The 1,086,740-nt window shown below is 41.7% G+C and overlaps 8 protein-coding genes and 1 long non-coding RNA gene across 17 annotated transcripts; 4 read left to right on the forward strand and 5 right to left on the reverse strand.

Moving 5' to 3' along the window:
- The first annotated feature begins 32,290 nt into the window (after window positions 1–32,290).
- Window positions 32,291–35,653, forward strand: NKX2-4 (NK2 homeobox 4). The gene is made up of 3 exons (XM_050951304.1): window positions 32,291–32,675; window positions 34,986–35,434; window positions 35,513–35,653. The coding sequence occupies exons 1-3, from the start codon at window positions 32,291–32,293 to the stop codon at window positions 35,651–35,653; spliced, it is 975 nt and encodes a 324-aa protein (XP_050807261.1).
- A 6,993-nt stretch (window positions 35,654–42,646) lies between these two features.
- XRN2 (5'-3' exoribonuclease 2) lies at window positions 42,647–538,999 on the reverse strand. Of its 4 annotated transcripts, XM_050951287.1 has the most exons (30): window positions 132,410–132,580; window positions 117,919–118,046; window positions 117,724–117,835; window positions 113,493–113,604; window positions 111,943–112,001; window positions 111,776–111,865; window positions 110,519–110,591; window positions 110,352–110,402; window positions 109,819–109,976; window positions 109,293–109,367; window positions 109,065–109,198; window positions 108,879–108,936; window positions 108,678–108,785; window positions 105,708–105,752; window positions 104,059–104,196; window positions 99,877–99,995; window positions 97,205–97,340; window positions 85,108–85,215; window positions 84,937–85,026; window positions 84,371–84,443; window positions 76,593–76,676; window positions 74,323–74,420; window positions 74,154–74,233; window positions 72,297–72,353; window positions 67,811–67,879; window positions 67,594–67,728; window positions 65,904–66,037; window positions 55,673–55,742; window positions 48,958–49,102; window positions 42,647–43,233 (listed from the first exon to the last, which is right to left on the reverse strand). In XM_050951287.1, the coding sequence occupies exons 1-30, from the start codon at window positions 132,482–132,484 to the stop codon at window positions 43,171–43,173; spliced, it is 2,877 nt and encodes a 958-aa protein (XP_050807244.1). In that variant the 5' UTR covers window positions 132,485–132,580; the 3' UTR covers window positions 42,647–43,170. The 4 variants fall into 4 exon arrangements, with proteins under 4 accessions (XP_050807244.1, XP_050807245.1, XP_050807247.1 ...); XM_050951288.1 differs by lacking the exons at window positions 117,724–117,835; window positions 117,919–118,046; window positions 132,410–132,580 and adding an exon at window positions 115,899–115,984; XM_050951290.1 differs by lacking the exons at window positions 113,493–113,604; window positions 117,724–117,835; window positions 117,919–118,046; window positions 132,410–132,580 and adding an exon at window positions 538,995–538,999 and having other exon boundaries at window positions 111,943–112,003.
- Window positions 132,901–141,020, forward strand: LOC127049925 (uncharacterized). Its single transcript, XR_007774109.1, has 3 exons — window positions 132,901–133,053; window positions 134,964–135,094; window positions 140,928–141,020. It is a non-coding gene; the product is annotated as an uncharacterized LOC127049925 (long non-coding RNA).
- On the reverse strand, window positions 154,528–252,394 carry KIZ (kizuna centrosomal protein). Of its 3 annotated transcripts, XR_007774108.1 has the most exons (15): window positions 252,204–252,394; window positions 234,616–234,678; window positions 230,458–230,617; window positions 222,882–222,971; window positions 214,865–215,492; window positions 209,485–209,776; window positions 200,737–200,871; window positions 196,721–196,885; window positions 191,730–191,880; window positions 184,168–184,333; window positions 183,028–183,093; window positions 168,557–168,656; window positions 165,372–165,407; window positions 159,305–159,345; window positions 154,813–154,830 (listed from the first exon to the last, which is right to left on the reverse strand). XR_007774108.1 is itself a non-coding variant. In XM_050951295.1 (14 exons), exons 1-14 carry the CDS (start codon window positions 252,353–252,355, stop codon window positions 154,727–154,729), a joined length of 2,313 nt encoding a protein of 770 aa, XP_050807252.1. In that variant the 5' UTR covers window positions 252,356–252,392; the 3' UTR covers window positions 154,528–154,726. The 3 variants fall into 3 exon arrangements, 2 of the variants coding, with proteins under 2 accessions (XP_050807252.1, XP_050807253.1); XM_050951295.1 differs by lacking the exon at window positions 165,372–165,407 and having other exon boundaries at window positions 154,528–154,830; window positions 252,204–252,392; XM_050951296.1 differs by lacking the exons at window positions 165,372–165,407; window positions 168,557–168,656 and having other exon boundaries at window positions 154,733–154,830.
- Window positions 518,628–828,124, forward strand: RALGAPA2 (Ral GTPase activating protein catalytic subunit alpha 2). Of its 3 annotated transcripts, XM_050951275.1 has the most exons (41): window positions 518,628–519,063; window positions 546,605–546,715; window positions 549,970–550,019; window positions 577,487–577,544; window positions 583,270–583,313; window positions 583,687–583,864; window positions 586,286–586,401; window positions 590,435–590,573; window positions 592,612–592,811; window positions 593,974–594,198; window positions 598,534–598,701; window positions 599,698–599,835; window positions 603,236–603,384; window positions 605,849–605,960; window positions 609,975–610,212; window positions 612,296–612,460; window positions 623,898–624,038; window positions 628,534–628,671; window positions 631,024–631,121; window positions 632,887–632,977; window positions 633,154–633,330; window positions 638,648–638,841; window positions 639,465–639,563; window positions 639,895–640,050; window positions 665,788–665,916; window positions 669,676–669,804; window positions 670,742–670,800; window positions 675,988–676,096; window positions 685,542–685,652; window positions 686,115–686,183; window positions 686,342–686,476; window positions 690,166–690,349; window positions 700,449–701,220; window positions 701,712–701,783; window positions 707,444–707,567; window positions 712,077–712,232; window positions 721,799–721,957; window positions 733,873–734,000; window positions 801,894–802,015; window positions 821,083–821,122; window positions 825,456–825,553. In XM_050951275.1, exons 1-40 carry the CDS (start codon window positions 518,958–518,960, stop codon window positions 821,085–821,087), a joined length of 5,754 nt encoding a protein of 1,917 aa, XP_050807232.1. In that variant the 5' UTR covers window positions 518,628–518,957; the 3' UTR covers window positions 821,088–821,122; window positions 825,456–825,553. The 3 variants fall into 3 exon arrangements, with proteins under 3 accessions (XP_050807232.1, XP_050807230.1, XP_050807231.1); XM_050951273.1 differs by lacking the exon at window positions 821,083–821,122 and having other exon boundaries at window positions 825,456–828,124; XM_050951274.1 differs by lacking the exons at window positions 623,898–624,038; window positions 821,083–821,122 and having other exon boundaries at window positions 825,456–828,124.
- Window positions 828,125–845,029: 16,905 nt separating this feature from the next.
- Window positions 845,030–847,872, reverse strand: INSM1 (INSM transcriptional repressor 1). The gene has a single exon (XM_050951299.1). It carries the CDS (start codon window positions 847,608–847,610, stop codon window positions 846,090–846,092), a length of 1,521 nt encoding a protein of 506 aa, XP_050807256.1. The 5' UTR covers window positions 847,611–847,872; the 3' UTR covers window positions 845,030–846,089.
- Window positions 847,873–855,063: 7,191 nt separating this feature from the next.
- Window positions 855,064–1,048,105, reverse strand: CFAP61 (cilia and flagella associated protein 61). 2 transcript variants are annotated; one of them, XM_050951285.1, is made up of 27 exons: window positions 1,048,036–1,048,105; window positions 1,045,069–1,045,219; window positions 1,043,228–1,043,378; window positions 1,040,415–1,040,491; window positions 1,038,788–1,038,855; window positions 1,038,298–1,038,424; window positions 1,026,471–1,026,603; window positions 1,023,353–1,023,506; window positions 1,017,150–1,017,241; window positions 1,015,367–1,015,459; window positions 1,013,530–1,013,717; window positions 1,008,646–1,008,685; window positions 1,007,127–1,007,266; window positions 999,259–999,385; window positions 998,782–998,859; window positions 997,281–997,487; window positions 993,392–993,526; window positions 961,225–961,352; window positions 934,412–934,510; window positions 930,383–930,551; window positions 922,309–922,483; window positions 911,796–912,088; window positions 904,413–904,740; window positions 900,183–900,274; window positions 895,079–895,284; window positions 859,526–859,616; window positions 855,064–855,449 (listed from the first exon to the last, which is right to left on the reverse strand). In XM_050951285.1, exons 2-27 carry the CDS (start codon window positions 1,045,209–1,045,211, stop codon window positions 855,249–855,251), a joined length of 3,735 nt encoding a protein of 1,244 aa, XP_050807242.1. In that variant the 5' UTR covers window positions 1,045,212–1,045,219; window positions 1,048,036–1,048,105; the 3' UTR covers window positions 855,064–855,248. The 2 variants fall into 2 exon arrangements, with proteins under 2 accessions (XP_050807242.1, XP_050807243.1); XM_050951286.1 differs by lacking the exon at window positions 1,048,036–1,048,105 and adding an exon at window positions 1,047,492–1,047,580.
- A 2-nt stretch (window positions 1,048,106–1,048,107) lies between these two features.
- CRNKL1 (crooked neck pre-mRNA splicing factor 1) lies at window positions 1,048,108–1,072,217 on the forward strand. The gene is made up of 14 exons (XM_050951298.1): window positions 1,048,108–1,048,225; window positions 1,054,303–1,054,455; window positions 1,055,886–1,055,977; window positions 1,056,098–1,056,256; window positions 1,056,629–1,056,795; window positions 1,057,522–1,057,700; window positions 1,059,715–1,059,885; window positions 1,061,080–1,061,271; window positions 1,062,208–1,062,267; window positions 1,064,476–1,064,556; window positions 1,067,153–1,067,392; window positions 1,069,482–1,069,583; window positions 1,071,266–1,071,514; window positions 1,071,955–1,072,217. The coding sequence occupies exons 1-14, from the start codon at window positions 1,048,178–1,048,180 to the stop codon at window positions 1,072,120–1,072,122; spliced, it is 2,061 nt and encodes a 686-aa protein (XP_050807255.1). The 5' UTR covers window positions 1,048,108–1,048,177; the 3' UTR covers window positions 1,072,123–1,072,217.
- Window positions 1,072,218–1,074,331: 2,114 nt separating this feature from the next.
- On the reverse strand, window positions 1,074,332–1,082,261 carry NAA20 (N-alpha-acetyltransferase 20, NatB catalytic subunit). Its single transcript, XM_050951310.1, has 6 exons — window positions 1,082,148–1,082,261; window positions 1,079,683–1,079,707; window positions 1,079,041–1,079,131; window positions 1,077,805–1,077,940; window positions 1,076,568–1,076,713; window positions 1,074,332–1,074,875 (listed from the first exon to the last, which is right to left on the reverse strand). Exons 1-6 carry the CDS (start codon window positions 1,082,198–1,082,200, stop codon window positions 1,074,790–1,074,792), a joined length of 537 nt encoding a protein of 178 aa, XP_050807267.1. The 5' UTR covers window positions 1,082,201–1,082,261; the 3' UTR covers window positions 1,074,332–1,074,789.
- Window positions 1,082,262–1,086,740: the final 4,479 nt, after the last annotated feature.

Genomic DNA, 1,086,740 nt, shown 5'->3' on the forward strand with positions numbered 1-1,086,740 from the left:
TGGACCCATAATTGCATGCCTCCATCTGTGTGCATAATGTTGTGATTGTCAGGGCAAGCTGGTTATAAACACGTGCAAATGGTCATTTGGAGCCAATCGAAGTCTTTCCATAGACTTCAATGGGCTTTGGATCAGGTCCTGAAGTCTAAGACACCATTAATAATAGGTGCAAATATAACAGCCACTATCTTAGCGGAGACAACCCCCCAGAGCTAAAAACATGAGCTTGAGCTAAAGAGTCATGACTCCCCAACTGTGATGGAACAGACATATCATCCGTGGATGCAGCACAGTGGGGACCTGTAACACATGCTCATCAGTAGGATACACAAATACCTGTTTGTGCATAAAATGCTGCATTCAATTTTTTACATGAAAACTGGCCAAAAAAATTGGAAATGGGACTCTTAATGTCAAACTTGATGAACCTAAACTCTTCTCTTCCCTCTCTGATTACATGGTAGTTTGGTTTAAGACCCTGATCTAGATTGGTACTGGTTAACCTCAGACCCTATTGGCTTCACACAACATTCTGGGAGCTTACTGCTTCCCTAAGTTGTGTAAAACTATCTGTTAGTGTTCATGGTACTGAACGCAAGATCACATGTACCTGAGCTCTAAAAACACCCAAAAGCTACGTGAGACAGCTCCTTGTGAGCTGATAAATTAGTGAATAAATGAAACCAAATGCAGACGAGTAACAGCAGTGCTCAGATCAGAACAGCTCAAATTCCTCTTCACAAAAACAAATTGACTTATTTTCAAACCGTACATGAATTTCTAAGAACCTCTTGAAAAGTTTTATGATTTCTCTTGACTGGGGTTTTGAATTTGGAGGGTCAAGAAAGGTCATGGTTGATATCAAGTCTCACTCTGGAAACCTCGAAGTATCTCACTGATTTAGTTTAACTGCATAGCTCTGAAAAAAGTTGTTCATAAATTAGATGTCTGGATCAGTTAAGTAGACCTCCGCTACACCTCTGACCATGGAGTCTTGAAGAGGATCATCAGGAATAAACTCTTCATTATACTTGAGTGAAATCACTACTTTCTGGTAGTTCAGTGTCTTGCACAAATGGCTTTGCAGACACAAAGGTGCTTTGCTACATATGTGAAAAGTGATGGTCCACATTCTCTTTGTAAAGGCTAGGATCTTTCTAGCTACAAAAGAACCTGGTGCAGAAAAAGCACGTTTGGCTTCTGACAGCACCTCGGCCAACTCTTCAGAGTGAAAATACTTTTGGGGGTTCCACCGTTTCCTTAGTGTCGCTAGGAAAGTAGCAGATCTTTGCTGGGTGCCTACAAATCATGCAACATACTCTGATGGAAAGATCCAATGGCTTAGTCTGCGTGTAAACAGACATGAACTCCTACTTATTTAACAGCTAAATGTTGTAAACATTCTTCTTGGTCTAACAAAAATCCACTCATCATAGAGTTTAACACCAGATGGGACCACTAGATGATCTATTCTGACCTCCTGCATACCACCACCCACTAAACCCAGCCACTGAAGTTAGACCAAAGTACTACAGCTCACAGGAGACTAGACTATTATGTGCCAGAGGCAAAGAATAGGCAGGATCGAGATACACCAATGCTCAAGGCCTCTGCACTGACAGGGAACTGATTAAGTGAGATATTCCCAGGTGAGCTCACCAAGCAACCTGTTCCCCATACCACAGAAAAAGGCAAAACAGAACAGGGTCACTGCCATTCTTCCTAATACCACATATGGCAATCAGACCCTGAACATGTGAGCAAGGCCCCAGCCAAGAATACAGGAGAGAAAATTCTCAGTACCACCTCAGAGCACCAGTCCACCTGGCCCAGCATCCAGTCTCCAGCTGTGGTCACCTCCAGTGCTGCAAAGGAAGGAGGAAACACCTAAACAAAACAGAATACTTTGAGGGAGGAAATCCTGTCCTGACCCACTGCAGGAAGGGACTGTACTGTCTATCAAATCTGGAATTCTTTTCCCTCCGTTGCAAGACAAATGGTTAGATTTTCAAAAAAAGCACCTAAATGATATAGCTAGATACTCAAAAGTACTCAGCAACCAGCAGGTTCTGTTGATCCCATTTGCCCATGCCATAAACCCAAAAAACAAAACAACCCCCACTCCCTCCAACTATATTGAAACATGTGTTCAGCATTGCATTACAATCAACAAGCTTCAGTCTAGGTTTCCAGAAGAGCTCAGCTTCCACTTAGGCAACAAAATTAAGTGGCGAAGGACAATAACTGCACGCAGAGCACTTTTGAACATCTGGCCCTAAAGCATGGTGATTGCAGCGCTGCTACTGAGTTTCAGTCGAGCTTTTTCCTTTTCATCGCAATCTCCCCTCTTGCTGGGTGTATGCTCTGAAGCAAAGCAGCCATACCCAACAGTTGGTTGATGTGAAATCTCGACATGGTCAGTCATTGTTGCCTGCTGTGTAGCGCCACCTGAAAGAAGGCTATCGACACCGTTTCCTGAAAGAGGTACTAGTCCTCCAATACTATAGCATATGCTATTTCCCCTCCATGGACATAGGCACCGATTTTGCCTGATTTCTGTGGGTGCTCAACCCCTGCTCTGCCCCTGGCCCCACTCCCACTCTTCCTTGAGGCCCCACCCCTTCCTCGAAGTCCCCACCCCAACTCTGCTCCCTTCCTGCCCCTATTCCGACTCCTTCCTCAAATCCCTGCCCTGGTCCCGCCTCCTCCCCTGAGCACACCATGTTCCTGCTCCTCCCTCCACACTCCTGGAACATGCAAAAAACTTTTTGGTGGTGGCTGGGCAGGAAATACTGGGACGTAGCTGGAGAAGCGGGGATGCAGCGCACTCTGGGGGGGGGAGCTTGGCTGACCAGGGGTGCAGAGCACCCTCTAATTTTTCCCCATGGGTGTTCCATGGGGTGGGGCATGCAGCCAGGCAAGACAGCCGCAGAAGTAGGTATCACTGGTCAGGACACCTGGAGGGATACATTGATTCAGCACATCTTCTCAGCAGGACTCCTACTTCAAGATGCTCTCCCTCTGGTGGAAGTCAGGAAGGACAATGATAGTGCAAAGACCACCTTGCCCTCTGCCAATGGTGAATCCCCAGTGCACATTAAATTCTGCAGGGAGAAAGCTCTCCAACATGCTACTGCAGTTTACAAGTTATGTAAAAGGTTTTACAATTCTGGTATGACCTGGTCTTACTGATAAATTGCACTTCTAGACTGGCAGGAGTCTCATGTCACACCTCATTTGTGTAGAATCCATGTCACCGCTCATTGCTCCTGTTAAACCTTATTGGGTCAAACCCACTTGCAGTTGCAAGCATGTACCTGAGGACAGAATCTAGCCTTTGCTTTTCGCAATATCCGTGTAAATCAAAGAGCTGAAATAAATGAAAAGCATCAGTACTAAGAGAAGGGTCATCTGAGATTTCCCTAGAAGTTTCTGGCTAGAGGGAATTTTTAGAGTCACGATCTAAGTTCCTGAAAACAGCTGGTAAGGTTAGAAGTAATGACACAGCCTAGTTTTCACACGATAGATTTGCTGACTGTTAATATGATAATATTTTCATTTCATCGTGCACCAAAGATAATTACTTTCAGGGTTTAAGAACTGAATGTGTTGATCCAAAATGTAATCTCTATATTTTAGCATTACATTAGAAATATAAATGTCAATGGGCTGTACCAGGCTAAGTCATCCTAAGACGAAAGAGGATGTGCTATTTAAATTAAAGGAGATAAGAAGAAGGAAAGAAGCCAATGAGGGGCTTGTAACTTTTTTTTTTTATCAACAGGTCTGAGAAGCATTTCAGATGCTGAGATCCTCATTTATTTCCTCGAACAATTCTTTTGTTATCTAAAGGCTTGTCTACACAGCTGGGTAATGTGCTGTGCATTGTGTGCATCAGTAAGGTCTACACAGACCAGTTAATGCACAACACATGACATCCCTATAGAGCACATTACCCTACTGCGTAGACAAGCCATTGGACTTAGAGAAAGAAGGACAGAGCTGTAGTCTTCTTAAAAATGTATTCAGTTCAAAAAGCACTGTGTTATTATATAACTATTATTATCACTGCTGCTGTTATTGTGGTAATGCCAAGGAACCCCAGTCATGGACCACAACTCCACTGCGTCAGGTGCTGTACAAAGAACAAAGACAATCACCATAGTAACCACAGCTCTGATTCTGCAATTAGCCATGCGCGAGCAGACCCCTGCATCCATTCCGAGCCCCTACTGAGGTCAACAGGGTTCTACACGAGCACCTGGTCCACTGCCACGGATGTGATTGCAGGGTCAAGGCATAAGCCTTTTTGGTAAGTCTGTTCTTCAATGACAGGCAGCCAGGTTAGTTATTACCAAAAGAAATATAAAACATCTTGATTCTAAATTCAAAACCCACACACACACACTACACACTGAAGAGAGAGGGGGGCACATGAGTGCACAGTAGGTGGAGCTGACAGTCAAGGAAAGCCACAAAAGAGAGGTCAAAAAAAAAAAAACATAATGAGAAAGCAATCAGATAAAGAATATTGATGGTAGAGAAAATCCTTGCCTCTCATTAGTGATGTAAATTGCAGTTGTGTCAACCCAAAGAGAGAGCAGACATTAAAATGCAATAAAAGTACAATGCAAAGAGGGTATGCAGAGTGTCAGCCAGTACCTTTACGCATGCAGTGACCATGAGTTTCAGTGCTAATGCTGGGAGCATCAAAAGATAAAGCAGACAAGACAAAGCAGGGACACAGCTGCTCTCACTCAAAGATCATTTTGCTCCTACTGCTAAACACCAAGTTTTTTCTACCTTGATACAGAAATTCTCTTCAAGGCATCAGGTATTTCCTTAACTAGGGGACAAGTTTATCAGTTCACCTGTTTCATTGCTGCTGAGGCACAACTTGGTCCTTGCTCTGTTCCTGGAGCATCTCAGCTACGTGCAGCTCAGGACGGCTTGAAAGGTTCCAACTCAGTCCTCAGTTTGACACTGATGAAGTTGTCTGACCCAGCGCCTCTGCTGATGGAAACTGGTGAAGCTCCACAGCAGCAGAGAATCTGGTCCTATCTGAATCCTAGATTGGTGCATTTATAAAGGATTAATGCAAAGGCTTCATAGGAAACATGCTGTCCAGCATTATTAAAATGACATTTTTGGACGATATTTCAGATGAACACATTTACTCAGCTGCACTTAATTGCTTTGAATTCATAGTTTCTTAATATGAAATAACTTTCAATTTGTCAGCTCAGTTAAAACCATTTACATTTAGCTTTGCATGTGGCCTTGATTCCTTTTTCGGCTGTGTTACCTCTCTACAGTCAAAACAAAGATTTGCACTGGACCTGTAACTTTCACACGTACGAACAGGCCATAAACTTCTGATGCACGAGGAGGTCAGAATTGCATCTGAGAAGACAGATGGACTTGGGACTAGACCAGGCCACAGGAAACAGCCTACAGTAAGGGGAAGTATGGTGCAGCACCCCAATGAAGGCAGAGTGACTCTGGGAGCCCCAGCTCCTTCCCAAGTCCTCCCTCGTTTCCAAGGAGACAGTAATTTATGGCTGACTTATACTAGCCTTAAATTGCTACATTCCAGTCCCACCCCTGCACTAGCCAATGACTGTAGGAGGGAAGCATGGTGCCCACCCCCTCCTTGCCCATCTGTTCTGGAGTGCACAAACACCCCACTTACTCCAGTATGACTGAACCTAAGACCCAGAGCAATGGGATGGCCCAGTGGTTGAGACATTAGCTTGGAAAACAGGGCTTTGTTTCCCTGCTCTGCCACAGAGTTTCTTGTATGATTTTGGACCAGCTCTGTGGCTGCTGTGGTAGGGGAGAGACCCCCTTCCTTTCCAGCCTCAGCTCTGTGACTGGGGAGAGACAGCCCCTCCTTCACAGCCCCAGCTTGGGGGCTGCCGCGGCAGGGGAGAGAGGGCACATCCATCGCATTAGAAAGGTAAGACTACGGATATTAAAATGTGAGTTGTGTGCTTTTATTTGTAGAACAAAAAAACATTAGTGTTAAGGTTATTTTTATATAGCGCTTTTATCGAAAACGCTTTACAGTAGTTAGCTAACATACAAACAACATTTGGAAATATCATGAAGTGGTCCGCTGAGACCCTCAGCAATTTTCAAGTGGTCCACAGAAAAAAAAAATTGAGAACTGTAATGAATACACTCTGCAGCTAGGCTCCAAAAGCAAGATCCCCACTTCGTTTCAGGCATTTACATCTCACCTTACAGCATATGCTCACTGGTATGTCTGTGAACAACTCCAGAGATGAAAGGACCATTTCATATCCATTGCTTGTTTTAAGCTAATTCTGCTTTTGATACATAGGATGGGTACCAATCCTTCTGCGGAAGTTTCTTCCTTTATTCTTAGGTCCAGTTCTTCTATTTATTTGTCTGCTTGTCCACTTCTACCTTCTTCCCAGTTAATGACCACCACATTATTTTTACTATTATTTATTTGTATTGTCATAGCACCTGGGAGCCCTATCATGGACCAAAATCCCATTGGGCTTGGCCCTGTATAACACAAAACAAGACAATCCTTGCTCCAGGATACAGCATCACATTCTCTCTTTTAGGGGGCTAGCAGGAGACTGCAATAATGCCAACTCCAAGTGTTCCAAAATCATGAGTCAGGTCCCAGAAAATCATGAGAAGGACTGGGGGGAAAAAAATCAAGATTTTCTTAAATATAATAGTCTTTTTGTCTTCTTGTCAATGTAGAGCAAATCTGGCCAAAAACCCCCACAAAATAAAGACTTAAGGACATTTTCATTTTCATTCTTTGGTGACTCATATCAGAAGAGCCTTGTGCATGGGCGACTGAATGGCTCAACTTTGATAAACCAACAAGAAATTGGAATCATTCAGTTCCTATTGAAAATGGTCTAAGTTTATATGAACCTGAGTATGAATGACATGCATCTGAGGTGATGTAAATTGGTCTCTCTCTATCGACTACAATGCAGCCATGTTGATTTACATCAGTTGAGAACATGGCCCCACTAAAGTTTTTAGGAAAAAAAATCTCCTGTATGCTCAAAAGGAATGACAGTAATTTTGCTTCTTTTCTCAATCTGTTGTGATCAGGTGGCTGTTCCATTCAAGGGAATATTGACATTTTAGTTTCCTTTTCCCTATGATCACATTGGTGTGCTTTTCCCCTCTATGCTAAAATTCTCTTCCTTATTAGTGAATTGTGCGTCAAAATGGTTCTTTGATTTTGCCAAAGCCTATTCAACACAAGACAATGCAATTTCCTATGTAGAACTGGAGGGCAAAAGTTGGTGAAGAGCGTCTATATATGGATTAGTAAATGGTGTATTGTCCAGTATGAAAGCACTCCCTTTCCTGGCTTTATTGCTAAAAGCATCCAACCAGGACTAGAAGCCAAGACTCTGAATATAATGGTCAATAATATGCCATGGTCAAGGATTGATTAAATGTTCTGAATGTACTGTTGAACAAGCTATTACCCTGATTTCTCAACAAAGTTCAAGTCTATAGCGGACTGATTTTTTTCCCCAGAGAGAAAAAAAATCTTTCACTGGACCAGCTTCTGTTGGAGAGAGACTTGTTTTCGAGCCACACAAACTTTCTTCACTCCCACTGAATTTCCTTGAGCTTCTGTAGTTGTATGAAGTTTTATTACATTGATGATCTCAATGGCTATTCAAAGCTTCTGTGCCTTAGTGTCACTGATGAAAAAGAAACCAAATAAAACCTCACTCTTAGGGTTTTTTTTCCCCAATAAAATGTCAACTCTGTTGTATGTGTGTCACCTCTATTACTGTAATACCAGCTCTGGAACCTTAATATGTTTCACTTGTAACAATTAAACAGTTTTGAAAAATCTTGCTTATGACAAATCAACCCATGGGAGCAAGGGGTCTGTCTGCTGGAGAAAGTGTCTGCTTATCCTCTTGTGTTATTTTATTTGACTAGTGACCCAAGATGTCCTAGCACCTCACACACAAAGAAAGAAGAAACGTCCCTTGCTCCAGATAACTCTCAGTAATAGTATTTATCAGTTCTATTCCGTTAGTGCTTAGAGTCCCCTCTTGAAGCGATCAGGGCCCCACAATGCTAAGTGCAGTTCACATCTAGATGGAGAAGATGGTCCATGCCCCACAGAGTTTATAATCTAAGGCCTTGAGCCTGCAGATAGTTATGAATACCAGTAACTTGAAGCACATGGGAACTACTGATGCGTTTAAAGTTAATCATGATCTAAGTTTATGAAAAGAGGCAATAGGTGGAAAAACAAGCAATCAATATGGCAATAGGACCACCAATTAACAACTCCCAATCTCAGAAGTCTTCTATCTTTAAATCAAAATATACACTAACAAAACCTCTTTCCCATCTGACTGGGATACCAAGTATGAAAGATGAGTAAATCCACGATTCGGTGGTGGTGTATGTCAGTGCTGGAGAAAGATTTAAGACAAAGGGGAATACGTATTTAAAAACAGAAGGAAAAAGTCCTTCAGGATGGGAGTTGCTTAGATATTTGATTTCCTTTGGATTCACAAGCTCTAAACACCACTCACTCAACAATGTCACTAAAATAACCTTTGCCCTCAAACCTCTTTTCCAAGGGGTTGCCTTTTGACAAAAGCATCTTTTCAAAGTACAAATCTAGCAAGGCTTAAGCCAGCTCACAGGTAAGACCTTTCTGAATGAACAGAATGAGGATTCCTCGAGAAAATATTTTTCTTACTATCCTTTGCATAGGGAGAACTAATTAACTGCTTGCCAGCTTTTACAGCTTCGCACTCAAAAATGACTAGTATAAAATGCCATTAATTAATTAGAAGTGTAATGCTAGAATGAAGACAATAAAGGTCCTATCAATATTCAAGCAACAGAAGCATATATACCCACCAATAGACCTGATTCTGCAGGGTAAAATAACCCCAAAATACTCAGATGTCAGGAGGTATTTAGACCTCTAAATACCATTGAGGTTATGGGACTGAGTGTCTCTAGGCTGCAGGGCAAAGCCCCAAACCATTGTTAGGCAAGATTCACGAAAAAGGGCTCAGAAGCCCAAATAATTTCCCACGTTAGTTTTAAAGCTGAACATTATGGCCAATAGGTCAGGTCCCCAGCGGGTAGAAATTGGCCCAGCTCCACCAAATGGAGACATGTTAAGTTACATGCACTGGGGATCTGGCCCACTGACTTCAATGAAGCTTCCCTGATTTATTCCTGCTGGGAATATGACCCTCAATTTCCCTCTGAACAGCGGCTTGGCCTCTCTCCAATTTGTGCCCATATAATACTAAACGGCGGGTGCCAATCAGCGTTCTTGTTCCTCTAACTCAGTGATTCGCTATCTATGAAGCGACTGCAAATACTCAGCTATGCACCCATCATTCTAATATAGGGCCAGGGTCTCTGCTGGTGGAAAATGGCATAGCATCATTGAGGTGAATGGACCTATGCCAAATTATACCACATGAGGATTTAGCCCATAGCATGCAAGTTGACAGGAGCAAATTGCATGATGGCAGCTTGCCCCATGGAACTGTGGAAGACAGGAATTTTTAGACCCTGATCCAGCAAAAAACACTTAACTCTGAAAATACAAATTGCCCCACTGAAGTTAGTGCTTAAAGTTTAGCCCATGCTTAAGTTCTTGGTTGGATAAGGGCCTAGAGACAGGGCCGGCTCATGCTTGGGGCGGCAGATTCTAAGGGGCGGCTTCCTTCCAATCCTAGGGCAGCAAGGCCGCCCTTTTCTTTTCTTTGGTGCTCTGGCCGCCCTGTAGGGGGTGGTGGCACGGAGGAGAGGAGCACCCTGCTGGGAGCCAGCTGTGCACTTCATCTGCCGCAGCCAGTGCCAGGTCTGCAGCAAGCCCAGCAGCCCGCATCCTTCCCTCCCCGCCGACCGGAGCGGCACCGAGCCCTCCCAGCACGCGGTGCGGCGGGAAGGGTCGAGTGATGAGCACCCCGGTTGAAGGAAGCTCTGGCTGCACCTCTTCTCTCGCCCCTGCTCCCTCCCCTCCCCCCTGCTGAGGTGCGCACTCCACTGCCCCGGGGCATGTCTGCAGTGCAGGGAGTCCTGCTAGCCGAAAGTTCGCGCCCTGGCTCTGGCTGCCCTGCAGGGTTCCCCCCCCCCCCCAAAAAAAGCCAGAGCCAGCCCTGCCTAGAGAATCCCTGTGTTGGCTCCAAACAGCCTTAGAATCAAGGAAACAGATGGTTTAGAGCAACTTCCCCTTCCCTGCTCCCCTTCTTCAGCTGTGTCAAGAATGTGTTCAGCATAGCTGAGGATCTGGCACTGTATCTGATCTACATCAAGCTCCTTGAGGTAAAAGACTCCATATCTCATTGATCCCTGAACTGTCTGGTCCCATTGTGTCTTTGTTGCAGTTTGTTCTGTTTTCTTCTCCCAGCTCAAGGTAACGATTCCCCCGTGCCCCCCCAATGCGGAGATAACTCTGCAGAAAGCACTTCCATGGTGATGACCGAGCTGAGAAACCTTGTGACACTTTGTTTCAGATTCATCCCCACATACGCACTGGAGCAGAAAGAACTCAGTTCATCAGCATGATGATCAAATCCAGGAGAGAGAAAACAGCCTTGAATATGGGGAAAAAAATACTAGAGAAGTAAAGGTGCTCAATTTTTTTAAAAGAATGAAACTTATCTTATGAAGTCTTTTAACATTAGCCAGACGAGGTCTGGACCTCTTAGCCATCTGATTGTTTTGATGAAACTTCAAAAAACCTGCATGTTTTAAACCTACATAAGTGCCACTGGACCGAATAATGGCCTTTTTTTTTTTTAAATGACCTTCGTGTTTGTTCAAGGCTTTGCATCCTGTGAATTGTTGCATATTATTGACACATTCTGAATAGCTTCCTCAGTTAAAAAACCCAACAAATAAGCTTGTTAGAACTACCCTGTGGCACTCAGCCTTCCTCATTGCCCTTGGAGCTTTTCACAGGTTTCAGTTATATTTCAGGGTGACATTTCTAATAAATATTTGTAGACCTTGGCAAAGGGTGACACTCTCTGGCCCAGATCTCAAAAAGATACTTAGGCACCTAACTAGGGTGACTGACCATATGCCCCGTTTTGGCCGGGACAGTCACCTTTTTAAGCTCTGTCCTGGACATCCTGACTTTTTTGGACAAAAATAGACATTTGTCCCATTTGCTCTTCCCAACTCATCAGTTGGGAAGAGCAGATGAACAAATGCCCAGTTTACCAAAAAGCGTCAGAGGAACATTGTGGGAGGAGGGCAGCAATGCGAGGTGCTGTGCACTGAGGTTTGAGGGATCAGCGCCAGCCCCAGGCAGCATGGTGCTCAGGAGGCAATTCTGGTGAGCCCCAGGCCATCTCATTTTTACTTTAGGAAATATGGTCACCCTACACCACAAGGTCCCAAACTGGCTGGGCCACCACTTCCCAGAGCTCCCATTGACCAGGAACAGTGAACCATGGCCACTGGGAGCTGTGAAGCGGCTGTAGGTGCAGCTGCTTAGGTAAACAAAGTCTCATGGCCTGCCAGGACCTTACCCTGAACAAGCCGCGAACCAAGTTTGGGAACCCCTGCCCTACACCTACTCTGAGTTCAATTGGAGTTAGACACTGCCCCAAACTGGCCGGTTAGGAGTTACAGCCCTTGGGAGACTGCACAAAAAGCAGCCAATAGGAAAGGAGCTGCAAGGAGCAGCCAAATCAGGGCCAGGCAGGCCCATATAAGAAGAGCAGCAGGGAGGGCAAGTCCAGCAGCTGACTGGAGCTTAATGAGGGAAGCTCAGGCTCCTGGCCAGGCAGAAGGGAACTAGCACCCTGGACAGAGCAGTGCTGCAAGCAGTGACTGGGGTGCACCAGAAAGCTAAAGATGGCTCCTTGTTGGCTGCAGGGATTTGCAGACTGAGGACCTGAGGCAAGGGTGAAGAGGTTGCTCGGGGCCATGGGGAAGTGGCCCAGGGAAATGAACTGAGGAGTCAGAGGGGATGCAGCAAGTGGCAGCCATCTACAGGGTCCCTGGGCTTGGACCCAGAGTAGTAGGTGGGGTACACCCGGGTCCCACCCTCCTCGCCACTGAGGAAGTGTCCAGACAGTTGGCTGCCACTTGCCACAGTGAGGGAAGTGGCTGGATAGCAGACTGCAGTTCTCCCAGAAGAGGGGAGAACAGAGCACACTATGGCTGGAGGCCTGTGTCATGAAGAGGAAGCCGTGGTCATGGGAGTGATGTGGGTCCTGGAGCAGGAGTGACGACAGTGAGACACCACCAGAAGAGGGCGCACTGGCTAGCAGAATTAATCCCCGGGACAGCTAAAAGGAGGCACCGCAGGGATGAGTAAATCCCATCAGATACCTAAAATACCTCAGAGGATCTGGGCCACTGCGTCTAGAGTTGAGTGTAGTTTGTCTGTGCAAGCATCTGTGGTTGCTATACTACTATGTGAGGTGCCATGCAAGCGTTTCTCTCCTTGCTCCTGTACTGGCCTAGAACAGGCAATTACAATACCCCTGCAGAGCTCAGTTGCTCTGGCCAGACACCAGGGGAAGTGGAGACACAGCTCTGCCTATTTCCCCTCACCTACTTGCTCCAGGAGCAGAATAAATGGGTGAATTTGCCCACCTCTCTCCAAGCCCCTTCCCTGGCCCATGCAGGCAATAGCATTCGACATCGCATGCACATTCCACATGGCGCATACCACCAGCAGGGGCAGAGCTAGGGAAGGCAGACGTTTAGGGCTTGGCAGTGGGTAATTCCATTTTGTTTCCTTGCTCTGGGCTGGAGTTTTGTTAGAGAAGAAAACTTGGGACTGGAATCCCCAGAGGCCCCGCACATGGTGCATCCCACGTGAAACAACTGAGGATGCCCCTGTGTGCTGGCTTGTCAGAGGAGTTCTTTCATTATCATCGAGCCACATAAAGCCAGAACAGAAGATTATGATCATCTGGTCTGACCTGATGCATAACGCAGGGCACAATATTTCACCCAGATGAAGTAACTTGTCCAAGGCCATCAGTGGGTGAGCCAGGAATAACACGTGGGCCTACTGAGCCCTATTCCAGTGCCATAATCACAAGCCATCCTTCTGTCTCAGTTCTATCCAGCCCTTGGAAAAATCACTCACCCTGCCAGAACAAACAGTGTACTCACCTCTCAAGAAAACATTCCACTAACGCCACTCATGCCCCGGTCTGTACTGCCATTCCGAAGTCCCTTCCATTTGGTCTCTGAGCTCAAGATCCAAGTAACTATGGTTACTTTTAATTTTATATAGAATAATATTCTGAGTTTAAAGCCAAAGGCAAAGATTCTTCAACAAATCTATTTTGTGATATCCTCTTTAATACTGTATCTAAACCTAAACCAAAGAGTCACCTTGACCATACTGACATTGGTACGATAAAGGAAGTCGGTAGTGATCATTAACTTGGAATTCTTTCCTGCGTTTTTTGTTTTTCCTCAAAGAAAGAACATGTGATGCTTTCAGTCCTATTGGAGTTGTACATGTGAACACTTTTAGATTTCCCTGTGTCTGACAGACCTGAGGGAAAATTTTTATCCACAACACTTTCCAAAAAAAAAAAAAAAAAAAGACACCAAAACATTTAGCAAATTTGTGTCTGATTCACCAAATTGTTTGCATTGGGGGTGGGGAGGAGAAATCAGAAAAAAGTTGAACTGTTTCATTTTGACATTTCCTACATTAATTTTTTTGATTTTGTTTCAAAATTGTCTTAAATTTCAAAATAATTAAAAATGTTTTTAAAAGCTCCAAACTGAAACAAAATGTTTAGTTTCTGGCTGAACAAGAACATTAGTTCAAAGTAAAATGAATTGTTTTCAACTTTTCCATTTGCCAAAAACTTTTAGAAAATTTCATACAAGGGTCAACCCGAAACAATTTTTTCCCCTGAATTTTTTTTCAGAATTGAGAGTGAACTGAAAAATTGGTTATTCACACAGCTCTGGTCTCTGGTGATTGAGTGAGTAGTTTCCTAATCTATGACAGGAGTGTCTGGAGCTTTGTGGGTGTACTTCATGAGTTTTATAGACTACAGAAAGCTCCCATAGTGTGGTGTTATTAAGTGAGTGAATCTGATATGGAGTATGAAAGTGTCTTCGCCCACCCCATTCCTTTCTTCCCTCTGCTTTATGGCCATCTATGCTACAGCACATTTGTTTGAGATCTTTTCCCCAGGCCAGCAGGAGGGCACCATGACACCTGGAAGGAGGGTCCCAACTATGGGGTCTTTTCCCTCCACTCCAGCCTGATTTTCTCCTTCCCAGAGACTTATCCTCCTTATCACGGCCGGCTCCAGGCACCAGCCTAGCAAGCAGGTGCTTGGAGTGGCCACTACGGAGAGGGGTGGCAGGTCCAGCTATTCGGCAGCAATTCGGGGGAGGGTCCCTCACTCCTGGTCGGAGCAAAGGACCTCCCGCTGAATTGCTGCGGATTGCGATCATGGCTTTTTGGGGGGAAAAGTGTTGGGGGTTTTTTTTGGCTGCTTGAGGCGGCAAAACCTCTGGAGCCAGCCCTACTCCTCAACAGCACAGAGGCTGTCAGACTGGGGGTGGGACCACTCTACCGTGTCCCATCTATGCACTTCTCCGTCCCCACCTTAGCTCATCTAGTTCAGCCACTCTGGACTCAAGAGCCTGTACTGTCTCCCCACTGGCCATGAGTTGCTTGCACCAAATGCACACATATGCCACCTGCCCAAGGCAGGTAATCCTACATGCTGCATTAGTCCCCACTCTGTTGCTGGGCTGCTGGCTGCATTCTCATAAGGTGTGGGTTTGGGGTTTTGGTGAGGAAGGTTGTTGGCTTAAGTTTAGAGTATGTTTGTTAGGTGTATCTGCTTCTCACATGCCCTCTCTAAACTCCCTCGCAAAACTCCCCAGGTCTCTAGCTCCTCTGGTCGCTTAGAAACTGTCTTTTTAATCCCCTGTTCTCCCTGGGTTAGCCCTGCCCCCTTGTCAAGGGCTTTTGAAGAGGTCAGGGACCAAGGAATGGCATGCTAGAGCCTCGTTGGGAAGCTCTCAGCCTGGCCTAGTGGGCTGCTAGACTCAGCACACTGCCCCCCCGCCAAACAGACCATGCAATCATCTTTAACCCAGCAAGCAATGAATAAATGAGCAGACAGATTCCCCCAAAGGGTCATGTAGCCACTTCTCCTCCACCTGGAGAACTCCCTCACAAAACTCCTCTGCTTGCTGATCCTTTTCACTAGCTCGTGGATGGAATGTTTAAACTTCTGGATACAGCCCTATTTGTTAAAGGCAGAGTGGGTAGAAGGATCAGAGTTGGCATCGCTGCATTAGGCATGCCATTACCTGCTTTGGAGTTTGACAGTTCAGAAGCCCAGGACCTGGAATGATTATGGATCAGTGTGTGACAGTTAAATCACAAGATGGGTTACGGATGGCGTCTGTTATAGACACCGACTCAGACAAGAGGGCAGGAGGAGCTGCTCCTTAAGCATCTATCTAGAATGTGTAGAAAGAAAAATTGCATTATCATGGGAGATTTCAGTCTGGGTGGCATGTTGGAGGATCCTCATGTTGCCGCTAGTAAAACATCCTTGGAAGATTATAGATAATTTTTCAACACAAAAAGTATTACACCCAACTCAGAGTAATTCTAATTTAGACCTCTTTCAGAAAAGATGAATTGATAACTGAACTAAGTTTTAGTGGCTGCCACGGTACAAGTGATTGGAAGCTAATTACTTTCATTATGTGCAAACAGAATGTAGTTCAGATCAGTGTGTGTGTGCGCGCACACGTGCGTATGCACACACACAGGGACCAATTTTCAAAAGCTGAAAACAATTATGAGCAATTAGTTGGTTGGGTAGAAAATTTTTAACAAAAAACATCTGCATGATAATTGGAAATTGATTTAAACTTTATTAGATGCCCAGAAAAAACCCTCACAATTCCGTAATCATGAAAGATTTCATTTAAAAATACCATCCTGACCAAGAATGGAAATGAAAGCTGAAAATTAAAAAAGTAAAAGAACAATATAACAAATGGAAGAAGGGTAAGTTAATAGCAATGACCATAAATTAGAAGTGAAGAGACAGACAATTGATAAGAGAAGCTGAAGGTCTCAATGAAAAGTCTCCAGCCAGTAAGGTTAAGGACAGTGTAATGGAGTTGGCACCCACCTCTTGCGAGTGCCCTCTTTCTTTGGGGGATGTACATGCAATCACAGTTCTTTTCAGGGGTTTCACCCACCTCTCACAGGTGGCCTCCTTTGGTTGATTCAGTGTGAGCTTGCTTTTCATTTTAGTTCTCATCTCAGGGTGGCACTCACCTCTCATGAGCACCCGATGGTTCTCTTGGTGAGTCTTCAGCAACTCAGCTCTCCAGCCAAGCTACGTACGCAGTCTCCCCTTCCAGGATATATAGTCCTGAATTTTTATCACCACCCTGGTATGGGGCCGTAGCTCTTAGGCTTCTCAGAGGCACTGCCTTCTTCAACCACCCAGCTGGGGCCCACCTTGGTACCCTCAGCTGGTGTCCTTTTCAGCACCCCTCCCTGGGCTCAGTCTGTAACCAGACCAGCAGGCCAGACCATCTCAGTAACCTCATCTGGTCTGGCCAGGTTCTGTGCTTTGCCCCCCTAGGCTCACTCTACCCATGCTGACCTTTTCATGGTCCTGCTGCTAGTCTATCATGCCAGTCACACACCTGGTCTATGGCAGCCTTCCATGGGCAACTGCTCTGCCAGGTGAGCGCTCTGCAGTGAGCTGTCCATGGTCCTGATGTTCCTGACCTTCCTTCATCACATCCACACAGCAACTGAAGGCCCTGCTCTGCTGCTTGCCTTTTATCTGGCCCTCCTGGCCCCTTATTGGCCACTCCAGCAGTCCGTCTGATTGGCTGCTCCTCTGCAGCCACTCTAGGCTGCCTGGAGGACTCCTAGCTGCTCTATTCTGGGGCAGGGTGATACAGGGCCATGAGGCCTCCGGCAGGGCACCTCCCGACCTAGTCCACCCTGTCATAGACAGTAAAAAGGAATCCTTACAATGGGCTAGGTCTATTGCTAGATATGGATGGTATAATCTTCAATAAAGATGCAGAAAACAAGTAAAAGGCCTATGTGCTTAATAAATATTTGTGTTGTATATTTACAAAGATACTGAATAAAGTATTCTACTTTGGGATATTTTTTTTTAATTCTGTCAGTAACCAGGGAGGATGTTAAAACAGCAACTATTAAACTTTTTGAAATCAGCAGGACCAGGTAACTTGCACCCAGGAGTGGCTAAGTTGCTCTCTAAACCATTGGTGGCGCCTTTTTAGCAAACTTTGAAACAGTGGGGAAGTTCCAGATTACTGAGAAACAATCCAAAATTCTACCAGTGTTTAAAAACTGTCAGTCGGACATCAAGCCCATAGAAAGGCTGATGGGGGGGTGCAATTATTAAAGAAGTAAAAGGTGATAGCATAATGAATGCCAATTAACACAGCTTTATTGGAAATTAGTCTTGTTAAAAACAAACTTGATGGTGCACAATGAGATTAGAATTTGTTTAATAAAGGTACCAGTGTACTCAGACTTCGGTGAGGCAAGGCATTCTGACTAAAAAACTACTAGGATCCAACATCAACGTAACCTATAGTAAATGGACTAAAAATTGATCTCAACAAGTAGCTGCAGATGAGGCGTCATCAGCCCATAGCATGTTTCTAGTAGGGCTCCAGGAGGAGTTGTTCTTGGCCCAGTACTATCCAATATCTTTATTGATGATGTGGGAGGAAATATAAAATAATTGCTGGTAATGCTTTGAGATGGCACAAAAATTGGTCAAATGGTAAATAATTACAAGGACAGGCCAATTATGCAGAGTGCTCTGGGTGGCTTGGTAAGATGGGCTCATTCAAACATGTATTTTCATGAAGCCATATACAAGGTCTCTACTTCTAGTGATAAAGACTCTAGGTCATGCCTGTAAATTGGGGGACTGCATCCTGGAAGGTGCTTTGAATAGGACTTAGGTGTCAGAGTGGATAACCAAGTGACCATGCGCTCCCAGGATCTTGCTGTAGCTAAGAGAGCTAATGTGAGCCTGGGATGTATAACCAAGAGCAAGCAGGAATAAGGTGGTAATATTGCCTCTGTATATAGCAGTACTGAGACAGCTGCTGGAATACTGGCAAGACGATGTGGTCAATTTACTTTGGTGGGTTTTGTATCAGGCCTTAAAAAAGCAGCGGATAGTTTCTCTGGTGGGTCTACCAGAAGAAAGCTACTGCCACTTCCTTAAAGCAAGAAAAGGGTAATTCTATTTGTGAATCTAAGAATGCTTTCCTGTCAGCATAGAAAGGCCTTTTTTGGGGTGGTATTTCCTAGAGCAAATGTGAAATCAATAAATACCTGCCTGCTGATAAGTACTTGATTTCACCTTTTGATAGGGGCAGGCAATACGCATCCTGACTCATATATTAAATATCTGTGACCTAAAAGAGGAATGTCTTTATGACAACATTTTTCGTCTTTCATGAACAGGGTCATTAAGCAACACTTGTAACTACTAAATCTGGGTTTTGTGTGAAAATGATTTCAGCGAGCACGAAAACCCCAGGTTTCTTTTCAATCTGCTGATGTCTTTTGAAAGCAATTCCTAAGCCTCCATTTCAAAGCCTCTTTCAATCTCTGCAAATTGTTGGTAACAGCTGAATCCAGGCAAACAGATCATAACACTGTAACTCAACAATAAGCACTATCACTGATTATTTAGAAAAAACTGTCGCTTTTCGGAGCACTGCCACAGGACGAAATTATTATATATACTGGAATATTTATAAAAAAGAATTCAGCCTTCATCCATATGTCAATTGCATCTTGCAAGGTCAGTATCTTTACTGTAATAGACACTGGCAAAAATAGCAACAGCAACCTATGTATGAAAACAACCATAATCCGCCATTGTGGTCAGAAGGCCAAGCTGATGGGTGAAATAAACAATGTGCTCCCAAACATTTCTTTAATCCAAGGTGATCTTTCCCATGACATGCGCAATGCTTAATGATTCAATCATAATTCAGAGAATTCAAATCTAATAATTGACTTCTTGCTGTTTGATTGGTTGGTTGTTTAGCGTTCCTATTCTTTGGAATCACATTTCACAATGCAGTCCTTACAAACTTCAAAAGAAACAATCCATTTGTGTGCATTTAATGGCTGATTAAGATAAATTACCTCATAAATTTTGATTATGAGAATGATTTTCAGATTTTCTATGAAACTTCTGCCACGCTAGTCAAATGATTTTTATTAGAGCAGGTCAAAATCTTCAGATAAAACGTTGTTTTTCCTCAGAAAATGTTGATTTGACTAAAAATTGAACTATTTCATGGGAATGTATTGATTTTGTCTAAATCAGGGGTCAGCAGCCTTTCAGAAGTTCTGTGCCGAGTCTTAATTTATTCACTCTAATTTAAGGTTTCGCATGCTAGTAATACATTTTAACATTTTTAGAAGGTCTCTTTCTATAAGTCTATAATATATAACTAAACTATTGTTGTATGTAAAGTAAATAAGGTTTTTAAAATGTTTAAGAAGCTTCATTTAAAATTAATTAAAATGCAGAGCCCCTCAGACTGGTGGCCAGGACCCGGTCAGTGTGAGTGCCACTGACAATCATCTCGCGTGCCGCCTTCGGCATGCATGCCATTGGTTGCCTACCCCTGGTCTAAGTGGTTGATGAAAAATTGTCAAAAATATTCATTCTAATAAGCTTGAAAGGCTTCATCTTGACTGCCATTTGTATTATATATTAGTTGAAATCTTTGCCGAACACACTGTGTTGACCTTATCAAAGCTCTAAAAAGGCCAAGATGAAAAATCAAGGAAACATTGTAAAAATATTCCATCTCAGTTCTGGATTAAACAACATTTCAAGATCTTGGGATTTCCCACTGGACAGAATTTCCATTTTATGACCAGCTCTAATTTTTATTCAGTTCTTTGGATTCATATTAATACCTACCTAAAGATGTGTAGTAGGATCCTCGGTGGGTTGGGTGGCCAAATGGTTAGCATCCATTCAGTCGTGGGGTAGTGGTAAAGGAACCCAGTCCTGCGCACTCCACCGGGCAACGACCCAGGGTCCTAGGAAGGAGAAGGAGTCGGACCCTCTGAGTTACCCTCCATGGGTCACTCCCTCCACTTCTGGTCCCAGAAAAGGAAAAATGAAACCAAACCACTAGCCACAGCCAAGCTCCGCATATAGTCCTGGTACTTCAGGGAGGCACCCCTCTCCCCTTTTGGCAGGAGCTTTCAGGGGAAGTCTGTCCTCTCCAGCCTTACCCTTCTGAGCTGGGTTGCTCCCTTTTCAATCCTGTGTCCAGCTGGAGCATACTCTGCAGGGATGGAGGGGCGGGGCTTCCTCAAGCAAAAACAGCAGCTAACCCACTTCTATAAAACTAAGGGCTTGTCTCCACGGCAAGTTCCTGTGAATCTACAGTGCACCCACTTGCCAAACAGTAATGTCCCGTGTGGCCCCCGCTATAGCACAGTGACAGTCCCAGAATGCAGCTTGGTGCCAGGCACTTGGAAGCAGTAATATGCTACGTTGCGCCCGGCGGTGTCCCCGTGGGACATTTGTGCACAGCAAGCTGGTGCACTGTAGTCTCACACTCCAGCTTGCAGTATTGTAAGTTGCCATGTAGACAAGTCTGACACCTCTAGCAGAATGCCTCTCCCCCACAAACCTCTTCCCTCCCTGGCGCCAAAGTTCAACATTTTCAAACCGGGGTGCTCAGAGCTGCATGCATCTTTAGGCATCTAAAATCAAGCGGCCTGCTTTATAAGGATGCTTAGCACATGCCAGTCCCATTAACTGTTATGGCCCTTTTATTTAGATGCCTAAAGATGGTTGCAGGAACCTAATTTTATGCCCCCAAGATAAAAAATGTAAGCCTAAGCACGTAGGCTTCGCACCGTGCCCTGAAGATTCAACAAATAGCCAAGCAAGGCAGGGAATTCCAAAGCTCAGAGTTCCTCCCAGGTCTACTCTACTGCTAGCCCCTCACTTCTTTTAAATTGTGGGGGGCCCAGCTCTAGGATCCCCACTGATCACAGCAGTGGTGTGGCCCAAGGGGAGAGGTGGTCTCTCAAGCAGGCAGGTGCTAGGTCATTTGGGCTGGAGGTCCCAAAGGAGCTAGGCACCCATCTCCCATTGAAAGTGAATGGCATTTGGGCAGCTGCCTCTTGCAGGGTTATTTTCCAAATAAACAAAAAGACACCTTAACTTCCATCCAGATAAGCAGCCAGTGCAGATCCTGGAGCACTGGGGTTATGTGCCCTGGCCTAAATATGCTACTTTATAAGAGGGTTGCTGAATTCTGCAGCAGCTTAAGTTTTTCATTCTGCCTTAACTTGCCTTGCAACCCCGTGTGCAAGGTGGCAACTGCAGTCATTCAGATTTGGCCTGGGAGCCCCTCTGCCATGATGGAAGGGTGGCTGAGCCAAATCTGAGCCGCATTCCAACCCCATGTGACTGCTTGGCACCTCATCACCACCTTGGCAGTCCTTCCAGTGTCCATGGGTGCCAGCCACCCTCAGCTTCCTGGGAAAAGCGAAGCTGGAACCCCCAGTACCCAGGCAGTGGGGAGACTGGCTCTGCTTCCTAGGGATGCAGAGGGAAGATGGGATCTGAGGCTCCCAGCACTGCCTGGCTCCTGCTGAGGACACTGCCCTTCAGCCTGATCACCTCTCCAGGTAAGAGTTTGGGGCTCGGTAGGGGGCAGCAGGCGGATAGTGTATGTGAGATGGCAGGGCTGGGTGCAGAGTCAGCAGAGTGGGAGCACAAAGGGGAAAATGTGTGGGGCTGGGGGCAGTGCAGGGGAGGCCCAGCTCTGGGCTTCCTCAGGAAAATTCTGGTTGCCCCTCTGCTTCAGAGCAGGGCGTGTGTCTCTATGTGTTTGCACCATGCTGAGCACAACAGAGCTCTGATCTTGGGCAAGGGCTCTGGGCAATCCTGTAATACAAACAAATAATTAATAATCGAGTGGCATCAATGGTATCCCTGGGGTAACGCCACTGATTCCAGCCATGTTCTTCCACAGATGAACTTGACCCAGGCTGTTCAGAACTCGGTGGTCGGGGAGAGCACACACATGGGTCCTCTGAAGATGTCAAACATTTCTTAGGCCTTGATACTTCCCAGCACAATACTGTCCAAAGTAACCGATCTGCCCTGGGTTGCTGCACAGCACGCGGCAAGGCAGTGTGAAGTGCTTGTTACCCTGTAAGGAGGAGCAGCTTTCGTAAGAGGAAAACCGGCCCTGGGCCTTTGCCTGGTCTCCTCTGGTGCAAAGCAGCACTACCCCACAGCCAGCCAGGCAGTCGTGCCGATCGACACCGGGCCCATTGTATTTTTTTATAGTCACTACCTTGCAAGTGGTTTTCAATGCCACACTTGTTCAAAGGCTTTACAAGTGCTTCTTTTCAACCACCCGTTGAGCGCTTTCACCTACAGAATGTCACTCAGTTATAACACAGTTAAACTGTGGCTTATGTGCAACTCAATCTCGCCATTCCATTCAAATGCTATTGCCTGGCTATACTGACCATATCATGTAGTCCCAGCCCAGCCGTCTATGGACACAATTCTCCTCGAAAGCTGCCAATCCATAGCGCTTGACATCCATGGCCTCAGGTCTTGCCTTCTTCTGAGGATGTCACTACTAGGGGCTATTATTATTGCTTTTAATTATTATGTATAGTACCATAATACTTAAGAACCCCAGTCATGGGCCGGGACTTCATTGTGCTAGGTGCTGTACATACACCAAACAAAAAGACAGTCTCTGCCCCCAGGGGATTACAGTCAGAATTGAAGAGAGAATGGTTAGACAGAAGAGGGAGTACAAGAACACCATGAGACGTTATTGGTCCACATGGCAGGTGATGGGCTCTGCACACCAACAGCCTAACCTAAGAGAGAGCACAGCCTGCGGAGACAAGATCCCCGCTGGTGGAGCTACACCAGAGACCTCTGAGCCAATGGCCGGATTTTCGTCTAGGCACTGAGCGCTGATGTCAGTGGGAACCATGAGCATTCAGATGAGGCCGTGCACTTTTTATGCAGGGACTCTAATGAGGCCAAACCAAAGCTGGGTCATGATTCGTGGGGATACAGCATCCCAAGGTCACTGGAGTAAGAGTCTTTCCGTTGACTCTGATGGGCTTTGGATCAGGCCCATAGCCTGACTAGCTTAGACGTCCATTGCACACGTTAACATCTGAGGGTGCGTTTCTGTTTTGTGGTCTCCATGTTGCTAAATATCTCTCCTGTGCAATCGATCACACCTAAAAAGCGCAGCTTGCCCGCAAAGCATCACCAGTGAAGAGCAGCGTGGCTAGGGTTGGGTGGAGATAAGAAAGTGGCTGAAAATATCGGTGTGTCCTCTGAAGGCTCTGCCTCCAGCTAGTGACAAGTGTAAGTACAACACTGGTTTAAATCCAGAGCATGGGGGAAATACCTTAGCTACTTTATACAGTTTAATCCCTGTCCCCCAAAATGTGATGAAATGAGACACCCTCTGACAGCAATGAAAGTTCGCTCAGGCCCCTTATGTATCCCACAAATAATGTGAGGGAATAAATCGAGACCTATCGGTTTGCAAGGCCGATGGCTTTAGAGGGTATGAACATGGGTAGTTCTTTACCAAGAGCTCAGCCATATGACCCTTACTCAAAACCAGTACCTGACTACATGTGCCATTCTATGAGATCCTATACACTTTACAGCTGGCAGAACGGGACGCCAAGTCTTTTGGGAGAAATATTGGACCATACCTTTGCTCTGCCAGTCCCTGCTGTGCATCCATATCACCTTCCAGGTGCCTCAGCTCTGGCAAGTGTTTATAGCCAGTGGGAAAGAAATTGTATCGTGCTCTTTCCATGTGCTTTGCAACCTATTGGTGATGGCAGATTTAAAAATAGACTCTGTCAAAGGAGGGAAAGAGATCTTTCAAAAGAAATTGACATTAAGAATTCTTTAGGGGGCAAGATGCATGCAAGCACAGGTTCTTAAATTGAAGTTTTTTGAACATTACAAGCAAATTAAGTGCTTTGGTTGCAATTTGTTTCTGGTAAAGTTCAATGCTCGCTAATACCCCAATCCCACTAAAATTTAAACCCATAATTAAGTTGCAGCATGTGTGCCTTCCCATTGAAGCCTGCAGGATCATTTGGGATATTTAAAGTTATATATTTGCTTAAGTGCTTCGCTGCATTGAAGCTTAGAAGATCAGAAGTCCACCTCTACCTTGATATAATGCGGTCCTCGGGAGCCAAAAAATCTTACCGCGTTATAGGTGAATCCACATTATATTGAACTTGCTTTGATCCACCAGAGTGCGCAGCCCAGCCCTCCCCAGAACACTGCTTTACCGTGTTATATCCAAATTCGTGTTATATCAGGTCGCGTTATATCGAGGTAGCGGTGTACTTATTTTTAGATTTTAATCATACAAAAATAATTGTGTCATCATGGACAAGATGACAAAATCTCTGAGACTGAGGATGATTTTTAGTTGGCAGAATTGTTAATTTGACACTTCCCCTTTCATCTTAAAAGACTAACTGGTCTTTAAAGTGATTTACAACTGGAAACTTTTATATTCTGGAATATCTTTGGTTATAACGTACTATAGAAATCACTGGTTTGCATTTTATTTGTGGGTAGTTATCTTTGTAGTTCTATTATTAAAATGACATTCTTCAAGACTGTGTGTAGCATATGACTCATGTAAACACATCAGTACAATTTTGGGCTGTTGTTTTGTTTTTTAAAAAAAAGGAACCTGCAACTTAAATCCACTCTGGTTTTGCTTGAGTAAAGCTAGAAAGCTCAGGTCCTCTGGAATTAATGTTCCGAGATGTCTTTTCATACATAATACCTAGTTCCTCAAGCTTTTGCACAGCCTGATCCAAAGTCTGTTGCAAACAATGAGCCTCTTTCTGTCAACTCCAAAGGGTTTTCGAGCAAGCCCTTACAGTCTGCACCGGTACAAGCCTAGTGTTAAATATTGTCAAAGATTCTCTTTGGTTGGTTTTGATTTTGATGTTTTGTTTTTAGCAGATAATAAAAGGTTCCAAAGATGCTCCCATATCATATTGTTAACCTACCCCTTCATCTCTGATTCAGAAATTCAGGGCAATCTAAACTCTTCAACCAAACATGTTCGATGGATTTTTCCTGTCTTTATAAAAACAGCGGCACTACAAGTCGGTATGGGCTAGTGGCTAGGGCACATGAACGTATCTAGTTCTTTTTAGCACTACCATGCTAACACAACTTGCAATGAACAAGATCTTATTTATTTATTTATTTGGTGCATGCAATCTGAGCAAGACAAGCCACAGCGTTCTTATCAACTATGTTCAAGGCATGAAGACCTCCAGGAAGTTGGGTAATTTTGCAGTCCTCCACAATCTGTGTCATGGTTTACGGCTGTCCACGTTGACATAAGTGGACTATCTCTGAAACACCACCGAAATTCTGCTGCAGCACAAATTCCATGTGTCAAAGTGCCTCATTGGATCACAACTGAGGATGCCAAATTCAAGATGAACCGCTGAGAAATAGGCAGATACACCCCACGACTGGTGGCTAATCCCCCATAAGATCTATCAAACCAGCAACAAAAGTAAACTTCTGTTTCACCACACTGGCTAACAAGAAGTCATAAAAGCAGTTTCCTCCGGCATTCCAGTCCTTATATTACCACCGGAAACACTGGATGTAAAGGTGAGTGGTTCTTTACAACCAGTCTCATCAACTAAAAGTTCTTCTGATCCCAAAGGACCAGCCACACACCCAGGTCAATATATAACTTAAATCTTACCCAAAAGTCATGCTGATGCCAGTCCTTTAGCATAGAAAGAAAGAAAGAAAGAAAGAAAGAAAGAAAGAAAGAAAGAAAGAAAGAAAGAAAGAAAGAAAGTTAAAATTGGTTAAAGGAATCAGATACATACAGTAATTGCAAAGTTCTTGGTCCAGGTTTGTAGTAGTGATGGAATAAACTGCTGGCTTAAGTCAAGTCTCTGGCTGCTTCCAAATCATTGGGAGACCCTCAGTCCAGTGGTTAGAATACTCTCATTAGTATAGTCCATAGTCCAGAGGGTAGGATAGAGGCTGGAGCAGGATAGAGGCAAAATGGAGGGGTTTCCAGGGCCATTTATATCCTCTGTGGTGTGGCGGGAAACCCATTGTTTCAAACAAAAACCTCAGCCCAGCTAGTGGAGACTCACAGGTGACCAGATAGTGTTTGGAGTCACATGGGCAAGTCACATGTTCATGCCCAATTTCACTCAGTCATTGCAAGAAGCCATTACCTATATTCTAGACACCTTTACAGGACAGTTCACTCAGTGTAGATGGACGTCTCCTATGGTCCACTGTGAGTTAAGTGTCCTTTTGATGGGCCACTCAATTTGAATAGTGCCTCCTAGATGTGCTGGCTAAGTACTTTGTAGGTGTTACCCCAGGAGCAAACATTTGAAATCCAGGTATAGAGTTAATATTCATAACTTCAAATACAAAAGTGATACATGCATACAGATACCATAATCACACTCAGCGAAACCTAACCTTTTCAGAGACATTTTACATGCCACATTTTATACAAGATTTGTTGTAAATCTATAACAGTGTTTGCAACAATGATCTATGTGGTCCTACTTTAATCAGATATGGTACACCATTTCCAGTAGGAAACCGATTCAGAAGGCTCCATTGCCTTCACGGTAAATCAAACCCCGGTTGACATTGAGTAGGGGCCAAGACAAGTTAATTATTTACCACTTTTTCTGCAGACCATAAAGCTCATCTTGTGGCCTCTACCCATCAATCCCTCACCCTGTAAACTTATCCATGAGGGGGGTGAGGGCAGATGACCATGTGCATCCCCTGTACATACCCATGTGGTCTAGAGAAACGGACTAGCCAACTAGCCCACAGACTAGCCAACTAGCTACTCAGCTGGCTAGGAGAGGGAATATTCCACCCACCCCTGAACCTTTGATTCTACCCATGTTCACAGGGAGGATGGCCTGCCATTGGGACACATGGCCCCAGCAGGAGATTAAATAAAAATTCTAGGGTTACCCCGTCAAACAGGTTCTGAGCGATGATTATCTAGTCATAGGTCCGGCACTTAAGGGACTCCAGCTGACCAAGACCTTCAAAAGTTCGTAGTGTAACTAACATCATTCATAGTGGGAATTGTTTTAGAATCACTGTATGAGTTAGCGGCGTTCAGGAATGAATCTGTTTTACTTCGCAGAGGTTCACAGAAGCCCAGCCCCCAGTGGGGAGTCTGAACAGTCATGCAGGGCGCATGTGGGAATAAGAAGGGAGGAGGGTGGGTGTGAAAATACTGTCACACGCTGCCTGACGGGCCCGATCCTGCAACTCACCGGACTCACTTCACGCCAGCGCAGGTCCTGTTGGTGTTTGCAGGCACACGCCCGTGGGAGTGGCAGTCCCTGGGCCCCCTCAGCAGCGGGTTTGCCCGGATCCAGCAGACCCACACAAGTAACTTTACTCAAGGGAGTAGCCCCGTTAAGCCCAATGAGCGAATCCATCTGTCTAAAGTGGAGCGTGTTTGCAGGTGAGCCCTGCAGCGCGCTCGCTGGCTTCTCCGGGCAGGGAGCTGGGGGCTGTGCTGGGGGGCGGGGGGCTGTGACTAGAATGGGGGGTTATTAGTAGGTGGGGGGGCGCTGAAGACGTGTAAGGCTCTGGAAGCTCTCCCCAGCTCTAGTTATGAACGTGAAATCCTCCCACAACTGCATACGGGGCTGGAAATCCGGGTCCCAGCCTCGCTGCCTGCTAGTGACACTTTTCTCTTCGTGTGTCCGTAACCTCGAAGCACTCTTGAAGCTGGGCCCGGCTCCACTGAAGTCCATGGGACCCGGTCCCCCACACCCCCTTGTTTTCCCTCGGCAGAACTGACCCCAGAGCTCCCCCTGCAGCCTCTGCCCTACGATCGGGCATTTGGTGCAATCAGGGCCCCTTGGACTATGACAGTCTGTCTCCAACCGCCGGACATCGCCTGGCTCGCCTACCCCTGAAGCCCTGATGCTACCCACGTCCACACGGGTGATGGGCAGCCATTGGGACACCTGGCCCCAGCAGGATAGTAAGGAAAACATCCCCGATCTCTGCTTAAAGCTTGACCTGGGTTTTATCTCCAGATTTCAGTGGCACTCGTCCCTCTCCCTTCCGCAGGAGTTCGGTTCCGGCTATTAGCCTCACTCAGCCCAAAGGACATGGTCTTGTCAAATTGCCTGGCTGTGTCCTGCCTGGGAAGCCAGCGTGTGGCCTTCAGGTTCTTCTGCGGCAAAGTCAAACTCTTGCTGTCAGGTCGGTTCCCCTTCCTGCTTTCCAGCCGCAGTTAGGAGGCCCTGGTTTCCTAGTAGCTGGAATCCCCCTCGAATGGCGCATCTCGTTAAAAAGGGGGGAAACCGAGCAGCTTTTTAGTGGGGAAATACACAGAGATCCGTAGAGGGGAAAGCAGGAACCTGGGAACTAACTGGAGGCAAGACACCGGGTGTGGAGAACAACCCGCTCCAGCTCGCGGGCCTGAGCCTGCAGATTGTACGCAGTGGGAGTTGTACCTGGAGGATCCAGCCCATTCCCTGGGTCTTTGTCTCTTTATTTTGTTTTTTAATTCCGTGGCTGGTTTGTACCTAAGTGACATTAAATGCCAGACTGGGCCCGGCCGGATGTCCCACCTCCACAACCCACCCGCGCCGATGTCTCTGCGGCTCCCCACAAGAAAGGAGACGAGTGACTTTCTCTGGCCCCGGCTCCTGCCTCCCTTCCGCACTTGGAGACTGTGGGAGTTTGGGGTGGGGAGCAGGATGCAGGATCGGGCCCTGCGAGCTTTGCCAGGGCAGTGAGTTGTTTGCAAGGGGGGACACGACCAGGACCCGCTTAGGGGAAAGGAGCGGCAGGCTCAGCACATGGAAGGGGAGAGAACCCGGACGGATCCTGCTCTCGCCGGGGGATAAGGGCTCCCAGACACAGGTCTGGGGAGGGCGGCCTGCCTGCAGCCAGCAAACCTATTGCAGATTGCAGGTGCCTGCCCCGCGCCCCAGGAAACGTCTTGGGTCACCTTAATGACCAGGGACGGCAAGCGAAAAGCTCGGGGGGGCGGGTGAATGCATGACACCTCAGGCGCCTTGCTCTCCGGCGCCTAAAAACTCCTGCCTGCAGCCGCAAGGCGCGCAGCCTCGCGGGGGGAGCTGGGCGAAAGGTGACCCTGGGTGGCGTGCAGGTCCCCGCAGCCGCCTCTGCACTGCGCCAGTGCAGTGCGGGAGCTCGGTGCCCGCTCTTGGCAGAGCGGAGCAGGCAGCAAACTGGGTGTGAAGCAGAGAAAACCCGCTCTCAAATAATCGATCTGCTTCAAAACCCCCGGGGCAGGCCGGGAGCACCGATATGTGCCTTACAGAAAGAGTATACATTTAGTAGAGACACCCCCCCACACACACAGGGGTGGGTATAGTCGCTATTACATTCGTACATTTCTATAAATATACACAACACACAGGCTTGTGTGCAATATGCAGAGTATTACATCTCCTTTCTATACATCACATCTCAATATTCTCTGTGTGCATAGACATGTAAATACCATTTGATAATTCCCGTGTAAAGACCGTTGGATCATTGCCATACACGCAGCAAACAGACTCTTCAGAGATCCCGACGCAGAATATAGCACTGCCGTGTGCTGCATGTATTGGGCTGGATTTGTCTATGTCCACACAGAAATGACAGAAAGGCTCGGTTGGCCTGAGAGGGTTAGAAAAGCTGCCCGAGCGAGGGTTGCCATTTAGGCAATTCGTTGAGAACCATTTTGGGGTTGTTTTAGCCGCAGTCAGCCCTGATCCCTAGAGCCTAGTTTTTGGGGGCTTGTCTGGTTCTCCTGGATGCACTGGGGAGAATTACATAATTAACCGAGTGAATTGCTGGGCTTTTGGGTAACTGGGCTTTTCAGAACCATTCGCGGCGCGTTCATTGACCAGGTAACTACGCAAATTCAAGCTGATCCGTTGTTCCAAGCGCCAGTCCCGCAGTGCGGAGCCGGCCCCAAGCAAGAACCGCTCCCTGCTGAGTGTGGGGGCTCCTGATCCAGGGCGAACAGCCTGGGCTAGGGGGTTGTTTTATTCCTAGCCAGGGGTTAAATTTCCTGCGGGTGGCGTTAGGACTATGGGCAATTCCACGCCTCTCAAGCTAGGCACGTGGGCTGAGCTGACAGCTCCCGTACGAAAGTTCATTTCGTCCGCAACGCAAAAACTTTTCCAGGGGCCTGGCCCTGTTCGCGTTAAATGAGGTGCAGAAAACCTGCAGAAAACCAAAGCCCCCCACACCCCTACGAGTTTTCAACTCCCAGAGATGAAAGCCACTCGATATTCAAAGAATTAGCCCGAGGTGACACAGAATTAGCCCGCACGGCACCTGTATCTCGCAGCATCTGCGGACTGAAAGTGCGGGCATTCCTGTCGGGTTCCACAGGGGCCAATTCTCGGTCGGGTTCTGGAAAGTGACCTCGGGTCACGGTTTCCACCACCCGCCCCGCAAGTTTCGTTCTAAAACGCGCTGGGAGGCTCACGGCGCGGGGCTCTCGAGTGGGGATCTGAGGAAGTACCCGTGGCCGGGGCGTGGGGGAAAGCGCTATATTCAGGCGGGCTGCTGCGGGTAAGAGGCTGCCCTTGCTGGCCCCTCTTTTCTAGAGTAAAACCCCTGTGTACTTGGAGGGAACAGAGACACTAAGAAAAACTGAGCCCGGAGAGAAACGAACAAGGTTCGTCTTTATCCAGCGCCTGGCGAGCTCTCCCCCGGTACCTGCGGGCACCCTGGGTAAAGCATTGGGATCTTTCAGGTGTTTATGCTCAAGTCGGTTCGAGAGATTTTCTCTTTTCAAGACCGAGACGCATCCAGGCAGACATCGGGCTCAAGCCAGAGGGAACCCCGCTGGGCTAATCTGTGCAGAGCTGCTGGTTTAATAAGATCACCCCCAGGCTGGGATCTGAGTGGGCAGAGGAGGATCTGATACCTTTTTGTTCCTCACTCACCACGGCTTGTCCCTTCGGGGACTGAGATCTCCGCTCTCTATTTTCCTCCGCAGTCTTATTCCCACGCGGCGTTTTTTACTCATCCCCTACAAAAACAACACTGGATTCAAATCGAATCGCTGCGGCTTTTCTGGGAGTTGTTTGGGGCTCCTTGTGGTGGTGACTGTCCGTGTTCGTGCTCTTAAATCCTAACTCTGCAGCGCTGGCTTGAGTTCCCGAATCGGACGCTCGTTATCCATCGCCTGGAGGCTTCTCAGTGACTTTCTGGGGGTTTCTTTTCTTACGGCTTCAACGAAACCGAAAAGCTTTAGTCTCTTTGGTGAGAGACGCTGGTCGGGGAACCGGGGGAGAGAGGAAAGGGTGGGGTTTACACGCCTCGGGGGAGGCCGGATCTCCGCTATAACGCCTGGCGGCATAGAAGTGAAACGGAGCCTTTGCCACAGCGCGCCCTGGCCCCCGCAGACCAGGGAAGTAGGAAGCCGGGGCCCCTAGGCAGAAATGCGCCCCCCTCCCCAGTACAAGCAGCTACTTACAGGAGAGGGTCTCGGGGTGGGGGCTAGTCTCGCTCGCCTCTGGATTTTGATACTTTGAGCTAATTTGGAAGTCCCCCGCCGCTGCCATCAAACGATGCTTAAGAGCCCCAAGGACGCATAAATTAGGCGCCTCTACAATGGCAGAGGAGAGTCCTCCTAACCTCGTCTCCTAAGCTCCCTTTGGTGCTTGTGCGAGGAAGACTGGGTGGGGAGGGGACCAACCCACGGGCTCTTTCCCGGGGCGGGGGAGACAGCGAGCTGGGGGTTCCCAGTCGCCCTCGGACCGCCCCGCCGGAGCCCAGCGCTGCGCGGCGACCTGGCCCGGCGCGCAGGGGCCGAAGCGGGGCACAAGGCGCTGGGCGCAGTGGAGAGCGAACTGGATTTCCGCCCCTGGGCACTGCCGGTTGTTGGCTCCTTGGGGCTGTCGCTCCGCCCCCCAGTGTCTGTCGTAAACCTGGCGCCGGACTAAAATAAACCCGAGATAAGAGAGCTCAGGGCTCGCCTCCCTCCTCCTTCCTCCTGCGCGGAGAGCGCTCGGCGCGCTCCGGAGCCCCCCTCTCTTGGCGCAGCCAGCCGGCCGGAGGGGAGCCGGCAGCCGCCCCGGGCTGAGCCCCCCCGAGCTCCCCCGCTGCTCGGCGGCCGAGCCATGTCGCTGAGCCCCAAGCACACGACGCCCTTCTCCGTCACCGACATCCTGAGCCCCATGGAGGAGAGCTACAAGAAGTTCGGGGCGCTGGAGGGCGCCGGGCACCTGGGCTCCCCGCTGGGGGCTTATCGCCAGGCGCAGGGCGCGCAGGCGGCCCCGGCCATGCAGCAACACGCCATAAGCGGCCACAACGGGGCGGCGGCCGGCGCCTACCACATGCCGCACGGCGTCTCCCAGTTCACCCACAGCGCCGTGGGGGGCTACTGCAACGGGGGGCTCGGCAACATGGGCGAGCTGCCCGCCTACCCCGACAGCATGCGGAACAGCGCGGCCGCCGCCGCCAGCGGCTGGTACGGGGCCAACCCGGACCCCAGGTACTCCACAAGTAAGTGGGGCGCAGGGGGGAGCCGGGGACGCCGGGCTGGGGGGGCTTTGCCGGGAGGGAGAGAGGAAGGGCAGAAGGTTGGAGGCTCTGGGTACCCCACAGCCCCCAGACTGAGACTTTCTTGGCTTGGGGAAGCAACAGGTCCTTACCCCAAATCAGGCGCGGTCGGTATTGACTAGAGAAACGGGGGATAGATGATAGATAGATAGATAGATAGAGTGTGTGTAGGGATGGATGGATAGATAGATAGATATAGGGATGGATGGATGGAGTGTGTGGGGGGATGGATGGATGGATAGATAGATATAGGGATGGATAGATGGGGTGGGTGTAGTGTGTGTGGGGATGGATGGATGGATAGATAGATAAACAGGGATGGATAGATGGATGGAGTGTGTGTGGGGATGGATGGATGGATAGATAGATAGATAGATATAGGGATGGATAGATGGGGTGGATGGAGTGTGGGGGATAGATAGATGAATGGATGGATGGAGTGTGTTGGGGGATAGATAGAGTGTGGGGGGGTGGATGGATGGATAGATAGATATAGGGATGGATAGATGGGGTGGGTGTAGTGTGTGTGGGGATGGATGGATGGATAGATAGATATAGGGATGGATAGAAGGGGTGGATGGAGTGTGGAGGATAGATAGATGAATGGATGGATGGAGTGTGTTGGGGGATAGATAGAGTGTGGGGGGGATGGATGGATGGATAGATAGATATAGGGATGGATAGATGGGGTGGATGGAGTGTGTGGGGGGATGGATGGATGGATAGATAGATAGATATAGGGATGGATAGATGGGGTGGATGGAGTGTGTGTGGGGATGGATGGATGGATAGATAGATATAGGGATAGATAGATGGGGTGGATGGAGTGTGTGTGGGGATGGATGGATGGATAGATAGATATAGGGATGGATAGAAGGGGTGGATGGAGTGTGTGTGGGGATGGATGGATGGATAGATAGACGGATGGATAGATGGGGTGGATGGAGTGTGGGGGATAGATAGATGGATGGAGTGTGTTGGGGGATAGATAGAGTGTGGGGGGGATGGATGGATGGATAGATAGATATAGGGATGGATAGATGGGGTGGATGGAGTGTGTGTGGGGATGGATGGATGGATAGATAGATAGATATAGGGATGGATAGATGGGGTGGATGGAGTGTGTGTGGGGATGGATGGATGGATGGATGGATAGATAGATATAGGGATGGATAGATGGGGTGGATGGAGTGAGTGTGGGGATGGATGGATAGATATAGGGACGGATAGATGGGGTGGATGGATAGATATAGGGACGGATAGATGGGGTGGATGGAGTGAGTGTGGGGATGGATGGATAGATATAGGGACGGATAGATGGGATGGATGGATAGATATAGGGATGGATAGATGGATGGAGTGTGTGGGGGGATGGATGGATGGATAGATATAGGGATGGATAGATGGGGTGGATGGAGTGTGTGTGGGGATGGATGGATAGATATAGGGACGGATAGATGGGATGGATGGATAGATATAGGGATGGATAGATGGGGTGGATGGAGTGAGTGTGGGGATGGATGGATAGATATAGGGATGGATAGATGGGATGGATGGATAGATATAGGGATGGATAGATGGGGTGGATGGAGTGAGTGTGGGGATGGATGGATAGATATAGGGACGGATAGATGGGATGGATGGATAGATATAGGGACGGATAGATGGGGTGGATGGAGTGTGTGTGCGGATGGATGGATGGATAGATAGATATAGGGATGGATAGATGGATGGAGTGTGTGGGGGGATGGATGGATAGATATAGGGATGGATAGATGGGGTGGATGGAGTGAGTGTGGGGATGGATGTATAGATATAGGGATGGATAGATGGGATGGATGGATAGATATAGGGATGGATAGATGGGGTGGATGGAGTGAGTGTGGGGATGGATGGATAGATATAGGGACGGATAGATGGGATGGATGGATAGATATAGGGATGGATAGATGGGGTGGATGAGGCTAGCTATTTAGATCACTAGAGGTGTATGGGGCTAGACAGACGGGGTCTGTGGGACAGACAGACGCGCTGTGTGGGGATTAGATACAGCTGTTTCCCGTGCCCTGCGGCACCCCACGCCCTTGCGAGCCAGCCGAGGTTTCAGACCCGGTGGCGGGGGGCAGGTCCTCCCCCCACCCCAGGCCCGTGCGCTGCATTCGCTGACTTGCCCTCCCCAGCAGAGGCAGAGGCAGAGCCGGGGCTCGCTGCTCCCGTCGGGCCGGCCTAGCTCTCAGCCTCCCTTCTGCTCAGTCTCCAGGTTCATGGGGCCCTCGGCCGGGATGAACATGGCAGGCATGGGCACCCTGAGCGGGATCGCCGAGGCGGCCAAGACCCTGGCCCCTCTCCACGCGGCGCCCCGGCGGAAGCGGAGGGTGCTCTTCTCCCAGGCGCAGGTCTACGAGCTGGAGAGGCGCTTTAAGCAGCAGAAGTACCTGTCGGCGCCGGAGCGGGAGCACCTGGCCAGTATGATCCACCTCACCCCGACGCAGGTCAAGATCTGGTTCCAGAATCACCGCTACAAGATGAAGCGGCAGGCGAAGGATAAGGCCACGCAGCAGCTCCAGCAGGAGACCAGCCTGTGCCAGCAGCAGCCCTCCCCGCGGCGGGTGGCCGTGCCGGTGCTGGTGAAGGACGGGAAACCCTGCCCGGGCAACCTCGGCAGCACCCCGGCTGCGCCCAACCAGCCGGCGCCCCAGGGCGCCTCCAGCGGGGGGCTCCCGGCGTCCAGCAGCGCCGCGCACCAGCACCAGAGCCAGCAGGTCAGCTCGCTGAGCCAGGCCCCGGAGCTGGAGGAGATGTCGCCCAGCCCCCCTTCCCTCCACAGCCAGGTCGGCGGCATGGCCCAGATGGACACGGCCAACGTCGATTACAGCAGCAGCCTGGTCAACCCCAACCTGCTCTACAGCAGGACGTGGTAACGCGGCAGGGGGGCCGGCCTGGGACTGCCTGGGGAGCGGGCCAGGCGCACCCCCCGCCGCCACCCACCCCAACAGCGCTGGCGCCTGCGGCTTTCTTCCCTGCGAGGCCGCCCCCGGAGGGAAAGATCTGAGCGCCTTCCTCCGCTCTCGTTGTCGTGGTCGAGTTTATTTTCTATGATTAATCATTAAGTATTATGATGATGATTCCCTTTTTCTAAAGACTCGAATTGCAACCGGGTCTCTGACTCCGAGCTGCCAACGCGGCGGCAGAGCGTGTGCGAGCCGGCGCGGACTTCTTCGGTGGCGCTGAAAGGCCGATCCGAAGTCTCGCCTATGTAGGGGCCGGGGGAGGGGGAGACAGAACTAAAACAACCCCACAAAAAACCCCTCGTTGCTCTAGGCCACTGCCCTGGTGCAGGTGAGGACTTCCCTCCTGAGCGTCTGTCTTCGACTCTGGTGTGATGCACCAGTAACCACAGTAAAAGCTGACGCAGCAGATTGACAAGAGTTAGTGTTTCCCACCGTAAAGTCTCCGATTTTTTTTTTTTTTAGGCTAGTTCAAAAATACAAACCCCCAGTCGGTTGGTGTCTCTATCTTCTAAACCAATTGAAAGCGAACAATAAAGCGTTTGAAGTGCAACTTATCTGGTAGAATTAATTTTATAAGGGTGCCCCTTAAGTGCAATTTCATTATTATTTGATTGAAAGTAAATTGAATTGTAACTCAAGGTCGATGAGCAGACAGCAATGTTAGCTGAGAACAGTTACTGCCATTTAGGTGACAGGGAAAGAAAAGCGACGGTAACAATCAGCTGGAAAAAAAAGACTTGTATTATACCCGCTGAGGATATTTTTACAGAAGAGCTTTTGAACTTTGATGCTCAGATTTAAAAAAAAGTTTTTATTGTTGTTATTATTATTATTATTATTTAATAAGGACTTGGATGTATGTTGACAAACCAACCACCCCTCTCACTACGTGTAATATGTGACCCGTCCCAACGGTGAAAGTTACATTAGACCTGATGAAATAAAGAAACTCAGAAAAATTCCTCCAAAATGTGTGACCTGCTCTTGGTATCGCAGTAGAATTTTACCCGAAGCTAAATATTGTTAGTAGAAAGCACTGAAGTATTGCCAGCTAGGAACGAGGGGGAAATGAAGAAAGATCAGGAACCTGAAATGCACAGCAGCCAAACCCTGAAAATGACATCGGTTAGGTAGAATGCGAAATATTATGCCGGCTCTTGACAATTAAAAAATCAAGGAAAATAAATTACAACAACGTGTTTTCTTCCTCACGTCTCTTCCCGACTACAAAAAAAAAAGAAAAGAAAAAGAATACAAAGAAACTGAATAAACCATAGACTTTCAGCAATTTTTTATAATATAAGAAATCGCGGTTGCTCACAAAAAAATTGTTTTAATTGTACAAAAGACGTTTTTGCCTCGTAATATTAGCAAATTTTGTTCCTAACTGATCTTTAACTGTCACTTCAGAGAACCATAAATATTTTTTTCTCTCTAAGAAGTGAAGGCGATTCTGTTACTTTATGTTAGGTGGGTCTACTTAGGGATTTTATTTGATCTTCTATTTACACACTAGTATGTTTTGGGTGTTCGATGTGAAAACTCAAGTTGCAGAATGATTTAATTAAATACATCATGCCTGGAGTTAAATACACTCAGAGCAATTTGTTATTTAATTAATGCAAATAAATGGAATATCAGTACCAAAGGTGTGCTCTATAAATTATCAGAACAAAGCAGTGAAATCCATTCTCCACCGAAGAGAGAGAACCTCAGCATCAGAGATTTTATAGCTTATGATGTTTTTACTGAATGTTTTTGGTCTATTTTGAATCGCCTTGGATATTTGGGGGCGCGGAGGGGAGGTGGTGGTTTGGCTTACATATTTTTGATGTAATATTTTAACTGCATTTTTATCAGCTGCTTTTTTTCTCTTAAATATTTTTGGTCTAAATTTTATAGCTAAGAGATTTTATAATCTGCTTCGCGCTCCCTCCCCTTTAAATAATTTGGATATAACATCCTAAATGAGTATCCAAACGGATACTTTTAAACATTTAGAACAAGTTATTTTGTGATTTGATCGCGAATATTTAAAAAAGAAGTAATTTTTGGATTCCTCTGGAGGTACGCAAAAAATCAAACTGAGGAATAAATGCCCCGTACTATAGACCCATAGAATGATCTCTGAAAATATATATATCTATACATACAACTGGATACCAACGAAGGATTTGCAAATAACATAAAGGTGTATGCCTGGGAATGCAGTGAAAGGATATGGAAAATGCTTGTTATTTTGATCAATGTACTTACTATGCGCTTCCGGGACAGAACATTCATTTCAGAATTTTTTCTTTAATATCTGATGGTACTATTTCAATGTAAGATACTTATGATTTATTTGACAAGGAAGATGCATTTTTTAAAAATGTCTGGGGAAATAGATTAGGTAGATACAGACATATAATCCGTTCATTTTGCAAGCCTGATTTTTTCCCTCTTGGAACAAAAATCTTTTTTTACATAAAGAAATGCGGTGGAGAAAGGGAGCAGATTGAAACCTTTAGGAGATTGTGACCTTTTACAACATTTCCCGGGTAGACTAGAAACGGCAGGACTTTACTATAACGGAGAAAAGAGACGGCAGAAACAAACAAACAATCTGTTGTCACCATGCTATGGGGTGATTACGCATTATGTTTCGTTTGCAGCTTCCAGTGAAATAAGAAGGAAATATAAATATAAAGCGATAACCTTTTCTCTACATATCACAGAGGGGAAATAGGGTTAGGTACAAACGTCAGTTATGGGTTTGTGTATATGCATGCACACACGCCGCATATTCTGATTCGGTGCTTAGATAGATAGATTGAGTGGACTGTGTCTGTCTATCATCCCTGAAATGTATACGATCGAATCAGGGCTGTGTGTACTTTCTAGCAGAGACAAAGGTGGGCGAAGTAATATTTTTTTAATTGGCCCAACTTCTGCTGGCGGAAGAGACAAGCTTTCCAGCTCGCACAGGGCTCTTGTGCGGAGCCTGGAGAAATTGGCCCAATGAATGACCTCACCCACCTTGTAACGTACGGGTAACGCGGCTGTCTAAAAGTTAGCAACCCCCTGGTCAGGGGCAGGGAGCTTCCCCCTTCCCGGCCTTTAAGCTGCGTTGTCTGATCCGGCGCCAGCGGGATTCCTTTTGCACTGGGGCTTCCCAGGCCCTTAGTCCGAGTCCAAACGCGCGGCCTGGGTGCAGCTCGTTAGCCGGAGAGGAGGAGCCAAGCGGGAAAGGGGCCAAGCGGCACTAAGCCCCCCTGGACGTTTAGGGGGCCCAGCGGCGGCTCAGAGGCTTTCTTGGGCTCCGGCCGGCTCAGAGAGGGGCTCACTGGCTCCAGCTGAGCTCTGGAAAGAGCCTGCAAGTTCACGCGGCGAGCGGGCAGGTGCGCGTGAAACAGACAAGACCCCGCGGTGCCACCCGCCCGCCCTCTTTTGTCTTGGCTGCGCCCTGCGCGCTCGGGGCCAGGGCAGAGCGACGTGCCTGGCTCTCTGCTGCGAGTCCCTCCTCGCGCCGGGTTAGGGGGTTTAACCACGGGTGTTAGAGAGGCGATGCCCAGCCACCACGGGCGGAAGCGCTCGCCCCCGGGCCGAAATGCAGCTCGGTGTGGGAGCGAGAGAAGCCCCAGGTGGGACTGACTAGAGGGCAAAGCCAAATCTGGATTTGGAGATCGGACGTTTTGCTCAATTGCTAATTGGCCCTGGTCTCTGTTTTCCTTTCGGAGGGACGCAGCCGGCTCTTACGCCCTGTGCTCTACCCCTCCTGTAAGGAAGTCACGGGGAGATTTGGGTCCATCACGGCCGTGGCCTTACCCCCCACGAGGTATGTCCTAGCGCGCGTGGGTGCCCGGAGGCCACACGTTGGTTAGTTGCTACGTGCTGTGTCCAGCCAGGCAAGGGGGACCCGGCTGCTGCCAGGCCTGGCCAAGCGGTTATGATCGATCGGGAGTAGCTGGCTGCAGAGGAAAGGACAGTGCCCCCCAGCCCCTCTCGGCTCCCAGGGACTGGTCCTGCCTAGTCTCTACTTTAAAGGACTTTTTTAAACCACAGACAGGCCCCACCGTGGCATCAGGTGGAAGCCAGAGGACTGTGAGGTCAGTGGCAGGACTCCCCCCGGCTGGGCGAGGAGAGGATGCGATTTCCAGCAGGCACCGAGAGTGTTCATCCTGCAAAGGTGATCGGCGCTGGCTCCCTGGGGGGGGTCCCAGCGAGCATTGCCCTCAGGCTGTTCCCGCAGAGAGCTTCCCCCAGAACAGGCCATTTGCGGAAATAATTACATGGCAGCAAACGGTTTTTAGAGGAAGGCAGGGAGCTAGGCAGGTCCCGGGAGCCCCGCAGCGGAGCCTTCCCCCGCCCGGTGTGAACCATCCAGCTCCGTTTAAACCAAAACGGCGGTTTACACTAGCCCCATCCGGCCCCGCTGGGAGTGCAGGGGAGCTTTTCCCGCTGACTTCAGTGGCTCTGGGGTAGTCTCTGGGGTCACTGTGGTTTCTGAAGGCGGCTTTGCAAAGGGCTGCCCCCACTGCGTGTCTTGGGAGGATCCGGACGGAGAATTCAGAGAAAAGCGTCGTCTGCCTTTCAGCGCACCGGTATGGACCTGTTCCCCTTTTCGGTGTATTCATGGAAGCGAGGGTGAGAAACGGGCCCGAGGAGCATTGAGGGAGGGGAGTTGACCAGCAGCCCTTGGCCATACTGCGTCCCCACTACAGCTCCAGGGGCTGTTCAAATGAGGTGGCACCGAACCGCCCTTCGTTTCTCCAAAGCCCAGTTCTCACGGCTCCCTGCTCCCATCCAGCCTGAGTCCCCTCAACCTCCTGCCTGCTGCTGGCAACCTCAAGATCCATCCCAGGGGCTCCATCGACTTCCAGCCCGAGCCTTTCTCCCCACTCCCACAGCCGTTAGCGGCCCGGTCCCCAGGATGGGAGCAAAAAGCTAGAAACTAGACCAGCTCAGCCAAATGCAGGGAGGAACGTGCGGTTTTCATGTCAGAACTGGCCCACGGTTATGAGCCACTGTAAGCAGCCGCTCGCAGAGAAAAGGAAAGTCCCTCCCTCCTCCTTGAAAGGACTTTTTTTTTTTTAAGCCACGGACACAGCAGTCGCTTTGGTTGGAGGGTGTGTAAACATGTTCCTATCTGTTCGAAACATTCCCTCAGGGCCAAGTAGATCCTGAAAGATTCCTGCCCTGAATCGGTGCTAAAACCAGCTCTCCAAACCCCTCTTCCCTCACCAGAGTTTGTCCTGCTAAGCTGGGAGGCTTTTTCTTTAACCAGACTATTGCATTAGCAGGTTGCCAGAGGAGAAGGGACTATTCAGATCCTAGGACCTCATGCACTACACAGCTAGTCTATGGAATTTCAGCCAGTAATTCCTGCAATGGAGGGAATTCTTTTTCTCTAAGTGAAACTGATTTGTGCAGGAATAAATCTAAGTTACATCGCTCTCTTGAAATCCTTATTAAAGAATGGATTGTCACAGACTGGAACCTTGGCCAAACCCAGCCTGTGTGCAGTTGCACATCTAACTATGCACACACAATTACTGCACTTGCAATTTTGATGCTTGGAGACAACTGGCCATTTGTGCCTGCCCCACATACTAACCCCATGTGTTCATGCAATTGTAAGGCCATGCCCAAAAATGACCTTCTGAAAGTCACACCAATACTCCAGTTGCACCATCAAATTATATATTTCTGCTTTGCAAGAAACAATGACACTTGTCTGAAGGGGTTAGGGAGAAGATGCAATGCACAGAACAAGCAAATAGACAGTAAGTGTACATGCAATTGCACTTATTTGTTACAAACACCAGAAATTCCCGACACGTACACTAGTTGTGAAAGATGCGAAGCCCAGGTACAGAGGTGCATTCAGTTTCCATTTGCAGGTGGTTTATTCTATAACACTTCAGCTGTCAGTCATATTTGAAAAGGATAAACAGAAACAGACATTTTCTTTAGATTTGATATTAAAAACACCCATACACGAGGTTGTGCTTTGAGAATGCCTATGTGTCTGAAAATTGAGTTTCACTGCTGCTCCTGTTCTGTTCAATAGCAAATGTTTATACCCACACAACATTTTAATGTAATGCACTATAGGCCATTGCAATCCGATGGTATACATCAGTCTCTAACAATATGACTACTCTTTTAATCACAACTAGTATTCTTCTCCATCCCCAATCACGTGCAAATGAATCTAGGTACAGGATTTTGTCCTCTCAAGGTTACGTTAATCTGGTCTTTTTCCTTATATTTGAGTATTAACATTTATGCCCTTGAAGGAGGACACAGCTCAACTGCCTATATTAGATGGTCCAGGAGAGACTTTTTCTTATAACCTTGTGTAAGAGTTAAAAAATACTTGCATAGAAAAAGGCTACAGTTATGCATATGTACATGTGCATATTAAAGAAAAATATAAAATGGGATACTTAGCAATATTGCATCCATTTTTAAATAGTTTACTTAACCTGATGCACGGTGTATGTTAGGAGCAGAGAATTGTTTACTTTTTATGGGCAAACTAAAAGGTTTGGAGACTTTGAAAAATATGGATGTTTATAGAGGAGGATTTTCCAAGTTATTAATACCAAATAAAAGTGTGCATCTGCATTTAGATAAAAATTACACAAATATTCCAGAGGAAAGAGTCGTAAGCCACTTAATACCAATGCACATTTTCAAAAGCCACTTCATAGGGCAGTCAAGTAAAAAGAGAATATTTCAATATTCAATACACTGAATGCAAAACCCTTTGAAAATTAGTAAAAAATGCACCCATTTACTAGCTAGCTAACGGTTTGTTAACCTTTGTTTGAAAACGTGATTTTCTGTAAAATATCTGTTAATTTCATATTCTATGAGGTAAAAGGCATATAAGAACAAGAACACACCAGACAAAAGTTGTAAAAGTTGAAACATGTTTACTTAGGAGTCCAGAAATCAAATTCGAGAGACAAATACATCAATGAAGTGTTGTTAAAAAGAATACGGACAAAAGCGTGTCTTTACATGTTGTGTTTCTTAGACTGCCTGCTGTGCCTACCTTCACAGCTAATAAAACCCTATTTCTAGGCATTCTTCAAAAATCAGTATCTATTTTGGGGCTCTTATGTTGTGAATTAAAGGATGTTTTGATTTGCAATTGACAGGCATATGCTAGTATACAGGCAGAACAGTTCTCCTACTTCATGAAATGTCTCTCTCAAGCACATTAGTAAGTGCTTTACATGTCTTCTCCAGTACACTGTTTCAAAGCAACATAAAAACCCTTCACCCCCCCCCAAAAATCAAATCTTATCAGTAAGAAATATACACAGTTAAAACACATATTGCAGTTTAAAAACTACTAGTACGTTTCTTAAAGATGCCTCATTTTTCCACAACTATTGTAAAAACAGGTTTTGATGACGGAAGATTTCAAGAGTCTAATTCCAGTTGTATCTTCCAGCGGGAGGTGGCAAAGGGTAGGGCCTCCCAGGGCCATATCCCTGCAAACAAAAGCAAGGGTTTATTTTCTGGATTACTGTCACAGCAAACAAGTTAGCCTAGCTTCAGACTCCATGCAAAACTGAAACAATACAGCAGTTACACCGAAAGAGACCAAAGAAAGAGCTAAACATCTCTTAATAGTGTTTACAAACGCTCTCCTGGATACACACACTTCAGCTCCTACACAAGGAATGAATTCTGTACAACACCAACCTCACTCTTCCATGTGTGTTGGAAAAGATTTAATAATCCTAAACGAGAAAGCCAAAAGGCAGCATTGAGGGTGATTTGAACTGCAGAAGTACCTGCTAACCTTTTGCTTCTAGTGATAGTGGAATTTAAAAGATGCAAAATGAAAACAAGAGCAGGATTTGAAAAGCAAACTTTGTAAATCCATGAAGAAAATGTGGCTCTGCAATTCTGTATATATAGACACACGTGCACACGCACATTTTACACGGACTAATAGTGGAAAGTAGAATACCTTCAGCATGCACAGTAAGGGTGCACTTTGACACCTAGGTGTCATCTTAACCTTCTCATTATGGTTATTTTATACAATGTTTTGAAATACAAGTCCAAGTCTGTATATTTTAGTTGTAGACAGCTGATCTTCTGCCAAAGCAAAAACCATATGTTTTTACAGATACATGAGACTTTTCTTGTTGGATGCATTTCTGTTGTGCTGGCTTCTTGTAGGCATCAGTTCCATTTTAAGAAGCATTTAAAATACTAGGTGACATGATATCAATGCATGTCAACAGACTGAGTACTAAAAGTACAGAAGACCTCAAGGAAAATGGTTACCATTTTAGATATACATTTGTATTTCATTTAGTTGCCACACCCCATACATTAGATTCACGGTGATAAATTTATTTGAGGGGATTTAGAGAGACAGTCAACTTGAATCTCCCTCCAAACTGAAAATTTGGTGACTAATAATCCCAAACTTTACCATAAGAGGCCAAAGGAAAGTTACAACCCTCTATTTTCAGTTTACTCTGGTGATGTGACACACTGGGTATATACCGTCTGCCACTTCTCTGGGAGAGATGGTGATAGCTCTTTCCCCAGATTTTTCCAGAGGGTGATTAGGAGTAAGAGCTGCAGCTAAACTGACTCCAAAGGGCAGCAGGCAAACAAATGCAAAAGGAGCGGCTCATGCAAGCCTGGTGGTGTTACTCTTGCGCAGCCCCCAAGCCCTTTCTAAACAGAGCTCCACACCATCCATCCCTTCATTTAAAAGAGATTGATGAGTAAGTGGTTTAAAAACGTGCTCTAACAGGAAGCTTTTGTTTAAAAAATAAAATCAATTTAAATAAAAATCATGTTGAGTGCATTCCTTTAGAAGTCTCTTAGTAGAATAAAATGGTGCACCAAAGAGAGAGAGAGAGAGAGAGAGTGTGTATATATATATTTTATTTTTTTTTGCAAGAAACATTGTATATGATCATACAATTAGACTCTGATACAGCGTTGCACAGGAAAGAATTATTCCTAATGTTTAATTCCTATATTATAGGCTAACTATTAAGGTAAGTATGTCTGCAATACAATGCTTTTTATTCTTTACACTTCTGCTGTGTTTGTAAGGTATATTTACAAAAGTCTGCTACAACAGTGATCTGCACCAAAGACAGTTACATCAGTTCTGTGAGCACTCCGCGGTAGCATATGTATTAACCCCTGCGGGCCATGCCGTTGCAAAGGATTTAGGGGTGAAGGGAGCTGATGATTACTTATGCTACTATAAAAAGTGTGTCCACTTTCGTTTTAAGCCTTTTTCAGGGCTTTAAAGCTTCGACATTTATAGATAACACCAGTTTCAGACACTGTTTTGCACTCCTAAAACTCTAATGTGGCTTATAATGTAACATCAGTATTTACTCGCCCCAAGACCATAATGTGAACTAAAACCTCATTAAAAAAAAAAATAAAAGAAGGCTTAATTACTAAAATTAGACAAAAGCAACCGTCTTAAAAAGGGGATACACAGAAGGGAAGTTGACATAAGGATACTTCTAAAAAAGTAAGCCTTCTTGGCCTGAAGTTGTATCTCCCCTACTACTATCACATATTAGAATATGACCAGGAACGCCATCACTGCCTGGATTGAACTTCACTGCAGGATCAAGCAGAAGATAAGTCCTGCATTTATGACACTAGACTTGAATATCAGAAATTCAGTAAGTCTGCTATCTAATGTGGCTTCTATCTAGTGCAACAGGGGAACAATCTGCTAGAATTGTGAGGGGACAAGGAAAGATTTAAATAATTTATTGGCTTATAATAATTTGGTCTGTCAGAGTGCACCATGCCAGACTTCTCTGCTAGCTCCATCAATACTAGTTTTCATAAAATATCCTGTTTTGAGCTCTTAAGATCACATATGGAAGGTTTTCTTTGTGAACTGATGCAGGGCTCCTTTCTTGAGTCTACAATACAAACATTTTTTCTGAGAAGCACCATCTCTACTTTTCTCAGTGGACTGTTAACCCTTATGTATAGTGACTACAATTTTAATGTCAACAATGAACTATTCCAGTGCTCACTGATTTGTTTAGCAGAAATATCTGGTGATTCTAGGGTTGTGGAGCAGAGTTTGGGACTGCAGAGGGAGGATGAGTATCCAATTTTCCAGTCTGATTTCAGTGCTCTCCCCCTACTTCCCAAGCCCTGAAAATACTTCATTCCTTTTTTACTTATCACAACAGCTCATATTGTGGACTGGTGCAATTACGCATTTATTCTTTGTTTTCAAGCTTCTGGGTGAAAATCCATTTTAAGTAATTCCATTAAAGCTTTCCAGAACTCATCCTGACAATACACATCTTTTAGCAAAATTCAGCCATTGTATTTAAGAAGTGTGGTGTAGACTAAGAAGGTTCTAGTATGGTTTAGCCAATCATTGTAGATAGAATCACACTATGTTAAAAGAAGTGACAGCCCAGTCAGTGCCCCAGGCTAGCACCCACAGAATCTGATCTCCTCTACACAGGCCAAATAGTGTTAAAAAATGGTTTGTCTACACTAGGGTTTAAAAGCCACACCTGAGTGTTTTAAACTTTGCTAACAGGCCTATACCTGATAAGCCTATTCTTCCCTATCATACTCCAAACCAGAGAAGCAGCTTGAACTAAAGACATTACCAAACTGATCTTTAAAGCTTTTTCAGAAAGGTCTCTAGTTCAGAGAAAGATCTCACTGTTGCTAATACAGGTTCTGCTGAATGAGTGTAGCGTTAGGAGCACTAAGGCAGTTCATCTGCTGGCTGCAGATGTTTCAGCATCACGTAATCCTGCAAAACTAAGAGACGTGAGGATGGAAATAGTGTTGGCAGCTGACAGGCTGCCTCCCCCGGGCTCCTATCACTGATTCAGCCTTGGTAACGGTGGGAAATTTATCAAGAATTTCCCTAGAGCAGAGATGGCCAAAGCAGCTTCATTGTTGTCACACACTTTGGTTGATGCCACATTTGAAAAGTCCATTACAAAAATTACATCTTCTTGAAATAGGGCTATTTAAATGAGCTATGTAAACACGACTACCAGAGACTCCCACAAATGTATATTATGCTGGTGTGTGTGTGGGGGGGGTGTGTGTGTGTGTTTTCATAAGTTGCTTTAAACAGCCACGTTACAAATCATCAACTCATTTATAGAGCATTCAAGTAAAAATGATCCACTGTAACAGAGAAGGGAAACATGATGTAGAGAAAAAGCCACAGCAGGAAATTCACACTAGCAAGCACTAAATGACAACGGTATAATGCTCTGAATAGGCTTATTAGAGAGATAAGGAGGGTGAGATAGTATCTTTTATTGGACCAACTTCTGTTGGTGAGAGAGAGAAACTTTTGAGCTACAGAGCTCTTCTTCAGGGCTAGGGAAGGTACTTAGAGTGTCATGGCTAAATACAGAATCAAACAGGTGTTTAGCGTAAGTGGTTAGCACACAGAAGTTGATCCAATAAAAGATATTACCTCACCCACCTTGTGTCTCTAATATCCTGGGATTGACATGACTACAACAATATTGCATATTGAATAGGCTTGTAGGCTAACCAAACGGAATTTTCAGAATTAAGTGCATAATTTTCTCATTAGACACTGAAATATAAGTTTGTATCCAAGCAATTACCCCAGCAAAGCAGATACGGATATTGACTCATCATTGTATTACTCGTCTTACACTGGCATAACACTGAATTCAATGAAGTTACAACAGAGTAAAACTGAAGGCAGGCAGATTTAATGCAACTGATTCATCACTAAGAGGCTTGGGTAGTTACCCAGCATGTGTGGTAAAGGCCAGAACTTATCCTTCTGATAATAACTAGATCCTTCTACAGTTGCGAGCGGGGGAGAGTATGAGAAACTGCTTTAAAAATGAACAAAGATAAGAAGGAAAGTATTTTCAAACTTTCAGCCACATGGGGATGGGGGGTGGGAGGGGGAAGGGCACCACGCACAGCATTTTAGTGCATGGTGGGCAGCAGAAGACACTAAAAAGAGAACTGTTCCCCTCCTTGGGTGCTAGTCACTAGTAGTATTTCTGGGCCAGACCCTACGAAAATAAGGCAAAGGTATACTTACATTCTTATTAATGGCTCACACCTTTGCTTACACATCATGTTGGAAAACAACATGGGTACCCAACAGGTAAAAGGGAGATAATTCTTACTGCTTCTCCAGCTGCTACTTGGTAGCCTGCCTGCCTGTTGAGCACTACAAGCTCTGGTTTCCAAAAGACAGCATCTGCCTCATACTCAAATAGCTGCCTAAAGTGTAATCAGGACATCAATCGCGTGTTTTACTACTGTGCTATGCCACACAGCTTCTGTACCCAAGGTTTCTAGTACAACTGTGCATCCTGATGTGTTACCAATTTATTGGGAAACTAGAGGAGAATGTGTGCAGAGAACGATACGCTCTTGTTTTTGGATGTTTAATACATATATATTGTACTTTTAAAATGATGGCAAGACCACCTAAGGTTTGAATATGAACTCTCTAATGTTTGCTTACTTATAATTTCAACAGATAACACTGATATTTAAGCCCTCCTATTTTTATCAATTTAAAATGTTCACAGTTGAAGTAAATTATGGAGAGCTCAGACAACTTAATGACAGATTTTATATTAAAAAAATTAAAGTTTTATAACTGTTAATATTAATTGTCATCACTACATGTCAAAAATATACCAAGTAAATATCCTTTGAATCAAACTCCCAAAAGTTCTCCAGCAGCATTTTTTTCTTTGCCTAGCTGTAAGTTTTGATCATCATTGATGGAAATATTTTATTCATCTGTTTGTGTGTCTAGGGTGAAATCAACAGTTACTGACAGTTACCAATGAAAATCAAATTCTTCCAAGAGTAGCTAGCTACACACATGCGTACACCTGTACATCTTTGGCTATTAGAGTCTAATAGGCCAATAGTTTCCAGGCTAAGTCAAATCAGTATCTTTCAGCAAAAAGAAAAAAAAATTAACGATAGATGCTTTAAATGTGTGGGTTTGATATATCCTTCAATTCACCTATGAGGAGGTGCTAAAGACAAACCCCTAAAACAGAACCATCTTAAGCTTTAAAATGAAACAGAAGATTTTACTTGCAGAAATATTTGCGGTGAGTATTTTCCCTTTTCCCATAAAACAGATACTGCACAAGTGACCCAGAAGAAAACAATGTACAATCACACAGTGCTTTTTTTACCTGTCTTCCCCTATCCATTCGATCATCAGGTCTGTGGGGGTAATTCATTGGTCCACCTAGTCCTTGGTACTGATTTTGCTGGAATGCTGCACCCTGGGATTGCAGCATGCGGTTCCAAGATATAAGAGGGGCAGCCCCAGAATTTCTGTGTAAAGAACATGTGTATTATAGCATGTTATTAATTTATATATAACTTCATATTACAAAGCCCAACCTTTTGTAGACATGTATAATAAATGGTTCGATTTGCTTAAGCCCAGATCTATCGTGTTAATTGCATAGTCATATTACAATCTATGGGAGCTACAAGTGCCTCTAAATGATTTGGCTCACACCGTGTAAGGAAGAAGCCCTGCACCATTTTAACTATCAGACCATGTTTACTCACTGCTTCACTCTCAAACATACTAAGGTGGAGAAACAGATGCTTTTGAAAGAATGCAAATTCAATTTTGCAGAGTCAGGGATTTTTTTTTTAACTCCCTAAAAGGATTTTGCTCATCCTGTATTTTAGAGGCAGGTTTCCAGTCTGTTTGCAGTGACTGCCAATGGAGATTTGAAACAAAACATCACTGAGTTAGCTAAATGTAACACACTATCCAAAGAGTAAACATGTGCAACACAGGAGAATGAAGCTTTATTTTCTAAATGTCCAGACTCTTTCTGGGAGTCCATTCTTTCTAGTTAATTGCAGGTTGCAAATGAATTCTTACTGCTGAGTATTTTGAATCTAGGGTAGGGGCCTTGGCTGTTTTTTCCCATCCATTATTCTGCTCAATATGTCAGAAGGTCTGATCGGGAAGAAACCTTTTCAAGTTCTATTGATGCAGTTTTCAATTGACCATGGTGACCTAGCAACATAAGCACTAATTGGCACGGACTGACTGACATTTGGTGTACAGTTTATATGGGAACACAAATTCAACATTTATTTTAACCTAGTTTCTTGCTGTTAGTAATCTAGGATGAGAAATATTTAATTGCCTCCAAGTACCTAGTCTAAAATTACACATATAAAACAGGCATATCAAATCCTTGTTTTATTACAAATATTCACAAAAATATATAGCCATGTACTGCTTAGGACATGATCTCTCCAATGCTAGAGAATCCAAAATCCACATTTTCTGCAGAGAACACATACCACATTGTGTTGAGGGCAAAGAGACTTCCTTAGAAAATTAGATATTATTCACTGCAATTCATATACAAATCCTGTAAATTTAAATCTGTTTTGGTTACTGTTCAACAGGTATACATTGATATTCTATTATGATCTCTGAGCAAATGAGGAAAGTAATTAGCATAAAATATCAAAATGTTGGACAAACATTTAATTTTAAAATTGATTGTAATGACATTAATGTTAGTATTACTTTCCTTGTCTTTGAAAACCTCTGGCTGGATCCATTTGGTTAAAGATACTACAGTCATCCCTGCCAGAATTCTACCAAAGTCAACGAAGTAACACCGAGGCTGAATTTGACCCCACTCTACTCAAGCAAGCACTCAGGGTTTTAATAAGGTGATCACATTCTCCTTCTTGAAGATTATAAAAGCATATTACACATAGCTGCCTGTACAACAGCTGAAAAAAGATCAGTGTAAGGCTTATGAGGGAAGGACTAGTGGGAGTGGGGAACGTTTTAATGCAGTTTAATATGAACTTCACTGATAGGAATGGAGACAAAGTCTATATTAAGCCAGTGCATTGATCATGGCAAGCTGTTTCTGGAAACCCAAAACACAAAAAGGTAAATATAACAAGATGGGGGAAAAGTACACATTTAAAGAGGGGCTTTCATGTTTAAATTCCTATTCCCATTCATTTTAGTTTTACACTGTAAAAACTGCATTATGTTTACTTTATCTGGCCAGATTTTAAAAACAGTTATGATGTCCAAAACCTAGGCAATAAGAACTCTTACTGTCCACAGAGATAAAAGAACAAGATTCCTAGCATGAAGTACAACTCATGCTAGATGCTGGATGCATAGTTGGCACTTATAAGCAATATGCAAAATAATATTACAGAAACAGAACTAAACATTGCACAGAAGCAAAACCTTAATTACTGCTGAATTATACACCCCTTTTACCTATTTTCCATCTCAAACAGGAGACTATGCATTCATAAAATGTTATCTGAAACATTTACTAGTCAGACCAATATTGTAATTATTTAAAATCAATGGCAAGGTGAATTAAGCACTCAAGATCACCTAAGACTAATGTGGAGATATTCCTTTAGTTTAAATACATGTTTAACAATGTTTTTATTTTATATTTCAAGAAAATAATATCCTCATCTTAAGGCAAAACAGTGGATTCAAAATATGTCTTGATATTTTGTCAGATAAATCATAGTGGTGACAGGAGAAAATTCCATCAAAACACTATGAACATTAAGTAGCATGAACTTTGGTCTTTCATTAACTAACAATCATTTGATTTCAGTAAGTTTGCCAACATTCCCATTATAAAGTCACTTTGCCACAAAAGTCTATGTAGGCTAGACTTCTGTAAGGTCTCTCTTGGTAAAATTTTAAAAACAGATTCCATTTAAATCAATATGTTTAAATTCTATGCAAATACCAAGGGACTGTGGTTAAAAAGCATTTGTGCCTTTGTAACTCAAGGTGATCTTAAACAAGTTAAATTATTCAGGCAGTTAAGTGCGTAACATGAATTTGGAGTATTTAACTCCCCCCAAACCACCCCAAGCAGTAATTAAATAGCCAATATGTTGATTTTTTATAAGACGATATGCATGTACAGCAACAACTATTCAGAAAGGATTTTAGCAATTCACAGTTATTGCATACAGGGCAAAAGTTACACAATATATTTTTGTATTAGGCAAAATGTACATTAACTTTAGCAGTGTAATTTTGTAAACTGCATAATAGGAGTGCTTACTAAGATGGATTGACAATGTACTATGAGTGTTTCATAGATTTAAAAGATTGTTAGATATTTCTATTGTTTTCAAGCCACCGTAAAACAGAGCTATTTAGTATCATCAGAAGATTTTAGCTAAACCTTTTAAGTTACTGAATATTTATATAGCATCTAACATTTTCAAAATGCTGTGCAAGTACTACATAGTATTAACAGCAACAAACCCAGCATCCAGACTTCCATTCTGTCCTTCGCTCATTAGGTTATGCACCTTCTTCATATGCCAAAACAGTATTAATGCAAGATTACAGTTGACATTTTAATCTGACAAATCAGAAAATTAAAAGTTACAGTTCCCACAGCAATAAATTCTGTGCTATTGTGCATATGTATTACCACTGGATCTAGGCTCTGTCTTAATATATAGCTTGACCCCTTAATATACATGCAGTCATACAGAGTCACAGACAGAAGGGCAGTGCCCTTTGTGCTGTATTTGAATTACGACAAAACATGATACATTACCCAATATTGTATGATTGTGTAATGAAACCCTAATACACATGGTAAGTGACAGTTATGGCTGCTTTAGGAAGGTGTTCTATAATAAAAAAATGTTAATATATTTCAGACCTCAAATGATTTAAAACAATCCTAGCTTAGTTTAGATTTTCAAATTATGTCATCAACACTCAGTGAAATGATCGTGTTCTCTTCCCTGAAATGCTAGGAAGCGAGGCTCAAACCAGATCTCTCAAGCTTTCTAGTGGTATGATCAATAAAGCCCACAAATAACATTAAATATATAAAGCTTCTAAAATATAGTAATTAAGTCCAGCTACTGCCATTGAAAAAAAAACAAGCCTCGAACACAAAGCATTCTCACAGAGTGGTGCTGGAACAATTTTTATATTGGGGGTGCTGAGAACCACTGAACCAAAACTGTCAACTCTGTATAAAGGAAACCACTTCAAGCCAGTGGGTGCAGTTGCACCCCCAGCATCTCTAGTTCCAGCACCTATGTTCTCACATGCTTATTTAGTATTAATCAGGCCTAAAATGCTTCAGATTTTAGATTGACTGTATCAGAACTTCTCAGATCAGCAAGACTGTTTGTTCGCAAGTATGCAGCAGCTGCTCTGTTCATCAGTAACTTCCTGCGGTTTTAATAATTTATTCCCCCTACATATACTTTTGAGACTGTTACACCACTAGCTCTACAAACATACACGCTCCTGTACAGATAACATGCTCATTTTGATTCTGAGAGAAGCATTTTATAAGCACCAAGTTTCCCTCCTGAAAGCCAAAAATCTGACCACTTTCAACCCAGCCTTCCAGATATCTTTGAACCTGCTTCACTGGCTCCTCAAAAGATTCACTGGCAGGGATGGGACTACATCAACATTCCCTGCTGGCTGTTGTAAGTGGAGCAGGTTCCATTCTCCCAGTCCTGCCTCCTTTAGGTGAAGAGTTTCTTCCTGGTTGTGTTGCTCCCCTTGTATGTTATTATTTCAATGCCTATTCATTTCCCAATTTGCCCCAACCCAGGCAGAGCAAGAGGAGGAACAATCAGCAGGAGCAGGCAGTGGCAAAACAGCACGTGGACAGCAGTGTCCCATCACAAAAACTTGATGGCAACTTCCCTCCTGCTGGGTAGCTATCCACAAGCTGAAAACTATGACTCTATAGGGCATTAGAACAAATAAGAGAGTCCCAGGTCTAAATGAGTATCAGGTCTATTACAACCAACTCTCCCCCAATCTCAAGGTCCTTTAGAAGCACGGGCAGAGAGTCTGTTCAAACATGCAAATATTCAGGCCCATCACCTTTTAGATGCATGCTTAAATCAGTAAGGCAAGTCATTTAATGTCAATGCTCAGTGCATGTAAACATTTTTAACTTTTTTTCTTTCTAATCAAGTATCATCAAGAACATGGTGGGTGTATTTGTCCTCACTGGGGAGCTAAGTCTGGCAAGCTAGTGGTTTCATAAATCGAAGAGGTATGAACACAAAAAAGTACCAGAAAAAAAAAATCTTGATTTATGACAAGCCACCTTACTTTCATTTAAAAGCTGGAAGGATTTTCTGCAAACTTGCCAAAGAGATTCCTTTCTTGGCTAAGCCGTGGCATGAACAACTTCAGTCCCATCAAGTAATTGGAGGAAGACTGAAAATGGAAGCTTAAGAAATGAACGGCGATCTCCACACTGTGACATAACTAGCACATCGCACAACGTTCACACATCCCACCCCATACAATACTGAAAGCACACTGGGTAAGGTATATGGTGGCATCATTGGCTCCTTAACTATACAAGTGAGGCTGTATAGCCAGATGTCTGGACCCAAAGTACAAGCATCTTTCCAATGTTAAAAGGAAATTAAGTTCTGTGCCCCCATGCCAAGACCTCTCCACTATAAAACTATAATACACACGCGCGCGCGCCAGCATTGATTGAAGAGGTGGAAGTGTGAAGCTGGAAATCCAGAAGCCAAAACAGAAATTTTAGTTCAATTATACTGAATCAGTGAAATTAGCAGCCCAACAGAATGACATTCTAGAATAGAATGAAATTCCTACCATTATAAAAAAACATTACAAGTTACCAAAGTGCATAGTACTGTTTCCTTAAAAACAAAACAAAAGAAAAGTTATTTGTAAACCTACTTTTAGTTAAGATCAGGTATTTCAGTTTGTTACATTGCTGAAAATAATCCTGAAAATAAAGTTTATAAGGCAAGATTCCACATTAAACATGGCAAATTAAAGGGAAATTGGACTGATTTTGAGAGAGATAAAAATGCTTGCCATGGAAGGTGTGCATATTTGTTAACAGCCCAACAACTTTTCCCCAGTCTGATTCTTTTCAGCATTAACAGCTGTAAGTAAACGTAGTGTGTCGAAGTTAGTGTCCATTTTAAATATGTATTCGAAAATTGCACTATATATCTTGATATAAGTATTTATAGCACCAGACATCCTGGAGTTTGTAAAGTCCATCCGACTTAAGGGAATACAACTTATCAATGAAGGAACACATGTAAAACATCCCTTATTATCAAACCATGTCACATTCTTTCTATTCCATGGTACTTATTGGACTGCAGATTCTATAATCCTCCTCTGAGTCCCTTCTGCATTTAATTCAGTTCAGTCTTAAGTAGTTAAAGAAACTGTTTTCAGTGGCAACTAATAACTACTGACCTACAGTGACACTGCCCTACAATAGGCTTGTCAGGCCTGAAAAAGTTGTACCAAAGAAGCTGATTAGGACTTCAAGAGGTTTGTAGCAAGAATCAATGGCTAGTCTGTACTAATGCTGTGGTTCCAGCACAGAAATGATAAAAGTGGAACACCATTAGTTATGCCTCATTAAGCTCCACAACCCTCCTAAAAAGAAATTTGTTTAGCCTGTACAAAAATCTAATGCAGTTTTAAGCTCTCTGTGTTGAATTTCATGGTATCTCAAAAGCTTCAATAAGATAAAGGCCAAAGATCCAAGAATGTAACCAAAGCATCAACAGTAAAGTTAATTTTGAAGTTTTTGGTTTTTAATAGAACGTGTTTTTTCCTTTTTTGCTTTCTTTCTTAGCCAGAAACTCAATCTTTTAAAAAGAGAAATACTGAATTTTGCAACCCACAATAAAAATACATCATGGATTTAATATCTTGTAACAGTTTGTTTTTAAAAACTAATATATTTAAATAGGAAAAAAAAAAGCCTAGTTTTAAGACTAACGAATAACATATTGTGGACTATGAGGGAGCTAAATATTTAAAAACTTTTTACAAAATTTAAGTGGCCATACCTTTCATATCTCTGTGGTGGCTGTTGAAACAGAGGTGTGGGACCTCGCCATGATTCTTGGGGCCGTAGATCTGTATAATAAAACAAAACAAAACAAAAAAGTCAAACAATATGCAAAAACCAGTTCCATATATCACTTATTGTTAAATATGTGTTAAAAACAATTTTTTAAAAAAGTTTCAGAGAACTAACAAAAAACCCCAAATTGGACTTGCTGCCAAATACTTTTGGGCCACCTTTTTTACTCTACATTGGTGTAACTGTAAAGTAATTCCACTGACTTCAGTGGAGTAACTGTGACTTGAAACCGGTGAAAGAGCAGAGTTTCTCCATTTGTATCTTATTAATATACATAATGGAAAGCTAAATTTCAGGTAATCAAGAGGAAAAAATTACGACTGGGACCAATACACTGGTTAATGTTTTAAACCTCTGAATGTACACATTTTCTGGAATTTTTACAACGAAAGAAATCATATGACTCCTACTACAACTTTTGAAAAGCCTCTTTCAGACAACATTTAGCATTACCACCAAATACATTCATCAATATGCCAGGATGTGTGATCTTTGTAATTAGGGGGGGGGGGGAAGCAAAGCACATTGATAATGAACTGCAATATTTTTATAAGCATCAACCAATAATTCTGTCCTCTTTATTAGGCTGAATTATTCACCCTACAACCTGAAAGCTGATAGGGTGGAGACATGATTTAAGAATGCTGTATTTTCAACTTTGTCTGGCCACCAGAATATTATGATTTACTATGGGTCCTTCTGAACAGTTATTATACAGATGGAAAAAAAATTGGTAAAATCTGGCTCAGAGCACATGGCATTGCAGCAGTAAGAAACGGTAATGAAAGGGACCACCCACTTTTCAATTGTTTTCTTGTACTCAAGCTCTAACTCTGTACAAAGATGTACCAGCAACAACTTAGCTTTAATAAGACATGCAATTAAATGGCTGCTCTTCTTCTAAATAAATTGACCAGTAAACAGGATGAAAGAAACATCTAATCAATAGCTCCTTGGTCAGTTCACAACACTTAAATTGTGTATCAGTCAAAAGCTTCAGTTTCAGTGACATCTTTGATTATCTTCAATGGTGTGTAAGTGTGACCTAATTATAACAGCTGGTTCCAGAAGTTGTCTAATGGATATGCTTTGATAGGATAGTAATACCCCGTTAAATTGTCAATATTCAAGGACACCAAAGCTTAGCAATACTTTGATAGAGCTCTACATTTACTTTTCCAATTGAGCTTTTAAGAAAAGCATGGATAGGGGGAAATCTAGCCTCTTTTCTAGGAACTCAGACTGGATTGCTTGTGCATTTTAATGGTCTGACGTGAACAGAAACCTTTTATGGTAGCACTTGAGAGAACTCTGTAGTGTGGGCAGGTCCTACTGAAGATAACAGCTTTGCTGGTAGAAATAAATTCTGATCTCCAACAGTCCTGCTCTTCCTGCCTTGAGCCTTCTTTGATCAGAATGAGTCATGCTCACATAGGCCAGATTACAAAGTTACTTGTAGCGTGGACAATATATCCATTAGAGACTAGACTGAGACTCCCCAAACTCATTTAACTTGTAACTAATTGCTAATTTGAAGATAATGCATTATATATAAAAATAATGGTTTAGGGTGGCCAGAGTGGCTGGGGAATTTATGGGATCAAATCAGGAAAAGGAAAAAATAGACTAATCAGAAAGTTTAAGCAGTGAGGTCTATTATAGAGGATAGGACACTTCAAGAGAAGTGGATTCATCATTCTAATTAGGATAGTACCAAAGCTCTTGCGTATGTATTCCAGGGAACAGTACTGACTATACTGACCATTTCAATCTTCCATGATCCATAGTTTCAAACTTTAATTTTAAACGAACTCCATTTGAAAAGAAATGCAAAATGAAAGATCTGCATTTCAGGATTAAATATTTAACCTAAAGGTATGCCCATAATTCTTTTAATTAGACTGTCCACCTGGTGTCTCATAGTCCAGGTAAATGGCCCCACTTTTCCATTCATAGCTGTCAAGAAAACTGTCCCCATTCCTGGGCTTGGACTCTACCATGGTGATCCAGCCATATAAGACCTCTAGGCTAGATTCCTTAGTTCTCAGTACCTAAATAATACGGTCACCGGGTTCCCAAACTGACAGCTCTTCCATATGCTCAGAAACATCGCTCCAGCACTCTGATCTCTTTAACTGGCTCCCTATTGAACGCCTTGTCAAATTCATGGTTTTGGGCCCTGTTTTAAGGGCTCCCCAGGAGACTCTTCCCCAAATTACTTCAGGGACCACCTCACGATGTGCTAACATGACCTAGGCACAATAGATGCATGCCACTGAAACAGAATAAGAACTTCACAAGTCAGAGTTATGTTCAGGAGACAGATCTTTCAGCAGCTGACCCACAAACCTGGAACTCACTACTGGAGGAGGCTGGGATGAAAAATTCCCTTTGATCTAGCTGTCCCACAGCCACCCCGCAAAAAGAACCAACTAGTGAACAAAAATTAAGTACAGTCCTTGCTGACTATAGGGAAGAGGTTTTTGTTTTTTTTTTTAATGTGTACGCTTTATAATGTTGGGAGCCACTCAGATACAGCTGTAATGGGTCCTGTAAAAGAACTCAGACAGACTAACCAGATTATTGTGTCACGGCTGATGGACAGCAGCAGCAGTACGAGAGTCTAGGGGGTGGGGAAAAAGGAGGAGAGTCAAACTGCCCTTTCCTGTCTAGTACACAGATAGAGAGTGGGGTGGAGGGGAAGGACATGTCACACTTCCAGCAGCATGGAGATGGGGTGCTCCCTCTTTTCTTTGCAGCTAGGAAGTAGGGGAGCACTCCAAGCAGCCAGGAGGCCATGCAGATGAAAGAAGCTGCCCTTGTTCCTGGCAGCTGAGAGCTACACATTTAACCCAACACTCACTTATAAAAACCCCACGTCCTCTGCTCCTCCGTGAAGTCCAAGTAAAGCCCTCCAATGAGAGGAAATTAGTCCCCACAAGGTATAGGGTGCTCCTTCATATTGACCCCCGAATCACAAGCACCTGCTGTATGTGTGTTTCAAGCTCTGTAACCCTTCCCTCCAACTGAAAAGTTAGGACACAGCCCCCTTCAGGAAGTAGCTCTGATCACATCTCCTTGTACAGCACTGAGGAACACACAGATTAAGTATTCACAAGCAGGAATATCTTAATAATGAAGTAGAGTTTAAAACAAACTTATTACCATTCTTTGCATGGTTCTGACAGAAGATCACTTTAAGAAGGGGAAAAAAGCCTGAAAGTGAATGGTACTTCAAAAAGCTACAAGCAGGAGAGGAAAAAACGACAGTTAATATTTTCTTTGGTCTTTACAAATTAGGCATTTCCTAGAGCTATAAGGCTATATAAACTGCCTTCTCCAGCAACTCCTTAAGTAACAATTTATCTAATCAGTGTAGCAATCAAAGACAAGATTTCATGTTTACTGATTGCACTAATCAAAATCACTTTTCAAATGCAGCTAATTGACAAGTTTACTGACTGAGATGAAAGTCATAAATCACATACTCTGGATTGCAGAAACCAAATATGCCATTCACACAGAACCACCAGACTGCACTTGACTCCCCCAAGTTATCAGCACACAGACAATTATTCATCAACTGAAAATTGGCACATCAAAGTCAAATCAGAGAACAACGGTAAGAAACACCCACAGCAGGCTCTTGAAAAAGAGGTGGTGGTTTGATTGAACACATTGCCCTTCTAGAGTCCCATTTTACCTCATCATATATAAAAATACAAATCTCCTAAAATAAAATCTCGCTTCCTCAACCCACAGTTTTAACTGTGTTATCTCTACTTTTCCCAATACATTTTAAACTAGACAAAAATTGAGAGTGTGTGTTTTCCGGGAGCTTTTTAGTCAGATTACTATCTTTGACATACAACTATTCCCACTCATCAAGGCCTATCTTCTGGCCTCATCTATAGTAGTTTTATAGTAATACAAAAAGAATCTGATTAAATCTGATTTTGATATAATCTGTGTGCGTGTCTCATTTAGAAAATCTTTTCCACGTGGCAGTGTAGGACTGCCCAGCTGAAGACTTGTGACTTTTCAATATCATCTCCAAGAACTCCTGGCAGAAGAAGATTTTGTCCTCAGGCTTATTTGAGACACCAGTCGAAGAGCCTCTGGATTTTGGTGAGGCATTTGTCCTTGAGTTTTGAGAGAGGGAGGGGTATAAGAAAGCTGCCACAGCTAGATCCAGAAGCCCACAGTACCCAAAAACCCTGTTTAGCCAGAATTACAGCTAGCAGTAGAATTAAAGCTCAATCCTTTTTTTATTGCCTTGGGAATCATTTGTATTGCAGGAAAAACATATGGCATGTTTGCTACAGTTTAGTAAGAGGGCTACTGTCTACTGAAGGAAGACAAATGCTAGCTAAATTGCTCTCAGCTTGAATATGTGTATGACCAGAGCTCCACAAAAGCCCATCTACTGTGGGTCATCAGCAGGCTAGATGTGGGCCACACTCTTTGAGGCATTCATTAGTAGGACCACAGGAAAAAAGTGATCTGAAGAGAGATTTCTTCTGAAAACATCAGGTGAGTCTGTACGGTATCTTGATGTATCATTACTGGATTGCAGAGGGCTTCATTCTCTATCTGGCAAATGGGAGTTGAGCTAAGATACATGATGCTATTAATTCCAGGAGCCTCAGGAACACATGAACTAGGTATTGACTGGACACCACCAAGCATTTCCTGAGATCCTTCTTGAGGAAGATCAACTTTTGCTATTGTTGACACTATGCATACTCCAACTAGGGGTCATCTTTTGAGTAGAACTGAAAATGGATTTCTCTTGGCTTATCCTTACGCCCTGTAAGTCTTTGGCAAACCAGATTGTACACTCTACAGCATCTGCTCCCTCACTAACCAATCACTGAAGTATTGGAAGAGATGGATACTAAGCCTCAAGTCCACTGTCACCAAATTTAGGGCAGTTAGGAAATAACTTGAGTGTAGTAGGAAGGTCAAACTAGATTTTCATGGCTTGAGCTAAAGATATCTCCTGGAAAGTCTCAGTATCATCAACAGAAGAGAAGGGAATAGGCAACACAGAAATTGGTAAAGAGTAAGGAAACTTCTTAGTCTTCTGTCCCTCCTCTTCCTCCAATTCAGAGGATACTCTGTTCAGGATACTTAGGAAATGGCAAACACAACGGCAACATTTTTACTTTCCTTGCTTTTTGAAAGATGCCTTTAAGAGGACTGAAGATGGCAACTGATGCCACATGTTAAAGGAAAGCTGAACTGCCCATAAGATTGTTGACTTGACATCCCTTTTCCCTACATGGGTGGGAAAGTCCAGGGGCACAAGAATCAATCTTCATGCAATGGAAGAGTAGGGAAACCGGCACTAGGGAAGTAATAATGACAGAAAAGGAAAATCTAACATTAGGAATAGACTGGATTTTAGATTTGCAGAACCACACCAAAAGAAGGGGAGACTTCAACAGCATTCAAAAAAAAAAGCTGAACTATTATCCTTGGAAATAGATTCTCAAATGAGAATACAAAATATTCTTGTCTTGGCAAGTGTTGGATCTGAGAACCAACCAAATCCAAGGACCCATTCAAGGAATGATCTTCTCTTTTATTGAATCTTCCAATTGGTAGAATGGGGCTCCTTTGGGAAAAATGTAGCGGAAACCCCAAGATCGTTCCTGAAACAAACCGATGGACTGGAATTCCACATTGATCAGTGGATTCAAGCCTCCTGAATTTGAAGGAATAATGGTATTTGTATCTGGAGTGTCTTCTATACGAGATGCACTCAGATGCTATGGTGATGCAAGCCACGTAAGTACCTAAATGAATAGATCAAATCCATGTATCTAAGGCTCAGAGGATTGCTTTGAGAGTTCTCCCTCAAACTGCCAAGACATGATCTTCAAAAATGCAGAAATCAGTACCAGATACTCATGGTACTCCAAATGGGTTATTCAATCCCAACATTTGTTTCCTTTTCTCCCTTCAGATGAACACAAAGATTTGAAGTCTAAGTATTTCCTATGATCAAGGCAAAAGACAGTTATGCCTTTCATTCTGATTATCACATTCTTCTCTCCACACTATTACACATTCTCTTCTATTTCTGATTACTATAAACACTGTTTAAAAAAATTAAAGTTAGTAGTTAGGGCTGGTGTCGTTAGCCTCTGTTTGCCAGAAGCTGGGAATGGGAGACAAGGGATGGATCACTTGATGATTCCCTGTTCTGTTCATTCCCTCTGAACACCTGGACACTGGCGACCGTCAGAAGACAGGACACTGGGCCAGATGGACCTTTGGTCTGACTCAGTATGGCCGTTCTTATTCTTAGTAGCCACAGTCACTCCACATTGGTTAGAGCAGCTGGGAAGGCTGTATGTGCAACGTGATACCTCAAAAATTTAAAGGTTTGATCCTGCAGTCCTTTACTTTGGGACTGGACAATAAGTTTAATTTAAAATGGTTACCATTATTTTATCTCAACTGTTCACTTCCACTTCCTGGGACTTCTGTTATTACTGAAATAATAAAGTTCGACACTCTCCCATTCTACAATTAATTTGCTCTCTCTCTCATGAATGCGTGCAAGCTGGCTAAAAGTACCGCAAATTTATAACATTATTTTCCCATTAGCTTTTTGCCCTCTCTTGTCTGTTTGTCCCAACTCTTCAAAACTAGGTTGGTCGCTCATCTGTTTTCCAAAATGGGTTTTCCCAAGAATTCAATAGAGAAATGAAAGTCATCATTTTAGTACCTTTTCAGGCAGTTCACCTAACTTTCCTCCTGCCTCTCTGAGGCCCAGTTCTCACCATACATCTGCTACCATTATTGCCCACTGTAAACAGATTGAGCATGTAGCAGTGTCTGATCATGGGAGAAAGGAAGGTGGAAAGCTTAAGAGTTTCAACATATGAATGATTAACCATTTTAGGGTAAAAAAAGCCTACTTTAAAATATAACTGCATGAAAGCATCATAACTGGGCCTGAACTTAGGAAAGAAAGTCTTACTCCCTACGCTCAGTCTCTTTTCTTGCTGTTCTGCTCTGTTGTCCAGGACACAAAATCCACATCTGACACGTTTTCTGCTGGTGCTTCAGAGATCATGATTCTGGCAAAGCCTGTAGGTTTCACTGTTGTCCATGAGAGGTTATCCACTCAATTCTAAACACACTACATGTTTAAAGCCCACCAAGTTTTCCCCCACCACTCCTGTTTCTAACATTGGGTGTGCTGACAGTCAACAACACAATCCTGCTTGAAGAAGTACAAATGCAGTTTTACAGAAAAGATCTTAGAACAATTTATTACACTATCACCATGCAGAACAGCATCAAAGCGGTGCAACAAAGAGCAACACAAGATCAATCATTTGGAAGTGAAACCCCTAAGTGACGTAGGCCTTTAAAACAGATGAATTCTGAGCAACTGTGGGCACATCAAACATATTGGCATGTCAGGTTAATGCAGGGTTGTAGGAGGAGACTAAACTCATTTCAGAACACGACTATTAACATTTAACCAGGTGTAAGGTGAGAGTCAGGGAAGTTTATCCATTATCCCACATAGCTCAGATACTTTTTTCCAATCATACATTGAATAACCAATGATTAAAGCAAAGAGGACTTTTTAAAGATTATCTTTTAGAAGTTTTTCAATATTTTCTAGGATTGTAAGTATCCATATTCCCTTTAATAGGATTTTGACTACAGCAGAACCCCATTTACCTGAGCCTCCATTTTCCAGCTCTCTGCATTAATCGAACCACCAGCGTGCACACATAGGAATATGGAAAATTGATGCTTTAGCCCTGGCCCCCATCACCCAGGGCTGAAGCATATAACTTAGCTTCGCAGGGGCCACTGTGGTGTGAGGCCCCAGGAAATTGCAACAGAAAGGTTGAGAAACACTGTTGTAGACAGTCGCTATAACGTTCAGGGTTAGAGTGTAAAAATGACCAGTACCTGTACAACTTGTTAAAATCTCACATTAGTTTTCTTGTTATTAAATGAACAAAACATTATTTGCAAAACTAAGGGTTTGTATATTGCGTTAAGCAGGTAAGTAGATGAGAAAGGGGGTAATGTTTGAATGCTTTTCCAAGATGGGGCAGCTAGTTTAAAAGCAACTCCACATCTTAAAACAACAGCGAAAACTCTTTGCCTAGTCTCCTGATTAGCTGAATTTTTTTATTATCCAGTCTGGCCCCAGTCCCAGTTAGATCAGCTAAACAGGGTTCCACTGTATTTGGTGCTACTCTGAGCAGAGTTTTCCGATCTAGACAGTTCAATAAACATCAGTGTAACTCTTATGCTAAACATCTTTGATGCAAAATGTCAGTGTTGACATTCGAATGGCTACCTCAAAAAGTGCTGATGCTCATGTAGTGCTAAAGAGAGGCACAAAGGAAAAACAGTTTTTTTCCTTCCCCTTTGAGTACAAAGAGATAGTCAAGTTTCTTAATCCTCCTGTGCGGGACACAACAGTTTAAATATGAGATGTTGCAAATCTCAAACTTAGTTTAGATCAACACAAATAAATAGGTCAAGACATTTCTTTCACACTTATTTTAAAAGTGAAATGGGCTCAAAATTCAGAACCCCTTGAGTAATGAGAGTCTTAAATAACTGACGGAGCTTTGAACAGGAATAAAGTTTCAAATTCCCACTATACAACAGTTTAAACCCTTTCTTTCTGCCTCATACAGAGAAAAGTTTTCAAAGCACTAACACACAATGCAGAGGTAACAATTTAAGGAGATTAAAAAAAATGAAATCTGTTCAATATTCTAGTTCTTGGCAAAGACAAAGCAAGCAATTAATTTTTTTAAGGCTACATATAATGGTAGTTGCCTTGAGACATGTCTTATGGTCTTTTTGGATTGCAGCCACGCTTTACAGTGATAGACTCAAAGCGCTCAATGTATTTAGCTTAACAAAGAAAAGGTTAAGGAGTGACAGAATCAGAGTCTGTAAGTGCCTACATGGGGAACAAATATCCGATAATTGTCTCTTCAATCTAGCAGACAAGGTACAACAAGATACAATGGTTGGAAATTGAAGCTAGACAAATTTAGATTGGAAATATGGCATGAATTTTTAACAGTTAAGGTAAATAACCACTGGAACAATTTACAAAGCATTGTGGTGGATTCTCCATCACCTGCAATAAAATCAAGTTTGGACATTCTTCTAAAAGATATGCTCTAGTTCAAAGATAAATTGTTTCGGGGAAGTTCTATGTCCTGTGTTATATAGGAAGTCAGACTACATGATCACAGTGATCCCTTTTGGCCTTGGAATCTATGGCAATTCTACATGTACAAATGCACCTGCTCCAATAGTAGAGTACAGTATTAATATTGCAGATGTTGGCCAGTGGACCCCCGCAACTGTACTTAGTAGCACAGATGCTTGTGTTGCTATCTCCAGTCCCTCCTAGTTAATCTCTTGGAGGGACAATTTTAGGGAATGCTGATGCTAGATTTTAGTAGTTGTACTTCTACTTTCTGAAAAAGCATGTTCATTCATAGATCGAGAAAAGAGTCTTTTCTTTTAAATTAAATTGATGACTTTTCTGTTTTATATTGGCAGGCAACTAGTTTTCTATTTTGTTGTTTTCTGCCAATGTAATAGAAACACCATGAAGTGAATTTTTAAAAATGCTTTCCTCAGCAGTGATTTAACAGGCTGGCTCCCAACATAAGAATACAACTGACCTAACATACAACATCAGCACCTGTAACACTGGGGGTTGGGGAGGGGAGGAGAGAGAATGACAAGAAACTGAAAAAAAAAGCATCTGTCTACACCATAGTCACAGACTGGGCACTGGCTCGTGCTGTAATGAACAGTTACAGCAGTTGTCACTTTTTGTTTTATAAAATGGTTCCCTTTTCCAAAGCAGGACAGTGGGGAATCTGTATCAGAACCCAGGAAGAAGCAGAAACATAATTCAATTTACTCAAGTCTTGTAACTCCTAACCATTCTAAGTGCCTTTCCTATAGTCAACAACCCATGAACGTGCTCTTAAACCAAATAGCCCTTCAATTTTATCGTGAAGAATACTATGTAGTTGTAGCAAAATAAAAGTCAGACAGTTCAATTTTAAAATTCATTAAATTTGATAATGCGGGAGGGGGGAGGGAGGGGTACAAAACAAAAAACTTACTTGACAACAATTTCGGAATCTGTGGTTGGCCACCTAGAAGTGGTCTGTATGGGTTTCCCTGATAAGCCCCAAGTGGTGCTGCATTACTGTAGACTCCACTTCCTGACTGTCCTCTTTCCCGTGACATTGCATGGCTGTAATGTAAAAGAAATGGAAAGTGGTACAAAAGTTATTTTCTCAAAGCCATAGTACTAGAACAGCTGCTACCAAGCCAGTCAAACATGCAGCTTCTCCAGCATGCTGATGGAGATGCTCATGAGCAGTGCAGTAATGCACCACCTGTAAAGGTCCCATGCACAAATGTGAAGCTCACATTTTATGACCTACTTGGTTACTGTGAAAATTCTCTTATGCCACAGCTTGCCAAAGAAAAGTAGTTTTTTGTTTTTGTTTTTGTTTTTTTTTGGGGGGGGGGAGGGGTTTGCACAGTGTAAAAGTTTAGGTAACTATCATACATATTCTGTAGAAAAAATGAAAATGCAGATACATTTAAGAGCTGTTTCATTGTTTCAGTGTAGAAGTACCTTCACTAAGATTTTGAAGTTGGTTTGTTTGGGAATTTTCTTGTATTTTTAATTAACGTTTTAATAAGACATCATGTTCTCAACATAGCTGTCGTTTTGTGACTGCAAAGCATGGCAAGAGGGAAAGTGATTCACGTGCACTTGCAGTGAAACAATTCTATTTCCCAGGGTGTGAATGGAAGGAAGAGTGTTGCTTGCAACTTGTCATTCCTCATCTTTCTTCCAGGCCACAATTCAATGGACAGAGGCTCCCACTTCCCTGGCTTTCTACAAGCGTCATCTCTCTCCCTTCCCCAAGCCTCTTATCTATCTTTAGTGCCTTTGTCTTCCTCCTTGAGAAAGAGGTTGAAGCCCAGCAGTTCAAACGGTTGGGACAGTCTGAATTGGCTGTTTGGTAATGTTAATGTTAACCTCCTTTAAAGCATTTTCTGTACTTCTACACTGATAATACTCAATAGTGGCTTGTTAGCTCTACTCATTCTCCCCAACAAGCAGATTCAAAATTATACATGCCTGCCTGTGCACCTCAGCTTAGAAAAGTACAAACCTAACCATTAGTTTCCGATGTATAACTTCAGATCATTCCTTTTGCTTGCAGCATTACTACCTAGGATTCCTAAATACTCAGAAAAATCATTTGGAATTTTGAAGCCACATCATCAGTTAAACTTGGTGAACTGACTTCCATCTTTGTCCAAAGCACTATCAAAATCAAATGGATTATGGCAGACCACATGAACTCTGAACGAACGTCATTTAAGAAAACAAAAACATGGAAGACATCCCAATTCTAGTTACACAATCTTAACTATTACTTCTGTGCAATATTCTCCTTGTAATTTCCAGTACTTCAAAGGAATACTGGAGAAGCAAAAGTTGAAGAAACACAGCAGGAAAGCCAATTAGAAATACTTTACAGAAAAAATAATCAACCAGAAGAATGTAAGCCGACTATAAAATTCAAGTATTTAAGAACATTTTGAAAATGTAACTCATCAGTACTGATTTTCAATATATAATTGTTTAAGTGACCCACATATATAAACACCAACTTTAACCACTGATCATTGTATATTCCTTTATTATTAGAAAAGGAAAGATAAAAGGCATCTCAGCAAAGCAGTTAAGGACTGCTACTTTCACGAAGTGTTTTCACTGCTACTCACCCTAAAGTTCTGAATGCAGACTGGTCCAAATGAACTGGCCTTCTGTCTCGATTAAAACCAAGCTGGGGCCTCCAAGGCCTGCCATTATTGTTGGTTTTTTCCCAGTCACCTGGCTTCAGAACTGGTGCAGGTTTTCTGAATATTAAAAAGAGACAACAATAGTTTGTTTCTCTACGCATCATTATAAAAATGAAGGAAAAAGATGACAATTACTTACTTTGCTCCAGGTAATACTACAGCCTTGAAAACAAAGTCTTCTTGAAATTGTGGATCTTTGAAATTGATACTAAGAGAAAAAAATATTTGAGATAGTTATGCTGGATATACATTTGGCCTGATACATAAGATCAAACTATCCTAATGAAATAGCAGTTTCCTGCATTATTTACAGAAGTGATGCAGCGTACTTAACTGAATTATTTTTTCTAATTGCCAAGTTATTGGTGTGCTGTTTATCCATCATGCCAAAACTTCCAGCAAAAAGTGCAGGCAAGGGCATATGGGATACACTGGCTCAAACAGGCCCCAATATACTCCAGAGGGATGCCTCTCTCCCTGCACTAGATGTCAGCCCAGGAATGGATGTGGAGTTGTTAGTCCCACATGCAACAGGGAAAGGGCACCTTGCAAGCCCTTAAACATGGTAGGCCCAAACCAAAGCTCTAGCTAAGAAGATCATTCATTTTAGAGCTCATCTTCGGGGATCCTATGTACCAATAGAGTGAAAACAATCCTGTGGTGCAGCAGCACATCCACAGGCACCTGAGGAAAAGAAGGGGACTGAAGATTCCACACACGGTATTTCACATTCTAGCAGAAGTTAGCAATGCACAGGAACAGAGTCAACCTGTGGAACTCCTTGCCAGGGGATGCTGTGAAGGCCAAGACTATAACAGGATTCAAAAAAGAACTAGATAAGTTCATGGAGGATAGGTCCATCAGAGGCTATTAGCCAGGATGGGCAGGAATGGCGTCCCTAGCCTCTGTTTGCCAGAAGCTGTGAATGAGCAACAGGGGATGGATCACTTGATGATTTCCTGTTCTGTTCACTCTTCCTGGGGCACCTAGCACTGGCCACTATCGGAAGACAGGATACTGGGCCAGCTGGACCTTTGGTCTGACCCAGTAGGGACATTCTTATGTAATGCTTGCTTGGTGGGCTGACTGAGAGGTAAAGAGACTTAGACTGTAAGCTCCTTGGGTCAGGGATAGTCTTTGTTCTGCGCTAGTACAGCACCTAACATAATGAGGTGTTAGTCCCTGACTAGGGCTCCTAGGTGCTATGTGAATACAAATAATAAACAAGGAAAGGAAGCATGAAAAAAAAAAAGAGTAAATAAAGTCTTTTTATTAATCAGTATTTAATATTCTTGTATCTGCATATTTTCCCTCTGGAAAGGGAGGGGGAGGGAAAACTGAAAGAAGTTGCCAACTGTGCACTCGAGGAAGCATCTTTTGGCCAGCAAGTGAAAGGGTTGGTGGGACTCTCTTCCGTGGAATAGTACCATTTCCCCTTGCATTTGATGAAGGACGCCCCAAATCCCAACTGAGCTGCCTGTTGTTCCAATACGTGGATATGTACGTTGGCTTCAGTGGCATTCTGTAGACTCAGTACAGTAAGCTGTTCAAGGTGACGGGGGCACACTATTCTGGCTACCATGGGCCAGTGGAACAGTCCCTGGAATTGGGGAGGGTTGGGTGGAAAGGTATACCCCTCCCCCCCCCAAGTATGCTGGGCATAGCTCTGGTACACCTAAGGATATGGCACTCTGGCTTGGCCTTAACCAAGAAAGGCCTGGTGCCAACTGATGCAAGTCATTCTGAATCACTCTGAAGAGCTGCTGCATGAGAAGTGACCATAGCCTAGTTTCCCATCTCTTCTAGCCCTTGGTGACACACAGAGTACCTGCCGAGAAGCTTAGCATCACCCAGGCATCAGAGGCAAGGTATGTGTGGGTTAAGCATAGACATTGTTGAATCACATGGAGCGCATCATTTGAAACCTGTTATCTCACTGGCTACCCTATGATAATGCAGGGTACCTACCGCACTAAAAGGAATAATGAAAAAGGAGAACTAAGAGGCAAACAGCAATAAATCTACTCTAATGATAATGAATGTTTGTTTCCAACAAGGAAAACATGTCAGAAGGAAAACCAGCTGGAGGCTAGAGGGATTCTGACTACATGCTCTGGTGACTGGAAAGAACTGCAGGGTGGTGCCATGGGTCTTGATACAAACTAGGGTCAAAGCCTTTGGTATCTCACAGGAGCACCGCAACAAGGAAGGAAAGGCTTACAGCAGAAAAAATATGCTGCGGTAGGTGTAGTACCTGACACTACTTTTAACTTGTTACTAGAAAGTGACCAAATTCCCATTTGACCATGTCGTCCTTCTAATAATATCTTGAACAGGCGCATCCTGGATATTTCAGCCTTGAACTACCTGCAAGCAGATAGTCCTATCTAACTGAGCCATGCTATACCCCATTTGAGAATAGGGAGTACACAGACCATGACTAAATTTCTCTCTCAAATATTTTATATATCTCCAGAAGTGAAAGGTTACAGGTGCAGCATTAGACACCCTCTATTGTAATGCACCAACTTAAAGCAAATCAGAATGACCTACAGCATTCTGGTTCTAAATCAATTTACTGTCAAGTGCATGAGTAATTCAATCTTTTGTGACTAAAGATTTACCCTTGGAAGATTTGTATGGTTCTGGTTGGACAATAGTATGCTTCATGATGAATAAAGAACATCATGGTTAAGGCAAAGTCAACATTTATTCCTACATATGCTGCAACAAAAAGTAGGCCAAATTGCAAGAAATGTGGCTACAGGTGAAGATTTCACAATGAGTGGGATACTTGTTTTTTCTGTCACTTGGTCTTCTCTGAGAAGACATCTGTCAATCTGTACCAACATTACTGATCAGGCCCCGCACATATAGATACTGCCCTATGCATTCAAAGTAGGCCCATAAATACTACCAGGTGCCACCAGCCTCAAAGAGAAAGTTGGAATGACAGATTACAGGAGGACTGTCATGCATTAGCAGATGGATTCTCTGTGAAGACTCCAATTTACAGATGAAAAGTGGTCCCATTCTCATAGGAGAATCCATCTGTCAGCCTATGGCTCTACTACAGGGACAGAGAAAGCCATAGCACAAAAGGCACAGAAGACTAAGAAGAGGGGACAGACTCCCTTTAATCATCAAATGAAGGCGTTAAGTCAGAACAGCAGAAAAGATACATGAAAGAGAATGAGCTTCCACCAATAATGGTATTGATTATTTATATTTTTAATAAAATACGGGAAATGGCCTTCAGGATCCAGTGACCAAAGGAGTTTTCAGAGGATGCCTGTACTGTGATATAACAGCCCTTTAAAGGCTTGTCATGGGAGCATGAGAGTCTGGCAGTGCCTTATTCCAGCATTTTCTGCCAAGAATGCAATTTTAGGACTGGGAATTTGAGTGTTCAGGGAGAGGAATTGCTCTAGGGAGGGTAGTAATCCAAGACTGCTGCCTCTATTTAGGACCTGTGCCCAGTGTAGGGCGGTTGGTAAATCCCCAAAGCACTTTGGAACTGCTAGGATATGATTACTTGAAAGAGTGCAGAATATCATGTAGTCAAGGAGGCAAGATGGCTGGGGGCCTTGCCCCAAGACAAGGAAATGAATTTTGTCTTCTGGGCTTTGGTCTCTTGAAGGGTCTTCTTATAAAAAAGCAATAAAACTTTGCCACCAGACCCCTGGGGAGAGTAAAGACGTGGACAAAGAAACCCAAGTGGAGAAAGTCTGTTATACCATAACTCCATAGGTATAAGCCCTTTGGTTTGCTTAAGCCCTCAACAATGTGTAAAGTGAATGAGTGGAAGGAAATGAATCCCAGACAGAGGAAAACCTTTTAGACCACATCAGACTGACACTGGGTTTGACTCACTGAGAAATGTTAACTTCAGATGACCTTTGCACAGCACATAGTGCTACAAAAAGGGTCAAGCAGTAGGTGGCTTTCTAAAAAGCTACCCTATTAAGGTAAAACTTTAGAGCCCGAGAGTCATGGAGGAAGGAAAATTCCCTGGTTAAGGTAAAAAGGAGAACAAACCCTTAGAACTATTCTTCAGTTTAACCCTAAGGACAAACTTATTGGGGAAAGCTGTATGAGGGGTTTCTTACAGATCGGGGACAGTCCAAAGAACTGAGACACCAACCTATGACACTGCAGTTTAACTTTAAAAAGGGATACTGTCAATTTGACTTTACTGATCTTTACCCTTACAAAAATCAATTCAGTTTGATAGAGCACCATTATAGGCACAATGTCATGAATATTTCCTGCAATATTTTTAAAATGCAAATGAAGATTTTAATATGACATGTTGGAGGCATTTTTACTTGTTTATACTGTCTGAAGGACAACTCAGGTTCAGCAACCTACCATGACAAAGTTCATGCTTCATGTCGGAACACAAGGTAAAGTTAACCACATTTTGTAGCTTTGGTTAACTTTTAATGTTTTCTTCACATGCAAAAGAGATTAGATTCTGAAGCAATCTATGACAAGGTGCTGATTCTGGAGCAAGTTCAACAGCTACAGAACCCCAGATTACACTGGGCTTGGATTGATACATTTCAATAAGCAAAAAAAAGCAAAACACCCCACAACCACCAATTCACACAACATTAACTCACCTGATGGCAGAATTCTGTGTCAGATCACGCAACAATGGAACAGGAGACTCTACTGTCCTAATGAAAGGAAAAAAATTACCAACTTCACTTTCCCCAATTTGAGACTGTTGCTATAATTCACACGTTCCTGTCTGAACAAAGCAATCTATAACCCACACACACTGAAGTTTTGAAGAATTGTATCGCTTTACAGTTTAACCAATGGCTAGCTGTTCTTACATCTTTTTAACAGTAGTTTCCAAAAGATGCAAGAGTTTCCTTTCTAATTAAAGTAGACTACATTGGATGCACAGTTCTAACTAAACTGTGCCCCTTAAATCCATGCAGTCAACAACTTGACACGCAGAAGGAAACTGCCTCTGTTATTAATCAGAAGTATGCTCCTCCTCTGAAGATAACAGCAATAAAAGCCTCACTCCCTGTTTCATACTCCTGCCTGTGATCAATTTCAGAGTACTAAATAGCTTACTGGATCAACCTTTAGGTCATCAACAAGTGCTGTGTACCCCCCTGGTTGGGCACAGTGATCACCATCTACTTGTTAGTTCCTTTTGACCAAAAACTGCAACTTCAGTAAACCAAGGCATAGGCAAGTGTGTATTACCACCCTCAGAAAACATGAATTCCAGGAGAATACTTCTAAATATAATACGGCAATAGATCCATTCTCCTGGGCTGCATCTATGCTAGGAAATTTTAGCAAAAACTTGCCACTGATTTACAGCTACACCAATGATAGATTTATGAGAGGACTGGTGTAGACAGTGCTTCCATAACTTGGTGCCTTGAGTGCACTACAGGTCCCACAGCTGCTTAGCATTCATTCTTCCAGATCTCACCTGCACTACCGCTCCCTTCGGTGCAGCTTTAATTCTGCAGGAAATTTTGATAAAATTCCTCAATGTTTAATGACCCATAAGTGAGGATCTATATTAGTCACTCTTGCCTAAGTTACATTAGTTGATCAACACAAATCAGGGTGACTGGGAAGAAGTTATTCTTAGAGGAGCTTCCCTGTTGTGTTTAATCAAAGTTTATCAGAGCTTTCAGTATCTTATTTAAATGGGTTTCACAAACTAACTTAATACATCATTTAAAAAGCTCTGTGTTAATGAATGTTTTAAAAATTACGCATCGAAAGGGTATGCTCCTAATTTACTGCTAGGCCCTAGACAGACAACTAAGCATGCTTTTCTCTGGGTTATTCTCTAGTGAATTCAACAATAGTATGAAGACAAATGATATAAAATTTCGATGGGCATGATCCAGTAAAGCACACAGTGCTGCAACCTCAACATCAGACTGGAACAAGATTCTCCTGATCTACTGAAAGATGATCAGACACCCAAACACCACAAGATTATTGAAGACAGTAGTCCCACTTATGATCTCTCCCCTGCTCCCCCAACCGCCACTAGCTCTTCAGCTGTTAAAGTTTACCATGTAGTACGTGGTACACAGTATTCTCTTCATATCAAATACATAAGACCCGTCTCTCCCAGAAGGCAAATAATGAAATTAGGATGACCTCTATTGATTTCATAAATAATGAAGACACTTTCTCGAGCATGTTAAAGCCCACTACCTTCCAGAGGTCTTAAGGCAAACCCTTCCAAAGCAGAGCAATGCAATGGGACTGGAAAACCATAAACACTAGTTGAAGTTTTATATGGATAATAGTAAGCAACCTGCTTTGAACTCTAATGGAAACAGTACTTAATTCCAAAGCCCAGTATTTAGAGAAGTCAGACTTTTCTGGGTTTTTGTTGGGGAGTGGGGGAGTTTTGTTTTAGTTCAGACACAGCTAAAGGAAGTATCCTTCAGCAGCAAACAACTCAGACTGAAAGCTATACTCACTGATCTGGAAGAACTGCATTTTCATTCAGAGTAAGTTTTCCCTGGATTCCATGGCACAGTTCAGGGGGTATATCCACTGGCTATAGAAAAAATACTTTTTCAGCTGAAGCAGACAACCACACCACTCCCTCCCACAAATGCAATAACCTTAGAACAAAACGTAACATACCTCTGTGCTACTGGATTTGTACAGTTCTAAAACAAAGTCACAAAGCAAGTGATGTTTTCCAACAAACAGAACATCGCCACCAAGACTATTTCTTCTGTCTAGAATAGGAGAAAGGGAAAATAGCACGGTAATTCAGCATGAAGGAGATTTAAAGCAGCAATATATGCCAAGACAGCACCATTTTGTTGACAGGTGTCTGCAGTAGCTCACTAACCCTCTACTGAAAGTTTCATTTCTGTTAAGGAGATACTGTAATGCATACTCCATTGATATAAGTTCAAATTCTTCTCTATGGCTTGCACTTTTGAGGGGGATATGGGTCTCAATCAAGGAAATATTTATCTGCTAATTATTTGCAATGGTGTGACCACACTTGTACAAACAAATCAATGTGGCCCTATCCTCTGTCCATCAGAACGGAGATATCCAATCGGAATTAGGAGCTCATGCTTAGCTCTGATTATCTGCTTTGTGGAGGAAGTCTCCTCGGTTAATGACTTGCAAGGCTGCAAAATATAGATTAGTCTGCTCTTATCCTGTAGGGACCTGTGTGTTAGTATGCCCTAACTTTCCACCCAACAGGCCGAAATGCAGAGCAATATGAAAGCAGGGAGAGGTCCTAGGGAAGCAATCTTTTCCCCAACTAGCCCATAATAGTAATTTCTTCACCATGACTAAGATCTGAATGCAGGCTTCTAGGTTCTTCTTCCTGGCATCCAGAAGCAGAGGAACTGCTGAAAGGTCTGAGAAGGGAATTGTCTCTATGTAGGATCAAACATATGTGCTGAGGCTTCCCTGGGCCTTTGATGACTGACCCAAGTTTCAGGATTTTTTCTAAGGATGGCAACACTTTTCTCCTCTGTGGTATTGTTTGCATCCAAGTGCTTTTACCCCTGTTCAAGAAGCGTTCCAGAGAGGGAAGAGGCTTGGAGTGAGATGTGCTACCAAATCCACCTTCAGGCGCAGAACCAGGAGGGCATGAAAAGTTTATTTATGATTGTAATTCTTTTGCAAATGTAAGAATGACAGCTGTTGTGTTCAGGACAGAGCAGTCTTTCACTACTATCTGGATAACAGTGAGATGCATGGAAAGGACTCTGCGTTAGTTTTTTTTGTGAATCCTTTACTTGATAGGACTGGGAAAGGAAAGAGATAGAGCCTTCCCATTCTTTGGCCAATTCATCCCCTGGTTACAACAGCCACCTATGGCAGAGGAGTCCCAGCATAGGATGGAAGAGGGACAGAAGTGAAAGCAAGCTGAGAGGAGGCTGTATGGAGGAGATTGTTAGACTGGGGAAGATAAAGCTCCAACCTACCCCCTTTGGAGCACTGGGAAGGAAACTGCATAAGCATGGCTGAGTCGGAATAAGGCCCTTGGATTTAGTCTCTCTAGGAGGTTAGGGCAGGAAAAAAGTAATCTCGACATCCCCGTCCAAACTACTTTCCTCCTTCTCCTGTACTCAGGCATGGTGGCCAACTGTGAGATGTCCCGCCCTATGGAGGTATGTTTCCTGACCTGCTGTGAGAGCACCTGCACCAGCCCCATTCCCAGTCATATTGAAGCCACCAGGGAAACTTGTAGCAATGTGGACCTGATGAACTCTGTTCATAAATGGGTCCACAACAGGAAGCTGAAGGGTGGCACTGACACCAGGGGAGAGTCTATAGTTCCTGACTGGTTTTTTTCCTCCTCTCAGCTTCTTATCCTGGCTTTCCACCCTGAAGACAGAAGCAGACTGAAACAGCCACCTCGAGCTGGCACCTCACCTGGAAGAATCCGCCTACATGGAGCTTAAAAGCTGGTCATGAAAATTCCTGTATCCTGATTGGACACAAACTGTCCAGTGGACAGAGGACAGGTGTATCCTCATTCAGTTTTAACCAGTCTCACCACAGAAAATAATTGAGTGCATTCTTTTGATTAAAATGTGTTCATCTAGCAATTAGTCATTCAGGTAGGGCGTACCAGCTCAATCATTTCATACAATAACCTGAAAATTAGATTTTGTGTTAAAATTCTGCTATGGATCTGCTTAATTTTAATAAGTGCAAGTGAAGGCTGATAATTCTGTTTTTATAGCAAAGATCACTCCATTTACAGCCACTGAATTATTTGTGGAGCAAAGGTTGCGGTTTGACATAAGGAAATCAATAGCAGCCATCTATTATATCCTGTTCATTTGAGTTTTAATACTGCATGAAAGATAAGTACACTAATAATGAAAGCCTTAACGATCACAGTCATCATAATGAAATATCATAATTCTTACTTTCATCAGGAGTGAGGTCAGGGTAAACCTCTTCCAGAGCAGCTCTCAGACGGCGCTCATCAACGAATGGCAACAGAGCAACACCTAATTAAAACAAGTTATTGGTATTGATGCAAAACTTTCACAATCATTGAGCTAAGTCACCAAGTTACCCTGCTTATCTAACAACGATAGATTAAATTGATTTCTTCCATTGAAAGTGAGAAAAAAACCCAAGCAACAGTCAAAAGGATTCAGTCAACACTGAAAAACATTTTTAATTCCAGTTTGTTCCAGAATTTTCCAAATACTTTAGGAAACGCGTTAAAAAAAAAACAAAAACAAATCCACTACCACATAAGCAGATTTGACAAATATGACAATTTTTTACAGTATCTTACTGCATTCAATTTGCATCATTGTGGGCCAAGGACTGCATGTAATTCCATGGGAGAGCTCGTCCAGGAATTAAGAACGGTATGGGGGTTGGGATGATTAGGCAAATTTACTTAGGTTGTAACACCTCCAGACAGGTACCACCCTCCCAGGGAGACTTGCTGATACAAGTATAAAATGGATTCTCCAAAGGACAAAGACAACAGACAAAGATATATAGCCTGAGTTTAAAATGACTCCGAGACGTCCTCCTGATCCAGCAAATTGACAGGAGCTTCTATCCAAAGGGAAGGCCCCAATCCTTAGGGAAGGGCTGAAAGGACTGACACTGATCAGAGCACTTGTGGAAGCAGGGGTGGGACAAGTGATCGCTGATAACTTTGTAACATGCATGCAGGTTCTTTTCTTGTTTTAATGTTTTCTCTGTAACGCTTTCACCTTTAGAGTAAGTGTGCTTGCTTAGCTATGTGGTAACTTAAAACCATGGCCAATCACACTGTTTAAAGCCTCTGAGAAGGCAAAGCAGGACTGCTCTGGCAGTCTGACTTTCTATAGAAACCCCTAAAGGAAGGGGACTGGCAGCCTGGAAAAATCCCAGTGAGAAGGCACAGATGCAGGTCTCTGCCCGAGAGAGGTGATGGCTCAGAATCCTAAAACCGGTGCCCTTGGTGGGAGGGGGAATACACGTGCAGCATCCCTAAATTGTGAGAGCAGCAATCCTAGGGTCATTTTTATATTGCATCTATTTTTACATGTTAACATTGTATGTTATATACAAGAATAGTTTGATTTTCAGATTTCATGCTGTGTTTGCTATGCTGACATTTAATTTTATTTTAACAAACTAGTATACGGAAGTCAGAAAACATGTATGGAATCCCAATTTTAGTCACTTCTGATTATAACCATACTCCACAAAAGACAGAAATGAAATTCTATATACTTAATACAGGAATCTTAACTTTTTAAAGCAATTATTTCATTTAAAAACTTTAATCTTTAGTATTTACTTGCTAAACTGAATTAATTTTTTTTTAGAACTGGACAATTTCAGAAATAAGACTTAGAACTCTAATTTATAGTAATACATGGCATTGCACCGTTCCAGGTACCCATTACTACGTAAGCATCCTTTACATATTTCAGGCAAGTCTACGTGATTGGAGACTCTTTACTGAGAAGAGTAGACAGGCCTGTAACTAGACCTGATCGAGAGAACAGAAGAGTGTGCTGTATGCCAGGGGCTAAGATACAGGATGTGGACTTGAGGCTGAATACGATCTTAGCGGGAGCGGGAAAGAATCCGTTGATTATCCTTCATGTGGGAACGAATGACACGGCTAGTTACTCGCTGGACTGTATCAAGGAGGACTATGCCAGACTGGGGAAGAGGCTTAAAGACATCGAGGCTCAGGTGATCTTCAGTGGGATTCTGCCGGTTCCTAGAGCGGGGCGACGAAGGAGTGACAAGATTATGGCGATCAACAGATGGCTCAGGGAGTGGTGTTATAAGGAGGGCTTTGGGATGTACAGTCACTGGGAAGCGTTTACGGATAGACGACTGTTCGCTCAGGATGGACTTCATCTCAGCAAGGAGGGAAATAGAATTCTAGGATGGAGGCTCGCCGACCTCATCAAGAGGGCTTTAAACTAGGAAGTTGGGGGAGATGGTTGGGAGATGTTCGGGAGATCTCCACGCCAGAATATAACCTGGAGAGGGAAGTAAACAAAGTGAGCGGGGATACCCTTGCGACCCCAAGATTTGATCCAAGGAGGAATAGTGGAGTAGAAACCAGAGTAACGGGTGATGCTGGTGGTAGAAAGTTTGTGCACGACGGGGGAAAGAATGTCACTGACGCCAAACGCCGAAAATTAAAAGGTCTGTACACTAATGCGAGGAGCCTAGGTAACAAGATGGAGGAACTGGAGTTACTAGTGCAGGAAGTGAAGCCGGATATTATAGGGATTACCGAAACCTGGTGGAATAGTACTCATGACTGGAGGACGGGTATTGAAGGCTATGTGCTGTTTAGAAAAGACAGGAAGAAAGGCAAAGGTGGTGGAGTAGCCTTGTACATCAATGATGAAATTATATGTAGCGAAATAAGAAGCGATGGAATGGATAAGACAGAGTCTGTCTGGGCAAAAATCACACTGGGTAAAAAAGCAACTAGAGCATCCCCTGAGATAGTGCTTGGGGTGTGCTACAGACCGCCGGGATCGGATTGGGATATGGATAGAGACCTCTTCAATGTCTTTAATGAAGTAAACACAAAGGGGAAATGTGTGATTATGGGGGACTTCAACTTCCCGGACATAGACTGGAGGACGAGTTCTTGCAAGAATAATAGGGGTCAGATTTTTCTGGATGTGATAGCGGATGGATTTCTTCATCAAGTAGTTGAAGCACCTACCAGAGGGGATGCCATTTTAGATTTGGTGTTGGTGAGCAGTGAGGACCTCGTAGAAGAAATGGTGGTAGGGGACAACCTTGGTTCGAGTGATCATGAGCTGATTCAGTTCAAACTAGATGGAAGGATAAACAAATGTAGATCTGGGATTAGGGTTTTTGACTTCTCGAGGGCTAATTTTAAAGAGTTAAGGAAATTAGTTAGGGAAGTGGATTGGATGGAGGAATTAGTGGATTTAAATGTGGAGGAGGCCTGGAATTACTTTAAGTCACAGCTGCGGAGACTGTCGGAAGCCTGCATCCCGAGAAAGGGGAAAAAAACCATGGGCAGGAGTTGTAGGCCAAACTGGATGAGCAAACAACTCAGAGAGGGGATTAGACAAAAGCAGAAAGCTTACAGGGAGTGGAAGGAAGGCAGGATTAGTAAGGAAAGCTACCTTGCTGAGGTCAGAACATGTAGGGATAAAGTGAGGAAGGCTAAAAGCCACATTGAACTGGAACTTGCAAAGGGAATCAAAACCAATAGTAAAACGTTCTACAGCCACATAAATAAGAAGAAAACAAAGAAAGAAGAAGTGGGGCCGCTATACACTGAGGATGGAATGGAGGTTAAGGATAACCTAGGCATGGCCCAACATCTAAACAAGTACTTTGCCTCAGTTTTTAACAAGACTGGTGAGGAACCTTGCGATGATGGAGGGATGATAAACGGGAATGTGGATATGGAAGTGGATATTACCGCAACTGAGATAGAGGCCGTACTTGAACAGCTCGATGGGACGAAGTCGGAGGGCCCGGACAATCTCCATCCGAGGATATTAAAGGAACTGGCGCGTGAAATTGCGAGCCCGTTAGCGAGAATTTTTAAGCAATCGATAAACTCGGGGGTTGTGCCGTATGACTGGAGGATTGCTAATGTAGTTCCTATTTTTAAGAAAGGGAATAAGAGTGATCCGGGTAATTATAGGCCTGTTAGCTTGACGTCTGTAGTATGTAAGGTCTTGGAAAAAATTTTAAGGGAGAAAGTAGTTAAGGACATAGAGGTCAATGGTAATTGTGACGAATTGCAACACGGATTTACTAAAGGTAGATCGTGCCAAACCAATCTGATCTCCTTCTTTGAGAAGGTGACGGATTACTTAGATAAAGGAAATACGGTAGATATAATTTACCTAGATTTCAGTAAGGCGTTCGACACGGTTCCGCACAGGGAGCTGTTAGATAAACTGGAAAAGATGGGAGTGAATATGAAAGTTGTAAGGTGGATAAGGAACTGGTTAAAGGGGAGACTCCAGAGGGTCGTATTGAAAGGTGAACTGTCGGGCTGGAAGGAGGTCACCAGTGGAGTCCCTCAAGGATCGGTTTTGGGACCGATCTTATTTAACCTTTTTATTACTGACCTTGGCACAAAGAGCGGGAATGTGCTACTAAAGTTTGCGGATGACACGAAGCTGGGGGGTATTGCTAACACGGAGAAGGACAGGGATACTATTCAGGAAGATCTGAACCACCTTGTAAACTGGAGTAATAGAAATAGGATGAAATACAACAGTGAAAAGTGTAAGGTCATGCATTTAGGAATTAATAATAAGAATTTTGGATATATGTTGGGGGCGCATCAGTTGGAAGCGACGGAGGAGGAGAAGGACCTTGGGGTACTGGTTGATAGCAGGATGACTATGAGTCGCCAATGTGATACGGCTGTTAAAAAAGCAAATGCGATTTTGGGATGCATCAGGCGGGGTATTTCCTGCAAGGATAAGGAGGTGTTAGTACCGTTATATAAGGCGTTGGTGAGACCCCATCTGGAATACTGTGTGCAGTTCTGGTGTCCCATGTTCAAGAAGGATGAATTCAAACTGGAACAGGTTCAGAGACGGGCTACAAGGATGATCCGAGGAATGGAAAAACTGCCTTATGAAAGGAGACTCAAAGAGCTTGGCTTGTTTAAGCCTGGCCAAAAGAAGGCTGCGGGGGGATATGCTCGCTTTATATAAATATATCAAGGGGGTTAACGTTAGGGAGGGAGAGGAATTATTTAAGTTTAGTACTAATGTAGACACGAGGACGAATGGGTATAAACTGGATATTAGGAAGTTTAGACTTGAAATTAGACGAAGGTTTCTGACCATTAGGGGAGTGAAGTTCTGGAATAGCCTTCCGAGGGAAGTAGTAGGGGCAAAAGACTTTCCTGGCTTTAAGACAAAGCTTGATAAGTATATGGAGGGGATGTTATGATAGGATCGTTAATTTGGGCAATTGATCTTGAATTACCACCAGACAGGTCTGCTCAATGGTCTGCGGGGAGATGTTGGATGCGATGGGTACTGAGTTGCTGCAGAGAATTCCTTCTTGGGTGCTAGCTGGTGACTCTTGCCCACACGCTCAGGGTTTAGCTGATCGCCATATTTGGGGTCGGGAAGGAATTTTCCTCCAGGGCGGATTGGCAGGTGCCCTGGAGGTTTTTCGCCTTCCCCTGCAGCGTGGGGCACGGGTCGCTTGCTGGTGGTTTCCCTGCAGCTTGAGGTCTTCAAACCATTTTTGAGGATTTCAATAACTCGGTCCTGGGATAGGGGTTGTTATAAAATTGGATGGGTGGGGTTCTGTGGCCTGCCTTGTACAGGAGGTCAGACTAGATGATCAGATTGGTCCCTTCTGACCTATGAGTCTATGAGTCTATGAGCTCAAGGTTAACACATCATGCCCCTCCAAACAGGGCTGGCTCCAGGCACCAGCTCAGCAAGCTGGTGCTTGGGGCGGCATTGTCGGGCTCTTCGGCGGCGGGTCCCTCGGTCCCTCTCAGAGGGAAGGACCTGCTGCTGAATTGCCGCCGAAGAAGAAAGCGGTGTGGTGGAGCTGCCGCCGATCGCGACTTTTTTTTTTTCCCCCCCGCTGCTTGGGGCAGCAAAAACTCTGGAGCCAGCCTTGGCTCCAAAGCAAGCAAGTCCACTTCCCTGAAAGGATCAGAACCAGGGGGAGGGTGCATGTGTGCAAAGAGTAACAACTAGGAGAACAAACTGCAAGAGACTAATTGTTAAGGGGATTTACACACCTATTGTTAGGAGAATGGCTGAACAAAGACCAATGTTTTGCACTCTACTATGAAAAGTGGCTAAATGAGCCAAGCAGGGCCAGACAGACAGGCAGAACTGCAGGGTCTCAATGCGTAGATGAGACAATGGTGTAGGGAGGAGGGGTTTAGATTTAGTAGGAACTGGGGAAACTTTTGGGAAAGGGGGAGTCTGTATAGGAAGGATGGGCTCCACAAACAAAAATGGAACCAGATTGCTGGTGCTTAAAATTAAAAAGGTTATAGAGCAGTTTTTAAACTAAGGGCTGGGGGAAAGCCAACAGCTGCAGAGGAGCATGTGGTATGGATATCCCTCAGGGGAGGATCTATAAATGGAGATTCCCTATGTCCTAATAAGGAGGAGAGGATGGATGATGATAAAATACACCTCTCTAATAACACTTTCAGTGTTTCATTTGGAAGGTTCTATTTATCTCCCGTCAATTTTTGGTAACTATCCCACAGGCTATCTTCCATGCCTTCTTTTTTCTCTCTCTCGGTGCTCCTTCAGTGGCAAATCTTATTCACTTGCATGACTCTGACCATCAACTTTGTGCAAATAACTCTCAAACCTACCTCTTCACTCTCTATTCAAACCCATGTCCCCGCCTGCCTTTTTGACATCTCCTCATGGTTGTCCAAGTCCCAAAACTGTGCTCTTTGTGTCCTGCCCCATCCCTTGATGATCTCTGTCACCATGGACAACATGATCATCGTCCCAGTCTCTCAGACCTGTAATCTGGGCATTATCCTTGAATAAGTTCAGTCTAGCTCTAGATCCACCATATTCAAGTAGCATCTAGAACATTGCTACTACCTGACCAAGACAGCCTGAATTTCCATCACAAACACCATTCCAATCTCTGTTGCAAACTTAAGCACCTCTCCCCAATACACAGCAACCAGGTCTCACCTCCTCCAGGCCCTACCATGCCCACATAAGCTAGGAGGGTGCTACAGATGAGAAGGTGGTAAGTCAGAAAAAGTGCATGAACCCACTGGAGGCAAAAAGGGAGAGGACAGTGGAGATCTAGGTTCAGATCTGGGGTGAACACACTCCAGAGCCTGTGGAAAGGTCTCTGCACAACTGTTTGCACCACGGGGAATTGTATTTTTTCCTCACTATTGTCTAATGTAAGCAATATGCACAGGAATCATTAGTAGCCATTTCTTCTAGAGCAAAATCATTAGCAGCATCTATAATTAGTAGACTAACTAAAACAACCGAGCTATTCTATATGAATTAGATTAACTTGGGAAAAAAATTATGTTTTGTTATTTGTATTTTTGGACACTTGGGAGGACACTACAATGACGGAGGGCACATAATTGCCTAGCCGTATCATGAAAGGGCAATGTTGTATTTAACTGGCAAAACTCCTAACTTAAATATTGACAGAATAATATAGCTGATATTTTAAAAAGACAAAAAAGAGTACATTAAGTACTATACATTATTTCTTCATTCTTAGTTTGTATGTACCTGAAATGTTTCTTTATTGCCTACAGCATTGTTCACAAGGAACTAATGAACTACTGATTGAACAGAATATGATCCATTAATTAAATGCAAAGGAGACAAAAGACTTAATTATATAATAAGGCTGATAAAGAATAGAAAAATGATTAATCTATTTCTGGCCAAAATTAACTAGTCCAGAATGACTGCTAAAATTACTATTAATCATTGCTAATCCTGGATCAGTTACTGAATCATAATTGGCTCTTCACATGAATTTATTTTTAAAAATCTGCTGTAAAATGCTCTTTCCTTCCTTAAATAATGCATTCAAATATATGACAGTAAATCTCATTAATCATTATCTAATTAAAACTCTTTCCTATTTGTTCATATTTTTCAGACACCCCCCAATACGAAGATTAAGGTTTCAAGTTCAAATAGAAAGAGATCTTAAATTTCACCTTGCCAAGCAAATTTCTTCCCATTCAAATCAATAGCAAAATCTTCAGGGTAGAAGTCAATTATACTTGATTCCTGCATTTGAGAAAAATCAGAAGACCATTAAAAACAATTAGGAAGTGGATTCACAAATCTGCATAGAGCTGGATGAACCTTCTCTGTTCTTTGTCCTGCTTAACACAAAACTGTTTAAAATGGCTAATGAAAAGGAATACACTGTATTATAAAATACCATCCAAGCTAGAAGGCTGTGGGGAACCCCCCAAACCCAACAGAGAGTCAAGGATTGACTAAACAAGACAAGCGGGGTAGGATTTGGTGGGAGTTCAGGAAAATGGTGCTAGGCCTCCACTCCTGAAATAATTTGCAGGGTTCTTGGAAGCAGAGGAGATTTTGGTTTGTCTCTACAGAAACGGGCTCAGGAAAAGTCATTTAATATATTCCAATATTTGAAACAAAAAGATTCATGTTTCACAAAGCTGTATGACCAGACAAGTAAAACTGTTACTTTCCCCGGTCAGTATTATTCCTTTAAGACAAACCAGTAGCAGAAAGAAAGGATTCTTACTGGATCAGTCATGAGCTTCCGCCATGTTGGTGGTAGAAAGTTACCACTAGCAGCAGGAAATACTCCCATGAGTTGTTCAAGTGGTCTGAACTGCCAAAACAAAAAAGGGAAAAATGTGAGTGACTTCCAATAACTTATTAAAAGACAGAATAATAAATAAATGTCTCTTACCGGTTTTGTACCCTTCTCAAAGTCTGAGGGCAGGTCTGCAATACCTTCAAAGTCAGAGGCAAATGGCGCATAATGGAAAGGATAGTACCACTTCCAGGAAGCACAACCCTAGTTTTGCAAGACAAGAGACTAATAAATGACACAGCTCAGAGGAGATAAATAGTCACATATACTATTAGTGGCTATATAAAGATGAGCACCAGAGTTATAGCCATGTGTCATGGAGAAGGTTAAGATTCTGTCAAGGGTATTTTTAGTAAAAGTCACGGACAGGTTGCAGCAATAAACAAAAATTCACGGAAGCCCATGACCATCCCTGACTTTGACTAAAAATGCCGGGGTGGGGAAAAACAGACAAAACAGAGCACAGTCAGAGGCTTGCAGCTGCTCCTGTCCTGCTGCTGCTGCTGCTCCGGCGGCACAAGGGCTTACCGCCAGCAGCTGCACCAGCCCTGCTGCTGCTTCTGTGGCAGGGGTTGACCGCTGCTGCTCCAGCCCCAAGGTTGCTGATCCAACCCCAGCCACAGCTCCTACCCCAGAAGTTGTAGAGGTCCTGGGAAGTCACTGAATCCATGACAGACTCGTATCCTTAGTCACAAAACTAGGAAAGTTACCTTCCAGGTTCACTGAGGAAAGAATTGCTAGTTCTAAATATCGTTTGGAATTGGGCTATTCCACCAAAGTTCAGGTCAAGGCTGAAGAGATGAATCCCAATAATTCAGTAGAAGGCTAAATTCAATGGGCAGTGAAGGAGACCGTAGGGACTTCCTGAAGAACTTTTGAGACAAAGTCTTATGTCAACACATCCCTTTGTGCCTGTTACCAGAGAAAGAACTGCTTCATCCACAAACATATTCAGAAGAGGTTCTCTGAACAGTATTCCAACAGCCACTCTTGCCAAAGTAGCAACCTTACTCATTAAAGTATGACTTTTCCGACATTACAGGCACACTCCCCCTCTCCTCACAATGCATACAAGCACATACGTAGTTCTAGTCCTAATTCTTAATCCTTGGTTGTGTATACTTTGTCTGCAGTTTGTGTGTTAAAACGAACAGAGGTCACTTTATCAGAAGTAGTTACTACTGAGTGTAGTTTCTGCATATTCCCCTGGAGCCATGTGCTTCTGGAACAATAGAGTTTCAGAACCTTCTAACAAGCCATGCCACAAGCCTTCCTTGCAGCACTGAATGTTTGGTAGCCACCGTTATAGGAGGGGCATGCAGCCCCAACTGCAACAGTATCTAAGAGTAGAAATCTCAGGAAAAGGATAAGGCAGGAGAGAAGTATGAATGGGTGCAGGCAACTACTTGAAGAACTACAGTTACAAGTAACCTCTTCTTGTATATATAAGGTGGCTTCTACATATCCAATACCTTCCCCAAGATGGTAGGCTGAGGTGTTCTAGATAAATAGTGATTGCTAAGCTGCCCTCTTATGGTATCCGTTTGAGATGTCATGTCAAAAAAAATAGTGTTGTAAAGGTGTGAACAGAACTCGGTGTTGCATCCTGCAAATATCAAGTATGGAAACATTACTTAGGCAGACAGATGCTGTCTTGGTATTAGTTAAATGAGCCATAAGAGAGACAGGTATTCAGACATTATGTATTGAAATCTGCTACTTATTACATAACATCTTTCTAAGTGGATAAAATTAAGTGGAAACAGTATCCCCTCAACACTGATCCCCTTAAATCTGGGGATCTGAGTGACTTCAAAGTCTTGGTCCCATTTAAGACAAAGTTTAAAATTCCATATAACCTTTCAGTATGAAGTCATGTCTCCCCAGGATGCATGTGATACTTTGGGGAGGAGCAAAAAGCATAATTTACAACTTTGAAGAGGAAATTAGTATGTGGTCATTGGATAACTTTGTCAATCAAATCTCACAACTCACTCTCCTCACAAGTGTAAATGTGATGAAAAATGCTCTCTTAAGGCAAAAGATGGAACAAAGATCCAACACTTAAGGACTCAAAAGGTGTCTCCATCAACCTGAACAATACTAACCTGAGATCCCATGTTGGGAAAGGATCTTTGACTGATAGAACAGAAGTGAGATTATTTACATGGCAACAAAGTTTGGCTTATTTTGAGAAAGAAAAGTTAAATTCTCTTAATATTGGGGTTTGGGGCCCAGAGACGCCTGGAATGCCACACATCATGCCAAGTGTGTGAAGGTACAAACCACCTTTGCTGCAACTTCAAAACAGTGTTGCTTTTGTGTACAATAGAAGTATTACATGTACCTCAAATTACATTTTTCCTTATCTTAAAGGCACTGAAACAAAGGGAGGGATTACAAGTGAATTCACTCAGTTGAGAAATAGTAGTCCTACAGAAGAGTACAACAAGAGAAACTCAAACATCTAGGAATATGGTACAACATACAAAGGAAGCTCTAAAAAGTCTGTGTAGAGCTTCCCCTCCCTTCCTCCAGATCTTGGGTTATTTTTCTTAGTAGTGCCACTTGAAGCAAAAGTCTACTATTTTAACTTCCAACTATGCCTAAGTAAATGTTGGCGAGTGTGTTATTGTACCCCAAGGAGGTCGTTTCTCTACAGCCAATTTTACATTTCTTAGGATTGGCTGTTAATCCAGCATCCCAGAGGGCTCGTAAGGCAGTGACAACTTGGTTGAGGTGATCCGCCGGTTGCGGCTGTAGATCACAATGTCATCAAGATAAGCAGCTTCACAGGCTTGGTGTGGCCGGAGGATCCGGTCCATCAGCCTCTGGAAGGTAGCTGGGACCCCATGAAGACAGAAAGGCATTCGTGTAAATTGATATAATCCGGTTGGGGTTGCGAAGGCCGTCTTCTCATGGGCGCTCAAACTCAGGGGGATTTGCCAGTACCTCTTTGTGAGGTCCAGCACGCTGATGTACTGGGCATCTTCAAGATGATCTAGGAGCTCGTCGACCCATGGCATTGGGTAGGCATCGAACTTTGAAATGTTGTTGACCCTTCTAAAATCAATGCAGAAACAGACAGTTCCATCCAATTTTGGGACCAGAACGACGGGGCTGCGCCAGTCACTTCGTGATTTTTCCACTACCCTCAGTTCGAGCATGGTTTGTACCTCCTTTTCGACTAGGTCCCGCATTTGGTGTGGCAACGGTCTAGTGATCTCGCATATAACTTCCCCTGGCATAGTCTGTATCTTGTGTTGCACCAAGGTTGTTTGCCCTGCCCTTGAGGTGAAAGTTTTTGGGAAGGACTTCAAGAGGGCCCTGGCTTGTTTCAGTTGTTCCTCGGCCAGGGTATCCCCCAACTGTGGCTCTTCTGAGTCAGCGGGATCTGGTGGTTCCAGTCCTAATTCAGGGTCCAGGGGGTACAGGGTGATCAGGAGCCCCTCCTGCTCCAGCCAGGCCTTTAGCAGATTGACATGGTATATTTGTTTTTTCTTTTTCCGTTCGGGTTGGGATATTTCATACGTGACAGGTCCGACCTGTCGAAGGACTTCGTACGGTTTCTGCCACTGAGCTAGGAGCTTCGACTCCTCTGATAAGAGGAACAGCAGGACCCTGTCACCTGGCACAAAGGTCCTCTCCCAGGATCCCTTATTGTAGGTTTGCTCCTGGGCTTCTTGTGCCTTCTGTAAGTTTTCTCTTGCCAGGTTCCCCACCTGGGTCAGGCGTCCCTGGAGCTGATGAACGTACTGGAGGAGGTTGTGGGTGAGAGATGGTGTTTGCTCCCAGTTCTCCCGCATGAGGTCCAGTAGCCCCTTGGGCTGCTGGCCGTACAGCAGTTCAAAGGGTGAGAATTTGGTGGAAGACTGAGGTACTTCCCGGAGAGCTAGCAACAGGTGGGGAATCAGCTGGTCCCACTGGCGCATCTCTTTCGGGGGGAACTTCTGCAGCATATCTTTCAGCGTCCAATTAAAGCATTCTACCAGCCCGTCTGTCTGGGGGTGGTAGACTGAGGTCTGTAACTTTTTTATCCCCAGGATGTCGCAGACCTGACAGAGGAGCTTGGATGTAAAGTTTGTGCCTTGATCCATCAGGATTTCTCATGGGAGGCCGACCCGAGTGAAGGTCGTCAGGAGCTCGGTGGCAATTGTCTGGGTAGTGATATTCTGAAGTGGAATGACCTCTGGGAACTGGGTGGCATACTCCAGGACCACCAGGATGTACTGGAACCCCACAACACTCTTTAGGCAGGGGTCCCACGATGTTGATGCCGATTCTCTCGAACGGAGTGCCCATGACGGGAAACGGGATAAGAGGGGCCTTTGGTATCCCCTTTAGGGCAACTCATTGGCAGTTAGGGCATGAATCACAGAAGTCTTGAACTTCCTTATGTACTCCGGGCCAGTAGAATCGGGCCAAGGTTTTCTCGTGGCCCAAATGGCCAGCCACGGGGACATCGTGAGCCAGCTGTAGGACCACTCGGCAATGGCAGCAGGGGACTACAAGCTGTGCTCAAGTCCAATTTGTCGAGGACTCTTGGTTGATCTGATATAGGCGGTTCCCCCTCAGCTCAAAATGGGGGTAGGTAATGGCCTGATGGGGTACCGTCAGGGTCCCGTTAGCCCTTACCAACTGTTCAAACGCACAACTAAGGGTCAGATCCTCCCGTTGGTCGCAACTGAAGTCTGCCCCTAAGAGGGGTGGCCCCTCGGGGGGTGGCTGTCCAGGTTCCCCTCTTCTTCCAGGGTATCGGGGTTTGGGCCACCCGCCCCGAGTTCCTCCTGGTTGGGGTCTGCTGGGGCTATGTTGTCTCCCACTAGGGGTTCCCCTTTGAGGGCTCTTTGCCCTGGTAGGGCCCGGCCTCGCATGGCCAACAGGATCTCTGTAAAGCTCCTCCAGTCCCGGGTCTCCCCCGAGCAGACCTCCACAAAACTGCAGTCTATCATAGGGCACACCCGGTGGAGTGTCCAAAGCGGCCACAGGTAAAACACGGACCCAGATCTGGATGTTGGGGCTGGTCTGACGCCATAGGTGTCCTGGGGAACTTCTCCGTAAGCTGGGGTCACCCCCCGGTTGAAGCATCGACCGACGGCCCCCGTTCCCTCCAAAACACCCGCTGGCTTTTCCGATGTCTTGTCTGTCAGGGGATCGTGGGTTCGGCCAGGGCTCGCTCCTCTGGCCTCAAGCTCTCTCCTCCTGGGACCTGGTGGGTACGGCTGTTGGAGGCCGGGGCCTCGGTCCTATGGGGGTCTCTGCCACTAGGAAGTCTTCGATCAGAGCTACGGCCCAGGTCAGCATTGTCGGCCGATGGCGCATGACCCACGTTGTTCCACGAACTGGCAAGATGTACAAAAAAATGCTCCAGCACCACTTGTTCTGCTACCTTGACCCCTGTATGCTGGTCTGGTAGTAGTCATCACCAGCAGGCCTCCTTCACCTGCTGGGCTATCACCCGGGGACGAGGATAGGTCTCCCGGAGTCATCGTCGGAAGGTTTCAAGGGTGATTTCCAGGACGTCGAGGATCACGGCCTTCAGCTGTGCGTAGTCACGGGCCTCGGACCCAGGAAATGCCTGGTAGGCGGCCTGGGCCGGGCAAATACGGGGCTAGTAGTGTGGCCCACTGGGCCGTCGGCCGTTTAGCGGTGAAGGCGACCGTCTCAGAGGTGACTAAGAAGGTCTCGGGGTCATCATCAGGCTTCATCTTGGTCAGGAGCAGGGGTACGATAGGGTCCGGAGGTCCCAAGGCTGCGCTGGGGTGAGGAGGTCCTGGGGTCGCCCACAGGGCCACAAGTTCTTACAGACATTGCTGCTGCTGTTCGTGGTTCTGGATCCCCAGCTCCCGAACCAGCTGCTGCTGTTGGCTGCCGAGCTGTTGCAGCAGTTGCTGCTGGCTTTCTGCGAGCCATTTAATCAGTCTTTCAACTTCCATCTTCTGCATCTCTCAGAAGGGGTAGGGGGAAGCATCTACCCCACTTGGCGGTCGAGAAGTCACCTTATCTCAGGGGAGGGGACGACAATCCCCACTTCTGGTGCCACATGTAATGCTCCCTCACTCACTCCAGAGGAGGGAGGCCCGTCCGCCTCACTACAGGCCTCTAGTGGTGGCCGGCAACTCTGCAGCACCAATTCTCCAGGGCAGGGAAGAAATGAAAATCTACACTGAGCAGCGGTGCAGAATTCCCCCAGGAGCAGAACATGAAAACTGCTCCAAAAGAATTAACTTATGAGCCCTTACCTCCTTATATACAGCAAGCTGAGTTTTATAACCCTTAGCTAGGTGTAAATACTTCAGTCACCTTTTAAATCTCCTCTCAAGACTATATAATTTCTGTTTTGTCACTCTCTCCTCCTATAAATCTCTTCATTCCATTTATGATTCACATTGCCCTTTGTCTGGGCTGCACAATCACAGCAACACTGAATGCCACGTTGGCAGTCGGCCAGCCATTCACACCTAATTTGCATATTCGTTAAAAAAAAGTAAAGAGGAGAGAAATGGACATTAGGAGAGTTCTAAGAATCCACACTGCCATACTAAACAGAAAGGCAGTTGGCTTGGAGCAGGGCTTAACACAGAGATCTGCACAATTAAAGGCAGTCCTGACAGAAGTGTTCTGGACTCAGGTGAAAGAATCCCCCTCTTCAAGAAGGGCCCCACAAGCGAAGTGGAGCTCCACTCCCAACTCAGTTCTTCAGCAAATCAGCCAGACAGCTTCACAAAAAAAAAAAAAAAAATAGACAGCTTGTCCTCAGCAGCTGCAACTCAGGCCTGGACTACACTACAGAAGTAGGTCCACATAAGTTGCCTTGCGCAGACCTAGTTGTGCAAGTGTCTACACTTCTTGTCTCCCACTGATGTAAGCTCTCCTTTACGCTGACATACTGACCCCACCTTCCCGAGTGGCGCTGACCCATGATCCATGTGCTGAGGTTGATGCAGTGTGAAGGCAGATACTATTTTCACTATGTCAACTCTAACAGTTCTCCAGCAGCTAGCTGTCCCCCAGTGTCCAACACTGACCACTTTGGTTACAACTGTGAACTCCTTTAGCCAGTGGTCACGAAGACCAGCAGCCTCCTACTCTTCCTTCCACCCCCTTTAACACCCTAAGAATTTTTGAAAATTTTCCTGATTGTCCAGCTTGGTGAGCACACCTAGCAGCTCTCCATTGTTGTGTGCAACTGCCCAGCTGATCCTGCCGGCTACGTGCTCCAGGTGTGCACTGGCCCAGGAGATCCAATATGTCCTGTCCATGGGGAGAAGAAGCTGTGGAAACACAGCTACTGGCCAGCCATAGAAACAGTGACATTTACAAGCAGATTGCACAGGGGATCCAGGAGAAGCGGGTATGACAAGGATCAGCAGCAGTGCTGCATGGAAGTGAAGGAACAGTGGCAGGCATATCAGAAGGCACCAGATGATCTGATGCCAAGCTGCAGACTGGCTGCTTTGACAAAGAGCTACATGTAATACCACCCTCCACACCACTGCCAATAGCTATGAGGAGCCTAACTCATGGGCCATTGGTGTGAACAGCGACGAGGAGGAGGATGGGGACAGGACACAGCTCTTCACCTTTTCATTCAATTACTTGTACTAGAAAAGAGAGCAGTTCAACAAAGAGATGGCGTTATCTGCTTTTCATTCCCCTGTAGAGCTAGGAAAGGGGACCGTGCGGAGCAGTTTATGTATACAGGGATGTCCCTTGAATCCTCCTGAGAGATCACAATGAAAAACTTTCATGGAGGTGCCCAGTAAAATCCTCTCCCAAAAGACTTCCAGAGATGGCAGCCTTATAGGCCGCAGCAGCTTCGAGTTACCAGCAGCCGCTGTGCTCTCTTTGCCTGTATCACCCTCAGGAGTGAGATACCAGCGAAAATCCCCACTGCCTGTGGAAGGTGGTGCCAGCATTCAGTGCCATTGTCGGATACTCAGTTTCATGCAACCTAGCAATTCCCTCCTCATTTCCCCTCACCCGGGCAGACCATACTGACCATGGCTGGAGCTGTGAATTGCACCATATACAAGAACTCAAAAGAAGTAGCATCAATAAGCATGTCTTGTTATAAGGAGGAGAAAGAAGAGGACTCGGGATGACATGTTCAGCGAGATCCTGCAACCCAGTGCTGCATCAGACCATGAAGAGAGGGTCAGGAGGATTAAAATGGCATACTGCATGGAGAAGGAGAGAGTGGACAGGAGAAAGGTGCAGGAAAAGAAGAGGGAGAGGCACCAGGACATAATGAGGCTTCTTCAGCTGCCAACACAGACGCTGCAGATTCTTGCGGACCTACAGCTTCAACAGTTATGGGCTTTCTTCCCTTTGCAGTCCATGGAGCATTCCAATGTAGCACCCCCCTACACACCAGCCCAAACATTCCATGTGGCATCAGGGGGCCACATCACTTACCCCTCTGCCCCCCATCACTCCACACCAGGGGACAGCTTCACATACGGACCTGAGTGCGCCACAGTTGACATGTGTAGCTAAAATGGAAATGACTGTTCCTTCCCCTTCTTTACAGCCATAAGTCGATGGAACAGAACTTAATATATTTGCATTTAACTTGCACAGATTTTTGGTTTTTTTTAAAGAGTTTTCATTACTCAATAACACTAGTGTTTGGAAAATAATACATCTTTATTAGTTCCCAACTGGTGCTGCAGAGTGCCTGCCAGCAGTGAAAGCACCCACTTGTTACTGTAGACTGTGATAACTCATAGGATCAGTGACAAGCAGCACAATTATCATAGATGTACACCAAGCACCACACAACTAGCAGGCCTCCAAACTGCAAGGCCAGGTAGATCACAGTACACCACACCACATTACTGTAGCTTGCTCTTAAAAAGTGTTCTTTCAAAGCCTGCCTGAGCCATATAGCTCTGAGCTGAGCTCTTCTGATAGCTGTTGAGTCTCACTGTTCAAACTCAGCATCATCTCTGCTCTCCACCCCGGCAGGAGCTTTTCCCCCTTTGCTTCACAGATATTATATAGGTCACAACTATGCAGTTATAACCACTGGGATACCGTTTACTCACAAGATTGGATGTCAGTGAGAACAATGCCAGCATTCCTTCAGCCTACCCAATGCACATTCAACAGTCACTCTGCACCTGCTGAGCCAGTAGCTGAATCTCAACTTGGCACTGTCAAGGAGGCCAGTGTACAGCTTCATAAGCCAGGGGAACAAAGGGTAGGATGGTTCCCCCTGGAAACTATTGGCATTCCAACATTACCAATGGTAATCTGCCAGTCGGGAATAAAAGTCCTTGCTTGTCGCTTTCTGAACAGTCCTGTGCTCTTAAATATGTGCGCATCATGCACCTTCCATCATGCACTCTGATGTCTGACGAGTCCCCAGTGATCCACCAACATAGAAAAAATAGCCTGTCAATTGAAGTACTCTGTGACAAGGTGGTCTGGTGCCAAAAATAGGGATGTGCATGCTATCTATAGCTTTACTGCAGTTTGGGAACCCCATTGCTGTAAATCCATCCACTATGCTCTGAATACTGTCAAGAGTCAATGTCCTGCGCAGCAGGAGATGACTAATGCCCCTGCACACTTGCATGACCACAGCCTCCGGGATGGATTTTCCAAATATAAAAGGAGTTCCCCTGACCAGCTGCAATGCAGTATCAAGTTTCCACAGTGCAGTCGCCGCTTGCTTCTCCTCTGTCAGTGCAGCTCCCATTTTGGTGTTCCAGAAATGGAGGACTGGGGTAAGCTCAGGGCACCATTCCAGGACCGTGGCCTTGCCCATCCCAAAGTTCTGCAGCCACTGCTCATCCCAAGCCTGAATTACAGTGCTGTTCCACCAACCACCAGCCAGCGCTAGTTTCTCAGGCCCAGAAGCAGCACTCCATGACCACCACCAACCACTCAGAATTGGTTCTTGCTACGTCCCACAGCAATCTGCTTATCAGGAAGTCGTCATGTTCCCCGTGGCTCTTCTTGAGGATCTGCAAATAGTGAGGAATGAGAGTCCTGTGCTTGTAATGCTCATGACAATAATGTAGAGCTGCGCAGGCTCCATGCTTCTGTCAGATGGCAGACAGTGACAAATCTCATGTGGGCTCATGGGATTTTCAAAATAGGAGCTAAAATTATGGGATAGTATGGAGTGGAGAAAGCTGCAAGATGGGAACTTGACCCCAGAGTTCCAGTCACCCCTGCACAACTTGTTTCCGTCCTATCATACATTGCCAAAACTTCTCAAAAAAGACAGTTCACTGGACGGTTGCGAGTTGCACACTGGGATACGTACCCATGGTGCTCCACACTGTGCATCAAAACAAATGCTCCTGGTGAATATGCACAGCTCTGATGCAAGGAGCCAAGCGTGAATGTGCACAAGCAACATACTAACTGCATCCAACGAGGGTAATGCCACAGCACCGTGGATTGTGGTCACGCAATCATACTTTCTAACCTTCATACTTAGCTGTCATGCAACCTCAAAATGTAAAGAATGGCAAGCACCCTGCCTCGTTACCTAAATAAAAGTGAAAATGCTACACCAGATGCCAAGCCTTTTCGAGATTCCCTGAAACCTAAAACACTGTTCACTCTAACCTCCATCTCTAAATGGAGTATTTCATTAATACAAATTAAAATCAGTGACCGAGCAGACTGATCTAAACAGCAAGAAAAACTGGTAATAAATTTTATATTTAGTTAATATAACCCAACTTACATATCACGTATTCATATTGAAATAGCACTAACAATTAAACAGGGAACACACCCTACAAACAAAAAAACCACCACTGCATACTATTTTTGCTACTTGATATTATTTAAACTATCTATTCCCAGTTCATACAAACTTCAACTTGTTTTGTTCTCAGAGCACGAAACTAGTTATTAACCATCACTGCTACAATCCCCAATATGTCTAACTAATCTCTTGCCAATCTGACATCTCAATTATCAAAAGATTTAAATCAGATCTAGATTCCTTCAATTATAATGCACTTCATGTAACATCACTACAATCCACAGAGAAGACTGACAATTCTGTACCTTTCAAATTCTTACAAGCATTTTGCATTCTTTCCCCTTCACTCATTTGGTCATTTGCAATTAGTTTAACCAGCCCTTGCATTGCTATCTTCTTCAATTCAAAGAAAAAGCTTGGTAGCTTCAAATATTTACAGTGCAAGACATTTAAATGAGTATTTACTCAAACAGCTTTTACACCCTTAGAAACAATCCTCTGCTGTTCGACTACCGTAAGAAAATATTAAAATGACTTACTGATGTTGTGATTAAGTGTTAATTTTCTGTAATATTTTATGAATCCTACATGTGCCTCAGTTCCCTATGTATTTTGCATGGCTTGCCAATGGGGAAAAAGGAATAAGTTTGCCCATAGCACAGGCTAAATAGACATAGGCCTGTGTGTCTCCTGGCTGTGAGAGCCTGAATGTGTCATTAAAAAGGACTGGCAAACCCCATATCAACAGAAAACTCAAGAAGCAGTGGAAAACCCAATCATCAGGAAACTGACATACCAAAGGACCCAGGGGGAGGTGGATTTCTCTGCCTCTCAGCAAGGAAGCTGAGTAAAGACCCCAGCTTGAAAATAAAAGGACTGGAAGGTATGATGGACAAAAGTTGGCTTCTGGAGGAAGCTGGGGTGGCCTTGCATCTGGAAACTGACTAAGAACATCCGAGAGAGCCTGAAAATGGAGTTTCATTACAGCTTAGCTGGGGCTCTGGGTTAACCAGAATGGACTATGCTTTAACCATCATTTCTCCGTGCTACCCTAAAGATGTCCTATGCTGTGTCCAGTTGACTAATAAACCCTGCTGTTCTGAAAAGCTGTTAAGAGTGTCATTGTAAACACTAGGTGGAGGCGCCTTAATCCCTGAAGAGAAAAGATGTCTCTACCTGGAGGTTTCCCTCAGCTGGACCGACTGAACAGAGCTCACTGTGAAAAAGAGCTGTAGCCCAGAGGTTCAGTCTTAGGAGGCGGTGAGGCCTACCCTGAAGGAAGAGTGAGACCCCTTGGGAGTCTGGCTCGTGGAAGGGGTTCCTCCAAGGTACTGTTCCAAAGCTGGGGGCGTAGCACCAATCTTATCGATCTGTAACAGATTACAGCCACTATCGACTGAAAGACAGATGGGCTGCAAACATGGAAGAAAATTAAATTTCATAGAATAAAAATTTAAGTACCTGATAATAGTATCTGAGAACCCAGCAAAGCCCTTCAACATAAGACTGTACAACTTTACGACGGAATTTCTCATCAGACACATCAACATCAAATTTGTTCTTGTAGTAGCGCTGTTTCCAACCAGATTCCCATAACCTACACAAGAAGCACAATTAGATTTTAGTCTACAATTGTTTTCATATTATATATTTAAATGTCACATATTTTGCAATGAAAGCTAAGGCAAATGCTGTACTAACGTTAGGGTAATGGTATGGCGAGCATCTCACCTCAAGAGATGCATCAATTTAAAGTCACTTACACCCTAAATTACCATTTGATGTTTGACAATGTCTTCTACTCATTTAAACCAGGGCTTGGGGAGGGTGGGCAGGGAACTGACGGAGACCCAAAAGCCAGAGGAGTAAACACACTGGCCAGAGACTGAGATGAAAGTTATGACTGGGGAAGCCAAACTTGAAAATTTAGGAGTAACACCCTGAGAAGCAGTTTAGTCCTTATTCTCTGCTGCTTGGACAGCATTGTGATTTCTACAAAAAGTGCTGTCCCTGAACCCTGCTTGAAGGGGTAAAGATTGTTTTAAAAAAAATTTAAAAAATTGAAATACATTTTTATTTTTAAAAGTAAATAAACCTGTTTAAAATTTGGAGCTATGACAACCTATGTTAAGACCTAAACTTACTACAATCTATTAAAAGCATTTAAACAAAGACATGCTGCATCAGAGAGCTCTCCTCAAGTTTTAAGGACTTAACAAGGGAGCTTCTTTTCCAATTATATACAGAATCAGGGGGAAAACCATCTAACTTCTGAGGTCAACTCAAGCTCATGTACTGCATTATCTGTCTATACCAGTGGTCCCCTTGCAACCCAATCAGCACACAGCAGCAGCCCATGTGACATTCTCGGGACCATACAGGTAGTATACATATTGCGTGGATGCAGCCCACAAAACACAGAGCTGCATATGCAGCCCACAATGGTCAATAGGTTGAGAACCATTGATCTATACTATTTTCAGTCTTTACAATGGAGGAAGTGCTGCTATTTTCCCAAATGAAAGTACTTCCAGTTTGTTGTGCAGCAAAGCTTTTGCTTTAATTACTTCTGGTTTCAGTTTAACTAGCAGTTTGTATTTTCATTTGGACTAGTTCAAAGTTGAAAAACCAGTTGGCAGCTGATAAAATAGGCAAGCTTGTTTCCCTCTTCCAAGCTATGAATAAAAACCAGGTGAGAGGATGAGATTTACTAATTCTAAAAACCTGAAGGACACGGGGCAATTTTCAAAGGTATTTAGGCATCTAAATATGTAGATAGGTGCTACTGAAAAACCAGCTAGGAGCCTAATTTGCATTGATTTAAATGAGAATTAAGCATATAAGCTTCTAAGGAACTTTTGAAAAACCTAGTAGGCACCTAACTGCATCTTTAGACACCTATATATCTTTGAAAGTCTGGCCCACAGTGTGTTCACTAACTATAGTTAACACTTCATGTAGTTTGCACAAATTACAAGTAAAATGACAGTCTAGTAGATAAGAAATGGATGATTCAAAATTTTCTAACATAATAAAAATGTAAAGATTAAGAACCTGAATAAATGTTTATTTAAGCAAATACATAGCTCATCATACATGTACAGACAGTGCATCCTGGTTAGCAAAAAGTAACAACTAATTTAGTGTAATGGCTATATTTGGTCAATATATATATTAAAACATGTTTATTTGCACCAAATGAGAATAAACCTGTCTTTAGGAAAATTAATAAGTATAAATGCAAAAATATCACATATATTTAAATCAAGGTTTCCTGCTTGCTGATTTATACTTCAGTGTGAACGCACAGGAAAGAAAAGAAAGAATAGTTTGGCATAAGATCAAAGGACACTGATCAAATATGGAATGCAGGATGCAGTGATGAATGTGTTACCCAAACTTTGCACCCTGCTAAGATTTTAATGTGCTACACTTAAATAAACGTTTCTTCTTCTCTATACCTAGGTCCTCCCCTCGCCCCCCCCCGCCGCAAAAAAAGCCAACCCCCAATTTGTACATTTCTTTTGACGCTATTCTAAATACGGAATGAAGTGACAGTGGACTTCTCTAGCCTTTCACCTTTTGAGACCTTGGTTCAAACATTATTTGAGTTGGCTAAACCTGCTTTCACCTTATTCCTACCGTATTCATTTATGTAAACAAAGGGCATCTTGCTCATAGCTAAACACACATACCCAATATAAAATCAATATTTCAAAAAACCCAAAAACATATTTCGGTAATCAATATAAATAAAGCTACACACCTAGTATAACTGAACTTTATGGGTTAAATAGCTCAAAAATTCAATTGCAGAACAGTGGCATTCAGCTCACATAATCAAAGCTAAACACTGAATGTCTAGCCAATTTAGCACTTGGTCTCAAAGGGAGCAGTGGCTTGGAGGACAAAAACCTGTACGCATACTAATCTAGATACTTAGATTTAACAGCTATAGCTTACACATCTCACTGGAATTTACTGAATATTCTAACCCTCCACATTAATTACTCATGGATAAAAAGATCATAGGAAAGCATCTGAAGGCACTGCTGCTCTAAGCTAAATAGCATTAATTAGGCTGCATCTACTTCAGCAATTTGCTAACAAAGTGCTACAAAAAATGGCTTCACCTGATATTATCCTCTGGCTCAGGTTCACTGTCACTGTCTTCTGCTTTGCGCTTAATTCCTCCTGCGGGGGACGGGGTGCGATCAGAAGTGAAACTAGTATTAGGAGATGAAGAAGGAGTCTAGGGATATAATCAGATATAAACACAGGAAAAAGGGTTTTATTATGCATTTCATATTCATTAAAAATTAATGGTTTTGTGTGAAGAATTAAGAAAATTTGTTATTTTTACTTAAAACAAAAACAAAAAACTACATACTACACAATCATAAAATATTAGGAAGTCCACTAGCATGAAATAGGGTTTTATAATAGGAATCAAACATTGGAATGTAAAAACAAAAACCAACAACGAAACATGAAATTCTGTGACAAAGCACAAAACGTTTGGTATAGTCCAGTCTAACAGTAGGAATAGAAAAAACAATTGGATACAAGGCTTATTTTATGACTTCTGCTTATGACTGCAGCAAAACAGGTCACATATACAGACTATAACATAAAGATGACTTTGAATTTACAGAACTGGCAGCCAAATTTAAAATATTTCTGCAAATTGCAAGTGAGCTCTATTCAAATAAAAGTATCTTAACATGGAAGAAAGAGTTTTAGGAAGTATCTCTCATTTCTGCAGCTCACAGTTAGAAGATATTTAAGATAAATAAAACTTAAACACTGAAGATTGTGACAAACTGACAAGAGCTAGGAAGTTAAAATTCTGATGAAAGCCTCAAAAGAACAATTTTAATGCATTTTTTTGCTTTAAAATACAAAATTTCAGGATTAAAGTGAGTAGTAAATTAAAATGGCAAACTTTTATTTACCCAGGCTTACCAGACAAAAAATACTTATTAGCAATAGAGAAATGTTTATTGAAATGTACATTTACTGTTTGGATGGGCAAATAGAGCCAAAGGGGAATCCTCACTGTACACTGCATACGAGTGACTTTTCTATAGTCAAGTCTGGTTAAATGTTTCCATAACAACCACCTCTAGTTTTCAGTCACTCAACTTTCCAAAAGTTTTCCTGTAGGCAGGTATGGGAAATTTGTAACTAAGTAGATACATTTTTTAGAAAGTATAAATAATTAGCAGTTCAGTCTTTATTTTTATATATTTGGAGCAGCAGGGAAGCTACTCCTCTGCATTATAGAAAGTTGATTTTTGAACAGCACTATAGCTGAAACAGAATCTAGGAAGTTCAAACCTGGCCATTGTGAAGCGAGCCTTTGCAAAAACTGTTTGGAACTTGGCTAAATTACAAGGCACTAGGCAGGGGAGAACAATTTGCACATACACAGTAGATATTTCTTACCACTAGTGCTCAAAAGGGAGACTGTACATAATGTAGAGCTGCCTGACTTAGGTGCATATTAAGTGTGGACATCTTCTAAGGTCCACTGAAAGAAGCAGAGCTAAACAACTTATGTATGTGCAAAGAGTCATTCAGTATGTAACACTGACAACCAATACTAAAGTATACAACTGGATGAGTATTTTTAATACACTCTACTGCAGTGCTCCTCAAACTTCTGTACTGGTGACCCCTTTCAGACAGCAAGCCTCTGAGTGCGACCCCCCATAAATTAAAAACACTTTTAAATATATTTAACATGATTATAAATGCTGGAGGCAAAGCGGGGTTTCGACAGGAGGCTGACAGCTCATGAACCCCCATGTAATAACCTCGCAACCACCCGAGGGGTCCTGACCCCGATTGAGAACCCCTGCTCCACTGCACTAAGAATGAAAATAAGTTGAAAGATACACTGTTTGATAGTTAAACTGCCATTTTTCCTACAACTTCACAGGTGTATTCACTCACAGCACAGAGGAAAAGAAACTAAAATACTCTCCACTGGAGAACATCCCACTTTAAACTAAATAATCCTACAAAAAGGACAGTCTACAGAATTGTTCCAAGAGACAATAACTACCCATTTTTCAGCCAGCCTGAATGCTATCTCCATCTGTTGGAGACAAGAAAAGAACCCAGCATATTCAGCTGTGGCAGACATTTCACAGGGGTGGGATTGTAAGAGGTTTCTTTTTTCCTGCCTGAACTGGAGTGGAAGTTGGATGTTATACCCATTCCTGGACTAGAATAGAGACTACATGGACCAACAGAGTGTGATTATTTTTTTGGCAATCACTAAAGGATACAGAAAATTAAAGCTAACATGATTAGCTCTGGCATTAGCCAGCATCATACAAAATATGAGCATAGAATAAGAACCTATACAGAATAGATTATACATTGATCCAAATTTAATGTCTCCAATGAAAAATATTTTCATTTAAAATTAGAAAAAAAAACCTACTATGTAAAACTGAGGTTTCACTGGTCTTGGGAAATAGCTGGGTTTGTTTGTTTCCAACCTGGGATGGATTTGAACTCAGTACCTGTGTGCTGCTCAGGTTCAGTGGCCAGAACATTTCCTTGGAGTTATGGAGGTCCTGTTTGAGCTCAGGTGCCTTGCAACGTTCTTGAACTCTCACACTGCACATGCGCGGTGTAATCCATGAGGCACATGGACCTTCAAATGCTTGCTGGAATACCTAACTGGGGAAGCAAACTTTTTCTAATAGCATTGTAATTTGATTTCCCCAGAGGGCAAAATGAGTGACATGTATTCTGCTGGGACTAACATTCAAGCACTGGAGACCATGGTGCAATGATCTGAGCCCTGGTTTGATCACTATCTGTGCTCTAAATATACGGCCAGAATAGGCCAGCTTTAAGACACAAAGATCAAGCCAGGGCTCAGATCATCGCACCAGCATCTCAAATTCTTGAGGGTTATCCCAAAAGAGTGCAGGGCACCCACTAGCCCTGGGGGGGGCAGGGGGGGAGGATCAAGTTTAAATGTTATTTGAAAAAGAATCTGCTTCTCCAGTTAGGTAGGCTAAGGCTCATCTACCTACTTCACAAGTGTAATGGATCACAGGGCTCTCTCTCACAAATCCCTTGTTCAAACAGCCCCAAATTTGGATCACAAACCACTCCTGCCCTACAACTCATTCCATTTATCCCACTGCCCTAGATGTAACCCCAAGCCCCTCTCACTCAGATTCACCCCCACCTCCTCTACGGCCAGCAAGCATCCACCACACACAATCCTGACCGATTTTAGCAATATGCCTTTCAACCTTTTTCAAATTCCTGCCCAAGGTAGGACTCAGAATGACACTAGGTGGGATGGGTCAGGTTCAAAAGGACCACTGCTTATCACCTTCAGCTATCCAGCTAGGGTGAAACTTTGAAGACTAAAAATTCTGTTAACCCCTGTCTGCACATGCTCACAGTAATCCATCAGGCTCCTGAACACACGTGAGGCTTAGCATGCAATTGTATTAGAGATCACTCTCAAGCATTTGAGACCCTGGTGCAACAACCTGAGCACTGGTTTGAGTGCTGTGTGGGAAGGAGGTGGAGGAGGTTGGGGGAGAGTTGCTAGAAATTGTCAGCTTAAGAAGAGCTGTTTTCCAGGGGCTCAGGAATCCCTTGGCCAAAGGGCCCCAAATTTGGACCACTGACATATCCTGTGCCTCTATGAGATGCAACAAATCTCCTGGCAATCTGATTAACCAAACAGATTTTAAAGCACTTACAGTGACTGTTCTATAACCTCAAAAACAACCACAAAAAGGTTGTGAACATATTCCACCAACAATATCTTGCTAATTAGAGATTGGAAAGCCCTACTGATCTGGCATTCAACAGGTCACACACCATGACAGAAGTAAAAATGAAAAGATTAGCAAAATGAATAATTAAAAAAAATCAATCCCAATTCAGTTGCTTAGTTTGATTTTATTTTTCCTACATTTCTACATATGGCATGTTCTTAAATCCCATGCTCACAACAGCCTCAACTCCATAATCTTGCATAATGATTCAAGTTTGCTTAAAAGTGTTTATTTTTGATTGGAAGGGCATTCTTTGCATTATATTTACCTTTTCAGAAATATTTAATCAATGATATTTGAAATATGAAAATGAACAAAACTTGACTTAAGTAGCCTTGGAAAACTGATTAAAAACTTGACTAGTTAAGTTGGTTCTTCAAGAAATAAAGTAAAAATAGAGTGATTAAGAGCTTAGAAGTAAATTGTAACATTAGTATATTCATTACTTTTTTCCTTCTTACATTTATAACTAAAATCTAAACATTCACTCACCGAGTTCTGTTTGTCTTGCATTCTCATTTCATAGGCTGTCTGCCTGGGGTTACTGATTGCTTGAGGACTAGATCTATTTCCTCTCCCCAAAGCTTGAGGGGAAAACTGGCCACCAGGAATAAAAGAAGGCTGATCCCTCTACAAAAGCAAATAAATACATACACAGTGATATAAATCTAATATTGGAGATTACAAGAATAAAAATTAGCACATATAGCTGATGTTCTTTTAGAGTTCTTAGATTATCAGTTGCTAGAATGTAAAATGAGCAGAGTTCGATCACAATTACTTATTCAGTTCAGCTTAGAATAAGTATGTTTAAACAAGATCTTATATATGTAAAACATACCCTTGGATAAGATGGCACTTACAATTTCAGGGCTTCCTATTTTCAAGGATTTTATTAAATGCTCTCAAAAAGTTACATTTTTGTACTGAAGTTCCAAAAACATCAGAAGAAAAAAAAATATATTTTTTTAACTAAAGAAACGCCATCTTGCTATTAAGAGCGTGAAAAATAGGATTTACATTTCAAGGAAGATGATAAATCATTTTCTTGCACTCTGATAGCAATACTCAGCTGATCCTTATTTTAAAGTTTAGACTTGATATGTACATAACACTCAATGAAACGGGGCATTATAAAGTTGGAAAAACTTTGGTTAAATGAAGTGATGATGATCCTATGACACTCCTCCACTGTATATCTAGAGTCCTTGTGCCTCAAGGAAATAGAAAGAGACATCAAGCTCTGGGAAATGGTTGGGGGGCTTCTGACATATTAGAAGTACTGCACAGAGATGCTGTCTTGAAGCCAAGGGTCCCAGGACAGTGAGGACCTGCTGGGTTTCTTGGATCATTAGATCACGTTGTAAAGAAGCTACACCTATTTGAATGAGCTATCAAGTAACATGTTTATTGTACAAATCCTAGATTCAAATGAACATGCAATAATCTATTCTAAAGAGTTAGGAAGGACATTTAGTACAAAAAACGTAAATTAAATGCAATTTTAAGGGTTTAACATGCACAAGTACATGTTAAGGCTGTCAACAATCCACACTTTGCCATTGTGAATAACTGGTGTTTTGTATTACTGTGAATAAATCTGCACATATACTTTAGTCACAATGTAACCAAGTTACATTTGCTGAGGAAACCTTGTTGTGGAATTCTGATATGCCTGTTTAAAGGTTAAAGCTTGATTTAGCATTAACTGTTTAATTTTCTGTAGTCAGTTTACTAAACTCTTAATCAGGCTCTCAATTGAGAGGCGCATCTTCTGTCCTCTGTGCTGACACACTGTAACCCAATGGCACAATCACTCTGTGCAACTGGTACTGTAAAGTATTTGATACTGTAGTCACATTATACAGACGTACCTATATTCCAAAGGCCCCAATTTATTGTTATCCTTGAGCAACTTAATTCCCCCTCCCATTTTAAATAGGTTTAGATTTAATTATGTGATTTTTCCATTCAATGCTGCAATTTTTAAAAAAAGAAAAAGGTTTTTGTAAAACACTGTAAGACAGTAAGACAAAAACTATGCAGTTGTTACAGCAGTTTTATCTAATTTACTGAAATGAGACTAAACTTCTTTTTGTCACAATATAAAAATGCCTGTAAAAGTAAGATCTTAAATTTACCTTCATTCTTTTTCTTTTTTCTTTTTGTCGTCTTCTGAAGTTCTCCTAAAACAAGAGTAAACTCAATTAAAATAACCTAGTCTTACAAGTCTTTTAGGAAAATATTTCCTGAGTCCCTCCACTAATCACCACACAAAGAAAGATTAAGTAGCAAGTCTGAGTAGGCATCATGGCTACTGACCTATGAGGCTTTTCTAAGCTACACTAGCATCCTATGGAAAACATCCCCCAAAACTGAAGTGTTCATAGAATGGGGGATGTTTTCCATAGGATGCTAGTGTAGCTTAGAAAAGCCACAGACCAGTAATCCTAGGTGGGGACAGGGAAGAGTTCAGTTCAGCAAGCCTCATAGGTCAGTAGCCATGATGCCTACTCAGAATGGCTCACAATACTCAGCAAATTGCACTGGGACAACAAGGCCTTTAAGGCACATATGTGAAGATGCCAAAACAGAGTTTTGCCCGTCTTTCCACCTGGGTGAAGATACTACAGAAGTTGAGGTGCTACAGGTAACTCAGCACAGATACACGTTTCTTGTCACAGTTGCTAGTGGCTCAAAAAATTCCTGCCCTTCTTTTTTATTTTAAGATCCTGGATCTTGCTCCAAAGCCTGTTCTTCTACAAGTGCTAAGTTTGTACTGTAGTTTGATATATTATATTGAGAGAATTGTAGATTATGGTTATGACATACAATACATCCTGCCAACATTGAAACAATGTTTTTCTGACTGGATACTTAGCATAGTCCTGTTCTCTTGATTGAGGGGTTTTATTACTCTCCTTTTTATGAATAAGCTATTTAGGATTGTTTGCTTAGTACTTTCTAGCAATATAACCCATGTGCTAGGAATATGCTGCAGTGTAGTGAGTTATTGTTGACCAAGAAGTCTAATTTGCTTGAAACAGCTGAAGGATCCCTTCTCAAAATAAGCAGCATTGATTTACTGATTACAACACAAACATAATAAATTTCTCTAGAACTTAACTAAGTTTAATACAATGCACAAAGCTGCCACCGACACGTTTAGCAGGAAATTTGTGAAAAATCTACTCACTGGAAGAAAATGTAACTGAAAATCCATAAAAGTAAAGAAGCTTTAAACAAGTGATACAGGACTGAAAAAGTGCAATTATTTTTGTATTCTAAAAAGCATTAATAGTTAATGCTTTCAGAATACGAAAATAGTCATTGGTAAATTAAATTCTGAAGAACCCTTCAGAGTAGCTAACAGGTTTGACACAAAGCAGAAAAGTGAACAAATGGTCAGCTTTTACACAGAAGTAAGTGCTCCAAGTCAAGGACTGTCTTTACAGTAGTGTTATGTACTGTGCCAGCCTCATTCCCTCAACTAATGTAATGAATTAATTATGGAGGGCTTGAAAATCCACTCACCTATTGGCCATCGGCAAGAAAAAAAAGCTTGTTTTTTAAAAGAAGAATTTTCAAATTATTATGATTGAAAAGAACTAAATATGAACTGAAAAATACCCAGTGGAGTGAAATCTTATCTTTTAGACCATTCCAGTGCCTGTTAGAGCTCAAAACTTTCCCATGTTGCCGCAAAGTAGAAACTAAGCAGGTTTGTCTGTTTTCAAAGGTTCTATTCACTACACTGTGGGCAGCAGTGAAAGAAAAAAAAAATCACGTCAGTTTCACAACAGTCTTGTTTGGGTGTTGGCAGAGACAAAGAAAGGCCATCGAATTATTCACTCAGCAGGATGACCCAAAGTGGAGACTGGGGAGGTAGGAAAGGGAATTGTGTGTGAAGAGACCAGCCTTATTTCATTATCAGTGTTTCCTGTATTATTGTACAATACAATGGACATTTTCAAAGTGGTAACTGTGATGATGCTGGCAAACCAGATGCCAGCTCTTGCCATACTAAACACTGATAGATGCACAGCTGGAAACTGGCCTGGTTTGCCTGTGTTAATATTGTTAAAACTGATAGAGTTATAAAAGTATTTAATGTTTAGACTTAAGGAAACAGTATTAAACAAGCATTTCATAATGTAGGATGCTTATAACGTGCCTCATATTATAAGGTAATATTTAAGTGTTTTCCCTGCAACTATAAAAGTAACTATAAAACTCCAATAAGGAAAGAAGCATTACCAAGTGTGAAATATTAAATTTACCACAAGAGGTGTCATCACCTCCCCCACAAAATGTGGCTTATAGACACCAAACAAGCCATTGTGGAACATCAGCAGACAAAATACTTGGCTGACTGCTTCCCCAACACCCACGAAGAGGGTACATGCCCAAGCTCTTGTCCCACTATTTGAACATGGGGGGAAGGGCATAAAAATACTAGCCAAGAAGGAATTGTTATCACTATGTTGCTTGGAATTCAGACAGGGCAAAAATTTCTAAGCATAAGCAAGGGATCCTCAAGCTGCTTGGCTTGGGTCAACCGTAAAGGACATATAGAGCTAGCATATTATAGCAGCTATTACCTTTTGGAACCTAAGACTCTCATATGTACGTTGATCTGCTTTAATCTTGTCAATAACTCATTTCTTAGTAAATAAATCTTTAGTTAGTATTATAGGATTGGCTACAAGCATCATCTTTGGTTTGAGATCTAAGGTACAGCTGATCTGGGATAATCGACTGGTCCTTTGGGCCTTGGAGTAACCTGAATATAGCCATGATGCCTGGTGTAAGGGACTATCTATCACAAAGGTAAGCTTACCCGCTGGTAAGACAGATGGGAGTACCCCAGGAGGTTGTCCGTGACTCCACATTACAGTGCTTTAGGAGTTCACACTTGTTACTTGGCTAGTGAAATCTAGTTCTACAACATACAAACAGTTAAGTGACACTCTGCCCCGAGGTTGGCACTCATGCCTGTGAGCCTCTCCGGACAGCTTGACAGCAACATTTCAAGGAAAACTGTTCCTAAATTCTACTAAACACTGCATAAAAGCCATCTAAGCTGAACTTCAAAATCATAAATGCTTTACCTCATCATCTTTCCTCTTTTTAAAAATGCTATCTTCAACTTCTCCAACAGCCAACATGATCATCTGTACTCTCTGGAGGTTGACATAACCACTCTCTGTGAGGTACCCCTACAAAACAAACAAGTTAATACAAGTGGCGGAGGGGGTTCCGCTGAAAAATTTGGATTTTTTTTTAATAGCAACACAAAAGTTGAAATGTACCCCAGTTTTGTGCACCACGTTTTTATATATGCCAACCAGACGATCAATTGCTCCCTCTCTGTGAATAAAGAATAAACATACTTAAATTCTAGTCTATACGCCACTCTTGTTTACAGCTATGCTAGATATATCTATAGAAACAAATGTAAATAAATCTATTCTTGTATATACAGTTGCTTTACATACCTGATCTCTAAAGATGGCAAATGAGGAAGAAAGTCATTCCCCACGAAGAAACACATGAAGACCCAGTCATCTACGCTTCTCTCAATATCAAAAGTAAAAGGTAAACTGGCCATAGTTAGTTCTTTTTCCAAATACTGCAATAAAAAAAACCCAGACATTGGGAAGCCTGTCAGATGCTACTACAAATAGACTTTACATAAAGCAGCTTTACAAAACAATTTTGCATACCTCTCGCAGCACACTTAATCGGATAAAGATAAACTCTTGTTCAGAGCCAGGAGGACAATCTGCAAACTGATCATGCTGCAATACAAAAGAATATGGAAAAGTATTAATCACACGCTGGTCCACCTTAAAACTTTTTGGCTTAATATTAAAGGTTTAATCGAAAAGGAATTAAGAATAGAGGTGCAAGTCCAATTCCTGAAGTCTTTATACTATTTTTCCTTCTGTTTTTACTTTGACAAATTGCCTATCAACTTTAATGGTGGTTTTACCCAGCTAACTAGTAACGAAAGAGTGAGTAGGTTTCAAATTAGCACTGTACTGACACTTTATTGTGGTGCAAACTTTTTTTTTTTTAAGTAAAAAAGAGAAGAGTCAGGCATTCCACTGATATTACTGCTATTGTACTTCAGCAAACCCCTCCCTCCCCCCCCCCCTGAAAAAACCAAACCCACTATCTGTGGACACTAAACTTGACTACAATTGAGCCAACAATCAAAGAACTACTGCAAACTGTTAAAACTCTTACCTCTCCTTGTTTCTCTCTTGGCAAGCCTTGACAATCCTTAACCTCATGGCCAAACTGATTACAAAGACCACAAGGTTTGGGTTTATTTGGTTTAAACTCTTCTCTGATTATAGTGAAGTTTGGTTCATGTGTAGCTAGTCCAAGCATGATCAGATCAGCTATCAAGCAGAGCAAGAAAGAAAAGTAATGAAAAGTAGACATTAAGGCTTGTATATGAGTTAAAGAACCAAGTGTATTCCATTTTAAACAACTGCGAGCAAGGCATGTGGGTGCATTCAGTACAATTTGAAATACTGTCCTATAAAAATCAGTGTCGTTTGATACTACAGGTATAAATTAGTTCTTCAGCTAGGGATAATACTGGATCTTGCCCCCAAAAGTAAAATGGAGCTTCCAAAAATACATTAACCAATCCACGGGATACTTTGAATGCATCCATCAACCTAAGCATTTAACTTATTCACCATCTGGAAACTGCCAGTGTTAAAAAGCTTAACCAACAAACGCATTGCTAGCAAAGGAGGAGGACTTACCATCAGCCCCACACAAACAATGATGAGTGTTTGGGTCATGGTTTGGCTGAGCTAAACAAAAGAAAAATAAGTGTGTTCAAATCAAGTTATTATATACAATTTCATCAATGCTTCTGAACACGTCTTACAAGTATACAATAGAAGTATGCACATTTCAGTTAACTTACCTCTCTGTCTTCTAATGTAATCCATGATTTTGTGTTCCCCTTCACCAGGAGCACTCGCATCAGATAAAATAACCTGTAAAACGTTTAGACCATGTAAACTTTTTTTTTTTTTTTAAAACTGTGCTGTTGACATTAAGAAATGAGCAAACGTTTAAGATCTTTGTGTCTTGACCCTATGAATGCAAAACACTTGAAATGTTTAGTAATTTCATCTAAATTGCCTTTACTTCAATATGAATTATACTCACTGAACCCAATTTAAGAGTCGCTTGTTATTTACACTTGTATAAATTACTTTATTCAAACAGATTTTCTACCAATTCTATTAAAATAATACACTAACTTCATCATAGAGTACATAAAGTTACTAGGACTGACAGTTAGCTAATGCATCCAATGTTTTCTAAGAAAGTTTAAAAGTCAGTTAAAACTTGCACTGGACAACCAGCAATGTAGACATGCATGAGACCCCCACAGACCTCCTTTAGAACTCTGGAATCCCAGACACTCAGATACCACTGTGATGAGGACCATACAAGTACTCAGACAGACCAACAGTGAAGTTCACAAACTCAGTTGTTTATGGAGGGAAATGCCCCCCAATTAGAACACATTTTAACAGCCCATTTAGGGTAAATGAAATGGTCAGCTGTCTCTAAAGAGGCTGATATTCTGCCCTCCCAACACATGGTAAATGCAGTGCTATCAGTCAGCAGGAAGACTTGATGGGAAAAACAGGAAAGCCAGAAAGACAAGATAATAAAATTGATAGGAATCATTTTGGTTGCTTAGTATTGTGTTCTCTTCCAATCACTTGCAATAAGTGAGAAAGAACTCAGGCCTGAGACCTACAAGAGGCAGAACACAAGTTAAAAATCCAATACAGAAAAAGGGGAAAAAAACAAACAAACCGTTCTGTAAGAATGGGGAGGAAAACGGAAGGGTAGAGTCTTAACTCATACAGTCTTTATAGAGACAATGTACCTTGGTTTCCAATATCAAATCCTATTATAGTGCTCCTTAAACCCCATTTTTATATAAAATCATAAAAATGGCTCTACTGGATGGTGTTATTAGGATGAAATGTATCTCTTAGGTGAAAAACCTTGATGTACAAGTTACCCCCATCTCAAATAACATCACAGTGCCAGAAGACAAGGCTAATCTACTGTTTAAATTTACACTGTTCAATCATACTATAGTTCAGACTAATATACCCAACCTAATGTTTTTGAAATAGGAAAGTGTGAAACTTACTGTCAAATTTTTCCACCCTGGGTCATTGTTTAAACGATCAGCAATGTAATAGCGAAGGCATTTAGCAAGATTGTCCATAAACTCGGTTCCCTAAAAGGTGATAGAAGAAAATAAATTAACCCATCATTTAGGTGTTAGCAGTAGCTGGTTTTAACAAGACTACTTACTGGTGTAATACAATTGCTGTCAAATCTCTCTTTCACTTCTTCTGGAGGAAGAAAGCCACCTAGAGAAAAAGGTTTAACAAAAACACATCAAAAATAAATCATAAGAAATTAACACCACTTTTGTAGGATTATCTAGAAACATATTGCTTATCTGAAACAGTGAACAAAAAACACGAGCCCTTCTAATAAAAACTATTTTTTGTTCCCACCAACCCAAGAGCAAACTGCTGTTACCGCTGCGTTATCTTCCATCAAAATAGGAAGAGAATTAACAAGGAACAAGACTTAGTGAGAGTCATGAAGTAGTTCAAACAAGGTGGGTGAGAAGAAAAAAAAGTGTAAGCTCAAAAGCTTGTCTCTGATAACAAAAGGTGGTCTAATAAAAGAAATCACCTCACTCCTCTTTCTCTCTCTCTCTCTTCCTGGGACCAACACTGCTACACCACCACTGCAAACATGAAATAGTTCATGCAGGTAGCTGCAAAGATAACTTCTTCTCCCTGCTACAAGATGCTGGGCAGAATGTGCTAGGAAGTGACTTCCTCTAACTAAAGCTGTTCTTGGCTTCCAAGAACTTTCCTCCTATAACTTCTCCACTATCCCATTTCATTGTTGGCAACACTAATTATCCATCTGGTCACTGAACCTCATAACTTTGGGGTCACTTTTGACTCCTCTCATTCTTCTATCTTCACATATAAGCTCTCACCAAATCCAGTTACTTCTCCCTTAACATTTCTAAAGTCTTTCCCTCCTTCTCCAAGTCCAATGTGAGGACACCTGTTCACATCATAGTGGTCTCACATGGACTCCCTGTAGCCACCCAGCCTTGCCAACTCACTTCTCCAATTCAGCCAGCATGTTTCAGCTAAAATAAATAGCCTTTTACTTTCATTCGGATCATGTCACATCAATCCTCAAGCTCCTTCAGAGGCACCTTCCTTCCACATCAAGTTCAAGTGACTTTCGGCATCAAAACAATGCACTTCACTACGGCTCATTACTCAGGCCCAGCTGCTCTGCATTTCACAATATTGCTCCCCATGTCTCCTTTCCCTACTTGCACCGCTGTGCCTTATACCACTGCCTCTCATTTAATGCGACAAGCATCTTCACTCTTCCTCCACGACACTATTGATTAGCTCTCCATACAACAACCACTCCTCCTCTCCTAACGTAACTTTAAAAAAATGAAAACAAATCAAGAGGTGCATGGGAGAAAGAAGGGACATTTTTCTTTTGCACAATTTACTTTAGATCAGGGCTTTGGAGCGGAGCCGGAGCTGCAGGCTTTTGCCTGGAGCTAGAGCACAACTCCAAAGCCCTGCTTTAGATTGTAGGTTCATTGGAGTAAGGATGTATTTTCATAAGTTACTATATCATGCATGCCTGTGGCACTACATAAATGAAAAAACAGTCACAAAGCCCTATGTTTTTCTGTAGTTTCTAGCCTCTGCTATAGTTAAAAACTATGTCTATTTCAAAACAATTTCTCACACTTAAAGCCATCAGTTACTGAGTAGCATCAGATATGAAGCAAACATCTGTACCTTTTGTCAAAATTTCTTGTCTTATTCTTTGCTTCTCTTCTGCACCTTCCACTCCTTCCTTTGATGCTCTGAATCTCCTGGACCTCTGCTGATTCATTTTTGCACGGGGAGCCTAAAACATGTGTTACAGTATTTTACTCAACATTGTATTTGATGTTTTTTTTCCTTATCTGCTCAATTGTTTTCTGTGACTTGGTAACACCCAACACAGCCTTATGGGATTATTTAGACAATACATCACGTAAAAAATTTCCATCTTCCAGCTGGCTCTTCCCTTCTTTTACATATTCCCTCCTCCCCCAAATGAGTTCCCATAGCTGTAAGACCACAGGATGCCAGCACTAGTATCACTGTGTGTCCTTTTGCTGAGCCAATTTCTGAGCAAGTTGTCTGCAACTTTCAAAAGGGAAGGGGGAAAGCATGTTGATACTTGGCCTTCACCATCACTGGCTGATAAAAGTCAGGTGAAAACAAAATATGCTCTCCAAGAAGCTTCTGACATGTCACAGTGGTCTGCCAGGTCCACTGCAATTGCAGTGACCCCAAACTAGTAGTAGTGACTCAGGATTTCCTGGCTGTCTCACGTGGTCTAGGATAAAGTTATGGACTTTGAAAATAAAGTCCTAGTATCTCCAGTCTCAGAACATTAAAGAAGACTAAGGGCTTGTCTTCACTACCATGCATCGATGTAGCATGTCTGGTGAAAACACACTATTTCAACGGGAGAGCACGTTGCCATCCCATCAACGTAATTGCTCCACCTCAAAACAATGCAGAAGTGGTGTAGACTTACATGGTAGTGTAGACAAGCCCTTAGGCTTCTGATGACTCAGACTTCAGCCATCCTTTTAGTCACTCACCTGTATCAATAGCCTTGTTCAGGTATCACTCCTAGAAACCTTAAAAGCATTCATCTCAGGACATGAAGTACCAGGGAACCAGTAAAGCCAACAGCTTCCCATAACTCTTAAGTAGTCACCAGCTCCTGAACAGAACTTAATTAGGGAACTCTGCTCCCAATTTTCTCTTGACATCCAGAGTCCCACTCCCATTCTTTTAGGGACTGCCCGTCCTTTCCTCTTTTAGGACTGGGAGGCTGTATTAGCAGAAAGTAGCAGATCCACACCCTCTCCCCCCCCCCAAAAAAAAAAACACTATCTCCTGATCTGAAGCCGTATTTTGTATCTTTCAACTTCCTCATCCCTTTCCAGGGATTGTTCTCATAAGAGCTATCAAAAAGCAAGTCTCTCCTCTGTTACAAACGGGAGCAGAAGGCTAGACGATATGGGCTTATATTGCTATTAAGTTTTTCTGCCATTACTTTCTCATTCCCAAGAAAAGTAGTATTGGAGGTGCATAGCTCAAATTTCTAAAGATAATTTTACATAATATCCACTGAAGTATTACAGTGCTACAATCTAGATGTTTCATTTTTCAAGGTCTTTGTGGACTAAACACAAATCGAGGATTGGATAATTATGTACTGATTGTTCTATTACTAGCAAAAATAAATTTTTGCATGTTAACTTTACAATAGATTTCCTCCCTTCTCCTTCAACATTGGTTTGAGTTCTTGATCTGATGCCTTATGGAGACTTGGAAAATGTGCGCAAGCATAAGGGAAATTCCTGAAGTTCAGGCTCTGAACTCAAAGTATAAGGTTCTCTCTTGTTACAGTTAAATTTCACACCTAGAGATGATCCCAAAGCAACGGATTCCCTTGACTCAAGAAGCAGACACCCATTTTCTCCATCCTTGCCTCAGCTTCCGCTAAACTTCCAGCTGCTTGGCTGGGTGCCTACCCATCAGTTTCCTCTTCAGCTGTAGCTTATTCATGCCTATATTTCTAGTTTTATCAGGACTCAGACTCCACATTCTCTGTGAAGCACCCCAACATAAGATCTTCAGAAATGGGGTAAACATGGAAGAGTCCATTTTGAAACCTACCAGTGTGTTCTCAACAAAATAAGTTAGAACACAATGCAGAGATGACAAACCCAGCTGTTCCCTTAAACCATTCACTTGGCTGGCAAAGAACACTAGTGTTCCAACTGAATCTGGTACTTGCAGTTCAGCAAAAATGCTTTTTCTGGATATTGCCCACACCTGGCTCTTTCAAGAATACACGACTACCCCGATACAACATGAATTCGGATACAATGCGGTAAAGCAGCACTACGGGGAGCGGGGGAGCGCTGTGCACTCCAGCGGATCAAAGCAAGGTTGATATAACGCAGTTTCACCTATAATACGGTAAGATTTTTTCGCTCCCGAGGACAGCGTTATATCAGGGTAGAGGTGTACCTACTAACAACTAGATAATGCTAAGTGCTCCCTTCCCCCGCAAAATTGGCAAAGCTCCCATTGAATATTTTCTGCTCTACCAGGTTGATGGGCTGTCTTTACCTCTGTTGTTTTGGGATTTCTACAAAGTACGGCAACACGATTCTCTTAGTCCCAACCCAGACAAGGCAAAAGTTGTGCTTTGCCATAGGAACATTAGAGGTTACAACAAAGATCCTTGGAAATCAGAGGAAAAACATATCAACAAGTGGAAACGTTAATATGTTGTAGAGCAAAGCATTAGTTAGCAGTAAATGATCAAGATGAGGAGGTACTCTCAAGATGATGCTTCTTAGGGACTTCCTTGAAGGACTATCTGGAGGAACCAAGTAAGCAGTCCGATAAGATCCTTGAATCCAAGCCAAGACTGTTGTCACAAAGGAAGGCTGGGAATTCCTTTTCCTCTTATGTCTTACCCTCTGCTGTTGGATATTCCTCATTAGATCTTTGCCATCTTCCCATGTCTTTAAGAGATGGGAAGGAGAAGGGAGAATGAGTGCCTGCCCAGATCTGAATCTACACTAGAGTTACCCAGAACTGCCTGTGGGTCTGCTGAAGTTTCTGCTGATTATTCACAGTAATGGGAAAAGTTGCTGCTCACACTGATCACAGGAGTTCTGCGCAGATAGGAACAGCAGTCTGCTGCAATGCATCCCTTTATTTTCCTTATCCATCCCCAATTACTGCTCAATAATGCATTGATCAAAGAAGTTAGCCACTACATCATTGCCAAAGTTGATTTGATATATAGCATCTGCTAGCGAGGTAGGATGCAACTTAAGAGACATGACTGAAGGTAGAAGGGCTTTTTATAATGCTGCCGAGTGCCTCTCAGTGAGAAAACACAGCAGTGGGTGCTAGTAGCATCCAAGTCTCAGCCATGCACCATGTGTAAGCATTTAAAATTTCCCTGGCAACACACATGAAACTTACAAGTGCTGTAAAACTGAGAAATTTAGTATGAACTTTCTTTAAACACAATTCAAAACACAAGTAATAGGTTTTACTAATGACATTTTTTGCCGCATAATACTATAAACTATAAGACGAGGCACAGGATCCTAAAATCTCTAGCAGATAACATTTTATTTAAGTTTGTTTGCTTTTAAGGATAAACAACGTAATAGAGTGAATATACAAACGTTTATAAGACCACCACAAATGATATTAAAGATCTACAATTTGGCGGGGGAGGGGGAAGGGAGGAAATCTTTCAAATAGATACACACAGCTACAATCCTGAGAAAAATAGATCTGGAGTCTGTGAAACAAATTTTAGTGTAACTGACAGGGTTACATAATCAGAAATGGAATACTTAGAATAATGCTTTTTTGTTGGATTGCTCCTTCAACCAGAACACCTGTATTAACTCGTTTCCCAGGGCACTGTATACAAGTCAGCCAAGGCACGTTGGGGAAGAAGGTCAAACAACAAATGTAGCTGAGTTATTTAAATCTTTTACAATACAATTAAATTAGCTGCTAAATTTTCAGTGTCCATTTGTAGGCTTTTGTAATCTTTCAAAGCTTGCTTGCGGCACAACCTACCACTGATTTCATAGATTCATAGGATTTAAGGCCAGAAGGGACCATTAGACCAGCCCTTATTTACAATGGACTTGTGCGCTGATGAAGCAAAGCAGAAGCTATCCCACACAACCCTCCACCCCGATATAATACACTAGACAAGAAAGCTTTCTTTGCTAACATTTCTTTGACATATGTCAAGGTGAAGTGTTAGCCAAATACTGGGTGTTGTAACTAAAACAATATACATTCAATGAAAAGCTAAATTATTGCCTACTGAAGTTTATGAAAGCAGACGGAATCAACCTTAGCATTGCAATTAGGTACTACATGGAAAGAGGACAAACATTTCGGTACTTACTACTCCATCTATTGCCATGTAGAGAAGTCGTCTTGGCCTGACAATGTTGAAAAGTCTGTCAATGTACTCAAAAATGGCAACCATCATTTCATCTTCATTTTTGGGAGCTGGTCTACAATTTAACAAGATATCCTGTTAATGTTTCAGATAATATATAATACAAGCTATTTATGAAGTGACGAAAGAGTCACTTACTTGTCCTCAGGATGTGTACATGGATGGATAATACCATTCATATCCAAATACAGGTTATCAAACTCCACCTCATTGGGATTAGGTTTGCTGGTATCAACTGGAATTCTGATGCCATTGCATTCTTTAGGCTGTGAACACAGGAATAACAAGCCTTTCAGGATTTGCCATATTTCCAACAATTTTGTTATGAAAGAAGCTTTAAATACGTCAGACCCAAATGAGATTAAAAAAAAATAAAAAGGTGAAGGAGCAAAGAGCAGTTGCATGTCAGCCCACAACACAATTACACACAGACCATGTCTACACTACAAAATAGGCTTTGTTTAAAAATGGTTCTGGGCAACCATTATATGTTGTTATATGTCCACAGACAATAAAACAAAACACTCCCACTACAATTAGGTAACATAACTGAGTTTTAAACATTGTTCTTTAACATGTTTATATTTTTCCCCTCTGTCCACAAAAGCAAGAATAATGTTGCAAAAGAGAATGTTGTAGAGCCAGCAGGACCTTACATGGCTTCTGTAAATCTGATTGATGCAGAAGCCTGTCTACAGTTATAAATCAGTAGGAAGTTTTACAATATCAGTCCTACTTAAGTCTTTAAACTTTATGTAAGACCTGGACTGGCACATTTAGATAAACGAGGGCCATTATTTATTTCTCCAATATTAAATATTTAGCTTTACAGCACAGATCAAACAAAAAGACACCACTACTTTTCAGTTGTCCCTCTCTTTTGAGAAGAGTCAAAATCATGGTGAACAGATGACCAGCCTTTATTTTATTAGATTTGGGGGCACAGCAGAAGCACACATGCTCATTATGCTAAGCATCTGATAACTGTGAAGGGATAGGAAAGAAGCACCTGCTTTCCCTCTAACTTTGGGAAACATTAGTTAAGAACGGCCATACAGAGTCAGGCCAAAGGTCCACCTAGCCCAGTATCCTGTCCTCCAACCATGGCCAATGCCAGGGTGCTTCAGAGGGAGTGAATAGAATAGGCAATCATCAAGTGATCCATCCCCTGTCACCCATTACCAGCTTCTGGCAAACAGAGGCTAGGGACACTCAGAGCAGGTGTTGCATCCCTGCCCATCCTGGCAAATAGTCATTGATGGATCTATCCTCCATGAACTTTAGTTCTTTTTTTAAACTCTGTTATAGTCTTGGCCTTCACAAGATCCCCTGGCAAAGAGTTCCACACATTAACTGTGCATTGTACAAAGTGCTTCCTTTCGTTTGTTTTAACCTGCTGTCTATTAACTTCATAGGATGATCTCTAGGTCTGGTGTTATGTGAAGGAAAAAACAACACTTCTTTATTTACTTTCTCCACACCAGTCAAGATTTTATAGACCTCTATTGTATCCCCCACTTAGTCGTGTCTTGTTCAAGCTGAAAAGTCCGTCTTTTTAATTTCTCCTCCTATGGAAGCTGTTCCATACCCTTAACTATTTTTGCTGCCCTTCTCTGTACCTTTTCCAATTCTAATAGATTATTTTTTTTAAGATGAGGTAAAAACATCTGCACACAGTATTCAAGATGTGGGTGTACCATGCATTTATATAGAAGCATGATATTTTCTGTCTTATGTCTTTCCTAATGGTTCCTAACAATGTTAGCTTTTTTGACAGCTGCTGCACATCGCGTGGATGTTTTCTGAGAACTATCCATGATGATTCCAAGATCTCTTTCTTGAGTGGTAACAGCCAATTTAGACCCCATCATTTTGAATGTATAGTTGGGATTATATTTTCTAACGTGCATTACTTTGCATTTATCTACACTGATCTTCATCGACCATTTTGTTGCCCAGGCACCCATGTTTGTGAGATCCCTTTGTAACTCTTTGCAGATTGCTTTGGAGTTAACCGTCTTCATTACTTTTATTTATAGTTCGAAGTGTGAGAAGAGTTTAAGCCTGGCCTTGAAAGATTAGCTTCCTCCTGCTCCTTGTACACAGACAGATGTGATCCTGCCAACCCTCTTCCCCCCAGTAGTCAGCTTTCCCTTTTGTGGGGAGGGAGGGAAGACATCTCATTCTGTCCACTGGCTACCAGATGTTTTGGGATGCTCAGACACCACCCATCACCCTCCAGTTTGAGGAAGGTGTCTCCAAAGCAGATTGAGGTCTTTATTTTTGTGACCAATAACAATACAAAATCGATTACTCTACTTTCCCTTAGCCAAATAACTAGTTTCCAATTTTCATTCCCCAAGTTCTTCTTTCCAGTCTGGCACGCTGTAAAATGCCCTTATCTAATGAACAGACCCAAAAACAAACAGTTGAACAGATTGCACTGAACGCCAAACAGATTACAGGCTGCAAATCTCTGAATTTTCAAACTTCTGGAGATGGTCATTCCACTGTCTCACAATCAGTCATGCTTTGATCCTGCCTCTTTACTATTTATAAGGGGAGCAGTCACAGTCCTTTTATTTAAGGACATCTAATCTATCCATTATTAAAATTTTAGAAATTATTTTTGAAGAGCTCTAGCACCTCTGTAGTACTATAGTGTCTTAAAACTTAGGACGAGGATACTCCTGATGGCCTGATCTCTGAAGCGCCCAAAATTAGTGGAGACTTTTGTGAGTTCTGATCTTAATATCCCCATACAACCATGACTGCACCTCACAAAGGTGTTCCAAAGACAAACTGATTGTTCTTTGTGAGACTCCAGTATTATGGCAGCAAGCACCACAGAAAATCCCTTGAGGAAATTAATAATTCTGTATTCAGTGTAGTGGGAACTAAATAATGCAGTAAGGCAGGCATGGGGCCACACACTGAATGATAAGGACAAAGATACTGAAAAGCTGCTTTATTCCCTCAGCATCATCCATCCTGTGCACTGAAGGGGAGAGATTCTGTTGAAAAAACAAAATGTATGGGATCATGTAATTAGAGACTCAATGTACAGGCACAAGGGGGCCAAATTATGGTTCCATAAATCAATTACAATTTGTCGTTGGTTATTTAGATTGTGGTAGCATCTGACACATATTAAGTGCATGCCACCCAGAAAAAGACCATACACCAAGAGCACACAGCCCCACAACCACCTGTACGCTCAGCCTACAAGTACTAGAACACTCAATCACCTTTTCTATTGAGATCTGCCTCCACAGCCTTGATAAGGACAATGCAATGTCATCCTACTTTAAAAACAAACAAACAAACAAACCCATACACATATCCGAGCAGCTTTTATACAAAAGAGACATTCAATCATAGTCCAAGTCGGAATCAGCCTCTATGCTCCTCATGCAAAGAACTCATTCCCTCTTGGGCAGCAAACATGGACCATTTCTCCCAGTCCTGGTAAATGATGCAAGACATTGACACTCTGCAAAAGCTGTTAATAATCACATTTTAAGTGATCACTGCACAGTTGTGTCTTGAGGCTTGATCCAAAGCCCATCAATGAGACTCTTTCCCTAGAAATATCTACCTTCTAGAACTTCCATTACCAAAACACCCCCCCACAACACATCTAGCCACTTCAAATATCTTTAGCTATTACTGCTGGGAGAGGGAAGTGTAGAGTAGGAGTGCATACAGGAAAGAAGGCTGTAGGGGGAAGCGATAACCTGGTGTATAATAGCTATGTTAGTAGTAAGGTGTTTGCATGTGGGTGGGAAAGTGGAATGCGTTTTGTCAGGTGATAACTTCATTTCCTAGCTTTCTGTAGCTGAGTGTCAGGTACATTACAGACATAGCAACCAGGAATGCTTCAAAATGAAGTTTGTGTAGTAACTGATATTGAATAGCAGGCTAAAGATTTTGCTTAACTTCCTTCTTGAGAATCAGTGTTTAACTCAACACGACAAGTTTCAGTACAGGAAACTTTTCAGATCATGCTCCTGAATGTTTCTGTTTTAACTCAGTAATGGTGCTGGTCATTCAACTAGTGTGTATAGCTTAAGATGATGCTATGGGAATCTTAATAAAGTGAAATTAAAGTTTGACTGTAATAACAGAGCATTAAACCCTAACATTTTAACCCTGAAGCAAGTTTAGGGTATCACCTTCATTTACCTGCTGAGAAAAACACTTTCAACATAAAAAAGTTGCACTGAGAAAGGGAGTTAAAGTCTTTTCAGTTATAAGGTATAATATATACTACATCTCAAGGCAGAAGTCGAGAATATTCTTAAATGGCCTGATACAATCACTAGGGCTGTCAAGCAATTAAAAAAATTAATTATGATTAATCGCACTGTTAAACAATAATAGAATACCATTTATTTAAATATTTTTTTCTACATTTTCAAATATATTGATTCAACTACACAGAATACAAAGTGTACAGTGCTCACTTTAGATTTATTACAAATATTTTTGCTTTAAAAACAAAAGAAATAGTATTTTTCAAATCACCTCATACAAGCACCATAATGCAATCTCTTTATCTTGTATCTACATTTGTAAATTGCACTCTCTTTTTGTTACATAACTGCACTCAAAAACAAAACAATGTAAAACTTCAGAGCCTACAAATCCACTCAGTTCTACTTTTTGTTCAGCAAGTCACTCAGATAAAAAAGTTTGCTTATATTTGCAGGAGATAATGCTGTCTGCTTCTTGTTTACAATGTCACCTGAAAGTGAGAGCAGACATTCACATGGCACTGTTGTAGCTGGCATTTCAAGATATTTACTTGACAGAAGGGCTAAAGATTCATATGTCCCTTCATTTTCAACCACCATTCCTGAGGACACGCATCCATGCTGATGATGTGTTCTGCTCAATAACGATCCAAAGGAGTGCAGACTGATGCATGTTCACTTTCATCATCATGAGTCAGATATCACCAGCAGAAGATTGATTTTTCTTTTTTGATGGTTCGGGTTCTGCAGTTTCCGCATCGGAGTGTTGCTCTTTTAGGATTTCTGAAAATATGTTCCACACCTCATCCCTCTCAGATTTTGGAAGGCACTTCAGATTCTTAAACCTTGAATTGAGTGCTGTAGCTATCTTTAGAAATCTCACATTGGTACCTTCTTTGCGTTTTGTCAAATCTGCAGTTAAAGTGCTCTTAAAATGAAAAGCATGTGCTGGGTCATCATCCAAAACTGCTATAATATGAAATACCTGGCAGAATGCAGGTAAAACAGAGCAGGAGACATACTCTTCTCCCCCAAAAAGAGTTCGGTCACAAATTTAATGAATGCATTATTTTTTTAACGAGAGTCATCATCATGGATGCATGTCCTCTGGAAAAGTAGCCGAAGCATGAAGGGGCATATGAATGTTTAGCATATCTGCAGGACCGGCTCTAGGCACCAGCAAAGCAAGCATGCTTGGGGCGGCACATTTCCAGGGGCAGCATTCTGGCCATCCTTCTTTTTTCGGAAAAATCCACCAATGTATGGAAAAATACATGCAGATCAAAAAATGTCCAGTAGCATGATATGAAAAAATCCTGTCACGTCGTGACACGGTCAGTCATAATGTGAACATACATAAATGTGTAAATGTTAACAGTTACTGATTAATTAAACCAGGAATCACGATTACTTATGTGTACCGTGCTGCCCTATCAGCACCATGCGCGCCAATTTCCGTGTGGCGTCAGTGCCAGTGGTTATAGGGCTAAAATGCAGGGACAAAAACGCTCCGGTGCTGCCTACTGGCAACAAAGAGAGAAACAGCAAAAAGAATTAGAAAAACTCTCGTACTTCAAATAAGTATTTTTAAAAAGTTGCCATTACCAGTACCAGTGGCTTCTGGTGAGCGCAGTTTCTCAAAACTGAAAGTACTAAAAAATTATTTGAGGACCACCATGTCTCAAAAATCATTTGTCAATTGAAAATACCATTGCAAAAAATTTAGATTTCACTGAATTATTAAAAGACTATGCAAGTATAAAAACAAAAAAAAATCAGTTCATATAAATTCTTTTAATTTATGAGAAACTGGGCACACTGGAAGACACTAACGGTTTTCATTACAGTGTATAGGTGAACCCAAATTGTTTGTAATCATGATTTTGTTAAAATTAAATGAGTACACTAGTAGGAAATTGTTTTATTTCACTAACTACAAATTCTGTTTTCATTTTTTTTTTTATTTTAAACAGTCAAAAAAAAAAGGGAAAAACGAAACAATTGCAAAGTTTTCTGTGTAAAAGCCAAAAAAAGGGATGGGAGGGAGGCCAAAAATTTTTTTTCTTGGGGCGGCAAAAAACCTAGAGCCGGCCCTGCATATCTAGCATGTAAATACCTTGTAATGCCTGCTACAAAAGTGTCATGTGAATATCTGTTCTCACTTTCAGTTGACATTGTAAATAAGAGGCCAGCAGCATTATCTCCTGAAATATAATCAAACTTTTTTATCTGAGTGACTGGCTGAACAAGAAGTAGGACTGAGTGGGCTTGTAGGCTTTAAAGTTTTATATTGTTTTAGTATTGAACGCAGTTATATTTTTGTACATAATTCTACATTTGTAAGTTCAATTTTCATGACAGATATTGCATTACAGTACTTGTCTGAGATAAATTGAAAAATACTATTTCTTTTGCTTTTTATAGCACAAATATTTGTAATAAAAAATAAATATAAAGTGAGCACTGTACACTTTGTATTCTGTGTTTTAATTCAAATCAATATACACCTCTACGTCGATATAACGCTGTCTTCGGGAGCCAAAAAAAATCTTATCGCGTTATAGGTGAAATCGCATTATATCAAACTTGCTTTGATCCACCGGAGTGCACAGCCCCACCCCTGCGTGAGTGCTGCTTTACCGCGTTATATCCCAATTTGTGTTATATTGGGTTGTGTTATATCGGAGTAGAGGTATATTTGAAAATGTAGAAAACATCCAAAAATAGTTAATAAATTTCAACTGGTATTCTATTGTTTAAAAGTGCGATTAATCATGATTAATTTGTGTTAACTGCATGAGTTAAGCGCGATTAATCGACAGCCCTAATAATAACAAATATTGTTCAAACTTCACTTTATTATGCTCAGATTATGAACATGGGAATAAATGAGGGCCGTCATTAGTGATGTCATCCTATGGATTCTCAAACTCATGTGGCATCATTCAGTAGTCTGAAAGAACCTTTACGAAATCTCTTCTGAGTTACTGTTATGCACTATCATCACTGACTGCATCCTTAAAATGAAATCATCAGTTTCCCATATCTGTACATTCTTGGTAAGACTTTACATTTCTTGTATTACCAGATTCAAATAGAGAACTGAAAGCACAAAATATCACAGATCATGCACCAGATCCAAAAGAACTTGTACTCTAGTTTTAAAAGTCAAAAAATAGCATCTTGCTTCACATCTTTTACAGATAGTCCATATTTCATGAAAACAAAGAATCCTGCCAGTATTTTTCTCTTGAAGTAAGAATCAATGTTTAAAAAATACTCAAGATTAAAGAAATCAGATGGCAAGATTTATAATCAGGATAATTTCAGCCTTTTATAAAGCTAATTTTTCTTTCTCTGATTCTCCCTTCTACTACGCATCCAGATCAGTGAAGGTACATCTCGGACTATTTGACTAATCATAAAATAAGAACATTATGTAATATGGAGAATTAAGCAAAAATTTATATCAGATGCATTGACAGGGTCTGTTAGCTACAGTTATTTTCTACTCAACTTTGAACAAAGATATAATATTATGAAGTTTCCTAGTCAACTGAGAGCTTCACTTAAAAAAAAAATATTAATTCTGACAGATTATATAATGGGACAAGACAGCTGTCTTCTCTTCACTTCTGTTTGTTCTTTCAATCAAACATCTCACTATAGCTAACTGATTCAGGTATAAAAAGCTTACAACTATTATCATATAGTTCAATATCATAAATTGCCCTCTGGTGATATTTTGCTTCATCTTCAAGATGATATTTTGCTTATATTCAGGCTCTTTTTGAAGATTTTGTAAAGCAGCTTGGTTTTATTTCACCCTTATATGCTCATATAACCAATACCCTGCCATCAAATTTTCAATGAAAAATAGTCTTGTAATGGATTGAAGTATCTGGGAATGATGTCTCTTGTGACATAACTAAATTGTTCAAACAACTGAAAATAGACCTTCAGCTATTGCTTTATTAGGGCATGTGAATTTGATTAATATTCTCCCCAGGATTTTGTAGTATCTTAAATCAATCAGTAAGAATAATAGAAAGACTGACTGAAGATTAACAAGTTTATTTCTCTCTCTTTGTAAAGTAAAAGAGCAAGGATCGACATGTTTATATTTCAAAAAGAGACAAGCTTCCACAAGATCCAACTCAACTTCTAAATTTATTGCTGGATTTAGATACCAACAATCACAAATATACTTTATTCCATGTAGTGTCCCATGGAAACTAGGATTTACTCATGGAGTAAGTCACTATTCAATGTAAGACCATCAGGATCTGACAAATTAAGTTTGCCATAAACTGTTTCCACAAGAGGTTTAAAATTCAAAATGATCTGGACAAACTGGAAAAATGGTCTGAAGCAGATCGGATGAAATTCAATAAGAACAAACGTAAAGTACTACACTCAGGAAGAAAATCAGCTGCACACATACAAGATGGGAAATGGCTGTCTAGGAAGGAGTATTGTGGAAAGGGATCTGGAGATGATAGTGGTTCACAAGCTAAATGAGAGAGTCATTGTAACACTGTTGCAAAAACAAAACAAAAAAAAAGCAACCATTCTGGGATGTATTAGCAGGAATGTTGTAAGCAAGACAGAAGTAGTAATTCTTCTGCTCTACTACACACTAATTAGACCTCAACTGGAGTACTGTGTCCAGTTCTGGGCAACACATTTCAGGAAATGTGGACAAACTGGAGAAAATCCAGAGAAGAGCAACAAAAATGATTAAAGGTCTAGAAAACACGACCTATGAGGAAAGATTGGGGGGGAAAAATGGGTTTATTTTGTCTGGAGAAGAGAAGACGCCATGATAACAGTTTTCAAGTACATAAAAGGTTGTTACAAGAAGGAGGAAGAAAAACTGTTATCCTTAACCTCTAAGGATAGGCCAAGAAGCAATGGGCTTAAATTGCAGCAAGAAGGGAGGATTTGATTTAAATTACTAGTCAGGAAGACTCGATTTAATTATGGATTTCTACATAAAAGTGCATTCTTGTTGGTTGTTATAATCTTAACACATATTCTTCACAACTCAGAGATAGATGTAGATTTCATTTTTAGAAGGTACACACTATAAATTTTTAAACAGTGGTTTTAGAAAAAAAAATTCAGATTAGTTTTACAGCTATATCAGAAAATTAACGATTGTCTGGTTATTTCATTTACCAAAGGTAACTGAAGCAGATATTTATGATCTCCAATTCAACAGGTTAATCATCAATATTTGGAGGATTTTCTTGCCATGCTGTATTAGGAGAACATGACCAGACAAACATTTAAACTGTTTTATTTAACTAAAAGAACATTAAGTACTCTGTTTTTCTCTCCAACAGCACAAATACAATATTTTAACAAAACAAGCATATGTCCCTCACTTCTCACATTTATCTCCAGACTTCTCCTTGTCCAAATCTCTTCTGCCCCCAATAATCTTCTATTCATTCAACTTTTTGAAACTTTGCACTTTTAGAGAGAGGTAAGGGATTGACTCTATGTACACACATTTACAGAGGGACAACAGAGTTGAGATCTGTTATTTCTCACCTCTATGTATTATTTATTTATTTAAAACATTTTTGCTGTTAACAAGCATGTTGTTACCTCTGGAGAGACAAATCCACAGTTTGAGAGCTACAAAACTAAGCATCTCATGATATCTTCTAGACTGAGCACTGAGTCCCATTGGGCAGATGGAAAGATTAATCTACATAATCTATACAGAAGTGTGTGGAACCCCATAAGATTGGGTCCCTAATGCATGAACTATTGGAACTCATTTACAAATTTTTCTTAAACTTTACATGAATACATTGTCTCATACTACAGAATTAGAATTTATAATCCCAATTCCATGATGAGAGATCTTTGAGCTATAATATATCTTAATTAAAACTATCTTTAGATAGTTTTTTTCCTCAAAAAGCATTTTACCAAAAACAAAAAAATCTGATTTAAATCAAAATATTTTTTAAAATCATTGATTTTTATCAACCCTGGCAGCAAGGGAAGTTTAGGTTGGACATTAGGAAATATTTCTTAACGGTTATGATGGTTAAGCACTGGAATAAATTGCCTAGGGAGTTTGTGGAATCCTCATCACTGGAGTTTCTTTTGTTTGTTTGTTTGTTTGTTTTTAAGAGCAGGTTAGACAAACACCTGTCAGGGATGGTCTAGATAATAATCACTCTGACAAGAGTGCAAAGGACTGGACTAAATGCCCTCTTGAGGTCCCTTCTAGTTCCCATGATTCTATGCAATCTCATAATAGCAATTACTTTAAAAAAACACCCAATTAGTGTGGTCCCAAACATTAGTCACGCTCACAATTATACTTTAAATTCTTCAAAGAGCTGTCCAGGATGTGAATATTGTAGTTACAAAAGATGGGAAAGTGATCACAATCTTAGTAAGATAAAGATTTTATGTATTTTTATTTTACCCTTACACAGATGTCTGATCTAATGAAAATAGCTTTTCAATGATTTACACACAAACAAAGGCTGCTCTCATCAGTAAGCTAAAAACCATAATTAGGAAATACAAAATTAAGGATTAAATGTAAGGATGAAAAAGATAGCAAAATCAGGTACTTTCACATTAGAAAATACCAGAGTGAACATTGCCCATGCAACCTTAATTTAACTCCTTTGTGTGTATGCATTATGATACAGCCTTTCATTAGATGCAGAAGTGACTACCTATGAAAAGTCTAGGGGGTAAGCGACTTACCCAGCACCACACAGGAACTCTGGGATAGAGGCAGGGATAGAACCCCAGTCTCTAGGACAGCATTCAACTGCCCTGATCACAAGGCCATCCCCCTTATTCCTGCAATTCGCTGCCTCATTCATCACAACCTTCAACGTCCGCAATAAAAAAGAAAAGCAGGAACCCTACAGAAAACAGACTTCTTTACTACACTGATCCAGTACCACAGCACATCCATCCTACCCCACTCAACAACCTTGGCGTCCTGTTTGATTTCAAAGACAGATCGTGTCAGACTACCATAACACATACATACACGAGGGGCAAATAAAGATTGCACGGGAAACATTCACTTTGGCATTTCCTAATTTGAGTGCTTGACTTTGCAGCCTTTTACTCCTTTTTAATCCTTAAATTCCTAATATTTTATGGTTTAGTTTATTTATGAGAGCAACCTTAACATTAATTCGAGGTTTTTGCTTGTGAACTGCCTTAGTTTAATAAAATTCTCTCTTCTGTAAGTGCTATTTAACTAGTAAAGTACTTACAAATGTCATCTTCAGTGTGCACTTTATTGTCATTGTTATCTTTGTGAAGCTCATTTGAAAAGAGAAGTGATACAATTTTGAAAACTACCAATCTTCAGTCTGTGTTTTTGCCATTTTTCCTTTACCATATATGGAGAGTACACAAAGTGTTTGGCTCCTATTCCAACCCAAGAAAAATAGGAAGGTAAAAGAGTTGCTTGATTTTTCACAGTGAAGCAAGAAAAGCTGCAGTTTCTAGCCTTCATCTAGAACAGTGATGGGCAAACCTTTTGTCCAGAGGGCCACATCTGGGTACAGAAATTGTATGGCGGACCATAAATGCTCACAAAAAATTGGGGGTTGGGGTGCAGGAGGGAGTGAGGGCTTCAGCTGGAGGTGCAGGCTCTGGGATGGGGCTGGGGATGAGAGGCTGGGGGTGCAGAAGGGTGCTCCGGGCTGGGACCATGGGGTTCAAAGGGCGGAAGGAGGATCAGGGATGTGGCGGGGCACAGGAGGAGGTCAGGGGTGCAGGCTCCAGGCGGCGCTTACCTCAAGCAGCTCCTGGAAGCAGCAGCATGCCCTCTTTCCGGCTCCTGTGCGGCAGCATGGCCTGGTGGGTCTGCGCACTGCTTCGTCCACAGGCATTGCCCCTGCAGTTCCCATTGGCTGCAATTGCTGGCCAACGGGAGTGGCATGGGCAGTGTGCAGAGTCCCCTGGCTGCCCCTACACATAGTGGGGGCATGCTGCTGCTTCCGGGAGCTGCATGGAGCCCCAGCATGCATGGAGCAAGCCCCTGACTCCACTCCCCAGCCGGAGCTCAAGAGACAGATTAAAATATCTCAAGATTCATATGCGGTCCCCGGGCAGTAGTTTGCCTGCCCCAATCTAGAAGTTATTACTTAAACTCAACTCAAGCAACTACTGTAAGGGAAAGTTAATCCACCCCCACCCCACCATTGACAGAAAAAAACCCAAAACTGTTTGACAATATTCATTATTAAGCTATTGAATCATCCATTTAAATATCTGAAGAATAGAACGGATAGGTAAGAGATCATGAAAACCTGAAAATCTTCCAAGAGGTCAGAGCACAGTTATACCTCTCAATACCAAAAAAATTATGAAGAAATTGAAGAAAAGTCAGAGAAAACATAAGCACAATTACTTGGTTTGAGGACTATATAGGATAAAAGTTTAAGTGAACAAAATGCATCCAATCATTCTTCCTTCAAAATTTCCCATTACACCATTTCCACCCCTAAAGTATGACGTCTACAATAGTTACTTTTATATCACAGCCTACACAAGTTTACTTGTAATTGGTTATGATGAAACACTGACATTTTTGTATCAAGTATCAGAGGGGTAGCCGTGTTAGTCTGGATCTGTAAAAGCAGCAAAGAATCCTGTGGCACCTTATAGACTAACAGACGTTTTGGAGCATGAGCTTTCGTGGGTGAATATTCACCCACGAAAGCTCATGCTCCAAAACGTATGTTAGTCTATAAGGTGCCACAGGATTCTTTGCTATTTTTGTATCAGTATTGTAAAACTACATCTAAGTTTGTTGCTTTAAAACCTAAAACTCTGCAGCTGAGAAGCGTTCTCAGTCACTTGTTTTGTACATGCTAAAAAACCTTGTGATCTCTCCACATCTCTGCAGTTTGCTAACAATTAAAAATCTTATAGAATATTTCCTACTGGTTACTTACTGTACAGGCCTAACAACCCAGAAGAGATCAGCACTATAAACAGAACCCCATCTCCACAGCATCAGGTCATTCAACTTTCAATAGTACTTTTTCCTTTACGTTTTTCACATTTTGCCAAAGTTTAATAGCAGCAACAGTGACCTCTAGGTCAGACATTTCACGCCAATTAATGACCAGATGTGCTAAAGACCGTCAGATTCACTTTTGGCAATTCACCCAGTCAGTCATTAAGCAATAATGATTTTCTGGTAGCTAAAGTTGAATTGTCATTAATGATAGTGCCAACAGAAGATGGCATAAATAGAACTAAAAGCGTTTATAACAAATATGAAGTACTAGCTTCTGTGCCACGCAAAATGAAAAGAGGGGGAAAGCAGAAAAGACAGCAAGCAAGGACTTACAATCCCAGGAGGGCATGGGAGAGGGAAACACAAAAATCATTACTTGATACTAACTGTAGCTTAGCAGCAAAAAAGTTCAGTTCTCTTGAGTTTTGCAGAAAATACAGTAAGAAATGTTACATAAAAGGTCCAGTTTTCAGAACATTTGGAAACAGCAGCAGTCACATAATAAGAAAACTTCAAGCTTCCATTCAAAGAACTAACAGGCTGATGTTGGAATGGCACCACTATTCAGCTTCTTCCCTATTATTTATTACCTGCACAGTGCCACAGGATTAGTTAGCACTAAATAAGACAAGCCAGCATTTGCTAGATATAAATCAATCCACCAAAATGTATCAAAAGACTACCGACCATGCACCTTAACACAGCAAGGCCACAAATCTGCAACATACGAATGAGTTTTTCAGCCCTTTGGGTTTGTTCACAAGGAGAGAGGTGGTGTCTTTGTTGCATACTTGTACAGTGCCTAACATAATGGGGGGGGGCACCCGTCCCCATGACTGAGTGGGGGCACATCCACCACACACACACACACACACACGGTGCAATACAGTCAAGGGATCACCAGATCTCCACGCTGAAAGATGTTGTGGCTGTATCCCCACACTCAGCCTGGGCTGGGCTGAGGAGACTCACCTAGGGAGAGCTGAAGATCAGGCCAGAGCTCCCGGCCCAGAGGGAGAGCGGGCTCCCAGCTCGCCCAAGGGGTTGGAATGGCTACAGAGTCAGCCCCGGGCGCAGCTACCGGAGTCCAAGTGGAACGAGCGGAAGCTGGGTCTGGGGGGAGGGGGTGTCTGTGGTTCATGGGCGGCCGGGCCCCCGAACGCGGGGGCGGGGGGGTCCTGGGGCCGAGCCCCGGGAGGAGGGAGCAGGTGGTCGCTGGGGCCGAGCTGGCGGTGGTGGCTGCTGGGAGCCGATCCCCAGGACGGGCGGGAGGGTTGCTGGGGGGACGGAGGCCGAGCCCCGGGAAGGGGGCAGCCCCGGGACGGGACGGGGCCGGCCTCACCTTCTCCTCCACGCTGTTGACGATGATGGAGGGGTACTTGCGGCTGAGCCAGCGGAAGAAGGCCGGGACTCCCATGGCCCCGCGTGGGGATGCAGCGGCGGCCGCGTAGGTGAAATTGGAATCCAGGTAGCGGCGGCAACAACTGGACTTCCGGGGCAAGGGGCAGCGCAAGGCATGATGGGGGGGAAGTGCTGGGAGGCAGAGGAGGAGATGGTGGCAGCGAACGGGTTAAGTCACGTGACTCAAAAGGCTCCGGGCTGTCATATTCAGGCATGCGCAGTGCGGGCTCTCTGCTTCGCCCGCCCCTCGAGGAGCTAGGGGCGGGGCCAGCCCCGTTCCCTGCTGAGGGTGGAGCTGCCCTGTTGGTAGCAGAGTCGGGAAGTGGGCAGGGCCCTGCCCGCCTCAGTCGCCCCTACCGCGCCGCCTCCCCCTGCCCGCGCACGGCTCCCGCGGGCAGACGCGGGCCTGAGGCTGCAGGCAGCCCGGGGGGCGCCAGCCTACGTGGGCCGTTGGGGGCTCGCCCGTGCGGGGCCAACCTCTGTCCGCCCCCTAGAGCCTGACAGGAGGGGCCGCTGCGTTGTCACTGCGCATGCGCTCACGGACTGAGCATGCTCAGTGGCATCTGCTGAAGCCGCTGCCCTCAGGTGGGCTTGAGACAGCTGGAGAATCCGGGAGGGGGGCGAAGGCTACTGGGTTACGGCCCTGCCAGGCAGAGCCACAGCGAGGGGCAGAAGGGAGAAGAGTTACCCCCGCTGCCCCCAGGGACAAGGCAGCAAGTCGTGACAGGGCAGCAAAAAAGAAGCCCCCATCCAGTGACCCCTTGTGGCTGTTGCAATTTGACATTACGCCTTTGCGCTGGCGGATTCCAGCAGGAGCTGGCTGAGGGCTGCTTGACTCATAGACTTTAAGGTCAAAAGGGACCATTATGATCACCTAGTCTGACCTCCTGCATGCAGGCCACAGAATCTCACCCACCGACTCTTGTAACAAACCCGTAACCTGTGTCTGAGTTACTGATGTCCCCTACACCCACCGGTAGCATGAATCTCTCTGTCGCACACACGCGCACACACAGAAGAGCGTGTGTGTCAGCCCTAAGTCTGCGAAAAGTGCAACCCCTGGTACTTAACAGCCCAAATAAACACAAAAGCACCCCCCTTCACCCTTTCTCACTCTAGAGCAGACCGAAAAAACAAACATTCCCACCCCTTTTGGACTCATGCCAATCTAAGGCATGTCTTGGCAACCAACCAAGGTGATCTTCCCAGGCATGCCTTCCCTCAGGACGGTGCTGCTAGACAGCACTTTCCTTCAACTCCTGACCCCAGCCACCAGCCAACTAACCTGGGCTCTTTGCTTTTAGCTCCTCCTTTGAAGCCTGACACCTGCTCCTGAGTGTCATGGGGCTGGGCTGATTGGGCCCCCAGCAGACCATTAACCAGAGCCACCCAGAGGATTCAGGGGGCCCGGGGCAAAACAATTTCAGGGGGCCCTTCCATAAAAATAAGTTGCAATACTATAGAATATTATATTCTCGTGGTGGCCCCTGTGGGGTCCGGGGCAAATTGCCCCACTTGCGCCTCTCCTGCCCCCCGGGGCAGCCCTGCCATTAACACTTTTCTGACTCACATGGGGTTTTGTCCGCTCGTCGCAGACCCCAGGTGGAATAGATTGTTTAGCAGAAGTAGTCAGCACATAGTCTTAAACTGTGTCTACACCACGCAGCTTTTAGTGACACAGCTGTTTTGCTACAGCCAGGCCACCAAAAGATGTGCAGTGTAGCCACTGTTTGTCAGCTCTCCTGCTGACAAAAGTGGCGTTAGCTTTGTTGGCAGGAGAGCGCTCCTGCCCACAAAGCACTGTTCACGCCGGCGCTTGTTGTGGGCAAAACTTTTGTCTTCTGGCGGTGTTTTTTTTAAACACCTCTGAAAGACAAAAGTTTTGTCCTTTACCTGTCAATGTAGACATAGTCTAAGGTACCATTCAAGGTAGAGTGGCCTATTAGCATCCCTGCAGTGATAGGACAGAATGGGGGTGGGGGGTTAGTGAGTCACTGTTCCATCTTGCTTTTAGCTGAGATGCTCAGAATACCTTTCCCAGACAAGAGCAAGAGCTCTGTGTGGCTCGAAAGCTTGTCTCTCTGAACAACAGAAGTTGATCTGATAAAAGATACTACCACATCCACCTTGTCTGTCTATCCATAACCAATTGACCAACTTTTGGGAGGAATTGTTTTATTGGTTATGGTGAATTTTAATTTTTATATAATTGCCCAGAACCTGGGATCTATGATTGGGATTATGATTTCTTATTAGTAATAATTATAAGTATTGGCATCATTTTATATATTTAACTAAAGAAAGAAATTGTATAAAATCAATCAGAAGGATTTTAGAACAAGTTTGTTTAGAGGATGTGAGTTTATAAAAGAAGAAAGAAGACTTCTTGAAAACTGAAAAGAACATTATTTTTTAAGGTCAGGATTGTTGCTCACTCTGCTTACTGGTGCGGGAGAGTACGGGAGCATAAGGTACTGCTTTTTTCCCCCATGCAGAACACCTTCATTGCAGATAGCAGCACATGAACAACCTCTTCATACTGCAGCAGAAGGCGAAAAAATCCCCAGAGTCACTGCCAAGCTGACTTGGAGGGAAGTTCCTTCCTGGAACCCAACAGGAACGACAGGTATTACTTATCCTCTGAAGCACCCACAATACTTTCACTCTCCTCTACTCCCTACACCACCACCCCAAGCAAACACAAAACAAAAAACCTTACTCCAAGCAGAATTTTTACCCTGAAAAAGAAGTTCCAGAGACTCCATGAAGTCCATTAGGACTCCATTGCTATTGATTTATGTGGTAGACAATCAGACACTGTGCTGAATGGCAGAAGTATAAAACCAATAGAGAACAAAGGGGGAACCAAGAACCCAATTTTCACTCCTGTGCATCTGTGCACTACCCCTTCCTCAGTGCACGTTGGTAATTGGCTATGTTGCCTTAAGTATCATTTCCAACTAACTGTATTAAACTAACTACAAACTTTGTAAAAAAATTTCTCCACTGGCTCTGGCTATATGACACTTTTCATCAGAAAACAGTTGAATAAAGAAAATTAAGCAAGATGTTGCTACCAAGACTTATTAAGATTTTTCCCCCCTGTTCCACAGAAAGGATATGGCTGCACAGTAATGAAACAGGTTTGAAACGTAAGAGGGGAGGAGTTTTTTCCCCTTCAGAAGGGATTTACGGAAATATTGCCTCTTGTGGTGATTCACAAAGCGAGCAGCAGCAGTCTTTAAGAAAAGTCATGATGATTATAGAGCATTGAAAGTACATAACTGAGCTGATGCAATTTCAACAGAAGCACAAACTGGAAAATTGGAAGGCACAATTTGTGACAAATACAAGGAGCAGCAATAAAAAAACCCTTGTCACGTCATTTGTACATTGCTTAAGCAAATAAAAATAAATTAGCCATTTGAGGATGTTGAAACTGAATTAAATCTTCAGATATTAAATGGGATTAACATGATCAAGATTCTGTACTCTACCATGTCTTGGTGACAATATGCCAACTTCATTAGGGCAATGACATTGGTGAGGATGTAAGAAAAAGTTTTGGGGAAACATTAATAAAAATAATCTCAGTACTGGGTATTAAGTCATCTAGACTGATTGCAGGGAGAGGGGGAAGGAAAGAACTTTAGGTATTTACAGTAAAACAAATTAACCCAATATTGTACTTCTCATTATTCATAGCTTCATTTACTTATGATATTAAACCCTGTATGATCATATCTCTGTTTAAAAATCTGTGACTTGAATAGGTTTCTCAGTAAAGAGGTAAAGATAGGCCTTTATCTGTTCCTTCAAAAACGTCCCCTGACTGAAGCATGTTATTGTAGCACTACTACTCTTAGAAATTAGTATCCTTATCACATAGAGAGGTGACTTAATACAAACAGTTTCTGAGCATTGATAGTTTTTCTGATAATAAAAATGACAAATGGACTGGTAAACAAAACTAATCATCTCCTTTCCTTATACTTACTGCTTAAATTATGGTTGAAATTCTTGTTCTTCACTAGCTCCAAATATTTTTAATTCCTCAATAAACATTCCACTGAAAAAGTTGACCTACTTTTTGTTGCAAAAATGTAGCCCTTGCTACATATCCTAAAACAAACCCTGCCATGTGCAGAAATCTATTATGTGAAATCCCTCTTTAAAGAAATGTCCGCCAGTGCTTGCCAAACAGAAATGTACCTAAAGGAATGAGAGACCCTGCATTGTGATCCAAACAAGCAGTCAGCTAAATAAAAGACCTAGTGCTGTTGTGCCAGATATGTGCTTTTTGCACCAGTGAAAATATAGACACAGGTGCCTGGGGCGGCCAACGGAAAGGGGCGACACGTCCAGGTCTTTGACGGCAATTCAGCGGCAGGTCACTCAGTCCCCAGGAGCGAAGGACCCGCTGCCGAATTGCAGCAGAAGAATGAAATGGTGCGATTGAGCTACCGCCGAAGTGCCACCGATCAGCTTTTTTTTTTTCCCGCTTCACCGCTTGGGGCGGCAAAAAAGCTGGAGCTGGCCCTGCATGTGATCATTTCACCTGAACTGGAATCCATCTTTAACCTGGTGTTTTTCCATTGAGAAGGAGGGGTGGGAACCCAGAGGGACAAAGGATTCCTGTCTTATGCAAAAGATATAGAAGTGGGTGGATCAGAACACAGAACCATCTGAGCTGGAACAAGGGCTGTACCCAGGGCCAGCACTACCGTTTAGGCAGCCTAGGCAATCGCCTAGGGCGCCAGGATTATTTGGGGGGTGGCATTTTGCCAGGGGGGTGGCAGGCGGCTCTGGTTGACCTGCCGCAGGTATGCCCGCGGAGGGTCCATTGGTCCGCGGCTCCGGTGGAGCTGCCGCAGTCATGCCTGCGGACAGTCGGCTGCTTGCGCGGCTCCGGTGGACCGCCCGCAGACATGACTGCGGCAGCTCCACCGGAGCCAAGGACCAACAGACCCTCCGCAGGCATGACTGTGGCAGCTCCACCGGAGCCGCTGGATCAGCGCGGGGGGCGGCGAAATGGCCGTGCACCTAGGGAGCGAGAAACCCTAGCGCCGGTCCTGGCTGTACCAGGGGAAAGGATTGTGCCTAACTAGGAAGGTGTACAGTCTGTGATAGAAGCTTATTGAAACATCTGAGAGTGAGGTTTTTCTGTATACAATTTTCTTACTGTATTAGACATCGATTGTGTGTTATATTTTATTTTACTTGGTAATTCACTTTGTTCTGCTTGCTATTACTTGGAACCACTTAAATCCTACTTTCTGTATTTAATAAAATCACTCTTTACTTATTAATTAACCCAGAGTATGTATTAATACGTGGGCGAGGGGGAACAGCTGTGCATATCTCTCTGTGTTATAAAGGGTGAACAATTTATGAGTTTACCCTGTATAAGCTTTATACAAGGTAAAACAGATTTATTTGGGGTTTGGACCCCACTGGGAGTTGGGCATCTGAGTTTTAAAGACAGGAACACTTCTTAAGTTGCTTTCAGTTAAGTCTGCAGCTTTGGGGCACGTGGTTCTGACCCGGGGTCTGTGCTGCAGCAGACTAGTGTGTCTGACTCAACAAGACAGGGTGCTGGAGTCCCAGGCTGGCAGGGAAAGCAGGGGCAGAAGTAGTCTTGGGACATCAGTTGGCAGCCCCAGGAGGTTTCTGTGCTCCAACCTGTCACACTCAGGACCTCTGTAACCCTGATGCACCCATGTGCCCTCTCCCGACTGGCATCAAGAGGTTCTTGGGTCACAGGTCTCCCTTGTCTTTGCCCCATGCCACAACTGTATCCCTTCTCAGGATGGGAGTGGCAGGGGCCATCAATACAAGAGCCAGCCCCTGGGCTTGTTGTGAGGCCCATCACCAGTGGGCATGCTGGACCTCCCTTCTTTCACAGCCCTTGCTCCCTACCTTCAAGCAGGCTGGGATGTGCTCTGCAGGAGAGAGGATCCAGTCACCCCACACTTTTGTGTGTGTGAAAGCCCTTTCTGACACCATCCCAGCAGAGCCACTGTGCCCCATAGAAATACAGAGTCCTCTGCTAGGGTGGTGACAATGGGGTTAAAGTCCCCTTCTGGACGACAGACTGTATATAGGCAACTCTTTCTTAAATGGATAAAAGGAACCTTTTGACCCAATTTTCAAACACAGGTAGGCACTCTCCTACAAAAATGTTCATGGGCTAATTTTACCCATGCAAACCAGCACAAAAATCCAGTAATTGCACGGAAAGTCTGATCCTGTAATGCAGATTTTTGTAAGCATATATCCTTTTTTGCAGACTTGCTTATTGTGGATGCCTTTCAAATTTGGTCTTAAACCATTAAAACCTAGGCAGCGATTAAATGTCTGGACGAGATGTTTCTGTAGTGGAACAGTAGTTTCTCCAAAAATAATTTAGCAATGTGTCATTGTGTATAAACTGCAGCAATCTATTATACTTTGGTGGATAGTACTTTCCCTTAGATGAGTGGCATGCAGCTTTAAATCTGTTACAGCTGTAAAGATTGCAATCCTACTGTCCATCAGCATCATCTGTCATAATCTTTGGGCTGCCAGTATGACAGCTGTGGAAGTGCAGAATGAAGTTGACTGGCAGAATGTTTTACATCTAATGAGTTTGGGCACAATAATAGTATCATAAATAATGCTCTAGAGAAACTCGGCTCTCACTTGAATTCCAAAAGTGAGATATTGCCTTACCGGGATCTCACGGAGCCATCTGTCATCAGATATTAGTCTTTTTGTCAGTGACTGGCCTGGACTGAGGGACTGGAAAACATCCAAGTGTGGTGGTGAATGCACTGCCTCATTCAGAGAGATTTAAAATGGAGTTACATCCTGGAATCAGTGATTTCAAGATGATTCTGAAAGTGCTAAAAACTACAAAACCCTGCCAAACCATATTGTGTCAGATCTCCACTGCAGAATGCTAATGGGACTGTAGCCAGATGAGTTCCCTGGAAATTATTTAGCAGCAAAATCTTTGGGTGGCATGATTTGCTGGCACCTTTTTGGTAGGTTTGCTATGGTGCATAAAAATTAATAACTACGACTTAAGGACAGTGTAAGAACAATGTAGCGAGAAAGGATGTGCCAGTAGTTAGGGCACTAAAGTCTTGGGTTCAAATGTCTGCTCTGCTACAGACTTCCAACATGACCTGGGGCAAGTCACTCAAGCCCAGATCCTCAATGGGCTTTCAATGGCAATTAGTCTCCTAAACATCTCTAAGGATCTTGGCCTTAGCCTCATTGTGTATCGGGGGAGGTTTACACTTAAAAAGCTGCTGCGACCCAGCTATTACTGTGCTCTAGTTGGTGTAATTAATCCACCTCAGTGAGAGGAGGTAGCTATGGCAATGGGAGAAACCTTCCCATCAGCATAGCGCTATCTACACCGGGGGGCTAGGTCAGCATAACTCCATTGTTCAGGTGGGGGTGTGGATTTTTCATGCTCCCCCCCCCAAAGTGACATAGTTATACCAATGTAAGTTTGTAGTGTAGGCTTGGCCTCAGTTCCCATCTGTAAAATGGGATAATATTACTTCCCTATTCACAAGGGGGTTGTGAGAAAAAAATACATTAAAGATGAAGATGTACTCAGATATTAGGGTAATGGCGACAGTATAAATACCTTAGCTAGATAAATACGTTCGTCTCCTTGGTTTGGTTCACAAAGTATCCTTCTATATTTTACTGAAGGAAAAAATTGTCATTCAAAAGGCCTGTTAGTAGCAGCATATGTTCATTTTGTTCCTCAGCTGGTCTAATTCAATATGGCTCTACTGAAGTCAATAGCGCTACACCAATTTACACCAGCTAAGGGATCTGGCCCAGGTGGAAACCAATTAGACCACATAGTGAGGAAAAAGGAAGGGGGAGAGAGAGAGGATAGGATTACATTAATTTGTTTTTTTTTAAAGCAGAGGAAAAAATTCAGACAGGGCTCATCAGCAAGGGAATAGATAAGAAACCAAGGTGGCATAGAAATATAATAGACTGTCTCTGCACTGGGCCAAATCCAGAGGCAAATTCCCAAATAATTTCTAGGGAATATTAGAGCTAAATTCATCTGGCTGAAATCTCATTAGCATTCTGCACAGAAGAATGTATACAATGTTGCTTAGCAGTGTTTGGGGATTTTAGTACTAGCAATGCTGGTTACTCCTTGGAAAAGGAGCCAGGCTTACTGAATGAACATTTGCCTGACCACAGGGCTAAGCAAAATCTGGGGACCAGATCATCCTTGAATAGAACCTGTCCTGAGGTAAAATCTGCAGGAAGGGCTTTGGAGAAAGATGCATATCCCTCTTGGCTGGCCGTATCTCCCCACCCACTTCCCTGCTGGCAGAGTCCTGCATGTTCTGCTTAAGTATTGAACGAAGGGCAAGTGTCAATTCTGCTCTTTTAAATTTACTTGGATTTCTTCTCTCTCTTCTCATTATGTTTAGAGACAGGGGCTGACCTGAATCCTGATCCTGCCCCCTCATATGTCTATCATGGAGGAAATCATTTTGCTGAGGATCATGGATGGGAAGTCTGGAGATTTGCATTTGAGTGGGATGTGGTGACCCTCGTCTCTGTGAGAGACACAGTAGATTTGAAGCAGACTCTGTGCTTGTGGATTGCACCTTGGAGGGCATCACAGAGATGGATACCTGGTCCTATGTCCACTAGTGAGTGTCTGTACTAGGTTTGTTCCCTTAATCCCATCTATTGCGTTCTGTGAAAGTTAAGGGCAGACTGAGTGAATGGCCCATCGTTGGCTCAGTCCTGAAAACCCATATTCACATGCTCATGAGTAATCTCACTGACATCATTTAAAATTACACTCCTGCCTAAGTGCAGGCTCAAAGCCTTCAGTAAGATCTCCAAAAACGCCTGAGGTTCCTAAGTCCCATTTTCAAAAGTGACTTAAGCAGTTAGGAGCCTACGTCTATTGACTGTCAGTGAGATTTAGACTCCTAAATGCCTACATTACTTTTGAAAATGGGACTTAAGGCCAGATTTTCAAAGGTATTTAGCTACCTAAAGATGCAAATATATTGCATATATTTTATGTATTGTATATTACATACAAATGTATTGTATGTGTATATATATAGAATATATACTACATATATAACAATACATACAATATATTTATGTATATTACATTAAAATATATTGCATGTATTTTATGTATTGTAAATTATATGTATTTAAGTACCTAAAGATGTAAATATCTCTATCTATCTATCTTTGGTGGGGGGAAAAACCTGGGAAATTCAAACCCTTTGTCAGAGGAATATTAATGCTTCCAAGTGAAGCACTCAAAAAGTGAAGAAATATCAAAGTTATGGGATGCCCATCAACCTTAAAATCATAGAATATCAGGGTTGGAAGGGACCTCAGGAGGTCATCTAGTCCAACCTGCTGCTCAAAGCAGGACCAATCCCTAGACAGATCTTTACCCCAGTTCCCTAAATGCCCCCCTCAAGGATTGAACTCACAGTTCTGGGTTTAGCAGACCAATGCTCAAACCACTGAGTTATTCCCCCCTCCTGCCCTTTTTGTGTTCACTGACTCTATTCTGTTTTCTCGGCAGGACTCATTCCAGGTCATCTTGTGATACGCTCACTCACCTCCAGTACCACTTGACTCCTTGAATTGTCTCTGTTGGGACTGTTTGAGTCAGATACTATTCAACATGAGAACGAGTAACAGTCTGTGGCAACCCTCTGACGATGCGCAAGTTTGAAGATGTGCTGTGAATGAGACAAAGTCTTGCAAGTCTGTGCTTATTCTTGGCTCAAATTCTCTTTGCAGTTAGCACAGCGTAAATATAGAGCAGTTCTGCTGAAATCAGTGGAGCGGCTTTCAATTTCCACCTGTGTAACCGAGAGCACAATATATTCTGTTACGCTGGTGTAAATTCAGAGTAAGTCCATTGACTTCAGTGGAACTATTCCAGCATGCAAGTTGGATGGGGTGCAGTGAATGGTATGCAGATAGGAAGTGAACAGCTCTCACGTTCGTTGCACCCATCCAGCATGGCTACTGAATGAGGCAGGGGTCATGAAAAAATTACAATTAAAGACTTTGGACCAGATTTTCAGCTCGTGGAAATCAGAATAGCTCCATTGACTTTAGTGAGCTCTGATGCTTTACAGCAGCTGATAATCTGGCCCTGTGTTTGAACGCGTATGCACAGGAGGACAGAGTTGAGTTGCACAGGAAACCTGATTGTTGGCGTTTCCTGGTGTTCGAGTGCTGGACCGTGCACTTTTCATGTTCTTTTATCATCGATTTTGGGGACTGTGTCTATATATTGGTTAAACACTGGCCTTTTGCTGGTGTATCCGAAGTGCAGATCTGCAAACCTAGCCCATAGCCAGAGCCATATGGTAAGCGTCACGTCTGTGAGCAAGCCTAAACCATTATGAATTTCTCCTGCACTTAAGAGTGCTCAGAATGATGCTGAAATTTCCAGCTGAGGCACTTCTGTGTCTGCCCAAAGGCAGCAGCTAGCCCTTCAAATTGAGTTTATTCTTTTGCAGGCATGTGTTTAGCAGCTCTGGAAGCGGTTTCTGTCAAAACGGGGCTCTGCAATTACAGCCGCATTATCCACAGACATAGCCATGACCACAGTATCGTGCACTGGTTTCTATTCAGAATAAGCAAACCAGATTGAACAAACTCTGAACGGACTCAAATCTGTGTCAAAACTCAACACAGAACCTAAACCTTGTGGGCACTGACAGGGGCATCCGCTTGTATTTGATCTCCATACCTCTGCCCTTTCTGCCTTTGTCTGAGACCGAGGGCAGAAAGACTGAAATACCATCAGCTGTTCTTATTCTTTTACTCAATTGAACCCACATTCTGCAAACTCTTCATGTTTAAAAAAAACAATGCTATAAACAGGATAGACTTTTTAAACATAGTTATTAGATTAGTGTGTTCTCGGGTGGTTCTCAGGGCCTGAATTGACCCAGGATAACTCCGAGGAAGGGGCAGCCATGGGGAGAATGGTTGGTTGAATGCTAGCCAGGCCGCTGTGATACTTGACTGGTGTGTGTGTGTGAAGTGCTTTGAGAGCCTCAGCTGAAAGCCCTCGTCGAGGTGCCGTGTATGACGAATGACTTGTACCTGGTGATCTGACTGTGTGTCGGAATTTTCCCTTTCCAGTCTCCTTTCTGATTGTTCTTCCTCTAGGATGTAACCCAGGCAAAAACAAGGGTGTTGCTTTTACTGGTAATACGATAACAGCTGGGTGACGTGCTATGGAGATTCAGGGCATGAGGGCAGGTCTACACTTCAGCGCAGCTGCTCTGATGCAGCTGTGCCGCTGTAGCACTGAAGTGAAGACACTCCTCAGCTGAGATGTGCCGCCGCGAGAGGCAGGCAGGTCAGTATAACTGCTCAGCGGCCCGCAGTGTAATTTAGACAGCTCTGTCCCTAGTACAAAGCACTGCCTGTGTTCTCTGCAGTGCAAGATGCTCTGGCCACAGCATGCATGCCCCCTACACCAGGGTTTGTGAGCAGAGATGACCCACACCTGCTGTTGGGAGGCGGGGGGCAGAGTGAAAGCACTGGCTTCAGTAGGATGACCATAATTCCCCAAAGTCTAAATGGGACACTACCTGGCACTAGCCCAAGGATCATCAGTTCGCAAGAGCAAATGGGACAAACACACAGTTTTGCCAAAAAAGCCAGGACAGGGATACGGCCCAAACGGGACATATGGTTACCCTAGCTTCAGCAGATGGTACTGAGCATGCTCAGTGCAAGCCAAGCAGCAAATCTGGGCAGGCATGTGACCCTGCATCCCCTCCACCATGCGTCCATGGAAGGCTGTCTTCCCCAGTGCCTACCCTGGAGAAATTCTGCCCTCACTGGATTTAGAGTCCTTTTCTGTTCCTTGGGGCCTTCTGCTCAATGTAAAGGGGTAAGAGCCCTTGTAAAGGGGTGAGGATCTCAGCGTACACCTCTTATTGTTCCCCGCCACCTCCACTCTGCCTCATCTGCAATTCGCATAAACCTCTTTGCATCTTCTTCCCCACACTGCCCCCTCATCCTGCCCGATGTTTCAAATGGCTACTAGTCCGAGAGCATAATATAATACAATTGCATTCCGTGGGCAAGGCAGTGATAGAAAGGTGAGGAAGGTATCATTTGATCCATACAAATCGGCACACTCTGCATTTCAATGGTGTCACTCTCTGCTGTGTGGCGGGGGGACTCACTCCCCTCTCCCTCTCCCAGCTCCCTCCTCCAGGACCTCCAGTTGGTGGAAATTTTGACCACACAGTGTCATCAGAAATGGGTCGAGTTGGGTTTCATTCAAAAGGCCTTTTTCCCACGGACACTATGGCATCAAGCATGAGAAACCCAGAATAATGATGTAGATCTATATATTCAAGAAAAGGTTTAAAAATCAACATTTTTTAAAATTTTACTTTAGCACAGCAATGTATTACTTACCTCAAAGAGACGTTGAACTTCACTAATCCTAGGGAAGTTGTCCTTGATGTGTAGGACTGATACATTTATTCATCAAATTCATCATCAGTGTTTTCTCTGTCCTGGGTCTCTGTTAGATGCGTTGTCCCATTGATCCTCATCAACGCTGCACCTGCACATCTCCATACCAGGCAGGCTGCTGGCCAAACATCTGTGGGCTGGTGAACATCTGGTCTTTGTACACGACCACTTGATTAGCTGGAGGATTGATCCGGAAGTGCACGGTATTTCACACATAACTGGTGTGATCAGTCCATCCTCCAAGACCCACCCATGCCTGATAGGATAGAATGCACTCCATCATCCCAAAGCTATTCCACTGTTTGACAATTTGCCCCCTTGATAGCAGGTATAAATGCACCCCTTGACAGTGGCTGTTTTTCTCCATTTGTCTGCTTCTTGGAAAACGTCTACTGACGTAGCTCTGCAAGTGTCATAATGTTGGTCTTCAAATGGTAAACTTGGCATATGGACGCCTCCAATGCATTTATTACCTCATCAGTGATGGTCTCAGCCATTCCGAGTACCTTCAGAGTGAGGAGAGTGTCTTCAGAGACTGCATCAAGTGCTTTCCACTAAGAGAATTTGGTCTTTCCAGTAGCGTCACATCCTTGAAAAGGCATGGAACCCTAGCAGTGTGGTGGCTTTTAATGGCCTGTGTGATAGGAACACATCTCGGAGGAATAGACAGTGTTTCTTTTCCCCAGCAGCAGAAACAAAAACAATCTGGTGGAAGTCTTGGGTAGCATCTGTGTCTTGTGCCAGATCCAGAGCTTAGTAGCACCTCTCCCTGTGACATTGATGGCATGCAAGATAATTTTAGTGTCAGCCGCCCCACGGGAATGATGAAGAAACTCCACTGAACAGTGTAAGGCAGCAGCTTCATTGTGCCATGCAATTCTTGGAACAATTCTTTACACACTGGAGTGTTTTCCCTGTAAGGTGTGCAGTGAAGTCATTCTGTGTGCAAGTATGAGACAGCATCTTCTTCACTGTGGTACTGGAGATGTTCATGGAGTCAACTCTTTTGTTGCAATGATACAATGGTGCAATACCACGGAGTTTCTTCTTTCTAGCAATATATTTTAATTGATTCCACTGCATAAGTGTGAAACATGAGGTAGACTTCGTCATAGGTCCATTATTTTTTCAGTAGCCTCATAATGAAGTGTTCAACCAAATCTCAGCAGGTGTAACTGTTCCTGGTTTGTCAAGAGCATGTACTTTGGCCATTTCCCCACTCACTTCATATACCTTCTTGTCTTCTTAGACAAGCTCTTCAGCTGGCGAGGGAAGGAGCAGGATTGCCAAGCAGGGAGACTGCTGGAGTAACTCCTGGAGCCACAGGAGAAACTCCCATCCAGATGATCTTCACTCTGACCCTATGGGGAGTGCAGTGAACTCCCAAGGACAGACTTAAGAAGGCCCTCAAGTAAGGAACTAGGGCCTGTGCAGAAGCCTCCCAGAGCAAGTGACTGGGCATGGTCAGGTTCTCCCACCACCTGGGAGAGAAACCTCAGGAGACCTCTTTACATTACTACAGTCAGTATTTTTCTCATCTGGGTCCTTAGCCAAAGCCCACTGCAGCCAATGGGCTGATACGTAGCATTCAGCTCAGAAACTATTAATAAAGTGTTGTCCGTTCCTTGCCCTGAGAAGCAGCGAGAGTGAGAATTACAGGACCTCTGGCAGTAGACTTCTTGCTGGTGGAAGATGGTAGCAAGTTTTGATACAAACAGGATCATCCTTAATATCCAGATGGGACAGAGCAGGGGTTTCCTGTTGTACAATAGCCACTCGCTGCGTTAGGATCTTTCATCCTCAAAACTTCTGATCATTCAGAGACTTTTGCATAGTTCTCAAGCTGTTTGATCCACTCATTGTCCCACAGTCCATGGGCTGTTTCTAAAATAATTCTCTGGGTCGCTGTCACCACCCTTTCCCTTGTTTTCCCCCCTACATGTTGCAGACAAGCCCACAGACTTTCCAGTCTCATGTCCACGATAGATGGTTTAAGTGACAGAGCTTTGAATCTGCTTTCCAGCCTGGCAATTTAGGGTTGCTGGTTTAAAGCCTCCAGCAGTTCTTTAACGAGAGCTCTCCAACTGCTGGAAAATAGAGGCAACTTCTGCAGGGACTGGGCCAGACTCCACCAATCCGGTGCCAGGAGGTGGAAACTACATCTCCTTGTCCTTATTGGTTCCCAGCCTAAGCCACGGTGCGATGTGGGGAATTCACCAGGGAAGACAACTTTAAGTGTTGGAGGTTCCAAAGAACCACCAGTTGTGGAGGCGGTGAGAGGATTGAGTCCTGAGTACACCTCCTCCCCAACTAGCACTGCTCACTGCCTTGCTGGTTCACGCTTGGTTTTTTTAGCACGTTCTTTATTGTCTCCTTTCTCAGACAGCTCAGAACACTGTTATCAGTGGCCTGGTATAAAGAGGGTTCAAATAAGAACATAAGAATGGCCAGACTGGGTCAGAGCAAAAGTCCATCCAGCCCAGTATCCTGTCTTCTGACAGTGGCCAGTGCCAGGTGCCCCAGTGGGAATGAACAGAACAGGGAATCGTCATGTGATCCATCCCCTGTTTATAAACAAGGGAAGAATTTGTAATGAAACATTGCACCCTTGCCAGCTGTAGGTCTTCAAAAATTATGCATCAGGCCCTAAAAACATCATGAGATTAAAAAAAAAGTCATGATTTTTAAGCCAAATAATAAATGTCAGGTTCTTTCTTGCCTTCTGGTTTCTGAGCCTTTCAGCTGTACCCTGGGGACTAGACACTTTTTGTTTTTTTTAAATGAAGGCGGAGATTCTTCTGATTTTATTGTTTGTATTACCGTAATCACAAAGACCCCGTTCCGCTAGGTGCTGTGCAAACCGAGAAGACACAAGGACAGTCCCTGCCCCAAAGAGATGAAAAGCCAAGGCGCTGTGAATCTTGATTTCAGGAGCTGGGGCTTTAACAAAACACCACCAAATATTGCAAGACTTGTGATAAAATGCCAAGAGCTGGCAAATGGCCATTGAGCTAACCTTACTGCATCGCTGCCAGTTCAGACTCACAGCCTAAGGATTTGGCTGGAGTAGGATTTAAAGATGTGATGTTAGCTCACGTTTACACATTGAAACACCCTGGGGCAGATCCTACACTGGTGTAAACCAACCTAGCTCCAGCAATGGAGCTATGATTATTTACACTCATTGAAGATTGGCCCCAAGGCTAATAATACATGCTAAACTGGTAAATTAAACTCAAACCCTGGGTGTGGGAGGGGAGGGGATGACTCAGCCGGTTTAGTGCATTTTAAAGGCAGTGTTCTTTGTCTACATTACACTTTTCAAACATGTTAGTTGGCACGTGTTAGCCAACATGTGCTAACATCACACTTTCAATCGTACTCTATACAGGTCTGAGTTTCTTTGGAAAAGTCAACCTGCTTTTTTAAGAAGAATATTGTAAATATTTTTCACTCTTTGCCCAAGACCTTTTATGGCAGATTTTTGACCAAAGCTGTTTCGTACTATTCAAGTCAAAGCACTAGAAATTTTTTCTTTGATTGTTTCTAAGTGGGCTGACCCTAAACAACAAGTGGGCTACTGGAAGCTGGTAAATTCAAACACGCAGAACTGCTTTTCAGTAGACTTTAACTGGAGGGATGCTTCTGGTTCTGAACCTGTCATATTTATGTACAGATTTTCTTTAATTTGTCCTTTGGTTTCTTTCTTAGGAAAATCTCAGGTTTAATTAACATAGTTTCAGATAAAAGGAATTCAAGAAGAAAATTAAAAATGCGTGAAGCTTCTGGAGTCATCCGATTACTGGGATGTCCACATAGCTATGGCAGCATGAATTTTACAAAGCAAGTGGAAACGGAAATTCAGGGGGTTGCCACAATGAAATGCCATTATATTTAGAAATTTGCTCTATTAGAAATGTACATATGCATTTCTTCTTCTTGATGTGTCTCAGAATAAGGCAAAGATCAAACAGAAAGGCAAAGTATACGCAAAGTGTATGCATGCACATTGAGAATGCTTTTAAACCACGTTTAGCTCTTTACTCTTTTAATGCTAAAATATGTAAAATCATCTGAAAAAAATGTTCTTTTTGCATTCAGGACTGCCACAAGAATTTGCAAAAGCAAGTTCTAGGTAATATAGTCCCAGAAACGTGCTGTATGGATTGTAACTTTCCCCAATAAGAGAGGCTTGATTCAGTCACTAAACACTATTTCTAGGATACTGGTTTTTTGGCAAATACAGAACAAAAAATCAAGAAAGAAAACCAGACTGTTTGTCCAAAGGAAGGAGAAACGGTGATTGTATTTGTGACCACAAGGAACAGAAATTGTCTGGTTTGCAATTGGCTTTTAACCACACCCTGCCTGTCCTCTCTGCTTTGCTTAAGGTACAATCTCTGAGAGTCAGGATGTCTTGGGGGGTTCGACCAGATCTGGAAAAGTAATGAGCACCTGCAGTTCCCAGACTTAAAAGGGGCTTGCAGGTGCTCAACACATCGCACATCCACTTGTCAAAAAGGATGTTGACAAATTAGAAAGAGCTCAGAAAAGAACTCCAAGAATGATTCGAGGTCTGGAAAACCTGCCTCGTAGTGAGCTACTAAAGCAGCATGATCTATTTAGAACAGGGGTGAGCAAACTTTTTGGCTTGAGGGCCACATTGGGGAATAGAAATTGTATGGCGGGCCAGGTATGCTCACAACATTGAGGTTGGGGTGCAGGAGGGGGTGCGGGCTCTGGGGTGGGCTGGGGATGAGGAGTTTGGGGTGTAGGAGTGTGTTCTGGGCAGGGACTGAGGGGTTGGGAGGGCAGGAGGGGGATCAGGGCTGGGGCATGGGTGCGGGAAGGGATGCAGGTTTTGGCTGGGGGTGCGGGCTTTAGGGTGGGGCTAGGGATGAGAGGTTAGGGGTGCAGGAGGGTGCTGTGTGCTGAGATCGAGGGTTTTGGAGGTTGGGAGGGGAATCAGGGCTAGGGCATGGGTGCAGGAAGGGGTGCAGGTTTCGGCTGGGGGTGCAGGCTCTGGGGTGGGGCTAGCGATGAGAGGTTGGGGTGCAGGAGGGTGCTGTGTGCTGAGATCGAGGGGTTGGGAGAGTGGGAGGGGGATCAGGGCTGGGGCAAGGGGCTGGGGCATGGGGAGAGGTTCAAGGGTGCAGGCTCTGAGTGGTGTTTACCTTAAGTGGCTCCCAGAAGCAGTGGCATGTCCCTTCTCCGGCTCCTACGTGTGGAGCAGCCCCCAACCCTGCTAGCGCCGGAGCAGGGCCATGCGGCTGCTTCTGGGAGCCACATGGTGCGGCTCCCGACCCGGCACCCCGGCTGGAGCGGGGCTGAGCTGAGCTGCGCGATGAGGGCCCCGACCCGGTACCCCGGCTCTCAAGCCCCAGACCCTGCTCCCCAATGGGAGTTTGCCCACCCCAATTTAGAGTATCAAAGAGAAGGATAAGAGGTGACTTGATCAGGGGTCTACAAGTGCCGACCTGGCTAAGAGAGATCTGATAGGAGATGACTGTTAGCAGAAAAAGGGATAATAAGATCTCTTGGTTGAAAGCTGAAGCTAGACAAATTCAGACTAAAAATATAATGTGAATATTTAACAGCTATCTAGGGCTGGGTGGATTCACAATTGAAGTTTTTAAATCAAGACTGAATATCTTTCTAAAAGCTACACTATTGCTCAGACAGTTATGTCTTGATGCAGAGTTTAGTGGGGAAGGTTTTCTGGCTGTTATGTAGGAGGTCAGACTAGTTCAGGGGTAGGCAACCTACGGCATGGGTGCCAAAGGCGGCATGCAAGCTGATTTTCAGTGGCACTCACACTGCCCGGGTCCTGGCCATGAGTCCGGGGGAGCTCTAAATTTTAATTTAATTTTAAATGAAGCTTCTTAAACATTTAAAAAATCTTATTTACTTTACATACAACAATAGTTTAGTTATATATTATAGACTTATAGAAAGAGACCTTCTAAAAACGTTAAAATCATAGAATCATAGAATATCAGGGTTGGAAGGGACCTCAGGAGGTCATCTAGTGCAACCCCCCTGCTCAAACCAGGACCAGTCCCAATTCCCCAACTAAATCATCCCAGTCAGGGCTTTGTCAAGCCTGACCTTAAAAACCTCTAAGGAAGGAGATTCCACAACCTGCCTAGGTAACCCATTCCAGTGCTTCACCACCCTCCTAGTGAAAAAGTTTTTCCTAATATCCAACCTAAACTTCCCGCACTGCAACTTGAGACCATTACTCCTTGTTCTGTCATCTGCTACCACTGAGAACAGTCTGGATCCATCCTCTCTGGAACCCCCTTTCAGGTAGTTGAAAGCAGCTATCAAATCCCCCCTCATCCTTTTCTTCTGCAGACTAAACAATCCCAGTTCCCTCATACTCTCCTCATAAGTCATGTGCTCCAGCCCCCTAATAATTTTTGTTTCCCTCCGCTGGACTCTTTCCAATTTTTCCACATCCTTGTAGTGTGGGGCCCGAAACTGGACACAGTACTCCAGTACTCCATGCATCCAACCAAGTGGGTATTCACCCACGAAAGCTCATGCTCCAAAACGTCTGTTAGTCTATAAGGTGCCACAGGACTCTTTGCTGCGTAGTACTCCAGATGAATACAAAATGTATTACTGGCATGCAAAACCTTAAATTAGAGTGAATAAATGAAGCCTCGGCACACCACTTCTGAAAGGTTGCCAACCCCTGGACTAGTTGATAAGAATGATCCCTTCTGGCCTTAAAATTAATGAATCTATGAAAATTAAGGTGTCTATTCCTACTGGAGGTGAATTTAAGTGTCATAACCTCTCAGAATCTCAATTTTCTCATCTGTAAAATGAAGCTAATAGTTCTTTGCGTGGGGCTTGTTTGTAAAGGGCTTTGAGATCCTGGGTCAAAACCTACTAAGTAAAAGCTAAGTATTATTAATTCTTTTTAAATAAAGAATTATATTGCCACCAATCTTGCATTAAGCTGTATTAAGGTGTTATAGCCTTTAAATTTGGAGCTCTATCCAAGGGTCCCGAGGGAGGAGCTTATGAATGGCCTGTGGTAATTCCTTCTGGCCTGAAGCTGCCTTAAAACGGGAACATGGTCTTTTATTAGTGTGGGTTAGTGTCCTTGTTCTTGGCAGTTAAAGCAAACCTACTGCCTCCCAGTCAAGGGAAATTAAGGTAGGCCCCAGTCACAGAGCTACCGTGGGTCACAAGCGGAACTGCCCTCAGCTTTACACCCAGCGGTGCTGGAACAATTTGTATAGTGGGAGGAAACCACCTCAAGCCAAGGGGTGCTGCTGCACCCCCAGCACCCATGTCACCACCAAGCAGGGCATCACCATCTGCGCTCTCTATCGTTTGCTAATATTTTCCCCTTAGCTCACAAATGAAAGGTTCACGTGACCACCCCCTCTACCTCCTCCTGCCCCAGATTGCTCAGCAGCGGCTCCCAGGCGTTGCCTCTGCCCACCCCCCTGACTCACTTCAGCAGGCATCTGAAAAGCAGGCAGCAGCGCTGGGACTCCAGCAGCAGGGAAGGAGAAGCAGCAGCTGTAGGGGTGAGGGGAAGAGAAACTCAGCAGGCAGCCAGCCACTCTGCTGCTTCCCTCCCACCCTGGGCTTCAGGGGCACGTAGAGATTGGGGACGGGGGAGTGCCCCTGCTTGTGCATGCCCCTGGGACCCAGGGAGCCTTGCAAACCACTGCCAAGAATTCCATTTTTGCACCTGATAGAAACTAGCAAAGTAGTATCCACTCCCAACACAGCTCTCCACCCCTGGTATCCTAGTCAGGGTTCAGGCCTGGGCAGGGAAGGATAGTGTTGATAGTCTAGTGGTCAACCCATTAGGCTGGGACTTGGAATGTCCACAATTCCCTGCTCTCCACCACAAACTACATGTGTGGGGAAAACGTTCAGGGCTTGTCTACATGGCACAGTCGTGTAGAGTAGTGCCGTGTGACATGGGACTACTTTAACACGCACCAGGAAACTGAATGGGCACCAACAGCATCCACACTGGCCAGTTGGTGCACAAGTTGGTCCGTCTCTCTGTGCTTCAATAGTACCCATCTGGAAAATGGGATAACGGATAGAGACTAAGAGGCACTTGGATTGTGTGGGAATAGGGGCCACGGAGGTACCTGAAATGGGTGATCTCTCTGTGTTCGTAGCCAAAGGGAGAACACCCATACTGATCTTCCTGGATCTGTCTGTGGCATACAATACCACTGACTATTGTCTCACCTCAGGGACACAGCAGAGGTTGAAAGGAAAGCTCTGAAACGGCTCCAAATTCTTCAGCTCCAGAGCACTCACACGTGGAATCTCACAAGGATCAAATCCTCCCCCCGCGTCCTTTTTTAACATATACACAAAGCAACTGGGGAAATGATGAGAGGCCAAGGTCTGAGACAGCAGTGGTGAGCAGACCACACCCAGCTCTCCATCTTTGATGGAAATCACACCATCTTCCAACTCTCTCTCAGGCAGAGATCAGCGTTTGGAAGAAAGGCAGCTGCTGCAGCTGAACCTGGGCAACAGCAGGTATCAGGATCTGCTCCCAGGGCTACTTAGCCTTTCTGCTCAGCACGCTGTCTCACATCTCCAGGACACGTGGGGTTTCAGGGAGCTCTGCCGCCAGCCTCCTCACTACAGACTCTTTTCACAAAAGGAGAGGTAGGCAATGACAGCCCCCATCCACCGGCTCCGTCCTAGTTCCCCTCCACTAACCACAGGGTCCCATTTTCCACCATTGGGTGATTTTACTGCTGTATTGAACATGTTTCTTACTGAGATCATACGTTCCCTCTTACCTCACCATGCTGCCCCCCCATCTTCAAACCAAACTTTATCTTCCCCCTCCCCCATCCATTTCCTGTACCTGTCTCCACCCTACCCTTCCGCTCCCCCCCCTCTCTTTTCTACCTATTTATTCTCTGCCTCCTCCTTTCTGCTCCCCTCCAGCTAACCTCTCCAGTAATCTCGACTTGCCTTTTAAAAGAAGTAGCTTATAAACAGGTTTTAAAAGTCCATGGCCAGTACAGAATCCACTCCAGTTTGTAATTAGCGTGAGTAACCTTTGTTTTTATTTTACCGGGCCCACTGCCCTCCCACCCTCCTAGTGTGTGTCAAACTCTCATGAATATTGTTTTTAACAAGGGGCTCATCTCTTACTATATGTATTTGCACAGTGCCGAGCACCGAGGGCCAGCAAGGGGGTGTCATGGAAGTGGGCTGGGAGAGGTCCTGGCAGTGAACTGGCTTTGACCCATTGTCAGAGGAAGAGATGTGACATAACATGGACTGACCCAACTCCCAACCCCCACAAAAAATGTCCGCAAAAAAGGTCCAAATCATCTGGAATAATAATAACCAATGGGGACTAGAACTGAGTCTGACACTAATAGCACACGGACAGTTAAGAAGATACCATCACTTTCCTTCTATCCGTGGGGAATAGCCAACCACCACCACACACATTCTCATTATCTGATTTTTATGGACAACTTTAAAGAAATCTGTCTGAATTCAAAATATTTCTTAAAATATATGTTTAATAAAAACACATGTATGTAAGCAAAGAGACACTGAACATTATTTGTTCAACATTTATACAGCCAAACAAGATATTAGATACATTGCAGAAATATGGACCCAAACACACAGAATAGAACTGCAGTTTCTGCAAGAGAATACAGCTTACATTTTCCCGCCTAAGCACGTGTTAAATACATTAGTCATAGAAATCATCAAATTCATCGGCATGTGTATCATGGATTTGTGGACGCAAAGCAGCTTCAATTTCTGAGTTGCTGTCATCAGACTCACCCCAGAAAGCTAGGAGAAAAAAAATCAAAGCCATTATATATATATACACACATACACACTCTCTCTCTGTAGAGAGCTTTCATGTATCCAATTAGAATTAGGACAGACAACAGCTTTTCAGAGACACTGTGTAACTCATAAGAACGTAGAGCTTTCATCCTGGGTCAGACTATAGTCCATCTTGCCCAGTATCCGGTCTGTGACATTAGCCTGTACCAGTGCATGAGGGAGAGTGCACAGAACAGGGCAATTTTGCAGTGATCCACTCCCAGATTCTAGTAGTCTGAGGTCTAGGCTCACCCCGAGCAGGGGATTATCCCTGGCCATCTTGGCTAATGGCCATTGCTGGACCTATCCACAAATGTATCTAATTCTTGTTTGAACTCAGTTACACTTTTGGAATCACAACATCCCATGGCAATAAGTTCTACAGTCAGTTGCGTGTTGTGTGATCAAATATTTCCTCTTGTTTGTATTAAACCCACTGCCTATTAACTTCATTGGCTGACCCCTGGTTTTTGTATTGCGTGAAAGGGTAAATAACACTTTCCTATTTACTTTCGCCACACCATTCATGATTTTATCTTGACCTCTATCATATCCCCCCCTTAGCTGTCTCTTTTCTAAGTCAACCAGCCCTAATCATTTTAGTCTCTCCTCGTATGGAAGCCGTTTGAGACTCTTGATCAGCTTTTTGTTATCCTTCTCAGAACCTTTTCCAGTTCCACTGTACCCTTTTTGAGATGGGGCAACCAGAACTGCAAGCAGTGTACAAGATGTGGGTGTACCATGGATTTATATAGTGTTATTATGATATTTTCTGCCATATTTTCTATCCCTTTCCTAACATACCATTAGACTTTTTGACCACTGCTGGGCACTAAGCGGAAGTTTTCAGAGAACTACCCACGGTGACTCCAAGATCTCCTTCTTGGGTGGTAACAGCTAATTTAGACCCCATCATTGTATTAGGCTCATTGTATGGGTATAATTGTTATTATTATACTCTTAGGTATGAATTTCCAACACACTGTGTAGCTTATAAGGCTTGTTATTTGTTAATTGGATTGTTGTGCACAAATACTGCACGCTGATTTAGAAAGTCCCATTTCATTGTTTCTCAAGGTGTTTGATAAAACATTTCCACTCAAAGCAATTTACTTGACATCTGTTGTCTGACTGAATAGGAGCTTTGTCTGTTACACTCCACTTTCTCTATCTATTTGACCCTGAAGTGAAGTCACAATCACAGTGACATCACAGAGCTGGCATGGAAACGGCAGTGATGTCACAAATCAAGTAGCACAACTTTCCCGCAGGATCAAATAGGAATGTACCAGAGAAACAATTTAAACACAGATGATTTGGGGAATGAGCAAGTGTAGCAAGAAATTTCCGTAAAATAATAGCGAGAGGAACATTTTAATTCTGAAGCGGTCAAAAGCTGTCCCCTGGCATGAAATTCACTCATTTCAGAGCTAAGGAGAAAAGCAGGAGCATTACTGCAAGTTTAAAAATGTGTGTGTGTGTGGGGGGGGGAAATACAGTGCACTTGAAGGAGAAACACTGACAAAGATTTGGTTCAAGCTGGTGACTTGTCAACAATTTGCTTAATAATTTTAAATCATTATCTTTCACAATAATGAATGCCCTGTTTAACCTCTTCCCCCTAACATCTGCATGGTATAGGAGGATTGCTCATGAATGCAGGGCTGGCTGCTGCTGTGAATATTTTTCACAGGAAAAGAGCATTGAAGTGTTTGGTTTTTAAAATGATACACAGGAAAGTGACATGGACTTTACAAAAAGCCAGGAGGAGACGACAGGGCAAATTATGACCCGACCGACTTTGGCAATGTCTTAATATAGGGTTAAAAGCTCCTCTCTGCTGCTGCAAGCATAGGGGACGGCCTACAGCAGCAGAACCCAGCCGGGGCGGTGTGGGGAGGCATGGAAATGAATATGCTACCTCCAGGGCACATTGCTCCTCCTCTTCCCAGTTGCATGGAAGCCCCATGGGGGTTCAGCCAGGCTCCACCAGGTTTTTCCCCCTCCAGACTTGTGCGGGAAATTGGCAGAAGCTAGCACAGCCAGCTGGACCCTCTGCCTCATGCAATCCTCCACTCTAGATGGGCTTCTGGTGCAGGCTGCTTGCTATCAGGAGCCCGCACAGCAGCCATACTATCCTGCTGGGGCAACGGGAGCAGGGATACGGCAGCAGTGCAAAGGAAAGTGGCCTCTTTTAACTCATTCATTCTATTAAAAAGGCCTCAGAGCTCGTAGTGCTTTGGGCAATAACTAAAAATACAAACCATCTGCTGCCCACAATTCCTGCAGGCTAGTCCCTTCCAGCAGGGGAGCGGTCTGAAGCTTCATCTCGTCAACTGGGGATGCTACAAAGGGGGCAAATCATCCAGCTTCCCTCACCTAAACTCCACAATCTGGCACTCGCGGCCTTTCCGCTCCACTGCAGGGGAGTGACCAGCCTAGCCCGGTGATGGGAGCCTTCAGCACACTTCAGAACAAGATTCGTCAACAGCATCCCCCGTTACAGCACAGATTGCCCACTCCAAAATACAGCCTCTGTGGTTAGGGACTAGAGAGCCAATAAAGGTGGACTCCAGACACAAAACACTCAGGTCCCGAAACTCCTTTCATTTACAGCAGGTCAAATGTGGGTAACTCAACCGAAGGCAATGGCATTATGTTGGTGTAAAACCGACGTTAGAGGAGAATAAGGCATTCATTGTGCAACTGGTCTATAAAAAGGAAGCTCACTCGCACATGCAAAAATGCACCATTGCGCACATATATTTGTGCACCCAGCTACGGAAATAGCTAAACACATCCCTGGCAATTCTACATCGGATTTCCGTGTTCACTTGTGAGCTGGCACACAGAAAGTGACTGCTTTATTTTGTTGCTGAAGTGCGACCCTCGAGATAGGCTAAGCAGTACAAAGTCTGGGATCTTGCCGATCCTGAACCTGGTTCCAGGGCAGGGACTTGGGTATATTCAGTGGAGTCTTATACTGCATCCAAAACAACCCTGCTGCCAGAAGGTGGGAGCAGTCCAGGTCTGTTTGGGGTAAAAGACAGCCCAGGATGACTAAAGGCGTGTTTCATATCCACAAAACAAGGAACATTCCCCCTAGAACTGCATTTCGTCTCTGAGGCTGCACAGTCCCAAGGTCCTACAAAACTTCTTTGGACCAAAAGCCATAAAGGTCCTTTTTATTTCTGTAGTTCCTTATGAGTTAATGTCTTCAGATCCTTTTTGTCAATTGCCAAGGCTCCGTTTGCAAGAGGCTTATGATATGAATTAGATCAAAAGCACAACAAAAAAAGACAGACAGAGGTGGGTGTAATGGGGAAATATCAGTAGATGCAAGGGAAGGAGGCTAAGTTTGCCTGTAAAGAACAAATCAGTTGACTAGATTAATTTGCTGTGTCTCTTGGGAGCTTATGTAGATTTTTTGTTTCATGGGTGATTTTCACTCTTTACAAGGCTATGCCTGGTGGACTGTGATTGAAAGGCTCCAGAGAAAAACAGTATTACACAGAGGGCCTGGAAGGAAGAGGGAAATTGAAAGGCACACACGTGGAGGGAAGAAGGCACAAATAGGAGAGTGGGAGAAGAACGTAAGGGGAGCCACAAGGCAAAAGGCTGGAGGGGAGCAAGTGGAATGTCGGCAGAGATGAGAGAAGGGACATTAAGCAGGAGCAAGAAGTCGTCCAGCACTATGAAAGGTAAGAGCCACTCGCTTCAATCTGATGCTCAAGGCGAGTGGAGGGGGCCCCTAAGTGGTGCACACCACATAGCTGTACTCTTAGGCTGAATGTGATAGCTCCCTGTTACACAGCAAGAGTATTGCAACTGATGAGGGAAAGAGGAATTGCCATACAGATCAGATCTGTGATCTATCTAGCTCAGTACATTGTGTCTGACAATGACCAGCACTAGATGCTTCATAGAAAGATGCAAGAAGCCTCTCATTGGTCAGATGTGGCGTGATCTGCCCTTTACATTACATCTCCTCCTAATCCCTAATCGTTAATGATTGACATACACCCTGATGCATGAGGTTTAATACTCCTTTAAAATTTGTTAGCATTAACTTTTATAACTCAGGACATTCTTGTTATCCAAATAAATGTCCAGTCCTTTCTGAATCTAGTCAAGGTTTTGGCCTCAGCCACATCTGGTGGCGGAGAGTTCCGCAGCTTAGTTATGCATTGTGTTTAAAATGATTTCTTTTTACTGGTTTTGAATCTGCACTTTTATTGAATCACTTCTGGTTCCTCTGTTATGAGACAGGGTAGACAGAAGCTCCTGAGCCACCTTCTCAATATTACTGATCATTTTATGTAGTTTTATCATGTCCTCTCTTATCCATGGTGCAGACTCATTACTTTGGCTTGCATATACAATATAAATTACATTGAGAAAGACATTTCTAAATAGCATAATATTTGTTTCTCACCTTTTGATTTTATAGTGGATATTCTCCTTTTGCTTGTGTTCCTGCAAAACAAAGTGGTATTTACATATTCAGAAGATGGTAAAACAGTATTAAAAGTTTAGGAGTCAAGTTAATGCTTCTACCCAAGTTAAGATAGTAAATTTACTAAGTTCTAGAACTGCATCTCTATTTTTTGGATTAAAAACAAAAAGAAAGGGGTCAAGGCATTTTAGAACACAGGATGGTAAAGTTTCATGCACAGCAATGATATTCAGGGCTAGATCCTCAACTGGAGTAAAGCAGAATAGCTCCATTGAAATCAATGCTGATTTTACCCAGCTGAGGATCTGGCCCTGAATGTCCTTGCTGCGCATGAAACCTTTGCACCTTTTAAAATACAGGACAGGAAAGAAAAAAGACACAATCAAACAAAAACAATCCCCACCAAATTTCCCGATTTCCCTTGCTGTCCAAACTGTTCTTACAACTTAGCTACTGGGTTCCCATAGCATCACCCCTGTCCCTATGGAAATGTGCAGCCTTTCGGCCGCCTTTGATCTACCTTGATGCATATGCAGTTGCAATTCTGTTCTGTTAAATGACTGATCTTGTGTCTAGAGCATCACAAACCCTTTTCAATCTCTCAAACAAGCTGGAATCATTTTGATCTTTTGTGTGCAGCATGTGTATTGTGTTGGTGCTGTGAAATAATCACATGGGGGCAATGATGTAGGAGAATTAACTGTTATATTAACAATCCTGTGATAAGCACTAAAAACTAAAGCTTCAGTTGATTTTCGTAAGGAAGACTGAATGGAAGATATTTGTGATATGGCTGTTCAAACTGTTGAAATATAAACAAATGTCAGTTTGAAACCCTCATGGCAGTTAATGCAGGACTTATTCTTAAATCAATTATACTGAGATTTTATACACCTGTAGTATTCCATTAACGAAAAAAGAGAGATCCTAAAGATAATGATTTAAAGCCAAGGGTTTAAAAGAAATATTCTAATTGCTATCACAGGAGAGTCAGTGAAATATCCTAAATGTCAAAACATTTATACAAATAATTTCTGAATGCTCCTTTAAAGAAAATGTGCTATCTTACACGTTTCGCTGTCTAATTACACTGCAAATTCTCACTCAAGCAAGTAATCCCACTGGTGAGCAAAGGCTCAAGAACCAGGGCTACATTTACTACGATCTGCTAATGAACAACTGAAAAGATCAACTGAACTGAAAAGCAAGAGGGCAGTTTCATTACACTACAACGATAACATGTTTTACCCATTTAAGTAAAAGAAATATGTTGTGTCGTGTAATAGGTTATTTTATATTTCTGTTGAACTTAGGCAAAAATCCTAGAAGGTCTATAATATGGTAGCTGTCCTTACTAAAAATGTCTCAGTTAAAGTTCAACCAAAATATTAAACCGAAGAGTTTACCTTCATAGATGTTGTATATTACAAATGCAAAAGAACTGTTTAGTTACCAAACAGTCGAGACATCTGGTAAAAGCAAATTATTTTAATTTATTAATCTTACAGCATTAATCTTACATTTTATACCATTCAAACGAAATCCATCTGAGACCCTTAGTCATGAATTTAAAAAACTCTTACACACACAAAGCAACCAATATAACATTTTGCCCTCAAGGTGAGGTTCATTAGACATTCAGCTTTACAACCTCAGCGTCAGTTCAACAAAGCACTTATGCTGACGGCCATCCCTATTCATTTAGCAATGAACTTAAAGGATGTGCCTAACTTTAAGCACATGCTCAAGAAGGGGTCTGCACGCGTTGCTGTAAAGGGGCAGCTTGCTAAATCTGGGGCTAAGGGTCAGTCCTGCAAGGTGCCGAGTACCCTCAACTCCCATTTAGTTTAGAAGTTGACAGTCCCCAGTAGAGCTCAGGAGGCACCAGACACCTTACAGATTCAGGCTACAGAAATGGATTTCAGGAGATGCTGTTCTGGTTGCAGCATCATTTTTTCCTGGGACAGAATCAGTTGCCACCTGTTGCTGAGTGAGGTGACTTCTGTGACGGGCTGTGCAAGAACCATTTCATCGTTCATGTATTTCAGCAAAGCAAAATCATCAGCTGATAGCCTCTGTTTGTACTCAGTCTGCTTCTTCATCTTCCATGATCAATAAGAGAGGGCTGATTCTTATTACACCAGGGTAGAGAGTTCAAGATGCCTCTCTGTGCCTGGCTTTTTTTTTGCCTGGCCCAGCGCAAATAAATACAAGACAGAACTGATCATCTGGACCCAGATCCTTGAGTATGCCTGACGGTCACACTGCACAGCTTGGTAGCATGGATGGAAAATTGGCCTTTACTTTCTCCTAATTCTAAGCTAGCTGGGTTTCAGTGGTCCCCTTGCAGAACTTAACGCAGCATGAAGCCAGCACTATGTTATGCTGGCTGTCCACGGCCTCAAGGGGACGGTAGGGTCAGCAGCAGCTCCAGGTACCAGCGCTCCAAGCGCATGCCTGGGGTGGCAAGCCGCGGGGGTGCCCTGCCAATCCCTGCAAGGGCGGCAGTCAGACAGCCTTTGGCACCTTGCCTGCGGGAGGTTCGCCAGTCCCGCGGATTCGGCGGCGGGTACGCCAAAGCCCCGGGACCAGCAGACCTCCCACAGGCATGCCGCCAAATCCATGGGACCGGGGACCTCCTGCAGGCATGCTGCCAAAGGCAGCCTGCCTGCTGTGCTTGGGGTGGCAAAAAAGCTAGAGCCGTCCCTGGATACAGTAGCCAGGGATGATCAGGGCTATAGGGAAGCCACAATTGCAGGACCTTGGCCCCCTTCTATGGTGGCAGAAGAGAAAGAAGTAGTGTCAGAGCCACTCACATGGCTCTAGGCACCCAAGGATCTCTCCCCATTGGGATGATTCTCCCATGGCTGATTGCACTGACTTTAGAACCAGAACCCACTAGCAATAAGGCACAGAGCAGCAGTAGGAAACCAGGATCTTGGCCTTGATGTGGTAGACCAGAGGATGGACAGCAAGGGACACAGCCACTGAAAAGGGCATCAGAAGAGGCTTGGCAGAATGCTGGGACAAATTTGGAAAGTCTTTTCTGAAAACACTGACATGTAAAAAAGGCTGGGGCATTGTTAGCAAATGGAAATGGGAGACCAGAGGAATGGACAGTGGAAAACTACTGACTGTTCTGAATTCAGAGTTGCAAAAAGAAAATGTGACAAGCCTCATTTCCTAAACAGCGTCCTGAAATTAAATGTTAGCCAATGCAGATAAAAGATAAAAAGCTCTCTGTAGTCCAGAAGGTTTATATTCTGAATCAGCAAATACAATTCTGACAGTCATCATCCACACAGGAAGCATATCATCATCATCCAAAACTGCTAGGGAAGAATTGTAAAAGTCTATGTAAAGGAGATAAGTTGAGGCAAATTTATAGACTCGCATATCTCTCTCTACATGCTTCAATTTCTCTAAAATGCATCCCAGCATGGAACCAAAGATGTCAAGGTTCTATCAAAAAGCAGTTTAAGTTCCAAATGCCAATTTCCTCATCTATTTTTCTGTAGACCAAATCTCCTATTTTGATGCCTATTTAATTTGATAAGACAAGGGCCTATATGCAAGATGCTCTGGAAACAAAAAGGAAGTGAAAAGTGTCTAAAGAAGAATATAAAATTAAAGAAAATTTCGAGAGAGGTGGTCTAGATTCCCTTTGGTACATACTAATAGAGTGAATCAAGTCAAAAAAGTTTCAGTGAAAACCAGAAAACTTTCTTTTATTTCTGTGCTGGATACATCTCTGGATACATCTCTGGCAGAGAACAGTTGAACCCTTATACTGGATGTTAAGTGAAAACAAAAAGATCTTCCATCAGAAAAACAAACAAAACTGAGAAGAACCTAGTTATAGAAACATTGATATTCCATAAAAATATGCCTGGAAGTAGATTGGTTAATCCTGTAAAAGAGCTTGAAGCCTGTGTGAATCTATCTTGCAAAAACATTGCTGAGACACAATACCATGTGGTAGACAAATAGAATTGTTTCTTTTTCACAAGGTAGTTCTTAGTAACCCTCTGAGTGTGAGATAGCAGGTATAGAATTTCTTTCCAACAATGACTTGGGATTAAGTTGTGGTCCTTCTCCAAAATTATTCATTTTTCAAAAATGTCTAAAAAAGCTTATCACTGATAAAATGCAAGCCTGACTACTTAATTCCAATCTCCATACTGTGACCAAATATCTCTATTCCTGGGTGGTCATATTTTTTTTTTCTGTGAATTAGAATAAAAACTTGGGCTATTATTTCCTCTGGAAAAATAACTCATTCAAGATAGGTGCAGCTGATGAAGATATTTTTCTGTACTTTCAATAAGCATGAAAAAGAACAGTTGGCTTACTTCAAATCAATCATTTTCTGAAGAAAAACCAGACAAATGTACTTCAGAAAGATAAATGGAAACTTAAACAGAGAGAATTATGACATGAATCTTGCTTCTGTAAACTACATCCAATAATAATTTCATTAATAATAAAACTGAGGAATACATTAAAACTAAGGTTTCCAAGTGCAATCACATTTGAATTATGATATAAAGATCAATGATGAGACAACCTATGTTTAAGACCAGACTCTCTTTCTAGTTATCAAGCTGGCAGACTATGGCAGAACATTTTACCCTCACACGCTACACCTGTAAGAACTGATGCACAAAGGGTGACATTCACCCAGGGCCCATACAAGGCCTGCTGTACCATTTAAACTCCACGGTTGGCCTGTGTAAGGGGAGCATATGATGTGGGTGCAGAGAAAGCCTCCATTTTCCGTGTATAGTAAAGGGACTCTCACTGCCAGACTTCAATAGGCCTGCACCATAGGAGAAGAGGGGGTGTAGGGACCATGAGCCATCAGATTGGCATTAGGGCATATCTCAAAGCCTCTACACAAAAGACTCAGCAGGGCAGTCGTGGCTATTGCACAGCATAGGCTGGAACAGTGGCGGCTGGAGAGCTGTGAGTTCAGGGTGTGTGGGAATTTCTTCCTTTCTACTACCACTTAGTTCCATGCACAATGCTCATGTAAGTCTAGCTTTGTGCTGAGAGGGATGAATTTTCACCCAGTGCATCCTGTTTCCTTTGCTAACAGCAAAACCACAAAATATAAAATCGAGAAAGAAAAAAGTCTCAGTAACTGTATAGAACTAGTATCAACTTGCTTTATATAGAAGTTTTATGAAAGGTCCTGGCTAGTCAACATAAGATACTAATGATATATAGTGAAGATTTAGAAATCATGCATTACAGTAAGTTTTGCATGTGTCCTGCTTACACTACAATGTCAGAAAAATAGCCCTGAAATCAATTATTTATAAAATGTTTACTTCTTTGCAAAGAGCTCAGAAGATTAAAAGCATTATACAACTAAATAAAGTTAATAAGTTAAAATAAATCAGTAATCAAATATCTTAGTTAGACATTCATTCTCTTATGTATCTCTGTAGAGAGGTGTAAATATGATAAATGATCTAGACTAAATATACTCAAGTCCTGTTACTTTCAAGGTTCTGGATCATTATTTAAGCCAATGTAAACTTTCTAGAAATATATACACTTCATAGCCTCATACCTAAATTCTGTAGCATCTCCTTAGAACTTCAGACAAAACAAAGAATTTTCTTACAAATCAATTTAAAAATTGACAAGAACTTAAGAAAACTGAAATTAAGGACCTCAAAACAGTATAAATTATTAACTTCAAAAAGCAGGATGAAATTTGGAAGCTGTTTTAATTTAGCAAAGTCTGAGTGCCCCCTGATGGTCAAACTGGCTACCTACAATACAGTATGCTGTGGCATTTAAGATTGCATTAGTTACTCCCTCATTATTAAATACTTCTTTATAAAATAATTAAGAGGATGAATTGCAATTGGCAGATTATTTACTTAGAATAAACAAAAAATTAATAAAAATGCAGTTTTTGCTTAAGAAATAGTTCGTACAGAATATAATGGATTACGGAATACAATTTAATCACAATTAAAAATACTTCATAGAGTGTTGATATGTTCACAAATTAAAAATCTTATTTGGTTACCTTAGTCTACAATTTATCTTTAATCTTCAGATCATTCTGAAATGCGACAAAGCAAACAAGCCTAAGAAAAATAAACTGCCCGCATCAAAATACAGAATTATCCAGAATGCTAGTGACCTCCACTGGCTGATTCTGTTGCTACAGGACTACAAAATGCCACACACATCGTGTTCTGCCCTCTGCTTTAGAGAGATTCAGTCATGACCTTTTCTCCCAAGTAATAATATTACTTAACACATTCTTTTCTTTTGGCAAAATATTATACTCTTCAAACTAAAGTTACATCTCAGGCAGTTTAAACATTCTTGGTAGAGTAAATGAATACAGGAAAAATAGTTTTATAGTTAAGGCAAAACAGGACAATATTTGTGGGAGAAGAGGAAGCTATGGCATGCACCTCTGAACAAAAGGGAACAAGTGGTCTTTACTCAGAGAGCAGCTTCCTATTAAGACTCACTCCTTCGTACATTATGCCTTTCATCCCCACTCAACCACAAAATGATTTTGCTGTAGGAAATACAATAGTAGAAAAAGATTTACATTGAAAGAATCCTTAATAATAAACTGTTGCAGATCTGCCTACTTCCCCATGATTTATAATACAATAAATATCGGATTCTATTAAGTCTCATGCACTGAACACATTGCACTGAAAAACTGAATATGAAAGAACTCGATTCTTCCATCTCCAGTACCATAATAGTGAAATGAGCATGTATAAATGTGCTAAGAGTATCTCTTTGCATCTTTTATAGCTTGTGTGTATTAATCTGTAAAGCTTATTAAGAAAGTCATTGCTATGCAAAGCAGCACCCAATCTCTTTCTCTTGCTTTTCAACAGAGTGCAGTGTTTAGCCAATAGGACTGGTCCTCTGCCCCTCATTCTGCATTCATAACATGCAACATTTGCACAATGTATCTCTCAAAGGCTGCTGAATAGAAAGCCTTAATACTCATGTAAACAACTGCAAACCAATTACTTAATGAATCAGGCCCACACATAATGAGGTGCCAGACAAAGAGCTATAAATGCATTTTTGCGCCCAAGCCTCTGCTTTAAAGTAAAATCCCTCAGCTGTAGTTTGGGCTTAACTGGCACATCATAATTATTGTCTCTAGGACATCAGAGGAAGCCATTTTTTTTTATTTAGGTCCAACAGGGTCTTTTTCGAGGTCACTCATCAGCTCAGTGACAAGATAGAGCAAAGAAGAATTTTTAAAAAGTACCACAGCAGTACTACACTGTTATGTTTATTCTCAAGTACTGGTTTCGAGACCACTTGTAAAAGCAATAAAGCACAAGAAGTGACTGCAATAAGTGGAATCCTTAAATGTTAGGCTCTAAGAAATTTCACTGCATCCCCACCACAAATAAGCAACCACCTCAGCTCTCTATTTCCCATTCTTTCATACTACTTTGGCTACTTTGCGCTTCCAAATAGCTTTGTAAGACAGATGTCAAGTGTCCAGCAGCAAGTGTTACTAATAGACTTTATGTTGAAAAGGCACTATTATTTCTAAGTTTTTCGGGAAAACAACTTTATGATATTACTATAAAAAAAGCTTTTAAAATATCTCAATCCAGGATTTAGTTCTAAATGTTTACTTCTAAGAGACCAAAGGCATGAAATTATTAGGCAAAGTAAATGGTTTCCAAAATCTGCCTAGTGTGCATATGAATTTGAAAAGGTAAAATTAAGACTAAGGAATTGTACATGAATAGCATTTAAATAAATGGTCAAAGTTGCCAACATACATTATAAACCAGCACTGTAACATGTCAAACAAAGTAAAATTAATGCTTGAAAATATTTTTGCATAGTTCATTAAATTGTACATATTTTCTTAAAAGACCTAAGACTTGCTTTTTTATAATCACATTAAGGGCCTGATCCCTCTCTCTGAAGTCAATGGGAACAGAGGCTAACCAAAAATGTATAAACATGGGGCTTTAAAAATATATATATAAACAAACTCATTTGCACTTCATAATATTAGGTTTTATTTGCTTAGAGTTATCAGTCTCTCAAATAGAAATTAGGTTACAATACAGGAAAGTTTAATCATTTTAAAATGGTAAGTTTTATTTTAAACAAAAGCAAAAACTTACTTTGTCAATATTTTACACAAGTCTTAATCATTTCACATTAATTAACTTTATTGCATTGGAATAAGAGAAACTCTTGTGGTTTTTTAAAATGAAATATAAATCAGCACAAAATAAGAAATTCAGATTTCTTCTAAAATTATCTTGGAACTGTTTCCTATGACAATAAATGTCAATAAAATCATTATGAATATTACGAAGTACAAAAGGACATAAACATGCTGGAAATTTAGATAGGATTAAATAATTCATCAAAATGTTTTAAAGTATTTTATCTGCTGTCATAAATGGCAGTTTTCTGACAAGGAACCACATACTAACAGAACCCACTTACTGTGATGTTTTAATAAGCATCCAGATAACAATCTAAAGCCAAGCTAAAATTTCAGGAGATAGTTGTATTATATTCCATTTTCTACTGTTTCTTGACCACTAATTTGACTGCCACTGTTTGATTAGTATTTCATGCTGATGACAAATTCAAGGAACATCTAACATCACACTGCTCAAAGAATCAAAAGGAACTGCTGCAGTTTTACCAATCTAAAAAGATAAATTGCACCTTTAAGAAAAAGGCAAGGTCATTAATTAAACATACTCAATTTGAAAGTAAAAGAAAAAAAAGTAGCAAATACTTTAGCATCAAATACTTCTAAAAATATACATATTGAGCTTCAGTTACTTTACTTCTCAGCTACATCTACAAGAAGAAACATGCCACTTTATTTCTTCGAGACTTTATGTTTTATGTCTGCCCTTTTCCTGACAACTTCTATTGTCTGGTCTCTAAGTAGCCCTACTGAGAGCAGCTGTACACGCTAATTTGTGGTTCACTGAGATGTCAATTGAGTCTTAAAATGAGAAAACAACAGCTGCAAAACAATACCTGACTTTGGCGCAAATATTTTCTAAGGTGTACTAAAGTTTAGGTTGTTATATTGAATAAACACAAATACGAACCTTAACCCTCGTACAAGTCACAAACAAAATAATATATATTCAGGGTTTTTTTCATTTTCTACTGGCACTTCTTATTCTGCTAAAGCCATTCAGAAATGAAATGCTCTAATGACGTTACCTTGACAAAGGACTTCTTCCTTCACTAGATGAAAAACTAGCTTCAGAACTGATTTTGTTGATTTTCTTGGTCTTGAAACTATTGCTACTGATATTCAAACCTGTGGTAAGTATAAACACCAAATGTAAACATTTAGCAAACACTTAATTAAGTAGTCCACACAGTAACTTTTGCTTACAGAAATCAATGGAAACACATATTATTTAAGCAACAGAGAACAAAGAAGTGTCATGGACTCTGAAATCAATACTACATATTATAGAATAACTATTCACTATGTGTTTTTCTTGTGCTATTTTGGAAGAAAGTACGATTGGAGAGCATCAAAGCGATACCATTTTAAGGGTCTATTTAAAAAATGTACAGTGACGCAGGAACAGAATGCACTAGCAAAATGTGTCCCTGATATTATTTTTAATAAACTGGCCAATTCAATCACCATTGCTTGGACAGGGACACTCCCATGAGGTAAGCTTACTTTATTTGTAAAACAAAATAAAAAAATCCTCATCCCTGACCCACAAAGCTCATCCCTTTTACCACATGGGACTCTATTTAAAACCTGCCCATGCTATTCCTAGCCTCTGTAAATCGGTGAAACAAGGAATTGACTCATACTTTAGTTCTGTTCCATTTGTTTTTACACCTGAGGTTTTATTCTCATGACTTGGCAGAACTGACAACAGTACAACACACAATCTTCTTCGGACAGGCAGAAAGTTATCTGTAGAAATAACTGCACAGGATTAGTGTAGTTTTGCACGTTTTAACTAATTTTAGAAAAAACGCCTTTGGGGTACTGAGATTCTGTTCCAATAGCTGCACTGCATCATATGTCAACTTAAGCAAAATCTCACTGTTATGTATATTTTCTCTCAATTGTTTTATTTTCCCTTTTCCTGAAGTCTTGTTTACTTAGGTCACTGGGTAGCGAGCACATTTCTATTTGCCTTCCTCTTCTATTTGGATTATTTTCAGAGGGCTACAATTCTCTCTCTGTTATGCTATGTCATTCCTGCTCCCTCTCAACTTCTATAAAATACTTAATTTTGTGACTTAAACAGACAACAAATTATGTATTTTAAGGTTCTTTTAACGGTTTGCTTTTTTCTACATGCCTCACTTCCTCTCTGTGCTTCAATGAGTATAAATTATATACCAACTTAGTTCCAATCTAATCAGGCCTTTTCTTAAATATTTCTGAACTACAGGGCTTGATTCTCAAATTACAGTACACTCACTTTAAGGCTTCTTTATACTGTAAAGTGGATTTAGTGTAAATGAGATTTAGGCCCTAAACATTATTTAGGTGAGATACAACTGAAAACCAAAATATGAACAACTGTAACTCTTACCAACGTAATTCTTACCAATGTAATTCTATCCCCAAAAGAATAAAATATAATTTCTAAGGCTCTGACAGATTTTCCCCTTACAACTGGATGTGCATGTCATAATCAGACACAGTTTCTATAACCTGAATCACGCATACAAGTCTGTTAACGGATTTAAGATACACAAACCCTCCTCACAGTGTGTCACGCACTTCCAACAAAGAAGTCAAAAAAAGAAAAAAAAATCTTATTCACGGTGGAAGACGAGAAGAGGTAAAGTCTAGGAGTTCTAGTGGCAGCGGTATGACACTTCACGGGGAGAAGTCTGACCACTTTCAAAAGAGCTGGTGACACGAAAAGAAACTTTGCTGCGAGGGAAACACTGAAGAACACATGCAGAGAAGCACATGTACCCGTGGGAGATCAAAAGAGGAGCTCCTGGTTGAGAGTGAAAGCAGCTAGAGCGGCAGGCAGTAGTACTGGAATGGAGACAGGCATGCATCAAGGAAAGAGGGGCTTTTATTTTGGAAAGCTTTATAATGTTAAGTTGTTTATTTATATGTTTCGTTGAGCAGTGAAGTATTACTACAATTTTCATCCAATTTGGATGAGTTAGGTCTCAATGGAATCACTTTATTTCTAAAGAGCACAGGGGAAAAAACAGATTGAAGATTTTGGCTTTTTTTTTTTAAATTAAAAAGTATGATCTTAAGGACTTTTAGGGTCAACAAATCTTGCCCATGCAGCAAACATTGTAGGCACGCCTCGTTTATGGGAACAAATGGAGTGTATTTTCAACAGAGAGCCAATAGAGAAATAAAACGTGGTGCTCTGCCCACGAAATAAGCTCCACTCTATCGAATTCAATGCCCCTGAGAGTAGGTCATGCAGATGTGCAAAATATGACTGGGCATGTCCTCTGAGCTCCTTGATCTTGCCTCTCAATCAGTGTGGCATGAATAGGTCCATGGGCTCTACTAGCCTCCTGGAGCTGGGGGGGAAATATGTGGTGGTCTCTCCCAGATGCTAGCCTAACTGTGGCACCAAAATAAGACCACTCGCAGTAAATAGTGCAAATCTGTGATACCCTTCTCGCCTTTCTTATGTAAATAGTTAATGTCATTGGGCATCTGAGCAAACATCTCACTGAGAGGACTGAGGCAGTTCACACCTCCCCGAGCTACTGTTGCATATTCTCTGCAGACTCACATAGAGATCTTGGGTGCTGTTACACTATTTTCAGCTTTTTGAAGTTTTCTTTGCAAACCTGACAGCTAGAGACTTCCTTTGGTTTTGTTTTATACATGAAAGCTAAGATTCAGCAGAATAAGGCAGCAGCTTGAGAGAGGTCTCATTATGCCATACTGCTATTCAGTGGCCAAATCGGAGCCCTGATTTTCAGATGTATGTGACTACAGTAGGCAGGGCTGAAAATTAGAACCATGTGCATCCATGGAACATAGATCTGGGGGGACTGGAGGGAAGACTTCTGATTGCTCAATTAACTATTCTCACCAGCAAAGCAACTGCAGCTCAAGTGTCATTTTTCCAGACCTCTTAACTCCGATTGAAGTTCTAATAAAAAGTAGTCCCGGCAGTTCATCATCTAACAGCAGTAGCCAGGGATATTAACATCAGCTTTAACCATATACTGAGCAAGCAGGATATAAATAGGTTGGATGGGTTCAAATCTTTACATTTTCCCATGAAGACCTTTACTTCTATATTAGCATCATTGTATCACCACCACAGGTCAGCGAGCACTACGTATTAAGGTAAATATGCTTTTTGGACATTCTTAGAAGATTTGGTATGAGTGCTGGGGAAGGATGGAGTGCTAGACCTAGAATATTCCTCATTTCAGGCTGAAATTCTGCAAAGAAACCCCAACACTTATCCAGGTTCAAAGGAACTTTTTAAATGCCAAGGAGCAAATGGGGGAGAGGAGCAGGGGACTTTTGCAACTCTACCATCTTCTGGTTCTCCTCACACCTCTTTCATTGCTCTTTCAGTGTCTCATTTGGTGGGTCCTCATCTACTCTCTCTCTCTTTTGGTGAGAGTCCCATATGGCTCCATCCTAGGCTCCCTCCTTTAAAGCTTTTGCACCTCATCTTTGGAGGATATCTGCAACTATAGCTTCAACCACAATCTTTGCCCTGATGACTGAAATCTACTTCTCTGCTCCAAACCACCCTCCATCTGCTCAAACTCTTTTTAACCAGTCTTCAATATCTCATCATAATGTCTAGCCATGAACTGAAACTTTATACAGTCAAAAATGGGCCCTTGTTCTTCTCCCACCCATCTCCTCCCCTCTCTTGTCTCATAAGGGTTGTCAGATGGGCTTCATCTTTGACTTGCATATCTCTTTTTATCCACACATACAAGCCACTTCTATTTGCTGCTCCATCTTCCTGTGCAACCTTTCAAAATTACAGCCTCGTTTTTCTGCCCACACTATTAAAACTCAAGTCTAGACCTTGAACATCTTGCATCTTGAGTACTGCCTTCTGCACTGCTCTAGCATCAGCACTTGCAATCTTACCACCCTCACCAGACCCTTCAGCCATTCTTTGCATCACTTCATTCGCTTCCTCTCCTCCATCACATCAAACACAAACTACTTGTCCTTCACCCTTAAGACCCTTCATAGCTTAGCTCTGCCCTGCTTTTCATTTCTAATACAATATTGTGCCATCAATCCCCACTCTTGCCCTACTGTTACCAGCTTTCATTGCCCATGTTTTCCACAAGCATGTGTGTACTTTCTTGCACCTCACCCGTTACGAATGTGAGAAGTCCCTTTAAAATCTAAATCTTAATCTAAATCCACTACGTGATCTTTCTTCTAATCCTTCCTTAAAACCCATCTCTGCTGCGATGCCTACAAAACATCTGACGGGAGGAGGGGGGGCAGGCAGTTGCTGATGCTTATTATATAAACATGATGACTTTGCTCACACCTCATCTTAACTCTCACTTGGTTGTGGAATCCACTTGTCTCTTGTCATATGCCAATACTGTAGGCTGTTATGGGAAATGTCTTATTACAAGCGTACAAGTGCCTAATACAATGTGGCCTTGATCCCTAGCCAACAGGGTTTATCGCAGTGCAAGTAAGTAGTAATAATTATATTCATTTGTAGTGTTTCGTCATTGTGACAAAACATCGGTAATCAATGCAATGTAAAGGCACAAAATCTAACAGCAGCCAGAAAAAGACTCAATTGTTGCGTTCCTTATAGAATTGTGGCTTAGTTCAACATTGTCCCTTGGAAAATAATCCACCGTTGGCAATCACGCTTCCCCAGTAAAACAGATCATCATATCTAAGGCTACATGTGGACTACTGCTAAACAGGTAACGGATGCTGTATTTTCCAGCATAATCATTGTCCCAATAGGTTTCTTATTCATTGTATTGAAGAACAGCTTGAGTACAGGAAAGCAAGAGTTGGGATAGTATGAAACACTATCTAAAACCAAAGTCTGCGCTGCTCTCTTGGGCTAAAACTCTAAGTCTAGCACACTAATGATATCATGTGGCAGAAGTCCCTCAACTAAATCAAAACCTATGAAATGCAAAAAGCTAACATAACACTAGGCTGAACAGCACTCAAAAGTCAACAAAAGCAAAAATGTAAAAAGAGCACTCAACGATCTGCACTACAATGGCGCCTTCAATGATGTAATAGCACGCTTCTCCTTAAACCCTTATATACAATACTTGTTAGAAACTTAAAGTCTGTGTGTATCTTAGGTAACATGCAACTACCAATTTAAAGAGTATCATTAAGCATACAGACACACACACAGGGGGCAGAGTTAAGGCTGCACATTCACTTTTGCTTCTCCTGCCTTTTCAGTGCTTAATTGTACAACTTTAATACTTAATTACCATAGCACCAAAAGACAACTTTTCACAAAAGAAAAATCCATGAAAGGGCAAAACGGAGAGGAAAACAGAGCATCTCCACAAGGAATTCTTTCCAAATTGTTCTGTAAGGTGGAGGGTGAAGGAGTGGGATATATGTTCTGTCCCCAACAGAATTCAAAGACTACTGATTCTCGGGGATTCCATGGAGCCCAGGGATCACCCCTCCATAGGCTCTGTGCTTCAGCCCTGACATGGGATCCCTGGAGCCCCCAGTCTGTCAGTTGCCACAACAATGAAGCCACACTACCAGGACCTCCTCAACTGATAGCTTTCCCAAGACCCCCTTTAAAGCGCGGAGGGCTGTGGAAGGTTAGGGCTATCCTATCCTTTCTGGTGTAACTATGGAAGCCCAGCTGGGGAACAAAGTTCATATCCTCCAGCTGTACCTGTTTATTGCTTGCCACTCCCCTTGTGCAGATTCCTGATCCCACACAGAGCAGGGTGGTGGGGGACACTGCTGCAGAAGTGGCTGACACTAATCCCTCCTTCCTTGTACATGAGAAGTGGAAATCCCTCGGGCACACAGCAGGACAACATGATTAGGACCCAGAGGAAAGAATAAACTGCCATAGCTTTTCAAATCCACCCATATACCACCACCACTCACAATAATCCCAAACACATGTAGCCCCTCACCGCAGCACACCCCCCTCATTCACCGCCTGCACAAATCAACACAATCTCTCAGCAAAACACACACACACTTTCCAACCCTCACTCATACTTACCATAAAACCGTAAACTAGATCAGCAAAGTCAGGGTGTGTATGGGGGGCAATAACATTAACTAAAACTACACACAAACACAGGTAAAATTGGGGAGGGGGGAAGAAGAGTGGGGGAAGCAGTGGTATTTCAGCAAGCTGTGTCCACACACCAATCTCCACCCCTTTGGGGTATCCAAATGAAATGTCACTTACAATAGTTCTTCTTGGTAACATGATTATCTTTCTCCTTTCTTGCATGTTTTGGTCAATATCAGTTAGCAATCTTGATATCTAAATAGTCACCTTCAAAGTTAATCATCCCTTGAAATTAACACTATCGGAAACCACTGACAAACGTTACAGCTTTAGTTACCTTGTTAATTATTATAGATCATATATAATGATCTATAATAACGTATATACTATTATAATTATTATTTATATTACAGTAGCACTTAAGGGCTTGATTGGGCTTCCGCTTTGCTAGGTGCTACACAAACGCAATCTAAATAACCTCCACCACCACAACTGATTGTGATTGTTACATTTTTGGTAGTCTCAAAAAGTGTAGTCAAGGATTAAATCGCCACACACTATTATCTACCCTAACCCTGGTAGAAGTGTGCTCCCCAATGTGTGCAGCTGCTGTCTGTGCTGTTTTGTGGGGAGCACTTTGTGTTGTCAATCCAATACCCTTTTACAAGCACTAAATTCCCTTAATATAGAGGCAGGGAGAGAGACAAACACACAGGGTGAGAATATTTCCAAAACTCTGATGGGAAATGGGTCTGCAAATAAGAATCTTATGTGACACCTTCAAAGAAGAAAAGTTAGAGGAAAATATTTTCCCCTTTTTAAAAAAATATCAATCACAGGATTCACTCTCTGGAGAATATAGAGCTGAAGGAAATCTCAGCATTAAAACACTGATAAAACACTTCAACAGTGTCCAAAAGCAGGCCAATACCCAACAAAGAAACATGAAAGCATCTGTTTGGGTTTTTTATTTTAATGAAGAGAGATATAAGATAACTCTAATCATAACAAGAAGCATAAACTGACAAAGCTTAAAGGACATGCTCTCACAAAAGCAAAAACTTTCAAAGACTGGCCAATTCAAAAAATCCCAAGAGAGAGTTAAAAAAAAAAAAACACTTGGGAGAAGACTGCAAGATCTAACAGGCATTTCTGCCTAGATTTCAAAACTAAGTTCATACTTTCAGCGTTTCTCAAAGATACGTAGGAAGACCCGCATGCCTTGTACCAAAACACTCCTGCAGCTAGCAGGTAAAACTTCTCTAGATAGCATGTGTGCTCTGACCTTTCCACTGCAGGACTGTCAGAGCACAACAGTAAAAAAATGCAATCCGCAGTCATTTACACATAAACTTTTTCATAACAGCGATTCCTAATGAAATGATATCAAATGAAACAAAAAAAGTTGGGAAGACTTATTAAAGCCTTTAGTAGTCCACTCCAACTGGAACCCCCAAGAACCTTTTAACTTCACGTTCAAAGAAGGACCTCACCAAGAAGGATGTGCAGGCATGGGAAAAAAGTTGGCAGGATGATTGGCTCATTAAAGGCAACCTGAAAAGCAAAACAAAACTGGATTTGTGCCCTTTTATCTTCTTTAGGATGTGAGAGGAAGGCCTAAAAAAAAATTATTATTTTTTTAAAGATTTTTTTCCCCCTGCCTATTCTTACATTAGAAATTCAGGTCTTTTTTACTCTGTCTGAGAAGACTGTAAAGATACCTGGAGAACAGAAGGATTATGACATTCAAGATGCCAACAAGTAAAATCTGATGACTGGAATCAGGAAGTAATTTATATTCAAACTCTTTGAATCTTTGTTAATATCTATTTAACTCAAAGACACAATCAAACATTTGGGAGAGATGCTACCTTTGTTAAAGATTGAACAATCCTGGCCCTTCAATTAGGCACAGAGTCAGCTCACAAGGCACAAACAAGACCTCCATGCAGTCCTCCAGCAAAACCAAGACAACAGATTTAGTATTCTCTATGTTTCAAGTCTTTTATATGCTTCATAAAGCAGGCACCAAAAAAAAGTACAAAGCCTATATTTGACAGTCTCTCTAAGGTGAAAATCTTTACGAAAGAAACTAGAATGGAGGATGAATCCATAGCATCCACCAGTTTATCCTTGTACAACCTGATATAATATGGATCAGTCACTATGGGTATGTCCGCACTGCAGTAAAAAACCTGCAGCGCCGAGTCTCGGAACCTGGCCATCTTGGGCTCCGGGGCTAAAAAATGCAGTGTAGATATTGCTCTTTGAGCTGAAGCCCAGGCTCTGAGACCTGCCCCCATCACAGGGTTTTAGAGCCTGGGCTCCAGCCTGAGACAGAGCATCTACACTGCAATTTTTAGCCCCATGAGCCTGAGTCATGTGACCTGAGCCAGCTGTGGCTGTGCTGCAGGTCTTTTCTTGCAGTGGAAATATCCTCTATTAGATCCAAAAGTTTACTGATTCTGGGCCAGGCTGATTCGCTTGCTCATGCTGTATAATACCTTATGCCATAAGTAGTCCAAGTGGAGTAAGGAGCTACTTAGTAGAAGGGTATTATAACATGGCCCTCTGTGAGCTTAAGTCAAGGCTCTCAGGAAAATGACTTTCCATGTAAAAACCTTCAATTTTCTCCTTTCGAGAAGGGTTTAAAAAGCCCACTTCTACTATCATGGAGGGGCAGGTGAATTGCTCACATCTTCTCCACAACGCAGGGTTTGCCACCCAGAGAGGCACTCTCTCTTTGGAGAGATTTGATTTCATGCAGCATCACTTCCTGACAGATGCACAGCAGTTTTTCCAGGAGGAAGAACAGGGTAAAGTGTGAGGCATCCACCATAACTAGGGCCATCAGAAGCAGACAGCTTGAAGCTTCTTTCTGAAATAAAGGTTCCAGCAGACTACTGAGAATGGCTGACTGGCTAACTGCTATGGAACCCTTCGAAAACTATTTGGTTTACTGATGCCTTGAGAAAGGGGACCTAGTCTGTTTTGGCTTCTGCAACTGCTCTTGAGCCAGAGGACCTGAGAAAAAAGTTGGAGGTAATGGGCAGCTCTGAATGCGGACATCTTCTTAGCAGGTGCCTTTTCCTTTCCTCATGGGAGAAGGATGAGGACACTGCGAGCCCAGAGATCACTGAGTGGGTTAGTCTCTATTGCCTTCTGAAAAGCAACCTTGACCTAATCTCTCAAAGTTAAGTCCAAAGCAGACTGCAAACAGTTACAAAGGGATCTCACAAAACTGGGTGAGTAGGCAACAAAATGGCAGATGAAATTCAATGTTGATAAATGCAAAGTAATGCATATTGGAAAACAATCCCAACTATACATACAAAATGATGGGTCTAAATTAACTGTTACCACTCAAGAAAGAGATCTTGGAGTCCTCGTGGATAGGTCTCTGAAAACATTGGCTCAAAGTACAGAAGCAGTAAAAGAAGTTAACAATGCTAGGAACAACTGGGAAAGGAATAGATAATAAGACAGTAAATATCATAATGCCACTGCATAAATCTATGATAGACCCAAACTGTGTGAAGTTCTGGTCACCCCATCTCAAAAAAGATATATTAGAATTAGGAAAAGGAACAGAGAAAGGAAACACAAATGATTAAGCATATGGAGATTAAAAAGACTGGGACTTTTCAGCTTGGAAAAGAGATGACTAAGGGGGAAAATGATAGAGGTCTAAAAAATCATGAATAGTGTGGACAAAATAAATAAGGAAATGTTATTTACCCCTTCCATAACACAATCACCAGGGGACATCAAATGAAATTCTTAGACAGGAGGTTTAATACAAACAAAAGGAAGTACTACTTTACACAATGCACAGTCAACCTGTGGAACTTGCTGCCAGGGGATGCTATGAAGGCCAATGAGTTCAAAAAAGAATTAGCTAAGTTCCTGGAGGATAGGTCTATCAATGGCTATTAGTCTAGATGGTCAGGAATGGAACCCCATGCTCTAGGCGTCCCTAAGCCTTTGACTGCCAGATGCTGGGACTGGATGATGCAGGATGGATCACTTGATGATTGCCCTGTTCTGTTCATTCCCTCTGAAGCATCTGGCATTGGCCACTGTTGGAAAAGGATACTGGGCTAGCTGAATCATTGGCCTGACCCAATATGGCCGTTCTTATGTTCTAAAAGTAATGGAAGGCCCTCAAGGTTTTTCTGAATCTGTTGCAAACATGAATACTTCTGGGCATCTAATCCTGAGGAAGCAGCCAGCTCTGACAAGTAGTGTGGAAAGGGGTGACAATTGAATCAGGGCCCCCAAAACATCTGTAATGTCTGTTATTTAACCCATCAGCCCTAAAGCTCAGTGTATAGTAGGGGTGAAATGGGAGGGGGTGGGGCCTTAGCGAACATGGTGTACCAGGCCCCAAATTTATCTTGATGGGCCTGGAAGCAGCTCTGATAACTATTGTTCACACCAAAGTATGATTTTACCTATTGCCAAGACAGATCAACAACCTCCTTCCTAGCTTGATCTGCCCTTTGATCACACAGACCTGGTAGTAGCTGCAGAATAGTAAACCTGATTATCAAACAAATCCCATCATCAAGTTCAGGATTTTGGCACACTGCTGTGAGTTCAACTGTTCTTCCCATTGGCAATAGCTACCTCAATCACGAATGTGTGTGTGGAGTGGAAGATACAGCTGGAAGTCTTCTCAGATAAGGTATATTTTTTCCGCAATCAACCAGGACAAGGGAAGGAGATCCAAGGCACCTTTCAAAAGTTCTCCAGCAAACTCATGAAGAATAGGATGGGAAGTCACAGCAACCCCATTCAAAGTGGGCTCCTCATCCAGGTACTAGTCAATCTTGGCACCTGAGGTACCTGAACAGTAACTAAATGAAGTCCATTTGTCTTAGTTAGCTTCTTTAAAAGTTGCTAGAAAAACAAACCCATTAGAGCAGAGTCACTTTTTTGCTGATCTTTTGCTGTAGAGATAAAAACAGCTTCATCCATGTCCAAAGAGCACTCATTAACTTCAGAAACATTCCCCTCATCCCACTCTAAAGAATCTACACCAGCTGCAGAAAGACTTTCAGTCTCATGGTCCAAAGGGTCTTGGCACAAAGAATGACTCTGCCTGAGTTGATTAATCAATTTCTGTGCCCTGGCCAGCAATTTCTGATGGTGCTCTCATGGTATTGAGATGGTACTATTATTTCTGAGATACTAAAACTAGCGAACCTAACGCACTTAACAGTTCACTCAACAAGGTATCAAGATTCCTTAACTTCGTCTCTAATTGCTACACCTGGAGAGGAGTATCCTGCAGCTCCAGTTTGGAGCTTCTACAGTGATGCATCAGAAGGTGTCTGGCTCTCACATGGTACCTTCTGTATTTGGTACTTTCATGGAAGTGATGCCTCATTAACTGAGTCAGAGCTCAGCACCTTCACCCTGGTGTGGCAATGTGCTGATGGTATCAAAGCATTTACACACTTAGGAGATCTTAGATTCAATGTGGATAGTTGAAGTGGACCGGCTGGTCCTATTGGGAAGTTAGGTCCAATTGTTCAGTGGAGCAGAACAACTGAGGCCTCTGTTTAAAAGACGAATCCTATGAAGCACTTTCAGGTTACCAATAGGAGGCTTAAGGTGCTCTTCATGAAAACAGATTATCTCTGGGTCACCCCTAGCACCCACACACATCACACTTGACTCCAAGCCAGAGTATATAGCAGTCACTCTCATCTTTCTGAAGCCACAGACACTCCTTCACAGGTGGCAAGGGCGAAGAGAACATTTTGGAACAAAAGCAGAACAAGAGGAATAAAACAAACTGCCTGGGAGCTTTGTCAGGTAACCATGAAGTTTCAACACAGACTTCATAAAAAACACGCTGAAGCCCCTCCACTCAATATTGGCAGTAAGGGCAAAAAGACCACCGAGAGCTACGATTCCCCAAAGCCTCAAGTGCTTCTAAGGTCTCAACACCTTGTTGCAATGAATCCCCATCGAAAAGTGGTGAACGGAGTGTTCAAGACTCAGCTTGGACGCATTAAGCTCAGTATAGGTAGTACAGAAAAACTGTAACAAAGTATCAGAGACATTAACCATTAAAAAAAGGTTAATCTGAGCTCAAAATTTTTTCTCGTAAAACCAGTCTGAAAATTCTAGTCTAGGCATCAAGTGGGCTCAGTGTTCCAGGGCCACAAAGCTCAGAGTGTAAAAGGACAAGCAGACAGACAAAACTTACAGGTACTTTATTAAAAAACTACCAGAAGGGTCAGGAAATCAACAAAGGCCAGCTGAAACCTGTGGCAGATCATGGGTTGAAGATGTATCGCATCTGTAAGAAGTAACCTAGCTTTCAAATGGCATATAAATAAATAAATAAATAATTGGAGATATACCACTCTCCGAGAACTGGAAGGGACCAACCTTGAAAGGTCATGGAGTCCAGCCCCCTGCCTTCACTAGCAGGACCAATTTTTGCCCCAGATCCCTAAATGGCCCCCTCAAGGATTGAACTCACAACCCTAGTAAGTTTAGCAGGCCAATGCTCAAACCACTGAGCTATCCCTCCCATATCTCATGCTCTGAGAAAATGACAGAACACTAGTTGACGAAATCACGCTGGAACTGGTGTGGAAAGCAAGGCCTCAATTGGCATGAACTGATTGTAAAGCACAGGGGTCAATTTATTAAAATGATTTTTCCGGTATTTTAGTATTTGAATATTGATTAAAGCTTCTCAGCAGTTTCACAAAGAGAGAAATAGTAATATTTGTTTTTGTTTATATGTGACTCCAACATTTAATAAGAAAAACATGAAGAGTGTCTGCTTGCACAAAGAGGTACGTCTGATTTTGCCTGCACTTCCAACACAGCAGCCCAGTCTTTGATCTACCCAGTGCCCCCTGGAGTGCTGGATGCTAGCACTTTGACTCCATACTTGGGTCAGTAGTATGCAAGACTGGACCCCAATCAAAAGAGTCTTTTAAATAGGATGGTACTTGGAAGGCACCTTTACCCCAGAGGAATCTATTGTACAAAGCGTTTCAGACCTCACAACGAATGTACCTTAAAAAGAAAAGAAACTGAAAAGTAAACTAAAAGGTTCTCGAACTGCTAAGATGCAAATTCAGGATTCTGTGTTCTCCTCAAGGAGTTATTAGTGATGTAATTACATAGAGAAAATGACCATTCTTTACACTGGTCTATGTGTTAGTAATATCATCCACTCTTTTCAGGAGAAACAGTGAACTCAGAATGTGAATCTTAGTAGGTTTAACTAACCACCCACTCACGTTTTCGAAGTGCATTTGTCATTTTGAGGCTACACATTAATTCTGTTAAAGTTGAAGGTTCCTAAACTGTGTGTTGTTTTTTCCTCTCTAAAATTCAGTTCAGTTCAGTTATTCTGTTAAAAAACAAAGCCATGTTTGGATACAGGACAGGAAAAACAGCACACAAAGCCAGTAAGCTTAGGTATTTTCCCCTCTCTCCAAAATGGAAAAAGATCAAAGCATGCCTTTAATTTGTTTGTTTAATAAAGGGAAACCACTCCTAGGGTGAAATCCTGGAACACAAGGAGTAAGTCTTTATATTTGAGCTATAAAACAGGGTTCACGAAAGAAATGTAAAAAAACCTCCACAGAAACATGAGTTGTTCTCCTTATGAAAGAACACTGTTTTTATATTTAAAAAAACAGTCCGGAAAACCACCAACAAATATTGTATATGCACATGTATGCCTCATCACCTCCATATCATTGTATATACACCTGCATAAACATTGAGCCATACACTTGAATTTATAATGAAGTAGTCCACACTTTACAAAATAAAGTAATACATTTAGACAGATTACAAATACAGAGTTCTGTCCTGAATACTAGTGTATGCTATTGATACCTTTAGACTAAAAAAGTAATGATATTTTTCAAATTCCATCTAAACAAGCACAATACAGTTGCTACAGGGAGATCTTAGCACGTCTTGATAAATCTTATTGATAAAATGTTTAAATTACCAGACAGCCTTTATAACAGAGGCACAAGCAGCATTTCCTGTCTAGCACAGTTTTTTCTGCTCTTATTCTAATGATACACGTTCAATTACTACAGAAATGAAAAGAATCAAATCAGAAACATCTGTAGTTTGCCATATAATTACTGGATCTTCCCCATGGAGACTGACCTTTGTAACACCGATACTAAGACCTCAAAGGCTAAATGACAGAGGATATTCATATGGTTTAAATGTATAACATGATTACAAGGAATTAAATAGGCACTGTTATTTTTCCATCTTGGTTTATGTTAACATAAGCGTGTACTTTATGATCTTATGTTTAATCTCTGTGCTCAGTATGTAGTAGCAGAATTTACTCAGTATTAGTGGATCCACAAACCACTGAAATGCAATGTTTTGTTTATATAATAAAGTTGAATACTGTATTTGAGGCTATTATTCAGCCATTACTTTTACCTGTAATAGAAATCTTTTCTGCCAAGCTTTCTTCCTTGCTCTCATCTTCACACCAGCTTGTGACTTCTGTATGTGAATACACAATAATGAAAACACATTTCAAAGCCACAATGATCAGACTGGTTTGTTTTCTTTTAAGCCATATTCCCTTTAATTTTTCACTTTTGTTCTCTCCTATTTATTGATCTAAACTGTCCATTACGGTTCTTAAAAGAGGAGCCTACTGTGAACTTTAGTCAAATATGATGCTACTGTGTCTCTGTGTAGCTTCCAGAGAAAGCAGTGAGCTAACCAAATATCTTAAATAATGTAAGTCCTGAAGAGATTTTTAAAAAACCAACAACAAAACCCAAAACCTAGAAACACTACAGTCTTGCCCAATAGTCCAAGAGCAATAGTATACATTATACTGGAAAATTAATTAGTTTAAATCAAAGTATCTCTCTCCTCCCTGGGTCAGACTAGCAGGAATTTAGGAGATCTGACTCAGTTTGTTTATGTTTGCTTTGTAAAGAGGACTGCATCCTAACTGCCTGTCTCTTTTAGTCTTTCATGTAAGGAATGCTCTGAACGCATGCCAAGCAAGTTACCATATTTTAGTCATCGCAACAGACTACGTTACATTACTTTTCTTTAGCTAAAGATATTAACCAGACTTTTATAAACGTATTCAATTCATAACTTCAAAAATGCAATGCAGCTTTTTTTGTCATGGATTTTTCACTTCCAAAAATGAAAAAAGAAAAAAAAAAGTCTATTCCCCAATCTAGGTTTATAAGTAAACGACATTTACCTAATTTTGATATGGCAAAATGTGTTTTATAAATGGTAGACAGACCTCAACACAGGGCTTACATTTCTAACTTACATTTTAAAAGGAAAAATAGAAATCTAATCATTATAGAATGCTCATTTAAAATAAGTGAACAGAAATAATAATTACTTCTAGTGGACATTTGAGCACGTTATATTACCCCACGGTAAATACAAAAAAGAAATTTGTTAATTCATCAGAACTGCAGTAATCCACACAGTTTTCTACAGACTTTGGTATTATATTTTATACATATATCTTGAGACACCGAGAATGATAATAACTTTGAATGCATTTGTTTCTGTGGATCTTTTAACACTAGTTACCTTGTTCCCTTGTACCAATGCTGTCAAGCCATTGAGCGTGTTTTGTTTGCTTTATTTCCCCATTGTCATTCAGAATTGATGGCAAGCGGTAAGATGATTCATTACTATGAATAGATGACCTATCATCACACTCTTCTGGAAGGACCTCTCTCAATAACACCGTAACCTACAGCATTTAAAATAAATAAAGTAAATAAATACGTAAAAATAACTGCAGCACGCTATTATCCTTAGTCTCAGAACTACATTCTTTTTCAACATAAATGAAGGTTAATCTTTACTTAACAATATAATCTGTTGCCAGGATATTTGTTGTTAGATATTAAATTATCTCTGAGTTAAATTGCTGTTACTTTACTTCATAGTTTAATTTAATTCCTAACACAAAACTAACAACACCTTTTTTTTTTTAAGCAATACATTTTCCAGAAATCATCAGTGTTTTGTCATTGATGAGTGACTCATCAAGTAAAGAAAATACAGTGTGCCATCACCTATGCTAGGCCAGAAATATTGTTACAATATTTTAAAATTGGTTCAGACTAACTGGATTTTGAATCATTTTTCCTCATCCACTTTGGCCAGGCGGACCACGCTTAGAGTTTACCTAAATTGTTTTAAACTACAAATAAAATAAGATTAGGTAAAATTATACCTAACCCAATGTACTTGGGGCTGAAGGACCTGAGCCAAACCCAGCTGAAGTCAATGGGAGTCTTTCCACTTATTGAAATGGGCTTTAATTCAGGCTCTAAATGTATAGTATTATTGATTGTCCCCAGACAGTTTATTCTGTCTCGTGTATTCATATGTATTTCAGCAGCACCATTCATATCTCTATAGTTAAGAATCTATTAGCTTTCTTTTTTGCTTTTTCTATCTTTAATTAAAACCTACATTTTCCCAGAAGGCTATAATTGCTAAAAAAACATAGCTCCGAGCTAAAAGCATTCTAGAAGCAAGTTTAGCACTTTTTAAAAAAAGTAAGTTATTTCTGAGCATTTAAAAGCTTTTTAAAATGGAAATTTACATATTTTTAATTTTTGGTTGTATAACTCAAAAATGGATTTGATCCAAAACTTAAAATCAAGTACACAACACACACACACACACACACACAAGTAAATAACAGTTTAAAAAGTATTTTCAAATGAACCTTTTATCAATATAGAGCATTGTTTCCATTTTTTTCCCTCCCTCCATCTGTTAAGGATTTTTATTATATAGTGTGCAAATTAGTGTCCTGATTCTGCAAATCTTACTAGATTCAATCTCTAATTATCTAATGGTTCAATAAATGAGGGAGCCTCCAAGGATCTGAACTAATGTCTCATGAAAGTAATCCTAGATTTCGTGACTTTCTTTATATGTTTACCTGTGAGAATGAAATGGCTCCAACTAGCATCACTCAGGTCCCATAGGTAAATATTACTCATTTGCTTTTTTTCTTAACCCGCTATTTACCCAAGAGACCACAATGGCTCTTTTTGAGTCATAAGCAAATAACTTTCAGTGAAGGTTTTATTTTGTTTTTTAAATTAACCTCATGCACAGGATTTCAATGCGTGAAAACAACAAAAGCACATCAACACAAATCAGAGAAATTCTAAATGATTGCTTTTTGTTAATGTTAAAAATAAAAATTAGGTTATATAGCCAAGGTCACAAAATATTTTTATTACTGAAAAGACAGACTTGTTTCCAATTGAGAGCCCATCACAATGCAAATCTAATGTATTATATCAGAAGCAATTCAACTGACATAAAAGTTCTACTAGTAATATATTTTATGCTGTTACTGATGGACATGTGCACCATCACAGATTCTAGGCCAGAAGGGACCACTATGATCAATTAATCTGACCTGTATAACACAGGCCATAGAATTTCCTCAAAATAATTCCTGGATCTTAATGTTTAGAAAAACATCCCATCTTGATTTAAAAATGGTCAGTGATGGGGAATCCACCACGACCTTGGTAAATTGTTCCAGTGGTTAATTACTCTCACTGTTTAAACAAAAAAAAATATGCCTTATGCCTGGCCTGAATCTGTCTAGCTTCAACTTCCAGCCATTGGACCATGTTAGACCTTTCTCTGCTAGACTGAAGAGCCCATTATTAAATATTTATTCCCCATGTAAATACTTATAGACTAATCAAGTCACCTTTTAACCTTCTTTGTTAAAATGAGTAAGATTGAGCTCTTTATCCCATCCCACCAAATCTTTTTCAGAGTCATTGCTTTCAGGGACAGAGTCTCCTATCATAAAAGTATGGTAGGTTCTTTGTGCCTAGAAGTATACATTTAGCCACAGGAAAACCTATATTGTTTGCTTGCGGCCAGTTTATCAAATAATCCAGATCAATCTATATCAGCAACTGGTCCTCTTTTTATTTATCACTCCCCCAATTTTTGTGTCATCTGAAAGTTCTATCAGTGACGATTTTATGTTTTGTTCCAAGACACTAATAAAAACGCTAAATACTGCAGGGCCAAGAACCAATCCTTGTGGGACTCTATTAGAAACATACCCATCAAATGACGATTCCCCATTTACAATTACATTTTGAGACCTATTAGCCACAATTTAATGTGTACCATGTTAATTTTAGATCTTTTTAATTTTTTGAAGTCAAAATGTCATGAGTACTAATTCAAATGCCTTGTAGAAGTATATTAGATCAACACATTTATCTTTATCAACCACACTTGTAACCTCATAAAAAAAGATATCAAATTTGACAAAATTTATCTGCCATAAACTCATGTTGGTTGGGCATTAATCATATTAACCTCCTTTAATTCATTATTAATCGAGTCCCGTATCAGCCACTCCATTATCTTGCCCGGGTTAGATGTCAGACTAACAGGCCTATAAATTAACTACATCATCCTGTTTACCCTTTTTAAATATTGGCACAACACTAGCTTTCCTCCAGTCTTCTGGATCTTCCACATTGGGCCAAGACTTATTGAAAATCAACGTTAATGCTTCAGTGAACTCCTTAGTCAGCTCTTTTAAAACTCCTGGATGCAAGTTATCTGGACTTGCTGATTTAAAAACATTTACTTTAGCAGCTGCTGCTTAATATACTCCTGAGATAGCAGACAAATAGAAAGTGTTATCATACAAGATAACTATGTCATCTATTTTTTACTCAAATGCATAATAAATATTTATTGAACACTTCAGCCTTTTCTACATTATTATTAATAATTCTACCCTTTCCATTTAGTAATGGATGAATACCATTGTTAGATTCTCTTTGTTCCCAATATATATTTCTAAAAATTCCTTCTTATTGTCCTTAACTCTACTGGACATAGATTTCTCGTGTCCTTTTACTTCTCCTATCAGTTTCCTACAATTGCTAACTTCTTATTTATATTCAACTCCTCCTTTCTTCATATGTTAATATTATATAATTATTTTTGTAGCTGCCTTCACTTCCCCTTTAAACCAAGTGGTTGGGTTTTTTTGTTTGTTTTTTTACCAATATGACCGCCTTCCTTCACTGTGACTTTTTGTGCCTCTAGTAAAGTATTGTTAAACCATTCCAAATTATCATTCACAAGTAATAAATGGAAACTAAATATTACATTTAGGAATTCAGATAAAATGGGATGGCTTCCTAAAGCACAAGTGCTGATGCTTGGATCAGCAGGGACCAAACTCTCACACCCTTATTAGGGTCTCCAGGTTTTCTGGAGAAAGGCCTTCTTAACCAAAGTCTGGTAGGATCTACATCAGGCTAAAAAGATGGTGCATGTTCTAAAATAAGCTGCATTGTTCCTATATTTACAGGAGTGTAACTGAGTATGAACAACTCTATCAGAAATACTTGTTAGAAAGTTTCTTTCATAAGTCAAACCCTGAAGTTTCAAGGTCAAGATGCCCTCAAAGACTACCAAAAGAAAAAGGGAGAGTCCCATCCGAGGAAAACTCCCTACAACTAGCCCTAAAGCCACAAAAGGAGCATCAGGTATTCTCAAAGTATATGGCAATGAAAGAGGAAACATCCATGGCAGGGGATAGGGAGAGGGAGGGAGACAAAGAAATGGATGGTAAGACATGCAGGGGGTGTGGGGAGGAGAAGAGAGAAAGGAAGGAATCCGGGCAACACTACAGGCAGGAAGGAAGAGGGAGACTCCACAGCTTTTTGAATGGAGAAGACCACATGGAGGAATTGGACAAAAGTAACCTAGGGTTGGAGAAAGATGAAGGAGAGGAAGAGAATACGTCAAAACAGAAGATCACGACATCTGACATGATGCTAGAAGGGAAATTAGGCTTACTGGTCACAGCCAAACACTTCTGAGACCATCAGGCCTGTTGAATGAGGAGCTGGCTGGTTGTGTGATGGAGGGGTACAGAGACTGATGGGAATTTCCTTAAGTTCAGGATGCTCATTTAAAGCATTCCCAACTCTGCACATAGGGTTCCTCCATGAGTGGATTTATATGCACATTTGGAATGCTGATAGGGCTTTTCATGCTCTTGGATGTTTTAGCAATGCTGTGACAAAATATGCCATACATGGAGCCAGCACTGTAAGGTTTGGTGGAATCTTCATCTGTCAGCACAGTAAAACTTCAAAAATGGCCTGAAAACTGTATTAATCTTAAAGTCCTAATAATTAAGAATCCTAAGTGCACACAATGGGCAAAATAATTAAATCACAACTCCATCTGCCTTTTTTTGTCCATTTGGAAGTTTTAAGTGCAAATATTTGATTTTTTTTCAACATGTAGATATTTGTATTTCAAAATGCAGGTGCGTGTGTAGAGGCGGGATAAAAATTTAGCATAAAATATGTTCCATTCTAAAGAATTTAATAGCAGGTTGTTTAAATATTTCCAGGAATCCAAGTAGCTTTAACGTATGTGTTGTATTTAATGAGCTGCGTGCCTTTGTATTTTATCCTTATTTATATAGGTTACTTCATAGAAGCCTATTGTCCTGTGCAATTTCCTTGTAAATAAGAGGTTTCCAAGGTAAATCTATCCTGAAGATAAATTCCCTTGAGAATTTATCCTGATTAGTAGATATAATACTAAAATAAATGCATGCACACATGGGTACCAATGTAACACAACAGCAAACAGATTATAGTGCATATGTTGAGCAATAAAGTTCTTATGTTACTGAACTCTAAATAGAAATCCTTTTTTCTTTACTATCTTTATTCAAATTCTCACCTGATTGTCATCATACACTCAATGTTCTAGCCTCATTGAAATATCTTCCTCAATGCCATAACCAAATATAAAAGGTATAAGAGTAGCTCCACAAATATTGTAAATATATTTATTATCAGTTCAAAGATATATCCCTTGACTGGGTCTCTTGCTCAGGCAAAGTGCATTGCAAGTCTGAAAGCCAAACAATTTATCCTTATTTCTTTTAAAAGTACAATTACCTTGACTACAATTTAAAATAAAGATCCAATGTACCAAAATCTTACACATTATTGTTTGGGTCATGATTTTACTGAAATAAAAAAAAATCAGTTACCTCTGGAAACTGCATAAATGAGGAGGAAAACCAAGATTTGTAAATTATTTGTTCAGTTTATTTTTTCAGCTATGACCTATCTAAGAAAAAAATTGGATTACAAATCTAAATCTGATTAACCCTTCATAATATATCTGCTCTCTGTGATGTGCAAAGGGCTGATTTTTGATTGTGGATTCATGCAAAGAAGTCTTGTTATAAACTCATAATTTAAAGGTAGAGAAGAGAGATATCCTGGATGACAATAATGATCTATCTCCTCTGGAGAAAACAGTACAGTTTAGCAGACAGGGCTAGGTCAGGAGACCTGGGTTCTGTTCCTTGATCTGACACTAGCCTGCTGTGGATGCTTAGGCACATAACTTTGTGTCCATTTCCCCATCTGTAAAGTGGGGATAATGATTCTCACCTTCTTTTGTGACAAGCTTTGTGATCAACAGATGCAAAGCATTACATAACAGCTATGTATGATTAATACTAAATTTTAAAAAGTCATCACAACATACAGACAAATGCCTCCGTGTCCTTGCCAGCAAGTACAGAAATCCTCAGTCACAGATGGAACATCAATGCTCTGCTGCACAGAGGGAAAACCACGTAGGGTATGAAAGTAACTACACTTTACCTGCAGAGGGTGTGCAAGAGCCCCAACTATTACTACAGTTCTTGGGCTCAGTGACAGCCCAGCTGCCACACAGCTAGTCCAATCCAAGCTGCCAGGCTGGGGCAGGGGCGGGGATTCTATTCTTCTGTCCCCTCTTACGGCTCTGTGCAAAGCCCGTTTACTCGAGATTTGTGGTAGGATTGGTGGGGGAAGTATCTGGTCCATCAAACTGCCAGCTCTTTTTACAGGGAGCTGGTTTATAGCCATATATATTAAAGTTTTAAAAGTGTACACAACGGCCTTGTTTGTAAAATTGTCCATATAAATTTAGTATACCAAGCATTACAATGCTATTTTAAGAAAGAAAAAATCTATCACTCACAATGAAAAGCCATTAATCTAGAGAGACTGATGAACAGAGAACAATGAGATATAATGGGCTTGTGATTTTTTTTCCTGGTTCCACTACAGCACATCTATTTAATTTAAAATATGGATTTTGGGGGGCTGGGGAATACTGATGCCCTACTGAAAAACTTGAAGAAATTCTTTAAAATGCTTTATTCCATGAAGAAAATAAATGGAGACCCCCTCTTTCTTCTCCTAAACCACCTTTCAACTATCTCAGAGTCTGATTAAGAATGGCAATTATTTTCTGACATTCTCGGGTTTTTTTAAATAAAAGAAAAATGTCAGATGGGGTTAGTGACTTATGTTTGTTTGTTTTTTCTTCCAGTATGATTTACTATGTAGACATTGCCATTGACTTACACATTATATATTTTTCTTCTGCTGAGATTACAAACAAATGCATATATTTATAAATAGATAATACATGGAATAAGATAGAGGTCCTGAGAAACCAACAGTAAATGGTTATATAATTTGGCATTTCTTGATTCTTGCAACTTTAAAGTACTGATTTTTTGGTATGGAATTTCCTGGTGTTTTTTTTTTAAATGAAAAAGGGTAAGACAAAAATGTGATAGCTGATAAAGCTGCAGCTTCCTTGGGGCTTTCTTTTCTAAATAATTTTTGCACTACCTAAACCATAATGGTTTAGAAACTGGTACGGGTAAAGTGGTACAAGTGGCCACCACTATACAGTATAATGGTGCTTATACAAATATCGCTTATTCCTATAAACGTATGCATATTTCTAAATAGCTGTTATCAGTGCACAAGTGGGAAAGGGAAAGAGCAAAGAGTAAAGATTAAACTTTCACAGTAGTGATCACTGATCACAAGAATCATGGTAGGGGACCACTGTGACAGCTGATGTCTATTTGTAAGTCTAAAACGGCTTTGCAAAAAAATAATTTTTTATTTCTATTTTTCACCAAAACCTCAGGCTGTAGCCACAGACACACATTTGTGTGCACACACAGGAACAGTTTGATTACCAGTAAGCAAAACTGCTGAATGATCATAAGTGCTAACCTGGCGACCTTGTGCATTTTTTTCTGAAATCAGTAACGTTCCAAACATCTCTTTTACTTCTTCCTTCAGCAAAACATGGTGTTTTTTCAAGAACAAGATGTGTTTGCACAAACGTTCCCATAACATGGCAAAATCCAATGGCACATCAGGCCTGGAAAACAGACATACATTCAGTAAATATGACAGACATAGGGTGTCAATAAAATGTAAAATCAGCCCACACTATTCATATCTTTTTGTTTAGTGCAGTATAATCAATGAGATATTATTAATTACTTTTTAAAAACTCAATTTGTAATATCCTCGTGGAAAGTGGAAAATAACATTTCTGGGTCTACAGACTTTGTCCCTTTACACTTGACAAATCCTTGCCCTCCCTGTCTTACAAATTTAGATGAAATGAATATAACTCCTTTTATTCTGATTACCTCTTCCTTCGTGCACTAACATTAGTGCTCACATAATCACTGATGTTGCCATAGTCTGGGTACATTTAATAATATACTACATAGAATTATCAGAGATTATTAAAACTAAAGTATAGTTGTCAATGTGCTTGACTGTGGGATGCTTTACTGAGGATTTATGGAGTTTGTTCACTTATGTAAGGCTGCAGGGACTAGAACCTGAGTCTGAAATGCTTGGGATGGCTGATTTCCCACAGTGCCTCTGGGAGGCCATGCTGAGCCACAGCCAGGGTGCACTGTGGAGAATAGGCGCTGCAGGAAGTACAACCCAAGGGACCCAGCATGACAGTATCCTGCAGCCCTCTAACCAGCAACTCTGTTTAACTCTGGAAGGTGCCTCAAGAAGTTTGCTGGTCGACACCACAGATTTGGGGTCTGGTGCAACTCCAGACCTCATCTGGTCTCCTGATCAATGCTCTCTTTTCTCATCCTGACCCTGACTCTAGCTTAGTACTACCTATGATCCCCAGTCACTACCTCCGGCCTGACTCTGATCCCGATTCCTGCCTACTAGTTCCAGCCTGGTACATATAAGAACATAAGAACGGCCACACTGGGTCAGATCAAAGGTCCAGCTAGCCCAGTATCCTGTCTTTCAATAGTGGCTGATGGCAGGTTCCCTAGAGGGAATGAACAAACAGGTAATCATCAAGTGATTCAACCCCTGTCACCCATTCCCAGCTTCTGGCAAACAAAGGCTAGGGACACCATCGCTGCCCATCCTGGCTAATAGCCATTGATGGACCTGTCCTCCATGAACTTATCTAGTTCTTTTTTGAACCCTGTTATAATCTTGGCCTTCACAACATCCTCTGGCAAGGAGTTCCACAGGTTGACTGTGCGTTGTGTGAAAAAATACTTCCTTTTGTTTGTTTTAAACCTGCTGCCTAATCATTTCATTTGGTGACCCCTCATTCTTGTGTTATGAGGAAGAGTAAATAAAACTTCCTTATTTACTTTCTTCACAGCAGTCATGATTTTATAGACCTCTATCATATCCCCCCTTAGTCATCTCTTTTCCAAGCTGAAAAGTCCCACTCTTATTAATACTACAACCTCTGGTCTCCCGTCTCCACCCTGGCCTGACTTTGACCCCAATTCTTGCTTCCTAATACCAGCTCTAATGATTCCTCTGACCCCCGCCCACCAACTACCATCCCTGATGTGTGGACCCCTACCCAGCTGTGATGGCTAGGCCACACCACCTACACGCTGGTCCCTTACATCTTACTTGGTAATTTGCAAAATTCAGTGTTCCATAACAGACCTTCCAGTCATTACTGTAAATTAGCAACATTCTACTGCACTGATACACACTTTACAAATATTCCTAGTCACATGGTATACTGGATTAAGTGTGGTGTCGGGAACCAGGAGGTTTTGAGTTCTATTTCCCTTCTGCAACTAACTGGCCCTAATAATACTTTGCTTACCCTACTAAGCAGCCTGATAAGGAACACCTCTTTCTCCAGTAGCTTTTTCAAAATCCACACTTACAGGGATTTTTGAGCAAAAGGGGCTTTTCCATTTTTCACAACAATCCATATATTGAAAAATATTCCCTACTACATCTGGTAAAAAAAAAATTATTTTAAAAAAATTGCTCCAATTCCAAAGACATTTCACAAATTCAAGAAGAGGCAAGTTTCATTTAATGCTATAGGTGTATTTCCTTGAGAAACAGCTTTGAAAATCCTGCAACGACACATCAGAGCTCAGAGATGTATCTGTCTCCAAATGCCAACTAAAACCTGTGAAATGCATGGGACTTCACTGCTAATAAGTGCCCTGATCCTGCAAACACAAGCATTCCTGTAACTTTACTCATGTTATAGATTAGGGCATAAACGTTAAGAGTAAGGCATGGGAAGGGAGTTCTGTTTTCGTTTCTGTGCCAGCAAATGATCTCACTAATGAAACCTTCCTCTACCTTGTGGCATGTGCATGAAAAGGAAACATTCTAGACTTCTACAATAGTATATACAAAATAATTAACCATTAAGGGTTCACAGTTACAATAAAAATCAGGGAATGCAAAAGCTAAAGGTTTCCTGCAGCAATGTTAACTCAGTCACATGGCATATAGAGTTGATTTTATACTATATATTTAAATACAAAAAACAAATCATAATAATATGTGAAGCAATTTAATTAATATTTTTTACTTCTGTTGTCCTTGCTACAGACCAGTAAAAGCATCGTGACAGAGTTAAATTTCTCTTGAGAAGTTATATTTTTTTTTATTTGAACTGTCCATCCTTTAAGGTCCATTCCTATAAAGTTCCATTTTAATTTCAATTTAGTTATCCCAGCCTCTGCATTAAAGGAACCAGGGATAGGCGTTAAATCCCAACCCACAACTGGGGAGGAGAGAGGACAAAGACTGGCCAATCAGGGATGCAATGGAGGACTATGAATTTCAAATTTCTGTGGCTGGAATACAAAGCCTGAGTATCTGTGAAACATGATCACACATTCAAATAAACTCTACTGGGGTGGGAGGTGAAGGGGCATGAGTGAGAGGAGAAAAATGAATAAGGGACTTGAAGCTGGTCAAAAATATAAATTTAAGGGCAGGGATAGCTTAGTGGTTTGAGCATTGGCCTGCTAACCCCAGGGTTGTGAGTGCAGTCCTTGAGGGGGCCACTTAGAGATCTGGGACAAAATTCAGGGCCACCTGGGGGCAAGTGGGGCAATTTGCCCCAGGCCCCGGAGGGCCCCCACAAGAGTTTTTCGGGGCCCTTGGAGCAGGGTCCTTCACTCGCTCCAGGGGCCCCAGAAAACTCTTGCAGGGCCTGGGCCCCTGGAGCTTCTTCGGTGGCAATTTGGCAGCGGAGGCCTCTTCCGCTCTGGGGCGGAAGGACCCCCGCCGCTGAATTACGGCCGAAGCTGGGGGCCCCTGCCGCCAAAGACCCCAAGCCCCCTGAATCCTCTGGGCGGCCCTGGCAAAATTAGTACTTGGTCCTGCTAGTGAAGGCAGGTGGCTGGACTTGATGACCTTTCAGGGTCCCCACAGTTCTAGGAGATAGGTATATCTCCATATAAGAAGATGCTAAACAGACCAACTGCTGTTCCCTTCATCTGTTTATTTAAGTGCATGCATCCTGTGCAGCACACAAGGGCAGTGAGTCTACCTGAAAGTACACACTTGTAAACGAGCATACTCAGCACAGAGTTTTAATATGATCATAACTTTGTTAAATTTCAAGCCATTTTTTACAAATCCAGCAAAGACACTATTCACCATTGAGGGCTATGTCCAATTAAGTTTCAAATTTCAGTCAATTTTAATTGTCTAGTCTAATAAAGAAGTGTTTTGTTGTTTTTTTAAAGTGAAACTAGTATTATTTCCTCTATTTAACTCAAAAATGACTGATAGAATTTTCCTCAGTTTCCAAACAGCTTGAAGCCAAGAGCAAACATAAATAGTTTTATCCCAAAAAGGTGTTTTTATTAAAAACTGGCATAAACATATGAAAACAGAAGTTTATAACTGAAACAGTTTGCACCATTTAATTCTAACTTTCACTGCAAAGTGAAAGATTATAATAATGCATCATGCTTTCTAGGACACAAATAAATGTCTCTATGCTGGCCATGCGTTTCACAACCTGGGCTCGCAACAGAATTACCAGATTATGTATGTGTATGTATCTTGCTTTTTAGAAAGATACTTTGTATAGTATTTCAGATACTGCATATAAACCAGACACTGAGCACTCTGTTAGAAGCAGCTGCGTTTCCCTCCTCTTCTCCTCCCCAGACAGATGCATCTTCTGCATCTTTGTAAGAACTCTTATTTACTCCTCAAATTTATATCCCACATCCTCGTGGTTCCATATTGCAATCACTCGCCTTTTAAACAGTAAAGGATGAGTATATGAAATCCCTTAGAGGAATAGTATTAAACTTCAATCAGCAAAAGGAGTCACTGTTGAGAAATTCACTAAACTCGCAGCCCGGGCTGCAATACACTGGGAATCCAGTGCAAGTCTTCTCCCTGAGAGTGCAGAGTCTATGATGACGAGACAAACCAAAGAGTAGCTTTCTGCTGTTGAAAGTCAGTTCACTTACCTTTCTAGGTTAGGGAAGTGTATCATGTAATTGACATATTTTAATGGTACATTTTCAAGTTGACCAGTGGACTTTAGCCACATATCTCTCGTTGATGCAAATGGAAGGCCGAGCTAAATCTATATAATGTCTCATTGAAAATGAGAAAAAAAACTTTACACTTTACATGTAAAAAGCAAATAGGTGCACAACCTTTTAGTGAGAAGAGCTCAAATGAAGTGATTTTAAAAACTGACTAGTAAAAAAAATCGGCTTAATCTGCTAATTTAGAATCCTTTAGAATCACATGGCTGATATTGAAGTGTGTGTAGATCACCTCTTGGAATTCTGAAATTTTAATGTCACTCAGGTTTTGACCTATATTTTGCTTTCTTTTCGTGAAACATTCAGAACCAAATTAAGAGTAAGAACATTAATTGTATGATTGCATTAGTTTTGTGATTATGATACCTGACTTGCTTTTCATCTGTAGATCTACCTCTGTCATTAAGTGTTTTCTCAGGTAAGAGGCATCCATTCAATGTGTTCTGCAACAATCCCTGAAGCTGATGAAGGACAACTGCTTCACATGCTTCAAGGTCTTCCTCTTTCAAATTGCCAGTTTGATTACAAAAGCTATAAAATAAAACAGGTGCTGCATGAAATGTTTATTTAAGCCCAGACAGACAGCTAAAATAGGTTTGGATATAGAATCTGCAATAATTCTCATGGTTTATGGAATAATAATCAGTAATATAATCTAGACATAAAAATGTAGCCATGACAATGTCTCTTGACAAAGACATAAAGTAGAGTGATGTAGTTCGAAAAACATTTTGTTTAAAAAACCCAGGGATCAAATCCAACTTTTTAACTCCTTAATGCCCTTTGGCTGTGGATATTACACCTGAAAAATAATTATTCACATGACAAGAAACACCACATGAATATTTCAGGTGAGCTAAACCAACCTATCAACCAATCTTTAAAAAGGTAAAGTTTTATATTGTTGATTATATCAAGTTAAGTTCTTGCAATAACTTTTGTCACCTAACAGTTTTGTGACTCCTGGATGCAACAAAATATACCCGCCAGCTGTTTTTTTGGATATAAAAGACTGGATGCAAACTATTAAGATTGAAACAACACAAATTTCAGTACCCTCTGGCCTTGGCTACACTGGCACTTTACAGCGCTGCAACTTTCACGCTCAGGGGTGTGAAAAAACACCCCCCTACGTGCTGCAAGATACAGCGCTGTAAAGTCTCAGTGTAATCAGTGCTGCCGCGCTGGGCGCGCAGCGCTCTGACCACACTCATACTTCAAATTGCTGCTGTGGCGGCGCTTTGAAATTTCAAGTGTAGCCATAGTTGCAGTGGGACCATGCAAACACTTATATGTGTGCTTAACTTTATGCATATGAATAGTGCCACTGAGTCAATGGGCCTATTCACATTCATAAAGTTAAGAATGTGCACAAGTGTTAGCAGGACTGGGGCCTCGACATCAACAGTAGTTAAAACTGATAAATTAAACAGTAATAAGTCATAGGACCAGACAATATGACTCAACAGTGCTGAAGGATCTAAAATATGAAATTGAAGAACTACTAATTCTGCTATGTAACCTATTGCTTAAATCAATGGTTCTCAACCAGGGGTACACATCCCCTGGGGGTACACAGAGGTCTTCCAGGAGGTATATTAAGTCATTTAGATGTTTGTCTAGTTTTACAATAGTCTACATAAAAAGCACTAGCAAAGTCAGTACAAACTAAAATTGCATATAGATAATGACCTGTTTATACTGTTCTATATACTATACACTGAAATGTAAGTACAATATTTATTTTCCAAATGATTTATTTTATAATTATTTGATAAAAATGAGAAAGTCAGCCATTTTTCAATAATAGCATGCTGCAACACTTGTATTTTTATGTCTGATTTTGTAAGCAAGTTGTTTTTAAAGTGAGGTGAAACTTGGGGTATGCAAGACAAATCAGGCTCCTGAAAGGGGTACAGTACTCTGGAAAGGTTGAGAACCGCTAGCTTAAATCAGCCTCTGTACCAGCTGATTGGCAGATTGCTAATGTAACATTAATTTTGAAAAAGGCTCCAGAGGTGATCCTGGCAATTACAGACTGGTAAGCCTAACTTCAGTACCAGGCAATTTGGTTGAACCTACAGTAAAGAACAGAATTATCAGACGCACTGATGAACACAATATGTTGAGGAAGAGTCAATATGGCTTTTGCAAAGGGAAATCATGTCTCACTAATTTCTTAGAATTCTTTGAGGGGGTCAACAAGTGTGTGGACAAAGGTGATCCAGTGGATATAGTATACTTCAGAAAGCTTTTGACAAGGTCTCTCACCAAAGTCTCTTAAGCAAAGTAAGCAGTCATGGGATAAGAGGAAAGGTTCTCTCATGGATCAGTAACTGGTTACAGGATAGGAAACAAAGGGTAGGAATAAATGGTGAGTTTTTACAGTGGAGACAGGTAAATAGCAGGGTCCTGCAGGGATCTGTACTGGAACCAGTGCTGTTCAACATATTAATAAATGATCTAGAAAAAAGGGTAAGCTGTCAGATGGCAAAGTTTGCAGGCAATTCAAAATTATTCAAGACGGTTAAGTCCAAGGCTGATTGCGAAGAGTTACAAAGAGATCTCACAAAACTGGGTGACTGGGCAACAAAATGGCAGAAGAAATTCAATGTTGATAAATAGGAAGTAATGCACATTGGAAAACATAATCCCAACTATATATACAAAATGATGGGGTCTAAATTAGCTGTAACCACTCAAGAATCTTGTGGATAGTTCTCTGAAAACATCCACTCAATGTGCAGTGGCAGTCAAAAAAGCTAACAGTGTTAGGAACCACTAGGAAACAGATGAACAGTAAGACAGAAAATATCATAACACCACTATATAAATCTATGGGGGGTACATCCACATGTTGAAAGGCATGCGGTTCTGATTGCCCCCTCTCAAAAAGAGATACATTAGAATTGGAAAAACTACAAATAAGGGCAACAAAACTGATTACGGGTATGGAACAGCTTCCATACGAGGAGACAGTAAGAAGACTGGGACTGTTCAGCTTGGAAAAGAGATGAGTGTGGGGGCGGGATCTGATAAGAGGTCTATAAAATCATGAATGGAGAAAATGAATAAATATGTTTTATTTACCACTTCGCATAACATAAGAACAAGGTGATGTCCAATGAAATTAACAAGGCAACAAGTTTAAAACAAACAAAAGGAAGTATTTCTTCACACAACGCACAGTCAGCCTGTTCCCAGGAGATGTTGTGGTGGCCAAAAAGTATAACTAAGTTTTAAAAAGAATTAGATAAATTCACGGAGGATGGGTCCATCAATGGCTATTAGCCAGGGAAGCAACCCCATGTTCTGAGTGTCCCTAAACCTCTGACTGCCAGAAGCAGGGACTGGATGACCGGAGATGCATCACTCAATTGCCTTGTTCTGTTCATCCTTTGAAGACCTGGCACTGGCCACTGTCGGAAGACAAGAGGACACTGAGCTAGATGGATCATTGGTCTGACTCAGTATCGTCAGTCACTCTTATGTTCTTAAATATAGTTATAAGCATAGGGATTATTGGAGTTGCCACAGTGAAGGTAAATACCATGTTGACGCAGGAAACTATTTCTAATTATACCCGTTGTACGGGCAAATAATTCTAACTTGTTTTGGAAATATTCCTTATGACTCCCTAAAATAAACAGATCTTTTTTTATGGCAGCATTTAATTAAAGAAGTCTATCTTTAATAAATACAATAAAGACCTTTCACTCCCAATGCCTGCTTTTGTAGACATAGTGAGGTGCCAAACAATGTGTTTCATAGCTGCAGACAGGCACAGGACAATATCATACAACTATTTACATACATTCTTCATTACTGTTTGGCTTTTGGTGCATTTTCTGCTGCCAACCCAGAAAGAAGAATGTGGTATCATCACTTTTTACACTAATCCCAGCACTAATGGCCACTTAGAAGGGCTAAAGTAACCTTCTGAACATATAGGCTGAGTAGAGCCCTTATTTATTAAAATTATTTGGTGGGCTGGGGTTCCTAAAGTCATATTTCAGCTTTTTGCTGACATAAGAAGTGTGGTTTTTTGTTAACTACTGTAGATGTTGGATTGGAGGAGGTCTTTCTCTCTCTGCTCCTTTTCATCAACAGAATGAAGACCACAGACCAGCAGTTTATATCTCAAAGATCGCTGAACAGCTGCCAGGGGCAACAGCTTCCAGTCACCAGAGCCAAATTCCAAGCTAGTAGCCAACAAACAATTTAAAGAAAATTTTATTTATAGATGTTACAGCTAGGGACACTAAAGCAAAAGGCCAATACAAATGAGATGGGACTGGGGAAGAGGAAATACTATCCATTTCAAATTTCTACTTTTAAATTTAGAGTTCTGTTGGTATAGAACAAATGAAAGTTGCACCAACCTTATAAACTTCTTCATTTCTGCCGAACTTATGGTTTCACTTTGGTATAAAGCCAAGCATTCAGGGGCTGCTTTTGCCACCAAATCTTCTATGAACTGGAGTAAATGGGAGAATCCTTCAAATGACAAACAATCCCTGAAGACAGATAACAAACAATGCTTTAAAGCTTTTAAAACTGCATTCTACTGAGCACAAGTCAAACATACGTATGCATTTAGATAGAATTTGCCTTTGAGCAAATTCTAAAATATTTTGATTTGTATCCTTATTTTAATCTTTCACTCACACTAAGAGGTTTACAAAAAAGTTAAAAGTCTTGACCTCAAAAAAGACAGAACTCAGACAGACTCCCAAAACAAAGTAAATGAATACGGTAAGCAGAAAACCAGATATGAAAGAGAATACTACATAAACAGCTTTTTTGAAAAGTGCTAAATCTACATTTATATTGCTAGTGAAACTGAGAATTACCTTTCAGCAAAAACAATATTGCTGTAGCTCTGTAGAAAAAGAAAAAAAATCTTGAACTCCATCAATTCTTTTACATTTCTGCCAGTTGTCTCGGTACACTTTGGACGCCATGTTTCAATAGCACCAATGTGTGTTTTATTTTTAATTAGGGTAAATGCATGTTCTTGTTTTCAGGGGCTGTCTTTGTGTTCCTGCCAACTTCACAGAAATCAGTACTTTGCTCTAGTTTTTGGAGACAGTTGTAGGTTTGACCACATAAGGAATAAGAATCCATAATTATAACCCAGAATCAAAATCTATAATCCATAATCCTTTTATGCCTATACAGCATTTCTCATCCACAGATGACAGAGAGCTTCACAAGGACTTCGATGTCTACCAGGGTCAGTGAAATTGGCAACAAGATGGCAGGGCACATTTGCACTTCCTGATATATGTTGTCTTCCTGACCTCCCCTCTATCCACAAGAAACCTCAAGCTAACAATCCTCCACATGTAAAGGCAGATCAATAAGCAGAGAAACAAATATGTATGAGCAGGAAAAATATAAAACAAGGGCTTAGGGGTGAGGGAAAAAAGTAATAAAGGGGTAGGAAAGGATTAAATACTGTTTTCCCCCATTAACTGCAAAATGTCATAGCCTTTTGAGAAAAAGTGGCAGAGATGGGGGAGGAGTTAGTATCTCTTTCAAACACACACTACTGGGATGTTTGGCAAAATAAAGTATCAGAAAAGGAGTTTTACAGCCATGGAATGTGATTTTCAATTTACCATTCACTTCAATGGGATCAGAGCTAGGCCAACGCCAAGAGCTTTTGGAAATCTTACTCGCGGTGTTTAAAAAAATATTCACCTCTTATTGACTTTTTGGAAGTTTTCTTAACTTTTTTCAGCCCACCTCGTCTCCAAAATGGCTTGTCCTACAAATGCCAAATTTGTTTACTGCCCTTGATGTTGAGAGGTGCCTTTTGGTGTTTATTTCAAATGGGGGAGTAGATGAACATGGGTCAGGACTAGCAAAGATACACAGTATCAAGCACTTGTGAGGGAGGGTAATATATCCCACTCACCAACACAATAACTTTGAGAAATTAATCCTTCCTTTCCCCCAAACCAAAACCACAGGCTAATCCTTAACGAGGGACTGTTTCCATGCCAAATTTCACCTTTCACAACTTTCTCGAATCATGCTCAAAAACACACCAGAATTTTTTTTTATAGGGCTAAAGTGTATTTTTTCCACACACTTTTACTCAAAAATGGCTGAAAGGAATGGACTTAGCTTATCCTTTTATGTACACACACACACAGAAGCACACTCTCTTTGAAAAGTGAAGCAGCACACAACATTTCAACCCTGAAAGTGAATATTTCAGAAAGCTATGAGAGCCTCTGCAAAGGGGTTAAAATAGAAAATGCACTGCAACTTTAAGAATGGCCTGCTAAGTATTTTTACAGAATGGGTTTGTGCCCTCTGCTTCTTTACGACGTGTAAGAAAAGGCCAGAAAGGCTGAGATTAAAGAGATATTTTCTCTTCCTGCGTGTGTTTTTGGTTGGTTGTTTTTCACTCTAGGAATATCTGGAATGTAAACTCTGGTCTTCCTTGATTTAACTGGAGGAACCCAGGGATCACGATCCATAATTGAGTTGCCAGAATACGTCAAAGGGGCATGTGGCAGGCCTCACGCTGACCCTGCAGTGGTGACTCTCTGCTCCAAATGGCTGGCTGGGCTCGGCTCGCCACTCCAGATGTTGCGACGTGGTGCACGGGGTTGTAGCACCACTCAGGTTTGGTTCAACTGCATTGCTGTCATGATGATGGGGGTCCAGCCAGGCCAAATTTGAATGAATGCCATTGTGATCCTATGCACCAGGTCGCAATGTCCGGAGTAGAATGCCAAGCTCAACCAGCCCCATGGTATAGGACCCATTGCTATGGTTCGCACAGTATACTTATTTAGTACCTATTAGGTTAACGTATATATTATAGATCATGGTAAAAAATATTTAGTGAGCCAGGTGTTTTTTGCACTAAAGCTATTTACTGGGTTGCAGCAGGCCACCAATGTCTACCAATGGGTCCTGAGTCAAAAAAGGTTGAGAACTACTGCACCAGAAGGCTCAGAACATGTATTTTGTGACCTCTTGTCCTTTATCTGAAGATGTGACAGCGCTGAATCTAAAGGCATCTCTTCTCCAGAACATTTTTTGATGTTGAAGTTACATAGGTGTTCATGAAGTATTTAACTCTCTTTCACTCTGTGCTCATCTTTCACTCTCTTGACTTTTGTGATGTAAATACTTTACTTGTTATTCAAACAGTCTGCCAGTTAGAACCTGAACCTTTAATAACAGAAAAAATATGTACATTACATATATGATCAGATGATCATATATATACACACATATATACATATATACACACACACGCATCTTTTTTAAAACCCTTCATAAAGAAAAAAAGAGCACAAGCCCTCTATTTCCCTTGCAGGTTGCCTTTAGCTGTAGCGGGTTCTACTGGCATCTGCTATAATGAAACTGCCTGTGAAGTTGATTCACAAACACAAAAAAATTTCTTGGCTTTCTTTAAACTCTGATCATCTTTCCCTGTTACCAAATGAACTTTATACATATGAGTCTATGGTATCTACATGTTAATTTTTTTTTAAAAGGTTAAAAAAATTAATCTGGTTTTTATACAAAGTGGTTACAAAAGTGTTATTTGTACTTTCTGTGAGATCAGAGGTTCTCAATCTTTTTCTTTCTTAGGACCTCGCAACATGCTATAAAAACTCCATGGCACACCTGTGCCATAATAACTGTTTTTTGGTGTATAAAAGCCCAGGCTGGCATTAAGGGGTAGCAAGTGCGGCAATTGCATGGGGACCCTGCAAACCTACATTGCTCAGGCTTCAGCTTCAACCCCTGGTGGTGGGGCTCAGGTTCCCCGGGCTTCTGCCTCATGTGGGGGGACCTCGGCTTTCTGTCCTGGGCTCCAGCAACTAACACTGGCCCTGCTTAGCAGACTCCCTGAAACTGCTAATGGCCCTCCAGGCGGCCCCGGACTCCTGGTTGAGAACCACTTTAGTAGACTATTTTCTTCCAAAGGAAAGCAATACAACAGTTTCAGTTTTTAAACATCCCTTGCACAGACCGTATGATGCTCATATATATTAAAACCAGAGACAGGCCTGAATTGAAACTTCAGATCTGAGTGCTGCAGGAACAATGGGACAGGGGGCTTTCAAAATCCAGATCTCAACTTTGCAGCTTGGGCCAATCTACAGTGAAAACATGTTCCTGTAAATCCAAAAGGAACATCTTTAAGAGATATATGTACAAACTCCATAGCAATATACATACATTCCCTTCCTATATATGGGACACATCTTGCAACTACATGCAACAACCAATATATAGTAATAATCTGCAATAGCATTTAAACTATCCAAAGTCAATTAGATCCTGAGATAATTTCTTAAAATTACTGACACAATGAGCAATTTAATTCCTTTACCTCCACTAACAGAATAAATTTAGTGACCACCTACAGGTCCAAAAACATAACTGGGACCTACCAGGGATTTGATGAAGCTACACCTCTATAATGATGCAAATTAAGATTTAAACATTGTAACAATGCAGCATTGCTAATCCTTTTACAGAGGTGTAAATAGCCATTCAGATTTTGATTTCAGATGGCCTCCTTTGTTAAGGAGTTTCAACAGAAGAACTCCCCGAAGCAACAACACAGCTGGGCTACAAGCTCTAAGAAGTCTAGTAGCCAAATCAAGGTTTTTATAATATATAACAGTTTATTACGCTTTGTTCACTTTGCAATGATGGTATAAGTCCTTCATATATAAAGCTGCAATATGTTCTCACTAAACTTTGCTAAGCTTTGCTTGTTCTCAAAAATACTAAAGCCCTGTCTTCCACTACAAAGAAAAATTAAATTTAAACAGCTGTGCATGCAGTTTTTGGACTTGTAATACATACAGCAATACCAGAGATCACATATGTAGTTAAACAGTACTTTTTCTTTTACTAAAATCTTACAAAACCTGTATGTTAGTGGCTAGCTCATTTCTTATTGTTTTACTCTCTCTGGGTGGTCTTTCCAGGGTGCCACTTGAAGGGAATACAATAACAAAAAGAAGGGGAAGGAAGGGACACCAACATAAAGAGAAACAAAATGTATGACAATCTGCAGCAGGCTATGGATCAGAGGTCAGCAAACAAGGGGTCCTTCTCTTTTACAGGTTGCTTCCTGGAAACAGTCTGATTAAGCTGACAGCTTGAATTATGTGTTACATTTTGTAATGCACAATCCATCTGTGCTAAGTCCTCTTCAATGCAACTGAAACAGCGCTGGCAAAAGCTCTGTCTCCCCCGCCCCCCTAACACAGGCCTTAAAATAGTCATCATCTTTCTCTGCACTAATTCTCTGCGGTTTTTTGGTTTTGGTTTTGGTTTTTTAGCCCTTTAAATAGAGACTGGATAGCTCTGAGGAATGAAAAAAAAAAATAAAGATATGGAGCTTTTTGCTTCTAGTTCACTGGTTCAAATCTGTTACAAATCAGAAGAGAACAGCCGTTATATGATAACTGTTCAGTACTTTATGTGAAATGAATTACATGTCTAAGTACTAATCACAGTAAACAAGGTGACATCTCAAAAACTACAACCAAAACTAGCAAAATCTAGAGCACTTGTTGGCAGGCTCAGCAGAGAGGCCAAGAAATGAACAGGTGCAAAGAACAGATTACTCATCTCTCCTATTTGGTTCCCACAATATAGGTTGAATTTACAGTGGAATATTTTAAACATATGTGCACCGTCACACTCCGGCAGATGAAGAGAGAAACTCATTCATCATGAATTGAGCTCACTACTTTTTATATTTTATTAATTTAACAACTTGGACATCAAAATTGACTCATTCAGCTGTTTAGGAAAGTAGTGAATATGTCTGCTTCCTTAAACTAGATTACAAGCTTTTAAAAAAAAACTGCTATCATAGCAACATAATTCATGTATTTCCACAGGTAACAGCTTGTCAGTATATCCAAGATAAAAATCATACTTTAAGCAGTTTGTAACTGCGTTGTATTAACTCACAGTAAGCTAAAATGTGACATTAAAAAACTAATTTGGAAAAAAAACGACTTTTTACAAAATATATTTGCACAACAAACAAAATTTGAAAATTTAACTGAGGATGCTCCACTGTTCTCCACTAAGTTGGATGCACATAATGTCACCTGAAAACCAGTGGACTTGCTGATGTGCAGTAAAGATTTTTGTTTTGTTTTTAATTCAGTGAAACATCAGCCTCAAAATAGTATGTCTCTGTGATTTCCTTTCCACACGCACCCTTACTACTTTTAACCAATAGTAACTCAAAGTATACTCACGAACCCAGAGGCAAGTGATAAATGGTAGAGGTGGCACTGCTGTCACAATACCATGCTTAAGAATTAACGAAGATACAAAGAGACTGACAGCTCAAACTAGAACCATTTCAGTTCAATACCCAATCATTAAAATTTTGCTCAATAACAACCTAATTTCTTCAAATACAACCTGTGCACTAGTGTTTTTTGTTTGTTTGTTTTAATAACTATACGGAAAGTTTGACTAGTTTACAATAAAATATTTGTAGGGTAGAAGAACAGTAATAAATGTCACATCTTCAGACCACATTTCAAAAAGAGGTTATATTTTTTACAGAGGCTATTTGTATCACAAACTCATTTATTAATCATTTTAAAACTTTGTGAAAAATCTTTCCATTTGAGAGTTACTCTGAAAAATATCATAACATTAAAGTCTGAATTTGAGTGACTAATAGGGCAGTGGGGTCTAAATGCTTCCTACTTACAAAATTAACTATGAAGAAACTACCTGTCTCTCCACAGGCTCTTTCCCAGATGCAAAAACTTTGTATTCTATCTGTATTTTAAATTTTCAAAAACAAAAGCAAAATAAAATCTGTATAATTCCTGTAGAAATGGATCAACTGTGATCACATTTTTATGACCTTGAAAAACTAAGACTTGACAGTTTTAGAGGCCATTACCCACTTTAAGCTTTGAGTCATATTCCAGAGATAACGAGAACAATGAAATCTTCCCTCTAATTTATCCAGGCTTAAGAACAACATGCAATATTTTCCATTAGTTTATTTCAGCAGCTGAAAGTCACTAAAATCTATAGGGACAGGACAAAAGGTTACATTCCCACTGTTCAACTCTGACTTTTCTAGCAAAATCAACCACTCTATACAACTTTCTTATGAAGTGCTAAGATTAACAGGTGTTAAACAAAAGGAAAACTCTATAAAAGCTATTTAGATGTAAATTAGATGTTTCTGTAGTAAGCAATAGTCCAACACATGGTTTGAAAAACTGAAATGATAACGTTGCAGAAATGTATTTTAATGGATATTTGTGTTTTTCTGCTTATTTATCATCTATTAAAATATGAACCATTACTGAAATTATTCTCTAATAAGACTATATGTGCATGTGCATATACATCGCTACCTCGATATAACACCACCCAATATAACATAAATTTGGATATAATGCGGTAAAGCAGAGCTCCGGAGGGGGGGGCCGGGCCTGCGCACTCCGGTGGATCAAAGCAAGTTCAATATAACATGGTTTCACCTATAACGCGATAAGATTTTGTAGCTCCCAAGGACAGCATTATATTGAGGTAGAGGTGTATTAAAAAAAGGAAAGATATGTTAAACATGTTAAAAAGACAAAGGACCAAATAGATAAAGGATCAGTGGGGAGACTGGTTTAAAAAACTATATAAGTCTCATTCATTCTTGTTGGATAACAAATGCTATTTTTCTTGGCTACATAGTCTTCTCCCCAACCTAATATAACAGTTTTTATTTCTATACTAGCTCACATGCCTCTAATCACCACCTGAATATGTTTAACCACATCAGTCCTAAACATTTTGCATGTGAACTGTTCAAGGATGAAGGAGGAAAAAAAATCAGACAGGTAGCATCATCTGGAAGACAAGTGGAGACGTCAGGTGGGCAGCAGAAACCGAGGAATGTATGTATTTATGAGGGTGGCTTTTCCTGATAATGGCCACTGGGAGGCTGTTAGGATCCAGAACAGTAAGGAAGCTGAGCATTACTGAGCGAGAGGAGGAAGAGAGGGAAGCTGGCAAGGCAGGTAAATGGCAGGCAGCCATTGGAGAAGAGTGGGTACAATCAAGCAGGCAACAGGGAGAACCTTTGCAGCTAGGGACTAGGAGGAGCAAAAAGAAGGAAAGCCAGCAAGTGGAAAAGCAAGGAAAAGGAGAGAATATGTGGGCAGGAAGCCTTGCAACAGGAGCCAGGGAGACTAGCAGCAGTAAAAGGCACATCCAGATGAAGTAGGAAGTGGGAAAGAGCTGGGAGGAGAGTACAGAAGGGCCATCCCTACAGAAATGCAGCTGAAGAAGCAAGCAGAACGGAAGAGCTGCACAACAAGCTGGTCAGGAGCTCAGAGAGACAAAGCTTTGTGAGATCGAAGGTTCACAGTGCAGAAGGAGTGATATTCTTATTGGTTTACACCAAAGTGCTCCATCAGGGTGAAGCGAGTCAACCACAAGATATGATACAAGAGACAACAGATTCACCTCCTGGCTCTGGCACAGGTTTCCTTTTTGACCTTGGGCAAGTCCTTTAATATACTTGTGCCCCAATCTCCCGCCCCGCCATGTAAAATGATGATCATGCTTCCCTACCTCACATGGGTGTGTTGTGAGGATAAAAGCCATTAATGATTGAAAGACATATTGATACTACAGTGATGGGGGCCATAAAAAGTATCTAAATAGAATTACACAGAGAACAAACAATGCATTTCTAAGATGTAGTTGCACACCTCTCACGTGTTGCTTTAAGTTGTGAGGTTGAATACCCAGGGAGTTTAACCACCTGAAAAATTAAAATTACCATGAAATGTACTGTTTAGTGAGTTATTTCTATTATCCAACTGAACTGATATACAAAAATAAGAAAAACAGTATGACATCTGCATTTAATGGAAATTATAGAAACAGGCATCTCAAATTGTTTGAGGAGTTCCAAAGTTAATTAATCACAAAAAATAGACACTAATTAAAATGTCTGCGTGTAGGAGCTAAGAAAGTTGCATATTCATATACATATTTTACAGTAATACAGATTGTCAATAGAACAATCTCCAAAAAAAAGTCCTAACTAAATAATCATAGTGAGAAAATCTTTAATGGCTTACTCTCTTGTTGCTGAATTAGCTGAAGAGTCTTCATCTGTCATATGGCGGTTTATTGTTTGCAAAGAAAAATGTTCTTTTGTGGATAAGGTTTCTTTTTCTTGTTCTGAGTTCACTGATTTTAAGGACATCTTGCAATCCATATCTCCTAGGCTCTGCTGTAGTTCAACTGTGTTTATTATCTGATCCTCTTCACTCACAGAAACTGTAAGGTCACTGCTGCTATCTAAACTTTCATTTTCCAGCTCCAGTGTGTTTTCAGAGGGCCACAGACCATCTGTGTGTTGGGCTAGACCTGGAATAAAAATATGACAAATTTGCCAACATAGTAATAGGAGCATGACAAAAAATATACATTGCACTGTGTTACGAGTCCCAGACAAGTACATTTGATATATTCTCCTATTTCCCAAGAAATATGTAATTCATACAGTCTAAAACCTTTGCCCCTTCTGCACATTTTTCCAGGGTTCTCCAAATATCCGTTTTCCATTCCTTTATTCCTTTCATCAACATTCTTGCCTAACGGGGATGGATGCAGCAGGGCCGGCTTTAGGACGTACAGGGCTTGATTCGAAAGAGCTGCTGCCAAAATCCCGCCTTTGGCGGCAGCTCAACCTGTTGCCGCTGTTTCCGGCGGCACTTCGGCAGAGGATCCTTCCTTGGCAGCAGTTGTCTTCCAGGGCCTTACCTTGCGGGGCCCCTTCTTCTGGATGCTGTGGGGCCTCTTAGGTGCAGCGCCCACTTCACGAGAATTGGCCTAAATCTGGCCCTGGGATGCAGCTTTCTCTGGAATCCATCAATGTGGCACTGGAGTCATTCTCAGGGTTCTCGAAGAACATCATGAACCTCTCTCTCAATAGATGTAGCACTAGTTCTGCAATGCTCAAAACTCCTCCTGACTTGGAAATGAGGAACTAAGTTTGAATCTTGTACTTAGATTCCTCCCCTTAAGTAATATGTCAAATTATTATTATACAAGGGACTTGCATGCTACATTACAGCCCCCAGAAATTTCCCCGTGACATACTCCTAACCCTGCAGGTACTCTCCCTGCATGCTGACCCTGCTCTCCTTTTTGGAAAAACTCCCTTGTGACCTGGGTTTAGCCTACTGAAACACTCTCTGAAGCTGCTATGCTTTTCTTTCTTTAGGGACTGCCCCAATAGGAATACTCCTAATGGACTGGTTCCGCTTCTTAACCAACCACAGGAATATTCCACGGCCTGCTAGGCAGTAAAGACTTGCCAAAGCCCTTAGATGTTTCCTTCTGGTCAGTCTCATGTGTAATGTGTTCATGCAATTGCATGAATGGCCACATATTTCAACATTTTGCCAAGAAGCTGTTAGTCAGTTACTGCTGCATAAATCCACAAAAATGATCATTTCCTTAATATCTTTCAACTCCCTAGCTTGTCCACCGACTACCTAACTTCCTTCTTCATATCTGTGTATTATTCTATGCTTTCCTCACAAAGGGTGTTCAGTGGATCCTCTATGCCTCCTCTGGGCTGCAAATGAAGGGATCCTCCACAATTTAAAACAGCAACAAGGATTAAGACAGCCTCCTCCAGCAAACTGCCTCTGACATAATGGGGCAGAATGGCCTGAAAAACAGTCAGGGGGGGGGGCAGAAGTGTGTTTGAAGAGGAGGCAGCTGTTGTTTGGGGCTTCTAATCCATGCAGGAGCAGAACTCACTGCCTGTTGGCTTGGAAGTTGAGCATGGCAGCTGATTCCCCTTGCTGCTCAGCAGAAGGAGGATGCATTAATCTTCTAAGATACAAATAAAAATAGGCACTATTAACATTTTCACTTTCTGGTGCATTTTTAGAATTTCATGAAAATGTATCAAACAGTTCTGTAATCAATTAACATTGCCATGAAACTCCCAAGTTCCCACAAGATTCACTGCAGTATCAGTTATTTCTAAATTACCCAGTGTTCACAGGGTCTTGCGTGTGCTGCAAAACAGAATATCTTCTCCCTTCCATACGCTGAGCTTCATTTTGATTTGAATTACGGTAGATTTCAGAAAAATAGTATTTGATACAAATAATGACAAGATCTTATATTCTATTTTCTGTTTCCAGCATTCAGGATATGAATAAATGTAAGAGATAAGCTATTACTTTTATTTATTTCATGCTGCTTTTATACATATTATGCTACCATTTCTGCACAACAGAAAAGTACTCAAAGGAAAAACAGCTTCAAGTAACAATGCACTGCATAAACACCTGCAGCTTAAAGCCTAGCTTGCATTCAGTTGTGGTACACACAGCAGAGCCAAACTTCTTAATCACTTCCCTGTAATTCGGAGCATGAAAGGTCAACCTTTTATGAGAACTAGAACAAGAAATTCAAACCTGGACTACTTTAACCTTAGAACTCCGTAATGTAGGTTTGATATCATAAAGACTTAGAAGCTCTCCCCTTACGCTCAGGGGAAATTTGAAGTGGTCACTGATCATTCTGATTTTGAATCAAACTCATAGTTTCCCTTAAGGTAAAAGTATTACATTCCAAAATTAAAAGTATTTTTCCAAATATGACACTGACCACCTTAACATTTCTTTGGGGAGCAAAGGAGAGAGAACAGACACTATGCCAAATCCGCTATGCAAAGTTCTAAGGCTAATATAAGCCAGGTTGGTGTTGTCTTGTTCCACCTCAAAATAATGACAGTCTTGCATTAACTGGAGAAGTGGCAAATATGTCAAAGTGACAGTAGAGACAATGTAAAGCAAACAGAGTCCTGAAAGCAAGAGAAATGGAAAAACCACAAAAAAGGCAACAACAGGATGCCAAAGAAGAGAACAAGAAGTATACAGGGTAACATGATAAGGCTGCCAGCTTTTGTGCAAAAAAATTGTGATCATTACATTGAGAGGCAGTAGCCCCTCCATTATTAAGGTTGCCAGTAATTTCCATTATAAAGCTCCATTTTAGCAATCCTTATATGGCTCAGAAAATTGTGTTAACCTGAAAATTGCCATATTTACTGGAAAGGCAGAGGAGAATATTTCTGCAAGCTCTTAAGAGCAGTTTGATCAATTTTCTTGAGTTACTCAGCGCTACCACTTGAGCTAAAAATAATAACTCCATTAGCAGATAATAGTGGGTTGTTATCATTTGTGCACCAAGCCACTAGAGGGTGCTAAGACACAGTTTCCCAGTAGATAGTTTTCTAGATAGTAGCACAAAACTGGGAATCGTGGTTCCTGGGTTCTGTTCTCGGCTTTGGGGGCAGGGGGAAGTATGGTTCTTCCACTAGGCCAAAGGATATTTTGATTGTGGGAAACAGCGCGTGTGAATGATATGCCTATGAAGCATGGTTCTCAGCAGGGCATGGGACATTCAGAGACCAATGAGTAAGCATGTAATGAATTCATCTACATGTACAAATAGCCATTCCTAAATTTTATAACAAATCCTGTCTACACACAAAAGTTGTACTGCTTTAACTATGCCAATACAGTTAAAGTAGATCGATCCCCCTAGTGAGAACGTAGTTATATGGTATAAAGGTGTCTTATAACAGTACTTATTCCCCTTCCAGTATGGTAGAACTATATTGGTATGCAGGGTTTGTGCCAGTATAACAACATTAGTAAAAGAAGAAAAATCACATGTATAACTGCCATATTGGTGTGCAGACCAGGCCTTAGTCAAATCTGTGATAGCAAAGAGCACCTCTCTGCCCTCAGGACAAATTCCCTGGCAAATTTCAAGTTTGTCTTCCAAACACCTAAGGCACTAGATACATATATTTTTAATTATCTGAAAATATTGTACCATTGGCAAACCTACCTATTTTTCAGTAGCTTTATTCTCAGAAATAGATTAACTATTCTGCACAAACTTTCTGAACAAAATCAACCTGAGGCAGAGACCAAGCTTGTTTTCCCAGGTAAGTAAAACAAATAACATTAGACTGGTTAACAGAAAGATCTGATACTACAGTACCTTAGTAAAAATTGTGGACATAGCAATAAAAACACCTTGCCACCCTTGTGAAAGGCAGTAAAAGAAGGATTATCAATGAGATCTTAGATCTGAAAGACTTTCCTACTAGCTAAAGTTATGGTCAATAGAAAGACCACCTTCAAAAAAAAATACGGGAGAGAAAAATCATTTGGTGGTTCAACGAAAGCACCCCAAGGCCTAGTGAGAACCATATTCCATAGTTACGTTCCTTGTTAATCTGTGGGTACCAGTGTATCAATAGGTCTGACTTCCAACACCTGACCTGCACTGGAAAAAAAAAAAAAAAAGGACTGGGATTGGAAAAAATAAAAATATCAGTTCTTTGGAGAGATCCAGCAGATCTGGATATTCCAGATAATGTGCCCATCCCAGGCCTGTCAGGTTAAACTGTGATTTGCCCTACCAAAAGAAAGGCCTTGTCAGCAAACTGGGTCCCCCTCTATTCTAAAGCAAATCCTTACATGTTTGGTATTGAGACTGGTCACAGAGAAAAGCCTACTTGGATTAGCTAATTTGGCCAGGATCAAGTTCCTCACAGAGTTCTTAATGGTCCTTTGTGTGGTTGGTACTACTGTGAATCACGTCTTTGGTCACACGAATCAGATGCACCACTAATGGGGACACTGTTCCAAATGCACCATTCTCACAGACAAACCATTGTAACAGGGGAAACAGAGATCCCTTGCTACCCCAAAACCAAGACAAAGACCAAGGAAACACACTTCTGTGCTGGGATCAAAGAAAGGACACAAAAAAGGAGTCCTCTTAACTCCTCCACAGCTAAGCAGCTTGGCGTGAAACAGCTGCAGAACTGTTCTGTTGCCAGGGCCAGTAGTAGCAGTTGGGACCTCTGCATGCTCCGCGTGTGGAAAGTTTAGGCCTTTGGAGCTGCAACGTGTCAGATTCGTTGGCTCAGCTTCAGCACTGCCCCAGCACTGCAGCTCACAGACACACAGCAGAGGACTCCTCTACAGTAGCGTCTAGCGACGCCAACCAAAAATCAGGGCCCCACTGTGGTAAGCAGTAAGAAAGAGTCAGACAGTTCCTGCACCAGACAGACAAGACACAAAGAGAGAAAGGGAAAACAGAGGGAAAGTGACTTGCCAAAGTCACACAGCCAGTCAGTGGTAGAGCCAGGAACAGAATCCATATCTCTTGACAATCAGGGGAGGTCCCTGTCCACTAGGCCACACTGCCTGCTCCACAGCACACAACAGCTGCAGACTCCTCTTGAACTGCCCTCCCCAGCCTGTTAAACCGAGCCTTAGCTGTTCCTTTCCATTTGTGGAGGCAATCAGACCCTGTGGTGATGAGTGTATTCTGCAAACCTGGATCAACGGGGGAAGACAGCACTTGGCCCACAACAAGGCCATCACACAAATACCATCGTCATACCTGGGAAATTGTCTCTTGGCTGTTCGTTTCCAGAAACAAGTAGTTCAGGAGCAGACGCCAATCGGATTGGCTGTTTAGATCTTTCTTTATTTGCTGCAAAATGCTCCTTTGTCACTATTTCTTCTACTGAGCTACTACAACAGTCACTCTTTAAATCAGTGATTCTGTTCTCTGGACTTAATCTTTCATGTAACAGGGAGCTGAGTTGAGCAGATTTTTTGCTTTCTACTAAATTAGTATTGTCATTATGCGGGTTGCTTTCTATCTCTAAGCAATGAGTTCTTCCATTCTCAGATGATACACTGGATGTGACTGGCATTTTCTCACCCATCTGGAGAGATGTCTTCCCATCTATTTTGTCAGACTTATTTAAGCACCGTATATCACTATTAGTTTGTACTACATGGCTGTCTGTCATATTACTGCTCTGTGCTGCCTGTCTGCATGAATGTGGGTCAGAAACTGAAAAGCTCTTTGTGGGCTGGGAAGATTTCTGCTGTGTACTGAAATCTTCAATGCTTGAGATGGCTGACATTTGGCGGCCCATAAAGATTGTTGCTGGATGATACAATCCTCTTGACGTGGCTGTCCTGGTATTAATTCCTGCCTGTCTTGCAACCGGCAGCATCTGAAAAACAGAGGTTGAGATGGCTTAAGAATGAATTTCATGTAATAAATGGCATTTCTTAAAGGGTCTGTGTTAGTCTTTGGACAGCAAATGTTCTATATAATTTAAATATTTTTTATCATATTATGCTAGTCCACATATAAAACAAACATTCTCTTTGTCCATTTATTTTATAAAACTAAAATAAGATTGAATGACCCAATTCCTGCAAGATATTGAGTGCCTTGTACCAGGTACTAAGTACCCTCCACTTCCAGGGAAGCCAGAAGGAGATTAAGTCTGTCAGGACTTCACAGGAGACAGACAACACCTTGCAGGATCCAGACCAAAAGGTAGCTACGCCAAGAGAGATATTGGCAAACAAATATGATGCCTATATTTAGAAAAACTGGACAATGCTAATGTTGCCATTAGGTTTGTTAACTGCTGAACTACAAGAACAAGAAAGCAGCTTTAACTGCTGTAAAGTCCTCATGGCATTTCACTTAATGTACAGTATTTTGCATGGAAGGGTAAGAACATTCTGTCAAATGGCATATTAAACAAAGTTTATGTCAATTATAGTAGTTTAACATTCCAGGCAACCATTTATTCTCTGTAGTTTTACACACAGAAAGCCCATGAACTGGAAGCCCAACTGCCCAATTTCACTTTTTGTAAAAGAGCGTTTATGAAAGGTTCTGGAGTGATAGCCTAGAAACTGAAGTCTGCTATCCAGAAAGCAAGTACTCCATATACAGCTGTGATAAAAATTCTCCATATTCTCTTTCCAACTCGCCTGAATCTTCGTCTGGAGGATCTACCTTCAGTTTGGTGGTTGCAGGAGAGAAGTTAGTCATGTACTCTTCATAACAGCAAAATCACAACAATGAAAAGTAGAGTGCAAACTATTTTTGAAGTGTTTCTTTCACAAAGAAATGGCTACTTTATATATAGAGAGTTGCTTTTATACAAAAGTTAAAATTCACTGAAATGTAACTGAGATTCACAAAAGTAGCATGTGTTAAGGCATAAGCCAAATGGTAACTACCTGGGGCTAAGAAGAAGTTTACCATCACACCACTGGGCCACCTTTTTCTGATTCTGAAATATCTTTTGACCTGACTGAATGAGAAGGATGCAGATACCATCCCCACTTCTACAGCCGAACCCTACACAACACACTGGATGTAAGTTTTAAGATTCCCAATACTCCATCCTTTCCGTAACATTATTTTATTCTCTCTCACACCTATACTTCTTTGGGCTTCTGTCTAATCAACTTTTAAATTAACCAAGCTCCATATCATCATTATGATCAACACAAAAGGCTAAAGCAGTGTAAGCAACCTTACCCCAGAATGAAGAAGGACCCAACCCAAACTGGGGAATTGAGCTGGGTACAGATGTTGAAGCACAGCTGTTGAAGACTGACCTGACTATGCGCTACAGCTTGCTTGCACCACATCAACAAAGCAAGCACTAGGGACAGACGTCTTTTTTCTTTCATTGCTGCCCTTTTCTTCCTCTTGTATGTTTGTCTCAATAGGAGGAACAACAACAGTTGTGCCAAAAATCCACCAGTGAATCAATTCTTTCTGCTCACTACAAAAGACTTCTGGTAGCCACATAAATTTCAAGTACTTTAAAGTTTGTTTTGGTTTTCTGTGTGTGCTTAATAAATGTAACAGATTTCTATGGAATGGTTACTAGAAGAAGTAGAAGGCCAGCGTCAGTATAAACAGACCTTGAACCAGAATTAGCTGATTAATGCTATAATAGTAAGTATAGTTAGTATTCTAATAACATCTTAACACTTTTGTGCATAACAATATAACAGAATCCCATTGACTGCATCATTGTTGCATCCTCCATCCTTTTTCATTGGGTGGTCTTATTTGTTACACAGGTTCAGCTACTACCTCTCTGCGGAAGCGTCTTAAATTTACCTAATCTGGTAATGTGACAAAACTTCATGGTACAGCTCATTTTTTTAATACAAACAAAAGAAAATCTAATAACTCCATAAACTAAGTTATTTGCAGAAAGATTCAGAGTATGTTACTCAGATTAAGCTTATAATTTATTTCATCACTACTACTTTGGGCTCCTCTTATTTTCCTTAGGGTCTGATTTTCTGCTCTCAAATTTATCCAGCAAATGTTTTATGGATTTAGTGGCTCCTGGATTTAGTGTTCCAAAACAGAATTTATCAGAATTTATCAGCTCTGCATGTTATAGCAAAAGTTGCCTTGCTAGCAAACTCCTTTTTGATTGTAAGAATCTCTCTTCATCTGCTTTGAATTTTAGAATTTGAAAGATAAGGATTGGTCCCTGTGTAGTTCTTCACCAAGCAGCAAAATAAAATGAAAGGAAAAGGAGGCACATTTGAGTGGGAAGAGATTTAGCTAAAATTATAAAATCAGTTATAGAATCTCACACAACTCTCACTGGCAGCTAAGATACATTTGAATTCAACTCTCCACAGGAAAACAGCAAATGAATTTACCCATAATACCCTCTCAATTGCCAGCTTTTCTGTTTGTTTTACCCAGGTATTTCCTCTCATTCTCCACAACACACACACAAAATATTGCCCTTCTCAAAGCACTTTTCTTTAACAAGAAAAAAATGTTTACTTTCCTAGTGCATCAAAATTCAGCTACTTTGCAAAGAGGACAGAGTCTCACCTGGAGCATTCGGTTGACACTGAACTAGATGAGACACCTGAGAAACAGCCCAGGCCAAACTTCTCATCACTAGATCACTACAAGTCAGCATTAATTCCCAGTGAGCCATTCCAGGGAGGGTGGGAGCATGAAGCTTCATTGGTCAGCACTAAGTCCTATTATTCAGCATGAATGTCCAGCAGTCCAGAATCTCGTTGTGCCTAGTTTGATTCCTTGATGATGATATTTGGCACTACAGCAACTTAGATCATGGATCTCGAGAACCTTGAGTTTTATTCAGTATAGAATTTCTGTGCTTTGAAAGTTAGAAGCTTCCGTATTCTGTGCTCCATTTGTTAAAAAGTCTATGCTGGAGGCTGAGTTCCTTCTCTATGTACGTCTAAAAGCTCTGCCATGACTATTGGAGGGTAGCTAATGTAATGCAAATTTTTCCAAAAAGGTTACAGAGGCAATCCTGGCACTTACAGGCCAGTAAGCCTAACTTCAGTACCAGGCAAATTGGTTGAAACTATAATAAAGAACAGAACTATCTGACACATAGGATTAACATGATATATTGGGGAAGAGTCAATGCTACTTCTGTAAAAGGAAATAAACAGATTAAATACAAACTAAAAAAGTTGTATATCCTACTAGAAGCCAGGGAACTTATCCTATAAAGGATATCAGGCATCTGCCTCAAGTGGGATGGGCAATGAAAGCCAGAGCTGCAGTGGTTGGAAACTATTGTACAACTCCAGGAGGGAGATTCTTCATTGGCTGCAGTCAGACAGGAACAGGCTACAGTATTTCAAGACCTCTGAAGTACCTGCAGCTGGAGCATTTTCAGAGAGGGTTGACTCAGAGAACCAAAGGCTTATAGAATTTAGGGAGTTCTCATTTGATTCGTACTGTAGGCACAAAACCCACAAGGGAGAATCCTGTAACAATATCTTTAAAGGAATTTATTTTCTCCCCCCAACACCATTCTTCAGTCTCTCTTACTCTGGCTACCAAGGTGATGTTTTGAGAAGGACCAATTCAACTAGAATATAGAGTAGACCACACTTAATTTATGTTGCATCCTCTTCTCCTAGCATCCCCAAAGAAAGAAAACCCAAAACACAGAACATACCCAAAAAATGAGGTTTAATCTTACGGATAGAAAAAAAAGTTTTTGTAGGATTGTGGGCTGTTTGTTTTATTTTATTAACAAAAAAAATTAGCTAAAATCATAACAAAAACCCTTCTTGGATTCCTTAACAATTAGATGTTTCTCAACATATGATAAGAGAAGCTGACATATGTTGGATTGGAACAGTTAGACAAATGCAATAGGTAAGTTGTGACATGGGCTATCTACAGGATGTTTGAAGAAAGGATGCTAAGGGCCAGATGCCTCCTTCACTTCCAGAAACAGTAGGCCCATGATGGGAGGCTTCTCATAGCCACTCTACCTCACAGAAACACCTGCTTTTGACCTTGTCCCTATCACATTAAGCACCTTTTATAGAAAGAAAAAAAAAAGGAAAATAAAACACACCTATACAAATATATTGCTAAACAGACACTCAATTTACTTATAAAATTTTAAAATATAAACCTACATCAGCTTGTTTCTTCTGACTTGTCAGACAACAATGCAAGAGCTTCTCAGGGCAAAGTGCAGCTAGAAAATCCAAATCTGTGTCTGTTTACAGTTAAGCCCCCCAGATGCCTTCAGTCCAGTCCTGTCAGGCTTTTGAAGTCCAAGTATTGCATGTCACCCTTTACATTTGGAATTACATTAACATCCAGTGTTTATTCAAAAACCCAACCTATTCCTTCCAAATACCAGTTCTGACTGACTAATTTTCTTCCTGTCCCCAAATATATATGAATATTAGACAATATTCTCTTGAAGTTTCTACTTCCAAACGTGTTCTCTCAATAAGTTCCATACACAAAGGATATACATCTTCTTCACCTTCATGTCTTGCATTAGTATCCTTAATGATTCTCAGATATCACATTTAAGCAAGCCAAGCATTTCAAATCCTGTTAACTGGGTGACCTCTCGTCACTGTATTTCTCAGACTAAACAGTAAAATATGATGCTTATTTTCCCCCAACATTACAGTTTATTCAGATAAAGATAAATCACGTAAGAGCCACATACATCATTTAGGTAAAGGCAAACAGAATTAAAATCGGATATACTGTCATTACTTGCGACAACCTGCTGTACAATTTTAATGAGGTCTTGAAAAAGATGTGGCACTTTCTCCTTGGCTTTTGTATAGAAATACTGTAATTCTACATAGGCTATGATCCTGCAGTACTCAGCCAGCCAAAGAGAGGAATGCGGGTCAGGCCCATCACTCTGTTGGAGTGCTGGTCCAAAAAGCAATTGTTGTCAGGTAAGCCATAGTATGCAACAAATCAATCAACACAATTTACACACTAGATTTGTATTAGTTTATGCTTTGGGGATTATTCACAAAAAAACAAAAACTGGACTTTCTGCAGGAAAAAAGTGTAGGCAAGGGCAGTGGAAGAGGTGAAATCCAAGTCCTTATCTACTTATCAGTGTGCAGTGTAGCTCCCTGAGGCCATTGCTTTGGCCTACAAGTTGAAGAAGCTTCTGTTCCCTGCCTCCAAAATGTATGTGGGTAGTAAGGCCGTAGGCTCCAAATAGTGGCAGAGTCCATAGCCCTTCCCATACACAATACCACCCTGTGTGCCATCCGCCTCACAGGGAAACCTCCTGTGCTAGTGGCCTTGTCACAGCTTCACCGCAGGACTTTACAGTGACGCTGATGGCACTGCACAAGGCCCAAGCACCAGAATGAATTTCACCTTCTTTACTTATCTGAATGAAAGAGATTTAAAGTCAATTAAGAATGGAGAGGAAGAAGGCATGATTAGGCTAAAAAAATAGAGCCAAATTAAAAACATTCTTGAAAATGAAATGCGATGTAAACAAGTGGGGACATTCTTCAGGTTATTTCTTGAGGAAAGATCTATAAAAATCAGAATTACAACCACCAACCAAAAGGATATTTTGTTTTAAGTTGCACTATGTGTTCATGTTACCTTCTCGGATAAGCTAAAACCTCTCTCTAAGCATCATAACCACAGAACAATTTAAAAGAAGCCATCTTTGTATTTCACAGCAAATAAATCACCCTCCCCATTTTAACTACAATTTTAATGCAATGCAAACTGACAATTTTTGCTTTGTATTAAACTTCCTAATATTACCCAAAATGTTTCACTATTTTGAATGGGAAGAAACGTTTTTTGGAACCATAGCAACGCTAGTATTCTGGTATTTATGTAACAAGTACAATAAATGAAAAAAATCTATAGATTAAAATGTCTACCTTCTATGAAAATTATTTTCAAACCAAACATTATTTAAAAATTCAGCATTTGAGAACTAACTCTATGACTTCCTGTACATCTAGACTGAATATACGTAATTCATGCATTCTTAAAGGCCTGCTTATATAGGTCAAGGCTGCCGGATCCATTGCTTTGTATATTACAGTTTAAAGAATGCTCTAAATTCAAGGTTTTTAACTTTTTAATCTATGGGGGAAAACTTCCCATAAACTCAGATTAATGCCTGCTAATGCACTGAAGAAAGAAACACGAAAACCTTCCTCCCACTATAAAAACAAAATAGTGTGGCCTCTGTTTCTTTTCTGATAAGAGTCTTAAATACCAAACAGTTAACTGCATAATAACATTTACTGGCAGCCAGGCAGCCTGCTTAGCAGATACATAAAGCAGGTAAAAGGAGAAAAAGTTAATTTCTTGGCTGAATGATTCCATCGGTAGCTATAGGGCAAACTAGAAAGTCTTTTAGTAAAGTAGCAGTTGATTCTTCTATCAATCTGCAGCACACATACTCTTCCAAGGAATGCATTAAATATGAAAATCATATCCTGTTATCATCTGTTTCCAGCTTTCAGCCCAGTAAGCTTTTCTTAATGAATGCTGTAGCCTAAGGGACAAGCATGCTGTTGGCTTTTCTGAATAATGGAGTGATTCTACCATTTTTGCTTATTACAATATCGACTAGCTGAGGGGGTTTCACACATAGTCACAAGTGACTACTCTTGCCAGCATGCTCCAAGTTATTACAAGATGTTTTTAGACATTTCATCTAAAAGAGCTTTACTGCTTTTAGTGAAGAAAACAGCTATGGTCTTGAACTGTATCATTTATACAGAGATAGGAGGAGGGATTAGAAGCCTGCATTACTGCAGATATAGAGCAGAATATATTTAAGTATTCCTTGTCAGTCTTTTTGTCTGTTGCTTAGATATGCAATCTTTTTTTTCTGCTTCTTCTGAGAAAAGGTCAAAATGTACAAAATTATGAATATGACATAAATCAATTACTATATTTTGTGTACTTTAAGAATGTTTTTCAGAGGTTAAATTGTTTTCACAATCTTTGATATTAAAATATAAAAATAACAGCTGATCAGAAACAAACATTGGTCTTTTTTTTCAGTTTCTTATGGTTCTCTTTTTACCCTGATAAAAATATTAGCACAATTTTTTCAATTAATCTGCTTGATTTTGTTGTTAAAGCACCGTTTCACAAAATAAACGATATGGCAAAAATTCCACACTAAAAAGGCATTTTGCAACAACCACCATTTCCTGAATGGTACAGTTTAGAGGAAAACATCTAAGTGTTCTTCAAGTTACAAAATATATATAATTTTCCACTTATCTTCCATTACCTGCTCATCGTTATCTTCTTTGTCACCTTTTATTGGCATGCTATTCTTCTGAAGTGACAGCATGCTTTTAATTTCTCCTTCATATTGTACCTACATATAAATAGATCCATCATATAAATGATTTATGTATTGTAAAAATGTAGTCATACATACACACACAGATCAACAAATGCTTATATGGCACAATTTGTAATCAAAGAAATCAAGGGCATAAAAGTAATGAACTGGAATCTATTAAGATTTGTTATTCACAAAGATATAATCTTAACTGAGAAAAATAAAGATGTTTATAACAGCTCATAAGAAAACATCCGAAGACACCATTCCTTTTGAAATATGTTTTAGTTTCCAGGAAAAACATATGTTGTATGTGGTTTGTGCATCCTCCTGTAGGTTTTCATGTGTTCACTCATTTCATGATTCTAAAGAGTAACAACTTGTGGACTCAGACATTTATTCATAATGTTTTTTATAATTCCAGATTATTTTGGCTATACCGACATAATGACTTAGCTGCTATGCAGTGAAATGCTGAGCTTTAAATTTTGTATTGGTTTATGTAAGTCAGTTTACAATCCGCTGAGCTATTCTGAGGAGAAAATATACTGCAGATGTTACAAAGAGCAACACAGCATGAAAAAAACAACTTGTTCTAGTGTTACTAACAAAGAACTACATAAAAATGTCTTCTCCTCCACTACATTGTTTAATTGACCAAAAGTAATGCAGTCACAAAAGGACTATTGCTTAAAAGCTAAGCATATACAGCACCTATAATTAGTACTGTATGTTAGTAATTGTAGACCTTAAGAACAGATTACACTGGTCCTGAGTGGGTGCACTTCACTATGTATTTTGAATCGGGGAGCATACAGGGAGAAATACATCTGATAACTAATCAACTTGGATAGCTCTGTACTTTAATTCTCAATCTGCATATATAAAGTGTTATTTTCCAGATACGTTTGTTCATAAAATTTGAAATAACACAAGGAAAAAAAGTCTATGTTCAACCAAGCATTTTACACCTGGTGCTCAAAACTGATGAAATGTTTAACTACTCAGTTTTCCCAAAAGCTTAAATAAATTATTTCAGTTAAGCTTCCAACAGTTATTGAAGAAACTGCAGGAGTACACGGAAACAAGTTAAGCTTTTTTTTGTAAAGAAAAGTAGTTGGTAACAATAGCCATTTAATACGCTGTACATGAAGTTAAGCTAATTCACTCCTAAGCGCATTCTCTCGCCACCAAAAAAAAGGTGTTAAAAATTAATAACTTAATTTGTGCCTGCACATCTATATACCAGTTTGAATGATTACTATTTTCTATTTCAATACTATTTGAATGATTACTATTTTATTCTCTATTAAGCCATTTAATCCTGAAAATTGCCACAAATAGGAAATCAAACCGTGGAATCATTCCAACAGTATTGCACAAGGGCTCTATGAGCTGTGCTTTGTCCAACGAGCACAGTAAAAATGGCATCAACCCAGTAAAAAATGAAATGATGGTATAAGAACTTCTAAATGGGATACTGAAGACATCACGTACAGAACAGTATATAGAGTAATTGGGGCCCACATCAGTTCATTTATAACATTTCTCTACTTATACTGGGTCCACTTGAAAAAATAAAATAAACAACCCAAGATCATAATGTGTATCACATGTTGTTTATAAGGACACACTGAATAATGCACCAGTCTGAAGGATATCTATAACCTTAACCTTAGGTACCAATTTTGCCTGACCCAACCACAGGTGCATACAGTCTGTAGGCAGAGCTGTTCACAGTTCTACTCTGCAGAAGAAGTATGGTGCAAGCAGGGCCGCCCGGGGGGGGGGGGGAAAGAGGGGCAATTTGCCCCAGGCCCCGGGCTCCGCAGGGGCCCCCACAAGAGTTTTTGGGGCCCCTGGAGCGGGGTCCTTCACTTGCTCCAGGGGGCCCGGAAAACTTTTGCAGGGCCGGGCCCCAGAGCTTCTTCCGCTCCCGGTCTTTGCCGGCAGGGAGGACCTTCCGCTCCAGGGGGAAGGACTCCCCCGCCAGTGAATTACCGCCGAAGCGGGACCTGCTGCCGAAGTGCAACCCGGTCTTCAGCGGTAATTCGGCGGTGGGGGGCCCTTCCGTTCCGGGACCCGCCGCCGAAGTGCCCCGAAGACCCGCGGCAGGGGTTCCCCACCACCGAATTACCGCCGAAGAGCGGGCTGCACTTCGGCGGCGGGTCCCACTTCGGCGGTAATTCGCCGGTGGAGGGCCCCCGCCACGGGTCTTCGGGGCACTTCGGCGGTGGGTCCCGGAACAGAAGGGCCCCCTGCCGCCGAACAGGGCCGGCTCTAGACATTTCACCGCGTGGGGGGCGCCCTGCTGCTTGCCGGTCCCACGGCTCCGGTGGACCTCCCGTAGGCACGCCTGCGGATGCTCCACCGGAGCCGCAGGACCAGCAGACCCTCCACAGGCACGCCTGCAGGAGGTCCACCAGAGCCGCCTGCCGCCGACGGCCCCAGGCCCCAGGAATCCTCTGGGCGGCCCTGGGTGCAAGTCAGCCCATGCAAGGAGTTAGAATCCAAGCATGCTCCACTAGATACCACCTACAGCAATGCATAAGTGAGATTTGGGGCATAGCTAACAGATCTCCAGCTATGTGAGGAAAGAATGTTCTGCACGTGCAGCTCATAGACTTAAAGAAAGTGAACAGATATAAGCTAGAGGTAGTTATGAAAAAAACATTATTAGGATGGGGATGCAGGCATAGGATGTTAGCAGCATGCCCTGACTTATTAAAGTGGAAGTCAATTGCAACCTATGAACATATCCTACATGGGTCAGCCACTAGAACCTGATCATTATTCATTCTATAAACTGAAGTCACTGCCATCAGGAAAATGACCTTCCAAATCAAAAATGAAAGCACAAAGGTATTAGAGTTGAAAAGGAATTTTCCTCAGCATGAACAGTTCTAATCAAACCATTTCAAAAATGATATAGCTGAAATAGAGAGTGTTCCAAATCAGGCAACAAGAATGATTAGAGGGATGGAAAACTTCCATATGAAAAGAGAATACAAAGCTTTACCTTCAGATGAATAGGCCAAAGTGTGACAAATGTATAAAAAGTAAGGAATAGTATAGAGAAGGCAGATCAGGCATTGCTAGTCACCCTTTTTATAATGCAAAAATAAGGGGGCATCAAATGAAATGAAAGGCAGCAAATTTTTCAAGTGATTACAAAGAAATACATTTTTACAGAGTGTAAAATTACTGAGCGGGACTTTTTGCCACAAAAACCTTTTCTATGATAAACAAAAAACCAAAAAATATTCAGGTTTTGTTTTGTTTATGACAAAAAGTTAAAAAAAATCATAAAATATTGGCCAGAGTGGTAATTATGATGATGATGATGCATTATTATGGCCTCAGCAGATTTACAGAATCATAGGACCTGAAGGGATCTTGAAAGGTCATCTAGTCCACTCCCCTGGACTCACGGCAAGACTAGCTAATATCTTCTAGACCATCCCTGACAGGTGTTTGTCTAACCTGCTCTTAAAAATCCCCAATGATGGAGATTCCACAATCTCCCAAGGCAATTTATTCCAGTGCTTAACCGCTCTGACGGTTAGGAATTTTTTCCTAATGTCCAACCTAAACCTCCCCTGCTGCAATTTAAGCCCATTGCTTCTTGTCCTATACTAAGAGGTTAAGAAGAACAATTTTTCTCCCTCCTCCTTGTAACAACCTTTTATGTACTTTAAAACAGTTATATCCCCTTTCAGTCTTCTCTTTTCCAGACTAAACAAACACAGTTTTTTCAATCTTCCCTCATAGGGCATGTTTTATAGGCCTTTAATCATTTTTGTTGCTCTCCTCTGGACTGTCTCGAATTTGTCCACATCCTTCCTGAAATGTGGCACCCAGAACTGGACAATATTCCAGCTGAGGCCTAATTAGAGTGGAAGAATTACTTCTCGCATCTTGCTTACAACACTCCTGCTAATACATCCCAAAATCGTGTTCTCTTTTTTTGCAGTAGTGTTACACTCGACTCATACTTACCTTGTGGTCCACTATGACCTCCAGATCCCTTTCTACAGTACTCCTTCCTAGGCAGTCATTTCCCATTTTGTATGTGTGCAACTGATTGTTCCTTCCTATGTGGAGTACTTTGTGTTTATCCTTATTGAAATTCATCCTGTTTACTTCAGACCATTTCTCCAGTTTGTCCAGATCATTTTGAATTATAACCCTATCCTCCAAAGCACTTGCAACCCCTCCCAGTTTAGTATCATCCATAAACTTTATAAGTGTACTTTCTATGCCATTATCTAAATCATTGATGAAGATACTGAACAGAACTGATCCCTGCAGGACCCCACTTGTTATACCCTTCCAGTATGACTGTGAACCACTGATAACTACTCTCTGGGAACAGTTTTCCAACCAGTTATGCACCCACCTTATAGTAGTTCCATCTAGGTTGCATTTCCCTAGTTTTTTTAATAAGAAAGTCATGCAAGACAGTATCAAAAGCTTTAGTAAAGTCAAGATATACCACACGTCTACTGCTCACACACACACACACACAGCTTGTTACCCTGTCAAAGAAAGCTATCAGGTTGGTTTGACAAGATTTGTTCTTGATAAAGTCATGCTGACCGTTACTTATCACCTTACTATCTTCGAGATGTTTGCAAATTGATTGCTTAATTATTTGCTCCATTATCTTTCTGGGTACAGAATTTAAGCTGACTGGTCTGTAATTCTCTGGGTTGTCCTTATTTCCCTTTTTATAGATTGGCACTCTATTTGCCCTTTTCCAGTCTTCTGGAATCTCTCCCACCTTCCATGACTTTTCAAAGATAATCACTAATGGCTCAGATATCTCCTCAGATGTCACATAAGTATTGCTTAATAAATCAACTAAAATGAAAGTAGTTCTCTCTTATCAAAGATAGTTATTAGATTTCAGCTTTTCCAGATTGCTCAGTAGTGGGTATTAAGACAATATGTTAGAAACAGCACAGATAAATACACCTAAAGAGCAAGGATTGTTACTTCCATTGGCTCATTTAGTGTAGATCTGAAAGTATTTCAGTTGCAAAGTTACCATTTTTAAAAACTACATACCCTCCATTATACATATACAGTTAAAAAGTTATCTTTCTGTCTCCATGTGCAGTATGTTATTTACAGTTCTGATCCATTTCACTACAAACATTTCATTAAGATAAAAACAGAAATATTCATTCATTCATTTACTTTACTGTAAGGCATAAGATGGATCATCATTGCTATTTTAGTAAGAGCAATGCAATCTTAATAATCATTCAACCTATACAAAGAGCAAATATTAAAAATACACAATTACCATAAAAAATTAGGGAGAGGAAAAAAAGGAACCCCACCACAACTACATACACCCAAACCAACTGGACTACATAGGAAAAAGTAAAAATCGACTTGAGTTTGTGAATGGAAGAGATTGGCAGCCAAGTGGATTCATCAATTTTTAATTTAAATGTGAAAAAAAAATATGAAGATTCTGGGGCTTATGTACAACCGATCCTTCTTTCTCAGAGTACTCATGAAGTGAATATTACACATTATTTTTATTCCAACAAGCATAAAGTTTCTTAATTACCATAAAAACTTTAGGGTCAAATGAGTTGGATGTTCATTACCTTCCATAATAAGTTACTGATGACCAAAATGACAGAGCCTTGAGGCATCATGTGAGCCAGCAACCAATAATGCAGATAGTAATGTTATCTGCCTCTCTAAAATTAACAGCAATATCCCACTCCCATGGCTTCAAATAAAATTGATCTTTCTAGTGATAGACAGAAACCAGGAAGCAATACATTAAGAAGAGAAGGGCTGTGGTTGTACCATGTCACTGGCCAGTGGAAGGAATAAGAGAAGACTATTTTGTTTTGCACATTACATAATAAATGCCTTTAATTTGTAAAAAATCAAAAAAGCGGAACAGGCTTAAGAGATAGTTTCATAATCTCCTTCATACTAAGAAAATGTCTCTCTTTATAAAACTGGCATAATTTGGTTACATTACATTCTGTGAGATCAGTAATGAGTTCTTTTGAGTAATCAGGGCTGCAAACATAGCTGGTAAAGGGTCTGACTGGAGAGAGAGGCTGGGAGATATCAGATTTCTTTTTGATTCTACATGAAACAACCACCACAGGTGAGATTAAAAACTGTAAATTCTACACTTTTCTGGTTCCACATATCTGGTCATTTGATGCTAAAATGTTCCTTATTAGTCCATTTTCCATCTACCTCATGTACTTTGAGTATAAAGCATCCCACAGGGCTATTTCCCTACATTTATCACTCCAATAGCGAAGTTTATAGTTCTCATCAACTTTGGAAAAGTGTGGTTTCATCTGAATCACAGTTCTCTGTTGCTGTGCCTGCCATCAAAATGTTAGCACAGAACTGGCTTTCAATGAAAAAATTATGGCATTATAGCCAGCAAGAATGAAGCATGCAAATAAATTGCAGAGCTAATCTGAGGTCACAATTAATCTTGTCACTAAACAATTAACTGGTGATAAATCAGCAGCAGTAAAAAAAGGCAGGAGAAGGCTGAACTACATCTAATATATCAGCCTCATCAGTCAATTAAGGCTGAGTCCACACTACAGACCTGTATTGATATAACTACATCGCTCAGGGCATGAAAAATCCACACTCCTGAGCAATGTAGTTATATCAACCTAATCTCCCATGTAGACAGAGCTATGTCAATAGGAGCTTTTCCCATCAACACAGCTACTGCCTCTCAGGGAGGTGAATCAACTACACCGGCGGGAGAAGCTTTTCTGTCAGCGTAGTAGCATCTTCACTAAAGCAGCGCAGCTGCACCAATGTAGAGCTGTACATAAAGACAAGCCCTTAAAACTCTTCAGATGGCATCAGCAGAAGCAATATAGAAAAGTCAGAGGAAAAGTAATGAGCAAAGCAGGACAACACCAATTATGGCCATTCTAGGATGGTCTTCCAGCTGGTTTCATTACGTTTTTAATTTTGCTATGTCAAATGTAATGATGTTTTGTTACAAAAATGGAAAAACATCTAGTGAAAAATTAAAAATCTTATAAAGAAATCATTAGGAAAATTTTGTATAACCTTCCCAATGTTCCGATTTAACTGATCATAGAACAGCAGCATCTACTTGGCTAATAGTTGGCATGATAACATTGAACTACAGCATTATTGCAAATATATGGTGCAATCCTGCAAGGTGCTGAGCATCCTCAATTATTCCTTGCTTCCAAGGGATTTGAGAGCACTTGGCACCTCACAAGAGAAACTCGGCACTTCACAGAACTAAACCCACAATCTATAATAAAGCATTACTAACTACTCATTTGTCAACAAGGTCACATTAGCTTATTTCAGTTTTCCCTACTCCCAAAGAGACAAATATTAAGCATTGCAAAAATATGTTACTAGGATTCACTGACATCTGAAATCTTGATGTGCATAACAAAATCAATCCAGCTTCCCCAATGTAAATACCATAATACAACAGTTGTAATAAAACAAGTATTACCTTCAATTTCTGAAGCACCTCTGAACTTGTAAAAGTCCTAATATGAGCTTCAACACGATCAAATTCCTTTAAAAATTCTTGGTTTCGCCACACGGCATTTTTTTGTCGTTCACATATTTCTTTCAAGTATTTTTTGAGTTTTATGAAGTTTATTTTAGCTCTAAGGGAGGAAAATAACACTTTTTATGATGTAAAATAAAATCAGACATGTAACAATTTGAATCAGTTTATTTGTGGGAGAGAGATTTTTAAAAAATGCTGGAACAGTATTCAGTATTACTCTCTTACTCCTAAAAGACTAAGTATAGATCTGAGCAATTTATTCAAGGCTACATTATCAATAACAAGATGCTACACCTAAATAACTTAGATTTAAATTTGATTTTAAAATAGCGTTTAAAAGGACACAAAAATTAGTGGATTAACAAATTTTCCCTCAAAAAATCCACTATATTTTCAGACTTCGTATATTAAATTTCTAATGTTAACCATCTTATATTAGTTCACATTAAAAATGAGTTGTGTTTGTAAGGAATTGTGTTTGTTGAATGATTGTCATACAGACAGAAATGTTAAAAGTCTTCCAAACTGCCAGTGTTCTCAGAGAAATTCCAACTCATCTAAATTCATATCAGATAAAAAAGAGAAACAGTCAGTCAGTCTGTGGGAGTGAATAACTCAGTATATTTATTTCCCCCATCTTTTCAAACATTTATTTTCTAGTATATGAGCCCTATTCAGATAAAATGCATACAGCATCATGGGAAAGCTATCTGCTCTCTCCTGGAGAGAAGGATGGGTTTCTTAGGGCCAGACAGACTTTTTAAAAACAAGAAGTCCTAGGCTGACTGTCCAAAAGCCATGGGAGATCCCATCCCTGTATTAGAGCATCAGGATACATACTGAACATATTCTCTACTCATCCATCACCATTTTCATGAGCTTCGTGATCTAAAGGACAGTCATGCTCCATTTCTTTCCCAGAATTTTCTATGTCCTGAGGGGTATCTCCTATTTCTATTCCTCAAACGTATTTTAAGAAATTCAATATTTTCAGAACATTCCTTTGGGGTACAGGTAAGAAACCTAGACTGACTCTCAACAAATTACAGCTCCCTCCTATCTCTTGGGGAATTTTGTTTTCCCAACTTGGAAAACTATATCTCCTTTTAGTTAAGCCAGACATCTTTGTGGCTGTTAGATTTGACCACACAGACCCCACCTTGGGTTCAGATTGAATGAGAATTAATACACACTCTCCCAATTAACGTCATTGTGGAGTCAAATTATTATAGATTTGATGGCTCCAGAGAGCCTACAATCATGGCTGTGAGGCAAGCTTGGTCAAACCTAACTAGAAAATTCTGATTCTATCTCTACAGAGGAGGAGCAATCCTAGCCTTAAAATCAGTGGAAAAACCTTCATGTGGAAGGACTGGATGACAGAACCCAGAATTTTTATTATTTTGGAGGAAACTTTCTAGATTTATTCAGCCATGGTAACCATTTACTATTTTTGGCCCAAAAATCTCTGCCAAAGATTGATCATTTGAGTTGCTTGGAATAGAGATTTGGATACGCAATTATCTCTGTCCATTGGAATACAATTGTATCTAATGTCAAAAAAGCAACTATAGACCTGAGTTTACAGTTTATTGACCAAAAGACACTTTTTTGAATATATTGGTCCCCACATAGGCTAATGGTAATGGGCCTCATAAATGTTGACCACTGCTGGAAATGTAACTCCCTTGGTTCTACATTAGCGCATATATTGTGGGAGGCCCCGTATCAAGAATTGCTGGTCTGAGGTCAGGCAAAGGACCAATTTCATATTTGATACTAAGTTGGAATCCTCCCTGTCATGGTATAATTCCCCACTCTGAACCTTAGTGTCCACAAGATGGGGTACCAGCATGAATTCCTCTGAGCTCAATTACCAGCTTAGTACTTGTAGCGCTGCCACCAACCAGGAATTCCAGTGCCTGGTGCACTCTGGTCCCCCCAAAACCTTGCCCGGGGACCCCCGAGACCCAGTCCCTCTGGATCTTAACATAAGGAAAGTAAACCCTTTCCCCCACCGTTGCCTCTCCCAGGCTTCCCCTCCCTGGGTTACCCTGGAAGATCACTGTGATTCAAACTCCTTAAATCTTAAAACAGAGAGGACAATGCACCTTCCCCCCTCCTTCTCTCTTCCCCTCCCAGATTCTCCCTGAGAGAGACAGTAATCCTCGTACAGAGAGAAATCAGCCTCTCTCTCCCTCTTCCCTCCTTTCTCCCCACCAATTCCCTGGTGAATCCAGACCCCGTCCCCTGGGGTCTCACCAGAATAAAAAAACAATTAGGTTCTTAAACAAGAAAAGCTTTTAATTAAAGAAAGAAAAAACAGTAAAAATTATCTTTGTAAATGTAAAATGTAATAGGTACAGGGTCTTTCAGCTGTAGACACTGGGAACACTCTCCCAGCCTAAGTATACAGGTACAAATTAAAATCTTTTCAGCAAAATACCAATTTGAACTCCTTTCAGCCAAATACACATTTGCAAACAAAGAAAACAACCATAAGCCTAACTTGCTTTATCTACCTCGTACTCACTATTCTGGATCTATAAGAACCTGTATCGGGGAGATCGGAGAGAAACCTGGTTGCACATCTGATCCCTCTGAGCCCCCAGAGTGAACAACAACCAAAACTAACAGCACAGCACAAAAACTTCCCTCCCTCAAGATTTGAAAGTATCCTGTCCTCTGATTGGTCCTCTGGTCAGGTGACAGCCAGGCTCACTGAACTTGTCAACCCTTTACAGTCAAAGAGATATAAAGTACTTCTGTGCTATTAACTTTTCTTATCTGTTTATGACACGCCCCCTTAAGTTTTATTCTGCTGGAAGTAGGAAAAAGAAAAGTTTTGTGAATACTACAAGGCTGTTCTTCCTGCAGCTGTCACTGATGCTTTGACTCCTCCACTCCCAGCTCTGTGTTTCTCTTATCACAGCATGCTCATTCCCACTTGTGACTATGCAAGTTGTAGAAGAGGCAGTCATCTCTGTTTCATCAAAATAAAATTCTATCCTCACCATTAATATATTTCCTGGGTGGCTGTGGTTTTTCAGATTTTTTAATTTCAGTTATTTAAAAGTCAAGTACAAGAAGCTATCAGCAGGGACTGGCACTGTCTTGTGCGAAGTCCCAGTTAGAGCAGCATGGCTCAGTCCAGGACCTGGGCAACAATGGCTTAAACCCCATCAACAAGAAAAAAAGGGAGAGTCAACAAACATAACAGAACTGAGCCAAAAAGCCTTTGGCCCTCAGCACTTCCATCTCTGGTTACCTCCCTTGTACTCCAGAAGGTTATAAATCTCTCAGTCTGATGGAGCTGCTACTCCCTTGAAGTCTCAAGGTATTCTACCTTTTCCTTTCCTCTTCCTCCCTCTTGAGCTTGCCCTCATTAGCTAAAGCAGCTAGGGTGCATCTCTCCATAACTAACATTTCTCACAACTGAGCCGGGGCAGGGCTGGTCTTGCAGTCTGTGTTTTGTGGGGGATTTATAGACCCCGTCACACCAGCACACACCTTTTAGTTTCTAGTACTAGCAGTATATAATGTAGAAAGAATATTCTCTTGTTGATGTCCATGGGTTAATTATATTTACTTTAATGGAACTCATTCACACGCATCATGGAAAGAATTTGAATTCTGGAAAGCTGAATGTTGGGTCTATTTGCTCAGGGACAGTTTCTGTTTGTTTTTATGGGACATGTAAAATATCAACCTTTTTTTAAGTGCCATAAAAGGCTACACTTTCTGCCCAGGGTGGTAAACTTCCATGACAACTGTCTGAAGCTTCCTCATACGAATTAGATCACCAAGGTTTCGCAGAAAGAAAGTCTAACAAAGTCATACACAAAGTTTCAGTAATAATACAGAGTAAGGAGAATATGATTACACTTCATTAGACACTTAAGGCATTTTTCATCAACTGTTTTTACTACTGTAACAAAGACATTTAATAAGCTCTTATATTATATTGAACATGTGAATATTAAATTCTTTTAAAAACTGACAAACTTTACCATGATATTTCAAAAGCATTTAGTCATCTCTACATTGTCCTAATGAAAATAAAATAATGCATAACTAGTATTTTAATAGGCTTACATGTATGTATCAGATCTGCTGTACTCAAACAGTTTTCTTTCCAATTCCAGCCTCTTTGTTTCACTAAAGAAAAAAGAAAGGGAATACAGAATGATCAAGCCCTTGTTCAAATGTACATCTTAAGCTGCCAAAGAGTAAAGAAAACAGTATAAATTCTTTGGGGCAGGGACCAGCATTTTTATTACATGTTTATACAGTGCCTAGTACAGAGGCCCATGATGCAGCTGGACCTTAAATTGTCAGCAAAACAGCTTTCCCTTGAGAATAAAGAGTGAACCCTGAGCAATGCTCTCCAGGCACATTAACAGTTAAATAAATAAGCTTCTTTGTTTCCAGCTCATAGCAGTGGAAAATTTACTCACATTATGTTTACTTCTTCATAAGAAACAAATTAACCAATTATAGGGCACTCTTGGGCCTACCAGCTACATTACCCTCCTGAAGTCAGAACCCCACAGGAGGGCTTCCAAAACTGGTGACTGGACAAAAACATTAAGCAAATAAACTTTTTTTAACAGTAATAAATTTGCAAAGTTGTAACTAGTAAGTCAACGCAGTTACATTTTTGCTGGTGGATGAAAAGGTTTCTCCAGATTTGGGCATGAATTTGTTATAATCAAACAAAAGTATGCAATTAAAGTAGTTGTTGGAGAAGGTGAACACCAATCCACCTGATAATGCTGTAAATATGCTATTTTTGAAACAACTATACATAATTTAAGAATCCAAAAATACGTCAGAAAATTCAAACACGTTAAGATTCATAATCTCTAAAATATTCAAACAAGAACAAAATTCACAAATTACAAAGATATTACTAAAAGGAAAAGTCTTTGGCGATCTTAAGTATGATGTCACTGATGTATCAAAGTAAGTGTGATTATGAAGAACCACTGGTGAGAGCAGAAGCCTGCAGAACTATAGGAAGTGGCTGACAAGCATGACATGAAGGCCTTCTGCGAAGGACTCTTGAGCTACGTACAGCCCAAAATTCAGTGGTACAGGCCCTGTCCTCACAGCAGATGGTAACAGGCTGCTCACAGAAAAAAAGTGCTATTCTCTTTCGCTGGGCAGAGCACTTTGATAGTTTCCTGAACTGTCACTCCATTACATCAGATTAAGCTGCTGACTCACTCCCACAGGATCCGTCCTGGAACCCTTCTTTAGAGAAGATTACTAAGGCCATCCATCAAGCAGCAATAAACAGGCAAGTCTGCAGGCCCTGATGGCATTCCACCTGAAGTGCACAAATGCGGACATGCCCACATGGTCAGAAAACTCACCAGCCTTTTTAAGGCTATCTGGGGACAGAGTACCATGCCCCAGGAGTGTAAGGACGCATGCACAGTCCAGCTATACAAAAGGAAGGGAAGTAGATCTAACTGTGACCACCACTACAGAATCTCACTGTTATCTATAGCAGGGAAGATCCTTGCATGGGCTGTGCTCAACGGGCTCATGTCTCACATAGTGGACTTGGTGTATCCAGAGTCGCAGTGCAGTTTTTGTGCTGGCCACGGCACAATGGACAAGTTGTTTGCAGCCCAACAAATACAAGAGAAGGCTCATGAACAGAACAAGGGCCTGTACATAGTATTTGTTGACCGACCAAGGCCTTTGATATGGTGAATCGTGGGAGAGCTCCTTCATAAATACGGCTGCCCGAAGATGATTGTTGTCATCCACTCATTTCATGATGGCATGATGGCCAGGGTGATGGAGTGTGGTGATTCATCAGAAGCCTTTCCTGCCACCAACAGCACCAAACCAGGATGCGTAAGGGCTCCAGTCTTCTTTGCTATTGTCTTTTTGGCCATGCTCTTGTTCGCAATCCATGACTTTGACAGAGGCGTTCACTTCTGGTTTAAATTGGAGGGAGATCTATTCAATCTACATTGACACAGGACTCACACTAAGGTAATTGAACAGCTAGTTAAAGAGCTCGTTTGCTGACAACTGTGCTCTCCTTGCACACACACTCGAGGACATTCAGTTTATTGTGCACCTCTTTGCCTATGCCTCAAAATGCTTCAGCTTCACAATTAGCCTGAAAAAGACAGAGGTCACGTACCAGCTAGCACCAGACCACCAGCATCACAAGTACCATGATCCCATCGTCACAACTAACAACACACCCCCCAACTTGGTCAGGCAGTTCTGCTCCCTGGATAGCGTACTTTCCAGCAACCATGATGGATGATGAGATCATTCAGTGCCTGGCAAAGGCCAGCTTGGCATTTGAGAGGCTTACCCACAAGCACTAGGGGGAGTGCGAAGTCTACCTCAGAACCAAGATAAAAATCTACCATGCTGTTCTACTCACCTCGCTCCTCTATGGCTGTGAAACATGGATGCTCTATCAACATCACAGCTTTCAGTCCCACTGCCAAAGATCCATCTGCAATAGCACGTGGCAGGACAGGATCTACAATACTGAAAGTCCTTGAGAGATGCCAAATCCATTGCACTAAAAGCCTGGTCATCAGGACTCATCTTTGTATACATCGTCCACATGGAGGTTTCCCATACACCGAAAGTAGGGCTCTAAAGTCAACTGAGCATGGGAACCTCCTCTACATGTCGACCGAGCCTTTGATATAAAGGCACCTTGAAGGCCATCCTGAAAGCATGCAAGATAGACATTACAGCCTGAAAGCTTGTTGCACTGGACAGACCCAGATAAAGAGATTTGTGCCATGAGGGCATGTCCACTTTTGAGGAGTGGCATGAGCGGTCTCTGAAGGAGAAGAGAGCTCACCATAAGGACATAACCTCAAACCCTCCCCCAAACAACGAGTACACTTGCAAGACAGGCAACTGCATTTGCAAATCCAGGGAAGAAGCCATAAAAACAAATAAACCCAGAACTCAAGTCAAAACGACCTAAACACTCATCCATCAAAGCGACAGGAGAATCCAACAAACACTACCAACAACTAATATACCAAAATAAGTGTGATTCAAATACAGAACACCGCAATACCTCTGTGCAACAACTGGGCTTCGAGGAAAATAAACAAATACTTCAAATGATATGAAAGACAAACTCTGTAGCTGGTTTATGGACAACCTTAAATCAAGAAAAAATAGCGTAACAGGAAAAAAAAAGAGGTCAAAAGGTGAAGATGATGACCTGATCGCACAGCTAAGACTTGTGCTTGGAGGGACTGGGTTCATTCCAGGAGCAACCTCGCCATCAGACGCAAGATTCCCCCCCACACCAGGATACACCGACTCAAAGCAGTTCCTGACCCTGCCATAATAGATGCAAAACCTGCAAATATATCTCTATAGCTATAAGGATCAATATCCCCCACAACACACCTTTCAAAATCCATGGTTTCAACACATGCCTATCATAACATGTGGTGTACATCCTCCAGCGCAAATGCTTCAATAACAACTATGTGGGTGAAACTAGACAACCACTATGCTTCCGAAGGAACTCTCTCAGAAAAATAATAAAAGAGAAAAACGCCATGTCACCCGTGGGTGAACACTGTTCAGAAAACAATCACTCCATATCTGATCTATCAGGCCACCATCCTCAAAGGAAATCTGCACAAGCCCTTCAAAAGACAAGCCTGGGAGCTTAAATTCAAAATTTCGCTAGATACTTAGCTCCGGTTTACACTACAGAATTACTTTGGTATAACTACGTCACTCAGAGGTGTGAATAATCCACACTCCCAAAGAATGTAATTATACCAACTTAAGCACTGGAATAGACAGTTATGTTGGTGGAAGAGCTTTTCCAGCCGACACAGGTACTACCTCTGGCAGAGGTGGACTAACTAAGCCAAAGGGAGAAGCTCCCTCCCACCAACTTAGAGCATCTTCATTAAAGCACTACAGCTGCACCGATGCAGTAGTTCAAGTGTAGGCCTGCCCTAAAAATCATGGTGTCAACGACACTGGATTTATCACTCATTATAGCAATCTGTAACCCACTAACCCTCCTTTGCCATAGAACTGCAGTGGTGTTAGCTGTCCACTTCACCTGGAAAGATCTCTTGCGACATGAATTAACTCCTTATGCTTAACAACTTGTTTCACCTTGTATTTAGCTGTATCACTGAGTACCTTTCCCAGCCCTGAAAAAAAGAGCTCTGTGTAATCACAAAAGCTTGTCTCTTTCACCAACACAAGTTGGCCCAACAAAACATATTACCTCACCCACCTGGTCTCTCTAATATCCTGGGACCAACTTGGCTACAACTACACTGCATGAGTAAAAAATCTAATATAGTGGATGTAGAGGTTTGCAGTGGATTTATATGACTAATCCTGCATCTAGCAAATAAAGTACTCCAAATTATCTTAGGCAACCTCAAAATCTTTTCTGGCTTTGAACATCAAGTCTACAAATTGTTGCAAATAATTACACTCCTGATTTCTGCTGTCATGTTCAGGATTGACAATTTCAGCCTTGGGCTGTCTCAATACATCAGAGATGTTTGCTGTACAAGCTTGGTGAATAGCAACATTTCTCAGGTTTCCACACTGATCTTAGTAAACCAAGAAGACTGGAGTCCATATTAATGTAACCTTGTTCTTGTCCTTCTGGGTCTTCTTGTACACCAAGCATAGGAGATGGCTGCAGGAACAAGGAACCACAAGTAAACCACAGGAACAAGGCATCCATTTTAAAAGTTTGCCTCCACCAATGTCTGAAGATGACTGTGGTCTTAAGGTTTGATCCACGTATGTACTTAGGTTCCCTAAACCGCAGATTTAGGTGCCTAAGTCTCAGTCTTCACTGAGATTCACAAAATTCTTACTGGACCCTGCAGGCACTTAAACTCACTCAGCACCTAAGTTTCTGTCTCTGAGCATGCATGCTGCTGCCTCCTGCTAGGAGCATGGATGCCTATCTCCAGCCTAAGCCCCAGACCAAATCACAAAGCAGGAGAAGATAAGTGAATAACAGCGTTCAACTAACTAAGCCACATGCAGGGCCCAATCCAGTAGGCATGTTTAGAGGCTGCTTAGCGGATCAGGTCCCATTCACAATCCAGAGGAAGAGGAGCATACATTATAATATTTAGTCCAGTAGTCAGAGCACTCATCTGGGATGTGGAAGATCCAGGTTTGACTCCCACCCTCTCAACCAGAGGAGGAAGAAGGGAGATCACTGTACAAATCCTATGTCTCAGGTGCACATTCTAACCACTGAGCTATTGGAACATGTGAACATGATTCTGTAGGCCAGTTGATAGGGCACCCACCTGAGAGGTGTGAAACCCCAAGTCCAGTCCCTCTCCTCCAATCACTCTTTCATTATTCAACCACAGTACAACAGATTCAAGAGAAGAGATGGACAGAGCCCCACATCCAAATATCTCATAGCTTGGTGGTTAGAACACTCATCACAGAAGGGACTAACCCCTATTCAAATCCTTTCTCCTCCTGTGGCAGAGAGGGGGAAATTGAACCTGGGTCTCTCACATCCCAGGCAAATGTTCTAACCATAAGGCTCAAAGCTATACAGTCCAAACCTCCTACTCCAGCTGCTTTGTGTGAACATAAGAATGGCCACACTGGGTCACACCAATGGCCTACTTAGTCCAATATCCTGTCTTTTGACAGTGGCCAGTGCCAGATGCTTCAGAGGGAAGGAACAGAACAGGGAAATTATTAAATAATCCATCCCCTGTCATCCAATCCCAGTTTTTGGCAGTCAGAGATTATGGGACACTCAGAGCATGGGGTTGCATCCCTGTGCATCTTGGCTAATAGCCACTGATGGACCCATCCTCCATTAATTTATCTAATTCTTTTTTTAACCCAGTTATTCTTTTGGCCTTCATGACATCCTCTGCCAACAAGCTCCACAGGTTGAGTGTGCATTGTATGAACATTGTATCCTGCTGTCTGGAGTGCCACAACAGTCAGAGTACCAACCTCAGCACAGACTGTTAATAAGCAAGGCACAAGTCCCAAACTGGTTATGATTTCTATAGATTTCATCAACTAATCACCAAGTGTAAACTCCTCAGGCACTACAACAGCCTTAACAAGGAGTCATAGATAGTCTCCTTAGGCACGCCAATCTACCTTGCCACCCAGAGAAGCCTGCTTTTGTGACCGATGATCCCTTACACTAAAAATCACAAAAATATTCAGGTTACTCTCAAAGGACCAGTCACTTATCCCAGGTCAATTGCACCTCAAATCCCACACCAAAAACACTTGTAGCCAATATTATAAGAAACTCTTTCAAGATTTATTAACTAAGGAAAAGAAATAGGACAGTTATTTAGGTTAAAGCAGGTAAACATACATCAACAAATGAGTTACAAGCTTACATTTCGAAAGGTGGTAGAAGCTGCTGTAATATGCAAGATCTATATGCCCTTTAGGGCTAACCCAGGCTAAACACCTGGGGATCCCTTGCTTATGCTTAGAAATATTGTCCTCTCAAAGTCCAAATAGCATAGAGATATAATTTCTTCTTGTTAGGGATTTGTATTCTCTTCCTCCCACAGTTCAAGCTGATGGGATGAATTCATGCACACTTCTCCTCTTCATGGGTGGAGGATGAATGCAATTAAAGTCTTTGCCCTTTGATGTTCCACAATGGTTCATTTGGTTTCAATGGGTCTTCTTGATGGGGAGGGACCAAGCCCCTTCCATAGGAACCCAGCATTTTACATTAATTAATGCCTCTTTCCTGTTTGATGACTTACACAAATACAAAAGGTTACAATGCAAACACTTACTACCACCTTATAACAAGGGGTGCCAATGTTATAAATGAGATTATTACATGCAACATCCTACAAGTGATTCATTAAGTCTAACCACCAAACACACACAAACCCCCATATTAACAATACCAACATACAGGTGAGCCAGACTGGCTTCCAGCTACACATTTCTCAGTGTTCAGTTGAGACCTAGGACCTTGTGTGATGATGGCAGGCCAGGTGCCAGCACATGCCACGTACTTCCTTTTGTTTGTTTTAAACCTGCAGCCTATTAACTTCCTTGGGTGACCCCTGATTCTTGTTATATGAAGGGGTAATTAACACTTTCTTATTCACTTTCTTCATATTATTTTATAGACCTCTATCTAATCCCCCCCCACCTTAGTCCTCACTCTTCTAAAATGAGCAGTCCCCATCTTTTCAGTCCCTCCTCTGACTGAAGTGGTTCCATACCCCTAATCATTTCTGCTGCCCTCTCTATACTTTTTCCAATTCTAACGTATCTGTTTGAGACAGGACAACTAGAACCGCATTCAGTATTCAAGGTGTGGCCAGTCAATGGATTTCTGTAGGGGCATTATGATATTTTCTGCCTTATCTCTCCCCTTCCTAACAGCTGCTAACATTGTTAGCTTTTTTGAGTGCCACAGCACATTGATTGGCTCCTGACTCTGTCACAAACATCTGATCTCAGCCTGATAGTTTAAGCTACAATACCATTTCCCACTCTCTGATACAATAGATAAAATGTCAACAGGAAATATATTGCTTAGTTTGGTTTCTGAGGATGTTCATTTTCCTTGGTCCCACTTGGGCTTCTCACCATCCCTATAACTGGCCTGTATGTCAGGTGTTTGATTTAACAAGTGTTTTACTGAAAGTGGGATCTTCTTGGAGTTCTATCAAACAAAAATGCTTAAAGTGTTAGGGATCAGATAGTCAACGTCTGGACTATCATCATCTGGTTAGTGTCAAAGCCTAGAGTAGCCTGAAATGTAACTTTGCCTAATAAACTATGATTCCCTATATATCAGTTGGAGATAGCAGCTTTAGCCCTTGCCTAGTTTTTTTTTTCAAATGCAGGTGGTATCAAACCACTTACTATGTCTTTTTCTAAGCCACAGCATACTGAGGACACCTTTATTGTCACATAAAAGACCAAGTCAGCCAGCCTGAGGCTTCCCTTTGGCTCACACAGTTTTGCAGTATTAGCACCGGCTATTCACAATAATATAAAACATTGTGTTTAATAGGCAAGACTAGCACTCCCGAGCATTCTACCAGTGAGTCCAGGGGGACCGTTCGCAGGCCACACAGAATCTTCAGGTTCTAGAGAGGAAGGATGATCAAGTGGTTAGGGTGTGAATCTGAGACTTAGAAGACCCAGATTCAACTCCCTGTTCTGCCACAAACTTCCTGTGCGACCATGGGCAAATCACTTAAGTTCACGGCAAGCCAGGGTGTAAATCTACCCCACCCTAGCCTGCCACACAGTACGTGTCCATGTGGATGCTGCTGTCGCACACTAAAAAGTTCCCGGATGCACTTTGACCTACCCGATTTTGAAACGGGAGTAAATCAAAGAACACTAGGGAGCTTTGTGTGTGCAGCAACAGGGTCCACATGGATACAGTGTGTGGCAGGCTAGTGCGTGGTAGATTTACACCCCCGCTTGCCGCAAACTACGTTTATGAATAGACAGGCTCTTAAACTCTCTGCCTCAAGTCCCCATCCATAGAACAGAGATAATAGTACTTCCCCTATCTCAGGGTACATCTACACTACGGGATTATTCCGATTTTACATAAACCGGTTTTATAAAACAGATTGTATAAAGTCGAGTGCACGCGGCCACACTAAGCACATTAATTCTGCGGTGTGCGTCCATGGTCCGAGGCTAGTGTCGATTTCTGGAGTGTTGCACTGTGCGTAGCTATTCCATAGCTATCCCATAGTTCCCGCAGTCTCCCTCACCCCTTAGAATTCTGGGTTGAGAGCCCAGTGGCTGATGGGGCAAAAATCATTGTCGCGGGTGGTTCTGGGTAAATGTCGTCAGTCATTCCTTCCTCCGGGAAAGCAACGGCAGACAATCATTTCCCTGGATTGCCCTGGCAGACGCCATAGCACGGCAACCAGGGAGCCCGTTCAGCCTTTTTTTTTTTTTTTTTTTTTTACAGTCACCGTATGTGTACTGGATGCCGCGGACAGAGGCGATACTCCAGCGCTACACAGCAGCATTCATTTGCTTTTGCATGATAGCAGAGATGGTTACCAGTTGTTCTGTACTGTCTGCTGCCAGTGTAATTTGGCAATGAGATGACGGTTATCTGTCCTTCTGTGCTGTCTGCTGCTATCATGGGTGCCCCTGGCTGAGATCGGCCGGGGGCGCAAAAGCAAAACTGGGAATGACTCCCTGAGTCAATCCCTCCTTTATGGTTTCTAAAAATAGAGTCAGTCCTGCCTAGAATATGGGGCAAATGTACTAGAGAAGCAGTGTATCAGAGAGTACAGCTGCTCTGTGTCAGATCCCGCAGAAATGATGAGCTACATGCCATTCATGGGGGGGTGCCCCTGCAACAACGCCAACCGTTGCTTCCCTTCTCCTCCAACTTTCCTGGGCTACCGTGGCAGTGTCCCCCCCATTTGTGTCATGAAGTAATAAAGAATGCAGGAATAAGAAACACTCAGTTTTTAGTGACATAAAATGAGGGGGAGGCAGCCTCCCCGTGCTGTAATAGTCCAGGCAGGACATTAAGCAGTGTGGGGGAGAGGAGCCCAGCATCCCACTGCTATGACAGTCCAGGCAGTACAGAATCTTTTCTTTTCACATGAAAGGGAGGAGCTGATTGAAGCTCAGCCCCCAGTTGCTATGATGAAGATGGTTACCAGCCGTTCTGTACCATCTACTGGGAATGACCAGGAGTCATTCCTATTTTCACCCAGGCACCCCTGGCCAGCCTCACCTAAAGCCAGCCAGGAGCACTCACAGATTGATAAGAAGGACGGTTACCAGTCCTACTGCACCGTCTTCCACCAGGGAGGGGAGAGGAGCGGATACTTCTCTTCACTGCTGCAGCATTGCGTCTACCAGCAGCATTCAGTAGACATAGGGTTACATTGAAAGAAGTCAAGAAATGATTTCTTTCCCTTTTCTTTCATGTGGGGAGGGGGAGTAAATTGATGAGCTATTCCCTGAACCACGCCGGACAATGTGTTTGAACCTACAGGCATTGGGAGCTCAGCCAAGAATGCAAATACTTTTCGGAGACTGCTGGGGACTGTGGGATAGCTGGAGTCCTCAGTACCCCCTCCCTCCCTCCCTCCCTCCATGAGCGAGTCTCTGGCTTCCCATTATGCTTGTCACGCAGCACTGCGTAGCCTGTAGATTTTTTTTTCAAACACTTTGGCATTTCGTCTTCTGTAACGGAGCTTTGATAGAACAGATTTGTCTCCCCATGCAGCGATCAGATCCAGTATCTCCCGTACGGTCCATGCTGGCGCTCTTTTTGGATTTGGGACTGCATTGGCATCTGTGCTGATCAGAGCTCCACAGAGCTGGGCAAACTGGAAATGAAAATCAAAATTTCGCGGGGCTTTTCCTGTTTACCTGGCCACTGCATCCGAGTTGAAATTGCTGTCCAGAGCGGTCACAGTGGTGCACTGTGGGATACTGCCCGGAGGCCAATACCGTCGATTTGCGGCCACACTAACCCTAATCCGATATGGTAATACCGATTTTAGCGCTACTCCTCTCGTCGGGGAGGAGTACAGAAACCAATTTAAAGTGCCCTTTATATCGATATAAAGGGCCTCGTAGTGTGGACGGGTACAGCGTTAAATCGGTTTAATGCTGCTAAAATCGGTTTAAACGCGTAGTGTAGACCAGGCCTCATACAGTGTTGTAAGAACAAGTACCTAGAAGATCTTGAGGTGCTTGCATACAACAGCAACGAGTGCCATAGAAGTATGATAGATCGATTTGTTTTACGGTTGCCTATTCTGCCATCCTGATATTAACTAATCAGTGTTTCACAACCAAAGTAGCATCCAAACTTACTAGTTTAGGGCTGCTTGGGGGAGCCAGTTCAGGGAGCATTAAAGTGGAGGACACAAGGCTGCACTGACCTCCAACTGAAAAACTAATATCTTCTGATGCCTCAAAATTGCAATCTTCTCATACTGTTCTAAAATAAGGCAAAGAACCTTATATTAGGCAAGAAATTGGATTAAATTTCAAGATGAAAAGAATGATTTCTTCAGAAGTATGAAAGTTAACACTCTCAGAGAGAGCAGTTTAGACTTGAGAGAGGCAATGAATTGCTGGGACAGTATGACTGTTCTACTTCTCAATTCCAGAAAAGTTGTTATTGTCAAAATCTCCTTTAGCAAACTGTCCTTCTGCCTGCATGAGTGAACTGGGACAGCTATAGCAAAGCCTGTGCTACAATGGTGCATGAAAATATCTGTTAAAATGGAAAGATAATTAGTAGGTCTATAGTTTTGAAATCCTGTTGTAGAGGGCAATTAAATATTTTCCCATATGCTAAGTACAGCACTTAGCTATATAAGTTATTTACTTGATTTTTCACACCTCTCATATAAGAAGATTCTGATTCTCACCCAACAGTCATGCAAAATTATTTAAATGTTGAGTAATCACAACCTGCTCAGATCTGTACATAACATGGAAGACAGTCCATCCTCCAATGATCTCACTGTCTTAGACACCAAGGGCTTGAATCTCCACCGCCTTGCACCTAGTGTAGCAAGTAACATCTGTGCACAGTGACTTACACAAATGGTAACATTTTATATCAAGTTATCATAAGTTGATATTACTATACAAGGTGCAGCAGGGTCTAGGACAATGAGGACCAGACAATATAGTCCAAAATATAATCTCATACATTCAACAATAATATACACTCTTGTACACAGGGGGAGAAGGGGAGGGAGGGCAGGAATCTTCATGCAATTGGTGGATTTTTATTGTATGTTCAAGTCTTAGTGGCTTATTCTTAAAATGTCTCACTAGAAGAGTGTGATTTCAGGAGGGATTTAAAGGAGGAGAAGGGAAGTCACTTGGAACTCCTTTCTTCTTCAGCAAAAATAAGATGGGAGGACAGAAATATAACCAAGCTGCAGACCCCTTTCATGCACATATCTTCTTAATATTGTCCCAATATTATGTTTGAACATAACCAACCACTTAAGGGAAGAATGTAAACAACTACAGGATGATGCAACGCTGTCAGGCGATTTAGATGCAATGTTAACATTCTTTGAACTCATAGATACAGGGTAAAATTTTCAAAAGCACCTGTTGGGACTTAGGTTCTTAAATCACTGAGGTGCTTTTGAGACTTTTAGCCTTAATCTAGTGAGAAAAATCCTCAGATTCTAAACATTTTTTTAAAGCGCCACTTAATCACTACAAAATTTTGAAATGGCCAGTGTTCACATAGGACCCACCTAAAGGCAATGTAACAGAAGCCTTTGCAGCACTGGCGTTAATATCATTGATAATACTAGTGCAAACACAAAAGTAAACAAACATGCTAATTTAATTTCCTTTAGCCATGGGGAGAAAGGGAGGGAAAGAGTATGTGCCAACTGGAGAAGGTCGCCTGGATATTACTCTTTTTAGACATCTTGTTAAAGCAAAACTAGATAGAGCTGTTCAGACATATTCTGAGTCTGGCCAAGATATACTTGGCACAGGACCTGGAGTGGAGACAGAAGTGACATTATGCCACCTTTCTGTTCCTGATCCTGGGGAGGGGGTCACTTAAAGTTGCTTTAAATTACAGCAGCTGGTGACAGCATCTTAAAGGTGGGTGGTTTCAATGGCACAGGATCGCCAGCATAACATTTTCCAGCGACATTCTCTGTAGCAGGCATGGGGTCAAGGAGAGAATGTAAGAAGCAGATGGCACAAAGCCAGCTCTCCCAGCTTTATGCCACCCGGGGTTTCCCCTATGCAAGACGAATCACCACCTGGCTTTGAGCCAGCTTTCCATCCTTCTTTTCCCTTACAGAGCGATGCTAAGAGGAAGGCACTTGGCCAAGTACTTGGTCCATGGCTTTTAATCTTTACATCAATATTGTACTAGAAACAATAGATGTGAAAAATGTAAAGATGTTAACAGTATTTTTTTAAGGCTATGATATTCTAGCTACAAGTAAATACTGTCACTTAGGTATCAGGGGGTAGCCGTATTAGTCTGGATCTGTAAAAAGCAACAAAGAGTCCTGTGGCACCTTACAGACTCACAGATGTATTGGAGCATGAGCTTTCGTGGGTTGCGTCTGATGAAGTGGGTATTCACCCAGGAAAGCTTATGCTCCAATACGTCTGTCAGTCTATAAGGTGTCACAAGACTCTTTGTTGCTTTTTACTGTCACTTAGGTTTTGCATTACCACCAAGATCTTGGACAGGTGGATTTTTTAAATCCAGAAACACTTTCTAATTGAAGCAAATTATATCCAGTCTCACTATCCTGCTTTCATGAACATCTACACCAGGAGTCTAAAACATGTAGCCTGCTGAGTTATTTGCTGCGGCCTGCCAAGTTCCCTGTCCCCCCAGAGTTATTTCCTGTGGCTGCCAAGCTCCCTCCGCCCCCACCCAGCACGCCACATCCCCGCTCCTCTGTCTACCTCCAGGTGCTTCCTGCTGCCAAACAGATGTTTGGCGGCACTTAGTGCTTTCCAGGAGGAAATCAGAGAGTGGGGAGCCACGCTCTGGGGAAGAGGTGGAGAAGAGGCAGGGCAGGGATGGGATTTGGGGAAGGGGTGGGAAGAGGTGGGGCCTCATGGAAGGGGTGGAGTGGGGGTGGGACTGGGGGTAGGGGGGGCTTTTGTATCTTTATATGAAAAGGTGTCAGTGGTATGGTCCTCGAGCCAATGTACTAGTCCTCATGTGGCCCTTGTGGCGATTTGAGTTTGAGATCCCTGATCTACACTGTGCTTAAAAAATCTACTCAACTAGACAGACTTAAAAGGTTCTTCTAAACTATTCATATATGGAGATATACCTATCTCACAGAACTGGAAGAGACCCTGAAAGGTCCTTGAGTCCAGCCCCCTGCCTCCACTAGTAGGACCAACTACTGAATCCCTACATGGCTCCCTCAAGGACTGAACTCACAACCCTGGGTTAAGTAGGCCAATGCTCAAACCACTGAGCTATCCCTTCCCTCCAGAGTCAGATTTTTAAAGGCTCCCCTTCCAGGCTTTGTAACCTGATGCATGGGGACACAGCACCACTCAGGATTGGCCCAGCATCCCTCTGTCATGCCGGATGGCAGCTGGCCAAATTTGAATGAGGTATTCAGGTGAGTAAAAATGCGGATAGGTGCTTTTGACAATCCCAGTAAACACTTCTTTGAAACCTCCATCTTGCAGTGTCCAGTTATGCCCACTGGACGCTGCAAGCTTATATGAGTTAATTTAACAAAGAAATCGATATGTACCAGGCTTGTTATCCCAAGGGGATTCTCTGACACACTTCAAACCGAACACACTGCTTCAGGTAGAACAAATAGGTTTATTAACTATAAAGATAGATTTAAGTGATTACAAGTTAAAGCACAACAAGTCTGATCTGGTCAAATGAAATAAAAGCAAAATGCATTCAAAGCTGATCTTAATACTTTCAACAAACTTAGATGCTTGTTACCACAGGCTCTCCCCTTTGATCAGCACTTCAGTCGCTTGGTGTGGTGTCTGTAGATGTAGGTGGGAGAGAGAGGAGGAGCATGGCAAACATCTCTCCCTTTTATCATGTTCTTTCTTCCCTCTTGGCTTTGCCCCCCCCCCGAGTCAGGTGAGCATTACCTCATCACAGTCCTAAACTGACCAAAGGAAGGGGGGTGCCACACTCGAGAGTGCAAAAGCATCCTTTGTTCCTGTGAGGCTGGGATGGGTTTATCCCATACTTGCCTTGATGAGGTGTGAACTGCCCCTCTGCTCTTAGAGTTTTTACCTGGGCTTATTTTAAGCCATGAAGATACATTTTCAGACACAATTATATATATGAAATTACAACCTATAACTGTAACATTACTGTAACAACAACAATTACTATAACATCACTATAACAACAATGCTCAGTGCATCATGAGCCTTCTGAAGACACCCTACATGACAAATTTTGCATTGGATACCACACAATAATTTTACAAGGATGAATAGGGGGGTGTTGGGTGTTCCCCCGAGGTACAGAGCGTCACAGTGGGTCACAAAAAGACAAAAATGCAGTTAGTGGATTGCCTTAGTAAGAAGTTTGGGAACTTCTGGCATAGACAGCAACAATAAAAACTTCCCAACAGTGCTCCACCAATGTGACTCTGTGCTCTCAAGGGACCTTTTTTGTTCAGACTGTGATCTCTCTTTTAAAAATTGCCAAAACCACCTGCTAATTAATGTCAATTGTAGTGGTGTTTTCTGCAATGCACACACTTATCCAGTAGGTAACAGACTATCAATTCATTTCACACAGCTTGAGGTATTACTAAAGGCCAAACTTTTTTTAAAAATGACTAGTTATTTGGGGTGCCTCAACCAGAAATACCTTAAAGAATCCTGATTTTCAGCACCTCCTGAAAATCATGCCCCTTTAAAGTGTCTCATGCTGTGACCCAAAAACAGAGGGCACCTAAAATCCCTAGTATTTTTTTTTAAATTTAGGCTGTGATTATAATTTGTTACAGAAACATGCATATATGTGGCCCTTTAAACATGTGTGTCCTCAAAGTGTTGGTTTCTATTTTTGTTTGTTTGTTTAAAAGCGGTGTACCATTTTGAAAATAGGGCCAAGTCAAAGTACCACTTCACTTGAAAAGCTCAGAATATCAGCAACAGATCAGCAGTTGTTATAGATATTATTCACAATACCAGCCTCCACATCACAAAAGTGGGGTGTTAAAGAAGCTAAATAATTAGGAAGTTTAACAATCTGTATACATACTTCACACTCAACAGCAAAAATATAACTGCCAAAATGAAATGATAAAACAAAAGGAAGTGGCAGAAGTATCATCCTTTGAGACATTTAAAGCGACTTAGGCCAAAACGTAGTTGTGTTTAAAACTTTGTTTTTTAAACAGACCTAATAATAGAAGTGGTTTAATGACTTTTCCCCCCAAATTTTTCAAATGAGGTCTTTTTAAGTATGCATTTCAATGTTCTCCTGTTGCATGTGCAACAAACACAGTGGCACTATGCTAGGTTACCAAATGCAGGAACATTACTTAGTGCAGTAGCCATCAGACTTTTGTGTAGGCTAACTCAGAGTAGGGTGACCAGATGTCCCAATTTCACAGGGACAGTCCCGATTTTTGGGTCTTTTTCTTATATAGGCTCCTATTACCCCCCACCCCCGTCCCGATTTTTCACACTTGCTGTCTGGTCACCCTAACTCAGAGATCTCTTCTTAGGCCCTAGCTCGGAAACTTGCTTGGGTCTATGCAGTATCCAGCTAACTTCTGTCAGGCTCTACACTACCAAAGGAGTCCACTCACGCAGAACAAGCTGCCAGGGCCAAAGACACCACCCACCTGAACTCTCAGTCCCAATTCTGCACTTTCCACCAAATAACCAGTTCTTGGTTACATCAAGACATAACATTGGGACAGTATTAAGGCAACATGAACATTAAGAGGTTTTACAACAGCAGCTTGGTTATGATCGATTTAGTCTCTAGGTTGCTTATTTCCTTTCCCTGGACTTCCTATTTATTAGGGCCAGCACTGAGGTGAGGGGGTGGAGTAGTGTAGGAGGAGGGAAGTCAGATGGATAGGAGGAGCTAGAGGTCTACAAGAGTGCGTGAGACAAATACAGGCTGAAGGTGGGGAGGCTAACAGGGTGCACGGGGAAGGACGAACAGAGAGGGAGTTGGGCGGGGGGGGTCAAACAGAACAGCAAAAACGTGCAATTGATGGTGACAGAGGAACAGGCAGAAAGGGGGCCTGGGGAAGGAAGGACAGACAACAGGGGCACAGGAAGATGGGGCAGGCAGAGAGGGGGGCTGGGGAAGGACAGACAGACGGACAGCGGTGACACAGGAAGACAGGCAGGCGGAGAGGGGGCTGGGGAAGAAGAGATGGACAGCGTGGGCACAGAAAGATGGGGCAGGCGGAGAGGGGGCTGGGGAAGGACGGACGGACGGACAGCGGGGGCCCAGGAAGACGGGGCTGGGGACAGACGGACGGACAGCGGAGGCCCGGGAAGACGGGGCTGGGGAAGGACGGACGGACGGACGGACGGCGGGGGCCCGGGAAAGGACGGACGGACGGACGGACGGCGGGGGCCCGGGAAAGGACGGACGGACGGACGGACGGCGGGGGCCCGGGAAAGGACGGACGGACGGACGGACGGACGGCGGGGGCCCGGGAAGACGGGGCTGGGGACGGACGGACGGACGGACGGCGGGGGCCCGGGAAGACGGGGCTGGGGACGGACGGACGGACGGACGGACGGCGGGGGCCCGGGAAGACGGGGCTGGGGACGGACGGACGGACGGACGGCGGGGGCCCGGGAAAGGACGGACGGACGGACGGACGGACGGACGGACGGCGGGGGCCCGGGAAAGGACGGACGGACGGACGGCGGGGGCCCGGGGAAGGACGGACGGACGGACGGCGGGGGCCCGGGGAAGACGGGCGCGCTGAGCAGACGGGGAGCGCACGGCCGGACAGACCCGGGGGGACGCACGGGGGCACACAGGGAAGCTCACAGGGGACCGACGGACAAGGGGACTACGGGGCAGGGACGGGCCCCAGCGCCTGGCGGGCGGGCTCGGCTCCCGCCGGGCCCGGGCGGCGCTAAGCGAACGGCGGGGCCCGGAGGAGGCGGCGCCGACCCCGGCTCCTCACCTGTCCCGGAGCCGCAGCTGGAGGCTGCCCAGGATCGCGCCGGAGCCGCCGGGCTGAGGGCGCCGAGACCCCCCCGCGGCGCCGGGCCCGGGCGCTCCGCACATGCCGCCCTGTTTACACCGGTGTCCTAAGCGACGGCTCCCAGCATGCATCGCGGCCGAGCGGACCCCGGAAGAGCTGGGCGGGCGGAGGAGCCTCGCTCTCAGTCCCGACCGCGGCCCAGGCCCCGCCCCCGGTGGCGTTCTCCCTCCCTCCCCTAGTGGACCGCACAGCGGGAAGGGCAGCCCAGGCCCCGCCCCTCGCGTGTCCATAAGCCCCGCCCCCCACGTCCCTTGCGCTGGCCGGCGGGGGAGGCAGTCCCCCCCCCTCCAAAGGCCACTCTCAGACCTTAGTCACGTGGCTCCTGCCCTCTGTGGCCTCTGGCTGCTGGCAGCTGCCCCCAGGGCTGCAAGAAAGGATGGTTGTGCCCCCAGGCCCCCCAGCATTGTTGCCCCTCACTGTGTCCTTATGGCTCTTCCGTGTACAGCTGCCCCAAGGGCCTGTTTCGGGGCATTAATCTGCCATAGGATTAGGTCCCAGAATCTGTTTCCCTCTAAAAAAAATTATGATTTTAAACCTCTTGGTGGTGGCGGAGTAGGGTGACCAGATCTCCTGATTTTATAGAGACGGTCCCTGATATTTGGGGATTTTTCTTATATAGACTCCTATTACTCTCTGTCCTATTGGGGAGTTAAGCTTGAAAACATGAGCTGAGTGTTACTGAGGTAGTAACGTTTGCCTGAGTCTGCAGACAGCTTGGTAGCAGGGCACCAGTATTTGGAGGGGCAGCATTTTGCCATCCTCGGGGGCAATTCTGCGGCGGGTCCTTCACTCGCTCCGGGATCTGCCGCTGAAGTGCCCCAAAGACCGGGAGTGCGGAAGGACCCCCCCCCCCCCGCTGCAGAATTGCCGCCAATGACCGGGGGCACGGAAGGACCCCCGCCTAGGGCGCCAAAAACCCTGGCGCCGCTCCTGTAGCAGAGCTCCCTGGAAGTGGCTTGCCTCAGTAACCCCACTCCGTGCCTTGTGGACTATGGTTCTTTGCTCACAGATTTTGGCTTGTGTTTTATTTCATGCTGCCGTATAAACCAGTCATTTTGCTGCAGCCATTCATTCAACGTTTTGCCTTTAGTGCCTGCCTGCAGCTGCCTCTTGCTCCCCACAACTGCGAATTGGTTGGATTGGATTACAATGCATGTGCTCTGTACCGTTCTATGAAACATACTGAATTTCCCTGACATTCCAGAGATGCTGTTTGGGATGTCCCCATGCCACAGAGCGGGATTATGTGTTTTCCTTTAACCTTTCCCATTTTTTCCTTATTTTTTTAATTGATTGCTGTTTAATAAATTGTATTTGCTTTGAACTGTATGAAATGATCAGTGAGTCAGGGAAGCATCCAGTGCAGAGAGAGCAGCCTGGAGTGAGGACACCTTAGCCCCTGCCCTAAGTGACCACGTCCATGACAAGATTGGGGGTTGAACCCCCCCCAGGAATCCTGGGCCCATTGTTGTTGGGGTTATGAGGATTCAGCCACACAGGAGAGTGGAAGGGGAGCCCTCGAGGTCAGGCAGGCCTCTGGGTAAAGGGAGTGGGAGTGAGGATTCAGATCCTTTCGCTAGCCCATTTCAAAGGGGTAGTGTGTAAGCCAGGAAAGTTTCCCCACAACAGGGGCATCATTCCCCTGCTTACATTGGCATTGTTGGCAGAATGGAGGCGGTGGTCAACAGCTCACTAATAGAGCTGACTGGGAGAGGCCTAATCCTGCTACTCATAGGAGTAATCTTTAAATACAGCAGTAATTCTGCTGAAGTCACTAGGCCTCTCCCTGAGAGGAAAGGTCTGAAAGATCCAGCTTCAAATCAACTACACCTCTACCTCAATATAACACTGTCCTTGGGAGCCAAAAAATCATACCGTGTTATAGGTGAAACTGTGTTACACTGAACTTGCTTTGATCCACCGGAGTGCGCAGCCTCCCCCCCCCGGAGCGCTGCTTTACTGCGTTATATCCAAATTCGTGTTATATCGGGTGACGTTACATCAGGGTAGAGGTATATTAGAGGAGGTTCTCCCTTACAGTTAAGGATCTGGACTGGGACTCACAAGAAGTGGGTTCACTATTCCTGGCTTCTTGTGTACCCACGGGCAAGTTTCTTATTCTTTTGGTGACTCATTTCCCCATTTGTAAAATGGGGTAAATACTTTCCCAAGATGTTGTGAGAATAATTCCATAAGTAGTCAGGGGGATGCTCAAATACTATGGTAAAAAAAAGTCCAACCTCTAAACCAGTGGTATTCAAACCTATAACAAAAGAAATCCTTCATTGAGTGGAGGTGCAAACAGCTCCAAAAGATTTAAATGTATTTGGAACAGAAAAGTACACATTGATAATAAAATGATTAATGGCATTAGTCACAATCACCCTCCATTAGAATAACTTTCCTAAAGCTAACACACTAAAGCATCAGTATTTACCTGTATTTGTTGATTACCCGTGCAACACAGATAGTGTGTGTGTGCGTATTTTGCTTCACATTTCCTTGACCCTGCCCCTTCCCCCAGGGCAATAACCACATGGCAGTCAGGGCATCACTCAAACTTGTGAAGAGAGCCACATTCCAGGCTCTAAAGAACCACATGACCCAAAAGCTGCAGATTGAGTAGCCCAGTTCTAACAGTAACCGACCTCTTCTGCAGTTCAGGAGACTTCTGTCAGTTTTTAGTGTTCTGCAGCACTACTCCTAGTGAATCTCAACACTTCTCAGTTTCAAATTTGGATAACAAACTTTAAATTTAAAGTAAAAGGCATTACTGGATAGCTACAGTAGTACTTAACAGCCCCTAAATTAACTTCCTTCACTTGAATAATCATAGCTGCTGCCTGGCTTAGCCCTTACACATCCACTACAAATAAATGGCTCTCATAAAGATATGGGAGGTTTTAGCTCATGGAAATGCTTACACACAATGAGACACATATGTAAAGGATTTGCAGATTTAGGAGACTTTTATTATTGAATCCACACAAAGTGTGATTAAAAGAAAAACTCTGCTGCTCTATTTTCTTTCTATTGAAAGCACATAAATGCTATTCAGGCTTCTGTTGCAGGATGATTTCATACTTACTGACAACTAGAAAGGCAGTTTTGCAACTGACCCCTACCTCTAACATATTCTGAACAAAACCCTGGACCTGAACATGCCTGAAATTTGAGAAGTTTGAAATCTGGATCTGGATCCAGACTTTATAAAAGTCAGGTCTATCAATGCCTGATGTTTCCTCCAACATCTACAGGGAAAATAACTGAACCATTTTCAGAATATATCAGACTGCTTAAAATAATGAAATAAGTGCTATAATATCTGCTCTGCTCCTGCACCATGGAAGTCTATGGGAACTTTGTCATTGACTTCAGTGGGACCAGAATCATAGCCCCCCTCTTCCCCATCAGTGTTCCAACACACAATTTTCCTCACAAGGCTTGCTATATGTTATGTTTTTTTCTTAAAGCACCAGCAGCTGGAGTCAAATGATTTTGTGACAATCTCGGCTTTCTTTTTATTTTATTTTTTTAAGTAAATGTCTAGCTCGCCTGCTTGTGCAGAAAAAGTTGAAAATGCGATTCTAGCTCGAGTACCCTAAAGGTCAAAATGTATTATTTTTAAATCTCGTAATTTTTAAGCCAATCTCATTGTTTTGGGAGGCCTGACTCACAAGTTTTGAATGCTTGAGTTTGGCCACACTACACACTGTGCAGGCTACACTGAAAAGTTCTGCAGCTCCTAACCATAAAAACACTTCCCATAAAAACACTTCTGCGCTGGGAGGAGTAACAGACTGCAGCCGAGACAACCCTCATCAGTTTCACTCTGATCTGCTGAATCATCGGGGGGAGGTAAATTAAAAATAAACAGCGGTGCTGCAGCAGCTCCATAATTCAGCTTGCGTTGAGTAATACTAAATAAGATCTCTTTTCCATTCCTGGCTGCTAACACCAAAATCTGAATAAATACTATCCCACTTTTGATACTGTATAAAGAAAACATTAAAGAAAGAGTGTTATTCCAAAATGGCCTCAATGAGACACTGTCTGCAGGTTGAGCACACCATGATGGGGCACTCACCTCTTGAGTGCCACCTAGCAGCTGGCTGTGAAACCGCAGTCCTTTTCTCACAGCAGGTGCCCTCCTGCAGGTTGCCAGCCAACTTTGGTAGGTCTTCAGTGACTTGGCCCTCTGGCCAAGTCAAAGTCCAAATGAACCCCTTCAGGGGTTTTAAGGAGTCCAGCAAATATAAGTCTCCTTGCCTTTGGTAGTCTTCAGCGCTGCTCTGGACTTTTTAAATCCATCCCTTTGTTTGGGCTCCCAAAAAAGTCCCCCTTTTGGGGTTTATGGCACTTTTCCTGTGGCCAGTAGGGGAACCCAGACCTGCCCACTACTCCAGGTTCCAACCCAGGGACCCTATTCACAGCAACCTTACTCCTTACTCCAACCTGTCACTGCTATTTCACTGGGCTTCTTCCTACTGGACCCATTTTATCTCTCACCCTATCTCATGGGTAGTATCCTCTACATCCAGGCCAGAGAGGAGCACTCTTCCTCACCCCTCTGGTCCCCAAAACAAACAATAATTGAAGATATAACTATCTCATAGAGCTGGAAGGGACCTTGAAAGATCATCGAGTTCAGCCCCCTGCCTTCACTAGCAAGACCAAGTACTGATTTTTGCCCCAGATCCCTAAGTGGCCCCCTCAAGGATTGAACTCACACCCCTGGGTTTAGCAGGCCAATGCTCAAACCACTGAGCTATCCCTCCCCCCAGCCAGGAACTGACCTGCTTTTTGTTTTTTTATCCTTTTTATGACACAGCAAACTTGACCAAACAGTCTATAGCTGACACCAACTATAATTCCTCAGTACTTAGCAGTTTATAGTCTCTTGTGCTGCCTTGTGTCTTTCAAGTAATACCACACCTTTTTAATAGTTCTCTATTGCCCCAATGTTTTTACTAAATAACAATGTAATTTTTGTTACCTTAAGACATTTGAATTCCCCAGAAAGCTTTTTCCTTTCTTTATCAAAGCCCTTACCTATGCATAAAAGATGATCAATTGTTTCTTCCATCTTATAGTGTACAAATAGTTCATCTTTGTGTCCATTTATTTGAAAAAGATTTTTGTTTAATCCACAATGCCTCGTTAGTATTCTGAACAAAAGAACTTCATTAGAGCTATCCACACCCTGAAGTATATCCTTATCCTCAACTCTAGGGCAGAATTCAAAAAATCTTCTCTTTTTTAACTAATTTTTTTGCCGTTCCTCTTTGACTTCCTGTTTATTCAAGGGTATTTCTATGTCAATCCATCCATTTCTTACAATGTCTTCAGCTGCTTTGTCCACTATTTTGTTCCCTGTTGTCCCAGTATGTGCTGGGATACAGGTTAGTGCTACATGTATCCCTCTGTATTAACTCTGTTATTTGAAATGGAATTTCATTGATCAAATCACTTCAACATGCTGAATCCTGTGGCACCTTATAGATGTTTTGGAGCAGATGCATCTGACGAAGTGGGAATTCACCCACGAAAGCTCATGCTCCAAAACATCAGTCTATAAGGTGCCACAGCATTCTTTGCTGCTTTTACAGATCCAGACTAACACGGCTACCCCTCTGATACTCAACATACTGAGATATTCTGTTTTATTCCCAAAAAGCCTGAGTTTGAATCTGAAAAAAAATTGATGCTAGGCATACATCCCAGATCCAATTTAATACTAGCATTATTGTTACTAGTTTGGCTGTCATGACAGCTACATAATCAGATATTCTTTTAGATGTACTAATTCCCAATTTTGTCATACAATATGCCATCCCTACTCTGACTGTTTTTTTCTTCTTTTTTGGAACCCTCTGTATATATTTGACAAAACTGACTCCACTTTCTAACAATATACTGTTTGGTACTTTCATCAATGTAGCTCCCATTAACTTTGCCCCAGAACGCTAGGTCCAGTACTTTCATTCATAGTGTAACATGCATTTTACTAGAAGCTATCTGTAGCGTGCATATAGGTGGTGTAATAAATGCACCACATACAATGTGTAGTGCCTGGGCTTGTGTGTGTTAGGTGCGGGAGTGGCAGAACTAGAGGATGGTGGGGCTAGTCCCCCACAATTGAAATACTAGGGTGGGGGGGTCAGATTTATGTTTCTGCTCCCACGCACCATTCTGCTTCACCTTCTGGGAACCAATGTTCCTTGTAAACTGTGCTCACATGCAACTGAATAGGAAGACCAGGAGGGGTTGGAGCAGTTGCTGCGGCATCTAAGATTGGGGCAGGGAGCAGGTAGAAACCAGGGGATCAGGCTGGAGCCAGAAGCAGCTGCACCTGGCAAGAGATATGCAAAGTGCAAGGACCTAGCCTGAAGCCAGCTGCTTCCTCCCTGAGTCTTACTAATCCCCCTTGCTCCCCATGCAGCACATCCACCCCACTCCTCCTCTGCCCGACTTCCCCATTCAAAGCAAGCTTCCACCACCTCCAATCATTTGAGTTGCACAGCGGTAAATGGGAGCAGATTTTTGCCTGACATGTTTTAATCCTTCATTTACTATACAGCGGCTTTTTAAAGATAACGGCCCTAATTATCAATTCACTCAGGTGCCTTCATACTGCTCCAATATTGTAAAGAGGCCTTCGTACAATTCAGTGAGACTTTATTGGCATGTCAAGCTGAAAGCAAAAGACAGAGCTTTCAGGTATCTGTCTGAGGCTGGCACGACCCTCCCAGGATAGGGTTATGCCTTGTGTTTGAGGTTGGATCCCAAATCTATTTGTCATTGCTGGTCATTCCTGATTTGGTGGCAGGTAGAGTGATCTCTACCATCTCTCTCCTTTCTCCCAGGGTCAAGCTCAGTTTTTCTTTGTCGCTTTTCACTTAGACTTTTTTTTTTATGGTTCCTGATAATATGAGGAAATATCTTTCTTGACTGAACATGGGTAGGGCCCTGATAACACCCCTTGTGCCAGGGGCCAGCTTGCAGAGACCTGCAGTAAGAGCTCTATACAAGCTTTTTTTCCCTAGCCCTCCAGCAGGGGACAGATCAAGGCCATGTTGAGGGTATATCCAAAATACACTGCACTTTGGCTATGCTCTGCTTCCCACACTACACAGGGAATCATGGGAAGCACTGGCAAGCCACAGAATAGAAAGCGAGTAAAGGTCACTTAATTTCACTTTTGCCCTTTGCCCTCTTGTGATCGAATGGACCCCTGTATTCACACCCTACACACTATTGTAATAATCTTTGTACAAAATATGCCTTGTGAGTTATTGTCTGAAAACTAACAACTTGCTGGTCAATAAGATCATAGTGAAATGTGTCTTGCAATGTAATGTATAAAATTATGGACATAAGCTGAAATTATGACTGGTTACCAGACAAGACTGGGGAAGGGGTAAACCTGTTCCTCAAAGACAAAGGACAAGCTAGTGCCATAGATAAGTGTCATCAAAGTTGATGGACAAGCACCTGTCAATTGGCCATTCTTGGGCAACAAAGAGGGGCAGGAACAGATCAACATGCATTTTAAAAAACAACATGGAACCTCTTTCACCACGAGCTGCCATGTCTCTGTCCTCACAGGGATAAGAAACTTTATCTAGGGGTAACCCTGAGGAAAATGCATTTCAAAGGGTGACTGGATTATAAAAGTGAGGGGCAGAAACACTCCAGGTATTCCCTCTTTCTTTCTCTCCCTCTCTCTCTCTTTCACCTAAGACAACAAAGAACCAGCTATTAGATTTTGGGAAGGTTTTGATCTGAGCATTTGGTCAGCCCCGTTGCTGGGGACCTGCAGTAAGGATTTTATCTTTAACCACATCTAGCTTGTTAAGTTTTAGTTACTAGAAAGCAGTGTATCCTTATTTCTCTTCTAACCATTTCTGACTTTAGTGCCTTATACTTGTACTCACTTAAAATCTCTCCTTATAGTTAAATAAACATTTATTCTTTAATCAAAACTAATCTAATATTGTGTTTAAATTGAACTGTATGAGCAACCCCAGTTACAAAGCAAACTGTTCTATAGTGATCCCTTACAGGGACAACAGACCTCTAATATCTGAGCTGCCCAGGAAATGGCTGGACAGCACAGAACATGTTTGGGGGAAAATTTAGAACTGAGAGTGTGTTGGGGTCACCCTGCAGATAGTAACCAAGGCTGTTGGAAGCCAGAGTGTGTTGCTCGAAGGTGTAGTCAGATGTTTGGCTGCATGTGTGTGTTCTCTCTGTGTGCCGTCCCAGTTCTGCGCAGACAGCTGGCACAGAAGACCTTGATCGAACTGCCCAAAAACCACAAGATCCGTTAAGGTACGAAGGCACCCGGTCAGGTTTATTGTCGAAGCACGGTAATAGCACCTGGCAGACTCTATGAGGATACTAAGACATATGCCTATGACAATGGATGCAGCTCAGTGTTGGGACTTTCCATCCTCCCACATATTCCCTCTGAGATACCTCTTTATACACATATTGCCTCTCTGATGTGTCTAGGTGCCATCCATTACCTTGTACATGTTGGTTTGACCAAACATCTGTCCATTAAGCTGTTATCCTGACCTTATCTTTAAGATGGGTCAGCGTGTTCCTGTTATCTTTGGGAAATGTGTGGATAGCGAGGTGTTCTGGTACCATGCTTCTGGAATGCATTTGCATGTGTTCTGTGCCTAGTATTTCTTAGGAATGTATATTTCTGCAATATCAGCCTTGTTCTTGCCAGATTCTGTGAGCAGGGCCTGCCTCTAGTTCACAGCCTGACTTTGCTTTATATTAGCAAAGCTTTGACTGCCCTGCTCCAAGAGCTGATGTCTCAGGTTCTCTTCCTACTACAGCAAGCTGCTGGGGTCAGAGGGGCTGAACCCAGCGGTAGCTAGACAAACACTCAGGGTGTGATCTGCATGCTGTTTGGCTGTCTGTGAGCACCCCACATGGGGAGCTACAGCAGCAAAGCATTTTGAGGCATGTCACAGAATATACCCCTCATTAGCAGACTGGTGCTTCCTGCTAGTCGTACTGGGGATTAGCTCAAGGCCAATGCCTGTCAGTGGCCTGCACATTGGCATCCTCTTCTGGACTCTGCATTCTGCCTAGTTCCTCTGTGTTTCCTCCTTCTGGGGCTAGGGGCAGCGAGTGTCTCTATCCAACAGTCCAGCCACTTCCCCAGTGGCAAGTGGGGGAGGGGAAGGACCCAGGCCCTCTCACTTCACTGGGCCCCAACCCAAGGACTTATAAATAGCAGCCTCCTGCTGCTGCTCCATAACCTCCATCAATACTGCTCTATTTCCCTAGGCCACTTCTCCATGGCCCCAGCACCATCTTCACCCTCCCCTCAGAGAACGCAGCTCCTCGGTCCCAGGAGCCAGCCACTACTCTGTCCACGGTGCTTACCATTCTCTCAGCCCTCCAGGGGCACAATCCTTACTCTTTGAGCTCCCAGCAGCAACTGCCACACTCAGCCCTGCAGCTCCATTTTATATAGACCTGCTGAATCCTGGTTGGCTGTTCCTCACAGCCCCTCTCCTATTGGCTGCTTCCCACTCAGCCTCCCCAGGGCACTATTAACCCCTTCTCTGCCGTATGAGGTGAACGCCTGATCACAAGGCATCCCAGATTTCAGAGCAGGTGGTGACACAACCCCTCACTAGTCTGCATTGCACCCTGCACTGTGATACCTCTGTCCCTGCCTCCGGGGCAAGAATGGAGTAACAGAGAATTAGTCCTACTCTTTTAAACTCTCTCTTATCTAGCAGAACATGTGAAAATGAGTCTGAAAAAAAAAGTCATTGGCTGAAAAGGAGAAAGATTGGCCAGATGGGGGCTTTTACCATAAGACTGTTCTCCTTATAGTGCCATCCACCCTAAAACCAGTTCTGATGAACACATGGGATTTGAAACAGGAACGAGGGCCCAGTGAAGTTCCCTCCAACAGACGTACTCATTCATGTGCCAAGTATCAGAGGGGTAGCCGTGTTAGTCTGGATCTGTAAAAGCAGCAAAGAGTCCTGCGGCACCTATAGACTTACAGACATATTGGAGCATGAGCTTTCGTGGGTGAATACCCACTTCATCAGACGCAGGGTGGGTATTCACCCACGAAAGCTCATGCTCCAATACGTCTGTTAGTCTATAAGGTGCCACAGCCCACGGGACTCTTTGCTGCACATTCATGTGTATTTCCCATGACTTTTATTCTTTAGTCTCAGGGAAGTGTGTGCTACTGTGAAGGAAAATCCTGAAGGAGGAGGCATTACAAACCTAGGTCTGTGCTGTGATCCTCCATGCTGACACTGAAGGGCTCAGAACTGACTAAAGAATAATTACTCACATCCCTGCTAACTAGCATCAATGCCCCATTTCCTGGCTCACTGAAAGTTTACAATGAGGAGGGGTTTGTTTGTGTTCTTTCTTTAGTATTTAACACTTCTTTTAAATCATTTTAGTTTAAGTGTTCATATAATCTGATACAAGCCATAAAACTGTCAAAGAAATTGATCCTGAGCAGTTTATGAAATGTACTTTGAATCAAATACTTGTTTTCCCTGCATAACGCTTAAACTAAGGTGTCTCCTGCTTCAAATGAAGGGATTGATGCACACTAATCTTACAGTTTTACATGTTCCTTTTCATTTATGGGCGGGGAAGAACTGTGCACTTTTAATATCCCACTTCTCTTTGCAGGTTTAACAGTGTTCTGCAGGGGGCAGAATGTGTTTCACTTTGGTTTCTATCTGACCAAGGGCTGACTCAGATGGAAAGAGTGAAATGGAAAAGAAAGGAGGAACAAACTGAAGAGCGAGGAGTAAGGAAATGAATTAGAGAAGTGAGGGAGGAGGGTGTTAGAGACAAAGAAGGAGGTGTGGGTATTTTGAGGGAAGAGGGGACTAAATAAGTAAGTGCCCACAAAAACTGTCCTTGCTGCTTCCTTACCCAGCAAAGGTCCCAGTGGTCTGAAGATTCTTCCTCTGTCCCTGCATGGAATAGAACCACCTATTTCTAAGCTGCGCTTGTACCCAACTACATTTGTCCATGGTGAAGCAAGCACTGGTTATTGTACAATCCTTTTTAATTTTACACTGCTTCCTGCATGGCTCTTGAGGGGACTGATCTAACCTCCATGGAAGTCAATGGAAAGACCTACTTACTTCAGTGGAGCTGGGTCAGACCCTAGGAGCACAAAATACGGCACGAGGTTAAACTTCAGGCTCCACAGGCTGTTGCACGACCCAGCAAGGTTCAGAAAATGGAGGGGGGAAAGCCAGTATGTACATCTGCCTTTTTCACTATCTGGTTCTTTCTTTTATTTCTGCTCTAACTTCCACAGGCCACTCATTTCTCCTCTTTTTGTTTTTTTGGTGATGCCTCCTGCCTAGTTGTACTTGTCAACTTCTTCGGGTACTCCATTCTCTCCTTTGGTCACTGCTGGCCTCTCCAGTCTGTCTCATCCATCATTTTCATATCCCCTAAGATTAACCCCACTCATTTGCTACAGATCGTTCTTTGTCGTGATTTTTGGTCTTTTTGTAGTAGTGGGTTCAAAACTTTTCCTCCCACTTGCAGAGTCTACATTCAATGAAACTTTGATAGTTCACACTAACTGAGGACCTGCCTCTCTGTGACTCAGAGAGGCAGGTAACACTTTTACCTCCCATCCTTTGGCTGTTAAAGATAAAAGGGATGACTGGTTATAAATGACAATGAAGCTAATGATAGAAACAGGAGACCCTTGACAATTTCTTCTCGCTCCCCTGCCACCATTTTGCTGTAGAAATACAGCAATGTAGTTCTGACGCTGCTTTGTTGAATGCAGATTTGCATAAATTGGAACTGTCATCTAGCAAAAAAGGGTGCTTTGTATACCCTTATTTGACCTGTGTGCAGCTATGCATTTAGCTAAACCTTGCCCACAAGTCAGGATATAACTGAGTAAGTTTTCAATTAGATTTATAATACATGCCCTGACAGCTGAATAAAAGACACATGACAAGTTTACATAATGTCCATAGAGGTCTTTTTGTTAATGAATCAAGTCCTAATTGAAGAGCACTAATAATACGTTAATAATCGAAAAGCAGACACGACTAATGAACATATCTCTACAGAGCAGTTGTGTGAATCTATTTCCTACTGTCAGCATCAGTCCATGACCAATAGTCATAATTAACATGTTGACTTAAAACTTTAACAAATTTAAATGTAATGAAATACTTTTATTAAATGCTACAATTCCTTGAAACCCAACCCATTACAGGTCTCTGATGTATAAATAGCCAATGCATTGACTTCATGCAGACTGTGTTTTTGCATACTGCAGTACAGGTAAAGTGAGTTCTTGAAGCAAGGGCCTGGGTAAAGTAGAAGCTGATGGTGTTAAAGCCTGAAGAACAAGACCGTACTGTTTATAACTATGCAATGTTTATCAAGCACCTTGATCCAAAGTCCGTGGAATATGTGAATTTTGGATTAGGCCTATAGAATGAAAGTACAAATAAATGTCAGTTTATTAATACCTGTTGTGTCTGGGCTAACTCCTGCCTTGATCGGGAATACTGCTACAGTGGGTAAAGCGGTGTTGTGTCTCAGGTGGCTGGGAGCTACTGAAATCAAAGTGTTTAGGTACAGTAAAAGCATGAGCTTGATTAATCCTGTCTGCACCACTAGCACTAAGGGTGCAAACCTCTGAGCATGCTTAGTGGATGGGATCCCCTTCAAAATCCAGCTGGATAATGTTTAGCCCTGTGGTTAGAGCACTTACCTGGGACATGTGAGGCCCAGCTTTGAGTCCCCAATCTCTGGCACAGGGGAAGACTGGATTTGCACAGGGATCTCCCAGCACTTAAGAGGGTACTCTAACCACTGAGCGATGAGAGTCAGATGTGAGGGAAACCCTCAGTATCGCCTGTTGAAGCTGTTCCTCTGTGGATAAATAATGAAAGAGTGATTGGAGCACAGGGACTGAACTCAGGGCTCCCACCTCTCCGTTGCATGCCCTGACCACTGGACTACGGACAGTCAGTCAGTCTGCTTCCCTCGACCTGCCAGCAGAACAATCATTGGGCCAGAGAGCACTTACTGCTGTTGGATGAGTTTTACTGTTTTAAAAATCAATATTAGGCATCTTTCTTCACTCCTTGGGGCAGAAAGGCCCAAGAAGCAGCACTCCATAAAGCAGGAAGGCCCCAGGCCATTCAGGGCTTTTAAGCTCAAAACCAACAGTTGAAATTCCACCTGAAGGCCAATGAGCCTAGTTTAGATAGTGGAGTACTGGCATCATGCACTCAAGTGGATATTCCACTTGACAAGCTTCAGCTTCTTGATTAATGGATTTCGTGTGCAGCCCTCATCAGAGCTAGAATCTACATGCCCCAGGGAATCTAACCAGACCCCCAAGTTGTGCACTTTGTGTATGAGCATTGGCCAGATGCCTCCAATCAAGAAAGTCAATACGATCTGAGACAGATTTTTCCAGGTGTATTAACAAATCCGTGTACTTGAGCATTAAGCTAAGTAATTTGTCCTTGAGACTGAAGTGCCCAGATTTACACTTGTAGTTCAGAAGTGGGCCCAAAAAACAGCATTGTAAGTTTTGCAGTTGAAAATTGTACCGTCATCAAATAGCATGCCTGCCATATAGCACCCCCTGCTGGCCAAGCATGGTGCTATGGTGCCCTGCCTCAGTTTCCTCTTCTTTCAGGACACTTTCAGAATGCCACACATTTCAAAAATTAAGACAAAATTCCCCTGCTGAGGTTTTACTTTATCAAATTCAAATAAAGTTGAAATGAAGTCTCTCTGACCTGTAGTCTCTTCCCTTGGGTTCAGGAGGTTGCAACCCGCCCCCCCCCCCAACACACACACACCCTTCTTGGGGCCCATTTCCAGACTCTCAGGAGCTCACCACTTGCTTCTTTCAGGAACTCCTTCAACAGCTCTGTGCAATTCTTTCCCCTACCTCCAGGTACTGAGAAACGCCCACAGGTAGCAGTCCTCCCATCTGCCACTATCTGCCCTGTTCTGAAGGAAGAGACAAAATATATAAAGCTTTCTTCCCAGAGACTGTTCCGATTGGCTGGGAGAGAGGAGAGCCTTGCCCCACTACAAGGCTCCTGGTCCCAGTCTCTTAAAGAAACAGTAGCCTGGGTTTTCCCAACAAGAAGATCTGCCCTTCCCTAGGTCTTCATCCACTCTAAAATTCCCAGGAATCTTAAAGGGATACACCAAGGAACTAAGTGTTGACTGGCCATTAGGCATTACTACCCTTAAGAGGCCAGTCATTCTGTTACAACCCCAAAAGGGCCATCCTTTTGAACATGTGATCCTTTGTGTCATGTCAGGATTTTGACACATTTTATCAAGAGTCTGGTTCTGAATAAGCAGAAGCTTCATAAACAAATTGTGCCGTCTTCTTTTTGCCCATAAGTATGTGAGCAGCTCAGCCCAGAATTTGGTTGGCCCTTGCATAAATCAGTTCCTTTGATTAGCATTTTAGATGAGTGAGTGAATTAATCGAATATTCTGAGTGGATTATTGAAAGAGTTTTACTTGACAAGTCATTATTTTTTTTAAAAAAATAACTATACGTCATTGTAAAATAACAAATAAGCAATTCTTTAATTCAATTAGATAATGTTTTCCATTTACCACAACATTTTATACTAATCTGTTATGGAGAGAATTGCTGGCTTTCTGTGATGATGGGGCCACGAGGCTCAGACAAGGTAAAAAGACTCAAAGATCCAAAACCCTGGACTCCAAGAAAGAATGGCTGGGCTGCTGTCTGTTTTGATTAATGAAGCCTTTTGCATAGTAAGATAATGTGCTTTCTGAACATGCAACGCTATTGCTCAGCAGAAATATCTGGAGTATGAATAATAGCCAATATGATAACATCAATAAATTAATCTATGTAAAACTTTATTCTGCTGAGAAGTGTCTCAACTGATATTTGTTTATATGATGATTGCCAGCAACTCTGATGCATTTCTCAGCAAGTTCAACAAGTGCTCCAAGCTACAAGGGTTTGAAACAAAAGGAAGTACTTGGACAGTCTTGCAGTTTAGCAAAGTTAGGCATGAATGTAATAAGATTCTATAGCTAATTCCAGCTAGCCTCACAAGAGGTGAAATGTTTCTTTTCACACTGTATAAAGTCGTAAACATGGATTACATCAATTTTTACGCACGACCATAAAGCAAAAGAGAGTTTTAAAATTTCAAAAGCCATTTTTATTTCTGTAGCACACCTTGTCAAAAAGTAGCAATTCATAACATCCGAATAGACCAAATCAACAAAAAACATAGCACTAGCAGTTGCAATATGCAATCAATAAATAAATGATTTAGTTAAACTAAATTAAATTTAAAAGAGCCAATTCTCTTGAATGAGACAGATTATTCTCTGTTCAGCAGTAATTCCTGGTCATTCTCCCAATTTTATTTTTACTTTTGGTTGAGATGTAAAACTGAAACCCTGACCATTTGTGATTATTAAAAAGCCCAGGGCACTTTTCATAAGAGTTTTAACTTCAGAGTCCTAGCCAGATTTCAAGTAGGGTAATAATTGCATTCCACCTCATTGAATTCTCCATCTAGTTTCAAGTGGACAAAGGCGTCTTCACTTCCTGTCTTAACAGTTGCTCTGTGTTTCTGTGTGCTATAAAGCAGCTGCTACAACCTACCCTGGCAATGACTGCATTTCACTAGCATGTGGATCGATCCATGTATATAGATTAGTCAGTCATTTGGAGGAAAGACAGCATGCAAATATAAGATATTATTAAATTTATTAAAATGTGTTTGTATCGATGAAGCTTTGGTCCTCTGGATGCTATGGTAACATGTATATTTAATAATAAATAACCATTCCAAATAAAAAACCTGAAGTATGAGCTGTCTTAGAGGCTTAGGAACATGCCAGCTGCAATAGACTGACAAATTTCAATAATGCACTTTTAGGATTTATTCTGGGGTAAAGTTCTTCCTAAAATGTTTCAGATCTCTCTTTTAAGTGATAGAGAATATCTGTGTAGGTTGAATGATCACTTAGTGAATGATCAATGACATGTTGCATAGCAGTCATGACTAGCCATGCTTTATATAATTCATACTGTGTCATCTTCCAAAAATTGTATTTTCACATATGAAATCAGAGGGAGCTAGAAGTGTATGGGAAGGGACGAGTACCACATTACTCTCAAGTAGCTTCTAGTGAAGGATCTAAACTGACATTAAGGCATGGACATCTCCACTGTGACTATCAACTGAGAAGTCTGGTGTTGCAATGCAACAATGAAATATACACAAGGAGGAGATTTAGGCTCTGATTCATCAAGGAACTTAGGCATGTGTCTAACATTAAGCACACAAGTAGTCTCACTGAAGTAGAAAAGATTTCATTGGGACTACTCCCTTGCTTAAAAGTTAGGCACGTGCTTAAGTTCCTTATAAATTAAGGTCTTAATGGGGGAAATGAGTGGCCAGGTTACACATAAATCTTAATTCAAGGAGATGTGAGGGGTGGGGAGGAAAGAAAGTGTTTCAAACATTTGTTCAAACACATAACATACCTGAACTCGTAAAGATGGCGGCCACAGCCCAGAGTGAAAGGGGTGAAGTGAAAGTTTTATTACTATGGAAAGAAAGAATTCTGGGCCTATGTGAGAGTTTTCCTTGGCAAACTTCAGGGCCTAGCTGAGGCAGCGTAAGGGACAGATTACTTAGTGAAGGATTAGTCAGGGAAAGAGAAAATACTGTTGTGACAGCCAGTCTACCTGGTTATGAAAGATTAGCATAATACTGTTATTTTCAGGGATATAGATAAATAGCAAATGTGCAATGGGTATCAATGGGATCTTTAATTTTCTTCTCACTTGTTCCTGAGTAATAGAAGGGAACATAGTCCATAAGAGGTTATACCTCGTGTGAGTGATGTAGTCCTTCTTTTAACAAGTGAATCACTGAAGGGTGAAATAATAGTCCATACTTTATATCTGTTGTACTACCCTCTCTTCTGGAATGGGCTTTTGGCTAAGATGAAGTGTCGTATGAGTTTCACATCTGACATATCCCCTATGGTGAACTAACATCCCACAATTGCTTGAGGATAGACATAGTGATCTACACTGGATCGTTGCTGTCTTTAACTTCTTTGATCCTGTGTTCAGTTAAAATATTGAAAGTATTGTAAGAGTGGTTTGGGTGTGGACATAGAAGGATTTTTTTTACACTTAGTACTAAGCATTGCTGGGTATTGTTTTAAACACAAAACAGCTGTAGTCATAGATTTTAAGGCCAGAAGAGATCATTATAATCATCTAGTTGAACCTCATGATGATGTCTGTTACTAGAAAGTTGGGTCAGTATTTCAGACAGTAGGTATTTGCACATGCTGTGCAGACAAAGTGAAAGTCAAACCTGAAGAAGAGCTCTGTGGTGCTCAGAAGCTTGTCTCTCTCACCAACAGAAGTTGAGCCAATAAAAGATATACCCCACCCACCTTGTCTCTCTCAAAGTAAAAACTTGACAATGTTATTTGTAATGTAAAGAAGATGCGCTGACTAGTCCAAAGGTCAGGCTTTCAAAAAGTTTAGTTGGAATGCTAAGTATTTACCTTTACCCTGGGATTTACAATAGTCTATCCTTTGCAAATGCCCTTGTGAAATTTAATGCTAAAGGCCAAGTCCTTGGCCCCACTCTATTGGGGCAAAGAGGCTGGAGAATTTAAATAGCCTGCCAGCTCTGCGTTCCCCCTGCACATGGGAATACCTGGGTGATGTAGGAGCCAGCAAAACCAGCTCCTATACCATTCCCCCGTCTGACCATGGCCCACTTCATGTGCTAGTGCAGCCATGGGCCAGGTCCTTTCCTTTCAAAGCCTGGTAGAGTGATACGCATCACGTGAAGTGCCACTCTCCTGAGTATAGGGACTGCAACAGGCTCTTGCATGGGGCCCATAAGAGAGTGGGGAGTGGCTCCTTGAGCTCCCTTACTCCCCCCACAAAGAACAATCACAATGTGGGCCATCACCATTACAGAAATTGGAATTGTCCCTCCGGCTGAGTCCTCTGTTTATTCATGCCAACATACCTTGGTTACTTTCGCTAACAGCTGGAGTCTCCTCCATAAAGCCCTGAGGATGGCCAAGAAGCTGGAAGAATCCATAGATTCCTCTGCCACTTCTCTGCTCTGTGATGGGCAGTGGTCCCATTACTCACTGATACTCCACCCCACCCCACCCCACCTCACCCCACCCTACCCTTCCCCCTACCCCTCAAACGTAAGCCTTTTTGTTTATCAGAACTCCATTCATGCCCCCTGCTATGAATCCCAGGGATCTTCATTGACCTTTTCCTGGACTGGCCAAGAAATCCAGGAAGCAGAAACTGAGAAAAGGATCTCTGATTGCTGGGCCATTTTTTGATTGAGTTCCACACTGCCTTCCCCAATCTGACAATGGTCAGGCAGCTGGTGGGCTGTGAGCACGGCTTAGCCTGCTGTCCAGTATTGTCTCACTGTTTCCTTATGTTCCCCTCATCTGTTGTTGTATCCCCCTGTTGTCTCTTCTCTTATACTTAGACCCTAAGATCTTCAGTCAAGGACCATACCTTTGTTATAAAATGTGTCTACTGCCTAGCATAGTGGGGTCCAACCAAATCCATGATGGGGTGACCATAGCTCTATTGTAATAGAAATAAAATCATAATAATGAGGATGATGACGACTGGGCATTTGTTCCCACTGCGATGAGCAAGCTGTTTTGCTAGTCCACCCTTGGAGCTCATGGCACATGCTGGGTTTCAGAGGACTCTGAAGAAGTCTTGCCTTTTCAATGGACCATGCCCCTGCTGATTTGGTGAGACATTAGAATGGTGTGTTGTCCTCCACCATTAGTATGGTTACTTTTCCTCATCATTGGTGGGATATTCACGAGAGCTGAGACTGGTGAAGAAGGGAAGGTGGCTAGACCACCAGTGATGGAAGTCCTACTCAAATCAAAATAGCTTCAGAATAGTTTTTGAAATCTCATGGCACGGCTGTGTAGAGCATAAAGAAAAGTTTGTTAACCTCAACAATAGCATCCATGAAACCTTGATCGGCTGTGTTGGTCCGTGTGGCTGGCATCTTGGTTAACTCCGGCTGTTTGCATGCAATGACAGATATAAAGGTTTCACACTGTAAAATCATTCAGACTCGGACTAAGTTCAGAGAGATCAACTGATTTGCCAAAGGCCACACTGCAACCAAGTGTCAAAAGCAAGAGCACCTTGTAATCCAACAGGAGAGTTACTAACTCGCACAGTTTCATCATGTCAGCTCTACACTGCTCACACCACATCAGCATCCTTATCAGATGCCACAAGCCCAACCAACAGAAAGGAACTGGTCAGCCACTCACGTCTCTTCTCCTTGTGTAATTTTTGGAAACTGCCTGTGCGCACACAGACTGGCACTTGGCTACTAAATACTCTTGGCCCTGCCCAAACTTCCTCCCACACAGCAGACCCAAATGAGTGCGCTCCATTGTGTAGCATTATTGATTTGACAATTGCAAATATTTGCTGGAAGGAGAGCTTTTCTTCTCCCAAAACAATGTATGAAAATGCCAGTAAACAGAGTGACAGCTTCATATTAAGCAACCCTGGCAATGGGTGGCTAACTCAGTCAGGTAAGTGGATACTATGCCCATAATAGGAAAAAAAAAACATGTGCAGAGAAGTTAAGGCCAAAACATCACTTATTTTAGCTGCTAGAGCTTTTGGGTGCTCATACATGCCTCTGGTTGGGCGCCTAAAACCTGAGACACACAAGAGGAGATTTTATGCATATAGGGTGGACATGTCCCGCCTTGATAGAGTATTGTGGGGCGGGGAGGCAATCTGTAACCAACTTGTTGGGTACTTATTAGCAAATGATGTTTTTGTAATCCTCCTGGGGCTTCCTCGTGGAAATGGTCACACACCAACAGAATAGCTTCGCACTGCAAAAAGAAAAATAGCCCAACCATAGAGGACTAGTTTTCAAAACACAGGGAGGTTGTAGTTATGGGGGAAAAAATAACACACCAGTTACGTACTCAGCTAAAAAGACAGAGGACAGATAGATTCTTAGACATTTGGTTACATTTTATTCAATACTCAGACAAAGTACATTCACCTGCAAAAAGCCCCCCCAAAAACAACACTGTTGTCCAATATTTTTTAATATTGACATTTGATAGACATGTCTGATCTGTTTAAAATGTGTGTGTAGAGATTTCACTCCATTTAGTAAAATCACTAAACACACCATAGGCGTTGGATGATGCTCACTCTGGAATATGGTAACACCTTGTTAGATAGAAAGATCAGATGACTATATTCCTGTATACAAAAGCTCACTGTTATAATTATTGTTTTGTTTACACTATTCACTTAGCAAGGATTTGTAAACTTGTTAAAACTTCAGAAATAAATAAATAGTTAAATCAAACTACAAAAAAAAAATCACAAAAACCCTGAGGCATTCAAAGTTAATGGTCACTTTTGAAAAGTAATTTGCCTGGATAGCAATGTGGTTGGGTGGATAAGACGTAGGGTTGAGACTCAAGAGACCTAAATTCTAGACCTGTGTGAGAATGTCAATTGCTTTGGGCAAGTACCCGAGGGCTGGTCTATCCTGGCATAGTTACATCTCGCTGAGAAATCCAAACCCCTGAGAGATGTAGCTATGTTGATCTAACTCACTGTGTAGAGAGTGAAGGTCAATGGAAGAATTATTCTGTAAACCTTGCTACTGCCTCTCGGAGAGGTGAATACCTGCTCCGGCAGGAGAACTCCTGCCATTGGCTTAGGTGAGGTCTACACTGAAGCACTACAGTGGCACATCTGGAGCAGTGCCGCTGTAGTGGTTTAAACAGACATAACTGGAGATCCAGTTTTTCCCATCTGTAAAATTGAGATAATGATATTTACCTACTTTGCATGGGCATTGTAAGGCCTGAATAAATAATGTTCGTAAAGTGCTACATACAGGAAGAGTAAAGTATCGTGATGGTATCAATGACAGAGATGGCACTAGACCAAAAGAGCTCTGACCCCAATTCATGTGTGCTATGAGGCCTCTAGGAAATTGCCACCGCCTCTTCCCCTGTGGATTTTACCACATCCCAAACTTCCTAAAGATTTGATAAGACTAGCCAGCTTTTGAAAGTCATTGCAACATGAAATGATGCTCTGAAGAGATGGGGTGAAGCCCGACCCCACTGAAGTCAATGGCAAAATTCCCATTGACTTCAGTGGAGCAAAGATTTCACCCAACAGTGGTTAGTAGAACACTTGTGTCCAAAACCACATTATACTGACCACAAAAACTAAGAGAAGCCTGCTTCACTAGTTCATACCCGTCATAGTAAGGTTTTAAACAACCCATACTACTGTGCACATATGAAAACAATTCCAGGGCTCACAACTTCAAAACTACTAAACCAATTTTCTTCAACTGCAGCTTGTCTTTAGAGCTCGGTGAGATCTACAAAACAAGCTTATTCTGGACAAAATTGTTGAGGATTGAGTCACATGTGTACAAATTATTTAACTGGAATATATGGGACAAGGATATTCTTTAAAACATGCAGAACTCAAAAGCAGCAGAATGATTTGTACTAAATCTACATATATCACCTCTTGGCAGAGATCAAGCATGCGGGGAGGAATTAATCCTAAGGGAACTTAATTGAGAAAATTATAAACCCCTGAAAAAAAACTGAGTGTGTGGCTATATAGGGGAAGTTCTGTTTCAGTCTTACTGAGTGAAGTCATTTCCACTAGAATGTATATAAATGACAGTTCTGTTCTCCCTAAATTAATCTGGCATTTAGATTACTTGTTTTCAATGAAAGCAAATAAATACAAAAATGAAAATGGAGAAAAAAAATGTAGCTATGGGTAGCAGGTCAGGAAATTGTTGATGAGCAAGTATTTCTTGTGGGTATATCAAAATCCTGCCTTTTCACGTTTTTGAACTAAGAGCTTATGCATCAAAGCAAATTGGTTTCTAGCTGGCTTGTCCAAAGGCTTTTTATTTTTTAAATGTTATGGACCAGACTCTGCTTGCCTTTCTCATGAATATTTCCACTGATTCCAATGAGACTGCCCAGGTGAATAAGGGAATGAGACATTTGCCCCTTACATGTACATGACAATATTAAAAAAAATATGGAGATAGACTAAAATAAAATTTAAAAAAAATGTATTCTGACAGGATAGTGGCTTCTTCTTGGCTAGAAATGCTGTGACATTCCCCGCTTCCTCAATAAATACTAATAAAATTATTGATCTATCTGGAACTGCTGTTTTTTCTGTGTTGTTAACTGATGGACGTATATGGCCAAAGTGTGACTGCATGCACTACAATCAAATGTTAGGGATGGAAAGAACCAGGAGGGACAATGCAAGAATCCTCAAGCTATGCTCAGAGGGGCAAGAACAGAATGGTGCAAATTCAGGTGGGGAGCGTGCACTTGGAATATGGAGCTTATGAGAATCAAATGCAGTATTTGTTCTAGGTTCTGTTAAACGAACATTGGAAATGCATTAATGTTATCATCTGACTGCCCTACATCATTGATGTCTCTAAGGCTCAGGCCTTAAAGTCAATGGGACTATGTAGGTGAATAAAGAATTTGCCCTGTCGATCTATTGATATACACTGCACATGCAAATATGTCCATTTGGGTAATTCCATTCAGGTGAGTTCTGCCTAGCACTGCAAAGAAAGCTGCTCTTCTTTCTGACCAATACTGCCGGAGCATTTTAAAATGCTTCCCCCTCAGGATTTCTTTGAAATAATTACATACATCCAAATATTTAGATGGTTTGGTTTTTACCTGGGGGAGGTTAGCCAAGGTGAAGGCCACAATAGGAATGGCAAAAGAATCTCAACAGAAAAAAGAGTGGGATGAATAACAATAAACAATAAATAAAACCTAAGAGGTCAAAAAGCTCGTGTGTTCCCTTGGGAGAAGAGGGGTGTATTTGACTCTCACAATTTGGGCTCTGGTGCCTGTTTCTCTAAAGTTGGCAACAAAATAGCTTCTGTTCAGGAAGCAACAGAGAAGCCCAGCATGCCTGTGGATTCGCACTCACTAGCGTGGTGATTAATTACGTGGTTGATTGTTTAATACCAATCATCATTCAATAATTCCTAGATGAAAAATTTGGAAATCTGTGGAGCCAGCTGGACAGAGACCCTCAGGGCAAATGAAATCTCCGGTTGCTGGACTCTAGCCACAGCCAGGTTCTCTGGCCCTGGAGGTTGAAAAGGTTTGTGGTTTCCATGGGGTCATTCTGTGATGACCTCCCCATTGATTAAAGACCCCAGGCTCAGCCCTTGGCAAATCTCAAGACTCAACGAGCCAGTGAGGTCACTGTAGGAAGCAGAAACGGGGCCACCGAGGGAAAAATGGGGGCTTAAATGCCTATTGCAATGGTATTTAATTCCCAGGTAATCTCCAGCTGGCTGGGGAAGAAGGAATGGCTGGATCTAGGCCTCTACTGTGAAGTAACGTCATGAAGTTTTCAGACTGGGCCTGCCATGCCCTTTTCATTCAGCTGTTCGGGTTTCTTCGGCTTTAGATTTTAGGAACCCAGGCCGCTCTTTGCACAAATCCCCCTACAAGTGACCATGTGTGCAGAGTAAACAAACAAAACTCAGTCCCACTTCTACACTGTCGGGGAAAATCTTTGTAACAGGTCGAATTTCGCCTTTCAGATCCCTGTTTCAAGGGAGGAATTGGAGGCTTTGCAAAGGCTGGTGGTGGTTTTCCTCCAGAACCTCTCTTCCACCGGCAGAGAAATCACAGTTATTATGGATCCTGGCAAACTGCCAAATTAAAATAGCTACTTACTCCCTACAACTTTAGAATTCGGAAAAAGAAAAACAACATAATAGGAGGGAAGGGGAGGAATATCCTTGTAAAACTCTTTAGTCCTTCCTAGCAAATCCTGGTTTTGCACCCCTGATACTTCTCGGCGCGTAATAAAGCCTACAAGACACTAGCGTTTTAATCCTTTCTGTTGTAATGGTGATTACCGAAAAATGCAACCTAGCCATTTAATCAATCGATCTTGCTCGTTTTCTGTGCAGGGGGGGTCAGAAAATAGTCTGCTATACCCGCCTCTTCCCTGAAGAAATTTGTGCCAGATATTTAGAAAGCTGCAAACCTCTCTCATCTCCTATTAAAATATCCTCTCCGTGTTGTTCCCCTCAGCCGCCCGGTAACTATTCAGGTGTGCGTGCACGAAGGTAGGTCTGGTTCTTTTTCCTTGCAGTTTCTGTGTAACAGTATTTCTCGCTTTGCGGTCGGTTCCATTAATTGATTTCAGTCTAGCAATTTGATCATTTCAGCCAGGCAGCCGGGGTGGGACATAATGAGACGCTACATAATAAGGAAAGACAGCAAGGTTCACTCCCCTTGCAAATCATTGCATTTAAGAAATTAACATTCACTAGGCAGAGACATTCCAGCAAAAGAGTTGGCTTAGTCCCTGCCGCTTTCCAAGTGATATTGGGTGACTATGAGCAACAATGCCTATGAAAAGCCGAAGTCACCCTCTTATGAGACCCAAACGACTGGAGGAGAAGTTTGCCGTCGGGTGATTGTCTGATTTAGGATATAAAACTTGGGAACTAGAGGAGTTCAGGAGAGCCTTTCACTGCTCTTACATTTAAGGGGTGAAAATCCGAGGGCATCCGCGCATGGAAAAACACGTGTAAACTCAAGCGGGTGTTTCTACAATTTAATTCTGAAGCTGTGTTTTCCAGGGGAGAAATAATGAAGACTCGGTCAGTTTATTCTCTCTCTCTTCCTGATCAGGGCATATCTAGTTGTAAAGGGAAAATAGCTAAGCCATAGTTACAAAAAGAATGCGAACATAGATTTAAACTGCTCTTTAGATTTTAAATAAATATAACCCTCCCTGTATCCTTCAGTATAAAAGATTTCCTCGTTCGTTAAGCGGATAAAGGGGTAAATTATTTTTCAGTAACAGTACGAAAATAAAAGTCCACACACAGACCCCTCACGATAGTGCAGGAAAACCTTCAATGTACAGCCCCAAAGAGGTGTTAGAAAAATAAACAGGGAGGGATTTGTAATCTACAGTCTGGATTCAGCCTCCGTTTGTCTCATCGTTACAGGAGATTATTTCATGTTCTGCTGTTTTCAGTCAAAAATGGCTAAACTGGCCACGGAATTAAAGTCACTAACATTTCATAGGGACACATCTCGCGGAAGAAAGAAAAAGAGTTGTTTGAACATTTTAAATGCCTGAGAATTCGCCTACCCGACCGTCATTTTCCAGAAGCACGTTCTGTGCCTAAACCCAACTGTGCTGCTGAAAAGGTGGACAGCTCCTAACGGCGTCTCCCCGTAACACAGCACCTTACCTTGAGTCCAGCTCGGTTCCTGTTTAGCAACGAGATCTTACACGCAAGGCGCTGCCTTAAAAGGTGAATTGTGTCAATGTTCGCAATAAACAGCCTTCAGACAGATTAGCTGCTCTCGCGGGCTAATGTACTTTCTTTTGTAGCCGGCACAATGCTTAAAGAATGGCTGGAGAGAGACAAAACCGCATGAATGAAACAAACTGTGTGCAAAGGTGTAGACGTGATAGCGACATAGCCAGGGCTAACTAACACATTTGCCTCTATAGAGCTACATGTTATGTTATTGTGGGGCCCGATTGCTCTTCACATTCCGTGCTCACGATCGTGTGTGTGTGTGTGTGTAAGTGTGAGAGAGACCAAGCAGAAACACGACACAGCATCTGTCTAAAGCGAGCGGCTGGGCCACAAAAATCAGCATTTAAAAGTACAGAACATAATGTTCTCGATAAAAAGTGTAACATCTTGCGCGAACAATGCCCGGCACCCAGAAGGAACGTGCACGTTCAAGCTACAAATGTAGCACTCGGTGAAACTGACTTGGAAAGTCCCGGACAGCTGTTATGCTGCTAAGAAAGACAGGCTTTTCTCTCCTCTTATATTTACCTTAAACCTTTGTTTGACCAGGTTATCAATTGAATCCCCATTGTTCCATCTCCTGCTACATCGGGGAAGGTACAACCGTCGTGGCAACTTTCAAATTAAAAAAAAAAAGTCTGAAAACTTCCAAGGAAGAGAGAGAAAAGTTTAGTTTCGTTCCTCCATTAAAAGCAACAGCGGCAGGTTTACTTTAGGTGATTGGTTTAGGAGGAGAACCCTGCGGGCCCTGTACGGGACGCAAGGAATCAATTTCACTTGCTAAAATGCAGAGGGATTTTTTTATTCTTATTATTGATTTCACCCTTGTGCTTTCAGCCCATCCGCTGAATACCATTTAGGCCAAGATTGTGTATAATGGAAATATCATCAGGAGACAATTATCCTTTCAGAGCAGTCACTTCTCCTCACAGACACTGTTATTTGAGAAATAGGATCATTTGATTTCATATTGCACTAAACAACACCCAGCCGGCTCAAATTGCCAGCTTCTTAAAAACCACCCATTGGAATAAATTGCCTCGCTACTCATCGGGATTATTATTTTTTTTTTTTTGGCAGAGCAATATTATGTGACTCGGGCATAACTTTACAAAAACCTAAATAGGAAAGAACTGAAACGATCAAATCAGACACCCTGACACGTTAGAGGCCCCTCTGCAGCGGCACGCTCGAGTTGTCGGCAGGTTCCGACACTGGCTCTTGCAAGCTGAAATTTACAAGAGAAAGTGAACTTTCGATCAAAGCCACGCGGTAGCTTTTAGAGGCGAGCTCACTGCTCAGGACATTGTAATGCTGAGCGCAGGGCTTGCTAGGCGCTGTAATATGGGACTTGCCCCCCACCTCCCTCCCCATCCCCCTTTCTCTCCTCCCCCTCCCAGTCCTGGTTCTCTGGACTTCGATTCGGACAGACACATACCGCGGGTTCCTTCCAGCTTCTGCGGGGCTCCTTTCCAGCATGCGTGTGGGTGCGGGGAGGAGGGTCAGGGAGGTGCTTTTGTTTCATTATGTGGCTGCGTTTGAATCGGAGACGCGAAACCCACCGAGTCCCGGGATCTGCCACGAAGGGAGCCACTGTCTCTCTCCGCCTTTCTGTCTCTCTTCTAAGTGCAAAGTCTTGGGAGAGGGAGAGAGACACACCAAGTTTCCAGCATAAAGTGCAGTCCCTGGCATTTTCGAAGCAGATAAGCAGCGCTCAGCAACGCGCTGAATTTGTTAATTGGCACTGGAACTGCCTGATGTGCCTGATGTGCCCGATTTTACTAGAGGTTTTGGGTTTTTTTAAGCAAGATTTTACCCTTTGTTGCATTGGTTACATACGTGCCGAGGTGTAATGTTCCTTTAAGGCTATCGGTGCCTGCTCTGCTAATCTGACCATCACAGACTTCATTATATTTGTATTAATGTCATCCTCGGTTTACTAATTAGATTGGCTGGATAATTGAAATTACAAGGATGGGTTGTGTACGGAGGGAATCTCTAAACATTTAATATGATTTTAGATATCTAAGTGAACTCATCCTATAATATTTCTTACTCATTTCGGCCCATATAGTGTTTTGGGAGATTTGGTAGAGTTTGGATTTGCAGCGATCACTTACTCCCTGGCCTCTCTAAAATCCTGAGCTATCCCCTTTTTGATTCACTGACCAAAATTTCCTTTGGGTAAAAATGGAGCACTTACATATCAGGTAGGAAAATGCCCAAAAAATGAGGGTGAGATGTGAGAATGAATCTTCAGAGTCATTAAAGGCCCCGATCCTGCAGTCCTTGCTCAAGCAAAAACCTCTGTGGCACTGAAGTCAACAGGACTTTTTGCACTGACTACCATGGGTTTTGGATCAGGCCCTAAGACCTTCAAGAATTAACCCAAAGTTGGGAACAGCTGGTTCTTCTTCATAGAAATACGGCAGGAAAGACCAGGAGGAGAGAAGCGTCATTCTTATCGTGTGTGCAACTCACTTAATTAACACGAATTAAAAAAGAAATCAGTGTGGGCTGAAGATCCTGAGACTAAAAACTCCAGTGTATTGTTTGCATGCAAATGGCCATTGAAAATATATAGCACAGTAAACCTTAATTTCAGTCTGTCCAATTTAGTCTTAATTCAAACCAGGGTGCGGGATATTTTGTTTGTTTTTAATCGAGGTTAGTAATTTTAATCTGAAAACAATTTATTCTCGAGGCTGCGAGAGGGAAAGAGAGTTATTGCTATTTAGGTTTCAATCTCTGGTGGAGACTATGAGAATAGACGGATTTTTTCAGGGTAGACGCTGCGATTCGGAACTTCATTCGAAGCCAGCCTTCCGCAGCGTATCCCTTCCGTGTAAACCCAAGCAGAAATGCAGGCTCAACCCTGAAAATGGGCATCACAATCTTTCAGCAACTGCGATGTCTTTTGTATAGGGGAAACTAAGTGCTCCTCTCTGAATGAGCCGTACAGGGAAGACCCTCCCCAACCCCCACGCTCTGCTAATACCTAACTCGCTCTTGATCTGTTTTAGCCTTGAGCCTCTTCTGGAGCAGAGATGGCGGTTGTACTACATTGCTACCCTGCCCCGTGACGTTTGCATATAAACACACTGGAGAGCCGCCGCTATTCATTTTCACTGCTAGGAAAGCGGTATCGGAGACGCAGGCTTGGGTCAGTGCTAACTGTTTCCAACGCAATTAGAAGACTCAGCTGTAATGGGGAGGCGAGCTGCGTTTTCCTCAAGTTGTAACAAAGCTCTGTACTGGGGATCTGTTTAGAAAAGCTCCAGCGGTAGCTGGAGCCCGTTGCATTCGGGGCATCGTTCAGAATAGATTTGTTAAATGAAATATCCGTGAGTGTGAGTCTAGCCGTGGAGATGCAGATAAAGGTGTTGCCGTCCTGAAACGCCCAAGCGCCCTGACAGGCGCCGAGGATCTCCCTTGAACTCCGCCTGGTTGAGTGTAGACACCTTTCCAACAAACACCTCCTTGGGCAGACCTGCTGCAGGGAACGGGGCAATAACTGACAGCTCCTGGGCCATTTCCAAACACCTTCACACCGGACAGGGGCATTTGCTGTAAGACTGGGGGCTGCTATCCGGGGCAGGTGTTGGCTGGCGGGCAGTATGTGCGGCACCCGTTAACAGACGGGGCATGTCTTTTCCCAGAAAGAGATCCAGCCAGCTCGTAGCAAGCGGTTACGAAGGAGACCCAGACTGCGTGTTTTGGTCTTTTTATAGGTGAATCAGGAGGTTTGGGAAGAGCTGCGCTGGGGTTCCTGGCAAACTGGCAGCTGGAGAGGGGAGAAATCCGCTGACATTTTGTCATATCCCCCCATGACCCCTGTGTCCGAAGCACCCTGGTGTTAACGTTGGGGCTTCGCTGCGGCCGGGCAGTTGCGGGGTCCCTCCCTGGGGGAGCCCCCCGGGTTTGGTGCCTGGTTTCTCCCCCAACAGACGCTAATCAAGTGCTTTCCCCATCCCAGCCCCAGCCAATTGCTCTTTGGCTGTCGAACTGCGGAGTTTCGCTCCTCTTTTCTCATGCTAATCACCCGCATTCAGCGTCTCTCTGGGAGGCTATTTGTAGTGGGACAAATCGCCTTGTTTGCCGGCTGCATGATTAATTGATATCGTTCCGCGGCTTTTGTCGGGGCCGCGCGGAGCTGAGACGCGGGGAAAGGCCGAGGTCGGCCCGAGCGCACACCCCCCTCCACCCCCGAAGGGACAGAGCCCAGAGTCTTTTAAACTTCCGCTGAGCAGCCCCCAGCCAGATGCCCAAACCCAGGTCTCTTCGGAAACTGGCTCCTCTCAACCAGGTGATTCCATCGCCCTCCCTCCCGCCGGGGCTTCTGCCAGGAAATTGACACCCCGCGGGCCGGGGTGTGAAACCACAGGATCGCCCCTAGGGCTGACGGTGCAAAATCCTTCTAATAAAACTCAAGGTACCCCAAGGAAACCTCCCCCTCCCCCGCAAACGAGCAGCTTCCCAACCCTTCCGCTGCGGGGGTTATTACCCAAGGCGCAAGGAGGCAGGATCTGGTTGTGCCCGACAGGAAAGCTGATATCCGGCGCTGAGGGGCCCGATTCTGCCGACAAACCAGCCCACACCTCGCCCTCAAGCGGGAGTAAGCCCATTTCTATTTTATCTTTGAAAACTGACCTGGTACTGGACAAGTCTGGCCTCTCCCCACCCTGTTCACAGATGTGCAGCTATTTCTGCTCCGTTTGCCCTCCATTCCCCCCCCCCCACACACACACACCATTTTTTTCACGGTGTCTTTATTCCCAAAGGACAGCATTGCAACTTGGAGAGTCAATTAAATAACACCAGTTCTTCGCTTCTCCTACTTCATGGCTTTATTCCAAAATATTTCCTTGCCCGATTGATTTATTTTTAGGGGGTGGGGGAAGGAAAGGGGGAAGGGAAAAAAGGAAGAAAGAAACGGTTCTCCTTTCTTTCCCCTGTATGCAGGGTAATTGATAGGCTCTATCAGAGGTCAGGATTTGCATAAGAATTAAGAGCAGTAAATTAATTTAATATTCCATGCACATCTCCAATTATTCCTGCAGACCTTTGTCTCCACGGCTGGCAGAGAGAAGGTTCAGCTGCTCTTCAACCAAACAACATCTGTGCAGTTAATAATTTGATAAACAGCTCATACAAATAGTTTCTGAATTATCTGCCAACCCAATGACTATTCAGTTTTGAAACGTTTGGCAAGGTCTCCTACGTGTGGTCTGAGCTCGGCTTCTTTCGTCTAGTGATTTAGGTACCCGGGCAGACATTTTTCGTCCTTATCTTTTACATATAATCCGCTACTTTCAACACAAACCCATCAACAACAATATGGAAAATAAGTCATTACCGGTAATTAATAAAAGCTTCTTTTTTTTTTAAGTTTCAGCTGATTTTTGCTTGTGCAGACCTAGGGCGCGGGGGAGGAACCGGCTGTGAAGACACTAGATACGATGAAGATCCATTCTGTTCAGTGCAATTCAGTTCCAGGGGGTGGTGAGGGAACCACCATATTTTTGGCTTGAGATTTTCGTTTTTGTTGTTACCTATGTACAGTTTGGTGGTTAATGGCAGTACCCATCCAAACGAGAAATGAATAGTTCTCCCTAGATTCAGGCTCCTACAAGCTTCCCCACTACACATCAGCCGACCCCTGATTTGTAACCTCTTCTCCAGAGCCCAGCTTGAGAGGGGAGATATTTCCAGGGGAAATCTTGGATAAGATTCTCTGTCTTTCCAGCGACTAAAACTAGACTCCTAAATCCAGATTTAGGTGCCTAAATAAATTGCCTGATTTTAAAAAGCGCTGAATACCCAGTGATTCCAATGGGAGCTGCTGGGTGCTCAGCACTTCTGAAAACCAAGCCAGCTCAATGAGGTGCCTAAGTCTAGATGCAGAAGTCTTAACTCCATGCACTCATATTTGAACATCTTGGCACTTGGACACCAGGTTTTACTAGTCTTAAAAATATATTAATCCTGATGGATCAATCCATTATTAAAAGGGATAATTTGGGTGTTGATTTCTTTTGAAAATGTATGTGTTTAATCAGCAAATATCATATCCCACCTCTATTGTGTAACTGTAAACTGGGCCAAAGCAGATAACCTTATATCAGTGTGAAGATTCTTTACTATTTTCCTCGGATGTAGGTCCTGGGGTTTTAGCTTCTATTTTAATACATGTTAATAAAAGCATTAGTGTCTGTGTGAGTAGGTGGAAGAAGAGAGAGAGAAAGAGATTTACATAGATATTGGGAACCCACTTATAGAGAAGTCAGATATAGTGAAACTGAGCATGTAATGAAGTTGAATGGATGTACTAAATTGTCTCCATGTTTTGCAATGGGTGGCTTTCATTTGCAGTAATGATGGTCCCCTGCTTAGAGAGAGAGTACTCAGGATCTTGCAGGATCTTTTCTGTAGCAAAGTTGTTCTTTTAAAACAAGATGACTTCACAAGAGATGGTTCCACTGTTTTTGTATTTTAATGTTCTGTCTGTTGGATTCATATCTCTAAATTGGAAGTAGAGAACTGTTCCTTTTTTTCCACTTAACATAACATTGACAATATGAGTACTTGAAGGCATTGAAAACTATATCCAAGTGTTTTGTAGGCTTGAATAAGAAGTATTATAGCTCTACATCCTTGCTCTTCATTGAGAGTATGGTAGCATTGATCTTAAAATACTGGCTAACTTTCTTCAGCATAGAGGTCTAACTATCTAACTTGACAATGAAGATAACACAATACTTCCCAGAACTGTATGAAAAGAATCCTAGTTTCAGACAAGAGGTAATTAAGTTAATGACGTATGGCATTAGAGCTGGATGGATACCACCAAAAATTAAAAAAAAACCAATCAAACCATGACAATTCATGTGAGTTAAAATATGAATGATCTAGATTATACCCTCCCCTTTTGTGTTTTCACACTGGAAACATTTGAGAAATGGAGTCTTCTCAGGTGGCTGCTCAGGGAAAGCAAATTTTAAGCTACATGCTCACCTACTTTAGTTATGCCAGAGGAGGTACATTTTTGATAGGCCAGAACACTGCTTCACACAGGTGCCCAAAATCTCATGCCTCACTCCCGGAGCCCTGGGACATTTGCCAGACAAATTACTGACCTTATCCTTTGCTACTGGGGCTGAATAGCCATGCAATTACTTTGTTCAAATGTGATGAGAGAAAATTAAATTTAAACTCTCAATGCAGTTCGTACGTCTCACAGTCGCCTAGTTTTTCTATTAATGAGAATTCTGGCAAAGCAATTATGCCCCAGAAAAGAAATGGTTTCAAATTTTGTAGAATTCTCTCATCCTGCTTACTGCTGCCTCTCTCTGGTCCCCTCCCTTTTCCTGACAGAACCAAACCCCAATGTCTCCTTCAAGCCCTCTTCTTGATTATAAGAGTTATACTCATCCAGTCACGAGACAGAAACAATACCATGTGGCCAAACACAGGCTTCCTGATTGCAGGAGTTACACTCATCCAATCAGGAAATAGAAACAAAATCATGTGGCCAAAAACTATCCAATCCAGCTTAGATTTCATATCTGTTTTATAGAATATTTGTAGTGAACTGCCCTAAGTCAAGTCATAGAATAAAACAGCTTGCGGGTTTCTTCTTCTCCTACCCCCTCCCTCCAGTAAATTCACACAATTGATACATTTGAAGAAATTGTAATCCGCTCATGGACAGCCTATGAACATTAAAAAGAGGCTAAATTCATGGACTACATTATTCTTTGTGCATTATTCAGTTCTAATCACAACAGAGATCATGCTAGTCACATTCACGTCTAAAGCATTTAATATTTTCTTAACATATTAATATTATTTGCATTTTATTTGATCATTTAAATACGTTTGCATTGCGGGTCCTTCCAAGCTTTACAGAGTGTATATGTCTCCAGTATCATTTATGGGCTTGGTTCTGTCTATATTTTCTTTCACTTAATACAGACTTTCGTCTTTGATAACACCAATCCTAGTGCCAATGTTAATCCACTTCTTAAAAGGTCATTTTTTTACATGCACGTTTAAACAGCCTCATTTTCCACATGTTTATTTAGTTTCATGATCTAGTTCTCATTTCTTGGTGTGTTATCCTTGATTGCCCTCATTGTGTTTAGTATCAGAGGGGCAGCCGTGTTAGTCTGGATCTGTAAAAGCAGCAAAGAATCCTGTGGCACCTTATAGACTAACAGACGTTTTGGAGCATGAGCTTTTGTGGGTGAATACCCACTTCCTCAGATGCATGTAGTGGAAATTTCCAGGGGCAGGTATATATATGCAGGCAAGCTAGAGATAATGAGGTAGTTCAATCAGGGAGGATGAGGCTCTGTTCTAGCGGTTGAGGTATGAAAACCAAGGGAGGAGAAACTGGTTTTGTAATTGGCAAGCCATTCACAGTCTTTGTTTAATCCTGAGCTGATGGTGTCAAATTTGCAGATGAACTGAAGCTCAACGTTTCTCTTTGAAGTCTGGTCCTGAAGTTTTTTTGCTGCTGGATGGCCACCTTAAGGTCTGCTATAGTGTGGCCAGGGAGATTGAAGTGTTCTCCTACAGGTTTTTGTATATTGCCATTCCTAATATCTGATTTGTGTCCGTTTATCCTTTTCCGTAGCGACTGTCCAGTTTGGGCGATGTACATAGCAGAGGGGCATTGCTGGCATATGATGGCGTATATTACATTGGTGGACGTGCAGGTGAATGAACCGGTGATGGTGTGGCTGATCTGGTTAGGTCCTGTGATGGTGTCACTGGTGTAGATATGTGGGCAGAGTTGGCATCGAGGTTTGTTGCATGGATTGGTTCCTGAGCTAGAGTTCCTATGGTGCGGTATGCAGTTACTGGTGAGAATATGTTTCAGGTTGGCAGGCTGCCTATGGGCGAGGACTGGCCTGCCACCCAAGGCCTGTGAAAGTGTGGGATCATTGTCCAGGATGGGTTGTAGATCCCTGATGATGGGTTGGAGAGGTTTTAGCTGGGGACTGTATGTGATGGCCAGTGGAGTCCTGTTGGTTTCTTTCTTGGGTTTGTCTTGCAGTAGAAGGCTTCTGGGTACACGTCTGGCTCTGTTGATCTGTTTCCTTATTTCCTCATGCGGGTATTGTACTTTTGAGAATGCTTGGTGGAGATTTTGTAGGTGTTGGTCTCTGTCTGAGGGGTTAGAGCAGATGCGGTTGTACCTCAGTTCTTGGCTGTAGACAATGGATCGTGTGATGTGCCCGGGATGGAAGCTGGAGGCATGAAGGTAGGCATAGCGGTCGGTAGGTTTTCGGTATAGGGTGGTGGTAATGTGACCATCACTTATTTGCACCATGGTATCTAGGAAGTGGACCTCCTGTGTAGATTGGTCCAGGCTGAGGTTAATGGTGGGGTGGAAGCTGTTGAAATCGTGGTGGAATTTTTCCAGAGTCTCCTTCCCATGGATTTCAACACAAGATACCTTCATTTGTCCCATTTTCAAAATCAAAAGTTAGGCCTTACTGAAGATCTCAGCAAGATACTTTAGCACATGCCAAACTTTAAGCACAGGAGTGATCTCTTTGACTTCAATAGAATTTAAGCACATGCTTAAATTTAAGTACGGCCCTAAAGTTAGGATCAGATTTTCCAGGTTACTGCCATTTAGAACTGAAAAGCATTTGAATAACCATATGAAATATTGCACAGTGTCTTTCTGAACTGTATCAAACTACAGTCACAGATATTGGCTACTCACTTACATGTGCATTAAAAATCACTCCAAAATTAATAAAAAGTTGATTTTAAACAGCTTATGAGGATCTTCAGGTTAAAGAAAAGGTTAATTCTGTTCTCCAGAGTTATGCAAGTTTCATATTTGCTGTCAGGAGGATTAGTTAGTTTCTCTCTCCCTTTTAAAGAGACAATTTACAGAATGAATAAGAATCCAGGGATAATGACATGAAGAGAAGAGAAAAGCGCAAGCACAAGCACAACAGTTGGATGCATATTTGGGAATTGAGGTGCCACTCCAGTTTTATGACAATATAAGACATGGCCACTTGGTGTGGCAATCTGTCCCCCTCTACTGGTGCCTGGGCCACATACAGGTTTTGAACCCGCTACTGGGATGGCTTAGAGAGGTGTCTCTTTCAGCTGAAGGGTAGTGTAGGGTTTTACATTAAGATCTAAAGAGCCCAGGGTCAATCCTCTGGGGTGTAGCATTATGCTAGTGCAACAATGATTTCAGTGCAATCTCATGAGCATAAAACTGGAATATCACAGTGGGAAATCAAGCTCCAGGACTTAGAATGCCCACAAGTTTCAGGGTTGTTCAGAGCCAGGGTTTTGGTTCATCTCTTCATAAGGACAGGGCCCATTTTCAAAATTCACATGTAATAATGTTGATCATCATCTACATTTGAGTATATTCAGATCCGAGGGTTTTATTTTAGCCCATCTCTAATAAATAACAGTGTAAAAACCCTATTTAAAATGATGTTTCTTTGGGAGCAAAGTAGGTTGCATTAAGGAATCCAATCTTCTTTCCTCCTGAAGATAAGCCTTAACTAAAACCATACAGCTAAACACAGTTATGGGGAGGGATCAAGATTTGACCTTTGTTTCTATTCCTCTCTCTATGATGCATGGAACCAAAACCCTGGCTCTGAGTGCCTCAAACTTTAGGGAGGAGGTGTCTTTAAACTCCAGAGCTTGATCCAAATTGTGCAGCACATTCCCACCTGTACTTCTTACACTGTTTATCTGTATTGTTGTCACCCTTTAGACTTGTATCTTGTTTCATTTGCACACTCTCCACTGATCATTATCATGCTGTGTTGCAAATATTGTGGACAGTCCCAAAACAAATGTGACTAAGGAGAAGGTGATTTCTGCTCTGAGTTTTAATATATAGCATGAACTGAGGTAGGATCTGTTAGTATCGCTTCCGTTGGGGCTTCAGTCTAGCAGAAATAGCTTTGGCGACTGTTGGCTTGCAGAAGCTCTGTACATGCAAAGACTTATCCTGATTCATGAAAGGAAATTGTAACTTTCCTACACTTTTCTTTTTAAACCAGCAATAAAGGATCACATTGGGCAATTCCCACCCTACTCCTCTTCAAAGCCTCATTCCCTATTACCTTCAGGCTGGTGGCCACAGCTGGATTCTTGACTATGTCTCTCAGTATCTTAACACAGTAGCGAGCTCTTCTCAGACAGTCATAGGCTCCTGACAGAGCTTGACAAACCTGCACAGCAACATTGGCTGTATTTATTACACCTTAATTATTAAATAGGGAAGGCAGTGCTATCTCTAGAGAACTGGGCTGCGAGCCACGACTCCTGGGTTCTATCCCCAGATCTGCCATTCTCTGACTCTGCGAACTTGGGAAAAATAATTTAAATCCCTACGTCCTTCAGTATAACGATCAGTAGGAGGAATTCCAGCAGCGATGCTTCCCCAGCCTGCAGTGGTGTGTGAGGCTTAATTAATAGTTACATATCTTTGAATGTAAGGTGCTGTAGATATGCAAATTACTGTGACGAGGTTCCTGAGAAGAGCAAGCCATGGACAGGGCCAGCTTTATGAACTGCAGGGCGGGGCCCAATTCGAATACCTGGCGGTGGTCCAGGGCTTCAGCGGCACTTTGACAGTGGAGGATCTGCTCCGGGTTTTCCGCAGCACCAAAGGATCCCCCCTGCCGCTGAAATGCCGCCGAAGACCCCTACAGCAGACGACCACCAGGTGAGTAAAAAATAAAATTTTAAAAGGCACCTAAGGTGTGGGGACTGATTCCGGGGAATTGGCGGAATCGACCTAAAGCCGGCCGTGGCCATGGAAGAGAGTGTGCAGCCTTGTGCCATGCTGCGTTTTTTAAAATGTGAAGACCTGGAAAGAGACACCAGCATGCTATTCCCGCCTCAGGATTTAATTCGGCCACTTGGAGCATCCAGACCCAAACCTCCTCTACCGGTGGATCTCTGTGTGCAGTCTATGGCTAAGGCCCTACCAAATTCGCGGCCGTGAAAAGCGTGTCATGGACTGAGAAATCTGGTCTCCCCCATGAAATCTGGCTTTTGTAGGGGAGACCAGATTTGACAGAGCTGGGCGGCTGGAGAGTGGTGGCTGCTGGCTGGGAGCCTAGCTCTGAAAGCAGCAGCACACCAGCAGCAGTGCAGAATGAGGGTCGCCTGGTATGGGAGGGTTGTTACTTTGGGGGATCAGGACTGGCCTTACGGGTGGGTGACTGCCCAGAGACCCCTGGTCAGGGGACACCATGGTCACCCCATCACACACAGCCATCCAAAGGCCCTTTAACTCCTGAGCACTGTGCCTGGAGCCAGGGAGGGGCAGGGCTGGGGTGGTCCAGCTGGGGGCTCCTTTCATGCATACAGCTCCAGCTGCTGGTCCAGGACAGGCTGGGGAGGCATGGAACTTCCTCTTCCACTGCACTGGCTGCTCCTGGGGCCAGGTCAGATCCTCCTCCAGGAACCTCCCCCAGCTGCAGGAAGCTCCACAGCTGCTGGCTGGGAGCCCAGCTCCGAAGGCAGAGCTTCCACCAGCAGCAGAAGTGAGGGTGGCCTGGCATGGTGTTGCCACCCTTTCTTCTGCCCTGCTGCTGGTGGCAGCTCTGCCTTCAGAGATAGGGGCCTGACCAGTGGCTGCCCAGCTCTGAAGGCAGCAGCCCCAAAGTAAGGGTGTCAATACCGCAACCTCCCTACAGTAGCCTTGTGACTCCCCCACCCCCACTCCACGACTGCCTTTTGGTTTTGGACCCCACAGTTATAACACTGAAATTTCAGAGGTAAATTTTTAAAATCCTATGACAGTGAAATTTACCGAAAAGGACCGTGAATTTGGTAGGGCCCCAGCTATGGCTGAGGCTGAAGTGGGTCCTGATGGGCAGGGCTGGATGATGCTTAGGTAGCTGCTCAACATCTCCTTCTTCCAGAGTGGCATCGGAGGCTTCACCCAGGCTGCCCACCAAATACAGCCATGAGGCACTGGGGAAAGGCATCAAGAGACATCGTCAGCATCCTGCTAGCATAGAGCCAGGGACAAACTGCACGAGCCACGTGGCCTGAAATGAAGCCCCTCCAGAGAGAGAAGATGTGGCCTCTATCTTCCTGAGAAAGGAGAAAGCACCCCACCCTTCACCAGCCTCACCTCCACAAATATATGTGAGGGGAAAGGAAAAAGAGAATATGGGGTGAAGGTGGGTTCTGGTTCCCACGCCCCTCCATACTCCTGGAGATGTAAAGCAGTGGTCTGGAGCTTGAAGGTAGTAATAATTAGTGCACCCTGCATGTCCCCAGCAAGGGTTGGGGGATAAGATCAAGGCTACACCTAGTGCTGCTCCACTGAGGGATTCTGAACTCATTTACAAGCCACTGCTCCAAACTGCACAGCACGCAGGCTCCTTCCTTACACTCTTATGCACCAGCTAATCTGCTCCAGGATAGGTCAGTCCAGTGCTCAGCCAATCTGCAGGAATGCCCAGTGTCCCCATACTGCCCCCAATCCAGGGTGATGTAGACAGGACTATCTCAGCAGTGATTTGAGTTGGGGGACATGTTCTTCTGTTCTACACACAAGACAGGTATCATCCTGCATCCCACACAATGATTGAATTTGAGACATGAATGGGCAGAGGGCCACCATTAGCACATAGTTTCAGGAAGAGCCATTGACTGACATGTCTTCTCAGAATGCCACTGAGAGATGAGAATCAGCATATTTAAAAAACTCAAACGCACACATGACTTAGAATAAGCAAATGCTCAGGGACTTCCCAAATAAACATATCCAGGTAACGTATATATAAATATATACCGTCGTGACACATGAAATCACAGTCTACCTTGACCAGGAATTATTTATCAAATAAAATAGCTATAAACTATTATTATTGTATGCTATTTGCATTATCATAGAGCTTAGGAGTTCCAGTCATGGAGCAGAACCCCACTCTGCTAGGCTATAAACACCAATAAATAGGCTTCCGCATAGCTTCAATTGCAGCTTTGTCTCTCTTGTTCACCAGGGACCTCACAATCTAGAAGTGTTTATAGCATACAGAGACAACTAGATGCTGAATAAATACTGCAAGTAAACATCATTACCCGCACACACTCACATTCCTTTTGCACCTGGTAAAAATAAAAGTGTGCTTGCTATCGGCCTGATTCAGGAAAGCACTCTGAATAGAGAGAGACTTAAGTACATAACTATGTGAATTGAGGCCTATATTAGTTCCAAAGAATGATTGCATACAAACAAATTAAATACTTATACCTTTGGTGAAAGTCCACCTTTTTTAGGAAGTCCTTTAGATGTGGATTTGGAGATAGTAGAATCCCCAGAGATTGACAGTGGAATAAGGAAGCTCCTAAGATTTCCACTAGCATGTATTTAATAATAAATAACAGATATATACACATACTTCAGTAGCTTGAATACTATCCCTTAAAAAGCATCCAAAAAAAAGTTTTCCTTTGCCTCTTATCCGACTAAAACTCAGTATGGTACAACTCACTTTTATCGTGCTTAATCAGGGATCACAAGGAGAAACGCAAATAGCAAAAGCACCCCTTTTGTACAAAACTGAATGCCAAGAGTTTGCACAAACAGCTTAACAAGGCAATTAAAAGCTCTCTGAGTAACCCCGCAGGTAACAAATGCCATTTGCAGACTTGTCAATAGTGTAATCAAATATCATTGATAAACATTGTTAAAGGTAACGGAAAACAAATATGCTAAGCTCTGCGTCCGCGCTTGTGTGTGTGTTGAAGTCTTCTCTGTGGCGCTTTGTGGAACAATCTCTTCTTACTGACTTTTGAATTCCACTGGTTCTTTTATTAAGCTTCAGAAGGGCCTGTAATGAGAGATTAAAATAATTGTCGTGCATGCTGATTTTGTTGTGAAATTCCAAGAAGTGTGCACATGCGTGTAACCCACACACAAACCTCAAAGCTACAGACCAAGGTAAATAATGTATTGTCATCTATTTAGCACATGATAATGCAAACCGCAGAAAAATATGTAGAAAGGGAAAATACATTCCCTGGGTGGTAAGTTATTGAACCTTTAAAGCCAGGGAACAGGGAGGTTGGGGGAAGGGGCAAACATTCTCTAGCTTCTCCTCTGCGAATAAATCACTGGCCATGCAATGGCTGTGCCTGCATAAAATATGACAGGTCTCTCTCTTAGGGCCTATACCCAGCTCTGTAACAAGTCACATTACTCACTTGCCATGCATGCTGACTGCAAATTGTGTAGGTTATCATGCAATGCCATAAAAAAAATAATTCTTCACCCAACTGATTATGAACCTCATGCATAGCAAATGACAGCGCAATAACGCTAAGATTTCCTGTAGCAGAGGTAAAAAAAAACTGTACACACTGACAGGCTAATGGATACTTTCCCAAAGAGCGGTTAGAAAGGAGTAGTAAATGGGACTGTGTTGATGCAGGGCAGCAGACCTGGTCAGGGATCAAGACACACAGCAACATATCGGATAACATATAATTGGCAGGTCACATCCAAATGAGTGTAGTCATGCATCATCTGGAAGGCTTTTGCTGGTGATAAAGACACTTGTAAACAATTCAGTCACTGAACATGGCAAGAATATGTTGATCCAGCATGTAATGAGGTGTTCCTGGAATCAATAAACTAGTCATGGAGAGCAGGGAGCAAGGTCAGTGCCTGCCTTTTTGATGACCTTTCCTTGCTAGTAAGGACATCATATACTCTGAAGAGGACTTTTCTCATATTGCAGAAAGCGCTGAGTGTCAGAACTTTCATTCGCAGCAAGCAAATGAACAACCGAGCTCTGCATGCTAATGAAGTCCAGGCTATTTTCCACCTTTTCATCTGCACATTATGCTCTTGACTTTGGAGAAGGTGGGAATTAGGTTGGACCCTGGTGTCAGACTGCCTGATGGCTTGGCTCCGGAAAACTGGTAATTGAAGCTGATGACTGATGCAGAGGAGGCCTGAATTTGGAAATAAACAGTTTCAAGCACTGCATGTCATTTCTAGAGAGACGGCTGAGTGAATGGAAATGAGCTCTGTTTCTTGAATCTAATGCAGTTTCTCAGCAGGAAAAACCCCGTCTTTTAGACAACAATGCCAGTCATTAAGATTTAAATGTTCTGGTGATAATGTAAGGAATAGCTTCTGCTTTCACAAGCAGCACTTATGCAAATTTGTTCAGTACAAAGATCTACATTTAATCCATATCCAAGAAGATAGCACTGGCTTTGGAAGAGTCAAAATCTCCACAAATCATTCCAAAGAAGAAAAAGAAGAGTTACATTGTTAACCAGGTCACAGCAGTGAAAAACACCCGTGTAGATCAGAAACAATGAAAGCGTGTTTTTAAACCTGACTGTAAAAACAAGCAAACCCCACTGGTTACGTTGTGCTATATTTGTACCATTTAATTCGTCCCACCAAATATATTTTAAATCCATCCACAAATATGTATGGAGATTAAATGGATGGATGGATGCATGCATGTCAGGCCAGATCCTCAGCTGGTGTTCAGTGGAGCTACAGTGATTTACACATGCTGAGGATCTGGCCCATAGACCATAAATATATCCACTGTTTGTGACCCCCGAAGTCTCATACTTTCAGAATTGAGACTGAATGTTATTCTATCTTGGCTGTTACAAAATACACACTACAATTTTTATCAGCTGTTTTTTAATCTTATCGCATCTTGTGAACTAGTTCTAATTATTTGTTCCTTTAGGCAGCGAGAGAGAGCGAGAGAGAGGAAATCTAACACAGCATTTTAAAAAATACTTTGAGAGCTTTGAAAATGGTTATTATATCACATCTTTCATCTAGCAATTCGTTATTTATTAACATCTTGCTGGCATTAGAACACGTTTCTTTGTCTTCTAGCTATAGTCCTTTCTCTATAAAGTCAGCTGTTTGAATCGTTCTGCATTCCAGCCTGTCTTGAAGCAGTTCCTCAGTCACTTCGCAGCAAGTCAGTCCTTTTGTAAGACTTCCATCCATCTAGTTTTGAGTCTTCCAGCCCTTCTCTTACCCTCCATTTCTAAGTTAAATACCCTGCTTCCTATAATTCTTCTGACTGTTCTTTCACATGCCTGGATTCCCTCAGCTTTTCTATAATTGGCACCACCTTCACGCTTCCTCTAAGTCATTCATTCTGGCCCTGGTCCATTCTTGTAATTCCAAGCATCCATCTTAACATTTGCATTTCTACTGTATTCAGGATCTGCTCCTGTCCCTTGCTCAGTTACCAGCATGCGTAGTCATACAAAAGTGCAGGCCTAATTACCATTTTGTAGATCTTACTTCTCAGTTAGATAGGCATTCTCCTAGCATGGATCACTTCATTTACTTCTCTCAATTTAGTCCAGGTCTTTCCTGTTCTGCTTATAAAGTCATCGCTGAGTTCACCATTATCCTGTAGGATCAAACCTAAGTACTGGAACTTCTGTACCTCTGAGTGGCTGGCCCCCAGACTTATGGTCTCACTGTCTTCCTACAAGATATCATTCTATCTACAGACCATATACCTTATCTCTGCTGATTTTCAGGCTGTTTCTTTCAAGTACACATGTCCATCTCTGTACATTTTCTTCCACTTCCTCATCATCTGCGGAGAGCTTGCACCAGGTTGCTACTCTCTAGATGTTTTTTATACGCTCATCGAACACCCATGTGAATTAAAAGGGGCTTAGTGCCCAGGCTTGATATACTCCAGCTCTGACTAGAAAGAGTTCCCTTTCTCCACATGGCCTTCTAACTGAGGTAACAGCACCCTCATACATGCCCTGGGTGAGTCTGATATAGTCTTCAAGTATGCAGTGTAGTTTTAGCCGCGCTGGTCCCAGGCCTGAAGAAGCGCTCTGTGTAAGCTCAAAAGCTTGTCTCTCGCACCAACAGAAGTTGGTCCGATAAAATATATTCCCTCGCTCGCCTTGTGTCTCAAATAGTCTTCAGGGATCAGTTTCATTCTCATTCACACCCGATGACTTCTCTCAGAATGTGGTCATAAGCCATTTGAACATATTTATTAATGTCACCGAGCACAACACTCACTTCTGGACTGGCACCTCCTCCTAGCTCCTCTGGGGATTAGCTCAAGGATGACACCCTTCTGTCCATGGTTTGCACCCTGTCATTCTGTCTCTGCTTCCGTCAGTAGTCTCTCCAGGAACCGCCACATCCTCTTCATGACTCAGCCCTCTGGCCACGTCACCATCTGTGTTTCCCCCTTCCAGGGTTCAGTACCTTACAGTCCATTCATCCAGCTATTTCCCTAAGTGGCAAAAGTGAGGGACCCAGGGCCACCCACTACTCCAGCTCCTGACCCAGGGACCCTATAGCTGGCAGCTTGTGCTGTATCCCTTCCAACTGTTTGGTACATTTCCCTGGGCTACTTCCCCATGGCCCCAGCACCTTCTTCACCCTTACCTCAGGGCACTCAGCTCCTCAGTCCCCAGTGCTTCCTCCGTCCCTGCCAGCAACTGCTCTGTCCATGGTGCTAGCGCCTCTTTTACCTGCTAGGAACACAGTCCTTACCCCTGGAGCCCCAGGCCACAGCTGCCTTACTCTGGCCCCATAGTTCCTTTTATGAGTTCTGCTAAGCCTGGATTGGTTGCTCCTTGCAACCCCTCTCTGATTGGTTGCAGCCCACGCGGTCACTCTAGGCTGCTGGAGGACTCACCTCCATTGCAACCTCTTGGGGTTAACCCCTTCCATGACAGTGTGGGGTAAACACCCCATCACAATTCACATGAATAACCATCAGTTAGCTAGTTTGGGGCCCCCACATGAACACTATTTTAGCTCCTGCTTTTTTAAAAAAAAATCCCCAAACTATGCTCCCTAAGCCTGGTTTAAACATAGTTCCTGCTAACATGGTTTAAACATAAGGGCCAGTTCACCACTGCATCACTCCAGTGCAATGCCATCAGTTTCCATGGGATCTCACTGGTATAGAATTACAGTAACACAATGGTGAGCCAAGCCCACATGGTAGCCTCAGCAGTGTAAGTCAAACAGTTTACCATGGTGCTGCTGCCAGCGAGGTTGCTACCAAAACTGCCCTGGCCTGCAATGGGAGTGGGTTCAGGCTCAAAATGCATTGTTCTCCTTATCAAAATAGGTGTTTAGCATTTAAGACAATGCTTGGTTTTGTGCAACAGCCATCTTTCTACACTGTCTCCTTTCCTATACTAGTCATGTCACAAGTATAAATAGTTGATTAATTTAGTGGGTGTCAATGTGTTTAATTACATACTGAGCAACGACTGCATACACAACTTGCTGATGGCTCAGATGCCAACAGGATGATCGCCTAGCAAGGCTGGGCGCTTTTCGATGAATAGTTTGCTAGACGAGTCTCTATGGATTTAGGTTCTATAAGTAACTAGCTCAGAGGATAGATAGGGCATCATAACAGTAATACCACCTTCTGCTGTCATCCCTTTAAATATCACACGATAAAACCAGTTCAGGTCAGGTCAGTATGTGAGGAGGAGTCTGGGGCTGTCTATAAATTATATAGTGCAGTAGGGGGGTGGGTTCTTAATTGTGTGTATTTGTTTCAGTGTTACAAAGGGTAGGTGGGTCTTGAAAAAACACCAACAAATGTGGCATGTAATTATGGACTGCCCTCTACTGAACAGCAGAGGGATGCTACAGGAAATAAAAATCAGTACATGGCTCTCCATCCTTTTGAGTCAATACAGAATCATTGGCCATCAGATGGTGCCACAGAGCATGCGTATAGCAGGTGATATAAAACCAACACGCTGGACACTAGCAGTCACTGATGTTCCCATGGCATTTACTTTTTGTTGAAGCCAGTGTCCTGACCAATGTCTACCTTGGGCAAGTCTCTCCTGCGTCTTTCAGTTCCCCAAGCAATTTCAGCTAGATGTGCCTTCTTTACCTTCTGCCCTAAACTGTTGTGTGATGTTGTTGTCTGCTGTTAAACAGCTACCTTCTTCCCCCCAGAGGTGGCAGCATTTTAGTGGTGGGTATGTTTGTATAATATTTTGCTACCCTTCAGAGTGAAAGGATCTATAAAATAGAAATGATTTTAAAAGTGACCCGAACAATATAGAATACTCATTGGATTCAGCCTACCCTCACAATAAGGTACTCTCTGCGAGAAGAGAACTCTGCTGTGGTTCCCAGCTACATTGCCTTTTGTTAGACTGCTTTTGCTGGAGCATTGCTCTGTCAAAGCACAAATGTTATTGGTTTTTTAAAAATATATATATTATTGTGAAGGTAAAGGGGCCTGATTCTGATCTCAGTAAGACTGGTGTAAGTCCAGAGTACCTCCATTGACTTCAGTGACATTATTCTCTATTTCCACAGTGTACCTGAGAACATAACTGGGCTCTAGCTATTTACTGACTGGGGTCTCTTAATGAAGTCTATAAACCAAAATGATGTTCTTCACTTTTGCCTGAATCTTTGTCACATTTCACTTACAAGAAAGAAAAAACCCCAAACAAGCAAACCATAAATAGCGAAGGTTTAAATCATAAGACCAACCGTACATTAAATATGGGCATTGCCAAACAAAAGGCTCTTTTCATCACTGTGATCCGGTATTAAAAAAAACTAACCCTTTGCATTCATTTGTGGAGAACAAAGAGGAGCAAAAGTAACATATAGCAAAATCCCAGGATAATCTATGCCACCACGATTCTTCTGGTACATTGTTTATATTGTTGTTGTATTTTCCAAAGACTGACTCCAGAAAGACAGACCAGAAACGACTTCAGTGTAAATTTTTCTGTGTACGTTTGGTGACACTAGAATGTACTTTATAATGAAATATTTACTGATAGTCTACAGTACATTTATTTTGAGAACAGCAAAGAATTAAATAGCTCTTTGGGGCCAGGGCTGTCTTTTCATGACATGTATGAATAGTGCATGGCACAGTGGACCCCTGATTCCTGGCTAAGGCCTCTATGTTCAATAAATAATATAATCAAATAAATGCAAAACAGTGATGTAAATTACATGCAAAGGAAGATTCCACCCTGCAAGCTGTACTCACCTGAATAACCATTATTTATGCAAGCGCTCACGTAACTGTCAGTGGGGTTGCTCACATGAGAAAGAATTACTTATATGAGTTTGACATAGCAGGATCAGACCCTAAATGTTCTGTGGCATATATCTGTTTCTGCCACCCTTGCCCTGCAGTTTCAGTAGGATATGTGCTTCTTCCCTGTTTCTAGGAGAAGGACTCTTGTGTAGTGCAGTTGGTTCAGAATAGCTGCCAGCCCCACAGCTGAAACAACTGTATTTCAGTGATGAGTGTAATGATCCCTATACCTACAGGGCTAAATTCTCTTTCCGCTATCTTGGTGCAATCCCATTTGCCTTCAAGAGGGTTGTGCCAGTGTGACCGAGAGTTGAATTTGGATCACAGTCTGTTACATACTCTGTGATCCTTCTGGCTGAAAGAGTCTATTAAAATGTATGATTTTTTTTATTTATAATGGTAATACAGTCCTGTGCTATGAAAAAATAAACTTGCAAAAATCTTCTGGTAGCCAATGGGTTAAAAAATTAAAATGACAGAAGAGTTCACATTGCATCGTTAGATTTTCTTAAATCAGCATACATTTCAATTCAGCATACTTAAAATCTGCAGCCACTTATACACTTACAGTACATTTCTCCTAAATCAAATTTTCAGCAGTGCACCTTTAAAAGGTTCCCTATTTCATGGAATTTCTCTAATGCCCAGACTGTAGTATTATGATTATTTCTCCTATCGTCTGAATGGTATAAAGAGAATAAAACTTCATGTAATATCTGCATCAGGAAAAACACCATCTGAAAACCTGCAGCTTTGAAGTTGATAATGAAGTGTGTGTATATCTATATAAAGATAGCCCTTTCTTTTGCTTTGGTCCATTACATGTATCAACTCTCTTCATGGTCCCCAAACTTCATTAATAATGTCCTTGTCTATGCTAATACAATCAGAAAATTATGCAGACTGTTTATATTTCTTTACAGCCAGAACAGGCTGATGACACGAATCAGCCATTAGCGAATCACATGGAGGAGTCTCCGCTAATTGTGCAGAATGTAATTAGTGATTATGTAATATCTAAGCTCTTGCAACTGTCATTAATGTCCACTATTCACCAGAGATAGTTCTTACTGAATTAGAGAATGATTACTGCATGGTAAATCTACTTAATCCTAAATATGCTAATTAACACTGTATGCACTTTAGACAGTGGTTAAAAGCACTAGTAACCTTAAAAAAAAAATGGTTGCAGTACACCCGTGTCTAAATTGCTTGCAATGGACTTTCCTTTAAAAGGTAAATTTATTTAATTAAATGGTATAGTAAACCCTATAGCAGTTCAACCAAAGTAAGATTTCTTTGTAATAGATATAATGATGTACTCTTTTAGTACAGTAATGTGCTTCTGGAATTCATTTTTTGTCTGGATGGATTGCCTGTTATGATTTCCTGTGCTATATAGCAGACATTTACAAATCATATCAGAGCAAGGTACCCTATATACAGTGGGAAAAAAGGCTCTAGATTAGAGAAAGAAAATTTATTTAAAATCGCTTTCAGAAAGTCCCTCTCCAAGATTAAATCCCAAGCATTTGAAGCTTGCTTTGTTTATTACGACATTCTTTAAGTCATAAAATATACTGCTACTGCACGCTGATACAGTAGTTTTCCCTGTGCGTTCTTACTTAAATCTTAATTTCAAGATTTATTTGTGTAAAACAGATTTTACATTTTAAATGCTACCCACCAAATGAATCGAACAAATACAGCAATCGTATAATTTTTGAAATGTGTCTTTCCAATGCCTAAGGTATTTAATGTATTCTGGTTTTCCATAAAAAAGATATGGCTGTCACGAACCCCTAGGAGAATAGCATTTTGTGATTTATGAAGATTCTTCCTGCTTATATATTTTATATAAATAATAAATACTCCTGTGTGTATCACTGCACTCATTCATAATCAAGAGCTGCACAAGCTGTAAAAAGAGCTTGTGTAGTAACATCTTTAAAATCAGCTTACAAAAATTGGATAACTAATGTTTCAGGCACAAAATAAGTCACTGTAGCAAACGAGGGAAGTTAGCAGCATAATGCAATCTGCTACTTACCTTTATCAGCACACTGAAATACACCCCCAAAAAATTCTTCATGAAAGAAAGTTTCTAAAAAAAAAAAAGTGTAAAATATGATGAAAAATTAAACATATTTGTAATTTACCTGGATATATTTCATGTTTACATTTAATGATGCAATTACAAGTGTTCGTTGAACATCTTAAATATTTTGCATCTGAACAGAGGTGTACTGTACTGTTGCTGTACATGAAAAACAATTCAGGTGAATGAAGGCTGGTTCCGTAAAGGGCCAGAGGCCTGATTTTCAAAAATGCTGAGCCTGCAGCTGCTAGCTGTGGATGGGTCAGCACCTCTGAAAATCAGGATCTCAGAGCAGTCAATTTTCATTGCCTTCAGTTAAGATTTGAGGGTGCTTAACCCTCTGAGGCGGGTGCCCAGGAAAGGATCACGCCCTGCATTACAAACATGAAAGGTCATTTACTGTGGGGGAGAGTTTTGATTCATTAATGAGGGCTACCTTTTTATCTGGGTTTTCTCTGACTTCACTGTGTAACGATGGGGCATATTCACCATGGGTGCAAGTCTGCTGAATGCCGTTGTGCCTACTTATACCTGTGCTGAATTTGGCCCTGTTTGTGACAATGTTTGCCTGCTGTACAGTATTAAAACAATAACGTACAAGTGCAAATCAGCTCGCACATGAGGATGATGCTTTTATTCTGATTCTATAGCGCCATCAGAGCGCTGAGTCATTTCCTCTCCATGGCTCTTATCCCACCGACGTCCGTGGGAGTTTTGCTGTTGTCTGCAACAGGACCCACATTTGGTCCATTGTGTGCAGACAAGAGACTGAATTAGTGGAGGTGCAGAAAGGAGAGACAGCTGGCTCCACACCATGCTTCTGCTACTTTTGGTGAAATCACACAGACTCTCTGCCTGAGCTCCAGGAGGAATTTCAGGGCAGGGCCGGAGGTCTGGAGCTAGGGAGCAGCCATGCATGCTTCCTTCCAGCCCCTGCAGACATCTGATTGGCTATCTACTCCAGGGTTAATGTAGCTCCAAGCCAGGCCTGGCTGCGGCCATTGCTGTGTAGGGGCCAGATAATGGAAGCAGAGCCAAACTGCACCGAAAGGGCAGGGCTGACTGAGAGAGCTGAAACACTGAACTGGGTTTCACAAATACCTCCAGGTCCATGCAAATTTCAGGACATCTGTTGGGTTAGGAGATTGGAGTACCTGCCCATTCTGCAGTCAAATGGAGCAAAATCTGTTCCAGAAGGACATTCCACATGCTTTAGCCTGGACATTTTCCTGTTTCTCACCACCCACCAAAGAAGAGGAGAATCCAGGCAGAAGAGAGCTGGCTCTCTCTCACTCTCAGGGGAGGGATAGCTCACTGTTTTGAGCATTGGCCTCCTAAACTCAGGGTTGTGAGCTCAATCCTTGAGGGGGCCATTTGGGGATTGGTCCTGCTTTGAGCAGGGGGTTGGACTAGATGACCTCCTGAGGTCCCTTCCAACCCTAATAATCATATATACCCCCCCAAGAGCCATTTTGTAATGTAGTCACCACTCCCTGCCTTCACAATCCCTTTGTCCAGTCTGGATTTAAGGAGACGCTAGCAGACTGTATTGGACAAGGTTCCCTCACCCTGGATTCTTACTGCAAACAGTTTTCACACACATCAGTGGCAAGTTCAGCACCAAGTGTTTTATTTCAAATGTTTTTTCCCCCTCAACAGCATGAGATCTTCCCCCCTCCCCCACAAGCCTTTACCTACTATTAGGGCACTGGGGAAATCTCACCTTTCCATGCTCTTATGCTGCTCTGGTACATCACACTTTCCACCTACAGGTGCTTCCTGCCTCTCTTTTAACTGTTTCCAGCTGATGAACTCAATCACCCAACTAATTAGTTAATTACTTAGTCCTTAAAAGTCTTACCTCATCCATTTGCCCCATGTGGGGATGCTTCCCAAGTGCACAGAGTGGTGAGTTAGCCTTTGATTACTCACACATTGTTGCGGGAACGTGCTTAGTTGACCTAGTAGTTTGAGAATCAAGAAGAAGGACCATGTCCAGTGGTCTCAACAGAAAAAATCACTTATATAATCATTACAGCTGAACCTTGAGGCCTAGTGTTCAAGGCTGTAGCCTGCAACATGAGAGAGTCAAGTTCAATTACCTGCTCCACCAGGGGCATTTAGCATAGTCACTCTCAAAGCAGTGTAAATTACATCTGTCCAACTCCCTCACGAAATGCCTGATCAGGTCAAGTTAAACAATTTTGCTATTGATATCCATCTTACAGCTAATTTGGATCTGAGGTGGCTTAAACCACCATTTTTGCCACCTTGGAACTTCTAACTTATTTTCTCTGAAAGACATGCCTACTTCTGACAAGCACTCTGAGGGTACAAGTAGTGAGAGCAACATCTTAATAGCCTACAGCTCATGTGAGGAGGATTGCCCATCTGGTCCTGCAGACTGTTGTCCTTGTGAATGAGCAATGGGACTACTCACTCGAGTAAGGATTGCTTCCATCAGTAAAGGTTGCAGGCCTGGATCAAAAGGTTTGAGACTTGAAAATAAAGGAATAGGAGGTTGGAAATTCTCCAGAGAGTCTGACTAGATACCCAGAGAGCATCTCCGGTATGCCCTCAGTCTTTGTGAGACCTAGAAATAGGTTGATATAAGGACGAGAGATGGGTTTTGGATAATGAAAGTTCAATGAGAAGGTCATCCCACTGAAGTCATTGGTGTTTGAAAGCACTTGGCTCCTCTCAGGAGGCACTCAGCACCTCAGAGCATTGATACCATATTCTATTAGGATGTGTCTTCACAGCGATTGGCACCAAGGTTACCTTACCCAGGTATGAGCAGTCACTTGCAAAGCCATATGTGAGTCATTGTGTCTTTGTTGGTGCCATCCTCATCCATGAGTGTTGACAGGACTCCTGGGGGTGTCCCCCCCCCATGGTTCTTTGTGCAGCAGAAGCTCAGTCATGCTACAATTCTTCCCTGTGAATTGGGAGAAAACCAGTCTGTCCTTCTGGGACCATGGGCTCTGAAGCGTAGCGAAGGGGGGGTGGGCTTCAGGGCCCAAGCTCCAACTTCAGAGTGCTGTCCATGCAGCTACTTTTAGAGTGCTAATGTTAGGCCCACTTACCCCCATCTGTTGATCCTTGTAGCAATGTGGTACTCACCCCTGCAGCGCCTCCTGCTGGTACTGTCTGGGAATTACCTCTTTTACAGCCCAGGAATGCCCTCTGTCAGCCAGTGTCCCACTGCCACTTGGCCCCCATGTCCCTCCTAGGACTAGCAGTATTCCCCTCAGTCTCAGGGTCTCCCCACCCAGGGGAACCTCCAACCCTCTATCCCCACCTTGCCTCAGTCATGGGCTACTGCCAGTCCCCATCTAGTCCCCACTCACTGGGGCAGACTGCAGTGTAAAAGCCACTCATCTTAGACAAGGAGGTTCAGACCTGCTGCCTTCCTCTGCCTCCCAGTACCTCTATGGGTCTTGGACCAGGCCCTGCAGCCTGGGGAGTTGCCAGCCTGGAGCTTCGCAGTTTCCCCCAGCCCTGCTCCACACCAGGTACCCTGTGTGCTCCTAAGCAGGCAGACCCTTCCTTTTCTAGAGGCAGAGAGAGACTATGTCTCCTTTCTAGCCCTAGCCCTCTTATAAGGGCCAGCTGGGCCCTCAGTAAGCCAGCCTCGGCCTGATTGGGGCACGACTCCCAGCTGAGGCTGCTTTCCCCAATCAGCCCTGCTTTAACTTCCCTGCCACAGCCCTCTCTCTGGGCTGTTTTAAGCCTTTTAAGGCAGGAGCAGGTGATCACCCTGCTACAATCCACAAGCTCCAAAATGCTGTGTAGACATACCCCCTAAGGCCCCAGCTCAGCCAGATACTTAACCGCAACCCTAACTTTAATCACATTACACTGAAGTCAGTGAGACTACTCAGAGCTAGGCATGTACCTTGCTGAATCAGGGCCTGAAGTTGCCTCTTAAACAGTTTCTTGAACATAGATATTTAAAACATTTCAGTGTACTTCAAGGAGGATATTTTCAGTGATGGTACCTTGTAAATCTCAGACAGGCGCTTTGTTTGATTTTAAGATCGTATTGGAGGGGTGAAGTGTCTGTGATACAGAAGCAGGTGGCTGAGTATTTAATGAATTTCATTTCTCTTTGCTCACTTCAGAAGGCTATGGCAATTTCACCTGCTCTGTTCTTTCACAAATTTATTTTCTAATCACCAGCCTGAAAAAATTTAATTTGGCAGCACTGCTTTTATATCTTTCCATCAAACAGAAGCGTTTCAGTGGAAATAGGCCAACTGACGCCAGGTGAGGATCTGGTCATGAAAGATTAAACTGGCCTATTTCAGCAAGGACCACCTAATTTACAAGTACTTCTAATAAACATCTCTTACTAATTGCTCTTTATTTCCAGAGCATCTTAAAAAGCTAGTAATGAGGTGGCATCGTGAAATAAAATCAGTATAGGGCTAGATCCCTGGGCTGGAGTAAATCAGCATCACAGAATCATAGAATGTGGAGTGGCAGCAAATTACACCAGCTGAGAGCTGTCCAGATTGGCTGGGTCCCAACATTTCCAGCTGTAAAAGACAATTCTTTAAGTATAGAAGTAAGGAGAACATTTCTCCACCTGTATAGCTGAGAATTGTATAATCATATTCCCTGTTGTGATCCATACAAGGTTCTGGATTTAACTAAATGAGATTTTTTTTTAAATTCGCCTTTGTTTTTATTGTTTGAAAATGGAAACATTTTTAGGAGATGCCTTGGGTAATAATGATGTTGCGTTGGACGCAAAGGCTCTCACAGAGCAGCACAGTACTTTGGCTGTACCGAGAGTCTGTGCTGATCTGTGAGAGCGTTTCTATTGTCTCAGCATGCCCCCAGCTGGTAGATGGGGCTAAGGATTTTAGGGAGCAGCAAATGTTCTCTATAAAATCTGTTGGACACCTGGATAGGATATTTACACATTCACACACGTGTGCCTGCATGCACTCAAACAAAGAAATCAACCCAAATATGACAGTCATGCTCTGAAATGATCTTCTCCCCATGGAGTTTCATCATTCGTGTCAAAACCAATTTTACCATTCAAGCAAATGCCTTTTCGTGTGAAGAGCTACTTTTTGCAAAACGCTGACCACCACTGACTCACCAGAGCACAGAAGATTCTCAGAACATCAGAGAAGATGCTCGGCGTCTTGTAACATCAGCCATTAGAGAGGGAGGAAGAAAGAAAAGAAAAGAAAAGAAAAGAAATAAACTTTCTTTCTTTCTTCCTTCACTTTGAAGCAGTAGGTCAGCCCTAGAAGCTTTTCCTACAGAAGAGCCTAGTTATAAGTTTTGGGAATGCAGCATAACCTGAAAAACCTAACCATAGACAGAGTATGTTTGTATAATTCCCTCATTTAGGGCCAGATTGCAAACCCCTTACTCACCTTGAGTAGCACTTTGTTCCATATCTATTCACACTGAAATCAATGGAAACATTTGTGAAGCAACGTCCTACTCCAGGGGAGGCTGGGGACCAGGCTCTGGTTCTTAAGGCTATATGCCATTAGGTGTTTTTTATTATAATGTCTTGCAGATGAGAAGATCTCTGGGCCAGGGATTGTCTCTTTTCTGGTTGTGTAGCACCCAGCACAATCAGTCTGTGATCTCATTTGGGTCCTTTGAATACTACCAGAACACAATAACTACCACTACTAATTGCATATGTGGCAGTGATTAATTATTTAGTTGGTTTTTTGAGGCGTTCAAATATAATAATATTTTGGAATCAATTATAGTACTTGCACATATCCATGAACACATGAACCTATATGTATACATGCATCTAGTCGCCAATTACATATACACATAACACTACCAGGTAATGCTGTGGGAGTGACAGGGTCATTGAGTTGTGTCTTTCTGATCATTCTGCAAGACTCACATGGTTCCATCTCCTACTGAAAATCCCTGCTAACGATGGGCCCTCCACATTGACACAATGATCCAGTGGAACTCATTGCTATGGGATGGTGTGATGGCCAAAAGTATAAGTAGGCTGAAAAAAGAAATGGATAAGTTAATGGAGGATAGGTCCATCAATGGCTGTTAGCCAAGATATCCAACATGGTGATACGTGGTTGGCCTAATTATCATGGGTCCCAGTTCCAGCCTGTGACTTCTATGCAATTAGAGAGGAACTCCCCAAAGCTGAAAGTCTGAGTCCTATAGGCATCATACTATATCCCACAGACCTTGCAGGACAACATATTGGAAAGGATACATGGGGGACTCTAGGGCCTCCAAAATTGCTAGCAGGCTGAATAAAAACATGAGAGTTGCCATATTGAGTCAGACCATGGTCCATCTCGCCCAGTATCTCATCTCCAGCAGTGGCCTGTACCAGATGGAGTATGCAGTACTGGGTAATTATTGAGTGATCTACCCCTATCTTCCACTTCCAGCTTCTGGTAGTCAGAGGTTTGGGGTTGCCTACAGCATGGGATTGCGTCCCTGACTATCTTAGAGGCTGCAGAAATTGAGGATGAATAAATTGAATCAAGGGCCCATGGGATGGGGGGAATGTTCCAGGGGGGCAAATCCTCATGTCACCCAGGTTAAAAGGTAACTGGAAATAAACCTGACTCCAACTTTGATAAAAACTCCCAGGAGATCCTAGAGTTTAAATCCCTGTGACGGGATGTTTTGCTCACAGCTGGAATAGCACCTCCTCCTGGCAATTCTGGGGATTAGCATCATGAGGCTGACTCCCCTTGTCTTTGTCTCTCTCTCTCCACAGCCCCTCTCTTGCTCCAGGAGCTGTAGCTGCCTCTCCATGACTCAGCCCTCTGGCCAGGTCACTCAGCATTCCCCCCCTTCCAGGGTACAGTCCTTCAAAGTGTCTGTCACTCCCACAGTGACCCAGGCAGTCTTCCTGTTCTCTGCTTTGCCAGTGCCACTTCCCCAGTGGTGGGTAGGGGAGCCCGGGCCTGCCCTTTACTCCAGGTTCCTTCTAGCCCAGGGACCATAGCACATGCTACCAAGGTCTGTTCAGTCCCCAACCTTGCTGCTCTCTCTCTGGGTTGCTTCTTATCCTGCATCCCTCAGGGTCTTTTCTCCACCCTGCTCTCTTCAGGATACCCTATTCTCTTCTTGCCTTGCCAGGCCCACTCTTTCACCTGGGTTCCCTCCTTCCCTAGCTACTAAACAGAGGGTGACTGCAAACTTCCTCCCAGCAGCCTTTGCTGCTGCCAGCTTCCCTACCCACCTCTGCTCAAGTGAGCTTCCTCCTAATTAGGGCTTTCCTCCCACCCCCTAAACCTCTCAGCTTTCAGCCTAACTGGTTGATTGGGCCTGCCTGGCCTACCTCAGCCCTCCCAAAGCCAGTGTGGGGAGCACCCCCTATCGCAATCCCACTGCCAAAAGGGGAGGCAGGTAGTTTGCCATAAATGTGTGGCTCCTGGATGTATAAAACTAAATTGCCCAAAACTTAAGGTAACCCCAGGATCCACAGCCCAACTTTCCACAGTGAATGCCACTACAGTTGCCCCAGAGGCAGAAGTAGAGCAGGAGGAAATCCTAGTGAGCTACGTCAGGCTGTCTGGAGTGGCTCAGGGAGAGTAAGAAAGAGACTCCTCTGAAGAGCACAGAGATTTGGGAGGGTCTGGCCCCAAAGCAGGCGATATTGGCCCTCTTGAAATACTACAGACAGGTCTTTTCCAACCGGACAGGTTAAACTAACAAAATAGTGCATGGAAACTACAGGGTCTCATCCTGCCCCAGCAGAGCCTACTGTGCTAAAAGAGAACTGCAAAGGCAAATTCAGGAGGAGGTGGAGAGCATGCTAGACATGGGACTAATTAAATCAAAAAGCCCCTGGGTAAAAGGGATAAAACCATGAGATTTTGTGTGGCTAGCTCTTTTGTTCCTTGGATCTGTATTTGCAGGAAAACCCCTTAGAGGTCTTTCTTCCATAGTGTTAAATTGCTAGTACCCCTCATTTAGCACACACACATCCATGTATGTCACGTTAGGATATATGTACCCTATTTGTGAATGTACATCTGTCTCTGTATAGGGACATATTTATGGATGTAGAAATCAGTTAGAGCAGTAGATACCTCGTGCAATTGCTCCTCATATTGCATTTCATTCAGATTATATTGAGAAGGGAGGTAAAAGAGGGGGGGAGTCAGAACAGGATATTTTCCCCCAAGATGCTAATATCTTTCAGTTCTGTTCTCCTTTATATTCCCAGTCCCTGCAGAATGATTTCACTCAGCCTTGCCAAGGATGTCTTTATATAAAAAGGCCTTAATAACAATTCTGAACCTATCACTACTCTTCATTATAGCACTTAAGCTTTTGTACTTACAGATTCCAAAATACGATTAATTCATTGTTATTTAAATATGTCATTGTAGAAGGATCTTCAAGGATGACTATAAATGTTCTATCTCCTTCATATTTACCTTGCCTTTTATTCACGCTACTTTGTTACCAAAGTGCAATGATGTTTAAAAAGAATGGCAACCCAACAGAATTTCCTTCAGCGTCTTATGTAAAAAAACCAACCAGCCTACAACAGTGCTACAATTAAACACATGTTGGGAAACAATTTCTCAATTCCAGAACAATAAAGAGGTCTCAGATCAAGTTGGTTGTCTTAGAAGAGCTGTTACCTTTGTTTCAGTTTATCAATATTGTAATTAGGTTCATGAAATATTTCATGTGACTTTTCTTGAACACACGAGGGGCCTAATAGTGTTCTCGATTCATAGGCAGAACTGCCCGCGGCATGTGCATGTTTAATATTTAACCCATAATTCATGCCAGGGGAACAAGTTCTGCTCACTTTTCTCGAGTGAGTAGTCTGGAACTATTTCTGTGAGCTGGGTGAAAAGGGTTTGGCCCTGAATGTTCAGCTGTAATGTCATAAATGCATGTCTGAGATGAATCGTGAGGAGCAAGGTCAACGTTCAAGGGCTAGCACCTGAGAAGTATGTCTACAACACAGTGAACGCACACCCTGAAGTGTATCATTGCGCATATAAAATGGTTATTTTACCAAAACAATTATGATGATGTTTTGATTAATGAGCTGAAACCAATGCAGGTCCAGTCTTACAATTACACAGCTTGGGATCCTTGTCAGCCAGTCAGATTGTCTCCATCAGTCAATGCAATTACATAGGTAAGGAACGATGCATAACAGGGCAGGCAGCTGTTTTGCATCTATCTTCATGCCTCCTGCACCCCACGGTGTGGCTTTCACACAACCATGTGCCCTGGAATAGGATATTCTGTTTGTAACATCGTGTGTTTGTTATTGAAGTGTAAAATAGGGACCAGATCCTCAGCTGGTGTAAAGCAGCATAGCTTTCATTCATATCGCCTTAGATAAAGTGAATAGACAATACGGTTAATTTTTTTAAAAATAAACTATGTAAACTAAACAAAATGATTATTTGTTTGTGTTACTTTTGGAACAACTGTCATTATATTTTAACCAATAGGCCTGGAGGATGCAAATGAACTGGTCAGCTGCCTACTGCCTGGTTAGTCATCCTGTATGTCAGAAACATGTCACCCAGTAATGACTGTGTTGCTAACAAAGAGCCAGATCCTGACCTGATGTAGGTCAGTATACCTGGATTGGACTCCTAAGCAGACTGATGAATGGGCAGGGGAGATGATCAATGGGGTGTGATAAGTGTATTTACCACAAGACTCTGCTCCATATATGACATGAATAATCATGGGGCTGTGTTATATAGTAATGCTTATTTTTATGGGCTTTTCTATGACTGGATTTATCCTCACATCATATCAGTAAGGTAGGAAGTATAATGATCCCTATTTACAGATGAGGAAACTGAGGCACAAAGAGATTAGGCAGTAAAGACATCCAGCACCAACTCCCATCCCAGCCTGAGTGACTTGTCCAAGATTACACAGGAAGCCTGTGACAGAGGTGGAACTAAAACCCAGGTGTTATCTAAATCCCTGTCCGGTACCTTAACCACAGGATGTTTATCTATCTAGGAGAATTAGACAGGGTTTAGGCAGGATGGAATCCATTCCCTAGCTCATAGACAAGACCTGCAGCCTCTCTACGCCAGGACTGGGATAAAGGTCGCTGTCCCAATATCAGGGTTTGCAGCCACTAGATTTGCACAATCAGCCTAGTGGACGTGTCCTGGCTTTGCCCTAATCTGCTCTCAAATTTGGCTTTAGGGCTGGTTTAGGCAAAGGTTGCATGCAGCCTAGCTACATTGTGGGTCAGATGCAGATGTTGCAGAATCCTCTTACATAACCTCTAAATTTCACTGCATCAGAGATCTCCTACCATCCCTGCCTACACAGAATTCCCATCCCTGGACTACGTCTTCAAAAAACAGATTTATTATTTTTATTACCTGAATGATGGGAGGGGAAGGAACAGCAAATGCATTCAAGAAAACAAGACCTGATGCCGAATGCTGGATAAAAAATTCAAAACACGCATTAGGAATCTGCTTTTTATTTGTTATCTGGTGTGCTTAAAAGGGAATAGAATACACCCCAAATGAATATATTCTGGAGTTGTATTTTGATCTTGGTTTTCTGGTGATGACATGTACAAATCACTTGCAGGTCACCCTCACTGAAACTATGGATCAAATAAATATTATGTACCGCCGGGTGCAGCTTCTTCACTGTATGTTTATTGAACGGGCTTTTCTTACTCAGTCATATATGCGTCTGGGCATAAAGAGCTTGACCTAGCTCCATTGAAGTACATGGGAATCTTTTCATTAATTTAAATGAGGACTGGATCGGACTAATTCAGTGCAAGCAACATACATGAACACACGAATGAACGGATTGATAAGTAATGCATGAATAACAGGCCAAATCCTCAGCTGATGTGAAGCAGAGGAGCTCCGTTGAAAACAACGAAGGTATGCTGATTACACCAGCTGAGGATCTGGTTGAATATTTTCAAGCTACATAACACAGGTTTGGTTATCTGACAGTAAATTTACCCCAACTTATTAGAGATATACATACTCTGTTTCTAGATAACCTCTCACATGTACACGTAAAGGGAAAGATATAAATCACATTTGTGTGTGTGCGCGTGCATGCTCTTAAATGAGAAAGCTCGTAAGCACTGTATTTTGTAATGATTATCACCAACTGAGGAAATGAAGGAATTAACCACACAATAAAAACCCTAATTGCTTGGCAACAGCATTTAGGCCCCATTAGGTAGATTTGTAACTGCTTCTAGAGAAATAAACTCCTATGTCATTAGATAACAAGGAAAGAAATAGGTTATTTCCTTTTTGAAAGGTATGAAAGCTTCCAATTGCCTGATGTATTCGCTTAGTAGATTATTTTCTGTCATCTCAGTTAATTGAATTTTATCCATTGCCCTTAGAATTCTTTCCTTTGTATAAGGTTAAAAAGTTCAGAGGAGTCACATTTTTTGAACCTTGTCCATTTATTGCATAAACCAACTTCAACTGCACAAAGTAGTTTGGGGAAATGGAGTAACAAAAACTATAAAATAATTGCTTTTTAGTGCCTGGGTGAATTGGTGTTCAAATAATTGTTTGTAAAACATCTCCTTGCAGCACGGCACCCAGTTAAGATGTTGTAATGAGTAACTAAAAGATATTTACTGCGCCAGCAATAAACTTCCTTTGCAAAGTTCCATAAAAGATCCGATTGTTAGATAGCTTTCCTTTCATTCCACAGAAAAATCAAATTTGAAACCCAGAATTAAGTTGTGGTTTCAGTAAGAACTTGATTTATGATTTGCTTTCATTCTGTCTATGAAATATCCATTGGCTGCATTTTTTGTGTGCGTCTCTGTGCAGTGTGAATTCTAAGTGTTTCCAGATTTTGTGTGTGTGTGTGTGTGTGTGTGTGTGTGTGTGTGAATAAATTAGTCATAAGGCTGGAGTGAAATTATAAACTAGCAACCTGTGGTCAAAAGTTGAACTTTGTATCTGTCAATCAGGTAACCATTGAAAGGTTGGGACTAGGCAACAGATCAATTTTAACCCAAAACACAGCTGTTGCACAGGAGGGTTTTTGTCTAACTTGCAGTAAAAACCCAATAGGTGTCTGAATCATATTTTTCAGTGTTACGACAGCGTAGCTGAAGCTGAAATAACCAACTGTCAGTTAGTCAATAAAGAAGAGCCTGAGAAGACTGACAGATTAGTTCCCCTTATCTCCCTGAATCAGCTCATACTGCAAGCTGAATTGAAGGTCAATATCTTGTGATTCTTCTGTGGTAAGCAGGTGCCTGGAGAGTATGGATTTTGTGCTATGTAAGCTCCCTATCCCTCATTGTTGGCCTACACAGGGCCAATTTCAAAACCGTCAAAATGTATTATGGAAAACCTCCCCTGAACAAAACCCTACATAAAACGTTTCCAGGATTTTTTTGTTGACATCCCTCAGTCCAATTCCCCCCTCCTCCCCACATGCATCATCCCCCTCTCATCCCTTGATGCCAACACTGCTCAGCTTTTTAGGTAGCCACACAAGCAAAATACTCAGGCTTGCTTTTAAAAATTGCCCCTTTTTAGCCCCCTGAAATAACAGAAGACTGAAAAAGTTTATGGGTGTGGGGACTCTTTTTATCTATTCTGCTCAAGTAAAATAATACACAGGTTCGTAATAGCTGTGATTTCAAACAATTGGTCTCATTTCTTCCCTTGCTGATTTGAAAACAGCTTCCAGATGCAATGCATGTCATGAGGGACGAGAAAGAAGTAATTCTCCATAGAAGTGCTTTATCATGGAGCTCATTTTTTCCCCCCACAAACCCATCTGTCAACCTAACATACTTATATGGCTGCCCATTCCCAAAGTATCTGCATGCATGACACTTTTTAATGTATTTATCCCCATTACACCCCTCTGAGGGAGGGCAGTGCTGTTGTCCCCATTTTATAGATGGGGAACTGAGGCAGAGAGAGGCTAAGTGACTTGTCCAAGGTACCAGAGGACATCTGTGGTAGAGCAGGGAAATATACCCAGGTCTTCAGGAATTGACCCACACCCCTCCTGAAGTCTCCCATTCCACTCCAGTGATGCCAATTTAGTCGTTTTCCAACCTCCGCTGTAAATTCCAACACCCCCTCTAATGTCAATTCCTGGGGAAGACTTTTCAGCTAAGCATGATCCCACAGCTAGATCTACATGGCAGACTACATGGAATGCCCATTGATTTCATAGGACTCTGTGCAGAACTGGGGTCGGCCTACATGGATCCAATTACAGGATCAGCTCCCTAGTCCATGCCCCCAAGTCCTGGCTGAGGTTGGGGGAATTTCATCCGAGTGAGCTCCCAGCAGGGAGTTCAGCACCGAACACTGCAAAGCAGGATTTCAGTGTGCACGTTGCTATGCCTTGGAACGCTCTGAGCCATTCATTCAGCTTCATTCTAAATGAAATGGTGCTTATCTGAGTTCACTAGCAGTGGGTTCAGCTGTAAGTCTTTAAACATACAAGGGGGTCTCCAGGGCTGTACTCTCAAAGGGATTAACTGGTGCATGCTAATAAAATACAGGGCTTGGTTTAGTTGCCTGAGTATGAAGCGGTTTGAATACTCAGACTCCCTGGAACCAAGGTTTGAATCCTGACAGCGTTAGCTTGGGCCTTCATCCTTCCAGGTAGATCTATTGGGTAGCATGCAATTTCCAGTGCGAGACTCTCAATAGCAAGGTAATAAAATAAAACATTAATACTATGAATCATTCAGGAGGCACCTCTTTGTTCCTGTCAGATCCCTGATGCTTTCCATAAGAGGGGGGTTGCCTGGGTGACCTCAGCTAAAATTTCTTCTCTTCTTCCCTCTCCACTGCTGTGTAGCTTGCTGTAGTGGTCTGCAAGCTCTACCTCTCTAGAGGTGGCTGCATTTAGCCTGTGAATCTGTCTGTGTATAGTTCTGCCCATTTGAGACTAAAGGCCCTGGAGAAAGGGAGTGTTAGATATACACTTTTTATAGCCATCTAAAATACTTGTGTGTGCACATATATATCACGTATGTTCTAGCAACCTCATAACTTATTTATTATCCTCTCCTGTATGAAGACAGGCAGCATCCAGCACGTTGCGGGGTTTGGGGTTTTTTTTAGCTTTGTCATTTATTCCTTTCTAAATGAAACCTGGACAGATGTTTTTAATTTGTGAGTAATCCGCAACATATGTCACTTCTCTCATTATCAGTTAGGCTGTTGCTCTTAAACATTCACACTTTAAAAAAAATAAATAATAACTCACAGGTATTTCTAGCCAGTGTCAATAACTTTATTACTCCCGTCTGTTGCTTCTCTGCAGGGAGCTGATAAGAGAAGTTAAAGTTTAATACTGCTTCGGAGAGAGGCAGTAGCCTGATTGCGAGCAACCAACCAGTGTATTCAAACTACCCCTGCCAGATTGAATCAACAGGGAAGATCAGAAGGGCAAATTGAAGTTTTTACTTCAGTGACACAGCATGTGTTGCTATACATCAGGGATAGGCAATCTGTGGCACGCGTGCCAAAGGCGGCACGCAAGCTGATTTTCAGTGGCACTCACACTACCCAGGTACTGGCCACCAGTCCAGGGAGCTCTGCATTTTAATTTAATTTTAAATGAAGCTTCTTAAACATTTTTAAAACCTTATTTACTTTACATACAACAATAGTTTAATTATATATTATAGACTTATAGAAAGAGACCTTCTAAAAAAGTTAAAATGTATTACCGGCATGTGAAACCTTAAATTAGAGTGAATAAATGAAGACTCGGCACAGCACTTCTGAAAGATTGCCGACTCCTGCTATACATGGATGACCAGGAATGTGAGAGTCTTGGACAGGAGAAGGGCAGACCTGTTTAAGAAGAATCTGAGTTAATTGGGGTTTAGGGATTGCTTGCTGATGATCTTGAGAAGGCTTTTGTTTTGGAGAGCTCACCAGTGGGGTCTGATCCTAGTCTCAGTCACACCAGTTTAGCTTCATTAGTGTCAGAGGCCTGGTCTACACTACGAGTTTAAACTGAATTTAATGGTGTTAAACCGATTTAACTCTGCACTCATCCACACAACGAGGCCCTTTATATCGATATAAAGGGCTCTTTAAACTGATTTCTGTACTCCTCCCCGATGAGAGGAGTAGCCCTGAAATCGGTATTGCCATGTTGGATTAGGGTTAGTGTGGCCGCAAATCGATGGTATTGGCCTCCGGGCGGTATCCCACAGTGCACCATTGTGACCGCTCTGGATGGCAATCTGAACTCGGATGCAGTGGCCAGGTAGACAGGAAAAGCCCCACGAACGTTTGAATTTCATTTTCTGTTTGCCCAGCATAGAGCTCTGATCAGCACGGGTGGCCATGCAGTCCCAAATCCAAAAAGAGCTCCAGCATGGATCGTACGGGAGATACTGGATCTGATCACTGTATGGAGAGACAAATCTGTTCTATCAAAGCTCCATTACAGAAGACGAAATGCCAAAGCATTTGAAAAAAATCTCCACACTATGATATAGAGTCCACAGCACAGTGCTGTGTGACAAGCGTAACGGAAAGCCAAAGAATCAAATGGACACTCATAGAGGGAGGGAGGGGGTACTGAGGACTCCAGCTATCCCACAGTCCCCGTAGTCTCTGAAAAGCATTTGCATTCTTGGCTGAGCTCCCAGTGCCTGTAGGGTCAAACACATTGTCCAGGGTGGTTCAGGGTATATCTCATCAATTTATCCCCCCTCCCCGCCCCGTGAAAGAAGAGGGAAAAAAATAGTTTCTTGACTTTTTTCAATGTCACCATATGTCTACTGCATGCTGCTGGTAGACGCGGTGCTGCGGCACTGAACAGCAGCATCCTCTCCCCTCCCTTCCCCGGTGGCAGATGGTACAGTGCAGAATGACTGATAGCCGTCCTTGTCATCATCCCGTGAGTGCTCCTGGCTGGCCGCAGGTGAGGTCGGCCGGGGGCGCCTGGGTAAAAATAGGAATGACTTCCGGTCATTCCCGGCAGATGGTACAGAACGGCTGGTAACCGTCTTCATCATAGCAACTGGGGGCTGAGCTCCATCAGGCCCCACCCTTTCATGTCTAAAGAAAAGATTCTGTACTGCCTGGACTATCATAGCAGCGGGTTGCTGGGCTCCTTACCCCCCCCCCCACCGTTTAATGTCCTGCCTGGACTATCATAGCAGCTGGAGGCTGCCTCCCCCTCATTTTATCTCGCTAAAAAGTCAGTGTTTCTTATTCCTGCATTCTTTATTACTTCATCACACAAATGGGGGGACACTGCAACGGTAGCCCGGGGGGTTGGGGGAGGAGGGAAGCAATGGGTGGGGTTGTTGAAGGGGCACCCCCTAGAAAGGCATGCAGCTCATCATTTCTGCGGGATCTGACACGGAGCGGCCGTGCTCTCTGGTTCTCTGGTACACTTGCCCCATATTCTAGGCAGGACTGACTCTATTTTTAGATAAAACATAAAGGAGGAAATGACCTGGGGAGTCATTCCCATTTTTGTCCATGCATCCCCAGCCGATCTCAGTGAGGCTAGCCAGGAGCACCCATGACAGCAGCAGACGGTACAGAACGACTGATAACCGTCATCTCATCGCCAATTTACAATGGCACAGCAGACGGTACAGAACGACTGATAACCGTCATCTCATCGCCAATTTACAATGGCACAGCAGACGGTACAGAACGACAGATAACCATCTCTGCTACCTTGCAATGGCAAATGAATGCTGCTGTGTAGCACTGCAGTACCACCTCTGTCAGCAGCATCCAGTACACATACAGTGACAGTGACAAAAGACAAAACGGGCTCCATGGTTGCCATGCTATGGCGTCTGCCAGGGCAATCCAGGGAAAAAGGGCGTGAAATGATTGTCTGCTGTTGCTTTCACGGAGGAAGGAATGAGTGACGACTTTTACCCAGAATCACTCGTGACACTGTTTTTGCCCCATCATGCATTGGGATCTCAACCCAGAATTCCAATGGGCGGGGGAGACTGCGGGAACTATGGGATAGCTACGGGATAGCTACCCACAATGCAACGCTCCAGAAATCGATGCTAGCCTCGGTACATGGACGCACACTGCCGAATTATTGTGCTTTGTGTGGCCGCGTGCACTCGACTTTATACAATCTGTTTTACAAAACCAGTTTATGTAAAATCGGAATATCCCGTAGTGTAGACATACCCAGAGAATTGAGGTCTAGTTTACACAGCTGGGAGAGCAGAATCAGGCCCTGTGGGATCTAGTCACAGTGGCTGGGAGGGGGTGGGGGAGAGGCCGGGCTGTCTCTCCTCTCCTGCTTTCCCTGGGGTGTCTGCACTGTACTCAGTGACAGCAGCAGCCCAGAGAAGTGTTAACAAGCTGAGAAATGCCAATTGCCACAGGCCTAATGGCCCATCCTGCCCATTAGACAGTAGTGCAGTTGGTGAGCTTTTCAAGGAGGGATGATCGACCAAGGAAGCAAACAGCCTGACCTCCTGCGTAGAGACATGCACACATCCATACATCGGCCACACAGGTGCTGGAACTAGGGGTGCTGGGAAGGCTTCTGCACCCCCAGCTTGAAGTGGTTTCCATTATCATTGGTTCAATGGCTCTCAGCACCCCCACTGTACCAAGGCTGGCTCCAGGCACCAGTCCAGCAAGCAGGTGCTTGGGGTGGCCAAGGGGAAGGGGCGGCAGGTCCGGCTCTTCGGTGGCAATTCGGTGGTGGGTCCCTCAGTGCCTCTCGGAGGGAAGGACCCGCCGCCGAAGTGCCGCCGATCATGGCTTTTCTTTTTCCCCTCGACACTTGGGGCAGCAAAAACGCTGGAGCCGGCCCTGCACTATACACATTGTTCCAGCACCCCTACCAAGAGGGGAGAAGGATCAAGGCAGGGAACCCTGTCTCTTGGTGCATCACATCCCTCCGTAGAAATGAACAAGAGGGAATCCCTTTGCTAGGGTCATTAAAGCATGAAGCCGGCCTGCACCCTTAATTTGGTTACAGACTCCGTAAGGGCCTGATCCAAAACCCACTCTAATCAGTTGGAGTCCTTCCATTGACTTCAGGGTCTCAATTTGGTTCCAAGACTGCCTGCAAGTACACTGCACTGGTAGCACCAATGTTACCCAGTCACAACAGACCCCAGGTTTCATAATCCCCCCAGGGGTGAAGATGTGGAGAAAAGGGATTGTCCAGTGTTATATTTGGCCTCTTTTAACATCCCAGACTGAAGGAGTGTATAGATTCAAACACTCAAGAAAAAATGCCAGGGTTTCCCTCTAGCATCAAGCACGGCAGACTCACCACAAAGCACACAAACCCATTCCGTGAACTGATTAGCTCTGTAAACAGCCCAGCAGAAGAACTGCCCAAATCAACAGCACCCAGCTTTAATGCAGTGCTCTTGAAAAAGCAAACACAAGTTGATTTGAAACTAGCGTGATATAATAAAGAGAGAAGACACACGAAAGGTGTTTTGGGTCTATACGATAGCTCTTTCCAAAATACACCACCGACTATTAGCATATCTGTGTCTAAAGTTGTGAAAAAGCATAATGGAAGGTTACATAAGTGACATTTAAACCCAACTTAAGGCAATTAATCTTTCTTGCAAATGTGAATAGTTCAGTTGTGGGCAGCTGGCACTCGACTTCACTCCAAAACCTTTCTTTGCAAATTAAAAAGATAATCAGCACATGAAGAGGAGAAATTAATTGAGTAAGAGTTTTGTTCTGACATAGCCATTTTAATTATATAATGACAGTACTGAGGCAAACAAAAAAGTTATGGCATTTTCTCTGCAGTGGAAAACTTTGGAAAAAGCATTGGGCTAGGTTGTTAAGTAGTCAAAAGACTTCTCTTTCTCATGACACGCACATACAGAGAAAGCCCATTAAAAACATTTGACCTCCAATGATACACTGGCTGTAGGCAAATATAGATAATCAGTTAAAATTTGTCTTGCCAAAAAAAAAAAAAAAAAAAGAAGGATGCTAGTCATACATAAGTATACACATAAGATATGTTGTAACATACACATCACATCCCGATCGGAAGGCTAGGCCATCTGTGTAGAATATCTTGCCAGTGCAATTTTACCATCCACAGCCAAATGAAAACAAACAGCATTTAAGCAGCATTTTGGAAGAGGTGGCTCCATTTTGGCCATGTGCTATTTGCTTTGTAGAACAGCACGGCCCTTAATGAAAGTTGATTGCCTGGCCACCAAAAAGATTACCCAAACAGTCGGATGGTGACTTCAGAGCTGCTTGATTTTAAACACTTTTGAAAAGCCAGCTCCATTTTCTGCTTTGATGAATAACAATTCCCTGCACCGGCATATTAGAATAAATCAGCTCAGTTGGTACTGAATTGTTATAAAGTTCCCAACTATTATAATATAGTTTCTATCAGAGCAGTTTTCTCCTTAGCCAGTCAAGTGGAATGATCCCTGAAAGCAATGGTTTGTGGCAGAGAAATGCGCTTAGCTTTCTCACTCTGAACTCCCTGTATCATCATAAATTTGTGATTAACACACACACACACACACACACACACACACACACACACACACACACACACACACACACACACACACACACACGCTATTCAGAGGACTTTGTTTCTAAATGATAAGGAAAAAGTGAAGTATACAATGGTTTAAGAATGGAGCATTATGCTGCTGGGGAAAGGGCAGAAGAAAAATGAAGGAAAAAGGAGATAAATAATCTGAAATGGGCAACGTAAGAGGTACCAAAACTTTCGAGAGGCTTTCTTCAGCGTTGCATGTTTGTGTGTGTATGTTTCACTCTCTCTGTCTTTGTTTCTCCCTCTGCATATGTCTTTGTATCTTACTGTGTGTGAAAACTTCAGAACAACATCCTACCCCTCACTGAACAAAACTCTGAAGAACACACCAAGGGTTGCATCATCTGGGATAAATAATTGCAGGGAGAGTCAAATAATAGGGTCCTTAGACCTGAGCAAGCACATTGAAATAGCATATAAACGAATAGGAAAAGGCTCAAAGGAGGAAATCAAACATCCCAAAAAGCAGATTTGTGTGGCACAAAAGGTAAGAATGTTTCGCAACTTGAAAATCGCTCACTGTGGGGAAAAACGCCGCTTCTAATCACCATATTCCACGGGCAGACTGTTATATAAAATTAGATCATAAAGTGTATGGGGAATGAGGAAGGAGGGTTTTCTGTGCAGATGACATGGAGATGAATATCTTACAACAAATCTTTAAGTAAAACAAAATAGTGTTGCTAGCTCTCATGATTTGTGTCAAAAGTCTTGCGATAACTGCTGTTTCCTTAAAGCCCCAGGTGCCGGAGTCATGTGAATGCATGAGAACCTTGGCTGTCATTTTAAAAAGGCTTCTAGCTAGTCTGGCTGCAAAGGAAAGCATGACCTGAGTGTATCCTAAAGGGTCAAAAACCAGAGGGCAGGTAAGGAGAACCCTAAAATATTTTTTAAAATTCATTTTTAAGACAATCTCATGATTTTGGGGACCCAACTCACGATATTTTAATATTTAGGGTTGGCAATGCTTCATACAATATAGTACCAGGGCAATGTTCATGCTGTTACCCAGTTCTGCTGAAGGCAGGGTTTTTAGGGCCCCTTGATACCTCTCCAGCCCTGGTGTCAAAGAGCTGGTGCAATGGTGAGGATCTCATCCTGCTGTTTATGACTCTCCTCCATTGCATATTTTCATGAGGCAAGGGAAAGGAGAGCAGGAGACTGGTTTGAAGGAGAGAGATATGGGGAACTAAGCTGAATTTTGGATACTCAAACTCTGATTTGGATTCAGTGCGACGATTCCAGAGTCAGATAAACATTCCTGAATTCAGATTATTTCCCCCTCTTTGGACGTAGCTCGCTAGCTTGTTTTAGCATGTCCATGAAAGACACACATGGGTGACATCTTCAGCTGGTGTCAGTGAGTGTAGCACCATTTGTCAGGGATGGTCTAGATAAGACTTAGTCCTGCCATGAGTGCAGGGGACTGGACTAGATGACCTCTTGAGGTCCTGTCCAGTCTTACAGATCTATGAATTACTGCATCAATCTCACATAGTTTGGATCTATCCAAAATCCAAGGGGTGAAGTTCAGATGAAGGAAAAATCAGGTGAAACAAGAGAAAAAAAATATGTAAATCTCATTAGATATTTGTCTGAGACAAGAGTGCGCCCCTCCCTGTTTATCAGGGATGTACATTTCTGAGTCTTCAGGGGGGTTGGTCACTTGGGTTAGACCATGTTCCTCACACACAGCAAACCCTCAGGCACCCAGAGCGACCCATGACCATGTGGTAATGAAGGGTCAGCTGCCACCACAGAACCATTCTTCTTGCCCCAGGCCTTAGGAATGGAACTGTGTGTGTCCAGGAACCCGTGCCAGGGAAAGGGTTAGAAGAGGGTGAGATGGCACCGGCAGAATGACCATTATTCACCTCCCCACCCTGCTCCCTGCACACACAAATCTCAGCCTAACAACCTCTTCCTCAGGGGTTCCAGGCTCTGCACTATCCTGGAGAAGAGGGATGGGACTCAAAGCTGATGTGGAGGTCAGGGCCTCCATATGAAGCACCCTAGCCTCCTGAGGTGCTGCATGGATCCTGGGGGATCAGCAGGTTCTTGGGGGCAGAACCATTGTTTGTTCTGGAGGAGCAACCCATGCAATGGAAAGATTTACTGGGATCTCTGAGGGCCTTTTGAATTTTCCTCCACTTGGTCAGAGCTCTCGCAGACAGCAGCATTTCTCTCACCTCCTTTCCTTCTCCACTGCATCTAGCGCTGGGGGAAGGAGCAAGAGGGAGCCCTGAAGAGCGAAAGCTCCAATTTATCTACAGAACCAGCACAGCATGGGAGACAGCTGCCTGAGGGCCAGCCCGCCTCACCCAGAGGCACCAGTTGCACCGGTAAGGGGTAGGTCATTCAGGTATGACCTTAGGCTTCTGTTCTGAGATTGCCAAATCAACACCACTCGTGGGGATCATTTTGTGATGTGGACCATTGTCCACGAAGAACTGCAACAAAGAGCAACACATCGTTTGGGAAAGGCCTCCAAATGTCCCCCAGATGGTGACAATGTGACTACAGGGCTGGGCGAGGGTCCAGAAGAGCCCCACAGAGGAGCAAGGCGGCATAGCCTCTTATTGCACAAGCTTCCACTCCAGCTTCAGATAGAGGGTCCAGTTCTGGATTTCTTGCTCACATCCAGCATGAGGGCCACATGCTGATACCTCCCCAAAAGTGTAAGATTCAACAGTAACATAACTACTGCAAAATCTACATAAACCCTGATTCTGCACAACCCTCATTTATTACGTGCATTACTCATAACACTTAGGGGCCCTAGTCACAGATCAGGACCTTATTGTGTTAGGCACTGTACAAACTCAGAACAACATGAGGTCCAGGCTTATGTCTTAGCTCATGAACAGCCCCACTGAAGTCAATGGGATTACTTGTTTAAAATGAAGTGTGTGTGAGAGTGTGCTTACAGACCCGAGGAAAAGGGGACCTTTTTTTTCACACTTGCACCAAAACCAAATAGACATAATGGTGATCTGTGGCAGGACATCATTCCATACTGCCCCAGGCCATAAGAAATCACCTGTGGAATTCTCTTGGGTACCTGCACAGCCAGCCGCCAGGAGGAGAGACAGTAGCGTAACAGTTTGCAATACGGAATGCCATTTAAAAAAAAATACTGGCGCCAAAAGACTGCTCCAAGCATGAGCGATGAAAATGCTTTTCACCCAACCAAGGGACGAACGCTATCACGTCTCATGCATGGCTTTGCCACTTCTGTATTCTGACACTCATGAAATAAAAAGGAAGATTCATTGTCCACACAAAGAGTATTTTCTGTCTTTCGTACGTGGCTTTTCAATGTAACAAATTGGTTGTGTAAAAATATACAGTGGCAATTCACTGGGATGATGTCACATGAATTACAACTAGTCCAAGCTTATGATTCTTCCCTCCTTTCCCCCAAGCTCTGCTGGTGTCTGGGTGACCACTGCTTTTAATAGATCTTCACTGAAAACCCTGCTGCCCTGTAGCGTTAGGGGAAAGGACTGGGAGCTAGTGCACCTGAGTTTCTTACAACCATGCGACTTACTTCCTGGGTGGCGCTGAACGGGGGAATTAGGCCAAGATTTGCAGAGATGCTAGGCACTCATGTCTCCATTTGAAGTCAGTGGAAGCTGCAGGTGCTTGGCCCTTCTGAAAATCAGACTTGAGGTGTGCACTCTAAAGAATATAGCACCAAAATCAGAGGCCAACATTTCTGTCCCTCAACTGCTCCAGCTCTAAAATATCAACACTTACCTATCTTACAGGAGAGTGAGGGTGCTTAGCAAATTAATGGTTGTGCAACCACTTTGAGATCTTTGGTGAAAGGGCTGCAAAATAATGGTTTTCTATGCCAGCATTTTATTTTAAAAAAATTAAACCCTACAAACTTTACATGTTAAGCATCTCTAACAAAAACTGATGGTGAACATCCCAGCCCTGGCAGAGGTGCTCCTGGAAGCAGCAACCCCTGGACTTTGCTGTCTTCCCTCATGCTGGTGAAGGGGAGATGGGAACTATTCAGCTGTGGACACTGAGCAGAGTTTAGGAGGTGGCATTTATGTCAGCAAAGCTTTTCCTGGATAGAGCCCTTGTACTCTACAGCAGCCTGGGAATTATTATGCATATTAAATAAAACTAAATGATAACGTTGTGGGAAACATTTGTAAAAGAAAGGCACTTCAGAGTTAAACTTGAGAGCTGGACTTTAATCCATACAACTGTGGAAAAATGACAGAAGTCAGATGCATTCCTTCAGTGTTAGTTATCACTTGCCTATCCTGGCCTTTGTCAGTTCATGGTAGAGAACTTTTAAAATTACTTAAATGTAGGATTTTCTTTAAAAAAAAGTATCATTATCTTGATTTTTTTCTTCATTTTTACATAAAGGATCATTTTTACAGAAGGTTAAGAAGTGTGTACTATTCACCACAAATGGAAACAACTCATTTGAAGTCACTTCTGGTCTATCACATAAATATATATACATATTTCTGAATTGCTTTAAAATTTACCTGCATACACAGGAATGGATGGTCCAAACCTCATCCCACTGAAATCAATGGGCATTTAACCAGGAATATCCATGAGATGAGGATTGGGCCTTATATCTTGTACGTATTATTTAGTGGTGTTATAGCCACGTTGTTCAGTTAAAGAAAGTGTGCAGTATGCACCAAAAGAAGCTGAAGGGCACTGGACTTGCATATGTTTGTATTTAAAAGAAAAATTTAAAGGGATACTGGGCCCAATCCTTACTCTCAGGAATACTCTTTCACATGTCAGAAGTTCCATTAACATCTCATTGCAAGTGTATTGACTAGAAGGTTGTATCTCAACATCATCATCTGCTAGTTACCCAGTAAAAATATTCTCCTAAGTCCGAAGAAATGTAGGAAAAGGTAAACTCATGTTGCCTAAACAGCTTGCTAATATGCTAAGAATAGCACTCTCTTCCTGCTTCCTTTACAGGAATAACAATGGGACTGTTTGGATGACTAAGGGCTGAGGGATCAACTCTGCTGTCAGGTCAGATCTGGTCCAAAACCAAAAGCTATGTTACCAGTTTTCAGGGAAAACTGATTGATGCAAATGGGAACTTCACCATAATTATGGATAGGAAAACCATTATTTTCCTTAGAAACATACTTTTCCCAAATCCATGACTATTGGAAATGTTTCTACCTACTTTTTAAAAATTCCCATGCAAATAATTTTTTTTAAACAAATAAACACATCCTCTGTAGTGTTTGCCGCCCAGAACACTGCAACAATGTGCTAGTACGGGAGAGGCAGAAAAATAAAACTGGCTGGAAACAAAAGAGAAACTGACCTTTCTCTTTCAATTTTTTCAGCTGAGAAAAAATAAACACCATAAAGGATAAAAAAAATTAAATCAATTTTAAAATCCCTTCAGCTTCAGGGCCTGATCCTGCAGCTCTTTTTAGTAACAAAGGCTACAAGCAATTTTTGTTATTATTTTAAATATATTATTCTAAAACTGATAATGTTAAATTAACAGGACTTTAGCTAAGCTCAGAGCCTGTCTGTTCTATAGCAGAAACACAGGTTTAAGACTAATACCATGCTAAGTAATAATGCATTATTCTGGGTAATGGGTATAATACATTCTCTACAGCTCCTCTTAAAAGCAGAATATCTCAGTTATTCTAACTTTGTGTTTTAAACTCTTACTAGGGATTTGGTTATACTGCAAACTAACGTTGCATCATCATTTTAGATCTAAACACATACACTATTAAAGAGGCAAACTTCTAGTGCTGATTGTGTTTTTCAATAACTGACCCTGGGGTAACATTACTTTTTAGATTAGAAATCAGGAATTTGATCATCAAACCGAGTGCATTTTGTGAAAAAAAGAAGGAAAGGCAAGGAAAGGAAGGTGCAAATATTGATTTAAAGTCTATCTATCAGTTTTATAAAGTTATATTGAATCCAGCCTATATTTACTCTTCAGCTCTGAACAAATTATGGGTCTAATCTTGTTCCCATTAAAGTAAGTGGCAAAATTCCCAATGTCTTCAGTAGGTGTAGGATCAGGCCCCTATTATTAAAGTTTGTCTGGCATGGTTTTTGCTAATACTTATAATCTTTTTATTGCTTTTTGCTCTTTCTACACGTTAACCATTATGTGCAAAATAGTGGGCAAAAGTCAGAAAAACCAGTGTTTTTTACCACTAGCTTTCTTAGCTGCAGCTACTCTGTATTTTCTGGTGATTGGCACACACATAAAAAGTGATCATTAAATAACTGACACACAATATCATTCAGCAGGAAAGTGGCATGGAGAGCTTTGGGGGTCCCAAAGGCACCCCCTGAGCCATAACTATCCGGTTTGTCTTTGTGCATGGATAAACAAGAATATTTGTATCTTGTATGCTCCCTCCTCAGGAGTAATAAAGTCCTGTGACCTTATTATACTCGGCCAAGAAATTGGTATCTTCTGACTAGGAGATCTTTGACCTGAATTTGGAGTTTTGTCATTCAGAGACAACATTCAGAAGCACATTTTTGTCCATTGCCGTACTTGTATATGTCAGGGGAGTATATATATCGGGTACCAGAGTCACACACACTATGATGTGTGTGTGAAAGAGAGACTTTCTAATATGTGAAACCTGATACAGCTTTATATGGAGGAGTAATAGACACATCAGGGTCATAAGCCACTGCCAAAGGAAATTGACTTCAGTGGGCTTTGGATCAGGCCCTGTTTCCTGGACTCAAGGAAATGTTTATGATATCCACTCTAAAAACCACTCCACAGATTCAGCGCAGTTCACACTCCATGTGAGCCAGAGGCATGTGTCAGCTAGGTGACATGTTTACAAACTGGCAATATATTTGTGCTGGAGATACATGAAAACCTGATTCTGTCTTCCTAGGAGCAAGCAAGACTTAACAATGCCTCTGAATGTTCAGTTGCAGAAAAGAAAAAGAAAAGTAACGCATATAGAACCAATCAAAGAGGGGAAAGGGATGTGAAATCCCTCCTGAATCTTCTAGCACCGGTCAAATAGTTACTCCAGGATGACTGCTAGTGATGGACAGATCCTTATTTGTGAGTATTTAATGTTTCTTCGGAAGCACTTCTAAAAGAAATTGGTATGTAATGACAGCACTCACTGGAAAACAGGCCGATTATAAAATGCACTAACTTATCTGGTATTCATTTGAAAAGTAAATGGATGCAAGTAAAGGTGAGAGTTCACTACCAATTCAAATATTTTGCTTTAACAGGCACTAGCACTCCTGCTTTAATTCAAGCAGAAACACAAGTATGAATAATCAAACTGGATGATGCTCATCAAAACCTTTGTGCCTTGCACCATTTCAAATGGTCATTGAAGCTTAATGGCAAAAAATTTACATTATTCCTTTAATTTGTATTCTGTTCCTTCCTTCTGAGTGATGTGATTGTGATTTTCTGTTGCCTGCTGTATTATTTTGATGCAAATGTTATGTGTTGCTAGAGTCCAATTTCCTGCTTCTCCATCCCTCCCCCCACTTCTTCTTTTCCTTCAGTGAAGAAAGGACAGCTAAAATAGTTCAAAATCGGGTGGTATTTAAATAGTTCCTTAACTACTGGTTCTAATTCAGACAAACAATGCCGGATCTTGAAGCACCTTGAAAAATGAATCATTACCTAGGAGGCAGAGGGGATGTCAACATTAGCGGCTTTGCTTCCCCCTTTCTCCCCCTCCCAAAAAGAAAGTGAGGAATCCAAATTCTTTCCACAAAAGAATTAAAAGAAATTTGTAATTCCGCTAAAAACCCTCCCTTTTGCTGGCACATAATCAGCCAGGGATGAATGCTTTATGGAGATACACGGGGTTGCAAGCCAAAGCCTGCAAACACAAGGCCCCTAGGGTGTTCATTGCATGTAATGTATGCACAAGCTAATTTATTATCCTGTGACTAATTTCCATTTCTTGTGCTTAGAGTTGCCTGGCTAATTACAGGGATGTTTTCTTAACTTTCCTAATTATGTTCTCCGCTTTATAGCAGGCAACAGAGCTAAATGAAGGAGGCCTGGCAGCCCAGGCAGCTGCACCCGAGTGAGATGAAATCCGCGGCAGCGGGAGCGGGCAGACAGGCCTCGTCAGAAGTCCCCCCGTCTTTGATCAGCTCCAACAGGCTGCGCTGGGGGCCCGTTTGCGGGGCCAGCCGAGAGAACGCCGCGGAATTAGATTGACTGGCTTCATTAGGGGGAAAGTTGGCTGCTAAATGGAAGCTGCCGCGTCTCCGGGGCGCTGGGTTGGGGAGCCGCGGGCGGGCTCGCAGGGGGTCCCCCGCACAAAGCGCGCCCCGCTGGGAACACGCACTCCGTGGGGCGCTTCGCATCCCCGACGAGCCGTTAGCCCCGCAGCCTTTCTTCTCGCTTCCTTTGCAGCCAGGCAGGGGCAGGGGCAGGGGCACGGGAGGGAGCCTGTTGCAAAGTTATTTCTCCGGCTTCATTAGCGAGCCGGCTCTTCCCCCACCCCCAGGCAACTCAATTAGCCGAGAAGCCCCGGAACGCGCAATTCGCCTGCACTTAGCGCTCCCTCCCACGCGAGAATCTGGAGCAGCGCGCGCCTGGCTGGCTCTCCGGGTCCCTCCCTCCCACGCGAGAATCTGGAGCAGCGCGCGCCTGGCTGGCTCTCCGGGTCCCTCCCACGCAGGGGAGCTGGAGGAGCGCGCGCCTGCCTGGCTCTCCGGGTCCCTCCCTCCCACGCGGGGGAGCTGGAGGAGCGCGCGCCTGCCTGGCTCTCCGGGTCCCTCCCTCCCACGCGGGGGGGGGCTGGAGGAGCACGCGCCTGGCTGGCTCTCCGGGTCCCTCCCTCCCACGCGGGGGGGGGCTGGAGGAGCACGCGCCTGGCTGGCTCTCCGGGTCCCTCCCTCCCACGCGGGGGGGGGCTGGAGGAGCACGCGCCTGGCTGGCTCTCCGGGTCCCTCCCTCCCACGCGGGGGGGGGCTGGAGGAGCACGCGCCTGGCTGGCTCGCTGGCTCTCCGGGTCCCTCCCTCCCACGCGGGGGGGGGGGCTGGAGGAGCACGCGCCTGGCTGACTCTCTGGGTCCCTCCCTCCCACGCGGAGGGGGGGGCTGGAGGAGCACGTGCCTGGCTGGCTCTTCGTGTACCCGCAGTGAGCGGGGAGCTGCACTGGCCGCAGCCGGAGAGATGTGGGCGTAGGGCAGTAGTGAGGGCGAAGAGTGACAGCGTTTGGCTCGCTGCAAACACACGTGTCCAGAGCAGGCAGCTGGTTACTGTAGGGACGAGACGTTCGCAAGCGAAATGTGCAAAGTGGGGGGGAAGGTACCTGTGTAGATAGCTCGAGTTACACGTGTGAGCGCTTTTTACATGGAGCAGCTAGGTGTGGCGGGGAGGTGTACACAAAACCATCTACCTGTAGAGCACACACCTGTATCTCGGGCTAGCGGTGTGTAATTCAAATCTACAGCTGATAAATCGGTCTAGAGAGGTGTGTAGATGTGGGTGTCTGGTTTGTACAGATAGCAGGGCACACACACACGTGTGTATCTACATGTCTGCACCTCTCTCTATAATACAATACTAATGAAATATGATACACTCTCTTGTGTAGCTGTGTGTGAATGATCCTACATTTGCAAATAGTTTATTCCCAACGCTCAGGAGGGGAAAGCTCAAGCCCAGTTGAATCGGTCATGAACTGAATGGGAAGGTTGGATTATTATTTTTATGCATAAATAATTTCAAAGGTAGTGACAAGGGGACAGCCCAGAACGAAGGGCCCACGCACCAACTCCTGGTATTTACTTACCGTGCCCAGATTTCCGGTTATCTCCTTTCTTCCTAGCCCCGGTGAGACAAGCTACAACCAGGATCTGTGCGTCTGTCTCTCGCTCGCTCTCTGCTTTTACTTCTGTGCGGAGCAGCGCTGTCAGTGCACCGCAAAATACAGCAAAGCTCGTGTGTGACTCTTGTCTACATGCAAAACAGTGCTTGGCTGGGAGAAGAGACGCCCGCCCTGCGGGGAGCGTGTGGCAGAGGGCAGGAGGAAGAGGCCGGGGCTGTGTGATCATTTTCCCGGGAAGTACTCGGAGTCACTTTACAAACTAATATTTGAAGCCATCAAGAGGCGGCCAGGTGCAGCCGATCAGACCGCGCCGCGGGCACTAGTTACTGGATTAATGCTTTTTCGGGGCGCGTTGCGTTGCGTTGCACTGCACACCACTACTGGTGAAATGCAAATTCAACTCAACCCCCGGGAAGCAAGTGCACCACAAGGCTGCTCCCCTCCCCCGCTTTGCAGACACGATTGCATTATTCCCCTTTCCCGTGTTATTGTCTGGTCAGTGCTAAGGGCTGCTGCATGCAGGATCCTAGTGCTAGTTTGACACGACTCCTTCCTTTCGCCCTCTGTGTGTTTGGGGCCGGGCCAGGGGGCTGGTTTTTTATTTTTACAATCAATGGGTTGCAATGAACGGCGCTCCCCCAGAATGCCGAAGTTTCCGGCCCGACCAAGCTAACCGCAAGCTCGCAGCTGGCTCACCCCGTGCTAGCAATCCCACTCCTCACTGAAGTAACTATGAAGGACTCGTGCGCTGGAGTGGATCGAGCAGAACAACAATGGCTGCAAACTCTGGCTTTCATCCCCGCGAGTGATACAGGTGCCGCGCTAAGAACTGGCAGCCCAAGAAAATGTAATTACTTGGGCGACGCTTTTCATTTTTTTTAAGGTTGTTATTCCTACTTCGGAATGCAAAGTGCTTCTGAAAGAAAGTCGGTGGCCTTGGTCCCTAAACTGCATTACGTTAAAGGTCAGCCGCGTGTCACACACAATCTGCAGTTACTAATTTAATGGCACGGCGCTGCAATAAACAAATCCCCGAGCCTTCGCAGTGGCGTCCACTAGGAATTCTGCATTTCGCCTGCCTTTTAAATCACCACCACAATACCTTTTGTGCGCGGGAGAACCAATTTTCCTGCGACTCCACCTCATTAGTCATCTATTTGTCTCCTCTCTAGAGTCTCCTGCGGGGAAAAAACAACACAGGACTTCAATGGGGCTATTTACAAAACTCAAGGCTTTAAGGGAGGCTTTGTTGGAAGGGAAGTGTGAATAGTGTCCTTTGGATCTAGGCAAACTCTCTCCCTGGCCTGTTGTGAGGAGCCATTGTTTGTGGTTGTTAATAAACGTGCATTAGCAGCGACACACTCTACAAACCCACTGGTGTGGAGATTTTGCCTACCTAATACATATTGTTCTTGAGGAACAACTGTTTCATCTCAGTCGAGGTCCAACTTCTGGCAAGCAAGGCACTGGCCACCTCTTTCTGGGATCCCACCACAAACTACAAGCCCAGAGCCACTCTTCAGACCAACTGGTGAAGATCACAATGCTAAATGCAGTGTCTAATTTACTGAATAAATTATTACAGTTAAAAAAAACAACCACCCATCCTCTCTGTCCCTGAGACACATGAACTTCTTGGGTGAGCTAATGTATGAAGAAGATTTCCAGTCTCTGGTTTAGGGCAAGGATCCCAGCTGATCCAAAGCCCGATCAAGTCAATGGAAAGACAATCTGACTGGGATCAGGTCCCCAATGCTGTGGTCACCTCATGTAAAATACCAGGTTTGAAACCAGTGCCTGATTTCACAGGCACATCCCTGGGAGGTGGCCCTGCCACCCTTCCCCCATTTGGCCAGAGCCCTAGGTGCGCACATTAGTTTGAAAAAATATATATACAATGAAGTCCATAATGTCTAAGCAGGTTCCACATGTCCTGCCCCACTGGTGCTGTCAGCCCATCCCATAGGACAGTGGGACAGAGAACCCTCCAAATTCATTAGTCTGAAGAACCACCTAATGACTAATTGCTCCCTCAAAAAGCTACAATTATATTTGTTCAGCAAATGCTTTTCTGTGGATACATCTTGGACCAATGGATTTACACACACCAACACTCCTTTCATCTTCACCAGTTTCATCTCCTCTACCATGACTGGATTGTCTGGGATTTTGTCGTCAGTAGTCATAATTTAATCACATAAAATGCCAAGCATTAAATATTCAACTATCTATGCTGCTCATCATATTTTTAAACATAATCTCAGTTGGCTCTAATTTTTATATGCTGAAATCATTCATGCATTTAAAATTATTAGACAGATAATCACTTCCTTGAAATTATTTCAGCACTCATCTATAATAAAAAAGATTTCTTTCAAAGGACCCTTAGTTAAATGGGCTCAGTGCTACTTTCTGTATCATGTAGGTCAATTTAATTCTGCTCTATACTCTCTATACAACTAAACAATTGCTTTTCATAAACTGGAGAGCACAGTGAATGCAGTCTGTAATATCCATCCAGAGATGGCCTTGAACACTTTCATTAATAAAAGCTTGACATCTGAAATTCCACTTCTTTATTGTCCCTTATCAAAGAGTTAGTCAAGATTTCAGAAAATTAATGTCATATTAATAAATATTAATAATGGGGGGAAACCTAAGAATGTCAGGTACATCATCCATTTACCTTAATACAGCTACACGCGTATAATGCATGAACAGCATTTCTAGGACAACAATCTTACAGGCTCATGAATATCATTTTTTGAAAGATGCTGTTTGTAACTCTAGGTTTCTAGGTGGCAAATCACAGCTCTGATCCTCCAAATACACATGGATTTAGCTTTACTCATGTGAGCAGTAGCACTGAAACAAACTGGACTACTCCTGTGTGTAAAGTTAAGAGTGGCTAAGGTGCCAGTGTGCTGAGGTCACAGCCTATCATTCTGGCCAATCCTGCCTCACTGTTTCATTGTACTCCTCCATCCGTCTCTCTGTTTCCATCTATCGTCTCTTGTCTTGTACTTAGGTTGTCTAAGCCCCTTGGGGTAGTGACCATCTTTTGTTCTGTGTTTGTACAGCTCCTAGCGCGATGGGATCCTGATCCATGATGAGGGCTTGCAAGTGCTACCCCAATACAAATAATAAGGGCTTGTCTACACTTACATTTTATAGCGTTCTAACTTGCTGGCTCAGGGGAGTGAAAAATCACCTCCCTGAGCACTTTAAATTGCCAGTGTAGACAGGTTCCGAGCCACCCTCCCAGCACTCAAAATTAATCCCCTTGTGGAGGTTGGTTACTAGGAGTGCTGGGAGAGCTCTTTCCCAGAGCTCACAAGCGACCACACTAGCACTTCAAAGTGCCACCACGGGAGTGTTCCCACAACAGCGCTTTGAAGGTTCCAGTGTAGCCATGCCCTAAGTCTTTTCAGGATTGGGGCCTACCTAACTACACTCCGGAAGAGTCTCCTGTGAGAGACTAGCCACCCTCAACTTCCACTGGCTTCGATGAGAGGTTAAGAATCATGCAGTTCTGAGACAGTGTTACTGTTGCACTCCCAGATAGGGTGGCACAATAGAACGAGGCAATTAAGTCCCTCTACCACAAAACAGGGCACTGACAAAGACACATACACGTGAGTTCATTTGTCTTCTGACCTGCACACACAACAGTCACTTCTGCTCCTCACATTTAAAACAGCTTCTCTCCATGGATATTGCATAAGTTTTGGAGACACCACTCCAGGCCCTTGGCTTCCCATGCTTGTGTGTTAATGGTGTTAACTGAATAAAGTCCAGACCATTGACACATACACTTGGTGCTTTAAAAGGCCAATTGCACAACACTGAAAAAAATTGTGAGCCAAATCAGTTGGGAGGAAGAAATTAATCAGTGGATGATAATTAGGAATTGTTTAAGAATATTTTATTAGAGGACCAAAATACCACAATTAAGAAATAAGGCCATATTGGCTTAAAAAATGATTTGGCTCAGAAAGGAAGTGAAGACTGCTATAAAAAAAGAAACAAATGGAAAAAGGGGAAATTGGCAGTAATAAACATGTCAGAAGATAGAAACTGTAGAAGATCGATAAGGGATGCAAAGACACAAGGAAAAATCTATGGCCAGCAGAGTTAAGGACAATAAGAAGGAGTATTCAAACACATATTAGGAACAAAAAGAATCTTAGCAATGGTATTGGTCCATTACCAGATGGAAATAGAAGAATTATCAATACTAAGGCAGAAAAGACAAAAGTGTTCAGTAAATATTTCTATTATGTATTGAGGGGGGGAGATGATGTGGTCATATCATATGATAACATTCCTTCCATTTCTCTACTATCACTGAAGGATGAAAAAAGAAGCTATTAAAGTTAGACATTTTAAAATCAGCAGGCCCAGATAACTTGCATCCAAGAGTTTTAAAAGAGCTGGCTGATGAGTTAGCTGGGCCATTAATTTTTTTTTAGTAAGTCTTGGAACAATGTGGCAGTTCCAGAAGACTGGAAGAAATCTAACATTGTGTCAATATTTTAAAAGGGTAAACAGGATGATACAGATAATTATAGGCCTGTCAGTTTGATATTGATTACCAGCAACATAATGAAGCAGTTGATGAGGGACTCAATTAATAAGGAATTAAAGGAACATAATATAATTAATGCCAATCGACACAGGTTTATGGACAATAGGTCCTGTCAAACTAACTTGATATTTTTTTTAACTGAGATAAATTTAGTTAATTAAAGTAACAGTGTTGATGTTATACACTTATACTTCAGTGTGAGATTCAACATGGTACCACATGACATTTTGATTTAAAAACTAGAAAGATATCACAAAAAAAAAAGATATTACCTCACTCACCTTGTTTCTCTAATAATCTGGGATCCATACAGATACAGCACCACTGCATACATAAAATTAACACAGCACACATTAAATAGATTAAAAATTGGCTAACTGATCAGTCTTAAGATGTAATTTGTAAACAGGGAATCATCATCATCAAATGACTTAGTTTCTAGTGGGGTCCCTCAGGGATCAGTTCTTGGCCCTACACTATTTAACATTTTTTTAATAACCTGGACAAAAACATAAAATCACCACTCATACAATTTACAGATGACACAAAAATTGGGGGAGTGATACAGAACTAGGACAGGTCACTGACTTGGAGCAAGCTGGATCACTTGATAAGCTGGACATAAGCAAATAGAACATAGAAGAATGTAGGCCAGGCCTGCACAACTCGTAAAGCGGCGAGGGCCACATTACTCTAAAAAAAACACAGTTGAGGGCCAACCCACCCCCCCAGCACTGCAGAAACACCACCACCCCAGCCCCCCCGAAATGCAACACACACATCCCAGCACCACCCGCACTGCAGAAACAAACCCTCCTTCCCCAGCGCCACCCCACTGAAACAGCTGTGGGCCGAAAAGCAAGGGTGGGGTTTTTTTTGGGGGGGAGGGGTGGTTGATACTTTATTAAGAATTTTTCAATTAAAGCAAACAATTTTTTAAATTATTTTAATATTTTTATAAGTCATGGAAAAATGAAAAACACCTGTTCCATTGAAAGAAAACATTTGTACTTTTCATAATTACCTTGCAAATTTAATGAGAGATATTACATCTCTTTTTGGCAACAAGCTTGTTGTATTCGGGGGTCATATTTGAAGTGGATATTTTCATAATGTCTTCCAAATGGCCATCAGTCAGAGAAGAACATTGCTTGTTTTCATTCATGTTCATGATGGAAAATGTTTGTTCACATATGTAAATGCTTTCAAAAATGCTGAACGTTTTCAGTGCAACTTCGATAAGATTCTTGTATTTTTCATCATCCAGACTTTTGTAGAAGTCCCACAGGCTGCTTTCTCTGTGTTTATTTTGGTAAACTGCCGAACATTGAAGTTCAATAACCTCCAACTGCAAATCTAGTGGCACTTCCTCTGGATCCACAGAAAAGGGATCTTCAGTCAACTTCAACTGGACATCTTCTTCTTTAGACAAAGTAAGTCTTCTGTCAAATTCTTCAATCTAAAGATTGATGTGATTTGCGTATTTTTCTCCTAACTCGGCGTGTTTGTGCTGAGGGATATGCTGTGCACAAGTGGGAAAGTGACGCATTTCACCTTTTGACAGCTGACTTCTGAAAAGTTTCAATTTCATTTTCAAAGCTTTCACTGCTGCACACGTTTGAAATATAAGTTGATTTTTTCCCTGAAGTTGAATGTTGAAATCATTCAGGTGTGCTGTAATATCACAAAAGAAAAAGAGATCTTGATTCCAGGACTCATTTTCAAGCTTTGGGAATTTTATTGGCTCTTTTTCTAGGAATTTTGCTACCTTCTCTTTCAAAGCAATGAACCGTTGGAGCACTCTTCCTTGGCTCAGCCACCTCAGTTCCGTATGGTAGATCAAGTCACTGCACTCGGCGTCTAGCCCTTCAAGAAAGGCTTGAAATGTCCTATGTATTAGTTCTCTAGAACAGATGTAGTTTACAATGGAAGCTACCACTGACATTACATGCTCAAATTTTAAGACTTTGCTACACAAAACCTGCTGATGTAAATGCAGTGATGTTTGGTTATTTGTCTCCTGATAAATTCTTCAAGAAGAGTAACTGCTCCAACATTTTTTCCGCACATAGCTGGAGCACCATCAGTACAAATAGCCACCAAGTTTGTGAAATCTAATCCCGACTTACCATTCATGGACTTTATCACCTCACTGGAGATTTCTTTTCCGGTTGTGCGACCCGTCATGGAGCACATGCCAGCAAGTTCTTCAGTCATTTCAAAGTTTTTATCAATCCCTCTAATAAAAACAAGTGGGGCAGTGTCTTTTAAATAGGTGCCTTCATCCATAGCTAGGGAGTAAAAGCAGAATTCACTGACTCACTGCTTTAACTGATCACTTAGATTGGTAGAAATGTCAGCTATTCTTCTCTGTACAGTCATGTGTGATAGACTGACATTCTCAAATATTCCCCTCTTTTCTGGACATAACTCAGATACAGCAATCAACATACACTTTTTAAAAAACTCGCCTTCTGTGAAGCATTTCCCAGCAGCAGCAATTTCCTTAGAAATTTGAAAGCTTATTTTAGTAACTGTATCATTCTCAGTGCTCACTTTCTTGAAAATGTGCTGTTCTCCACTAAGGTTTTTCGCTAAACTGGCTGCTTTAATTATTTTTTCATTTGGGCTCAATTTGGCGAGATTGGGATGTTTAGTTTCAAAGTGCTGCTGAAGGTTGTATTCTTTAGGAATGGCTAATGTTTCGCGACACACGAGGCACAGTATTTTGTCTTTAGAAGCAGTACATAAGTATTTATTTGTCCATTCAGTGTTGAAAACTGTGCTCTGATTCTATTTTTCTATTTTTCTTTTCACTCATGGTAGCCATTGTGAAGCTCAAGATTTTGTTGAATAAGTTCACACACAAGGGAAACACTCAGTCACACACAAAGAGAAGAGATATCTCACACTTATGGCACACTAGCAAGGCACTGACGGTGTGTGGAAGCCTGTAGAGGGGGAAAGAAACAGCGCACACAGGGTGACCAGATCACAGCAGTAAAATAGGACCTGCCCCCTCCCCGCTCGGCCCCACCATCACACCCCTCTTCAACCCCCCAGGGGACACTATATTACTGCACACAACAGTACCAAAAATTAAAATACTGAAAATGGATGCCCCCCTCCAGCCACTGACTCGCCACTCGCCTCCTCACCCCCACAAGCGTTTAGAGACCCCAGGGGCCAGCCGTGCCCAGGGGCTGCTCCCCAGACCAGGTTCCCCCTCTGCCCCCTGAACGCCCCTGGAGGGTGAACAGCCCCCCCACGAGCCCTCCCCACCCCACCGGTCCCCGCCCTGAGTCCATTCACTGGCTTTCCCAGGCTTGGGCCGCTGTAGCAGCTCAGCAGGGAGGAGCCGCCTTCCAGAGGCATCGGAGAGCCAGAGCGTTCCACTTGTGGTGGTGGCAAGCCCCAGCCATGGAGGAGCCAGTGCAGCACAGGGCGGCAGCACGGCTAGTGGGGAGCAGCCCTGCCCCTCCTGCCCAGGCTGCGGCCCAGTGCCCCCGCCCCCAGGGGCTCCTGCAAGCTGCAGTGGATGCATGCGGGCGCCGGCCCCCATGCACCCCCCAGCTCCCCCCTCACCGTGCTTGGGCTCTGTGGCTCCCAGGAGTGTGAGCCACCACCGCTTATGCCCCTCACGGAGCAGGCTCAGGGCCCCGTGTCCCGGTGGCAGCTCACATGCCTGGGAGCTGCAAAGCCCAAGTGTGGCCGGGGGGGCGCAGGGGGGTTGCTGACTGCATGCATCTGCTGCAGCCTGCAGGACCCCCCAGTGGGGGTGGGATGCTCCAGGCTGCAGCCTGGGCAGGAGGGGCGGGGGGCACGGCTGCTTCCCATATTGGTGCCTCACCAGCTTCTCCATGGCTGGGGTGCGCCGCCCCTGCAAGCCGACGCTTTGGCTCTCCACTACCTCCGGAAGGCGGCTCTTCGCTACCGAACCAGGGCACCACTTTTTTAGAGTTACCATATTTCAACAATCAAAAAAGAGGATGAGGGAAAGTCCTGCCCCATCCACTCTCTCCCATTTCTCACCCCCCTCAGAACCCTCAACCCCCCCTGCTCCTTGTCCCCTGACTGCCCCCTCCTGAGACCCCACCCACCCTAACTGCCCCCCTAGGACCCTACCCCCTACCTATTCCCTGGCTGCCCCAACCCTTATCTACACCCCCACCCCCAGACAGACCCCCAGGACTCCCATACCCTATCCAACCACTCCCCACCCCGACAGCCCCCCCAGAACTCCTGACCCAAGCAATCCTCCCCCTGCTCCCCGTCCCCAACTGCTCTGATCCCTCTCCACACTCCCGCCCCCCCAGAACTCCTGACACATCCAACCCTCCCCCTCCTGACAGCCCCCCCAGAACTCCCAATCCATCCAACCCTCCCCCTGCTTCCTGTCCCCTGACTGCTCCAATCCCTCTCCACACCCCCGCCCCCTGACAGCCCCCCAGAACTCCTGACCCATCCAACCTGCCCCCAACAGCCCCTCCAGAACTTCCAACCCATCCAACCCTCCCCCTGCCCCCTGACAGCCCCCCCAGAACTCCTGATCCATCCAACCCTCCTGCTGCTCCCTGCCTGCCCGCTGGGACTCCCCTTACTACCACGCTGCTCCAGCTGCTGGCTCCACATGGACCCAACCAAACAAGCTGCCGAGCACAGAACCCCTCCCACGCAGAGTGCTGTGACAGATGCTGAGGTGGGGGGGGGGTGCGGGAGAGGGACTCTGCCTGCTGGAGGCCAATGGGAGCAGCTAAATTAGGCCCAGGCACTAAACCAGCCGCACCGCACTCTGCGTGAGGGGAAGGGAGGGGAGGGAGGAAAAATCCCAGACGGTTGCACCAGTCCTTGGTGAACCCCACAGCCCCACCCTGCCACTTTCCTGCAGGCCGCACAGTGAGCCCAAGCAGGCTGCATGTTGTGCAGGCCTGATGTAGGCCATGCTTACAGGACAGGGGACTCTATCTTGGGAAACAGTGACTCTGAAAAGGATTTGGGGGTTGTGGTGGATAATCAGCTGAATGTGAGCTTCCAGTGCAACACTGTGACCATAGGAGCTGATGTGATCCTTGGACGCATAAACAAGTAGGAGCAGACAGGTTATTTTTTCCCTACATTCAGCACCGGTGTGATCACTACTGCAATTCTGCAGCCAGTTCTGTTGTCCATAATTCAAGAAGGATGTTGATAAACTGGTGAGGGGTCAGAGAAGAGCCATGAGAATGATTAAAGGATTAGAAAACCTGCCTTCTAGAGATTGACTCAAGTAGCTCAATCTATTACACTTAAGAAAGAGAAGGTTAAAGGGCTGACTTGATCATGCTCTAGAAGTACCTACATAGAAAACTAATATTTAATAATGGGCTCTTCAGTCTAGCAGAGAAAGATATATCATGATCCAACAGCTGGAAGTTGATACCAGACAGTTTGAGACTGAAAATAAGGTGTACATTTTTAAGCATAAGAGTAATTAACCACCGGAACAACTTGGCCTTGAAATCTATGTATCTCTCTTACAAATGGGACAAGGAGAGGGTGATCTTTTGTGGGCATTTCTTCCATGAAGTGGAAACCTAAAGCTTTTATTTTGTGAGCAAAAAGTGCTCCTATCTCTGAATTCACTGGAAGCCCCATAGTTGCTCGTCTGGTCTCAGCAGGGCAGCAGAAGCTCTAAATGCTGATTTATCAAATGATCTGAGAGCTACTTTCCCCATGGTTCAGTAACATTAATGGGAGTTAGGCACACTGAGCCTGACCCAAAATACAATAAAGTCAATAGAAAGGCTCCTGTTGACCTCAGTGGGTCACAGATTTGGCCACTGGCTCTTGAACCTACTGATATCATCTGGAGTTTCATCAGAGACAGAGGCCACCATAGGGCCCACTGGGAGAAGGATTGTCTGAGCATCAAATTCTGCCTTCAGTTAGGCATAGATTTGTCTCTGAAAAAATCTGCTCTCCCCAAAGAAAGTGCAGTTCCCCAAATTTCCATTTTAGACAGTTTGCAAATCACCCGAAGGAGGGACTGGTTTTCCTCCCCAATGAATTCCTTTAACCCACGCCAAAAGTTATTTTTATATGAACATCTGAAAAATATGGCTCTCAGGTGAAAGCGACTTTGTTTACGTTAGCTGGGATGACATTTACCTGCGAGCCTGAATCAATACGAAGCTAATAGTGGTTTCCATCCGGTTATACCTATCTGTCAGGTAAAGCAGAGAGACAAATGCCAAACAAAGTACTCGGGGCAGCATGTGGATTTGTCACTCTCCCTGGAAAACTCGGAAGCCATAAGCAAATAGTATATTACACTGATCCATGTATGTAGCTATTTTTATCTGTAACACACATATTGATAATGATCTCCTTTAGAATTCCACAGGACTGGCAAGAGAATCACAGGAGAAGTTGTTTGTATGACTTAGAGGGGAGGCAAGTAGGAGAAGATCATACAGGTATACAAAATAATGAATGGTACCTAGAAGGTCCATTAGACATTCCTTTTTACCCTTTTTCATAACACAGGGGGACACCCAATGCAGCTGAAATGCAACAATTTAAAACCAATGAACGAATAGACTCTTTTACTGAATGTATCATTAATCTGTGGAATCCCCTGCCGCAGGATATCATGAAAGCCAAGAACTTAGCAGGATTCAGAAAATAATTAGAACACAAAAACACAACGATGGGAGTTGTTTGTGTTGATAGATAGATACACAGATAAAATACATACACATAGTATGCTTGTTTATATACATTTTGTGATTTTATTAGCCATAAATAAGAGAAGAGGACAAGCACAATGTGCATAAATATTGCATTACTGAGCCACACATATACTGCTAAGCTGTTTAGACTCTACAATTAATGACTCCTCCTATACGGTGTAGTATCATGATGCTATATTATGTCTGGTAAAGAAATGCTTGTGGCAGCCCATTCTAGACTTCTAGTACTGGCCAGCCAAAAGGAGGCATATGGTAGACACGAAAATGGATAAGCAGAGACTCATATAAAGCCATATGTATGGGTTAAACACTGGGCAAGGGACTGATCCAAAGCCCAAAGAAGTTAATAAAAAGATACCCATTGGCTTCCAATTACTTTGGAGCAAGCCCTAAGTATAGCAGCACTGTAAATCTACACACCACACCAGCCCCAAATCTGCAAATAAAGATCCATTAAAATGGAGGGGTAGGAAATTCCTGCTGCTTTTTTAGAACACAGAAACCTATTGCCAATTTCACGGTAAGTCCTTTTTTCCTTCAAAAGGGAAGAATCTGTGACTTTTCAAAATTTCCAGAAGAGCCTAACATAAAATGGTTCCAAAGGCTTGTTTCTTTAGCAGTATTAGCATAGAGTCCCTCTATGTTAAATGCAGGAGTAGCTTAAATGGCACTAATATGTTACTCCATGACATGCAATAGGGAGTTACGCTTGTAAATTCCCATGCATGCTCACCTACCCTACAATATGGAACACAAGGGGACTGATTTTGCTCTGATTTATAGTAGTTTTACTCTGCTGTTGCACCGCTGACTTCAGTGTAGTTACACTTCTGTAAGCAAAAGCACGATCAGGCCCCATGTTCATTGAAAACATTATAAAAAGTAGCTATTCAGCATATGCACAGCCACTTTTCAAATATAAATAGCTCTGTCATTTCCAAATGGCATGTACTGCTTGGCACTGTGACATCATTTGCACTCACTATGAACACACATGTTCGGAACAGACAGCTGGTTTATTTTAGGTGAGAGGAGGCGAGGGGAGGGAGTTCCAAAGAAAAATATGCAAAGAGAGGGTATGTGTAATACAAAAGGCTGATTGCCCTGTGGGAAATTTACCATGTGACGGGGAAGCAGACAGAGCAGGTGAATGAGAGGGGCAGTGGCATGTTTCCCATAGACTTATCAGCCTTTTGGATTAACCCCACTGGATACAATGTAAAATTTTGCGGAGAACTTGGTTGTTATTTATTGTCCACAGTATATCTGCTTTGCAAAGAGCCAAAGATATTACACATCCCCTCACTTCTCATACATCACATTTCATCAGTAGATCTCAAAGTGCTTTACAAAGGAGGTCAAGTTCATTATCCCCATTTTACTGATGTGGAAAACTGAGGCACAGGGAGGGAAAGTGACTTGCCAAGGTCACCCAGCAAGTCAGTGGCACAGCCAGGAATTGTATGCAGGTCTAAGTTCCAGTCCAGTGCTCTATCCACTAGGTCCATTGATTTCAGAAGCTTCATTTATGACTGATGTTTTATGGGTTTTACAAACATCTTTGGGTACCTTAATAGAGGTGGCTGGATGAGGCATGGAAAACATATAAAACAGATCGGGAGGAGACTGAAGTTTTTATTAAAACAATTCTCCATGAAGTGAGACACTTATGTCAAAAGGGAAGGGGGGAACTATTCACTAGAGAGGGTCAAATCTTTTTGACAGAAAATGGCTTTTTCAACAAAACAGAACTTTTCTTGAAAAATGTCAATGTCTATCGATTGTTTTGGTGGTTTCATTAAATGAAAAAAAATCAAATAAAATTTTGTTTTCATCTAAAGTCAATTCCCTACCAGCTGTACTATAGCTCTTTGAAATGCACACTCCCTGCATCCATTCATGCTAAAGTTAAATGGAAATGCTTTAAAAATAGATTAAAGGGGGGGGGGAAGCCTGCCTTACATCCCAGATAATGAATGGCCAGATTTGGGCCCAGCTTGCATGGGTGCTCAGGGGAGTAAAGGGGGCATAAGCTACTCCCTAGTGATGGTTACCCAGATCATGGGTGGCAGCATCAGTGGGAGATGAGGCTAAATGGGGTGACAAATGGGCAGAACTAACTGCCAAGGCTCCTGGTTAACATAGCAGGTAGCATAGCTGCAGGGGAAAATCACACTGTGCCAGGTACAAGTTACTTACCCTGCAAAACAGGGGAAATCTATGAGGCAGACTGTACTGAGATCCTCTTCCAGGCAGCTCCCAGGGCAGCATAGACTCATAGACTCATAGACTCTAGGACTGGAAGGGACCTCGAGAGGTCATCGAGTCCAGTCCCCTGCCCTCATGGCAGGACCAAATACTGTCTAGACCATCCCTGATAGACATTTATCTAACCTACTCTTAAATATCTCCAGAGATGGAGATTCCACAACTTCCCTAGGCAATCTATTCCAGTGTTTAACTACCCTGACAGTTAGGAACTTTTTCCTAATGTCCAACCTAAATCTCCCTTGCTGCAGTTTAAGCCCATTGCCTCTTGTTCTATCATTGGAGGCTAAGGTGAACAAGTTTTCTCCCTCCTCCTGATGACACCCTTTTAGATACCTGAAAACTGCTATCATGTCCCCTCTCAGTCTTCTCTTTTCCAAACTAAACAAACCCAATTCCTTCAGCCTTCCTTCATAGGTCATGTTCTCAAGACCTTTAATCATTCTTGTTGCTCTTCTCTGGACCCTCTCCAATTTCTCCACATCTTTCTTGAAATGCGGTGCCCAGAACTGGACACAATACTCCAGTTGAGGCCTAACCAGCGCAGAGTAAAGCGGAAGAATGACTTCTCGTGTCTTGTTTACAACACACCTGTTAATGCATCCCAGAATCACGTTTGCTTTTTTTGCAACAGTATCACACTGTTGACTCATATTAAGCTTGTGGTCCACTATGACCCCTAGATCTCTTTCTGCCATACTCCTTCCTAGACAGTCTCCTCCCATTCTGTATGTGTGAAACTGATTGTTCCTTCCTAAGTGGAGCACTTTGCATTTATCTTTATTGAACTTCATCCTGTTTACCTCAGACCATTTCTCCAACTTGTCCAGATCATTTTGAATTTTGACCCTGTCCTCCAAAGCAGTTGCAATCCCTCCCAGTTTGGTATCATCCGCAAACTTAATAAGCGTACTTTCTATGCCAACATCTAAATCGTTGATGAAGATATTGAACAGAACCGGTCCCAAAACAGAACCCTGCGGAACCCCACTTGTTATACCTTTCCAGCAGGATTGGGAGCCATTAACAACTACTCTCTGAGTACGGTTATCCAGCCAGTTATGCACCCACCTTATAGTAGCCCCATCTAAATTGTACATTCCTAGCTTATCTATAAGAATATCATGCGAGACTGTATCAAATGCCTTACTGAAGTCTAGATATATCACATCCACCGCTTCTCCCTTATCCACAAGGCTCGTTATCCTATCAAAGAATGTTATCAGATTAGTTTGACATGATTTGTTCTTTACAAATCCATGCTGGCTATTCCCTATCACCTTACCACCTTCCAAGTGTTTGCAGATGATTTCTTTGATTACCTGCTCCATTATCTTCCCTGGCACAGAAGTTAAACTAACTGGTCTGTAGTTTCCTGGGTTGTTTTTATTTCCCTTTTTATAGATGGGCACTATATTTGCCCCCTTCCAGTCTTCTGGAATCTCCCCTGTCTCCCATGATTTCCCAAAGATAATAGCTAGAGGCTCAGATACCTCTTCTATTAACTCCTTCAGTATTCTAGGATGCATTTCATCAGGCCCTGGTGACTTGCAGGCATCTAACTTTTCTAAGTGATTTTTTACTTGCTCTTTGCTTATTTTCTCTTCTAAATCTACCCTCTTCCCGTAAGCATTCACTATACTAGACATTCCTTCAGACTTCTCAGTGAAGACCGAAACAAAGAAGTCATTAAGCATCTCTGCCATTTCCAAGTCTCCCGTTACTGTTACCCCCTCCTCATTGAGCAGTGGGCCTACCCTGTCCTTAGTCTTCCTCTTGCTTCGAATGTATTGATAAAAAGTCTTCTTGTTTCCCTTTATTTCCATAGCTAGTTTGAGTTCATTTTGTGCCTTTGCTTTTCTAATCTTGCCTCTGCATTCCTGTGTTATTTGCCTATATTCATCCTTCGTGATCTGCCCTAGTTTCCATTTTTTATATGACGCATAAAGAGCTGCCTCTTGCAAAGCCCAGACTGTGCCCTGGCCACTGACAAATACATATGCTTTAAACACAGAAATAACTGAAACATCCCTTCCTTGTTTACTTATCTGCCAAGACCTGAGTTTCAGGTTCTGTGTCTCCCCTGCAAGTGTTGATGGCATTAGTGAAAGAAATGCAGAAATTAGAGCTCGGGCACTGTTTAGCTCGGAGTAATGACAGCTGCTGTTGCAGGAGAGATATAGAAGCTACAGCTCAGGTCTTGGCAGCAAAATACGCGTTGAAGTTCACCCCTGACCCTCGTAGGTTATGTTTATCAAAATCAATAGGAGTTTTCTTGTGGAATGTGGCCTTCTACGTACATTATGTATTTGTTTGTAATTTTAAGCCAGGTTGGAGGGGTGGGGGAAAATCACTTTGCAGAGCTCCACAAGTTAAAAAACAAGAGGTGGGACGGAAGCAGATCAATAGCCAGTCAGAGGAAGCATTAGAGATGTATTCAAATCAGCTTGGAGAGCCTTAAATTTTTTATTCTGAACTAATGAAAACTCATCCCTGGGGACTGCCAGACCCAGCACTTCTCTGAGAGGCCTTTAAGTCTGCACACGAGTTGGGCTGTTCATTCGGGATCTCAAATAGTTTTGCAACAACAACAACAAAGAATTTATTTTCCTCATCAGCTCACTTTTCATGGCAACACAGTAGATTGTGCATCCGAGACCTGATTCCAAGCCCACTGAAGTCAATTGAAAGACCCCATTTGTTCCAAAAGAAAGGAATTCAGGTTTCTTTGCTGCAGAATGAAATTAGTTCAATATATGGCCTAACATTACAGGCCTGCTGCTATGGAATTGTCTAAAACTACTTGGAGCCCAGTCCTCTGGGACAGTTACAGTCCTGCTCTGGAATAAGCCAGACAGATTAACAAACAGAAGGCAATGGTTGTGTCTTTTAAACAGCTCCCCCCCTCGACTATACACACTTCCAAAGTCCTTCCTCCCCCACCCGTGTAACGGTTATTAGTGAGTGTTTTAAAAGAGAGAGAGCAGGAAAAGGCAGAGAAAGATCTCAGCTTCTTGGGCACATTTTCCAAATTGGAGATGGCTGGAAAAATCAAAGAAAACCTCCCCTTGCTGGCTAAAATGCACGGAGCCACTTGAGCATGGCATTTCTCAGGTGGCCATGTGCCCCTGCATGCTGCTGGATGGGGCGGGGGAGAAGGAGGCATAACTGCTTCAACTCTTTTCTGCCTTCTTCCCATCCTAAGCTTTGCTCTAACCAGGGAGGGAAAGTTGCTGAGTGGATTTATTTGGCACACGGGTCATTTTAAATTGTTGCATCCCAAGTGGGCACCTGTCACAAACACAGTGCAGAAATCAACATGGAGAAAAAATAGACCCAGATGGCACCTTGTCCCCTAGGTTGGGAGAATGAACCATCTCACCCCCCAGGTGGCTTTGCATAGCTGCATACTCCCCTTCAGGAGAAATTCTGCCTGCAACACCCATTCAGACAGTGGCAAAGGCTGACTCAGGGATGCAGCGCAGGGCTGAGGGGGTTTTATTTGCACACACATTCTCCCTTTACAAGGGATGGGGGAGGAGGAAAATCCGCTTTAAGATAAAAAACCTACCACCAGTTTTCCCTTTCACATTCAGCAACTTACTGCAAATCACCGGGGCGGTTTATACCCAGATTCTCAAGAGAAGGAGGCAGATTTTGCAAGCAGAGCAGCAGGTTACTTCAGGGCAATTAAAAAAAAAACAGGCAGGAGATCTGATTGCTGGGCTACATCTTCTATTGCGATCTGACCAAAAAAATAGCAGGAAGTATATTCATGGGTGGAGGCAGGGGAAGGGGACGATTACATTATCACTTCCCAATGTATCCCCCCCACACACACACACAGGCCCATCTAAAATCCCCAAGCAGAGCTCCCCTTGGACAATGAGAGGCCCAGGGTAATGCTGTGCACATGGCAGCTCCCCAGGGCTGTGATTACCCAAAAGGACCATGCATTCATTGTGCTTTATTGTTCCAGTATTTGTACCTCCAGACAAGTGCGTCCGAATAGGGCCCATTTCCCTTTACATGATCGGCGTGGGCTGAAAGGCTCTCAAACCGCATCCTACCCCCTAGTAAACCACGGCAGGATGGTTACAATGGGCACAACCGGGTCTGAGTTGTGGCTTTCTCAGAGAGGGGCAGGCAACAGAAGGGACCGAGCGCTGAGCACAGAGATCAGTTCTCCCTTTAGACAGGGACCCTGTCTTTTAGATCTGAGAAGGGGTAAGGAGAGTAACCGTGGAGCACAGTACAGGAGACCCTTAGGGCTGGTGCCTCATGTGTGCAGGTGGCTGCTGGGATCCTAGGGGGGATGCTATTCCCCATATGAAGTAGAACATGCCCACTGGGAAAGATCCAGGCCACTGCATTTGGACGACCTGGTTCTGTTACTGTTTCCTCCACAGATTACTAGATTTCTAGTGTGAATTTAAGCAAGCCCGTGGAACCCCCGCGTGCCTCAGTTTCCTGTCTGTAAAGCGGGGTGTTGTCCTGGCACGAGGAGGCGAAAATCTGTCCCTGATTGTGAGCGCCCACTCGGACAGCGAGGAGGCTAGTCTACCTTCCTAGAGACGTCCAAACCCAGACTAGACAGCGAGAGCGCGATCCGCCGGGGGACAGGGCTGTTTTCGCCCAAAGATCATTGAAACCAGCGAGCCACACCCATTGAGACGCGCTGCCCGGGAAGCCACTAACACACACGTGACTGACACCCTCCCTGCAGGCTAGTGGGGACAGACAGTGCCAGCACACGGGACACTGTCATGAGGGAAGGCGTGTGTGTGATGCCTGGCCAGGGGTGGCAGAGATCTGTGGCTGAGGTGTAGGTTGTGAGGCGGGTGTGTGGATGTCTGTGGGTGTGGGTGGGGGGGGGAGATGCCTGGGGGTGTGAGACGTGTCTACTGACGTGTGTGTGTGTCCCTCCATAGGTGTGAGAGCGAGAGGTCCCAGCCTGACATCTGTGTCTACAAAAGGCCTGTTTGTTTCTGTGGCGCAGGCAAACAAAAGAATTAATCAGCCTCCAGTGTCGCCCGGCTAATAAGGTGGCGTGTTCACTTGAATCCAGCCAGCCTCCTTCCAGCCTGGCAGGGGCTGCAGGCGCTGACCTGGGTGGCTCGCCAAGCCGGAGCAAAGAGAAACCTCCGCAGAATCATTTCCAAACATGAAAATGGCTCCATTGTCATTACAGCGGAGAGATTGAATTCGCCTCATCAAAGCGGAGCCTGACAGGTGACTCAATAGGCTGGTGCCAAGCGCCGAGGCAAGGAGATTAGCAGGGCACTGATATCATTATTTCCGCCTATCACAGATTCGGCAGGGAGGCAATTGTAATTTCTGGGTTTATTAGTCTGTCGGGGGGAGGGGGGGGCCCGAGCGATAAAGCTCCCGGTGACAGCCAAGCATTTGTGCAGCAAGTGCTGTCGCAGTGACACTCACCAAATGCCAATGCGCCCACGTCCTGGTAATCCTCCCTAATGGGGGTTAAAGCCTGGCACGAGGCGCTCTTCGCCGCGAGCAGGACACTAATGACATTTGCATTTTTAAGCTGGCCGCGGTAAAGGCAAAGAGCGAGGCTCCTCGGTGCAGCCCGCGCCTGTGTCCGCGATGGAGCGCGCGCGCGCGCGCCGGGATCCTCCCCGGGATGAATGAACGTTCCCGGGGAACAATGGGCCAGGAGCAGGACAGGGCAGCAGGCCAGGGCTGAAAGGAGATTGTTCTATTCGGCAGCAGGGCTTGGGCGTGAGGGGTGGTGCTTGGCCAAGCCCCCCGTTTTCACAGAGGTATTTAAATCACAGCACAAGAGCTGGGGAGAAACAAAGCTGAACACTCTCAGCTGCAGAGACAGCAGCACCTTACAGAGTCTGAGTGGTGCTTCCCAATCAGCCAAGCGCCCCCAGGTTTTAGCCTGGGTCCCTCGGTGCTGGCCAGTCTGCACGGCCCTGTCTGGAATGGAAACAAAGGAGCAGAATACGAGTTTGGTGCATTTAGTAACATTCACCCTTGTCTCAGAGTTTGTTTGATCACCAACTCTATCGTCCTGTGTTCGTTCTGAAATAACACCCCCGCAGACTAAAGGAATTTCTTCAGGAAAAAAAATACAGGTGGTAAACTGTTACTGTTTCACATTTAAATCAGAGACCAATTAAGAAGACTGTGTAATTCAATTCTTGAGTGAGTGCCACTGAATTCAATTTGTTTCAGGTCAATGAATATAATGTGAAGTTATTAACAAAAAGGTCAGAGACTGCATATAAAATATACACACATGACACAAGCAGTAGTAATTAGTACACATTTCACATGTTCTCTTGCTCAGACATATGGTGTAGAAAGTCTTAACACGATTAGATGTTAATAAATGTTCATCTTTCTCTCTCTCTCTGTGACATAAATTGATTTTAAAGCTATCCCCCTGGTGCTTTCAGGATTCACTGAAGGTTAAATATACTGGTTTAGATTTAGAAAACACATCACTTTAGTGTTTAGTTAGAGATGTTACTCGGATTCTGAGCCCAATAGGAAACCAGCAAGTTCCACCATGTAGAATACTACATCATCCAATACTGCCTCTTGTTTCCAGTCTGAATAAAATCTCATAAAAACCAATTAACAGTTTCTAGCTGGTTACAGGGAGAGAGAAGCTGCCTGCTCCAGAGCTGTCAGGTTTAAGAGCTTTGTAGTTTGCAATCTACCTTCACTCATTTCAGAGTAACAAAAGAGAATACAGAGTAACAATATTTTAAACATTTATTCAGCACTGGAGGGAAAGGTTGTTTTTTAATAAACTTTTCTATTTTTCCTTTTAAAGAGTAACAATTATTTGGACCCTGTTAACAATTAAAAATTGGGACTGGAAGGTTGGTCATGTGATTAGGGCATGAAACTGGGGTCTCAGAAAACCTGGGTTCAATTTCAGGCTATGGCACAGCCTCAGTGCTTAATTTGTAATGAAAGTGGTACCAGGGCTCGGACAATATTTTTACATTAATAACTGATGCAGCTAGCCCAGAGGTGCCGGGGCTAGGAACTGCGAAGCCTACAAGTGCCGGGGCTCGGCCCTGGCACAAATTAAGCACTGCCCAGGCTCCTGCAATGACTTTGGGCAAATCACTTAATCTCTCTGGGCCTCCGCTTCCCATCTGTGAAACAGGATTAATAATGCTCCTTTTGTCTATCTTATCTATTTAGACTGTAAGATCTTTGAGGCAGGACTTCATGTGCATCCAGCATAATGGCACCTGATCTCTGCTGAGGTCTCTAAATGCTCCTGTGTTCAAAATAATTAATAAAAATATACACCTGTGGTTGTGTTTCTCTAGCTCAAGAGAGAGACAAATGCAGGAGCAAATTGAACTGGAGACAGGAGAGCACTCCTTTATGCTACACAGGGAAGCATCCCTAATGCTTTTCATCAATTACTTCCAGTGAATGTCTTACCAAAGGGAAGATAAGAGCAGTGGCTTTCTTGAGATATAGGCCACCTAGGGTGTGTCTATAAAATAAAATTTGTATCCACATCCAATTTGCAAAAATGATCCATGGATATAAAGTGGATATCTGCAGATTTGCAGGGCTTTATATATAAAATTTGGATCTGCATCCATCCACGATCCACAAAAATGGTCCACAGATATAAAGCAGAGATCTGCGGATAGACATTCATCTTCAGGCTGGAGCCTGGGCTCTGTGACTCTGTGTTTTATTAATATAAGAACAGCCATACTGGGTCAGACCAAAGGTCCATCCAGCCCAGCATCCTGTCTTCCAACAGTGGCCAATGCCAGGTGCCCCAGAGGGAAAGAACAGAACAGGTAATCATCAAGTGATCCATCCCCTGTCACTATTGTCCATTCCCATTGCAATGTAGACATACCCTTAAGGTATATGCTCCCAACGCTCACTTGCCAAAAAGTGTAGCAGCTTTCTACAAAGCCTCCAAAGCTTAAGCCCAAGCTAAAACCTTCTCTTGGGGAGCTGGCTGCCATTCTCACACCATTAAAATCATCCTATTCAAAAGATCTGCAACCTCAGAAAAAGGAGAGTAGGCTGCATAAATGCAGGAGGAGTCAGGGCATAGCTGGGCAAAAGTGTCCCCTCCAGATACATATTCAGAAGAGATTCATCCGCAGGCAGATCTCCTCCTACCCCTCTAGAAAGGTCTGCCTTTCCGTTCTGTTTGTTCAGTGCCTAGCACAATAGAGCCCTGGTCCATGACTGGGGCTCCAAGGAACTACAGTGATACCAATAAATAATAATAATGGTACAGTAACAAACCGTCCTCCCTGGGACTCCACACTGGCTCCTGCACTGGGGACAGATCTCACTGGAGTTTTGCCAGAGTAGGTTTTTAAGAGAGTTGGGAACAACTGGCCACTTCCCACCAAGCTGCCCTCTCCAGGATGTCCATGTGGAGATCCAGCTGGGAAGCATTGTAGGTTGAAGCTGCCCAGAAGGAGGGCAGATGAACAATACAGAGGCCAATGCTGTCTGTGAAGATGACTCCAGTTCTCGATTCTCTGGAATGAAGGAAGACTTTCCCTACAGAATCTACAGCTCCACAGTACTGGGAGGCTCCAGCACCTGTAGACCTAGGCAGGACTCAATTAAGGCATTGTCATGATAGACATGTGCCTATGACCCCAGCTTCTGGAGTCAACTTTCATTTTAAAATAACATTCTTACACCTCAGCTGGCCTTAAAAATGAGGCAGCATGTAACTAATGCCCTGTCGTTTGTCTTCAGACAGCCAGAAGCAATAGCTATGAGTAGTCCTGTTCACCTCAGTAGATGGCGTGGAGTTTTTATAAATACATGAGTTGTCAGTGCAAAATTATTACACTCAGGTAAATGTGTAAGGGTTATTTACATAGGAAGGGCTGAATCCTAAAGTCTTCTCCTAGGTAAAGACTCATTCTAATAGATAAGCAAAAATCATTATTCAGGCAAAACTGCAATGGAAGTAATTGGATGAAATCCCAAAATATGTGAGTATCTCTCAGATTTCAGCCTAATCGGAATTTTCCCTGAGTGAAGGGAAATGCCAGGTGCCCCAGAGGGAAAAGAGCAAAAGCTAAAGACTTCCAGCGCTGGCCCAGTTACAGAGGTGTCAGTCACGACTCCATGATTAAGGCCGAACTCTTGAACTTAAAGTGGGGATTTTCTACCTCTTTGCTTTGAATGGAGAGATCCAGTGTATCTTCCTCCAACCTACAGCACTACTTACTCACTGAATACAAAATGAGTTTTCTGAAACAAGTAAATATGAAATTATAAAACTACTATGATATGTAACCTGTCACTTAAATCAACTTCTATACCAGATGACTGGAGGATAACTAATGTAACACTGATTTTTTAAAAAGGTTCCAGAGGTGATCCTGGCAATTATAGACCAATAAGCCTAACTTTAGTCCCAGGCAAATTGGCTGAAACTATAGTAAAGAACAGAGCTATCAGACACACACATAGATGAACATGATTTGTTGGAGAAGAGACAACATGGTTTTTGTAAACGGAAATCATGTCTCGCCAATCTACTAGAATTCTCTGAGGGGGTCAACATACATGTGGACAAGGGTGAGCCAGTGAATATAGTGTACTTGGACTTTCAAAAAGCCTTTGACAAGATCCCTCACCAAAAGCTCTAAAGCAAAGCAAGAAGTCATGGGATAAGAGAGAAGGTCCTCTCACGGATCAGTAACTGGTTAAAAGATAAGAAACAAAGGATAGCAATAAATGGTCTGTTTTCAGAATGGAGAGAGGTTAATAATGGTGTCCCTCAGGAATCTGCACTGTGACAATGCAGTTCAACATATTCATAAATGATCTGGAAATAGGGGTAAACAGGAGGTGGCAAAATTTGCAGACAATGCAAAATTACTCAGGATAGTTAACTCCAAAGCAGATTGCAAGGAGTTACAAATGGATCTCACGAAACTGAGCGATGAGGCAACAAAATGGCAGATGAAATTTAATGTTGATCAATTCAAAATGGAAAACATAATCCCAACTACACATACAAAATGATGGGATCTAAATTTGCTGTTACCACTCAAGAGAGAGATCTTGGAGTCATCGTGGATAGGTCTCTGAAAACATTCACTCAATGTGCAGTGACAGTCAAAAAGCTAACAGAATGTTAGGAACCATTAGGGAAGGGATAGATAATAAAACAGAAAATAATATATTGCCTCTATATAAACCCATAATATGCGCACATCTTGAATACTACACACAGTTCTGGTTGCATCATCTCAAAAAAGGTATATTAGAATTGGAAAAGGTACAGCAAAGGGCAATAAAAATGATTAAAGGTATTGAACAGCTTCCATCTGAGAAGAGATTAAAAAGACTGGAGCTATGCATGTGATGCTATATGGAATATGAATGACTATTTATAATATTACAGATACCAATATTATAAAATTGCAATGAATCTTACAAGGTATGCCATGTAAGGTATCAGTGGTAAAGGTATGATTGGCTAAATATGATAATCATGCATATATCATCTTTGTATTGCAAGTTATAAATATGTATGGTGTATTTGTATATCAAACTTGTGCTGTGTTTCTGGGTGACACCCCCAGACAGACTGGCATCACCACTATCCAGAGTGCTTGATGGCCTATCAAAGGCAATCAGCTATACACTTAACTCTTTGAGAGAAGGTAGGGGTTACACATATGAGTCAGCAGGACATGTCGGGACATGCCTGTGGACAGAGGAACCCCAAGGGTATTTCCATGCCCGTGGCTATGAGTTTGGGACAAAGGAAGTAGAAACCTCATGGCAAAGGCTAAAAAAGTTTGCTGCATCTTCTCCATTTTGTCTTTAACTCTGTTTCTTACCTCTGGAGCAACTTTTCTGCAAGCTGCAGCATTGAACAAAGGACCGAATGACCCAGCCTAGTTGTGGATGTGTTCCAGAGGGACTTTCAAGCCAGCAAACTCACTAACACTGCTAAGAATCTGATATACGGACTCTAAAGTTCGATGTATGTATCTGATTGCTTTGACCATTTTACAACTGTCTTCATGTTCTTTTCTTTTATAATAAAGCTTTAGTTTTAGACACTAAAGGATTGTGTGGTATTCTGGGTAAGATCCAAATTAATATTGACCAGGTAACGTGGCTGGTTCTCTGGGGATCAGAAGAACAGTTCTGTATCTGTGAGCAGAGTTTTTAAAATAACTTCTCACTTTACTGGACCTATGTGATGATTGGGAACCAAGGAACTGGAATGCAATAATGGGAATAAAGAACTGGAATGCAAAGAACTGGAATGCTGGTTGATTTCTTTTTTCAGCTTCTTGATAACCAGCATGGGGATTCAGGAGCATAGTTTGTGACTGCTTGGGAGCCTAACATCAGTGTTAACCTCCAGTTTGGGGAGAATCTGCTCTCCTGTTTGCAGCATGCTCTGACCTTGGCATTTTCAGTGTGGGCTACTCTAGGTATCACTGGTCACAATTCAGCTTAAAAAAAAGACAACTAAGAGGGGTTATGATAGAGGTCTATACAATCCTGACTGGTGTGGAGAAAGTGAATAGGGAAGTATTTTTTACCCCTTTATGTAACATAAGACTCAAGGGTCACTCAATAAAAGGTTTAAACAAAACAAAAGGAAGTACTTATTTACACAATGCACAGTCAACCTGTGGAACTCGTTCCCTGGAGATGTTGTGAAGGCCAAAACTATAACAGGGTTCAAAAAAGAACTAGATAAATTCATGGAGGATAGGTTCATCAATGGCTATTAGCCAAGATAGCATAAAACCCCATGCTCTAGGTGTTCCTAGCCTCTGATTACCAGAAGCTGGGAGTAGATGACAGAGGATGGATCATTCTACAATTGCCCTGTTCTGTTCATCCCTCTCAAGCATCTGGCATTGGTCACTGTCAGAAAACAGGAAACTTGGCTAGATGGACGATTGGTCTGACCCAGTATGAGGTGAATGACTGAAATCATGATACCATTATATTTCCACTCACCTTGTTTTCCAGTTGCATTACTCAGGAATAGCTTCATTATATTTCAACTGTTTAAATATTAAACTCCTGGGGTAAAAATTTCAAATGACACAGGAAACTGAGTCCCATATTCAAAAGTGACATAGGCACTTGGGGCCCAGATCAAAGGTACTGAGGTGCCTATTATTGAAATCCATGGGATTTAAGTGCCTAAATACCTATGAAGATCTAGGCCTAAAACACTTTTGAAAATAGGACGTAGGTACCTGGATGGTTTTGAAAATGTTACCCCTGGGTTTTTTATGCTCTTGCCTTGCAGAAGTACTCTTTGTGCACACTCTATACCGTCTGGAGAGAGCTATGACTCTAACTTGAAGAAGCCTGAGAGCATTTTGGTAAGATAATTATGGCATCCTCACCTTCCAAATCCTACGTCGTATCCAGAGTACAAAGATGATTTCTTTTTAATCTGGTTCCCAGGCCATCCAGCTTTTCCTCATACTTGCCCATTTAGGGAAAAAAATTCACTTTCATCTGACTTGTTTCAATAGAGGCTTTTTGTAGCTCATTTTCTAACTCCAGGATTTGACATTTGAGACATCACTTCTACGAGAACCAATGCCTGTTAAAATGCTTTCCAGTTTTTGCCATCAGGAAGATTTTGAATGTTGCTAAATCTTGTACCAAACCTTGCCACAACATAGCTGACTCACACTGTGATGTTGGCTATGGCAAGTTAGGTTTCAACCTCTTGTTAATTTTTTGTTTTTCACTTAAACCCATTTTTGACTATCCAAGAATTATCCAGGTAACTTATTTTTCACTTATTTAATCTTTATATATTAATGGAGCACTGAAATATTGGTGAATAAGTATCAGATGCATGAGGAAAGCAGAGCAAGGGAGTCAATTATTAAAAAGGTTTTGGCACTTTAACAGTTTTGTATCTCTTTCAGAGGTTTGGTGAAATCCAATATAATGCATCCAAATAAGGGTTTTCAAAGATATGTTTTAGGCAAATGCACTGTCTTTTACCTGAAAATTACAGCAGGACCTAGGATATTTACAAAGCTAGAGCTCTACTTTTGTATTGGCTGGATATGTGTGTGTGTGTAAACTGAGTTGCAATCACTCACCATGTTACTGAGCGTGCATGGATAACAAATTGAGTGGAATTCCTCATTGAATGTGCAGATTTTTGCAGACAGGCATGGAATGGAACAGCACCCTGATGGAGCCCAGTGCCCCAAACTGCACACTCAGAGAGGTTGTACTTTATACCTAGCTCTCAACAGACCCATGGGACCATGTAGCATCTGGTAATAGCCAGGACCATGAGATGTTCTAGCCACACCCACTCTTCTTATTCTTCCCCCAACATCAGGAATGGGGCTGGCTTATGAGCCCAACAGCAGGCTTCAATGATGAAGGTTCTCCTTATGCAGGAGGAATCATCCCTTAACCAATTTAACTGTCTTTAAGCCTAATTTGCACAGCCATAGATGCCCAAAGCAGCCTGTAAAGGGCTAAGGATCACTGAGTTTAAGATGGCAACAGAACACCCAGAAGATGTCCAGGACACAAACTGAGTTGTGAGAGAGGACAGTTGGGGTCTGATCTGCTTCCATATGAGTTAATGACAAAACTTGCATTGGACTCCTAGAGAAAGAATCGGGGCAGAGAAAGAGATGGGAATCATCCACATGGAGGTGGAAAATGAAATCCTAGATGTAGGAAAGGATGCCTAGGGAGTACCAGGAGACTGAGTACTGGGAGCCACCAGCAGGGAGGAGGAGAGAGGAGGCTATGGAACCACCAGTGCAGATGTTGGACAAGAAGGAATGAAAGCAGAGGTACAGAAGCCTAGAGTAGAGACAAACCCAAGGATCAGTCAACAATCAAATAATTGTGTCAAAGACAACAGAAAGATCAAGGAGCTGAATACCAAAGAGCCCCTTAGACTTAGCAAAGAGGTCCTAGGGACATAGGTGAGGGCAGGTTCAGCACAGTGCAAATAGAAGCCACATCAGAGGGGATTAAGGAAATAGAGAAAAGAGGACCTCAGTATACAAAATTAGCGATCCATACATTTAACAATGAAACAAATCACTGTGCTGAGTCCAGTCCCACTAATGACACCGTCAAGCTGTCTGGAGTGGGCTCTGGAGCATGAGTACCAACCTCTGGGGTGACTGTTGAGAAGCAGGGCACAAAACCCCAAACTGGTTGGGAGTTCTATACTTAGATTCCCCAACCAAGTGTGAACTCCTCTAGCAATAGAATACCTTTAGCATAGCGTCACAGACAGTCCCATTGGGTACTCCGACCTGTCTTGCCACTCAGGCAGGCCTGCCTTTGGGATAGATGATCCCTCATGCCAAAAATCACAATATTGAGGTTATTACTCCCAGTTCCAAAGGGCCAGTCACTTACCCCTGGTCAATTGCACCTTAGATCTTTCATCAAAGACAACACTTATAGCCAATCCTATAATAAATTAACTAAAGATTTATTAACTAGAAAAAGAAAATGAGAATTATTTACAAGGTTAAAGCAAGGAAACATACACACACATGAGTTACAGCCTTAGGTTTCAAAAGGATGGTAGAAGCTTCTAGAATAAGCAATATATAATGTTCCACAATGGCTCATTTGGTTTCAAAGGGGCTTCTTGTGTGCAGCACCTAACACCTTCTGTAGGAAGCCAGGCTTTATATTAATGCTTCTTTCCTGCTTGGTGTTACACAGTTACAGAGGTTTATAATGTAAACACTCAGTATAACCCCATAACATGGGGTACAGAGGTTAAGTGAGATTAATACATGCAGCATCCTACAAGCATTTCATAAAGTTTAAACATTAAGCACATTTTTGTAACCCTAACAGCTATTTTAACAACATTAACACACCGGGGAACCAGACTGGTTTCCAGCTCTGCATTCGTCTGTGTTCAGTTGAGGCCTAGCGGTCTTGGCATGAGCTGGCATCTGGTCTATCAGCATCACACCACTAACATCCAATTAAAATAATAGTTGATCTTCGATTTAATTTTCCCCTATCACCAACTGCCTCCGTGGCAAATTCTTTTGCACCAAGCTAAGGAGAAGCCACTCTCTTCCCAGGTCCCACCATCGTTTTCTGATCCTCACCAGTAGGTGTGATGATAAGCCATTTTAGAGGTTCCAGTCCAAATATATCCTTATCGCTGTGACTGCTCCACAAACATACCATTGCCCAAGAAGCTGAAAATACAGAAGTGCATGTGCACAACGGAACAATGTTGGTGGGGCATTTTTGCCACCGTGCCTGGGTTTGCCAGGTGTCAATGCAGGATTTGTCATAGTAAACTGGCTGTTCCATCCAATAGATGCAAAATATATATCAGCTAGGGAACAATTTTATAATGACCGTGGTTCTCTTGGATCTCTCAGAAGCGGGTCTAGTTGGAGGAAGAATGATGATGTAGTCCTTCCTTTAAAGTGAAGACAGAAAAGCGGCAGAAATACTTCTAGGATGCTGGAAATAATAGGCTTAAACATTATGGATGGCTGCTCTGATGTTGAAAAATGACATTTTTATTTTCAAAGGTCGCCCCCAGCCATGCCCTTTCTCCTGATTTGGAGGACCATGACAAAAGCAGCAGCTCTCCTATAGCAAAGCAAGATGATGTTTGCGACAACCCAGCCTCCTTCAGCAGCGCTATGGGTTCCAGTAGAAAAAGGAAGTGCACCAAGACCAATGCTTAACCACTCAGCAACCCAATGAGGTATTAGATGTGGTTAAGACAAAGCCCTCAAGATAACCTACAGTGGCTGCCGGACAAGGAGGTGAACAGAATGAGTTCTACATGGATTATAAGGCATCTGTGCAACGAAAACCCATGTCTGCCTGGAAGCATTCATTTCTATGCTCACTTCCAGCCTCAGTGCCAGAACCCAGCAGTACCAAAATCTTCCCTAGCTGTCATCCAACACATCACACATCACTGTCAAGGTGGTCCCAGAGTTCATGTTCTTCTCCCAACACAAGCCTCCTGAACGCAGCATCTGCTGGTTCCCCCTCTCCCCATATTTTTCTCCTCATGCCACAATATACGTAGCTTGAAAGTTTTCTGCTGTGCTCATGTCTACGTTCATCTGCATTTTTGACAAGGTTTAGTTTTTATAAAGTCATGTGGATGACAATGTTCTTCAATGAGCATGTAACCTCAGAGCGATCTGGAACGTCCTATGCTCCAGTGAGCGAATCACAGACCTCTTATATTATTGCTTTCTTATTTAAAGACACGCATTAGCCTTTGTCTATACACAAACCACCCAGGTTTAGTGAAACTGGTTGTACTAGATTGGTTTAGTTAAGTCAGTGCAAACTCCTGTGTAGACACTATTTCCATTTAAATGTCTTTTTTCAGCTTAGATTAAACCTGTTCCTAACTGACTAAGGACTTGGCTACACTGGCGCTTTACAGCGCTGCAACTTTCTCTCTCAGGGGTGTGAAAAAGCACCCCCCTGAGCACAGCAAGTTACAGCGCTGCAAAGCGCCAGTGTAAACAATGCCCCAGGGCTGGGAGCGCGGCTCCCAGTGCTGCAAGCTAATCCCCAAGAGGATGTGGAGTACGTGGAGCCCTGGGAGAGCTCTCTCCCAGCGCTGGCGCTGCGACCACACTCACACTTCAAAGCGCTGCCAGGGGAGCGCTCCCACGGCAGCACTATGGAGTTTTGAGTGTAGCCAAGCCCTAAAGGTGTTATGTTCAACCAGGACTTATTTTGGTTTAACCCAGTTTTATTACAGTTTAGTTTAAGTTAAACCACTCCAAGTTCGAAAGCAGCCAAGCCCTTAAAAATACTGACCACTAAACATTGGCCATAGTCTATAGATTACTTCCAAACCTACTTTATTCCCCTTAGCCCTGGTCTACATTGGGTGGGGGAGGGGGAGGAATCAATCTAAGCTACACAACTTCAGCTACATGAATAATGTAGCTGAAGTCGACGTATTTAGATCTACTTACTGCAGTGTCTTCACTGCAGTAAGTTGATGGCTGACGCTCTCCTGTTGACTCCCTCTGCGCCTCTTGCCGAGCTGGAGCACAGGAGTCTATGGGAGAGTGCTTGGGGGTCGATTTATCATGTCTAAACTAAACGCGATAAATCAATCCCTGCTGGATCGATTGCTGCCCACTGATCCGGCGGGGAGTGTAGACATACTCTTAGTCTTACTAAAGAACGTAAGAATTATACAGTAATACACACATCAGAGTGATCTACCTTACTCTCAAGGCCTGTATCTCTTATGGTATAACGGATAAAGTATAACTCGGGTTATAAGGATATGATTTTAATAAGGAACTACTGAAAATTATTTTTTCCTCCTCCCAAAAACCAGCATAAAATGTCCCTAATTAAAAAAAAATCTACAGTGGGAGAAATGATAAAACAATTTCTCAGATTGCACAAGCACTAATAATAGTGTATCTGGGTGTGTCTTTTGCAAAGAGTTCAGTATTTCATGATGCCTGACACTGCTTAAAAGTAAATGGTGACTGAATATTTTTTTTCTGAATCTTTTTTGAATTTTGACTTCTACACTTCTACACATGTTAAGCAAATAACTAGTATCTGAATTTAAGGAAAAAGCTATTTGCAAACAGTACAAAAAAACCCCTCAATACAAATAAAAACTTGGAAATAAACATAGATATTAACCATTTACATTAAAAATAGATAAGTAAATCCTTCCATGTCTAGGAAAGCACCAAAACAAAAATTAAGCATGAGCACATATTATCTGTAAGTAGATATAAATATCCCTGTACATTATCAGAACCAGATCCTCAGCCGGTGAAAATGGACATATCTCCAATCAGTGGATGAATTTACACAGGCTGCAGAGTTAGTTTTTATCTTCCCTGTGTCATTTAAAAAAAGAACCTCAAAATAGTATTTCCAAAATCTCTCTTTTTCTTAATGTTTCTAAATGGTCCGATATCTTACTCCGCATGCCATCATGTGGTGCTGTTGGATGACGTTCAAATATTTCCATTGGAATCCTAATTGAACTATCATTTGTTTCTTAAATTCACTCTGATTGTTTAATTAACAATGTCTTCAGTGGCTCTTTCCTTGACCTTAACCATAGTAACAATGCTCGCCTGAAGGATAGTGAAGGTCAGCAATGATTAATAAGTTCTTGTTCTTGTTTATTACATTGAAAATGATCTGGCATTTGTAATTTTCTTTGTTTACATGTGAATTTAGTGCTTGTGAAAGGGAGGGAGAAAGAACATACTGGCTTTATGCAAGTCTGATAAGAGAAGATACTGTCTGAGCTTCCCTACCCAGTTCTAGTATCACATCTCTTTCCTGACCAGGCCCTTTCTTAGTCTGAGCCTGAAAAATACAACATATTGTGTGGAGATGCTTTGTAATACACAGAGATGGGGACTGAGCTGGGATGAATCTTATTTTTAAGGTTCATGAAATGCTGAATACCAGTCATTAACAAGACTTGTCAGACTTATTCCAACAGAAGAGATGTGGTTGAAAAAAATCTCAATTATTTTTGAGAATTTTTTTTAAAAAAATATTTTTTTCTAACTGTCCCATACATTTTTTGTTTGTTTGTTTTTGATGAAAAACAGAGACCAATATTTTATTTATTTATTTTACTGAAAAAAAACCCACAACACTTTATGTTGCTTAATTTCCAATTTTCTACTGAAAAATTGGAACATTTCTACCAAAATGAAAATTTCTCACTAACATTTTTCATTTCCCATGGGAAAAAAATGTTTCAGTGAAAAAACGGTTACTAGTTGAACAATACAGCTTATAGGTGGGTTTTGAAAAAGACTCAATGAGTGAATATTTTTGAAAAACCCATGCTTAGGAACTGGTTTTTATTTGGTCCTGGGGAACTGCTCAGTAGCTCTGAAAATCAGGCATAAATCTATAAAACTACATTATAAAGCAATTTGTTAATGGATAAAATGCAACATACAGCACACATTTCATACACTTTCGGAGACAGAGTGGCAAAATTAATGGACTGGAGATACACTGGTATAGCTAGTGAAAGCTCAGACTGCACACAGTGGTACATGTTTGTTTAACTGGCATAAGAAAGAAGTGCTCGAAGTATTTAATGAAAATCAGTGGGGTTTTTGCTCCTAAGTCTCTTAGGTTCTTTTGAAAATTTTACCCCTTGTGATTAAAGAAAGATTCTGAAGCTTGATAGAATTTGGTTTCCACCAGTCTTTTGGGGTCAACTTTCCATGGCGCGGCAGGCTCTTAAATTTGCCTTTCCATTGCATTTTCATTAACTGGAGTTTGAGAATGGGTCAACAGATCTATACACGTCTTGTATTCCCTCAGTCTATTTTTTTTGACAGGATGTTGGATATCTAACCCTTTCTCCAATGAGTAGGTTTAAAACTAGGATCCATTGCACAACAATAGTACACCCTTGCTCTTTACTGACCTTGCTGATCTATCTGAAATTAATTCTCCAATCTTAGCTTTCAAAACCAGAGATTGAAAAGACCTATTAGATCAGACTATTACCAACAGCTGGAGACCCCAGCTAAGGGCCTGTCTACAAAGGGAAGAGTTTCTGGAATAAGGTGAAGTGTGAATTTAATGCACTGTAGCTATTCCAGAATAACTCCTCATGTGGACACTCTCATTCCAGAATACGAGGGTCCACACAGGAACGATTCTGAAAGAGCTATTGTGGCATATCTTATTGTAGACTCATTTGTGCTTGTCATTTGTAGACAAGCCCTAAGATCAGTACTCCTTTTGTGATAGATGCTGTACATATACATGGTCAGAAGCAGACACTGCCCTGAAGAGCTTATAGTCCTAGTAGACTAGACAGAAGAGGTTGTACTATCTCCATTTTACAGACGGTGAATTAAGACACAGGGAGATTAATTGACTTGCCCAACATTGATAAAGAGTGTGAGATAGATCCAGCCATTGAACCCAAGTCACCTGATTCACAGCCGAGTGCCATAATCACAAGACCATACTTCCTCCCAAATGACCACCCCCATTCCAGCCCCTTACCAATGAAAGATTGCTCCATACCACACATTTGCTAGTGCTTTTAAAGCCCTAACTAATGGGACTTCCAAAACTTCCTTTGGGAGAGCGTTAACAGCCAAATAAATCGCACTGTCATGAAGTTCTTCTGCTTAAATGTCCCCCTTTCTACTTTCATACCAGTTACCCTCTATTCCCCACTAAATAATTCCTCTCATCCTTTTTATGTTTTCACTCTTTGTATATTGACACTAGAGTAACAAGGAATGGATAACAGTTGTTGCTTAGCCAACCTATTCCCGTTTTGCCAGGTTAGTCTTACTTCATAATTCACTCCCTCTTGTTATTTTTGCTCATATTTTCTTGAACTTCTTCTGATTTGGCAATATCTTTCTGGCACCTGGAACTGAATGCAATAAGCCAGTTACACCAGAGTCATATAGGGCCTGATCCAAAGCTCAGTTAGGTCAATGAAAAGTGTCTTATTACCTGCAATGGATTTTGGGTCAGACCCATAGATGAGAACTATCACCTCCTTGCTCTAATTCTCCTAGATCTCATTCAACATTTTGCTATATTATGCCCATACTTCTACTATTTCTCATTCTCTATATATTATTTCTCTGACCCCACCTATTGTTCATAAAACTTCCAGTGCTCTGACACCATCATCTAGAGTTTTGCTCTTTATGGAGGCTGCTAATGTTCTACTAACCATACTATAAACCATAGCTCACTACATAAATGCTGACACCAGCACATCTGAGAGCTTAGGTTGGCATCCTGAGTGGATCTAGGAGCAGAATTACAAGCTCTAGGACTATGGGAATTGCTGGATCAGACTCATGGTCCATCTACTCTTTAGAATCCTATGTCTGACAGTCATCAGCATGAAGCGCTCCAAGAGGAAGGTGCAAGAAACCTTGCAGTGCACAATTATGGAATAACCTGCCCAAAGGGCAAGAGTTCTTTCTAACCCCAAGAGTTGCTAGCTGGCTTACGCCCCGAAGCATGAGGGTTTATGTCCATTTGAACCTTCTTTTAACCCTTTTTAGTGTAACTGGGGATATTATCATCCAAATTCTCTACTGGTATAAATCAGCACAGATTCACTGACTTCAAAGGAATTCTGCACATGAACACTAGCGGATAATTTGACCCTACGTGTCTAAATCTTTTAAAATATTTTATGGTGAAGAGTTCCACAGGTCAGTCATCCCTTGTGTAGAAAAATGTTTTCTTTTATTCATTTATAAGTTGTTGCCTTTCGGTTTCATTTATTAATAGTCACACACACACACACACACACACACACTCACTCACTCACTCACTCACTCACTCACTCTCACAACCAAAAGACATGTTCCCTCCAAAGAGTTTACAATATAATAGCAGATTCCTTTGTAGTGTTATGAGAAGGTAAATAAGAGCATCCAATTACCTTCTCTATATTGTTTGTTATTCCATATACCTATAATTTATCACTTCTTGTTCATTTCCTCTCTCAAATAAACAGTATGGCTGGAACCCTTAGAGCCAGTGTTTGAAGTTTAAGTGATTAATCCCTTCCTATGAGTGAAGGGGTGGAGCTAAACCATGAGTTTTATTTATTGATTAAATTGCCAAGCAATCCCTTGAGCAGGTAAAGAGGTATGGCACACAGGAAAGTTTTGAAAAGAGTTAAAATTGAAAACATGGGTGAACTGCTAAGGAGGAATGCAGAAGAATAGCACAAGCATGTAGAGACAAAATCAGAAATGTTAAGGTACAAAATGAATTCCACCTGGCAAGGGACATAAAAGGCAAGAAGAGGTTCTTTAAATACATTAGGAGCAAGAGAAAGATGAAAGAAAGTGCAAGTCCTCTACTTAGAGTGGAAGGAGAGCTAATAACTGATGCCATCAGGAAGGCTGAGGTGTTTAATGCCTATTTTACTTCAGTCTTCACTAAAATGGTTAATGGTGACTCAACACCATTCATATTAACAACAATGGGGAAGGAACACAAGCCAAAATAGGGAAAGAACAGGCTAAAGAATATTTAGATAAAGTTAGTTGTATTCAAGTCAGTAGGACCTGATGAAATTCATCCTAGGATACTTAAGGAACTAACTGAAGCAACCTCAGAACTGTTAGCAATTATCTTTGAGAACTCCTGAAGGATGGGTGAGATCCCAGACAGCTGGAGAAAGGCAAACACAGAAAGTATCTTCAAAAAAGGGGAACAAAGAGGACTCAGGGAATTATAGACCAGACAGCCTAACTTCAATACCTGGAAAGATACTGGTACAAATTATTAAAAAATCAATTTGTAAGCATCTGGAGGATAATAGCGTTATAAGAATAGACAGCATGGATTTGTCAAGAACAAATCATGCCAAACCAACCTAATTTCCTTCTTTGACAGTGATACTGACCTACTGGATGGTGGGGGGGGGCATGGAGGGAAGCAAACCAGTAAATATGATATAGCTTGATTTTAATAATGTTTTTGACACAATCCCACATGACATCACAAGTAAACTAGGAAAATGTGATGTAGATTAAATTACTGTAAGGTGGGTACACAGACGGTCAAAGGACCATACTCAAAGAATAATTATCAATGATTTACTGTCAAATTGGGAGGTCATATTCAGTGGGGTCCCACAGGCATCAGTCCTGGGTTCACTGCTATTCAACATTTCTCTGAAGAAATTGGATAATGGATTGGAGAATATGCTTATAAAATTTGCAGCGGACACCAAGATGGGAGGGGTTACAAGCACTCTGGCGGGCAGGATTAGAATTCAAAATGTCTTTGACAAATTGGAGAATTGGTCTGAAATCAATAAAATAAAATTCATTAAAAATAAGTGCAAAGTTCTTCACATAGGAAGGAAAAATCAGATGTACAACTACAAAATGGGGAATAACTGGCTAGATGGTAGTACTGCTGAAAAGGATTTGGGAGTTACAGTGGACCACAAATTAAATATGAGTCAACAATGTGACACAGTTGCAAAAAAAGCTAATACTATTCTGAGGTGTATTAATAGGAATGTCATATGTAAGGTAATTGTCCTGTTCTACTCAGCACTGGTGAGATTTCAGCTGCCTTCCCATTGTGTCCATTTCTTGGCACCATGCTTTAGGAATGATATGGAGAAATTTGAGAAAGTCCAGAGGAGAGCAGCAAGAACGAACTTGACCTACGAGGAAAGGCTAAAAAAACTGGGGCATGTTGATTCTGGAGAAAAGAAGACTGAGAGGATACCTAATAACAGTCTTCAAATATGTTATGGCCTGTTATAAAGAAGACTGTGATCAACTATTCTCCATGTCCACTGAAGGTAGGACAAGAAGTAACGGGCTTAATTTACAGCAAGGGAGATTTAGGTTAGCTATTAGGAAAAACTTCTAAATACAAGGTTAGTTAAGCTCTGGAATAGGCTTCTAATGGAATCCCCATCATTGTAGGCTTTTAAGAATAGGTTGGACATACAGCTGTCTAGGTTTACTTGGTCCTGCCTCAGCACAGGGGGCTAGTCTTGATGATCTTTCAAGGTCCCTTCCAGCTCTATATTGCTAAGATTCTATAAATTAGAAGATAAAAAATGTAGAAAATTGATAAGAGAAGCTGAAGACATCAGGGAAAAATCCATGGCTGGCAGGGCTAAGGACAGTTAGGAGTTTTAAAAGTAATTTAGGAACATTTAACTCTTTGTTGTTCAGCTCTTAGCTAGTTGCTGATCCATGGCAGCATTTTACATCTCACCCCAGGGTGTTTTAATTTCCTTAATTCTTAATTGTTATTATTTACCCAGGGGCGGCTCCAGGCCCTAGCACACCAAGCGCGTGCTTGGGGCGGCAAGCCACTGGGGGCACTCTGCCGGTTGCCACGAGGGTGGCAGGCAGGCTGCCTTCGACGACTTTCCTGCGGGGAGGGTCTGCTGGTCTCTTGGTTTTGGCAGACCTCCCACAGGCAAGCCGCTGAAGGCGGCCTGCCTGCTGTGCTTGGGGTGGCAAAATGCCTAGAGCCGCCCCTGTATTTACCAGCATTGAAATAGTGCCTAGAGGCTCCCAACCACGGACCAGGACCCCACTGTGCTAGGTGCTGTACAAACACAGAAGAAAAAGTCAATCTTTGCCCTGAAGAGTTTACAATCTACAATGAGAGACAACAAGACACCTAGGTGTTTTATATTTCTATTTGTAACTATCATTTCAGACAGCTTTCCTGGAACTTAAGTAAGTTTGGTTGGTCTGCATGACCAAGAGACTGCCTTGTGCCCACTGACAGAGGTGGGTGTATACGGATTACAGGAATCCCCTGGGTCTGGTATCTAAGTACTGCTTCACCAAAGAACGCCATGCAAGGTCTCTAATGAAAGCCTGTGTCACACTGGTCATCGTAATCATTGTGCAACATACGTACAGATAATACGTAAAGAGGTATGTATATAGATTGAAAATTATTTTCTAAAGGTCTGTGACTTGGGGTTGGTCACCAGAAAAGTTGAGAGACAGGTTTCTTTCTGTCTGTCTGTCTACATGTAAATTGGGTAATGTATGTTTCACCTGAGCAGCCTGCTAATCAAGTGAATGCAAAGTCTCCAGGGGAGAGCCTCGACAGGAAAACACTGGCAGCGGGGTTATGCTTTTACAAGGGCAGACAATAGATTTTTTTTTTTGGACTATAACTGTAGAGACAGAAACAACCTCTGGATCTTCCCACTGAAGTGGTAAGAGGGCAGCATCCTCTATGTATACACACAGTGTCCAGAGGGATCGCATGCCAGCAAATTAAGCACAAGATTTTGACAGTGAAGGCAATTAACCATGGAACAACTGACCCAGGAGTACAGTGGATTTTTCCATCACTTGGACTCATTAACTCAAGGCTGGATGTCTTTCTGAAAAATACACTCACATTCAACCACAAGTTATTCAGCAGGATGCAGGGTGAACTTCTAAGTCCCGTGCTATGCAGGAAGGTCAGAACAGATGCTCACAATAGTCACAAAATCAGTATTTTTGTTATCTCCCCAGGGCCCAGTGGGGTGGTGGGATTTGTCACAGCTTTGTTAGCAGTGTTTTTGGCAGTTCAAAGCATTGGATAAAGTGAGGTGGGCTTGATGGAGGTTGGTCATTTCACTGGTGAGGGTAAGGCCTTGCCGGTGGACACCTAATTAATGTTCACCCCATTAGAGTGCCCAGTTCCACCTAAGGATTAGGAGTGGGAGGAGAGACTTGTAGACTCATGAGCTTGGGTCTCCAAAGATGATGACGCTGAGCTATCCAGAGGAGTGACATGGTGCTGAAATTAAAGGACGGCCTCTGGGACATTGCCTTGCAGACAGAAACTAAAAGCGCCACTCCCAGATTTAATTTCTGTTCATTATGAAAAGTCGCAGCAAGAATATGAATGCAGTGTATTTAGTTTTAGCTGCCATCCGACATTGCTCTTCTATTCCACTATTTCAAAACATGTATTTGGTTTAGCAGAGAATATTGGGCCACATTCTTTTCTCAGTTACACCAGTGCAACTCTGGAGTAACTCCACTGAGTATAGTTACTTCAGATTTATACCGGTGTCACTAATTAGAAGCTGCCCCACTTACTTTATATTGGACGACAAACTATAGTTCATTTTGAACAGTGAAGTGCCTTGCTGGTTTAGGCAATTGACACCATGCATACGGCTGCAAATGATTGTAATAAGATTGCTCTATTTCTCCACTTGGATTGCAAACTACAGCTGATCCTCCCAAACCAGTCTGAAAGTCTTTCTTTGGTTTAGACTGGGAGAGAGGTCACTTTACACAGTAATCTTCCATAGTGCAGATAAGTCACCTGCTTCTAAAAACAATACCACAAACATAAAATACAATGAGGGAAGCCACTAGTGACATTCATTTCTGCTGCTACAGTTAACTGATAGAAATGTCATTATGGGCCTTAGTCCAAAAAAAAAAAAAAAAAGAGAGAGAGAGAGAGAAGGAAATGAGAATCAGAAGGAATAGTGAAGCTGTATGAATCATTCAGAACTATTTAAAAACAAGTTTCTCTGTATCAGATTCTACTGGTTTATTCCTATGTCACGAACCTGCACTAGGGGTATTAATAAATGACTTGTAAATTATATATATCTATATATGTTTCAGTTTAAAGCCTTTGAAAAATATTTTCTATCTAGTACTACAGTTTGGTCTACAAATCCCTGTCTTTTTCCCATTAAAATGCCTCCATTGTGTCTCTGTATTTACTGCCCTTCTTAAACATCACGGCATTGTGAGTAGCTGCCTCTATATCCATACAATAGGAAGAATCAAGAGCACATAGATAAACCAATGCTGTAAACTTTACACACTCAACAAGTCCTCTTTGTAGACAATTAGGGCCAAAAGATAAATATTGACACATTAGACTATTTTCTCGATTTGTTTTTGTTGATTGTCTGCACAATCTGATGGGGCAAAATTCCACTTTTCTGATATCTGAGCTTCTTGGCTAATAGAAACAAATAAAGTAAAGGCTTCTGTCCACAATGGGTTAGGAACATCTATTGTTGGGAAGCACTAATCGGATTAAATTGGCTCCTAGTTCTATTGCTGGGGGCTAACTCATTCCAAAATTTTTCACATCTCAAGGGGATGTGTCATTGTTGCTTTTTCACTATTTAAATCTGATGGATAGAAAGAAATAAGTAAAGGCTTGAGATTACAGCAACGCCTGCTGCAATGTGAACAAAGACCAGGGAGGAGTGCAAACGCACAAATATATAACACTGCCGTTAAACTCACTGCAGGGACAGAGCACCGGTTTTGTGCAGTGCATCTGAATCCCATTTTCATGGCTGGAATTTGTTAGTCACAAGGGCACATTAAGAAAAAAAATGAGTGAATATGTAAATAATACCAAAGCACCTTTTAAAAAAGCAAAGTAGAAGGTACTGTTTAGCATGAATCATGATATGCTTCCCTCGGTGTATATTTGTAGAAATACCAGTGAAATACTGCTAATGAAGGAGAAAAGGTAAAAGGCTGTTTTCTATTTCAGGTTGTTTTCTATTAGCATTTTAATATGTATCCATTGCATTAGCCCCTTAAAAGAAATAAACACATTCATGCAAGTGACAATTTTAGTAGTCAAAATAGACAGCCTTAAATAATGTCACTACACACTACATTTGGACTGAAGCCTATGAGTCATGATGTACATTTTTGCCTACAGTCTGATAATTTTCGAAGCTATTGGCAACCTGGGAATTTTCCTTCCTTATCACTAGGGCTCAGCTAACTTCACTAACACTAATCAGAGCTGGAATCATTCATTCAAGGATTGCATGATCATGTTTTTCTTTAGCAGTGACAGCTGCCTGAGCCACATTAGCAATGCAGATGAGTCAGCCTAATAGGTTAATGCAGAACACGCGAAAATTAGGTTTAATCCCCAGTGAAATAATCTAACATTTTCACATTTCTTGATGTTGGGATAGAGACATTGGTAGTGACTCAATTAGATGTAATGTAGATCAAAGCAAATTTACCTTCTGGCTGAACCTTCCCAATAGTTTAGATAGAAGAATATAAGGGTTCTTTACTAATTGGGGAATGGCTGTAGGGGAAATTATTTTAAAAGCATGTATAATGCAAGAATTGCTTTTCAGCTTTAAACCAAATAATTGCTGTATTTTACAAACTCCCGTGTACACAATTTAGCTGGATACCAATGTTTTGTGCCCGACACCTACAAACTTATCTCTCTTTTCAGTGCAGTGCTTTTAAATGAAAACATTTGGAATTTTAAAAAAAATAACTCTATTCATTTTTAATGTCCCATACTCAAATATCACCACTGGGGTTTGAAAGAGCTTGTATTGTAAGGGAAGCATACAGGAAAAAGACAGTGTGGTTCTATCTAATGTTCTCATTCTTGGGGAATAACATATCAAACAGCAATCTCTTTCAGTCATAAAGGAAAGGAAACAAAAAATTACATGCCCTCAGTTGCCAAATTATTTTTTGCCTTGACATCTTAATTCTTAATCCTTGTGTGTGGTCAAATCAGTCTACTATAGACAACCAATCAAGCAATTATTCCCAAATTATATTTGCCCAACTCACATTGATTGGTTATTCTTTTCTTATTGGGTAAGCTCATTAATTCTGAGCAGCTTGCTTATTATGCTTTCCACATCATTTTCTTTCTTGAGCCTATCTACTCACACCAGCCTGCTGATGTTTCAAGATGCCATACAGAAAAAAGGCCTAGTGATCTATTGCATTGTCTCTTCCAGCAATTACAATTCACATTGCTGATTAACTTTGATGTGAAAACTAATGAGATAAGGCAAGTTATCAAGGCGGACCTGATCGTCATCTCATTTATACAGCATTTGCCATCGGTGAATGACAAAAACTAATGAAGATGTATCTGACAGCAGGCTGAGCTGAGACAGAATTTCGTTTCTCATCAGCAAGTGCTTTGCTTCTAATTCATCAGTCTATCTGAAACATGTTGAAATTAGCTTAATAATGAAAACACTTCATCTAAATGGACAAATGTTTACATTAAAATAACTACATGATAAATAGATGTTAAAGATTTTATGCCATCTTGAGTCTAAACAATAGAGTAAAAATATGTTCTAATATTCACTAAATCATTCCTATGAAAATTCAATATATGCTATTATACTCATAACTGAATGTTCCCCTATTTATGGTTTAACAAATGGCATCAGATTGTTGTTGTTTTTAAATTTACTGTTAGGACAGCAATAATTTACTTCCATGAGATGGTAGTAAGGAGAGAAACAGAAGTAGATGCTGGTTAAAGTTTATGAGAATTGTTCACACAGTGTTTCTCAATAAACGACTAAAAAAATAAAAACATGCCTTAGAACCATAACATTCCCAGATGTACACTTTTGCCACTCTTATAAATTAAAGACGCATATGCTAACATATACTGTGCCCTAAGAACAAATTTGAAAGATGTACAAAAAGTATCTATATTTCTCCAGACACTAAAAGGACACACTGCAACACACATAAATACATCAAAATTTCTTCACCAAGGTACTGTGTCCAAAAAGTTTAATAGAATGACAATCTAGTTTAGAATTGTTCCTGATGAAATATAAAGGCAGACAGAATTAGTCCCGTCTGTCAATATTGTGGTTTCAATATATTTATTTCTGAGAGAATATTTCATATTTATAGTGAACATTTCCAAATGTTTACAATATGTCTAAATATGATTCCAATATGCCTTTGTATCTGGAACAAAATATTCTCTAATACAGTGGTTTTCACCCTTTTTTCATTTGTAGACCCCTCAAAAATTTCACATGGAGGTGCAGACCCTTTTGGAAATCTAAGACATAGTCTGCAGACCCCCAGGGGCCCACGGACCACAGGTTGAAAACCACTGCTCAAATCACATGAAATTAAAGGAACCTTTTATTATAATAGAAAAACGAATGTTTCTTTAAAGCAGAATTTTGCCAGAACTGTGAGATTATCTTTTTTTACAAAGTTTTTGTCTTTTTTAATATATCATTAATGCCTGAATAACAAATACAGCTGTTAAAAGAGCCTTCTCCATTACTGTGATTTTTTTCTCCTCTGTAATAAACATATTGATAGTCTATACTGCTGTCTCCTCAAGCAAAATAAATTTCTAATACCTGAGTAACATCAATTTCAGCAAGTGAGAGAAAGAAGCAATTCTAAGTGATTAACAGTTAATATACAGTGACATCAAAAATCACAGTAATTCCCAGAAAAGCTTCATGAGATTAAAATAAATAAATAAAAATGAAAAAATGAGCCCCAAGTCATGCTGGGATTATTAAAAGCAGATCAGTGAATCATTTTTAGTGCAGTGGTTTCTGAAGTTGACAAAAAGTTAAGAACAGTGACTGTTGTTGTGACATTGGTATCAAACCTGGAGGATTCTTCTTATTTTTAGAGTGTCAGTTCTAGACAATTTTTGTTTTATCAATTTGGTCAAGACATACTTTACCAGCTTTCCTTCCTCATATTTTAAGGACATCTGCGATCCAAAACTGAAACACAAGGAAGACACGTTGACATTGTTTTTCAAGATTAGCCCAAAGTACCTACATCCTGAGATAGTGAAAGGAAAAAAACCTGTTTTAAAGCCGTGGCAGCAAATTGCTATTCCAGTGCTGGATTAAATGTAAAAGCTCTTCACAGAATTGAAGATGAATCTATATATTAGAAGAAAAACCAAAAAAGTACTTGTTCAAGAGCTAAAGGCACAAGTGGAAAGTTGACTTCAAAGATTTTTTTTAATAGTCTTCCAAGTTTATAAAATCAGTCAAGATGTAAAGAGAAGATTGCATTACCTTATTCCCACTACACACACAAGCATAATGCTAACACAGGGATTATTTGGGTTGAGTAATAGAATTAAACAAGGCTGCAACAATGAATACAGTCCATTAAATGAAATGACTGCAACTACTTTTCCTTACCCGCCCTCAGAAAACAAAGAAGTATATTTTCCATTTCACCATCTTTCTTTACACTCAGTGAGAACATTTTGTCCCACCTAGATTTCTCTTTTATTTCCTATTTTAACTCTTTTGCACAAATATGCAAACACATTCGCCCCACCTTCATAACAAGCATTTTCACTAGAACTATCCAAATGCTAAAAACAATGGTCAGGATGTTAGTATTTTTCCTTAAACGTATACCTAATAGATCCTTGTGTTCTGATGGTCCCAATCTTTTCTATCTGAGGATAGATAGATAGATAGATAGATAGATAGATAGATAGATAGATAGATAGATAGATAGATAGATAGATAGATATTCCCCTCTCTCTGCTCCCCATCCCCATTCTTTATCTCTCCAGTCTTTTTTAATAAGTAACTATAGGCAGCTAAAGGATTTGTTCATTCCAAAGAGTTTCCCCTTCACATTTCTCAGAGGTTCAGCTCAAGGACACACCATATAATAAGGGTGACTTGGGATCTCTACTTTACAATGTCACTGCGAGCTAGTTTTTAAAAATTAAAAATATGTATATTATACCTGAAAGCATTACAAGGTTACAGTTTCTTTGACTCTTAAGCATCTTTAATGTTGGTGGAAAGGCAGCAATGGTATACTGAAGACAAGCTACAGGGGGGAAATAGGGAGAGAAATCTTTTCCGAAATATACATTTTATTTTTGTGAGTGATCATTATATTCATTTGATTTATGAGTAGGATTAATCCTCACCTACCACAATTATTTTTTCTTATGGCTTTTCCTAATTAACTTCTAATTTTCCTGCTAGCTCTTTTTTTTCCCTTTAATGCCAAGCACTTTACTGTCTGATTTTAAGGCCAGACAACCAATCATTAATGACCAATGTTATGTTTGTTCCTCAGAAATGTATAAAAACAAAAGTTCATGCCCTATTCACTAACCAAAAGCCTGATCCTAAGTTTCTAACCAGCCAGTATTTTTAGATTTGTCACTGAACTTGACTTTCCTATCACTTGCTGAAAACTATTATGGATTGCACTATTGGCTGGAATCCAAAAAATAAAAATCACTATAGATTAATACACGTCATGCTGGTTTCATTGAAGAATTGAACTTTGTCATTATATTTAGACCTTTCTAAAAACTATGGAAGATTAATCTTTAAAGTCCTATTCAAAATGGCACTTAGCTGAGAGTTAGACATGAAACTGTAGCTATATCTTAATTTTAATTTATGTCCTCTATTTTTGAGTAGCTCACAGCAAATTACATTATAGAATGCCTGTTTGAGACTAGTTGCTAAACTGCTATTCCAGTGTTATCCTAGAATTTGTTAATAGCAGATGTTTCAAAAAAATTATTAAGCGATAATGAAAAAAAAATGCCTGCTTTGAATTTATATATATTTCAGCAGAGAATAATGTTTTATTTAAAATAGTTACTCTGTGCCTTTTGATTTGGAGTTTAAAATAAATAATATTTGTACATCTAAAACATACTCAAGACAAATGAAAAGCCTCTAGATGCTTTTGTATGAGATGCTGAAGAGCTCTACAAACTTAAAAGCACAACCTCAATTAAGCCCATCTTCATCTGGAAAAAAAAATTAGCAACTGAAAGCTGACTATATTAGATAATGCACACTTGCAGAAGAGCATTCTCTTAGCAAAAAATTCTTGATAACCAACCTAAAGCTGGCCTGAGAGTTGCTTAATGCTAATTTTGTTTGAAACCGTTTAACTAACTATGAATAGATATCCATATTCAACAAAGACATAATTAATGGCAACCTTTTCTTCTGCTTAGAAGACATCATAACAAGCAGAAAAGTACAAAAAGATTTCTATAGTAACTAATTTAAGGACAAAGGGTTGACCTCTAGCATTTCATTAAATAAACTGAGTGAATAAAAGAAGACTGACAGTATTCATCCCTGTTCAATTCAAGTAGCCAATTTCAAAATGCAAATCATAATCTGCAGATGTTGGAGCCTGATATATTTTTCTAAAATATAATTTGTTCAATTTAAGAACATCAGAGATTTGAATTTTAAAGAAAAATTAAAACTAATTTTAGGCTTTAGTTTTAGGCAAAGAGCGAATTTATTCATGGTACAGAAAAGGTCTCTAGGTAAGCGGTTTGGGTTTTTTCCCTCCCCCTTCAAATGTTTAAAACCATTCTTGTAAACCATTCATTTGTTATATTATTTCCAAAACCTTTTCATGGAGAAATTATATTAAGAATCAGATTATTCCTGATTATCACACCAAGTACGTGTCATCATATTTATACCCTGGTATTTGCCAGATGATAAAAGCAACAATCGAATTCAGAGACATCTACTTCAGAGATGCCATAATAAACTTTGCATTACATTCACAGTGTACTTTATACACACCTAAAATTAAATCTAATGCTACACCATCAGTAGGAAACACCTGTTCACCAAGGCAAAGAGAATCCTACATTACCCCTATCTAAAACCACTAGATTATTTTAAATATACTCCGGCCAGATAAAGTAGAGGCACACAGAGTACTTGATCTCAAGGGGACGTAGCAAGCAGGCTATATTGCTCTCCGTTAGGCTGTGTGCAGAGCAGAAGGTTGGGGGAAAGCTACTTGCCAAGGCTCTGCACTCTAACTGTGCCACCAGAGGAGCTGTAGGGGAGGGGAGACGGTGAAAGAAAATATAAGCGACATCAAATCAGGATGCAAAGAAGCAAGTTTTCTGGCGGTAGGGGGATTGTTTTTAGTCAGGGGCAGATCCTGCCACTCTTCCTCCTGCAGACCATGGGGGCTACTCAGGAAGGAAGGTGCTTGTCCTAGGAGTGAGGGGATCAGAATCTGGCCCTTAGTGTTCTGAATGCTGGTGTTTCTATCTATCTATCGTCGTTATACTTCCCAGGGCAGGTAAGGAAAAATGTTGGCATCAGCATGAAAGTTGCTTTGCAGATATCTGTGAAAGGAATGAAGGGACTGCAAGTGCCTCCTTCAAAGCGCTGAGGCCAAGATCCCATTTGGACTTTGGAGCCTAAATACCTTTGAGGGTCTGGGCCTTGGTTCCTCCTGGGAAGGGCTGAGTGTCCACCTGATTCAATGGAAGTTGAAGTTGCTTAACACCTGTGAGATCCCCGGGTTCTGCACTTACAGAAAGGATGGATCTGATGTTCAAATGGGTCTCTTCCATCTCTAACGTCTTTGCTGCTGCCTGGTAAACCCCACTGGAGGCTCTCCAGCAGGAGGGTAGCAATACGGCATCACTAAGTAAGAGACGGAGATTTAACGATGAACTCAGGATTCCAAATGGCCCAGGCCCCGAACCTGAGATTGGTGGGGCTTTGTGCAGGTTGCAGGAGTCTTTCCACATAGATCAGCTTGCAGGAGCGGGGCCCAAGACAGCAGAAGCAAAGCACTCAGGTTCCAGGGGTCTCCATCCTTCACAAAGTGGCACCTAGGCTCAGATCCTGAAAGGTATTACAGCTCCCAACTGCCATGGAAATCAATGAAATGTAGGAGCCTACATCCCTGGAAGAATGTGGTCCCTAGACTCCCATGTGAGCTCCTAAGCAGAACAAAATGGGAGGTGGATGCCGAGAAAAGAACATCTTTATCGTTGACACCAAAACACAACTGCACACTTTCAATGATGACACCCCAGTCCCAAAGCAAGTTATTGTCTCTTTGGAGCATTTACAATTCGAGTGACATGGTCCACGATGCATAGTGGAAAGAGAGAAAAACATAAGATAGAAGTATGTGTATTTATCTGCCCAGTGTAAAACAGTATTTCAAGGGTCTTTTATTTTCTTGGGATTTTGGGTCTGGGGAATGGTATGTGGAGGGCATTTTTGGTAGATGATGAGTGGTTGCAAACTTTTTGGTAGAGATGACTAATGTCCCAGTTCATCAAAACACTTAAATGTACACTTAACCTTAACACTGATTCAATGCAACTTAAGCATCTACTGAAATGCGTTGTTAGGTATGCACTTAAAGTTAAGCACATGCGGAAATATTTTGCTGAATATGGTCTTAGTTTTAAAGAAGGCAAGTCCAAAATATCTAGGATTTTCCCTTACATTTATACATTTTTAATAACAGCATTTTAAAGCTACAGGATAGGTGCTTTCCACAGATATGGAGAAATTTAAAAAAAAAACAATTAAAGGTATAAAAATAAAACTAATAGAAAAAATTCCTCTTCTAAATATAAAAATCTAGAAACTGTTATGAAATGAAAAACTAACAGCAGAAAAAGTTTGCGGGTACTAAATCATAAGGAGTACAATGTACAATAATGCACAAAAAATAAGGAAAGGAAAATCCTTTTTATAAGTGTTTTTCTGTATTTGCATATATTCAATATTAATATTTAGACTCTCAGATGGAAAACCAGGCCCCATTAAAATCAATGGGAGCTTTGACATTGGCTATAATGGGCCAGGATTTTGCCCTCAGTAGATGGTAATTTCATTCTTTCTTAAATAAAGAGATGTCCATTAATTAATGATAAACTGTGACAGAAAACAACACATGACACCGACCAGAACATTCAATTAATTGTGATTACTATTTACTGAAACGTCTTAGTCATTCATGATCTCAAACAGACAATTAAAATAATTTAAAATATTATTGGGGAAATGAAGGCAAAATACATTGTGGCTGCCTGTAAATATCATTGCCCAGGTAAGGGCAAATGAACAGCCAATTTACCTGGGGTATGGCACGTCTATTCTGCTTAAATTAAACATTTTAAATATTTCTTAAACTAGTTCAATTAAGCTTCCTAATGGATCAGCATATACTTATTATTCCAGTATTTACCCATAGCCCACCACAATGCTAGGCTTTACCAAGAACAATTACGGCCCATGGTTTTTCCATCTTTGCCAAGTACCCTGCAAACATCATACGTAAACAGACCCTGCAGATGTCTCAGAGCAAAATAAATGACTTCCGGATGTTAAGAAAAATAAATGAATTCATTCATTCATGCAAAAGTGAAGGGCACATTGTTTTCATCCTTAAAAAAACACAACACCCTATGTATCTTAAGGTATCAATGAACAACAAATTCATTCTATTATGACACAAGAAATCTAAAACAGATTAGACTGCAAAACAAATTCATTTTCGTTTCTCCATACTCAGATAAATGTTCTAATTTCTTATTAACTCCCCTGACAATATAATTTTTGAAAGTATCTTTATGGTCAATTAGAATTCAAACCACCCACAAACAATTTTTTCTGGTGCTTCAGCAGTTTAGTCTAACTTCTCAGATTAAGATGGTTTCCTTAGCTTTATCCTCTTCTGTAACAATATGTGTTACAATGCATCTTTAGAACGTATTTTAAGGCAGACTGCAGATGCAGATAATCTCTGTATTCCCGCATTAAAACTGAAAATGTGGTGCTCTTTGTAAAGGGAACAGGAATAACTATTTAAACACAAACCTAGCCTGTCATTTCCACTTTTCCTTTAAAAAAAATAAAAAAGATCAGACTAGAATATAAGCTTGGAAACGCTGACTGAAAGCTGGACTCTAACTGGAATCTACAATTCAGAATCAGGCAGCAAACAAGGACAAATGGAATCCAGTGGTCTGGCTCACTCCCCTCCTATTGTAAAACCCACCCCAGGAACTGAAGGGGGAAGAAATCGCTGCATGATTTCCTCACATTGTTCTGCTAGGTGACAGAAGAGGCCATGGGCCCAACTCCCCCAAACCTGCATATTCCCTGAGATCCATGGTGACCCCCAGGGAATCAATAACCATTCACAGCCATCTCCTCAGCCACGTATCCATGGTGTCCCCACCCTTCTCCAGCAAAGGGATTCATGCTTTCAGGGATTATTCCTAATGACGTAATCTCCAGGATGCCGATCGGGGTGTCCCTATCCTTACAGTGTGAGCTGTATTATATTTCCTGAGGAACCTCTGTAGGGCATAAGGTTAAGGGGGAGTGAGATGTGTGGTCCCCTCAGCCCTACCCATTCTCACCCCTAACCAGCTCTCTGTGTGGCCTGGGAGAACAGCAAATCAACTTCAATAGGGACTCATCGAGCAAACAGAGGAGCAGGATTTGGGCTCCCATTCAACAAACCACTCTCCTTTACCATAGCACTTACACACATACCTCAAATGAAACGACTTGGCTGAAGTGGTACCTGGGTCCCGAGGACCTGATCCTGAGAGGTGCTGAGCACTGCAACTGTCACTGGAGTCAGGTCTCCCATATGTACACCCCCAATGGACACACATGAGCTGATAAAAGTCAAATGACCAATTCTGCCACTCACGCTCCTGACTCCAAGAGGAGTCGTACTGAAACCAATCGAGCTATTTTCAGAGGCAAGCACTACTAAGCATGGATGAAGGGTGACAGACTTCATTCCATCTACTTTTATACTGGTCAGTTCTTTGGAAGAATTAATAAAACAAGAATTCAAAGCTCAGCCCGACCGCTTGGCCATCCAAGATTTATTTTATTACGTAGCTCACCAGTTAAGGGCCCGACCGTGCAAACACTTGGGGTCTGATTCTCATTTACATAAAGTGCCTTTTACACCACACTGGCAATGTAAATGGACCTTAAAGAGGATGTTTGCACAGCATCCAACACTGTGCAGCCCCAGTCCCAACTGGGGACTTTGGACACAATATTATCATCATGATTGTAAATCAGAATCTGGCCCTTACTATAGTCCCACTGGACTCCATTCAGTAGGGCTTTCAGATTTAGAACCTAATATAACAGGTCTTCATTATATATCCCTCTTTCATAAAGTTTGTTCTTTCCCACACTTCCACACCCCCATATGACGTCCACACCACCCATTACTTCCAACCTATTATAATTCCCCATTGGACAACCTATCTTGAACCAAAAATGTAGCAGGTAAACAAAACTGTGTTAAGATTTCCAATATATTTACCCCTGGTTAATTCTTTTAATCAAAGTTTCCCCCACAAAAACCAGCAAAACATATTGATGCTGAAGCTGAAGGTAAATTTATATGGGAAAGATGCAATCTGTACCAGTATAATTCAAATGGTTTTAATCAGGGAATGTCACAGTGAATTTACTTGGAAGGGAAACCCTTTAAAGCAAAAATAACTTGGAAAGATTAGCTGTGTTTGGAGGGGGTTGTCATTCCAGCCAAACAGAGTCAGAAATTAACATTTCTGCATTCTTCTAAGTGCAACAGACAGGAAACAATCAACAGGTACCGTCATGAAACAACGCACAGAGCATGTCCAGTATTAATATTAGACTCCTACTACCACCAACTATTCTTAAATCAAAGGAACGCTTTAGGAAAACAAACCTAAACTATGCACCACAAATTAATTCTGATCACATCTTTAAATCCATTTCAAGCCAAGCCAGAAGCCCACCCCTTCCGTCAGCTGTTGACTTTCTAAGTGTCCCAGACAGCTGCATGTCTCTCTATAGCTCCCTGAAATGACTTGTCTTGCCCAGATTTCTTAAGACTGCTGACTTCTAATAGCACTCCCTGACAAAGGCTCCACTTTGAGGAGGAGATATGCTAGGCTGCCAGCCAGGATGCTGCAGAGTTCAGGGGCCAGGACCAGGCAGTGCAATCGTCCCTGACTGCCTCTTTAAAACCATGTCACGCTCATGTGACAACTGCTCCTCTGTGCTTGTTTGAACTGTCCCTCCCAATTAGTGGTAATAAGTGACTCTGTAAAGATGAGCAAACATAGTGCATTCATTAGCCCTCGCCAGCCCCCACCGCCTCCCTCCTTCCTGGCCAATCAGTCCCAGAAAATCCCCAGGGCACAACTCAGTTAATACTTGGAGGAAGCTAAACACATCTTGTTTGGAGTGAACAAGTGCTGGCAAAAGGCAAATTAATGACAAGTCATTTGAAGAGTTTGCCTGAAATTATTTTATTCTGTCCACCCACTGAAGAATTGATTATTCTTTGCATGAAAATATGTCTGAATCAATAAGCTAAAAGCTAAGAGAAAGGAAGGCATGCTCCAACCCCATTTATTTAATCCACTTTTTTTGAGGCATGTCACATAATTTACAGGGCAGAAATTACTAAACCTTTTCAGAGCGAGAACTAATGACAAGTTCTGGGAAACCTGTGCGATCATCCATCTCCCGGGTGAACTGCAGGCCCGTGCATTCGCCGATCACTATCTCAGCTGTAGTGAAGACTTCCAAGTCACTTATAACATGCCCTCTGACAGTCTTCCCATCCTTATCAGACAGGCAGATGTGGAGATAAGGTGCTTTGTTCAGGGTTCCCACCAAGGAGACGATTTCAAACCTCTCATTTAGATGAATAATCTAACCATTAAAACAGCAGAACTGGACGTCAGTTGCCAATATGGTGTACGTTGCTTTATTCACATTCCGGTATCAAGGACATCTCAATAGGCTGGCACACATTCATTCTAGAATCTTAAGAAATAAAGGATTACATTTTTCACAAGCATCTAAATGACATGGGTCCCCGAGTCCCATGTTCAATAATGACTTAGGCATTTAGAGCCAGATTTTAAAAGGTATTTAGAGACATAAAAATGCAAATAAGTGCCTAGTGGGATTTTCAAAAGTGCCTAGGGACCTAACTCCCACTGAAATCAATAGGAAATCAATGAGACTTGGGTACCTAGGGTCCGTATCCTGAAAGGAGTCAAGTGTCTAAATACTTTTGAGAATCGGGACCCTAGATGCTTTTGAAAATCCCACTAAGTGCCTATTTGCCATCTAAATACCTTAAAAAATCTGGCCCTTAAGAGCCCAAGTCCCATTGACTTTCAGTCACCAATGTTACTTAGTTGCTTTTGAAAATTTTACCAAAAGGTCCTACATGTTCAAAACTGATTTGGTGTGCCTCACTTGAGACACTTTAAAGGAGTCTGGTTTCCAGAAAAGGCTGAGCACCCACTCTTTCTGAGAATCAGGCCCCTTTAGAAGACCCCAAATTGGACATCCAAAAATGGAGACACCTCAGTTTACTAGTCACTTTTGGAAAGGCAGGCCAGTTTAGTGAACAGAAGCTCTACTGGTATATATTCAAACCATTTGAAATAACCACCCGAAAAAGAGTATTGAGATTTACTTTGGGCCAGATTATCCTAATGGGGAGACAATAGGTGAGTAATCATGCATGCAAATAGGTAGTGTGGTATACAGATATAGGAGTTTGTGAGTGCAACAGATATGTAAGCAATTTAGCAGGCACCACTGTTGACTTTGCTTAGAAAATACAGGTCTTCGTGTTTCAGCTCCACTAGCAGTCAGGTAAGTCACCCTGGGGAAGATGAATGAGTGGGGGAACGTGTGGAGTGGTAATGCTAGAGAGAAGCATAGTGTGTTAGAATTCTTTCTGTGGCAGCACTGATCATTGTGGGGAAAATCACTAGAATGTTGGAATTCAGCAGCCAGAAGTGGAGTGACATGGGAAAGCACCATAGTATCTTGTTTTCCTTTGACCTGCTGGCTTGACAAGTACTTGGATTCTTTGGATTACTCAAGCCTAGACCAGGCATAATTCCAGGTACGCATTACAATTTGCGATCACAAAATGCCTTCGATACAAAGAATTCAAAGTGCCTCATAGACATCACTGAATTACTGTGAGCCTCCCAGCAACACGGGGAGGTGGGGAAGCCTGGAGATTCCCATTTTACACCCAAGGAACCTGAGGGCCACAGGGGTTCTAACTTATTTGAGATCACACAGGAAAGAGAATGCCCAGGCCTCCGCACCACGTCTTAACAAGCCCATTCTTCCTCAGACATGTAGTCGCCTCTTTGCCACTGGTTTGTCATTTCTGGGTGCTTTGGGGGATAGAAAGTGACAGGTGAGTAATCTATGAGGTACCCCTTTGAAAATCTTCTGCATACTCCACAGAACCCTGAATTTCCTAGGACATGAAGCCCTTTTGCCCTCCAGACTCTTTCTTGCAGCTGTCATTCGTCTTTGAGGAGGGTGGATGGGAAACCTTTGGAAAACATCAGTGTCCCTCTTTCATTGTCAAAAGGAATCACAGTTGAAGGACAAAAGACACATCCCCTGCCCCAGAAGCGCCTGTGTAGTACTGCTAGTCATTCATGGCCAGGAGAGCCAAGGAGTGGCAATTATACCAGGTCTCCTGAATAGAAATGCAGAGAACTACCATTAAAATACCAACCTGGCAATCTTTAGTGTTCTTGTAAACAGCTTCTGTTGCAACTGTAACTTAGATGGAAACAAAGGAGCATTCCCAGCTTGTTCAAACACCAAGCTTCTAATCATTATTCACATATATTCTCTGTTTATCTTGACAACAAAGGAACTTTTCAGCAACATGGGGAAAATGCTGCTCAACAAATGTGCACTCTTACAGGAAACTTGGGGTCTTGGAAGAGTTTGTTGCCACTACATGGACATTATATACACGTGTGCATGCATACACACAAGTGCACACACAGCTCAAATTTTAGAAACTCACTAATGATTTTGGGTACTTCTGCTTCTGAATGCTCCACCTTAGACTCACCTCGATGGGGTCTGATTTTTAACTGACTGGTGCCCAGCACTTTCTGAAAATCAAGCCCCATTAATGGGCACCAAGTGAGGTCCTTCAAATACTGAGACACTCAAAATCACTAGCCACTTTTAAGTAGGCTTGTATATTTGTCTCTTCCAGTAGATGTATTAACAAAGGGGAAGCACACATGACTCAGACCTGGCTTAGAAATAATGCACAATTGTTGTATAATCCTCAACTTTTACATTGATTTTTCCTTGATTCCATGTAGTATAAAACTCCCACGGTGACACAGTCCTGGAGCAAATATGTTAGATTCCAGGAAAGGGTAAGTTCTCACTGATTTACAGAAAAATAAAACACCAAATTCTCACTCACTGTGATCTCTCCTTTATACAGTAAACAGCAGGGGATTTATGTTTTTAAACAAATCTAGAAAAAGAAGCATTTTTAATGATCAATTATTGTTATTTTTATTATGAATAATAATATAAATAATATACAGACACTTTGGCTTCTACTCTCTCTGCAAGGGTATGTCTACACCACAGTTAAAAACCCGTGGCTGGCCCGCAGCAGCTGACTTGGGCTAGCAGGGCTCAGGCTAAGGGACTGTTTAATTGCAGTGTAGATATTCAAGCGAGGGCTGGAGCCTGTGCTCCGGGATCCTCCCCTCTCATAGCATCCCACAATGCAGGCTCCAGCCCAAGCTGACTCGGGCCGGCCGTGGGTTTTTAACTGCAGTGCAGACATATCCCAAGTGACCTGGGTAAGTCACTTCCCCTCTCTGTGCCTCCATGTTGCCTCCCATTCTTTGTCTCTCTAGTTAGACTGCAAACTCCTCTGGGCGGAGACTGTCTCTTCCGACGTGCTTGTACAGCCCCTAGCACAACATGGCCCTGATCTCACTTGAGACCTCTAGCTACTGCGGTTATAATTACAACAATAACTTCAGACTCTCATTGACTTGAATGGACTTTGGGTCAGGCCAGAAGTGAAAAAATGTGTATTGCCTAAGGCCCCATCTCAGGAAGCCAGCCAGTGGGTCCTGTTGCCAAGGGCATTTCCTTTACCTTTGAGGAGCCAGAGGTGGAACAGAAAGAGCCCATCCCATGCAGCCACTGCTGGTTGCCGGTTTTCTGGCCGGTACCTCTGTTCAGTGGCCCGACAGGACTTGGCTCATAGCTCTGAAGGGAGAGCCCAGCAATCTCAGCCACAAAGATGCTCCCCCCTTCTATAAATACTAACAGGAAGACATTTTATTGTTGACATAAGCCCATGAATGGACCCAGACACATGATCAAAATGTCTATTTATAGTTTAAGAAACATCCTTGAATATTGAACTAGTACCATCTAATTTACTTCAATGCTTAATTAAACACACAGCAATAAAGATAACACACTTACTGAGAAAATATGGTTGATGAGCTATGGCTAGACATACAACAGAACAGATTCAGAGGTCTGCTTCCCTCTCTGCACCAAGGGCCTGATCCTCAGCTGCATCGACTTGACTGGAGCTATGCCAGTTTACACCTGCTGAACATCTGGCCCTTCAACTTCGCTGTGAGTTAATCGGGAACGGAACACATCTCCAGGAAAGCTCTGTGCACACACCAATTTATGCATATGCATTGCTAAGACATCACTACATATGTCAGGTACCTGATTAGTATTCGAAGCAGTGGCGTTGGCCAGTCTCAGCGTTGCTTTGGTGATGCTTCCCACACAAGTCATGACAAATGGAGCTTTTAGCTTCTTATCTTCCACAAATTTTAACAAAGAGGTGACAATGTCTTCCCCAGGCCTCAAACGGAGGGCATAAACAGAAAAGGCACTAAGTCCAGCCTGTGTAGAAGAGAAGTTTGCAATGGTAATAGCTTGTACTTGACTTCCTTAATAAATCTATCCTTTATAGCCTAGTTTCAGTGGGTCAGCAGAGTATATCAGAATATATTAGTAAATCCATTTTTACTGCATGGTCTTCAAGCAGCCCTCTTTCTGTGATATTATCTCTCATTTTGAAGCAAGTGTTAATTGTGTCTCCCAGAAGCTCCTTGTGCTAGGCACTGTCCAGACACACAGTCCCTAAGAATTTACAGTCTAAATAGACAAGAGAGTCAAAGAGTGGGAGAAAAAGAAGTACTGTCATCCCCACTTTGCAGAGGGGAAACTGAGGCACAGAGAAATTAAGTGATTTGCCAGGGCAACAGAGTGAGTCCATGGAAAAACCAGGACTTGAATCAGATCTCCTGAGTGCCAGCCCAGGGCCTCAACCATAAAACCAACCTTCCTTTCAGAGATGCACCCAGTGGTGCCTCATGTTTCTGGAGCTGTCCCTAGTTGTTGCTCATGGTTCTGCAGGCTGGGCAATATCCTCACATGGCTCTCGGTGCTGCTGATAAATATCAGGTGGCTTCCAGTGTTGTGGCACAGAATCAGGAAAGTCGGGCACTGCATGGCTTCTCTCTGCGCTTCCCCCAGGAGATTTGCTTCTCCTGGTCTTGAAACAAAGTGGATGATTTTTGTGGCTGCATTTTGGACAGACTGAAAGGGGTTATGGAGAGACCAGCAGGCTAGAGAGGAGGAAGCTGCCGTAGGAGATTATAATCAGAACCACAGGGGAATGGAATCAACCGCCTACATAAGACTCAGCTAGGCAGACAAATAACGCACAGTGTCTTGGGGAGGTGGGGGGGGCAGCATCATGGTCAGCTTGCATATTCCTGGAGGTACTGGTTGAGTTTGGCAAAGCTGACCTAGGAGATTTAACCATCTAACTGCCACAGCAATGAATGAGCATTGCACAGCTAAATCCACCAGTTGGCTTTGAAAATCTCAATAATGGCCCTAAACGTTGGTCATGTAGTCCAGATTCCTTTGGTCTTAGGCCAAGATTGTGACTTGCCAGTAGCTTGCACAGAGCAGTGACACCCCCGTTTAAACCCTTGTGTGGGCTACCTGAACCCGGCAATCAGATCAGACAGGAGTAAGTGGGACTATACCACTTCTTACTTCCACCCCAGAGCAGATGGCCAGGGAGGGGCAGAGCCTCTGACCAGCACAGGTGAGCCAGCAATGAGCATAGGTTGGTGCTGATATAGATCCGCAGCAAACTGCTATTCTCCCAGAGCAAGGAGGAGGGGGAGAGAATTGCATCTCAGAAGGGTGTCGCTAGCAGATCTGATCATTTTCATCCGAAACAACTTTTAAAAAACATCTAAAGGTTCCATGAGAAATTTCCATTTTTTTTTTTTACTAAATTGCAGGGGTGGGGGACATAGAAAAACATCAGCTAAAAATGTTTTGGACAGAAACAAAACTGTTTTTCTTTTCGTTTATGTTTTTTACAAGAACAGAACACACTCAACCACCCCTAGTGTCTAGTCACAGTGCCACCCAGGGCTACTTCTGAGAGAGCACAGTGTACGCACTGGGCTGTATCTAAGGGCCCAGTCTAGTCTTTTCATCTGTTGTATTTTGCAGGGTACAAGGAACAAGGAGCATGGAGGCCACAGTCATAAAGTGAAAAATGGTGGGACTAGAGTAGTGATTTCTTTATTTATCTCCCTTCCATGGTAACAGGCACACAGCCCCATATGTGGCAACAATGTAAGCTAGTTCTATTTCTCAATAAAATATTTGAAACAAAATAAATGGTTTTATCCTACACTATATCTCCCTCAAATAATAATGTACCAACTTAAAAAGAAAACCAACCAACATTCATATTCTATCCCTGAGTTTTATTTTCAGTCCCACAGGATAGCAAACCAGGCATTTCAATTTTGAATTCGAATACAGTAACTAGAGTTCTCGGAGGGTTTGAACAAATGCCAGCAAAACAAACCCCAAATCAAATTTATTAGCTGGTGGAGATCTCTAACAATTTTACACAGTGACTTGATAAGGCCATCTGGGGATTCCTTTCAACATTAAGTGATTTAGAGCCCCTACAGAAACTTCATTGTCTGTTACGATATATAAAGAGTTTCTCAATATCAAGTCATGTTAAAATGGGAGCAATCTGGTTTTTTGCTACTTTCAGTGTATATATTTTGCTTTAATCCCACTCCCCTCACCCCCACCCCGATATCTAGAGTCCTGCAGAGAACTATAAAGGGACAAAGTGAAAATTAACTAAGACTTGCAGCCTGTGCTTTTAAAGAGCTATCTGACGTTCGGCTGCAAGCCCAAGACAATCCCTGGGAATCTGGGTACATTTGCAGAAAAGGAAACAGATCTGCCTCCCTATAATGATTAGTTGTTAAATGCCAGCAATAGGTCCAGCGCTGTACAAAGCACAAAACTTTTACAGAGAGACCGTCCCCTGCCTATGGATGTGGGCCAATGCCCAATAAATCAATCGGAGTCTTTCTGTTGCCATTCATCAGGTTGGATCAAGCCCCATTTGTATCATGATGGTTTATGTTCCACTTAATTGAAAAAAATGTTAATTTACAGTCAATGTGTTTGTATCTCCATATATTCAAGAACAATATGATTTGGAATTTTTTTTTAAACTTGTCTCCTTTGTTAAAATAATTGGGAGGAGCAGCCCTGTTTCACATTACAGATAAGGATTAACATTTCAAGAAAGAAGATCAGAAATTTTGCATCTCCCCTACTTGAGAAGGATGGTCCTGTGGGTATATATGGAGATAAAACTGGAAGAGACCTTGAAAGGTCTTTGAGTCCAGTCCCCTGCCTTCACTAGTAGGACCAAGTACTGTCCCTGGCAGTTTTGGGGGGTTTTGGCCCCAGATCCCTAAATGGCCCCCTCAAGGATTGAATTTACAACTCTGGGTTTAGCATGCCAATGCTCAAACCACTGAGCTATCCCTCCCCACTAAAGCTATGTTGAGACTTGGTAGGCCTGGCATCAAGTCCCTACTCTATCACAGATTTCCTGGCTGACCTTTGATGTGGTCTCTCGGTTTCTCAGTTCTCCATCTGTGAAATGGGGATAACAGCACTTCCCTAATGCACAGGGGTGTTGTATGGGTAAATATGTTAAAGATTGTGAGATGCTCAGACACTGGGCTGAAGTGGGCCTACAAACATGTTATTACTGCAAACCACTAACCCCCTTTTTTTGTCCTATGACTGCAGAGGTGTTGACAGGCCACTTTTCCTTGAATGTTTAACGTAAGGAGTTAACCGTTAACACATTCTGAGACCAATCTGTCCCACCTGGTATTTACCTGCCATGCTCTGAGTACCTTTCTAGAGAAGAGCTCCCTGTAGCTTGAAAGCTTGTCCCTTTCACCAACAGAAGTTGGTCCAATAAAAGATATTACCTCCCCCACCTTGTCTCTGTAAAGGCATGTCTACACTTGCCATTTAAAGCATAAAAAGTCCCTTTTTTGTGCAAAAACCATGGGAGTGTCTACACTTGCCAGTGACTTTTTGTGGTGAAACTCAGAAGAAACCACCTCCACGAGAGGCATACAGTTCTTACTGCTGATCCTTTTGTGGTGATGTGCAAGTGGAGACACTCTCTCCCTGTGTAAACAGCTTTTAGCCTCCGAAGGATATCCCACAGTGCCTAGGGTGACCACTCTGGCCAGCAGCTCTACAAATGCTCACTCATCTGGCCAAGTGACCACAGCTGCTCTATGGAGCAAATGATTCCCCGCTTAGACCCTGCGTTCACCCTCCCTCCTTCCCACAAGACCTATCGTCAAAATGGAAAGAGCTGCACTGTGGGATAGCTGTTCTCACTGGCGATGGAAGTGCTGCAAATGTGAACACTCTCTGACGCCTGTGGAAGTGAGTGAGGACACAAACCAGAGCTTTTCTTTCACCAGTGAAACTGACAGCGCAAAAACTCTCCTAGTGTAGACATAGCCTAAGAACTTAAGAATGGCCCTTCTGGGTCAGATCAATAGCCGATCTAGCCCTGCATCCTGTCTCCAACAGTGGCCAGTACCAGACCTTCAGGGGAGTATACAGAACAGGGCAGCTGAAGTGATTGACTCTATCTTTCTTTTTCAGTTTCTGGCAGTCAGAGGGTTAGGGTTGCCCTAAGCGGGTGGTTGCATCAGCGACAATCTTGGCTTATAACCACTGATGGATCTATCTTCCATGAATTTATCTAGTTCTTTTTTAAAGCCTAGTTCTACTTTTGGCCATCACTACATCCTATGGCAAGGAGTTCCATGGGTTAATTGTGCACTGTGTGAAAAAGCACTTCCTCTTGTTTGTTTTAAAGCTGCTGCTTATTAATTTCATCAGGTGACTCCTGGTTTTTATTTTGTGGGAAAGGCTACCTAAGACAGATTATTTTATCTTCAAACAATGTTAACAAAACTGTAAAGCTATTAAAAATGGAAACAATTTAAAAACCAGGGATGTACTAGGAATATGACAACTAATCTGTGATCCCTGTACTAATACCTACAGTGTGTGCATATTCCTATGACTTTAGAAAAGCAGAATAGCAAACATTTAAAATGGCAATCAGCACAGGGCAGTGGCTATTTAACTTAGAGTATGTCTACACTGGCAGAGTTACAGTGCTGGCAGTTACAATGCTGCTCAGAGAGTGCTGAAGGGAAACCACTGTTGCATGGTCACAGTGTCAGCTGCCTGCACAATAGTGGGATCGCACTTGCAGCGCTATTCGGAGCAGTGAACTCTGGGGCAGCTATCCCACAGAGCATCTCCTTCTCTTCTGCCGCTAAGAATTGTGGAAAGGCAAAGGGGGCCGCAGGGCACCCTGGGTCCTGTCCCAATGCCCAGTGATGCATTGCTTTGTATCCCAGTAATCCCGATGCTTCTGTCCGCATTTGAAGCCCTCTTTCAACGGTTTGTGTGCTGCGCGCTCTGCCTCTTCAGGCTGCAGGAATGGATCCCGAGCTGTTGACCACTATGCTGCTCGCTCTGACTAACATGTCACGAGAGGCAATGGAGTTATTCCTTAAACTACAAAGGCAAGCAGAGTGTGACATTGATCTCGCCACCTGTAGTAGCTACAACATGTGATTGCTTGTGGCATTCACAGAGGTGCTGACCACAGTGGAATGCCGCTTTTCGGCTCAGGAAACAAGCACTGAGTGGTGGGATCACATTGTCATGCATGTCTGGGATGATGAGCAGTGGCTGGAGATCTTTCAGATGAAGAAAGCCACGTTCATGGGACTGTGTGATGAGCTCACCCCAGCCCTGCGGCACAAGGACACTAGAGTGAGAGCTGCCCTTTCATTGGAGAATCATGTGGCTATTGCACTGTGGAAGCTGGCTACTCCAGAGTGCCATCGATCAGTTGCTAACCAGTTTGGAGTGGGAAAGTCGACCATTGGACTTGTGTTGACAGAAGTCTGCAGGGCCATTAATCGCATCCTGTTCCAAAAGACTGTGACTCTGGACAAAGTGTGTGACATTGTGGATGGCTTTGCACAAATGGGATTCCCTAACTGTGGAGGGGTGATGGATGGCATGCATATTCTGATTCTGGCACCAGGCGACCTAGCCACCGAGTACTTTAATCAGAAGGGGTATTTCTCAATTGTTCTACAGGTGCTTGTGGATCACCATGGGTGTCTCACAGACATTAACAAAGGCTGGTCCGGAAAGGTGCATGTTGCATGCATCTTTTGGAACACTGGCCTGTTCAGGAAGCTGCAGGCAGGGACTTTCTTCCCGGACCAGAAGATCACCATAGGGGAAGTCAAAATAACCACTGTGATCCTAGGATACTCTGTCTACTCCTTAATACTGTGGCTTATGAAGCCATACATGGGGCACCTTGACAGCAGCAAGGAGCAGTTCAACAACAGGCTAGCAAGTGCAGAATGACTGTTGAGCGTGCTTTTGTCCATTTAAAGGTCCGCTGGTGCTGCCTATATGGGAAGCTGGACCTGGCCAATGACAATATTTCTATGCTTATAGCCACATGCCTGTGTGCAGCAATGGTCGTTCCCCCCCGTGACAGCAAAGTGGTGCGAGAAAGTTACCGTTAATGGGGCAAGAAACAAAAGCAGCTCTGCCAAGGAACCTGTGGCAGCAGATTGCCCAGTATCTCCATGAGAGTTTCCTGGAGATCTCTGAGGGAGATTCCCATGAAGTGAGGGAGTCAATCAACAGCCTGTTCCACTGCTCAGACTAGGCATGTGGTAGGAGACAAACCTGCTTTCTGCAACCCTCCTGCCCCCAACAACTCACTTCAGTGATTCCCAAAATCAAATCCACTTACCAGGGGCCTCCTCTCCTGTTTGAGCTTTGCCAAGATCTGACTGCTGTGACTGGCTAGCCTCCTCTGGGGTAGAAAAGAGATCCTGGCTGCATGCAACTCTGACCTTTGAGTTGTCCTCTGCCTCTGGGTCCTCCTCACAGTCCCCGTTTCCCCTCCCCATCCTCCTCCAAGATTTCCTTCTCCTGGCTCGGTCCACTCTCGACTGGCACGTGAGCCACCGAAGTATCCACAGGGGCCTTCGCAAAGGAGGTAGAGTCACCACCAAGTATCGCATCCAGCTCTTTGTAAAACCGGCAACTCATGGGCGCAGCACTGGAGCAGCAGTTTTCCTCCTGCGCCTTGTGATAGGCATTCCAGAGCTCCTTCACTTTGACCCTGCACTGCAGTGTGTCTCGGTCATGGCCTCTTTCTGTCATGCCTCGTGAAATCTGTCCATAGGTATCATAATTCCTACAGCTGGAGTGCAGCTGGGACTGGGCAGCTTCCTCTTCCCAAATACTGATGACGTCCAGCAACTTGGCATTGCTCCAAGCGGGGGATCGCCTGGTGCATGGAGCAGGCACAGCCACCTGGAAAGATGCGCTGAGACCACTGCACGTGTCACTGAGCAAACAGGAAGGGGACTTTCAAAATTCCAAAGGAATGTACGGGGTGGGGATGATGGCTGGTCACCTGAGGGCAGGGCGGTAGAGTTCAAACCTATGACCAAAGAGGTGAGAACAGGCATTGTGGGACACCTCCCGGAGGCCAATTGCAGAGCTGTAATCAACCAGGGTGTCTACACTGGCACCATGCACTGTATCCCCAGCAAGGAAAGCTGTACGCCTCTCGTCGGGGTGCACCTGCGCAGGGTCTGCACACTAAGTGACTTGGCTGTGTGCACACCTCAGGAGTTACAATGCAGAAAGCGGCTTTCCTGCGCAGAAACTTGCCGGTGTAGACAAGGCCATAGAGAGAGGTACTATTCAAACTTCGATCAAGGCTTCCGTAATATTTATGTGTAGCAGTGAACAATGCTTCTGAATCTTCTAAGCAGCGCATCCTGGGACAGTGAAATTTGAACAATACTGTAGACCACACTCCTGCTGCTCATTGCCAGCTCCTTCTCCAGCCAGCGCAATTTAGAACAGCCTTGGAACAGCTCTGAGTCATGCAGTCGGACCTAAGGTTGAAGGAAGCATAAAGGTGCCTTAGGGCCAACTTTGCCTCCCCTTCCCTGAGCTACAGCAAAGCATGAGCTTAATACATGGCTCCCAGTTGAGCCTGTGGTTTTCAGGTTAACAAGGGCCAGAAACTTCAAGTTGAAATTGCATTCACATATTGTAGCTTTCCTGGTTTCTACTTTGTATAGGCTCTAAGTAGTTTTAAGTGTAAGTTAAAAATTGGAACAGAAATGGATGAACCTCATCGTCTCTCTAATTGCCAGATTTGTGTCACACACTTTTAAAGTTTGATCATTTGCATTTTATTTGATAAAATATCTTTTTTTATTTTATTTAATCAATTGTTGTCCTTGCCTAAGCCACAATGATAGCATGACTTTTGATTGTTCCCTCTCACATCTAAAACATTTCTCAAACCTGAAGGATAGAGTTCTTCATTTCAATTAGTGTAGAGCTGATCATTAGCTAACTAATAAGACCAGTTTGCTGTCACAACTATTTTCTAATTAAATTCAAAATGGAGATTTCTAACCCAGATGGTCAGTGCTGCTACAGATTTGTTTAAATTTGGTATTACAGTAACAAACTACTAATTAGGGTTTGTAAATACATTAATTCCCTCACAGCTTAGTTGTTAGTATTGCATACAACCAGTTTATTAAACCATCAGTTGTGGCTGGCTTTCCGTGGGACTAACACATAATCCATTGATTACATCCTGGCACTAACTCATTTTGAAGGGATTCTGAGCAAAATCATAAACGATGTCTTCAGTTTAATTCATGCATATTGTTAATACGTTTGACGTCATATTTAGATAATTTTCTGCCTCTGTTTTATGCAGCTATCCAGCAATTGGAGGCATCTATTCTACAGAGGCTGTGTAAGCAAATTTACATAGGCAAATCCTGACTATACGCTGATGCTCTGTTTTTGTGTGAAGTTCAAATAAATGGATGAGGAGGTAGTATGGTCCAGTGAGTAGGGTGCTGGACAAGGAATCGGGAGACCTCCATTCTATTGCTAGCACTGCCATGTGCTGTTCTACGAGTTAGGCCAAATAACTTCTTTTCCTGCCTATTTAGATTGTCAGCTCTTGGGAGACAGACTCTCATTTACTTTGTGTAAACACAGCACCTAGCACAATGGGACTCAGATCTCAGTTGGGGCCTGTATGTGCGACCATAATACAAACAGAGAATGATAACACATGAGTAACGCCCAGGAGTCTGAGACAACAGAGCCTGACACTGCTCCCCAATGGATTGAGTAGCTGCCACAGCTGCTACCCAAGGGGACTTGGGCAGGGGGTCCCACTGGCCATGCCCTTGCACACTTTAACATCTGGTCCCATGTAGATTTTTTATGTGGCTGCTCCTGTAAATTCTCGGGGGAGCTGCGGCAAACAGCGGGAGAATTTGCACCGTGCTGTAGGGTATGTCTGCCTTGCAGCTGGAGATATAATTTCCAGCTCTGGTACATGTACACATGCTAGCTTTGACTGAGCTAGGACATTCAAAATAGAAGCATAGCTGCAGCAGCGCAGGTGATGGCGTGGGCTAGCCACTCAAATATAATCCCATCCAAAACCCTGGGTAACGACTCAGGATGGCTACCTGTGCCATGGAGCACCCACTCCCCCGTCCCCACATTTGCTGCTTGGATTGTATTGAGCATGCTCAGTAACACTGCTGAAGCCAGCTGCCCTCACTCTGCCCCCACACTATCAGAAGACACAGGTCATTCTGAACCCATCCCACAACTGTATAACTATATAATCTTGTGAGACAGGGTTCCCATCTAGCAACTGTGTCCTGCTCCAGAATAGGCAGCAAACCCGTCATCCAAAGAGAATGCTATTCTTTCTACATAGGGGTCTTATACCATGCTCATCACTGTAGTATGCCGCTCTCCCCAAATCTGTCCTGTCTTGGAGAGAGCACCTCCGTGCCCCCTGTTTGTGAGTGCTCCCATGAAGAGGAAAAACCCTTTCCCCTGCTATCAAGACAATGTATACAAGGAGGAGGAGGAGCTCAGGTAGGATTTGAACCCACAACATGCACAGATGACAGGAGTGGTGCACCACAGTGCATCTTTAAAAAGCCCATCCCAGGCTTCTGTCTCACTATCACTGCCTGGTGATCTGAGACATCTTAAGCCTGTAAATCAATGCAGCTCCATCGAAGGCAATGGAGATATTTAGACCAGCCCATTTAGAGCAGCTGACGATCTGGCCCTTCCAAGTTTTAAAACCAAGGAAAAAGGAAAGAATTTTATTTGCATGTGGAATCTTGGTTGCTTACCTATCCCAGCCCAAATTGCTCCTCGTACCAAATCCTGGCTTGAGATTCACATACTATACATGGTAGCTCCCATTTACTTAGGTGCATGTGCATCTCCAAAGGCTCACTGAATTTGATTTCAATGAACCACTCATTATAAGAACTGGAAAATATTAATCTGCAATATACTACTGTTATAATGCGCAGACTGAAAGAACCTTCACTGTAACAGCTCTATTGAGTGCTTATAAAGTAGAGGATAAATGATAGATAACTGTGAATTGCAAGGTTATGTAAACATTGAGGGGGTTCATAAAAATCCTATTAAACCATAAGATAAAAGCGCGGATGGTTTCTCACATCACCAGGGCCCAAGAACGCATTAATAAATGGAGTAATAGGTAATGAACCATGAAGTACAAGGTTACAGTGTCATTCTGTGGTGGAGAGCCAATGACAATATAAACAATGAGGGAAAAAAGAGCTTTGTTGGTTTGTCACCAGATCCTTGTACTACATCTTTTTATACCTATTTTTAATGAATGCCTTGTCACCTCCCAGACAGTCTTCTCCCAGATCCCCCATTTTCCCCGCTATTCATCTGAAATGCCCATGCTGATGCTCTCCTTCTTCCTATCTTAGGCTTGGGACTTTAAGAACTTTTCCTCTACGGCGAGCACAGAAGTCAACTTTTCCTTTCATATTTCCAAAGCATCACTGGGATGTTGGCGAGGTGAGGCAGAGTTTTTTTGGATTACAGGAGAGCCTACAGGGCCTGCTGCACCTTTTGCTCTTTCAACAACAGACACGTGAAGAAACCACACACAAGCTGGGTCCCAAATAACCTAGTAACGATACACAAACTTGCAAAGCCTACTTACGCAGGCGCCAACTTTCTTCTTTGTGGGTGGATGCCCCTTGCCGAGGCGTCCCTCTACCCCGCCCCTTCCTCCAAGACTCAGCCCCTTCCCCTCCTTTTCCCACCGCTCCCCCCAGCGCCTTCCACCCGCCGACCAGGTGACCGGCAGGTGGCTGGTGGGCACTGAACACCCACTATGGAGTTAGCGTCTATGCCTACTTATACACATATACTGCTGCTCTGACTGGCTTCTAAAACATAAAATGGGGAGCAAAACCAGAGGGCTCACATGTATTCCTATACATGACAGGCCCCAACTGAGGCTATGTTTTCACTGTGGAAAAATAAAAAGAAAAGGTGTGTTTTTTCCTCAAGATAACTACCGTGATGTACAATCCAAGTGGAGCCAGGGCATTGTAGTTTTTACTTCAATGTAGTAGTCACAGTAAACCCCTGATGGGAATGGAGAGGGCAGTGTTAACCTCTAGGTTGAGCTAAAACTAGCCATGCCTTTCCTCTATTAGCATTTTCCATTCTGATTGCTATCCCGATGTAAAAACAGAACTATGTTCTGCAGAGAAAATAGCCTGGGATCAGGGCTTCATTGTGCTAGGTGCTGTGCAAAGACATAGTTGGAGACAGTCTCTGCTCTATGAAGCGAACAATGTAAATAGCCAAGACTGACAAAGGAAGCATTATTAGCTCAATTTTACAGATGGGGAACTGAGGCACAGAGACAGCAAAGCCCAGAGCCTCAAAGGTGTTTAGGCTCCTAACACCTATTGGTTTCAATGCAAATTAGGATTTAAAATACACTGAGGACCTGGGCCTAAGTGACTTGCTCAAGGTAACACAGGAGGTTTGTAGCAGAGGCAGGTTGAGTTCCAGACAACCACATTGACGAAGATCATTCTGCCTTGCTAAAAAGGTTATGATTGCTATCACTGTTTTTACTAAAGTGATGAGTTGTAAGTCGTCTCGGAAAGCTGTGAATGGCTGTTCATTTATTCTTACATAAAAAAGGAAGGAGCAGAAATCTGTAATTTGTAATACTTCCTCCCCCTCCACTCAGCCTAGGCCAGGAGAGCCGACCACCTGAATTCATGTGCAAAACGTTGGAGCTCTTTTCTCCCCAGAGTCCTGCTAGCTGTTCCCTGCCTCTAGCAGCATTAACATCCAAATAGGCTGCTCTGCAAAATTTAACACGGATAATGCCACTATCAGGAACAATTCTATCTCCCCTTTTGCTGCATGTCAGAGCTAAGTATCAAGAAGGGCTTGGATAATTCCCTTCTCTGATTTTCAGGCCAGCTAGCCACAGCCTTCCTTTACATAGCAGACCCGTGTTTCATATGGCCCCAGTGTCAATACAAGCCCCTGACCAGTCACTTTGGTGGCCGAGGGCAGCACTCCTCTGTCTCGACTCTCACTTCACACGATGAGGAGAGTTGTGCTGAACAGCCTCTGGAGGTGAGTGGAAATCAGCTAACTTTGGCACTCTTTGTCCCCTTTTCAACATCTAGCTTTGATTGAAATCCTTGGGCACTCAAGTGGTTGTTGACTTAATGGAGTAATGAGATATGCCCTTAAGTGAGGCTATTTCAGTGCCCATTCATCTTCTCCTAGAGCAGGAGATACAAGGGAAAAGTGTTTCTCCTCTAATCCTTGTTGGTTGTAATTGGCTCAGGCTTGAGCCCAGCGAGGTATTCCTCAGGGTACACAGTATGTAGGCATTAACTCCACCCTGAGCTAACTCCGAAAGGGTCCTGGGCAAACGTACCTTAGACCAATAAGAAATCTGTTCTATTCAGGTTCTCTTACTACACCCATCATCATGGTATCTAAACTCTTAAGAAAACCATGTCCTGTCTTCCTGATGATAGTCAGACCCTAGTCCAATGTACCCAGCATATAACTTTTTCTTTTCACAAAGGTCCTGCTGAAGCAAGCAGTTAGAAGAACTGTCCTGGGATACCCCTGTGGGTGCAGCGACACAGTATAGGTGTCCTGGATACATAACATACCACTCTTTGCTTTGCATGTTGTACCCTCTTAAGAAAGAAGCTTGGTAAGATCATCAGGCAATTAAATTACTTTAAAAAGGCTTATCTCAGAAGAGCGAACCTCACTATCAGTCACCACAGCTATTCCCCCAGGTACCACTATCCATATGGAAAGACCCTTAAAAAACATTTCCTCAGAGTCCAAATAAATTACTCCCAATCCTTCCCGATAAAGAAGGGTTTAAGAATAAATATTGTCTAGGATGTGCAGCAGAGTTCTTGTACTCAGGACTCCTGGATTTTGTTCCCCAGGGGTTTTGGTCACTGACTGTCTATAACCTGAGGCAAAGCAGTGAACATCAATTTGACTCAGTTTACTCCCCAATGAAATGGGTATAATAAATAACTGTACCTAGTGATTTCACAGGGGTGTGGTGAGGGTTTAATTAATTGAAGCACGTGTGCTGATAAAGAATGCCATCCACAAGTAAAAGACTGAGCGCAGCAACAACATTCTCAGTGTGTGCTTTGGGGTGCGTGGCACCCCAAAGTGGGCAAGACGGGGGGAGGCAGTGGAATGGTAGTTCTGTTCTCCCCACCCCACACCACCCAGCAGATCACACTAGCCACAACTGAGGGCGCAGCCCTAAAGGATAGGGCAACATGTGCAGTTTAGCTGCATACTGGAATGTTCAGGGAGGGACTGCACCCCTGGCAGACACAATCCTTCTCTGAGCTCCCATTGGAGCCATATGGCTCCACACTGCGCCCTGCTGGGGACATTTTGACCCCTCAATTTTTCTTTTTTTTTTTTTGGCCATATATCCTGTATTCTCTCATTCCACACACATAGCTGCCAAAAGGCACAGGCAGACAGAAAGGCATAGGTGAGGATTCTTCAGGGGATGAATTTAATGAGACAGCTTTATCAGAAGGAAAGATATTGCATTGCCTTAGGTAGATGTGCTCTGCTTTGCTGGTTCTCTATGAAGAGTTGAATCAATGCTTAAATCACATTTTCTCTTGCTTCCAGGCTCAGCTCCATTTTTTTTAATATGGCAGAAAAATCTGTTTTTTCTGCTGAAAATTTTGTCCCAGATGGTAGGAAACCAAGGGAAGTGGTGCTGGAAGGGGATAGCATCCTCTGGGGTCTGAACAACTGTGTTCACTCAGAATTTTATAAATAGGAACAAATTCCATCTTAAAGTCAATGCCTGCTCTGAAAATTGACTTGTAAAAATGGGATTCTATAGTTATTGTCTCTCATGATTAGCTCAACTGACAATTAAAAAACATTTTTCTACTTGCCATTGCTGCACATTCAACCTGGGATCTGAGAGTCAAGCTGGGTTCTTTCTGGCCCATGGGTCATCAGGAGTAATAAAGATTTTACAGACCAGTTTCTTCCTTCAGTTATATCTGTCAGATCCATTGTATTCAGATACTGTCCTTATGTTATTTGTACTGATTTTAACTCTTGTCCTTTTTTTTCTTACCCTTTCGGTTGTCTGTTCCATTCAGATGCTTTTCTTGTCTGATATAGGTTGTAAGCTCTACAATCTAAATTAGACAAGCATGGAACAGCAAATGCATGGCACATTATAAAAGTATAACTCAAATCTTTCTCCTCTTCCTCCCCATTGCCTCAGGGTATGTCTACACTATGAAATTAGGTCAAATTTATAGAAGTCAATTTCTTAGAAATCGATTTTATACAGTCGATTGTGTGTGTCCCTACTTAAGACCATTAACACCAATAACTTGGCGGAGTGCGTCCACAGTACTGAGGCTAGTGTCAACTTACAGAGCATTGCACTGTGGGTAGCTATCCCACAGTTCCCACAGTCTCCGCTGCCCATTGGAATTCTGGGTTGAACTCCCAGTGCCTGATGGGGCAAAAACATTGTCACAGGTGGTTCTGAGTAAATGTCATCAGGCCTCCCCTCTCCCTCCCTCCATGAAAGCAATGGCAATAAATAGTTTCTTGCCTTTTTTCCTGGGTTACCCGTGCAGATGCCATACCACGGCAAGCATGGAGCCCGCTCAGCTCACCATCACCATATGTCTCCTGAGTGCTACCAGACATGGTCCTGCACTGCTACACAGCAACAGCTCATTGCCTTTTGGCAGCAGACGGTGCATTACAACTGGTAGCCATTGTTGTCTCCTGGACAGGACTGGCGTTAGGGGTTTGAGCGCCCTAGGTGCACGGCCATTTCGCCGCCCCATGATCTGTTCCCCCGACTCCGCAGTCCTGCCTGCGGACGGTCGGCTGCCCCCGCGGCTCTGGTGAAGCTGCCGCAGTCGTGCCTGTGGGAGGTCCACCGCAGCCGCACGAGCAGCTGACCGTCCGCAGGCACGACTGCGGCAGCTCCACCAGAGCCGCGGACTAGCGGACCCTCCGCAGGCACCACTGCGGCAGCTCCACCGGAGCTGCCTGCCGCCCCCTCTGGCAAAATGCTGCCCCCTAATAATGCTAGCGCCCTAGGCAATTGCCTAAGCCACCTAAATGCAAGCGCCGGCCCTGCTCCTGAGTGCTCTTTTAGCCGACCTCGGTGAGGTTGGCTGGGGGCGCCTGAACATAAATAGGAGACGACGATGGCCAGCAGTCATACTGAACCATCTTCTGGCAAGCAGCCAGGAGACAGGGGCGGCTCTGTGTTTTTTGCCGCCCCAAGCATGGCAGTCAGGCAGCCTTCGGCGGCGTTTCTGCAGGAGGTCCACCGGTCACGCGGATTCGGCGGCAGCTCTCAGAGTGACCAGCAGGATGCCCCCCACAGCTTGTTGCCCCAGGCACACGCTTGCTGCGCTGGTGCCTGGAGCTGCCCCTGCCAGGAGACAATGATGGCCAGCAGTCATACTGTACTGTCTTCTGGTGAGCAGCCAGGAGATGACGATGGCTAGCAGTCGTACTGCACCGTCTGAGGCCAGCCTAAGATGTATAAGAGAGATGGAGTGGAGCAAAACAAGAGAGACCAGATTTGTTTTGGATTCATTTGCTCCCCCCTCCTCCCTCCCTCCATGGATAGTGGGAGGTGGGCTAGCTCAGTGGTTTGAGCATTGGCCTGCTAAACCCTAGGTTGTGAGCTCAATCCTTGAGAGAGCCAGTCTGTGTGACAACACCGTAAGCCATATCATCAGTTGCCCCTCCCTCCGTCAGAGCAACAGATGACAATCATTTTGTGCCTTTTTTCAGCGCACAGATGTCATAGCACGGCAAGCATGGAGCCCGCTCAGATCACTGCGGGAATTATGAGCACTGTAAAGACCACACGCATTATCCTGCAGTATATGCAGAACCAGAACCTGCAAAAGCAAAACCGGGTGAGGAGGCAACGGCAGTGTGGTGATGAGAGTGATGAGGACATGGACACAGACGTCTCTCAAAGTACGGGCTCCGGCAATGTGGACATCATGGTGTTAATGGGGCAGGTTCATGCTGTGGAATGCCGATTCTGGGCCCAGGAAACAAGGACAGACTGGTGAGACCACACACTGTTGCACGTCTGGGACGATTCCCAGTGGCTATGAAACTTTCGCATGCTTAAGGGCACTTTCATGGAACTTTGTGACTTGCTTTCCCCTGCCCTGAAGCACAAGAATACCAAGATGAGAGCAGCCCTCACAGTTTACAAGCGAGTGGCAATAGCCCCGTGGAAGCTTGCAATGCCAGCAGCTACCGGTCAGTCGAGCATCAGTTTGGAGTGGGCAAATCTACTGTGAGGGCTGCTGTGATCCAAGTAGACAACGCAATCAAAGAGCTGCTGATATCCAGGGTAGTGACTCTGGGAAATGTGCAGGTCAGAGTGGTTGGCTTTGCTGCAATGGGGAGTCCCTAACTGTGGTGGGGTGATAGATGGAACCCATATCCCTGTCTTGGCACTGGAGCACCAAGGCAGTGAATACATCAACTGCAAGGGGTACTTTTCAATGATGCTGCAAGCACTGGTGGATCACAAGGAACGTTTCACCAACATCCACGTGGGATGGCCGGAAAAGGCACATGACACTCGCATCTTCAGGAACTTCGGTCTGTTTCAAAAGCTGTAGCAAGGGACTTTCTTCCCAGACCAGAAAATAACGGATGGAGTTGAAATGCCTATCGTTATCCTTGGGGACCCAGCGTACCCTTTAATGCCATGGCTCATGAAGCCATACACAGGCAGCCTGGACAATAGTCAGGAGCTATTTAGCTATAGGCTGAGCAAGTGCAGAATGGTGGTAGAATGTGCATTTGGATGTTTAAAAGCACACTGGCGCAGTTTACTGACACAAAAAGACCTCCGTGAAATCAATATTCCCATTGTTATTACTGCTTGTTGTGCACTCCACAATATCTGTGAGAGTAAGGGGGAGACATTAATTGCAGGGTGGGAGGTTGAGGCAAATCGCCTGGCAGCTGATTTCGTGCAGCCAGACACCGAGGCGGTTAGCAGAGTACAGGAGGGTGCAGTGTGCATCAGAGAAGCTGTGAAAACCAGTTTCATGACTGGCCAGGCTACGATGTGAAAGTTCTGTTTGTTTTCCTTGATGCCCCTCCCCTTGGTTCACTCTACTTCCCTGTAAGCTAAACACCCTCCTCTCCCCTCTTCGATCACCACTTGCAGAGGCAATAAAGTCATTGTTGCTTCAGATTCCTGCATTCTTTATTAATTCATCACACAAATAGAAGGATAACTGCCAAGATAGCCCAGGAGGGGTCAGGGAGGAGGGAAGGACAAGGTCACACTGCACTTTAAAACTTACTGAATGCCAATTTTCCATTGCTTGGGCAGTCCTCTGGGGTGGAGTGGTTGGGTGCCCAGAGGCCCCCCATCGCATTCTTGGGCGTCTGGGTGAGGAGGCTATGGAACTTGGGGAGGAGGGTGGTTGGTTACAAAGGGGCTGTAGCAGCCGTCTGTGCTCATGCTGCCTTTCCTGAACCTCAACCATACGCCGGAGCATATCAGTTTGTTCCTCCCGTAGCCTCAGCATTGCCTCTTGCCTTCTGTCTGCAAGCTGACGCCACCTATCATCTTCAGCCCACTACTTATTATCTTCAGCCCGTCACCAGTCCTCGCATTCATATTGTGCTTTCCTGGACTCTGACATTGTCTGCCTCCACGCATTCTGCTGGGCTCTTTCAGTGTGGGAGGACTGCATGAGCTCAGAGAACATTTCATCGTGAGTGCGTTTTTTCCGCCTTCTAATTTTCGCTAGCCTCTGGGAAGGAGAAGATAGTGTGAGTGTTGAAACATTTGCAGCTGGTGGAGGAAAAAAAGGGAGAGTGGGAGTCAAAAGACACATTTTAGAGAACAATGAGTTGACTCTCTCATGGTAAACCTTGCTGTTAACATTATATAGCACATGTGCTTTCGGTACAAGGCCACGTTTTGCCTCTTATTAAGAGTATTCCGGTTTGGTGTAAGAAATCTTTTGTGCAGGGCCAGGCAACAGAATTTGGCTTGCAGGCAGCCATGGAAAGACACAGTCTTTTGGCTTCTTTAACCTTCGTAACATGTGGGAATGGTTTTAAATAGCAGCGCCTTCATTTCTCATACCAAGCAGCCGTTGGGTTGGCCATTTAAAATGGCTTGGCCATTTAAAAGGAGGAGAGGCTGCGGTTTCCAGGTTAACATGCAGCATAAACCCGACTAACACCCCCCTCACACACACCCACACACACACCCAATTCTCTGGGATGGTCACTTCACACCTCCCCACACCGCGTGGCTAACAGAGGGGAACATTTCTGTTCAGACACAGGTAAATAGCCAAGCAGGAACAGGCACCTCTGAATGTCCCCTTAATAAAATCACCCTATTTCAACCAGGTGACCAGGAATGATATCACTCTCCTGAGGATAACACAGAGAGGTAAAGAACAGATGTTGCTTGAATGCCAGCAAACACCAGGACCATATGCTGCCATGCTTTGTTATGCAATGATTCCAGACTATGTGCTACTGGCCTGGCATGGTAAAGTGTCCTACCATGGAGGATGGAATAAGGTTGTCCTCCCCAGAAACCTTCTGAAAGGCTTTGGGAGACATCCAGGAGAGCTTTATGGAGATTATCCTGGAGGATTTCTGCTCCATCCCCAGACACATTAACAGACTTTTCTAGTAGCAGTACTGGCCACGAATGCCTGGGCAAATTAATCATTAAACACGCTTGCTTTTAAACTATGTATAATATTTACAAAGGTACACTCACCAGAGGCCCTTCTCCGCCTGGCAGGTCTGCAAGGCAGCCTTGAGTGGGTTCAGGGGTACTGACTCCAGGTCCAGGGTGAGAAACAGTTCCTGGCTGTCGGGGAAAACGGTTTCTCAGCTTGCTTGCTGTGAGCTATCTTCACCCTCCTCATCTTCCTTGTCCCCAAAACCCGCATCCCTGTTGCATGCTACTCCATTGACGGAGTCAAAGCACAGGGGTGAGGTAGTGGTGGTCGCACCTCCTAGAATGGCATGCAGCTCGTCATAGAAGTGGCATGTCTCAGTTCTGACCCGGAGCGGCAGTTTGCCTCTCTGGTTTTTTGGTAGGCTTCCTTCAGCTCCTTAAGTTTCGAGTGGCACTCATCTGGGTCCCTCTTATAGCCTCTGTCCTTCATGCTCTTTGAGATTCTGTCAAATGTTTGGGCATTTCATCTTTTGGAATGGAGTTCTGATAGCACAGATTCATCTCCCCATACAGCAATCAGATCCCGTATCTCCCGTCCGGTCCATGCTGGAGCTCTTTTGCGATTCTGGGACTCCATCATGGTCACCTCTGCTGATGAAATCTGCACTCATCTGCAGATTGCCATGTTGGCCAAACAGGAAATGAGATTCAAAAGTTTGCGGGCCTTCTGTCTACCTGGCCAGTGCGTCTGAATTGAGAGCACTATCCAGAGCGGTCACAATGGAGCACTCTGGGATATCTCCCGGAGGCCAATACCATCGAATTGCAACCACACTGCCCCAAATTCAACCCAGCAAGGTCGATTTCAGCACTAATTCCCTCGTCGCGGGAGGAGTACCGAAATCGATTTTAACAGCCCTTTAAGTCAAAAATAAAGGCCTCGTCGTGTGGACGGGTGCAGAGTTAAATCGATCTAACACTGCTAAATTCAACCTAGACTCGTAGTGTAGACCAGGGCTCAGAGAAATTGTGTGGCAGAGACACACATTGACAGCAAAACTAATAACCAGCCCTACAGTGCCAGGCATTGCAGTACCACTCATTTAACTATGCATGTAAGCCCCTGGGGGCAGGAGCTGTCTTTTTGTTCTTTGTTTGTACAGAGCCTAGCACAATGCGGTCCTTGTCCACGACTAGGGCTCCTATGCATTGCGGTAATACAAATAATAATAGTAATCAGGGTTTCATCTACTGCCTTCCTCCACCAATCCCTGTAACTTGACTAAGTTTGCAGGTTGTAGTCCTAACACAGCAAAGTACTAAAGCAGGCATATGTCTTTAGGCACATGCCTAAGTCTCATTGACGTCAAGATAATAATCCTTAGTTCTTATATAGTGCTTTTCATCCACAGATCTCAAAACACTTCACAACGGAGGTCAGCATCATTCTCCCCATTTTATAGCTATGGAAACTATGGCATAGCAAGATCAAGTGACTTATGCAAGGTTACCTGACCAGCCAAGGGGCAAACCTGAGAATAAAACCCAGATCTCTTTACTCCCAGCCTAGTGCTCTCGCCACTGTGCCAGACTGCGTACGCTTAAGTAAGCTGCTGAACTGGGGCCTATGCGTCTCTGAGACTGGACACAGTTTCTTCTCATATGCAGTGCTCAGTGACTTAGTTCCATAATCAGAGGATAGCCTCTCTATTAAGGGAGGCTAGGCACTGTAAACTGCCTTCCAGATGTCCAGTTGGAGGCTCTTCCACCACTGGAGGTATTGCTTGAAATGCTAACCAACAGTCATAGCAAAGAGAAGCCAATCCAGTGTATAACTGTGGTAACTCTGGACGTACCAGAAAGTAACCTGTTGAGCCTGGACACAGGTGCGAAAGAGATTGTGTGGGTGTCTTCCCCTAGCTGAAGACATGTTGATATTGTCCACCTCCTCCATTAGCAGCTTCTGCAGAGAGCTGTAGATAGTGCAGCTGTCCTCCCTTCGCCTTCTTCTCAGGATTACCTGCAGGAAGCTGCGCTCTGTACAGTGGTAACAGAGGGTCTTTCAATTTTTCCATAAATCTGAGATACAAAATCCAGCCCTGGATAACCCCCCAAAAAGTCAAGAAGCCCCATTGAAACATTCCACTTCCAAAGTCAGGCCCATGACAGTACCAGACAAAGTTAAACTTTTGTGAACGGACACAATGCAGCTCAGCTAATTATACTTTAAATTCCACTTGTTATGCACAGTAGGTCAATAAATTCTAAGCCACGCAGATGCTCTAATTTTTAAAACCATTAAGTTCTATGTATGGCACACCAGGGGGAGGGGTTGTCTAGGGTGCACATAAGGCAATCCTTGAGATATGAAACATTTCCTCTTGTGCATCTGGGTCATCCTCACACGGCCCCTCTCAGAAGGGATATTTTATGAAGCTGATGAATAAGAATTTATATAAATACACAAGCAGAACACAAACACACACTACACATATGGAGAGAATAAATAATAAGTAACTGTGAATTAAATATGTTGAAGGATTTTGTTAGCATTATAATAAACCATCAAAGCAACGCCGGAGTGGCCTGGGATGTTGCCTGAACCACGAAAGGTATTAACGTCCTTTTACGAACCGGCTGTTGGCTGTGGGCGCTGGAGAGCTCAGGGCACTGATAAGAGAAACTGGAGCCTTTCAGCTCTAGCTCAGCGGTCGGAATCCAGTCTAAGCTAGCTGATAGTTATTGCTGTCACTTGGCTGGAAAGTGGTATATGTATAACGAACTGGGGAGACACTACACATGTGAAAACAGATGATCCAGTGGTTAGGGTACTAACATAGGAGACTAGGGTTCTGTTCCCTGCTCTTCTCCAGATATACTCTGAGGTTAGATGAATTATCACTGAGTTACCTAGCTGTAAAGTAGGTTTCAGAGTAGCAGCCGTGTTAGTCTGTATCCGCAAAAAGAACAGGAGTACTTGTGGCACCTTAGAGACTAACAAATTTATTTCAGCATGAGCTTTCGTGAGCTACAACTCACTTCTTCGGATGCATAGAATGGAACACACAGACAGGAGATATTTATACAGACAGAGAACAGGAAAAGGTGGAAGTATGCATACGAACAGCAAGAGTCTAATCAATTGAGATGAGCTATCATCAGCAAGAGAAAAAAAAACCTTTTGAAGTGATAATTAAGTAATAATTAAGATGACCCATAGAAGGTGTGAGGAGAACTTAACATAGAGAAATAGATTCAAATAGTGTAATGACCCCACTGTAAAGTAGTAACAACTTCTGACCACACAGGGGTGCTGTGAGGTTAAATATATTAAGATTGGGAGGTGCTCAGATATTTAGAGCCCTGCCGGATACAAAATTTGGATCCACTTCCATTTGCAGTCCGCAGATTTGCAGGGCTCTACCAATATAATGGCAACAGGGGCTGCCCTAAGTACCCTATCCATGGCGGTGGTTCCTATTGAATAGATACTACCATCTTTACTGGAAATCTCAGCAGAGGCCAGGAACCAAAGAGGCCTGGAGGCCGAGCTGGCTCCTGATATATTGGCAAGGGGGTAGGTTCACCTTCCTCAAGGGATCCTGCGGACTTGTATCATCCTGGAGGAGCAGCAGGAGAGGTTGTTCACGTGCCATCAGAAACACCCAGGGTAAGATTTTCAAATGATCGACGTTGCTCCCATTGGCTTTAACGGGAGTTGTACCCCTGACTCCAATGGAAGCAGCGTTAGACCCATGCACTGCGCACTTTGGAAAATCCCACTCGTAGGGCTCTGTCATGCCTGTGACCTCAGGATGGGGCAGCCTTCCCCAACTGTGTCCAGGCCACTCTGCCAGCTGGGGAAAGAGGAGTGGCCTCCACCCCTCCCCAAGGACATAATCCAAAGCACATTAAAGTCAATGTGAAGACTCTCATTGACTCCAATGGAAGTTTGAAGCAATGTGCAGCCCCCTTGGATGCCTGGTGGGAGCAGCCCCTGGTCTCCCCTGACCTTAAGCACTGCAGCCACCCCTGAAGACTCCTTTTGTTTCCCCTCTGCCCCCACGTCTACACATGCACAGGGGTCAGCAATGATCTGGCCAATAGGGAAATAGAGTTGCTCCAAGGTGTGTGCAGTGTCACTAAAGCAAGGGAAATGGAAGGCAAGGCACAGGAGAAGAGTTCAGGAGCGGGACAGCATGGAGGTTAGCAACGGTGAGAAGGCAGGAAAGATTGCTACTTCTTAGCGTATACGCCACTTCTCTCAGGTGGCACATGACCAAGATTCATCACCAAATTTGGTTTGCTGGTTGGATCCAGAAATGGATCTGAAGGGAGTGGGGCAGGGGCAGAGAACAGGCCCAGTGAATGAGGGGAAGGAGAATGATCCAGGTGACAGAAGGCAGCAGGGTACAAGGTCCAGAGCGAAGAAGGGAAACCGAGGGAGGAATAAGGTGAAATAATGAGATGGTGCATTTGGGCAGAAGATGGAATACAGGGAAACAGGAAGAAACGCACCTGGGAGGAAGATTAGGAAGGGCTGTAGGTGAGCACACGGAGGTTGAATTTGATGCAGTAAAAGACGGGAAGCCAATGGAGGAACTCACAGAGCTGAGGAGAAGATGGAGAGGAAGATGACTTGAGCAGGGTATTTTTGACATGCTGCAGAGGTGAGAGGGAGGGGAGGGGCATGACAGTTACAATGTGGTCAAGGGTTTTAGCAGCAGGGACAATTTAACTGGGATTTCTCAATCAGCTAATTAATTCACCACAGAGTTACCCAGTGATGGTGGGGAAAATCTAAAGAGTTGCCAAGAAGGCAAATAGAATCCTGCGGAAATCAGCCAGTTTCTAAGCAAGCCGTGGGTCCCCCTCCCCGGCACCTCACCGCTGAACCTTTCAAATTCCCCAAGTCTTCTAACACACACATGCATAAACATTATAGCAATGTCCAAACAGACATGATGAACAAATAGGGTAATTGGCTTTCCTTCCTCCATGATCTGTACAGGGCTGAGCCCGCCATAAACCATCAACAAATAACCAGTTTGTACTAATGGTAATGTATTTATTATATACCAGTTAGACATACGCTTGTTAATTCTTGTCCTAGCCACAGTCCCAGTTTTAGCTCTGCCAAGTCCTTAGGAATCTCAGACAAGCAAGAAGGGACAGGTTTGAAAGATGCAGGTCATATGTATCTAGCTAGGCACTTGTCTTTCTTTATAAATCAGGTGTAAATAGCAAATTAAATTTTCCATTGTAAATTATTTACCCATTGTGTAGCAGAAAGGAATCAACAGTCTTTCTGGCCTAGATTTATTTCACGGTTAGCATGAAAAGGCACAAGATGTGTAAGCAGCTCCAAGCACTTAAGCTCTAGTCAACCCAAGAAGCATATATGAAAAAGTTTGCTTGACTTCTGTTTGCTTCAGGCTGCAAAGAGGCTGTTACTATAATCCTATCCAACCTAAAAATGTAATTTTCTCACTTCGAAGGTTGGTTACAGATGCTATTCAAGTTGCAACCCCTCACCCCAAGCTTTAGCTAAAGGTAGTTTCTAGCCTGGAAGTCAAAACATTATTTTTATTGTAGTGACTCAAATAGAATCATAGGAATGTGCTAAAAGGTGCTCCAATCAAAGCTTTCCTGTGGCTTTGCAATATCTTGCACCAGCCACGCAAGTCTTAAAAGGACAGAGCCGTAAAATTTGTTTGAATCAAATACACAAACTCAGAGACCTGACAGTCTAACCAGCTCCAGTAAGAGTCCCAAGATATAACCTAGTGTGCTGTACAGATTATTTTTTGATGACCTTCCACCCTACCCTTACCTGCCTCCTCCCCCGCCAACACCAACTCTGCAACAAGGGGTGCAAAAGTGTCAACATTTCGGCTCTTCTGCTGGGTCATCAGTGTTGCCAGCTCTCATTATTTTATCCTAAATTTTGCAATATTTGATATTTTTCTTAAATCTCCAGCTCTTGGAGTCCTGTGGTTAGGTGAAAAGAGAATCTCTGCTTTCACAAAAGAATGTAAGTTTCTAGTCCTTGTGACTGTGAAGAAAATCTTGCTAACATGACCCAAATACATGCTAAAGGCTCAAAAGCCAGAAGACAAAGAAAAAAAACCCAAATTTATTACTTTTTTAAAAATCGCATGTTTTTTCATGGTCTGACTCATGCTTTTTGAATGCTCAGGGTTGACATGATTCAAAAAGTGATCTCTGGCTCTTCCTGCCCGTCCCACTATTGCCACCAGGAAGGCTACAGATATTTACAAGTTTCTCAGTACATTGGTGGTTTACAAAATTTTGCCAGGCAGGGACAGAGGTGAATGATAGACCATGATCCCAATAAGCAGCAGCTTACAGTAGCAAGTCTCCCACCCGAGGACCTAGGATTTTAATATGGCTAAAGGCCTCACTTTGGAGGGACCAGTAAGAGTTTTCTACAGTTGCAGGATGTTTTTAAGAAGTAATTATTTATGCAGTAGACTAATCTTTGGATATCGCAGCTTTGATGGCATCACTTTGGTTTATACTAGTTCCATTCCTGTATGACTAACAATCATGAGGTTATGGAAAGCAGTAAACTGATGCTGCAATTGCAAAAACATTTTTCAGAAGGTCTTTTGGACTCTAGGAGCACCACCTAGTTTTCTAGGGCTTTAGTTAACAAAGAATACATGACCCCCAGGACTCAGCACACAGTTATTGAGTTTTTAACAGCAATAGCTTCATCCCTTTATAAAATAAGGTGATGCAACTTTCCTATCATCTTTAGATTAAAAAAAAAACCAAATAGCAATGTTATACTAATTCTTTTGGTGATTTTACTGCCAGTCTCCTGAAACTGGCTTCTTTTCCTAAAACCCGAGGTCCTGGAGTCATGTGAATACATAAATTCTCAGTTTTAAAATTTTTAATGTGAATTTCAGACCTTCGTGTTTGTGGAGAAAAAGCTTGAAAGCATAAGCCTTAAAGGTTAAAAAACAAATGGCAAAAAAGAAAGAACCTCACAATTTTTATGTTAAAATCTCAAGACTTTTATGACACTCTCAGGATTTGAAAAGGGGGGGGCTTGACTCATGATTTTCAAATCCTTGAGGCTGGCGATAGTGGATTGCTCAGAATCATTTTGAAAAGAAGTTTTATCCTTCTATCCTAGAGATACACAGGCACCCAGACTGTGCACTTTTCAATAAAAGGCACATCCAAATAAAAAATACAAAGAATATGTTATAAAGTGAACTAATCACCCTTGAATTAGTCTAAAACTAATGAACATTAGGTCTATTTAATATAAAACAGCTTAACTTTTCTTAAGTGGTAAAGATTAGCCTTTGGGAATCATTAGTTTCACCCGAGAACTTTGTTATATTTAAATCAGTTAAGATAAAGCACATAGTACTGTGTCACATATTTAAATATCTGAGTCTTACAGGACATGTAAATGTGTGTGTCTAGAGAATGCCTGTAACGAGGGTTACAGTCCATTCCATGGGCAATAGAGAAAATCCACCAATAAATAAAAGTGAGTTCTTCTGCAGCTACACATGAGTTAAACTACAGTCCTGGAGCCAAATTCATCCCCGGTGTAACCCTGATCCCAATGGGAAGAATTTGGTCCTTGGAATCTTAAAATTATAACTGCCTTTCTGGAAGGGAGCAACATTGTTATAGCAACTCATGTTACTCAACAGAACTCACCAGGCAGGGCAGGCAGAACTTGAAGTGTCCACACATGTATATCAACATACACTCCAAGTGAGCTAACGCCTTCGCCTGGAGCATTCTGGATTTCTTGACACTTCCCATCAGTGCAGTGGCACAGAGAGTTTACATCAGCAGCCAGCCTCAGAAAACCCTCACTCCCCACTCCACTCCACAGAGTTAATGAGATTCATCATAATTAGCTCAGTGAGGGATCTGAAACAATAATAAATGAAACTAGCGGCTGAATCAGTAAATAATTATTTTTGTGCTGGCCCCCTTTCGTTTCTGAAATTGCTGGAGTAGGCACCAATTTTACACTTGAAATGGAATTGCATGCATCTACCTGGCTAAAATGCGAGGCTACGGAGAGGTAGCCTGAAAGCATCTGTAGAAAGCAGAAGAGAATTTTAGGAAACAACATTCCCAGTCAGGTTACATGGCGCTGTAGAATTCACAATTGATGAATGAAGGGCCCAACCTCAGAAAAGACGTAAGCTTTTAGGTTCAAAGCTCCTTATAATATTTTTGCACTCAGCTGGTAATGCTGCTGACTGAATGTGTTAAGAAACTAATCCTTCTTGAAAATTACAAATGCAATAATTATGAGGTTGGTGAACCAACTAATCAGGCATGTGAAACAGTCAGTCCATACAGCATATTAGTAAAGATAGTTGTAAGAAAGCTCACAGAGGTAGCTAGTACTCAGCTAAAGGTATTTATGCCATGAGCCTACGGGAAATTATTTCTTATTAAACTGGAAAAAAAAACCTGGGTGCACAGAATGTTACAAAAACAACAGCAATGAGCAGAGAGGGCTTTTGACAAAGCGGACAGATCAGATCATACGTGCAGGGAGGATTCCGCTCTTTGACAAAGCTCTCTGCCGACATAGGAGAGACAGATTTTTGAATATTTATCACAACTCCTGTAAACAGAATAAGCTTGCCAATGACTGTGCAGTGCAGCAATCACTGCTCCAAGTAAATACATCAGATGTCATTACTGTAATCAGATTAGCCACTGTCCCTCTACCTCATTTATCAGTAAGGATTTTCTTACTAGACTTGCCATGTTCATGGATTCATTTTTAAAGGCATTTTTAGAAATATACACAAATATTTTACGAGACCAAAGATTTTTGGAGAAAGATATTCGTCGGGTACATAATCAGGTTAATAGAGGTTTAAGACTTGCCTACACAGGGAGTTTTGCTGGGATAGCTATTATTATATAATTATAATTAATCCAGTGGATTAATTTGTATTAAAATAACTGAGAATAAAGCACTCTTATTCCAGAATAAAGGAGTCCACACGGAGAGTTAATCAGGAGTAGTGATTCTGCTTTAAATTCACACCTGACCTTAATCCGAATTAACTTCCCAGTGAAGACAAGAAGGACTTCTGTCAATATAATGAACATCATTTGTGGTTTTGTTGGTATAGACTGTGTCTACTTGAGCAGGATATGCTGGCATAGCTATGCTGACAGACTCCGTAGTATAGACATACCCTGAGAGTCTAATATAATAATATGATTCCAGGAGCTGGGGATTAAAAAAAAAACAACAAATACTGTGTGACCCACAATAAAGTCTCAAGAATTGGTAACACTGAATCTTGAAATTTAATAAAGATTTATCTGATTTTTTATTGTGACAGCAGTGCATAACTTTGAAGGTAAAACTATCAATTTAAACTGGGAGTTATAATAATTGTTGAAGTCTCACCCTATAAGAAAGTCAGGGTGGAAGGTTGTTAGAGTTAATCATTCTTATATGTCTCCACCTGGAAGGTAAAAGGGGGCTGGATTTAGATATCTGGAGATTCCAAAATAGGTTTTGCTTTAAGTACCAAATGATTCACTGAGAAAATATCTGCCTATAAACTGATTGTCTTAAGCAAAATAAAAAAAAAAAAGCTTAAATTAAATAGGTTCAGGAAACTTTTTTGAAGTTCTAAAGGAAATATCCAGCAAACAATTGTCAAGGATAGTTCAAATGCATCTGTGCATTCAATATATAAATATTCGTGCAGTAATACGTTCTATAGTTGATTATGGCAAATGAAGTTTTAGATAAAAAGGGACAATAGTCTGTAATCAAGGAAATCTACATAATGGTTTTCCTGAAGGATGTTTGTGCAGGTGACGGAAGAGTACAGTATTGTTTTATCAAATGGTAATTTCCCTGTATCTCACCAAACAATGAATTCTGTGTGCTAGTCAGGGGCATAATTCAATTAAAAAGAGATGTCTATGAGAGAGAAAGAAATCTGTTTGACTGTGATCCTGCAAATCATGCAGATGAGGAAAATGGCATTTGGCCCTGACATTCTGATTTATTTCCTATACAGTATATTATAGTTCCTACAAGATAAGCTTATGCTAGAAATTATCCCATGTGCGTGGGAGTTATGTGTCTGAGCCTCCTTGTTTTCCCTTTTTATCTGTTGCCCTATATGTTTCAACCACATCTTTTTAAGAGAATCTGTAAAATAAATGGTAATATGTGCACAGATGTAGAATGAGTCCAGTATTGCATACGCCGGACCAGATCCTCAGATGATGCAAATCAACTCCATTGATTTGGATGAAATTATTCATGTGCTTAAAGTTAAGTAGGTGCTTAAGTGTTTTCTCAGTCTTAATGAAGAAATAAAAGGCCTAACCTGCTCCAACTGAAGTCCAGGTGAGTTTGGCGTTTAATTTCAATGAGAGTGAGCCTGGCTGCTAAGTGAAAGCCAAGTGATGGTGCTGTGAATTTCCACACAGCATGCTCTATTTCTCTCTATTCACGAGGAGACCTTGTAGAAGAAGTGCTGATGCCTAGAGCAAAGGTTTTACTCAAATGTCTTTCAGGGCCGGCTCCAGGCACCAGCGGAGGAAGTATACGCCTGAGACAGCACATGCTAAGGGGCGGCATTCAGTCCATTCTTGGGGCAGCAAAAATGGTAGAGCCGGCCCTGATGTCTTTATGCCTCTTTGACAAGCAAATCAGTCCCCACCCCCCGATGATAATTTGGGGGCAGATTCCAAAAGCCAGACTAGTGTTGGGTGGTCCCTTACTCTCTCGGAGTCCGGCCCTTGCTTACACTGAACAGTGCATCAGAATCTGGCCCTTTGGTGCTCAGTTACGTTTTCAGCAGCCCCCATATGAACACTAAAACCTCTTCCATGATTAATGACTATGACCAATTAAACTGCAATGTAATGTGAGCTAGATTCTACTCCAGATCTGACCAAATAATTCATTCAAAGAGATCAGCCTCTTCTTATGTCTGCAAATTACCCAGGAGCAGTTCATGAACGACCAGGATATGCAGATGAATGAAGACAAACACAGAGATAGATTTAAGTGGCAGGCCGCCACTTTATTACCTTACCACTAAGGATGGGTGCTATTCACCCACACCCACCCCATGTATCAGGAATTTAACTGGGTCCAGTCCAGGGTTACAGATTTCCCACTATATAACCAATAAATAGGGGTAGATCCTTTTCAGCCTACTCAGCTCACTTCTGGATCACGTAGAGGGTACCAAAGGGGCACCTCAGTCTGCAAAGACTTCAACAGTCCCCTTCTCCAAGAAGCACAAAGTCCACCAGCAAAATCCTGGGTCTCTTTTACCTCTGGGAGTTGGCCCTTTTGGCTTTTCTCTGTAGTGGACACCAGCTGCGACCAACTAAACATTCCTATAAATTCCTAATGTTAAACAGCCAGTTCACACTCCCTTTAACCTAGCTGTGCCTTCACGATGCTGCGAGGAAAGCAAAAGACCCAAAAAACACCCCACCGGCCTCTGCCAATTTGGTCCAATAGAAAAAATTCCTTTCTGATCTAGAAACACAGCATCCTAAAAACATAGCTCCTATCCTATGGGGAGGGAGGGGCAGCTAATGAGGACAAGAGGCCCCTAGAGCCCAGGAAAAGGTTTAAATGAAGGGGGGAGCAAATTGTCAATCTGCTCCCCAGCCAGCTAGCTAGTAGGAGACAGAGAGCCCAGAAAGAAGAAGCCCATCCCTGCATTCTCAGGCATGCTTTCCCCCTCCCTTCTGGGCTGTCTGTCCCACTGCCAGTCTGATCTATATATTCACCCTGGGGGAGAGGGGGCATTTTCTCAGATATACTCCCTGTTTGAAACTATTCAATAAGCATGAAATTCCCAGAGGGCCAGCCTAAGGCCTATACGTTACTCTAATCACCTTAACTGGGGTTTAAACGGGATTTAAGTGCTAACCCCTCTGAGCAGGGATGGATTTCACCCCAAATAGTCTCTCTGAATAATTATTGTCTGTAGAGTCACAAACAGTTGGCTGTAAAAATCTGAGATTCAAAATTGAAGCTGTGTTGGTTCATTTCTATTGGCCACGCAAATCACATGGTATCATTTCCATACCCTGAATGACCACAGCAATTTTTAGTGTCAGGCTTCCAGTGTGAATCCTATTTCCCACCTCAGAAATCACTCTGCCAATATTCACTTTAAATTAACTGCTTCTGCGAATATTCCTGCCAGTCAATTCATGCTGGTGAAAAGCAAACACAAAAAGAGGAATGAACACAGCCAAATTGTTGAATTCTGCTTTTTCCCATTCACGTGAATAGTTGCACAAAATGTTTTGCACTGTTTTGAGAGCTCTGCTCTAATCACAGGACTTAGTCACAAAGCAAAGCAAAATTCCTCACAGCTACAGAGAGGCCATTTCTCTGTTAGCTCTTTTACCTGGCCAATTAAAAGCTTCAGACAGAGTTGCTTTCTTGCTTGCCAAGAACCCAGAATAACCAGAAGTGTTTCAGAACAGAAAACACGAGCTGTTGATGTTCAGCACTTGAAAACCACAGACTTTTCTTCAGACTTTCCAAAATGAAATTCGCTTTGAGAGGCCTGTACAGCAATTGGGATGTGCAAGTGGGGGATGGAAGCAGACAGAACAGGTCGGCATGACCCATCAAACAATCTTGTGCTCCATGCCAAACCTCCGTACACACATTTGTATTGCGGGAGTACCTAGTAGCCCCATCCCTGAAGCACGAACCCATTGTGCTAGGCCCTGTACAAACCCAGAACAAAAAGATGGCAAACACGCATCAACATCCAGCGTGGTCTATAGTAAATGCACAGGTCATGTGGATAGGAGGGGGGGAAAAACTCCCAAGTTCTTTTATTCTCCACAGTCTGCCATTGCCTGAAAGGAACTCATAAGGATGTCTATCAAATCCTCTGAAGCTAGGAAATCTCAAAGTAAGGCTGTCAGTCATCCTTACTGGATAAAACATGGGCCAAAAAGTACTGTAACAACGAAGTGCTATTGTATGTCAGTCTGACAACATTACACGAGCCGACCTGCCCCTCCCCTACCTCACTGCCAGTCGTTTCAGGCAACCAACCTCACCTCATCTCCTTGACCACAATCAAGAATTCAGGGGAGGGTGGTGGAGGTCTTTCTTGAGGCCTTTGCCCTCTTTAGTAAGGATGTCAGGCACCCGCAGTCTGTCGACATTTTGCAAATTGATTCCTCTTGCTAACAGCTCATTTCTCCAGCTGTTTACTTCGGAGCCACCTTTTTTATGGCACTGAGGGAAATCTACAGCCACAGAATTGCTGGTTAGGTTTTTGTTATATTAGGGCAGCTTTTAGTTATTTGACTAAAGAAACTCACTGCTTTAGGGGATCTTAGAATTTGCCTCTTTTCCCTCTAACTTTCCACTACTAGCCTTTGAGGTACTTGTTCACATTTAGCTCTCAGACCATCAAAAAGAAAGGGGCACATAGACATTTATTCCGACCAACTGGTAAGCAGAGAAAATGAATCAATTGAGCAGAATGACAGTATTGCAGTGCTTTGCAATTGAATCAGAAAGCTATGACCTCTTGCTTGGCCAAGAAATAAAAGAAATAAACTTTAGTATATGAGATTTTTTTATTAGATTTTTATTTCATACGGTTTCATTTATTCTTCTGCTCCCCATGATATAACATGGCCTAATTATCATAAAAATATCACTACTTCACAGAATTCTAGTTTCTTGATGCTTCTGATCTCTGCGAATCATACGCCCATACAAACTGGCTGATTTTGAAGGCCCTCTTATCAAAACCTATTTTCTCATAAGTGCACTAGGGAATGTATTAAAAGTAAAATGTGTCCAGCTCTTTATTGTGTAAGCTGAGAGGCTGGGGACGATGCATATGGCAGATGAAAACACCAAGGATGTGCTGACATAAATCTGAGGAAAGTAGTAGCATGGCTATTTTTAATCATTTTTCTACTTCATATATCATTCTCAGCATTTTTATCAATTTGCTACCAGGGCCACATTATGTGTTTTTTGTTTTTTTTCTCCAATGTTCTTTGCAGAAGCACTTTTACAAGGTCAACAGCAGTGAACGACAAACTTTCATTTTGTGTGGTACGCCAGGAGATGGAAGTATATGAAGTTACTTGAAGTTTTGCTCCTGAACTGAAAGTTAATCTAAATTCAAGAACAAAAGTATTCATATTTGTCCTTGTATGTCAAGGATTACTACTATTGAAAGTCTTTTCTACTATCAGCTTGTCACTTTCTCAGCTTCTTAATCTCTTTCTTTCTGTTGCTCAATGGCTTCCTCTTACTTTCTTTCCCACTGCAAAAGTAGTCTTTTTTTTCTCTCCCCTTTTTTAATACTTACAAAGTTAAAAGGGCCAGCTCAGCCTGACCACCTGGACGTCGCAATAGAGCTTTCTCCCAGGCCCGGCTCCCTGCCAGTTGCCAGCTGTGACATTGTATGCATCCATCTTAGTTAATTCCGTGCACTTGGATTGTACTGGTTCTGTTTACAACAACCTTCTGCCCCTCCTGTGTCCAATTCCAATTGTCCTCAACTTTCCTTGTTTAATACTGTTTTGCAAATTATTAAGCACTGGAAGTCCATTAATCACAGTTCACGTCCTGTGTAAGCCCACACAACGAAGGGAAAGAAGGGTGAAGGCCAGGCACGCTCATATCCCTGAAAGAGCTTGGACGGTGGTCCATTCAGATCCCTAACGAGATCATTACTGCTAACTAAATACAAACCTGACCTCGTAACCCTCTGGGAAATTATGTGGGCCCCGTGCAAGACATTAATATGTATCCCACCCCCTCATCACCACCCCCTACTCCCTTGATAGGCTGAAAACTAAACCTGCGATCAAAAGGACTCTAATCACTGCTCTGATTGTAGTAAACCAAGCCTGACACAGAGTTCCCTGAGACCTCAATAGCTACATCAGTGCCACCCCCAGAGCATGCACCCTTTGCCAGGCTCGCTAGCAGCCAGCGAATTGCAAAGAGTCCCAGCTTTTCAGTTTACTTGACACACTGTGTCTATTTTCTGGACCACCTGGTAGGCTAATTTTAACATGACACCAGTTCAGCACTCCCACTTAGTCCTCAATTCTCCCACACAGCCTAAATACAAACTGGAATTCCTCTTAATCCACTCGTCCACTGAAACATCCCAAGTTAAAACTACACAACATGGGCTATTTAATAAAGGATTTCATGATTTTACTCTTGTCTGGTGGCACCTGTGATGAAAAACATGGCCAAAAATAATTATCCTTTTTGGCACAATTTGAGCACCTTTTCATGTTTGCTTGTCCATTCACCATAATCAACTAATCCATCCCTGGTCCAAGCAAGACGGTTTTACTCAAAGCAGCATGACAAATCAGACTTTTCTGGCCCACTTAAGGAGAGATAAACAGGCTGAGGAATGTGTTTGCCTCTTGTCACTTTCAGTCTTTGAAGTGTTTCCATTTCAGAAGAAATTAATTAAAAAATAACAACAAACCTGAAAGCAGCAACAAGATGATATTCAACTTGAACGACAAAAATAATGTGAGAATAATTATTAATTTTCTAGTTATTTCTATATCAGAAAGTGGGGAAGGTTGATCTGATGTAGAACATTAGAGATTTCACAGCAGGAAGAAACTGAAATGTTTCAGTTTCAGAAATAATTAGTGCACCAATTCACAGCGGTTGACAATTTTAGGCATTTCCACTGCCTGGGAACAACTGTAATATGCAATGCAATTATTTTGTTTACCCCACCTCATCATCCTCAGCCAATGAGGAGGAAAGTTTTATCATTAAGATTGGCTTGAATTCTGGCATCGGTTAAAACAAGAGTCGGTAAAAATGAACATTCAAATATCTAATACATTTTAACATTGACTTTTTTGAAGGAAAAGTAAAATACAGTAACACATAAAATAAATTTAGCAGATCTAACTTGTGCGTGTACATACAGAGTTTCAATTATCCTACTCAACTACAAACACCTCTTCATAATTCATTTTTCTTTCTTTCATAATTAAAATCTATACAATTCACATGCTATACGGATGGAACAAAGGGGGAGAAGTCCTTTGAATAAATCAGCTTTAAGATACACTTGGTTTTCAGTGATAATTTTTCTTTGTTCTGTCTATAGGGGTCAAAGTCATGAACACCTACAGTAAGAAATGAATCAGTGTTTGTCACATTACTTAGCTGTGAAACATGAGCAGGCACTATTTGCTCAGCAGTCCCTGAACACCATTTCTAGTATTTATCTTCCCCTGGGACAGAGACAGAAAATATTTAACACGTGACCAGGAAGCAGGCAGCCTAAAAATCAAGTAATCTTGGAGAAATATTCCATCTGAACATCTTTAGCTGTGATATTCAGTGGTCTCTTGGGTTTATACAGACATACCAAATCCTAATGCAACTGTTATCTGACAGCGAGCTGATTTTGTAGTTTGCAAAATTAACAATATTTAGCCTGTTAGTTTCCTTAGTAACTATCCATGCATTCCTTAGTGTGACAAGGCCTCTTAAGCATTTCATATAGTACTTATCTATTTTCTTGCTCTCACCTCCCTCTCACCTTTACTTTAAGCACAGAATGCAACACAATCCACTACAACTAAAGACTAGGCTGAGAGTCAGATTAAAATTATCCCTGTTTGCCCTGACCTCTTTTCTCTGCAGGTGAGAGCGTCCCCATTCACAAGCTAAATGAAGCAGAAATGATGGAGTGTTTGTTTTCCCTGACTTTTCCTCAGTCTGCCAGTAAATTTACAGCCACGAATATGAAGTGTTAATTTAATGTTCCCACTGAGCATCTCATTGTCAACAAAGGCTTCAAACCATAAGAGAGGAAAAGGTTAGCTCATGCAGAAAATGACCCTTATGGTTTGATTGTCTTCTGGTCCAGACTAGCAGCAAGCAAAAAGCTAAGGGCTTTGACTTCCAGCTTAATGCATTTGATGGCAATAAATGGAACCTCTCTACCTCAGCACATAGAAAGAATCACCTGTAATGCTCACTTATTTATCTTTGCGGGCAATCGTCACAAAACCAAAAGAGAAATGGGCCTCCCTTTTCACTCTGATGACTAATTTGACAGAACCGAAAACTTAAACCCTTCATTATGCCAAACTTAAACAAAAGGGTCTTGCTCTCTAAAGATTACAACAAAGCATTAATGATGGCATGAACCATGAAATTGCTTTCTTCACCAGGTGCTTCAAAACGTCAAGACCTCCGCTGATGTGACGTACAGAGAGTTGTACCAGCAAGAAGTCTTATAAGCAAAAAATATTTTCTTAAAATTAACATTAAGATTTAAATAAACAAATGCTTTCCTGGACTTCGTATGACAGCAACAAGTATATAGACTGAAGGCCTTATTCTCATTTACACTTAGTTCCCTTTATAGTGCACGCTGGTAACGTAAAATGGTCTTAAAGTTGGTATAAATGTCATTTACAGAATTGTAGTTAACGGAAAAGACAGAGTAAGGTAAGGGATCTTAATGGAAACGAGAAGATGATCCTGACTATACATTTTAAGACATCAATATCTATTTAGTCTTTGTCTGAGAATGTAAAATAAAAATGTAAGCATGAAGCAGATATGGAAGAATAACATTTTCCGTAGAAAAAAATTTCAAGTCTTTGTTACTTAAAATTTATTCTGATAAGAAATAGCCCATTAAAGTTCTTAGCTTGGAAGCTAAGATTTTTTTTTATTGTACAGTTTGGATGTTTAATGGGAAGGGGAAAATGAGTGTAGCAATTTGATTGGTTTTGGGACCTTTTTCGTATCCACTAATTAAAAACAGGTTCACTTTTTAAAAAAATTATCCATTTTCCAGGCTGTTCATGTACTTTGTGGACCTGGCCACTTTGGCATTTGAAATAAATAAATAAAAAGCAATCCCAATATTAATATTTAATAATTGGGCCACAATATGTTAATTCACTACCCACATAGTGTGTATTATTAATCCACGCATCCGCATTAACATCAGAAAGGCAGCATACTACTTTCTGACAGGGTAGAACCCAACAGCTCCCAAACAGCTTTCCCTGCAGTTGAAAAATCCATTCTGCAGTATTTCAAGGACATTTGATGTGCCAGGCACCTTAGTGTACTTTAATACATCTAAAAGTACCACAGCATTGACTGAAATAGCAAAGCCTGGAAGCAAAGCGGAATGTACAGCAATGAAACAGCTGACTTTATGTTTTCTATTTTCAAATGCAGCACTTTCATTCATTCCACAGATAATACCCTTCCCCATTCACATTAGATCTGTGGCCTGAACCAAAACACCAGCAGACTTTGTCATGGCACTAACATTCTAAACCAAGAGCCCTATCACACTGTTGTGATTGGCCCCTACATCCACAATGGGTCAAACCAAATAACCAGACCCAGAACTTTGAGGATCTTGGAAACCCAGATCCAGATTTTGTACCTTGAGCTCATTTCTATTTCAGGCCTCAATCCTGCAGTTGAGTCCACACTGGCAAACCCCTAAACTGTAGTACTTCATTGATCTCAGTGAGGCCTGGCACAGGTGAAAGGATCTGGCTGCAAGTGACACATTGCAGGATTGGGCCCCAAAAGAATATTAAAGCTATAATCAGTGGAGTGCAAAATGTACTGAAGTCTCTCCACCAAACTGCATGGGAAAAAATTGCAATTTCATTCCATTCTATTTTACAGACACCCCCCCGCCTCCCCCCCAAAAAAACCACACACAAAAAACCCAGACCTCAGCACCAATGAGATCACTCAAGACAGTAGCTGAGTTCCCCGTCTCTGTTTTATTTTCTAACTTCCTTATACTCAAGGCCCAAGGAGTTTTGTGATGAACACTTCAGTCACTGAAATCCTTATATGCACAAGGACTTCAGCTCATTAAAAAGGTCCAAAGGATAATAAATACTGACTTCTTTCAGCATCAGACTACAATCTCAGGAGGTATTTTTCCCCTTGAGCAATAACTTATCATGGTTACCCTCCCAGTCATTTGTTCCTTGTCCACCAGCGAGTGTGGCAGGCTTTACTTTGACCTTTATTGTGTTGGTTGAAGTCAAGATTTTTCACATTAAATTAAAAAGTGATATTGGAAATAAGCATGGTTACAAGGAACACGACAGCTGTGTAGCATGGCTAACTGAAACCTGTACCCAGGAACTTCCTGAGTTCCCCTGACATTTACCAGGCTCCAGGTCTATCCTCTATGAACACAAAAGAACAAAGATTGTCAGCTAAAACACTTGTCTTCTATCCGGCAGCCTCTTTCATGCTGGTCACCCTGATTCCCACATCACCCCCTACCAGTCCATCCAATCCACAGCTGTTAAAGTCACCTTCTTTGCCTGATAGCAATCCCATGTCTCTTCCCTGTCTGAATCTCTCCACCAGTTCCTCTTTGCACATCACATCAAGTTTAAACTCCTTAAGTAAAACCCTGACCCCACTGAAGTCAATTGGAGTTTTGCAATTGACTTCAGTACGGCCAGGATTTCACCCCTCATTTTTGCTTTCAAAGCCCTGCACTGCTCTGGTCTACACTTCAGACCTTTGGTTCTTGTTGTATTCCCCTGCCCCTATTTGTTCCAAAGATGTCAGCTTTACCACTATTATTTTTTCTTTTCCTGCTTGTCTCCATGTTTTTGTCCACATTACCTCATAGGCGTGGGGCTATCCCCCAACTCCTCCTACAACTAGGCCTCCACTACCTTTTCATTTAAATCCCACATAGTATCATATAGGTACAAATATATGTGTGTGTCTGTTGGTCTGTCTATCTGGTACATACTAAGCTCTATGAGGCAAGGACTGTCTTTTTTGTGTCTCATATAGAATCACTCTCTGTCAAGTCTACAGTAGTAATAGAAATAGTTCATGAGAAGCGGTCAGTGAAATTGATTCAGAAACATGTGAAACTTACCAGTCTTGTTTCAATGTTCAAGCAAAATGTAAGCAAAGCAGGAAATTAAATTTTAAAAATTATTTCAGTTTTCATTATCTGAGTTGCTTTTAGTAATAGAAAGATTTTTAATAGGGTATCTTGATTCTTTCCTTTAATATTTTCAAAGTGTATATAACAAATATCTATATCTATGTTTAGAAAGATACAGTACTTCTCAGTTTAAAATGTATTATTCACACAGTGTACGCTGGGTTATGCTTAAAAACGCCATGCTAGAGTTGACTAACATTAAACACAAAACCATCCTGTCTTTGGTAATCATTTGCCAGTCAGTCACATTGTCAGTTAACAGTAGTCATTTTGAAAGCAGTAATTCATTCTCTACAGTCCTTTCTTAACACAATTTTCAGCCTGCAATTTAGATGATAGGAAAATTACAACCTTGGTGCACTATATTATGTGATATAAATGTTATTGCAATTAAGCCAACAAGAAAGCCCCACACACAAAACAAAGATGTTTAGTCCATGTTTTTTTTCTTATTATTTCCTAAAAACCCCTTGGGTCATCAAATGATAGAAAAAGGGAAAGATGAATTTACATTAGAACAACATGACTGCAAATAACAAGAACTCAGAATCAACACGACAACATAGTTGACGTTAGGTATTTGAAAGTTTTAAACCAAACCAAACAAGTTATTTGCTGAGGGCATGCATGAATGGGGACATACATGATCTGAATTTTAAAATATGTCTGAAAAGGCCTCATATAGCCAGGAGTTCTGTGGCACCTTATAGACTAACAGACGTTTTGGAGCATGAGCTTTCGTGGGTGAATACCCACTTCGTCGGATGCTCATGCTCCAAAACGTCTGTTAGTCTATAAGGTGCCACAGGACTCTTTGCTGCTTTTACGGATCCAGACTAACACGGCTGCCCCTCTGATACTCATATAGCCAGGAATCCTGGCAGCTGATGAAAGAAAGCAGGCAACTACAGTTCCTCTACCATCCTTGCCTTCGCACAGCTCTGCCCCAGATTACACCTCCTTGCTGGTCTGTTATCACAATACCCCTCTTCTTCTTTGCTCTACCAATCATTCAAGCCTCAGTGCCTGCTCTAGGCTTGTCAACATGGGTGCATTAGTTTGCACCAGAGGGGTGTGAATTCTAGTGCTCACCAGCTGGCCCACATGAACCCTACTAGTGCACTCTAAAAGTTCCCTTTGCACACATCAGTGTAGTCCTGTTTCAAACAGCATGACATTAACGTGAACTAGGGAACTTCTTAATGCACAGTAGCAGGGGCCATATGGGCCAGTTATTGCGTGACATGCTAATATGCACTACAATTTTCACCTTTGGTGCAGGCTAATGCCCCATGTAGACAAACTCTTTTGTGTGTCCCCTCCCAACCCCGTCTTCCATGCTGCCCTTCTGCATGGATCAACCTTCCAATCTCAATGCAATAGAGAGGCCTTTAACAACCCCCTGAAGTCAATGGGAGTCTTTCATTGGCTGTGCATAGGGGCTTAGGTCTTGACTCTATCCTTATATTCAAATCCCTCCTAAAAACACAGTTTTAATAGCATACCCACAGACCCTCATCAATCAAATGCCTTCTTTTAGGGTTTTGTACTGCCACCCGTCACCACAGCATCCAAGCACGGTAACCTCAATGCGACGTAAGGCGGGAAAGGGAAGGGTGCTGATGGAAATTAAAGAAAACAAGCTCAGACTGTTAACAACCAACATAAAAAAAACATAGCAGCCTGAAAATTTTCCATTAAAATGTTTTGCAGAAATTTTCCATATTTTTTGCTGTTTTCAATGTATAGTGTATAGAATCGCTGACATTTTCTGGAAAGCCAAAATTTCAATGAAATTTTTCCATAATTTTTTTATCATAAATATTTTTCTGTGGGTTTTTTTGGATCAACCATAACATTAAACAAAGATATCAACTTACATTTTAAAGCCGTGCAACAATGCATCAAGTCAGACATATATGAAACCTAAGTATTGGCATGATCATATTACTGTAATCTTTGTTCTTTCTTCCACGACTGTTTGTTGCTCTCACTCACTGAGTCATGTCTATAAATCATATGTTCCTTGGGGCAGGGACCATGTCTTTTATTTAGTCTACTAAGAGTCCAGCATGATTTCAACAACGGAGATTATTCGCACTATCATCTCAAACAAATCTAGGCTGTTTTTCAGTAGTCAAAGCAAACTGCAGGATCTGCATTTGCTACCAAAATTTCCTTTGGCCTTGGAGGCATGTGGACAGTTCCTGTGTTCTATGCCCTACTCCTCCCATGAAGAGGCTTAAGATATCTCTACCCTCCTCCCAAAGCTGAGTTAGTGAGAATTCACACCACCTCCCAGAGTATTTCCATTTTCCAGATAGGGTACCTGAGAAATAGGACATTTCAGCAGCAACTTGCCAAAGAAAGTTTTCAGCTGGGCTAGGAACATCAATCCTAACCTCTGAGATGAAAGGCTCATGTCTAATCCACTAGATCACATTGGCCGTCATACCAATCACTTCATATATTTGTACGTAGGCCAACGCAAATAGAAGGTTAGTAACACTTACCCATCCCTATATTTGTTCTGTGTTCGTACAGCACCTAGCACTGAGACATCCTGGGCTGTGACTAGGTATCCTAGGCACTACAATAATACAAGTAATAATAATGCAAATTGCTTTGAGGTTTATAGATGGAAAGGTACTAATTAAACACAGAACATTATTATTTGCTATATTTTTCAGGCATAGAGAGATCAAGTGCCCTGGCTGGGAGATACTGTTAGCCTAGTGGGTGAGACATTGGCTGAAAGACCAAGTGATGTTAGCCCTTCTCTAGCACTTTGTTTGCTACATTATGCCACCATTTTTCACCAGAATTTGGAAAGAAGGGAGGTAGACTGCACTGGATGCATGTGCATACTTAGCTAGTTGTACAGTAAATATGTGCATTGCATTAAGTGAAGATTAAATGAACCTGGGCTTTTAAGAAGCTCTCAAACGCTGCGCATTTTTTCCAGGATCTGGAAATGTGTGTGGGAAATAGAATTCTAGGTGCCTAGTGAAATAGTCCCTGATTACGGAACTTATTTTCATTCTCTTTTTAGATATAAAAAAATCCTAGAAAATTCTATACAAAAAACGACCGTAAGAGAACATTATTAGCATCCAAAAGCCAAGGAATAGAAAAGTTAAAGTTGTAGATACAAATTTGCTTGCATACATTCTTTTATTACATGATCACATATTATTTCTCAAATAATACCACTCTTTTCCCCCCCTGCAGTCCTAGGAGGGGCCATGGTAATAAAGATTTCTCTTAGAAAGGCGTTGAAAATAATCAGGAGGCTAATGAGGTTTTGCACAAACCTCCTGCCGGTTGCATTCCTTTAGATCAAATATCCTTTGGTGTAAGTACAGAAAACCTTTTTATTTATAGGCACATTAGTAACACATTCTTGCAAACACTGGAAGAGGAAAAGAAACAAAAAGTTAACATAAAATAATATGTCAGCACCTGTTTTTCACTGCATTTGTACAGCATCTAGCGTAACATGGCCTTGATCCTGATTCATGCCTTCGGGTGCAACCATACAAACAAAACGCATGGTGGTACAGCAAGAAGAAACACATTTAATTATTGTGCCTAGATTCTAAAACCATAAGATCCCTTCACAATTAGGCAAAGTCTTCATTTCCAGAACACAGGAGAATAGTATATATCAAAACAAGTGGTCAAGAGAAAGTGAGCCACATTCCTTTCTGGGACAATGAAGCACAATTTTAGAATGATTCTGCTCTAATATTCTGTGTGTCTAAGATTGGAGTCTGGCTAGTCAAAGTGAGTCATCTACATTTACAGCAGTTTGTTTGTGATTCTCCTCTTTATTCTCCATCCTATGCCAATAAATTTTGTTTTTATGTAAGACAGTTTTAACTGCATGTGGTCACTATGAGGTTACCTGTTGTGGATGAGAAAAACTCTGTTTCTCACTTTAGAAAATGACTGCGTCAGGAGTAGAAGTAACAATCTGAGGGCTTGTCTACATGGCACGGCAGTGCAAATTAGAGGGGTGTGATTCCTAGAGAGCTCTAATGTGTTGCACTCTAACTACCCCATGTAAACTGTTGCTTGACTGCGTATAGCCAATTGATGTCTACACTTGTGGTTCGTTATTAAAGATGTTTGAGACCAAATAACCAAGTTCAGCCAATTTATAGACAAAACATTATGGTACAGAGAAGAAAGAATGGGCAACAGGGGATGGATCACTTGATCACCTGTTCTGTTCATTCCCTCTGAAGCACCTGCACTGGCCACTGCCAGAAGACAGGACACTGGGCTAGATGGACCTTTGCTCTGATCCACTATGGCCATTCTTATACAACCCCAATCTTTCCAAGAAGCAGATACTCACACTATGTTAAGTATCAGAGGGGTAGCCATGTTAGTCTGGATCTGTAAAAGCAGCAAAGAGTCCTGTGGCACCTTATAGACTAACAGACGTTTTGGAGCATGAGCTTTCGTGGGTGAATACCCACTTCGTCAGATGCATGTTAAGTCCACCATACGTAATAGATGGGCTCCCAAAAATACATCCTCCCAAATTCCCTCTATTTATAATGGGGCTGTTTACAAGCTAAAACCCCCAATTGAAAATTCCACCCACCAGTTTGAACGTGTTTTTCCGGTACCATGGTGTACCTCTCTTATCTTTTGTTTTTGAACATGACATTTCAAACTAATTGAGCCAGGAAGGCACTCCCTATCTGTGCCAAGGTAGAACACTTATGTATTTTGCCTTTGACAGCATGCCTATGCCAAATGCTCAGTTGTGCTGTTACAAGGCATTGTGGGATACTTAGCATAAGCGAGCAGGAGTAAGCATACTGATTACCCAACACTCACATTTAACATGATATACACCATATCAATACCATGCCATAATATCCATTAACATGGTGTATACTATGCCCAGCATAAATGTTCTGTCTAATAAGACCTCGCTGGCACACCTAAAAGGTACCTTGTTTGAGCTGCTGTAGTCCCCTTTCAAACAGAATGACATTAACACATGGTAGGCACCTTTTAGAGCGTGCCAGCAGAGTCTGCGCCAAGGCAGTTAGAACATAACGCACTCAAGCGCTCTAGAAATGACAGCCCCCTGGTTCACAGTGTGGCACCATACAGGCAAGCCCTGAATCACAATTTTCTGTCCTATGAAAGGCCCAAAAGTGTCTGGAGAGAGTCAGGGTGGGAGCGAAATAGTTGTATGTATGTGCACATGGGAGCGGGAGGTTACTGTGTTTGAAATTCAACGTTTTATTGAAAAATATCATCAAAAAGTCAAATTTGGGGAAATTTTGATCAGCTCGAATCCTGAGTGACATCTCTGGTAATGGAATATTCTGGTCACCACCGAGTAAAGCAGGAGACAGTACAGTATGTGCCAAACCCAGCGTCTCCAGAGGCATCTGAGTAGAAATGGCTGTGGAGGGACAAGTGTCACTCTGAACACTCCAATGACACCTCATTTTGTTCCTGAAGAACTAGATCTCGGACTCCAATTCCCCCCTCTCACTGTGGTAAAGCAAATGTGATGGGTGACAAGCTGTGATTGAATACACAACCAGCAGGCTGCCTGACCGGGAGCCACCCCCTGACAGACAAAGAACAGCAAACCCAGAAGTGATTGGAGCCATATAAGCAGGATCTGTTTAGCATCCCTCACATCCAGAAATACTTTGCTCCATTTGCTCGCTTTCTTCACATGGGTGGCGGGGCAACTCAAACCTCACCAGTGAGAAGATCCAGCTCAATGCCCAGCGTAGATGTTGAGGTGGCAGAAGTTGCCGAGTCTGCTGAGCAGATCTCAGGTAATGTCAATAAGAATCTGGTACTGCCTGAATGTGTGTGTATGGAAGACCAGGGATTCTACACTGCTCAATGCTATGGGTCCCTGATTTTGATTGGGGCCTTTGAGCCAGTGGGACCAATTCAGATATTTCTTGTGGGGGGGGTAGGCGTAATTTTGGTTCCTTCCCCCCACAGCTGGGACTCATTCCAGTCCCTGCTCATCTTCTCCACCCCCTTCGGATCCCAGGTGTCCCCATCCGGAGAGTCTCATCTCTCTCTTACCCACATGGTGCATGAGACCATGCTCCAAAAAGCCAAGCTCTCAGCACACTCCCCTGTGCACCGCCATACAGGACAGACTCCCCGTGCACCCATTCACCACACCACTGGGCCTGGCCACCTCTACATTGGGACAGAGGGGCAGCCAGGCCAAATTGGAGTAGTCCTGCACCCCTGTGCACCAGGTCGCAACGCCATTCACAGAAATTTGGGCCAGATTCCCTCTGTCTGTAGGGTAGAGTGGCTAGGTCAAATTTCAATGAGTGGCGTTACGACCACGCAATCGGAGCTACACGCCAGATCACTCTGCCAGCAGCCATACCGATCTAGCATGGGACCAGTGCTTAAAAGCTGCCAGACCACATCTCTCTTGGCTCCATTGCCTTTCTTTGGTGCCCTCTCCCCCCCTCCACCAATTGGAACCACTATTCTGGGCACTATGAAATATAAGTAAGAAGTAAGAATAGTGTGTAGTTCAGAAAATGTACTGTGCAATGGATATCACGAGGGCCTATGCAGACATCTATCACTTTCGGTGAGAGGCTTATGTGCCATTTTGGTTGACGCATTGAGGACCTTCAGAGCTAAAAGCATGAGCTGTTACAGCTTGAGCTCAAGAATCAAGGCTCCATATCTGGGGCTGGGTGGACCAGCACAGCGGGACCTGCAGCATACATCACCAGTGGATTATACGTATGGAACTCTTCTGCCCATCAGAGTTGGAAGCAACAAGGGCCAGGTTCAGAATCTAGGGGTTCTGTTTCAATAACACAATGCAAAACAGGCTCGAGCCCCCACCCAGTGGCCTGAGACAATTACATACCACCCCCCTAGGCACCTCTAAAAGGCAATACTTCCCCTCTTGCAAGCACAGAGTCTGAGTGTAGCAAAAGCCTTTTAATAAAGGAGGGAAACAATGTGGCATTATGTTGGGGAAACACCACAAACAGGATTCATAGCGCAAACCATGAGCAAAAGTTCAGCAGTGACCTTTTGCCCTCAGGGTCTTAAGTCCAGCAACCCAACAGTCACCCCACCCACAGCTTTTGTCCTTGATCAGTGCAGCCCCCAGAATTCAGAAGTTCATCTGCAGAGTTTACTTCTCAGCCTGGGTGGAAGTGCAGGGGAGGTATGGGGACATCATACATGCTCCGATCCTCAGGTCGACGGCCGATTGCCATGCCTCTCCATGGGGTTCTGCTGCAGTCTTCACCGCCAGCTGCTCCTCTCCACCAGCCATCCGCTCCTCTCTGTTAGTCACTCACAAATATGTCTTCAGGCCCCCTCCCACTTAACACAGCTCTCAATAATTTCAGTTCCTAGTAACTTCAACCCTTTAGTGATTTCAGATCTCAGTAGGGGGAGCCAGAACCACTAGCCCAAAGTAGGTCTAATGGTTAGGCCTAGGAAACAGTGATTTCAGCTCTGCAGCATGTAACACGACTCCTAATGGAGTCAAAATTAACTCTGTTACTACACAGTGAAGAGAGGAAGGGGCCAAGGTGGCATATAGGGCCCTCAAAACAGGTACACACACCTGTCCCCAGCCTCTCTCAGTTCACTGGGCTTTGGAACCCATGTCCCTTGCCTAGCAAGTGCAGCTTAGTTGAGGACGAGTCCCTCCGTCATAAAATACCAAGTACAGTTCTACTGTCCTTGATTCCATAATCAGGATAACACCACTTTATTATTCCTGCCCCGATAACAAAGAGACTAGGGGTCCCACAGCAGCCAAAGTGACCATTTGGGCAAGCAGTCCCTTCATGCTGGTGGGGTGGGTGTGCCCATGCAAACGAGATCAGCCCCCAAAGTCTTTTTCCACAACCCACCACCAGTTGTCAGGGTAGAGCTCATTCTGACTCTACTTACACTTATATTAGGTCAGCAGCCACATTCTGCTGTGTAACAGGAGTGAGCTTACTAAAGATTCTTGAACCGCATTATACAGCCCCATCAAGGAAGACTTGCACTCCCCAGTTTCTATGAAAAGAATGTGCTTGCAAGTCTTAATACTCCTAATAAATGGCTTCTTTCTTTCCATTACTATTTGATATATGAATGCCAAGTAATATGCCTGAGTCCTGACTGCCATCGGAAACAAGCTTAACAGAAGAAGTATAGTGCTATATTATAAATTCTCCCAGGGAAAATATATAGATAGTGAAATTTCTTATGCCTTTCAGAAAATGGTAGGGAAAACGAGAGAGAAAGAATTAGCAGCTACATTGTTGTCCATGACATGTGGAAAGGGTTTTTCATGACCACTCTTAAGTTTACAGTTAGGTTTTCCTTGCAAACATCTCACAGCTATGCTTTAACGGTCCTTTGTTTAACCAGAAGATGTATCAAACTCTATAACTTGCAGCTGGAAAGGTGTCAGCCATTTTGAACACTTGTCCTTGGCAGTTTTTAAACTCTCTAGAGGATTCACAAAAAGAACTAGGCCTGCCCATCAATCAGTTATTCCAAGATGATGGTAGAAGATGGAATGTGGCTTTTATATGCTGAAGTGTCAATGAGAATAAATTATCTTTGAGTGTGTAGTGCAGGACCCAAATGCAACATTGCTGACTCCTTCATAGCATTGCTAAAACTCTAATCTATATACCTAAACCATCTGAAGAATTAACTAGAGAGATTATCACAAACTAAACCTGCATCTCTATTGCTCTGCCAGTTCTATTTGCTTTCAACAGGAACATAAGCACAAGTTCCTAACAAAAGCATAAATACAAAGTAGAGATGCTGACCTCTATTTCTTTACACTTTTGGTGCATTGAATCGGAACAAGGAAATACATAGTTGCTTGTGTCCTTTCTGACACCAAAGCAGCCACTCTAAGCAAACCCAACAAAAGAAGGTTACTAATGCATAGGACAGTGATGTAAAACCTGAAAATAAAAAGAGCCTGATTGGACTATTGTTCCAAGTACTATATAAGGAGAGTGAAAGTCTGTGGAGCAGGAACTGCCGAGATGAAACAGCTAAGGAGCCACAACCCCCATTTTTGAATTGCTGTAATTACAGAATTACAGAGATCATTTTCCTAGTTCATCACTTTGACCATCACCCTTCTTTCATCACTCCACTGACTCCATCACATCAAACATCAGCTACTTCTCTTTGCTTTCCAGGCCCTTCCTAACCTATGCCTAAGATATCTATCATCTCTTAAATGTTATCAAGATGTTGACTTCTGCCTCCACTCTGCCAATGATACCAGATTCGTCAACCACTTTGTTAAATTGTCAAATAAGTGCTTTTGTTCTTCCTTTCATGCTGCCTTCATGCTTGTGAGGAGCTCTGTGTAACCGTTCGCAAAGTCGCCTCATTTTCCTCCTTTAAATCCCTCCTTAAAACTCTCCTTCACCATGAACCCTACAAAAAACTTAACAGTTGGGCAGTTGGTATGCTGAGCCCACTGCCTGCCATGCTAATCAGTGTCAGCTTGCTGCTTCCTTATGCTCCCCTGGTCTGTATCCAACCATTGTCTCTTGCTTATATTTAGATGGCTCATGCCCCAAAGAGCTTTACAATTTTTTTAATATATTGTTTTTACAGGGCTTAGCACAATGGGGTCCTGGTCCATGACTGGGACTCCTAGACACTACCACAATAACAAGAACAATGTATTATTAATTATTATGCTTTCTATATCTGACAGAGCCATGATGAATGAACCTCTAATGGTGAAAGCTGCGTTACCAACCTACCAAACCTCACTCCTATGATAAGGTAATTTCTTGGAACTCCACAATGCCATGTTCCCACCAAGAGACTGCTCAGAGCTGCTATGGATACATTTATTGTTTGCAGTGTCATTGTAGTAGAAAGAGAGAGCCTGAAATATGAGGCCTGGTATAAGAGGCCCGGTACAAGGCCTGAGGCCTGAAATAAAGTGGTAGTGAGGCCCTGTTAATATAAAGTAAAGTTAGCAAAAGTCAGGTTGTGAGCAGAAGAGAGGGTCTGCTTGAGCGCAGGCTCACAGAACCAAGCAAGAACAGGACTAGTAATGCAAAAACATACACATTCCTAAGAAGTGCTTACATGAATGTCTGGGGCCTAGCACATTCCATAAGGATGGCACCAGAACACCTAATACCAAATACAGTACAAACAAAGATAATAGGAACACGTAGACATCTCTTAGAGATAAGATCAGGATGACAGGGTAATGAATAAAGATGTTCTGATTAAACCAACATGTAGGAGGTAAAGTGTGGTAACTAACCACATCAGAGGGGCAGTATGTAACTAGTTTGTATGGGTATAACAAGGGGTCTCAGAGGGAGTTTCTTTGGCCAGCTGAGCGGGGATGGAAAGTCCCGACATTCACTGAGCTGAGTCCATTGTCACAGACGTACATGTATTAAGTGTACTTGTCGCATGTATAAGGCACTGATACCATACTTCATCGATAATAAACCTGACTGGGTGCCTTCATGACTGAAATAGATTTGTGGTCTTATTGGGTGGTTTGATGGAGGTCTGCTCTGTCCACTACCTGCGCAGAGCTGGGACAGCATGCCGAAAGACACTCACGTGCAGCCAACATCTGACAATTGTAGTCGGTTTGGTCCCAGCATATTGGAGACAAGGTGGGTGAGGTAATATCTTTTATTGGACCAATTTCTGTTGGTGAAAGAGACAAGCTTTTAAGTTTACACAGAGCTCCTCTTCAGGGCTGGGAAGGTACTCGGAATGTCACAGCTAAACACAAGGTTGAACTGATTGTTTAGCATAAGCAGTTAACACATATTTCAAGGGCTCATTCAAGGTGAAGTGGCCAGTTAATTCCTTTGTAGTCATAGGACAAAAAGGGGGGGGCTAGTGAGTTACAGATTGTTGTGATAAGCCATAAATCCAGTATCTTTATTAAGTTCTTGACTTTTAGTGTCTAGCAACATTATGAATTTAAGATCCCAGGCTCATCTTTTGAAGGTGTTGTACAGGTTTCCTTTGAGGAGGAGGACTGAGAGATCACATATGCAGTGATCACTTTGTGAAAAATAACGAGGAGTCCTTGTGGCTCATCCTCGGGTGACATGATGTTTTTGTCTTTTATCCTTTTTCTGTGATTGTCTGCTTTCATCCACACAATTGTTATTGAGGCATTTAGTGCACTGGATGAGGTACACCACATATTGTGATAGGCATGTGTAGGACCCATGGTTCTGGAAAAGTGTGTTGTGCAGGAAATCGATCATCATAGCAGTGGAGATGTGTCTGCAGGTTTTGCATCAGCTGTTATGGCAGGGTCTGGTGCTGCTTTGAGTTGGTGGGTCCTGGTGTATGGGGAGCTTGGTTCTGATGATGAGCTTGGCAAGGTTGGGAGGTTGTCTGAAGGCAAGACAAGGGGGTTTGGAAAAGATTTCTTTCAGAATATGGTCCGAATTGAGGATGGGTTATAATTGTTTAATTACAAGGTGAGGTAATATCTTTTATTGGACAATAGTGCAAATAACGTTGGTAGCTTCTGTTTAACATCCTCCAGACATACTAATGGAATGGAAAGAAAATGGAAGATCTAACTCATCCTTTCAGTCTGGCCCAACCACTTTCATTCTGAGACTGCCTCTTCCCATGAGTTATTCTGTTAGCAATCCTCTTTTAAAAAGACAGCGGTCATTGAGACACTTCCTTTCCAACCAGGAGAGCATGTCTCTTTTCAAACCAGCACCTACGCTGCATACAGTGGCCAGCAGAGGTTGCTAATACAGGGAACGTTTCTCATGATCCAGAGCTCAAACCATCACCCTCTGTGCATACTGAGAAGGAAAGCTAGAGTCTCTTGGCCAGTCCCGATTCCATTTGTCCAGCATTGTAGTACTCTGTGAGCTACTTAATTGCACATAGTTCAAATTAACTGGATTATTTAATGATGTCTGTTCATTAGTTCTACTTCGATTGCAGTATTCATGAGTAAGCAGATGACAAGTTAACACCTTGCATTTCCGCTGTTCTTTTTGTATTCTTTAGAGAACGACCCCAAATCCATTGCAAATAATGTTTGTAACTATACACGGGAAACTAAGTGAACAAATAGAATGTGGCAGCCATTAAGTTAGGAAGATTCCACATTCAGCCACAGGCATTAGCACTGTGGTGTTGTTATTGTAAATGAGAAAAGAAACCATACTTAATTCTTACATGGTGCTTTCATCCATACAGCTCAAAAGAAGGTAATTATTATCCCCGTTTTACAGATGGGAAAACCGTTTTACAGAAGGTCACCCAGCAGGCCAGTAGCAGGGCCAGAATTGGAATCCAGGTCTCCTGAGCCCCAGTCCAATGAGACTAGTTTCTTCCACTTGACCAAAACTAGCATGAACCTCCACTCAAGCTCTCTGCTAAGGTCAGTAAGCCAAATTCTGGGCCCTGCGGCACACACACTTTTCATGCTGATATCAATGGAAGTTGCAACAGTGCATCTGAAGGACCGTATCATCTCAGTGCCATAGCACGCTGAAGATGGTTGATTCTTTCACTAACATTGGAATCTGCAAAGAAAGGACTTCTACCTCACTTCTAGCAAGTGTAAGTTTGCAGTGTATTTCTATATTCGTTTCCAATTCTTTCCTAAACAATAAACCTGTCTGAGCCATCATTTCGCACACAATGTTGCAGAATTAAACATTATTATTAAATAAAGCTGCCAGCCTTCAGCTGAAGCCCCTTTATGTGACTGGTAATGATCTTCTTAGCTCCACTGAAAAAGGTTGCTCAGCCGATGTTTTCAAAGAACAGAGTTCTTTTTCTCTATATACAAGCTTTGAAATCTTACTAAGCATCTAAAGAAAAATATTTCCTCAGCAATTAGCAAACGCAACTAATTTAAGAAATATTATCTTGAGCAACTAGTCATTCTAGAAGACTCAGAACAAAATTATTTTCTCTCTCTGCCTACTGGACATGGGTCTATGGGGCGTGCAAACAGTTTTGAATGTAACTTCTGGGTTCTTTGAGCTTCCCTGATCTTGGAGGAAAGCACAGACAACAGTTATGGAAACCATTTGTACCAAAGATTGTTTTCAAAGGATATCAGAGACACCTGTCACATGGTATATCTTACAGCACATCTTTTGGAAACTACAGCAGTTTAGGGGGAGAAAAAAATATCTTAAAGCAACTGAAAGAGAAGACTGAGTGCTTCGAACTTTCTATAAATATATGGCATTCAAAAGTACAGTACACTATTCAGGTCCTCATGCTTAGATGCTCTTGAGTCCTTCAAAAGCACTTTTTCTTTTACCATGTGACTATTCAGCAGAAGAAAATCAGCCAGTTTACATAACAGCTGTTAGTGCTAGCTTTGACATATTACTCCTAAGCCGTACATCTATAATGGGTTTTTCAAATGTGTTGCCATGTTCAGTTGATTAGTTGTGGGTGATATGAAATGTCAAACTATTAGCCTTGACAACTACTGCCAAGGTTACTATCTTCTGGAAATATCTTTTTAACCAAATAACTGTTGGTAAGTGGGAAAGGTGATGCTCAAAATACAAAGAGACCATAAGTATGAATTACCAAACCAAAACCAGAGAAAGCTTTGCTTTCAGTTTCCTTTGTTATGCATGTCTTCATTGGCCTCTGAAGTGATCGTGCCCTTGCAGGGTTACGTGCAAAAACAATTTAAATTGCAGAACTGCAAAAGAAAAAAAGAAGCTTCTTGCCAGCAGTGTTCTACCATCACTTTTAACCTGCAAGGCACTAAGGGACCAATCCTATTAGCGATGCATGGCTCACGTGCGTAGTCTTTTCTGTTGGAAGTAGACCCATTCAAGGACACAGGACTACTGCATAAGAAAGAACTACCCACACTGAAAGAAAGAATAGTCTTGTAACGCTGGGACTCAGGGAACCTTGATTCAGTTCCCAACACTGTCACAGACACTGTGTGTGACTTCAGACAAGTCTTCCTCTGCCTCAGTTCCCTCTATACAATAATACTTGTATAGCCTTGTTGTCTATTTAATAATCATAACCTCTTTTAGGTAGGGGCTGTTTCTTACTATGTGTTTGTGCAGCATTTATCACTCTGATCTAGGTAGGCCCTGGAAGCAGTGCCATAACATAAATATGGTTAGCATTATCAAGCCCTTCATTATTTAATATTCCACTAAAATCCAAGCACCTTTGCAGATATCTCCCTGCAAACAATAATACCCAGGGGCCTTTGCACATGAGAAATCTATACCCACTTTAGATTCTGCTTCCATTGTGCTGCAGCTGAGAATTGCTGCATCTGCAGGTGCCCATGACCAGTCCTGACATCACAAATATTACACACTACCGATTTCTAATAACAGTTAGCAAAACCACGCAGCCTTTCCAAATACAAATTTTACTCAAGTGTTTTCTTCTGAAGCATTGTTACTTATTAAGCTATGTATGTTTCCTCTCACTCTCTGAATTCTGTAAGACACAGCTCATTTGCAAATTTCCCCACCAAAAAGGTTACATTTAGCTCCTGGTTTCTTGATATTCCTTATGATTTATTGTGAGAATGTTAATTTATCTGAAAAAGATGTTTTTATAGAGCATGCCAGTTCCCCAGCAGGGAATAATCACTGTGTTCCAGTCTCAGAGTAAGACTCACAGATGTAGAAAAAATTAATAATGATAAGAGCAAGAAACTGTTAATGATCAAAAATGTGCTGCTACAGGTTCAACACCAAAGTCTGAAGGAGATAAGTCTGTATGTATACCAATTCCGGACAAAAAAGTGATTATTCAGCTATTCATGGGAACAGAGCTATTGATTCAAATAACAAAGAACACTATAAACTGCAGTGTTTTTCTCTCCTTCCTCCCCCACACCCCATCTGGGAAAATTGATTTTCTTAAATTTTCCCTTGAACCTGCATCAGGGTTTAATCTGAACCTAATGCAGCCTTTTTAAAAACTCCCATAAATTAAAAATATATCTTCTTCTTTTGCACATTTTTGTTCCCTGCTGTTAAAGCAGAAAGCACAAAGGAATTTGGCTGGCAAAAAGGTGGGGGGAAATGCTAGTTGTATTTTTTATTGTACTACAATACAGTATGTGTTTAATTTTTTTTAATAGCCTTTAAACACAAAACAAAAAAAAGCAAAGCACACGGTGTATGATAAGTTCTTTTCTCAAAGGATGGTTACTTTTTAATTGAACTGCAAGGCATATTTAAATATTGAAATACAGTATTAGAAAAGATAAAAGACAAAAGATAGGGTAGATGATAAAAGGTCTGCCACAAATGAAGATGAATTCTAAGCAAACACAAAATGAAAGATTGCCAGAGAACCATCTTTTCATCTTACACTCACATTTTGCCTCAGAAAATGGAGTGGGGAGCAGGAAGCTCTAACAAACCCTTCTTCAGAAGTTTGGTGTTCCTCAAAAACATGTAAGTCATCACTTTGAACCTGAACACCTGAACACTAGGTATAAGCAAATGCAGAGTGCAAACACCTGAGATGGAAAAAAAATCATTTTTTAAAAAGATGCATTTTGAATTTCAGCGATTTCTATAAAAATGGATTATAGCTTGGGTGCTAACTAGATCATGAATTTTATGTGAGAATTTTTGCAACAAATAATCTGGTTTAAATTTTATTGGAGTTCAATAAAATGTGTAGAGCTAATTTAGGCCCCAAGTCAGCAAAACACTTAACCGTGAATTCAAGTGCTTTTCTAAACAGGAATAGAATTAAGAACACATCTAAATGCTTTGCTGAATTGGGGCCCTATGTTTTTAAATTTAAGAATGTTCTTAAGTGCTTTGCTGAACCTTACTCAAATTTATGAGTTCCAGATGAATCATGTAAGGGCCAAGGGGAAAATTTGCAAAGTCCTAGACAGGAGTTAGGTGCCTAATCATTTGGACTAGATTTTGGCTCTGCCCATAATGCAAACGTTTAATTGTAATTTTGTAACCAACTAGAGGCACTATCACCCTAAAGTTACAAGTAGCATGCTTCATTCTGGGACAGATCCTATGCTAGTGTAAATCATCATAGCTAATTTACAGCAGCTGAGGATCTGCCTTTGTGTCCACATAGCAGCTGGCCCTGCTGCGTGTGTGCACCCAAATCAACGGTGCTGCTTGTGCCAGTGCATTCTGGATGAATCCATGCAGCTATCCCATAGTACCTCAGCAGGGCACAGAGTGCTCTAACAACAGTCGCACAGAGCAACAGCAGTGCACGGCCCAACGTGCTGCAAGATGTTCTACCACAAGGAACCGGAAGAAAGGGTGGCAACCTTGCTATGCAAATACATTGAGGGCTGAATTACAAGCAAAGTGTGCTGGGTCACTTACAGGTGGGCACCTACGTGCCAGATTTCTTGTTTGGCTAAGGTGAAACATTGTTAGCGGCCACAGTTACTGAGCTTTCGCCATGGTTTGTGTCTGCAAATCAGGTTTAGTGCCAACCAAGCCATTAATTGGTGACATAATTAGTTGACTTTTCCCCCCCACACAGCTCAGCTCCATGGTCTAATTGTGCACTCGTTGCTACAGGATGTCTTTGAGAGAAAGAACTTAGCGAGGCTGTAAGAGAGAATGGGCATTGATATGGATAACAGGAATACAGAGGGATAGTAAATCTAAACAAGAGTTTGATAACAGATATAACATCTTATACTTCAGGCCTTAAGCCAATTTCTATTGTGGTTTAGGGAGAGACTTCTATAGAGGGCAGATTATCCCACATCCACCTACAGCGGGGTTCCTCAGAAGCATCAGGTACTGGCGACTCTCAGAGACAGAATACTCAGATGGACCACAAGTCTGACCCAGTCAACAAGATCTATGTTCCTATAAATTAAATTCCCATAAATAAGACAATCTGCTCAGGAGCTCAACATCACCACCTTTCATTTACTTTTCCTTGGGTGGGTCACACCGCCTTTATGGTCTATGGCTCAATTCTGCCAGGTGCTGAACGCTCTGCCCCATATCCAGCAAAGTACATTGTGGAGTGCTTAGAGTGTTCCTGGTCCTCCACAATTACCAGAGAGGACCAGGATGTGTTGGAGTGGGGAGCTTAATAAATGTGGGAACTTCCCGGTTGGGACAGTTTACTAGTTGCTGCTTAAAGCATGGCTCGTTATGTTTATGTCCTTGTAATACTTGGGGTCAGCAGTGAGTGAATCCCTCTCTTTAAAGAAGTAGTAAAGGAAAGAGAGAATCACAGATTGCCAGGGTGGTGAGCGAGTGGGGAAAGTGGAAAGTTAGGAAGGCGCCTGTGAAAGCTGCAGCAAGGAGGAGTCACAGCCCTGTGTCAATGCAACAATGGAACCAGGGCCGGCAATCGCCTAGGGCGCCAGAATAAATGGTGGGCGCCGTTTTGCCGGAGGGGGCGGCAGGCGGCTCCGGTGGAGTTGCCGCAGTGGTGCCTGCGGAGGGTCTGATGCTCTGCGGCTCCAGTGGAACTGCCGCAGTCGTGCCTGCGGACGGTCGGTGGACCGACCGCAGGCACCACGGCAGCAGCTCCACCAGAGCCGCGGAGCACCAGACCCTCCACAGGCACCACTGCGGCAGCTCCAGTGGAGCCGCAGGACCAGCGGGCGGGGCGGTGAAATTGCCATCTGCCTAGAGCGCTCAAACCCCTAGCGCCGGTCCTGAATGGAACCTATAGCACAAATGACTCTGTTAGAAAAGTTTGATTTTGGCAACTCAGGCAGTGGGCCTTGATAAGAACGGCCATGCTGGGTCAGACCAATTGTCCATCTAGCCCAGTATCCTGTCCTTCGACAGTGGCCAATGCCAGGTGCTTCAGAGGGAATGGACAGAACAGGTAATTGTCAAGTGATCCACCCCCTGTTGCCCATTCCCAGCATCTGGCAAACAGAGACTATGGATACTTCAGAGCATGGTTTTGCATCCTTGCCCATCCTGGCCAATTGCCATTGATGGACCTATCCTCCATGAACTTATCTAGTTCTTTTTGGAACCCTGTTATAGTCTTGGCTTTCACAACATCCCCTGGCAAGGAGTTCCACAGGTTGACTGTGCATTGTGTGAAGAAATACTTCCTTTTGTTTGTTTTAAACCTGCTGCCTATTAAATGGATGCCTATTAGATGGATCCAGAGAGCTGAGCGATTTCAGATGAGTTCTGTTTTCTACAGTAAAACCTCAGAGTTATGAACACCTCAGGAATGGAGGTTGTTTGAAATGCTGAACAGAACATTATAGTTGTTCTTTCAAAAGTTTACCACTGAACACTGACTTTGTAAAGCTTTGAAACTTCACTATGCAGAAGAAAAATGCTGCTTTTAGCCATCTTAATTTAAATGAAACAAACACTGAAGCAGCTTCCTTACCTTGTCAAATCTTTTTTAAAAAACTTCCCTTTTTTTTAGTAGTTTACTTCTAACACAGTACTGTACTGTATTTGCTTTTTTATTTTAATTGTTTTGTCTCTGCTGCGTCTGGTTGCATACTTCCGGTTCCAACTGAGATGTGTGGTTGACTGGCCAATTCATAACTCTGAGGTTCTATGGTATTTGTCTTGGATTTTAATATAGAAACAGACCACTAGCCCTTATTGGAACTATTGGGTTCAAAACCACCGCATGACTTTCTACTTCAGATTCAAAGATTTCCACCCTGGCTGATACAATTTTCTTTCAACACTGAAAACATACCGGGGAAAGCACCAATAGCAGCAGACACTATCTAGAGCAGCAGTTGAGCCGCCACCAATGGAAGAAGAGGCTTTAGAGAAAGATGTCGAAGTCTACATTGACCTTGTTATGGCAGCAATCTCAGCATCTGCCAGCCAACTTCAGCAATTTAGAGATGAAGAACTAAAGGATGAACATGCCAGAAACTGATTCAACTTTGTCAAAGAGGGTGTGGTTGAAAAAGACAACTTCCAACAGACCTACTGCCATGTTGGCAGGACTGAAATGAGCTTCACATGGCTGAAGGTCCATTTTTATCGCTATGGTACTTCATAAAGAGATGATATCCAAAATCCAGGCAGGACACCAAGGAGTAAAAAAAATGCAAGGCATGAGGACAACAATCTGTACAGTCGCCCAGTCTGAACAGGCAAATTCAGACCTTAGTAGAGGGTTGTAAAATATGTAACCAGGAGGGGAAAAAGCCAATCACCAAACCATTGCTCTTTACAAAGCAATCTGAGAGACCCTGGCGGCTGGCAGCCACAGGTCTGTCTTTCTGGAAAGGACATACATTATTGCAGTTGATTACTTTGAGATATATACAGTTGACTATACTCAGAATTCACTGGCATAGGTCATTCAGAAACTAAAGTCAATATTTGCAAGACATGGAGTTCCTGAAGTCCCCATCTCGGATAATAGGCCTGGATTTACCTCTGCAGCATTCCTAGCATTTGCACAGGGCTTTGATTTTGAAGATTGTACTAGTAGTCCACATTCTCCCCTAGCAATGGGGATGGGGGAGAGAGCAGGGCAGACTTTTAAAAGACTTCTGCAAAAATCAGTGCACCCATATAAAGCACCGTGGCATATCAATCAACACTGCTTGCTTCTGGACTATCTCCAGCAGAACTTCTGATAGGAAGACGACTAAGGATGACTTAACATGTGGCACCGTTATAGCTTAAATTTAAGTGGATTCTGTTAGGCAGTTTTTATTGCTGTAGTATTTCTTTCCCCTGCCCTTCTTTGGTTTCCTTCTCTCTTTGAGACACAGCTACGTGGGGGATCCCATGAAGGAACAAAACAGGATGCCTGTTGTTTCTTTTGTCTGGTAACTTTCCTTAGCAGGGCTAGATCACACAGGGTGCTGAGCACCTCCTGAGACGTGCTGGATATCATGTCTGTGTGCCTTGCAGAAGGCATTCAGCACTTAGCAGGATCAAGACCTAAAGTTATTGTGAGCATGCTAGTGTATTTACTATAATTGTTGTATTTACAGTTCATGCACACCTTTCTTTGTGGCCCTGCTGCGGAGTATCAGTTTGCATTTTTATAAAGATTTAGTACCACCCTGTTTATATTTGATAAACATTTACATTAATTTTTTGTTCTAATGGAACAGTACATGACCCTCCTACGTTAAATAATAGCTCTTTACAAAACCTACTGCCAGGAGATCTATAAAACCACAGACGAGATATTACCTAAGCAGAAAACTTTCTGCCCACTACAAAGACAAAATCAACATTGTGTGCTCTTGGGAGCCTCCTGCTGATTTTCAACTAATATTGTTAGCTACAAGAACACAGCTGTGTTGATGTCAATGAGACAGGTACATCCACTAGATATGTTTGTTCATAACCCATTGAAGCAAACAAATGAAAAAACACATACGGGAAGATTTTTAAAGGCAACTATCAACTGTCAGGCACCAAACACCCACTGGGATTGCCTGACCTGCCCTTTGTGCAGGCCTTTAAAAATCTCCCACTTAAGTTTGAAGGAAACAAGTTGTACTCTCATGCCTCAAAGAGTACGTCTGAACCGCAGTTTGGAGAAGGCATGATTGCAAGCATGGGTGGAGACATTCCCACCAGCCCTGCACAAGCTACCGCACTAGTGTGGCTACTGCAGCACTGAGGGTGGCTTGGACTAGCCGCCCACATTCAAGCCCACCCAACCCTTGGGTCCAAGCTCAGGCAGCTAGCCCAAGATGCCGCCTATGCTGCAAAGTCCACATGGCTATTTTTAGCATGTTACCTGGAACAGAGCTAGTGCAAGTCTATCTACCCAAGCCAGGAAGCACACCTCCACGCTGCAATGTAGACATACCCTACAGAGGCTAAAAAAGGCAGGTACAAACAAAGGCATTTTTATTTTGTCTCTTCAAATAGTATTTTGAATTTGGAAGAGGAAAGAAACAGATACCCAATATTTTGAAAAAGAAATGTACACCTGCAAACACTAACACATGTGAAATGTCTGCTGCATCCAACATTCTAACAGAGGAAACAAAGTGAGATCAGGAAGATGAAACCAACTAACTCTAAGGCCTTTATCCTGCAAACATTTAAGCACATGCACAAGTTTACTCATATGGGTAGCCCCATCAAACTCATTTTTCATTAATGATTGATGTTACAGTAACGCCAACAGGTCCCATCTGAGATCAGCGTCTCAGTTCAGTGCCCTGTCCATTGGCTGACACCGCACTCTCCTTCACTGCATTCCAGCTCAGTGGAACAACTCACACAAATAAAGTTGTGCATTAGTTTAAATGTCTGCAGACTGAGGCCTTAGCTTGCAGTCTCCTGTACTGGAAGGCTCACACTTGTCTGGTCTGTTTCTGTCTCTTAATCCTGCAAATACTTATGCACGTGTTCAACTTTTCTTTTGATGGACCACTTGCCATGAGTGAAGTTAAACACGCACATAGTGGGTATGTCTACACGGCAGTTAGACACCTCGTGACTTGGGCAAGCATGGCTCAGGCTAAGAAGCTGTTTAACTGCAGCGTAGAGTTTCGGGCTTGGCGACCCACCCACCTCACAGAGTCCTAGAGCCCAGGCTACACCACAGTTAACCTGCCAAGCTCCATGAGCTGGAGCCAGTCAGTGGGGCCAGCCGTGGGGTTTTACTTGCAGTGTAGACCTGCACAATATTTGCAGTATTGGGTCCCTTGAATACACTCCTTGAGGCAAGCCTCTCTTTTTACTTTGGGCCAAACACAGCCAATGCTTAATAATAAATGACAATATTAACAACTAACATTAATCTTGTGTGAGCTGGAAGAAAATAACAGCTCTTTAATCTAGCAGAGGAAGGCATAACAAGAACCCATGGCTGGAAGTTAAAGCCAAACACTTTTACATTAGAAATAAGGCACACATTTTTAACAGTGAGGTGGTTAACCACTGGAACAAACTACCCAGGAAAGTGGCAGATTCTCGATCTCTTGATGTCTTCAAATCAATCTTGGATGCCTGGCTAGAAGAACCATTTTAGTCGAACACAAGTTATTGGCCACAATACAGGAGTAACAGGATGAAAGGTGATCTAATGAGCCCTTTTGGCCTTAAAATCTGTTAACCTGATTTTCTTTAAAATATTATAAGCCTGTAGGTAACTTGTGAAACAATATTAGGAATGCCAATATCTCAGTTTAACTAGTCAACTGTCAAATGTCAAGATGGTGCAGGTTATTAATGGTCCATTTTCTTTTCACTGCTGCACCTGCAGATCACAGACACACAGAGCCAACAAGAAGTTCTTCTTCAAGGTGCTCGTCATCTCATCTGCTTCTGGAAGTTCTTCTGGCAGACTTTTAATACCAACTTGTGGCATGAGATTTCCCTAGCTGATTCTTGACAACAGCTTTTAAAATCCAGAAAACTATCAACTGTCTCCTCACTTTATTGAGGAGAATTGACTCCAGCGGTGAGGGAGATTTCAGCAATTCTGCCAGCCATTTGGTCTCTAGGCTCACTCCTCCCTTCCTGTTCTCACTTGACTTAGTTCCTTCAGGAGTCCTTCTAACCTCATGGCACGTGGGGCCTGTACAGATAATTCTTTCAATGCCATTTTAAGGTGTTAAATTTGCCTTGACCTAAGCAAGGGCTCAAATCAGATGAAAACCATGAAACTACAGCAGAATTGTGGGTTAATTAGTTTTATACCAGGTGTGAAAAACAAGCTCCAAATCTGGAAGAATCCCATATATTGTGTGGTTTTCTGGCTAAATCTAACTTCTCTATGGATACACGCCATGTGTTTTAATCCAACACAAACCCACACAAAACAGAGACTGGCATGGCACATACTGAGTCTGGGGTAGAAAACAATTACAGAGGACAGAATATAGAGCTAAAATAACAGGTACAAAGATGGCTCACAGCTGAACACAGGCAAAAGACAAAAATGACAATTCACAGAGGAGATTTTCTACCAGGACACACAGAAGCTACTCATTTATCAACATGTCATTCTGAGGCACATGCTTTCATCCTGTTAGTAAGACTGGTGAACGCTGGGGCAGGACAGCAGAGAAAAACAATACAGCCTTGAGGCCAAATCCTGCTGTTTGTCATGCTTACCCTACTGGTCTCCAGTAAGTAGTCACATGAGCAAGACACAAGTCTGACATTTAGATCCCCAGAAACTGTGTAATAAGGGCTAATATTACACATGTCAGATAACAACTTCTTTAGCCCATGCTTTGGGCCACCCAATATAAGCCCTCTCCTCACCCTCCCCACACCACCCCTTCATATGGCAGCGTCTCCAATGAGCTCTGCAACATGATTCGTGTGGTACTAGATAGTATCAACATTCCATAGCAATTACATGATTCCTGCAGTTCCACAAGCATCACTGGTTCCTATAGCCACACCATAAATAGAACGAACAGCACCCAGCTGCTAGTCTCCCAGTCACAGTGTGGGGGTCTATGGAAATACGTTGCCTCAGGACCCTGCTCTACCACGTTAATCTCTGCAAGCTCCATTCTCCCTTCCAAAAGTCACTATTTTGAGACTCTAAATATGTTTTGCATCTACAATTTTTCCTTGTGAAAGATTTCTTTTTTTAGACCTTAACGATGGTCCTGATTTTTGCTCATTAAGGGCTGGATCCAAAGCCTGACTGAAGTCCATGGAAAGATTCTGATAGTGATTAATAGATACCGGAGCAGTGCAATCTCAAGCAGATTCATGTCAGTTTTGGTTACATTGCTCTCCTTTAGTGACCATACACTGCGTTAAAGATCCTTGCTTCGATTATATTCAACATAGGAGCTCTGGTGCCATTTCAAAACAAGTTCTCTTTATCAATATTTTACAACCGAATATTTAAAACTTCACATTGATATGCCAGTGACATGTATTTGTAGAAAGTTCATGGGACGAGAATATCAGGGCTCTCTCACATACTCCGCTAATTAACAAATGTCTGTACACCGTCTTCAGTTATCGGGACAGATCCACAACTAGTGCAAATGAGCAGAGCTCTGTTAAAGTCAATGGAATGGTACAGATTTGCACAAGCTGAGGATGTGGCTCATGAAGTGCTATATAAATATTAAATGATATTATTCATCATTAGCCTAGAGGGGTTACAAAGGAAGATATTGCCGTTAGTCCCAAACCAGCAAGTATCAACTTCCTTCACATGCAGACTATATAGTTTATACATTAACATGGCCCCTACACCATTTTGCTTCTTTAATAGAAATACAAGATGTATTCTCCCCCTATGCTATTTACTCAAGACTACGGATGTTGCTATAACAAAGAGCTAAAGAGAGAAAAACAAAAGGAGAATAGTACTGCCGCTCAGACACTAACGGTTCTATTCTTTCGAAAAGAGCCACTGACTTCCACACCCAGCCCCGCGATTCATTTTAAAATCAGCTGGGCTGTTGAAGGCTGGTGTCCAACTCTGCAGCTGAATGGGCTCAGGGAGCAATGAGCAGAATATAAGCAAGCATCAGTCTTACAATCTGTCTCTCTGCTGGACTGGACCATTATAAGTCCACAGCAAAAAAATCCAGTTGTTCTAAATCAAGAGGGTAAAGCTCTCAGATGGAAGGGCTAAGACAGGATCCCTCTGCCAATTGTGTACCGGCCTCCATTGGTTAGCATCGCTAAGGAATAGGTGGCTTAGTTCATTTACATTATTAATAAAGCTGGAGGGAAAATGCCGAACATTTTTCAGAGAACATTTCTGAATTTTGTTTCATGCAAATTTTGCATCAAAATGTCAAGTTTTCAAAACATTTCAACCACTCAATGTGCTGGTCAGTAAACAGCAAAAAAAGAGTCAACGTTCTGAAAAGCCAAACATTTTCAACCAGCTGTAAGGACTAATTTCATAAAAAGCATTGTGAGGAAAAGACAGGGAGGATGGACCTGGGTGTGACCTGGACTGGGAAAACCTGAGTTTGATTCCCTGCTCTGCTACAGTCCAACTGTGTAGCATAGGGCAAGTCACTTGGCATGTATCTTCACTGTTGAAATAACAAGTGATCAGCACTAGGATCATAGTCTAGCCAGGGCGTGAGCAGCCACACTTACACACAAGGTATTGTGTCTTCCCTGGTGCTATGCTTCCCCCATGTGTGCTGCTAAAACTTCCGCAGCCAGATCCCTTGGTTTTGTGCTGCAGTGTGCTGAGATGCTCTACAATTCGTTTCCAGTGAATTGTGGGAGAACTTGTCTGTCCTTCTGGGCACAGGGGGAAATTGTGGGAAGGCACTAGAAGACTATCAACACTTGAGTGGTTTAACCTGTGTTGCAAAGCGGGCTGGTTACCAGGCTTAGTGAAAGCAGCACTTAAGCTTTACCCTATACCCTAGGATGGGCCAGCTAGCCTGGGGGAGAGATTTTTGTGTATGGATGGGAAGGGGCTTAGGGGCTAATACCTGAGTAAGAGCCTAGGTTAACTCTGCAATGAAGACATACCATTAATTTCTCTGTACCTCGGTTCCCCCATCTCTAAAATGGGGATAATAGCACTTCCCTACCTCACAGGGGTATGTGCAACTAAATTAATTAAAAAAAAAAGATTGTGAGGACCATAGATACTGTGGTTATGAGGGCCATATAAATACCTTAGATAGAAGACAGGGACTAGGGTGAGCAAAATACTTCTAAGTGCTGCCTTCTAAGGACGCTATCCCAAGCCTAGGCCCAGGGGGCATGCCAGCAGCAGGGCTGAGGGAGGGAGAAGAGGTTAGGGGCAGGGCTTCAATATCCAGCCCTGAGGCCCATAAGGCAGCCCTGTGGAGGCTGGCATAATTCACACAGACCCCCATGGTTGTCTAAATTATGCCAGGGGGGCGCAGAACTGCTCAGGATTGGGAGGCACAAAGGTGACTTAGAGCCGCAAAGGTCCTCCCTCCCCCCAGACTGCAAGTTTAAGAGGCACAGCAAAGAATCTCCCCACTAGGAAGCCCAACTCCACTGACCTCTGTGCAGTTGTGCCCGCTCACACTAGCAGTTGAATTTGCCCTGCTGGCTAAAGGCCAGGAATGAGCTTTGCAAGACAAAACCCCTCACAATCTTTTTCTAGAAATTATAAATATATTTGCTTCGAGCCTAATACCTATTTTGCCAACAGTATCTGGCACACCATGTATTTGCCTAAAGTCAAAAAGTGAAGGCTGGTGGAAGGAAAGTGATAATGGATCCTATCTCTATTGCAGGGCATCTGGTTGAATGTCAGTTGCAACGCCAGTCCTGTACATTAGGGGTAGGTGGGCGGTACGGTGCAGTTCACTATGGACAGCTTGTACTGCTTTGAAAAAGAACAGGCAGAGAGACGATAGTCCTGGAGGTCAGAGCTTTCTCGCAAGGGAGGCAGGATGTAGGTGATGTCCAGTTAACCACAGAGACATCAGAGTCAGCATTTGCAAAAATGATGAGCAATTTTAGCTGCCTTGATTTCTGGGTCCCTGAAACGAGACACTTTAAAGGGGCCTGCTTTTCACGGGGCTGGCCAAGGATTTTCTGACAATCAGGCCCATTTAAGGCATCTGTCATTGGGCACCCAAAAATCTCGAGCCCCTTTTGAAAACCTTTGCCCAGGCTTTGGTGGATTATTAAAAAAGGCACCTTTGTGATGTGATGATGCCACCTCTGCTTCGCCGGGCACAATACCAGAGATTTATTGTTGTCCCTTTAATGCAGTTTGTCTGTGTATGATTTCAGCTGTGATCCTGCAATTAATTCTGTGCAAGAAGATCCCTCTCCCTGCACAGAGACCCACTAATCTCAATGAGACTGCATGCCAGCACAGGGGTCTTTGCACAGGGAGTCAGTTGCAGGATCAGGTCCTATGCTCGCAAAGCAGCTATCCCAAAAGTACTGTACAGGAGTGAAACGGGATTGGGCATTGTTAACTGACCCTTCCCTCACCCCTACTTCCCCTCCCCCCCTTTTTTTTTAAGTGAACTAAAGTTTAGCTCCCACAACTGGTGGGAAAGGATATTAACATTTGGAACCATGCCCAGAAAAACTCAGCAAAGCTCTTCCAGCTTCTCCATATCTGGTTTACCTGCTGTTTCCCCCTAAAATGATGACACCTGGTGGTTAAAATGAGTAAAGGCACAGCTGACTTTTCCAACCTCATATAAGGAGGCTGCCTGGGACACAGAATTTAAAGAAAATTTAGGAAAACAACAACAACAGTGCAACTTAATGTATTTTGGCAGCAAAGATGGAGTACAAGAGCACTCCTATGTAGCTTTCCAAATTATTTTTCATGCCTTTTTATTGTCTTGAAATTATTTTCTGCTTAGAAGTACATGACAAAACCCCTAGGGCTGTCTATGAACATTTGGGACTTGAATCCACAAGACTTATGCACGTGCTTAAAGTTAAGCAGAGGTGTCGTTCAGCATGTGGGTAAGGCTTTGAACATCTGGCCTTTACCTTTCCAATCTTTTTTATGACTCAAATGTCTTGATTAGTCTGGAACTACAGCACTCCATAAAAGTTCATGTAGTTTGGGAGTCTAAAAAAAAAGCAATTGGACTCGTCTCAGTGTATAGTTGCCATTTTAGATGTGCATCGTTTGGTCTTAGCACTATCCATGCACGCTGCAGAATGTGTCACTGCAGTTACTTTGATACTAAAAAGTGATTAATTTTTAGAGAACTTTCTTTTGTGAGATGTCCATACATATCGTTGTTTTAAAAACAGCCCCTTTTTAAACACAATTGTAAAAGCATATGTGTGCTATTTTTAATAAATGTCTATGGCCTTGATCGTTGAAAAATGTTCTTGGTGGGTTTTTTTTATTTACTATTTTGTGGAGGAACGTCAATGTTCTGCTTGGAGAAGAGACACTTTCTAGTCCCAGTGTACATGCTCATTCTGAAAGATGAAGACCTTCATTTTACAATTATTCTGAAGGCCTCAATCTTGCAATATGGTCATCAGGGATGATCCCTTATAAATACAAAACCCCACTGAAGTCACTGGGGCTAGGGTCCTTCTAGGGTTAGAATAGGGTGGAAGTTACAGACCTTTGTAAAAGGAACACCAAAGGAATCCACATAATATTATCACGTCCAAACACAATGGGCTGATATTGCTTTGGGAAATCCTGGATACTGTAGCATAATATTTTTCTCTGCAAAATACCTTCCACTGACAACATACATGGCATCACTACATAATTATCTTCATGTAACAGTCAACTCTGCTTCAATCCAGTTGCTTTCAGAGCTACAGGGGCTTTTGTGAAATTCCAGTTGTCGTGGATACACAAAGCAGAGAATGAAATAAAAGAAAAATCTGGACTTCAAAAAAGGACAAAACCTATAGAAAGAAATTGAATGTTAAATATCTACATGTGCATAACGAGTGTACTGTGCCTGTGCTGACAACACTCAAACCAAATTGTACGTAGTCATGTCTGTACAGATGGTGAGCAATATTACCAAATGCTGTTCCTTACAAAGAGGTTTGAAGCTTTAAGGGTTAAATCTTGGAAATTTTTGTTAATGGCTTCGGTGGAACCAGATTTTTGCTCTAATCCCATATATGTCAATTTTAGGGTTGCATACACAACAGTAGTCATGTTGTCTAGATGGAATGTCATGATATACGTCACTGTATTCCCAAAATGACCTACCCTATCTCAAGCAGACAGCATCTCAAGGCTGGCGATATTATACATGACATCGGTTTCCAAATTCTATCTAAAGAGGCTATAAAGAAAGTGATTTGAACGATCTCTATGCAGAGAGGAAATAAATGAGGTTATTTCCTAGAGAAGTAGGAAACTGATTCCCTAGCCAAGACTGCCAGTCTCTCACCCAGATCCTAAAGGTGGGGGCTTCTTCATAGCTTAACAGGCTAAGCATCGGGTTAAAAACAGCTATGATATCAAAACACAGGCCTAACAAGGTCAGCTTCAGAGATTGTCAACTGGCTGCTCAGTCTAGAGGAGTCCTTTGGATGAGCCATTCTGCTCTCGATGGATATCAGAAATCACACCGAATTTTAGTAAAATTACAAGGCTGCCCCCGTGTACATGGACTAATATAATCACTTCCCAGGCATAGCAGTTTTCCTATGGTGCTGCCCACACACCTGTCCCTGGGAGCAATTTCTCACACAAGCTTCAAAATCCTCTGGACTTTCAAGTAGTGTAGCAGCTGAGGGTGCCAGAGATTCAGCAGCCATATTCCTTGCAACCATTAAAGTAAGCTTGAGTAGAACAGAGGAGAAAGAAAAATATAGTTCTTTCTTAGGGCCAGATCCTGCAACTGGATCTGCGCAGGCAAACCATTGCTCCTGCACTGAGCCCCGATTGCACTCTGCACACGTGGACCCAGATGCAGGATCAGGCCCTATAGAGGATCCAGGAAGGCCACATAAAAGCCAGGTGCTAAGTCCATGTTTTGTTCAGAGACACTTACAGAACGGGGTATATATTAGTCCAGGTTCTCATTTTACTATGGCTCTTTTACACTGTTCTGGCCATGAAAAGTGGACATAAAGCCCAATGTAAATGATATTTACCAGAATAGTGTAAAGGGTCCTTAGTGCACCTGAAAATTAGACTAATCAGCCTCCCAGTTATAAATCATAATTTAAATACGTGGAGATGATTCAATTTTTGTTTTCACAAAGAAACATAGGGTGAGGTTGGGGAAAAGATTCCCAAAGGGAGGGAAATTTCAAATTCTCCTATTAGTAGGGTGATCACCTGTTCCTTATCTCAAGGCACATTCTTTATTTAGTATCTAATATCTCACATCCCGCAGTGAGTCAATACAGGATAAACTTCATCCTGTTTCTCAGTGGTAATTAGACACTGTGATCCACCTGTTTGATTTTACACTACAAATGAAACACTGATGTGTGAGTGAGGTATCCCTTGAAAATAGTCTTTGTCCTGTATTTTTTCCACACTGATTGTCCTCCTCTCTCTTGGAGAGGCAGGTGGCCTCTCTATTGTGTGATAGGCAGACACAGTGTGGTACCACATGTTCTGGAGTCTTTGCAGTGCTTTGGGATCATCCTGTGCAGCCAAGGTGAATTGCTCTCCTGTGGCAATGCCTCCCATTGCCCTTTGCATTGCTGCTGAAGACATTTAACCACCTCCACGCACACGGACATTACCACCTCAGCTGGCTGTTTCATCTCATAGAACAGCCAGAGACACTGGGACTTAAGTAGCCAAAATGACCAAAGCGGGGCCAGGGCCCGTAGTCTTGAATCTCAGAGGAGCCCCCCAGCAAGGATGGTGAATGTTGTAGCAGAGAAGTTGTAGAAGAGGAAACAAAAGTTGCAGAGCGAGCCGAGCAGTTTAACTCACCATATTAAATTTGCTCGAGCCCTTCACGGTGGCTGTCCTGTTCCCTGGACTCCCTCCTGTGGCCAGGTTGCTGCGCTGGGACGCAGGGCTGAGTTCGCTCAGTGAAAAGGTCACAGGCGAAGCATGTGGCTTGGCCCTGGCAAGAGGCCCAGGAAAGGGAGGTGCTCTGGAGCAAGCAGCACAGCTACAGCTGTAGGAAATAGCTAAAAGACGGCTCAGCTTGGTTCCTGCGGGGTTTTTGTACACAAACTGTATTAGCAAAATAGAGAACAAGTTTAACCACTCCTGCCACCTCCAGAAGATCCACATCCCAACACACCCCAGTGTGAGAGCATGCAAAAACCTGGGTCTGACAACCAGGCCCCAGATTCTAATTCCTAAACAGAGAACAAGTGTTGATGTTCCTACTGCACCAATACAGTCCAGACCTTGACACATCCTGGCATGACAGCACCACGGAATCCTGCATCCAGTCAATTTTTGGCCCTCCTTGCACAAATTCTAACATATTAATACAGAATAAATTTAGCCACTCCTACTTCAGCAAAAAACACCTCTGGATGCTGATGCATCTCAGTACATCAGTCACCACAAAAACCCAAATCCAGAACCTGGATCCAACTGGACTGAACAAGTTTTTGCTCCCAAGCCCATATGCCACTGCCAAACTAGAGAACACATTGAGCGACTCCTGTTGCACCTTTACAGTCCAGATATGATGCGCCGCAGTACAACACTGCTGCAAAACTTCAGATCCCGTATCTGGAGTCTGTCAAACTGCAGACACAAATCCAGAAACTGCATCATCAAAGTAGTTGCTTCTACTGTTCCACCCACAAAATATAGATTTCAACACAACCTGGTACAGGGAAGCTAAAAAAATCTTATTTTGGTAGCTGAATCCTACTGGACCCTGATAATTTTTTACTCCATATTCCATAGTTCAGATACAGGGTTTTAATTCAGGCTCCTCTCTAAAAATTGGAAAGGGAAACACATACAAACACATCCCAAAAGGAGAGCACATTGGCATGAAGCATCTTTTAGCAAAGGACGCTCTAATCTGAGAGAAGCTGGATTGTGTGCATGTGACAGAGGGCTTTATTCAGAAGTATTCTGAAAACACTGACCAAATGCTTCTACTTCCCAGACAATCTGAGCTATTGGTGCTTCATGGGAAACTCTGGAAAACATTTTATTTGGAAATAGTTCTGTTAACGTGGTCAGGCAGAAGCGGGGGGGGGGGGTGTATCTAGAAGTGTGATTGTCCTACTTATAACTTGCTATGGCAAAAGCAATACAATCTACCTTACAGTGCTACGGTAAATCTTCCCATAGGTCAATTACATTTTGTGTGTGACCCTGACCACTGTACAGCATGGATCCTACTGTCAAGATCCACACTACTTGTCCCCTTTTCACTTCTTGTCTTCTCTCCTCCTCCATTACCAGTGCTATTTGTATGAAAACTGCCCCCTTGTTCCCCAGCATCAAAACTTGCCTTTCAGATCAGCAGGATGGATGCTGACTCCAGTACTTGCTCTCTTCTATCCACATGCTCAGATCTCCCACTGATGCTGATAGGAAATGTGCACATATGGGGCAAGCAGCATATCAGAACTGAGATCCACCCTGTATTTTGAGAATAGTAATTAATGTTAATGTTAATCTACTCCTGTTTATTTCCCATCTGAGATATTAATTCCCTGTGACATCACAGCTGTATCATCAGCGGGAGAGTCTTATTAGCTCAGGTGAGGAATAAGCAGCAGGAGCACATGAACTCTTAAGGGTCTAAGATCTTGTTTTTATGCAAACATCCACAATTAACAAAGAAAGAGACACAAAGCAGGCAAAAAAAACACTGTTGTGATCATATCACAGTGACTCTTTGCTCTTCCCTGGCTCCCCATCCAGTTCCAGACCCACTCCCAGGTTCCGATCCAAATCTTTAAAGCCCTCAATGGTCTTAGACCGATCTGTGTTACAGGCCACCTCTTCAGTCAAACACTACAGCAGATAGAGTCCAGTGTGCATCTCTCGGGGGCTGGAGGCAGGGCATTGCTAGGGGAAGGTCCTTGGCTATGGAATTCTTTAGCACCAAAGCTCAGGATGCAACAGGGCCTTGTCATTTTAGGTTGACCCAACTTTTTGCAAAGTCTCCCCTCACCAATGATGGGGTAAGAATGGCCTAGCAATCTTCCTCGTGAAAATACACACTACATGAAACATCTGAAAAATAAGGGAGGGGTGGAGAAAATGGTCTTTCCTGGACTGAAATCATGCCATTTTTAATTTTGTATCTGGCGCCTAGATGCCCCAGTGATGGTTGCATAAGGAAGGCACAGATGGATTACATTCGTTTAGAGTTTTAGATGAGAACCGTGGCAAATGAGCACGTGTGTTTCTAAATGGAATGTTTCTCAAAGTTTCATGAGGCATCTTTGAGCCTTTAATGCTAATGCAAAATATAAATTTAACTAAGGCACTCTGCAGTATGAGACCAGGTAGTTAGAAATGGGTTGGGTGAATGCTTTTAAATGACTGCCACTGCTATGAAAAGTTGGTTCTCCAGCAGTTGAAATCCTGAAGCTAAATCCTACTATAGGAGAGAACTGTGAATACAATTTAATTTTAAAGGCCAACAACTTGGCCAATGTGTCTAAGGAGATCTATACCTCTCAGGCAAAATAATTTTAAATGCGAAATTTTTATTCCCTTGTACACACTGCCACCTTGTGGCTGTGGTATCACTAACTTTCTTTAAAAAGGCTTCTCAAATCCATCCAAAACAAATATTATTCATTTGGAAATATTTCCAAATCTCTTGATTTAAAACCATCTCTATAGAAAGGAACAAATATTCATGATACATATTATTTGCATGATGAATGTACAATGTAGCTATAAAATACAGTATCAACATTCTTCTTAGTACTACCTATTATACCATATAACCTATTTCTAGTAAAGGGTAATCAGCTAACTACTAAGAAATTATATTAAAGAATTGTTTATGCAATAGGTCACTGTACTTTTTAAGTTTCTTTTACTTGTTTGGTAATTATTGTTTAAGTTCACAAGTACTTTTGCTGCATAATTCTTTGTTTGCAGATAGGGTTAATATTGTAGTTTACAGAGTACAGACAAGTATGTTATTCCTCTGTAGCTACTTGGTAAGTATTGTGCTGTTACAGAGTAATTAAACATTAAAACAAGGATGCTCTAAATAGCCACCAACAAGTGTAAGGTAGGAAAAATTATAGAGTATTGCAGTAGCACCAACTAAAACAGGTAGTTAAGAGACTATCAGCTTTTGTAAGATAAATGTAATTCCTGAAGGCTGTATAGCTGGGCAGTGTTCTGGCTGATGCTTGGAAATAGATAGAATTTTACAAGTTCTCAAAGTGGATTAACCGTTTTTACTATATCCTCCCATCCGATCCTTCCTATTCCAAACCATGAAAACAACCATGTTATTTATGCTTTAGAAGCCGCCTACTTAATGATTTAGTATACTATGTACTGTGGCGTAAATTTTCAGAAGTGGCTAGAGATTTTGAGGGCCCCAGTTCTGGGATGCACAATTTAAGCAATCTTAGAGGAGCCTGATTTGCAAGTGTTCGGCTTTGTCTTAAAATCAGGCCCCTTGAAGGTGTCTCAAGTTAGACACCCCAAAATTGAGGCACCCCCCAAATCACTAGTTGTTTCTGGAACTCTTGGTTTGTGTTCCATACCAGAGACTGGACATGTACTGTACTGGAATATTAAATTATAATAAGCTTTTCTACTGAACTTTTCACCATAGAATCTAGGTGCCACAATGCCGTGTATTTTCATGGGACTTTGTATATTCTCCAGTTGACCCCAGTACTCCACCCCGAATGAGAAGAGTAAGGTAAGTTGACTGGAGAGTGTCTCCTGTCAACCCAGTGCAGTGTAGACACCACAGTAAGTCAACCTAAGCTACGTTGACTCCAGCTGTGTTATTCATGTAGCTGGAGTTGCATAACTTAGGTTGACTTAGAGCGGTAGTGTAGACATAGCCTATTTAAAACCCTGGCAGATAGAATCACAGTAGTGTTCTCACTGAGGGAAAACTTCAGGAAAACAAAATAGATCCATCATGGGAGAACTGCAACAGCACAAAACCGGAAAAATCTTCAGAAGCACCCCAGAGTAGAGAGATTTAACAATCCATCTTTTGTAGGGCTTCAAAGCCTTTTTGTGGATACACTGAAGAATAAAGTAATCAGTCCCATTTAATGTAAGGGAATCCACCAAGGTATCAAAGTCACACCAAAATTGCCATGATCAGGCTAACTAGTCAATTTGAAACTCATCTGTGTAGCATTCTTCAAATGAAAGAAAAACCATGAGGAAACAGATTGTGATTAAATTAGATGTCAGATAATTAGACTGTAAAGTCTTTGGGGGAAGGACCATTTTCTTGTTCTGTTTGTACAGCACCTGGCACAAGGGGGTCCTAGTCCACAACTGGGGTTCCTAGGTGCTACGACAATGCAAATAATAATAAATAATATCAACTGACGAAAGGCAAGATACTAGGACTTTGCAGTTTGGTCTGGTGAGTTCTCTTGCTCCCTCTCCAGCTCTTTGGGTATAATGATTTTAACTGATTGTTCTAACTAATGTAATCTTCCATGTCTCCATAAATTGTAGCCATTTATATGCATGCTTATCTATATACATGTGAGTGTTGACTTCAGAAGGATTATTCACAAGCATAAACTTAAGTGTGCAAGTGTTTACAGGATGCTGGGTTATGTGGGGTTTTATCTGGGGGTAGTGTATTACAGGCTTCCAGTGTGTGGATCCCAGTCCTGTATCATATTTGTGTCTTTTTATGTAGGGGAAGCACAAGTTGTTTGCCTGAGGGATTTTCAGCAGCGCTCAGCATTGGCCTTAGTCTTCTGCTATTGAAATAAGTGACAGTTTTACCATTGACTAATAGGAGCACACTTACAGTATTGCCAACTCCTGTGATTTTATCAAAACTCTAGCAATTTTGGCATGGTGTTGTTTTTTTTAACCTGTCTTGCGAAGACATAATGAAACATGATGAAAGGCTGCCAACATACAAATTTTCCCTTATTCAAAATGGCCATCATCTTCTACTACTGTCAAGAGGGCTGAAGCTAGCAAGATGGCCACCATTTGCCTACAGTCCATCTACAGGTGGGAGTGTGGGTGGGCAGCCACCTCCCACTGTTTTCGACGCAAGTGAAGCCATACCCACAGGGAGAATGGCTGTCGCTGTGTGGTTCAAGGGGCAGGGCAGGACCCAGGTGCTGCAAGGAGACACTGTGAAAGGTGGATGGAGCGGGGGGAGGAGGGAAACAGGGGAACAGGTGTTTCATCCAGAGCAGCAGGAGGCAACAGCGGAGGGTGGGTGATGCTGTCCAGTCTTGGGCAGAGAAGTGGAGGGGTAGGAGGAGTGAAGGGAGTGGTGCTTTGTGTAAAAGGCTAAACCAATCCCCTAGTGGTTTTATTGTGACACTATCACTTATCTGAATGATTGATATAAGTTTCAAGTTCTATATTTATAACTCGTCAACCCTAAAATATAATACACGTTCCATGTGCCAGTGTGAATCATGGTGCATTGGTCAGGTCAGCGGTTCTCAGACCATTTACCATCCAGCCCCTTTTTTTTCAAAGGAAATCAACTAGGAGGGGAGAGAGTCAAGACAGTTGTAGGAAAGAGATGGCAGTTCCCCTGTCTTAGACCTGAGGGTGGGTGGGTGGAATCTCCCACTGGACAGCCAGACTGAGGTATGCATTAGAGATTGCCTTTTCAACCTGAAATTCTCAGACCCACACTGGCAAAGAAGTAGAGGGGAGTTAAAAAGCCAAAAGCCAGACTAAAAACATGCTTTGATGGGGTTTTTTAATCTCATGAGTTGAAGGGGTATTACTCATGATTTGTGATGTCTTGAGGTTAGACAACACAGCACTTTTGAAAAATCCCATCCCTGCAGAAGAGAGTTATGTAGTACTGAACTCCCCAAAACCTTCCTGTCTCCCATGCTCAATCATGTCCTGTGCTTGCTATGCCCACCATGTAACCTGATGAGTGGAACTGGGGAAATAGGGTCAGGTTTTAGGATGGACCTAGCTTAGTGAGACACCAGAGGAGCTCAAGCACGCAGTCTGGACCATGAAGCTAGCACCCAAACACAAGCCTCTTGGCCTATAGCACTGTGCTCTGTGCATGATTCTTAAAGAGCTCTTCCTATAGCTCTGCCTGCTTGTGCACTCCTTAATGTGAGTGGAATACATGTTTCCTGACAAGCTATGCAAGTCACACGAGTAAATCGTAGGGTGACCAGACAGGAAATGTGAAAAAACGGGATGGGGATGGGGGGTAATAGGAGCCTATATAAGAAAAAGACCCAGAAATCAGGACTGTCCCTATAAAATCAGAACATCTGGTCAGCCTAGTAAGTCTGCAGCACAGGTCAGCAGGCAGACTGCTTTACTCCCGGCCTATGGGCTGGACTGCCTGGGATAGGCATTTTTCCTCTATATAAATCAAAATAACTATAGAATATTAAAGAAAGCTTTTACAGTGGAGCGAGAGAGAGCCACAGACCCCAAAACACTGAAGGATGCTCCTTCCTTTCCACAAGCATTGTAGTATTATTAAGAGAGGGAATCTTCTTCAACCACGCCCCTGCCATAATCTCCAGTGTAGACATAACCTAAGATGAATTTGATGCGAGACAATTTGTTCTAGATAGGCACTGCTATGATCTGGTTTACTGCTGCTAGGGGACACGGTGGTAAGTAAGTATTCACTTTAATTAGGAATACTTTGAAGTGTTTTGTTTTGAAATGGGGGAATGCTTTGATGTAAAACAAGATAGGCCCTGCCACATTCAAGCAGGTTTGGATTGTGCATAGTTGTGAGGTCCCTTCCTGGGATGTGCTTCTGCATTTAAAGGACCTGGTTTGTTCCTTGAAGTGAAATAGCAGAATTGCTTTAGCTGTGAAAGGCTGCAGTTTTCTACATGCCTCAGGGAAATGTAATTTGAATGAACTGAGAGCTAAACGGAGAACAGACCTTTATTGCAATAACAAAGTAAAATAAAGAGAGGTCTCTGAAGTAACATCAACACCTCTGCTATTGGTGTGGAAGTAAAATGAACACGGCCAAAAATCTTTCTCTTATACTATCTAAGTACTTATATGGCCCTCATCATTGCAGTCTGTGAGCACCTCACAATCTTTTCTGTGAGGAAGGAAAGTACTAACATTTCCATTTTAGAAGTAGGGAAGTGAGGCACAGATCTTCCCCTGAGTTGTTCGTAGATGCTACATACCTTTGAGGATCTGGGTCTAAGTGACTTGCTCAAGGTCATACAGGAACCCAGGATCCTATGCTACTGCCCAAACCATTGACTCATCCTATGAAAAATCTGGCAGACATGCCATTTACAGGTGTTGGAACTAGGGAGACCAGATGTCCTGATTTTATAGGGACAGTCCCGATTTTGGGGTTTTTCTTATATAGGCTCCTATTACTCTCCACTCCCATCCTGATTTTTATGGTCACACTAGTTGGAACTATGGTACATGCAAGGTTAATTCAGCCACACCATGTGCAAGTGACCACATACATTCCGCTTGGGAAGAATTGGTTAAAGGACGGTAGCTCAGCATCATCCCTCCACGGGGCAGTGCAGAAGCGTGAAAAGAGGTGGTATTGCTTGCAAAAAGTCACTGAATGCAGGAGCTGGAGCTCTTGCCTTTCCCCAGCAAACTTGCAGCAGCCCCTCTGTAAGAGCAGGGGAAGCTAGTGAGCAGTGTTCAGTGGCCTGAATAGGGCCTGATTTTCAAAGTCACAAATAGACAATGGGAATCCAACTCCCATTGTCTTTCACTGGGAGTTAGAGGCCTAACTCCCTTTGGCTCTTTTGAAAACCCCAGGCTAAATTCTTAGAAAGCTAATATCTGAACTAATCCATTAACCATTCTCTCTCCATGAACGCTATGAAAAGAGTTCAATTCCCTTATGTAGCCCCTCCCTAAAAGATTTGAACAGGGTTCACATTTTAAAATCTATGCTTATTCAATATATTTGGAGCCTATAAGATACTATACATCTTATAGTAACTAACATCCGGCAGAGGGCACTGTAGAAAAACTTAAAACTGCTGTCTTTCATTCCTATACATATATAACACGTCGTGAACTAGGATCAATTGTAGCCCAAGAAAGGGCTAAAGACTTAAGCCTTTCACAAGCCAAAATAGTAGCAGGCCCTTCTTTGAGATCTAGTTGGGCTTCCATCATTTTCAGCACTCTGGAAACTAGTACACACTACGTGTATATTGACCTACATCTCTGTGCCTCTCCTTTTCAATACAATGGCACAATAATGTAAAAGTAGTGCCACTGTTCTTCTGATCTTTACATAAAGACAGGCAGTAGCATAGCAGAAATACATTAGTGGGATTACTTTGTTGTACAAGTTCATTTACCTTGTTCTGTTCCTTTAACACATTCGCTTTCAAATTAAGTTCTGAGATATGAAGGCTTTTTTAGATTTTTCCTCTAAGATACTGAAGATGTACTTAACAGATCTGTTCTTTTAATGGGTGAATTTTCTAGTGCATTTTATTTGAGCTAGTTGAAAATCTATCAAAACCTTTAATAGAAAATTGGGTTTTAGACTAAAAGAAAGTTCCCATAAAAGGTGTCTACTTACATTTGCCATCAGGTGTCTGCTTACATTGTGGCAATTAGTCTTCAATTGCCAGAAAACTAAAATATTCCCCTTCCTCTTTTTTTAAAATGAAAAGTCAAGCTTTTCCATGTTTAAACGCCACCCACCCACTGACTAGCTCTACATTTTAACCTTACTGAAAATTTAATACATAGTCATAGAATCCAAGGCCAAAAGGGTCCATTGTGATCATCTAGTCTGCTCTCAAGTATAACATAGGCCACAGTGTCAGTGCACTTCTCAATAAGTTTTCACTTGGTGTGTAGAAAATACAGGGCCTTATTCAAGCAGAGTCTCTGATATTGCATGAGTAAAGCTAGCAGAATCTGGACTCACAGTCTGTGGAAAAGTTTTTTTGTTGTTTTGACAGCCTACATCTAAGTGGGTTCCATTTACTAACATACTAGTGTACCAATATTATAGACTATTACAATAAGTCAAAACAAATATTTGATGAACTCTTAAGGCCCTTATTCAGGAAAGCACTTAAGCACGAGGCCATTCCTTTTCGGGAGAGCACTCCCAAGTCCCACTGAAGTTATGTGCTTAGCATGTACTTAAGTGCTCTCCTGCGTAGTGCCATTTCCTGAACCAAGGCCTTAATTAAAATTACAAGCGATATTGCCAAGGTATTATGCTATTAATCACTCTGTTTGTAATAAACCTCTTGAAGCTAGATATTTTAATCTGGGTCCTTGTGATTTTTCTCTCCCTTGTACTGCTTCCATGCACGTTGGTTTGTTAGGATGCTGAGGTAAAGGAACAATGTTAGGGTGCAGTCCAGAAATTCGGGAGACCTGGATTCTATTCCATGCTCCACCACAGACCTCCTTGGAGACCGTATCTGTATGTCAGTTCTCCCATCTGCAAAATGGGGACAGCAGCATTTTCCAACCTAAAAAGATTGTGAGGTGCTCAGATATTACAGTGATAGAGGCCAGGGAAGTACCCAACATAGAAAAGAACAGCTTAGATGGCTTGCAGAGAAAGGATAAACAAAGCTATAAAAATAATGTAGCTCAGGCCGATTGTAAGTTGCACTTTTTTGCTTGATTTCATTTTCCCTGTGAAGAGAGTTAAAATCAACCACACATGATACAGGACATGCATTTACACTATCCACCACAAGTGAAATATAAACACTAGCCTGCCAGTTCTGTTTTCCTCTCTTTGACATTGTACTGAGACTTTTTTCTATCCTGAGAAAATCCAGGTAGATATTCAGGAACTGTGAGCCTTAACTCATGTAACTACTTTTAAAATAAATATGGGGGGTGAGGGATAATCAGAAGTGGACTTTTCCCCACAAACAAAAGCACTTATTCAAAATGCAGGATGTAGCCTTAAGGTACACAGCTAAGTGTCATGTAGCCAATGACACCTGGTTTTATTCCTGGTTTCGTAGAGGAACAGGTTTGAATGGTTATGTGAGGCATTAGCAGATACTTCTATTTCTAATGCAGAGCTCATACAAAAGGTTGTTTGGAGACCAACATTAAGTCTCTGGCTCTATCCATTTATATTTTTTCAAAGGTATTGCCACTACCTTCATTGGAGCTACAGGTCTTCAGCACAATAGTAATGCGAAGATGCTTTGTCTAAACAAAAGTCAATGGTAGCCTCCTGCAGTCCTAACCCATATGCTAATAAAACTCCAAACAACCTCCACCTCCTTTCCACCACAATTTTAAAATAAGCTATTGTGAGACCTATATACTTTGCCAGTGTCCCTTTCAAAATAAGCTCTGAGATACAGAACATGCTTTTCTGTCGCACATTTGGGATTACAGAGTCTTGCAAAGCGACAGTGTCCTATAAACTAAATAATCCCCACTAGCAGTGGGATGTTAATTTTTGCATGGAAGCACAGCTGTTATGAGCTGCTCTGTGCTTCTGTCAGTTTACTGATGAGCTCTGCGGAATGCACGAAGTCCAGTGAAGTATCCCTCATTTATTCTGTTCCTCAGCCAAGAATTTACCCTCCAAAGGATGCTAAGTCATCCTTCTGCAACGGCAATACTTATTGGCATTAAAACCCCAACCATCAGCGCTGCCTTAATGCTAAGGTAAGACGTTGGGTTTAACTATTGCAAGATTCAAAAATTGCATTGATATCTTCAACCAGCAGGATGTGCATTCATTTGGCATTCCATCTCTGAAATTCATTTTACCATCTCACAGCAAAGTTCTATCTAGCTGTTCCAAGTCTGAATTTATGCTTGTCCATTATGGCAAAGGTGCAGCTGAGGAACAGAGTTGAACCTGTTAGTATCCATATGTGCATTTACTTATGACCATAGAGAAGATCGCTCTACTCCAAGGGAAGACCTGTTCTGAAAAACCTAAGATGTGCCAGTTGTTCACCGTACCAAGCTGACTGCTGTACTTTCCCTGAGAAAAATGATCCTGCGAGCAAAAGCATCAGGCTGCAGATGTGATGCCTCCAATTATTTTATAGATTATGTGTGATTTTCAAATGCTCCTTCTTGGTATGTCTTAATGGAAAAGGCAGTTTCCCAGGTTTATGTTGCCCTGCTCAGAATAGTTTTATATCTTAGCTACCTTTTCTACCTCAAGGCTCTTCCTCCCCCCTACCCCACACACACACACGCAGCCTATATCCAGTGTCGTAAACCCAATTAAAGATCAGGAGAGACCTGCACATCTTTCTTTGCACAGAGCGACAGAAATTCTCAGCCCAACCCCACTGCTCAGAGGATCAATTAATGGTCCCCATGGAAAGAGACCAGATTCCCATAATCACAGATGCGGATGGGAACAGTGGTCAACTGGCCAACAGCCAGCTTGTAAACTGCACATTAGCCTGGTGATGGGAAGATTAACTAAACATAGCACTGCATGATAAAGCTTCTGCATAATAAAGGCAGCTTATTACAGCATCAGTTTGGATCACAGCTTATAATAGCAGCATGCGCTTTTCAAGAAGACACTCCACAGTGGCCTAGCTCTGCTCCCATTGAGGTCAATGAGAGATTTACCATTGGTTTTAACAAGAGCAGAGGTGGACCACTACTGAATGCTTTTGAAAAGGATTGTCTGACAATACATGTTGGGTGGCAGAGGCTTGCAAAAGGCACAAAGCGGAGTTGGGTGCCCAACTCCCATAGATCTCCCTCCCCAATGGAGTTGAGAGCCTGTGAGGATTCTCAGGGAACCCAGGACTGAGACACCCTGTTATCCTCCTGCTTCCAGTGAGGGAGAATTGCTTATGCTAAACTGGGTGTCAGACACCACCAGCCTGTCAGCCCCACCCTCCTCTGAGCTATGCCAGCTTTTTCTTTGCCTTGCAGTTTAATAGGCACACTCAGTCCAAGTCCCTTTGAAGTGTTCCCCTGTAGTGTTCAGCCCTTTATCCACTGAACATTCACAATAATACCAGTTCTGCTATCCCCAAGGGAGCAGTGGACACACCAGCTCATGAGACTCACCTCAGGATCAGTTTCTTGCATGGTACCACAGCACTGAAATATTTATAGTGAAAGTAAGCTCATTATCAAAGGTTCAAGAGACAGCAAGAAAGAATAATGGGAAACAAAAGAGTTACTGCCACAGGGTGCACCACTCACAACTGGTCTGGTGCCTTCTCTTGGTCACTCTGGGGATTAGCTCTTGATATCCCCTTCCACAGTCTGCATGCCCTCACTCCATCTCTGGTCTGCAGCTCTGCTCGCTCCAGGACCCACAGCATCTCCTTCATGACTCAGCCATCCAGCTAGATCATTCTGCATTCCTCTTTCTGGGGTAGAATCCCCAGTTCGAGCCCCTTTGGGATTGGTCCTCTGGCCTCCTACTCACAGAGCGCCTTTCCCATTCCTGACCCTTATGTCTCTGCTACTTTCCTGTAAGAGCCCATGCAAACACTGCTGTTGACTAGCTACCCACACCAAATAGTCCTGGAGTTATACCAGGGTTTTCCCACAGTCTCTGCTGGTTTTCAATGATCTGTCTTGCTTTTTGCAGGTGTGTACAGATCACAAGGTTAGCTATCCAGTAACCTGCCTGGCTGTTTGTCATAGCCAGTGATGATGTCACAGCATCCTGGGTGTTCTCTCAGCTGCATAGTCTGATCTGCAAGTAGCGTCACTTAGGAAGTTATAGGTTGCCACTGAAGACTGACCATGGCACTTGGCCCTTCGCACCTCTCCCCTCAATCAGTTTCTTGCATCTGTCTTTCTTCAAGTGTTTGCAGCCTTTGATAGTTGATCTCCATTGCAGGCCTGTCCTTGGCTGTATCTTCAGAGTGGTCAGTAATCATGCTGCATGAGTTGAGATTCTTCCGAAGAGTGTAGTTGAAGTATTTTCATTGACCATCCTTTGTTATTTGCTTTGCTCTGTCACACAGAAACCCAGAGTCACTGTATGTCAGTATTACTCTTCCCACAGCTCATGAGGAACCTATTTCTGTTCCCTGAACTTTGTTTCCTAGTGGAAGTTCTATTTGAATGTAAATTGATATTTTGTTGCCTTACTGGTTCCTGGAACTGCATGGATTCTCCTATATTACCCTTTCTCTGCTAATGTGCACAGTAATAAGATATGCTGTGGTCCTGTCCCCTCGCTGCTCAACAGATCAATGGACCTGGCTTGGCATTACCACCTCTTTTCTTGTTATTCATCCTTACATTTTTGCTACAGAAGTGTACTTAAATACATATGCAGAAGATGTGTTTGCAGCTTTCTGTTCATAGGTCTCTTGAAAGAAACACTTCACACTGAATGGGAATATTTTCCCATGACAAGGATACTGTGGGTCAATACAAAGCAAGGAGTCCCAGCATTCAAGGCAGTTCTTAGAAAACCTACAGAACTTAGATTTGGGTTTAGGGGGAGCAGACTTGCTAACCAGCCACCTCCAAGATTGAAATTACTAAACAATGTGCTCAGGAAAGATGCTTCTAATCTTCAAGGATCCATTGTGTCTGACAGCTGCAGAGCTGAAAGGATCAAGTGAACTAGCACGAGGAAGGGGCTCTGTTGGAGCAGCCTGGCCCTATCCTGTCAAGATCACCCTTGCTTTTTCTTAGGAACTTACATGGCCCACATCGCCATAGTATCTAAGCACCTCAAAATCTTTAAAACCTCAACACCTCTGGGAGGGTTCTTCCTCTCCAGGTCTTCCTTTAAAAATGAGCTGCTGTGTTAGGTGTGAAGGTTAGGACCATCCAAGTCCTGGAAAGCAGAGCTTACACAGAAGTTGTTGAGAGGACAGGGCATCAATAACCTGTGTTTCTGAGGTCTGAAGGTACCAGAGTCAGAAAAGAAGAGATGCCCACTAACTCCAGATAGTGCAAGCGCCTCCTAGATCCACAGCCGCAAGGAATTCGGAGAGAGTTGAGTGCCCTAGTCCCTTAGGCACCCTAGTAAAACCAGCCTTGCTACCTGCTTTATTCCTAACTGCATATCCTTCAAACAGAAACAGCATAAAACTCACTGTAGCGGGTAATAATTAGAACTGCAAATGAAATCACCTTCATCAGGAGTGGAATGGATGTACGGAAGAGAATAAGAGGGCATGCACCTACACATCTATGATTGCTTACCTGATATTTCTGCCATATTGAGTGAATGGAAGCCTCTTTCCCTTCGCCTTCATCAAAGATATTTCCAAGGTATTGATCAAGATTTTGCGAAAGCTTGCACTGGTATCTCTGACTCCAGACAAGGGAAACTCTTGACATGCCAGACAAGAACCGAACCTCAGGTGCTGCAGAAGCAAGTGACAAAGGGAAACTTTTTTACTAAGCCTGCAAAGTCAGCTGCAGCACTTGGCTTAAGTACTCACCGTACTCAAGGAATTCAAGAATCTCTGCAGGTGAGGAAGGAGATTCCTTGTTCAAACCTGCTTGGGGCCAGAAACAATGTTGCCCATGGTGTACAGAAGAGGAGTATTGCCTCATTTACTTTATTCTTCCCTACAAATTACCCACTGACTGGTACTTAACATGTTTTTGTGGAATTCCCACTCCACAGATCAACAGTAAGGCTGCCAAGGCTGATCTGCCCCCAAATTCCAGTTGGCTGGGGATGGCCAGAGGGGAGAAGCTGGATTCCCCAGCCTGCAGAACCCTGGTTGGCTAGAGATCTGGCCAGGGATCCCAGCCCTATGTCCTATTGCCAGTTCCCCTTTGACTGGATTGAGATTTGAGAGGATGGGTCAGGCTGCTGAAGAGGGCATGTGTAGCTGTTGCTGCAGGGACAGATGTCAGGCTGAGAGTTTACCCTACACGTGATGTTCAGCCAGGGCCCGAAGGGAAGGAGACACCCTCCCCAGTGTCCGAGGAACAAAACAGGAGGAGTGCTGGGACCATTTGAGTTGGTATAGAACTATATCTGGCTGAATTCCTGTCTTCCCCTGCCCCAACCCCCCAAACACACACATAGGCTGTCAGAGAGTTCTCCGTCTCAAGTTCCCAAGGCACAAGGTGGGAATTTGAAGAAGCTGCCAGCCAAAGAGCCCCTAGCACAGTGTTTAGTTAAACGGGCACACGCAAAACAAAACACCTCATTCAGTGTGGAACACTGGTGCTCCCCATTGGTTTGTGCAGGAGGCCTGCCCCCTTTCCTGAACAGCTCCACTAGTCCAGAACTTTGGTGAAAGGATCTGACACCCTCGACTGCAGGAGGGTCAGGCAAGAGTCTTTCCCCCTCTAAGAGGTTATGCTACTTCAGCAGCTGATGTAGCAAGGGAGGAAGGGGAATGACTTTCATAGGCTTGGGCTGTAACACCTGAGCTCCAGTTTTATGATCTTGCCTAACTTCTGCCAGAAGAGCATGAGCATAGCAACTCCAGGGCTGGAGAGGATTTCCCAGGAAGAGTAAGGAAATAGATGTACTGGATATTTTCACCACGCCACCTTACAAAGTGCAGGCTCATGCTCACTGACTCCCTCAGTTTCCCCTCATGGACTCAAAGGGGAGTGTGTCCAATACCACCACTTCTTGGGGTCTGATTTATTAATGTAAAGGACAAAAGAAAACCCAAGAGTCCCTGCTGACACTTTTCCTTCAGCAATGTGCTCCCTACACTCCAGTCTGTTGGGTGGCATTGGCTCTCTGTCGTCCCCAGACCTGGTCTTTTAGAGCTAAAAGTCATTGTGTAGCGTTACTCACGCTACCCTACTACTCCCTATCACACAGCAACTCCCAGGACTGTCTACCAGGAGTCTTCCTCTAGAGAGGAGCCAAGGTCTCCTCCACTTTCCAACTCTCCACAGTCCTCTGATCTACCCCCAGAGAACTGATTTAGCCACATGGCTCACCCGTCAGATGACATTACTCATCCTCTCTACCTAGGGAGGCAAGTAGATTGTGTCATGAGTGGGGCAGGGGACACCTCTGCTCTTAAAGGCCAGCCATACTTTAAAGTACTGTATTGCTCATTCTTCCACATCGGTTTCTGCAGAGCCCAGACTTACTCATCTCTTTTGGTATCCCGCTCTGCTCAGTTAACCCTTTTTGCTACTGCTCTTTTTCAGATGGTGAGTAGGTGACAATCATGTTCCTTCTGCTAGCAAAAGGGGATTCCTTAAAGCAGGTAAAGCCCTCTTTCAGTTGTGCCCTTGGGTTGGGCTACACAAGTTCACTATAGCAACCAGCTGTTTACAGCAGGAAGCAGTCATCTTTCTCTAGCTTTTCACTCTTACTTCCAGAGCAAGCTTGTCACATGGCATATGCCAAAAGGTACAGTGGCCAGCCTCACCGTACCAAAGCACCTCCTACAGGCACAGCCTAGCATTGCAGTCCTTCTGCCTCCCACTCCAGCACCTAGGCAGCACCTCAGCCCTCCAACAAAATCACACTCAAGTGCCATCTCTTCCAGGGTAACAAGATCCAAACTCATCCCTCTCCCAGACTCCACAGACCTCTTCCTATTACAGAGTGCTGTCTGCCTCCCAGGGCTTTTGCCTTCAAGGCCAGCTCCTCCTGAGCCACTGACCTTCAGGGCTTCTAACCTAGACACTCTTCTCCCAGGCTTAATTTGGGAGTCTCCTTCTGTTCATCTGTCCTCTCCCTTCAGGGAGATTCAGGGTACAGCCTCTTCCCAGAGATCCTCCTGTAGTTTCTTTCCCAGAGAGCAGAAATACCTAATCACTGTCCTCCTGGGTCTCCTCTCCCTACTGTCCTTGTAGCAAGGTGGTCATCCCACTCCTGCCCAGAGGGGTTAAAGACAGCCCTGGAACAGGGCTGTGGAGGGGAAAAGCTGGGCTGATTGGGGGAAGCAGCCCCAGTTGGGGGCCATGCCCCAATCAGGCCAATGTAGCCAGGAGCAGAAACAGTCTCCTCTAGCTGTGGAGGGAGATGGGCCTGGCTGCAGGGAACTAGCGACAAGGTACTGGGAGTGGAGCAGAGCTGGGGGAAGGCCAAAGAAGCTGGGAGAGCTCCAGTCTAGAAACCCCCAGCCTGTGGCCTAGTATACTGAGGGTGGCAGGGGATGGCCCAAGGCTAGGCCGAGGGAGCAGATCTAAACCCTCCTTGCTGGTGATGAGTGGCAGTTAGACTGTGGTCTGCCTCAGTGAGTAGAGCTAGATGGTGGCTGGCAGTAGCCATGTACTGAGGTGAAGTGGGGATAGTGGGTGGGGGTTCTCCTGGGTGGGCAGACCCAGAGAGTGGGTGTATGGCCTGGGGGCAGCACCCAAAGAAGGGGCACTGAGTCTGGGAGGGACACAGGGGGCCAGAAGCAGCGAGTGGTGAGACATCGGCCTGCAGAGGGCGCTCTCGGCTGGCAAGCTAATTCCCACAGGTACCAGCAGGAGGCACCGCAGGGGTGAGTCACCCATGCTTACAGTCCTGTAGTCTCCTTATAGGAAACACTCAGTCTGGTTCTCCCAAGCTGGACAGGCAATCCTTAAGTACTTGTCTCCCCTCCAGGTGCCGCAGTATGGGCTAACTGGGCTCTCAGGTTCCACTTAACCCTCTCACTGCCAGTGTGGGGTTTATACACCCCATCACAGTACACTTTCATTCACTGTCCTAGGCCCGCATCCTAACTTCTAGGAGCCTGAATACCTTTGACGATCAGGGCCATAGGGTTTAAATGGAATTTTAGGTGAAATCCTAGCACCACTGAAGTCAATGGCAAAATTCCCATTAACTTCAGTGGTGCCATGGTATTGCAGCCCTCTGCATAGGGGTGAATTTAATCTCATTAGCATAAGGACTGCAAAGAATCCAGCAGGGCAGTGGAAGATTCAAAGAGGTCAGCAAAGGACAGGTCCTGCCTCCTCTCCCCCCTGGCCAAGGAAGCTGATCAAGTGCAGGAGGAAATGCACAGTGAACCTTGTGAAAAGTGTTACAGTGGCCTTAGGCACTATGGGCCTGAATCAGCTCTATATACAGGTCTCCCTCGGCCTGATCCACAGAGAATATGAGTCTGTTACAGAGCCAGCACTAGCTGTTTAAGTCCTGCAACAGCAGCTCATGCTTTTCACCTGGAAGGTCCCCAGTTCAATTTCTGATGTGTCTGCCAAGATAGCAGCTGGTCACAGCATCACCGTTGGCTTCACCTCGTAGTAATTAGTCCTGCTTTCTACTAGTGTGAGTGAGAAGAGCAGAATACAAGATGCTGAGATTCCGTTCCATAGGGCTATGGCTCAAAAACCCAAAGTGCAAAATAAAATGCATGCATAAGGTTACAGCTGGACAGAAATGCATTCCAATCATGAGTTATTACACCTTTCCCTGTATTTTGATGTTTAATTGTAGCTGAACAAAAACACTGTACTAATGATCAGCTAATCGCTGAAGTCACATTGTACGTAAGAATCGAGTTTGGGTAAGAGATCATTTGCAAATGTAACAAAGTCTAAATCTGTGGTTATTCCACAGCGCTTTAAGCTGAAGGCTTTTAGTACAATGTAATCAAAATGCTTTCTCTTCTATTAGTCAATAGCATTCTAAATGTAATGTGCTGTTCCATCATTTTCTATAAAGCCTTAGAACTTTTAAAGCATTTCCAATGGTTTTTTTTACTGGCAACCCAGTATTCAATCTTTCGAATTTTCAGGAATATTTTTATATCAGGAAATGTCTATTCATAGAATATCCCTTAAATGGCTCTGTTATCCTGGTGTCCCCTGGAATACCATTACGAGAAATAAAATATGTTTTCTCTTTTTTTCTTCCAAATGTGGATAAGTATCAAATTCAAGAAAATCACAAAAATAGCAGAGAGACAAAAGTGCTTACGGCCTACTCTGCCATGTCTAGAGGTGCCAGGGCTCAGAACCTGGCAAACCCTGTTGCAAATTAAGTACTGCCACTCAGGTGCCACTCTAGCAGTCCTTATTCATTTCAAATCCAGTTGAGTAAATAGGAGTGAAGACATCAGGCATGGGTTCCGGTGTGTGAACTTGGACCCACAGGTGGGGACTTGCTGAGTTGCCCAAAGCTAAGAGCAAAGGGTGAAAAAACAGGGCCTCATATTGATGCAGCAGAGGCCAGAGCAGTCATAAAAATCAGGGTCCTTCAAAATAAAAGAAAGGTTGTTGCAATGATTATCAGTATCTCAGTTTTGGGAAAGTTCCTTGTCACCCCCTACAACTGAGTCTTGGTGTGCCCATTGTTCCATAGGAAACTTATTGCATTTAATTTGCAGCAAAATCCAGCCATTTGGAAACATTTAAGGTGAGATTTTCAAAAGAGCCCCAGGTGAGGTTTTCAAGGGCTCAGCACCCACATTTGGGGCCAGATTTTCAGAAGAGCTCAGCATCCATTTAGGCACTTAGTTAAGGGTCAGATTTTCAAAAGAGCTCAGCTCCCATTGTGACACGGCCAAATTTTCAAAGGAGACCAGCACATTTAATGTATGAACATTTTAAACATTCGTTCCCAGTTGCAGGTTCTGAACTGTTTTGAGAATTCTCGCCAGAGCATAGTAAAAAAGAAGTCTGCCTTACAACGTGAACTGGGCAATGTTTAAAGCTCCTAATTCTTATTCTCAGGGAGTGAAACTCCCACATTTGGATTACATTTAAGGTAATTTTAAAAATACACCTCTCTTGCAGTGAAGATTTTTGCTATGCGTTTCAATGAGACATTGGAAATCTCCCTCATTCAAATTGTCACAGCTTGACAGCCTGGCAACATTAATCCCCTGTACAAATCTCTCTCTCTTATGACAGAGTTCACAGAGATTTTCTTCTGAGTCCTAACAAAGACTAAACACATGGAGTATACGGTGTTGGATTCACAAACACTCAGACAATGCAGCAAAGGTTTCACACTTCTGGTTATGGAATAATTTTTCCTAGTACATCTCCGCACTGAATGCTCTAATCAGGTGCCTGCTTGTTTCTGTTGTTGCTTAAAGTTAAGCCCTAGCAGTTTGCTTTGCTTTGCTTTAAAGGGATCCTGCTGTCTCATGCAGACTCTCCTGACACATTCAACAGTAAAAACTGAGCAAGACGTTTGATGTGATAGACTCAATTTTCTTTTTTCGTTTCAGTCTTTGGGATAGGATGCATGGCACTGGCATCTCATTAGAAGAAAGTTGATGATTCTGAGTTTCGTTTGTGTACCCAGGGTCATTCTACCAGACTGACAGATATTGATGGAAAACAGTAATTTCAGGATCCCTGAAATGGCACATTACATTAATATTCTGAAGATTCCCAAGTGTTTTCAAATCCTTGTAATAAAACCTGGCACAATTACCATCAGAGAGGTGATATTGTCCATTTCTCAGCCAGGGATCTGAGATTCGAGGTTGCACTTTGAGTTACTGGCTGAATCAGGACCAGAACCCAGACATCTGATGCCAAATCTTAAAATTTAGCAACGAGACCAGTGATGCCCTACCTCTGGCCAGCTATAGCTTTCAAGGTTCTCAATGGTGGCACTCCAAGGTAGCTGTATTAAGACAGATGGACATTGGGTTACGAATTGAAAATGTGCTCCCTGAGCCACACACTGTGATTTTTATTGCCCCGGTAGCTGGAGGGAGGAGGGAGATGGTACTGCCTCCCCAGCTGCTTCCCACCGCTCCCTGCAGTCTTAGCCCTGGTCTACACTATAGATGTATGTTGGTGTAACTACATCACTCAGGGGTGTGGAAAAGCCACATTCCTCAGTGACGCAGTTATACTGACCCAACTCCAGCTGTAGACAGCTCTATGTCAATGGGAGGGTTTCTCCCGTTGATATGCGTACCACCTCTCAGCGAGATGAACTACCTGCACCAATGGGAGAAGCCCTGCCGTCGCCGTGGGTAGCATCTTCACTAAGCGCTACAGCGACGCAGCTGCAGGGTTTTTAGTGTAGACAAGCCCTTAGGAGCAGCTCTGATGCAAGCCAAGAGCACGCGGAGCCGCTGCTGTCCCTCCTCAGCCATTCCCCTGCTGGCCGCCTTCTGTATTGCAGGGGAGGGAAGCGAGCAGCTAGGTGTTTAGAAGGTCATCCATCACTCTGGTATGTGGTGTGAGCTCCTTCTTTGAGAAGGGAACACAAAAATGAGTCTCTCTCTTCCAGCTCTGACAGCAAGAACAAACCTATTTCCTGGCCAGGCTCTAGCGTCCCCAGCGAGATCAGGAACTCGACTGGCTCTTCCAGAGGCTAAAGGAACATCTAGCCAAGGATGGCTCTCCTCCCCACAGGAGGGTGACAAAAGAGGAGAACGTGTGAACCAAAACCAGTTATGACTCCCTGATTCTCTACCCCAGCTCCAGCCCAGGTGAGAACAACCTGCAGTCTACTGTAACCTGCACCAACTAGTTATTGACCCCAAAAGGATAATGCACCAGCTGGAGAGAGCCAGCGCGCAGTGTACCCCCTCTACTCCCCGCCCCCCGCACCAGGGCAGCATGAAGATAGAGGAACTTCGAGGTCCAAGGAATTACTCCGGATTTACACTGGTGTAACTGACATCAGAATCTGTCCTTATTTGGATGGCACTCAGTAGGTGATACTCTTTGTACAGGCCCTCCACACTTAGTTGAATAGCACCCTTGTGCATATCTACAGTAGTACAGTTCACAGGACCAGTTCTACATAAAAAGGAACATCTTCCTCTGTGAATCAACTGCCCTTTATTTTATTTTTATTATGCATCAGTGACTGAGGCTGCATAATTTGTCCCCAGGATGCAGTAAAGTGTTTTGAATGTCATAGCACCTGGGTACTTTTATTAGCTAGATTTAAGGCGTGTGCATATCCATAGCATTGTTTTTCTTCTTGTAAAAGTCATGTAAGGCCTGACCTATATACAAAAGGAAAGCACCTGCTTTTTTATCTGCATTGTGCAAATATAAAATGTCCCTCTGCTAGCTGCATGCCAAACTGGAGACTGGTGGTGTCAATTACTATGTTTGCTTTAATGTTGCCAATAAACATGAAAATGCTGCTTTTCTTGGTCTTCTAATACTGCAAGCGAATGGAGAGAATCCATTTAGTCAGCTGTTCTTTGCATCCAGTCAGGTTAAGAAGGGGATGTCCATTGTGAACACACAAAATAATACATTCCTGTTTTCTCAATAGGTAAACAAGCATTTGGTATTATGGCACAGAGCTGCAGGATGGTCCTTTGAAGTGTAACAGAGTAGGAAATAGCATCCTGTGATTGCAATAGCATTACAAATGGGAATCTATGACAGTTCACGTATAAGTAGAGAGAACTCTGCAGAGACAGGTTGTCACAAACCTGATTCTCAGGCAACTGATTAGTTTCACTAGCTCTTTTCAGTCTAACGCTGCTCAAGTGTCCTGTGACAAAAGTTAGATTTTGTGAAAGCTAATGAGAAAAGGAAAGAAGCTACTGAATGACCTCTGGGGTAACACTCCAAAAGTTTACAGCTACAGAAAGCAAATAGACACTTCAGAATTTAGCCAGGAATGCAAAATATCCACAATTTCAGCAGAAAGTTATGTTAAAATTGTATTAACTGTGTTATTAGTAATATGAATATTAATAAGTGTCAGATAACTGGCTCAACTGGAATGTATTGGTCCAAGATTAGTCAAAAATTAACACAGCACAAGACAGAAAGGAAAGTTATACCCACCAGACCCAGTATGAAGAGCACTGTCAGCATTAGACTGTTGCAACAAACTCCCAGAATTACATCCCCTTATATACTCAGCATGTGTACAGAAGAGAGATAAAGCTAGTGACCTATTGACCTGGAAAGCTCTTCTCATGGAATCTGGTTTACATAATTGATAAACTGAAAACACCTGTTCAACAATCTTTTATTTTATCAGTCACAAAAGATATTTGTAACCAAGTCATTATGGCAGAAAATGTATTAGATAAATATCTGATAAGCTAAAAGCATCTCAACAGACCCTTGTTTCATCAAACACAGAAAATACCTGTCTCTCATCAATTTCAAGTAGGCCCTTTCTGGCCACCTGGGCACATTTCCTAAGGGTCAACAGGTTAGAGTAAGACAACACTTAAGGCATTCTTGATAACTCACTAGGGACTAATTTTAATAATCAGTTTATTGATAACCCACTAGGATCAGCTAAAGTTCAGCTAAGGTTTAGCTTAAATGCAAAGAATTATACACAAGGCACGGTGGGACTTTAGCTCATCTACATAGAACCAAAGGGTTATGGTGGTTTGTTTTATTTACTAACAGTTATATTATATGGCAGCATTTTGCACAGATAGCTGCAGTCAGTCCCCTATCCACTAGATCATCCTTCCTACTCCTTGAGGGGTTTACAGGTAATCATCATCTCCTCACCTGGGAGGAGTTTTCCAGAGGTTCAGAATGAGCAGACTGTAAGAGCTACCAACCCCACTGATCCACAGAAGTGCAGGGCTACCATGTCCATGTGAAAAACCTCCTCCTCCAAACTGCCCTCCAACACCCCCTCTTAAATCCCCCCTTAAATCAACCGAGTTTAAACACTTTTCCCATTACATAGCATTTTATTCTTTTAGAATCACTGCTATGCTTTTAAGCTAAATCTTGTTTTAGAGGACTTTTCCTGTCGAATTACCACAGAAGGAAAGTTTTTGCTTTCATGTATTCATTTTTGTACAGAGAAAATGAGTGAACGACTGAATGGGATACAAAGCAGAATTGGATTAGAGCAGTGTTTTCATTCCGTGACCCAGTGTTATAACAGAGAGAAGTTTCAGCACCCCTTTTCCACCCAGCTGTAAAGAAAGGGAGGGGGTGGTCATGACCACCAGATTGAGAACCCATGGTTTAGATGCATCCTACAAATTCACAAGTTTGAGTGTTAGTAGCCAGGAATATCCTATCAGAGAGAGACTTTGGCCAAGATTTTCAAAAATGAGTTCTCCAAAGTTAGGCTTCAAAGTCCATATTTAGGGCTTGTCTATACACAGGGAGTTATTCTGGAAAGCTATTCCTGATTAACTCCATCTGTGGACATTTCTAGAAAAGAGCGCTTTATTCCAAAATTAGTTTAATCCATTCTGGAAGTGGATTAAGATAAATCAGAATAAAGTGCTCTTATTTTGGAATAAGAGAGTCCACACATGGAGTTAAACAGGAATGGTTAATCCACTTTCAGTTCAAATCCTATTTTATTCCAGACTAATTTTCATGTGTAGACAAGGCACCAGAATATAATCATGATTTTTTAAAAGCTTTGATCAGCCTATACCTTTCATTGAAGTCAATGGCAACTGTTGGGTATTCAAAACTTTTGAAAATCTGACCATTTATTTAGTTGCCTTGATCTGGATTTAGGAGCCTAACTTTAGGCACCTGTCTTAAAAAAAAAATCTTGGTGTTCTTGTTTGGAAACATACCAATAAAGTCAGAACTGAACTGGCAATTCTGGAATTTCCAAAAGTTCTAATGTTGTCCAGTAAAGTTTTTAACGCCTATTTTTGTCTGTAAAAGCAGAAAAGAATCCTGTGGCACCTTATAGACTAACAGAGGTTTTGGAGCATGAGCTTTCGTGGGTGAATACCCACTTCCTCAGATGCATGTAATGGAAATATCCAGGGGCAGGTATATATATATGTGTGCTAGCAAGCAAGCTAGAGATAACGAGGTCAGTTCAATCAGGGAGGATGAGGCCCTGTTCTAGCAGTTGAGGTGTGAAAACCAAGAGAGGAGAAACTGGTTCTGTAATTGGCAAGCCATTCACAGTCTTTGTTCAATCCTGAGCTGATGGTGTCAAATTTGCAGATGAACTGAAGCTCAGCAGTTTCTCTTTGAAGTCTGGTCCTGAAGTTTTTTTGCTGCAGGATGGCCACCTTAAGGTCTGCTATAGTGTGGCCAGGGAGGTTGAAGTGCTCTCCTACAGGTTTTTGTATATTGCCATTCCTAATGTCTGATTTGTGTCCATTTATCCTTTTCCGTAGAGACTGTCCAGTTTGGCCGATGTACATAGCAGAGGGGCATATTTACAGATCCAGACTAACACGGCTACCCTCTGATATTTTTGTCTGATCTGTTCACATTCAAGAGTTTAATATGCCTAGTCCTAGAGTTGCAGGGCAAGCTTGCATATCTTGCTATCACTTAAAGCTCTACAAAGTTTCAAGGTATTTAAATGAGGTAGCTTATTTTTGTGGCACAATGTGAAATTCTTTCTAAGGTGTTACCATGATTAATATACCGAACACTATATCATATTCTTGCTTCACTTTTGTTTAATTTTACAGTGGAATTAAATGGAGGAAAAACAGGGACCCACATTACAGTGTAATTTCTCTAACAGGCAACAGTACAAAAATGTACAATCCATTGATAAATAAAATGGCTAGGAAACACAGAGCAATTTTCACTGAGTACTGTAGGCACTTTTAGCAGTATGGACTTGGCAAACAACACTAAACACACATTGGAACACAGATACAAACATTTCCATATATAGCTTCCACAAGAAGACTCGGTGGTGGCACAAAATTGCCTTTAACATGTGCCCAGTCCAAAGTAAGCTATGGCAAATTTTGGAAGTGTCACACTGCCTGACAGCAGGTATGTTCATATCAGTTAGGTGCCACTGACTGCACTTGACCTACCAGCATTCCCATCGGGGATCATTCAGGTCTCTTTAAAAAGAGAGATATTTGAGTTTCAGGATAGATACTAAGCAGCCTTGCACTGTTTGCTGAAGAGCATCAATCCATGCAACAAATAATTCCCAAGAAGCCAATGGTAGTTTCGCTAAACTGACAAGCTAACATTTTGTTCTTTGCTTCTTTCCACCTGCGTTAGTGGAAAGTATTTTTCCTCAGTGTGGTAACTTCTTGTTGACCTTTGCATCACTTTTATATTAATTATCCCTGCAGGAGTCCTTTGCGCCCATTCAGAATGAGACAGCTCAGCCATTCAGTCCCATTGCTGCTTGTGACTTGGGAGAATTACAGATCCAGCTCCTTGGAGGCGCTTACTTTGCTTACCATCGCATAACCTTTATGCTCAAATATTGGGCAGACATGTAATATCAATATTGCCCTTATCATTTCCAACTAATGAGCCATGTTAGCATGGCCTGGTGGCTAAGGCACTGTCTGAACCTCAAACTTGGGTTCTAGTCCTGGCTGTACTGCCAAGGCACATCACAGACCTTCTTGTGCCTCAGTTTCCACATTTGTAAAATGGGACTAATGATGCTTTGCTCTTTTTGAAAAGCCCTTTGAGATATACTGACTAAAAGTGCTCTAAAAGAGCAAGGAGGTATTTTAAAATACTAAGTTCATCCATATATTTTCCAGTTCAAGGGTTTGAGCCTGTGAGCCACTCATTGGCTTCAGTGGGCTTTGGATCAAGCCCCTAGTGACCTGGTGAGTGTGATATTACAACAGCAATAAATCAACTAAAGAAACAGTTTCTTTAACAAACGTTAAGCTAGTGGCCTGCAATATATTAACACTAAAGAGACATTTCTTATTAAAAATAAAAAAAATTAACCTCTTTCCATGCTTTCCCTATACTCTTTACCAACACCAAAAGAGAGGTTTACCCAAAGGGATACCAGGAGAGTTCCAATTTCATCTACTAGCATCAGAGGGTTCCAGTCTTGGCTGGTCCTTAGGCACTATCATAATAAACATGATTAATGATAATTACGTGTCTTGGAGAATGGAAAGACTCTTCTCCGGAGTGGTTTAATGGATCCCAAGACCTCACCCTTTCACAGCGTGGATGTTGATGATATGATGCTGGTTTCAAGAGCTACAGAACAACACATTCATATACATAATATATATATTCCCATTTAATTTAATAATTAAATTCAAAAGGAGCTAAAACAATATGAATGTAACAGTAAGAACTTTTGATCTTTCAATTGCTTTAACCCTCATTCCACCATATCGTCTTCCATCATTCTTGTTACGGTCACCACGTGCTTGCCTGTTAAGTCTAACTTCAAGTGCAAGATTCTTGGGGAAAGGATCTATAATTTTTGTCTGACAAGCACCATAGTGTGGTGTAAAAAATAATCAAGGTTCCAAAGTAAGCTGAAAGTGATGGTTTACTTTGAACTGGTCACTGGAAAAAATGGTGCTTTATTTTAATAAAAAGAGCCAAACAAAATGGACGTATCATAGATTTCCGAGGGCCTTTCCATGGTAGCAATGAGTTCTTTTGTTTGCTGCAGGTCCAAAGACCTTCTTCCAGACAATGGACGTGTGGAGCTTAGTAAATGTGAATATACCCATATTGAACTGAATTTGGTCCTAAGACTTCATACCCACGTGAGAGATGTTTAAGAATTTATCTTTGGGTATGAGAGTTAAAGTAACTGAAATACTTGAGATATTGCAAGTGCAATCAAAAACCTTACTGTATAGCAATAATTTGGGGAAAAGAATGGCAATTGTTATACTGCTCCTAAAATATTTGAGTTAAAAATGAAATACATTAGATGCTTTCTGAACATCACTGGTCTGGTTCTATCATTGTCTTTTTAATTCCCTAATAGGATCGTTTGATGTCCTTGGCATTTACCAGCTTCACATACACCATGTCATGCCGCCTTTATCCTTAAACCGAAGCTTATTGCAAAACATCCTTCACCCAGCAGCTGACCACAGAAACAAATACCGGACCCAGTGCATCTCTGATGTAGCTGATGGAGTTACAGCAGGCTCAGTTTGCTTTGTTCTCCTGGAATTACCACGTGAACAAAAAAGAGATCAACGTTTCTCAACTCTTTTATTTTCTCCCCTTACCTACACACAGGTTCGGGGGCGGGGGTCCCCTTCAAGCTTGAACAGATCAGCTGTAGCCACTGACCCTTAGCTTGTTAAAAGTGGGTGGAGGTTGTGTTAACCATTAACGCTAATTAAATAACTCTTCGGAGCATGTAAATGTGTCTATTTATATTGATTAGCAGTTGGCTGTTTTGTGCTATTGTACAGTCGCACAATCACAATTATCCAGAAGTACCCTTAACTGATACTGTTCTTTCCACACACACTCCTTTACAGAAATAGAAAGGGTATCCTAATTAAATCAAGATTGATTGAAATTATATAATCAATTAGGCTTCATCCTTTAAATATGCTATTTATGAAGGTATTATAACACCAAAACTTTTATAAGACTGTCAATCTTGTTTAAGCCCCCAAATGAATTTTCCATAACAGTTTTATTATACAATCCCCTTTGTTAATCTGCTGGTAGGCCATGCGCCAGCTCATGCCATGGTCCCTAGGTCTCAAAATACATAGCTGGAATTAGTCTGGCTCACTTATGGGTCAATGTTGATAAAATAAGTATTAGAATGATAAGAAAGCGTTTAGTGTTTAGATTATTGAATGCTTGCGAGTTGCTATTTGCATTAATCTTACTTGTAATATCTGTTGTTAATACTGTAATGTAATATTTGAGCGGTTATACTGACATGGTTATAAAAAATCCACACCATGCATATTCCGTGACTGTATGAATCGCCATACAGGAAAGGGACGTTAATTAGTGTGAAGAGCTGCTCTTCTATAGAAATTGTTCTGCCCCTCCTGAAAGAGGAGACCCATGGATACCTGACAGGCTTTGGGTGGATCTTACTGGAAACTGGAAACTCCCCAAATCTGGATTAGGGATCTTCAATAAAGACTTAAAGACTCATATTGTTGATCTGCTCTCTCCCCCTTCCCCCGAAGATGAGTCATGCAAGTGGACTCCTCCCTTCAGCTGATTTTGCAGCTCAAAGCACATGGCAAGAGGGGGATTAAAAGCAAACAAAAGGAACAAGGGATCTCTATGCTGCTTGGACTCTGGGGGACAAGGTGTTTCTAGGCATAAGCAAGAGAATCCCAGCTTTTTAGCCTGGGTTAGCCCTAAAGGTCAAATAGAGCTTGTTGATAGAAACCTATATCACACTAACTCATTTGTGTGTGTGTCTATGTTGGCTCACTTTATCCTTGAAAATAACTAATTTCCTTTTCCTAGTAAATAAATCTTCTTATAGGATTGGCTATAAGCATTGCCTTTGGTTTGAGACCTAGAGCGCAATTGACCTGGAGTAAGTGACTGGTTCTTTAGGATCAGAATTAACCTGAATATTGCTGTGTTTCCTGGTGCAAGGGGCCACGTGCCCCAGAGACACACTCACCTGGGTGGCATGACAGACAGGAGTACCCAAGAGGAATGCCTGTGATTCCCTGTTAAGACAATTAAAATGCCCTGAAGCATGTGCACTTGGTGTAGTTGGTTGGTGAAATCTAAGCTGAGAATTCACAATCATTACAAGTTTGTGCCCTGGTTTTTAACAATCTGCCCTGAGGTTGGTACTCGTGCTTTTGCATCATCACGGGGAGCATTACATAATAATTCCCATTTATCTTTGTTGATTAAAAACATCTCCTGGATAATGGCTCCTCAGGAACAAGAGTGGGAAATATGTTTGTATGTGCAGCCGAGTGTGGCATGTACACAAGTCCTGATTCTCTGCTCTGTTTGTAGGCAGCTGAGCTTATCTTAATCGGGTACTAAACTTTACCACCAGTGAATTGTATCCACTGTATACCACCAAGGTTGTTCTCTCCTTGAACAAAGTTCATGGAGTAGTTGCCGAAATAGTGGAAGTCTCTGGGAACTGAGATATCAACTTCAAAATGGGTGTGGCTAGGCCATAAAGGGACAGCAACACCACACATATTCTCCAGCTGGCTGCCTGGGTAAAGTTGGTGTGAGTGACTGGTGTAAAGTAAAGTAGAGCAGCCACAAGGCTGCTTGAATCTGAAGTGCAAAGCTGGTGTGCAGTGCAGCAACCTCAGTAAGCCACAACATCTCACACTGCTATGCTCTGTGCCTGCCACCTCTCCCGCTAATGACTTCTGGTAAGATGTGCATCTCCTACTCCCCTCCCTGGATGGGCACGAGTTTATTGCCTCTGTTTCCCTGAGTGTGATGTAGAGGACCACCCTCACAGAACACATTTGCATGGGACATGAAAGTCATTGAGGAGTTCAGTGCAACACCGTTCTCAAATTTGGAATAATATCCTGACTCTGACATGAGATTCTAAACATGTGTTATCTATGCAGAGTAGGAATGTCCTGAATCAGCAATCCTGAACCTGTGCCATCCCTGTGGGCAGCAAAGTCAATGCCTATTGACAAGAGACTAGCTATTAAAATCACTAAGCTTTTTGATATTCCTCTGGAATAGAGACCATGATCATTTATACTCCACTCATGTCCTAAAAGTGACCCAAAGAACGTACAGTACAGCTAGTAACAGCAGGGACTATTAGACTGCTGTAAGGGGGCCAAGTGATGATTGCAATGCCATGCATAAATGCCAGCATACTTTGATTACTGTTTTTAGATATACAAATTGAGTTAAGACAACAGTAATGTGGATATGGATACAAGTTTACAGCTGCAATTTACAAGTTCATTAACAAACAGTGCCCCAGCAACAATCGTTATGTTTTAATTGCTGCCCTAATTAGCGATGATTTCTCATTATTTTTCATTAAAATCTCAATGCAGCCCTGGCACATTCCCTTTGTTCTTCTGACAACTGCAAAGGGAAGACGCCTGAGGGACATGGAGAGGAAGCAGATTATATGGCAGGGATGTTTGCCGCTCCAGCTGGAAATTTCTTTAATTTGATATGTATAAAAACAATTTGACTTATTATTTACAGTTTGAAAAAATGAGTATTTGTATAAATAAACATTGATTGGACAGTGGCAGATTGCTACTATGTAGCATTCTCAGAAAGACCCACCACTAGGAAAATACATGCACTTTAATAGAGCTTATCCTCCTTTGACTTCACGGGAAATTTTGCAGCAGTGCACGACTAAACCCTTGCAAGCGGAAAAAGCTCTAGCTATGGCTTACAACAACAAATACCTCAGTAAGCATGGCACGGCAACTCCGAGGAGATAAAATGTTAGTTTAATGTAAAGATTTGGTGACATTTCTATTAGCACTAGTAACACCAGACCCCTCCGGGGAGTGGTTGGCAGCAACTCTTGAACCTGGGAATCTTAAAGAGTGAGCCTCTACTTCCTTCGCTATTAGCCAAGGCTGGAGGAAACTCATCAATCTCTGTGGCCCAGCCACTACTAGAGTGGGCCACTGTGGGTGTCTGAGGGTTACACAGTCAGCAACAGCCTGCCCTCTTCTGCAGAGCCAAACTGGAAGGATGGGCAAGAAATGAGAGCATCTTGCCCACCGCATTCAAGCAGCAGACAAGGATCTCCAAGTGCTCCCAGGTACTAAAAGAGCGAGTCAGCTACTGTCGTTCCTGTGCGCATCTTGGTCCTAGGGGATGCACTGAGTCTCAAAGGTGACCAGCAGAGCTAGTCAGAAACTAGCATTTCCATTCTGTGAGAAATTCAGCCTTTTGAAATATGGTTTTTGTTCCAAATCAGAACAAAAAGCCCAACCTTTTGAAACATCCCGCGGAATGATCATTCTGAGGATATTTTATTTGGACTCCCTGAAACAAATACAAAACATAATATCGCATAGATTAAATATAATAACATTCAAATATAGTATAAAACTAAATGAAACGAATCAAAGTGATGAAGTGAAAATGAAACGTTTGTACTTTATCAAAGCCAAATGTTTCAATTTTAGTTAAACTACGTTTTCTGATAGATGGAATAGTTTTGTACAATTTTTTGACCAGCTCTACTGAGTAATATATACATCCACGTCAGAAGCATGTGTTCTCAGGGGACATATCCTGCTGCTTTTTTCTGATAAGCAGCTACATGAGCCCCCAGACTACCTCCTGGCACACTAGCACTAGTCATTCACTTAGCTACAGCAGCATCCTTCAAGTTCTATCTGGGGCCTATTAGGATTCACAAAGTCTTTATTGCAGTTCTTTTCCAATGGGCATATGAGCCCATTTGATTTAGAGTTTGCAACTTGAACAAAGCACAGAAGCCAGAATTCTCAGCTGTGCACCCAGTCTAGGTGCAGCTACAAAAGCTATGAGTCCAGTTTTCCATCTGTTATATTGTGATCCTGCTTATTGACAAAGCTGTGCACAAATAGAAAGCAGGCCAGCTTTCTGACTTACTGACTCTATTCATTCTCTACGGATTGCCACAAAATGGAGGCATGCTTTCTTGTATCTTCAATGTCAAAACGTTTCACAGCAACTGGCCACTCTTTCGACTACTGTATCATGAACTGCTTTATGCAATTTATTGCCTCTGGTAATGCATGTCCCCTGCTTTTCCTGTGTAAGTCTAAGGGCTTTCCAACACAGGGTAATTAATTCAGGCTAAAGCAGGGTGTGATTTTAAAGTGGATTAAGTATGTCTGATTCTGTCTACACTACAGTCGCAGGGCTGCAACAGTGCCACTGTAGAGTTGACACTTGCTGCAGTGACAGAAGGGGTTTTTCAGTTGATATAATTAATCCACCTGCTCAAGAGGCAATAGCTAAGTTGATAGAAGAATTCTTCCGACGACTTAGTGCTGTCTATATTGGGACTTATGTGGGCATAACCAGGTCTCTGTGTACGTTTCACACCCCGGGGCGATATAGGTCAGTCTAGGTTTTAGGTGTAGATGCAGCGACCTAGGCCTCAGCTAGGTTATGCCTCCGGTGGGCAGAGGCAAACCTACCCAATGGAGATGACAAAGTTTAAAATTTAAAACTTAAAATTTAAACGTTGTCAAGGAAAACCCCAGAAATTGGGTAGGAACAATAAAATAATGGAAATAATAGAATATAAAACTAAATAATATAAAGTAACAAATACTTGTTTAGGAAAACAATACACTGTAAATTACCATCACACTGAAAGATGTTTTTCAACAACATGCAAGAGAGAACCAACTCCTTCCCATCCTTGGCTGCAAAGTCCAGCTTCACCCAGTTGTCCTGCCTGTACCTGTCTCCAGACTGTGATGCTCCTTTGCTTTGACACTGCAGTAACCACATCTCTTTCCAGCAAATCCACCCGTAAACTCCTTACCCAGAGAATCCCACTCATTCTGCAGGCTGTATTCCCTCTGTCAGGGGCCCAATGGTCAACCTCACTGGTCATATACTCTGTGCCTCTCCTTCTCTACCCACCTTCCAAATGTCCCCTTTGGGTGGATTCCAAGCCCCCAGCTCGAGCTGCCCTCTCATTGGTTGCCTCTCTCCCCAGGACAGCTTCCTATGCCACTGCATCATCCTGGAGGCCTTAACATTAGCTCTCTTGGTTGAAATAGAAGCAGGTGCCAGAGCCAGGGTTACTCTGTAAACCAGGCCTAACTCTCCGTGTGGACGCTCTTATTCTGGAATAAAAGTGCTTTATTCTAAACTATCTTAATCCACTGGATTATGTAATTTAGCCCACTCTCAGGCCACCCTTGCTGTAAAGGAGCCTTACTGTAAATGAGAATCAGTCTCAAAAAGCTGTAATATGACTGGAAAGGACCATGAGCCTCTTCGGAATGCTAAGTGTTATAAAATGTAAATTGTTTTTTTTGTAAAGGGATGGGAGAGGGAAGAAAAGAACTGAAGTGGAAAGCACAACAACATGAAAAATTGAAAGGAAAAGAGAAATGAAATAGATAGGTTGGTGTTCAATCAACTATAGAAAGGATTAATGAAATATTAAGGACCAAGCCTGTCTCCCTCATACAGGCAAAACCCTCACTGATATTAGGGGAGCTCCGAGCTTTGGCTGTGTATGGAAAATGGGATTAAGTTCCATGCAGATGAACAAGAAAAGAAACTTGGGGTTAAAAGAAAGAAGAATAAAATGAAGATGGCACAGCATGGGTCCCCTGTTGTTGAAAACGTATTGCTATATTCGGTCTTTATTTCAAAGCATTGAACCATGCTTATTAAATGACTGGAATGCAGCGTTCCACACATTAGATTGTAAGGATTTTTAAAGCTCTCATAGGGTTAATAGTCAATATAGCTACTCAAGTCCTGGGTTTTCTAACCCAAGGTCATCTGGAGTCCCACTAACCCTGGGCTTACGTTGTCATGATCAAGATGTGGGCAGTCATACGTAGTGGTCAGAGCAAGAGTCAGGCCAAGTCAGATATCAGACAGTCAGAGTACAAGATAGACCAGAGGATTAACTGAGACTCAGGAGGCAGGCAGGGTCAGGTTACCAGCAGATAAGGATCAGGTGCCAGGTTAAAGACACCTTCAATGCACCCCATTCCTGACCAGCAACACCCTGGATTATTACAGGCCCACAGTCAACCCACCTGCGGATAAACCCACAGGAAGTTAAAACACCCTCCAGAGGCAATGTAGAGGTGTCATGAGCCCAGAACCCCCCAGGTTCCCACTCTGCAGGTTCTGAGTACGTTTACCTGTTCTGAAGAAGAACTCTGTGTAAGCTTGAAAACTTGTCTCTCACCAACAGAAGTTAGTCCAGTAAAAGATATTACCTAATCCACCTGGTCTGTCTTATATCCTGGGACCAACACAATTACAACAGTACATGCTGACTTCAGTGGCAACAGAATTAAATTAAGATTGTGTATTTTTGAAGACACAGCCTGAAAGGAATACTTAGAGAAGACCTCTTAGAGATCCTCAGCATGGGGAAGGGGAGGTTGACTTGACTTTCCTATGTGCCTTCTAGCCCTGTTTTTCTGATCCTCACAGCACCCACATGATACAGAGAAATGCTATAATCCCCATTCTACACATAAAATGGCCATACTGTGTCAGACCAATGGTCCATCTATCCCAGTATCGTGTCTTCTGACAACAGCCAATGCCAGGTGCTTCAGAGGGAATGAACAAAACAGGGCAATAATCGAGTGATCCATCCCGTCATCCACTTCCAGCTTCTGGCAGTCAGAGGTTTAGGGACACCCAGAGCATGGGGCTGCATCCCTGAGAATCTTGGCTAATAGTCATTGATAGACCCATCCTCCATGAGCTTGTCTAGTTCTTTTTTGAACCCAGTTATAGTTTTGGCCTTCACTACATCCCCTGGCAATGAGTTCCACAGGTTAATGGGCCTTATGTGAAAGAATACTTTGTTTTAAACCTGTTGCGTATTAATTTTTATTAGGTGCTCACTGGTTCTTTAGTTGTATGAAGGGGTAAATAACACTTCCTTATGCATTTTATCAACACCTGTCATGATTGTATAGACCTCTATCATATCCCCTCTTAGTCATCTCTTTTCCAAGCTGAACAGTACCAGTCTTTTTAATCTCTCCTCATACGGAATCTGTTCCATTCCTCTAATAATTCTTGTTGCCCTTCTTTGTACCTTTTCCAATTTTAAGAGATCTTTTTTGAGATGAGGCAACCAGAACTACACACAGTATTCAAGGTGCAGAACCAAGGCACAGAGACAAACTGATTCATCCCACCCCACAGGAAACCTGTAGCAAAGCAGGTAACTGAACCCAGGTCTGCCAAGCCCCAGGCTAGCACCCTAACCACTGGACTATTCCACCAATTGCGAATTAAAAATATCTAATTTGATGGGGAGAATGGCATAATGTCATTCCTCTCCCCCATCTGATCTGCACAAAAATTCATTTATATTTTAAAAACATGCCCTGTTCTAATAGTTAATTCCTTGGCAATAGCTAGTCTGGAGCTTGCTGCATATCAGATTTCAGGGAGTATGAAGGAAAAGAATATCAACGAACAAGTGATCGAAGCACCACTCCAGTAACAAATGGATTAGGTACTAAAATAACAGCAGTCCAGCTGCTTGTATATATCACTATCTGTTTTAAAAACAGAAAGTGTTATAGGAAATTCTTTGGTCTCGTTAGTAAATTTTGAGTTTTTTCAGAGCTCTGGATAATAATCACATTGTTTTCACAGTTCTTCCAAGAATGATTTTGATAATAAAGGACCTCCTATGACATTAAGTATATTTTAATTATGGCATTGTCTGTAAAGCATATATCTAATTGCAAATAATTATTTTATCATGCTTCGCCTGTTTGCCTGTTACATGCATCAGATATTATCTTATGACTCAGCGGAACAGGTTAATTAAAATTTTTCTTTTAATATATTTTCAAAGCTAACAGCCTAATTTCATCTAAACACCAGCTGTGTCAGTAAAAGTGATTCCCGCCCCCACCTTATGCTTATTGAGGGGGGGAGCATGAGTGATTCCTGAAGGGTATAGTCACTGCACCAGATTCTGCAGCAGTTCATTTGCAAAAAAAGAATCTCTCTAACACAACATCAGTGACCAGTGGATAGCTTTGTATTTCTTTTTCCCTCCCTGATATACAAGAGAACTTGATGTTTTACTTTCAGAGAGAACATTTAATGAACTACACTGCCACCAAATAACCCCTAGTTTGTTTGTATGCACTGTGCTCAGGGTTAAGACTGTCTGCCTGATCACTCGTGATGTGGCAGGTGCTTCGTTCAAGGGTGGTCCCATTGGATTGCCTCCCTCCCTCTCTTACTGTTCCTTGGAGTGATAAAAAGCAGATGCGAGGTAAGGGAAATTACGAAACGAACACATTCTTAAGTCTAACATAGTACACTACCGGCTAAGTCCTTGCAAAAGAAGAAAAACAAATAAAGGCCCATTAGAATAAACTGATCTATATTTACAAAACAATAGAAGGAAAAACACTTCGTACGTACAGGAAACGATACTTCAGATATAACTTGTATTAACCATAAATGATCTTTAATCTTTATCCAAACCTCCATCCGTAAGTTTTATAGCAGCATCTCACTGACATTTAAAGCTACCCTAGAAACATCCTCTGGATGCCTGTTTAGGCTTCATGGGGATCTATTCAGGGTGTTCCAGCTGTTCCCTGCTCACTCCTATTGCTCAGCAAGTTAGAGCTCTCAGTATCCTCTAGATGGGGCTTTCTGCTCCCAGATTACAAATGGGTGAGTCTCCAGAAAAACACAGCAAAGTTCAGCACGTGACTAAAACTTTGAAGAATCAGCTGATGTGCTGTAGGGATGGGCAAAAATTTCCCCTCCATCCTTATTTTGACAATACTAGTTCTCCCACACTTAATTGTAATGTCTACCTTCAGGTTGGAACTGGTTCTTAGTTTGGAAGAACCAGTTTGCCCAAATTATAATGCTTACACCCAACGGGAGAAATACAATTCTTCTGGACCTTCCCTTTGAATATCCTGATATTTTGGGCTTAGTTTCTCAACATTAACCTTGGATTGATGAAGCTTTGATAGTAGAAAAATTATACTGTGGAATGATTTGAAAGAACAGTTAAACAATGACTGTTAGAAGAATAACTCCCATGTATGCTAATTTATAAAATGACCTACTAATTTAAGACTTAAAAATCTCTACAAAATTATTGCTAACTGAAGAATTTATGCATGCATATAAATGTTACCAGAGAGCTGATGTCAGAGAGGTGCTTATACTGCTTGTGGAAATGCATCCCATTTCTTTTCAAATGAAACTTCCCTAGTACCTCAGACCAATAAGCAATCCAAGCAGGATACAAATTCCACAGGCTCCTGCCCCTTGCAGGTGTCTGGAAAAAGTGTACACATAACTTCAGGTGACTCATGTATATAAACAACCCACAACACCCCCCATCTCCACCCTTCTGCAAACAAGTTGGCTTCCTTATTTGACCTGAAAGAGTCAGCTTATACAGGAGTATAGATAGTCAACTTACAGCTCCAACTGCCAGTTAAGCATAAGTACTGAAAAGCAATAAAAAAGCAATAAAGTCAGTAGGCCAAGACACTCAGAACTGAGGCGCATACCTCTCAAATTTCCCTCATTTCAAGGGACCTCACTCATTTTAGTCCCAAAGTTCACACTTATTGAAATAGTTTTATTAGGGAAGGCGGGTACAAAGCCTCCACAGAAACATCAGAGTCCTGCAGGGTAAAAATGTAATAGAAACACAGGAGAGATTAGTGGTATCTTCCTCTTCCCAGCAACTAGGGCCACAACAAACTTCAGAGTCTCTTCTCCTTTAAAATTCTCCCTTGTCCATCAATGAAATGCAAGAGCAAAAATGTTAAAATTAAATTATAATTTACCCCTTTTAAATGCTCTTATTTTCTTTATTTATATTAAATTGCAATTTCCTCTACTTTTTTCACAGGTTAACCCAACTTTTTAGCTCCTTTCCCCCACCTCAAGCTACAAATGATGCAAATACAACACCTCATTAAAAAAAATGATTTCTCTCTTTTATTATGTTCACTTTTGTTGTTTTAGTTCCTTCTTAGCCTCCATGCTTTTTAACTCCCTCAGCCTTACACAAGTAGTGATCATAGTGTAGCGCTTTGCAAATCTTCTCCAAATGCCCACAGCACCACCTCTTTGAATAGACTGTAGCCCTTCTGCCAGGTCGAGTTGGCAATAACAAGGGTCAGGTTCAGTATATGGGGGTTCCTCTTAACAATAAAAACCAGAACTGGCTCAAATCCCCACTCAGTAATCTGAGAAAACTAAACATGACTCCGGGCACCTCTAGGCAATACTTCCCCACTTGCAAGTGCTGAGTCTGCATAAAACAAAAGAAAACTTCTATTAAAAGGGAAAGGAAATGTAGCATTGATTTGGGAAAACGCCATACCACCATTCGAAAGCATGTAACCATAAGCAAACACCCACATCACGGTACACTGGGCTGGGTCCTTTGCCTCAGTTTCCCACTTTGTGGCCTGAAAGTCCAATGAACGCATGTCCCGTTAACACACCAGTCCCCTTTACTTCTGTTGCACCCCACTCACACGGTTGTCCTTAGTCATCAAATACCCGGAATTCAGAGGCTCATTCACATGGGTCCACCTCCTGCCCCTGAAAAGGGGAGTGGGGGACATTGAACAATGCCTCCACTGCTACCTCTGCAACTGGCTCACTGCTGCTGCCTGCCACTGTTATCTCTGCCAAACCCTCTGCCACTGCTCATTGCTGCTTCTTGCAGCTCACTACCACAGCCTGAGATGCCATGTTTGAGGTCCCTCCCTTAGCCCAGCTCTTAGTGATTTCACTTGGTAGGGGAGAAGAACCTCTATGCTGCTTCCTCCTCATTGTCTTTTACTGCAATGCTACTATCCCCATACCAAGTCCAAGGCTTAGCCCCCTAGATGTGATCATCTGTGATTTCAGAGCTTTGTAATCATTGAACAGGAACTAGCAGTCTCAACTGAGGCCAGCCATTACCGTCTTTAAATACTAGAGCAGGGAGGATCAAATGGCAGCCACAACTACTGTATTTAAACAGCATCCCCTCATCCTCAGTAGGAATTTGTATCCCTACCCCCCTGCTTAGCAAGAGAGGTTCCGTTTGGAGTGACCCCCTCAATCAGCGCGTAGCTGCCCTTTATTCATACAATAAGCATAACATTTCATTGCCCCAGCATTCAATGCTAAAGTGAATTGTAACCCAAAACCAGCCAAAATGGATCACTTTGGCAAAGCAGGTCTGTCTGTTGTCTTGAAGCAGAGCTCTGTGTGGCTCGAAAGCTTGTCTCTCTCACCAACATAAGTTGGTCCAATAACAGATATTACCCCACCCACCTTGTCTTGGCTAATTACCTAGGCAAAGAAGGTGTATCAGTGAAAATACGGCCTGCTCCCAAGGTCTTTTCCCCTAGTGCATCACTAGAGGTCAAGGGAGAGCTCATGCAGACCCTGCTCACATAGATAAGTATGATGATCTCTAGTTTACAGATGGAGAAAAAAAAGAGGCAGAGAAGTTGAATATCTGAGATTATGTATTCCAAATGAAGATTTCTGGGATGGAAGTTGCTCAGCACTTCTGAAAATCAGGGAGGGATGACTTGTGCAAGGCCAAGAAGGCATCAGTTCGGACAAAGAGTTATGATTCAGAAGTCCTTGATTCCTAAAGTGCCTAAATTTTTGCTCAGACTACTATTTCATGTTTCCCTCTCTTATACTCAGCTACTGTGTTGATGAGAGCTACAGAAATATGTATATACATCACTGGTGACAATCCTGGCCCTGTTTACCTGGCCATGTAAATTTCCCATTGATGCTACTGTAGCCTGGATGTCACTACCTGAGCTTTGGTAGGACCTAGCTACCATATGAAGTTCTATTTTAAATTCTGACTTGACCTATCTGTAATTTGAGAATTTTAATGGCAAGCCTTGCACAGGATCTGGCAGAAATGGGATTAAAATATCTCCCCAAAGAGCCAAACATTCCTGCATTCTGCTACCGACCAAAATGGATTAGCATGTGTCCGTGACACGGAATGCTGATGAACCTCATTAGCAGCAGGCAGCTGACTCCCTGAGGGCTGAAGTGTATATACTGCAAGATGAAAAGGCTAGAGCTGCAAGTTGAAGTAGTAGTGATCTTTCTCCTCAGATATGGCTGAAGCAAACACTTTTGTATCCTGGATTTAGTGTAGTTGATAAAAGCAACATGTTATCTCTGTACTATGGAATATGGCTGAGGGAAGGCTGGAGTAGTATATACTCAAGCTTTAAAGGTGCAGGACATCCTTGATTTTTCTTCTAGTTTTTAGGATAAGCCACACCACCTTTGGCTGAAGAGTTCTTTGCTAGGCCAGTCAGTTCAGGGCTGGCCCAGCCTGCCATAAGCTTCCTTATATGTCTCCTCCTTTTCCAAACCTAGTTTGAGCTCTCCCATCTGCTTCTATGTTTGGTGGACATTTTCACTCCCTGAAATTTTCTATCATGGCCTACTCTTTTCAAAGTGTGTTAAGGGGTGTGGGATACATAAGAGATATGTTGTTCCTTTCTCCCTGGTGTTTTCCCATTCACAGTTGTAAATTCTCATCTTTCTTTTTGGACTTGGTTTGAACACCTGGCATACAGAACATGAGCATCTCTTTTGAACTAGCTGTTTTTACTGCCTCCTTTTTATCTTTACCTTATCAGCAAAGTTATGTAGCAGGCTGGTTGAAAATATTCCATCCAACCTGTTTTTAGAGGGAAAACTCCGGTTTTGATTAAACAAATTTGGGGAGTAAAGTGTCTGCTTTTTACTGAAAATGTTAAGTTTTCATCAAATGCTTTTTGGCTAAAAGCTTTCATGGTTTTGCTGTATTTTTTTTTTAATGAAAAGTTGAAAATTTCTACTAGTGCTCAAAATATTGGGTGTGCTGGATCCCACCAACCTTTCCAACTAGCCCTTAAATTATGGTGCTCCCACAGGAATTATTTTTTCATGTAAATATTCACTAAAATGGTTAATGACAACCAGATGCTTAACACAATTAATATTAACAAGGAGGAAGGAACACAAGCCAAAACAGGGAAAGGATAGGTTAAGTTGTATTCAAGTCAGCAGGGCCTGATGAAATTCATCCTAGGGTACATAAGGAACTAGCTTAAGTAGTTTCAGAACTGTTGACAATTATCTTTGAGAACTCGTGGAGGAAAGATGAGTCCTGGAGAATGGGAAAAGTGCAAATATAGTACCTATCTTTAAAAAGGAGAACAAAGAGGAACTGGAAGACTATGGACTAGTCAGCCTAACTTTGATCCCTGGAAAGATACTGGCACAAATTATTAAACAATCAATTTGTAAGCACCTAAAAGATTCAGTAGAAACTCTGAGTTACGAACACCAGAGTTATGAACTGACCAGTCAACTACACACCTCGTTTAAAACTGGAAGTAAACAATCACGCAGCAGCAGAGACACAAAAATAAATTTAAAAAGGAAATACAGCACTGTACTGTGATAAACGTTAACTACTAAAAAAAATTAAGGGAAAGTTTTAAAAAAGATTTGACAAAGTAAGAAAAATGTTCTGTGCTTGTTTTATTTAAATTAAGATGGTTAAAAGCAGCGTTTTCTTCTACATAGTAAAGTTTCAAACCTGTATTAAGTCAATGTCCAGCTGTAAACTTTTGAAAGAACAACCATAACGTTTTTTGTTCAGAGTTACAAATATTTCAGAGTTAAGAACAACCTCCATTCCCGAGGTGTTCGTAACTTTGAGGTTCTACTGTAAAAGGTTTACAAAAACTAGCCAGTATGGATTTGTCAATAACAAATCTTGCCAAATCAACATAATTCTCTTTTTAACAGGGTCAGTGGCCTAGTGGATGGGGCAGAAGCAGTAGATGTCACATATCTTGACTTTAGTATGGCTTTTGACACTCTCCCTTGAGACATTCTCATAAGGAAACTAGGGAAATGTGGTGTAGATGGAGTTACTACAAGGTAGATGCATGAATGGTTGAAAGAATGTATTCAAAGAATAGTTATCAATGGTTTGCTGTCAAACTGGACAGCACATATTCTGGGGTCCCACAGAGGTCAAGCCTGGGTCCGATACTGTTCAATATTTTTATTAATGATTTGAATAATGGAGTGGAAAGTATGCTTATATAATGTTCAGATGACATCAAGCTGGGAGTAGTTGCCAGCACATTGGAGGACAGGATTAGAAATCAAAATGACCTTGATAAATTAGAGAATTGGTCAGAAATCAACAAGATGAAATTTAATAAAGACAAGTGCAAAGTACTACACTTAGGAAGGAAAAATCAGATGCACGACTACAAGATGGAAGAATAAGTGCCATTGGAGTACTACTGCCTAAAGGAGCTGGGAGTTATGGAGGATCATAAATTGAATATGTCAACAAGTTGATGCATTTGCACAAAAGGATAATATTATTTGGGATTGTATTAATAGGAGTGTTGTATGTAAGACATGGCAGGGAATCGTCCTGCTCTACACAGCACTGCTGAGGCCTCAGCTGGAGTATTCAGGCACCACACTTTAGGAAAAATGTGAACAAATTGGAGACAGTCCAGAGGAGAGCAACATAAGTGATAAGAGATTTAGAAAACCTCCTGACCTATGAAAAAAGGTTAAAAAACTGAGAATGGTTAGTCTTGAGAAAACAAGGCTGAGGAGAGGACCTGATAAGAGTCTTCAACTATGTTAAGGGCTGTTACAAAGGTGATTGTGATCAATTGTTCTCCATGTTCACTGAAGGTAAGCAATGGGCTTAATCTGCAGCAAGGGAGATTTACTTCAGATATTAGGGAAAACTTTCTAACTATAAGGGTAACTAAGTTCTGGAATAGGCTTCCAAAGGAAACTGTGGGAACCCCATTACTGCAGGTCTTTAAGAACAGGATAGACAAACAGGTACCAGGGATGATCTAGGTTAAGTTGGGCCTGCTTCAGCACAATGGGGTGGACTAGATGACTTCTCGAGGCCCCTTCCAGCTCTATATTTCTCTGAGTCTCTAGATCTTTACATCTAAAAAACAAACAATGCCAGTGTGCTAGGGTATTGTCCTGATGTTCAGGAATCCAGCTTTGGATATTGAGCCTCCACTGGAACCCATATCTGAACCCCTTTATACTCCAAGGGAAAGTGACTGGCTCCAAATCCAGACACACTACTCAATCTGAATTTTGCAGCTCTGGCCAATCAATATTTAGTTATATCCTCGAGAAGAAATGTAAGCAGTGAATATTGAGGAGTACCAAGGCACCCACTTGGATTTCCTAAAGCAAATTCTCAATTTGTATTAAATAAAGGGTTTCAAAGACAGGAGGAGGATGCAGCCTACTCATCTTGGAAGCCAACACACTCTTCACTAGCACTCTGAAGACAGCTCAATGCTTTCTTGCACAGCTCCCCTTTCAGCAGCCATACAGGGGCAAGGGATAGTATTAGTTACAGTGATATCGTCTGGCTTCCCAGGCACTTCTAGCCAGTGGGAACACAGCAAGCCTCTAGGGCCCTTAATTCACGTGCCACAGGTACAGGTAGAATAAACCCTTTTGTAACAAGATGAAAATATAGGGCTAGTGCCTCAGCTGGTGTAGCTGATGGAACTCCCCTGAAATCTATGGAGCTACTCACCAGTTCCAGTGTAGACCTGCATGGATTAGGTTGCAGGATCAGGGCCTAGGACAACAAGTTATGTTTATACTAGTAACACATATTTAAATATGTGCCTTCAAGAGCTGTACACTGTCACAGAGATGGACATTGATGGGAAAACACACCCATTAATCTCAAAGCCAGCTGTGTAAGTCTTTCTTAACATACAATTTGACATCTCACTAAAATATTTGATTCCAATTTCCATACTAACCACATTGGCGCAGTAACAGATCTCTGCAGAGCAGACACATTGTGCATTAACCAACAAACCTCAAGTGAATTGAGTCAGACAAATACAGGTTGCAATCACCACAAGAATATGAAGCTACTGTCCCTCAGGAGATCTAAGGAAGCAGGGCCAGCTCTAGTTTTTTGGCCATCCCAAGAAAAAAAAAACAAAAAACAAAAAACTCTCCGAGATCACAACTGCTGAATCAAAAAAAAATAAATAAATAAAAAAGATGGCCGGAATGCCACACCTGAAATTGTGCTGCCCCAAGCACATGCTTGGTTTGCTGGTGCCTACAGCCGGTCCTGTAAGCAAGACTAACAATACCAGATAAGAAAATAGCAGAGAAGAAAATGCCTCAGACATAAAGATGCTGCTTTCTGACTGAACAATAAATAAGGACAAAATGCAGCTGTTGACCCTCTGCTTTTATAAACTTAATCTTCAGGTAGGAACAATGAGGGAGGGGGGGAATCTACAAAGGGGACTGAAGCATTGCAATGCTAAGAGTCACAGCACCTAACTTTGGCACCTAGAAAATCCAGGAACAAAATTGTGGTCCACAAAGCCTGAGTTCAGGCCTAGGCCCCCTTTACAATGAATGGGGCGAGACAGCCACCTAAGAATGTGATCCTCAAAAGCCAACAAGCTAGGCTGGGAGCCACCAAAGCTAGTCAGTGGCAGATGCTGATGACAGGAGTGTGCGCTAAACCCCATCCCAGAGCAGAGGCCAGGCCACAGGCAGGAGTCTAGCTCTGCTTAGTGATCCACAAATGGGAACTAGCTGCCTGGACCTACACGGCTCAGGCCCCTGAGGTGTTTCTTGCCAGAATGAGTAAGGTGCCTGCCTTGCTCCACTCAGACAAGCCAAAGGAGAAGGTAGTGCCAGCACTGGCATTGAGTTCAGGTGCCTACAGTGTTCAGCGGTAGTTTTGTGGACCACAATGGAGCCAAAACAGGGACTTTGGTGCCTAAATCTGGCACCGGTTTTCATGGATCTCACCATTACTCTCCTTCATTAATCATAATCTAAACTCTAATGCATGTGTGCACCAAATTTTCTGTTTCCAGACAGACTATCTTGGTCAACTCATTAAAAATATATATATCCCCCTGCCAGCATCTTTTATAGTAATAAAAATAATTGGTTCCACAGATACCCAGATACAGGTACCTGAGATAAATTTGTTTATATGATTTGCTTGTTTCCTAGCAGTAGTTCCGGAGTCGTAACAAAGCAGTGTTGACAAAGTAGAGAAGTTCCGTAATTCAATCCCTGCCATCATCATTTCAGACTTAGAGGAAGGTGATCATACTTGTTCAGCAAGTCAAGTGCAGTTTGGGAGGCTGTGTTCACAGGTTAGACTGCATGTTTTATGTTTAAATAAAGATTGAAAAGGGGATGACAACCTCCCTGTAATATACCTAGCATGCCCCCTTATTTCATATAGCTAGGGAAATGGGGAGCAGATTCCAACATACTGCAACTAACTAGGTTAATTTTATCAGCTATAGAGCATACTCTAGGCCAGTGGTTTTCAAACTGTGGGTCGCGGTGACTTTAGTCAGCACCACTGACCAGCCTGTTAAAAGTAGGCTAGTTCCTACCTGCTCTGATGCTGCCCTGCACCCCAGAAGCAGCCAGCAGTCAGTTCAGCTCCTAGGCAGGGGGGCAATGGGGCTCCGTGCACTGCCCCCACTCCGAGCACCGCCTCCATACTCCTATTGGCCAGGAACCAGCCAATGGGAGATGGGGAGGCAGTGCCTGTGAGCAAGAGCCACGTGGAGCTGCTTGCATGCCTCCGCCTAGGAGTTGGACCTGCTGCTGGCCACTTCCAGGGTGTAGCACCGTCCACAGTGCTAGAACAGGCAGGAAGCCTGCCTTAGCACCCCCACTGTGCCACTGATGGGGAGCCACTGCAGGTAAGCCTGCACCCCGACCCCCTGCCCCAGACCTGAGTCCCCCCACAAACCCAGAGTCCCCTCCTCCACTCCAAACTCCTCATCCCTATCCCCACCCCAGATCCTGCACCCATAGCCCAGAGCTCTGACCCCTTCCCATACCCCAACCCCCTGCCCCAGACCCGAGTCACCCCACAAACCCAGAGTCCCCTCTTCCACCCCAAACCCCTCATCCCCAGGCCCACCCCACAGCCTGCAACCACAGCCCAGAGCCCTGACCCCCTCCCATACCCCAGTACTCTGCCCAGCCCTGAGCCCCTTCCTCTCCTTGAACCCCTCATCCCGAGGTCCATTGGGTCACAGCCATCAACAATTTTCTTCAACTGGGTTGCCAGAAATAGAGTTTGAAAACCACTGCTCTAGGCTAAATTCTGCCTTGCTTTATGTGTGACATCAAATGAGTAAGGGAATCAGGACTTGGCCTTTTATTTTCTTTCACTTCATAAACGTGGTGTAGCGAGGCGACAACTCACCGATGCAGTGCCTCCTGCTGGTCGTCCTGGGAATTAGCTCTCCAGCTCTGGAGCACCCTCTGCTGGCCAGTGTCTTGCATGTGACTGGCCCCCATCTCCCTCCTGGACCTCAGTGCCCCTTTCATCAGCATTCTGCCCACCACAGTGTCCCCACAGTCTCTGGGTCTCCCCTCCCAGGGGAACCCCCAACCCTCTATCCCACCTTTCGGCAGTGACTACTGCCAGTCATAATCTATCCCCCACTCTCTGGGGCAAACTGCAGTCTGTCATGACCACTCATCATCAGCAAGGGGGGTTGGACCAGCTGCCTCTCCCTAATCCCAGTCTGCACCTCTGCAGTCCTAGGACCTTCTTTAGGCCTTGCACAAGGCCTGCAGCCTGGGGAGTTGCCAGGCTGGAGCGCCCCAGCTCCTTTTACCTTTCCCCAGCACTGCTTTACCTCTGGTACCCTGCTCCCAGGCAGCTAGGTCCTTCTCTCTCCATTGCTGGAGAGAGACTCTGCCTGAGTGCCTGGCTCACAGCCCCTTTATAGGGCCAGCTGTGGCTTGATGGGGGCATGGCCCCATCTGTGGCTGCTTCCCCAATCAGCCCAACCTTTTTCTCAGCTGCAGCCCTCTCCAGGGCTGCTTTTAACCCCTCTTAGCTGGAGCGGGGTAACTGCCCCACTACAGTGGAGTGAAAGAAACGTGAATTTACTTTCACTCCATAAACTTGGGTAGTTGTTATGGGAAGTCATTGTTCTCTGGCTAACAAAACAAACAGTGCAAATGATATATCTCACGTTATCCTGGAATTCAGAAATAGGCGCATACACTGTAAGTGTTTCAAGACCATGATAAGCAAAGTACTGATGTTTTGTTGGACTGGGGTTAAGAGAGCTAGATCTCACACTGGTAAGTGTATTAGAAATAACATCCGAAATTAAATAAGGGAGATAGCTGTATTTTGGACATGCGTTTTCTGAGAGGCAAGATGCTTAACACGCGCAGTATGAACTGATAGGCCACGGCTTTGGAAGTATATCTGTGCTTCTGGCATTAAGAAGTCTCAAAGAGATCAGGATTTTAAAATGTGCTGAAACTTTCCACTGTGTTGAAGCTGCAATATCTCTTATTCTACACCTCAGAATCGAAATCACTGGAAATTGTCTTCCCACTGAATTCCTGCTCTGTTCTTCCTCTTTATAAAAAGCAAAAGGCAGAATTAACTAGACTATTTGTGGAGTCAGGTACTATTCAATGCAAGAGTGGCAGAACTGGGCCCTAAGTGACAGAATAGAAGCTTCAGGGAACAGAATTCAGCAAGCAGCTCCACTGACACCATTTGAAATGGGGACTGAAATCAAGTAAAAAGAGGAAATGATCATAGGTTTGACATATGAGACCATATAATTCAATGACTTCCAACCCCAGACTGCTTTGAGGACCAAGGCCACAGCACAGAAAAAATAGTCATCAAAATGCATAGGGATAGCTGCAAAACCCCAGACTGCAAATACGCTGCCATGTTTGCAAATAAAGCAGCCAGGGACTCCTCCAAATCCACTCATTTTCTTTCCACTCAGTTCCCTAATGCAGTTGGCTACTGGGGCCTCTACTCACATATACAGGGTTGCAGGCCATAACCCTCCAGCCCAAGCTTCCCTCCTCTATGGCTCTGAGCTCTGTCTCAGATGGCACTAATGGATGCCTGCCCTAGCAGTGTAGGGAGTGTAGCAATTGGAGCTATCGATGGAAGTGGAGAAGAATTGTCGGGGGAAAACGTTTGAAAGAGCAAAAGAGAAGAAACAAGAAAAATGCACAGAAAGGAAAGAAAGATGACGACCCCTTTGGACATGGTCCAAGTTGATAAATGGGCGGCACTCATCTGCTAATCCATCCTAAACTGGAGCTTCAACAACAATATGCTAATTTTGCTGCTAATTTAGCTGCTAAAATCTAAGTCTCTACAGAGCATGCATGAACTGCCATTCTTCAAAGGCAGGGCCACCCAGAGGGGAGGGCAAGTGGGGCAATTTGCCCCAGGCCCCACAGGGGCCCTGCGAGCTCTGGCCCAGTGGCAGTCTGGGTCTTCGGTGGCATTTTGGTAGTGGGGCGCCCTTCAGTGCTGCCGAAGATGCAGAGCAACTGAAGGGACTCCCACAGCCAAAATGTCGCTGAACACCCGGACCACCACCGGCTGAGTACAAGCGCCACAGCTCTCCCGCTTTGCCCCAGGCCCCCTGAATCCTCTGAGAAGCCCTGTTCAAAGGCTTACAACTTGACCAAATTGGGACAGATTTTCACTGTATGTAGAATCATAGAAATGTAGAGCTGGATGGGACCTAACAAAGTCATCTAGTCCAGCCCCCTGTGCTGAGGCAGAATCAAGAAAACCTGAGATCTGGCAGGTGTTTGTCTAATCTATTCTTAAAATCATTCAGTGATGGGGATTCTACAACTTTTCTTGAAAGACTAGTCCAGTGCTGAATTATCCTGATAATTAGAAAGTTTTTCCTAATACGTAACCTAAGTCCCCCTTGCTGCAGATGAAGACTATTACTTCTTGTCTTACCTTCAATGGACATGGAAAACAATTGATCACCATCCCCTTTATAATAGTCCTTAATATATCTGAAGACTGTTATCAAGTCCCCCCTCAGTCATCTTTTCTCAAGCCTCACCTTTCCTCATAGGTCAGGTTTTCTGAACCATTTATCATTTTTGTTGTTTTCTGGTCTCACTCCAATTTGTCCATATCTTTCCTAAAGTATAGTGCCCAGAACTGGACACAGCCCGCCAGCTGAGGCCTCACCCAACTAGAGTGGGACAATTACCTCCCATGTCTTACATACAACACTTCTGTTAGTATATCCCAGAATATTACCCTTTTTTTTGCAAATTAACCACATTGTTGACTCATTCAATTTGTGATCCTCTGTAACCTCCAGCTCCTTTAGGCAATAGTACAGCTAAAGGCAGTTCTGCCCCTTTTTGCAGTTGTGCATTTGATTTTTTTCTTCCTTAGTCCTTTGGAATTATCTTTACTGAATTTCATCTTGGTGACTTCAGACCAATTCTCTAATCTGTCAAGGTCATTTTGAATTCTAATTGTCCTCAAAAGTGCTCCCAGCTTAGTGCCATCTGCAAATTTTATAAGCATATTCTCTATTCCATTACCCAACTCATTAATTAAAATTTTTAATAGTTCCAGACCTAGGATACATGCTTGTGGAACCCTCCCCTCTTTGACAGCATACCATTCATAACTACTCTTTGAGTATGGACATGAGAATTTCATGTGGGACTGTCAAAAGCCTTAGTAAAGTCAAGATACCTCACATCTACAGCTTCCCCCATCCACTAGACCAGTAACCCTGTCAAAGAAGGAAATTAGTTGGTTTGGCATGATTTGTTCTTGACAAATCCATGTTGGTTATTCCTTATACCTATTATCCTTTAAAAGGCACATCCTTGACACAAAGGCCACCCTCCTCCTACCCAATTTCATGCCTCTACTCCAAAGCACGAGGCAGTAGGACTTTTAAAAAGTAACGGTCACTAGAATCTTTTAACATGGGCAAACCTATATTTTTTCCCTAGTCTGAAATTTTTGCAGACAAATTCAGATATTCAGCATGGAAAATTTAACCCCAAATGGTTAAAGTGTGGCAAAGTTATAAGCAACTGAAAACAGACGTTTATAATATGCAGTGTTGGGTAACCTTAAAAATAAGCAGTACTACAACCTCTACCTAAAATAAACAGAACTGGGCCTGAACAGGACTGCTGATCCAAAGCTCAACTTTACTTATGTTTGAGACCTAGGGCTTGTCTACACTTAAAACGCTATAGTGGCACCACTGTAGTGCTTCAGTGTAGACACTACCTACACAAGAGGAGGGATTCTCCCATCTATGTAGATAATCCACCTCCCATGTGGTGGCAGCTAGGCTGACAGAAGAATTCTTCCATCAACCTAGTGTTGTCTATGTGAGAATTTAGGTCAGTTTAACTATGCTGCTCAGGGGTGTGGATTTCCATCCCCCCCCACCCCTTACTATGGACTATGTGCCTAAATGGCATAGATGAGCCATTAATTGATTAAGGACCAATTTTTGCCAACGTTCCTCTTGTATATGGTAGTTCCTATTGAGGGCAACATACCCTGCAGTGTCAATAAGTGTTGAAGAATCAAATACTGTGAGCATAATATGAGCCTTGAGCTTTGGTATTATTGCCTCCAACGGTTCTCTTGGGTGTTTCAAAGGTTTCAAAAGCCTAATTTCATGATTACTGTAAATTGCTTTGTCCCTTAACTTTCTACTTAAACAATTGCATTGAACAGTCACTTCTGAGCCTGGAAACAGAATGATCAGGATCTGTTGCAGGAAATTGTTCTACCTTAAATGTTCTGAAATGCATCATCTGACTTTCTGGGAAATTATCCATTGTACCGTTATAAGGACTTAATGGTCTGTTTCTCTTTACAAGCTGATATCATCACTGCATGTTTATTAGAGTTTTATGTGGGGTTTTTTTATATAGTGCTTTAGCTAGCAAAAGTGATTATTAAAAACATTGGACAAATTTTTAAAATATATCGATTTATTCGAGATATACACTATTGGCTAGAAGTAAGTTACTTATAGTTCTGAATCTCAAAATATGTATGTTAATTTGTATATTCCTAATTGTCTAGAACTCAGAAGTTCAGATGTGAACTTTTTAAAATGATTTTATTGATTGACATTTATATAGTGTTCTTCATTTGTAGTGTCTGAATACTCTTAATAAAACCTAAGAACGGCCACACTGGATCAGACCAAAGGTCCATCTAGCCCAGTATCCTGTCTTCTGACAGCGCTCAGGTGCCCCAGAGGGAATGAACAGAACAGGCAATCATCAAGTGATCCATCCCCTGTCGTCCGTTCCCAGCTTCTGGAAAATGGAGGCTAGGGACAACATCCCTGTCCTAATAGCCACTTATGAACCTATCATCCATGAACGTATCTAGTTCTGTTTTGAACCCTGTTATAGCCTTGGCCTTCACAATATCCTCAGGCAAGGAGTTCCACAGGTTGACTGTGTGTTGCATGAAAAAATACTTTCTTTTGTTTGTTTTAAATCTGCTGCCTGTTAATTTCTTTTTGTGACCCCTAGTTCTTGTGTTATGAGAAGGAGTAAATAGTACTTCCTTATTTAAAAGGCAAAAGACTTGTCCAATCTGAAGAATAAACAGTGTATGGTGAAAGGTTTATGTGGAGAAAATATTATTATTATTTTATACATTTTCATCCCCAAGGTAAGATGAGGTGAGTCAATCTAGTGCTCATCATTCAGTTCTGGAAGGTCCTACCTTCAGATGGTTCAGCTAACCAAAAGAGGAATTTAAAAAAAAGTTGGAGGAACAAACCCACCAGTATCTCTTGTCTGAAAATGTATCGAATGATCCCAAATTAAAGAAACAAGATGGGTGAAGTAATATCTTTTATTGGACAACTTCTTTTGGTGAGAGAGAAAACTTTTGAGCTACACCAAGCTCTTCTTCAGGTGTGGGAAACTTACTCTGAGCATCACAGCTAAATACAAGATGGAACAGATTGTTTAGCATAACTAGTTAATACACATTTCAGAGAATCATAGAATATCAGGGTTGGAAGGGACCTCAGGAGGTCCTCTAGTCCAACCCCCTGCTCAAAGCAGGACCAATTCCCAACTAAATCATCCCAGCCAGGGCTTTGTCAAGCCTGACCTTAAAAACCTCAAAGGACAATTTCAAAGGACAATTCAAGGTGAAGTGGCCTGTTAACATCCTCCAGTCATAGGAAGAAAGCGGAGGAGTGTTGTTAGTGAGTTATAGACTGTGGTAATAAGGAAAAGTCTTATTAAAATTAAGTTGACCTAAGTTATTACTAAAATTAAAATTGTCAACTACAAATTTAAGTCAACTTAAGTTATGTCAATGTTCAGCCACCACAGTAATCAAATCGCTTTTGCACGTCCACGTTCCTTGTGTCAGTGGTGCACGTCCTAACTACCAGCACTTGCATCCAGTAGTGCACTGTAGGTAGCTATCCCACTGTGCTATCCCCATCTAGCACAGGGTGTTTTGGGAAGGGTTTGCAATGCCTCATGGGGGCAAACAAGTCATGCAGGGGTGACTGGGACCATGGCTTCAACATCCCATGATGCCGTTTTCTCCATCCCATAATTTTACCTGCATCTCATAATGTTTCGCACCTCTTTTCAAAAGCCCTGAAACACGCACGTCCGCTATCTCTGTGAAAAGCACGGATCCTGCCCAGCTCTGCATGATTGTGGTGAGCGTTGCAAGCCTGGGGTGCCCGATTCTGCAGTATTTACAGAGCTGCCAGAGGATCATGGGAACATGACAATTCCTTGGAGGCTAGTTTGCTGTGGGACATAGAAAGAAACAATTCTTGGAGCGCTGGTTCTGGGTTCAAGAAACAAGCACTGACTGGTGGGATCGCATTGTTATACAGGTAAGGAATGACAAGCAGTGGGGCATTAGATAGCATGCATATCCCTATTTTGGCACCAGACCACCTTGCCACAGAGTAAATCAACGGAAAGGGCTAGTTTTCTATAGTATTGCAAGCACTGGTGAACAGGAGTGGTGGAAACTCTCTAAAAGTGGGGGGCATAGCCATCCCACTTTTAAAAGTGATGGAGTCATGGCCCCTCATTCTGGTGCCCCCTATTAGTGGATCACTGAGGTCATTTTACAAACAATGTGAGATGGTCAGGGAAGGTACATACACATGCATTTTTATGAACACGGGCCTGTTCAGAAAGCTGCAAGCAGGGACTTTCTTTCCAGACAAGAAGATTACCATTGGGAATGCTGAAATGCCAACAGTGATCTTGGGAGACTCAGCCTACCTCTGACTCCCGTGGCTCATGTAGGAACAGGATTTTATATCTGTACTATAAGAATTAATGTATGATTTGATCATCCTGCCAGCTACCCTTTTTGAATAGCATAAAGGATTAACCGTCTGGGACATTGGTAGAAACGCATCTGACAGACTGCCAGTGTCTGTACTGATGTTAAGACAGGGACAGACCAGAACAATCCTTATGACTGATTATGGTCACCCTTTTGTTTTAGGATAAGTTATAAAGTCTACTATGGTTTCCTATATGTATTATAAATTAGGCACTCCAGTTAAATATACATTTCTTTGTTTTAAGGTTTAGTGACTAAGAGACAGGAACTTGTACTGTGTCTATGTTAATGAGATTAGAGGAATGTTGAAGGCCCGGGCCACAATGTGAACTGTTTTGATTACAAGATTTAGTAAGATTTAATTTACAATGTCTTTCTTGCTCAACATAAACCTGGCGTATACCTTTGAAGGTCTCTGTAAAAGACGGTTTGTATGAATGAGGAATGTATGCATCAGAAAAGATAAGGTGTGAAGGCCATTGTTATAGCCAGATTGTCAAGGAAGAGGTGTGAAGAGACTTAACAACACCAGAGAACCATCAGTGCGCATCCGTGATTGAGGAAGGGCAGGTTGGTGATCCTAAGGTGAAGGCTGGCACCCCTAAAGACAAGACAATTGATTAAATCGAAATCAGGACAGGATGACCCTCTCGGAGGTGCTTTGGAATGTTAACATCAAAAGATAACACCAATTAAGGAGTAACCGGTCACAAACTGACACAGCAAAATTCATAGACTTCAACAGAGAAAAAAAGACTATAAGAACAGGGTGCTTGGCCATGGGACTTTGGGTTCAGTCCTGCAAAGCCTGGGAGCATCAGATCATGACAGACAGCGCCCAGCTCCTCACTCATGCTCAATCTAACTGGCCATTAGATTGACTCAAGCTACAACAGACTGGTAACTTTAAAGACCATCTGCAGGACTTGTGTGTGTGTGTGTTGTGTTACTGAATGCATATGCTAACTGCAATATTCTCAATAAATGTGGCATGGTGCCTTCTCCCCTATAAAAGATCTTGTGTGTTTTTTATGGGTATAATAGTCATGAAGCTGTACATAGGCCACCTCAACAGCAGCTAGGAGCACTTCAACTACAGATTCAGCAGGTGCAGAATGACAGCCTTTGGCCATTTGAAAGGCCGCTGTTGCTGTATACTTATGAGATTAGACCTCTGAAAAAAATATGCCAATGGTTATAGCTGTCTCCTTTGTGCTTCATAACATCTACGAAGCAAAGGGGGGGAAATTTCCGTCAGGGTGGAGGGCGGAGGTGGAATGGCTCTTTGTTGATTTTGAGCGGCCAGATACCAGAGCTATAAGAAGAACTCAGTGGGGAGCTATATGGCTCAGGGAGGCTTTGAAAGACCATTTTAATAGTCAGCCATGGTGATGTGTGTTACTGTAGTGTGGTCCGCCTGGCATTGTGTTTTTGTACCCCAGTATGAACTTGTAATGAGTGCTGTGTGTGTAGTAATACAACATTGCAAATGTACCTATTGCATGAATAAGAATTATGTCAGTCCCTGGCAGCATATGCTGTGAACTAATAAAGATGACTTAAGTTTCCCTAAATAGACTTTTATTCCAAACCCATGCAAAAAGATGCATTTATAACTAAATGAAACTTTATAAATACAGGGGAAGAAGCTTTGAAGGGGAAAGAACAGTCATTTCCATTTCACAGACACATACACCAACCATATTTCTCACAGGTCAATGTATGTGTGGCTGTGGTTATCTGTATTCTCCTCCGGGGGGAGTGGTAGGAGTAATGCAATGGCCCGGACGCCATGTAGAATATGGGGTGGGAGTGGGAGTGTAGGAAGGTACTGTTGAGAGCTCATGCACTCCCCTTGATCCACTCAAGCAGCAAGCACTAGGTTCTCACTTCTCCTTGGGACTCATAGAGCATGGCGGCCGGCCCATATATGGTGAATACAACTCAGGAAAGGAAGGGGGCGATTTGGAACGATCATGGAAGTGAGCACCTGGCCATCAGTATATGTGGCTAGGGCATCTGAACTGAATACTGGCATCATTTTCCACAGTGGGGATTATTTTATCTGATATCTCACTCCTGAAGGTAATAGAGGCTGAAAGGAAACAGCTCCTGCACATGTCTGGCTGCAGACCGAGGCCATATGCTGCTAGCCTGAGTGCTGCAATGGTGCTTGCTGAAGTAATGGCTGACTGGCGCAGGAAAGTGTCCTACCACGGCGGAAGAAATAGGGCAGCCCTCCCCAGAAGCCTTTGGCAGAGGATTGCAGACTACTTTCAGGAAAATTTCATGCAGATCTCTATGGAGGATTTATGGGACATAAACAAACTGTTCTGCAGGACTCCCTCTGCCTAACTGTACAGGACAATGAGAAGCAGATAGCAATTCTATCTCTATTGGTTATTTCGTTACTTTTTCTAGCATTATTAAAAAAGAGTAAATGAACAGATGTGCCCCTGCAATATCAAAGCAAATTGTATATTTACCAGAGGTTCCTTCCCCTGCATCAGACTCAGCCATTCTGGACTGTAGGGACTGGTTTGACCGCTCTGGAGTCAAAAACAGGTCCTGGCCTCACTGTGCCCACTGGATCCCCCAGTTGTCTGTCCCCCATGCTCCTTCTCCTCCTTGTCCAACACCTCATCCTCATTGTTCACTCTGAGGACTGGCGACTTTGGCTCCTCCAAAGTATCCACAGTGCTCTTGGGGTGGGGATGGGGGAATGGCCTCTGCCAAGGATGGTATGCCACATTTTGTAGAAGTGGCATATCTGTGGTTCTGCACCAGAGTGACTGTTAGCCTCCCTTGCCTTCTGGTATGCCTGCCACAGCTCCTTGGCTTTCCCATGGAACTGCTGCACGTCCCTCTTGTAGCTTTTCTTCCCCGTGCCTTGAGCAAACTGCTCATAGATATTGACGTTTCAAGGGCTGGATAGGAGCTGTGCCTAAACAGCCTGTTCTCCCCACAGACTGAGGAGATCCACCATCTCCTGTGTACTCCAGATAGGAGCGCATCTGCAGCGCGGCGCTGGCAGGGTCAGCTGGGCAGTCCCTAGGTGAGCTCTCCACAAGCAAACAGGAAATGGAATTTCAAAAAAATTGCAGGGCTTTAGAGGGGAGGAGTATATACCTGTGTACCTGGCTGCTGGGCAGCAGAGCTCAAAATGGTGACCAGAGTGGGATCTCGGTGGGGCATTGTGGGACACCTCCTGGAGGCCACTAAAGTCAATTTAGTAAGTAACACAGTGCCTACACAGACACTGCTTTGACCTAAATATGTTGGCCTAAGTGCTACACCTCTTGTAGAGGTGGAGTTATTAAGTCAGCATAGCAGGTGAGTTACATCTGTAGGAGCAACATGTTAGTGTAGATGCTTACAGAGTTAGGTCAACATAAGCTGCCTTGCATCAGCCTAACTCTGTAGTAAAAACAATGAGGAGTCTTTGTGGCACCTTAGAGACTAACAAATTTATTTGGGCATAAGCTTTCGTGGGCTAAACCCACTTCATCAGATGCATGGAGTAAAAAATACAGTAAGCAATATACATATTACAACACATGAAAAGATGGGAGTTGCCTTACCAAATGGGGTGGTCAGTGCTAACGAGGCCAATTCAATCAAGGTGGAAGTGGCCTATTTTCAACAGTTGACAAGAAGGGGTGAATATCAGAGGGAAAATTACCTTTGTTGTGCTAATGAGGCCAATGCAATCAAGGTGGACATTACTCACACCTTCCTGTCAACTGTTGGGAATGGGTATCAGCAGAGGGAAAATTACTTTTTGTAGTGACCCAGCCACTCCCAGTCTTTATTCAGGCCTAATTTGATGGTGTCTAGTTTACAAATTAATTCCAATTCTGCCGTTTCTCGTTGAAATCTGATTTTGAAGAAGTTTTTTTGTTGAAGAATTGCCACTCTTAAGTCTGTTGTTGAGTGTCCAGGGAGACTGAAGTGTTCTCCTACTGGTTTTTTAATGTTACAGTTCTTGATGTCTGATTTGTGTCCATTTATTCTTTTACATACAGACTGTCCAGTTTGGTCAATGTACATGGCAGAGGGGCATTGCTGGCACATGATGGCATATATCACATTGGTAGATTGCAGGCCAACATGGCCCTGATGGCGTGGCTGAAGTGGTTAGGGCCTGCAGCAAACCCCGTTGCCAACTCTGTCTGCATATCTATTCAAGGGACACCATCATAGGACCTAACCACATACCACCATAGCATAACACCACTAAAGTCAGAGAATTTGGCCCAAATAACTTGAGTTCAGTGTTTAAAGCATGCAATTTTAAAAATCCATTCTTTCTAGTTATACAAATTTTATGCTATGCTGAGTCACCCTGTACTTTATGGAACTGTGCTCCACAGTGCTAACAAAAAAAGGACAGTCTTGTTAAAGCATAGGAATGCGTCATGAGATCTGAATTCTATGCCCATCTTGGTGTGACTTTGACAGCAAGTAATTTAAGCCAAACTTTTCAATGTGAGTGCCTAAAGCTAGAGGTCTAAATCCATATTTGGTTAACAAGGTTAAAGTAATCCAATGTTCTGAGGTGTTAAGCAGCCACAGCTCCCACCGACTTCAATACTATTACTCAGCACCTCTGAAGAATAGGACCGTTTAACTTTTGTTGCCTAAATATGGATGTAGGTATGCACCCAAGTTGAAAATTATAGCCTTCACCTCTCTGAGCCTCAGCCGAATCATTGTACAATGGAAAAAATAATATTTATCCATCTCACAGGGTTGCTGTGAGACTCAATTAACTGCTTTGAGATCCTTGAATGCAAGTCACTATATGACCATAACGTATCGCTATTATGATATTATTATTGAGTGGTTATAGCAAAGGATTGAGAGTTCGGATTCTTTGGTTCTATTCCTAATCATGCCACTGACTTGCTGTGTGAGCTAGGCATGCAGTCTAACTTAATTTTAGCATCTGTAAATGGAAATAATATTTTCCTACCACATACTGGTGTTCTGAGGATTTTTATAAAGTGCTTTGACTCCTTGGTGCAAGTGCCATAAAATAACAAAGTATTATTTGTTTACTGATTACAGTACTATTTTTGTTAAGATTTTATCTTTGAAGTGTAGCAAATAATAGCATTACAGATTTGATTAGAAGGTGGAGCAGATTCAATGTCTCCTCTTTTTCTAGAGCACTGACTTCTTATTTTGGTCATGGAAATTCACAGTGACATTATGATCATCTTCTATACCTAAAACATACCTGCATTGGAAGTAGCTTTTAATTAGGAAACACTCTTGGAAGGGCATCATGTATTTAATTCAGGAGCCCTAGGTGAAGATAAGTGATTTGAGGAAAATTAGACTGATTCAATAGCAACAGATTTTATGTAAAAATAAAACAACTCCTTTTTAACAATGCAGAGGCAGAAATGTGGAAATAGCAGAAATTATCAGAAGAGCTAAACTGAAACTTATCATTTTTCTAATTTAAATAAGGAAGGAGGAAGCCAAACCTTGAATAATGTTCTGCCTTAACCAACCACATTTGTTATTTGAGGTACTTAAACGTAATGACCTATTTCACTCTTCTCAGGAAGCTGCAATTTTTCTGACAAATAACACATGACAAATAAGTTAGACAATTTCACAAGATTTAAAGCTTTTCCTAATACGAGATGTTAGCCTGTAAAACTGGGATAAAAAGACCAAGCAAATATGCAGGATTGTCAACCCCAAGTCTGTTAAACAATCAGGAATCAGGCCCCAAAGTCATGAGATTTTAAGAGAATATTAAATTTGAGTTCTTTTCCTTTGCCTTCTGGTTTTTGAACCCCAAGGCTATAGCTGGGCCATGTTTTCAAGCTTTTATCTGAAACCATGAGGGCCTGATGGTTCCTTATTTCTTCCTCTCACAACCCGCCAAAAAAAAAAAAAAAAAAAAAAAAAAAGCTAAGATTCTCACATAATCAACTGATTCCAGGAGCTGGGGCCTTAAGAAAAACACCAAATATAGTGAACATGGTGATAAAGAAAATCATAAAAGTTGAGAACATTAAAGGACAAAAATCAGAAATGTACAGCAGAGAGCAAATTAAAGTAATTGCAGGGCTGGAATTGGAATAGAATTCAACAGAACTCAGTAAATGTGAGACCCAATCCACCAGAACTCAAAAGGAAAAGGACATGCTATCATGAAAAGTCTCAGCCCTTCTCACCTCCCCAGCTCTCATTCTGATGTTCAGTCTTTGCTTGCAACCTTACACGACTTTCTTCCACCTCCTCTACGGCTAGGTTCACTCCCTACCCACCTCCATTCTACCTTGGCAGGTAGCAGAAGTTGCCTCAGCAAGGCAAGATCCCAAGACCTCTCTCTTTCCCAGGCCTTCTCTTTGCTGTTTTAAACCTCTGCCTCTTTGGATCACCTGTTTTTATTTAAAGGAGCAGAAAGAGGGAACACCACTGACAGGCAGGTTGCTGGAGCAAAAGGAGCCTGAAAGGAAGGGGACAGAGAAGGGGAGAATTGTTAGGAAATTCCCCCATCTCCAGGGAGAAAAGCAGCTGCTGAGGAAGGAATGCAGAAGCAGTGGGGAGCAGCAGAAATTCCCTCAACCACTGTCACCAGTAAAATAAGTGTTTGTGAGGAAGAAGAGAGAGACCTGCTCAACATCCACTCTGCCCTTACCCAATGAAAGATGCACTGGAGAGTTCAGGGATGGGAGAAGCGAGGTGCAGGGAACTGAGGCCTTGTCCACATGAGAAAGTTGCGTTGATTTAACTGATTTTAAAGCAGTCTAGTTAAAATGGTACAATAGAGCTGAGTGGAGAAGAGTATTCAGTTTTGTGAGCTTTGGTAGTTTCCCCACCCACCCTTTCTCACCAACAAATAATTTATATTCTTCTGTGAATGACAGCAAGGGATCTTGGTAATTTACTTGTATGAGATAGATTGTTTTCTTAAGCCTTAATTCTGAGCTGGAGTTTACTAACATTAACACCCCCCCACTCCATGCCTCAGAATCTCATTACATTCTGTGTGGTCTGGAATTTTGAGTCATGTTTTGCTCTCAGTTATACCCGTGCAAATCTATTTGGCCTTTTGTTTTCTCACTAGGTGCAGAGTTTAAGAACATTGTTTAGACTGAAAATACATAAATAATACACAGTTATTCAAAACATGATTGAGATTATGTGGCGGGGGGAGCCCTGTAGGTCACAGCGCACAGAGCCGGTGTCAATGTGTGTGTGTGACGGGGGGGGGGGGGGGAGCCCAGCAGGTCACAGCACACAGCCAGTGTCAATGTGTGTGTGTGGGGGGAGCCCAGCTGGTCACGGTGCACAGAACCAGTCAGTGTGTGTGTGTGGGGAGCCCAAAGGTCACAGTGCAGAGCCGGTGTCGGGGAGGCGGGAGTCCTGAAGGTCACGGCACTGAGCCAGTGTCAATGGGGTGGGGGAGCCCTGCAGGTCACAATGCAGAGCTGGTGTCAATGGGGGTCAGGGGGAGAGAAGCTCTGCAGGTCACAATGCAGAGCCGGTGTCAATGGAGGGGGGGAGAGTCCTACAGGTCACAGCACAGAGCCGGTGTCAGTGGAGGGGGGGAGAGTCCTACAGGTCACAGCGCAGAGCTGGTGTCAATGGGGGCAGCCCTGCAGGTCACAGCGCAGAGCCCGTGTCAGTGGTGAGGGAAGCCCTGCAGGTCACAGCACAGAGCCGGTGTCAGTGGTGGGTGAGGGAAGCCCTGCAGGTCACAGCACAGAGCCCGTGTCAAGGTGGGGGGAAGCCTGGCAGGTCACAGCGCAAAGCTGGTGTCAAGTGGCGGGGGAGCCCAGCAGGTCACAACGCAGAGCTGGTGTCAATGGAGGGGGGGAGAGTCCTACAGGTCACAGCACAGAGCCGGTGTCAGTGGACGGGGGGAGAGTCCTACAGGTCACAGCGCAGAGCTGGTGTCAATAGGGGGGGAAAGTCCTACAGGTCACAGCGCAGAGCTGGTGTCAATAGGGGGGGGAAAGTCCTACAGGTCACAGCGCAGAGCTGGTGTCAATGGGGGCAGCCCTGCAGGTCACAGCCCTGCAGGTCACAGCGCAGAGCCAGTGTCAGTGGTGAGGGAAGCCCTGCAGGTCACAGCACAGAGCCGGTGTCAGTGGAGGGGGGGAGAGTCCTACAGGTCACAGCGCAGAGCTGGTGTCAATGGGGGTCAGGGGGAGAGAAGCTCTGCAGGTCACTATGCAGAGCCGGTGTCAATGGAGGGGGGGAGAGTCCTACAGGTAACAGCGCAGAGCTGGTGTCAATGGAGGGGGGGGGAGAGTCCTACAGGTCACAGCGCAGAGCTGGTGTCAATGGGGGCAGCCCTGCAGGTCACAGCGCAGAGCCAGTGTCAGTGGTGAGGGAAGCCCTGCAGGTCACAGCACAGAGCCGGTGTCAGTGGTGGGTGAGGGAAGCCCTGCAGGTCACAGCACAGAGCCCGTGTCAAGGTGGGGGGAAGCCTGGCAGGTCACAGCGCAGAGCTGGTGTCAATGGGGGCAGCCCTGCAGGTCACAGCACAGAGCTGGTGTCAGTGGAGGGGGGAAGAGTCCTACAGGTCACAGCACAGAGCTGGTGTCAATGGGGGCAGCCCTGCAGGTCACAGCACAGAGCCCGTGTCAAGGTGGGGGGAAGCCTGGCAGGTCACAGCGCAAAGCCGGTGTCAATGGCGGGGGGCGGAAGGGAGTCCTGCAGGACCCAGCGCGCAGAAACTCTTGTTGGAAGGGGAGGTTTGTTAAGTGGCTCTTACAGCGCCTACAACTCCCAGCATGCAACGCTCCATACGGAGCCGCGTTTCCGGCCGCGCTGCACGCTGGGGGCTGTAGTGTCGCGCAGAGGGGCGCTCGGCGGTTCCCATTTGAGGGAGGTGGTTACTATCCTCGCCGCTCGCTCAGGGGACTGGGGGGGGGGCGCGGCGCAGGGCGCAGGGCGCAGGGCTCGCGCTCTCCGGCGCCGCGGGAAGGCCGGTCCGGCCGGGGGCGGCTGCGCAGTGCGGCGCCGGGCTGGAGACAGTTAACCGTCGCGGCGTCCGGTCAGTTCCGTGTTTACACGCCCACCCCGGGGAGTGAGAGCGGAGCACAGCGCGAGGCGCCGCAGGGGAGCCTTCCCTCGGCGTAGTAACAGCTCTCCGGCCCCTGCGAACGGGGGCGTCCCTCGGGCCCCCCAGCAGGGAACCTCTCCCCTCCCCCCTCCTCAGACATAGAGTGGGGGGGGGTGCTGCCCCCATCCCCGCCTCCTGCCCCCCTCAGCAGGGGGGTGCTGCTGCTCCCTTCCCCCAGCAGGTCTCCAGCTCCCCTCACCCACTTAACAGCGGCGCTCTTCCCCCTCAGCCCCCACGGCAGGGGGTGCGCTCCCCTTTGCCCCCTAGCATCAGGGAGTGTCTCCCCCTGCGGGATGTTCTCCAGAAGGAGCCATGCTGATGTCAAGAAATCTACACAGAAAGCTCTGGACCCAAAGAAGGACGTCCTGACCCGCCTCAAGCACCTCAAAGCGCTGTTGGGTGAGTCGGGGTGGGGTGGCAGCAGACAGGGTGCAGACCTTGGGGGCTTTAAATGAAGGGAGTCTGTGGAGGGGGGGTGAGGAGCTGTCAGTTGTCTTGCCAAGCACTCTTTCCCCCACTGGATTATTCCTCCCCACTGCAGGACTTTGTCCTCCTGGGTGCTGAATATTGTATCCTGAGAGCAGGCACCAATAGAAGGGGATTGAAAGATGCCACAGCAGCTCTGTGTCTGTCACTTCCTGCCATTCAGTGAATGAGTCCATGGCTGAAATCCAGTTGCTCTGGTCAGGTCATGGCTCTTACAAGCCAAGGGACTGCTGCTCCTAGTCTCTGAGGACATGCTTGTTAAGCTCTCAGGTTTATTTATTTTTGTTATAGTGGCACGTAAAGCCCCCAAATCAGGGACCCATCTTGCTAGGCACTGAACGCACATATAACAAAAAGACCTCCCTTGCCCCAAACAGCTTATAATCTAAGCATGAAGATGAAGGATGCCACAAGAAGACTGGGGAGGGGGACCTCAGTGAACACATCATAGTCTCTCAGTAAAAGAAGTAATTAGTTAAAAAAATTGCTTTGAAATCTTTTTCTTTCTCTCAACTCCTCCCAAAAAGTGAATTATCTCTGTTTGACTGTGTGAGCATTTTCAGAGAATGGGGAAAAAACTGCTTTTGTTTCTTTCTCAGTTTTATTTTTGTGGTTTAAAAAAACTACCTTAGTTTCATATAAGTTAATCAAAGCGATTGATTTTTTATTTCATTCCTGATTGTAGCCATACTATATAATAATCAAGAAAAACTTATTTTCCAAATAAAATCTACTGAGTAGTGTATACTGAGGCAAAACTTAAGCAAGGGGATAGTCTCCATCCCATTTTCTGTTTTACTTGTAAATATTGCAGCTGATACTGTTATGATTAATGTCTCTTACATACATTTAAGCAAATATCTTAAATTCTATTAGGATAAAAGGAAATGTCTGCTTTATAAAATCAGAATTCAGGATGTCTTCACTGTAGTCCAAACTATTATTAGAAAAGGACACAATAGGATGGGTAAAACCTTTCAGGATGTTCCAGGAAATGTAACAAGATTATATCTAATTGAAGTGAAATACAAATCAGTTATTCAAATCGCTTTAGTGACATTTTGATGGAATACTTTATTCTTACACTAAATTAACCTGTGAGTATTATGTGAACGTGGTTTAGGTGGAGATTGACATAACAACAGAGTAAATAAAACTTGAACGCTTTTTAAAATTAAATAACTTATTTAAAAAAATAAATTTTAAATTAGATATTAATTTGATAACCTACATTAAGGCCTAATTTACTATAATCTATTAAAATAATTTAAATTTAAATAAAACAAAAATATTCAAGCAGTACAGGTTTATTGCCAAAGATTTAAAGAAAGTCAAACCACTGAAGTGGTGGCTAAGCATCTGGAACCAGAACTTGCTGAAGTGCTAAGACCAGCTTTTGACAACAGTAGCCTGTTCTGCAGGTACAGAGAGAATATTTTCTTCATTTCAGTTCATTGAACTAGTTTAGTTCAGTAGTTAGCTTATTCAAAGTTGATACACCAGTTGGGAATTGAAAAGGTAGGAAAACTTGTTTTCCTCTTTCAAGCTATGAATAATGAAGAGGTCCAAGAGGATGAGATCTACTAGGTCTAAAATCTTTAAGCAATTAGTTCAGTTCACTATAGTTAATATTTAATTGTTTAATAAATCAGTTAGCTTTAAGTACAAAATGCGTTTTGATAAACTTATTTTATACATGTACCCAGCACTTTAAGGTATTTTTATTTAACTAATGAACTAATTTTAAAATGCTGTTTTATGCATTTTTTATTGAATTCCAATTTCCTTTCCAAATCTAGCTTGATACAAATCATGAGTAAAAAATTAATAATCTTGTACATAAATGTCATCCACTATTTTCTAACATCATAAAAATGTAAAACCTAAGAATCTGAATAAATGTGTATTCAGCTGTGTAGATGCTTAAATAAATGCTTATAGTTTTAGTGTATCATTTTGGTTAGCAAAAAAGTACCAAATTTAAAGTAAAGATTATATTTAGTTGCATATGAACGCGTTTTAATGATTATAATCGTGAACCAACTTTCTTTAGGAAAATAACTAAAAATGCAAATACAGCACAAAATCAAAATCAGTTATTTAAATAGAGATTTCCTGCTTGCTGACTTAAATCATGATTTAAAATGGTGATTTAAATCAGTCCACTCTGGAGAACAAGCCCAACGTTTTTCCTCCCAGTGACTTAAAATAATAAAATCCAAAACAGCCCTTGCAGAGTTAATTTCTTGTTGTGTCATATCAGTTGTATGGAAACAGTCTATGTGCTATGAAGATGTCCTTGATAAAAGGCACTATAGAAAAAACGTTTATAGTCCATTGATTATAGTTCTCTGAAGTAAAAGATTTTTCCCAAATAGAGTCTTGTGACTTTCTGTACGTTCTGAACATGTTCTGTTTATCAGTATATAGAGAGTTGGCAATATTAAAAATAAAACACAAACCAAGGTAACCAAATTCGTGTAAACGTTTTGCTTGTTTGCTTAGTCATTCTTTGATTACATTTGATTCTCACTCAGCCAAGAACATGAAAACATGCATCTTGGTTTATACGATAAGTAGGTGACATTATTACAAGGGGGCTAGTTACTCTTGATATCGACCTAAATAACTTAAGCTACTCGTAGGCTAGAAATTTAATTTTTATTTATTTATATTTATTTAATTTATAATTTTAATAGAAAATAAAAGTTTATGTAATTTTAAAAAGAGTGACAGTTGCTAAGAGTAAACTACACTGTCAATCACAAAATCCAAGCATATAAAGCAAGGAAATTAATAGTTAAGAATTAAAAAAAAAAATACTGCCTAGATGAATGCATTCTCATCCATATAAAGAAATTTCATCACAGCACAACCCTAACTCCAACCCATGGTTTGCTGGGTTTTTTTAAAAGATTTTTGCTATCTTCATTTCATTAGAGTTTTCTTTCAAGGGATAGTCTTAAATGGGAACTATTATTAGCTAATATGTATCAACTGACATTTGAATTTTTTTTTGAAGTACTTATAATAGTTGTGTTGCGGGAATAAATTTGACTGTCATTTTAATATTGATAACCATTAGTGATTAGTAAAATAATGTATAAATGTGAACTTGCATTAGAAGCAGGTCAACATGTGTCATTCATCTCAAATATAAAATTCTATTTTTTAAAAAAGGGTTTTGTATGAGTGTATTGGCGAAAGAATAGTATTTTTAGATCAGAGTGAAGGTTGTTGTGAGTAAATGCATTTCTTTATACTTAACAAATAAACACTTTCTTATTATGTCCAGTGTAAGATTTGAGGTACTTAATTTTTCATTTCCTTTGTTTGTTTTTTTTGTAAATAATGTGGTGATAAACTGCGTTGTTATTTAACAGCCCTAATTGTTGTTTGAAACAAAGTTGCTGGGTTTTTTGTTTTTGTTTTGGTCTTGTAAAGGTTTTGGAATTTCATAAGGTCTGTTTTGTTTGAAGCATTTACTTCTGTTTTTAGTGTTTTCCTTTATCTACACAATAGGAAATATAAAGAAGTGGGATGGGACGAATCACCAGATTAAACTAAGAGCTGAAAATGGTTCTTTCAAAGCCTGTCTCATTTGTTACACGCCTAACAAGATATATTCTTTAGGTAGCTAAAGTAACAAAACATAGATGTGCAGCATAGTCTAACTTCATTTCAGATATTGTTTAATCAGCAAATCCTCAGATCCAAAACTAGAACCCACATAGGGTGGTTTTGGTTTTTGTTTTTCTCTTGTTTTTTTGCACAGCTAAAGCCTTCTAGGCAAGTCAATGTACTTCTGTTCCTTGGTTACACCATCTGAAAAATGTGGCGAATGATAATGCTTTCCAGTTAGCTAGTATTTTTTCACTTGGAGACCTTAAGTACTTTACAAAGGCGAGTAAGAATTATTATTGCTATTTTATGTTTGTCTGCAGTACAGAAACTCGAGCCGTTTGTATTAGAAAGCTGCAGTTTGTTGCTAAGAAGTCAATTCAGAGGTCAGCAGTATGTTCTCAGCCCTACCTTAAACTTCTGTGTAACCTTTGGCAAGTCACTTAAGCCCTGGTCAACAAAGGCACTAAAGCACCTAAACTCCAGACTTAGGTGCCTTAGGCTCAGATTTAGGTGCCTAAGACCCAGGTTTAGGCTCCACTCTGATCCACAAAACTCCTGCGAAACCGTTGTGGGTGTCTAAACTCATTCAGAGCCTAAGGGTATGTTTAAACTTGTGCTTATGTCAGCAAATGTTTTGCCGCTCAGGGTGTGAAAAACACACACCCCTGAGCAACATACGTTTTGTCAGCATAAGCGCTCGTGTGCACAGCAATATGTCGGGAGATACTCTCCCACCGGCATAGCTACTGCTACTCATTGAGTTGGTTTTATGATGTCCTATCGACATAACGTGGCTACACAAGCGATCAAGATGTATTGGTACAGCTCAGCCTCTGTAATCTTGTAAGTGTAGACATGGCCTAATTTTTCAGTGTAAAAGTTCTCTAGATACCTATGTGTCTACCTCATGCCCAGGCTCCCGTCCAGTAGGTGTGCTCAGGGGCTGCTTACCAGATCAGGCCCCATTCACAGTCTGGACGCTGGATAAGAAAGTGGTGGTGAGCCGCCTTATAAGGTTTAGCTCAGTGGTTAGAGTACTCACTTAGGATGTGGGAGACCCAGATTCAATTCCCCCCTCTCTGCCAGAAGTGGGGAGAGGATTTTCACAGAGGTCTCCCAGCTTTCATGAGACTGCTTTGACCACTGAGCTATGAGCTGTTCTGTTGTGGGGTTTCCTTAGTCTCTCCTGTTGAAGCTGTTCCACTATGGATAAATAATTTAAAGTGATTGGGATGGGGATTGGATCCCAGTGGGTGCCTTAACCACCAGACTACATAGTTAATCTCTTTCCCTCCAGCGATTGTAGATAAATACTTGAATGACTTTGTAACCTGGTGGTTAGGGCACCCATCTTGGAGGTAAGAGACCTAGGGTCCAATCCTGCTGCTCCAATAACTTTTTAAATGCTTTATCCACAGTGAAATGGATAGAGCAGGAGAGAGCAAGAGGCCCTGCATCAGACTATCCCATAGATCAGTGGTTAGAGTACTGTCCTGAGAGCTGAGAGATCCCTGTTTTAAATCCTTTCTTCCCCCTCTGTCTGAGGGCAGAAATGAACCTTGTTCTCGGATCTCAGGCAAGTGCTCTAACCACTAGACTAAAAGTTATAAGGTTGGCACCACCTCTATCTTGTCTGGTCATTTTATGTGGAGCAAGGTAAGACAAATAACTTACTCCTGTAAGAAACTACTTAGACACCTAAGCCACCTGACTGGAGGAAAGGGATCCCTGCGTATGGGTTGCTCAGCAGAAAGAGGTGCCTCTCTGCAGCTTGGAATTAGGCACTGAATGCTGTGAGAAGGGTGGGGCTTACAACACCTCTCTTTGGCATTTTCCATTGGCTAGTTTATGCAGCTCCCTGCCTAGTGTTCTGGTTTTTGTGCATTGCATTCTAACATGCCTATCTGTCACCATTCATTATATATGGAGTGTAGGCTCCTACCTCAGGTCTTGTGGATTCCATTGTTCTGTGATTTTGTTTTCTAGATGCTTAAAACTTAGGCATCACAAAAAGCAAAAAAAGCAAATCATTCTGGGATGTATTAGCTGGAATGTTGTAAGGAAGACACAAGAAGTAATACTTCTGCTCTACTTTGCTCTGATTAGGCCTCAACTGGAGTATTGTGTCCAGTTCTGGGCACCACATTTCAGAAAGGATGTGGACAAATTGGATAGTCCAGAGAAGAGCAACAAAATGATTAAAGTTCTAGAAAACATGACCTATGAGGGAAGATTGAAAAAATTGGGTTTGTTTAGTCTGGAAAAGAGAAGTCTGAGAGGGAACATAAGTTTTCAAGTACATAAATGTTGTTACAAGGAGGAGGGAGAAAAATTGTTGTCCTTAACCTCTGAGGTTAGGCCAAGAAGCAATGGGCTTAAATTGCAGCAAGGGTGGTTAGGTTGGACATTAGGAAAAACTTTCTGCCAGAGTGGTTAAGCACTGGAATAAATTGTCTAGGAAGGTTGTGGAATCTCCATCATTGAGGATTTCAAGGACAGGTTGGACAAACACCTGTCTGGGATGGTATAGATAATACTTAGTCCTGCCTTGAGTGCAGGGGACTAGACTAGATGACCTCTCGCGATCCCTTCCAGTTCTATGATTCTATAAGCACAATAACAAAGAGGAGTCCAGTGGTACCTTAAAGACTAAAAGCTTTATTTGGGTATAAGCTTTTGTGGGTAAAAAACCTACTTCTTCAGATATTTACCCACAAAAGCTTATGCCCAAATCTGTTTGTCTTTAAGGTGCCACCGGATTCCTTGTTGTTTTTGTGGATACAGACTTAACACAGCTACCCCTCAGTTATAAGCACAATAGCATACAGCATAGTGGTCAGTAAAGAAATAAAAGAAAAACAAGTGAACCAGGAACAAAATTATCTACTCTAGTTCTTATTAGATTTAAGAGCCCAATATCTCTTTTTATTACTCATTTTTGTTTTTGTCCGTGGTCCAATGAGAACTTACCAGTAAACTCACTCTTCCATAAAGTGGAACCAGAGCATCTTGCTCTGCTAATCTTTTAAGTTTAAGGGGTAATGAGAGAGAGGATGTGTTTCCATCTCATGGTTAACTAATTTTTGTTAGTGACATTTAGAGAGAGAGAGAGAAACATTTAAAAATTTATTTCATACTCTACAATGTCAGCCTGAGGAAATATTTAAATGGAAGTTTTAGAAAAAGTTTCCACTAGTTAATTTTTATCAGTGGGAGCCATAGTATAGGTAATGCGCCAGATATATTAATCATGTTTACAATAGTGTTCCAGTGGTAAAAAGTGTGAAAGATACCAGTGTGGCTGACTGTTTATCAGTATCAGGGAGGGATCTTCTTCTAAAATTCCCTAGTGTAGCTAAGGCCCAAGAAGTCCTCTGTAAAGTCCTTTAGTCACAGAACAAATAAAGAATGGATAGTAGCAATGCAAGTTTTCCCTCACTACCCTTCTGGTACTCCTTACTTGAAGGGATCATCTCTGTTGCAGGGAATAGTTTAGTTTCTTATCTTGTTAAATCAGTGTTTTTCTGAGACTGACAAGGATTGTCTGTGGTTTATGAGCTTATATCCACCAAACTGGGTTGAGACCACCAAACTAATTTCAGTTTTCATTAAATGAGTTTCTGTGGATAGTGGCTTTTGATCTACACTATGCACCTTTTAGTGAGACATCTGTGCCGCTAAAAGGTGCGCAGTGTAGCCGCTCTTTGTTGACAATGGAGAGTTCTCCTGCCGACAAAAAACTTCAACCCCCAACGAGCAGCGATGATAGCTTTGTCGGCAAGAGAGCTCTTCCGCTGACAAAGCGCTATTCACACTGGCGCTTTTTTGCCATTCGGTAGCGGGGTATTTTTTTTCACATACCTGAATGACAAAAGTTTTACCGATGAAAGTCCAGTATAGACAAAGCCTTAGAGATGGGAGACTTTCTTAGGAAAATGTAATTAACCCAGGATTGTGAAAACCTAGTGGGTTTCTATATGTTTGGGATTTTTTTTTTAAGAGAGAATTTCAGTCCAATAAATTTTGTCATATTTATTTCATGCTGAAGTTTACCTGATCATAACATGTATTTAAAAGGGGTGCTTATATTAGAAACATTGGACTGCAGTTTCAGTAATGATAACATTGAGTTTCTTATGTGTTAGGAAATAATGAAAAAGTTTCAGAATAGTTTAGAATACTGAGGGGAATGGCAATGGTTTGAATCACTGGTGATTAGAGGGGAGTTTTGCCAGTGGATAGAATCAACTGCCTTTATTTGTTGGAGAAGATTTGGAATTACAAACTTTTAACAAAGCTAAAAAGTAGACATGTCGAGAAGGTGGGCAGGGTGTCTAATAGCATGATTCTGAATAAAGCTTGCAATCTTGCCTTTTATTTTAGTCTTCAAATGGTTGAATTCAGTAGGTGGTTGTTATTCTAATTGTAGTAAATCTGAAAGCTGCTGATCAATAATAAGTGTTTAGATATGTAAAGTCAGTTATCTACTAATGCTTTACAATTGAAGGGAGTGGTAGTAAAGGAATTGAATGGATTGAAGTGATGAAAATAATTCTAAGGTGAAGGGAATATTGTTAAAAGTTAAGCAACAAGAAGGTTGGTACTCAGCATTAAAAAAGTGAAGAAAATCTATTCCTTTCTTTGTATTCTTAAAGATCAAATAAGATACTTAAAATTTCCTTCAGTATTGAAATTGAAGAAGAGAACATTGAGCTTGATCCTTCAGGTGCTATGTCTGATGCCTTAATTGAAATGTGGCCATGACAATGATTTTATGTCTCTGTTCTGGGTCTTCTGCACAACTCTTCATAATCAGTTTCATTGAGAAGCTGTCTCTATTCATCTTTGACACCCAGAAATGACAACAGAATAAGAAAATCCAGTGATTTTACACACACTAGTGCTTAGAATTTTGTTTACATCAATTGTTCATTTGCACCAGAACTGACAACTTGTGTGCTGAATTTTAGCAGAACCTTAATTATACTGGAACTGGCTGTCACTGGTGCAGTGAAAAGAGAGTGTTGCTGTTGAATGCCCTTTTGACCTCTTGTCATTCAAAGTTGCAAATTGTTTCTCTGTACTCTGCAAGAGAATTTTAGGAACAAAATAGTTTTGGAGGAAAAGGATGTAGCTATAAAAACGTATGCTTATCTCAGAATAACAATAATTTTGTGAGTGGTTATCTGCCCTGTTGTTAATGAGTTTATTTTTTGATTAGGCATTCCACCCTTCACTGCCCCATGAATAGAAGGGAAAGTTTTTTTATGATCTCATCTCTTTCATGCGAAATCCTGTAAATGGAAGCCTTGTTTTCTACTAGCTGTTGTATTTAACAGAAGGCATTCAGAGAGAGGAATAAAACATTTAGTTTGCAAATTCAAGACGTGTATTTGTAGGAAACAATTGGCACATAAAACACTTTTCATGGGTAGATCACTTTCATAGTACAGACAAACAACAAAAAACTTGGCCCTTCAAAATGTACAAATAGCAAGTCAACAAAAACTATTATTTTACATTCTGAAATTGTACAATGTTGTGGAGCTGTCTTTTTCCAATTAGTCTCTGTAACTTTGATTAAAATAAGGACTGGCCCCTTGAGAAATGGCACCATAATAGAGAGAAACGTGGAACAACAGAACATGTATTATTTACCATGCTGTTATTCCCAGTGCATTGGGTTTGGCCTACCATGACCAGAGTGGATTAAAAATTGATTAAATAAAAAAACTTGTTTAAAAAAATTATATATATGTGTGTGTGTGTGTTTATGTATATATCTATCTATCTGCTTAAAATTAAATTTGAAATTATGGCCTGTTTTATGTTCCATTAACATAAATAGATAAGATATTGCATCAGCAATTCCTCAAATTTTAATGAGTTAAAGAGTGCTGATGCTTTTTTTGAATTACATACAGAATTGGAGTGAAACATCTCAAACTTTTGAGGTTAACTCAAGCGTTATAAATATGTCACAATGTCACATACTGCATTAAGTATTCTATTTTCAATCTTTACAATGCGGAAAATGCTGGGGTATTTGCATTTTTCCAAATATAAGTACTGTACTTTCAGTTTTTGTTGTGCAGAAGGGGTTCCCTGAGGGGGTTGTGAGGTTATTACATGGGGTGTCGTGAGCTGTCAGCCTGCATCCCAAACCCCTCTTCGCTTCTAGCATTTATAATGGTGTTAAATATATAAAAAAGTGTTTTTAATGTATAAGAGAGAGGTTGCACTTAGAGGCTTGCTATGTGAAATGGGTCACCAGTGCATAGGTTTGAGAACCACTGCTTTAATCTCTGAAGACTCATGGTGATTGAGGGAGGTCCCAGATGACTGGAAAAAGGCTAATGTAGTGCCCATCTTTAAAAAAGGGAAGAAGGAGGATCCAGGGAGCTACAGGCCAGTCAGCCTCACCTCAGTCCCCGGAAAAATCATGGAGCAGGTCCTCAAGGAATCAATTCTGAAGCACTTAGAGGAGAGGAAAGTGATCAGGAAACGTCAGCATGGATTCGCCAAGGGCAAGTCATGCCTGACTAAACTAATTGCCTTCTATGAGGAGATAACTGGGTCTGTTGATATGTTATTCCTAGACTTTAGCAAAGCTTTTGCTATGATCTCCCACAGTATTCTTGCTGGCAAGTTAAAGAAGTATGGGCTGGATGAATGGACTATAAGGTGGATAGAAAGCTGGCTAGATTGTCGGGCTCAACGGGTAGTGATCAACGGCTCCATGTCTAGTTGACAGCTGGTATCAAGCGGAGTTCTCGAAGGATCGGTCCTGGAGCCGGTTTTATTCAATATCTTCATTAATGATCTGGAGGATGGCATGCACTGCACTCTAAGCAAGTTTGCAGATGACACTAAAGTGGGAGGAGTGGTAGATATGCTGGAGGGTAGGGATAGGATACAGAGGGACCTAGACAATTAGAGGATTAGGCCAAAAGAAACCTGATGAGATTCAACAAGAAGAAGTTCAGAGTCCTGCATTTAGGACAGAAGAATCCCATGCACTGCTACAGACTATGGAGTGAATGGCTAGACAGCAGTTCTGCAGAAAAGGACCTAGGGGTTACAGTGGACGAGAAGCTGGATATGAGGGTTTTCGACTTCTCGAGGGCTAATTTTAAAGAGTTAAGGAAATTAGTTAGGGAAGTGGATTGGACGGAGGAACTTGTGGATTTAAATGCAGAGGAGGCCTGGAATTACTTTAAGTCGCAGCTGCGGAAATTGTCGGAAGCCTGCATCCCAAGAAAGGGGAAAAAAACCATGGGCAGGAGTTGTAGGCCAAGCTGGATGAGCAAGCAACTCAGAGAGGGGATTAGAAAAAAGCAGAAAGCTTACAGGGAGTGGAAGAAAGGCGGGATTAGCAAGGGAAGCTACCTTGGTGAGGTCAGAACATGTAGGGATAAAGTGAGGAAGGCTAAAAGCCGCATTGAACTGGACCTTGCAAAGGGAATCAAAGCCAATAGTAAAAGGTTCTACAGCCACGTAAATAAGAAGAAAACAAAGAAAGAAGAAGTGGGGCCACTATACACTGAGGATGGAATGGAGGTTAAGGATAACCTAGGCATGGCCCAATATCTAAATAAGTACTTTGCCTCAGTTTTTAATAAGACTAGTGAGGAGTTTAGCGATGATGGAGGGATGATAAACAGGAATGTGGATATGGAGGTGGATATTACCGCAACTGAGGTAGAGGCCAAACTTGAACAGCTTAATGGGACAAAATCGGAGGGCCCGGACAATCTCCATCCGAGGATATTAAAGGAACTGGCGCGTGAAATTGCGAGCCCGTTAGCGAGAATTTTTAAGCAATCGATAAACTCGGGGGTTGTGCCGTACGACTGGAGGATTGCTAACGTAGTTCCTATTTTTAAGAAAGGGAATAAAAGTGATCCGAGTAATTATAGGCCTGTTAGCTTGACCTCTGTAGTATGTAAGGTCTTGGAAAAATTTTTAAGGGAGAAAGTAGTTAAGGACATAGAGGTCAATGGTAATTGGGACGAATTGCAACATGGATTTACTAAAGGTAGATTGTGCCAAACCAATCTGATCTCCTTCTTTGAGAAGGTGATGGATTACTTAGATAAAGGAAATACGGTAGATATAATTTACCTCGATTTCAGTAAGGCGTTTGACACGGTTCCACATGGGGAACTGTTAGTTAAATTGGAAAAGATGGGGATGAATATGAAAGTTGTAAGGTGGATAAGGAACTGGTTAAAGGGGAGACTCCAGCGGGTCATATTGAAGGGTGAACTGTCAGGCTGGAAGGAGGTCACTAGTGGAGTCCCTCAAGGTTCGGTTTTGGGACCGATCTTATTTAACCTTTTTATTACTGACCTTGGCACAAAGAGCGGGAATGTGCTAATAAAGTTTGCGGATGACACAAAGCTGGGGGGTATTGCTAACACGGAGAAGGACAGGGATACTATTCAGGAAGATCTGGACCACCTTGTAAACTGGAGTAATAGTAATAGGATGAAATACAATAGTGAAAAGTGCAAGGTCATGCCTTTAGGGATTAATAATAAGAATTTTAGATATACATTGGGGATGCATCAGTTGGAAGCGACAGAGGAGGAGAAGGACCTTGGGGTATTGGTTGATAGCAGGATGACTATGAGCCGCCAATGCGATACGGCTGTTAAAAAAGCAAATACGATTTTAGGATGCACCAGGCGAGGTATTTCCAGCAAGGATAAGGAGGTGTTAGTACCGTTATATAAGGTGCTGGTGAGACCCCATCTGGAATATTGTGTGCAGTTCTGGTGTCCCATGTTCAAGAAGGATGAATTCAAACTGGAACAGGTCCAGAGACGGGCTACTAGGATGATCCGAGGAATGGAAAACCTGCCTTATGAAAGGAGACTCAAAGAGCTTGGCTTGTTTATCCTGGCCAAAAGAAGGCTGCGGGGGGATATGCTTGCTCTATATAAATATATCAGGGGGGTTAACGTTAGAGAGGGAGAGGAATTATTTAAGTTTAGTACTAATGTAGGCACGAGGACGAATGGGTACAAACTGGATATAAGGAAGTTTAGACTTGAAATTAGACGAAGGTTTCTAACCATTAGGGGAGTGAAGTTCTGGAACAGCCTTCCGAGGGAAGTAGTGGGGGCAAAAGACTTTTCTGGCTTTAAGACTAAGCTTGATAAGTATATGGAGGGGATGTTATGATAGGATAGTTTAATTTGGACAATTGATCTTGGATTATCACCAGATAAGTCTGCTCAATGGTTTGCGGGGAGATGTTGGATGGGATGGGAACTGAGTTACTGCAGAGAATTCCTTCTTGGGTGCTGGCTGGTGAGTCTTGCCCACATGCTTAGGGTTTAGCTGATCGCCATATTTGGGGTTGGGAAGGAATTTTCCTCCAGGGCGGATTGGCAGGGGCCCTGGAGATTTTTCGCCTTCCCCTGCAGCGTGGGGCATGGGTCGCTTGCTGGTGGATTCTCTGCAGCTTGAGGTCTTCAAACCAATTTTGAGGATTTCAATAACTCAGTCCTGGGTTAGGGGTTATTATAAAAGTGGATGGGTAGGGTTCTGTGGCCTGCCTTGTGCAGGAGGTCAGACTAGATGATCATATTGGTCCCTTCTGACCTATGAGTCTATGAGCGTGCCATTGTTGCAGGAAGGCTAATAGCATTTGGACTGTATAAGTAGGGGCATTACCAGCAGATCAAGAGATGTGATCATTCCCCTCTATTTGACATTGGTGAGGCCTCATCTGGAGTACTGTTTCCAGTTTTGGGCCTCACACGAGGGATAGCTCAGTGGTTTGAGCATTGGCCTACTAAACCCAGGGTTGTGAGTTCAATCCTTGTGGGGGCCATTTGGGGAACTGGGGTAAAAATCTGGGGATTGGTCCTGCTTTAAGCAGGGGGTTCGACTAGATGACCTCCTGAGGTCCCTTCTAACCCTAATATTCTGTGATTCTATAAGGATGTGGAAAAATTGGAAAGAGTCCAGTGGAGAGCAACAAAAATTATTAGGGGGCTGGAACACATGACTTATGAGGAGAGGCTGAGGGAACTGGGATTGTTTAGTCTGCAAAAGAGAAGAATGGGGGTGGGGGATTTGATAGCTGCTTTCAACTACCTGAAAGGGGGTTTTAAAGAGAATGGATCTAGACCAGACCTGCACAACTCGTAAAGCGGCAAGGGCCACATTACTCCAAAGAAACCCCCCGGACCCATGGAAACACACACACCCCCCAGGACCTCCCGGCCCAGCGGAAACACCCCATCCCAGCACCACCCAGCCCTGCAGAAACAAACCCTCCTTCTCCAGCGCCGCCACGCCAAAACAGTTGTGGGCCAAAAAGGATGGTTGGCGGTGGGGAGGTGATACTTGATTTTAAATCAACCAGGGACTCTGTCATAAACAGATAGCTAAGGGTTAATGTCTCTTTCACCTGAAGCACCTGACCAGAGGACCAATCAGGAAACCGGATTTTTTCAACTCTGGGTGGAGGGAAGTTTGTGTCTGAGTCTTTTGTCTGTCTGCCTGCTTTCTCTGAGCTTTGGAGAAGTAGTTCTGTTTTCTAATCTTCTGTTTCTAAGTGTAAGGACAAAGAGATCAGATAGTAAGTTATATGGTTTCTTTTCTTTGGTATTTGCATGAATATAAGTGCTGGAGTGCTTTGATTTGTATTCTTTTTGAATAAGGCTGTTTATTCAATATTCTTTTAAGCAATTGACCCTGTATTGTGTCACCTTAATACAGAGAGACCATTTGTATGTATTTTTCTTTCTTTTTATATAAAGCTTTCTTTTAAGACCTGTTGGAGTTTTCTTTACTGGGAAATTTCAGGGAAATTGAGTCTGTACTCACCAGGGAATTGGTGGGAGGAAGAAATCAGGGGGGAGATCTGTGTGTGTTGGATTTACTAGCCTGATTTTGCATTCCCTCTGGGTGAAGAGGAAAGTACTTTTTGTTTCCAGGACTGGGAACGGAGAGGGGGAGTCACTCTGTTTGGATTCACAGAGCTTGTGTCTGTGTATCTCTCCAGGAGCACCTGGAGGGGGGAAGGGAAAAAGGATTATTTCCCTTTGTTGTGAGACTCAAGGGATTTGGGTCTTGGGGTCCCCAGGGAAGGTTTTTCAGGGGGACCAGACTGTCCCAAAACACTCTAATTTTTTGGGTGGTGGCAGCAGGTACCAGGTCCAAGCTGGTAACTAAGCTTGGAGGTTTTCATGCTAACCCCCATATTTTGGACGCTAAGGTCCAAATCTGGGACTAAGGTTATGACAGGCTCCCAGCTGAAGAGGTGGCTAGGAGCCCTCAGGGTCAAATTAAAGGGCCCGGGGCTCCAGCAGTTGGGGGAATCTGGAGCTTTGCGGGGCTGGGGCAGGGATTTAAAGGGCCCAGAGCTCCTGCTGCTGAGGGGAGCCCGAGCCCTTCAAATCCCAGCCCCAGCCCATCCGCTGGAGCCGCCGCCAGGATTCAAAGGGCTCTGGGCTGCCCGTGGCGGTGGGGAGCCCTGAGCCCTTTAAATCTCAGCTGTGGCCGGGAATCTCTGCAGGCAGCCCAGAGCCCTTTGAATCCCGGCCGTGGCTGAGATTTAAAGGGCTCAGGGCTCCCTGCAGCTGTGGGCAGCCCAGAGCCCTTTGAATCCTGGTCGCGGCTGAGATTTAAAGGGCTCTGGGTTCCCCACGGCTGTGGGCAGCCCAGAGCCTTTGAATCCCGTCCGCGGCTGGCAGGGCTGGCTTTAGGAAGTGTGGGGCCCAATTCGAAAATTTTCAGTGGGGCCCCGGCAAGGATGACTGGAAAAAAAAATGTAAAAAAAAAAAAGCCTTTCATTTCTTAGCGACTGGTTCCCTATAAAAAGTTCTGCCACAGTATGTATTTTTTGTACCAATAGGGTTACCATACGTCCATATTTTCCTCCCGGATGGTGATTTAAGAACCAAAAAGCCTGACATGTCCAGGAAAATACAGATGTATGTTAACCCTACCTAAAGTTCTTTTTTAAAAAGATGGGTTTGAACTAGAAATGAACTCTGCCACTCCTTGAGGGTGTGCTAGGGTGCACATGTGTGGGTCTCAGCTGCTCCCTGCCCACCTCATTGAAGCAGGTGTGCAGGATTACTTCCCTGGGAACTGCAGGGCACCAGTGGACATGGGGCTGGCTGGAGGTGGGGTCTGGCTGTAGGCTGGGCAAGGGGTGTGGGGCAGGCTGGAGACGAGGTGTGGGGTGGCTGGCTGGCTTCAGGCAGGGCCACGGGGGGGTGCGGCATGGGTTGGCAGGGCTGGAGACAAAGGAGTGCGGGACTGGCTGGCTTCAGGCAGGGGTTGGCTGGAGGCAGGGAAGAGGGTGCAGGGCTGGCTGGAGACGGGTTGGTGCAGGGCTGGAGACAAGGCAGGAGGTGCGGGGCTGGCTGGAGACGGGCTGGCTGCGGGCAGTGAGTGCAGGCAGGGCAAGAGGTGCAGGGCTGGTGCGGGCAGGTGGTGCAGAAGGGGTTGGCTGCGGGCAGCTGGTGCAGGTACAGGGGGTACAGCCCATCCTGTATGGTGAGTGCCTCCTCCTCCTGCCTCCCCCACCAGGGTAGCAGCAGCAGCCCGGGGCTCAGGGGCTATTTAAAGGGCCTGGGGCTCCCCTGCTTCCACTGGCGCAGCCCTGTAATTAGCTGCGGGAGCCCTGGGGAAGTGGTGGGGCTCTGGGAGCTATTTAAAAGACCAGGGCAGCAGAGGCAGCTGGAGCCCCCCCTCCCCCGCTACCCCAGGGCTCTGGGGGTATTTAAAGGGCCCGGGGCTCCCCTTCTTCTACCGCCCCAGCCCTTTAAATAGCCACGGGAACCCTGGGGAAGTGGTGGGGCTCCGGTGGCTATTTAAAGGGCCAGGGCGGTAGAAGCGACGGGAACCCCGGACTTTTTAAATAGCCCCCAGAGCCCCACAGCCCTACCCCAGGGCTCCAGCAGTGGTGCTCCGGTGGCAGTTTAAAGGGCCTGGGGCTCCAGCCCCTGCTGGGAGCTCCAGGCCTTTTAAATTGTCCCGTGGGGAAGCTGGGCCACCCCGGTACAGTGCACTGGCTTTTGCCAGTACACCTTACTGGAGCTTGGGCATGGGGCCCTCTTAGAGGCGGGTTGGTTCAGGGGAATTTGTTGAATTGGCCTAAAGCTGGCCCTGGCAGCTGAGATTTAAAGGGCTCTGGGCTCTCCATGGCTGCAGGCAGCCCAGAGCCCTATGAATCCCGGCCGCAGCTGAGATTTAAAGAGCTCTGAGCTCCCCACCGCTGCGGGCAGCTCAAAGCCTTTTGAATCCTGCCGCGGGCCGCACAGTGAGCCTCCGCGGGCCGCATGTTGTGCAGGCCTGATCTAGACTTTTTTTCAGTGGTGGCAGATGACAGAACAAGGAGTAGTGGTCTCAAGTTGCAGTGAGGAAAGTTTAGGTTGGATATTAGTAAAAACTTTTTCACTAGGAGGGTGGTGAAGCACTGGAATGGGTTACCTAGAGAGGTGGTGGAGTCTTCTTCTTTAGAAGTTTTTAAGGTCAGGCTTGACAAACCCCTGGTTGGGATGATTTAGTTGGGAATTGGTCCTGCTTTGAGCAGGGGGTTGGACTGGATGACCTCCTGAGGTCCCTTCCAACCCTGATATTCTATGATTCTAATTGCTTTTGATTTCAGCTTTAGTGAGCACATCAGAGAGAGAGAGTATTTTCTTCATTTGAACTAATTCATTAAAAGTTGACAAACTGTTTGGGAGTTAAAATAGCAGGCAAGCTTTTCTTCTGGTCTCTAAACTAAAACCAGTTGGGAGAGGATGAGAGCTAATTCTAAAAACTTAGAGGACATGGGACCACATTTTCAAAAGTATTTAGGCACTTAAGGATGCAGAAAGATGCCTAGTGAGATTTTCAACAATCTGAATCTTGAGATGCTGTTGAAAAATTCAGCCAATAGTGATCAGAAGCAATATGGCAATCCATTAACTACATGTAGTAGTTCCTATGTTTAATAAGTTTTAAAAATGTTTTGATAAACTTATTTCTTTATGTATGCAGCCCCTTAAGGTAGCTTTGTTTGTTCTAATTAAATAATCGTAATGCTTTTTTGGCTTTTTAATTGGATTCCAGTTTCCATTCAGAAGCAGCTTGACACATGAGTAAAAATTATCTAGGAAATAAATGTCATTCACCATTGTCTAACATAATAAAAAGAAGAAGCTGAACAAATATATATTGAGCGATATAATTGCTGAAATAAATGTGCATAGATACAGTGTATTGTCCCAGTAAGCAAAAAGTATCAAATTTGGGGTAAAGTCTATATTTAGTATCAAATTAATAACATATTTTAGTTGTTATATCAATCAGCTAAATGGAATCTTACTTTAGGAAAATAACTAAAGAATACAAATGCAAAACCAGTATATCAATTATTTAAATAAAGGTTTCCAGCTTGGTAATTTAAAACAGTGATTTAAATAATTTTGATTTAAATCAATCCTCCCTGACCATGATTTTTAGACAAGTGTATACTACTGCCTTATTGCATACTGGTGATGATCCTTGACTTTGCCACTCAAGCATATGGTTTTATGGTAAATGTGAGTGAGGGTGAGTTGAGTCTGTGATGTGCTGAGAGATTTTGTATTGATTTGTGCTTGTGGCAAATGAGGCACATCTTTCGCTATCTGCGTTTGGGGTTCTTGTGCGTGCTGGTTGTGTGATTAGTTTTGAAGAACTGTGGCAGTTGAGCCAAGTAATCCACCATTTGTGCATTCCCCCTTACACAATCAATGAAACTATTGCATATATATTAGCTGTAGAGTAAGAGTGGTGATTGGTGGAGTTACTTCTCAAAGGTTCTCAACCTTCTTTTACCCAGGGGTCCTGTAAATTTAAATAGACAAACCTGCGGACCTCCAACCAGAGGTGATGCGAGGGGAAGGGTCATGTGAGGTCACGTGCTCCCCCGATTTTTGCCTTCCATTGGGCTCTGCTCCCTGAAGTGCTGATGTAGCAGGGCAGAGCAGTGGTATGTCTCCTTGGCTAGCTGTTGTCTGCTTGTGGAGTCAGTGGCCGAGGGGTAACCTCTTCTGAAGTGACACTGCAAGTTTTGGTAGTGCTCCCTCCCTCCCCTAGCCAAGACAGGCTGTGTGGCCTACTGAAGTGAGTCAAGGGATGGAGGAGATGTGGCACTCAGGGCTGAAGCCCAGTTTATTTTGGCAGAACCCTTGAAACTGGCTCACTGACTCCCAGGGAGCTATGCATCCCCGGTTGAGGACTAGTGGACTAGGACTCTTGTCATGGCTTAGTTACATGCCTTAGGGCTAGTCTACACTGGCAAAGCTAAAGAGCTGCCGCAGCAATGCTTTAACGTGCCTTGTGTGGCTGTGACACAGCGCTGGGAGAGAGCTCTCCCAGGGCTCTAAAAAATCCACATCCATGAGGGGCGTAGCTCCCAGTGCTGGTGCACTGTCTACACTGGTGCTTTACAGCGCTGAAACTTGCTGCACTCGGGTGTTTTTTTTTTCTTGGTAAAGGTGTAGTCAAGGTCAAGACTCCAGAGAAGAAAATTAAAAAAAAAAAAAAAAAAAAAAAAAAGATTTTGAAATCATTTCCAAAGCAACTGGCAGTCTGGATTTGGCTGCCTATTGACTACCCCTACCTTAGAGTGACACACAAGTCAGCAGTCCTGAAATCTTATTGTATAGCTAGGCTGTAGTTCTGCGTAAATAAATGATAAAGATTAACAGACTTTTATGGTGATACCAGTTTTCCTGATCTACACTACGAGTTTGTCGTATTTAGCAGCGTTAAATCAAATTAACCCTGCACCCGTCCACACAATGAAGCCATTTTTGTCGACATAAAGGGCTCTTAAAATCGATTTCTGTACTCCTCCCCGATGAGGGGAGTAGCGCTGAAATCGACTTTGCCATTTCAAATTAGGGTTAGTGTGGCTGCAATTCGACCCCATTGGCCTCCAGGAGCTTCCCACAGTGCACCATTGTGACCGCTCTGGACAGCAGTCTGAACTTGGATGCAATGACCAGGTAGATAGGAATAGCCCCGCAAACTTTTGAATTTTATTTCCTGTTTGCCCAGCGTGGAGTGCTGATCAGCACAGGTGACCATGCAGTCCCAGAATCAAAAAAAAAGCTCCAGCATGGCCCGTACGGGAGATACTGAATCTGATCTCCGTATGGGGAGATGAATCTGTTCTATCAGAACTCCATTCCAAAAGACGAAATGCCAAAACATTTGATAAAATCTCCAAGGCCATGATGGACAGAGACCACAACAGGGACTCAACACAGTGCTGCGTGAAACTTAAGGAGCTGAGACAAGCGTACCAGAAAGCCAAAGAATCAAATGGATGCTCACGGAGGGAGGGGCAACTGTAGCTATCCCACGGTTCCCGCACTCTCCGAAAACCATTTGAATTCTGGGCTGATCTCCCAATGCCTGAAGGGTCAAAAACATTGTTGCTGGTGTGTCAGGGTATATGTCGTCAGCCCCCCCCCCCCCCGCACCCCTTCCGCTCCCTCCCTTTGTGAAAGCAAAGGGAAAAAAATAGTTTCTCACCTTTTTTCAGTGTCACCGTATGTCTACTGGATGCTGCTCGCAGACGCAGTGCTGCAGTGCCACACAGCAGCATCCCTTTCCCCTGCCTTGTGGACGGCAGATGGTGCAGTATGACTGGTATCCGTCATCGTTGTCCCGTGGGTGCTCCTGGCTGGCCTCGGTGAGGTTGGTCCGGGGCGCCTGGGCAAAAATGGGAATGACTCCAGGTCATTCTCTTCTTTAAGTTTTGTGTAATGGAGATTCAGTCCTGCCTGGAATATCATGCCAGATGGAGGCTTCTGCTTCAGGCTGCTCTCTGTCAGCAGCACCGTGTGGTCGCGCCTACCCCTTGCTACCAGGGCTCACAATCAGATACTTAGACCTCTACATTTTGCTGCAAATAAAAAAAACTAAGCTGCTGTTTAGAACTGTCCCCCAACATACATATCCTGGGACATTTTGTATTTTACCAGTGTCAACCACGCACAAATGGAGCTTCAGTCCTGCCTGTGCTTTTATCCTAGTGCTTTTCAGGGTACATCTACACTACGGGATTATTCCGATTTTACATAAACCAGTTTTATAAAACAGATTGTATAAAGTCGAGTGCACACGGCCACACTAAGCACGTTAATTTGACGGTGTGTGTCCATGGTCCGAGGCTAGCGTCGATTTCTGGAGCGTTGCACTGTGAGTAGCTATCCCATAGTTCCCGAAGTCTCCCCCGCCCCTTGGAATTGGGTTGAGAGCCCAGTGCCTGATGGGGGGGGGGGAAAAAATCATTGTCGCGGGTGGTTCTGGGTACAGCCTCAGCCCTCCCTTCCTGAAAGCAACAGACAACCATTTCGTGCCTCTTTTCCTGGGTGAACTGTGCAAACGCCATAGCACAGCAAGCATGGACCCTGCTCAGATCAATACCGCAATAGTGGATGTTGTAAACACCTCGTGCATTCTCGTGCAGTCTATGGTGAACCGGGACCTGCAAATCCAGGCGAGGAGGAGGCGGCGGCTATGGCAGTGCGGCGACGAGAGTGATGAGGACATGGACACAGAATTATTTCAAACCGCGAGCCCCTGCACTTTGGAGATCCTGCTGGTAATAGGGCAGGTTCAAGCCTTTGAATGCCGATTTTGGGCCCAGGAAACAAGCACAAACTGTTGGGACCGCGTAGTTTTGCAGGTGGGGGATGATTCCCAGTGGCTGCGAAACTTTCGCATGCGTAAGGGCACTTTCATGGAACTTTGTGACTTACTTTCCCCTGCCCTGAAACGCCATAATACCAAGATGAGAGCAGTCCTCACAGTGGAGAAGCGAGTGGCAATAGCCCTCTGGAAGCTTGCAATGCCAGACAGCTGCCGGTCAGTCAGGAATCAATTTGGAGTGGGAAAATCTACTGTGGGGGCTGCTGTGATGCAAGTAGCCAAAGCAATCATTAAGCTGCTGCTACGAAAGGTTGTGACTCTGGGAAACGTGCAGGTCATAGTGGATGGCTTTGCTGCAATGGGTTTCCCTAACTGTGGTGGGGCGATAGATGGAACCCATATCCCTATCTTGGCACCGGAGCACCAGGGCACCCAGTACATAAACCGCAAGGGGTACTTTTCAGTGGTGCTGCAAGCACTGGTGGATCACAAGGAACTTTTCACCAACATCCACGTGGGATGGCCAGGAAGGGTTCATGACGCTCGCATCTTCAGAAGCACTGCTCTGTTTAAACTGCTGCAGCAAGGGAATTACTTCCCAGACCAGAAAACAGTTGGGGATGTTGAAATGCCTATAGTTATCCTGGGTGACCCAGCCTACCCCTTAATGCCATGGCTCATGAAACCGTACACAGGCAGCCTGGACAGTGGTCAGGAGCTGTTCAACTACAGGCTGAGCAAGTGCAGGATGGTGGTAGAATGTGCATTTGGCTATTTAAAGGCGCGCTGGTGCACATTACTGACTCGCTCAGACGTCAGCCAAACCAGTGTCCCCTTTGTTATTGCTGCTTGCTGTGTGCTCCACAATCTCTGTGAGAGTAAGGGGGAGACCTTTATGGTGGGGTGGGAGGCTGAGGCAAATCACCTGGCCGCTGATTACGCGCAGCCAGACACCAAGGCGATTAGAAGAGCACACCACGAAGCGGTGCGCATCAGAGAAGCTTTGAAAACGAGTTTCATCACGGGCCAGGGTACGGTATGACTGCTGTTTGTTTCCCCTTCATGAACCCCCCCCTCCTTTATTGACTCCTTCCCTGTAAGCAACCCACCCTCCCCCTTCGATTACAGCTTGCTTAAGGAAATAAAGTCACTATTCTTTAAAAATCATGTATTCGTTATTAAAAAGTAATTATAAAAAGAGGCAGAGAACTGACAAAGTATCCCGCGTGTGGTTTGGGAGGAGGATAGGAGGGAAGGAAAAGACCATTCAACACATTTCAATGTAGTGACAGCCTTTCGGTTGGACTGTCCACGGGGGTGGAGTGGGCGGGTGCACGAAGCCTTCCCCTGTGCGTTCTTACACGTCTGGGTGAGGAAGATATGGAACGTGGTGAGAGTGGTTACACAGGGGCTGCAGCGGCACTCTGTGACCCCGCTGCTCTTCCTGAAGATTCACCAGACGTTGGAGGATATCAGTTTGATCATGCAGCAGCTCCAGCGTTGCATCCCGTCACCGCTGATCTTCCTGCCGCCACCTCTCATCTCAAGCGTCCCTCCTATCCTCACGTTGGTCCCTCCTGTCCTCACATTCACTGGCATCTTTCCTGTACTTTGCTACCACGTCCTTCCACTCATTCAGATGAGCTCTTTCATTGCGGGTTACTTCCGTGATTTCTGAGAACATTTCATCTCGCGTCGTCTTTTTCCTCCGCCTTATCTGAGAGACCCTTCGGGATGGAGTAGGGAGGCTTGAAAAATGTCGCATTTTGCATCTTAATATTGAGTTCCTGCGGCTCTGGTGTTACGGATCTCAGAGACGCAGGTCCAGGCATCAGAATTCAGCTTGCATGCGGCCATGGTAAGCCATTGTCATTCGGCTTCTCCAGCCTTCATATACACAGTGCCCTCTGATGCTTCTTTCCTGTTAACATGCAGCAGCAGAAGGCAACCCCCGCATCCAATTCTCTAGGATTGCTTTACCCCTCCCCCCACCGCATGGCTGGTATCATGGAAGATCACTGCTAATCACCCCCCTTTCCGACCCCCACCGCGTGGCTGGTAGCTGGGAAGTTTCCTGCTAGCCAAACGCAAAAAAGCTCAGCACTATCCTTCCTCCCCTCCCCCCACTTGGCTACGTGCAAGAAAGGATTTCTTTTAAGCAACAGCCCAGTAGGAAAATGTCCATCTCTGTCCCCTTAATTAAATTCCTGACTTTCAGCCAGGTTACCATGAACGATATCACTCTGCTGAGGATAACAGAGCGAGATAAAGAACAGATGTTTCTTGAGTGCCAGCAATCACCGGGACCATACACAGCTAGGCTTTGTCATGCAGTGATACCCGATTACTTGCTACATGCATGGTGTGGTAAAGTGTCCTACCATGGTGGACGGAACAAGGCTGCCTTGCCCAGAAACCTTCTGCAAAGGCTTTTGGAGTATCTCCAGGAGCACTTTATGGAGATGTCCCTGGAGGATTTCCGCTCCATCCCCAGACATGTTAACAAACTTTTCCAGTAACTTTACTGGCCGCGAGTGCATCCCAAGCCCTCATGGCAAATCAACCATTAAAAAATGCTTGCTTTTAAACCATGTTTTATATTTACAAAGGTACACTCACCAGAGGTCGCTTCCATGGCTTCACTGTCTGGGCTAGTGGCTTGGGAGGGCTGGGAGGGTAATTCCGTCTGGGTCACAAAAAGCTCCTGGCTGTTGGGGCTAACGGAGTGCTGTGTGCTCGCTGCAAGGTCGTCCTCCTCCTCCTCCTCCTGCTCCGCAGAATCCTCAGCCATGGTTGAGATTACAACCCCCACCTCGGAATCCACGGACAGGGGTGGGGTAGTGGTGGCGCAGCCCCCTAAAATTGCATGCAGCTCAGCGTAGAAGCAGCATGTTTTCGGCCCTGACCTGGACCTTCTGTTTGCTGCTTTGGTTTTCTGGTAGGCTTGTCTGAGCTCCTTAACTTTCACTCTGCATTGCACTGAGTCCCTGGTGTGGCCTTTTTCCATCATAGCCTTGGAAATTTTTTCAAATATTTTTTCATTTCGTCTTTTGGAACGGAGTTCTGTTAGCACTGAATCCTCTCCCTATATAGTGATCAGATCCAGTACCTCCCGTGCGGTCCATGCTGGAGCTCTTTTTCGATTCTCGGGAGACTGCATTGCTACCTGTGCTGATGAGCTCTGTGTGGTCACCTGTGCTGATCAGAGCTCCACGCTGGCCAAACAGGAAATAAATTCAAAAGTTTGCGGGGCTTTTCCTGTATACCTGGCCAGTGCATCAGAGTTCAGATTGCTGTCCAGAGCGGTCACAGTGGTGTACTGTGGGATACCGCCCGGAGGCCAATACCGTCGATTTGCGGCCACACTAACCCTAATCCGATATGGTAATATCGATTTTAGCGCTACTCCTCTCATCGGGGAGGAGTACAGAAAGCGATTTAAAGAGCCCTTTATATCGATATAAAAGGCCTCGTAGTGTGGACGGGTACAGCGTTAAATCGGTTTAACGCTGCTAAAATCGGTTTAAACGTGTAATGTAGACCAGGCCTCACAGATTCCCATTTTCAGCTATAGGCTGAGCAAGTGCAAAATGGTGATTCGCTCTACTTCGCTGTAAGCCAACTGCTCTCCCCTCCCCCCTTTGATCTCTGCAAGCAGAGATAATGAAGTCAGTGTTTCAGATTCATGCATTCTTTATTACTTCATCACACAAATGGGGGGATAACTGCCACGGTAGCCCAGGAGGGGTAGGGCAGGAGGGAAGCAACAAGTGGGGTTGTTGTAGAGGCACCCCCTAGAATGGCATGCAGCTCATCATTTCTGCGGGATGTCTGGGGCTCTGACCCAGAGTGGCCGTTTGCCTCTCTGATTCTTTAGTAGGCTTGCCTGATGTTCTGGGCAGGACTGACTCTCCATTAGACAAAACTTAAAGAAGAGGATGACCTGGGGAGTCATTCCCATTTTTGTCCAGGCGCCCCCGACCAACCTCACCAAGGCCAGCCAGGAGCACCCATGACAGCAGCAGACAGTACAATATGACTGATAACCATCTTTGTCAACTTGCAAAGCAGCAGATGGTACAGTATGGCTGATAACTGTCTTTGCTAACTTGCAAAGGCAAGGGGATGCTGCTGTGTAGCACCGCAATACCGCGTCTGTCAGCAGCATCCAGTAGACATATGATGACAGTGAAAAAGGGCTGAACAGGCTCCATGGTTGCCGTGCTATGGTGTCTGTCTGCCCAGGCAATCCAGGGAAAAGGGCGCGAAATGATTGTCTGCCATTGCTTTCACGGAGGGAGGATTGACTGACGACATTTACCCATAACCACCCGTGACAAATTTTTGGCCCTATCAGGCATTGGGATCTCAACCCAGAATTCCAGTGGGTGGGGGAGACTGCGGGAACTATGGGATAGCTATGGGATAGCTACCCACAGTTCAACACTCTGGAAGTCGACACTAGCCTCGGTACATGGACACACATGGCCGAATTAAAGTGCTTAGTGTTACCATGTGCACTCGACTTTATACAATGTTTCCAAAAATCAATTTCTGTAAAATCGGAATAATCCTGTAGTGTAGACCTACCCTTAGGTTCATGATGAGCTAATGCAGGGTAGACATGTTTGTGTCACAGAAGAATTTCTTGATGAAAAGATCATTTGCGGAAGCTGACAGAGCTATGATACACAGAGGGATGCTTGCTTTGTTTCTCTATGCTGTTGTGGGGGAAACTAATATTTATATAATGCCAAACAAGCATTAATTCCCTTGTGGAGTAAGGGAATATTCTTTCCATTTAACAGATGAGAAAGCAGAGGCACAAAGAGATTTAAGCCAACATTTTAAAATATGGACCACTAACTTAGCTGTTTGACTTTGAGGTGTTGAGTACATGTTGACTTAATAGGAGATCTGGGTGCTCTGTATTTCTGAAAATGAGACCACTTACTAGGATAATACATTAGATATTTTTTTACTCTTTTGAATATACTGTACGCTTTGACCTGCTAAACATATTTGATTATAATGTTGCTTTTGAAACAATATAAACATATTGATTCTGCAAAAATACAGTAAACTAATTTTACTGTTGTAAAATGTGATCTTGATGATATTAAGGTATCTCAATAAGAAACATCCATATATATATATATATATATATATAATTTTGAAGAAAACTACCTGATGCACCAAATCTCCTCACAGTGCTCTTCTGTACCAGGGTTAGTGTTGCTATTGTTCATTAAAGATCAGTAGGACTACCAAGAAAAGTGTTAGCCAGTGTCCAAGTTCATTCTTCCCAGTAAAAACAAATTATGATAGAAACCAAATAAAGATAGCACAGAAAATTCAAAGGATATAGAAACTAACTCTCTGTGCAATTTTGTACAGATTGGCCATCTGTGTCTAGAGAAAAACAGGCGTTTATGATTCATTCTAAGTCCATTTCAGAGTACAGCCCTAACAATAAAGTCTCTACCAGGCACCTTCATAATGTAATGTAATGTAATGTTATATTGGTGAGCTTCCGTGCTGGCTTTGCAGCAGAATTTGTCTAGCGAATATTATTAATAGAGGTTTGCACATTCTTCTTAGAAATCTGGGGCACACATTCATCTGGTGCACCAAATTAATTTTGGTGGCCTCTTTTAGGTTTTCATAACTATACATGGAGTAATGTCCATGCATAATTTGTATTTGCAATCACTGCAGTTTTACTTGCAATTCTTTTTGCACGTGTAGGTGGCCAGTTAGACACCTTGCTGGTTCTTTGTTTGTTTATTACAAATGCATGTATAAGTATGAGTGTCTGGCCCCCCGTTGTTGTTTATGATTTTTTATTTGTAAATAATAAGACAAAACTTGTGCTTGGAAATATTGGGAACTGTTTTCTTGAAAATATCCATTTTTCGTCAGCTCCCTTTCGTAAAGGGAAATAGAAGAGAGTTTAAATATCCACTTTTGAACATTAGTACTGCAGTATAAATTTAATGTTAAATATTTTATAGAAAATAATGTGACAGTTCTGTTGTTGCTACATTAATAGTAGATTTTTCATGACAACTTCTTTTATTTTTGTATGGGGAAAAATACAGGCTTCATACTTCTGCTGTTTGTAAGTTAGTGTTTTACCTTGTACTTTTTCTTAATATTTCAGATATTGTGGATGGAAGTGACCTGAAGCAATTTTTTGAGATCAACTATTCTCAGATTTACTTTATCTTCTATGAAAATTTCATAACACTGGAAAATAGCTTGAAACAAAAAGGTAATCTGTCCTGTTCTACAGTTTTGCCAGGCTTTTTCATAAACCCTCAGGTGTTCTTAATCAGTTTTAAAAGCATTCCAATAAACACACACTCTAATTGATATGTGTTCCATACTCTGCTGTATTCATAATGCTTTCATAGTTCCATACATTATAATATTTTATGTACCCTTAGCATCAATACTGTTACATTTTAAGTTTTCAGGTACTTAAACTTCATTTTGTAAACTCAAGCCAGAAAAAGTAACTTGTGAAAGCAACTTATGAGCATTCCCTTCAACTTCTGATTTTTTTCCTAAGAATTTGGATTTATAAATCTTAAATAAAGGAAAGCTGCTTAGAACGATCAATAGAAGCTATTATAGGTACATGCAAAAACCATTACCTAGAATAGAGGTGGGCAGACTTTTTGGCCTGAGGCCCACCTCTGGGTGGGGAAATTGCATGCAGGGCCATGAATGTTGGGTTGGGGCAGGGGGTTGGGGTGCAGGAGGGAGTGCAGGGTATTGGGGGAGGTGCAGTGTGCAGAAAGGGGCTCAGGGCAAGGGATTGGGGCACAGGAGGGGTGCAGGGTGTACGAGGGGGCTCAGGGCAGGGGGTTGGGGTGCAGGATGGGGCTCAGGGTAAGGGGTTGGGGGCTCAGGGCAGGGAGTTTGGGTGTAGGAGGTGTGTGGTAGGGCAGGGGGTTGTGGTGCAGGAGGAGTGTGGGGTGTGGCATAGGGCTGGGGTGCAGGAGGGGTGCAGCAGAGGGCTCAGGGCAGGGGGTTGGGGTGCAGAGTGCAGGAGGGGGTTTGGGTGCGGGCTCTGGCCTGGCACCGCTTACCTTGAGTGGCTCTGGGGTGGCAGCGGCACGCAGCGGAGCTAAGGCAGGCTCCCTGCCTGCCCTGGCCCTGCTATGCTCCCGGAAGCGGATGGCACCATGTCCCTGCGGCCCCTGGGGGAGGGGGTGGGCAGAGGACTCTGTGTGCTGCGCTTGCCTGCGGGTACCTTCCCCTGCAGCTCCCCTTGGCTGGGAACCATGGCTAATGGGAGCTTCGGGGGAGACACCCACAGGCGAGGGCAGCATGCAGAGGCCTCTGTGCCCCTCCTCCTCCAGGGACCGCAGGGATGTGGTGCTGGCTGCTTCCGGGAGCAGTGCGGGGCCAGGGCAGGCAGGGAGTCTGCCTTAGCCCCATGGTGCCATGGGGGTGGCAGTCCTATGGGCCAGATCCAAAGCCCTGACGGACTGGATCTGGCCTGTGGGCCATAGTTTTCCCACCCCTGATTTAGAACAAAGCATTTCAAAAACACTTGTAGGTATGGGGATATTATCTGGCTTAAATACTAATTTAAAATCCATTGACCATTATGTGTTTGACTTCCCACTTAGCAATGACAATTTTACCCATACCTCCAAATCAGAGGGTTTTATGAAACTGCATTGAAACTATGAATTAAAAGTGGAAAATAAGACCTGTAAAGAATGAAGAAAGATATTTGCAATATGCCCTAATATTATTTCTAAAATACGCTTCATGTGACACCGAACTCAGAATGGTATGACAGATTGCTGATGAGGAGTTTTCAGAACCCCCATAACTTTTCAGCTCAGATCCACAAAGAGACTTAAGTGTTGCAATTCCTAATTTTTAGATGCCTAGAAAATCACTGAACAAAAATGGGATCTCCAAAGCCTGAACTGGGCACCTAGGCTCCCTGTACAGTGATTAGGAAGAGATAGGCACCTAAGAATGCCAGCCTGCTAGGTGGGGAACTGCCTAAGCTACCTAATGGGAGATCCCAACGAGGAAGGTGGCGTAAGCCCCTCCAACAGAGTTCGGTGCTGAAGTCCAGGCTGCATGGAGATTCTTATCTCTGCTTGAGATCCACAGCCGTGAACACTCTCCTGGAGTAAGATGGCTTCAGCACTTAATTCCATGGAAAATGACTGGGGATTGCGATGGAGGAGGAGAAGCCAGAGGCAGCAACGGCCTCCCTTATAACCTTTAACCCAGTGTTTTAAAGTACTTACCTGGGATGTAGGAGACCTTGGTTCAATTTCTCCCTCTAATGAGGAGAAGGGATTTGAACAGTAGTTCTCCAGCTCTCAGGTGATATTTGTCTGTTTCCTAACAAGGGAATATGAGTCCTTGCCCAACAGGGGTGTGAAATTAACAGAATTATTAACACTAGTTGGTGGAAGAGGTGAGACTAGGCTTTATGGTCTCCTGGCTCCCATCACAGTGGCTCTTTCTATGGACCAAAGGACATTTTGATTGTTTTTGCTTGTCTTGCTGGGAGCTCTAGCTCTGTGTGTGTATTGTGTGCATACTGTGCAGGAGGTTCAGCAGGACCCTGAACACTTGAAGTGCAGTTGGAACGTTCAGAAAATTGATAGGCAGTTTTTCAAATTCTGCGGTGCATGTGGAAATGGCAATTTGCTACTGTTTGTGTCCAAACTACACCTATGTTATAAAGTTGCACCACGTCAACTAAAGGTGAGATTTTTAAAGCAATTTAGTTAGATCCGTGAAAAATCCTGTGTGGACACTCATGAGCCGGTTTTAAGTTGACTTAAATCTGTTTAGTTTGCGTTGGTAAATGTACAGGCACCAGCTAATCCAATATAACTGGTTTTAAACTGATAAGTGTGTTCACATAGGTTTTGAATTTGCACTGATTTAACTAAATCCCTTTTAAAAACCAATTTAAGTTAGTACAACTTGTGTGTAGACAAGGCCTTATCAGGGAAGGAAAGGATTAACTAGTCTTCAGATGGATGATTTAAAAAACACATTTTCACGATATATGTTTAAATGCATTCTTTTTATTAACTGAAAGCTGTTTAAAGACGTTAATGATTAATTTAATCTAGATTATGCCTGGCACAAAAATTAAGCATTGTATATACACCAAATGTTTATATATTTTGTTGCGGAATAATTAAGTCCCCGATCCTGCAAATAAGCATGTGCTCAATTTTAATCACATGAATAGTTCCTTTGACTTCAGTTAACATGAAGGTTCTTCAGTGGAACTATGCATGTGCTTTAAGTTAAGCATGAAGATACGAGTTTGCAGGATTGGGGCCTTAGGTGTTATATATTGCTAACTGCTAAATATACTGCAATATGGGGATATACCTTTCTGTACTGGCTCAAAGTCTTTCAGTTCACTTAAATAAAAAAAAATTCTGTTCCTTTTTATGTTTTCCTGTGATTACAGAGCAACAAATCATGTTATTTTGATATGAAATACTGTTTTCTATATTGCAGGGAATAAATCACAAAGGGAGGAGCTGGACTCCATTCTGTTTCTTTTTGAAGTAAGTTATCTTATTACACTGTTCACTCCACAATGAGACCTACAAAACTTATTCTTCACTGCTTCATTCCTTGCATAGTCATTTACACCTGTGCAGAGTAAATTAAATACGCACAAATCAGAATGGTGGTAGTGTTTTATTCCCATTTTGCACAAGTGTCAGTGACTATATAAGTTGCAAGTCAGTAGAGATTCAGGCCCTGTATTTTCTAATACTACTTTTTAAAATAAATATTCAGAAATAAACTCTGTACTATGATACATGAATACCATGAGCTTGAGTAATATCTAGACCTAAGAAATGCAAAATGAAAATAAAAGCTATTTCGTCTTGCAACATTATATGGAGCCTAGTTCTAGACTCCTCTAGCCTTTAATCACTATTATGTATTGTAGTAGTCAGTTTCTTCCAATCAGAATAAAGGATTTTTTAAAATCTCGACTTCAGCCTTTTAGGCTTTCTGATGAATGCTAATGAAAAATATAATGAAAAATCACATTTAAATTATTTTAGACCATAAATATTGTAGAAATATAAAACATACAATTTGGAGATAAATTTTCTGTATGTTGATTTGTATTGTTAGGGGTACTGTGTCTAATAGTGTTGCCTCTGCCAGTGCCTTGAATGAGATGACATTTATGGTGTAAAAGTGATGCATTATTTCTAAAGATATTATAAATCCTTTAACTTTCTGCAGTTAAGAATTCCCTATGTACTCTTTTCATCTATGCTTGTTCAAAGCACTGAATACCCTTTATGTTGCGATAGCTACATCAGACCAGGAGAAAAATTAAACTTAACCTGCCAATCAAAACTTCTTATTTTTCAAAGTGTGAATAAGAATGCTTCAGCACATTAAGGGGTTGAGGGTTTGCTTGCTGGTAGAAAGGTATGATTTATAATTAGAGATTAAAGTTATCCCTTCAATTTTATTCATGTTTTCTGTGTACGTTTCTATCTTGTTGAACGACCAACAAATGTTTTTTTGCTCATGTTGATGAAATGCAAGCTGAAATGAAAATTATGGGGCGCACAGACTTGACTGCTGAATGTCTCCACTAGGCTTTAGGAAAGTATTCAGCAGCAGAATGTCTTATCTTGCATTTTAAAATTTTTCTCCTTTTCCCTCCAAAATCCACCTTTCAGTTCCTGCTTCAGTAAAGTTCTCTGAGTGCACCATTCTAGGATTTCAGATACCCTGAGATTCTTCATAGCTCATGATATCCACTGTTACAGTGACAGGCTCTTAGAACTTCAGTGAAGTACCATGTGAAAGAGGATTTCACAGCGGGAAGAAAATGAAAAGCAAAAAGACAAGTTAAAACATACACTTGAGCTAAAGGTGCCCTTCAGCCTAGCTAGTGGAATTTTTCAACACAAATCTGTGTGCAGTCTTACTCTTAAGTTTGTGTTTGAAAACAAAAAATATTGCTACACATTTCTAAAGCTCCCACCATCACAGTATTTGGAATTCCACATTGTGGATCTGGCCTTCTATATGGTAGAAAAACTTACCATGCTCAGTAATATTTGTTCCCCTTTACTCAATTGAAAGGTGTAAAACATCCACATACAAGTGATACAGTTCTAAGGAACATTTCTCTCACACTGTTTCTGGGGGTTAACAAACAACTGACTTTGTTGTTCCTGCCTCAACTGTTTGTGTCAGTGTGGATAGAGGAGCTATCTCTCCATAGCTGCAAGTTGGCAAACCACCTTTGGTTCACTACCGAAGAGTCTCCTCTCTGCCCCGCACATCATCACCCCCATTTCCCCTCCAGAAATGCCCTCAGCCTCTACAAGTTCCCTCCTGCTCGTGTCCTCAGTTGGTGAAACAATTCTGATGTACCCGCTGAGAGTAGTGTAGCAGAAAAAGATGAGGGCTTCCCCTGAGTAATGATTATTGGCCACCACACTGCATTTTCTATTGCTTAGATATGTCCCTTTTTCTTCACTAGTGCCCCCCTATTTTGGTCCTTAGCTGGCAAACCAACTGTGGTTCGTTGACTGGTGGGGGCATTGGCAGAGGTATGTCATTTCCCTTAGAGAAATAGGGCTGGGGAGAGGTCCAAGACAGCTTAGCTGTGCTGTCCATTCCTCTCCCACTCCCCATTTCTATCCCTCACAGGGCCTGGGGAAGGGGTCTAGAGAAAGATCTAACAAATAACTGGATCCTGACACCCCTCTGTGGTGAAGATAAGTACTCCCAAGGCATTTGAAATGAAACAGTTTAAGGCAATGCCAGTGTGGGTGCCTGGGAGAAATATAACTGATCAGCATGCCTAATGTGGATGCACTGAATTGTTTGTGTCTCAGTTGGTGCAGAAAATGACTAATTACAAACAGTTCAGTTCTCCAGTGCAGACAAAGCATCAGTAACAACTGGATCTAATTTTTGCACTTCACAGAAAAGAGATGGTTTTCCAACAGCCATGCAAACTCAAGCTGAGGTGTAAAAGCCAGCATGTATCTATCAGTCTTGCACATCACCTTCTGAAATAGAGAATCTGTATTCGGAAATTAGCTAACAGTTTTAATGACTGTGCAAACCACCAAAGAAGAGAGTACACTTGCCAGTAGTTTATATTGATTCTGCAGTGCTAACAAGTTTAAAAGTTTTTAAAAATGTATATATCTTCTTAACTGAAGGAAACAGATATCATTTGGAATTCACACAGGGATGAGATTTTTTCTTTTAACTAAAATATTTTTTTAAAATAGTTGCAATTATGACCAGAAATGAAAAACTAGCATGCTGGGATTGTCCCTGGGGTAAACAAGGCAATTTGTATTTTAACATATCATTTAACACACCTTTTTTTCTAGTGTGAACACAGTTTGAGAGTGAAGGCAAGTGAGGAAAAAATCATGCCAGGGAAACTACATTGCTGAAGGAAGGGGGGAAATGGGATGCTTGATATTCATTTGAAAGTGCCTCTCAACTGTTGGTAAGGGAGGAAAGAGGAAATTCTGGTGTGTGAATTTTGATAAGGATGTTTGGTCTACGATATATTTATTGTTCGTATCACAGTTGCATTTAGGAGCCCCAGTCATGGCCCAGAACCCCATTATGCAAGGAACTGTACAAACATGTAACAGAAGATTGTGTTAAGGCTATCAAGATCTATGGAGACCAACGAGGGAGGAAGAAGTTTTGAGGCTTGCTTTGGGTGAAAATTACTTTGGCATGCAAAAAGTCAGTTTTAATGACAGTGTGTGAACAGCGTGAAACAATAGCTTTGAGATGTGAATTATTGTTCTTCTCAATTCCTGGGATATGGATAAGATCCTGCAGCTAGCATGGATTAAAAACACTCTCAAATAACTCTACTAAGATCACCTTTTTCTTGGACTTCGGGTGGCGAAAAAACATACACACTACATATTCACTTCAAGGAAGTGAAAAGAGGCTGAATATACCAGTGTAAAGTACTCCGATGGACATGGTGAATTCTTTACAAAATCATAAGAAGCCCATAACTTCATTTGAATGTAGGTTGCATCACAGGAGAAATTGGGATGATCCTACTGGTTCTGAAATTAAAATGCATCCTCAAATCAATCTTCTTGGTCAGAAGTGGAACGTCTACCAGCTGATTGACCTGCCTGGATTTATTTTTTGATGGAACTATGATTACCTATAGATACCTTATTCAGAAATCCTGTTGGTAATTCAGGCCCATGTGGGCCATTTGTTAATGTGGGCACTACAATGGCTCAGCTACGGCAGTGCAGCTGTGCCACTGTAGCAACATAGTGTAGATGCCTCCTGTGGGAATGGGAGGTGGTTTTCTGTTGGCCTACCCATGTCTATCCCAGAAAGTAGGTTGGCATAATTATGGTGCTCAGGGGTGTGAATATTTTCAAACCTGGGAGTGCCGTAGTTATGTCAACCTAACTTTTAAGTGTAGACCAGGCCTAAATCTTAACAATTGTAGATCTTGAGCCTGTCAGGTGGACCCACTGAGGATAACAGTTTGAACTTGAACTTTGAGTTAGCGGCTACAGAATCTGCTTCCATTAACAATCTCCCCAGTTCCCTTTCCCTAAAATATGGTCCCTCCACTTCTTATAGTTAACATGGTGATAGCTTGCCACCCTCTGAAGATCTGCAGCTTTGAGTGAAAGTTAAAAGTGGAAAAACAAGCACAGACTTCCAGCAGTTAAACTGACATGCAGTTATTTCCCTTGGAACTAAAGCTATCCAAACAGTATTCAAACTAAACTCCTAGCCCTGAGAAATATTTTAAAATTGTCCAGCTAGGTTAGAGGGTGAGCACACTGTGGAACCTGGAGTTGGAGAAGCTACTGATGCAGTCCTGAATCTTCACTCCTTAGTCAAGCAGCTCAAAAAGAGACAGCACGAAATGACTTGACTTAGTTTAGAAATAATAAGAGAATAAAGAGTTTCTGAAAATTTTTGAATAAAGGAAACCTCCTCTGCTGGTGAAAAGCTTTAAAATGCACTGAATTTAAAGCAGAAATAGCTATTGATGGAGCTCCGAGACCAGTTTCTCCCTCACTGCAAAAATTGGAAGTTGTCCAAGAGATGTAATTATTAAGATGCACTACTATCAGATGAGAGACTCCTGCGACTCTCAGGAGATGTAAGAGAAAAAAGAACTTTTATTTTCTGAGGGCATAAAATCAAAGTCTTCAAAGACTTCACTGAAACTTTTGAGTCAGGAAAGCAACAGAAGAATTAAGGCAAAGAGAACACAAATGTAAATGGAATTTTCCCTGTAAACTCATTTTACCTGTCACAGCAGGATTTTCAGTCTGTGAAACCTAAAAGGAGAAAAAGTGCTTCATTCTCTGGGACTGCCTGAGAAGACAGAGCTAAAATACTAGGAAATGATTCTGAGGAGAATTTAGAGGACTGACAGTGGCAGATTGCAGAGTGCTTGAAGACAAAGAAGTAGGATTAGGATTCAGCTTTGCAGACAGCAGTGAAAGATGAAGAAGAGCTTTGAGGCTGGGGTCTGAATGTGTCGATAATTCCTTTTTAGAAATATTCAGAATCATATAATAATGTATCTGCTGTAATGAATTAAGGATAAAATTTAGGAAGTTTCTAAGTCCCATTGACTTTCAATGAGACACAGGCTCATAAGTGATGTAGGCCCATCTAGACTTAAAAATTAAATCAGCCAAGGTATGTTGCTTGGGACTTTGAGAAATTTCACACACTGAGAGCCATAGTTTGATCTACCTATAACACCCTGGTGTAGACACAACTAGGTTGACAGAAGAATTCTTCTGTTGACCAAGCTGCTGTGTCTCAGAGAGATGGAGAAGATTATTTCAGGGATAATTTTAATTTGATTAGAGCAACTGGTTAAGTGCATTTGGATGGGAGGAAACGTCTCTACTGGAGTGGATGAATCTCAACTGTATGAACAGAAAATGAAAGTGCTCTTAATGTACTCCAGAAACCATATCACACAGTATAATCCTAATCTGTCCCTGAAGTCCCTGATAGCAATGGCTGTCTAAAATTAGGTTTCTAAATGCATTTGTAGCTACCTAAAGAGATGGCCTGATTTTTAAAAATGCTGATCATATAAGCAGCTGTAATTGATTTCCCTGTTTTAGTTTCGTTAATGTTGCTAAAAAAGCAATTTTGAGACTGCTATTTCTCTTTCTTTGATGTTAGTCCAGAAGTGAATTATTGTCTTTAGCTGGGAACTACTTCTTCAGTGCTGACTTTATACTCATAATGGCATTAGAAATGGAGATTATTTTCTAGAACAAGGAAGAAAAGAAGACTCTTCAATATAAAATTTAAAATGAAACTTAATTAAGGTTGTTCTCAACTCCTGCATACAGATCTTCCTTCTTACAGAGCAAGGATCAGTGAAACACTCCATCTTTTGTCTTACATGCATCTATATTTTAATTGCCAATAAACTAGGAGTATAAACAATTAAAAAAACACTTGGTCATCTTAATGTGTGTCTGTAACCTGGGAAAAAAATGAAATGAGAGTTTAGGCAATCTGGAATTTTCAGTCTCATATCTTTTGACTTGTTTGTTGTTTTTTCCTAACTTACAACACTTCCTTTTCAAACTGTAATCTGAATCTGCTATTTATGTTAACACTAATAAAAGAATCTAAAGTAGGAGTTTAGCCATTAAGTTTATACATGAAGCAGAACAGAGTCATGTTAGCTATTGTATAGTTGTTTTAGCTCTTCAATGGCAACAGCAGAAAAATATTCCCCTCTCCCACCCAAAAGAGTAAAAGGAAGGCATTGTGGGCTAAGCAAGGCATCAGAAGGCAGTTGCTCCCTGAGTTTTAATCTCAGGTCCATGTTAACTTACTCTATGGTCTTGGAAAAGTAATTGTGTCTATGTTTCCACTCAAGAAACAGAGCTAATACCCACCCAGCTAGGGTATGTTAGTATTTACTTCAGCATGAGCTTTCGTGAGCTACAGCTCACTTCTTCGGATGCATAGAATGGAACACACGGACAGGAGATATTTATACATACAGAGAACATGAAAAGGTGAAAGTATACATACCAATGGGAAGAGTCTAATCAACTGAGATGAGCTATCATCAGCAGGAGAAAAAAGACATTGAAGTGATAATTAAGATGACCCATAGAAGGTGTGAGGAGAAATTAACATAAGGAAATAGATTCAATTAGTGTAATGACCCAACCATTCCCAATCTCTGTTTAGGCCTGAGTTACTTGTATCTAATTTGCATATTACTTGAGTTCAACAGTCTCTCTTTGGAGTCTGTTTTTGAAGTTTTTTTTTGTTGCAAAATTGCCACCTTCAAGTCTGTCACTGAGTGGTTAGAGAGGTTGAAGTGTTCTCCCTCTGGTTTTTGAATGTTATGATTCCTGATGTCAGATTTGTGTCCATTTATTCTTTTGCATAGAGACTATCCGGTTTGGCCAATGTACATGGCAGACGGGCATTGCTGGCACATGATGGCATATATCACATTGGTAGATGTGCAGGTGAATGAGCCCCTGATGGCGTGGCTGATGTGATTAGGTCCTGTGATGGTGTCATTTGAATAGATATGTGGACAGAGCTGCCATCGGGCTTTGTTGCAAGGATAGGTTCCTGGGTCAGTGTTTATGTTGTATGGTGTTCGGTTGCTGGTGAGTATTTGCTTCAGGTTGGGAGTCTGTCTATAAGCGACGACTGACCTGTCTCCCAAGATCTGTGAGAGTGAGGGATCATCTTTAAGGATAGACTGTAGATCTTTGAGGATGCGCTGGAGAGGTTTTAGTTGGGGGCTGTATGTTATGGCTAATGGCGTTCTGTTATTTTCTTTGTTGGGCCTGTCCTGTAGTAGGTGGCTTCTGGGTACTCTTCTGGCTCTGTCAATCTATTTTTCACTTCAGCAGGTGGGTATTGTAGTTTTAAGACAGGTTTCAAAGTAGCAGCCGTATTTAGTCTGTATCTACAAAAAGAACAGGAGTACATGTGGCACCTTAGAGACTAACAAATTTATTTCAGCATGAGCTTTCGTGAGCTACAGCTCACTTCTTCGGATGCATAGAATGGAACACACAGACAGGAGATATTTATACATACAGAGAACATGAAAAGGTGGAAGTATGCATACTAAGATTAGACTCTTCCTGTTGGTATGCATACTTCCACCTTTTCATGTTCTCTGTATGTATAAATATCTCCTGTCTGTGTGTTCCATTCTATGCATCCAAAGAAGTGAGCTGTAGCTCACGAAAGCTCATGCTGAAATAAATTTGTTAGTCTCTAAGGTGCCACAAGTACTCCTGTTCTTTTTGCGGATACAGACTAACACTGCTGCTACTCTGAAACTTAGTATTTACTGTTTCTACATTAATTTAAATAATGCAAGGCACTGTATGGGTGATTAATACTAAAAAAAATACTTGAAAACACTTAGGACAGAAATACTGTGTAAAATGGAAAAATATTGCACAGTAACTTTTATGAACATAACAGCATTAAGTCTTGATTCAGCAAATTGCTTATGCATGTGTTTAAATCTCATGGTTGTGTTTTGCTGGATAAAATGCATTAAAAACCTTACATTTACTTAATTTTAAACATGCGCTTATATACTTTATTGAAACAAGGCTTTAAAGGCTTAAAAGAGAACCAAAAACTTTGAAAGCTAATAGAAGTCAAAGGATATTGGTGGATACGACTTACTGAGATGTTTACCATTCAGGAATACGTATTATATAGTTTTCAACAGCATGAGGAAGAGGAAATCAATGGATAAGATATTTCCATAAAACTAGGAGTGACCTGCTCTATAATGTTAATCTGTTGGAAATAAGATGACAATCTTTTTTTCTAGTAAGCTTATCACTCATTATCTCTGTTACACTGTTAGTAATGTAATGCACAGAGGAGAATGGTCCTTTGGAAGGAGCTCTTAACTCATAGACCAAAGGATACCTCAATGTGAATATAGGACAGAGAAAACAGTGTAAATGCCAATCAAATAGACCAAAGGATACCTCAAGCCATAGGAGATGAAATTAATTGGTTGTTTAGTTTACCATATGTAATCCTATTTCAGCAGGAGCCAAGGTTTTTCCAATATTTTCTTCTAATTAGATAAATAATTAGTTAGGATTAAAACATCCTCAGTACAGATGCTGAGGGTTAACTGAGTTTAAGAATCAATAAACATATTTAGGAAGGAGATTTACATAATTGTTTTACTTTTTTCCAGTATATTTTGGTGGTATTTGCAACTGTTTTAGAGTGACACCTAGTGTTTGTTTAAAACAAAAGAAAGTAACTCCATTCTCCACAAATTGGTTTTAAAGCATAAAACCTTTTTTAGTTCCAAACAGAGAAGGCTGCTTCTGCTTTAATTTGGAATACTTGTCTGCATGTCAGCATCAGTGATTATATACCTAATATCTAATTAAAACCAATTTAGTAATGGATATGAAACAATCAGAAGGGAGGAAATCTATTAAATTAAAAGGCAGTAACATCAGACCTCAATACCTGTTCACAGTGACTATTTTAGAATGTTTTTATGACCAAACAAAAAATGTAAGGTTTTAAAATTCAGCTCTCTGGAATATTCTGTAAAATGATTTTGGCCTCAGTCCAGTTCGCAGTGGTTCTATATAAATTAGCATCACAACTGAAATATTTAGCACCCTTATTCAGTCAGACCGTGGAGGTCAAAGGCTGGATAAATGTGAAGACTGAATTTCCCTCTCTTCCTTAGCAATGGTCACTCCCTGTCAAAGTAACAGAATATTTTCGGGAAGCTTATACTACCACTGTCTGTGCTGTAACTTTCTGTGACTACAGAAGGCATTACTCGTTAAGGCTGAACTCAGTCATGATGGACCTTTTTATGAGCACTACATTTACATAAATGTAACCTTACATAACATACAGTAATCTGTGGAATTCACTGCCAGAGTAGGTAATTGAGAGAGCTGGATTTTGAGAGAGCTTGATTTCTCTAATAGCCATTCATGCTTAGGAACCTCTGATATCTTGCCTCAGACAACCACCAATGTCTAATGCTTCAGACAAAGAAAAAATCCCCTTCCTTCTCCATAGTGTAACTAGACAATTGTACTGTGCTGTATGTGGCATAGCTTGGAGATTTTCTTCCAGATCCCTGCAGTTACTTATTTTTAAACACAGAAGCATAGTTTCCTAACTTTCATAAGTGCAAACTCTTTTAGGAAGACAAAAGTTAAAATAAGAATTTTATATTGCAGAAAGGTCTAGGTTTTACACTGGTTTTCCCACAAGGGTATATAGTTTTCCTTTTCAAAGATCATAATGAATAAAAATATTTGAACTTACACAAACTCATACTATGTGCTACTGCTTGTTTCAGTCTAGAACTAATGATTGGTCTTTAGAAATATCTCTAGATATAAAAATTTAAAGGCCCATATTTTCAGAAAGGGAAGGATACAAATGTATGGTGCACACATGCGATTATGATGGGCATGGTTTAACAATCTGAATGGAATTGGTGTATACACTTAGGTCCTAAATTTATGTGTGCAGTTGTGCACAAATTCACTTGTGTGTGCACGTGTTCAGGTTGTGCATATAGTCATAGTAGGAGCTTAATTGAACATGGATCATCCACATCCTTCTTTGGAAAACGTAGTGTAAATAATATACAGCAAACAAGATAATTAAACAAATGTTAAGATGTCTGTGTGACCCAGGCAGAGGGCATAGGTGTACATAAAGGTTACAGAGATCCACTGGGTCTGGCCTCTACCTTCTACTCTGCCAAAGAATGTCAGTAAGGTCTCTAATGAAAGCCTATGTCACACTGGTTCTCATAATCATTGTGAGATATGTATACGGAAAATGTGTAGTTATATATTTATACTAAAAATTATGTTCTCTAGCACTGTGAGTTAAGGCAAGTGTCATGGAAAGACATATCTGGCTTTAAGACTAAGCTTGATAAGTTTATGGAGGGGATGATATGATGGGATAGCCTAATTTTGGCAATTAATTTGGCACTTGATCTTTGATTATCAGCAGGTAAGTATGCCCAGTGGTCTGTGATGGGATGTTAGATGGGGTGGGATCTGAGTTACTACAGAGAATTCTTTCCTGGGTGCTGGCTGGTGAGTCTTGCCCACATGCTCAGGGTTTGACTGATTGCCATATTTGGAGTTTGGAAGGAATTTTCCTCCAGGGCAGATTGGCAAAGGCCCTGGAGATTTTTCGCCTTCCTCTGCAGCATGGGGCACGGGTCACTTGCTGGAGGATTCTCTGCCACTTGAGGCCTTCAAACTACAATTTGTGGGCTTCAATAACTCAGACATAGGTTAGGGGTTTGTTGCAGAAGTGGGTGAGTGAGATTCTGTGGCCTGCTTTGTGCAAGGGATCGGACTAGATGATCATAATGGTCCCTTCTGTCCTTAAAGTCTATGAATCTATGAAAGGCGATGCATATGCCGCTTGCAGGCAGAGTGGAAATGATGCTTACCTCACTGTAGTTGGTCATGTCCAAATTAAGTATTATGTGGTTCACAATGGATGCCCATTTACAGTCTGAGCTAAATGCTAATCAGGAGTTTGCAGGGGCTGGAGGGAAAAATAAAAACGGGTTGTCCTGTTTAGAAGTAAGATAATGACCTTTTGAAATTATATCTGGAGTACAGATGAACTGCCAGGGTTCCATCCTCTGAGGACAGGCAACCAGTGTACTTGATCTTATAAGAAGGAGGTCTTAGCCAAACTGGTTAAAAATCCTGGGAAAAGGTATTTTGGGGTAAGCTATCTTGTAGGAGCTAGGGGAATGTATGCGGATCAAGTTTAAGTTCTAGAGAGTGTTATAATTTTGTTTTATATGTAACCATTTGTTTCCAGTATCACTTGAATCTCTGTTCTTAGATAAAACATCTATCTAGGTGTGGAGTAGAGTGATCTTAAGGTGAATTTTATAAGCTGGTGTGTACTGTTTCTTTGGAAATAGTGAGTCTGAGAGTTCTGACCGTGTTCATCAGAACAAGGGATGAGTGCTCCAGAGGGATGCTGTTAGGATGTGTATGTATAGGTGCCGGCTTGCTCTAGGCCCGGTGAGTGCTCAAACCCCTGCCCCGCCCCCCTCTTCCCACTCCAGCCCTTCTCGCAAACCCCACCTCTTCCTGCCCCTCCTCTTCCCATCCAGTTCCACTCTTCCCCCGAGCGTGCCCCATCCCTGTTCCTCTACCTCCCTTCCAGCACCTCCTGCATGCTGCAAAACAGCTGATCGTGGCGGGCAGGAGGTGCTAGGAAGGAGGGAAAGGAGTTGATTGGTGGGGTTGCTGGTGGGCTGGAGGTGCTGGGAGGGGAAAGGGGGAGCTGACTGCTGGTGGGTGCTCAGCACCCACTAATTTTTTTCCGTGGGTGCTCCGGGCCCGAGCACCCATGGAGTCAGCATCTATGAGTGTGTGCCTCTTGCTGTAGAGAGAGCAAGGCTGCAGAGAGAGCAAGGCCTAGTGCTTGTGTTGCCTGAGGCTGGTGGTTTCAGGGCACTGATCCACAGCAGATCCAGTGAAGACTTCCTCACACTAAGGACAGGTGATTGTGAGGTGTCTCACAACCTTGGATACACCTGAGAAGTGTCAGTCTGTCAGGCAAATACTCATTGAGACTGTATATTTAAGGTGAGCCCAATAAACCCAAGACCAACATGCTTCAAGAGAATGTGTGTTCCTTTCAGTGCGACACAACTAGCATAAATATATTTAAAAATTATACAATTTTCAGCCATCTGTGGACTATGGCGAGACTGTCATGAACGTTACCTACTCTCACCATATGTAAAAATCTAAATGCAGTACTACTTCATACATATTATAGTATGTTAGCAATATTGAGTCAAGCTGTTTAAAACAAAAACCTAAATAGTCAACTGTGGCATTGACAAACTATTTTTTTTTATTCCCATAAAAATAGGGCCAGAGTAAGACTTCCAGTCTTCTGTGTCCTCTTGTTCAGCCATATCTTATTCTAGGAGCCTCTAGAACTCTGCTTTCTGCTTCTACTATGTATGCATAAGAGAGCTTCCTCTGGCATATGGAATGTGAAAGTTTGTAGGTCTTTAGTCCGTTGTTCGTCCTCGCAAGTTAAGTAGTTTTTATTTTTAATAATGGAATTGTTTACCATCACACCCTTTCTCTCCTTGCTATATCTCCAATCTTTGAAGGGAATTCCATAGTTCATGAGTGTTGATTCTCTCTTACACATGGGAAAGGGCTTTCTGTACCTTCAAAGGCTCTGTCTACTATGACTGTGATTCATTCAGACATATCTGCCCTAGTATGCCCTTACAATATTCTGATAGCTTTCTGTTGTAAAATTTGCAGTATGCTGCTTATAGACTCATAGACTCTAGGACTGAAAGGGACCTCGAGAGGTCATCGAGTCCAGTCCCCTGCCCTCATGGCAGGACCAAATACTGTCTAGACCATCCCTAATAGACATTTATCTAACCTACTCTTAAATATCTCCAGAGATGGAGATTCCACAACTTCCCTAGGCAATCTATTCCAGTGTTTAACTACCCTGACAGTTAGGAACTTTTTCCTAATGTCCAACCTAAATCTCCCTTGCTGCAGTTTAAGCCCATTGCTTCTTGTTCTATCATTGGAGGCTAAGGTGAACAAGTTTTCTCCCTCCTCCTGATGACACCCTTTTAGATACCTGAAAACTGCTATCATGTCCCCTCTCAGTCTTCTCTTTTCCAAACTAAACAAACCCAATTCCTTCAGCCTTCCTTCATAGGTCATGTTTTCAAGACCTTTAATCATTCTCATTGCTCTTCTCTGGACCCTCTCCAGTTTCTCCACATCTTTCTTGAAATGCGGTGCCCAGAACTGGACACAATACTCCAGTTGAGGCCTAACCAGCGCAGAGTAAAGCGGAAGAATGACTTCTCGTGTCTTGTTTACAACACACCTGTTAATGCATCCCAGAATCATGTTTGCTTTTTTTGCAACAGTATCACACTGTTGACTCATATTAAGCTTGTGGTCTACTATGACCCCTAGATCTCTTTCTGCCATACTCCTTCCTAGACAGTCTCTTCCCATTCTGTATGTGTGAAACTGATTGTTCCTTCCTAGGTGGAGCACTTTGCATTTATCTTTATTGAACTTCATCCTGTTTACCTCAGACCATTTCTCCAATTTGTCCAGATCATTTTGAATTTTGACCCTGTCCTCCAAAGCAGTTGCAATCCCTCCCAGTTTGGTATCGTCCGCAAACTTAATAAGCGTACTTTCTATGCCAACATCTAAATCGTTGATGAAGATATTGAACAGAACCGGTCCCAAAACAGACCCCTGCGGAACCCCACTTGTTATACCTTTCCAGCAGGATTCCAGCTAGGATGTTCGACTTCTAAAATATTTATTTTAAGGTGCTTCTTTGGAGCATGAAGGAGTAAGTTGCATGGTTGGGCACACATTCCACTTGGCCTCAAGTACTTATAAATGTTTGCCTGTGATGTAATTAAGAGAGTACCCTGCAGTCTAGATTGAGCTGCTGCTGGCATCCTAACTTCAGTGGCCTCCTACTGCTTCAACCAAGCTCCTAAGTCTCTGAATAATAGCTTACATCCTAATTTGCTATGGGCCTTACTATTGAAATCCTTTAATACTAAAGGTACAAATCTTTGCTTACAGGTACCAGCAAAATTGCAGTACTCACACATAGCCAAATAGAAGAGCTACCCTGGACCTCTCTGTTGGCTCGGCATATCCATTCACCAGCTGAATAATAGGACTTCCCTGTAATGTGAGAGTTTGCATCAAACATTTGCTGCTTTCTGGATATGTAACCCCATGAAGTGACATGACCGACACAATCTCCATTTCACTGGCATACACCTTTTCTTTCCCTGTCCAGTCAACAAGAATACACTCACTTCCTGGCTTTTTTTAGTAAGGCACTCAGCACAGTGTGTTTCAGTCCACCTGCAGTTATAGCTGTATAAGTTAAGACAATTATGAGTATCATTTCTCTTGCTTAAAGGTGTAAGCTGGAAAGCTACTGGGGTCAGGAGGGAATTTTCTCCCCTTCCATATGGATAGCTATGTTATGGAGTTATTTTTACCCTTGAAAGCACTGGGTAGCGGGCATTACTGGGTGCAGGATTCCAACCCCATATTGCTAAATAAAGTTGGGAAAATAGAAGCATTATATCTTCCTATTCTCCCCCCCGCAAACTGCATTATTAATCGAGACTGTGAATCTGCTAAAAAATGATGCATTCACCCTAATAATCTGAGATATAGGATTCTTTTTACACATACAAAATGAAAACTGAGTTTAAAACAAAAAAGTGTTTGTTTCAAAAAGGAACATCCTGTATAAACTAAGGTTGAAACTTCACGTTATTCCTAGTCATGCAGTAAGACCAGAAGAAAAGGAGCTATGGATAATCAGTTAAAAGAACTGACAGATACCCTGATGTGTTGATCAGTAGTAATACCTAATTTCTATTTCAAGTCTGCTATAATGGATTACCATATAGATGCAGCAAAGCACTAAGCATTAAATAGATCTGTGTGTTTTTTTAAAAAGTAATATTATTTCACACTGTGGGATTTCTTAAAATATTTCATATTACTTTACTGTGAAATTCCAAACAAGATGTCAATAGCCAGTTTGGAATTCACAGCAGTATAACTAAGAATTGAGGTTGGAGCGGAAGAAAATGTCATTTGTTTTTCATAGTAAAGGCTGTATACATTTCTTAAAACTATGTTGGAGAGGAGAGTGAAGAATAGATTCTCAGGAATACAAACATGGGTGGTTGTCCATCTGATTGTTAGTTCACCTCCCTAATGTTAATATCTAAAGTAACATATTTATCTTGGGACCCAGTAATACATACGCACAAGAAGCACTAATAACAGATTTCAGAGTAGCAGCCGTGTTAGTCTGTATCTGCAAAAAGAACAGGAGTACTTGTGGCACCTTAGAGACTAACAAATTTATTTCAGCATGAGCTTTCGTGAGCTACAGCTCACTTCTTTGGATGCATAGAATGGAACACACAGACAGGAGATATTTATACATACAGAGAACATGAAAAGGTGGAAGTATGCATACCAACAGGAAGACTCTAATCAATTGAGATGAGCTATCATCAGCAAAACGATGATAGCTCATCTCAATTGATTAGAGTCTTCCTGTTGGTATGCATATTTCCACCTTTTCATGTTCTCTGTACGTATAAATATCTCCTGTCTGTGTGTTCCATTCTGTGCATCCAAAGAAGCGAGACGTAGCTCACGAAAGCTTATGCTGAAATAAATTTGTTAGTCTCTAAGGTGCCACAAGTACTCCTGTTCTTTTTACTAATAACACAAGCGTTTCAGTCTTAACGTTGAATTAGGTTATGTTTTTCACCTCATTTAGCAGTTCAGACACTTTGCGAGCCATTTCCTATCTGCCAGGAGCAAAGTGTGCTAAGTTAATTTTGATTATTTATATCCATTCTCTTAATAACTTGCACAGTTTTTTAAAGTGGTTTAGATGGAAGCTGTGATGTGATTGACCTCAGACAATTACATAGATTGGAAGACCCCTTCAGCTAAATATTCAGGATTGGACTATGCAGATGATTCACTAATCTGATCACTGTTAGCCTATTTAATATTTTTCTCCAAACACATTCATTTTTCATCTCTGATTTCAAACTGCTGAGAGCAGCGGAAGAGAAGGGGAAGTGATGTGGGTCAGATGTGTCCTAAATTTAATTTTATCACAAGGTTTCAGATATGGAGGCTATTCTGAGTCAAGACCACTTTGCATTCTTTCCTTCCCACCCATTTTACTTGTCCCCAGCTGATAAGGAGGACTAAAAGGGTTGTTCTAATGCAAGGATCTACCAAAAGCCCTACCTCTACCAAATAGTGTATTTTCCAGGGAAAAACAAAAAGGTGTTGGTTTTTTTTTTTGTATGTTACCTGTCCCAAGGAACTGAGATCCTAAATTTGCTCTTCACAATGTGTATCACAGACTTCTATGTACCATTTCTAATCAGTGTTGGTTCTAGACACACCCTGAAATTCATTGTCATCTGGGTTATCACCTGGTGATTAAAGTCAACCCCAGCCTGTTTTCAACTGAAATAGTTGTTTTGTTTGATATTGTTTGGGCCACAAGCTACATACTCACTGTTTGTTCAACCTTGATTATCACCAGGGTTTTGTTTATTCTTGAGGTTAGAGCCTCTGGACTTGGATCACAGATCTAAGAGCTTGTCTACACTGGCACTTTACTCCACTGCCACTTTCTCACTCAGGGGTGTGAAAAAATGCACCTCTGAGTGCTGCAAGTTTCCAGGCTGTGAAGCTCCAGTGTAAATAGTGCACCAGTACTGGTAGCTATTCCTCTTGTGGATGTGGGTTATTTTTATAGCCTTGGGAAAGCTCTCTCCCAGTGCTATGCTGCAATTACACAGCCATGTTAAAGCACTGCTGCGGCCAGTGTTTTAACATTGCTAATGAAAACATGCCCTAAGAGACTAGTCTCAGCCCCTGTGGCTACCAGCAGCGTCAAGCAACTGATGGATTCCAAGAAATCGCAGCCTCTGCTGGGGTAGGACTCAGTTACTATAGCTCCCTCAGTCAAGCCTCTGAGGCTGCAGATGCCCAGACCGAAGGTTATATGGTCAGATCCCACTGCCCTGGTTCCTAAAGAGGGGTGCCTATACTTGTGCTTCCTAGCTATCCAACCCCGACAGAACCCTTGTGGCTGCAGGACTGGGGCTGGTTATGACTTCCACGTCTTGATCCCGGAAAATGGAATAGCTTAGTGTGTCAGATTCTGGGCCACCAGAGCCTTTGGTTGTAGTGCTAAGAAAGAGAGGCATAGAAACAAAACAGCTGGTGTTAACAGTGCTGGTTCCTGTGCATCAGAACTGTCAGATCTGCCTGATTCTGACAAGATTGCTATGGTTCAGAAGCAGAGATCTGCTCCGCCTTTGGTAGTAAGGGATATAGATCTGTGTCTATCTTCAGATCTGATGTTGGCTCCTGTGTCAGTCCTGGCTATGTCCTCGTTTTTGGAGAGCTCTGTCACCGTGACAGCCCAGGTTCATCTGCTGGCTCTAGTTGCTACTTCAGTTCCGATTGGGGGAAACAGGTTCCCTAGTTCCAAGGTCGTCTTACTCATTCCCTATTAATTAGAGGAGGTCAGAAGATGCTGTGGGTCTTCCTCTGGCTCATACTTTCCTCCCTCCTCCTAAGACCCTGCAGGTTCTCTGCAAAGAGCTGGATCTCTTGAATCCACTGTTACCACCATTGCATTCTATATCAGATCTGGACCTGGATCCTTACCAGGAGGAAGATAAAGGAAGAATATAGAGACCTGTAGTTCTCTTTGTGCCACCCTATAGTTGTTCTCCGGCAGGCACATTCCTATACCCTAGTTGGTGGGGAACCTGGCAATCATGGGGCCTGTGGCATTACTGGGGGCCCCCTTGGGAGCCTTTTAATTATCCTCCAAGAGATTTAAGTGGTAATGTTTTGTCTGTTAAAGATTTGTCAGTCTAGAAATCTTCTGATTTAACTCCTACAGATCTGTCAACATTACTGACAGTGATACCTAAAACCCTATTTGAGGAACAAGATGAGGAGGTAGCGCCTTTAATAATAATAATAATAATAATAATTAATAATAACTTCAAGGAGTACAAGATCCCTACCCATTTTGGATGGTTTGCGACAGCCAGCTAAGTCCATATGGACAACACCTGCTTCTTGCCAACTTGTTTCTAAGAAAGCTGACAGGTTGTATCAGATACCCTCAAGGGTTTTCCTACTTTCATTCCCACACTGTTCCTAACTCAATTGGAGTAGCTGCTACCAGTAACCGGTGCCTAGATCTGAACTATCACATTCGCCCGGGCTGATAAAGAAGGGACGAGAGTTGATTTGTTGAGGAGAAAAATGTTTTCATTGTCCCTCGGGATTAGGGTGGTGAATTATTAGGCAGTCATTGCCGGTTACCAATTCTACCTGTGGAAAAAGATGACATGCCTGATAACGGAAGAAACCTTGTTTGATGTTTTGGATTGTGCTGCCAGAGTTTTGGTGTCTGCTGCGACTATCAGGAGGCATGCATGGCTCTGTTCCTCCTCCCTACCTACGGACGCTAGAATTAAGCTGGCGGATCTTCCTTTTGAAGGGGGGGCGGTCTAAGACGATGAATAGCTGGATTCAAGGTATTTAAACAAATATATTTGGAAGCTTTGGTTCTGCATGTTGACTCTTGCCACCGTAATCCCTTTGCTGTCAGTCATGAATTGGTGTATTACTCTTGATCTAAAGGTTTCCTATTTTCATATTTCAATTTGGCAAACTCATTACAAGTAACTTTGATTTGTGGAGACCGGATGCCACTTTCAGTACAGGTTGCTCCAATTTGGCCTTTCCACAGCACTGTGGTAGTGGCTCATCTGAGAAATCAGGGTAATTTTGTTTAATCCTATTTAGATCATGGTTACAGATTTATTAAGATGACCCAGTTCCTGTTACAGATCCAGCGATGTCCCACCCAGAGAGTAAAACACTTCCTGGGTTTTAGGGCAGCCACTACATAAGTGACTCTGTCCATCTAAGAATGACACCTTTACAACACTGATTGTCTCCGGTTTTATAGGCCAAGTTTGGACAGCCTTCGGGAATTGATCACCGTGCCGCAGAATATCATAGTCTCCCTAGACTTGTGGTCAGGCAGAATGGATGTGCTCAGGGATGTACAGTTCAATTATCTGGGTCCATCCTGGACAATGAGTTCAGATGTGTCAGTCATGGGTTGGGGAGTGCAACTGAATCATTTGACAGTTTGAGAGCACCACTCCTCTCAGGAGCGATCCCTGCATATCAGTGTTTTGGAATTAAGAGCTGTTCACCTGTCTCTTCGGTCATTCCTTTCTCCCACCTGCAAGAGAGGGTTGTACGAGTAGTGGCAGACAATACATTAGTGATTGTAATACATCAACAAGCAAGGGGGTGCCCATTCCATTCTTCTGTGCATAGAGGCCATACATTTATGGGATTGGTATTTGTCACCAATTTGCATCTAGCAGGGGAAAACAATATAGTCATGGACCATCTCAACAGAGACAGCTCTTGGATGTATGAATGGTCCTTAAGGGATCAGTTGGTTTAGACTAAATTAGCTGACTGGGGTCGACAGAGGTGGACCTGTTTGCAATGAGGGTCAACAGGAAGTGTTGCCTCTTCTGTTCCAGGGAAGGCAGGGACAGTCAGTCCTTGTTGGATGCTTTCCTTTTGCACTGGGGAAAGGGCTTGATGTATGCATCCCCCTTCCCGTTCATTCAGATAGTGCTAAGGAAGAGGCTCAGGATAAATCAAGGATGATGCTCATTGCCTTGGCTTAGCCATGTCAGCGATAAACCACTGATCTCCTTCAGCTGTCTTCATGGAGTTGTCATGCATATGTCCCCAGGTCTCCTGTTCCAGCAGGAGGGTAGGATCTTTCATCTGGATCCACAATCTCTTCACCTGATGGTATGGCTGATCAGACTGTGGCTGAGCAGTCATGTTCTTCATCTGTGCAGGATCTACTAATTAAATTACAAAAAGAGTCTACCAGAACTATTACCATCTAAAGTGGTTCTGATTTCAGACTTGGATGAAAGGGTGATCTGATTCTCCTGTATCTGCTTCCATTTCTTGTGTTCTGGAATACCTCATGTACTTAGAAAACCACATCATCATTAAAGATTCACTTGGCAGCCATCTCTACATACCTCTGTTTAACTGATGGTAAATCACTATTTGCTCATTGTTTAATTTATGAAATGGTTATCAAATGGGTATCCCTTGGTTAGGGATCCCATTTCTTCTTGGGATCTCAATATGATGCTGGCCATGTTGGTGAAATCACCCTTTGAACCCTTGGTTGAGTGTTTTGTGACATTTAGCTATTAAGATAGTTTCATTATTGTCATCACATCAGCCAGGAGATTGAGTGAGTGAATGATGCCCACCGTTCACTTCTTTTCCTACAGACAAGGTAGTTCTCAGACCTGATCCCATATTTTTACCTGAGGTAGTGTCTGATTTCCACATGAATCAGACCATTAATTTGCCTTTTTTTTTCTTCCTCTAAGTCTCTCCCTAATGAGGAGGAATCAGTTCTACACAGTTTGGATGTTAGGCTCTTGCCTATTCCTTGGTCAGAACTAAGAGTATTTGTAAATCACCTATATTGTTTTGTTTCTTATGCCAAGAACCACATAGAATATATGGTTTCTTTCTAGACTGTTTTTCGGTGGATTAAGCAACGTGTCACTGAGGGCCACATGCTAGTGAAAATTCCTTTGCTTGCTGCAATTTAACCACATAAGAGCTGAAGTGGCTACTTCCTTTGCCTGTCTTAGGCAAGTGCCAGCTGCTGAAATTTGCAGGGCTGCAACGTACTTTCACTAAGTACTATGATCTGAACTTGGCTTCTAGGTTGGACACCAGACTAAGTCAGTGCTTTAGTCTCTATTGAGCTAGGACTCTGTCCCCACCCCCACGTTAGTTTTCAGCACTTCCAGTCTATCCCATAAGTGGGAATATGCAGAGCCACTCAAAGAAGAAATGAGGGTTACCTGCCTGTAATCAAAGTTCTTTGAGATAGGTCTGCATATTCACACTTCCCACCTGCCTTCCCTTAATCTCTTGGCTATCAAAGTCCTTGTCATTCTGTGTCTTTGGCTTTGCACTGGAAGGATCTGGGGTGGTGAGAATGCACCACCCCCTTTATAGCATTGCCCTTGGTAAGTTGTAATGCTGAGGGGAGGGATGAGATGGGGGTGCGGGAACACTTTAGCTGACTGCTAGAAGAGCTTTCTACCATAAGGCTCCACAAGGTGGTTCAGTACCCATAAGTGAATATGCAGAGCCATCTTGAAGCCCTCTGGTTACAGGTAAGTAACTTTTATTTAAGTCAGAGACCCATCTGGACATGAGACATTTTACAATTTCCAGTCTGAGGACTTTCCTGCAACCCACAGAAACCTCCAAATGACTGGACACTTAACTTCTTATTGCAAATAAAGGAAACTTGTAAAGGAAGCATGTCACACACATAAAATAAACCTTTGCAAAACCCTGGTGATTTGAAAGAGTCATTTCTTTGACATTTTTTCCTCTAGTAATCTGGGGGTACGTCTACACTACGGGATTATTCTGATTTTTCATAAACCGGTTTTATAAAACAGATTGTATAAAGTCAAGTGCACACGGCCACACTAAGCACATTAATTCGGCAGTGTGCGTCCATGGTCCGAGGCTAACGTCGATTTCCGGAGCGTTTCACTGTGGGTAGCTATTCCGTGGGTAGCTATTCCGTAGCTAGCCCATAGTTCCCGCAGTCTCCTCCTCCCCCTAGAATTCTGGGTTGAGAGCCCAGTGGCTGATGGGGCAAAAATCATTGTCGCGAGTGGTTCTGGGTAAATGTCGTCAGTCATTCCTTCCTCCGGGAAAGCGACGGCAGACAATCATTTCGCGCCCTTTTCCCCTGGATTGCCCTGGCAGACGCCATAGTGCGGCAACCATGGAGCCCGTTCAGCTTTTCTTTTCTTTTTTTTTTTTACAGTCACTGTATGTGTACTGGATGCCACGGACAGAGGCGATACTCCAGCGCTACACAGCACCATTCATTTGCTTTTGCATGATAGCAGAGACAGTTACCAGTCGTTCTGTACCGTCTGCTGCTGGTGTAAATTGGCAGTGAGATGACGGTTATCTGTCCTTCTGTACTGTCTGCTGCTATCATGAGTGCCCCTGGCTGAGATCGGCCGGGGGTGCAAAGGCAAAACTGGGAATGACTCCCCGAATCAATCCCTCTTTTATGGTTTCTAAAAGTAGTCCTCCCTGCCTAGCATATGGGGCAAGTATACTAGAGAACCAGTGTATCAGAGTGCACAGCTGCTCCATGTCAGATCCCGCAGAAATGATGAGCTACATGCCATTCACCGGGGGGGTGCCCCTGCAACAACCCCACCCGTTGCTTCCCTCCTCCCCCAACCTTCTTGGGCTACCGTGGCAATGTCCCCCCATTTTTTTCATGAAGTTATAAAGAATGTAGGAATAAGAAACAGTGACTTACTAGTGAGATAAAATGAGGGGAAGGTAACCTCCCGGTGCTATGACAGTCCAGGCAGGACATTAAGCGGTGCGGAGGAGAGTAGCCCAGCATTCCACTGCTGTGATAGACCAGGCAGTACAGAATCTTTTCTTTACACAGGAAAGGGAGGGGGCTGATGGAGCTCAGCCCCTAGTAGCTATGATGAGGATGGTTACCAGCCGTTCTGTCCCATCTACTGGGAATGACCAGGAATCATTCCTGTTTTTATCCAGGCGCCCCCGGCCGACCTCACCTGAGGCAAGCCAGGAGCACTCACGGGCTGATGGTGACGACGGATATCAGTCATATTGTACCATCTGCCACCAGGGAGGGGAGAGGAGCGGATACTGCTCTTCACTGCCGCAGCATCGCATCTCCCAGCGACATTCAGTAGATATAGGGTGACATTGAAAGAAGTCAAGAAACGCTTTCTTTCCCTTTTCTTTCACGTGGGTGGGGGGAGTAAATTGACGAGCTATTCCCTGAACCACGCTGGACAATGTGTTTGAACCTACAGGCATTGGGAGCTCAGCCAAGAATGCAAATACTTTTCGGAGGCTGCTGGGGATTGTGGGATAGCTGGAGTCCTCAGTACCCCCTCCCTCTCTCCACGAGCATCCATTTGAGTCTCTGGCTTCCCGTTATGCTTGTCACGCAGCACTGTGTAGCTTGTAGATTTTTTTTTTCAAACGCTTTGGCATTTCGTCTTCTGTAACGGAGCTCTGATAGAACAGATTTGTTTCCCCATACAGCGATCAGATCCAGTATCTCCCGTACAGTCCATGCTGGAGCTCTTTTTGGATTTGGGATTGCATCACCACCCATGCTGATCAGAGCTCCATGCTGGGCTAACAGGAAATGAAAATCAAAATTTCGCGGGGCTTTTCCTGTTTACCTGACCACTGCATCCGAGTTCAGATTGCTGTCCAGAGCAGTCACAGTGGTGCACTGTGGGATGCCGCCCGGAGGCCAATACCGTCGATTTGCGGCCACACTAATCCTAATCCGATATGGTAACACCGATTTTAGTGCTGCTACTCTCGTCGGGGAAGAGTACAGAAACCCGATTTAAAGAGCCCTTTATATCGATATAAAGGGCCTCGTAGTGTGGACGGATACAGCGTTAAAGCGGTTTAACGCTGCTAAAATCGGTTTAAACACGTAGTGTAGACCAAGCCTGAGTTGTACGCTAAAGAGGAGTTTCCAATGCGTTTGCAGTCTCATCAACATAGTGCGTGTTGGTGCTTCTCGTAGAGCAAGAATTATGGAGTAATGATTTTCAGCTTGCTGAAAAGTGAACTAATAAGCTGCTTGTCCTTGACTGATTCGGTAATCTTCACATCATCTTACAACTAGTTTAATTTTTCTTCAATAGTCTGCATTTACAGTCCACTCTTTAAAGCACTAGTTTTTAGAAGTAATTTGCTGCTTTTCTATTGTATATTACATTTTCTATAATTCTTCCCACTCTTTATCAATGAGAGTATTTCCATGGAAGTAACTTTTATTTGCTTTTCATTTACTTCTGTTTGTTCTGTATCTGAAGTTATGTTATGTTTTTGACATAATTTGTGCATCACATTATATTCAGACATTTGTTAATAATACTTTAATATGGAGAATTCCATATATTTATAAGATTAACATACTATGCCATGTATTGCAAACGCTCATGCTATTGGGAGCCATATTTACAATTTACCAGTATTTCACTATGTACCCATTTACATTGTGTTGCCGTACAGCATAACATTTTACACTTCTTTGTACACTAGAGCAAGTAGTGTGTTTTAAAATCTTACGTCATCTATGGTCTTGGAACAGGTTCGTCCTGAAATATTCTGATACAGAAAAAGGTCACTGGCCCTTTTTAGAGGTATAAAAAATTGGGTATCGAGTGCTTTTTTTAATATTAGAGGAAATTATATCCAAGACATAAATAGAAATAAATACTTTATGATGTATTTATTTCCTTGCAGTCAATTGTTTTTCTTTCTTTTTCTTTTAGTCAATTTATAATAAGTAAAAAAAAAAAAAAAAAAGTTGAAACGTTTCCGCATTGGATCCCTTTTAAAAGATACATTCTGAAGGTCCACCAGTTCATTCAGGTTTTTGTAGCAATTTATTTTTTTCTTAAAAGCCATGAATTCTTACTGTGCACTATGCATATACAATATATTGTGTGTCTAACATTTATCTGAATGCATGAAAAGTTCAGCATGATTTTTTATTCTTCACATTTGGTACATGTAGTGTTATAAAACTTAGAATGAAAACACCCAAAAGAAAAGTTCACAATTTAGGATAGAAAATAACAGGAATTAGATGATTACTGTCAAAGGTAGTATTGAAAGGTGCAGATCTCCTAGTATTTTAATACTTGGATGGATAATTATTGTATCCTTGTATATCCTGCAATCTGATTGGCAGAAACATGGTCTTTAACAGGTAACCCCCCCCCCCAATTATTTAATCATGACCTCATTTTGAGCCAGTCAGATCTTTCCATTCCAAGCACATTTACCTTGCCCATAGACAGAGAGCTAGACATCTGGCCATGTGATTTTCGGGATAATTATTGTTAGCCACTGCTGCCAAGGTAAGCCCCGGGTGAAAGCCTATGGAAGAACTTGTGGGGATTATGTTGAAACAAAGTAAAATGAGAAACATAGAAGGGATATCACAGACTTACTTTCTCTTCTGAGTTAACTATAAGAAGGTTTTTAATACTGTCTATGGGACAACTCCCATGGTAATAGTTATAAAGGACTTTTACCCTACAACTCTGGCTGCTGTAGAAAACTGATGTGACCTGAGGTCTAGTTCTCAATGTCTATGAAGTTGCCATGACTATCATTTTCTGCTATTAAGAAAAGAATGTTCCATTTTCAGAGACTGTCATTGGAGAACTGTATACGACTTCTGAAACACTTTGTTTTCCAACAGATTTATTCTGTCGTAATCCATCTTTTGAGCATATCTTTCCAATGGCAATAATGGCTCACTTGTTGGCCCTGTATGAAGAAATAACTAAAATGTTAAGTGTTGTCTGCTTGGCTGTATTGCCTTAATTCCTCTTACCAGTCTTTATCTTTAAAGACCGAGAAGTGGGTCACAGTTGCTTACATTATTACTCGTCACTCATTTTGCATCATGCATGTAGTTTTTCTTAAGAACTGGTGGTGCTTTAAGTTTTGTGAAAGTTTGTTCCCATTGTTTTGTGTGATGATGAAACAGTACTGTCAGTTTCTTTAGAGATAATTATTTGATCTTTAAAATTAGTGTTAAAACTAATTTTCCTTTTGGATTCTTAATCTCTTCTTAAAATCCATCGCTCAGCAGCTGAAAAGTTTTCAGAAAAGAAAAAGAAATTCATGTTCATCATTTTTGTATTAATTTGATCCTTTTATATTCTCAGCAGCAATAAGCTAGCAATTACTTGCCAGAGTTACTTTTCTGTTGGATGTCAGCCTATCATGCACTTTCATAAAAAAGACCTTTAATTGCAAGTTTTGCATGATAGCAGTTTTCAGGTATCTAAACGGGTGTCATCAGGAAGAGGGAGAAAACTTGTTCACCTTAGCCTCTAATGATAGAAGAAGAAGCAATGGGTTTAAACTGCAGTAAGGGAGATTTAGGTTGGACATTAGGAAAAAATTCCTAACTGTCAGGGTAGTTAAACACTGGAATAAATTGTCTAGGGAGGTTGTGGAATCTCCATCTCTAGAGATATTTAAGAGTAGGTTAGATAAATGTCTATCAGGGATGGTCTAGACAGTATTTGGTCCTGCCATGAGGGCAGGGGACTGGACTCGATGACCTCTCGAGGTCCCTTCCAGTCCTAGAGTCTATGAATCTATGAATAAGTTTGCCACATTGGCTTGCACTACACTTAAAAGTCATGAAAAAGCTTTCTTTGCCAAGTATAAAAACAACAAAATTAAGTTTTGGTGATTCATACACATTGCTTTGTAGCATTATAATTCACTGGCTTAGCAAGCAGCAAAATTTGATGGCCTCAGTTGTTTTTCCAGCCAAGATTATAGGTCCCCATTCATCGAAGTACTTAAGCATGTGCTTAATTGCGTTGCTTTATTGGTACCATATAGAATACCAAAGTTAGAGGTTGTGGTCAAGACTTTCCCTCTTCCTTGCCTTGATCTTCCTCTGTTAGAGTCATCCAAAAACTACAAAGGAAGACCACTACATCTTATTGCACATGAGTGCTTCACCAACTGCATCTGCTGTGGAGTAATTAATGTAACTTTATGTGATTCTGGTCATTTCCACTCAGCAGATGAAAGTGCAGGTAAATCAGTTCTCTGTAAGAGTATTCACAGAAGTTCCCCTAGGGCTGCTTGAGCTGGTGGATCTGCCAACATTAGGTGGTGGAAACAAGAGTTCGTTACCCTTCTAATACATAGAGTGTAAGATTTGCTCAGATCTGTCCAATATCCTGGCTCTGACAGTCACCAATATCAGATGCTTCAAAAGAACATGTAAAAACCCTAAAGTGTGCAGTTTTGAAATACCCTGTTGGTTTATGCTCTGAAATATTAGGGTTTCGATCCTTTCTAAAACAATGGAAAGTTTAGTAAAAAAATTCCTTGATGGTGATACTTTATAAAATGTAATTAGAATTGTGGTTAATGAACATGATATACTCTAAATATCTAGGGAAAGTAAAATAGTGGACACTAATCCTTGCTACTGTAGGTGCCCTTTTTAGTATTGTTTAATTCATGTTTGGCTTGGAGGGACACATGAACTGTTTCATAAGATTCTCTAAATGATCTAATTTATTATGGAAAAGTTAACTGTTTAGTTTTGTTTTCTGCAGAAAATATTACAGCTGCTACCTGAGAGGATATTTTATCGATGGCATTTCCACAGTATAGGTAAGAAGAAACACTAAAAAAATATTTTAGTAGTAGCTTAAAGTAAAAGTCCTTTTTCACACTATTGATTTCCCACCCCTGCCCTCATATTTTGCTTGATCATGCAAGAACTCTAACTGGCTCATTTTCCACTTTCCTTGTTGTATTTCCTTTAACTCAAAGTAAAGAAAAGAAAATAACAAACCGTAAGCTTGTACTTTGTTCCCTCACTGTTCAATCTGTTAGTCTGTTTTGCAAGTATTTGGATTTGCTGCTATTGGGGTGCAACTCCTGTAACCACTATGCCACTGTGATGTTTTGGGGATTACCCAAACCAGTAAGGAGTTTAGTCACCATCTGCTGTGTAACCTTGGGTGCCTTTATGCTGTGGAGCTTTCATTCAGAACCCTGACACCCGGAGTTTGCCCACAAGCACAAGGTCTCACCCTGGCTTCCACCAGCCTAGTTACTCTTTGCAGAGTACCACAACAGCCCTTCCAGTACAAGTCACCCCAAACCCATCTACCCTGCATTCTTAAGTACTAGACACTTGGACTTTCATCCTCTGCTTTGTCTCCCCCAAAGGTGTGAAGCCAGCGCACCCCTCTCTCTCCCCCTAAACACCAGCTTATTTTGGTGCACACACTGGACAGTTTGCATGCCAGAGACCTGCTTGGGGTAAAAATAAAAGGCTTGTTAAATAAAAAGCATCGCAGTTTCAAAGATAAAATAGTATGGAATAGCAAACATATACAACTTACACAGCAAATAAATATAAAGATAAAAATAAAATTAGATAAACTCCCTTCTCTAATATCAGAGGGGTAGCCGTGTTAGTCTGGATCTGTAAAAGCAGCAAAGAGTCCAGATGTATTGGAGCATGAGCTTTCATGGGTGAATACTCACTTCGTCGGATGCATGGGTAATGCAACTCACCCATAATCTCTGAACAGTTTCCCAAAGTCCCTCAGTTTCTCTATGAAAACAATAATTTAATGCCTCTTGTCCTTTTTTCAATGGACTACTATTTGTCTTTTCCTGGCTAGAACAATGGCAGCTGTTGGAGCTAGTCTCCTTTGGTTAGGAAAGCAGCCCCTCCTCAGCCTGACAGCACCACAGATTATGAGCACAGTTTGCTATATTCATGAATACATAAATTCATAACCACAGTCTATATACATATCTCAAATGAACATCAAGTTCAGAACATTACATGCTTTATAAAAGACCTTACTCAACATATTTTTATAGTACAGTAATAGTGTATATAATCAGTTGATTCAACTGCTTATTCTTTGGGGTTCAACCCCCCTGTTCTTCCCTGAGGGTGCCCTAACCTTGATTGTCACAGCAGTATTAAAATATGTGTGTAAAATATGGTGGTTTGCCATTAAAAACTTTCTTTTATTTTAAATATAAGTTGGTTAGTAATGCCATTTCCAGTGAAATTTTCAAGGGCATCTTTGTCATCATAAAAATTCCAGTGGGACTACTGTCCTCTTACATAAATTGCCATGAAGATCCCCACAAAAGGAAGTGTACATCATGCCCTATGAACCACAAAGCCATTTAGTAGTAGTAGAAGAGTACATAGGAAGAGCTTCAATATCAGCCCTAAAGCTAAACATTTTTGAACCTTCAGCTCTTAAAGGTTCCATTCAGCTACAGTCCTCAGTTCCTTTTTCTCTCCCTGTCAAAGCAGTCACAAAACCCTTCATTTATTTATTAGTATTTGGCTGTCTAGTTTCTTCTTTTGCCACAAGGGTTATTAAATAGTTGTAGCTTTTAGTTCCAGGGATTTTTTTTTCCAAATAGTACAAATCCTCGGCATCGCAAAAAGAGTGAATTACAAGGCTCATGTTTTTAGCATTTGTATTTAGTAGAGTGATAAAAGCATCAAAATCCCAGCCAGATCTGAGTTCTGCTCCTGATTCTGTTGCTGACTTGTGGAGCCTTGGGCAGAGTTATTAACCTCTCTGCCTGTTTTCCCATCTGTAAAATGGGAATAATACGTAGGCATTCTTTTGCAGAGTTCTTTGAGATTCTTGGATGAAAAGCAGTACACTGAAAGGCAAAAAGTGGCACACAAGATGATGGACTCTGAGGTAGTTTCAATCCATAAAGCAATTAATGGATTAGGATGACAAATAGATAGAGAACTTTCATCTGTGCTTAGAGTAGAATCTGGCTCCAGTATGTTTTGTTGTTTATATGAAACCCTATCCATTTTCTTCAGACCAATACTTGAAATTGCAAAAAGATAAGTTGCACTTTTCAGCGTGTATAAACTGAGAAATATGGAAATTAATTTGCCATTATTTTTTTGAAACTTCATGCTTCTGGGATGAGCAGATCTGAAAAATCTTTAACTCCTTGCACAACATCATGTTCTTGAAAAAATAGAATGGAGATTACAATATGAGATAGGGTTTTGCTGTATTTTGTGGCACAATAACGTTAATGACATCAGAGTGTCATACCCGTTTTGCAAGTTAGCAGTGTTGTGGTACAAACTATATGGCATACTACATCTGAAAAAACAAGTAACATGCCTTTTGTTGGATAGAAGGATGGGGGCAAGAGCGGGGGGGGGGCATGGTTTGAGGGAAGAGTTGGATAGAAGGGGAAGTAAGAGGACTGGAGCAGGAGGAGGAGGGATTGGATTGAGGGGACAGGAGCCAGGATGGGTTTGAGGTAGCAATCAGATAAGGGAAAGGCGATAGGGAGCAGATAAGTACAGAGGGGAACAGGTACAAACAGATTCAGGGCACAGAGGCAGAAGGGTCTATAAACCACTTGAGAGAGTTCCCCTGTAGAACCTGGAATTACACCCAACCCTGTCTGAACTTTCCTTTGCTGTCATCAAGCAGCTGTGAAACCCACTGACAAAGTATGTCTCATCTCCACTAGTGCCTGAGCAACATAGAGGATAACAGCCTATTACTGCTACCAGTTATTCTGTTAGATCAAGTGGGAAGTCTGTGCTGTGCATCTAAAGATCCAAACCTTGGTGATGACCTCAAGGGCGGTAGGGGAGTGTCAGTATGTCTCCATATGATGATATTTCAAGGTTTTTTAGTTAAGCAAATGAATATTTTTAAAAACTACATTAAAAGAATATTAAGATTGCAAAGCCTAACACACAAAAGTTAGGAAATGCCAGAATTAAGGTGGCCTGTGAAATCTTAATTCAGCTGCTGTGTGCTTATGCATTATGATAGCCTTTAGTACATGAACACATAATATGCTTTCCATTGGACCCCTGTCTCATTCAGTGAATAGGTAGGTAGTTATTCAGTATTACTTTTTATCCTCCTCATTCATTGTGTGGGCCTGAGTCTTATTTAACACAGGCAATTCAAGTCCTCCACTGAATACAAAATTATTCATTTCCTCCTTAACATGTCGGGTGCCCTCACCATAGTATCACAGTGCTTCACAAGCATTAATGAATTAATCTTCACAATGCCTCTGTGAGATGGGGTGGTAGTATTGTCCCCATTTTACAGCTGGGTAACTGAGGCACAGAGAAAATAAGGCCAAAATTGTCAAGTCTCCACTAATTATGGATGTCCTATGTGAGATACCTAGGGCCTGACTTTTCAGAGTACTTAGCATTTTTATAGCACTTAATATGTTGAAAGCACAGCTATAATGACCTTCAGTTAACGTTGTGTATGCCCAGCACTTACGAACATCTGGCCCCAGGTATCATATGCAGGCACCCAGAAAATGAAAAACTACTGTAGAGATGGGGATAAAATTTCATTATCCGGAACAGTGTTTAACAATCTCAACCTGTAGAACATCCTTTCTTCGTTTTTCCTTTCCTTGCCTTGTGCCACTACACACCTTCCAACTTCTGCAACAAACGAGGAAAGAGTCCTTACAGTTCAACAGACTCATATTTTACAACCTTAATTAGTTCCCAGAGCACTCTCCATCCCCTGTACTGAATGAGGTTGGGGTCCTATGAAAAAATTGTATGCAGTCATGCAGTTAAAGACTGTGTATCATAATGCGTAAGCGCAAAGGAGCCAAATTAAGATATCATAGGCAAACCTAATTCAGGCATTTTCTGATATCTGAGTGCTCGACTTTGCAACATTAATGTTCTTTGAATGTAGTTTGTTTATTTAATAAACATAAAGATATAGCACGATATGGCTAACAAGCTAATATTATTCTCTTGTATACTGTGGAAAAGCCAATAATAAAATGAGGCAGAAATAACTTTTCTGACTAAATTTCACAGCTTGAAGGGACAAGCTTTTCTCAGGTAGTTCAGGGCTCTAAACCACAGTATTTGTAAGCCAAACTTTGTGGCTTGTGTTAATGCATGAAAACCAGAAAGCAAAACTGATCGTTGTTGTTTCATTGACTTGGATGAATTAAGTAGAGAGTAAAGAGACACCATAAATACTGAGAAGTAAACTAAATTAGCAAAGTTCTCTAAGTTTTAATAATCTAACTTGTTTGGGACACGGAAAGGAAACTTTAACATATATATTTTAACCTGATGGTGTCCCTGTAAATTAATTTGAATATGTTAGATGTATTACTGCTTTGAAAATGAAAAACTATACTTCTGATTAGCACTAAAGCAGTCAGAATATCCACTGTTCTGTTTATTGAATATAATTTGGACACATGGCACATTTTTAAAGCACCTTCTTTATTTGGGATTTCAACACAGATTTTGCTGTTTCATCAACCAGTGTGTTTTCTAGCTGAGCAATGAATTTATGATGGGAGCAGAAATAATGGGTGGAAATAAAAGGTCAAGGAAAGGGCTGTTGTCGAATTTCCAGTTAGCACATACAAAAATAAAAGGAGACATCTGCTGGAACTGCTTTCATTATAATTTCCTGTAAATTTGAACAGCATAAATTGGGTTTTGCTCAGACATTATGTAACTATTGTATTGTTTTGATTAGTCAAAAAGTCATAATTTGGGGAATTTTTAGCCAACTTCAATTAATGGGCAAGTAAACTTCATGGCACATTAATTTGTGCATGCACATTGTGTGTACAAATAATATTTGCACATGCAAATGGTTTGCTTTGACAAACAGTTACTTAATGTTCATGTGCACTAACAATAAAAATGCAAATGTATTAGGGCAGTAGGTTTACTATTGTATTGCAAAATGGTTAAATCTCTTGTTCAGTAGGGCAGAGAGTACCATGTTTAAGTAATGCATTTAATAATAAGCCATGGATGTGTTACTTTTTCACTGAGATATTATTATTTTTGAGAGTTCAGCTAATAATATTCCGCACTTTCAAATTTACTCTGATGTTTATTAAAGTATTTTGTGTTAGTTGATTGGCATTTTCAAAATTGTCTAATTTTGGTTCATACAGTCTTATTTGAAAACAGGTTTTAGTCTTTGTTCTCTTAGTTGTTCGTACACCTGCAGGCCTTCGTGTGTGTGTGTGTATTTTTTTTCTCACCAATTGTTGTCAGTATTAGTTCTTCTGTTCCCATGTTTCTCCCTTCCCAAAATGTCAAAACCATTGTAATCAATTTTCCAGTCAGTCATAATATGAACTATGGGCATGAAATGTTAATACAATTAGTTTTAAAAAAGACATAAAATTAAAGATTTCATGGGTCAAAGTAACCAGTTTTTCACTGATAATGTTTTAAAAATGGTCTGTTGTGGTAAAAATGCATTTTTGACAAAAACAGACAGCTTTAATAATTTTAATGTATTTTTCTATTTCATTTTTCTAATTTCAGGGTCAGTTTTGAAGAAGCTTTTGCACACTGGAAACTCTGTTAAGGTATTTCCCTTAGATGACATATTAGTGTTTCTTGCTACTTTTTAATTCCAGAGCTACCAGAGGTGTTTGGCCTCTGGTTCAAGGCAGAGCAGTTTCAGGACTACTCTAACGTGTGGTGGTAATAATGGCTTTCTAGCAACTATTACATTGGCCGGATATTGGCAGAATGCAGCAATACTCCTGAATATGCTTGTAGCGCACCCTCAGTGCTACCTCTTAATATGGTCAGAGGGCTCACTCGAGAGTGATAAGAGTGAAGGTGCTTATCTTCATATTTTTTAAAAAGCATTTTTTATCTTCTTTAAATATTCAGTATTTTTACTGCATTTTCCTGTTTATATCAATGTAACTTTCTACTTTCTTTTCCTTTTAGATAAGATGTGAAGGAATCCGACTATTTCTTCTTTGGCTTCAGGCACTTCAGACAAACTCTACAGAGGAGCAAGTGTTAATTTTTGCATGTCTAGTGCCTGGTTTTCCAGTGTTCATGTCATCAAGAGGTCCCTGTACACTGGATACACTCATTAGCCCTACTCCTAATTTGCCTGATGGTAAGTAAAATCATCAGAATTAAAGTGCTGAATATATAGCCCTTTCTGGCTGCTAATTCATAGAATTACAGATATTGCTAATAGGGGAAAATACCTAATAGATCATACTATCCATCTCTGTAAACCAGTGAACCAGAGACATGTCATGTTGAGATTATCTATTACAATATTTTGATAGTGCTGTATTCCTCTAGTCTTGTAGTTTCAGAGTGCAGAACATTTTTATGTTACTTGGTGTTAAAGATATAGAAAAGAAGTCACCAGATCTTTTTGCACTGCTTTGCTACTTCCTGCTGGTCACTGAGCGTAAGTAGATCTAGACAGTTCTGTTCAGTATAAAATTTAAAAAGAACTTGAATACTATATAGCCAGTGCTTATATTTAGGTGAAAATTTCTTTCTAGATGACTATAAGTAGAAAACGAATCCTAAATTATACTTCATATATTGTCAGCATGGATCTCATATTTGTGATCCACCATGAGCACCTCGACCTCTTCCCCTCAGAGATGGAGAGGCTTTGTTTGTGCTAGCAGGGAAAAGAAAATCCTTGGGACCCTTTAAGGATTGCTCACCCTTCCTCTCTCCTTGTGGGCATTTAGTCTCTTGTGGGTTTGGGAGGGATTTTTGTTAACTGGCTGGATTGAAAGGTGCAGTGACCTACATGTGAGGTATCGGGTTTCTAGGTCATGGTGTGGATATCACACTAATCTCTTTTTGGATCTGGGAAGGAATTTTTCTCACTAGTAGATTGGTCGGGTAGTGTGGGTTTTTCCACTTCCTCTATCAGCAGTCCAGTGATCTGGTGAGTAGGTTAGGTTGTAAAGTGTTCATGTTCTCGCAACTTGACAGGTGTCCGTTGCAGGTACTTGTTCAGTAGGGGGTCAAGTTTCCTGATCAACTGAAACTTAAATCAAGATTAGGGGACGGTATCCCCTAAAGAAAGATAAAGCCCAGGAAAACAGATGAGTCTTTCAGCATCTCTGAAGCTCTTCAAATCTGGACTCTTGCAGACCAAACGGCAGCAAATTCCAGAGTTTTCATTTAAGAACATTAGATTGATCCTAACTATTCAAGTGTAAATGCAAGAATCATCTCTTTGCTAAGGTCTTTCCGCAGGAGGAGTCCACAGGCTGTAAAGGGAAAAATTTAGCAGGCAAGAAGAAACAGTGGGGTTGGAAGAGGAGGAACAGGAGAAGGAAAACTTAAAAAATGCATAGTATAAGGGGGAGGGGGGCATCTGTGGGAATATTACCTTCTGGGAAAGCTCAGTGCCATTCTTAATTGTTAAATTGAATACTTTACTGATACTTCAGTTGGATATCAGGGACTATTGATTCCATACACATCCTCTCATTGATCTGAACAAAGGTGTATAAGGGACTGTGGTTCCAACCGTCGTTAGTTAATCCCTTCCTTCTATTATTTTTTCAGTTGTTGGCAATCTTGTTCTCTGTAAAGCAGAGGTAGGTAACCTATGGCACGCATGCCGAAGTCGGCACACGACATGATTTTTCAGTGGCACTCATGCAGCCTGGGTCCTGGCCACTGGTTCGGGGGACTCTGCATTTTAATTTAATTTTAAATGAAGTTTCTTAAACGTTTTATAAACCTTATTTACTTTACATACAACAATAGTTTAGTTCTGTATTATAGACTTAACAGAGAGAGCTCTTCTAAAAACATTAAAATGTATTACTGGCACGCGAAACCTTAAATTAGAGTGAATAAATGAAGACTCGGCACACCACTTCTGAAAGGTTGCTGACCCCTGCTGTAAAGAGCTAATATGTCTAGTGTTGTCAAGGCTTCATATATTCTGTAGTAAGATCCCTGGATTCTCTGGCACTCCAGTGGAAATTTTCATTATTCAGTGGCAACTGCAGATATGTTTTAAAAACAGAGGTTTAAATTAAAACTTAGTATAAATAATAGACCTTGTGTTGTTCCTTTCAGTGTTAAATTCAGTTTATGCTGTTCTCACGTTTTTAGTGTGCCACAGATTATCATCTTTAATTTTCATAGTTAACAAGGTATTAAAATGAATTGGGCAGTTCACATCTGTCAGAGCTACTATTTCAGGCTATCTGCAAACTCAGACATCACTCAGTTCATTATTTGCAGGATTGTCACTACTGTGAAGGTTAGAAATTCCTCTCTCAGTAAACTGGTTTCATACTGGAAAAATGTGTGTATTAGATTGCAGTGGTTAGGGGGCTGATGCTGTTTCTAGCTATATATTTTGGGGTGTGGGTAGATATGAAAACAATCCAGCTGACTAATGGTACGTGGCTTTATGCAGTCAGTATCCGTATTTATACTATAATATTTTATAAAATATGACTACATCACAAATTAAATTTATTTATACCACTATTTTAAAATTTTAATATTTTTAAATAAATCTTTCTCTGTATTTTAGCAAAGATTTATCCTGAAGAAATAACTCCACTTCTGCCAGCTGTCTCTGGTGAAAAGGTTGCTGAGGATCAAACCTGCTATTTTCTTCAGATATTGTTAAAGTATATGGTAATCCAGGTGCGAAAAGAATTTTTTGTAAACTCTTTAATATGTGGGGGAACATACCTGTGGTGGGAGTTTGTTTTCGTTGTTTCTACTTGTACAATATTTTTCAGATGGTGGTTATTGTCATCCAGAGAGTTGCTTTTTTTATAGAAGAAAGGAAGTCAAATATTTTGTTGTGGCTTTTGTATTGAAATTGGTTATTTCTGTCTCAATAAGTAAAACAAGTAAGGGATGATGTTATATCATGGGGGGGGGGGCTTGTGTTTTGTTTTTGTTTATTAAAAAAAAAAAAGCTTTAGTTTATATCCATAAAGAAGGTTTCTCACAAGGTAAACAGTTTCACACAAATCCCTAGTCACTATGCTCCAGCATCTGACATCAGGAAGCTGATTTCAAAGCTTAATTAATTCTGACTTTTCATACAATAGGTGCACTTTGCACGTATCTCAAAAGCTGTTAATAGAATAATCCCTCTCTCAGCCATCTGTATTGCTAGTATGATAAGAGGTGGTCGACCCATTTCAGTCAAACGATTCAGTCATAACTCTTCAAATCCCTGTTGCTGGTTACGTTACAGAATTCTGAAGAATTCTAACAAGTAATTTACTCTTCATGTAACCTTTGAGGAAGGTCATCGTGTTAAATCAAGATAAAGCCAAGTAGTTATGAAATGCATTATGGTAAGCCACACCTCTGAATTCATGTTTTCCACAGGACTTCATTCCATATTTGTCTCCTATTTTACCGCTAGTCTCTAAGGGTATGTGTACACTGCATCTGGGAGTGAGTCTCTCAGCCTGGGTCTGCTGACTCATGCTAGCATGCTGAAAATAGCTGTGTAGACATTGTGGCCTGGGCTCTGAAGCCTGGGAGGACTTCAGAGCCTGAGCTCCAGCCTGAGCCACAACATTAAAACATCGTCTACACATCTATTTTTAACATGCTAGTGCAAGGCTTACTGGCACACGTCTGTGGACCTGTGCTGGGAGGCTTGCTCCAAGATGCAGTATAGATATAACCCAGGATTTCAGCGAAGCTTAGAAAGTTCATTGGTTGTTGATTTAGTAGTACCCATGGCTGTGACTGGTTTGTTTTCTTCAGCTAGATAGTTGCTACAGCAGGATTTGGTACTGATGTTGACGGTGACTTTGAACATTTTTTAAAAAATGGACTTTGTTTAATCTGGAATCTATTTTACATATAAATGGACCCTCTACCTTTTAATTAGTCATCTCAGATAGATGTTTTCCTAGGAGCATATGATGTCATTGAGTTGTTGTGACAAAGGGGGGTAGGGTTTGCTGTGAAGATGGGAGCTAGGTTGTTCTTCATGGGACAAAGCAGTCCAGAATCACTAGTCTTCTCACTATACTCTTCCTCCCTCTGCTGCATGGTCCCAGCTCGCTGTTTTAGGTGTTAAATAACTCTGATATTTCCCATGAAAAGAACTAAGGTAATGGAAAAACTGAAAGGTGGAAAATTGATATTTTATTACAGGAGATGCGTTTTAGGAAGGTTATGTGAGCAAAATGGTAAATGGGTTTTAAGTGTTTGTGTCATCTTGCTTAAAGTGCAGTTTTACTGTACAAAGTGACTATGTAAAAACGATACCCTTCCTAGTCAACAGAACTGTTCCCTTTATATGTATAAACATCCAACATACTATGGTGCAAAAATATGTTCACAAGGTTTTTTTAGCGCTGTTGGCCCTGCAAAGCCAAAATACCTTAGGACTGTGTGCACTGCAGATTCTGTTCCATCTTGGTTCATCAACAGAAATGTGCATTAAATTCTGATCAGTTACACTTGTGAAAAATGGTGTTGCACTCGTGCAGCTGAGGACCCTGTACAAACCTTTTTTAATGATGGTGATGGATGAGATGAAAAGCACTCATTCAGAGTACGGAATGAGTGTGCAAAGCTGACACAGGTAAAAGCCATGCTTTAGGGAAGAAAGCAGTAGACAAACTCCCTGATGTTTAACGGGACTAAAGGCTGCGTGTATTTTGAAGAGTCTTCTTTGTGGGAAACAAATTTTTATGTCTTTGAATTCAGACCACAATTTTGTTGTTAGTTTTTTGGTTTTTGATTTTTTTGGAGAAAGAGCTGATGCAGTGTACATTAATTAGCTTAAGTACATTGTGTAATTGGAACCAAAAGAATGGCCCAGTTAGTTTATAGCATGTAAACTGAGAATAGAGAAAAGTTAACTGATACCCCTGATAAAAGATGCAAAATAGAAATAAAGTTTTGGCAGAAATAGACACTTTTAAGCTGAATTTTGTTTTTGAAACTAAGAAAAACAGAGTAAAGTGGAAGCAATCAAGAAATATTTAGTGGAAATTCAGCTGACTATGTCAGGTGACTTGAGATGGCCAAAGAAAGCAATCACTGGACAGTAAATTTTAAAGGCAGTCATGAATTTATATTCTTGTGCAATATTTGCAGCATCAGAGCAAACAGTAATTTTGCAAACATGAATATAGTAGACATTATGTTTAGGGATGCTACTCACAAGTAGGTTCATTTTATTTTATTTATTTAGATTTGACGTTATGAAAAGAACATACACAAAATCCCTGAGTACTCTGACAATAATTCGATTTACTGTAACTACACTGTGGCATTAATACATTAAAATTGACTCTACCAACCTAAAACAATAAAGTAGGAGCAACAATTTACTTCAGACTGTAGACAGTAAAAGAAAAACTTCAGACAATACGTTCACTCCCAAAGCTTATATGTGTAAGTATTTACAGAATGGAGCCGTGCAAATTACAGGATCTTTGGTGATTTTGGAAGTTTTAAAAACATTTAATTGGGATGTAGGTTCATTATTGATGAAAGTAGGAAAATGTAATAGGACTATGGCTGAAGCAGAAAAATCAATGATGGAAAGTAAAGGAAGAACTAGTATCCCTTCTTAATCTTAGATGTGAAAATATGAAGTTGACTAGAATTGATATTTCCTAGTGTGGTGTACAGAGATCAGGTGGACTTTTGTGGGAATTTGAAAATAGAAAATTTTCAGTTACTGAGAATTTTATTTGCTCTTGAAGCTGCTTTTAAAAAAAGGGGGGCAGGTATTGAGTCAAGTTGAAAGAATGTACCTCAAAAGAATGATAAATAAATTAAACTGGTTTGGGTATTTACATGGTGTGAAGTTGATATGAGAGATCAAAATCCACAAACAAGATTGAGCAAGTAGAAGTCTGTCTCTCTCCCTTATTGCAGGGATGTCTATCTTCACCATTCTTCTTTGCATCCATGGCACAAATAGTTAGAGGAAGCTAACACATGTAGGGTTTTGTGATTGGAACATGCTTACTATTTTTAACATGCCTGTATTTCTGTGAAAAAATCACCAGAGTCTTTAGCACAATTTAGCAATGCCTGTACCAAGATACTGCAGATCAGGACTGGTCAGAACGGTATGTGGAAGCTCACATAATGTGTGCTCACAACACCTGACGCTCACCAGGACTGACATACTGAAGCACTAAAAAAAAAAAAAATCAGGTTTGCAGTCGGCTCCCAATGCCAGTGGCAAATATGTATGGATCAAGATTGAGGCTTCCTAAGGTTATCTTCTATGTGCATATGCAACTCCATTAATGACAGGAGTTGGTTGTGCTGATTATGAGAGAAAAATATACCCTAGAGAGACTAGTAGCTTCACAGAACCCTACTTAGAGGTAAGAAGTTTTGTTTAATCTTAGTAAAATATTTTAACAAAATACAATGACATTAATTTATGACATTTATGTGAGTGATTGGATTATAACAGTATAAGTGTGTCAGCATTTAATGAGCTTCCTTTGTGCTTGCTTTTTAAATGACCTGGCATGCATAATTTTTTTTTCTTATGCTCTTATTGTACTCTGTAGCACTTTGGAAATAGAATACTAATATTTCATATCTATTATTGAAGTGTTGTTTTCCATCTTCCACATTCAGTAAAGCAGCATTTATCATCAACATGGAGAAATTTTTAATAGAATGTGTATTAACTTGAAACATTTTTTTTAACTCCATGGCAAAGGCTGCAAGCTTAGAGTGGAAGAATAAGGAGAACCAAGACACTGGTTTTAAGTTTCTCTTCGCCTTGTTTAGAAAGTATTATCTTCCTCACTTGTTTCCATCTTTTACAAAACTAACCAACCTCTACAAACCTGTGCTTGGTAAGTAGTGAGTTTTACTTTTAAGTAACAAAAATATTTGGTGGTTACTTTCTGTAGTTTCTTTGTGATCATTTACAACTATATCTGCTGAATATATGCGTGACACTTGTGTTACTTTTAATGGCTTATAAGAAAAAAATATTTTCTCTAGTCTGTTTTAAAGTCCCCTTTTGATATTAACATATGGATGAAACAGACGGTTAACATAATTGTATTTATTTTGCATTTTTATCAGATTATTAGGTGCCATTCATTTAAAGCACCGTAATCTTTCACATGCAATCACAGATATTAGTTCTGTGGGTTATTTAACTGTTGCCTTAAGGAAAAACGGGTTATAATACTTCTGGTTGGTTCAATCCCTCATGCCCCCTGGGAGGAGTGGCCTGAACACAGGAAGTTCTTTTTGTTTTTTTTTTGTTTTGTTTTCCGTTTTTTTTAACTCCATTCTCAACATGTGGGCTGGGGCCAATCCTGCATTCCTTGAACGCCCAAAACTTCCATAGCTTTCATGTTGTTTTAGGTTAACAAAGAACATGCATAAAGATAGTAAAATACATGATACAGAGTAGTTGTTGAAAGAATTGTTAAGGTGCCCAAAAGATTTTGATACAAATAATAGCATGTTTATTTTGTCTTCTTCATCTTTGAAGGGCAGGGAAGATCGAGAATGGCTTCTTAAGGGTATGTCTATTCTTTGAGCTGGGGAGTGATTCCCAGCTTGAGAGACATACCTGTGCTCGCTCTCATTGAGCTAGTGTGCTAAAAACAGAATGTAGCCTGGGTGTCAGGACAAACTAGCTGCCGTGAGTGCATGACCGTGAAAGATGATAGGCAAATGCTGAGGTGGCTAACCTGTCCCATTTGCTCACAGCTCTGTGACTACACACTAAATTTAGTGCACTAGCTCAATGAGAACTAGCACAAGGATGTGTCCTCAAGCTGGGAATCGGACCCCCAGCTCAGAGTGTAGACACACTGTAGCACGGCCTGTGGAGGCTGAGGTGTAGATGTGAGTACAGACGTGCTGTGAGCAGGGGTTAGAATTGCAGAACCAGTCAAAAAATCCAGTTGTATGATTTAAAGGCTTCCATCTCTCTGGAAATGTTGAAATCCTTTTATTTTTGAGCTGTTCCTAATACACCAATTGTGGTACATTGGAACTCAAGTGCTGGTGTTTGAATGGAACCAAAGCCACTAATACTTGACCAGTATTAATACCTCTCCTCAACATCCTTCCTGACTGTGAACCTTTTCCTCTTCAGTCTATCCAGCATTTAGCAGCTAGTACAATCTTACTTCACTGCCACTTCAACCATGTTGTTCACCCCTAGAACCCCTTCACTCTTTCTTCACAACATTCAAAGTACTCATGCCCACTTTTAAGCCTCTGCACAACTCTGTCCCGCCTATGTTTTACCTCTCATCTATATAGTTCCTCTCCTATGCTCTAGTCGTTCTTCACACCTTGAGCCCTTTGCCTTTTCTCCACTTCTGCTGTGCTTTTCTCACACTGCTCCCTGCACCTGAGTTGATCTCCCCTTTCTAGTGTGCCTTAGCACATCCTTTTTTCTTCCTCAAGCCTCACTCCTTCCACTTGGCTTTGCATTATGCAATTGCTCCTGATTTATTTACTCCATCCCTCTTTTACCTTTTTCTCAATAAAAATTATCAGAATTTATAAGCTAATTTTACATTCTACTGTGACTCATATTCTTACTTTAAACTCTTGTACCTCCTTTCCCTGCCCCCTTTTTTTTTTTCTGCTTGCTTTGTCTGCTATTTATCTGGTATGGTTTAAGTTCTTCAGGGCAGGAGCTGTTTTTTTTTTTGTCTTGTTTCTCTCCAGCACCAATCAAAGTGATGGCAGTATGTAAATGTATATTACTAAGGATAATATTAGGTATAAGCAGCTGGCGCATCACATTATTATTTCACCTGGAGAAAAAATGCTATAGGTCTAATGTTCAATTCATTTCACCAAGCAGTTCTTTTTTTTTTTAAAGATGTATTTATATTATCTGTTTAATCTCACCAGATATTCCTGACTTGAGGCCAAAACCAGCATACATTACTGCAACTCGGAATAATGAAAACATCTACAGCACGAAAATCCCATTCATGGCTGCTCGTGTTGTTTTTATTAAATGGCTTGTAACCTTCTTTCTCGAAAAGAAGTTCTTAACTTCAGTGCAGAATACTAAAAATGGAGGAGAAATGCTGCCTAAAATCATTCAGGTATGTCATAAACTTACTTTTTTCCTTATATATATGCCAGAGAAGCTGCAGAGGATCAAAATATATTGACAACTGAAACAAAAAGGAAATGCTCTGCTTAGGTGGGTGAATGATGGAGTTTAAATTAGCTTTCCTCTGACGGAGGAGTGAGTCTTTGGAGGAACACCTTTAGCAATGTACCGGAAAATATTTCTGTAGCTGTTTGCCCTTTGCCTTTATTTAAAGAGGAAAAGCAACCTTCTGAATATAATGTAATCATTAGACATTCTTGTTCTAAACCAGACATTCTTGAACTTTTTTTATATTGCAGACCATTTCTCAATAGAGAGTATCTTGACAGCCATCTTTAATAATCACACAACATCTTTACAACAACTTTAGCAGTTGTTTACAGTGAAATACTAGTAAAATATTTAATATATTTTCAGCTTCTTTTAATACAATTTAGCATCTGGAAATGAGGAAAAACAGTACCTATATGATCCACCTGCAATCTCCAGAGGACACATTTAATTTACAAGTTACTGGTTCTAATCTGGCCAGGATTGGTAGCTTCACGCACCCAAGAGTTTCATAGGAAGCAGTTGGCTTTGGCTGCAGATTCTCTAAAGATGCTTCATGACTATGACTAGGATGACAATTTTTTCCAAACGAAAAAAGTGACTTGGAACTCCTCTGCTATTCTCTTCGTCCTCCTGCATCTTTTCTTCCCCAATTTCTCTCTTCTTTCCAATGGAGCAAAGTGACCTAAGGATCAGCCCCTAGCACTGTACCCTAATGTGCCATCTATTTTCTAAAGACTAAAAAGCAAGAATCTTTGAAGGTAGATCTCATGTTGGAAAATCAAGGTTGCTGGTGTACCCAATCGGTAAACACCTTTAAATCTCCATGGTCCAGCTCACCCTGTCTTGTGGTTTCCTGTCTCACAGTCAACCGATCTGAGATAGGGGACTAGGATGCACATTAAGCATTTAAATATTATAAGACTAATTTTTTGCTTAGCTCAAGTTTCCTGAAAGTTGTATTCAGTTACTCCAGGGATTCAATGGGTTTGTGAAAGTTGCTGGTAACTGGAGTTTAGAATAAATAACCCAGGTTTTTGGTATGTTTATATGCAATATTTTACAAGTATTTTATTAGGCTTGTATTTTCTCCTGTCCAGACGGTTGGTGGTGCAACTCAAGATAAAAACCCCGAGTTGGAAACTAGTGTGCTATCAGAGCAAGAGAAAAATCATTCCAATAGCAGCACTTTGTCTGATAGGAGACTCAGTAACTCTAGCCTTTGCAGCATCGAAGAACAACATCGGACAGTGTATGAGATGGTACAGAGAATTCTGTTGTCCACTCGAGGTTATGTCAATTTTGTTAATGAAGTATTTCGCCAGGTAAGTAGTAGAAGATTATACATACTATTGTGCTTCTGTAGTTTAAGTTATACGTATATAAGTGCACTATGTGGCTAAGTGTTATGTGAAAGAAAACTGTAAATGCTGCTGAACCAAAAGATTGACTAAACTTCACCATGGTCCCATCTGCGAGTCCTTTCTAGGTTCAGTCCTTAGATGATGATTTATAATTTTCCAAATAGAGGAAAGTGCTATTTGTTAAAGAAGTTTTCATATATATTATGTGCAGTATTTTAAATATATTAATTCATCTGAAGATGTAGCTTTTAAGCTGGGACGTATGCAGTTAGAAACCATGAAATGTGATATTGTGTTCTTCCCTTCCCTCTGTCCCCCATGCTTATCACCTTGAGTCTGTTTCCCATTTTCTGATTATAAACTGACTACTAGCTACTATTGAAAACTTAAAGTAAGTTTTTAAGATTTTGTATATCTACGTGATAAATTTAGAAGAGAGTTCTGAAATAAGATAACTTGCAAGAGATGTAGGTCAGGAAAACTGTATTATTTCTGCAGTATAACAGAATGCTGTGTTAGCATGATTAAAAGAAGTTTTGACATTTGCCAGCATTGAAAATCTCAAATTTTTTCTTTATCAGGATAAATTAGTAATTTGATAAGTAAAGATAAGAAAGTCAAATAGGAGTACAAATGTGTTGCTCAGACCAAAATAGCAATTCTGTCACACTTCCCTAGATCATTTAATGCAACCTTGCATATGAATTTTGATGTTTCGTACTCTGGTGCATAATTAAAAAGCATGTGGTGTCTGCTACTGCATAAGTGTGTGCAAAGCTGAGTTTCTGCAGCTATCATCAAAGTAAATACATAATTTCTATGTAGAGAACAGTAAGTGTCGTCATTGGATGTTTTCTCTTAGCCCATGATATTAATTTGCCATCTTTAAAAAAGAAAAAAAAAAAGGATTTCAGAGGAAAATATCTGTATGCAGTACAAATGTTTTCTATATTGGAAAAAGAGATGGAGGTGATTTGACACTAAAGAATAGTTTGGTATCCTTTATGGAATACTGTGTTATGCTGCCCTCTTGTGGCTTGATGATAAATTAGTTCAGCATTGCTTCAAAGTACTTAAAACTTCACTGTATGTTGTGATGTTCTTTATTTCCATAACAGAAATTTGCTTTGCCTTTTATTTAATATACGTATGGATTATATACTTGAAACAGAAAATAGATTTTTGGTCTGCCTTTTTCTTTTAAAAAAGGGGACGTGAGAATCTCTTCTGGTCACTGTGTAAATTAATTCTCATGCTTCTCTTGAACCCTCCCTTTAAGGATGTATATTGAAGCAGCCTTCGCTCCAGCTGATTAGGGCTGAGGAATTCTTAATACTGTCCTACTGTTTTTTACCCCAGGAATGGTTAATTTTAAAGTAGCAGAAGGGCTCAGAATCCACTAAAACCTTTTGGTGGGCCATGCATTTTCTTTCTTTCTTTTTTTCTTTCTTTATTTTCAGGATACATATTGCATAACTCAAAAATATTTCCTACAGTAGACCATGTTAACATACAATTAACCATGTATTAACAGTGTAAAACTGAAGTATTCTTAAATATAAAAGTCCTTTATAGCCCAGCCTCTAAATAAATAAATTAAATACAAATTAAACAAATCTATAAAGAGCAGAGGATTAAGAAATGAAAATAACGAAACAAATCTGTCTTAATTTTTTTTCTCTACATCTCCCAGTTTCTGCCTCCCCAGGGGCACAGTCTTCACCATATGCCCCAAACAAACTAGTTATGGGAGCCAATGATATGGAGGTAATCAAACCTGGGTGACATGGGGCAGAGTCCACCTCCTACATGAGTAGGCAGTAATTTTTACTAAAAGACTGTGCCCCTAAACAACCTGGCTCAATCTTTAAAAAAGAATTCTTTTTCTGGGGCTGCGACCCCGCCGATGGGTGGGCCAAATAAATGGTTTGGTGTCTTGGATGCAGTTGCCCATGCCAGTTCTAGTTTCTTAATGCGGTACCACATGTTGGTCAGAGGGAATAGTATTGACAGATATCCAGGTTCCAAGCAAGATGCCACTGCAGTGCTCCCTGTCCAGGTAGCTCAGGTGGAAAAAGATTAAGACTGGACTCACTGTATCTACTCACTTCAGACTATATTTATGAAATGTAGGTAATTATTCCATAGGTAGAAGTAAGCCTCTTATAAAACAGACTTTGATCTGCATCGTACCATTTGGCGGGGGGCGTAGGGGAGGGAATGGCACATCTGTTGCCAAGATAAAATGTTTCTACCCTGTTTGAGTTAATCACACAAGGTATGCAGTGTTATAAAACATTACAAAATAAATGTTCATCAGAGTCCAAAAACTCTTCTAACTTTGTTATTACATAGCATGGACACAAAGTGAAAGATAAATTCAGTAATCTGAAGTTTTAACCACTATCGAATGCAGAGAATCAAAGTTTTACTTGGTTAAATTCTAATTTTAAAGACTACTACATGTTGAAGTAGGAATTTGATATTGGCGTAACAGCCTACAGTGACATTTATGAGGTTCCTGAAGATCTCCTGTTATCCAGTGTCTTTTTCCCAAACAAGGGACATTTCCTTAGTAAATGTTATGGTAGAGTTTAGGTTGAAAGTATATAACTAGGGCTTTCAAGCAATTAAAAAAATTAATTGCAAATAATCACATGATTGAGATTAATTGCAATTAATTTTTTAATGTTAAACAATATCATTTATTTAAATATTTTTGGATGTTTTCTACATTTTCAAATATACTGATTTAAATTACAACACAATACAAAGTGTACAGTGCTCACTTATTTATTTTTCATTACAAGTATTTGCATTGTAAAACAATGAAAGAAATTGTATTTTTCAATTCACCTAATATGAGTACTGTAGTGCAATCTCTTTATCATGAAAGTTGGACTTACAAATGTAGATTATGTACAAAAAAACTTGCATTCAAAAATAAAACAATGTAAATTGTAGAGCCTGCAAGTCCACTCAGTCTTACTTCTTGTTCAGCCAATAGCTCAGACAAACAAGTTTGTTTATATTTGCAGGAGATAATGCTGGCTGCTTTTTGTTTACAGTGTCACCTGAAGGGCAGCATTATCTCCCTTTAAATGTAAACAAACTTGTTTGTCTTAGCAATTGGCTGAACAAGAAGTAAGACTGAGTGAACTTGTAGGCTCTGTAGTTTTACATTGTTCTGTTTTTAAGTGCAATCATTTACAAATGTAGATTTTTTTTGTTTTTAAGTTGCACTTTTATGACAAAGAGAGTGCACTACAGTACTTGTATGAGGTGAACTGAAAAACACTATTTATCATTTTTACAGTTCAAATATTTGTAAGCAAAAATAATATACACCTTGATTTCAATTACAACATAGAATACAACATATATGAAAATGTAGAAAAGCATCCAAAATATTTAATACATTTCAGTTGGTATTCTATTATTTAACAGTGCAATTAAAACTGCAGCTAATCGCTATTCATTTTTTTGAGTTAATCGCGTGAGTTAACTGCGATTAATCGACTGCCCTATATATAACATGTTTTGATGGTCCTCTGGTCCCGTTTGAGCCTTACAGTATTTGGGAGATTTCACCCTCTCAAGTCTTAGTAGGATTGTCAGGTCCCATGACCCTACTTAGAAATGTTGTGAGAGGCTTACAGACCTATTTAGAGCTGTTAGGAACTGATGAGTCTCACAGATTTGTGATGCTGCCAGCTTCACCTCCCAAGGTTCTTGAATGGTGGACCTTACAGAGAGGCTTCTATGCAGACCTTAGAAAGTACGCAAAAATATGTTCATCTGTGACCTCAGAAAGTTTAACAGGAAGTGACAGAATGCCACCTGTTCTTCACATCCTCCAGGTTATGCCCTTAGTGCAGCATTTGCCTTAACTGGGATTTTACATGTGACCCTGATAACATAACATAATCTGAAATCAGTGGGGTTGCACAGGTTGTGTATCTAAGGGCATAATTTAGTTTACAGAACTTCTATCACTGATAACGATGAGCAGGATGGGAAAAGAACCCAAGTTGAGTTTGCAGAGAGACAGTGAAGAAAAATATCCTTTGACTTGCAGTCTGAGCACATGCAATATGGAAGTCAGCTAAGCTCAGTAATTAGCCTGACTAATCAATTATTTGTGAGATGTATTTTTAGGTTGATTTTTATATAGCTTGGTGATAATCATAGCTCTTGATCGTAGTGATTTAAAAGTAGATTTTAACTGTTTTCTTTTGGTCTGTGTAATTTGTAATATTCTGTGTATAGGTAAATTGAGTTAAATTTGCATTTTAGGCTTTTTTGTTGCCTTCCTCTGATATATCTGCAACACGGAAAGTGGTTAAGGTGTATAGAAAGTGGATATTGCAAGACAAGCCTGTGTTCATGGAAGAACCAGATAAACAAGAAAATATTCAAGATAATGCGTCCAACTTGGAACATACAGAGACAGATTGCAAACATGTATGGTACCAATCATTACTTACTGTGTACAAGCTGAATGATGGATATTATTCTTATTTGTCTTCAGTCCTTTTTCATAATTTCTTTTAATGATACATATTTGCTTATACACCTTTTTATTTCTTTAGGTCCAGATTTTGAAATGTGCTGAGCACCCAGCTGCTCTCAACCATGGGTGATTCTGGGTGCTGAGCTGTTTTGAAATTCTGATCTTAAATCTTTCTTTTAACTCTCTGTGTAAATACCATTTTGGATAGACTTAGTGGAACAAATAGTGTTACATTCTGCAATGTTGAATTGTTCAGTCTACTGGTTTAGTATTCCTTGTTGGCATGAATGTGTGTTCCTTTTGACAGAAATGTTTTAGCATGAGTATACATTAACACAATTAAAATTACAAATATTTGATTATCTAAATCCATCATAAAATCTTGATAAGGGTCCAGCTATATTTGCAGATATTCCATCAGTTTTATGATCTGGACTAAAACCTTGGATCCAGACACCCTGAACTTTGAGAAGTTCAGACTCAGATTTGAACTTTGTAGCTTGGATGCTCGTATCTTAATATATTGAACCAGATGTGTATGCCCTATTCTGAGGTGTGAAGTTATTTAAAAGGGTATTTCTGCACATTGGGGAACAAGAGTTAGAATATAAAAATTCGTACAGTACCAGTCTTTGCTTAGGCTGTTTTACAGAAAGCTTAAAATTCAACTAATATTTTTTTTAATTTATAAAAAAAAATTGAAAGGGAAATTTTACAGCTATGAATGGGTTATGAAAAGCATTATTAAATATGTTTAAGGTATTGTGGACTGCCCTTATACCCTATACAAATTAGATCTCTGAATAAGAATAACTATTAATAGTTATGCAAATGAGCACAGAACCTATGACTATTTAAAAAATATTATTTTTTAGCTTTTATATGATCAATATAGGAATCCATCTTTTATAATCCCTGTATTACTAATATACTTGTGTTTTTGAAAGCTTACTTCTGGTCATTCTGGACATAAAAGATCTTCCAGTTGGGGAAGAACTTACTCCTTCTCTAATGCTGTTAGCAGAGGATGTATACTAGAAGATGAAGACAAGAACGTTAAGGCTGGTGCTCAGGCTGCATTACAGGTATGGTATATAGAGAAAACATTAAGTTATCAATTTAAAAATGAATTTGTAATGATTCCATTAAATTGTTTGTGAAGTCAGCAGAAAGGACATTTTTACAAAGATAAATTAATGTAAGGTTTCCAGTGGCTGTACTAAAACTGCAAAGCAGTTTCCATTCTAAGCCAATTTTCACATGCTTAGAAGTTTCTGAAATATTCACCTAATCTTTGCTGAAAGATGCATGTTTCTGGGGTAAGTTTAAGTAATATTCATGAAGGCATTTGGGCATTTATAAGGTTAAAAAAAGCTTACTCATTTGCACGTTCAGTCTTCTCAGCACTGATAATAATGAGAACGAGTCAGCTGCTAAGCTCTAGCAAGTCTGTACTGAGCATGTGCAAACTGCAATTTTTCAAAGGCCTATAACTTGGCCAAATTTGAACAAACTTTCACAGACATGGCAAAAGACTGATCCCTGACACAGTGGCTCCTCCCTACCAAATTTCAAGTCCCTGGTCCGAAGCATAGGGATGTTAGAGTATTTCAAATGAAACGTTGCCAAATCTTTTAACGTGGGCAAAATAATATAAGTTTTACTAGCCTCGTTCTCAAACTAGCTGAATCATTTTGGCTGAAAATTTCCAAAACTATTCAGCCTGGCAAAGACACCTGACCTGAAAAATTTCAGCCCAGATGGTTAGAGGTTGGGTTAGTTTGTTTGTTTGTTTGTTTATTTTATTACAAAGTCATTAACAATTGAAAACAAGACTTATAATGAGAAGTGCCAGGCAACCTTAATAGTAGGTGGTGCTCTCAGACCTGCCTACGATATTGGAATTCAGAGCTGAGAGATTATTTTAGAGGGTTCTGGTGATAAAATAAACAAAAAACATGAATTTATACTGAAAAGTGACAAAATATGCTTTTGTGTAGCTTCATGTTTATTATTGCTGCAGTAAGTATGAAAGAAGCCTAGTTTCTTTTTTTGTCAAGTTGACTTTTTCAGTTTTTGATGTTTCCTTAAATGTTATTTAATAATTAAACCAGAGATTATACAGAGTCGCTTTATAATTCTGAACCATGCACACAAGTAAAAATTAGTCATACTATTAATATTAAGAAATTGAAATGTGGTGTGTTTAAGGTTGCTTCCCCCAAAATTCCCACTCGTCAGAAAGTGTTGTTTTTATATTCGTCTCCCACTATATTCCAAACAGCTGGACTCTCCACCCCAGCAAATAGGAAACATATATCATTACAGATTATTCAGAGGACATGAACAGTAGAATTCCTGGTGATTTTAAGGATATTATCTAGTTTTTAGCATGATAAGCAGCATAGGACATAACTTTCATGTAGCCCAAATAGTTGAGAGAGCGTTTTATTGTTTTCTCTCTACAGCCTGAATTGTTTGGGGGCATGCAACTGCACTGTGCCCACTTCAGCTGATCTGAGTCTCTCCCTTTTTGGTTTGCATATCTGACCAGATAACTGAAGTGACACAGCTTTTATTAGGTTGTAGTGTTCAGTCACTTGTACATCTTAGGGATCATACAGGGAGGATCAGCAGAAGTAGTAGCTATGAACTGCGAACCTTGTAATACCCATAGAAAGGAAGTAACTATTGGTCAAAATATGAACTTTTTTTCTTATCTCTTTGCAGAAATACTTGATAGGGAAAGAATAAGTTCAGTCAGGCAGATTAATATTACTAGTATATATGAGTCAAGATGATCAGCCAAGAAACAAATATGTCAGAGGAAGGTCAAAGAGCTAGCTATCTAGAATTTAAAGACAAATCTACTTGCAATTTCAACAATCAGGAGGTGACATTCTGAGCATGACAGCAAACTAACTAAGCAGGTAAAATTCACTCCAGTAGTAAAGCAGCTCAACAGAGTTTGTTCTTAGGTGTTGCACAATGTAAGGGACACAAAAGAGACTGTGTCATGTAGGAATAATGCAGTTTACCCCAGCTTTTAATCCGAACTAAAGATTTGTAGCCCGTGGAGCTATATTTTGTTTTTCAATGGAAAACATAATTTGGTTTATGCAGTTTCTCTTTCACCTCCTTTCTCTTGAACTCCATTAAAAAAATGGCTAAATGTACAGTAACTCTAATTGCTCTGGGTTAGCCTTTGGGGGTTTCTGGGGTCCCATTCTGTGTACCTAGCAATAAATGACCTGCTTAAGTAGTCTGTGATCACAGACCTTTTCTGCTAATATGCTGTCAGTCCAGTTTCAAAATTCTGTCTTTGATGGCTGTGTTTTGAGAAAATGATCCTAGTTAATGCCCTCCAACTTAAATTAAGGTCAGTGGGAGTCCTTTCATTAACCTTACAGATGTTGGATTGGACCCTAAAAGAGAACACTCAATTAAAGTGGTCAGAATGCATTTCCATGCCAGAAACCACTGTGTACCTTCTCTTGCTATGCAAAAATGGAGTTCTGTTTAATGTAAACAATAATTCCACTTTTTTTTTTTAAGGAGAGCTTGGATAAAGCTGCTTTTGTTTGTGTTCTCAGATGTCAGAAAGCAATTGTTAGAGGAGTTGAGCATTTTCATGAATTACCTTGTGAATAATTGGACTTCTCTCTTTTTTTTTTAATTCATTTTAACTGTGTGTTCCTGTCTTGCAGAACCAGACACCAGTTCTAGAGACATTAGAACACTAGACAGTTAACAAGTTTCTATACTTGTGGAATTGAGAATTATGCAGAATTCTGTACATTTGCTGGTGCTGAATGTAAATGATAAAAAATATCAGAGGCCATTTACAGCTAGAAAATGGGTTGGGAGGGGAAGAATACTCCCATGTGGTAGAATGGAAAAGACAAACATCTAAAAGATCAAGAATATGTTATATTTTTATTATAATAGTGAATATAACATGACTCTCTTCTTCTAAATGGTGTGGGAGAACTTAAAGAAAATAGTGTGTTAGATCAGTGGTTCTAAAACTAGGGCTGCCGCTTGTTCAGAGAAAGCCCCTGGCAGGCAAGCCGGTTTGTTTACCTGCTGCGTCCGCAGGTTCGGCTGATTGCGGCTCCCACTGGCCGCAGTTCGCTGCTCCAAGCCAATGGGGGCTGCAGGAAGGGCGGCCAGCATGTCCCTCGCCCCGCGCCGCTTCCTGCAGCCCCCATTGGTCTAGAGCAGCGAACCGCGGCCAGTGGGAGCCGCGATCGGCCGATCCTGCAGACGCGGCAGGTAAACAAACCCACCTGGCCCGCTAGTGGCTTTCCTTGAACGTGTGGTGGCCCTAGTTTGAGAACCACTGTAATATAACATATCCTTTTTTAAGGAAAGATAAGGGTTTGGTTAGAAGAGGACAACGTGTTTGTTTTCAAAGTTAACCGTTGGTCTTGTTTGATACTGTGTAAATTTATTTTTTCCTAATTAAAATGTTTTGTTTTCAAGGTTTTTTTGACGAACTCTGCAAATGTTTTTTTATTGGAACCATGTGCTGAAGTCCCTGTTCTCCTAAAGGAACAAGTTGATGCTTGCAAAGCAGTTCTGAGTATTTTTAGGCACATGATAATGGAACTTTCAATGAATAAAAAGACATGGTAAGTTTTAAATGTATCTTAGAGAATTCAGGTTGAATAAATTAATTAATTAATAGTATAACCCCTGCTAGAATTTTAAGACAGAATAATTGAAAAAAGATGAGGGAATTTCCATAACATTTTAGTTCTTTAATGTTTCTTTGTGTACCTTTCTAAAAGGTATAAGATTATACTTATTTTGTAAGATGGTTCATGATTCCACTGGGGGAAGAAATTCCTAAAATTCTGAATGTAAGAGATTTTTGTTTAAAGCTTTTTTTGCTTATATAACCTTCCATTTTACTGTTCTTAGCTCAAACTTGATTCTTGTTCAAACTAAATTTTCAACTTTTTTAATAATACAGTTTATTCAAATCTTGAAATGCTTAGTATACATAAGTTAAAAACTAATTTAAGAAAGCTTTTCTTACTATACACATTCTGTGGCTAGCTAGGGCTGCCAGATGCTTTATAATCACTAAATACGTACAAATGTGTGCATGTTTGCATGGGTTTGCGCACACATGCACCTAACTATACATTTAATCAATCAGTGGAATTTAAAATAAACGTTTGTCTTTCTAATGCTAATGGGACTAATTTTGTTTGTCAATATCTGTAAAAGATTACACATGCAAAATTGGTAAAAGAATGTTACTAGAGGGTCACACATTTTCTTGCTTATCTAGGCCAAGTGCATCCTTCCACTCCCCCTCCCCTCCAAAAGCTCCTGGTACGCCACCACCCTCCCATCTCACACTGTTTCTGGAACACCTAGCAACCCCTCCCTCATGTCAGGGTCTCAGTATGCCCCGCATTACCCTCTCACCACGTCATGGTCTGAATGTATCTGACTTTCCCCATCCCCCAGTTCACACCACCACGTGAGGGGCTCTGTGCTCCCCAGGCTAGGATCTCTGCCCCCTTTCCCCCCTCTGTTTGTGCTACCATCCTGTCACCTCACCCTCATTCTTATTTCTTTTCTTTACAGTCTGGGAGAGAAATCTTTCAGGGTTTAAATCTGTATTGGGAAGATGGGCAGAGCTAAAATGGGGGGTGCTGGAATGTGTTAATGGCTGTCATCAACTGGTTCTTTGATCTGTAGCCATGCAAAAAGGTGGTTGAAGCTGCTGGCTCTGCTAACTAGATGACAGGGGCTCCATATATGATGTGTCCCCATTTCCTCCTTTTGGCTTTTCCGATTTTCATCAAATCAATAGGGTTATACCCATCGATACCTAGAATATTCCCTTACATTTTGGAATTGATTGGACTCTGCATTCAAAAGTTATCGCATTACAGGCAGGCAGATAAGAATGCCATTGAGTTGAGTGTAAGACTTTGCTTCACTCAGCCAGTTGCAAAATCAAGCACTCAAAAGTTATGAAATGCCATAATTAATGTGCAACCTTAATTCCACCCCTTCATGTATGTGTGCTTTGTCGTGATACAGTCTCACCAGATTTCTTGTCCCAATCTACTCCTGTTCTTCCCCCCAGTTCAGTTTTTGTGTCTCAACATTTGACTCAGATTTCTACCTCCTCCACGTTGCCTGGATGCCAGCAGGGGGTCATTGAGATGGAGGGTCTGGTCAGCACTAAGAGCTGTGAGAGGATGGAGTGTGCTCAGTCACTTTGTGGGGATGGTGCATCTTTAGAGATTTTGGCTGCAAACCTCTAACAAGTCTATTGAGTATGTGGAAACTGATTAAAGTCCTTTAACTTGGGCATATTTGGGCAGATTTTCATTGGGATAGTAAAAGGTACATCTTTGACATGATGGCTACCCCTGCCAAATTTCAAGTTCCTACTCCAAAGCATGAGGATGGGAGAGCTGCTCAAAGAACAGGTCTCAATAATTTTGTAATGTCATCAGAACAATATATTTTCCACAACCATTTTCCAAAAAAGTTTCCCTGAAGTTTGGCAACGTTATAAGCAATTGAAAACAGAGTCTTATAATGGAAAGAGTCAGGCAACCTTAATTGCTGCTACCAGCTCCACTGATCTGTCACTCTGTAGTTTTTGTCACATTTTTGTCAGCTTATGGAAACATTTAGTTTCAATGCCTGGTAATGTCCTTAGTGTGTAATAAAGAGTTATCATCCTTCAGTACATTCAGTTCTCCCTGTGCTCACAGTGAACTGTGCCTTGGAAATATTTGGGGATAGTGATTTCATACTTTCTCCACCTTGACTTTGGGGACCAGGCTGTTACTTCCATTCCTGACTTGGCTTTCTCTAAAAATGAAAGTTTGGTTTTTTTTTCTCTGTGAGGTGCTCCAAAAGTGGTTATCCTCAACATAAGTCTCCACATAACAGTTAAGGTTGTCTTCGAGGTAACTTACAAAATGTTTTTGAGTATTGTCACATTTTCAGTTTGTGAGACTTTATCAATGAATTAAGAGTGGTTTTCATATCTGGAAACTAAACAAGTAAGATTAATAAAACTTGTAATTGAAATGTGAGGTTTTATTTTGGTATCAGGGAACAAATGTTACAAATACTCCTGCGAATAACAGAAGGTGTTATGCAGAAGCCAAAGGATAACCAAGTAAAGGACATGTTTGCTCAAAGCTTGGCAGGATTACTTTTCAGGGTAAGTGCCTTTCTTTTTTTATAAGAAAATGTAAAACTGAAACTGAGTGCTATTTTTGTTTTTAAAAGTGTTTTCAAAAGAATGGAAAGTAAATTTCAGTGACCAAATATTTGTTTTATATCAGAAGTGGGTTTTTCATGATATAATTTTATGCCATTCCAAAAGGTATGCTTTTATTTAAATATTGCACTATATTACAAAAAATACTGTCTATATCCCATAAAATATTGACTCTTGTTAATAGTACGGTTTAGGGTGTCAGGTTCTCTGTCCTTTGTAGAGTGTAGCCACTAGAGGAAGATTTGAGCAGGTCTGTCAGTCTGTCCAGTATACTTGTATATTTTAGTAGGCAGACAGACCTGCAAATGTTGTATGTTGTTGTTACAGGATCTGCTTTAGTTACTGTTGCAAGGTACAGGATGTACTCAAAATTTGCATTTCCCTTATGTTCACTGATCCCTAATTTACATGTGCTGGGTAGGTTTTCTGTTTAGTCATCCTGGTAGTTTATTGCTTTCCATTCATTTTGCCCCCTTGTGGTCACACAATATTTATTTTCATATAAACTTAACTTGGATGCTTTAATAAAATAGCATATAAAGTGTACCATAGTCAAGACATGCCCCTTTTGTAGGACAGCTGTATCTTTTCAGGACTACTCTAATCATTGTCTCTAAAATCAGAGCTTTTTGTAATTGTTTCCAAAAGGTAAATTAATATCTAGCAAGCCAAAATGCTGCATTATGCTGAACCAGAGAAAAATATTCGTAAGTCGTCTAGTAAGTAGTTACATTGTAAGGTACAATAAATATCTAGGTCTGTGCACTGTGTATCTCAGAGTTTTTATGTTCATCCTGAGGTGGTGTGGAGGAGCTTTGCACCCTGTGACTTTTGTCATGTTGATAATTCTCCGTATCAATGAATTATTTCAGGTTTCATAAATAAAGCATGTTACGAATAAGTGTAGAATTTTTCAGTAAGTTCATGAGAGTCATATAGGCAACCTAGGAGCTATACTCCAGTTTTCATAAATTTCCTTCATCAGTAACCTTCGCAGTTATTCACTCAGCAAGATCCTTGGAAATGTTTGGATTGATGAAAAATTAAAACATGTACTGCATAATTTTCAGACAAAACAAACAAGCAAAAAATCCCAACAGTACCACCCAAAATAATTAAAATGGATATAAGGTGGAGAATGTGTGTCAGTAATTTACAAGTAAAAACATTACAAGGATGTCACAATTAACCCAGAACGAAGCATGTATAAACCCAGGAAATTCAAAATTGTTACACTTAATAAAAATCTAAATACATTAAGATGAAAAATGAGTTAAGTCACCCAAACACCCTTAACTCTACCATATTGTGACCCTAAGCAATAACCATAATGATGAGGATTAAGTCCTTTTAGCGTTCTTTGGCTCAGGCTGCGTAGATGAAACAGATTTTTAAAGATGTTTTTATTTTCCTGTCCCTTGTGACATCATTGTAGGATAGAGTTAATTTTGTTTGGGTGCCTTACCTGTGTATCTTTATAAACTGTTGCGTATTACATGTCAGAAGCTATTCGAGATTACAGTCTGTCGCCTCAATGTGAATAAGACAACTTTGTCTTATGTATAAATTGGTCTGCCTGGACTCCTAAATTGATGGATATATGATGTATTTCTGATTCTAATGATTTCAGGTTTAGAGAATTCTCTGGTATTAGTCATATTATTTAAAGTGTTTAGACACCAAATTGGTCTATGTATATTCCTGGATTTACAAGTGAATTGAATGACCTATTCCTTCCTAAAATGATGTTGAAATTCCATCTTCAAAGTAGTAAGCTTAACATTCTTTTTAAAAATAGTCTTATAGGAGATTGATAATAACATTCCCCCTACCAATTATGTTTATTTTCTTTTTAGTAAGAAATTTTCCTATAGTTTATGAAAATAGACAGAAATAACATAAAAAACTAAAGTACACCTCTATGCCGATATAACGCTGTCCTCAGGAGCCAAAAAATCTCACCGTGTTATAGGTGAAACTGCATTATATCGAACTTGCTTTGATCTGCTGGAGTGCGCATAACAGAACACATGCAAAATATATTGGTTTTCTTCTTTTTGATAACATAGAAACATTGCTCAAGACAAAATATGAAAATAAATGTAACCTTTTATCTTCTTTTAATCAGCATCCTCAGCTTTGAAAAGTTGGATCTCTAGCACCATCTCCTGGCTTTTATATTTTCATTTTCTGCATAGACTATGCTTTTCCATTATAATTTCGTTCCAAACGATACTTTCCACAAACTGGTTAAATTAATATCTGCAGTAAAGGAAGGGTTGCTAATTAACAACTGCTGTCACAGTAGAGCCACATCTGAAAAACAGTACCGTTGTATAAATGTCAGTTTAATGTAACTTTGCATTTAATTTCTAATGCAAATGTAATTTATAGCATTGTTTTTAAATGACTGTATTTTTTTTAAAAGTTCCATATTGGAGTTAAAGGTTGCCGGGGCCATACTAGCATATCCAGCCTTTAATTGTTTACGTTGTAATTAGATTTCTTAAATAGAATAATTTACTTGAAATCTTAAATAATTATTCGTCTTTTCTTCTTTGAGTGACTGTGCATGTGTATTCCACTTCTGGTGTGCATGCTCCCAAAATTCTTTTGGCTAAAAGTGTCCATTGAGGCCAGTTCTGTTCCCTGGGTGCCATCGTATCTCCCCCTTCCATCGGAAGGCGTAAAGGGCAAAGCAGGCTAAAACAAAGTCCCAGCGGCTCAAAACTTGTCCCTCCTGTGATGCAGCTATTCCACTTAAGGCACATGCCTGATAAATGCTTAATCTGTCATTCCTTCTCCAGGAGGACACAAAAGATGGGAACGCTCTGAGAGCCTCCTCAGAACCAGAGAAAACATGCCAACCAGGGCTGAACAGGTTTCCACAGTTAGTGCTCCTGGAAGTGGCAGCTCAGGTCCAAGACCCCAAGGCTCACAGTTCATCAAAAAGTTCAGACCCTTCAACAATCAGAGCAGTAGGGAAGCTAAGTCCTCCTCCACTCAGTTATCTGAAAGGGGTGGGAATGAATGTTGTTTCCACAGTGAGTGCAGGCCTAGGTTATCCTTAGTGGAACCTATTAAAATGGGGCATAAATCTCCTCACTACTCAGCCAAAAGGTCCAAGTTCGGTCCCTCCATCACCTTGGCAAAAACCCATCACCGAGCACACTTTGTAGCCTCTGAGGCAATGTTCTGCACTTCACTGATCCCAATCTCTTGGTATTGACATCACCTCACACAGTGCTGATGACATGTGGTCCTCAGCTTCAGTGCCGACCCCATTGATTCTCCCAGCACCAACATTCCTGGCACCCACGTTATTTTCGGGACTAAGTGATCTTGCGGTGACTGCTCAATCTGAGTTACTATTACTGTCTTCAGCTCTTACTGCCCTGTATCATTACTGTTACAGTATCAGCCAGCTCTTCAGCTCTGGTGGTGGGGAAAGAAAGACATGGCAGTCTTCTTTCCTGTAGAAGCAGGGGAAGGAAGGCAGAATCAGGTGAAAGAGAGGAGCTACTCCTTCCCATTTCTACATTCCATGGACCAAAGTCCTGACCTTCCCCCTCTCCCACACAGAATTAAGCCTTGATGTGCTGCTGAAATAAGGGGGCATTATTGCTGCAGAATTTTCTCTCTCTTCACAGAGGATCCTATTTTAGAGTACTTTTCTTGTTAGCTACTAAACTCATTTAATTCCCATGAAACCATGTTTTCTGTTTGTAGTTCCTCATCATTTTTCAGTAACAGCCTCAGGAATGGCAACTTCTGAAAGTAAAGAATAACAGAAGGAAAGAAAGAAGACTCATGTTAATGACTGGAAATTAAAAATGTGATGATAAGCTGTTAACAAAAGTCTAAATTCTCTTGGTCTTTGGACATGCATTTCCAAATATTTAATTCTGTACTTTTCAGAAATGTACAAAATGTCGTTGCTTTCCTATTTCCCAGACTCTTATTGTGGCTTGGATCCGAGCAAATCTGAGTGTTTACATTTCTCGAGAACTCTGGGATGAGCTGCTCAGCATACTGTCTTCCCTTACTGACTGGGAGGAGCTGATAACTGAATGGGCCAAAATCATGGATTCTCTAACGGCAGTGTTAGCAAGAATCGTGTATGGAGTTGAAATGACAAACTTACCACTGGATAAACTAAGTGAGCAAAAGGAAAAAAAACAAAGAGGCAAAGGTAAAGTCTCTCTTCTTTTGTGTATTTTATGTTAAATAAGTTAAGATACTCAAACTTAGTTGGACTATATTAGATTTTCAAATGTAACTTAAACATTATGATTCATTACACATTGTAAAGTTTCATTTGAAAAAATGCACTCTATTTTGCTTTACTTAGTGTTATTACACAAAAATATAGAGCATCTGCGTTAGTAAGATACTTATACTGATCTGTTTTTATAAAAACTTTTAAAAAAATGTGGATGGGTGTTTAGGGGCTTAACACCTGTCTCTGCTGCAGTAGTAGGAATGGAGCATGGCTGCTTGTGCTGGAATCTGTGCATAGTCACCAACACTAGAAATCCTTTTCAATATAATTTTATTTTAATAAACCTGTTTAAGCAAGAGTCTGAGGGCCAGTGGAGGATTTTGTGTGCAGTCTTGTGGATCTTAGCGCCGCTTTCATAGCAATTTATAATAATTAACTAATTGAACCATCTTAGTGAACATGGATAGAGCTCTGTGAGGTAGATAAATGGAATTCCCATTTTATAGGTGGGAAAACTAAGGCAAAAAGACCCAAGGTGAGACCCTTTCCCTGCACCGACCCTCTTAAACTGGGTAAAAGGGCCAGAGCAGCGTAGAGGGCCTTACAGGCCTATAACTGGCCAGGGGACTATTGACTGGGCACAGGCACTATGGAAGACAGCCTTAGGGCTGTCCTGAAAGGACTTCCTCACAAACCAGGAGTCAGGGCTGACATCAGGAGGAGCATGTTTTATGGAGGCAGGAATAGTGGTGCTGCAGTGATGAAGCCCATAGGGTAATCTTAGGAGGTTGCCATAATTTAGGTAGATCCCTAGGGTTGTCTAAGTTACACCAGAGGCCTCTCTAGCTCCTGAAGCAACTCATGATCAGGAGAGTGCAAAGGTGACTTAGTTATCTTAGCAGCTCCTCCCTCTGGGCTGCAAGGTCTTTTTTGTGTCTTAGAGGTACAGGACAGAATTTCATCCCTAAGATTTGCCCAAGACAGTATAGAGAGTTAATATTAGAACCAGGATTAAAACACAGGAATCCCTTACTCTCACTTCTGTGTTCAGTCTGCTTTACCAGGTTGCTTCTCCTAACTCTACTGAAATGTCACCAGGTGTGGGCAGAGGCCTCACTGGTAGCTCAGCAGATGAGCCAGTTCAACTGCAGGCAGTTAGGGAGAATCTTGCATTGATCTTACACTCTTAATGACACTATTGCCCACCCCTTACCTCAAACCATTATTTGTTCTGGGATCTCCCTCAAAAATCAGAGGTCCAATTTCACAACTCCCAAAGGCCAGCCCTGGGTGATGACCATGAATAATCTGAGATTCAGAAAAAGTAACTAACAAGCTTTTAGGTCTAAGTGATGATTTTACAGTTTTCTCTGCAATCTCCATGAAAGGAATAGGGTTTAGAAGCATATAGACCAAGATTACTAAAAAATGGATGTCTAAAGTTAGACCTCTAAATAAGTGGCCTGATTTTCAAAAATGCCAAACAACCACTGAAATCAGTGGGAGGTACAGGTTCTCAACTTTAGCATCCTTATTTTTAAATTTGGTCATAGGTTAATCTTAACACTTATCCTGAAAATCAGGGAATTGGATAAGGGGAGCAAGATGGACTGTTAATGCCAGTGACTTGATTCTTAAATTGAAATTAAGGAACACTCAATACAATGTAGTGTTTATTGTAGAAATCTATTTTGACTCTTGATTAAGTCCTGACACTTTGAGTTCTGGCCAAGTGACAAATTTACTGTACATGAGCCATTAAATAGATTTATTTTCAACTTTCAGTACATCGTTGTATGCTGATGACACTATCTATAACTATGTTGTCTGAGAAAATGAATAGAAAGAACATGGGAGGATTTGTGGTGCAACTTCTCCACAGTTGACATCTCTCAAATTATTTTGAATAATATTTTTTTGACAAAAATAATAGGTTTTAAAACTTGTCCCATTTTAGTTCCTTTTTGTAGAAACACTTAACTCTATGCAGTAAGCATAGTATTAATTGTAAATGTTCTAGATTGATGGTGCTTTTGCTTTCTTTACCTTAAAGGTGGTATCTCAGATCCTCAAAAGGCAACTACAGTGGGACGATCATTTTCATTAAGTTGGAGAAGTCATCCTGAAGTTGTGGAACCAATGAGGTTCAGGAGTGCTACTACGTCTGGAGCACCAGGAGTTGAGAAAGCAAGAAACATAGTCCGACAAAGAGCAACAGGTTAGGCACTGGCTGCTTTAACATCTTAATTATAAATTGAAAGATCAACATTTATAAAACTGAAATTATTTTAAAAGCTCCTCTCGTGACTTTTAATTAGGAATAAATGTTTGCAAATTTGTCTCTAAATCTTTTTCTTCACTTTTCTTATACCTAGAAAGAGACATCAATTTTATTTAATTAAGGAATTCTTTTAGTCAAACATACTATGATTACATAAAATAGGAAAGATATTTATTGATTACTGAGGTAGGATACAATGATTTAATATTTTGTTGAGTATTTTTTTAAACGGGCTGGATGATTGGCCAAATATTATGAACTGTATAGATATACTATACTAATGTATTTGTTCAAGCTGGGACTTTTTAGCCAGCATAACTACCTTTCAGACTTTTAGAGTAACTTTTTATAAAAGCAATAACTCATGTCTTCACAGGCCACTTTCCCAGGAAAAGTCAGCATTTACTAGTGAATCAAGACACTTAGGCTTCATTCCTTAAAACTTTGCTCAGACTTTCAAGCATTCAAGTACTGGTACAAATACCCAGATTATCATGTCCTGCTGATGTTTACATATAATCTGGGCAAAATAATCCATTAGTGTAGTATTATAATAGTTTTAAAGCCAGAAAATACAATATGTGTTCACAATAATCTTTCTCTCCTACCTTGCTGCTTTTAGTAGATCTGAATTGTAAAACACCCTTGAATTTTTTTGGTGAATGATTGTGTATGGAAATATTTTAGTGTGTTCATTATGAATAGGTTCTTTTATGTATATACTAAATTCTGGACTACATGACTTAGTGTTTGGTAAACATTATATGGAGGTGTAGAAATACTTCAAAGTTTCATTGAGCAGTTATAGTACCTGTAAATTAAGCAAGTAAATTAATGAGAGGTTTATAGACTACAAGGAAATATATAATACCTACTATTATTGGGGAATTCTCTTACTACAATTGGTTAAAAAGCACTGCAAAACTAAGCCATTTTCCACAAAATAGTGTATTTGTATAACTGTAAAAATATCAAAGTTAATAAATAGTTATGGAATAGCAGCAAAGAATCCTGTGGCACCTTATAGACTAACAGAGGTTTTGGAGCATGAGCTTTCGTGGGTGAATACCCACTTCCTCAGATGCATGTAATGGAAATATCCAGGGGCAGGTATATATATGTGTGCTAGCAAGCAAGCTAGAGATAACGAGGTCAGTTCAATCAGGGAGGATGAGGCCCTGTTCTAGCAGTTGAGGTGTGAAAACCAAGAGAGGAGAAACTGGTTCTGTAATTGGCAAGCCATTCACAGTCTTTGTTCAATCCTGAGCTGATGGTGTCAAATTTGCAGATGAACTGAAGCTCAGCAGTTTCTCTTTGAAGTCTGGTCCTGAAGTTTTTTTGCTGCAGGATGGCCACCTTAAGGTCTGCTATAGTGTGGCCAGGGAGGTTGAAGTGCTCTCCTACAGGTTTTTGTATATTGCCATTCCTAATGTCTGATTTGTGTCCATTTATCCTTTTCCGTAGAGACTGTCCAGTTTGGCCGATGTACATAGCAGAGGGGCATTGCTGGCATATGATGGCGTATATTACATTGGTGGATGTGCAGGTGAATGAACCAGTGATGGTGTGGCTGATCTGGTTAGGTCCTGTGATGGTGTCGCTGGTGTAGATATGTGGGCAGAGCTGGCATCGAGGTTTGTTGCATGGATTGGTTCCTGAGCTAGAGTTATTATGGTGTGGTGTGCAGTTACTGGTGAGAATATGTTTCAGGTTGGCAGGTTGTCTGTGGGCAAGGATTGGCCTGCCACCCAAGGCCTGTGAAAGTGTGGGATCATTGTCCAGGATGGGTTGTAGATCCTTGATGATGCGTTGGAGGGGTTTTAGCTGGGGGCTGTATGTGATGGCCAGTGGAGTCCTGTTGGTTTCTCTCTTGGGTTTGTCTTGCAGTAGGAGGCTTCTGGGTACACGTCTGGCTCTGTTGATCTGTGTCCTTATTTCCTCGTGTGGGTATTGTAGTTTTGAGAATGCTTGGTGGAGATTTTGTAGGTGTTGGTCTCTGTCAAACCCAAGAGAGAAACCAACAGGACTCCACTGGCCATCACATACAGCCCCCAGCTAAAACCCCTCCAACGCATCATCAAGGATCTACAACCCATCCTGGACAATGATCCCACACTTTCACAGGCCTTGGGTGGCAGGCCAATCCTTGCCCACAGACAACCTGCCAACCTGAAACATATTCTCACCAGTAACTGCACACCACACCATAATAACTCTAGCTCAGGAACCAATCCATGCAACAAACCTCGATGCCAGCTCTGCCCACATATCTACACCAGCGACACCATCACAGGACCTAACCAGATCAGCCACACCATCACTGGTTCATTCACCTGCACATCCACCAATGTAATATACGCCATCATATGCCAGCAATGCCCCTCTGCTATGTACATCGGCCAAACTGGACAGTCTCTACGGAAAAGGATAAATGGACACAAATCAGACATTAGGAATGGCAATATACAAAAACCTGTAGGAGAGCACTTCAACCTCCCTGGCCACACTATAGCAGACCTTAAGGTGGCCATCCTGCAGCAAAAAAACTTCAGGACCAGACTTCAAAGAGAAACTGCTGAGCTTCAGTTCATCTGCAAATTTGACACCATCAGCTCAGGATTGAACAAAGACTGTGAATGGCTTGCCAATTACAGAACCAGTTTCTCCTCTCTTGGTTTTCACACCTCAACTGCTAGAACAGGGCCTCATCCTCCCTGATTGAACTGACCTCGTTATCTCTAGCTTGCTTGCTAGCACACATATATATACCTGCCCCTGGATATTTCCATTACATGCATCTGAGGAAGTGGGTATTCACCCACGAAAGCTCATGCTCCAAAACCTCTGTTAGTCTATAAGGTGCCACAGGATTCTTTGCTGCTTTTACAGATCCAGACTAACACGGCTACCCTCTGATACTTGAGTTATGGAATAGTCTATCATTTTTACAACCCAAGAAAAACCTCTTATTTTAATAATTCTAAAATGTCAACTTTTCATGAAAATATTTTTAAAATGATCATCGTTATCTAATAAAGCTGACCAGGATAAGAATTCTTTGTGTTTAGGCATACTTAACATCCATACTTATATCCCTTTGTATACTTTAGTACATCTTACACTTTCTTAATATAGAGACCTTTTTAAAATTTGTTTTGTGATTTCTCTAAAGTGAAATATACATCTGTAGCACCATGCATAATGGCAAGTTTTCAAAAACGGGTACCCAAATTAAGCTCTTAAATCCATTTTAGGTGCCTGAATAAGTGACCTGATTTTCAACAGTGCCGAGTTCCCAGCACTTTTGAAAATAAGGCCAAGTAAATATGTATGGTAATTCAATACGTATATACTGTAGCTCGGTGTTCTCCTGTTTGTTTCTTCTGTAAAGAAAGAGAAAATGATAAAAATAAGAGGAAAGTGAGGGCAGGTCAGGGAGTGAGGATGATGGAAGAGTCTCCCTAAGTCCTCAGATGCAGAAGAGAATACAGGGTTTTCAAACACTCCAAATAGTAGATTGTCTTTCTATGATTTGATGGTCACAGGTGCCACTCATTCCAGTGTAATGGGCCATCAAGCAGCAGCCACAGCAGATGTTCATTACTGCTTTTGAGTAAGGGATATTCCACTGCACAGCTTCTCTCCTCATTCATAACAAATGGGTATCTTATTGTTGAATTTGGAGACAGTCCAGTATTGTTGCTGGAGGCTCCAGGACCAGGGCTGGCTCTAACTTTTTTGCTGCCCCAAGCAAAAAAAAGAGTGCCACCCCGCCATAACACACACCCCCTGCAAGTGCCACCCCATCGTAACCCCCCCATGAGCACCACCCTGCCGTAATGCCCCCTGGAGTGCTGCGCCGCCAAAGCCCCCCGCCCCCTCCGAGCGCCGCCCGGCTGAAACAAACAAACAAAAAAACCCTCCAGTGCCGCCTGGCCGAACCAAAAAAGGAAAAAAAAAAAAAACAAAAAAACAAGCGCCATCCTGCCCCAAGGTGCTGCCCCAAACATGTGCTTGGTCATCTGGTACCTGGAGCCGGCCCTGTCCAGGACTAGGCCCTGCCCTCCAGGTAAGATCACCAGAAATTCAGTCTCATAATAGAAACAAGTTGGTGGTTCAATTTCTCCTAACCACTTTGTTATAACTTCAATTTCTTTTTCAAGTAGTGTTCCTATTAGTGCTCCATTCCAGGTGCACATGCGCCTCTCAAGCCCTTGATTGGTGATTTCTAGCTAGTTGTGCCTGTTCATCCTGCGATGTGCCCTATGCCTCCTCGTGGCAGACTCTGAGGTTATAGAGGAGCGTGTGGAAGAAGAACCCTCAGTTCTTTCTCTACAGCCTCGGCCTGAGACCCAACACTAGTGTGTTTGCCTAGAGCATACTTGGCCTTTCTCTTTACTTTTTCTATTAAAGTTAGTTTAGTGGTGGTGGTAGTGTTAGTATATTTAGTTTAGGTGAGAGGACTGTTTTCTCTCTTCCTCAGGGAGATTTGTTTTCTCTGAGGGGATGTGCCTGGTTTGCCAGGCTTCAAATGTTGTCTCACCTTTTGGGAGGCTATGCCAGTGAGCAACAGAGACTCCAAGTGGCTCCGTTGTCTGGAAGAGTCCCATATCTCCCAGAAGTGCTCCTTTTGTTTAGTCCTTAAGTCCAGGGCTAGGAAGATCAGGGAGATAAGGCTCAGACTTGTTGGCAATGGAACGTTTTCTGCAATCGCCCTCTGAGCCAGATCAAGAGACCACATCCAGATTTCAGCAGCTTACTTTACAGGCATCCACAACTACAAATGGGAACTGGACCCGCAGGTCCTCCAGAACATATTCCAAAGATGGGGACAGCCAGAGATTGATCTTTATGCCAACTCCGAGAACAGGAAGTATTCTGTCTTCTGTTTAAGGGGAGGTCTGGGTCCTTGCTCCCTGGGGGACACCCTCTTTGTTCCGTGGAAGAGGAGTCTGTTCTGTGCCTTTTCTCTGATGCCCCTAATTCCAAGATTGGTGAACAGGATCAGGCAGGCCAAGGCCAGAATTATTTTCATAGTACCTACCTGACTGAGACAACCTTGGTACCATTACCTGCTTTAGTTCCGAGTACAACCACTGATCAAGCTCCCAACAGTTCCCCATCTCCTGTCTCAGGGTGTGGGTCACGCGATTCACTCCAACCTGGTGGTTCTACGTCTCAGAGCCTGACTCCTGAAGATTCTCATAAATAGAGGTTTCCTGCTCCAGAGGGGTGCAGCAGCTGTAGTTACACAGCAGAATGACACCTACCTTCACTGCAGAAATGGAAGAGATTCGTTCACTGGTGCGGTTGCTACCTCTGGTCTGAGTTGGTTCCCCTTTCCTTCATCATGGATTACTTGCTGGATCTGAAGACATCCAGATTATTCATCAGCTCGGTCAAGGTTCACCCGGCTGCCATATCAGCCTTCCATCCCCCGATGGAGGGATTCTCCATTTTTGGTCACTGGGTATCATCCAGGTTTATTAAGGGTCTGCATGATCTCTTTCCCCACAATAGAGATATGTAGAGTTGCTACCTAATCGTCAATCCATATGTTTTCAGAGCATTACATCCCACTCCATGCCATCAAATATGATGTGGCACTCGGCTCTGTGGTACTATTTTCAATTCTAGGTCCCTTTCCAAAGGCAAACCCCCTCCCCCCCGCCCCCTTCTCCTCCTTCTGGGGATATTGCTCAGAAGTCTCAGAGCCACTACTCAAAGAAGAAAGGAAATGTTACTCAACCTGTGCAGTAACTGTAGTTCTTTGAGGTGTGTGGGTTCTTCATTACCTGCCCTTCTTTCTCTCTGCTTCAGTCATTCTTTAGATGATGACAGAGTAGAAAAAGAACTGAGTGTAGTTCACCCATGCACCCCTATATAAGCTTGGTGTCTGCCACGAGGAGGGACAGAGTGAGTGTGTGTGCTGAACAGGGCTGCTAGCTAGAAACCTCCAACTGGGGGGCTCAAGAGGCACATGCACACCTAGAGTGCAGTGCACACAGAGGGACACATCTTGAAGAAATCTAGTTATTGCACAGGTAACATTTCCTTTTATTCATTTTTGTGCAGTAGTGACTTCATTTCAGCTTCTAATTGTGTTCTTCCTCTCCTCAGCTGAGGAGTCACTGGAGCATTGAGGCTGTAATCTTTTGATTCCTTCAGTACTGCACCCATCTCCCTCTGCACCTCCCCAAATCATTGAGCAAAGTTCAAGAGGTTCAGCTTTTCAGGAACAAAGACTGTTTTAGCCAAATGCAAGTTATTGCGCTCGATAAAAGGGTAACTGGGTGAAAATTAATGGCCTGTGATCAGTGATGAGCTGCCAAAATATTAACAACAGGTTCCCTCCTCCTCACTCCATGAGGGGGTCGTGCCCCATCCAACCCCCCATGTTCCTTGATGCTGCCCCCGGGACCCCTGACCCATCCACCCCCCTTCCCTGTCCCATGACTGCCCCTGCTGCCCCATCCAACCCCTCCTCTCATTCCTGATGGCCCCCTGGAACCCCTGCCCCATCCAACCACCCCTTCTCTCTGTCCCTGAATGCCCCCCACCACCTCATCCAATCCCTGCTCCTTCCTGAATGCCCCCCTGGGACCCTTGCCCCCATTCAATCCCCCTGTTCCGTACCCTCTGACTGCCCTGACCCCTATCCACCCCACCACCACCCACTGAACTCCCCTGCCCTCTTCCAACACCCCCTCCCTGCTGCCTGCCCCCTTACCGCATTGCCTGAGGCCGGGTCCCGGTCCGCTTAGCTGGGACCGGGACCGGCACTGCGGGGCCCGAGACTCCCCGGGCCAGGCCGGGTCTGCTCGGCCGGGATCGGGAGGCGCGAGGCCTGAGACTCCCCGGGCCGGGGCCAGGAGCCGCGCCGTGGGGCCCGAGACTCCTCAGGCTGGGCCGGGACTGGGAGCCACACCGCGGGGCCTGAGACTCCCCGCGCTGGGCCGGGGCTGCTCGGCTGGGACCGGTGCAGCACGGCCGGAGCCACTGGGGCCAGAGGTGGGGGTGCTTGGCTGGGACCAGGCTGGGGCGCTCGACCAGGGCCAAGGGGAGCCGGACAGGGCCATGCTGCGCCTCCCTGGAGCCCTCCTCGTGCCCCCCAGTCCCAGATTACCTGCCTGCTGCTGGTTTCAGGCTTCCTGTGAACATCTGATTCGCAGGAAGCAGGGGAGGGGGAGCAGAAGGAGGGTGGAGCGTTCAGAGGAGGAGGGGGACGTGAGCTGGGGGCGGGGTGGACAGCTGCCTGCGCTTTTGTTAAATTTAAAAGTTTTTTTAGAGCCGCTTGTCCTGGAACAACCGGTTCTGAAAGGGCTTCTAAATTTAACAACCGGTTCCTGCGGACTGGCTCCAGCTCACCACTGCCTGTGATACACAGGAGGTCAGACTAGATGATCTAATGGTCCCTTCTGGCATTAAACTCCGAGACACTGTCAGTGAAAACACCCCACGACTCTCCCAGGAGTGGAAGCCAGTTAGTGGTTTGCAAGTAACTCAATAATAAAAATTTTAAAAAATCTTTGCCTTCAAGAATGGTAGGTAGTGTACAGGGTAACGAAAGACTATTTGATGTCAAGCAAGTGGTTTGTTTTCTAAGGGTATGAATCTTGCTTTGAGTGTGAGATGTCTGAGGTTCACATTCTGATTGAATTCTTGTAGCCATGTGCAAAATATTTTTTCTTGGCTAACCATACTGCAGTTTTATAAGGGGGAAGATGTGGTGGAATTGTACTCCTGGATTCACACCTGCACCTGATGTACCTGATGCCCTGTGAGGTGTCTTCTGAAAATTCATAACTTGCTGATCAGTAATATCATGGTAAAATGCATGTAGCAACATTATACATAAATTTATTAACATAATCTGAAATCATGGCTGAAGTGCATTTCCCAGATAAGTCTCAGGAGTGGCTAAAACAGTTTCTCAAAGACAAAAGGCAAGCTGGTGCCCCATCCAGGTGTCAGCAAAGCTGATGGGCCACCACCTATCAAATGGCCATTCTTTGGCAAGGAAGGGGACAGGGACAAAGAGATCTTCATCTTAGCAAAGAAACAGCATGAGGTCTCCATACTCCACCAGATTCCGTGTCTCTTGGTTCTCAGCTGGAAATGCTTTTCAAAGAGGAACTGACACTATAAAAAGAAGGGTGTAAACACCCCAAGACACCTCTCCCTCCCTCCCTTTCCACCTCACTCTTTGTACCTTAAAGACAAAAGAAGCAGCTGTTGGACTATGGGGGTGCAGTCCTGACCTGAAATATTTAGTCAGTAATGCTGTTGGAGACATGTGGTGAGCAACTTTGTTGTAAATCTAATATAGTTTGTTAGGCACTAGAAATCATTTTATCTTTATTTTTCTTGTGACCATTTCTGACTCTTATCTCGCATTACTTGTACTCAGTAAATTTGTTTTGCTGTTTTATCAAGTTAATGTGACCGGGTAACTCCATATAAGGTCCCTTAAAGGAATAATGAACTTAATATATTTGAACTGTCCAGGAGTGGGCTGGAGGTTAATGCTGCAGTGCATTATAATGGGCAGTTGGAAGTTGAAGCCTCAATTGCCAAAACTTTAAACAAAATCATTAGTATAATTTTTTACTGTTCAGCCGCACTGTAGGTTAGTTGCAAGAGCTTCATGGAGTTGGGGGAGTGTTTTTGTATGCATAGATACAGTTGTGGAGGAGGGAGGGATAGTTCTGAATGTCACCACAGCATAGGTGCCGACTCCGTGGGTGCTCTGGGGTTGGAGCTCCTACAGGAAAAAAGTAGTGGGTGCTCACCACCCACCAGTGGCCCCACTGATTAGCTCCTCCCCCTCCCTCCCAGCACCTCCCGCCCGCCATGATCAGCTGTTCAGTGACGCGCCAGGGGGAGGTAGGGTATGAGAGCGGGGCACGCTTGGAGGAAGGGCCAGAACAGAGGCGGAGTGGAAAGAGGTGAGGTGGAGCTTTGAGAGAAAGGGTGGAGGGGGGCAGACCTGGGGTGGATCTGGGTGGCAAGCAACCCCTCAAAATTGATAGTCTGTGCCTCTGCACCACGGCTGTCAGACAAGGAAAAGTTCTCCTGGAACTGAATGATTTTCTAACCCAGCAGACCCAGTAAGGAGTGCTGGCATAAGATTGAGATTCTAGTGCTGAAGGTGTTCTGTGGGCAGTTTAATGTTTTTGTAATTTATGGCAGGGGCACCTGGAGCCTTGAATGAATGCCCCTTTTAATTTTGTGTATAAATTTAAATAAAATTAAAATGGGGGCAGACTTTGTACATGAACATAAGAACGTCCGTACTGGGTCAGACCAAAGGTCCAAAGGTCTGTATCTATCTAGCCCAGTATCTGTCTACCGACAGTGGCCAATGCCAGGTGCCCCAGAGGGAGTGAAGCTAACAGGCAATGATCAAGTGATCTCTCTCCTGCCATCCATCTCCATCCTCTGATGAACAGAGGCTAGGGACACCATTCTTTACCCTTCCTGGCTAATAGCCATTTATGGACTTAGCCACTATGAATTTATCCAGTTCCCTTTTGAACATTGTTATAGTCCCAGCCTTCACAACCTCCTCAGGTAAGGAGTTCCACAAGTTGACTGTACGCTATGTGAAGAAGAACTTCCTTTTATTTGTTTTAAACCTGCTACCTATTAATTTCATTTGGTGACCCCTAGTTCTTGTATTATGGAAATAAGTAAATAACTTTTCCTTATCCACTTTCTCAACATCACTCATGATTTTGTATACCTCTATCATCTCCCCCCTTTGTCTCCTCTTTTCCAAGCTGAAGAGGCCTAGCCTCTTTAATCTTTCCTCATATGGGACCCTCTCCAAACCCCTAATCATTTTAGTTGCCCTTTTCTGAACCTTTTCTAGTGCTAGAATATCTTTTTTGAGGTGAGGAGACCACATCTGTACACAGTATTCGAGATGTGGGTGTACATGATTCTGAGGCACACAAGAATGTGCAGTATGACCACTGTGATACCAGAATCTAGATGCTTTTTTTTACTAAAGGTGAACTCCTCTTTTGATGCATTGCAGGAAATTGTCCTCCCATCTTTCTCCCCCGACCTACAACTTAGGCTATGGCATAATCTAGATGCTCCAAGAGCGCTAACATTATACTTCATGAGCATCAAATTAACAAGGAGGTCAGGCTCTTTGTCTCCTTCCACCAGAAGTACTAAAAATGGACTTTGGATGATCAAATTGTGCATCACAGAGGCGTACAATGCATCATATGAACCTTTTCCTGATGGAATCAAGGTGTACGCCACAAGGTCTTTGGTGGCATCATGAACAGAAAAAGTTTTTGCTTCCACTGAAGAAATCTACAGTGCAGCAACATGGTCCTCTGTTAACACCTTTGTTATACACTAGAATGTGGACATGCTATCCTCTGCAGAGGCCTCCTTCAGAAGGAATGTGTTGCATGCATTGGTCCACAAACAGCTTGCCAGTTTGATACTTAATTTCAGGGGGAAACTTTCCCTATCTCAGTCTATTTCTGTTCACTGGTTGCTACTTCCCATGTACCTCAGAATTGTGGAAACACTGGGGCCGCAAAATGGGAAATTTCTTTACAGATGATTTCCTTTCTGCTAGCAGCATCTTCCACGTTTCTACCTTTCCCTCATGGCTTCTTAGCCAAGGGACAAAATTTAATTTTTATATTTACAGTTTGTGGGCTGCTATACATAGTTTACTGGTTGTCTTTGAAGTGGTTGTTGCAAGTTGTAGTCTCAGAGTTTGTGCACAATATTGGAATGAATTGTCTGGTGGCAAGCCAGAGAAGGGGCATGGCCCGCACAGACTGTATTACAATGTTGAACCGCCTCCAGAACTGCGGAGAGGAGCCCATACATCTCTGAATTGTGAGAGACCGATAACAGAAAAGAAATTATCAGGGAAGAAATTTCCCATTCATTTAGTTTTGAGATGCACACATTGTTGGATATATTTCTCTTCTGTTTTCTAATATTCCTAAGTATTAAAGATTTGGGATAGGTTAGACTGGTGGCACATCATAATTTTACAGAGTTACTGAGTAAGATTTAGTAAGATAACTAGAATGTTATTTGACAAAATGGATTTATGGTAAGATATGGTATTGTAATATTTCGCAGTCTTGTAAATTAAAAAAAACATGCTGATTATTGCACATTTATTATGTGGCAATTTTATTCCAACACATTCGAACCTTTACTATATGGGAATTCATTTTTATCTAGGATTTCTGAATATTTACATTAAGGAACTGTTTCAGATGTGTATTGCATTTATTTTGCCATGACACTTAAAGAATATCCTTAGAAAAATCCCTATATTTTATTGTTCTTCTGACATAATTATTACTTTATTTTTCCCTGGAAGCTAAGCGAAGCCAGTCTATCAGCAACTGTGTTCATCTTTATGAGGCTTTGCCAGCCACTAAAAGTGTACCTCTTCTGCTTCACACTGTGAGCTCTCTCTTACCTGGTATCTCTTACACTTCTTGCTCTCACAGACTTTCAGGTACTGTACTTAAAGCTATCTGTATCTAAATGTTCTTTATATTTTTTAAACTGCTGTTGCTGGCTTTTTCTCTCTCTTTAATTATTCTACAGTATTGTGCATTAGTATGGTTTACATTGCTCTCTCTCTCTCTCTCTCTCTCTCTCTCTCTCTCTCTCTCTCTCTCTCTCTCTCTCTCTCTCTCTCTCTCTCTCTCTCTCTCTCTCTCTCTCTCTCTCTCTCTCTCTCTCTCTCTCTCTCTCTCTCTCTCTCTCTCTCTCTCTCTCTCTCTCTCTCTCTCTCTCTCTCTCTCTCTCTCTCTCTCTCTCTCTCTCTCTCTCTCTCTCTCCTTATCTTACAATTAATCAGTAACAACTTCTGTTGTTAAAGCAGCATTTTGTAGTCCTTGGGAGATATTTCCTCTTTAATCATAATGTTATCTCATGTTCAATATCAAATTTTGTTTGGATGGTAATACTAGAATTATTTAAATATCAGTGATTTTTATTTTTGGGTCACTGGAACGGTACTTACTGTCAAAATAGGGCACCATTTTGAGGAAGAGGAGAACAAAAACATTTTTAAATATTTATTTTTTGGAGTAGTTTCAGGGAAAATATTCCTAAAACTATTTGAATGATTGGGCCTTCAGAACAAATCATACTGGAAAAATCCAGCCAGCCATGGCTTTTTGACAATAAATCCCATTCACTGTCAATCTAACAATGAGGTCACACTAGAATTGTAAATGTTTGCCTCTAAAGACATTATTTCTGGGGATCCTGATTTCAGAAACAAAAAAATTTCTATCTATGCTTCTTGTTACCAAGAAATTATTTAAACATACGAGGCTTAGACAGTATCATTTTCTGTTTTTGTTCAGCTGTTTGGAGCCCCACAAACTATTCTATTTTATACACTTAAACATTATGGATTTATCTTGACCTACAGTTTATTTAGGTATGTCTTACATTTTAATTTAGTTACAAAGGATCTGAATTTAATTGCCTTCCCACTGATTATATAGACTGGCTGGGTTGGATAATATCTTGTATTAGATGAACTTCTGTTGTTGAAAGATACAAGCTTGACCATTCCATTGAACTAAAAATAGAATCATTAACTTACTGCTGGAGACCTAAGCTTTGTTTTAAATATAAATGTAAATTCTCGCTTTGAGAGGCCTTGACATGTAAAGCAACTAATAGAGTTTTATTAATGTGAAATTTAGGATATTTCCATTAAAATTGAAATGAATCAGGCAATTAATAGTATATTTAAAAAAAATAATATATGGAGATATACCTATCTCATAGAACTGGAAGGGACCTTGAAAGGTTAAGTCCAGCCCTCTGCCTTTGCTAGTGGGACCAAATACTGATTTTTGCTCCAGATCCCTAGGTGGCTCCCTCAAGGATTGAACTCACAACCCTGGGTTTAGCAAGCCAATGCTCAAACCACTGAGCTATCCCTTCCCCCTTTTATAAATTAACACGCTCAAAGGTGGGGTGGTCAACAGAGTGTGTGGCTAGGGGAATGTCTTCCTTTTTTGCTAGTCCCCACCACAATTCCCTGCTAGCCCCACTGCTCCCTTCTGCAGACTGCCTTTGGTGTTCACTTTATGTAGACTTTAGAAGAGGTGCAAGAGGTAGGCATGGAGAGGGGCAGCAGAACAAAGGCGCCAGCAGACAGAAGTTTGAAAGGCATAGTGGAGGAGTAGGGAAGGGTAGGGGGAGTGGAGAAGAGTTGTGTTGAATTCTCAGGGATGGTCTTAAATTGTCCCTCAGTGAGCTGAAAGCTTATGGAAAGTTCAGTGTACCTTATATGCTTGTTATATAATATTGTTTGAAGAAACCAGAGCTTGGAATCAATGGCATAATCTGTATTTGTCTGAACTAAGATTCTGAGTAGGATTTTCAAGGCTCCCAAGGAATTGCCCTAGCAAGAGACCAAAATGTTTTTAAGAGGAGAGGAAGTGTGCATATATGAATCATTGGATACTTGTTCTGATGAGTCAGTTTTGGTAGGATATGTTTGCTATTCCGTTGGGATGTTTTCTAGGAAGGAGCTGGCTGTTAGCTTAGGCATGGCAGGGAGCATTAACAAGCATCACTGCCAGGCCTGTAACTACCACCACTGCAATATGTTAGGACCCATGACTTTACCATCAAACTCTTAGGTCTTCTGTTTCTCGATCCTGGGGGAAATTCTGACTATTCAAAAAGAATCATCTCCACAATTGTGTTCTGACTAACTCCTGAGATACGAACCTAAGGTTCCTGCTGTCACTCCTTTGCTTGTATGTTATTTTCCCTTTTTCCCCACTTGACTCCTCATATTTCTCTCTCCTCTTTATCTGTTTGACTTCAGTCTAATGAGAGTTCAGCTTAACCTGCCAGGACAAGTCAAACTATTCAATCTTTTGCTGTGTCCAGAGAGGCAAGATAAAGTGATACCGTAGTCCAGTTCTGGTAGTTGTTTACCAGATTCTGAAGAGGCTATTAAGGTTGTGTGCTACTCATGTTACTTTTCTAGCAAATGAATTACAGCTGTAGACAGAGACAGATGCTGAATTTTGCTGTGTTTGCTATCCTTTTCTTTCTCCACCTTTGTGTGCTTGTCTTGTTCTATCTTTTGAAGAAAGATGATCAGATTTTAACACCTAAACCAAAGAGCTAACACTTAAAACTGAGTCTCCATTTTTCCCATCAAACATATTTGATATCATCTAAGAAACTGTCAAGCAGGAGGTTTTGCTGTCTTATAAAAAGAGAAGGATGAGAGAGAGTGTGTTAAAGTTATGATTTACATAATTTTTAAAAATGCTTTAAATCTCGAAACTTATTTCTTTTTGTATATTTAATATATATTGAACAGACTTTCTGAAATTGGTAATGCAAAACAAATTTCCTGGCAACATTAACCTGACCCAAGTTAATGTTGTCGTTAAGGCAGTTAAATAAATAACAAATAGGTAACTTAAATTTTTTAACATGCTAAAAACCCTATCCAGTCCCTACCACAGCAGATAGTATTGCTCATACTTAACTAACCCTGCTAATAGCCTTGGGACACTTGCTGAGGGTTTTCCAACATGTCTTAGTAGACTTATAGAGGGGTCCAACCCTTCATAAGCCTTAATAGGTTAATCAGGATCTCTTAACAATTCCAGTGGGCGAGGATGGTTTATTAGGTTTGGCAGATTTTCATGGTCCTCAAGGTCATCAGCCCCCTGATGAGCCTAAATAGAACTGTCCAAAGACTGACCATCTTATTAGGCCTGTCAAGTGACTAATGATTCAGATTTTGCTCATCAAGAAAGAACAAGTTTTCTAAGGTTAGGAAGAATTGGTTGGCCACTGAAAAGAAATCTGTGGCTCACTTTGGATATTTTTAAGCTCTGCCCACCTATCTCATAAGGCTAATAACAGAACCTCACATTCCTTATACCACCAGCATGTAGGGAGTTTAGGGAAGGAGGAGGGGTATAATTTTGCTCATACCTGCAGAGTGGACGTCCTGTGAACCTCCTAAGGTGTGCAGGTATTGCTCTTATGGATGTGAGACGATCCACTGGAAGGGCAGGGACCCCCTCCCTCTCCTCAGTGTGCTGCTCCTTATATCTCCTGTTCTTCTCCCAACTTACAAATCTCATAAGGTTCCCAGGAAAGGATCCAGCTTTCTGTGCACATTCTAAGGAATGCAGGAAAGGTGATCCCCTTCTGTATGTATAAGGAGGCACCTAAGTCTAAGTTGCAACATGAGAACAAACCAATGGTCTATTTAGTTCAGCGTCCAGTCTGTGACAGCGGTGAATGCTGGATGATTGAGGAAAGCATAACTCGGTGAATAGGCTATGAGGGAGTGAGTAGGAATGGGGAGAATGTTCTGCCCCTAGATTTTACAGTTATTGTTATGAATGTCTAATACTGCTTGAGACGTACTAATCTGTTTTTCTGAATCAAATCCCTTAGAAATGAGTCCTACTGGATAGTTATGCGAGGTGTTTATTAAACATATGTATATTCTTTTTATCCATTTTGAATTTGTTGACTTTTAAAGTTTCCTCTTTTTCCTTTATTATGGGAAAAGTAAACAGGAACACTAGATTAGTCTTCTCTATATTGTTCATTAATTTGTATATCTTCTCTCACCCTTTTTCCTTTCTAAACTAAACAGTCTTAGTCTTTTTAATCTCTCTCCATGTGACATCTCCCCCTCCTCCCCCAGCTCTGAACACCCACTCTATGGCTCTAATAATTTGAGTTTCCCTTCTCTGAACCTCTTCCTAGTTCTGCTGCTGGAATACATTTTTTAATGAATTTCTTTTCAGTTGTGGAGAGCATTTGGTAACTAAAATTGAAATTTTTCATTTCATTCTCATAATTTCTATGTGTTCTAAACATTTAGCTTGTTGATCTTTTCACCTGACTTTGCTGTGTTAGTAAATGTGTAGTAAATGTGCAAAGAATTTTAGAATCCTTGTAACTCATTTTATTTTAATTGAAATCTGCAGAAGTTGAAGAAGCTCAGCAATCAGAAAATACAACAGGAGCAGAGTCTAGTGGCCTCTTTGCAGACCAGGACCAACAACTAACTCGAAGCAGTAGCACTTCAGACGTTACAGACCAATTTAGTTCTGATTTTTTTCAAGGTACATTTAGTGACATACAGTAGCTTTACGGTATTAAGCTGCCTTTGAACTTCATTAAACTACCTTTGTGAATTAAAAGGGAAAATGTCCCATTGCTATTATATGAATATATATTTATGCCATAATGTCTGATCATTTAAACTATAGTTCAATAAATTCTGTTGTTCAGTGTTCCAAACCCTGTTTTTTAAATAACAAATTTAAATATAAACAAGCATGCTCCTAAAATAATACCTCTGAATATCTCCATCCTCCCACGCATTGAGGATTTTCAGTAGTATAAGTATCTCACTTAAAAAGTTAGTTTTAGCCCTTTGAAGGTGTATTAAAAATGGCCAAGGAAAACATATTTAACCTTAGTCTTTGGCTACATTAGAAAAATTAGGACTTAATTTGCCAGTGCAGCTCCTAATTCAGCATCACTGGATACTGTAGTGTAGGTAAGAGCCATTTATTTTTACCATCATGCTTTAAAAACAATTTCTGTTTTAGTGATCATAATTAAAATGTAATTTATCTCTTGCAAAAAAAGTGGTGCTATGATTGTATTTTTCTATACTGGAGTATGTGGTAGTGTTAATTAATTTGAACTCTTAACAAGGTTAGATGACCTGGTGAACACATTAGAATACTACAATTTCCATTCCTTGTGCAACCATTGATGAACTGCAAGTCCTAATTTTCCAGTATAGCTGTAAGCTTAGAGTAGTCATCAATAAAACATTAACACTTCCCACTCATAAGTAATTCTTTTTGCACATACTCTCCATTGTAGAGGAATACAGTGGTAACATTAATTATGTGCAGATGGTAAACTTAATGAGCTGACCAGCTTTCAAAATAGCTTCAGTGAACTCTCATTCTTGCCCATTGTGGACAAGAGCATTCATAAAAACTTCCTGTTTATAATGTTTTATTTATAGGACAATACGTTGCAACCTTCCGTGTGAGTTAGTTACAGGTGCTTTATACTATGGCAGGTCTACACTTAAAACACTGTGGGTATGGCTACACTTGAAATTTCAAAGCGCTACCGCAGCAGCGCTGCGGGAGTGCTGCTGCGGCAACGCTTTGAAGTGTGAGTGTGGTCGGAGCGCCAGCGCTGGGAGAGAGCTCTCCCAGCTCTGCATGTAAACCACATCCTCTACGGGTGTAGCTTGCAGCACTGGGAGCTGCGCTCCCAGCGCTGCGGCACTGATTACACTGAGGCTTTACAGCGCTGTATCTTGCAACGCTCAGGGGGGTGTTTTTTCACACCCCTTAGCGCGAAAGTTGCAGTGCTGTAAAGTGCCAGTGTAGCCAAGGCCTGTGTCGGCTAGGTCCCTACCAACATAGGGCTGTCTACACTGGTGGTAGGTCGGCGGATTATTCACACCCCTGAGCAACGTAGTTATACCGAAGTAACTATAGTTCAGACCAGGGTTTTGAGTACATTACCAATGATTGAAAGACAGCTATCATTGGCTAATAATTTACCTATATAGTTTTAGAGATGTTTCCTACAGGGTTTATCTGCTGTGATGCTGACTATACTCTTGGCTACATCCATTTTCCTGCCATTCATCTAAGAAGTGTAGGGAACAGTCAAGCAAACTTTCTTATCCGCCTTATTGAAGGACCTCATAAATGGACACTGAGCAATTTAGTGAAATATTTGATTTCATTGTATCATTGATTTGCCATTAGCACGTAGCCTGATAATATTTTATCTGCTATGCCTCAGAAGGGAAGTACCAGTAGACCGGTCACGTTAGTGGAAATGTGTTGGGAATCTTGAGTGGCCATTCTATGTGCTGTTTCTGTTCTGTGGGAAATAGAACTTCATTTTCCAGCTCTGTTGTTCCAACACTTTTCACAAGCACTAAATTCTCTTTGACAAGTGTCTCATTTTTTTATTAAGTTGTAAAAATCAATTTGGCTTTAGACAGTTGTCATTTGGAAGTGTAGAATATCATCTTTGTTAAAGCAGGACTTGTCTCACAATGAAAGCCACTGAAAATATCTGTGATTGGTGTATAACTAGTCATTTCCAGTATCTAGCACTGCATTTACATTTCATACACCACAGCTAAAGATTTTAGTTGTATTCTCATAACTGCAGCTTTTTACACTATTTATGAGGGAATTACCCACATAATTGAATGCTTTCACAATATAAGTGATTCCGCAACAATCCTACACTATTATATGAGAATGTCCTATTCAATCACTTCTCTGTAAATATTAGAAAGATGAAAAAGATGCACATATTTAGTGCTGTTTTTAATAGTTTTAGAATTAGCCCACAGACACCATTTCCTTAACTATCTGTATTTCTTGTCTTGTTTACTTTTTAAAATTTTGATTATGCAGATAAAAAGACTGAGAGTTCACAGAATTTAAATAGTTTGGATTCCAAATCCATTCAAGACAAGAAGGGATATATGAAGAAAGAAAATGAAGCCCAACACGTAAGGCAAAATTGATAGACTCTGATCCAAATTCTAACCGTTGACAAGGTCCTAAGAACTTTTCATTTCTAATTATTAATATAAATGTTTAGAAAGAATAACAACTGAAATTTTATGTTTGTGGATCCCATTGATGATATAGAAATTGGAGTATAACTGTAGCTGTTGAAAAATATTCAAAATACTTGCTATTATCTTCTAATACTGTAAGGCTGTAACACTCGTTTATGGAAATACTATAATGAAGATTACATAAAACAACAGATAAAGACTATGTATACGTGTGTGTGTGTGTGTGTATATATATACATATATGTGTGTGTGTGTGTGTGTGTATATATATATATATATATATATATATATATATATATATATAAAATATATAAAAATGCAGAGTTCATAACTGTCATATAAATAAAATATATTCATTACCGAATTGCTTAGTATTTAAACAAATGTTTGATAGTTCATGAAATGTTTAGAAAAATGCCTTTCTCAGCACAATTTGCACCATCAACCATTTATTTAAAAACTTTGTCGATGTCAGCATTCTAACAGGTTTTTTTTTAATTTTTATGTTACTTTTAAACAGCAGAAATAATTTATGATTGAAACTGGTGATACTGTTAGAAGTGCAATGCAATATCAGATTATGACTGTAGTTTGAAACTCTGGTTTGGTCTGCTGCTCTTAAGTGGGTGTTGTCTAAAAGCATCATGGGGACTGCACACTTGGCTCGAGCATAGGGGGAACACTATGTAATGCTCTGCTGCAGTTTCTTTACCCAATTCAGGCAAAGACAATGATGGTGGGGGTAAGAGATTAACCCTCCGCCCCACTTCTTATGTTATTGACATGCTGGTCAAAATATTTACTACCTCCTGACAATGCTGCCATCAATATCACCCTTCCCACCTTCTTTGCAAGTTGATATTCAGGTTGTGGCCCTATTTATTGCATAAATAACTGAAAATGTTATGTGAACCAGTGCACAGCTCAAAAATTATTACATGCTAGATTTATCTGACCACTGCTCAACATGAACCTGATTTGGTGGGAAAAACAAAATGTATGCAGTCTTCCAAACAGTGCAAGCAGCTACATGTGCCTGAGGATTGATTGCCAATTCCTTCCCCACAAAAATCAGCTGTGGGGCCACAAGTTCCAGACAGACAGCCTCTGCAAATGAATTCATTGCCTTCTGCATGGCAGTGCTTCAGCCTGAGAAACCAAGTAGGGTGAAAAATTGGTCATAAAGCCTGACCAATGTTTCAAGAATCTTTAAGTTCTTTACCATCTAGGTCATTTTTCCTTTTTAAAAAACTAGAACTATTAATTGCAAATACAAAAATAAAACAAACCTCCCTAACCCCCCTTCCCCTTTATTGATGCAACATTTTAACTCATACGTTTTTAACACCCATGTAATCTAGGAAATTTAGAGTTAAAGTTTCCACAGCAACTAACTCTAGTAACATGATCCTACTCTATGCCTTGTGTGATATGGTCTTTTATTAATAGAATCATAGAAATGTAGGACTGGAAGGGACCTCAGTAGGCCATCTGTCCAGTCCCCTGCACTGCGGCAGGACTAAGTATTGTCTAAACCACCACTGAATAAGTCACAGTTAGTTTTCAGTGATACATATGTATAAATGTATATGCATCTTAACAGAGGAAATTATTCTAACATATTATGGGATATATTTTTCAAATTAACTATAAATGAATTGAGAGGAATTCAATTTATGTATTTTTTCTGAAGGTTTTAATACGAAGGAGCAGCAGTCCAGCTGAATTAGATTTGAATGCAGACTTGCAGCAGTCACATGGAAATCATAGAGAGAAAGAAATGAGTAAGTTCCAGAAAACCAAATTCTTTTTCTAAGGAGTAGTGGTTTGTGGTAGGATGTGCTAATTTGACTAATCACATATATAATATTGGTTACTTTTAACCATGTTTTTGAAAACAAGATTTTTTTTTAATTGTAGAACATTGCTTATGACACTTAGTAATTCCTGATTACTTTAGGTGAAAGTGTTAGCAGTGACACGTTCATTGGCTACAATAATGAAGTAGAGATCACCCTGGTCCCCTGGCAAACATGTGAAGAAGAACATGAAGTTAATATACCAACAGATGTTTGTTTAGATGCAGATGCTCGTCACTGGCTACAGCTTAGTCCTTCAGATGCTGCAAATTTAACAGGTACCTATGTTAAAGAAAATGCAATAGATATTGTAGATTTTTGTCACAAAATGGTAGAACTTACACATGCTAGTTTATACAACTCAATTTGCATGCCCTTTTTGTTTTTTAAAAGTGTTTGTTTTAAAGTAGATGAGAATTATTTGACATTAAATATAACCCTAATGGCATAGTTCATCTTTTAAGATAAAATATTGTAAAATCTTAGTAGTGCTTTGTTTTCTTAATTTTGAATAATATTAATAACACTGTGTACTGCACTAGTGTCTAGAAAGTTAACCTTTCCTCAGAGAATGTGTTAACACTCCTCTTACACTTCATCACAATGATGTATTGGTTAGATTCCCTAGGCCAAATGTTGCACAACAAAATACACACAGACACACGTGAAAATGGAAGACCAATGAAACACAGCCAGCAAATGTATACTGAATGTTATTAAATGAGGGACAATTCTGGAAAAACATGATAGTGGAAAGAATGTCAGACATCACTAGTGTCTCAAAGGGAAGTTCCTTGTTTGTTCTCTGGTTATCTTTCATCTTGAGATTTGGTAGTGACATAAGTAATTAGATATTTAGAAAGTGAAGAAAGAGATCTGTAGTCACAAGAATATCATGTAAGGGTTAAGAAACTGCATCTACTAAAGTTAAAATTGACAGTAGAACTTAATATCATACTATTTAATTATACTAGATACCATTTTAGAATAAGAGGAATGTAGAGTTGGAAGGGGTTTTGAGAAATCATTAAATCCAGGTCCACGCACTGAGGGAAGGACCAAATAAAGCTCAACCATCCATGTCAAGTGTTTGTCCAACCTCTTCTTAAAAACCTCCAATGAGGGGGAATCTTCAGCTTCCCTGGGAAGCCTATTCCACAGGTTAACTATCCTTATAGTTAGAAAGCTTTTCCTATTATCTAACCTAAATGTCACTGACTATCGCTTAAGCCCGTTACTTCTCATCCTAGATTCAGTGGACACAAGGAATAATTGATGATATCACTGAGACACTTGAAAATCCTATACTTAGTTAATATCTCTTCCAGCCTGCTGACTCTTGAAATGTATCATATTTTAATGAGAAGCAACTAATATCTTTATGAAGATTTAAGAGACAGGTTGTCTGTACACAAGGGCAGGTATTTGGCTCAACCTTGTAAGTGTAGCTTTGGAGACTACAGAACAAAGTTCTGATGGCCTATGATCGATAATTGGTATAAAAATAGAAGACTGAAATGGTAGTTAACTTCTGTTTCATATGGAAAGCAGTAAGGGGGCAAAACTAAAGATGTCAAGTACCTGTACAAAGTTCCTTCCAAAGGTTATCAAAGAATATTGACTATATTCTCATGCTTTTGTTCCTTGCTTTTCATTTTCTATCTCTTGTTTCTTTCGGATAGAAACTTCATTACCACTTTACTTTCATAGATTGCATTTATTGGAGATTAGAAAGATACTATAAGTAAATAAGGGGGAAAATCCCATTTACTAGCCATGATTCAGGAAGAAAGAATGTGCTATTCTTCAGTTGCTATTCTTTCCTCATGACAATCATTTTTCCCAAAATTAAACATTTGGAATCCATGTCTCCAAGCTTTAGCTGTGAATGCTGAATCAGAATTGGGAATTGCAGACTCCCTTCATTAAAAGATTTAGCAAGTCAGACTGAAGATAATGGTAAATTGTAATTCAGTATTTATACTCTCCGAAACAGCCACTGTATAGGTACAGTCTTTGTCCAGTTGAAGTCAAGAGTAAAACTCTTACTGATCTGAGGGGTGAGAGGTGGGCAGGATTTCACCCTCGATGTTGAAGTTTTTTGTATAATATTGTGCATATGCTTTAATTATCTAGAAATCTCCAGTGTCATTAGGAAATGCATTAGAATATGGATCTAATGAAGGGAACCCCCTAAGAAAAGTCAGTTTGTTAGCAATTTTCCTTTACCTTTTTCATTTTAATTATTGTAACTTTGACATATAGGATACAACATTTATGACTGTGTATTGTATTCTTTTGGTGCTTTATTCTTTGTAAAGGCTACCTTCCATCTAATTTTTAATAAGTGCGTCATAGATTTTATTTCAGTAACTTAATCAGGTAACATAAGAATTTTTCTGCTAGGCTATTTTCTGTGATGAGATATAGTTTCAGGGTTAGCTACTCCATTTATTCAATTATTCTTTGAAATACTACTAATATAATGAATAAGTTTACCCAGTTCAATAGTTCAGCTTGTCATCAGTACAAAGGGAGATTGTAATATAACATATGTTAAGGATTATTACCTATGTGAAGAAGACAAATTGCTAGCTTGCTTTCTATCCATAATACAAGAACTTTACTCTTTGCATATGCGTAAGAAAACTAGTTTTATAAAATGATTTGATCAGTAATCTAGAGTAGAAAGGCAAAAGTAGTAATAAGATTGTAATTACTTAGCAGAATGAGTGTGCATAACTGTATTTCGCATGTTGAGAGTGTTAGTCGTGTTAAATATTAATATCTTTCTTTGAAACCATTTTCAGATTTAGTGGGGCTCAGAAATTTCAAGGTTTAATTTTTTGAGTTAACTTCATTTTCTTCTTCTGATGTAAAATATTTGAGTTCATGCAGAAAAAAGATGGAGGATTTGGCCTTTCATATCCTTTGAGTGATTCAAGTTTCCTTGTCAATGCTGGAATACTTCTGTAGTGCTCTCTGAGACCCTCCCTTCTCCTAGGGCACCACAGCTCCCTCAGAACCTTTGAGGGTCTCACTGAGCAACCAGCGTATGTTAATAATGCATCATAATTATTGAGGGGATGATGCCACAGAGAGCTTCTCACTCCTAAACTCATTACCTCCCAGTGTGCAGAGTGCCTGCTCTGTAGAGCACCTGCTTAAATGGCTTGGGTTGGACTGGGGAAAGAACAAGAGCACGCTGTGGAACTGTTGCCATTACTTCTTTGGAGTTTCCACTGTAAATACTCCTGTTTTAGCTCCCCTCTGTGTACTGTAGTGGAGGGGACAATGTGATGAATTTCAAAAATGCAGTAAAATGATACATCTAACTGGAGCTCACTTATGGTTTTCAGTTTATATTTTGGGTATTTGCATTAATTTTACTTAGTGTTTTCATTAATAACTGTTTCTCCAAAGGTAAGCATATTGGTCTTGTGATTTAAAATTTCTCTCAGGCTAAATTTGCAGTTTGTTTGTCGAAACCTCTAGTGCTGGTGTTGGATAAGTTTGTAATCAATGGTAATAAACCAATCAGAAAAGAGAAATAACATGAAAATAGCAAGGACAGCAAAAGTTATGCTAATTAAAATCCATGCTTGCATATTGTATGAGTTTTTCAAGTGATCGCACATGGCCTTTCCACTGTAGGTGTGGGTGCTTCTCGTGCACAGAGGCCAGAGATATTTTCCCTCAGCAGTACCCATCAGGTGGCTTGTGCACTTTGTGTTGCCACATGTTGCTGCACGCTGGTATAACAGTGTGGGGCCACCCCCAACTCCCCTCAGTTCCTTCTTAACAACAATGATGGTAGTTGGATCGATCTTGGACTTATTAACTCAAATGTCTTCCTCTCTCAGTGTAGATTGTTTCAGTTAGTTATGGTTAGTTAGGTTTTTTTGTTGTTGTTTTTTTCTTAAGTAAGTTAGCATTAGGTTTTTGTGTTGTATCCGTTTGGTTCGGTTTTCCTCTTTTGGTACTATGCTCGATACAAAAAAGGATGCCCTGCTCCCCAGGATTAAGTCCTGTGAGACTGGGAGTGGCTGGGTCACTACAAAAAGTAATTTTCCCTCTGTTGATACTCCTTCTTGTCAACTTTTGGGAATGGGCCACATCCACCTTGAGTGAATTGGCCTCGTTAGCACTGACCGCCCATTTGGTAAGGCAACTTCCATCTTTTCATTTCACTCCAGGCATCTTATGAAGTGGGTTATAGCCCGCGAAAGCTTATGCCCAAATACATTTGTTAGTCTCTAAGGTGCCACAAGGACTCCTGGTTGTTTTTGCTGATACAAACTAACACAGCTACCCCTCTGAAACCTACTTATTCCTTTCTTGATGTTTTCTATAATTGACTTCCATATATGCCTAATTGCATTGTTTAATAACATAGTCATCTTAATTCCCGAACAAAGTTTTTGTTACTAATTTAAACTCTCACAGTATAAACATGATGGAATTGTAGGTTTTTTGCTAATTGAGAATGATTTAATTTATATCCAGAAAAATCTCCAAACTTCTCCATGATGATTTAAGTGGTAGAAATAGTTTTACATGGATTACTTACTAATAATAGCATGTCATCTCCCTGCAGTGTAATCCCTGACATAGCCTTCTGCTTCTGCTAGTAATTGATAAGTGGGAATGGTGCTTAAGGGGAAATCCTACCTAGTGAAATAAGGGGGGAAAAATAAAACTGTAAACATTTTGTATGTGCTACCAGTACAGGGCATGAATAAATCATTGTAATCAAATACCTAAACTTTGAACCCAGAGCAAATTATTTAGGAGGCTCTAGATACTGCTGTTAAACCCTGACAAAAGCCTTCTCTAATGACATGACCGTTAGTGACAACAAATTATTCTTTCTGTCATGTAATGTGCCATTATCTGTAGATACTACCCACTTCTTCTGTAGAATAATGAACGAAGCTCTGTTTCCCTTTCATTTTGCCTAGTCCATTAGCCATGATTTTAGTACATAGTAGTCTGTATTTTAATAATGAAAACCATTATTTCACTGTTTTGAATCTTTTTGTGTTTTCTGAATGGGGAAGATCACACAGTACTTGGGGTATTAGATAAATTTTATTTTTTCCTAACTAAATTTAATTGTACTGGAGTCAAAATTTATTATATTTGACTCCTAAACTTATAAAGAAAGCGTTTATTTATTCCCATTTTTAAACTTACTACATGTAAGGGAATGCATATGGCTAAATGTCTTTTTGATGTTTTCTTTCTGAGTTTCAAATGCCAATCATGTTGGAATTAGAAAAGGAGAGACTGGATGAGGATACCTCACAATAGGAAGTTCAAGAGGCTATAAAAGGGCCAAAATTGGATGCATCTCCAGGAGAAAAGATGACTTGACAGGGCACTTTTACCAATTATCTGTAGAAACATTCCTTGAGAAAGGTGTTGCTCTGAATATATACTTTGGATAATGAATGCTTAAATTCATAGCTCTAAACTTTTTTCATAACCATTACTCCCTTGTTTTATATGAATGATTGTTTGTGTTTTGTGGACCACAGATAGACTACTCATTGTATTTATAACTGACGGAAACCAATTTTTTTTATTCTAAAGACAGTAGCGAGTTCCTTGCTGATGACTGCAGTATAATTGCTGGTGGAAACCTCATAGGTTGGCATCCTGATTCAGCTGCTGTATTATGGAGAAGGATCTTAGGAATTCTTGGTGATGTGAACAATATCCAGTCTCCTAAAATTCATGCCAAAGTTTTTGGGTATCTCTATGAACTATGGTACAAACTGGCAAAGGTATTGTTTTTAATGTGTGTTTTATTCTAATGCAGAGAGTGTGATTTTTGTATTTGCTATAAAAAATAATTTATAGTGTATTCTAATAAAAGTATACTAAGCAGTAAAATACACTTTTATTAGAATATTTAAGGAGTTTCAACTGCTCATGCTAGTTCTTTTAGTGATACTGTAATTTTAACAGTGAAGAAACCAATAAAGTGTGGTGTTTGGAGGGAAAGGTTGTATTGTAAATAAAGAAAAAGGATGTTTGAATTTCGGTAAAAACACCTAATAGACAATTCTGTGTAGTAACAAAAAGAATTTAAATTAATATATTCTGAGATGGTAAAATAGTGAAATAGAAGCTATGAATTAAAAGTACAAAATAATTCACAAATGTTGGGAGTTAGTGTAAATTTCCACAATACACCTTTAAAATGATGATAATAATTGATTAGGATGGAGGAATACTACCACACAATTTCTGTTGAATTTTAGTTCATTGGAAAGTGTGTGTGCGCGCGCGAGAGAGAGAGAGACACGAAGGACAGCACTTCTAATAGATGTGTATTGTAAATAATGCTCATTTTAATGTATTAAATATTATTTTGTTAATCCTCTCCCTTTTCTTTTTAAATCAGATAAGAGACAATCTTGCTATAAGTTTGGACAACCAGTCTACACCCTCTCCTCCTGTTTTAATTCCACCTCTCAGAATATTTGCATCATGGTTGTTCAAGGTAAATTAGTTTTAAATTCTGTGCAGAGTAGTATTTTGGTGCGTGTCAATATTGAATCACTTAATGGCATTTTTACGGTGTTTCTTTCTGCAATCCTTGTTGTTCTAGATGTATTAGAAAAATAATCAGTGTCCACCCTTTAGCTATACTTTTGTCTAGAATAGCCAAGTGACGCTTGAGAATCCATATTTAGAATGTGGCTTCAAAACGTTTATTGGCAAGCATACATATAGTTGGTTGCTGTATGTTGCAAATTTTCTTGCTGGAGATACAGATTTGAATTATTTAGTAACTGGAAGATCTCTTAATAAAAATTTTCTGCTCTTTTCAGGCAACAACCTTGCCAAATGAATATAAAGAAGGCAAACTTCAAGCTTACAGGTTGATCTGTGCTATGATGACTAGGCGCCAAGATGTTTTGCCAAATTCTGATTTCCTAGTGCATTTTTATCTCGTGATGCATATTGGCTTAACTAGTGAAGATCAGGTAAAAGCTTGACTTTTCTTTTTAAAATAATTTAATTGCATTTACTCTATTTACTATTGCATTTACACATTTTTACTACATTGTTTTGATGGTGAAGCCTGAATTAGCAAATTTGAAGCTGTGAAGCTGGAGGAAAATGGCTGTACCACAACTAAAATAAAGTGTGGACTAGAAATGATTTATACTGTAGCCTAAGCTGTTCCTCTCCCTATCAGTGTATTGTATATTTGCCTCCTTTTCTGTTTTCCCAAATTTTGTTCTCTCCAGCTTGTAAACTTTCAAACTGCTGCTGGTTTGCTTGTTTCATGAGTAAAAATAATTGTTGTTTTTCTAGTCATATGCCTGTGGGTGCTCCACTTCAGCTGCACATCCACCTTTGATTGGAGATTTTTGGTAGCAGTGCCCATTCAGCCTGCGCGTGCACCTTACACATCCTTGTGCCCCATACAGATTATATAGGGTTGTATGGGCAAATTGCTCTCAATTTCTTCTCAATCTCCTCTTGCCAGAGATGGAGTTTAGTGTGCACCTTTTTCCTCTTTTATTAGTATTCCTAGCATTATTAGTTCTTAGCAGCAATAGTAGTGGTACGTTTACTACCTTATAGCTTTTGGAATGTCTGTTCACATTTATTTCTTTTCTTTAAAAAAAAATACATTTTTGTTTGTGTTTTCCCTTACTGAAGGTTCCTAGTAAACTTTCTTCTGTCTGGAATGTTGGACTCCTCAGGATTTAAAATATGCCTCTCTTGTCAACAAGCAATCTCTGTCAGTGATGGCCAATCTGAGTGTATTGTATTAGTTTGAGAGAGACACTTATTCCCAGCAAATGCAAAATCTTCACTGGTTTTCAGGGAAGATCCTTTAAGAGCAGGGAAATAAAGTATTGGCTCTTAATTATGGAGCAGATCTTAAGACTGGCTTCTGTCTGGGGTGCAGAGAAACCCTTCTGTACAGAACCCCTCTCCTTTGGTCAGTTCCCTGTCAATGTCAAGAGCATGGTCATGAGAGCTTCCAAGGTGAAGATGGCATTGAAACCCCAGTCTCCAACATTGTCCATGAGTGAGGTACCAACAGCGGTGCAGGGTGTACCGTGAGCTTCCCACTCAAAGACTAAAGAGGGCGATAAGAGGAGCAGAATAGAGAGTTCCTCAAAGACGACATGGTCACTCGAGACTTCAGGCCCCAAGAGGCGTACTGATGAGGCTCTGAGAACTTCAGCCACTGCGAAGCACTGTAAGATGTAAACTAAGTCCCATATCTCAGCAGTAAAGGACTCGATAGTGAAGACTAAAATGAGCAACAGAGCGGTTTCAATGGTATCTGTGATCCCCTTGATACCAACATCAATGCCTTGGACAATGGCATCCAGAACATAATTGATGCCTGTACCAAGTTCTGTTGTGCTCCCAGTACTGTAGGAATATTAGTACCCAAAAGACCTCATGGTACTGAATGAGCCTGAGTCTCCACAGCTTGTGACCTCCAGACATCTCTTGGTACCAAGGTCTGCTGGGTCACGAACTGCTCATGTTTCTGTGAAACTTGCCTCTTCCACAACTTCTGTTATCCATGACGAGGGATTGTCAGCTACAATATGATATGTGAAGGAGCAATCTGACTGAGACTCTGAATTTTCTGTTTAAGGCTTTCCAGTTTATTCCAGGAGACTTTATTTCTTGAGACAGATGCAACAAAGGCAGGATAACACACCCCTCGCTACTAACACTTCAGATGACCAACGTTGGATACCTCCCCCCATGCCTTATGATCCCTCTCATTGCCCCTGGACCCCAATTAGGCCAATGTATCACTAGCAGTTTCAGGGGACCCTGATTCAGTCCGATAAGGAACACAGGAGACCTCTTTCCTTGGTAGTGTCCATCCCTCCTCTCCACTCTGAGCTAGAGGAGACCTTTTAGAAGCAAGAGGCAAGGGCAGCCAAGGAGGTTACTCTTTTACAAACATCTGGTTGTCATCATCTCAAGGGGCAGGCATGACACACTGCCATGATTAGCTGATGTCTTCATGCAATTCCAGGACCTTATGAAGTGGATCCCTTACACCCTGCAGATTCCCATGGAAGAAATCCAGGAATCCCATCACAAGCTCCTGAACATATTGCACACTTATACTTCAGTGCAGGTGGGACTGCCACTTAACAAAGCAAACTCCAGAAACACCCCCCGCCCCTGCCACGTGCAAGTGGGCTGATTAAAAATATATACTATGTCCTGGGCATGGATTCTGAATTTTTATTTTCTCACCCAGCACCAAATTCTCTGGTTGTGGATGCAGTAAATGAAAGGGGCAGGCAACATACGCCTAAAGCCACACCTTATAATAAGGGCTGGAAATATCTGGACCTTTTTGGTCATAAGAGCTACTCATCAGCAACGTTACAGCTCATGATAGCTAATCACCAGCACCGATGTCACAATATGGCTGCCAGAACTACAAGGAGTTAAATGCTTTTATTACCATTTTTCCACAGGAACACTACAAGCAGTTTTGCACCATAATAAAGGAGGATCAGCTTTTGGCAAAAGCATCACTGCAGGCTTCACTTGGTGTGGTGGACACTTCAGCCAGGTCTGTCTCCACCACAGTACTGATGAAAAGAGCTTCCTGGCTTCAACTGTCTGAAGTACAGTTGGCGGTGGAAAGTTTACCTTTTATGGCCACAAGTTCTTCTTGGACTCCAAAAATGATTTGCTTTATGCCCTACGTGACTGTAGGGCAACCCTTAGGTCTTTAGTGATATGCACACCTGCAAATAAGAGAAAATGTAGCAGGTCTCAGTTGACACAAAGATCCTGCCCTGTTCAATTTTCCTCTTTCTGTGGGCCGCTGGCTGAGAGCTCAAGATTTTCAAAGAAGAAACCTTAACGCTAGATCAACTGCTTCATCCCAGCCATCAGCATCGTCTAAATACCGCTTTTGATGCTTTGATTGAGACCAAACCACCTACTAACGCGCATTTCTCATCTGCATGACACAACTCCCCTGCCTCAATTTGGGCACCACTTCTCTCTATTCCATCAGGCATGAGAAGCTTTAACATCAGACAAATGGATATCGGAGACCATTACATTGGAATAAGCTATCCAGTTTACCTCCATTCGACCCTCCTGCCCAATCCCTCTTCAGGGACCTCGTCACAATCAGTGCTGACACAGATGATTTCATCTCTCCTAAGTCTAGGAGACATAGATCCACTTCTGCTTCAACACGGGGGAAAAGGTTCAATTCAAGATATTTTCTGATACCCCCAAAAACCGAGGGCTGATACTAGATCTCAGATGATTGAACAAGCATGTCAGACATCTGAAATTCAGAATGGTATCCATAACAGCTACAATTCCCTCCCTGGAATCAATGAACTGGCTTGAGACCCTCAGCCTGAAAGATGCCTACTTCCACATAGCAATTCATCCTTCTCATGAAAGATTTCTTCATTTCACATTCAGTCACAATCATTACTAGTACCAAGTTGTACCAGCCTTCAGCCTGTCATCTATCCCAAGGGTGGTTTCAAAGGTCATGGCTGTCATTATTTCCATTGTCTAGGAATAAATCTTTCCCTATCCTGACAACTGGCTCCTCAAGAGTTGGTCATGTCAGGTGTGGTTGGCAGTTCAAACAACAACTTTACTATTCCTAAATCTAAGCCAGCAGATAAATCTCAAAAAATCAATTTTGGCCCATGCACAACAATTTTTTTAATAGGAGCATTTCTGGATTCGATAATGGGCACAGCTTCTCTTTCTTGACAGGTCCCTTGCTCTAAAGGACCTTATCCTTTAGAACCGAGGACTTTTCTCATGGGATGACCTCCACCTGTGAAGGGAGGGAAGTAGACTTCTGGGATGGAGGTTGGTAGAACTGATTAAAAGAGCTTTAAACTAGGAACTTGGGGGAGAGGAGATGTTTGGGAGATGCTCGTGTAATCTCCACGCATGATTTTAACATTGAGAGGGAGGAAAACCAAGTAAGAAAGGATACAGCAATGGAGAAAGGAACAGCAGTGGTTAGGAGAATGGACATTAAGAGGAATGATAGCATCATTGGTATTAGCACTAACAGTCAGGTAGGGAACACTGGCAGTAGAGTGACTGTACCCAGTTGGGTGAGGAATGTGGGCAAAGCCAAGCAGCAACAATTAAGATTTTTGTACACCAATGCAAGGAGCCTGAGTAACAAAATGGTGGGACTAGAACTATTGGTGCAGGAAATGAAACCAGATATTATAGGGATAATAGAAACATGGTGGAATAGTAGTCATGGCTGGACTACAGATATTGAACAGTATTTGTTCAGGAAAGACAGAAATAAAGGTAAAGGTGATTAGAGTAACATTGTGTATTAATGATGAGGTAGACTGTAAAGAAATTAGAAGTGATGAGAATGGGCCAATTCCAAATTAGAAGAGTCTATGTGGGCCAAAATCACTTTGGGGAAGAAAGGTACTGGAGGTTCCCCTGGACTAGTGCTTGGGGTATGCTACAGCCCCCTAAATCCTATTTGGATATAGACAGATATATCTTTAATGTTTTTAACTAAATAAATACTACAGGGAATTATGTGATTATGGGAGACTTCAACTTCTCAGATATAGATTAGAGGACAAGCGTGACTAATAATAGTAGGGGCCAGATTTTCCTGGATGTGATAGCTGACAGATTTCTTCACCAAATAGTCATTGAACCAACAAGAGGTGATGCCATTTTAGATTTGGTATTGGTGAGTAGTGAGGATGTCAATGTATCTTTCCCACTTTGAACTTTAGCGTCCAGAAAGTGGGGACCTGCATGTACCCTTCTAAGCTTAATTCCTAGCTTAGATCTGATAGCGCTGCCACCAACCAGAAATTCCAGTGTCTGGTACACTCTCTGTCCCCCAAAACCTTCCCTGGGGGACCCAAGACCCAAACCCCTTGGGTCTTAAAACAAGGGGAAATAAACCATTCCCCCTCCCAGACTTTCCCCTCCCTGGGTTACCCTGAGAGTTACACTAATCCAAACTCCTTGGATCTTAAAACAGAGAGAAATTAACCTTCCCCCCACCTCCTTCCCCCCCCCCCCAATCCCCTGGTGAGTTCAGACCCAATCCCCTTGGGTCTTAAACAAGGGGAAAAAAATCAGTCAGGCTCTTAAAAAAGAAAGCTTTTAATTAAAGAAGAAAAAGTAAAAATTATCTCTGTAAAATTAGGATGGAAAACGTTTACAGGGTCTTCAGCTTATATAGACTAGAGGGACTTCCTCCCCCCTAGCCTAAGATACAGTTTACAGCAAAGAGGTAAAATATCCATCCAGCAAAATACACATTTGCAAGGTAAGAAAACAAACATAAAACTAATCCGCCTTTTCTAGCTAGTACTTACTATTTTGAACATGACTGTTTCAGAAAGATTGGAGAAAGACCTGGTTGCACATCTGGCCCCTCTTAGCCCCAAGAGAGAACAACGAACAAAAAAAAACAGCACAAACAAAGACTTCCCTCCACCAAGATTTGAAAGTATCTTGTCCCCCCATTGGTCCTCTGGTCAGGTGTCAGCCAGGTTCACTGAGCTTCTTAACCCTTTACAGGTAAAAGACATTAACCCTTAACTATCTGTTTATGACAGAGGACCTCATAGAAGAACTAGTTGTAGGGGATAACTTTGGCTAAAGTAATCATGAGCTAATTCAGTTTAAACTAAATAGAAGGATAAACAAAAATAGATCTGCAACTAAGGTCCTTGATTTCAAAAGGGCTAACTTAAAAAAAAATTAAGGGAATTAGCTAGGGAAGTGGACTGGACTGAAGAACTCAAGGATCTGAATGTGGAGGAGACTTGGAATTATTTTAAGTCAAAGTTGCAGAATGTATCTGAAACCTGAATCCAAAGCAAGGGGGGGGGGAATTTGTAAGGAAGGGTTGCAGACCAGGCTGGATGAGCAAGCATCTCAAACAAGTGATTAAGAGAAAGCAGAAAGCCTACAAGGAATAGAAGATGGGATGGATCAGCAAGGAAAGCTACCTTTTGGAAGTCTGAAAGAGTAGGGATAAAGTGAGAAGTGCCAAAAGCCAAGCAAAGTTGGACCTTGCAAAGAGTATTAAAACTGGCAGTAAAAGGTTCTATATCCATATAAATAAAAAGAAAATAAGGAAAGAAGAAGTGGAGCTACTAAGCACCGAGGATGGGGTGGATATTAAAGTTAATCTAGGCATGGCTCAACACCTAAACAAATATTTTTGCCTCAGTTTTTAATAAGGCTAATGAAAGTCTTAGGGGTAGTGGCATACAACCTGATTTACAAAAGATAGATCTTGCCAGACCAATCCCCGATCTCTTCCTTTGTGAAAATAACTGATTTTTTTTAGACAAAGGAAATGCAGTGGATCTAATCAACTTGGATTTCAGTAATGCATTTCATACAGTTCCACGTGGGAAATGATTAGGTCAATTGGAGAAGATGGGGATTAATATGTGAATTGAAAGGTGGATAAGGAACTGGTAAAAACAGGTCATAATGAAAGGTAAACTGTCACCCTGGAGGGAGGTTATTAATTGAGTGCTTCAGGGATTGGTTTTGGGACTAATTTTATTAAATATTTTTATTACTGACCTTGTCACAAAAAGTGGGAGTGTGCTAATAAAATTGTGGATGAGACAGAGTTGGTAGATATTGCCAATATAAAGGAGGACCAGAATATCATACAAGAAGATCTGGAAAACCTTGTAAACTGAAGTAATAGAAATGGTGTGAAATGTAATAGTGCAAAGTGCAGGGCCATGCATTTAGGGTCTAACAACAAGAATTTTTGCAATAAACTGGGGACATGGAAGTAACTGAGGAGAAGAAAGATCTGTATGCATTGGTTGATCACAGGATGACTTTGAGCTGCCAATGTGATCCTGCTTACTTGCGTGGCTTGCATGAATACAATTTCTGGCTCCTGTGTTTAAATCTTGGTGAAAGACTTAGCAATAAATCAACAGGAAATCAGGAAATGAGTGATATTAGGAAATTATGGATTAACGTGAGGACCAGGCAACACAGAGATCTGCTCTTAAACTAAGTTTTTGTTTTCAGGCAAGTATTACATAGTGTAAAAACTACAGGGAGTAAGATATTTTAAACAAAATGGAACATCTCTAAAAATTGTTTTCCATGTTTTTTTATGGGGATGTTAGTAAATCTTTTAAAAATGTGTTCATGTGATGATGATGCATGGGGAGAGTGACTTTCCATGGCACCTATCATTGAAGGATGTTGTTCAAGAGGAATGTGAGAATTTTGACAAAGTAAAATGCCTCAGCATCTGAATGTACACAATTTGGGAGCCTAAGGATGCCCATTATCTCTAATATTTTCAGGGCGAAATCTCAAACAGATTTTACTGAGTATCAAAACATTTATTTAAAACAGGTTTAGGTAGGCATAGTATATGCCGTGCAATAACATTTTCCATGCCACAATTATTAAAATTCTGGAGGGATATATACAAAGGTTTTTGTGCTGCCCTGAATACAAATATCTGCATAAATCTTTATACTGCAATTGGTAGACACATTAAATCTTCCAGCAAACACCAGGAAATGGGAACTGATGTGTCTTGTGGTAGTAAAATGTTTAATACTCAGACAATGGAAAGCTAATACAGATCTAGTTTATTCAGAATGGTTAAAAGAATTGTAGACACACCTATAACTTGATGTGTCATGGATTTATTAATGCTGTAGCATGGCTGTTACATGGACATTACAAAAACAACAAAAACTAGTATTCTTTGTCACAGTGGTCTTGGATCCTGCCCCCCCAATAAAAAAATTAAAAACTAAACAAAGAATCAACAGAAACTTTATTTTCAACAAGATTCTCTTTCATTTAGGTACCTACACAAATTGGTCAGACTTTCAAAAAATGCATCACACGGAAGCTTCTGTTGAGAACAAAGGGATCTTCTGGGTGCTGAGCTCTTTTGAAAATCTGGCCTCCATTGTTGATGCTGAGCTGTTTTGGAAATCTAGCCCTGTGTGTTTGGATTCCTTTATCTTAGTGTTGGTAATAATGACTGCTATATTAATTTAATGTCTTGTATTTTTCATCTTGTCATTGCAATTTTTGTTTTGTATTTCTTAAAAAATCAGTGCCAAAATTTAAGATGAAATGCTCACTGCAATGTATTCTAACCATAAACAGTTCTTGTTTCTCTTTTACTCTAACTTACTATCACGAAGTGGGATTTCGCTGGCATTTTTAAAAACAGTGAACTTACTGACCAGACAACGCTTTCACCTTGGAGGCTTTTTTATTGTAATTTAATTTAATTTAATTTTTATATATGACTGTATATCTTCAATACATTTTTACAGTCTAGAATTTAAATCTTGTCAAGGTGTAAAGACTACATAATGAATGCAGCTCCTTAGTTATAAACCGTTCTGAAGTGTTTCAGTTTTGTCACATGTTAACGCTGTCTTTTTGTTCTTACATGGCTTGCTGATTTTTGCCTCTTGGTGGCACACTTGACTGCAAGTTTCCTGTCATGTTATATTCCCTTATTTTTGTGTCTACTTTAAATGATCAGAAAAGCTGCTCAGAGGAATCATTAACTCTTTGTTCCTTTTGATTCTCAAAACTCATGAATAAATGAGTTTGTACTGATGATTACTATTTTTTGTTTATCTGAGAGTCACGACTGTGATTAATATAATGCTGCTAGATCAACAACTTAGATATGTTTCCTAAACTGAGGATAAAATCTGCTATAAATGGACATGTATGAATATTTATAGAGAAGGTGGTTGTATTAGCCAAAAATAACTGATTTGATTTGGGAAAACTTCGTGTCTCAACTGGAAAAATTATAGTACACAGCAAGCATATTTTGTACCAAATGTGGTATAATATTATGACCTGACATCAAAGTACTCAGTCTTAATGCCTACTGTGCAACAACTACAATATACTACTGTATAATATATTATATTATATTGTGTAAGCTTTTCAGTACATGAACTTACATATTTGTTATTAACTTGCTACCTATTGATATATTTGTATAATGGGATGAGGTGCCTTGGAACATATAGTACACATCATAAACAGGACCCTGAGTACATAGTAATTCTGCAGAATTCACCCCTTGCTTCAGAACTGTAGATCAGAACCTAAACATTCATTTAAAAAACACAAAATCCTGGCCCCTAAGGTTGTGATGAAAACCTCTCAAAGAAGAAATGTTACAAACTTACATAGTGATATTTGTTTGAGTCTGCAGACCTCCTGAAACAGTAGTTCTGAAAAATATGTATTACCCCTTTCAGCTCAGTGGGGATTAACTTTGAAATCTAATTATGCAAATTCCGTCATCAATCTTGTTAACTATTTCACTTCTGATCATTTTAACATTTAGCGAAGGTAGTAGTTATCACATAGATTTAAACATGTACCATGGCTGCTTTGGTGCCAGAAACCCCAACAGTTCTTTGCCTTATCTGCCAAAGATTCTGATTTCCTCTGACAGAGTCAATAGTGGTGTTGTGGATTTTCAATACAGAAATCTACAGCACACTCAAAATTTAAAATTTAGCATTAGAACACAATTTAATTTAACGTCACATTAAAATGGAGGTGATATTGTGATCTTTATTTTCATGTTTATTTCCATATTTAATTCAGTAAAAACATACATTTTCTAATTTATCTGAACCTGCCCCGGGATGCCCCAAAATGACTGCAGTGGAGTGTCACAATGCAGTGCGTTTGGGGTAGAATTTAAATCATGCTTCTCAGGGAACTAAATGATGCCTTAGTCATAAACAAATTACTGTGCAGAGCTAGCACAACTTATTAAACCTCATATAATTAATAATGTAGATACTGGTAAAAAAACACAAGTCAGTGGTATTTAATAGATTTGTTTAAATGAATGCCTAACAACTTTTTATATAGTATAGTAATATCACGGTTACTTAATATTTGTATTATGGTAGCACATACGGGCCCCGATCATAGACCCAGGGCCTCATTGTGCTAAGCACTATACAGAAACATACAGGACAGTCCTTACCCAAGGACCTTACAATCTAAGCAAATATTGTGACTAATATCACATCCCCAGGTGATCGGGCACTGCAAGTGCCCGGTCTTCAAAGCTCACAGTGACAAGAGAGCACAAAGACTGAGGACCACTACACAACTATGTTGCTTATTTGAGCTAAAGTTCTTGTGTGATTATATACTTAACTAAATATACAGCCCAGGGGCCTTTTCACTGAAATGTGCTATCAAGAGTTTCATTGGTTCCGCTTGCAAGTTGGCACTAGTAATAAGCCTTTTCTGAAATGTTTCATTATTTAAAAACAAAAATCCCACAAACCTTTTATCACAGATGCAAACCTATTATTGAATAGTTGCTCACAACACAGATGGCATGGTTTTCATTATGACAAAGAGGTTTGACAGCTTTCTTTCAGAAAAGAAATCATGGAAACTATTAGCAAGAAGATACTAGTTGAACAGCCAACACAGTTGGGTTTATGTCGGTGCACAGGCATCCAGATGTATATGCATATTTATCTGGATAACTGCATATAAGGTACTCTTAAATTGGTAAGGACAATACTTCATAGCTAAAGCACGTATGCTGTCTTTTTTGCTTATCACTTTATTTCTCTCACAACTCTAGTTAGACTGGCAAAGACAGCACTCGTTATTGAGGGCTATATGTGTGTGAAATTTGAATTTTTTTCTTCTATATGTTATCGATTTTTATATTGCTAGAAAAGAAATAAAACTAAAAAATATCCTTTTATGTTCTTACACTAATACAGTATAATTAATGGCAAACATGACCTAATGTTTCAAATTTGCCAGAAATGTCTGTCTCCTCTATTGAGGTATATAAAAGAGCAATGTAAGAGAGAGTGTTTTATGCAAAGCTCCCAAAGGCATTCTGAGTTTAAGATTTAGCAATTAGCTTAGAGAGAGTGATGTAACTGAGATGGCTGTAATTTGGCCATACCTGCCTCTAGTAACAAACATCCCTGTACAATGACATGAACAATCCTATGCAACAATTGCATCACCTTTTTTCAGACTAGAGAAATCATATTGTATAGTGGAAAATAAGAATTAGTCATAACATACGGTGTGGGAATACCCTCCCACCTTATAATTTTAAATTTTTATATAAAGATAGAGAGCATATTGGGCTGATATGCCATTATACTCCACATGTTTATACTGAACTTCTCTTTTGTAAGCCCAAAGAAAGGGGAAGAGGAATGCATTTGTTTGAATCCTTTGTGTTTATATATGTGTGCTGAGAGAAAATTGCAGAAAGGGGAACTCAGCTAGATGTGCCCAGAAAATTCTAGAAGTAGTCTATCGTAGTTTCTAATAAAGTTAAGTGAATAATGGAATTTTTAGTTTGGGGGACTGAACTAAAAAATAATCCAGTCCAATTCAAACCCAAAACAATTACTTTTTTTTTTTTGGAATGTTTTCATCAAATTGAAAAAATTTGAATTGCCTTGAAATAAATTCTGGTTTTGATGCCAAAAAATGCATTTTTCAGTGAAAAAACAATTCATTTAAAAATTTTCACCCAGCTCTAGTTACTAAGCATGATTAGTAGTTTTCATGAAGCTGTCTAGAAAGCCATTATTATGGGCAGATAGTTATGCATGTCTTACACATCCGCAGTTTTGAGAGCTCAGGGATGAGGAAAGAACTTAGAAATATACAAGTTGTTGAAAGCTCTACTGGACTCATGATACCAGGAGAGAGGTCAAAACCTGTAACACTTTGGTTATAGGCAACAATTCCTGTTTGACCTCACAAGCTGAGGAGAGTGAATGACCTATTAAAATAATTAAAAATGAATTATAAAACACTTGGAAGATCATGGTTTGATAGTGTCTAGCCAACACAGTTTCTACAAAGGAAAATCTTGTCTCATTACTCCATTAGAATTTTTGAACTGTGTCAGTGAAGTAGTGGATAAAGGAGAACCAGTGGACCTAATTTAGACTTTCAAAAGGCCTTTGACAAGGTCCCTCACAAGAGGCTACAAAAGAATTTAAATACTCAAGGGGTGAGAGGCAAAGTATTGCCGTGGGGCAAAGACAAAACAAAGAGCGTAGGATTAAATGGTCAATTTTCGTCATAGCAAATGATTAATAGTAGGGTGCCTCCAGGATCCGTACTAGATCCTGTGTTAAATATATTAATGAACTACACGTCTGTGCGCGAGCGCACACACACACACACACGCTCTTTCTCTCTCTCTCTCTCTCTCTCTCTCTTAAAAGAAAGGTAGGTGGCAAAGACAACTCTTAGATCTGCAGATATGCCAGTATTCGGGTTGCCTGTGCTTACGAAAAGAGCAGCTATTCAATATTTTGTTTAGTCCATATTGATCAATGTGTGGCTCTGTGATTTATTTATTATGAACTATTCAAACCCTGTTCTGAATACAGAATTATTAATTTCTTGATAGCTTTACTATAGAGCTTATCATCTGAGTGCTTCACAAACATTAATACATGTATTTTCACATCACCTCTGTGAAGTGAAGTGGTGGTATTATCCCCATTTTACACTGGCTCTCAGTCCTAGTTTCCTCACCCACTATTAGCTCCTAGACACAGTCACTACATGTCCCCAGACTCTTTGTCCCAGTCTACTTCTTCCACCTTCTCCTTTCCCCCATCCCTTCCTAGGTCCAGCTTTTGTCGCTTCTGCATTTGAATTCAGCTTCTTCCCCTTGTGTAGGCCCAGGAGGGGCATTGAGAACATGAGAGACAGTCTCTCAATTCTAGTGCCTTGCATTTCAGCAGCCAGGAACAGCAATTTCAAATTAATGTCCTGCTCAACCCCGGCACTCCTGGGCTGCAACGCGTTCAATGCAGATTGATACTTCAAAGAATTTAGCTGCTAAACTGTCGTCTTCTGAGCACGCGAACTGAGATTTTTCAGAGTCTTACAATTTGGTGAAACTTGAGCCATTTTTGTGGAAGTAGCAAAAGGCACATCCCTGACACTGGGGCTATTTTTTCCCCTTCCAAATTTCAAGTCACTGCTGTAAATCATGAAGGGGCCCTAGAGCTTCTCAACAAAATGGTTGTAAGAAATTTTTTAACTTGGGCAGTATATTTTCCCCTAATCTCATTCTTGGGAACAGCTGAATAACTTTTGCTGAAATTGTCCCTCTTCCTCTCCGCTCCGCCCCGCCAATTCAACCTGAGGCGCACACCCACCATGGAAAATTTCAGCCCTAACAGTTAAAGGTTGGAAAATTGTGAGCAACTGAAGAGTCATATAAATGGCATCCTTAAGTACAGGTGGCACTCCAAGCTCTGCCTACAAAAATGTGGAAAGGGACGTGAGCGGTGAGGTATCAAAATATGCAGATGATGCAAAGTTATTTTAAGTTGGCCAAGATCAGAGAGCACTCTGAGGAACTTCAGAGACACCTACCCAAGCCTAGTGAATGGGCAACACAATGGCAAATGAAGTTCACTGTTGAAAAGGTATTAAGATGCATAAGGATTAGGATGGAGAATAATATAGCTATCATGACATTATATAAATCCAGTTATGTGGATGCCTTATCTGGATGCTGTGCACAGTACTGGTCACCCTGTCTCAAAAAGGATATTGCAAGATTAAGGGGATTCAGAAAATGGTGACGAGAATGATCAAATTCCTGGAAAAACTCTCATGAAGAGTGATTGAAAAGATTGGGATTGTTTATTTTAGTGAGGAAATGAGAGGGAATGTTATAAATGGTATATAAAATAATGAATCATCTAGAGAAGTTAGATTTAGTAGTTCTCTATTTCCTGTCTCGTAACACAAGAAAAAGGACATTCAGTGAAACTAAAAGGTGATAAATTCAAAACTGATAGAAGGAAATACTTTTTCACCCAACATCTAATTAGACCATGGAGCTCATTGACACAGGATGGCATTGAGGTAAAATCTTAGAAAGATCAAAAAACCGATTGGATACTAAAACAGTTAACAAGAATATCCACATTTATAACTATAACAGAAATTTTGGAAGGAATATTAAACCTCACACTTCAGAGTTAAATTTGTCCCAAATTATTAGAAATTAGGATGACATAACCTGGGGACAGATTACTCCATATCTGCCTACTGCTGAGTTCTTCCTTCCTTCCTCTGAAGCATCTGGTGTTGGCCACCATCAAAGACCAGGTACTTGACCAGGTCTGATCCACTGTGGGAATTCCTATGTTCCTATTAACAAAGGACTGGATGCTGCTAGCTAATAGGAGCCACCAGACTTTTGTCTGTTGACAAGACAGAAGTGTAAGGATTTCAACTGAAAAACACTCCAGTCTCCTTTCAGGCTCTAAAGAATCCAGGCAACACACTACGTTTTAGGCCATACTACAAAGAAAAAAATGACCTCTGAAAGAAGATCAGAAAAGAGCGAACATGCTGTGCGCACGCTAAAGTATAGATACATAAATGTTATGCTAAAATCTTGTGTTGTGCTGCATTATGCACCTGATGCTGCATCACTGAAGTCTATGGGAATTTTGCTATTGATTTCAATGGACACAAAAACAATCCCAATGTTACAAACCAAATTTCGTTCTATGTCTACCACAGTAGTAGGCTGACTATGTTATGGTGTTTGTTTTAAATTATTTAAGAGTATTTCGAATGCTTTGTACACTGTGTATTAAATGTCAATCTTTTTGTTTGCTAGCTAGACAAATTGTACTATACTCTTTTAACTGACACATCTGTATTCTGGATTTGATTGTATAATGCTCTCTGAAAAGATGATACACTAGAATGGTGTTTTTCTTAACACTTGATTCTGTAGAAACTATTAGGATTCTCCTCTTTTATATCAAATTAAATACTCCATGTCTCCTTTAGTTATTCCAGCAGAGTGGTGGAAAACCTTATTTAGTGGAGTTAAAGATGTTAATATACCGCAGCAATTTTTGAGGAAGGCCTCAAATTTGATGTTACCCATGAACTCATAAACAGTTTCCTTCCCTTGTACCCCACCCACCAACCTTTGGAGGTTGTTTCCTGATGTCTTGAGATAGAGTTGCTATTTGATGCAACACTAGAGGCCATTCATTTTTTATCAAAATATGATCCAGTTCCACTGCTTAAACTCCTTCCCGTATCAGTGTTTTTTCTCTGGAAGCTGTTCAGATTAGAAGTACATTTCTTAAGAATGGGAGCCATAGAAGTTCCTCAGCAGTACCAGACAAAAGGTTTGGCTTCTTATTTACAGTACTTTATAGCAAAAAAGAAAGATGGCCTCCTGGAAACGAAGCAGTTTCGTCAAAAGATTTAAATTCCACGTGCTTGATGCTAGCTTCTGTCATTCTAACTCCAGTTGGATTGTGGCTCTTGATTTAAATTATGCCACTTTCCTAATCTCCCAAAAAATCTTAGTTTTTATGTGGGGGACCAAACATCAGTGCAAGGTGTTGTTCTTTGGCATGTCTGCTTCACTAAGTTGTTTACCAAGTACCCATCTAAGGTAACAAAATTCACCCCAAACGTGGATGATATGGCAGCTCTAGCATGTGTTCTTCTGAAAGCCTTATGACCTTCCGCTGGTGAGAGCTTCCAGACAGTGTGTTGAAATTTTCAGATCTTCACCCAGAACTCTTGTGATAGTCATCATCAATTAAAGCTGGGGAGCTCATCCCACAGGAGCTGAGTGTTCACACACGTAGAACATGTAAGAGACTGAATTCCATTTAAATGTTTTAGATTTAAATGGTGGGCTCTAAAATATTTCCTACCACTCATCAAGGGTTTTGTTTAAGGGCAAACAGACAGCACAGGATCTATATAGTCTATCAACAAGCAAACTGGTACTCACTCTCAAAAAAACCTATCAGGAAGCAATGTTTGCCTCATCAAGTGCATCTGATAGCTTTACATCTGGATGGCAAAAAGCATGTGCTGGCAGTCAACCCCAGTCACAAGCTTCAGAGAAACGTAAGTGTTTCTTGGAACTGTATGTGGTGAATCTGTTGTTCAAGAATTGGGACTGACCATTCATAGACCTCCTGTCATTTCTTCTATCAGTATCATTGAACCTACTATCTCAGGAAAACACTCTGAGTCTGATCTGGAGTTGTCCCAGTTTGTGGGCTAGAACATAGGGCATTGTCTAATTCTCAAATCACATGTTCTTTAGGAGATTCCATATGAGTCTACTGCAGTCCAGAAAGTCACCAATGCTTAAATGTTATGAGAAGTGGAGTCACTTTTTTTCTCCAGGTACACCACAGAAGTCTGTCTCCGTGGTCTGTTTGTATAATTTATTTTGTTTTGTCAGCAGCTGCCTCTTCTCTTTCAAGATCCATCTGTCACACCGAAAAAGCGATCTTCTGCTAGTGGATGGCTGTACACAGGTTTTAGTCACCTGAAATGTCTGTTAAAACTCTTCCAAAAGGTCAGAGATCCCATTCTATTGTCTTCAGTAGAGCTATGCCAGTTTGCTCCAGCTGTGACTCTGGCCCAGTGCTTTTTAATTGCAATTACATCTGGAAGAACTGTGCACTATAGGCTTTTAAGTTCTGATCCTCCTTTCATGGCATCATGCAGGGACATGGTATCATGCACGTTCCATGTCTTCTGCCCAAATTTATACTAAAAATTGTGTGCAATTTCCACCTTAGACCATTTTTCTTCTGGTGTTCTTCCCACAACCTCATTTTTGCTTGGGGGAAAATTAGGTAGCATAAGCTAGATTTCAAAAGGGCTTTGAGCTTTTATTTGGGTAGGATTAAGGCATTTTGACTTTTTTGTATCCTTTAGTATAACCTGAATACTGTTTACATGCAACAATTATCTAAGTAGAATAGGATGTCCTTTGAGACATGTTATGCTTTAGCAAGGAAGTCAGTAGCTCTTGGTCTTAGAGCTTACTACCACTACCAAGATGGGACTGATGACATGCGTTCAAAATGTTTTCATCATAGAAATCTGTAGGACTCCTGCCTGGAGTTCTGTACACTCGTTTACACAGCCTGCCTTTCTCAACTTGACATCTACATCTATTATTGCTTGCTTATTTATTAGCACTTGAGGATTCTACTGCTCACCAATCTTCCACAAGGAAGAATATTCAGGGGCCCTACAGAGAAGAAAAAATGTTTACCATAATAACTGTTTCTTCAAAAATGTTGCCTCTCCATTTTCACACTATCCAACCACCTTCCCGCCATCTTCTGTTGCCATAGGGGTTTTGCAGAAGAGTCTGATGTGATTAGTGCTGCATGGCCCTTTTATGATTTCAGCTTCAAACATTCAATGCCACAGAAGGATATACCTGTAGCTTCAATAGGTTTGGCTTTCTAGATGGATCGCAAAGCATTGGAGCACACAGGTCTTCCAAAAGGTCAGAGAAGGGATCCAAAAGGGTGTAGATCCTACAGCGTGTTTGAGAATGTTGCCTCTGTATATTCAAAGACCCATGTTTACTGTGGTAAGAAATCATTTTTTATTATTTCACAAACCTTAATAAAGACATGCTTCATATAGTTCTGCAATTTCCTGGTGTCATCTGAAACCAGAAGTACTAGAAATCTTGTGAATGGATCAGTTCGTTCCAAATTTCCAGACAAATTTCCAGATAAATCCAGATCCATTTCCATCTTTTGGATGATTTTTTGTTCTTTAACCAAATCTTCACAGGTTTAATGGCTCACTCCTTGCTATTTATAGCAAGATCTGCACCATCTAGTTTGAGGAGGGCTTTCAGGGTGAATTGGGTGCCTAGCTGCCATTTGAAACTGTCTCTCTAGATTTTCTTAAATAAATAAAACCCTCTGCCTTTCTTGAGCAGGGTCACTTCACTGTCCAGATTTAAAGTTTTTTTCTTTTTAAACTTGAAAGGAGAGATTATTTTAAAGAATCCCCAGCTGATTGGTGTCAGTTTCCCTCAGAGATTCTCTGCCTCCTGCCACAACTATAGACATTGATGAATATACTTAGTATAATACCTTGATAACATATGCCATACAATACATGGTCATTGGGCAAAGGAGAATGTTTGAGATGTGGGCAAATGGGTTAGATAACATTCCAAACTTTTGGGTTGAATTCCATAACAAATTTGGAGGTGTAACAATTAGATTTAATGGCTGCAGTCTCAATGTAATTGAGCAGTCCGTTTTGGAGCTGGGATTTTAAGATAGAAAATATATTAAAGAATATTCTTAAAGAGTAGGATTTTAGAAATGCTCAGTGATAACTGCAGTTTTAGAACAACAGGAAAGCATTGCAGTTGCACCATGTTTTGCTTCCATGAAGTTAAGAATAAAACTAAAACCTAAAGAAAAAACCCTGCTGAGTTAACAGATGTACTTGGTGATTAAATTTCAATACAGAGAGATTGGATTTGTTCCTTCATATAGAAAGCGTAAGCCAGCAAAGTGCTGCACAGCTGAAGACTGAAAAGTTAAGGGTTAGATTTTCACTTCATTTCTTCTTTTCATTTTAATAACAAGTGTGACCAGAACAGGCTTAGAAAAAGCGAACTTAACATTATTGATACAAGTTACTTATGCCACGTATGTCTATAAATATAGTCTGCATATTTAGATGTGAGAGGAGGGATTTTAAACATATTTTAAATATACTCTTGGTACTTGTGGCAAGGAAATAACACAGTAGTTGTGTAGCAAGCTTCTATAGAAACAATGTATATGGAGAGATGTCAGTTTGATTTAGTTAGGCAGCTTACTAATTTATAATATGAAGCATTTTATGTGAGTGCTGTTGTTATAGAAGCCTTTTAAATTATCTATTTTGTATCACCATTGATTTGAAGTAAAAAAAGTACTTGTGGGCTTTTATATCTTTTTCTATTAAGTTCTTATTTATAATTACAATGAGGAGCAGTGTAGATCTTTTAGTCTGCCAAGCTATTAGTGCTGTTTACTGGAACATGTATTAGCTGGGTAGAGCATTGTTTTCTAAAGACACAATAAGCAAGCAGCCTTTGCTTTTGTTCTCCATGGAAAAAGTACTCTTTGTAGGTATTTATGTGGCTGATGAAGTGTTGCAGATGAGGACCCTTAGTTCTGAGGCATTTTAGAAGCCATAAGCCATTGTGTGTATTAGATTCATCTTTACAGATTGATGTTTTTATAAAACTAATAGAATTTCATAAGACTTTCATATTCTATTATTTTATTAATTTTGGTTTCCTTCCAAGAGTTATAATGAATTTCTCCCCTTCCCTTCTCTCCCAAAATGCTATTTTCTAGATAAGCATTTAGCAGTGTACCTTTTTTCAATAAAATCTTACATTACTGTACGGACATATGGGTATTATGTGTAGAGTATTAGAGAATCACAGAGCTACATTTAAAGCCATTCCATGAAGCTGCTCCACCAATGCCTGGTGCAACTTCCAACCCTCCTTCAGAGGCCAGGGAATGAGAGCTCCTATAAATCAACCTAGTAGCCCCTCCCCTCCAGCTGCAAATTGTCTGTTACAGAAACAAGGAACTCTGGAGTGAGCCTGGTAGCTATGTTCATATGCTACAATTTAAATTCCCTTGCTTGCCTCTCATCTCTGCCCTTGTCCTTGGTAAATAACTTTACCTTTCCTTGCTAATCAGTTCTTATGCTGAAGGCCTCACCAGTCTCTTCTGTACCTTTGCTTCCCAGCTGTTTAAACCCACATCCCTGCCCTTCCCTCCCACCCCCTTTTTTGCCCAGGAATTTGTTAATTCTTCCTTATATCTCTTCACTCCTCTTTCAAACTCTGAAGTCTCTTCTGCTTTATGCCCCTGATCCTTCAGGCTGGCACCAAGATCCATCCAGAACCTGGGAATGGGCCACAAGGAATGGATCACTTGATGATTCCCTGTTCTGTTCATTCCCTGTGTGCTACCTGGCATTGGCCACTGTCGGAAGACAGGATACTGGGCTAGATAAATCTTTGGCCTGACCTAGTATGACCGTTGTTACGGTCTTATGTTCTTATCCCTTTTCTCTGCAGTCATCCCTGGTTCCGTGTCTAGTTCCATTCTTTTCCCTAATTAAGCACTCTTTTTCCTCATGCTGACTTCTCTGGGTCACCAGCTTCAAAGTATTGACCATATATAATGTTAACATCGTTCCCTTCAGCTAGATGAATATACATTTTAGTACCTATTACTGTTTTGAGTGTACTTTTAAGTGACAGACTTCAATGGCTCTTCTATCAAAATAATCCTCTTACTTCATGTGAGTTAAAATTCTTTGTACATCTTTGTTGAAACTAGATTAATGTTTTAGAAACCAAAAATGTCATTGTAGCTACAATAGTGAGGATGCCTTTATCAAGAATTTCATCTGGTTTATCCTTTGTCTATTCAGACCATATAGTAGCTCTGTTGAAACACTGAAAAAGGAAAAGGACAGAAAATCTTCTCTGGGAAACTCAAAAACCAGCATATTTAAGTATTTTTTCCTGTTAAAAAAAAATTGAAAACAGAGCAATTTTGTGATGGATATTTTCCTTTTTGTAAATTCCAGTCCCTGGTGATATCTCACTGAAGAACAAGGTGAACTTTAAGTGAAAAACCCAGCTTGTTCCTGATGAGGAACAGTTGGGAAACCTGATAAAGACAGATGGCAAGCTATTTTGTTACACCTATAATCTGCAATAGCCTGAGCAAAAACTAAGTGAAGAATATTTTTATAATTGACCTTCCAATGAACTTGCGTAAACACTTTTTTCACACACTCAGAGGGATGGTGATGACCATATGATGTTATTTTATTCACTACTAGAATACTCTGTATTGAAATACGTTATGTTGTCAATTATAGGGTTAATCCATTTTAGACTGACATAATCGGGATTTTTTTTCCATTTTTGACACTACAGTGAAGCATTTGGAATTGAAATAGTCCATAATGGTTATTTTTTTTCACTTTTCCATAACAACGTGAACACTAAATTATAGCTGTGCAATTATGTAAACAATGGAAATGCTTCCAGAATGAATACTTCATTTTAGATTTTCATTTTGTGTAATTGTTGAAAGGTTTGAAGCCATAATAAACCAAAATTATTTTACACATTTATCCTTCTAAAGGTCAATTATGAAAGAAGTAAAGAAACAACACTGTACAAAATGAGTAAACCAATTTCTATTGCCATCACCATATGTTTTTCTTATTGCTTGTGTTTTTCCAGTTACTGTGTACATAGCATTCAATTAAAGTGATTCATTTACTAGGCTGTAAGCTGCTGAATACAGTTTACATTTATAGAACCGTGCTTGGAAGGGAAGGAAACAACTTGCCTCTGTTTGAATTACCTGATTTTTGCAAGATCACTGATAAAGGACAGATGTTCTCACTTGGTTGCTTTCTCATAAACCTGAATCTTTTGATAAGCTGCAAACTACTGTATTACTACATAAAATCTAGCTTTTATCACTGGGTGTATAATGCACAAAAGTGTGTTAATCAGGAAATTAGAGATAAAATTTGACAAACTTTGCATTTTTAAGGTTATAATATTAATATTAATTTTAAGAAAAGCAGAAGCCTTTTTCCTATTTTTTGCAGATTCTGATTTTATTTATATTGGTATAAAACAGGATTAATGTTAACCAAGTCAATAGAACCATCCTGGATTTACACTGGTATCACTGAGATCAGAATTTGGCTGTGGAAACTGACATACAGTCGAAGACTGAGTGTAAACTGTCTTTTACTCAATTGTACATAGATAACTTTGGTGCCAATAGCTATGAGCCTGCCACATCACCCAGGAGCATGACGTGTGTTGTAAAATTGCAAATCCTGAGTGTGAATAGTGAAAAAGAGAAGCTGAGGGTCACTCCACTGTAAAAGCAGTCTTTTTTAAAACAACTTTATAGACATTTTCTGACTTCTTACTTCAGGGGGAAAAAATCTTTTTTTTTTTTTAAATGTGTAAAAGATACTTTACTGTGTTTCTTCAGCAGCAAACATTATGGCATCTGTAACTAAATTCTTGCATTGTTTGGAACAGGGGTCAGCAACCTTTCAGAAGTGGTGTGCTGAGTCTTCATTTAGTCACTCTGATTTAAGGTTTCGTGTGCCGGTAAAACATTTTAACGTTTTTAGAAGGTCACTTTCTATAAGTCTTTGATATATAACTAAACTATTGTTGTGCCTAAGTAAATAAAGTTTTTAAAATGTTTAAGAAACTTCATTTAAAATTAAATTAAAATGCAGCGCCCCCCGGACCGGTGGCCAGGACCCGGGCATTGTGAGTGCCACTGAAAATCTGCTCGCATGCCGCCTTTGGCACCCGTGCCATAGGTTGCCTACCCCTGGTTTAGAAAAATGCAATGTAAAAACAAATCCGGTGCTAAAGTTGCATCATCTTGTTTTATATTGCAATTGTATTCTCAGACCTACAGCTTTGTCTTCCATTTATATTAGTTTCTTCCTTTGCTTATTTACAAAGGGTGACATAAAAAGGACCAAAGTTAGAGCTTCATAATCATGTGTACAGTGCTTTCTTAACCTAATCACCACCACGCAGTAGACATTAGTAAAGGATGATCCTCCTAAAGGTTCAGGTTCAGCTTGGATAAATACCCAAATGACTGGGTGTTTATTGAATCTTTGAAGCCTCCTCAGGAGGCTCACAGACATTTCGTCCATACAAAGCCCTGCACCCAGTAGTTTCCACAGCCAACTTTTAAAGATTTCAAAACAAAAAATAAAGATTTGGTTTAATATCTAACTTGAACAGATGGAATTAATGAAAGCAGGACAAAGTTAATGCAGTTGTTTGTGGTGTTCAACAAATCTGCTACATTCTGCCACCTTTTAAGCCAGGTTTGCATGCATTTTTTTATTGTAGCATATGTCAGCAGAAGTGTATGCCCATCTGCTGCTGTATAGCTTGATGCCTGATATTCAGAGACAGAGCACAGTACAATACCTACCTCTGTTAGTAATTACAGGTGTGTTGTGAGGAGCCCAATGCATTAATCAGCCCCTTAATTATGAAAAAAAGGGTGGATCTTTTGTTCTTCCCTCAGAGCATGAGTTTACCACCCACTTTATGAGCTGCAGCATCCATCTGCTCAGTCTTTTAGAATGTTTGCACTGACTGATATTGACTTTAAAATGTATCAAAGGAAGTGATTAAAACTAGTTTAAACATTAACTTGAGTGGCATTGTGGTCATTCAGAGATGAAAACACTATCTTCTGCAATGCCAAAATTAAAAATGATCTCTTAATTTTATAACGGACAGGCTAGTTTATCATTTCACAGTATGCTAATGTAAATATTTTAAAGGAGAAACAATAAATAGTTGTTGCTCAGACTTCTAGAATGTTTTGCAGAATACTGATGTAACTTAAAAGAATGATCTGCAAGTGGAAAAAAGACTGAGTTTATGCTCTCTTTGCTTATTTATGATGTGTATGAAGACTACTTTCTTTTTAATTTCCAAATCTCAGAAATGTCAAATCTGGTCTTCATTGTTCTTGAGGCTAACTGGAAGTTTCAGAATTAATGTAGATTGATAACTTTCTCGGATCTTAATCGAAAGGATGGAAATGGTGAATCCTTAATAAAGCGAGTTTTTCTCAGGTGTTTTTGTTTAAATAAGTGACATTTAAAACAGTTTTAAACAGGATAAATAATTTTATTCAAACTATCTATCAAGTTTCACTTCCTTGATACCAGTGATGTCAAATTCTTGCTAGTTTTTAAGCTTCTGATGGACTATTCTAAGATAGACAAATCTTTATTTCAAATTTAAAAATCAAGCGGGAAAATATTTTGTTTTAAAATAAGTTCAGGCCTTCTTTAGTGCATTAAAAATGTTGTGGGGAAAGGAGGGAGACTAATCATTTTCTTGAGTAAGTTTTTTCTTTAATCTTTTAGTAGGAATGAGAATGGTTTTGAACGTCTATGGAAATCAACTACCTCATTCTTTGGAAAAAGTAATAATTGCAGTCAGGGTTTATGCAAACATTGTGTTTAATTTTGAACCCACTCAAGTTTTGTAGGTTTGGAACTTCAACTCAAACCTTGTTGGGATCATTTCTCGATAAGGACAGCCAGTGAAAAAATTGAGCAGAAGGAAAAGGAATGAAAAAATTCTCACTCCAAAAAGTGTGTGCTTGCAATACGTGTGTGTGTGGCAGCAATGCTTTTTGATGGTGTACTACCCCTTAAACTTAATGCAGACTTCCCTTTAGCATATGAAATACCCACATATACTTGTTCATAAGCTGAACTTTTTTAGTAGTAAAGGGAAGCACCAGAGAAGGGGGTTGGCTTATGAACGGGTATAGAAAAGGAGAGGTGGGACACGACCCCTCCCCCAACAGAGGGAGCAAGGAGAGGCAGCGCAGCCAGAAGGGAAGAGGTAGGGCCAGAGTCTCTCTGCTTCTGGCCACGCTGCTCTCCCACCAGCCTCTGAAGCAGCTGAAGCTCCGGGACTGGCAGGCTGCAGCTGAGCCGCTCGGCACTGCCCCCCAGAACAGGCTGTGGCCACACTGCCCAGGCACCAGAGCACGCTACAGCCGTGCTGCCCAGCCCGCTGGAATATGCTGTGACCGTGCTGCCCAGTCTGGCCCACTGGAGCAGGCTGCGGCCGCGCTGCCCAGCCTGCCAGAGCAGCTCCAGCCAGGCCAGAGACATCCTCCCCAGATAAGGTGGGATGGGATGGGGAGAGTGTGGGATCCCAGGCTAGGGGTAGGGTCATGTAGGGGGTGGTCACAGGGGTTATTCCGCTGACCTCCAGCTTCTTCTCCCAAAAATAATTTCCCCACCAGTTGCTGGCCTGGCCCATCAGGGTAAGCAGCTGGCACTCCGGGACACTTCATTTACTTAAGTTTACCTCCGTGCCTGCAGGCACTCAAGGTAAACAAACCATCTCAGCCTGCCAGCGGCTTATCCTCATGACCTGGGAGCCTGTATTATCGGGTTGGCTTATGAACGGATCATAAAAATTTTCCATTTTTACTTATCCGTCTTGGATGGGGGGGGTCGGCTTATAAACGAACTGGATTATGATCGAGTATATATGGTAATTCATGAAAAAATGTTTACTCCTATCTAGTTTATTATGGTAACAGGTAGGTGTGATTTCTGGTAAAAGTTAAACAAAGATTTCTCAGTTACTGTCTTTTTCTCTTTGCTATGCCCAGGTACTTTTTGTTTGACATTTGTGTGTTCCTATGAAGCAGTCATACTAAAGTTTTAATAATGGTTGTAGGTTATTGTCTTGAACTACTCAGAAACAAGGACAATAGCTAGTGTAACTTCATTAATGTTATATAGCTATGGAAGCTTGAATAAAATGATTTTGTGGTCCATTTCTAATGGTATATCTGTTTATCATAAACTTACGAACTAGTTGAATGTTTTAGTACATCTAATAAACATAAAACGCATCATCTTATAAATAGATGTTTCCTTTTCAATATCTTTCTAAATAAAGAAACCTATCAGTTTTTCTCAAAGGGAGTAAGAATTGAAATATTACAGAAATTGGAAACCATTCCAGGAGGTGTGTGCCTCGAGGACAGAATAGTAAACGAGATCAATGTATTGGGGTGCTCCATTATATGAATATTTGTGTTTTATATATCAAGTATTAAGCACTTAATTTCTGTTACCAATAATATCATTATAAAATGCAATGATAAATATTCTCAAATATTTTCTATAAAAATTGAGAGAAGTCTCCTTCTTTTCAGGATATTTTAAATACCGTCATAAAACACTGCCCATCTTGCTTTTTCTTCTTGGGTTTACCTGGTTTTACAATGCTGATAGGAGACTTCATCACAGCTGCAGCCAGAGTCCTTAGTACAGACATGTTGGAGGTGAGTATGACAATGCTCAACATCCAAGTTCCCAAGAGAGTGCACAGTCGCTAACAAGGTTCAGATTTCTCTACTCTAACAGGTGTTGACTCATTAGTGCAATGTGAAACTGGGCTCTCGGGGCAGATACCATGGCAGCTGACGTGTGAAATTGTAGTATAAGGTGACATACTAGTATTGCAAAGGTGTTTCATCAAAAGGCCAAAGTGTGAGAAATCATATCCTCACTAATATTGCAGCACATTTACACACTTAAAGCAAGACTTGGGTTTCAGAATCTCATTAGCTTTCTACAAGAAATGAATATTGAAAACACAAAGCTTTCTCATAACAAATGCAGATTTTCCTACATTTTATAACTGTTTAATAACAATGTGAACCAAATAAAATACAAAACTATTACTGGCAGGCTAAAATAAGTTTAAATGTCTGACAAGCCTGCAAAAGCAGGAGAACTAGGGCATAAGAATGGGACATCGGAACAAGGATATTCTTTCTCTGTGTTGGTAACTAGTATAATCATGTTCTTCTGCAACTTTAGATTGTTGTGAAGAGGTATGTTAGCTGCAATAGCTAGGGACAGAGTATGAGTTAAAGAAGAAGAAAGATCACCTGCTCTTTTTTTCAGCAGAATTCAAATGGTGAAACATTTTGCCCCAATTGTCCATAACATGAGTTTTTTGGGGTTATCCCTGGATTTACAGCCATCAGTTTTAGTTCACTTTTTGTCAATTTTGTACAGAGTTATCACAAAAATTAACCAACCTGATTATTGATCAAAAGCTTGCGGAGCTAGTAAGTACTACAGAACACCATGTAAATATGTAAAAAAAAAAAAAAAAATAAAAAATAAAGAATTCCTTCCTCTGACAAAACATCTATATGGCACAAACCATTTCATACTTGCTATGCAATATTTTTATTTGAAAGATTACAGAATTAATTAATATACTTAATGCACAAATATCCATTTGCCCTTAGTGTTCTTGGGCAGTTTAATTAGAATAAAGCTTTCCATAATAAACATTTTGTGGTATACCTGGTCTATTTATATGGTTTACACTAGTGTGTGCTCTATGCTCTCTTTCTAGTGTCATGCTATCAATGTTACTGTAAATGTTGAATTTCCATTCAAGACCCATGCACAGTTTTGTGTATGTATGTGGGGGGAGGTTGGTTGGTTTGGGTGATTGTTTTTTGCAGCCATAACTGTGACACTTTGATACTGCAATGATGGTGCCGAAAGCTCATACATGAGGTTGGAGCCATTAGTATCGAGGAATCTTCACATGGGTGCAGGAGTATACCAAACGCATATGAACTTTCTCGGTCAGGCCATAGATGGAAATATTAGATTAGAGAGCAAAATTAATACCTAAAATGTAGGCTGACATTTTCCATGCTTGACCCTGACCTAAGAGCAATTTTTTTTAACTTGTATCAAGTTTGATTAAATTTGGTTCTGTAACACTGCAGTTCAAATGCAGAGAAAGTTTATCTAGAGAATAGTTACATTAAATTATTTTGCATAAAAAAACCCATAACAAATAGATTCCTTTCTGTTTTGTACGTTATTAAGATTGTTTTGTAGTGTGCCATAAATCTCTACACTACTGTACAAAATACATTAGACAAGTTCCCTGGACAGAAACACTGACAATCAAAGACATAGCAAAAAATGAAAATAAATAGAACAAGTGAGGATGGATGTGAAGAGACTGGAGAGCAGAAACAAGATAGGGAGGATTCCTAGAAGAAACTGATTTTAAAGAAGCACTTGGAGGAGGAAGGGCAAGGATGTATTTGTTAGACAAGTCATTCCAAGCAGGAAAGAGTGCAAAGCAGAGTGGAAAAATTAGGGGAGGATTTGGAGGACACTAGGGAGTAGAGATGGGGTGTAGAAGGAAACTTGGAACAAGGTAGCACAGGCCATTTCCAAGTAAAGTAATTACATTTGTAGTAGTGGAGTGCTTCATGGGGAATTTGATGTCATAGGTACATGAGAGTAACATAAATTAAGCACCTGAAGAGGGAAAAAAGCAGAGAGGTAGTAAGTGGGGAGTTGCCGGAGAAGGGAAAGTTATAGTAAACAAAATAAGAGGTCCAAAGCACAGACTTCTTAAATAAGTTAGAGTTACGGCACTGAGATACCATGTTGATGAGAACTGCCTAAAAACCTAGAGTCAGATAGCTAGATTTAGGGATTGTAAATATGTATCAGTTTATAGGTTGAGTTCAAATTATAAACATCAGTAACTACCAACATATATGCTAAATGTATCAGATAACTAGGTTAAGAGAAACATTTAGTAAATAATTTTTTTTTCCTTATCCTAGATAGGTATAAAGAGTGAATATTTAACACAAAATTTCAAAGACAAATATTTAAAGGTAAATGTGATATTTGTCTCTCTGTTTACTTGGGCATTCCAAGTATATCAACAGGCTTCTAATTTTTTATTGTATAGTCACTTTTTAGCATCTAGTGCATGGGAGTCTAATTTTCAAACATTGGATCCAAATTCTACAATTAGATGCTCAAATCTGCACATAGGCACATAAAATAGACATTTTTATATATCTAACTGTGTGTTTCAGCTTCCAAATACGGGATTTGGACAGCCTATTTAGGCATTTAGGTATGAAAAGTAGGCTCCCCAAATCTTAGAACTGATCTAAAATGAGATCTTTATGTTAATATCCATTTTTAAAGGGTGAGGCTTATGTTTTGGAGTTAATGGAGTAAAACTAAATGCAGTATTTTATTTGTAATGCATGCAGCATAATGTATGCACAAATTGTTATTGATATGATACTGCATGAAAGTGTCTTAACATTTTGGACACTTCCACATCACAGCGCACATCTTGTAGTTTCCAATTATAGTAGAACCTCAGAGTTACGAACACCTCAGGAATGGAGGTTGTTCATAACTCTGAAATGTTCATAACTCTGAACAAAACATTCTGGTTGTTCTTTCAAAAGTGTACAACTGAAAGTTGACTTTGTAGAGCTTTGAAACTTTACTATGCAGAATAAAAATGCTGCTTTCTCTTTATCTGTTTAGTTGTTTATGTTTAACACAGTACTGTAATGTATTTGTTTGGGGTTTTTTTGGTCTCTGTTGCTGCCTCATTGTGTACTTCCAGTTCCAAATGAGGTGTGTGGTTGCTGACTGGTCAGTTTGTAACTCTGGTGTTCGTAACTCTGAGGTTCTACTGTATTACATATATATTTGACTCGATTCTAAGTAGCACGGATAACCACAGAACTGTGATGCTACAGAATTATCCAGAAGAGTTGACAATAAAGCATTGCGCATGAACAACAGATGAGAATCAATGAAAATTTAACCCTGAGGTGGGATGTAATGGCCTAATTTCCAAGAGTGGTCAGTGTGGTCAGTCAGAGAGAGCTAGATCCTACAGAAGCAGTTGCTTGCCTCTTCTTTCCAAACTACTGACCCTAAAGACCATCTGAAAATGGAAATAGGAGGAAATGATGGGAGGAGCAGTATGTATGATAATAAAACCAAAACTTTCTGCTGAGTATGCAAAGGTAATGCCTGATTACTATTGAGGGTATATTTTAATGTATTGTACATATTCAGGGAGAAAAGAGCAGAAGAGAAATGTGATCAAGTACAAAGAACTTTGATTCTCTTTGATAATGTTACACAGCATCACCATTCTTTAAAATGTCCTTTTTATAGCTTATTGGAAAAAATAACATATATTATGTTTGCATTTTTTCCTTTAGGCCCCTCGCTCAGAAGCTCATACCATTCTTGGTTCTCTTGTTTGCTTTCCAAATATCTACCAAGAAATCCCTCTATTACAACCCATCCCTGAAGCTGATGAAATCATCACAGGAGCTGCAGATGTTAAAGTAAAATTATATTAGTAAATCCTTATTTAATCTAGTGAAGTTTTACATTTGGTTAAATAATTTGATTTTGTATCATGTATTAAATAAATGATCATACATTAATTGATAAGTGATACTTCCTTAATTTTACAAATCATTTTTAGCACTGAGCTAAAAATATAGTGTAAATGTTTCAACTTGTGAAGTTAATTTTTTAATTTAAAGGAAGGAGAACTAGCTAAAATCAGGTGCTGTTTATTTCTGTCAGTCAAATCATTTAAATCTCAAATTATAAAAAAGTGATTTATTTTTATTATGATGTAATGAATCTGTTCCATAGATATATGTACATCATTGACAGACTGGGCTATGCACAGAGACATATATTTATTTTCCATATTATATTAAAATATGAAACAATGTACATTTACTAGAGAGAGAAATCAGTTTTGCTCTGGTATGTGTCCCCCCCATCCCCAGGCCTAGGCCTGAACTCAGGCTTAGTGAATCCCAGCAATTTTCTAGGCACCTAAAGGTTAGACATGGAGACACTCAGCATCACTACACCTACACCTACATTTCTTTGTGAATCTATCCTATAAATCCCTAGTTAGGCTATTAAAAGTTACTTTGACTTTTCAGACTTGCTGAGCACTCCCAATGAGACCAATGGGTGCTCTGCAATTCTGAAAATCAGCCGACTTCAGTTTGGATGCTGACATTTGAATGTAAGTACTTAGTCATCCACCCAATTTTATAAATGTTGGCTGTAACCAGGATGGCTCTCACTTTTGTCAAAATATGATATGAAACAAATATCCCTTAGAAAGAGTGTACTGAAACTACCAAATTTATTTCACTTGTGACACAGTCCGAATTAGATATCTAACACACTTGAATTAATAGAGAAGTAATCTGTGGAAAAAGTGTTTGTTCTAATTAATTTTTATTGTTTTAGTGTTACCTCATAAATATTCTATTGAAGAATGCCACAGATGAGCCCAGTGAAGCTGCAAGGTAAAATCCTGAATGAAAGAGAAAATACTGTGGAGTCTTAAGATGGTAAATTGAAACAGAAATAAGTTGGTATGGAGGCCATTCAACTTGAACAGTATCAAAAATAATAGATTGGATGACAGTGTTTTGGGAGATATTTGAAACTGAGTGTGTTGTAAAGGTTTTTTAATGGATTGGACTGAAATTTCTTGTGAAAGAATATTATATTCTTGTGGGTGCTTTTTATTACTATTATTTCATCTACCTGTAAACGAGTAACTATGTCCACGGTTCCCTTTTTTAACTTTTGTTTTGTAGCACAGACAGCAGGGCCAAATGTTGCTCTCAGTCACAGTGCAAGGAAGACCAGAATTTGGACTATTACCCTACATACATACCTTGAAGCCTTGTCTTTTTGATTTTGTACTTATTCGTAGATTCCAAGGCCAGAAGGGACCATTTTGATTATCTGGTCTGACCTCCTGTATAACACAGGCCATAGAACTTCCCCAAAATAATTCCTAGAGCATATCAGAAAAACATCCAATCTTGATTTTAAAATTGTCACTGATGGAGAATCCCCTACAACACTTGGTAAATTGTTCCAATGATTTAGTATTCTCACCGATAAAAATGTACACCTCATTTCTATTCTGAATGTGTCTAGCTTCAACTTTCAGTTGTTGGATTAAATTTTGTTCTGTATTAGATTTAAAAGTCCATTATTAAATATTTGTTCTGCATATAGATACATATAGACTGTAATCAATTCACCCCTTAACCTTCCTGTTGTTAAGCTAAATAAATTGAGTCTATCACTATAACTCATGTTTTCAAATCCTTACTAAAAAAAGAAACCTTATATTTAAAATAAAACCAAAAAGTTTCTTTTCAGCCTTTATTTTCCCCTTTCAAATATCAGTTTTAATAAAATCTCTTACGCATTTTCTTACTAAAAAGGTTAATCTGATAGGCAAAGCACATCATCCTGAGTAATGTAAAAAGCAGGCAAACAGTGTGGTGTCCACTCTTAAGACATTTTCAGCGTGGTTTACTGAATGTCGAATATATTTACATGTGTCCTGACAACTTTGAAGGATAAAAGGCGGGGGTAATCAATTATTTTTTGTCAAGGTTCAAACTTCTTGGTCAAGGTATATTCAAGGTCTAGATTCCAGAGAAAATAATACAAAAATAATAACAATAACAATAAGTAAATAATAAGATTTTGCAGTCTGTTTGGAAGTGTCTGACAGTCTGGATTTGGCCCATGATCCACCTATTGACTACCCATGATAAAAGTGCAGTTGTAACTGTTTCAGTGCTCGGTTATTAGAGAGACAAGATGGGCAACCGTTCAGGGTAAAGTGGCCTGTTAATATCCCTCCAGTCAAAGGAAGAGGGCAGGGAAGGCAGTTGGTGGGCGGTGTTGTTAGCTGCTTTGTTTCCCCCCTATGACTGGAGGGGTGTTCATGGGCCGCTTCACCTTGAATGGGCTATTGAAATACACCTCTACTCCCATGTAACGTGATCCAATATAACACGAATTTGAATATAACGCGGTAAAGCAGTGCTCCAGAGGGGCGGGGCTGCGCACTCCGGTGAATCAAAGCAAGTTCGATATAACGCGGTTTCACCTATAATGTGGTAAGATTTTTTTGGCTCCCGAAGACAGCATTCTATAGGGATAGAGGTGTATGTGCTAACTACTTATGGTAAACAATCTATGTCACTTTGTATTTAGCTGTGATACTGAATACCTTTCCCAGCCCTGAAGAAGAGCTCTGTGTAAGCTTAAAAGCTTGTCTCTCTCACCAACAGAAGTTGGTCCAACAAAAGATGTCACCTCACTCACTTTGTCTCTCTAATATCCAGAGACCAACATGGCTACAGCAATATTGCATACAGCTTTGAAGGAGGCATTTGAATCCATCAGCTCTATCTTTAGATATTCAAAATCTGCATATTTTTAACATGCTATTAGTTACATGCAACATTTAATTAAAGGTCAGAAAATACACGGAGTAGATCATAGCTATAAACAAGAGCTTGCCACCTATTTTGGGAGAAGGTTCTTTTAAGGACTCTAAATTAAAAGAAATGCTAAACTTTACATTTAAACAATAAAGACTGTGATACCAGACAAAGAAAGAAGTTAAAAAAAAAATTCCTGTCGGTGCTTTTCTTTGCCACTGACTTCAACGAGAGCTTTAGCCTTGACTAAAGTGGCAGCAGGATCTGACCTAATATATTTTAATGCAATATACAGTTCTTTTACAAATAATTTTTGTAATCAAAAGTAAAGCCCAGTCTTGTAAGCATGAACACATTACATCCTTGATGATTTTTCCTAAGATAGCAAGGTTGAAGATGGGGTGAGAGATGGAAAGGTCTTTCTCACTCAATGTTGGGTTTTTCAAGAATGAGCAGAGTAATGCTTTTTCAGGTAAATTGGCATGGTTGCTTATCTGAAGGGGAGGCTTAGTCACTAAGATGAATAAAAAGATGTTTTCCATTAATGAAGACATCCTTTTAGAAGTTGATTTTTTTGAAATGAGTGAGTCATATGACATGATATAAATAGATCAGTGTTCACTATATAATATTGTGAAAGAGAAGTGTATGTGTCTCATCTAGGAATTGTTTATTTGGTTAATGTATTACTAGAGTTTTATTGGAGGATTCTTTACTGGAGGAATATTTTCATTATTAGTGAGAACATTTTATTCTTTGATGGCTTTCCCCAGCCAGGAAGTTCATGGATCAGTTTTGTAGACAATGGCTTATATATTCCTAAGGGCTTCCAAAGGTTACTATTGCACAGTCAGATGGGTTGGCAGGAAAGTTGGGAAAAATAGCAACCAACTTGATTTTAAAAATAAACCAAAACTCCAGGCCAACTCAAAGGTTCAGTACTTAGCAATGTTAAAATAGCACAACACAACTCTTAATACTTTAGGAGAGTTTAGAAAGTTGTGGATAAAAGTCTAACAGTATCTAACAAGCTTCTTGAACCAAAGACGGTTAATCCTGGGGTAGTTACAGAAGAGCTATATTTCAGGAGGCTAGAACTAGAGGAAGGCTACAACAAGAATGCCAAACAGTTATCTCCATTGTAAATGAGAGTGACTGTAAGGTTTCAAACATAAAGTGGCTGTCAACGTGCTGAAGTAAGAGCAATACCTCCTTCACCAAGGTGTTACATCTTAGTGACCCGTGAAGTCCATTCTTACAGGAGGAACAGAAGACATGCAAACAAAACCAAGCACATTGTCTCTCTGGGACATTTAGAATGCTACTGATCATGCTTGTGAGCTGATAGAGGTAAAGTATGCCAACTCAGGGTATGTCCAGACTACCCACCGGATCAGTGTGTGGCGATCGATTTATCGGGGATCGATATATCACGTCTTGTCTAGATGCGATATATCAATCCCTGAACGCGCTCCCATTGACTCCAGAACTCCACCAGAGCGAGTGGCAGTAGTGGAGTTGACAGGGGAGCCACGGCCGTCGATCCCGTGCCATGAGGATGGGAAGTAAGTTGAAATAAGATACGTTGACTTCAGCTACGGTATTCCCGTAGCTGAAGTTGCATATCTTACATTGACCCTCCTGTGATGGAGCAGGGGTTGTCTGCATGGGGGATGGGAGAGCTGGGGATGTCTTTAGGTGGGGGACAGGATCTTTAAGCCTGTAACCTGAGCCAGGTAAGGGGGAGGGGGTTAGCACCTTGGTCTGGGAAGCTGGACAAACGAATCGGCCGGCTGGAGGAGGGGCAGTTCAGTTTCGGTTTGGGGCTGGATGAGGGGAATTCAGGGGATCCTATGCTAGACCCAAGCACCCCTGAAACTCCAGAAGGACTCGATTGAGGGGTCCTGACTGTGCCTGCAAGCTCTGCTGTACCCTGCATTCCTGTTGGCCAATAAACCTTCTGTTTTACTGGCTGCCTGAGAGTCACTGTGGGTCCCAGGAAGAGGAGTACCGGGCTGGACTCCCCCACATTCCGTGACACCCCCTCTCCCGCCCCCCATTGTAGACCAGGCCTCAGTCTCTGATGGTGAAAAATACCAGGAGCAGCAAGCACAGGTTGCAGGAAGGGGAGACACCTCATGGTTGTATGGCCTATTGCAGAAGAATGTTTTTGAGTACTGAATAGACAGCTAAAGTTAAATTAACAGAGAAGAAGTGACCACATGGTCTGAAAGCCACTAAGGTTCAGAGACAGTAGTTAACAAACGATTGTTAAGAAACAGAACAGTTCTCCCATCTGTTGGAGGGGCTTATGGTTGTCTAGCCTGATCTCCATCCTAAATATCGGTTAGTTTGTTTGGATTTGGGTTTTTCTTTTCTTTTACTCTTTCATTAATTTGTGGTTGATGTTTTTGACTGATACTGTTTTATTTACAGTTGATTATTTTTTAATGGGAAGATGCAGTAGCCATTGGAGTCCTGCCTTGTGACAGGAGTATAGCCTTTTATAACAAAACTGACTCATGTTATGTGACTGGGGACAGGAAACAGAGACTAATCTGTTATCAACGCTTCTGTGTGTACTGCACCTTTATTACACCATCTGTCGTTTATAAAATAATAGAAAATCTATAAGGGCTTCTTGGCAGGAAGGGAATTTTCCTACCCACCCATATGCATCAGAAGTTTCGTGAGCACCTCTATTGCTTGCAAAAATCATCCCTGAATGTTTAAGGAGCCTTCTTTCTTTCTTCCCTGCTCCCAAAATCATTGGTTGTGCCAAGAGGTAGAAAAGAGAGATTTGGCTTGACGGGCCCTCTCTCCTCTTCTCCCTGGCTGAAAGGGAAACTTAGGGCTGGTTTTTAGAAGCGCTCAGCATTCCCTAATTCTGCTTCCTTTAAAGTTAGTCCTGTTTACTTCAGTGGGTAGCAGAGTTAGGCCACTTCTGAGTACTTTTAAAAAATCACACCCTCAGGGTACAGACGGCCTGAACACGGTTTTAAAATTTATCCAAGGTTTTCTGACATTCAGTCAATGTCAAACTCTCTCTTTGTTTCTGTTGCTTTCTGTAATTAGCCATAAAATATGTCAGTAAAAAAGATCTGTACTGTGTCATTGAGAAATCATCATGAAATCTTCCAAAATATATTTTTCAGAAAGAGAGAAATGTTAAGGAAGGGAGGATATTCTTTTTAAGCTTATAACTAAATAATTGTTTCCCTCTCTTTTTAAAAGGTGTATAGCTGTTTGCTGCCTTGGAGTTTGGATATGTGAAGAACTAGTACAGTGCACAAACCATCCTCAAGTGAAGGATGCAATAAATGTTATAGGTGTAACACTAAAGGTATTAGTATGAATTGTGTTTGTGTGATTAACAAAGGGAACATTTGTATGAACAAGTCATTCTAGATACTTGAAATATTCATCAAGCATATGTTTAAAGTTAAGCATGTACTTAAATACTTTTCTGACTTAGGATCAAGATGTGTCCCAGTTGTATATCCTGATTACTTGGTTCTTTATGCTTACAGCATTATCTGTCTTCAAGTTTGTTTTTTAAATGCTATGGGGATTATCAGGAATTTGCTGACCATGGAACTGCTCAATGAATTTATTTTTTGCTTGATTGAAATTTTCTTCAGAATCTTCCACGTTCTCCGGCTGCTCCGCAGACCTGGCTTGTTTTTCACTCAGTGACTATCTAAAATATCATTGTTAGCACAGGCACCGACTTTCCAAAGTACTGTACTCTAGGGCATCTAATTGGAGTACCAATGATGAGAGTGCTGGATCAGCCACAGTTTCCTACCACTCTGTCATAGGTTGCTTGATGCTGTCTTTAATAAAGGTTGAGATGGAATGTATGAAACAGTTTTACGTTAACGTATTAGCAGGAGAATAAAAGAATCATGAAAAGATTCTTATTTTTGTGTGGTACAGCTGCTTTCTAGATACAGCCTCTTCAGCTGTATTGAAGACGCATAGTGGCAAAGGAATAGAGTTTTGTTATGGGCTGATAAGTTCCTGCAGCTGTATAAATACTGTCTAAGACAAGGCATTCATTTGAAAATAAATTTTGATGAGAGGTAGGAGACACTTGCCTAGAGATGGTGTTAATTCACTTTTCTGTCATATCAAATGATTGGTAATTTGGTAGATGCAGAGGAGTGACAGTTATTCATTGTATCAAATTTTGGTGCAGTTATTGGAAAGTTATATTTTCTTTTGGCTTATAGAGAACAGAATGAACTGCAGTTCTTTTGAAATAGTAAATATTTTAGTTTAGTAAATGTTAATAATTTTTCAAAATCTTATAGGTAAGGCTCAGCCATCTAAGGAAGAAGTGGAAGAAATATCTTCTATTTTTAATCTTCAAATAATTCACTCATTTTTATTCAACTAGTGATCATTTTTAAATAATCACAGTATGATCATCTTTGTTAGCATGTGCCTTTAATTTTCATAAACGTGTGTTTGAAATTTCATTATGTGCATAGAGATATATTGGTCAAACAACAAAAACTTGAAGGCTTTACACAAATATTGGCATGATTTAAGAGGCCCTACTTGTGAAAAACTCAGAGCTTGAAAAGATCATGTAAAAAATTAACCTGTCATAAGCAGGAAATGGTTATACTACATAAGTAATGATAACTATTCATAATAATTAGTTATACTATACTAAATAATGGAGATTATAGGTGGTGAAAGTAGCAATGCCTTTGGTTAAGATTGCCTGACACTTTCCATTATAAGACCCTGTTTTTAGTTGCTTATAACTTTGCCAAATTTTAACCATTTGGGCTGAAATATTCCATGCTGGGTACCTGCCTCAGGCTGGTTCGTTTTTATTTATTTATTTTATTTATTTTTTGAAAGTTTCAACTAAAATGGTTCAGCCGTTTCTGAGAATGAGATTAGAGAAAAATATTTTTCCCATATTAAAAACAATTATTAACAGTGTCATTGAGAAGCTCATCAGCTCTAGCATTTCCATGCTATAGAAAAGAGACTTGAAATTTGGCTACTGGCATTGACCTAGTGCCAGGGATGTGCCTTTTGCCTTTCTGTAAAAATTCACCCTAATTTGGCTACTTTCTGAGCCTTTGAAATGATCTTGTTTGCACATGTTCAGTAGAAACCTGTTAGTTTGGCAGCTAAATTCTTTGAAGAGTCCATCTGCACTGAGCATGCTCCATCGCTCCTACATACCAACCAGACTACTCATGCACCATTCTCACAGAGTGAGTAAGTGAGTAGGATCTTGTGGAAAAATAGTATGTGGATCATATATTTAAAGACTGCATCATATCATAATGCATATACAAAAGTGGTCCACATTAAGGTTGCATAGGTAATCTTAATTATGGCATCTCCTAACTTTAAGTGTTTGACTTTACAATTTTAACTACTACTTCAAGGGCTCTGCATATTCCCACTTATGGGTTTTGTGCCACCTAATTGTGCCTAATGGTAGAACCTTCTCTAAGCAGTGTCCATTAGCAAGCTCACACGCCCTCTCCTACCCATTTCCCCCTCCCCCCCCCCCCCCAGTGTCTCCAAACATTCTGATGGCGAGGCTGTATAAGGGGTCACAAGGTCCTCTACCACCTTAGTTCCTTCCAACTGCTTGCCTAGACGCAACTGAACCACTCCGGTCCATTCAGATCCAGGGATGGTGGGGGATGTATGTCTCCGTTGTGAATTGTTAGTTGTTAAGTATTGTAGTTTGTGTTAAGTATAGATTGGCAGTTAGTAGCCCAGTTCCAGGTTATGGCAGAACCAAAGAAGAAAAAGAAGCTGGGATAGTTCAAGAGGTGTGCTTTGTACTCTGCTGTCTTCTTGGTGTCAGATGATCACATTAGGTGCCTCAGGTGCTTGGGAGAGCATAACTCACTTTCTAGGTGTTCCATCTGCTGGACTTTTATACCCAGAGCTCACAGGGAGGGGCAGAATTGGTTGCAGGTGCTTCTCCATAAGGAGGCCCTGGAGGATGAACCTTCTGGATCCAGGCAGTCCTCAGATCCAAGGTATATTTTGACAGAGTACCCAAATCAAAGCAAGTTCTGGGCTCAGCTTCTGGATCCAAGAAGGTGGATTTGAGTATTTCATTGGATCCTGTGTTGTCCAAGTCTCTAGCTCTAGCTGTAACCCCTACTCCAGTTCCAGGTTCATCTTCGGTTCCAAAGTAGACTTCTACTTTGGTAGCTGATGTGCACTGTATAGCTTTCGAGCATTTCTTGGATCTGAGTGAGAAACAGAGGGTCTTGAAAAAGAGACAGGTTTTGACTGTTCTGAGATCTGCATCTTCTTCACCTGAGAAATGGAGAATAATAGAGGAGTTTGTCAGTCTATCTCCTGATATGTCTAAACATCCTCCTCCTAACAGCTTTCTCTCTACAAAGAACTTTCTCTCCATTTGTTTCTGCCCTCTGGGTCTGTTGTCTCTGGTGCATTCCACAGTGGATCCAGACTGGATCTGTATCTAGAGGAGAATAGAGGAATAATAGAGACCTGTTTCCTCCTGATTTGTTCCTCTTTTTGGTGGTCCTCTTGTAGGTATGTTCCCATATCCAGTTGCCAGGAAGACTGGCATTTCTGGCCTCCATGACCTTATTGGCAGCCACCACAGGAGCTTTTCAGTTGTCCTCCTTATGGATGGAGAGGTGATGTTTCATCTGCAAAGGATTTGGTGGGGGAGAAATCCTTGCATCTGATTCCACTATATCCATCTGCACCTCAAACAGTAGTCCCTGACACTCTTGTCTAAAGAAGATAATGAGGAGATTGCTCCTTTTTTAAAATTGGAGCATGCTGGCACTGACTATGATCCTGATTTGTCACCATGTGAGCATGCAGGAATGGCTTTTGCCTCTTCCCCTTCTGAGGACATGCTGAAATTTCATGATTTAGTGAATCACACGGTGTAAACTTTGCATTTAACTGTAGTGCCTGTGCAGGAGACATCCTACCTGGTGTTTACATTTTTGGGGCTACCTCCAAGAATAGGATGTCGTTACCAATCCTTGACAGTTTGCTTCAGCCTGCTAAGGCTGCTTGGTCCTCTCCTGCCTCTTGCCAACTTATTCCAAGAAAACAGACAAATTATATCAGCAGTGAGGTTTGCATATTTGCATTCACACTTTGTACCTACTGCACTGGTGGTGACTGCTGCCAGTAATAGATTGAGGTTTGGACCCATATAGCCAGAGAAGGAAAGAAGATTGATTCCCTAGGGAGAACAATGTTCTCTTGTTCCTCTCTTGGTAATAAGGTGGCAAATTACCAAGCTGTTATAGCTCGCTAACAGTTCCACCTGTGGGAAAAGAAAGCACTGTTTGTGCAGGATTTTCCAAATGACAAAAGAGATTGGGAAATGCAATCCTAATGGAGAGTCAAAATGTAGCAAAGCACTCTCTCAAGACTTCATTTGATGCTTCAGACTCTTCTGCTGGATCACTGACTTTTGCAGTTACTTAGAAGAGACATGTTTGGCTTCATTCCTCTTCTCTGACTTGTCATACTGCAATTAAAGTGGAGGATCTCCTCTTCAGAGGAAATGGTCTGTCCTGTGAAAAGACAGATGAGTTGCCAGAAGCTGAAGAAGACAAGATCTTTGTGCTTTATTACTTCTACTAGGAGACTTTCTATTTTTTATTTCCATTATCAGAGACTGTATTATCCACAGTTATCTTCAGCTTATTTCTTATCAAATCAAAGACATCTACAACAGCACCAGCAGTCTACGTGTTTACAGAGTCAGCCTGAGAAAAGGTCTTCTAAATCGAGGCCTAACTGTAAGCAATCTGCTACCTTTCTGTCATCTTCGTCTCACACTGGGCCTCAAATTTGATATGAAGATTGAGAGTCTAGAATCAATGACGACGACCCTTCCCCACCTGTGTTTGGAGACATGCTAGCCGATTTTATCATCAGATGCAGGCATATTACATCTGACAAATAGAGAGGGACTATGCCATTCACTTCAGGAAACGACCCTTTTCAATTTCCCTTGCCCGTCTCTTTTTAGAGAACCTTCTCACAAGGCTAGTCTACTTTTCAGACATACAGAAATTTCTTCTCATGGGGGCTGTTAATGAGGTATGAGAGCACCTACAAGATCTGAGGTTTTATTCAAGATACTTTCTGGTGCTGAAAAATGATGGGGGGGAGGGTTCATTACATTTTAGATTTAAGAAACCTAAACAAGTATGTTCTGAAGTTTTGGTTTCATATGTTAACTCTGGCCTCCAGAATCCCTTTGCTTTCAATTATGGATTGGGTTTTTGACTCTTGATTTAAAGGACACATTTTCATTGACACAGTCATAGGAAGTACCTTCATTTTGTGGTGGTGGGACACCATTTCCAGTATAAAGGGCTGTTGTTTGACCTCTCTACATCACCAAGAGTTCTTACAAAGTGCTTCTCTGTCATGGAGGCTCCACTGAGAAAGCGAGGTATTTTTGTTTACTCTATTCTGATGATTGTCTGTTTAAAGACTGTTTGTGATGGTTTATTAAGCCCTGTTGCTTTTTTTCAGAACTGAGATTTCTCCTGAATGGCAAAACTCCAACTCAGAACATTTTATTCATAGTATCAGAGGGGTAGCTGTGTTAGTCTGGATCTGTAAAAGCAGCAAAGAGTCCTGTGACACCTTATAGACTAACAGACGTTTTGGAGCATAAGCTTTCGTAGGTGAATACCCACTTCGTCAGATGCATGTACTGGAAATTTAATTTAATATAATTTCCACTGCATGCATCTGACGAAATGGGTATTCACCCACAAAAGCTCATGCTCCAATACGTCTGTTAGTCTATAAGGTGCCACAGGACTCTTTGCTGATTTTATTCATAGGCTCCATATAGGACTTGGTAGCAGGGAAAGCCTTTTTACCAGAGGACAGATTTTCAAAAATAGCTCAATATGTTATATACATCCAAATATGTCAAAATAAGAAAATAACCTTCTTGGTGGGTCTTATGGCAGCTACAACATATGTGACTCCGTTTGCAGAACTCACAGTGAGGCCAATGCAACTTTGACTGTCTCAGGTTTACAGACCAAATCTGAACAATCTCCAGATGTTAGTCAGCATACCTCTAAACATTCTAGAATTATTGATGTGATAGTCAGAGAACTCCTGGGAGATGGGTTGGAAACAGGAGGGAGCACGGGCTATAATGGCAGTGAGGAAGGAGGGTCAGGGCAAACCTGGGAGGCAAGATCAAACCAGTATCTTAGATGCCTATATACAAATGCAAGAAGTATGGGTAATAAGCAGGAAGAACTGGAAGTGCTAATAAATAAATACAACTATGACATTGTTGGCATTACTGAAACTTGGTGGGATAATACACACGACTGGAATGTTGGTGTGGATGGGTATAGTTTGCTCAGGAAGGATAGACAGGGGAAAAAGGGAGGAGGTGTTGCCTTATATATTAAAAATGTACACACTTGGACTGAGGTGGAGATGGACATAGGAGATGGAAGTGTTGAGAGTCTCTGGGTTAGGCTAAAAGGGGTTAAAAACCCGGGTGATGTAGTAGACTCCCAGCACGACAGGCCACCTAATCAGGTGGAAGAGGTGGATGAGGCTTTTTTCAAACAACTAACAAAATCATCCAAAGCCCAAGATTTGGTGGTGATGGGGGACTTCAACTATCCAGATATATGTTGGGAAAATAACACTGCGGGGCACAGACTCTCCAATAAGTTCCTGGACTGCATTGCAGACAACTTTTTATTTCAGAAAGTTGAAAAAGCTACTAGGGGGGAAGCTGTTCTAGACTTGATTTTAACAAATAGGGAGGAACTTGTTGAGAATTTGAAAGTAGAAGGAAGCTTGGGTGAAAGTGATCATGAAATCATAGAGTTTGCAATTCTAAGGAAGGGTAGAAAGGAGTACAGCAGAATAGAGATAATGGATTTCAGGAAGGCAGATTTTGGTAAGCTCAGAGAGCTGATAGGTAAGGTCCCATGGGAATCAAGACTGAAGGGAAAAACAACTGAGGAGAGTTGGCAGTTTTTCAAAGGAACACTTATTAAGGGCCCAAAAGCAAGCTATTCCGATGGTTAGGAAAGATAGAAAATGTGGCAAAAGGCCACCTTGGCTTAACCACGAGATCTTGCGTGACCTACAAAATAAAAAGGCGTCATATAAAAAATGGAAACTAGGTCAGATTACAAAGGATGAATATAGGCAAATAACACAGGAATGCAGAGGCAAGATTAGAAAGGCAAAGGCACAAAATGAGCTCAAACTAGCTATGGGAATAAAGGGAAACAAGAAGACTTTTTATCAATACATTAGAAGCAAGAGGAAGACCAAGGACAGGGTAGGCCCACTGCTCAGTGAGGAGGGGGAAACAGTAACAGGAGACTTGGAAATGGCAGAGATGCTTAATGACTTCTTTGTTTCGGTCTTCACTGAGAAGTCTGAAGGAATGTCTAGTATAGTGAATGCTTACGGGAAGAGGGTAGGTTTAGAAGAGAAAATAAGGAAAGAGCAAGTAAAAAATCACTTAGAAAAGTTAGATGCCTGCAAGTCACCAGGGCCTGATGAAATGCATCCTAGAATACTCAAGGAGTTAATAGAAGAGGTATCTGAGCCTCTAGCTATTATCTTTGGGAAATCATGGGAGACAGGGGAGATTCCAGAAGACTGGAAGGGGGCAAATATAGTGCCCATCTATAAAAAGGGAAATAAAAACAACCCAGGAAACTACAGACCAGTTAGTTTAACTTCTGTGCCAGGGAAGATAATGGAGCAGGTAATTAAAGAAATCATCTGCAAACACTTGGAAGGTGGTAAGGTGATAGGGAATAGCCAGCATGGATTTGTAAAGAACAAATCGTGTCAAACTAATCTGATAGCATTCTTTGATAGGATAACGAGCCTTGTGGATAAGGGAGAAGCGGTGGATGTGATATACCTAGACTTTAGTAAGGCATTTGATACGGTCTCGCATGATATTCTTATAGATAAACTAGGAAAGTACAATTTAGATGGGGCTACTATAAGGTGGGTGCATAGCTGGCTGGATAACCGTACTCAGAGAGTAGTTGTTAATGGCTCCCAATCCTGCTGGAAAGGTATAACAAGTGGGGTTCCGCAGGGGTCTGTTTTGGGACCGGTTCTGTTCAATATCTTCATCAACGATTTAGATGTTGGCATAGAAAGTACGCTTATTAAGTTTGCGGACGATACCAAACTGGGAGGGATTGCAACTGCTTTGGAGGACAGGGTCAAAATTCAAAATGATCTGGACAAACTGGAGAAATGGTCTGAGGTAAACAGGATGAAGTTCAATAAAGATAAATGCAAAGTGCTCCACCTAGGAAGGAACAATCAGTTTCACACATACAGAATGGGAAGAGACTGTCTAGGAAGGAGTATGGCAGAAGGAGATCTAGGGGTCATAGTAGATCACAAGCTTAATATGAGTCAACAGTGTGATACTGTTGCAAAAAAAGCAAACGTGATTCTGGGATGCATTAACAGGTGTGTTGTAAACGACACGAGAAGTCATTCTTCCGCTTTACTCTGCGCTGGTCAGGCCTCAGCTGGAGTATTGTGTCCAGTTCTGGGCACCGCATTTCAAGAAAGATGTGGAGAAACTGGAGAGGGTCCAGAGAAGAGCAACAAGAATGATTAAAGGTCTTGAGAACATGACCTATGAAGGAAGGCTGAAGAAATTGGGTTTGTTTAGTTTGGAAAAGAGAAGACTGAGAGGGGACATGATAGCAGTTTTCAGGTATGTAAAAGGGTGTCATCAGGAGGAGGGAGAAAACTTGTTCACCTTAGCCTCCAGTGATAGAACAAGAAGCAATGGGCTTAAACTGCAGCAAGGGAGATTTAGGTTGGACATTAGGAAAAAGTTTCTAACTGTCAGGGTAGTTAAACACTGGAATAGATTGCCTAGGGAAGTTGTGGAATCTCCATCTCTGGAGATATTTAAGAGTAGGTTAGATAAATGTCTATTAGGAATGGTCTAGACAATATTTGGTCCTGCCATGAGGGCAGGGGACTGGACTCGATGACCTATCGAGGTCCCTTCCAGTCCTAGAGTCTGTGAATCTATGAAAAAACATGTTCAGGGGTGTCCAGTTCAATCCCCCTTCACTTTCAGTGAAGGTAACTTGAGATGTGTCAAACTGTGGTTGGGGTAGGGCAACATCTGAGTCATTCTATAGTTCAGGATCCTTGACTTTTCAGGAGAGAACTTAGCACATCAGTGTGTTCTCAATTTATTTAGGACTCTGTTCTCTCTTCCAGGTTATTTTCAGTACTGCTTATCAAACTACCCATAAGTGGCAATAGGCAGAGCCATTCTAAAAAAGAAATGAAGATTGATTACTTGTAACTGGAGTTCTTCAAGAGGGCTCTGCATGTTCACACGTCTCCTTTTTTTCTGAGTTGTTTTCGTTCTGTTCCTCTGGGTTGGTGAAAGGAACTGAGTTGGTAGAGGGCACTCCCCCTTATATAGTTTCACCTTCAGAACATTCGGTGGCACTAGGGAGTGCGCTAGGAGGGGACACATGAGCACTTTAATAGACACTGCTTGAAAAAGGTTCTCTTGTTAAGCACCACGAGGCAGCACAAAATCCAAAAGCATCTCGAAGAATTCCAGTTGCAGGTAACCTTCATTTTCCTTTAATGTAGTTTTTGTGGCTGTAGTACCATTTAAAATAGTAGAAACTCTGACATTACTGTTTATTATATGTGAACAGTCTTTTTCTGGCATGATACTTCTTTGTTTAATTTTATTTTTTCTCTTACAGTTTTCTAATAAACTGGTAGCTCAGATAGCCTGTGATGTTCTTCAACTGCTAGTTTCTTATTGGGAAAAGCTTCAGAAGTATGAATCCTCTCTATCCAGGAAAATTACTGAAGTATGTCTTATCTCTTCAAATACTCATGTATGGGAATTGAAAATAACACATCTGATGTTCTGTGTTGATTGTTCATGGAATTGAAAAAGCTTCGAAGTTAAGAGAATGTCCAACTGATGCTATTTTTCACAGTTGAAAGAATTGTTGCTTACCATAAAGTTACAATCTTAGAACTCTAACTTTCTTTGCTTCCTTCTGCAATCATTATTAGGAGAGTTCTTTGCTATAGTTTGCTGGTGCCAGTGTGATTTTTTTTCAACTTGCTCTAATTTATTTCTAGAATCTGCTAACAATGTGGAACTCTGTTTGATTCAGATGCTATATATAAAAATGGCTGCTAACCGCTCTTTATAGTCTTCATCCAAAGCCTATTGAAGGTCAATGGTTCAGGCCTTCTGTTTATTAAAGATACAAAATGTCTTTTTGTAATTTTGTTTGCCTGTGGGTTTGGTTTTTGTGCAGATTCTTGTGGCCACCATTGCATTTCTTTTGCCAAGTGCTGAATACTCCTCTGTAGAAACAGATAAAAAGGTATGTAGCATAAAACACAAACTCCGTCATTGTTTTTGCACATATTAAATGAAATTGTTTAGTCCTAAATCTTATTTTAAAATATTAAGCTAATATTTAAACATTTTTATGAATATGATGAGTATTGCTTATATATTCTTTTGCATGTTTCTGTTTAGTTTATAGTTTCTTTATTACTTTGCTTGTTGGATTGGTGCATGACACTACCAATGAAAACCTTACTAGAACCAGTGTCTACTGTTCTGGAAGATCAACATTCCTCTGAAGCTCCCTTACTGGATTACATATATAGGGTGAGTATGAAGAATTATTTCAGTATGAATTGTTTTTTAACAAAGTTTTTAAAGGTGTAAAGATCACTGAGGCACAGAAGCATTATGGAGGTATAACTGATGATTCCATCATTTGAATTACATTGAAGTTTTTCAGTTACTGTTGTTTAAATCCATGGGTTAGTTATGAAAACAAATTAAAATTTCACCCCTAACATTTACGAGGTTGATCTGATTTTCTGGAAAGTTACAAGTAAGTCTGCTCAGTAGCTTTGGAGCTTAGAGGAGTTAAAATGGCTCCTTTTTGAAATATCAGGGCTGGTTTATAGTGTTTGGGGGATCATGTAGATGTACAAATGATTATTTAAATGCTTCAATCATTGGGTGGATAAATAACTAAACAAAATAGCATGTATAGGTTAGTTAAAATAATTAAAAGGACAGCATATTCTGAGCATTGCTTGTCATGACTCTTTCAATTACATTATCAATACCAATTTAAAAAAAAAGTCATTTGATGCCAAGATCTGAAATGTTACACACACACAAACTCTGGAGTGTAAAATTTTAAATGTTGGCAGTTTTGAGAGAAAAAAGAAGGTGCCTTGTCCAACAGGTCTTAAAACACTACAGAAGCAGAGTCCTGGCTCCCAAGGAGCTTAGGAGTCCTACCAGGGGACACACCTACAGTAACTCCCCACTTAACGTCCTCTCGCTTAACGTTGTTTCTATGTTATGTCTCTGCTCCGTTACAGAACATGCTCATTTAAAGTTGTGCAATGCTCCCCTATAATATCGTTTGGCCTTCTGCTTTGTCCACTACTGGCAGGCCCCTATTAGCTCCTCTACGCACCCCCCACTAGCGCCTCCCACCCGCTGCAGACCCCGCAGATCAGCACCTTCCCTCTGCTCCCCCCATCTCCTGCCTGCAGCCATCAGCTGTCTTGTGGTGTTCAGGATGCTGGGAGGAGGAGCGAGGATGCAGCGCACAGCCTTCCCCCTCCGTCCCCTGCCTCCTGAATGCTGCAAACCAGCTGATTGCCGCAGGCTGGAGTCGGAGGAGGCTGCGCCGCATCCTCTCTCCTCCCCCTAGCCTTCTGAATGCCACAAACCAGCTGATCGCCGTGGACAGGAGGCAGGGGAGCGAGAGGGAAGGGCAAGGATGTGGCATGTGGAGTAAAGGGGGAGGAGGAGGGAGGAGAAGAGACAGGTTAAGGGTGAGGTTTGCAGGAAGGGGTGGAGTGGATGGGCCGAGGGTTGAGTCCCCTGCCCTCGGCAAAGTCTGTGCCTGTGCTTGCAAGAACAGCAAGAGGAGCAGCCGGACAATCCATCCTCTTCCACTCGCTGACTCCACCACCTCAACCAAGTTTCAGGCTCAGCAGTGATGATTGTAGTATTAAATTTTTTTCTTTAAAATTGTTTAAAACTTATAGCTGTATTAAATTGCTTGTTTAAAATTGTTTACAATGTATATAATGTCTTTTGTCTGGCAGAAAAAAATTCCCAGGAACCTAACACCCACAATTTACATTAATTCTTATGGGGAAATTGGGTTTGCTTAACATAGTTTCGCTTAAAGTCACATTTTTCAGGAACATGACTGCAATGTTAAGTGAAGAGTTATTGTTTTCTAATGGCATGACTAGTAAACGTCACAAAGAAGGGAGTTCCTGTCTTGAGGATCTTAGGAGATCCATGGCAATGTTATTACTTTCTTGCACATGTGTTTATCAGGACAGCTGGATCTGGATGAAAACTATATGCACCTCCTGCTGTCAGAGCTGTAACTGTTGAATGAGGTCCCCTTAGAGGAGCTCTGTAGAATAACACACTATAAATACTCAAGGCCAGCACTGAGGAGATAGCGACAAAGAGTCCTGTCTTTGTCACTTTTTACAGATGCAGACTAACACCGCTACCCCTCTGATACTGAGGAGATAGAAGTCTACAGTTGTGTAAAACCAGTTTCAGCTTTGTGGCCATTTCCCAGTGGACAAGAATCCATTCAAAATAAAGAGCAGTCTCCATGACTGCTTGTCCTAAGACACTTGTAGAACTTATTCACTTAATGCAAATGCCCATCATAATCAAATGAAGACAAGAAATATAATACAACTATATCTAATTAGCAAAATTTTCCATAAGTAAGTTAAACATGTTTTATGAAGTTTCAGTACATCTTTCAAGTAATCAAAATAATCTAGTTTATAACTGATGTAATACACTTTTGAATATGTGTGCATATGCCTAAGGAATGACATTCCAATTTATAACAATATACCACAATTGATCGTGTCCTAATTGTGAAATTGTGCTTAACAAGCATGAAGTCAGTCTTGCTTTAAAATATGCATAAATGCATTTTCCAAATATAAAAATAGCATCTTGATGCTGCTTTTATTTAAAATCAAGATCTGTGATGATTAATAGTTTTGTTTTCATGGCTAATGTAGTAGTTTGCTGATAATGCTTTTTCTTATCAAATTATCTTTTTTTCTTTCATTCTTAAAGAATTGGTGAGAATTTAACAATAGACATTATTACTATATCAATAATATATCATATTTATTATTATTAATAATAATTTGCATTGTACTAGCCCAGAGGAGCCCCAGTCTTGGACCAGGGTCCCATTGTGCTACGTGGTGTATGAACACCCAAAAATGATGGTCCATGCCCCACAGAACTTATAATCTAAGTATAAGACAAGAGAGAACAGGTGGATTCAAGAGACAGATTGGGAGAGCACCAGGAAACAAAGAGACAATACTGGGCAGCATAATGGGCAGCATTCTCAGCACACCAGATGTATATGTGTTGTCAAGTTTTTAGTAGACATCACAGCAAAGGATAGGGTGACCAGACAGCAAGTGTGAAAAATCAGGACGGAGTGTAGGGTAATAGGAGCGTATATAAGAAAAAGACACACAAATTGAGACTGTCCCTATCAAATCAGGACATCTCGTCACCCTAGCAAAGGAGAGTTTTATGGAGAGGTAATGCAAATGTTTATGAAGGGCAGCATGGGACAGAAACACAAAGATGCTTATCTGAAAATTTAGCAAGTGGACAATAAGGCTGGTGGCATTGTCATAGTGGAGGCAGGAGTTAACCTCTTGATAGTTTGAAAGGTGATAGGTAGGATAAGGATAAGCCATGAAGGACCTCAAAAGGGATGACAAGTAGGATAGTAACGGAGAAGCAAAAGCCAGTGGAGAGATGCAAAGAGAAGAGTGACTTAGTCAAAGCAATGAGCTGCGAAAATAATCTTTGCAGCAATTATTTGAATTGATGCAAGCAGGGAGAAATTTAATTTGTCAAGGCCAGAAGGCAGAATGTTGTAAATGGAGGTTGTTGAGCTAGTCAAGATACAAAACGAGGGCCTGGACTAGGGTTTCATTTTAGCAAAATGATGTAGGAAGAAGCAGCAAGATTTAGGGTATGTCTACACAGCTGACATTAAAGCTCATGGCTGTGTAGTTGCAGCTCCAGTGCTGGGAGAGAGCTTTCCTAGTGCTGTAATAAAACCATCTCCGTGAGTGAAGAATGTTTCAGCACTGTAAGTGGCAGTGTAGACAAGGCCTTAGACATATGCTACAATGTGTCAGAATGTAATAGCATAGTATCTCATCACGGTATGTCACTTGACTTGATATGTTTTTTTGTACAATTTATTTCTAATACCAGTTTCATCTCTTTTCTTCTTACAGGTGTTGCATTGTTGTGTTTACGGCTCAAACACATATACGCAGCAAAGCCATTACATACTGAGCCTTGCAGATCTCTCATCTAATGACTATGATCCATTTTTGCCATTGGGAAATGTCAAGAATTCTGAGCCAGCACACTCCCGTTCCACCCCAGATTTGGGAAATCTGCTAACTGTTGTTGAGGGTAAGTAACTCCAAAGAAAATAACTTGAAGATTGCTAGGATTTCAACATTAACAATCTGAGGGTTTAATAACCTGCTAAGTGGCATTTCTTAGTTGAAAAACATGCTTACACAGGTAACACTGAATAATTCTACAGGTATTTTACAGGGAAAGCCATGTGGTTCAACGCATTCATAGTCTGGAGTTCACTTATGTTAGGTGTATTCACTATATTAGGAGAATACCAGTGAGGAACTAGAAAATTTCACGCACCTCTTGATGCTTACTAAAATGTGTCAAAGCTGGAATTTCTTTGTAGATAAGATAGCAGCCTTGATAAATTATGGCTGCAAATGTGTCAAAAGAAAACAAAGACATCTTCAATATGACTCCAAATGATAAATGTTTACCTCAAGAGCCCTCTTTTTGAAGGGAAAACCATCAACTAGTTAACCACATAAGGAAGTTGATATACTGTTTTGAAAAGAGAGAGGACTGGGAACTCCTAACACATCTAAGCTAGAATGGCAAGAGAGTACATTTTTGTCCCAGTTAAGAAGTCTAATTGAAATTCTCATTTGGAGTCTAGGTGGATAATAGTATTGTGGTAAAGTATATAAAAAATGTTAATTGTGAGTATGCTTTCTATATTAATTTTAGTTGTTTAGTGATGTATGACAGAGAGATGACCTTATCTATTGATTCAAATTTAATTTGCATAAAAATTCTGCAGTTAGATTGAATTCAAATCCTCAGATCAGAGTTTGTAATAATAAAAACTGGGTTCTGATGCACAACAGTTTGAGGCTAGATTCAAGACAGCTCTATTTTTGCTGCTTGTCAGAGCATCATGAAAACTTCCCAAAGTCATTAATAGACTGCAGATATATGATATGGAATTCTTAGGATCTCGCAACCTCACAAGATCATTGTAAAAAGGCACAATTGGTAATCCAGTCAATGGAACTTACCGGTAATTCCTTGTGTAATAATAGAGTATTGTGGTTCAACTACTAGGATGAATAAAGGAAAAAAAAGTCACTTCTCCCATGTGCCTTTTCTGTGTGAGAAAGTCAAAGATATGATGGCATTGGACAATCACTTTTTCTTGTGGCTATGTATACAGAATTAAAACTGACTGAATAAAATTAACTCCAAATCAAATCCTTTTGAGAACTGTGTGGCTAGTCCACTGTGTACCATGTTTGTCGGAAGCTAAACAAGTACAGCATCATCAGTGATCTGATGTTAATGGAATAATATGAAAACTCTCCAAACAGCAGTGACTCTTCACTTTTTACTAAAAATGACTTTAACTTTGTAAATATTGGTTTTAAGGAGAGTCTCACTAGGAACATTTGAGAGCAGAACTTGGACCTTATCTGATTTATTGAAAACCAAAACATGTCATCCATAGATGCCGGCAAGCTGAATGATATAAAATTCTAGTAAAGAACTATAAACATGCAGCAATTCTTGGGGATTGTTGCAAGGAATAACTCCTGTGATTGTAATACCTAAAATGACCAAATAAACATTTTGTAGATGAGAGAGAGAGAGAGTCATCTCTCTCACAATATTTTATAGTAAATTTTAGTTCTATGTATGTCACAACATTTGATTCAACCATTTAAAAAAAAATCAACTGCTACAAGGATGTATTAACTAGGGGAAAACATCTATTTATGTATTTTGGTCAATATCATTAATTCAAGCATTAGATTAAGAATAACTTCCAGAGTTCAATATTGTTCTAAAAACTTTACATAAATCATTTCACAGAAATATTTTTTACACAGGATTCAGAAACACAGATGCAGTATAAGGATGTGCAAAATAATACTAGACCAGGGATAGGCAACCTATGGCATGCGTGCCGAAGGTGGCACGCAAGCCGATTTTCAGTGGCACTTACACTGCCTGGATCCTGGCCACCCATCCGGGGGACTCTGCATTTTAATTAAATTTTAAATGAAGCTTTTTAAACCTTTTGAAAACCTTATTTACTTTTATATAGAACAATAGTTGAGTTATATATTATAGACTTATAGAAAGAGACCTTCTAAAAACATTACAATGTGTTATTGGCACACAAAACCTTAAATCAGAGTGAATAAATGAAGACTCAGCACAGCACCTCTGAAAGGTTGCCGACCCCTGTGCTAGACTTTCTATGCCACTTTGAAATACAGTTCTTTCTGTGTTTCATACTGCAACACATTTTCATCACTACAGCATGTTTTCTTTTTACTTCCCTTGTACCTGCATTTTTAGTTTAACAAAAAGGTTAGAGGCATTAAAACCAATTGCTCTGCACACACTTCTTGCTGAGTGGGTACATTTTGTGAAGAGCAGAAAGATAAAAATAGATGTGAGAGAGATTTGTCATTTTAGGTAGAACAAAATGTTTCTCATCTTGGATATGTTTGTGCCTTATACACTCTTCTATTTTACTGTCATGTTATTTTCAAACTGACGTTAAAAAGGAATTCTTCCTGCTTTTTAAAATTTTTTTGTTATTTACATATGGCTTTTACCGATCACATTATTCATCACTCATTATAGCTTGCTACAACTATACAATGGGTTTAATCAGGTCAGAGAAAAGAGGAAACACATTACAGTAACAGCTGCTATAGTAGCAGCAAGCATTGTAGAAGCAATACTGAGTGTGTATTTTTATTCAAAATATAATAATAGTGTAGGGAGAAAGCAGATCACTAATTTTGCAAGGTAACTATCCAGGATAATTAAAATAAGTTAAATACAAAAAGTTAATCGTTACAAGATCAATTAAAATTAGTAAAGTTTTCTGTTGTTTGTCTCTCCCACTTCTTTAGTATTCTCAGCATCCACAAGAAAATTAAATATAGTCCCCAACAATCTGGAAACCTGACAACTTGAAATCACTGTCACTATTCTTATATTAATGAAAACCTCAACATTAGGAATATTAAACATATTTAATCTAAAATCCAAAGTTTATGCAGTAAATGGGATTTTTTTTGTCCCTTTTGATTGGATCTTCTGGGGGCTTTTTTGTTGTTGTATAACCAGCAAGCGCTAGAGTAATGCCCACCCCCTTCAGCTTTCTTCTGCTTGGCCCTTCAGCTTCTAACCATGTGTTTACCCACTGCAGCATAATGACAATGTACCTCACTGGGATCGAATACCTGTGTTCATACTCCTTGCCTGAGACTGAGAGGGGAGTTTGTAGGTTCCAGAGCCTCTTTACCCTTCAACACTTTTTCTTGGAGGGTTTTCTTCTCTTTGAGGGCAGACTGCATGAAACTACCCATACAACAATAGTCGTAACAAAAACAAAGTGTATTAAAAACAGAGAGAAACAGAATTGCAGCAAGAGAAATAGCTTGCTTAACATATCTAGATTCCTAATTCTCATAAACTAGGTAAGGCATTTTCAGCCTAGTTACAGCTTGTGAAAGCAGTCCTCTGTATCTAACCTTCGGTCCTTGTCTCACCACGGCTCTGCTCACTGTCGGTACCAAGATCCTTGATCTAGGGCAGGTATCTCCACTTTCCAAACCAGTTTTCTCCACCTCAGTCTCACACACAGTAGGGTACCAGATTCATGGCTCATCTTGCAGGAAGTAGCCCACTGAGGAGAGGTTTAATATTGAACGATAAAAGCTTAATGACCTAGCTCAGATGCCACTTTCACAGACCTGGTTGTATCTTGTTTTGGTCAGGACCCTTGTTAAAAGCCCTTAGACAGGTTTTTTGTTCTTTTGTCATGAACTATGAATTATGGACAGAGGCCTGGACACTCTTTCACAGCCTGATTCAGCTGACTTTTACAGACACTTATATCCCGTTGCAGTGTTGGGATGAACTTGAAGCATGTTGGTGATTATGCCCCAATGAAAGAAATGCTGAATACCTGAATAAAAACTTGGAGATAGTCATCTTTCTTTGTAGAGAATGAGGGAGTTAAATGTATTTTTTAATATCTTGTGGACCTCGGTATATCAGTGTGATAGTATCCTGTCTGAATGCAAGTTAAATAAAAGGATACGGTAATAGGGGAAACTACAAGGAATAGCAAGGTTTCTTTGGGAAACTGTAGGGAAATAGGAAATAACCCCTGGCTTGGTGCCCACTGGGTTGGCAAAGTTTACTCTTCCGAAGCCAAACTTAGGATCAAAGGATATACTAAAACCTTAAAGATGCTGGCGCAGGCTGGAAAGGGAATGCAAGTTTGAGTGGGCTTTCAGCAGCAACTGGAATTGTGTTCATGACACAGAGAGAGAGAGGGCTTGGCTACACTTGAGAGTTACAGTGCTGGTGGTGGCTTTACAGCGCTGTAACTTACTCCCAGTCCGCACTGGCAAGGCACATACAGCGCTGTATCTCCCTGGCTACAGTGCTGCATGTACTCCACCTCGATGAGAGGAATGAAGAGAACAGCGCTGCTATTGCAGCGCAGGGGTGCCAGTGTAAACAGTGGTTAATCTTACTACGCTGTAACTGACCTCTGGAACCTTCCCATAATGCTTTTAAGTAAAGATAACACTCTTTGTTTTGTTGTGATGCCTCTCTTTGTTTTGTTGTGAACTCGGGGCTCCCGGAACTGCTTATCTAAAAAACAAACACAGCTCCTGTTTTGCAGTGAATGAGCAGAGGCAGAGGGATCCCTTTGGAATGTCCACAGCTAGTGTTTGCTTGAGGAGAGAAGCAGCACGGCGGGCGGGTGGGAGGGTGGGGGGAGTCCGTTTCGGAGCAGCTGCTTATCTGGTCTGTGAGGAAAAAAACAAAGAAGGCTATTTGCATTTAGTGAATGAGAGAGGGATGGGGGAAGGGATCAGAACTTGAAAAGCAGGGAGCTGACACAGTGTCAGCTCCAAAAATCCACTCTCTCTGTCTCCTCCAAGCTCCCTGTCACACTCCACCCCACCTCCCTCTTTTGAAAAGCACGTTGCAGCCTCTTGAACGCTGGGCAGGGCCGTCCTTAGCCATAAACAGAATAGGCAGCCGCCTAGGGCACCACTAGGTCTGGGGGCATCGCTCTGCCGGGAGCCCGAACAGACGGGAAGGAGTAGAGCATGTAAGAGCAGGGCTGCTGGGTCCTAGAGAGAGATGAATGCAGCACATTCTGAGAGGGGGGATTGGCTGCTGGGGTCTCTGGGAAGGGGTGGGGGAAGGAACTCACCTGTAGGGTGACCGGCTGTCCCGATTTTATAGGGACAGTTCTGATTTTTGGGTCTTTTTCTTATATAGGCTCCTATTCCCCCCTACCCCTGTCCCAATTTTTCACACTTGTTGTCTGGTCACCTTAGGTGGGGGTAATTGTTACCTATATAAGACACAGCCCCAAATATCGGGACTGGCCCTATAAAATCAGGACATCTGGATCTGGTCACCCTAGCTGGGGAGCACGTCTCTCCCCTGGGCTGCAGTGATCCATCTCATCCGGGGGTAGCTGCACAGGGCAGGATGAGCTGCTGTGGCTCCATGGGTGCCCCATCCCTGAGATCAGATGCTGTGCTAACTTCACCAGGGTCTGTAGAGCTGGCGGTGGTGCCCATTGGCGTGTGATCGGAGCTGAGGGTTTGCTGCTGCTGTTGCCACTCTGCACCCCAAGAGGTGGATTTTGGCGTCCTGCAGTTTTCCACCTATCTCCTCCTCTACTGCAGCTGTTGGACCAGCAGGCTGGGGGGTGAGCCAAGATTGGAAGCGGTACTGCGTTGCCATTTAGATTGTCATTTAACAAATTTGTTCGCCAAAAATGCTTGCTAACAATCCTGAATTCAATTTCAATATTTAAAAAAAAACAGAAAAAACAGAAAATTAAGTTGTTGACAATTATTTGTGACAAGTTTGGCATGGGGAAGGGAGTGGGCCAGTTTTCATCAGAGAAACAAAAAATGTTGACTGACTTCCCTATAGCCTGTTACTGCTAAATAGAGCCCTCCAACAACTGTAATATGCTTATCTCCTTACTAGTGTATAGAGCAGGGGTTGGCAACCTACAGCACATGTGCCAAAAGTGGCATGCGAGCTGATTTTTGATGGCATGCGGTGGTGGGCTGAGCGGCTCAGCCCGCCGCTGCTCTGGGGTTCCGGCTGCTGCCCCATTGCCACGCGGGGTCCAGGCCGCCAGCCCCCCTCAGCACCCGCTGCTGGCCTGAGGACCCCCAAGGAACCCCAGGCTGGCAGCAGGCTGAGCAAGCTGGCAGCTGAGACTCCGGCTAAGCCATTCAACCCGCTGTTGGCCTGGGGTTCCATTCACTCAGCTGGTAGCGGGCTGAGCAGGAATAAATTCAACGAAAAAGGAAAACAAGAACAACTAATGACAAAGTTCAAGAACCTAGAGTAGTGGTCCCCAACCTTTGTCGTTTGGCGGGCGCCAGATGAAGGACCGTGGCAGTGGATGAGCATCCGCCGAAATGCCGCCGAAATTCGGTGGCATTTCAGCGGCGATGTCTCTGGATGCTGCTGCTTATTGGTGGCAAGCGGTGTCATCCAGAGGCATCGCCGCCGAAATGCCGCCGAATTTTGACGGCATTTCGGTGGATGCTCGTCCGCCAGCCAGTCCGCGGGTACACTGAGAGGCCCCTGCAGGCGCCATGGCACCTGCGGGCACTGCGTTGGGGATCCCTGACCTAGAGAGCCTCCTGATCACGTTTTGATTTAAATGGACTTGAACTGTACCAAGAATTGAGTACACTGTCATCAATGTTGCCACATGCAAAATCGATGGACATTGTACAGTTTACTCATATCAGCAAACTTGTTGACATATATCCTAATTTGTACATTGCCACTCGTATTCTCCTGACAATTCCTGTAACAGAAGCATCAGGAGAATGGAGTTTCTCAAAACTAAAGCTCATTAAAAACTATCTCCACTCTATAAGGAGTCAGGAACACTTGCAGGAGCCGTGCCAGGGTTTTTGGCGCCCTAGGTTGAGGTTCTTCTGCACTTCTGGTCTTTGGGACACTTCGGCGGCGGGTCCCAGAGCAAGTGAAGGACCCACCGCAGAATTGCCGCTGCCGACCCAGAGCGCGGAAGGACCCTCCACCGCCGAATTGCTGCTGAGGGCGGCAAAATGCCACCCTTCCAAATCCTGGTGTTCTAGGCGACCACCTAGGTTGCCTAAATGGAAGCGCCAGCCCTGAACACTTGACTGGTCTTGCTATTCTTGCAATCAAACAAGACATAACTTTGTCTTTGTTATACGATGACATTTTGACTGTTTTTTGCAGCAAAAAAGCCAGAAAGATTGCTTTTAATTAAAAACAAATCCTTGTTTCAATACCTCTTCATAGAAATTTCCAATAAAATGTTGACAAATTAAAAAAATTATATTATTTGCATCATTCTGTCAAATAAGAATTTTTTCTGTAGTGCTATTTCTTTAGTGCTAGTCCCCATCAGCATTACAATGTGCTTAATTAAGTTAAACTGGTTTTAATAACATGCATGTGGCAAGTTTTCCAATAGTGTATGCTTATATTTGTGTTGCTAAGAGCAAGACAGGCACAGGGGCACCAGTTTAATAATCCCACCTAGGGCACCATAAGTCCTAAGGATGGCCCTGACGCTGGGTTAGCTGCCCATAATGCACCACTCCCAACACCGCTGCAAATGCTGTAAATGTGACCACACTGCAGCGCTGGTAGCTGTCAGTGTGGCCACACTGCAGCACTTTCCCTGCACAGCTGTACGAAGACAGCATTAACTCCCAGTGCTGTACAGCTGCAAGTGTAGCCAAACCTAGAGAGAGCACGCTGCTGCAACAATGCAGACTGTCCCTCCCAGCCCAGAGATGGACGTAACTGGGCTGAATGGAACTTATTACCACTTGCAACGAAAGATCAGGGTTTAGGTAATGGGAAATATGCATATAGACCTTTATTGTTTTAACCTTTGATTCTGGTTGCTAGGTACCTTTGGCTGAAAGAATAAATAATGCTTTGTTCTGAAGAAGCTATTTCTGTGTCACTGCAAACTTATTTTGTCACAGTTTTCCCGAGGAAATGGGCTTACAGGTGCCAAACCCACATGCCAAGTTGGGCCTGTCAGGTTAACACATTTGGTAAGGGAGCTGTAGCCCAGAATCTAATCCAAGAATGATAGGATGATGTGGTTCCACCCAAAGTGATGTGCAGGAATCCAGGCTGGGCACCTGGGGGATGCACTGAAGTGGGACTGACAGGGTTCTAAACCACAGCTCTCCCTGAAACAGTGATGATTATGATCTAGATTATGAACTTGTTTGGACCATAAATTCATTCTGAAGAGTATGCAACGCAGCTAAGAAGTCATGAGCCAATGTCAAATAAGATGAAAGTAGGCTGTTGCAAGTGTGCTATGGCTGAGTTCGTTGCTCCGTGACCCCCTTCTGGCAACAGAAATCACTACAGAACCCCAGGAGGGGGGACTGAAGCCAGAGCCCACTGAGCCCACCACCTCAGGGGGGCGGTTGGGGCAAAGCCCACAGGCTTCAGCCTCAGGTGGGGGGTTGGGGCTTGTAACCTGAGCCCCACCACTAAGGGCTGAAGCCCTTGGGCTTGGGCTCTGGGCAGTGGGGCTCAGGCTTCAGCTTCCACCCCAGCAACACTAATGCCACCCCTGGAAAACCCATTAAAATGGGGTCGGACTCACTTTGGGGTCCCAACCCACAGTTTGAGAACCACTGTACTATGATAGTCAAGATTCAATGAGGCTTTAGACTGGAGTAGCAGCAAAGAACATTTGAAAACAATCATCTGTGTGTCGTGTGTCTGTCTTTGCAGATGTAAAGCACTGTATGCATGATAAGTATTGTTTATTAAGAGGCTTGTCAGTGCTTAGTCTGTAGGAAGGAGGAAACACCTGACAACACTCTTGTACCCTCTTCTTGCAGATGAATGGAATATCATTGATTAGGTCCATAAAGAGCTGTTTCCAGCCCATTGTGACAGAATGCAGGCAGCTGTTTTCTGTCTTCGAGGGTGGACGGGGCAGTAAAATTAAATGTTCTTCAAGATTCCACTCTTTTTAAAAAAAAAAAAAAAAAAAGGGAGGGTTTTAATCAGGGGATTTGTGAAATACAGCTTACACAGATATGAAGAAAAGCTATGTGTAAGCTCAAAAGCTTGTCTCTCTCACCAAAAGAAGTTGGTCCAATAAAAGATATTGCCTTGCCCACCTTGTCTCTAGTGTCTGGGATCAGCATGACTACAACAATACTTCGATAGTGTTCTTTTACATCAAATTTGGCAGTATACAGAGAGAATTCATGATTGCAACTCACCTTGCAAAGAAGACTAGCACTGTCATGAGAAATAGACAAATGCTTTATGATTGATCAGGAAGTGATAGATCAGCTCTGCCTCATCAGGTTACCACAAATATTATGTTGTTATAACAATCCATGGCCCACTAATGCCTCTTTTTGTCCTGTGATTGTGGTGGTTATTAGCAGGCCACTTCACCTTGAATGGTCCCTTAGAATATATGTTAACTGCTTATGTTAAACAATCTGTTTCACCTTCTATTCAGCTGTGACACTCTGAGTAACTTTCCAAGACCTGAAGAAGAGCTCTTTGTAGCTCGAAAGCTTGTCTCTCTCACCAACAGAAGTCAGTTCAATAAAAAATATTATCTAACCCATCTTGTCTTATCAGATTTCTTTAATGTCCCAACTTCCTTATTGTTAAACACACTCTCGGTCTCTCTGTCTCATATCTATAGATGAGCTATACTTTGGGGGTTGTAAGTAAATATGAGCCTAGAACAGTAGAGAGAAGACAACTCTGATGGCCAGTCTCAGGTCAAATTTTTCATAAAATGTTACCACTTTGACTGGATGTCATTGTAGTCTTATACCCAGATAATTACATTTTGAGGGAGATGTGAATTAGAATAAATGTAAAATACCCAAAAGAGAATTTTGAAATCTAAAGATTATTTGAAATGGAATGTGAAGTGTTTGGTTTTATTATTTTAAAAAATGTCTCTTTAATGGAAAAATGGATGGCTTAAAAGAAAAAAAAATCAATGCAGCCTTATAACCTGCAATGGACTATATATTGATTGAAATGTGTGGGTTCTCATTTTAATTACTCTTTGCTGCTGTGGTTGATTATTATCTTTGTATTGATTGATTTTTAGAAAGAAGAAGAAGAAGCTTGGAATTAATACCTCTAACTGCCCGGATGGTTATGACACATCTAGTAAACCACTTAAGTCACTATCCCCTCAGTGGCGGACCTGCCATTCTTCACAGCCTTATTAGTGAGAATCATGACAACTTTTATGTGGAATCTTCTGAGCTGTCTTCAGAAGTCTTCAAAAGTCCAAACTTGCAGTTGTTTGTATTTAATGACAGTACTCTTATATCTTACCTTCAAATTCCTGCAGAAACAACCGTGGATACTGAGCCAGCAGGAGCCCTCTCAGATGTAAGAGTAATTGTCAGAGATATCTCAGGGAAATATTCTTGGGATGGCACAATATTATACGGACCTTTGGAAGGCTGTCTAGCACGTCAGACTGGAAATAATTCATTTGTGGTTTTGGGCAGTCATGAATGGCAATTTGAGGCCCAGACAGAGTTCTCTCAAACAGAAGGAGGAGAGGATGCTCTTGACGAATTGCTGGAAAAGATTGGTAATACTAGTCCTGAATGCCTTTTACATCCACAGCTAAAATTAAATGAGCCATCACCACCACCATTTGGTATGAGCCATGATCAAGAGAATGAGATCATAGAAGCCATAGTAAGGCAGAGTGCCCAAGAAAAAGAGCATGTACATAAATGCAGCTCCGATTTTGATATGAAAGTAGCCAGTGAAGAAGAACCAAGTTCTGCTGAACCACAAGCACCATTTTATTTCTGTAGGCTGTTGCTAAACGACTTAGGAATGAATTCTTGGGATAGAAGGTAAGAATGTATCTATGAATGTATGTTTGTAATGCTGCTGCTATCTCAAAAAACTGAAGAATTCTTCAGTTTCCCTGTGCTGTACTGCCACAATTGTGATTTACAAACATGCTCATGCTGGAGTCCCCTTGATATTAATCAGATGGAGCCACTGGCATAGCATTCTCGAAGAGAATGGTCTCTGGGTCTGAAATAGCCCAATTTGATTAGCTTCAGGGTAGACTGCAAAATACCTTTGTTTCCCTAAATATTGGAAAAGAGAGAGAATTGTGAGGTTGGTTAGTAGTTGGGAAAAGAGCATTTTTCAGTCTTTACTTTGTTTTGCTGATTGGGGGTCTATAGAACAGAACTGATACAGTTTAGTCATAATGCTTGGAATTTTTATATGTACATTTTAAGTCATCCTTTTATTTAGCTGTGTGAATTGTAAAACTTGTGTCATATATTCTGTGATATATTTTCCCTTAAATCTTTGTTTTATGTATCTATAGAAAAAGCTTTCATCTACTTAAGAAAAATTCTAAATTATTGAGAGAATTGAAAAATCTAGACTCCCGTCAATGGCAAGTGAAACTTACTCAATAGTTCTAATGTTAAAGGCCAAATTTTCAAGAGAGGGCACCACAAAACTAATCATTCCCAGAAGAAGTTACCTGTGTTAGCAATGCAAATACTTATTGAGTATTCAATTCAGTGTTTTGAGTTTTTTATGAGAGAACCTTGATAGTCAGTAAATCAGCCTACTACTGTTTTCCCCATGCTGTCAGTCCATTTGGGTGACACCCTCTTCACAAGTTGGAAATGAAAAGGTTTCTTGGTTTTTTTTTTTTTTTTAAACTGGAATGAGCAAATTCCTTTTGGTGTCACTATGTATGAGATTGAATACAAGTAGCAGAAATATGACTCCTTAAACAAAAATCCTGTTTTCATGTCAGTGTCCATAATGACATAGGTGAAAGGAACTACTGTAACTGTATATTAGCCAAAGAATATTTTCCCAAAGAAGAATTTTCTTCAAAATGATTCATATGACAATAGCAGTCCTCTAAAGAGCAAGCTTAAACCCATCTCTTTAGAACTAGGCAATGGCAGAATAGAGTTCTGAATGTTGTGTACTATTTGCCATTCCTTAAAGTGTGATTTTTTTTTCTTTGAAAAGTGACTGTAAAGATAGCATTGTGGGGCATTATTGTGTCCCAATAATTTTTCATAACAAATATGCTCAGTTTACCCCAGGAAAACCCTTTTTTACACACCTGGGTTCATCAAATTCAGCTTGGGTTCTGAAAGGCCATAAACATTTTTTTTTCCTTCTTCTACATCAGTAATTAAGATTCTACAGGCCAAATTATGCCCTCATTAACACCTGGGCAACTCCATTGTCTTCCGTGAGGCTGCACAGTAACTGCACACCGCAGCATAGTAACTCTAGCGCAGGAACCAATCCATGCAACAAACCTCGATGCCAACTCTGCCCACATAGCTACACCAGTGACACCATCGCAGGACCTAACCAGATCAACCACACCATCACCGGTTCATTCACCTGCACGTCCACCAGTGTAATATACGCCATCATATGCCAGCAATGCCCCTCTGCTATGTACATCGGCCAAACTGGACAGTCTCTACGGAAAAGGATAAATGGACACAAATCAGATATTAGGAATGGCAATATACAAAAACCTGTAGGAGAACTCCCTGGCCACACAGTAACAGATCTTAAGGTAGCCATCCTGCAGCAAAAAAACTTCAGGACCAGACTTCAGAGAGAAACTGCTGAGCGTCAGTTCATCTGCAAATTTGACACTATCAGCTCAGGATTAAACAAAGACTGAATGGCATGCCAACTACAAAACCAGTTTCTCCTCCCTTGGTTTTCACACCTCAACTGCTAGAACAGGGCCTCATCCTCCCTGACTGAACTAACCTCATTATCTCTAGCTTGCTTCTTGCTTGCATATATATACCTGCCCCTAGAAATTTCCACTACATGCATTCGACGAAGTGGGTATTCACCCACGAAAGCTCATGCTCCAAAATGTCTGTTAGTCTATAAGGTGCCACAGGAGTCTTTGCTGCTCTAACCCTGTAATTGTAATTAGATAATCAAGTTTTTGCTGATGCACAAGAAGAATAGAATTCAGTCCCCCCCTTCAGACCCCGATGGTGTTGACTCTTCAGTGTAATCAGAAGTAAAATGATAAAAGTTAGCTTTTGCCACTGAAGTAGGATGATATGACTGTATTTCTGCAAGAAGCAGATCTGTTGAGTAAAATGGCATGATTTTTATGTAGTCACATTTCAGAATACACTGCTCTTAATTTGAAGAAAAATTAATTGAACTAACAAGTTCTTCAAGTGATGGTCCCTATGTATATTCTACATGTATACACATGCATGCCATGCGCCCAAGTCCGGAAGTTCTTCAAAGCAGTGTCCATTGGTCCATACATGTCCAGTAGCTCTCCTTGTGCTCTTGATCAGTGTTATAAAAGGCAGTGAGGGTTAATGCCTCTCCAGTTCCTTCTTACTGCCACATGGCCAGAGTCGGACTCTTGTCCTCCTTCACTTAGTTGTATAATCTATTTGTATATAGTTATATTCTTAGACTAGCAGTAAAAAAGTTATAGTATAGTATTGAGTATTTCTTTCTCTCCAGTTTGGGAACCCCTCCCCAATCCGGGACTATGCCCCAAAGTACTGCGATTCAAAAGTTGTGTCTCCTGCCCTTGATCTTTCTCTATCTGTCATGAACATCAATAGTGCCTGTGCTGTTTGGGTGAGGTGCATATCTCTACAAAGTGCAATATTTACTGCTTCTTCCCACCCAGAACTCAAGAAGCCTTGAAGCTTCTTCTACAGAAGCACCTGATGGAGAAGGCTATGGGGCCCCTCTCCGATCCAGACCAGGGAGACTGGCCTCACCCACCTAGCATGTGTCTTGGAGTGGCGCTGTCAACATCTAAACCCAAGGACTCTTCTTCTCGGTCTCCTCCTGAGAGTAGAGGGCACTCTTATGAGTGCAAAGACAGATCCCTGTTGAGGACTGTCCATAAGAAATGCATTTCCTCCTCAAAGCAGTCTGAGTTGTGTTGAGATGTCGCAAGCGGAACCTAAGGAGCCAACTCCAATGAAGACCCTCAGATCTGAGGGCAAGATACACAAAAAGAAAGGTCCGCCAATTCTGTCGGTTACCCTGGTACCGAAGCATAAGGATGGACACTTGCCAGTTCCGTCTGAGTGCTGCTCCAAATCCATCTTCGGTACCACCTCGTCCATCTAAAGACTGTCCAATTGTTGTTGATGCATTGGATCCATCAGGCTTAACTGCAAGAACCCATCAGACACCAGGGCATACCAAGACTTATATAATATCGGAGGATATATTCCTCCTTATCCTCAATCTCCACTTTTTTCTGGCCCAGCCCTCCTAAAGCAGGGATTCTCAACCTTTTTCTTTCTGAGCGCCCCACCCCCGCCTCTAACATGCAATAAAAACTCCACAGCCCACCAATGCCACAACAACTGCTTTTCTGCACACAGAAGCTAGGGACAGCCCGGCATTAGGAGATAGCAAGTAGGGCAGTTGCCTGCGACCTCATGTCACAGGGGCCCCAACAAAGCTACATTGCTTAGGCTTCAGCCCCGGGTGGTGGGGCTCAGGGCCCCAGGTGGTGGGGCTTCATCTTTCTGCCCTGAGCTCCAGCGAGTCTAATTCTGATCTTGCTTTGTGGACCCCCTGAAACCTGCTCATGCCCCCCATAGGGGGCCCTGGACCCCTGGTGTAGAACCACGGTCCTAAAGGATATCCTTACTCAGGAGGAGGACCTTACATCACTGTCCCAGGAGCTCTCTCACCTCCAACTGCCAGGAATGCCCTGGTACTGATGGTATTGTCACTACCAATGCAGCTGTTCTTGGAGCTGAATCAGATGAGATGGCCACGCCATTATCTCCATAGAGGCACTCGAGCCCTGATAGACAGTCAAGGGGTTAAGCTCACCATTCTGCCTTGTACAACTTCCCCAGGGATTGCTGATACTGATTTCCTTGGGGTCCCCTGAAACTGACTGATCCCTCTTTCTAGCCTTTATTGGGATCCATTGAATTTTTATGGAAGGTGTCCTAGCCCCTCTCAGGAGTTGTACTGCTTCTCTCCTTCTCACCAGCCAGTTCTGTCAGTGTAGGAGGAGGAAGAGGTGGAACCAAATCCGCAGGTACCAACAGTTCCAATGGGTGCCTCTTCATTATCTCCAGATGAAGCAGTCACTCCTTCTTCACCAAATGACCATTGCCATTACCAGGAGCTGTTACAAAGAGTGGCCAGTTACCTACAGATCCCTTTAGAGGCAGTCCAGGACCCTCAACACGAGCTCTTGGACATCTTAGTCGCAAGGACCAAGTAAGGTGACTAGCCATCAATGAGACCATATAAGAACCAGGTAGTACAGTATGGCGCACCCCAGCATCCTGTGCCCCGACACCAAAAAGAACCGAGAGAAGGTATTTTGTTCCTGCAAAAGGGGCTGAATTCTTATTCTCCCATCCTGCCCCTAACTCACTGCTGGTACAGGCAGCTAGGTCATGCTATCAAAGGAGCCACTTTAGTAAATAAGCTCTAAGGGATGGGACTTCTTGGGGAGAAAGGTCTTCTGCTCCTCAGGCCTGCAATTTCCTTAGCTAACTATCTAGCTTTGTTAGCAAAATAAGATTTTAATACTTGTTCCAGGCTTGTGGACTTCACAGACAAGCTTCCCACAGAGGACAGGGCCCAGTTTCAGTCTCTTGTAGATGAGGGGAAGCTAGTGGCATAGGTATCCTTGCAGGCTGCAATGGATGAAGCAGACATGGCTTCCAGAAGTTTAGTCACTGGTCTAGACATGCGGAGGGACTCCTGGCTGCAATTATCAGGGTTTACTAGGGAGGTCCAAAACACCATCCAGGACCTCCCCTTTTGAATCTCTTTAATGAGAGAACAAGTCTCAGCACTCATTAAAAGTCTTGAAATTAACTCTGTGTTCCCTGGGGATTTATACTCTGATCCTCAAGAGGAAATACCAGCGGCTACTGTATAGACCGAAGCCACATCTCCTCATGCACCTTATTATCAGAGCAGAACTGCACAACCACACAAATGGCAGAAGATTGACGGACCTTGCTTCTCAGCCCCTGCTACTGCCATAACCTCTACTCAGTCTCAACCACAAGCCAAGAATGTCTTTACTCATACCAGTCAAGACATGTGTATCACCACTGATTCCAGCCACCTCGTCCCATTACTATTGGGGGGCCATCTTGCATTCTTCGCCCACCAGTGGAATAAGATCACTACGAACAGTTGTGATCTGGAGAGTATTCACAAGGGGTAGTCCATAGAGTTTCTCTCTTTCCCATCTCACACACCCCTTCAGGTACCATTCTCATGAGGTAATTCTTCAACAGGAAGCTGAATCCCTCTTACGCTGAGAGGCAATAGCACACATCCTGCCTCATTACTATGGGAGAGGATTTTACTCCCTGTATTTCCTAATTCCAAAAAAGGACAGAGGGTGGAGACCCATCTCGGACCTTCAGCAACTCAACATCTTTATTTGAAAACTGAAGTTCTTGATGATTACATTGGCAGGTAAGGAGAAGCAGCTGGCTGCAGCTCTATGGGTATGAGGAGGAGGAGCTCAGCCACTGCTTCCTCCCTCCCTGGGCTGCTAAGACACACAGAGATTTGGGTAGGGGCATGCTTGTCCCTCTTTGTGCACACTCCTGATGGTGGAAGTTCCCTTCGGCCCTTCCACCCCCAGGGCTACCATTGTGATAGATGCCTTTCTTCTGAGGTGAGGTGCTCACCAGGACGACAACACTGCTCAGGGTACCTAGACCACACAAGAGGCCAGACTACATATAAACTTACTGGAACTGAGAGTGTTTGCTTTGCGTGCAAGGCCTTTCTTGCTTCAGATCCTGTTGGATTGCGGTAAGAGGAGGAACTGGAGAGACGTCAATACATACTTTCTCATACCTTTGGGTGGGAGCATGAGAGCTACTGTGTATGCATGGACCAACAGGCATTGCTTTGAAGAACTTTCAGACTTGGGCGTTTGGTGCGCATGTGTGCCCCACGCATGGACTACGGTTAGGGACACATCTCAAAGAACCTCCAGTTACAGTAAGTAACCTCCACATTTTAAAATGAACTTAGATTTCTTGTTACCTCTAATTGCAGCCGTGAAACTCACAAGATTGCAGTGTTTTACATTGCAGAAGGACAAGAGGACAAATGCTCAATATTGTCCAATGCAAGAGGAAGCCAAGCATATGAAGATTTTGTTGCAGGATTGGGCTGGGAGGTAATAATAACAAATATAGGCAAACTTCAAATGTATTTGTAGGGATGTTGAAATCAACATTTTAAGAATGTGTAAATTATACATTAGTTACACACATTTAAATTTTCAAAACTGAAGAAATAATTTAAACTTACATACTGCATGATATTTGGCATAAGTTCATTTAAAAAAATGCTGAGCAATATACAAAGCAGAATCCTGACAGTCAGTATGTTAAGCACTCCCTGCCACATGTAAACTGAAATATTTTAGAAAATAGTTTCTAAAAAAAGGAGGCTAAAAGTACTAATTTCAATTAAATTTATTTTTTATATATGTGTATATTCATTGTTTATTCAGTTGTGAAATATTTCTTACCATCAGGTGTTTCAGGGGGCTGCGCTGAAGGGAGCAACCTGAATGCAACTTTCCATTAACTTTTTAAGAAAGAAAGAAAGAAATTTGCTTTAAATTATTGGAGGAATTACTGTTGGAGCAGCTTGTGTTACATTTGACATGTTTCAGAACAAAACAAGTTTTCTCCTGTATCCCATAGCTCAGTCCAGACAGTGGTTTATTGTTTTTCCTCCTATCTGCAGATGGAGATGGAGAAACAAAATAATATTGTAATAGCTGCCCTTTGAAAGGCTAGTTTGAGCTCAGCTAAACCATTTCATTTTCCAACTACAGCCATGTCTGGATCAATTATGGTTTTAGCTATTTGTAATTTATTTTTATCTTCAATTTGTTCTGAGATGGTTTGTTTTCCATTGGAGGTATAAATGGGCTAGTGGAGAACATTTCCACTGGAAAATGGTTCCAGTTATTTTCTTCTGTTCTGTCATTTGCACCACAGAACACTATATGGAAAAACTGTCCACCATTTATGGGAACTTCATTATACCCTATTCTAGGTTCTCCCATTTCCCTTCCTAGATTTTCACAAACATGAACCCCACTTGTCAGATCACTGACTCCTGAAAAGGAATTTCTCTACTTTAGGTAACACAGCTTAAATTGAATCCCTTTCTTGTGTCCAAAGACTTACTTGAATGATAAATTAATCAGGAGAGGCTGAAAACCTGCTGATTGTTGGGACAGTGACCCAAGTCCCACCAGAGAGGGTATCATGTGGTTTTTGTAGTCTCCAAAGTCTCATTGGGGTTCTGAACTCCTTTTCCTGGCTGGTTCTTTCCTCATCTCATGACTGAAGTCAGTGATTCCAGCAGTGAACCTGGAAGTGTGTCTGTATGCCCTGGATCTCCAGGATGTAAATTGATACACTCCCGTTATCTGTTTCTCTACATTTTTGTCTTGTGGTCAATATTAATAGGTCAATAAAGCCCTAGAGTTTGGTCTAGCCATTGACCCCCAGACTTCCATCAAAGTGATGATGATGATGTTAGCTGTTACTCATTAGCGGGAGAACCTCGTTACACATCTTTCTGTGGAAGACCTACTCATCTGAGTTACATTCTGAGACCAGATATTCCAAGAGGTATTGTCTGATCCTTACTATAATCCTAGCGTGAAGTTACATAGTCCAAGAAATCCTTTACCCTTCCCTGACTCAGTAGTCGCTGTGGCAAGCTGTTCTTCCTAAAGCCTTGAGTCAGTAGGCTTTCAGAGATCAGATTTCTGCTCTTGCAGAGGCCTACTTCAAAGTTCATGTTGCTTTGCCTAGAAAGCTTGCATACTACAGAGACTAGCACTCAATAAACAACCTCAATAAATAGATCCATCTATTAGTGGGCTCACTTCCACAAGTACTCTCTCCAGCTCTGACTTATGAGATTTCTGTACCCATTAGAGCTGCTACTCTCTTTCACTAGACCTGAACTTATCCCTGAGCTGTTGACTGTGAAAGGATATTTTCTGTTAGGGGTCATCTGTAGCTTCTTGACCTGTACTGCTCACTTTTGTCACAAAGTAGTATAAGGCTGCCTGATTAAATCAGAGAGCTCCTAATTGTCTGGGAACTAAGGACCTGATTTTCAGAGGTGTTGAGAACCCACTGATCCAGCGGAATTGAATGAGAGCTGTGGATGCTTATCACCTCTGAAACTAAGGCCACTGGCCAGTGTAGTTTGTCCTTCTTCATTTCAGCTGTGATCTAAAAGGCAGAGTGGTGAAGATAAACATGACCATGGTCACTTGCATTTTCACATAGTCTCAAAAAAAGAATTGCAGAGCAGACTGGCTATGCCTCTGTCAGATCCATTAAGGGGAACCACAGATCTAGGTATTCTCCTTATATGACAGCTATGGGCATTTGCCCCACAGGGACCTAAATATTATACCAGAAAATGGGAAGGTACAGAAGCTCCTCTTCTGCTGTCCACCTTTTGAATGAGGATGATGCTCTTGAGGTTGATGCCTTGTACCACCTACATGCCACAGGTAGTACATCTTTTCTCTTTCCCTGCTAATAGAAAAGTTGCATTAGAAGGTGTTGAGATCCTAGGCCAGTGGCATCCCAGTATTCTTCATTTGATCCAGGGCACTTTGATGCAATATACCACTTCATCCATTCAGGATGCTGCAGCTGGAAGTATACCTTCCAGCTCAAATAGACAGACGTGTTAGCACAGCTGAGCTAGAGTGCTAAAAGTAGCAACAAGAATGGCCAGTGGAGTCTCACCCAGGAGTGATCCTATTCCATAAAGGAAATTATGGTCAGAAAATTACTCTCCAAAAATGGAATCCTCTTTTCAACAGAGCTGCTCCATGTGTTTAGTCTTACTCTCCTTGCTTCAGTGAGAAAAGTACATTTTTACAGCTGTTTACTCTTGTTAGCCCTGCAGAGTCACTGCAGCGATGAGAAGAGTGAGCTGGATTCTGTTCTGGATCACACATCATCAAGAGGATTGTTAATTAAGGTCCAACTGCGTGGCCATAGTCTGTCCTCATGTGCACTGTGGAATCCTACTGAGGTGCAACTGAAGGCAGAATTTGACCTAGGGGATCCATAATGCTAGTGATAATGCATGAAACAGTAAAAAGAACCTAGCTTAACTTTCAGCTCAGAGGCCGAGTCTGCATGGCTAACAGAAAAAAACAACTTTCAACATGTAAGGTAAGCAAACTTGAACCGTTTCCTTTTAGATCAGAACCAAAGGCAGTAAGACAATAAACAAGCCAAGGCTCTGCTTCCTTCCCAACTGTTTATACTCTTTTCTATCTGAACCTGGTCTTATATGCCCTCCTGTGTTTTCTCTGCAAGCCTGTAAGACAAGTCTCCAAAAGATTCTCCACCTTTCAGACAATTTTTGTAGAGGCCAATAGTTCAGCTAAGAGAATGGAAGATCTTCAGGTCCTTCCCTTTGAAGATCTTTACTGAATCTTTAATCAAAATGCAATGATAACCAAATTGGCCCCTCACTAATTCCTTTCCCATGTTCCTTTCCCTGACAGACTGGCTGAAGCGAGTCCTTCCTTTTCTCTGTTCCTTTCTAAATAATGAGAGTTACTGCATACCTTTAATGTAAAGAAGAAACTGGGGGTCAGGCTTAAAAAAGGCCTAGAAGCAGTCATCTGACCTTTTGTTCATCTTACAGCAGTAGAGGGAGTTGAAGGACTTAATCGCCAGATACACCTCTGAGTCATTCTCTCACCTCTGTGGTCTAAAGCAGGTATCACCTTCCAGCCATCAGAGCCCACTCTAACAGGGCTTTAGCCATCTCACAGGCAGAAAGATGCTTTCCTTTTAGAACTCTGCAGAACTGTAAACCTAGGCATTCCTACATCATTTCTTTTGTCACTCCCAGTTTGGCATGCCTGCAGGGAAGCTATGTATTATGTGGTCTGTTGACTGTTGTAACAGTAATGCTTATAGTGATATTGCCATTAAAGTTCCCACTGTCTGCACTGACCCATAGTATAGAAGAGAAAACAGATAGTTCTATTGCTCGAATTTTAGCTTCTCTCTTTAATGGGTCAGTCCAGATTGCTGAGCTGTGGAGTGGAAATTCAGACTCCCCTTTGCCCTTTAAAGTGGGGTTTTATAGTTCTAAAGGTTTTCTAAGACTGAAGCAGTAGTGAGCGTCTATGCTTTTAGATATTTATATTTTTTTACTAAATTGTAATGGCAACCACACTTAGTGAGAGAGGTTGTTCTTTTTACCTATGGTTTCCCTGTTTGTGTTTTCTCCATATTGGACATTGATTTTTCATTAAGGGTACATGGGTGTGGTTCTCTACTCTGAGGTTTCTTGAACTGCTTTGCTCAAACAGAATTAACCAGAATCAAGGAGCCTAGTGTTAAAGAATTATTTTGATCCCTCTTGTCATTTGCTACTAGAAAGATATAATACCAATTGGGGCTTACAGATACAGAAACAGAAAGCTGGTGTGTCCTAAAATGTTCTACAAAGACCCCCCACACGCAGAAAATTAAAGCCTTAACACTTTAAATATATTACACCCCCCCCACAGACACCCCCGTTGATCATCTATGCTATAATATCCTTTACATGTGGCTCAGTAAGGAGAAGGTTTTCTCCTTATTGTTTTCCCTTTTATATCAATCAGGTTGATCTTTCAACACATTGTGGATTTATGGGTGGTCTGCAACGTAATGGCAGCACAGGACAAACAGCACCGTATCATGCTACCTCTACTGTGGAAGTCATTTTTCATGTTTCCACAAGAATGCCGTCAGATTCAGATGATTCACTGACCAAAAAGGTAACTCATTTATATCATTTACTATGATACTCATTTTTAAGATATTAAGTATGTTATTTTGAAATACAGGAGTTACTCTTCATATGCTCAAATCAAAACTTGAATGGAACATAAATTGTACTATGTATACAAGCCCCTCTTTATTCTGCAGCACATGGGAGTTAAATTTGGCAGCTAGATCCCTCAAATTAAGTGCCTTGTGAACATTGGATTCTGCATTTCCATGGCAGCATCAAATACCATTATTACTAATAATAATAGCAATCATTTTATTTCATTTGCCTCACTTCCAAAACCTTCAGAGTTCAGTACAGTAGAATAAAAACACATGCAATATAATGTGATAAAATATCATTCTCTTAAAATACAAACATGGATGAATAAATGAGCGATCGAGTCTAATAAAGGAAAAGAAAAGGAGTGAAAGAAAACTGATGAGTTATAGTAGCAAAAATCACCAACCGACTTCAATTTAAAACCATAATTGGATCATTCACAATCCAGACAAGCAATCTCAGCTCCAAAGGATGGCCAGAACCTAGACAGGAACCAACTCAGAATTTTGTTGATATCCAGCTACTTTTTTGTTTACGATTGAACAGTAACTGGCGGACACTTCAGAATTCAGAGATATTTTGGACAGGAGGCAAACTTGTGCGTGGTTTAAGGATGTTGGCACCCTACCCTCGTAAAGTGAATTGTTAAGATCTATCAGTAGTGGCACCATAGCTACCTCATTTGCTTTAAAATACGGTTGTGCCCTGAGAAGTAACTGTTAATTGTCATTGTGAGGTGCCATATTCATTGACATGTTGATTTCTATATCACATTTGCTTAGTTAACATTAAAAAGATGGAATTTCTGACTACCAGCCCTGCAAACTCATCCTGTTTTTGTTACTCAAGCTGTGTCTTTTCCTTTTCCCATAATACTTGTAATAAAGATCCTGCAGGTCTTCATTCACACCTATGCAATCTCATTGCCTTCAGATCATATCTTCACTGGGGTCTGTGAGATTTGGTTCTAGCAATGATAATAGATATAAAATAAGGTTCACAGTGAAACCAATGAGCTGATGGTTTGAGCCCGAGTATCTGTGATATCCAAACCAGCTCCAAAGACAAGGATGAATATACAGCAAGCCCTGTGGGAGCTTTTTTCATCCTCACGGTAAAATCCAAGGTGTCCATTTCTTCAAATCTGACTTGCTGATCCATATGAGCTAATATCAGTATAAACATTGAAATCCCCCAAAACAATAATCCCCTGGAACTCCAACAGGAGTACACAGACCTGCTCAGAGAACTAAGCTATGAAATCCCACATTTAGAGGTCTATATGCCAAAGGAACCAGATAAGGCTATGTACTTGAATGAACATGTCCATGTGACTCTCTTGTGCCGCTCAATCAGAAGAAAAATGTTATAGTTCTCCTCACACACAACATTTTTTCAGTACATGAATCAATACCTGACCGGAACAAATCATGAAAAGATTGGGTTTATCGTGTCAGCCAGCCAGGAGTGAGAAAGAGAGAGATGCGAGATCTGGGTGATACTTTCAAATAAGATCATGACATGTATCTGCCATATTCACAACGGGACTGATGTTACCCATCCAAATGTTCGTATAGGAGGAATCCATGGCCTGGTCTACACTACGACTTTAAGTCGAATTTAGCAGCATTACCTCAATTTAACCCTAGACCCGTCCACACAATAAAGCCCTTTTTTTCAACTTAAAGGGCTCTTTAAATCTGTTTCTTTACTCCACCTCCAATGAGGGGATTAGCATTGAAATCGGCCTTGCCGGGTCGAATTTGGGGTAGTGTGGACGCAAATTGACGGTATTGGCCTCCAGGAGCTATCCCAGAGTTCTCCATTGTGACCGCTCTGGACAGCGCTCTCAACTCATATGCACTGGCCAGGTAGACAGGAAAAGGCCCACGAACTTTTGAATTTCATATCCTGTTTGGCCAGCGTGGCAAGCTGATCAGCGCAGGTGACCATGCAGAGCTCATCAGCATTATGTGGACATTGCCGGGGCACATTGCCTGGCCTGCACTTCGTAAGAAGTCTGTGACCATGTCTATGTCCTCATCACTCTTGTCACTGCGCTGCCGTCGCCTCCTTGCCTGGCTTTGCGCAAAACAATTGTCTGCCGTTGCGCTGATGGAGGGAGAGGCGACTGACAACATGGCTTACAGGGAATTAAAATCAACAAAAGGGGTGATTTTGCATCAGGGAGAAACACAAACAACTGTCGCACAGAATGACCCCCTCAAGGATTGAACTCAAAATCCTGGGTTTAGCAGACGGTTGAGTTCACAAAACAAATCGGGTCAATTTCTTGTTTTGATCCACTCCATCTGTCTTTTACATCTTAGGCTGGCAGCAGATGGTGCAGTACAACTGCTAGCCATCGTCATCTCCTGGGTGCTTGGCAGAAGATGGGAATGACCTGGCTGAGTCACTCCTATGTCTGCCCAGGCGCCCCTGACCTACCTCACCGAGGTCGGCTAAAAGAGCACCCAGGAATACGATGACGATGGCTACCAATCATAATGCACCATCTGCTGCCAAAAGGCAATGAGCTGCTGCTGTGTAGCAATGCAGTCCCACATCTGCCAGCACCCAGGAGACGTAGGGTGACAGTGAGCTGAGCAGGCTCCATGCTTGCCGTGGTATGGTGTCTGCTCAGGTAACCCAGGAAAAAAGGTGTGAACGATTGTCTGCCGTTGCTTTCACAGAGGGAGGGAAGGAGAGAGGGGGCCTGATGACATGTAACCAGAATCACCCGCGACACTGTTTTTGTCCCATCGGGCATTGGGATCTCAACCCAGAATTCCAATGGGCAGCGGGGACTGCAGGAACTGTGGGATAGCTACCCACAGTGCAATGCTCCAGAAGTCGATGCTAGCCTCGGTTCCGCCGACTTAATGCACTTAGAGCATTTTGGGGGTGGGGACACACAATCGACTGTATAAAAATGATTTCTAAAAAAACGACTTCTATAAATTCGACCTAATTTTGTAGTGTAGACATACCCCATGTTTCCATCTTAAATCAGTGGAGAAGAATCTGAAGACCACAAGGAGTTTTATACTCCTTTTTCTACTCCTTCCTTTCCCTGTCATAACTTCCCAACAGGAGTTGAGAAAGAGAAGAGAGATTTATATATTGTGGCATTAAAACCTCATGTTTTTGAGTTGTTTTCATTCATTTGATGCTGCTACAGAAATATCCAATGCTATTTAAAAAAACAAAAAACAAAAAACTTGTATAATGGTGAGGCGAGAATCATAGTGTGCTGCCACTCAAGGATGAGAGAAGGGTAGCAGTCTCTTTCTCTCTTTCCCTCTGCTTCCACCAGGCAGATTCTCAATGACACTTTATTCTGCGTGAAATCTGGTGACTCGTAGGCCAGTAACTCTATTTTCATATCTGTATTCTTTGCTCTATTCTTTCTGCTTGTCTCCAGGCAGAAGAATCAAAGTGCTGATCATCTTACTTATGTTGCAAATCCAAGAGAATAACAGACAGTCTTACCTCTGCTGGCCAAGGAAGCATCCTGTGAATTCTGCAGTTGTACAGTGGGCTGTATATTCTATGGTTGTGGAATTACAGTCTGATGCAGTAACTTCACCTAAATATTTTGTTATGGTGTTTTATTTTTTATTAGGCACAATGGGATGCATCCACTTCTGGTGTAAAATTCACTAAAATTAGTGCACGTCCATCAAGGATGAATTTGGCCGCGTAATTCTATAGACTACAATAATACAAATATTTTTTCCTTTACATATTTTTGTATGGCCTACATTTTAAAAATCAAGTTTTCCTATTAAAAATGTTGTTGCTCTTTTTAAAATAAATACTGCAACTCCAAATAATATTAAAAGACTTGGCCCTGGAAAAAAAGCTTTCCTGCTGACATAATCAAAATTCAGCTGGTACCTTTTCCAGCAGTAAGATTTAGCATCATTAGTGTTAAAACTTTTATCGGATATCTCACAGCTAGAATAAAAATCAATCTCAGTAACAGCACCCTACAGTTCCTTGTCTTAGTCTAACTAAATTGTACCTAACAGTTTAAAAATGAGCTGCAAAATTTCAAAGTGATTTATTCCATCTTCTCCCATTGTCATAGTAGAGCATTTTCAATTCAGAAATCTGGTTGCAACCCTATACTGAACTCTTGCTCCTTCGCTTCAGAAATTTGTTAGCTCTAGCTAGATTAGATTTTTAGCAGCTAATCTAACAGCTGTAGGGGTTTGCAAAGTGGGGACAGAGCTGTGCTATTGGATTTGTCCAATTCATTTGACTCCAGGACTATAATTGCACTTATGTCTTACAAGGCTTTTATAGCCTAAGGCTGGCCAGCAGCAGAAAAACAAATTGGCAGTGATACAGTAAGAGTGAAAGGGAATGAAAGGCACACATTATCAGTCTCCAGGCAGCGCTGTTCTGGCAGGAAGTTTCTTGGTTAATTTACAAATAAAACTTAGATTTTAGGATGGGCTCACTGTCAGACAAACAATGGGGATGTCAGGCCTGACTGTTACTTAGTTAAAGTAGCAGCCATGCCTACCCAAAAGCAGGAATTCTTCAATCAAACAGACGACTCCTTTCTGGAGCCAGCTGGCTAAGTAATGCAATTAGTAGGAAAAGGAGGTCAGACTATTAGGTGTGTACCATGACCAGTGTCAGCAGTGGCGTGTTGCCTGGCAGGCAGCATGCAGACTAGCTAAAGCAGAGTGCCTTTAAAACTATTTACTCAAGTGAGTGAGTGGAAGCGGCGTGCAACTAGCCTCAGAACATGAAGTTGTTTTTGTAAGGCTTGAAAAATGAGCATTTATGCTGTAACTGACAAGTACATTCTGAAGCACATATTCTAGCTGAGGGAGTGCAGCCGAGACATGATTAATGATGGCATAATTCAAATTAGAGGCTATAAATTGACCAAAGTTATATGTATATTCATGGTTTGATCTAATTGAGACATTAAGGAAACGACTGTACTTGAACAAATGTGTGTAAATCTCATTCACATTATTAAAGTTGTCTTTATGTGCAGTTTATAAATTAATACTAATCTATGAAGTTTTGAGAAGGAAAATGCAAACAACTGCAAGAGCTTCCTTCCTTGGATATTTGCTAATGTACATCTCCAGTACCTTTCAGAGCAGGGCTCAATTTAAAATGACAATCTACTTGTTTGTCTTATTTTCCAGTTATTTTATCTTTTTCATGGTCAGTTGGTTGGTTTTTTCAAACTATCTATATTGGAGGAGAGAGGACTCGTCACTTTTGCTCTAAATTATCCATTTATTTGCTTATTTGGCCATACCCAAAACTGTCCCTTTTTTGTTTAGTTTATGCTCAGAAGCTTTAGATATATCACACACAATCCAAAATATTTTTTTTCAGTGATCCAAATAAGAAGTCTACAGTTATTGTATTATGGTTTTACTATTCCTTGTCATTGACAATGTAACAATGTTTTAGCAAAACACAAAAGCTGATCTTTAAAAAAAACAACAGTATTATAATATAATCAATATTGTCAGAATTCACTGAAAATTGAGTGAAATCATTTCCTCCCTTGATTTACAAGACTATGTCCTCTCCTGGTTCCCCTCCTAACTCTCTCTAATCTCTCCTTCAGCATGTCCTTCCTCATCTGCCCTCTAATTTTCTGTGGGGTTTCCACAGGCCTCTATCCTAGGGCCCCTTCTCTTCTGCCTGTACATTTCATATCTGGATAATCTCATCCACGAACACAAATTTAACAACCAGGCCAGCAACTCACAGATTTACATCTCTACTCCATATTGTCTTCTGTCCAAAATAAAGCCTCCATCTGCCTCTCTGACATCTCATGAATATCTAGATAAACGTGGCTAAAACAGAGCTCCTAATCTTCCCCCTCCAACATCTTCCCTACCATCTCCTTTCTCTATCGCTGTGGACAACACTACCATTGTGCCTATCAGGCAGGCCATAACCTGAGTGTCACCTTCGTTTCCGATCTCTCTCTGGGTCCTCATAGCCAAGCTATATCTAAATCTCTAAGATATGGCCTTTGTACATCCGCTAAAGCTCTCGCCCAAACTCTCATCATCTTGCGCCTTGATTAATGCAACATTCTTTTTTCTGACCTTGACAAATGCAATCTTTCCCCATTCATATCCTTCAGAATGCTGCTGCTAAGGTCTTTTTCCTAGCCCATCACTTTGACAATGTCAACTCTCTCTTTGAATCCCCCCCGGGCTCCCCTTTTTCTGTTGAATCAAACATAAACTGCTTGTCTTCACTTTCAAGGCCTTCTTAGTAAATTCCCACCCTACTTATCTCTCATTCACTACTGAGCTGTCGATGTTCGCCTCTGCTTGGCCCATGATGCCAGTCTCCACTGCCCACTTGTTAAATTTTCAAACAGGCACCTTTGTGCTTTCTCCCTTGTTTCCCCCTGTGTTTCGAAGGCATTTGGCATAAACATCTACAAAGTTACCTTATTACCCACCTTCAGATCCCCCCTCAAAATTCTCCTTTGCAATGATATGTACAAAAAACTTGACAATGGTTAAGCTGTTGGTGTGGAGAAACAACTGCCCGTCATGCTGACCAATACTATCTCATCGTTTACTTGTATTCCCATCTGTCTATATCGATCTGTTGGTTTTTGTCTTGTACACTAGATTGTAAGTCTCTGGGGGTGGGGACTGTCTTGTTGTTCTTTGTTTGTACAGTGCCTAACACAATGTGGTCTATGGCTAGGGCTCCTAGGCACTATTGTAGTACAAATAATAATACTGATCAAGGAGATAAGAAATATTATGATAAATGGTCTTTTATGCTTTAAAAGCGATTATCATTCTAATGTAAAGCAAATGCATGTTTCTGGCATGTTACTTTGGGCTGCGATTGTGTTATATCTCATAGATGAAGCAGAATGTAGCCTTGCTAGTCCTTGGATGGGTAACGTCTCAGAGAATCCTAGGAGCTATAGGAAGTGAGGTTCATGATTCAGTAGGTGTCTGTCTGTCTTCTAAATGAGTATCAAACTGATGCCAAAAGCATTGTACTGAGGAGCGCTATGCTGCTGAAGGGAGAGATCTTTCAGAAAAGACATAAAACCAAGGCTCCAATCATGTGTGATCATTAAGTATGCCATTGTGGTTTTCGCAAGAAGTAGGGGCGTAAGCCATTGTTTCCTGGCTAAATGGCAACTAGCAAAATTACATTCTTTTGGCTTAATTTCCTCCTGTTTTGGATGTTCTCTTGTACCTAAGTCCTACTACAAAATATGGTGTTGCTGATTCAGAATGGCTACCATGTTAGCACTCTAGAAGTGGCTATATTTCAGACGTAGGTGGAGCAATCACTGTAATGTTTGTAAAGTATTTTGGGATTCTTCAGAATGAGAAGTGCTGATAAATATAAGAAATCATTGGTTGAAGAATTAATATGATTAAAAAAGATGTTCCTTTTTAAAAAATGTTTTTCTCACTGCTTTCTATACACCTGAAGATGCTGTTTATCCTTCCAAAATACTCTGAGGCAGAACATTATAGGAGGCATTTCTTCATAACTTTGTATCTTACAATTAAATGAATGTGCTTGTGTTCTCCTGTGCATTTTCCTGTGTGGTTGGGTAATCTATGTAGAGGGTGTTCTGTGAACTCATATATGTTATTTATTGAAATTCAAGCAAAGTAGGTTTTTAATTTGTTGCAAAGCTACTACTAGAACTCTGTCTTAACTCCAAGCCTATATTTGATGAGTTGGGTTATATATATTAATCCTCATTTACACTGAGTTGCACTTCCAAAAATAATCCCATTGAACTGTTTTCAAAAATGCTGCTCAGTGAGTACAAGTGGCCTAATTGGGCCCTTACTGTTGTTCAGCTAGTAAACTAATATATTAACGCACCACACTCCCTTCCACATTCCTTTTACCTTTTTACCTTACAATATTACCTTATCTTTTACCTTTTTACTTTACAATAGTTACAATATTCACACATTATGGTTATTTTTATCTCAGTCATCAGATATCATCAGATATTCACACATTATGGTTTATTTTTATCTGTCATCGGATATCATTAGTTAATAATGAAATGCTCGTAGTCATGGACACGATAGTGAGAAAGTTAATTTACGCTAATCTGTATTGGTCCAGGGGAAAAAAATACGTCGTGTAGTGTTTACACATTTCAAAACTGCGGAATGAGGGACCGATGATCACTTGTTTTGTAGATAAGATTGAAATGGATTTTTCATTTGTATGTATAAATTAGAGAAATAAATTCAGCAACTTGTCTGTATCAAGTAAAATCAAATAATGAGCTGTGAACTTGAGTTACTGTATAACAGGTCTTATGTCCTAAGCAAAGGTACTGTTGTTAGCATTCTGATCCTCGCAATGTTGTTTTGCAGCTTTGATAGAAATCCTTTACTGTTAAAAATTACCATCCAATTCCAGTATCAGGAGGTAGCCGTGTTAGTCTGGATCTGTAAAAGCAGCAAAGAGTCCTGCGGCAGTCTACGTGCATCCAACGAAGTGGGTATTCACCCATGAAAGCTCATGCTCCAATACGTCTGTTAGTCTATAAGGTGCCATAGGACTCTTTGCTGCATCCAATTCTAGTAGAGTGAAATTCATCACTATACAGAAGGCCAGAACAAGGCCTATGCATCACTTTAAGCACCAGCTTTATCTATTTTAAGGTTTAAATGGAATTTAAGTATTGCACAGGTCTTCTGCTGGCCCTCTGCACAAGGGTAAATATCACCTTTAATAATAGATATAATGTCAAGGTAAAGTGTATAGCAGAAGCAGTCTATTGTGGATGCTCAATATGTAATTTTCAAATGACTTTACCTTTGTTAAATAACAAACATTTTTTTCCTCACAAAGAAAAGGCACTACTATTTAATAAGGACTATTCCTATACTACGTTTCAAGTTTAAACTTCAGACACATTTTATGTTTTTTTAAAAAGGTAATTTTTCTCCCATTCTGTCATAACTCAAAACTACTTCAGAGATTTTGCTCACATTTTCAAAACAGAGTTTGCCTTCTGACACAGATATAGCACAGTACGTGTCAGACCCAAAAGTGAATCTTGCAGATGCCTGAAAAAATAGGATATGTGGAGCCACAATGGAAAGTGTGAAATGGAAACCTGAATCATAGCAGTTGCTATCACTGTGAAAGCTATAATATTTTAACTGAATTAAAACGTTCTGCTAATTAACATTTTGATCTAATAATCCAGGTTAGCACAGGAATCTGTATATATACCATGTATGTACACCTCATGCAAGTTGATAATTTGATAATTACTTAATCATACCATTAAATAACACTGTGTTTTGAATAAGGCAAATTATTTAGTTGCTTTTAATTCCAACAAGCATAGAAAAAGCAACATTTTAACCTTTTCTGTAATGAAATATTTCTACTGTCAAGCATTGTAATTCAATTTGTAAGTCATGACCCCTCATAAACTGTTGTTATCACTCTGATTAATAAAGAGCCAATTTGCCATTGCAGCTTCGTCACTTGGGAAATGATGAGGTTCACATCGTCTGGTCTGAGCACACCAGGAACTACCGCAGGGGTATTATACCAACAGATTTTGGAGATGTTTTAATTATTATTTATCCAATGAAGAATCACATGTTTTTCGTAGAGATAATGAAGAAACCAGAGGTATGTTTTGACTACTTTGTGTCCATCATAAACATTGTTCAAATGGCCAACAATTCTTGTGTAGTTTAAAGGAAACTTTATTCTGAAAATTTAATCTGGGGAGAGATTTAAATGGCTAGTTCTGAATTTAAGAACATATTCATATTACATGAATGCTTAGCATTTGGGGCAGCCTTTCAAAATTCTAAAAATGTGGGAGAAGAAATATTTTTTTAAACAATGGCAAAGATCGATTTAAACTAATAAAAGCAAGGGAATTTAGAGTTCAGGCTTTCACTTGGCATTAATTCACCCCATCATGCTTAGCTACTGCTGCACATATGGTACTGTATATACCCTCAAACAGTGTCTGAGACCTCTGCAGTAATCTGACTCACTGGGAAGATTTAAGGATTCCTTGTTTTTGTGTGACATGTCAAACAATTTGTTTTTGTAAGACTTGTTTTAATTCCTTTTCTGTTTTTGTCAACAATTTAAAATAGTGTAACTTTTTTCAGCTTCCTTGTAAATGTGGATTTCAATCTCAAAGCAAAAGCAACCAATGTCTAAAAAGTTGTATACATAAATATGGGATTTTTATGTTTTAAATGCTGAGAGTGTGTGTGTGTGCGCGCGCGCGTGTGTAAATTTTGGTTCTAATATATTTGATATGTTAGCTTTTCAAGGCAACATTTATTTTATAAAAGTAACTGTAGTCCACAATATCGTCTCCTTCATACATAAAGGATGATATTTGTCTTGGAGCACTGCCAAGTGCAGAAATGATGCATAAATCCAGTGACATGTTTTTCAAGATGAATATGTATCAGAGGGGTAGCCGTGTTAGCTCATGCTCTAAAACGACTGTTAGTCTATAAGGTGCCACAAGATAAATATGATACATCTTTCAGAACTTAGTAAAAGATACAAGAACTCTACAGTTTAATAATTTGTCAACATACATTTACAAAAATAAACCTTAGAATTTGCAACTTTAAAATTATTACCTTTTATTGCTGTTAAACTTTATTTTGAGTATATAAAGTGTCAGGGACTTAAAAGTAGTGAAAATGACATCGTAGAATGCTGAAGTATTATACAATAATATAGCCAACAGTATCTTGTTATGAGAGTTTTGTAAACGTTTTTTAGAATTTAGCATTATAAGCTGGTTTGAAAATTGTGTGAATCGATCCAAGAAAAGCTGTCTCTTTTACATATTAGTCAAAAAAACACCCAAAGGCATAAAGAATAATAGCCAACTGGAAATTTAGAGTTATCCCTACATTTAAAGTACAAACCATTACAATGTAATAAAATTAATCCAGACATTTCCAGGGCAAGTGTGGCTGACCTTTTGTTCACCAGCTACTGACCCCAGGGTGAATGAAAGAGGCTTGCAGAGAGAAATGTCTGTTGTTTGGCTTCAGTCCCTGGTATTTAAATTGCATTCCCTAATCAAATGAAAAGGCTGTCATCTCTATCAGGTTACAGAATCCATGGCAACATTTGGCCTTTTATATACATAATGTTAGCCTTTTTGTTTGCATCTAAGTAGAGACACCTGGAGCAATGTTAACATTAACCGATTTAGCATTAATAGCTTCATTATATAAGAATTTCTGATCAGATAGCTGTTACTTTTGTTATATTGCTTCAGCTTGTATTGTTTTCATTTTTATCTTCCTGCTTGGCAACCAGGCAATGATTTGCAAATTTTTTTTGTCTTGATTAATTAAGCAATATAATTATCAGGAACTGTGATGCAGTCTTTACTCAACAAAGCTTCTGAGAGAAAACAATAGTAAGTCTGTTAGTATGAATGCATTCCACGCGTCACAGATGCATGAGGATATTCTAAACAATGAGACGAAAAGCTGCCTGCAAATGAGGACAAAGAATGCCATGCAGACTCTACACACTACACATACCGCCAGGGACATACTGTGGGTTCCCTGGGACACAGATGCCTCGTTAGATTGCAGCTAGTCATCAGAGATTAATTCTCAGCCATTTGGTACTATAATTTACCCATTCCCCAGTCTTTTAACTAGTGCTGCTTACTATAGAACTGAAGTAGTTATACTCAAAAGGTTTATTTAACCTTGCCTTCCTTTAGTATATACAACAACAAAAAAAAAGAAATATTCTTTCTCAGTGATTGTAATGAAGCAGGTGTTTGCAATGTGGGGAATATTTATTTTGTGTTTCATGGATATCTTACTTCAGAATTAGTTGTGGTCCAAGAAGGGGTATATTTCTTTCCACATCTGTAAATTTTATCCCACTACAGTTTATTTCTATTATTCTATTTATTTTTCATCCCTCTGACACTTATGATTCTTCAAAAGGTTATCTTGTTTTGGCTCCTTAAAATAATATCAACTTACATAACTTACTGAAGAGAGAACATTGTAATATATATTCAATTTACTTATTCAACCAAACTCCCTCATTAAGGCAAAAAGATCCACATGGGTGAAAGCTTATGACTGCATGGAGTCTCATTGATTTTAATGGGCCTCAGCATGGGCATTGAGAGTGCATAGGAATTGATAATTCGAGTCTGTTTGTTCATATGGATTTATGGCCCAGTCTTGTATTCCTTGTGCAGCTAACATTCCGATAGAATCAGAGTCCACAACTGGGGATTTATATTCCAGTCCTGAAATGTACTGAACACCCTCAGCATCCACTGAATTCAGATGGAATTAAGCATTCTCAACAATTCAGAGGTTTGGGCCCTTAAACTGAAATCTCTTTGTTATGGATTTAACACATTTTGAGAAGTGCTATAAGTATACTTGGCAATTGATACATACATATTTTTATTAATAATAAAATACTGTTAACTCCATATTTTACTGTGTGACCCCCCCCTCTTTCTCACCAAGAAACTCCTCACTTTTGATGAGGCAGAGAGGTAACATGAGGGCTCACCGCTGTGGATGCCCCAGCACCGTGTTACACACTGACATTCTGAATATTTGTCTTTCATAGCATGCATTCATTAACTGTCATGCAAAGTCAATTCTATACCTCTCTGTATTCACTTTCTCTGAGTCCATACTGCACTGAAAAAGAGATGTGTGCATAAAGGGTGTTTGTGTATACATGTTAACAGCACCTATCAACTTTTGTTTAATTTTTTATAAAACCCAGGAATTAAATAATTTTCATACATACCTTTGCCTGGACCTTCCCTTGACCTGGTCCAAAATTTGTCTACCCTCTTCTTTCTTCTTCAAAGTCCTCCTGAAAATATGCTTCTTTAAGGAGACCTATAAACCATAGGCCACCCCTCCACCTGATATACTGAAAGATATTCACATAAAAAGTAATCCGTACAAATCATGGAACTGACAAGGCAACTTTTTGTTGCTCTCCTTCCTACCACATCCTGGTTTGCATATCATATGTTGTTCTTCGAGTGCTTGCTCATGTCAATTCCATTCTAGGGTGTGCACACGCCCACATGCACAATTGTTGGAGACTTCTACCTTAGCGGTATCCGTAGGGCTGGTTGTAGTGCCACGCTCATACGTCCGTATATCAGGCGCCTCCTGCCCTGCACCCTCTCAGTTCCTTCTCACCGCCCATGGTGGTTGGTCGGAGCGCTTCTTCCCCTTGCTTGACAAGTGATCAGCGGTTTTTTTTTTCCTACTCACCAAACCTCATGTTCCAGCTATAAATAGTTTGGTTTTTATAGTAGATTAGTTAGTAAGTATCTGTTAAGTACTATAGCTAGTCAGTTCGGGTCCCGACGGGGACTTTGCCCCAGACAGGGCATGCCTTGGTCTCCAGGTTTTAAGCCCTTCTCTAACTGCAACAGACCTATTCCTGTTAGTGACCTGCATGGCAGCTGTCTGAAGTGCCTGGGGGCATCCCACATTAAAGAAAAGTGTCGCATCTGTAAGAACATTTGTCTCAGGACACAGAGTGCGACATTCGCTTGAGGGCCTCCTCATGGAGGCCACTCTTTGCCTAGCCTCAGGAATGCCCAGCACTTCAGCCTCAGTATGTAGTGGCTCTTCCCGGCACTGATTCCCTTCGCTGATGCCCAAAAAGAAGACAGAGGAGGAACCTGGCACTGAGCAAGTTGGACCAAGGGGCATTGGGCAAATGACCCCGCTTGGTCCGCCTGCCCACGCCAGAGATGCAAGGGGACACATTCTCAAGAGGACCTACTTACCCCCTAAGGGATCCACCAACGACTCCGGGGAGCAATAGGGGGCCCAGACTGATGGCACAGTGAGCACCTTCTCAGCTCCTGGCGCCCAGAGACCAAAGGACTCTCCCACCACAGCCAGCACAGTGTGTGGCAACGAACCTGGTGAAGGCTCCCTACGAGGACAAGCCATCTGTGAAGGCCTTCCAGAAGGTGAGTGAGCGCCGCCAGTCTCCGGAGCCAAGGCAGATCCCTTTGTCACGGTCCCTTGATCTCTGCCTCAGCCCAAGTCACCAGTTTGCCCCTACTGATCACTGTCGTCCCGCTCCCGGTTTCCGCCCTCACATAAGGCTTTGCCCAGAGGGAGGTACTGGTCACCCTACAGTCGGCACCAGTCATCTTCACGCTGACAGTAACCATCACCAAGCCCTTGGGGACACTCCCCAACATGACGCCACTCCCACTACTCCCATCACCAGTCTGACTATTCAAGGCACCAGTCACCCAGGCCCTGCCCTGGTCACCAGAAGAGGATTTCTCCAGCATAGAGAGGGAGTCCAGCGCCTCACTGAGATTGCACTGTAGCAACTGGGCTCTGGAAGTTGCATCCGCCACAGCAGTGCTGACTTGGCAGCAGGGCTTGTGGCCAGCGCAGTGGCCTTACTGGAATACCTGGGTCATGCCATTTATGCCGATGCTCCCATCTCACCAGTCCTCGGTCGCCACATCGGACAAACCCCACAGAGCCAGTTATCTCATCATAGAAGGCAGTTAGGTTAGTCAGGCATGACTTGACCTTGGTGAATCCATGCTGACTGTTCCTGATCACTTTCCTGTCCTCTAAGTGCATCAGAATTGATTCCTTGAGGACTGCTCCATGATTTTTCCAGGGACTGAGGTGAGGCTGATTGGCCTGTAGTTCCCCGGATCCTCCTCCTCCTCTTTTTTTAAAGATGGACACTACATTAGCCTTTTTCCAGTCATCCAGGACCTCCCCTGTTCACCATGAGTTTTCAAAGATAACGGCCAATGGCTTTGCAATCACATCTGCTAACTCCTTTAGCACCTTCAGATGCAGTGCATCCGGCCCCATGGACTTGTGCTCATTCAGCTTTTCTAAATAGTACTGAACCACTTTCTCCACAGAGGGCTGGTCACCTCCTCTTCATGTTATGCTGCCCAGTGCAGTAGTCTGGGAGTGGATCTTGCTCGTGAAGACAGCGGCAAAAAAAGCATTGAGTACATTAGCTTTTTCCACATCCTCTGTCACTAGTTTTCCTCCCTCATTCAGTAAGGGGCCCATACTTTCCTTGAATTTTTTTCTTGAAATATCTGCAGGGCCACCACTTGGTCATCTGTCCTTACTTTCACTTCTCACTATGTGCTTACCCAGCAATCCCGAGATGACGCTGGCTTCAGTAGAGCAGTGCTGCAAGACTGTGAATTCCGAGTCCACCTCTGTTTCTTCTGCTTGTGAGTCACCTAAAATGGAATTGACATGAGCAAGCACTCAAAGAAGAAAAAATGGTTACCTACCTTTCGGGATGTGTTGCTCATGTCCATTCCATTACCCACCTCCTGCCCCTCTGTTGGAGTTGTTGGCAAGAGGGAACTGAGAAGGCATAGAGCTGGTAACACCTGATATACCGATGCATGAGCACAGCACTCAAGAGGACGCCACAGCCAGCCCCACGGATACTACTAAGGCAAAAGTCTCTGAGAACTGTGCATGTGGGCACGCGCACACCTAGAATGGAACAGACATGAGCAACACATCTCAAAGAACAACCGTTACGAAAGGTAGGTAACCATTTTTTATGGGACCTATCCTTATGCAGATGAGTAGATTTATGGTAATACTCACATGAGTAAAAGTACTTGCACATGTTGGCAGGATTGAGCCCTTACTTTGTAAGCTGTTCAGGGCAGGGACCTTGTCTTCACATTTATCCATAAATATCTACGACACTGTTAGTTATACAGATAATAAAAAAATCTCTTCTGTGGTACAAAGTAAGAATAGTTGCAGTTTTCAGAATTCTGCTTTCCTTCTAAATTTTGTATTGTTCAGAAAAACATTTGACATTAGCTCAAAAGGTGATTTAATGAAATACTTCTCTTGAATACTAAGAAAATACAATCATAAATGGAACAAATACATGTTTTTTCTCTTTAGGGCTGTAATATTGAAATAGATTTGTGTGTCATAATCTAGCATTTGATTCTGTAGATGAAAATGGCTCAGTTTTGAAACATTTAATGTTTTGACATTTGTTGAAGATTACCTATTGAATTTCAGAAAATGTCATGAAAAATTTAGTAACTCGTTGTGTGATGCTGCCTTAAGACAACCCAACACATTTCCAAGATTCTAATTATTTTCTTTAATATGAGGGTATGACTGATAGTCAATAAGAATATTTGAATATTACTTTCATTTTATAATTCCAATGATTTACATTATCAACTGCTTTGTTTGTTTATGTGGATATTAAAACCTCTTTAAAATTAACTCTTAATACACTGACTAACACATATCAGTGTCTGGGCATTTACATTCATAACTCACCAAAATATCAAACTGAAAATATGTGTGAGGTCTGCATATGTTGTTTATAAGTGTATACCCTCGTTATTCACACCTGGCATACAAAATTAACAGATCTGACTCTCTGATCCCTATCTCAATACTTCTAAAAATGTTCTTCCTTTCATAAAGTTTTCAAATGAATTTATACTTACAATGGTTTTGTTCTTTGCAATTCTTAATTTAAAAACAGAGTCAGCACAAAACTTGATGCTGTAGAAAGTCTGTGGCATAGATTGTTTTGTTTTTTCCAGCTGGGAATCTACGAAATCTTGCATATAGAAATTGATGAAGGCTCTAAATTTTAAACTGCATGTGCTGAAAATCATCCAAAATTAGTTAAATTATGGAAATATTTTATCCTAATCTATTTTTTCTGGTTTTAGTATTTATTTTAAGTAAAGGAATGACATTAACAAGAACTGTGTCAAAAGACAGCTGTCATTTGCAGATGTTATATTAAAACCAAATTTCTTCTGTGATTCATTGCCACTTCTAATTAGAGGGATTCCCCTGATGCAGGGGATTTATATTATTCCTTTTGTCCGTTTATTGAATGACTGTCACAGTCACCCACAAAGCGGTTGCAGAAGAATAATAGAGGGTTTTTATTTATGTTATAAGCCCCAGTACAGATGGAAAAAATCCATAGATTAAATTTTGATAATTACTACTAGCTCCATTTAGTTTTTTTCATTTTGATTTTTGTGATGGAGAAATTAGGTCATGGTTGACTTATTCTGAAAATCAGTATCTATTATAAATTTTTCATTTTTCTTTTAACCATCCATATTGATTTTATTTATGTGTATTTCCACACATTTTTCCACTTTACAAATGATTTGGGCTTCTCCACATATTGTGCTTATTCCAGCATTTACTTGAGATGGTCAGAGGTACTGAGAGTACTGCAAGTTGTCAGCCTACATTACGTGAACAGTTCCTTAGGGAGAGATTCTAAACCAATGAAAGGTGTTGCAGTTCTAACTCATGCAACAGGGCGAGCCTGTCAGCATCTTGCATATCTATAAGATACTAGTTTTAAGAGGTGGGGGGTTTGGTTTCTTTTTGCCATTACTGCCCCTTTGCCAAGAAGCTAATTACCTTGGGCCAGATCATTCTTTTCCCTTATAAAACTCATCAAGGGGGGCTGTACAGGGGAGGGGAACTCTACGTGAGGTTCCACTTGTAAGATTCAGCGAAGACAAATATCTAGGTTGAATATCATAAGGTAATATCTACCAGAAGCACACTGCTGCTTTCAAGTTCATAGATTAACTCTGCAGTTATACATAATATAAAAACTAAGCACATTTTAAATCTTAAAAAGCTTATGAAAATATTTGTTTACATGTTAGATGTGCTGAGGATAGCTATGTAGTGTTTAACCTCTCAGCAAAATGTATTTATCTTACACGCATTGAATTATATCTAATACTGTCTTGGTTTCTATATTGAAGCTATCACAGTAGTATCTGAATGGTGAGAAAAGGGGCTCAGTTAGAGTTGGTTGGTTGGTTGATCTTGACTGAATTTGTGGTGTCTATCTAGTGACTGAGAGCTGGGGTGGTGGTGGTGGTTTTTTTGTTTGTTTAAGATGTTAATTATTTTAAAGCATCCTTGAAGATACAGCTACATATTTTCAAATAATTCAATTTTCATAGACTTTTTAGTAATGTATTTTCCTTACATTTTTATGAATTAATTTAAAACAGCCCTGGCTTGGAAGAACTAACAATCATCACATCAGACTTTGCAGAGCTAATGTTTCTAAGCTTTGCAGAACTTAGAAGCTCTACAACAATGGTTATGTGTGTCCATGATGTGGCTGTGTCTCTCCATTCATCTGCACACTAGACCCCCTTGGGGATCCATGTCTCTCATTTTTCCTCCTCTATCTTCCTGGACCCCTTGTCTCTGCTCCATTCCTGAGCTTAGGAAGCCCACAATCTGTGGGCAATGAGCACAATGTTCCAGAGCTGGTGGGTGAGATTCTGTGGCCTGCGTTGTGCAGGAGGTCAGACTAGATGATCATAATGGTCCGTTCCGACCACAAAGTCTATGATTCTATGACTTCAGTGTTTGTGAACACTGCATGCAGTAACTAGGGTCCCAGTGTACAGTTGAGGGTGCAGGATTGTGGCCTCGATATGAACCCAGAAATCTACCTTAATCTATTTTTAAATACCAATCTTCATTTAGGTCAACAGAATAAAGCACTTATTAGGGCTGTTGATTAAGCACAATTAACTCATGTGATTAACTCAAAAAATTAATTGCAATTAATCACACTGTTAAACAATAGAATACAAACTGAAATGTATTAAATATTTTGGATGTTTTTCACATTTTCAAATATATCAATTTCAGTTGCAACACAGAATACAAAGTGTACAGTGCTCATTTTATATTATGTTTATTACAAATATTTACACTGTAAAAATGATAAAAGAAATAGTATTTTTCAATTCACCTCATAAGTAGTGTAGTTCAATCTCTTTATCATGAATGTGCAACGTACAAATGTAGGTTTTTTTGTTACATAACTGCACTCAAAAACAAAACAGTGTAAAACTTTAGCGCCTACAAGTCCACTGAGTCCTATTTCTTGTTCAGCCAATAGCTAAGAGAAATAAGTTTGTTTATATTTATGGGAGATAATGCTGCCCACTTCTTAATTACAATGTCACCTGAAAGTGAGAACAGGCGTTCGCATGGCACTGTTGTAGCTGATGTCACAAGATATTTACATGCCAGATGCGCTGAAGATTCATATGCCTCTTCATGCTTCGGCCATCGTTCCAGAGGACATGCTTCCATGCTGATGATGCTTGTTTAAAAAAAAAATGCATTAATTAAATTTGTGACTGAACTTCTTGGGGGAGAATTGTATGTCTCCTGCTGTTTTACCCGCATTCTGCCATATATTTCATGTTATAGTAGTCTTGGATGGTGACCCAGCACATGTTGTTCGTTTTAAGAACACTTTCGCTGCCAATTTGACAAAATGCAAAGAAGATACCAATGTGACATTTCTAAAGATAGCTACGGCACTCGACTCAATATTTAAGAATCTGAAGTGCCTTATGAAATCTGAGAAGGATGAGGTGTGGAGCATGCTTTCAGAAGTCTTAAAAGAGCAACACTCTGATGTGGAAACTACAGAACCTAAACCACCAAAAAAGAAAATCAACCTTCTGCTGATGGCATCTGACTCATGATAATGAAAATGAACGTGCATCAGTCTACACTTCTTTGGATGGTTATCAAGCAGAACCTGTCATCAGCATGGATGCATGTCCCCTGGAATGGTGGGTTGAAGCATGAAGGGACATATGAATCTTTAGTGCATCTGACATGTAAATATCTTGCAACATTAACTACAACAGTGCCATGCCTGTTCTCACTGTCAAGTGACATTGTAAACAAGAAGCAGGCAGCATTATCTTCTGCAAATGTAAACAAACTTGTTTGAGCAATTGGCTGAACAAGAAGTACTACTGATTGGACTTGTAGGCTCTAAAGTTTTATGCTATATTATTTTTTAATGTAGGGGTTTTTTTTGTACATAATTCTACATTTGTAAGTTCAACTTTCATGATAAAGAGATTGCACTACAGTATTTATATTAGGTGAATTGAAAAATACAATTTCTTTTGTTTTTTACAGTGCAAATATTTGTAATCAAAAATAAAATGAGCACTGTACACTTTGTATTCTGTGTTGTAATTGCAATCAATATGTTTGACAACGTAGAAAACATCCAAAAATATTTAAATAAATGGTATTCTATTATTGTTTAACAGCGCAATTAATCTCACAATTAATCATGGTTAGTTTTTTTAATCGCTTGACAGCCCTACTTTTATACTTAGCTTAATCCAATCTTCCACTTAAGTTTACCTACCAGCTGTACCAGATTCTTGACCTCTTTGGGGAGTTTATCTTTTCTTGCATCCCTTGGAGACCTCAGTATTACTCTTGTTACCTTTTTCATTAAACTATACTTTTCTTAGTGTGCCTGTTCTTCAGGGTGCTAGACAGAAATTCCAGACTCATGACTACACCCCAGTGCTGTGGTTTATGAGAATACACCTAAAGATTCATTTCATTCAAAATGGGTTATGGCGGTCAGTATTCAAATGGATGTTTAATTAGGGAGGAGGGCTGGTCCCCTTTGGACAAACATGCACTAGCTGCATCTAAAGGTCTGGGGCATAAGAGGGTAAAGCAGTCCCCATGGCCCATGCTAGACAAATCATCACCTAACAGATTTGCGATACAGTATGTAAGTTATTTCCACATTGTATCTTAATGCTACTTTTATATATAAATGCAAATACTGACAGTTGCCATCAATTTTTTCTGTTCTTAACTTGAATATGTGCTGCAGTTTAAGCTATAGCTTTGTGCTCAAGCAAAAATTACAATCTGAGGAGGAAAATCCACGACAAAAAAACCTGCTTTGCAGTACTTACCAAAACTAAACTCTACTAGGTATGAATTTTCTTCTATGTTCATTGACCTACCTTTCTTCTGATCTTAGCCCAAGTGATGAGATGGAGGAGAGACTACGTCCCTAACACGCATGCAGTAGGAACTATTCTAACAATCCATTTTTTTTTATGTCTGCAGTCAGACTGTAAAAAACTATTTATTAGTACCTTCCTGGTCTCCAAGAGAGATGGGAACTGATGGTATCTGTGAAGAATATCCAGTGGCAAAACTTTAGGTATACAAATATTTAGCTGAGAGCACAATGCCAGATCTGAACAAATGTATGTTTTTTTGAAAACAAAATATCATCATGAATGTCTTACTAGAAGATTATTTGGTACATATAATCACATGCTTATTTTGTTTCTGTTGTAAATAGCGGAAGAGATTCATTATAAAGAGATAATGGGTCAGATATTTTTCATTTTTGTAATCTTCCCTTCCAAAACCTCATTGATCTCTGTTTGTGTATTTGCAGGATTTAATATCATGTCCTTGGAATAGATTTTCAAAGGCACAAAGGGAAGTTAGGTGCCCTACTCCTTTGGAAAGTCAGTGGGGACTGAATACCTAGTTTCCATTTGTGCCTTTGAAAATCTCCCTCCACCCCCAGTGATACCATGAAATTAAGACTGGAGAATGCTGTATCTGAAAATACTATCACTTCTGTTTTTTGATTCGTAGGTCCCATTTTTTGGTCCTCTCTTTGATGGAGCAATAGTGACTGCAAAACTGCTGCCAACCCTTATATGTGCCACATGCATCAATGCCAGCAGAGCTGTGAAATCTCTCATACCCCTCTACCAGAGCTTGTATCCTTTCCCTCTGTGCATTTTATGCAATTTGAATGTAGGAATCATAAGTACAAATATTTTCCTGATAGAGGTAAGTGCAAATGAGATCTCTTCAGTTGGACTTTATGCTAAGAACTGTGCATCAGGAAAATGTCAAAGCTTTCTTCATATCAAGCAGCATGTTTTTAGACTCATTTTTGCTGAGCTTTAGTCTGATATGGTATGCTTTAAAAATAAAGGATCACAATACAAGCATTTTTGGACTTTCCTATTAATGCAAAGTCAACAGGTATACTGTTAGATATAATGGTGCTTTAAACTTTAAGAGGGAATACTTTACAAATTTCTTTAGCACGAGAAAATAATTGTTTATATTAGCTTCATATTTACAAAAGGAGCCCAGTTCTACTCCCGTATGTAATAATGCAAGTAATTCCACAGTCGTCCTTGGAAGTCTTCACATCGATAAGATAGGTAGGAGTTGGCCAATGGTATTGATATTTATCAGTCTTTATGTCCATTTTTTATTTTACCCACATTGCTTCTTAGAGTTTTGAGAACACATTCTTCCAGCAGCAGTTATAGGTAACTGGAAGGCATGCCTCAGTATTGTAGAATTGTGTAGTGTGAATTATTATTCTTGTATGGTATGCAGGCTAATCGCATAAAATCACTTGTTACTTGACATTCTGGTTTTCTTTTCTCTTAATGCCACTAATGTTATAAAATTACTCTAGTGTGCTTCATTAACCACATTGCTAACAGTCCCATATGTTTCTATGGATCAGCACTCATCTTATTTCAGTTTATTTTGGAGGCTTTTAATTTAGAGGCTTTTCAATTATGTAATGAGGAGGGCCTCACTTGATTTTCCTGAGACGAAACAACTGGAATGCTCAGTCTTTGTGATGAAGGACAGATGGCTTTGTTAGAGTTTATCAGAGGTATTTACATTTTAGGTTCAATTTTTCTAGTTACTATGACTACGTAAGAAATACTAATTTTTGTAAAAGAGCTGAATTTGATTCATTGTGTTTGTGAAAAGCTTCAGAAATGAAGATTTGCATAAGAATTAAAGAAACTAAATAATATTTTATTACTTTTTTGTTTTTCCTCTTCATTTTAAACTAGGGGAAGTTGTTTGGAGTTGCACAGGCAGGCCCACACAATACCTTAGTTATAAGATTATGTCAGTACTTAAAAGCAGACTGAAAACTCGCTAGCTTTTTCACTTTTGTGTCATGAGTGGGTAATTCAGCTAAGTACTACTGTCAAAGTAGTTCCTTCTATCTGTAACCTTGACTGAATGAGCAGATGTGTTAAGCTGTGCCTGACAATAAAACAATCAGTCTAGTATTGCTGGTAACCTGAACACAGTAACAGAGATTATAAGAGTGAAAAACATGCCATTATCTCTAAGGGAAAAAACGATTTTTAACACAGTAGGAAAACAGAAGATATGATTTGATGTAATGTTCATCCTTGCCCTTTGTCTCTCCTAGATTTTCCTATAACTTCCTCAGCGGGCTAAGTAGAATCTGTCAAGTTTAGCCTTTATCTAGTGGTCACTGCTCTTTCTCAGTGGTGAGGGCTAGCTCAACTGCCATCTGCTTATTTTTTTCCCTAGTGGGCAATCAGTGGACGTATTTCAATGTCTAGAGTGCTGAAAACTGGAAGTTTGCCACTTGCTATGGTTACAATTTTAAAATCAAATCAAATCATGATCATTGGGTATCAGGCCCCAAACCTGTTTCTCTAAAGCTGAGCTCCTTCACCTAAAAACAATGATACATAGCAAGTATAAGTACTGTAGCATTTTCTAACTTCAGAGCACTGTGTACATGTTAAAACACATATCTTAACAGTTCATGCTTGCGCATCAGAGTCTGTGGCATAGGTGGTGATATAAATATGTGTGTGCATGCGCGCACACAGAGATTTGGATTAGTTTTAAAGAAAGAGCTCAGGTCTGATACAGTTACCTTTTGAGAACCACTTGACTAATCCCTAGCACTTGTGTGGGAGTGGGGGTGTATGTATGTATATATCTAACTCTGTGTGTGTGAGTGTGTGTAATGCCATTTGAGGGTAATATGCTGGAGTCTGAGGGTGACTGGGTTAAGAAGAAAAAATTTATTTTATATAAATAAATATATCCATACAAGAATACTAGGGATAAGTAAACTGGTTTTCATAAGGAACTGTATCATTCAGCTGTTTCTCCAAAACAAACCATTTTTAAGGTTCCTATTAAGGTAACAGTACCCATAAACAGGTCCCCAATTACTTGGTTGTCACAGCTCCATCCACCTAATGTACAGAGAGATCACCGTGACTTTCATCTCCCACAAGCCTTAAGGCTCTCTAGAGTCTCTCCACGCGCCAAAGGCATTTGGTTTTCACCAGCCTGCTGTGACCCAACCTTTGCCAGGCTTCTTTCTCGCTATACTTAAATGCAACACACAGAGAGAGACTAAGTATGAGGCATGCCACTGAACCCTTCTGGAGGCATTGTGAGGTCTAGCTGCATCATTACTTTGCACATGTGCATTTTGGCATCAAACCATACTGTGCATGTAGTAATGTGATGTGAACGGAAAGTAGAAATACTAGAGCCTGAGAGAGGCAGCTGGACCTCAGAACAGGTAATGTAGTGGCAAGGTGACATTAGAGAAGAGAAAAAGCTCGAGTAGGTTGGAAAGTCCTAAATAACTTTTATTGGATGTGAGAGACAATAAAGATTCCCTTTTAAAAACAAAGTAAAGGTTTGGTGACTTTGTTAAAGGGACAGAACATTTTGTTGGAGATCCCTGCCAGAGGGAGTTCATTGAAGCAAGTGATTGCTGATGGGGAAAACAAGATAGAACAGAGCACTCTAGGATCTGCTTATCTGTCATGGGATGAGAAGTCAGCTGTTTGGGTTCAGACTCTTGGGTGGAGGAATCTGTCAGGCTATTGTTTGGAAATAGGAAAGGAATGAAGAGGGACTGACAGGATAAGCGCAAAAGGTTCATATATACAACTATAATTTTCTATGTACCTATATGCTCATAAAATTCTTATACCAAAAGGAAGAAACTTCAGGAATTAATAACGTAATGAAAAGCTCGATATGTGTACGTTTCCATAGTTTTCATATGTTGTATTTTGGTGATATCCAACCTTGGCATTTTGAGAGTGACTGTGTTAAGGAGAAAATTTATGTTGGATTACTAACTAACATGTTCCTTGGCCAGCACCATGTGATTTTTAAACAGAAGTACTTGAATAAGGTAATGATTGAGTTATAAGATGTGAGAAGATCAACGTCCTCTTTTCTTCTAAAAAGGGAAAGAATAATCATCCTCCTGATAATTATCTCCCAGTAATTCCTCATGAGAAAAGAACTGCTCCAAACTCCAGTAAAATAATACAAAAAATACAGAGAAAAACTTTCTAAGCATCTACAGGTTAATAGAACCATCAGCACTGGGATCACGAGTTAATCATGAACACATTTTTGACAGAATTACAAAAAATGGTAGTTTCAATAACTGAACAGTGTTCAAATATTGTTGAAGCTTTTCTGATGTCTCAGGAAATCTTACCCTCATTTAATTAGATTTTCCTAGGTATGGACAGCACCACATAGACTGGAAATGAGCTGAAGAACTGTAATCAAATTGTAATGATGATGATGTGTTGAGTTGCAGGGACGATGTCTAGCAGGTGCTGAAGTTTATGTCCAGTCTTATATACATCCTTGTTTAGGGCCTAATTTTTACAATGCTTATGCATGCTGAGTAACTAGTCCCACTTAATGGGACTCCTGTCATGAGTAAGTGCTACTTGGCGTGAGTTGCAGAATTAGGTCCTGAGATCATAAGTTCTTTGGGGTTCAGTTTTTTAAAATGACAAAAAAGAAATGGGTTAGTTACCATATTAATAAAATTTTCAGATGATAAAAACTGCAGGTGTTCCAAAATTAAATGAGGAAAAGGAAATAATTCAAAAGGATCTATCTAGTAAGATTGGAAATAACAAAATAAGATTCAACTTGGAAAAACACTAGTTAAGAAATCTGTAGTGAACATAAGTGCAGGAAGTAGGGATGCGGGGGATACCTCAGTACCCTCAGGTTCTACGCTTGGCGTCCTGGGCGTCGGCCCCACTACTGCTTATGGGCTCCACTGCTGGCCCCAGGGTCCTGCCAATCCCATGCCTGGGGCTCCGCTGCCAGCCTCAGGGTCCTGCTAATCCCATGCCCAGGGACTCCCGAGGGCTCCACTGCCAGCCCCAGGGTCCTGGCCACTGGCCCGCATGTGGGGCCCTGCTGTGAGGGCCCCGGGGGCTCTCAGACTCCTCACATGCCCCTAGCTGTGGCCCTTCCCCCCTCCTGGAGTCACGTCCCTGCTCCCAGCCCCAGCTCTAGGGGCTGGGAGGGCAGAAATAGGGGCTAGAAGGGTGCAGCTCAGCACTCCCACTCCAAAAAATGTTCCAGCGCCCCTGGGAGTGAAATAATTAAAACAAAAATATTCAATGGAAAGGGTAAACCCAGAAAGCAATAATGCTGGATGAATGAAGATTGAGAATGGACAGCAAATTAAATTTTGCACTGGGGATAGGACACCAAAAAAGTTGTTGCAGCTTTAGGGTACATATGTATAAAAGAAGTGCATCTCAGAGCTAGGATTGCCAGCTTTCTAATTCTGAAAACTGAACACTACAGCAGGAGAGCTGGAACCTCCCCTCTCCCTACCTCTTCTCCTGAGGTCCCGCCCTCATTGCTCGCGGCCCTCCCCCCCAAACTCCCGTCCTCCTCGCTTGGTCTTGTTCACCTACCTATGCTCCCCCTCCCCCCATCCCAGCAGGGCTCCCTCTGCCCCAGGGCTAGGACTGGGCAGGCAAGCTCCCAAGATGCAGGTAGGAGGCAACCCCCGCTGAGCAGGGGCCGGCATGGGTTGGTAACCTAGCACCTCATCCCTTGGCCCCCCTACCCATGGCAACTGGACTTCTGTTATCCGGTCAGTACATATGACTGGCCACTGTACAGATCCCCTTTCAATAGGAACCTTTCAAAATGTTGAAAACCAGAGACCTGGCAACCCTACTCAGAGCGTGGAAACTGTGTTCCCATTCTCTTAAAAGTACAACGCATTAAAAAGTCAACATTTGTCAGCCATTACCACAAAATTACTAGAGATTCTTTTTATTCTGTGTATAGGTGGAAACTGGTAATTGATGCTATGGTGTGGTAAATGATAGCGATGTAGAGCAGTGTGTCAACGCTGAGACCATACCTGGAATATTCCAGTTAGTTCTGGGCATCTCAGTAGCAGTAAAATATTGACAAATCTGAAGGCATTCCGAGAACAGCAATAAAAACAATTAGAGGGCTTCTGAAATGTGTTTATGACCTAAATTTGGGAATAAAGTAAAAAATTGCATTACAGGGAATAATAGTGGAGTCAGAAAGATGGTGCAAAGAGCAGAATAATTCTTGGGACAAGAGAAAAAACATTTATTTCAAATGGTTTGCTTTCATTTTCACTTTAAATTTAAACAACATGCAGTGAATAAAATGCTTGCACTGCCTAAGAGGAAGTTGTTCTACATCTCCTAAATAGTGAACTATAAAGTCCTAGCAGCCTCATGCAAATAATGGCAGCTGAAGTCACTTGTTGGAAAGTCTGTAAACTCTGGTTACAGCTGCACTTATCAGTAGCTTTAAGGGAAGTGTAATCAGCCACAGAGATTAATTTGCATCTCAATTAGAAAAGAGTCAGGAGGAAGCACTAGGGTCTGTTGCTAGAAGGTTGTGGAAGAAATCTCATCAGACACAAAAGCCTCCCAATACTTAGTCCTCCAGCTGAGTGGAGGACAATATCTGAGGTTTAGTTACCATGGGGACCAGAAGCCTGCAGAGCCACAGAAGAATCTAGGGTTTGCACTGTAATCATTTGGTCATGATGACTCAAATTCCACTGTTGTACCCAAATACGTTTTTTGCTATTAGAAAGAGGTTAAAAAGTGGGAAAGGTAAAAACTTCAAAGAGTGTGTGTGTTTTTTTCCTGTTCTTAAATACTTTTTATGTTTCTGCAGTGATTTCTGTGTTTTAAAGCATTTATTAGAGCATGGAAAGTGTTCAAAAATGTGTCAGTTAACTGACATATTCAAATGTTAGTGTGTAGCTGCTGTCGTGTATCTCAAAGCCACTCATGAAACTGGTTCATTTACACAATTCAGACAGAGCGATGACATCACACAAAATCAAACCAAAGTATATAGTCTAACTCAAGTTAAGTTAAATAACAAAATAGACCATAGAATAGTATTCTGTTGAAAGATCTGAACCCAACTTCTCTTGAAGTGTGTTATAGTTCATGTGTCAGGTATTAGCATAGTTTAAATATACTCCTGAAAATGAGAGGATTATTTGTAAAGCTTCTAGATATATCTGGACTCCTGGCTTTAACCCACGCTAAGGAGTGCTCTCACAAACATGAAGATGCTACTAATTGCTAGCTGATATGCTTCAGGGAGTAGCCTGACTATCGTGCTCTTTGAGGCAAGAATTTTATTTTACATGTGTTTTAATGGCTAACTATAGCCTTCTGCTTAGTCATTAAAACACATGTAAAATATGACATAACATCATAATAAAAATATAGTACTAATATGCAATCCTGCTAGAAATTGCTATCTACTAACATAATAAGTATTACGTACGAGTTTGAGAGTTTCAAAACCATCTTCTTTTTCCTGGAGAGAGGAAGGAACCAGTAATCTGCAAGAGATATCATTCCTGAGTACTCTCTAAGACTAAAACAATTGACTGCAGGTAAACAAAAGATCCTTCTAATCAAATGGCAATTAAATCTGAGGTGGCTAATTGTCAGTACCATCTTGAAAAGAACATAATGCTATAAGCAGCATGTCCTAGGTATTTATTAGGAGTAGGGTTGATAAACAATGTATGTGTAAAACTAAGGCTTTAAATCAGTTTAATTGCACACAGAGAAAAAGGCAGGACACAACAAAGAGCATGTAAAATCTATGATGCAATGAAAAAGGCATCCATGTGAGAAGAATCTTCCTTCTGTGTGGTCTCCTCTTCAGGGTTATCCAATAGTTTTTTAGTCAATGTAGGTTTCCCTAAATGTATTTTCTTGATAAAATTTACGTATAAGCATTTTCTAATGACAGCAATGCACATTTTTGCTAAATATTGTATGCAGAGCTCTGAAAAATATACTATATTTTTATACTGTCAGTTTCAGAGGATTCAAACTGCTGCTTGTTTTAGCAGATGATGTAGCTTCTGACTAGAACAGCTACATAGACACAGTGTCAGATATAGATAAATTCTTATAATTCAGGACTTCAGGTCAAGTTGCAGCTGTACATCTAACTTGTCTTTGGTTTTATGTAAAGCAGGTGTGGAAGTAGCACTTCTCCCATGTTGGCCTGGACCTTCTAGATCAGGATTGAGGCAAATTGGTCATAGAGATTAAGGCCAGAAGGGACCACCAGATTATCTAGTCTGACCTGTATATCACAGGCCACCAGCAGCACCCCTACACTGAAGTCAAGAACTGAACTTAGACCAAAGTATTACAGCTCACAAGAGACTTAACTATTATGTGCCAGAGGCAGAGAGCAAGAGGGACTGAGGTGCACCACTGCCAAATGTCCCTTGTATGGCAGGGAGTTGACTAGGTAAAATATATCCAGATAATCCCAGAAAGTGGCCTGCATCCTACAGAATCATAGAACTGGAAGAGATCTCCAGAGGTCATCTAGTCCAGTCCCCTGCACTCAAGGCAGTACTAAGTATTATCTAGACCATCCGTGACAGGTGTTTGTCCAACCTACTCTTAAAAATCCCCAATGATGGAGAGTCCACAACCTCCCTAGGCAATTTATTCCAGTGCTTAACCACTCTGACAGTGTCTAACATAAACCACCCTTGCTGTAATTTAAGCCCATTGCTTCTTGTCCTATCATCAGCGGTTAAGAAGAACAATTTTTCTACCTCCTTATAACAACCTTTTATGTACTTTAAAACTGTTATCATGTCCCTTCTCAGTCTTCTCTTCTCCAGACTAAACAAACCCAAGTTTTTCAATCTTCCCTCATAAGTCGTTTTCTAGACCTTTTAATCATTTTTGTTGCTCTTCTCTGGACTTTCTCCAATTTGTCCACATCTTTCCTGAAATGTGGCACCCAGAACTGGACACAGTACTCCAGTTTAGGCCTAATCAAAGCGGAGTAGAGCAGAAAAATTACTTCTCATGTCTTGCTTACAATACTCCTGCTAATGCATCTCAGAATGATGTTTGCTTTTTTTTTGCAAAAGCGTTACACTGTTGACTCATATTTAGCCTGTGATCCACTATGACCTCCAGATTCCTTTCCATAGTGCTCCATCCAAGGCAGTCATTTCCCATTTTGTATGTGTGCAACCGATTGTTCCTTCCTATGTAGAGTACTTTGCATTTGTCCTTATTGAATTTCATCCTATTTACTTCAGACCATTTCTCCAGTTTGTCCAGATCATTTTGAATTTTAATCCTATCCTCCAAATCACTTGCAACCCCTCCAAGCTTGGTATCGTCCGCAAACTTTGTAAGTGTACTCTCTATGCTATTATCCATGCTGAAGAGGAAGGCAAAAAACTCCCAACATCACTGCCAATCTAACCTAGGGGAAAAATTCTTCCTAACCCCACAAATGATGATCACTTTCCTGAGCATATGAGCAAGAACCAGTTAGCTAAGCATCTGAGAGAGAATGATTGGTGCTTGGTGAAGCAGTTTGCAGAATGGCCGCCACATTAAATTGTATATCTCACAAATCATGGTATAAAATTTCAAACTACTATTAAAATGATTTTACATTGCACTTGTGGATAACAGTAAGTTCCTACCCTTTTTCTCCTTCCCTCCCCCAAATAACAATTGCATCAGGTATACTTTGGGGCAGGGGAATAGAGGGGAGTCTAAAAATCTATTATAAACAAAATGTAATTGTGTGGAGCTGCTGTAAGGTTTTCATAGACAATTGTTTGAGAAAGACCTTCATAAGTCACACATGACTCCTCTGCATACGTGTGACTCAGCCATCCCAAAGTCATGGCAGTAAAAATTGGAGAGCACGAATCCTTCTCTAGATTTACTCTTGTCTAAGAAGATTATGTTTTGGTGGAGCCTAATCAAGTAATGTAATAAGAAAAAAGAGATTTTTTTGGAGAATTAAGTACTTTATATTAAGATATTGAGGCCTTATTTGGAATATTGTAAGATTAAATTGCTGTTTTTGCTAACTCTGCTTGGTTTCCTTGTGAGAAACCAGGCAATATGTAGATAAGCTACATGATCATATTCTTCACTACTAAGTCCTGTGTTCTTTGGATAGGAGTCCCCCCTATGGACTAATTTGAGAAATGACTACCAAAAGTGCTTTAAAAAAATAATAGTGGTATATTATGTGCAAAAGAATTTCAAGAAGCTGGTTTTGTTGGTTAGAGAAATATCTGAGCATATGGTAAGGATACGAAGTGATGCTTGTGAGGATCAAGAATTGGTTCGGGCAGATTTTATGGTGCTGCAAGTTTCAGAAAATACACAAGTTTCTCAGTCCCTTGTATTATGGAAAATACTTATTTCTGGCATATGTGGGAGAGACACCATCTAAAACAAAAACAATAGGTTCACTAGGGCTAATTGAAAACAATCAGAATGTCAGAAAAAAATAGTGTGGGCTACACCAGTGTTTGTACGTGTAAATTTAATAAATAAAGCAATTAATAAAACTCAAACTGGCCTGTTGCTGACTTCAAGGCATATGCTGATGAAATTATGTAAGAAGAGATCAGGTTTGTTGGAACCTTGAGTGCATATAAAAATCTGATTTAGCCAACAGTGGATTCTTCCGAGATATTGATTTCTTGTATTCAGCCCAGTGAACTTCAGGCTGGCTCCTATTATTTTTTTCTTAAACAATACATCTTCTGTCTTGTATATAAAAATACAATAACTGAAATATATAAAACTGGAATTTGCTGCTGCTGGAACACATAGAAGAAATATATACAGTAATGAAAAATATTTAGGTATTTGGCTTTTGATGGAATCCAGATCTCGTACAGTATGGAGAAAGGTTAAACATGGTTTGTATAATTGTAATTTAAGTAAGGATAACTTCTCACAATGGCACATGTACAATGTATTTTTGTGCTTTCCTCCAGATTATCCTAAATGAACTGTACATTAGGAAGGAATTTTTGAGCATCCTTTTGTTCCCCAGGTACTGTTTCCTAAGTTATCTTGCAGTCATTTAAAATGCATCATTGAGAGCTCAGTTTATCTGTAAAGATTAAAAAAGAAACCAAACAAGATTGTATCTTAAGATGCACTCATACTGTTCTAAATCTAAATTGCTATGTTCTTTTGAATCTTAGGTACTAGTTTTATCCTCTGGAGGTGAAGGTGCAATTCAGTGTGCAGGTTTCAGGGACTTAAGTGATACTTGTTTCATAATTTCACATTGACTGCCACAAGGATTTTGAAGTTGCAGTGACCTCACATCATGCACATTACTCTCAGAATGAAACTGAAAAATACGGCTTTGATTTGGCATGACTGCAAATCCAATCCATCTAAGTAGATCAATTTCCTAGCTTCCTAAGTCTAAATCAGTTCTGGTCATATGTGGTTTACAACTGGGCCGCTCAGCAGGAAATTTTATACCCAGGATACTTTGTCCTTCCAGGAGTTCATGTTACATGTCAGCATCCTAGAAATGAAACTATTCCTGGATTGTCTGTGGATCACAAAAATCTGGTGTTATGCAAAACTGTCTTTGTACAATCAGTCAGTGATGCTTTACATCACTTAATGAGAAAGGATAAACTCAGCCCATTTGCGCTGGGAAGCTCTTAAGGGTTGAAATAGGACAGAATCTAATGAGGCATTTCTGCCTGTTTCTAAACTTGAGAGAAGCATATCTCATATCTTGCCTCTGAAGAATGTCCACACTGATCCATGGTGAACTGGATCCTTGAGTGGGACTCTGAGGTAGATCACCTGGCTTGAGCCTGAACTTTAAGAGGTGCACATATATAATTGGAGCATTCACTTCTTCGATGGAAATGCCTGCATACTTATCCTCTCATAGTTCTGGTGAGTAAAGTCCTTTCTAACTTCAGAAGAGACTGTGGTGCTAAAATCTGGTAGTCTTCTATAGACTTTGGGTATTGACTTGGTGTCTTCATCAGTTGGATGTGACCATAGTAATTCCCATCCAATTTACTTTTTCACTAACTCTCATTGCTTAGAACAATGTGAAGAAATCAAATGTTTGGGTACATATCTGAAGTTCTGCCCCAGGTTTTCCTAACTGCTTGCAAGGCATCCATTGAAGAGCATAAGATTTACAGTCTGTTGTCTTCATGGGACACAATGTGCTTGATGTGCTTTCCGCGCTCTATGGTAATCTGACTCTGGTCTCCTTCCTTAATAGTTTTAACTCCTTAAACTACTTCCTTAATAGTTTTAACTCCTTAAACTACTTCCTTAATAGTTTAACTACAGTTTCTGTTTTCAAGGACCATTAGATGTTAAATTAATATCTGCTTTGGATTAATAAATACATGGTCATCTAAAGACATCTTTTTAAAAGCCTCATTTTAGAGGACATCAACAGAACTGATGCTGTTTTCTTTTCTTTTTGAGCCACGTGATTCCTGCAAATTCAGATTCCTGCATATGTTCATAATTTCATTTTGTAAAATCTCCACTACTCTGCAGTACTAGGTTGTCTCCTGTCTTCAGTAGAAATGGAGATGGCCCAACCAGTAACTCTACCACATCTCTTCCTCTTGCTTGCTAGACTCATTGCTTTTAGTAGCAGAGCTAAAAGGTTCCAAACGTTTGAAAATACTAACTGTATCATTTATTCGTTTTGGGATTTTGTTGGTTTGTTCCATTGTATAAATAAAAAGTAAAGCTGAACCACATGTCACTGGGTTAGCAAAAATATCACTCCCAGTATGACAGCTTGTAGTGCCCCACCCCAGGGTTGGGATTTTTTCGTCCAGTTATAAACCCTGCAAGTAGAGAGTGATGAGTATCTTCTCACGTTTATCTTGAATGGTCATACTATTCCACTGCAAAATTATGTATTTGTGCATATGTCTGTATATACATACACACAATAAGAGCACACACTTGATTTATGTAATAGCTGAGCATTGGATGTCATCATTTCTCTCCTCAGATATGTTAGAGTTTGTAATCCTGCAGATTAGTAGAAAAGTCTGATAATTAATTATAGAATCGTAGAAGATTAGGATTGGAAGAAACCTCAGGAAGTCATCTAGTCCAACCCCCTGCTCAAAGCAGGACCAACCCCAACTAAACCATCCCAGGCTTTGTCAAGCTGGGCCTTAAAAACCTCTAAGGATGGAGATTCCACCACCTCCCTAGGTAATCCATTCCAGTGCTTCACCACCCTCCTAGTGAAATAGTTTTTCCTAATATCCAGCCTAGACCTCATCCACTGCAACTTGAGACCATTGCTCCTTGTTCTGACATCTTCCACCACTGAGAACAGCCGAGCTCCATCCTCTTTGGAAACCCCCCTTCAGGCTGCTATCAAATCCCCCCTCACTCTTCTCTTCTGCAGATTAAATAATACTAGTTCCCTCAGCCGCTCCTCATAAATCATGTGCCCCAGCCCCCTAATCATTTTCGTTGCCCTCCGCTGGACTCTCTCCAATTTGTCCACATCCTTCCTGTAGTGTGGGGCCCAAAACTAGACACAATACCCCAGATGTAGCCTCACCAGTGCCAAATAGAGGGTAATAATCACTTCCCTCTATCTGCTGGCAATGCTCCTACTAATGCAACCCAATATGCCATTAGCCTTCTTGGCAACACAGAATACAGTACATAGAACCTCAGAGTTATGAACACCAAAGTTACGAACTGAACGGTCAACCACACACCTCATTTGGAGCTGGAAATATGCAGTCAGGCAGCAGCAGAGACCAAACAAAAAAGAGAAGGAAATACAGTACAGTACTGTGTTAAACATAAACTACTAAAAAAAAATATGGAAGGTTTAAAAAAGAAAGATTTGACAAGGTAAGGAAACTGTTACTATGCTTGTTTCATTTAAATTAAGATAGATAAAAGCAGTATTTTTATTCTACATAGTAAAGTTTCAAAGCTGTATTAAGTTAATGTTCAGTTGTAAACTTTTGAAAGAATTACCATAATGTTTTGTTCAACATTTCATAGTTATGAACAACCTCCATTCCCAAGGTGTTGGTAACTCTGAGGTTCTACTGTGCATGTATTTAGCTATATTAAAACAAGTACCTACATTTGCTTAAGTATAGAAGTCTAGCCTATAGAATTAGAAAAGCAAGGATGTTCAGAGTCTTCAACTCACCATATTGTGTCCAGTTATTAAAGTATCCACCTTATATGATGTCCAGAATGGGGTAGGTTAAGAGTAGATTTTCAGCTTTAATTCTGAATAAATTTCCTTTTGTTGGTTTAGGTCAAGCCCTTAACATTAATTCTTCATACAATGATTAATTCTTATTACACCTCTTTATTCTTAATAGTTTTCCTTAGAGACTAAATAGTCACTGAGCTTGATTTAAACATTTGTGTGTAAAATATACTTCTAAGTACATAGACTGGTGGGTTAAAACATTTTTTGTATGCCAGATGCAGAGTTTTTTGCAATGTATGTTACCTGCTTTTTTGGACTATAAGAAGAATGCCATTGTGATCTATTTGATTCTGATGGTGATTTGAAAATCAAGGAAAAAGCCTAAGAATCTTTTCAGAAAAGGTCTCGTTTTTTTTTTAATCCAGTGAAGCTTGTGCCTTCAAGTTATAAAGATCATGTTTGAAATTAGTATGACATTCTTAAGACTGTATAGCTTTGGCAATTATTTGACATGGCACCTGACAGTTTTCTGCTGAAATGGTCAGTTCTGACTCTGAGGAGTATCTATGGTCAGTCTCTGATACCTTATCTACAGAAAAGCAAAAGATTTAACTTGTCATGTTTAGCTTCTCTGGCAGCTATTGTAACCAGCTATCACAAGACAGGTTGGAGTTTGAGACAGGAGTAGTGGTCCAGTCACACCGATTTCTGAAGTATCCTGATGAACGCTACAGCAGCTCTAATAGGTGGTGTAAAGGAGTACTGACCTTCATTTTGAAGTGCAGTTTCCCTGCTGAAGTAGATCGATAGTTTAGCTGTCTCTCTCTGCTGCTTGCCTTCCGTTCTCACAGTGAGAACCTTCTCCAGGCAGCAATCGATAGCTCTAATCTGTTCCAGCCTGTAATAAGTCATGCAAGGAAAATCATTTAGGTGGCATTACATGGGAGTGTAGAGGTAGCTCTTCAGCTCTTATTCATAGTACACTTCTTAGACTTGGAGAGAAATGTATTGAATTCCAGTGGTACTGTATGGTTCTGTATATATTCGCTTCCACAGATTCACACTGAGGCATTCATAAACATCTAAAACTTTACATTTCAGCATTTCAGATACATTTTTTGCTTCCTCTCTTGTACTAATGACTGCTCATCGTCCCTCTTCACATATCTTGATGTAAATTCCTTTTCACTTCTGAGGATCATCAACATCCCGAAAAGTCAGTGCCATCTCTGCCTTTGTGTATCTCATGTATACAGTGTTAAAGAGAATTAAGAGAATTGAGAGACAGAGCAATAGCCCGGAAAGCAAAGTCCTCTTTATTCATAGAACAGCTACAACAATTATAGTTCAAACTTTAAACGTCCCTCAGCCTTGTGAGAGGAGGGATTATCTCCAGTAGTGAATAGCTTAGTCCTCCTGCCAATTCGTTCTTGTTCTTTGAAATCTCTCATCATAACAGGAGCACTGCTCCTCTTCAGGATTTCAAGACTCCATTTGATTCCTTAAAATCATTAATGCTATAGTCAGGGTTACCAAATAAAGACTTCCAGGTTATATATATCCAGAATGTATTGTGAGTGCACCACCCGAAAAAGATTATTGGCACAGAGGCCTTTGTTATCCCATTCCCCTCTGCCCTCGCATTTTCATATGCCTAGAATTAACCCAAAACAATCCAATTAATCTTTCCACCATGACTTTGAACTTCATTACCCTTCACCCCATTTAGGTGATGTGAGCTTTGCAAGACAACTGAGCATGGTCCCTTTATTGGTAAAGGCACTAGTCTCAATGTGAGAGTGCTTATTTTCTGCATCTCCCTGTTTTTGAGGTAGTCGTTGGTACTGTAACTCTTGACAGTGATGTCGTTGATATAGTTCCAATCCACTGGTAGAAATTTCAATTGCCCTGACTGCCTCCTCTCTTAATGATGGTCTCCATATGTGCAGAAACCATAGTCTCTCCAGTAAATGGTAAGCAATTTTAAAAAGGTTTTTATTTGTTATATTGGTTTAGTGTAACAGTTCATAAAACAGAATCTCTGGTTAACTAATGTTCTGGGTAGGCTAAATAATTAAAAAAAACAAAAATAAAGTAACTATGTGAGATACCAAGTCATTCTGTGAAACTGTTATAAATGTGGAGTGAATTCCACTGAATTAAAACTTTTGGCCTAAAAAAACAGTAAAATCTCTGATTCACACTGAGAACTGGACGGTCCATTGTGATTTTGAAGCAATATAGTCTACAGAAATGAGCCACAGGGTTTGGATTTTGGAATTATGAATTCTAATCCTAGTTCTGTCATGGAAAACACTGTTGTTTTCTGATTTATTTCCCTTTCTGACTTATTTCCCCACCTGTAACGTTTAATGTATACAACACCATACACTTTGCAGGATTTTGTTTGTTGTTATATGTATAGTGTCTTGAACATGCAGGTCCCAGTCCTTGGATCAGGCTGAGTTGCCCATAACTGACAGTACGCCACCTTTGTTCTCCTTGGGTTGCTTGAGGTTGGTTTAACCAGTAATCGAGTAAAGGGAACTCCACTCTACTCTAATTTGTACTGGCTGATAATAGCGCTCCTGGGGTAATTATAACATGGGATTGTCAGTGCTCAAAGGTGAGCTGGCCTATCCCAGCCATAGCCTGCAAAGGGGGATTGTGTAGGGCCCACCACAGGAATATCCTCAGTTGCGTTTAAGGTAGTTTTATAGTCTGTTTGCACAACTGTGAGGCCAGGACCCAGCCTGTAAAAAGCTATAGAAATACTTAACAGTAATCCTGAATTTTGAAATGTCCATTACTCATTGAGGGCCACTCGCTGTTTGTTGAGTAGTGATTTCGTTGATGAGTAATTACACTGATTTCAGTAGTGTTACTCACAGAACACAGTGCAACTCAATGTAAATTACAGTAGCAAAGTTAGACACTCTTTAAGAGAAATATAGTTTTATTTGTAACACTAAGTTCATACTACATAGTAAATGTACTGCAATATATTTTCTTAAAATAATGAAATATTGTGTTATGAGCCCTCACTACACATTGTTCTTAGTATTAAATCTGTGTTGGAAATTATGGTGAAACACCAGAAGTCTGTTTACAATATCAGGTTTGCCGATTAGCAAGAAGAGAATTACGTTCCATCATAAACAGATTTTAAAAACAAAATGGTTGATAGTCACTTCCTCCCTTGAGTGTAGGGCTCTTTCCTCTCCAAGAAAGAGCTGAATAGAGCTCCCTACAACTTGGTTATCAGGAAAAACAAAGAACCTGTAACTCAGATACTCCCAGGTAAAATATATTTTAAAGTTATAACATAAAAGAAAATAAACCATAGTTGCCTGTGTTTGGACTAACACTGAATTAATAACTCTAAACATTTTTTTTAACCCTGCACCAGCACAAAGTAAGGACTTTACTCTGAAATTTTCAAAGCAATCCTTAGGGAATTTGTTGTGCAGCTTCTGTGTAATCCCTTATAAGTAAAAACATTTATTGGCTTTACCTCAAGTTTTGCCTGACTAAAGATTGCCAGGTTGGCCACTTACTATGTTATTGGCTGGAAATGAAGATCACTGTTTTAAAATAATAAAATTAAATGGCAAAATCCAAAGGCCCTTACTCAGATTTTACTCAGACCTTACTCAGGCAAACTCCCATACTTTAGTGGGAGTTTGCCTAAATGAAGATAACAGGATTCAGCCTTAAGATCTCAATAATAAATTAAAATTTACACATTTTGAGATGCAGGAACTGACAAAATTCAAATTGATATTTTCTCTTTTGAGGTTTGTGCTGTGAGCTCATGCAGTCTCATTAACATTCTAGCTCTGTATTGCCGTTGCTTCTTGCTTGCTTACCAGCTGTTCCTGCTGCTAGTTACAATGTCTGATGTGTTCAGATCACTGGGTTCCTGTACTCACCACGGAGAGGAGACAGCCTTTCCACTGGGGATACCCACGTGTCTGCCTGTCAGCAATGGCACCGAATAAAGTAATAGGTCCTCGCATGGCATATGGTGTCTGGATTCATACAAGATGCAAAACTATTCTGCCACTAATGCACAATGACTCATAGCATTGCTAATTTTTCAAACAAAAGCCCACTTCCACACCCACACTTTTAACCCCTCAGGCTAAAAAGCCTCTTCTTTAGTTTCAAAGCTTTGGAAATGTAAGTAGGTGGCTTCTGGATCAATATATGAAACCTTATATTTATTAATGTGAGTTCTTGTCTTTTTTTAAAAAACTAAAAATAATATAAAAATTCCAGCTTCATTTTCTAACAAGTTAAACCATACATTGTTCTATTCTAAATCCAAGGTTTTTAACTTTTTCAGTAGTTCTGTGTTGGAAAGCGTGTCAGTCACCCTGTACAAACACAGAACATTATAAATTGTTTTTCAGAAGGAAGAGAACCAATCAATATGTTAATATGACTACTGGGTGTGCAACTATCATAACTATATATAATTAAATGTCATAGTATTCAGAGGCCACTCATTTATAATGGGAAGGTTGAAATGTCCTTTTATCTCCCCAGGATACCGTGTTCTTCTGGGGGAGGGGGGAGAATTTTCCAACTAGAGGGAGCTACTGATATTGCTTATAGTATTCCCAAACCATCCAATATAATCACAATCTGCAGAACATAACAGTGATCACTTCAATATGTTAACTACATTAAATTACTTTGAGTACTGAATTTAATTTATATATTTACAATGTAATGTGGCCAATTTAAACTGCCAAAATCAAAGAGATTCTGAGTAAAAACAATAAAACCAAGAGATTGGGAAATGAGTGTGTGGGTACAAGAATGGTATTGGGCATGAAAAAATTCTCAAGAAGAGAGATTGAAAAGATTAGGATTGCTTACCTTAGAGACAAGGCAAAGAACAGAGGGCTTGAGAGAAGTATATAGAATAAGGAATAGAATAGGGAAGGTAGATCAGGAGTTTCTGTTCTCCCTATTACATAAGAACAAAGAGACAGTCAATGAAATTAAAAGGTCAAAACCAATAAAGGGAAATACTTTTTCACACATCTTATCGTTGGACTGTGGAACTTGTTGTCCCAGGATATCACTGAGGCCAAGTTTAGCAAGATTCAAGAATATACAGAGTTGTTATAATTAATGCTAACAGTTTGGAAGAGAAATAAAATGTCATGCTTCAGGGTTAAAGCCTATCTCTAAGTATTATGGAGTTGAATGAGACCTTTTCAGGAAATCACAGGATAAACTCTGCCTACTGCAAGGTTCTTGCACCTTCCTCTGAAGGATGTGGTGATGGAGACAGATTACTGAACTTAAATGGACCACAGGTCTGATGCACTATGGCAATTCCTATGCTCCTAAAAATGCACACTTACATTTGTACCTGTAGTTAGAATGCGTGATGATGCAAAAGACCAGCTAGATGTCCAAATAGCTATTTGCATGTACAGATTCCCAATTTATACATGCGAATACAATAAATTCATACACTAATATACAATTGAATATGCATTTTTGTACACTAAGCTCCAATTTCTTGTTCTGAAAGTAATCTAAGCTCAGTACCTGGTTTTATGTATCATATGTACCTCAGTAGCTAAAAAGAGTTAAGAATGTGGTGGCATCGTTGGAAAATAAAAATGGACTTTAAGGACATTCAAAGATAAACCTGAATTTTGTTGGTTTGTCTCATAAGCAAAATACATTTACTTTGGTCTGTGAAATTCTATGAGTCTGTGAACTTCCGTGATCTGGTATATGATTATTTAGGGCTTTTATACCAGCTGTCATTGTGCTCTTTTGTCTCGGCTCTTAAGCACTTCATGACATTTTTCTCTATGTGCTCTTGGAAAAGGCACCTTTCAGCTTATTTATCTGATAGGGCTTCTGTAGAAGGTTGAAGCTACGGTCCTGGAGACAGTAGTAGTGAGGGCTGATGGAAGGATACTTCTCTGCAACTGATTTTCTGCCTGCTGAGTTGAGTTAATTTGTTTCTGTGTAAATGTTTATTTTTAATGCTTGTGGGTGTGTTACACTGTTGTAAGATTACTGTCAGAATGGCTAGAGCTCTCGTTTCAGTTAAATCTCAGTCTAGATTTCACTTAAATCTAAACATAAATAAGATTCCAATGGATAAGTAGTGTTTTCCTATAATTACTAACTTTAAAAACCTTTTTCAGTTTCCCTGACATACTATGATGGCTCCTTTGAAGTAATGTAACCTGGTAGGTAAATATTATTTTAATTGTTTATTTTGAAAAAATATAATTTTCCACAGAATCCATAATGGTATCTTCTGGAAAGTTATGGGCTGTGTTCTGAATCTGGTAGCTTGTCCACCTAAGCAGTAAAAGTTACTAGGGAGATGATTGTATAACGATTCTTAGGGCAGATCTGTACTTAAAATGCTGCGTCGACACAGCTGCCCTGATTCAGCTGTGCCTCTGTAGTGCTTTAATGCTTTTAGCCAATTGGAGAGAGCTCTTCCATCGGCATAATTAATCCACCTTCCCAAGAGGCGGTAGCGATGTGGATTTTTCACACCGCTGAGCAACATAGTTAGTAGTGTAGATCAGACCTTAGCTTGCAAATCGCTAACTTCATGAAGCAAAATGGATCCATCACTCATGCACCTCTTAGCTGGATTAGATAGTGTATCTCTCCATTTTAAATCGAAATTCATGACTCTACCACACAAACATAGTCATAGCTCACTGTCTGATACTGCGAAGTACTAACATCAAAAATGCTGACTTATAAAACTGAAGTTGTAGAAAACTATACATGTGACCTTGAGATTCCTTTCTTTTTCTCCACTCATTTTTGGAGGTTCACATTTTGGCTCATTGCTACATATTTTAGGATCCTATTTAGCCTTCATTGTATAGAATGTTGATTTCTGGAGTACATAAGCAGTCTGTGCACCAGGACATCTTCCAAGGCAGATAAGTACAGAAGCCAAACTCACCCATTGCCCAGGGCACAGCACTGAAACTGCTTGGAATGCCAAGAACTTGCACTGTAGATGAGCCTAGTGCCTCCATGAGTAACCCTGCTACTTATTTCTATTCCCTTCTAAAAGTGTCTTCTCCATCTTTCTGGAGCTACTGAAATTTACTACTGGCTTAAAAATTCTGGGCTCTAGTAACACCTTTTCCTCTAAGCAGCTCCAATGGCAGAGAGAAGAAGGGACTGAGACTAATTTCTTGTCTTTTTGTTCAAAAAAAACACGTTACGGTGAGGGTTGGGGATAATGTAAGTCACTCTCACACTGACTGGTGATATGTCAGGTTGAGAAAGTTTCTGCATCTCTGAGTTGTGACTTTGGCTCCTTTCACCTTCCCTTAATTGCAGTGAGGGTGATCTCCTTCTTCACCTCCAATTGCCAGAGGGCACCCCAACCTATCTTCTCATTGGCCGAGTTTATGTTCTGAGCTGTCACTCAGCCGGAGAAAAATGCCACCTGTTGAGCATACCCACTGTCTGCTTGTGTGTACTTGGAACCCAGTGCTATATATGACAAAAAAGGGCAAGGCAATAAGTCACAGATTTCACCCCAGGAAAGTGACAGAACTTGCATGGGTGCGTTAGCTTTACGTATGGAGTGCTTCCCATTTAGAAATGAAGACTGCTCCATGGATGCAGAGTCCTGGCACAGCAAATATGTCCTAAAGTTGAATTTTACATTGATGACCATATAAATATATTAACATTTTTACTCTAAATTAAATTTTCAGTGGATTAAAATTGTGCATGCTATGTTTAACCTTGGTGCATGTTAATTTTTCATCCAAGTTGTAAACGCCTTTAAAATAAACAATAATATAAAGAACTTGGCAGAATTGCCGTTAAAGTGATTTAAATACGTTATTTTTAAGTTTTATAATTTTAGTTTACCAGTTAAGTACAAATGTGTCTAAAGTATTTTACAGGATTGTAATTTATTTGTGATGGTTGTATTGTAGTACATTCTTCTAAGCATTTTCTCTGTGCTTAATGCAGCCACCTTTAATTACATTATCATAACTGGTCTTCTAAATGGGGAAACAGTGACAGTTTGCACTGATGAAATATGTGCTTGATTCATAAAAACATTTAAGAAAATGTTCTATTAAAGTGAAAACATAGTCAAAGGTTTTCATTAAATTGTATTTAATTAATAAAATAATTTCTCATCCTTCATGACAACTGTCTCCTCAGTATCACATGAAACAAAAATAAGCTATGAAATAAATAAGGTTAAGGACTTATTACATCTATATAAGTAAAGGTCTAATTAGAGCTACTGAAAAAAACATAAATTTTAAATAATCTTAATAATCCAATTTTCTGGATAGCTGCATTTACTAATCATACTGGTTTAAACAGCCTCAGTGCCTGACATATTACATCTCCATTTTGCTGTAAAGATAAAAGGAAACTTCAGTGTCTCATTTTCAATAATGCATTTAATGTGTGACAAAAAGATTCCTGTTCTGTTCATTTCTGTAGCTAGTTATTTTTCAGATCATTGCCCTGTTGGCTTTGATTTGGTTAACCCTTTCAGTGCTATATTTCTCTGATACTTTGCTACAACTAATCAATTCTACAGCGTGTATAAAGACGGTAAACAGTTACTCTAAATCCTGATAATTTTTTCCGTGGACTGGGATGTGAGAATGTCTTGTTTGAATCCAAAAGCATTTTCTTTGTTAGGTTTTGGAGTGCCTTTTGGTCTTTGTGTTACCATGTTTTATGACTTGTTGCCATGATGATTCAGCTCATCTTGCAGGTTTCTGTAATTGTGACTAATGTGTAATTATTCATTTTATTGAACCTTGTTAAGGTCTGCAAACCTCTGTACCAATGTACAGTAATTAGAGTCCAGATAGCCATTCCATCTGTTCCACAAGCACTGTTTAATTAATGAACTTTTAACATGTTCTTTGCCTTGTAAAAGCTCTTAGTATTCTCAAGCTGTTGAATAGGATTTGCATGCCAGCATTTCCACCTTATTTAAAAAAAAAAACTACAGTAGTGCTAATTATGAAATTCCAAAAGTCACACTCAAAGTATTCATAATTCTTGATGCAAATTGGAGAGATTTGACTTGTATAATGACTACTTGATTAATTACAGTTTGTGTAAGATGGGGCTATAAATAAAATTCTCACATGAATTTTATTACTGTTTTTGATGTCTAAAGGTTTTAGAATTCTTAAAATCTTTCTGATCTCTTTTCCTGTGTATGTCAGTGTCACCGTGCCTCGGTGGTTCACAGGTGAAAATACCAGATTCCGGACAAAATTCTGAGAAATGGGGCAGACTCAACCCAAACTGGTGGTTATTCTACCATTAGATATGCCAAGCCAATAACAAAAGTAAACGTCTGTCTCACCACTTTGGATATCAAGAAGTCAAAAAGGCAGTTTCCTTAGGCATTCCAGTCCTTATTTCAACACCCAGACACTAGACTTTATGATGAGCAGTTATTGAAAACCAATTTAATCAAACAAAGAGTTTTTCTGAGCTCAAGAGATCAGGCACATAGCCAGGTCAGTGTATAACTCAGATTTTACCCAATAATCATGCTGCTGCCAATCCTTTAGTAACTATAATCTAAAGGTTTATTTGTGAGAAAGAAGAAGAGAGTTAAAATGGTTAATAAATTATATACATACAATCATTGCAAAGTTCTTATATCAGGTTTGTAGCAGTGATGGAATGAACTGCTGGCTCGTAAAATCTCTGGTAACTTCCAAAAGACTGGAAGGTCCTCAGTTCTGTGTGCTCCTTTTAGTTGTAAATCCCCAGTCCAGAGAATCGGAGCAGGAAAGAGGCAACATGGAGATGTTTCAAGGGTCTTTTATACCCTCTGCCAGGTGGTTGAGATTTTACTGTCCCAAACACAGCTCACAGCCCCTGTCTGGAAAGTTACTGGCAAAAGATGGAGTCCAGAGTCACATGAGCATATCACATGTCCTTTCATGGCTTGCTGATTCACAGTGGCAGCCACGGGCCATTTCTGTGATAAGGCATCCACGGGTAGACTTGCTGGGCAGAAAGAGTTTCTTTTCAGGCCCATTGTGAGAGTTAAGTGTCTTTAATAGGCCATCAATACCTACTTATCTGGCGTCAATGTAAATTTTAGCTAGTGAGTGTTATCCCAGGAACAAACACATTTGGGATACAGCTATATAGCCAATATTGATAACTTCAGATACAGTGATGATACATGGATTTAAACAGGATAATCTTATTTAGCAAATCATAACTTTTTCCATTGACACCTTACATAATGTTTTGTACAAGATTTGTTGCAATTGTCTAACAGTAGAAATATTAATGATATACATGGTCATATTTCAGTCACACAGTATCACAGCTGGTGAGAAGGATATATGAATAATTACAGTCAAAAATATTTCAGTATGTGTGTCTTTAGTGTTTTCTGAAAGGAAGGCAATGGAAGTCAAGATATGGCAGATAAACCCATATCTTTTCCCCTTTGTTTTTTCATCTGCCTAGTTATTTAAAATGTAAACTCCAGGGTAGGGCTTGTCTTTTTACTCTGTATTTGTGTTTAAACCCAACACAATGAGATTCCGATCCTGATTGAGGCTTTGGGGTGCTACTTTAATATAGATAATGATAATGCTTTTACTTCTTTGCCTTTTCTCTTTCTTTGTCCTCTCTCATTCTCAGGTGCACAGGGCATCCCTCAGTTTCCACCATTTATTTTGGTCTTTTGCTGGTTTGTTCAGGCTTTTTAGTGTCATGTTGATGGATTGGCTTCTTTTTCTGTTCTGTGTAATGTTTCTCTAGGTTTTCTTCTTTTTCTCTTTCCACGTGCTGTCCATATTATCACTCACCATGGAAGTTGTTTTGCTGGCATCCTTAAATTGTGTCCCAAATAAGTTCATTGACATGTTATCATGATAGGCAAACAAATCTAAAGCATCAAATTAAAAATTCTGATGTTGCAAAAAACTCTTTCCAATAGACTCTGAAGATCTTCCATGGGCATTTATTTTGGAATGAGTTGATCTTCTCCAATCTCTATTATAGTTTGCATAACTCTGCTCCATAAAGGAGAACAGACATGATGCCAGTGTTAAAATTCCTCTTTTGAATGCCTATTATGCCACTTTCCCAAATCTTTTCAAGTTTATGTAAGTTGTTTGCAGCTTTTGATATTTGTTGCTTGCCATATAGTATGGTGACACCATCATTGCACAACTCACTCCATGAATAGGTAAAATGAGATACTACTTCTAGTGTTTCTTTGTCCTTTCTAATGGTTACCTTTAGGACATAAACTGTATGGCGATCAATCTTCCCCTTGTGGATGAACAAACCAACTTATTTTTTCTGTATGTGCCAGAAGCTGGGAGTTTTCTTCCTTTTAGCCATGTGTTGAACTAGGCAAGACAACATCATCAGCAAAAACAAGGTTATCCAATTGGGCTTTATAATTTGTCCATAAAATTACCCAACTGTCTCCTGCAATTACTTTCCTCAGGACATAGTCAATGACCAATGTAAACAGTGGGGACGTAATACACCCTTGTCTTACTCGAGTTATAATTGCACACCATTAGCCGACGCTATCACCATCTCTGACTGCACGTTTGGCATTATCATATAAATGATTTTAGTTATTTTTACTGGTATTCCACAGTTTGCAATAATTTTCATAGATTCCAAGGCCAGAAGGAACCATTGTGATCATCTAATCTGATTTCCGGTATAGCAAGCTATAGAGTGTCTTCAAAATAATTCCTAGAGCAGATCTTTTAGAAAAGCATCCAGTATTGATTTAAAAATTGTCAGTGTTGGAGAATTCACCATGACCCTTGGTGAATTGTTCCAGTGGTTAATTATTCTCACCAGGGGTGGCTCTATGTTTTTTGCTGCCCCAAGCACGGCAGACAGGCTGCTTGCAGGCAGTCTGCCGGTGCCGCACCATCAGCGTACCCACTGCCGAATTGCCACCAAAGCCACGGGACCGGTGGACCTCCCGCAGGTGTGCCACCGAAAGCCGCCTGCCTGGTGCCCTCACAGTGATTGGCAGGCTGCCCCAGACATGTGCTTGCTGCGCTGGTGCCTGGAGCCACCCCTGATTCTCACCATTAAAATTTTATGCCATATTTCTAGTCTGAATGTGTCTAGCTTCAAGTTCCAGCAATTGGATCATGGTATACCTTTCTCTGCTAGACTGAAGAGCCTACTATTAAATATTTGTTTCCCCATTTGTACACTGTAATCAAGTCTCCCCTTAACAATCTCTTTAAATTAAATATATTAAGCTCTATGACTCTCTACTATAAGGCAGGTTTTCTAATCCTTTAATCATTCTTGTGACTCTTCTCTGATCCCTCTCTAATTTTTCAACATCTTCTGAAAATATGTCTCCAGAAGTGGACAACAGTATTCCAGCAACAGTCACACCAGTGCCAAATATAGAGGTGAAATAACCTCTCTATTCTTGCTCAATATTCTCCTGTTTATATGTCCAAGGATAGCATTAGCTCTTTTGGCCACAGTGTTGCACTGGAAGCTCCTGTTCAGCTGATTATCCACCACAACCCTCAAATCTTTTTCATAGCACTACTTCCTGGGATAGAGTCCTCCATCCTGTAAGTATGGCCTATATTCTTTGTTCCTAGATGTATACATTTACATTTAGCCGTATTAAAATGCATATTGTTTACTAGCATCCAGTTTTCTACATGATCCAGGTCACTCTCAATTAGTGAGCTGTTCTCCTCATTGTTTACCACTCCCCCAATCTTTGTGTCATCTGCAAACTTTATGATCTGGTTGATTTTAAATTTTCTTCCATGTCATTGATAAAAATGTTAAATACCGTAGGGCCAAGAATGATCTCTGCAAGACCCCACTGGAAACATACCCACTCGGTAACTATTCCCCATTTGCAATTACATTTTGAGATCTATCAGCTAGCCAGTTTTTCATCAGTTTAATGTGTGCCATGTTAATCTTCTGTCATTCTAGTTTTTTAATCAAAATGTCAAATAGTACCAACTAAAACACCTTACAGTCGGCCGAACCTGCTGATGCGGTAGGTAAACAAACCAGCCCCGCCTGCCAGGGGCTTTCCCTGAACAAGCAGCAGCCCTAGTTTTAGAACCACTGAACTATCTGATTCTTTGTAGTACCATCTGGAAGTTCCATGTCACTTTATAGATTTCTTTATGAGGAACTATTGTACCATCTATTGCTCACACTGCAAATTTCTTCTAATCTGTCACCATTTTGGTTCATGTCCAAATTCCTTCTGCACTTGCCCATGATTTTATCCAACCCATCATAGTTTTTTCCAACTTTTGCCTTAAAATCACTCAGTCTCTATAATATCATATTTTATGTCTTTGTGCATATGTTTTAACCAATAACTTTAAGAGTACCTGATTTGTTAGGCGTGGATGAGTAGTTTATCATTTGTTTTAACCCAGGTAAACTGTTGTTTCTTACCAATAGAGAAAGGAATGACAGGATTTCAGAATTAGAGCCTGTTGAATTTGGGCTCTAAAATAACTCTACAGTCAGATATAGCCTTTATCATTTCTGTAATTATCAAGACAAGATTTCTAACCACTGACATTCTTGTAATAACTCCTGCATTCAGAAAGACTTCATATAATCAAATTGATATGTCAAATCCATATATCAGATTGCTGTTACTGGTGGTTTCAGAGCAAAAGAGACTAGTAGAGAAAGGTCATGCTTTCCTGGTGCCCTACTTTGGGTCTGTGATCTGTAGATAATTTGTTTATACTGAGGTAGTGTGGCTGTAGCATTGTGTTATTTTATTTACCTTACTTTGACACTTTTTCAAAAATCCAAGTATATATTTAGGACAAAATCCCACTGAACCCTGTCAAATTACTTTTCGGCATCCAAAGTTAGGACAGCTGACTGGGTTCAGGTATGTCTTTTTTTCCCTAGGTCAGGGAGATTGGAATGCATTTTGGTGTCAGGTGTGCAGCACTACTAACTGTGGTATATAACCAATCATTTAAATCAGTTTCTGTACTATGTGACTGGAGGATCACTAATGTGATGCCAATTTTTTAAAAAGGCTCCAGAGGCAGTCCCAGCAGTTACAGGACAGTTATCCTAATTTGAGTATCCAGTTGAAATTGGTTGAAACTATAGCAAAGAACAGAATTATCTGACACACAGATGAGCACAAGCTGTTGGGGAAGAGTCAACATGGCTTTTGTAGAGGGAAATCATGCCTCACCAATCTACTAGAGTTCTTTGATGGGTTAATAAGCATGAGGACAAGGATGACCCAGTGGATACAGTGTACTTAGATTTTCAGGAAGGTCCCTCACCAAAGGCTCTTAAGCAAAGTAAGCAGTCATGGGATAATAGGGAAGGTCCTCTCATTGATCAGTAATTGGTTAAAACGGGTAGGCAACCTATGGCACGTGTGCTGAAGGTGGCACACGAGCTGATTTTCAGTGGCACTCACACTGCCCAGGTCCTGGCTACTGGTCTGGGGGGGCTCTGCATTTTCATTTAAATGAAGCTTCTTAAACATTTAAAAAACCTTATTTACTTTATATACAACAATAGCTTAGTTATATATTATAGATGTATAGAAAGAGACCTTGTAAAAACATTAAAATGTATTACCGGCACATGAAACCTTAAATTAAAGTGAATAAATGAAGACTCGGCACAGCACTTCTGAAAAGTTGCCGACCCCTAGGTTAAAAGATAGGAGACAAAGGGTAGCAATAAATAGTCAGTTTTCAGAATGGAGAGAGCTAAATAGTGGTATCGCCCTGGGGTCTATACCAGGACCTGTTCTGTTTAACATATTCATAATGGTCTGGGGAAGGGGGCAAACAGTGAGGTGGAATTACTCAAGATAGTTAACCCCAAGCCAGATTACACAAAGTTATAAAGGAATCTCTCAAAACTGGGTGACAGGGCAACAAAATGGCAGATGAAATTCAATGTTGATAAATGCAAAGTGATGCACATTGGAAAACATAATCCCAACTATACATATAAAATGATGGGTCTAAATTAGCTGTTACCACTCAAGAAAGAGATCTTGGACTCATTGTATATAGTTCTCTGAAAACATCCACTCAGTGTTCAGCAGCAGCCAAAAAAAAGCTAACAATGTTAGAAACCATTAGGAAAGGGATTAATAAGAAGACAGAAAATATCATAATGCCTCTATATAAATGCCTGGTATGCCCAGATCTTGAATACTACGTGCAGATCTGCTTTTCCCATCTCAAAAATGATATATTAGAATTGGAAAAGGTACAGAGAAGGGCAACAAAAATAATTAGGGGTATAGAACAGCTTCCGTGTGAGGCAATATTAATAAGATTTAGACTTTTTGGCTTGGAAAAGAGATGACTAAGAGGGAATATGATAGTGTCTATAAAATCTTGCATGGTGTGGAGAAAATGAATAAGGAAATGTTATTCACACCTTCACATAATACAAGAACTAAGGATTTATAACTTGTTGCCAAGGGATGTTGTGAAGGCCAAAACTATAACAAGGTTCAAAAAACAACTAGATAAGTTCATAGAGGGTAGGTCCCTCAATGGCTATTAGCCAGGATGGTCAGGAATGCAGCCACATGGTAAGTGTCCTTAGCCTCTGTTTGCCAGGCGCTCAGAGTGAACGACGGGATGGATCACTCGATGACTGCCTGTTCTATTCATTCTCTCTGAAGCACCTGGCATTGGCCACTGTTGGAAGGATACTGGGCTAGATAGTCCATTGTTCTGACCCAGTATGGCCATTTTTATGTTAATAGGGATTGGACTGCATCCAGGATAAGGGCAGAATCTTGATTTCTTGGTGTAGAGATTGGGTCAAAACCTTGATGCTTATGATTCCTTTCAGGAGTGAAGCACAGGGGCATGTCTTTAAAATTTTCAGAAGCTGTGTGAGAATTGTTTAGAGATAGCACCTATTATCTGCCTTTTATTCCATCATGAGTCTCCTTCCAGCACCATGACTGCCCTAATTCTGACTGACTCAAGGCTCTTTCCAAGGTATTAGTATCCCCCAGCAGTATCAGTCGTCTTTCCCGTGAGGCTTCCTGGCCCCCCATCTCCCTCCTAGGTTATAATTATAGGAATGCATTTTTGTTTAAATGGAAGTACACATAAATAGATTCCCTACTTCCCTCATCCCTGCTCTCTTAAGGCATGTCAGCCCAATGCGCACAGGGCTTAACATAGTGAAAAGGGGAAGGTTTGAGTGGAAGCCGCTGATAAAATGTTGGCAGCACTTCACTGTAGCAGCTAGAGCATCCTTATGGGAGAATGGGAGGAGAAATGTTGAAGAATCTGTCCCCTTCACCCCCAAGCTATTCTTGCCTTTCCTCTCAAAATATACAGTTCTGACTCCATCTGTCAGAATATTTGCAGCCAGGGGTTGATCTGCGTCCATGACCCTTAATGAAAACCAGTTTGTAATAGTTCTGGGACTCAGAAAGCACTCTACACTATTGCAGCAATATGGATCTATGAAGGCAATACAGTTAGAGTATTCTAGTTACTGATAAATAATCTTCCTTTAACTGTCCCTGCTCAAAATAAATAAATAGAATGGAACATGAGGTTTTACTCATCAAGGCAAAACAGGAGTTAATTGAAGTTGTTAAGTATTGTACAGTAAGAAATAATCATTCGATCTTGGGTAGATAGAGAAACAAATCAACTAGATGTCCCAGATGTAATAAATACTTTTATCTTACAGTCATGTCATTTTATTTTCTGAAAGTATCTGCTCTCCAGATCTTGTTGAAAAAGAGTTCTCCAGGTCCAAGAATTTAGCTCTTTAAAATGTATTTTCTCAGAATTGTTATGAAGAATGATTAATGCAAAATTAGAAGACCAAAAGAGCTAAGCCAATTAGGCATACAAAGCCATGACTTGGGAGAGAGAAATTAAAAATTTATTTTTAACATTGTTTCTTTAAAACTCTGAGTCTGAGCCCAATTTGGTTCTTACCCAGGTGAAAGTTCAATTGATATCTATGAAACTTCAGACTGTTATATTAAGAATAGTTGGTTTAATGGAGTAAAAAGATATACTTTAATACTTGGGCTGATGGTTAACCTCTAATCATGATTTAACAGATTTTTAAACCATTGTCAGTTGATCAAAAGTTATTTAAAAAAAAAAAAAAGGTCTGTTTGGTTTTTATACTTCAAGGTTATAATATCTATTTTAAAGCTTTTCTTATATTAGATGTAATCATTATTTGGTTTTTTAATGAACCAACTGAAAATTGTATATTACTCTATCACTAGTTAAATATTATTGTCCAATGATAAAGATTTTTTTAAGTTCAAAGGATGCACTAGCGTATGTTTTTTGTTTTCTTCTTTTTTACTTTTGGTGAAGATGTCTTTGTACCAAGCATTCACATTTTGTATGAAAAATGGACTTCAGTTCAATCCATGCATAGATTGTCAGAAAGATTAAAGAGTGCTACATGCAATTTTTTTCTTTACAGAAAGGGCCTTTTGATGTGCTAATGTTCACTTTCTCTGTATTTATTCAGAAGTGCTGGTTATTGTTTTGAGCTGTAGAAGAGTATCTGCTTCAAATAGGCACATTCTAATACCTTTGTAGTCAAACCTTGTCCAAGATAGGGTAATAGAAAATAAACGATAACGTTAATGGCATTATACATTGGCACCAGATAGTAGTCTGCCCCAGAAGATAAATGCCATGGCATTTATTGAAAATAAATGTTGAAGAAAAACTGAAACATTTATTTTCAAAGAATCTGATCATGGTCTAGTAACTACATGTAGTTCCATCAGTATTACTGCTATTACACCAAATAATGTAATTCATTTTTAAAATACAAAGAGTGCTAGATGATATAGTAGGTGATTACACGAGCCTTTTACAGCAACTCTTGAGAACTGGTTTGTAATCTATTTGAAAAGTTAATTAGAAAGTGAAATTAATTGGGCAGCCTCATTTTAGACCCTGGTGGATGTTTTCCACAAAACGGACACAGTTTTGCAGTTTCTGCACAGGAGCAACCCAGGACTTGAATAGCAGGGGGATTGATGCCTGTCAGGAGTAAAACTGGGAAATCTGTACAGGCACCTATTACCCCTCAACACCCATCCTGCTTTTGCTCACTTGCTGTCTGGTCTCCTTAGTTGTATCTGCTCTCCATTAATGTTCATTTAGCAGCAGTAGTAGCATATCATACTCATATTAATGGCAAATCTCTTTTTTAGCATATGCTGGTTAAGAACTTTTTGAAAGGACTATTGAACCTGTGTCCCCTAGGGCAGGACCCATCCCTCCATGGAATCTGAATTTACTTTTGACTCAATTTGTGTCTCAACCATTTGAACTTTTAGTGAGTTGCTCTTTGTTCCATTTATCTGTGCAGATGGCTTTTATAATGGGAATTACTTATGCAAGAAGAATTAGTGAACTACGTGCATTGGTGGAGGACACCTTTTATAATACTTTTTATATGGACGAGGTGGTTATTGGACCACACCCTAAATTTCTTCCTAAAGTTGTTTCATGTAATTGAAACTATCAATTTACTGATGTTCTTTCCAAAGCCTCATTCATCTAAAGGGAAGGTCTGGTTATGTTCCTTGCGTGTCAAGAGAGTACTACCATATTAAGTACTCCTGTTCTTTTTAAAGAGTTCTAAGTCTTCTTCCAAGTTATTTGTTTCATATGCTAGTGACTGTGGAGGGAAAACCATTTCATCTCAGTCCCTGTTTAGACAGTGCATTGAAGAGTGTTATAGAGGAGCTTCTCTTCCTAGTCGTAGTCCGTTTACAGCTCATTCTTTTAGGGCAGTAGTTACATCTAAAGTTTTTAATAAACACATTCCCCTGATTGAAATATGCAAAGCCACTATGGAGAAGTCTATTCACACTTTCCTGAAGTATTATGCATTGGATATGGCATCTAAGTTGGATACCCAATTGAGTAGAACGGTACTCCAGACTTTGTTTAATTAGAACTCCATCCAATGTACGTGACTGCTTGCCAAGCTTTCCCAAGAGTGGGAATATACAGAGGACACTTGAAAAAGACATAAAGTTTACTTACTTGTAACCAGAGTCTTTTATATCCAAACTCCACTTTGTATGCAATGTAGTTGTAGCTGTATCAGTCCCAGGCGATTAGAAAGACAAGGTTGGTGAGGATTACTAAATTCTATTGGTGAGAGAGACAAGCTTTCGTGCCACACACAGCTATTCAAATTGTCTCTCTCACTAACGGAAGTTGGTCCAGTAAAAGATATTACCTCACCCACCTTGTCTCCCCAAACTCCACTTTGTTTATTATGCCTCAACATGCCTTCAAATGTTTATACAGAAACACATTACCATCACCCTTATCTTTAACAACTCCACTGGTTTTCCATCATCTTCTCTATCCATTACAAAATCACTCTTGAAGACCCTTCATGGCCACCCACTTCAAGTTATTTCTGTAATCTAATCTCTACCTGTATACACTGATATATTCTTCACTGCCATCCCTGGCCTCTTCTCAGCTCTGTAGTCCCGATTCTTGGCTGTCAGAAGTCACATCATCTATCTGGAAAAGCCTGCAGTCTTCATGTGTCTTAGCCTCACAACACTTTTATAGACGTAGCTCATAACTGATGTGTTCTCTGCTCTGTTCGGTTACCTGTCAACCAGTTCTGCACACCAGGACTATTACCAGCCTTTTACATCCATCCCTGCACTTCTGTGTCTCGTGTCGCCACCCATTCTTCCACCTTCTTACTGTGACCATTACTTTGCTTTAGTACTGAGAAAGTTCTTCGTGTGAACAGTATGTTCTAAAACTGTGGTGAATCATTCACTCTTCTTCATGCTCCACGATTCAATGCATGATTGTAAGACCCTACAGCAAACCTGTGCCTCTTTCTTACTACTCCCCTTAGAACTAAACAAAATCCTTCCTTTCAAAAACTTTTAAATGTTATTGCTTTGAAAAAAAAATCATGAAATAGGAACAAAGCTTAGGAGAAATCAACAAAAGTGGGCAAACTTTCACGTATAACTTTGTTACAAAGGAGTTGCTAACACTTTCAGTTTTTCATCATTACCATACTTCCCAAGTGAAAACCAGAGGTTTCACCAAGGTGCACTAATATTTTAATTTACTCCTTTGGGGAAACTGAAAAACATCAATACATGTGCTTTGGGTGGAGATGGGTAGTGAGAGGGAAGTTGCTCTACCTATGGACAGGTCACTTCAAGAAAAATTGCTATTTCAAATCTGCTGTACTTATACCACTGCATGTTTGCAAAGTATATTTTAATTTAATGGATTTTAAGCAACATTGTTCAATGATCAACAAAAGATGCTGTGTTATATGAATGAAAGATTTCCATTTGGTGCTTGTTAACCCTCCAATGACTAGTTAATGTAATTGAAGTGCAGCCACCTGGTAGGGAGATTTTGCTGTCAACTGCCAAGGAAGGCGAAGTATAGAGAGTACCAGGTGTTCTGCTCTGTCTGTCTGATTGTTACAATGGAATAAACAGCATGATTGCACAGTATGGCTGGGAGGCTAGAATCTGAAGATTGTTGCCAACTATCTTTTTAGTTTTTGACTCTTGACTATGCAAGTGTTCCTGAAGAGCTCAGGTAGAGCTAATGCTGAATCTGTTTGCTGAAATTAGACTCTTCTGCACCAAATAAAAGGAAACAACTCTGGAATATCTGCTTTGATATTAGTCAAAGCTGAGGCTTTCCAGGGGATGCAATGTGGAAAGCTGAAAACTGTGTTTCTGAAGGTTATATGTATGTTGCAAAGAGCTCTGTTTCTTCTTCGAGTGCTTGCTCATATCCATTCCAGTAGGTGTGCGTGCGCCGTGTGCACGTTTATCGGAGACTTTTACCCTAGCAACACTCGGTGGGCCGGCAGGGCGCCCCCTGTAGTGGCGCCGCCATGGCGTCGGTTATATGCCCCTGCCAGCCTGCCGCTCCTCAGTTCCTTCTTACCGCCCGTGTCGGTCGTTGGAACTATGGAGCGCAGCTTGCTGTTCTCCACCTCCCTAGCGATTCACTCGTCTTTTTCTTATATTGTATATAGTTCGATTACTTGTAGTTAGTTAGTGTTAGTTAGTAGTTAAGTTAGTGTATTGTAGATAGTTCAATGGGATTGGGGGTTAGCCCCTTCCCCGACCCCGGTATAGGGATCGCTATGAGGCGCATATCGTGATTGCAAGCATCCGGTCTACCACCCGAGCTGCAATATACTATACAGGACCTACCATTTGATTGTCAGGGCCTGTTTTCCCAAAAGACGGATCCTCGCCTCCAAAGTTTAAAGGACAACCGCGTGATCATGCGGTCGCTAGGCATGCATACGCTGCAGACCCAGAGGCGACCCTTCTGCTCACAACCTCAGGGCCCCTATCCCCCGCCTCGGCCAAGACAGGACTTCTCCAGAAGGAGAGGCCGTAACTCCCGCAGAGGCCAGTCTGGCCCACAAGGGGGCAATAACTCCGGCCCCGCCAAACCACCGGCGGGACTGAAACCAAACTTTTGAGGGTGCGCTTGGGAGCACTGTACCAATTACCTCCCAGGATCCTTTTCAGTTCGCCAACCGCCTTGCCGCATTCTTCCCTGCATGGTCCCAAATAACATCGGACCGCTGGGTTCTCAGCACGGTGGGGTGTGGCTACCGTCTTCAGTTTATTTCGTCCCCTCCTTCCCACCCTCCCTCCCCGTCCCTCTTCAGGGACCCCTCTCACAAGCAATTCCTCCTGCAGGAAGTTTCAAGGCTCCTTGCGTTGGGAGCTATAGAGGAGGTTCCAGAGGACCTAAGGGGAAGAGGGTTCTATTCCAGATACTTCCTAATTCCCAAGGTGAAAGGCGGCCTCCGGCCCATCCTGGACCTGCGAGCTCTGAACAAGTTCATCATGAAGTTCAAGTTCCGCATGGTATCCCTGGGAAACATTATACCCTCCTTGGATCCCGGAGATTGGTACGCTGCTCTCGACATGAGGGACGCATATTTTCATATTGCGATTTAACCCCCCCCCACAGAAGGTTCCTTCGCTTCGTGATAAGCCGTCAACACTACCAATTTGCGGTCCTTCCCTTCGGCCTCTCCTTGGCCCCTCGAGTATTCACAAAGTGTATGGCAGTAGTCGCCTCCTACCTCCGTCGCCGTTGAGTTCACGTTTTCCCATATCTCGACGACTGGCTTATTCGAGGGACCTCCGAGGCTCAGGTTACCGCACATGTAAATGTCATCAAGGACCTATTCTCCCATCTAGGTCTGATCCTCAACCTAGACAAATCCATTCTGCTTCCTACGCAGAGAATAGAATTCATCGGGGCCATGCTGGACTCAAATCTTGCAACGGCCAGTCTACTTCCGCAGAGGTTCCAGGCTATAGTCTCTCTCATCCAGAGGCTACAAACCTTCCCAACAACCTCTGTCCGTACCACCTTCACCCTACTCGGCCACATGGCTGCGTGCACTTTCGTGACAAAGCACGCAAGGCTACGCATGCGCCCTTTCCAGACTTGGCTTGCCTCAGTTTATCGTCCGCGCAGAGATGCCCTGGACATGATAGTCACAATCCCAACAAAAACCCTGGACTCCCTCAGCTGGTGGCTGACACCCTCCCTGGTGTGTGCCGGTCACCCGTTCCACCCACCACAGCCTTCGGTGTCGCTAACGACGGACGCGTCATCCCTGGGCTGGGGTGCACACTTGGGGCACCTTCACACCCAGGGCCTTTGGTCCTTGCCAGAGCTGACTCTGCATATCAATGTTCGCGAGCTGAGAGCAGTCCGCTTGGTGTGCCAGGCCTTCCAACACCATCTACAGGGCCGTTGTGTTGCGATTTTCACGGACGACACAACGGCCATGTATTACATAAACAAACAAGGGGGCACACGGTCTTTCCCCCTTTGCCAAGAGGCAGTGCGACTGTGGGACTTCTGTATAGTCCAATCGATAGACCTCGTAGCCTCCTTCCTTCCGGGAGTCCAGAACACTCTCGCAGATCGCCTGAGCAGATCCTTCCTGTCCCACGAATGGTCCATCTGTCCGGACATCCTTCTTTCTGTATTCCGGAAGTGGAGCTTTCCCCAAATAGACCTATTTGCCTCCAGGGAGAACAGGAAATGCCAGGTGTTCTGCTCCCTTCAGGGCCGCTCCCCGGATTCTCTCTCGGACGCATTCCTGATCCCCTGGAAGGGACATCTGCTCTATGCCTTTCCACCCTTTCCCCTAGTCCACAGAGTCCTGCTCAAGCTCCGCAGGGACAGGGCCAGACTGATACTGATCGCCCCGGCATGGCCGAGGCAGCACTGGTATCCCATGCTACTTGACCTATCCCTAACGACTCCGATACCACTGCCACTCTGCCCGGATCTTATAACGCAGGACTTCGGCAGGCTTCACCATCCAGACCTGCAGTCCCTGCACCTGACAGCGTGGCTACTGTCTGGTTGAACCAATCCGAGCTCCGCTGCTCTGCCCAGGTTCAACAGGTCCTTTTGAGAAGCAGAAAACCCTCCACGAGGACGACATACCTCGCCAAGTGGAAGCAGTTTTCTCTTTGGTGTACACAACGTTCCCTAGTTCCAGAGGCCTTTTCGATCCCGATTATCCTGGACTGCTTGTGGTACCTCAAAGAACAAGGTTTGGCACTCTCTTCAATAAGGGTGCATTTAGCCACCATCTCCACCTTCCATCAAAGGGAGTCGAACAGTTCCACCTTCTCTCACCCGATGGTTTCGAGATTCCTTAAGGGCTTGGAGCGCCTCTACCCACCGGTTAAGCCTCCTTCCCCTACTTGGGATCTCAACCTTGTTCTGATTCGGCTCACAGCCCCTCCCTTTGAGCCCTTAGCCACTTGCTCGTTGCTGTACCTGTCCTGGAAGACGGCCTTCCTGGTAGCTATCACATCGGCCAGGCGGGTTTCGGAGCTCCGTGCTTTAATGGCAGACCCTCCATATACGATCTTCCACAAAGATAAGGTGCAGCTACGCACGCACCCGGCTTTTCTCCCCAAGGTGGTCTCTGTCTTCCACCTTAATCAGGATATCTTTCTACCGGTCTTCTTCCCGAAGCCGCACGCATTGCGCAGGGACCAACAGCTTCACACCCTGGATGTCCGCCGAGCCCTCGCCTTTTACATCCAGAGGACAAAACCCTTCAGACGCTCACCCCAGTTATTTATAGCGGTGGTGGAGCGTATGAAAGGTATGCCTATATCGGCTCAGAGGCTCTCATCATGGGTAACGTCCTGTATCTGGACGTGCTACGACTTGGCCCACGTCCCGATTGGCCATCTTACCGCCCACTCTACTCGGGCTCAAGCCTCGTCGACTGCCTTCCTGGCACACATCCCCATCCAGGAGATATGCCGCGCAGCTACCAGGTCGTCAGTGCATACGTTCACTTCTCACTATGCGCTCGTTGCGCAATCGAGAGATTATGCCGCTTTTGGCTCAGCGATCTTACACTCCGCAATGTCTCACTCCGACCCCACCGCCTAGGTAAGGCTTGGGAATCACCTACTGGAATGGATATGAGCAAGCACTCGAAGAAGAAAAGACGGTTACTCACCTTTGTAACTGTTGTTCTTCGAGATGTGTTGCTCATATCCATTCCACACCTGCCCTCCTTCCCCACTGTCGGAGTAGCCGGCAAGAAGGAACTGAGGAGCGGCGGACCGGCAGAGGCATATAACCGACGCCATGGCAGCGCCACTCCAGGGGGCGCCCTGCCGGCCCACCGAGTGTTGCTAGGGTAAAAGTCTCCGACGAACGTGCATGCGGCGCGCGCACACCTACTGGAATGGATATGAGCAACACATCTCGAAGAACAACAGTTACAAAGGTGAGTAACCGTCTTGTCTTTGTTCAAGAGGCTAGCCAGCGTGATATATGGCTGGAAATTGAAGCTAGACAAATTCAGACAGGAAATAAGGTGCAGATTTTTAAGTGAAGGTAATTAACCATTTAGCAAGGATTATGGAGGATTCTCCATCAGTGGGCATTTTAGCACCACAGCAGCAAAATACATTTAGTATCCAGCACCACTGGCCATGTTGTACTTAGTGATAAGCCCCCGGTAACATATCTCTGTTTTGCAATTAAGTTAACCACTGTAATAGACCTAAAATGTTGGTGTTTAGTATTTTTCTCAAAATAATTAAAAGCTCTGTAATAAATTACCTAGGAGTGGGGATTATTCTGTATAGTTATATTTTGTTCTGATTACAACTGCCTGAGCATCGTTTTCTGTTATCAAACTGGCAGTTATGGTATATTAATCTTCAATGGGGAAAAATGTACTGATTTTGAAATACACTTGAAAAAGCCATCCCTGCAAAGAGTTGTATTGTTAAATAGACACTGGCAGGGAACAAATTTTGTCAGGTTGCAAATTTTGGTCCAGATTTCCAAATGTGGACTTCTTTTGTGTGTGTGGAAACCCCTTTACCTGTGCTTTTAGAGTATTTACAGGTATGCAGATGGGTGATAGAACTGGCACGTACAAATCATATGTGTAGGTGTGTTAGTGCTCAAAAGTCTATCCAGATGTTGTGAAAGCCACTTTGAGGCCCTTTAGAAATAAGGCTTCATACACTTTTAGAAACTCATTTCCTTATATTGATTTCTGATAAAACCTCAGATTATTAAGACTGAAGAAAATGTTATGTACTTTTCATTATTAAACTGTTTATTTTTTGCTATTCTCTTATCTTGAACAGAAATGTTAAATGCATGCAAATATTTCTGTAAATTTTAGGCTTTTTTAAAACTGACTTTTACAAAACATACGTTCTCAGTCAAATTAAATCCTCTTCTTTAGGCCTACTCAAATGTTATTCAGATGTAAATAGGTGTTAATTGTGAATAACTAAAAGCTCCATTATAGAACATCAGAAATCAAATAGGATTTTGTTCAAATGATACAGTGAGCATTGCAGTTTCAATTACATTAGATTAGTCCATTTGTTACTTCATAGCTACCTTGTAATATTTCTTACTCCTCAGTATATTAAGGGCCAGATTCTCTGGTCTAGGTAAGGAGTGCTTGGTGCAATCCTAGGGAGGAGGGTTCGGAGGTGGCTTTTAGCCTTCAGCCTACTTCCTCCCAGAGCCTGGGGAAAAGATGGATTTTTGAACCAATTTGAAATGACAGTTTTTGTTTCAAATCAATTTTGAAGCAAAACATTTTAGTCAAAACTAAATTAAAATTGTTACTTCAACTAGACATTGGGGCGTACAATGACATTTCGCTTATTTTTTCAATGAAAAGCCAAAAACAAAATGAGTGCATGCAATTTTTCCCAGGCACACTCTCTATGCTGTTTGTCAGAGGAGTAACATAAGATCTAGAAATACTCTGAAAATTTTCGAGTGGCCAGCTATACCAGCTGTAGGACTCCTTTGTGCCCATGGAATGGCACAGAGCTGCCCTAATCAAGGGAAGAATTGGGGCATAAATATGGGTAGAACCAAATCTTTTGTCATCTTGTCTACTGTATATATTTCAATAGGCTGGGTACAAAATGCATTATTTAAGACGGGTTCTCAAACTGGGGGTCAGGACCCCTCGGGGTTGCAAGGTTATTACATGGGGGCTGTCAACCTACACCCCAACCCCACTTTGCTTCCAGCATTCATAATGGTGTTAAATATATAAAAAAGCGAGGGTCACACTCAGAGGCTTGCTATGTGAAAGGGGTCACAGGTAAAAAAAATTTGAGAGCCACTGATTTAAGACCCTACTGCATTCTAAAATGGCGTATCTTATTTAACTGTGAAGACAAATGCACCATGATACCAATAATATACCTGAGATACATCAATGATATCATCCTCTGGATAAGTGATGTAAATCCCTCTTAAACTTTCACCACAACTTCAGCAATCACCACCCATCCACTAAACTCTCTCTAGAACATTCCCATGCTAGCATCAACTTCCTGGATACAATGATCATCTTCAACAATTGAACCTACAGACTCTATATACCAGAATCCCACCAATCACTACACTTATCTTTACAGATCCAGTTACCACCCCAAACACACCAAGAAATCTGTTATCTGCAGCCAGGCACTCAGATACCACAGAATATGCTTTGAGGAGAAAGTTCAGGATATACACCATAAACATACTGAAAACCGACTTCACTAAACAAGGATGCTCCAGTAGATTGTAGATTGTAAATTGCATCATGCATTGGACCATCCAAATAACCTGAGAGAACCTGCTTCAAAACAGAAATAAAAGCCCCTCTGACTGTGCATCTCAAGGTGTCAACTACCACCCCACACTGGAACCCATACAAGGTATCATCAAACAGTTTCAACCCATACTTAACGGGGACCACATCCTGAAAGAAATGTTTCCTGAGCTCCCTCTTCTGCCCTTCAGACAACCTTTCAACCTGCTCATCACCAGAAGCAAGCTCCCCCCAAACCAGGTCCCACCAACTCCAAGCAGTCCCTGAGATAGAAACCCTCTAGACATATCCCCACTTTTACAATAATCAACACCCTCCCCCACAATACCTTTCAAGATCAATGGATCCTACGTGTGCCTATCACAACACGTGGTGTACCTCATCCAGTGCACTAAATGCTCCAGTAACAACCAGTAAATCACTACACTCTCAAATGAACTCACGCAGAAAAATAACAGATTAAAAACACTATATCACCTGTGGGTGAACACTTTTTTTCACAAAGTGATCGCTCTGTATCTGACTTCTGAGTCCCCATTCTCAAAGAAAACCTGCCACAACACTTTCAAAAGATGAACTGGGGAGTGTAAACTCATAACTTTGCTAGATACTAAAAATCATGGCTGAATAGAGACACTGGATTTATGATTTATTACAACAATCTATAACCCGCTTACTCCTCCCACCCAGCTTCTCCCCTCCCTCCATTCCACCCTACGAATGAAGAGGTGTTAATGGGCCATGTCCCTTGCCATGGGCCCTTGAAATATCTGTTAACTACTTATGCTAAACAATCTGTTCCACTTTGTATCTAGCTGTGACATTGAGTACATTTCCCAGATCTGAAGAGTGCTGTGTACACTTGAAAGCTTGTCTCTTTCACCAGCAGAAGTTGGTCCAATAAAATATATTGCCTCATCCACCTGGTCTAAGTTGAACAGTTTGTCAGATATGGTCGTTTTTCCTCCATCATTAGATGTCTTCAAGGAAAGGTTAGATAGTTTATGGGGAAAGGTGTAGGTTATTTTCTGTTTCAAGAAAAGGTTTTGGACTAAATTATTCAAGAAATAATTTAAATTGCATCATTATGATTTTTAGCAGATTATAAAACCATTTATACGGTTTTTTAATCTATTATACTATCTTCCTTTCTGAGAAAACCGCAGGGAGCTGTCTTCAGCACCCAGCAGGGAAAAAAAACCCTGTCATCTACAGTTGTCTTATTACTATGGACAAGTTTTGTTTGTACAAGTTTATAGATTAAGGAATCTGCTGTGCTTTAAAAATGTAAAGTAGCATGTGAATGCTAAGTATTATGTTCTTAGATAGATCTATGTATCAAAATAGACAGGAGTCTTTCTTTCATTAGTTACAGATATAGGTAGACTTTTTATTTTGCTGCTGAATTGTTCCAAACATATCTAGTGTAGCAAAATCACATCCTTAGTTTTCTATGTACCAAAGTCACCATAATTCTAAAATATACATGGAAAAATATTTTTAATAGTTTTTATGTTTGATTTCCTTGAATTTGGATACAGTGTTCAGACAATAAAAGATTTAAAATTAATCTTTACTTGAAAATATTCAATTATTCTATCATAATTACTTGAAAATTACATTCATAATTGCAAAGACAGTCTTTGGAAAGTTATGGCATACTATGGAGTGCCGGCCAAAGAAAATTAGAGTAATCAAGGATCTGTATGATAATGCTGAATATGTAGTCAGTCAGAGACAATATCAGCCAAAGATTTGTAGTGACTACTGGAGTAAGATAAGGGTGTATTATGTCCCCACTATTGTTTGCGACTATGTCATGAGGAAAGTAACTGCCGAAGGCAGCAGAGGATTGTATGGACAAAAGATGAAGCAAACTTGGATTACCTCATTTTTGCTGATGACATGGTCCTGCTTAGTTCAGTATATTGCTTAATGGAAGAAAAGACACAGCTTTTGGCACAGATAGCAAAACAAGTTGTTTTGTTCATCAACATGGAGAAGATAAACTATATGGCTATTGATGTCCCAAATGTAACCATTAGAAAGGACAAAGAAACACTAGAAAAAGAAAGTCATTTTACCTACCTGGATAAAAAGATGTGCAATGATGGTGACACCATGCTAGATGCTAATAAACAAATTTTGAAAGCAGCAGACAACTTTCATAAACTTGAAAAGATTTGGAAAAGTAACAAGATTGGCACTAACACAAAAATATGAATTTTCAATACCAGCATAATGACTGTCCTCCTTTATGGAGTAGAGTCATGAAAACCTACAACAGAAATAGATAAGATCAACTCATTCCAAAGTAAATGTCAATGGAACATCTTCAGAGTCCATTGGAAAGAGTTTCTTGCAGCATCAGAAATTCTAAGTGGAGTAAAACAATCTAAAACATCAAATATGGTAAGAAGACAATGATGGACATATTTAGGACACACTTTAAGGATGCCACCAACACGACTTCTGTCACAAATGATAATATGGACAGCCCATGGAAAGAGAAAAAGTGAGCCTTTAGAGAAACTATGCAAAATAGAGTAAACCAAAGCCAGGAACATGACTCAGAAACCTAAACAGACCAACACAAGACCAAAATAAATGGAGGAAACTGGTGGATAATGAAGATGCAGGAAGATACAGAAAAAACGAAAGAATTACTTAATTAAACAGTATTCCAGTTAGTTTGTGGGTGCAGTTCTCCAGGCACTGGTTTTAAACTATGAAGCTCTATTGTTTAGGTCCTGTTTATCTTAGCTGTACCTCTCTCTCTCTCTCTCTCTCTCTCTCTCTCTCTCTCTCATTTGTTCCATCCCCAAAGTTAAAGACAGCTGTGATCATTGTCAGCTGCACGATTTGTATGACTGCAGGCAAGTCATTCTCAGTAGAGGGCCCTCTACTCTGGAACTCATTTGCATGTTGATTTGATAGACCGTCAGGGTATGCTGCAAGGCCTGGTCATGGGCTGAGGGGCAGAGTGGGAATTTCTCTTGCTGTAGAGTTTGAGTTCTCTAACTGACATTGTGTTGATTTTAAGTGTTTATGTATTTAATTTAAGTAATATATCTATGCTTGGAAAATGTAATAGGCACATTTATAAATTAAATAATAAATTTATAGAACATATATATGGATGCATGTCCAGATGTGATAACATTTATTTACATCTATAAAGACCTGTATAAGCCCCCATCTTATCGTCTGGGGCCCCAATACTGCTCATCCCACTGCTATGAGGATAATATAATACATCCTAACCTTTGCAGCTCTGAGTCTATAACTTCCACAAAAGCCTTGGGAAAAGATGGATATTGGCAGTATGCCATGAAGTTTAAGAAATTTGGGTTTTGGCAGACCAAGTGAGGGAGCAAGTTCTAAAGTCTCACAGACAGTGTCGTGTTAGCAGCTCCTTCGGGTTTATAGCAAGGGAGCTCCAGTTGAGATGCCTTCACTGATCTGAATTGTCACAATATGTCCCAGAGAGGAAGATTATCTCCCCAGTGACCATGTCACAAACCAGTTTGTAGGTTAACACCATCAGTTCGAACTCCACCTGGAAACATTTTGGAATCCAGTGCAGATCCTTGTGTAATGTGTTCCGAATAGTAATTCTGTTTAATCATTGGACTGCTACATTCTATACCAGCTTTATTGTCTGAGTGGCCTGAAGATGTAGGCCCATGTATAGCACATCACAGCAATGTAATTAGGAGGTGACTAAGGCATAGAGCATTGAGGCACAGACCACGTCAAAGAGAAGAGGTCATGTTCTTCTTCCATGGGCACATGAAACAAGTGATCTTGGTCACTGACCCTATATGGACATCCGAAAGCTTCCCTGGATCAAATGCACAAAAGTTTGGGGTTCTTGTTAGAAGCACTGCTGCACTTTTTCAATCAGGAGGATCAAATGTAAATTCCACCACCTCTTTTGAGTGCCTGTCATGACCAAGCCATATTATCAATCTTGTCTAGGTGAAGTTGCATCCACATTGCAAAGCCATGTGTTAAACTGCATGTATCATTCATCTTTGGCTTACTCACCTGTATGGTGCCCTCTAATCCATCTTCATAAGGACTACTACTAATGTTCCAACCAGCACTTCGAACACCCGTCAGTGATGATAACAATAATAATAAACTACCAGAAAAATGTTTTCAACTTCTGCTCTATTAGTAGAATTGTCCTCTTCCTCAGATACTCTTGCTTTTGGATTCCTGGTAAATAAGGGAACCTGGTTTTGCAGAGGGACAGAGATGAAAATCGTACCAGTTACATTTGTAAAACTCATCAAAACAGCTCTGAAATAGATTTTTCTCTAAAATACACATTACATGCTAGTGTGGTATGGTACAAATGCTTTATTTTGAAGGAGAAGATGTTCTTGTGGTTAAGGAACTGAATTGTAACTCAGGATTTCAATATCTGTCTTTTCCCCAAACATCCCCAGTTCTCTCGGATAATAATGGGGGATAATACTCCTTCCTTTCTCCCATACTTTGTTTTGTCTATTTAGATTGTCCCTGTCCAGAATATCTTAGTCTCTGACTATATGTTCTTACATTGCCTATCATAATGGAGACCCTTTCTCAGCTGAAACCTCTGACATTGCTGTAATTCAACAATTAATACCACTTATTTGGGATGACCTACATAACACTCAAATGGCTTCACCATTCATCAGTAAGGTTAAGATTTTGTCATGGGGATTTTTATTAAAATTCACAGGTAGGACACAGGCAATAAACCATAAATTGTGGATGCTGGACCCCAGTGGTGCGGGGCTGAAGCCAACGCCCTACATGGGGCGAGGGAGGGCAGGCCAACTGCCAGGGCCGAAGCTGAAGTCATGGGGGTCTGTTAAAGTTACGGAATCATTGACTTAGTCATATCCTTACTCATAAGTAATGCAGCCAGGACTTCAATTCTCATATATTATTTCCTGAAGCCATCCGCACACCCCATTCAGAGCTCTGGGCTTCAGCTGCGGTGAGATGGTCTCAGAGCTTTAGCCCCATGGTGGGGGTGTCTGTGATTGAGCACCTTTTGCCCCCGCGGGGTGGTAGATCCCGTGAGGCTTGGTGCCAAGGGTTTGAAAATATTTACTGGAGCTCCTCTCTAGACAACTTCAGCTGAATTTAAGCCCTGAATGCAGCTATCCCAGAGTCACACAGACAACATCTTTATGAATAAATAAATGCTTCATGTATTTTGCATTGTGAGAGTGTATGGATTAGGCTTTGAGTTTAGTTGAACATGCAGCCCTGAAATACTGTACAAATTAATGAATTAAGAATTTCCTTTCAATCTGACAACCAGGATGCAACTTGCACATGCTGAGAAATCAAGCATACTAAGCAGAGGGCTGGCACAGTATGTGTATGCTCAGCTTGAGTGCTCTTTCTTGACAGTCACACTCTTTTATAACTGAAAAGAAATATTTTCACTTTTAAAATTTACATCTGGTGGTTGAATGGTCTCTTAGGTGGTACAGCTGTTTAATTAGTGTCTAATCACTTTCTCTATATTGGCGGAAAAAATGAAAGGCAATGAAAATATTCATGTGTCACCTAATGTGAATTTACAGTGTTTTTTCCATTAACTTTTTAAAGGTTCTTAGCTTGCTTTCTTGTCTAAACTAAGGCCCCAATCCTGCAAATGCTTAAGCATGCAAATATGCCCATGTCAAGTAATTACATATACAGGAACGACATAGGTTCAAAATGTCACATCTTATGTCCATTTGAATTATTACATTAGCAATAGTGCAGATGTTCAATTGATGTAAGGTTAGGACTTTTCAAAAGAGTGCTCAAGGTTAGCCCACCTCATGCCCAGTTGAAGCCAATGGGCATTTTGTGATTGACTACAATGGGAGCTGAGCTGGGCAATGCTGAGCACTTTTGAAAAAACCCCTGTAGTTTTTACAAATAAATAAATGGCTTAGAATGTTGTACCTAAGGAGGAAAAAATCTCATGCTTTGAAAAGAAATATCTCATCCTCCCTAAGCATAAACATAAAGTAGCAGAGACAATTCTGACACAAAGTTGGCATTTTTATCAGCTCTTCAATAATGAGCTGTATGTAGTTTTTGACAGTAGCCCACCAAAGATGGCATGCCATTTCTATCAGAATGTCCTGGTTCAGGGAACTGGAAGGGATTAGTGAATGACAAATTAATAAATAAAAAGTAGGTTTCAATTAACTTTGTCCCCTTCCTTAAAGTCCAAAAGTAACAGCTCATTAGTGGACTTGTTGAAATGGGTGTATTTCGCCAATGTTTTGAATGAGATTAACACGTTAACAAAGCACTGGGGAAGCATTGCTTAGTAACATGTGACCTTTCCTCCAGTTATTTATCCCTCCATGATCACCTAGTTTGTGGAACAAGCTAGATAATTAGAGAACATGACCATCGGCAGCTGTACATACACTAGGACAGTCGCATTGTTATAATGATCTCTGTAGAAAAATGACACAGGGATTTGTCTTCTGTAATCATCAGGCTTCTTTCATCCTGGATCTTTGCAGTTAAATGAGTTTTGCATAAAGCCTCTGCATGACAACAGGTCCCTTTCACACTTGCCTAAGAATCAACACCTGCTCTCTGCATTGGCAAAGGTCACAGGTGCCCAAGTCCTGCTTGTAATTAGGTTTCTCTGAATATACCTTCTCACTCCTAGGTTTTGTGCTCCCTTAAATGAGACAGGCAGTTCACTTCAAGCTCTCAGCTTTTTGGTCCTTGCGGGCAGCGGTAGTATGTTGGTGCATGAGCTGCCATCACCCCTCTGCCCAACTAGTAATTCTTTGGATATAAGGGTCTTGAGCATTATAAACCTGACCTAACAACCTTACTGAACAAAAAAACCCTCTAATGGAAGCAGCCAGCACAGGGTCTTTCAGATGCATTGGTGATAAATGATCTCTGGCCCAGTGGCAGTCCATAGACAATCTTCAATGAGTACAGGGCCTTCATTATGCCCCCTATTCAAATTGCAGTCACTACAGATATGTCCATCCTGGGATGAGGAGCGCTTGCATAGGAACTCGACACCCAAGCAGCTTGGCTTCTCCAGGAATAACTTCTGCACCATCAGTATTCTGGATATGAGTGGCCTTGATCTCCCTAAGGACCTTTAGGGTATGTCTGTACTGCATGTAAGAACCTGTGGCTGGCCTGTACCAGCTGACTCAGGCTAGCATGGCTCAGGCTGCAGGGCATGCCGTCCCTTAGTTGAGAAGCTTTTTCCCATGCAGAGACAGAACTTTGCTCCTCATTTGCAATGCTCTGTGCTTTATTTTGAGATCAAATACATTTTAAAAACAAAATCTCCAACCTCCTTTTCATTCTGGTTATTCAATATTGAACTTGATTTGAAAGCTCTGTAATGATATAAGACCCTTCTCAGTTTTGATTCATGTATAATCTCTTTTTAAATGATTCAGTACAATTTGCATAGACATTTTATATGTAGAAAGGTAAGTTGTCCACTGTTTGCACTGATGTAAACAGTAGCAGAGAGCCCTAGTAGTGGATGGTGCCTGGGGCCAGATTGCAGCCATGCAAAGCAGCACCAACTTCTGTTTTGGGGGTTCAGCAGAGTTGAATCTTCTGGGGGTGCAATGGGTTACGCTGGTGTAGGCAAGTGTATTTACACCTCCCCGAGCAAACTTCGCTGAATATGGTTCATTTATTATAGTGTCGTGTCATTTCATCATACAGTATTGTAATAAACATTTTCTGTATGGTAACCAGAATTAGTACTATAGTTTCGTTTTTTTCCACTGTGTTCTCTCCCATTAAGGTTGGTAAGCCCCCTGGCGAGCCGGGCTGGTTTGCTTATCTGCCGTGTCTGCAGGTTCGGCCAGTCGCAGCTCCCACTCCAGGCCAATGGGGACTGCGGGAAGTGGTGGCCAGTACATCCCTTGGCCCATGCTGCTTCCCGCAGCCCCCATTGGCCAGGAGTGGCAAACCCTGGCCAGTGGGAGCTGCAATCGACCAAACCTACGGAAGTGGGCCTGTGTGCCAAAGGTTGGCGATCCCTGTTTTAAATTGATAATTTATCCCTTACAAGTGGCTGTAATGAGATGTTTTCAGGATTTGAATAATTGGGAAATACTGGGCCATCCTTCTTCAAGATGCATGAGTGTCTTGATTGTTTGACACATCTGATTGTTTGTTCACAAGTTATTTATTTTGAATCCTTTATTTTCTGCACTGGAAAAGTCAAACTTTCTCAGACAAGTGATGAACATTTACTCGGGTTTTTTAAAGCAAACAGGACAACTCATTAAATTTTTAAGATTATTTATGTTGATAGATATCAAAATATAGTGAAGAAAATATGTCCGTTGGTGGAATGTAACAACAGTTTCTTATGCAGAACAGCAAGATTAGTTGTTTGAATTATTGTTCTCAAAGTAGGTATCAAGTATCTTATAACCATGTGAGGCTGAAATATGGAAAGTCCCCTAGGCATGAATGAATTGGTCTGGACTTCTGTATTTTATTTCTAGAGTTACTGGTCCTTTTTGCTGTTACTATGACAACTATCTGTCAGAATGAGAAATGATGGCTTTAGTCTCTCAACATCATATGACTAGACATAAAATATTAAACCAGAGGGTGTCCATGTTATAAAATACACCTGGGGTGAAATCCTGGCCCCATTTAAGTCAATGACAGAACTATTGATTTCAGTGGGGTCAGGATTTCACCCCAGGGTAGAAGAGCGCTTTTGAAAGTAGATATGCCTTAGCATTTGGTGTTCTGAGAAATTACCTGGTATTAAAGACTGCTGTGCATGGTACATAGTTATTTCATTAGCTTAGTAGGAGCGTTTATGATTTAAAAATGAGTTACAAGTGAGAGGCATTGAACATCATATAATTTGAGGATTCTGCTTTACACTCCATTATGGAACTCTTCTTTAGTTATCAGTGTAAATGTATGGGTTTTATTTAGATTTATCACATTTAGAGGCAAAATAGTCTTTTGGGGGTCTACATGACAGAATTATAAAGGTACACAGAAGCCAGAAGGGGAAACCCAGGACAAAAATGCACTGTCAGTCACTAAGGCACAGGAAACTGTGGCGGTCAGCACCCACAGTTTCCACTGACTTCTATTAAAATTTTAGTTCAGACTCTGTGAACTTAATTCTCCTACACTGCAGCTAAATGCATTGCCAACAAGCCGCAGAAGTCATGTTTTGTGAAGCCTGCTTTTTAATATACAAGCATTGTACACTGATAAATACTGAAATCTTTACAGAAGCACATAATATGCATATAATAGGGGCTAACTTTATCCCTTAGGCAGATTTGATTGTTTAACTATGGTGATTAAAACCTCACCAGTGGGGTGCCGAGGGACCATAGTACTAAGTGGAATATGCCTTGTGTGAACAAATTCCCTCTTTATAGCACCGATGTACATTCCTTTTTGTTTTGCAGCTTTTGGCTTGTTTTCTGAATGCATTACCTTTATGTGGCACAGGTATTATTATGACTTGTCTATCTGTCTTGTGCACAGCCACAATTACTTATTTTCCTTTCTGATGCATTAGTGTGGGGTTTCTTTATAGTTTTTCTTTCTTCTCATAGGACTGCCATTCTTAGACTGCTGACAACCAGGTTGATGGCCCTGACAGAAAGGGTCCAAATAGCTACCACCACACAGCTGTCAGGTGGGTGGGAGTGATCTCTCAACTGCATAGTGGTTGGAAGACTGGGGATATATTACTTTTTCTGTAACGTAGTCCAGATCACTCAGGTTGGTAGGGGTTGAATTGTTTTATGGTGGAATCCATTTCTTGAAGTGAAGGGTAGGTAATATTTCTGGTGCCTTGATCACATACAGTTTTTGACCATCTGATGGGACTGGGAAGATCTCACCAAGGAGTTTGTCCCTGTGGGCAAACCAGGTGCTCACCCATTCCCCGCCAACAGCACTTCCAGACGTTTGTTTCAAAAAGTTTTCTTGCCTTTAATTCAGTAAGATATTGTTGCCTTTTCCCAGATGCGTCCAGTCTGTTTCACCACCAAGAGTGCCTTTGACAATTAGCAGTCTCTATTCAGCAAAGCTGAGGCCTGGAGAAGAGATGTATCATGTGTTGTGAGCTCTGCTTTTGAACAATAGGGGGAAATCAGTGGGACAGAAGTACATTTGGTGTAAATTGTTGTAGCACATTGAAGTCCTTGGAGCAATGACGATATTTTGGCATGTGAGTTATATGGGAGTATATTTGTAGATACGTCTTGTTAGCTAGGATTCCTCCATATTACTCATTTTGATTTTTAATAGTACAAGTTATTTGAATAGGCATTTGGTCAAATTGACAAATACTTTTTGTATGGAGGATTATACAGAGAAGTTAAAAGTAAGAAATTAGTATATTTTTCTCAGAATTACAATATTTTATTCTTGTCTGTCACACAGCTTGGCAATTTTGTATTAGAGGTCTGAATATAACATCATAAAGATCAATAATTTGGATTTCTTTCTACTGTTTCCTACATAATATTTTTAAAATGAAAAATACAATATGTCTAACATATAGTTTTCTTGTCAAGGTAAATTTAATGTGTCTCATGAGATCAGTCTTTTATTCCTTAGGTTTGTTGATTTGACCACAATTTTTTTGACTGATAGATTTTTTTTCTTTTTTCATTCCTTCTAAATGCTGCAGTGGAAAATCATTTCCAAAGTATGTGGGAGTTCTATATTAAGAATGATCTGTAATAAGAGAAGTAACTTATAATGAAGATAAATTGCATTTGTAATGTTCTTATGCAGAGCAGATAGCTGTACAAATAAAAGTGACTGATAACAAAGGCAATTAAAAGAACTAGAAAGAAAACCACACCTAAAGGTGGTGGATACGCGTCAGTGCAATGAAAATGCAGAACTGTTGGATGGTACCAGGAAAGTAACCATTGCTCTTTCAATATTATCATGAAATTAATCATTTAGAGGATATCATGCATCTGCTCCCAGGAGTTCTCCTTCAAGGAAGGAATAGTAGCAAACAAATTATGATGCTTCACTCCCTTTTTCGTAACGAATGAAACATTTCCCCCCAAAGCACTTGGGGTGACTAAGCTACCACTTATTCTTGACATCCTACAGAAAAGCAGAAGCACCCCCTGCTAACCTGGTAGTCCTTAGCACACCTTGGGCTGCCACAGATTGAACCAGAGCCAGGAGCAGATGGCGCAGAGCATTTCAGCATATAAGAGCAGGCACCTTAGTTTTTCACCCAAGGACAGCCACTATATGTGTGTGTTAGTATATTATCCCTCTTCCAAGGTTTTGGACTTCTAATATAAAATTGTCTTATTTTTATTTTAAAGCCAGTGGTATTAATCATCATTGAGAAACGCAAGGTATCCCTTCAGGTTACATTTTACAGACTACTGCTGAACAGTTCAACACATTCCATATACAGTCACTTTTTATTATTTATATTATGATAACATCTAGAGATCCCAGTTGGGGCATGGAATCCCATTGTGTTTAGGGACTGTGTGGACATATAGGAAGATACAGTTCAAAAGGTACAGCAGAGTTTCTTGCTGTTCACAGCATCCCCTACAGGTACAACAAACAATAGTTCAGGTATTAGCTGCTGGAAATATTAAAGAGGAGATTTCCAAAGGCACAAAGTTTCCTAACTCCCATTGAAAGCCTGTGTGTGCTGGACACCTAACTGCCCTTTGTGCCTTTGAAAAGCTTCTTCTAAGTTTGCTACTTTGTCTAGTTTTCTAAAGCATGTGCTCCTCATGGGCAGGACAAACCTCGTATGGAGTGGCAGCACAAGGCCCTCTGTCCAACATAAGTCTGGGGAGGTGGGGTGGGGGGCCTGCAGGCAAGGTGGCTGCACCTCCCGATTTCTGCAGAGAAGGACTTTGTGCTTCCTCTGAATAGGGGAAAGACTAGGGAGGAGCAACAGCATTTGTTCTAAGCCAGGCCAATTCCACTGTGGACAGCAGCGACTATTACATCCCAAAGGCTGGAGTAGCTGCCACAGAGGGGCTATATTACATTCTTATGGCTTGGCTGTGGGTTGAAGCAGTGAGTTTCATCCTTCAGCTCCCACCTAGTCCCTCTCACAAAGCCATTGACTCAGGGAGTTGTGCAGGGCTGATTGAATTTCACCCCATAGTCTTAAACATCCTATCTTGTTCGTTTTACAAGTTCCAGCATCTGATATTTTTATAATATGGAAAGCACTGCTTTATTTACCAAAAATATAATTTAAAAAATGTGAAACTGTTAACAAACATGGTTTAATTGCACCTGTTCTGTGAAGAATGTATGCTACCAGAATTCCCCCAAAAGTTTTCAGTTAAATTTATGCAGTAGTTTCAGTAACTGGACCATAACTGATAGCAAGCCTATCAAGCAGATTGAGTTTCACACACAAATCAACCATCAGAACATTTTATTTTAAAATATGACACATGTTTGTACAGTGCTTAGAGCAGTAGGCTGATGAGGTATATAAGGGCTTGTACTAACACTTTATGTTGAAATTTTTTTTATGGTCCCTACATTGTTCCCTTTTGGTAACCCCCTAACATTTATGTCCATATTAGTTTTCCTACATTAATTTGGTCTTATGGTTAATACTTCTTTAGAGAACCATTTCTGCCATTTGGGAGACAGTGTAAGATGGTTGTTGAATAAAATGTAAAGCTACATTCATATTTTGGACCTGCAATTCCGAAGTGCTCCAGTCCCCATTTGTTTTTATAAGGTACCATATTTGCTAGTATTTTATTTTTATTGTTCAATTTTTTTATTTAATAAGGATGATTTAGCTTCACAATATTGTATGAAAAGGACAACTGAAATACATATCCATGTTCCAGCTCTTGGGTGGGGTTTGACCGGCTGTTAACTGCGTTCTTATCTAGGGCATATTTTAGATATGAGTGCAGTGATTCCCCTTCTGGTGATTTTACATGGGAACTGTGGCTGAACACTTCAGAGTATTCAGGAACAAAGAGTCAGTTTCCATTAGCATATGTGGCTTGATCCTGCACTACTAGAGTCAATGGGAGTTTTGCCATTTTTTTAATTGAAACCAGAAACACAGTGCCTAGGATGGAAATTGGATGGTAAAACTTTAACAAACCCTGTTTGTCCTGTTGTTGCGATTTCCAGTAATATAAAAACTGTTGCCTCTTTTGTTTTTACCATGACTAATTCTAAAGCTGTACATCCAGAGGCATGCTGTGGACACTCCTACATTTAACTGAGAAAGTAAATTGAATGCCCAAAAGATATAATTAATGTGTATGGGTGGTAGATATTACCAGTCAGTTGTTCTTTGGCATTGGAGTCTTGAAAGAGCAATAAACAAAACAAATAAAAGCTCAGTAAGCTCTTGTATTCTTTCTGTATCCTGTAAACTGCAAAATTGAAAGAAGGAAATGTGTCATCACAAAAGAGAGTTTTCCTGATCCTGTCTATAATAATTGTGGCCAGATAATCAACTGTGTGCATTATTCCTATGTAGGAAGCTGGAAACTCCAAGTTTGGGCTATTGAAATTTCCTCCTAATTTCTTGCAGTTGGCAAAGCTTGCCCTCTCACTGAATGGATAAGAGTGGGTTAAACAAATTGGCTTATCCCCTAGAGGGCAAGGCCATCCATAAGAGGAGCCCTCCGCCTCCACATTACCTCAGCCTGTTCACTTGCCACATACTCGGAAGTCCTCTCTCAGAGTGGAATTCATACCAGTGATGGGAACCCTAACCCTAAGGTTAATACTGATAGTTAGCATTAGCTTGTTTGGCAAACCTCATAGGGCCGCTTGGAGAACAGTCTTTTTGTTTTGTGTTTAGACTGAGGTCCTTGTCCATCACTTGGGCTCCTACATACTACCCCCATACAAATAATTATATTGTGGTCTGTCAGTCCCTCCTCTCCCTATCCACAGACCCTCAGAGTTTAACCCTGTGCTTTCATTAAAATAATGGCATGTCAGCAAGATATGTGTGATGGTAATCGTGCCCGATATGTTGGTGACAGTATTTAAATGTTACCCTGAACTGCTGTCTAGAATCCCTTTATTTCTAAGTTGAGACTTAAAAGTACGATGATCTCCAACTGTAAGGAATGCAGAGCCAATGGGAGTTTGTGAGAGCAGAACATTCAGATTCTGCTTTGGGCAACTATTTTCTGCCTACCTCAGTTCCCACGGCAGTTTCATTTCTAATTACAGTAGAATCTCCATTTTACAAATGACCAGTTATATGAACCGTTTTTCCTGACCGAGGGAAGGGGGAAATCGTACAACAAAAGTGCCGTTGAGGAAGAACAAATCAACATCCCTTCACATCCAATGACTTCAGTGCATTAGAAATTGCTTTGCAGTGGTTTGAAGGATAGGAAGATAGCAGGGCAGTACATCCTACTGCAGTTTATGCATCAGATCTACTGTAATTTTGAGATGTTCAGTTTTATGAACTGTTTGTTTTTATGAACTCCGCAATCCCCCAATTAGTTTGTAAAATAGGGGTGGTTCTTCAAGTACTGCATATGTGGATCCTACTCATGCCATGTGGGTGCCCAGTGCAAAAGCTCAGAATGTTTTCACTGACAGTGTCCAGTAGGGGTCAACTTGCACTTCCCCTACCAAGGGCATAAAGAGTACGGCGACCCTGACCACTGAAGGCAGAGCAGCTGGAACAACATTAGTGTTCCTTTTATAGTCTTCTGTTAGTTATGATAGTAGTTATTTTAAAAACTTTTTATTACAAGAAAGCTACGATATTATGTGAACATAACATATTACGTTCAGTATCTCCAACAATCAGGACAAGTTCCCCCACAATACATGGCGCATACATGTAAGTCACATAATTCAAGTTCTCTAGTGTCCCATAAGCATCCTGCTTGGAATCTTAAAAACAACAGAATTTATGGTGATGAGATGGTATCGATCCATCAGAAGGATTCATTTGTTCCTTCACATTGTTCTTCTTTGTATGATGAAGCTTTCTCATCCACTTAGTTCTTCACCCAAATCCAGCATTGCTACATCTCACAGCTTGAGTGGGTTCTGTATGTCTACATTAGACAAAGAATGTTCTTCAGAAGAACAGAGTATCTTACTTTAGAGCTTTAGAGCAGGAAATTTTTTAAAGGAATTATGCATTCTGCAAAATACAGTAACTCCTCACTTAACGTTGTAGTTCTGTTCCTGAAAAATGTGACTTTAAGTGAAATGATGTTAAGCGAATTCAATTTCCCCATAAGAATTAATGTAAAGGGGGGGGGTTAGATTCCAGGGAATTATTTTTTTGTGAGACAAAAGGCATTATATACATTTTAAACAAGCAATTTAATACAGGTATAAGTTTTCATAGAATCATAGACTTTAAGGTCAGAAGGGACCATTATGATCATTTTAAACAGTTTAATATAGGTATAAGTTTTTTAAATACTTTTAAACAAGTAATTTAATACAGGTATAAGTTTTAAACAATTTTAAAGAAACAATTTAATACTACAGTCATCACTGCTGAGTATGAAGCTTGGTTGAGGTGGTGGAGTCAGGGAGTGGAAGAGGATGGATTGTCCGGCTACTCCTCTTGCTGTTCTTGCAAGCACAGGCACAGACTTTGCCGGGGGCAGGGGGTTCAACCCTTGGCCCATCCACTACTCTCTGAGTACGGTTATCCAGCCAGTTATGCACCCACCTTATAGTAGCCCCATCTAAATTGTACTTTCCTAGTTTATCTATAAGAATATCATACGAGACCGTATCAAATGCCTTACTAAAGTCTAAGTATATCACATCCACCGCTTCTCCCTTATCCACAAGGCTTGTTACCCTATCAAAGAACGCTATCAGATTAGTTTGACACGATTTGTTCTTTACAAATCCATGCTGGCTATTCCCTATCACCTTACCACCTTCCAAGTGTTTGCAGATGATTTCTTTGATTACCTGCTCCATTATCTTCCCTGGCACAGAAGTTAAACTAACTGGTCTGTAGTTTCCTGGGTTGTTTTTATTTCCCTTTTTATAGATGGGCACTATATTTGCCCCCTTCCAGTCTTCTGGAATCTCCTCTGTCTCCCATGATTTCCCAAAGATAATAGCTAGAGGCTCAGATACCTCCTCTATTAACTCCTTGAGTATTCTAGGATGCATTTCATCAGGCCCTGGTGACTTGCAGGCATCTAACTTTTCTAAGTGCTTTTTACTTGCTCTTTCCTTATTTTCTCTTCTAAACCTACCCTCTTCCCATAAGCATTCACTATACTAGACATTCCTTCAGACTTCTCAGTGAAGACCGAAACAAAGAAGTCATTAAGCATCTCTGCCATTTCCAAGTCTCCCGTTACTGTTTCCCCCTCCTCATTGAGCAGTGGGCCTACCCTGTCCTTGGTCTTCCTCCTGCTTCTAATGTATTGATAAAAAGTCTTCTTGTTTCCCTTTATTCCCATAGCTAGTTTGAGCTCATTTTGTGCCTTTGCTTTTCTAATCTTGCCTCTGCATTCCTGTGTTATTTGCCTATATTCATCCTTCGTGATCTGACCTAGTTTCCATTTTTTATATGACGCCTTTTTATTTTGTAGGTCACGCAAGATCTCAAGGGTAAGCCAAGGTGGTCTTTTGCCACATTTTCTATCTTTCCTAACCATCGGAATAACTTGCTTTTGGGCCCTTAATAGCGTCCCTTTGAAAAACTGCCAACTTTCCTCAGTTGTTTTTCCCCTCAGTCTTAATTCCCATGGGACCTTGCCTATCAGCTCTCTGAGCTTACCAAAATCCGCCTTCCTGAAATCCATTGTCTCTATTCTGCTGTACTCCCTTCTACCCTTCCTTAGAATTGCAAATTCTATGATTTCATGATCACTTTCACCCAAGCTTCCTTCTACTTTCAAATTCTCAACAAGTTCCTCCCTATTTGTTAAAATCAAGTCTAGAACAGCTTCCCCCCTAGTAGCTTTTTCAACTTTCTGAAATAAAAAGTTGTCTGCAATGCGGTCCAGGAACTTATTGGATAGGCTGTGCCCTGCGGTGTTATTTTCCCAACATATATCTGGATAGTTGAAGTCCCCCATCACCACCAAATCTTGGGCTTTGGATGATTTTGTTAGTTGTTTGAAAAAAGCCTCATCCACCTCTTCCGCCTGATTAGGTGGCCTGTAGTAGACTCCCAGCACGACATCACCTGTGTTTTTTACCCCTTTTAGCCTAACCCAGAGACTCTCCACCCTTCCGTCTCCTATGTCCATCTCCACCTCAGTCCAAGTGTGCACATTTTTAATATATAAGGCAACACCTCCTCCCTTTTTCCCCTGTCTATCCTTCCTGAGCAAACTATACCCATCCACACCAACATTCCAGTCGTGTGTATTATCCCACCAAGTTTCAGTAATGCCAATAATGTCATAGTTGTATTTATTTATTAGCACTTCCAGTTCTTCCTGCTTATTACCCATACTTCTTGCATTTGTATATAGGGCATCTAAGATACTGGTTTGATCTTGCCTCCCAGCTTTGCCCTGACCCTCCTTCCTCTCTGCCATTATAGCCCGTGCTCCCTCCTGTTTCCAACCCATCTCCCAGGTCTTGTTCCCCACTTACCTGTGGGCTTTGCTCACCTGTCCCCGTCGAACCTAGTTTAAAGCCCTCCTTACTAGGTTAGCCAGTCTGTGCGCAAATAAGGCCTTTCCCCTCTTCGAAAGGTGAACGCCATCTGTTCCTAGCAGTCCTTCCTCAAATAGCATCCCGTGGTCGAGGAAGCCAAAGCTCTCCTGGCGACACCATCTTCGCGGCCAGGCATTCACCTCCACAATGCATCTGTCTCTGCCCGGGCCCCTACCTTCAACAGGAAGAATCAAAGAGAATACCACCTGCGCTCCAAACTCCTTAACCCGTACTCCCAGAGCCCTGTAGTCACTCTTGATCTGCTCAGTGTCACACCTCGCAGTATCATTTGTGCCCACATGGATGAGTAGCATGGGGTAGTAGTCAGAAGGCTGGATAATCCTCGACAATGCCTCTGTAACATGTCGGATACGGGCCCCTGGCAGGCAGCATACCTCCCGGGATGAACGGTCAGGGCGACAGATGGGTGTCTCCGTCCCCCTCAGCAGAGAGTCTCCAACCACCACTACCCTACTTTTCTCATTATCAGTGGTGGCAGCAGACCTCCTAGCCTTAGGGGTACAAGGCTTCACCCCCTTAACTGTTGGAGGTGATTTCTTCTCTCCTGTATCAAGAAGAGCATAATGGTTATCTTTTACCACAGCAGGAGGATTCGCAGCAGCGGTGGAGCACTGCCTGCTGCTAGAAGTAACCAGCTGGCTGTGTCCACTCTGAGCCTCCTCCTCCACTGGTGTGTCAGATACACCCTGAGGCATCTCCTCCTCCACTGGAGTATCGGTAGTCCTGTCAACTGGGACAGCACCGTCAGCTGTCTCCACATGGATACTGTCCAAGAATTGCTCATGGATATGGATGTTCCTCAGCCTAGCCACCTCCTCCTGTAGCTCTCCCACCCGCTGCCTGAGAGATTCCACCAGCAGGCACCTTTCACATTGGATGCCACCCCCAGCCTGGATATCAGTAAGTGGAAATTGCAAATTACAGTCTTTGCAAGCCCACACCAGAATCGGGTAAAAGCATCCATGCTTTGGTGCTCTGTCTGGCTACAGGCGCAGGTGGAGGAGACAGAAGCAGTGCTGGCACAGGTGTTGCGGGTCCTCCTCACCATTGTAAGCCTCCCTCTGTCAAACTCTCTCAAATTCCCGTCTGCAGCTCCCTGTCCGCTCTGCTCTGCTGTAAACAGAAAGGTTTTGGATGTGGCTCAGTTTACAGGTTCAGGGGACCAATGGATCACAGATGAGACCGACAAGGGACCCGCCGTCCCTTCCTACTCCCCTTCCAAACTCCCTTGCAAAACTCCCTGTTAGCAGCTCCTGTTCACTAAGCTCCCTGGTCGCTTGTGCGCAGCTTTATAAAGCCCTGGCCTGAGTGAATGCCCCGCCCACTGGTTAAGGCTCAGCCAATTACCAGAGGCTTCTAGCTTTCAAACCTTCCTGGTAGCTCCTCCTCCAACTGCCAGCTACAGCACACGGTCCTTCAAACAAACAAACCAAACAGACTGACAAACACAGGCTCAGCACACAGCAAGTATTCAAGGTGTGGGACTACCATGGATTTATATAGTGGCATTAAGATTCTCCTATAATGGAACCCTCTTTTTGAAACCTTACCAAGCTGTCCAGTTCACCTTTTATCAGTGAAGGTAGCACTGATAAATGAGTCAGACCAAAGGTCCATCTAGCCTAGTATCCTGTCTTCTGATAGTGAGCAGTGCCAGATGCTTTAGAGGGGATAAACAGAACAAGGCAATTTATCAAGTGATCCATCACCTGTTGTCCAGTTCCAGCTTCAATCAGAGGATTAGGGACACTGAAAGAATGGGTGCATCCGTGACCATCTTGGCTAATTGCCATGGGTGGACCTATCCTTCATGAACTTATCTAATCCTTTTTGAACCCAGTTATACCTTTTGGCCTTCACATCCTTTGGCAATGAGTTCCACAGGTTGACTCTATGGTGCGTGAAGAAGTACTTCCTTATGTTTAAAACCCATTGCCTATTAATTTCATTGGGTGATTCCTGGTTCTTGTGTTATGCGAAGGGGTAAATAATATTTCCCTAATTACTTTCTCCACACTATTCATGATTTTATAGACCTCTATCTTATCTCCCTTTTCTTGTCTTTTTTCTAAAATGAACAATCTGATTTTTTTTACTCTCTGCTCATATGGAAGTTGTTCCATACCCCTAATCATTTTTTTGCCCTTTTCTATACCTCTTCCAGTTCTCATACATCTTTTCTGAGAGGAGGTGACTGGAACTGCATGCAGTATTCAAGGTGTGGGACTACCATGGATTTATATAGTGGCATTAAGATATTTTCTATTTTATAATCTAGCCTAACATTCTGTTGACATTTTTGACTGCTGATGCACATTGAGCCGATGTTTTCAGAGAACTATCCTCCATAACATCAAGATCTCTTTCCTAAGTGGTAACAGCTAATATATATTCCATCGTTTTTTATATACACTTAGGGTTATGTTTTCCAGTGTGCATTACTTTGCACTTATCAGCATTGAATTTCATTTGCTATTTTGTTGCCCAGCCACTCAGTTTTTTTCAGATCGCTTTGTAATGCTTCACAGTGAGCTTTGGATTTAACTATCTTGAGTAATTTTGTGTCAACTGCAAACTTTACCACCTCGTTGTTGACCCCCCCCACACACTTTTCCCCATCATTTATGAATACATTGAACAGCATAGGTCCCAGTATAGATCCTTGGGGGATCCCACTATTTACCTCTTTCCATTGTGAAAACTGACCATTTATTCTATCCTTTGTGTCCTAGCTTTTAACCAGTTACTGATCCATGAGAGGACTGTCCCTCTTATCCCATGAGTGCTTACTTTGCATAAGAGCTTTTGGTGAAGGACCTTGTTAAAGGCTTTCTTAAAGGCCAAGTACCCTATATCAACTGGATCACCCTTGTCTACATTTTTACTGACACCCTCAAGAATTCTAATGGATTGGTGAGGCATGATTTCCCTTTCCCAAAGCCATGTTGAGTCTTTCCCAACGTATTGCGTTCATCTGGTCTGATAGTTCTGTTCCGTACTATTGTTTCAACCAATTTGCCTGGTACTGAAGTTAGGTTCACTGTCCTGTAATTGCCAGGATCGCCTCTAGAGCCTTTTTTAAAAGTCAGTGTTACATAAACTATTCTCCAGCCATCTGGTAGATGATTTACGTAATAGGTTACATATCACAGTTAGTAGTTCTGCAATTTCTTATTTATTTTTCTTCAGAATTCCTGGTGAATACTGTCTGGTCCTGGTGACGTATCACTGTTTAAGGCAGGGGTAGGCAACCTATGGCACACGTGCCAAAGGCGGCATGCGAGCTGATTTTCAGTGGCACTCGCACTGCCTGGATCCTGGCCACCAGTCTGGGGGCTCTGCATTTTAATTTAATTTTAAATGAAGCTGCTTAAACATTTTTAAAACCTTATTTCCTTTACATACAACAATAGTTTAGTTCATATATTATAGACTTATAGAAATAGACTTGCTTAAAAAGGTTAAAATGTATTACTGGCACGTGAAACCTTAAATCAGAGTGAATAAATGAAGACTTGGCACACCACTTCTGAAAGGTTGCCGACCCCTGGTTTAAGGTATCAGTTTGTTCCAAAATTTTCTCTGTTGACACCTCAGTCTGGGACAGTTCCTTAGATTTATCACCTAAAAACCCATCTGTTATATGTCTAAATTGAGTGCCAATATTGGAGATTTACAGAGGAGCTACCTGGACTTTGGCTAGTTCTTTTGACAAAACGTTACTTCTAGAGAATGCTTCTAGATCAGACACCCATTTTGGAGAGAGAGTTTTACAATCTCTCTTCAAAAAACTCCTAGCCCCAACCTCTATTTAAGGTCACTGCTAGCTAAGTACCATAAGTGGAACCCACATGTGTCATTCACAAAGAAGAAAGAATGGTTACTGTCTTAGAGTGTCTGTGCACATGTGGATCCCACAACCTGCCCTCCTTCCCCAGAACTCAGTCTTATATATTTTGGGGATGTCATGCTTTTTAAGCCTTCGGTAGGGGAGCACAAGAAAATGAAGAGTGTAAGGGTGACCCCTACAGAACACTGTTGGTGAAACAATTCCAAGCTATTGTGCGGGGGTGCCCATACACCATGAGTGGGATCCACATGTGCAGACATCTCGAAAAATCACACTTACCATAAGGTAAATAATGGCTCTTTCTACTGTATATGTTTCTATTTTACAGTTATTTTTGTATGCCGCTCTTGCATACACATTATATATATAATATTGGAGGGGGATCTGCATCCAAGATCTCTACAAGTAGCCTAATCCAAATACTAAAACCAAACATTCAGGACTTTCGGAAAGTTAAGGCCTGATTTTTAAATGTCCAAATTTAGAAATGTCTGTCTGAGAGTCTGTTTCTTTCTGATGCAGCAGTTCAATCTAGAGTTGAGGTATGGAGTTAATGCTCATTTTGTGTGTGTGTATGAGAGCGAGCTATTTATTATTTGTATTATCATGCTGCCTTGTCCTGGACCAGGAACTATTGTGCTAGGCTCTGTACATAGAATCAAAAAATACAGTCCCTGCCCCCAAAGAGTGTACTGTGTGTGTGTGTGTGTGTGTAATATATGTAAATAAAATGTATGTTTATATAAAGTATATGTATAAAAGTGTGTGTGTGTGAGTTCATAAGGCACTCTGAAATCATTTGGAATGAAACACACTATATATAAATATGAGCTGCTGTTGATATCGACTATTTCCTAAAGGAAATAGTCTGAAAGCTTTAATAATATTCCCCATTCCTGCTGGCAGGTATTGACACTAGATAGTAAACCTTCCAATCTGTGGAGTTAAGTGAACACATTTTTTATTGTGATACTCAAGTCTCTCCCTAGATTCCTTTATTTGCCGCTTGTATCATGTCTTGGAATACCGTCTGTCTTCAGGTCTCAGGTTGCTGCAATATATAACCAGATAGCTGTTGTCTGCTTTGCCTTGCTCCTATTATTCTCAGACTATTCTTTTTTTCTCATCATGTTGTATCCCATTCTGAACTGATCTTTAATTATTAGTGAAGTAGACCTGTTGATTTTTTTTTTTTTTTGGTGCTGGCTTTCTGAATTACTGTTCCACGTCTCCACTCCTTCTAGTCCCACATAACCAAAACATATCTGCAGAGGGACTTTCAGATGGAGAGGGGAGCATGTCTTGTAGCTACTCTCCCCTTCCCTCCAGCTCCACCCGACATTGTTCCCTTTACCAACAGAAACAATCCTGATAAGCCTGTGATTATGACAAGGGAGCTATGACAGTTCACTCCAGCTGATAAATTAAACAGTACTAAGTCACCAGAGAACTTGTAGCAGTACAAAAGTTCTTGAAATGATCCTCTGGAAGTCCTTCTGTTCTCCTTTTTTCCTTCGGTAAATACTCATTTGGACAATTACAGGTCTTTCTAAGGCCGGGTCTACTCTACAAACTTTTGCTGCATAGCATTACCAGTCAGATGTATGAGAAGGTGTGATCCCTGATTGACAACGCTGTGCCAGCAAAAACCCCTAGTGTAGACTCAGTTATAGTGCTAGCATGACTTATTTTGCTGGGAAGGGCTGAAATAAGCTATGCCAGCCAAAATGCAGTCAATCTGTGTCCACACTCAGGGCCTGTGCAAGGATGTTTCCCGCCCTAGGCAAAACGTCCACCTTGCTCCCTCCCCCATCCCTGAGTCCTCCCCCCCCCGCCCTGAGGCGCCCCCCCTGCAGCAGCTCTCCCCCCCAGGGAGCCGTGTGGTAGCTCCCCACCCCAGTTCACCTCTGCTCCACCCCATCCCCGAGCCCTGCGGCAGCTCCCCCCCAACCCTGAGGCACCCTCCTTGCAGCAGCTCCCCACCCCCCCTCAGCCCTGAGGCACACCCCCCTATGGCAGCTCCCCCGCTTCTGGCCTGGGCAGCTGTGCAGCAGCTCCCCGCCCCAGCTCACCCCTGTTCTGCCTCCTCTCCGAGCACACCGTCGCTGCTTCACTTCTCCTGCCTACCAGGCTTGCGGTGCCTAAGCTGATTGGCACTGCAAGCCTGGGAGGCGGGAGAACTGAAGCAGTGATGGCGTGCTCGGGGAGTAGGCGGAGCAGGGGTGAGCTGGGGCGGGGGGAAGTTCCCCTGCATGCTGCCCCCACCCCTTACTTACTGCAGGCAGGCCTGCCCGCGTCCCCCTGCCCCAGCTCCCTCCGCCTAAATGTCGGCGGCGACCGGGACGGCCGAAGATCCAGCCGCTGCGGTGACCACCGAAGAAAATGCCACCCCCCAAATCCTAGCACAGGTCACCTAATAGGTTGCACCAGCCCTGTCCAGAGTAGGAGCACTTTGCCAGTATAGTGTGTACCAATATAGCTCTCCCGGCAAAGCTTTCCTTGTGTAGACCTGGCCTGAGTGCTTAACCGGCATTCATAATGAAGTCTTGCTATTTGTTGTTAAATTCAATGGGATTTGGACACCTGATTCCATTAGACCCTTTTTGAAAATCCCAGCCGTGCTTAGATATTTAGATTTGGAGAAAATTTCTCTGAAAATGGCTCGTTTCTATATTTGTTAGGATTAACTTTATTTTAAAAATATATTATTTTCAAAGGGCTCTATATATTACTATACCATACTATATATTATAATTTATAATCCTTCTATAGTCTCCCTTAAAATAATTAGGATTTTTACCTCTCATGTAAGATATCATTTTTAAGTGACCTTGATCAAACCATTTTTTGTTCTCAGACTGCCTTTACAAATATTTTTGCACATTTAAAGTAGGTAACAGTGAATTTAGTTCATTTTCATTTAATCATTTAATACTTCCTGGCTTATGCTACAAGTGAAAATGAGTTTGATCATTGTCTAGATCCTAGTGAACTTCTATCTACAACTCAAAAATCACTGTGCAACTTGGCCCTCATGGTAGTCTTAAACTGGAATAAAAAATATATTAAATTCAAGAATAAAATGTATGAGAACCGTTGTGTGGGGGAACTTTCACAAAACCTGCCCACGCTGTGCATGGATTGAGCTACTGGTAGTGCTTTTAATCTTTCACACGCAAGAAATTCAAGTGCAAATTGTTTGGTTTTGGTTTTTTGAAATGAAAACTTCCTTTTATGCCTTTCAAGCATGTTAAATCTTTGTAGATCTCTGCTTTGCTTAGCCTGCCTACATATATTTTATTTTATGTTGTTACTGTAAGATAATGGACCTATTCCCTTTGCCTTTTTCTATATTAGGGACATCTTCAGCCTCCTAAATAAAAATGTTCATAATTCATTTTATTATGGATTAACATAGCAAGGGCCCCATCTTGCTATCTTTCCATGCAATATTTCACAAAATACATAGGAACTTCTGTTTTGTTAGCAATGGTTTATTGCATTGTATGCTTATGTGTTAGATGTGCAAGGCCTTTCATTAAACAGCAGGATATTATTAGGCATAGCATGAAAAGCCTTTATAGTGTATCTGCCTTGTTTAAACTTGGCCCACAAGCATACTGCAGACTAAAAGGGTGAGCAATGAATTGAGAGTTGATGGCAGGCCCATAGAGGTCCTAAGGCTCAGGTGGTTGTCAGCCATAAGTTTAGCTTAGCTCTTTCAGTAATTTGTCACGCCTTGGTCTGCTCCTGCTGCGCCAGCACGTGCCAGCTTAGTGTCAGAGTGCCTGTTCGCCAGACGGCCACTCAGGCCTAACATCCTGCTGTTAACAGGACCAGCGGCTTGCTGTGGCAGTATGGAATACAGAGCCTTGGCAACAGCCAAGTGCTGTGCAGAATAAGCATGTTCATAATGAGATGTGAATGGCATCAGTCGGTCCCTTTAGAATAGGGTCTAGGCGTGTGCCTCCTCTCTTAGGAAGTTTGGCAGCCTATTCATTAACAAGAGTCATCAGGAGTTCAGCCTATAATAGTGAAGCAGCCCCAAATACACTCAGCCTAATACTTGTGTTATCAGGAATGTGTTCTGCTGGGCTTTAAAAGAAAATAAGTAAATAAACTTGTCAGCAGGTGCAATCTCTGAAATGCTAAGTATTAGTTTTCTTTCTTCAGTTTCCCAATAAAAGTTTTTAGAAGGATTTATCATATGTGTATCTGTCTCCATTAGCATGAAAATCTTTCTAAAATGTCTTTTAACCCCAGTGACTACAGTAACTTGCATATGATTAACACACAAACACATTGATTATCCCCACTGAGAGAGAGCTCTGGAAATCTAATGCGCCATTATTTTACTCTGAATTGAAAAGGATGTTCAGTCATTTTTAAAGTATCATATTAATGTAGCAGAAACTACAAACTTGCACCTTGGAATAATTCTAATGAGTAATGTAGGCTTTTCAATTAAAAAAATCCAATCACCTACATTATATTGAGTCACTGGTGTTATTTCATCATCTCATAATTTGGTAATTATGAATTGGTACTTTCTCCTACTTAATGCAATCTCATAGAGTTAGCATGCTTTTCCACATGACAAAATCAAAATGAAGATCTGAAAACTCTTTTTTTAATGAGGAAATGGGGAATGAGATGTCATACTGGCTTCTTCAAGTGTTAATTCATAAAGTCATATGTGAGGTTCTTCAGTCCATTGTAGATTTGTTTGACGTTATCCTGTTATTGGAAATGCATGATTCACCTTCTGAGAAAACAGAAGCTGCACACAAAAGGAAAAGATTTGCTTTCTCCACTGTGGAAAGCTGCAGCAAGCAGGGGTCCTATTAAGACAGCTGGAAAGTTGCTTCAGCTTGTTACGCTTGTAAGTTTTATTGGTGACTGGTTTTTGATTACACATTTGAATGCTGCGTGTTCCAGGTTGCCGAGTTTTAATTAAAAGGCAATAATCTTGGTTTAGATTGCTTTGTTGTCTGTATTACTTAGACTGTATTGAATACAAGGTCTTATTTTATTAATATGTATAATTTATTGGTACATCCGATGATACCTTCTACAGTGTAACTTTAATGTAAACTTTGCATGCTGAGGAATCCTATTCAATGCTGTATACTTTCATATTTTAAGTAGCACAATGATCAGCTGCATGTATTCTTTCCCTTTCCCTATAACCTGTACTCCCAATTAAATTATTTTTGATAGGCTGAAAAGAATAATTGTAATTAAAATATTATCCATCAGGAGCATGCTAAACATGCACTACATTTCTGTTGCCATTATGGTTTTTCACCTTAAAAATGTAATGTTTATTTCTCAGGAATATACTTCTAGAGTCTTTGTTTTCATCCTCACTAACTTCAGAGATCCCTTGGATTCAGTCACTAAACCATGCCTTTTTCAATAATATTTGTGTTGAAGCTAAAAAAAATTGATAGGCTAAATAATTTCAAAAAGTACAGTGTTATTACAGTTCAGTGTTTATGTTTAGAAATCTTAAATATTTTAAAGAAATTTTGAAAGACATATTTTTCACACCAATGATGTAGTTCTCTACATGTATTTGTATGGATTGAACTGTTAGCATTCTAGGACATTGTGTAACAGCATTTAATTTTGCATGTGCATTTCCTTAACCCGATTATTGCAGTTATGAGGAAAGAGCTCTGTATCTTGAAGCAATAATCCAGAATCACAAAGAAGTAATGACATTTGAGGATTTTGCAGCTCAGGTTTTTTCTCCCTCTCCTAGCTACTCTCTCAGTGGAACTGGTGAGTCTCTGTACGTTATTCTTCTGTTTAGCACTAAGAAGCACTTGAGCAGCAGATGTACACCTGTTTTTTGTAGATAAATGCTTGCAAATTTAAGAAGAGCATTCTCTCTCTGAATCAACTAATGAATATCAAAAGGAATGATGACATTCATTTTAATTTGTTTTGCATCAGAGCTATTCACTCAGTTCCTTTCTTCAGCTATCCTGTTAACCCCCGAATCTAGCAAGGTTAATGAACTTTCTCTCAGTAATGTGCTCTGGTTCATTCAAGAGTGTGGGTTTCTTGCTGAGCTGGGAATACGTTGTTCAAAAGCTATGCCTGAATCAGTGCTTACTTATCGAAAAATAGTTCCTCACAGTAGAAGCCATTGCTACTAATGCTAAATGGGGATTATACTGCTGAGATACCAGGGTCAGGGATTAATGCAGAAGAAATGTAAGGATAGTGTTCTGTTAGAATATTATAACAGTAATACAGTATGTACAATAACATTTCCCTTTTAATATTTGATATATGTGTGGACAAATTTCAAACTTCCTACCAATGCCTGGATTGGAATCTCATTTTTAAACTCTATTTCAACAATTATTTCATCAGCCTTGTTGAAAGATGGATATCTATGTAAAACTCAGTGACTGTGTCCTGTAGGTCATAACAAGATTTTAAGTTAACTTCTAAGGTCAGTAAGGTGGTGCCAGTTGCTACTTTGTCATTTTAATTATCCTTGATAAATGGGTTTTAAAAGGAAACATTCATGTTGAAGAGTAGGTTTCTAGCACCCTAAGGATTAATTTTCTGTCTTGTGGAAAAGTATACAGTCAGTGCCTGATGAATTCCTTAATCCCTTCTTTGCACCGATTGGGTGTACACTTTTAATTATTTCATGATACTCTTTTGGATTGTTAAATAGATTATTTCAACCCTGTATAAATGTTTCAACACATCTGCTTTATTCCCTATATTCTGACTTGTTAACAAATATATCTTCCATCTAAACTGAAAAATTGAAGGAAGAAATTAAATTTACTGAAATAAATCACTTACAAATAAAAATCAGCCATGCATCATTGTTCAACATTACTGGCTCCAATCCTTGAGCTTTCAGAGCTTTGTTAGGAGATAAGAGGTATATGCATGTACTTGTATTGGTCGCCAGTAGCAGCAGGCAGAAGGCTTTGGAGATAAGCAAGCTGGCAGAAGTAAAGGGGAACCAGTGCTATTTACATAATCGCGCCTCTGCTTCCTGGAGAGGCGTCAAGAAACACAGGGATGGCCTCTATTGATCTTTGTTGAACTGGAATACTAAACAACATTAGAAAAGCTTATAACTTAAAGCTTTGATTAATGTTTTCTACATTAAAAAAGTAGAACAGCTGTGAATTAAATTCTTTTATACGCCCTGCCAAAACTCAGAGACAAAAAAATTATTAATTTCAATAGAAATGTAGATTTCATACCCAGTTTTGTTAGAAAGTTTGAGTCATTTATCTGTGTAGGTATCAGCAAATAAAAATATAGGCATCTTGGCAGGATTTTAAAATACTTTAAGCATATTTTATTGTCTTCATCAATCTTCCATACTTCTGTTCCACCATATTTGCATATGTTATTTGGTCATCTTATTCTGATCTAATTAAACATAATTAGAAAAGACATTACTATGGAATAACATCTAAATTCTATTATATCTGTTATATGCAAAAAATACTTAAGATTTATTTAAATTGTTCAGAAGAATTGTTAAATAATCATTAAGTACTAGAATAATTTTTTATGTGATTTAATTTTTCTTAATCAGAACTTGTCACAAAATTCAGATCCTGATTTTCAGCCTTCTGAAGTTTGGGTATGTTTGGAATCATGTGTTTAGTTCAGCCTGTTATAATACTAGGGCCAGTCATGAGTCAGATACCAAAACTCAAGTCTCCAAACTTCAGGGGTGTTCAGGGCTGGGATTTCAGTTTTCCCAGCTATAGTCAGAGGCACAAAACTCTGATCCAGGCTTGAATTTATAAGCATCCTCTGCCAGTCTCCCTTATTCCCCTCCAAGATTTCAGGTTATTCTGACTGAGCAAATCATTAGTCTACTCAGTGTTACAAGACAGTTAATACCTGTTTTTAAAAGTTCTGTTGTAATTAGAGAATGTTGGAAGAACAACACAGCAAACTGTATACTTGAGAAATTCATTTCATTTATGGGCTTTAGAAAATTCTGTATCGTAAGGTTTCAAGCTATGTATTAGAAGAGAATAATGTATTTAATATTTTTAAAATAGAATTTTCTAGATTAGACAACTTCCTAAATCATGAAAATTACTTGTCATATTAGCCTTTACAAAGACATGTAAATCCATGACTCAGGAATTTTCCTATTCCAGGATTAAAAGAAAATCTATCCATACTTTTACCTTTTACTGCATAGTTGCTAAATTGTTTAGTGTCAGGATTACTATGAGTTCTATTATAATTAGATTTCAGGATTGTGCACTCTTAGGCGTTAAGTCAATATTGAAACCAGATATAACTCATGTAGTTCCACGATTGTTGTTAATGCTGAATAGTCCCAGGGCTTAAGCACTAATATAGGCCCTGATTCTGCAAAAAGATCCAACAGAGTCCAACTGCAGTCAGTGGAGCTCAGCATGGGCACAGTGGTCTGCCCACACACATTCACCTGTAAGATCAGGGACATCTGGATTCATGTAATACTTCCATTATCATCACATTTTAGGTTAGTACTTTGCAGTAGATCTTCCATTACCAACTCAATATATAAAACTATGAATCAGGACAGTGTGTATTTGTATCTTTATGGGCAGGTGTGGAATATTTTGATCCTTCATGAGACGGTAATGCCATTCCTTTAAAATAAAAAGCAAGCTACTATTAAACTCATTTTAATTAGTTCACATTCATTTATTTATTCACGTCAATGTCCGGAAAAGGGGAGTGAGTTAATTTTGATGTGAACTATTCCCAGAGCAAGTTTGAGTGCAAGCAAACACAAGTTGTGATAATTTCAGCTAGTAAGTATTGCCAGTGCTGTATCTCTAGCTACACATCCTACCATCCATCATGTCTCATGTAGTTCAGAATTTTGCCTTATTTACAAGTTTATGTAGCACAGGTTGGCTGTGCAGTTTGTGTGGAGGTGGTATTCTTCCATTTAAGAAATTTGACACATGTTGATAAGATCTCAGGTTACTCTGAAGGGAATGCCCATCCCAAAACAGAGAAATGAAACCTGCAAAGAAAAGTGGAACTGCCCAAGGCAGGCCTATCTATCTGTGTTTTTATCCTCTTCCAAGCAGCAAGCCAACTGGAAAAATTGACCCTGAACAGCTTAAGCTTTCATGGTGAATTTAGGACCCATTCTTCCCCCTCATCCTTTCCTCAACATCACCTCATCATAATCCAAGGTCACTGTATATACAGATAGACAATCCCAAGGATCAATGAGTAGTACAGTTTTATTTTATCTAGGATTTTTTAAGCAGTTAATGCAACATAAGATTCAAAAAGCATCCTGTGATATACTGTAAATTAGTATAGTGAAAATATAGCCATTAACATATGCAATTTGTATGTTGTTATTAATTACCTTTTAGGGGCTTTTATGTTCTGTTGCACAACCTCAGACTACTAGCAAATAGCAAGATGCCGCAGAATGGATGTTGCCTCCAGACTTGCATGTGACATGGATTATAAAGTGTGCACTGACTTAGGCTCCCATTCTGCAAACGTTTATGCAGGCGCTTACCTTTATGCAGGCGCTTACCTTTATGCATGGGAGTAGTCCAACTGATTTGTGTAAATCTTTGTAGGACCAGGGCCTTTAACTCTTTATATGTAGTGTTAGAGCTCCATGCATCTTAGACATTGAAAATACAGAATGCTAGGCAGAATGAACACCCCATAACTCATTTATGGGAAGTGCAGATTTAGAATCAAAAGATCAGAATAAGGTCCTTTTGTTGCTAAACTGGTACGTTACATGCCTTATTTTAATTAGACTGTGTATAAGAGTCAACCCAAGAAGTCCTTAGTCGTCCTACAGTATTTAATTATTCTCATCCTGTCCCTCTGCAGATTTTCCCACTTTAAAGGGTGTTCTTAGCTACAATCCTTTCCTCTTCTTCCTTCTGCCTTCTCTGGCCAAAAAACAAAAACAACTTTGTTGGACAAAATACTGGTACTCCACACAAATGTCAGAAAGTGCAACTTGATGGTGCATCCTTTCGAAAAAGCAATCCTAAATGGTCAATACATATGTACTAACAGGTGCATAAAATATGTTGCTAAGTCTAATTGCCCTTATTGATTAAACCAATAGAGTAGCGATATAAGATTAGAAGCCTGCCAGTGGTTTTAACTGCTAAAAGATGTAAACATTTGAAAGTTCTAGAAAAGGGAATCAACATTCAGACTTTAAATAACAGTTCCTTTAGAAAGAGCTTTGTGCTGCATATTTGGATACTCATCATGGTAGCTTTCTACTGACACGAGAATCCAGAAATTGTATCTGCAAGCATTCTTTTAATATTGTAGACTTGCAGTTGATTCTTCAAAGGGTTAATTGGAATGGGCACACTTGACTGCTGAGAGGACTGATCTAATCACTGCCATATCCAAGTGCATCTGTTCACCATGAGGTCATTCTTGTGCATGCTAATGATTTGGAAAATAAAGCATAATGCTTGACATTATCAGAAAGCATATAAATAGTGTAAATCTTTACTTTTTAGTAGCCGATGGCTATTGCAGAATGAAAAGAAAGACAAATGAATCTCAGCTTGCACTTTTTTTTAGGCAGTCTTTATTTATTGTCACTGGACTAACAGGAAAACTATATAGGAAAACTGTGGCACCCAATAATATATGTTGATAAAGGGATTCTTTAATCAGTATTGTAGCATTGCCCAGGAGCAACACTTCAGTTAAGGAACTGTAGCCATTTCCAGCATTCCCAGGTTTTTAAGGCTGTGGAACTCTTGCATGCTCATTTACATAAGATTGAAACTTGGCAGCCTCATTGCTCCATTTTTTGTTTTGCTTTTGTTTAAAAAAGATATAAAAGAATTAACCTTTCTTTTATTTCTAGAGTGTATAATGAAAATGTTTTCCCTGCCCAAGATATATGTACTATTTTTTAAAATGCCTTTTGCTGAGTGTTTTGTTTTCATTGATCCCTTTTGTTATTTAAAGGGAAAGAAACATTCAGTGCAGCCATGTTATTTCAAAAGACACTTTTTCTAGTTTTTATTTTTTCTTTGTACTCCTTGCTCTTCATTGTGAACACGTTGGGTATGGCTACACTGCAGTTAAACCCCGCAGCTGGCCTGGGTCAGGTTATTCAGATTCGCGGCGCTTAGATGCTGTAAAATTGCAGTGTAGACTTTTGGGTTCAGGCTGATTCCTGGGCTCTGGGACCCTCCTGGGATGAGGGTGACTTCCTGTTCTGCAGTGGAGATAGGTCCATTTCACAACACCATGCAGCAGTTTGACATTTTCTGATCAGGAAAGACGCAAAACTAAAATTGCCTCAGGGGTGTTGCATGATCACCCTGGAGTGCTGTAGCTGAAGAATCGTATATAGCCTGTGCCTGAATTGTGCTTGGATCGCTCCTGTACTATCAATTCTTCCATTTCAAAAACAATTTTTATCTCCAAATGTAGAGGAAACGTAACAAATCATGATTAATATGGAGTCTGTTGCAAAGTCTGATTGAACTCAGTATGACTTTGCATTCTAAAAATTGTTAGGTGCCAGGAGATCAGTGATAGGAGGGAGATTCACAAGACCCTCAGGATAGATTCTTGAAGCCTTGATAATAGATAAGAGAAAGTTATTGTCTAAGCCAAGGCAGAGTTTCCCGAATTCACTTAGATATTTAAGAGTTAATCGCTGAGTCCTGTAAGAAACCTAATGTCATGCCTGCCTTACCTAAGGCTATGCATAACTTTTATAGATTACCAAAAAGGTGTGTCATCTTCTGGGGTACTCGGCCCCATATAGACCATACAGTTACATCCTCAGTAAAGTCATCGTCTCTCACTATCTAAGGTACTGCAAGCCTAAAGCACCCTTTTGTTTCCAAATTTGGATTCAATAACTAGAAACCATAATTTAGTAACTATCTCCATTGCTGCCAGTTCCATTGTGGCTCCGTACCTTTCCCTTCAAGCATATGGTGTTGGGATTGGGACTCTTATTTTGGCTCACTAAAAGTGACCTTCCTGTTAGCCATTTCTTCCGCATGGAGAGGGGGTGAGCTGGCAGCCCTCTCCTACACTGCCAGTTCCTCTTTCAGGTATCCCATAAAGTAACCCTTTGTCTGCTTCCAAGATCTATTCACAGGATTAATTCTGAGCTCTATAAGGATCTTGACATTGATTTTCCTATCATTTTGTCCTCAGTTTTACGTACAGGGAATTTAAGGTTTCTTCAGTTTCCTTGCCCTCCATCCGCCACAAAAGAGGCAGATCATTCCCATTTGGATCAAGTCATCACTAAATGGGATTGTGTATGTATTAAGGAAGCATACATAGCAATCTCCCTATTCCATAGGCATTAGAGCTCCTTCCTCTAATAACGTAGTCTCCTCCTAAGCAGAGAGAGAATCTGTGTAAGTACAGGAAACCTGTCAAATGAACTCTTGGCCTTCCATCCATGCTATTATCATCTGTATCAAAGCTCCCACTGATGCAGCTTTTGGGCCTGTGATCCTGAGCGCTTTAGTCCAAGGAACATCTGGAAAATTCCCAAGATAAGTCCTCCCAGTCTGGGTTTGGGTTTTGCCAGGGCAGGCCCAGCTTTCTAGTTGTTAGAGCCCCCCCTGAGCAGAGGAGGAGATTTTGGTCTTTCCATCTAGGGAAGCTATCAACTAGCCAGAGTGTGTGCTTTGGAATCTAAGGATGAAGAGGTGCCAAAGTTTCTGTCAGCTGATTGGTGGAGCTAACTGTATTAACAAAGGAGAAAAAATTCTGTAGTTTTCAGATTGTTGGAGTCCCCCATAGAAACCCCATTTTACAGGGAGGAGTAAAATTTACCCTTTCATCTTGGGGAAATCTTAGATCTGACTGAAACATAAATCCATTTCACATTTTCCATAATTTTGTATGGCTCATTAGAGTAAATTTAGAATCAGTGTGTTCAGGCAACATAACACAGAAATTCTGTTCCATCTTCTGGATCCTAAATGGTGAATTTGGGAGATCAGAGTCATTTCCGTGGCAAAGTTGTAACTTCACTGAAGAAGCATGTTAACTGCTTGGCAGTAATGAAGATATCTCATTCAAACACAAATGCCTGCCATGGTCACAAGTACAACATTGAAAATTACAGCCAAAGTCATTTCTCCTTTTCCAGTAATGAAATTTCTTCTTTCGGGCTACCATACCCTCCTTAATTCAGTGATCTGCTAATGGGTATGATGAGTCTCAGAATTCTCAGACTCCTCCACTAGCTATGTGCAATGGAATGTGGGAAGACACATGCTAAACTCACTGTTCTCCTGATTTTGTAGGTTGATCAGACGCTTAACATTTTTAAATTTATTTAATATTCTGTATGATGGCAGATGATTTGCATATTTTTCAAGAAAAAGAAATACTGTATAAGTTGTGTGTCAGGATTGCTCTATTAAATCAGTGACAAAAAGCTGTAGTAAATACCAAGGGCCAGATCCTGAGATGGTGTCAGTCAGTGTAGGTTGGTGAGCTCCACTGAAGGCATGCTGATTCACACCAACTGAGGATCTGGGCCCCTCTCTTTTAGAGATCTAGTCAGGGTTGCATACAGTGGCTGTGCAGCAGGATTGAACTGCCATGTGGAAAGGCCGTCCTGCTCTACAAAGGGAAGAAAAAGCAGTGTGTTGCTGGAAGTTGTCTGGGGGATCAGGGCGGGATTTCTCCCTACCCGTTGCATACCATTGCTCACAATTTGTATCTGTCCCCCTAGGGCTGCTTAGGCTACAGGAGCTACTCCCGGCCTGGACTGTTATAACCACTATGCATGGCGCTAGTGGCTATGATCTGCGAAGAGCAATCAGTCTCTCTGCCTGGTCCTGTTTCTTTAAATTGTTGGTTGGGTCAGGGGCAGCTCTCCCCTCCATGATCTCTGGAAGAGACAATGGATTGGTGGGGGGAATGTCCTCCCTAGCAATCAGTTTGTAGACGAAGAAATATTAACTTGATGGGCCTCCCTCTTCTTTCGAGCTGACAGCTCCAGCTGCTCGACCTGTCAGCCAGCAAGAGCGCTCCAGGCAGTATGGCCCCTTTAAAATTTCTTCCCTGGCTGACAAATGTCAGCCAGCCAGCCAGCCAATTCTGAGCCAGCCCCCTGTGTGATGGTGTCATTCCCATTCACCAACTCCACCCCAAGAAGGAGGCAGGGTTGGCTGGCATTTTCAGGTGATCTCCAGCATTATATGGCCTCATTCAAAAGGTACAGACTTCCTTGAGACAGATTGTAGCTCCCCTGGCTGTGGAGCTTAGGAGGTTTGTGGAGCTTTTGCTGGCTGGCGACAAATTGCAGAAGTGGCCTCAGGCTAATCAGAGCCCTCACTGCTTTACTTATTTCTTTATTGTAGACCATTACTTTTGATTTTAAATTCTCTAATATAACAAAGGGCCTGATAGTGAGGATTGTTGAGCACCCATTGCCTTCAGTGGGAGTCATGGCTGATTAGCTTCTCTCAGGATAAGTTCACATCCCTGGAAATATTTCAAATGCCTCTTAGTGTCAGGGGATTGTCTTTTTCTGAACTACAGATGACGCAGAGGTTAGGGCACTAGTCTAGACCCCTGTTCAGTTTCCTGCTCTGCCACGACTTCCTATGTGACCTTAGCAAGTCACTTAGCCCTTCTGTCGCTCAGATCCCCTTCTGTACATTGAGGAGAATAGCACTGCCCTACCTCACAGGGGCGTTGTGAGGGTAAATACATTTAAAGACTGTGAAGCACAGTGATATCTACTGATGAAATGTTCTGTATAAAAGCTAGGTATTATTACCTTTAACCTTATATACAGTAGTTTTACATCCTCCTCTGGACATTTACCAATGGCCTGATCCAAAGCCAATTGAAGTCACTGGAAAGAGTTCCATGGACTTCAGTTAGCTTTGCATCCGACCCTAAAAATAAAGGCTGAGTGCTATCATATTTGAGTCTCCAGCAGAGTCAGGGCTAAGCTGTCCTTTGCATTGACATCCTCCATATGCTTTGTGTGTTCTGCTGGCCCAAAGAAATGTGCTGCATAACAGCTGTCACAGCTATGGCATGTACATCACATGCAGCATTTTCATGTATATTCTTTTCAGTTTAAATTCAACTATTTAAAAAAAAATCCTCCAAATATAACTAAAAGTTAGATTATGTAGTGAATATGTGGTTTAATAATTTTTTTGAGCAAAAGCTACAAATGAGAGAGCTCCAAATAAAGATTTAAATGAGTGATCATTTATAACCAAATATTATCAAATCCTTTAATACGTTACACCAGACATGACATTCTTAACACATTGTGCAAATGGAAGTCTAGTGTTTTCCTTTCCCACACTCCTGGAGCTTGTTACTGTAGAGCTGCATTTCTGATCATAATGTGTTTAAATCATGTTTGTTTCTGAGTGAATGCAGCCACAGTGGTCTGTTAAACTGATGGTTTCTTCAAAATATACTGAATTGAACATGGAGGCTAAAAGTTTCCAGTTACACTGTGATTATAACTGTGGTAACCAGTGTCCATGCAGGTTTACAAGTACAGTATATTGAACTAAGCAGAGTTACTAGGGAGTTTCTTTGTGGCTGTTTATTTAACAGTTGACATGACTGTAATATCCTGAAAACAAAGACTTTGATAGACCTGTCATGGCTTATAGGTTAATTACATGTTGTTTTGTACATCCTAGGGTCAGTGCTAAAACTGATAGGAACTCACATCTAGGCTATAACTAATTCATGCCAATTCTTTCGGTATAACATCTTTAAGATACAGCCTTTCCTGTGTATTCACACAGCTAAAACTCTCATCCCGGTTCTCATCATCATGCACCTCAATTACTGCAATAGCCTCCTCCCTTGACCAATGCAATCTTGCCCTTCCCATAGCTAATCAGAATGACGCTTCAAGGATCATTTCCCTAGCCCATTACTTTGACCCTGTCACCACTCTTTTTGCATCTCTCCACTGGCTCCCTCTTCTCTATCACATCAAACATATGCTACTTGTCTTCACTGTCAAGGCCCTTGACAGTCAATTCCCACTCTACCTATCATCTCTCATTTGCTACCAGACTATTTATACTCACCTCTGATTGGCCCGTGATGCCAGACTCCTTTGTCCACCTATTAAATTTTCAAACAAACATCTTCGTACTTTCTCCCATGCTGCCCAAAGCACTTGGGAGGCACTTCCCCTCAAAATCTGTAAGGCTACCTCATTATCCACCTTCAGATCCTTCCTCAGCACTCTCCTTTGCCCTAATATCCTACAAAAAACTTGACAATGGTCAAGCTGTTGATGTGCAGGGACCATTGACAGCCATCCAGACCAGTATTCTCACATTGTTTACTTGTACTCCCCTGTCTGTCTGTATCCATCTGTTGTCTCTTATCTTATACAGTACTTAGATTGTAAGCTACTTGGGGCAGGGACTGTCTTTTTATTCAGTGTTGTACAGCACCTAGCACAATGATGTCTTCGTCCATGACTACAGTAACACAAAGAATGGATAATAATAGAATAGTTTAGGGTTCTTTCTCATAGTTTAAGGCTTTAAACTCTTTAATAACTGCCCCAATGCTAATCCTTCTGTCTTTATTTACTTAAGCATTGCATGTTACAAACCCAGCTTTCCTTTCTCAGTCTTTTCCTTAAATGAAGGAAATGTTTACCCAGTTACAGCCAAAACATTCTGATGTTAGTTTCCTCAGCCAAACTTGGACAACAGAGAAAGGAAAAGGAAAACCATTTAAATATGTACTCCTTTTTATGGTCCAGCTGTTATGAAGTTTTTGGGCGATGCTTTGGAACTGCTCCCCACAAAGCCAGTTAGGATTTGGGGAGCCTCCTTTTCCTTGGAGCAGACTGTTTTTAGGGCAAGAAGCTTACATGGCTTTACCTTTTTGGGTTTGACCTTGGAGCATTTAGCATATGCCCCTTCGTGCACTTCCCACAGTGAGTTCGCCTAGGCGGGGTCCTGGGGAAGCCAGAGGGTTTTGCACGCACCTCCACTTTGCAGTTAGACGTGACTTTTAGCCAGCCAGTAAAACAGAGGTTTATTAGATGACAGGAACGCGGTCTAAAACAGAGCTTGTAGGTACAGAGAACGGGACTCCTTAGCCAGGTACATTTTGGGGCCCAGCGAGCTAGACAACCTGTCTGCACTTACTTTCCGTCCCCAGCCAGCTTTAACTGAAACTCCCCCCAGCCCCTTCTTCTCTGCTGAGTTCCTTTCCTGGCCAGGAGGTCACCTGACCTCTTTGTTCTCCCACACCTTTAGCATTCCCTTGCAGGGAGGGGACTAGGCCATTAGTTGCCAGGAGACAGAGTGTTGGCCAGAAACTGAGGCACCCCTACAGTATTTAGAGGAAACATTAAGAACAGTTTCTTTGTCACACCAGCTGAAGTAGATAAGTAGTGACTTGTCAAGTTCAGGCAGGAGTTGTGCTTTTCTCTGGCAGGCAGACTCCCTGGTCCATTTTAGGTCAATCTGGATGGCTGGACTGGAGGCAAAGTTCTGTTTTTGGAGTAAGTTTTCTCCTCTTTCCCGGTAGCAGGATCCATTCTTAAACCTACAGGACATCATGGCCTCAGGTTCATTGGATATGACAACCATTAGACTGATAGCTTGAGAGAAGGAAGTAAAGGAAGGCAAAGAAAAGGAAAGACAATCAATACAGATCCCAACTATGGGTTATTCCTGATTTATATTCTCTTAGGCAGTGGTCCATAGCAGTCTTTTTTCCAGAGATTTTCAGTATTCTTGTTACCCAAGCAATCTTACTTCATAAACAATGCAGCTTTGATTAATCTTAGAATCTATTGACAAAAGACCAGTTCTCAAAACGAAGTGCACTAGAGTCTCCTTAGCATAGTTTCAGATAAGTGATTTTAGTTCTTTTCCCAGAGTACCAGGGAATAGTTCATAGGCCTTAAATATCTTAGGCCATTTATATACTAGTGGCTTTTGTTGGCACAGCTAGGTCAGTTATGTCACGTGTCATCACATCCCTGACTAATGTATCTATGGGTATGTCTACATCTACAATTTTGCAGCGCTGGTTGTTACAGCTGTATTAGTACAGCTGTATAGGGCCAGCGCTGCAGAGTGGCCACACTTACAGCAACCAGCACTGCAAGTGGTGTTAGATGTGGCCACACTGCAGTGCTGTTGGGCGGCTTCAAGGGGGGTTCGGGGAACGCGAGAGCAAACCGCGGGGAAGCAGGTCTCCTTCCCCGGTTTGCTCCAGTGTTCCCCGAACCCCCTCCCCGCAAGCAGATCTCCTTCCCCGCGGTTTGCTCTCGCGTTCCCCGAACCCCCTCCCCGCAAGCAGGTCTCCTTCCCCGCGGTGTGCTCTCGCATTCCCCGAACCGCCGAGCAAGCAGGTCTCCTTCCCCGCAGTTTGCTCTCGCGTTCCCCGAACCCCCTCCGTGCAAGCAGGTCTCCTTCCCCGCGGTTTGCTCTCGCATTCCCCGAACCGCCGAGCAAGCAGGTCTCCTTCCCCGCAGTTTGCTCTCGCGTTCCTCGAACCCCCCTGCAAACCGCGGGGAAGGAGACCTGCTTGCTCGGGGGTTCGGGGAACGCGAGAGCAAACCGCGGGGAAGGAGACCTGCTTCCCCGCGGTTTGCTCTCGCGTTCCCCGAACCCCCCTGCAAACCGCGGGGAAGGAGACCCGCTTGGGGGGGGATTCGGAGAACACCGGAGCAAACCGCGGGGAAGGAGACCTGCTTGATTACCAGAGAGGCTTCCTCAGGTATGCTGGGATACCTGCATATTCCACGGAGGTCAAGAAAAACGCTGGTAAGTGTCTACACTTGATTACCAGTGCTGGATCACCAGCGCTGGATCCTCTACACCCGAGACAAAACGGGAGTACGGCCAGCGCTGCAAACAGGGAGTTGCAGCGCTGGTGATGCCCTGCAGATGTGTACACCTCCTAAGTTGCAGCGCTGTAACCCCCTCACCAGCGCTGCAACTTTGTGATGTAGACAAGCCCTATGATTGCAAAAGTTTGTAGTATAGACCTGGCCCTAGTCTTTCTCCTGTACACAGAGAAGATCTCTCAGTTCCATTGTCCCAATATACTCTATAATCAGAAGTGTAAGAATCTTTATAACAATTTTATTTTTAAAAGTTAGAGTCACTGGATAAATCTGATCATCATAAAAAATGTTTAAATTCTTGCATAATTCCAATCTGAAAGGGAAATTAAAGAAGGCACATTTACAACTGCATTTTAATAATTACCTCAGATATGCGACAGGTTACATTTAAACTGCAAATAATCCGTATTTGATTAGAATTAATGTTGAGACAGATAAGAATTCTTTGAGCCTTGTCTCTCTAAACTTTAGATGTAAGACAGACAGTATGCTGGGATTAGGTTAACAGTCCAGCAAGGACAATCATCGTGTGAAATCATGGTTATTAGGCCAGAAGAAAGAGCAAAAGGCCCTTGGAGTGAAGGATACCTTTTTGGGTAATAGGGTGAGAGAATCAACAGAGAAACAATTACACCGTAGAAACTCCTACAAAGAAATTTCAACTTATGAAGGGGCTTGTCTACAAAACATTTAGTGTGCGGCAGTTGGGGTATCAGTGTGCCCTACACTAGTGTGCTGTGTGGTATGTCCCTGTGGACCCTGTTGCTGTGTGCTAACCATTCCCTAGTGTGCTTTCATCTCCTCCCATTTCAAATTGGGGTATATCAGAGCGCAGTAGGGAACGGTTAGCGTGTGGCAGCAGGGTCCATACTCACCCTTAGTGCCTGGGAGGCTAGTGGGGGGTATATTTGCACCCCAGCTTGCTGCAAAGTCAGTGTTTGTGTAGGCAAGCCCAAAGATGTTCTGAAAAATAGGAACCTAAACTGTTTTTCCAGCATAGTGATTACAATGGTTAATGCCTTACATTAGGGAGAAACTAAAATCTCCCTCTTTAGAGATACTGTAAGACAGTACATTTGGGGAAGGGAGGTTCAGGTCTGAAAAGTCAGCTACATGAAAGGATCCTGAAAAGTGTTACAGAGCTGTGCGTCAGGGAGGGAGGGGGCCATGACACAAGACATCTGAAAGAAGATGTGCCTCTCACGCCACATGTTGAAAGGGTCAGAAGGGAAAAAAGATACACACTCTGGAAATATATGGTGTATATAAGGGCTGTTCATCTTAGAAAAGGAACTAAGGGGGCGGGTATTATAGAGATCTATAAAATTATGAATGATGTGGGAAAAGTGAATAGAGAACTGTTGTTTACCTTTTCATGCAAATACAAAACCAGGGGCGCTCGATTAAATGTATAGGCATCAAATTTAATACAACAAGAGCAAGTACTTTATCACAAAATACACAAACTGTGGAACTCATTGTGATGGCATGTTGTGATGCCAAAAGTGTAACTTGGGTTCAGAGGGAACCGGATAAGTTCATGGAGGATAGGTCCATCAATGGCTATTAGCCAAGATGGTCAGAAATGCAACCTCAGAACGACCTAAAACTGACTACCAGAAGCCAGGACTGAAAGACGGGTGGATCATGTCATAATTGCCCTGCTTTGCATACTCCCCTGAAGGTTTGGTACAAGGCAAGATAGGATACTGGGCAAGATAGATCATAGTCTGACCCAGTATGGCAGCTGTTATATTCTTATGAGTCTTGAATTGTTTTGAGTTAAAGTCACTGCATTATAACCTTGAGGGAAGACAATCTTCTAATCTTCTGGCAGCGATATTTGGGTAGATAACAGTTCCTAGCCTGGAACACTCTACTGAGGCAGCCACCTAAGAGAGACCACCACCACCACGGAATAGCTTATGAGGAAGGCTAGCCCAGTGCTCAGGGTACTGGTCTCAGACTTCAGAGACCTCTGTTCAGTTCTCTGCTCTGCTATGGGTTTCCTGTGTGACCTTGGGTGGGTCACTTAGTCTCTCTGTGCCTCAGCCCCATTTCCCCTCCCCTACCCCCCTCCCCAGTGTTAACATAGGCCAGGTCCACACTACAGCGTTAAATCGATTTAAACAGCGTTAAATCGATTTAACGCTGTACCCGTCCACACAAGGCACTTAAATCGATTTTAAGGGGTCTTAAAATCGATTTCTGTACTCCAGCTAAACGAAAGGAGTAACCCTAAAATCGATATTACTAAATCGATTTAGGGTTAGTGTGGACAGAAATCGAAGTTATTGGTCCCATTCTTTTACTGAGCTACCCAGAGTGCACCGCTCTGGAAATCGATGGTAGCCTGGGACCATGGACGCACACCACCGAAGTAATGTGCCCTAGTGTGGACGCATAAAATCGATTTTATAAAATCTGTTTTATAAAATCGATTTTATTAATTTTGATTTTACTCTGTAGTGTGGACGTGGCCATAGAGGTATTAGTACTTTCCTACTTCACAGGAGTGTTGTGATTATTACAGGTGGATACTACAGTAATGGGAGCCACATGAGTATGATGAATTATAAGGAAAGTGAGCCAACGGTGAGGAGTGGCAGGAATAAGGGACCTAAGGTTGAATTTACAGATGAGATGATGTTGTCCTCTATCTTTTTGTTCTTATTTAACACACATAGAACCACACTCCAAACTCCCTCAGATGCTGCTGTGACAAGGGACAGGGAGAGAGAACATGTTGTCCGCAGCTTATTCCTGTCAGGACCAAACATACATGCCTGTAGTTTCCCAGTGATTAACTCTTTTGGGAAACACCTGCCTTCCCTCCCCAAGAACATTTGTCTTTAAAGGAAATGTATTTTCAATTCTTTTAGTATTTAATATTTTAAAACGTAAGATTTTCAATGTCCAGTGAAAGAGGTTTGCGGCAAAGTTACAGTCCATCTATATTCTTAGAGCATTCTTTCCTTGGTTACTATATTTTTTTCTTTGATTCAGGCATTGCTTCTATAAAATGACATGCTTTATTTCAAGCATGTGTACTCCTGTTCTTTTTGCGGATACAGACTAACACAGCTGCTACTCTGAAACTTGGGGAAAAGAAACACTCATGCACTAAATGGACAGATGATAATGTTGGTATTATTGGTATAAGAAGAATCCTTTTACCCCCTAAAATCTCACACTTATACCAGTGTGGGAAAAGAGAAGGAAAGAAGAGTTCACGTGAAAGTTTCAGACCCAAGACTCAAGAGTATGTTGAGAATGACAGATAGCTAACCATTTTCTATTGGTTTGATGTGAATAAAGTTGTAATAAAATAAAAAAAGATTACTTGGGATATGTCTTCGTTCCAAAAAATGAGTTCTTAATTCAGGTTAGCTAACTCAGGTTAAAATAGCAGTGAAGACAAAGCAGCTGGGTTTTTAACTCAGGTTAGCAGCTTGAGTTAAAGCCTGTAGGGGAGCCTGAGTTGAACTAGAGCTGCTAATCTGAGTTGAAAGCAGAGTTGCCGTGTCTTCACTGTTATTTTAACCCAAGTTAAGAACGCATGCTTTTTTTGTAGTGAAGACATACCCTAAGGATATGTCTACACTGCAGTTAGACACCCCGTGGCTGGCTCGGGTCGGGTCTATGGGGCTGTTTAATTGCAGTGTAGACATTCAGGCTCAGGCTGCAGCCTGAGGTCTGGGACCCTCCCACCTCACAAGGTCATAGAGCCTGAGCTCCAACCTGAGCCCAAACATCTGCACCACAGTTAAACAGCCCCTTCGCATAGGCCAGCGATGGGTTTTTAATTGTAGTATAGACATACCCTTAGATACCTAAACATCAGGTGAAAAATATTGCAACCCTGGAACTACTGGTTTGCAGAACCAGAGTTAGACAATCAAGGATCCTAGGCACTTCCCTAAATGAGGCCCCCTCATGGCTCTGGCCTTCCTTGGAACGGGGCAGGAGCAATCCAATAAACTATGTGGAGGGGAGCCCTCCACCACTTCTCTTCAGGTAGGCCTGGCCCTTCTCTCACCAGCTGTCCCTGTGTTGGCAGGTTGAGTTCCATCCCAGAGTTGGGGAGAACTCATTCGCTACCCACCAAAGCAGGGACTGCTTTGCCAACGCCACCTCAACAGAGCCATGATCAAGTAACTGCTGTCAGGGTGTTGTCAGGGCTGCCCACAGAGCAACAGGTGTCAGAGTTAACCCTTTAGACAGCTGAACTATTGTTTCAGGCTTCCCGCAGACTCAGGCAGGTATTGCTGCATCAGTTACACTCAGATTAAGTCTGAAAGTTTTTCTTGCGAAAAGAGAGATTTTTCAACTTGGTCAAAACTTCCCCATTTTGTACTGTGTTGTCTGATTGTCCATCTTCTGCTTCCTTTATCCTCCCACCCATGAGATACTAGTGATAAAGCAATTTCCAGTTTTGCCAAACACTCCTCATCCCATGTTCAAAAATCATGAGTCAGGCCTCAAAAAATAAGAGAATCATGGATTATTAAGGTTGGAAGGGACCTCAAGAGATCATCTAGTCCAACCCCCTGCTCAAAGCAGGACCAATCCCCAAATGGCCCCCTCAAGGATTGAACTCACAACCCTGGGTTTAGCTGGCCAATGCTCAAACCACTGAGCTATCCCTCCCTCTGGATTTGCTTAAAAATCAGAATATTTTTAAAATAAAAAATTTAGTGGTTCTCTTCATTTGTTTTTCTGGAGTTTGAGCCTTTAGGGTTCACATTTTCCAGGTTTTCTTAGCATCAGTGAGGGCTAGAAACTTTTTTTTAAATGAAAGATTTGATTCCTATCTAATAACATGACTCCAAGACTTGGGGACTTCAGAAAAAACACCAAATATTGCAAGACTCATGATAAAAATTTTGACAGTTGGCAGCACTGAATTCTTGTGTGTATACTATTTATCAAACTCTTTGAGATGACATGCACTATGTTAATCTAAAATGTAGTTGTTGAAGATACTATTAAAAGGGTGCTATCAACTTGAAAGCAACATTTTCCACTGAATAACATGCATCCGTTTTTATAAAAAAAAATCTACATGCAGTTTAAAGGGTGCTCTATCAGAAACTTGAATTATTTTAAACTGACTTCTTTTAATTTTTCAGGGATCACAAACCATTTGTTAGGAGTATAATTTTCCTTTTTATTACAAACTGATTGTTCTAATCCCCTTTTAGACATAGTGCAACAGAAATATAAAGTCTGAGATCCATGCACAAAAAGCATGTGCAATTGCACAATACAGCTATCATAATTTTGCACACAAATCAAGTATTTGCATATGCAAATGATCACAGAATCATCTGAATCATCAATTGTTCATGCAAATACCTTGCTTGTGCATGCAGTTGAACGAATTGTATGCACATCCACCCACACAATTGTACATGCATTTTTGCATGCACAAGTGGGCTTCTACATTATAAAAATGTTGTCCAAAGAGCTTAACATTATATATTCACTTGCTGATTTTTAACTTGACCAGCAAGTAAAAGCTATTTAAATCTTCATGAAACTTCAGAGTTTACAGCTGTTGGAAATTATACAGCCACTAATTGACTGACAATAATGGAGCACTAGAATGTCTATAATTTCATAGTAATGTGCAAGTAATATGTCATTAAGTTGGGTGGAAATGATTGTGTGCTCAAATTTTTTCTCCACATTTCAACCAACATTGGAGAGAAGTGTTGGGCTCGTCCCACTTACACCTCGCCAGATAACCGCACTAATGTGAACTTTAAAAAATATCATTATTTTCCATTATCATTATGAATATCTCAGTTACTTTCTGAATGTTTTGTTTGCTTTAAGATACACAATTAGTGTTCTTGCACAATTAAATGGGTGTAACCAATGTCTATGAGCCTCGTAACAGAGCAATAGATGTGCTGTTCCTTTATTTATATGATATTGTGTTTTTTCCCTTTAGATTAAAATATGTAAAGGTCTCATTACGGTAATTGAGAAAGGTAAGAGTGACACCTCGAGCAGGCTACAGCACTGGCATCACACTAGATTTACTAACCAGCTTCCTTCTGTTGCTAATATAAAGCTGAAACAACTCTTGGTTTATGGGGTCTCTCTCACACTGCAGTCCCACCTCATCTTCAGGCCGGGTCTCTTTTTCTTCTCTGCAAAACATGAGTTCCAAGCTCTGCGCTGGAAAAGAGTGGCCCTGACTATGCCCACCTCTGAGTAGCAGCTCTAAGAGCACGGCTGCCTGCCCTCTTAGCATCCCCCTGCATGTCTGAGAAGCACATACTTTTTTTTCTTTCTTTCTTCTGCTCCTGTTTGCTGCAGGCGGAATCTGACACCAACACCTGCCATAGTGGAAAATGTCTTTGTTGCTTTGCACTTTTGTTTGAATTGCTGCAGGGGAGCCAATGGGAGTTAAGTCCATTTACTTTTTTGTTGGCTAAGCACCATGGAATAGGATCTTGAGATGGGGCCGATAAGGAGCAGCACGTGCTGTGCTGGCCCTTTGAGTTAGCTCAGCTTAATAAGGGCCTCCCTTTCTGGGGAGGGCAGATTGCTGAACTTGGGCCTCTGAATGGAACAGCTGGGGGAGGAAAAGAAAACAAAAGAGGGGAAACACAGAGTGCCCTGAACCTGGCGATTGGGGGTGCGGTTTAGGACCCAGAGAGCAGGCCGGCGGGCCACACGCCAGGTGTGACCTTTGCAGGCTCCTTGGTTCTGTTTGTTTGTCTGGGCAATTTCCAATGCACTGATTGAATGGAAGGAAGCAGCCTGATAGCAGCATGCTGGCTGGATACGCTCAGTGGTAGGCTGGGCTTAGGCAAAGAGGGCTTGAAGCATTAAATTAACTCTCTGAATCCTGATTCACAGATGGATGCAACCCAAGAGCCTTTAAATAATAACCTCTCAAACTAGAAGCTCAATGGATTGATGAACGGTTATTTATAACCCACATTGTATCATCTAAAAAGTGTTCCATGCTTATAAATGATTGATTGTTTTACATTACCTTAAATGAGGATTTTAGGCTTAGAGTATCTTTTGGTAGGTGTTCGAGTTTGAATTGTGTATTTGAGCGGGCGAAAATGGAGCCATCTGTGAATTAGAATCTCAGGGGCTAATGTTCATTAATTAGTGATGGCCTTTTTTACCAGGCCATTTTTATAATTGGTTTGATGAGTTAGAACTTTTGTGCTGCCTATTTCCCCCTCAAAAATTTAGATAAACCTCCTTTGGGTTGTTGGAAAATCTTGAAATCTCATTGTAACCTTTACATTAATGTATTGTTTATTTTTACAAATGTGGGTATTGTCCTGTTTCCTTTCACTAAACTGATGCATAGTTAAGTGGGCTAGAGTGTGTTATCTGAATAAAGTTCCAAGCTTCCATTGCGAGAGAAGGCCAAGTAATTTGAGTTCGTGCCAGACAGCTTGCAAGTGGAATTATAATATTTGTATGAAAGCCTTTATCTTTTGTGGTTATTACTTGCTCATTCTGCAGCTGCTGTCTACCTATCAATCAAGACGGTTTAGAGGGAGCTTCAAGGTTGATTGCATAGTTAAGGACTTGCCAGAAGAAAGTTTTGACTGATGGAATGTACAAACTCTAAAGGCTAAAGGAATGTTGTGGATGATTCTAAATGCTTAGGTGTGGCTATGCCTTCTTACACACTGTTTGAACTGCACTGCTTTTCATATGCGCAGGAGCTGTATTGTTGAGAGCTTGCATGAATATTGCTTGAGCTTGTCCGTTTGGTGAAAATTGTATTATTTTGACCATCTGCCATTCTGCTTAGCTGCAGGAATGTAAAATACAGCACCACCCTCCCTCCTCCCCGCACTTTCTTTCTTAGGGAAAACACAGCAGTTTTCCAGTTCTAAGCCAAAACTAATAGGTCCACATTTTTCACAGAAAATGTCTTTGCATATTAAATCACATTTTTCACTTATTTGGAAGTACTTTTTTTCTGCTCGAAACAGTTGACTTAAAATATGAAACTGGTAAGTAAAAAGTATAATTTGAAATGTGAGTATCAAGTTTGCATTTCCAGACTCTGCTTCTGAGAAGAAGTAAGATTAATACAGGCATCTAGCTCACAGTGGTGCAGCTGAATTTCTAGAAGCACTCAGACGACAACCCAGGATTGCTTGCAGCTACACTGCTGGGAGTTGCTTTTGTGTAATTGATTTGTGAGAATCTGTTTGCTAAACTTATAATTTTATGAAATATACTTTCTGTAAAATATCTTAAACCCTTCAGGGAGGAACTAAAGCCGTGGAGTCATGTTAGAATGCCAGCTGCAGTCATTAGAATGGGTCCTGTCTGTCAGGCATCAGGAAAGAATGATTCAAATGAAAATGCTTTAGTTTAGAAACATACTGGGCTAGGTTCACCAGTGCACTGAGGCTGCTTTCCACTGCTCTAGCAAAACAAAACACCCATTAGACTGGGTATACAGCTCCTTTACGCATCCATAGCATGCAAAGGAGTCTGGCTCATTGGTTTTGTGGTCACTACAAGAAGGGATGGGATGAGCTAGTTTAGTGGCCCTAAGTATCAGGTTTAAAATACCTAGAACCACATGTTCAAATCTCAGCAGACTCAACTTAGTCCTTTGTCCTTCCAAGGTAAATGGAATATTGTGCAGTTTACTACATGAAGATCTTTCAGTTAAGACCTTACACATTGATGTCCTTTCTCCTTTTCTTGGATATGAAAGATTTCCTGACAGTTTTCATAAGGGCACGGTTTACCCCATGGTTTCTGGGCCAATTATTTCCCTCCTCCTGCTGTTGTATAGCGTGATATTCAACCAATTGGTTGCCAGCTCCACTGCAGATGTAATTCAGTAGCGGATGCATTTCAGTGGTGGTGTTTGTGCAACGTTTTGGGATCATTCAGGATGCAAGGTGCTATAAACATGTAAAACATTATCTTAACACAAGTAAATTAAATCTGGGTACAGGAGCAGTCTGAAAATCTAGTATGTAGAGAAATGAGAGATGGGCTTACGCTTCAAAATGTAGCTGTAGGTCTGAAGTTTGTGGATGCTCAGCCGTTTATAGACATAGAGGCTAACTGTGAAATTTAGATCTAGGTTTGAGTTTGGATTCTGAATCTTCCTCCTCCATCCCCAGAGGTTTGGAGGTGTTTGGATAAGGGGCTTTGCTTCAGTCCCATCACTAATAAAAATATTTGTGTTGAGGATTTATAGATAGAACTATACCATTGTTTTAAAATATTGTACCAGGAGAGAGCTGATGAAATGGCATTCACGCTTACAGAAATATCCTGGGACAAGTCCAAACGACAGTAGCAACAACAGAACTGTGTTGCAGCATGCATTTTTGTATTCCTCAGAGCATGATTATAATTGCACTGGAGAAAGACAAGAGTTGCACACGTGCTTTAATATTATTCATTTACTTTTGAGTTTAATAGCTGTGTCCTCATCTGTTCTCATTCAGACAAACTATTTAGTCCTGACCTCTAGTTGTAATCACCTTTTGGGAATAAATGAGTTGTAACTTAAATGTGTAAAATAACAATGTGTAAATACATGTGGCCTATATGGTAGCCAACAGGGATTTGCTAAGCTTTGCATAAAGTTCTTAAATACAACAGAAATTATGGTGATTTCGTTTCCTGCTTCCTTAGTGGAATTGTTTAAAAAATGTTGCTTTTTTTTCTCTTCAGCGTCAGCAGTTAGGGCACCTTACTGTTGTATGATCAGAAATATTAATACTCAGGAAACTAATTTTCAGTCTTTAGAAACAGAGAAATTAAATACTGCAAAGCCATTCAGTGAAACACAAAACAAAGACTAGCACCTTTAATAATACATGTGCAAGAGGGAGATTTAGAGCGATATTGTACCTTTTAAGCACCAACCTAGGAGTAGACCCCAGAAATGCTGTGACCCAGAAAAACTCCCCTGAGTCTCTCTCAGTTCCTTCCCTGCTTCCTTCTTGCTTCAGGGGGAGCAGTAAATCATAACGCCCTCTGCGCCAGCTCAGCTGAACTGGCCAGCACATTGAGAGAGGAGGTTCGTACTCCACTGCCTGGGCACTTAGTCCATGTCACAACCTAGCCCTTTGATACTTTCTCTGGAAACAGCCAATACCGGCCTCCTTACCATGTAGGAGAAGCTCATTCAACTGGGCCAACCCTTGAGCCAACTACATTCCTAGAGCAACTCTGGTCAATTCAGTGGAGTCGTACGGGATGAATTTTGGTTTTGGTTTTGTATTTTAGGAAGCACTTTTGTCATGGGACACATTCTATTGTTCTAGTAATACTTTATTTTCTTGCCCACTTGCTTTTCAGGCTGTCTCGCTATGAGTGTGAGTGCTGATCTTACTGTAACCACTGGAATAGAGTTAGCAGAGCAGACCTCTCCAACACTACCCCATGCCACCAAAAACAAAGCCTCTGGGAAACTTCGTCGCTCTGCCAGTGCTCTCAGCAAATCTTCAAATTAAAGCACTTTGGAAGGGGAAGCCCATTCAAGGGAATTTGAAAAACAAAATCAGAATAAAATCATTTACTGTATCAATGGAACATTGCTACATGCTTTGGATGAGCACATAAGGAAGTAGCTTCCCTTATGTTGCAAAACTTAAACTATTGATGGACAGCTAACACTTGATTTACCCATCATGCATTACACTTGATTATTGTTGTCACCGAAATAACTGTGTCAAAACTGGATCTTTTGCAATGTGTGAGGCAATGTGGGTAATTCACTTATTTTCCCTTAAAATCTGTAGATGCAAGTACAGCTATCACAGGAAGAGGATGCAAAGCAAGTATTGAAACCAGTTATTTAATTTACATTCATTGTGTTGATCATTTAATCATTCCAATTATAGTTTAACACTTGTGTGTATATTAGCAAATTTTGTCTAAATGGAAAACAAGTTTTCATTTAATTAAACATATGATGGATGTTTTCTCTTAAGTGTGGGTAAATGACTTGGGTGCTTTTCAGTATGTCATCAAGTGTTCCCTTCCTTTTCTGTTTTGAACTGATACCCTAGTACAGTTTTTGTGCATAAAAACCATAAGTATCAAATAGCTGCTTTAGGTAATTTATTTGTACTTTAGGAAAGTGCTGCCAATTGCATAAATCACCAAGTCCTCATTAAACTCACTTAGCAAAATCTTGCCCTTTTATTCAGGGGTGCATGTCCCCATACATTTAGTAAAATCCTGACATTTAGCTTGCGCTGACCCTTGCAGGATTGGGCCCTTTGTGGGATGCTGCATATTAACGTACCCAGAGAGCAGACTTAAGACCCCTGCATTCTCTCTCTTGGTGTTTGTTATAACCATCACATGCCAGTGCTGCTAAACGTAAGGGTTTGCAGTTTTGGCATTACTGGTATCTATTAACAAAGATTCATACTTATACCATAAAAAGGAATATAGGTTAGATGTTAACATATACAGTTTGGTTCAAACCATTTAATTTATGTCTGTCCATTTATTTTTTTGATAGAAATCTTCTTTTGCAGCACTATCTTTGGACATAGGGTCATTCTGTCATATGAAATGCTGCATGTGATTAATGCATAATATAAGCTAATCATCTTTTTTCTGTTTGTGTGGAAAAATAAAATGACCAGTGATTTCATTTATAAAAGTGAATATTGCACATTTGCAATAACTGCTTTTCACCCAGATTTGTATAACTGGGAGCCAGTACATATCCTGGGTAGCCACACTGACATAGTACATCAACACGGCAATAATATGCAAATTAAAGTATTCCTAATTAGTCTTAGATATTGTAATGACCTTCTAAGGACACATTACATTGTGTTCTTTTGGTGATCTGCATATTGTGCAAATGTTTTGGCTATAAGAAAACCTCAGTACAATTTCAGTGAATAGTGGGTTTGAGGCGTTAAGAGAAATTTTTTGTACTTTTAGAAAATTAATATTACCATAGAAGCAAGGTAAATAAGAGAGACATACTGTAACCACTTAAACACTTAATAGAAGGTAGGGAATTCAGATTTAAGGCTGAAATTCTGTCCTCCATTATGACTCTGTATTGCAAAAGGTCTCTAAACAGATGTTGATTTTCCATATAATAATGCTGTAATACCTAGGAACAACAGGGTATGAAATGGGTGGAGTTTCAAAACTGAATTTCCTGACCCTTTTTTGGTTTGGTGAAGGGACAGGGGGTAATTGTCAGACACCTAATGTTACTATAAGTTTGTTTTTTGACATTTTGGCTACTAGTGTTAGTATATATGCCTGATTTTTGTATCATACCCCTGTAACCTTCCTGATCTTCCTCAGGTCTAGTTAACATAGTCTCTGTTTGTTTGTGTTTATTAAGCTGGATGCACACCTGAAAAACTTAATGTGACGTCTTACCTGAATTGAAGGGGAGCTACTTTAAGTGAAGCTAAATGCACCATTGGGTAGCCATTATTATTTGGGCTTTTTGTTGTTGCACTCAGTTTCTGTGTATACGTTAAGTGAATGTTTTATTTTCACATTGACAGTGATCTGTGCTTATTCTCTGTAAATAATTAATGCTATTTGATAAATCTTTACAGTAATATTAAGTTATAGCTTGGCATTTTGTTATTGACTTTATCTATTAGTTTATTTGGTTCTAGTGGCAACCAGTTTATCAGGAAAAATTAAAATGGGATGCACTCATTATCCAGAGCAGAAACTAGAAATTGTTGCTTGTGATGTTAGTACATAGTCTACACTAGCTAGCATGTACAGGTAAATGCAGCCAGCCTCCTGACAGAGGGCATAATTGAATTGCTTACATTTCAGACTGCCATTTGACTTTGGGTTCAAACCTTGTTCTTTGCGTCTTCCTGATTGTGTGTCTATAAAGTAAGTTAGAAAAAAATGTGTATTGCATTATCTAATGTGTTTTCATTTTAATCATTGTTGAGTAAGGAGGCCATGACTGTGCTTAGTTACCCAGTAAAATGTGTGTCAAATACACACCACATGGAGTAGCTCGAAGAGCTTTTTTCTGAATGAGACAAAATCTTTCCTTCTAAAATGACACCAATCTCTAATGAAGGGAAGAATGAAGTGGAGAATTATTATTTCCCTGTTATATAAATAACTTTTCTTTTTTAAAAAAGGAAAATTAGAATCCGAGGGTTTTGGTAGTATAAAATAAACAATACACCCTTTTCTTAACTCCTCAGAAATCAATTAAATCTCAGTTCACTGCATAATTCTGATTAAAAATATGTTAAATGTATCTTTGTGATATATACAGCTACTCTGGTCTTTTGTTTAGATGCCAGGTTAAAACAAGGTACATTGATCCTGTGGCAATGGATATTTCCAGTATTGCAATAGTAAATGTAGATTTTAATGCACTGTATGAATATGGATACAGTAGAGTGTCATTTGCTTACCCGCACCATGTCTGGTGTACGTAGTAAAACAATGTAACTGACGCTTATCTGGCATCCATGTAACTGAAGCTGAGCAGCAGAATAGGCTGTATAGCAGGAAGAACCCCTAAGGTGGGGGTGTAAGGTAGGATGTGGGAGGATAATTGGACACTTCCTGAATACCAAGGAGCTATACCTTTTTTCTGCCCCACTTACACCATTCTTAAGTCACTGCTGAATTTGGCCCATTGTAGGCTTCAGACAGACAAGTACACTGCTAATCCATAAAAGTACAGAGGACCAGACTGTTCCATCACATCTGCATGTGCAGGTCCTTGAGAAGTCACCTGTCAGGATAATCAGGCCCATTTTTAAGAGTGTATTGTACTTTACGAATGAGCTGGTTTCTGACAGATGGAAGTTTCTGTTTGTTTAGCTTTTGTCAGTGAAAACTATTTGGCTACCCAGCAACATACTTGCCTGGCTCAAGTTCCATTTGGCATAATAAAACACCAACAACTAGATTTAATTTAATCTAAGGACAGTTCACTCCCTGCCCCTCATCATAACAGTATTTGCATTTCCGTAGGGTTTCCTAGAAATTTGAAAACTAATGTTACAAATATGCTTATTTCAATATTCAAGGGAAATCTCCAGAACATCTACAGTATCCGATGATATGAGAGGACCGCCAATTAATCCTTCCATACAGTGACAATAATAGTAGTGTCTAAAAATAGTTTGTAAAACTTTGGGATGAGGGGGTCACCTTTTTTTTTAAAATCATGAGACTAAAGATATTTTTCAGTTTGTGTTGGACCAAACTCTACAACAGCTCTGGCTGAAAATTCTCTCCTACTCCAATTCCCTTGACTGTTTGCTTCATAGTACCCTTAACTGGGGAAATAAAATACTCCAGAAGTGTGTGCTGTTGTGATGCAAGACCTCATTACCGTAGTGCAACTCCATTTGTCATTTGGCTAAGGTGCGGTAGTGGATATATCTTTACCATTCAGTTGTCAGTAAGATAATTTACAAGAACAAGACATCCAGGAATTTTTATTTGCCTAGATATACCTTCATATATGTTGGGTAGATACCGTCCCCAAAGTGTAAGGGTAGTCATATAGTATAAGTGAATTGTGCTCATGTAATATTTCTTTTGTAAATGCTTGTATTCTAATGATGGAGGGAACAATCATGGTATCTTTAGAAAACTCAGGAAGCTTCCCTCCTGCAAAATGCGGCATTCTTCATAATGAAGGGGCAATTTTGCATCCTCTGTACTAGTAAAGCAGGAAAATTGTGAGTCTTCTAAAAATGCCTCCAGGAACCAGTAAGATACAACATTTGAACATCTCCATTCATTAGGAAGGGAGTCTGTTTTCCTAATGTACAGCTGGTTATAATTCAGTGGGTCTCAAACTTTTTTACTGCTGACTGGTTTCACACAGCAAGCCTCTGTTACAAACTTCTGCTCCTCTTTTTAATGTATTTAACACCATTATAAATGCTGGAGGCAAGCAGGGTTTGGGGTGGAGGTTGACAGCTTGCGACTCCCCATGTATTAACCTCGCACCCCCCGAGGGGTCCTGACCTGCAGTTTGAGAATCCCTGGGTTACATGGATATTTTCACAACAGTGGCTTTGCTTTTATCACAGGTTATAAAGTTACGGCTCCTGTTGCTTTTACTAGAAAAAAATGCTGGAAAAGCTTCAGTCTTTTATATGTTCTCCTATTGGGCCCATCTGTAATGTCCAGTATACGGAACTGTGCAGAAGCAGGTGAAGTGGAAATGGCTGTGCTTTGTAATTTTCTTGTCTCTGAACATACCAAACAATCTTCCCAGTTGATCATCCTCATGAAAGTCAACCAGTGGAATTTCAAAAAATAAATTGTGCCCTCTGAGACTGGACTCCAACATGTCATGAACCACACTAAATCCTTTACTACTTTAAGGTCTCAGTGATGACCAGACCTAAGTGCAGGTGCCCAAAGATGTGATGATGCAGGGAGCCTTCCCTTCCCTTCCACTTCTGGGCAGGGTCCAAGGCTAATCCCATTGGAGAGCACAGGCACTGCGCCCAGCTCATGCTGACAGCACTACTGACTTTCCAAAAGGGGGAAGGGTAAGAGCATCCCACTCCTGGCAACCATGCTGGCCTGGAATGGAGCACAGTGCATGCTACACCTTTAAACAGAGTGGCAATGCGTCATTGCAGCGTGTGCTTCCCCAGAGCCCCAGTTGAATTTCCATCTGGGGTTCATGCTATACTGGAGCCTCTCCTCAGTCCCCCAATGTGGCTAATGGCTTAGAAAGCACAGTCTGGCCCTTAAAAGGCTTTGAAATGTTATCAAATATGCATTTGTGCTTTTAGTCTGGGATTTAATGAAAGAAGGTACAAGCTCCACAATGCACACTCACTGTGTAATCCCATGCACAAATGATGCACTCAAATCGCAACCTGTGATTGTTCAGAAACCATGTTCTAGATTATTTAGCTTCTTAGGCACTGCCTGGCTTGACGCCATTTAATACATGACCTAGGATGACTTCTGGGAGAAAGTGAAAACAGTCCTATTGATGACGTTCACTGGATAGGGCAGTTACAAATTTTTGCTCCTCTTAGAACTTGATTGAGAAAGTTGGTTTCTCAGATTGTTTTGGGCCTGAGTCGTGCAACTCTCACACAAGGAAGGTCAGAGTCATCCCTCATGTGACCGTATCAAAGTCAAGGAGTGAATTCACTCTCTCAGACTTGATAAGAACAACTGATGGGAGCAAGGTGTTTTCACTAGCAATACAGGGTTTGATCCTTATCAAGTAATAATGTTTGACATAATGCGTTAAAAGTCCAAAATGCTCCCGAACGAATGGAAAGGGCTGCAATTAGCAAAGCCTCTCTCCTCATTTGGGCAAAGCTGTATAGCTCTTGGGTTACCTTCAAGTGAAATGTTCAGCAAGGCCCCAAACCATCCGTATGTCAGAGAGAGATTTGCTTGAGTGAGGAGTTCTGAACTGAGCCAAGATAGGGTACTCAAGGTAATCAAACTGATTCTTCATTGGAATGTTACATCTTTTATTCACACAGATGGCTGTGTCCTTGATGCACATAGGCAATTCAGACTGAAATTCGCTCCTTTTTCATTTCCCCCCCCTTGCTGTCTGTAAGCCTAGCTGCCTCCAAAGGATCTTTGATTACTGAACTTAGAGCCAGCGCTGCCACTGGCATCCTTTCTCTGGATCATATTTAGGAGCATTCAGTGCAGCACTCAGCTGCCAGTAGTAAGTACATTTGATCAATATTTTCAAAGAAATGGCCCTTTGGATAAGTGCAGGAGTGAGGTCCTCATGAGAGCACTCCCACTGTATTGAACCTTGCAAGCATTCTCAGCCGTAGCCTCTGGCACAGTTTGAACCAGCAGAGGCTGTGCAACAATGGCATTATCTTCAGCTTCCTCTGAAGGGGTTTTTGCAGCATTTTGCTAATAATAATTACAGACCATTACCAACCCCCAAAGACATTATTTATGTACCATTCAGTGTAAGAAATGCTTAAAGAGAGTTCCTCCTCTTCTAAGCCTCATAATGCCTTGTTGCAGAGTGATTTACATGAACATTCAAAATTATCTGTTTCTAATGTCGATTTTCTACTCTACAGAGAGTTTACATAGGAAAATGAAGGGGGTCAGTTCTCTCAAGTCATAATGGGAATGCTATGGGGGTATTTGGTGGGAACAGGGACCCCCACACACACTATCTATATTGGAGAGATGAGGGGGTGACAGACTTCTCTCTTAAATAGCCCTTGGGTGAACTTTTGATACTGAAATGGAAAGTTAATCCTACACAGCAGGAGATGAATTCTAAAGTCATTTTGTTTGTAAAATAATTAGTGTGATCTGAGAGTTAATTAGTTTGAGCTGCCGAGAATGGTTTACACATGTTCTGTTTGTTATGCTGTAACGTTAGCAAAGTCTTTAAAATTCATTTTATGGTTAAAAATACTGCTCTTTTGGGCCAAGATTTTTTAAAAATGCAGGCCTAAAGTTAGGCTCCTAAATGCGTGATGAGATTTTGAAAAGTTCTGCCAGCCAGAAGCTCCCATTGAAGTCAATAAGAGCCTCTGAAAATTGGGCCACTGATTTTGGGTACTAAATATGGATATAGATGACTAACTTCAGGCCCCCACCTTTGAAGTCTGTCTTAGGAAATAATAGTTTTATGATTATTTGCTGCCTTGTAAGCAATTGGGAATCAGCTCTTCTTACAGACAAGGGCTGGCAAGCTGAGTCAACTCTACCAGAGCTCAGTTTCTAAGGACAATCAGAAAAGATTTAAAATATTTGAAAGATACTGCAGAATCGAGAGACTGTGTAAAACATTTGTTTTCTCCAGCACTGATGGAGATGAAGGCCCAGATGCTGTGCATACTTTTCACAAGTGAGTGACTATACACGTGAGTGGTCCCATTGAGTTCAGTGGGGCTACTCACACATGAGTGTTTGCAGGACAGGGACCTTAATTTGTCAAAATAATTTGATATGTGTTGAGGGAAATTTTCAAAGGGCAGTTAGCGAACCACCTCCTCAATGGAATTTGGGCATCTGAGTCTTCTTTGTGCTTTTGAAAAACTTTCCTTTCCCTTCCCTATATGCATGTAACATGCATGAGATTTAGGTGATCAAAAGGGAGAGACCCCCAACCCTGCAAACACTTGCACACTTGTTTAGCTTTACACAAGTGAGTAATCCCATTTAAGTCAAAAGTTAGCACCTATTAAGTGTTTGCAGGATCAAGGTCTTAACATTGTTACTACTGTATTGGTATAGGTCAAGGTTCCCATCAGAAACATGCCAATTTCAGGAGGTTGTAGCCTGCCATTCATTCAGGAGAATCTTGCTCTTCTATGGCTCCAAAATATCTTTGATGTTTACATTTAGGTGGGTTAATGTTAATACAGGGTATTAGATACATAAGAATTGGAAAAAGTACAGCAAAGGGCAACAAAAATGATTAGGTGTACGGAAAAGTTTCCATATGAGGAGAGATTAAAAAGACTGGGACTATTCAACTTAGAAAAGAAACAACTGAGGGGGAATATGGTAGAGGTTTATAAAATAATGAGTAATATGGAGAAAGTGATTAAGGAAGTGTTGTTTACCCCTTCACAAAACACAGGAACCAGTGGTCACCCAATGAAATTAATAGGCAACAGTTTTAAAACAAACATAAGGAAGTACTTCTTCACATAATGTCCAGTCAACCTGTGGAACTCATTGCCAGGGAATGTTGTGAAGGCCAAAATTTGAATTGGGTTAAAAAAAGAATTAGATAAGTTTCTGAGGATAGGTCCATCAATGGGTATTAGCCAAGATCAGGGACACAACCTCATGCTCTGGGTGACCCTAAACCTCTGACTGCCAGAAGCTGGGACTTGACAAAACAGGGGATGGATAACTCAAAATTTCCCTTTTCTGGTCTTTCCCTCTGACGTATTTTGCACCAGCCACTGGAAGACAGGATACCAGGCTAGATGGACCATTGGTCTGACCCACTATGGCCATTCTTAACTAATCCATTTGAGTAGTCAAAAGACAGGAACAGCTCACGAATGGTTTCAGATACTAGTCCACATTGCCGTATGCCTGAGCTAGTACACTTACACAGAGGTAAGCAGTAGCTAATTCTGTAAGATGAACAGTACTGTAATGTGAATACAGTGCTGGCTAATTTACAGGGCATTAATTGTATGTTCCAATTGAAACTGTATCATTATTTGACCCATAACAAGTCTCTCCACCCATGAGATTTTTCTTTTCTTTTTCAGCATGCAAAATAGCAATAAGTTTGATGCTCAGGATTAATGATCATCTAGGGTCTCTTAACTGTGCTTCAGGTCATTAACTTCTCCCATTTACATCACTCCCTGAGAAATGACCCACATCATGATCCTTTTTGCTTAAACGATCACCCAGATAGTGAAGATCAGCACTGAGTTCTCTAATGATTATGGGCCTGATCCTACAAACACTTGCTACCAGACAGAGGGCCTGAGCAAAAGCCCATTCAAGTGGATGCAGAGTCTTTCCATAGACTTGAATGAGCTTTGGATGAGGCCCTTTGCACCTACTAACATGTGAAGTTCCACTGAAGTCAGTGGAGCTACTTGTGCTTTAAATGTTTCACAGAGTAAGGGTGAACATAAGCACTTAACTATGCACTTGTCTTGAACAGTTGTGTTTCCTGAATCAAGGCCTATATGGTTAACGATTCTGATAATAGCATAGATGTCCCTAAATAGAAATACATACAATAGACCAAACCTCCTAGGTCTGCCAAGTAAATAGCATAGTTAAAAAGAATCTAAGTACCCACCAGATGGAGGTGTCAGGCATTCTGAGATTTTTTTTCTTTTGAACTAATATTTAATTTACATATGAAAAACTATAGAAAAGAGCAGTAAAATGCTGGCTTAACGCAACACCATCTGAACTGTCACTGATGTATGCCGTTAACCTACTCTGCCATGCCTTGGTATTACAGCAGATACGTCAGCAGTTACTACAGTGGTCCAAACTTCTAGTGGACTTTCAGCTTTAAACTGACAAAAGCCAGGCAATTCAGAGATAGGAGAGAACCTTTGCGTTGCTTTGAAATAGTTTTATGTGTAGATTAAGGAAAAAGAAGTCAACTTTCTAATCTAAGAGGAAAAGTGATGTAAAATTAACACTTTGCACTAATCCACTGAACTTCCCAGGCATTGTGAAAAATATTGAATATGTGTTTATTTATACTAGACTATGCTAGCTTCAAGGTAGTTTTATCATTTCTAGAAATAGTAACTGATCCTTTTCTAAAAGTCATGTTAGGCAAAGGTGTGTGGAGAGTGGGCACTTAACTGTTAAAAAAAAAATCATTTAAAGTGAAGTTTCATAACTGAAGGGTGGATTCTGAAAACTTTTCCAATGTTACCTTACCTCAGCTGACATGTCACTAGGCACAATGTATTGATTGTGAGAGTGCGGTATTCTGCAGGAGGGTTACATGGGAGACGTGGAACTCCTTTCTGCATGGTTTTAGTCTTGACTTGGCTGTACTGCTGAGCAATAATGGAAAAATCAGAATCCAGAAGTACAGTCACATTGGGATGTCTATACATATCTTAGGCTGCATAAGATCATCTGTTCAGTTATAAAAAGCAGGTGCTATAATGTCCTCTTTTGGTGCATTTACCTGTATTATAATATTTGTAAGATGAAAACCCATGCTTGAAGTGCCCATCTTTCTGGTTAACATGTAAAAAGTTTTTATGATGCAAATCTGAAATCTTTGTTATGTGAGTTTTACAGTGAACTAAAAGTTTCATTAAAATTATTTAAAACTGTAACCTGACTGTGTGTGTGTGTAGGTTTGAGATGCTTGGATGAAATGTGCTATATGCAGCAAGTCCAAACGTGCTGTTACTTTACCAAAACTAGCCTTAAGAAAACCACAGTGATAGTCCAAGTAATGAAATACAATTTATATTATACTGTAAACTCTATAGTAAAACCCTTGACTCTTAATTCTCAGTTACCCTAAGGCCCCTTTACACTGTTCTGGCACACTAACAGGGCCTTAAAGAGGGTATAAATATAATTTATTGGTCCCATTTGACTGCAGTGGAAGCAAAGTTAGGACAACACTGAGCATTTCTGAAAATCCCACCCTTGGTTTGTTTTTTTTAAACCTGTACATATTACCTGAGAGAGGGGATACTGCAGAAGACTGTACTTTATCAGTGGATATGTGCCTAAGTAGCATCCTGGTGTGCATTCTCACTAGACCAGATTGGCTTGTCACCATGGGCACGTGTACCTAACAACAAGGAGAGGCAGTTACTGATACGTTACATAGAAACCTCAATAATCAAACAATACTCTATACAAATCATAAAACAAGAAGATGCATGTCAACACTCACCCTCAGGCCCATCTGCTCACCATTTATACATGCCAGAAGAAAACATTTATGGCTTGAATATGCAATTTTCCAGATGCAACAGATCACGCCCCCAAAGTGCTACCTGAGGCTGATCACAATATGGCAATAGAAGCACGGAGACAAGAAAAGCACTTTCTAGGGGCATGTGTTGTTAGGGTTGCCAAGTGTCCGGTTTTTTAATCAGAACACCCGGTCAAAAAGGGGACCCTGGCGGGGCCGTTAAGTCCGGTCGGTGGGGCTACGGTAGACTCCCTGCCTGCCGTGGCTCTGCCCAGCTCCCAGAAGCGGTAACATGTCCCTGCAGCCCCTCATCTCCAGCCCCACCCCAGAGCCTGCATCCTCAGCTGGAGCCCTCACCCCCTCCTGCACCCCAGCCCAGTGAAAGTGAGTGAGGGTGGGGCAGAGTGAGCAACAGAGGGAGGGGGACTGGAGTGAGCAGGGGCAAGGCCTCGGGAAAGTGGCGGGGTGAGGGGTGTTCGGTTTTGTGCAGTCAGAAAGTTGGAAACCCTGTGCGTTGTGTGGGTCAGAGTTTGGTAAGTGAACACAAGCTCTAGGAATATCAGCAAAACAAGAAAATGTAGCTTCATGCAAGCAAAATAATCTAGAGTGCTGTGTTTGCAGCATTACGCTCTTGTATCGGGGAGTATCTCAGCTACTACCACTCCTTGTTTAAGTAGGTTGTCATCCATTAAAGGAATGCTGAATTTAAGGGCATATTGTGTGGAGCATGCATTGTCATAAACATATCACACTTTTCAACCTGCCACTAACATTACATCCACATTTCAGTGGTGGCATCTGAATCTCATTTGCAGGATACCAAAGCTCTTTGCCTATAATTATAAAAGTATAATAGGGCAGGTCAAAAAAAGAATTTGAAGAGCAACTAGCAAAAGGGACAAAAACTAACAGCATAAATTACTTCAGAAGCAGGAAACCTGCCAAACTCTCAGTGGGGCCACTGGACAACTGCGGTACTACAGGTGCACTGAAGGAAGACACCACTATTGCGGAGAAGCTAAATGAATTTGTTGCATCGGTCTTCGCTGCAGAAGATGTGAGGGAGATTCCCACACTGAGCCATTCTTTTTAGATGACAGATCTGAGGAACTTCCTCAGCTTGAGGTGTCAATAGAGGTGGTTTTAGAATAAATTTGATGTGAAATTGCAGAACTACTAACTTTGGTATGTAGCCTATCATGGAAATCAGGTTCCATCTGAGGAGAGAGTAAAAAGACTGGGACTCTTCAGTTTAAGAAAGAGGCAACTAAGGGGGATTATGTTAGTGGTCCATAAAATCATGACTGGTGTGGAGACAGTGAATAGGGAAATGTTCGTTACCTCTTCATATAACACAAGAACCAGGGGTCACCCAATGAAATTAATAATCAGCAGATTGAAAACCAGCAAAAAGAAGCACCGCTTCACACAGTGCAGTGTCAATTTGTGGAACTCATTGCCATGAGATGTTGTGAAGGTCAAAAGTATAACTAGGTTAAAAAAAAATTGGATAGGTCCATCAATGGCTATTAGCTAGGATGATCAGGGATGCAACCTCATGCTCTGGGTGTTCCTAATCCTCTGACTCAGAGAAACTGGGATTGGACGACAGCTGATGGCTCACTAGATAAATTGCCCTGTTTTTTTCCCTCTGAAAGATCTGGCACTGGCGACTACTAGAAGACAGGATACTGGGCTAGAGGGACCATTGGTCTGCCCCAGTATGGCCAGTCTTATGTTCTTGCAACTAATACTCCTGATTTTTTTACAGTGCGACATTTTAGGCCATATGTTCAATACATTGCAGAGTCAAAGATAGATATGGGCAGAACAGACAGAGTATCTATAATCTCCTACAATGGAGAGGCACATGTGACCTTTGCACCGAGTATGAACAATCTCTTTGTCTGCTCTTTGGACACCATCAAAAATCATGTATCGTAACATATCGGGTAGTATGGTCAAGCCTGCTCTATGAGAGGCACTACTCATTGGATGAATCTGAAGTCATGTGCTAAGTGATTTGTTTGTAGACAGGAGGTGGCTTTCCTTGCACAGTTCCAGCCTGTTCCTCTCATTGATGGATGGCACCAAAAGCAAAGCACAGATTCCCAGAAGTTGCTGCACGCATTGGTCTCAGGCTTCAGGCTGTGTGTACGTCCCTCAGCTATTACTGTAACAATTAGGGCTAGCGCCTGTCTAATAACAACTAGATCATTACAGCCATAGGAGACTATTCCCGTCTGATACCACAGAGAGCCTGCACATTGCCTGGCACTGTTATAATCCTAGTAGCCTGTCAGTCTCTCTGGACTTCCAGCTAAGGAATTTGGACTCTGGACATTTCCCCAGGCCTCCCATTAGTCAGTGCTCGGGCTGCAGATAGAATAGATACTATTTCCTGTGCTCCTTTGTTGTTGTTTTATTTATTTATTGTTTTGTCTATTTTGATTGTAGGATCCTTGGCTCAGGTCCAGTGTTGTACATCTGTAAAATGCCTCAAATTATGTGATCTAGTAATAATGTATATTCCCAACTCAAGTAACTGAGGTCTGCTCTATGTTACAGAGTTAGGATGACATACTATGTCATTCCTAACTATGGAAGTGTCCACTTATATTTGGTTCCTGCCAACATAACTGCCCCACTATGTTGACTTAATAACTCCACCTCCATGAGTGGAGTAGAGTCAAGTTTGACGTAGTTACGATGAGGCAGTGTCAGTGTAGATACAGTGCTGCTTACTGGCTTTCAGACGTCAGCCCAATATGCCCCACACTGACAGTGTAATCGATACAAGCGCTCCTAGTGAGGACGCACACCATCGTTACAAGAAGCAAATTGTAGACATGCACAAACTATGTAATTACTGCAGCAGCTGTATGCCAACATAAGCTACGTTGACTTAGTTTTGTAGTGTAGACGTGGCCAAAAGTAAAAATTAACAGGTACCTCACGTCTCTGACCTAGCAACCACGTACCAAGCTGAGAAACACTGGGGCCTTCAATTTGCAAAAGTGATTTGGGATACTTAACTTGAGACACCTTCAGGGCCAGGTTTTTAAAGTGTTCCACACTTTCTGAAAGTCAGAGCACTTGAACATGACTTGAGATGGGCCCCCAAAAATGAAGGCTCCCAAAACCACTAGTCACAGTCAGAAAATGGCCCTGTGTGTGAGCTCATTCAGCAGACAATGCAAGGACAGTGGGGGTGATGTTTGCAGCCTCGTTTTACCTTCATCCTATGAAAAATGTGTCTCATTGCAATGGATGTCATCTGCCTCCTACAGGAGTTTAGTTGGATTCCCTAGACTATAGGAACATTGATGACACCACAAATTAATTCCCTCGCTGCTCACTGATGCCTTGTAGTGACTTAAGCATTGGAGGTAGGTTCCCTGTCTTGAGCTATGGAGGGTCAAAGCAAGGAATTTCTGATACTATACTGCAGCAAAGACCCGAATTCTGGAATTTAGAGGCTCTTCTGGAAGACACTATAAAGCCAAAATCTGACAGTTGTGCTGGGTACATCATTTGAGATCTCTCTCAAAGAACTACTGCTTTCTGTCCCCTGTAATGAAATGGGCTCACAATGCCATTCTGGATCGTAAGGACAAGTTTAGTAGGTCATGACAACCTGGCAGTTTAGGATTCCCAGGATCAGGGGTGTGGAGAGAGAGAGTTTCCAGCCAAACATATCCAACTTTGGATTCCTTGTCCCCATAAATAGATGCCACTTCCCCAGTTTTCACTTTCTCACTTGCAACCAAGACCACAGGCAAGCTGATGTTTGGGACTTGGTGTAGTGAATCTGGTTTCCTAGAAACTAAGGCAACATGGCTGTAATCCTCTATATAAATCAATGGTATGCCTCCATCTTGAATACTGTGTGCAGATGTGGTCGCCCCATTTCAAAGAAGATATATTGGAATTGGAAAAAGGTTCAGAAAAGGGCAACAAAAATTATAACGGGTATGGAATGGCTTCCGTATGAGGAGAGAGTAATAAGACTGGGAGTTTTCAGCATGGAAAAGAGACAACTAAGGGGAGATATGATTGAGGTCTATAAAATCATGACTGGTGTAGAGAAAGTAGATAAGGAAGTGTTGTTTACTACTTCTCATAACACAAGAACTAGGGGTCACCAAATGAAATTAATAGGCAGCAGGTTTAAAACAAATAAAAGGAAGTATTTCTTCACATAGCACACAGTCAATCCGTGGAACTCCTTGTTGGAGGATGTTGTGAAGGCCAAGACCATAATAGGGTTCAAAAAAGAACTAGATAAATGCATGGAGGATAGGTCCATCAATGGCTATTAGCCAGCGTGGGCAAGAATGGTGTCCCCAGCCTTTGTTTGACAGAAGCTGGGAATGAGCAATGGGATAGATTACTTGATTATTACCTGTTCAGTCCCTCTGGGGCACCTGGTATTGACCACTGTCGGAAGACAGGGTACTGAGCTAGATGGACCTTTGGTCTGACCCAGCAGGACCATTCTTATGTTCTCTTTGGCCAGTTCCAGCAGGCTCTTGTTGATAAATGGGGTTTATTTCTCTCTCTGAGAGCTCCACAAACAATGTACAAGACTTCCTGAGAAAATCCCCTGACTGACTCTCCCACACTACTGCCAACCAGCCCACCATTTCCTGGAAGGTCCTGGTGTCCCTCAGAGGAAATGTGGAAGTGGTTAAGACAGCCTTTTCTGAGGATGAGATAGAAATGTCTGTCTCACTAGTTCTCCTCCTCTGAGAAAGAGAGAGTCCGGCTCCATATCAGCCAGAACAACTGATCCACAGTACTCAGCTGGAGGAGGCCAAGGGATATCCAATAGGAGCTTTCACTTTCTTTGTCGAAGACTTCCTGAGGATTGCAGGGAGGAGAAGGGAGTGAAGGATGTAAATGACCAGTCTGATAGGCCAGGATCCAAAGAGGCCTTTCTGTGGACCCCTAAGCTCCAGGGAATCTGAACTCACAGAGTCTGGATGGATACAACAGCAGGATCCTTGTAAGAGCATCTTTTTCCTACCACACAACCTCTTGAAATTGCTGGTTCCATAAGAGGTGCTTTCCATCCAACGAACCCAAATCCTCTAAGTCTGGTGCAATTGTTTTGGCAGCTTTACAGCAGGATGACCCTTAACAGGCACAGATTTTTGCATCAGGCTCCTGTACCAAGGGACGTTTTAGCAACCACACTATTAATGCCTGGGGATCCCTTTTCAGGGGGAACCTCCCAAGCTGATGTATACCTAAAGCCATGTACAAGAGCAGGTTTGGGAGCAAATTTTCCGGTGCTTGTAGGAGAAGACCTTGTGGCCATTGTCGTTCCCAAGGCAGAAAAGACTCTATTGTGCTTGAATGAAGTGGGACAAGAGTGTGCCTCAAAGTCGGTGGTTTCACTGAGGCCCACTACCTACAGCAAGGCCCATGACAGCCTAAATCATTTCTCAAAATTGATTAAACAGACCAAAAAAGTAAAATATTAAAACTGAAACCTTTCTGCCTGAGCTGAACTCTAACAGCACAACTATTTAGCAAGCCATTGACATTTGGACTTGCACAGTGGAAACTGAGTGAGATTGGTTCTGTGGCTTCTCTGGCTGGCAGAGGGAGACAAAAGTTGCACCAATCCGAATTAAAAACATTTTCTAAATCAATTCAGTTAAAGCGAGGCAACTCCCTATTGTTGACACCCTTCTTTCAGTTTACAGCAGGCTTATAATAACTTAGCTTAGCATAGCATAGCCGCATACCCAAAAAAATTGATTAAACCAGTGTAACTTGTATGTGTAGACAAGGTCTCGGGCTATAGAAGGTTTCAATTGAAGGAACTGGTGCACACCCGTAATTACCAGCTATTGCTCAGAAACTTTCCATGGCCATGTGGCTAGGCACATATAATGGCAGAGCCCTGGTCTACAGCTTGTTGATAGACTAAGGATGTGGCATGGCTCTTTGACCATGCAGACAGTATCTGGACTAATAGGCAGTGTGATTTCATAGTTTCCAATGCTGCTTGCCCTTAGGATGTCTTCAGTCTTCTTTTCCTATGAGCTTGCCATTGCTTTGGTTCCTTAGCCATTTGCAATGGGTACAATGAGGTACAATAAACCACCCACTTCCTCAGTGACTCTCAACCTGAGGATGCTGCTGAGCATCAGTAATTCCACCAAAGGAATTAAATATATATTTGCTCCTGAGCAAATCTAATCTCAGAACAAAATGAGCCCAAGCAAAACTGTCCATAGGCTCAAATTCTTTTTTGGAGAGGGAGGCAGCCAGACATCATTTCTCCATTGCTATCCAGATAAACATGCCTGGCTACTGCTTACCTCAGGTTTGCTCAGAGGATTTAGGGTACCCTGCAGTGCCCACTGAAGTCAATACAAAGGCTCCCATTGGCTTCAACAAGCTTTGGAGCAGGGCCTTAGCCCTAAATGCACAATAAAAAAAATTACTTTCCCTGAAGCCATTGGTATATTACAGTTGTGAGGGATCTGCACTATGTTACAAGCAAGGCTTGAGTTTTCCTTACCAGTAAAGAATTCTCCCAGGTTTCATGTCAAATCTTTGCTAGAAGTCACCCCCCTCCAGCTAGTTTGGTAACTGCATGAAACCAATTTCAAGCAGAAGATACTGGAGAGGGGAGTAGGTGATTTTCACACGTTCAGAGTTAAGTATTTCAAGCTAATTACAAATCACACACACACACACACACACTCTCATGTGCAAATACTATGTTGTGCTTTGGGAATTCAGCCTCTGAAGGATGGTGGTGCTTTCTGTTCCGCATAGCCCAACTAGGACTGGCCTCGATCGATCAAACTCAGCCTTGGTGTTAATGTTCATGATCATGAGGAAGCTGAATGCAACAGGCGGTAGCTGAGTCTGGAGAGCCTAGGACTTGGCAAAAATCCCCAGCACTGGCTTTCGGGTTCTTTCCCAGTCCCATGGTGTTACACAGCAGGCAACTTTTGCGCTAGTACGAGGGGAAAGGCAGCAGGCTGAGTTTTGTCCTTTCCCCGCTCCCGGTCGCCAGCAGCAGCCCAGCGCTGATTCGGCTCAGCTTGCGTCCCTTGCAATTAGGCCCACTTGTGGTCCTGTTTTTATGCCACCAGGTCATCTTTGTAGGGGGCTTGTTGTCCTTATTCACTCGCTGCTGCTGCTTGCAGAAATGGTATCTAAGGCTTAACTGCACCCGCCCTCCATGCTAGGTCTGCTGTGCTGTGGTTTAGTTGCGTAACACATTATAACTCGGCACCCAATGGAAGGGGCCAGTCCAGGTGCGTCCATATTCCTTACTCATTTGCTACCTTACCTGCAATGCGCTCTAGTACCGCATCCTGGACACCGGCTTCCCACGCGGTGCTGGGAACCTTTGTGCCCCGCTAGCCCCGTCTCAGTCAGCCCTGGGAGTACGTGTGCTATCTAGGCTGCGCTGCACCATGGCTAGGCTGTGAATGCAGCTCCCCTGGATGGTGGGGCTCAGAGCGGGCGCCTTTGCCCTTTGCGGGTGATGCTATTTTCTCCGTGCTTCGCTCCTGGGTGTTTGAGTCCTCGGGGGGCTCGCTAGGTTAATGCACAGCGGGCGAGCCGCGGGTTCGCCTGTGATGCGCACTGGGCTGCAGGAGAAACGCAGCTAAAAGGGCCAGCCCTGCTGAGCTTCCTGCCAGGTTACGGGCAGGCTCTCTGCTGCTGGCATGGGGGAAATAATACACGTGAGATTTACCCTGAGAGTGTCGCCAGCGTCATTTCCTGCGGTTTCTGTTCGCCTCCAGCCCCTTCAGCCTAGTGGCTTCAATGTGATGGGCAGGGCATGTGCCTCGCCCCCCGAGCGGCGAGACTAAGCCGTGCTTTGGCGTGACCTCTCTCACCTGGGGCCCCAAAGCCGAAGTGTGAACGTTTCTGCCATGGGGCTAGCCCCCGGCACTGGTGAAATGAAAGTTGAGATGCCTGAAGGCTGGAGCGCTCACTTTCACCTTCACGAGCCATGTGCCAGCGCTGATCATTACAGCCGGTTTGATTTTATTAAAAACAACGGTAGCTCTGCTGTGTCTGCGGTCTGGGGCTGGAGCTAACGTATTGGTCGCTTCTGGCCCAGGCCATGAGGCAGCCCTCGGTGAGGCACGGTCAATTAGCAAGGGAAAGGGGATTAGCCAGCCTGACCTCAGCTTTAGCCCTTCCCCTTTGGAACACATTGGGTTACAGTAATCTGCTTTCTGGTAACTTTACCAAACGATGGACAAACTCCTCTGGTCTCCCACGCCGCGCGCGCAAAGCAATCACGAGTGAGAGGATGGTGGGTTTAAAGCTGAAGGAGCAGGTGTAAATAGACTGCCTAGGCTTTAGCCTTCCAAGGAGGGCTGTGAAAATGACCCCCCGAGTGATACTGTATATACCGTATAGGGCTCTGGTAGCTCTTCCTTCTTTTAAGCTTAAATGGATACATTATTCTTCATTAAAGAAAAGCAGGAAGGCTTTGATTAATGAGAAATATGAGAGGCGAGAGGATGTGTAATTGAATTTGAAAATATTTTATTTGAATAGTAAATAGTTATACAGTTGAAACAGTTCTATTGAAGCATTCTATAAATAGCTAACAGTTAAGAAAATAATGTGTGTAGAAAAGAGATTGCATCTAAAAGTAAGAGCTGTCGGTTGCACAAGAGCTGTCTGCGCCCTTGGAGCAGGATAAAATGGTCAAGACTGTGTGTTATTCTAGGTAGAAAAGTTAAAACCTTTTAGCAGATCCCTTTAGAACAAGATCTTCTAAAATGCACAGTGAAATGGCGGGGGGGGGAAAGCGCATCAAAATATTCACGTTCAAATAATATCAATCTTCATAATTAATATAAATAAATAAAGAATAAATAACAATTACTCAAATCAACATATACATATAGTCAGCTCGTGATTCTACCTCGCTAGGGACAAACAACCGAAAAAAAGAAAGTTGGCAGGTAATATTTAAGGCAGTTTCTACAGCATTTTCTGGAGACCATCAACAGTAGAGTCAAGGCATTTGTGGCTATACTAAAGAAAACAAAACGAAGCAGTTTTATTTGTTCACATAAAAGAGAGGTGGGGTGTAAAGCCAGCTTCCAGCAGTTCACAAGCCATAATAAAGCTAATCATGTGGTAAATTCAATTTACAGCCTGTGAAATATAAAGGCATTATTCTTCGAGATTGACTTAAAAAAAAATAAAACCACCAACCAACCCAACCCCTAGGCTACGCACACAGAGAGATGTGGCCAGAGGAAAACCAGAGAGACTTCCTAAGGGGACCTTGATCTCGCTAGCGATCAAAAAGGGGCTGCTTTTCAGAGACTGAACTACAGGAGCAAGGACGGAGGAATCACCACCAAGGAGACACTGGCACAAGTGGATTTTATGATTACTCCCTCCTCCCCCACCCCCTTTGTTTTCATCTATAAATAAACCAGGCGCTGGAGGAGGAGTGGGGTGCGGGGGGCTCAGCAGCCGGGGGCCTGGAGAGCTCGGCTCTGCAGGGCGAAGCCGGTCCGAGGCAGCGGCCAGGCTGCAGCCCGGGGGGCAGGAGGGAGCGAAGGCACGGCTTAGCAGGCGGGGCGCACGGGCAGCTGCAGCAGGATGACCTGCCGGTTCTCCGAGGGGTGGCACTTGTTGATGTGGCGGGTGAGACCGGGCGAGCTGTAGAAGGTGGCCGGGCAGTACTTGCAGGGGAAGACCTGCGCCGAGTGCAGCAGGCGCAGGTGCCGCTCCTGGCCGCCCTTGCTGGGGAAGGTTTCCCCGCACACCGGGCACAGGTGGCACTCGCTAGCGGTCGGCGCGCCGGGGCCGGGGCTGGGGCTTTCCTCCGAGCCGGTCCGCTCCGGACCGGGCCCCGGCTCGTGGCCCAGCAGGTGCTTGCGGAGGTAGGCCTGGCGGCGGAACCGGCGGGCGCAGGTGGGGCACTCGTACAGCCCCTCCTCGGAGCCGGACTCCGAGCCGCCGCCGCCGCTGCCGGGGCTGGGCGTGTCCCGTTCGCTGCTGCTGCCTCCGGCCTCCTTGGGCTGCAGCTGCTCCTCGGGCGCCTTGGCGGGCGGCGGCGGGGCGCTGGGGGCCGGCCGCGGCTTGTGCCAGCGGCGGTGCGAGGCCAGGTTGGCCGGGCAGCTGAAGACCTTGTCGCACTCGGGGCAGCGGTACTCCACGCGCACGATGCGCGAGCACTTGTGCTGCGCCAGGGCGAAGGGGTCGGCGTACTCCTCCTTGCACAGCTGGCAGATGAACTCGCCCAGCGGCCGCGGGCCCGGCCCGCCCGCTCCCCGCGCCCGGGGCGGCTCCACCGGCCCCTCCTTGATCTTCAGCCCTAGCACCGGCGACGTGGTCACCTCGTCCTCGAAGTTCAGCTTGCGGATGGCTTTGGCTTTCTTAGCGGCCGGGGGCTTGTGCTTGCCGGGCTCCGAGCCGGCGGGGGGCCGCTTGGGCTGGGGGCGGGCGGAGGCGGGCAGCAGGGCGGACAGGCTGCGGGTGCCGGCGCTCGTCTGGCCGCTGCAGAGAGTGGCGCTCTGGGTGCTGCAGTGGGTGTCACTGTGGGTGCTGCTGGGCACGCCCTGGGCGCTGCAGTGGGTGCCGCTCTGGGGCCCTTGGGTGCTGCAGTGGGTGTCTCTGTGGGGGCCGCTCTGGGTGCTGCGCTGGGGCCCGCTGGTCTCCGCGGGGCTGGAGGAGGAGGAGGCCCACAGTTTGAGCTCGGCCGGGGCGAAGAGCAGCGGGTCCATGGTGCTGGGCACCGCCGGGGTCGGGAAGGACTCTGCGGAGACCGGCGAGCCCAGGTTGAAGCTGCGCTCCAAGGATTTCTTCTCGTGCTCCTTGCTGACTGGCCGGGTGGGGCTGTACAGCGCCTGACACACGGCCTCGGGGGTGCCGAACTGCACGGGCTTGTGGGGCGGCAGCGGCGGCGGCTCCCGGGGCGCGGTGGGGGCCGCCGGATCGGGGCCGGCGGAGGGGAGGGGTGGAGAGCAGAGCTGCTGGCGGCCGGCGAACAGCAGCAGCTCGGGCTCGCCCTCCTGGCCGCAGCGGACCCGGTAGGAGATCGGCGTGGCCCTCCGGTTCCTTTTCACCAGGAACCCTCGGGGCATCTTTGGCGGCTGGGCCGGCAGGGAAGGCACTTGGGGCGGCGGAAGAGGCGTGGATCCGCAGCAAAAGGCTTGTGTGTCTGGCTCCAGCCGGCTGCCTCACTCAGGCTTTGCTGCCTACTTCTGCCATCCAGTCCGGGCTCAGCAGCAGAGGGACAAACCCCCGACGTGCCGCTGCTGGTCCCCCTTTGCACTTGTTGTCTGGTGGGCGCCCCGCAAATGGGTCCTGTCTGCCCCTGCCCGGATCGCTGCACTCTTTTTAAGTGGAGAGGATGCCATTGTTCGAGCCTCCTGCTCCATCCCCGAGCCAATCAGCGCTTCCTGCGGCTCCTATGGATTGGAGGAGTGTGGGAGGGTGCAGGCTCGCAGAAAGGGGCAGGGACAGTGGGGTCGCTTGCTAGGTACAGCAGATGTACCTGAGGGGTTTCTCTCGTTCGCTTTCCTTTCTCTTCTCCCTCCCCCCTCCTTTTCCCCCCATTTACTTCTAGCCCCTCCCGGCTAAAGGCACACGCCTGGCCCCTCCTCTTTTCACGGTCTGATGGTTTTGTATAGGAAGGCACACGTGCCTGGCCTTTGTGTGTCTCCTCCGGGGGGCACAGATCTGCCAAATGGAAATGTCCATCAGCATGACAATGAGCAGCATCTCAAATCGGGGGGATTACCCGCGGTTCTGGAGCAAAATAGCAACAAAGGAGAAGAATAGTCAGAAATATGTCAGGAGGGTTCAATATGCAAACTGGAGACGGCGGGGAGGAGGGGGACAGAGAAAGAAAATGTCGATTCTGAATTGCTTAAAAGCTCCCACCCCATCAGGAAATGCTGAAATGGTGCTGGGATGGGGGAAGGGAGTAATTGCAAACAAAACATTTTAGGAGATTGCCACTGGAGTCTGAAAATCGGGACGTTAAATATGCTGGTAAGGAAGAGTCTTCAGGAAGTGATGGGAAGCCATTTCGAGGAGAAACATACATGTTGGTATTTTGATTTTTCGAGGAGAAACATACATGTTGGTATTTTGATAAGCAGCGGATACTTTAAGGGTTTAAAAGCTGGTTATTCTAGTCTGAAGCGCTCATAAAATCCGGCACTACCTTGTCCAGAATCTCTTCGAAAACTTCTGACCTTAAATAATCAGCAAAGCAAATTGTTGATTTGTTGTATTTTGGAGCTGAAGAGATTGGGCGCTGGTGAGGGGGCTGACTTTTTGGGGGAGGGGGAGCTTTAATTACAAAAGAAAAAAACTTTTGTTAAATTACTGAAAACACAATTGCTCATTCCGGTAAATGAAGCCTCCACCACTTAGTACAGTGTGTTAACCTCAGTCTTATTTATTAAAATTATAACGCATTTCTAGCGTATCACATATATATAATTTGTTCTTCAGCCGGACAAACTTCTTTTACATGATCCTTTGCGGCCTCATGCATTTTAATTCAGTTGGTGCATTTTGTCTGCTGTTTGACATCAGATGCTAAATCAAGGGGTCTAATCAAGTAGCTAAAAAATAAAGAAAGGGTCTGTCTGTCTCTGCACAGTAGCTTCCCAAAGCCTCACCCCCTTCACCTTTGTGAAGGAAATTAACCTCTTTCTATTGAATGCGACCCGCGGCCAATCTGGACGAGAAAGAGACGCGTGCTGCGGGGCTGGGGCGGGGGGAAGAGAAATCTGTCCAAGACAAGGCAGCGGCCGCAACAGCACAAGACGCTCCCCCCATCCCCCTCCGCCAGCAAAAGTCATAAGAGCGAAAAAACAAACAAAACCCCAATACCCCGCCTCCCTCCCCGCTACATTTGGGACGCAAAAGGCGTTAAAGCCTGTCTCTAGATTGCTCAAGGAAAAGCGTGGACCAAAGTCTCAGGCAATAATACCTGTTACATGGCGATGGGCTAAAACCTTCCCAGAGCTGCTTGTCCTTTAATCTCGTCTAGAGAAAGGTGCAGGAGAGGGATGAAACAAAGTGCAATGATTTCCCCCCAGCCTTAGAAAGAAAAAAATCGAAAGCCAGCCAGACCTCTCAGGCTTCCCGTGTGATTCTTGTGTCTGCTCCTTATCGAAGGGACTGTATGAGCCCCCCTCTCCCTCCAGTGCCCCAACGCTGAAGTTTGTTAGCTGATCTACACGGTGGTTTTTTTTGTTTGTAGGTTACTTATTGCCCTTAGGTACGCAGGGCCAGGGTTGGGCATGAACCACCAAAATGAACGGTCTGATGTTGAGGGTGCTGAACGCTTGTGCCAATGCTTTAGTATCACGGCAATAAAGTTAAGTGAAGCACGTGCCTGTCTGCAAGATTGGGAATTTAAGGTAGCGGTGAGCTAATGATAATGAAAGCTAGACCCTAGTGTAATAATTCATATGTTGCCTGCCATTCGTTATCGGGCAAATAGTCAGTTAATGACAGACCATTGGGAAAAAAAAGAGAAAAATGTTTATGTGCCCACAGCTCTCTTCCCCTTCCCCACCACATCAGTCTCATACTGGAGCTAATCAAACCATTCTGTCTCCTGCCTATATTGCAAACATCCAGAAATGCCTGCTAATCCAAATGCAACTGATGTTATTGACTAATCCCGATTTATATTGCTTCTATAACGACAGAGATGAAGCGGTACTAACGCCCACCCTCCCATTACTTTCTCCAATTTTTATTACGCTGTAGGTTCCAGCTTGACAAGTTTTGTAGTTGCTCAGACTCTTCTCCTGCCCTATATATGTGAGGAATATAGGCACTCTTTTTTCATTAAAAAATTATACGATAGGTAAGTCAAAATACGTAACCTTAAAAAGCTGAATGCAAAAGAAAAAAACCCGACAAAAACCCGCCGCAGCACAGCGAATTCAAACAGTGCTATGAATTAACCAAAGGGAATCTATTGAAACCTATTGAGATACTTAGATTCAAAGGATCCGTTCTTTTTGTTGTTCTGCTAGTCCCAGCCAGCTGAGAGGAAAAAAACCCAAACCTTCCTTGCTTCCAGTCGTGTACGGTAAAGATTAATTGAAACTTGAAAGGTACAAGTATGCTAAACTAATTTTCACAACAACAGAGTGGAAAAAATGTCGGGGAGGGGGAAGACACCCGTGTTCAAAAGCAGGTGCAGCAGTGTGCATCATCTGACAGTTGGAGCTGCTGCTGGGCTATGCAGGCTCTTTGCTGCTTCTCGCACTGCAGCCATGGATCACCCTCCAAAACCGCATGCGTTTAACCCTCAAGCCTTTTAGACTGGGGAGTCTTCGGGGCAAGGACTGGGCCCTCCTTCGCATTTGGACAGCTCTTACAGGAGCAAGCTGCGGGCACTACTGCAATCTGCATGAAGCAGCACAACGTACTAGTAATAATGACTTTAGCACCGATCTGGGGAAAGGCGCTGTCCAGGCAGTTGTAATAAACAGATCCTTTAAAAAAATCAAATAGTATCAGTGCCTGAAATTCAAGACGCGACTGTTATTTTTGAAGCGTTTGAGCAGAATGACTGAGTCCTTCTGAAACTATAAAGCAGCATCTACTCCATCCCTATTTAACTCTTTGTCTTCAGCAGAAAACTTCCACGTTTCCCCCAGGGGATTCCCAGCTGAGTCCACCCCGCCCCCTTCCCTTACAAACCACTTTGTTTGCGCCAAGTTCCCTTCACAAGCAAGATGAGACCAACGGCATATGTGGGAATTTGCACAGGGAATATTTCATAGCTCCTCAGGCCAGGAAAGACCGCTGTCATCTTCCAGTCTGACCTCCTGTGTGACACAGGCCATAGGCCTTCTCTGAATGAATTCCTGTTTGAAACAGAGCCCAGCTTTGACAAAGAGATCCACTCTTGAGTCACTTCAGCGCCACCTTTTACAACTTTTTTTTTGAAGCGAATAAGGCATGTTGTGTTTTTTTTTGCTCCGTTTCATTTGTATTTTGCCAAGCTGGAAAATCAGTGGCAGCAAAGCTCAGTTGCCTTTTGGCGAGGCTTGCTGGGGAGACGCGTTTCTACACGATCCCCTTATTATCCTGTTCTGTGACGAGCCATTGAGGGGGGGGGGGGCGCACAGACAGTTTGGGCCAAGGAGTTTGCTATTTTGAATGTTCCTGCGAGCGCATCGGAGCGAACAGTTTGTCAATCCCTAAGCTTTACTGATTTGCCTACTTTACTCAAGATTTTAAGCATTCCTCCGTGTATCAGCCGAAAGGCGCACAGCGATTTTGACTACTCCACACAGCACCGGCGTAATGTGTTGGGCGGAACAAACCAGAACTGGGCTGAAGTGTGACATGCAAAGAGCAAAGCCCTGCCTCCGAATAGATTTTTTTTTTAAATCTACCTTTCCCCCTTTCTGGTGTAAGTATCAAGTGGCTTACAGCTTTTTACTTACACCCACACCTACACCCCCTTTTCAGACAGTTTCGTCAGATTCACAAACCTCATTTTTGTACATATCAAGTTGACTAGAGATTGTTTTACACACACACACACTCTCTCTCTCTCTCTTAGGTTGCAATAAGAAAGGTTCATCAGGTTCCTAACCCCCATTGTTGCATGACGCATAAACAATTGCTAGGTTGCTATTGCTAGGTTGCTACTGTTTGACCCGGGGCTCAGGAGCGAGCGCAGCGCGTTTGCAGGAATTAGCGATTGTTGTGTCTGTCTGCGGGCCACGCGAGAGACACGCGAATCCCTCAGCCCGCTCCCCCCCACCCCCGCGCCTTCTATTCACCTTCCCCTCTTCCCCGCCCCCCTCCCTTTGTTCAGCAGATTAGCATAAAGCTGCTATGGATCTCCCGTTTAAATAATTACACACAAAAGAATACTACATGAAAGCGAGCGAAAACAAGAAAGAGCCCACGAGTCTGTTCCATTTCACCCAGCTACCAGCAGAAAAAGACCTGAAGTATTTTCTACTGCTTAAGTTTCAAGTACCCCCCAATGGCAATCTGCTCTGCTCCCATTATTCAGCTTTTTTGAAGGGGTGGGGTGGGGAGGAAAGCGAGCAGCTCTTTTATTACGCAAAGTATACTGGGTAGAGGAGCTTTCTCTTTTAAGTGGCGCATTTATGGCGATTTGTTTGTGCTATTCAGGCATAGCTGCCCAGAGGCCTAAATGAACGCAAAGGTTTTTTTTGTTTTGGATTTTTTCAGCCCAAGGTGGGTAAATTGATCACCGTTTCTGGGAAGAGAGGGGAAAAGTAAATAAGCGAGTGTGAGAGAACAGCGCTCGATGGCATTTGTTGCAGGACCAGCATGACAAACGCCCTAAAGACTATGTTACCTTTCAATCGTGCCACACAGCCATCCAGCATTGATTTCCTTTAGCCTCCGCAATAAGCATGTCCTAAAACCGAGTGATCAGCCAATAGCCTGTAAAGATAAGTAGGAGAAAATAACTGAGATTCACACCAAGCCACATGCTGGCGAGTGGGTTGCCCCTTTCTTGTTCTTTCTCTCTTGCTTTTGGTGTGTGTGTGTATATGTGTATTTTATTTGTCTAGTAAGCGTGTATTTGTTCAGTGATGTGTGTTTCCCGGCCTCCTCGCTGTTTAATGGGGGAGGCAGTGGATTTGTTTCTATTATCATTAGCATACAGCTGCAGGTTACACGAGCAATCCCCACACAAGCAATGTACACTTTAGCCCAATCTTATCATCACTTCTCTCAACCAGAAAACAATCAACAGCTACTCACACATGGCTACGTTCCCCTTCCCCCAAGCCCCGCTATGTCTGAATAGTGATAGACGTGTTTTACATCTTCCGCAGCAAAGAATATTTTAACTTTTTCATCTCCCTTTTTTGGGGGCTGTATAATTTGTACAGAGAAAACCAGGCGGGCTGGGATTACGGCAGCATCTTTTTTCACTTACACCCGTCAATTATTGCCGCGATGCAAAAGCTCATTTAGCGTCACGCTTTTTAAGACTGGAAACATGGGACAGCCAAGCTACTAGTTTCATGTGCCACATAAGCTTTGTTTTTAAAATCCATGTAGCTATCTCCCTGCGTTGCCAGAGTTTATGGCGCTTGGCGGGTGGAGGTACAACAGCTCTGTATATGGTGCAGAAACATTATTGTCCTCTGAGATGCTGGGAGACTACCAGTCACAGGTGTGCCTGCCCAAAGGAGCCTACGCCCCATGCGGCAGTGGCCATGGTCAGTAGCTAGCCTGCTTCTTGCGGGCCAGGGCCGGCTCTTTGTTCCCGCTGCGGCACTTCGGGCTGCTGTCCGGGTTGTGCTCTCGGTCGCTAGGCGCTGTGCAGCGTGTGTGTATCTCAGACAATGGCCTGGAAGCGAGTCCCTCCAAGCCCGCCCTGCGAGCTTCACTTTCGGGGATTTCGGGTGACTCTCGCCAGACATCAGCATCCGCTAGGGACCGGTTCCCGCGTATCCTGCGCACTCCCCACGTGTCCGTGATCGCACCCAGGGAAGGGAAAGGGCCATCGTCGACTTCCTCCCCCCCCGCAGTCTCATGAAGCTCAAGAGGGGGAGGGCTCATGCACCCGCGGCGGGGGAGCGGTCTGGGTTTGAGAAGGCCCGGGGTGTGCTTAGAAAACACGGCACCCAGCTTTCACCCGGCGCGCGGCGCTGTTGTATGTCCCGGAGGGGTCTCCCCTTGCTTTGCCCGGGGGGGGGAGCCCCCTTCCCCTCAGCCCCCACAACGCTTCATGCCTGGGCCTGTGCGAGGAGTGATTCGGTGAGGCCTTAAGGGAGGACAGACACTCCGCCGCCCCTTGCTCGTTATCGGAACCCGTGCACGCTCCCTGGGTGCAGGCCAAGGGGGCGGTGTCTGGAGCAGGGGCGCCCCTGCGCAGCAAGAGGAGCGGGCCTGTGACGCCCGCCCGCGCGCAGTGTGGTGTTTGTCCCGTGGTAACACTGTTCCCCTTCGAGCCCCCCGCGGCCACCGCACGATGCCGGGCAGCGTTCGCACGCCACGCCCGCGAGCCCGGCGCTGCCCGCTGTGCGCCGCACCTGCGGCCAATGGCGCCGACCTGTGTCAGGCACGGGCGCGAGAAGACACCTGGCCGCAGCGCCTCAGCCGGGCTTCAGCTTTCCCGCCTTGGGCGCTCGCCTGCCGATTGGCGGGCTGCGCAGCAAAGCGCCGGCGGCCATTGGTCAGCTGGTTGCCGAGGCGCCTCCCGCGAGGGAGTTAACCTCGCAGCTGCTGGGTCACGAGGCGGCCCGTTGGCGCGCCCCCTCCCCCCGCCATAATGCACCTTCTGGCCCGGCCGCGTGGGGAATGAACAATTTGGCAGCGACACGGCGATCTCCCGCCCCCACCAGCCATCTGCCAGCGGGGCGGGGGCCGCCGGCCCACAAGGGAGCCAGCATCCAACCCCTGGCCCCGCGCAGCCCAAGGGCGGCTGCTCCTGGCGAATCCACAAGGAGCCTGGCCAGGCCCGGCTCAGATAAATACGAGCTAGGCATGGCTGGTAGGGGCAGGCTTTTATTGTTGAAAGCCAGGCCAGCTTTGCATAGGAAGGGCTGGTTCTTGCTGAAGGGGAAATCAGAATCCTGCTCCACCTACTGGAGAATTGAAAGAGAACAGGTCATGGTGCTTGCAGAATGCAGCCTAAGTCTGAAAACCAGCTGAGGGCTCCCTAAGAGAGGGGCTGGTAGTTAGGAGCCCTATGGATCAAGAGTGAAAAGCCAGCCTCCTTTAGCCAATCATAACTAAACAATCCCTGGCCATGCATACATAGGCAGATGGTAATTATTGTATTTCAGATAACTGAGGATGCTTTCCTCCACCCGTTGCTTGTAGATATTTTGCTGAAAGAACCTTTTCAGGTATTTCTTTGGTTTCTCAGCAAGAATGAGTTCGCCATCCACTATCTGGTGAACTAGCTGTTCCAATGATGGAAGGCCATCCACCTGTAAAACAGAGGAATAAGCTGAAAGAGAAGCATTGACTTGACAAAACATGGTGGGCAGGTATAGCAACACTAGCTTCTACTATGATAAAAAGGCAGGGTGGATACACCCAATAATATTTCCAAACAGCATTAGAGAAAAAAATAAATGTAACAGAACTCAATGGTTTGTACAACTGGATGGACTTAGGTCAGCAACAGTCTTCAAGGCTCAGGCACCAGATAAATTAGGATTTATTGATATTAGGTCGCTCATTTGAGGCAGCCAACTAAGCCTGCCTTTCACCCTTCATTCTCCCTGGCAACAGATATAGAGACAGCTGGTCACCACATTCCTTGGACGAGGAAAGGGGTGTTTGGTGGCAATAGTTATCAGGAACACAGTGGAGGGATTATCACACTGTGGCAGTGTGGTGTCACTAACGGATCAAAGAACACTTTGATAAAACCATAAATTCAGGTGTTAATTTAATCTTTTGGTCTGAAAATTATCACCTATTTACAGTTCAAAAGGTGTCTGTCTGTATAGACAGATATACGTACAATGTTTGTACGAAGTCTGACAAATGTCTTGGGCAAGAAACAATTTCAGAATTTGAATTTCTTAGAAATTGAATTTCCAGATAGTTCAGAAAGGTTTATGTTTTTAAATGTCAAATTTGCAAGCAATGTGTGGCCTGATTTTCCAATCAACCCCAGTTACCATCTGAAAACCATCTGAAAACTAGTAGTTCTTATTGAAGACAAGTGCCTTTGCTTGGAAAGCTCATACTGCATGTGTACTATACAATTTTCTTTTAATACTTTAACAGATGGGGCTAGGTTCACAAAAGGACTCAGGACCTAACTGCCACTTTAGGTGCCTAAATCCCAGAATCTGGCCTGACTGGGATTCACAAAATCCCTGCTCAACTACCACTGAACCTTGTAGGAGCCTAAACTCACTTGGCGCCTAAAGTTTCATGATAAACGTTCCCTCGTCACCTGTTTTTCTCTGTCTGTGCATGCACACTCCAGCTCTGCTCTAGATGTTTGGACGCTTCATCCCCAGAGCAATGCATGAACTGGGGGAAGATAAGTGTTCCTCTGCTTACCTTGCCTGTGGGGCCCCATGTGTAAAGCATACTAAGAACTTGCCCACCAGATCAGGCCTCTATATGCAAGCTTACATAAAATGGACTTCCCTCATAACTTTTAGCCCCATAGTTGAAATACTCATCTGGGAGTTGATTCTTTACCTTAGGGGGAAAGATGGCTTTTGAACAGGTATCCGCAACCTCTTAGATGAGTACCCTAACTACTGGGCTAGAGGATATTCTGATATGAATCTCCCTGAGTCTCTCCTGTTGAAGTTCTTCTTATGGAGAAATAATGAAAGAATCACTGGACCAGAGGAAGCGCACACAAGCATGAAGAATAACTCTGGAGCCTGGTGGTCAGAGCACACACCTGAAAGGTGGAAGACTTAGGATCAAGTCCCTCACCTCCAGTTACTTTTAAAATTATTTATTCACAGTGCAGCAGCTTCAACAGGAGAGACTGAGGAAACCCAACACCAGAATATCCCATAGCTCAGTGATAAGGGCTTGCACCTGAGATGTGGCATAGTCCCATTAAAATTCCTTTGAAGTGGGGGATTCCCACATCTCAGGTGAGTACCCTGACCGCTGGGCTTAAAGTTATGAGGGATGTTCTGTATTCTGCCCTCCCCTTCCAGCTTCTTGTACAATCAGCATAAGTGCCTAACTCCAGGACAGGGTGTGCAGCTGAGAAACCCAAGCAGAAAGAGGTGCCTCTCTAGATTTAGGTACCACATTTGCTGAGAAGGGCGGGGCTTAGGACACACCCCTTTCCCTGGCATCACCCATTGGCTAGTTTAGGGAAGAGCCACCCAGCATGCCGTCTTTTGTGAATCCATTCTGAGGCATCTTCTCCCTCCTTTCACGGGAAGCCTAGGTGCCAAACCCAGGTTTGTGAATCCTAGCAATTTTCTAGCTGCCCTTCAGGTTAAATGTGTACTACTCAGCATCACCAGGCTTCAGTTTTTTTGTGCATCTAGCCATGGATGGAGGTGCAAAAACTCATCTCTATCATCTGCAAGACTGTGTAGCTGGAGCATCACATGTTGAAATAAATACATGTTTGGGATCCTACAAAATGGGTAAATATTCAAAGTATGATCAGCTTTTGAAGATGAAGAACATCCTGTGCAAGAGACTCATCAAATAAGTACAATATTATGGTTGAGAATTTAAACACACAAGTTCACAGACTTAGTCCACACAATGATTCTAACTTGGCTCTTATGCATGCCTTAGTTTCTCTTACTGTATGTCTTGTTACGTTTTAATTGAGTTCCATTTTCTATGGTAATCATAACTTAAAATTCCTGACTTTTGTAGTTTACATTCTCAACTATAACAATGCTCGTTAAACATTTTTACTTATTATGTTACTTATTTTTTGCATTTGATCGAACATTTATTTGAATTAACATTCAAGTGGAATATGAGCAACAGATAGTAAAGGTCCTGGTCCTCCTGCTCCCAAATTATATAATGACAATTTAAAAGACACTTTTGATATATTCCAAGGGTGCAGTATGTATTTAATAAGCACTCAACAGCATGCTCAGTGCTTACAAACAGACATAGAAGATACATATTTACTAAACCTAGTGTTTCTAAATATCAAAATCTGTGTGAAGGGAATTAGAATAAAAATAGACAAATATGCTTTTTTATCCTGTCAGATACAGGACCTGATCTTGTAAACCCTTTCTCATGTGAGTAATCCTGATTCATAGGAGTAGTCCCAGTCATCTCAACAGGACTACTTGCGTATGTGTGTCAGAACTAACTCACATGAGAGACAGCTTGCATGACTGAGTCAGTAATCCTGAAATATGTAAGACACTATTTCCAGGCTGTCCATAAACAATAATACAGATATCACATAAGAGATAAGATGGTGACATTACAATACAAGAAGCACTGCTGAAACAGGGCAGAAAATCACTATCTTCAGGCACAATATTTTGGTTAGAATTTCATTTTCTGTTCTTTATAAGCTGTTTTCAAGAAAATCTAAAAATACTTCACTTAAGTACTCTTCATATTACAACAACAGAAGAGACAATACTATCTAGCACCTTTGTATTTTATTTTAACCTTTAGGGTGATGTTACCTCAATACATAGTTAACAATTTTGTATGGTAAGTGCAGCAATCCATTAAAAAGTAGTGCAGCAATATAGAATTTTCATATGTAAAACAGAAGCGAAGGAGGTACATGGAGGGATATGGTAGAATGGCACTAAACCACCCACTAGGCAGCAGCAAGCTTCAGACTAGAAAAAAAATTCTGTTTACAACTTTGTGTCTTTTGGGACTGATCCGAAGTCCACTGAATCAAGTGGCAACCTGTCCATTGGCTTCAATGGGCTTTGAACCAGACACTTGGGGAGGAAAAATAGAGAAATTACTATGAATTTATGCTCAGGTCAACAGTGCAAATGACATTAGCAAATGTCTTAATGTCTCTCCACACCTATATTTGGGAATTTCATCTATCACTGAAAAGCCATTTTGTGTTACTTTATCAACTACATAGCTTGTGCCCATAGGTATTTATAGAAAGATTTACAGCTCACAGGATCTGAAATTTTAGGATGGCATGTACAGTGCTTTTACATCATTACACAGAAAAATGAACAAAACTGTATGGAAAGCAGTATTAACTAAAGAAATGGATATTCCAAGTTTCAGTGGCAAGTCTGCACTAAAAACATATAAGTGGTATAAAAATGCTGCATAGGAAAATGGAGCAATGTAAACAATGAAAAAACCTTACCAGCAACTTTGAGATTTGTAAAAATAATTAAAAATGAGCAATTTCAAGTATTTACTGAATCTCCCTTATGCTGCTTAGACGCTATGTCTGTTTAAGCTTTCCAAAGTGAGTAATTAAACAGAAAAAAAGTGAAACTTAAGGCAGAAGATGGGAGCAAAAACCTAAGTGCTCAACAATAACAAATTACTCCAATAATAAAATGCAATTGCTAGTCATTTTTCTTACCTGGCTGGATATTAGGATTTGGTGCAGTTCTTTCTTAAGATCAATAAACCGATCGTGATAGATAGCCATGGACCAAGGTTCCCTGAAATAGCTGGTTGAAAAAGAAGAAATTTAGTTATCCAGTGAACCTCTCATTAACCACTAATAAAGTATTTACCTGCTTTTTTGCTTTTATAAATTACAGTTCTGGACCCATCATGATCGTTTGTTCATAAAATGCCTCCCGTAACAGCATGGTCAATCAATTCTTTTAATGGATGTTCCTGATGTACAGCCAGCTTCAGTAATTACATTTAAAGTGGCTTAATTCAGAGCTGTGGCAAGACCCAGTGAAGAATCCTGATTTTATCAGAATTTAAAAGCCTGAAGACCTGTAAAGAACGGTGTCTCCATTATCTGTCCTCATTTGAGAAAAGCAGATTGCAGGATTAACTGAACTCCTGCATAAACAAATTAAATTTGTGTAGACAATGACACAAATGTTGTTCATCATTAAGGTTTCTGGATTAATAAAGGCCAGAAAAACAGGCCACCACAGTGTTGCAATATGTTCTTTCCACTAGTGCACTGAAGCTAAATTGAATCTATCTTAAGAGGAACTATCTTAACATTTATATTATATCTATTGATAGAAAGCATTCATTACACTTTTTCTGTGAAAAGTTAGAAAAATGTATATCTATTTATCATAAGGCCATAATGAGATATAAAATTAGATACTGTAAATGCAGCTAGAGGCAACTGGATGACACAGAAAATTGCTGTTTAGTTCTATTTCCTATATAATGAAATAATTGTTGTGTCAATCTGTAGATTACATGAGGTATAGTCTCTGCTTGATGTGTGCATGCAATTCTCATTAATGTTAATGGAAGTTAAAAGGACTCACTGAAGAAAGACTAGGACCAAAAAAATCAGTGTGACTTATTATTAAACTGGGTATCAGATAAATAGGGCCTGATCCTGCAACACTTACGCAAATCCTTAACTTTGCTCATTTCAGTCATCTCACTGATGTTAAGCATGCACATGTTTGCGAGATCATGACCATAGTCCTTAGACATGAACAGTGTCATTGGAAGCTTGTAGTCTATTCACATCAGTGGGATTGCTCTCATGAATAAACAATATTGCTTGTGTAAATCTGATGGGATTTGGCCTGATGTCCTTTCAATAAATATATTCATTTCTAGAATAAAAACTCAAATTATATCATTTTAATGACAATTTCCACAGAAAACCAGCATTCAATTTCTTTCTAAAAGGAAGCGAACCTTTTATAAATGTTGAATTGTGATATTTCCTATCAGCACCTTTTCTATAAATAAAAGCTTCACTGGACTTCAGATATTAGTGACTCAATCAACACCACAGCATGTAACTAACAGAGCTGTGCCAATTCTTCACCATACCCATCCACTTATGTGTTATAGCAAGGAGCAGTGCCAGAGTTTCTGGCGCCCTAGACAGAATTTGAGGGGCAGCACAAAATGCCGCCCACCCCCGAATCCTGGTGCCCTAGGCAACCACCTAGAGTCGCCTTATGGAAGCGCCGGCCCTGGTTATAGCCCCATCTCCTTCCCTCCGTTTGCTTCTTTAGATGGTAAGCCCTCTGGATAAGGGCTTGTCTCTTTTCTGTGTTTGTACAGCACCCAGCACAACAAGGCCTCAAACAGAATGAAGGACATTTCCACAATATAAATATTTACTGCCACTGCTACTCATCTTTACCATTCCATTTTGAGAGACATAAGAGCATCCCGCTGCACACTGCTAGCACATTATCAAGACTGATTTAATCTCTATATTTGGGTCCGAAATCTTACAAAGGCTGAACTCAGCTCTAAGAGCTGCTTTTAAAAATGTACTTTAAAATGTATTTATCATATCCCTATAAGATACATAGATAGAAATGAACAGTTCCCCAAAACATTTTAACAACTAACTCATCTCAAAACATTTTTCATTTAATGTCAACAGTTAGATGGCAAAGCAAGATAGGAGGGACACAAGAAAAAGATATACCAAGATAATTAAAGATGCTCACATTACACTCACATGCAATGCCAAAATCCACGGCCCCATAGACATATATTTTTCCTATATTTTCACCTGGCATCTTAGTTTTAGTTGTGCAATTACTCCTGGTAAATCTGTTTTAACAGAGAAACAGCTATTGAGCAAGAAATAGTTTATATGATCTGCGCACAGACCTGGGAGCCTGGAATTCCCACGTTTTAATTCTGGCCCTGACACTGATTTCATCTTGTGATTGAGGCTAGTCTTTTAAATACCTTGCCTTTATGAAACTGCTTACCTACCTCACTGAGATGTTATGAGGATTAAATTATGTGTCTACAATGCTTTGAGGATACTCAGTATTATTACCATTTCAGCTGATATCATCTTCGGGTATTCAGACTTTTATAGTTCATCACAACATTCCCATATTTGGGAGATTAAGGCCTGAAATTTTTCACCAACCTACAGTATTTGGCTCAAATAAAAGTGTGTTTACTCTGAAAGTGGACAATTTCTTGTGTATATTTTCAAGCCTGGTTGTACAGGAGTTACCAATAACCAGCTATTTAATACAAAATTTCCTTTACCTCATTTCAAATAGAGAAAAGCAACCATCACAGAGTGTTTTAATATATAAGCAATTCCCTTCCCTTGCTGGCAGTGCATATTTATTCTTAAGACAGAATCACCTTTCTAACATATTTAGATTTACTCTCTCAAGCTACACCACCACATGTTCCATTAAATTGAAGTTTAATAATGAAAAAGATTCACTTGAAGCCAAACCAACAAGTTGACTTTCTGAGGCTCATTTTAAATTTTATTACCACTTCAACTGTAGTCCCTAAGGGCAAGCTGTAGAAAGCCTGAAAGTATAATGCTTTTCAGTGTACAAGATGAACCTGGCATGCTACCAACAGAGGCTCAGAGGCTCCTCAACTATCATGAGAACAGCATCTGCCACATGTGTTTGCACCATTTAGTCTTTCATAACCTGCCAAAATGATCAAGCTAAATATGTACAATGTTTGCCAGGGGCATAACCGATTTTAAAACTTGGTCACTTCTTAAGGGGGGATCCCCTGCTGGTAGACTTTTATATCTACAGAAGCTATCATTGGAAGGCATTTGTAACTAGATGGGGTGAAATGGTCTCCTTTTGAAGACAATATGTAACATCCTTTTTGTTGCTAGGAAGCTGTTCTCTCCTTTCATTGACAAACAATGCATAAAGTCTGTTCTGCCTCATCTGTGATGTGTAGCCTATATTAGATGAAGGTAAGAAAAAAGAAAATTTATCTAGTGGCATCCTATGCAAAAGGAGCTGCATCTTTTTAATTTAGAGGGGGATACAGGATAAAAATGAGCAGATAAAGCTTGCCAATCCTGGGAAATAAAAATGTGGTATCTTGACAATCTGCATGTAAATGGATTCCCATCCAAAACCAATCTATTTTTAGTCTCTAAACTCTTATTTAATGTACTGCTATACACCACTTTCAGAGGACAATGTTTTTTTTCCAACCATTCAAAAGCAGCAGTAGGTTTTCTGATGCTTACTGGTACTTAAAAAAAAGAAAAAAAAGAAATGAGGACAGCACACTGACCCTTATCCACACTTGCACCACTTAAGTCATCCACACCATCCAAGACATCAGATCTTTCCTTGGATGTGAACATGTAAAAAAAAATCTAAGGACTTTGAAAGTTGTGAGGTACTTTTACACTGGGAATGCCAAGCTCAGCATCCACAACAAGATACCATGAAAGAAAGGGTTAATGAGAACTTTATCAAATCAAAAAAGTTCCATGACATCTGAGTAATGGGCAACAGCAGTGAACGATGAAAAAAGAGAACAGTACTACAGATCTCTCGACAGAGCCCATATTCTGCCAGGCACAGGTTATTAGCCATTTAGGCATACTCCTATAAAAAAATATAGACATGACACTTATTTTTACCACCCGCTGCAGCACTGAAAGCTGAGCCCTTCTTTCAGGAAAATTAAACCAATCGCACCCCCACCTCAATCCCACCATAAATTGTTAAAGATCTGTCCAAAATAGGCAGTCGTGCTGAGCAGATAGTACAATGTTGTCACGTCTTGTGATTTTCACCATGGATTTTGTGATAGTTTGTGTTTCTCTTCGTCTCAGCTGCTGGACTTCCATGAGTGTGGAAGAATCTTAGCTTTCATTAAATAAGTAAATAAAAAAAGGAAATGAGCCATCATAGTTGTAGAGAAAAGCTTGAAAATATGATCCAAGTGTACTATAAAGACTCAAAAAAAGGTAAATAAAAAGAACCCAATATTTATTACATTTTAAAATCTCATGATTTTTAAGCCAATCTGTGTGTGTGTCTGTGTCCCAACTTATCGTTTTTTAACATTGATGTTGTAAGGCTTTGTAGATTTTAATATGAGAGAGCCTCTCCTTTTTCACATGCTTCAATGAACAGTAGTATATTTAACAATGTTGGCATCTGAAGTGTCATCATTGGCATCTGAGTTAGCACCGACTGTAAAGAATGCGGCAGTTCATACTTCAGAGCAAGTTTCAGACTCCTTGGCAAACACTGCTGCACACTTGGGTCATGCTTTCAAGGTTTTCTTCACAACCACAACAGATAAAAATGTACTTAAAAAAAAAGCAAGCAAGCAAGCTTGGATTCTGGAGGACAGCTGCGAGGACTCTTTGTCCCCCAAGCTGGGTTGTCTTTGGGGTGCACCCTACAGTTTGGGTATTGCTGATTTACTGACTCATTAAACTACCCAGAAAAAATCTCTTTCTGCTGGTGAGTTTATTAAATGATCTGAATTTTGTGTCTGTTGAGACAGTTTTTTTTCTAGAACAGAATCATGTTAATATAATTTAAACAAATGTAGAAAACAACCTGTATAGATAAATACTATGAGATTTATACCATTGCTATATTGCCTTATGCTACCAATTTATTGGCTCTACTCTGAGATGAGACCAAGGAGTGTGTGTGGTGACGGCTGGTGGGTTTTCAAAGGCACGAAGTGTAGTTAGGCACTCAGTACCTGCTGAGAGTCAATGGGGTCTGGGCACCTAACTGCCCTTTTGAAAATCTCGGCACAAGCTACCAGTATGCTTGCAGCTAGAGTTATTTATCCATGGTGATAGCGAGTCTTCCCTTGGCATTCAGTTGTCTACTGAAAAAAAACTTTTATGATGGCAGCAATAATAAAACCAAATTAAAGTAAAGAACAAGAGTCTGTTTTCTTATTCCTACTCCTGCTCTTCCCACTCTTCCCTCCTTTCCCCCAGTTTCCCACACACCCATTTCTCTTTATTTCTGAATCCCAACAAATTTATCAATCAGGACAAATTTGCCTGGGTGTATTTGGGTGTCATAATTCACTCTCTAAATCAGCAGGATTAGTTTGGATCTTTGACCGTTGACTTTCATATCTTGATAAAACAGTCTCACTGGAAGAATCTCATGTTTAAGCTATGAATTTACCATTACTACAATAAAATGCCTCTTTTTTAGGGTCAGCCACAACAATATGGTTCACTAAGCGCTTGACCAAACTCCACTGAACTCTATGGGAGTCCTTCCACTGACTTCAGTGGATTGAGGAGCAGGCCCTAAATGTTCTCAACTTCCTCACCTAGCACTCCAAGTACACCAATATATAGATGACTGGCACATCAGTGCCCCAAACTCAGGTTATTAATGTACTTTGGTGTACTTTTCCTCTATTTAAGTTGGGATTAAGGAGGAACACAGAAAAATCCATATTTCAACCAACTCAGGCGCAGCTCTTCAGAGGAGCCATTTTGGATTCTAGTATGAGTTCTGCCTCTCTTCCTTGTTTCTAGTGTGAGAGCACCTACAGAATCCAATGATGGCTGGGAAGCCATTGTGTGAGGTACTGTCCAAATACAGAATAAAAAAGGATATCTGTCTTGAACATCTTACAGTCTAAATATGTCACAAGTGGGTTTAATCAATTATGGAGTGTGTGTTTGTCCCTCCATGCTAGCTTTGCACTTTAGATCAGCTCAGCTTCAAGGCTGCTATAGTTTACATCGGCCACTCACACCAACTTTATGCAGTCTGCCAGATAGAAAGTACGTGCAGGGTAGGGCTGTTGTTCCATTTTGGAGCTCACAGAACTAGCCAGCATAACAGAAAAAGAAGTTTACTGTAGGTGCAGTTCCTGGGTGGTAAAGTTTAATGCTCACACCACTGGGTATGGCTGCCTATTCAGTGGACAGCCAAGCAAGATTATTTTTTTTAAGTTTGAACCTTATTTTTGACAAAAATTGGACTTTTGAAATACAGTAAATATGCAAAACCTGGCCGATACGATCAGGTACATCTTGGAGATACTGTTCTCAAATGTTCAGAATTTGAAATAACCCAAAATATTCCAAGTAATTTTCCTCACCTGTTTAGATGCCTTAAGCCTATAATTATGCTGTACCATTTATGGAAACCATCGTTGTTCTGACATGCAGCCTTTCAAGATTGGCAAGGCTTGATCTAGGAGGTGGGATGTAGCCAGGTGAATACTAGTGGGTCTGCCAGACCCTTCTCACTGGTGCTGGTGGAAAGTTAACACCCCCACCCCCAAATATTGGCATGTGCCATCACTCTGCTTCCCACACTTCCCATTGTTATCACCAGACACTTGGTACGACAAACACCTGTGCTATTGCAATAAATCTTGGCCTGAATTGACTGACACATGTGGCCACTATTCATACAGGCTGCCAGCTCATATTGGCTCCAATTTAAATTGTGATTATTAAGTATAAAATAGCTCCACCTGCACATGGAAATAGCAAATTCCACGTGAGAGCACTGAGGGGAAATTTTACTGTGTTCAAAAGTCATTTGGTTGCCTTTGTGGTGAAAGATATTTTCCAGAAATCAAGTCTCTTTTTTTTAATTCTAGTGACTGCTCAAAGTATTCAGTACTACTGCAATTTGTTTAAAGATAATGAGCACACTACGAGCTACCAGGGGTGCTAGAGTAATTTGTACAGAGGAGGTGCTGAGAGCCGTTGAACCAAACTGTAAACCCTGTATATGATGGAAACCACTTCCAGCCAGGGGTGTGGTAGCACCCCTAGTTACAGCACCTATGGAAGCTACGTTGTAGACTTTTGATTGGGAGCTTTTGTTAGTCTCATCAAGACATTACTTAGAACCTCTGCAGTCTAGCTATAGGGTTGGCAAAGTTTTAGGTATAGCCATGGAGTCATTAGCACTTAGCTGAAGAACAGCTGTATGGAAAGATGGAGACTCACATTGTCCATAACATCACCCTTCATCAAGGTGATGGCCCTACAATCATCAAGATCATAGACTCTCAGGGTTGGAAGGGATCTCAGAAGGTCATCTAGTCCACCCCCCTGCTCAAAGCAGGACCAATCCCCAACTAAATCATGGATCATAAAGATGGACCATAGTGTCCTTCTGCATTCATTGTAGTTATTCAAATAGCTACAGCTGCTAAAAATGCTCCTCTAGAGCTGGTGTCTATCCCATCAGAAGACTGTGATGGGTGTCTTATCCCATTAGACTCTAGGCTTAAACATTATAACTCATTTCTGACCCTTCAAGAATTTCCAGTGATTTAGAATGCAGCAGCCCAGCTATTCAGCAACACACCACCTGTTAGTATCTTTCGGATGACACAGAGCTCTATTTAATCTGAAGCATTGTATTAAATCTATAGCTTATCATTATGTTGCCCCCCAGCTATGTATGTTTTCACATTGACACTACATGCTATATTTAAATAGTTAAAGCCTTTGCTCAGTTGCAAGGACATTTATGAAGTGCAAGAGGAAAATTCTTATTCTGTCACAGGAAACACGGGCAAGTTTTATATGACATTTAGGCATGTACCACTATGTGCCTAACTTGAACATGTAATTGCCATAACTGCAGATGAACACAGAACATATGGGTATGCAAATAGCCATTTCTGGTCATTTCTGCACACAATTATGTGTTACGCTGGTGCAGTCACTTAAGTGTGCAGGATGTGTGTGCAATTTTGAAAATCTGATCCTATAAATCTACTGAAAATCACATATTCAGCAGCCAGTGCTGATCAGAATTATGGAAATGGTGTTACAACAAGTAGTGACATCAAAGGCGGCTGAAAATAAAAACTCTGATCAAGATCTAGACTCACAGACAGTCTGCACAAATAGAAAATAATGGAAGCTTGTAATGGTGACACATTAGATACAGATTTTTGGTCTGTGAAAAATGACAAGTGACAATCATGGAAAAAAAAATCATGTTCCCTATACGCTGAGAACAACCAGCCTCTCCACACAGTAAAGGTTGGTTAAGTCTATGGTAGAGTATTATTTATGACTATACAAAGGATTTAGCAACTACTTTCCAAAAGATGTCTTATTTTACATGGAAGACAACTTTTAAAAAAACTTGCTAACAAACACCACATCCAAAAGTAAAAAAAAGACAATTGTAAAAAGTACTCAAAAAGTCAACCCTGCTGGAAATAAATAGCAGGGTTACTGACACTGAAGTTGCTAGGCTTGTGGCATTGTGACTGCAATTTAATTGACTGAAACTGAAGTTATTCAGTGAATCATATAGGTGGAAAAGGGAGGGAGAGAGAGACTGACTTGTGAGATGCTGAATTACAATGAGATTGTGATGAGACCAGAAATGAAATTTACAGTGAAGAAAACAACACTGAAAATTTGCTACCAACCCCAGATGATTTAAATGAGATAAAAAGCTATATTGCATGGCTAGGCAAACAATAATATTAAATTGTGTATATACAAATTTTTAACTGTTTTTGTAATTTTTTTTACAGGGCTTACAACTTATTTACAATAACAGAACAAGAAAACAGAAGTACATTACAGCAGAACCACAAAAACACTACTTATTGAACATTTATTTATCAATGTGTTTCAGGTATTCCCTGGATAATTCAGTTATTTGGGACTCTGCTAGGGTGACCAGGTGTCCAGTTTTGGACCAGAACTCTTGGAACACTCGGTCGAAAAGGGATCCTGGTAGCTCCAGTCAGCACCGCTGACTGGGTGCTTGACTGTCCGGTTTGCGGCGCTGTGCAGCGGGGCTGGCAGGCTCTCTGCTAGCCACCAAGCCGCACAGCTCCCGGGCCAGGAAGCAGCCAGCATGTCTGGCTCCTAGCCTAAGGGGCTGCCGGGGGGGGAGGGGGGAGGGGAGAGGTCCGTGTACTGCCCTGCCCCCACCCACAGGGTGCAGCTCCCACTGGCTGGGTCAGGGCAGGGGAGGAACTAGCACGACTCGTGAGCGTTTGGCAGACGGCTGTTGAGGGGTTGCATGGCATGCACCTCTCCTGCTACCAGCCAGCCCTCTTCTCCTCGCGCTCCTCTTGTGGCTGGGCTCAAGCTGCGGTGCGTTTCTTGCCCCATTACCGGCACCTGGGAATTGGAAGTATGTGTATCCCTGTCTCCGAGTGCTGGGAATGGGACTGCACTTCCATCCTCCTTCTCGATGCCAACTCTGCCCACATATCTACACCAGCAACACCATCACAGGACCTAACCAGATCAGCCATACCATCACTGGTTCATTCACCTGCACGTCCACTAATGTAATATATGCTATCATATGCCAGCAATGCCCCTCTGCTATGTACATCGGCCAAACTGGACAGTCGCTAGGGAAAAGGATAAACAGACACAAATCAGATATTAGGAATGGCAATACACAAAAACCTGTAGGAGAACACTTCAACCTCCCTGGCCACACTATAGCAGACCTTAAGGTGGCCATCCTGCAGCAAAAAAACTTCAGGACCAGACTTCAAAGAGAAACTGCTGAGCTTCAGTTCATCTGCAAATTTGACACCATCAGCTCAGGATTAAACAAAGACTGTGAATGGCTTGCCAACTACAAAACCAGTTTCTACTCCCTTGGTTTTCACACCTCAACTGCTAGAACAAGGCCTCATCCTCCCTGATTGAACTAACCTCATTATCTCTAGCTTGCCTGCATATATATACCTGCCCCTGGAAATTTCCACTACATGCATCTGACGAAGTGGGTATTCACCCATGAAAGCTCATGCTCCAAAACGTCTGTTAGTCTATAAGGTGCCACAGGATTCTTTGCTGCTTTTCCATCCCCCTTACTGCATCTTCCATGTCCCAACCCCCCTGCACCCGCATCCCCCATCACTGCATCCCTTCCCATCCCAACCCTCCTACCCCCAATCCCATCCTGCCCCCCCACACCTACCTTCCCAGACCTGTACCCCTTACAGTTCTCTCCCACTCATCCTCTCCACCTCCCAGAGCCACCCTCACTTCCCACAGCCCGGCCTGCACCCCATTCACCTCCATACACTGGTGCACTCCCATTATGTTCCTATACACCCATGTCCCCCATATCCTCATGCACCTATAGCCTTTTGCCTCCCCCTGCATCACCATCCACCCCACATACCCCCCACACTGTCTCCTTTCTCCTTCACTGCCCGCTCTCACCCCCACCCTGCTTTCGTTCTTAACCTCTTTCCCTTCCCATCCTCTTCTCTCCCCCCTGCCAACATCTCTTCTCCTCCAGCCCATCTCCTCTCTTCCTGGCTGGGTGACTTAGGCAGCCCCTGGAAAAGTATATGAAAAAGCATCTCTGTGTAGGCAAGTGTGTGCATGCAGGCATTGTGTGTGTGTAAGAGGCAGTGTCTGTGTAGGGAGGTGCATGTATTGTTGCATGTGTGTACACCTGTGTGAATAAAATGTGCAGCCTAGCTCTTTAACTTTTATGCCTTTTGCTGGCTTGAGCACAAAAAAAATGACAAAATATGTGTTTTCATTTCATAACAAATTTTGAAAAGAGAAGGAAACTCTAAAAGAAATGTATTATTTCTCAAAAAGTGAATGTTGTTGACTAGTAATTGCAGAAGAGCCAATGCATCATACATTTCTCCCCGCCTTTGTCTAGCTACATTATAAACTCTTTGTTGCAGACTCTCTCTTTTCATGTGTATGTCCAACACCTACCACCCTGGAGCCCTGATCTTTGTTGGAGTCTCTAGGCACTAAACAACAATTGTAATAATAAATAACATGGAAGTATATGTGTTAGTGCATGCTAGATGTGTACACATGTGTATCTGCATGTAGGTGTAGGAGTGAGTTTCTACAGATTTATTTATATAGGTGTATGGACAGGTGTGCATTTCTGTGGTTATGCTTTATGGATTTGTATTTGGGCTTCAGGAGTGGGCCACTCATTGCTGCTGTGATAATGCGTGGTCCTAATTCCACACATAAAATTATAGTAACTTTAGTGAACAAAAGAACATGGAGCTGGTTATGAAAAATGGGAAGAGGGGAAGGAAAGAACCATGAAAACCTTTGTGAAATTTCATTTTTTTTTAAATTATCCTTTTTGACTATTTTGCGGACAGCTCTGGTGTCCTGTAACAAATAAAACCCAAAATTAGCATAATACATCTGTCAAAACAATAAATATGCTTGTTTGGGCCTTGCAGTGAAAATGAGCATGTGAGCAGGGGTGGGGGAGAGCAAGCAATGGAGGGAGGGGGGATGGAGCCTTGGGAAAGTGGCAGGGCAGTGGACGGGGCAACAGTGTTCAGTTTTCTGGCAACCCTAGATTCTGCTACCCTTGGCCTGATCCAAAGTCTAGTGAAATCAACAGAGATTACAATTGACTTCAAGGGATATTCAACTAGGCCCTATGATTTACTTAACTGAAGCAGGACTACAAAATGATACAATTCACTAGTTGAGCGGAATAAATTTATTTCATGCTTCTTTCAATGGGAATATAAAAATCAAAGGAGGAAATTTGTGGATACTTATCATTTTTTAAAAGAACACTGGGACTATTGTTAAACTGGCAATAATTCTGCTAAGAAATAGTCAAAGATTTGATTTCAAATCCAACATGGATTTATAGGCATTTAAAATACTCTTATAATTTACTTATAGTACATAAGTACACTCCACTATAGGCCCAATCTTGTGATCCTCATTTAGGAAAAACAACCATTGAATTGGATAGGGTTTTTTCTATTGACCAAAATACCACTCCCAATGGGCGTGCTCAAAAGCCCACTGTAGTCAATGAAAAGACTGTCACTGTCTTCAATGGACTTTGAATCAGGGTTTACACTTGTACCTATTTATGTTGTTTGCCAGCATCTTCGCATTGTAAAAAAAATATTTATCCATCTCATACTGATGTCTCATTTTTATTTTCTGTATTTTTAATATCAAAGGAATATTATGTTATAATATCATAGATAGTGGTCACCATTAAAAAATGAACATTTAGCAACAGTTACCTCACCCCAGTAACTGAGGTACTGCAGTTATTTCCTATTCTAAGTACACTAAACAGATATTCTGCATTACCTCAGTACCACAGATTGAACTGTTGGTAAATGTTTACTTTTTAATAGTGGCTACTGCACAATAGAGCCTTTCTAAACTGCAGTGTGCTAATCCAAACACATTACAGCTGGCACCCAAAATGGCAGTGTCTCCCCTATTCTCTCAAAAAAATTAATAGCAGATGTTTTAAGGTTTTGTGTATTTCTACACAACATACTGCATGATGTATATTTAATAGATTATGAAAAATAATTAAAAGAAAACTAAAACTGTCAGACAAAATCAACAAAATACACTTTGTGCTGCAGTATGATTACTTATCTAAAATTGTTTGTTCATTTACAGATTCAGAACATTCAATAATTCACAATGGCCTGTCTAATTATTAATATGAATTAGCAAGGTTCTACCATAAGTAAACTATGTTAAGATTAGGTGACTAGCCTTTCCCTATTAATTCTGGCCTTGGGGTTTCTTAGTAACCTAGCTGTTCATTAGAAGCTTAGTTGCTCATTAAAAATGACATTAATTAAATATATAAAATAAATTTAAGCCACCTAAAGATGTCAGGCTATTTATATTGATTTGTTATGTAAGTACGGCTTTAACAGTGTGAATCATGGCTAGCATTTAATTCCAGTAGAAAAGAAAAGCTGTTAGGGCTTCAGTATCCATCCCTTCATGAGCTCCTCTTATTCTGGTTCTCTCTTCAGAAAAAGCACACCTATTTACCTCTAATGAGGCTGGAAAGGGTACTGAGTAGCATTAGTGCCACTCAACCATGCTCACAGCCTTTCCCATTTCCGTTCATTCTCTTTTTTCCCTGCAGGGAAAAAATATCTCATACAAGTCTGCGGAGTTAACAAAAGAGTAAGGTGGAATCCCTTTTATGTAATTGAGGCACCCTAATGTGACAGGATCCAGCAAATTCCAGAAAGCAATGCATTCTAATATTTCTTTTAATAAACAAATGCTCTTAATTTTTTGAAAGGCTGGTCTAAATCTTTATTTGCAGCACATATACCATATTCACTATAATCCCTGATATGCAATGATTATCCTGTCCATAAGTCCTTTTTAATGAATATCTTTCACTAGTCCTATTAAAGATAAAATTAAAAACATTCAATATCTTTCTCCTTCCTAATGTCTCTATTATTTTTTAAATTTATTAGAATGGTGCCATTAAACATTCTACTGTGGAGTTTCTACTCAGAATCTCATAAAAATTACACTAATTCATTAATTCTAGCCTACTGCAAAAAATACTGTGTGCCAAGTGAATCTGAGAGAAGGCCAAATAGTTACATTTTGTAAATGTCAGTATTATTTATATCATTTTGAAATATTTTTGAATATTTAGGATCATAGACTTGGGGACAAGTGGACAAGACTGAAGAGAACAGCTACCAGAACATCCAGTGATGTTCTCCACTTGTTTGGTCTTTGCAACCTTAAAGTTATTTTATTGTAGCTTTTTAGGATGAAATTATAGCATTATTTCTGATAGCAAAGGTTACAAAAATGCAAAACCGTTCCCATTATAACTTCCCGTTTTCACATGGCTATAACATTACCTTTGGGGCTGAAAATTTGCATGCTTTGTCTGTGGAAAAGACTTTGTCATGGCATGTCGTGAAAGTCGCAACAGCTCTGCAGAACAAAGCGAGGACAGTGGATTCCAGAGTCAAGGGCACATCATTAAGAATCCCCTAACTCCTATCCCTCTTCCACTTAAACCAGGAGGACGTCAGTCTGAGCACTTGAACTGACCACGACTGCCATTGTACAACACAGAGGGGTCTCTAAGATAACCAAGGCTTTATAGGTCCAAAACAACACATTAAATTTCACCTAGAAAGCAACTGATCGCTTATTAAGATGTACACTGGCTAACAGTGCATTCTGAACTTTCTACTATTTCTAGTTTCTACGGAGCAGGAAACTGAAGAGGTTAAGTGACTTGGCAATAGCACAGAAAGTCTGTGGAAGGACCAGGATTTAAATACAAATCTCTGCTCAAAGGCTTCCTAATCCACTAGAGCCCTACACAAACTTTAAACTAAACAGTAGTAATGTACAAAAAGTGGTGTGTGTGTGTGTGTGGGGGAATAGAGTGTAATGTTACCACCTTCCAAGTATGAAAGTCAATATTATAAAAAGATGCAGGAAGACATCCTTCGCCTGGATGACTGTAAACACTAAAAATTAATGACAATGGACAATGTTTATTACCTTTCATTTAAAAAAAACCTCCATTTTGGCTTTTGAAGGAAGAATGGCATGATGCAGCTTCCCACTACAGTATTTCCAGTAACATCACCCCTAGATGTGCTCTTTTATAATGCAACATGGAGAACAAAGGCACTCATACTTCTCATCGTTGTCCTATGTTATCTTATTCTTTCCAGTTATGACAAATACACTGGTACTTAGGCTGAGTCTCAGGAGCAGTCATGCCTTGTCTTGGCATCAACATTACTGCATCATATCATGGTGATCAACTTCTATATAGTATGATTGAAAACAAACTCACTTATCTGATACTTTACAAATCTCACGTATGAAAACCACTCACACTTAATTCATTAAATAAGAAACTTAAGTATTTTAGAAACTAGATGGTAAGGAGAGATTTTGTGCATTGTATTAACAAATGTGATTTTCATTACTGCAAAATGAAGCTTATATGAATCATTTTCATATCATATTAATGCCCTGTTACCAAAGAATATCCAATTGGTTGCCAGGTATCAGGAGGATCCTCTAATGATCTATTTTGTACTTAAGATGCTGCAGCAGGAGATGCCACTGAACATAAGAACAGCCATACTGGGTCAGACCAAAGGTCCATCTAGCCCAGTATCCTGTCTTCTGACAGTGGCCAATGCCAGGTGCCCCAGAGGGAATGAACAGAGCAGGTAATCATCAAGTGATCCATCCCCTGTCACCCATTCCCAGCTTCTGGCAAACAGAGGCCAGGGACACCATCCCTGCCCATTCTGTCTAATAGCCATTGCTCTAAGGATACAGTCCATAACTTCGCTACTGTGTCTTATGGCTTCCACAGTGGTTGTTTTATTGCAGGAGAACAAAGGGGAGGAACTGAGGAACAAGTGATTTAATCTGCCAATCAAAACTTACCCCACCCCACCCTTCTTTTGGGAATTATTTTAAGTATCTAGGGCTAGAGTCACAAAGGACCTTAGGTGGGGTGATTCACAGCATTGCCACACATAACTTTTTGGCACCTAGAAAAGCACTGGGATTCAGAAACCTCAGGAAAGCATCTAGGCTCCCTATACAATGAATGGGAGAGATAGGTGCCTCGGAATAGGATTCACAAAGCCAGCATGCTTGGTGGCTCCTTGCTTAAACTAGCCAATGTGAGGTATTTGGCCAAGGGGTGTGTGCTAATCCCTGCCACTCTCACTGAGATAAGCGCCTAAATCCAGGCTGGGGGGATCCCTCTGCTCATAACTTTTAGCCCAGTGGTGAGGGTACTCATCTGGGATGTGGGAGACCTCTGGTTCAAGTCCCCTGTTGACAAATAAAAAAGTCATTGGAGCAGTAGGGACTGGATCCTGGGTTTCCCACCTATCAGGTGAGTGCGCTCTCTCTCTCTCTCTGGCCCAATTACTTTTACAATTATTTATCCTCAGTGGAGCAGCTTCAACTCCTTAAGGCTGAGCAGCGACAAATAATTAATTAATTAAAGATTGCAGAACTTCCTTGCTGACATGGGCATCAGATCTAGTCCATACATTAAGAATTAATTTTGTAAAAATATGAATAAATCTCCAAGTAGAAGCCTTATACATTTCTCTGCCTGCTTATATCTTCACCTTGTGAAATGTGTCCTCAGACCCTGGGGTACTGCAGATAACAGGTTTGTTTACAAAGTCTTCACCTTCAGTGTTTCCTCTTCTGGGTTCTCCAGCTTTTTACTGCCCTGATATTATGCAAGCCCATTCCACATGTGCCACAGAATGTAGGGGGGGTTGCAACCAAATTTAGGGCATCTGATAGAGCCTATCATCTCTTTTACGTCTTTGAGGGACTGAGACAGGGGTCAGCGACCAACTTGGAAGCCAGAGGGCAAAAAGAAAAAAAATCAAAAAAAATTTCAGTTCAATAAAAATGAAAACTGATTTTTAATTTTTTTTCACCAAATCAAAGCAACCAAAATTTGTTTTCGGTTGACTGGAAACATTTTGGTCAACCCAAAACTAAACAATTTTTTTTCAAGTTTTTCGTTTTGTTTTGGTTGTTTTCAGGTGTTTCTCACCCTTGTTTTGTTTAAATTGGTCAAATTCAAAACAAAATGCTGTTTCAAAACAAAAAGTCAAAATAAAATGTTTCAAAATGAAAATGTTGAAACCAAACATTTCCAAATGGTCAAAACATTTAATTCTCCCCCCACAAATGAACTGTAGAATTCACAAATAGCTCTTGTACCCCCAAAATGTATTTTTCAGCAAAATTATCATAATATCACACGGATTAAGTAGACCATCTTTGATGGGAACAGTTACTTTTCTTCTTAGAGAGCGCACAATAACAGATCTGCAATTTCTCTCAGTAGATTCTGGAATTTTCTAAAACTGTCAGGAGGAGAAACTGATGAGACTGCACTGCTGACTAGTTCTAAAAGAGGCAGCAGTCTGATCATGGGGGCGCTCATCTTCTAGCTTAATAGTATGTGCCCCCAAGAATTTATACCATGACTTGGGCTTTACAATCACATTTAGGGACTGAATAAATGGGCTCGTTAAGGTGCTACACTCAAGTCAATGGGAGCTGCTGGATGTTCAGCACTTTTGAAAACTGGCCTTTTATTTAGGTGCTCCAATATGGATTCAGGAGCCTAACTTTAGGCAGCCACTTTTGAAAATCTTGGCCAGACCATGTAATATTGATTACAGCCTTACAACATGTCTCATGCACCTTCCTGGAGCTATGCCCAAACCCTAGATCTCATTGTCATCGGGGGAGCAGTGTCGGTCCAGCAAGCTCTTGTGGCCAGCCACCAGAATAAAGATCTTTTTGTGGACATTGTTAAGCAGATGTCCATGAAAGACCACAGCCAGGACACCTACCACTGCAGGATAAAGAGCAAACAGCTCAGGAGAACGTACACAAACCAAGGATGCCAGAAAAAGGTCTGGCAGCGGAAATGTTACCTGTCCATTTTTTGAGGAGCTGGACAAGATTTTGACCAATTACTCCACTACTGAACCCAAGAAGGTTGTGGACCCTGCTACTGCCTCTGCTGCCCCCCTCCTCTCCCATCCCTTGCCCAAGGCCGAGCAGCAAGAGACATCTGAAGATGAACATGAGGTGGCTAGTGAAGAGCTGTTCCCAGAAAGCCAGGGTCTCTTCAGGCTCAGGACCCTGATGTCCTCCCATCCAGAAACCCATGCCAGGACTGAGGAGGCAGATCCTATTGCAGGAAGCTTGCTATGCAAGTATCTAGCTTTAACATCTGTTATGCTAACTAGCATGCTAGCTTCTATTCTGATGCCTCATGCCTGCAGTCATTTTAGGCAGATGTGAGCTAGGTGCCTTTTTGAGTATCCAGCCCTGCCCCCTCCCTTGGCCCACAGTGTTCCTTTGCCCCTCCTGCATACACATTTTCAAAATGTGGCTGCTCCAGCCAGGCAATTGGCATCTGTCTCATGCTAAAGCCTCGATTATTGAACATTTTCAAGACCAACCGTGGAGGGTGCATGCCTACCTACCTATTTTCACTCCCAGTATCTGTCCCGCCTGCTCAGAATCCATCCAACCTGCACCAGGGTCTAATAGCTGGATATACAACTGCACATTTTCAAGCCTGAGACTCAAAGTAAGAGCTACAAGCATCCCTGAGAGTATTGCCTTTGTGGTTTCCATTTTCTATCGGATATCTTGCTGGCTGCTCAAACCACTGATCAAGTCTCTGCACCTCAGCCTCCCTTACTCTCACAAATATTGTGCAAAATACAACATGCAGCTATAATCATGGGCACATTTTTTTCTGCAGCTTCTAACCTATTCCACAACCTTTCAAATGGACAAATGCACACTCCACTCTCTCACATATAGCATCTGCACAGCAACATTCTATAGATGCAGTTGAAGGTCCATAAACTATTTCAAGGCCTCTTTGTGACACTGTGGATATCATCCAGTTCACCTTAGAATTCATCTTTGGGTACTGCGTTATGATGTATTTGATGGTTCGGATGTTATCACCGCAAGTTGAGCGGGGAGGGGGGGTCTTTGATTTTCCACTTGTTATCAAGTAGCCGCATCTTCCATGGTTTCTTCTGATGTGGTTCACTGTGGTCCAGAGTCTGCATGGCAGGTTGAAATCAGGAGGGCAGTTTGTTGGGTCAGTAATAATGTGCTTCTTTGGAATGGAAGAGGACGCCCAGACATTTTGCTATTCCCTGGCTGGATTCAGAGACATGAGGTGGTCACATATGGTCCACAGTGGCTTTCGCGATTTCAGGAGCTGTTAGGGTATGTTATCCATAACCTGCCAGAGGGGAAGTTCTGGGTAGTCTTCAGTGTGTTTAAGTTCTCATGCTGTGGTTATATCTTGGACAGCTGGAGTGTCAATACTTGCTAATATAGAAAGCCACAGCACAGGTGTTGATTTTAAAGTTCCAGTGATGATTTATATGGTCTGATTCATCCGTCTATCCACAAATTGGGTATGGCAGCTTCTTGTCCACACTGGTGCACCGTATTCTGCTACTAAGTACACCCGGGCAGTTGATCCCCGGCTTGTTCCCACTAACTTTTGAATAAGGGTGATATGAGTCTTCGTGTTAGAGGCTACTTTCTTGAAGTGGTCATTACAAGTCATTGTGCGGTCAAGAATGACACTGAGATATGTTGTATTTGGGTCATAATGCACAGTTTCACCACAAAACTCATCAGTTGAAGTGTTTTGTGTGATTCTATTGTCAATGGGGAAAGTAGAGCCTACTGACTTGCTCAGATTTGACTCCAGCTGCCACTTTTGAAAGTCCTCCTCCATGGTCTTAAGGTCAGGTGTAAGGGTCACTTCAAGTTTGTTAAAGCTACACATCTGAGTTGTGAGTGCCAAATCATCAGGATACACAACTTCTGTACTATCGTTTCATGCATATCGCTCATGTATACACTGAAGAGTGTTGGAGCAAGTACAGAGCCTGTGATAGCCCATTATTCAAAATGCACAGCTTGCTGGTTTGATCTCCAAAGTATACATGCATCCTTTGGCTGCTAAGCATGGGGTTCAGCTGCCTGAGAATCAGCACACAGGAATCATTTTGGTCATTTTCAGTAGCCAAGCATCCTTCCAAACTGTGTCATATTGATGAAAGCAGTATTTGTCTTGAGTTTTCATTGGAATCCAGCCTCAATGTTCTGTAGTGAGGGCCAGGACCTGGCTGCAGCCACTTCTGTGCAGTTGAAAACCAGTTTGTTCCTTGGCTAAGCTGGTGTCCAAACCAGGCCCGATTCAGTTCAGAATCACATGCTCCATCACCTGTCAGGTGGTGCTTAAGAGGCAGATAGACCTATAACTAGAAGGGTGATCTGCAGGTTTTCCAGGCTTTTGGGGTGCACAGACCTTGGTTTCTCTCCATATGCAGGGGATTTCAGTGGTCTCCAGGATGCTGGTGAAAAGCTGCATCATCCATTTCCATGCCAGAAGTCACGGGTTATATAGGAACTCAGGATAGATACCATCTTTTCCCACTGTTTTTCCCAATTTCGTGTCTGCATCAATTTCCTTCCTTGTGAATGGTCCAGACCACTGAGATGATGGAGTGCAGCTGGATGTCACCTGCCAAAGCTGATACTGGAATTGTGTGTGATACTGTTTGCCCACTGGCTGTTTTGATGTCCCCAAAATTTAGAAACAAAGGTACTGACTTACACCTGTGGCCTAATGGCTTGTGTGGGATTTGCAGCCCCCAGGTGTCTCGCAGGTTCTAGAATCTGCTCAAGAGTGTGAAGTTTAGACCTTCTACACATTTGAGCCACCGTTTCCGCCTTGCTGCATCCAGTGACACCAGGAAGGCTTTTCCAATTTCTGGGTCTCTATACTCATCATATTTGTGGAGGAGCTCTTGGATCTCTGCAGTCCAGCAAGGAGTGTACGATGATCTGCATCCCCAGGGGATGTTCTTCTTTGTGGTGGAGATTAGGAGCACAATAAAGTAGTCAAAAGTCTTCAGCATTGAGAGAATGCAGGAGATCGTATTATCCCCAGTTGTGGTTAAAGTGGTCCAGTCTGCTTTTTCAGTGCAGTGTCAATTTTGAATAGAGAACTGGGATTTGAATGCCAATATGGGTCACTACTGGTTTCTGCTGGCTGTTCCGGAAGTCATAGTAGAATTGGTGTGCTGGTATCACCTTTAGAGATGAGCGTCAGGTCATGGCAGCATTCTCTGCCCCATTTTGGAGAGTGAAAAGTGGCATGCCAATTCGCATAAAAAAGGAGAAGCATATCATTTTCTAATGCCTAGTGTGTCAGTTTTTTGCCTGCAATGTTGTTTGCTGCATAGTTTCATTGTGTGTCGTGATTATTAAGGTCACCCACAAATACAGCAGGGTCCTGTGCATTCTGCTGAGCTAGCTGAAGCCACTGTGCACAAGTTGGCTTATCTACATTAATGACGTTTAGCTTGCCAATGTGTGTGGAGACTATAGTTGTTTCTTTGTGCGCTATAGGAGGGAGGAAGGACCACATATTTGTTGATTTCCTGCTTTATGTAAATTGCAAGCCCATATTTTGGGTAGTAATTGCTAGCTATGAGTTTATAGCCATTGATTTTGCACAACATGCTTTTTCTTTATTTGTGACATGGGTCTCCTGGAGGTCGAGGGCAGTGATGTTGGTCGTCTTTCTCCAGGTAGTCACACTTGGACTGTGAGAGGCCTTCAACATTCAATGGGCAGATCTTTAACCCAAATCTGATCTGCCTAGTACATTAGCCCTGAAAGGGGAAGCTTATCCTGTGGCTCTTTTGACTGAGAGGTCCACAGTTGACATTCGGTCAGTGGTTTGATGACATTAGTCGTGGTTTCAAACTTAACAGGGTGGACTGCATGAAGATTGTTATCTTCCACCCGTCATCTTCCACATTCCACTGTGGTGACACTGAATTGATAAACAGTTATTTTCTTCTGTCCAAATGGCCTGTGAATAGCTTCAGGTCTCCCAGAATAACTTGAGCAATCTTCACACCATTAATGTCCATAGTGCTTTTGGGGGCAAACCATCTTTTATCCAATAAGATAACTAGAGCTGAATTCTGAAATATCCTAGCATCGTGGACCTTTCCAGACCACGTATGCATTGTCCACCACATATGTTCGTAAACCTGTCATGGTGGTTGGCAATCCCTTGGTGAACCATGGAGAAATACCCCTTTTGGTTTATAAATTCTGAGCCCTGGTTAGGGGTGAGGGAAAATAATAGGCACATGGGTCCCATCAGTTGCCCCAACACAGTTTGGAAACTCTATATGTACAGAGATTTCAATAATCTCCTGAGCATTAGTAACTTTATAACCCAGTGCAACAAGACCTTATGCATGGTATCACATATCTGCATGACAATGGCTCCAACAGTCAATCTCTCTACTTTGAATTGGTTGGCTATGGACCAGTAGCATTAGGGGGTGGCTAGCTTCCAAATGGCAATGGCGACCAGCTTCACCACAATTATGGGGCACCACATGTTGGCATGCTGCTTTCATAGCTCTGGGGCTAATTCAGCACATATCTCAAAAAAGGCTGTCTTTGCCATCCTCAAATTCTCACACCACTGCTGCTCATTCCAGGTCTGCAGAATGATCCTCTCTCACCAGTCAACACTGATTTCCCAGTTCCAGAAATGGTGCTGCATGCTATGAAGCTGCTCAAGGAATAGCTCTTGTAATATCAGTTGCTTGATGATGTCCTCTTCTTCCTCTTCCTCATCCCACTTTCTTTGCCACTGCCACTAAAACTCCTACTGCTGCTGGAGGAACTGGTTGTTGTTGCCAGATCATCTGCTTGGTGATGTGGTAGGCAAAGTCCAAAAACACGCATCAGAAAAAATAATCCCAACTATACATATAACATGATGGGGTCCAAATTACCTGTTAGCACTCAAGAAAGATCTTGGAGCCATGATGGATAGTTCCCTGAAAATATGCAGCGGCAGTCAAAAACGTGAACGGAATGTTAGGAACCATTAGGAAAGGGATAGATAATAAAACAGAAAAAATCCTAATGCCAGGATACAAATCCATGGTATGCCCAAACATTGAACACCTCGTGCAGTTCTGGTCACTCCATCTCAAAGAAAGATATATTAGAATTGGAAAAGGTGAAGAAAAGGGCAACAAAAATGATTATGGAACAGCTTCCATATGAGAAAAGATTAAAAAGACTGAGAAAGAGATGACTAAGGGGGGAGATGAGAGAAGTCTGTGAAATCATGACTGGTGGGGAGAAAGTGAATAGGGAAGTGTTATTTACTCCTTCATGTGACACAAGAGCTAGGGGATCTATGAGTCTATGAGTCTATAAGAGCTAGGGGATCACCAACTGAAATTAATAAGCAGCTGGTTTAAAACAAACAAAAGGAAGTACTTCATACAATGCAGTCAACCTAGTGAACTCCTTGTCAGGGGATATTGTGAAGGCCACAATTATAACTGGGTTAAAAAAAATAATTAGGTAAGTTGATCAAGGGTGCAACCCCATGCTCCGGGTGTGTCTAAACCTCCAACTGCCAGAAGCTGGGACTGGACGACAGGAGATGGATCATCCGATAATTGCCCTGTTCTGTTCATTCCCTCTGAATCATCTGGCATTGGCCACTGTCAGAGACAGGATACTGGCCTAAATGGACCATTGGTCTGTCCCAATATGGCCATAGTTATGGTCTTATGTGCATCTACCACACTGCATTGATGCAGCCTTGCAAAATGTCCATATTAGCTGTCTGTTAATAGAAAGAAAAAAGGAAAAAAATCTTAAACTCTGGAACTGAATAGTTCCATCAGATCCAGTGCTGGCTGGTTTAACCATGAAAACTAAAAGCATTGTCACCTTGAAAAAAATGGAGTTCAAAGGTATTGGAGGCTTTTACTGAGCTGTGACAGTACTATACTATACAGTATCTTTCACTCAGTAAAAGCTTCCAGTGATTTTAACCTACAGCATCCTAAAGCATCTTCTAATCAAGTGACTATGGAAATGCAGCCAGATAATCTTATGCTGTTTTGCAATTACTGCTTATACAGTTCATGAATTTAAAGATTTACCAATACCAGAGGAGAAATTGCAAGAATATTTGCCACTTCTCTGTCATTTAGCGATGCAAATCCACTGGGCCAGGCAACCCTGATCTGGGGACTGATTCAAAGCCCACTAAAATCAATGGAAAGACTCCTGTATTTTTTAATAGGCTTTGGTTGTGGAAGGGATAGGCAGCCACCTTACCAGACTAGGGTATGTAGCCCCTCCAAGAATGGCGGACAGATCTCAAGCAAATGGCAAGACTCCACACTCAAGCATGTCTTTATGGCTCATCAGACCCATGTTTACCCATGCAGGAGCCACTGGGGCTTGAGTCTCTTGGCTGACAGCCCTGAAACACAGTTAGTTGTCAGCCAGGGAGACTGATGCAGCCCCTTTTGGTCCCCCAGCTGCCTGCAATCAGCCAGGAGAACCAACCCCACCATCTGGATTTTGAACTGGCGCTGCACATGTTCAGGGCCTCCCTAACACCACTCCCAAGTGCCCAGTAGGGCATGAGTCCATGACTTCCCATGCAGAAGAGGCCAGTATGGACAGGCAGGTCCAGACTACACAGCATGGACGAGGAGTGCCACAACTCTTGGGAACTGCAGAGGCTTCTGTGGGTGCAGGCCAGGCAGCTTTGCCTGCTCTGTGTTGTGGAGGCTACTAGGTTCAAGATTTAACCAAATTTACTTATGTTTGCCACGGTAACTAAACTTAAGAGATCAGAATTCTTAGTAGATTGTAAAGTCACAAAAGAGTTCTTTTGGGGTGAATTCATCTGCCAGTGAAAGCCCACACAAGCCCTCTGTGCTGACCCAGACCTGGCATTCCTGCTTGGGGAAGGGTACATGAATAGAGCAGCTGTACAAAGGAGACCTCTCTTTCCATCTTCACCGAGGAAGTGGGCTCCACGTTAGCTCTGAATAGGCCAGCATAGAGGGAAGTGTCGGGGGCGGGGTAGTTTTGTAGTCTTGGATTGCTGAGTATGTTGATCTAGTGCTGGAAACCCCATGTGGGGCTTGGAGGGACAGTCCCTAGACTGGAAGAGTATTAATGGAAACGCTTCACTTGGAGTCCCCTGGCCTGCTCCTGGGCTAAAGGATGGACTCACCACAACCACACTTAGTTTCCTGCACAAAGCAAATTTACTCATGCTTGTGTGTGTGGAGGGGGGATTTCATCCTTGATTTGTATGTGCAACTGTCAGTTGTCATTCAGGCAGAACTCCTGTTGAAATCAATTGGAGTCTTGCCTAGATGCAAAGTACAAGATTTATCCTGTTATTAACATTAGTGGCAGTTTCATGAACACATCAGAAAGAGGCTACTTCTTAGAGCTAGCAGGATCTTGAGGGCCTGTTGTTAATGTTAATTTGAAAACTGCGCTGGCACATTATGTTCAGGAAATCCAGTACCACAGGGTTAACCATCCGCCTTTTTTACTGAATGCAAGGCAGTGAGGAAATTCATTGCTAGGTGCTGTCTCTAATTATTTAAAAGATAATTTGCATGTTACACAGAGACAAATTATCTCCCAGGTGACAGCTGTTTCACTGTGTCCATTCCTGGCAATGGATGTCATGCCGGGAAAATCTGAATAGACACAAAAGGATTAAAACAGAGCTAGGACTTTCTTGCCTTATAGTAGGGACTTCCCCAAGTCACAGTTATCATAAAAAAGGAACAGAGGGAAAATGCATATTGCAAAATTACAGTAAGTATGAGAAATTTAACTGATTAGACTGTGAGCACTTTTATAGGCCTACTTCTCATATACACTAGGGTCTCTTTACACCACTCTGGCCACGTAAAGGGGCCTTAAAATGGGCATAAATGTAATGTACTTAACGTAAATGAGAATCTTGTGCTGACTGCAGTAACGTAAAGTTATTATTACACTGCATTTTGTCTTTGTATAAAAGCCTCAAGGCTTGAGACAATCTCACAAGAGATGCAGAAACATAATGCTTTATATTTTATTTCTTTCTAACGGGTAGCTTTTAAAAAGATATACATTATGGAATACTCAAAGTTCTATGCACGTGACATACTCTAAGGGAAGATGTGTGACTGACAGGGATATCAGGGACAGTTGCAGATTGCCTTATCTCAATAGAATGATTTATTATAGAAAAAAAAGCAGGTAGCACCACCTATTACTAAAGTTGGCCAACACTTCCCATCGTAAGATCCTTTTTTCAGTTGCTTATAATTTTGCCAAACTTTCAACATTTGTGCTGAATTCTTCTATGTCCCTTGTCTGTTAGGACTGAAGTTTTTGGAAATTTTCAGCCAAAACAGTTCAGCCATTTCCAAGAATGAGACTACGGAAAAAATACTTGTTTTGCCCACGTTAAACATTTTTGGCAACCTTTTCTTGAGAAGCTTCAGTGCCTCATGCTTTGGGGCAGAGCCTTGACATTTGGCAGAGGGGTGGCGCTGAGGATAATACTACCACCACCTGCACTGGGGTATTGTGAAAATAAATTAATGTTTATGAAGCACTCAGATACTCTAGTGTCAAGAGCCACAGAAAAGCCCATGAGGAAATTAATAATTCTGTCTTCAGAGCAAGGTTTGAATAGTGTGAAGTAAATAAGGCTTGGGGCCACACAATGAACAATGAGGGGAAAACAAAATATTGAAAAGCTGCTCATTAAGGGAGACCTGTCTATCCTGTGCATGGAATGAGGTGGGGCCCTGTGGGAAAAATAGTATGTCATCAAGTATGCACAAGGAACCTTAATTCTGGCATATCCGAATTTTGGAGTTCTTGACTTTGCAACCTTAATGATGTTCTTCTAATGTAATTTTATATCTGAGTGTGTGTGTTGTGATTTGTAAAATATTTAAAAGAATATACTAGTAACTATGGAGACTTTGTGCTCCTAACTTTGTCCTCATTCACATAGTGTCATCAGGCATGAATTCACTGGTACATGTACAGGTTAGTAAAGTGAACTAATAACACCAATTACTCCCCTCTTGACTAAACATTATGTTCACCTTCTGCAACAAGTCAACAACATTGAACTTGACAGAAGATTAAGATATTTTCAAACATTTCAAAAAATAAACAAAAGGATTACTGAGAAGATGTAGCAGTACTTCCTGGAACAAAAATGACTTTAAACAGTGTTGTGTGGCTGTATAGCTCCTTTATAAGATGGCAATAGTATATCATAGTCTATGTTATACATGGAATCCACCGATATGGAAACGGGCTACTGGGTAACTGTGGCCACCAGCACCTATGCAGGCAACTCACCAAATAGACCTTTTGAGACCTAAGAGTTCCTGTTATATATATATAGCCAGGATCTGCCCTGCAAGATGGTTGTTCTACCTTCATCTGACAGAAGCTGCTCCCTGTGCCATCTTGCTTTGAGGAAGGCCTGTCACTTTGGATTTTGTGAGCAATTTGTTTCCATCTTTTTCTCTCTTGTTATATCTTCTCTATGGCCTCACACCTCCCTCTTCCCTAGCAGGCTGAAGAGGAATAGACTACAGTGGGAGGAGGCAAGAGCAGCTGAGTTCTGTCTGCTAGTGTCTCATTCCCCCTGCTGCAGTAGACTGTCTTTCCCTGGGCTCCTCAACAAGCAACTTGAACATGTGGCTTAGCTCCTGGTGCAAAAGCATTTCAGCCACCAAGTAATCCAAGGTTACACGGAGAAAGGAAAGGCCTGTGGCCTGGGGTTCGGTGTGGGATAGGGGGAGGGGTGTGGGTTCCGGGCAGTGCTTACCTCATGTGGCTCCCACAAAAAGTGGGAATGTGCTAATAAAGTTTGCGGATGACACAAAGCTGGGAGGTTTTGCTAACACAGAGAAGGACCGGGATATCACACAGGCAAATCTGGATGACCTTGTAAACTGGAGTAATAGTAATAGGATGAAATTTAATAGTGAAGAGTGCAAGGTCATGCATTTAGGGATTAATAATAAGAATTTTGGTTATAAATTGGGGACGCATCAGTTGGAAGTAACAGAGGAGGAGAAGGACTTTGGAGTATTGGTTAATCACAGAATGAGTATGAGCCGCCAATGTGATGTGGCCATTAAAAAAGCTAATGCGGTTTTAGGATGCATCAGGCGAGGTATTTCCAGTAAAGATAAGGAGGTGTTAGTACTGTTATACAGGACACGTGGCCAGACCCTGACTGAAGCTGGGGATTCTCCCTGCATGTGTGACTCTCCTGGGATAAGATAAGGTAACCTTGCCTGCCCCAGTCACCCCTGTTACCCCTATGATACTGGCTGCCCCAAATCCTCCCATTAACATGTCCATTCAAGGGGTCTTCAACTATCCAGAGATTGAAAATGTACCTCTTGCAAAATGTTTGTGCCTTGTCCTTAGTTTGCAACCCTGACAGCTGGCTTGTGGTTTCTATGGGGATTCTTTCTGGAGGGATCTCAGGATCCCAGCATGAAGATAAGGACACAGGTGCTTTAAAAGCAAAGGAGACCCATAGGTTCATGGGTGTAATTATAAAGAAATGACCTACATACTCAGAAAGTTAATGTCTCATCTACCCTAACCATATCTGGAATACTGTGTGCAACGTTGTTTGCACAGGATGTTCAAGGGTTTGTCAAACTGTGGAGGAAGACAGCAAAGTTCATTGGATGGGGGCGGAGGAGGACCTGCCTTATGGGCATAGACTTCAAGAGTCAAATATGTTAAGCCTTGAAAAAGGGTGATTGAGAGGGGACTTAAGCCTTGTGTATAAGTACTTGATGGACTTGTACAAAGAATCTAGGGCAAGACCTGTTCACACTACAGGCTAAAGGTGCAATACAAGACCAAGAATTAAAGCTCAAAGAAGTTCAGACCAGATATCCATTAAGGCTTATTTCAAAAGGTTATTAGCGTGTTCCGGGGGGGGGGGGGCGGGCAGGGGAGGCTACTGGAGTGATCTGTGCAAGAACAAAGTAAACAATGCTGTTCTCTGATGACAGTTGAGAGCCTTTTCTAGGATGAATAATTAGCCATCTCTTGCTCTCTCTCTCTCACTTCCTTTTACTGGTAATTTCTTCTAAGCAGTAGGCTACAATTACTGTTTTTCTCAGCCACAGATTTTCTTATGTGAAGTTTCAATCACTGCATTTTGGAGCAGGGGTAGGAAGCCCTGACTGAAGTGTGCTGTGCCAGTGTCAGCTTCTTCCTGTTATTACTTTTACATTCAAAGCATATTTCCATCACCCCCAAAGGACTCAATAGTGCTGAGATACCTGAGGGGTGGAGACACCTAGGTATGCAGTAAGGGAACCTTTACTTCAATGAAGGCAAACACCAGCCCCTATGTCATTCCCATGGGCTTCACAATATGAAATCCTGATGATATGTACAGTGAGAATCCTTTAATTTAATTTTTAGGAAGCAAAAACAATTCAACTGGCGTTAGCTATTGGAAACGATCGTAGTGATTTCATTTTGCCCAGCTGTCTGAACACAAGTATACTGTAAACAGTAAGTGTATAGAGACTAGAGCTGGTTGAATATTTTCTGCTGGAACAATTTTCTTCTGGAAAATGCTGATTCACTGGAACTGAAATGTGCCGCAGGAACGTGTTGATGCTTGTCAAAAGTTTTGATGGAAACCAGGCAGGAAGTCTGGCTAGTTAACCAGACTCCCCAGTTTGCTAGCTGGCTGCCTGGCTAGCCAGCCAGCAAACAGCTGAGGAGCCAGGGAGCTGGCAAACCCTGACACAGTGATATGTGCCATCATGTGCCAGCAATGCCCCTCTGCCATGTACATTGGCCAAACCAGACAATCTTTACGCAAAAGAATAAATGGACACAATCAGACATCAAGAATTGTAACATTCAAAAACCAGTAGAATACTTCAATCTCCCTGGACACTCAACAACAGACTTAAAAGTGGCAATTCTTCAACAAAAAAAACTTCAAAACCAGACTCTAATGATAAACTGCAGAACTGGAATTAATTTGCAAACTGGACACCATCAAATTAGGCCTGAATAAAGACTGAGAGTGGATAGGTCATTACAAAAACTAATTTCCCCCGATGATACATCTTCTTGTCAACTGTTTGAAATGGGCCACAGCATATGAAAAGATGGGAGTTGCCTTACCAAGTTGGGGGTCAGTGCTAACAAGCCAATTCAATTAAGGTGGAAGTGAGCTATTCTCAACAGTTGACAAGAAGGGGTGGAAATCACTTCTGTAGTGTTAATGAGGTCAGTGTAAACAAGGTGGCCTATTTCAAACAGTTGACAAGAAGATGCGAGTATCAGCTGGGGAAATTAGGAAATTTTGGAATTTTGTTCAGTGGAAAAACATCACAATTTTGAAGTGTCAACATTTTGGAATTTCGCATGGAATGGAAATTCTGGGTTCTGAACACCTCTAATTGAGACATTTTATTGCTTTGTTTTGTTTTTTAATACATGGTGGGAGCTCTCTCTCTTCCTCACACGTCCCACAGAGTAAATCCAAAAATATGCAGCCAGACGTGATTCATGCTCTCAATACAGCACTATCTATTCATCTGGTGGTGCATTTTGGCATCTAGAAGATGACATGTCCTTGCAAAGTTCATCAGTATCAATTACAAGTTTGACCAAAATTGTAGGTGTAGCTGAACCTGTCGCCTGCCTCCTCTCATACAGAAAGCCTTAGCAATCATGTTGCTATTGAAATCATGATTCTGCCATCCACTGCCACTTCTGATATTACTGCCTTATGATCTCAGCATCACCACTAATACTGCTGGATCTTTACAAGAGAGAATGAACCAGTGGATGGAGAAACAGATGAACCAGAAGGGGTCCTGAACTTGGCTGAGTGGTGTATATAAAACCATGTCTAACATGAAAGAATGGAAGTCAATAAAACAAGCTAACGATCAGTCCTTCTCTGAATTGCTGCAGAGCTGTATAGGCACTTTAGATAGCAGCAGAGGAAAAGGGAACAACTGCTGCTTCTCCCAAGGTCAAAAAACAATTGCTAACCATTCATCTTTCCTTTTGCTGCCACTGGTGTGAACCTTGCTAGCATGTCTAACAACAAGTGACAGTGTAACCATGTCTGGGCCCATAACAAAGGCAAAAGTGTCGGGAACATTTTGTGGTTCATGGTAAAGATGTGGCCACAGCTGCGTGCACACACTGTAATACAAATATAAGCAATTAAAAAGACTGATGACATCTAACTACAACCAGGTTACTGAATCACTTTCATGGTAAATCTAAAAATGTATTAACTGAGCAGTATCAGTGAAAATGTAAAGAACGTTGCCATCTAAGTCCAACCCTATTATAGTGATCTCATTCTCCCTCAGTATCTTATTCTTTAGCTGCTATCGGTAACACACTCTTAACTTTAACTTTACATTTGCTCTTTACCATACCTTTTCTGTAAATCAAAATTAACCTTTTCTGTAAATAAAAACCAATCTCTGATATATTAATAAATCAGAAACTTCACAATCCTCTATGTAGATTGTGTGATACAGCATGGCCAGAGGGCAGCAGGAGAGAGTTAGCAGGGAGCATTATTCCCTGCAAGGGGAGGAAGGTTTGCTATAGATTAATCTGAAGCCAATTAAAACACCAGCAGTCAGTCATGTGATAAAACCCCCCTGCTTCAGTCAGACAGTGTAGGAGTTGGAGCAGAGAGCAGTTTTGAAGAGAGACCAAAAGGAAAGTTTGGAGGAGTGCTGCGGTAGGCTGAGAAATCTAAAAAAACCCTAGGTAAGGGACATCTGGCTTATGTAGAAGGAGGGCAAGAAGCCCCTTCACAAGCTGAAAGGCAGGAGAGGGAAGCAGCCCAGAGGAAGGAACCGCTAGTTTAAGCGGTTCACCACTAACCTCAGGGCCCCTGGGTTGGGACCTGGAGAAGAGGGCGGGCCCAGGTCCCTCCTCTCCACTCCCCTCCTCAAGGACAATAGTGGGGTAATTAAAATACCAATTCAGAGGTGCCCTGAATGGTGCCCTGAACCTTCCCCAAAGAAGAGAAAGGGCGAGACCCAGCATGACAGTACCGGCAATTTGCCACAATTGCCATAAGAAAGAATTCCCTAGAGAAAACTGTTTTGTACTTGCATAGAAACATTGATCTGGAAACAAAAAAGTATGAGTTCAAGTAATACATTACTGTGGGTTTTTTTTCACCTGGTTCAATCCTATCTTCCTGCACAGGATAGGGAGAACAGACCAGCCAAATAGATAAATGCCAGAATATTTACATGGAAGAGAGCTCTCAGGAGGAGAAATCATACCCCACACTTCTGAGGGTCCTTGACAAGATGCAGGTGCAGTCCTGGCTAAGGAAATGGGAATCCTTTTCAAAGGACTTCACTATTTAAGGTGACACTTAGTAACATGTTCCTCCCCAAAATGAATATAAAAAACCTTCCACCATTAACTGAAGAGGGAGGGATAGCTCAGTGGTTTGAGCATTGGCCTGCTAAACCCAGGGTTGTGAGCTCAATCCTTGAGGGGGCCATTTAGGGGTCTGGGGATTGGTCCTGCTTTGAGCAGTGGGTTGGAGTAGATGACCTCCTGAGGTCCCTTCCAACCCTGATATTCTATTCTATGTATGCCAGCTAACAAATGTACCTGGTGCTATGTGGCCCAGCATTCTCATGCAAAATAGCACAGTGGGCTCCTGTTCCATGATTAGTGCTCCTAGCCACTACAGTAATGCTAATAATAATAATAAAGCGGGCTGGTATCAGACTGCTTGGGAAAAACAACATACTGCCTGAACAAGAGGCAAAAACCTGTCTACTGGCAGACATGAAACTGCCCTGATTGCTTTGAGAAATGTAACTTCAAAACCCGCAGGGTGGCAATACCAGATTAGTTCACTGGTCCATCTAATCTGATTCTGCCCCTGGAAGTGGCTAGTACTTAATGTTTAATAGGCAAGAGAACCTTGTCCTTAATGCATCTCTGCAACTGTTCAGTGCTTAATATGTGCAATAAAGTACTTCCTGAAAGAAGGAATCAGTCTTAAGCCCTGAAGTATATGATCTGGTTACTTCCTTATCATTGTTTCAGGCTGCACAACTTGAATTATTATTCATCTTCAAAGACAAAATATTTTCTTAAAATAGAGTTAAGGCTGTAAATGCTCATTTGTTCTTCAGTAAAAAGCCTTATTGGAACTTTGCAATTGTATTAAAAACAAATAAAACAAAACAAAACTGGAAGCCAGGAAATTCTAAGTGAGGGTTATACTTAAATTTTTGAAAGTCTGGTTCCTGTGATTTTCAGGAAGCATTCCCACATCCCCATGTTTATCAGTGCACAAGTGCTTTGGGACATTAAGGAAGAGGGCTTTCAAAGTCTTTGAAATCAGCAAGAGTGCAGAAGTTGGGGACATATACATGCTGATAGTGAAATTTCTAAAGTTTGTAAAGAGCTCACAAGCTTCTGAGAAGTTCAAAAGATTTTGAGTGGATATCTCCAACATGAACCATGCAGCAGTTCAAAAAATAAGCATGCAGAACCATAGGAATAGCCAGACTGGATCAGACACGTGGTCCTTCTAGACCAGTGCCTTGATTCAGACAATGGCTAGCACCAGATGCTTCAGAGGAATGTGCAAGAAATCTGGAATAACCTGCCCATAGGGAAAGTTTCTTCCTAACCCTAAATAGTCAGGATTGGTTTCTGCCCTGAAGCAGGGAGGTTTATATCCCTTCCAAAACTCTTGGTTTTTAATTCTTACTATAGTATCTCTGGATATTCTTGCTATCAATATAAATGTCCAAATCTTTTTTGAATCTGGCTAAGCTTTTGGCCTCAATATTATCTTGTGGCAGTGATTTCTACAAGTGAATTGTGCGCAGTGTGAAAAAATATTTCCTTTTTCACTTTTCAATTTCAGTGAACACCCCCTTTGTTCTTGTGTTTGGAGAAAAGGTGAACAGATGGTCCCAATCAACATTCTAAATACAATTTTTATATCTTTGTTTCTCTTATTCATCTCCTCTCCAAAGTACACAGTTCCAGTCTTTTCAATCTCCCTTCGTATGAGTTTTCCCATGCCTCTAATGATTCTCCCTGCCCATATCTGAAGCCCTCCCTTTCTGACAGATACTGAAGATTGAAAGTACTGAATCAGGGTGACTAGAACTGAATACAGCTATCCTGGTAAGGGCTCACTTTTGATTTACATAATAGTATTGTAATATATACAGTATTATCCTTTATCCCATTTTGCTTTTTCAGCTGCTACTGCACATTGAGTAGAGATTTTTCACTGAACAGTCTGCCGTGAAGACTTGGTCTTTTTCTTGAGTTGCTGCAACTAATTTAGCATCCATTAAGGTGCATGAGCAGTTCAGATTGTTCTTTCTTATCTTAATTATTTTACAGTTGTCAACATTAAATTTCATCTGCCACCATGTTGCCAATTCACAAGCTTGGATACATCCTGTGAAATTACTCTGTCTTGTCTAGTCTTGACTAACCTAAATTTTGTTTTACCTGCAAATGTTGCCACCATCTGCAAATCATTTATAAATATACTAAACAAGACCGGATCTACTTTGGAACCTTTTGGCACCTCACTGTTAACCTTTTACCATAATGAAAATTTACCATCCACTCCTACTCTCTTTTAGTCAGTTTCTGTTCCAGGACAGTACTTGGTGCCTCTCATACCATGACTACTTAGGTTCTTTAGTAGACTCTTGTGTGGGATTTTATTGAAGACTTTTAGAAAGTCCAAATAAATGTCACCTAGTTCTCTTTTATCTACTATTTTACTGACATAGTCAAAGAATTCTAATAAAGAACTGATGCATAGCTTCTGCAAAGGAAAGTTATCTTCAAAAGCATTCGCTCTGACTGAGGACTGCTAAATAAAATAAATGTAGAGTGTCTATAGGCCAAGGCACTTTTGAGATATGACATTGCTAAAAAGCATCAGAAGACTTCAAAAACACACTCTCATTTTTCAGACACTCATATCCCCAAAATACCTTGTTCAATTAGTCAAAAATTGCCAAAAGCAACACAAAATTCTCTGGAAGGAGACACACAAAACAGAAATAACCAGGCCTCTTTCCAAAACAGGGTTTACTGTCTCATCATTTGAGAGAAAAATTTTAGAACTGGGCTCTGCCTCAGAATTCCTAGTCCAAAAGACTTCCTCATACCTAACCACAGACGGCACAAGCAGATCAGCTTTATAGAGAATCTATATAACCATCCCCCTGCTGAGAACTGGTATGGGGACCTCTGTTGTGCATCCAGGTAGAGTCCAGGCACAGTTTGCCAGCAGAAAAATTGATTTAAAGTTAAAACACTTCCCAATGGTCCACATTTACACACAGGACATGAAAAGTCTAGAGGGGAAAGTCCATAGAGTCTGTTACATTGCCAGGTAAGCAGCCACAAACTAAGCAGTGCAGGAATGTCATGACTAGATCCAATTCCATACATAACACATTACTTCAAATATTTGCAATGACTTGTGACTAAAAACTGTTTCATGGAATTCAACCAAACTTTACATTAACATTCTCCTTTACCTTCAGAGTAAGTTTGGTAATTTTGAGGCCAAATTACTTTTCCAAGCCTAGGTTCCAGGGGTGCTAAAATTAGGCTTTTTAAATAAAAGCTGGTTCCAACCTTAACAACATAGCAGCCACCACTCATCTATAATAAAATTTTGGGAGCAGAAAGGAAGTCTCTCTCTGAAAGACTTTTGCTGTTGGACAGCAATGAATGACAGCCAACTTACTGAAAGATTTATATACGTACATGTGTGTTAAAGAACCTTAGTTTTCCAACTATTCCGGGGCAGCAAATAGACTAGTTAGGCATAGAACACATGCTGTAATAAAAGGAAACAATTTTATTCAGAAAGCAAATGTGCTCTCATCTTACCTATAAAGATCTTTGATCAATCCCTCCTTCCAGCGAGAACAAAGATTGTTAAGGACCCGCTCATGCTGGCCAAACAAACAAATGTAGTTGGAGACAGGGAAGGGCTCCTTTGAAAGGCAGGTAATGGTTTCTACCATACTGTATTGGTTGACATGTATCCTGAAGTAATTCCCCTTTGTTGCATCCCCTGTTATGATTTCCATCCCCTGGAACAAAAATAGTATAACTATTAAGAAAACTATTTAGACTGAGGGGATTTTCAAATTTTCAATAGTATCAGCTAAAACTGATGATACACTTCCTGATTGTTACACTAGTTCTTTCTGAAACTAAGAAGATTTTAGTAGCAAATAGCAGCTATAGGAAATGTAGTTTATAAAGCAAGGCACCTTAGTAAGGCTGATGGCACAATCATAGAAATGTAGGACTGGAAGGGATCTTGAGAGGGCATCTAGTCCAACCTCGTGATCTGAGGCAAGACCATTTCTGACAGATGTTTGTGTAATTTATTCTTAAAAACTTCTGACAGGGATTCCCTTTGAAGCCTATTCCAGTCCTGAACTATTCTTATAATTAGAAAGTTTTTCCCTAATATCTAATTTAAATTTCCCTTACTGAAGCATCAGTCCACTACTTCTTGTTCTACCTTCAGTGGACATGGAGAACAATTGTTCACTATCCTCTTTATAACAGCCCTTAACATATCTGGAGACTTATCAGATCTCCCCACCACCTTCTTTTCTCAAGACTGAACATGCCCAGGTTTTGTAACCTTTCCTCATTGGTCAGGTTTTCTGAACCTTTGATCATTTTTGTTTCCCTCCACACTCTCTCCAGTGTGTGAACATCCTTCTTAAAGTGTGGAGACTAGACCTGGATACCATGCTGCAGCTGAGGACTCACCAGTGTCAAGCAGCGTGGGAGAACTATCTCCCATGTCTTACATGCGACACTCCTGTTAGTACACCCCAGAAAAATATTAGCCTTTTTGCAACTGGATCACATTGTTCATTGTTCATATTCAGTCTGAGATCCCCTCTAACCCCCAGACCCTTTTTCAGCAGTACTATTGCCTAGCCTGTTATTCCCTATTTTGTAGTTGTGCATTTGATTTTTCTTTCCTGAGTGTAGTACTTTGCACCTGGCTTTACTGAATTTTATCTTGTTGACTCAGACCAATTCTCCAAATCATCAAGGTTATTTTGAATTCTAATCCTGTCCTCCAAAGTGCTAGGAACCCCTCCCAGCATGGTGTCAGCCATATATTTTATAAGCACTCTTTCTAATCCATTATCCATGTCATTAAAAAATATTGACTGTATTGGACCTCAAGACAGGCCACTGCAAGACCCTGCTAGACACGTCCCTCCAGATTGACAGCACCCATTGATAACTACTCTTTGAGTATGGTCTTTTGATCAGTTATGCATCCACCTTATAATAATTTCATCTAGACCACATTTCCTTAATTTGCTTATGAGAAAGTCATGTGGGAATGAGTCAAACATCAAGATATATCATGTCTACAGCTTCCCACCTATCCACTAGGCCAGTATCCCTATCAAAGAAGGGAATCAGGCTGGTTTGGCATGATTTGTTTTTGACAAATCCATGTTGGCTATTACTTATACCCTATTATCCCCTAAGTGCTTACAAACTGATTGTTTAATAATTTGTTCCAGTAACTTTCCATTTATTAAAGTTAGTCTATAATTCCCCGGGCTCTCTTTGTTCTTTGTTGCTATTATATTTGCCCTTCTCCAGTTCTCTGGGATCTCAACCATTCTCCATAAGTTCTCAAAGATAATCCAAAATTGCTTCAGCTAGTTCCTTAAGTATCCTAAGATCAATGTCATTAGGCCCTGTTGACTTGAATACCTCTAACCTATCTAAATGTTCTTTAGCCTGTTCTTTCCCTATTTAGGCTCTTGTTCTTTCCCCCTTGTTAATGACTTGTGTTGAATATTTGGTCACTATTAATCTTTTTAGTGAAGACTGAAGCAAAATAGGCATTAAACAAAGTAGCCTGCTTGATATCAGTTATTAGCTCTCCTTCCCCACTAAGCAGAGCACTTATACTTTCCTTCATCTTTCTCTTGCTCCTAATGTATTAATAGAATGTCACCTTACTGCCTTTTATATGCCTCTTGCTAGCTGTGCCTGAGGCCTTCTGATTTTGTGAATTAGCCTTTTTGATTTTGTCCCTGCTATTTCTTTGTACTCCTCTTCAGCAATCTGTCCATGTTTTCACTTTTGTAGGAGTCCCTTTTGATTTTCAGGTCTTTAAAGACTTCCTGATGGAGCCACGTTGGCTTCTTACTACTCGTCCTATCTTTCCTTTGCATCAGGATAGCTTGCTGTTGCATGTTTAATATTGTCACTTTGAGAAACTACCAGCTCTTCTGAACTCCTTTCTCCTTTAGATTTTCTTCCCATGGGACCTCACCTACCAGGTCTCTGAATTTGTTAAAATCTGCTTTTTGATGCCAATTGTCCTTAATCTGCTCCACTCACTTCTTCCTTTCCTTAATATCATGAAATCTATAATTTCATGCTCACTTTCACCCACAGTGCCTTCAACTTTTCAGACTCACAACCATTTCCTCCCTGTTAGTCAGAATGAAGTGTAAAAATGGCCATTTGCCTTCTGTGGCACCCCTTTGAAGTCAATGGGGACCTGTATGGGTAAAGACGTCTGCCTGCATGCTATCAATTGGAAGATCCGGAATTAAGCTCTTATTTACTTTTAATATCAAAGGCAGCTTACAGTAACAAGGGATAGTAAAATAGTAATAATAATAAATAGTAGTAGTAGTAGTAGTAGTAAAACTACTATTATGATGCAAAAATAGCCAAGTCAGTAACCAGACAGAAATAAAAGGAAGCTCATTTAGCATTGCTAACAGTATAAGAAAAGACACAAAGTCCAGTATTTTAGCATAATTAAATTGCACAAAAATTTAGTGAATTACAAAAGAATGTAAAGTTTAAAAGAGGTGCATTGAGCAAATTTCTCTTAACCAAGCGTTTTGGTTTTCTGCAGCGATTTTGTTGAGCTCGATATAGGATTTATTTATTTATTTATTTTTTTGCTGAAGTTGTTTGGAATTGCTATTACCCAAAGATGACAGTGACCTCATATAAATATTAAACCACATTAGTAAATATTCTCTTTGGTAAATCACCGTTTATTATTACTTTGACATAGTTGTACTAACTTTAGAAATGCATATTACACTTTTAGCCAACCCAGTCTATAGGGTTAAACTGTATGAGACTTTAGTCGTGACAAACTGCAAGAGCAGTTATCTATTCATGCAATTGTTTTACAACATTCATCCATTCAGGTGATACATCTCTCTAGCTTTTTCTATAACCTCCATCACTGCAGTACTAGAGCACCTCCTAAAATTACAGAGTCAAATCCTCAACTTGTGTAAATCAACATAGTTCTGTGGAAAATAATGATGCTACATAGATTTACACCAGTTGAGGATCTGGCCCAAAAAGCGTACAAATGAAAGTGTACTTATTGAACTCACTTTTCCTTCTAGTCAGCAGAGGATGCTTATTATTTCTAGTTTGTTTGAATTTTGTGAGAACTAAGCCCACAGAGCAGCCTTTTAAACTGTCAAGAGGTAGTGTGGTCTAGTGGATATAGCACTATACTGGGACTAAAACCTGGTTCTACTCCCATTTCTACCATAAACATGCCATGTGACTTTGGAGAAATCATTTCCACACTCTCTTTCAGAGATGTAGTCTGTTTAATCTATTTAAATGGTAAATTCGTCATAGCAGGGACTGTCTCTTACTCTAGCACTATGAGACCCCAATCCTCACTGGGGACTCTAGCTTTACTGCAACACCACTACAACTGAACTACTAATTGTGTTGGATGTTAATTCTGGTGTGACTGTGCTTGCTTTCATTTAGCCAGAATCAATCAGCTACCGAATGGACAAAAGATAATCGTCCATTTTAAACCTCATATTTCAGTGTTGTGGCCAAATATATTTTGAGCTGTGCTCATGTTCTAGTTTTGTAAAATTAGTTGCTAGGTTACAGCAAGCTCTGTTACTCCCGCAGCACTCTGCTAATACATTTTGCTGGTTTTTTTCATTTCTTTCTATAGTATATTCTTTGATGTGCATGAAGTGTTTGGAATGTTTTAAAAGATGTTCTCTTTTAAGAGGACTGTGAACAAGTCAAAAGGTGCAGTGAAAGAGTTCTAATAATGCTTTTGGTATTTAGAGTAGAAGAGAGACTCTTTGTCAGGCCTCCCCCAAAAGGGCTGTTGTAAGGTTCCTTCTGGATCCATCACACAGAACCCAAAAAAGAGTGGGGGACCAATGATTTGATCTTTCATAGCTTCTTCTAAGTCTATATCCTCTCCCCTACTTTAAACTCTCTGTTCTCACTAAGGATCTCTGAACTTAGGGAACCAAAAATCCTCAAAGCTATGGGAGTTCTGTTGGCTTCATGCCACGAGTGAAGGTCTTGCACAGATGGTATCTTAGAGCAGTGGTCTTAGGGTGACCAGACAGCAAGTATGAAAAATTGGGACAGAGGGTGGGGGGTAATAGGAGCCTATATAAGAGAGACCCCAAAATTGGGACTGTCCCTATAAAATCTGTTCACCCTAAATGGTCTCCAAACTTTTTTGAGCACGCGCCCCCTGCCGCGCCAAAGCAAAAAAGATGCTTGGATTCCCGCCCAAACTGCCCAAACTAACAATCAAAAAAGTGCTCCTCCTGCTGTGCAACACCAAGGATCCTCTTTCGCACCCCACTTTGGAGACCACTGTCTTACAGAATCAGTACTTTTAGGTTGTTTGTGTGTATGCTGTATGTGTGGTATACCTGTGAATTTAAGTTTCTGGTAAATGAAGAGCTGAAAATGCCTTAAAGACACTGGTAATAAAGAATCACAGTTCATGGATCTATTGATAAAATCCCTGATTCAGGAAAGCTTTTATGCATGTACTTAAGTCCGTCACTATTCAGGACATTACTCAGGCGCAAGGTACTTAAGTACTGTCCTAAATAAGAATGTGTTCCTGAATCAAGGGCAAAGCAAAGAAAAATTCAATACTACTACTTACATAATTAGGTTGTGTAATTTGTACATCCAAGCGTGTAGGGATTCCTGGTTTGAAAATATGCAAGTAATTATAACCTCCGGGTAGAACACCCCCTGCCACAGAAAAAACAGCTAAGATTAATATATTTGTTAATGTTGTAAATCACAATTTATTTATTCAGCCATAAAACAAAACAAAACAGAGTTCCCCCCAAGTCATGTTATTTACTAAAGAATTCTTCAGAGAAAAGAAAATGTTGCTTTTTGATGGCATTCATATTGTATATGTTTTTGTATTTTTGTGTATTTCAGTGCAATAGTCACATTGGGCCAGATTCTGATCACAGTTATATTGGTGTTAACATGGAATATAGCTACTGATTTCAGTGAATTATTCCAGATTTACAATCGTGTAAATGACGACATAATCTGGTAGATTATTAGCAAAGAATATATTCTTTATATTTCTTTTGTTAACTGTAAGATGTAATATGCAACTCAAGACAAACTAGGGATGGTGAATCTCAACGGACATATTTTCAAAGATCCATGCAGCATGTAACTCTTGCAAAGAACATACACACTTATGCACAAATATATATCAACAAAGCAATGGATTTGTGCATATATATTGCAATATCCTGTCCCTTTAAACGTTTGGACACACTGCACTTCCCTCTTCCCAGTGGCCTCACTTTTCTGTTGGTTTTAGTTTTGCTGCCAGAATGTTAAAGCTACCATCATAGCTGACAGCTGTGTTTCTATCAGCGCCTTCCGTGTCTATCTCCTTCTCTGCTGGGTCCAAATGTAACGTATTGGTTATGAGGACTTTCTATCCCACAAGTGTCCAGTGCCCCCATTTCCTTAACAAGAAGTAGTAGTAGTAAACAGAAAATATTTTAAGAAAGGAAAACACTTCCGCTAGAAACAAGGTGGCAGACTGCTGCTGCATTTTGCTTCAGGCATAACTGGAACCAGCCAGCTAAAGAGGAGGAAGTAGGCAATTAGAAGTAGAACAAAGGAAGAGGTTTCTGCCATTGCTGCTGAGCTGCCAGAATTGTTCAAACAGAACAGTGATGGGTATGGTTGCCAACCCTCCAGGATTGGCCTAGAGTCTCTGGGAATTAAAGATTAATCTTTAATTTAAGATTATGTCATGTGATGAAATCTCCAGGAATACATCCAAACAAAACTGGCAACCCTAGCGATGGGGAAACAAGCAGCCATTTTGGTGAACCATGTGCAAGCAGGCAGGGAGACAGCTTTATCCTGCACTGAGGACTTCAGTCAGCAGAGGGTGCCGAATTGCAGCCAAAGGAAGAATTCTGCATTCTGCAGTGTAGGCACTTGGCAAGCAGAGGGTGATCAAGTACGAACAGCACTCTCCTCAACCCAAAGAAACTTCCAACAAAGTTTTTTTTATCTCAGTTTGATGCATTGGTTACCCATTACAAAGAAAGTGCTAATGATGATATGCTCTCTCTTGTGAAGGGTATGGTAGTAAAAGGTACAGTGTTGGAACATAAGAATCCCCCAGTTTACACAGCTCGTGTCAGGTTCAGAATCACTTCAAGCTCTGGTTTTAGAAGCTCTTCACAAAGATCATTGTGGCACTGTTTGGATGAAGACAATAGCCCAGAGTCATGTCTGCTGGCCAGGGATCAACAAAGACGTTGAGAGGATGATCAAGTGCTATACTAGGTGCTAGCAAATTCAGCATGATCCTAGCCCAGTTCATCTATATCCTTGGTCTTGGCTTCAGAATCCTTGGACACGTATTCACATGGACTTTGCTGGACCATGAGAAGGTTACACACTTTTGGTTGTAGTTGATGCCCATTTGAAATGGCCATAAATTTTCAGAATGACTTCTACTACAGCTACCAAGACCACTGGACACCTTTGTACTTTGTTTAATCATTTTGGTTTATTGTTACAGTTGGTGAGTGACAATTGACCTCAACTGTGTTCTGGAGAATTTCAGAGGTCCCTAGCTTCAAATGGAATTATCACATAGACTCTTTATTCCATACCATCCTGCTACAAATGGACTAGCAGAACATTTTGTACAGACACTTAACCATGCCTTAAGAGCTAACAAGTGTATTTTGAGTCATCAGCAGAAATTGGACAATTTCTTACTTGTCTACAGAAATGCACCACATGCCACCATCCAGGAGTCACCTGCAACTCTTTTCTTGAAGCGATATTTGCGTACCTGTTGGGACCTGCAATGTCCTGATGGTGCCTCCTGTGCAGCCAAATCCCAAGCTATGCATAATGATCAATGATGTAAGACTTGTCATAATTCTTTTGAAACAGGAGACTTAATGTGAACTTGCAACTATGGTTGTGGAATGAAATGGGTACCTGGATATCTTGTAAAATGGATGGGATTTGTTTTGTTTGTGGTGAAACTATCCCGTTGTACTCTATAGATTGACATATAGATCAGTTGCAGTCTCAGCAAGTACCAAAATCCGGGGATGTTCCAGTAGGACTTTCTGCTCCTTTGACTGAAACCTCTCCAGTTAAAACTACTAATTTTGATGGTGTGGTGGAAGAAACTTTGGTATCTGGTCTAGCTGATTCCTTACCAGATCCAACTGATTCCTTATCAACTGTTCCTGTTGTTCAGCACACTGCCGCACCACCATCACCACATTATCACAAAAGAGTGTGAACACCAGTTGTGCACCTGAACTTATAAATTATTTAGTTAGGGAGTTGCTATTCCAGGACAGAATAATCCCTTGCAATTTAAGAGTCTGCGGTACTCTACCTGTAACCTTTAATTAGGTTATAAAGTGTTTTTTGTTAGCCATGTAAATGATAATGTATATATTTTTGTGAAGTTTTTTGAAGGAGGGTGGAAGAATGTGATGTCCTGTCCCTTTAAACATTTGGGTGCTCTGCAGTCCCTCTGCCCCAGTGAAAAGCCTCACTTACGTGTTGGTTTCAGTTTTGCTGCCAGGACAATAAAGCTACCACCACAGCAGACAGCTGTTTTTCTATCTGTTCCCTCTGTGACTCTCTCTTCCTCTGCCGGTCCAAATATAACACACATCAGACATACTACATGTGCAAATAGATCAGAGGGAACATTGCACTTGCAATTACCCCATTTGCACACACGACTGTGATTTTTTATGGGCCCAAAGGCGCAATGGCTGAAATCATGCCTACACATAGATAGGGCCAACACAGGGTCTGTGAATTGGTTAACTCAGACTTGAGGGCTAGTGCTGGCTCTCTGTGTAGAGGTGAATTTCACACAACGTGGTTCATCCATTCAAAGGATTTTGAAAGTTTGGTCCCCAAAATGTCAGATACCCAGTTTGTTTCAGATTAACTTTATTTTGGAAATCTCACAAGACTTAAGCTTTTTTTTTTTTTTTTTAAAACACAATTTCTGTTACCTCCAGGATTTGGCTCAATGTGAAATAACGTGAAAATAGAATTCCTTGGCACATTCTGACACTTCTGTTTTGGGACTAAACCAGGAAGTGCAGAGACACACTAAAATTGAATCTTCTATGTGTTACTAGGAATCATTTACCATTGGATTTTGGCATCAAAACTGATTACTTTGGTGCAAGATTTGAGAAAAAGTTATTTTACTGAACTTGTTGTCTCAGTCCCTAATAAGAACAAGGATAAATCACAGACAGAAAGAAACTGAGTTTTTTCACAAGTTTGTTGCTGACAATTAGATCATTAATATGAAATTCTCAGAAAATTCAATTGGTCAAAGGTGTAAACTGCAAGGTTGGGAGAGGCAAATCTGAAAGATTTCAAGTACTGTAGGCTAAAAACTAGTATGTATTGTTACAAGCTAATTATAAGTGATCTAATTAGCTGCACTACATGTTCTCATCAAACAGTGTTAAGCTAGACACACCTTGTCATCAAGAAGTGAGTCTAAAGATAGAGATGAAGAATGAACAGCAAACAAATGGAACAGAGAACAAGTTTGATGGTAGTGACAAAGTGTGAGGACATGGAGTCTTCCTTCACTAATATGGTTAAGTATAAATAAAGTAACATTATATCTACTGCAGGTGCCCATCAGCTCAGGTGTACAACATAAAGTTTACTACAGTTCAACAATTTGTTACTTAATATTTACTTATATAAAAAATTCCAACAATACTAATATAATTCATGCCATACTATCACATTTTGTGCTACAGAAGAAAGTAATGAAGAAAACATAGAAGTGTAACCAACTGAAGAATTTGCTTTGACACACCTTGAATTTTACATCCCTTGTACATAGGGATGAGTCTATCCAGATCTTCTGGTGGCTCAGAAACTGGCTCAAGAGTTGGATCAAAGAGATTCAGCATAGCTGCAGCTAGCTGGAAACCAATCTCTTTCGAACTGAAATTGCTGTGTGTCCATTCATTTGCATAATATATATTGGAGAACTTGGTTAAAGGACCTGCCGCTCTGATAGTAACATCATTAGTATGGAAGTTGGCATCAATCACAAGTCTTCCATCATAAACAAGGCACGCGTCATTAATCGCCTTGAAGGTTTCATAATCCACTCCCTTGTTGGAAAAGTTAAAGAATGCCTAAAAAGATGTAATAAGTGTAGGTCATACTACATTAGTCATTGTCTAATACAATAAATGAGGTTGTGTGACTGATTATTTAATGTGATTTATTTTACAAACTACAACACAAAATAAAACATGACTTTGTATACTCTGATGTGGCCTATTGACCAAATTTTGAGATTAATTAAAAGGGACCCAAAGAGCTGAGATTTATTGAGCTAAGAGTATTCATAATTTCCTACTTTCTGGTTAACTAGATGTACTATATTTTAATAGCTATATATTATTTAGTACTTAAAATATGTACTTGAGTTCAGGATATTTAATCTTTGTCATTACAAGTATATGATAAAGAACACAAGGCTTTACAAAATTCTCCTCCCGCCCCCCGCAACATATAAGCCAAACTGAAAAACAATGTACTTGAAAATAACACAATTTCATGTCTTTGAAAGGGTATTTGTGCATTACATATATTTTTGTATGCTAAAACTATAATATTTATGAGAAACGATAACTATCATGTTTGCCAGATTAGTTTTTATACTTTGTAGATCTAATGGTATTCTATTTTTCAACTAACAAATGTTTGGCATAATTTTAAACATTTATTAGTACATGAAGACAAATGAATGATAAAATATAAACAAGTCAAGTAAAAGATTATTGCATAAGAATTATGAGATGCTAGGTTTCTATTTAAAATTTTCTTGCTTATACACCATGTGTTCTTTCTTCAACAAGGTTTGCATCTCTTTCTAACTTAACATTTTTTTAATTATTATTTACAACACAAAAACAAGAGGGACATTCAATGGAAAAAACAGTTATCCACCTTTCATAACTGTTGTTCTTTGTGATGTGTTGCTCATGTTCATTCCATTCTAGGTGGGTGCGCGGTCACGTGCACAGTTGTTGGAGATTTTTGCCTTAGCAGAATCGGTAGGTTTGGCTGTGGCACCCTCTGGAGTGCTGCACTCGTGTCAGTATATTAGGCACTGCCAGCCCTATACCCTCTCAGTTTCTTCTTGCCAGCAACTCCGACAGAGGGGCAGGAAGGCAGGTAATGGAATGGACATGAGCAACACATCTTGAAGAACAATAGTTACAAAAAGTAGATAACTGTTTTTTCTTCTTCGAGTGCTTGATCATGTCGATTCTATTCTAGGTGACTCACAAGCAGTATTTCTGAGGTGGGCTCAGAGATCATGGCCATGCAGCTTGCAACACTGCTCTACCAAGGCCAGCATTGTCTTGGGTCTGCTGGCTAAGTGCATATTGATGTTTCGCTGGGCCAGGTTGCACAGGTGAGCAGGAGGAGAAAGGGCGGCGATGACTAAAACTCATGTCTCTGTTTCTTCTCCTAGCAGATCCCTGCCAGAGCTGCCAAGGCCTTAGAGGCAGGGATGGTTGGAACTGCTTTCTTGTCAACTGTGGCATATGCAGACCCAGTGAGTGGAGGGTGGCCTGAGTGTCCTTCAGTCTGTGCAGCTTCGCATCCATATGTGCTGCAAAGAGTTGGTTCCCATCAAACGGGAGGTCCTGGATGGAGGACTGCATCTCCTGGGACAGGCCTGTGGTTTGAAGCCAGGAACTGCGCCTCATGACCACTGCCAATGTGATCACCCTGGCAGCCAAATCAGCTGCAATCCAGGCCATTTGGAGGGAGCATCTTGCTGCTGATGTATCCTCCTCAACTAGGGCCCCAAATTCTTAGGCTGAATCCTGGGGCTGGGAATCTTTGAATTTATGGAGGGAGTCCCGTAAGTTGAAATTGTATCTCCCCATTAAAGCCTGGTAGTTTGGCATCCTGAATTGAAGGCTGGCCGTTGAATAAATCTCTTTCAAAAAGGTCCAGCCTCTTGGCCTCTTTATTTTGAGGGGGAAGGGGTAGAACTGGTTTGCCCTTCTCTGTCTTTCTCATTGGCTGCCGAAATGACCAGCAAGCCTGGAGGGGGGTGGGTGTGCAAGTGTTCGAAACCCTCAGCTGGGACGAAATACTTCTTTTCAGCCTTCTTGGAGGTGGGATGGGAGACGGGGTTTGCCAGAGGGCTTTGGCTATTTTCAAGGCCCCCTTGTGCGCTGACAGTGCAACATGTGCGGGGGCAGATGCCGAAAGCACATTAAACAAGGTGTCCAACTGCTCTCTCATTTCATCCATCTCCAGGCCCAAGTTTGTGACCACCTTTTGAAGCAGAATCTGGTGCTCCTTAAAGTTGTCTGGCATTCTGGCATGAAAGGCTCCCACAACCACCTCATCTGGAGATGAGGACAGACGACTGGACCACTGCAGGAGGCCCAGGGACATCATCATCAGGGGGGAAGGAGGTTTTGGAGTGGGCACTTGCTTCTCCACTCCAGCGTCCGATTGTGCTTTGCAATGAAGAATGATGTGAAAGGGGCATCGGCGTAACCAACATACCCCACGCCCTCCAATAGGGCCACTGCACCAACCACTGGCCTTGCTGCCAGGATGGCATTGCTGTGGTTGATGTGGCCTCAGGTGCCAATTTGCACCTGTGCTGCTTTGGAAAGGGGTTGAACTCCCTTTCTGTGCCAGAGGAATTCCCTTCTGGTGACCACGGTGGGGATGTTGATGCCTGAGTCTGATGGCTAACTGTCGCCGTGGGTGACATAGTGATACAGCCGTGTTGCTAAAAGCTGCATTGTGTAGACATAACTTACTAACTACACTAGTTAACAGGTACTTACTAACTAACTACAGTGAACGAACTGTTTACAAGACACTTAGAGTTGGAAGAAAGGAGAGAACTGCTAACCACTTGCTAGGCAAGGGAAAGGCCTCCAACCAACTGAGAGGCCGTAGGGCCAGGAGTGCCTAATATACCGATGCATGAGTGCAGTGCTCCCAAGGGCGCCACAGCTGACCCTACGGATACCATTAAGGCAAAAGTCTCTGACGACTGTGCACATGGGCGTGCACACATCTAGAATGGAATTGACATGAGCAAGCAGTTGAAGAATAAAAAGTAAATTCAAAACTGATAAAAGGAAACGTTATCACACCATGTCTACTTAGACTGTGGAACTCATTGCCACTGGAAGCAGTTGAGGCCAATAATTTAGCAAGATTGATAAAGGTATTAGACATTTATATGTATAGCAAGAATATCCAGATAATTATAATGAAAATTTTGGAAGGGTTATTAAACCTCATGCTTCAGGGCTTAAGCAAATCTCTAATAATTAGGGATCAGAATGAGACCTACGAGGGGTGTCAGATTATCCCACATCTGCCAACTGTGGGATTCTTGCTCCTTCCTCTGAAGCATCTGGTGGAATATATATATATCTGGTGTCAAGCTGCAGGATATTTCTAATCAGCAGTCCCACTGGGCCAATTGCCCGCGGGGCCCTGCAGAGGATTCCAAGGGTATAAAAAGGATGTGTGTGACCCCATCTGCCCTTCAGTTCCTTCCCTACTTATGGAATTCTTTATCTGAGACTGTAAAGAAAGGGGAGGGTGGGCAGGTAGTATGAATATTCAGAGAACACTCTCGAAGAACAAGTTAATGGTAAGCAACCTCTCTTTCTTCTTCAAATGCCCTCTGCATATGCCCACTTGTGGGAAATTAGCAAGCAGTTCAGCTCCCTAGAAAAGTGGGCTGAGGCGTTCTAGGCAAACGAGGACTATAAAACTACCAAAACTAGCATCAGCTGCAGATGGCAGTCCAAGAGTGTATTGGAAGAGGCCACTGTTTCACACTCCCACATCAGATGTAGTGAGGAACATTCCCCTGCTTCGCCATGTACATTTATGGCTTCAAGCAAGAACTTTACAAATTCTACAAAAAACAGGAGAACTGCAATGGACGCTGTCTTCAAATTAGTTGAAAACTTTTGATACATCTGGGTGAATGAACACATGGCATATCTTAATAGGGATGTAAAAGAAATACAGACAGATAAAAGGCCTATTCAAGGTAGAAATGGAAATGACTTGAGACAGAAAATGAGGATTTGAGGGTACCAACTGTTACAATAACATTTCACATAGGGACTACAGTTTACAGATAACTGGGTCATGTGGTTTGTGTCTCAGTAAGTCTGGGCAGTAGGGAAAAATCCTTTCCTCAAGCATATGGTGCGAACGATACTCTGACAACTAGCAGACCAAGAGCTTTGAGACACAAGTGCGTGCCTGGGGCAGCAAGCCATGGAGGGCGCGCTGCCAGTCGCCATGAGGATGGCAGGCAGGTTGCCTTTGGCGGCATGCCTGCGGAGGGTCCGCTGGTCCCGCGGCTTTGGCAGACCTCCCGTAGGCGTGCCGCCGAATCTGCGGGACTGGGGACCTCCCGCAGGCAAGCCGCCGAAGGCAGCGTGCCTGCCGTGCTTGGGGCGGCAAAATACCTAGACACTGGCACAAGAGGACATATCTCCTGGGCAGAAAAATGTATTCATCCACCTTGGGCTACTCACAACATAAGAATCCTGCCACAAAGAACTCTGGAGTCAGTTGGAGTCTGCAGCCATGAAGGTAAAGCAGCTGCCTCAAGTAACCCCTGTGGTAGATGGAGCAATCCTTCCAAAATCTAGGATATTGCCAAGTGAGTGAGGACTGTTGACCCAAGCATGTGAGGGTAGAAACTGAAATCACAACCCATGCAATCTGGATGAACTCATATCACAGTTCTGAATGTTTCAAGTGCAATAGATTGTTTGGTCAAAAACTACTTTTTTGATACAAAAAAGAAAAACCACAGTAGACATCTGAAAAATGCTCTCATCAATCACGTCAGCAATCTAGATGTCAGAGTGTTCACCCAACATGATTCAGGATCACTGGAAATCTGGATCAGGCCTTAAATGCAGACAAATTATAAGTAGGCTTGGAAGGGTTAGATTTTATCAGTAAATGTCGATAAACATCAATTTCATCATACACACACAAACTGACAAAAAATTTCCATCAATAATCAAAATTTACAGATAGGCAAAGTAAGAAAAATTTTGCTAGAGACTTATTAGAGTTTAAAGCTAAACATTTTGCACTGATGTTGATAGTCTGTGTATTAACAGTTAAAAAGCTTTATCCTTTTTAATCTCAGTCTCGACTGTCATTAAATAGTTATTGTCTGACTCCAAATCCCATTGTCTGACTTCCCATAATGCCCCACAACTGTGAAATTTTAAGTGATAAAAATCAGCAAAAAAATGCTTAACCCATAATTTTGCACAACCGTGAAAATTTAAATTGATAAAAATAGCAAAAAATGCTTAAAAATAAGCATTGACATTATCCATCACAATTATTTAAACAAATCAAATGCTGCCAAGTCTAATAAGTGAGGACAAGAAACAGATTCAAAAAGGCGTGGAAGAGGCTGAGTGAAACAAGGATTGATCAATAATAAGAATAAGCAGCTACAGAATTAAGATATGAACACGATTTGATTGTCCCACAGAGTTTTTAACATAGGTGACATGGCAGATGCGAGACTTTGGAAGAATGTTATTGAGGAGAGACTGGTGACTTGGCATTAAGATTTGGAGAAAGCATTCTATCCACATGGGGTGGCATGGAAGACAACATGGAGGCTGCAATGGGAGAGGGAAACGAAGGGGGCATGGAATTTGGCACCCTGGCACAGCAGAGGCACTGCAGAAGGAGATAGATTAGACTTACCAGCTGTGTAATATCTATGGAGAGGGAGCAAGAAAATTGTACGTTCCAGTAGGCTGCCTGCTACCATGCACAACGCTCTATGAGACACTTTGTCCCCTGGTTGGGAAGGCAGAAGGCTAAAATGAGACACTTCTCTGGAGCAGACTTGGCTCCCCAGTGTCTGGGCCTCTCTCACCCAGATGACTGAGTGCAGAGCAGAGCCTTGCCAAACAGAGATGGGGCAGGGCTAGGAGGAGAGGAGACACAGTCCCAGCAACTACAGGAGCACTCTCTGGGGTCAGAAAAGCATGGAGCTGGGAAGTGACCATGGCAGACTCATTGCAGGGGGAGAGCAGGGAAAGGCAATGATGTTGGAGGGACAAACAGAAAGGGAGAGACAAAAGAATAGGTGAGGGGTGAATGATGGAACAATAGGGGCACTTTGAGGGGAGGAAGGGGGAAGAATGAGGGAGTGTGGGGGAGATGGAGGGGATATGAGGGAGTTGGTGACAGAACAGACTAAGGGCTCTGTGTGGGAGGGGAGGAAGGGAGAAGGATAGGTTGAAGGGACGGAGGGATGGCTGGGGTAAGGGAGAGGGAAGGAAGAATGAAGCATTTATAGGGAGGAGGAGGAGAAATTGGACAAGTTGCTAAGAGGAGGAAGGAGGGGCAAGAGGGAATGTTTGGGGAGAGGAAAGGGTTTATAGATTCTAGGGGTAGAGAACTGGGAGGGAACTTTATTGCTGGAGCCTCATGAGAGGGCTTCCGCTCCAACTTGGTGGGCAAACTTACTACACAAATAGGGAATGCATGCAAAGCAAAGACATGTCAAAATAGTCATGTAACTGCCTGTAAGTGCATATCCTGAAACTTAGACTCATACAAGTGGTTCTTAGTCAGACAGACAACTAAGCCAACTGATAGGTAAGTGTTAAAGGCCTGGCCCAAATAGTGCAGTGCTGATATTGTATTTTAATTGCAGTCCTGAATTTAGAGGGCTGATACATATTTCCTCCTGGTAAAGAAAATCTATTTAAAATAGTTAGAATAAGGGTAAGTTAAATTTTATGCATAGCAGTATTAACACTGTGATCTTACAATCTGACTTGAATTCAGTTTCCTAACCAAATTTAGATCACTATAGGTAGGAGTACTGCAAATATTTAAACAACAGAAGTATTTTAAGAATGATTTTGAAAAAATTATAACTATCTGTCATTCAACAGTGAATAGCAATTTGTACGTCTGTTGATTTAAACACTTTAATCCAAATCTGTTTGTAAATCTAAAATGTTTTTATTTGGATTTTTAAAAAAATCCCTCAGATTAATAAATAAATGTTAAATCTTCTAGATACACTGAAATCTAGATAAACCAATCAGACCAAGCTAATCCCTGGTTATGTTTGTGGGCTGGGCAAAAGGAATACAAAGCATATACTTACTGTACATTGCAGTTTAAATGGTCTTGTATTAGTCGTGAAAGAAGCACATGTTATAGGATCTGGGTGGTCACCTTCATTCCACTGTGCCAATATACTGTCATAATAGACATACACATCATTCTTTGACAACGCCTCTTTAACAGCTTTTTCGATTGCGTTGTTGTTAAGGCAAGTTACATTTGAGCTAAGCGGTGGCTGCACAAGATGTATGCGAGAACCATGAATTCCAAGAGATAGGAGGGTTTGTGCTGTGGAGTAAATGTCAATGGTATTCCCATAGACAATGACATTCCCTGGGTGAAAAAGGAAAAAAATTCTAAGACACACAACAACAACTCTATCAGTGTAACTCAGACGATGATAATACAGAATTGCTCTCTTTGACCTTAACGCTCTGATGCGATGAAGCAAACAATGCTACCTAGCAACAGTAACTAAGATAATTTAGTGAAGAATTTGTGTAAAATATCCCACAAAGTAGCAAGTACTTATTACAGAAGTATGACATATATTATGACCCCAGAACTTAAACTATGTTGATTGAAAATCTCTAAAATAAAAATCTTGTAACCTGCCCTTCCTTTCCCCTCTGTCCCTTTCCCCCATTTTGCTTATTTAAAGCATGTATTAGAGAGACAGGATCGAAATCACAACATATGTATTTTCTCTAAAAATGTAGAAATATCACGTTAACAGGAAAACACTTTTTTTTTTTTTAAGTTTTGAAAATTACATAAAAATGGATCTGGATTGTCTCCTCTTGCAGCAAGAGCTGCAGGAGTGGTCTTCAGGGGAAAAATCGTCATGAGGAATCCTTCACAGAGATTTCTTCTCATTGTCCCATCAGTGGGAGAATGGTGGAGGCCTCTTCCCTTGTGAGTAAGTATGTGTGGCCCACCTCCAGACCTGGCAGATCTCTGGAGAGCTGCAAGAGGTCTGGGCAATCGTAGGGAGGTCCTGTGCCTCTGTACCAGCTCTGGCTCCTGGTGCCTATCCCTCTGTCAGCTCTCTGGCAACACAGCTCGATTTGAGCCACGTTAACAGGGGGAACCAATGGGCTGCAGAGGACCTCAGAAGCTCCAGAACCGCAATATAAAGAGAAGGTACTATAGCTTGTGGCTGTAATTTTTCAGGTACGGTCCATAAAACTGGAAGAAGAAGGATGTGCATACCACAGCCCGCCACCCCCAGCATGTGCAGTCTCCACCTCTTCCCTCAGAGTGAGGATTCTGGACACCACAGTGGGGGTTCTTCTGCCTAATATGGGAAGACAAGGAATGGTGTGGCAGAAGAGTCTTGATTCCTCCCTGTGCACACAGAACTGGCCCATGGTTTGGTGTGCAACAAAAATCTGTCAGGAAAACATGTACTTCAAAGGAAATCAGAGGGTTGAAACAGTGCAGCCATTCCAACAAGGCAGTGGTTTTCAACCTTTGTTCATTTGCAGCCCCCTAAAAAATTTTTAAATGGAGGTGCGGACCCCTTTGGAAATCTTACACGTAGTCTGCAGGCCCCCCCAGAGGTCCGCAGACCACAGGTTGAAAACCACTGTTATATGGCAATGACAACTTTTTGTAGATCTCTTATACATAGTCTGCAGACCTCCAGGGGTCCATAGACCACAAGCTGAAAACCACTGCAATAAGGGTTTACATTTGAAATACGCAGAGATGATGGCATTGGCTATATTGGGGTTACATAATTTTGAGAATGGAGTTTGGCCCCATAACTTTATTCTCTATACACAGTTGGCTTGTCTTGCTTTCTGGTAGGATTTATTTTTCTGCATTTCAGTGCATGGGCCAAGGATGCTTTGTTTTCGCATTGAGCACTGTACTGATGTGAGGAGGTGAGTGAATGACTGGAATAGACAATCTCTCTCCTGTACAGTTAACTGGTACATCCATCTTGACATTGACATTTAAGTGTCACTGAAAGCAAGAGAATCCCTACAACCTACATCTTATTATTCCATAGACTAAACTGTTTTTCCTGGAAGCATGTGATGCTGACACTTGCACAGTGCTGTAGTGGAGGCTAAGAAGGTGTTGTTATACAAAGCTCTAGCTCCAAAATGGCTAACGGATAAGAGAAGCCCTTTTGATTGTAATGTTATCTTACATTGTTTAGATTAGTTTCCTAGTTGTAGATGCCAAATAAACATATTTCTTCATAGTTTTATGAGAATGCAAAAGTGTTTCACCATCAATATAGATTCTCATTAGTAGTGGGAAACATTTTTTGCTGATCACGTGAATGATCACTGGGAAAGAACACGTTTATTTGCAATTCTGGGATTATGACAATAAATGACAAGAGACTTCCTTATCTTGCTAAGTTTAACATAGAACATTAATTTCCCCACTAAAGATAATGGGAAATTTTACTTCTGGTGTACATTGTAAAATATTCTTGTTGAGCCATGATAACGCTTATTTTTTTCATCTTTTTTGCCATGACACCTATTTGTTGACCTGAAACAGCAATATTGTGCTAGTATACAAGACTCAGAATAAAAACAACAAGGAGTCCTTGTGGCACCTTACAGACTAACAAATTTGTTAGTCTCTAAGGTGCCACAAGGACTCCTTGTTGTTTTTGCTGATACAGACTAACACAGCTACCACTCTGAAACCAAGACCCAGAATAGGAAATTAAGAAGTGAGAGCGAACCATCTTTTTCACTGTCCAGGCTAAATGCAATGGAAAAAGAAAATAAAGACAACAATGATGAAATGTGATTTGATATTTTCATTTCTAATAAATCTAAAGTGCCCATGCTCCCAGCCCCTTTCCCTGCCCCTGCCCTGCCCTGACTCCACTCCATCCCCGCCCCTGGGCCCATCCCCATTCCAACCCCATCCTCAAAGTCTCCACCCTAACTCTGCCCCCTCCCTGCCTCTATTGGATTCCTTCCCCAAATCGCCATCCTGACTCCTTCTCTTCCCCCAGTGTGCCGCGTTCCCCCTCCTCCCCCATCCGTCCCTGCCCTGCAAATCAGCTGTTTCATGGCACAAGCCCTGAGAGGGAGGGGAGAGAAGCAGGATGCGGCAATGCACTCACGGAGAAGGCAGAGGTGAGCTGAAGCAGGGGGCGGGGTAGGGCCATGGAGAGCTGCCGGTGGGTGCTAAGCACCCACCAATTTTTTTCCATGGGTGCTCCAGCCCCGGAGCTCCCACGGAGTCGGTGCCTATGTACTCTGGGTGATGGGGCTGCGAGCTCCTGCCGGACAGCATGACTGAGAGTCACCAGGTCTAGTGTATTAAATTGCTCCCCGTAGGAACGTGCTACTTACAGAACACCAGGAATGGCAGCCGTAAGTAAGTAGCACATTCCTACAGGGAGCAGTTTAGTATACTACACTCGGGTAGAGAAGGCTGTGGCTCCCCAAACAGCTTGGCCCTTGCCCCCTATCCGACCCCCTCCCACTTCCCGCCCCCTGACTGCCCCCCTCAGAACCTCGGACCCATCCAACCCCCCCTGCTCCCTGTCCCCTGACTGCCCCAACCTCTATTTACACCCCTGTCCCCTGACTGCCCCCCTGGACCCTCTGGCCCTTATCCAATCCCCTCCCCCCCCACTCCCTGCCCCCTTACCATGCCACTCAGAGCACCAGGAACTGGCAGCCGTAAGTAGCACATTCCTACAGGGAGCAATATAATACACCACCCTGGCCCTCCATATATTCAGAACTCTGATGGGGCCCCCAGGCCAAAAAGTTTGCCTACCCCTGCTCTAAGGCATTCAAGCCTGAGAAACCCACGTATCCTAGCAATTTGGTAGGCCAAAATGTTTAGAGGAAAGGTCAGCTGCTGTAATATATATTGGCATTTCTATATATGCAAGATCAGTATTAAGCACTGGGTTACTCAAGAAAAAATAAAAATCTGTTTTATATAGTAACATTAAATGCAATACATCTAATTAAGGAAAACATTGTTCCTTTACTGACCTCTGTTAAATCAACAATTTATGGTTTCTGCTTATTACAATATTAGTGAATTTAGATTACAATGCTTGTACTGTAGGAACTACAGATATTCATTATAGACTAAAATTATGTCCATCAGACAGACAGTAATTCCTCAAGATGTTTTTATTATTTAACTGCATGAAAATGCATCTGTGAGTAAACATAATAATATTCAGCGGAAAAACAGGAATCATAAATAAAGACCATCACAGTATTTATCATTTAATATTACATGCCCGTGTTCCACGACAGAGCATTCTCATCATTTCCTATAAGTGGAAATACAAGATTTCTATGACCCCAGCATGACCCAAATCCTTTCAGCTTGGATAATAAAGACCCAACCATATTAGACAGAGCAACAGAAGCCCTACTCAGTGATTCGTGCACTGGAATTTTAATGCTACAGCATGTCTACAAACATGCTTTTAATAAAGCAGTAAACTGTCTTTACCTAAAGAGGAAAATAATTGATCCATTTTGGACCATTAGAGAAGTTTTGTTCTTTACTTTACAACCATCCCACTTTTTTATTTTCATGGAAAGTGGAGAGGTAATAGCAGATGAATTTCAATTAGTTTCAATTAGAGTTATAATAGGCTACAGTGCATTAGGTTGCTGGATTTTTAATCACAGAAAGAATGTTTACTTACTTTACAGAAAGTATGGTTCTTTGAGATGTTCTGTACATGTGGATCCTACTTATGTAGATGTGGGAAGTGGTAGACGTGGTATACCTTGACTTTAAGTAAAGTTTTTGATACTGTCTTGCATGACCTTCTCATAAACAAACTAGGGAAATTCAACTTAGATGGAGCTACTATAAAGTGGGTGCATAACTGGCTGGAAAACCATTCCTAGACAGTAGTTATCAGTGGTTCACAGTCATGCTGGAAGGACATAACGAGTGGGGTTCTTCCGGGATCAGTTCTGGGTCCAACTCTGTTCAATATCTTCATCAATGATTTAGATAATGGCACAGAGAGTACACTTATAAAGTTTGCAGATGATACCAAGCTGGGATGGGTTGCAAGCGGTTTGGAAGATAGGATTATAATTCAAAATGATGTGGACAAACTGGAGAAACATTCTGAAGTGTGTGTGTGTGTGTGTGTGTGTGTGTGTGTGTGTGTGTGTGTGTGTGTATAGTCTGTCGGTTTGACGATGACGGGTTCATGCTCTCTCTTTTTGTGGATTCTGGAGTGACTCTGAAGTCCAAAGTGTGACACTCATGTTCATGAGTAGATCAGTCAGACAAATTCACTGGTGAGTGCCTTGAGAGCTATAGCAGTAGTATGACACTTCTCCCTTGCAACTAACCATTGATTATTTCTGTCCTCTTAAAAGGCTTGGAAAGCTCTGAGTGTTGTGTGTCGCCAGGCTGAGCTACTTAACGCAGCCTTCTCAAGATTATTTGGTTTACTGTACCAAAGCATATGCTGTGCTTGATGCTGTTCTTGTAGTGCTTTCTGGGGAAGGCCTTGGTTCCAATGTCCTTGTGCCAATTCTCCATAGAAATTTTTTCTCGGGAGTCGATGGTCAGGCATCCTAATGACATTTCCAATCCAGTATACTTGGGATTTTATCAGCATGGCCTCAATGCTTATGGCATTTGACTTTTGGTAATTTTGTCCTGCCAGCAGATCCCCATAATGACGTGCAGAGACCGCATATGGAAGGCCTCTTGCTGTTTGATATGCCATTTGTATGGTGTCCAGGTCTCTTAGCCATAGAGGAAAGATGGGAGCACAAAAGCATTAAAGTTTTATTTTTGTTGAGAAGGTTATGGTGTGTGATTTCAGGACTTTGCTATGCAGCTTTCCTAGTAACTGAGAAGCTTCTGTATCCTGTTTGTGATTCTTTGTCAAGAGATCCATCACTGGAGATGCTGCTGCCGAGATAGGTAAAACTGTCAACTTGCTTTAGTTGGTTTCCACTAATGGATATGCTACGGGATATGGCATGGAGAGTTTTCCAGGCTGATTGTGAGACCAAACAATTTTGATGTTTCAGCGAAGCCATCTACAATGCACTGGAGATCTCCCTCTGTGTGTACTAGCAGGGCACAATCACCCGCAAAGAGTGCTTCTCTTAGTAGTAGTTATTTTTACTTTTGTTTTTGCTTTAAGCCTTGTTAGATTGAAGATGAGCCATCGAGTCTGTATCTGAAGTATATGCCTCTGTTGAGCCCATCTGTAGCATGGTTGAGAACTTGGGTGAAGAAGAGGTTGAACAGTACAGGGGCAATGACACAGCCTTATTTGACTCAGTTTGAAATAGGAAAGGAATCAGTGACATATCCATTAAAAAGTACCTGACCTTTCATCCCCTCATGAAATAAACAAATGATCTTTACCCAAGTTTTGGTGGGCAACCAAATTTGCTGAGGATCATCCATAATCCTTCTCTATTGACTGTAACAAATGCTTTTGTCAGATCAATAAAAATATGATGGTATTTGTAATTGTCAGGTTATGTTCTGCACACTTGATTAGGAGTAGGAGACCACTTTCATTCATTTTTCCCATGCCATTTTTCCCAATGATTTCTTGCCAGTTGTTGTTATCTTTACCTACTCTTGCACTGAAATCTTCTAGGATGATTAGTTTGTCACTTTGTAGTGTTGACTTGATGAGAAAGTCGAGATCAGAGTAGAACTGTTCCTTAGCATCATCAGGCCTTGTCAAGACGGGTGCATACGCACTGATAATGGTAGCAAATCACAACTTATTTAGTGGTAACCGGAGTTTCATGAGTCTTTTGTTAATGCCTATTGGAAAGTCTTCAAGACATTGCAAGAGTTTGGTCTTGATGACAATTCCGACTCCATGGATTCTATCTTTGTGTGGTTCTTTTCCCTTCCAAAAGACGGTGCAACCCCCAGCCAGTTCTGTAACAACAACCCTCATCTGCCAGTCTAGTTTCACTGAGCGCTTCAAATACTAGGCTAGCTCTTTTGAAAGGAGATGATTAAAGTTCTAGAACACATGACCTATGAGGGAAGATTGAAAAACTTTGGTTTGCTTAGTCTGGAAAAGAGAAGACTGAGAGGGGACATAACAGTTTTTAAGTACATAAAAGGTTGTTACAAGAAGGAGGCAGAAAAATTGTTCTTAACCTCTGAAGATAGGACAAGAAGCAATGGGCTTAAATTGAAGCAAGTGTGGTTTAGGCTGGACATTAGGAAAAACTTCCTAACTGTCAGGGTGATTAAGCACTGCAATAAATTGCCTAGGGAGGTTGTGGAATCTCTATCATTGTCTAAGCTGCTCTTAAAAATCTACAAACACCTGTCAGGGATGCTCTATATAATACTTAGTCCTGTCATGAGTGCAGAGGACTGGACGAGATGACCTGTCAAAGTCCCTTCTAGTCCTATGATTCTATGATTTCTACTCCCCAGTACTGGAGCCTGGGATATTTTCATTCGTTGTGTCTACCAGGTGTCGCACATGTGCCATGTATATCCTCACACACACCCCTCCTGAGGGAATAAAGGGCACAGAGACCCCAACCACCAGTCAGTTCCTTCAAACAGCCTTAGGCAGTGAACAACACTGTGTCCCTTCTGTAGTCTGTAGTTAATTTGTTTATAGTTAGTTGTACTTACTGTTTCATTTAGCCATTGGTAGTAAAAAGAAGAGGAGAGAGCAGATCGGAGCAGGGGTTATGACAGGGCCTTGATCTCCTGGCTCCATGTCATGCCCGTCCTATGGGGGGATTATCCCTCTGACAGACATGCTTGACACATGTCTCTACTGTTTAGGTGAAGAACACAGCCCATCACTTAGGTCTTGTCTACACAATGGGGTAATGCGCTCAACATGGATGTGATTTCTAAAGTGTGCCGTGTTGTGCATTAATTGGTCCATACACACCAAAGGTTTCCTGGTGCACTTTAATGTAGCACTTTTTCAAACAGCACTATGTTAAATCACACCGGCAGGGTCTACACAGACCAAAAAGACTTCTTCGCTCCTGGCTCATCCTTCCAGTGCTCCAGTCACTAGAGTCATGATATCGAGCTCAGGAGCAATAAAGAAATAGAAAGAGACTCTACAAAAATCCATCAGAGCAGTCAGGGATTCCTGCTATCTGAGGACTGAGACATTTAGACTCCAAGCTGGCTTCCCAACACCAAGTTCATCCCCACTGCTGGGTAAGAGGACGGGCTCCTCAAAGAAGCCATTGCTGCCAGCACAAGAAAAAGTGGGACCGGAATTCTCAGTGCTGCACCATAGTAAAAAGTCAGCACAGAGATCTTCATCAGTAATGAGGGCTAGCAGTGGAAAGATACATTTATTACACTGCACCGTGGCACCAGGTTCATTGGCACTGTCCCCCATTGCTCCAGAGCGCTCAGCATGATCTATTCTGGCTTCTTCTTTGTTGGCATCCTCATTATTCATTAAATCTGGCTTGGCACCAGTGGTCCTGGCCTCTGAAGATTCTTCAACACAAAGGAAGACAGCAATAGCACCCTCAGTACAGATGCCTCTTCCAAACAATTTCTCAACAGGGAGAGGTTTTATTTGCGGCCTTAGCAGATCTCAAGGTTACTCCAGAGCCTGAGTCACCAATTGTGGAGAATCTGAATCACCTTAAATTTTGGTACCAGCTAAATCACCTCTGCAGAAAGAAACCAGGGTTTCTTGTGGTGAAAATTTCTCTGAGCCAACATGGCAGTACAATTAAGGATGTGAGCCCACTCAAATCCTACAATCCTCTGTTGTGGCTCCAACATTAGTGTTTTTTTCATCCAACAATTCTGATTCCTCTTCAAACTCTGACAAGAGTCCCCCCTACCAATATGGAAGGCATATTGATAATAAAAAAAGAAAAAGAAAATCAGGCAAGGATATAGGAAAGAACATCCTGCTACATCTAAGGATTTTAACACAGGAACAATAGGGGTCTAGTGACGAGGAAATGCCTTTTAATCAGATAGAGCCTTCTGATTCTCTACTGTTCTTCTTCCTCAACTGATGAAATGTTTCACATGTTGTACTAGTATCAGTTTTTCATTGATTCATAGTTTCCAAGGCCAGAAGGGAGCATTGTGATCCTCCAGGCTGACCTCCTGTATAAACACAGGCCATAGGACTTCCCGAAATAAATCCCTAGAGCACATCTTTTAGAAAAACATCCAGCCTCGAATTAAAAATGGCTAGTGATGGAGAATTTGCCACGACCCTTGGTAAATGGTTCCAGTGTTTAATTACACTCTCTGTTAAAAATGTGCACCTTACTTCCAGTTTGACTTTGTCTCACTTTAACTTCCAGCTATTGGATCACGTTACAGATTTTTCTGCTAGGCTGAAGAGACCATTATCAAATATTTGTTCCCCATGTAGGTACTTATAGATTGTAATCAAGTCACCTCTTAACCTTCTCTTTGTTAGACTAAATAGAATGAGCTCTGTAATTCTGTCACTATATGGCAGGCTTTCTAACTCTTCAATCATTTTTGTGGCTCTTCTTTGAATCCTCTCCAATTTATCACCATCCTTCTTGAATTGTGCACACCCAAACTGGACACAGTATTCCAGCTGCAGTCATACCAGTATCAAATACAGAGGTAAACTTACCTTTTTACTCCTCCTTGAGATTCCTGTTTATGCATCCATGAATCACAATGGGAGCGTCTGATACTGGCCCTGCTTGACAGCCCTCCCAGGAACCTCCAGGCCCTTGGTTGAGAACCACTAGGCTAGACTACACCTTTGGGGAACTCCAGTTGTAGCAATCAGCTAGAATACCTTTCTCTAAAGATACAGTTCCTCCTCCTAGCTCTGTGTAAGTTCTGATCAGAAACTATTAAGTGCTATAATGTGAGCCCATTTTATATTTTTTCCTGTCGAGGAAGGCATGATGATCCCACATATTTTCTGTTGCATACACAAACTGAACTCAGCACCATGTATGTGAAATCTAAGAGGCTCTCAAAGAAAATATGTGTATTTTAGTCTAATTTTAATAATTTGTGAGCAATAAATGGAGGATCTACTGAAGACAGTTTCAGACAACACATGTGATGATGGATACAGAGATTCACACAAATGTGCAACTTTTACAGTTTAATAGAAAATATAGCACACAGGCAATTCTGTCTGAGGGGCTGTAACTAAAGATGATACTCAGCACAGAGACATAGCGTTTGAAAAAATATCCATGCTAATTCCTTTCTCTATAGCACTTTTCAGATCGACATATTTTCCAAAATAATTGAAAAACATGTTTACTAATTAAATTATTCTTCAATTAGTTAATTAATGATTCTAGCCAGGCTTTGCTTTTAGGACATTCATTTTGTGTCATATAATAATTATAGATAATTAAGTAATCTCAAGCCGTTTTTCCTAGCAAAATACACTGGATACCCAAAAACAACAACAAATTGTAAATTAATCTGGAAAACAAAGCGTGGCAGATGAAAGATTTTGTTAGAATTAATTAGGCACTAATTATACATTAGAAAAGGAGAAACAATAAGCCTAAATTCATTTCTGAAAACGTGCATGTTTACGCTAAAATCCTTACCGTGTGAATTGATAAAGTTTTCTTTTAACCAGTGCCCTGCCTTTAAGCAGTCTTCATCATCAGAGAGATTAAAGAGATTGGTAGGAACTTCTCCAGTACATCTTTGTCTACAGCTGTGTATGACTTCCCTGTTAGTCTGAAGTTTACTGATATCTGCTCCAGTGGGACATGGAACCTGACATAAATATAATGCACATACAATTGATAACTGTTAACTGAGACTTTGAATAACAATGACACAAAGTATCTGACCATATAAAAATTGCTAGCCTCGTAAAAGTCTGATTGCCTTTGGACATATAATTTGTAATCAACAAATCACTGGTCATAAACAGAACAGATGAGTGTTACTATATCTAATTTTCGGTTCCTTGCAGGATCTGTGAAGCAATGCAGGATTTTGAAGAAATTAGCTGTTTTCTTTGCCATATGTATATGCATGCGCACACACACACACACAATACAGCACATATCATGTGCTTACATTTATCTTCAAACACAGTCAATTAAAAACTGAAATGACAAAAACCCCTCAATTCTCCATTTTACAGGAATTGTCTTTTACCACAATTGTTATTGGCTCCCATCTTGGGGCATGCTCTTCATGCTTTGCCCTGTTCTGGCTGTGCGGAGCAGCTGGGCAGCCTGTGAGTTCAGCTATCAGAGGATTCTCCTGCTGTAGGAGAATCCTGGGGTGGCAGAGGAATATTAGTGCAGTTCCACCCCACCACTCTCCTGATCTCCAGCATAGGGAGTGTGGCGGAAAGATGTACGTTGGGTTTCTCTACAACCTGATTATCCCAAAATGCCAAAATAATCTCTTGACGCTGAAGACAGCAGGGCATAAATTAGAACCAGAGTCCCAGTATGAAGAATGCTAAAAGTGACCTTTCATCCCCCTTCCTTTGCTCTTGCACAAGAACAGCTCATGTAAACAACAGGATCTGGGCCATTGTTTATAACAATATTTTCAAAAATACCTCTTGGAACTCTGAAAGGGTTTCACCAGAAAAATTACATTTGTGACTATCACGTTTGTGGAAACATTTTGCTAAACAGCAAAATTGCTGGCAATGGTATAAAACTGTGCTTCATTTCATGGTTATTGCTTTTTGTAATGAGTTATATACAATGATCAGTATGCAAAGCATCACAGTCACTTTTCATAAATGAGAGAATGATGAATGTTAAAAAGTTCCACAAGAATCTTGCAATTGCAACTGAACAGCCTTAGGGGGTTAAAAGTAAAGAAGATGATCTGGAATGGCATGGTAGAAAATAGAATTTGAATCTCACGTCACCCTGTTCAAGCCAGGTGTGCTATGATGATCCAGAAATAGATACTGACAGGAACTGGCTGTAGGGGAAATCCATAGTTGTGGAACTCCCGCAACTCTTAATAAGTGTCCATTTAAAATAGTGGTGTTAAGAAGTGAACATAAGAAAATTAACAACAAAAATGTGAATAATGTACGGACTAAAAGGGATTTCACAACAACTGGCTACCAGAATTGTATAAATATGCAGATAAACCATCTTGGTAATTATTTGTTTAACATGCAGTAAGAATTCTCACAAGTAAAATTTTAACTGCAACAAGCTGTTTTTTCCTTTTCACAGCAAATCTAAAATTTCTAAAATTGGAGCAATTCTGTGTGAGAGAGGGCTACAATTTTTTTTGTGTGTGTAAGATAAAAATTACATGAAAGTTTGAATGGTATAACATTACTATTACAGGGACCAATTAAACCATGATTTTATCGAAGAAAGAAAAAGCAAATTGACTATGATTATGAAGCATTGGGCAAGAACTGTCCAGACGAATGCTCTCATTGGCCACTTGGCTTCATGTGATCTAGCCACATGAAACACAGATATGGCATCTCCATATCTTATTTATTCAATAAGGAAACATTCAGCCACTTTCATTCATACTGAATAGCAGGGCTCCTTAGGCATAGGCAGAATAGGCAACTGCGTAGGGCCTCACACTGCCTGGGGGCACCACTCTCCAGGCAGCCCAGACAGTGTAGAAGCAGGGCTGCTGGGTCCTAGAGAGAGCCGAATGCAGCACAGTCTGAGGAATGGGATTGGCTGCTGGGGTCTCTGGGAAGGGGAGGGGGTGGGCGTTGGGAAAGGAGCTCACCTGTGAGTGTGACTCTTTTCCCTCCGGCTGAGGTCAGGTGAGGCTGTGGCTCTGGAACCAGTATCCTTTGTTGTCTCAATAACATCCATTCTTCTCCCCCCTGCCCCACGGAGCACCCCTTCCTTTCTCCCTCCTCCCCAGGACCACCCCTCTCTCTCTCTCCTCCCTCCCCTCCGTCAGGGCTAGGTTGGGTGAAGTGCTGGGAGGGAGGGGAGGCTGGCTGGCTGCTTGCTGAGGAATGAAAGTGAAAATAACTCACTTCCTGGGCAGGCAGCCAGAATTGGAATGTCACACAGGGTTTGGCTGGGGTTAGCCAGATGTGTGAAAAATCAGGATAGGGGATTGGGGTAGGGTGAGCAGATATCCCTATTTTTTAGGGACAGTCCCAATTTTGGCGTCTTTTTCTTATATAGGCTCCTTTTACCCCCCCACCCCCACCCATCCCTGTCCTGATTTTACACACTTTCTGTCTGGTCACTCTAGGTGGGGGTAATTGGTGCCTATATAAGACAAAGCCCCAAATATCGGGACTGACCCTATAAAATCAGGACATCTGGATCTGGCCACCCTAGCTGGGGAGCGCCTCTCCCCCGGGCTGGCAGCTGCCAGTGATCCATCTCATCTGGGGGGAGCTGCACAGGGCAGGATGAGCTGCTGTGGCTCCATGGGTGCCCTGTCCCTGAGATCAGATGCTGTGCTAACTTCACCATGGTCCATAAGGCTGGTGGTGGTGCCCATTGGCGTGTGATTGGACCTGAGGGTTTGCTGCTGCTGTTGCCACTCTGCACCCCAAGAGGTGGATTTTGGGGTCCTGCAGTTTTCCACCTATCTCCTCCTCTACTGCAGCTGTTGGACCAGCGGGCTGGGGGGTAAGCCAAGCATGAAAGCAGTACTGTGTTGCCATTTAGATTGTCATTTAACAACTTTGTTTGCCAAAAATTCTTGCTAACAATCCTGAATCCAATTTCAATATTTTTTTTTAAAAAAAATCAATATCTTAGCCAAAAACAGAAAATTAAGTTGTTGACAATTATTAGTGACAGGTTTGGTTTGAGGCAGGGAGTGGGCCAGTTTTCATCAGAGAAACAAAAAATGTTGACTGACTTTCCTATAGCCTGTTACTCCTGATAAGAGCCCTCCAACAACTGTAATATGCTCATCTCCTTACTAGTGTATAAAGCAGGGGTCAGCAACCTACAGCACACGTGTCAAAGGTGGCAGGTGAGCTGATTTTTGATGGTATGCAGCAGCAGGCTGAGCGGCTCAGCCCATCACTGCTCTGGGGTTCCAGCTGCTGCCCTATTGCCAGCTGGTATACCAGCCATTGGCCCCACTCAGCACCTGCTGCTGGCCTGGGGACCCCCAAGGAACCCCAGGCTGGCAGTGGGCTGAGCAGGCCAGCTGAACCACTCAACCTGCTGTCAGCCTGGGGTTCCATTCACTCAGCCGGCAGCGGGCTGAGTGGGCTGGTGGCGGGCTGAGCAGGGCCGGTGGGGGGTTGAGTGGCTCAGTCTGCTGCCAGTCTGGGGTGCCAGCAGCACTCAGCCTACTGCTACTCTGGGGTTCCGGCTGCCGGCCCCTTGCCAGTCAAGAGCTCAGCCGCCAGCCCCACTCTGCCTCCTGCCAGCCTGGGTGAGCAGAATCCCAGGCTGGTAGCGGGCTGAGGGGGGGTTGGCGGCCGGGATCCTGGCTGGCAGGAGTTGGTGGTCAGAACCCCAGACCAGCAGCGGGCTGAGTAGGGCCTGGGATCCTTGTCTAGGGTTCCAGCCACCAGCCTGCTGCCGGTTTGGGGTTTCATTTACTCAGCTGGCAGTGGCCTGAGCAGGACCGGTGGTCAAGACCTCAGATAATAACAATAGTTTATTTATATAATATAGACATAGAGAGAAACCTTCTACAAACATTAAAATGTATTACTGGCATGAGAAACCTTACATTACAGTGAACTTGGCACACCACTTCTGAAAGGTTGCCGACCTCTGGTATAGAGTGACCATATATTGTACTAAGATTCTCCTGCTTTTTTTTTCCCTTGTGAGTCAGTATAACTTTTGCCAGCCCAGAAGTTGGGCAGCCAATGTTTTACGTTTTCACAATGTTTTCTCCAACTTTCATAAAGTAAATACATAGTTAATATGAATTAAAAAGGCCAGGGACACTTCTTTGTGAAGAATCTGTACAGCAGATCATGCCTATAGACGATCCAGAAAAGAAATTTGAGGTTGAATTTTTTAATGTTGTGATGGATAAAGCAGTATCTGCTGTTGATGAAAGGTTTAATACCTTGCAAGTACATCATGAACAGTTTGGATTTTTGTATGACATAACTAAATTCAACGAAATAGGAAAACAAGAGCAACTAATGACAAAGTGCAAGAATCTAGAGAGCCTCCTGAAGCATGGTGATAGTTTTGATTTAAATGGACTTGAACTGTATGAAGAATTGAGTACACTGTCATCAATGTTGCCACATGCAAAATCGGTGATGGACATTGTACAGTTTATTCATACCCGCAAACCTGTTGACATATATCCTAATGTGTACATTGCCACTCATATACTACTGACAATTCCTGTAACAGTAGCATCAGGAGAACGGAGTTTCTCAAAACTAAAGCTCATTAAAAACTATCTCCGCTCTACAATGAGTCAGGAACGCTTGACTGGTCTTGCTGTTCTTGCGATCGAACAAGACACGACTTTGTCTTTGTCATACGATGACATTATTACTGATTTTGCAGCCAAAAAAGCCAGAAAGATTGCTTTTAATTAAAAACAAATCTTTGTTTCAATACCTCTTCATATAAATTTCCAATAAAATTTTGATAAATTAAAAAAAATACATTATTTGCATCATTCTGTCATATCAGAATTTTTTCTATAGTGCTGCTTCTTTAGTGCTAGTCCATCAGCATTACAGTGTGCTTAATTAAGTTAAACTGGTTTTAATAATGTGAATGTGGCAAGTTTTCCAATACTATAAGCTTATGTTTGTGTTGCTAAGAGCAGATCAGGCACAGGGGCACCAGTTTAATAATCTCGCCTAGGGCACCATAAATCCTAAGGCCAGCCCTGCTGAATAGCATCTTAAATCAGCACACCTATTGAAATCAATGCCACTACATGCCAAGTAAGGTACAACTCATAAGGGTGGCAAAAGCTAGCCCTACGTAAATAAAATAGAAATTAGATTATAAAATACTTCTCCCTAGCTTCTGTACTTTTAAAAAATCTTGAGCTTTTTAACAGTAAAGGCAGATAAATTCTGCATTTCCCCTTCCTCTCCTTATTTTTCTCTCTCTCCCCTCCAGCTTAGCTACTGTCCCCAACATGCTTTGTAGATGGTAGGGTGCTTCCAAAAGATGTCTTTCACATTGTAGAGGCTGAAGAGGGAGATCCAAACAAGTTCAGGGTGCATTTTGGTTTAACTTTTTAGTCCATCTGTCGAACTGTGAAAATATTTACCTGTTCAAAGCGACGTTCTACTCTGAAAAGCAACTATGTAAAAATGGTACTTTTTTACTCAACAGCTCTGTTCCTTGTGTGCATTTCTGACCTCACTGAGGGGTTGAAGATTCACATTAATGTTAATGACTAAGGGGACAAGCGCTATAAAAAAAGGCTAAAAAACATATTCAGTCACATCTGCTGACTTTAGTGACAAAAATAGGTTTTTGATGCGTTTTACCTAAAAACCAGTTAGTTACTGGTGTAAAATCATTGAAGGTAATGCAGCTGCACGTGTGTGACACAGGGCACAACTTGGTTTTAGAATCTTACTGCCCTGTGATGATACACAAGAAAAAGAACCCAGTGTGGCTGGCATAGTCCAAGATGCGTATGCAGGGCTGACAGATAGCATGAAACATCATTTTATTTACACCTGAGCACATTTAATATGGAAGTCAGAGGCACAATAAACATGGAACCCCACAATGCCCTGTTTAGAGTCACTGTTGAGAGCAGAACTGCACTAACGGTACAAAACGGGAAGCAGCCCAGCCACATACAAAGGGGCATGTGTCAGGGACGGAGCAGAGCTCAGCCCCATTCTGCAAATTCTCACCATTAGGGACCACAGTCAGGTGTAGCAATTTAGAGCTGCCTCAGCACTGCTTCAGCTTACACTGAGGCCAAAACCACTGCAGCTTGAGAACTGGTCCCAGACGACTCCCCTTCTCTCCTGTGCTAAGGGTCTGGCCAATAAAGTAAATGATGTATGACTTCACTGCATAACAAACAGAATCTACATTTCCAATAGAAATATATATTTCATTTTATGCTTAAAGAAAGTATTTGTTACTGTAATATGTGCCTGTGGGAATTTAGGAATATTATTATATTCAGTTGCAATTCTCTCAAGCCCTGTGTATGCTGGTGGTTTTTACAAAAAATTCCCACCAATACTACCACAGGTTCAGCTGGATATAAGCCCTAATGCAGATAAGGTTCCCATGTCTGGACCTACTTTTACTGCTGTGTTAACTAAACCTGCTTTGCAGCAGCCTTAATTGTCATGGTAGTAAAAAGCCTGGAAGCTGCCAGAACCTTGTTCATCCTACACCTCCTATCTGTGCAATCACTGGTGGAAATTTTCGGTAAAATTGCCTTGTCTACACACAAAAATTAGATCACTTTAACTATACTGGTACAGTTAAAGCAATACAACCCCCCAGTGATGAGGCAGTTATACTGATATAAATGTGCTTATACCAGTATAGCTTATTTCCTTACAGGAAGTGGAATAAACTATACAGGAATAAAAGTATCTTTATAGCAATGTAAATATGTCCCCACTAGAGGTTGTATCAATTTAATTATTTTGGTCAAAAATCTTACCCCTTGCCAAAAGCCATGGTCGTAATGCCTAATTCTGCAGTCCTTACTCAAGCACAATTCCCAGGGAATTCAATAACAGTTTTCCATTAAGGACTGTTGGATGAGACCTAAGTCCTTTTATAGGGTGACAGACCTGTGGCTGTTGGCCTTTGGTAACAGACTTGCTGTGGACTTCTCTGCTCCTATGCTCACTGTGACAGATAAGACAATTTCCTGCATTACCTGTGATAAACCTTCCTGAATAAAATGTAACCATCTTTGGAGTCTACTGTACTAAAAATGCGAAGGTGATGTAACATCATGGGCCTGGATGACCAAAGGATTATATTGGACAATGCAGCAGAAAAGAATGATCTTTTGGGACAATACATGTAAAATGGATTTACTGGGAGATATCTAGGGGGAAATGCAAATTCCACCCTCCACAGCACCTCCAGTTATGCAAAAGCCCAGCCCACTGAAGCTATACCATAAGGACAGGGTGATTGTCTGATCTTGGGATCCTGGGAACAGGTAATCGGCAAAGGCCCAAACTGTATAAAGTAGGAGCTCTCAGACTCATGGGGGTGATTGTTCTGAGCTGAAGCTGTTATGAATTTGTAACCGCTGCTTGGTGGGTTTTGATGGATTGATCACCTGACAGAGCCCTTGTTGGTGTTGGGGGTAATCAGAGGTAAGCTTAGTAGCATGCCTGTAGGTTGTTTTATTATTTTAATATGTTTTCTCTGTAATGCTTTCATCATAAGAATAAATGTCCTTGCTGAGAAAGAGCTGTGTGGTAACTTAACGGTGGGCAATTATGCTGTTTATAGCCCCTCAGGAGAAAGCAACATACAGACACTGGCCCCTGTTGCCAGGGATCTGTGCAGCATGGAAAAAACATGGACAAGAAGGAGAGAGATGTGGGTCTCCACCCAAGAAAGGTGACTGCTGAAAAGCTGAGAGTCTAAAGTGACCTCCCTTGCTGAACCATCAGGGGAGAAATACAAGTGCAGCTGCCCTGAACTGTGACACTGTCCACAAACATATTAAATTGTTAATCATTGTAAACATCTAATGTTCATTTATTCACTATGTGCACAATCTTACCTGGTATTGCTGCCCAGTACAGAGAACAAGGTGGTCATATGGCACTTTTTTCCCTTTGGAAACCACTACATGTTTGGCAGCTCGGTCTATGCCAGTCATTTTACCAACCACAACATTAACCCAGGAACAAAGTGACATCAATGCATAATCTTTATCATTAAAACAGTGGCTGTGAAGAAAGAATATCTATAAGTGACATTTTAGCAGCTGACAGCAGGCATTAATTAGACATCTGGTGAGTTGGTTGCAGTCCCCTAGTGGTTCAAGTCTGTTGTCTTGCTGTGAGCTTACTAAAGCCTATAGTGAGAGATTATTCATTATGAAACACTCAGTTACAAATGGACAAGTTCCTGTTAAAAACAAATAATTCCTCCCAGCGTCAGGTCACACTACAACAGAGTTTAAAAACAAGTCAGAAATATATACTTTACTATGGTTCAAATCTGCAGTCTGATGCACAGTGCAGTTTTGCACCTATAAAAGAAACTGCTTTTCTTACCTGGTAATTTCCTCTCTTTGGCCGTCTCTACAAAATGCTCTTTTGCTAAAATATTCCCATTTTTGCTACCACTAGTTCAGCTCCACCAGTAACAGCTGTGGTGAGACCACTAGTATAATTACTGTCTTACATAGTCCTGCTCTGAAAGTGTTTACAACTACAAAGACAGCTACAAAGGCAGAAATGCCAGTAAAGGGCAGAGATATCATCAGATCTGCTCTTCTGCTTTCCCTCTCCAGATGAGATCTTCCAAAATGGTAAGGATGAAAAACATTGTAATGACATTAAAGAAACTTTCAAAATGCTGTATATGAAGCAACCAAAGAGATGCCATTCACAGGAGGAAGAGGGAGATTATATGCGCCAAGAGGAAGAAATTAGCAGGCACATGAAAATCTCTCTCTCTCGAAAGTGTATGTTTGATAATCCCCATAAACACAGGGTCTGACTGACAAGCAATTCATTCCCAACCCTTAAGGAGAGGAGGAATTTTGAAACCAATTAATTTATATATAATGCAACAAAGAACAGTTTACGTGAAATTCTTCTATAAACAAAACCCTCTTCCATTTGGCAATTGCATCCACAGAGACCTTTTTTACCCTTGCATGTTTGGTGGTAAGTGAGGAAAGAGGCCTCAGATTACTCAGTTGTTTTGTTCAGACAGATTCACTACTTCTATCCTAACTCTTAGCAAGTGTCATATTTATTTATTTTGTTCAAGGTTTTCATAAAAACTGATGGCTCAATGACACTGTGAATGATAAAACCTACACTTTAGATACAATTTTTAAAAGTACCAGTTATGTAGGAGCCTTAATCCCATTTTCAAAAATGAATTAGGTAGCCAGCTCTTTGAATTTGTAAGGGTTGATCCTGGCTGGAAAAGCCTGTCATGCTGGAGGAGTTGCTTTAAGTAGGGAAACTATATTGAATAAGAACTATAAGTAATTAAGTTAAGTTTCAGTCTTAAAAACACATTTTACTTTTGTTTGTGCGTAACAATTTTTATCTTTATTCTTTCTACTTGATATCACTTAAACCTATGTCCTTTTGTTAATAAACTTGTTTTACTTTACCTATAAACCAACTCAGAGCTTTGTTTGAAGTGGAAAGTTTGTCAACCTCAGTTAAGTTAATAAGCTGCTGTGTCTCTTTAAAGGAGCAGTGAACTTGATAAGATTTTGTGAGTGCTACTGTCAGAGGGGCTGAGCACTGCAGAGAAAGATGTTGTTTGGGGAGAACTTGGGACTGGAAGGATGTTGGTGTTACCATGCAAGGAGCAACCAAGCTGGTGGAAGCCAGGGTGAGATCAGTGTGGTAATGATCAGGCTGTTGGTATCAGGGCTCTGAACTAAAGCTGCACAGCACAAAGGCACCCAGGACTATAGGGTAGGTGGTGACACCTTACTTGTCTGGGTTGAACCCAGATCCTCACACCGGAAGAGGGAAAATCATCTATTAAAAAACTCCACAAAGTTCTTTTAGAACAGTTGGAGGTTTGTGCTACTTGTAAAGACAAGCTGCTTACAGGCCCATGAAGGGATGGACCCTGAAGATCTAAATTATAGTGGCTTTTGAATGAAATATAAAACTGAATGGATATTCTAGATAGAAGTCATAGACCTTTTAACATCAAGTTTGTGAAGTCAGGTCTTTATGGAGAAATGTACATCAGAAAATGTTGGCAAGATAACTGACTGATTAAGGTGAAACTCAGATGCCACATTTAAAAAGAAACTAGGACCAATCTGTAGCACTACTTTATACTTTTGAAGCAATGTGCAAAGCCTGGAACTCACTCATTCTGTGAGCTGAAGTCACCGTTGCCAGGAATAAAACATTCCATTTAGCAAACAAAGCACATCAGCATTGAGTGCCTCTAGAACAACTTTATTTTTATTTGGTGTAGGGTGACCAGACAGCAATTGTGAAAAATAGGGACAGGGGGTGGGGGGTAATAGGAGCCTCTGTAAGAAAAAGACCCAAAAACTGGGACTGTCCCTATAAAATAGGGACATCTGGTCACCCTAATTTGGTGTATAGTGGAAAAAGCCCAATATAAATCCAATGAGAGTTATTCCACTGATTTCAGTGAGCTATGGACCAGGTCTCAAACACAGCTTGACTAAAAAATATGGGATCCTGATCCAGTTTGAACCCCTAAGTTCTTTGGCAATATAAACAATAAACAGAGAAACTTGAAAAGGAACAAAGTATTAACAATTATTAGTAGTAGTACCAATACTGCCATATTTTATATTCATATTAAAGATGAATATCAAATACAAATATTCATATTTATAAATATTCGTATTCAAACACAGGTCTGATTGCTAATGATTATTAATTATTATTGTTATTAGAGTACCCAGAAATTGGGGTACATGCTTCACAGAAACAAGTAAAAGTGCTTCCATGCCCTGATGAGCTCTGTGATCTAATATCCAGGTTTTCAGAGGTGCTCAGCATCCACATCTGCCATTTACTTTGATGAGCGTTTTAGATGGTCAATGCTCTTGAAAATCTGGCCATAAGTTCAGACAGGACACAAATAAGAGACGGAAATGAACAAATAGGATGAAGAGAAGAGGAAGGACTTTCCATAAAGTGAATAATAAAGAGAGGTAGGATTTGGAAAAGCACACGTGTGATTTAGAAGCACAAATGTCATTGGCAGTCAATGAGATATGTGTTCCAAAATCACTTAGGAGCTTTTAAAATCCCACCAAAGATCGTTTTAATTTCCAGCTGCTCCTTAATTAAATTAATTCAGATCCATTATTTATCTATTTTCAAATTAAATAACTAGCTCTGGTTAGACAGTTATGAACTACAATTTTCTATAAACATAGATATTTTGTAAATTTTACTGGAAATATTTGTTTACATATGAAACATATATATAGGGATGTGCTTTATCTATTAAATTCAAATCTTCTTTGCCTTTGTCTTGCCGTATTAGTTGGGTTGGCACCTAGCATTGTACTGACATACTCCCTGAAGACAAAGACCTAAAGTGTTGTCTACACTTACGGAGGTGTGTAAGGTACATGTAGCTACATGCCCTAGTGAAAGGTAGGCTGCGTCCACACTGCAGTGTGTCACTACGTGTGGCAGCAGGGAAAGGCTCTGGCAGTGGAATTCCTTCTGGGAAGAGGTAAAAATGATCATTACTTCATGATGTTCTGAACTCCATGCAAAATTAATCTCTGTGACATGGCTTTCCATCACTTGTAGGTACAGATACATATATCCATAAGGCGTGGTGGTTCAAGAGACATGGAGAATGTCTTTGAGAAAGCACATCTATGATTGAGGATCACAACAGAACTGTGTTGAATCCCAACCTGGAGAGTTTTTCTGATTATGTTTGTATTTTAGTTTCTTACTATAAGCGCTAAGACTTGAGGAAAATACACATTTCTGTACATATGTATACTGAATTGTACTACAAAGTCACAAAAAAATTCACATGTATTCTATTTTCCTTTGAAACGATCACAAATATTTAGACATTGAAATCAAACCTGTGAATTAAAAATCCTCTGTCCTTAGAGTCTGGTGGATTTTTTCCTGGAAGTCCATGAGTTGAAATCAGGGTCAGATTGTTAAACTTCAGGTGCGGACTAAAGAAGTAAAAACAAAATGCAAAATATAGATTAGCATGAGTTTGCTGAAGTTCAGTTAGGTATACTTGTAATTTGATTTTGCTGAAAGGTACAGTTATAATTAGTGTTTACATCCGACAGGGTTTCCCAATCTATTCCTGAGAAGTTTGTTTTAGTTGTACAGAATCCAGCACAATGGGGCCATGAATCTGATTGGGGATCTCTGGGCTACATCATAATACAGATAAGAAATAAAATAAAAATAATTATGATCTGTGTCTCTAGAGCTATATGGCATAAATTACCTCAGTCACTACTTAACTTGAAAGTCATCCTAGAGCTAGACTGAACCTTTGCTCAATGACTTGAGTATCAGGAAGCACGCATCTATGCTGCCCCAGAAGTGAGCCATGGCAGGAACGGACTCAGGCCTTGCCTTCACTTGCTAATTAGGTTGTGTTAGAAAACGGCCTTGAGGAGTCATGGTAATGAACACAGTGTTAAGCATGACTTAGCACTCCGAGTAGAGGAGGACTGTTGTGTTTGACATAGCATTGGCTAGCTGTAGTAGCTGGCATGAAGTTAAACACAAAAGTCCTTGTCAACCCTGGGTGTTAATACCATGTCAGTCACTGCAGCTTCTCTAGTTAGTGTTCCCACCCACATGACTTAATTTTCTGGGGAAAATAAAGCTCTATAGAGTTAAAATTCCTTCTCTGATCCCCGCTGCCCTTAGGAAGTTATACATGTCACTAGGTGCAGATTGCTTTCACTCGTGCCGGTTCAGCTTTGCCTGTTGGCACTGCAGAGGGGATGGAGCCAAGGCTGTGACCACACCTTGCCCACCTTCCCAGGGGTGCAGTTCCTGTTCTTCCCCTCACATCTGAACCCAAGTTTTGGGGAGGCCATGCTGGTAAGTGAAGATGATCTTACTCCCCCTTAAATCCCCGTACAGCTCCATTAGTGCCAGCCACAATCTGGATCACTAATTCAAATTCTTTGATAAGGTTAAGATTCAGCAGATGTTTTCGTAAAAGGGCCTGGCTGACATTGCTGCATCAGACCCTCAAGCGGAACCCTTCCGAGGCTTCACTTCTGGGAATAACATGAAAAATAAAGTTGTTCGTTGCTGACAGACACCAATGGTAGAAAGAAGACCCTTGTGTTATCTGCATATGGGAGTTTAAACATGTCTATAGCTGTCTCTCTAGTAAACATACCACTCACCACACCCATGCAAACTTAAGATAATGCAAGTAAAGAGAAGGCAAAGCAGAAATAAAGTCCCTGTTTCAGCAAAGCAACATTAACTTTAAGCACACATTCGACTTCCATTGATTTCAAATGCTTTGCTGAATAGGAATGGATTTAGACATGTGCTTCAGTGGTTTGCAGAATTGGGGCCAAAGCGCATATTCAGACAGACACAATGCATGCTGGAAATGTGCAGTTATTCAGACAGCTGATGAATATCTGTGGACAGCTACAATTACTGCTTTCACATGGCTTGTTGGGTACAGGCTAGGAAAAGGACAGAGCCTTAGCAACAGTGTGCAGGTTATGCTTAGAGCAGAGTCCCACACCTGATGAGCACTGCCCAAAGCAGGATATAGTGTTTTCATGAGTAACTGGTTCCTCCCAACATTCCATCACATGACTTGCAACAAAGGCAGGAAGCAGTCCTGCTGGTGGGATGGTTGAAATAAGGCTATCCCAACTTTGTCAGTGCTGTTTGTGACTCAGCCTTCAAAGGCAAATAGCTGGACAGTGAGGCCACCATGGCATGAGAGCGCCTCGGGGTCTGCAATACTCTAACCACCTCCTGTAATGGATTCCTAGCAACAAGGAGAGTACATCCACTTCCTGTAATGGATTTCTTGGAATTAGGAGGGTTCCTCAATGGAACAGCAGATTTTTCAATGCCGTCCCCAGCAGGTTCCACAGAGCAATTCATTTGTGTGGGCCAGAATCTAAGCACCAAGAGATTCTGCCATTTTCTCACTTGCATGTGCTTTTTGATACATATCAAGAGAATCTGTCCCACTGCATTTTGATTAACAATGTGGGCTCCAACAATATATTAAACTAACCTGGATCTGACATTTAAAAACAAATAAATATTATGAATGATTAAGCCATATAATCTTCAAGGCTTTGTACAACAAATATGGATAGATATAAGTGCTACAAGTAAATTGTATGCTTTTTATCTACTAATGTTAATTTGTTATTCATACATTTAAAAAATATATTCAAACAAAGTGAAAGGTCACATTTAAACCAAGGAATTTCAAGGTTACGGCTGCCGCTCTATAAATGCATATTAATAGTTTAATTCTGGATTATGGATCATCTACTATAAATCTCCATGCATACTTTGGGTACAATGTAATAAATAACCTCAATGTAACAGCATGCATATATTTATACAGATTATAGGCCTGATTTTCATTTACACAAAAGCCATTTTACAAAACAGTGCAAAAGGTCCTTTAAGTGGCTATAAATATAATTTTCTCCCACTTTAAGATCCCTTTATACTCATAGAGTGTTGTAAAGTGGCTTTAGTGTAAATGAAAATCAGCCCCAATCCATTCATCTGCATTTTAAAACATACAGTACGCCATCTGCATTTGGAGCTGCTACTGTGGATGTGAGTGTGAATGAATACCATTAATCGTCAAGATCCATAATATTCAGATACTTGGCAATTTACATACAGTTATCAGGACAATAACTGGAAACTGATATACAAATTACTGATGTTTCAATGTATAAATCTGTCCCCCTCCCTCTTCATACATCACTTGTTATCTTTGATTGTATGCACTTTAGGGGAGGGACCATTTCTTCATGGATGCTGTACAGCACCTAGCACAATGGGGGCTCCAATCTTGAGTGCTACTGTAACGTACATACTAAATTACATTAAAAGAACCAAGTTAAAATAACATTAACGATGTAAAGTCAGGCACTCAATAGTTAGAAAATGACAGTTTTAAGGTTGCTCGTGAAACCTTAATTTTCCCTCTCACTCTGATACTGCCTTTAATTACATGATCCCATATTATTTTTCTACAGGAAACGTACCTCATTCAGTAAATGTGTAGTTATGTAATGTTTCTTTTTATCCTCACCGTGTGGCCCCAGGCCTTATTATCCATTCCAACATTGCACTGCATGAAATATTAATTTCCTCCTCAATACTTCTAGGATGTTCTAACCATAACATCCAAGTGCTTCACAAACATTACGTAAATTTATCTTTACAGCACCTTTGTGAGATTGGGTGGTGTTTTTATCCCCATTTTACTGTCTGGGAACTGAAGCACAGAAAGAGATTAAGGCCCAAATTGCCAAAAACGTTCACCAATTCTGATGGCCAAATTGGAGATACTTGGGACCTGAATTTTCAGAATACTTTTATAGCATTTTTATAGCACTTAAAATGTCAAAAGCACAGCTCCAATTGAGTTTGGCTGCAGGTGTCAGTGCTCAGCAGTTCTGCAAATCTGCCCCCAGGTGTCTCATATTGGGCAACTATGAATATTTTGGTTTAAGTGACTTGCCTAGCATCACACAGGAACTCTGTGGCAGAGGTTGACAGAGAATCCAATTTTCCAGGGTAGCAATAGTTAGGGCCCTACCAAATTCACGGCCATGAAAAACGTGTCACAGACGGTTAAATCTGGTTTCTCCCCTGTTGAAATTTGGTCTTTTGTGTGCTTTTATCCTTTACTATACAGATTTCATGGGGGAAACCATGTGTTTCTCAAATTGGGAGTCCTGGCCCAAAAGGGAGTTGCAGGGGGATGGCAAGGTTATTTTAGGGGAGGGTTGTGGTATTGCCACCCTTACTTCTGCGCTGCCTTCAGAGCTGGGCGGCCGGAGAGCGGCAGCTGTTAGCTGGGAGCCCAGCTCTGCAAGCAGTGGCCTGACAGCAGCAACGCAGAAGTAAGGGTGGTAATACTATACCATGCCACCCTTACTTCTGAACTGCTGCCTTCAGAGCGGGGCACCCAGAGAGCGGCGGCTGCTGACTGAGGGCTCAGATCTGCAGGCAGCAGCACAGAAGTAAGGGTGACAATATCATACCAGGCCATCCTCACTTCTGTGCTGCTGCTGGCGGCGGCGCTGCCTTCAGAGCGGGGATCCCAGCCAGCCGCTGTCATTCTCCAGCTGCCCATCTCTGAAGGCAGCATCGCCACCAGCAGCAGCTCAGAAGTAAGGGTAGCAATACCGCAAACTCCCCCACGATAACCTTGTGACCCCCCCCAACTCCTTTTTGGGTCAGGACCCTACTTACAACACTGTGAAATTTCATATTTAAATAGCTGGAATCATGAAACCTATGATTTTTTAAATCCTATGAAGGGCCCTACCAATAGTCCAGTCACACTTAGGGTATGTCTACACTACCCACCAGATCAGCAGGCAGTGATCAATCTATCAAGGATCGATTTATTGCATCTAGTGTAGACACGATAAAATCAATCGCCAATCGCTCTGTTGTCGACTCCAGAACTCCACCGCGGCGAGAGGCAGAAGCAGAGTCGACGGGGGAGCGGCAGCGGTCGACTTGCCGCCGTCCTCACGGTATTTGCGTAGTTGAAGTTGCATATCTTAGGTCGACACTCCCCTCCACCCCGCGCAGTGTAGACCTAGTCTTAGAAGATGTGTGGGGCTGTAGCATGCTCAATACAGATGGACTCTTCAGAGATTATAGCCTCCAGATTCTAACAAACATGTGCAGACTGAGATTTTACAGAGGCTGATAATATGGTCAAATTTGTGCATTTTTTCTCAGGAACAATGAAAGGCACATCCCTGACACTAGGATGGCCTCTCTGCCAAATTTGAAGACCCTTCTCCCAGGCATGAAGACATTAGAGCATCTAAAATAATTTCTTACAACTACTTCATTAACATGTGCAAAACGAAGTATTTCTCTAGAACCTTGTACTAAGAAAAGCCTGAACTCTTTTTGTAGAAACTTTCTAGAATAACTCAGGCTGAGGCAGAGAAAATGAACAAAAAATCTCAACACAAATGGTTAAAGTTTTGCAAAAAGTTATAAGTAAGGCTACGATTTAGTAATGGATATTTTTAATAGAAGTCATGGAGAGGTCACGGGCAATAAACAAAAAATCACAGCCTGTGACCTGACCATGATTTGTACTATAAATACCCCAGACTAAATTTTAGCCGAGGGGGGGGGCTGTTGTTCTGTGGGGGGAGACCTAGGGGAGCTGCTGCTCTGGGGGATTGCCCCGGGAGGGGGGCACTGCTGAGGGGGTGCAGGACCAGTGGCACTAGCTGCCAGGGGCCACCCTAGCAGCAGCTGCAATGCCTGCCTCCCCGCTGCTGCTCTGGCTGTCCATGGGACCACTGCCGGGGGCCACCAAGCTGTGACTGCTTCTACTGCCCCTGGAACTGCTGCTCAGGCAGTGCCCGGGGCCAGTCGCTGCTCAGGCAGTCCCCACCCAGGGACCGCCTGAGTAGCAGCCAGTGGTTGCTACCCGAACAGCTCCAGCAGCAGCTGATGCGGTCAGCTGTGGGGCTCCCTTAGCAGCTGGCCGTGGAGCCACTCCAGTAGCGGCCGGTGTGGCTGTCCACAGGGCCACCAGAGTAGCTGGCCCTGGGCGGCCCCGGGGTCAGCCACACTGGTCGCTGCAGATGTCACGGAGAGTCACAGAATCTATGACTTCCACAATCTCTGTGACAGACGTGGAGCCCTAATTATAAGCAACAGAAAACCAGGTCTTATGATGGGAAGTGTTGGGCAGTCTTAATGATAGGTGTCGCATCCTGTGCATATAATAAAACATAATTGCACAGTCAAAGCCCTTACAATAAGTAGTTGACATGTTGTCCCACGTTTAAACCTTCATATTCTTTGACATTTTAATTATTTTTTAAATACAAAAATGGGAATTGGAGACCAGTCAGCTTTACCCCATTATCAGATAATTTGGTTGAAAGAATAATTAAAAGCAGAATTCTAAAACACCTAGAACAACAAGACACAACAAGGGGTAAAGCAGCCTGCATTCTGTAAAGGAAAACTGTGCCTCTTGAATGTATTAGAAATTTTTGAGCGTGTCAGCAAAAAGCTGATAAGGGAGAACCACTTGAAATTATTTTGGTTGGGATTTTCAAAAGTGCTCAAGCATTGGCTTAACTCTGCTCTCATTTATGTCAGTGCACTCCACTGACTTTAATGGGAGCAAAGTTAAGTCAATGCGGAGTACTTTTGAAAATATCATCCTTAGTTTATCAAAACAAATTTTTACAAAATCCCTCACAAAATGAAATCAAGGGAAGTAAGCATTCATAGAGGCAAACTACTGCCATAGATGAGAAAGTGGCTGAGACAGAAAACACAGTAGGAATTAATGGCCAGTTATCAACCTGACAAAGGGATAGCAGTGGAGTGCCACAAGATTCAGTACTAGGACATGTAGTTTAACATATTCTTAATGATCTAAAAAGGAGGTGAAGAATGAGATGTCAAAATTAGCAGAAGACACAAAACCATTTAGGTTGGGCAATGTTAGAGGAGACGGTGAGGAACGTCATGGGCGTAACTGTGATACTGGCAGGCCAGATGCCAGCTCTTGTCCAGGCTACAGGTATTAGCTAAGAACTGATAAATTCATAGCTGGAATCCAGACCAGAAGGCTGGACTAGACTGACCACTAGAGAGATCCAACGTGGCAACTCCTGTATTCCAAAAGGAGTTTATTTATCACACTAATCATAAGATCAATGTCATTTTAAATAGAAGACTATTTTTAAGTTATAGGATCACATAGAAAGTGTTTTTGTATTATTTGCCCTTCTTTAACACTGATTAGTAAAATACATCTTTTTTTAAAGTATCTAAAATAAAATACTGTATGTTAAGAGTCCAAAGTATCTCTTCTAGCCAAGTTATGAACACCCAATAATGGAAATCATGTCAATTTCATAAATTTAGTGGCCAAAACATTCAAGTCTGTGGGTGACATTTCCAAAAGTGCCACAGGGCCAGATTTTTAAGGGTATTTAGGCACCTAAAGATGCAGATAGGTGTTTGTGACAATCCTGTTAGGCCCTTATTTGCAGCTATAAGGGCCTAAATAGCTTCAAAAAACTGGCTGTCAGTAACTTACACGCATAAAAAATGCCTAAGTGACAAAGATGCTTTGGAAAATTTTACCCTGTGCACCAAAAGTTAGGCTCTTAAATCCTTATATAGGTACCTAAATATAATTAGCCAGACAAGTCAATGGGGGCTACAGGTGTTCAACATCTATGAAAATCAGATGTTGGAATACAGATTTATGCATAAGCAGCCAGGTTTGAAAATACTGGCCAATGACACTGCTGAGTATCATTATACTTTCCATCAATACATTTGGGGTTCTTTTTATATAGTTTTATTTATATGCCGATGAAAGAATGGTTCATACATTCTGGCTTTAGTTCCTCACTGCCAGTCTAAAAGCAAGCTCTTGATAACTGAAAAACAACAGACAATGAAAAACAGGTACTGCATATTAGGAAACGGAGTGGCTTATATGCTTTTAATGTATATAAACAATGCCTAACATCAAGTGCTGTAAAAGGAGAGGTCACCATTTTGTGAAAAAGTCTTCAAGTTAAGAGCTCAAACCAATGAAACATTACACAAGTGCACCTGCAATTTAGAAGCAAATAATTCCTGCAGGGATTCATGTTGCTGTGGATACAAAAGGGAAGAACAGCTAAAGATACTTGTAAAGCGGGGAGGGATTAGAGTATCTAGGGAAATAAGTAAAAGGGATTGAGTTTCATTGCACGGTTCTAGAGGACATCTACAAAAGAAGGCCTAAACATCCTTATTCTTGTAATAAAAAAGGGTCCCCTTGCCAATTTATTGTGAGCATAATAAAAGAAGCAAGCAAAAAAATAAATTAGTATTTTACTTACAGGCATCTTGGCAAGAGCCATTTGAAAATCTACCAGATTATTCTTCCGTAGTTTTTGCTGTTTTTAGCAAAAACTGTCTAAGCAAGCCATTCAATTAATTGCTTTCATTAAACCTCTCATCTGAGCAAATAAATAGCCAAACAGCCTTTTAACATAAAGTAAAGAGCAGTAGCCCACATGGATCTAAATGTTTCCATTTCATTTACTTGAACCTAATTACACACCTGTGCAGCTTTTCCAGTAGTTTAAAGGGAATAACAAAATTGTACTAGGAAGTAATACATTCTCAGAATAACAAAAAAAGGGTTATCCGATGTGCTGGTCTCCTGTAAGTATAGTATTTAAATAACAACCTTAATATTTGGTGTTATATGACTTACTAAGTCAAAGGCACAGACAACTTGAATTCCATTGTACTCTAACCTGGTCTCATAAAAGTGGTTCTAAATACAAAAGCTTGAGACAGTTCTAAAAAAATTGTAGCAAATTGCCAGTTTTGAGCAGTATTTAAAACTAGAGAAGCAAATGCTACAGTATAACAAGGGTAGCTAATGATAATAACAGAATCACAGAACTGGAAGGGATCTCAGAGGTCATCTAGTCAAGTCCCCTGCACTCAAGGCAGGACTAAGTATTATCTGGACCCATCCCTGACAGATGCTGTCCAACCTGTTCTTAAAAATCCCCAATGATGGAGATTCCACAACCTCCCTAGGCTGGGGAAATGGGAAAAATCAAATCTGTACATACATTATATGACAGATAAATGAAATCACTTTAATTTTCAATTAAAATCTAGCACAGTGGCCTTCACTCAGTGCACCTTTCTCGACATGTTAACTATGTTATGATACTATAAATGATCTTAATCATTTTCTTGGCCACTTGCAGGCTTGTGACTTGTTGCTTTGCCAGCCAGAGCTGAAGTCAGTTACACGCCTTTCTTTTTCTCCCATTGTTCAGGTACCAGCATTCTTTTCTGGCATATAAGAATCAACATAAGATCATGTTCTCATTACCAGAACATTGGTATACAGGGGATCAGAAAGGATGGGCAGGGGAAAAAGTAAGTAAGTATTGCATTATACCTCAAGAATATATACACTTGTTCTGAGGTCCAAAACGAGGTGAGAGGCAGACCAGTTGAAAGTCTCAGGGTAAAGATAAAAGGGGAAAAATTGGGTTGATGTCATGATATGGGTTTACTACAGATCACTAAATCAGGAAGAGAAAGTGGATGAGGCATTTCTATATCAAACAACAGAAATATACAAAACACAAGAGTGGTAGTAATGGGGGACTTTCATTAGTCACACATCTGTTGGAACAGTAATATGGCAAAATGCAAAATTTCCAATTAGTTCTTAGAATGTATAGAGGACAACATTTTTTTCCTCCAAAAAATGAAGGAAGGAACCAGGGGGACTGCCATTTTAGACTTGATTCTGACAAACAGGGAGGAATTGGTTGCAAATCTGAGGATGGAAAGCAATTTGGGAGAAAATGATCATGAAATGATATATTTCATGATTCTAAGGAAAGGGAGGAATAAGAGCAGCAGAATAAGACTATGGACTTGAAAAAGCAGACTTTAACAAATTCAGAGAAAAGGTAGATAAGGTCTCATGGGAAGAAAATCTAAGAGATAAAGGAGTTCAGGAGAGCTGGTGGATTCTGAAGGGGACAATATTAAAGGCACAATGTAAAACTACCCAGATGCAAAGGAAAGCTATTAAGAGGCCAATATGGCTTCATCAGGAGCTCTTTAATGGCCTGAAAAATCAAAAAGGAATCCTATAAGAAGTGGAAACATGGACAAATTATTAGGAAGAAGAACAAAAAGAATAACAGAAGTATGTAGGGACAAAATCAGAAAACCTAAGTCACAAAATGAGTTACACCTAGCAAGGGACATAAAAGGCAAAAATAAGTTGTTCTTTAAATACATTAGGAATAAGAAAAGGATGAAAAAAAGTGTAGGTCCACTGCTTATAGGAGAAGGAGAGTTAATAAGTGATCATATCAAGAAGGCTGAGGTGTTTAATGCCAGTTTTACTTCAGTCTTCACTAAAAATGTTAATGATGAGCAGACAAACAACACAAATAATTAACAACAAGGAGAAAGAAATGAAAGTCAAATAGAGAAAGAACAAGTTAAAGACTATTTAGATAAGTTAGATGTATTCAAGTCAGCAGGACCTGATGAAATTCATCTTAGGACACGTACGGGACTAGTTGAACTAATCTCTGAACTGTTAGCAATTATCTTTGAGAACTCATGGAGGACAGCTGAGGCCTCAGAGGAGTGAAGAAGGGGAAACATATTACCTATCTTTAAAAAAGGGAACAAAGAGGACCAGAGAAATTATAGATCAGTCAGCCTAACTTCAGTAAATGGATAGTTACTGGAACAAATTAAACAATCAATTGGTAGATGATTACAGGGTTATAAGGAATAGCCAACACAGATTCATCAACAACAAATCATGCCAAACAACTTAATTTCCTTCTTTGACAGGGTTACTGACCTAGTGGATAGGGAGGGAATCAATAGATGTGACATATCTCGATTTTTGTAAGGCTTTTGACACACTCCCACGTGATACTGTCACAAGCAAATTACAGAAATGTGGGCTAGCTGAAATTACAATAAAGTGAGTACAAAACTGATTGAAAGACCCATACTCAGAGTAGTTACCAACAGTTCATAGTCAAGCTGGGAGAGCATCTATAGTGGGATCCTGCAGGGGTCAGTCCTGGGTACCTGCTACTATTCCATATTTTCATTAATGACCTGGATAATTAAGTGCAGAGTATTCTTATAAAATTTGTGGATGACAACAAGATGTGAGGGATTGCAAGCACTTTGAAGGACAGGATTAGAACTCAAAACAACCTTGACACATTAGAGAATTGATTTGAAATCAATAAGATGAAATTCAGTAAAGATAAGAGCAAAGTACTTAGGAAGGAAACATCAAATGCACAAGTACAAAATCGGGAATAACTGTCTAGGTGATAGTACAGCTGAAAAGGATCTGGAAGTTCTAGAGGATCTAGTTCTAGTTGAATATGAGTCACCAATGTGATGCAGTTGCAAAAAAGGCTAACATCGTTCTGGTTTATGTGTAAGACATGAGAGGTAACTGTCCCACTCAAATCTGCACAGGCAGGTGAAGCCTCAGCTGGAGTACTTTATCCAATTCTGGGTATCACACTTAGGAAAGATGTGGATAAACTGGAAAGAGTATAGAGGAGAGAAACAAAAGTAATAAAAGAAGTTTAGAAAATCTGACCTATGAGGAAAGGTTAAAAAACTGGGCATATTTAGTCTTGGGGCATCTAATAATGATCTTCAAATATGTTAAGTGCGGTTATAAAGAGGACAGTGATCAACTGTTCTCCATGTCCACTGAAGGTAGGAAAAGTAATGCATTTATTCTGCAGCAAGGAAGATTTAAGTTAGATATTAGGAAAAAAATTCTGGCTATAACAGTAGTTAAGTTCTGGAATAGGCTTCCAAGGGAGGCTATGGAATCCCTACTATTGGAGGTTCTTAAGAACAGGTTAGACAAACACCTATCAAGGAAGGTCTAAGCTTGCTTGGTCCTGCCTCAGCACAATGGGATGGACCTGATGACCTCTTGAGGTCCCTTCCAACCTTACATTTCTATGAATTTATAAGTATGAGTCGTCATGGGAAAACAATGTGTAATATCCTCTCTCTGTGGAAAGGATGTCATACCAAACATCATGAAGGCCCCACACCTGAGGTCATACTTTCTTGTACTTTCCAATTCTCCATTGGACCTACACTGGAGAAGAAAATCCCAAGACATTTGAAATGGCTTTGGTGAAGAGAAGCATTGTAGTGGAGTTTTTATTAGGACCCTTTCAAGACAGGACTCCAGGAAGTGACCTTAAATACATTTTTTTGTCCTAGTGGAATTTTTAATTAGTAAGATTCCCGGGTACAGATGCTCCATTGGATCAAGCATACAGAACGGTTCTCAAATATTTTGTCTGAATAATTCAAAACCAGAATTTGCTGCATTCTCTATAAAACTTCTCAGCAATCATTAGTGGCTTTTCCTCGACAGTCCCCTCTCCATCTGAGTTGCAGCACCAGAGCTAAAAATGACTCTAGTTGTCAGTTGCTCCACAGGGCTTCTCGGTAGTGGACACTTTAGATAAAATCCTGGACCCACTGATATCAATGAGAGTTTCAATGGAGTCAGGTTTTCACCTCTTATTTTTCCCAGGCTCCCCAAACCCATCAGCACAATGTAGGCTATATCAGCAGAGGAACACACCTTCCCAGCTCTGGTGGCTAGAGGAGGTCAAAACTTTTTCTGTTCTATGGGAAAATCCAACATTTCAAAATTTGTTTTTGTTCCAAACAAACAAATTTTCAAATTTTCCCACAAAACAATATTTTTAAAAAATTCATGTTGAGCTGGTTGAATGTTTCATTTGGATAAAAATCAAAACTTTTGTTCCAATTCTGATTCTTTTTTAGAATAAGGTCTTTCAAAACAAAAAATAAAAACATTTTATTCCAATAACATCAAAACGGATCGAACATCATCAAAACACTTCATTTCATTTTTTTCAAAATAAAATTTAGTCAAAAAAGTTGCATTTACTGACAGAAAAACTTCCAGTTGGAAAATTTCCCGCCAGATCTACTAATGACATTCTTCCTCAACCCTCTGGAAGATGTTATACCCCACAGATAGAATAAGCAAAGCACCATGTAGCACCAGCCCATTAAGTAGTCACTGTCTCCTTTATCTTACTGTCAGTTCTTCCAAAAAGCAAGGAATTTTCACTTTGACTTATGACTGACTCTCCTCAAGGAAGCTACAAGGGCTCTTCTCTCTCCCTGTCTTGCAGCTTTACCTCCCTGAATGCCAGGGGAGCAATAGAATGACCCCTCAATCCAGACTTTATACGTGCCCCACAGATTTTCTCTCTGCTAAGATTATTCCTATAATCTGTGCTCCCCGTCTCTCCTCCTGATACCCCTTTAACTCCTGCTACATCTCCAATAAATTCATTTTGATCCACAAATTATTTCCTGCTTCTTTCCTCCCTCTCTAAAACCTGCCTCTTTCTCTGACTCTGCTTGGGATGCTTCTCTCCTCTTTGGTGATCACTCCTCTTAATCATACTGACTCAAAGGTGGTCCTCTCCTCCTATAACATTCTGCTCCTTTCTCCTCCTCTAACTTCATTCCATTCAGTTCTCCTTCCTCCCTTCCTCTGAGTAGCAGCTCCCTTCCTCAGACTCCCTCAGCTCTCCTAACTTTAATGGTTGACCTTTTTCTTATCTGCTCCACCCCTGCCCTTATCCCACACAATTTAAATTCCCATAATACTCACAAGTCTGACTTATCCTTTTCACTTCATTTTGTTCATTTGATGGTTAGCTTTGGGCCAACTCACCATCTCAGCCCTTCTCCTTACCCAGACTTTGCCAGGCACTTAATCTTTCCAGTTTCTATCTTCAAACTCCCTCCCTGATCCCCTTTCATCTCCTTGAATAACTCACCCTCCCCTCTCATTGCTTTCATGCTCTCCAGTAGATTTATCTTACTTCTCTGCAACTTTCAGCTCCTTCTTTCCATTCCTCATGTGTGTCAACTCCATGGTCTCTAATTTCAACTCTGCTTTCTTCTCTGTAATGGATTCCTTCACACACACTGTTCCAACCTGCATCTTTGACTGTTTCCTCATAATTCAATTAGTTCTTTTTATTCTGTTTTGTCTTCTTAATTTCCAAACATGACGTCTAAACCCTGATCAACCCATGTGTCTTCAACACCCAACCCTTCTGCCCCTTGGCTCTCTTGAACAACACCATCATTTTGCTTAGCATCTTGTCAATATTTTTAAAGAATATCTGTATTGTTTCCCCATGCATACCAATAAAACCCCCAGAGTGTAAGTATAAAGAAAAAAACATACCGACAACAGTAGAGGAAAACTAAGAGACCACACATTACTACAACCAACTTACACACGAATCTTTAACAGCACTTTCTTTTCCCTCTCTCTTCCTTTACCTAAGCTCCACTTTAGGCTCAAGCATGAGCTGGGTTACCTGCCCGTGCCGGGAGTAAGGTGGCATAAGATTCCTCCTTACACCAGCTACCTGAATTGCTGGTCTGTGTGTGGGATGGGGAAAGTATAGCTGATGCAGGGTCCTGTATAGGTAAATGGACAGGGGGAGATGATGTTTGGAGCCTTGTCTCTGCTCCTAAACACATTGGAAGAAGTAAGCTACATTCATTATAGGGCTGATCCAGTTTACACCCCTCCTGGAGCAAGGAATAAGTAGGGACCAAATTATAAATCTGAGGTATCATTTGGTCCCTGATCTCCTCCTGACAAGCATAGGTAAAGCCCACCTCTCACTTAGGGTTTGTGGAATTTCCAGGATCTTCTCGTTCGTAACACCACACAGGAGAGAACCACTTGTAAGTCTGTCTGACAGAGCAGGGTATCTTACAAAAGCTCTTGTCTCAGCTCAGGCAGGGAAGATGTGCAGCTAAATTATTCAGACACACACACACACACATTATGAACCTCCTTAGCTGCACAGTTTACAAGACAAATACTCCCACGAAGAATTTACTGAACAAGTATAAAATGCAATTTTCAAAGGTTTAGAACTTGATCAAAACCTATCTTCACCAGAACACACAAAATGACTTCTCCTTACTGAGGGCTATTTTGATGTCAAAATTTCAAACTTCCTTTCCCCAGATGTTTCCGTGCTAGAGCGGGTCAAAAATGTTGCAAGGTTTATTTATTTATTTATTTATTAATTAACAGAATTGGTTTTGCTCAGACTTTGCAATCAATTCACCATCTGGTAAGGCGCTATGCTATCTATCCTCAAATCCTAATAAGAACTTGTGAGCTACTGGGCCCAGCCATTCTACCCTTGCTCAATGTATATGACCACCTTGGGAACAGTATACTTGATTTTGTTAGATATAATCACCTAGAACATAGCAGTTAAAATCACTGGTGAGGTACACTCTTACAATGCTTACTAATACTGGCTTCTGCAAATAAGGCCCTGAGAAGCTGCAGATTAGGAAAGGACACCAGGAGTGTGTGTGAGTTTCTTGTCTGCTACTATTCTGTTGCTGTATGAATAAGGCAAAAGACTAGCTCGCAATGTTTCAGTGAGCAACATCCAGTGCAAATTCTAGCTCTTTAACATGGCATTTTTAATACTATGGACTATTTCCTTATGCCACAAATCAATTTTTGCAACCTCAGTGCTTAATTTGAATCCTTTTTAGTGTTGTTACAAGACAGGATCTAATATTTTGAAATGCTCCCTATCGCTTGGCACAAATACTGAATGTATTGCTCGAATGAGAGAAAAAGTATGGGCCTGATCCAAAGCATGAAGTCAGTAGAAAGACTCCCATTGGCTTTAGATCAGTCTTACATGCTTGTTCTCCCTGTTGACTCAGGGCCAGATGTTCCCCAGACATCTTCCATACAGAAAGAGAACATTTCTCACAAAGTTGTGTGATTTTTTGCAGCCACCAAGGTGCTATCTTGTCCCGTTGTAAAGCGGGCAGTTGTGTAAGGGAAGGGGCCATGGCTAGCTGAAGATCCAGAGAAAAATGAGGCCCAAAACCCCTGATCTCAGAACATCTTCATTCTAGCATAATTTTAGTTTATTATCCATTTATTGTGTGATGTAGCTTGTGCATAGGTCTGTATAGAATTTCTATATGTTTAGGTAATCATAACTTTAACAAAACTAGTAAAACAGACTAGACTTTGTACCAGTGAATGTATGTGTGATCACTATCCTTGATCTTTATATGTTCCTAGAGACTCCAACTCGGAAGCAAGTAGCAGAAGTGACTTTCACTCAGTTAAGCTTGACACTATAGCCCACAGAGCCGAACCCATGGTGGTGTAATACCACTTTACAAAATCCACTTTAAATAAAATAAACGGCTATATCATGTAGCAGTTGCCCTTTTGAGTCTTCCAACATCCCAAGCACATTTGCTTGGCTGGCATTGGCTCCCTCTGAGGCAGAGGAGCTCTGCGATGGAGCGTAACATTAAGTCATGGTACACCCACCTCTTTACAAGGGGAACACACTGATTACAAAGGCTGTTCTCCTACTCCTCCCCCTCCAGCAGGCCATGCCTTCTGTTTCACATACTACTGAAATCACACATCTGGTTGGTGTATAGATGCTGTTCACAGTTATGTTGCTGTGGGAACATACCACGCAGTTACATTACCACTCCTTGTGCACCTCCCAATCCCATTTTAACATAAATTGCACCCATAGGTATTCCTCTTTGCACTGCAGAAACATAAGGTGCAGGGGGAATTATGCCCAAAAAGTGATCTCTAAAAGGCATTGCAAAAAGGCATCCAAAAATAAAATAATAAATAAGCAAATACTTTCAAACAGATGTCTTAATTTGTCATACAAAATCTACACATTAATGTTAAAAAATGTACAGGCAAGCATCAAATCCTATGTTACACCAGAGGGCAGAGTCACTAGCACAACCAGCCAGCTCTCTAACATTTCAACTGGCAAATTCCACTATACTTCAAAAAACAACCAACCCACTCACCCCAATGGGCAGCTGACAGCCTGTTTTGAACATCCCAATAGTCACATCTCAATTACGTGTAGTAAAATCTCTTTTCCAAAGCATGCTTCTTTAATAGGGTGACCAGATAGCAAATATGAAAAAATGGGACGGGGCTGGGAGGTAATAGGCGCATATATAAGAAAAAGTCCCCAAAAACGGGACTGTCTCTAAGAAAATGGGACATCTGGTCACCCTATTCTTTAAACAATGAAAAATAATCATGAACAGAACTGAAAAGCAGTGATTTCCAGTACCATTTAAACAAAGATATGGAAAATATAAATGGATTGTGATGTAGTTTGAATGGTCTTTTTTTATTCTCAACTGCATTGTCCAGATTACGATAAACTCCAAGGCACTCAGATACAAAGCTCCATAATGAGCTGTTCGTGCTATTATCATGCTTTGTCACCCAGCTTTTTTTTCAGAATTAAAATATCAACATTTCTTCTCATTGATTACTTTGGACATTGCAATGGGTCCTTTGTGAGGTTTAATATTCTTTGCCCTAAATATAGTTTTAAAAAATAAAATAAAAAACAACACCTACAAATATATACAAATACAAAGCATGCCACAATGCTTGGTCCCAGCCTGGTGTTTGCACAATATGTTTAAAATGGTAAATGCTTAAAATAGAAATATTCCTGTTTTTGACTTGAAAATAGACTTGAAACAAGCCATTTCATTATAAAATAATAACATGGCTGCAATAATTCTGAATTGTTTTTGGCAGAATAAAGTCAAATGATTGTTAGGAAAGGTGATCTTGACTCATAGCCTTCCCCATAGGTTATGCTAGTATCAGTCACTGACAGTATCCATTGTGACACTGATTTAACAACAAGGCAAGATATGACCTATCCTATTTATCTCTGTCACAACTTGATCTCTATTCACTAGAAATGATGGAAGGCAACAATGTCTGACTGATGCAGGCCCAGTGACATTGAACACATGGTAGACTACAACATTGTTTTGCATTTGCCTTGGTATGAAAAAAAAGCAGTCAAAAGGAAGCATACATATATCAACTCATGTGGCAAAGACAGATAGAATAAAACAATAAAGATCACTAAACCCTTCATTACATGTTAGCTCTGTGATCAGCAAGTAAGCACTAACTATTTAATTAGTCAACTAATTAGTGACAGGCAACATGCAAAGCTTCAGATGTTCTCAGACAAATGTAAAGATAAAAAGCCTAATTAAACAGCCAGCATTATGCTCGCTATTGCCAAACAGGACAGATGTGCAGGATATTGTGTAACAGTGTGCTGCCAGATAACAGGAGTTGTAGTTGGTTTGTTGCAAATAGTGCTTTAAAAATACAAAAACCCTAGTATTTCTAAGCTATTCTTAGATACCTTCAGAGGGAAGCTGATTTCTTGACAGGAAATCGGGGATTTAGCAAATTAGTGATTTTAATTTTAAGACCAGATTCAATGTCTCACTGAAATAAACTTTAAGACTATGATCCTTTAAGCGCCAAAATATGTTCTATTCTGTGTCATCATATTACATTTTGTGATCTCAGCAACCTCTTATTTGTTATGTGTATAGAATATTTACATATATAGAGTTCAGAGAATAAGTCATTGTTTATACCAGAGGTTGGATTAACAAGGTTTTAAAATCATGGATTAAAAGGGACTTTTTCCATAATGAGGACACAATAACACTTCCTCCACCTATATGCAAAGAGCTGGATAAAAAGCTAATTGGTTCATTGTACTGGAACCAATGACAAGATACTGCCGTGAGGAAACTTTCTGGTATCTTGTAGCCAAACTCTAATCAACTGTTGTCAGAGTGTCTCGTTAGCATGCTGTTCAGTGAATCATATGCTGGAATAAACTAAAAATGACATAACATGAATTATCTTCTTCCCTGGCCTAGCTTTGCTGTTGTAACTGCCATTCTTAAACACCGCTGACACTAATTGTTTGTGGAAAACTAGAATAAATGAAAAACAACAAATCAGGTACTCCGAGGGATGGGGAGCTAGGATATTTTTTCAGAGTATGTCAATATTTAAGAAAATGCATGAAATATAATGCTATAAACTATGTTCAAGTGGAAATGTTGTTGCGGCAACAGTCATTAAAACAAGATGTCTTTCATTCTATATCCAGTTTCCAGTTGCTCATAATTTTCTCAAATCAAATATTTAACTCAGGTTGATATTTCTCATGCTTGAGCTCAGCTTCAAGGTCTTTTTTTTTAACTGTGAACTATGAATTCACACTTGAAAAATACTTTCAGGTGCTGTTTTTGCAGCTGAATAATTCAAATATGGCTTTGTTTTATAACTTTAAATTTAGCATGTATATGCCAGTATATTTCAGTAAGGAAGGCATAATTTACCAAGTTTCAAATGAGGAAGTTAAGACCAATTTAAAATTTTATAATGCACATGACCAGTACATTAAGTTCACTGAGTGATTATTTTAATAATTACAGTAGATTTCAATATCCAGTGACATAAGTGGAAGCAGATATATTTATTCAATATAACTATATCTCAATAACAGGAAATATTTCAAGGATCACACACTAAAATAAATTCAGGTAGAACCAGATCTTGCATTCCGTATATCCCAAACTTCCAAAAAAATGAACAGTTGCCAACTGTACAGGTTTAGTCACAAGTTTCATGGTATCCGGTATTTTTCTTAAAACCTCAGCTCCTGGAATTGTGTAATCAGAATCTCAGCTTTCAATTAAAAAAAACATATTTCTAGAAGTCATGGTTGTAGACAAAAGCTTAAAAACATAAGCCCTAAAAGCTCAAAAACAAGAAGGCAAATAAAAATAACCGAATACCTATTAGTTCAAAAATCAAATTACTTTTAAGCCAATCGCATGGTTTTGGGGGGTCCTGACCCAATTTTATTTATAACGTGGTGTTTACAACACTGAGAATGTAAGATTGTATATTTTTACTTGATGTCTGATCGAACTCTTTTTCTTGTTATTGCTTCTTGTCCTCAGACTAAGTAATTCAATGCAAAAAAACCCAAAAAACAAAGAAAAATCCATCTTTTAAAAATCTGTCTCTGGTACTTCTTTAGTTTGATTCAATCCAAAATTGTCTTTTCTCCTGACATCCTACAACAAACGGTAGGCAAGAGCACCAATGAGATAGTTTGGAGCGAGGAGAACAATAGGGACTGACATGTTGCTGGGTTAAACTGCTTCTCCACAAAAAGAGCATTGTTAGGCTGCTGCCACTGCTTTAGGGCTGGTGTGTATGCAAACATTGTGCTGATTTAAAAAAAGGTGTGATGTTGCACTATCTTGTCTTAATCCTAGATAGTGCCCTAACTCCTGTCTTTGTGTAAGGAGAAGCATATAATCGCACTGGCCAGAACGAGCCCTGGGTATGAATTGCAGGAGTCACAATTCCTTCACTGCTTGCCTTTGGCTCCTGCAGGGAAGTTAATTACTGTAGCAATTTATGGTGCTACTCACTCCCCTCGCACCCCCCCACTAGTTCAGCTCTGCTGGCTGATGAATTTATGGGGCAGAACCAAGCTCTGCTTGCTTCTTCTCTTTTGCCCCTTCCCACACATTTGATTAGTGATGGGGTGTAGTGGCTGTCTAAAGCCTGCTTTCACGCCTGCATGTGGACTCACAATCCGGGAAGGCCATGCAGCTGATGAAGGTGGGGCTTATATACCCTCACTCTCCTGTGCAACTAGGAGTGATTGACAGTTGTTTCCTTTTTGGTCAATTCTCGAAGAAAAATTCTCACTCGTGTGTAGACTAAACTAAAATTACTGTTGAGCTAAAACTAACATCTAAAGCAGAAGACTGAACTCAGGAAAAAGGAGCAGGAGATATTTATTTAGATAATGGCACATGGAAAATAAGAACCGCCACACTCACATTCACTGGGATAAAACATTAGGGCTATAAACTCTCATATTTCAGGGCACGAACCAACCACTTGCTGAAGGAAGGAGTGTTAGAAAGAAGCTTCCCTGGAGGGTATAATAGTCTACTATAGGATTCCCTGAAGCTGCTGGTACTGTCCCCTGTCAGACAGGACACAGATTTAGATGGATCACTGCTCTGATTCAGTATGGCAATGCCAGGAGTTTGCATGGTATTCCTACAAACTCCTGAAATTCACTCTGAGTGAAAATGAGGGATTTAAAAAGCATTTTCTAATAAAATAATATCATATAAAATATACTTCAGCCTTTTGGAGGATGGACTACAGAGCACATTTTTACATTCAGATGATAAGAACTGATGCTAGAATCTGCCCTGTTCAAACACTGAAAGCACTAAATGTCCTAGAAAAATAACTGGAGCACTCTGCCTCAAATGGATTTTCCACAAACTACAGTATTACTGCCACATTTAATACTACAATACAATAGCACCAAGAGGCAGTTTTCTACATCTTTCAAACAAGTAGATATAATTCAGTATTTAATGAAAAATATATTTCCTCAGTCTCAATCAAGTTGAAATCACTTCTAAAATCTAGTTGTAAAGACTGTTATGCAGGTAAGTGAATTATATTTGTGTGTTTCTATGGTGACTACTAATGTAAAATAATTAAGTAGGAAGAAAAATGAGGAGAAAACTACTTCCTCTTTTAAGGATTAGGGGGTTTATAAATTGATTCAATCTAGTTATTTTTAGTACATGTAACCTTTTCAAACAATGGTAGAAAATTGTGACAATATTAAATTAAATTGTATTAAAAGGTCTCTGCATTGACCAGAAGATTTTCTTTATCAACTGCTGATATGAAAATTAAAACTTAGCTTTGTTAAGCTTATATTACATTAATATAAAAATATGTAAAATGTGATGCTGAGTACTAGCTCCTTTGATTCTTTGAGTTCTTAATGATTCTTATGGGGCAGTACTCAAGTTTCATGAATCTGAAAGTTCCAATTATATTGTCTTCAAGACCAGTACTCCTAAGTATCACACAAACAGATCTTGTGAGAACTCTTAATTAGAACACAGCTGGACTAAGGCTTACTGCTGAGAAGTCTTGTCTGTGGAACTCTCTCGGAGCTGTAAAGGTAAATTGTCAAGCATACAATTAATTTGTGTTTGAAAAATGCTGTGGAAATGGGAAGGATCCTCTGGTGGTTAAGGTGCTGGACTGGAACTCAGAAGACATGGGTTCAACTCCCAGCTTTGTTACAGACTTCTTGTGTGACCTTGCGCAAGTCACTTGATCTCACTGTACCTCAATTCTTCCTTTGTAAAATGGAGATACTACTACTTCTTTTCTCCCACCCTTTGTCTGTCTTGTCTATTTAGACTGTAAGCTTGTCAGGGACCATCTCATCCTGTTGTGTGCACTACCTAGCATAATGGGGCACTGGAAACAGCTAGGCTCTCTAGATGGTACTGTAATATAAATTAGTAACATCATTGCAAGAGTCATATACATAACACAGCTACACAGCTTAGTAAGTAACAGCACATGGTGAGAAACAGAAAAAAGGGTAACAGCTAAAAAATACATTGGGATAGAGAGTCTAAGGCGCGGTAGGCAGAAGCACCAGAGGAGAAGGGTCTTACACCAGAGGGGGTACACTGGCTTGAATGTTAGAAAGGAAGGCACTGGCAGCCCAGAGGAGGGAGTAGGAAAGGGAGCTATTCTGTCAATTGCTTATAATGATGCAATGCCATTCATAAATGGCTTCTACTCCCCCCTCACAATGCTATCTAGATATTTCTAATTGTGATATCAACAACAGTGGTAGTAGAAGTACAAAACCCTGAACTCAGCTCTTAGCAGGTAGTGAGTCATTAAAATGACAATTTTTTTTCCATTATTTTGTTTCTGTAATGAATATTTTGCTGTTAGGAGTCTATTCAGAATCTGGCATCTAAAACTTTATACTGGTTTTTAAAAAGCTTTTCAACACACATTTAAGCATTTTTAATCTGCTTGAAAATGCACTCATATGGAAAAGATATTCATATCGCCAAGATATGAAAATTATACAAACATTTTCTTTAAGAAAAGTGCTTCAAGAACAATGACAATAAGGAAGGTAGACATAAAATTAGACCTCTTTTACTTTAATAGATTGTATGTGCTGAAGGATTACGGGATTCCTGTTTTGTTTTTAATCATGGAATAAATTTTTTTATTTCTCCATCCATTGAATAAACATAATTTATTATGAATCTTTGATCTTCTCACCTGAATTCTGCTCACCCATGTCATCATTACACTAGAACTGCTACTAATACTGTCAAGCAACTTTCACACAGTCAAAATTTTGTTTAGGAAAATAGCCAATCACAAAAATGTTTCTTTGTCCCCATCTGTGGCAGCTAAGAACAGATGAGTGCAAGGACCAAAAATGACCTTAGTTTCTGGTCCAAACCTTGCAATATTTGGTCCTGGAGCAGTGATGGTTTTCAGTTCTGAGCCATAAGGATTTCATGAGCCATAAGGATTAGAAATGAGTGTGGATAACTATAAATTAACCAGACCAGAAGCAGCATTTGTATTTAGCCTTGGCAGGTCACAAGGTAATGGACATTAAAATCTCAGCAGTCTAAGTCGAGGTTAGAAAGTACTAGCTATTAAAAATACTAGTACTCGTTCTCTGACTCTGCCTGCACAGCTGATTTGCTTTGGTTTGGACAACTTATCTAACCATGGCAATTTGGTTTGCAGCTTTCTGATCTACAGTGATTGCCTATGCCCCTACTGGGACCTCTGGGAGGCAGGGATTACTGGAGTGCAGCACACTCCAGTCAGGCCCTCTCCCCACCCCCATACCAGACACTGCAAGGGAAATGGTATCGGACAAAGGTGGACAAACTATGGCCCACGGGCCACATCCGGCTTGCGGGACCGTCCTGCCCAGCCCCCGAGCTCCTGGCTTGGGAGGCTGTCCCCCCGCCCCTCCCCTGCTGTTCCCCCTCCCCTGCAGCCTCAGCTCGCTTGCTCCGCCGCCGACTCAATGCTCTGGGTGATGGCGCTGTGAGCTCCTGGGGCAGCGCAGCTGCAGAGCCCGGCCTGACCCCGTCTCTGTGCTGCGTGCTGGATGGTGCAGCTGTAGCACTGCCAGCCAACAGTGCTCCAGGCAATGCAGTAAGGGGGCATGAAGCAGGGGGGGTTGGATAGAGGGCAGGGGAGTTTGCAGTGGTGGTCAGAGGGCAGGGGTGTGGATAGGGATCAGGGTAGTTGGGGGCAAAACAGGGGTTGAATGGGGGCTGAGGTCCTCGGGGGAAGAGTCAGGAAGGGGTGGGGGTTGGATGGCACAGCAGGAGGCAGTCAGGGGCAGGGGTTCCAGGGGAAGTCAGGGGACAGGGAGAAGGGGTGGCTGGATGGGGCAGGGGTTCTGGGGGGGCTGTGAGGAATGAGAGAAGGGGTTGGATGGGGCAGCGGGGGTCCGAGGGCAGTCAGGGGACAGGGAGCAGGTGTGTGTGGATGGGGCAGGGGTCCCGGGGTGGGGCGGGGCAGATAGGAGGTGGGGACCGGGCCACGACCTCCTCCCCTAACCGGCCCTCCATAAAATTTACGAAACCCGATGTGGCCCTCAGTTAGCCCACTCATGCTGTAGGAGCTAGATATGGCATCTCTGTGCTTCCTGAAGACTCCCAGATGCCAGTATAATCCTCAGCAAGAAAGATCTGAGGGCTTCTACAGAAGCTGAGTTGGCCTCTGGTTTGAGCCCATTATGTATATTCCAACTTGGCTCTGAAAATAATACCATAATGAAATGAAAGGAAAGGAGAAGTGTACATCTCTCTCTCTGGTACTATACAGAAGGAATGGCACTAAATGTTTTGCCAGCCAGTGTGGAAAACGTTCCTAGCACCACTCTTCTGGAGCAGCTGATCAGAAAACCCCAACCCAAATACAAGGGGGAAATGAGTGGTGTTCCCCAAGGGTCAGTCCTAGGACCAATCCTATTCAATTCATTTATAAATGATCTGGAGAACGGGGTAAACAGTGAGGTGGCAAACTTTGCAGATGATACTAAACTGCTCAAGATAGTTAAGACCAAAGCAGACTGTGAAGAACTTCAAAAAGATCTCACAAAACAGCAAATTAAATTTAATGTGGATAAATGTAAAGTAATGCACATTGGAAAAAATAATCCCAACTATACGTACAATATGATGGGGGCTAATTTAGCTACAATGAGTCAGGAAAAAGATGTGGATAGTTCTCTGAAGATGTCCACGCAGTGTGCAGAGGCAGTCAAAAAAGCAAACAGGATGTTAGGAATCATTAAAAAGGGGATAGAGAATAAGACTGAGAATATATTATTGCCCTTATATAAATCCATGATACGCTCACATCTCGAATACTGTGTACAGATGTGGTCTCCTCACCTCAAAAAAGATATTCTAGCACTAGAAAAGGATCAGAAAAGGGCAACTAAAATGATTAGGGGTTTGGAGAAGGTCCCATAGAGGAGAGATTAAACAGGCTAGGACTCTTCAGCTTGGAAAAGAGGAGACTAAGGGGGGATATGATAGAGGTATATAAATCATGAGTGATGTGGAGAAAGTGGATAAGGAAAAGTTATTTACTTATTCCCATAATACAAGAACTAGGGGTCACCAAATGAAATTAATAGGCAGCAGGTTTAAAACAGATAAACGGAAGTTCTTCACGCAGCACACAGTCAACTTGTGGAACTCCTTACCTGAGGAGGTTGTGAAGGCTGGGACTATAACACTGTTTAAAAGAGAACTGGATAAATTCATGGTGGTTAAGTCCATAAATGGCTATTAGCCAGGATGGGTAAGGAATGGTGTCCCTAGCCTCTCTCTGTCAGAGGATGGAGATGGATGGCAGGAGAGTGATCACTTGATCATTGCCTGTTAGGTTCATTCCCTCTGGGGCACCTGGCATTGGCCACTGTTGGTAGACAGATACTGGGCTAGACGGACCTCTGGTCTGACCCGGTACGGCCGTTCTTATGTTCTTAATTCCTCCCCTCCTCCCGGCCCATAAAAACCAACCCCACCTCCCCAAAAAACACAGGGCCAGCCAGTGAAGCAAAAACAAACAAACAAAAAACAGCCAAGTGTTACAGCGGTATGACCCCCACCACCACTATAACCAGCCCTGGTATTGTGCAAACCTAGCTCCAAAGGTCAACAGTACACTGGTGTATATAGAAATGGCTAGAATTTTAAGCCACATCTATCTTGACTTTGCAACCAAGTCTAACAACTTATGTTCAAAGAGGACTTAGACTTGGTTTAAGCTAAACAGTGTTCTAATATAGAATATCAGGGTTGGAAGGAACCTCAGGAGGTCATCTAGTCCAACCCCTGCTCAAAGCAGGACCAATCCCCAACTAAATCATCCCAGCCAGGGCTTTGTCAAGCCTGACCTTAAAAACCTCTAAGGAAGGAGATTCCACCACTTCCCTAGGTAACCCATTCCAGTGCTTCACCACCCTCCTAGTGAAAAACTTTTTCCTAATTTCCAACCTAAACCTGCCCCACTGCAATTTGAGACCATTACTCCTTGTTCTGTCATCTGGCGTCACTGAGAACATTGGCTGGCCAATGTTGACAGAGTCAAAATATGTTCTAGAATAGGCTCTAGGCTTTTAATTTACCTAATCAAGCTGCTAACTTCAAATCCATTTGGAATGTACAAGACTCACACCCTACAACATTACTGCCAAGATGCTGCAGGTAGAATACAATGTAGTTTTGTACTCTCATTGTTCAGTCCTCCTGTGAGACCTTCAGCGGTTGATATATAGGATGTCCTTTCACTCTAAAATTTTTATTTTTAGTTCTCTCCATTGCTAGTGAGGACCTGATTTTCAGAGATGGCCTTCATTTTTGAGGGCACAATTTTGCACCTGCAAACAATTACATTAGTACTTTTGAATTGCTGAATCAATTAACAGGGAGAAATCTACCTCTTTACCTCCACGTATCAGACTGTTGTAGATCTGACTACTAATTCTGCATCCGTAATTCAAATGCAAACATCAAAATGCAGGTGCAATTATTTGTGGATGCAAAACTGCACCAAAAGAAATAGAAGCTGAGTTGAAGCTTCATTGCCGAATCAAGACCTCTAAAATTAAAAAAGTAGCTTAGTCCCCTCACTGTAGGAAAGCCAGCAAAATTAAAAACTTACCAAAAAATCAGTGTTTCTAGAAAGGAGATTCCAACATTTGATGCACCAACCACCACGATTCTAGCATTGACAGACACTTTAGGCTCTAGCATCAGCTTTCGATTTATGTGGTTCAAAGCATAGCTTAACTGTAAAAGAAACCAAAAACAAGACATATATACATATGTACAAACCCAGAGGTAACCAGCTAAGAATCATTAGAATGTTAGTAAAGCATTATCTTCCATTTTTCTAAAACTATTGTTATGGCTTATCAACATGACCAACATCATGAATTGCCCCAGGCATACCACAAATCAACCTGGTGGCTAAACACTGGTGAGTAAGTATGCACATGTTTAACATGCTATAGAAAAGTTCTAGAACTTATGTTCCAACTTCGCTTGGAGAAGAGGTTATGGAGTATTTGCTGGAGGCTAGAGACTGAACTTTGAGAGTTTTCTATAATTTATTAACATTCACCTAGGAGCATATATTCATATAATCTTTTGATTATTGTTATGCTTTCTGGAGCAATTGTTTTAGATTTTACCTTTTTTTTAATTCATGGGAATATCTTTACCTGAAGCATACATTTAATATAGTTTTAATGTTTTGGATTTTTCCATGTTCAAGCAGCACACTGAGAAATGGCTTCTAAAATCATTTTTCCAAATAAAGAAAAGTTAGACTGAGGGCCAGATCCTCAGCTGGCAGAAATCAGCTCATCTTCATTGATTTCAATGGAGCTATGCCAATTTACACCAACTGAAGATCTGGTCAGTAGACTTTAATTAATTCATAGTTTCTCATGTTCCCTCTACCTAAAGTACACACTGGTTGAGACAGTAAAACTTGGTGTAGTCATCTTTACTGGTGTCCTCTGGTTTCTCTAACCAACAGAAGGCGCCAGAAAATATGTGAAGGGGTCAAGAGATAATGCATTTGACAGAAAATCTCTGCAGTGTACTATATAGAGTCTTCAGTTTTCTCATGAAAAGCAGAAAGGCTGTTTCCATTTTGAAGCATTACACACTTTGCATTTTAGTTATTGCTTTGGGTTGCACAAACTTCACATGTCACAGAATGCATAATTGTAAATTCACATGTGCATTGAAGGAAGAAATAGGAATCAGAACTACTTTTATTATTCATCAGACACTCTTCTCTTGCTCTGCATTTCCGCAGACACACTTATTCAGGATGCAATCTAAAACTTCTAACAGGTTTCCCTCTATTACCTATAGGAGACAAGAGGGGAAAACAACATTTATTCTTTCAAATAAATTATTTTTACAAAAATTTCTATGGATTTAGATTAGAGAATATTTCTCTTTATATAAAATAGTTGATACAATAGCTTGATGTGTTAAAAATCAAGCCTCAACAAACAAGGTGACTTTAAAGAGGCTGGCCATGCGAGGAACTACAAACATGAAAGGTTTGGAGAAATCTTTTGTACCAGACAAGGATATTTTATAATCTTTGAAATCCAGAGATAAATGTATGTTCAATTCATGTTTTGGCCCTTCCACTTTTTTTTTTTTTTTTTTTTTACTGCCAGATACAGGTTCCTCCATCTGTATTTTTTTATGGTACAGTGATGACATCCAGTGGCCAGTTAGTTTAATCTCAATTATGGGATTTCCCTAAGAATATTCCAGAAGATATTCTAGGAAGTTTGCTATTCTGATTAGGATTCAAGCAATCACCACAGATGTCAAACGTATCAAATCTAGCACATATTCATATGATTCCAAACTGTTTAGCTGCTATCCATGTTTAAAGAAATGGTCTGATTCATAAGGACTTGACTATGAAGAAGACTACCGCACTGTCAGAACTTCTGCTTTACTGAATGTTTCACAAATTTCTGCTTACCATTTTAAACAATTTAACTCAAACCCAGTAATATTTCACCTACTTAGACATTTGTTTTAGCAACATTTGTTATAATAAACTCCATGTTTAAGGAAAATGATTATATGAAAATGAAAATATATAATGTTTCAACATTTCAGAAGTTTGAATGCATTTATAATGTGACAAAAAGTGAAAATCTTTTGAAAAGAAATTATAGAAATCAGGAAACAAAGTTCAAATTATTAATGGAATGTCTTTACAGCAGAGTTTTGTTTAAAAAATAAAATGTGTGTATTTATACCCTTATGCAATATGATACATGTAATATTTCGGGGTCCAACCATGCAAGTGCTCCACATGGAACTCCCACTGGACTTCAGTGGTTCTACACATGGGCGACTGCAGTCAGGGCCTTGGACTTTAAATTGCAACCCCTTGACTCTAAATATACTTTAAGTGGCACTGTGAACTTGAAATCTGGTCAGTTTTAAAAAAATGAATTAAAGATAGCTTCAGGTATTACATCTATCTGTGAGTCACTCTGATAATTTTTGTGGTTGTACAATCACATTTTTAAAAACAGTTTCCTCTCACCTTTTGCTCTGTGAAAGACCCAGACAAACAAGGGAAACTCACTAAGGTCCTGCTACCATATAGCGGCAGATCCTCAGTGGCTGTAACTCTCACAACTCCTCTGAAGTCAATGGAGCTATGACAATTATAAGCTATGACAATCTGACGATCTGCCCCATGATAAGTAGCCCTATTTATTTTGGTGGCAATGCTCACATATTTAAAGTTAAGTGCATATTAAGGTATTTGTAGGGATTGAGGCCTAATAAATAATAGAGGCGGGAATCAGCTGAACGATCTATTCAGAAAATGTTGTCAGATGCACAAAGTAAACAAATGGAAAAAACAGAAAATCATTCTTCTAATCTCATTCAGCTGTTACTTCAAGTGTTATTTTTACTAATGGCGGTGGTCGGGGAAAGTTTCAGGCAGAACTATGAATTTTAAGTTGGTGGTGTTCTTTTAGTTATTTGAACCAACAGCTGCACTATATAGCAGTGTGTCCTAGTGGATAGAGCACTGGACTGAGATTCAGGACACCTGGGTTCTATTTCCAGCTCTTTGGGTGACCTTGGGCAGGCCACAGCAGCACTCTGTGCCTCAGTTTCCCCATCTGTAAAATGGGGATAATGATTCTGACCCCCCCTTTGTGAAGTACTTGAGAGCTATTGATGAAAAGCGTTATATAAGAGCTAGATATTTTCGCAACAAAAAGTTTAAAGCGATAAACATATAAATGGCGATTAAAACTGCTTTTCAATTTTCATCATCTACATTTTTCACCCAAAATACTGTTTGGATGTTCTAATACATATACTTCTATTCTCACATTTAAAGCCCTTTGTCCCATATCTTCAAAGGCATTTAGGCACCTAGTCCCATGACAAGACTATTGCTAATGAGCTGCTGAAGGTCTCTGTGGGGGTAGGAGTTCCCAAAGACAAATTTCACATCCCGTCTGGTGAAAGAAGTATGGGAATTATTAAAGCATTACACACATCTGTGTACCACCTGCAGGCAGATAGCCTTGTAGATTTGATCAGACACTCAAGAGGATGCTCAACAAATTCATTTCCCGGGATCCTCAACATGGGATTAACAATTCCCAGCCTTCCTCTTCAACATTAGAAAAATGCCCCAAGCCTCAACACTGACAGCTGAAAACATAGCGCAGTATGTTGTAAAGTTACATGACAACTTGGCTGCTGTGAGAGAACACGCTAGAGAAAATTCTCAAGGAAGCACAGGAACAACAACAGTAGAATAAAAGGACATGGATGTGCACGTTTCAACAAGGCGACAGAGTCCTGTTACTTCTTCCAAGCTCAGAAGTTAATGGCCAAGTGGCAAGGCCCTTGTGAGGTGATAAAGAAAGTGGGGCCCTAGAAAGCCAGGAAAAATCTTTTAATCACACCACATCCTGAGGAACTGGACCAAATTAATGACTGCCTAAAGAAAGCTCAGTACCCCTTCCAAAGAACCTAAACCATAAGCAAAAGGAACCGGTGCTCCAACGGTGACTGCTTTCCCACAGGTAGTCTCAGCTCTCCTTAGGGAGATGTTCTCGGCACATTGCATTAATACAAAATCCAGAACAGTAATACGGGAAGGGCTCTGACCAATTCCCAACAAATTAAGGGGAGAGGGCACTGAGAAAGAGATCAGAATCATGTTTGAACTTGAGGTGATAGAAGAATCCCAGAATGACAGAAGGAGACCAATTTTTGCTGGTCCCAGAGCCAGATGGCTCGTTACGTTTTTGTACAGATTTCAGAAAAGTGAACATGGTTTCTAAATTTGATGCCTACCCCATGCCATGAGTGGATGAACTCTTACACCAACTGCGAGAAGCCCACTTTGGATTTGATAAAGGGATATTGGCAGATCCTCTTAGCACCAGATTCCCAGGAGAAGGTGGTTTTTTCTATGCTGCTTGACCTATTTCATTTTAAGGCCATGCCCTTTGGGTTACATGGAGTGGTGACCACTTTTTAACATTTGATGGACCAATTACTCCAACTGCAGAGTCAATAAGTGGTGGCATACTTGGATAATGTAGTTATCTATAGCAAGGATTGAGACTTCCATCTGGACAAAGTAGCCACTGTTCTCCGATCACTGAAAGAAGCTAGGTTAGCGGCAAATCCTGCTAAATGTACAATAGGAAAGGAAGAAGCCCGTTACCTGGAACATAGAGTCAGCGGAGGACAAGTCCATCCCTTGGTGGATAAAGATCATGCCTTACAGGCATACAAGACCCCCATGACCAAAAGGCAAATGCTTGCCTTCCTGGCTCACCTGGCTACAACTGCCACTAGTTCATACCCCATTCCACCACCATAGCAGTCCCGCTAATTGACAATGCTGCCCCAAGACAGAAGCTATGGTCACCAACCTGCAAAAGTGCCTTTCAAAAACTCAAAACCATGCTCTGCAACACCCAGTGCCTTATAGCCTGAACTTCGAAAAAGAACTTGTACTATAAACAGGTGCATTAGAGGTAGGACTGAGGCAGTCTGTTCCCAAGACGTACATGGAGAATATCACCCAATAGTATATAATGGCTGGAAACTCTTCCCCTGTGAAAAAGTATACTCAGTGATAGAAAAAGAGTGTTTGGCTGCCAACTGGGCAATAGGGAGCCTGTGGTACTACACCCTGGGAAATGAGTTGGCACTAGTTACTGATCATGCTCCCTTATGCTGGCTAAATGTGATTAAAGAGACAAAGCTGAGGATCATGAGATGGTACCTGTCACTACAACTATATGCCTTTGAGGTACAGCACTGGGCAGGAAGCTTGTATAGTAATGTCAATTTTCTGTCCAGGGAAGTACCCTACATCAGCCTGGGCCAGGCCTTGGCTTTGCAGGGGGGCATATGTAATGGGGTCCACAACCCCATACTGAGCATAGATAGAGGTGGGAGGAGAGCCTTTCCTGTTTACAAGTAAACAGCTTGGTCACACCCCCACGCAGCTGCCAGAGCTGCCAATCTTGGAGGCAGACTCCCACAGCTGCAACCAACAGAGAAAACAAGGCCTGCTATAAAGGGGAGAGTAGAGAGGAGGAGAAGGCAGAAAGGCCTGGGACAGCAAAGGGATGACAGCCCGACATCAGACTGCTTCTAAGAAAACAGCCAGAAGACCAAAACAGACTGCCAGCCCTAAAATTGAAGGGCTGCTAGATGTAATTGGAGGTGAGGGTCCAAGAACTGTTATGACCAAGAGCAAACTAAGGAGGATCAGTCAGAAGAAGCAGAGACCTCCTCGAAACATTATATCATGAGATGATGTAGTTCCCCAGAGGAGCAACCAGACATGACCTTAGATAGGTCAAGAGTGAGCTACAACTTGTTTATTTTTGTATTCATTTGTTAAATAAAACAATAACCATTAGCTACAGTAAGGCACAGAATAATTATTACCACTATTAGAAAAGGAATACGCAGCTCAGAAGTAACATTTTCTTTTATTAGGATGGGTTTTTGTATTTTTTCTACTACTCTTGACCCTGAAAGCATCTACTACTGTACCATCTGTCACGTTGCTTCCACCTGGGAGGGCAGAGTGCCTATCTGCTGCGTCAGTTGCAACTGCTGACAAAGGTGACTTTTCTTGATTGAACTGTGAGGGCTGTTTTTGCATGTGGACAGCCAATTCCATCCACTTAGAAGACTGCATACTTCACCTCCATTAAAAATGCTTGCTCAACTTGCACTGTACGCAAGTGAAAATGCAAATCCTGTCTGTAAATCATGTCTCAGGCTCATGGACTCACAGCACAACATATGCCTGAGCAGGCAACTTCTACAGCATTAAACATTTTTTCCCTCTCACATAGACACCATCAATGAAAATGGTTTGCCTTCTGCTTGTCTGACATAATCTGATTTGCTTTTAGGGCCATATTTTCAAAGCAGGGTGTGATAAATGCACCAGCAAACATCACCCCATTTTGTGTGTGCCAAATCCCATGCTTGTGCAAATAGAGTAGACAGGTATGCTTGCGAACATGAGGGGCTTTGGAAGCAGACTCAGGGGGAAGTGTTTTAACAGGTGCACCATCTATTGGCCCGGCTTTTAAAATTTGACCCATGGTATATTTAGAATATGCCTAAAAACATTTTTCTGAAAGAATATTTATTTGGGACCACATTACAGCTTAATTTAAACAGATAAACAATGAAAAAATGTTAAAATTGTAGACAATTCAGACGAAGCACATGAACCAGCACAAAAATGAAAAGGTAGGGAGTAAACATTGGGATAGATGATTTTGTTGCTTTGTTGTAAAAGGAAATTGTGGGAACTTTTTGAATCAGATACTAAGAAACATATCCTAGTAAACAATGAAATAATGTATCAAGGGACAGTGTTGTGGCACAGTCACTAGAATTGCCCAAGAGAAGACGAGATACAACAAAACTTAAGGATTTAAGGCTTGATCCGTAAGGTGCTAAGCTCTCTGGCCTGATTCAGCAAAAAGCATTTTAGCACTTGTTTAATTTTAAGCACCTGAGTAGTCTCATTGAATCCAGTGGTATAGCTCGGGCACTTATAGTTTATAGTTTGAAACTTATGGTTAACATGTTTGAATGCTTTGTTGGATCAGGGCTAGAGTGCTCAGTAGCTTGCTGGATTGAGTCCTGTGTGTGAAGTAAAATCTGCATTATTAAAAGAGGCTGCAGCAGATGATCTATGAGGATTTTCCCAGCCCGATGATCTATGGCTCTATGCATGTCCACTAGAGTATACATGCCTTTCTTTTAATTTGCCATTTATTACTGAGAAATCTGGAAAAAAATCCACTGATTATACAGAACTTAAAACTCTCTACTCTGCTATATGGACTCTGCTACTGCAAAACCAAAATGGGAGTACAAAGTGACTAACAAGCCTATTCCTAGAATTGTGCTGAGGTCAACAATGGTGGTGCATGAACAAGGAAATGAACAAACAGAGCTATTTTAATTTCAAGCTCCATTTGAAACACAAGAAATGGAAAATAAAAATCAATGTTTGCCAAGAAGCTATGCACAAACACTACTGTAAGAGGCAAGCTTTCAAGAAAATATATCAATGGAGATTTAAAAAAAATCACATTATTAAAAGTAACGTTAGAAAGTATATGTAAGTGTTCCTTTCAAAGTTGCATGCAAGCAAACATAGTTCTATAGGTACATTTAAAACACGAAGAAAATAAAGCCATTTGGTGATGGAGAAAACAGCACAAACAAATTGTTGTATTCTTTATAAAAGAACACTTATTTACCACTGTAACTGGGTTCTTTGAGACAGTTGCCTGCCTGGATAACAATAATACCTAGCTCTCATATAGCTCTGTGATGGGACACACAAACCCCACACTGGAGAGCAAGAGGTTAAGGAACAGCTCTGGTCCCAGGCAGCCCTGCCCAATCACACCTGTAAAGCCTGCACAAGCTGGAGGCTTTAAAAAAGGGAGCAGAGCAGTTAAGAGGCAGGCAGCGGAAGGGAGCAGATGGCTGCTCTGAGTGGGAAGTACTGCTCAGGAGCTCACTGTGTAGGACCTGACAACACAGACCTGTGAAAACCCACAAAAGAGGGGCAGGTGACAGAGCGTGCAGGCCAGAGACTTGATCGGAGTAATCTACTCTGAGAAGCTGAAGGAGATTGGAGAAGGAAGCGATCCAGGGGGACAGTGGCTTAGAACCCGAAGGCATTGGGTATAGCTGCGCGCCACTGGGCCATGGACAGGAGCCCAGTGGAGAGGGAAGGCCCGGGCTCCCCTATCCACTACGAGAGGACAATACAACAGCAAGAGCCATCACTTAGAGTGAGAGGCCAGTTGGAAAAGATTGTGATTATTCAGGGACCCAGCCCCCAAAAGCCCTCTGCTAAAGCGGAGGACTGGAAACCCTGCAGGTGAAGACACTGAAGGACAGGACTGCATCAATGGGAACCAACCCACCAACCCCTGCCTGACCACTAGCCAGCACTGTTTGCAGTTGTGCACCTTCTACAAGATCTTTTGATCCATAAACCTCAAAGCACTTCCAAAGGATGTAAGTATTATCTCCATTTTACAGATGAGGAAAACATTGTCCACTGGACCACATATACACCCTGCCTATGTCTTCATGCCCCATTTTCCCTTCAATTGCTATTCACTATGGATTTGTTGGGAGATTCCAACAGAGTAGGGAAGAAGGGTGGGTGTAGATCATCTTGAAGAAGCACAGTTACTATGGCAATTAACTGTTCTTTTTTCTTAGAGCAGGAACAGTCCCCAAGACCAGAGGAGGAGGGTCTGATGAGTCTTTGAATAAAGATGGCAAGACTGTTCTCCCAGACAGCACATCTGAAGAGGTGGTTAGGCCCTATTAGTAATGCTGAGCGAAGGTATGGATGGAACATTAGGATACAGCTTGCATATATCAAAATCTATTTGACAGGCAGTTGAGGCTGCCTTAGATCTGGTGGATGTGCTCTGATGCCCGCTGGTATCAGAATAACTACTGGTCCATAGCAAAGGAGTATTATAAAATAATAACTAGCTCTTATATAGCGCTTTTCAGCAGTAGATCTCAAAGTACTTTACAAAGGGGTCAGTATTATTTCCCCCATTTTACATATGGGGAAACTGAGTCACAGAGAAGTTCAGCAACTTGCCCAGGGTCACCCAGCAGACCAGTGATAAGCCTTGGAATAGAACCCAGGTCTCCTGAGTCCCAGCCTAGTGCTTTATCCACAGTCTGATTATTTTGGACAGTCTTCTGGATTGGGATCGATTGGCCCCCAGTGCCCCATACACTTCAAGCTATCTAGCTGTTAGCTGTGGAATGGCTTAGTCCTGTTCAGATAGTAGTTCAGAGCTTTCTTAATACCTAGAAGTTGTCGCTTAGGCTCTCCTGGAAATGAATGGTGCTGAGGAAAATATAGGTAGACCTATAAATCGGTGTTGATGGAAATCACAAGCCACCGTTGAGAAGAATGCATGATGTGGTGAATGACCACCTTATCCTTATGGAACACCGTGTATGGTAGATTAATCAACTATTGTTGCCAGTTTTCAGACTCTTCAGGTTGATATGGTCCAGGAAATATTTTGATAAGGGTTCAAATGTGGGGTTCAATTCATTTGTCCAAGGACACGGATAGCTTCAGAACACAGGTAAAACATGAAGTAGAGCCTTAAAAGAATCTCATCACTGTGGGATCAAAGAATACAGTATAGTCCTGTAACAGAGGATGAAAGACCAAATTTGTAAGCCAGGAAATTCGCATCAGTCTGAGGGAGAGACCAGATTGTCTGAAGTAAAGCAGGTAGTTCAGAAGGAGTGGAATGAAAGACTGATGAAGAGCAAGTCCCTTCTGCCTTGCCCAGATAGAAAAACCACTTCCATCTCATAGAGATTTCTTGTTGAAAGTTTCTTGTTTCCCAGCAGAATTTTCTGAAGTTCTACAGAGCAATCACAGTCCAAGTTGCTCAGCCAGACAGTATCCAGAATGCCCAATTCAAAGACCTCAGAATCTGGCTGTACTACTGTGACAAGTTCATTAGATCAGGCAGAGGGACTGGAGGAAGCACTGCTAATTTCAGTATGTTGAGTAGCAAAATTGATGGGCCCAAGTTGATGCTATGAGGACCATCTTGTCTGTCTCGTCTGATCTTCCACAGGACCCTAAGGATGAGAAGAATCAGAGGGAACGGATATGTTTCCAGTCCAAGGAGAATGTGTCTGACTGAGACCTTAAGCTCTTCCCACCTCTGTGGCAGGACTGGTTGCAATTGGTACCATGTTCTGCAGCAAAAAGGGTAATCTGAGGAGATCCCCACCTCAAGTTGCTGGCTATTGCCTCTTTGACAGACCATCAATGCCTAGCACTTTCCTAGCAGATGACCTCAGCAAGTAGTATTTTCTTTTCCTAGAACATGCTGCAGGTGAAAGGCAATGATGGACCTCCTAGTTCCAAAGTTTCACTCCCAGGACAGAGGTCTCTAATATGCCCCACTCTATCAGCAGATATAATAAATGGTGTTGATACTGTCCATTCAAATCTAAAGGTGCCTTTCAGTCAAAGAAAGATTCCTGGCAGGTCAGGTTGAGTACTCTCAATTCCAAGACATTTATGTGAAGCTTAGTCTGTGTCCAGAGGCCACAGTTTGTGAGCTGATACAGGTTTGTTTCCCACCCTAGTCTTGAAGTATCTATCATCAATACAATTTCCAGTGAAGTCAGAATGCAGGGTATGACTCTGTAAAAAGGTCCTGGTTTCGACCACCATAAAAGGGAGAACACAAACACAGCATGAACAGTGACAAGTTGGTCCTTACCAGCTAGGTGAAGGCAATGAAACATTCTCCAATAGCAATGCAATGGTCTCAATTGGACAGATGTGCAAAAGGCCTAATAGCCTGAAACAAAATCTGACTTTTTTAAAACTGATTTACACTAGCTGTGCATCTGATCCATTAAGAAAGGGCTCCACCAGCTTCCAAATTCGGACAGAGCACACCTTGATCCGATAGAGAAATAGTAGTACCTCCATTTAAAGAAAATCTGCAGATGTAACTTCTGATTTTATTTTTCCTTTACACATATGGAAGACAAAGCTGCCTCATGCCAAATAAGGGCCTAGTGCTGAAGGGGAATTTCCTTATCTTTTTCCAGCTACTCATGAAATTACAGTTGCCTTCCATATCTAGTTTGATAAAGTCCCTGTGTCACTTTTAAATGACGCCTTTTGAGACTCTACAGTTGATCATCACCTTCTCTATGTGCGGTGTCTTGAAGCCTGGCCTTTCTTGGGGGTTTCAAATACAGTGTGCCCATTGTGCACAATTCAATACTGCTATCTTCTCTACATTAAAAGTTCTTTGTAATGTGGATGGGCCCAACATTTCCCCCCCATAAATTAATGGTCCTACTCTTCACAGGCCTACTTTTAAAAACAGGTTTCTAGTGTCTCCTGAAAGGAAACTTGGGTTTGGGCTAATCATCGTAGAGAAGCATGGCAAGGCTGGCTTTCATTCTGGGTTTCCCCCAGATTTTAAGGTAAGGGAAACTTCTGACTGGGAGCTCTTTTTTCAACAGGTCTCATCTGTTTTTGTAAGAAAGTCATTGACCGTACAGAGATAATGAACTCTTTCTGCTCCATCTTTATCCATTGTTTATTGCTATCCCATACAAGATATTTTTTTCTGCTAAGATTCAAGGACCTTATAAAAATGGTAACAATGAATAATTTTAACTTGTATGAGATACCCTCAAAGATGGGATTGGTGGAGGGGTCTTGTTTAGCAGGGCTCTTTTAGAGTCCAAATGTAGGTGGGGGAAAATCTGGGATGCTGGGTTTGGTGAATCCAGGTTTTGAAACCCAAAAAGTTATGTGGATCGGGAACTGAAAAAAAGGTTCAAAGAATAGCCATGCCTGGTTGTGCCTTTATGTATTACAAGGCCCAGATCCTTAGCTTGTGTAAATTAACATAGCTCTCTTATAACCTGACTTCGGTAGAACTATAGTGATTTACTCCAGTTGGGGATCTGGTCTCAAATATGCAACAGTAAATCTGGGGCTTGCAGGAAATTACTAAAGGCTCTACTGTTTGCAGCATCTCTGCAGCACTGCTGAAAGGCTTCCTAACTCTCCCCTCCACAATCCTTTTCAAGAAGCTGACTTTAATATAGTGAAAGTGTACATAGCGGGGGAGAAGGGGGACATGCACTGCCCTTCTGTATGGCACGGACTCCTATAAGAACACTGAGCTTGCACCAAAAATTGACTAATTTCAGTTACTCCCTAAAAAAAAAAAAACAGTTGGCATGGACATCCCATTTCCTTGCAGGGAAAAATAAGCCAATGCGGATACTGCTTACTGGTGGCACTGACTGATCCTGGAATCCAATCCAAGATGTTGCCTTTGATTAATCAGTCATCTGAGGAGGAGAGACACACCTTCCATCTTGTGCAGAAATGCAGGTAAGGCTGCTAAGCATTTATAAACACACAATGCTGACTGTAGCCCAAAGGGCAGTTATTGCTAATTGTCAGTGCTTTTCTCCTAGCAGAAATGCAAATTGCATAACACATGCAGAGGCCAGACTGTATCCTTAGGAGTGTGTAATTGTCCACAACATCCAGAGAGCATCGCCATCACATTCCTCTAGTAGAAGCATGTATCAGAGACACTGTGCTCTGGCAGTGTCATTGCTGCTGTGATTGCCTGGCTGCAGACCACTCAGAGGTAGCACTGCAGAGCGGTAGGCTGCTCAGATGGCACGCTATTATGCGCCAAGCTGCCCTGGGGGAGTGCTGCATGGTTTCTCTCAGGCAATGAGCACATGATGCTAGATTGTTCCAAGAGGACAGCTAGAGATGTGGCCTATCTGAGGAGGCAAAGCATGGCACTGAGCCTTTCAGAGTTGTGTTGCTTCATGCCAGCCTACTTGGAGATGGCAGCAGGTTGGTCTCCTGTACAGAAAAAGCATGCTTCAGAGAGGTTGTCATGGACACCACTAAACTGGGGCACTCTTCGGCACTCTTCTCTGCTTTGGGCAGTGTAGTGGTGACCAGCACTGGACAGACATACCACTCCGTGCTTCAGGTGGTGGCCTTAATGACAGCCCCATAAGTAACTTTCCTCAGCACAGTGGATGTTTACTATAGCAACCCTTCATCTGCTGCTTCTCCATGGCTCCTAAGTGCTTGGTGGGGGTAGTAACTGCTCGTCTTCCTCCCAGTGTCAGTTACACTATGCTTCATTTACTCACCAGTGCTGGCCCTCCATGTGCCAGCAGTTCGAACAAGACTAGCTCTCCTGACCCATTCACCAAGTGAATCTAGTTCACCACGGGTATTAGTTTTCCTGCCTTGTTGCCTATTCAGGGAAGAGCAATCACTGTGCCCCAGTACTTCCACCATTTGCTGGATCAGCTCCTCAAGGCAGAGCTGCATCAGAGTCATAGAGACACTAGCTGCTGCATCTCTTTAGCTGGAGCAGAAAGCACTGTCTGCAGGTGTGCAGGCATTTCCTGACTAGCCACACTCCTGGAACACAGATCCAAGAGTGAAGATGGTCAATGAACAGGTCAAATGGGGAGAACCCTGTGGACTCTTGGGGGACCTCCCTATAAGCATATAATAGGGTAAAATTTCATCCTCGTTGTCATAAACAGATAGTTAAGGGTTAATGCCTCTTCTACCTGTAAAGGGTTAAGAAGTTCACCTAGCCTACCTGACACCTGACCAGAGGAACCAATGGGGGAACAAGATGTTTCAAAAGGAAGGAGGGAAGTTTTCGTTTGTTGAGAGTTTCAGTTTCAGCCGGAGTGAAAACGATCAAGGAACGAGCCTCTTACCAGAGTAGTAAGTTTTAGAAAGGGATAAATAGGTTTATGTTTATTTTCTTTGTAACTTGTCTTGGTACCATTAAGGGAATTATCAAAATTGGGTTTCGGGTATTTTTTTGTGTAACTAAATTTGTGCCCAGGGGAACATCCTCTGTGTTTTGAATCTGTTGTCTGTGAGAGTAGCTGGTATGCTAATCTCTCCCAGAGGGTTTTCTTTTACCGTTCTTTTCTTTAATTGATTTTTTCCTTGTTTTTAGATCCAAGGGGGTAGATCTGGATCTACCAGGAGTTGGTGGGAGAAAGGAGGGGGATGGTTAATTTCTCCTTGTTTTAAGATCCAAGGGGTTTGGATCTGTGTTCACCAGGGAATTGGTGAAGTCTCTCAAGACTACCCAGGGAAAAAGGTAGTACTTGGGGGGCGGGGGTGGCAGTGATACCAGATCTAAGCTAGTAATTAAACTTAGAAGTGTCCATGCAGGTCCCCACATCTGTACCCTAAAGTTCAGAGTGAGAAAGGAACTTTGACACCCGTCCTGGGCCCTCCTCTCTGCATACATTGCCAGCATGGATTTCAGTGTTCCATGGAATGACTCGACCAAACCAGTTGTCTGGATGAAATGGGGAATCCTTTAGTTGTTTCACTCCACACAATTTCTATAATTCTCAGAATAACTGGGATATGAACTTTGACCTACGAGCTGATAAAATCTCTTTAGGGAAACCCACTCTGCTGAAAATAATGAAATCAACTTTGGCCACAGCGTCAACCTCTATGTTAGACAGAGCCACTGCTTCTGGATATCTAGTGGCAAAATCCATTAAAATCAAGATCTATTTCTTCCTCCTTTGTGTAGGGTGAGGCATCGGGCCCACCATGTCCACTGCTACCCAGAAAAATGCCTCTTGTATCATAGGGAGGGGGTATAGGGTAACTTTTTAGGGTCCTGCCAGTCTCTTTCTCTTCTGACATAAGTCACAAGTTTTGCAATAGTCTCTCACATTATTCTGTATCCCTAGCCAGTAAAAATTCCTTTTTAACCTATCAGAGGTCCTCTGTGTTCCTAAGTGATCAGGAAAAAGGCAGTCATGGTCCAGGAATATTAACTCCCCATGGCGCTAGGTACACATAACTAATTGCTTGTAAGATTTCCCAGGGTTTTATCTTTCCCCATGGGAACTTTCCTGTAAAATCTGCTTCCTATTCGAAAAACCTTGCCCCATTTCCCTTCCCCTTGCACTTCCTAGAGTAGGCTCTGCCCTCTGCTGATCTGCAAAAGGCTGGCAAGATGGGCTTTAACTCCTTCCCATCAGCCCTGAGGGCATGCTACTTTTCTCTACTATGCAAGAGTTGGTTTCTTTGTACCATTCCCTTTTGGGATTACAGAACAATATTTCTTTTTACTATGGGTTATTATTTTAACAGCTTTAGTCATAGTAAATACATCATTTCCCACCAGAATACAATCCAACAACAAATCTTCCACATTCCAAGTGCACTTTAGCTATAGGCACAAGAGTTTTATACTCTATTTTCCCAATTCCAGGAGTTCCACACTTGGTTCCTGAAGCAAGTCAGCCTCCCTGACGATACTTTCTCGAACCAGAGAAATCTGGTCTCTCCACCCTAGGCAATCTTTGCCATTCACCTGGGCAACTTTAATAAATTCCATGTCCCTCTCCAATGAGATGGACCTCACAGAATTAATCTGGGGCTCCTCCAAGCAATCTCATCAAAAAAAGATACCAGATTAGTTTGACAGGATTTATTTTGCATAAATCTACACAGATTTGCATCAATTACATTGCCCTCCTTTAATCAAGTTCCATATTAGCCACTCCGTTATCTTGCCTATGATCTATGTCAGCCTGACAGGCCAATAATTTACCCTTTTAAAAAACTGCCATAACATTAGCTTTCTTCCTGTTCTCTGGAACTTCTCCAGTGCTTCACGACTTATTGAAAATCAACATTAACAGTCCAGTGAGCTCCTCAGCCAGCTCTTTTAAAATGCAAGTTATCTGGACCTGCTGATTTTAAAATGTTTAACTTTAGTAGCTTCTGTTTCACATCCTCCAGAACGGAGGAATGGAAAGTGTTATCATCACCACAAGATGAGACCATATCATCTGTTTATTCCCCAAAAACAGAACAGGAACATTTCTTGAACACTTCTGCCTCTTCTGTATTATTAATAATAATTCTACCATTTCCACCTAGCAGTGGACCAATACCATAGTCAGGATATGGGCCTTGATCCTGCAGGCTGACCCCTGTGCCCATGCAGAGCCTCAATGAAGTCAACAGTACTTCAGATAGGCACAGGATTCTGCCTGCATGGAAAAGCTTGCAGGATCAAGACCTGCATGAGGATATGACTGTTACCAAGATGTTAGAAAGGACAGTGAGAGTAGAAGAGATAAGCCCTCTGTACTGCTGAAGCCCTGTTCAAGCCCTGTTCTTCGTATTAATTTATACAGCCTAGTTAAGTAGCTGAGCTGAAACTGCATTTTTTAAACCAAAGCTTGTCCTTTATTGGAAACCTACTAAGTCTAAGAGCCTGATCCAAAACTCAGTGAGACGGAAAAACTCCCACTGACTTCAATGGGCTTTGGATCAGGCCTTACATGGGCATGGAAAATAACATCCCCTGGCAGAGCCAGGGTCTATGCAGCTGGAGAGAAATGTCATGGATGACCTAGACAAAAAATCTCTAGAGTTTCATGTGTATTTCACATGCTTCTTGTGCAACCAAAACAGCACACATGGCATCAGTCTTTGGCCACATTCCCTTCATGCAGCTTAAAACCTTTAAATAAAACTAAATAAGGACCACCTATATATTCAAAATAATATAAACAGAGCAGATTTCCTCTCTAGAGCTCTCTATCCTGGCTTCTAGAGAGCAAACACTCTCTCCCCAAAAGAAACTCAGACTCTTTAAGGTTCTGAGACTAACCAGGCTCAGTTGCACCTTACTACCTCAGCTCAGAGAGGTACTAATAGATGAGACTGTAAAAATACCTGCTGGGATTTAACTCAGAAAATTCCACAGTGCTGTCTGGCTCAGCAAGGTCTCCCCGTAGGTGCTGCTTTGGAGAGGGATACATCATGATTGCTGGGCATTACTGCACCCCTAAAGATGTCTACCATGTCACAACTACCTTCTCATCCCTTTCAAAACAGGGTTGCTGCATGTTAGCAGAGCAGAATGAAAGACTTTAGCACCCTAACTATTGTACCTATTCTGTAGATAAACACATGACAACATGTTCCAAAGTTATCAAAATGGCATCTTGCCTGAGAACAAAATACATTGACAAACTCAGAACACGCCTAAACCTGTAACCTTTAAAAATAAACCTTAATAAAAATAAAACCAGCAACATCAAATTTTATACTGACAATAATTAGCACAGCAAGGCTAAATAGCAATAATGTGATACAAGGGGAGATTTATTTGTTGCTTACTGTAGCAGAGTTACATTTTAGTGACAGCAGCTGTGGCTTTTCATTTTGTAATATTGAACAGCAAGTTTCTTTGAGAAAAACATCTATTCCCTCTTTGCAAACTGCTCTTACACTTAGCATGGGTCCAATCTACAAGCTGTTTTCAAAAAGCTAAAAAACCCCATTCTATTTTGTAGGCAGGAATGAATATTCTAGCTCACTGCAAATGTCATTAACACCTGTATACTACTGACATCATGCTTTCAAAGTAAGGATAGGTCATCTTACTTTTAATTTCACACATGCACATAAGTGGTAAACATTCAGAGCATTCCTGTTAATGATGCCATCTGGTGCCTCCCATAATTGTGTAATACTCAGCCTTCCAAACAAGATGTAATGGCAGCAACACACAAAACACACTGACATTTACAGTAAGGAAATTTATTATCAGCCATCAGTTCAAAATAAATGTGTTTGCATGACTGCTGGTGCTATAAAAGCAGCACCTTTACTAGACAAGTGAAGGTACAATAAATAATGGATTTTAATCCACACATGTACAAGAAAAATCATAAAAAATTTATTACTCATGCACAACAGCATCTTAAGCAAGAGTTACCGCTTAAAAATTAATACCTCTCTTTTGATTAAATGAAAACCATGCACCCTGAGCCTTTGTTTGCAATTTCAACATGATCCCATACATATGCTATAAGATACAGAATTGTTTTCATTTCATTTTAACTTTAATGTAAATATATATTAACCTTTATGTTTAGATCAGGGAATCGTCTCTTTACTACATGTAGGGCCACAAGTGTTTTTCAATGTTAAAAACAATACACTACAGTACTATAACTAAGGAATAGCTCCAAACTGCAAGATATTTAAGGGAAAAGCCACAACACAAAATCATAACACTGAAAATCTACATCTTTATGACATAGAGCAGTGACTATATAAAGGTTGCCAAACTCTTTCTATTAAAAAAGTTGTCCAACTTTTTAAAGAGCTCTAATACTTACAATGTTTACAGCAGTTCTTGAAGTATGGCAGGGAGATAGTCCTGGGATCAGGAAGGTGCCTTTTTCTGTACCTATGAAAATCTGTTCAGATTTGCTTGAGTCACATGCTATCAAAATGTACCATCTGCAGCCTGTCTTAGACTTAGTAGAGATTGTTAGAGACTTGTTGCTAAAATCACTCAAGGTTCCATCCACATGGAATGTTCCACAATTTGTCACTTCAGCATGCCACACAGAACTAAATCTCTGATGGGATGCACACAAATTGGGTCCTCTTTCCACTGCTGATTTCTGAAAATCAAAATATCCTTTGACCTAAGGGAAAGTGCACTGGAAAGTGGGAAGTGTCCCAACAGACCATAGGTTATAGACCACCCCCTTTTTCTAACTGATGTTACTAATTTAGTTCCCTTGACAATCTTTATTACTGAGGGGGTAAAAGATGTCAGCTGCAGGCAGTGAACATTCCCACTTGATTACACCAACAAAGAGCCCTTCCAGTGCAACATCCCTGGGATGAGAGATCATCTCTATGCTGGCCTTGTCCAGCCATTATTCATTACGTTAAAGATCCTTACCTGATTTTTTTTCCATAGGTAAAGTGGTGGCTGGGGGACTTGTGGTCAGGTATAATGTGTCCCAAGTTGACTGGGATATTAATAAGGAACTTTGGACATAGGGTGACCAGATGTCCCGATTTTATAGGGACAGTCCCCATTTTGGGGTCTTTTTCTTATAGAGGCTCCTATCACCCCCCCCCGCCCCGATTTTTCACATTTGCTGTCTGGTCACCCTATTCTGGCATATTGCAATTATCCAGTTTAACAATAAGAGCACTGGAGCAAAACATAAGGTTAATGGTTTGCTTTGCAAGAGTCATTTAATAATTAACTTGCAGCCTCAGTTTTCTAGTCGAAATACTTGTGTGGGGAATCAACTTCTGCACATGCTACCTGGGATGGAAGTGGCATAGAAGTGTTTCAGTCATCAGTTTGAAAATGTTTGAGATTTTTTGCAGTTGAATATGAAATATGGTGTTTAGATAACATGCCAAATACCCTAAGCAGATTTGCCTTCTCTTCCTGTAATAAACTTGAACAGCACAAAGCAGTGCTATACAACAGCTGCCAACTTCAAATCCAGAAATGTCTACATTTTAGTGGAGGATAAATTGACTCCCATACAATATGTGTGTTTGTAAAACACTTTAGGATCTTTCTGAATGAAAGGAATTAGAAAGAAAAAGGACAAAGAATAAGGTTGTTATTAATATTTTTTCTTGTTCTACAAAAACCGTTTTAGATATCTTAAACCAGTACTTCTCTCGCATTTCACACAGTTCTGATGATCTCTCTCAATTTTCTTTTACGGGGTTTCCCCCCCCCCGCCGTAATTGCCATAAGCACCAGTCTGGAAACAAGCAAATGCACACACATGCTGTGATACAGCACCAAACACCATGCTGGAAATGCATCATACACAGCCTATTTCCCCTCCCATCAAGTAGTACCAGTGCCTGTGCTAACATTTACCATCTCTAGCATCATGAACAAACTTTCTGTTTTTCCAGATTTCATCCTCTAGAGGGACAGGAGTACTAACAGCACTGCAGTGCCAGAGCGTGGTGCAAGAAGAGTTTGTAGAAAGATGGGGAGTTTAAAAGATTTGCCCAAAGTGGGGTCAAAAAATCCTTTCTTGGATGAGAGGTTAGTATGCTTCACTTTGGTAATGTATTGAAATAAAAGAATAACTGACAGAAAAAGTAAACCACCCCTAAACTTATAAAGGGAACAGTTTGCCTCAAACTGGGGATCAAACTCACAACCTCTGTAAAAGCAATACATGTAATTGTGAATATGGGGATATTCCACCTGATTATTGTGAATACCACTGCTCATTATTAATATGAAAACAGGTACTTTCATGCACCATTATGGAAATTATAGTGCAGGTCTCATGGACAGTGCAGTGCAGGTAGGCATTGCTGACTGAAGAATGTACAGGAGCTTGTGTTGCAAGTCTTTGACCTCCTCAAGGAGGTATCTGAAGGGTGTCAGCCACCCACTTCTCAAAGTCCTGGAACTGGCAAAAATCGTTGGCCACTGATTTTGGTGGAGGCACAACTGCCTTGCCCGGAGACGAAGATGTAACAAGTTATTGGAGTGGCCTCCTTATCTGCCCAAGTCTACTGTTCTTCAAAGGTCTCCTTGTGTTGGGGGTTTGGAAGAGGGGGCTGTGTAATGCTAACTTCTCAGTGCAATGGAGCTGAGGTCTGGCAAACTGCTGCTGATAGGAAGCCCAAGAATCCCAGTATGGTCTTTGGGGGGCTCATAAGGGCTGATTCACACCATCTCTGTCACGGAGGAGGATCCTTGTTGAACTACGGATTCCTGTATGGATGTGGAGGGAAACACTGCACTAATATTCAGGAAACAATGTCACTTTATCCTCCTCAACATCCTCCAGTGGAAGATGTACAGGAGCTTGTGCTGCAAGTCTTTGACCTCCTCAAGAGGTATCTGAAAGGTGTCAGCCACCCTCTTCTCAAGGTCCTGGAACTGGCAAAAATCATAAAAAGGGCAGAGAATCTTATGGTACCATGAAGTAATGGTAATCCAGAGACCAGGGTGTCAGTACCAAGAGTCGTTCAGTACCCATAAGTACTGGGGATTCCAGCTCATCTAAGACTGAGAAGTCCCTGGAGTACCAGAACTCCTGCAATATGGAGTGGGTCAGTACCAGTGCAACAGCTGAAGTGAATGGTACCATCAATCTGCAGTGTGTTGACAGAGGGGCCAAAATTGTTTGTCACTCTGATTTGCCCCGTATCAAAGGCGCCGAGTGAGAAGTCACCGATAGTAAGCCTGATATAAACTGTGCCGCTGTACAGGAGTGTATGTTCTGGGCCTCCTTGTCCTTCTTAGATGGTACTGGGGACCTGCTGGGACTGTGCTTCTCTGAAGTGCTCTGGGATCTCCCACGCCACTGGCACTGGAGGAAGTCTTTTGCTTCTGTGGTACCAAGCTGAGAGATCGAGACCTCTGACACTGTAGACTTACTGGGAGACCACAGCCTTTTGGGAGCCAGATCCTTGTGATGGGAGACTGAGCTCCTCTTTTTCTGAGCTTTCCCTGAGTCCTCCGAAGTCCTCCTGTTCTTAGGACGCCATGGATCAGCTGGATCAGTTCAAAGACGAATGCATAGGGGGTGGGTCTCCTGACTCGACTCAGGTCGAAGGGAGCACTCCATCATCAGAAACCTCAATTTATTCTCCCAATTCTTCTGTGCTCCAGATTTGAGAGCTAGGCAGAAGTTACACTTTTGGGAGCTATGGGACTCTCCCAAGCAATGGACACACACACATTGGCCAGAGCTGACTGGGATACCTTCACTATAGAGGCAGCATTTGAAGCCAGGTATGCCCCGCCAGGCTGATAAGTCTTCCTAGAAAAAAAATGGGGGGGGGGGAGGGAGCGAGGGAAAAAGCCAATTCTCTCACTACTATCTAATTAATTCTATACTAAATAACGCTAACTAGAAACACTAAACTTACTAAATAAACACTAAACTAACTAAACTAAAAGAACAAACTGTACAAAATGCTGAGGCATGCACAAGGTGGACAAGCTAGAGCTCCCTCTCAAGTCGAGGCAGTAGAGAAGGAACCAAGTGCAGTTTACCTGTGCAGCCCTGCATACTCTCAGTGTGTGGCACAAGGTTGTACAGAGTGCACGTGCAGGCTGAATGGACACTGCTAACGGAAACTCTCTGATCAAGGACTGTAGAGGCCCAGGCAGACTTTAAGCGGAGCACCAATAGGGACACTACTCAAAGAAGAACCGGTATTGTAGAGGAATTCCTGTATCCAAATTAAGCAATTCAGTCCAAAGCCAGATCCTCAGCTGGTATAAAATGGCATAGCTCCAAGGAAGTCAATGGAACTATTCTGATTTACATCAACCGAGGATATGGACCCCTATATTTTAATGACTTCACTCCATCATATCCCATCTGATTTTAACATTTTCTGTAGCTTTACCTGTAGAGTATCTAGAGCAGTACAGAATTATCTGAGTAATACAAAGATGCCCTTTTTCAATCCACACACAGCTGTGTGGGATTCCGTAATACTTTAATAATTGCTCTGCCTTCTTTTTGTGAGCTGTTGCAGAAACAACAATCCTGAAGTGCACAATAAAACCTAACAGCTCGAATGCAACCATGCAATAAAAAATCCAACAGAACAATAATGAAGGGACAGAAACAAAAAATAATTCCACAGCCATGATATTTTTATTTTTCACTGTGGGTCAGTTATTCTCCTAAATTATATCAGCTACTCTTTTCTTATATTGATAATTCCATGAAGCAGATGGATAACAGAATGCTCCCAGATGGTGAGAAAGTAAACAAAAATTTATAAATTGTTTATTTATGAAGATATCATTATAAAATTATTTAATTATCTATAGTTTTCTACTCTCCAATTATAAGCACTTCATTAACAAGCAGCATGTTATGACAGATTTTTTTATTCTGATTATTTTTTTTAATGTAACATGACTAAAAATGACTGACAGGTGGGCAGGACTCTTGTACAATATTATCTAATCTGTTTCAATAATGTGGAAGTTAAAATTTTGAGTCTTTTCCTCCTGTGAAAGTTGATTGTTCAACTCAGGTTACTGATTCAGAATACATGGACTGGACATTTCATTTTGATTTAGAACAGTTTTGGAAATGATGTGATCTGTTAGTGAGCAGAAAGGAGTTTTAACTATCATGAAACTCTGTAGTGTGATAGATGTATATCCTGCAGTAATTTTGAGAAGAGATGGGGCCCCTCAAATGTTGTGGAGGTTCAGTTTGAATGAACATCCCTAAGTTTCAACACATATCCAAACCTCCTGGGTCTGGCAGAACTGAGCTGGAATTTTTGTGAGACCAAGCACTCTGAGTGATATTCCTGTACTTCCTGTTTCCAGCTGGGGCAGAAATACTTTGAGGACAGTACTTCCTGGTACTGGTCAAAGGGAGATGTTTTAAAGCATTATGAAATGTTTTATTAGTATTATTTATTATATTCTTCTGCCTGTAAAACCAAGTTACCTTGATACCACTGGAAAGCTGTATAGGCTCAGCAAGAGACAAAATGACTAATTCTAGAAACCTATTGAAAAGTTTCACAAAAAGAAGTTTTTCATTGGTAACTGTTGGTCTTTGAGAGTCACCTCTGCATTCACAGCTCTGTGACTGGGGCCACAAGTCACTGGGGGCATGTGAAACTTTCACAGCAATTTCCTTTGGGGGTGCGTAAACACCCTTGTGTGGTGTCTTATATTCAGAGGTGAAAGTAAGCCGCTACGCCCCGATACAGCATATTGGCAAGAGCTGGTGTGCCGTACCAGGGCAGCCCAGCTCTCCCAGGTGGCAATTTAAAGGGCCTGGGGCTGCCGGCAGTAGCTGGAGCCCCAGGCCCTTTAAATTGCCTCCAAAGCCCCACTGCTGGAGTTCTGGGGTAGCGGCAGCGGGACTCCAGGGGTTATTTAAAGGGCCAGGGCTCCTGCTGTCTCTACTGCCCTGGGCCCTTTAAATAGCTGCCAGAACCCCACCACCGCTACCCCAGGGCTCCGGGGGCTATTTCAAGGGCCAGGGCGGTAGAGGCAGGGGAGTCCTGGGCCCTTTAAATAGCCCTTTGAGCCCCACTGCCGGAGCCTTGAGTAGCAGCGGCATCCAGGGGTTCTGGCAACGGTTTAAAGGGCCTGGGGCAGTAGCAGCGGCGGAGCCCTGGACCCTTTAAACTGCTGCCGGAGCCCCCGCCTGCCACTGCTACCCCAGCGGGGGAGGAGGAGGGCACTTACCGGTACAGGGCGGGCTGGGGCTGGCTCTGAGCCCCCCATTCCCGCCCCTTCTGCCTGAGTCCCTGCCCCTTCCAGGGGCCAGAGCCGGCCCCAACCCAGCCCCTTACCAGTAAGTCCCTATTTCTACTTTCACCCTTGCTTATATTAGGTGCCCTAGTCCAGTGGCTCAAAACCTTTCCAAACTACTGTACCCATTTTAGGAGTCTGATTTGTCTTGCATACCCCAAGTTTCACCTCACTTAAAAACTACTTGTTTACAAAATCAGACAAAAAACCACAATTGTTTCACAGCACATTACTACAGAAAAATCACTTACTTTCTCATTTTTACCATATAATTATAAAATAAATGAATTGGAATATAATATTGTACTTACATTTCAGTATATAGTATGTAGAGCAGTATAAACAAGTCATTGTCTGTATGACATTTTAGTTTGTGCTCACTTCGCTTGTGTTTTTTAAGTAGCCTATTGTAAAACTAGGCCAATCTCTAGATGAGTTGTTGATGTACCCCCCTGGAAGACCTCCACGTATCCCCAGGGGTATGCGTACCCCTGGTTGAGAACCTCTGCCCTAGTCTACCTAAGGAAGTGCATCCCACAACCACTTCAGTGCCTTCTTCTGAACCACAGAGTCCCAGGGCACATAGGACTCTGAGGCAGAGGGGAAAGTGCATGGGGAGATTGAATACACAGCAGCGAACATTAAAGAACAACAGTTACTAGTAAGTATCCTCCCTTTCCTCTTTGAGGGCCTCTGTGTATTCTTGCTTGTGGGTCATTAGCAAGCAGTGCTAATCAGGTTACTGTTAGAAGAAGAATTGTTGGCTGAGTATGGACTGTAGCACTGTTCTCCCAAACTGGGCATGGGAGCACGGTGCTAAATCCAAAGAGTAGTATCTGGTGCAAGTGTGCACTGAACCGCACACTAATATTTTACAAATCTCCACTACTGGTAAGTGCCAAACACAAAAGCCACACATGCAGCAGTGGCTCTAATTGAATAGTATCTTAACCCTGTAGGTACTGGCTCCCAAGCTACATTGTACCAGATCTACACACTTTCTTATCCACTATGATAAGCTGATATAGGTATCAGAGACAGGTTGATACAGGTATTTTTTCCCTTGAGCTATGAATAGCCTCTATGATATTCAGATAAGCTTTCTCTTTCCCAAATAAAAGCATAAGTCTCGTTATGTCTAAAATATGGAGAAGTACTTTCCCTCATGGGAATGGGGTCTGGAAAAGAAAACCAGAAGGGAAATGTATTGGTTGGGATGAAGGTTAGATACCACTTTGGGCAAAAAAATAAGTTGAGGTCTAAGTACTACTTTGTCATTTTGATCAGCTGTGTAAGGTGGATTGGCCATAAGAACTTGCAGATCACTATCTCTCCTTGCTGATGTTATAGCAATCAGAAAGGCGGTCATTAGTGACAGGGGTTCCAGGAATGCCATACCAAGAGGTTGGGAGGGATGCCCCATCAACTTAGTCAAGACTACAGTTAAAGTCTTGGGGGAAGTTGCATGTAGAGTGGTAAGCACTAATAAGACCTTTCAGGAAACCAGCAACCACGGGGTGGGAGAAGAAAGGTCTTTTTCACAGTATGTTTGATACTGTGCTGATGCAGCCAAGTGCATTTTCAAAAAAGATGCAACCATCCTTGAGATTTCAAATAAAGAAGCTAGACCAGGAGAGATGGAATCTCAGCTTGTGATGGAATCAATCCTTTGCTCATGGCTCAAATAGAGAATCTTTTCCATTTCTGATTGTAGTATTTCATAATAGACCTTTCCAGATTAGAGCAATATAGTTTACACTCTTTCAGAGCAGGAGCAGTCTGTTATGGTTAACAGATTATACTCAGTGCTGCTATATGGAAAGACTGGGTTCAGTTGGAGTACTTGTCTGTCCCCCGTCTCCAGACCTTCTCCAGCAGGTCTGGAGACGGGGCAATGGATGAGGTGGTTCTACCGAGAGTTCTCACAAGTTCACATACCAAAGCTTTCTTGGTCACACTGGGGTCACCAGAATGACATTTGCTCTGTCCCTTTTGATTTTCCTAAGCATGCTGGGAATGAGAGGACAGGGAAGGACGGCATATAGCAGGTATGTACTCCAATCCATCAGGAAGACACTTGCTGAAGACTTCTAGTCCCTACCTGCTCTCATGCATTTGGGGTGTTCTGAGAGGAAAACAGGTCCACTTTTGGATGTCCTCCATTCTTGAACAGCTGGAAACCTTTTGATGCTGTCAGGAACCACTCGTGCTGGTCCTGGATCTTCTTGCTGAGAATCTGCTTGCACATTCTTGCTGATGCTGATCTACAGGATACCTCTGGAGCCTTATGCACCATGGCCAAAGTTTTTTTTTTTCAATGCAAAAGAGTAGAGACTATGCTCCTCCTTGCTTGTTGTTGTAATACATGTCCATGCTTTTGTCTGTCTGCACCTGTATTATATGATGATGAAAGGAGGGTAGGAATACTTCGAAGGTCAGCATATCACTCTGAGCTTTGGGATGTTGGTATGGAACCTTGCGTCCTAGAAGTTCCATAGTCCATGCACTTCCAGAGCTCAGTAATGCATTCCTCACAACCCCAAGTCGAGGCATCATGGTTATCATGGCTGTGGGAACAGGAGATTTAAAGGTATCCCTGGGTGGACACTCTGCTGCACTACCCATTGAGGAGGTCTTATGAGTAGTCTAGTGTGAGTGGTCATGTTGGCTGACAATTCCATGAAGACCATGAGCCTCAGAAAAAGATCAGCAGACAACTCTCTCTGAGCCCTTAATGTGACTTGGGCTTGCTATATGGTGGTGAATCTTTGCTCCAGAAGGAATGCTCTGACTGGTACCAAGCCCAGTACTGTACCACTCAAAAAATCCTTCACTAGGAGAAGTTATCAATGACTCTCGTGTTTATTTGCAGCCCTGGGTAGTGGAACAGGGTTCAAGTAGTGGCAATGACTCTTCTCAAGTCCTGTTTTTATTTGGCTTTTATCAGTCAATCATCTAAATACGGGTATACATGTACTCCTGGGTGTGGAGATAAACTTCCATCTAGGCATTTGGTGAAAATCCATGGAGGCTGCTGGCAGGTCAAAAGGGAAAATCTTAATTGGGAGTCTGTTTCCTAGAAACTAGGGAAACTGTAATGTTTCTTCCTAATAGCCATGTGGAAGTACACATCCTTCAAAGAGAGCTACACCACTTTCCTTGGTAAGCGAGGGAATAATCTCCTCCAACGCGAGCATCCTGAATTTTGATGTCTGGATATACCTGTTCAGGTTCTTGAAGCTCAAAATGGTTCTTAGACCATCCACCTTCTTGGGGATGAGCAAATACCAGGAATAAAAGCTCTTCCCTTGATGGATTATGTGGGGAGGAGGGGCAGGAATTACTTCCATTACCCTTTCTGATAGCAGAGTCCACCTTCTGTAGGAGTATGTTCTCATGGGAACTGTCCCTAGGGAGGGAGAGAGGATGAGGGGGGGCCGAGTACAGAACTGGTTGGAATATCTGCTGAGGATGGTCTCTAAAACACAGGGATCAGAAGTGATTATGCACCAGCTGGTGTAAAATAAGGACAGACAAGGACTGAAGGAAGGAAATGGAGAAAGGTGAGGGGAAAAGGTACTAGAGACAATAACTTGGTTCTCAGGTGGCCTATCAGTCTGCTACTTAGAAACAGAGTCGGTGGCCTAGTTTGTGAACACCAGTGTTCTTAGTCGTATATTGTTGCTGAGGCCTCCTTCCATAATTTAGCTCTGGGGGAAAATGGAACCTCCTTTGATAGGAGCAGCTTTGAGAAGCTGCTGTCCCTTGCCTCTGGAATTTGGAGGCTGGACAGGAGGAGGATCGTCTGAGAAGAAGTAGAAGGCTGGGAAAGGCCAAGAGATCTAGCTGTGTTCCCAGAAGGCTTTATTTTTTCCAGCATGATGTCAGTCTCATCACTAAAAAGGGCACGTCCTTCAAAAGGAACTTCTGTTTTGGAGGCGAGACCCAAAAATAGGGACGTGCTTTCCCTTATATAACCTAGGGCTTCTGATGTAAGTTGCCATGCGAGGATGCTTACATGCTCCACAATGCACCTGGTTTCAAAAGATGGTTCCTTGTGCTCATGACCAGAAGTGCAATCCCACAAGCAAGAACACACATAGCAGCCCTCGAAGAAAAACAATTTTTACACACAAGGTGCTGTCATGCTTTTAAGGTTCAATATTGTATGATTTATTGAATCTGGAAGCAAATTATTTATACCATAAGAAAGCGGAGATTCACAGGTCTCCTGGGGTATAAAACACCTGGCTCTGGCCCTCATGAGATGGACTCAGCATAGGGGCTGGGGCAATGCAGAGGCAGTGGCATAAGTTAAAGCAGCCCCTTGATTGCTCTGATACAGGAGCCAGGCAATAGAGCTCAAAGCAGCAAAGAACTGAGACCATGGATTCAGTCTTTCCTCAGATCCATAATCATTGACCATAAGCAAAGGGATACTGAGAATCCAGAGGCTAGGGCCATACTAGAAATGATATTGACCTAGACAGATACGAAGGATCCTGTGGAGAACAGGGTGTATGGATGTACAGGGGTAATGGTCCACCAAAGACAGGCAACTATTTTACAGATCTCCTGGATCTGAAGAGTCACCATCTCAACCAAGCCTGGCTCTCCATATGAAGGGACTGAGGGGAGACAGATCCATGGTGTCTTGAACACCATAAAACAGCTCACTCTCTCTCTCTCTCTGAGTGTGGCACAGACTGAACTGCCCTTCTGCAGGAGGATAGGTTTCTTTTCAAGCTATGGAAGGAGAGCACAAAAATCTGATGGAGGGGGCATGAAGAAAAACTAGCACATAACTAGTGCTCATTTGTATGTGACAGAACCCGTCCACGCTCACAGGGAAACTGCCTCCTCCCAACAAGGCTGAGTTCAGTCTGGACTGACAATCCCATGCACTGCCAAGTAAGTGAGGCAAAGGTCTTCTGGTTTACATCTCTGATCTGATCTCTGGAGGAATGAAAGGGGTGAACTGGGTCCTTGGAGACCCTGCCAGAATCATCCCAAGTGGAACAATAGTTAGGAGTGAACCTCTTCATACTCACAAAGCGGCTGGAGCATGCTAAAGTGGCTGCACAAGTCGCAATGCCACAGGGCTCCCAATGTGCAAAGTTTCCTAAGACACTAAGCTATTAATGGTCCATGGGGCGTGTGTGCGCGCATGCAAATCAAAGGTTGTGCTTAGCGAGGGAACTACCAAGCTGCTCAGCCTGGAGCTGTTACTACAGGAGACTGACATAGGCCAGTCCCAGAAGCTGGAGTGACAGGAGGGCAGACAACAGGGAGGCAGAAAACAGGTTTGAAGCTTCAGAGGCAGTAGACTGAAGGCAGATGGGCATTAAGAAGCCAGGTCTGGGAAACAAAACAAGAATGTTAGTAAAATTGTTTGTTTCCATAGCAAAAATAGATAGAGAAATCAGTATTTGGTCACAACGGACATTCAAATGAAAAATGTCACATTTCCTGAATGATGATTGTCCGACACTACAGCTTTTGTGCTGTATTTAATAGGGAAAAGATCTGCAGTTACACAAGATGAAAATTACAAGGACTCTGAGTCTTCATGCATCAAGGCATAAATCACCAGCACTGGTCAAGAAGAAATACTTCTCACAATCAGGAGAGACTCCCCCACTCAATAGATGCTGAGAAAACCAGAACACAGAAGTGTGGGTGAAGCCAAACTGGGACCCTCCAGCTACTTCAGATCTAGAAGTGTGACCCCATCCCTCCAGGGCACCACGGTCCACTGAGACCCCTTTTCCCATCCACGTGGGTAGGAGGATATCCTGCTTCAGAACCCCCGGATGCAAGGGATATCATCAGACTCTGCTTTAAGTTTGGACATTGGACATTTTTATTTCTTTGCTGATTTGTTCTTTGCTTCCTCTCTTCTCCCTCCTCAACATACTCTTTCCCTTTTTCTTACTCTGGGCTCCTGTTAGCTCATCTCTTTCACTAACCCCACTTATCTTACCCAGGCCCCCACAATGCAGACTTCTTTTAAAATGTAGAACCAACATGACGTTTTTCAACCTGACCACCTCCTTCTCTGCACTTTTTGTCTGGCCTTGATTTTAAGCTCTTCATGGCAGAGACCATTTTTCTGTTTGCACTGTGCCTGACTGGGGCCTCTGAGTGCTATCATATTATAAACATATAATAATCACATCCACATCAGTTGATTGTATTAGTTCCAGCTGTAGCCTCCAGTTTCCTTCATCACAATGCATTGTTGACTTGGCTGTGGGATTCTGCGGGCTGAACAGGATTATTCATGGGTACAGTTCTTCCTTCCTGAGACGTCTGAGTACAAGGACGGCAAGTGACTTGACCAAGGTCACACAGGGCATCAGTGAAAGAGGCAGGATCAGAAAGTAGAGCCTGCCTCCTGTTTTTAGTACTATAATCAGTCCACCTCACTAGACTGCCTCTTAAGTTATTAAAATGATCCAATTCATTGTAGCCAAAGGCCACGGTAGTTGATTAGCAGAAGAGCCAATTCAGTCTTGTTAGTTTCATGCTGCTGCTACTTCAAAAAGCTATGAGCAGTGGTAGTGGACTAGACTAACCCTCAAGCTGCTGGGGACTCAGACCGAGACTTCCAGTTTAAATAGAAAATAGCCCTTTGAAAATCATTTTTGAATGTCAGTGCATATGTGAAGACCCTAGCGAAGCAGCTGGGCTCCATTTCTCTTTCAGCAAAAGGCTAGTGGTGACCTGAAAAGTCCACACGGCTTTTCATATAAAAGGAATCCGTTAAGTTTGGGAGGCTTCAAGCAATGCTCACTAATCCTACCCAAAATCCTCAGGAAGGATCTTTTCACAGTGTTTTATGAACCCCATAAATACAAAACTCTCAAAAATGAGAGGTGAGGGTTGTGTTTTGTGGCTCCAGCAAAAATGGTAATGGGTTCTGCCATTAAGGCAACTTGAATATAATTTGATGACACATAGGAAGCCGTTTAAAGGAAAAGGATGGGCAGCCAATGAGGCAGAGGATAGGCAGGCAGGAGAAATGTTTTGCATATGAAGGGGAAGATTGTTCCAAAGAGCAACATTCAATCCAATTGGCTGAGATAGATTCTGGGATTCTGCTTTGTTAATGCTACCTAATTAAGAGTTTTCAATGCCATGAACTATCTACCAACTATGGAGGGGACAGCACTAAAGGATATTATACATGATCCTGTCTCCGCGAATTGATATCTAGCATTAAATAGATGTAAAATTATGTTTCCCCAAGTAAATTACATCCACTTACAGAAAATATCCATCACTGATGTGGTTTTTTCCCTGACATTTTAACTTCATTGGTGACTTCAGAGAAAACATCTTTGTAGTTTTTAGTCATTTAAAAAAACCCCGGATATTTTAATGCACAAAAGTGTAACAAATTTAACTTTAACAAGCTTCCAGTTTACCATCTCCAAGCTGTATGAGAGTTCTATAAATATATACTTTTGACTAAGGGGATCTGCTTTGCTGTTAAATCATTCCTGACACTTTGCAATGGTTTTTGAAGGGGTTCTGAAGCATTAAACAAGCCTGGCTGCACGTCTGAAGAATAAATTGCTTTAAAATACATCAAACAGTATTTCTACCCAAGTTATCAGAAGTGTATTATTGTACTTTTTGTCTTGAAAGCAGAGCACCAACATAAAGGATAAAATCATCAGTACAAAGAGCTATCTGTGTTTTAATTAAAATAATTTAAAATCTATGAGTTTCAAACTAATTTCATAGGAAATATCACAAACATGAATATATTTACTAATAGGGAAACACTGTAGAGCTCAGTGGCTGTGGTTTATAATCATCAGTTTGAAATATATGATTAGAAAGATACAGTATGGCATAAGCAAAGCCTAGACTGTAAGGGTATGAACACCACGTTCAATGTAATTAAGAAGCAGCCTATCAACACTAAGACAGTAATGTCATCCCATCTGCCAAACCCTGCATTAGCTGGCACTATGCCTCCTGCCTGCTGCTGCTTCTGTTACCCACCTGATCCTTGGAGACCTGCTTTGATGGAGCGTTTATGCCAAGCTTTTCCAGAGGATAGACAATCTGTCGTCGTGGTCGCACGGGAACCATATAATGAAGGGCAGATGTCAGGGAATGGGCATAGGGATTCTGAAACTGAAAGAGAGCAATCTATATTTCAGCACAGAGAATGTCAGAACAGTGCATCACAGATGTCTGTTGTACGGCTTTGCAAATACAAAATTCTTAACTCTGTTGGCTAAATCTGAGAGAAAAATCAGTAAACAAACAAACATACTCAGAGCAGAGGAATGAATTGCAGATAATTCCTGACACTAATGAAGATAATTATGAGAGTAATTACATTACTATCTCTGTGGGAATGACAGATAAACAAGTGGTTTGGTTTATGGGATTTTTCAGCACAAGTATTTTCCCCAGGAGGTTATTTTTCTCCACAGTGATCATGAATCAGCTTGATTTGACCTCATTAAGCTGTATTATCTGCTTACTGTTAACCTTTGCTTGTTTGGCAAACGATGGTGTAAGAATTTATATAGAAAATCTATACTGACTGAAATGTCAATTTCATCCAAGTGATAAATGTTAATAAACTAGAAAAAATTTGAACTGAACAAAACCCCCAAATGTTAACTGGATAGGGCAGGTCATTAGAAGCAGCTTTATTCCAGCATGACTGGCCCAATTACACATCACATGAAAAGACAAAATAGGAATATTATCAGAAACAGAGTGGACATTAACGGAAAGCAAATTACACTGAAGTGCCTTTGAAGTCCATATCATAGCCATAACACCAAAAAAATTAATCATGATTAATGTTACTACAATGTAAGCTGAACAAAATAATATTTTACCATTTATTAGAATGCATTGCTGAGTTAAAGCTAAATTGTTTTAACCTGTGAATAGACTAAGGAGAAAATACTACCAAGATTTAACTCATCTTCTCCATCCATCCCTGTTTATCTTCATTTCTGTGAATGACATTTAGCCAAATGTTACTCAGTGAGATTAGTTCCTCAAGGAGGCAATTACTAAAACTCCACAGAGCAGTAATCTGTATAGAAGAACACCACGCTGGAGAAGCAAAAGGATTCTTCTGAAAATTTGTGTATTAATCTTATCAAGATTCCTATATGGGCTTGTCTAGACAGAGAATTAGTGTGTGGCAAGCTGAGATGTATGTTGACAGTGGGCTAGCATGCTGTGCATTAACTGGCAGTGTGGAACTTGCTACAGCGCACTAAAAATGTCCTAGTATGCTTTGATTTACTCTGCTTTGAAATGGGAATAGGTCAACGTGAACTAGGAGAACTTTGAGTGCATAGGAGAAGGGTCTACATGGCCATGAGCAGCATGCTAGTGTGCTATAGATTTGCTCCCTAATTTGCTGTGCACTAGCTTTCTGTCTAGAAAGGCCCTGTGTTAGAAAAGAAAAGCGAATTTAGGGTAAAATTTTCAAATGTGTCTAAGTGACTTAGGAGCCTAAGTCCCATTTTCAAAAGTGACTGAGATGCTAAAGGTCCCACTGACTATCAGGGACACCGAGGCTATGTTTACACTGCCCTGCAGTTGTGACTACTGAGATGTGAATAGCACTACACATCAAAGTTCTGCGCTGTAACTCCCCTGTGTGGATGCTGCAGGTGTGAACTAAAAAGTTCCTGGTTCACATTAGTGTAGTCTTGCTTGTTGTCCAAACTGCAGGGCACTGTAGACAAGCCCTTAGATTTCTAAGTGGAGAGAGGTATGGAAAAAGATAATCAGTGGTGTCCCCTAAGGGTCTGTATGGGGCTCAGTCCTATTCAACATATTCATAAACTATCTGGAAAAAGGGGTAAATAGTGAGGTGGCAAAATTTGCAGATGATACAAAACTACTCAAGATAGTGAAGTCCCAGGCAGGCGGTGAAGAGCTACAAAATGATCTCTCAAAACTGGGTGACTGGGCAACAAAATGGCAGATGAAATTCAATGTTGATAAATGTAAAGTGATGCACGTTGGAAAATATAATCCCAACTATACATATAAAATGATGTGGCCTAAATTAGTTGTTACCACTTAAGAAAAAGATCTTGGAGTCATTGTGGATAGTTATCTGAAAACATCTACTCAATGTACAGCAACAGTCAAAAAAGCAAACAGAATGTTGGGAATCATTAAGAAAGAGATAGATAATAAAACAGAAAATATCATATTGCCTCTATATAAATCCATGGTACACCGATATTTTGAATACCGTGCGCAGATGTTGTCGCCTCATCTCAAAAAAGATATACTGGAATTGGAAAAGGTTCAGAAAAGGGCAACAAAAATTATAAGGGGTATGGCACGGCTTCCATATGAGGAGAGATTAATAAGACTGGGATTTTCAACTTGGAAAAGAGACGACTAAGGGGGGATATGATAGAGGTCTATAAAATCATGACTGGTGTGAAGAAAGTAAATAGGGAACTGTTATTTACTCCTTCTCATAACACAAGAACTAGGAGTCACCAAATGAAAATTAATAGGCAGCAGGTTTAAAACAAACAAAAAAGTATTTTTTTCACACAATGCAGTCAGTCGGTCTTTGGAACTCCTTGCCAGAGGATGTTGTGAAGGCCAAGGCTATAATAGGGCTCAAAAAAGAACAAGATAGGTTCATGGAGGATAGGTCCATCAATGGCTGTTAGCCAGGATGGGCAGGGATGGTGTCCCCGAGCCTCCGTTTGCCAGAGGCTAGGAATGGGCGACAGGGGATGGATCACTTGAAGATTCTCTGTTCTGTTCATTCCCTCTGGGGTACCTGGCATTGGCCACTGTCAGAAGACAGGATACTGGGCTAGATGGACCTTTGCTCTGACCCAGTATTGCCACTCTTATGTTCTAAGTGTATAAGTCACTTTTGAAAGTAGGGCTCCTAAGACACTTAGGTACTTTAAAATTTTTGATCCTTAATCTATTCTCATCATGTTGTAGTCAGTGACCTCCTTCCATCCCTTTCTTCTCTTCCCACTGTCCCACCCCGAATCTCTAAATAAAAAGTGATCATCTGTACATCTCAAAATCCACCATGCAACTGAGTGGTAATGTCTGAGAAACATGTGGTGGGAGAACATGACTGATCAGAAAAATTTGGTTAAAAAGTAACAGAAAATATAATTACAAGGTGAAGACAAAGAAGCTATGAATGCTTTATATCTCAACATTTTAAAATATGCCATGTAACTGATCTGCAAGTCACAAAAGGTTACACAAGTTGCATCAGCATATTAAACAATTCAATGAAAATATCATGGAGTATTCCCCAGTTAATACACAGTATGAGCAGGACAGTTCCTTCAACTATGCATCCAGGCAGGGGCAAAAGGTAGAGGAAACACTGCTCCTATTTGGCTATTTGAAGATTGTGTCCAGGTGTGCCAGAAGTACAGGGTATTGCTAATCTATCCTAGAGCAGGTACATTGGGAGTGGGCAGAGAATGGGTGAAGCTTTGGCTACAGTCCTCACAATGTATTGGTCAGTAGAGGGGAAAGTAATGGCCTGGACAAAAACCAAACTACCTCCACCACTGAAGCAAGCAGGGAAGTAGAGAGCAAATCATTCCTCTCCGAGGCATGATTCCCACACTGAGGGAACACACTAAATGTGTTGCCCCGAACACAGGGCTTGTAGCAAAGCCACAATCTAGCCCTACCACGTGTCGCCCATCAACACAGATGGAGATAGTGTGATCTGAGAGGAGAACAAAGTGTTTGCAACATTTCTGAAGAAATTTCTCTATACCAATCACCTGCCATATATGCAGTCATAGAAAACAAACAAACAAAACAAAAAACCTAAGGAAAATAAAGGTCAGCACATATGATGTTTAATAAAATCACTGCCAACTTTTTCTTTTACCTTGCCGTTCACAGACTGTGGATAAATAGGGTAGTAGAGACAAGACTTGTAGGCTAAGCGAAGGATCTCTTTCAGAAAATATTTGGTATAATGATGGAATATGGGATTTAGAGCAAAGTGGTATAGATGGCCATGTTCCTCCTGCTGGTGATGATTGAAGTAAATAAAATCTTCAATGTTGTAATGTGAACGGATATATTCAATATCCTAGGAAATAAGACATTTTAAATCAGTGATGATGAAAGAGTTGTGTTTTTGTGATAAAAGATTTGACAGCAAACTGCCTTTCTATTTATTAATGATAAAGTTTGAACATTGAAACAAGACTACCTTGAGCGCTATTCACTAGCAAAGCACAGTAGCCAAACAAATGGTTCTTCACAATCTTTCCTTTGTATCAAAATCAATTTTTATAACTCATCATGCTTTATTTACTATAAGAAATGTATATCTGACCCCAGCAGTAAAGCACATGAGTCCCTGACATTTTTTTTGACAGATATTTACAAAGAAATATGTTGTCTATTTTGCAAGGTATCGGAGAGAGGCCAGATTGTCTCTCCCACAGTAAAAGCTGAGCAGGGGACTTTTGGGAAGAAAATCTCTGTGAGGAGCCCCATGCATGAATTCCTTCATCATCCTGTTAGAGTTGGGGTTTGCACTAGTTTAGCCACCTTACAGACAGCAACCCCTGATTTCAATGCATTTGGAAGAATTAAAAACCATCTATGAAAATCCTTACCTTGCTCGATATGATTTTAAAACTGAATATTACAAATCTTTCAAGAAAGATTTTGCCCTTTTTAGTGCCAGAAAAATGCCAGAAAAGTTTTAAATTTGTAGCAACTAACGTAAAACAGAACTGGAAATATTCATCCTCTTCACCTCCCAATTACAGTTGACAGCTTTTCTGTCTGCTCCTACCCCTCCCCCCTTATCTATTTTTAAAACAATATTAATTTCTTTAAAGTTAAATCTGTATGATGCACTTTGCTCAGAAGCTATTGTAAAAAAAGGCTATTTGAAAGGAGTGGAAGTGTCATTTTCAAAATGCTGGAACAAACTGCTGATTTTCTCTTTTGGAATATATGGGCCAAAATACAGGTTTGTAGTATTAGATTTAAAGAAGTATCAAGTCAGAGAGAGAGAAAGAATGGTTTTGAGGTTAGGGCTTCAGATTGGGATGCAGGAGATTTGAGTTCAATTTTCTGCTTCACCTCAGACTCCCTGTGTGATTTTGGACAAGTCACTTAATCTCTGTCTGTGCCTCAGGTCCCCATCTGTAAAAAGGGATAATAATCCTTCCTCTGCCTGTCTTTGTGTGGATTGTAAACTCTTTGGAGAAGGGACTACTACTGTGTGTATGTACAGTGCTTAGCACACGGCCAAGATCTTGGCTGGGGCAACTGTAATACAAATAATAACGAAGTCAGCATTACAGTGTGCAAACTCAGGGCACACATCTTAAATAGAAAAAGGAAAAAAATACAAAGAGATTTACCATTTCATTTTTAACAACAGAAATGCCAACTATCTGATCCAAAACTTCTGCTACAAATGCCTGGACAGGTGTCCCATCCTGAAAGACACAAAGGATAATATGATCACTGATTTACATGCAATATTAGAATTCTAAGTTTGCTATTTGATCTTAACTGCAATTTTCAATAACATGCTAAATGTAAAATACTTTCCCCTCTCTATATTCTGTGCACTGTTCTAGTACAGTCATCTTTCCCTAACATAGGGACCAATCCTACAATAAGCTCCATATGGATGGACCCCTGTGCCCAAACAGAGTCCCACTGATGTAAGGTATATAGTCCTGATCTTGCTCCTCTGGAAGCCAAGGGCCACTTTCCCATTGACTTCAATGGATTAGGTTTGGACCCTAGGAAAGATATATTTTAATATATGGTAGGTTTAACATTGGACAATGCAATGGACAGCAACTGGTATATCTACAACAAGTACTCACTGGATCTCTGCGAGCCTGAGTGAAGACCTTTAAGTCATCCAGTATACAGTCATTCAAGTCAAGAGTTTTGATGAGCATTTCAACAGCAGGTGTATCACTAGTTGTCGCTGCTCTTACCTTAAATGACCTATTAAAGGAGATAAAAATGAAAAGTTTGCCCTGCCGATCAACAGAAGACTTCATTCACCAGTTCAATCAAGTCAATGCCTTTCACTATCACTACCTCCACACAGTTATTTAAACATGAAATGTACTGTTCTATGCAAATTATTTTCAAACCTGTAAATTAGCTCATTACATAATTGACATAATATGTCGTACATGGATCTGCACAATACTTGGCCGATGTTAAAGTAGATACGGCCCAGCCCCTCATCACCACTCCTAAGCAGCACGTAGCCTTCTAGTGAATGAGGGTGAAGCCATCACAGGAAAGAACCAAAAAAACCTTATAAAATAGAAATCAACCAAAAAAGAAAAATACACAGAGAGAAACAATCAGACCAAATTAGGAAAAAGGACAGTGACAGAAAAGAGAAAATAGAATAAAGAAGCCATGCTGGAACACTGAGCAAGAGAACATTGGGGACATCAATGCCACACCAATAAGTTTCCAACAAAGAAAGATAGGAACCATTGTGTTAGGCCCTGATCCTGCAAAACACCTTTCTCACTTGCTTCACTTCAAGCATGTGAGTAGGCTTAAGTTTATTGAAGTGAAAAGATCTACTTGTATGTTTAAAGTTAAGCACACGTGTTTGTTGGACTGAGGCCTTAGATTGTCAGCAAAAATGGCACAGACTAAATGAAATTACATGGGCAAAAATAAAAATGTTTACAGCAGTCCAAGGACGAAAAAAACTGTTGCAGGGTTAGTTTTCCTTTCAGTCTAAATGATAAAATAGCAGGCTTTAAGTCTAAATTTGTAAAACTGAATAAAGAGTTAAAATAGATTCAGTTGGAACATTAAATCAAACAGTGAATGTGCAAAAGAGATGAAGGCCTAGCAGATGGGAAGCAATGAGAGTCACTTGTGGAGTATAATAAAGTAAAAGCAAGCAGAAAATGGGTTTCAAATTGGGCTTTAAATTAAACCAGAAAGTAATGCTGCAATCTTGCTGATAGCAACCACTATGACTAAGGGTGCAGAACATTTCCCATTCCATCCTCCTGTTTTCATACGCTACTCTCTCTTGTAGAGTAGTGGTGAAATATAGTAAAATTATAGGGGCATAAAAAGAAAAGCAAAGGTGAGTTCCACTCTTGCCTTGCTAGGGTGTCATCACTTGTACTCAAAATTATTATTTTGTTTAATCACTGTTATGACATCTATTATTATGAGTAGGCTTTGGTGCAAAGGTGGGTTTTACGACACAAGGTGAATATGGTCAGAAAGAATCACATTCCGATCTCCTTTGCCAGGATGTTCCACAGCCGCCCAGCACTGAAAATACCTCCAACTCTTGACAGCTTCCCTTTGGACGCTTCCACTACTGTGTTCCTGATAAGCACAGCAGTCTTGGAGAGCTAGGGATGAAGAGGCAGGTGCTACAGAAGCCTTGTCCCAGCCCAAGAAGATGTTTAAAGATGGAGACTATGAAATGAAAAGGGAGTCTGGGGTGGGGGCGGGGACTGGAGATCTAGTATTATGTGTTCACTGCAGTTTAGTCCCACACAGGCTGTGGTGTGTTGGAAAGGTGGAGTTTGATTGGCTTTGACTGATAGCCCTGGGCAAAGGGAATGACAGTAAACCATTCTTGAGCTGCTGAATGAATGGATCATAGTTGCCATGCCCTTGAGGAAGAAGGCGGCACGAAGTCTTGCCTGAACGTTGAAAAACGTATTCTTGGGTGCTATTGCTACCATGTTCTCAAGGAACTTGGGACAAGTGTGAGTAATTTTTGAATCTTTTTACTATTTTAATAATCAGTGAGAAGAAGGGATAGGTATGGCATACATGTGTGCACAGATAGTTAACTAAATGTGCATCTATTTGGTTAGAGGAATTTGCTGATGAAGCAGATGAGACTGAAAACTCAAGGGGCTTAAGAGCTTGGTATGCTGGAAGCTCAATAGCTCTCCATTTTGAAGCTGGCTAGCTCCAGATGAAGGAACTGACAGGGCCCAACGGGGAAGCTGACAAGTTGTTACGTGTGCGACTCCACAAGCTCAACAAGAGGTGTTATATGTTCAGTGAAAAGCTTGTATATAGTCCAAAGCTGTTCAGCTGGCACAAAGGATACAGTGAACAATGCAGAACTGATACCCTCTCCAACTCCAGTTAAAGACCTGGGGGCAGATTTTCAGCTTGTGTAATTCGTCATAGCTCTATACTCACTTTAAGAGAGCTATGAAAATTTACACCAGCTAAGGATCTGCCTCCACGTTACATGAGCCTCTGCAGTCATCAACGGGTGGATGTCAGACCTGACCATCACAAAACCAAGTATTTAAATTAAACAGGATTCAAAAATATAAAGTTTGACAATTGCATAACACCAGGAAAAGACAGTTACCTTTTTCCGTACCTGGTGTTCTTCAAGATGTGCTGCTCATGTCTATTCAACTTCGGTGTGTGCACTCGCCACATGCACCAGTGCCGGAAGTTTTTCCCTCAGCTGTATCTGTAGGGAACTGGCTCTGGTACTCCTTGGGTGATGCACATATGCCACGGCATATAGGGCGCTGCCAACCCCCCTCCACCCTCAGTTCCTTCTTGCCAGAAACTCCGACAATGTGGAAGGACGGTGGGTCATTGAATCGACGTGAGCAACACATCCTGAAGAACACCAGTTACGGAAAAAGGTAACCATCTCTTGTTCTTCGACTGCACAGATGTCCTGGATGGAAACGTGTGCTAGGAAGGCTGCTGAAGATGCCTGCGCTCTGGTTGAGTGGGCTCTGATGATTGGCAGCGGGGCCCCTGCCAGCTCGTAACAAGCCCTTATGCAAGAGGTAATCCAGTTAGAAATCCTCTGCATGGACACCAGAAGGCCCTTCATCCTAATAGCTGTAGAGAAGAAAAACTGAGTCGACCTACGGAAAGGCTTTGTCTGATCTAGGTAGAAAGCCAGGGCCCTTCTTACGTCCAAAGTGTGGAGGCGCCTCTCTTAACTAGTCTCATGGGGCTTAGGGCAGAAGACCAGAGGGAAGATGTCCTGGCACATGTGGAAAGTGGACACCACTTTGGGAAGAAAGTTCGGGTGGGGCCGAAGCTGGACCATGTCCTTATAGAAGACAGTGCATGGTAGTTCCAAGGTCAGGGCATGCCGCTCAGAAACTCACTTCGCCAGCATCACCGCCACCAGGAGAGCTACCTTCCACAATAGGTGAGACAGGGATCACGAGGGCAAAGGCTCAAAGGGCGGGTCCATGAGCCTGGACAGAGCCAAGGTGAGATCCCACTAGGGACCAGGGACCGAACTTGAGGAAAAAGTCTCTCAAGACCTCTGAGGAACCTGACCGTCATGTCACGGGAGAACACCATCTGCCTCTGGATGGGCAGATGAAAGGTGGAGATAGCTGCCAGATGCATCCTGATAGAGAAGTGTGTCAGGCCCTGATTCCTAAAATGAAATAGGTGGTCTAAGATTGACTGCACAGAAGAACACGAAAGGGAGAAGCCCTGTTCAGCTGCCCAGTGGGAAAACCTTGTCCACTTTGCCAGGTAGGTCTGTCTAGTTGAGGGTTCCCAGGAGAACCTGCTGGACTCCCTCCAAACAGGTCCGTTCTCCAGGGTTCAGCCACAGCATCCATGCCACAAGGTGGAGAGAGGCGAGGTTGGGGCGCAAGAGGCGACCATAGTTCTGTGACAGCAGGTCTGGTCGGTCCAGCAAGGACCACAGGGGGACTGCTGCCAAGCTCAACAGCATGAAGAAACCAATGTTGGTGCGGCCACGCTAACTTGGGCCCTGTCTCTCTTGACTTTTGCCTGGATCCTGATGACAAGCGGGATCTGGGAGGGAGGGAGAGAACATGTATATCAGGCTTCCCGCCCAGGACAGGAGGAAGACATCAGAGAGGGGGTCCTTGCGCCCAGACCCCATCTGAAGCAGAAGTGGTGGCATGTCCTGTTCTGCCTGGTGGAGAACAGATCCACTTGGGGAGATCCCCACCTCTGGAAGATTGCACAGGCTACCTCTGGGTGGAGCATCCACTCATGGTGAGAGGAGAAGTCCCTGCTTAGGTGATCTGCTAATGTGTTCTTCACCCCAGGAGATGACATGCTATTAGCTGGATTCCGTGGTCAATGCAGAAGTCCCAGAGATGGAGTGCCTCTTGGCATAGGGCTGAGGATCGAGCTCCTCCCTGTCTGTTGATATAGAACAGGAGTCAGCAACCTTTAAGAAGTGGTGTGCCGAGTCTTCATTTATTCACTCTAGTTTAAGGTTTCGCATGCCAATAATACATTTTAACCTTTTTAGAAGGTCTCTTTCTATAAGTCTATAATATATAACTAAACTATGGTTGTATGTAAAGTAAATAAGGTTTCAGAATGTATAAGAAGCTTCATTTAAAATTAAATTAAAATGCAGAGCCCCCTGGACTGCTGGCCAGGACCTGGGCAGTGTGAGTGCCACTGAAAATCAGCTCGCGTGCCGCCTTCGGCACCCATGCCATCGACTGCCTACCCCTGATATAGAACATCGAGGCTGTGTTGTCCGTCAAGACTCTGACCACTCTGCCTGACAGGTGAGGAAGGAAAACCGTGTATGCCTGGAAGACCGCCCTGATCTCTCTGAGTTTGTGTGTAACATCATCTCTTCCAGGGACCACTCACCATGGGTGTGGAGATTGCTCAGGTGCACCCCCAACCAAGATACAAGGCCTCTGAGACCAGTTCGGAGTGGGGAGTGCTGTTGACGGGGACTCCTTCCAGGACATTCCCAGGGTTGGACCACCATCGGAGTGCGGTGAATATCGTTGCGGGAATGGTGACGACCTTTTTCAGGTGGTGCTGGGACTGGGAGTAGGCCATCATCAGCCATTGCTGCAAGGGTCGCATCCAGGATCTGGCATGGTGCACGACATAAGTGCATGCTGCCATGTGACCTAGGAGGTGCAGGCAAATCCTGGCCATAGTCAGAGGAAATGCGGAGACTTCTGCGATGAGGTCCGCTAATGCCCTGAACTTCTCCAGTAGCAGCAATGCTTTGGTGGAGGTTGAGTTGAGCACCATGCCAATAATTCTATCCTCCGTACCAGAACTTCCTGGCTCCCTAGCTTCTCTGTGGAATCTTGCTTCTTGGCTTCTTTTACCTCTAGATACTAGATTTGCACTAACATTTTTTTAAGCAAAAAGGTCCAAGAGGTCATCTTTGTACCCACAGTTAACTGCAGGAAGCAATTTTTTAGCATGAGTAAAATGGTACCTGCAAAAAATGGAGGCGGCATTCAACAAGAAAGTCGGTCCATTGTCAGTATGATAGATTAGGAAAAACTATCCTGGGTCTCTGTATTCTTATTTCTCTCCCAGTATGGAATAAACCCATTCTAGAAGTCCAGTTCCTCTGACTGCTCAGAAAGCCAGGACACTATTATTATTATTATGCTTTTTAGTGAAAATTGAAGGAAAGTATCCATTAAGCATTTCAGCCTTTGCTTTGTCATCTATTATTTATTCTCCTTCTCTGTTAAGTAGCAGAGCTACACTTCCATTTGCCATCCTCTTTCTTTTTGCGTACTTGATACGTTTTCTTATTCCTTTTACTGTCTTTGCTAATCAGTACCTCATTTTGTGCCTGTGCCATTCTTTTTCTGATTTTGCCCCTTAATTCAACTCTGTGATTTCTCTTTTAATCCATTTTATGCAACTCCCTTTCCAGTCACCAGAATTTTTAAAGCTCATGGTACTTCTAGAATATACTGATCTTTTACTTTTCATATTTTGCCTTTAAGTGACAGCGAGTTCGCTGCTGCACATTGAATTTTATGTTCTTCAGAAACTTCCCATTACCCCCTTTAGATCTTTTGATCATGAAACTTCACTCATAAGCTAATTTTGAAGTCTGACTTCAGAGACTCTTCAGAAGGAAAGTCCTCCAGAACTGCAGGTAGTCTGAGGAAAGGTCACTGATGCCCTAACCCTTGTGCTTTCATGGAAATAAGCATACCACTTGGAATGCACGTGATTTATGCAGAACTGTAGAGACTTTTACAAAACCTTGAAGACCAGTTTAATTTTGATCACAAATATCAAAAGGACACATGGCTACCAATCTCACTGATGAATTACTCAACAGCTGTGCCTGAGATTACCAGTGATTACTTCAATGACTTCCTACGAAGTGCAAGATGAAATAGGTTCTTTACATAATACACAGAAGCCCAGTTTCCTTGTCTGGAAACAAGCTTTTGCAAAGGCCCATGAGTAACTGTTGTTATTGCATAAATTATTGGTATATCACCCGAGGTGACTAATTACAAGTTCAAAATGGAAGTGTTGCTGAGCAATTATTCAATGAACAACAGAATTTACAAGACCATGGGATGGACAATATATAATTGTAACAGGGTGCACTGGGCTCTTTAAGGCGGACTACAGGCCCAGCATGGCTGCTACACTATGAAAGAGGTGGAAGACATGAATCTCATAGCAAGAAACTTTATCATGCTAAACAGTGTAAGAGTTATAATAAACTATTAAATTCATGACATAAGACCATGGCCAATATCGCAGCAAACGGCAATGTTCAGAGTATTTCAAAACTTAAAAATACAAAGTACATGCACTACAAGAGAAAATTAAGAGGTAATTAAGGTGATGAACTAGACTTTCCCAATGAAGTTATCACTGTGTTCTGTGTGTTTCAGAAATGCATTGCTTCAAAGGTAAGGCAGTCTTTGACGGAACAACAACCTCCTGTGTCTTACATACAATACTCCTGTTAATACACCCTAGAATAGTGTCTTCCCTTAGTGCAACAGCATCACACCATTGACTCATATTCAATTTGTGATTTACTATAACCCCCAGATCCTTTTCTGCAGTGCTACCACTTAGCCAGTTGTTCCCCATTTTGAATTTATGCTTTTGAATTTTCCTTCTGAATGCAGTACTTTGCACCTTATTGAATTTCATCTGATTGATTTCAGACCAATTCTCCAATTTATAAATGTCATTTTGAATTTAATCCTGTCCTCCAAAGTGCTTGCAACCTCCCCCAGCATGGTGTTAGCCACAAATTTTATAAGCGCACTCTCCACTCCAGGATCTATGTCATTAATTAAAACCTTGAGTAGAACTGGGCCCTGGACAGACCACTGCAAGCCCTGACTTGAAGTGTCCTCTCCCTCCCAGCTTGACAGCAAACACAGATAACTACTCTGAGTATGGTCTTTCAAATAGTTGTACGGGCATCATATAGAAATTTCATCTAGACCACATTTCCCTGGTTTGCTTGTGAAAATGTCATGTGAAACTATGTCAAAAGCCTTACTAATGTCCAGATATATCATGTCTACTGCTTCCCCATTATTCACTAGGCCGGTTATCGGTCAAAGAAAGAAATTAGATTGGTTTGTTTCTTATCTGCCCCATGTTTATTACATGCTCTTAGTCTACAATTAGATAATTCAGAGAATTTAATTCTTTTATACCACTTTGCATCTGTAACTAATCTGAATCTGTTAATGTAACATTTTAACGAAGCACTTTACTGTGCTTATTACTTTATAAGACATTTAATATGAATTTTTGCAAGCCAGTGAAGCTTGTTTGCTTTTGCATTTGTAGCCGTCTCCCTATTTGTAATTTCACTGAAAGAAAGTCGTTAATTAATTAATTTTAAATAAAAATATAAAGTACTTTAGTCACGGTCTATACAGTCCCTTTATGTTAATATACTTTGTTATAGCAAAACGTTTACTTGAGCAGTCCTGCACGGTGAAACACATAGAGCTCATGATCAAGAGTGGAGTTGCTGGAAGGATTAACTCGAACAAAATTCTGGATCAGAAGGAATTCTGGCACAAGGTGTGGCACTGTGATGATGCAAAAGTCTTTGTCCTGAAAAGATTGACAAAGAATAAATACTCTATATCAGTCAATACACAACAAACAGGTTATTCGTGATTTTAAAAACAAGTTTTAAACAGGTTCCCACTGAGTCTTAAGAAAAAACTGACATATAAATGTAGATCAACATTTAAAAAGGACACGGTGCTGCAAGTATAATTCTCACCTACACTCTGTGGCACTCTGTCCCTCTCTAGTGGATCACATATAGATGTTGATGAATTTTGGCTACAAGTCCAGACATACCTTTTAGCTGAACCTCATGCTCTAAGATCCAAGGTCCCCTAAATACAACTTTTGTTTTACTGAGGACCCAACCAGACAGCTTACTGTACCCATATGCCACTTCCGCATAGTGCTCCATACCATCTGGAAGGATAGAGTGCTCTGAGATCTGTCAGGACCATGCTGAGGCATCACTCAGAGGGCAGAGTTAAGGTTGTGGGATGGAGGATTGTCTCTGTGGATTTTAGAGCAGTTTGAAATATCAGCTTTTAAACCAGAAATTTACTTGTTAGTGCAAAACTTCCTGAGGATCCCCTGCGGAATGTAGGCAGAGAGTAACTAATATGTATAACACACATTCTCAGAAATGGCCTCAGTGCCAGGACTCGAAGTACATGTGTGCTTCCAGGGTTCAACAGCCACAGCCTGTAACTCTGAGTTAGCCTCCTATTCTGACATCAGGCTGGCTGCAAATACTCTGACTTGCAACAGAGCCCCAGTTCTGCTGCATGTACACAAATTACTTTCTCTGACTCATCAACCTAGCTCAACCAACCTTGTAGATCCAACTTTGATCTTGAATAACTTTTAAAATATTGCTTTTCACAGAGGTGGTGGGTGCTGATCTCTAGCGGAGATCAATCCCAAGAGGATGAAATCAGTTTGTGGTGAATCTGAGCCAAAGTTTGAATCCTTGGCGTACACAAAAAATTACAGGAATTCTAAAATGTTGATGTTACATGATTTGGGGGGAGCGGCTGTATCTTGACAACTCATTGACCAAAGAGCATCACATTTGGATAATTAGCCCTATCCCAGATCCCCATGAAGCACAGCAATTTTCAAGACAACCAGAGTAAGAATGTGAATTTCAGAGCACTTTGGAAAAAACCCCAAAACACTGTTAAATTGTAAGCTAATCTCAACTTTATCCATTGTGGTGCTAGCACCCCACAATAACAAGTGATTCCTCATAGAGATTTCCTTCCCACAGGCTCCTAATGCTGGTGTGTAGGATGGGTCCCCTAAAAGAGGGAGGAATCAAGCTAGGTACAAGTTACAAGTGATTTTATTTCTTATCATACCATTTTCATTCACTTTCAAAGAAAAGACTTGTTTCACCTTAAGATTTCATTTATACGTACTGGAAAGAGGTTGAAAACATATTGCAAGAAATCCAGTGACCTGCAACCAAGAGCAAACACTTTTATGTGAATAAACAAAAGCACATTCAACATGTACTACATATTTCAAAAGATTTCTCTCCCCCATCCATCCGGGCAGCACTTATTCATACTTCCTAATCGGAAATTGCATCTAGTTCAGCGCTAATCAATTGCAGAAGTTGTATGCTGTACTTCAATTGTCATTTTCTAGCGCCTAAGGCAGCACTGCAAGCAACAGTAAGCTTAGAGATTTGAGCTTGTTAACTCAAGGGAAGTCTCCTCTGTGCGAGAAAGAAAGAAAAGTAAGATGATGTTTACTCAGAAGCATCCTGCAGAAGACTTTTAGAAATTTTGCCAGAGTAGCATTAGTGCCCAGTAAGTCTGATCACCAGGGGGTACAAAGAGTTGTAGCTAAGGACTAAGGTATTTCCATCATGCACCAAAAGACTTACTGATACACTAATATCCATTTAGTAGACCTATCCAATACGTTTAAAATTAAAAGGAATATCTATACTTTGAAAATTGTTCCTGTACATTTTCCTTCTTTTCACTTTTCACCTACTGGTTTGGAATAAAACCCCTTTCTTTTCCCTGGTGAAAGTGAAACGTAATGTTCAAGCTGAGTAAGGCAATAGAAACTTAATTATTTTATCCAGTTTCTGCTACATAAAAGAATGTGAAACTGTTTTAAACCCAGCAAGAGTTATGTGCTTTATTTCTACTCTCCCAGAAGAGAAAAAAGTATGTATGCATCCAACACTCACATGCACAGTTATTTCAAAAGACTAACAACGGTGGCAGTAAATAGTTAAAGTAAATAATACTTCCTGTGGTTTCAGTCCCAATAAGAATGGAAAGAGTAATAATTTTTAACTGAGGTGTTTATAATCGAGTGGATAAAAGTGAAACTTTATGAAAATACAATGACTAATGGATACTACAAATTCTTCATTACTGAATTCCCCTTGAGGGGTAAAAGATAGTGACTTCTCAGTAACTGTTACATTTCTGCAAATTACTACTCTTGGATCTGTGCTTCTGCATGCAAGTTCAGCAGGAACTCCTTCAGTACAAAACTCTAAGATACCACTCCCAGTTTAGATTATCTCATGCCATCCTCTCTGATACCTGTTCTACCCCCAGTGCTCTAGTGGTCAGTTTCTTTCATGGAAAAAGGTAAACATACACTCAAGTAAAGTTAAAGATAGACAGATATATATTGTATATGATTATTATCATATATATTTAAGTCACAAGATTTACAGACAACTCAACTGCATGGACAAGGCGGCTGTTTGAGTGTTAAGCTTAGAGAAAAATAGTTACAGGTAAGTAATGATCTCTTTCCCAGAGATATCCATCATGGAGTCTGACCAATTCCAAAGATGTCTCTAAGAAAAAAATTAAAGGAGACTGCAATCTGTAGTGTATAATGATTAGCAAGGTGAGCATACCTTGAGCAGCAGCAACAATGGCATGTGTGAAGGGGGAAAGGTCAAGAGAAAAATATAAAGGTGGACAAATAAATTAAAGATACATCCCCTAGCAAAACAAAACTGCTAGAGGGCAGAAGAGCTGGACGTTCTTAACCCACAAATAGGTCCTGTCTACATGGTGGAAATTTCCCAGCATAGCTATAGTCCTGCTTTGAGCAGGGGGTTGGACTAGATGAGCTCCTGAGGTCCCTTCCAACCCTGATATTCTATGATTCTGTAGCAAAATAACTATTCCACTATAGCTGTTCCATTACATTGGGAGCTATTCCAGAATAACTCTCCCATATGGACTTACTATTACAAAATAAAAGTGATCTTATTATGGAATAATCACTCAATTTCTCTTTTATTTTAAATTAGAGTGTCCACATGGGGAAATTATTCCAGAATAGTATAGTGGAATTCAGTGATAGCTGTGCCCATCGATTTCCCTTGGTATACAACCCATAGATTTGTAAAACTGATAGTTCAAAGCTGGATTTCTCTCTCAATGCTGAATCTAGACAAGACTGCTTGGTAAAAAACACACAGAAGATTATATGGCTGCTCTGCATCTCTCCTGAATGCGAACATAATGGATACTTGCACATGTAGCACATATACCTCTCAATATAACCTTTCCTTTTTCTTCCAAGTACGTGACAAGGGAATGTCTTGTGGGACATTGCCCAATCTGACATGTAACAGGATTTCCTGACCCAAGAGGCATGATCCTGACCCTCCTTCTTTGTTTACAAAAACCTGATTGTCTTTTTGAAACATAGCCACCTGTTGGGATACTAAAATATCGCAAGGTTCTTAGAACAATTAGGACTGCCATCATATCCAGAAAATAGGCACACAGCTGCTGATACTCAATGGGGTGCATAACACCTTTTTTGGGTGGGGATGGGGGCTCCCCATTCCAAGCAGGGTGCATCTTTGGTGAATCCAGTTGGTACTGAAGGAATTTTGAAGTCCACTCCTAATTATACTTTGTTTCTGGCCTACCACTAAGTGAAGCTTAGATTTTGTCAGTCACCGAGGGTCTCCTGAGGCTGTCTCGTGGAAATGTGCCATAGGTATTTCAAATAATGTTACAATCAGACTCAAAATTCATAACTTCATCTCTAGGAAACACCTGTTGGCTCTGGTAAATCATCTGTCAGATCCACAGTGATACACATCTCATCCTGGAGAAGTGGAATCTAGCAGAGCTGCTACATACTGTAATTCTTTCTGGGAAACAAACTAAACTGGGACTTTTGAGTATGTCTACATGGGGAAATTTACCAACATACTTACAACGTATAATTATACCACTGTAGTTAAACTGGTGTAAACTCGGGTGCACTCTCTTATTTCCAAATAAGAGTGTCCATGCAGAAATTACACTGATATAACTACAGTGGCATAATTGTGCCCGTACATTTCCACATGTAGACAAGCTCCTAGTGAGTAAACTACCTCATTCTTGGAGACTGATCCTTGGAGACTATTTAAGCGTGTTTTCTGATAAACCAATCATGCAGATCAAGGGCATCATTCATTCGAAAGAGAGGGTCAAATTCTATATTTATGGTCTGTGGCCTGGGGTATAAATTTAGGACTATATGCTCCCCATAAAAGCAGCAAAGAGTCCTGTGGCACCTTATAGACTAACAGACGTTATGGAGCATGAGCTTTCGTGGGTGAATACCCACTTCGTCAGATGCATCTGACGAAGTGGGTATTCACCCACGAAAGCTCATGCTCCAAAACGTCTGTTAGTCTATAAGGTGCCACAGGACTCTTTGCTGCTTTTACAGATCCAGACTAACACGGCTACCCCTCTGATACATGCTCCCCACAGTGCACAGTGTCAGTGAGAGATATACAGAGAGATCAAAGGGACAATAAGACATATAAATAATAACAAAACATTTTGTTATTTTGGTGCTTATTGTTGCACTCATCAGTGAGAAAATCTGTTCCCATTAGGATCACTGCCATTTCTGCTCTTTGTTTCTCTTCCTTCAACATCCTCCTATCTCTTCCTCCTTTCTCTCCTTTTATGAGTCTCCTACGTTCTTTCCCCTACATTTTCTTCCCTGCAGCAACTCTCAGTTTCAATCCCCTACTTCCAATTCAGCGTGTTTCACTGCCATCCCCTACCCATATTTATTGCTGAGTGATCAGTGACTGAGTAGTTAAGGCTGACACCCAAACGTCATCATGGAACTGTAAAACTGACATTCCAATCAGATTAACAGGGGAATTGACTCCTCTGGATCATTGTTCTAAGAAATCTGCAGACTCAGGCACACACTAGCAGGCAAATATTGTGTGCACACAGTTCATGTTTAGAAGACTACTCTCTACAGTCGCCAGGGCTAGAAATTTACTTTAAAAAGTTTAGATTCTGGAGCATCCAAATAAGTCATATGGGCCACATAAATATCTTATGCAGGCTGGATCTGGCCTGCAGGTTGTATATCTGACACCTTTCATCTAGATAAGGAAGGACATTCACTCATCTATGAAAGCTCACGATCACTATCACCAAGCATTTGACGGAAACATGCAGCACTGATACCAACCCAACAGGCAATACACAGTATTGTTGCTGTTTCCACATGAAATCTGAAATACATTCCATGCTTGAGATGTATCCTTATGTAAATATCAACAAGGTCTAGAGCACACACATATTATTTTATTTATTATTTGTATTGAGGTGTAGAGCACCTCACAGCTTTCTCTCCCAGCAGTTTAGCATTCTGACTCGGCTTCCTTCTTTTACCATTGTCTCCCCTGTTCTGAGGGAGAGGGCAGTCTATATACTGCCCTCCTCCAGAGAGTTCCTCCTGATTGGCTGGATGAGAAGAGACTGCCATACCCTACCCACAGGGCTCCTAATCCCAGGCCTGTAAAGGAACAGAGTCCTGGAGTCCCTCCCCCATGCCATTCAATTCCTTATTCCCTGGTACTGCTTCCTCTTTTCCTCTACCAGGCCATTTCCTGGATCTTTGTTCAGTCCAGCTCCCTGGCACGGGATCTTCTGGCCTCCTCCACTCTAAAAAGACAGGTATACCCCATTACAGGATATGTGAGCCTTGTTCCACTGCTGCAATTAGTATTTGCCCCAAAAAAGATGGCTGCTTACATTGCAACTTGGTAACTTTTCTGTCATAGGGCACCCCATCAGAGAGATGTGTGAAAAATTTTAGGTGGAAGGTGAATGCTTCATAAAGTTATGAGTGAATGCACGCAAAGAGTTAGATGGAAATTAATCCAACCTTAACTGCAGCAGATGCTGTTACTCCCACAGTTGCCTTAATAAATCAGAGTTCTGTTAAGCTGTTATTAGAAACTAGAAACCGAATACCTATATGTCTATACTTGCCTTGTTTCATGTTTCTCATCAATACAGAATAGCTGAATACAGAAAGCAGTTGCAGCTCCTCTGTACACAGGATGAAAGGAATCTCTCTCGTCAGTCTCTAAGGTAGGTGTCCCAGCGGCTTTCAAATCTGTGCCAATGACATCATCTACTGGCAATTCAGCATTGGAAACAGTGTTTACACCCTCCTTCTGCAGCAAGAAGAGACAAGGGACCAAACTGAAACCACATTTCCTTTTTTGTGTGTTTGTTTAATGAGTCTTTTGTTGCATCATTTTTATCTTACAGCATTCCCAGCAGAAATACAGAGTTGTATTTTACCCAGCACACTACTTTCTGCCACATCTAGAAGTTTAGGGGGGCATTTTTAATGAAACTTCTGATGGCTATAAAATGATTAATGCTTGCAGTAAGAGGTTTGAAATAAAGACAACAATATGTTTGGGAACAGATATTTCTCATTACTGTCCCTATGTGGAACAGTAACAGAAATTTAATCTAGGAAATATTTTCCAATGTAAAAATTTGGAAGAACAAAAATGAGAGCAATTCAGAAAATGTCATCTTGGAGATTAACAACCGCTATATTTGAAGAACAAGAGACTAGTTTTGAAAATATACTGAAAGAAAGAATAAAAGACAGATACAATTGTTTAAAATTCTATGGCCAAATTCTCTGCTAACTTTGACCCCATACAAAATCAAATTACTTCACTGGGATAGCATAGGGTAAAAATCATGACATAGTCTTGCATAGTAAGGGAACCTGCATCATCTCACTTAAAGAAATGCTAATTTCCTATGTATGAATAGTTATACTTCATAAATATTATTCTTTGTTGCTTAAAATTTTTTTCCTCTTAGATCTGCATGGAATAATTCAGATTTGGTATATTGGTCTCCCTGAGATCCAATACCAAATCTACCAATATACTAAAATTGATTACTACTGTATAGCTCTCAAATGAGAACTTTGCACAAAATATCCATACCTTATACATATTTAAAATAATCAATCCACTCAATGTGCATCATGTTGATTGATTTATTATAACCTGCTATGTCACCTAAATGCTAATATTGAATAAAGATTTCATAACAAATTATTTCACTTTAAAGAGTGGAAGCAAATCACAGTGTCAATACAGTTGGGAAACAGCCAATTATTGACATTTACTTTCAAATTCACTGTTCATTCCAAGTGAATTTAACAATTCCCCAACAAGGCCCAAATAAATAGGATTTGGGTAGGAAATCTAGCAGGTGTTTGCCTGAGGAAGAAATTTAGAATCTGCCTTTCTCTAGTCAAGGGGTAGAATGCAATGTGGCCCTTCTGCAAGGGTTCTTGGTTACTGGAGTCACATAACTATGGATTCCCTGACCACAGCCAGGCCCCAAGAGGTCTCCTAGTGCGGTTCTGTTATGAACTAGACAGCCCACCACTCTATATGCACATGTAGACATGCATGGAAAACAGTTTTGCCAGCTCCAAGTGTTCAAAAATCTTGAGACAGGCCACAAAAATTAATGATCTGAAAAAGTAATAACTTTGCATTCTTTTTCTTTGTCCTCTAGTTATTCAGCATTTAGGTAACACATTTTCAAACTTTTCTCTGGAACCACAAGGGCTAGATTCTTATCTTTTTTTTTAAATGAAAGCTGAGATTCTGTTCTAATAACATGGCTCCAGGAGCTGAAGCTTTAAGAAAAATACCAAGTATTGCAAAAGTTGGCAACAATGGGAAAACCTTGGATGGCCATGTGCCAAAAAATGAATTTCATTCAAAAATGCACTGAGGATGAGCATTTTGATAAACTTTCGATTGTACCTGGACCTCACCTCTGAAACAGTATTCTGAACACTTTCTGTTGTAGAATGTGAGGTGACAATATCCAAGGTTTGGGGAAGGACATCTTCAGTTTTAGTGCCCATCTGAAGAGAAAGTGATCAGTAACACATACAAATTAACATTCATGAATCATTTGTTTTCCTATGGATCACTAATTCTGGACATATTGAGTGCTCATTCATAACTCTGATCCCTTTTAAATCAATGTAAAAACTCGCAGCGCTTTTGAAAATCCCCTCTATGGAGCACTACATAGTGTAACTGGCTCATGACTGTTGCCATTTAAAATAGTCCTTTTAAAACCAATTATGTCTGCAGACAAAGGCAGCTTATTGCAACACCAAGGACAATAAAAACACATACAAAAACATTCCAGAGTATTCCGCTTGGTTTCTTCATCCCAGATTCCTTTAGCAGATAAAGATTCATTTAGTCAGGCTGTTACTGCAACTAAACTGGAATCTGGCAATCCTAAGTCCACCTTCCTTGCCATCTGCCTTACCAGATTTACGTTGGCCTGTAAAGGCTGCATCTGAACTAGTTAATTTCATATAGTTTTGATTCACCATCCCTGTAGCTTCACCAGTGGTAGCAACAATGGAGGCTATAGTGTAGACAAGACATGGGGATTTTTACTACTTCTCTTAATTCTACAACACAGTGGCAAAAATGCCAAAGCTTGGTCTACACTAGTGCTTCTCCCACAGTGGAACTTCTCTGGAGCTCACTTACAGCTATGGTGTTTATTAAAGTAGACAAGGCCTAAGTGCCCAGCTCCCACAGTGTTACAGAATGCAAGCACACTCAGTCAGCCAACCAGTCAGTGGGCAGTGCCTTCCCCAAAGCTGCATCAGGGCCAACTTCATTCTAGCTATTTCCTCCTCTGTTTTCCAGATGCTTCAAGACAATTCAGATGCCAATGGTTTCAAAATAATCCTAATGTCTACTTCATAACTTCCCTGAGCCTTACTGCACAGGAGTGTATGAATGCTCTTAAAAGTACGGCAAAAGAGTTGGAAATAGAGGGACCTAATAGTCTGACATCTTCAAAACCACAGGAGTAATTTTGTAAAAAAACAGACAAGCAGATTTATAGTTAAGTACTTACCCAACTCCAGTGGATCTTGCTAGATACTTTAACTACTCAGGCTAGTCTGGCTACATCTATCCTACACACCACTGGCAGCAGAGGATAGTGTACATGTAGCTAACATGGCATAGTGAATAGCAGGCTGTGTCCACACGTCACACTGCGGCATGTAGTTATAAGTGTTAGTGAAAGGCTCTGGCAGAGGGGAGGCAATGGAAAAAGGCTTAAACAGCTCCCCACTGCTGGAGTCTTTCACTGCAGCGAGAAAAGACTCTGGGAGTGGGGAAGCGTTTCCTCCACCAGAGCCTTTCCCCATTCCTGGAATCCTTCCCTGCTGCAGGGAAGGGATCCAGCAGCAGAGAGCTGGCAGAGCCTTTCCCCACTGCCAGAGCCTTTCCCCACTGCCAGAGCCTTTTCCTGCAGGGAGGCAGTGGGACACTACACTGCTAAAAAGAGCAGTGTAAACGGGGAGGCATGACTTGGGTGAATAAAGAGCCACATAGTGAGACTAGGCATAGTCTGGACTCCTCTTTTGCATGTATTTTTTAAACGAGCAACAAATCTCAATTTTTATCCTTCTGAATTTATGACTATGTTTCTAGTGTTTTATTGAAAAGGCATCCTGTATTTGATAGTTATGGCATTTATTTAAATGTCCAATGAATTATGTTTAGTAATATTACCTGAATATCCATATCATGGGCACTAATACATTCAGAGTTTTGAGATAAAACAGATTCTGCTTCTTGACTTGTTTGGCTGCTTTTTTCTTCATCTGAATAATGAAAAGGAATAAATGCATCAAACAAGCTTACAAAATGGAGCCATAAACATCAGAATCACATCAGTACATGAAGTATAACTCTCAGCAGAACACCACCATTAAGATACTTCTTATGATCATGGTTAAGATTGAGCCATTACATTCATTTTAGTAAGACTTCAGCATATCTGATTATTTACTCTGAAGACAAAATTTGTAAAGGTCATTTAAAAACAGAGGACTTGAACAAAAGATAACTTGGAAGACATTCCTGACTAATACTGTGTTTAGATGTAAAATTAAATTTGGACTCTAACTGAAGGGGGACAGTGTGGGTCAATGGCTGAACTACTAATTGGATAGTCTGTCTCCTAGCATTCAGTACCCATCTCTGATGTGAATCACTTAACCTGTCTCCATCAGTCTTTCCATCTGTAAAATAGAGATAATATTTCTCTAAGTCAGAGATGCTGTGAGGCTTAATTCATTAGTGTTTGTGAAGAAGTAACACATCCTCAGATGGCAGGTGCCAGAGCAATCTGAAGTATTATGATTATCATCTCTAAAATTAAGATAGTTAATTCCCTACCTTAAAGGGAGTATAGTTACATTTTATGGAAGTCTGCCCTTTGAGATCCTGTGCATTTTAGTGGGAAATTATCACACAGTGCTTGAAAAATTGTCAGACAAATTTGACATCTCAAAAGGCATAAATGAAAGTACTAGTCTACTCATAGTCTCATTCTTTTTTTAAATCCAAGAGTAACTAGTTTTCAGTATAAACTACTTACTCTACCTGCTATAGACACCCTTTACTAAAAAAACAACCAACCAACCAGGAGATAAAAGAAAATTTCCCTTCTCTCCTTTCACTCCCAGTCTACCTGAGGAACTCTCTCCACCTACTACTTTTATTCTAGTTTTTTGTTGGTTTTTTTTAAACAGATTCTTAACCTTGGGAAACTAAAGACTATATTTTATGGGAGTGATGCTGGGCAATTTTTAAACTTTGGCCCTAGGCAACAGTTTGGCTGGCAGTTTAAAAGGGTTAATGATGCCTCTCCTATCTTGTTACTTACCTATCTCCTCCATTGCAGCTGGTGCTTGCCTTTGGGGGCTCAGATCAGACATATTCCAGGATCCTTTTACACAACTGCTGCAGCTCCTTTGAAGCACTGCAGCATCTGCATATGGATCTGGGAGCACATCTGAGCCTCGAGGATCTGCTAGACTGGCAACGGGTTTCACCTTCTTAGTATAAGCCAGGGTTTTGGTTACCTACGATTTTCAGTAGCAGCCAGGAGTCTCTCCACTGGATGCTGAAGTAACTGCTTTAAAGCACTGTGTCAACTAGTTAGAAAGGATATTTGTTATATTTTTCATTCCCAAAAGCTGGACACTGGCTAATCTGCTTAATGAACACCCGTTTTAGTAGAGGAGGCAGATAAATACAAAGAAACCAGTTTTTAAACTATGGTAAGTGAAGCAGGGATGAAAGGGCTCTATAAACAAGAAAGGAAAGGACAACACACATTCAAATTTACTGAGACCAGATTTTAAAGTCTACACAGCGTTGAGCACACTGACTGAGCTCAATGCCTAGTAATAAAAGCAATAATGATGGGATTCTGTTTTAGTCAATTGCTAACAGGTTAATAGTATTTTTTGGTGTCAAAAGTGATGACCAAAGCAATAGGATTCAATTAATTTTAGAGACTTGCCCTATCAACTTATACTTAAGACATTGAAAGACATGATATTTTTTATTATTTATACAGAGAAAGAGAATATTGTGTAAATAGAGTTTCTAGTATTACAGTTTAAACCAGTAAAATCCAATTAAAGCATAAATTTGAACAATAGAGTTAATTTTGTTAATATTGATAAACAACAGATTTCACAATTTTCACCATGTTCAACATTTTATTCACATAGACCAAATCCACAGCTGGTGTAAATTGGCATAACTTCTCTGAAAACAATGCTATGCCAATTTACATAAGCTGATGATCTGGCCCAAGGTTGTTTCCTCGCCTTTAAAATGCTAAATGGCAGAAAAATCCAGATAAAAATGTCCAGAATCAATTTCAGAATGCTTATGATGCATTATTGCATTTTATTGGTAATGGCTTAACTGCTGTGTACATATGACTTACCTGTTTTACATTCATGTACTATTTGTGCAATAGGACCCTACTGAAATCTGACATTAATGCAGCAGAAGTTGACTGCTGTGTTACTTTCATTCCATCTATGTGTTTGGCAGCCTTTGGGTAGCTGCCTTACAGCAATTACACAATTTTGGTAAAAAACAAACAGTCTCTAAGGCTGCGCTGCCAGGTAATGAACACTATATTCCCTCTGAAGTCAATGAGAGGTGAGATTACTCAACATCTTGTAGGAATGGTCCCTTAGTTTATAGTATAATATCAAGATGAGTTACTTTAAATAATTTGAAGTCCTACTGAAGTCAAGTGTATATTCAATATGTAGAACCAAATATTAACTGATTATAGTTCATTTAAGTGAGAAACGGTTAAAAACACTGATGGCATCAATAAATTAAAACACCACAAAAACCCAGATCAATTAAATAATCACCAAAACCCCACAACAATAAAATCTGGGATCCCTATATGTAAGCCATTTCATATATGTTAATTACCGGTAGTTATCAAAATTCCCAAAAGTCACTTTCAAAATCCTGAAGACATATTCCTAGTTCATCTTTTTATATATTTAAAATGAAGTATCTGAAGAGAAGCTTTAATTAACAAAAACTCTTTGAGATTTTAAGATAAAGTTTGCCAAAACAGTAACCTACGATTTTGAAGAGTTCTGAGCCCTCAGAGGGGGCTTCAAAAAACTCTCTGCATGCTTTGTGTTGAGAAACCTAACTAACTTACAGTTAGATTCTCTGAAGTAAGTAGTTATTGGGAGAATCTCGGGCAATTTCATTTGTTAAATAATGAGTTCAAAGGCCTAAAATAAATTCAGAATGATATATTTTTTTAAAAGCTATAATCACTGTCAGAAGAAAAAATGTTGATCCAAAGTACAGGCAAACAAAAGTGCACATACAATATATAATATGTGGTTTCTCTAGGTGTATCACAGATGGGCACCTTCATAGAAATGATCAAATGTCATCCTAATGAATCCAATAGTATTTCTCATTAATACACGCCTCCAGTTTACACATAAATATTGATGTTTCTGATTTTATACAAAAATGCAACCCTCTAATGGCTCCTCCATCCAACACAGTCAAATATAGTTGCATCACTGTTATTTGTATATGTACCATACATGTGTGATCTGGAAGAACATTATCCACTGTAATTGTAACTGAAGTAAGAAAGACTTCAACCAAAAGAAAATTAAAAGGATTCTCTTTGTTAGGTTGATGGTAGACGTAAAAGTCAGCAGGATCAAAAAGACAGTTCAATAAGAAGCCTGATGAAAACCTCTTGAATCATTCCCACTGTATCATAGTGTTTTCTAGCAACCAATTCCTGACTCCATATAGAGTAACAGCCAAATTACTATAATTATCATGAAATGTAAGTGGCATATCAACATTACGTTAAACATAGATTTTGTATACTCTTTCATTTTTATTGCCCAGTATTAGATTTTGAAAGGAAAAACAACCACCACCTGTGGTCTCCATGCACAAGGGCTAAAGCAAGTTAAACAGCTTGGAAATCATTATTATAGCTATTTATAATGAACATAGCATTTCTTGTACCATAGCTTACATTTTAAATATTCAGACTTTGAATGTATTAAAGATATAATGGCCCATATTTTCTGGTGGTATAAATTAACTCAGCTTCATTCTCTTTACACCAGCAGATAATTTGGTTCCATATTTTCAAAGCAGTGCACGAATGGTGTACCCACAAAAATAAAAGTACTGATCCTGCAAGATATACCTATGCACTTAACTTTAGCCACATGAGTAATTCTATTGATTTCAGGCTTGTAGGTAAACCCTGATTCTGCAAAGACTCATCCAGGGAATAGCAAGATGCAATTGTTATAAATTGACTCTTTTTCTACCATAATCAAGCTATAACATATAACATTACTTTTTTAAAAATATACTTTTAAAGATGACAGAAAGGAGGGGGGAATTAGATGTATGCCTTTTTTTCCTGAATACTTCTTTAAAAAAAAAAAAAGCTTGAAAGGTTTTTTGTTTGTTTGTTTTAATGTGCTGTTTTTTACATTAAAATTTTTGGGTCACCTGTTTTTCCTGACATTCTTTATGAATGACTGGAGATCCACAAGATTTATGACATCACACATGCCACATAAGTGAAACCTGATTAACTGAGAGCAGAAGTGGTTTTTATACAGACTGTTTACAACACTACCTTTCTGCTAATAGACATTAAACTCTAATACCTAACAAACAATAGGAAGAAATGCTCTTAATAATCAACTGAGGTGCAGCTTTTGGAAAAATTTACCAAATAAAGTGCAAATTTTCAATAAAGAAGCCATGCAAAATGACAACAAATATAGGCACACACATTTTTGTAACCTCCAAGCAGCTAATATATCAACTAATTTGGTAATAAATGTTATATTAATAAATGTAAGCTAGCTTAATTTTTTTACTTTGATTTTAAAAACAAGAACCATTTTCCTCTTGGCCGCTTTGGCCAGATACAATAGACTAATTCTTTAAAGCACACATGCAATACCTACTAAGAATTTATTGGTGCAGCTTAGTGTTTTAAAGGTATTTCTTAAAGTTTTGAAGATTAAGTTATTTAGTGTCTTTTGGTAAATATTCATCCGGCCTTTTAAAGACCCAATCCTGACCCTAATTTACATGGCTTTACAAGATCCATTCAGCTGACTGTGCACCGGGCCAACTGATCCTGAAGAAGGCTGACCCAGCATCCAAGGTTAGGAAAGAAGGGACCCCCACACACTACAGTCAAGAGGCTGGAGCTTCTCAACAAACAGTGGACTTGCAATAATGATTTTTCCTCCTCCCACAGCCCTATTTGTATGCCCAACACTGTCCTTCACCTAGGTCTGCAGTAACACTCCAGCAGCTCCAGGGGCAAGGAGGTGAGATGGAATAAAATGACTGAGTTCCTTTATTAACATGGTGGTTCTTTGCATGGGAGGTAAAGGCAAGTTGATAAGATAGCTAGGAGTGGGTTCTCTCCTCCATCCTCTTCCCTGAGGCTGACAGTTCTAGGACATTGGTGGGTGACTGGTTTTAGGCTGCTCAGTGACTCTCTTTTCTGTCTGAGACAAGGCATTAGAAGCATTCAGTGAAACAGATAATTGTGGTAACTTCTAATTAGTGCTCATTCTTATTCTATTATTGATTATTAACAAATAGCAAAATGTAGTTGCCTATGCAACCCCCCCTCCCCACACACACAAAACTCTTCAGTGCTTCTTAAGTAAGAGCCCAGAGGATGACAGTGCATCATTGAGAGAACTTTTCTGCAATTCGTGCACCAACTTTATTATTAGCATTATCATTGATTTGTATTATGTTAGCCCTTAAAAGGCAGGGCCCCATTGTGCTAGACACTATACAAACATATAACAAAGAGATTGATTATAAACTCTTCAGGTCAGCGACTAGGTACAAGACTATAGACAGAAAAAGCAGACAGGACAGAGAGAAGGAGCACAAGGAAACAATGAGATACCACCAGTCAGCTGCCTAACTATTCTCAGACATTAGAATCAGCTTCAAAATGAGACTTTCAATTAACAGCCCAGTTGCAGATGACATCTGGTGGACCTGTCTAGTGCTTTAACTTTCCAAAATGTGAACTGTGTTTATATAATGCTACTGATCCTGAAAGATCCTCCAATCTCCTCAACAGTGACAGCATATAATAACCAGAGACAACAGCTGTCAAACCTCCTTAACCCGTCCCCTCCCATCAAGTAATGTGCATCGTGCAACCATCTCCATGCCAGACAGTCATTTTGTGTTTTCTTCTTGATGTAGAAAGTGTTGAGATAGACCATTCCAAGAGGTTTCCTTCCAACTCTATGAAATAATAATGTATTTGGAAGTTAAAAATAAATGTAGCCTAACTGATTTTGAATCCATATCTTTTACCCTGTTTTTACCTGTTTCAATACTTGGCTCCTGTGGTAGTTTGAGAATATCATCAGGATGTGGTTTGCAGAGACCATGGAAAGGCCCCAGGTCAAAACAGTCATGAAGTAATTGTATATTCACTTCAGAGCACACACTCATGAAACCTACTGCTGTGCCATCATCCTGAAATATCAAAACATGATCACACTCTTAAAAGCTGCAAGTCTATATAAAGACATGAATTTGGGGCACAAGAAAAGGCCAATATATTTCATACTTTTTATCTTAAATCCCACCTTAACAAAGCTACTTTGTACCAGGGTCTGAAAGATTTAAATAGGAATAGCCAGACTGGATCAGCCCGAAGGTCCGACTTGCTCAATATCCAGTCTTTGACAGTATCTAATACTAGATTCTTCAGAGGAAGGTACAAGAAAATGTAATAATCTTGACTTCAATATGCACAAGGGAAGAATAAAAAAAAAATATTGTTAGCTATGGTCTGTAAGGGTTTTTGTGTTTTTCCATGTACCATTTATAAATAATTATTGAGATACAAAACATAGCTAAAGATGGCGCTTTGTAGTTATACATTTCAGAAAAGATTCTTGCTTAATCTAAACCATTTTTAAGTAAAATCTGGATCTAGCTAAATACAATGGTTGCCTAATTACTAAACACTAGTGTACAAATTTCTTTGTGCTCTTAACTGGAAGAAAATATTTTATTTCCCTGTGACATGGTTTAATTCAGGGACAGGAAGCATAGTAATTATAAGCACTAGATAATTTAAAGTTCAGGACATATCAAGCAACAAATGCCTTAATAGATGCACAGGCAGATATGACAGCGATAAGGACCTTGCATTGATGAAATAGCAGGTGACATTGGTTTAATGCATGGAACTAGAACTTTCCTGCAAGTTACAATATTAAGCAAGAAACAGACACTGACAATAAGAATCATAATTGATTTTTCACTAAAACAAGGCAGGTAGAAGATAGCAACTTAATTTTTAGTATTATATGCAACCTATTGATAAAACAAATAACCACTATATATATTTTTTCCTTCTATACTTAATAAAATCTTGCGATAAAATGCTGGATTTGTCCAGCTGTCTTATCAAGCCACCAACACTTTAGTAAAAATAAAAAAAAAGTTTATTTTTTTCCCCCAAACAACAAGTGATTGTTTGTTTGTCTTGTTTGCGTAGCTGAACAAAAGATGCATCTCTGCAGTTGTCTGGCTGCTATGTAATTTTAGGCCCAAGGCTCAGCAGAGGCTGATTAACCAATCCATCTACCATATGTGCAAAAAGAGGTTGCCAGCTTCATTCTCTGCAGGGAAAATTGGCATCTATCTGGTTCACACGGAGGTGTCTTTCCAATCTGCAGCAGCATTGGTGAGTCTACACTATGAAGGCCTGAAGCACCTTTTGCAGTTTCATATTGAGCCATAAATGTATGATAGAAATATATTATTTATAAGATAGCTGTTTGTAATGTGTTATTACACTAATGGCTTATTGTTTATTACTTGGTTTCAAACTGCAGTGATTACATTTTAAGGATTTTTTTTTAACTGTTTTGCTAAAGGAAGCAGATTTCTGGAGTTAAAGGAGGTTATAGCTCCTATCTGCCTACAATACTTCACAGAATTACAAAATATGGCAATTACATATCGTAAAACAGAATGCTCTTTTAGAAATACATGCCCCTGAGACAATGTAAAATATCAGTGTTTTAAAAATCTGTTTCATGCTGGCCACTCTCATTTCTCTTTTAATTAAGGAACTAATTCCTGATTTTTGGAGATAGCATACATTTTCCTGCATGGATCAGGAGATGGAAACAAACTACAATATTTCACTCATCTTGCCCATTTCTAGCATCTATGATTCTACCTTTTGGAGATATTTTTTACTATGTATCCTTGGTTACCAGTCATCACATGCAGTATTAATGTTGCTAGTGGATGTAATTTGGTTATTTATAATGCAAAGTGCCTAAAATAACAATAACTGATTTAAGATCACCTCTTCCAATTATCTCAGAAAAATCTACCGAATTGTCTACATTGTAGCTTCATTTATATCACGATGAGAACCAAAATATACAAACTAATCATGCTGGGTTAGACGGTGGCATTTAGCCACAATCCTCCATTGGAGGCACAGCTTCAGAAGCATACAGGCGGCCCCAGGGGGAGCACTGAAAGGCAGTGCCTGCCTGCACATTCTAGTTGTGCTAGGGTGAATACAAACCACTGCAGCCCATTAAAGGGTGTAACATACTGCTCACGGTATGTCCAGCCACCTCTGCTGGCCTCTGCATGGGAGGGGCAGAACCATGACTCCCCACCCCTTTTCAATGAGTTCTTCCTGATGGAAACATCTCAGCAGTAATCTCAACATTTCCTTGACCAGAGGGGCTGCTCTTCTGGATAGTTCTTTTATTAGCTACACAAGGGCAGGGATGCTCCTGACTGACCCCACAGAAGAGCTGGTCAAGGTTGAGCTCTCAGTCAAGAGTAAATTAATACATTTCCATTCTTTTCTGAAAGAAGTTCTCATGTGACATACAATTATGATCTTGTTGTCACTTAAGGCCCAAGTCTGCAAAGGGGTGAGCACTTGCTGTGAAGTACTGAGCAGCCTCAAAGCATAATGAGGTCAACATGAGTTAAAGTCATATGGATCCTCACAGACCATCAGAATCCCACAGAAATGGGCTCTTAATTTCCTTGTTCTCAATTTCCTAATCTGTAGAATGGGTGACCCTGCCATCCTCTTAAGAATATTGTGAGGTACAAATGAGATTTGTAAAGCAACTGGGGATCTTCTGATGGAAAGGCATTTTAGAAATGCCAAGTATTGTTACCATTTATTACTGATTCACTTGTCATGTTCCATCCTTAAAGAAGATACCCACTGTAAAAAGGCAATCATTTTCCTGAAAGAACTGAAAGCTTACTAGGAGAATGGATAGCGTCGAATGGCAATCAAAATTACAATTTTTGCTTTCTAAGGCATAGTTAGTCCTACTTAGTTCTTTTTTTATTCAAGAAGCCAGTGCAACAGCTGTTAATAAAGACAGCATAATGAACATTAGGGATACCCAAGCCTACCGCATGTCAAGGACCTACCTCACAAACAACAGCATGGTTTTTTTCATCTTGAGCGTCTATCAGTTCTGCAAGGAAGTACTCTCCATAGGTTTCTCTCAGAATTTCATTCTGGTTCATGAAGATAGGCATGAGATCATCATGGTCTTCCACCCTGTAAAACAGATGTTCTCTTTTAGAGTCAGTTATGTCTTAAAACTTTCTAGTACTAGAATACTGATCCTTCACTCCCTAATTTGTTTTTCAGAGTGCAGGCAAATGATAACTTCTACACAAAGTCAACCATTAATTTGATTTCAATTACACTGTCATTTTTAGAATGCTGTAAACCAAAAACGACTGATACTTTCAGTGTTATATTGTCAAATATTTTTAAAATCTCTTCATGAATTTATTGTGATGCACTACAGAGAAGGACAGAGAATAAACGAACAGATGTCTTGCTGGGCACACCAGAGATAACTGAAAAGGGAAATTCGGGCAGCTTTTATTTCTTACAGCACAGACACTCTTTACAACACTTTAAACAAGAGATCTTATGAATGTAGTTCAAGCCATGACTGTAAACATCGACCACCTCTTTCCTTACTGGAGGTGTGGCCCCTGCTGAAGCAGAAACCAAGGATCCATAAGGAAACTCAACCCCAGGCATCTTCAAACAGCCAGGCTTAGTTATTACACCTCTGTGAACTACCCAGCCCCACTATTCCATTATCGGCAATATAGCAGACTCTTTTCTGTGATGCTTCCATTGGCAAATGCAAAGGACTCCTCTGATAACAGGATAAGTTACTGCTGCTCAGGCCAGAAATAATGTATACTACATTTTATAAAGCGCCATTTACACTATACAGTGTGACTGTTCCCCGATTCCACCCACCCACATCCTTGAATGACATGAAACAGAAATTCCACACTGCTGTTATAAAGGGGCTGCCACTGACTCTGAGATGGGGCATGAACATATTGAATAACCTTCTTCCCTGCAGCGCATCCAATGGCATTTACCACAAATGCTCTGATTTTGCTAAGCAACAGAGGGGAGTATACTGGCCCATGACAGTAACATAGAAATTAAACAAATACCATTAACAAAGCAGTAGTCTTGTCATGTTTATCATCATGTATTTGTCAGTGGTCTATAATTACTACCATGACAAAAACAAATAAAAAATAGGATAATGATTGAGGTAGGAGGATGCTTTTGCTTAGGCTCTTACCTGAAGATGAGAAATAAAAACTTGTCCTTTTAATGTACTGCTGAATTGCTGGCAGTGATTGCTAATTTACAAAGCAAGCCTACACACTCAAATAGCTCATCTAAAACGCTCAGCTGCAAAAAAACAACACATAGCTCTCAGGGCCAGCTCCAGGCCCCAGCACGCCAAGCGCGTGCTTGGGGCGGCATGGCGCAGGGGGCGCTCTGCTGGTTGCCTATCACCATGGTCCTGTCACAAAATAAATACACCTCTACCCTGATAGAACGCTGTCCTCGGGAGCCAAAAAATCTTACTGTGTTATAGGTGAAACTGTGTTATATCGAACCTGATTTGGTCTGCCGGAGCACACAGCCCCGCCCCCACGGAGTGCTGCTTTACCACATTATATCCGAATTCGTGTTATATTGGGTGGTGTTATATTGGGGTAGAGGTATCTATCTAACGTTAAACTATCCATAATAAACATGATAAACTGTCCCAATCCTGTACTACCCAAACCAGTCATTTCAGCAGTGGTCCAACAAATCCATGCTTTACCAAATGATGCATCTTGCACTGTCCCCTCAGGTTGTGATGGACCACAAGAATGAATGAGTTCTACACCTAGCGACCCCCTACTAAAAACACCCAGCCTCCAAGTCTCCATGACTGGACTTCTCTAAAATGTGCATCAGCTAATCTCAGCTGTCACAGAATGCACAGGGAGAGAGATGGTCCCTAAAGGGCCAGGAAGCAAACTCAGGCAAGCTTTAGACATTTGAGCCAACATGGTGAATTGCCCCAAGAGAAGATGGGCATCCAGGGCAGTTCACTGAGCACATGGGTGATATGTTCCCCCCACACACCCACTGCACTAAAACAAGTGGGACAGCCCATTCTTCACTTGTTAAAACTTATAGGCCATCTTTAAAGGTACCTTGGAAGTATAGTGCACTGCAGATAACTAGAGCATGACAACTAGCAATATCTAACAACTTCTTCGCTAACCACAGATTTTAAAAAGTAGAATGAACCACTATTGCTACCCTTAAATCTAAAAGGAGCTGGAGATCCCAAAGTAACCCAAGACTGTTAACATTTTTGGCAAAGAGTGGGCACACTACACCCACAGGCGGTACAGTCATAATCTTTATCACACTGTCAGCATGTCAACCTATCAAGTATTATACAGATATGAAGTAATAAAGGGCTGGGGCGGCTACAATTAGGCCCCTCTGTTGGCTCAATTCAGATAATAAAAACAAAACTGGAACATGTATTGCCACTCAAAAGCAATGTCAGCGGTTATTTCGTTGCAAGGTCTCTAGTGCCCTCTAGTGGTCAACTAACACATTTCTTATAAATTATTCATCCAAGCACTCTCTCAGTGCTGCAGCACATTTGAAAATGTTCTGTAACATCGTAAATTAATTACTCAGGAAATTTTTTATAAGGCTAGGGCCATGTAACTTTCACATCCCTCAGAAGATTAATGGTCTTAAATCTCTTAGTTGTTAGTTCAGCAATTTCCTTCATTAATTGGGTGCAATCCTTTTATTAAACAGCCTCTGAAAACCACTAGAAAACGTCATTACATGCTGTACTCCTACCAATCTATACGTCAGAGATTACAAGGTTGCCTGATATACTATAGTAGCTTCCCTTTTCTTCAAGTTTTTGTTTCCTTTATAAACAGAGATCACAAAACAGAATCAGTGATCAAAATTGGCACCTTCCTGCCATTAAAAGAATAACTTTTTTCAAAATGATTTACAAAATAAAAATAAGACATTCTTACAGTGTTCCCACAATAGATGAATCAATGCAATACTTTCCATTATAAAGGGTTGTAAAGTTAAGCCTTAGTTACTTTTACATTTCTTTTTGTTTATTGTGTAGTGTTTTGTTTTTAATCCAGGAATTATGATTACTTAACATTTATACTCTGGTAGCTCCCAGAAGTCTGGAAGTGCTAATAAATAAATACAACTATGACATTGTTGGCATTATCCTGAAACTTGGTGGGATAATACACACGACTGGAATGTTGGTGTGGATGGGTATAGTTTGCTCAGGAAGGATAGACAGGGGAAAAAGGGAGGAGGTGTTGCCTTATATATTAAAAATGTACACACTTGGACTGAGGTGGAGATGGAAGTGTTGAGAGTCTCTGGGTTAGGCTAAAAGGGGTAAAAACCACGGGTGATGTCGTGCTGGGAATCTACTACAGGCCACCTAATCAGGTGGAAGAGGTGGATGAGGCTTTTTTCAAACAACTAACAAAATCATCCAAAGCCCAAGATTTGGTGGTGATGGGGGACTTCAACTATCCAGATATATGTTGGGAAAATAACACCGCGGGGCACAGACTCTCCAATAAGTTCCTGGACTGCATTGCAGACAACTTTTTATTTCAGAAAGTTGAAAAAGCTACTAGGGGGGAAGCTGTTCTAGACTTGATTTTAACAAATAGGGAGGAACTTGTTGAGAATTTGAAAGTAGAAGGAAGCTTGGGTGAAAGTGATCATGAAATCATAGAGTTTGCAATTCTAAGGAAGGGTAGAAGGGAGTACAGCAAAATAGAGACAATGGATTTCAGGAAGGCGGATTTTGGTAAGCTCAGAGAGCTGATAGGTAAGGTCCCATGGGAATCAAGACTGAGGGGAAAAACAACTGAGGAGAGTTGGCAGTTTTTCAAAGGGACACTATTAAGAGCCCAAAAGCAAGCTATTCTTTTAGTTATTCGGATGGTTAGGAAAGATAGAAAATGTGGCAAAAGACCACCTTGGCTTAACCACGAGATCTTGCATGACCTACAAAATAAAAAGGCGTCATATAAAAAATGGAAACTAGGTCAGATCACAAAGGACGAATATAGGCAAATAACACAGGAATGCAGAGGCAAGATTAGAAAGGCAAAGGCACAAAATGAGCTCAAACTAGCTATGGGAATAAAGAGAAACGAGAAGACTTTTTATCAATACATTAGAAGCAAGAGGAAGACCAAGGACAGGGTAGGCCCACTGCTCAGTGAGGAGGGGGAAACAGTAACGGGAGACTTGGAAATGGCAGAGATGCTTAATGACTTCTTTGTTTCGGTCTTCACTGAGAAGTCTGAAGGATGTCTAGTATAGTGAATGCTTACAGGAAGAGGGTAGGTTTAGAAGATAAAATAAAAAAAGAGCAAGTAAAAAATCACTTAGAAAAGTTAGATGCCTGCAAGTCACCAGGGCCTGATGAAATGCATCCTAGAATACTCAAGGAGTTAATAGAGGAGGTATCTGAGCCTCTAGCTATTATCTTTGGGAAATCATGGGAACGAGGGAGATTCCAGAAGACTGGAAGGGGGCAAATATAGTGCCCATCTATAAAAAGGGAAATAAAAACAACCCAGGAAACTACAGACCAGTTAGTTTAACTTCTGTGCCAGGGAAGATAATGGAGCAGGTAATTAAAGAAATCATCTGCAAACACTTGGAAGGTGGTAAGGTGATAGGGAATAGCCAGCATGGATTTGTAAAGAACAAATCGTGTCAAACTAATCTGATAGCATTCTTTGATAGGATAACGAGCCTTGTGGATAAGGGAGAAGCGGTGGATGTGATATATCTAGACTTTAGTAAGGCATTTGATACGGTCTCGCATGATATCCTTATCGATAAACTAGGCAAATACAATTTAGATGGGGCTACTATAAGGTGGGTGCATAACTGGCTAGAAGACCGTACTCGGAGAGTAGTTATTAATGGCTCCCAATCCTGCTGGAAAGGCATAACAAGTGGGGTTCCGCCAGGGTCTGTTTTGGGACCGGCTCTGTTCAATATCTTCATCAACGATTTAGATGTTGGCATAGAAAGTACGCTTATTAAAGCTTGCAGACAATACCAAACTGGGAGGGATTGCAACTGCTTTGGAGGACAGGGTCAAAATTCAAAATGATCTGGACAAATTGGAGAAATGGTCTGAGGTAAACAGGATGAAGTTCAATAAAGACAAATGCAAAGTGCTCCACTTAGGAAGGAACAATCAGTTTCACACATACAGAATGGGAAGAGACTGTCTAGGAAGGAGTATGGCAGAAAGAGATCTAGGGGTCATAGTAGACCACAAGCTTAATATGAGTCAACAGTGTGATACTGTTGCAAAAAAAAGCAAACGTGATTCTGGGATGCATTAACAGGTGTGTTGTAAACAAGACACGAGAAGTCATTCTTCCGCTTTACTCTGCGCTGGTTAGGCCTCAACTGGAGTATTGTGTCCAGTTCTGGGCACCGCATTTCAAGAAAGATGTGGAGAAATTGGAGAGGGTCCAGAGAAGAGCAACAAGAATGATTAAAGGTCTTGAGAACATGACCTATGAAGGAAGGCTGAAGGAATTGGGTTTGTTTAGTTTGGAAAAGAGAAGACTGAGAGGGGACATGATAGCAATTTTCAGGTATCTAAAAGGGTGTCATCAGGAGGAGGGAGAAAACTTGTTCACCTTAGCCTCCAATGATAGAACAAGAAGCAATGGGCTTAAACTGCAGCAAGGGAGATTTAGGTTGGACATTAGGAAAAAGTTCCTAACTGTCAGGGTAGTTAAACACTGGAATAGATTGCCTAGGGAAGTTGTGGAATCTCCATCTCTGGAGGTATTTAAGAGTAGATTAGATAAATGTCTATTAGGGATGGTCTAGACAGTATTTGGTCCTGCCATGAGGGCAGGGGACTGGACTCGATGACCTCTCGAGGTCCCTTCCAGTCCTAGAGTCTATGAGTCTGCTATGTCAAGGCCCTAATTTGCTAGGTTCTGCACTAATGTATAATAAAACCAGTCTTAAGTCTATTTTTTTTCCCCAGGAAGGGCAGTTGCACATATCTGTATTTCTTGCTATTGTTGAGGGCCCTCTCCACTGGAAATTTTCACAATCAACCTCTCATTTAAAACCCAGAGTGTCTAACTGTGTCAGTTTTACAGCGAGTGGTTGTTTCTGGTATGAAAATCCAATAGAAGAAGGTGGGAAGCTAGGTATTTGTTAGTTTTTTGTCTCCTTTATTGTGTTTTAATTTGACACATCCATTTCCACTATGTCTAAAACTCTAATGAATCAAAATATTAACAAAAGAGAATATTCTTTTTCCAATCCCTGGTTATTCTTAAAGAATTATGCTAACTGAAGGCCATGATATTAATTGTGAGACCTAAAAGGATTACTAGTGGTCCCTTAAAACAGACCACATACAGCTGTTGACCCAATTTGACTAGTAATCACACCCCAATAATACTCTACCTTTGAGCAGTCTCACTAGATAGGAGTAAAGCTTCCAATATTCCCACATCGTCATCACCATTAGTCACCAGTTGCTTTATAATTTTTGTTAAGCTTTTCTGGAATAAGGTGCCATTGAAACAATATCTAAAATTAATTTTCCTTTAAAATAGTATATACTACATATGGTTATTTTTCTGTTAACTCCTTTCTCCAACTTTTCTGAAAACTAACATAACATAACATCCTTTATGTTCCTATTGATCAAGTACGTAAAATGAAACCAAATTTTCCTGCAGCCAGTGATTAAAAAACAAATAAATATAGGACCTGATTCCCATTTAGACCACTCCGGCAGTTTAAAGAGGCCTTAAAGTGGATGTAAATGTCCCAACAGTTTTGTTTATTAATTTTATGACAAATACTGTGGCCAAATTTGTAAATATTGGTAGAATGGCAGAACGGAACATTGGGTTTAAGCGTGGCTTAAGTGGTGCATAGATGATTTGTGCCGAACTTATACATAGGAGTGAATATGACCCTTAGAGTAAGACTACCCTTCTCCCAGTCATCAATGGTTCCTTTTATTCTTACATTGATAAAAGAAGGGACATTCTCAGCACCATTAGTTTTAAAGATCCCACCTTGTTCCTCTCTCTCCATTTGCTTGATTCTAGTCTGCAGATTCAGTGTCTCCTCTGCAGTCTCTATTACATTAGATTTACTAATGTTTTGTTTTTAATACCTAGTAGTTTGGAGTGAATATCAGCTATGCATGCCTTGATCTCTCTTAAAAGCAGCAAAGAATCCTGTTTCAAAGAGAAACTGCTGAGCTTCAGTTCATCTGCAAATTTGACACCATCAGCTCAGGATTGAACAAAGACTGTGAATGGCTTGCCAACTACAGAACCAGTTTCTCCTCTCTTGGTTTTCACACCTCAACTGCTAGAACAGGGCCTCATCCTCCCTGATTGAACTGACCTCGTTATCTCTAGCTTGCTTGCTAGCATATATATACTGCCCCTGGAAATTTCCACCACATGCATCTGAAGAAGTGGGTATTCACCCACAAAAGCTCATGCTCCAAAACGTCTGTTAGTCTATAAGGTGCCACAGGATTCTTTGCTGCTTTTACAGATCCAGACTAACACAGCTACCCCTCTGATACTTGATCTCTCTTAGTAACTCATTCATATCAATTTTTGTAGCAGAAAGGGTGGGTGCCTGCATGCCATCTTGTCTCCATCAGTGTGTAAAGACACCCAAGCAGGGAAGCTTGCGGGAGGTCCAGTGGCAGTCAGACTCTTTCAGTCTGCATAATAGTTTTAGAGATTTCGTTCCTTTTCTGCTAGTAGTGACTGGATTCTTTCACGTGATTTTAAAGTTTGGATGACAATCTTGGGGACCCTGTACAGGTGGATTCTGCAGCTGCCCACTCCAAACTGGGAGCACAAACTGCCATCAGTGACAAAAATTTCCCACCCCACATCCCACTTCCATCCCTTACTGCAGTTTTTGGATAGGTGGAAACCTAATTTAAATGGGCTTATATAAGCAAGAAGGAACTATGGGTAAATATAACACACTATAAATTTTGACTCTAGTTATCCACCTGAAACATCTACCTAAAATGACTCCATTAGTACAGCAGACCCTGGCTAAAACTAATTGTAGACATGCGGACTCATCCCTGTGGCGCCTCCTGCTGGTGACTACTGGGAATTAGCTCTTTTTCTAGGCAGGAGCGCAGTCTGCAGGCCGGTGATCCACCTGTCCTCTGGCCCCCACGTCCCTCCCTGGACTCCAGTGCCCCTTTAACTGGGGTGCTGCCCCCTGGCAGTACCCCACAGATCTGGGTCTCCCTTCCCTGGGGAACCCCCAACCCACTATCCCTGCTTTGCCTCAGTTTTGACTACTGCTCAGTCTCCATCTAGCCCCCATTCACTGGGGGCAGACTGCAGTATCAGCCCCTCATCATAGGCAAAGGGGGTTAGACCTGCTGCCTTTGCCTACCCCTGGGGCTGCCCCCTGCAACCCCCCAGTACCTCTTGGCCTTGTGCTAGGCCGCAGCCTGGGGCTTTCCAGGCAGGAGCTCCCCAGCTCCTCTGCCTTTCCCCAGCCCTGCTCCACTCAGGCATCCTGTGTCTAGCTCCCTGCAGCCAGGCCCTTCTCCCTCTACAGGCAGAGGGAGACTATATGCTCGTGGTTTCCCTAGCCTTTTTATACAGGCCAGTTGTGGCCTGATTAGGGTGTGGCCCAGCTGCGGCTGCTTCCCCAGTCTGCCCAGCTTTTAGAGCTACAGCTTTCAAGCCCTCCCAGGCCACTTCTTAAACCGCTCAGCGCAGGAGCAGGTAACCACCCTGCTACACTAACAATCTACACGTCATAATTCACACTCAAAAATGGTGGTCTCTCCATTCTTCTCAGAGAAGATTTCATGGTTAGACTCCTCTAGTGGGGTCTATTACCATGTTTTCATTACTTTACCTGAATTTTATATAGTGTGTTTACTATGAAATTTCAGATAATCAAAACTAGACTTTCTGTTCACATCCATCAGGTTGTACTATAATTAAAACTAGCTGTTTTATTGTGCCAACCAGTGAAAGGTAGAAAGTGATAAGAAATACAATTTTTTTCAGTTAAACTTTAGTGTTAACCCTATATATTTACCACTATGACATTTCATTACACTGCTGCCACTGGCCCTTTTAAAGCAGTGCAATACTGAAATTACACTCCCTCCTAAAACGTGAGGTTGCCAAAGATCACATTTCAGGATCTGGGCCCTGATCCTGCAAGCCTGTAGCATGAGATAACTTCAGCATGCATGCAAAGCTTCACTGAGGTCAGTGGGGCTCCCCGTGAGTGCAACAGCCTCCCCACATGCTACGTGTTGCAGGAGGGGAACCACAATGGTTATGTCTACAAACCACCCCCCTGCCTTTTTTATTTGATAAGAGGCAGTGGCTTTTCACACATATGGATACTATTCTACTGTCTTCCCAGATTGGAACAAACACACACCACTGTAAAGGCAGATTTGTGATCTATTGTACACAGCTGTAAAGCAAAGAGAAGCACAAACAATGATAATTAGATCGAATGGTAAGGTACAGGCAAGGGACTTCAATATGAAAGCTCACTGGCTTGTGTTCTAGGATGCTACAGCTTTATTTCACATTTTAAAGGTCAGATAAAGAATAACTTCAATATACAGGGGTTAAGTAAAGGATCAATTTACAGCATATTTTTTCCTGTGGGCAAGGGGGTGAGGGAACAGAGATTACTCTAATCTCGTATCATTGACCCAGAACGTGTTGCTAGGCAGGTGGCTGGGGATTGCGTCAAAACCCTTTCATGGATAAGTCTCTAAAGAGTTTCCACTGAATGTCACTACGGATTCTAGTGAAGTATAAAGGCAATACAGAGGAAAAGGGAAGGAAAAGCATCAGTAGTAAACATAATTTAGCTTACTAGAAGAATCTATGACAAACTATACTAAACTATGCATTTTACAGCACAAGTAGTTACATTATTTAAAAGGAGTAAACGGTTGGTTAGTTTTCTACCCTGCTTTTCATTAAAGCTAACCATTCCATTATTACCCTATATGTATTACAAAAACTCAGGCAAGATGAGATCCCTTCAGTATAATACTGGAATGGCTTTCAAAATATTTTCAATCATGTAAAAAATGTTATTTCCCAAACTGCATTGTTTGACAGCCCCCAAAAGTAAAAATGTACTTCAGATTAATAAAAGACAAACATGATGGACAGAATCAAAGGGCATGGATGCCTTTGAAGGCCCAGGAGTGAGTTTACCTTGCGCTATTACTTCAACACTAAGGTCCCTTCACACACGACTGATTGATAGTGAAGAGTATAAAATATAAAAAAAAGATTGAATGTGGACTCAAAGAGAAGTGAAAACCAGTCTGCACACCAACGCTGGCATGTTGAAATATGTGTTAAGTGATTTCGCATTTGAGGCCTTACTGTGGTTGATACTTTTTGGAGAAAAGAGTAGGTTTCAAACCTGTAAAGAACATCCTGGAGCAGCATTTCACATTACATAAACACACAGAATGATTTAAGAAACATATTCCTCCCAACTTCCTAGTTAAAAGAAACTGATTTTTTTTTCTTTAAAAAAGGAATTGCAATGGAATACCTTTCCTGAGAGGAGAAAACATGCGCAGGTACTTTGTGAATAACACCTCTTGGTTATAGGGACCTAGACTGTACTGAAAATGTTATAGAGAATAATAAAACAGAGAGCAAAGAACTAGGGATGAATTTTGCAGGGATATCTTTGATCACCTAAGGCTTAAATGTGACAGAAATGCTGTACTTCCAATGAGCTGGAGGACTGAGAAGCAGATAGCCACACAGCTGGATTCTGCACTATTTAATTATTTAACTATTTGTTGTTGTTGTTATTAATTATTATTATTATTATTATTACATTAGTACCTAAAAGCCCAACCCAAGTTCTGGGCTCCACTGTGGAAGGCACTGTACAAACTACAGTTCCTGCCCCAAACTGGTCACAATCTACATAAATAAGACAAACAAAAGTTGGGAGAAAAGTAGGATTATTATCCCAGTTTTCTTCTTGCACCCCCTCTGCAGCATGGAGGAGGCCTGCACAAGCAGACAGTGAGTAGAGATTGCTAAGGGGTTCCCCCGTGGGTTTGTACAGAGTAAATTCACAAGTGCCAAATAATGTTTAGGAAGGCAGGCACTAGCATGTTTGAAGAACTGCTGGGCCTAAGGCCTCCTTACTCAGTTTTATTATGCAAATGCAATTCCTTTACAGCAAAATCTACTTATCCAGACTTTGCCCAGTTGGTCAGAATTTGGCCTAATAAGAGAAAACAGGAACTGCACAGCAAGATACTCCAAGAGGCAATGTGGAAGTTACAACAGTTCTATACCCAGTAAAATATGTAGCAACATGACATGGGGAAATAAACAGATGCATAGGAGAAACATCAACATCTGGAAACTGTATTACTGCTATAAAACCGTCAGTTTAATCATATGGAAATAAGGCCACCTATCTTACAAAAAATACAACTAGTCTTGTGACAAATTAGAATAAAAGTAACTATGCAGATTTGTCGTAGTTGTTGGTCCCAGGATATAAGAGAGAGACAAGATGGGGTGAGGTAGTATCTTGGTCCAGCAAAAGATATTACCTCACACATATTGTCTCTTTAATAAAAGTAGCAGTCATGAGTTAACAGCTTGGGTCATCAAGAAAACTGGAAAATGTGAGGAGACGACATTTAGGTGATTTAATGAAAATGACACAGTCTCAATTCGTAGTCACAGGATTCCTTCAATTGATCCAGACAAACTCATACAGACAAAGCAGATGAAGGCATATTACCTTGCTTTGCGAATGTACAGCTGGGGACAATGTAAGTGCCTGTGGCACACAAACAAAGTAAAGTCCACATCAACTGTCGAACCTGGAACACTCGTCATCTGCTCAAAAAAACCTCCTAAGCCTGGGCCTAAGAATGACAAAAACAAGTTAAAAACTATCAAGGAATTTCACCAAGAAATTTCTTAACCCATTAGTAGGAATGTTTGAGCAAAATGTGATTTCAAATTTAGGTCATGATACTGCGCTATGCTCTACTACCATGGCAGATCAGGACCATACACTGTTAACCTTTTTATGTAACGTTAAGCAATGTAGCTAAGATTATGCTTTTCGAAGTATAAAATGGTACATTAGGATTAGTTCTTCCGCAGGTCTAGAGGACAATCACTTCTGTTAATTTGTTCAAAACCATACAATTGTATTAATCATAATGATACGTTAGACTACACTAATTGTTTTAAGATTAAAATAATATTAAATAAACTCTTACCTAAATCCACATCATTTGGTACGAAAAGAAGAATAAAGTGCACTTCTGGTACTGCCTTAAAAACTGTCCTGGACAAACAATATTACTTTATTTAGTCTCAGTAACTACACACATCAAATTTAGCAGCAAGTCTCTTAAAGAAAGAAACTTTGTTCTCCAATGCCTGAATTTTCCCTCATAAATGCACATGGCTAAAAAATTAAAATGTGATTTCTCAAAAAAGATTACATGAAAATTATTAAGGCCTTTTCACTGTTTTTTCAGCCCCATTTCTCTCTTTAATCTCCTAATCCTGTGATTTCATATAGCTTTCTTTTTATATCAGTTCCCCAGTGGTTGAAAAATTAAAGACGCCAGATTTCTGCTGGCAGATATTTGACCTGCATCTGGATGAGCTGGCTTCAGGGGTGAAAGTAACTTACAGGACTTACCAGTACTGCCAGAGTCCTGAGGGAGGCGTGGCCTCAACTGGAAGAGGTGGTGTCTCTCAAGATTTCATGGCCCTGGGGCACCGGCTGTGGCTGGGAGCCCCAGGGCCTTTAAATCAACCCAGGGCGCCCAGCTGCAGAGGTGGCTGGGAGCCCGCGGGGCTCAGGGGCAAATTAAAGGGCCTAGGGCCCTGGCCACCGCGGAGCTCAGGGCCCTTTAAATCCCCACTGCAGCTCCAGCTGCCGGAGCCGCGGGTGCGATTTAAAGGGCTCTGGGCTCCCTGCAGCCGCGGGAGCTCTGAGCCCTTTAAATCCCGGCCCCAGCCCGGCCGCCAGAGCTGCGGGCGGGATTCAAAGGGCTCTGGACTGCCCGTAGCCGTGGGAGCTCTGAGCCCTTTAAATCCCGGCCCCAGCTCAGCCGCCGGATCCGCAGGCGGGATTCAAAGGGCTCAGGGCTGCCTGCTGCGGTGGGGAGCCCAGAGTCCTTTAAGTCTCCGCCACGGAAGCCGGTGCGGTCCAGCACGGTGTACTGGCTCTTGCCGGTATGCCGTTCCGGACCATACCAGCTTACTTTCACCTCTGGCTGGCTTTTACAGTTACAGGATAACTGTAAAACTGACAGAAACAGCACCAAAGGCAATTTACTCTATTTATGTAGGGATGCTGTGCGCTGAATCTCACTAACTTAACCAGCACTCTGTCTGTGATTTGAGCAAGCACTTTGCTGTATTGTATTATTTGTACTGCATGGTCTGAACCTAACAAATATTTCAGAGGATAACCTGCAGACAATGATTTTTCAGAAATATCCACAGCTTTTAGGCTTCCTGCACAACTGTGCACTACGAACCTTCTTCTCCCTCCACTCGAAAAAAACAATTTGTCCCAATGACCGCATGATATTTATGTCAAGAATAACAGCAAAAGATATAGCAAGAGATTACACTGTTAGGATTACAATATTCAGAACTGTAAGAGTCTATCTCTGAAATCTAGAATGTATATCAGGCTACACACAGTTGTGGCATATCATGTCACATACTGAAATTGTTAAGAAATTTAGTGTTGTTTTTTTTTTAATATAGACCTTTAAGCTTTTTTTGTTACATCACCATCTTTTAATTCCACAGTCTCTACAGATGAGAGTTAGTAGGAAATTGCACATGCTTCACTATGCATCATCTTACACATCAACTCACCTAATGATTTCTTGGGCACATCCAACTGCGTATTCATCCTTTGCCACAAAAAGATGCATAAACAGTGTATTCAGAGGCTATAGTACAAAGAAACGAATGAATTAAATAAAATAAAATCACACAAATAGTGTTTTAAGTAATTAAAATCTTAATTTACAAATTTAATTGCCGATCCTGTCAGTACATACTTATGTGAGTAACTTGACACACATAAGTAGCTTCATTGACTAAATGGGACTAACTGCATGGGTAAATTTACTCATGTGTATAAGTGTCTGCAGGAGCAGGGTCTTGATGATTGGATTTGTGTGTGTGTCTCTCTCTATGCAGTAAAACAACAACAAAAATCCCAAACATTTGACTTACACTAAAGTTTAATATTACAGTTATAAATTTTAAAGCACCAGAGCTACATTTTTAATTTAACAAAACTTGATTGAAAACACTTTGTAATTTTTTTACACAGAGAACAAAATAATCACACATTTCTAAAACAGTTATTCTGTAAAATGAGACCCAAAAACATTGCTACCATATGAAAATGTACGAATTGCCTGAATAATTCACGTGACTTGGCTATTCTTTACGTAATCCAGCCATCCCAAATTCATGCCAATAAAACCTTTACACTATATCATCCTATATTAGCTACACTCATGTTTACCTCTCCATCTAGAATAGGGTCAGCCTAAAGATTCATACTTGGCATATACAGCTCTGCAGAGCTAACCTTACAAATGTCAGCCAGAGGAGTACTCCTGAAGCGGAGAGGGAAACTAAAATTTGCTCAGCAGTTTTGTCCTTTCATCCTTATTCCAAATGATGAGACAATGAAAGCTTCGCTTAGACAGAGAGACAGATAGATCACTTCTTTCAATGTTTTTTCCTTTCTTCTTAGCCTTTTAGATAGGGATATTTTCCCTGATCCGCTGAGTATTTTAATCCTTAACTAAAATCTAAAGGCTAGATTCACCAATATGCAATGTAGCCAGAACATGGTTCCAGCAATGCAAAGCAGCCATAAATATGGAATAACTGGCCAACTAAACTGGATTTACTATTGTTTTGCATTGCTGGAGCAGCAGGAAGCAGCCAGAGTATACCAGTGAACCTGGCCCTAAATGTCAGAATCCACTTCTAAAACAGAGATGTCTCCCCTCCACCTCCTTTTTTCTTTTTTTTAACGTATAGTATTATGGAAGAGAGAAAGATGGAGGAGAGAGAGAGGAAACAGAGACTGGTCTGTTAAAGAGGTCCAAGTGTAGGACTGGGAATCAAGAACTTCAGTTCCAATCCTGGTTCTGAGTAGGGATGTTAATCTAGACATCCCTGCCAAGTTTCAGTCTGAGTAATTATATTCTGCCCATGGAAATGCCCCTGACATTTTAATTGGATGTAGCATACTTTACTTTATGACCTTAAACTATTTTAGTGTTGCTGCGCTCTGAAAAAGAGACACTTTCAAATTGAATTTTTTGAAATTCTATTTTCTGATATGCCTTAATCCAATAAAGCACTTAAGCATGTGCTTAACTTAGCTTTCATCTGAAGTCAACAGGAATACTCATGTGGCTATAGTTAAACACATGATGAATTGCTTTTCTGGATCAGGACCATAAAAAACATTTAAAATGACATATCCTCAATTTCAAAAAATCCTCTTTTTAAAAATATAAAAAAGGGTTCTGCTTTTTGCCCATGTTCAGAAAGGACTCAGGGCAGGAATGGGAGCAACAACAGCACACGTGCTCAAGCTTTCTCTTTTCCACCTTTTCTCTGTACACACTTCTCCCAACTGTCTCTTCAGGTTCAGTCACAGCTTTGCTGATGATGATATTGGTAAGCACCCCATGCACTGCCTGGGGAAAAGCATGCACCATCAACAATATAGTGGGATCAACTGTATTCAAAATACTGTCAAGTGTACAAAGAAAACAAACTGAAAAAAACATAGCATTTTCCCTTTGGTGTCTTCAGTTATTAAAATAAACTTTTAAAGTTATTATAACAGTATACACAACAATTTCAGATGGCACTACTGGAGTTGATAGTTTCTTTAAAACAGTTGCCTAATATCACTAGTGGATAACATTATTTCTAGGCAGTTTGCCTATCACTTGGATAATTTCAGTGTTGACAACTCCAGATGGTCAAAAATCATTAGACTGGCTGAACAATAATACATTTGGGTTTCTCTATTTGCCTTCTGGGTTTTGAGCCTTTAGAATTCAAATTTTTCAGCTTTTCTCCACAACCACAAAGGGCTAGAAATTTCCTTTTCTGAAAAAAGGAAAGCGGAAATTCTTGCTTAATGATTTGACTCCAGGAGCTAGGGCTTTCAGAAAAATGCCAAATATAGCGAAACTCTCAATAAAATTATAAGAGCTGGCAATACTGTAAAAACTTACAGTGCTTTAGGATGAGAGGTAATGTTATAAAATCTAATATGTTATAATTTTCTAGCGCAGAGAAAGTTTAGGACCCCAAGTGATCTACTTTCAGTGAGTCAGAACATTTGTGTAGAACACCCCATTAGCCAACTTAGTCAAACAAAGAAATCACTTGGAATGGAAAACAAAACAAAAATCTCCAGTAAAAGGAATATCATTTTCTATATTGATCTTTCCAAATCCCAGGAAATAGCAATACATGTAACAAGGGTAATACATCTCTTTAACACTGGTTGCAATTGAATTGTTTCCCCCCCATATTGTTCCAAAAATTGAACACATACAGTATTCAAAAGGAACAAAATGAAAACCAAGTTGAGGTCCCTCAAGTGAAACACATCTGAAAAAAAAATAATTACTTACTGTGCACTTTTCATCACTGTAGTTTTCATGTAAGAATGATTCCCAATCAGCTTGATCAACAAGATTCCAATTTGGATAGTCCAGAAATGCAGCATGGGCAATAACCTCATTCTTCTCATTGCTGAGTGTCACAGCAAAGTTAGCTTTTTCTCTGCAGAAACAATTTTGATTTGCAAAAGTTAAAGAAATGACAAAGAAGATTCAGAAAGTGATTTTAGATTTCTTAGTCTTCAGGTTAACAACTGTTCAACAGCATCATGAGGGAACCAGAGGATAGGGTCGCCGATACTCACTATGCAAACACTTCCTGCCAGTAAATCCATCTTCTCTGTGGGATCATGAGAGTTTAACAATCACATTTTCAAAACTGGTGACTGATCTGGGGTTCTCTGATTTTAGATGCCCAACTTCACGGAATCACAGAAATGTAAGGCTAGAAGAGACCTGAAGAGGTCATGTAGTCCGTCTGCCTACGCTGAGGTGGGATTAAGTATACCTAGACCATACAGTTGAGCCATATTGGACCCAGTCTTCCAGAGGTACAACTGCAACTCCCACTGACTTCAGCTGGAGCTGTGGGTACTCACCACTTCTGAAAATCAAGCCCAAGACATCTTAAGCTGGGCACAGAAACCGAAGCACCCAAAATCAGTGGACACTTTTGAAAATATGGACCATAAAGTTGTGTCTGATTTATTACTGGGTATTTACTGACTACTCTATTATCCTACACATGACACAAGTAGTATGTTATCCATCACTCAGAGAACAAAGGAACAGCACCTTCTGATTCTGTGAACTTTGGGTCCTCTTGCTGTAAGGCTGGAGGTGCTGGTAACTTGATGTAAGTGAGAAAGCTGTTTAGACAAAGATTGTAGCTTTTTAAAGTTAAGAATTGGACACTAGAAAGTGTGTTTTATTTTGTTTTGTTTGTAACCATAATTACCTCATTTACTCTTGCTTAGTATCACTCAGTGGCACCGGAATGGAAGGGGCCAGGGCCCTCCCATTTTTTGGAAGGGGCTCGACACCGACCCCTTCTCTTCCTCCCGAGGCCCTGTTCCCTGACCAGGCTGGCACAGCAGCTGCAGCCCCGCCAGGGTTCTGGGCAGCTGTGGGGTGCCATGCCGTGCACCTTCTACCTGCCCAGGTTAGAGGGGCCCAAGAGCAGCCCTCAGCCTGAATCCCCACCCCGAATCCCCATCCCACGCGCCCCGCACCCAGGGCAGGAGGATCCGTGGCTCCCCTCAGCTGCCTGCATGCAGCTCTTACCAGGACCTGGCTCCAGCTGGGGGGTGGGCACAGCCCGGAGATGGTAAGAGCAGTGAGGGCATCTGTGGGGAGCCGTGCCATGGACCCTCCACCTTCCCTGGGCCAGGGGCCTGTGGGCTGCTCTTGGCCTCCCCACCCCAGGCAGCTGGAGAGTCTGTGGCTCCCGACCTGCTCTGGCTTGAGGCAGGGCCTCAGGCGGAAGAGTAGAGGTAGGGGGCCCTGGCCCCTGACCCCCCAGTTTTTGGGCAGGTTCTCTCACCCTTGGTATCTATGTTCTTTATTAAGAAACATATTCTTAGTTTTACTATGAATTATCTCAGTGCTGTTATATTGAAACAAAGTGAGAGTAACAGGATACTGACAGAGACTTCTCTGGGGAACTTGAGAACTGGAGTTCACTGATTGTTACCGGCAAGACAAGGTTAAGACTGGCAGAGTCACAAGGCAGGGAGCTGACACACAAGCCAGCAAAGCTCTCTCTTGCTGAAGCAGAGAGGTAACACGGTGGCTTATGATTTTGGGTACCTTGAGGAGAATGTCATGTATGTTCTTAAAATGTTGCTACTTACAAAAGATAGATGACATTAATCCTTCCAAACGTTTTTTCAGTAAAATAGCTGCTGAGACTGATAATACCAGAAATATCATGTGATTCCGTTCTTCTGACATTGACCACTTCTGTATTTCCTCTTGCAGAAGTTATTGCAGTCATTTTATATACTGTAGCAAAAACAAAGCAAACACTGCTGTTATCGAATGTGAATGGCTTCTGCAGTGATTTCAGCCATGAAGTTAGTTATTCTAGACGGGATTTTCAAAGGGAGGAAGGGAGTTAGGCAGTTAAATCCTAATAAAAATCAATGAGATCTGAGTGCCTAACTCCTATAGGCCCCTTTGAAAACCACAGTCTCAAATTGGATGTAGTATAATGGTTACCACCTAAAACATTACTGTACAGTGAGGGAATATTTTTAATGGCCAACAACTGCATGAAATGGTTTCACATTTAGTTGTAGACATTTCTATAATGCTCATCATCATAGTATCCAACCGCTTCAAACTATTTGTCCAAAAGCCAAGTTTTTAAATCAGTAAGATTATTTACACTTCAGGAAGAGTGGAAGGTTTTACTGAATAGCCCTAACCCTGGATGCAAATAAAAATCAATTTTGCAGTTCCATGTGCAGTGTGTTTGTAGTGTTCTTGTAACCCATTTTGTCTTTTGTATACCTAACAGTTTCATAATATAATATGTGATATGAATTCAGTCCAACTGTGATTAACCAACAAAAACTTACTGTAGTTACCTTTCAATTCTGTTGCCACCTAACATTAAAGTTTAAATGTATACATATCCAATAATGTCACAATTTAAAGTAAAAAACCCCAAGCATTAAGGTATGCAAATGAACAGTTCAAATACCACCATAGTTCATACAATAACTCACATACAAGATTATATGTAAAATATAACACTGCCCAGTCAAAAACAAATAAATAAATAAATCTTCACTGTGCTCGCCATCCTCACCCAGACTCTAGCTATAGACTAGAAAAACTTTTATACTCATACCCTACATCATATACATTTCCAGTATCAGCTGCAACCCCAGTCAAACCACCACCATCCCGAGTATGGCCCACACATCCTCTCTCAGAACATCTACCAGCACACCTGCGTAATATGGGGCAGAGACACCAACATCTCATCTGATATCGTCCCCTCTAATAGAGACATGAGCCCACCCCAACTTCCCATTATAGTCAAGAGGCCACACCATGCAGTATAAGAGGTCCCAGTCCTGCATGTTTATATTTGCGCATCTCTCTGCTCGCACAGAGACCAGCTTGTTTGAATGGAATTACATTGATGTGGTTCTCTGAGCAGAATAGGGCCTTACTGCCAATATACATTCCAGAACCAACACCTTCCCATCCACCATTCCAGTATTGGGCAAAAGATCCAGTCTACCCCATCCACTGTCCCAATAGGAACTGGGAACCTCACTTTACCGTCCACATTCACCATCTTAATGAGTCAGACACCTCACTTTCCAGATACAGACTTCTCATCCAGCATTACTCATTCCATGCTACACATACACTAGAGGCCACTGATCTCAGACTGCCTCATACAGCAGAACAGTGGAGAAGAAAATGGCAATGACGTCTGTAGAATTAATTATATTTTCCTGCGTAAACAATATTTTAAATAAATGTCTTAAATTATAATACTTATGATGACAGATATATTTTGTTAGAGAGTTGATAGTTGAATGATGAGTGTACTGAGTAGAATGAAGGCTGATTTTTAGAATGGGCAAAGAGAAGGCTCCACTTAATACACATTTACTTAAAAGGTTGTATGCACTGAATTTGAATATTTATCTACTTTCCCTTAACTGTTCATGTCCACACTTTTAAACTGATAGGCTTTTTAAGAATTGTAATTGTACCATATATCTCAATTTTAACTTTTAATAGTAAGCAGAAACTTTAACTCTAAGCTTGTGGATCACTGTCAACATCCACTGCAGCCGCACTGATTTCTGCTCCCAGCAGCCTCCACTCCCAGCGCTGGCTCTGCCCCCAGAGACCATCACACACCTTTGCCAATCCTGAAAACCAAAAGGGGTATTGTGTCTATTTTTGTTTGGGTGGGGGAGGTGCAACCAAGAATTGTAACTGAGAGTGGGTGACTGTAGGGGAACATAGCTCAAAAAGTTTGAAAACTGCAGGACTATCCTGACAGTGGGCTGTTGGGTTTGAGGGAGAGAGGACTCTGGGAGTGGGCTGAGGTTTGGCCCTAATGGGGGTGAGCTTTGGCCCTATGCCGTCAGTCTGGGCTGCATTTTAGAACAAGTGGGACATTCATTATCTCACAGGAGTCTTCCCTTTGCCTTGCTAGCACAGATCTGCTGTCTGGAGACGACTCTGTGGTGGTGATCCTGTTGCATTTACAATAATTGCTACACTGCCACAAAAATCTGACCTTTCTACAGGGAACAACAGTCCTTCAACAGGCTGGCTTGCCACTGGCACATGGGTCTGCAGGTGCCAACAGGAGTCCATGGGAAGTGGGGCTGCAAGGACAAGGGAAGAGCCAGGTAGCAGCTAGCCAACCTGTTTTCTCCATTGCAACCCCTTTCCCATGCCCGTCCCACCCAGCAATGTAGGGAAGAGCAGGATGGCCGCAATCCCCGGCACCTGGGTGCTCATGACCCCCTGGGCGAGCTCTGGCAGCTGCAGTTCTCGAGAGGGCCGTTAGGGGGCAGCGCAGAGCAGGCGCTGGAAAGCGGACCCGGGGGAGAGAAGGCGGCAATGGGACGCGCTGCATGCTGGGAGTTGTAGTCTCCGGGGGGGGGACGCGTAGTCCCAAGTTGAGGGGAGGTGTGCGATATGGGGCCCCGGTTTGCGGTGTCCCAGTCCCGTGAGCACCTCCTCCCCGGACTCCCAGAGCGTCGCGGATGTTCCGTCGGGCGCGGTGCGTCCGGTGGTCCCCCTGGGTCAGCGCTGAGGAACCGGCGACGACTCACCTGGGACGTAGCGGTTCCGCCGCAGCCGCTGGGAGACGCGCGGCCGCCGTTACTGTGGCAACAACCCGGGCGACGCTGCGCGGGGTGAGAGGTGAAAGGTCAGGGCGGGGTCGACGGAGCCTGGGCTCAGAACGGCGGCAACATGGCGTCTACGGCGGCTGGGAAGCAGCGAATCCCCAAAGTGGCAAAGGTGCGGGAGGAATAACCCTGTTCCCCCGGGGCCCGGCCATGCGTGTGACCGACCGCGGGGGGGTGTAGGATCGGGGTGCCCAGGGAAAGGAGACGGGGGTGTGCGTGCCTGGAGGGGGAGGCAGAGTGGAGGGAACGGGTGAAAGTTCTCGGGGTCGGGGTGTCTGTGAGAGGGAATTGGGGGGACCTGTGACTGGTGGGGGGGGGGGCTCGGGGAATTGGGGGGACCTGTGACTGGGGGGCTCGGGGAATTGGGGGGACCTGTGACTGATGGTGGGGGGCTCGGGGAATTGGAGGGACCTGTGACTGGGGGGCTCGGGGAATTGGAGGGACCGGGAGGTGGAGGCGCTCAGGGGTGCCAAGGAATTGGGGGGACCTGTAACTGGGGGTGGGGGGCTTGGGGAATTGGGGGGACCAGGGGTGGGAAGGCTCAGGGGTGCCAGGGAATTGGAGGGACCTGTGACCGGGGGGTGCCCAGTTAGACCAGGGAGGGGGATGAGGGAAAGGGGAAGGTGGGTGTGGTGGGGTCGCTGGTGCCAGTGCTGATGGAAATACTGTAGCTTTTGCATAGTACTCTGCTGCTAGCTGTAACGTAGAGCATGAGCCCAGCTATTAGTGGGGGCTTCATTTTAGAAACAGTCTCACTTACTTTTTTTTTTTTTTTTAAGTACAACACAGTCATGTGTTTCCACCCCCCGCCCCCGTAATAGTTCTCATGATTGTTGGTTGAAAACTTTTATCTGATCAAACACACATACTGGTGGACCATTATGGGATACATGCTGAGGGATGTTAGTACTAAATAAGGGACATTTCTTAGAATGGTGGAGCATGCTTGTTTCATGGAGAAAAAATGTTATGCTTCCCTATTTTCCTCATCCCATGGTTCCAAAGCAGTTGGAAACTTCTGCTGAAATGACCAGCAGTTAAATGATTAGCAATTGTAGCTATTTAAAATACAAAAGGTCAATTTGTCCATCTCAGAACTACTGGGCAAAATTCTGTCCCCCTGCACTGACTTACACCAGGGTCTGAATGTGGCCCATTGTTGTGCATGTCCCTTTGGGAATGACATGTCCCCTTGGGAAGGTTTTCTCAACAACTAAAAAGGCCAAAAACATGGTTTTCAAATATTTTAAATATTAAGGAAACAGATAAGACCACCAGAAAAGTGCTGGTATGGAGTTAACACAAAGCACTACTTCCGTTCAACCCATTTATAGTGTTTTCTTTTAAAAAAACAAGTCCAGATTCCATGTACTCACCATTTCAAAGCCATTTTTAGCTTAAAGAATGTGAAAATAACCCAGTTGGGGCGGGGTGGGGGTGGAGAGGGGCCAGGGACAAAGCTGAACTGAAGGTTACAGATAAGTTATTCCAGCTGTTTAGTCTTGGAAAAACAGCACCTGTGAACCACTGATGTGGCTACAGCACTAGTAGCAATGTGGGAGACTGAAGTGTACAGAGGGAGGGTATTTTAACTGCCATCAAAATCCCCATGTTTTAATGGGGAGATTGTCTTGTGGATCATTTCCACTCCTATTTCCTATCCCATCACCTCCCTGTGGCAACTACAGCACCTGTTAACGTAGACAAGTAAAATTAGGAAAGTATCAGAAGTAATTTTTTAAGCTATATTTTAATGACGCTTAGTAGCTGTCAGTGAAGAGAAGGAGCCAGTACTGTATGAGCAGCTAACCCTCTCAGTTTGATGGGTTGTATGACACCATGGTTAAAAACACCTGAGCCTTGTCTACACTACAGTTGCCAATGTTGCTACTATTGGTGGAGACTTGTGTCTTTTAATGTAGTCAAGTTATGGTGATTTTCGTCTTTAGTGTTCAGAAAAGTAATTTGAATTAATGTATCTCCTTAAAATAAATAGGCTTGGAAGGATTCGATTTTAATAAATGTTAGCAATCATCAGTTTTTCCTTCAAGTTATGCCCATCATTAATAAAGTTACAGAGAAGGAAGGTTAAACATATGTTGCAGTATTTTGCTTTCAATCAGGTAATAAATCATGAATAGAAATACAGATTTGCCATGGCATTTTTAAAAATCAGAAGTCAGAGTAGTCGTGGTAAATGTAGTAAAAATCACAGGTTACTAAGTTTACTGTGACTGCTCCCTGAATTTTGATTAACAAAATAATGCCCCTCTCCCTGCTACCTGCAGCAGCACCCTCTGCTTCCAGCACCACAACCCTAATCCCAGTCTGGTGTGGAGGGGAGGCTGGGGAGCAAGCTCACCTCTCTGTTGCGGCCCCTGGTCACGCCAGGCTGGGCCCATCATCCTGCTCCAGGCATTGAGACCTGGCATGTGGGGTTCTTCCATTCCCCCCTATTGGTCAGGTGGGCCAAACCAGAACAACGCTGCAACCCAGTGCACCAGATCACAGTGTCACTCACTGAAGTTTGCACCCCACCCCTGGTCATGACAGAGCATCTAGGGTGGTCAAACCTGAATAGGGCTGTGACCCGGTGCTCCTGGTCACAACACTCGGGCAGGGAGCCAGGCTCAGCCATAGAAGCTGCTGCTGCAGGGTAAGTCATGGACACAGAACCAAGTCACAGGCAAAGGGAAAAATCATGCTATCTGTGACTTTCCCCCTCACTGTGACAAACCTAATCCTGGAGTACTGACTGATGAAATTAGATGCTGAATCACTGCATCTATGGACATTATTTTGACTAAATACAGATACAGGCAATGACCATAAATCATGGCAGATGCTTCACCTCTTTGGTGCCTGATTGACATTGCTGGTGCGCCAAGGCCTACATAGTGCCCCACTGACTGCAGTAGAGCTGTATGTACACACACAGGCTACCGCTCTGAAGCTTTGGGCCAGTTAAGGGTTTACTAGATTTTTTATTTCCTACTAGTGCACATTCATCCACATTAATTTTTTTAAAATACTTGTAATTCATAAGTAACAAAAATGGAATCCTCCAATAATTATTGCTAGGTATAACGTTGCTGCCATAATAACAACAAATAATCAGTTATTACTAAGGTGTCTTCTACACCCACGTGGAGCCCCATTGACCCAGACAGACCATTCTTTGCAAGTCAGTCGTCTGACTTTCAGAAGGCTGACCAGAATTGTGACTAAAACTCTGGTCCTGCAAACATGTGTGCTTTAGGGCTGACCAGAAAGCAAGAATTCTATTTCATGAAAAAAATTCAGCTTTTCAATATCTGGATGAAACCCTGACCATTCAAAAGTGAGTGAGTGTGAGCAAGAGCAAGCACCCCTCTTTGAGTAGCCAGTGGGTAGGGCACTTACCTGTGATGTGGGAGGACCCAGGTTCAGGTCCCTGCTCTGCCTGATTTCTGCTTTATCTACTACACTGTAGAGCAGTGGTATTCAGTTAAAACTTCTGGTGGACTAAATAAGTCAATGTCCAAATGTTGCCAGGTCAGAGGGCTGTTCAGGTGTTTGCTCTGTAGTAAGCCTGCTACTGGCCACAGGTCGCAACCTTTAAAGAGAGGTATGATGGGTATTATTTATTATTCTCAAAGTAAAAGGCTAAGCATGCCAGTGGATAGGAGTACAACATAATCTTGCAAACAAATTATTATACAAATACACTGTAATGCTATTAAAACATCATGCTATTAATGTTAATTCTATTATAACTATGAAATTAAAATTAGAAGTTCATTCATTTCCTGTGAGTTTAACTTCTAATTCCCTTTTCTTACTGCTTGAAATATTGACACTCCTGCACTGTTCCCCCCCACACACCTTCCCAAAAAAGTACTCTGCAGCTAGTTTAACTAATGAAAGTACGTCAGTTACTGATCACTTTATGTTCCATAAGCATTTGATTAAGTGCCTGATTAAAAGTGTATCACCATAAGGCGAAATGCATCAACACAGTCTAGTTCCATTGTGTTTAAATGTAAATGAAAAATTTTTAAATTAAATACATGGCATGATGGTAAACATAGGGGAAAATAAACTTAAGTGCATCTGCCCAGTTCCCATCAGTTCTGCCCTGTTGCCTCCCTGCATCTGCCCAGCCCGGTGGTTCTCAACCTATTTAACATTGTGGGTTGCGTATGTACCTCTCTGTTTTATGTGGGCCACATCCACACAATATATATACTACCTGTATGGCCCTAAGGATGTCACATAGGCCACAGTTGTGCGCCGATTGGGCCATGGGTTGAGAACCACTGGCCCAGCCCATCCTGCTTCCAGCCTCACTTCTCCTACTGGGTTCTTCACCCCCTAATCCCAGTCCAAGGGGAGGGGGGCTGCGGTGGTATCCCTCTACCTCCCCCTTCTAGGCAACTCCAGGGGTCCGTCATCCCCTGCTTCCCTGGCTGGGTGTGAAAGGGAGGGAGGAGCCATCCCTGCTTATAGCAGGGAGGGGGTAAAAAGGAGTGGAGCTATCTTGAGCTGCAAAGTTCTTTCTGCACCCTTCTCCCCCACCCTTCTTGTAAGCAGGAATAGCTCCCCCCACCCACCCCTTCCTGTGAGAATAGGTTGGGTTCCTGAGAGGTGGGGGAGTGAGCACCACTGTTTCCCGAGGAGCTCTAATTGGCTGCTTTTGAAGGTATGAAGGAACAGCTAATGCCCAGCAGCGGGCCAAACAGAAGTCCCTGGTGGCAGAATCTAGCCTGCGGGCTGCCAATTGAAGAACAGTGCCATAGAGTCAGTCGTTCTCTCTCTCTCTGGCTCAATAGATACAGCTCCAATGGGAGATCTTGAGAAAGACCTGTCTGAGAATAGCTAATACTCTGGTGGTTTGGGCAATCAGCTGGGATGTGGGCGACCCAGGTTTAGATCCCTGCTCTGAATCAGGGAGAGCAGGAATTTGGGTGTTTTACATTCCAAGTGAGTGCCCTGATCATTGGGCTATTGGCTATTTTGGTAGAGTGTTTTTTTTTTTTTTCTGATTTTGACCATAAATTCCATCTGGGACCTGAAAAAACTTCCCAGTGAAAGTCTACGTTTCTGTGAAAAGTTCTGGCTTTGACAAATCAGCATTTTCCAACGAAAAAGTATCCTAAAAAAATTCCCATGCGGTTCTGGCATGCATGTCTTTAGATTTATGAATGTGAATAATCCTGTTGTTCAATGAAACTACTCATGTGCATGAAATTAAGTATGTGAGTGTTTTCAGGATAGGAGCCTTACTCTGTATTCCCAAAAATGTTGAAACTCCCGGCTTTATACTGTACTTTTTCCTTAACAGATTATATTCATGCTTTATGTAGTTGTGGTATCTCTAATCCAGTCAATAGTTTATATGACATTTTTTTCAGAGGTATGGAGTCACCTGGTTGGCCCCACTTTAAACTTTCTAAATCCAACCTTTTATGAAACTTGTAATATCAGTAGAATGTTTACAGCATTTTTCTGAAAAGCAAAGAGTTTTTAAAACAAATGAATATTGCTCTTCAGTTTTGAAACTACTGAAAATGTGAAACCAAAGTTCAACAACCAACATTGGTTTTCATTGTCCAATGCTAAAAGTAAAGAAAGGACATAAATAGTCAAGTTGGAGTTTAAAAATTCTTTCATACTTAATGTCAAGGAGCTATCAGTAACATAGATAAAAAGTAAAATTGTCTGTGGTATGATTTTTTTACTTTATAATATTTTTTTAAAAATGAGGATATCATATTCCCAACTTTACATGTCATCTGATAAATAAACGAAGGTTTCCAAATCTATTTTCATATTTAAATTTCCGCCCCCCCCCCCCCAAGATGAGTGGTCACCTCGGTCCCAGATATACTTGCATGAATACACTCCTAGGACTTGTTCCAACATATCCAATCTTTTTGCACTTCAGGCAGGGTTATAGCTTCTGAGTTTGACATGTTTTATGGGGTGAAATGGACACAGTAACAAGTATTTTATATTTGGTGTTGCTATTTCCTGTCTGTTTGCAAATTCAGTTCAGTTTATTCTCAGCCAGTCACCAAATCCTACTCCTTTGTATATTTCACATATTAAATCATTAGGTCAACTCACTTTTTGGGGGTTTTCAGTATTTTATGGGTGTAGAAAAATATAAGATTACCAAAAAAATGAATTTTTTTTCTTCTTCCAAAGGTGAAAAACAAAGCGCCAGCAGAAGTACAGATCACAGCAGAACAGCTGTTAAGAGAAGCAAAGGAGAGAGAACTTGAACTTCTTCCACCACCTCCGCAACAAAAGATCACAGATGAAGAGGAGCTAAACGACTACAAGCTTCGAAAACGGAAGGTAAGCGCACAAGCGACTGGATGCTCCTGTACAGCACTAAGAAGCTAGCATATTTGTAAACTTTACTAAACGTTTTCATTCATTCTTCATTAACTTCAAAGAGAGAAAATAGATATTCTGTGCTTTTACGGTAAAATCACAAATAGCTGTTTAAGGGTACTTAACCCGTTCCCTTTAAACAATTAAATGCAGTTTTTTAGAATTTGGATTTAGTAGCAAATTAACAGTATAACTTATTATAATTTTGTATTGGAAACTGTATGTATACTGTTAACAAGTCTATTCATATGTGCTAGAATCTGGAGAGGTGGGCTATAGAAAAAGGGAAGAAGAGTAAAAATCAGCCAGCAGGAGGGAATAGGAATGTGCTGGCCGCAACTTCCCGCAGCTCCCGTTGGCCGGACACAGTGAGCTGCAGCCACTGGGAGCTGCAGGGGGCCGTGCCTGTGGATGGTCAATGTAAACAAAATGTCTCGCAGCCTGCCAATGGATTACCCTGATGAGCTGCTTGGCAAAAGGGCCGTGTCAACCCCTGGTGTCTAGTGTCTGAATGCTTACTGAAGCTAGTCTCCAAAGGGATGTGAATTTAGAGCCCCTGAATGAGGATTAGGGCCCTGTTGTGCTGAGGGCTGTACAAAGGGTTATCTCCATTCATATCCATCTGTTAGATAGGAACGATACTGTGATGTTTGTTGGACATAGGTTGGGGGCAACCTCTAACGCTGAATGTGCTATCTCTGCTGCATCAAAGTTGTGGAAATGCTTCATTATGGAACTGAAAACTTGCCTCCTGGCATTTGGACACACAAATAAGAGTCATAATATACTTAGTCAAGAAGAGGCAGAGTTCCTAGGCATCTCTCATGGCCTATAAACTCTAGTAAAGTATGTGCATGTTATAGATGTTTGGACCATTGGGAAGTATGAAGTGCTGGCATGTCTGATATCAGATACTTCCATCAAGTGATCAGTTTATAGCCACAAAAGAATGCATGTGGCATGTTCAAATTAATATATTGTCAGTGTTGTGTGCAAAAATTGAGCCCCATAACTTCAATTAATGTTACTATTAAAATATCCAAACAAAGGGTTTTTTATAAGAATTTTGAATGCTGTTACAATTGTTAGTCCATTGGTGTTACAGATGGATACGGGCTTACAGCTCTCCTATGATCTACACTTATCACAACTCCGGCTACATTTCTAACTGCTCAAGTACATAACTTAGGAAACCCCTTATTCATTTTGATTTCAAAGTTAAGTATTGTAACTTCTGTTTAAACTAATTGTAATACGTTTGGGATTTTTAGTCCAATCTATTGATATCTTGTTTTTGAGTTACCAGTACATCACTCTTGGTTTATAATAGGATCTTTCTGCATAGAGAAACATTTTACTTTTTAAAAAATAAATTATGACTTTCTTCTTAGACCTTTGAAGATAATATAAGAAAAAACAGGACTGTTATCAGTAACTGGATAAAGTACGCACAATGGGAGGAAAGCCTAAAAGAAATACAAAGGTAATTATGAAGATGGGCATCTCTCATACATGCCTTCAAGAATATGTGCAACTAATATTGTCAGAGTTCTTGAACTGCATCATACATGCATTTACTTCAACAATAGTTTTTGCTTTCCAGAGCTCGTTCCATCTACGAGCGTGCTTTAGACGTGGACTACAGAAATGTCACCCTCTGGCTGAAGTATGCAGAAATGGAAATGAAGAACCGCCAGGTTAACCATGCCCGCAATATCTGGGATCGAGCCATCACTACCCTCCCCAGGGTCAACCAGTTCTGGTGAGTTTTCAGATAGTAGAACTCGCTATTTCACCTCTAATAATAAAAACAATTGATCTTTCACTTAGTGAAAAAGAAAAATGTCTGCATATGCAAATACAGTCTTCAACATCTCCGGTGTTTGAGTTTTCTTTTTCTCAGATTCTGCAAGCTAATATTAAAAAAAAGGCTCACATTACTGGAAAGTCCATTCCTCCCCACCCCCTTTTGGAGTGTAATCTCACCAGGATAGGGGTTTGGCATAACGGGGCCTCTGGACAATTCTGTGATGCAAATAATGAATACCACCAAAAGAGTTACCTATAGATAATACTTGTTTTAAGTACATTTCTAAATGGTTTTGTCAATGATAGCTCTTTTGCCGTTTTAAAGGTACAAGTACACTTACATGGAAGAGATGTTGGGGAACGTTGCTGGAGCACGTCAGGTGTTTGAACGCTGGATGGAGTGGCAACCGGAAGAACAAGCTTGGCATTCCTATATTAACTTTGAGCTGAGATACAAGGAGGTGGAGAGGGCACGCACTATTTATGAGAGATATATCCTTTTTACAACAGTGTGTCTTGCACTGACATTTAGATCCACGTTTTACATTTCATCCTTATCCATCTTAAATGCCCATGAATTTGTATGTGACTTTTCTCCACTTCAGTTGTATTGTGAGCAACAAACATTGCTGATACCTAGGAGTACACGTGGATGGGAATTTTAATTTACCACAGTGAAATTCAATTAAATGAGTATAAATGTCCTGGAAGAGCTTGTAATTTAACTGTGCCACAAGAGGTGTATATTTTTGGCTTGAAAGATGCTGACAGTTTAAGCACTGTAACCAACAACAACAAAAACCAACACACACAAAAACAGTAAACGTTACAAAGCACTGCAGTAAAATGTGGTGGGTCACACATATGAGAGCTTTGGAAATTTGCATTTAAAAATTGCTATGAGGTAGAGGGTCACTTCTTTCTTCTTAGATATTTGCCCCTCCTTTCTGCCAGAGCTACTAAGTTTTTCCTCCTCTTCTCATCTAATATTTTTCCCTTTTTTTATTCACTATTTTTCCTTCCTAAAAACTATAAGGCCTGAGTCTGAAACGCCCTCTGTGTGGAACACCCCTTAACCCTCTTCTTCTACCACTTGGACATGTTCTTTGCCTGGTTCATCTTTAACTATTGTTCTCGCATGATCCATGGTCATGTGGTCCCTGGGAAGAATGGAATTTGAAGTGGAGAACTGTTACCATTTCCTTAACATTTCTATACTTGTCATTGTGCATCCTGATGTTAAGAATTGGATCAAGTATGCCCGCTTTGAAGAGAAACACAGTTACTTTGCCCATGCAAGAAAAGTATATGAGAGAGCAGTGGAGTTCTTTGGAGAAGAACATATGAATGAGCATTTATTTGTGGCTTTTGCAAAATTTGAGGAGAACCAAAAAGAAGTAAGGACTTGCTAAAGTGTATTGAACTAATATAAAGTGAAAGTTGTGCTCTGCGCCATTTAGAATTCTCTTTGGCTGTAGTTTCTTGGCATCTTGACTGAGTTCATAGTACTCGTGTGCAGAATGTAGTAACAAGGAGACTTGGTTTTGTTTATATTTGCCTTTTGGTGATATCAAGGGAAACTTATTCTCTTCTTGTTAACTTGAGCAAGATACTATTGCTTGCCATCAGGAAACTTGGGCCCTGATCTGGCAAACACTTACGCACATGAACTAATGGGATTAACTCAGTGGCAATGCTCACATGGGTAAGTTTCTGCAGGATCATGGCTAGAGCCCTGCAGATTTGCGGATATCTGCAGACTATGTTTGTGGATTGGATGCAGATACAAATTTTGTAATCACACGGGGCTCTACTCATGGCCTAAATTTGTCTTTTTACCCAATATATGAGAAACTTGCAGGGATAAACGTGTCCCAGCTGGAGCATTAGTGACGCCACACTAAAAACATCCTAAAAAGTTAAAACGTAACTTAAAAAAATCCACCCACTTAAGAATTAACCCGAAACTTTAAACAAGAGAAGAGAGCATGTGGGGTCCAACACAGGGGAAAAATAGGACTCAAAATTGTTATTTTATATATGTTATAAGCTGGATCTTCAACTGGTGTATCAGCATGGTTCCACTATCATCATGGAGCTACACTCGCTGACTCCAGCTGAGGGTCTGGCTCAGTACCTACTTTTCTGCACAGATTTGCCTACAGTACCATGCTTCCTCATCTAACTCTGAACAACGTTTTCTAATTCTGGTATACACCAAACACTGCCCCTTGTAGAGCTTTTGTGACAAGCTAGGATGCTAGGGAGCCTAAAGAACCCTGTGATACACTGGGTCTCATTGCTCTTGGTTTAAATGTCCTTGTCGGATTTATTTTTTATAAAGCGTGGATTCAGTCTAAAAGTATCAACTGGAGAGAAGTTTCATTAGGAAAAGAGTTACTTAGAGCCAAACATCTTGGTGTACAATTTTCCCTTGTTGATTTGATATCTTTTAGATTCCTTCTGTGTGAACCCTGCTTGCCATAGAACATTTCCCCAAAGCATCATGTACTTGCACCCTTTTATCTCCTACCAATGATCCTTGCTTTGTTTGTCTGATTTCCAGCCCCTTAGATGTTACCATGCAGATGCTTGTTGTAGGTTCTTATTTGTGGCACAAGGCAGGGATTGTGGCTTATTTTGTTGCTGTTTTTTAACATGGTCATATCATGATTGTTGACTTATCAGCAATATGAAAAACAAGTTTTGCATGTTACTATTAATTAACCTGATTGGCCTCTAGATGCTCCCACCATTTTATGACCTCATTGTGCTAGGTGCTCTACAAACAAAGTCCTGGCCCTAGAAAGTATCTTGATATGTTTTTAAGGCTTATACAATTACTGTGCAGCAAAGTAGTCCAGAGTATGTTTCTGCTGTATTCCCCATTTCATTTTCTCTTTGTAGTAACCCACTGAGGCACCTGCATCTCTGCTTTCCTGTATATTAGGTAAAAGGCTTTTTTCTCTCTTCCTCTCCTTGGGCCTGCTCCTGCTCCCACTTAAATTAGTGGCAAAACTCCCAGTTACTTCTGTGGTGCAGGATCAGACCTTTGATGCCTATTCTTCAATATGCCAGTGGCTTTTGATTTTGCTCCTTTCTTTGATAGCAGTGCCATGCTTTGCAGTGTAGAAGGCAAGTGATATTTCAGCTTCATTGATGGTAGTAATACAATTATTTCAAGTTTTACTCCTCACAGAGTTCCTGAAAGAATGCATGTTAGCCCTGTGATAAAAAAGGCAAAACAGTTATATTTACATGTTGCTGTGTACTCAGTGAGAGATTGAAATGTCCTTTACCTTTAGCAAACTAATCTACTTCTAACTATGGATTACAGGGAATGGAAGAAAGGAGATGTTTTATAAAATGTATTACAAATCATTTTGATTTGTCATGTGTTAATGTTTTCAGTTTGAGAGGGTGAGAGTGATCTACAAATATGCCTTGGATAGAATTCCAAAACAGGAGGCCCAAGAACTCTTCAAAAATTACACCGTCTTTGAAAAGAAGTTTGGAGACAGAAGAGGCATTGAAGACATTATTGTAAGCAAAAGGAGATTCCAGTACGAAGAGGAAGTGAAGGTACGTGTTGATCTAGAGGCTTATAGCTGTGTAAACACTTTCCAGTCTCCAGTGCTGAACAGGATTCTCAGGAGTCTAGTGGTATTGAGCACTGTTTTTAGAGGGCATGTGTGGGTCATGTGAAATCATTGCATTTTTAGTTTAATCATAACTTCTCTGCAAGTGATACAAGTTTCTCTGGAGCTCCTCATACTGCATTTAAAACATCTAGCTGTTGGATTTAATGGGAATTGGGTTACAGGGGGTACATGTCAGCTGAGTGGGATAGATTCAGTTCCACTACATGAACTACAGAAAGGGTAACAAAAACTAGCCTAATCTTGGGTTTCTTTGGGGTTTTTTTAGAACTGCATACTGGCTTTAAATATTTAATGTCTCTCAATGATGATTAAACCTAACAATTCTCTTTCCGTCTCATCTAGAAACTTAAACATTCTAGGTATTTATCAGCTTTGGGGTCTACAGCTTGATGATATCATGAGTGTTTTGACCCTTAACTTGATATATTCCAAAATTACCTGCTGGGATATGAATTATTTTTTTTTTCTTTATCCACCATGGTGTTGCAAGAAACTGATGCAACGGAGGGGTTATATTTTCAAATTTTTAAGTGGAAAGATTGAGGGAAGGAGTGAAATTAGTGCTTTGATTGTCTTTTCCACTTCTCTTAGTAATTAATATCGCATAGACTATGACACCTGCCTGACAACCCATTTAGTCAAATACAAATCAAAACCAGAATTTTGTTCCTTTGGAACATAGTTACCGTATTTGCAAATTGCACTGTTGCTGATAGTCAGTTATTAGATTTAAGTTAGGTTCATATACTTGTCCACAGACATTTACAAAACATCTTAGTTCTGTCTAACTGTGTTTGGGCGGTGGGGGGAAATCTGGCATGCCCACTTTCTATTAAATGTAACTGTTGAATTGCTGAAGCCATACAATGGTGACAATTCTTTCCCACTCTAGTTGTTCATTTTAACCCTCATGAATCTCTGAATAAAAGCCGCAAAAATGCCTAAATGACTTAAACATTTGAACATTTTTACCTTTTCATTAATATTTCAGTGAATAATTTAGAAAAACATAGATGTACAAGTTTATAGATGTACACAGTTCTGCTTTAAACTATAGGGAGAGGAGCCTGTTATAATTGCATTAATGAAATGGTTTCCCCTCCCTTTCCGGAAGGCTAATCCCCACAATTACGATGCATGGTTTGATTACTTGCGGTTGGTTGAAAGTGATGCAGATCCTGATACCGTACGTGAAGTTTATGAAAGAGCCATTGCCAACGTTCCACCAATTCAAGAGAAAAGACATTGGAAAAGATACATATATCTCTGGATCAACTATGCATTGTATGAAGAACTGGAGGCAAAGGTAAAAACATGAGTCTCCTCTTTTTCCACATCTGGCTGTGACATACTAAGTAAGATGCTGTCTGGTTCTGAGTTTCTAATTAAATAAGCAAAATGTATTGTCTCATTTAATTTGCAAAACTGAAGTGGGGTTTGACTTTCTAGGCAGAGGAGTTGTTTTTCTCTGAAAAATTAAAATTTCTACTTATAACAGACCTTTAAATTATATGCTTATCTCTGGTAATCTGCCATGAACTGAACAGTCATTTTGTGGAAGTATCCTGTGAAGTTGCTAATGGTACATCCTTCAACATTTTCCCCAATCCACACTGATAACCTATTGGTATAGAAAAGTAGAACCAAGCCACCTCAGGCTTAGCTAAATTACTCATGGCAGGTTGTTGTCTGAACTCACATATTGTGGTAGCATTTTCAAATTCAGTAAAACTACTCTTTAAAAATGACTCTTGCAGGGAATATCTGAAATCCTTCTTACTCTGGCCTCAGAGATTGAGTAAATAATATAAGTTACTAGTGGGAATAGAACCTCCTTTTCCATGTTTATAATCAGTCATTTTGTAGTTGCTTTAAAGTTTTGTTCAATATGATTACATAGCATCATAGCTATTCTTCTACAAAAACATTCCCACTATAAGGGTAAAAGGTCTGTAACCCTTACCATAATACTTTGGTCTAAAAAGTGGTCTGTACTCTTGATCCTACCTTGAAGGGCCAGCTTTTTAGATTTGTGCACACAAATGGGTGGGCAAGTTGTTTGTGGTTTGTTTTTTTTTAAAGGTAGTTTAGTTTGCACAGTTTTAAACATTTAGCCTTAAACGTACTCCTCCAAAAATTCCTTAGTTTCAGAATTTAGTTTGTTAAATCAGAATTTTATTAGAGCCATGCAATAATCTTTGTATTGAATAGAATATTTAACCCACTCCGCTTGTCCTTCCAGGATCCAGAACGAACTAGACAGGTATATCAAGCATGTGTGGAACTCATTCCCCACAAAAAGGTATGGCTTATCTAATGAGTCTAGTGCGAAACCCTGACTGGCTCAAAACACACTATTCAAAATCCTGAAGATTACTTACCTCTGTACTGCCCAGGTCTACATGTTCCTCCCTGGTAACAAGAGATCATTTGGACTGTTCCCTTCTCAGTCAGCAGGGGATGCAGGGTTCATAGACCCACAGAAGAATCACCAGCATAGACATTAGTCTTTGTTCTGGAATATGAATGAGAGGGTTACTCTGGATTTTGATTAAGTTAGATCAGGGGTTGGCAACCTTTCAGAAGTGGTGTGCTGAGTCTTCATTTATTTACTCTGATTTAAGGTTTCGTGTGCCAGTAATACATTTTAACATTTCTATGAGTCTATAATATATAACTGAACTATTGTTGTATGTAAAGTAAATAAGGTTTTTGAAATGTTTAAGAAGCTTCATTTAAAATTAAATTAAAATGCAGAGCCCCCCAGACTGGTGGCCAGGACCCAGGCAGTGTGAGTGCCACTGAAAATCAGTTTGCATGCCACCTTTGGCACGCGTGCCAGGTTGCCTACCCCTGCATTAGATATACAAACACTGCTTTCTCCTTCTCTTTGTTTTTGCCTCTTATGAAATTGATTCTAGTCCCTTATTTAAAAAAGAAATATTTAATCAGTAAATAGTGCCTATGTAGGCATAATAGAAGTCTGGTAGACGTTTATTGTATATGAGTAACAGCAGGCCAAATGTGCCACTTGTATTTCCTAATATAGGAATTGTACTCTGGGTATTTTTTCACTTCTTTTCTCAGAACATTAAATGTACACATCATTTCACCTTGTTACAGTGATCAAGGTACAGTCTAGCATATTAATGACTTGCTTAATATTATCCCCATACGAGCCCTGTTTCCTTGTTTAATGAAAAAAATGTTTTTAAAGCTGCTACAGGTGAATTAGAGAGAAGATGCTATTCTGCTTCACAAAATGGAAACTTGTGACAGTGAAAATGTGGATGTACATTTTGTTTTTAATTTTAAAAGTTTAATGTTACAGTTAAAGAATCTTCCCTATATTAGCCTGGTCCATTTGGACTCAAGTCTTTATATTTTTGATTTTCTTTTTTCCTAGTATAGATAGTACTAACTTAATTTGTTTTGTTAGAAGAAATTAATTTTAATTTGTGTGTCTATGGCTGTTGGAAACAGTTGTATGTCATATTTCCTCTTCCCTTGTGGCATTGTCCTGCTCTATGCAGTCTATTCAGTTCTTAAAAATATCTCACAAAAGCCTTAATTTGCAAGGTATAGCTTTTTTTCTTCCTGTAGGAGAACAGTTTCTGCCAGTGACTGTCACGGGTTCACTCACCAGCACAACACCCCCTGCTGGCCATCACAGGGATTAGCTCTGCTACCCAGTGCACCCTCGCCTTTGGTGCCCTGCCCATTGTCATCACCACCTGCTGACTAGCTTCAGTCCAAGACTGTAGTGTCCTCTTCATGACTCGGCCCTCTGGCCATGTCACCATCCTCATTTTTCCCCCTTCCAGGGGTGGTATCTCAGTTCTATAGTCTAGCCATTTCCCCAGTAGCAACTGGGAGTGGACCCAGGCCTGCCCACCACTGTGGGTCCTTATTCCTCTCACTGCTGCTATGTCTTCCTGGGCCACTTCCCCATGGCCCCAGTACCTTCTTCGACCTTCCACAGGGCATTTGGCTGCTCAGTCCTGGAAGCCAGCAAGGAGCTCCTCTTGCTCCATGGATTCTGCCAGCAGTTGCTCTGTCCATGGTGTTGCAAGTCTCAGCCTGTTAAAGATGCAGTGTTCACTCTTTGTGCTCCCAGTACCAACTGAACCTGCTCTGCTGCCCTCCCTTTTATGTGAGCCCACTGGGCCCTGATTGGTTGCCTCGTACAGCTTTCCTCTAATTGGCTGCTTCCTGCACAGCCTCCCTAGGGCTCCTATTAACCTCTTCTCTGCCAGTGTGGGGTGAACACCCTATCATAGTCATGAATAAATTGTTTTTGTCATGATAAATTGTTTTGGATTGTGTAACATTCACCTGTTCAGCAGAATAATATTGTTCATTCAAATAAGATTATCCATGCAGTTACCGTAATATTACTTGACTCTACACAGTCAGTAAAAAACTGAAATAATTTCTGAAACTACAATAAGTAGCATTATTTGCTAAAAATCCATCTAAGCCAAATGTGTCTTGATTTTTTTTCTTCCAGTTTACATTTGCCAAAATGTGGCTGTTGTATGCTCAGTTTGAAATAAGACAGAAAAATCTTCCATTTGCCAGAAGAGCTTTGGTAAGTAAAGGAAGGCAAGAGGATAATTACTGAATTGTCTTTTAGAAACTTAAGAATTTTAAGGTTAACAGAGTTGAAAGAACTTTGAGAAGTCTCTTCTTTACAACTCATCTAGGCAAATCAAAATGTCTACACTTATTTGAGACCTGCGTGTCCCATATACGTGGATATGTGTATTTTAAAGGCAGGCATGGCTTTGTTTAGAGGTTTGGATAAAGCTGGAAGTAATGGAGCTCCACTTGTTTCAGCTGAGAAGCCAGAGACTCACCTTTCTGTGCTTATAGAGTAGATGAATGGAAAACATTTAAAAACCACCCTTGATCTGTGAGAACTCTGAGCATCCAGGTAATAGGACTTGTTTCCTGGGTGTTTTGAATGCAACATCCAGAATAATAACTAAAGCAATACAAGGACTTTGGACAGTCTCTTACGAAACTGCATCAAGCCCTTGGCACCGAATTTGGTAACACACTAGCGCTTCTCCAAAGATGGAGTCGGCCTTGACAGAAGCCCCTTTTACATGAAAATCTTTCCCTTTCCCTCCACACTTAGTTTTCCAGTAGTCTGGGTTAAAAACTGAGGCATTTTACTTGTGACCAAGGAAAAGCTAGTCTGGTACTGATGAGTCACTCTTCTTGCTGTGAGGAGACATCTGTTTCTTTGCAGATAAAACAGATCAGGTTTGTTGTGTTTTACGGTGGCAGAGCAGGGCTTGGGCGTTAATATGAATGTTTTCTCTGGCTGAGTGTGCTGCTTGATCGCTGAAATGCTGGAGGAACTTTGCCTGCTGAGTTGGACTCTTGCCCTTGGCTGGTAAAATGAAGCAGAGGGTTAAGTCCATTGTGAAGTTAATGCCTCCCTGCAGGAGGACAGTCTGCCATCTGTCCTTCTGTGCTGCTGTTAGGGCTTTTCTCAAGATGCCATCTCTTCACATTGGCATGCTCACCGATTATCACTGTCTCTAACCTTCCCATTTGGAGGTAGGTGATTTAGTAGGTTCTAAAGAGGTACTTGTGATCCCATTTAGAAATCTTAGATTTTCTTAGACCCTTTCAAAGACCTGTCTTTGATTTGGGTATGTTAGGGAAATTGTGCTTGTTTCCTCGATTTGAAAATTTCTTACTAGCTCAACTTGGATAGTACTGGCCACCAGGTTTTGTTGATACAGCTCTAGTCCCTGTCTGGCCCTGACGTTGTTGCTGGTATGCAGTTCCGTTCTTTCTTCACAATGAGATCCCAAAAGGACATAATCACTCTTCTGTCCAGAGCTTTTCTAGGAGGTATTGCAAGGTTCCGTTCTTTCTCTCTCTCACTCACACACATACACAGTCAACATATGTGAGGCCCCTGCTTTTGAGCTGTCATCAGTATGCAGATAACACACTGTTCTGCCTCATTTTCATTGGACCCATGTGGTGTGGGGTCTTTGCTTTCCCAGTATTTGTGAGAGATTAGGACTTGGATGACAGCAAATTGGAGCTTAATTTGGATAAAACAAAGGTAATGGTGGGAGAAATGGAAGAAAGAAGTAGGTGGGTGTAGCATGAATAGTCATGTGTTGGAACTTATGACTTGATTGGTAATGAACTGAATGCTAATGCTAGCTTGACTTATGGCTTCCTTGATTTGTAGTGAGTATATTGATAGGGTGTGATTCTCATGCATTTTCTAAGTGTAAGGAAGGTTTTGTAGGGGTCTATATTGAGGGAGTGTGTGGACTTTGGTTTAAAAAGTCAGTTACTTTAGCTCATGGGCAGAGATTTAGATATTGGGCGCATTTTATAAATATTTGAATATTTTTGCCTTCATTGTCTCCCTCAGAAGTGATTGGGGAGGGGCATGAGTTTGGTTGTTCCAGTATAACAGTCCATTAATGCTGGAGACATATGGCTTGTCCCTTCTTCCCTGTCCTCAAGCACTCCTATCTGAACCTGTTTAATCTGAGAGGTTCTCAAACTATGAATCACAGAATGCTACCTCTTGGGTTGTCGTCATGGCTGAGCACGTGGTGGTGGTGGTGGTTCTACTTGTTTTCAGCTCCTAAAGTTAATTAAAAGGAGCTAAAATACATTCAGTACTTTTCTAAACTTACTTGTCCTGGTAGTTATTACTATAGGCACCTGACGGTTGTTGTGCAATTGTGAGTAGGAGGGGAGGTGCTTCCTGCGACCATATTTATTAAGATGTGGTTCATGCTATTAATATATTTATGGATCCCTTACCTGGAGGATCAGAGGCTGGAGCCATCCTTTGTGGGGTGACCGTCTTGAGACTCAGAAGATGAAGCACTCGTTCGCATAAGCTGTTTTGAGTGATGAGGTCTCATGGAGAAACATTATACACGTGAATGCTGTCTGCAACAAGTTATACTTTTTCTATCTTCAGAGCACTAATTAGATACTTTATGCACTTGTTAGTTTTGTAATGGCTGAATCAGTACTAGTTAGATTTCACACTAGTCCTGATTGGAGTAGTCAATAGAAACTGTAGTGAAACAGATTAATTTAAATGCTACTACTGAACAGTAAGTGGACACTAAAAAAAGCACTTCTTCATAGAGATGGCATAAGTAGTTACTGTTTTTTTCATTTTACAGGGAACGTCCATAGGAAAATGCCCAAAGAACAAACTATTTAAAGGCTACATTGAACTGGAGCTACAACTGCGGGAGTTCGATCGCTGCCGGAAACTGTATGAAAAATTCCTGGAGTTTACACCTGAAAACTGCACATCATGGATTAAATTTGCTGAGTTAGAAACCATTCTTGGTGATACTGACAGAGCCCGGGCAATATACGAATTGGCTATTGGTCAACCTCGGTTAGACATGCCAGAGGTAAGGGGGTAAATGAAGAACTCTGAAGTAACCTATTCAACACACTGCATGGTTGCGGGGGAATCAACTAACCTGCTAATACAGCAGTGGGCAAACTTTTTTGGCCCAAGGGCCACATCTGGGAATAGAAGTTGTATGGCAGGCCATGAATACTCACGAAACTGGGACTGGAGTGCAGGACAACATGAAGGCTCTGGCTGGGGGCGCAGGCTCCAAGATGGGGCCAGAAATGAGTTCAGGGTGTGGCAGGGGGCTCTGGCCTGGGTGGGGTGCACGGGACAGGGCTCTGGCTGGGGATGAGGGGTTTGGGGTGTAGGAGTGCACTCCGGGCTGGGACTGAGGGGTTCAGATGGTGGGAGGGGGATCAGGGTTGGGGCATCAGGTTGAGGCATGGAGGGGGTGGCTCAGGGGTGCAGGCTCCGGGCGGCACTTACCTCAAGTGGTTTCTGGAAGCAGCGGCATGTTCCCTCTCCGGCTTCTCCGCGGAGGCATGATCAGGCAGCTCTACTGCATGCTGCCCCATCCGCAGGCGCTGCCCCTGCAGCTCCCGTTGTCTGTAGTTCCCGACCAATGGGAGCTGCGTGGGTGGTGCTTTGGGCAGGGGCAGCGTGCACAGCAGAGCCCCCTGGCTGCCCCTACGCATAGGAGCCGGGGGGACACAACAGGACATGTTGCTGCTTCCAGGAGATGTACGGAGCGGCCCCTGACCCCGCTCCCCAGATGGAGCTCAAAGGGCGGGACCCATAGGCCATAGTTTGCCCATCCCTGTGCTAATAGGAACATAGGACTTGTAATGGTATATTAGACCAGTGGTCCATTTAATCCAGCTCAGCTACATCTTCAGCAGGTGGTATACCAGTCCACAATAAACAAGTGTGGCGTAACATGCCTAAGGGAATAATTTTCTAATCCTAAGCAGTTCGTGGTTGGCTTGTGTCTGTAGCATGAGGGCTGACACTGCTTATATCTCATCCTAGCTAGTATAATTGGGCATTCTGTATGTGTCTAATTCTTTGCCTCAATATTTCTTAGCCATGTGTTCCAGTTTTAAAAAAAAATTATTGCCTTGGTATTAGATATGAGGTTGCTAGAGTCAGGGTTGTGTAATATCAAGTTTGCATGCTCTCTCTCTCTTTCTCTCTCTCTCTAAAAATGGTGCAATACATATGTTTGTAAAATAAAATAGCTCTCACTTCTGTTCTTACCAGTTTAGATGCATTGGACACTACAGCCTACCTGTCTACTTCGGTTGCTTGCACATAATGACTTTTCTGAGGCTGCACTCCAGTGTTTTGTAGTTTCCTCCTTATATAGCTCGTCAGTCTTCTAGGGTGTCTTCAAATAATTTGTTACTTATAGGATGTGTCTGTTCAGTTCGCCATATTCTCTACTCATGGCCTAAGCTATCATCTATAAACTAATTATATACAACTACATCCCTCCCTTTTCATACCTAGAATGTTGTGTCTCTCCAGTTTCAATTGCCTCAAGCAAATTTAATGTCTCCCCCGCTTATTTCTACAGCTCACTGTTCATTCTGGACAGTGCTCCCATTATTGAGATAGTGTCTGTCGAGCAACTTATCCACATTTCCCATGATAGTAAATGTTCCATATAAGTGTAAGCAGCTCACAGATCCACAAGTTTTGCCTTAGAGCAGAAATCTTGCAGCATCCTCTTTTCAAACAGTTTCCTTTGCCTCATTGTTCACATTTTCTCATTGTTTTTCTGACTCTTTGCCTCTTAAATCCCTTTTCAGCCTCTTTCCTCCATCTAAATTCTAATGATTTGATGTCATCTCTTTCTCTTGGAACCCCAATGTTTCATTCAGCCCAGAACCAGTTATTCACTCACTTGTCTGTGATAGTGGGTTCTGTCCTTTGTCCTGTTACCCTAACCTAGAGCTATAGATTAGAGGTGATATTATGTGTGACAGTAATACCTAGTACTGCCTCAATGTTTATAATTATTTGGCTACCTTTCTATTTGGTAATCTCTATACCTAAATTCTTAAGGCTTGTATTATAAAGTGCATTGAACAATCATAACTTCAAGAGTTTTGAATTTAGACTGACACATTCTCTCTCAGGTTCTTTGGAAATCCTACATTGACTTTGAAATTGAGCAAGAAGAGTATGAGAAAACAAGAAACCTTTACCGCAGATTGCTTCAGCGGACACAGCATGTCAAGGTAATGTTTGTGTAGCCACAACTGATCATACATAAGAACAGCCATACTAGGGCAGACCAAAGGTCCAGCTAGCCCAGTATGCTGCCTTCCAAGAGTGGCCAATGCCAGGTGCCCCAGAGGGAATGAACATAACAAGTGATCCATTCCTTGTCACCCATTCCCAGCTTCTGGCGAACGGGTTAGAGACACAATCCCTGCCCATCCTGGCTAATAGCCACTGATGGACCTATCCTCCCTGAATTTAGCTAATTCTTTTTTTGATCAGTTATAGTCTTGACCTTCACAACATCCTCTGGCAAGGAGTTCCACAGATTGACTGTGTTATGTGAAAAAATATTTCCATTTGTTTTAAACCTGCTGCCTATTAATTTCATTTGGTGGTCCCTAGTTCTTGTGTTATGAGGAGGACTAAATATCATTTCCTTATTTACTTTCTCCAAACCAGTCAAGATTTTATAGATCTGTCATATCCCCCCTTAGTCATCTCTTTTCCAAGATGAAAGTCCCAATCTTTTTAATCTCTCCTCATACGGCAGCTGTTCCATACCCATAATCATTTTTTTTGCCCTTTTCTGAACCTTTTCCAATTCCAATAGATCTTTAAGATGTGGAGACCACATCTGCACACAGTATTCAAGATGCGGGAGTATCATGGATTTATCTGTCACTTTCTTAATGATTCCCAACATTCTGTGTGCCAGAATCAGAATCCAGGAAGGAATCTCGGCTACTTCAGTAGTATGGCATTTTAAAATTAACCATCAACATTATTCTGTGGGGACCTTCATGACTCAGGGCATTTGGGAATAAATAAGGGAAAATGTTAATATTGCTAAATGACATGCTTAGAGATGAGATGTCTTTATATCTTTCTATTAAAAAAGGATCACTCTGCAGAAGCCCTGGGTTACTAGGACTTAGAGGCTGCTTTGCTTCTTATGCCAGGTTTCCTTTGCTTCCCACATTTGGAAAATTATCTTGACAACCCCACAATGGCTATAAAATTAAATTTTAAAAAGAGAGAAAACTAAATCAGTTCTGCAGAAGCATGTCTGTTCTGAGCAGCCATGGTCTCTTTAAAAAAAAAAAAAAAAACTCTCAAAAAATTGCAGACACTTTGCCACCAGCTGGCTATTATTTGTGGTCATAATACACCTGGCTGAATTTAGTGAAATCATAGAACTAAATCACAGTGCTATGGCTGGATGTTTGTCAAAGTGGCTTACAGAAAATGAATTGGGAGTGTTAATCGAGTTTCTTCTGGTCAGGCTACAAAAACTGGCAGAAAATTGAGTAGAAAGACAAAAGATAGAGTGAAGCAAGACACTGGTCTTACCACCCTTATAATTGTGTGGGGTCTCTAAGATCGGGTTTGATGCAAGACTTCTGCGAAGACAACCTTCAGCCTTGTTGAAATCACTTCCCTCTTTTAAAAAAAACAAAAAAAAAAGGAAACAATGGTATTCTGCTGTAAAACCAGAATATTCTTCAATACTAAAATGGGGCTGTAACCAAAATCTTACTCTGACATGAGGTTTTGTCTAGCTGGTTGTTTATAATGCTTGAAAAAGTGCTGAAACTAACGTAGATGGTTTCCAGATTGGCCACATCCTGCTGGTTTTTATTTTAATTACATTTTCACAATGAAATTTCCATTAGATTTTGCTCTGCTTTTCCTCTAGGTATGGATCAGTTTTGCTCAGTTTGAACTTTCTGCGGGAAAAGAGGAGAGCTTGCTAAGATGCAGACAGGTATACGAAGAGGCTAATAAAACAATGCGAAACTGCGAAGAGAAGGAGGAGAGACTCATGCTTCTGGAATCCTGGAGAAACTTTGAAGAGGAGTTTGGAACAGATTGCAATAAAGAGAGAGTAGATAAACTTATGCCAGATAAAGTCAAGAAGAGAAGAAAATTAAAGGCTGAAGATGGGGTAAGAGTAAAGGCTGGGAAAATAAAATGGCACCTACAATCACAGGAAGTTGTTTGTGTACAATACATTATTATAGTGCATCTATGAGACTAAACTTTAATTTAGTTGAACTATATGCATGGTGTTATTTCTGAGAATAAATGCTAAGTGTATTCAGGCTATTCAAATCTCTCTTCTGTCTGCATTCTCCCTTTTAGTTACGTGTAAGAGAGGCAGCAACATTAATGGGCAGTGGACTCCATGCCCTACTGATGCCTTAGTTTTAGCAGTCCTCTAATGAATGAAAAATAAAAACCTCAGTTCTGGTTTCACCCCTAGCTCTCATTGCCATGCTTGTTAGAGAGGAGGATTCGGCGTACTCCAGGAACTTAATGTTCTTACTGTGAAAACGTGTTCAGACTAAACAAACTAACTTGTGGCTTGTACTTTTCTTTTTCTAGTCCGACGCTGGCTGGGAGGAATATTATGATTATATCTTTCCAGAAGATGCTGCCAACCAGCCCAACCTCAAACTGCTTGCTATGGCTAAACTTTGGAAGAAACAGCAACAAGAAAATGAGACTGAAGAGATGGATCCAGACAAGGACATTGATGAGAGCGAATCCTAACGCTGCATTTCTCCTCCGCTGCCCCCGTGCATTTGATTTTTGTACAGTATTTCATTTGTGATTGACTGAATAAATGTATTTGAGTAACTTTTTAATGCTGCTATGTTGTTAGAAAAGTGCCAAGCAGGTGACCCCTTTCCTAGGAGACTGCGTATGAACCTTGTTTAACACTTTCTAAATTCTCCCTAAATTCCTTTTCACAGTCTCTGATCGCAGTAGCTGGAAATGGAACACATACAGTCCACTTGTTTTCTAAGCCTTCCACAGGGGACTTAACCCTTTCATTATATGCCAGTGTGCAGATGTTAATTTTTTTTCAGTGAGTTAAATATTTGCCCACCCTCTCTAGCTTTAAAGCTAAAGGTCAATTTGAGTTTAATAACATTCCATTCAGCTAGAAGTTTCCAGGGAGGTATTGGACTGGGGCCATGGCTACACCATGGGGGTAAATCAACCTAACTCATGAATTACATAGCTTAGGTTGACTTACTGCAGTGTCTATACCACGCTAGGTGGACAGGAGACATTCTCCCATTGACTTACCTTATTCTCATTGTTCATTCCAGTGGAGTACCAGAGTCACTGGAAGAGCCTCTTCCCTAGACCCGCTAAATTGACCCCCAGTGCATTAATTGCCGCAGACATGCCCTGGGACTCAAAAGCTGGATTCTGTTCCCAACTGTTGCTGTGTAACCCTGCGGGCAAGTCACTTCACTGCTCTGTAAAACGGGTGAGAACTTTCCTACCTCTGCACAGTGTTCTGAGACCTTCAGATGGAAGCTGTTAGAGTCAAGCCAGCTCATGTCAAATGCAGCACACTTGACTCTAAAAATTGGCTTTTTAAAACTTCTCAGCCTCACCCTTTCCCTTAACTAAGACAATGCTTTGGGACATCTGTGAAGACTTTGTTTGTAGATTTTAACTGTATACTACGCTACCTTCTCATGCAAGACTTTAGTATGCAACAGTAGGCTGCAGGACTGAAGTATGATTGGAGCGCCGCATGTTAACACACAGATGCTTCTGTTCTCTTCCCACAGTTTGATTCTCTCTACAGTTAACACTAGCATACTTGAATGAATATCACTTCTTTTGAACTGTTACATACAATGCAACACTCAAAGTGACCAATGTGCTTTGTAGCTTTTGTTAGGGCAATCTGGAGGTGAGTTGAGGAAAAAAAGGAGTTTGACTTTTCTTTGCCTTAAGAAGCCAATGTCCTGTTTGTTTGTTCCCTACTAATGAGGAAAGAGGCGTATTTCAATGATCAGACTAAATTCCATATATTATTCAAATCTTTCTGTGGAGAATGTTTGTTTGGGAACATGAATTCGCTGCTTCTGCTCAGTTTTTATTCCCACCTGTCACTAAACAGCAAAGCAGAGCTACACCGTAGTAGACTCCTCATCCTTGAACAATCACTCCTGCAGCACACCACCACCAGCCAAAAACATTTTGTGAAGTTCATATGACTAAGATTTTAGCCTAGGCCTGCATCTGCCTCCCTCTTCAGCAACAGAAACTACCAAACACACATTGCCCTACTGCTCTGCTCTCCACTAGCTTCCTATGGCGTGCAAGACTTTGGACCTAGCTAAAATTACCTGAGGAATCCTATCTGATCATGACTATCCACAAGCAGCTCTGTTTTGATGGACCCACAGACCTGTCAACCACATGAGGGAGATGTTACAGAGCTTTCAACAGCTGCCTTAGACGAAACTCAGCCCCTGGAAACATTAGAGCACCCACACAAAGCTTCTTTCAGTTGTTTAACTTTCCATCAATTAAAAATCCGCGAGGAGGAAATGTTAAAGTGCTGCTTCGCCACTACACTGAGCACAGTATTAAAAAAACTAACCAGACTGCAGCCTAAAGTTCTCATTTTTTATAGGACTTGCTACTCTAACTTGGTAACAAATGGTGCCATCTCTTCTGATTTCAGGACTTTTTACAGGCCAAGACACAAACTATTTTCTGTAAAGAGCGAATACATATACTTTTTTTTTTTTTTAGTTTTAGAACATTGCTGACTTACCTCCAATAATACTGTACAGTACACACACAAAACTGGATTGGTCTAATCAGTAACTGATGCACATTATCCCACTTTCTGCCAAAGCTGATTTTTAAATGAGAAAACTAATTAAGGAAGGCTGCAACAATACATGTGAACATGACAAAATAAGCAGTGTGAGAAAGCCATGGCTCAACTTTACACAAACCAGTATCACACTGAATTTGTATTTTATTATGCACCTCATCTTTTTCATATCTACCCTTAGAGCTTCAACTGTTAGAACAAAAAAACATTCAAGCTGTGATTCTCAGGCCCAGTAGGAGGAAGCAGTGATATTTTCCATCACTAAGTTTTAATATGTGGTATAAAACATGATGGTGGAATGTTTAAACTTGTCTGCTTTTTTATAAACAGCAGGAAATCAAAATATAAGCAGTGTAACTGTAAACTTTCTATTGGTGCGTTTGGGGCTTTATGAAAAGTAAAACACTCTGCCTAAACTCCTTTTTTAACCCCGTGCCTTCTCCATATCTATCCAAGATCTTTTCTGTTACCTTCAAAAAACACTTGATGCTCTTTGCGCTGTAAATTTTAAATTGTCCATAAATGTTATTTTTGGTAAGCTGCCTGAGAACCACAGCTTAAAGTTATTCGATGTCTTCAGGTCTCACAGGATGAGGTAATGGTATAATTGATTTCTTCTCTGAATCTCTGGAAAGCGCTTTCCTCATATCTGTTGACAAACACAAATGTTACTACTACAAGACAGACAACATTAAACAAGCCCATGTTAAAGTGAATGTTCTTGTAGATAATAATAAAAAAGCTCATCTTTTATGAGAAAAATTCCAGTACTATAAGACTGCTACAAATAAAATGCAATTAGATGCAAAAATATTAGCTTTAATGCAATATTAAAGTCAAAATAGCAAACACTTGATGTAAGGTCGCTCCAAGAATGTGAGCTGCCACCTCCTATGTACTTTATGGTATACTTTAATAAAATCATTACCTATAGTTACACGTAACAAAGCAGGAACAAAAACAACGTGAAAAGCAGCCAAGTAAATCTTCAAGGAGCAAACAAAGAGAAAATTCAAACAGCGAGTGCTTGATATCTTAAGTAGAGTGATGCATCAATGTCGTTTTTTTTGTTTTGTTTTTTAATAGAGAAGAAAATCCAGGGCTCTACTGCCTGAGGAACCAACGAGCATCACCAGCAGAATACGTCATTAACAGATGCATTCACACAGGAACGTTCCAAAGCATGCGTTTATCATTGCCTGACTTTAAACATTCACAATTTTAAGATCAGGGTGTCTCAGAAAAGCAAGGCTTCAGAGGGTTACCAGCATCTGCTATCCAGAGGCCAAACAAAACATGAATGGCTGGCTTAGCCCCCCACCAATAGAACTAGTAAAAAGCCCTGCCCTCTCCATTCCCAGCTGGAAAGGAGCTGGTTCCCAGGTTCAGGGATTTCATATCAGCCCCTGGATACTGGGTGTTTGAAAGTTGGGAGTCTCAGGTGCTCTCTTGTCCCAACTTCTTTTGGGTCCTCTTCCGCGTGAACTGCTATTCCTTACATCTGTTGCTGAGTACAGCTTTTGCCAGCAGCAGCAGAGTGAAATAAACATGAGTTCTGGTCAGCTTCAGCAGCTGCCCATAGGGTTCTGAATAGTAACAGTAAAAAGGACAAGGAACATGTCAATGTCACTCTTCAGCTGCTTGGAAAAGCTATAAGTGGCACTAGCAGTGCTCAGGCAGCATGTGTCTATAGTCTCAGGAAGACAGCACTGTATCCATTTACATTTGGAAGGTTATCTACACCACAAGCTCATGTTCTGCAGAAATTGAAGACTAAGGACTCATCCAGGGAAAGTGTTCTACTTGTCATTGATGATTAAGTGGATGACTTTTTCAACCCCTGCAGAAATACTCAACCAATTTTGCTGCTGTTTATAAAATAAATTCACTTTTGGGATGAGGCAAAGTGTTAATAATTTCAGCCCAAGATGAATTTGCTAGATAAAGTTCTGTGCATATGAAAAGAGAGATTAGAACAGTAACCGCATTTTAACCATCGTTATAAAAGGCATTTCTTGTACTTGTATAATGGCAAAATAACTTGTTTAAACTACCGAAACGATCTATCAGAATAAAGGAGTGAGTATCAATTAATAAGGACATTCAAAACAAAAGTATCCTGTTGATACAATAAATACCACAAAGTATAACTTGCTGAAAAATCAAATTGTATAACAAGTGTAATTTCAAGTCAGGTTTGTTTTTTAAAGAACTATCCAAAGGTATATATTTGTGCACTTAATAAGAAACTGAGTTTTCTTTATTCTTTTGAAAATAAAGCTAACAACACTGGAGCTTTCCACGTATGTGGTGATTTGCTCTTACAGAACCAAGTACTTACCATAAGCATCTTCGTCAGGCTCCCCATTGCTAGCTGAGTAGTACTCTAGTACTGTCCTGTAGACACTGTAGCCCAGCTGCTTGTACATATTTACTGCAACCTGATTCGACACTCTTACAAAGAGATCCACAAAAAATCCACCCTTTCTTTGTAAAGGGAAAAAAAACAAATGAGGAAGAGCAAAAGAATACATTTCATAACATAATGAACCTACTGCCGATAATTAGAGAGAAGAGAAACAAATTCTTCCAAAGATTCTGCACAGAATACACCCTATTCAATGATGATAAAAGGTGCATTATTTATTTGTATTACAGGCAGAGGTATTTTTCTGGGGTACAACTGAGGAGTCTAGCCACATGAACAATCTCAGGCTTTCATACAATCTCTGCAGAATGGAGTTGTGTACAAGTGACCAAAGAAACATTGGGTGAGTTATCTGATATATTTTGCACTCCAGAAGGAGAGAGGGAGCAGATTTTTTTACCCATCCATTTAAAGAACTACATTAATAACTTTCCCCGCTAACCTCATCTCTCAAACAAGAAAGGGGAGAGCCCTGTACACTAGAAATGAGCCTCAGTCACACATCTTATTATTTTCTGTATTTCTATTGCTGACCGCAGCTCTGGAAAAAAAATGTGGCTTTACCTTTCCCCTTGTATTATGTACATTTATCCTACCTTAGACAGTGCTTATTTGATCTATTGCTAAGATGTGTCCTCATCATTTTGTAGAGATTATCTGCTCATAAAAAAAGTCTCCAGTGTTGTAAAATCACATCAGCTGGGAACAATCTCATTCCCAATACACAAAAAAAAAAAAAAAAAAACCTGTGAGCACTAAACTCAGCAGCCTCATAGATTTAATCTCTCTCTACTTCTCTCATACAGTCAGCTCTTTGAGGCAGGGGCAGTTCCCACCCTGTTTGCACACTGTACACAGTGTTGTGGGCACTACAGGAAAAGGAGTTGACTCTTTGTGAAGGGAATCCTCTCTCTGCCCAAGACAAGCAATTTTTACAGGGTGCGCCTGCTGGACCCGGAGTTTCTTCCCTCTCATCCCCACAAACTGGCTTTCACAACAGCTAAGAAACATCTTAAAATTTGCCAGCTATCATTTAAACCTTGCTCTCTGTAACCACTGGGAATTATAATCAGAACATCACATGTTCAGTGGGCAAGCAAGGTCAGTTTTCTGGGACACAAGTTAATTAGAATTTGTACCTGGTGCTCACCTTTCTGAAATTTCCTCCAGTAGCTCCATCAACTTAGCAGCCAAACCCAGCCGGCGGAACTCGGGCGCAACAGAGAGAGCAGTGACATGCCCGTGCCACTCCTCCCTGGCCACGGACCCTTCAGCTTTACCCATTACTGCAAATGGAAGGAGCACTTAACAAGCTAGCATGCTAGAATTAATGTACGCCATCCCCAGAGGGACATCCCCACAAAGGAAACCCACAGATGTATTTGAAACAGCTTTCCAAGTCAAAATGTTTTAGTGATTCTGTAAAGGCTGCAGTAGTGGTGTTTCAGAATGATGGAATGAAACAGTTAATTATATTTAACTGCACAAGCCTCATTTAGAAGGTACAGGGTACAGTCAACATAAAAAAAATCCCATTTCCATTGGAAAATTGCATACTTCTGAGTGTTACTAGTAACCCTAATCGCCGAGGCCCTGATCCTGCACATTGACTGTGGGCAGAGCTCCTCACAAGATCAGGTCTTTACTTAATGTGATTGACAGCACTTTGTGCCTGACCAGCTTCGCTTTTTGAAGGGTCATTTGGGCTTCCTGTCTCATGCAGTACCATAATGACATCACTCACTCACTGCTAGGTAAGGAACTGAATGTATGTATACAGGAAAATGGAGGGGAAGAAGAGGCAGGCCTGAGCATGTTAGGTAGTCCTGCTTTCAGACCCTCCCACAACCCTCTTATAAATAAAGCAGGGGAGCAGAAAATTTGTTTTAAGGAACGAACAAAAAAAAACCCTTTCTATTAGGAGGGAGCTCTGAGAAAGCTGAATGTGCTGAAATTAGTTAATTAAAAAAAATAAATCCAGTTGACTGTGTCCTGTTAAAGGCAAGAGTGTGAACAAAAGGATAACATTTCCCCTCACATGTGAGCAGAAGAATGGTAGGCCAAGGCCCAGTGACAAAGGCCCTGATATTGCAAAGACTTACACAAATGTGACATTAAGCACGTGTCTTGCTAGAACTCAACATCTGTCCTGCTTCACCGCCACACAAGGATCACCACCACAAAACACGAGTGCATAATTTATGTAATGCCCTTCAACATCTGTGAGGTGGCATTAGCAGTAAATGCTCCAGTTTGGTGTGAATATTAAAAAACAGGAAGTGAACTGAAATCTGATTTATAGCCCCGAAGTATTAAAATGCAATAGAATCTTAAATGGTTAAAAATTATAAGCTTTGTCACATCAAGTGTACAATGCTCCACTTACTGTAACCCATTAGCTCTCCACCTGGTGCTTCTGCAACAATAAAATACTCTGGCCAATGAGCCAGATACTGTAGGTAAAAGGGTATCCCATACTACAGAGTTCTTGTTAAGAAGTATACAGCTAATTGACAATACTACTTTCTTCAGTACACAATGCTGGACTGAATATGGCTTGCCACAGAATAGCACTGAAACGACATGCACTGAACAGCATGTGCTGTCTGTTGAGAGTCTTAGCTCCACCATTTATACCTTCCTTTTATCAGTATACTGGATGGCCAGCTTTCTACTCAGATAAAGCAGATTCTTATGTCTGGGTTTCCCCCCAGGATTTTAAGAGATGAGTAGAGAGAAGCCAGCAAATAGGCTACGTGAGAGCAACATAAAACAAAATGGTTTTAAATACAGTATTATGTTAGAAGGAATTAAAGGTTAGAGTGGCTTGCAGGGAAATGTAATGCCCTGAGGAACCTGTACAAATTATTGTAAGTTAATTTACCCAATTTTGATAAACTTAGTAAAGACTATATTATGGTTTTGGGTACACTAGATGCGTGTAGTAATAAGAACTACAATAATGGGAAGAAACAAAGCTGCTATCAACATTGTATGTACAGTACAATGAAAAGCTTAATAAGGATACAGTCTCTGTAAGTGGATCCAAATTACTGTAAAAAATAAAAACAGATTAAACTTTAAAATGATTTACAAAGTATATTTCTAGTTGGATATTAATCAGGTTACTTCCAAACAACACACTTCCAAGAGACAACACAATCCCCCCGGCCCCACAAAAAAAGACAATTGATCACTGGTGATGATGTTCAATACTGAATGAGTTCATGTAAGTGTGAAAGCAACAACTTTAAGCTATGTTTACGCTGCTGTCAGACGTGTGATTTCAGGCTCATGTAAGCATAGCCACACTGGCTTTAATCTGGCAGCACAGGCTATACAAACCTGCCCAGAAACTTGGGTATGTATTGGCGTTCCTAGCCCACACCGGAGTCCTAACTGCCATGCCGTCCCTGCTCTACCTAGATTAATGTTAGCAGTGGTATGCCCATGAGCTGTAATCACACATGCAACTACAGTGTAGACATGGCTGTAGAGGGAGCATCCAGTTCGAACGCCAAATATTCAAAATTCACCATCTGATGGTACCACAATGTCTTGGGACCCTGATCCTGCATCCTGATCCAAACTGCAGACGTTTATACCTGTACAGAGTTGCCTTGAGTTGAATGAGACTCTTGTTCAAGTGGCCCATTGTGCTCGCATGGGGATCCAATATCAGGATTGTGGCCTTAAACTTTATTTTTGTTATCTGAACTAAAAAGGAATTGTTGAAGGGGATGGGGACTCATTAATTTCCACCATATTAATAGTTTTCTTACTGTATCATTTCCTCTTTTCTTGTTATTGTTATTTTCCCCATAGCCCTTAGTAGCTGGTTAGGGGACAGCTATAGTGCCAGTTTTCAAACTAAATCTTGGCATGTGATTGCCATCCTCTGTGGACTGTCCCTTCTTTTAAGGACAAAAGCAAGGAATACGCTATTTGTTCTAACAGCGTCTTCAAGCATTACTTCTAGAACCAGCTCATAAAGGGATATTTTAGTGGCTCATTCTCTGTTCTGCATCAATACTTCTCATTAGCCTTAGCTGTAAGCCCTTTTGAAAACAGGAGATATGGAAGATTATACTTTGGAAAGATTTAGAGATACTGTAGGGAATTTTATATGAAAGTGCCAGAGATGCATTCTGTGTCATTTTAGTTCCTAATTCTAACTTTTTTGCTCTTATTGTGCACTCTGAACTAGTAAATGTCAGTGACAAGGATCAAAAATGTTGGACTTTCTTCCCTCTTTACCCTCATAATAGGCAGACAAGTTAACATCTAACCCCAGGAAGTTGTCCCACCACACTACAGGAATTTCCTTACTGGATCACACCTGAGGTCCATCTAACCTGGTTCTCCATTGCTGACAAAGGTCAGTATCAAATGCTCAAGATAAGAAACCCTCTAGTGAAAAATTATGGGATAACCTGTCCATACATAAAGTTCCTTCCTAGCTCCCATCAGTTCATGTTCAGGTTATGCCCAAAGCATAAGGGTTCATACCCTGTCTAGAAAAATGTTTAAAAGATGTTTATGTCATTGTCAATGTTTCCATTATCAATCTCTCTAATCAATGTCAACATCTAACCTTTTTTCAAATGCTATTATCCAACTGGCCTCAATACTTGTAGTTCAGGATGCCACAGGTAAATTACGGATTGCCTAAAATGTATTTCCTTTTAAATTTGTTTTTCACTTTCTCTGAATGTCCGCCTGCACTTTACTGTCAGCAAAGGTAAGATTTACCATCTCTATACCATTTATTGGTTTTATATTATTATTCTGTGATGCCCCCTTTTATTTATTTTTTCTCTAAACGGAAGAATTCCATTCTCTCCTTGTATGAAAGTCTCTCCGCACCTATAATCTTTTTTTGTTATCTCTTCCCAGTCCTGTTTTATTTCTGCTACAACCTATCAGTGCTGGGCACCCCATCTCACATGCCAATCAGTCCAACGCTGATCAGTGAGCACCCAGGACCTGGTCCTAGGGCACTGCTAAGAAAGCAGATCAGAGCCTGAATCCCAGCGTGACTCGGGGCCAAGCCCTGTCATTTTGCAGTGTGGACGCAGTTCAAGCCGCGGACCCGAGTCGGCAGCTCTGTGGACAGGCCTGGCTGCGAGACCCAGCGCCGACAACTGCAACCCAGGTGTACCACGCCGCGCGGGCACTCAGCCGGGGCCAGACCCAGCGAGCCCGGGTTCGAGATGCCGTGGAGACAAACCCCGACAGCGGCCGGGAAACCCACCCGGGGCTGCCCCCAGCAGCCCAGGGCGGCGGGGGCTCGGCAGGGGGCACGGGGAGGCCGCGGGCTCGGAACCGCCAGCGCGCTGCCCGGGTGAGGGGGAGCCGGGCCTGCGGCGGGTCAGCGAGCGCTCGGCCCGGGGAAGCAGCGCGCTGAGGGGTCCCGCAGGGCAGGGACCGAACCCCCCCGCGCGGGACTAGGCCGCTCCCGCCGGGAGCGGGGCAGGGGCGGGAGCCGCTCACATGTTGTTGAAACGGAAGAGGTCGTCGCAGGTGAAGGCCCGGAGGGAGGTCATGGTTCCGCCAGGCGCCGACCCGGAACTGCTGCCTCTGACCCCACCCGGCTGGGATCACTTCCGTCCTGGCGGGGTTGCTAAGCAACGCCGTGAGAAGGCGGCCTTGCAGGCGAGCCCCTGACAAGCCTGCGCCCCATTGGCCGAGACAGACCCCTCCCCCCCATTTCAGAGCCTGGTGCCGCGGGCGGGTTGGGCTCCCGGCTCTCCAAGGAGCGGGTGGCGCTGGCCAGAGCCCTGGACAGGGCGGGGCCGCTGCCTGGAGCTTTGCACAGGCGGGCACCGTGCCCCGCTGCGAGCCAGCCCGGGAGCTCGCGCGGGCAGCCCTTGTACGGCGCCAGGAGGCCCGGCCCCGCCCCCCCCCTGGAGTCGGGAGAGGGCTGAAAAGCAGGGCGGGAGCGGAGTAGCTCGAGGCTGGGTGAGGACAATTAAACCGCTCACAGCGAGAGCAGAGAAAGGAGCGCCAGGGCGTAGATAACACCGTACTGGCTGCTTTCATTGAATGGTTTATTGACTGCGATTGCCCAGAACTTGTTTCTGAGTTCAGGGGTTATGTCTGCAGGAATTATTTCCAAACTTGGCCTTAACTCGTGCCCTGTGCAAGGTTTTCTGTATCACTCAGATCCACCAAGGAATTATAGCCCAAAAGGCAGAGGTCCCCAACACGGTGCCCACGAGCCTCATGGCGCCCGTGGGGGCATCTTAATTCACCTGCATCCTGGCCCCCAGGAGAGCACCCGCTGAAATGCTGCCGAATTTCGGCGGTGATGCCTCTCAGTGACGCCGCTTTCCGTTGACAAGTGACATCATCAAGAGGCATCGCTCCTGAATTTCAGCAGGGAAGCCTCTCAATGACATCACTTGGCGACGGCGGGAGGCATTGCCGCCGAAATTTGGCAGCATTTTGGTAAATGCTCTGCCGCCACAGTGGTTCTTCGGCTGGCCCTGCCAGCCAAAAAGGTTGGGGACCACTGCCATAAGGGCTGGATGGGATCTTGAGAAGTGAATAGTCTACCCACCTGCACAGAGGCAGGGCCAAGTAAACCTAGACTCTCCCTGACATGTGTTTGTCCAACCTGTTCTTAAAAACCTCCTGAGACAGCAATTCCATAAACAACTCCAGAAGTCTATTCCAAAGCTTAACTATGCTTATAGTCAAAAAGATTTCCCTAATACCTAACTTGAGTTCCCTTGCTGCAGATTAAGCCCATTACTTTTTGTCCTACTTCCAGTAGACAGAGAACTGATCATAGCCCTCAATTTATTTGAGGACTGTTACTGGGTCCCACCCCCCTCAGTCTTTTCTTCTCTGGACTAAACATGCATGCCCAGAAGCTATTTTAAAAAAACCTTTCTGGATAGGTCTGTTTTTCTAAACCTTTTATCATTTTTTTTGTTCTCCTCTGGACGCTCTCCAATTTGTCCACATCCTGCCAGAAGTGTGGTGCCCAGAACTGCACACACTACTCCATCTGAGGCCTCACCTGTGCTGAGTAGAGCAGAACAGTTATCTCCATTATCTCACATATGACACACCCATTAATACATCCCAGAATATTAGCCTTTTCTGCAACCGCATAACATTGCTTCAAACTGAATGAGTCAACAATCTTCCAAGGTGTTGAGCTTTATTCACACCTAGGCCCTGGGTACTTTTTCAACTCAGCAAGGAAAACTGATAGGGAGTGCGCATTCAAAAGTTATATAACTTCCAAATAATACGTTGTTTAAAACCTTTCCCCAGTTTCTTAATATGTCATAGCATGCTCTTTTGTTCTTCCAACAAGAAGTGAGCAATTTATTTTTACTGTAATGTATCCTTTTCCAAACCTTTACTGTCGTCTGTTTCCTGGCATTATGAGAAGTGAGAAATGTTTGCCCAGTGAAGAAAATTAGTTAAAAACCATTGTGTTCTAATTGCGTAAGTGTACAGAAGACTCATCTTGAGGTGGTTTATGCACGTGTCTCCTCCCTCCCGCTCACAGCTCCTTTTTTGCCTTCTTGCATTGCACATTTGAAGTTCTGAAGTTACTCAATTTTTCTCTTTTCCTCCCTCCCTCCCATATCATAGATGTCAGCTAAATAAGAAAGGTAGAACTTCCTGTGGAGCCAGTGTCACTCCTGACTTAGCAAGAAATGGTTGAGCAATAAAAAGGTAACCGCCTGTTTCACTAGACTTTTTTTTTTTTTTTTTTTTTTTTTTTTAAAGTCACAGCCTCAGACAGCAGGCTGGACTAGATTCTCAACCTTTTTCTTTCAGAGCCACCCCCACCCCCACTACATGCTATAAAAACTCCACGGCCCACTTGTGCCACAACTGGTTTTCTGCATATAAAAGCCAGGGCTGGTGTTAGGGGGCAGCAAGCAGGGCAACTGCCTGGGGCCCCATGGGGCCCCACAGGGCCCCTGTGAAGCTAAGTTGCTCAGGCTTTGGTTTCAGCCCCAGGTGACAGAGCTCAGGGCCCTGGGCTTCAGCCCTATGCAGTGGGGCTTCGGCTTTCTGCCCTAGGCCACAGCAAGTCTAACACTGGCCCTGCTTAGAGGACCCCCTGAAATCTGCTCGTAGCCCCCCAGGGGGCTCCGAACCCCTGGTTGAGAACCACTGGACTAGATGACCTCTCGAGGTCCCTTCCAGCCCTACATTTCTAGGATTTCATCATGGAGAATGACTGACTGGTTCTAGTCCATGGCACCAAGAACTTCAGGTATTACCTTCAATGTGCCTGGTCCTCAAAAGTCAGTGCAGGGCTAAGGCCTAACAAAATGTGCACTGAAATTTTATAAATAAGCACTGCTTCCAGTTTATGGAGAAAGACGCTGACTGGATGGGGGAATCTAACTTTAGGTTCCTTCATATAGCTGCTGCCATCTTGTACCATCCAACTCAATCAATCATTTTCTTTCTTTGTATTAATTATTCCTAATTTCAATAAAAATGAAAGGCTGCTTTCATTTAATGAAGTCATTCAGCTTCTCCTCACAACTATATTTTATACAGACTAGCAAATACTTCCTGAGCCTTCTCTTACAGCAAACCATGTAGGCTGGGCTACCCACTGATATACTATATGAGATTTGTATCATAAAATTCTACTGATGAACAAAAATTCAACACGTGGACTGTCTTCAAAATAATCACACAACACCAGTGGTTATAATACAGTATTACAATGTATTATGTGCAAAACTCATTGTTTATCATTTACAAAATGAAATAAACACACAAACATGTGCCAAGAATTTCAGGTATGTGGCAAATCAACATGAAAAAGGTACAGATCTTATATATATACATCCGTACAAGTCCAAGGTTTATGTTCTTGTGACCACCTGTCTTCAATTACACTGCTACAAGAATTTAGGGAGAAATCCTGGCCCTGTTAAAGTCAGTGGTAAAACTGTCATTGACTTCAATGGGGGCCAGAATTTCAACCACAATATTCAGTATTTTGAACAGGTTTTATAGAACACAAACGTTTAATTTCATTGTACCTTTCTATGTTTAAGGCTTTGACTTTCAGGTGTCTTTACAGTTTCTCTCGTCTAAAGACAATCTCAGAGTCATCAAAAGCTACAACAACAATCTTTGTTTCAGTCAAAAACATGTTTGAGGTTGCTAGTATCAATCTATATAAAATGGTTAGTGTTCTCATCCATTTTATTGGTGCTTTTAATTCTTTGCTAACACAACTACTATCTGGGAGAGTTATCCATCAGCATATCTACAGTACTTTAAAACATACAATTGTTCCTTATCAATCTCCTTCACCCATTTTTTGCAAGGCGCCTGAACCAGCAGACTAACACATTTGATTCCTAAATTAGTTTCTCTACATTCTCTACCTCTTCTCTACATCCGTTTATTTCATGTCCCCCCACAGGCTTGTATCTGCTTGTCTAAAACTGCTGTATATAAACAATAGTCTGGATAACAGTACATCAGGTTCATTTAAAGGCATCTAAGTGGCCAGTGTCAACAATACAAATTGCTTACAGAAACACAATCTCAAAACAAAAGTTGCATAAAACCCTCCAGTAACGAGGAAGAGAAAAAACACAGACATTTAATGCAATACTCTAAAACCAGCAAGAGATTTATTTTTGTATATTAAATGTTAAAGTCACATGCATAATTATAGATACTTTATAGTTAAAAAAATATTTTAAAAATCCACCCTTACAGTTTACCTGCAACTGCTATAAAATTTCTATGAAATACATAAAAACATGGAGTCTTTCTATAAAAAAAAAATTAGTTTTAGATAGAAAAGGATGCAACCATCCACATAATCGGGAATTAATTGATGCCCTGCATCGGACAGTCTTGTCACACTTATGCTGGTGAAATTGAACGTGTACCAGCCAGTCCACCCAAAAGTTTGTCTAGAATACATGTTTAAATCAAGACAACATTTGGCTGAAGGATAAGTATGAGAAACTTAATCTCAGCATGCTTACAGGGAGAGACCTGCAGAGGGCCACAGTGTAACATACTTTAGAAGAATCTGTGTATCAAGAAACTCAGTTGAATGGGTTGTTCACT

Source organism: Gopherus flavomarginatus, chromosome 4 (assembly GCF_025201925.1).
Source record: "Gopherus flavomarginatus isolate rGopFla2 chromosome 4, rGopFla2.mat.asm, whole genome shotgun sequence".
NCBI classification, from domain to species: domain Eukaryota; kingdom Metazoa; phylum Chordata; order Testudines; family Testudinidae; genus Gopherus; species Gopherus flavomarginatus.

Coding starts and splice junctions, on each gene's coding strand:
- NKX2-4 (XM_050951304.1), top strand. CDS start 32,291: ATGTCGCTGAGCCCCAAGCACACGACGCCCTTCTCCGTCACCGACATC. Junction 32,676..34,985: donor GGACCCCAGGTACTCCACAA/GTAAGTGGGGCG, acceptor CCTTCTGCTCAG/TCTCCAGGTTCATGGGGCCC. Junction 35,435..35,512: donor ACCAGCCGGCGCCCCAGGGC/GCCTCCAGCGGG, acceptor TCGCTGAGCCAG/GCCCCGGAGCTGGAGGAGAT.
- XRN2 (XM_050951287.1), bottom strand. CDS start 132,484: ATGGGAGTCCCGGCCTTCTTCCGCTGGCTCAGCCGCAAGTACCCCTCC. Junction 108,937..109,064: donor TTGCCATCTTTAGAGATCAG/GTATGTAAAGCA, acceptor CTTTATTCACAG/AGAGGGAGCAATTGATCGTC. Junction 76,677..84,370: donor GAAGAAATTTGCTTGGCAAG/GTGAAATTTAAG, acceptor TGTTTTAATTAG/GTGTTGCTCTGTTGCCATTC.
- KIZ (XM_050951295.1), bottom strand. CDS start 252,355: ATGCATGCTGGGAGCCGTCGCTTAGGACACCGGTGTAAACAGGGCGGC. Junction 191,881..196,720: donor ACAGATGAAAAGCAAGTCAG/GTATCATAATCA, acceptor TCTGTTTTCCAG/GCCTGATGTGCCATTGGATT. Junction 159,346..168,556: donor GGAAGAAGTCCTTTGTCAAG/GTAACGTCATTA, acceptor TTTGTTTTGCAG/GAACACAAGCAAAAGGAGAA.
- RALGAPA2 (XM_050951273.1), top strand. CDS start 518,958: ATGTTCTCCAGAAGGAGCCATGCTGATGTCAAGAAATCTACACAGAAA. Junction 685,653..686,114: donor TATCCAGGAAAATTACTGAA/GTATGTCTTATC, acceptor GTTTTTGTGCAG/ATTCTTGTGGCCACCATTGC. Junction 712,233..721,798: donor ATGATTCACTGACCAAAAAG/GTAACTCATTTA, acceptor TTGCCATTGCAG/CTTCGTCACTTGGGAAATGA.
- INSM1 (XM_050951299.1), bottom strand. CDS start 847,610: ATGCCCCGAGGGTTCCTGGTGAAAAGGAACCGGAGGGCCACGCCGATC.
- CFAP61 (XM_050951285.1), bottom strand. CDS start 1,045,211: ATGACTGCAATAACTTCTGCAAGAGGAAATACAGAAGTGGTCAATGTC. Junction 1,026,604..1,038,297: donor CTGTACATTCGCAAAGCAAG/GTAATATGCCTT, acceptor TCTGTTTTACAG/GGTGGAAGACCATGATGATC. Junction 904,741..911,795: donor CATTTAAACTGCAATGTACA/GTAAGTATATGC, acceptor ACATCTTTTTAG/GCATTCTTTAACTTTTCCAA.
- CRNKL1 (XM_050951298.1), top strand. CDS start 1,048,178: ATGGCGTCTACGGCGGCTGGGAAGCAGCGAATCCCCAAAGTGGCAAAG. Junction 1,055,978..1,056,097: donor AGCCTAAAAGAAATACAAAG/GTAATTATGAAG, acceptor TTTGCTTTCCAG/AGCTCGTTCCATCTACGAGC. Junction 1,057,701..1,059,714: donor TTGAGGAGAACCAAAAAGAA/GTAAGGACTTGC, acceptor TAATGTTTTCAG/TTTGAGAGGGTGAGAGTGAT.
- NAA20 (XM_050951310.1), bottom strand. CDS start 1,082,200: ATGACCTCCCTCCGGGCCTTCACCTGCGACGACCTCTTCCGTTTCAAC. Junction 1,079,708..1,082,147: donor CTCTTCCGTTTCAACAACAT/GTGAGCGGCTCC, acceptor TATTTTTTACAG/TAATTTGGATCCACTTACAG. Junction 1,077,941..1,079,040: donor TGGAGAGCTAATGGGTTACA/GTAAGTGGAGCA, acceptor TTCCATTTGCAG/TAATGGGTAAAGCTGAAGGG.